The 1,153,433-nt window shown below is 48.9% G+C and overlaps 4 protein-coding genes, 1 long non-coding RNA gene and 1 pseudogene across 13 annotated transcripts; 1 reads left to right on the top strand and 5 right to left on the bottom strand.

The window, feature by feature from the left end:
- Positions 1-6,237: 6,237 nt before the first annotated feature.
- LOC140429770 (uncharacterized) lies at positions 6,238-21,663 on the bottom strand. The gene is made up of 2 exons (XR_011949187.1): positions 21,289-21,663; positions 6,238-6,753 (listed from the first exon to the last, which is right to left on the bottom strand). It is a non-coding gene; the product is annotated as an uncharacterized lncRNA (long non-coding RNA).
- A 15,420-nt stretch (positions 21,664-37,083) lies between these two features.
- ubxn11 (UBX domain protein 11) lies at positions 37,084-212,376 on the top strand. 2 transcript variants are annotated; one of them, XM_072501011.1, is made up of 14 exons: positions 37,084-38,211; positions 43,023-43,060; positions 62,459-62,560; positions 73,862-73,962; positions 74,083-74,137; positions 76,291-76,361; positions 83,715-83,841; positions 125,856-126,073; positions 138,687-138,764; positions 160,846-160,993; positions 180,236-180,339; positions 186,660-186,739; positions 194,616-194,762; positions 210,624-212,376. In XM_072501011.1, exons 1-14 carry the CDS (start codon positions 38,138-38,140, stop codon positions 210,793-210,795), a joined length of 1,515 nt encoding a protein of 504 aa, XP_072357112.1. In that variant the 5' UTR covers positions 37,084-38,137; the 3' UTR covers positions 210,796-212,376. The 2 variants fall into 2 exon arrangements, with proteins under 2 accessions (XP_072357112.1, XP_072357113.1); XM_072501012.1 differs by lacking the exon at positions 62,459-62,560 and having other exon boundaries at positions 37,085-38,211.
- A 5,308-nt stretch (positions 212,377-217,684) lies between these two features.
- LOC140414837 (SH3 domain-binding glutamic acid-rich-like protein 3) lies at positions 217,685-229,301 on the bottom strand. The gene is made up of 3 exons (XM_072501010.1): positions 229,195-229,301; positions 221,063-221,230; positions 217,685-219,378 (listed from the first exon to the last, which is right to left on the bottom strand). The coding sequence occupies exons 1-3, from the start codon at positions 229,273-229,275 to the stop codon at positions 219,313-219,315; spliced, it is 315 nt and encodes a 104-aa protein (XP_072357111.1). The 5' UTR covers positions 229,276-229,301; the 3' UTR covers positions 217,685-219,312.
- An 18,938-nt stretch (positions 229,302-248,239) lies between these two features.
- On the bottom strand, positions 248,240-353,084 carry cep85 (centrosomal protein 85). Of its 6 annotated transcripts, XM_072501014.1 has the most exons (16): positions 352,932-353,081; positions 341,240-341,363; positions 340,057-340,140; positions 338,503-338,564; positions 318,953-319,102; positions 312,978-313,795; positions 312,204-312,334; positions 311,478-311,595; positions 310,577-310,762; positions 306,175-306,327; positions 302,592-302,746; positions 291,986-292,103; positions 268,259-268,309; positions 264,479-264,586; positions 262,578-262,803; positions 248,240-250,822 (listed from the first exon to the last, which is right to left on the bottom strand). In XM_072501014.1, exons 4-16 carry the CDS (start codon positions 338,555-338,557, stop codon positions 250,659-250,661), a joined length of 2,433 nt encoding a protein of 810 aa, XP_072357115.1. In that variant the 5' UTR covers positions 338,558-338,564; positions 340,057-340,140; positions 341,240-341,363; positions 352,932-353,081; the 3' UTR covers positions 248,240-250,658. The 6 variants fall into 6 exon arrangements, with proteins under 6 accessions (XP_072357115.1, XP_072357114.1, XP_072357116.1 ...); XM_072501013.1 differs by lacking the exon at positions 341,240-341,363; XM_072501016.1 differs by lacking the exons at positions 248,240-250,822; positions 341,240-341,363 and adding an exon at positions 251,524-251,992 and having other exon boundaries at positions 352,932-353,082.
- A 71,087-nt stretch (positions 353,085-424,171) lies between these two features.
- rps6ka1 (ribosomal protein S6 kinase a, polypeptide 1) lies at positions 424,172-916,082 on the bottom strand. 3 transcript variants are annotated; one of them, XM_072501006.1, is made up of 23 exons: positions 915,756-916,082; positions 887,699-887,743; positions 748,141-748,194; positions 672,224-672,340; positions 657,061-657,142; positions 654,992-655,072; positions 644,864-644,943; positions 634,056-634,162; positions 620,869-620,906; positions 586,395-586,537; positions 585,458-585,528; positions 566,959-567,047; positions 549,033-549,097; positions 545,884-545,986; positions 519,545-519,675; positions 505,100-505,225; positions 501,237-501,326; positions 498,965-499,123; positions 469,851-470,012; positions 461,468-461,544; positions 443,478-443,595; positions 429,711-429,848; positions 424,172-424,983 (listed from the first exon to the last, which is right to left on the bottom strand). In XM_072501006.1, exons 1-23 carry the CDS (start codon positions 915,816-915,818, stop codon positions 424,858-424,860), a joined length of 2,265 nt encoding a protein of 754 aa, XP_072357107.1. In that variant the 5' UTR covers positions 915,819-916,082; the 3' UTR covers positions 424,172-424,857. The 3 variants fall into 3 exon arrangements, with proteins under 3 accessions (XP_072357107.1, XP_072357108.1, XP_072357109.1); XM_072501007.1 differs by lacking the exon at positions 748,141-748,194 and having other exon boundaries at positions 915,756-916,081; XM_072501008.1 differs by lacking the exons at positions 748,141-748,194; positions 887,699-887,743; positions 915,756-916,082 and adding an exon at positions 714,062-714,231.
- Positions 916,083-1,077,012: 160,930 nt separating this feature from the next.
- Positions 1,077,013-1,152,955, bottom strand: LOC140417605 (heat shock cognate 71 kDa protein-like; annotated as a pseudogene).
- Positions 1,152,956-1,153,433: the final 478 nt, after the last annotated feature.

Below are 1,153,433 nucleotides of genomic sequence, written 5' to 3'. Positions count from 1 at the left end.
CACCAGTCAACTCTCCCCCTCAAAGCGGAAAGCATCTATGGTCATCTGGGATTGTGGCGACTTTACTTAGTTTAATTCCAATTTTTTTATTGGATTTCAAATTGTAATGGCTGCCCTGCTGGGATTCAAACCCAGTTTCCCAGAACATTACCCTGGATCTCTGGATTACGAGTCCAGCCACAATACCACTATTCCACTGCATACTAATAAGGCAAATAACATTCTGGGCATTAATAATAGGGGCTTAAAGTACAAGAACAAGGTTATGCTGAATTATACAAGTCACCAGTTCGACTTCAGCTGGAATATTGTGTACAGTTCTGGGTGGCACACTATATGTGAACGCGTTAGACAGGGTGCAGAAGAGGTTTATAAGAATATTTCCAGGGTTGAGGAACTTCAACTACGAGGAGAGGTTGGCGAGATTGGGACTGCTCCTTGGAGAGAAGAAGGCTCAGAGGAGATTTGACAGAGATGTTCAAAGTCATGAAGGAGCTGGACAGATAGGAAGAAACTGTCTTAGGGAGAAATTGTTGCTGCTTTTAGCAAGATCAAGAACGAGAGGGCACAGATTTGAAGGGAATTGCAAAAGAAGCAAATGCTATGTGAGAAAAAACTTTTTCCACAGCGAGTGGTTGGCGTCTGGTTGCAGTGCCTGGCAATGTCCCAGGATGCTGTGGAAAACGAGAGAGGAAATTGTAGGAGCTCTAACTCACATTTTTAATTCCTCTCTGGCTACGTGAAGGTGCCAGAGGACTGGAAAGAGATAATGTGGTCCCGCTATTTAAGAAAGGTTATAGAGATAAGCCAGGGAACTGCAGGTCAGTGATTCTCACATCAGTGGTAGAGTAACTTTTGGAGAAAATTCTGAAGGATAGAACCTGGGCTGGATTCTCCGATCGGGAGACTATGTCCCCATGCTGTTGTGGGAATGGTGGAAAACTGGCGCAAAATGGCCACCGATTCCCTGTTTTGCTGGGAGCTAGCAGGAAGGCAGCGTCCAGCACCTGGCTCTGGCTACTGATATGGCCTGGAGAACTGCTGGGTCCGTGGCCGCGCACGTACACGGGGCAGCCTGCAGCGGCCCCCGTGCTTCATGGCGGATGCCGCTCGCGGACCTGACCCGCAAAATAATCCCCAACTCGCGTGCCCTGAGCCGCCCCATCATAGTACCCCCAGCCCCGAATAATGTCCCCTTATCCACGAATTGGCCCTCCCCCGACTGTGACGGAGCTGGACTGAGTCCGCAGCCGCCACGTTGAGTTCCCGACGGGTGAGACCACACGCCACCCACGCCATTGGGAAATCGGCCGGTCGAGGCAGAGCATTGGGTAGCAGGCCTCACGTGGCGTGACGTACTCTCAGAGTACGCTGCTTTGGAGGGAAGGAGCATCGTGGAAACAGCGCCGCACCCGATTCTGATATGTTGTATAATGCCTCCACAATTTCCTCAGCTATCTCTTTTAGGACCCTGGGGTATAGCCCATCCAGTCCAGGTGACTTATCCACCTTCAAACCTTTCAGTTTCCCCAGAACCTTCTCCTTAGTGATGGCCACTGCACTCACCTCTGCCCCCTGATTCTCCTGGAACTCTGGCATCCCACTGGTGTCTTCCACCGTGAAGACTGATGCAAAGTAACTATTCAGTTCATCTGACCTTTCTTTGTTTCCAATTATTACTTCTCCAGCCACATTTTCCAGTGGTCCAATGTCTATTTTCGCCTCTCTCTTACCTTTTATATATTGAAAAAATCTCTTCCTATCTGCCTTTATATTACTTTTGGAGAGCCAGTGCAGACACGATGGGCCAAAAGGCTTCTTTCTGCATTGTACCAATTTGTCATTCTTGGCCCATGTGGAGTAGTAAATCTGATCTGGACTTCGCCTCCAGCCTGGGACTAATGGCTGAGATGGTTGTATGGCATTGACTACCCCCGGAAAGCAGGACCTCAACACAGCAGGACCTCTCTCAGTGCAGGAATCTCCCCCCCCCCCCCACTCATGGGATCTCAACTGAGCATAACCCACCTACCTACTGTTAAGTTTAGGTTGTGGTGCCAATTATGTCATCGAGCAGCGATTTTAAAAGTCAATCAGACTCCTCTCGCACATCTGACTTTTCCAGGAGCCATGACAATGGACTGATTTGGGTTTGCAAAAAGGAGCTGTGCTCCAAGATTGGGTTCCTCATTCCCAATATTTTAAATACTGGCCCCCTTCCCCATAATCTCCTGTCCTTTGGGGAACAGAAGGTTAAAATCAAGACCTTGTTCCCTGGTTTATTTAATCCATGATGTGGAGATGCTGGTGTTGGACTGGGGTGAGCACAGTGCAAATTCTTACAACACCAGGTTAAAGTCCAACAGGTTCGTTTTGAATCACTAGCTTTCGGAGCGCTGCTCCTTCCTCAGGTGAATGAAGAGGTGGGTTCACAGCCTTCAACATGTCATCGATGAAGACGAACATCTTGCCAAGGTCATCCCCACACCCCCACTACTTGCCTTCAAACAACCGCGCCACCATTGGACTATTTTAGACTGCATCGGGGGACGAGACAGGGATACCCCCTCTCCCCACTGTTGTTCGCGCTAGCTACAGAGCCGTTGGCAATTGCTCTGAGAGCCTCAAGGGGCTGGAAGGGGCTGGCCCCGGGGGGGGGTGGGGGGGGGGGGGCACAGAGTCTCGCTCTATGCAGACAACCTGCTTCTGTACGTATCGGACCCATTAGAGGGGATGGAAGAAACCATGAGGATTCTCGGGGAATTTGGCAGGTTTTTGGGGTATAAGCTAAATATGGGGAAAAGTGAGATGTTTGCGGTTCCGGCGACAGGACAGGAGAGGCGGTTGGGGGAGCTGTCGTTTAGATTAGTAGGGGGAAGCTTTAGGTACCTGGGCATTCAAATGGCGAGGGAATAGAACCGGCTGCATAAATTAAATCTGGCCCGGCTAGTAGACCAAATGAAGGACGATTTTCGGAGATGGGGCACGCTCCCGTTGTCATTGGCTGGGAGGGTGCAGATGGTGAAGATGACGGTCCTCCTGAGATTCCTGTTCGTGTTTCAATGTCTCCCCATCTTTATTCCGCGGTCCTTTTTTAAACGGGTCAACAAAGTGATCTCTGGCTTTGTTTGGGCGGGCAAGACTCCGCGGGTAAGGAAGGTAATGCTTGAGTGGAGTCGGGGAAAGGCGGGCTGGCGCTACCAAATTTTAGTAACTATTACTGTCATAATATACATCTATGTATACAATGGAGTGCAGACAGGCAGTGATTGACACACAGGATGACCAGTAAGCACACAGAACAGAGCAGCCAATCACCAGACAGGACACAACCATTATAAAGCCAGAGGGCACCAGTTTTCCCACTCTCTTTGGACCCAGCCACTGAGACAGTCAGAGTTAGTGAGCTGGCCAGTGCAAACACCATGTGGTAGCTAGTAAGTCTGGTTAGGCTAGTATCAGGTCTCCAGTCATGTCAGCATAGTGTCAACCCACAGTTGAACATGTATGATAGTTTAGAAGTTAAATAAAATCGTGTTGCATCTTATCAAGTGTTGGAGGTCTGTCTCTCGCTACACTGCGTCAAGTGCAGTCCACATCGTCCCAGCCTACCCAACACATCATGGTACCAGCGAGTGATGCTGAAAATTGACGGACCTACCTTGAGTGAATCAGCGTTGACCAGCAAACAGACGGACCTACCTTGAGTGAATCAGCGTTGACCAGCAAACAGCCATCCGGTGACATGGAAAACGTCCGCCCTCCTCCACAGCTCCGCATCGCCGGCAACCTCGGTGCAAATTGGAAGATCTTCAAACCAAAGTTCCAACTCTATCTAGAAGCCACCGACCTCGAGGCCGCATCGGACGCCAGGACGATCACACTATTCCTCTCCACAGCCGGGGACCATGCCATCCACATCTACAACTCCCTTACATTCACTGAAGGTGAAGACAAGATGAAATTTAGAACAGTCCTACTGAAGTTCGACAGCCACTGCGACATTGAGGTGAATGAGAGCTTTGAACGGTACGTTTTCCAGCAGAGGCTTCAGGGTAAGGATGAACCTTTTCAATCCTTTCTGACCCATCTCCACATCCTCGCACAGTCATGTAACTATGACTCGACCACTGATTCCATGATCCGGGATCAGATCGTTTTCAGGGTCCACTCCGATTCCCTTCACCAGCAGCTCCTGAAAGTCAAGCAGCTCACCCTCACCATCGAAACGTGCGTTCTCCACGAACATGCTAACAATCGGTACTCCCACATCAGTCTGGGGGCAATGGAGGAGACATGTGGGAGCAGAGGGTGCATCGTTCTCATCTGTAATAATCACTGGTTTGCCCCGTGAAGTATGGATGGGGGTTCCGGATATGGCGGAGAGCAGGGTTGAGAGGATGGGGGATTTGTTTATAGAGGGGAGCTTTCCGAGTATGAGGGCGCTGAAGAAGAAGTTTGGGTTGGCAAGGGGAAACAAATTCAGGTATCTGCAGGTGCGGGACTTCCTACGTAAACAGGTGTCAACCTTCCTGCTCCTACCGCTAAGGGGGATTCAGGACAGGGTAGTTTCCAGAGGGTGGATAGGAGAAGGGAGTGTCTCGGACATTTACAAGGAACTTATAGGGTCAGAGGAGACGCAGACCGAGGAGCTGAAGCGCAAGTGGGAGGAGGAGCTGGGAGGAGAGATAGAGGATGCTCTATGGGCGGACGCATTGAGTAGAGTCAATGCGTCCGCAACATGTGCCAGGCTCAGCCTGATACAATTTAAGGTCGTTCACCGGGCTCACATGACAATGGCCCGGATGAGCAGATTCTTTGGGGTGGAAGACAGGTGTGCAAAATGTGCGGGACGACCAGCAAACCATGTCCACATGTTGTGGGCATGTCCGAAGCTTTGGGGATTTTGGCAGAGGTTTGCAGTTGTCATGTCCACAGTGTTAAAAACAAGGGTGGCGCTGAGTTCAGAGGTGGCGATTTTTGCGGTGTCGGAAGACCCGGGAATCACGGAGGAGAAAGAGACAGACGTTCTGGCCTTTGCTTCCCTGGTAGCCCGGAGACGGACACTATTAGCTTGGAGGGACTCAATGCCCCCGAAGTCGGAGACCTGGCTATCGGACATGGCTAGCTTTCTCTGTTTGGAGAAAATCAAGTTCGCCTTGAGAGCATCACTGTTAGGGTTCGCCCGGAGGTGGCAACCGTTCGTCGACTTCTTCGCGGAAAATTAATTGTCAATACCTCAATAAAATGTTTATTAAAAAAACAAAAAACAATCGCACCACCTCAAACAAACCATTGTTTGCAGCAAACTACCCAGCCTTCAGAACAGCGACCATGACACCACACACTCCTGCCATGGCAATCTCTGCAAGACGTGCCAGATCATCGATATGGGTACCACCATTACACGTGAGAACACCACCCACCAGGTACGCGGTACATACTCGTGCAACTCAGCCAACGTTGTCTACCTCATACGCTGCAGGAAAGGATGTCCCGAAGCGTGGTACATTAGCGAGACCATGCAGACGCTGCGACAACGGATGAACGGACATCGCGCGACAATCGTCAGGCAGGAATGTTCCCTTCCAGTCGGGGAACACTTCAGCAGTCAAGGGCATTCAGACTCTGATCTTCAGGAAAGCGTTCTCCAAGGCAGCCTTCAGGATGCGTGACAATGCAGAATCGCTGAGCCAAGTTCCACACACATGAGTACGGCCTCAACCGGGACCTTGGATTCATGTTGCATTACATTCACCCCCCCACCATCTGGCCTGGGCTTGCGAAATCCGACCAACTGTCCTGGCTTGAGACAATTCACACCTCTTTAACCTGTGATTATCCCTCTCTCCAGTTGCTTCATCTGGACCTGTAGACTTAATTACCTGCAAAGACTCACGATCAAAGTATCGTATTGCATCTTTGACTTTGTCCAAATAAATGTTTCTGGAACCCACCTCTTCATCCACCTGAGGAAGGAGCAGTGTTCCGAAAGCTAGTGATTCGAAACAAACCTGTTGAACTTTAACCTGGTGTTGTAAGACTTCTTATTTAATCCAGTAATATGTAGCTGTACCTTATCAGTGCTCAGCTCATCAAGTTTGAGCTCACATTCATGAATCAAAAAATAATTTTGATTTGCGGTAATGACCAATTATTAATCCATAAAACTGTAAAGTCTCATTGCAAATTAGGCAGTTGGACGCCGGAATTACAATGAATAACATGACAATCACGTAAGTTTTGCATCAAGACCTTTTATTATTGTGAAAATTATACTAAAGGCGAACACATTATATGATCATCAGAATACAAATATTTGTCTCCAACTAGGTGTCAATTCCACAAATTGCCGAATTTGTGGTTTATTTTAAATTATTTTTCTCCTTTTTTGACAATAACACAATACATAGATTCCAGTTACTTAGCATACCAGAATGAAAGGATTAGTGGAAATCAAGGATGGAGGTGGGGGGAGGTAGGGGGAAATGGGCAGGCCCCAGTCACTGATGAAACTGGAGAGTGAGCCAGAAGATGAATGTTGACTGCGTGAATGGTCCCCATGCTGACAGATGAGTGAGTTGAAGGGACTGTTGGGCGATCAGGTTAGGAGAGAACTCTCTGCAGGAAGACTGGCAGAAATGGCAAAACCAGCAGAGTTGCAGTGGCTGAGACAAATCCAGCAGCTCCATTTTTTGGTGTTGTCGGATTTATTTTTCCTTGTGTGCTAGATGCAGGTGGCTTTGTGATCCCCTGCAAAAAAAAGGACAGGAAAATTAGCAAAAGGAGTAACAGATTTCAACCTGGGAGTCTTGTAAACTTGAAACTGAATTCAACTCAGGTCAATATAAGACATCCAACTTTTCATATGAAAAGGAGAGGAATTTGTAAACATTTTATCCAGAATGCAGGCACACCCCATAGGAAAACACAAGTAGGGGGAAGGGAGGGTGCAATTGTGAGGGAGACAGATAGTGAGGATGTGGAATAGGTTGGGATGGAAGTCCTTTAGATACCTCTCTTATCCAACAGGTCTGAAGTACTGACTATTTCAGATACCAACAGTATCTTGTTTTTGTTAAACTATTTACGAATATGGAATTCAAATCTGGTCTATAATACAGCATTTCTATGGCTATGAGGACAAGCATAAAGACAGCAAAGGGTCAGCCTCAATGCAGATCAAGTCACTGTAGCTCAAACATGTACTCAAAAGAGGGGTGGGGAAAAGTAGAATAAAAATATGGTAGTAATAAGGAACTCTGTATTTAAAGGGATTACACAGTGATCTCTACAGCTACGAACAAGAATCCTAAAGCATATATTGCCTACCCAGTGCCAGTCTAAGGATTATGTTGGAAAGGAACTTGGAAAGAGAGGAGTAGATCCAGTTGCCCTGGTCTCTGTTGGGACAAAATAACGTATGTAGAAACAGGGAGGAGGGCCTGCTGAAAGATATCTAGAATTAGGCTCTAAATTAAAAAACAAGACCTTGAGGCTAATAATCTATAGTCACTTGCAAATTGGCAAAGTAGCAGACAGATCAGGAGAAGGTGTGGATAAAGGGTAGGTGTGCAAAAAGAATTATTTATTTTCATGGGACACTGGGGGAGGAAGGGACTGTATTTGGGATCCAGCTCAACCAGCAGAGGCTGGGGCTGGGGGTGGGGGCGGGGGGGGGGGGGCGTTGATCACTGGTGGTGCTGATGTGGGTAGGGGTGGAGGTAGGGATTTTGGAGACAGATAATAATCTATGGATCATTTCCCAAGTCACTTGCAAATTGGCACAGTAGCAGTCAGATCAGGAGATCCACATCTCTGCCTGATACTCCAGAGGTAACAAAATGCTGATGGTTATTTTTAGAAATTTGGGAAATTAATGAGGTTAACAGTGAACTTGAGATGAAATCAAAATAACAGGTAAGTAACTAGACCAGCAGGCACCTAGAGGAATAACAAGATATGATTTGCCCAGTATCAAGATTAGCAGACATCTAGAGACACTGAGATGAGAATGACCACATCAGAAACCTTGTTTGCCAGAGATTAGTGGGGCTATACAAATGATTACTTCTAAAGGCAAGGAATTTGAGATGGGTAGACAGCTGAATCCACAGGGTGGCATATCAAAGAGACTGAACAGTATAACTGCAAGCACCCTCATTGGAGAAGGAGGTTAATTCTCCATCCTACAGTCAGACAGTCCAGCCAAATCTATAATCCGAGACATGGAGGCCTGTTCCAGGTAACATTTAGAGCCACGGTTGATTGCAGATATTCTCCTCTAAAAGATGCAGTTTTGCACTTTCATTGAACTAGGAAGAGACTTTTTCCTCGAGTTGGGCACCTAAGTGGTATTGTATAATAACTATTAGCTGGATTTGACCAATGGAGTTACAAAGTTGGAAGTTGCTTAGGAAAAGGGGTGTTTCAGTGAGTTCAGGGAATGTGTATATATTTTGGGAACAAGTGGTAATTTCATTTAACACGGTGTGTTTAGTTATTAATATACTTAAGTTCATAATGTATATTTGTCTTTTTTGTCACATTTGTTTTTCTTTTTATTAACTTTAATAAATATTCTTTGTTAACTGTTTGCACAATGACTGGACTAGTTCCTCACATTATTCCAAACAAATGTACACCACTAAGAACCGGTATTTCAATTTATCCTTCGGGGTTTTGAGACACTATCACAGGTAACATCAGCAGGGTTCTTAACAAATTTGGGGGCTCTTGGTCGGGATTTTAAAAAGCATAATTACTGTTGGGTGTAGGGGATTTCTGACTTTTTAAATGTAATGAGAATGAGGACCATATGGAACTAAGTGAGAGCGTGTTCGTTACTATAAGGAGACTGGAAAGGTGGCTCTTGCTCTACCTCAGGCTTATCTGGAAGTAGACAATATAGCCGTAGCAAATTTAAAAAGTGTACCGCAAGCTAAATTGATGGAATTGGCAGATATATTGGGACTAGGATTAAGTCCAAGGGCTAAGAAGGATAAGTAATTAAAAGCGTAGTAATTGAAAATGGTATGAGACAGACCTAGACACAAGTGAGGAAATAAAATTAGCTAAAATTCAATTACATAGAAAAAGAGAAATGAAGAAACTAGAAATGCAAGAAAGAAAGCTTTCTCCAGGGAAGTGGAAATGCAGAATTTAGCATAAATTTAGGATAAAGAGGGAAAATTAAAATGCAGTGAGTTGCAGTCAGGAGAACAACGCTGGGTGAGAAAAAAGTTGTTCTAGACATGAACCTAGTGGGCAGATGTTTAGATTTGTCCAGGCACTTCCAAAAATATGATGAAAGGAACGCTGAGGCATCTTTTAACGACTTTGAGAAAATGGCTAAACAGCTGAAATGGTCACAAATGGACAATATTCTTACAAAGTAAACTTTTAGGTAGGGCCAGTGAAGTCCATGTGCCTTTGTCAGAGGATACATCCGGGGAATATAAGACGGTGAAGAGAGCTACACTGCATGCTTATGAACTAGTACTGGAGACTTACAGACAAATGTTTTGATATATAAGAAAACAGTCTGGACAGACTTATTTTGAATTTGAAAGGGTTAAACAAAGTAATTTTGCAGGTGGGTGAGAGCAATAATAATAGAAACCTATGAGGCCCTGAGAGAAGTAATTCTGTTGGAAGAATTTAAAGACTTGTTACTTACAACGATAAGGATAATGATAAGGAACAAAGAGTTAAAACTGCAAAATGCACAGTGGAGCTTGCAGACGATTATGAGCTAGTTCACAGGAACCTTTCATTGGACGCTCTTTTAAATTTGAGAAAGATGGAAACTGGGAAGGTTCAAGAAAGGATAGTGAAACAAAATAAGGAGTGGTTTAACACTCCACAGAGACTTTACCTCAAAATAAAAAAGATGGTGCTGAGTGGATACGAGAAATGAGTAAAGTTAGATGCTTTAATTGTAATAAACTGGGCCACACCAAGTCAGTATGCAGGAAATTAAATGGAAAGCCAGTTGGAGTATTAATTCTTGAAGCAGGAAATGTGAAATCAGAGGCTGGAGAACAGGAGAAGCAGGTAGGATTTGTACACAGAGGAAAACGATTAGAATGAAAATGTGTGCACAAATGGTACATGGGCAGGATGACGAGCAAGTACTGATGTGCTAAAGGATTTTGTGTGTGAAGGTCAAGCATTTCCATACAACACAGATTAGAATGGGTAAGATATTAAAAGTTTAAGAGATAAAGGCACATGTCAATCCAGGATATTGTGGAATACAGATATTTGTTGTCCAGAAGGGATATTGAAGGAAGAGGCTCTGGTCAGCAGCATTCATGGTGAAACAAGAAAAATTCCTCTAGTGAAATTAAACTTAGGGAGTAGCTTGAAGATGGGAGAAGTAGTTTAAAAAAAAATAAATTTAGAGTACCCAATTAATTTTTTCCAATTAAGGGGCAATTTTAGTGTGGTCAATCCACCTACCCTGCACATCTTTGGGTTGTGGGGGCGAAACCCATGCAGACACTGGAGAATGTGCAAACTCCACATGGACAGTGACCCAGAGCCGGGGTTGAACCTGGGACCTTGGCACCGTGAGGCAGCAGTGCTAACCACTGCACCACCTTGCTGTCCCCGAAGTTGGGAGAAGTAGTTGTAGGAATGGCAGAAACATTGCCCACTGCAGGGATTCGTTTCATTCTGGGGAACGATACAGCATGATCACACATAGTAGCGATGCTTACTGTGGCTGAACAGCCAATAGAACACTGAGCTACAGAGACATTACAAACTGATCATCCGGGGATTTTTTATGATTGCGCGGTGACAAGCTCACAGCCTCTTAATGCAAGATAAAAAAGTGAGGAGTTGCGAGCACGGGGTAAGACAATTTAAATCAGATTATCAGATACAATCTTTAGCAAGTTGAATAAAAATGAAACAGACAAATGGAAAGAATACAGATGTGTTTAATTCAAAGAGACTGATATAATCATAACAGGGTGATTTAAAATTAAAACAAATCAATCAAATAGCTTACTGAGCAATGGAAGCACAGTGTATTCCTGAATGTCATTATGTCAAGGGCCAAGTATTTACGATAAATTTGCACTCACTGCACCATTTAGATTAAGAGGTCATTACAGATAACATGGTGTATTTAGTTTTTTTGTTGTTTTTTTTAAATTAAAGAGCAATTTAGCGTGGCCAATCCACCTATGCTGCACACCTTTGGGTTTGTGGGGGTGAAACCCACACAGACAGAATGTGCAAACTCCACACGGACAGTGATCCGGGGCCGGGATCGAACCCGGGTCCTGCTGTGAGGCAGCAGTGCCACCGTGCTGCTCCCGATGGTTTAGTTATTAATATATTTAAATGTCGTAGTGTATATTAGTCTTTTGTTTGTTATTTTTTCCCCCTTTTTTACTTTAATACATATTCTATATTAATTGTTTCGACAATGACTGGACTAGTTCCTCACATTATTCCAAACAAACGTACACCACTAAGAACTGGTATTTCAAGTTATTCTTCAGGGTTTTGAGACACTCTCGCAGGTAACATCAGTGAGGTTCTTAATATGTCTAAAGTAAAAGGATGACAGACTGAAACAATGCAGAGTTCCAAGCCAGACATAACCGCCAGGACCGCATCGAGTTCTGGCCACCCACACACAATCAAGGCATTTGCTGTCAGTTGTGACTCAATGGTTAAGACTCTCAATGTCGCAGTCAGGAAGTTGGGGGTTCAAACCCCACTCCAGGCTGACACTCCCAGAGCAGTACAGAGGAGGCATTCTGCTGTCGTGGTCCACGTCTGCCTTCTCTTGGTATTATTTTGAATAGGAGCAGGGAAGTTCATTATGAATTAAATTGTGTTACAGGAAGGAACATTGGTGGGCAGGGAATGCTGCCCATTGGCAAAATTTCGAAACAAATTGATGATGTTGAATCCTTCTGCTCAACCACAGTTTTTCTGTTCGGTCTTCCAATGATTACCCACCCAAATATGTATTTAGCTAACATGCACAGGGATGAAGGGCTGCCGCACTTACTGGCTGCTACATTTCTCTTCTTTGTTTCACTTACAGTTTGAAAATGTTGAATATTTCAGACATAGATGAAATGTTGCGCAATGGACGCTGGATTAATTTGCGCAGAAATATATTACTGCTCTCCTGGCCAGTATCCCAGCTTGCACACTCCGTGAACTTGAGTTCACTCAGATTTGGTGCCAGTATTCTAACTCGCACTCAGCCCTCTTCGCCCATCGCCCATGTTCACTGACATACACTGGCTCGGAGTTGGTATCCTTATATACAAATCCATCCACGGCCATGCCTCTCTCTTATCGTTGTAACTCCCTCCAGCCCTACAGAGAGCTGAACACAATATCTATGGCCCAGTTTTGCATGCCTTTAGCTGCTAGACCCCAACATTGGAAGACTGAACCTCTGTGCCTCTCCCTTAAGGATGCTCCTGAAAACCTACCGCCTTTAGCATCTTTTGGTCACCTGTGCTAGTATATCCTCAAGTGATTCAGTGTTAAATTTTGACTGACAACACTCCAGTGAGGCACCTTTACGAGGTTTGACTACATTAACTAAGCTATATAAGTTCAAGTTGTTGTTGATGCTCATATGATGTTAGGCGGCACGATGGAACAATGGTTAGCACTGCTGACTCACAGCACTAGGGACCTGGGTTTAATTCTGACCTCGGGTGACTGTGTGGAGTTTGCAGGTTCTCCCCATGTCTGCATGGCTTTCCTCCGAGTGCTCCAGTTTCCTTCCACAGTTCAAAGATGGGCAGGTTTGGTGGATTGGCCTTGCTAAATTGTCCCTTTGTGTGCAAAGGTTAGGTGGGTTTATGGGGATAGGACGGGTGAGTGGGACTGGGTGGGTGCTTTTTCGGAGGACCAGTGTAGACTTGATGGGCCGAATTGCTTCCTTCTGCACTGGAAGTATTTTAAGATTCTATGATTGGCGTAAAGTTACAGACTTCATTTGTGCAGCTGCAAGGCAGCAGGTGTGAAAAAACCCACAACGCAGAATGTTTTTGGGTGCACACTATCTAAGTGTTATATGTGCATGGTAACAATTAACTGCAACAGCAAAAACACATGATTGAGACTTGTCCCACTGGCAGACCTTGTGCAAGTTGCACTGCCCTGAACTCTGCAGTATAGATTTTGTGGCATTGTAACAATGGGGAAAGCAATCAGAGAGAGAAACCATTGAGAGTGTCAATTACCCTGTTAGTAAGTTAAGACTAACAAAGAGGGAGAAAAGAAGGGAAGGTTACACTGATAGGGATTGGTAAAGTTGGATCCAAGAAGCTTGACTGGAGCATAGGTCTGTTGCTTGAATGGTCTGTTTCTGTGCAGTAAGTTCTATATAATTTCATATGCCTCATCCAATATGATGCTGGATTTAAAAATGTTTCTGAGGGAACACACTGAATGTTCCACATGGGAATCTTCTCCCCTGTTTATGCTGAGTGAACTGATGTCAGCCAGGGTCGATGTGGTGCTACACCTGGCTTCCGTCTCTTCGGCCAGAGAGCAGGGAATACACAACAACTCTGCTCCTAATTACATTTAGTTAGAAGTCTCTCTTCCCCGTGCAGGAGAGCACAAAGTGAGGACCTAATTCAGCTTGTGTGTGACAACCTCCATGCTCAAAGAGTCCAGCCTTGGACACCTTGGGAGGGGGGGGGTGCGCTGAAGGAGTCATGGCTTTGGAACCAGACACTAGTGAGAGTCTGCACCTTCAGGAGAGGAGGGGACAGTGAGAGTCAGAACTTTCGAGTTAGGAGGGGACCAGAGCCCCAGTGAGAATCACTAAGAGCTATTTTCACTAACACTGCTGGGGCCTTGTGGGTATGAGAGTGAGAGAGAAAAAAAAGATGAAGATCATGTTTTATTAATTATTAGCTGATGAACTCAATGATTGAGTACACAGTTGGGAAAGGGGTGAGGAGTCAAGTGGACAATATTCCGCTCCCTTTGGATGGGAGAGGGAGATGGGGCAGTGGGCCAAATTGCATTAAAAAGGAAGATATCCTACAAATGTCATGTGAAATTGTGTCCCAGCACTCATCACCTCACGGCATTTCTCAAACAGCTCCCCCTGAAACTTTCAGTACATTGACCAAGAGCCATGGGCTCATCCCTGGTTCATTGTTGGGGCCCTGTGTTTGTGTTCATTTGTCTTATGTCCTGTATGTCGCAGGAGGCGATTCATTTACGTCTTCGAACTACACTGCTCGCTTCGAGTCTCAGTTTTCAGGTTTTATGAAATGCAGAATTAACGTTCTGAAGCTCTCAAGAGTGCGTATATGTCAGTTATTGTGATGAGAAGCCCATAATCACCAGAAAGAAACTCAATCGACTCCCACCTCTTATACAATGACCACAGAAGCTGCAGCACAGCGGGTAATGATAGCAGCGAGTCAAACAAAGCTACTTACACCCATCACCACTCAGCACAGTCTGCACATTTTGCCCTGTAAAGGGAACAGCGTAAGGCAAGTCTGGCTGTGATTAATGTCAACAGAGGGACAATCTGTGTCTTAACCTTCTGCCAAAAGCTTTAACGCCACAAGAACCCAGCATTCACAGCACAGTTATCAGATCAACAGTAAGCTGGAAATCAAAATCCTCATTTCCTGGTTGTTAATCTGTGTTGAATCAAGTAAGAGTTCGCACCCATCCAATTATCTGGTCATTGTCGTTTGTGGGATCTCACTATAGACAAAATGGCTGCTGAATTTGGCGTTTACGACAGCGTCAACACTCTGCCACGGGATGAGAGGATCCCGCCCCCATCTCTGAAACTTCCTCCAGCCCTACAATCCTCCAAGTTCTCAGTGCATCTTGAATTCTGCCCCCTGCCTATCCCTAATTTACATTAGTTGTACCTTCAACGAACTAGGTCCTAACCACTGGAATTTCCTCTGCTAAACTTCTCTGCCTCTCTAATATAAAAAGGGAAAGTGCTGGAAGAACTCAGGAGGTCTTGCCGCACCTGCGGCCAGAGACACAAAATTAATATTGTGACTCTAATATGACTTTTCCGTACTTTCTGTTTTTATTTCAGATCTCCAGTATTTGCTTTTACATTCTGCTTTCCCATCTTGCTTTCCCTTTACAAGATGCTTCTGAAAACTTAACTCTTTGACAAAGCTTTTGGTCACCTGTCCTTAAGTGGTGCGTGGCAAGGTGTAGTTTGCTGACACTCCTGCGATGTGCGTGGGCCATCTTATTCATTAGAGGTGCTATATAAATGTACATTGTTGTTGTTGTTGTACAGACAGTAAATATGTGTTATTTTTGACTTTGGGTGAAGTTAATGTAAACAATAATGAGGAGAGTTACAGAACAGATGAATAACCGAAATTGGCTTATATCCCAAAGTCAAAATATTTCCAGTGGGCATCTAAAAGCCTTCTGTTTCAACAGAAAAGCACCTCCAAACCAATTGCTGAAAGAGAAATCTAACCTGAATGTATTTGCAATTATCAAACGCAGGAAACAAAAGCAATGTGTTTTTGCTGCTGCAGTTAATTGTTACCATGCACATCTCACACTGGAATCAACACCATTAAATGGACAGATGATCAGGCATTTTGACAAGTCAGAGGACAAGTGTTCAAGAGACATGAGAACTAGGTTGGGCTTCACAAATGGTGATGGAAAGATGTGTAAATTAAGAAGAGCTGATTGGGATTTCTCGATTCCCTTGTTCTGAAGAAATGGGATTCTCCCAGGCAGGAAAGAGAAGAACAATGTAAAAATAACTGGTTTTAATTGTATAATAATTGACTAATTTAATTGTATTTTGGGATGTACATCAATTAATAATAATTGGCCATTCACTTGTGCTCCTATACATAGGAACGGGCTTCTGTTGAGGTCTTCGTGCCCAGTGGGCACAGTGAGGAATGGAGTGCTTTATTTTTTTTATTTTTTAAATTTTGAGTACCCAATTCATTTTTCCAATTAAGGGGCAATTTAGCGTGACCAATCCACCTACCCTGCACATCTTTGGGTTGTGGGGGCGAAACCCACGCAGACACGGGGAGAATGTGTAAACTCCACACGGACAGTGGCCCAGAGCCGGGACCGAACCTGGGACCTCGGCTCTCTTTCAAAGAGTCTGCACGTGTGATGAGCCAAACACCTCCATCTGTGTTCTACCATTCTATGGTCTCATATCATGCTACATTACTGCTAGATCAGTTAGAGAGCAACTTGCGGTTACTTGTAAAGTTCTGTCTGGTGATCAGAAGTTAACAGAGCTTTGCTAGCTCTTTTCATCATTTAAAAATAAATGTCTTGCATCTGTGTGACCCAATGAAATGTGGCGTGTTCACCTGTGCTGAACGATGGGCGCATTGGCCAGAATTTTCCACTTCACCAGCAATTCATGATTTTCCAACTGCTATAAAATGAGCAAGGATAAAACTGCAAGCTGACAAGGACAGAAGCAGATAACCCAGCTCATTAAATATATTACACAAGGATAAATATTAAAATGCTGATTATTTTGTTAATGTTGCAATTCACTGAGTTTGCAAGGTTACTAAATCCAACAGTCATCACGTTACAGTGGAAACTATTTCCAAACAGCTACGATCAAATGTAAAACATGATTATTTATGCTACTTATTTTGCAACACTGTAGCACCCTTCTTACCTTTAATTACATTACAAAAAGGTAGAAGCAGTGAACCAAAAGAATATCTTATTCAATGGAATTTTATTTTCTGTGAAGAAGTGACGAACACCCACCCTTGTCAAGAATACAAAATTAATTTAAAATAAAGAAGTGAAACTGCTCTGAATTTGGATAACCAACAAATGAACACCTGGACCCATATTCATTGCTTACTTAAAAAAAATTCATCCTCAGGACAGGGGAGAAGGGAAGGTGACTGGATGATAAGAGGGCAGCAAAGATGTCAGGGAGAGGGCAGTGAAGAGAATGGGGGAGGGGCCGTGGAGATATCAGGGAGAAGTGGGGAGAGGGCAGCGGAGAGAATGGGGGAGGTGCAGTGGAGATGTCAGGGAGAGGATGGGGAGACGGCAAGGGGAGAGGGCAGCGGAGAGAATGGGGGAGGTGCAGTGGAGATGTCAGGGAGAGGATGGGGAGACGGCAAGGGGAGAGGGCAGCGGAGAGAATGGGGGAGGTGCAGTGGAGATGTCAGGGAGAGGATGGGGAGAGGGCAGCGGAGAGAATGGGGGAGGAGGCAGCAGAAAAAGCAACAGAAAGCGTGGAGAGGGGACAATGTGAGAGGGCAGTGGGGGTGAGGTTTGGGCATGAAGATGAAAGAGGGTGGAGCCTTGGTTACAAGCTTGGTTCAAACATGGACAAAAGAGCTGAATGCCAGAGGTGATGTGAGAGTGACTGCCCTTGACATCAAGGCAGCATTTGACCGACTATGGCATCAGGGAGCCCTAGCTAAACTGGAGTCAGTGGGAATCAGGGGAAAAACTCTCCACTGGTTGACGTCGTACTTGGCCTACAGGAAAAATGATTGTGGTGGTTGGAGGTCAATCATCTCCATTCCAGGACATCATTGCAGGAGTTCCTCAGGATAGTGTCCTAGGCACAACCATCTTCAACTGCTTCATCAATTCCCTCCCTTCCATCATAGGGTCAGAAGTGGGGATATTTGCAGATGACTACACAATGTTCAGCACTATTTACGACTCCTCAGATAATGAAGCAGTCCATGTCCAAATGCAGAAAGACCTGGACAATATCCAGACTTCGGCTGACAAGTGGCAATTTACATTCGCGTCACACAAGTGCCAGGCAATGTCCATCTCCTACAAGAGAGGATCTAACCATTGCCCTTTGATATTCAGTGGCATTACCATCAGCAAATCCCCCACTATCATCATCCTGGGGGTTACCATTGATCAGAAACTGAACTGAACCAGCCATATTAATACTGTGGCTACCAGGGCAGGTCAAAGGCTGGGAATCCTACAGTGAGTAACTCACCTCCTGATCCCCCAAAGCCTGTCCACCATCTACAAGGAACAAGTCAGGAGTATAATCAAATACTCTCTATTTGCCTGGATGAGTGCAGCTCCAACAACACTCAAGAAACTTGACACCATCCAGGACAAAGCAGCCCGCTTGATTGCTTCTCTTTCCACAAACATTCAAACCCTCCACCACCGACGAACAGTGGCAGCCGTGTGGACCATCTACAAAATGCACTGCAGTAACTCACCAGGTTCCTTAGACAGCACTTTCCAACCGACGACTATTACCATCTAGAAGGACAAGAGCAGCAGAAAGCTGGGAACCCCACCACCTGGAGGTTCCCCTCCAAGTCACTCACCACCCTGATTTGGAAATATATCGCCATTCCTTCACTGTCACCGAGGTAAAATCCTGGAACTCCGTCCCTAACAGCACAGTGGTTGTACCTACACCTCAAGGACTGCTGCGGTTCAAGAATGCAACTCACCACCACCTTCTGAAGTGCAACTAGGGATGGAAAATAAATGCTGGCCCAAACAGCGATGCCCACATCCTGTAAATTAATTCTTAAAAAGTCAGTGCGGTTCGTAATTGAAAAACAAACCTTTTTGTTTGCATTGGGGAAATTCCTGTGCAGCACAGTCAGTTCCTTAAACAAACAGCCTGGACAAATCAGGATAGGTTTGGGGAGCATGAAGGTGGCAAAAGTTATCTTGCAAAACCCATCTCCTCCTCCCCACCCCCCCCCCCCCCCCCCCCCCCGCCCGCCCAACCATCATTTCACTGTTATTTGAGGGGATGGTGGGGGAGGGAAGGAATGGGTTTGACAGCCTTCTCTAAACCCAAGATACTGTTCAGTAAATCATTTCTTCAAAGCTTTCCGAATCATCATGTTCTCCTAATACTGGTTGGCTTTATTTACTGTTCCGACCATGTTCCTACTTCAGCACAGTAAATCCAGTGACTAATAAATAAGGTTAAAAGTTAAAACCAGGCCTGAATCCACCTCTCATGCCAGCCCCTGGGAACTGACTGGCCCCTCAAGTGGGGGTTGGGGTGGGGGACGGGTGAACAGAGCAGGTTGATGCCTTAAATTCAGAAGTTCCTGTTATTGGTGAATTTGATTGACAGAACCAACTCCAGATGGTGAGGTGGGGGAGAAATGAAAAATAAGTGTTTCACTGCATCTCATTTGTGCATCTCCGTTTTGCTAGTTTAAACCAAAATTATGTGAAACAGAAAGAGGGCAAGATGCAAACATTTGAGAAACAATAGATTGAAGAATAAAAAAGACGTAATCAAACCCCATCACACCCAAACACCTATATATAAACGTTATTATTGTCACAAGTAGACTTACATTAACACTGCAATGAAGTTACTGTGAAAATCCTCTAGTCGCCACATTCTGGCGCCTGTTTGGGTGCACAGAGGGAGAATTCAGAATGTCCAGTTTGTTTAACAGCACATCTTTCGGGACTTGTGGGAGGAAACCGGAGCACCCGGAGGAACCCACGCAGACACAGGAAGAACATGCAGACTCCGCACAGACAGTGACCCAAGGGGGAATCGAACCTGGGACCCTGGAGCTGTGAAGCAACAGTGCTAACCACTGTGCTTACTGGGTTTGTAATCAATCTGAAAGCAGATCTCACCTGCTGATTCTCCATATTTCAAACACATTTCAAACATTTGCAAGGCAGTTCTTGAAACCCCAGTGTTCAGTGACTATAGCTGTTATAAATCAGATAATGTGCTTCAACACCAGGCTTTTTTTTCAGTGCCTGGATTTACAGAGTGCTCTCAAACACATTCCTCCAGAAACTAGGGACATTATCTGGAAAGTGAATAATCCCCAAGCAATATCAGGAGAATCGGACAATTCAGAAACCAGTTGGAGGGACAGATCCAAACGGCGCCGGGGTTAAACTGAGGGTTCGGATGTTTAACATAAAACAAACTAAATTCTCTCCTTTCAACAATGCGCCCTTTGGCAAACTTCGCTGTTTATTAATTGCATGCACCTACATCAGGTTTCACCGCACACTTGAAATAGTTTAATTGACTGGAGCAAGTTGCTGAGAAAATGTCACGCGGGAGAAAAGAATGAGTAGAATGTTTCCAGTCCGGTGGTGACAAGGTTGGAGGGGACAGCGTCCCGAAACATTCCCACCCCTGGAAAGTTCCCCAGTGGTGGGATGGCAGGGCAGGAAAGACTGCACTCAGAACTTACAGAGCCTAAATGATTAACCCCTCCGCCGGACAAGGACAAAGGGAAAATGTACAACTTCAAGGACGCCTCCACGTTGAGTCCCGATCTACCTCACTTGGGAACAGTTTCCCGGTGCGCTTCTGGAGCTGCCAGTCCTCTGATTGAGTTGGAAGCTGTCCTAAGGACAACGAGTACAGAGATGACCAGTTAGGAGGCTGCCCACCCAGAAGATCACCAAGCTGGTTTCAGTGTCAGCATGAGGGAGCTCGGGACCTCGAGTGATGGAGTATTCCCCACTTGCCTGGATGAATGCAGCTCAAGTAACACTCAAGAAGCTCAATTCCATCCAGATTGATTGGCACTCTATCCACCACTTTCAACATTCACTCCCTTCACCATTGACGAACAGTGGCAGCCTTGTGTGTTACCATTTAGAAGATGCATTGCAACAACTCACCAAGGCCCCTGAGACAGCACCTTCCAAACATGCCATCTCTACCAACCAGATGGACAAGGGATACATGGAATACCACCACCTGCAAGATGCCCTCCAACTTACACCCCATCCTGACCTGGAAATGCATTGCAAATCCTTCACTGGATTGAAATCCTTGAACTCCCTCCCTAACTGCACTGTGGCTGTACCTACACCACATGGGCCGTAGTGGTTCAAGAAGGCCACTCACTTTTTTGAGGGCAATTAAGATCGGGCAATAAATGTTACTCTTGCTCACATCTGGTGAAAGGATAAATTAAAAAAATATTGGCTTGATCTCCAGGCCACGAAACCCTTTGCAAAATTCAACTTCCGACACACCTATCCTATTTCTGTTTTGCACGACCAGAACGTGTCACCAAGTTTAATTCACTCCATCCACTGCCACCCTTCTCCAAACGCTGCAAGGACCTGGTAACAATCCGGATAATCACCTACTCTATTCCCATTGCCATCAGCTTCGAAATCAAATCATTGTCATTTGATGTCCCAAACGAAGTTAATTTCATGTAGATTTTGAATGTTACCATGATAACAAATGCCTTTCTAAACTAATATTATTAGAGGTGGGGATTTAACTGTAGAGCGAGTGTGTACCTTTTGCGCCGTGCTCACAGAAAGCATCAGGCAGCAGGCGAGGAGACAGATCAGCATTTTGTTCATTGTCACCGGCTCAGGAAGCGTGGAGATTCGAGCTGTGGATCCAACCGAATGATAGCAGACAGTGCCGAAGCTTTCACTTTTGAGCTGAGCTCGATCAGCGGAAACCAGCCAAATAATGTCAAAACAAAGAGGAAATGGTCGGTTATTGAAGAAACCTGTCAGAAGACAGGGAACACACACACATACTCCTTGCATTGACCACCTGAGTTACTGAATTTCCATTGCCAGTCAGGCGTGGATATCAGAATCTGACTATGTCCATTTCAGGGTAGACAGAATTTGTTTTTGTGCACTAACTAGTCTCCTGTGACACTGGTCTTAAATCAAGAGGCTGTTTTGGAACAGTAACACCCATTTATAGAGCACATTTCAAATAGTTTAACATTCCAGGGAGTTTCACTGGAACTTGAGAAGACAACATTGACACGGAGCCAAAGAAGGAGACATTAAGACAGGTAACCAGTAGCTTGATCAAATATTTTGAGCACCAATAAGGGAGAAAAGTAGAAATATTTAAGGAACGGCTTGCATTTATATAGTGGAGGAGATTCTCCCGTCCTCCAGGCACATGTTCCTCGGCCCCGGGTCGTACGCTGGGGTGGGGGGTGGATTCTATCATCTGGTCGCATGTCAATGGAACCACCCACGCCACCGCGAAACCCACTGGCGGGAATGTGCTGCCAGCAGGAAAAGTGAACTGAAGTGACCAGAGAATTCCAGCCAGTATCTTTTGTTTTGTTACCTGTGTGGTAGGTAACATGTGCTACTCAATCCTTGGCTAATGAAGAGGTCTTCTGAATGTCAATGAAGACTCAAACTCATCCAGTAGTAACAAAAGGTTTATTGAGTAACTATAACAATAATTGCATGAGTTCTTTACCTTAACTTTGATACTAGTGATAAGGTTAACAAGATCTAACTACAGTAACTATATGTAACTCCACTAGCCATCTGAACTACTCTGCTATTGCCCTGGCCACAATGCACCTCTGAGAGACACAATGCGGTTGCCTTTTATACCCCTGTTGGTCCAGCCCTCTAGTGATCATGTGGTACCACTGATTACACATTAACCCCTTGTGTGCATGCACATACAGAGATCACTACATCCCCCTTTTTTTGTGTTACATATTTTCTGTATGTTGTAAAGAAAATTGAACAAACATAATGGATGCAGTTTGCTAATGCATTACATAAAATCAATGAGTTAATCAGTCAAATGTGAATACATTTAGTCTCTAATGTTTTTTCGCGTGCGTGAAATAGGTAGACAAATGATGTTATGTACAAGTTGTGATGATCTTGATGGTTATACAAAGCCAATTAATATTTATGAATCCAATCTTAATAAAAGTATTTGTGAGTCCAAACTTTATGAATTTGTTCGGTTGAGTTGCTTTCGCTTTCTGTTGTTGAAGTGGTGATGCTGATGTCGTTATTTCTTTGTGAGCGTCGTCAGTGTTCTTGTGTTTAAGTGACCATCAAGTCATCATGAGGCATGTGCGGAAATATGCCTGCCATTCCACGCATGCGCGAACGCGCGCCGTCCCTTCGCGGCCTGCTGGAGAAGCAGCAACCCCTCCGGTGTCCACCTAGCCCCCGAAAGTTCTGAGAATTCCTTATTTTCGGGTGCTGCTGACGCCGGAGTGGTTGGCGCCAGTTTTTCTGCCGGCGTGGGACTTAGCCCCCAGAATGATGAATTCCGGCCAATGTCAGCGAACCTCTGCCAGAATCACTCCAGCTTCGGACAGGCCCAAATTATGTGGACATGGTTCACGGGCAACCCCCCCCCCCCACCCCCCCCTGCCCCCGCCCCCCGTGAACCATCCATCTATCCTCCACCCCTTCAAAAACCTGCTCATTCTGGCCACCGTCAAATGCGCCCTGTTAACTATTTTAAATTGAATGAGGGCAAGCCTAGTGCATGAAGAGGATGCATTCACCCTTCTCAGAGCCTCCTCCCATAACCCAGCCTCCAGCACCCTCCCCAGCTCTTCCTCCCACTTCTGCTCAACTTCTCCTATCGGGGCACCCTTCCAGTCCATTAATTCCAATGTAAATCTCCGACACCCTGCCCTGGCCAACTACTGCTTTCGACACCACGTTGTCCTGCAACCCCGGGGGCGGCAGGTCAGGAAAGGACGGCACTTGTTTCCTCACATAATTTTGCACCTTGACGTACCAGAACCCATTCCCGCTGGGCAGCTTATGCTCCTCTAGCAGTCCCTCCAAGATCAGGAAGCTGGCCACCATGAATTGGTCTCCAACCTGCTCAATCCCCATCTGCCGTGAGCCCTGGAACCCGCGTCCAGTTCCCCCGGATCAAACCTGTGATTCCCGCAAATTGGAGCCCAAACTGGGGCACTTCCAGCCTCAGGTGCTGCCGCCACTGTCCCCTCACCCTCAGGGTCACCACCACCACTGGACTTATTGCGTACTTGGCCGGCGAGAATGGCAGAGGCGCCATCAATAATGCCCCTAAACTAGTGTCCTTACAAGAGGCTGCCTCCATCCACTTCCACACCGTCCCCTCCCCCACTACCCACTTCCTGACCATGGCTATATTTGCTGCCCAGTAATAGTTCATCAGATTTGGCAGGGCCAGTCTGCACCCACCCATGTCCCCACTCCAGCAGCACCTTCTTCACCCGTGGGCTTTCCCATTCACAGAAACCCTGAGATCAATGCATTAATCTTCCTAAAGAAGGCCTTTGGAATAAAAATTGGAAGGTTCTAGAACACAAATAGAAACCTTGGGAGTACCATCATCTTCACCAACCGCGCCAGATTCAATTTATGTAGCTGCTCCCATCTCCACGCCACCTAGATGCCCAGATACCTGAAACATGCCCCCACTACCTTAAACGGCAGCTCACCCGACCTCCTCTCCTGCCCCCTCGCCTGGATCGGAAGGACCTCACCCTTCCCCACGTTTAACTTATACACAGAGAACCGGCCAAATTCCACCAAAATGCCCATGATCCCCCCAATACTTTCCAATGAGTCTGATATGTAAAGCAACAAATTTAGCAAGGCCCTGTGCTCCATTCCGCACCCCTCCCCCCCCCCCCCCCCCCGCGCTATCTCTTTCCACCTCCTTGGCGCTGTCAATGCCTTTGCCAGTGGCTCTATCGCCAAGGTGGCGTCTCCCTCGCAACATTAAATGTCCTGACCAGCAAGGGCCCCAGGTCTCCCAAAAACTTTTTATAAAATTGTACCAGGGAGCCATCTCTGCCTCTATCAGCCCCATAACCCTTCATCTCCTCCACCAGTCCATTCGGTGCTCCCTAGCAGGTCCATCTCCACTTTGGGGAACTGCAGCCTGTCCAGGTATCGCTGAATAGCCCCCTCCTCTGCCCGGCCGGGGGCTCCGATTTATAAAGCCTCCTATAAAACTCTTCAAATAACCCGTCCATCCCCACCGGGTCCAATACCACTCTACCCCTACCGTCCTTCACCTTTCCAATCTCCCTCGCCTCATCCTGCTTCCTGAGTTGGTGGGCCAGCATCGTACTAGCGTTCTCCCCATACTCATACACTGGCCCTCTGCAACTGCCCTACTGCCTTCCCCGTGGACACCAGCCCGATCTCCATCTGGGCTTCTGCCTTTGCTTCAACAATCCTGCCTCCGGGGCCACCGAATACCTCCTGTTCACCCGCAGAATCTCATCCACCAGCCTTGCCATCTCTGCTCGCTCCTCCTTCTCCCTATGTGCCCGGGTCGATATGAACTCTCCCCTAATCACTGCCTTGAGTGCCTCCCACGGCATGGCTGCCAGGACCTCACACTGTATCATTTAGTTCCACATACCTCCGGATGGCGGCCCTCGCTCGCTCACACACCTCCTCATCCGTTCGCAACCCTATTTCCAGCCTCCACTGCGGGCGTTGGCCCCCCTCCCAATCCACTTGCAAGCCTACCCAATGTGGCACATGGCCTGAAACCACGATCGCCGAGTACTCCGAATCAACCACCCCCGCCAATAAATTCTTGCCCACCACAAAAAAATCAATCTGAGAGTACACCATGTGCACAGGGGAAAAGTACGGAAACTCCTTCGCCCTCGGCCTCTCAAACTTCCATGAGTCCACGCCCCCTATGCGCCCATTGAATCCCTTCAGCTCCTTCGCTACCACCGACACCCTCCCCGACGTCGAGCTCGACCGGTCCAACCTAGGATCAATGACCGTGTTAAAGTACCCCCCCCATAATCAACTGGTGAGAGTTCAGGTCTGGGATCTTCCCCAGCACACGCCTCATAAACTCCACATCATCCCAATTTGGGGCATAAATCTTTACCAGGACCACTGGCATCCCCTCCAGCTTCCCAAAACCTCTTCCCTGAATCTGCGACTATATTCCCCACCTCAAACGTCGTCCGCCTATTTACCAGCACTGCCAACCCCACTTCTTCATGTCTAATCCCAAATGGAAGACTTGCCCTACCCACCCTTTCCTTAGCCTTGTCTGATCCCCGATCTTCAAGTGTGTTTCTTGTAATAAGGCCACTTCCGCCTTCAAGCTCCTCAGGTGCGTGAAAACATATGACCGTTTAACCGGCCCATTCAGGCCCCTCACATTCCATGTGAACAGCCTGGTCAGGCCATTCAACCATACCCCTTCTTAGGCCAGCCCAGGCCTATGCCACACGACCCTCCTGGCCCACCCTCAGATGTCCATGGTCACCACTTCCTCCCATGTTATGCCTCAGCAACATCACCGTTGTCAGCAACCCCCCCTCCCCCCCTTTCCTTAAACAAAACAACAGCCCCAACCCCCTCTGCCACACTAACCACTACTCCCATTAACCTCATACTCTCCCCCCGCTGATTTAAAGGTGAGCAGAGCAGTAGTCATGAGGTGCGAAGAAGGCAGGGTGACTTGACCACAGATGGGTCAGGCAGAGCTGAGAGGGAGAGGGTGGATTTGGCAACTGAACCAGACGGTGAGGGTGAGAGAGAGCAGAGGGCAGGCAGGAGCACACTCGGTCACCATAGATCGAGGATTGCGGCCTGGCCTCCCGAGCGAGAGGTAAGAGGTGAGCCGTGCAGCAATCAGGACGTACAAAGAAGGTCAGGCAAGCGCCGACATCACGCCTCGGGGAATTGGGGAGCAGCGGCCAGAGGGAGTGGGGCAACCTGACCAGAGCCAGAGGCCAGCAAGGCAGGGCTGAGAGTGAGCGGACTGGGCAGTGTAACCATCTGGGATGGCCACTACCCGATTACAAAATGGGCACTTTGCAAAGATTGCAGGGAAAATGGACAATGCTGAGAAAACAAGCAGGTTCAGCTCCCAGACAAGACCAAAACTGTAGGCCCATTAGCATACTAATGGCCCATCTCCGGGAACAAAAGAGTAACATTTGAGTAACCGATACTAAGGCAGACACCCCGGCGCCAGAGAAGACCGAAACAAAGCAGGCCAACTGCCACCTAGGACACGCCCAGCCATCAGGGCACCCACCCTTTTATTGGACGAAATCAATGGGAATGATCAAGAAACAGCCCAATTAATTGGGGCCAAGTTCAAGGCCCGCCCAAAAGAGCGCGAAGCCCCTTTGGGTATAAGAAGGAATCCCCAAGAGAGAATCGTTCTCTTGGACGCGGCTCTCACCGAGGAGAGACTTGTCCACCAGCTACACCAGAAACAAGTAATTCCAAGGTCAACGCACGCTACAAGACAGACGACCTTAGCTGTTCCCGTTTACCAGTTTGACCCCAGCAGCCTCAGAACCAAACAACGGCCATTGTTCCTCTGAGTCGGCGCCCAAAGCTAAATATAGGATTTAGCAGTAGTGATAGTTTAGTCTGTAGAGTTTTGTGCATGAGTATATTTAACTATGTGTGTAAATAAATAAGCATTGATTTTGAACTAACTAACTGGTGTATCGAGTCTTTGATCAGTATTCGGTTTCGAACCTTGTGGCGGTATCGAAAGATACCTGGCGACTCTAGAGCAAACGTAATTAGAATTAAGGAAGGCGATCATATTGACCGCCATATTCAGAGCCAACCAAAGAGAGCAACATTTACTGGCAACCTCTGACAGGACTCAACCTAGAAGTGGCCTAGTCACTCCGAGAGAACCCAAATTTGAATTGGAGTCCAATTGGAAACAGAAAACCCACAAGTGTGAGAACGATACTGATCAAACCTCCGAGATTCGGAAGTGTGTTAATGCATGCGTACTAACAGGGATTTCAGGTAAACCTGAGAGATTTTGTTGCGTAAAACTGTCAGGGGTTTTGTAGGCCGGAAATTAGCGTAAGCCGTACCCGTGTTTACATCACCACTTTATCACCCCCGGTTCCAAATTCAGCAGAGAACCCAGAGATAGAGAGAAAATGGCAATGAAGGCAATGGAACGCCTTATGAACCCCCAAGAATTTGAGGTCGCTGCGACCAGTAGAGTAGGACAGTGTCCCGTATGGGAAGAAGAGATCAAAAAATATCTCAAAGGGAAAGGATGGCCACTTTGGAGTGAATTCTGCACCAATGACGAAACAGGTCCCGGGAGTATAGGACATACTTGGTGGGAGAACCTGTCAGAGATTCATAAGAAGAGCTTGGGGAAAGCTCGCAAGCCGATGGCAATCGTGTCCTGCTTGGCACAATTGCGAGGCACAGAGGAGGTCGTTAGGTTGCTCCGTAGAGAGATAGAGGAGAGAGACAGAAATAGTGAGGGAGATGTGAGCGAATTTGAGAAAGAGAATAAGGAGTTAAGAGAACAGTTAGCAGCGAGGGACAGAGAGGTGGATGATGCCAAGTGGGCACACCAGTCTTGTCTCGCCCCTTTGAATAGTTTTCAGACCCAGTATGATAAGGCCTACGAGGACACGCAACGACAAGAAACCGAGCAACAGGTAGAGCAATTGTAGAAGCAGTGCAATGATTTAAAGGCAGCCCTGCAAGCGCTCCACACTTCCACGACGGAACAAAGGCAGGGCTTCGTAGATCACGCAAAGTGCTGGAAGCAAATTGCAGCATTGCAATCTCTGCTTTCTGTCCAGAATGGGTTTCAAAGGACGTTTGGACCCCAGTTAGACCAGGAAAACAGCCCCAATTAGCAGGAGTTAAATGAAACTGCCCACAGATATGTACATGGGACATGTACGCAAGAAAACCCCCAGAAAAGGAAAGCACCCCAACTCCCGACTGAACAGGCAGGACACACCCCCATGAACCCTGTAACCACACACCACAGGGCCGCAGCAGAAGGAAACTCAGATTTCCTGTATACAACCCAGTTAACCCTGACCCAATTACAGGATGCGTGTGGAAAAATTACACCGTTCCTTCGCACATCAGACCCCCCACCAGTTTTTCGCTAGAGTTAAACAGCAGGCTACCATGTACGGCCTGGACCAAAAGGAGCAAGTGAAGCTCATACTTTTAAGCCTTGACCCTTCAGTCATGGCAGCTCTTCCCGACCCACAGAATGTAGGAGGAGGCACACTCCAAGAGATGCACACAGGGATCCTGGATGCGATCGGCTATAACAGAGGAGACCCCATAGAAGGTCTAAACAAGTGTAGGCAAAAGAAAACAGAGCACCCCACAGCGTTTGCTGGATGCTTGTGGATACATTTCACAGCAGTATTTGGAGAGTTAGCCCGCGGCCATTTGTCCGCGGATAATATGGCCAAATGGACTTGAATCCTAGTCTCTCATGTGACAGAGGCAGGACACAGAGCTTCCGCAAATTACGACCCCTCAGACGAGGCCCACAACGAGAAATAGGTTGTCCCTCCCTTGGGAACAATCCGTCCTAGGCAAAACCGCATTTGCAAAGCCAGAGGAAGAGCAGGCAGACATGCATCCAGTTAGGACGCACCAGAACCCCACTTGGGTAAATGAGGGCAGGAACAGCCCACCGCATCCTAAATCCCAGGAATGCTACAATTGTGGACAATTAGGACACTATGCACGAGAATGTCAAGCCCCCCAGAACCAGCACCGACACCAACAGCCTGACCCCCCCACGCAGGGAACCATACCCAAGGGAGCAATGCACCAAAGAGCCTGCTCCACCTTACGTGCCCTTGGGGTCATGTTACAACTGTGGGCAGTCAGGACACTTCGCCCGAGATTGCAGGAGACCCCCACCACCAGCTAGACTAGCCCCCAGATATGAAAGAGAACATCACCCACAGCAGCTGCAAGGTCCCAGCTGCCCCATGCAAACTGTGAGCGCTTACCCACCACTTCTCATGGCAACGATACCTCAGCAATGCCACTTCATTTTGGTTTCGCTCCTCCCTCCTCTCTTCTTCGGTCACATTACACTGCCTCCATATGCTTTTTACACCCCAGTCCAAATGTGATTTACGGTGTCCTTTCTGATGGAACCTGCACCATGTTTGTCGTATGTTTGCTCATTTAATGTGCATGTTAAATGTTGTTTGTGAATTTAAAATTTTTCATGGCCCCACGCCACCACTCCTTTGACGCCCACTGGCAGTTAATGGAACAAGTTTGTCGACAGACAACCGTTCAGAGGAACTAGTTTGTCGGCAGACACCAATCATAGCTACCCTTCTGATTCGATCATAAGAGGCAGCCCCCACGATGACCACATTCTTACCCATTCTTGCCGGTCGCCCAGGCAGTGGAGAAGCGGCACTGGTCCCCGCCCTGCCTGAGGACCCCCCTCGGCTCAGCTTCGCTCGGGTAGAGCACAAAAGGCACTGATCACTGTCCTACCCGGGGATTCCACCCGTTTCTTGCCTGCCGTGGCCCATACGCACCCCGTTTTGGCACTTTCAGTTCGAAATTCTTTTGTTTGTTCCTAGCGACCCTTAGGTTGCTTCCGTATGCTATTTACATCCTCAAACACTAGGATGGTAGATTGCACAGGCTGCGAGATGGCTCGCACTATGTCAGTATATTTCTCGGATGTCTTGTCCAAATATTCGGCTTTAAAAAAAAATGAGGGAGTCACAGATGGTGACCAATCATAGTGGGTAATTGGCAACAAAGGACAGACAGACAGACATATGAGATCTTAAGCAAGATAATAATAGATATTATGCTTGTGTGCATAGAACTCCGGAACCTCAGGAACCCCAGAGGAAGAAAAAGAAGACCGACAAAAGGAAAGATGAAGACAACCTTCATGCTTTTCACCTGGATCTTAGCGGGACCCCTTTGGTTGCACGTGGATGCTACCCCCCTGACCCCTACCACACAGGCCGTGAATGATTCCCACCCCTGCCATACACTGTACCAGGAGATAGTTAACCCCGAGATAGTTACCCCCGAGACAGGTACCGACACCCCGATCTGGTGTGACAAGTTTATCACCTGGTATTCACTATCGTATATTGTAGAATCACTCTTAGTGCTGGCAATACTCTGCAGTGTCGTGCAGACACTTAGACTCAGAAAATGGCGAAGGAGAGCCTCCCGCTCTCGCACCCCGGTATACACATTTAGATCCCCTACCTTGGGACTCCAACAAACCCCCCAACCCCTTTAAGTGAATTAAAATGCATCCATTTTTCTTTGTGTGTGTTTTGTTCGTTCAATAAAGAAATGTAAACCTCTGTGCTTGACTGCCAAGCCAGGGAAACTTGTGTTGCTGCTATTTGTACAGTTTAAAGTGTTGTAGATTATTTTTGATTGTTTGAGTGAGGATAGTTTATTGAGGATAGTTAGCGGTTCCAGTTTTTTATTTTGTAATGCATGCCTGAATGTCATAGCACCCCGTAGAGTTTTATAATTATGTATGTATGTAAAATGATTTTAGGTAAAAATTGCGATTCATAGGATAGGGCAGTGTAGAGCCCGTGAAGTGCTTATGGGTGCCCAGCTTGGTCAGAGAACGAAGACGACGCGGTAATGTGATTCTTCACGCTTCGTGTTGAGGATCACAAGGAGTATAGCCATCTGGTCCCAGAGACAAAACCCGAGATCGTGGGCTGCTGGCTTGTACGTGGCTCAGATGTTCGAGAAGTTGTTGGGATAGGGGGCCTTGGAATGACCCTTGGAGGTGGACTGGGCGCACAGGGTGCTGATGAGGAAGCCGCAGGGTAACGAGCAGCCGAGGGCGATGGTGGTTCAGCTGCACCGGTTTTTGGATAAGGACCGGACCCAGAGGTGGGCCAGGTGGCCATTGTTCTGTGTCCTGCTGTGGAGGATGGGCGGTTGCTCTTTTCTTTGTTTTGGGGTTTTGAATATTGGTGCTGTTGTTTGCACCGGCATAGTGTTTCAGTGGGGGGAGGGGAATCAGTGGGAGGTAGGATGCTAGGTGCAATGGGCAGGGGCTGGCAGGCTAGCTGGGCAGGCTAGTTCACGGAAGCGCAGTGGGGGGTGAGCAGGTGGTTAGAGTGTTGATGGGGGTTGGGATTGTTAATTTGTGGGGGGTGGGATAGGGAGGGACTGCTGACAGGAGCGGGGCTTTTGAAATGTGGTATCGAGAGGGCCGGTGACAGTGGACGATGGTGGGGGAGGGTGCCCAGTGGATGATTGTGGGGGAGGGTGCCCCCCCACACGACCTGATTGATCACATGGAATGCGAGGGGGCTGAATTGGCCGGTTAAACGGTTGCGTGAAATGGGACGATGTGGAGTTCATGAGGCAGGTGTTGGGGAAACTCCCGGACCTGGACTCGCACTGGTTGATAATGCGGGGGTGGAATTTTACCACAGTTTTGGATCCAAAGTTGGATCGGTCGAGTCCAAGGTCAGGGAGAGTATCAGCGGTGGCGAAGGAACTGAGGGGTTTATGGAGCGCATTGGGGGGGGGGGGCGGTTCGATCCGAGGAGGGTTGACAGGCCAATGGCAAATAAATTTTTGTTTTTCTGCCGCGTGCATAGGATGTACTCCCGAATCGACTATTTTGTGGTGGATGGGACACTGTTGGCCAGGCTGGCCAGTTCGGGGTACTTGCCAGTGTAGTATCGGATCATGCACCGCATTGGGTGGACTTGCGGGTAAATCGCTGGGGGGGGGGGTAGCAGCGCCCGCAGTCAAGGTTGGATGTGGGGGCTGTTGGCAGATGAGGAGGTGTGTGAGCGGGTTAGGGCTGCCATTTTTTGGATATGCAGTGCTGAACGACATGGCTGACGTTTCGGCCGCCACGCTGTGGGAGGTATTGAAGGCAGCAGTAAGGGGGGAGTTTATTTTGATACGGGCACACAGAGATAAGACAGAGCGGGTGGAGATGGCGAGGCTAGTGGAGGAGATTGTGCAGGTGGACAGGAGGCATTCGGAGGCTCTGGAGGCAGGGCTGTTGAGGGAGCGGCAGAAACTGCAGATGGAGTTTGGGTTATTATCTACGGGGAAGGCAACAGGGCAGTTGAGGAGGGCGAAGGGGGCAGTCCATGAATGTGGGGAAAAGGATGTTGGCACATCAACTGAGGAAGCAGGAGGCAGCGAGGGAGATCGGAAAAAGGAAGGATGGGGTGTGGGGACATGGTCTTGGATCAGGTGGGGGTGAATGGGTGTTTGGGGATTTTTATAAGAGCCGGAGCCGGATTTTTATGAGTCGGAGCCCCCAGCTGGACTGGGGGGATGAGGCGATGTTTGGAGGGGCTGGAGATCCCAAGGTTGGAGGCGGACCGGGTGGAGGGGCTGGGAGCAACCATTAGGCTGGTGGAGGTGGTGGAAGGTCGTGGGGGTGATGCAGGCGGGGAAGGCCCGGGTCCTGGACAGGTTCCCAGTGGAATTCTGTTCAACATTTTCGGGGACCTGGTTCCTCTGCTGTTGAGGGCATTTAATGAGACGAGGGAGCAGGGGTAGCTCCCCCCCCCCACGTTAACACAGGCCTTGATCACCCTAGTTTTAAAGAAAGATAAGGATCCGAAGCAGTGTGGGTCCTACAGGCCAATTTTGTTGAATGTGGATGCCAAGTTACTGGCCAAGATTTTGGCTTGAAGCATCGAGGACCATGTGCCGGAGGTGATAGAGGAGGACCAGACAGGGTTCATTAAGAGGGGGCACCTGTCGGCCAACATCAGGAGGCTGTTGAATGTTATAATGATGAAGTATGGAGGTGGTGGTCGCCATGGATGCAGTGAAGGCCTTCGATCAGGTGGAGTGGGACTATTTGTAGGAGGCTCTGAAGCGGTTTGGGTTTGGACAGGGTTTGTGGACTGGGTCCGGCTGCTGTATCAGACACCGCTAGCGAGTGTGCGGACAAACCGGGTGAGCTCAGAATATTTCATGCTGCCTCGGGGGACGAGTCAGGGATGTCCACTCTCCCCATTGCTCTTTGCCTTGGCTATACAGCCACTGGCAATGGCGCTGAGCGCATCAAGGGAATGGCAGTGGATAGTACGGTGGGGGTGGAGCATCGGGTCTCGCTGTATGCGGATGACTTGCTGCAGTATATTTCATAAAATACAGAACATAGAACAGTACAGCACACGATGTTGTGCCGACCATTTATCCGAATCTAAGATCAACCTACACCCCTTCAATTTACTGCTGTCCATGTGCCTGTCCAAGAGTCGCTTAAATGTCCCTAATGACTCTGACTCCACCACCTCTGCAGGCAGTGCATTCCATGCACCAACCACTCTCTGTGTAAAGAACCTGCCCCTGACATCTCCCCTAAACCTTCCTCCAATCACCTTAAAATTATGTCCTCTTGTGACAGCCATTTCCACCCTGGGAAAAGTCTCTGGCTATCCACTCTATCCATGCCTCTCATCACCTTGTGCACCTCTATCAAGTCACCTCTCTTCCTTCTTTGCTCCAACGAGAAAAGCCCTCGCTCCCTCAAACTTTCTTCATAAGACATGCCCTCCAGTCCAGGTAGCATCTTGGTAAATCTCCTCTGCACCCTCTCCAAAGCATCCACATCCTTCCTATAATCAGGCGACCAGAACTGGACACAATATTCCAAGTGTGGTCGAACCAGGGTTTTATAAAGCTGCAGCAAAACCTCACGCTCTTAAACTCAGCCTGCCTGTTAACGAAAGCCAACACACCATACGCCTTCTTAACAACCCTATCATCCTAGGTGGCAACTTTCAGGGACCTATGTACGTGGACCCCAAGATCCCTCTGTTCCTCCACACTTCCAAGAATCCTGCCTTTAACCCTGTATTCAACATTCAAATTCGACCTTCCAAAATGAATCACTTCACATTTATCTAGGTTGAACTCCATCTGCCACTTCTCAGCCCAGCTCTTCATCCTGCCAAGGTCCTGTAATAATAATCATCGCTTACTGTCACAAGTAGGCTTCAATGAAGTTACTGTGAAAAGCCCCTAGTTGCCACATTCGGGCGCCTGTTCGGGGAGGCCGGTACGGGAATTGAACCCATGCTGCTGGCATTGTTCTGCATTACAAGCCAGCTGTTTAGCCCACTGTGCTAAACCAGCCTGTTGTAACCTGCAAAGGCCCTCAACACTATCCAGAACTCCACCAACCTTCGTGTCATCAGCAAACTTACTAACCCACCCCTCCACTTCCTCATCCAAGTCATTTATAAAAACCACAAAGAGCAGAGGTCCCAGAACAGATTCCTGTGGGACACCACTGGTCATCGACCTCCAGGCGGAATACTTTCCATCCACTACCACTCGCTGTCTTCTTTCGGCCAGCCAATTCTGTATCAAGACAGCCAAATGTCCCAGTATCCCATGCCCCCTAACTTTCTGAATAGGCCAACCATGGGGAACCTTATCAAATGCCATGTTTCGGACCCGTTGGAAGGTATTGTGGGTTTATAAGGATTTTGGAGGAACTCGGCTGGTTCTAAAGGTATAAATTGAATATGGGGAAAAGCAAGGTTTTTCCGATCCAAGCGAGGGGGCAGGAGAAGAGGCTTGGGATGTTTAGATGGGGGTGGGGAACTTTTGGTACTTGGGCATTCAGGTGGCACGGGGGTGGGAGCAGCTGCACAAGTTGAATTTGGCTCGGTTGGTGGAACAGATGAAAGGGGACTTTAGGAGGTGGGATGTGCTCCCGCTGTCGCTGGCAGTACAGGTGCAGTCAGTGAAAATGACGGTCCTCCCGAGGTTCTTGTTTGTGCTCCAGAACCTCCCGATTTTTATTCTTAAGGCTTTCTTTAGGTGGGTGAATGCGATGATTTCAGGGTTGTTTGGGCAGGTATAGCCCGGCAGGTGAAAAGGTGCTGCTGGAGTGGGGTTGAGTAATGTAAGAGGTAGCAGGCTAAGAAAGGAGTTGACAAGAAACTTCTTCACCCAGAGCGTGCTGGGAGTCTAGAACTCAGTGCCTGAAAGATTGGTTGAGTCAGAAATTGTCAGGACATTTAAGAATTATTTAGAAATGCCCTTATGATGCCATAACCTCCAGGATATGGGCCAAGAGCTGGAAAATGTGATTAATGCAGTCAGATCTTTGTTGACCAGCGTGGACACGATGGGTCAAATGGCCTCGTTCTGTGCTGTAAATATCTATGAATCTACGCCACCAGACCTGCTGAGTGTTTCCTGCATTTTCTGTTTTTATTTCCTCAAGGTGCCCAAAGACCTATGGCTCCAAGATTGGCCTGCTGAGTTGAATTGAGGACACGCAAATTATGAAGCCTGGCAGACATCAGCCTTGTTTTGAGGAGCTGCTGATGACAATGATGACCAAGTAAAGATTGCAGCTTAAATAAAATAGAAAATAATGGCAGACTCAGCAAGTCTGGCAACATCTGTGGCGAGAGTAAACGAGTTAATGTTTTGTGCCTGTATGGCTGTTCTCCAAAGTTTTATTCAGAGCTGAGATTTCAGCTTTATTTGTGAGTCGATTTATATTTTGAACTGAGCCCTGGTGAATTATTCAGAAAGGCCCATGTGTCGAAGATACCTGTCCTCCGATTAAGTGGTGGTGCCCGGTCATTGATTGAATGCAGATGTCTGATCTGTGATTAAATGAAGATATTTGGGGGCGGCACTGCAGCACAGTGGTTAGCACAGTTGCTTCATAGTACCAGGGACCCGGGTTCGATTCCTGGCTTGGGTCACTGCTTGTGCGGAGTCTGCACATTCTCCCCATGTCTGCGTGGCTTTCCTTCAGGTGCTCCAGTTTCCTCCTGCAAGTCCCAAAAGACATGCTTGTTAGGTGAATTGGACATTCTGAATTGTCCCTCAGTTTACCCAAACAGGCGCTGGAGTGTGGCGACTAGGGGATTTTCACAGTCGATTTTTAAAATAAATTTAGAGTCCTAATTCATTTTTTCCAATTAAGGGGCAATTTAGCGTGGCCAATCCACCTATCTTCACAACTTTGGGTTGTGGGGGCGAAACCCAAGCAAACTCCACACGTATAGTGACCCAGAGCCAGGATCGGACCTATGACCTCAGCACTGTGAGGCAGCAGTGCTAGCTGCTGCACCATCGTGCTGCCCTTATTTCAGTGTTAATGTAAGCCTACTTGTGACACTAATAATATTACTTGGTTTATAACTGCCAACCCTTGGACCCTGAAAATTCAGATCCTTGGACAACAATTGGGTGAAAATACCTGTCCCTGATTGGGTGGAGATGATCAGTTTGTGATTGGATAAGGATAACTGGCTTATGATTGGATGGATATGACTGGTTTGTGATTGGATAAGGGTAATTGGTCTGTGATTGGATGAGGGTAATTGGTCTGTGATTGGATGAGAGTACTTGGTCTGTGATTGGATGGGGGTGATTGGTTTGTGATTGGATGAGGGTACTTGGTCTGTGATTGGATGGGGGGTGATTGGTTTGTGATTGGATGAGGGTGATTGGCCTGTGATTGGATGAGGGTGATTGGATGAGGGTGATTGGTTTGTGATTGGATGAGGGTGATTGGTCTGTGATTGGATGAGGACGATTGGTTTGTGATTGGATGAGGGTGATTGGTTTGTGATTGGATACTGACAAACGCAAGGAATTCGCCAATCAGTTTGCATTTTTATTTCTGGTCTAGTTTCAGCGCTGCCAATCAGATGCTTGCTTACTGAATTTCCTAGCAACACAGTAAACAAAGCGGCGGTCGGGGTTGAAGCCTCAGACATTGCACAGCACTGAAATCACAGTAACTAGACTCGGGCTGGATTACCGGGCGCCGGACAGTTAAAGACATTGATCAGCGAGGGTGGGGGTTGTATTGCTGTTCAGCAAGAGAGTGACTGAGGTACTGGCCATTGTGGGATAGGATCTTGGGCAGTGGTCAGTGAGGACCAGAATCTTGGGCAGTGGTCAGTGTGGGACAGGATTTTGGTGCCTGGACAGCGTGGGATAGGTTCTTGGGCAGTGGTCAGGAAGGGGTAGAATCTTGGAGCCTGGACAGTGTGGGACAGAATCTTGGGCAGTGGTCAGTTGGTAACAGGATCTTGGGCAGTGGTTGATGAGGGGCAGAATCTTTGATCTTGGTCAGTGGGGAACAGGATCTTTGGCAGTGGTTGGTGAGGGACAGAATCTTGGAGCCTGGACAGTGTGGGATAGGATCTTGGGCAGTGATCAGTGGGGACAGGATCTTGGACAGTGGTTAGTGAGGGACAGGATCTTGGTCAGTGGTCAGTTGGTAACAGGATCTTGGGCAGTGGTTGATGAGGGGCAGAATCTTTGATCTTGGTCAGTGGGGAACAGGATCTTGGGCAGTGGTTGGTGAGGGACAGAATCTTGGGCAGTGGGCAGGGGGGGACAGGATCTTTGGCAGTGGTTGGTGAGGGACAGAATCTTGGAGCCTGGACAGTGTGGGATAGGATCTTGGGCAGTGATCAGTGGGGACAGGATCTTGGACAGTGGTTAGTGAGGGACAGGATCTTGGTCAGTGGGGAACAGGATCTTGGGCAGTGGTCAGTAGCAGAGTGAGTAAGTAGTCTGGGCAGCGGGTGTTGTGAACATAATGAGCTCCCCGCTTGCATCTCTGGGAAAGTTAAGGAAAGTCTCCCTTCTCCTGCCAGAGCTGCAGGATCACAGGTAAGTGAGAGGCCACGCTCCTTCCTCCATACTGTCCTTTTGCTGCAAATAAAACAGATAAACGTTGACACTGTATTTAATCTTTGGTGACATTGTTTAGCACTGTGGTTGTAGCACCCAGTCCTCTGAAAATAACTCTGCCCTGCCTTACTACACACTTTTAAAAACTGCCTAAGACCCACAATGTTTGTTCCTTATTTTCATTTAAACTAGGACTGTGAGACAAACTACTGGGTGGTCTGCCAGCCTTCCCAGCTCCTTCACAAAATATCTGAGTGCCCCGCTGCTCCCAAGAGGGAAGAAACTTCCAATTGGTCACCAAGATTAATTCCAATATTCCAATTGCACCTAACCTTTGTGTACACTGAAGTAAAGTCACGATCATGCCGATGAGCAAACCCATCACACAGAATTGAAAGTGTGCTGCACTGCCAAAGGTGCAAAAGATCAAAGTTCTTTTGGCATTATTTGAATAAGAGTAAAAAAGCTCTTCCTAAGGTCCTGGCCAATACTTATACCTCAACGAACAGAATTTTAAAAATGCAGGTTATCTGGTCAGCTATCTCATTATTGTTTGTGGGAGTTTGCTGTTGTATGGCTATCACATTTCCTACATTAAAACAGTCATTGCACTTCAACAATTGGTCGTAAAGCACTTTGAGATGTTCTATGGTCATGAGAGGTGCTATATAAATGCAATTTATCTATCTCCACTATCTTGTGCATTAATATCAAGAAGAGATAGATGGGACGTTGTCGTGTGCACTGAGGAGGTTTGTATGACTATAGATTCCATGCCCCCAATGGCCATCATGTCATGCAGATGTCATGCAGCGATTGAATAAGCAGCATTTAGGCTCTTAAGAAAAATACTAGCACCTGAACCTGGCTTGCAGACCAGGCACGCAATGCTGTTCCTGGATTTCTCCCCGCCATGTTGAAAAATACATGTCATTTCATACAGTGCAGAAGGAGGCCATTCATCCCATCAATTCTGCACCGACCCTCCAAAAGAGCATTCTATCTAGGTCCACTTTCCCCCCCTATAACCCCAGCTAACCTGCGCAGCTTTGGCCTGTGGGAGGAAAACACACAGACATGGGTGGAATGTGGGAATTCCACACAGATAGTCACCCAAGCCTGGAATTGAACCGAGTCCCTGGTGCTGTGAGGCAGCAGTGCTAACCACCATGCCACCCTGGCCGGTGACAGGCAAGGCAAGATCACCACCAATTATGGGATAATGTCCGAGGAATATGATACTCAAGTTGTGGCCATGGGGCTTCTAGACTCAAATGGTATCCTAGTGTCTGATGAAAGAGAAATTTAGTTTAAATTAAGGAGGCTGATTGGGTCACAGTACCTGAAGCAAAGAGTGAATCCTAGGTTGGCGTTGTTGGAGGTTGTTATCTTTCAGATGAGATGTTGAACTGAGGTTCTTTCTATTTGTTCAGGATCTATGGATATCCTAAAGCGCTTAACAACCAATTAAGTAGTTTTGAAGTAATTCACTATTGTAATGAAAAGAAAGCCAGTAAGATCCCACAGCCAAGATTATGTCCTGAAGTCTCTAGATGGAGGCTTAAACCCATAACGTCCTGATCCAGCAATATATATATAGTTAGTGTGTGTGAATTTTTTTGTGCAGTGCGAACACTTTCTCGTTTTTAAGAGACTTTCTTCTTTTTCACTTCCTCCCACCAACTATGGATACGATGATAGGATTCACTGCAAATAAGTCAGTACAGCCTCTGCACTGCAATGTGAAAAATCAAACACCTACGTTAACCATTCTCAATGTTAAAACTACATAGAATACGATCAAGTGTACAGCACAGGAAGAAACCAGTTGGTCTATATCAGCATCTATGTTCCCCCCCAGCACCCCCGCCCACACGCACATACACACACACACTTCATCCCATCTCATCCACATGTGTTTATCTAACTTCCCCTTAAATGTTTCAACACTTTGCTTGAGCTGCTTTTGTGGTAGTAAGTTTCACATTCCAACCACTCTCTGGGTAAAGACATTTCCCCTGTTATGAATCTGTATTTATATAAAAATTAATCAGGTGATTAAATTCAGGCAGCACGGTGGCGCAGTGAGTTAGCACTGTGGCCTCACAGCGCCAAGGTCCCAGGTTAGATCCCGGCTCTGGGTTACTGTCCGTGTGGAGTTTGCACATTCTCCCCGTGTTTGCGTGGGTTTCGCCCCCACAACCCAAAAATGTGCAGGCTAGGTGGATTGGCCACGCTAAATTGCCCCTTAATTGGAAAAAATGAATTGGGTACTCTAAATTTATAAAACAAAAGGTGATTAAATTCAACACTGTGATACAGTACCAAGGGATCAAGTGGCTTCTCTTTAGGAAATGGCTGACAATGAATCAGCTGAATGAATCCCCATTTTGCAAACAAACCGACAACCTGTGGTTTTGTTGTTGCTAACTTTGCACAACAGCAGAAGAGAAATTTCACCTTCTCCTCCCAGCATTTAAATGTTTTTGGGTTCCAGTCTGCTCATAATGACAGAGTTTCCTTCCAGCAACGTTTTTCATGACTGCATTCACTGCAGAATAATACTTTCCAATCATTCAAAATCAGTATTTTCAGCTTTTCTTTCCACTTCAACCTTATTTGCATTTTCTAGAGACCCAATTAATTTCACGCCAATCTTCTCCCCATTGCACTCTCGGTGTATCATTTGTTTCTCCCCCTTTCCTCCCACCGCCCTGCCTCCCACTATGTCACCTTTAAGGGACATATGGACAGTGAGTGTTTTTTAAAAATAATATGGGCTGTTTAGCACAGGGCTAAATCGCTGGCTTTGAAAGCAGACCAAGGCAGGCCAGCAGCATGGTTCAATTACCGTAACAGCCTCCCTGAACAGGCGCCGGAATGTGGCGACTAGGGGCTTTTCACAGTAACTTCATTTGAAGCCTACTTGTGACAATAAGCGATTTTCATTTCATTTCATTTCATTTCATATTTATTCAAATTTTCAACGATTTTCAACAAAACGCTCCAACCAGAAAATAAAAGAATAAAGCACAAAACAAGAAAAAATTATACATAAGATTTCCAACAAAATACAATAACCCCCATTTAACAAATAAACACGCCAGTAAGGAAAACGTCCCACTCTAACCTAAACAAAACAGAACATGTGGGCGTGATTTGCTGGGCTCCCCGAGCACCTCACACACCTGTCCTCCACCCCAAAAAACCTACTCATCCTCAACCCTGTCATAGGCGCCCTATGTACAACTTTGGACTGTATTAGGCTGAGCCTGGCGCAAGAGGAGGAAGAATTAACCCTACTCAGGGCGTCAGCCAGCTCCTCCCCCAGCTCCTCCTCCCACTTACCCTTTAACTCCTCTACCGAGGCCTCCTCCACCTCTTGCAGTTCCTGATAGATCACCGAGACCTAGCCTTCTCCGACCCATACACCCAAAATCACCCTGTCCTGAATCCTTCGTGCTGGGAGCCGCGAGAATGTCCTCACATTCCGTCTCACAAACGCCCTCACTTGCATGTACCTAAAAGCATTCCCGGGAGGTAACCCAAATTTCTCCTCTAGCGCCCCTAGGCTCGCAAAAGTCCCATCGATGAATAGGTCCCCCATTCTTTTAATCCCAGCCCGCTGCCAGCTCAGAAACCCCCCATCCATCCTACCCGGAACGAACCTGTGGTTCTCCCGTATCAGACCCCCCACCTTGCCCCTATGTCGCCTCCACTGCCCCCAGATCTTCAGAGTCGCCGCCACCACCGGACTCGTGGTGTACCTTGTCGGCGGAAGCGGCAACGGTGCCGTCACCAGCGCCCCCAGACTCGTACCCACACAAGACGCCACCTCCAGCCTCTTCCACGCCTCCCCCTCTGGACAGTGAGTGTTCATCATTCTGTGGAGGCATTGCATCTGAACTGATCTAACCTCACACATACAGCACCAGTCCATGGGTAGCAGTCAGGAGAAAAAGCTCCAGCGGATTCAATGGTCAAAGGCTAGAGTTTAAACCATGGGGTCACACAGTCTAGTGCTTTGGGTGTCCTGTAAAGAGAATAAAACTTGCATTTATTTAGTTCCCTTCATATCCTCATTTGAAAGCGCTTTACACCCAATTAATTAAGTACTTTTGAAGTTGCAGTCACAATTTAAATGTGAAAAACATAGCAGTTAATTTTGTGTGCAGTAAATTCCCATCAACAGCAATGAAATGATGATTGGTTCCACTGATGTTGCTTGAAGGATAAATGTTGGGCCGGACACTGGGAGTTCAAAGGTGTGCAGGTTAGGTGGATTGGCCATGATCAATGTGCAGGGTTATGGGGATAGGGTGGGGGAATAGACCTAGGTAGAGTGCTTTTTTGAAGAGTCATTGCAGACTCGATGTGCTGAATGGCCTCCTTCTGCATTGTAGGGATTCTATGGATTCTAATTCCTCTGCTTTTCTTCAAATAGTGCCATGAGGTCTTTCATGGTCACCTGAGAAGGCAGAAGGAGCCTCGGTTTAATCCCTCATCAGAAAGCTAGCATTTCTGACAGTACTAGGAATGTCAGGCTGAATATGGGCTTAAACCCACTTGCTCTTGGCTCAGAGTTGAGCGTGCTACCACTAAGATACAGCTAACACCTCTAAACCAATTGCAATTGTATATAATACTTCATTTTGTACATTCCGAAATACGGTTACTCTTTCTTCTCAAATCCCTGTATAGGGAAAGAAAAAAAGAACTTGCATTTATAGAGCTGTCACTACTACCTCCTCATGAGTGTCATTGATTTAATTTTTTGCTGTTTTCCACAGCAAGCGAGCAGTCTGCTTTGAAAAGGAGTGCTACACAGGTAAAGAAGGCAAACTTTCAGAAACACTTCCAAATCTAATCCTGATGCTCACTATCACTGCAGTAGCCAAGAGGAACTGCTGGACAGTTTCAATGCCAAGGCCTGCCTAACTGTGGTTCAGCAGCATTAGTGGTTCTCACCACATCCTGTCTAATGGTCTTGTCGGTAGTGACACTTTCCGGTGTGGGATTGACCCGTTTCCGTTAAGCGAACTGACCTCTGGACTGGAGAGGAAAAGGTCAAGCCAGGGCTCCCATTTCTGATCACCATTGTGATCGCGATTGAAAAATATCAGTGTGCATATTGGTGCTGTGATGAATGTAAGAAATGATCATATATTATAGTTTATATGTTTACAGTAATGTTATTTAAATCTGGGTTAAAATGCTTACAGACAGAATGACTGCTAGAGCTGTGATTGAAAGAGAGGTACTGTGTTCGGTCCTGGCTAAATACATCAAGGCACGTCCTGTAACGGGAGGCAAAAGAATGCTGTGTGCTTTGAGTGTAACAAAATAGCTAATCGGAGGTGTCAGGTCTGTCTGAAAAGACAATTGCCTCCAGGACTCGAAGCTGAGCAGAAGTGTTTTCAGTTCGGTCCTAAAAGGTTTCATTCTCCAAGGATTCCGCACCAAGATAAGCAAGTAAAAGCAGGTTGTTAACTTTATACATAAGTGGTATTTGAAATGTATGGGTTTGCTTAATTGGAATGTAGAGGCAGGTTTCAGGAAACAAGTTAAGATGTTGTAATTATTAACTGTAAAGCTATTTCTTTGTTACTAATATGCTTAATTCTCTGTTCAAATTGAAGTATCTTTTAACATTACAGCTGTCTACTGGTCAGTGTTATCACTCCTGTGGTGCAGTAACATTTCCTCACAGTTTTGCCAATTGCAAATATTTGGGTTCTAGTCCGGGATCTTAACCATAATTGGGGTTCTGGTCCAGACCCATAACAATTGGAGGCTCTTTGGTAGGATTTAAAAAGTATAATTCCTTGTTTGATTTGGAATAATTGAATTTAAAGACAGCGAGTGTGAGGAGCTGTTGCTTTCAGGTGTTGCAACTCTGTCAATTTAATAGGGAATGCGTTGTAAAATGGCTCTTTCAGAGGCAAAGAGTCCCCTGCATGTTGAGGAGATATCTTTGCATGGTTTACAAAAAGGGGTTAAAACAAAACTTTTGGAATTGGCAGGCAGAATTTATCCACAGGGATGAGGAAGGTAGTGATAATTGAAGCGATCGCTCAGCATTTAAATTTGGAAGGAGTGCCAGAAATACATCCTGGGCCATGGCAGGAATTATTGGAATTAGCTAAAATTCCAATTACAACTGAAACAATTATAAATGCAGCAAAAAAAAAAGCGGAAGAGCTTTTCAAATGAGGAAACCTGATATGGAAATGAAAAGATTAGCAAACGAAGAAAGGGGAAAGGAGAGAGAATATCAATTTAAAAGGTGGGAATGAAAGCAGAAGTTGAGGAAAGTCAAGAAGGAGGAATACTCCTTCCCAGCCCAAATCCTAGTGGGGATATTTTAAATATGTTCAAGCACTGTGAAAGTTTGACGGGAAAGATGTGGCAGCATTTTTAAAATATCTTTTTGAGAAAGAAACTAAACCATTGAATTAGCCAAAAACCATGTGAGTATTATTGGTTCAATCAAAATTAGTAGTTAGAACTAGTGAAGTGTTTGAATCATTGTCAGAGGAGATTTCAATGGATTATGATAAGGTGAGAAAAGGCATTTTAAGTGCACATGAACTAGTGTCAGAAATTTATAGACAGAAGTTTAAAAATATAAGGAAAGAAACAGGTCAGACATATATAGAGTTTGAAAGAATCGGAACAAAATAATTTTGAAAGGTGGATCAGAGCATTGAAAATAGACCAAACCTATGAATCTCTGATGGAAAAAATTATTCTGGAGGAGTTTAAAGATTCACTTCCTGCAGTAGTGAGAACTCATGTGGAAGAGCAAAGGGTTAAGACTGCTCGATAGGCAGCAGAAATGGCTGATGATTTTGAATTAGTTCATAAATCAAGGTTTGGTTTTAATAAAATTTTCAACCTGTGAACGATAGAAACTGGGCAAAAGAAAAATCCACAGGTGGTCATGGCAAAGGAAGCATAGTTGGGGATATTAAATAGATTTTGCCTCCGGTTAAAAGGGAAACTTCCGAGAGTGAAAAAGAGATAAGAAAATTCAGATGTTTTCATTATGATAAAGTTGGACCCACAAAATTGCAGTATTAATGCTTAAGAAAAGTACTGGGAAGACAGACTCTTTAAAACAGGATACTGAGGAAGGATGTGCTGGCCTTGGAAAGGGTCCAGAGGAGGTTCACAAGAATGATCCCTGGAATGAACAGCTTGTCGTATGAGGAACGTTTGAGGACTCTGGGTCTGTACGCTTTGGAGTTTAGAAGGATGAGGGGGGGATCTTACTGGGACTTACATGATACTGCGAGGCCTGGATAGAATGGATGTGGAGAGGATGTTTCCACTTGTAGGAACAACTAGAAACCCTCTAAAGGGACAATCCTTTAAAACAGAAATGAGGAGGAGTGTCTTCAGCCAGACGGTGGTGAATCTGTGGAACACTTTGCCGCAGAAGGCTCTGGAGTCCGAATCACTGAATGTCTTTAAGACATAGATAGATAAGGTCTTGATTAATAAGGGGATCAGGGGTTATGGGGAGAAGGCAGGAGAATGGGAATGAGAAAAATATCAGCCATGATTGAATGGCGGAGCAGATTCGATGGGCCGAGTGGCCTAATTCTACTCCTGTGGCTTATGGTCTTATAAGCCAGTGAAGTTTATGAAAGTGTCAAAATAAACCATGGTTACAGCTGAAGAGGTGCAAAAGTGTGTACAGCCTGTTCAGAGGTTGGTTGTTAAGCAGATGTCAGATCTTTTTAAAGAATCTATTTATGAGGAAAAGGTTTCCTCATGTGTACAAGGTGAAGTAGGTAATGAGGTTCAAATCTTAAGAGGTACTGGAGCATGTCAATCTTTAATGGTGAGAAATAAGGAGATATGTAGTTCAGAAGGAGTATTGCCAGAAAGAGTGGAAATATATGGGATTAATGATGAAGTGAGTAGTGTTCCGCTGACGATATCGAGTTCTTCCTGGCCCCAGTCTGGTCTCAGTCAATGGCTAAGTCGGATTGTAGGTATTGATTTATTTTATTTCAAATAGCTTGCAAGCTCCACTCACTCTGATATAAGGCAGGAGACCCATGTCTCTTGAAACTTCCAGAGCGAGTGAGACAAAGGAAACACAGCATCTGGTTTCACACACACGTGGTTTCAGCATCAAGTTTCACATACCCACGACCAAATAAGGTAACGGTGACAAATACAGGATTCTCATAGGTCTTTCTCACACATTCCTTGACCTGGCCATATAAGCTGACCTTCACAACCACTGATCCTGATAGGCCCACTATACATTCCTCCTTCTTGGGCCTCTTTCTCCCAGCATCCTTTGCTGCACCCTTTGTGCAAAGAACCGCTCCTAATAGTTACCCATCCGCCTCTCGCCCATGCTTTGCCCAATCCCTTTGTTCACTCCGAATTAATGTCTATAAATGCACTATCCTAATCTTCTGCTTTCCTATATTAGGGTATACCTCTACACTATCCTAACTGGTCATCCCAGTCTAATGCTCTTTTCTTTAGTTCAATTCCTCACCGCTATATAAGGTGAGGTTAGAGAATCCGATACAAATTGGTGAAGTAGTGTTGGAATGAATAGTGAAATTACCTTTTTCAGGGGTATAGTTTATCCTGGGGTAAGGATACAGCTGAATCACAGGTGGAAATGATGCCTACTAAGGATGAAAAGCCAATGGAACGTCAAACAGCTGAGGTGTTGCAAGAAGCGTCTCCTGGGGTATTTCCAGATTGTCTGGTAACAAGATCACAAATCCAGGTTAAGACAGGAGAAGGAGAAATCAAGGTATAAAGATAGGGAGGTTGAGGTCCAGTTATCAGGAACAATCTTTGACCAGATTGTTGATAAAGAACAAGGTGGAGGATGAAGCTGATATCTTCAGTTCAGTAAAGTTGGTGGAGTTAAAACAGAAGGATTCAGAGATGAAGCAATTGTATCAGAAAGCCTATACAGAAATAGAATCTGAACATATACCCGAGTGTTATTGCATTAGAAATAATGTATTAATGAGAAAGTGAAGACCATTACATATTTGGGTAGATAAGAAATGTGCAGATGTTTATCAAGTTGTATTTCTGGTGGGTTATAGAAAGGAGGTGTCACGGGTAGTGCATGAGGTTTCAGTAGGGGCGTTTAAGAATAAGGAAAACGCAGGCGAAAATACAAAAACATTTTTATTGTCCTGGACTTCATAAGGATGTAGTTGGCTTTTGTTGTGCATGTCACACATGTCAGATGATAGAAAAGCCTCAAGCAATACTCAAACTGACACCCTTAATACACATTCAGGCATTTGAGGAACCTTTTATTCGGGTTCTAAATGATTTGCGGGACCTCCTCCTAAGACGAAAAGTGAGAATCCATATTTATTGATTCTCGTGGATGTGCCTACAAGATTTCTGGAGTCCAATCCATTGTAATTTAGTTTAGATGGGCAGCATGGTCAGTGCAGGCTTGGAGGGCCTGTTCCTGTTCCTGTGCTGTACTTTTCTTTGTTCTTTGTTCTTTGTAATATGGTACATTTAAGAGGGTTGTAGCGGAGTTAATCAAATATTTTACCTGATACAGACTATCAAGAGAAATCCAATTAGATCAAGGATCAAATTTTATGTTGAGGTTATTCAGAGAAGTTATGGATAGCTTATTGATAAAGCAATGTAAATCACCGTGTATCATCTAGAAGCACAAGGGGCACTGAAAAGGCAGCGCCAAATGTTAAAGACCATGTTGAGGGCCTATAGTCAGGATTATCCAGAGGATTGGGATAAGGGATTCCATTGGTACTAATTGCAATTAGAAATGCACTCAATGGATCAACTAAATTCAGTTTGTTCAAGTTGATTAAGGAGAAATTGATGAGTCAGAGTTCTGAGGCGACAGTTTTGAGCTATTTGTCAAACTTTAGTGAGAGATTGAATAGCATTTAAAAGTGTCACAGCATGTGATTGTTAAGAAATCAAAAACTCTTAGTTTTGTTTGTGGGGAGAAAGTATTAGTGTTATTACCAGTGGTAGGTGACCCCTTAAAAGCAAAATTTAGGGGCAGCACGATGGCACAGTGATTAGCACTTCTGCCTCACGGCGCCGAGGTTCGATCCCAGCTCTGGGTCACTGTCCATGTGAAGTTTGCACATTCTCCCCGTGTTTGTGTGGGTTTCACCCCCGCAACCCAAAGATGTGCAGGTAGGTGGATTAGCCACGCTAAATTGCCCCTTAATTGGAAAAAATGAATTGGGCACTCTAAATTTATTTTTAAAAAAGCAAAATTTAGTGGACCGTACCAAATTGAAAGGAAATTGAGTGAGGTAAATTATATGATGAGAACACCAGTTAGAAGGAAAATTCATGGAGTGTCATGCTAATATGTTCAAAAGGCATTTTGATAGGGAAGGAAAGCAGGAGGATGTGTTAGTAGTTGTAACTCAGGGAGAAGAGATAAATTCAGAGGATTCTGAATTGGGCGTTCCTCTAATTAGATTGGACAATGAGGAAGTAATAAGAAATTGGGATAAATTACTGAGTTAGCTGCCAGAGGAAAATCAGAGTGGCCTGAAAGAGCTATTACAATCACATGGAGCTATATGTGGGAATAAACTAGGAAGCACACATGATGTAGATGTAGGAAATTCTGTTCCAATTCAGCAACATTGACATAGACTGAATCCACTCAAGTTGGCACAGGTTCAAGAGGAGATTAAAAGCATGCTTAAGAATGATGTCATTGAAGTAAGTTGCAGTGAATGGAGCTGACCTATAGTGATCGATCTAAAACCAGATGGAATACAACGATTCTGTATAGATTATCGGAAAGTTGATGCAGTACCGAAGTCAGATTCATATCCTATTCCTCATTTGGATGACTGTTTTGAAAAGATGGGACAAGAAAATTTCATTACCAAAAGTGACCTCTTGGAAAGGGTGAAGGAATTTTGGCTTTTGTAACATCAAAAGTGTTCTGTACCAATTAAAATCATGGCTTTTGGGATTAAGAATGTGCCAGCAATATTCCAAAGACTGACTAATAAAGTCATTTCTGGATTAAAGAATTGTGCAGTGTACAAGGATAGTGTTCAGTCAAATGTAGAAAGAGTATTTGGAACATTTGAAGGAACCGTTCAATCAGCTACAAGAGGCGAGTTTGGTGGTAAACTTAACGAAAGGAGAGTATGCGAAAGCCCAAGTCACATTCTTAGGCCATACTGTTGGACATGGTCAGATGGCCTCACGGAATGTGAAAATGAAAGCTATTGTGGTGTTCCCCATACCGTCAGTGAGAAGAGAAGTTTTGAGATTTCTGGCCATGAGTGGCATCTACAGAAAATTGGTGCCATATTTTAGCAGTGTGGTTGCTCCACTGACTGACCTTTTTAAAAAGAACTCGAAATTGGACTTCAGAATGTCAAGAGGCATTTGATAATTTGAGAACTGTGTTGGCCAAATCACCAAATTTGGCAACACCAAATTGTGACAAGCAATTTAAGGGGCCATTGATGTGAGTGACGTGGGTGTTGGTACTGTATTGCTACAAGATGATGACAAGAGATAGAAAGGATGACAAAGAGATAGAAATGCCTGGAGGGTTTCTTTTTCCAAGGAAACTGAATACACAACAAAAGAAGTATTCAACAATAGCAAAAGAAACATTGGGTTTGGTCTTGGCATTGTAGCCTTTTAACATTTATATTTCCAAACATTCATCAGAGACAATTATTTATACAGGTGTTATGGGCCAGGGTTTAGAGAACCCCAAAATGTATCATGGAGTTCACCTGACCCACAACTTTTACTAGATTGTGGTATGGGGAGCACACGGCCCACTCTACAGGTGCGGTACAGCAGAAATTGAAAAGTATTTTTTTAAGCAAAACAATGTTTATTCTATGAACTCAAGTGAACCTTTTTAAAACAGTGAACATCTTAGCAACCATCAATTCAAATATACCCCCAAAGAATACAACACTAAGTAATCCTTACTTTCCTTTTAACATCCATAAGACATTTTTAAAAACTTTTAACAGAAGCACATCAGGTTTAAATTCACTACTGAGCGCAGTTATCACTCTGAATTCACCAAATGATCAAGAGATAGTCTACATGGCAGAGAGAACAACAGTATATCTGCGTTGGCTGGCTTCAGCTCCAACACTAAAATAAATCCAAAGAAACACAGACACACCCAAGCTTTTCTCAAAGTGAAACTAAAAGGCAGAGCCAGAGCTCAGCTCTACCCACACTCTGACATCACTGCAGTAACATGAGCAGACAAACATTTCTTAAAGTGACATTCTCATGACACCTCCCCCAAGAAAAAAAATAAACCATCAACTTCAAGATGGTTTCATTTCTCACCTTTTCACTATCTTTTAAGAAATGCACAGAGTAAATACACTTTTTTGTTTCAAAAAACAACACATGCAAACAGGTATAATGATATAGTCCATTTTTTTTTTGTTCTTCCTCCAACTGAATCCCTCTCAATTGACAGACTCTTTGGACAAGAAGGTCTCTGCACGATCCATCCATTTCTCTATGCCTCGGCATTTCTCTTTAAAGTCAAATACTTTAGTTCAATCTGATCACAGAGTCCCTTGTAATTCTCCAACACGAGCATTGGTTATCACAGCTTTCAGGCAGTCAAATGCCTTTTGAAACTCCACATTCCACTGAAATTTTCAACGTGTCTTCAGCAAGTCCATCAGTGGAGCAACCACGCTACAAAGATTTTTCACAAATGTTCGATTAAATCCACTCATGCCAAGAAATCGCATTATTTCCCGTCGTGTCAAGGGTATCGGAAACTCCCCAATAACTTTTGTTTTCACATCCCGTGGGACCATTCGACCCTGTCCGATTGTATGGCCAAGGAAAGTGACTTGGGCCTTTCCAAATTCACTTGTGGCTAGGTTTATCACCAAACCCGCCTGCTGAAATCGATCGAATAACTCCATCAGATATTTTAAATGTTCTTTCCATGTCTGGCTGAAAATGACCAGATAGTCGATGCATACTGCACAATTGGGTAATCCTGAAACGACTTTGTTAATTAACCGTTGAAATGTGGCTGGGGCGTTTTTCATGCCAAATGGCATAACTTTGAATTGGTATATACCATCTGGAGTCACAAAAGCTGAAATCTCCTTCGCCCTTTCAGATAAAGGTACCTGCCAGTAACCTTTAAGTAAATCCAGTTTGGAAATAAAAGCTGATTGTCCCACTTTCTCAATGCAATCCTCCGAACGTGGAATAGGATAAGAGTACCGTTCTTGTAACTGCATTAACTTTTCTATAGTCTACACACAACCTTTGGGTACCGTCCGGTTTTGGTACCATCACTATGGGTAAGCTCCATTGGCTGCAACCCCTTTCAATTATGCCATTTTTAAGCATACTCTCAATCTCTTTGTTAACTGTGCCAATTTTAAAGGGTTAAGTCTATATGGATGTTGTTTGATTGATTGGAACAGCATTTCCCACATCTACATCATTGTTATAACCTGCGACTTCCGGTGGCATGGGCGAACAGGGTGGCCGCAGCAACAAGAGCTCCCGCTGGTGGCCGCGATTCGCGGCCACGAGCAGCCAGTGGGGCCGGTTTAAAAACCGGCGAAGAACCCCACGCGGGTGTCGGGCGGCGGGGGGCTGAGGCGCCGGGACGGGCGCGGCATGTCAGAGCAGCGGGGGCGGAGCTACGAGCAGGCCGAGGCGGCAGGCCCGAGGCCAGGGCACTATGTAGAGGGGGTGCTCCACGTCGGATGGCTCCCACCTCGGAAGAAGAAAGAAGGTTGAAGCCTGGTCCCAGGTGAATGCAGAGGAGAAAGAAAAAAGATTTAAGGAAGTTTGGTAAAAGGTTGGGTTTTTTTCTCCCCCCCTTTGTTTTTTTTCAAAAAAGAAGAATGTCAGATTGATGAAGGGTAGGAGGGTGAAGGGGGAGAGAGGAGAAAGGAAAGAAGATAAAAAACAATAAGCCGCTAAAGGATGCGAAGAGCAGCGTCGAAGAAAGGAGGAAACGCGGGTTCGCCGCTGAAGGAGAAGACGAGCAAAAGTGTTGACAGGATGACGGAAGCCGAACTGCAAGACGTGGCCACACTACTTACGGTGGAGAAGATGACCGTGGTGATGGTGGTGGAGCTGGAAAAACATTTGGTGAGGCACATGGAGGTCTTGAGGAAAGAGATGGCGGTCGTGTTGAGGTCATTGTTGGAGGAGGCAATCGGCCCGATGAGAGTGGAGGTGGCAAAGGCATCGGCCGAGATGAGAGAGCAGGGCGAGAAGATGAAAGAGGTGGAGGAGGCCATGACACGACACAGCGACCAGGTCACCTCGATGGGGGACGAGCTGCGGAGGGTGGTGGAGGTTAACAGAGGACTCCGAGCAAAGCTGGAAGACTTGGAAAACCGCTCAAGGCAGCACAATTTGAGAATTGTGGGCTTGCCCGAAGGGACAGAGGGCCCAAGGCCAACGCAATACTTCGCTAAGAAGTTGGCGGAGCTGATGGGGGAGGGTGAGAGCCCCACTCTGTACGAGCTAGACCGAGCTCATCGGTCATTAAGGCCGAAGCCCAAAGTGAACAAGCTGCCAAGGGCAGTAATTATCTGCTTCCATAAGTTTTGCATGAAGCAGAAGGTATTAAGCTGGGTGAAGCAGGAGCGTGAGGTGCTGTGGCATGGTACTGCGGTTTGGATCTACCAGGACTGGACGGTGGAGTTGGCAAAAAGACGAGCGGCGTTTGGGCGAGTGAAGGCAGCTTTGTACAAGAAGGGGGTGCGATTTGGTGTGGTGCACCCGGCGAAGTTGAGAGTAACATATAACACCAAAGACTTTTATTTTGAGACAGCGGAGGCGGCTGAGGAGTTCGTGAGGGCAGAAGGCTTGGGACAGACGTGAAGAGCGGAACTGGAAGAGACACTGTGGACTGTGTTTGAGCGGCTGGAAAATGTACAAATGTTACAACTTTCTTTTTACTGATTTGTATTGAAATTTGCTTCTCTTTGCATTGTTACAGAGTTCAAGTTAATGGCGTTCTGTGTTGCGACGGTTAAATGTTATGTTAGTGAATTGTAGGGGTTGGATTGTTGGGTTTGTTTTGGTGTTTCTTTCTCTGGGACTGGGCGGAAGGGGGCGAGAGGTCTTGGCGGGGGGAGCCACCCACGCTAGATAACTAAAGTCAGTTAGTGAACGGGGGTGAGGTGAGAGGAGGACTGCGGACGTTGGAGCCTGGATAGCAGGCTTCAATGGGCCTACGAGGCGAGCAAGAGGGGGTGGAGGGATGGATGTTGGAGGATGTTTTGTAGGGGGGTTCTTGGGAGGGGGGTTCTTGGGAGGGGGGAAGGGGTTCGATGTTAACAATGGACAGGGGCGGGTCAGGCTTATGGGGCAGGGCCCGGTGGTATGGTGATGGTGGATAAGCAAGGTAGGGGGGGGGTGAGAGACCCCCAGTAAGGATAGTCACGTGGAAAGTGAGAGGGTTAGGAGGTCCGGTCAAGAGGTCAAGGGTGCTTGCACATCTTAAAAGTTTGAAAGCCGATGTAGCAATGCTGCAGGAGACTCACTTGAGGGTGAAGGACCAGGTGAGACTTAAAAAGGGCTGGGTTAGCCAAGTGTTTCACCCCGGATTTGATGGAAGGGCTCGAGGGGTAGCGGTGCTGGTCAGCAAAAGGGTACGCTTCCAGATGGAGAAGGTGGTGGCAGATCAGGGGGGTAGATATGTGATTGTGACAGGGGCACTGGAGGGGAGATTAGTCGCGCTGTTAAGTGTATACGGTCCCAATTGGGACGATGTGGGATTCGCGAGGAAGGTGTTTGGGGCTATTCCCGACTTGGACACGCATGAGCTGATTGTGGGGGTGAACTGGAACTTGGTGCAGGAGCCAAGGTTGGACAGATCACGGCCGAAGGCGCTGGCTGGGCTAATGGTGGAAATGGGAGGGGTGGACCCTTCGAGGTTCCTGCACCCAAGGGAACGGGAGTATTCGTTTTTCTCAGCGGTCCATAAGGTATACTCGCAGATCGACTTTTTTGTGGTGGGGAAGGCTTTGCTGGCTGGAGTCAAGGGGTCGGAATACTCTGCAATTGCAGTGTCAGATCACGCTCCACATTGGGTGGATATGGTGCTGGAGAAGGGGGCAGTGCAGAGACCGGGGTGGAAACTGGATGTGGGGCTTTTGGGGAACCAAGTGTTCTGTGTGAAAATTGAAAAGGTAATTAAGGAATATGTAGGTTTCAATTGTACGGGTGAGGTGTCGAAGGCAGTCGTCTGGGAGGCTCTAAAGGCGGTGGTGAGAGGTGAGGTAATTTTGTTTAAGGCCAGGGTGGATAAAGAGGAGAGGTTGGAGCGGCAGAGGGTAATAGATGAGATGTTGGAGGTAGATAGGAGGTATGCAGAGGATGGGGACCCGGCGAAGCTAGAAAAGAGGAAGGAACTACAGGCGAGCTTCGACCGACTGTCCACCAGGAAGGCAGTGCGCCAACTGGGACGTGCAAGGGGTGCAGTTTATGAACATCGAACATGGTTAGCAGGTCAGCTCCGGAGGGAAGCAGCGGCAAGGGAAATTCTTCAGGTGAGGGATAGGGCAGGGAAGTTGGTGGTGGTGCCAGTGCTGATTAACAAGGTTTTTGAGGGGTTTTATGAGAGGTTATACAAGTCAGAGCTACCCGGGGGAGACCGTGAGATGCAGGAATTTCTCGATGGGTTGGAGTACCCGAGGCTAGGGGAGGGGGACAGGGCTACATTAGAAGGAGCAATAGTGGAGCAGGAGATAAAGGATGCGATTGGGAGGATGCAGTCGGGGAAGGTGGCAGGGCCGGATGGTTTCTGGTGGAATATTATAAAAAAATTAAGGATAGGTTGGCACCCCTGATGGTGGGGATGTTTGAGGAGGCGATAGGGAAGGGGGTGTTGCCGCAAACCTTGGGGCAGGCATCGATTTCCCTGTTACTAAAAAAAGATAAGGATCCGACGGAGTGTGGTTCGTATCGGCCCATATCACTTCTGAATGTGGACGTAAAAGTGTTGGCGAAGGTACTGGCGGGTAGGCTGGAGGAGTGCCTTCCGAAGGTGATAGGGGAGGATCAGACGGGGTTCGTTAAAGGGAGGCAGCTGTTTTTGAACATTAGGAGGGTTTTGAACGTTGTTATGGCACCGGCGGAAAGAAAGGAAACAGGTAGTTGTGGCATTGGACGCCGAGAAGGCGTTTGATCGGGTAGAATGGGGGTACCTGATGGCAGTGCTGGAGCGGTTTGGGATTAGACCAAGTTTTGTGAACTGGGTAAAGCTATTATATAAGGAACCGAAGGCGAGTGTCCGCACAAATAATATCAGTTCGAGATACTTTTCTCTCACCGTGGGACGAGACAGGGATGTCCTATGTCCCCCCTGCTGTTTGCACTTGCGATTGAGTCGTTGGCCATCGCATTGAGAAGTTCGGGAGCATGGAAAGGAATAGTGCGGGAGGGATAGAGCATAGGGTGTCCTTATATGCCGAAGACTTGTTGCTCTCTGTGTCGGAGCCGAGTGCGTCGATAGGAGGAATATTGGAGCTACTGCGGGTATTTGGGTCTTTCTCGGGGTACAAGTTGAACCTGGACAAGAGTGAGTACTTTGTGGTGTCTCGGCCGGGGGTGGGGGCAGGGGTGGGGGGGCTGCCATTCCGTAGAGCAGGGACTCATTTTAGGTATCTGGGGGTGCAGGTTGCCCGGGAGTGGGGAAGGCTTCGCAGGTACAACATCACTAGTTTGGTGGGGAGAGTGAAAGCCGATCTGGCAAGGTGGGATGGCTTTCCTCTGTCACTGGCGGGTCGGGTACAGGCGGTTAAAATGAATGTGTTGCTGCGATTCCTGTTTATTTTTCAATGCCTACCGATTTTCCTGCCAAAGTCTTTTTTCAGGGAGATTGAGGGAAGGATTACCTCATTCATATGGGGAGGGAAGGTGGCCAGAGTGAGAAAGGTGCTGCTACAGAGGGGAAGGCAGGCAGGGGGTTTGGGTCTCCCGAACCTGGGCGGCGAACGTGGAGAAAGTGCGGAGCTGGGTCAGAGGGGTTAATTCTCATTGGGTCAGAATGGAGGAGAGTTTGTGCAGGGGGTCGGTGCTGAAGGCACTTGCAACAGCGCCGCTCCCGATAGCTCCGGGGAAATATTCAGGGAGTCCGGTAACAATAGCTTCATTGAAAATCTGGAGGCAGTTTCGCCAACACCTCGGGTTGGGTTTAGGGTCAAGGGAAATGCCGATTCGGGGGAACCACAGATTTGAGCTAGGGAGGTGGGATGGAAATTTTCGGAAATGGGAAGAGAAGGGGATTAAGACGCTAAAAGATTTGTTTCTTCAGGGTCGGTTTGCAGGTGGTGCATGTGAAACTGGACCCGGGTCCCCAGGAGGCCATATTCGGGGTGTCGGACCAGCCAGGGTTGGAAACGGATGCGAAGGTAGATGTCATAGCCTTCCCCTCGTTGATCGCCCGAAGGCGGATCCTGTTGGGATGGAGAGCAGCCTCTCCACCCAGTGCCCTGGCATGGCGGGGGGAACCTGTTGGAATGCTTGACCCTTGAGAAGGTTAAGTTCGCACTGAGGGGAAGCTCGGAGGGGTTCTACAAGTCATGGGCACTATTTATTATGCACTTTCAAGAACTGGATAACATCGAACATTAGTTGGGGGGGGGTGAGGGGGGGGGGGTGGGGTGGGGGGGGGGAGGGGGTCTGTGTTGATTTAGGGTGACTACGGGTAATCCCTGATTCCTTTTTGTCATTTGTTTATGTAAACATGCGGGCTGATGTTTGGGGGTTGGTGGGCGGATGGGATCGTTGTTGTTATTATGGGGACTGACATATCTTGCTGATTATTGTTTCTTGTTGATGGGTGTAAATGTGGGAGAAAATGTGAAAAAGGAGGAGAATAAAAATATATTTTTTAAAAAATTGTTATAACCTGCCTGCTTACCACTGGCTGGGGACTAATGACAATCCCACAATCCTGTGGGAGTATGAGCTTCCCCAATGAGGGGGGGGGGGGGGGGGCGGAGAAATCATTAGCAGACTCCCTGTATAAATAAAGCTGGCCAGTTTGGAACTAGCAGGAGCGTGTGAGCAGCAAGGGAAGTTGCTGCTGTGTTGTGTATATATATGTTATTGTAAATAAATGTTATTTCTTTGTATCCTTAAAACTCATGCTGGATTCATCGTGGCCCTCACAAAAATCACGTTTAAATAGATCCCCCCCCCACGCCTTCAACTGTGACGCTCTTTCTCACTATCCTCATTTCTTTTCCACCCTCCTGGATTTATTTTTTAATCTGAGGTACACTCTCCTTATTTTCTGCCATCAGATCAGCTTTAACTCTACCACTTGAGTATTTCTCATGTCCCCAGTTTCTAACCCTAACAGGCTGAAACTGATGTTGGAAACCAAACTTTGATTTATGAACTAATTCATAATCATCTGCCATTTCTGCTGTTCGCAGTTTTAACCCTCTGTTCTTCCACATGAGTTCTCACTACATCAGGAATTGAATTTTTAAACTCCAAAAGTATAATTTCTCTGAGAGCTACATACGTTTCGTCTATTTTCAAAGCCCTTATCCACCTATCAAAATTACTCTGTTTGATCCTTTCAAACTCCATGTATGTTTGACCAGGTTCTTTCCTTAAATTTCTAATTCTTTGTCTGTAGGCTTCAGGCATTAGTTCATATGCACCTAAGATGGATTTTTTTGCCTCCTCATACGACTCAGATACTTACTCTGATAGTGATGCAAACACTTCACTAGCCCTACCTACCAGCTTTGTTTGAATCAGTAATACCCACATGTCCTGTGGCCATTTCATTTGTTTAGCTACCTTCTAAAATGAAATGAAAAAGGCTTCTACCTCCTTCTCATCAAACCCTGCAATGCTTGGACATATTTAAATAGATCACCCCCCAAGCCTTCAACTATGAAGCTCTTTCTCACTATCCTCATCACTTTCATCCAACTGTACGTTTCCCTTTATGTCCGCCAATTTTAACTGACTGTCATGTTTCATGGCCATTTTCTGAAGTTCAAACTCTCTTTTTCCCTTTCCCTGATTTGTATCTCCCTTTCTCTCTCTTTTTGTTCTGCTAGGGCTATTCTTTCTTTTTCTCTCATTGTGTATTCAAGCTGCTTTAATTCTTTTTCATGTTCAAGTTGCTTGATTTGTAACTGACGTTCTGCCATTTCTAATGCGTCAGACTGTATCTCAGCCAATTTTAAATACTCAGCTACCGCAGTAAGTACCTCATCTTTTCGTACCTTGGCAGGTAATGTTAACTGCAATGTTTTTTGCCAAATCTAAAAGTCTGTTTTTAGTCTCTGTCCGTAAGGTACTGTGTGTGACCATCTCCACCCCCAAAAACTTCAGAGCCTCTGAAAGAGCCATTGTCCACAACACACTCCCTACTTAAACTAAAATACCACACCTGAAAAGCACCCACAATATTCTCACCCCTCACTGTCTTTCAGTTCACAAAGCCAATCCAATAGATAGACTTTTATCCCCCTCGAGCCCCCAATTTGTTATGGGCCAGGGTTTAGAGAACCTCAAAGTGTATCATGGAGTTCACCTGACCCATGACTTTTACTAGCTTGTGGTTTGGGGAGCACACGGCCCACTCTACAGATGCGGTACAGCTGAAATCGAAAAGTATTTTTTAAAGCAAAACGATGTTTATTCTATGAACTCAAGTTCACCTTTTTAAAACATACAGTGAACATCTTAGCAACCATCAATTCAAATACAACCTACAAAGAATACATCACTAAGTAATCCTTACTTTTCTTTTAACATCCATAAGACATTAAAAAAAACCTTTTAACAGAAGCACATCAGGTTTAAATTCACTACTCGAGAGCAGTTATAACTCTGAATTCACCAAATGATCAAGCGATAGTCTTTACATGGCAGAGAGAACAACAGTACACCTGCTTTGGCTGGCTTCAACTCCAACACTAAAACAAAACCAAAAAAACACAGGCACACCCAAGCTTTTCTCAAAGTGAAACTAAAAAGTAGAGCCAGAGCTCAGCTCCACCCACACTCTGACATCACTGCAGTAACATGAGCAGACAAATATTTCTTAAAGTGACATTCTCATGACACAGACCATAATCCCTTAAAGTTTCTAGAGAGGTTTAAAGATCGGAATGCAAGACTATTTAGATGGAGCTTATTGCTCTAACCATTTAATTTCAAAATTATACATGGAGCTGGAAGAGAGAACCTAATTGCAGATGTTCTATCACAACTTTGAAATAGTAGAAGACTGGCTTTGGAAAATGAAACCATATTTTCATATTGCTAGTTCAGTTTTGTAAGGGGGAGTTGTGACTTACCTAAGAAATTGTCATATTTTATAGTTTGTATTTTTGCAGTAACGTTATTAAAACCTGTGTTAAACCACATGCTAAAGCCATGATTAAAAGTGAGTTATTGTGTTTGGTTCTGGCTAAACAAATCAAGGAACACCCTGTAACGGGAGGCAAAAGAATGCTGTGTGCTTTGAGTGTTATAAAATGGCTAATGAGAGGGGCCAGGTCTGTCTGAAAAGGCAGTTGCCTACAGGGCTCGATGCTGAGCACAAGTGTTTTCAACTCAGTCCTAAAAGGTCTCCAAGGACTATGCACCAAGATAAGAAAGTAAAGCCTTGTTGTTAACTTTATGCACAAGTAGTATTTGAAATATATGGGTTTGCTGAATTGGAACATAGAGGTTTCAGAAAACAAGCTAAGATGTTGTAATTATTAACTGCAAAGCTATTTCTTTGTTGCTAATGTGCTTAATCCTCTGTTCAAATTGAAGTTTGTTTTAACATAACAATTGTCTGCTGGTCAGTGTTATCACTCCTGTGGTGCAGTGACATCGCCTCACAGTTTTACCAAGTGCAAATACTTGGGTTCAAGTCCAGGATCTTAACCAAAATTGGAGTTCTGGTCCGGATGCAAAACTGTGCAGACAAGATTGATCTCGGTTCTGACTCTTCCATTATGCTTCTCCCCAGTATCGGATTAGTTATATGGAGACTTCAGAAACTGGGGTTGTTCTCTTCAGAGCAGAGAGGCTTACAGGTGATTTGCTGGAGGTATTCAAAATCATGAATGTGTTATGAAAAAGTGAATGAGCAGAAACTATTTCCAATGGCAGAAGAGTGCATAACCAACGATTACAGATGTTACATGATTGTCAAAAATAAACAAGAAAACACACTGCAACCATCATTATTATTTTGATCTGAATGCACTGCCTGAAAGGGTGATGGAGGTACATTAAATAGCAACAGTCAAAAGGCTAAATAAAAGGATAAATACTTGAAGGTAAAATAATACAGGGCAATAGTGAAAGAGCAGGGAAAAGCAACAAATTGGCTAATCTTACCAAAGAGACTGCACAGGCATACTAGTCCGAATAGTCTCACTCTGTGCTGCAAAGTGCAGTGATTATCTTTTCACATCAAGCCTGCGTGGTTGCAATGGAAGTATTACACATTTTTGTACCTGTAAGGGAACTAAAAGGCTAGTCTGGCTGTCTTCCCACTTGATTTCAGAATTAGGTGTCAGGAAAACAGTCTGAGAACACAAATTAGAAAGGTCAAGGGAACTGGCAGAGACAGGGCTATGTGTCAATGTTGTGAATGTAGAAATTGACTCCTTGCCAGAATTTGCAGGTCCTATCAGAGGTGGGTAAGGTCCAAAATGCTCATCCTCTGAGCTGATTTTTGTGCAGGTGGTGGAAGTGAAGTTGCAGGGACAGAATTCCCTCTGGGCTCCTGCCCGCCCCAACCTCACAGTGATCCTATGCTAGGTTGGGCAAGGCCTCGGACAGGAAAGCCAGTCTTACCTCAATTGAGGCTCTTAATGTAAGGGCCATTTCACACCCAGTCTAAATGTTTAGGCTGCTCCCCCCAATCCCCACCCCCGCACGGTCTTGGTCTCAGGACCATGGTGCAGTTCACTGCCCAGCCGTAGCTATGCTATTGTTGCCGGGACTAGAAAGCTACCAGCCATCAGATTGGCTGGAAGCTCTCCAAGGCAGGAATTCCTCCCAACTGAGGGGCAGAAGTCCCACCTATTGAAATGAAATGAAAATGAAATGAATGAAAATCGCTTGTTGTCACAAGTAGGCTTCAAATGAAGTTACTGTGAAAAGTCCCTAGTCGCCACATTCCGGCGCCTGTTCGGGGAGGCTGGTACGGGAATTGAACCGTGCTGCTGGCCTGCCTTGGTCTGCCTTAAAAGCCAGCTCTTTAGCCCAGTGTGCTAAACCAGCCCATTGGCAGTCAACATTTGTTTATGCGTAAGATGGCAGTGAGCCAGCTGGATCCCGTCCGACTCTTCGGACGCTGGAAGCTGAGCCCCAACCATCCTTAAAAATTCAGGCCAGTTTCAGTTTCCCGACCCTGTTCCTGGAACCGGCCATTTTGGTTGAATCAGGTTCAGAAACCAGCCATGCTATCCACCTCCACGAGGCAGATGAGCAATTGGGCTAATGATGATTGTAGCTGAGCATTGTGACTGGAGGATGACTGGGATTTTTCAGTTGTCCTTCAGTTTCCCAATGTAATAGGGAGCAATTCAACTGCCTCGCTCAGGCAGCCAGCAGACCAGAAGGTCAATACTCCAGGCAGGCCTCTCCACCTCACCCTTCAGAGTGGTTCCCATAGTGGTGGACTGGTTGCTTTTTCTGATTTTTAAAGGCCTCTGATTTGGCCCTTCCACCTTTAAAGCCCTTTTGTGGACCTTGTTCTCAGGTTCTCTGCTTAACTCCAGAATCACTCTACTCTGCCTCATGGATAGCAGTGATTGCTTTACTAAATGTGTATTTATATGGACTAAGGAGGCATACACTGCAAACAATGTGTTTGCATGTGTGCTGAGTTCTTTGCACACCTTGTAAAGTCAGCAATGCTCCTATCATCTGAGCAGAATGTGCATCAATGGGAGGGCGAAAAACCAACCAAGAAAGGAACCAGCATTTCACTCAGCACACATTGGCCATGGTATTTTGACTGCCTTGGCTGAGAAGGTAGTTTTGATGTGCACATTAGGTATATTTATGAGATGGTGTTGAAGAAGCTTTACTCGGTATTTAACCCCTGCTGTGTGGCCGTACCTGCCCTGGACGTATTTGATGGGACAACGTAAAAGGAGATTTACTCAATAGAGGCAAAAATACAGCAAAACATTGACCCCCTTAAAACATTTGTCTCTTCCTGCAGATGATGAGGCTGCATTGCTGAGTGAAATCCTGCCTCCTTTATCATGGCCACACTCCTCAACAGCTTCTACTTCCTCCTCGCCATCCAAATCAAAGGCAAAAGGTAAATACACTGGGGACAGAGAAATGACCATGTGAATGAAACACAAAGAAAAAATATACAAATTAGGAGCAGGACTGTGCCATTCGGCCCCTTGTGGTAGTCGGTATTAGGAGTATTACGGTACCTAGGTTGAGGCTGTAAGACCATTGGTGTGGGAGGTACCTGAGGCATGGAGATCATTGGTGAAGCCTGCTGCTGGTTCTGCCCAGTAAGGCGGAGTATAAGAGTCTGTGTCTCCCTAGCAGCCGCATTCTGTACCTGCGCTGCTGGGGGAACATCTAGTCCAATAAAGCTTTCAATTGTCATCCAATCTCGCTCCTGGAGTCATTGATCGAGCATCAATTTATTGGACTAGATTTTAAAGAATGGAGCTCCGAATCAAGCCGGAGTGTCTGCAACTCAGTCCCCACGCGGCAAACCCAGCAGCAACCTTCAAACACTGGCTGGCGTGCTTCAACGGGTACCTCAGGACGGCCATGGCTGCACCCACGGAGGACCAGAAAATTCTAGTTCTCCACTCGAGAGTGAGCCCAGAGATCTACACCCTCATCGAGGATGCGGACGATTTCGAGGCCGCGATGGCCCTGTAGAAAGGACACTACATTCGCCCAGTAAAGCAGGTTTATGCCCGACATCTGCTAGCGGCAAGGTGACAAATCCCAGGGGAATCGCTGCATGAATTCTACCGAGCGCCCCTGGTACTAGGTAGGAACTGTGACTGCCCGCAAGTTTCAGCCAGCGACCACACAGAACATTTGATCCAGGACGCATTCGTTGCAGGTATGCTGTCCTCCCAAATCCGTCAGCGGCTGCTGGAGAAAGAGACACAAGGCCTCAAGGAGGCACGGGCCCTTGCTAGCTCCCTGGATGTGGCCTTCCGAAACGCCCGCGCGGATGTCCCCGACCGCGCGGCAGCCCCTTGGGCAGCGTGGAACCCACCTGCGGCCGACCCCGATGCATCCCCCATCCCCCACATGCTTGTGCCGCGCGGCTACCAGGAAACCCCGGGGGGCCACGCTGTTATTTTTGTGGGCAAGCCAAGCATCCCCGGCAGCGCTGCCCGGCCCGCTCCCCCACCTGCAAAGGTTGTGGCAAAAAGGGCCATTTCGTGGCGGTATGCCAGGCCTGGGCGGTCGCCGCTGCCTCCGGGGGCGAACTGGGGCTGCCACCACAACTCTCTCCACGGGCCACGCGCGGACTACGGGCGCCGCCATCTTCATTTTCCCGAGCCACGTACGGGCCCCGGGCGCCGCCATCTTCTTCCCCAGGGACCACGTGCGATGCGTGGGTGCCGCCATCTTGCCCACCCCCAGCTATGTGAGACCCATGGGCGCCGCCATCTTGGCTGGAGACTCAGGACTTCGATTCGGATGACCACACACCGCCCGAGGAAAATCTTCAACTTTTACCAGACTCGCCTTGGTGACCCTGGACCAGTCTCGGTCCCGAACGCTCTCGACCGCGACAACGACCGTGCTCATCAACGGGCGCAAAACATCCTGCCTGATCGACTCCGGGAGCACAGAGAGCTTCATACACCCCAACACAGTAAGGTGCTGTTTTCTTCCCATACACCCAGTTAACCAAAGAATCTCCCTGGCCTCCGGGTCTCACTCTGTGGAGATCAAGGGGTCCAGGGAAGAGAATTTTAAAATTTCCGACTCTACGTCCTCCCTCACCTCTGCGCTGCCACACTCCTGGGATTGGACTTCCAATGCAACATCCAGAGCTTGACCTTTAAATTCAGCGGCCCTATACCCCCCTCAATGTCTGCAGTCTCGCGACCCTCAAGGTCGACCCGCCTTCCCTTTTCCCGAACCTCACCCCGGATTGCAAACCCGTCGCCATCAGGAGCAGACAGTACAGTGCCCAGGACCGGACCTTCATTAGGTCGGAAGTCCAGCGGCTACTGGTATTATCGAGGCTAGCAACAGCCCCTGGAGAGCTCAAGTTGTGGTTGTAAAGACCGGGAGAAGCACAGGATGGTCATCGATTATAGTCAGACCATCAACAGGTATTCGCAGCTCGACGCGTACCCTCTCCCCCACATATCTGATTTGGTCAGTCAGATTGCACAATACAAGGTCTTTTCCACGGTGGACCTCAAATCCGCCTATCACCAGCTCCTCATCCGCTCGGGCAACCGCAAGTACACTGCATTCGAAGCAGATGGGCGGCTCTACCACTTCCTAAGGGTTCTCTTCGGTGTCACAAATGGAGTCTCGGTCTTCCAACGGGAGATAGACCGAATGGTTGACCGGTACGGTTTGCGGGCAACATTTCCGTACCTCGACAACGTCACCATCTGCGGCCACGACCAGCAGGACCACGACACCGACCTCCGTAAATTCTTCCATACCACAAAAACCCTTAACTTAACCTACAACAAGGACAAATGCGTGTTCAGCACCGACCGTCTAGCCATCCTCGGCTACGTAGTGCATGATGGAGTCATAGGCCCAGATCCCGAACGCATGCGCCCCCTCATGGAGTTTCCCCTCCCCCACTGCTCCAAGGCCCTGAAACGCTGCCTGGGATTTTTTTCATGTTACACCCAGTGGGTCCCCAATTATGCGGACAAGGCCCGCCCACTAATCCAATTCTCGGTTTTCCCCCTATCGGTAGAGGCCTGCCAGGCCTTCTGCCGCATAAAGGCGGACATCGCAAAGGTCACGATGCACGCAATCGATGAATCCCTTCCCTTCCAAGTCGAGAGCGACGCGTCCGCGGCCACCCTCAACCAACCAAGCGGGCAGGCCCGTGGCCTTCTTCTCACGCACCCTCTATGCTTCAGAAATCCGTCATTCATCCATTGAAAAGGAGGCCCAGGCCATAGTAGAAGCTGTGCGGCACCAGAGGCATTACCTGGCCGGCAGGAGATTCACGCGCCTCACTGACCAACGGTCGGTAGCTTTCATGTTCGATAATGCACAGCGGGGCAAGATAAAGAACGATAAGATCTTACGGTGGAGGATCCAGCTCTCCACCTACAACTATGAGATCTTGTATCGTCCCGGGAAGCTAAACGAGCCTCATGATGCCCTATCCCGCAGCACATGTGCCAACGCACAAGTGGACCTGTGGTGAATGTATAATTACTGATAATTCACCAGTGCACTGTGTTATGTTATTAACTCTGTGGGCTCTACCTATGGGCCATTGTGTGGCTTCACCCACAGGGGATATGTTCGGGCATGTACAGGCTCTGCCCATGGCTCCACCCCCTTTACAGGAAGTATAAGAGCTGCTGACCTGCGGGGCCGCCTTCATTGTTGTACCGGTCACAGGCAGGCTCAGTTCTAAGCTGATTAAAACCACGGTTTACTTCTCCACGTGTCTTCGAGTGAATTGATGGTCGCATCAGGACCGACTCCGGGCCCTCCAGAAGGACCTCTGCCACCCGGGGGTCACTCGATTCTTCCATTTTATCAAGACCCGCAACCTGCCCTACTCCCTCGAGGAGGTCGGGACCGCCACCAGGAACTGCCAAATCAGCGCGGAGTGCAAGCCGCACTTCTACAGGCCAGAGAAAGCGCACCTGATAAAGGCTTCCTGTTTCTTTGAACGCCTCAGTATGGACTTCAAAGGGCCCCTACCCTCCACCGACCGCAACACGTACTTCCTGAACGTTATTGACGAGTACTCCCGGTTCCCATTCGTCATCCCCTGCCCCGACATGACCGCAGCCACCGTCATAAAAGCCCTCCGCAGTATCTTTACCCTGTTCGGTTTCCCCGCCTATATACACAGTGATAGGGAGTCCTCTTTCATGAGCAACGAACTGCGTCAATTCCTGGTCAGCAAGGGCATCGCCTCGATCAGGACGACCAGTTATAACCCCCAGGGAAACGGACAGGTAGAGAGGGAGAATGGAACGGTCTGGAAGACCGTCCTACTGGCCCTACGGTGCAGGAATCTCCCAGTCTCCCGCTGGCAGGGGGTCCTTCCCGATGCACTCCACTCCATCTGATCACTGCTGTGTACCACGACAAACAAAACACCTCATGAACGTCTCCTTGTCTTCCCTAGGAAGTCCTCCTCCGAGACCTCGCTCCTAACCTGGCTGGCAGCTCCTGGACCCATTCTGCTCCGCAAACACGTGCGGGCGCACAAGTTGGACCCATTGGTAGAAAGGGTCCACCTCCTTCACGCTAACCCTCAATACGTCTATGTGGTGTACCCCGACGGCTGGCAGTATACGGTCTCCCTATGGGACCTGGCGCCCGCTAGATCCCCACCCACCAACCCCACTCTCCCTCCCACCGGCGCACCCCATGGCTGCCCCCTTCCCAGGTGGATCGGTTCTTCCACTGGTCCCACCCAGGGGTGATGAAGCTACCGAAGAAGCCGAAGTCACACTCCCAGAGTCACGGATGCCCGAGCCGGCGCCTGCATCACCGCCGAAACTGCGACGATCACAGATGATGACCAGGGCCCCCGATCGACTAATTGCTTCATTCTGATATGTACATGTAAAATGAATACTGCAAATAGTAGAGACATGTAATAAGGCAAAACACTGTACCACCGCCGGGTACTACCATAACCTCTACCATTGTATGATGCGAGACCACCACCCCTGCCGGACTCTTTTGTTTTTGAACAGGGGGTGAATGTGGTAGTCGGTATTAGGGGTATTACGTACCTAGGTTGAGGCTGAAAGATCATTGGTGTGGGAGGTACCTGAGACAGGAAGATCATTGGTGAAGCCTGCTGCTGGTTCCGCCCAGTAAGGTGGAGTATAAGAGTCTGTGTCTCCCTAGCAGCTGCATTCTGTACCTGCGCTGCTGGGGGAAACATCTAGTCCAATGAAGCCTTCAATTGTCATCCAATCTCGCTTCTGGAGTCATTGATCGAGCATCACCCCTCAAGTGTGCTTTCCCATCTAGTATGGCTGATCTGACTGAAGCCCCAACTCCACTTTCCTTCATCCGCCTATCTACTTTGACTCCATTGTCAATCAAGAATTTATCCAACTCAGTCTTTTTTTTAAATATGTTTATTTAAAAAAATTCATATTAAGCAAAATCACCCAAAATAATCAAACATAAATACATTATGGAAGAGAGAAACAAAAACAAAACATAAACACACATTAACTTAAACACAAAATATAAACTAAACCCCCTAACAGCTGACTTGTGACTAACTCCTTAAAAAAGTAAATAAATGGCTGCCATCTTAGGTAAAACCCTTCCCCTAATGGTTTACTTAACCTTCTCCAAATGTAGAAAAGGCATGAGGTCACCCAACCAAGCCGAGGCACTAGGTGGAGTAGGAGACCTCAAGCCAAGCAGAATTCATCTCCGGGCTACCAATGAGGCAAAGGCGAGGACATCTGCCTTCATCCCAGACTGAAGTACCGGCGAGTCAGACACCCTAAATATAGCCACCAGCGGACATGAATCCAACTCTACCCAGAATATCTCTGACATGGTGTTAAAGAAAGAGGCCCAAAGCTTATCAACTTGGAACAACAGGACCAGAAGATATGTGATTAGCCAGTCCCTGAAAGCAACGGTCACACTTATTCTCAACCCCGGAGAAGAAGCCGCTCATCCTAGCTCTGGTCAAGTGAGTCCTATGCAAGACCTTAAATCGAATCAGACTCAGCCGAGCACATGAAGATGTGGAGTTGATCTTGTGGAGCGCCTCACTTCATTCCTCAACATTAAGAATGGGACCCAATTCGCCGTCCCGTTTTGTCCTCACCTCACACAACAGAGCAGAAACCGTTGAAAGGATATGGCCATATATGTCCGATCTATCCAAAGTCAAAGTTGTCTTCAACAGCGAAGAGGATGATGCCAAAGGAAAGGAAGGGAAAACCTTGCGTGAAAAATCGCGAATTTGAAAATACCTGAGAAGACTAAAACCGGGCAATTGGAATTTCTCAGCTAAATCCTTAAAACTAGCAAATGTGGGAGATATGTGGTGGTGAGTGGGGTATTGGAGGTGATACCAGTGGTGTTGGTGAATGTGTATGCACCGAATTGGGATGATGTAGGTTTTATGAGGGGGTTGCTGGCAGCAATCCCGAACTTGGCCACGCACCAGTGGATTATGAGAGGAGATTTTAATTGTGACTTGGAGCCAAGGGTAGATAGGTCGAGCCCCAGGTCAATGGGTAGGATACAAATGGCAAAGGAACTGGGCAGGTTTATGGAAAAGATGGGTATGGTGAACCTGTGGCACTTCAAGAATCCAGGGGGAAGGAGGAATTCCTTTTCCTCACATGTATATAAGATGTATTCAAGAATCGGCTTTTTTTGGTAAGCCAGGAGGTTTTTGTTGGGATGGATGGGGCAGAGTACGCGGGGATAGTAAATTCGGACCATGCGCCCCACTGGCTGGAGATTCAACTGAGATCGGGACAGGATCAGAGGCCGGGGTGGAGGCTCGATTCGGGTTGTTGGCAGATAGAGGTTTTTGTGACAAAGTGCGGGATGTGATTAAAGATTATGTAGAATTGAACCAAAACGGGAAGATATCGGCGGTCACATTTTGGGAAGCGCAAAAAGCAATGGTCCGAGGAGAGATTATCTCATTCAAGGCACATGCAGATAAGGAAAGGAGCGAGGAATATGATTGCTAATAAACGAGTTAGTGGAGGTAGATAGGGAGTACTCGAGAGCACTCACCACAGAGGAATTGGTGAGAAGGAAAATATTACAAGGGCAATTTGATAGGTTGACGACGGGGAGGGCGGTAGGACAGCTGCGTAGGGCAAGGGGGGATGCAGTACGAATATGGGGAAAAGGCGAGTTGAATATTAGCGCATCAGCTACGAAGGCAGGCCATGTCCAGGGAAATATTAAAGATACGGATTAGGGCAGGGGATGTGGTGTCAGTGCCGGGGAAGATAAACAAGGCGTTTAGGGATTACTATAAAGAGCTGTACAAGGCAAACCTGGGGGGTTGAAGAGAAGGACATGGACAGTTCTCAGGCAAACTGGAGTTTCCACAGTTGGAGGAAGAGAAGAGGCAGGCGCTAGAGGAGCCCTTGGGGCTGTGGGAGGTATTGGACATTATAAGGGGTATGAAGTCAGGGAAGGCCCTGGGGCCCGATGGTTACCCGCCGCAATTCTATAAGGAGTTTGTGACGAACCCAGCACCACACCTCTTGGGGTCGTCTAATGAGGCGTTGGAGAAGGGGGAGCTGCTGGAGACAATGATGCAGGCAACGATCGATCACATTAATACAAAAAGGGGAATGACCCATTGGAATTTGGGTCGTATAGACCCATATTGTTGTTATGTGAAAGTGCTGGCTAGGTTGGTGGCGGGCAGAATGGTAGGTTGTGTCCCGGGGATTGTTGAAGAGGACCAAACAGGCTTCGTAAAGTGCAGGCAGCTTTCTAGTAATATAAGGCGGCTGTTAAACGTGATCATGACCCTGTCGAAAGCCCAGTTGCAGAAGGTAGTGGTGTCCTTGGACACTGAGAAGGTATTTGACCAGGTGGAATGGTGGTACCTGTTTGAGGTCCTGGGAAGGTTCGGGTTTGGGCCAAAGTTTGTGGCATGGGTACGCCTGTTATATGTGGCACCGATGGTGAGTGTGCGGACCAATGACATGGGTTCACAAAACTTTGAACTGCACAGGAGAACAAGGCAGCGGTGCCCGCTGTCGCTGCTGCAGTTTGCGCTGGCTATAGAGCCTCTGGCAGTGCCTCTTAGGGGATCGGCAGAGTGGCAAGGGATTACAAGGGAACAAAGAGAGCATCGGGTGTCGCTATACGCAGACAACCTACTATTGTATGTTTCAGACCTGCTGTAGAGCATGGAGAGGATCATGGGCCTGTTGAGGACGTTTGGGATGATCTTGGGATATAAGTTAAATGTGGGGAAAAGAGAAGTGTTCTAGGTGAATGAGTTGGGGCGACGAGCCAATCTTGGGGAGGATGCCATTTAAGCTGGACAGAGACCGGTTTAGATACCTGTGGATTCAGGTAGCAACGGAATGGGTGATGCTACACAAATGGAAATTAACACAACTGGTGGAGCAGGTTAGAGAGGATCTCAAGAATGGGACACGCTGCACTTGACTTTGCGAGGGAGGGTCCAAGTGGTGAAGATGAACGTTCCGCCGAGGTTCTTGTTCATTTTCCAGACACTCACAATCTTTATACCGAAGGCTGCCTTTTGAAAACTGGATATGATTATTTCAAATTTTGTATGGGCAGGGAAGGTGCCAAGGGTTAAGAGGACCCTGTTACAGAGACAGAGGCAGAAGGAGGGTTGGCGTTGCTGAACGTGCTACATCATTACTGGGTGGCGAACATGGGAAGTTGAGGCGGTGGTGGGAAAGAGAAGGGGTAGAACTAAAATCTTTATTTGTGTCACAAGTAGGCTTGCATTAACACTGCACTGACGTTACTGTGAACTGGGATCTGTACGTGGAAGAAGGGTGAAAAATGGAAAATACATACAAACTGTACAGTTGTGTGTTGGGGACTTTGTTCCCCGAATTGTTTATATTTTGTAATCTTTTATTTTCGTTTGGAATAAAATACATTAAAAAAAAGGATTGTATTCGCTAAGGGCGGCACAGTGGCGCAGTGGTTAGCACCTCTGCCTCACAGTGCTGAGGACCCAGATTCGATCCTGGCCCCGGGCCACTTTCCGTGTGGAGTTTGCACATTCTCCCTGAGTCTGCATGGGTCTCACCCCACAACCCAAAGATGTGCAGGAGGTGGATTAGCCACGCTAAATTGCCCCTTAATTGGAATTTTTTTTAAAAAATTGTATTCACTGGAGAAGAATCAGGGTGGATCTCTTAGAAATCTATACAACTCTAACAAGACTGAACAGGGTAGATGCAGAAATGATGTTCTGGGGGGGGGGGGGGGGGGCGGGTGGGTGGTGGGGTGGGGGGGGGGGTTGGGGGCGGCAGGTGATGTCCAGAACCAGGGGTCACAGTCTGAGGACATAGGGTAGACAGAGATGAGATGAAATTTCTCCACCCTGAGAGTGGTCAGCCTGTGGAATTCATGACCACAGGCAGTAGTTGAAGCCAAAACAATGTATATTTTCACGAAGCAGTTAGATATGGCACTGAGGGTGAAGGGGATCAAGGATATGGTAATAATTATAATCTTTATTGTCACAAGTAGGCTTACATTAACACAGCAATGAAGTTACTGTGAAAAGCCCCTAGTCACCACACTCCGGCACCTGTTCGGGTACACTAAGGGAGAATTCAGAAAGTCCAATTCACCTAATAGCATGCATTTGGATGTGTAGTAGAGCATAACGTTTCTAAATGCGAGGTGAGAGGGTTGAACATCAAAAGCAGCTGGAAGAAGAAGAAGTAATCAGGATAATGCTAGAAACAAAAAGCAAAGGACAGGAGGATTTTTATTTCAAGTATAAATCGGATCAAATCATTGCCACAAATCACAACTGAAGGTGAGAAAATCTTAGTGTTTGGAATGAAATTAGATAATCATTTGATGGAAAGAGTACAGGGGCTGACAAAAAAATAGGATTAGAGCTCTGAGCTCCAATCTGGCATTCTATCTGCTGTTAGGATACCGGACCGGACCCCAATTTTTGTTAGGATACCGAAAGAGGAACCCCAAACAATTTGCAATTTGTAAAATTGTGAGGGAAGGACACCTCACCCCAGGAGTGATGACTCTGGCCAATAGGTATCTTTTATGTTAAAACAAAATTTAAACACAGAATCAATCATAGTAACATCAAAGAAATAGCTGTACAATTATTGGTTAAATAATTCTTAGAAAAAGGAAAAACTTTAAATCACGTCTGCACTTTCCACTATTTGTATGGCACCTAATCAGCAACCCAATACAATTCAAAATCTACTCATAAATAAAGTTAGCAATCAAAGTTACATTCTGTACTCTGTGCAGTCCTTTTAGCGTGAGACCCTTTCAGGAACAACCTGAAAATCCTTCTGTCTTGTCAGACTCAAATCCAATGGCAAGACTGCCAAAATCTGGACAGACCTGGCTCCTCCCATTAAATACGTCATCTGTATCCCACTAAGATGTCCCATGACCTCCTTAACTAGGACTCAACAACATCCCTCATTAATTATCTACACCCCAGGGAATGTCCAAAAACAGTAACAATATTCCATTAGCCACATCTCTGTAAGCAAGAAAATGTTAAAACCAATGATTACCTCACCTTTACGATTCCTTAATCACAGCTTTCGCAGGCATGTATATATTTTTATAACATTACTGCAACAAAATATAATTTAACAATTTCCTACATTCATCACACTGTACAAAGGGCTAGCCTCTGGGTAGATTCCTATGATTCTCTTGAATGTAGGATGTTGGGGTAATGTTGATATACAGGTGAATCTCATTTTTAAGAAATGGGTTGGGGCTGAGTTCATTCCATAAATAGAATTTTCCTTAAAAGCGGTATTGTGTTTCCGTGGAGGAACCCTTCAGCCAAATCGACACTATCAGCAAAATGATCCTACGTGGAGGCTGTGTTGCAGGACTGACCAGCCACATGAAATTTCAATCATGGATGTCTATTAGTTTATATAAAGGGTGAAGTTGAAGGTTGATAATCAATTAAGATTTAAGTTTTTTTGAGGTGAGATGTTTGAGGGAGTAACAGTGCACAATGGGCGGCCAATCTAATATCACCCACTTCGCACCACTTTCTGAGATCAAATTCGGATGAGCACCTGCAGCCAGAGCCCCGATGGAGGAAACACCATCAAAAGATGCATGAACTAATCCTGGAATTAGAACAACAGCACAGAACTGGCCAATGAAAGAGAGAGCGCAGACAGTACAACACACATCAGGTTTCAGATTCCTGCCTTTAAGAGGACAGTTGGAGGAGCTTCAACAGTTCCTAAACGATCATGGCGATGATGGTGATAATGAGGGTATGTAGTAGAAACGATACTTCGGATGACAAAAGAAAGTGGTCAGTTTAGAATGTCAGGCAGCTGTGTAAACGGCATTGCTCTAATATTCCCTTTGATTAACAAGGCAGGCCAGAAAGGAGTTAGTGGAAGAGGCATCATTTTCGCAACTCAAATGCTAAGCTATCTGCGGTAAGTTCAACAATAAAACAAAAATAGCCTCTCAGCTATTTTAAAAATACATTTCAGGCTGTGACGTGAACAATTCAGCTGACATAAATTGACCCACTATGGAAAGGAGACGAACAACCACAATCTGGTACAAATCTGCAAGCCTGTCTGTAAAACCAACATTTCTGTTAATGTTTTTTAACTGGATTTGCCTGTAATGTATTTAGTGTTTGCTGTCTTTCATTAATATTGTGTTTGTGTCTCTCCAGACTCTAATCTCAGTGACACTAAGCTCATGTCCACGATGGTGAAACGGTTGACCGAGATGGAACAGAGAGTCCAAACCCAGGCACAGGAGATCAGCAGGAAAGTAAGCGAGTTTCCCAGACAATGCTGCAAAATAATTTCCCAGCTACCCACCCTGTCATAACACGGACACTGAAATATTTTCTTCAACAGAGGCTCAATCATATTCTCCTTCTTTTGACAGAACCAGAAAATAGCTGTGTTGGAAGAAAAGTTGAGTTTACTCCAACTGTCCAATGGTAAAGGCTATTTCATTACTGCAAATAAAATTGTGTCTAGTTCTAATGCTGTGTAACAAAGATGCAGTATCATGTGGTGCAGGTTCTGTCGAGGCCTCTGCTTTTTATTTACAGCAGTTGCGGCGCCAATTGCAGTATTGTCAAATTTGCCGATGACACCAAGCCTCACGACTAGATAGTAGAGCTATATATTTTTTTTTTCTAGGCGGCACCGTGGCATAGTGGTTAGCACTGCTGCCTCATGGCGCCGAGGTCCCAGGTTCGATCCCGGCCCTGGGTCACTGTCCGAGTGACGTTTGCACATTCTCCCCGTGACTGCGTGGGTTTCATCCCCACAACCCAAAGATGTGCAGGGTAGGTGGATTGGCCATGCTAAATTGCCCCTTAATTAGAAATAAAATAATTGAAACTCTAAATTTATTTTTAAAAATTAAATATGTATATGTTATGTATATATATTTTGTCTACTTTCAGCAAGATATGGATTTGGATTTGATTTATTGTCATGTGTGCCGAGGTACAGTGAAAAGTATTGTTCTGCATACAGTCGAGACAGATCGTTCCATACATGATAAAACATAGGACGTACGATAAATACACAATGTAAATACATAGACATAGATATCGGGTGAAGCATACAGAGTATAGTCCTACTCAGTAGAGAAGCTGTGTGGAGAGATCAGTTCAGTCCATTAGAGGGTCATTCAGGAGTCTGGTAACTGCGGGAAAAAAGTTGTTTTTGAATCTGTTAGCGCATGTTCTCAGACTTTTGTATTTCCTGCCCGATGGAAGAGAGAATAACCTGGTTGAGAGGGGTCTTTGATTATACTGCCCACTTTTCCAAGGCAGCGAGATATGTAGGCAGTGTCAATGGATGGGAAGCGGTTTTATGTGATGGACTGGGCTGTGTTCATGACTCTCTGTAGTTTCTTATGGTCTTGGGCCACAAGCAGTTGCCATACCAGGCTGTGATGCAGCCAGATAGGATGCTTTCTATGGTGGATCTGTAAAAATTGGTAAGAGTCAATGTGGACATGCCAAATTTCCTTAGTTTCCTGAGGAAGTTTAGGCACTGTTGTGCTTTTTTGGTTGTAGAGTCAACGTGGGTGGACCAGGACAGATTGTTGGTGATGTGCACATCGAGGAATTTGAAGCTGTCAACCATCTCCACCTCAGCCCCATTGATGCAGACAGGATTGTGTACGATACTTTGCTTCCTGAAGGCAATGACCAGCTCCTTAGTTTTGCTGATGTTAAGAGAGAGATTGTTGTCGTTGAATCACACCACTAGGTTCTCCATCTCTCTCCTGTACTCTGACTCATCATTGTTTGGATCCGACCGACTACGGTTGTGTCATCACCAAACTTCTCGATGGAGTTGGAGCCAAATTTTGCCACACAGTTACATGTGTATAGTAGGTGCTAAGTATGCAGTTTTGCGGGGCCCCCTTTTTGAAGACCATCGTGGAGGAGGTGGTGTTGTTTGTGGACTATGGGTCAGGAAGTCGAGGATCCAGTTGCAGAGTGTGGTATTATCAGGTATTGCAGCACCCGAGAGTCTGAAGTCCATTGGTTAAACCTGGGGGTTTACCATTGGCTGTATAGTATGTAGCTCTGCCCAGGTAGGCAGGGTATAAGAGTCGGTGCCGTCCCAGCAACCCTCGTTCTGTACCTGAGCTGCTGGGGAACAGTTCTAGTCTATTAAACCCTTCACTTATGCTTTAACCTCGTCTTTGCCGTAATTGATCGTGCATCACAGAGGGAGGAGCCAAATCCTAGGTCAAAGTCAAGGCTTTGGTGATGGTGCAAAGGAGATTTACCAAAATGGTACCAGAGATGAGGGACTTCAGTGAGACGAGAGGAGAAGGGTTGTTCTTCTTAGGAAAGAGAAGTTGAGGCGATTTGATGGGGTTTTGCAAAATTAAATGGGATTTTGATGGTGAAAAGAGGGAGAAGGTTTCTCCTGGTAGCAGGGTTGGATTGTCACAGATAATCCCGGGAAAAATAAGGATTTGTTTCTGCAGGGTGTTGTTAAACAGCGATAGTGTTAACTAGGTTGGGAACTGGGTCTGGTAGGATGGGAGAGAAGAACTTTGAGAGATTTGTCTTCTTTTATTAAGCCTGTTTCTCTTTATTGACTTTGCTCCTAACAGCTGATAAGCCTAAAAGACAACAGGAGCTGGAAAAATTACTTCAGCTTCAGAATCAAGTGTGGGAAATGGAGGTAAGAAATTATCGTAACCAAGACTCATCACATTATCTCCCACTCAAACTCATTCCTTTCTATGACCTTCTTGTCTCTCACTGTTCTGTTACTCCTGTTAAACTGTACTCTTTTCCCCTCCCCCACTCTGATACTCTGGGGTGCAGGGGGTTGACGGCAAGGGGGAGCAGGGTGGAGGCGGTACAAGTTTAAGGAGAAAGGCAAGGTGACAGAGAGAGTTGACAGGGCTGAGAAACTGACAGGCAAAAAAGCCTTGAAATACAGAGATCATCCAGCTGCTTCATTGCCTATGCTGACAGGACCTATTCTGAGTGTGTTTCCACTGCTTTTGAGGTAATTTCCAAAATTTAGGAGATGACGTCTTTAATCTTAGAGGATGTTTTTGCCTTTGATCTGCACTTCACAGCTTCCAGACTTTGCAGCAGCATGAAAAAGGCATATGTAGCTCCACCTTGGATCTCAGACAAGGAACAAAAGGAGTAGCACCGGCAGTCCCAGCAGCAGCAGCACCTCCAGCAGCAGGTACAGCACCAGAAGCAGCACCAGTAGCAAGAACAACACTTCACTTCACTTAGCTACTGATGAGGTCAGTCAGGAAGAGTGGGTGCTTGGATCTGCTGCTCTGATCAGGTTTCTACAGGAAGTCACAGATGGTACAGATATGGTTATCAAGACTCTCCAGATCACCCAGGCGTATTCACCAACCAAAAACGATTCCAATCCATCAGATCTTGAAGCAGTGAAAGATCATGAGGCAAGATTCCCAAGGAGCCGTCGTGACGTCTTCATGCTATTGTCCAAACCATAAACATTCCCACAATCTTCTTTATTTGTAACACCCTCAATCATCTTTCCATTCTCAATTCATTCTGTTTCTATCTCCATAAGCGTTTGTCAATTCTTGGCCAGGCCAATCCTTGGAATGGTTTCCATCATTTTATGTGCGATTAGTGTTAGTGGCACTTGGTTCCCCCTCTCATGTATCCACTAAATCCTCATTACTGATTCTGGTGCTCTGTAGACCTGTTCCCTCATGTTGTTCAGCAATTCAAAGCACAGCTCCCAGGCCAGGCAGTGTGGTATTCCCCGGAATCCCTTTAAACTACTCTCGTCTTCTCCCTTCACAGTGTGATCAATGTGGACAACATTCGCGGCTCTGAGTCAGAAGCTGATGAGTTCAAGTCCCACAAGACTTGAGTATATAATCTAGGTCAACGCTTCCAGTGTGATACTGAGAGAGTGCTCCACTGTTGTCTTTTTTTGATATGTTTATTAAAATATTTTCATATTAAACAAAACTATCCAAAATAATTAACCACAATTGCACAATAGAAGAAAGAGACAAACAAGCAAAAACACATATTAAATTTAACCACCTAACAGCTGACAATGACTAGCTCCTTAAAAAAGAAAACGAATGGCTGCCATCTTAGGTAGAACCCTTCCACCGACCCTCTAATGGTGTACTATTATGCTCCGAAAGGGAGTTAAATATTTCATAACTATCAGAACAGAACCCCACATTAAACTAAGCCCCTTATCCAAGCCCAAACTGAAAATTCAACACCAACAAGAACACGGAAATGCAAGAATAAACATGGACCCCCAACAATTCAAACATGCCCGTCGCCAACACTCAAAAATCTCTATTACACCGCGCCCCACCCGTGTTTCTCAACAAAGGAGTATGCCTCTCCTGGCACAAAAAATAAATAATCCTTTCCATCGAAATTCACTCTAAGCCGAACCAGGTACACCACATCGAACTGGACTCCAGTTTTATACAGGGTGGCCTTGGCTTTGTTGAATGCAGCCCTCTTCCTCGCCGGCTGGCGAGGGTTGACAGCGGCGGGACTTCGGCCCATCGCGGGCCGGAGAATCGCCAGGGGTGGGCCCGCCGACCGGCGCGATTCCCGCCGACCGGCGCGGTGCGATTCCCGCCCCCGCCGAATCTCTGGTGGCAGAGAATTCGGGACACGGCGGGGGCGGGATTCATGCCAGCCCCCGGCGATTCTCCGACCCGGTGGGGGGTCGGAGAATCGCGCCCGAGATTTCTGGCCTCTTATCCAAATCTTATTATCTCTTCCATGTGGAGAACCTAGAAATCCATAAACTCACAGAAATACCTGAGCCCCAGAGATAATATTGTTTGGTTAACAACTCTGGCTCTCTGACCTATGCTGTCATAGCTTGGCATGGGGCTTTGAGGGGCCATAGGAGGTTAGTGGGGAGCATACCTTGTCATATGGGGGTATAGAGGGTGGGTTGGGAGCATATCTTTGCATGAGGGGGCAATAGGGAGGCATATCTCGGCAAGGGGGCATGAGGAGGATCTTTTTCGCTTACCTTTCAAAAGATTCCCTCATGCAGAATGTGGTTCACAACACCTCTAAGGTGCAGTGAACCACGAGTCTAAGAAAGGCTGGCCCGACTCCATCAAAATTATGGCAGACATGCCTATCCCTGCAATGGAGCAGGTCAGGCCGGTAGTGCAGAATTTGGGCTCATGATCTGAACACCCTCAAAGACCACAAGCAATAGGAACAGGAGTAGGTTGTTTGACCCTTCGAGCCTGCTTCTCCATTCAATAGAATCATGGCTGATCCAATATACCTCACATCCACTTTCCAGCCCTTTCCCAGTAACCCTTGATTCCCTTCAAGAATCTACCCATTTCAGCCTTAAATATACACAAAGACTCTGCCCCCCACAGCTCTCTGTGGCAAGGACTCACAACCCTCTGAGAGAAGAAATTCCTCCTCATCTCAGTCTTAAATGGACACCGCTTTATTCAGATATTATTTGTCCCCGCTCACTGCTTCCTGCCCATTAGCAATTCTCTATCCATGCCAATATATTCTAACATGGGCTCTTATCTTATGACTTAACCTTTATGCCCTCTGGTCCCCGTGAAGGGAAACATCCTCTCAGTATTTACCCTGTGAAGCCCCTTAAGAATCCTATTTGTTTCAATGAGATCACCTCTCATTCTTCTGAATTCCAATGAGCAGAGTCCCAATCTATTTAACGTTTCCATACCGGAGACCACCCTAGTGAACCTTCTCTGAACCGCCCCCAATGAAATAATATCTTTCCTTAAATAAAGTTGGGACCAAAACTGCTCTCAGTATTCCCAATGTGGTCTCACCAGTACGTTGTACAGTTGCAGCAAGACTTCCTCTTATACCCCAGCCCCCTTGAAATAAGGGCCAACATTCCATTAGCCTTCCTGATTACCTGATCTCTGTGTTTCTGTTGCTTTGTGTTTCATGCACAAGTACCCCCAAGTCCCTTTGTGCTGCAACTGTCTGCAATTTTTTCCATCTAAATAATACTCTGTTCTTTTGTTCTCCCTTCCAGCACGGTAGCATTGTGGATAGCACAATTGCTTCACAGCTCCAGGGTCCCAGGTTCGATTCTGGCTTGGGTCACTGTCTGTGCGGAGTCTGCACATCCTCCCCGTGTGTGCATGGGTTTCCTCCGGGTGCTCCGGTTTCCTCCCACAGTCCAAAGATGTGCAGGTTAGGTGGATTGGCCATGATAAATTGCCCTTAGTGTCCAAAATTGCCCTTAGTGTTGGGTGGGGTTACTGGGTTATGGGGTTATGGGGATAGGGTGGAGGTGTTGACCTTGGGTAGGGTGCTCTTTCCAAGAGCCGGTGCAGACTCGATGGGCCAAATGGCCTCCTTCTGCACTGTAAATTCTATGATCTATGAAAATGAACAATGTCACATTTTCTCACATTATACTCCCATTTGCTCACTTTTTGCCCATTTACTTAACCTATCAATATCTCTTTGCAAATTGTCTATATTCCTCTTGCAACATGCTTTTCCACCTATTTTTGTGTCATCTGCAAATTTGGCTACAGTACATTTGCTTCCTTCCTCCAAGTCATTAATATATATTGTAATCAGTTGTGGGCCCAGCACTGATTCCTCTGGACCCCCACTGGTTACATGTCACCATCCTGAAAAAGAACCCCTTATCCCTGCTCACTGTTTCCTGCCCATTAGCCAATTCTCTATCCATGCCAATATACTACCTCTAACATGGGCTCTTATCTTATGATTTAACCTTTTGTGAGGTACCTTGTCGAATGCCTTCTGGAAGGCCATATACAACACATCTACTGGTTCCCCTCTATCCACTCTGTTTGAAACTTCCTCAAAAAAACTCTAATTAGGGACGAAATTCTCCGACCCCCCGCCGGGTCGGAGAATCGCTGGGGGCTGGCGTGAATCCCGCCCCCGCCGTGTGCCGAATTCTCCGGGACCGGAGATTCGGCAGGGGGCGGGAATCGCGCCTCGCCGGTTGGCGGCCCCCCCCCCGCGATTCTCCGGCCCGGATGGGCCGAAGTCCCGTCGCTAAAATGCCTGTCCCGCCGGCGTAAATTAAACCACCTACCTTACCGGCGGGACAAGCTGGCGCGGGCGGGCTCCGTTGTCCTGGGGGGGGGGCGCGGGGCGATCTGGCCCTGGGGGTGCCCCCACAGTGGCCTGGCCAGCGTTCGGGGCCCACCGATCCGCGGGCGGGCCTGTGCCTTGGGGGCACTCCCTTCCTCCTCCGCCACGGTCTCCACCATGGCGGAGGTGGAAGAGACTCCCTCCACAGCGCATGCGCGGGAATGCCGTCAGCGGCCGCTAACGCTCCCACGCATGCGCCGCCCGGAGATGTCATTTCCGCGCCAGCTGGCGGGGCACCAAAGGCCTTTTCCGCCAGCTGGCGGGGCGGAAATTCGTCCGGCGCTGACCTAGCCCCTTAAGGTTGGGGCTCGGCCCCCAAAGATGCGGAGCATTCCGCACCTTTGGGGCGGCGCGATGCCCGACTGATTTGCGCCGTTTTGGGCGCCAGCCGGCGGACATCGCGCCGTTTCCGGAGAATTTCGCCCATGATTTCTCTTTTTTTGATGCCATGCTGATTCTGCTTAATTAGATCATGATTTTCCAAATGTGCTGTTATTACTTCTAATAATTGATTCCAACAATAGATGTTAGGTTAATCGGCTTGTGTTTTGAACTTTTTGCCTCCCTCCTTTTTTGAATAGGGGTGTTACATTGCCAATTTTCGGATGCTCCGGTACTTCTCTAGAATCCAAGGATCTATGGAAAATTAGAACCAATGCATCCACTATCCGAGGATGCAAGCCATTAAGATCGGGGGACTTGTCTACCTTTTCCCCCATTAGTTTGTCTAAACCCACTTCTCTCATGATTTTGATGGTATTCAATTCCTCCCCCGTATTCTTTAGTATTAATGGGATGTTCGAAGTATCTTCCACCGTAAAGGCTGATGCAAAATATCTGTTTAAGTCCTCTGCCCATTGCCATGGTCAGGAAATGGGTAGTGGGGAGGGGTCGGCTTGGGGGCGAATGGAGGTAGCTTTGTGTAGGGAAACGAGCTTACGGGTGTTGTTGACAGCGCCTCTGCCGTTCTTGCCGGCCAGGCACTCCATGAGCTCAGTGATTGTGTCGGCCTTAAAGGTGTGGCAGCAGTGGAGGCAGCATTTGGGATTGGAGGATGCCTCGGTATGGGCACTGATCTGTGACAACCATAGATTTGCGCCAAGTGGGGGGTGGGAGGGCGGGGTGGGGTGCTGGATGCAAGGTTTCAGGGGTGACAGCAGGCAGATATTGAGCGATTCGGTGATCTTTTTACAGGGGGTAGATTCACAAAGTTGGTGGATTAGTACGGGCTGCCCGGGGGGAATGGTTTTAGGTACAGACAGGACCAGGATTTTGTGAGGAGAGAGGTGCCATCCTTGCCTGGGCTGCCATCCCTGGGGTTGCAAGATAAGGTGTTGTCAAAGGAGGACTAGGGGGAGGAGAAGGTGTCCGAGGTCTGCAAGGAGTTAATGGACTGGGAGGGGGCCTGGTGGGGGGACATAAAGCCTAAGTGGGCGGAGGAGCTGAGAGGGGAGGTGGAGGCCGGGACATGGGCAGAGGCCTTCGCAGGGTGAATATGTCCACGCCGTGTGCGAGGTTAAGCCTCATTCAGTTCAAAGCAATTCATAGGACACGTATGACGGTAACACAGTTGAGTAGGTTTTTTGAGGGGGTAGAGGATAATTGTGGGCGGTGTGCGAGGAGGCCCGTGTATCATGTTCACATGTTTTGGGCAGGTCCGAAGCTGAAGGGGTTCTGGCAGGGGTTTGTGGATGTTATGTCTGAGATGCTGGGGGTGAAGGTGGCCCGGGCCCAGAGGTAGCGATACTTGGGGTGAAGGAAATCCCAGGGATCCGGGGGCGAGAGAGGCCGATGTCTCCCTGATATCCCGGAGACAGATCTTGCTCGGATGGAGGGACTCGGAGCAGCCGAAAGCGGGATAGTGAGTGAGTGACCTGGTGGAATGCCTGAGGCTGGAGAAGGTCAAGTTCGTCCTGAGGGGGTCGGTTAATGGGCTCACTCGGAGGTAGAAGCCATTTATTGATTTCTTTCAGGAGACAATATTGGGGGAGCTGGGGCTGGTGAGTGGATGTTGGTGATTTACAATGTTGTATGATTATTTTTCTGCTTTGGTTTATTCATATGAAATTACCTTGAATAAAATATTTTAAATTCCCCATAACTACCTCCGCAGATTCAGTTACTAAGAAGCCTATGATCTCACTCTTCCTTTTTATAGGTTTAAAGAAGCCCTTATTGTCAGTTTTTATATTGTTAACTAGTTTGCTCTCCGAGCTTATTTTCTCTCTTTAGTCCTTTGCTGGATTCTGAATTTATCCTAATCGTCAGGGCTCTCACGGACTTTTACACTCCTGAATATTGGAAACCCCAAGAATGGGATCTTGGAACCACGGAATAATTAATAATCTTTATTGTCACAAGTAGGCTTACAATAACACTGCAATGAGGTTACTGTGAAAAGCTCCTAGTCGTCACATTTCGGCGCCTGTTTGGGTACACAGTGGGAGAATTCAGAATGTCCAAATTACTTAACAGCATGTCTTTTGGGACTTGTGGATGGAAACCAGAACACCCGGAGGAAACCCACGCAGACACAGGGAGAACATGCAGATTCCACACAGACAGTGACCCAAGCCGAGAATCGAACCATGGACCCTGGAGCTGTGAAGCAACAGTGCTACCCAGGGATGTACCCACTATTCTAAAAGGTCTACCAAGTCATCCCGGCTCAGTATAAATCCATCCCAAGAGTCAGCACATACACAATGGGCTGAATGGCCTCATTCCATGCCATTAACATTCTATGATAGCATGTTGCTTAGATCACCTTTCCAGAGAGCACCTTTAATAAAATTACTTCCGAGTCTTGCCATCCATTTAAAAATCAACCAAAAACAGCAAGAATGGACAAGTGTGTTAACATATTTTGTGTGCCTGTTTTCTGTAGAAGTTTCTGAACGATTACGGGATGATCTGGATCGGTTCAGAGAAGGATGAGGCCAGCAGCGTGTATCTAAAGGAAGAGGAGGAGCCTCAGGAGCCTCCCGACCCCAGTGGGCTGATATTATACCCAGGTAAGTCATGTGATTACTAAAGGCAGCACGGTAGCCTTGTGGATAGCACAATTGCTTCACAGCTCCAGGGTCCCAGGTTCGATTCCAGCTTGGGTCACTGTCTGTGCGGAGTCTGCACATCCTCCCCGTGTGTGCGTGGGTTTCCTCCGGGTGCTCCGGTTTCCTCCCACAGTCCAAAGATGTGCAGGTTAGGTGGATTGGCCATGATAAATTGCCCTTAGTGTCCAAAATTGCCCTTAGTGTTGGGTGGGGTTACTGGGTTATGGGGTTACTGGGTTATGGGGTTACTGGGTTATGGGGATAGGGTGGCGGTGTTGACCTTGGGTAGGGTGCTCTTTCCAAGAGCCGGTGCAGACTCGATGGGCCGAATGGCCTCCTTCTGCACTGTAAATTCTATGATTTCTATGAAAAAAATGAGATCTAGCTTAGGAGCAGAGTATGAGGCACAGGTCATAGCAGCCCAGGGAGCTTGTGGTGCAGGAGAGGGTGCAGCACAGACCCTGGATATCTAATGTACACATGTTTGACTTAAACTTCCTCAAGCCTCCACTCACTTCCCCCTCCCTCTTTACAAAAAAAGATATCAAGGCATCTTTTATAGATTCAACATTTGGAAGTGGATTGACAAGAATAAATTGTCCAAACAGGTTATGGTTTCACAATCTTAGGAACATAATTTAGGAGACTATTATTTAGCTTACTTTTTTTTAAGGAGAAAATAAGTCTGGGAGAGTAATTTTATTTACACCTACACCTCCATTTTAAATAGAATTCTATTGGATGTAACAGCACAACTCACTAATGCTGGGGCCACGACAAGCCGTCAGGCAAGTCCCTCATTCAAAACCACTCAGTGCCCGATTGGTGGCGACACTGAGAACCAAACACTGTCCTCCCCCAAACACATTTGCTGCCAACAAGCCCCCCCCCCAAAAAAAACCCCACCCCCACATCCTCCTTGCCACATGGCCACTACCTGTGACCCATTCCCCCCACCATCACTCACCTCTGGCCCGGAATCTAGTGATGATTCTAGGCATTGAGTGGCCCTAGTATTGGTAGCAGCCACCCACCTCCTTGGTGGAACTGACATTCAATGGAGCTGCCATTCTGATTGGCTGGCAGGTCCTTCACCCCCAAGGTCCGTGTTCTGGTGGAGATCTATGGCTGACCTGGATGGCTGAATGGAAGAAGCTGAGGCAGGCCTGTCTGAAGAGAGGTAATGGAAGGCTCTCCCCAACTCACTAGACAGTGGCTGAAACACCCATCACTAGTCATATACTTTCATCAATGGATGTGGTGGTCTGGCATTGTACACTAATAGCATCAATTGGCAGGTAACCAAAAAATAGCTGTTTTACCAATGGCAACGGAGACCTCAGCCAGAAATCCATCTCTTGGCTACAGTATAAATGCGAATGGTGCGGTTATGCATCTATGGCAGTGAAAAGCTGGTTCATTATCCAGACATTCAGAGAATGTAGTAGTCCACCAAGGATTTTGGATGTGGAGGTTCATTCCAGCACTTGTCCATTCGTAGATTAATTTCAGGAAGAATGGTGATCTGATTTATTGATAAGATGCAGCCCATCTGGCGTAGTTCCACCCCGAGTTCGAAAGGGGGTCAGATGCACACATGTCAGGATGCTACATGTCTTTGAGTGAAGCGTGCATGTGTGGGATCTCCCATATGATTGAAGCCTCTGTTCTTCTGATTGGTAAAAACCATAGGTTGACAAGGAGCCTCGGTAAGTTGCAGCACACCATGTTGTATGTGTTGATGTATCGATAACATTAGGATCCTGGCTCAATGCCTCAGGGGAGTAAGCAACAGCCTCCTTAATGGGTACCATTTATCCCCCAGAAGTCAACCAACCACTGACTTTGGGCTGAAAATGTTGCGGCAGATGTGACTGCCTCAGCGTGTAAGAGTCATTGCAGCCGTGCAGAAAGGTGCGGGACACGAGCAGGAAGGCCTTATTGTGGTCACTCACTACCTGGACGTTGATGGAGTGGAACGATGATGGAGTGGAATGATTTTCTGTTCACAAATATTTCTTTACTGCTGCATTGGTGCCCTTCCAACAACGTGGGTATAGTTTACATCTCCTTGAACTTGTGGAAATATGGAAATGGAGGTGAAGCGCATGGAAGTTAATATATTCCCCCACTTGAGCAAAGAGTGCATCGGTGACTTCCTGTTGCTCTCTGTGGTGGCTCTGTTAACTCTTGGTCACACATTATTGACACGTCATTTATTGCCTGTATGGGGGATGGTGCCAAGCCCATTTCTTCCACTTGCTTCCTTTGCTACATATTCTTCATCCAGCGAGCTTGGCTGTTTGTCATTTCTCCCACTTGGCTGCTCGAGGCAAGGAATAATCCCGAGGGGCCTCGCAGATATGACCCTCCCAATTCCACAAACCCCCACCCCTCATTTGTGGTCTGGGACAAACGTCTAACTGTGAAATGAAACTTCTGTCTTCAAAATGTAACTCTGCTGTACTCTGCACAAAGGAAACACACCTTTTACGAGACCTTCAGAAGCTCTTACGACTTGTTCATAAAGTTGTCATTCACACCCTGGGTTTAATCACATGCAGCAAGGAAACTCACATCTCATAGAATCATAAAATCACTACAATGCGGAAGGAGGTCATTTGGCCCATCAGGTCTGCACTGACCCTCTGAAAGGATACCCTACCATGGATCAGGCCCCTTAACCCTAGCACAATTGCTTCACAGCTCCAGGGTCCCAGGTTCGATTCCCGGCTTGGGTCACTGCCTGTGCGGAGTCTGCACGTTCTCCCCGTGTGTGCGTGGGTTTCTTCCGGGTGCTCCGGTTTCCTCCCGCAGTCCAGGGATGTGCAGGTTAGGTGGATTGGGCATGATAAATTGCCCTTAGTGTGCAAAATTGCCCTTAGTGTTGGGTGGGGTTACTGGGTTATGGGGATAGGGTGGAGGTGTGGGCTTGGGTAGGGTGCTCTTTCCAAGAGCCGGTGCAGACTCGATGTGCCGAATGGCCTCCTTCTGCACTGTAATTCTATATTCTATAGAGGCAGCCTATTCAGCCCACCTGGTCATGATGGTTTATTGGTCCACAAGAACTTCCTTCCAACTTATTTAATCTAATCCCATCAGTTTTTCCTTCTATTCCTTTCACCCTTGTGTTGCTTCCCCTTAAATGCATCTGTGTTATTTGCCAAACCCGTTCATTGTGGTAGCGAGTTCCACATTTTAACCATTCTCTGGGTAAAGAGGTTTCTCTGTAGTTCTTTAATGGATTCATCGTCGATTATCTTGATGACTCCTAGTTTTGGACTCCTGAACTGTATATTAAGAATTCTCTCTTAATTATTGTGATCCCACACTCTCAGCTAGATTTTCCAGCTCTTCCCACCAGTGGGATCGTCCGGTCTGCCGAAGGCGACCCCCGCGATGGGTTACCCTATGGCAGGACGTGTGAGGCACTCAAAACATCGTAGACATTGGACTGGCAGAACCATTGGGGACCAGTGGCTGATGGAAAACACACCTGGGGGAGGCAAAAATCCAGTTTCGAGCAAGCGTGGGCAGGATGGTCAACATATGTGTATTCAAGTTCAGTGCAGACCTCCATGTCAACTGAATAACTGGACTAGACTGATACAAATTACCCGTTACCTGGACCGGCCGCTAGTTCCCTCACCGGTCCTCATCGGTGCTGGTCGTGGAGATGTTCCTGGTGCTGGGACTCAGCCCCTTTTTGTTTAGATGTTGCCCGCTGCGTCCATGACGTTGCTTCCCGCAGTATTCAGGCACAGTGTCCAAGCATCGCTGTCTGATTGGGATGCTAGGCTGTCCATTGCTTTCTTCAACAATTGCTGAACAATATGTACACCTTTTTTGGCTTTTCCATTGGCTTGAGAGTACAACGGACTCGACGTGATGTGATTGAAATCATGTGTGACTGTGAAGTGTTGCCACTCTTTACGGCTGAAACAAGGACCGTTGCCACTAACGGCGACTTGTGGAATTCCGTGTCTAGCAAAAATTAACATGGTATGCAGTATTACGCTGCTTGCTGTTATGTTTGACAGTGGAGCCATTTTAGGATAGTTTGAAAAATAGTCTTTGATCATTACACAATCTTTCCCTCGTAGGTGAAAGAGATCAGTAAATACTTACTGCCATCGTGCTGTAAGTAAATCAGATATTTGCATAGATTCTCTTGTTTGCTTAAAACAATGTGTCTGGCATGTGTCACAACAACTGCCCATCCTTTCAATATCCTGGTTTATACCTGGCCAGAAAACATAGCCATGAGCTCTCCATTTATATTTTTCCATCCCAACATGTCCTTCGTGTATCCTATTTATTACATCCTTGTGAAGAGGTTGAGGTATGATTATAGTGTTCAAATGAAGCACCACTCCATTGATGATACATGAGTTCAGATCTTATATTGTAGAACTCCATACATTGACCTCTGGGTCAGCATAAGTTGATGTTCCTCTTAACCTCTTGAGGAGTTTGATCCTTCCAGATCTCTTCTTGGATCTCACGTAGTTCCACATCTGATAGTGATAGTAGTGTGGAAATAAGATTGACATGCAGATCTACATCCACAGTAATCTCACGGTGGCACAGTGGTTTGTACTGCTGCCTCACAACTCCAGGGTCCTGGGTTCAATTCCGACCTTGGGTGACTGTGTGGAGTTTGCACTTTCTACCCGTGTCAGCGTGGGATTCCTCTGGGTGCTCCGGTTTCCTCCCACAGTCCAGAAATGTGCAGGTTAGGTGGATTGGCTGTGTTAAATTGCCCCTTAGTGTCCAAAAGGTTAGATGGGGTTACTGGGTTATGTGGATATAGTGGAGGCATGGGCTTATGTAGGGTGCACTTTCCAAGGGGCAGTTCAGACTCGATGGGCCGAATGGCCTCCTTCTGTACTGTAAATTCTATGATTCACCACCAATACTTTGCATCGGCGCTCTCGATAATACATCTGCTAAGAACAAATATTTGCATGTAGATGAGATTGAAGTCACAGCATTGTAACTTCATCATCAACCTCCGAATGCTTGGAGACATCTAGTTGAGATTTGTTTTGATGATGTTAACCAAAGGATGATGGTCTCACTCAACTGTGAAATTCGGAAGTTCAAAGACATAGTCGTGGAATTTCTCCAAGCCTACAACTAAACCCAGACATTCTTTTTCGATTTGAGCTTGTCGTCATGGATCGTGATGCATATGCGACTGGTTTCCAATCGCCATGCTCGAGCTCCAGAAGAACTGCTCCCAGACCATGTTGGACGCGCCCGTTGACACTTTAATCTGCTTGGATGGGTCAAAAAATGTGAGAACTGGTGTGGTGGTTAGTGAAGTCTTGAGCTTCTTCCACTCTTGCTCATGTTGCTCAGTCCAAGTGAAATCCGTTGTCGTGTGCAGGAGATCACGTAGATGTGTTGTTTTTGGGGACAGGTTTGGAATGAATTTCCCTATAAAATTGATCTTACCAAGCACTCTTAATTTTTTTAAAAAAATGTATTTTATTACCAACATGTATCAAAACAGGTTACAACACATAAACACCCCGGGAAACATACTTCCCAGCAATCAACTATAGTCTGTACACATTTTCCCCCCTTTTTCACCTCTCCCCCACCCCGCGACGAACAGCTCATCAAACACAGTCACAAACATCCTCCACTTTTTCTCAAACCCCTCTGCAGAGCCCCTGAACTCATATTTTATCTTCTCCAACCGCAGGAAGTTGTACAGGTACCCAACCAAGCCGCTACCCCATGTGGCGATGCCGACCACCACTCCAGTAAAATTCACCGGCGTGCAATCAGGGAAGCGAAGGCCACAACATCGGCCTTCTTCCTCTCCATGAGCTCCGGCTCCTCTGTAACCCCAAACTTCGCCACCAAAGGGTCCATGTCTACCCCCTCCTCCACAATCCTGGCTAAAAATGCGAACACTCCCGCCCAGAATCTTCCCAATTTTCCGCAAACCCAAAACATGTGCACATGATTCGCTGACACTAGCCCACACCTCTCACACTCATTGCCACCCAATAATAATGAAGCAAGTTCGGGCACCTCTGCTGCCTCTGCTTCTGTAGCAGGGTCCTCCCGACCCTCAGCACCTTCCCCGGCCATACAAAGTCCAAAATGATCGTGTCCAATTTCCTAAAAAAGACCTTTGGTATAAAGATCGGGAGAGCCTGAAAAATAAACAAGAACCTCAGCAGAATATTCATTCCCTGAATCCCCAAATACCTAAACCTATCCCTCGCTATCATAAATGGCACCTCCCCCCACCCCCCCCCCACCCCCCCCTTCCCTCCACTAAGTTTGCCTGCCATCCCAGCTCATTCACCGGGAAAACCTCTCTTTTCCCTACAGACCATTTATGCCCGAAGAACCCTCCAAACCTCCCCAACAGGCCCATAATTCTTCCCATACTCTCCAGCAAATCCAAAACACACAGCACCAGGTCATCGGCATAGAGCGATACCCGATGCTCCCTCTGTCCCTTCATAATTCCCTGCTACTCCGCCGACCCCTGAGAGCAATCGTCAACGGCTTTATGGCCAATGCAAACAATAGTGGCGACAGCGGGCACCTCTGCCTCGTATCCTGTGTTAGTCAAAGCTCCGCAAACTATTATTCGTCCTCACCCTCGCTCTTGGTGCCACATACAGCAACCGTACACATGCCACAAATCTCGGCCCAAACCCTAACCTTCCCAAAACCTCGAACAAGTACCGCCACTCCACCCGATCAAATGCCTTCTCTGCGTCCATGGACACCACCACCTCTGGCACCAGAGCCCCCGACGGATTCATCACCACATTCAACAGCCGTCTTATATTACTCGCGAGCTGCCTGCCCTTCACGAAGCCTGTTTGATCTTCTGCAGCCACCCCTGGGACACAGTCCTCCATCCTCCCCGCCAACAACTTAGCCAATACCTTCACATCCGTGTTCAATAGTGATATGGGTTTATATGACCCACCTTCCACCGGATCCTTCCCCTTTTCGGGATTCATAATAATATTACTGCCTGCATCATCATCTCCGGCAGCTCCCCCTTCTCCAGCGCTTCATTAAACGCCCCCAACAGATGTGGTGCCAGGTCCGTCGCAAATTCCTTATAAAATTCAGCCGACTTCATACCCCTGATACTATCCAGCACCTCCCTCAGCCTTAAGGGCTCCTCCAACACCTGCCTCTTTGCTTCCTCCACATGAGGAAATTCCAGCTCGTCCAGAAACCGCCCTATGTTCCCCTCCTCTCCCCCTGGGTCCGCTTCGTACAATCCCTGGTCGTACTCCCTAAATTCCTCGTTTATCTTCCCCGACTCGGACACCACATCCTCAGCCCCAGTCCGTATCTGTAATATTTCCCTGGATGAGGCCTGCCTCCATAGCTGGTGCACCAGCATGCAGCTCGCCTTCTCCCCATACTCCTATTGCATCCCTCTTGCCCTACGCAGGTGTCCTACCGCCCTCCCCTTTGTCAACCTGTCAAACTGTCGCTGCAACTTTTTCGTCCTCGCCAATTCCTCCGTGGTGGGCATTCACGAATGCTCCCTGTCCACCTCCACTATCGCACTCACTAGATGATCATGTTCCTCCCTCTACAGACGACACCATTCGTCGTCAGTCCCACACCCATACAGATAATACACGAGATGGATGATATCTTGGACCCAGCGGAGGCTGCCCTCATGGTGCAGTTGGCATGCCAGGTGGACAGACGCCGGAGAAGGCAGCGGCAGCCCATGTGCAGCGACCTGCCCAAAACCCTGAGAACCTGGCTTCCCATCAAGCAAGGGAGGCACCCAGAGGGGGAGGTTAGTGGTGGCCCAAGGTTTACAGGCGTTATTGGTCTTTCGAACAGATGACGGCCCACATGTACCGCAGGAAGCTCCGCCTCAACAAGTGACATAGACGAGGCCCAACAAGATGCCCGGGCAGCAGGATTCTCCACCATCGCCGGGATGGGTCAGGTCCAGGGGTAATAGATGGCATGCATGTTGCACTGCGTGCAGTGGGCTGTCAGGGAGTGAGCTACATTAACAGGGAGACATTCCACTCCCTGAACATCCAGCTCGTGTGCGACCACCAGCTGAAGATCATGCACATGTGTGCACTCTTCCCAGGGACTTTGCACGATAGCTACATTCTGGGGCAGTCGGAAATCCCTGACCTCTTCAAGGACCACCCCCAGAATGATGGTTGGCTCTTGGGGGATAAAGAGTACCTGCTGAGGACCTTGCTAATGACGTCAGTAGGGAGGCCGGTAACCAATGGGTGGATCAATAAGGCCCATGCGGCAACCTGGGCTGTCATTGAGAGGTGCGTCGGACTCCTCAAAATGCGGTTCCAATGCCTCGACTCCTCCGGTGGTGCACTGCAGTACACTGCCCAGAGGGTCGCCTGCTTTCAGGTGGTCTGCTATGCCCTCCACTGCCTGGCACAGCAGGGGGGGGCTGCGTGCTAGAGGTGGAGGGGGAGGAAAATGAGGACAATGAGGAGCTGCCAGTCCAAGTGGGGCTGGAGGACCAGCCCAGGGAGGACTGGCAGGACCAGCCAAAGGACGGAGGCAGGCGGCAGCGGTGTGGGTCTGGCAAGCCTGGAGTGGCGATGAAGACCCTCATCCTTGCCCGCTTCACGTTGGATGTGGCCTTGTCTGTCGTCGCTCACCCGCCCTATTCCACCCTCCCAGGATCTATTAACACCACTCCAGGGACTGTTTTGGCACTGACAGGGGGTCCCTGTCAAAGGCAGAGGATGATAACCTGCTGCGAGCTCATAACCGGTGCTCCTCAATCTATGCCATAGTCTGACTCCTGTCTGTCTGCTCAGTGCGCACTCACACCTATCACCTGCACGTAGTGTGCCTGGGTAAGCAGGGGGAGATCCAGGACCCCCACACCCAGGGGACTGGGGCAGGAGATTGGTGGTCGGCCTGCATTGCGGACGAAAGTGCCAGTGGCGTCATATTTCTTGGCTGCAACTTTTTAACGCTGTCCATATGTGTCCCCAACTGCCCCTGGCCCCTGATGATGCCGCCCCATCTTCCCCATCCTCCACCCCCTCCCCCAATGCCCTCTCAGTGATTCCAGACCTTCTGTGCTCTACCGCTGCACCTCGGGATGGAGGGGCAGCTGGGTCGAGCCCTGGTTACCCCTCCGTCATCTGGCTCTGCCCGCACTGGCGGCTCCTCAATCTCTGCAGCCCTTGGCAATGCTCCTCAGTGACTGGGACATGCTCTGAAGCACCCTGGCAATGCCCACCTGCGACTGGGACATGCTCCGGGGTGCTTTGGCAATGCCCACCTGCGATTGGGACATGCTCCACAGTGCCTCATCAAGGTCCACGTAGGACTGGGAATTGTCCCCTAGAGACTGGTACATGCTGTCAAGCCGCTCAGCCATGGCCATCACTGAGCCACTCCTTGGACACCACCACTCATGCTGCTGAGGTCGTGCATCAGGCTCTCCATTGTGGTCACCACCCTAGCAGTGTTGGCCTCGGTGTCATGCATTGCCAACGCTATCTCCTGCGCCCATGGTCTCTGGGACTCCTCCAATTGGCTATGGACCTGCTGGAGTGTCGCTGACATCCCCCTCTGAATATCACGGCCACACCCAATCAACTGCATCAGCTCCGGGTAAACCTGGTCCAGAGGCTCAGCACTGACTGGAACCCAGCTGTGTCCCGGATCCAGCAAACCTCCGACTGCTGTCTCGCCTGGGCGTTCCTGTCTCCACTTGATGTGCATCGGCAACTGTGTGGTGCTTCCCAGAATGTGCCCCAGAAGCCTGTCCACTACTGTCACCCACCGAGCCCATTGGGGGAACAGGGGATCCCGTCTGGTTTGACCATGCCCAACAATCTGGCCAGGTCTCATCCCCAAATCATGGGGCTGGTCTTCTCGGTAGCATGGCTGCAAGCTGTGTGGGATTTGCTCTGCGGGATCCATTTAAGTGTTGCTCCCCCTTGTTAACGGGGGGCTGGCGGGCATGATCCTGGCAAATGAGCCGGCGGGATCATGATTTGCAGTGTGAAGTTCGTGGGGCCGTTAATGAACCAAGTAACAATTAATACCAGTGACTGCCTTGCTGGTTCAAGCGCGGGAAGCTTGCGGCAGCTCCCGCTTGCTACCACACTTAGAAACTTTTCCATTAAATCGTGTCCGGTGAAGGAATAGCCTCACTTGGTCTGGAGTCAGGCAAAGCCCCAGGCCCTTTACTGATCTGTGCTGAGTTAGCTAGTCTCAGCCAGACTCGAATTAGAATGCTCCAATTGAGCTCTGCACCCATTGGAGGGAGGGGAATGTCAGCACAGCTTTCGCTGGGAGGGTGTCAGAGGCACAACTGTGATTTCCCCTCCTACCCCCTTAACTCAGTAGCATTGTCTTTCTGGGCTCTCAAATTATGAACAAATGAGGGACTGAAAAGCATGAAATCCATGTCTTCATTGAGGAGGAAAAGAAATGAAGGCCCTTTTAGGTTATGAACTGTGGCAGTTACTGAGCCAAACAGGTTACAAAGAGTACTGAAGGGACAAGACAAATCACAGCCTCTAACTCATCCTTTTGGAAAGTGCGTACGTATCACTGCAGTTTTGTGAAGGGTACACATTGGCCCTCAGTGTTAAGCATGTCAACAACAACAACAATTTGCATTTATGCAGTGCCTTTAATATAGTAAAGTATTTAAAGGAACTTCACAGAAGCATTTCCGAGAATCACAAAGTGATAACCCGACAGGTGACAGAGGTAGGTTTTAATTTTAAATTAAATTTTTTTTAAAGAGGCAATTTAGTGTGTCCAATCCACCTACCCTGCACCTCTTTGGGTTGTGGGGGTGAGACCCACGCAGACACGGGGAGAATGTGCAAACTCCACACGGACAGTGATCCAGGGCCGGGATCGAACCCGGGTCCTTGGTGCCGTCAGGCAGCAGTGCTAACCACTGCACTACCGTGCAGCCCAAAGAGGTAGGTTTTAAGGTTAGCATTTTAAAGGTTGAGTCCAAGAGATATGGGGAGGGAATTCCAGAGCTTGGGGTCTGGGCAGGTGAAGGCTTCACCACCAATAATAGAGCGATGAAAATCAGGAATGTACAAGAGGCTAGCATTGGAGGAGCACAGATCTCAGTGGGTTGTAGGGCTGCAGGAGGTTACCGAAAGTAGTACCGGGTTGTACAACCGGAGGAGTTTGTAGAGATGGTGAGGCTTCCAACTTCAAGACTGCTCTTCGCATAATGAGCGTGATCTACCCGAATGGGAACAAAGAACCCGTAACACGCGTGGTTAGCCAGGTGATGCCCGGTACTCGGAGTGGCGAGAAATACCACGTTGTCGAACAACCATTCGGGTAGATTGGGGGCCTAAGCAGGGAATGCACGGCTGAGGCTGCATTTAGTCCTTTTTTTTGCACTGGGGAGCTCCGCTTGACCTCCAAACCACCCGCACCCCAACTCACCTATAAGGGGTCCTTGGGCCCGATCCACAGTGCGTGTAAAATGCCAGCCTGGCAGTGCCCCGCCAGTGCCACATGGGCACCTTGGCATTGCCAGACTGGCGCCCAAGTGGCAAAGCGAAGCTGGCAGTGACAAGTTGCACAGGTGGCACCAGCAGTGTCAGGGTGCCATCTTGCCCAGAGTGCAAGCACCTGGGGGCTTCCAATCCCCTAGGAGACCCCCACAAGTGCCATTCTGTCTTGTCCCATTTGTGGAGACCAGCACTGAACGACGCTCACCCGCGATCTCCAAAGCGAGGGGGTTAGATCCTATGTCTTGGGTAGATCGTGGGAATGTATATTAGAATGAGATTGCTAATAAGTGACCCTGGCGACAATGGGCGGGATTCACATCGCGCCGTCACCCGAGATTGCGCTAGATCTCACGAGGTGTGGTGAGCTGGGTAGATCCCGGAAGAGGATCGCCCGTCATCTACCGGCCGCGCCGCGCTCCCTTTCGGGCATAATGAGCCCGTTAGATCTCACCGACTGTCTTTGGAAAGGTCAGGATTAAATGAAGTTTTGAACATCTGCTTCTGGAATACTCCATGTACTGGAATAGTGTCTTCACAGAAAGATTAGATTGGAGATGTTTTGTAAAGTTACAGAAGCTTTATCTGCAATAACTTATTCGAAATAATATTGTATTAATACAACATTAAAAGACATTTATGTACTGCCTCCAAATACCTCCCTGCATCTCTTCCAATAGTGCTTATGGAGAATTCTGATTATGTCCATTCGGCGACACCTCCAACACTGCAGTACTCCTGCAATACTGAAGCATTCCCCTAAATGTTGTGTTGATGTTCTGGAAAAGAGCATGAACCTATGATCCTCTGATTCAGAGGCAAGCTAACCACTGACTCAAGGTTGCTGTATATATTCTAATCCCTACTGGCGGCACGGTAGCACAGTGGTTAGCACTGTTGCTTCATAGCGCCAGGGTTCTAGGTTTGATTCCCGGCTTGGGTCACTGTCTGTGCGGAGTCTGCACGTTCTCCCCGTGTCTGCATGGGTTTCCTCCGTGTGCTCCAGTTTCCTCCCACAAGTCCCGAAAGAATTGCTTTTTAGGTGAATTAGACATTCTGAATTCTCCCTCTGTGTACCCAAACAGGCGCTGGAATGTGGCGACTAGAGGATTTTCACAATAACCTCATTGTAGTGTTAATGTAAGCCTACTTGTGACTATAATAAAGATTATTATGTTGCTTCTTACATTAAGACTGAAATGTACTTGTAGAGCAACAAATGTAAAATGGGATTTAATTACCTTCAGATAGTTGTGCATTCCTAAGCAGAGTTTCTTTCAAGACTGGAAGCTGTACTGCTACTTGGTAGTTTCATAAATTTTAATCACAGAGCTGATAGAATATTGCGAAAGAAGCAAAAGACATGTCTGGTGATGCATTGAGTGGAAACTGTGGCTCAGCTGAATCACGACTTGACATTATCACCCACAGATCAAACTGCTCAAACCAACCCACTTGTACTAATGTTATTTCTGTTGTCTTTTAAAGTGTAATGAGCTTTCTGATTGGACAAGGTATTTTTTGGGAGAGAAAACTTTAAAATGTAGAACCCGATCTATTTATGAGTCTGATGGGCGATTAAATACAAATTCAATTCATTCTCTCATTGGGAATATCTCATTTAATTCCCTTGGGTTCCTCCAACAAAACAACTTCTAGTTTTGTAGTGTCTTTAACATAAAATGCAACCCAACATGCTCCATAAAATAAAATAGACCAAGGACTAATTTAGACTCTGAGCTGTGGAGAGGGAGATTAAGGCAGCTGTACAGATTTGCTTAAAAAGCTACATGGAGGAAAGTTCCCCCTGGGATTTTCCTTCACCCAATTAATCATCTGAGGAAATGTTCTACATAAATGTGCGTAGAGGGCAGATAAAACCATTCACGTGCTCGCTGTTGTATTACTTACTGTAATATATGTTACTCATTTGCTTCATACCAAGATGCTCTTCAACTCGATGTTGATTAACACTCGTAGTCGTCCAATGAAAGCAAATAATTTATTGAGTAACAAATAAACTGAGTTTGTTCTATCTCCAATACTTTTACTAGATGCTAAATAAATAAGACTGAATAAGAATAAATTATGATTAACTACACCTGCACTCTGAGCTAACTCTCTATACCTCTGGTCACTGGTCACAATACACACAAAGAGGCCGGAATTCAGATTGAGTCTGTCTTTTATACCCCTTATTAGTGCTGCCATCTAGTGATCACTTAGCTGTTATGACTATGCATTAACCCCTTGTGTATATACAGATATGCGGATCACTACACTTGCTATTCCCTGTGTCATCCACCAGTCCACACACCCCATCCCTATTTGTGGTGCAACTGTCCAATTGCGCTCTACGTGCCACCCTCTTCCCTTAAGCCCCGTAATGTCCTCCCACACCTTGTACCCTTCCCACTGGCCCCATCCTTTTTCCCATCTCCATGATGTCTTATGTTCTTGGAGCTGTTACTGACACTGGGGGCGGAATTCTGTGATCCTGTGGCTAAGTATTGACGCCGTCGGAAACGCCGTTGCGTTTCTCGACGGCGTCAACACGGCCTCAGGATCAGCAATTCTGGCCCCTACAAGGGGCCAGCACGGCACGGGAGCGGTTCACGCCGCTCCAGCTGCTGATCCTGGAGTGAACTGGGCGCCGCGGGATCCGTGCATGCGCAGTGGCACTGGCGCCAACGCGCACATGCGCAGTGGCTTCCTTCAACGTGCTGGCCCCGACGCAACATGGCGCAGGACTACAGGGGCCGGTGCGGAAGAAAGGAGGCCGCCACCCAGAGAGGCCGGCCTGCCGATCAGTGGGCCCCGATCGCGGGTCAGGCCACATCGGAGGCCACCCCCCGACATTTCAACGCCAAGTTCCCGCTGGCTGAGAGCAGGTGTGGACGTCACCGGCAGGACTCGCCGTTTTTATGACGGCCGCTCGGCACTTCCCGGGCCGAGAATCGGCGGGCTGGCCGTGTAGAGCGGCCCCCGAGTGGCGCCGTGCCAACCACGCCGGCACCAATGGTGCCAATTCTCCGCTCTGCGGCCCTGGGCTGAGAGAATCCCACCCTGGATCTCTGCAGTGATCCTGACAAAATGATTTAGACCCAAGAACTTTTGTTATCGGATGTGTCTAATTTGCAAATGGTGTGGAAGTTAGATGCAATAGTTTGTAGGGTACACAGTTTGTAAAGTGGTCAGTGATGTGTTGGGTAGGCTGGGTTGAGGTGAACTGCACTTGATGCACGTTTTCCATGTCACCGGATGGCTGCTTGCTGGTCAATGCTGATTCACTCAAGGTAGGTCCATCAAATTTTAAGCATCACTCAGCTGGTACCATGATGTGTTGGGTAGGATGGGTTGAGGTGATGCAGTGTAGCGAGAGACAGACCTCCAACACTTGATAAAATTCAATACAATTTTCTTCAACATCCAAACTATTATACATGTTCAACTGTGGGTCGACACTATGCTGACTTGACTGGAGACCTGACACTAGCCTGACCAGCCTAACTTAGCTACCACATGGTATAGGCACTGGCTAGCTCACGAGCTCTGACTGTCTCAGAGGCTGGGTCCCGAAAGAGCGGGCAAACTGGTGCCCTCTGGCTTTATAATGGTCGTGTCCTGTCTGGTGATTGGCTGCTCTGTTCTGTGTGCTTACTGGTCATCCTGTGTGTCAATCACTGCCCGTCTGCACTCCATTGGATACATAGATGTATATTATGACAGTCAGCACCTGTTTTATGTGCGAGGATCACAGTCTTTCATATACTTCCTCTCTTCTTGCTACTGTTGTTATGGCTACATAACCTCACACCAAGTCCTCGATTGGTATACAAATTGCATACTTTCAAAACTAACTCAACCAAAAGCTGGGTCCTGTAGCTGGGTATTGGACTGAATGTTCCCTAACCTTGGCTCAATCATTAGTTGTTCTTTACCTATGATCTCACATTGTATGTGGCAATATTGCAGCGAGGGGCTATGACACTTATCAACACTTGATAAAATTCAACACAATTTTCTTCAACATCCAAACTATTATCATTTTGAGCATCTTGTTGACCTGTGAAATATTCCATTTTGTGACACATTTCTTCTTCCACAAGTGGTATTGTGCTGATTCTAACTGTAATTGAGATGCTTGTGTATAACATGTTCAAATCTAGTCTGAAGATAACCAGACTGTTTGAGTGTTATGGTAGAGAGTTTTGCACCTTGGTATGCAATTTAATGTTAAACTGGTAATACTCAGGTTGTCAATGGAACAGAAGAGGTAGAGTCAGTTTTCAAACATAGTGGTCCTAAATAAGGACTCAGTTAATGAAAACCCCTGGGCGATATTTATAACCATTTTTGAAGCAATATACTTGACTGTATCAGTTGTAATACTAGCATGCTTTACCTTGCTTTAATTCTTGGGGCAGGATCTAACAGAAAAGTTTCTAAGTGTCATTTGTGGCGGGTTTTGCTGGATGTTTCAGCCTGTTCCATCGGCGAGTTCCCCACTGCTAGCTATAACAATAATAATCTTTATTATTGTCCCAAGTAGGCTTACATTAACACTGATAAAATTACTGTGAAAATCCCCTGGTCACCACACTCACACGGTGCCTGTTCGGGTACACAGAGGGAGAATTCAGAACGTCCAATTCACTTAACAGCCCATCTTTCGGGACGTGTGGGAGGAAATCGGAGCACCCGGAGGGAACCCACGCAGACACTTGGTCACCTTTTTGGACCCTGGGGAGTTTCCCATCGCTATCTAACCACAGTTACATAGAAACATGGGAATTAGGAGCAGGAGTAGGCAATTCAGCCCTTCAATCCTCCTCGCCATTCTGTCAGATCATGGCTGATCTCTTCCTAGTCTCAAATTAACCTCCCTACCTGTTCCCATATCCCCTTCACCCATTTTATAAAATCAGAAATATATCTATCTCCCTCTTGAAGCCATTTAATGATACGGACTCCACCGCTCGATGGAGCAACGAATTCCATGAATTCACCACCCTTTGCGAGAAGTAGTGCCTCCTCACCTCAGTTTTAAATCTACCGCCTCTCAAACTATATCTGTGACCCCTTGTTCTCGATTTCACCACAAGGGGGAACATTTGGTCTACATTTACTTTATCAATCCCTTTTAGTATTTTATATACCTCAAACAGATCCCCACTCATCCTTTTAAACTCCAGCGAGTAGAAGTCCAAATTGTTTAATCTCTGCTGATACGTCAACCACTTCATCCCCAAAATCAACCTGGTGAACCTCCTCTGAACTGCTTCCAATGCCACTACATCCTTCCTCAAATAGGAAGATCAACATTGTACACAATACTCCACATGTGGTCTCATTGCAACAACACTTCTCTACTTTTATACTCCAGTCCTTTTTCAATAAATGCTAACATTTCATTTGCCTTTCTTATTACATTCTCTACCTGCACATAGACTTTCTGCGATTCATGAACAGACACCCAGATCCCCCTGCCCAGACACATTTTGACTCTGCTCTCCATTTGGATAATAATTTGCCTGACTATTTTTTTGGCCAAAATGGATAACCTCAAACTTATCCACATTAAACTCCATCTGCCAAATTTTGGCCCAATCTCCTAGCCTATCTATCTCCATCTGTAAAATCTGTTTCTCTTCACTGCCTGCTTCCCCACCTAATTTAGTATCATCCACAGATGTTGCTTTGTTACACTCTGGCCCTGTTTGCAGATCATTTATATAGATTGTGAACAGTTGAGGTCCGAGGACTGAACCCTGCGGCATCCCGCTAGTTACAGTTCACCAGCCAGAGAAGGACCCATTTAACTCAACCCTTTGCTTTCTGTCAGTCAGCCAATTCTCAATCCAATCTGGTATTCTACCCCCAACCCCCTGCGATATCACCTTCTGGATAAATCTTTCATGCAGCATCTTGACAAACGCCTTCTGGAAGTCTAGATAAACCACATCCCACAGGTTCCCCATTATCCACCTTGCTGGTTACGTCCTCAAAGAACTCAAGCAAGTTTGTCAAGCGTGACGTACCCTTCATAAAACCATGCTGACAATGGTGGATTGAGCTTTATCTTTCCAAATGTTCAATCATCCCCTCCTTAATGATTGATTCCAGCAACTTCCCCACCACAGAGGTCAAGCTAACCAGTCCATCATTTCCTACTTTATATCGCTCTCCCTTTTTGAATAGGGGAGTTACATTAGAGTGCTTCCAATCCACTGGGACCTTTCCAGAAAATTTTGAAATATCATAACCAATGCATCCACTACCTCTGCTGCCACCTCCTTTAATATCCTAGGAGTCTTATCTGCCTTTACTCCCATTAGTTTATTCAATACCTCCTCCCTAGTGATGGTTATTGCACTAGGTTCCACTGCATTAACTGCAGTTCTTTTATTATCCTCTACTGTGAAGATGGAGGCCCGATCTAACCAAATGGGAACCGAGTCCCATAGCGAGCGCATATTTAGCCGCATGTTTCTAGCGCTCACAGCGCCCTGGGGAGGCTGGTAGATGCCGGGAGGCCGGTAGATACCGGGTAAACTTGTCTAAGTAAGGTTAAACCATACTTTGGCACACGCTGTCTGGTCACGCCCACCCATTGTGAGCAGGATTCAGATTCCGACACCTCGCGCGATCTACCCAGATGTTGCGAGGTCTAAAGACTGCCGGGAAGTCCACAGGGGACCTCTCCGAGCATCTGCCAGCCGTGCTACACTCTCACTCAAGCCAACGTGCCCAGTAGATCACACCCTTGATTTTGAACATCTAAAGTCAAACAGGCAAAATGTTTGTAGACTACTAAATGAAAATGAGAAGTCTGGTACGGATTATTTTAATTTATAACATTAGTTTCAAGCTATTTAATTGGTCACCAGTCACTCTGCTCTCATGTGTTAATCCAGTAGTTGGAGTTACATTAGCCCAATGGTTGGGGGTTACTGTTTCCCAATGTTTGAGGGGAGTTACAGTAGTTCAGTCATAGGGAGGGTACAATAGCCCAATGGGTTGGGCGAAGTTATCCCAGTGGTTGGGGTTACATCAGTCCAGTGGCTGAAATTATGTTAGGTTATTTGGGATACAGTTGTCCAAGGGGTATGGTACTGGATCAGTAAGCCTGACCGGCGCAATGCGGCTGATAGATGCCAGGAGAGGTCTCCCCAGTTCCCCCTGACAGCTGTTGCTCCTCACGAGATCTAATCAAATCTCACGAGGCATCACGATCTGGTTGCCGTCCATTGTGGGCGGAACCCAGTCTCGCATGGCTGCTGGCACCGGATTTAACTGGCTCCCGGCATCTACCAGCCTCCCAGGGAGACCACAGCCAGGCACCAATTAGTTTTTTGAAAATACTTTTGTTATTTATTATTTATACAAAATATACAAAATATAAATCAAAACAAACCATGTATCAACACCCTCAACAAACCCCAGTTGACCAAAAACAGAAACCCCCCCCCCCCATAAAAGAATCCCCCCCCCGCCTTGACTAACCGTTAACAGTGACCAGATCCTTACAAAGCAATATAAATGTACGCCGTCTCTGATAGAACCCATCAATCGTTCCACTCACCATGAACCTAAGCTTCTTGAGATACAAAAACTCCATTAAATCATCTAGCCATTCTGCAGCACTGGCCGATAGCACCTGCCGATCCGTCACCAAGCCAGCAATGAGGCAAAATTCAAAGTGTCCGCCATCACCCCCTCCTCAGTTCCGGCTGGTCTGACTGAAAATATTGCTACTAATGGGCAGGGCTCCAGATCCACAATTAAAATTGCCGATATGGTGCTAAAAAAGGCTTCCATGGTGCTTAAAAAAGGCTAAAAAAGGCTTCCTAGGACTTGGCTCCCCACTCTGCAACTGGATCCTCGATTTTCTGACCAACGGACCACAATCAGTAAGAATGAACAACAACACCTCCTCCACAATAGTCCTCAACACCGGCGCCCCGCAAGGCTGCGTACTTAGCCCCCTACTCTACTCCCTGTACACACACGACTGCGTGGCAAAACTTGGTTCCAACTCCATCTACAAGTTTGCTGACGATACGACCATAGTGGGCCGGATCTCGAATAACGATGAGTCCGAATACAGGAGGGAGATAGAGAACCTAGTGGAGTGGTGTAGCGACAACAATCTCTCCCACAATGCCAGCAAAACTAAAGAGCTGGTCATTGACTTCAGGAAGCAAAGTACTGTACACGCCCCTGTCAGCATCAAGGGGGCCGAGGTGGAGATGGTTAGCAGTTTCAAATTCCTAGGGGTGCACGTCTCCAAAAATCTGTCCTGGTCCACCCACGTCGACGCTACCACCAAGAAAGCACAACAGCGCCTATACTTCCTCAGGAAACTAAGGAAATTCGGCATGTCCACATTAACTCTTACCAACTTTTACAGATGCACCATAGAAAGCATCCTATCAGGCTGCATCACAGCCTGGTATGGCAACTGCTCGGCCCAGGACCGCAAGAAACTTCAGAGAGTCGTGAACACCGCCCAGTCCATCACACGAACCTGCCTCCCATCCATTGACTTCATCTACACCTCCTGCTGCCTGGGGAAAGCGGGCAGTATAATCAAAGATCTCTCCCACCCGGCTTACTCACTCTTCCAACTTCTCCCATCGGGCAGGAGATACAGAAGTCTGAGAACACGCACAAACTGACTCAAAAACAGCTTCTTCCCCACTGTCACCAGACTCCTAAATGACCCTCTTATGGACTGATTTCATTAACACTACACCCTGTATGCTTCATCCGATGCCATTGCTTTTGTAGTTACATTGTATATGTTGTGTTTCCCTATTATGTATTTTCTTTTATTCCCTTTTCTTCTCATGTACTTATTGATCTGTTGAGCTGCTCGCAGAAAAATACTTTTCACTGTACCTCGGTACACGTGACAATAAACAAATCCAATCCAATCCAAAAACCCACCAACCTAGGGCAGGACCAGAACATGTGCGTATGTGTAAAGTCTCAGGCAAGCGACCTCTCGGCAGTGATGACTGCAGAAAAGTTTTGATTTATTCTCCTTACTATTTACGTCTCCTACTCCCCGAAAGGTCTCCCACAGGCCCATCACATACCTGGGCCGGGGATTATGTGTTAGCAGTCCAGGGATTAAGGGGATGGCTTCGCCCCCTCATCTGGATAGAGCATACTCTGGTGAGGCCACAGGGATTCTGCGGGCCACAGCAGGCTGCCGTCCACTATGCTGAGTTATGCCACTTTTGTGGTAAAAGCCCTTGGGTCTTCTGGGAGACACGGTGCTGGGCCCCGTACAGCACTATGTGGCAGACCCTAGCCAGCAGTGGGTCTGCCTTTGTGCATATGTGCATGTCTTTACTTAGGCCGCTGTCATAGGTAAAGCATCCGTAAAATGTAAGGCCGCGATTACTTCTTCCGATGCCATCAGCATTGGTATACTGGTGGGTAGAGTGTGGCGGCTGAGGGAGTCCGCGTGAGGGGACTTCGGCCCTGGGCAATGTTCCAAAATATACCCATATGCCACCAAGAGCAGAGCCCAACACTGAATGTGGGAAGACACCACGGGGGGAATTGCTCTATCCTCCTTGAACAGTCCGAATAAGGGTTTATGGTCCATATAAGCTGTGAATGCATGTCCATGGCCATACTGATGGAACTGTTTTACTTTGAAAATAAGTGCCAAACCTTCTTTCTCTATCTGAGTGTAATTCCTTTTATCTGCCGCCGAAGTGCACAAAGCGAACGCAATGGGTCGCTCTGTACCATCAGTGTGCCAGAATGGCTCCAATTCCTTAGGGTGAGGAATCTCATGTGAGCAATAAAGGTTTTGATGGGTCGAAGTGAGTCAGCAGATGTGAAGATGACAGTCTTTGTTTCACTTTGTCGAAAGCAATTGGCTGCGGCGGGTCTCAAACCCACCGTTGGCCCTTCTTTAACAATGGGTGCGGTGGGGCCGCCACTGTTACCAAGTTTGGGATAAACTTCCCGTTATAGTTTATAAGCACAAGAACGAGTGAAGTTCTGTTGGTTTCTCCGGTATGGGTACCTGCCGGATGGCCCGCACTTTGTCGTCTGCTGGGTGTAGCCCATTTCCGTCCACCCTATAGCCTAAATACCTCTTTTTCATTGAAGATGCACTTTTCGCGCCGCAGGCAGACTCCGGCTGCCTCGAAGTGGTGTCACCCATCCTCTAGATTTTTCATGTGCTCCCGGTCGGAGGACCGATGATCAGCACGTCATCCAGGTAGACTGCCACCTGTGGTAATCCCCGGAGGATATTTTCCATCACTCTTTAGAATATGGCTCATGCTGACGAGACTCTGAACAGCAGTCTGGTGGACTCATACAACCCCATGTTGATGGTTACATATTTTCACGAGGCCAGCTCCAAGACTAATTGAAGATAAGGTTGGCTCATGTCGAGCTTGGTGTGAAGATCCTTCCTCTGCTGAGCCTTGTGAATAGATCCTCAATCTTGGGTACTGGGTAACGATCCAAACAGGACGCTTGGTTAATGGTCATTTTATAATCTCCTCAGAGGCGGACGGAACCGTCAGGTTTCATTACCGATATGACTGGGCAGCCCAATCCGCACATTGCACCGGGCGGATGATTCCCAACTTCTCCAATTCGGCATCGACCTTTGGTTTCAGAGCATCGGGAATGGTGGGCCGAAAAATAGCATGGCCAGGCCTCTGGGTCCACTGATATCTTGGAGGAGATGGGACCAAGACCTTCTTTGAATTCCCCCGGGAAACATGTCAATACCACGTCCAGCCTTTTGGTGTACATCTGGCATACTTGCTGCTATTCTAACCAGAGACACTTCTGCCAATCACACACCAGCGATTTTGGGCCCGACCTTTTCACCATTCCCAGCGGTAAGTTTGACAAATGAGTCCCGTATTCCATGTGGACTTCTGAGGTGCCCACAATCTCCAATGGCTCTCCTGTGTATGTTGCCAGCCGAGCATCGGCATCTCATAACACCAAAATGCATATGCCTTGGTGAATTTGGTGGTACGTGCGGCGGCTGATCACAGATACCATGGCTCCCGTTATCAAGGTCCATCTGGGAAACCATTGATCTGTGTCATGATATTCAAACATACATCATAACACATACATAATGATAGACAGACCAACAGACCAATTAGCACACATAACACGACAGCCAATCACAGACAAGAGCAGACACAGTATAAGACAAGAAACACGACACTTCCTGGCCAGTCCATCTGGAGACAGGACAAGGCCAGAACCTCATTAACAAGACACTCTCACAGTCACAACGTGCTGAGTACCAAGTCAGATGTGTAAATAGTTAGTTGGAATAAAACTGCGTTGTACCAATCGCAACCGTGTTGGTTCGTCTGTACCTCAGAGCACCCAACACCTCATGGTACCAGTGAGTGAATCGATACCTACCGGCAAATCTGCCATCCTGAGCCATGGACACCCGCAACAAACCGCAGCCGTTGCAAGTCGTTGGGAACCTGGGCACAAATTGGAAGCTCTTCAAGCAGCGATTCGAACTGTTCATGCAAGCCAATGAAAAACAGGGCGCCTCGGACGAAACAAAGATTGCCATGCTCCTCACTACCGCAGGTCAGCACGTCATCCATGTCTACAACTCCTTGGTGTTCGCGGAAGGCGAGAACAAATCTAAGTATGACACGGTCCTCCTCAAGCTCGACAAGCACTTCAACGTTGAGGTCAATGAAAGCTTTAAGAGGTATGTCTTTCAGCAGCGCCTGCAAGGTAAGGATGAGCTCTTTCAGTCCTTCCTGACGCACCTCCGCATACTCGCGCAGTCCTGCGGTTACGACACCACCTCAAAGTCCATAATCCGGGACCAGATCGTTTTTGGCGTTGCCTCCAGTGGCCTACGCCAGCAGCTTCTAAAAATTAAAGGCCTGACCTTAGCATCTGCAGTTGAAGCCTGTGTCCTGCATGAAAATGCGACCAGCCGCTATGCCCAATTTCAGGCGACCGAATCGGCACAGAGGGGGTCCCACGCAATCGAATCGGCAAGCCAGGCCGCCCACGAGGCCGAACGCATCCAGGCAATCGAGTTTCTCCCGGCCCGCGGCCCGTACGAGGGCGGCCGTTTCGCGCGCTTTTTGAGGCCTCCCGCGTTTGTGCGCCCCAAAACCTACGGCAACACTGAGGGACGTACTGCGCAGGCGCGCCCGACGCAAGACCGAACTGCGCATGCGCAGTGGCGTAACGAATGCCATGACGTCATGACGTGCGGCAACTGTGGTGCTGCACATTTAAAAGGGCAATGTCCTGCAAAAACCCGACAATGCCTACGCTGTGGCAAGATGGGCCACTACGCTGCCTACTGTTGAGCGGCTCAACCTGTTGATCTTCCACATCTCCGACAACCTCTCAGGAACGTGCGGACCATTCAGCCTCCACATCATGACATCCAAACCGACGACACAGATGACCAAGACGCCTTCCGGGTTGCGGTCATTGATGCGAACCGGGTCAACACCATCAATTCGGGTGATGAATGGAGTGCCACCCTGACGGTCAACCCGAATTTGTCGCCCACCGACTAGACTGGACTTATGAGACTGTTCACACGTCAAATTTTAGCAACTACTTTTTTGTAACATGTCACTGTTTTATCGTTCCAGGCCTCGTTTGATCGGTCCAAATTTCAACGTTGTTCTTTTGTTATGGTACAACCTCGTTAGCATGTCACACCTGACATCGCCCCTTGTATATAGTTAAGCCCCATGTACATGATGTAAATATTACGCGCACACACCTTTAGCTGCACTCAGGACACATTTATATTTATAACCACGTAGGCACATAATCTTGTAAAAAAAAGGGGGGATGTCATGATATTCAAACATAGAACATAGAACATAGAAAATACAGCACAGAACAGGCCCTTCGGCCCACGATGTTGTGCCGAACCTTTGTCCTAGATTAATCATAGATTATCATTGAATTTACAGTGCGGAAGGAGGCCATTCGGATACATAATGACAGACCAACAGACCAATTAGCACACATAACACGACAGCCAATCACAGACAAGAGCAGACACAGTATAAGACAAGAAACACGACACTTCCTGGCCAGTCCATCTAGAGACAGCACAGGGCCAGGACCTCATTAGCAAGACACTCACACAGTCACAACATGCTGAGTACCAAGTCAGATGGGTAAATAGTTGGAATAAAACTGCGTTGTACCAATCGCAACCGTGTTGGTTCATCTGTACCTCAGAGCATACAACACCTCAATCTGGACTGTCACTTGGATAGGTGCCGAAATGCAGTCAGGGCGGTGAGTCCCTAGCCGACTGGTCATCGATGAAATGTGTCCACCCTCTTGGACGATCATCGTGGTGGTGGTGGCGGCGGATGGATGTATTTCCTCTCTGCTGTTTGCCCCGTCGGCTTCTTCCCGTACCAGTATGTTTGGCCCGTGCATCAGAGGTCTCTGGTGTGCGGGAAGCTTGGTGTCTCTCATCAGAAAGGGGTTGCCTTGGGTCCTGGTCTCCCGGAGTGCGCCTCAATGGCAGGAGACCAGAACTACAGTGTGGGAAAGGGGCACTCCGGACCAGCGGGCATCCTATGTTTAGGATAGCCATTCCTCAGACCACTCCTGGACACCATTTACTGCACCCTCCTGGGACAATAATATTTTGGTCACTATCTTGAGTTCTTGAGTTACCCCATCTTGGATTCCACAAACCAAACGGTCTCTGAGTGCCTCAGATAATGTCAGGCCGTACTCACAGAACTCAGCGAGTTTTCGCAAACGGCCCAGAAATTCAGTTATAGGTTCACCCAGGTGTTGGGAAGCGTGTGGAAATGAAAACGGCGAACGATTAGCGGTGGTTTCAGGTCAAAATGGTTGCCGAGCAGTGTAATTAACTCCACAAACTGGCGTGTGTCAGGTGAACAAAGAACAATACAGCACAGGAATAGGCCCTTCGGCCCTCCAAGTCTGTGCCGACCATGGCACCTGACTAAACTAAAACCGTATGCACTTACGGAGTCCGTATGCTTCCATTCCCACCCTATTCATATATTTGTCCAGACGCCCCTTCAATGCCGCTATTGTACTGCTCCCACCATCTCCCCAGACAGCGCGCTCCATATATTTACCACCACCTGTGTTAAAAAAAAACTTGCCTCGCGCATCTGTTCTAAACTTTTCCCCACGCACTTTAAACCTATTTCCCCTAGTACTTGACTCTCCTACCCTGGGGAAAAGCCTCTGACTATCCGCTCTGTCAATGCCACTCATAATCTTGTATACCTCTATCAGGTCGTCTCTCAACCTCTGTCATTCCAGTGAGAACAGACCAAGTTTATCTAACCTCTCTTCATAGCTAATGCCCTCCATACCAGGCAACATCCTGGTAAACCGCTTCTGTACCCTCTCCAAAGCATCCACATCCTTCTGGTAGTGTGGCGACCAAAATTGTACACAATATTCCAAATGAGGCTTAACTAAGGTCCTGTACAGCTGCAACATGACTTGCCAATTTTTATATTCAGTGCCCTGACCAATGAAGGCCAGCATGCCGTATGCTTTCTTGAACACCTTATCCACATGCGTTGCCACTTTCAGTGATCGGTGGACATGCACGCCCAGATCTCTCTGCCTGTCAGTACTCACAAGAGTTCCACCATTTATTGTGTAATTCCTACATGCATTGGACCTTCCAAAGTGCATTACCTCACACTTGTCCGGATTAAACTCCATCTGCCATTTCTCCGCCCAAGACTCCAATCAGTTTATATCCTGCTGTATCCTCTGACAATCCTCTTCACTATCCTCAACTCCACCAATTTTTGTGTCGGCTGCGAACTTACTAATCAGACCAGCTACATTTTCTTCTATATCATTTATATACACCACGAACAACAAAAGCCCCAGAACTGATCCCTGTGGAATGTCGCTAGTCACAACCTTCCATGCAGAAAAGTACCCTTCTACTGCTACCCTCTGTCTTCTGTGCCCACGCCAGTTCTGTATCCAACTTGCCAGCTCATCTTTGATCCCATGTACCAGTCTACCATGAGGTACCTTGTCAAAGGCTTTACTGAAGTCCATGTATACAACATCTACTGTCTTTCCCTCATCTATCATCTTTGTCACTTCCTCAAAAATCATGATCAAATTAGTGAGGCACGGCCTCCCCTTCACAAAACCATGCTGTCCATCACTAATAAGTCCATTTGTTTCCAAATGTGAGTACATCCTATCTCCAAGAACCTTTTCCAATAATTTCCCTATCACCTACGTAAGGCTCACCAGCCTATACTTTCCTGGATTATCCCTGCTGTCCTTCTTAAACAACGGAACAACATTTGCTACTCTCCAGTCCTCTGGAACATCACCTGTAGCCAATGAGAATACAAAGCTTACTGTCAAGGCCCCAGCAGTTTCCTCCCTTGCCTCCCTCGGTATTCTGGGGTAGATCCCAGCAGGCCCTGGGGACTTATCTACTTTAATGCTTTTTAAGATGCCCAACACCTCCTCTTTATTAATATCAACATGACTCAGAATATCTAGACACACTACCCTATACTCCTCATCCACCAAGTCCTTCTCTTTGGTGAATACTGAGACAAAGTATTCATTTACTTTCTCACCCATTTCCTCTGATTCCATACATATATTCCCTCCAATATCCTTGAATGGACCAACCCTTTCTCTGGCTACCCTCTTGCTCTTTACATATGTATAAAACACCTTAGGATTTTCCTTAATCCTGTTTGCCAATGACATTTCATGACCCCTTTTAGCCTTCCTAACTCCGACCTTAAGTTCCTTCCTACTTGCTTTATATTTTCCAACGGATTCATCTGTCCTAAGCCTTTTAGACCTTATGAATGTTTCCTTTTTCTTTTTGTCAATGTTCATAATATCCCTCTTTATCCAGGGTTCCCTGTACTTGTCACCCTTATCTTTCATCACCACAGGAACATGCCAGTCCTGAATTCTAATCAACCGACATTTGAAAGCCTCCCACATGCGGATGTTGATTTTCCCTTAAACAGCCTCGCCCAGTCAACACTATCCAGATCCTGCCTAATGCTGTTGAAATTAGCCTTCCCCCAGTCTAACACCTTCACCTGAGGACCACTCTTGTCCTTTTCCATCAGCAGCTTAAAACTTACAGAATTATGAACACTGTTCCCGAAATGATCTCCTACTGAAACTTTGATCACCCTCATTCCCCAGCACCAGGTCTAATATGGACTTTCCCTAGTTGGGCCATTTACATATTGTTTCAGGAAATTCTCCTCGACGCTCCTTACAAATTCTACTCCATCCATGTCTCTAGCAGTAAGTGTGTCCCAGTCAATGTAGAGAAAGTTAAAATCACCTACCACAACAACCCTATTGTTTAAGCATCTTTCCAAGATCTGTCTGCATATCTGCTCCTCTATCTCCCGCTGGCTGTTAGGAGGTCTGTAGTAAACCCCCAACATTGTGTCAGCACCCGTCCTATTCCTGAGCTCTACCCTTATTGCCTTGCTGCTTGAAGCCTCCAAGGTGTTTTCCCTCAGCACAGCTGTGATATTCTCCTAAACCAATAATGCAACTCTCCCCCCCCCCCCCCCCCCCCCACCCCCTCCCCCTTGGGCTCCCTCATCGGCAGCACGGTAGCACAATGGGTAGCACTGTTGCTTCACAGCTCCAGGGTCCAGGATCGATTCCCGGCTTGGGTCACTGTCTATGTGGAGTCTGCACGTTTTCCCTGTGTCTGCGTGGGTTTCCTCCGGGTGCTCCGGTTTCCTCCCACAAGTCCTGAAAGACGTGCTGTCGGGTGAATTGGATATTCTGAATTCTCCCTCTGTGTACCAGAACAGGTGCCGGAATGTGGTGACTAGGGGCTTTTCACAGTAACTTCATTACAGTGTAAATGTAAGCCTACTTGTGACAATAAAGATTTTTTTATCATTTGCATCAGCCTCTATCCTGCCTGAAGCATGTAAATCCTGGAATGTTGAGTTGCCAATCCTGTCACTCTTTCAACCAAGTTTCTGTAATAGCAACAACAACATAATTCCATGTACTAATCCAAGCTCTAAATTCATCTGTCTTATGTGAAATACTCCTCACATTGAAACTAATGCACTTCAGCCCCGTTGACCAATCACTCCCTGCTTGCTCTTCCTCTTAAACTTACTGGCCTTAGTCTGTAGCTATCCCTCAGTTATTTCTCCCGCTGACCTACTGCTCTTGTTCCCACCCCCTGCCATACTAGGCAGTTCAATCTGTTTCTCTGCCTTCCACTTTTCTCCTTACTAGCTTTTGTTTCTGTCCCCTCTTTACTACCTCTGACTTCCTGCATTGGTTCACATCCCCCACCACATTAGTTGAAACCCTCCCCAACAGCGGTAGCAAACACTCCCCCTAGGACATTGGTTCCAGTCCTGCCCAGGTATAGAGCGTCCGATTTGTAATGGTCCCACCTCTCCCAGAACTGGTTCCAATGTCCCAAAGATCTGAATCCCTCCCTCCTGCACCATCTCTCAAGCCACGCATTCATCCTGTCTATCCTGTCATTCCTACTCTGAATAGCACATGACATTGGTAGCGATCCCGAGATTACTACCTTTGAGGTCCGACCTTTTAGTTATCTTCTAACTCCCTAAATTCAGCATGTAGGACCTCATCCCATTTTTTATCTATATCGTTGGTGCCTATGTGCAACACGACAGCTGGCTACTGATGCCTTCCCCTGGTGAGCCATCTCCCTCAACAGTATCCAAAACGGTATACCTGTTTTGGAGGGAGATGACTGCAGGGGATCCCTGCACTGCCTTCCTGCTCTTCATTTGTCTGTTGGTCACCCATTTCCTATCTTCCTCAGCACTCTAGATCTGCAGTATGACCAACTCTCAAAACGTGCTATCCACGACTCCCTCAGCATTGCGGATGCTCCAAAATGAGTCCATCCGCAGCTCCAGGGCCGGCAAGCGGTCTGACAGGAGCTGCAGCTGGACACACCTCTTGCACGTGAAGGAGCCAGGAACAGTGGACACGTCAATGAACTCCCACATCGTACACGAGGAGCATGACATGGGCCTGGGATCTCCTGCCATGTCTAAACCCTGCCGTTAACTTACAACACCAACTACAATGTCAAGAGAAAAATGAAAGAAAAACTACTTTCCAGTTACCAGCCAATCACTTACCTGCTGGTCGAGGAGACGGAGCTTAGCTTGCTACCCTCTAGTAAGTGTGAGAAAGAAAAACACAAAACAAAACTCTTGCCTTACAAAATGTAGCTCAGAATCTACTCCGGTTGAGTAGCTCAGAATCTACTCTGATGAGCCTAGGAATGAAAGGATTAAAGACACGAGTCACCTGATTATTATAGAGAACCACTTACCTTCTCAGACTGCACTCCAGATTTCTCCTATTCAGCTCTGCTCCCGATATGAAGGGCTTACCTACTAGTCACCAATCAGCTCTCTCCCTTGTAGTCACCTGCAGCAGGGCAAGGCCACTCACTGGAAGTTTGAGTGTTACAAATCAAGGGTTAAAGGCACCTCCTCCCCACCCAACCTCAAATTCCCACCGAGCTTCACATTCCCAGCTCCCAAACTCACTCTTCGTTGTGTATCGTTCTGGCTGTGAGTCAGGAAAAGTTAAACTTTTGATGATGCTTAAAGTCTCCGCATTGCAAACCACAAGGAAGGTAATTGTCTGTCTGTTGTCCCCGACAATGTTATTCACATGAAAAAAGTAACACATTTGCTCAACGTACTGGGTCCAATCCCCAGTCTCTGCATCCAATGCCTCTAGAGTACCAGTGAGTGGCATGTCCGCTGCCTCAATGGAGGCCTCCTGAGGCCTAATTGAGGTGGGCCTGGTCTAGAGAAAATGGCGCCTTCTGCAGCTCCACTTTATCCTTGTCGCCAATGTAAAGTCTCAGGCAAGTGGCCACTCGGAAGCAATGACTAGAAAAGTTTTGATTTATCTCCATACTATTTACAAATCCTACTCTCTGAAGGGCCTCCAATGCAGCAGAGAACTGAAAAATCGGGATCGACACTGGGTGCTGATCCCATCGCGATGTTCCTGCACCAGCCCCCCCGCGATGCTCCTGCACCCCCCCCCCCAACACACACATACACACACACACAAGTGTTGGCGAAACTGCCTCCAAATTCTCAATAAAGCTATTATTACCGGACTCCCTGAGTGTTTCTCCGGGGCCATCGGGAGCGGCGCTGTTGCTAGTGCTTTCATTCCCGACCCCCTGCACAAACTCTCCTCCATTCTGACCCACTGGGAATCAAGCCCTATGACCCAGCTCCGCACCTTCTCCACATTCGTCGCCCAGTAGTAATATATCAGGTTCGGAAGACCCAAACCCCCAGCCTGCCTTCCCTTCTGTCGCAGCACCTTTCTAACTCTGGCCACCTTCCCTCCCCATATGAACAAAGTAATCATTCCCTCAATCTCTCTGAAATAAGCCTTTGGCAGGAAAATCGTCAGGCATTGGAAAAATAAACAGAAATCGCGGCAACACGTTCATTTTAACCGTCTGTACCTGACCCGCCAGTGACAGAGGAGACCATCCCACCTTGCCAGATCAGCTTTCACTCTCCCCACCAAACTAGAAATGTTCCTCCCGGGCAACCTGCACCCCCAGGTACCTAAAGTGAGTCCCTGCCCTACGGAATGGCAGCACCCGCCCCCCCTCCCCACACACACGCACACACACACACACACTAGAGGCAGGATCGGGGTTCAAACCCAGCGGGAGAATGGAGAATGTTTTATTAAATTTAAAGTAACATTCTTTTTTTCCAAATATGGGGCAATTTAGGGTGGCCAATTCACCTACCCTGCACATCGTTTTGGGTTGTGGGGAGAATGTGCAAACTCCACACGGACAGTGACCCCGGGCTGAGATCGAATACAGGTGCTCAGTGATATGAGGCAGCAGTGCTAACCACTGCACCACCATGCTGCCCCGCCTGAGATGACTTTAGCAGGTGTCCCCTAGGGACCCTGGAACTTGAGGGTCCAGGGGTACTTTTGGGCAGCATTGGTGTTGCTGTGCCACCCACCTCTATGCGGGGCTGGAGATGTGTCGTTCACAGGGAGTGGGGTGACAGATTGGTTGGACACCCCCGGGGTCCCCTGGGTGGAGGGCACCGGGCTGAGCTCCAACCGATCCTCTTCCCTTCGGGTGCCTGCAGGCCCGACACCTGCTAAAGTCATCTCAGGCAGGGCAACACGGTGGTTAGCACTGCTGCCTCATAGCACCGAGGACCCGTGTTGAATCCCCGCCCGGGTCACTGTCCATGTGGAGTTTGCACATTCTCCCCGTGTCCGCGTGGTTCTCACCCCCACAACCCAAAACGATGTGCAGGGTAGGTGAATTGGCCACGCTAAACCAAGGTCTCCACTACAGATGCCAACCTCGCACTGTTGGCCTCATTGTATTACATTGACGGCACCGTCAGAAGGCAATTCAACTCCTCCAGTCGGGCTTGCAGCCCAGGGAGGGATGCTTTTGCAGTTTCATCATCTCGGGCCGACCAGACTCAGGGGCACGTTATCAGCCCGGGGCTCAGCAGTGTCCTGGCCTCTGGCATGCCTGCTGTGGATCATCAACTGTGAGGTGCTCACCATTGAGTGACCCAGAAACCTGCCTACTAGTTAATCTCACCAAGGTGTGGGTATCTGTGCTGGTAGAGGGTGACCGATGTGAAGCCTCTTTAATGTTGATGTCCAAAATTTGCCCCTCTGAGCTGCTCGGGTCAGTGGTATTCAGGCTGTACGAGGATGCAAGGGAAAGGAGATAGCATTAGTACATCATAGGGGATAAATGATGCGAGATGTTTACTTACGTGAAGTTTGAGAAATGACTGTTTGACCTCAGGGTTCTAACTTTTGCTCACTGTCCCCACTTCTCAATCAGCAGAGGAGCAATTCTGCTCCTCCCCACTCCATCCCGGCCAGCACAAGGGCTCTTTCCTCGTGGGGTGTGAGGGTGTGGAAACTCCCGCATGTCTCCAGGTAGCTGTGCCCTCAGACGCTGGTTGTGCTCGATTTGGTCCTTTGGGGATACATGAGGAGAGTGTAGGCGAGAGTCCTGTTAGTTCAGATGGTTGAGGAATGGCTTGCTTGGGACTGGAGAGGGGACAGGGATATGAGGAGTAGAGTTGAGGCGGGGGGGGGGGGGGGGGGGGGGCACCAAGGTGGTTGGGGGATGGGGGTTGCTGGTGGAAAATGGCCTTGTGATAGGTGGGCAACACGTGAGGATTGTGTGAGAGATCGCCTTGGAGGTGCAATGGGTGGGTGAGGGTTGCACTGAGAGACTGCAGATGGCAGACCTACCCTAGCCATGCGAAGGTCATTCATTTTTACAGCCCTGCCCACTTCTGCAGGGAACTGGCACTTAGTAAAGTCAAAATGCCCTCCCACTCAGGGGGTGGTCACCTTGCTGGTGGGCCGCTTTCTAGAATGCGGGTACAGGACGCCCTGCCTCTGCTATACGGCATCCAGGAGTCTGGGCAGGGCTCCCTCTGAGAAACATGGTGCTGGCTTCTTGGAAGACACCCGCTCAAATGCAACTGAATAAAGTGTTGGGAAGTGCTGGAAAGGCGTTTATATCCAGTTCCCCAGTGATTTCAGTGATTCAGTTTCCCCAGGGTGAGTGAATCAGCAGGAGACCAAGAGCACAGCGTGATTCAGGTGGGGGGAAAAAAGAGGCTCAAAATTCCATGAGAAATCCGGCTAACAAATTCGCACTGTTTTTCTTACCGGAACTGACACGTTGCCGATTTTTGGAAAGGTTCGGCCCATCCCGTCTGCATTGACAAAACTACACTAAATCTGCACTGTTCCCACTTTCCAGCACTTTCCCCCTAGCCTTGAATATTATGACATTTTAAATGGTCATCCACAAGCAGTGAATTCCAGACTCCCACCACCCTCTGGGTGAAAATGTTTTTCCTCAAATCCCCTCTAAACCTCCTGTCCTTCACCTTAAAATTATGCCCCCTTAGGACAGCACGGTGGCACAGTGGTTAGCACTGCTGCCTCATGGCGCCGAGGTCCCAGCTTCGATTCTGGCTCTGGGTCACTGTCCGTGTGGAGTTTGCACATTCTCCGTGTTTACGTGGGTTTTGTCCCCACAACCCAAAGATGTGCAGGCTAGGTGGATTGGCCACGCTTAATTGCCCCTTAATTGGAAAAAATGAATTGGGTACTCTAAATTTTTTTTTCAATTATGCCCCCTCATTATTGATCCTTCAACTGAGGGGAACAGCTGTTTTCTATCCATCCTGTCCCTATTCCTCATAATCTTTATTTAAAATATTTTTATTCTCCTTTTTCACATATTCTCCCAAATTTATACCCACGAACAATAAACAATAATCAGTAACAAATATGTCCACCGGAAGCCCCCGTCAATCCCCATATCAGTAACAATGATCCCATCCTCCCACCAAACCCCAAACATTAGCCCGCATGTCCACATAAACAAATGACAAAAAGGAATCAGGAATCACCCATAGTCACCATTAACACATACAGTCCCCCCCGCAACCTTCCCAGCAGCCCCCCCCCCAACTAATGTTCGATGTTATCCAGTTCTTGAAAGTGCATAATGAATAATGCCCATGAGATGTAGAACCCCACTTTCGTTCCCCTCAGTTCAAACTTAACCTTCTCAAGAGTCAAGAATTCCAACAAGTCCACCCGCCACGCCAGGGCACTGGGTGGAGAGGCTGCTCTCCATCCCATCAGGATCCGCCTTCGGGTGATCAATGAGGTGAAGGCTACAACATCTGCCTCCGCACCCGTTTCCAACCCTGGCTGGTCCGACACCCCGAATATGGCCGCCCGGGGGCCCGGGTCCAGTTTCACGTGCACCACTTTAGAAATTACCCTAAAAACCTCCTTCCAGTAATCCTCCAGCTTTGGACATGACCAAAACATATGAACGTGATTAGCGCCCGCCCCCCGCAACGTTCACACACATCTTCTACTTCTTCAACGAATCGGCTCATCCTCGACCTCGTGAGGTGTGCTCTGTATACCACCTTGTATCAGCCCCAACCTCGCGCACGCGGTGGAGGCGTTCACTCTCCGGAGCACCTAACACCAGAACCCCTCCTCCGTATCCTCTCCCAATTCTTCCTCCCACTTTTCTTTGATCCCTTCCAGTGGTGCCTTCTCCTCCTCCAAAATAGCTCCGTAAACCGCCGACACTACCCCATTCTCCAGTCACCCTGTCGTTAGCACCTCCTCCAGCAATGTGGAGGCCGGCTCCACCGGGAAGCTCTGTATCTCCTTTCTGGAAAAATTTTGAACCTGCATGTATCTAAACATTTCCCCCTGCTCCAGCCCATACTTCGCTTCCAGCTCCTTCAGCCCTGCAAACCGACCCCCAAGAAACAAATCTTTTAGTGTCTTAATCCCCTTCTCCTCCCATTTCCGCAAATTTCCATCCCACTTCCCTGGCTCAAATCTGTGGTTCCCCTGGATCGGCATTTCCCTTGACCCTGCCCCCAACCCGAAGTGTCGGCGAAACTGACTCCAAATTCTCAATGAAGCTATTATTACCGGACTCCCTGAGTGTTTCTCCGGGGCCATCGGGAGCGGCGCTGTTGCTAGTGCTTTCAATCCTGACCCCCTGCACAAACTCTCCTCCATTCTGACCCACTGCAAATCAAGCCCTATGACCCAGCTCCACACCTTCTCCACATTCGTCACCCAGTAGTAATACATCAGGTTCAGAAGACCCAAACCCCCAGCCTGCCTTCCCCCCTGTAGCAGCACCTTTCTAACTCTGGCCACCTTCCCTCCCCATATGAACAAAGTAATCATTCCCTCAATCTCTCTGAAATAAGCCTTTGGCAGGAAAATCGGCAGGCATTGGAAAATAAACAGAAATCGCAGCAAAACGTTCATTTTAACCGTCTGTACCTGACCCGCCAGTGACAGAGGAGACCATCCCACCTTGCCAGATCAGCTTTCACCCTCCCCACCAAACTAGAAATGTTCCTCCCGGGCAACCTGCACCCCCAGGTACCTAAAGTGAGTCCCTGCCCTACGGAATGGCAGCCTCCCCACCCCTGCCCCCACCCCTGGCCGAGACACCACAAAATACTCACTCTTGTCTCGATTTAGTTTGTACCCTGAGAAAGACCCAAACACTGAAAGCAGCTCCAATATTCCGCCTATCGACACACTCGGTTCCGACACGTATAACAGCAAGTCATCGGCATATAAGGACACCCTATGCTCTATCCCCCCCCCCCCCCCCCCCGCACTATTCCTTTCCATAGCCCCGAACTTCTTAATGCGATGACCAATGGCTCAATCGCGAGCGCAAACAGCAGGGGGGGACATAGGACATCCCTGCCTAGTCCCACGGTGGAGAAAAAAGTATCTCAAGCTGATGTTGTTTGTGTGGACACTCGCCCTCGGCTCCTTATAAAGTAACTTTACCCAGTTCACAAATCTTGGTCCAATCCCAAACCGCTCCAGAACTGCATCCCTCATAATCTTAGACAGATTGAACACGGCTGCTGCTGTGCATTGGTGGCAAACAATCAGCTTCTGTGGGCCTTTTTCTGACTTCCAATAACCTGCCCTATCATTAATGACTCCTGTATTAGCTCTTCCCGTAACAGCCTCCCCGAACAGGCACCGGAATGTGGCGACTGGGGGCTTTTCACAGTAACTTCATTTGAAGCCTACTTGTGACAATAGGCGATTTCCATTTCATATGACCCTATATGACCTGTGGGCGGCACGGTGGCACAGTGGTTAGCACTGTTGCTTCACAGCTCCAGGCCCAGGTTCGATTCCCGTCTTGGGTCACTGTCTGTGTGGAGTCTGCACGTTCTCCCTGTGTCTCCGTGGGTTTCCTCCGGGTTCCTCCCATAAGTCCCGAAAGATGAGCTGTTACATGATTTGGACATTCTGAATTCTCCCTCTGTGTACCTGAACACCGGAATGTGGCGACTGGGGGCTTTTCACAGTAACTTCATTGCAGTGTTAATGTAAGCCTACTTGTGACAATAAAGATTATTATTATTTATACACCTCAATCAGGCCTCCCCTCAGCCTTCTCTGCTCTAAAGAAAACAACCCAAGCCTACCCAGCCTCTTCCACTCCTTTGACCATCACTGCTGTATTATCTGTGTTTCAGTGGCAATTACATTTAATTTAGATTGTTGTGGTTTACTTACTTTTGTCTTGCAAAGTAGAAACTCTTCATTCCATCAAAAAAAAAGACAAAATAAAGAGAGGCATTCTCTACAATTCAGACTTACTCTGTCTTCCTTTGGGCCTCCTATTCATTTCTCCTTTGTATCCAATTGCTTCTTCTGGGAAGTGAGCGATTTTAGAAACCACCATTTCAGAAAATGGCAGGGATTTTTAAAAATCTAGTGCAGCCAAGTGTGATTGCTGCCCAACCTCCTGTATCACAGCTGGTGATGGTTTGTCTTTCTTTCCTGCAGGTGACAGTGACCGCGATCCTGTAACTAGGGACAGCAGCGTGCATCAGCCGCAGCAGACTGATGTGACCGACTTCAGTGAAAGCGGCTCACAGCCTAGATCTCCTCAATCAAGGCCGGCTTCGCCATACAGTGAAGCCCTGCCTCGAGAATCCCAGAGTGACCTGGAGAAGGATATAATCGCACTCCAGGATGTTCAGAGTTCTATCCTGGCCTCCGATTATCCCAACCTGGAGGAGCCAGTTATCAAAGGCATTCAAAAGCTGGAGCATAATATGAACAGTGTGATTCAGGAGGTCTCAAGTACCCTGACTGCCCTGAATTATACCCTCGGGCAGATTCTAAGGTCTCCTGCAGTTTCCAACAGAACAGACAAGAATCAAAGCAACAAAATGCAAGATGAAACACCTCTAGAGCAGCTTTAGGGACATACGCATGACCGTAACTGGTCATAAAGTCTCAGAGAAACATAATTTGGCATTCAAAAATCTTTTTTTTCCCTGTTTATTTTTTTCTTCTATTCAATGAGTTGTGCTTGCTCTCAGGATCTGGGCATTTTACCCCTAAACCTCACCTTTTGTTATTGGGAGTACGGCCTCCAAAAAAATAAATCCAGGTTTAACTTCAGTGTTTTATCTGGGTCTCTATATGCGTCTATTGCAATTCCCTGGACAGATTCAAATATCACACCTGGTAGTGTGGGGAGGGAAGTGGGGGGGGGGGGGGGGGGGGGGGGGGGGGCTGTCTTTAGTGTAGAAGTCTGAGGCATACAGAGTTTGAGGGCAGGGATTGATCGAAGTGGTGCTCATGTTGGACAGCCAGAACGGTATATTGTTCCATTTGTTACATCTTGATGAGCACAACATAACCACCTCAGCCCTCAGTAGTTAGTAATTGCCAACCTTTCTTTTGCACCAGGTATCTCCTCAGCCAGTCCAGTGAAGTAGTGGTTGGTCAAATAAACGTGTTAGAGATGCCTAAAATGAGATTGGGAGTCATAATTGAGTACAAGGGTACAAAGGAGCAAATGGACTTTCCTCATCTTTCATGTTCTGAACCATAGTTTTGCCTCCTGAACCAACAAGCCATGTAGATTAAGTAACGTGTGCATGGCATAAACCAGACCTAAATCAATGGGTAACGTATGTACATTGCATGAGCCATGCCTAAACACAAAGCAGCCACAATCGAAGCCAGAAAAGTGGCTAACACATCGGTGCTAGCTGAGCACAGAAATTACTGTCTGTATAATGGGCCGAGAATGTATTTGATATTCCAGACTGGAAGCCTGTTGACCGTGAGCTAATGTCAGCAGGGAGAGGGGTGCTCATCTTCCACTTTGAAGTGGTGTATATTCCATATCTCAGACATGGGGGTTGTCGCAGAGCAGATCTATTTTGTTTCTAGCTACTTCTACCTACAAATGGATTCTGCACCATGAAGATCATCTGACAAGGGAGTGAATTCAGACTTGCTGTAATCTCCAATTCCTGCTGGAGGTAACTGTGAGGGTCTCCAGGAGTTAACAGTGCAGGGACTCCAGGAGTGAACTGTGTGGCGGCCCCTATGTCTTGGGATGGGTATATTCTTCCAACTGCCTTGCTCCTGGACTCTCCTCCTCTTTGGGATGCCCATTCCTAGTATTTGGGTATTCCCTTAAATGCCTGGAACGTAATTGTTGCGTTTGACCAATCTTGTGGAGAAAAGTTAGTTTTATGGAAACAAGGATGGAGGTTATGCTATGTTATCCTTAATGACAAAAGAATTGGTGGGGAACGCTGGAGATAGATACGGAATTTTTGTTGCACAGCATCTTGTTGTGATCTGAAATGTACTTCCCGAGTCAGAAGGTTTTGCGGGTTCAAGCCCCATTCCAGGACATGAGCACCTAATCCAGGCTGACACCCTCGGTGCAGTTTTAGGCCAGTGCTGTACGGTCTGGGGCTCTATCGTTTGGGTAAAACATTAAGGTTCCATTTGCCCTCTTATATTAGATGTCCCCCTTTCCCTTCCTAACAGCACTGTGGGTGTACCTACACCACACAGACTGCAGTGGTTCAAGAAGGCAGCTCATCGGCCCCTTTTTCTCAAGGGCAATTAGGGATGGGCAATGAATGCTGGCCTAGTCAGCGATGCCCACATCCCATGAACAAATATTTTAAAAGATGTATTTACCATGGCACCAGAAGGAGGGCAGGAGAGCTCTGCCCAATATCAAAGAACAAAGAAAAGTACAGCAAAGGAACAGGCCCTTCGGCCCTCCAAGCATGTGCCGACCATGCTGCCCGTCTAAACTAAAATCTTCTACACTTCCTGGGTCCGTATCCCTCTGTTCCCATTCTATTCATGTATTTGTCAAGATGTCCCTTAAATGTCACTATCGTCCCTGCTTCCACCACCTCCTCCGGCAGCGAGATCCAGGCACCCACTAGCCTCTGTATAAAAAACATGCCTCGTACATCTCCTCTAAACCTTGCCCCTCGCACCTTAAACCTATGCCCCCTAGTAATTGACCCCTCTACCCTGGGAAAAAGTCCTGGCTCATACTCACTTTTAAGCAACAGCATCAGAAGTGCATTTCCTGCAGTTATGACGTGTGTAGTGGGGAAGTCAGCACATCTGTTCTGTTCTGAGGCAGGACAGCACAGGTTCAGAGGGATAGTTCCAGAGTCAGTGCAATGTAAGTTTGGTGCTCTTTACTTCACTGCCACATCTCACCCAGTGTCTAAAAGTTCTCTTGAAGAAGATTTTTAAGCTAGAAAACCTAGGAACAATGCAAACATTATTGTGACAATTTCCTCTCTTCAACATTTCTACCAAAATCAAAAAAATGTGCCCTCATCAAATATCAACAGCGGGTCAGCCCTATTCTTGGGCCTCCTCTCCCCCATTTCCATCCTGTTGCAATCAGAAAACTAAAAAAATTTAAGTGTAGAAATGTATAACTTCTATCAGCTCTTAGGTGCGCTTGCCACAGAAACTCCGCACACCTTGAAGTATTCTCAAATCTGTTCTTTCATCTCTTGTACTTCCCAATGAAGACAAAACAGCAACAAATCTATTCTTTATTTCAACTCTGGTTTTAGCCACAATTGGAAATGTTGAGCTAAGTGTTTAAAGAAAAAATAGAGTCATCGGCCACAACCTAAAGAAGGTGGCTTGGCTTGGAGGAAGAATTTCTAATAAGTTCATAAACTCTTTTCACAATGGTGTCTGACCTCAAGTTGTCTAAACCAATAGGTTTCTGGGTGTTTTCTTGAGTTGGTGAACACTTAGCATTAAGGAAGATCTCAGGATGGCCACCTCTTTCTTCTCTCCATTCCTCCCTCTTCCCCTTAGCTTACTCTCCCAAACACTCCCTTGTTCTCCATTTTTCCAACTCACTCCTCAAGCATTTTCTTCAGTCTCTGCTACAAACTCCCATCCAATGACTTTGTCTCGCTGGATCTGTCTGAAGCTGAGCCGGATTATAATAATCTTTATTGTGTCAAGTAGGCTTACACTAACACTACAAAAAATGAACAATCTTGGTGCCATATCTGACCCCGGGATGAACTTTTGACCACATATCCATGCCATCATTAACTCTGCTTATTTCCACCTCCGTAACTGTCTAACTCTGTTCCCACGTTAGCTCATTTGCTGCTGAAACCCACATCCATGGCTTTGCTACCGTCATACTTGACTATTCCGACACATTCCTGGCTGCCTCTGAAGTTCTACCCTCTGTAAAGCTTGAGGTCATCCAAAGCTGTCTGTACTATACCCATCAAACCCTATTTGCCCATTAACCCTGTCCTCACCCTATTTGACTCCTGATTAAGCAACACTTCAGTTTTTAAATTCTCATCTTGGTTTTCAAACCCTCCATCACCCCTCCCTTCACTAATTCTGTAATATCCTCTAGCCTCACAACCTTCTGGGATCTCCATGGCTATGCCCATTCTGGAACCTTTTCAAACTTCTCTAATTCTCATCTCCTTCAAGGACACTTATCAAACGCTCCTCAAAACCTACTTACTTGATCAAACTTTTGGCTATCTGCCCTAATATCCCTTTATATAGCTCGGTGTAAAATTGGGGGTCTTTAAATTTCACTAAAGGCACTATATAAATAAAATATATTGTTGTTCCGCCACCCTACCTCTTTTCCTCCTCCTCATCACTCTCAAATACAATTGCTGAGGGGGAAACACTATGAATGTAGATGTACAATATTATCCTTTCCTGTCTCAGGCCCTCACTCTCTACAAACCATGGGTTACCCAGAATACACACTTGGTGATTTACACTGGCTTCTGTATCATTTATGAGCACATCACATTCAAGTCCCTCCATGACCCCAGCTCACCATATCTCTGCAATATCTTCTAGTCATCCATCCCTATCTTCACTCTCTGTCCCATTCACTCTAGGCTACAGTTGGTTTTCACCATTTCCCCCTTTGGGTGGTCATTTTATCAGCCACTAGACTGTCCTTGGGAACTTTCTTTGGTTCCCATCTGCAACCCCCCCCCCCCCCCCACACACACACATACATACACCGCCAACTTCATACCCTATCACCAGGTTCCAAAACTCGTCTCTTTGACCTAGCTTCCTTTCAAAATTCCCTTCCCCTCTTTTCTTCCCCTCATGGTCTGCAAAGTATTGCATGATGCTGCAGCAACTTGAGTATCACAGTGGAAGTGTATTGTATTGAATTACGGAGGATTTTGCAACATGAAAACCGGCCATTCAGCCCATCTGCTGCATGCTGATTTCTGCTCCACATGAGCCGCCTCCGCACCAGTTCAACTAACCTCATCAGCATGTCTTGTTTCTAATTTTTCACATGCTTATCTAGCTTCCTCTTAAATGCAATGTATTATTTCTATAACTATGGAACTTCCTATTTACAAGGAGTGGAGGTGTTCAAGCTCCCCTCATGCTATTCTGCAACTCTCTTTATGCTTACAGGTGATTCAGCTATGAAATCTTTTCAGATGGACTTTGATTTGGTTCTAGAAAATATAAAAGATTTGAATATTCTGGCTGGTGAAGGGGAAGCTAGGATTGAGCACATCGCAGGAGGAGCTCGGCTAAAGAGACCAGACCCTTTATCACTCACACTCTTCAAGAATGGGATTGTGATGTTTAATGGTCCGTTCAGATCATTCAATGAACTTTCAACACAGGTAAAACACATCCTGTAAACAATGTGCACCGTAACATAATATAATCTAAAGTCCCAACAGAACATACCTTACATAACATTATGTCATAGTAAGTCAGCAATGACACATGCTGTGTACACAAGCTATGTTGTAACTGGTCCATTGTGTTTACTTACGAAGATTGGAGGACAAGTTGAAACAACTATTTTAAAAAAGCACACAGGCACCTTGGCTTTATAAATAGAGGCATAAAGTACAAAAATGAGGGAAATATGATAAACCTTGATAAAACATTGGTTAGGCTCCATCCAGAGCATTGGTCCAATCCTAGGGACCACATTTTAGAAAGGTTATCAAAGCCTTGGAGAGAGAGCAGAAAAGATTCACTGAAGGCTACGAAAAATAAATGACTTCACTTACACGGTTCTGGGGGAGGTGGGACCAGTACAAACCGGACGGTCTGCACCTGGGCAGGACTGGAACCGATGTCCTATGGGAGGTATTTGCTAGAGCTGTTGAGGAGGGTTTAAACTAATGTGGCAGGGGGATGGGAACCGGTGCAGGAAGTTGGAAGGTAGTAAAGCAGGGACAGAAACAAAAGGCAGTAAGGGGGAAAGTGTAAGGCAGAGAAGCCATAGTCAAAAATCAAAAAGGGCGACAGTACAAGGTACAGTGACTGAGGGGAGCTCAGTGAATAGGACCAGTAATACTAAAAGGAATAAAACGGGAAGTAAAAACATTAATGGTAAGCGTCGCGGCAGGTTGTTACATGAAGAAATGGGTTCAACGACAAGGAAAATTAGGAGAAAAGTTAAGAGGAAATATAACTTAGGAGAGGTTACTGATCGAGGTGTTAAGATTCAAAACAGAGGTAAAAAAGCCAACATAAGTGTACTTTACCTGAATGCTCATAGTATTCGGAATAAGGTAAATGAGTTGATGGCGCAAATCATCGTGAATGACTATGATTTAGTGGCCATTACTGAAACATGGTAAAAAGATGGTCACAACTGGGAGTTAAATATCCAAGGGTATCAAACTATTCGGAAGGACAGAGTGGATGGTAAGGGAGGTGATGTAGCTCTGTTATTTAAGGATGACATCTGGGCAATAGTAAGGGATGACATTGGTGCTATGGAGGATAAGGTTGAATCCATTTCATAGATATCATAGATATCATAGAATTTACAGTGCAGAAGGAGGCCATTCAGCCCATCGAGTCTGCACCGGCTCTTGGAAAGAGCACCCTACCCAAGGTCCACACCTCCACCCTATCCCCATAACCCAGTAACCCCACCCTACACTAAGGGCAATTTTGGACACTATGGGCAATTTAGCATGGCCAATCCACTTAACCCGCACATCTTTGGACTGTGGGAGGAAACCGGAGCACCCGGAGGAAACCCACGCACACACGGGGAGGATGTGCAGACTCCGCACAGACAGTGACCCAAGCCGGAATCGAACCTGGGACCCTGGAGCTGTGAAGCATTTGTGCTATCCACAATGCTACCGTGCTGCCATTTGGGTGGAAATCAGGAATAGTAAGGTGAAAAAGTCACTGATAGGAGTAGTCTATAGGCCAACAAATAGTAACATTACGGTGGGGCAGGCAATAAACAAAGAAATAACGGATGCATGTAGAAATGGTACAGCAGTTATCATGGGGGATTTTAATCTACATGTCGATTGGTTTAACCAGGTCGGTCAAGGCAGCCTTGAGGAGGAGTTTATAGAATGTATCCGCGATAGTTTCCTAGAACAGTATGTAATGGAACCTACAAGGGAACAAGCAGTCCTAGATCTGGTCCTGTGTAATGAGACAGGATTGATTCATGATTTCATAGTTAGGGATCCTCTCGGAAGGAGCGATCACAATATGGTGGAATTTAAAATACAGATGGGTGAGAAGGTAAAATCAAACGCTAGTGTTTTGTGCTTAAACAAAGGAGATTATAATGGGATGAGAGAAAAACTAGCTAAGGTAGACTGGGAGCAAAGACTTTATGGTGAAACAGTTGAGGATCAGTGGAGAACCTTCCAAGCGATTTTTCACAGTGCTCAGCAAAGGTTTATACCAACAAAAAGGAAGGACGGTAGAAAGAGGGAAAATCGACCGTGGATATCTAAGGAAATAAGGGAGAGTATCAAATTGAAGGAAAAAGCATACAAAGTGGTAAAGATTAGTGGGAGATTAGAGGACTGGGAAATCTTTAGGGGGCAACAGAAAGTTGCTAAAAAAGCTACAAAGAAGAATAAGATAGATTATGAGAGTAAACTTGCTCAGAAGATAAAAACAGATAGTAAAAGTTTCTACAAATGTATAAAACAAAAAAGAGTGGCTAAGGTAAATATTGGTCCTTTAGACGATGAGAAGGGAGATTTAATAATGGGAGATGAGGAAATGGCTGAGGAACTGAACAGGGTTTTTGGGTCGGTCTTCACAGTGGAAGACACAAATAACATGCCAGTGACTGATAGAAATGAGGCTATGACAGGTGAGGACCTTGAGAGGATTGTTATCACTAAGGAGGTAGTGATGGGCAAGCTAATGGGGCTAAAGGTAGACAAGTCTCCTGGCCCTAATGGAATGCATCCCAGAGTGCTAAAAGAGATGGCTAGGGAAATTACAAATGCACTAGTGATAATTTACCAAAATTCACTCGACTCTGGGGTGGTCCCGGCGGATTGGAAATTAGCAAACGTGACACCACTGTTTAAAAAAGGAGGTAGGCAGAAAGTGGGTAATTATAGGCCAGTGAGCTTAACTTCGGTAGTAGGGAAGATGCTGGAATCTATCATCAAGGAAGAAATAACAAGGCATCTGGATGGAAATTGTCCCATTGGGCAGACGCAGCATGGGTTCATAAAGGGCAGGTCGTGCCTAACTAATTTAGTGGAATTTTTTGAGGACATTACCAGTGCGGTAGATAACAGCGAGCCAATGGATGTGGTATATCTGGATTTCCAGAAAGGCTTTGATAAGGTGCCACACAAAAGGTTGCTGCATAAGATAAAGATGCATGGCATTCAGGGATAGGGGATTGTAGTATATATAAATGATTTGGAGGAAAATGTAACTGGTCTGATTAGTAAGTTTGCAGACGACACAAAGGTTGGTGGAATTGCAGATAGCGATAAGGACTGTCAGAGGATACAGCAGGATTTAGATTGTTTGGAGACTTGGGCGGAGAGATGGCAGATGGAGTTTAATCCGGACAAATGTGAGGTAATGCATTTGGGAAGGTCTAATGCAGGTAGGGAATATACAGTGAATGGTAGAACCCTCAAGAGAACCAGTAGCATGGATAGAGGATTGGTTAATGAATAGAAAGCAAAAAGTGGGGATTAATGGGTGTTTCTCTGGTTGGCAATCAGTAGCTAGTGGTGTCCCTCAGGGATCAGTGTTGGGCCCACAATTGTTCACAATTTACATAGATGATTTGGAGTTGGGGACCAAGGGCAATGTCCAAGTTTGCAGACGACACTAAGATGAGTGGTAAAGCAAAATGTGCAGAGGATATACTGGAAGTCTGCAGAGGGATTTGGATAGGCTAAGTGAATGGGCTAGGGTCTGGCAGATGGAATACAATGTTGACAAATGTGAGGTTATCCATTTTGGTAGGAATAACAGCAAAAGGGATTATTATTTTTCATAGAATTCATAGCATTTACAGTGCAGAAGGAGGCCATTCGGCCCATCGCGTCTGCACCGGCTCTTGGAAAGAGCACCCTACCCAAGGTCAACACCGCCACCCTATCCCCATAACCCAGTAACCCCACCCAACACTAAGGGCAATTTTGGACACTAAGGGCAATTTATCATGGCCAATCCACCTAACCTGCACATCTTTGGACTGTGGGAGGAAACCGGAGCACCCGGAGGAAACCCACGCACACACGGGGAGGATGTGCAGACTCCGCACAGACAGTGACCCAAGCCGGAATCGAACCTGGGACCCTGGAGCTGTGAAGCAATTGTGCTATCCACAAGGCTACCGTGCTGCCCCGCAGCACGTCTCTGTGCTGCCCCGTCTCTGCACAGCAGCATGTTTTAATATTTTATCATTTATTTAAATGATAAAATATTAAAACATGCTGCTGTGCAGAGAGACCTGGGTGTGCTAGTGCATGAGTCGCAAAAAGTTGGTTTACAGGTGCAACAGGTGATTAAGAAGGCGAATGGAATTTTGTCCTTCATTGCTAGAGGGCTAGAGTTAAGACTAGGGAGGTTATGCTGCAATTGTATAGGGTGTTAGTGAGGCCTCACCTAGAGTATTGTGTTCAGTTTTGGTCTCCTTACTTGAGAAAGGACGTACAAAGAACAAAGAAATGTACAGCGCAGGAACAGGCCCTTCGGCCCTCCAAGCCCGTGCCGACCATGCTGCCCGACTAAACTACAATCTTCTACACTTCCTGGGTCCGTATCCCTCTATTCCCATCCTATTCATGTATTTGTCAAGATGCCCCTTAAATGTCACTATCGTCCCTGCTTCCACCACCTCCTCCGGTGGCGAGTTCCAGGCACCCACTACCCTCTGTGTAAAAAACTTGCCTCGTACATCTACTCTAAACCTTGCCCCTCTCACCTTAAACCTATGCCCCCTAGTAATTGACCCCTGTACCCCGGGGAAAAGCCTCTGACTATCCACTCTGTCTATGCCCCTCATAATTTTGTAGACCTCTATCAGGTCGCCCCTCAACCTCCTTCGTTCCAGTGAGAACAAACCGAGTTTATTCAACCGCTCCTCATAGCTAATGCCCTCCATACCAGGCAACGTTCCGGTAAATCTCTTCTGCACCCTCGCTAAAGCCTCCACATCCTTCTGGTAGTGTGGCAACCAGAATTGAACACTATACTCCAAGTGTGGCCTAACTAAGGTTCTATACAGCTGCAACATGACTTGCCAATTCTTATACTCAATGCCCCGGCCAATGAAGGCAAGCATGCCGTATGCCTTCTTGACTACCTTCTTCACCTGTGTTGCCCCTTTCAGTGACCTGTGGACCTGTACTCCTAGATCTCTTTGACTTTCAATACTCTTGAGGGTTCTACCATTCACTGTATATTCCCTACCTGCATTAGACCTTCCAAAATGCATTACCTCACATTTGTCCGGATTAAACTCCATCTGCCATCTCTCCGCCCAAGTCTCCAAACAATCTAAATCCTGCTGTATCCTCTGACAGTCCTCATCGCTATCTGCAATTCCACCAACCTTTGTGTCGTCTGCAAACTTACTAATCAGACCAGTTACATTTCCCTCCAAATCATTTATATATACTACAAACAGCAAAGGTCCCAGCACTGATCCCTGTGGAACACCACTGGTCACAGCCCTCCAATTAGAAAAGCATCCTTCCATTGCTACTCTCTGCCTTCTATGACCTAGCCAGTTCCGTATCCACCTTGCCAGCTCACCCCTGATCCCGTGTGACTTCACCTTTTTACTAGTCTACCATGAGGGACCTTGTCAAAGGCCTTACTGAAGTCCATATAGACAACATCCACTGCCCTACCTGCATCAATCACCTTTGTGACCTCCTCAAAAAACTCTATCAAGTTAGTGAGACACGACCTCCCCTTCACAAAACCATGCTGCCTCTCACTAATACTGGCACGTATTAGTGAGAGGCACGTACTGGCACTGGAGGGTTTGCAGAGGAAATTCGCTAGGTTAATCCCAGAGCTGAAGGGGTTGGATTACGAGGAGACGTTAAGTAGACTGGGACTGTACTCGTTGGAATTTAGAAGGATAGGGGGGGATCTTATAGAAACATATAAAATTATGAAGGAAATAGATAGGATAGATGCGGGCAGGTTGTTTCCACTGGTGGGTGAAAGCCTCAAAATAAGGGGAAGTAGATTTAGGACTGAGTTTAGGAGGAACTTCTTCACCCAAAGGGTTGTGAATCTATGGAATTCCTTGCCCAGTGAAGCAGTAGAGGCTCCTTCATTAAATGTTTTCAAGATAAAGATAGATAGTTTTTTTGAAGAATAAAGGGATTAAGGGTTATGGTGTTCGGGCCGGAAAGTGGAGCTGAGTCCACAAAAGATCAGCCATGATCTCATTGACTGGTGGAGCTGGCTCGAGGGGCCAGATGGCCTACTCCTGCTCCTAGTTCTTATGTTCTTATGTACATGGCTAGCTTGGAGAAACAGGGGTTGCTCTCCTTAGTGAAGAGGTGGGTAAGAAGAACTCCACCCCCCCCCCCCCCCCCCCCCCACCTTTTAGCTTGAACTTCACTTCAGCTTGAACTTCACCGTCTCCAGGGTCAGAAACTCCAGCAGATTCCCCCACCACAAAGAACAGAGAACAATACAGCACAGGAAGAGGACCTTCGGCCCTCTAAGCCTGTACCAGTCATGATACTACCCTTGGCCAAAACACTCACCACTTCCTCGTGCCGAATCCCTCTATACTCATCCTATCCATGTATTTGTCGAGGTGCCTTTTGACCGCCATTAATGTATCTGCTTCCACAACCTCCCCTGGCAACGGGTTCCAGGCACTCACCACCCTCTGTGTAAAACAACCTGCCTCGCACGTCTCCTCTAAACTTTGCCCCACAGACCTGAAACCTATGCCCCCTAGTGACTGACCCCGCTACCCTGGGAAAGAGTGCCTGCCCATCCACTCTATCCATGCCTCTCATAATCGTGTAGACCTCTATCAAGTCGTCCCTCAACCTCCATTGTTCTAATAAAAACAGACCGAGTCTATTCAGCCTCTTCGCATAGCTAACACTCTCCAGGCCAGGCAACATCCTGGTAAACCTCCTCTGAACCCTCTCCAAAGCCTCCACATCCTTCTGGTAGTGTGGCAGACGGAATTGTGCGCAATGTTCCAAGTGCGGCCTTACCAAGTTTCTTTTTAAAAAAATTTAAAATTTTAAACAAATTTGTAACATTTCCAGAGAAATCACAGGGCCTATGCAAAGGGCCTTAATATAGTGAAAACAAACAGTGGGAAAGGATAAACATGTTAACAAAACATTTCCCCTATCAACTCTGTTTGCCATGCCCCATGTGTTCAACTAAACTAACGTGGCTCTAACCGTCCCCTCCCTCGGGTGCTGCTGCTATCGGTTTCCTGCGCTGCTCCCTGAGAGTCCGCAGCGACTCTCTCCCTCAGGGGATCCCTCGACAACCCCCCCCCCTTGCCCCTTAAGTCTCCTCTGCTCCCCTTCCCGTCTGCCCCCCCCCCCCCCCCCACTTGATGCAATCTCCCACAAACACCCCACACAATGCGCCCTCCAGCCCCCGCTCCCTGTCCCGGCTGAAAACAATCTTGGATAGAACATTACAGTACAGGATAATTTAACAAACGGTCCGCCACACAAAAGCTCTGGGAGCCCAGAGTCCCTTAGTTCAAGTCCAGCTTCTTCTTTCAAGAAAATAAAAATCACTCCTAATCAGAGCAAGTTAGGTTAACAGACCGCCGCCACTGTACAGCTCTGAAAAAACGAAGTGCCCGTTAGTTCAAGTCCAGCTTATTTTCTTTGATAAAAGTCCAAACCTGCTCCGGTGTCTCAAAATAATAGTGGAGTTCCTCAAATGTAACTCACAGCTTCGCAGGACACAGCATTCCAAATCTCACCTCCTTTTTGAAGAGGGCTGCCTTTACCTTGATGAATCCTGCACGCCTCTTGGCCAGCTCCGATCCCAAGTCCTGGTAAATGTGCACCTCGCAATTCTCCCATCTGCTGCTCCTCTCCGCCTTGGCCCATCGCAGCACACATTCCCTGTCAGCAAGCCGGTGAAAGTGAACCACCAAGGCCCTCGGTCGGTCGCCCATCCTGGGCTTCCTTGCGGGGGCTCTATGCGCCCCATCCAACTCCAGGGGTCAGGGGAAGGCCTCCGGCCCCATCAGCGCCTCGAGCATACCTTTCACGTATGCACCCACATCCGACCCCACGCAGCCCTCGGGGAGGCCAATGATCCTCAAATTCTGCCTCCTGGCTCTGTTCCCCAGCTCTTCAAGCTGCTCCTGCATCCTCCTCTGGCGGGCGTTCAGCTCTTCCACCTCGTGCTCCAGCTCCGCCACCATGTACGCCTGGCTGGAGAGCTTCACCTCGACCTCCCTGAGCGCCTTCTCCTGGACCGCCTGCGCCTCGACCATTCGGTCCATTACCGCCCTCATCAGGTCCAACGTGCCCCTCTTCAATTCGGCGAAGCAGTTCTTAAAAAACTCCATCTGCTGCTTCCTTGGCCAGTGAGCCTCCGCTCCCTGGTCCCTGCCGTCCACCGTGTTTCGCCGCCCGGCCTGGGGTCCCCACTGCTCCCGCTTCGAGCCCAGCCGCTCCACTCGACCACTTCTGGTCCAGCTGCTCATACCCCGGGGGGAGAAGCCTCTTTCCTATCGTCTCCTCAACCTTCCAGGTCGCAGGTCCCGCAAAAGTCCATTTAACAGGTCCGTTTGCCCATCGAGGGCAGGAGCGATCCGACCTGCGACCTGCTTCCTCGAGGGCGCCACCGGAAGACCTTACCAAGTTTCTATACAACTGCAGCATGACTTGCCAATTTTTATACTCAATACCCCATCTAATGAAGACAAGAATTCCATGTTTTATTGACTACCTTGACAACTTGTGTTGCCACTTTCAAAGATCTGTGGACATGTACGCCCAGATCTCGCTGACTTTCTATATTCCTAAATGTTCTGCCATTTACTGTATATTTCTCCTCTATGTTAGACCTACCAAAATGCATTACCTCACATTTGTCCAGATTAAACTCCATTTGCCATTTCTCTGCCCAAGTCTCCAACCTATCTATGTCCTGATGTATACTCTGACAATCCTCAACACTATCTCCCACTCCACCAACCTCGGTGTCATCCACAAACTTACTAATCAGGGCAGCGACATTTTCCTTCAAATCGTTTATGTACACTACAAACAACAGAGGCCCCAGCACAGATCCCTGTGGAACACCACTAGTCACAACCTTCCATTCAGAAAAACACCCTTCTACTGCTACCCTTTGCCCTCTGCGACCGAGCCAGTTCTGTATCCATCTTGCCACCTCACCTCTGATACCGTGTGATTTCACCTTTTATGCCAGTCTGCCATGAGGCACCTAGTCAAAGGCTTTACTGAAGTCCATGTAAACAACATCCACCGCCCTCCCGTCATCAATCATCTTTGTCACCTCCTCAAAAAACTCGATCAAATTAGGAAAGCACGTCCTACCCTTCACAAAACTATGTTGTCTATCGACTGTCCCCATTGTCCCCACCCTTCTAGACTGTACAAAAGCCTCCTTTTTATTTTTGACAAGGTTCACAATATCCCTCATTATCCAAGACTCCCTAAACTTCCCATACTTTTCCTTCGTTCTCTCAGGAACTTGACTTTCCTGAATCCTAATGAACTGTCGCTTGAAAGACTCCCACATGTCTGAGGCACAGGGTGGAGATTCCGACCTCCACCCCAACAAGATCCGCCTATGAGCGATCAGTGAGGCGAAGGCTAAGGCATCTGCCCCGCACCTGCCTGCAGCTCGGGCCGGTCCGAATATGGCTTCTAGGGGACCGGGCTCCACTTTCACATGCAAGACACCTGGGATTGTACTGAACACCATTCTCCAAAACCTTCCCAGCTACGGGAAGGCCCAAAACATATGAACATGGTTCGCGGGGCCCCTCCCACGTCGCTCAGAGACATCCTTCACCCCCTCGAACAGTCGGCTCATCCTTGATTTTGTGAGGTGTGCTCTGTAAATGACCTTCAGCTGTATCAGCCCCAACCTCGCACATGAAGTCGAGGCATTCACCCTCCACAGAACCTCACACCATCGCCCCTCTTCCAGAACCCCCCCCCCCCACAGTTCTTCCACCTACTTCACCGTAATCCCCACCATGGACCCCTATCCTTCTCCAGGATCCTCCCGTAGATCGCTGAAATGACCCCCCCTCTCCACCTCTCCTGCTGACAGCACTGCCTCCAGCATAGAGGAGGCCGGCGCCATCGATAAAGTCGGGAAGGCCTTCCTTGCAAAGTCCCGCACCTGCATGTACTTAAATCCTTCCCCCTGCGCCAACCCATACTTCTCTCCCAGCTCCTCTAAGCTGGTGAATCGCCCCCCGCCCCCCCCAATGAACAAATCCTTCATTTCCGTAATCTCCTTCTTGTCCATTTCCGAAACCTCGAATACATTCGCCCCAGCTCAAACCCATGATTCCCACCTGATTGACATCCCCCCTGACGGTCCCCAGCTTAAACGGCCTCTAAATCTTCAATGTGGCCACCCACACCCGATTCACCGAGTACTTTGCGGCGCCGTTGCCAGCGCCCGCAACCCTGATCCTCTACAAGAACCTGCCTCCATCCTTTACCCATAGAGCCACCCCCCCACTCATTGCTCCAGCCCCACACTTTCTCCACCCCCCCCCCCAAAATGAATGAGGAGATCAACTTGTCCACCACCTGAAGAAGGATTTGTGTAAAAAGACCGGCAGACATTGAAACAAAAACAGGAATCGCGGCAAAACATTAATTTTAACTGCCTGCACCCGGCCTGCCAGCAACAGAGGGGATTGTCCCACCTCTCCCATCCTTCACCCTCCCCACCAAGCTAGTGAAATTAAACTTCAGAAGCCCTGCCCAATCTCAGGCCACCTGCAACCCCAAATACCTAAAGTGGGTTGCTGCCAAGCGGAATGGCACCTGCTCCCCCCCCCCCCCCCCCCCTCCTCGCTCCCACTCCCAGCGTGGAGACCATAAAATACTCGCTCGTTCAGATTATACCACAAGAACATCCCTAATCTCTGCGGCAGCTCCATTATACTCCCCACCAATGTGCTAAGTTCTGAAATATACATCAGCAAATCCATTGGCGTATAGGGACACACTATGCTCCAAATTCCCTCACTATCTCCTTGCACAACTCCGAGTTCCTTAGCGCAATGGCCAAGGGTTCTATAGCCAATTCAAACAATAGGCGGAACATAGGACATCCCTGTCTCATGCCCCGGTGCAGTGCGAAATACCCTAAATTCATGCTGTTAGTGTACACTCTTGCCATTGGCTCCTTATAGCAGCCGCACCCACGCCACAAACTTTGGACCAATTCCAAATCTCTCCAGTATCGGCATAAATAACCCCACTCTACCCAATCAAACTTCTTCCCTGCGTCCAGTGCCATCACCACCTCCGTCTCCCTTCCCTCCGCCAAAGAAGGGACCACATTCAGCAACCTCCTCATGTTCAAGAAGAGCCTTCCCTTCACAAGCCCCATCTGGTCCTCCCCAATCACCTTCAGGAGACACCCTTCCAACTTTGACGTCAACACCTTTGCCAATATCTTGGCGTCTACAATCAGCAGAGAAATGGGCCTGTACTCCACAGGTTCCTTGTCCTTCTTTAGTAGCAATGAGATGGAAGCCTGCTCCATTGTTTGCAGCAAGTCACTCCTACCTATCGCATCCACAACATTCCCACCATCACTGGCGCTAGCTTGACCTTAGATTTCTTATTTGTAAGGCATGTGTTTTTGAGAGTGGGGTTTGGAAACAATTATGTGAAAGACTACTGTAGTCCTGTGAGACCATTTAAAAAAAATATAAATTTAGAGTATCCAATTATTTTTTTCCGATTTAAGGGGCAATTTGGTGGGGGTGAGACACACGCAGACACAGGGAGAATGTGCAAACTCCACACGGACAGTGACCCGGAGCCGTGATTAAACCCGAGTCCTCGGCGGCGTGAGGCAGTAATTCTAACTATTACACCACCGTGTTGCCCCCTGTGAGACCAGTTGATTCACAGTGTAAGAATCATCTGGGGGCTTTGAGGAGAAATCCACAAATGCTCAATTGTGTGCCACATGCCACTGCTTTCAGAGTTGAGTGTTGTCTGACAGCCTATTGGGTTACAGGGGTGGTGTATTTACTGAGAACAATATAGCATAAGATACATTGTAAAACATGTATTATCCTTGAAATCTGTGTACATTTGTGAACCTAAGGGGGAAGTGAAGTAGTGTATTATCAACATTTTCATATTTAATAAATATTTTTTCTTGTTAAAAGCTAACTGGCAGTCGTGTGATCCTGTACCTCCACGTTTTCTATAAAAATAAAGAGTAACGGTCTTTTGAGCCAGGGTTCCATCCAGTAGTAACACCAACTGGGATCATAACACTTGTCTGCTGCGTTTCCTACATAACAACAGTCATAAGACTTCAAAAATACTTAATTGCTTATAAAGTCCTGAGGTCATGAAAGGTTTAAAAAAAAATCATACCCAGCCAACTATGATAACCTGGAATGCATCTGAAAGAGTAGTGGAAGCAGTTTCAATAGTAACTTTCAAAAGGGAATTGGATAATAACTTGAAAAGTTAATTAGCTGGGCCTATGAGGGAGGTGTGTGGTATGAGACTAATTGATTGGCACTTTCACAGTGCCAGCAGATGTACAATGGGTTGGCTGGCCTTTTTCTATGCTGTATCATTTCATACAAAATATTATTATCGATTATTAATGCAGGAACATTAACAATTATGTTGATTGCTGCTCTGACTGAGGGTGTCACCCAGTTTTACATTAGACATTATTACTGGTCCCAACTCACAATAATGACTGAACACAAATGTTTTCTCTATTATTTTCATCATCGTTTGATCTTAGCACTGTCTGCAAGATATCATGGATGGATATTTCCCTTCAGAGCTGCAGCACAAGTACCCAGCAGGAGTTCCAATTAAGGTAAATGACTGAATAACAGTATTTGTAGTGGAAAACACATCTGTACTTAATTGAATAGCATCAAGAGCAAAACATCCTGTAGATTAAATTAACTCCTTTAACAGGAGCTACAGGATTGTCAAATTGTGAATTTGGAATTTGCATTTATATAGTGCCTTTCACTGCTCCAGGGTGTCCTAAAGTGTTCTCCAGCCAATGAGATACTTTTTAAGTGTGGTCACTGTTGTAATGGAGAGATGGTGATAGCCAATTTTTGCCCAGCAAGGCATCACAAACAACAATGAGATTAATGACTAGAAAATCTATTTCCTGACTAATGGTCAGGATACCCAGGGGAGCTCTTTCCTTGCTTCCGAATAGTAACCATAGATGTCCACTAACTCGTCGGAAAGACAGACAACAGATTACGCAGCATTTCTTCAATATTTCTTCTGCAATGGGATATCAACCTGGAATTTATGCTCAAGTCGCTGAGATGGGGCTCAAACCCACAACATCTGACTCAGAAGCGTGAGTGCTACACACTAAACTACGTCTAATACCCAATTAGAAGTGGCTAATTTGGATTACATACCAGTGTTTTGGTGGAGCGATTGAAGGGAGGTGGTGCGCGTGTGAAAAGATGGATAGAATTGGTTATCCTCTTTGTGTGGAAAATGAGAGTAGACTCTACAGGGTCAAGTTGGCATCAAGGTGAGGTTGCTGGCATTGGAATATTAAGATTCAGACAACTGGATACAGTGAGGGTGAGGCACGATCAATTGAACAAGGACTAGAGTTGGATACAACTGAGGCTTTATTGCTCTAAGATGTGTGGCCTCCCACAGCAGCTGGCGAAATGGCTGCTGAATGGAGGACATGCATATTTATACTCTGCCTACTGGGCGGAGCCAGCAGGCAGGGACTACTGGCAAACCTGTAGTACAGGTCCTACCTTACATCACCTAATACAGGTGCAACAGTGCTTTACCACATTCACCCCCTGTTAAAATTGAGTCCGGCGAAAGTGGTGGAGAACTATATACAGCAATGAATCTATATTTACAGTATTTGAGCAGAAAAAAAATGTCTTTTGAAGTCCGGCGGACCAGTTAGAGGTTTAACCGGTCCGGTGCCTTGATGTTCCGCTGGGAGCGACGTAGTGGTGGCGGCGATGTCGATGCTGGCCCGATGTTCGGTGACTCTGGGAGCGTCCCAAAACCCTCTCCCCCCCTTGGGCGTGGGCAGGGGAAGGACGGATGGTCCTGGTGGGGTTAATGCTGGGAGCGCCGGGGAAGGGAGGGCGGCGCCGGGCCAGAGAGGTGTGTGTGTGTGGAACCTGCTGGTGTCAGGTCCCTGAGGGAGACAGTATCCTGGCGGCCATCGGGGTATGCCACGTAGGCATACTGGGGGTTTACATGGAGCAATTGCACCCTCTCCACCAACGGGTCCGCCTTGTGGAGTTGAACGTGCCTACGGAGCAGGACTGCTCCTGGAGCTGCGAGCCAAATCGGGAACGACACCCCAGATGTGGACTTCCTGGGGAAGGCAAAACGCGTTCATGGGGTGTGTGGTTAGTGGCGGAGCACAATAGTGACTGAATGGAGTGGAGTGCATCAGGGAGGACCTCCTGCCAGCGAGAAGCTGGGAGGTTCTTGGACCGTAGGGCCAGTTGGACGGCCCTCCATACCGTCCTGTTCTCGCTCTCTATCTGCCCGTTTCCCCCAGGGGTTATAGCTGGTTGTCCTACTGGAGGCGATACCCCTGCTGAGCAGGAACTGACGCAGCTCATCGCTCATGAATGAGGATCCCCTGTCACTGTGGATGTAGGATGTAGGCGGGGAAACCGAACAGAGTGAAGGTAGTGTTTAGGGCTTTGATGACGGTGGCAGACGTCATATCAGGACATGGGATGGCGAAGGGAAATATGGAGTACTCATCGACCACATTGAGAACATAAGTGTTTCGGTCGGTGAATGGGAGGGGGCCTTTGAAATCCACGCTGAGGCGTTCAAAGGGGCAGGAGGCCTTCACCAGGCGCGCATGGTCCGGCCGGTAGAAGTGCGGTTTGCACTCCACACAGACCTGGCAGTCCCTGGTGATTATCCGTACTTCCTCGACGGAGTAGGGCAGATTGCGAGCCTTGACAAAATGGTACAACCGTGGTACAAATGGACTCCCTGGTGACAAAGGCTGTCGTGCAGGGCCCGGAGTCAGTCTACTTGTGCGCTGGCACATGTACCTCGGGATAGGGCATCTGGGGGCTCGTTGAGTTTGCCGGTGCGATACAAAATCTCGTAATTATAGGTGGAGAGCTCGATCCTCCACCTCAAGATTTTATCGTTTTTGATCTTGCCCCGCTGTGTGTTATTAAACATGAAGGTTACTGACCGTTGGTCAGTGAGGAGGGTGAATCTCCTGCCGGCCAGATAATGCCTCCAATGCCGCACAGCCTCAACAATTGTTGGGCCTCTTTTTCAACGGATGAGTGCCGAATTTCTGAGGCATGAAGTGTACGGGAGAAGAATGCCACGGGTCTGCCTGCCTGATTGAGGGTGGCGGCTAGGGCGACGTCCGATGCATCGCTCTCTACTTGGAAGGGGACGGACTCATCCACCGCGCGCATCGCGGCTTTGGCGATATCCGCCTTGATGCAGCTGAAGGCCTGGCGGGCTGAGGCACAATAGTGGCGACTGTGCGGGCCGGGCACGCTGCGGCGAAGTGTCCCTTTTTGCCCAAGCCTTTCAAAGGGCCGCATAGGCCGGGCAGCGTTGGCGAGGGTGTTTCTGCTGGCCGCAGAAGTAACATCGGGGACCCCCGGGGTGTGCCGGCTGGCATGTGGCGCAGGCATACTGGCTGGGTAAGGCCCCCGCTGGGGCAGCCGTCTGTGGGGTCCACGATGCATAGGAGGGGTGGGCCGCATGGCTGGGAGGGTAGGCCTGACTGTTGCGCGAGGCGACCGTCATAGAGAGCGCTAGCTTCTTTGTCTCATCTAGATCGAGTGTGGCCCCTTCTAACAGTCTTTGGCGTACGAGGTCCGACCCAATTCCCGTCACGAACGCGTCCCGCATAAGGAGGTTCGAATGTTCAGTGGCCATAACGGCCTGACAGTCACAGTCCCGAACGAGTGGGATTAGGGCCTCCAGAAGTCTTCTATGGACTCATCAGGGAGTTGAGAGCGAGTGGTGAGTACGTGCCTGGCGAAGAGCGTGTTCGTTTTCTGTGTGTAGTTTTCTTTGAGAAGCTCCATGGCGTCGGCGTAGTTTGGGGCGTCCTGGATCAGCGGAAACACGTTGGAGCTCAACCTTGAGTACAGGATCTGTATCTTCTGAGCCTGCGGAACAGGGGTAGTCGCTGAGTTGATATACGCCTCGAAGCAAGCTAGCCAGTGATTTAAGTCCTTTTTGGCGTCGCTTGATTGTGGATCCAGCTGCAGGCGATCTGGTTTGATACGGAGGTCCATCTTTTAGAAAATCTTAGAGCAATAAATTGAGGCAAGATCAATTGAACAAAGACTAGAGTTGGATACAACTGAGGCTTTATTGCTCTAAGATGTGTGGCCTCCCACAGCAGCTGGCAAAATGGCTGACACGCATATTTATACTCCGCCTACTGGGCGGAGCCAGCAGGCAGGTCCTACCTTACATCACCGAATATAGGTGCAACAGTGGTTTACCACAGAGGTTGGCAGTGGAAGGATGCGTTTCTGAATGGAGGGCTGTGACTAGTGGTGTTCCTCAGGGATCAGTGCTGGGACCTTTGCTGTTTGTACTATATATATAAATGATTTGGAGGAAAATGTAACTGGTTTGATTTGTAAGTTTGCGGATGGCACAAAGGTTGGTGGAATTGCAGATCATGATGAGGACTGTCAGAGGATACAGCAGGCTGTTGATCGGTTAGAGACTTGGGCGGAGAGATGACAGATGGAGCTTAATCTGGACAAATGTGAGGTAATGCATTTGGAAGGTCTATTACAGATGGGAAATATACAGTAAATGGCAGAAGCCTAAAGAGTATTGATAGGCAGAGGGATCTAAGTGTACAGGTACACAGGTCACTGAAAGGGGCAACACGGATGGAGAAGGTAGTCAAGAAGGCATACGGCATGCTTGACTTCATTTGCCGGGGCATTGAGTTAAAAAATTGGCAAGTCATGTTGTAGCTTTAAAGAACCTTAGTTAGGGCTCACTTGGAATATAGTGTTCAATTCTGGTCGCCACACTACCAGAAGGGTGTGGAGGCTTTGGAGAGGGTACAGAAAAGATTCACCAGGATGTTGCCTGATATGAAGGGCATTAGCTATGAGGAGCGGTTGAATAAACTTGGTATGTTCTCACTGGAACGACGGAGGTTGAGGGGCGACCTGATAGAAATTTACAAGATTATGAGGGGCATGGACAGAGTGGATAGTCAGAAGCTTTTTCCCAGGGTGGAAAAGTCAATCACTAGGGGGCAGAGGTTAAGGTGCGAGGGGCAAGGTTTAAAGGAGATGTATGAGGCACGTTGTTTTACACAGAGGGTGGTGGGAGCCTGAAACTCGCTGCCGGGGGAGGTAATGGAAGCAGATACGATAGTGACTTTTAAGGGGTGTCTTGGCAATACATGAATAGGGTGGGAGAGAGGGTTATGGTTCCTGGAAGGGTAGGGGTTTTAGTTCAGACGGGCAGCATGGTCAGTGCAGGCTTAGAGGGCGAAGGGCCTGTTCCTGTGCTGTACCTTTCTTTGTTCTCTAAAGAAGACTTGATAATGTTACGTAAGCTATTGGTCCTGATTTATTACTGGGAGCTAAAGGGGTGGATATGACACCGAAAACTGGGAATGTTTGTACTCCACTCCAAATAGAGTATAAGAGGCGCGTTTAGCACACTAGGCTAAATCACTGACTTTGAAAGCAGACCAAGGCAGGCCAGCAGCACGGTTCAATTCCTGCACCAGCCTCCCCGAACAGACGCTGGAATGTGGCAACTAGGGGCTTTTCACAGTAACTTCATTTGAAGCCTTCTTGTGACAATAAGCGATTTTCATTTCATTTCATTTTCAAATGACCCTGCACCAATGATTAAATGGGCTGCACAGTAGCACAATGGTTAGCACCGTGTCTTCACAGCTCCAGGGTCCCAGGTTCGATTCTCGGCTTGGGTTACTGTCTGTGCAGAGTCTGCACTTTCTCCCCATGTCTGCGTAGGTTTCCTCTGGGTGCTCCAGTTTCCTCCCACAGTCCAAAGATGTGCAGATTAGGTAGATCGGACATGCTAAATTTTAGCGTCCAAAAAAGGTTAGGAGGGGTTACGGGGATAGGGTGGAATTGTGGGCTTAAGTTGGATGGTGCAAGGGTCGGTGCAGACTCGATGAGCTAAATGGCCTCCTCCTGCACTGTAAATCCTATGTTCTAAATGGATGTCCCTACCCACAGAAAGCTCATCAATTCTCTGAACTTGGATAAGTGGGGTTAGCACACTGAAACAGATAGGGAATTTACTTAGATGTTTTGGAAATTTGTAGACTCCAACCCAGGGTGGGGTTTCATGCAGGTCATATAAATAAATGATTGTAATGTTAGAATGGTAGCATGGGGGTTTCAATGAATTATTTTCAGGAACTTGGAGAAACTTTTCAAAGACTTTTCTCTTTGGTAGTTTCGTACAGATTTTCCTGTATAGGAGGTGGTATGTCATTGTGTGTGCTCTTTTTTCATTCATCTGGCAAGCGGACACTCAAGATAGTATCAGTAACACCTACAAAATGAACCAGAAAAAACCTGACGAGACAGTAAAAACATTAGCCAGGAATCAGTGCTGTCCATTCTACAGTAGCCCGCACCCCACTTCCAGTTGCCATACTGGGATACGAATGGAGAATGAGAGCAGGATCAGTCTCAGCTGAGATGCCTTCCAGTGTTGAATAGCATACTACTGACTTTGGTTCAAGCATGAATGAGCATTGTGGCTGGGCTTGCAGAGTGGCGACCGTACCCCTGGAACTAATCCTCAGCACAATTGATTGGCCTCAGCCCTGGAGTCAGAATGTTTCTTCGCATTCCTGTCAGCACTTGATGAACTTTGTTTTTTTTTTAATAAACATTTTATTGAGGTATTTTTGGTATTGTAACAACAACAAAATTGACAATGTACATGAAACGATAAACACAGTGCAAAAGCCGACTCCCTTCCTTACAGATCCCACCTTTATTAACCCCCTACCCTAAGCTAAACTAACCCCCCCCCCTTCTGCTGACGATTAATTTTCCGCGAAGAAGTCGACAAACGGTTGCCACCTCCGGGTGAACCCTAACAGTGACCCTCTCAAAGCGAACTTGATTTTCTCCAAACAGAGAAAGCTAGCCATGCCCGATAGCCAGGTCTCCGACTTCGGGGGATTTGAGTCCCTCCAAGCTAATAGTATCCGTCTCCAGGCTACCAGGGAAGCAAAAGCTAGAACATCTGCCTCTTTCTCCTCCTGGATTCCCGGGTCTTCCGACACCCTGAAAATCGCCACCTCTGGACTCAGTGCCACCCTTGCTTTTAACACCGTGGACATGACATCTGCAAACCCCTGCCAAAATCCCCTAAGCTTCGGACATGTCCAGAACATGTGGACATGGTTCGCTGGTCCTCCCGCACATTTTGCACACTGGTCTTCCACCCCAAAGAGTCTGCTCATCCGGGCCACTGTCATGTGAGCCCGATGAACGACCCTAAATTGTATCAGGTTGAGCCTGGCACATGTTGTGGACGCGTTGACTCTAATCAACGCGTCCGCCCATAGACCATCCTCTGTCTCTCCTCCCAGCTCCTTCTCCCACTTGCGCTTCAGCGCCTCGGTCTGCGGGTCCTCTGACCCCATAAGTTCCTTGTAAATGTCAGAGACGCTCCCTTCTCCGACCCACCCTCTGGAAACTACCCTGTCCTGAATCCCCCTTAGCGGTAGGAGCGGGAAGGTTGACACCTGTTTACGGAGGAAGTCCCGCACCTGCAGATACCTGAATTTGTTTCCCCTCGCCAACCCAAACTTCTCCTCCAGCGCCCTCATACTCGGAAAGCTCCCCTCTATAAACATAACCCCCATCCTCTCAATCCCTACTCTCCGCCATATCCGGAACCCCCATCCATGCTTCCCGGGGCAAACTGGTGATTATTACAGATTGGGGACCAGACCGATGCTCCCTCTGCTCCCACACGTCTCCTCCATTGCCCCCAGACTCTCCTGATGTACTTTGTTGAATGAGCAGAATCATGTTATCCAGTTGATTAGTTTAGTTGGTCCCATAAGCCTCGACCATAAGTTTGAGAGTGCCTGCATTTATTTGTCTTATGGTTAATTCTGACACTTCCAGTTGTGACCATGGAGTAAGTGGTCACATACAGGACAGCTCCTGCTTAAAGTCCCAGAAAAGAGCTCTTTTTACCTGGTACTGGGTGGAATTTTGATGAAAAGGTGTAGGTGAATGTTAAAGGAGTAATTTCCCCCGGGAGTGGTACGTCTTCTGATCACCAGACCCGGCAGAAAACAGTGAGAGATTTGGCTGAAAAGTTGGAACCGAGTTCTGCTGCTGCAGCAACAGCAAAAAACACTTTAAACATCCAGCTGGGGGAAGGGTTGATGCAAGCGGGAAGGCCCCAAATGGAGGAGCTGATGGCATTGATCATTCCATCAACAGAGGAAAGAAATGAGTGAGGATTGCTCAAAGGCTATTGAAAAAGCGGTGACACCCCTGAAGAGTTCTCTGGAACGGGTGGAGAAGTGTTTGGAGGCACAGGGGTCGCAGATTCGGGAGATTGAAGGAGTGATCTCGGACCACAGCGATCGTGTGGTGGCTCTGGAGGCAGAGGTGGGGCTCCTAGGGGACCTGTGTAAATGTTGAGGGCAAAGGTAGAAGAGCAGGAGAATGCCTCGAGAAGGCAGAACCTGCGAATAGTGGGCCCGCCTGAAGGAGTGGAAGGTGTGAGTGCCAGGAGATACGTCTCAAAGATGCTGGCGGGCTGGTGGTGGAAGAGGTGCTAGATAAGCGGTGCGCAGGGGCCTTCTGGGAGGTGAGTAGCGACTTTAAAACCACTTACCTTTACAGGAGCAGCCCTTTGGATTTCGGCGGCAGCGGTGCGCAGGGGCCTTCTGGGAGGTGAGTAGCGACTTTAAAACCACTTACCTTTACATGAGCAGGCCTTTGGATTTCGGCGGCAGCGGTGCGCAGGGGCCTTCTGGGAGGTGAGTAGCGACTTTAAAACCACTTACCTTTACAGGAGCAGCCCTTTGGATTTCGGCGGCAGCGGTGCGCAGGGGCCTTCTGGGAGGCGAGTAGCGACTTTAAAACCACTTACCTTTACATGAGCAGCCCTTTGGATTTCGGCGGCAGCGGTGCGCAGGCGCCTTCTGGGAGGTGAGTAGCGACTTTAAAACCACTTACCTTTACAGGAGCAGCCCTTTGGATTTCGGCGGCAGCGGTGTGCAGGGGCCTTCTGGGAGGTGAGTAGCGACTTTAAAACCACTTACCTTTACAGTTTGGATTTCGGCGGCAGCGGTGCGCAGGGGCCTTCTGGGAGGTGAGTAGTGAATTTAAAAACCCTTACCTGGTCCCGTGTCTGTTCTTCTTTTCTGTTTTATTTGTTTTTATATAAGGCGGGAACCGGAAGTTCGACCCGCGGACCTCTGGGAAGTCCCCCCCCCCCCAACCAATAAATTCTGTTGGAGAGGAAACCTGAGACACTACACGTGTAGTGTCTCCCACCCCCCCTCCTCCTCTAACCTAATAATAAGACCCATTGGTGTGAGGTAAGTGCCATATTATATTATTATTATATTATTAGCATTGTGCAGGTCAAGGTTCGGAGGTGGAGGAGCAGTCTCTGTCAGCGAGAGAACCTGAGGACATCTAAGACACTCAGAAGGAAAGAAGGTAAGTAAGTGATTTTTACTTATTTTTACTTTTATACCTTTTTTCAAATTGTGTGTGTCGGGGGGAAACTGAAGTGACATCACAGAAAACCTGTGGCCAGAGTGGCTAGTATTTGGTAACTAATTAAACATAATAACTTAATTATAATTTAGAGGGATATCTAAGCCAGAGATCGGAGAGTACTATAGTTAGCTATCGCATTTCTATTAGAAATCTAGTGCTAGGAAACAGATAGTTGACAGTAACTTTGAAATTTAAAAAATATATATTTTTTTAAAAAAAGACAAATTTTAATTTTAATTAATTGACGCAATGTCAGTTAGAGGGGTGCTGTGCTCTGACTGTGAGATGTGGCAGGTCCGGGAGGCTTCCAGCGTCCCGGATGGCTTCATCTGCAGAAAGTGCACCCAATTGGAGCTCCTCACAGACCGCATGGTTCGGTTGGAGCAGCAATTGGATGCACTTCGGAGCATGCAGGTGGCGGAAAGCGTCATAGATCGCAGTTATGTAAATGTGGTCACACCCAAGTTGCAGGCAGAGAAATGGGTGACCACCAGAAAGGGCAGGCAGTCAGTGCAGGAATCCCCTGTGGTTGTCCCCCTCTCGAACAGATATACCCCTTTGAATACTGTCGGGGGAGATAGCCTATCAGGGGAAAACAGCAGCAGCCAGAGCAGTGGCACCACGGCTGGCTCTGATGTTCAGAAGGGAGGGTCAAAGCGCAGAAGAGTAATAGTAATGGGGACTCTATAGTCAGGGGCACAGATAGGCGTTTCTGTGGACGTGAAAGAGACTCCAGGATGGTATGTTGCCTCCCTGGTGCCAGGGTCCAGGATGTCTCCGAACGGGGAGAGGGCATCCTGAAGGGGGAGGGCAAACAGGCAGAGGTCGTTGTACATATTGGTACTAACGACATAGGCAGGAAGGGGCATGAGGTCCTGCAGCAGGAGTTCAGGGAGCTAGGCAGAAAGTTAAAAGACAGGACCTCGAGGGTTGTAATCTCGGGATTACTCCCTGTGCCACGTGCCAGTGAGACTAGAAATAGGAAGATAGAGTAGCTAAACACGTGGCTAAACAGCTGGTGTAGGAGGGAGGGTTTCCATTATCTGGACCACTGGGAGCTCTTCCGGGGCAGGTGTGACCTGTATAAGATGGACGGGTTGCATCTAAACCGGAGAGGCATAAATATCCTGGCCGCGAGGTTTGCTAGTGTCACACGGGAGGGTTTAAACTAGTATGGCAGGGGGGTGGGCATGGGAGCAATAGGTCAGAAGGTGAGAGCATTGAGGGAGAACTAGGGAATAGGGACAGTGTGGTTCTGAGGCAGAGCAGACAGGGAGAAGTTGCTGAACACAGCGGGTCTGGTGGCCTGAAGTGCATATGTTTTAATGCAAGGAGCATTACGGGTAAGGCAGATGAACTTAGAGCTTGGATTAGTACTTGGAACTATGATGTTGTTGCCATTACAGAGACCTGGTTGAGGGAAGGGCAGGATTGGCAGCTAAACGTTCCAGGATTTAGATGTTTCAGGCGGGATAGAGGGGGATGTAAAAGGGGAGGTGGAGTTGCGCTACTTGTTCGGGAGAATATCACAGCTGTACTGCGAGAGGACACCTCAGAGGGCAGTGAGGCTATATGGGTAGAGATCAGGAATAAGAAGGGTGCAGTCACAATGTTGGGGGTATACTACAGGCCTCCCAACAGCCAGCGGGAGATAGAGGAGCAGATAGACAGATTTTGGAAAAGAGTAAAAACAACAGGGTTGTGGTGATGGGAGACTTCAACTTCCCCAATATTGACTGGGACTCACTTAGTGCCAGGGGCTTAGACGGGGTGGAGTTTGTAAGGAGCATCCAGGAGGGCTTCTTAAAACAATATGCAGAGAGTCCAACTAGGGAAGGGGCGGTACTGGACCTGGTATTGGGGAATGAGCCCGGCCAGGTGGTAGATGTTTCAGTAGGGGAGCATTTCGGTAACAGTGACCACAATTCAGTAAGTTTTAAAGTACTGGTGGACAAGGATAAGAGTGGTCCGAGGATGAATGTGCTAAATTGGGGGAAGGCTAATTATAACAATATTAGGCGGGAACTGAAGAACATAGATTGGGGGCGGATGTTTGAGGGCAAATCGAAATCTGACATGTGGGAGGCTTTCAAGTGGCAGTTGAAAGGAATACAGGACCGGCATGTTCCTGTGAGGAAGAAAGATAAATACTGCAATTTTCGGGAACCTTGGATGACGAGTGATATTGTAGACCTCGTCAAAAAGCAAAAGGAGGCATTTGTCAGGGCTAAAAGGCTGGGAACAGACGAAGCCTGCGTGGAATATAAGGAAAGTAGGAAGGAACTTAAGCAAGGAATCAGGAGGGCTAGAAGGGGTCACGAAAAGTCATTGGCAAATAGGGTTAAGGAAAATCCCAAGGCTTTTTACACGTACATAAAAAGCAAGAGGGTAGCCAGGGAAAGGGTTGGCCCACTGAAGGATAGGCAAGGGAATCTATGTGTGGAGCCAGAGGAAATGGGCGAGGTACTAAATGAATACTTTGCATCAGTATTCACCAAAGAGAAGGAATTGGTAGATGTTGAGTCTGGAGAAGGGGGTGTAGATAGCCTGGGTCACATTGTGATCCAAAAAGACGAGGTGTTGAGTGTCTTAAAAAATATTAAGGTAGATAAGTCCCCAGGGCCTGATGGGATCTACCCCAGAATACTGAAGGAGGCTGGAGAGGAAATTGCTGAGGCCTTGACAGAAATCTTTGGATCCTCGCTGTCTTCAGGGGATGTCCCGGAGGACTGGAGAATAGCCAATGTTGTTCCACTGTTTGAGAAGGGTAGCAAGGATAATCCTGGGAACTACAGGCCGGCGAGCCTTACTTCAGTGGTAGGGAAATTACTGGAGAGAATTCTTCGAGACAGGATCTGTCCTGTATGTGACCACTTACTCCATGATCACAACTGGAAGTGTCAGAATTAACCATAAGACAAATAAATGCAGGCACTCTCAAACTTATGGTCGAGGCTTATGGGACCAACTAAACTAATCAACTGGATAACAGGATCTACTCCCATTTGGAAGCAAATGGACGTATTAGTGAGAGGCAGCACAGTTTTGTGAAGGGGAGGTCGTGTCTCACTAACTTGATAGAGTTTTTCGAGGAGGTCACTAAGATGATTGAGGCCTTTGTAAGGTCCCTCATGGTAGACTAGTACAAAAGGTGAAGTCACACGGGATCAGGGGTGAGCTGGCAAGGAGGATACAGAACTGGCTCGGCCATAGAAGGCAGAGAGTAGCAATGGAGGGATGCTTTTCTAATTGGAGGGCTGTGACCAGTGGTGTTCCACAGGGATCAGTGCTGGGACCTTTGCTCTTTGTCGTATATATAAATGATTTGGAGGAAAATGTAACTGATCTGATTAGTAAGTTTGCAGACGACACAAAGGTTGGTGGAATTGCGGATAGCGATGAGGACTGTCGGAGGATACAGCAGGATTTAGATTGTCTGGAGACTTGGGCGGAGAGATGGCAGATGGAGTTTAATCCGGACAAATGTGAGGTAATGCATTTTGGAAGGTCTAATGCAGGTAGGGAATATACAGTGAATGGTAGAACCCTCAAGAGTATTGAAAGTCAAAGAGATCTAGGAGTACAGGTCCACAGGTCATTGAAAGGGGCAACACAGGTGGAGAAGGTAGTCAAGAAGGCATACGGCATGCTTGCCTTCATTGGCCGGGACATTGAGTATAAGAATTGGCAAGTCATGTTGCAGCTGTATAGAACCTTAGTTAGGCCACACTTGGAGTATAGTGTTCAATTCTGGTCGCCACACTACCAGAAGGATGTGGAGGCTTTAGAGAGGGTGCAGAAGAGATTTACCAGAATGTTGCCTGGTATGGAGGGCATTAGCTATGAGGAGCGGTTGAATAAACTCGGTTTGTTCTCACTGGAACGAAGGAGGTTGAGGGGAGACCTGATAGAGGTATACAAAATTATGAGGGGCATAGACAGAGTGGATAGTCAGAGGCTTTTCCCCAAGGTAGAGGGGTCAATTACTAGGGGGCATAGGTCTAAGGTGAGAGGGGCAAGGTTTAGAGTAGATGTACGAGGCAAGTTTTTTACGCAGAGGGTAGTGGGTGCCTGGAACTCGCTACCGGAGGAGGTAGTGGAAGCAGGGACGATAGGGACATTTAAGGGGCATCTTGACAAATATATGAATAGGATGGGAATAGAGGGATACGGACCCAGGAAGTGTAGGAGATTGTAGTTTAGTCGGGCAGCATGGTCGGCACGGGCTTGGAGGGCCGAAGGGCCTGTTCCTGTGCTGTACATTTCTTTGTTCTTTGTTCTTTGTTTATAAGGCCCCTGAAGTGGACCCAGTGCACAGGTCTCTGAGGCAGAAGCCTAGAGCTGGGGAGCCGCCGCGGGCGGTGATTGTGAGACTCCACTAATTTGTGGAGAAAGAGAAAATTCTGCGATGGTCCAGGGAGAAGCGTACCTGCGACTGGGAGGGGAATAGCGTCCGAATTTATCAGGGCATCCGAGGCGAGTTGGCAAAAATGTGGAGTGGATGTAGGGATTGGGGGATTTTCGTCTTTTATGGGGGGGGAGGGGTTGCTGTTTAATGTTGAGATTGTAAGGAATTGTAGGGGTGAAAAATTTATGTGGGGATGGATGTTCCTTTCCCCCCTCCTGTTTGAAGGGACTGTTTGTGTTTTTAACATTTGTTAGCTTTTGGAAAAGGCTGCCTGGAGTTCAGGAGAAGTCCTTGTTTGGGTGGGGGAGGGTAAGGTCAGCAGGGAGCCTTCTTCCTTGAGCTGAGGAGTGTGGGGGAGGAAAGGGAGGTCATTGGGAGGTGCCTTTGGGCAGCGGCGGCCGCGCAAGCAGGTTATGCTGGTGAACGGAAGTGAGGTGGTGGGGAAAAGGCCAAGAGGGGTGGCCGGGGGGGGGGGGGGGGGGGGGGGGGAGTGGGGGGGGGGGCGAGGGGAAGGGGTTGCTGCGACGTGGCAGGGCGTGAGAGATGACATGGTCAGGGGCGGAGAAAGGAGCTATCTGCAATGGGCTAGCTATAGGGTGGAATTAAGGGGGCGGGAGTTAAATGGGGAAGATGACAGACAATAGAGGGGATTGGGGGCGTAAGCCTCCGGTAAGGCTGGTAACATGGAATGTCCGAGGACTGAATGGGCCGATTAAAAATTCACGGGTATTCGCGTATCTCAGGAGCCTGAAAGCGGGGGTGGTCTTTCTGTAGGAGACGCACCTCCGTGTGAAGGACCAGATTAGGTTAAGGAACATAGAACATAGAAAAATACAGCACAGAACAGGCCCTTCGGCCCACGATGTTGTGCCGAACCTTTGTCCTAGATTAATCATAGATTATCATTGAATTTACAGTGCAGAAGGAGGCCATTCGGCCCTTTGAGTCTGCACCGGCTCTTGGAAAGCGCACCCTACCCAAACTCAACACTTCCACCCAACACCAAGGGCAATTTGGACATTAAGGGCAATTTATCATTGGCCAATTGACCTAACCCGCACATCTTTGGACTGTGGGAGGAAACCGGAGTACCCGGAGGAAACCCACGCAGACACGGGGAGGACGTGCAGACTCCGCACAGACAGTGACCCAAGCCGGAATCGAACCTGGGACCCTGGAGCTGTGAAGCATTGTGCTATCCACAATGCTACCGTGCTGCCCTTGAGAACAAATAAATCTACACTATCATTTTACTGTAATTCATGTACCTATCCAATAGCTGCTTGAAGGTCCCTAATGTTTCCGACTCAACTACTTCCACAGGCAGTGCATTCCATGCCCCCACTACTCTCTGGGTAAAGAACCTACCTCTGATATCCCTCCTATATCTTCCACCTTTCACCTTAAATTTATGTCCCCTTGTAATGGTTTGTTCCACCCGGGGAAAAAGTCTCACACTGTCTACTCTATCTATTCCCCTGATCATCTTATAAACCTCTATCAAGTCGCCCCTCATCCTTCTCCGTTCTAATGAGAAAAGGCCTAGCACCCTCAACCTTTCCTCGTAAGACCTACTCTCCATTCCAGGCAACATCCTGGTAAATCTTCTTTGCACCTTTTCCAAAGCTTCCACATCCTTCCTAAAATGAGGCGACCAGAACTGTACACAGTACTCCAAATGTGGCCTCACCAAAGTTTTATACAGCTGCATCATCACCTCACGGCTCTTAAATTCAATCCCTCTGTTAATGAACGCGAGCACACCAAAGGCCTTCTTCACAGCTCTATCCACTTGAGTGGCAACTTTCAAAGATGTATGAACATAGACCCCAAGATCTCTCTGCTCCTCCACATTGCCAAGAACTCTACCGTTAACCCTGTATTCCGCATTCATATTTGTCCTTCCAAAATGGACAACCTCACACTTTTCAGGGTTAAACTCCATCTGCCACATCTCAGCCCAGCTCTGCATCCTATCTATGTCTCTTTGCAGCCGACAACAGCCCTCCTTACTATCCACAACTCCACCAATCTTCGTATCGTCTGCAAGTTACTGACCCACCCTTTAACTCCCTCATCCAAGTCATTAATGAAAATCACAAACAGCAGAGGACCCAGAACTGATCCCTGCGGTACGCCACTGATAACTGGGATCCAGGCTGAATATTTGCCATCCACCACCACTCTCTGACTTCTATCGGTTAGCCAGTTCGTTATCCAACTGGCCAAATTTCCCACTATCCCATGCCTCCTTACTTTCTGCATAAGCCTACCATGGGGAACTTTATCAAATGCCTTACTAAAATCCATGTACACTACATCCACTGCTTTACCTTCATCCACATGCTTGGTCACCTCCTCAAAGAATTCAATAAGATTTGTAAGGCAAGACCTACCCCTCACAAATCCGTGCTGACTATCCCTAATCAAGCAGTGTCTTTCCAGATGCTCAGAAATCCTATCCTTCAGTACCCTTTCCATTACTTTGCCTACCACCGAAGTAAGACTAACTGGCCTGTAATTCCCAGGGTTATCCCTATTCCCTTTTTTGAACAGGGGCACGACATCGCCACTCTCCAATCCCCTGGTACCACCCCTGTTGACAGTGAGGACGAAAAGATGATTGCCAACGGCTCTTCAATTTCATCTCTTGCTTCCCATAGAATCCTTGGATATATCCCGTCAGGCCCGGGGGACTTGTCTATCCTCAAGTTTTTCAAAATGCCCAACACATCTTCCTTCCTAACAAGTATTTCCTCGAGCTTACCAATCTGTTTCACACTGTCCTCTCCAACAATATCGTCCCTCTCATTTGTAAATACAGAAGAAAAGTACTCGTTCAAGACCTCTCCTATCTCTTCAGACTCAATACACAATCTCCCGCTACTGTCCTTGATCGGACCTACCCTCGCTCTAGTCATTCTCATATTTCTCACATATGTGTAAAAGGCCTTGGGGTTTTCCTTGATCCTACCCGCCAAAGATTGTTCATGCCCTCTCTTAGCTCACCTAATCCCTTTCTTCAGTTCCCTCCTGGCTATCTTGTATCCCTCCAATGCCCTGTCTGAACCTTGTTTCCTCAGCCTTACATAAGTCACCTTTTTCCTCTTAACAAGACATTCAACCTCTCTTGTCAACCATGGTTCCCTCACTCGACCATCTCTTCCCTGCCTGACAGGGACATACATATCAAGGACACGTAGCACCTGTTCCTTGAACAAGTTCCACATTTCACTTGTGTCCTTCCCTCCCAGCCTATGTTCCCAACTTATGCACTTCAATTCTTGTCTGACAACATCGTATTTACCCTTCCCCCAATTGTAAACCTTGCCCTGTTGCACGTACCTATCCCTCTCCATTACTAAAGTGAAAGTCACAGAATTGTGGTCACTATCTCCAAAATGCTCCCCCACTAACAAATCTATCACTTGCCCTGGCTCATTACCCAGTACTAAATCCAATATTGCCCCTCCTCTGGTCGGACAATCTACATACTGTGTTAGAAAAGCTTCCTGGACACACTGCACAAACACCACCCCATCCAAACTATTTGATCTAAAGAGTTTCCACTCAATATTTGGGAAGTTAAAGTCGCCCATGACTACTACCCTATGATTTCTGCACCTTTCCAAAATCTGTTTCCCAATCTGTTCCTCCACATCTCTGCTACTATTGGGGGGCCTATAGAAAACTCCTAACAAGGTGACTGCTCCTTTCCTATTTCTGACTTCAACCCATACTACCTCAATAGGGTGATACTCCTCGAACTGCCTTTCTGCAGCTGTTATACTATCTCTAATTAATAATGCCACCCCCCCACCTCTTTTACCACCCTCCCTAATCTTATTGAAACATCTATAACCAGGGACCTCCAACAACCATTTCTGCCCCTCTTCTATCCAAGTTTCCGTGATGGCCACCACATCGTAGTCCCAAGTACCGATCCATGCCTTAAGTTCACCCACCTTATTCCTGATGCTTCTTGCGTTGAAGTATACACACTTCAACCCATCTCCGTGCCTGCAAGTACTCTCCTTTGTCAGTGTTCCCTTCCCCACTGCCTCATTACACGCTTTGGCGTCCTGAATATCGGCTACCTTAGTTGCTGGACTACAAATCCGGTTCCCATTCCCCTGCCAAATTAGTTTAAACCCTCCCGAAGAGTACTAGAAAACCTCCCTCAAAGGATATTGGTGCCCCTCTGGTTCAGATGCAACCCGTCCTGCTTGTACAGGTCCCACCTTCCCCAGAATGCGCTCCAATTATCCAAATACCTGAAGCCCTCCCTCCTACACCATTCCTGCAGCCACGTGTTCAACTGCACTCTCTCCCTATTCCTAGCCTCGCTATCACGTGGCACCGGCAACAAACCAGAGATGACAACTCTGTCTGTCCTGGCTTTTAACTTCCAGCCTAACTCCCTAAACTTGTTTATTACCTCCACACCCCTTTTCCTACCTATGTCGTTGGTACCAATGTGCACCACGACTTCTGGCTGCTCCCCCTCCCCCTTAAGGATCCTGAAGACACGATCCGAGACATCCCTGGCCCTGGCACCCGGGAGGCAACATACCTTCCGGGAGTCTCGCTCGCGACCACAGAATCTCCTATCTATTCCCCTAACCATTGAATCTCCTACAACTATTGCTTTTCTATTCTCCCCCCTTCCCTTCTGAGCCCCAGAGCCAGACTCAATGCCAGAGACCTGGCCGCTAGGGCCTTCCCACGGTAGGTCATCCCCCCCAACAGCATCCAAAACGGTATACTTGTTTTGAAGGGGAACGGCCACGAGGTGGGTGGGTCAGGCAGGTTTTTCACTCGGGGTTTGATTTGAAATCGAGGGGAGTGACGATTTTAATGAGCAAAAAAATGGCATTTGTGAGTGCGAAGGCGATGAAGGATCCATGTGGGAGATATGTGATTGTGAGTGGGGTATTGGAAGAGGCACCGGTGGTGTTGGTAAATGTGCATGCCCCAAATTGGGATGATGTGGGTTTTATGAGGGGGTTGCTGGCAGCGATCCCGGATTTGGCCACGCACCGGTTAATCATGGGAGGAGATTCTAAGTGTGTCCTGGAGCGGAGGGTGGATAGGTCGGGCTACAGGTCGATGGGTGGGGTACGAATGGCGAGGGAGCTGGGGAGGTTTATGGAGAGGATGGGTATGGTGGATCCATGGCGTTTTCAGAACCCAGGGGGAAGGGAGTATTCCTTCTTTTCACATGTCTATAAGGTGTATTCGAGGATTGATTACTTTGTAGTGAGACGGGAGATTTTGGTTGGGGTGGAGGGGGCAGAGTATGTGGGGATAGTTATCTCGGACCATGCACCCAACTGGCTGGAGATTCGGTTTAGAACAGGGTGAGAACAGAAGCCGGGGTGGAGGTTTGACTCGGGGTTGTTGGCAGATGGAGATTTTTGTGATAAAGTGCGGGCAGCAATGAAGGAGTATGTGAAGTTGAATCAGAATGGGGAGGTGTCGGCGGCCATTTTTTGGGAAGCACTGAAGGCAGTGGTCCGGGGGAAATTATTTTGTTTACGGTTCGTGCGGATAAGGAAAGGAGGGTGGAACATGACCGTCTAGTGAGCGAGATAGTGGAGGTGGACAGGGAATATTCAAGGGTGTCCACCGTGGAGGGAGTGGCGAGGCGGAAAAAGTTGCAGGGGCACTTTTACAGGCTGACACTGGGGAGGGCGGTAGGGCAACTGCGCCGGGCAAGAGGGGTGCAATGTGAATATGGGGAGAAGGCGGAAGCAGGTTGTTCAGGGAAATATTGCATATATGGACTGGGGCTGGGGATGTGGTGTCGGAGCCAGGGAAGATAAATTCGGTATTTAGGGAATACTACCAGAGACTTTACGAGGCGGACCCGGGAGCAGAGGAGGAGGACATGGGGCGGTTTCTGGATGAGCTGGAATTTCCCTAGGTGGAGGAAGCAAGGAGGCAGGCATTGGAGGAGCCCCTGGGGCTGAGGGAGGTGCTGGACAGTATCAGGGATATGAAGTCGGGGAAGGCCCCTGGGCTGGATGGGTACCCGGCGGAATTTTATACGGAATTTGCGATGGTCCTGGTACCACTTCTGTTGGGGGCGTTTAATGAAGCACTGGAGAAAGGGGAGTTGCCGGAGACGAAGACGTAGGCAGTAATCACACTAATTCCCAAAAAAGGGAAGGATCCGGTAGAATGTGGGTCGTATAGAGTCATATCACTATTGAACACGGATGTGGAAGTATTGGCTAAGTTGTTGGCGGGGAAAATGGCGGACTCTATCCTAGGGGTGGTTGCAGAAGATCAAACAGGCTTTGTGAAGAGCAGGCAGCTCGCGAGTAATGTAAGACGGCTGTTGAATGTGGTGATGAATTACCAGAGGTGGTGGTGTCCATGGACGCAGAGAAGGCATTTGATCGGGTGGAGTGGCGGTACTTGTTCAAAGTTTTGGGAAGGTTTGGTTTTGGGCCGAGATTTGTGGCATGGGTGCGTTTGCTATATGTGGCGCCAAGAGCGAGGGTGAGGACGAATGATATGAGCTCACGAAGTTTTGACTTACATAAGGGTACGAGGCAGGGGTGCCCACTGTCACTGTTGCTGTTTGCTCTGGCAGTAGAGCTGTTGGCAATGGCTCTCAGGGGATCGGCAGAGTTGCGGGTGATTGTGAGGGGACAGAGGGAGCATCGGGTGTCGCCCTATGCCGATGACATCTTGCTGTATGTTTCGGATCCATTGGAGAGTATGGGGAGGATTATGGGCCTGCTGGGAGGTATGGAGGGTTCTCGGGGTACAAACGGAATGTAGAGAAAAGCAAGGTATTCCCGGTGAATGAGCTGGGACAGCAGGCAAATTTAGGGGGATGCCATTTACGGTAGCGGGAAATAGGTTTAGGTATTTGGGGATTCAGATAGCGAGGGAATGGACGGGGCTCCACAAGTGGAACTTAACAAAGCTGGTGGATGAGGCCTAGGAGGATCTTAGGAGGTAGGATACACTGCACTTAACGTTGGCGGGGAGGGTCCAAGTGTGAAAATGAATTTTCTGCCAAAGTTCTTGTTTATCTTTTTGGCTCACCTGATCTTTATACCAAAGGCCTTTTTTTGAAACGTGGACACGAATGTGCCGATGGTGGGGAGGACCCTGTTACAGAGGCAGAGGCAGCACGGGGGATTGGCGGTGCCAAACCTGCTTCATTATTATTGGGCAGCGAATGTGGACAAGGTGCAGCGGTGGTGGGACGGAGAAGGGGTAGAGTGGGTTAGGATGGAGGAGGAATCTTGTAAGGGGTCTAGTTTGAGGGCCATGGTGACGGCAGCTTTGCCAATGGCTCCAAGTAGGTATTCAGGGAGTCCAATGGTGCAGTCCACAGTGACAATATGGAATCAGTGAGGAGGCATTTTATGATGGATGGGATGTTGGTGCTAACGCCGCTGTGCGAGAATCATGGTTTTGAGCCGGGGGGGGAGGGGGGGGGGGGGGTGGATAGTGTATATAGGAGGTGGAGAGAAGTGGGGCTGGCCAAGGTAAGGGATCTGTATTTGGAGGAAGGCTTGGTCAGTCTGGAAGAGCTAAGGGAGAGCATAGGGCTGCCGATGGGGAGTGAGTTCAGGTATCTGCAGTCTTTGCGCAAAAGGTTGGAGAGGGTTCCTTCGGTTGGCGGAATGCACCCTGCTGGAGCGACTGCTGCTTTCATATGTGAAAGGGGGGGAAGAATTGGGGATGTACAGAAGTGGCTGGAGGAGCAGGGAGACGAGCGGGTGGTGAAGATCAAGGAGAAATGGGAAGCGGAGTTGAGGGGGGAGATCAATAGGGGAGTATGGAGTGAGGCACTGTGTAGGGTAAACGGGACCTCCTCCTGTGCAAGGATGACCCTGATACAGTTTATGGTGGTGCACAGGGTGCATATGACTCAGGGGAGAATCAGTGGGTTCTTTCAGAGAGTAGCAGATGAGTGTGAGAGGTGTGGGCGGGGGCCAGCGAATTACGTGCACATGTTTTGGGGTTGCGAAAAATTGGGAAGATTCTGGGCGGGAATGTCCACGGTCTTAGCCAGAGTAGTGGAGGAGGAGGTGGACCCGGACCCTTTGTTGGCGATATTTGGGGTTTCAGAGAAGCCGGAGCTCGTGGAGAGGAGGGAGGCCGATGTCGTGGCCTTCGCCTCTCTGATTGCACGGCGGTGAATTTTGCTGGAGTGGCGGTCGGCATCGCCACCGGGGGTAGCGGCTTGGTTGGGTGACTTGTACGACTTCCTGTGGCTGGAGAAAATAACGTATGAGTTAAGGGGCTCAGCAGGGGGGGTTTGAGAAAATGTGGGGGATGTTTGTGACCGTGTTTGAGGAGCTGTTCGTCGCAGAGGGGTGGGGGAGGGGCAGGGGGGTGCGCGGTGAAAAAGGGGAAAAATCTGTACAGACTGTATAGTTGATTGTTGATTGTTGGGAAGTATGTTTACCAGGGTGTTTATTGGCTGTAACCTGCTTTGATACATGTTTGTAATAAAATACATTTTCTTTTAAATGGCTACTTCTGCAAGGAGCCACGGATCAGTCATCAATTCAGGTCATGTTGGAGATTGTGGTTTTTGGGGCTATAGGGTCAGCTCCAAGGCAGGATGGGGCACCGTGGTCCTCTATTTGGGGGACATTTTTGTTGAATAAAATGCAGTAATTTCCCAAAAGTCAACAGGAGGTACTGCAAGTACATTGAAGCCACATCTAACCTGCAATGGTCTTTGTGGTTTGCGGCCTGACTAGGTAACTGACAAGAGAGACGTGATCTTCCGGGACAGGCGGTTACATGCAGAATTCCCCGGCGTGGGACAAACTATAGGCGGGGGTCGTATCCCCAGAGTCTCGGCACAGCAAGATTCCAAGCTTGTAAAGGAGACGAGCGAAATTCCAGGTGGGTATGAGTGCACAATTGCATCTGGATGAACTGTAGCAGGGTATTCACTCGGGCTGTTTATAAAAAGGCACCAGACTTTGGCAAGCTGGCTGGCACCTCATGTACTGACTGCATTTATGGTGGTTTTGCAAGTTTGACATCCAAAACACTGCCTACATTTTAGGAAGAGTAAAATGGTCAGCAGTCTTACCCCTTTTTCAGAGATTAGCCTATGTCACCCACCTTCTCATCATGTCTCTCAAACACCTCTAGAAACATATCAAATTGGGGTCAATATTCAACTTACGCGGGACATAAAATAAACAGAAGTGGATTGGCCACCAGATATATATGTGCCCATTAAATACCTGCCAGCCGCAAACCCTGCTCCTTATACAACTCTCTCGTCACACAGCACCTGATTTTTCTTATCCACTGAAGTTGATGAAAAGGAGAGTTCTGAATTTCACCCAGCTGATAAAAACTAGACTTCACCGGTTTAAAAGAGGTGCAGGATACTTGGTCCCCTGAAATTGGCTGTGACTGTGCCTGTTTCATGCCCATCCTCTGTCCCAAAGCCTTCCAAAGTCATCCCCAATAACAGCAACTTGTATTTAAATAGTACTGTAAGACACCATTCCGGCAGCCTACAGGTTTAAGATTCTTATACTTGAGACTTTTGAGAAATACTCAGGACATGCAAGTTTCAACCAGAAGATTTTATTGTGTCTTCAAGACAGATTCAAAACGATCACCACACAATTTAATGTTAGTTATAAAAACACTACAGTGTGGACAGTACATCAATAATGATATTAAGGACAACTGTACGTACAGCTCCCAGTGGATGAACATCCAGTGTTGGTTGTTGGTTCTCACTTGGCTAATTTACTGCCTTCTGTCTGCAGCTTACCAAAGAGTTACCCATAAGGAGTTATCCACCCGAGTCAAATAACTTGGTAGTTGAATGGGCAAATCACTCTATACTGACTGCAGTGCTGAGATTTTACAGTCACTGTCTTTATACAGTTGACTGTCTATCAGCTCAGGCTGCTTGGGGAGCAGCTCCTTATCCGCCGATGTTCAGCTAGACTCAGCTGCATTGATATTCTTCAAAATGTGTTCACGTCTTCAGCCTGCCAGCGAGTGTTAGTTGTTAGTATCTTATCTGAACTGGTTTCAATTCGTTAATTCTCAAGGTCTATTCCCTCATTTCAAACACTGATGTCTCCTAAGGCTATTATGGCACAGACAGAGATCATTCAGCCTGTCAAGTCCATGTCATCTCTTTCAAGAGCAATCCAATCTGCCCATTTCCTCTGCTGTATCCCTCTAGTCTAACAAATTTATTTCCCTCAGGTCCCACTATCTTCCTGGACAATGAGTTTTGGATCATTACCACAAGCTGCATAAATATGTGCCACCTCACATTCCCCCTGCATCTCAGTTTTGAACTCCTTACCTGAGAAAGGACGTACTGGCGCTGGAGGGTGTGCAGAGGAGATTCACTAGGTTAATCCCAGAGTTGAGGGGATTGGATTACGAGGCGAGGTTGAGAAGTCTGGGACTGTACTTGTTGGAATTTAGAAGGATGTGGGGGCAGGGTGTTGGGGGGGGGGGGGGGGGGGTGGATTTTATAGAAACATATAAAATTATGAAGGGAATAGATAGGATAGATGCGGGCAGGTTGTTTCCACTAGCGGGTGACAGCAGAACTAGGGGGCTTCGCCTCAAAATAAGGGGAAGTAGATTTAGGACTGAGTTTAGGAGGAACTTCTTCACCCAAAGTGTTGTGATCTATGGAATTCCCTGCCCAGTGAAGCAGTTGAGGCTCCTTCATTAAATGTTTTCAAGATAAAGATCAATAGTTTTTTTAAGAATAAAGGGATTAAGGGTTATGGTGTTCGGGCCGGAAAGTGGAACTGAGTCCACAAAAGATCAGCCATGATCTCATTGAATGCGGAGCTGCTCGAAGGGCCAGATGGCCTACTCCTGCTCCTAGTTCTTATGTTCTTATGTTCCTCCAAATATTTAAATTTGTGTCTGCTCTTGTCTTTGTACTATCAGATAATGGGAACAAATTTCTTTTGTCTACCTTTTCTAAACCTGCCATCGTGTAGTAAAACTCAATTAAAGCTCAATCTCCTTTGCTTTAGGGAGAACAACCCCAGCTTCTCCAACCTAACCTTATAGCTAAAATCCCTTATCTCAAGAACACTTAAGGAAGGCCTGTGATAGGGTGAAAGACATCCATCCCTGGCTCCACACCTATTGGATTTCTAACGTTTCCCAATTCCAAAGAAAAGCGCAGACCTGATGCAGCTGGATTCTCCGTTCCTGAGACTAAGTGTTGACACTGGGGCAGGATTTGTGGTCTTCCACGACAGCAAAACTGGCACTGCACCTAGACTGATTCAGCTACTGTTAAGCAGCTTGCACCGGCGCCACGTGGAACACAATCGATTCCAATGAGAAACGGTGCCAAGCTGACAAGCTGCAGCCATATTTACTCACCGCACACACTCATCCCACCCAGCCAACAAGATGGCACTGATTGCACTGGAGCATGCCCATACTGATGGGTCAACTGGGGCCACAGGGCACATAGGGGGGTGGCATGGGGGGGGGGGGGGGGACACCCATACCCCCTGTGGCTCTAAGTTCACAGTGGGCAGTCAGCGGCGAGCGCAGCTGCATGGCTACATTGCAGGTTGCAGCAATGGTGATCCGTGCCCGTCCACCCCGACTCCACAGCCAACCCCTGGCCAACCCCGCTAATTCCCCTGACCCTGGCAGAAACCCCCCGGCCAGCGGCACAACTGTCAGCAAACTATGGCAATGTTGGACACTTTCCTACCCGCTCTCTCTGCCTTAGCAGCCAAGGCACCTGTTTCACAACCTTTTTTTAAAAAACATTTTATTAAGGCATTTATGGTTTTATAATAAACGATACAAATACAAATGTAAACATAATTCAGTGCGCAACACATCCGTCTATCTCCCACTGTTCCCGTCTACTCTAGACACAAAATAGCCTAATTCCCCTTTACCTCATCCCTTACTCCTTAACCAACCCCCCCACCTTATTGAATCTGCTGACAGTTTAGTTTTCTCCGAAGAAGTCGATAAACGGCTGCCACCTTCGAATGAACCCTAAGTTGATCCTCTCAGGGTGAACCTAATTTTCTCAAGTCTAAGAAACCCAGCCATGTCGCTAACCCATACCCCTGATTTCGGGGGCTTTGAGTCCCTCCATGCTAATAAGATCCGTCTCCGGACTACCAAGGAGGCAAAGGCCGAAACGTCAGCCTCTCTCGCCCCCCCTGGACTCCCGGGTCTTCTGACACTCCAAAAATCGCCACCTCTGGACTCAGCACCCCTTCGTTTTTAGCATTGTAGACATGACATCGGCAAATCCCTGCCAGTATACCCTAAGCTTTGGGCATGCCCAAAACATGTGGACATGATTTGCGGGCCCTCCCACACACCTCACACACCTGTCCTCCACACCAAAAAACCTGCTCATCCGGGTCACTCTCATGTGCACCCAGTGAACCACCTTGAATTGGATCAGGCTGAGCCTGGCACATGATGAGGACGTCTTGACTCTACTCAGCGCATTCTCCCACAGACCGGTCTCTACCTCCCCACCCAGCTCATCTTCCCATTGATGCTTTAACTCACCTATCTAGGTTTCCTCCCACTCCATAAGTTCTTTATAGATTTCCGAAATCTTCCCCTCCCTACCCCCGTTCTACAAACTACCCTGTCCTGTATCCCCTGTGGCGGTAGGAGCGGGAACGTCGAAACCTGCCTTCGTGCAAAATCCCTTATCTGCAGATATCGAAACCCATTCCCTCCCAGCAATTCAAACTCCTCCTCCAAATCCTCGAAACATGGAAAGCTGCCATCAATAAATAGACCCTCCAGCCTCTGAATCCCTGCTCTCTGCCACCTCTGAATCCCCCCATCCAGCCTCCCCGAGACAAACTGGTGGTTGCCACAAATTGGAGCCCACACCGATGCTCCCTCCACTCTCATATGCTTCCACCACTGCCCCCAAACTCTCAGAGCCGCCACTACCACTGGGCTTGTGGTGTATCGGGCCGGTGAGAACGGCAGAGGAGCCGTTACCAATGGCCCCAAACTTGTGCCTTTACATGATGCTGCTTCTACCCACTGCCACACCGACCCCTCCCCCACTACCCACTTCCTAATCATGGCTATATTTGCCGCCCAGTAGTAGTTCTTAAAGTTCGGCAGTGCAAGCCCTCTTCCCCCCCCCCTCCCCCTCCCCCCCTCGGCTCCGCTCCAGCAGTACTTTCCTTACTCGCGGGGTTTTACCCGCCCACACAAACCCGGAGATCACCCTATTCACCCGCTTAAAAAAGGCCTTTGGTATAAAAATAGGGAGGCACTGGAAAACAGACAAAAACCTCGGGAAGACCGTCATTTTTACGGTCCGTACCTTCCCCGCCAGTGACAACAGGAGCATGTCCCACCTCCGGAAGTCCTCCTTCATTTGTTCAACTGACCGGGTCAAATTTAATTTAACTGCTCCCATCTGTAATGATATGCAGACATGTAACCAATGGGTCATCAGAACAAGACACAACCAATGGGGAATCAGAACACCCAGCGGTGGCATCACCACAAGAGGGCACCACACGACCACTATAAAAGGACAAGACACACAGGCCCTCTCCCCCTTCCACCGGCAGAAACCTAGAGAGCAAGACGTGTGTTGTACGCAGCACCGTCACACCATTACATGTTGTCCAGAGTAAGTTCATATAGTTAGTAGAGTATACTGTGTTACTAGAGTCAGATCAGTAGAGTGTAGAACTCATTTAGGAGCTTTGTTAATTGCTCAATAAATACGTTCAACTTACCTCGAGGTCTGGAGTATTCTTCAACAGCGCCTACACCAAGTAGCGGCTTATGTTACTCAAAGTAACATAACAACACACCATCCTTGTGCCACCTGAATTCCCAAGTAATGAAAACGTCCTCCCACCACTTTAAACAACAGCCCCCCCAGTCTCCTCTCTTGCCCCCTCGCCTGGATCACAAAAACCTTGCTCTTATCCATGTTCAATTTGTACCCCGAGAATCAGCCAAATTCCCCTAAGATCTGCATAAGCTCTCCCATGCCCCCTAATGGGTCAGAAATATATATGAGTAGGTCATCTGCATATAACAAGACCCTGATTCCGCCCCAGCCCCCAGACTAGCCCCTTCCAGTCCTTTGAAGTTCCGAGTGCCATCACCAATGGCTCTAAAGCTAATGCAAACAACAGTGGGGAGAGGGGACATCCTTGCCTCGATCCCTGGTGCAGTCTAAAGTAGTCTGAACTCACCCGATTCGTCTGCACACTCGCCTCCGGTGCCTGGTACAGTAACCAAACCCAGTCAATAAAGCCCTACCCAAACCCAAACCGTCCTCGGACCTCCCACAAATAATTCCATTCCACCCGGTCGAAGGCCTTCTCCGGGTCGATACCGACCACAACTCCGCCTCCCTCCCCGCGGAGAGCATCATGATCACATTCAGGAGCTTTCTAACGTTGGCCGTTAGCTGCCTGCCTTTAACAAACACCATCTGGTCCTCTATCCTTGAGGCCAAAATTTTGGCCAGCAATTTGGCATCAACATTCAGTAGGGAGATTGGTCTGTGTGACCCACATTGCTCTGGGTCCTTCTGCTGCTTCAGGGTCAATGAGATCGAAGCCTGTGACATTGTTGGGGGAAGGACACCTCGCTCCCTAGCCTTATTAAACGCCCTCACCATCAGTGGGCCCAGCATCCCAGAAAACCTCTTGTAAAATTCCATTGGGTAGCCGTCCGGTCCTGGGGCCTTGCCCGACTGCATGGCCTCCAAACCCTCTACTACTTCTGCAATCCTGATCGGGGCTCCCAACCCCATCACCAACCCTTCCTCCACCTTTGGAAACTCCGACCCTTCCAAAACCTGCCTCATCCCCTCCACCCCAGCTGGGGGTTCTGACTCATATAGCCGACTATAAAACTCTTTGAACACCCCATTCACACCTGCTGGGTCCAAGACCGTGTTCCCCCCTCTGTCCTTCACTCTTCCTATCTCCCTGGCCACCTCCCTCTTACTTAACTGGTGTGCTAGCATCCTTCTGGCCTTCTCCCATACTCATACCTCACCTCGCCCCCTCGCCTTCCTCAACTGCCCCACCGCCTTCCCTGTGGATAACAGACCAAACTCCATCTGCAGCTTCTGCCGCTCCATCAACAATCCCTCCTCCGGGACTTTAGAATACCTTCTATCCACCTGGATATTTCCCTAACCAGCCTATCCATCTCCAACTGCTCCATCTTCTGCCTATGAGCCCGTATCAAAATTAGCTCCCCCCTAACCACTGCCTTCAGTGCTTCCCATACCGTTGCTGCCAAAACCTCCCCGTATCATTTATCTCCAAATAATTCTGGATGGCCTCCCTCACCCACCCACACACACCCTCATCTACTAGCAGTCCTACATCCAATCTCCATTGCGGACGCTGACCCCCCCCCGCCTTGCTCAGTGTGGGGCATGGTCCAACACAAAAATCGGCGAATACTCCCCAGTGTGGGGGTGTTCATTTAAGGCGGATTTGAGGAAACGTTTCTTCTCTCAGTGGAGAATCTTTGGAATTCTTTACCTCAGGAAGCTGGGTCCGGGTCCTTGAACATTTTCAAGGTCGAGATTGATCGTTTTTTTTTTTATCAACAAAGGAATTAAGGATCAGGGGACTTACTGAGTTTTAGATGTTAGATCAGCCATGATCTAATTAAATGGCTGAGTAGGCTTGAAGGGCTGAATAGCCTACAGGATCCCTACATGCAGAAGAAGGCCATTTACCCCATCGTGTCTGCACTGACCCTCCAAAAGCACGGTAGCATTGTGGATAGCATAATTGCTTCACAGCTCCAGGGTCCCAGGTCCCAGGTTCGATTCCGGCTTGGGTCACTGTCTGTGCGGAGTCTGCACATCCTCCCCGTGTGTGCGTGGGTTTCCTCCGGGTGCTCCGGTTTCCTTCCACAGTCCAAAGATGTGCAGGTTAGGTGGATTGGCCATGATAAATTGGCCTTAGTGTCCAAAATTGCCCTGAGTGTTGGGTGGGGTTACTGAGTTACTGGGTTATGGGGATAGGGTGGAGGTGTTGACCTTGGGTAGGGTGCTCTTTCCAAGAGCCGGTGCAGACTCGATGGGCCAAATGGCCTCCTTCTGCACTGTAAATTCTATGAAAAAAAAAGAGCACTCTACCTAGGCCTACTCTCCCGCCCTATCTCAGTAACCTCACACAACAATCATGGACGATCCACCGAACCTGCACATCGTTCGACACTAAGGGACAATTTAGAATGGCCAATCCACCTAACCAGCACATCTTTGGATTGTGAGAGGAAACCGGAGAACCAGGAGGAATCCCACGCAGATGCAGGGAGAACGTGCACCCAAGGCCAGAATCGAACCCAGGTCCCTGGTGCTGGGAGGCAACACTTACCGTGCCGTCATTACTCCTGCTGCTGTTCCTATTTATTATGTCCTTACTAGCAATATCCTTACACCCTTCTCTGAATTTGCCACTCTCCAATCCCCTGGCACCTCCCCCATATCCAGAGAAGATTCAAAGATTAAGGTAAGCCCTTCCACTATCTCCTCTCTGAACATTATGGCCTTGTTCAGTTTGATAGCACTGTCTGGGAAAAAGAAATATTGCAGTTTAGCAAGTTTTAACACAAATCAGTGTTTTTTTTTCTATCGAGCTGTTCTCAGTCTCTTGAGGCATGCTGGTAATTTTGATCAGGACAATTTGAGCTAAAAACCGTACCATTGTACGTACAGTCAACCCTTAAGTCGCATCTAAACACTGTGTCACTGGCATTTACGTTAGCTCGTCCCATGTTTTCTCTAACAACCTGACTACTTTTTTTACTGTCTCCTTCTAGGCTATAATGGTGCATTGGGACTGACCAACACTTTTTATTAACTCTATAAATAGTTCTGGCAGAGGTTTTGTTTTATAAATTTAGAGTGCCCAATTCTTTTTTTTCTAATTAAGGGGCAATTTAGCATGGAATTTTCAACTACCTGCACATAGAATTACATATAGAATTTATAGTGCAGAAGGAGGTAATTCAGCCCATCGAGTCTGCACCGGCTCTTGGAAAGAGCACCCTACCCAAGTCCACACCTCCACCCTATCCCATAACCCAGTAACCCCACCCAGCACTAAGGGCAATTTTGGACACTTAGAGCAATTTAGCTTGGCCAATCCACCTAACCTGCACATCTTTGGACTGTGGGAGGAAACCGGAGCACCCGGAGGAAACCCACGCAGACACAGGGAGAACATGCAGACTCCGCACAGACAGTGACCCAGCGGGGAATCGAACCTGGGACCCTGGAGCTGTGAAGCAATTGTGCTAACCACCATGCTACCGTGCTGCACATCTTTGGGTTGTAGTGGTGAGACCCATGTAGTCACGGGGCTGGGCTCGAACCCAGGTCCTCAATGCATGAGCCAGCAGTGCTAACCACTGCACCACTGTGCCATCCCCTAGCAGAGGTTGTATATCATACTCAAATCTGGTAACATATTGATGTAACTGCTCCTTTAGCTCATAATCTATTGTCTATTTGATTATGCAATTTAACAATATTCTAAGATTCATTTTCTGATTATGCACTTATGTTATCGTATTACAGTAAGAATCTTACAACACCAGGTTAAAGTCCAACAGGTTTGTTTCGAATCACTAGCTTTCGGAGCACAGCTCCTTCCTCAGATTCACCTGAGGAAGGAGCTGTGCTCCAAAAGCTAGTGATTCGAAACAAACCTGTTGGACTTTAACCTGGTGTTGTAAGACTTCGTACTGTGCTCACCCCAGTCCAACGCCGGCATCTCCACATCATGGTTATCGTATTAAGCAGTGAGTGGATATACTGGAGGGTTTCTGATCAATATTGACTTGGATTGGCACTCGGGTTACATCACTCAATAATATTCGAAATTATTAGCACATAATTCCTGCAATAAATCATACATGATCTTTTAAGACTCTCCAACTCTCTCCTCACCTGTAAACAGTTTGTGGATATTTCGCACTAAAGATTATTCACAGTTGCAGAAGTAAATTTTAATCATAATAAATCCACATCAGCATCATTAACTTAACATATAATTACATTTTCGTATTCCAATTCTGGATTCAGAATCTTATCATTAAAGCAAATGGGGGCAGCACGGTGGTGCAGTGGTTAGCACTGCTGCCTCACGGCGCCGAGGTCCCAGGTTCGATCCCGGCTCTGGGACACTGTCCGTATGGAGTTTGCACATTCTCCCTGTGTTTGCGTGGGTTTCGCTCCCACAACCCAAAGATGTGCATGCTAGGTGGATTGGCCATGCTAAATTGCCCCTTAATTGGAAAAAATTAATTGGGTGCTCAAAATTTTTTTTTTTTTAAATTAAAACAAATGGACTAAATAATCATGTTCACACTTTCATATTTTCATTTCTTCCTCATAGCAGTTTTAACTATTGCTGTGGACCTTTTTAACTTGCTTCTTTTCCTCTTAACCCTGGGTTACGGATAACGAATTTCTTTTAGAACATTTGAATACTGTAATTCCACATCCTCTTGCAAAATATCTTCTTCCTCTTCTGTCTGTAACTTTAACCTTCGTTATTCACAACAGGAATTTTCAAAACCACTAACGATCGTGTTGCTGTCACATCCTCCATTAAGAATGAAAAATTCACAGTTGTGCCCTTGCCATGTGGTCCTCCCACTGTCTGTGATACCAGAACGCTGAATGTACTGCTGTGGGGTTACAAGTACCTGAGGAGCTGCAGAGGCCTCTAACTGCTCCTCCTCTATACCAACTCAAACTGTGGGCATTTGGGATAAATGGGTGGGGAAGGGATGTCCCAAAGACCCCGTTTCAACTTTTGGAGCTGGGGAAAGAGGGTTTCCGCCAAATACTCTGAGCTTCATCAATTTCTTCCTCCACTGGGAATGCTACTGGGCACTTGCTACTGTTTCATCTCTTTCACAGGACGCAGGGTGGTGAGAGTCCCTTTGATGACTGTTAAGAGCCCCGCTGATGTTACCTGAGAGAGTGCCTCAAAATCCCAAAGCAAAACTTGAAACTGCGGTTTTTAGTGGTGTATATTCATTTGGAATGATGTAAGCAAGAACGTACAACCCAGTGAGGAACAAGTCCAGTCATTGTGTAAACAACTAATACTGAATATTTATTAAAGTAAAAGAAAAGAAAAAAAACACGCAAATATACACTATGACACTTGAGTATATTAATAGCTAAACACACTGTTTTATCTGAAGTTACCTCTTGTTCCCAAAATATACCCACATCCCCTGAATTCACTGAGACACGCCTTTTTGCAAGCAGCATCCAATTTTAGTAATTCTATAGGTCAAATCCAGCTAATAGTTACCACACAATACCACTAAGGTAACCATGTCTGGAAAAAGTCTCCTCCTGGTTCAGCAAAGGCACAAAACTGTGTCTTTTAAAGGTGAATATCTGCAATCTGCCCTGGCTCTAAGTGTTAGATGGAAGAGGCCTCCATGTCACGGATCATAGATAGAGCCAGCCTGTCTGACTGTTGGATGGAGAATTGGCCTGCTTCCCCAGTGAGGGTGCGAGCAGTTATACTGTCCAGTCCCTTTGATATTCCACACTGTGGATTTGGCTGTCTACATCCCTCAAATTCCTTGCCTTTAGAAGTTGGCATTTGTATAGCCCCACTCATCTCTGGTAAACAAGGGGTGGGATTTTCCCTTGGCCGATGCCAGAATCGCAAAATGCGATTGGGCAGAGAATCGGTTATGACGCCGAAATTGCGGCAGCCGCCGATTTCACGCCAAATCGCAATTCTCTGACGCCTTGACAACAGCTTCAATACATTCCAGAGTGCACGTACAGTAAAAACTGTTTTCATGGCAGCACGGTGGCGCAGTGGGTTAGCACTACGGCCTCACGGCGCTGAGGTCCCAGGTTCGATCCCGACTCTGGGTCACTGTCTGTGTGGAGTTTGCACATTCTCCCCGTGTTTGCGTGGGTTTCGCCCCCACAACCCAAAAATGTGCAGGGTAGTTGGATTGGCCACGCTAAATTGCCCCTTAATTGGGAAAAATGAATTGGGTACTCTAAATTTATTATTTTTAAAACTGCTTCCATATCATTAGCGGGCCCGACTTTGTATTCTCCAGGGCCTCTGTGATTCTCCACGTCCAATGGACCAATTTCCCTTTGGCGAGGTTCACTTGTACTTTTAAAAATCATGAAACTGGCGTCGTGGCTGATAAGGGAGAGAGAGGGGCGACAGAAAGTGTCCAACATTGCCACAGCTTGCTGACAGTTGTGACGCTGGCTGGAGGACTTCTGCCAGTGCTGGGGTGAGTAGCAGGGGGTGGCCCGGAGGCGGGCTGTGGGATTGGGGTGGACGGGCATGGAACACCATTGCCACAGCCTGCAAGGCAGCCATGCAGCTGCGCATGCCGCTGACTGCCCACTGTGAACTTCGGGCCACATTCTCTAATGTTTCCACTCACTAGCCGTGACCAAGATTTAGGGCAGAATTTTGCAAAGAAAATGGCAAAGTGTCAGATTCTGACTGAAAAACCAGCATGTTTCTCTCCAGAAACACGGCCAAGTTTTCTGTCCAGATCATCAGGCTCTCTTTAGAAAAAAAATCAAGCGCGCCATCACTCTGGTGGGGGTGGGGCCTGTTAGAGCTGGCAAGCCCAGCTACATAGATCGAGGTATCGTCTTAAAAGGGTGCCCCAGTCGGCAAAAATATTGAAATCCCTCAAATCCCCCTAGGGCCATGGAGGACCACAAACTTCGGAGCGACCCCTCCAACCACAATGGAAATATCGGGTGGCCCACTCTCCCCTCTCCCTCTCCATGCGTTTACCGGCACACACCCCTCTGTCCCCATCACACATAAGGGGATAACCCTTCCCCTAATGGAGAATGATAATCCCCTGGCAGAGGCAACCTCATTACCTCCTGCACTTCCCCAACATTGCACCCTGGCACTGCCCTATGGCACTGCCATGGTGCCTGGGGAAAATGCCCAGCCATGGCCCTTAACCCCAGGCTTCAAGGCACCTCCGCACCCCCTGGTGTCATCATGACCACTATTTTTTTCTTTTCAAAACCTAGTGGTGAATCGCGTTGGTGTGAGATCAGACTAAATCAGCCTTCGACTTGGTACATAAATTCCCAGTCAAATAAATCTCTTCTCATGGTTGCCATTTTTGTAAGACCCCACTCAGTGCTGGGATTCTCTGATTCCACCTTTGGCGGGAATCATCGTGGGCAGGATGGAAAATTTGACAGACCAGCCAAAGATCCATTGACTTTGGGTGACAATTTCTGGCACCGAAAAATCCCAGCCCAGGAACCTGCGGCGGGATGCTCCGTCCCTCACCCCGCCTGTGGGATGCTCCGTTACGCCGGCCAGTCAACGGGGTTTCCCATTGTGGGGCAGCCCCATGCCGTCGGGAAACTCCTGGGCCGCCGGCAAAACAGAGCAACCTGCCGGCGGAGAATCCCGCCCTTTTTCTTTTACTTGAGATTTATGAGAAATTGCACAGAATGCAAAACGTTCTGACTATAAGATTTTTTTTGTTGTTCAAGACAGATTCAAAACCAGCATTGCAACAGTAATTCAAGTTATAAAAACACTACAGTGCATCAGTAATATTCCACGTGATAGCCATACGTACAATCAGCAATGGACGATCAGCCCAATGATGATTGCAGGTTCTCAACTGGCCAATTCACCTCCTTCTGATTGAGGCTTCACTAGGCATTCTATATAGAACATACAGTGCAGAAGGAGGCCATTTGGCCCATCGAGTCTGCACCGACCCACTTAAGCCCTCACTTCCACCCTATCCCCGTAACCCAATAACTCCTCCTCACCTTTTTGGTCACTAAGAGCAATTTATCATAGCCAATCCACCTAACCTGCAAGTCTTTGGACTGTGAGAGGAAACTGGAGCACCCGGAGGAAACCCACGCAGCCACGGGGAGAACGTGCAGACTCCACACAGACAGTGACCCAGCGGGGAATCGAACCTGGGACCCTGGCGCTGTGGAGCCACAGTGCTATCCACTTGTGCTACCGTGCTGCCCTCTATGTATAACTCTTATAAAGAGTTATACATACGATCCGCCTGAGTCAAATAACTTACAGCACCATTTGATTGGCCAAATCACTCTATCCTAACTGCAGTGCCAAATCATTACAGTCTTGTTATTAATTACCTCTGTCAATTTGGGCCATTCAGGGAGCAGTTCCTTAACCCCTGATGCTCGGGTGGACTTGGCCTGCGTTGACATTCTTCCAAACGAGTAGTGTCTTCAGTCCACCAACTATTGTTAATTTTTAGCGCCTTTTCTAAAATGGTCTCAACTTGTTAATTCTGAAGATCCTTTCCCTCATTTCAAACACAGATGTCTCACCTCTGAACATGCTGGCTTTATTCAGTTTGGTAGCACTATCTGAAAGGACAAAATTACTGCAAAATATGTCACCGTTCAGCAACGTTTAGCAGAAATCAATGGTTTTCCCTGTCCAACAGGGCCAATGTTCTTGCAGCCTGTGCAGATGAAAATGGTGGATGAGCAAACTGGCCATGGTACCATGGTACAGGAGGCCATTCAAGCAAGAGGCGGCATGGTGGCATAGTGGTTAGCACTGCTGCCTCACAACGCCAGGGATCCGGGTTCAATTCCAGCCTCGGGTGACTGTCTGTTTGGAGTTTGCACATTCTCCCCATGTCACTGTGGGTTTCCTCCAGGTGCTCCGGTTTCCTCCCACAGTCCAAAGATGTGCAGGTTAGGTGGATTAGCCATGCTAAATTTCCTCTTAGTGGTGTCCAAAAGGTTAGGTGGGGTTATTGGGTTCTGGGGATAGTGTTGGGGCTCGTTCAGAGGGTCAGTGCAGACTTGATGAGCCAAATGGCCTCCTTCTGTACTGTAGTGATTCTGGGAAATTGATTTGTAGTCCAGGAGAAAGCATTGCTGGATTTCAGGAAGTTGAGGGTAGTGCAGTACTGAGGAAGGTGCCAAGGTCACAAGAGTGGACCTGCGGGCATGAAGGTGGTTTGAAGTGTGTCTACTTCAATGCGAGGAGCATCAGGAATAAGGTTGTGAGCTTGAAGCATGGATTGGTACCTGGGACTACGATGTTGTGGCCATTACGGAGACGTGGATAGAACGGGCAGGCATGGTTGTTGGAGGTTCCGGGGTTTAGATGTTTCAATAAGATTAGGGAAGGTGGTAAAAGAGGTGGAGGAGTCGCATTGTTAATCAAGGATAGTATAATGGCTGCAGAAAGGCAGTTTGAGGAGGATCTGTCTACTGAGGTAGTGTGGGCTGAAGTTAGAAATAGGAAAGGAGCGGTCACTTTGTTAGGAGTTTTCTATAGGCCCCCAAACAGTAACAGAGATGTGGAGGAAAAGATTGCAATGCAGATTTTGGATAGGTGCGGTAGTCACAGGGTAGTTGTCATGGGTGACTTTAACTTTCCAAATATTGATTGGAACCACTATGCAGCAGGGTTTCCTCACACAATATGTGGATAGACCGACAAGAGGCGGGGCCACATTGGATTTGGTACTGGGTAATGAACCGTGCCAAGTGTTAGATTTGGTTGTGGGAGAGCACTTTGGAGATAGTGACCACAATCCGGTGACTTTCACTATAGCAATGGAGAGGGATAGGAACATATGGCAGGGCAAGGTTTATAACTGGGGGGGAGGGTAATTACGATGCGATTAGGCAAGAATTGGGGAACATAAGATGGAAACAGGAACTGTCAGGGATAGGCACAATTGAGATGTGGAGCGTGTTCAAGGAGCAAATGCTGCGTGTCCTTGATATGTATGTCCCTGTCAGGCAGGGAGGAAATGGTCGAGTGAGGGAACCATGATTTACAAAAGAGGTTGGATGTCTTGTCACGAGGAAGGGGGCTTATGTAAGGATGAGAAAACAAGGTTCAGTTAGGGCACTTGAGGGATACAAGATAGCTAGGAAGGAGCTCAAGAAAGGGCTTAGGAGAGCTATGAGGGGGCATGAGAAGTCCTTGGCGGGTAGGATCAAGGAAAACCCCAAGGCTTTTTACACTTATGTAAGGAATAAAAGAATGACCAAGGTGAAGTTAGGGCTGCTCAAGGACAGTAGTGGGAACGTGTGCATGGAGTCTGAAGATATAGGAGAGGCCCAAAATGAATACTTTTCTTCAGTGTTCACAAAGGAGAGGGGCCATGTTGTTGAGGAGGATAGTGCAATACAGGCTGGTAGGCTGTAGGAGGTAGATATTCGGAAGGAAGATGTGTTAGAAATTTTGAGATGCCTGAGGATAGATAAGTCCCCTGGGCCTGATGGGATATATCCTAGGATTCTTTGGGAGGCGAGGGATGAGATTGCAGAGCCTTTGGCTTTGATCTTTATGTCCTCACTGTCTACAGGAATAGTCCCAGAAGACTGGAGAGAGGCGAATGTTGTCCCCTTGGTCAAGAAAGGGAATAGGTATAACCCTGGGAATTATAGGCCGGTTAGTCTCACTTCGGTCATAGGTAAATTATTGGAAAGGGTCCTGAGGGATAGGATTTATGATCATTTGGAAAGTTACAGCTTAATCCAGGATAGTCAGCACAGATTTGTGAGGGGAAAGCCGCCTCACAAGTTTGATTGTATTCTTTGAGGAGGTAACTAAGTACATAGATGAAGGTAGAGCAGTTGATGTCGTATACATGGATTTTAGTAAGGCGTTTGATAAGGTGTCCCATGGTCGGCTCATGAAGAAAGTAAGGAGGCATGGCATAGAGGGAAATTTGGCCGATTGGATCAGTAACTGGCTATCACATAGAAGACAGAGGGTGGTGGTAGATGGTAAATTTTCATCCTGGAGCCCAGTCACCAGCGGTGTGCCACAGGGATCAGTGCTGGGACCCCTGCTATTTGTGATTTTTATCAATGACTTGGATGATGGAGTTAAAGGTTGTGTTAGTAAATTTGCTGATGACACCAAGATTGGTGGAGTAGTGGATAATGTGGAGGGCTGTTGTAGGCTGCAAAGAGACATTGATAGGATGCAGAGCTGGGCTGAAAAGTGGCAGATGGAGTTTAACCCTGATAAGTGTGAGGTGATTCATTTTGGTAGGACAAATTTGAATGCAGATTACAGGGATAACGGCAGGGTTCTGAAGAATGTGGAGGAGCAGAGAGATCTTGGAGTTCATGTCCATAGATCTCTGAAAGTTGCCACCCAAGTGGATAGAGCCGTGAAGAAAGCCTATAGTGTGTTAGCATTTATTAACAGGGGGATTGAGTTTAAGAGCCGTGAGGTTATGCTGCAACTGTACAATACCTTGGTTAGACCACATTTGGAGTGTTGTGTGCCGTTCTGGTCACCTCATTATTGGAAGGATGTGGAAGCATTGGAAAGGGTGCAAAGGAGATTTACCAGGATGCTGCCTGGATTGGAGGGTAGGTCTTATGAGGAAAGGTTGAGGGAGCTAGGGCTTTTCTCATTGGAGCGAAGGAGGATGAGAGGTGACTTAATCGAGGTGTATAAGATAATGAGAGGGATAAATAGAGTGGACGTTCAGTGACTTTTTCCTCGGGTGGATGTAGCTGTTACAAGGGGGCATAACTATAAGGTTCATGGTGGAAAATATAGGAGGGATGTCAGAGGTAGATTCTTTACTCAGAGAGTGGTTGGGGCGTGGAACGCACTCCCAGCCATGGTAATGGAGTCGGACACTTTAGGAACTTTCAAGCGGTTATTGGATAGGCATATGGAGTGCACTAGAATAATTGGGAGTAGGTTGATTTGATCTTAGTTTCAGACTAGTTCGGCACAACATTGTGGGCCGAAGGACCTGTACTGTGCTGTACAGTTCTATGTTCTGCGTTCCATGTTCTAGGCATGCACCAGCAGATAAGGCAAGAGGTTACAAAATAAGTAAAAAGATTAAAGGCTCTGTATCTGATTGCACAAAGCATTCATAACAATGAAATGACAGCACAAATAGAAATAAATATGGCTGCTAGATAACAAAGACTGGGACCTTAGGGTACATGACATTTCAGAAGGCTAGGTAGCTAGGAAAAGTTGGTGGGGTAGCTGTCAATTAAGGATAATATTGGTACAGTAGAGAAAGATCAATATGTAAAATCAGTTTGGGTAGAGAGAAGAAATAGTAACACTAAGAAGTCACTTCTGGGAATGGTTTAAACCAGGCTCGCACTGCAGTAGCCCACGCACTGGGCCAGGGCTGTGTATAAACCACATGATCGCAACCTTTAGCTGATTATTTCCAAAAGGAATGTTGGAAATAAATGAATGAATCTGATGAAAGGATGCAAAATGGCATTGGGGCAGGTGGGGGAGGGAGCAAATTAAAAGTTGCTCTTGCTTTGAAGGCCCAACGCTAGAGTAAACAGTTTCTGAACAAACTGTCTAAAACTCTGCGGGGCTCCACTGGCGGGGGAGGCACCCGAGGGATCATGAGCTTCCGGTTTCTGGACTGAGGATGAATCATGAGTCTTGTTGGGGAGGGGACAGGAAGCAGCCACAGGTCTGATAGAAACTCCATCAATTTAAATTTCCTCTAACTGTCAACTGCATGAAATGAATGAAAAATAATGATACTAGCAGGAAAGCAAAGCGACATGAAAGAAAGATAAATCCTTAATGTGACATTTCAGGCAGGTACATGTCTGTTGGAGGAGTTGAGTACCAAGAATTTAACAAAGAGACTCTAATGTAAGCATAGCAGGTGTTTAAACAAAGTACAGTGCACTTTCAGCTGCCATTGTTAAACTAGGATGATCAGGCCTCCCCAAGTGTTCGATGGTGGAGTCGGCCTGGATGGGAGGAGAGAACGAGTTGAAGGTGGTGACTGTTGGTTGCGGATGAGCATAAAGCTGGAGAGGATTAAGTTCGCCTTGAGAGGGTCTGCGCAGGGGTTCTACAGGCGCTGGCAACCGTTCCTAGACTATCTCGCGGAGCGTTAGAGGAAGATCGGTCAGCAGCAGCCTGGGGGGGGGGGGGGGGGTACTGCCTGGGAGGGTGGATGAGCAAGAGATAACATGAAGGGTTGGGGAAACTGGCACGTATGGGAGAGAGCCAGTGTACAAAGCCATGTAAATATATCATTTTGCCATGTATATATCTTGCTCTGCGCGATTTCTCGTTATTTTGTTACGGGGGGGGGGGGTTATTGTTTGTAAGGGAGAAAAATTGTGTTAAAAAACTTTAATAAATATATTTTTTTTAAAAAGAGGATGAGACTCTGTTACATGCAGGGTAGGGGCTGTGTATATGTAGGACAGGGTGTGGGCTGTGTACATACAGGATGAGAGTGTAGGCTGTGCATATGTAAAACAAGGGTGTGGGTTGTGTGTATGCAGGACGAGGGTGTGGGCTGTGTACATGCAGGATGAGGATGTGGGCCGTATACATGCAGGATGAGGGTGTGGGCTGTGTATATGCAGGATGAGAGTGTGGGCTGTGTATATGTAAAACAAGGGTGTGGTTTGTGTGTATGCAGGACAAGGGTGTGGGGCTGTGTATATGCAGGATGAGGGTATGGGTTGTGTGCATGTAGGATGAGGATGTGGGCCACATACATGCAGGATGAGGGTGTGGGCTCTATATGCAGGACGAGGGTATGGGCTCTGCACATGCAGGATGAGGGTGTAGGCTGTGTATATGCAGGATGAGGATATGGGCCGCATCCATGTAAGATTAGGGTGTAGGCTCTGTATATGCAGGATGAGGGTGTGGGCTCTATATATGTAGGACAATGGTATGGGCTGTGTACATGCAGGATGAGGGTTTGGGCTGTGTACATGCAGGATGAGTGTGTGGGCTGTATACATGCACGATGAGGGCTCTGTACATGCAGATGAAGGAGGCAGTACCTAAGAGACCGCAGTTTACCTGAACTAGCTTGGTTTCAATCTTGGCTCACACTGCAGCAAACCACACGTTGAGCCAGGGCTGTGTATAAACCACCAGATCACAACTTTTAGCTGATAATTTCCAACGGGAATGTTTGAAATAAATGAATGAATTTGATGAAAGGCTGCAAAATGGGGTGGGCGTGGGGGAGGGGGGGGGGGGGCGGGGACGGACAGAATGAGGAAACGCGGAAGGAACAATTAAAAGCTGCCTCTCTCTTACTTTGAAGGCCCAAAACTATCAGTGGAACAGTTTCTGAACAAACTGCCTAAAACTGTCATCCGGGCTGGAAAGGTGATCAATATCAGGGGAGACATCAAAGACATTCTGCAGGTAACTGTGTGAGATGGGGTGGGGGTGGGGGAATCAATTTCAGCCGCCATATGCAAATTTGTATCAGAATTGAGTCAGCCAAATGTTTTTTAGATAAATTTAGAGTACCCAATTATTTATTTTCCAATTAAGGGGCAATTTAGCGTGGCCAATCCACCTAACCTGCACATCTTTGGGTTGTGGGGGTAAAACCCACACAGACACGGGGAGAATGTGCAAACTCCACACAGTGGAAAATGACCTCACCACTGTGCCGCTCCCGAGTCAGCCAAACTTGTTGACTTTTGCTGTGGTGATCTACATGTGAAGAGTGGTCACTTGATTTAGAAGTTATAAGGCCTGTCACAACCACAGATGACCCAAAGCAGTTCCGGTCCAATGAAATGCTGCCACCTGCACACAGCAGTCAATTTACAGCCAACAAGCTGCAAAGCAGTGAGGTAAATGGCAGCTGATTTGTTTTTGGTGAGACTGGTTGAGAAAGTACTATGGCCCAAGACACCACGGAAAAGTTCCCTCCTCTTCTTCGAGTTGTGGGATCTTTAGTATTCACCCACCTAATCCAATAGATGGGACTTAGGTTTGATGTCTCATCCGGAAAAAGGAACTCCTCACCGTTCCCCTCCCAGCAAATACCACAGAGAAAATGTTGTTACTGTGTTAGTTTATCAAAACTAATCAACACATGTAGACCAGGTAAAGATGGCAGATTTCCTTCCCTAAAGGACATTAGTGAACCAGATTGTTTTTTAACGACAATCGACAATGGTCATCATTAGACTTTTAACTCCAGATTTATTGAATTCAAATCTCGTCATCTGCCATGATGGGATTCGAACCCAGGTCCCCAGAGCTTTTACCCTGGGTCTCTGGATTAATTATCCAGTGGCAATACCACTACGCTCCCTATTAAAGCTGCTGGGGTTTTAACATCAATGAATGACCAAACAGGATAAAAAAATTCCTGAATTCAGTATCCATGGCAACTCACTGTCCCGGCAACTAGGCACTGGAGAGCAGTTTCTGAATATTTGCAGGTTTCTCAGAGCTCATTTGAGATATCCTTGATCTTCGAGAGTCAGACATGGCTCACTCAATTGATAACACTTTTGTTTCTGATTCAGAAAGTTGTCAGATCATAGTCCCACTCCAGGAGCTTGAGCACAAAATTCAGGCTGATATACCCAATGCAGGACTGAGGGAGTGCTGGGTGTCATCTGCCTCTCTGCTCTCTCAAGTGGCTATAACAGAATTCGGAGGCTTCGAGTCCCTCCACGCTAACAATATCCGTTTCCAGGCTACCAAGGAGGCAAAGGCCAAGACGTCAGCCTCTCTCACCCCCTGCACTCCTGGATCTTCCGACACTCCGAAAATCGCCACCTCTGGCACCACCCTTGTTTCTAACACCGTGGACATGACCTCTGTAAACTCTGCCAAAATCCACTAAGCTTCAGACATGCCCAAAACATATGGACATGGTTTGCTGGCCCTCCCGAACATTTCACACACCTGTCCTCTATCCCAAAAAACTTGCTCATCCGGGCCACTATCATGTGCGCCCTGTGAACCACTGTAAACTGAATCAAGCTGAGCCTGGCACATGATGAGGACGTGTTGACTCTGTTTAATGCACCCGCCAAAAGACCTGCCTCTATCTCCCCCCTAGCTCATTTTCCCATTTGTGCTTTAGCTCCTCTGTCTGCGTTTCCTCCGACTCCATGAGTTCTTCATAAATATCCAAAACCCTCCCCTCTCCCAGCCTCGTTCTGGAAACTACCCTGTCCTGTATCCCCCGTGGCGGTAGGAGCGGGAAGGTCGAAACCTGCCTTTGCAAAAAATCCCGTACCTGCAGATACCTGAAACCGTTTCCTGCTGGCAATTCAAATTTGCCCCCCAGCCTCTCAATCCCTGCTCTCTGCCACCTCTGAATCCCCTCATCCAGCCTCCCCGGGACAAACTGGTGATTGCCACAAATTGGAGCCCACACCGATGCTCCCTCCATTCTCATATGTTTCCGCCACTGCCCCAGACTCTCAGGGCCGCCACTACCACCGGGCTTGAGTACCGGGCCGGAGAGAACGGCAGTGGTGCTGTTTCCAATGCCCCCAAACTTGTGTCCTTGCATGATGCCGCCTCTACTCGCTCCCATACCGACCAACCCCCCCCCAACTACCCAATTCCTAATCATGGCTATATTTGCCGCCTTTGGCGCTGCCATTGCTAAAGTTCGGCAGCGCCAACCCACAGTCCCCTCGGTCACGCTCCAGCAACACTTTCTTCACTCGCGGGGTTTTACCTGCCCACACAAAACCCAAAATTACCTTGTTTACTCGTTTAAAAAAGGCCCTTGGGATAAAGATGGGGAGGCATTGAAAAACAAACAGAAACCTCGGGAGGACCGTCATTTTCACGGTCTGTACTCTCCCTGCAAGTGACAGCGGGAACTTGTCCCACCTTCGAAAGTCCTCCTTCATCTGTTCTACTAGCCGGGTCAAATTTAGTTTATGTAGTAACAGCTCCCAGTCCCATGCCATCTGGATTCCCAAATAACGAAAGCTCCTCCCACCACTCTGAACTGCAGCTCTCCTAATCGCCTCTCCTGCCCCCTTGCTTGGTTCGCAAACATCTCGCTATTCCCCATATTCAATTTGTACCCCGAAAACCGGCCAAATTCCCCTAAAACCCTCATAATCTCTCCCATCCCCCCTAATGGGTCGGAAATATACAGGAGCAGGTCGTCGGCGAGACCCTGTGTACTAACCCCCCTCGGACCAACCCCTTCTAGTCCCTTGAAGCTCTTAGCGCCACCGCCAGTGGCTTTATGGCCAAAGCAAACAGCAACAGGGAGAGGGGACATCCTTGTCTTGTCCCTCGGTGCAATTTAAAATAGTCCGACGTCAACCGATTCCTTCGGGCATTCGCCACCGGTGCCTGGTACAACAACTGGACCCAATCAATAAAGCCCCACCCAAACCTGAACCGTCCCAACACCTCCCACAAATAGTTCCATTCCACCCGGTTGAAGGCCTTTTCTGCATCCATCGCGACCACTACTTCCACCTCCCTCCCCTCTGGGGGCATCATGATCACGTTTAAGAGCCTTCTAACGTTGGCTGTTAGCTGTCTGCCCTTAACAAACCCCATCCAGTCCCCCTCTATCAACTCTGGGACACAATCCTCTATCCTTGAGGCCAAGATTTTAGCCAACAGTTTGGCATCAACATTCAATAGGGAGATTGGCCTGTATGACCCGCATAGCTCAGATCCTTCTCCCGCTTCAGTGAGATCAAGGCCTGTGACATTGTCGGGGGAAGAACCCCCCGCTCCCTTGCCTCATTAAATGTCCACACCCGCAGCGGGTCCAGCATCTCAGAGAACTTTTTGTAAAATTCCACTGGGTCTGTCCAGTCCTGGGGCCTTACCCGACTGCATGTCCTCCAGCCCCTCTGCTATTTCTTCAATCCCGATCGGGGCTCCCAGCCCATCCACCAACCCGTCCTCCATCCTCGGAAACTCCAGCCCTCCCAGAAGCTGCCTCATCCCTTCCACCCCAGCAGGGGGTTCCGACTCACATAGCCAGCTGTAAATCTCCTTAAACGCCTCGTTCACCCCTGCTGGGTCTAAGACCGTGTTCCCAGCTCTGTCCTTCATTCTACACATCTCCCTGGCCGCCTCCCTTTTCATTAGCTGGTGTGCAAGCATTCTGCTGGCTTTCTCTCCATACTCATATATCACCCCCTCGCCTTCCTCAGCTGCTCCACCACCTTGCCCGTAGACAACAGACCAAACTTCATCTGTAGGTTCCGCCGCTCCTTCAATAATCCTGCCTCCGGGTCCTCCGCGTATCTCCTGTTTACCTAGAGTATTTCCCTAACCAACCTATCTATCTCTGGTCTCTCCACCTTCCTCCTGTGGGCCTGTATCGATATTAGCTCCCCTCTAACCACTGCCATCAGCGCTTCCCAAACCATTGCTGCCGAGACTTCCCCCCGTGTTGTTTATTTCCAGATAGTTCTGGATGGACTCCCTCACCCGCCCACACACACCCTCGTCCACTAACAGCCCCACGTCCAATCTCCATTTCGGTCACTGACCCCCCTCTTTGCATACCTGTAAATCCACCCAATATGGGGCATGGTCTGACAGAGCAATCGCTGAATACTCAGAATCAACCACCCCCGCCAGTAGAGCCCTGTTCAGGATTTTAAAAATCGATCTGGGAGTATACTTTATGTACATGTGAAAAAAAAGAAAACACCTTCGCTCTTGGCCGACCAAACCGCCATGGGTCTACCCCACCCATCTACTCCATGAACCCCTTTAGTTCCTTCGCCATTGCTGGCACCCTCCCTGTCTTTGAGCTCGACCGGTCCAACCTTGGATCAATGTCCGTATTAAAGTCTCCCGCCCCCTCCCCCCAAGATCAGCTTGTGTGAATCCAGGTCCGGGATCTTCCCTAACACCCGTCTTATAAACTCTGCATCATCCCAGTTTGGTGCATAGACATTCACGAGCACCACCGGTGTCCCCTGCAGCTTCCCGCTGACCATGATATACCTGCACCCCATATCCGTAACTATTTTCTCCACCTCAAATGACACCCGTTTATTAACCAGGATCGCGACCCCCCTAGTCTTAGAGTCCAACCTCGAGTGAAATACCTGCCCGACCCTCCCCTTCCTCAGTCTGGTCTGATCTGTTATCCTCAGGTGTGTCTCCTGCAGCATTGCCACGCCCGCCTTCAATCCCCTCAAATGCACGAACACGCGTGCCCTCTTAACCGCCCCATTCAGCCCTCTTAACGTTCCACGTGATCAGCCTGACTGGGAGGCATCTCGCCTCCCCTCCTCCTGCTGATCAACCATCACCCTTCTTAGGCCAGCCTCCAGCTCCCGCCCCGCGCCCCCGCAGGCCCGTCCTTCAGCACCCTCCTTCCTCGACCTCCCATTTGTCTCCCAGCAACAATCCCTCCCCTGTCAGTAGAGCAATTCTCCCTCGGCGCCACCCCCACCTGAGCCCTTTGTTATAATAATAATCTTTATTAGATCACAAGTAGGCTTGCATTAACACTGCAATGAAGTTACTGTGAAAATTCCCTAGTCACCACACTACGGCACCTGTTCGGGTTCACGGAAGGGGAATTCAGAATGTCCAATTCACCTAACAAGCATGTCTTTCGGGACTTGTGGGAGGAAACCGGAGCACTCGGAAGAAATTCACGCAGACTCGGGGAGAATGTGCAGACTCTGCACAGACAGTGACTCAAGCCGGAAATCGAACCCGGGTCCCTGGCGCAGTGAAGCAACAGTGCTAACCACTGTGATACTGTACCACCCATTAATTAGATTCTAGACTGTAATGCACTCCCGTCTATCCCAGGGGCTGTTACAGTTTTGCAGAGATCTGAGTTTTGGCCAGTGCCTTTGGACTGTTTCAAATTGTTTAAGGTTTGTAATCAGGATATTAATAATAATCTTTATTGTCACGAGTAGGCTTATATTAACACTGCAATGAAATTACCGTGAAAAGCCCCTAGTCATCACAATCCAGCGCCTGTTTGGGTACACAGAGGTAGAATTCAGAATGTCCAAATTACCTAACAGCACGTCTTTCGGGACTTGCGGGAGGAAACTGGAGCACCCGGAGGAAACCCACGCAGACACAGGGAGAATGTGCAGTCTGCACCGACAGTGACCCAAGCCGGAAATCGGACCTGGGACCCTGTGCTAACCACTATGCTACCATGCCACAAGTGACCAGTGTGTATCTGCTGCCACCTGGTGTTGATCATCAGGCACTGATTATAAATCGTATTAGAAGCAGTATTGGGTTTCTTAAATAGCGAAACACTGAGCAAAAGCAGGTTTCCCAAGGGGGCATCATTACAAAGGAACCTGAAGCCACTTTCAAGCTCCACACTGCCCTGTGCAGATGCAAGACAGAGTGGGAAAGGAGGGTAGAATCGATGAGGAAAATGTCCGATGGAATGATAAACAAGAATCTCTCGGGGGAATTGAAGGAAATTATTTTCGAATAAACTCAAGGTGTCATGATACTTTTTAAGATGTTGAGAATGGCCTTCTCTTGAGATCACACTCCATCCACCCAGAGCTGTGGAGCTGGTATCTGCCCAGTGAGCATTGAATAATCCACAGCTGCTCGCCTGCTCTGTAGGATATTTGCAGCAGCCCACTGTTCACAATATTATCCTAGTTATTGGAGTTTAGGAGATGTATCTCCATACAGGAATGAGATTCTGGATCCAGACATGGGGTCGAGAGCAGCCTCGTTCTAACTCATTTCATTGGTTCATCCTACAGGTCCCACAGGTACCTTCCAGTCCATCAGATGACAATACGGTCCTGATCGAAACTCCAATTCTTGCAGAACTGAGAGAGAGGTACAGAAGTCACTGCTAAGGGGGCAGGGGGAGAGAGACAACTTGATTCCCATGGGTGTGAGCAAGAGGAAAAATCTGGGATCCTGTGCTAGGGGTGTCATGAACTGTAAAGGATTTGTTCCACTCACTGACAGAAGAGAGAGAGGGTTGGTACAAGAGGGCATTTTCAGGACATTACAGGCAACCTGTAAATGGTGGAGTGCCACGGAGATCCGTGCTGCGGGCACAATTACTTTCTATATATAGTCATCTGAGAGTACCTTTAAGAAATGGGTGTTTATCAGTGATGTCAGAGTGTGGGTGGAGCTGGGCTGCCTGTCAGCTTTTTACTTTTGTTTTAGGCTGTTTGCTGCAGGACGTGTTTTAGTTTCGTTTTCAGAGCTGGATAGCTGCAGTCACAGCCAGAAATTGTATTAGAGTCTCTCTCTGTAATCTAAAGAATGTAAACCGATCCTTTGGTGATTTAAAACCAATAACTGCTCTCAGTAGTGACTTTAACCTGATGTGCTTCTGTTAAAAGGTTTTTTTTTTGTCTTCTGGATGTTAAAAGGAAAACTTAAAGGATTACTTAGTGTTGTATTCTTTGGGGGTTGTATTTGAATTGATAGTTGCTAAGATTTTCACTGTTTGTTTTAAAAAGGTTAACTTGAGTTAATAGAATAAACATTGTTTTGCTTTAAAAAATACTTTTCCATTTCTGCTGTACCGCACCTGTACAGTGGGCCATGTGCTGCCCATACCACAATCTATTAAAAGTTGTGGGTCAGTTGAACTCCATGATACACTTTGGGGTTCTCTAAACCCTGGCCCATAACAAATTGGGGGCTCGAGGGTCATAAAAGTCTATCTATTGGATTGGCTTTGTGAACTTAAAGGCAGTGAGGAGTGAGCAAATTGTGGGTGCTTTTCAGGTGTGGTATTTTAGTTTAAGTAGGGAGTGTGTTGTGGACAATGGCTCTTTCAGAGGCTCTGAAGTTTTTGGGGGTGGAGACGGTCAAACGCAGTACCTTACAGACAGAGACTAAAAGCAGACTGTTAGATTTGGGAAAAACATTGCAGTTAACATTAGCTGACGAAATGCGAAAAGATAAGGTCATTATGGCAGTGGCTAAGCGTTTAAAGTTGCCTGAGTTACAGTTTGACTCATTGGAAATGGCAAAAATTCAGTTACAAATTAAACAAATGGAACATGAGAAAGAATTAAAGCAGCTTGAATACGAAAGAGAGAGAGAGGAAAAAGGAAGAGAGAGAGAGGAAAAAGAGAGAGAAGAAAGGAAAACAGAAAGAATAGCCCTAGCAGAACAAAAAGAAAGAGAAAGGGAGATACAGATCAGGGAAAAAGATAAAGAGAGAGTTTGAACTTCAGAAAATGGCCATGAAACATGACAGTCAGTTAAAATTGGCAGGCATAAAGGGAAACGTACAGTTGGATGATAGTGATGAGGATAGTGAGAAAGAGCGTCAAAGTCGAAGGCTTGGTGGGAATCTATTTAAATATGTCCAAGCATTGCCAAGGTTTGACGAGAAGGAGGTAGAAGCCTTTTTCAGTTCTTTTGAGAAGGTGGCTAAACAAATGAAATGTCCACAGGACATGTGGGTATTACTGATTCAAACAAAGCTGGTAGGTAGAGCTAGTGAAGTGTTTGCATCACTACCGGAGGAGGTATCTGGGTCATATGAGGAGGTGAAGAAATCCATCTTAGGTGCATATGAACTAGTGCCTGAAGCCCACAGACAAAGGTTTAGGAATTTAAGGAAAGAACCTGGTCAAACATACATGGAGTTTGAAAGGATCAAATAGAGTAATTTTGATAGGTGGATAAGGGCTTTGAAAATAGATCAAACATATGAAGCTCTCAGAGAAATTATACTTTTGGAGGAGTTTAAAAGTTCAATTCCAGATGTAGTGAGAACTCATGTGGAAGAGCAGAGGGTTAAAACTGCGAGGTTAGCAGCAGAAATGGCAGATGATTATGAATTAGTTCATAAATCAAAGCTTGGTTTCCGACTTCAGTTTCAGCCTGTGAGGGATTAAAAACTGGGGACATGAGAAATACTCAAGTGGTAAAGATGATCTGATGGGAGATAATCAGGAGAGTGTACCTCAGATTAAAAATGAAATCTAGGAGGGTGGAAAATAAATGAAAAATTTCAAATGTTTTCACTGTAATAAACTGGGCCATGTAAAGTCAGTGTTGGTGGTTGAAGAAAAGCACTGGAAAGGCTGATGTGGTAAAACAGGATAAGACAGTGGGGTTTGTTAAAGTGGTAAAGGAAAGCCCAAGTGAAGCGAAGGAGGTGCAAAAGATTGCACAGCCTGATCAAGTGGTGATTGATAAGAAGGTGCCAGATCTCTTTAAAGAATTTACTTGTGTGGGTAAAGTTTACTCATGTGTATCAGGAGGAGCAGGTAAAGAAGCCACAATTTTAAGAGATACGGGAGCTAGTCAATCTTTAATGGTAAGAGATGAGGAGTTATGTAGTTTGGGAAGAATGTTGCCAGAAAAGGTGTTAATATGTGGAATTCAGGGTGAGAGGAGTAGTGTTCCATTATATAAGGTAAGGTTGGAAAGTCCAGTGAAGAGTCGTGAAGTGGTAGTAGGAGTAACAGAGAAACTATCTTGTCCAGGAATACAGTTTATCTTGGGTAATGATATAGCTGGATCGCAGGTGGGAGTGATGCCTACTGTGGTTGATAAGCCAGTGGAAAATCAGACAACTGAAGTATTGAAGGACGAATATCCTGGGATTTTTTCCGGATTGTGTAGTAACAAGGTCGCAAAGTCACATGTTAAGACAAGAGGAGAAATCAAAGAGTGAAGATGACGTTGAAGTGCAATTATCAGAAACTATTTTTGATCAGATGGTTGAAAAAGAACAGGTGGAGGATGAGGCGGATATTTTTAGTTCAGGAAAATTGGCGGAGTTACAACAGAAAGATGTAGAAATAAAACGGATGTATCAGAAAGCGTATACAGAAGGGGCATCTGAGTGTATACCAGAGTGTTATTACCGTAAAAGTGATGTCTTGATGAGAAAATGGAGACCTTTACATATGCAGGCGGATGAAAAGTGGGCAGAAGTTCATCAAGTAGTATTGCCGGTAGAGTATAGAAAGGAGGTGTTGCGAGTTGCACATGAGGTACCAGTGGGAGGTCATTTTGTAATCAGAAAAACTCAAGCTAAAATACAAAAACATTTTTATTTGGCCTGGACTACATAAAGATGTAGTTAAATTTTGTCAATCATGTCACACATGTCAAGTGATAGGGAAACCTCAAGCAGTGATAAAACCAGCGCCCTTAATACCCATTCCAGCATTTGAGGAACCTTTTACAAGGGTCCTAATTGATTGCGTAGGATCCCTTCCTAAAACAAAAAGTGGGAATCAATATCTTTTGACTATAATGGATGTGTCAACTAGGCTACCAGAGGCCATCCCAGTACATAATATTACAGCTAAAAAGATTGTGGAGGAGTTACTTAAATTCTTTACTAGATATGGACTACCCACAGAAATACAATTGGATCAAGGATCGAATTTTACCTCAAGGTTATTCAAAGAATTTATGGATAGCTTAGGAATAAAACAATTAAAATCAACTGTACCATCCAGAATCGCAGGAACCGTTAGAAAGGTGGCATCAGACATTAAAGACAATGTTGAGGGCTTATTGTCACGATTATCCAGAGGATTGGGACAAAGGAACTCCATTCGTACTGTTAGCAATTAGGGATGCACCCAATGAATCAACAAAATTTAGTCCTTTTGAACAAATTTTTGGTCATGAGGTAAGAGGACCACTTAAATTGATTAAGGAAAAATTGGTGAGTGAGAAATCGGAAATTACATTATTGGATTACGTGTCAAATTTTAGGGAATGATTAAACAGAGCAGGTGAATTGGCTAGACACCATTTAAAAGTTGCACAAAATGTGATGAAACGGGTAGCGGACAAGAAATCCAAAGTTCGTAGTTTTGCCAGTGGAGATAAAGTTTTAGTGTTGTTACCAGTGGTAGGTGAACCTTTAAAAGCAAGGTTTTGTGGACCTTATCAGATTGAAAGGAAATGAAATGAGGTGAATTATGTGGTAAAAACGCCGGATAGAAGGAAAACTCACTGAGTGTGTCATGTGAATATGTTAAAAAGGCACTTTGAAAGGGAAGGAGGAGGTTTTAATGATTCTAACTCAAAGTGACAAACCAAATCCAGATGACTGTGAATTTGACATACCTCAAATTAAATTGGAAAATGAGGATGTTCTTAAAAATTGGGATAAATTGTTGAGTTACCTTCCAGAGGAAAAACAAACTGACCTGAAAGTGTTATTGATATCCCATGGACATATTTGTGGAGATAAATTGGGAAGTACTAAAATGGCTATACATGATGTAGATGTGGGAAATGCTGTTCCAATCAAACAACATCCAGACTTAACCCTTTAAAATTGCACAGGTTAACAAAGAGATTGAGAGTATGCTTAAAAACGGCATAATTGAAGTGGGTTGCAGCCAATGGAGCTCACCCACATTGATGGTACATAAACCAGAAGGTACCCAACGGATCTGTGTGGACTATAGAAAGGTTAATGCAGTTACAAGAATGGACTCTTATCCTATCCCACGTTTGCAGGATTTCATTGAGAAAGTGGGACAATCAGCTTTTATTTCCAAACTGGATTCACTTAAAGGTTACTGGCAGGTACCTTTACCCAAAAGGGCGAAGGAGATTTCAACTTTTGTGACTCCAGATGGTATATACCAATTCAAAGTTATGCCATTTGGCATGAAAAATGCCCCAGCCACATTTCAACGGTTAATTAACAAAGTCATTTCAGGATTACCCAATTGTGCGGTATACATCAACGATCTGGTAATTTTCAGCCAGACATGGAAAGAACATTTAAAACGTGGGGCAGCACGGTAGCATTGTGGATAGCACAATTGCTTCACAGCGCCAGGGTCCCAGGTTCGATTCCGGCTTGGGTCTCTGTCTGTGCGGAGTCTGCACATCCTCCCCGTGTGTGCGTGGGTTTCCTCCGGGTGCTCCGGTTTCCTCCCACAGTCCAAAGATGTGCAGGTTAGGTGGATTGGCCATGGTAAATTGCCCTTAATGTCCAAAATTACCTTTAGTGTTGGGTGGGGTTTACTGGGTTATGGGGATAGGGTGGAGGTGTTGACCTTGGGTAGGGTGCTCTTTCCAAGAGCCGGTGCAGACTCGAAGGGCCGAATGGCCTCCTTCTGCACTGTAGATTCTATGAAATCTATGAAATCTGATGGAATTATTCGATCGACTTCAGGAGGCGGGTTTGGTGATAAACCTAGCCAAAAGTGAATTTAGAAAGGCCCAAGTCACTTTCCTTGGCCATACAATTGGACAGGGTCGAATGGTCACACGGGATGTGAAACCAACAGTTATTGAGGAGTTTTCAATACCCTCAAGATGAAGGGAAATAATGCGATTTCTTGGCATGAGTGGATTTGATCGAACAGTTGTGGAAAAGTTGTGTAGCGTGGTTGCTCCACTGATGGACTTGCTGAAGAAACGTCAAAATTTCAGTGGAGTTTCAACATGCATTTGACTGCCTGAAAGCTGTGATTAGCAATGCTCCTATGTTGGAGAATTACAAGATACTCTGTGATCAGATTGAACTAAAGTATCTGACTTTAAAGAGAAATGCCGAAGCGTAGAGAAATGAACGAATCGTGCAGAAACCTTCTTGTTCAAAGAGACTATCAATCGAGAAGGATTTCAGTTGGAGGAAGAAAAAAAAAATGGACTATTTTATTTAACCTGTTTGAGTTTGTTTTTTTAAACAAAAAAGTGTATTTACTGTGTGCATTTCTTAAAGGATAGTGAAAAGGTGAAAAATGAACCATCTTGAAGTTGATGGTTTATTTTATTTTCTTGGGGGGAGGTGTCAGGTGAGAGTACCTTTAAGAAATGGGTGTTCATCAGTGATGTCAGAGTGTGAGTGGAGCTGGGCTGTCTGTCAGCTTTTTACTTTTGTTTTAGGCTGCTTGCTGCAGGGTGTGTTTTAGTTTAGTTTTCAGAGTTGGATAGTTGCAGTCACAGCCAGAAGGTGTATTAGAGTCTCTCTCTGTAATCTAAAGAATTTAAATCGATCCTTTGGTGATTTAAAACTAATATCTGCTCTCTGTAGTGACTTTAACCCGATGTGCTTCTGTTAAAAGTTTTGTTTTGTCTTCTGGATGTTCAAAGAAAAACATAAAGGATTACTTAGTGTTGTATTCTTTGGGGGTTGTATTTGAATTGATGGTTGCTAAGATGTTCACTGTTTGTTTTAAAAAGGTTAACTTGAGTTAATAGAATAAACATTGTTTTGCTTTAAAAAATACTTTTCCATTTCTGCTGTACCACACCTGTAGAGTGGGCCGTGTGCTCCCCATACCACAATCTATTAAAAGTTGTGGGTCAGGTGAACTCCATGATACACTTTGGGGTTCTCTAAACCCTGGGCCATAACAATATTAATGACTTGGACGAGGGAAGTGGACGTATTATTGCCAGGTTTGCAGATGACACAAAAATAGGTGGAAGGCAGGTGGTAGGGATTTTTTAAAAAATCATTTACAGGATGTGGGGTAGCAGGTTAGGCCAGCATTTATTGCCCACCCGAAGTTGCCCTTCAGAAGGTGGTGGTAACAGAAAGAGTCTACAGAGGGATATAGACAGGTTAGGTGAGTGAGCAGAAACCTGGCAAATGGAATATAACACAGGAAGTGGAGTTATGAACTTTGGTAGGAAGAATAAAGGAGCTGAATATTATCTAATTGGAGAAAGACTGCAAAAAACTGCAGAACAAAGGGATTTGAGGATCCATGTGCACAAATCAGAAAAAGCTTCCATGCAGGTCCAGCAGGTCATAGGGAAGGCAAATGGAATGTTTGTCTTTATTTTAAAGGGAATGGGGTATACAAATAGGAAAGTCCTCCTAATACTATACTACCATACTTGGAATACTGTGAGCACTTTTGGTCCCCTTATTTAAGGAAAGATACACTGACATTGGCGGCAGTCCAGAGAAGATTCATTAGGTTGATCCCAGGTATGGAGGAATTTTCCTATGAGGAGAGGTTAAGTAGGTTGGGGCTGTATTCACTGGAGTTAAAAAGAATGAGAGGTGACCTTTTTAAGACATATAGGATTCTCAGGGGGCTTGACAGGGTAGATACTGAGAGGATGTTTCCCCTTGTGGGAGAGTCCAGGACCAAAGGGCACAATCTCAGAGCAAGGAGTTTTAAGACAGCGAAGAGGATGATTTTTTTTCTCTTAGAGGGTGGTGAATCTGTGGCTTTTTACCGCAGAAGGTTGTAGAGGCTGGTTCTTGCAGTATGTTCAAGGCTGATACGGACAGATTTTTAATCAGAGGGAATCGAGGATTATGGGGGATAAAGCGGGAAAGTGGAGTTGAGGATTGTATCAGATCAGCCATGATCTCAATGAATGGCAGAGCAGACCCGATGGACTGATGGCCTAATTCTGCTCCGATGTCTTATGGACTTCTGATCTCATCACACCTACAAATTAATCTTGAAGCACAGGAGGAAGCCATTTTGCCAATCATGCCTATGCCAGCTCCTTGAAAGAGCTGTCCAACTTGTCCCACCCTTCTTCCTGTAAGGCCCTATAAAAATATTTTCTCATCTTCGCTTGGGGTATTTTGTCAATTACCTCAAATTTATGTCCTCCAGTTATTGATTCACATCCTTAAAATACCTCGATCACTCTCTCCCATTGTCCAGCCTCCAGTGTTCTGTGTGCCAATGCCCTGGTGCAATGTGACATGTCTAGGGTTTATTTCATGCTCCCGTTGGCATCACAAAGTTCTCAGTTTTTTTTCTTTATCACAGGCTGAATTTCAGTGAAGAGAATCGGCCAGCATCGAGAAACATATCCACCCTCCGGATCAAGTCAGAGAATGGAGAGAAGACGTACATTGTTAAAATGCTTTTCAACGAGACAGTTGGAGATCTTCGCACTTACCTCAATCAGAACAGGTAAGGGGTTGACAATGCGTGATCCTTGGATCCTCCACTAACTGCTGGGAGGCATTGGGCATCAGAACATAAACATCACCCCGGGGGTAACAGGAAATTAGATTGTGACCACCAAACCTGAATGGCCTTGTTTAGTAAATTTAAAGGGTAATCCAGTTCATAGGTATCATAGACTTTACAGTGCAGAAGGAGGCCATTCGGCCCATCAAGTCTGCACCGGCTCTTTGAAAGAGCACCCCACCCATGCCCACACCTCCACTCCATCCCCATTACCCAGTAACCCCACCCAACACTAAGGGCAATTTTGGGCACTAAGGGGCAATTTATCATAGCCAATCCACCTAACCTGCACATCTTTGGACTGTGGGAGGAAAGCGGAGCACCCGGAGGAAACCCACGCACACACGGGGAGAAAGTGTAGACTCCTCACAGACAGTGACCCAAGCCGAGAATCGAACCTGGGACCCTGGAGCTGTGAAGCAAGTGTGCTAACCACTGTGCTACCGTGCTGCCTCAGTTGAGGTGTTTAAGGTGACTGAAGGATTTAATAGGGGAGATAGTGAGAAACCTTCCTCCTTTGTGGAAATCCAGAATGAGCGGTTATAACCTTAAAATTAAAACTAAGCTACTTAATGGTGATCCTAAGAATGTGTAAAATAGGATCAGAAGTAGATCATTTGAATCCCCCTGATCCTCTTCTGCCATTCAGTAAGGAATGGCTGATTTTCGATCTCAGCAACACATTCCAACAACATCCAATTTTTCCCTAAATTCCTTTACAATCCAAAAATCTGTCAATCTCTAATTAAATATGCACAATCACTGAGTATCCACATTTGCAGTAGCGAATTCAAAAGATTCATAACCATTTGCTTGAAAACGTTTCTCTTTCTCTCGGTTCTAAATAGCTGACCCTTTATTCTGAGACGGTGGCCAAGATTTTCATGGAGTCTGGAAGATTTTGTGGACCTTTAGGAATGGCGGCCGGGACCCCGATTCAGAAAATCCACCCCCATTCCTGAACGTTTTGGCCGGAGGGGGAAAGGGAATGGGATGTGATTCAAAAGTGCATAGAGCACAAATCTGGCAGGATATTTAGTAGTGCAGAGTGAAGTGTTGGGTACTCTGCTACACAGACGAACCAACACAATGGTACAACTCAGTTTTATTTCAAACATCCATTTACAGTGGTATGAGGTTCGATCATAACCCTTGAATCTGTGGACCTATTCCTAATTCTATCTTGTAGTGGCACTCAGAACATGGTGGATGTCTGAGTGGCTTGCTATGAGCTCTGTGCCCTGAGCTGTCTCCTGCTCGAGTGCTCAGGAAGTGTCGTGTTCCCTGTTTTGTACTGTGTATGCTCTTCCCTGTGATTGGCTGTCATGTTTGTGTGTTGATTGGTCCGTTGATCTGTCCATCAGTATGTATGTATGTGCTATGATGTTTACCTGAATATCATGACATCCCCTTTTTTTTACAAGAACATGTGCCTATGTGGTCATAAATAGAGATGTGTACTGAGTGTAGCTAAATGTGTGTGTGTGCAATATCTACAGCATGTACATGGGGCTAAACTATATACAAGGGGCGATGTCGGGTGCGACATAACAACAAGGTTGTACCATAAACAAAGAACGGGGAAATGTTGAACGACAAAACAAATTCCTGTAACGATAAGAACAGAAACATATTAACACAGTGGTATTATGAGTTCAATGTACAAACAGTCTCACAAGTCCAGTCTAGTAGGTGGGCGACGAATTTGGGTTGACCGCCTCAAGGGTGGGTCTGGAACCACCGGCTGAGGAATGGGCCTGGCCACGGGCAATGACGGAAGTGTCATGATGGCAGGCAGCTCCACAAAGTCGATATCAGGAACAACAGGAGGGCACGGTGTCGGTGTAAGTTCCCGTAGCGAGCGTGGAAGTAGGTGAAGAGCCCGGCAATTACGCCTACGAATGGATCCATCAGGCAAGCGTACCAGGAACGAGCGGGGAGCCACGCATCGGGGAACTTCGGCAGGTGCTGACCAGCCACCTTCTGGTAGGTGGATGCGGACGTCATCCCCAGGCGCCAGGGCGGGAAGATCAGTTGCCCGTGTGTCATATGCCCTCTTCTGGCGAACGCGCTGCTGTTGTATTCTGTGTAGTACCGGAGCATGGTTGGCTGTGGGTGCCAGAATGGAAGGCACAGTGGTCCTGAGGGCACGACCCATCAACAGCTGGGCTGGTGAGAGGCCAGTGGCTAGTGGGGCCGAGCGATAGGCCAGCAGAGCTAGGCAGAAATCCGATCCGGCAGCAGCAGCCTTGCAGAGGAGCCGCTTGACGATGTGAATGCCCTTCTCCGCCTTTCTATTGGACTGGGGATGCAGAGGGCTGGACGTCACGTGTGTGAAACCATACGAGGCAGCAAAGGATGACCATTCCTGGCTGGCGAAACAGGGCCCATTGTCCGACATGACAGTCATCGGAATGCCGTGGCGAGCGAAGGTGTCTTTGCAGGCCCTTATGACAGCGGACGACGTCAAATCGTGCAGGCGTGTGACCTCTGGATAGTTGGAAAAGTAGTCAATGACGATTACATAGTCGCTGCCGAGCGCGTGAAAGAGGTCCACACCCACCTTCGCCCAGGGGGACGTCACCAGCTCATGGGGCAGAAGCATCTCAGGAGGTTGCGCCGGTTGAAACCTTTGGCAGGTGGGGCAGTTGAGCACCATATTGGCAATATCATCACTGATGCCCGGCCAGTATACCGCCTCTCGGGCCCTCCGTCTGCACTTCTCGACCCCCAGATGGCCTTCGTGTAGTTGGTCGAGGACCAGCTTGTGCATGTTGTGAGGAATCACAATCCGGTCCAGCTTTAGAAGGACACCATCAATGACGGCCAAGTTGTCTCGGACATTGTAGAACTGCGGGCACTGCCCTTTGAGCCACCCTCCCATCATGTGGCACATCACTCGTTGTAGAAGGGGGTCAGCCGCAGTCTCTCGGCGAATACGGGCCAGACTGGAGTCGTCAGCTGGCAGATTTGCCGATGTGAAAGCCACCTGCGCCTCAACCTGACAGACTAACCCCTCCGAATCTGGCGGTGTGCTCACTGCTCTGGATAGGGCATCCGCAATGATAAGGTCCTTTCCCAGGGTGTAGACCAGTTGGAAGTCATACTTCCTAAGTTTAAGTAGGATGCGCTGGAGGCGAGGGGTCATTTCGTTCAGGTCCTTATTTATGATGCTGACCAGGGGGCGGTGGTCAGTCTCAACGGTAAACCGGGGGAGACCATACACGTAGTCATGGACCTTGCCCAGGCACTCCTTTTCGATCTGTGCGTAGCGCTGTTCTGTGGGGGTCATGGCCCGCTAGGCATAGGCGACCGGAGCCCATGACGCAGTGTCATCCCGCTGTAGGAGCACCGCCCCAATGCCATCATCCAATGCCCCAATGCTGGCATCAGTCGAAATTTTAGTGTCACGAGATGTGTCGAAAAACGCCAGTACCGGTGCTGTGGTGAGCTTACGTTTGGGCTCCTCCCATTCCTGCTGGTGTGTGTGTAGCCACTGGAACTCCGTGGACTTCTTGACGAGGTGGCGCAGAGCTGTCGTGTGGGAGGCAAGGTTGGGAATGAACTTCCCCAGGAAGTTGACCATGCCTAGGAAGCGTAGCACTGCTTTCTTGTCTGCCGGCTGCGGCATGGCTGTAATGGCGCTCACCTTGCCGGCATCCGGACGGACCCCTGACCGGGAAATGTGATCCCCAGGAACTTCAGCTCGGTTTGGCCGAAAGAACACTTGGCTCGATTGAGACGCAGGCCGTTTTCGCGTATGCGCGCAAAGACGCGCTGGAGACGATAGATGTGCTCCTGTGGTGTGGTGGACCAGATGATGACGTCATCCACGTAGACGCGCACCTCTTCGATGCCATCCATCATTTGCTCCATGATCCTGTGAAAGACCTCGGATGCCGAGATGATGCCAAATGGCATTTTGTTATAGCAGAACCTGCCGAAAGGGGTGTTGAAGGTACACAGCTTTCGGCTGGACGGATCCAGTTGGATCTGCCAAAAACCCTTTGAGGCATCCAGTTTTGTGAAGATTTTAGCCCGGGCCATTTCGCTCGTGATCTCTTCCCGTTTGGGTATGGGGTAATGTTCCCTCATTATGTTGCTGTTGATGTCTTTTGGATCAATGCAGATCCGGAGCTCGCCGGAGGGCTTCTTAACACACACCATGGAGCTGACCCATGGCGTGGGCTCCGTGACCCAGGATAGGACCCCTTGGTCCTGGAGATCCTGCAGCTGCTGCTTGAGGCGGTCTTTGAGTGGCGCTGGGACCCTGCGTGGTGCGTTAATAACCGGGGTGGCGTCCAGTTTGAGCCGAATTCTGTAGGTGTAGGGCAGTGTTCCCATGCCCTCGAATGCCTCCTGGTTGTGGGCGAGGAGCGATTGGAGCTCTGCCCTGAACTCTGCATCCGGGAAGTCAGATGTGCCTTCTGGAGACAGAGCGTGGACTCGTTGCAGGAGGTGGAGAGCCTTGCATGCCTGTGCGCCTAACAGGGAGTCCTTTGATGATCCAACTATCTCGAATCTGGAGCTGGCAGGATCCCATAGCTGGGATAACGTTCCCGTTGTAGTCGACCATCTTGCAACGGGACGGCCGAATTGGTGGTCTGACCTTGGTGGTCTGACCTTCATGGCGTAGAAGGCTGACCATGCTATGAGGTTGGTGGAGGCGCCAGTGTCCAGACGGAATGTTATCGGTGATCGGCTGACCGTTAGGGTGGCACACCATTCATCACCCGGATTGACAGTGTAAACTTGCATCGGCTGGTGGGTCCTGGCTGGAGACATTCGGTTCCCATCAATGACCGCAACATGGAAGGCGCCTGGTCGTCTGTGTCACTGGTCTGGATATCGTCTGGGCATGACTCGTAGTAAGGAGGCTGAATGGTCCGCACGTCCCTGCGAGGTTGTCGGAATTGGGGAACATTGGCAGGTTGAGCTGCTCGATAGCAGGCAGCGTAGTGGCCCACCTTGCCACAGCGGAGGCATTGTCGGGTTCTTGCGGGACATTGGCGCTTTAAATGTGCGGCTCCACCGTTGCCGCACATCGTGACGTCATGGCGTTCGTTGCGCCACCACGCATGCGCAGTTCGGTCTTGCGTCGAGCGCACCTGGGCATTACGCTCCTCAGTGTTGCCGTCGTTTTTGGCGCGCACAAGGCCTCGGGAGGCCTCGAAAAACGCGCAAAATGGGTACTCTGCTACACAGACGAACCAACACGATTGCGAATGGTACAACTCAGTTTCCTCCGGGTACTCCGGTTCCCCCTGCAGTCCAAAGATGTGGTCAGGTGGATTGACCGGGATCAATTGCCCCTTAGTATCCAAAAGGTTAAGTTAGAATATAGAATTTACAGTGCAGAAGGAGGCTATTCGGCCCATCGAGTCTGCACCGGCTCTTGGAAAGAGCACCCTACCCAAGCCCACACCTCCACCCTATCCCCATAACCCAGTAACCCCACCCAACACTAAGGGCAATTTTGCACACTAAGGGCAATTTATCATGCCCAATCCACCTAACCTGCACATCCCTGGACCGCGGGAGGAAACCGGAGCACCGGAGGAAACCCACGCAGACACGGGGAGGATGTGCAGACTCCGCACAGACAGTGACCCAAGCCGGAATCGAACCTGGGACCCTGGAGCTGTGAAGCAATTGTGCTGGGGTTACTGGGTTAAGGGGCCTGATCCATGGTAGGGTATCCTTTCAGAGGGTCGGTGTAGACCTGATGGGCCAAATGGGCTCCTTCCGCATTGTAGTGATTTCATGATTCTATGAGATGCGAGTTTCCTTGCTGCATGTGATTAAACCCAGGGTGTGAATGACAACTTTATGAACAAGTCGTAAGAGCTCCTGAAGGTCTCGTAAAAGGTGTGTTTCCCTTGTGCAGAGTACAGCAGAGTTACATTTTGAAGACAGAAGTTTCATTTCACAGTTAGACGTTTGTCCCAGACCACAAATGAGAGGTGGGGGTTTGTGGAACTGGGAGGGTCATATCTGCGAGGCCCCTCGGGATTATTCCTTGCCTTGGGCAGCCAAGTGGGAGAAATGACAAACAGCCAAGCTCGCTGGATGAAGAATATGTAGCAAAGGAAGCAAGTGGAAGAAATGGGCTTGGCACCATCCCCCATACAGGCAATAAATGACGTGTCAATAATGTGTGACCAAGAGTTAACAGAGCCACCACAGAGAGCAACAGGAAGTCACCGATGCACTCTTTGCTCAAGTGGGGGAATATATTAACTTCCATGCGCTTCACCTCCATTTCCATATTTCCACAAGTTCAAGATGTAAACTATACCCACGTTGTTGGAAGGGCACCAATGCAGCAGTAAAGAAATATTTGTGAACAGAAAATCATTCCACTCCATCATCGTTCCACTCCATCAACGTCCAGGTAGTGAGTGGCCACAATAAGGCCTTCCTGCTCGTGTCCTGCACGTTTCTGCACGGCTGCAATGACTCTTACACGCTGAGGCAGTCACATCTGCCGCAACATTTCCAGCCCAAAGTCACTGGTTGGTTGACTTCTGGGGGATAAATGGTACCCATTAAGGAGGCCGTTGCTTACTCCCCTGAGGCATTGAGCCAGGATCCTAATGTTATCGATACATCAACACATACAACATGGTGTGCTGCAACTCACCGAGGCTCCTTGTCAACCTATGGTTTTTACCAATCAGAAGAACAGAGGCTTCAATCATATGGGAGATCCCACACATGCACGCTTCACTCAAAGACATGTAGCATCCTGACATGTGTGCATCTGACCCCCTTTCGAACTCGGGGTGGAACTACGCCAGATGGGCTGCATCTTATCAATAAATCAGATCACCATTCTTCCTGAAATTAATCTATGAATGGACAAGTGCTGGAATGACCCTCCACATCCAAAATCCTTGGTGGACTACTACATTCTCTGAATGTCTGGATAATGAACCAGCTTTTCACTGCCATGGATGCATAACCCCACCATTCGCATTTATACTGTAGCCAAGAGATGGATTTCTGGCTGAGGTCTCCGTTGCCATTGGTAAAACAGCTATTTTTTGGTTACCTGCCAATTGATGCTATTAGTGTACAATGCCAGACCACCACATCCATTGATGAAAGTATATGACTAGTGATGGGTGTTTCAGCCACTGGCTAGTGAGTTGGGGAGAGCCTTCCATTACCTCTCTTCAGATAGGCCTGCCTCAGCTTCTTCCATTCAGCCATCCAGGTCAACCATAGATCTCCACCAGAACAAGGACCTTGGGGGTGAAGGGCCTGCCAGCCAATCAGAATGGCAGCTCCATTGAATGTCAGTTCCACCAAGGAGGTGGGTGGCTGCTACCAATACTACGGCCACTCAATGCCTAGAATCATCACTAGATTCCGGGCCAGAGGTGAGTGATGGTGGGGGGAATGGGTCAAAGGTAGGGGTCATGTGGCAAGGAGGATGTGGGGGTGGGGGTTTGGGGTGGGGTGGGGGCTTGTTGGCAGCAAATGTGTTTGGGGGAGGGCAGTGTTTGGTTCTCAGTGTCGCCAGCAATCGGGCACTGAGTGGTTTTGAATGAGGGACTTGCCTGACGGCTTGTCGTGGCCCCAGCATGAGTGAGATCGCCGTCCTGTGGAGTGAGGCCGGTTAAGTGCCCACTTAAGGACCTCTGTTGACGGCGTCATGGGGAGGCCATTCACAGGCCTTAATTGTCTCGAGGGTTCGATTGCATGAACTCCAACATTAGGGAGCAGCAAATCTAATGGACAGACACATGCAACATCATGGCTGAACACCCGGCAAGGTGCTGAAGGCAAACTCGTAGCTTGGAGTAGACCATTCATAGTATGAGTACTGATTTCCAAGATGTGCATGAGGAACTGTGTACCCACAACAGGGGCACTCCTGGCACAATGGTGACTGGAAGATATCACTGCTCCACCCTAGCAGTCAACTTCATCAAGCCCGCCTGAAAGATAACCCAAGGTGGGTGAGGAAAGATTCAGAGTACATCTCAGCCCCCTCATCCTTTACTGCTTCCTCAGACAATGGTGGAAAGGGGAGGTCACCCATAGGCCCGCACACCTGAACTTCATCAGAAAGGGGGGTTGAAATGCTCCCAGAACCTTAAGCCCCCCCTCACCCACCTTCAGAGTGGGTTAGATGGGGCTGGCTGCTGGGGCCTGCAGTTGTCCTTTCCAGCCACTGTTCTGCTACCAGTGTGAAAGTCTTACTGCAGAATGGCCAGCTCCTGGTGTGATGAAGCATGTGTGTCGCCATGAGATTGGCCGTTCTTCCATTATTAGAGATCATGCGATTAAGCCCCTGAAACAAGGTAAAGCTCATCAAAGAACAAAGAACAAAGAAATGTACAGCACAGGAACAGGCCCTTCGGCCCTCCAAGCCCGTGCCGACCATGCTGCCCGACTAAACTACAATCTTCTACACTTCCTGGGTCCGTATCCCTCTATTCCCATCCTATTCATGTATTTGTCAAGATGCCGCTTAAATGTCACTATCGTCCCTGCTTCCACCACCTCCTCCGGTAGCGAGTTCCAGGCACCCACTACCCTCTGTGTAAAAAAACTTGCCTCGTACATCTACTCTAAACCTTGCCCCTCTCACCTTAAACCTATGCCCCCTAGTAATTGACCCCTCTACCCTGGGGAAAAGCCTCTGACTATCCACTCTGTCTATGCCCCTCATAATTTTGTAGACCTCTATCAGGTCGCCCCTCAACCTCCGTCTTTCCAGTGAGAACAAACCGAGTTTATTCAACCGCTCCTCATAGCTAATGCCCTCCATACCAGGCAACATTCTGGTAAATCTCTTCTGCGCCCTCTCTAAAGCCTCTACATCCTTCTGGTAGTGTGGCGACCAGAATTGAACACTATACTCCAAGTGTGGCCTAACTAAGGTTCTATACAGCTGCAACATGACTTGAATTCTTATACTCAATGCCCCGGCCAATGAAGGCAAGCATGCCGTATGCCTTCTTGACTACCTTCTCCACCTGTGTTGCCCCTTTCAGTGACCTGTGGACCTGTACTCCTAGATCTCTCTGACTGTCAATATTCGAGGGTTCTACCATTCACTGTATATTCCCTACCTGCATTACACCTTCCAAAATGCATTACCTCACATTTTTCCGGATTAAACTCCATCTGCCATCTCTCCGCCCAAGTCTCCAAACAATCTAAATCCTGCTGTATCCTCTGACAGTCCTCATCGCTATCCGCAATTCCACTAACCTTTGTGTCGTCTGCAAACTTACTAATCAGACCAGTTACATTTTCCTCCAAATCATTTATATATACTACGAACAGCAAAGGTCCCAGCACTGATCCATCACTGTGCTGGACCCTCCATTCAAAAGTGTGTGAGCTTGCATTGCCTCAGGAACTCTGCCATAGATGCACATCTGCTGCTGCTGCGCCAAGTACTGTGCTCCCGAGACCCTACCTCAAAGTCTAGAGTATCATCATGATTGCCGTCACTCCCGGCACAGTGGTTAGCACTGCTGCCTCACAGCATGGAGAACCTGGGTTCGATCCCTGCCCTGGGTCACTGTCCGTGTGGAGTTTGCACATTCTCCCCGTGTCTGGGTCTGTCTCTCCCCCGCAACCCAAAGATCTGCAGGGTAGGTGGATTGGCTATGCTAAAACTGCCCCTTAATTGGAATAAAAATAATTGCCGGCCCCCCTCTAAGGGATACTATGTGCAGATGTCACCTGCTCCTGTACTCTGGTATGGTTCCCTTCACCATTTTGCTATATCCCTCCAATGTGCTTGCATCTGTGTTGGTGGAGTTGGGCTGATCAGATGCGACAGTGCTTCCTAGGACATCCTATCTCCTCCTGATGCCCAAGGGATGATCTGGTCCAGGGAGTGAGGGGGTAGTGGTGAGTAACTGCGATAGGACCTATGTGAGAAATAAAAGCAAGTAAGGACAAAGTATTTTGAAAGCATATGTGGGGGTCCAAGCCAGTGCCTTCAACCCTCACGGCGGAATCCTCATCACAGTCCCCCTCAGATCTACTTCCCCATGTTGCTTAGTGCATCAACAGCAACACCTCCAGCATTGACACCATGATCGAAAGTGCCTCTAGCACCACCTCTGTCACCTCCTACGGATGATTCACTGTATCCAATAATGAGCTCAGCTGGCACCCTCACAATATCCATGGCCAGCTCCTTTTCTGAGCCTCACTCATCCATCCCCAGTCCAAGCCATCTCTGACATTGTGAACCCTCTTCTGCTGCAAGTACAACATTGAGTGATGGAATCCCATTGTGTCCTGCAACAGGGACAAAGCTCATCAAGGTGGTGGTGGATCACAGTGGTCATTCAGATCAACACTCATAACTGCTTGGACCTACATGAGTGTCTTGGACATACATTTTTGTAAGTGTGGCCCAACAGGTGCAGCATTCAGCTGTCATCCATTGCAGGGACATTTGGGTATGTTTCTGCCAAACAACCCACCTTGCCGGAGTGCAGCAGGTTGTCTATCTAGACCCCGAGACACCCTGGTAGCCACCTGCTGTACTCACAGTGGCTGCAATCACCTGCCTAGCTCACTTGGTTACACTGCAAGATTTCCTCTTTCACCTTGGTACATGATATCCCTTCTTTTGTTACACCGCTTTGACAAAACCTTTACAGGTCCTGGTCACAGAAGTGGGGTGCTGGCCTTCCTGCTCCTTTCTCACCTGTCCTCTGCAATATTCTGACATGATAATTAACAATTGTCCTTGGGTCACCTTAACTTTGTGCATTAAAATGCAGGAATCTGATTCTGTAGTTCAGCACTGAAATGAAATGAAAATCGCTTATTGTCACAAGTAGGCTTCAAATTAAGTTACTGTGAAAAGCCCCTAGTCGCCACATTCCGGCGCCTGTTCGGGGAGGCTGGTACGGGAATTGAACCGTGCTGCTGGCGTGCCTTGGTCTGCTTTAAAAGCCAGCTCTTTAGCCCTGTGCTAAACCAGCCCCTTATAGCTGATGTTGGGGTGGAGGGGGAGATGCCACATGAATGCTGAGTGGCCTTGGCATAAATTCCAGTCATGTGAACATGGCATGCTGTGCTCTTAAGTGCACATGCCCCTTCTGGCCTGCTCCCGCTGAATTAGAATCGTCTGCAATGACAGTCTATTGTTGTGAGGGTAATGGACAAGGCCATATCCTGACAGATGGGTGGTGAATGGATAAGTGGAAGGGCAAAGATTCTGCATGTGGCATCTAAAAATCAGTCCCCAAGACATTATGATATCTCATTTAATGCAAAATATTGGGACCTGCTGATGCTACTAAGATGTTGTCATCTCTATGTCTGGATGTGTGAAGCTTTTCCAGCATTACATTACTACTTTTACCTTGTGTCACACAGGAGTACAATTGTCAGCATTAACCTCTATATTTTCCTGTGAAAGGCGCATGATAGTTCACACACAATTTTCACTCGGGAAGGGGCAGTGAGCTGAATAGAAGGCCCGCTTCAGTTTTCTGGGACTTCAAGCCCATTGTAATAAAGCAGATAGGCCCTCTAACCCACAATCCTCCCACCAGCTCACCCCGAACCTACTCCACATGGCCCCTGGTTCCAATTCAATGCCAACACATACACCTTCCATGTCCATTCACCTAGTATGCACTGTATACATAACCAATGAGCCATAGAATAACAATGGCATGTGTGAAACTGCTGTGAAAAAACATCAATTTAGAAACGTAGCAGCTCTTCCTACAACCTATAACATGTCAAACAGACCATTAAAGTATCAATAACAGAGGCTTCACACCTCTTAATCTAGCCCAAATAAACAGAGAGACATTGATAAAAGAGATCACGGAAAGAATTTATTTCCTCCAGGGTTATAATCTCTGGATTACTACCCGAGCCACGTGCCAATTGGCATAGGGTTGAGAAAATTAGAGAAGTTAACACGTGGCTAAAGGAGTGGTGCGGGAAATAGGGATTCCATTTCATGGGGCATTGGCATCAGTACTGGGGCAGGAGGGACCTGTACCGTTGGGACGGTCTTCACCTAAACCATTCTGGGACCAGTGTTCTAGCGAATAGGATAAATAGGTTGGTCACAAGGACTTTAAACTAGCAAGTTGGGGGGAAGGGATGTGTAAAGCTATGGACAGTATAATGGTTAATGGAGATCAAGGCAGCAGGTTACGTGACAGGTTATTATGTAGAGATATGGGTTCAAAGACAAGGAAAATTATGAGAAAGGGTAAGAGGAAAAATAAATTGCGAAAAGTTACTGATCAAGGTGTTAGGATTCATAACAAAGACATAAAAAAACAGCACAAGTGTACTTTACCTGAATGCTCGTAGTATACAAAATAAGGTAAATGAGTTGATGGCACAAATCATCGTGAATGACTATGATTTAGTGGCCATTACTGAAACATGGTTAAAAGATGGTCACGACTGGGAGTTAAATATCCAAGGGTATCAGACTGTACGAAAGGGTAGAATGGACGGTAAGGGCGGTGGTGTAGCTTTGTTGTTTAAGGATGGCATCCGGGCAATAGTAAGGGATGATATTGGTGCTATGGAGGACAAGGTTGAATCAATTTGGGTGGAAATCAGGAATAGTAAGGCGAAAAGGTCACTGATAGGAGTAGTCTATAGGCCACCAAATAGTAACAGGATGGTAGGGCAGGCAATAAGCGAAGAAATAACGGATGCATGTAGAAATGGTACAGCGGTTATCATGGGAGATTTTAATCTGCATATCGATTGGTTTAACCAGGTTGGTAAAGGCAGCCTTGAGGAGGAGTTTATAGAATGTGCCCGGGATAATTTCCTGGAACAGTATGTAATGGAACCTACAAGGGAACAAGCGGTCCTAGATCTGGTCCTGTGTAATGAGGCAGAATTGATTAATGATCTCATAGTTCGGGATCCTCTTGGAAGGAGCGACCACAATATGGTGGAATTTAAAATACAGTTGGAGAATGACAAGGTGAAATCAAACACTAGTGTTTTGTGCTTAAACAAAGGCGATTACAATGGGATGAGAGAAGAACTAGCTAAGGTAGACTGGGAGCAAAGACTTCATGGTGAAGCAGTTGAGGAGCAGTGGAGAACCTTCCGAGTGATCTTTCACAGTGTTCAGAAAAGGTTCATACCGACAAAAAAGAAAGATGGTAGAAAGGGGAAAAATCGACCGTGGATATCTAAGGAGGTGAGGGAGAGTATCAAATTGAAGGAAAAAACATACAAAGTGGCAAAAATTAGAGGGAGACTAGAGGACTGGGAAGTCTTTAGGGGACAATAGAAAGCTACTAAAAAAGCCATAAAGAAGAGTAAGGTAGACTATGAAAGTAAACTGGCTCAGAACATAAAAGCAGATAGTAAAAGCTTCTACAAATAAATAAGACAAAAAAGAGTGGCTAAGGTAAATATTGGTCCTTTGGAAGATGAGAAGTGAGATTTAATAATGGGAGACGGGGAAATGGCTGAGGAGCTGAACAGGTTTTTTGGGTCAATCTTCACAGTGGAGGACACAAATAACATGCTAGTGACTGATGGAAATAAGGATATGATAGGCGAGGACCTTGAGATGATTGTAAATCACTAAGGAGGCAGTACTGTGCAAGCTAATGGGGCTAAAGATAGACAAGTCTCCTGGCCCTGATGGGATGCATCCCAGTGTTAAAAGAGATGGCTAGGGAAATTGTAAACGCACTAGTGATAATTTATCAAAATTCACTAGACTCTAGGGTGGTCCCAGAGGATTGGAAAGTAGCAAACGTGACACCACTGTTTAAAAAAGGTCGGCAGAAAGTGGGTAATTATAGGCCGGTAAGCTTAACTTCGGGTGTAGGGAAAATGCTGGAATCTATCATCAAGGAAGAAATAGCGAGGCATCTGGATGGAAATTGTCCCATTGGGCAGACGCAGCATGGGTTCACAAAGGGTAGGTCGTGTCGGACTAATTTGGTAGAATTTTTTGAGGCCGTTACCAGTGCAGGAGATAACGGGGAGCCAATGGATGTGGTATATCTGGATTTCCAGAAAGCTTTTGACAAGGTGCCACACAAAAGGTTGCTGCATAAACTAAAGATGCATGGCATTGAGGGCAAAGTGGTAGCATGGGTAGAGGATTGGTTAACTAACAGAAAGCAGAGAGTGGGGATAAATGGGTGTTTCTCTGGTTGGCAACCTGTAACTAGTGGGGTCCCTCAAGGGTCAGTGTTGGGCCCGCAGTTGTTCACAATTTACATAGACGATTTGGAGTTGGGGACCAAGTGCAATGTGTCAAAGTTTGCAGACGACACTAAGATGAGCGGTAAAGCAAAAAGTGCAGAGGATACCGGAAGTCTGCAGAAGGATTTGGATAGGTTAGGTGAATGGGCTAGGGTCTGGCAGATGGAATTCAATGTTGCCAAGTGTGAGGCTATCCATTTTGGGAGGAATAACAGCAGAATGGATTATTATTTAAACGGTAAGATGTTAAAACATGCTGCTGTGCAGAGGGACCTGGGTGTGCTGGTGCACGAGTCGCAAAACGTTGGTGTGCAGGTGCAACAGGCGATTAAGAAGGCTAATCGAGTTTTGTCTTTCATTGCTAGAGGGATGGAGTTCAAGACTAGTGAGGTTATGCTGCAATTGTATAAGGTGTTGGTGAGGCCGCATCTGGAGTATTGTGTTCAGTTTTGGTCTCCTTACCTGAGAAAGGACATATTGGCACTGGGGGGAGTGCAGACGAGATTCACTAGGTTGATCCCAGAGTTGAGGGGATTAGATTATGACGAGAGGTTGAGTAGACTGGGACTGTACTCATTGGAGTGTAGAAGGATGCGGGGGGATCTTATTGAGACATATAAAATTATGAAGGGAATAGATAGGATAGATGCGGGCAGGTTGTTTCCACTGGTCGGGGAAAGCAGAACTAGGGGGCATAGCCTCAAAATAAGGGGAGGTAGATTTAGGACGGAGTGTAGGAGGAACTTCTTCACCCAAAGGGTTGTGAATCTCTGGAATTCCTTGCCCAGTGAAGCAGTTGAGGCTCCTTCTTTAAACGTTTTTAAGAAAAAGATAGATGCCTTTCTAAAGAATAAAGGGATTCGGGGATATGGTGTACGGGCTGGAGAGTGGAGCTGAGTCCACAAAGATCAGCCATGATCTCATTAAATGGCGGAGCAGGCTCGAGGGGCCAGATGGCCTACTCCTGCTCCTAATTCTTATGTTCTTTAATGTCAATCAAGCAAAGTCAGCTTGTCAATGCAAACTCTCTGCTGAGCTAATTATTTTGTTGGTCTCAGTCAAGCATGAATAATGAGAGCAAGTGGAAACCCAGACTCTGCACACATTCTGACACCTACACTCCTTTCGTTCAAACCAAAAAAAGGACTTGCCTTTACATCACACCTTCACAGCCTCAGGATGAACCAAGGAAGTATTCCTGAAATGTAGACTTTGTCGTATGGTGGGAAATGCAACTGGATTTTGTGCTGCAATCTCAGCAGCGGAAGTTGAACCCGTTACCATCTGAATGTGATGCAAGGGAGCAGCCACTGAGCTGCGAATGACAGATACAGTACCTATACATTCACCCTGTTGAAATCAAGACCCACCACACCATCCCATTCCCAGTACCTAAAAACTGTAGAATTTCTCCTGGCACCATTTCCCACTGCACTGGCCTCAGTCATCTCTTCCCCCTACAATGAAGAGGTTTGTAAAGTCCATGGAGTTATCATTCAACGGGTAGAGCTGGTCCCTGGGCCCAATTGACCAGAGATTCATTCCTTGACTGCTGGGACTTTAAGATTTTGCCTGACGCTTGATGTTTTGCAGGGGAAAGCAGGAGGTTGATTACGACATTATCAGCACCTTCCCACAGCAAGTCTACAACGACCAGTCCAAGACACTAAAGGAGTATGGGCTCATTCCAAACGCTATGCTCATCCTGAGAACCCAAAGGACTCAACTCCTCGATCACAAGCAGGGGGCAGTCTCCAAGAAATAAACTCAATGGAATGAAGGCTGCCAGTCCAGCCACTTGTAATTAAACGCTATTCCATTCTCCTCAAAGTCAGTGAAATGAGCCCACAGTCACCCACCAATTCTGGGAGGAGATGGTAGCAAGTGAATCCCGGTTTCTGTGACAAGATCCAGAAGAAACTCCAAGGTATATTAACAAAGGTTATCTGCAACTCTTGGATTCTTCTTTGTTTTCCACTTAGACAAAGTAAATCTCAACATAAATTACTGGTCAGAGTTTAGTGATATATGCACAAAATAGCCAATTTACTTCCAAGTGACTTGTATGTTCCGCAGATGACCATCATCAAGCAAGATCAAAGGTGAGACTCCTCTAACCTCATTCTCCACACACATATAGACACATACACACATTCATCACACACGCACACACACTCAGAATTAAACTACTTTATCAATATCCACAATCTAAACTTGTTGGACAAAGTACAGTAAAATGTTAAGGCCCAACCAATCCATGTCAATTTCTGCCCCCCCAAGGAGCAAATGATCCTCATCACATTTATGTGCCCGGCTTCCATATATTTCCCCCATTTCCCTTGATCTGCCTATCCAATCAACGAATGTTATCATAGGTGGTGTATAAGCCACTAACTATAGACGTGAATTCCACAGCTGCAGCTCTCTACAGGAAAGTTCTCCTATTGTCTGTTCTAAAACTCATGGCCCCTCATTTGAACTATTGTCCATTTCCATCCAGCCTGACACCTTTTAGAATTTTAACATTTCAGTAACCTATTCATCAGCTGTGATTCGACTGGCACCTTTTCCTCTGAGTCAGAGGTTTGGGGTTTAAGTCCCCTCCAGAATCGGAGCACAAAAATAAAAACTGATACTCCAATGCATTACTGAGGGAGTACGGCAGTCTTTTGGACTGAGATCTCATTTATCCTCTCAGGTGGACATAAAAGAGCCCACAGCACTATTTTTGAAGAGTTATCCCTGGTGGCTTGGCCAATAGTCATCCCTCAACCAACAGAAAAAAGGATAATCTGACCATTATCACATTGCTGTTTGTGGGGGCTTGCTGTGCCCAAATTAGCTGCTGCGTTTTCTCCATTACAACAGTGACTACACTGTAAAAGTACTTCATTGACCAATTTGAGATGTCCAGCGATCATGAAAGTTGCTATATCAATGAAAGCCTTTGTTTATATTGTTGTAATCTGTGTTATAACCACAAAAAAAACCCACTCAATAATTCAAGTCTTTCTTTATATTTGTATTTTTCACACTAGGCCACATCCTGGTGAATCTGTGCTGCACTCTCTCTGAAACCTGTACATCCTTTTGGTGTGTAGGCTAATTGTATATATCTGTCTGACTTTAGTTTTATTCAAGTTTTACCTCTTAGCTTTTATGTTCTAGAATCTATATATTCATGATTTATTTGGAAAGCTTTATTAATCTTAATCCCCATAAAATGTGGTTGACTGTTAAGTGCCCTCATGGGTGGGCAACAAATGCTGATCCAGCCCACGATGCCCACATCCCATGAATGAATAAAGAAAAAAAAAACATGTGCCAGCTTTGGGCCCAGTTCCCACCACAGTATAATTGTCATTTTTTTTAACCAAATATATTACCGCACATCAATCTGTCTTTTAAGTCTGCTCCCTCAGTTTCACAACAACAAATTGAAATTTCCTTTAGTCTCCTAAAGAATGAACAATATATCTTGTTTTGGCATCATCTACGAATTTCACCCCAACTTCCACATGGGACTAAATCCAAATCATCAACTTACACCATGAACTGAGAGTGACCAGGAACAGGGACCAGGGTTGATTTTTCCTCTTCTGGACTGAGTAAATTGAAATGATTCAAAATGAAATCAGTTCAAAATGATTGGCTTTGCTTTAAAAGGATATGAACGGCTTGAGAGAGATGCTGCAGTATGAGAGTGAGGCTCAAGAGTGTGGGAGAGGCCTACAAATGACTGTACCCAATGAGGGGAGACACTTCACAGGAACTACAGCCCTACCACACTCCTGGGTGCGAAGCAGGGGCAGTTAGAGCTAAACAGCCAAGACTGTGATCCTTGATGACAGTAATTTGAAAGATTCAAATTCAGGTTTTGGTCATATGCCAAAATCTGGTCACCAATTAAAACAATCGTGAACTAGAAGTAGAAAGCAGAGGTAAATGAACAACAATCATATGGACTTGAAAAGCAAAAGTCTAATCCATGGGTCCATGCTGCATTTGTGGATACAGTCCCTCCCTTCTTTCCCATCCTTCCACCAACCATGGGTAATCATTGGTTGTTGGGGGGCAGGAATTGAGCTCCCATGGTGAACGGTGGGTGTGCAAAGATTCAGTGAATACTCATTTCAAGATCCCAATCGCTATGAACCCATCCAGTTGTGGACAGAGGTTCTAACCAGCTCAGCTCTAGCCACTGAAGGCAATAACTCAGGAGCTCTGGAACCACAATACAACTTATGTAACACGTTTACATTAGTAAAATATCCAATAGTGCTCTCCATAAGGTGTCAAATATTGTTTGATAAAGCAAGGCACACAAGCCGATGAGATCAGGTGACCAAAACCTTGATCAGTGTGGTTGGTTTTAAGATCCTGAAGGAAAAGAGGCAGAGAGATTTACAGGGGAATATCAGAGCTTGGAGCCCAGGCAGTTAAAAGCTTGGGCGCGACTCTCCTGAAAAATTTCAAATTCATTTGTGGCAGGTTTTTCAGCCAGCGAGTTCCTCACTGCTATTAAATGACACTTAGTCACTGTTTTGAGCCCTGGGGAGGTTCTCGCCTGTTTAGCCCACACAGATTTCTTTTCCGCATTGGGGGCTACCATTTTGAAAGGGTACCCCGATCTTTGTGAGCTTATGGATTCCCCACACACCCGACCCATGGGCAATGTCACCCCCCATACACATGGGCATTATCCCACCCCCCCCAATTGAGGACACCCCACTTAGGGGTGCCTTGGGGCCCAGTCTTCAGGCACCCCCCCCCCCCCCCCCCCCCCAAGATCCCTGCCCTTCCAGGACTCCCACCCGTCATCCCCCAACCTCCCTACTTACCTGCCCTGCATACTCCCACCCTTCAAACTGCCCCTCCACCCTCCTTTAATGGGCATGGCCTCCCTCACCCCGACAGTGCCCCCTGGCACATGGGCACCCTTGCACTGCTACCCTGACAGTGCTCCTACCAGCTTGGCAGCAGCACCCAGGCACTTTGGCAGTACCAAGGTGCTCACATTCAAGGGGGAGGACCAGGGCGCCACTCTGCACTGACCCTGAACACCCAGGGATCTCCAATAGCCCGGGAGATCCCCTGGGTGCCATTCTGCCTAGTCTACATTCTTGCAGACCAGCACTGATCGGTGTCCAGCTGCAGCCTCCCTGGGGAGGCCGGAGAATCAAGGGAAACCGGTGGATATTGGGCAGGTACCTATTTAAGACCTATTTCCGCCAGCGTCATTTGGTCCTGCCCGTTTTGGGCAGAGTTCCGACTCCGATGCCTCGCAGGACGTGGGTGAATCCCACAAGGCGCGGAGGCTGTCGGGAAGCCTGCGATAGGGCTCTCCCAGAATTCGCCGGTTGCGTTGTGCTCTCGAGCGGAATCAGAGCGGCCAGAGAATCGCACCCATAGCAACCAATAGTTGAGGCATGAAAATTACGGATGTGGAAGAGGCCTGAGTTGAAGGAGCAGAGATGTGGCAGGATCGTTAAAGGAGGGGGATGTAATATAGATAGAGATAGGGAGAGGGAGAGGTGATGTCAGAAAGGGATTTGAAAACAAGGACAAGAATTTTGTCAGAGGCAGGATCATCAGAACCATTCTGTTAAAAGTGTCCCTCACTCACCATTCATCCACTTCCAACCAAAGCACCTGGCTGAAAAGGCACGACCACCAAATGGAAAATACCTGTTACCAATAGCGGAAAAGCTCTGTAAAACCTATTTACAGTATTGAAATACCTGAAGTACATGGTTCAATCATGCAGAATCAGTCACTTCATTCATCAGAATTACGATTTTAAAAAACTGCCTCCCTCTCTGGAAGTACAAACAGCCCTTCTGAATGGCTGTTGGACATCCAGCCCACTTCCTCCTACCACCACCCCCCCCCCCCCCCCCCAAAAAACTCTTGGCGGATTATCCAAAGGGCAGTAACCTCCGATAAAAAAAAATGCTTGGTGTTTAACACGGGTCCAAGTGGAACAGAGAGACTAGAGTGTTGGTTAAGTGGGAAATGGAAACAAACTTTAATATGTCCCAGACTAGGGTCAGGAAACAGGAAGGGCAGATGTCAACCATTTGGGTCATATTTAGGTCATCTATGGTTCCCTATTTATTTTGAAATGTATTTTTGACCCAGGAATTGTTCTGGGTTATATACAAGGCTAAAAGGGTTAAATAGATTAAATGTGGGCAGATTGCATAAACCCAGGGCCTGGTATTCCTTGATTTAGACAGTTGAGTGGTAGATTTATCAAGGTGTTCCAAATAATGAAGGGGTTCAAGAAAATAGATACCGAGATGCTATTTCTTCCAATGGGGAAATCCAAAACAAGGGGGCAAGCATCTTCAAATTAGAGCCAGGCCATTCTGGAGTGAATATAGAAAACACTTTTTCTCACAAAGGGTAGTGGAAATATAAACAGCACAATCAGCATCAACAGGAAAGAATCTCCAGACTACAGGAAATAGGTACTGGGTTCAAGGATGCGTTAACCATACACTCTGGGTGTATCGAAACCACATGGATGGCAGCAATTCAAGGAGGTGTTTCACCATCACTTTGTTAACAACAATTAGCGATGGGCAATAAACCTCATCAGAGACACATCTGCTAAACAATTTCAAAAAAGCATGTGCAGACTAACTCCCTTTAGCCCAACATAAATTCCTCATCATTTACTGTACAGCTGCAAAATGTTAGATCATAATTATAAAATCTCACAGCAATCCAATTTCTCAGTCTCGGTTCCTCTCCGTCTCCAGATTACGGTTTCACTGACACAATAATTAAAGGCCTTTCGCCCCAGCTGATATTTATACTTGTGTTAGGTTACAACCAAAGTGTAACATCAACGAGGGGCTCCAGGTCTTTGCCTCCTGATGCTTCATTTAGTCACCACATGGATTTCTGCTCTTCCGGTGTCTGTTCCTGTGAGACCTATAGCATTCTGGAGAGTAGCAAAACTGCTCTCATTCGCAGTGCCTAACATTGCAGCCAAGGGAAATAATTGAGGCAGATGGGACCAATACGTGGATCCAAACGTTGATGTTCGACAATGCGTAGGCGGAGCCTCTGAAGTGGCTAAGTGCAGAAAAGGACAAGGGAGAAAACACAGTCCATATATTGTCTAACCATGATACCAGCAGTCAATGGCTAACACACTTGTTTCTGCGTCAAATGATAATTCCGCTCCAGGAAGCTGACTACATAATCCAAGCTGACACTCACTGCAGTACTGTGGGAGTGCAGCACTGTCAGAGGTGCCATCTTTGGGATCAGACATTAAATAATAATTTTTATTCGTGTCACAAGTAGGCTTACATTAACACTGCAATTAAGTTACTGTGCAAATCCCCTGGTTACCACGCTACGGCACCTGTTCGGGTACACTGAGGGAGAATTTGGAATGTCCATTTCACCACCTAACAAGCATGTCTTTTGGGACTTGTGGGAGGAAACCGGAGCACCTGGAAACCCACGGCGACACAGGGAGAACGTGCTTGAGGGCCCACCTAACCTCTCAGGTTAGTGTTAAAAATCCCATTTTGAAAAAGAGCGGGGAATTCCTCTTTGCTGATATTGCATGTAAATACAGATTCTTTGTCTTTAGCCCATGAACTGTTGCTCAGCACTTGAACAGCTTCCAAGAATCCAATCACTCTGGTACAAGATTTATTTTGGTTTGTTTATGTTGAAATGTTGAGGCAATGACTCAATTCAAAGACAGTGGGAGAACTGCCAACTGCCTGGTTTTAATTTGTGTCTCAGAGGAGATGGAGGAAGAGGTGGATTATTTATACAGAACCGAAATCATGCACAGAGCACCAGAAGCATAAAATCTAAACAAGCACTAAGTTATCAACAGTGCCCCGAAAATGCTCTGTCCACCGACAGCCCCATTCCCTGACCTTGACAGATAAAGCCCCCTGAGATGAGAAGGGAGGTGGTCTTGCACCTTGTGATCAATCCCCAGTTTCAAACTGCAATCTCTGGAGTTCACTGACCTGGAACAGGGTGTTAATATTACCACCAACCCCAGCAGGGTACTCGGACAACAGCGAGTGAGTTGGGTTCTGCTGTGTTAAGCGTCGTTTCCCATTTCACCACCAGTCTGGATGCTTCCCCGATGACCCCGACTGTCAAAAATTACATTTGATGATGACCATGTGCACTGGTTTGCCACACCTACAGAATTACAGCCCAGAGAGGGGAAGAATTGAAACAGCTGCTGAGAATCCTACAGCTGTTTTTAGTCGCTCTTTTCTCCCCCATATTAAAGATATTTTCCATTTCCTTCCCAAGATTCTCAGCACAGACCCTGCCCCAGTGATCTCACACACATGCCTGGACTCTGAATTAATTCCCCATCTCACTTCCCCACTCTCACAATCATAGCTCCCGTCTCTCTCTGCCCTAGACATACCTCCCTTGTTAACATATTGTCAAATATTCCAATATAAACACAGCAGCTTCACCCCAACCCCTCACCGCAATCATTGGTCCCAGAGGCACAGTCATTGCCCACAAATGATTACTTCCTCCTTGTCAATCCCAATCTGTTCATTTGCTTTCCATTTCTGTAACCCAGCAAGGATTAAGTTGTTATTAATAAGTAAACACAAGAGACACATGAAAACAGACACCCGGCATACGTTCAAAACATTTCATATCTTCCTGGAAGACGTTATTTAATATTTTGGCAGAAATTCTTATTGGTCCAGACTGGGGACAAGTGAGAGAGTCAGAAAGAGAGAGAGAAAAAGAGATAATGTGAATAAACAAGAGAAAAATACAAAAGAATATGGGTGAAAAGGGAGTTAAGAGCATTGAGTGCACAGGCAAAGAGTATAAATGAGAGCAAAGCATTTCCTGAATGGTTGCTGGGTAACCTTGGAGAGACAGACGCCACAATAACAATCAGCCAGAAAACTAGCTCCCCAAATTTGCTTAAACAAAGCTGATTAAAGCATTGCACACTAGAGAGAGGCAGTAGCAGATGGAGGAAGGTGGAGGAAGTCTGCATTTTCAATCTCAAAATTTTGCCAGACTTGCAGGCAGCCCAGTGAGAGTTCACAATGAAAATACAAACTGGACGTCTTTTCCCAGAGCAGTTAGTTTAACAACCAATGTGCTGTGTCGATCCTGAAAATAGGTGGGGAGCTTACACAAACTCAGGGATGCCAGGGATCCATTAAGTGGCTGCAATCCACAACCTATCTGTGTATTTGAGTTTGAAACATGCTCCCAACAGAGATATTAACAATGGATCAATGAATGTGCCTACCCGTGTCCCACCAGAGGCAATGAACACCCATATCACATCTGTGGCACCAAGGGCAATGCCCACATCCAATGTATGGAGATAATCAGCCAATATACCAAATTCCATCTGCTCCTTTAAGCTGGATATCATAGAAAGGAGGTAACTTCAGCCTGGGTTCCACTGTTGGGTCCCATCCTCTCAAACAGCAAGATTATTGGCACTAAACATTTAAATGTTTAAAATTGTAACAAGACACAATGCCAACCTGATAATTTCTTAAGGGCAGCTATCGCCCATGCCAACCCCCCTGACTTTGTGCGCTTAGTCCCAATGTCACATCATTGATTCACCCAAACAATTGTTCTCACACTAAAGATGAGAAGATTAAAACAATATCAACCCAAAGTTCCTCCCCTCAGTTAGTTCAGGAGTCCTTCACTTTCCCCATGGCCCAGTGCATCCAATTAGCTTTCCAGCATTACAAAGGCAATTCCCAGGAAGCACAACCCACCCAGAACAATCCTGAACAGCAAAATTCAATTGAAAACAAAAGAACTTTTTCCAGTCAGACGTTGGTCAAATATCTGGGAATAGTCAGGAAATGGAATTGGTAGATTGGTCCCATTCAATGATATTCCAAAGCCCAACAGTGTTGAGCTTGCCTTAGTTGTGAGCCACTCAAGCCTCCCCACCCCCTCCTCCATGGCTTTGTGTCCTTGATCCAGTGACCTCACCCCAAAGAATGGTTGTTTGGATTTAAGTCAATTATGGAATGACTAATCGTGTGGAATGACTAATCGTAAAATAATTAACAGTTTACATGGAAGAAAGGCAATAGAATTGGAGAATTGGCAGCAAGCTCCCGATAAAGTAGCGAGGCTGAGCAGGCAGAAAATCTGTTACGGTTTCTAAAAGACTAACACAGGTGCACGATTTGGTCCGCACGCAGGGGAGCGAGTTGCTTCAGCGCTGCCTCCATTCACCGTCTTTGGCCAATCGGGAGCAGATGGGATCTCAGTCAAGTTTCAGGAACTTCCGCACATCGCTGGTTTCCACCGCCTCGACAAAATCCTCGTAACCCTGTGGGAAGTAAGAGTCAACTGCCGTCACTACGACCTGCATCTCGCATTAGGATTGGTTCATAAACATTGCTATTGTCTGCATCTGGCTAAGCCTCCGGGACGACTATTCCAACCACCTGCAGTCAGCCTCCCACCTTCTCTAAACTTCAGCTTATCCAAATCTCTGCAGTCCATGTCCTAACTTGTACCAAGTCCCATTCTCCCATCACCCCTGTGCTCAGTGACCTCCATTGGCTTAAAGTCTGGCAACATCTACATTATAAAATTCGCAAACTTGTTTAGAAAACCCCCATGACCTTGCCCCTCCCCATCTCTGTACCTCTTCCAGTCCACCTAAAATCTTGACGCTCCTCCAGCTCAGGTCATTTGGCCAACCCAAGTTTGATTGCTCCATCATGGATGTCTGTGCCCTCAGCAATGTTTGCCCAAAGCTCTGGAATTGCCTCCCTAAACCTCTCCGTCTCTCTTTTCTCCTTTAAAACACTGCTTTGAACCTAACTGATTGTCTGAGCTTACACGCCTGTCCCAATATCTCCTCCAATTTTGTTTGATTGTTGTTCCTGTGAAGGACCTTTGGCCGTTTTACATTGCAGGTGCTGTCTAAATACTGTCTGCTCTTGTTGATCAGATAAAAAGCAGATTAATCTTTTCTGTTGAACAAACCGCGAGGGCAAGGTGAAAATCGGAGACTCTTGCGGTGGTCAAGAGCTGTAGCTGCCATTGTATACTGGTCCAATGCTGATCCCACTCCAATCCCGAGTCGGATCAAGCCTTCACCGCTTACCCCAGACTCCCACCCACCAAGTTTCACCCCTCATCACCCTGAAAGCACAAAGCACCACCCTGGTCCTGACCCCTTTTGCCCCACTCCACAACCCATGGTTTAATGCAGTTGCAAACTCCTCTTGTTCTTTGACCAGTTACTTGGCATTGAGCCACCATGCCCAAGAACATCCTGTTCACGGGTTCCTGAGTCAACAACTCGATATCAAGTAAACACACAGTGCCCGACTCAAACTCAACAAAATCTGTCTAGTGCCAGACAGGCCTCGAACTCCCTTTATAATGAAAGGAAAGACCTTAAGGATGGAACCGGCATTTCACACACTGCTTCACAGCCCCAATATCCCATCCCCATTGAGATGCAGTCACAGAGCAATCCAAGAATTCCTGCACAATCCATGCACAAGTCGATCCCTTTCAGTTAACGAGTTTACATGGGTGTACAAAAATTAAAAGGGTTGCTGTGCACTTACACAAATCACCCGCGCACTCCCAAAAACATTTTTTGACCCCCACCTCGCTCTACCCTTACACACACTCCTCCCTGTTCCGCACTCACATTAAACCCTGTCAGGTGTGTGCACGCACACACACCATTCCTCACACACTGTGGGGTAGGAGCCCCCGAGGTCCCTCTGTCAGCCAGTCACTAGACTTCTCAACAGATACACATTAATATTAGTTTAAAATTAAGATTTTTGTGGAAGAAACTGAACGTCTCACATGGCTGCACATGTGGAGTGGACAGTTATCTCTGCTGACTAATGCTGTTTGGAATGGTGATTTTTTTTGGGGGGTGTAAGGTTCTGGAGGAGTGCATCAAATGTCTGTTCTACTGTGGTGCATCATTGTTGCTGATTTGAAACCACTGAACACAGTACAGGCCACACCAATCGTACCCCACAGTGCTGCTCGCCATTGAAGATCTGAGGGGGCAAGGCTTGGGGGTTTCCAGACTTGGTCCGCATCTCCTCCTTTAAAGAGCTGTTCTGTGCAATGTCGATCATTTCATACTTGATGCCTTTACCGTCCATGACTCGCGTCACCTCCGATTGCTGGGATTTCACCTGAACAGATTGAACAAAACAGGAGCAAAGTATCAGTCTCCTGTCGACAGTCAGAAACTCGCACCAAGGGGCAGCTCCTTACTGCACGAACGGTTACACACCTACTCTTTACCTTTACAGCCCTCCTCCCCATTCCTTTCTTTACCCCACCATCTCGACAACTTCCTCCAGCCCGACAACCCTCCAGGATTTCTGTATGCCTCCTATTTTGCTATCTTATGCATCCCCAATTAAATCACTCCACCATTAGAAGCCGTACCTGAGCCGTCCAGGCCCTAAAACATTTGGAATTCCCTCTTTAGTCCTTTGCAGCTCTTTATCTCCCTCCTCTCTTGAGAAACTCTGGAAAAACCTCTCTCTTTAACCAGCTTTTGGTCACATCCCAATAGCTCCTCCTGTGGCTTGCTGTCGAACTTTGATAGTGTGCCTGTGCAGCACCTTGGGAGACATTTTACTGCGTTAAAGGGGCTTTGTAAACCCAAGTTGCGAAGAATGGAAAGGTTTTTGTGCCTGGCACGGGAGAGCACAAAACGGTCCCTAACTGAGCAATGTCTTTGACCGATCCTTGTGCCGATACACCATCAGTCATCAGTCTCACTACAGAGCTGCCCGACACTGCGCTCTCTCGCTTTGGCACAGTCAGGGTTGTTTTGCCTCTGCCCACGAGATTATTTGATGCGAAGACTGGAACCTCCAATAACCAGCCAGCTCTGAAGCTAGTGAGAGACAGCAAGAGAGAGAGAGAGAGAGGGCACATCTGTTTTCAGACCTTTCAAAACAGTCTGCAAGAGGCAGCTTCCTACAAACTGCGGCGCTCAGCCTGAAATCCGTTTTCTCCCCTCAATTGTTTTTGTCTTTTTTCTGGCAGGATTTTGCTCTCCTCCAGATGTTTCCGGAACAATTCTCTAGCCATCTGTGAAATAAGACAACACATTCCAGTCTCATGCACGGTCAGCTCCCATGGACTGCACACCTGAACAGGACTGCCCTTTTACACGGGGTATAAAATATGCTTTTAAAACTCATTAGACCTCCGAAAGACCAAAAACTCTCAGCTGTAAGAGCGAGCAGGGGTCATGAAACAGAATGGACAGGGAGCTGAGAACTTTTTAGGGGGTCAACGTGCCCGTCTTTAAATAAGCACAGGGGCTGACGACTGATGAGACAGGAAATAAAAACAAAAGGCCAGAAGCAAGGGAAATGGTGAGAAAACATAGGAGAATTTAAACATAGAAACTTTCAAAAGATTCATCGCATAAATAATTTAGGTAAATAAAAGTCCTTAAAAAGGATCTGTAACAATCAGTGATTAAGCCTCATGACATGGTATCTTGCTGTGGGCAGAATCCAGAGGTCAGAGGTAGCACCTCAATGAGTAACAATTAGCTCGATGCTGCCCCTTACAGGTCAACTCATGGTTCAGCACCTTTGTGGCTGAATGAGGTTCATCATTCTGTTCATTCCACCCTCAGTGCCAATTAAACATACCGGGTGGGGTTCAAAACCTTACAGGAAAGTAAAGAAAAGTCATCAAAGTCCCACTTTATATAACACCAAACCCCATCTCTCCCACTGAGACCCCTCCCTCCCCTCACCTCTCCCAGCAACACCTCCAACTTTAAGACCATTTATCAACTTCCAACTTTATTAATCTTTTACTATGAAGATCAAGAAATAATGTTTCATTGTGATTAAAATTCTCTGTCCATCATGTTGCTCAGAATTCTCTGAGATTTCCACGAATTTACCTACATTCAGACTTTTCACATGCTCACAGGTATTAATTATCCTGTCCTGCAGAACACGCTATTGTACCTGTGCCAGCTCGCATTGTGACCACTGCCTGAGTTGACAGAGAACAGCAGGTACAAGGTCTGGTGCCAGCCTGGATGGGTTTGCGCTGCACTGAGTTTTGGGCACCAATGCAAAGTCCTAAGTGTAAGCAGGTGGGTGACAATAATAGTCTGAGTTCCCAAGTTTGGATGGTTGGTGATGGAAATGGGAAGAGGACATACAGCCCCCTGAATCTGATCTACCATTCAATTTGGTCATGGCTGATTTGAATCTTAACTACGCTTATCTGTTTAAGTCCATAACGCTTGAATAACTTTAACAAAAAGCTACTGATTCCCAGTTTTGAAATGAGGGAGAGGGTCCTATATTTTCACTATCCCTTGTGTGAAGAAGCACTTTTTAACATCCTCACGAATGGCCCAGCTCTAATTTTAATGTCTTTGAATATTTTTAAGGTAAAGATAGATGGATTCTTGATAAGCAAGGGGGTGAAAAGCTATTGGGGTGAGGCAGGAATGTGAAGTTGAGGTTAAATTCAGATCAGCCATGTTCTCATTGAATGATGGAGCAAACTCAAGTGGCCTACTCCTAATTCATGTGTTCATATGGCCCCTTGTTTAGGACTCCCTATGAGGGGGATTTTTTCTATCAACTACTTTAATCATCTTAAATCAATTTGAAGAACAGTTTCACTGAAATCAGAAAAATAACTAGCATTCCAAATCATCAAACACCGAGACAGAGTAAGAATGAGAGAGAGAGAGAGAGAGAGAGAGCTTCTTATTGCCGGTTTATATATCAGCTGTCCATCCTCAAAGGCAACAGATTCCTTGGATCCTGAGAATAACACTGAGAAGCCAAGACAGAGTCTCTCTACAATTAACACAAGTCTTCAATTCAGTGATTCATTTTTGTGGTTTGACTCAAAACATCAATTCATAAAAATTGTAGCGATGAGAATTTTTTTCATTTTACCCAGTGAGTTGTGGTCTGGACTGCGCTGACTGAAAGGATGGCAGGAGCAAATTCAAAAGGGAATTGAATAAATACTTGAAGGGGAAATGTTTGAAGGGCAATGGGGAAAGAGGAGTGTGAAATTAATTGGTGTGCTCTACCAAAGGACCATCATAGTTTTGATGGGCTGAATGGCCTCCTGTGTGGAATCAGAATGATTCTCGACTGAAAACTGAAAACAGAGCAGGAGCTCAACAAAGGGAGGCAGAGAGCAAAGTTCCCTCACCAGTGTCAACCAACCTTCAAAATAATCTAGGAGTTTCTGTTTGAATAATTTCTGCTTTATCTTCATCAAACAAACTGGACGAGTGGAAAATGAGGGAAGCTGGTGAGTTTGACAGATCCCCAATGATTTCACGCTGAAGAGATACCAAAGAGGAGAGGCCAGTGACATATACAAATATCAACAAACTGCTTTTAAAAGGAGCAAGGATTATTTGGCTCTAATAAAAGGTTATGAGACCAATAAGTGCAAATAATTATACACTGTAAGATTACATTAGATTCCTGTAGACTGTTTATGTGAGAGATATTCTTTCTTGTGATTCTATGGCTCCATAGCAGATTTTTAAAATTATCTGTTCATGGGATGGGGCGTTGCAGGCTATGCCAGCATTTATTGCCCATTCCTAATTATCCTTGAGGGGCAGTTAAGAGTCAACCACGTTCCGGTGGAGTCACATTTAGGCCAGACCAGGTAAGGATGGCAGATTTCCTTCCCTAAAGGACATCAGTGAACTAGATGTTTTTTTTTTTTTTTTTTTTTTTACAACAATCGACAATGGTTTCATGGTCATCACTAGATTTTTAACTAATTCAAATTTCACCATCTGCAGTGGAGGGATTTGAAACTACATCCCTAGAGCAGTACGCTGGGTCTCTGGATTACTAGTCCAGTGACAACACCACTATGCCACCGCCTCCCCAAGTTGAAGATGGGATGCTGAGGAAGAGTCACCCTGGGGTGAGACTGCTGCCACTTTAAAAATCCAGAGTAGGTATGGAAACCAGATTTGTATTTCAAGAATATTTTAACAGCCAAGTTCAGAAACCGCCAAATGGAGATTCTCTGGATAAATTTCAGTTCAGCAAATCTAGCATAAAGGATACATTGCCCAGAAAGCTGTCTTTCAGCCAGGAGTCTGGAGGAGGGTTAAACTAGTTGACAACGAGTTGTAAAGTGCCTGGGTTGGAGAGGGTTATAGCAGGCGTGTGGATTGCTTGCAAAAGATTGAGGCAAAACAGCCCTTTTTGTTTTTTAAAAAGCCATTCCTCAGAGCTACACCAGGAAGCCAGAAAACAGCAACATCTAGAATTCTCTCAAAGTCAAACTTAAGCTCCAGGTCTCAGAGCAAAATCGTTCAGGCACGTTTCCAACAGGAGCAGGTCTGCTCAACAAACTAAATGTGTTTTTTTATAAACCAAGTTCAGCCAACTGGCTAAATAAAATAAAAGTAGCTAAAAAAAAATCAATAGCATATAATATTGAGCAGTTTCATTTGCTGACATCTGTCTTGGATTGATAGCTGATGCTGACTGCGGGACAAGTCAGCAAGGTTTTTAAATCCTCGGCTTTATAAATTCAGGTCAATATATAAGAGCAGGAAAGTTATGATTACGTAAACAAAACACCAGTTTAGCTTCAACTGGAGTATTGTCTCCAATTCTGGACGCCACACTTTAGGAAGGATATTAAAGGCTTTCCAGAGGGCTCAAATGTGTCTATAGACAATCTGATTCAAGTATCAGATTGTATACAAAATTATGAGGGGCAGTATACAAAATTATGAGGGGTTAGTATACAAAATTATGAGGGGCATAGACAGAGTGGATAGTCAGAGGCTTTTCCCCAGGGTAGAGGGGTCAATTACTAGGGGGCATAGGTTTAAGGTGAGAGGGGCAAAGTTTAGAGTAGATGTACGGGGCAAGTTTTTTACGCAGAGGGTAGTGGGTGCCTGGAACTCACTACCGGAGGAGGTAGTGGAGGCAGGGACGATAGGGACATTTAAGGGGCATCTTGACAAATATATGAATAGGATGGGAATAGAAGGATACGGACCCAGGAAGTGTAGAAGATTGTAGTTTAGTCGGGCAGTATGGTCGGCACGGGCTTGGAGGGCCGAAGGGCCTGTTCCTGTGCTGTACATTTCTTTGTTCTTTGTTCTTATCACAGACAGAAATGCAACGGACAAGAAATATATGCAGAAATACCATTTTTTAGTCTAAAGGCAACTCATACTCAATGATGTAGATTAAATAACATCTGCCACTGACCCACCAAATTATATATCTAATAGGAGCTTCAGATTTATTCTATCCTTTCCTTTCCCCACCCCATCCTACACCACCCAATCCTATTCGGAATGATCTCTGAACTGGACTAGTTTACCATTTGGGTGGCATGGTGGCACAGTGGTTAGCACGGCTGCCTCACAGCACCAGGGACCCTGGTTCAATTCCAACCTTGGGTGACTGTCTGTGTGGAGCTTGCACATTCTCCCCATGTCTACGTGGAGCTTGCACATTCTCCCTGTGTCTGCGTGGGTTTCCTCTGGGTACTCTTTCCTCCCACAGTCCAAATATGTGCAGGACTGGGGCTGGTTTAGCACAGAGGACTAAACAGCTGGCTTGTAATGCAGAACAATGCCAGCAGCGCGGGTTCAATTCCTGTACCGGCCTCCCCCAACTGGCGCCAGAATATGGCAACTAGAGGCTTTTCACAGTAACTTCATTGAAGCCAACTTGTGACAATAAGCGATCATTATTATTATTATTAGGTGGATTGGCCATGCTAAACTGCCCTTGGGTGTCCAAAGGTTAGGTTGGGTTATGGGTTTGCGGGCCTGGGTATGATACTCTTTCAAAGGGTCGGGGCATACTTGATGGCCTCCTACTGCACTGTAGGAATTCTATGATACAGCAAATTTCTGAATCAATGTCACATTTGGACTGAAATGATATACAGCAGATTTTTTAAATCCTTATTCTTTCGTGGGATGTGGGTATCGATGCCAAGGCCAGCATTTGTTGCCTATCCCTATTTTCCCTTGAACTGAGCATCTTATAGAATCATAGAATTTACAGTGCAGAAGGAGGCCATTCGGCCCATCGAGTCTGCACCGGCCCTTGGAAAGTGTACTCCACTTAAGGCCATGCCTCCACACTATCCCCGAAACCCAGTAATCCCACCCAACCTTTTTGGACACTAAGGGCAATTTATCATGGCCAAGCCACCTAACCTGCACATCTTTGGACTGTGGGAGGAAACCGGAGCACCCGGAGGAAACCCACGCAGTCACAGGGAGAACGTGCAGACTCCACACAGTGACCCAAGCCAGGAATCGAACCTGGGATCTTGGAGCTGTGAAGCAACTGTGCTAACCACTGTTCTACCATGCTGCCCACCTTGTGAAGCCATTTCAGAGGGTAGTTAAGAATCAACCACATTGCTGTGGGTTTGCAGTCACATGTAGGCCAGACGAGGCGAAGGAAGCAAATTTCCTTCCATCAAAGACATTAGTGAACCAGATGGGTTTTTACGACAATCAATGATTGTCACCATTACTGAGACTAGCTTTATATCCCAGATTTATTGATGGAATTTAAGTTCCACCAGTTGACTTAGTGGGATTCAAATCCATGTCCCCAGGGCTTTATCCTGGGCCCCTGGATTATTAGTTCAGTGACATTACCACAACACCACCATTTCGCCATCACCACGTTGCTCTATATTGGCTCCGGCTGAGGCGGAAATGGACAGATTTTAAAACCCTCATCCTCAGTTCAAATCTTTCCAGTCTCCCTCAACTCCACTAGTCTTACAATCCTCTAAGATATCTCCATTCCTCAAATTCTGGTCTCTCGCCCGTCTCGATTTTAATCGTTCCACAACTGGCGGCTGCGCCTTCAGCTGCCTAAACCCAAAACTCTGGAATTCCTTCCATATATCCCTCCTCCTTGAAGCTCCTTATAACCGCTCTCCTCTCTCTGACCAAGCACTCAGTCACCTATCAATATATCTCCTTTGCGTGGTTCAATGTCAAATTTTGTTTGATAATGCTCTCATGAAGTGCTTTGGGACAAGGTGCTTTACAAATGCAACTTCTTGTTGTCCGTGTCTGAAACTCTGTTGGTCCATTAAGTGACGGAGAAAATAGTTCCTATTTGTAATGGAAAAAAAAGAGTATCTTAAACGCACATGTACACACTGCCCCAAATGCCCTAGGGGCTTTTCACAGTAACTTCATTAAAGCCTACTTATGACAATAAGTGATTATTATTTTTATTATTATTATGTGGCTCACAGGCCACTTCTAAAGGTATGTAACAGGAAGGATCTCTAAAATGTAGCATGAAAGGAAAAAATAATAAATCGTATTTATCACAACTGATGTCAACTCTTCTCTCAAAGATTTCACATGGAGACAGGGCCCTTTTAACTCAACTGTGCTGCTGCTCACAATTCCCAGTTAAAAATCAATCCCTAAAAAATGACCTGAATATCAGAACCAATATTAAATTCCATTAAGGCTCATTAATGAGTCAGCCTAGCTCTGATTTAGTCATGCTCCCAGTGGAACTGGCTGATCTAGTCAAAATTGTACATTTTTAAAATCCTATTCCTCGCAGTGATCCTCCCGTCCAGCAAGAGGCACACAATGGGCTATTGAGGGAAGAAGATAAATCAGGAGAAATTTCAAAGATTAGTTTTTTGGGAAGCTTTTAAGAGCGAGGCAAGGCTGAGGGTTACAGTGGCTGAGACACTAATGGAGCTGAGGTCCAGGAATGATCGGGTGTCGGGAGTAGGTGGTGTGGTTGCTGGTGGGAGTGGGGTGGGGCAAAACTAGCGACTCAATTACAATGCTGGTGATTTCAAAGCGGCGGTTGCTTTAAGCTCGTTGGCCGATGCAATGGCATAAATACAGCTTCCAGATCGCTGAGGCCGGGTCTTGCCCGGTTACTATGTATCTCTCAGCTGCAACCTAACAGTTTACAATGTTGCATTTCCAGTTTTTTCTCATTTTCTGCAGCTCCGACACTGGGTGTGCCAGTTTCTCTCCTTCACTGCTCCGAAACATGATCAGTTTCAGGGTTTCTGCATCCCCTCCCCCTTACTAGAACCCCCTTTCTCCCATCCCAGTTACACACATACTCACCTCCCTGGAGCCGGTCACAGTCGTGTAATACACTCTCACACTCATCTCTGCTGCTCTCACCCTCAACACTGACACTATCATCCGAGCAACACTGCACCATGTGATTGAAGCGGGCCAATTGGAACAGTTGCCCCTCCTCGCTTTAGGGTAAATTTAGGGACCCTCTCTAAACGAAAAACAACTCCAGTGGCTCTGAAATACATGATTTATAATTCCCAATTCATCTAATATTCAAATAAATAAAAAGCCACTGAGTGCCATAAAGCAAAGCAAAGAAAAGGTGAAATGTACATGACCTAAAAGATCTGCCTATCATTTAATGAGAAGGTATTACAACGGTGTAGAGCACAGAATCTCAATTTAGTTCTACTTTAGGCACCTCTTCATTAGAATCAGAGAATCCCGACAGTGCCTAAGAAGGCCGTTCAGCCCATCGAGTCTGCACCGACCTTCTAAAAGAGCACCCTTTATAGGTCCAATCGCTCTTCCTATCCCCATCGGGCAATTTAGCTTGGCTAATCCACCTAATCTGCACATTTTTGAACTGTGGGAGGAAACCAGAGCCCCCAGAGGAAACCCATGCAGTCACGGGGGGAAAGTGCAAACTCCACAGTCACCCAAGGTCAGAATCGAACCCCGGTACTGTGAGCCAGCAGTGCTAACCCCTGTGCTGCCCAACTTCATCAATTATTCCCACACAGGCCAGATAAGGGTAAAGCTTCATCCACACTGTCTCATTAAGCACTCAGAAACAGAGTAAAATTCCCTCCACCCAACATATTTGGTTAGTTTTGCTGAATATGGCTCCGGTAGCTAGTGAATCATGTTTGTTTCCAATCAGTCTTCCCTCCTGAAAACATGATCAGCAAGATACTAAATAAATACCAATGCCCGTAGCAAAAGCAGCAGCTAATTTGTACACAGCAAGATCTCACAAGCAGCAATATGATTATATATTTAGGGATGCTGACTGAAAAATGAATATTGACCAGGTAACACACTGCTTAAACACTGAAGCAATTAGATAAAAGAAATTGGTGAACAAATGAGCTATTTTAAAATGATCCATTTAATACACATCAATGTGGAGAGTGCAACAAATCCACGGCTGAGGGAGTAATCCAATTTAATCTCCATTCCGCTCCTAAAGAGCACCAAGTTGGATTTCAGTGGTTACTCTCCAGTGCCATTCTTGATATGAGCCTAAACACATTAAATTGGCTCCTTTCCTTATTTTCCATGAGGGATACGGCACAAGGAAGTGCTGAGGGTTTTGACCAAGTATGGTATGACCGGTATAGGCTTGAAAGGCCGAAGGGCCTGTTCCTGTGCTGTTTTGTTCTTTATAACTGGATCGAGATTTTAAGCACAAAAGTGGAAGATTTGATTTTGTTTCCCTGTTTTGGGATGCTGAATCAAACATAACACCCTAGGGAAGAGCTCACTCACAGATCAAAAATCAATCCCAAGGCCACCCAGTGTACCATCTGGCATATTTTATCCAAGTGAATGCAAAATGGATGAGTTCTGTAATGGATATGGATTTCTGGTCGATTCCACCTCAATATTGACTGGCTGGCCAGGTAAGAACAGAATAACTCGGACACAAAAACTTTTCAAACTAGCAATATCAAACATAGCACATATTTAATTTGGTTTAACGTTTGATTATGTACTTATTACTTTTGGGGACAAAGTGACAATTCAACTGTTCACTTTGTAATTTGTGTTTATAATTGGTAATGTTATTTTCTTCACACATTACTCGATGGCAAGAGGTAAATTTTATTCAATTTAATGTTTTCTTCAAACAACTACATTTATATAGTACCGTTAACAAAGTAAATACATCCCAAGGCATTTCACTGGGGTGTTCTCTGTTATTAGGCTGCAAATAGTGAGTGGGAGTTCAAAAAGATACTTAAAAGAGGGGTAGAGAGGTGAAAATAAGAACGTACGAGAGACCAGGATCGAAAAAAACACAACAAAAAGAGGAATCGGGAAGAGAGAACAGAGCTATCAAAGAGTCATCCAGACTCGAAACATTAACTCTGTCCCCTCTCAACTTCCAGTGGTCACACATGAGGTGGCTCCTGCCTGAGGTTTTCTGGCCCTTTTGCCCATTTTACAGGAGTGGTGCAGATGGAAAAGTGGTGAAGTAGAAGAACTAAGTATTCTCCGGTGAGGATGTTGAAAGTTACCAGATAAGGAGTGTGTGAAACAAGGGGCATTCTTCGGACCTCGCAGGAGGGGAAAGGATGGCGAAGGGACCTGTGACATTGTTGCCCGCTCAGCAGTCGACAGGCAAGTTGGAGTTCCTATGGGCCGAATTTAAAAAGCAAAGGCAGGCAGACAGAGGATTTTGCGGGAGTGGCAGAAGCAATTTGGCAACCCTGGAGAGAGTGGAATAACGGCTGAAGTCGGAGAATGCGTTGATCCAGAAGATGGAGGAGACTGTTGCTGACCACGAAGATCAGATTGCCTCTTTGGAGGCAGAGATGTTGATTATGGGGCAAAATAAACTGAAGGCCAAGCTTGATGATCTGGACAACAACTCCATTTGGCAGAACTTGAGGATTGTAGGGCTGCCTGAAGGCATTGAGGGTGTGAGAACCACGGAATCCATGGCAAAAATGTTCAAACAGTTGGTGGTAGAGGGCGTCTTTCACTGTCCTCCTGGAATGGACCAGGCCATTGGTCATTGAGGAAGAAGCCGAGAGCTGACAAGCCACACTTGTTATGTGTGACACACCCGATCTCCAGTAAGGGTAGGATTATGGAGATGCTGAGTACATTTGGCTCATTTTGGGGTACAGACTAAACGTGGGGAAGAGTGAGGTGTTCCCAGTGAGTTCCTAGGGACAAGGAAGGGGCCTGGAGGAATTGCCGTGTCGGCTGGTCAGATTGAGTTTCCGGTATCTGGGAATACAGGTGGCACATAGCTGGGCTCTGCTGCACCAGTTCAATGTGTCCAACTTGGTAGAAGGGAGACTTCTGGTGGCAACATGTAGGTGGAGACCGCACATTGGGTGGCTCCTGCTAGAGCTTTTGCTTTTTGGTCCTTTTCGCCCAGATTCTAGCGAAAACTTTATATAGAACATACAGTGCAGGAGGCCATTCAGCCCATCGAGTCTGCACCGACCCATTTAAGCCCTCACTTCCACCCTATCCCCGTAACCCAATAACCCCTCCTAACGTTTTTGGACACTAAGGGCAATTTAGCATGGCCAATCCACCTAACCTGCACGTCTTTGGACTGTGGGAGGAAACCAGAGCACCCGGAGGAAACCCACGCAGACCCGGGGAGAACGTGCAGACTCCACACAGACAGTGACCCAGCGGGGAATCGAACCTGGGACCCTGGCGCTGTGAAGCCACAGTGCTATCCACTTGTGCTACTGTGCTGCCCAAATATATCAATCATATGATTGATTGTTAGAAAAGGTGCAGCAATCAAAGGATGTTAAAATCCCAGAAAAAGAATCCGGGAGAAAAGGGTGTGAGCGATTGTCCGCTGGCGAACTCGGTGGGGAGTTCAGTGGGAGGAAAGATGGCGCAAGCAAACTCGCAGGGTGGGGCAGCGCCCATAACAGTGGATAAGCTGGTCGAAGTGATGGTGGGGAGGGGGGTGGGGGGTGGGGGGTGGGGGAGGGGGGGGGGGGGGGAGATGGGGCGACTGTTTTCCAAGCATTTCGAAAGGCATCGAAAGGGGATGATGGCCTCGCTCAAGGAATGGGAGATGAGTCTCTTGCCACCCCCCATTAGGGAAGGCATAGTGGTATTGTTGCTGGCTAGAAATCCAGAGAACCAGGATAACGGACTGGGGTCCTGGGTTTGAATCTCACCATGGCAAGTGATGGAAGTGAAACTCAATAAAATATCTGGAATTAAAAAGTCTAATCATGACCATGAAATCATTGTTGATTGTCAGAAAACCCCATCTGGTTCCCTAATGTCCTTTAGAGAAGGAAATCAGCCATCCTTACCTGGTCTGCCTTACATGTGACCCCAGACCCCTCAAAGGGTCATCAGGACTCAAAATGTTTGTGCTTTTCTCTCCTTACAGATGCTGCCAGGTCTGCTGAAATTTTCCAGTATTTCCTTTTGGTTTCAGATTCCAGCATCCGCAGTAATTTGCTTTTATAAAGAACAGTACAGCACAGGAACAGGCCCTTCGGCCGTCCAAGCCTGTGCAATGATGCCCTAACTAAAAAAAAAACTTCAATCCTTACTCGGTTCATATCCCTCTATTTCCTCCCTATTCATGTACCCATCCAGATGCCTCTTAAATGTTGCTAATGTGCCTGCTTCCACCACATCCTCTGCCAGCAGGTACCACGCACCCACCCACGAAAAACGTACCCTGCACATCTCTCTTAAACTTTCCCCCTCTCATCTTGAACCTGTACCCCCTTGTAATTGACACTTCCACCCTTGGGAAAAGCCTCTGACTATCCACCCCGTCTATGCCTCTCATTATTTTGTAGACCTCTATCAGGTCTCCCCTCAGCATCTGTCTTTCCAGTGAAAACAATCCTAGTTTATTCAACCTCTCCTCATAGCCAACACCCACCCTCGAGACCAGGCAACATCCTGGTGAACTTTCTTTGCACTCTCTCCAAAGCTTCCACGTCCTTCTGATAATGTGGTGACCAGACCTGCATACAATACTCCAAATGCAGCCTATCCAAGGTTTTATACAGCTGAAGCATGGTTTCCTAACTCCTGTACTCAATGCCCTGGCTGATGAAGGCAAGCATGCCATATGCCTTCTTAATCACCTTGGCGACTTCCGGTGGCGGCTATGAGGGAGTAGGTCGCACATTTGGTGGCTCCCGTTTCGGTCGGACTTTTGGACTTTTTCCCCGGCTTCTTTGCGCTTTTGAGCGCGGAACTGGAAAGCAATAGTACTCAGGCACTGAACCCATACAGAGTTGTATGGACCTAAGAAGCCGGAGGGACCGTAAACAGAAGAAGTGGTCGAGTAAGGGCATAGTGGAAGCTGTGAGAGAGACCAGCATGGCTGGTGTTCAGAGCAAGGTGCCGATAGCCCAGCCCACAATGGAGCAGCTGCTGCAGACTATGCAGGAGGGCTTTTTGGCTCTGAAGCGTGACAACTTGGAGTCGCTACAGAAGTCGATTGACTGGATGGAAAAAGGCTGGATAATCAGGCTGAAAAGTTCCAGCAGCTGGAGAAGTCAGAAGAGGAGCAGGCTGACTTTCAAACAGTGGTGGATGTGGAGATTCAGAGACTGAGGGACCAGCAAAAAGTGCTTCTGGAAAGGCTGGAGGACCTGGACAACAGATCTCGCTGGCAGAACGTGAGAATCGCGGGCTTCCCGGAGGGGACGGAGGGGCTAGACGCTGTCGCATATGTGGAGGGTTTGTTTCAGAAGTTGCTGGAGAACAAGGTGTTCCCGCGCCCGCCGGTGGTGGACAGGGCACACAGAGTGCAGGTGAGGCAGCCGCGACCAGGGGGTCCCCCACGAGCAATGGTGGTACGCTTTCACAGGCACCTGGACAAGGAACGGGCGCTGCAATCGGCAAAGAGCACACAAAGCTGTACTTGGGACAATACCACCCTGCGTGTTTACCAAGATATGAGTGCTGAGGTGGCCAGGAGGAGGGGAGGCTACAGGCAGGTGAAGGAGATACTGTATAAAAACAAGGTGAAATTCAGGCTGCTTTTTCTGGCATGACCGTGGGTTATGTATGAGGGTCAGCATCACTATTTTGAGGAACCCGAAGAGGCGATGGACTTCGTTAAGAAGCAAGGGCTGGCCCTGAGCTGAGGAAGTTTGGACTCATTTAGAACTTTAAAAAAAATATATATATTTTATTCAAGTTTTTTGGCCAAACATAACAATACGTAGTGTTTCTTTTACACAACAATAGAGCAATATAAATAACCGTGGCCAGTTTTAAACAAATAAATAAGTAATATATAAACAAAAACAAAAAACAAAACTAAATGGCAACTGCCTTGTCCAAAATAAATACTCTCCAAAAATACAATCCAACAATCCAATATACAATTACATATACCAAATACCTATACATATACAATAACATCCCTGAGAGTCCGTCCGATTCCTCCTCCTCCTCCCCCCCCCCCCCCCCCCCCCCCTGGGTTGCTGCTGTTGTCTACTTCTTTTCCATTCCCTCTATCTTTCTGTGAGGTAGTCGACGAACGGTTGCCACCGCCTGGTGAACCCCTGAGCCGAACCCCTTAACACGAACATAATCCGTTCTAACTTTATAAACCCTGCCATATCGTTTATCCAGGTCTCCACACCCGGGGGTTTGGCTTCCTTCCACATTAACAATATCCTGCACCGGGCTACAAGGGACGCAAAGGCCAACACGTCAGCCCCTCTCGCCTCCTGCACTCCCGGCTCTTCTGCAACCCCAAATATAGCCAGCCCCCAGCTTGGTTTGACCCGGATCCCCACCACCTTCGAAAGCACCTTTGCCACCCCCACCCAGAACCCCTGTAGTGCCGGGCATGACCAGAACATGTGGGTGGGATTCGCTGGGCCTCTCGAGCATCTCGCACACCTATCCTCTACCCCCAAAAATTTACTAAGCTGTGCTCCAGTCATATGCGCCCTGTGTAGCACCTTAAATTGTATCAGGCTTAGCCTGGCACACGAGGACGATGAGTTTACCCTACGTAGGGCATCAGCCCACAGCCCCTCCTCAATCTCCTCCCCCAGTTCTTCTTCCCATTTCCCTTTCAGTCATCTACCATGATCTCCCCCTCGTCCCTCATCTCCCTGTATATGTCCGCCACCTTACCGTCCCCCACCCATGTCTCTGAGATCACTCTATCCTGCACTTCCTGCGTCGGGAGCTGCGGGAATTCCCTCACCTGGTGCCTCGCAAAAGCCCTCAATTGCATATACCGAAATGCATTCCCTTGGGGCAACCCATATTTCTCCGTCAGCGCTCCCAGACTCGCAAACGTCCCATCTACAAATAGATCACTTAGTTGTACTACCCCAGCTCTTTGCCATGCTCCAAATCCCCCATCCATTCTCCCCGGAACAAACCTATGATTGTTTTTTATCGGGGACCACACCGAAGCTCCCGTCCCTCCCCTATGCCGTCTCCACTGCCCCCAAATTTTCAATGTAGCCACCACCACCGGGCTTGTGGTGTATTTCTTTGGTGAGAACGGCAACGGCGCCGTCACCATTGCTTGCAGGCTAGTCCCCCTGCAAGACGCCCTCTCCAATCTCTTCCACGCCGCTCCCTCCCCTTCTCCCATCCACTTACACACCATTGAAACATTGGCGGCCCAGTAGTACTCACTTAGGCTCGGTAGTGCCAGCTCCCCCCTGTCCCTACTACGCTGCAAGAATCCCCGCCTCACTCTCGGGGTCTTCCCAGCCCACACAAAACTCATAATGCTCTTCTCAATTCTTTTGAAAAAAGCCTTCGTGATCACCACCGGGAGGCACTGGAACACATAAAGGAATCTCGGGAGGACCACCATTTTAACCGCCTGCACCCTACCTGCCAATGACAGGGACACCATGTCCCATCTCTTGAAATCCTCCTCCATATGTTCCACCAACCGTGTTAAATTAAGCCTATGTAATGTACCCCAATTCTTGGCTATCTGGATCCCCAGGTACCGGAAGTCCCTTGTTACCTTCCTCAACGGTAAATCCTCTATCTCTCTGTTCTGCTCCCCCGGATGCACCACAAATACCTCACTTTTCCCCATGTTCAGTTTATACCCTGAAAAATCCCCAAACTCCCCAAGTATCCGCATTATCTCTGGCATTCCCTCCGCCGGGTCCGCCACATATAGCAACAAATCATCCGCATACAGAGATACCCGGTGTTCTTCTCCCCCCCTAAGTACTCCCCTCCACTTCCTGGAACCCCTCAGTGCTATGGCCAGGGGTTCAATCGCCAATGCAAACAACAACGGGGACAGAGGACATCCCTGCCTCGTCCCTCTATGGAGCCAAAAATAGTCAGACCCCCGTCCATTCGTGACCACGCTTGCCATCGGGGCCCTATACAGCAACTGTACCCACCTGATATACCCGTCCCCAAAGCCAAATCTCCTCAACACCTCCCACAAATAATCCCACTCCACTCTATCAAATGCTTTCTTGGCATCCATCGCCACCACTATCTCCGCTTCCCCCTCTGGTGGGGGCATCATCATTACCCCCAGCAGCCTCCGTATATTTGTATTTAGCTGTCTCCCCTTCACAAACCCAGTTTGGTCCTCATGGACCACCCCCGGGACACAATCCTCTATCCTCATTGCCATTACCTTGGCCAGAATCTTAGCATCCACATTCAGGAGGGAAATGGGCCTGTATGACCCGCATTGCAGCGGGTCTTTTTCCTTCTTTAGGAGGAGCAATATCGTTGCCTCTGACATAGTCGGGGGCAGCTGCCCCCTTTCCCTCGCCTCATTAAAGGTTCTCATCAGTAGCGGGGCCAGCAAGTCCAAATATTTCTTATAGAATTCAACTGGGAATCCGTCTGGTCCCGGGGCCTTCCCCACCTGCATGCTCCCAATCCCTTTCACTACTTCCTCCGTCTCAATCTGTGCTCCCAGCCCCACTCTCTCCTGCTCCTCCACCTTAGGAAATTCCAGCTGATCCAGAAAGCACATCATTCTCTCCTTCCCGTCCGGGGGCTGCGCTTCATATAATCTTTCATAAAATGCCTTGAACACTCCATTCACTCTCTCCGCTCCCCGCTCCATCTCTCCCTCCTCATCACTCACTCCCCCTATCTCCCTCGCTGCTCTCCTTTTCCTCAGTTGGTGGGCCAACAACCTACTCGCCTTCTCCCCATATTCGTACCGTACACCCTGTGCCTTCCTCCATTGTGCCTTTGCATTACCCGTAGTCAACAAGTCAAATTCTACATGTAGCCTTTGCCTTTCCCTGTACAGTCCCTCCTCCGGTGCCTCCGCGTATTGTCTGTCCACCCTCAGAAGTTCTTTCAACAACCGCTCCCTTTCCCTACCCTCCTGCTTTCCTTTATGTGCCCTAATAGATATCAGTTCCCCTCTAACCACTGCCTTCAGTGCCTCCCAGACCACTCCCACCTGTACCTCCCCATTATCATTAAGTTCCAAGTACCTTTCAATACACCCCCTCACCCTTAAACACACCCCCTCATCTGCCAATAATCCCATGTCCATTCTCCAGGGTGGAAGCTGTTGTTTTTCTTCCCCTATCTCCAGGTCCACCCAGTGTGGAGCATGATCCGAGATGGCTATAGCCGTGTACTCCGTCCCCGTCACCTTTGGGATCAGTGCCCTTCCCAAAACAAAAAAATCTATTCGTGAAAATACTTTGTGTACATAGGGGAAAAACGAAAACTCCTTACTCTTAGGTCTACTAAATCTCCAGGGATCTACTCCTCCCATCTGCTCCATAAAATCCTTAAGCACCCTAGCTGCAGCCGACCTCCTTCCGGTCCTGGACCTCGATCTGTCCAGCCCTGGGTCCAGCACCGTATTAAAGTCTCCACCCATTACCAACTTCCCCACTTCTAGGTCCGGGATTCGTCCTAACATACGCCTCATAAAATTGGCATCATCCCAGTTCGGGGCATACACGTTCACTAATACCACCGCCTCCCCTTGCAGTTTGCCACTCACCATCACGTATCTGCCCCCACTATCCGCCACTATAGTCTTTGCCTCAAACATTACCCGCTTCCCCACTAGTATGGCCACCCCCCTGTTTTTTGCATCTAGCCCCGAATGAAACACCTGCCCCACCCATCCTTTGCGAAGTCTAACCTGGTCTATCAGCTTCAGATGCGTCTCCTGAAGCATAACCACATCTGCCTTAAGTTTCTTTAGGTGTGCGAGTACCTGTGCCCTCTTAATCGGCCCGTTCAGCCCTCTCACATTCCACGTAATCAACCGGGTTGGGGGGGCTCTTTAACCCCCCCCTCCCACCCCCACTTGACGACTAGCCATTTCCTTTCTCAATCCAGCTCCTCACCCGGTTCCCACGTAGCTGTATCCCCCCCAGGCGGCGCCCCCCCCCGCCCCGACCCCCCCCCTCCCTCCCATACCAGCTCCCCCTTCTCCCCAGCAGCAGCAACCCAGTTAACCCGCCCCGCTAGATCCCAAGCTAGCGTAATTGCACCCCCCATGTTGCTCCCAGAAGTCAGCAAACTCTGGCCGACCTCGGCTTCCCCCCGTGACCTCGGCTCACACTGTGCGAGGCCCCCTCCTTCCTGCTTCCCTGTTCCCGCCATGATTACCATAGCGCGGGAACAAAGCCCGCGCTTCCCTTTTGGCCCCGCCCCAATGGCCGGCGCCCTCAGCTCCTCATCCTCCCTCACCCCCTCCCCCACGACATGGGGAAGAGAGAGAAGTTACAGGGTCGCAGGTTTAACAACTTGGGAAGTCCTCTCTTCCCCCTTTTCCCCCCTTCATCCCACAAATTCACCCCCCCACTTTTGTCCCAAACGTTCTTTTTCTGGCCCGCTCACTCCAGCTTCTCCTCGATAATAAATGTCCACGCCTCATCTGCCGTTTCGAAGTAGTGGTGTTTCCCTAGATGTGTGACCCACAGTCTTGCCGGTTGCAGCATTCCGAATTTGACATTCCTTTTGTGCAACACCGCCTTGGCCCGATTAAAGCTTGCCCTCCTTCTCGCCACCTGCGCACTCCAATCTTGATATACACGGATCACCGCATTCTCCCACCTACTGCTCCGAGTTTTCTTTGCCCATCTGAGGACCATCTCTCTGTCCTTATATCGGAGAAATCTCACCACTATGGCTCGAGGAATTTCTCCAGCCCTCGGTCTTCACGCCATAACCCGATAGGCTCCCTCCACCTCCAGCGGACCCGTCGGGGCCTCCGATCCCATTAACGAGTGCAGCATCGTGCTCACATATGCCCCGATGTCCGCCCCTTCTGCACCTTCGGGAAGACCAAGAATCCTTAGGTTCTTCCTCCTCGCATTATTGTCCAGCACCTCCAACCTTTCCACACATCTTTTGTGTTGTGCCTCGTGGATCTCCGTTTTCACCACCAGGCCCTGTATGTCGTCCTCATTCTCAGCAGCCTTTGCCTTCACGACCCGAAGCTCCTGTTCCTGGGTCTTTTGCTCCTCCTTTAGCCCCTCAATCGCTTGTAATATCGGGGCCAACAGCTCCTTCTTCATCTCCTTTTTGAGTTCATCTACGCAACGCCGCAGGAACTCTTGTTGGTCAGGGCCCCATATTAAACTGCCTCCTTCCGACGCCATCTTGCTTTGTGCCTGCCTTCCTGGCCGCTGCTCTAGAGGATCCACCGCAATCTGGCTACTTTCCTCTCTTTTTTCCATCCGTGTCCAGGGGGGATTCCCTTCTGGATTACCGCAGTGTTATTTGCCGTTAAAATTGCCGATGGGGCTCCTATTAAGAGCCCAAAAGTCCGTTCCACCGGGAGCTGCCGAAACGTGCGACTCAGCTGGTCATCGCCGCACCCGGAAGTCTCATTTAGAACTTTTAAGTACATGTGGTGTCTCTCCCGTTTTGAAAATTGCCTGCATGTTTGGGTCAGTGTTTGTCGTTTCTTTTATCAACCTTTTTTAGGGGGTTGGAAGGTGGTAGGGATGTGGGGTTTTTTTTGCGTAGTTTACCTGAATATTTCCTGTTTGGGCTCTTTGATTAGTTGGAGTTTGGCTGGGGGGAAAATAATAAAGAAAAGTTAAAAGGGTTGGGTTAAAATGGATGCTTCAGGCGCCGAGGCTGGGAGCCCCAGGTTAACTGAGTGCAGCTAGTCAATGGTAGCTGAGGTGGGGGGAGGGGGGTTGCATATAGTTAGATTAGAGCAGGAGTTAGGTGATAGGATGGTGTTGCTGGGGGGGGCGGGGGGGGGGGGGGGGAAGAGGAGAAGAGAATCATTCTGCCGACGGGGATGGAAACTGGGCATAGCAACAGTGAGGGGGTCATGGGTGGAGCCGGTCAGGAGGCGGGCCAGATGAAGCGCAACACATGGCTGGGGGGCTGGCCAAGGAAAGGGGATGGCTGATCGGCAAAGGGTGGGGCGAAGTGCCCCCCAACCAGGCTGATCACCTGGAATGTTAAGAGGGTTAAACGGGCCAAACTGTGTTTGCGCATCTGTGGGTTCTGAAGGCGGACATAGTCTTGCTGCAGGAGACGCACCTGAAAGTGGCAGACCAGGTTAGGTTAAGGAAGGGCTGGGTCAGTCAGGTCTTTCATTCAGGCCTTGATTCTAAGACGAGGGGGGTTGTGATCCTGATTAATAATAGGGTACAATTTGAGGCGGAGGGCACAGTCGTGGATGGGGGTGGCAGGTTTGTTATGGTGAGGGGTAAGCGCGAAGGGGTGAGAGTAGTCCTGGTCAGTGTGTATGCCCGTAATTGGGACGATGTGGATTTTATTAGGATGATGCAAGGGAAGATCCACGACTTGGACTCGCGTAAGCTGGTCATGGGCGGGGACTTTAATACAGTCTTGGACTGGTCATGTTCAAGAACGGGCAGATTGCCAGCGATGGCAAAGGAACTGAGAAGATTCATGGAGCAAACGGGCGGAGCAGATCAGTGGAGATTTAGCCGGGCGACGGCGAGGGAGTTCTCGTACCACTCCCACGTCCACAAGGTGTATTCTCGAACTGACTACTTTGTTGTGAGTAGGGACCTGCTGGTCGGAATGGTGGGGGCAGAATATTCGGCAATTGCCATATCGGACCATGCTCCGCACAGGGTAGACCTGCAGTTTTGTAAGGACAGCTTTCAGCGCCCACCATAGAGGCTGGAAGTTGGATTACTTGCGGACGAGGCAGTGTGTGAGAGGCTGAGGAAATGCATGCAGAATTACCTGCAGGTGAACGATACTGGAGAAGTCTCGGCAGCGGTGCTCTGGGAGGCACTGAAGGCAGTGGTGAGAGGCGAGCTGATTTCAATCCGGGCGTACAGGGACAGGACAGATAGGGCAGAGACGGGCCGACTGATTAAGGAAATTCTACAGACGGACAGGAGTTACGCGGAATTCCTGAGGCCAGAGTTACTCAGGAAACGATAGAGGGTGCAGTACTAATTTGGGGTGCTGACTACAGGCAAGGCTGTAGAGCAGCTTAGAAAGGTAAAAGGTGCAATTTATGAGCATGGGGAGAAGGCCAGTAAAAAGCTTGCGCATGCAACGGAGGAAGAGGGAAGCGGCTAGGGAACTAGGGAGGGTAGTGGATGGGGAAGGTAATCTAGTGGGTGACCTGGCAGGCTGAACAAGGTCTTAAGGGACTTTTATAGGAAGCTGTACACTTCGGCACCACCCGGGGGGCCGGGTGGGGGGAGGAAATGAGATTCCTGGACGGACTGACCTTCAAGAGTGGGGAGGGGGTTGGTGGAAGGACTGGGAGCCACGGTCAGGATCAAAGAGGTATTGGGGGGCCTGAAGGTCATGCAGTTGGGTAAAGCCCCGGGGCCGGACGGGTATCCGGTGGAGTTTTATAACAAATTTGCCGGGATAGTGGGGCCGGTGCTGGTCAGGGTTTTTAACGAGGCAAGAGACAGAGGGAGTTTGCCCCCGACGATGTCGCAGGCTACCATCTCGCTCATTCTGAAACGGGATAAGTACCCGGAGACCTGTGGGTCATACAGGCCGATCTCTTTGATCAACATAGACGCCAGGTTACTGGCCAAGATTTTGGCGACGAGAATTGAGGAGTGTACCGGATGTAATTGTGGAGGACCAAACCGGGTTTGTAAAGGGGAGGCAGCTGGTGGCCAACCTAAGAAGGCTGCTCAACGTGATTATGATGCCCCCCGGAGAGTAGGGAGGTAGAGATAGTGGTAGCCATGAGATGCTGAAAAGGCTTTTGACCGGGTCGAAGGGGATTATCTGTGGGAGGTACTAGAACGGTTCGGGGCGGGATTCATCGACTGGGTTAGGCTATTGTTATCAGGCCCCGGAGGCGAGTGGACGGACGAACAGGACAACATCGGACTACTTTAGACTGCACCGTGGGACAAGACAGGGCTGGCCATAGAGCCGCTGGCAATTGCACTGAGAGCTTCTAGGGGCTGGTCCGGGGGGGGGGGGGGGGGGGGGGGGGGCGGGGGGAAGAGAGAGAGAGGGAGTGGAACATAGAGTCTCGTTATACGCAGACGATCTGCTGTTATATGTATCGGACCCAATGGTGGGGATGGACGGTATTATGGGAACCCTGAGGGAATTTGGCCGGTTCTCCGGATACAAACTGAACATGGCTAAGAGCGAGTTGTTTGTAATTCAGGCGAGGGGCAGGAGAGTAGACGGAAGGGGTTGCTGTTCAGGCTAGTGGGGGAGAGTTTCCGATATTTGGGGATTCAGGTGGCACAGGACTGGGGCAAGTTGCATAAGCTCAACCTGTCCCGACTGGCGGAACGAGTGAGGGAGGAGGTCCAGAGGTGGGATGCGCCCCTGCTGTCATTGGCGGGGAGGGTGCAGACTGTTAAGATGACGATTCTCCCGCCGTTCTAGTTTGTTTTTCAATGTCTCCCCATCTTTATCCCGCGGTCCTTTAAGAGGCTGAATAAAATTATTCTGGGATTTGTCTGGGCAGCGAAGTCCCTGCGGGTGAAGAGGGCGATGCTTGAAAGGAACAGAGAAGGGGGGCTGGCATTGCCAAACTTCAGCAACTATTACTGGGCGGCCAACATAGCGATGATAAGGAAATGGATGGTGGGTGCAGGGTTGGTTTGGGAGTGGATGGAGGCTGCTTCGTGCAGGGGCACTAGCTTAGCAGCCCTGGTCACGGTACCTCTGCCGCTTTCACCGGCACGGTATTCCACCAGTCCGATAGTGGTGCCGGCTCTTCGGATCTGGGGCCAGTGGAGGAGGCATGTCAGGGAGGTAAGAGCATCGGCGTGGACCCCAATCTGCAGCAACCACCGATTTGCCCCGGGGAACATGGACAGGGGGTATCGACTGTGGAGTAGGGCAGTGATTGTGAGGATGGGGGAATCTGTTCCTGGAAGGGAGCTTTCTGAGCGTAAGGGAGCTGGAGAAGTTTGGGCTGGCGAGAAGGAACAACTTTAGATACTTACAAGTGCGGGATTTTGTACGCAGACTGGTGCCATCCTTCCCACGTCTCCCGCCAAAGGGGAGGCAGGACAGGGGAGTTTCTAGGGGAGAGGTGGGAGAGGGTAGAGTCCCGGACGTCTACAAGGAACTAATGGGAGCGAAGGATACGCAGACCGAGGACCGGAAACTTAAGTGGGAGGCGGAGCTCGGGGGGGGGGGGGAAGAGATGGAGGATGTTATCTGGGCAGGGGCCCTGAGCAGAGTAAACACGACCGCAACATGCTCCAGGCTCAGCCTAATCCAGTTTAAGGTCGTGCACCGGGCCCACATAACGGTGGCCCAGATGAGTAAATTCTTCTGGCTGGAGGACAAGTGTACTAGATGCACCGGGAGGCCGGCTAACCATGTACACATGTTCTGGTAAACTCAGGGGGTATTGGCAGGGATTCGCAGATGTCATGTCCCAGGTATTGAAAACTGGGGTGGTAATGAGCCGAGGTGACAATCTTTGGGGTTTCAGAGGAACTGTGGACCTGCATGCCCAGATCCCTCTGTATGTTAATGTTCCTCAGGGTTCTGCCACTAACAGAATTCATACCTAGATTTGACCCTCCAAAATCCATCACCTCGCATTTCGCATTTGCCATATCTGTGCCCAAGTCTCCAATCTGTCTATATCTTGTTGTATCCTGACAATCCTCGGCCCTATCAGCAACTCCGGCAATCTTCATGTCATCCTCAACTTACTAATCAGACCACCCAAATTTTCCTCCAGATCATTTATATATACTACAAACAACAGAGGTTTTAGCACTGATCCCGGTGGAACACAGATCTCCATTTTGAAAAATACCCTTCAACCGCTACGGTCTTATCTAACCAAGCCAATTCTGTATCCATCTAGCCAGCCCACCCCGAATGTGATTTTAGTTTTTGTACCAGTCTGCCATGTGGGACCTTGTCAAACCTTACTAAAGTCCATATAAACTACATCCACAGCCCTTCCCTCATCAATTTTCTTTGTCACCTCTTCAAAAAATCTCAAATTGGTGAGACATGACTTTCCCCGTACAATACTATGCTGTCACTAACTAGTCCATTTTCCTCCAAATGTGCACATATCCTGTCCCTCAGTATCTTTTCCAAAAGCTTCCCCACCGACGTCAAGCTCACCAACCTATAATTTGCTGGATTATCCCTGCTGCCGTTCTTAGAACAAGGGAACATTGGCTATTCTCCAGTCCTCTGGAACCTCGCCTGTGGTCAGAGAGAATGTGAAGATATCTGTTAAGGCCCCAGCTATTTCTACCCTTGCCTCCCGCAGTAACCTGGGATAGATCCCATCACGCCTCAGGACTTGTCTACCGTAATGCAATTTAGGATACTCAACACTTTCTCCTTTGATATATTGACGAAGAACGTTCACATACCTATCCCTGACCTCAACATCAGTCATGTCCTTCTCCCTGGTGAATACCGATACAAAGTACTCATTACGGATTTCATCCACTTCGTGTTTCCACAACTTCCCTCCATTGTCCTCGAGTGGGCCTACTCTTTCTCTTACTCCTAACATATGCATAAAAAGCATTGGGATTCTCCTCGACCATGTTTGCTAATGACATTTCATGGCCCCTTTTGGCCCTCCTAATTTCACGTTTAAGATCTTTCCTACTTTCATTGTATTCCTCAAGGGCTTAGTCAGTTTTCAGATGCCTAGACCTACCGTAAGCTTTTTTTCTAAGCTTACAATTTTTCTTGTTATCCATGGTTCACGAATCCTGCCATTTCTATCCTTCATTGTTTTGCGGGAACATGTCTGTCCTGCACATCAGAACAGGCATGCACATTAATGAACTGGCCTTTAAAAGCCTCCCACATGTCCGATGTAGATTTGCCCTCAGATAGCCCATCCCAATCCACATTCCCCAGTTCCTGTCTTAATATGGATGTAATTGGCCCTCACCCAATTCAGCATCATTACCCGCAGGTCACTCTTTGTCTTGGTCCATGACTACCCAAAATCTTATGGAATTATGGTCACCAAGCCCAAAATGCTCACCCACTGAAACATCAATCACCAGGCCTGGCTCATTCCCAAATACCAAGTATGGTCTCCTCCCTGGTCGGATGGTCAACATCGTGCATCAAAAAGCCCTCCTGGACACATCTAACAAATTGCTCTCCATCTGAGCCCCTGGCTGTAAGGGATTCCCAGTCAATATGGGGCAAGTTTAAGTCACCCATCACAACAGATTGGGTTGGGAACAGAGAGGTTGAGAGATTTATTTCCGGAGGGTAAATTTGCAGAGTTGGAGGAACTGGTAGAAATGTTTCAGCTTCTGAGGGGAAACTGGTTGTGGTACTTGCCGGTTAGGAATTTTGTGAGGCAGCTTTCTGTGGTTACTGCTTCCTTCTACACATTTTCAGTATCTGCCTACACAACTGCTCCAATCTTCCTATGGGCTGTTGGGACATCTATACTACTCCCAACATTGTGATTTCACCCTTCTTATTCCTGAGCTCCGCCCATAATGCCAAGTGGAGAGTTTGGTTGAGGTTATGGGGGGGGGGGGGGGCTTTGTGGGTTGGTGTTGTTTTTCTTTACTTTGTTGTGTTTTAAAATGTTAAAACTGGAATTAAAATATTTTCCAAAAGAACGTGGTAGAAGGGGTGAAGGAGAATTTAAAGAGGTGGTATGTTCTCCCATTATCACTGACCAGGCAGGTTTAAAAAGTGAAAATAACGATTCTTCTGAAATGTTTATTTATTTTCCAGAAACTCCTGACTTTCCTACCTAAATCTTTTGTTGGGAGTATTAATTTGACCTTTATGTGGACAGGCCTGGTGCCTCGGATCCAGAGAGCCATTTTGCAGAGGGAAGGGTGAGCTGGTGTGGGGGTGGGGTTGGCCATGTCAAATTTGATGATCATTGGGCGGCAAATGTTAAGGTTCGGAAAAGGGTTGTGGGAGGGAGGTCAGTTTGGAGTCTACAGTGCAGAAGGAGGCCATTCAGTCCATCGAGTCTGCACCAGACGTTGGAAAGAACACCCTACTTAATCCCACACATTCCTATTCCCGTAACCCCACCTAACGTTTTTTGGACACTTAGGGCAATTTAGCATGGCCAATCCACCTAACTTGCACATCTTTGGACAGTGGGAGGAAACTGGAGCACCTGCAGGAAATCCATGCAGACTCCAGAGTCAGTGGCCCAAGCCGGGAATCGAACCTGCGACCCTGGAACTGTGAAGCCACAATGCTAACCACTGTGCTACCATGCCGTCTGTATGGATCAATGAAGCTTTGCGTTTAGGGTAGAGTCTGAGGGCACTGGTGATGGCTCCGCTTCAGTTCCTGCTGGCCAAATACTCCACAAGTCTGGTAGTTGTAGCCTCGTTAAGAGGTTGAGAGATTTGTATCTGGAGGGCAAATTTGCAGAGCTGGAGGAACTGGTAGAAACGTTTCAGCTTCGGAGGGGAAATTGGTTGCAGTAGTTTCAGGTTAGGAATTGTGGGAGAAGGAGCTTTCCGTGATTACTGCCTCCTTCGTTGTTGGAAAAGACCGCTTGAGGATGGAATAGGAGATAGTATGATCTCCAATATTCATGGGCAGTTGGAGTGGGAGAGAGCCTTGTTGGAGGTTAAAGGGATATGGGGAACAGGCAGGGAGGTGGATTTGAAAGCGGGAAGAGATCTGCCATGATCTGATTAAATGATGGAGCAGGCTCGAAAAGTTAAATTTCCATTTTATAAGCACACACCACTCAAACAAACAATTCTCATTTTAAACAACCCACCAACCATACCGCCCTAATGCCCCACTTTATATGTACAACCCCCCCCCCCCCCAACCCACCCCGCTGACTATTTACAATTCTTCAAGATCAACAGCCTCCACCTAGAGTTGAACCCTCCTGCGACCCGCTGATGGCAAACTTCTCCAAATGCTTCCCTCAAGGAGGTTTCAAACCCTGAAGTAGATGTAACTGATCACAAGTCCACAAATCACACAAGTATGCAGCCAGTTGAATAGAAAATTTTATTTGCAAATACAAATGTAGTTACATGTACAAAATTTATAAATAATTCTTACTTCAAAAATGTACAAAAATTGTAATAAAATTAGCACAAACTTATCGTTTCAAGGCAAAGCAAGACAGTGCGAGTTTTACTCCTTCACACTTATCCTATTTAGATAAAATGCAGAGATGAGATAACCTGAGCTGTGGTTCCATTTGCAGGGCACACTTTCCAGTCTCTTTACTCGTGAATTATTCAGTGTCCTGAAGTTTCTATATTTTTCATTATGAAAAAGGAAATAAAATAATTTCAAAGTTGGTAGAAGCTCAGAAACTGGCCAGTTTTGCATCAGACATTATAAAAAGGAAAGCTTTCATCCAGCAGGATGCTGGACAGGGCGAGTGGTCAGTCTAACTTGGAGAGGAGTAGCTCCTTTTAGCTTTTATTTAAAAATATAGATGCACATTAAATTTTCCGTGGATTTCAAAAACCAGTGAATGCTGGAAATCAACTGCAAAGGTCCGTCAATCTCTAAAAACTGAGATATTCCATGAGGAAATGTTCTACAGTATTGCATTGGATGCAAATCACAGCATCTCAATTATTTTTATATAGTATCATCTGCCTGACTAAAATCAAATCAAGTAGTTAGTGCTCATTCCTCTTCTTCTCTCCCCCCCTCTCCCAAAGGAAAGGCAAAGATTTTGTACGCACAGTATATGCAGCATTGTCTGGTGGAATAAATGACCACAGATCGATCTCAGCCCATGGGATTAATTCAGTGCACTTTACAGAAGGCTAAATGTTGCATTATTTTCAGTGACTTTTTCTGCACGGTCAATGATAATAGATGCATAATCAAGCACTGCAGCAGTGACATGCTTTCTCAGGGTCCTGTTCATACTATAGCAGTGCAATCAAGAGCATGCTTTGAAAATCTCTCAACCTTGCAACTGAAAGTGGTCCAATTCAGAAAGATTCTCAGGACAACTGAAAGCACAAAATCCATTTAAAACAATTTCTTCATTCAATAGTTTCTGCACAATTTAGGATCTGATTTTAATTAGGCAGGGGGAGGGTCCTCAATTCAGTCCCCAAGGCTATGCCAGACAGGTACAATTAGGAAGTTGCTGAACATTGACCGGAGAGGATAAAAAGCTTCTATTCCTGACTTGGGATTGTAGAACATGGGCACTGGATATTGGAAGCGGCCCATTCTGCAGGACAATAGGTGCTTCACTCATTTGAGAGCTATGTTCACCATTTTAAAAAAATACAAGTTTAACAATGAAAACGCTGAGGATAGCTACACAAGTTTGTCAATGCAGACCAGAGCAAATGCACAGATCCATTCCAGACTGCTCCATGTCACTCAAGTGTGCTTCAGTATCCACTAGTGACCAGGACATGCTCACTAGGAAATATCACAGTTCTTCACAATGAGGCTGTGGTGGTCAAATGAAATACCTTTTACCCTAACCTGCACCTATAAATTTCCACCTCACTTGATGATTTGTTTAAATTGACAATTAAAGCAGCCCACTCCTTTATAACTGGAAAAAAATGCAGACCTGAGAATCAATTTGCATGAAGATTGTCACAGCGGTCTCCAAATCTAGCCCACACTCCATGGGCAGGATTCTCCAGCCACGTTCGCCAAGCGACTGCCCGAGGTCAATGGATTTTTCCCATTGTCGGCATCTCGCCCGTGGCGTTCGTGAGGCGGGCGGGAAGAATCCAGCCCTGTTCCTCCCAAATAGCTAATTGCACCACCCCTTCCAAAATACCTGATTATTCACTCCTAAGATTACATTCTCACTGCTAAATCCAACTGAAGTTTAGAAGAGTTGCTGCCAATCTGGGAACTGGCATTAAACGCAGTGTACAAAAATTAAAGTACTGGAAACACTCAGTAGGTCACCCAGTATCTGTGATGAGAGAAACAGAAGTAACATTTTAGTTCCAATGAGAGATCACCTGACTAGAAGTTAACTGTTTTTCTCTCTCCAGATATTGTCAGGCCTGCTGAGTATTCCCAGCATTTGAGTTTTAATCCAGATTTTCAGCATCCACAGCATTTTGCGTTTGAATTTAGTTACGACACAAGTTACTGGAAATACTGCCACTATTAGAAATAAGGGGGTTTCTTGCAAATTGAGTGAGCAAGCACTTGTTCTGTAGTTTGACTATTTACTGAGATAGAGAACAGGAAGATGCCTGTTTAGTGCATTAAAGGAGAAGTAGGCGATACAACGGTAAATATATGACCTCTGTTCATATCTCATAGGAAAACTGCATTGTGGCAAGTTTTTGAACCTCTTTCCTGAAGGTTTCAATCAAGGCATTTATCAGAATGTCCAACACAAAGATCCAGTGCAATGTCCTTCAAACCCAGGCCCCCCACCCACTTCCTATTGCACACATTCACTGTGTGATGCAGTTGTCTCCCATATCCTGAGCGTATCGATCCGATATCCTAGTTCTCAACTCATCGATATCTCTGCCCAGCTGCCTCACTTCAGTCAGTCTCTTGGTCAGTAGCTCCATGTTCTGCCAGTCCCCTTCTTCTGCATTGGAGCAATGCATCGCTGAAGAAAGAATGTAATTAAACAGAACATAAAAGCACAGACTGAGAAAAGGACAATTTTGACCACAGTCTTTCAAGAGACATAAATTCTTTGATTATTAATGGAACTTTCCTGAATCCTACCTCACCAAACACCACATCCAGTTGCTTAATTATCCACTCTCCCCATCCTTTTTGTGCTCAGTGACGGTTGAGAGTGCAGAGGGTGGAACCTTTCCATTACAGACACAGTCAGCATTCATACTGCAGACCAGCATTAATATAACTAGAATAGTTTGTTTTCCTTGACTGACCCAACAACATGCTTTTATCCAATCCCAAGATAATCACCCTGCAGCAGGGCATAGTTTCTATTGCCTAAACCAACCACCCAGACCTGCCTAGAGCTGATCAGTATAGCTTTGCATACTGGCCCACAGCACAAGGGTTAGGTTGACAGTGCCGAAACTCATTTCACATGGGACTTACCATCAACAGATGGTGTCTAACCTATTACAGTACTGAGCTCCATGCTCCCTCCACCCCCATCTCCCCTTAACAAATCTAGCAGTATTAATAACTTGTGAACCCAACTCTTGTCAACAGCTCAATAACCAGCTGCTTTTCAAAGGTGCTAGTCTTGAATCAACTCCCTTCTATGAATGTTTGTACCCCACTTGATTGGGGCGGTGGGGGGGGGGGGGGGGGGGGGGGATTGCGGGATATTGTCAACTCCAATCTTCAGTTTTGCCAACTTTGTACCCATCTCCTCTAGCCTCAAACTCAATGGCCAAGTTAAATACCTCATTGGTTGCCTGAGTCACACTCCAACTCAATCCGAGCCCTGGAGGTATCCTAACCTTTTTCCCTAAAAACATTTTTTTTAGCCATTTATAGTCTTGAAAATTGAACAATCCAAGTTAAAATGATAGTTCAGGACTGCCCAGTAGGCAACCAAACATTTTTCTGAGTTCAGATCAAGTGCCCACCACACACAGCTGAATGCCTTATCAGCCTTACTGATCACTACATTGCATGGAGTACAGGATGTCACTGCCAAATCCTTTTAGCCACAACTACTTTAGACTTCAGTTGTATTCATTTGTTACTGGTACCAAATACTTCCATATTAAGACTCACCTGCAACTTCCGGTGTGGGCCATGGAGTGAGTGGTCACATACAGGGCAGCTCCTGCTCAAAGTCACAGAAAAGAGCTATTTTTAAGCAATACTGGAGGAAATTTTGCTGAAAAGAAGTAGGGGAATGTTGGAGGAGTAATTTCCCCCGGGAGTGGTATGTCTGCTGGTTACCAGACCCGGCAGAAAACAGTGAGATTTTGCTGAAAAGATGGAACAACTTTGTGCTGCAGCAACAGCAAAAGACACTTTAAGCAAGCAGGTGGGGGAAGTGCTAATGCAAGCCGGAAGGCTTCAACTTGACGGCCTTTATGAAAGCTAAATTCCAGCAGCAGAGGGAACTAATGCGGGAAGATCACGCAAAGGCCATTGCAAAGGCCATTGAAGAAGCGGTGGCACGAGCCGGGAGTGCAGGAGGCAAAGAGGCCGGTATTCTGATCTTTGCGTCCCTGGTAGCCCGGCAGAGGATTTTGCTATTATGGAAAGATGCGAAGCCCCCTAGTGTGGAAGTTTGGATCAATGACATGGCAGGGTCCATCAAGCTGGAGAGGATAAAGTTTGCCTTATGAGGGTCTGTGCAGGGGTTCCTCAGGCGGTGGCAACCGTTCCTAGGACTATCTCATGGAGCGTTAGGAGGTCAGCAGCAGCCCAGGGGCAGGGGGGGGGGGGGGGGGGGGGGGGGGGGGGGGAGAGAAAGTTTATTTTGGGGGGGTTTCCCTAGTGGTGCTTTTAAATGTCATATGGGGGGATATTGTATATGGGGAAATCCAATGTATAATTTTTGATTGTGTTCTTGTTTCTTTCTTTTTGTTGGGCGGGGTGGGGTGGGTGTTATTGAAAATCTGTTGAAAAATTTGAATACATTTAAAAAAAAAAGCGGTGACACCCCGAAGAGTTCTTTGGAACGGATGAAGTGTTTGGAGGTGCAGGGCTCACAGATTCGAGAGATCGAAGGAGTGATCTCGGACCACAGTGATCATGTGGTGACTCTAGAGGCAGAGGTGGGGCTCCTGGGAGACCTCTGTAAAACGTTGAAGGCAAAGGTGGAGAGCAGGAGAATGCCTTGAGAAGGAAGAACCTGCGAATAGTGGGCCTGCCTGAAGGAGTGGAAGCTGGGAGTGCCACAGGTAAGTCTCGAAGACACCGGCAGGGCTGGTGGCAGAAGGGGGGCTAGATAAGGCGCCAGAAGTGGATTGAGCGCAGAGGTCCCAGAGGCAAAAGCCTAGAGCTGGAGAGCCGCCGTGGGCAGTGATCGTGAGGCTCCACAAATTTGAAGAGAAAGAGAAGATTCTGCGGTGAGCCAGGGAGAAGCGTACCTGCGACTGGAAGGGGAATATGGTCCGAATTTATCAGGACATTGGAGCAGAGTTGGCAAAGCGACGGGCAAGCTTCAACAAGGCCAAAGCGGTGCTGTACCGGCAGCAGAACAGGTTTGGGGTACTCTACCTACTCTATCAGGTTTGGGTTTTATGAGAGGGTTGCTGGCAGCGATCCCAGATTTGGCCAAGCGCCAGTTGATCATGGGAGGACAACAGAGGGTTGATAGGTCAAGCCCCAGGTCCATGGGTAGGGTACAAATGGCAAGGGAGCTGGGGCGTTTATGGAGAGGATGGTTTTGGTGGATCTATGGCGCTTTCAGAACCAAGGGGAAAGGGAGTATTCCTTCTTTTCACATGTCTATGAGGTGTATTTGAGGATTGATTACTTTGTAGTGAGTCAGGAGATTTTGGTTGGGGTGGAGGGGGCAGAGTATGTGGGGATAGTTATCTCGGACCATGTGCCCCACTGCCTGGAGATTCGGTTTAGATCGGGATGAGAGCAGAGGCCGGGGTGGAGCTTTGACTCGGGATTGTTGGCAGATGGATGTTTGTGATAAGGTGCGGGCAGCGAGTAAGGTGTATGTGGAGTTGAATCAGAATGGGGAGGTGTCGGCAGCCATATTTTGGGAAGGGAGTGGTCCGGGGAGGGGGAGAAATTATTTTGTTTAAGGCTTGTGCGGATAGGGAAAGGAGGGAGGAACATGACCGTCCTGTGAGCAAGATACTGGAGGTGGACAGGGAATATTCGAGGATGCCCACCGTGGAGGGATTCGTGAGGAGAGAAAAGTTGCAGGGGCAGTTTGACAGGCTGACAATGGGGAGGGCGCAATATGAGTATGGCGCACCAGCTACGGAGGCAGGCTGCATCCAGGAAAACATTGAAGATACGGACTGGGGATGTGGTGTCAGAGCCAGGGAAGATAAAGGAGTCATTTAGGGAGTACTACCAGGGACTTTATGAGGCAGGCCCGGGAGGAGAGGAGTGGGACATGAGATGGTTTCTGGACAAGCTGGAATTTCCCCAGGTGGAGGAAGCAAAGAGGCAGGTGTTTGAGGAGCCCCTGGGGCTGAGGGAGGTGTGGATATTATCAGGGGTATGAAGTCAGGGAAGGCCCCTGGGCCAGATGGGTACCCGGCAGAATTTTGTAAGGAATTTGCGACGGACCTGCCACCACATCTGTTGGGGGCGTTTAATGAAGCACTGGAGAAGGGGGAGTTGCTGGAGACGATGACGCAGGCAGTAATCACACTAATCCCGATAAAGGGAAAGACCCGGTGGAATGTGGGTCGTATCGGCCCATATCACTATTGAACATGGATGTGAAAGTATTGGCTAAATTGTTGGCGGGGAGGATGGAGGACTGTGTCCCGAGGTGGTGGCAGAAGGTCAAAAGGGCTTTGTGAAGGTTAGATTTTTTATTGTCACGTGTACCAAGGTACAGTCAAAAGTATTTTTCTGCGAGCAACTCTACAGATCATGAAGTACATGAAAAGGAAATAAAAGAAAAGAAAATTCGGGCAACACAAGGTACACAATGTAACTAGATAACACCTGCAACGGGGTGAAACATACAGGGGGTGTAGTATTAATCAGGTCAGTCCATAAGAGGGTCGTTTGGGAGTCTAGTAACAGTGGGGAAGAAGCTATTTTTGAGTCTGTTCATGCGTGTTCTCAGACTTTTGTATCTCCAGCCCAATGGGAGAAGTTGGAAGAGTGAGTAAGCCGGGTGGGAGAGGTCTTTGATTATACTGCCCGCTTTCCCCAGGCAGCGGGAGGTGTAGATGGAGTCAATGGATGGGAGGCAGGTTTGTGTGATGGACTGGGCTGTGTTCACGACTCTCTGAAGTTTCTTGCGCTCTTGGGCCGAGCAGTTGCCATACCAGGCTGTGATGCAGCCAGATAGGATGCTTTCTATCGTGCATCTGTAAAAGTTGGCAAGAGTTAATGAGGACATGCCAAATATCCTTAGTTTCCTGAGGAAGTCTTGGCGCTGTTGCGCTTGCTTGGTGGTAGCGTCGATGTGGGTGGACCAGGACAGATTTTGGGAGATGTGTACCGTACTTTGCTTCCTGAAGTCAATGACCAGCTCTAGTTTTGCTGGCATTGAGAGATAGATTGTTGTCACTGCACCACTCCACTATGTTCTCAATCTCCCTCCTGTATTCTGACTCGTCGTTAATCGAGATCCGGCCCACTATGGTCGTATCGTCAGCAAACCTGTAGATGGAGTTGGAACCAAGGGCAGGCAGCTCGCGAGTAATACAAGACAGCTGTTGAATGTGATGAAGAATCCGTCAGGGGCTCTGGTACCGGAGGTGGTGGTGTCCATGGATGCGGAGAAGGCATTTGATCGGGTGGAGTGGCAGTACTTGTTCGAGGTTTTGGGAAGATTTGGTTTGGGCCAAGATGTGGCATGGGCTGTATGTGGCACCAAGGGCGGGGGTTAGGACGAATGATATGATCTCATAAAGCTTTGACTTACGCAGGGGTACGAGGCAGGGGTCCTTGCTGTCGCTGCTGCTGTTTGCACTGGCCATAGAGCCATTGGCGATGGCTCTCAGGGTGTCGGCAGAGTGGCGAGGGATTAGGAGGGGCCAGACGGAGCCTCGGGTGTCACACTATGCTGATGACCTCTTGCTGTATGTTTCGGATCCGTTGAAGAGTATGGGAATGATTATGGGCCTGTTGGGAGGTTTGGCGGGTTCTCAGGGTACAAGCTGAATGTAGGGAAAAGCGAAGTATTCCCGGTGAATGAGCCGGCACAGCGGGCTAAGTTAGGGGGGATGCCATTTACGGTAGCGAGAGATAAGTTTAGGTATTTGGGGATTCAGGTAGAGAGGGAATGGATGGGGCTCCATAAGTGGAACTTAACGAAGCTGGTGGAGGCGGCTAGGGAGGATCTTAAGAGGTGGGATACACTGCACTTAACACTGGCGGGGAGAGGACGGTCCAAGTGGTGAAAATGAATTTTCCGCCAAGGTTCTTGTTTTTCTTTCAAGCTGTCCCGATCTTTACATCAAAGGCCTTTTTTCGGAAAATGGACACGATCATTTCTGACTTTGTATGGGTGGGGAAGGTGCCGAGGGTGGGGAGGACCCGTTACAGAGGCAGTGGCAGCATGGGGGTTGGCGTTGCCGAACTTGCTTCATTATTATTGGGCAGCGAATGTGGACAAGGTGTGGCAGTGGTAGGAAGGAAAAGGGGTAGAGTGGGTTAGGATGGAGGAGGAATCTTGCAAGGGGTCTAGTTTGAGGGCTATGGTGACAGCAGCATTGCCAATGGCTCCGAGCAGGTATTCAAGGAGCCCGGTGATGCAGTCCACAGTGAAGATATGAAATCAGTTGAGGGATGGCATTTTAGGGTGGAAGGGATGTAGGTGCTAACACCGCTGTGAGAGATGTAATTTCATAGAATTTACAGTGCAGGAGGCCATTCGGCCCATCGAGCCTGCACCGGCTCTTTGAAAGAGCACCCTACCCAAGCCCACACCTCCACCCTATCCCCATAACCCAGTAACCCCACCCAATACTAAGGGCAATTTTGGACAATAATGGCAATTTAGCATGGCCAATCCATCTAACCTGCACATCTTTGGACTGTGGGAGGAAACCGGAGCACCCGGAGGAAACCCATGCACACACGGGGAGAACGCGCAGACTCCAAACAGTGACCCAAGCTAGGAATTGAACCTGGGACACTGGAGCTGTGAAGCAATTGTGCTAACCACTATGCTACCGTGAATCATGGGTTTGAGTCGGGGGGGGGGGGGTGAGATAGTATATACAGGAGGTGGAGGGAAGTAAGGCTGCTCAAGGTGAGGGATCTGTATTTGGAGGAAGGGTTCGCCAGCTGGAGGAGCTAAGGGAGAGGGTAGAGTGAGTTCAGGTATCTCGCACACATGTTTTGGGGTTGCGGAAAATTGGGAAGATTCTGGGCGGGAGTGTTCGCTGTCTTAGCCAGGATAGTAGAGGAGGAGGTGGACCCAGACCTTCGGTGGTGATATTTGGGGTTTCAGAGAAGCCAGAGCTCATGGAGAGGAAGAAGGCCGATGTTGTGGCCATTGCACTCTGATTGCATGGCGACAAATTTTGCTTGAGTGGCGGTTGGCAGTTTGAGGAAAGGTGGGGGATGTTTGCGACCGGTGTTTGAGGGGCTGTTCGTCGTTGGGGGGAGGGGGTGAAAAAGGGGAAAATTCTGTACAGACTGTATGATTGATTGTTGGAAAGCATGTTTCCCGGGTGCTTATTCACTGTAACCTGTTTTGATACATGTTTGTAATAAAATACATTTAGAAAAAATAAAAATAAAACTCACCTGCTGGATCTGTCTTTCTACCATTGGTCAAAGTCTTTATTTTAGTAACGTGGCTGTCTGTACAGCCTGCTACAGAAATCAAACACAGAAATATAGAGCACCCAGAACAAAGCCCGATGGAACAGCATATTGCATTTCTCAAATAATTTCCCACTTGTACCACCATTTTATTCTGCTGTTAAATTGCTTAGATTGGCAGTACACATGCTTTATCAACTTATCCATGAGCCTTAATCCTCTCTTATCCACAAAATTATTGTTCCCCGCTAGCTTAGCTACTCTTGCAAGCCTCCCAGTAGATTTGGAATGAATGTATTTTATTACAAACGTGTATCAAAAAAGGATGACGGCATCGAAACACACCGGAAAGTATACTTCCCAACAATTGACTATAGACTGTACCGATTTCCCCCCCTTTTTCACCCCCCACCCCACAATGAACTCCTAAAACATGGTGGCAAACAACACCCACCTTTTCCAAACCCCTCTGCTGAGCCACTTAACCCATACTTTATCTTTTCCAACCGCAGGAAGTCGTACAGGTCACCCAACCAAGCCGCTACCCCCGATGACGATGCCAACCTCCGTTCCAGCAACATTTGTCACCGGGCAATCAGAACATGTTGGCATGATTCGCTGGCCCCCACCCACACACCTCTCACTCATCTGCTAACCCTTGGAAGAACCCACTCATTCTTGCCCGATTCATATGCACCCAGTGTACAATCTTTAACTGCATCAGGCTCATGCTTGCACACGAGGACCCGTTTACACTACACAGTGCCTCACTCCATGCTTCCTAGTTGATCTCCCCTTCCCACTTCTCCTTGATCTTCACCACCCGCTCTCCTCCCTGCTCTCCCAGCCACCTGAATATATCCCCAATTCTCCCCCCCCCCCCCCAATTCCACATCCGGACGCAGCAGTCGCTCCAGCAGGGTGTATCCCAGCAACCTAGGAAACTCCTTCCAGGCCTTTCGCACAAAATCCCTAACCTGCAGATAACTGAACTCACTCCCTCTCGGGAGCTCCACAATCTCCCTTAGCTCCTCCAGACTGGCAAACCCCTCCTCCAAATAAAAATCCCTCACCTTGACCAGCCCCACTTCCCTCCACCTTAGGCTGGACGCCTTACAAGATTCCTCCTCCATTTTACCCCTTCTCCTTCCCATCATCGGCGCACGTTTTCCACATTCACCACCCAATAATAATGAAGCAGGTTCGGCAACGCCAACCCCCCCCTGCTGCCTCTGTAACAGGGTCCTCATAACCCTTGGCACCTTCCCCGGCCATACAAAGTCCGAAATAATCATGTCCAGTCTCAAAAAAAAGATTGGGAGTGTCTGAAAAATGAAGAACCTTGGCAGAATATTAATTTTTACCCCTTGGACCCTCCCCGCCAAAGTCAACTGGAGTGTATCCCACCTCCTGAGATTCGCCCTGGCCTCGTCCACCAGCTTGGTTAAGTTCCATATATGGAGCCCGGTCCAGTCCATCGCTACTAGAATCCCCAAGTACCTGAATCTATCCTTAGCCACCCCCTAGATTGGCTCGCTATCCCAGCTTATCCACCGGAAAATCTCGCTTTTCCCTACATTCAGTTTATACTCCGAGAACCCTCTAAACCTCTCCAGCAGGCCCATGATCCTTCCCATACTCTCCAGCAGGCCCAAAACATACAATAGGTCGTCGGCACAGAGCGACACCCGATGCTTCCTCTGTTCCCTCATAATCCCCTGCCACTCTGCCGACCCCCTAAGAGCCATCGCCAAAGGCTTAATGGCCAGCGCAAACAACAACATAGAGCACCCCTGCCTTGTACTCCTGTGTAGTTCAAAGCTTCATGAGCTCATATCATTCATCTTCGCACTCGCCTTTGTTGCCACATATAGCAAGCTCACCCATGCCACAAATCTCGGCCCCAACCTAAACCTTCCCTGAATCTCGAACAACTACTGCCACTCCACCCGATCAAATGTCTTCTCCACGTACATGGACACCATTACCTCTGGTACCAGGGCTCCTGACGGATTCATGACTACGTTCAACAACCTTCTTATATTGCTCGTGAGCTGCCTGCCGTTCATGAGGCCTGTTTGATCCTCTGCAACCATCCCTGGACAACTTAGCCAATACTTTCACATCAGTGTTCAACAGTGATATGGGCCCATGCGACCCGCATTACACCAGGTCCTTCCCCTTTTTCAGGATTAAAGTAATCACTTTCTGCGTCATCGTCTCTGGAGCTCCCCCTTCTCCATACTCCTGATACTATCCAGCACCTCCCTCAGCCCCAGAAGCTCCTCCCAACGCCTGCTTCTTTGCTTCCTCCAACTAGGAAAACAGCAGCTCATTCAAAAAACCCTCCCATGTCCCCCTCCCTCCCTCTCCCCCCGGGTCCGCCTTGTACAGTCCCTGGTAATACTCCCAAATGCCTCATTTAGCTTCCCCGGCTCCAACACCACATCCCCAGCCCGTATCCTCCATTTCCCTGGATGCAGACCGCCCACGCAACTGGTAAGGTCGCATACGAATCACCTTCTCCCCATACTCGTATTGCACTCCTTTGGCCCTACGCTGCACTCCTCCTGCCGTTCCCGTTGTCAGCCTGTCAACCCCTGCAACATTTTTCTCCTCGGTGGGCACCCTTGAATACTTCCTTCCCACTTCCACTATCTCGTCATTAGGCGGTCATATTCCTCCCTCCTTTCCCTATCCGCACAAGCCTTGAACAAGATAATTTCCCCCCAGACCACTACCTTCAGCGCTTCCCAGAAAATGGCCGACACCTGCCCATTCTGATTCAACTTCACATAATCCTTAATCGCCACCCGCACCTAGTCACAAAAGCCTCCATCCGCCAGAAACCCCCAAATCAACCCTACACCTTTGCCTCTGCTCTCGTCCTGGTATAAGCCGAATCTCCAGCCAGTGGCGCGCGCATGGTCCGAAATAACTATCCCCTCATACTCTGACCCCTCAACCCCAACCAAATACCACAAAATAATCGATCCTCGAATGCACCTTAGAAACATGGGAGGAAAAATTGGAATAATCCCTACCCCCAGGGTTCTGAAAGTGCCATGGATCAAACATACCCAACCTTTCCATAAACCCACCCAGCTCCTATGCTATTCGTACCCTACCCAGTGACCTGGGGCTCGACCTATCCACCCTCAGCTCTAGGGCACAATTATAATCTCGTCCCATAATCAACTGGTGCGTGGCCAAGTCCGGGATTGCTGCCAGCAGCCCCCTCAAAACCCACATCACTCCAATTTGGTGCATACACGTTTATCAACACCACCGGTGCCCCGTCCAATACCCCACTCACAACCACATATCTGCCACCCGGATCGCTCACTTCCTTCGCACTCAAATCCCATTTTCCTGCTCATTAAAATTTTCACTTCCCTCGATTTCGAATCAAACCCAGAGTGGAAAACCTGCCCGACCTACCCCTTCCTTACCTAACCTGGTCCTTCACGCGGAGGTGTGCATCCTGCAGAACGACGACGGCCCGCTTTCAAGCTCGAGGTGCACGAACACCCATGATCTTTTAACTGGTCCATTGAGTCTCCGGACGTTCCACGTCACCAACCTGACCATAGGCTTACGCCTCTATTCTCCTCTACCATCTGTCATCTTCCCCACTTAACTCCAGCCCGGTTTTAATTCCACCCTGTACCTAGCCCATCCCAGAAGGCCTCCTACTGCGCCCCTGACCATGTCATCTCTCAACCCCTGCCACATCGCATCAACATTCCCCTCCCCCCATGGCCACCTCTCTCGACCTTCTCCCCCCACCTCACTTCTGTTCACCAGCCTTACTTGCTAGCGTGCAAGCCCCTGCCCAAATACTCCTCCCAATGACCTCCCCTCCCCCTTCCTGCAGTCCTCTGCTCAGGGAAGGAGGCTCCCTGCTGACCTTGCCCTCCCCCACCCAAACAAAGATTCATCCTGAACTCCAGGTCATCTCCCCGAGAACAAACAAACACTAAACACAAACAGCCCCATAGAACAGGAGGGGGGGGGGAAACATCCATCCCACACAATCTTTTCACCTGTACCACCCCATACCATCCCCGCAAACACTCCACCCCTACCACCCCTTACCAACCCAACAGTAAACAGCAAACCCAAGAAAGAACCCCCATCAAACTGGAGGGAACGGAAAAAAAAAAAATCCCAACCCCCCACTTCAACTGTATTCCCGACCATTACAAAGTGCCAGCACCCAGCATTGTTCAACTGAAGTCCTCGGTTGCTTCTGGGGGTCTCGAAGTAATATTCCCAGCCTTCAAACGTCACCCATAATAAAAGAATGCAGCTTCTCTGTGATTACTTTGAAAAGCTTGAACTGTTAAGTAGAAACTGTCAAATTTCTAAAATGAGGAACAAACCATCAATCTGCTTATTCACCCAAAACTAGATTCTAACTGTTGGAAAATGTAATTTTATATCTCTTCTCCCTCTTTTCCTGAAGGCACTGATCATGCTGGGACTAAGGCGTGGTAAAACAGGACCAGAACATACTTATGGCACAGTATTAAACAAGAACTTTAGTGAATCAGTTGGGTTTTTAAAAATATGACAATTGGACAGGTTCATGATCAATCTGCTCACAGCAAGTCTCATTCACACTTCACCCCTGCGGTCACCGATCTACAGTGGTTTAAGTAAAACCTTTAAGTTCTCATCTTTGATTTCAATTTCCTCCATGGCCTCACTCTTTCCCATCTCTAATCTCCTCCAACCCGGCAACCCTGAGATATCTGTGTTACCTGAATTGGGTAAGGAGTCTTTTGGCTTTCCAACTGGAATAGGAATGCATTCCATCACAAGAATGGGTGTGATGGCCGACAAATGGCTGGAGCATGGGACAAAGCGTGCGGTGAAACCTCCAGGAACACATTTGATCACAGTGGGCAACTATAGGACTGTTTCAGATCTGATCTGCTATAATTAGGAATGGATTGTATCCGCAGGACACATTGGGTACTTACACTGGATGCCGAGCAGCAGAGAGAGGTTAGGGTCTTTGCCTTGGGCTCTCTGTGTGAGGATATTACAGATTGCTTGTAGGTCATGCAAACTCCGGGCCAACTCTAGATGCAACCTCTCCAACAGCTGCATGCTTTCAGATGGTAGCTTCTTGCTCTGGTCCAACTGTCCTACTTGTTCCTGAAGAGTCAGGTTTCTTTCAATCAGCTCCTGATTCTGGGCTGAAAGCTGGAATAGAGCAACACAGTGTCAATTTGTCATTTCAAGCAATTTTATTTTAAAAATCCACACTAACATTGGAGCTGTAATTACATAGTTGCTCCAATTGTTTTATATAATGGTGCACTGTAAAATCATTACTAAATTATTTTCCAGCCTACTTCCCTTTCAAAACTGTCCTGAAGTACCAAGTCTTTAGGATAAAAGAAAATGGCAGAAATATGCAGATCAGAACTGAAAATGTCTCTGTCCAAAAGGTAACAACACCACCCATTCCACCTGCTACCAACAACCTCCCCACCAAAACCAAGTAGTAATGACACCAGATTGCAAAATCTGGTCAATGGTCTCCTCCCACCCCAGCAGTTGCTCCTCTCAAGAAGAGATGGCTCAGCTGGCACTTTCAGGCAGTACAATTTTATTTCAATATTCAGGGGAAAAAATTGCATATCCAGTTTTCTTTTGCACTTGTGACTGTATTCAGTTATAACAACTTTGTATCGAATGCCTGCCAGACGTGGGCCAAAAATGTAAAACAATATTGTCCAGTTGTATACATTAGTTCAGTATAGATCCTTTCTGATGTCAAAGCACATTTAGCAAAGTGCACAAAAAGGTGCAATTCTACGCCTAGTGCTGTCTCCATACCCACCGGCATTAGAAAAAGTGTAAAGTGGGAGTGGATGGGAGAGCCACCCTGCTCTTTTGTCATGTGTTTTCTAATGACCAATTATAGGTTTGGATTAGATGGAATACAGGGTGCAGTGCAGAGAAATTAACGTTCAAATCAATTTTGAACAAAGACTCAATAATTACTGCATTAAAACTAATGATCAATATAGAGCTCTGATTGGATCCTGGATATTAACTAAAGCTGTATCATCAAGCTTTTAGAAAATGAAAAGCAGCTAGTGGATTCCAGACCGGCTGTCAAATAGGAGTGCATGCACACATGATGGGTGCATGTAGACAGAGGATCAAGTTCTCACAAGAGGTGCTCATTCCTGCTCTCAGTACCCCCAGTATCGCAACCCCTCAAACTCTTACATTTCTATCTGTCTTTTGTTCTAATGAAAGGTCATCAATCTGAAACATTAAATTGGATTCTCTCCACAGCTGCTGCCTGACCTGATGAGTATTTCCAGCATTTTTTCTTTTAATTTCAACCCTTCATTCAACCAAAATACCACCAATATGGCCCAAGATGAAGAATCCACAGCCTGGTATGCTGGTGAATGTCAAACAGGTTGCAAGAATCAAATGTCAACAAGTTCTTCCCCTATTTGGACAAATTAGCACTAATTAGCACTCAGTTCAAACTCTCAATGAGTCGTAATATTAGAAACATTCATCAGATATACATTGACTGGGGATGCGCATGATCATTATTCAATACGTCAAATACTCTGGCTCTCTTCCCTAATCAATATTCAACAACTTTTACGCAAAACTGGGGATTGCCAATGCATGATTTTTGCATAAACAGCCATAGTCAAATATTCAGACTGGTCAAGATGAGCAGCTTGGAAGATCTGCTAAAAAATGGGTAATTACAACAGCTTGTCTTAGAGTTGGAGCAGTTTTTTCTCAGTTGAGGGGTGGGGCTCACACTTCAGGAACAGGCAGCATTATTGTCGGAGTCTTGAAAGATCTGAAAGCAGCTATTAAATCCTTCAGCTCTCACCTCTTTCATGGCCTTCCTCAGTAACTGTGATCCATTCTCTTTCCCAGATAGCTCCTCACGAAGACCCTGACTTGTCCCTTCTTCTTGTGCCACACACTCCTCCAGGGTCTACAGAGGGAGAGATATTAAAATATTTTAACGATCACCACCATTTGACTATTCCCTCCTCTCCTCAAAAGTACAGACTGCAGGACTGCTCCATGAAACCTGCAGACCTTCATGGCTTCATTGGGGAGATGGTGGCTTTGTGGTATTGTCACTGGTTTAGTAAACCAAAGACCAGAGTAATACTCTGGAGAGCCAGGTTCAAATCCCGCCACTGCAGATGGTGAAATTTGAATTCAATTAAAATCTGGAATTAAAAGTCTAATGATGACCATGAAACCATTGTCGATTGTTGTAAAAACCCATTTGGTTCACTAATGTCCTTTATGGAAGGAAATACCATCCTTACCTGGTCTGGCCTGCATGTGATTCCAGACCCACAGCAATGTGGTTGACTCTTCCCTCAAGGGCAATTAGGGATGGGCAATAAATGCTGACACAGCCTGCGACGCCCATGTTCCAAGAACAAATTTTAAAAAACTTCAGTAGTGAGCCTAGTCAGTCTTTTCGACCTTGTTGGCATCATAGCCAAGCTTAATCTTGTCCTCACGACACCTACAAAGACTATTGATAACAGTAGTTGCTGGATAATGATCAGGCCTGAAGCACTGATTATTCAGATCTCCAGCCCCAAGATGCTGAATGCAGCTGCAAACCTGAATTTAAGGATTCTTGTGTTATCAGACAGAATGTAAATTCCATTTACAAGGCAATAAGTACAAGAGGGAGAAAGGAACAGAAAAAGAGGGGAGAAGGCAAAAGGAATAGAAAAAGGTTCATATGGAGTATAAACAGTGGCATGAAGCAGTTATTCTGCACTTCACATTCTCACCGTCTCTTGCTAAAGCAATATAACTGCCGATAGCAGTTTGCGTGTGCGCATATTGATGTACACACATTGGTTGGCCCAGCACACTGCTAACTGTCTTTTTAACTCTTTCTGCAATATGCTTTTAGTTTGTGGATTCCATGGAACCCAGACATCACTTATTCAGCACGTTGCTTGGAATATCTAGCTCAAGCATTTTATTGAAAGTACTACAGTATTTTACTAAGAGCGATTCACACTTAAATTTGTCTTGCAACTTATAAACATTGTGAACATATGCTGCTAAACATTAGTGATCCGATAGATTCAGTCAAGACAGGGAAGAAAACTGTTGCACCAGCTCAATAATTCTTTTTTTGTAAAATATTTTTATTCTCCATTTTCACATTTTCCCCAGAATTTACACCCCACCCACAAGCAGTAAATGGTAACAAATACAAAGTCAATTTCCTTATCAACAATAACGATCCCATCCTCCCACTACCCCAAGCAAGACCCACCTGACAATATAAACATCAAATAGAACAAACCCTCCCACGGTGGGACAAACAAAGGAGAAATAAAAGAGAAAGGAATTAGGAATCGCCTCTGGTCACCATTAACCTATAGAGTCCTGTCCCCCCCCCCCCCCCCCCCCCCACATTCAATGCCATCCAATCCCCAAAAGAGTACCGTAGATGACACCCATGCATTGCAAGCAACCCCCCCCCCCCCCCCACCCCTCCCCCCCACTTCCTCTTACAAAAATCCTCCCCCAACCTCCGTTCCATCCCCCATCTTTCCACCCCGGCTAGACTCATCGAAACCTATTCTGCCAGGCGCTGATGGCCACAGCCCCTCCCCCCCCCACCTCACTCCCGTTCACTGGCCGGCTTAAACCGGCCAGCGTGGAGGCCCCCGCCCGGGTCTCTTTCCCCCTTGTCCAGCCCCAGGAAAACCAAGAAATCCCCTTTAGCACACGAACCCCGCATACACACCCAAGCTCCAAAGAACCATCATTGCAAGTGAAAGACCCCTCTCTTCCCTTGTCCAAGTATATACAATGTTGGCTCATATAGCATATACACCCGCTGCAGTGAAAAAATACAGTTACATGAGGCTACATCAGTACATGACCACTTCTCAATTCAGCCACAGTCCTTCTGCCATCGCAAACTCCTCTGCTGGTTCAGCCGTCTCGAAATAAAAGTCCTTGGATTTGTAGGTCACCCTCAACTATGCCGCACCACACCTTACTGATATACAGCACCTTCTTCACCCGGCTGAAGGCAGCCCGCCTCCTCGCCAGCTCCACCATAAAGTCTTGATATATGTGTGTGCCAGCTCCAGCCCACTGCATCACCCGCTTCTGCTTTGCCCAGCACAGGACCTTCTCCTTCACACTGTACCTACGAAAACACAGCGTCACTACTCTTGGTGGCTCACTCTCCTTTGGTACTGGCCTCCACGACCGATAAGCCCAGTTCATATCGGGAGGGATCATCACCCGCCCCCAATACCTTCGCCAACATCCTGGCAAAATACTCAGTCGGCCTCGGGCCTTCCACTCCTTCGGGAAGACCCACAATCCTCAGTCTGTCGCCTGGATCTGTTTTCGTAAGTCATCCATTTTGACTCGCAGACCCTCGTTGATATCACCTTCCGCATCTCCTTCCCCATTAAGGTAAGTTGATCGCTGTGCTGTAACAATGTCTCTTCCACTTCCTTCAGCGTCTCGCCTGGCTCCCGTACCTCTGCCACTGCGTTCAATACCGCCGCCCTCACCGGGGAAATCGCCTCCTCCACCAGCACTTTCAATACCGCCCCATCTCCTTCCTCATCGTCTGCATGTGTTTTGTGAACTGCCTTTCGAGTTCCGCGGCCATCAACGTAGTCATTTCTTCAGCCGTGGGAAATGCGGCCTCCCCTGGTGCCCCAGCCTCCATTTTTCTTGCCGTCCCCGCGGTGACCTTTCCACTCCCTGACGGATTTTCAGCTGTTTTTTCACGGCATTTTTTTTTTTTTTTTTTTATAAACTTGTTCTCGACATCTTCCTTCACTGTGCCTTCTCCCTGCTTTTGCCGCCTCTGTTACCCCTGGGACCAGGCGTGAGACCCTGAAAATGCCGTTCCCGAGCGGGAGCCCTCCAATGTGCGACTGCCTCCCGCTCGCCGTCACCGGAAGTCTGAGCAGCTCAATAATTCTAGCGGTTTATTGAAGGGGCAAAATCCTGCCTTAAAAACACCCACAAATTGTCATGTTCTCAAATTTCTTCAGTTTGAAGATCAATTAATTACTGTTGCAGAAGTAAAAATGATTTTGCAAAGTATTGGCAGTCACTTTACTTCAATGCTTGGTGCATAGTTCTTGCCCCAATAAAAATAGCGGTTGCCATGTGTCCTGCTGCATATTGCCCACAATAAAAGATGGCAAGCAGACATGCAACTGAGCATGCATTGCATTGACAGCAAATGCAGCCTTACATTCTATATAATTCATCTCTGACCAGATACAGGACACTCAATAAAATTGTGAGCCCTGCAAAAACCAACTGTTTTGCCCCCTCTAGAGTTAGTCGCCTGTAACTTAAGCCCTTTACTACTGCCTGCATCCAAATGGTCCGAGAGATTGCTACTGTCAAATAGTTCTATGCTACAGAACCAACACCCAACAGGAATTGGACTGAAACTACTAATGTTCACCACATTGGCTGATAAAGAGAGATTCTAGACTTTCATCCCATTAATGTGTTCTGAAATGAAATGCAACACATAGAACAGAGTAGAGTGTAATTTACCTCTCCACTAACCCCTCCCCCTCCTTACCAGTGATTTACGCAGGTGGTTGTGTTTTTGAACTCCCCTTACCTGTATTTGTGAGATAAGCTGTTCCATTTTTTTCTGTTGTTTATCTATAATCTAATAAGTAAGCATACAAAGAATTAGAGACAGAATCTGAAAGAAGCACGATTACTTCTGTCCTTTAGATCACTTTACTCAGCACAATTGCCACTTCTATTACAAACACTGGCATATATTCAGAAGGCAGTATACAGCGAGGATATGATGTGGTAGTGATTGTAATATTCACTGGTATTTGCACAAAAAATATTACATCATATTTAGAACTACAGGATAAACAAGTACAAGGCCTCTGTCACACGAAGGATGCAATGCTTATTCACTGGAAATATCCACTGGAGAAATAACTGTCAAATTACTGAATTTAGTTTTCAATTGTCCACAGTTTAAGGACCCCATTTTTAACCCTACCATACTGGCAACTACTGGAGAAGTAGCAAATTAGGGAAAGAACATAAGAAATAGGAGTAGGCCATACAGTCCCTCAAGCCTGCTCTTTTATTCAGTAAGATCATGGCTGAACTTCCACATCAACCCCACTTTTCTGCCTTTTGCTCGATTCCCAAAGCACCAATTTAATTGACCGGGCCTCATATGTACTCCATGTCGGAGCGTTCACTTTCTTTTGGGAAGTGGTAGAGAATCCCAAGGGTTCACAATGCTCTGAGAAGAAAAAATTTCTAATCAATCCTATTTAAAATACTCATCAGGGTTTTCAATTCTTTTTTTACAAATATCAGGGAAAAATTAGCAATGCAAAACAGGTACAGTACAGAAGAATTATTGCAAATATAGGAACAAACAAGACGATAAGGAACTAGTAACTCCAGTTTTGATAACCAATTGAGAAGGAAAGGAGGATAAGGAGCATGAAAGGATAACAGTTCAGAGCACACACATTCATGCATTGAGAGATAAGACATACAATACAATACGCCACACAATATGGCTCATGGAAAGCCCAATATGGCCCTTTGAAAGCCCAACAGGGGCAAGTCAGACAAAGTGAAACCTATACATTTTACGAGATCCCAGACTCTATGGAATGTATTTGGTTTAGAATGGATCAGAGGTCAGGAATTCCATAGGAATGCATTCCATTTACTCCAGTTTTGAATTGAAGGATGTGTCACTAACCCAGGAGTAGAGAGGATATTCTTACCAGCTGCAAAAGTCAGGATGTTATGCAGCCTTTTTTTCATTAGTATCAGTAATTCTCCCATCGAGAAGACCCAGAATTAGGCACATAGAATTAAATTCTAAGCCTCGGTCAAGATCTTCTTCAGCTCGACTACACCTGACCAATAAGATTCAACCTTAAACACAGACCCACATGCAATGTATATACAATCACCCTCGACTACCAGGCACTTTAGGCACATCAGGATATAGCAGGATCGAACCATTGTCTAAGACTACGCGTGATATTTAAGCAGTGCAGTATCTGAAGTTAAGAGACGGCACGGTGGTTAGCACTGCTGCCTCAGTGCCACGGACCCAGGTTCAATTCCGGACTTGGGTGATTGTGGAGTTTTTCACTTTCTCTGTCTGCATGGGTTTCCTTTGCGTGCTCTGGTTTGCTCTCACAATCCAAAGATACGCAGGTTATGTGAATTGGGAATGCCAAAATTGCCCCGGGATTATGGGGGAGTGGGCCTCGGTAAGGTGTTCTTTCAGATCGTGCAGTCGTTGGATGGCCTCTTTCTGCACTGTAGGAATTAGATGGTTCTGTCTCCATTTTAATCCTATATACTACCCAGTGTTTCCCCATCAATGTTAGTTACCACGTCCTTTTCCCAAGACTGCAGAGTACCCAATGTACTAACGTAGAATCTAAAACACAGGGTATCATAACACTTGCTGATCAAGTATTTGAGCTCCACAGAATTCGTGATTTTTCCATCTGGGAAATAGAGGAGTCAAGACGCAAGTTGTCTGAAAAAAGGATAAAGTCTCCAAGTTGTAAATGCTTTCAAAAGGAGTGTCTCGGGATGTCAAATTGTTGGCATACCTGCTCAAAGGATGACAAGGAAGCATCCCTGAACAAGTCTCCCAATCTATGGTCCACAAGGCCCAGTGGGAAATCTGAGATGCCCTGGATTGGGGGGGGGGGGGGGGGGGGGGGGGGGAAAGAGAAGAGCACGCCAAGTCATTCCCATTGATGGACCAATCCCCACACTCTAATGGTACTAATAATAATAGGATTATCACATTTAGTGGTACCAGCCATAATATCTCCATAAAATAACAAGACCTACACAGGGCAAGCCAACTGGTCAGCCTCAATGTCGAGCCAAATGGAGGCAGGGTCCTTCCTAACCCAGTCCCTCATGAACCCAAAGTGAGAAGTCAGTTGCGAGAGACTAATGTTCAGGACACCCAGTCCCCTCCCCTTGCCCCCAAGAGCTGGAGCTCAGTAAATTTAAGGCGAGGCTTCTTCTTATTACATACAAACAAACTAATCATTCCATTAATCTCCTTTAAAACTCCAGCTGAAAACAATATTGGCAATATGTGCAGGGGGTATAACAATCTAGGCAACATATTTATTTTAATCAAGGATGTCCTGCCCAGTCATGAAACCAGCAGGGATGACCAATGAGCCAAGTCCTACCTGATAAAAGCAATCAACTGAGGGAAATTTGCCCATACGATTGCCTAAAAAGAGGTAATCGTGACCCCAGGTATTTAAAGCACTAACGAGGACCAACTAAAGGTGAGATTAGCAAAGGGGTGGGTTCGCCCCTCAAGCTCTCCCGCCAGCATAGCCTCTGATTTTACAAAATTGATCTTCAGAGAAGGCATTAAATTTAACCATTACAGTAATGATAGCAGCAACACAGATGCCGGTTTTCGACAAAATATTAGGAGAGTCCCACCTAATAGCCTCTTCCAAAGGCTCTATGGCCTGCGCAAATTACAAGGGGATAGGGAGCAGTCCTGCTTGGGCCCCCTTCGGAGCCCAAAATTCTGAGGCCTGAGCACTGCCGCCACATGCCTATGGTACAACACCTGAATCAATTTAACATAATCCTCACCCAGCCCAAATCCTCGAAACATGTACATCAAATAGTTTAATTCAACCCGATCAAAGGCTTTCTCCCCATCCAAAGAGATCACCAGTGCGCCTAGGGCCTGCTTCGGAATGGCCTGAATCACATTCAACAATCTCAGAACAGTTTATTATTGAAGAACCTGCCCTTAATAAACCCAGTCTGATCTTCCTGAATAAATCGAAAGGATACCCTCCAGCTGTTTCGCCAACACCATCAACAATAATATCAAGTCAACGCTCAAAAGGGAGATTGGCCTGCAAGAGGTAAAAATCCAGAGGAATTTGGCCATCATCAAAATTATGGAGATGTTAGCCACCCGACATGTTGGTGGAAACAGTTCGGCCTCAAAAGAGCGACCGGACATCCCGACCAATGGTTCCATCAGCAGATCCTTAAACTCACTGTAAATCACACTGACAATCTGGCCCTGGGGCCAATCAGAGTTGAAGCTCCCTAATAGCCACAGGCACCTTGTCTTTAGAAATAGGAGCATTAAGTGCCAAATACTGGTCCTCCGAATCCATAGGGAATCCAAGTGAGGAAAATAAATGTTCCATACCTGCCATCACATCATTGAACTGATCTGACCTATATAACTCGGCATAGAAATTCATAAAGGCTTCATTAATCTTCTCTGTCTTTATTAGTCTCCCCCTCCACCAAGCATACACAAAGGGGATAGCCCGAGAACCTGCTTTCTTCTTTGTCAGACAGGCCAGGTACTTAGTCTGCTTATTTGCAAACTCAGTTTCTGCCTTTCAAATTTTGCCTGCTGTGTCAATGCGGAGTCCAGAGCCACCCTTGCGTCGGTAATTGCTTGTTAGGGGCACTCCTAAACCTCTTCACAGCATTAGCCAAACAGACCTCCAACCTACACTGGCTGTCCAGCATTCTACGCTTTTGTTGGTCATGTAAGAAATAATCAGTCCTCTCGCATAGGCTTTGCAAGTCTCCCATAACGTGGAGAGTGTGACATCAGAAATAGTTAACGGAATAGAAAAACGGTGGTAACGACCGACAGCTTGTCCATTAAGGGGTTCAGTTGACAACTGAAATTACCACCCAAGGGCTGCACAGTGGAACAGTGGTTAGCACTGCTGCCTCAAGAGTCCTGGTGACCCAGGTTCAATTCCGAACTTGGGTGATTGCACAGAGTTTGCACATTCTCCGTGTGTCTGTGTTGAGTTTACTCTGGGTTCGCTCTTAGGTGGACTAGCCATGAGGGGAGGTATTGTCAGTGGACTACTAATCCAAAGACCCGGGTAATGCTCTGGGAATCCCACCAAGGCAGATGGCGACATTTGAATTCTTTTTTTTTTTCCTTCTATAAATTTAGAGTACCCAATTCTGTTTTATCCAACTGAGGGGCAATTTAGCGTGGCCAATCCATCTACAATGCACATCTGGATAGTGGGGGTGAGACCCAGGTAGACACTGGGGAAGAATGTGCAAACTCCACCCGGACAGTGATCCAGGGCCGGGATCGACCCTGGGTCCTCAGCGCCGTGATGCAGCAGTGCTAACACTGTGCAGCCCTGTGACATTTGAATTCAATTTTTAAAATCTGGAATTAAAATTCTAATCATGACCATGAAACCATCGTCAATTGTTGTAAAATCCATCTGGTTCACTAATGTCCTTTAGGGAAGGAAATCTGCTGTCCTTACCTTTTCTGGACTACATGTGACTCTAGAACGACAGCAATTTGTGATTGGCTGCATCACAGCCTGGTATGGTCTAAGATCGCAAGAAACTTCAGAGTGTGGTGAACTCAGCCCAACACATCACACAAGCTCGTCACCTCACGTTGATTCTCTATACACCTCCCGCTGCCTCAGGAAGGCAGGCAGCATTATCAGAGACCCCTCCCACCCAAGCATTGCCTTCTTCCAGACCCTTCCATCAGGCAGAAGGTACAGAAGTTTGAAGACTCGCACATCCAGACATAGGAACAGCTTCAAGACTCCCCAACGACTCCCCTTCAGACTGATCTGTTCCCTGCAAGAACACTATTCACGACGCCCTTTGCTGCTCTTTCTCATGTATTTGCTTTGTTTGGTCCCTTGTTCCGCACTGTAACCAATCACTTTGTCGATGTACCATTTGCCAATGTTATCGGTTGATTATTCCTTTGTCTACTATGTACGTACTGTGTACGTTCCCTTGGCTGCAGAAAAATACTTTTCACGGTACTTCAGTACATGTGACAATAAATCAAATCAAAATCAATTTGGTTGACTCTTAAAATGCCACTTCGTTTGAGGGCAATTAGGAATGGACAACAAATTCCAGCCATGTCTGCAATGCCCACATCCTATTAAAGAAAAAAAAATGACCATGCTAAATTGCCCCTTAATGTCCAGAGATTAGGTGCAGATTAGGTGGGGTCATTCTTCAAGAAGGCCAGTGCAGACTCGATGAGCTAATCCTCCTACACTGTAGGGATTCTATGATTATTTAAACAAATTAGCCAATGCCAATTCTACAAGGTCCTGAAAACCTTACACATTCATTATGGAGACAGCTTCTCAGTGTATCAGCCCCTTAACCATCACATATCTGCCGCCCCTATCCTTAACACAGCTCACTACCTTCAAGAGGACATTCTTAATCAGAATTAGGGCAGCACGGTAGCCTAGTGGTTAGCACAGTTGCTTCACAGCTCAAGGGTCCCAGGTTCGATTCCTGTCTTGGGTCACTGTCTGTGTGAAGTCTGCATGTTCTCCCAGTGTGTGTGTAAGTTTCTTCCGGGTGTTCCGGTTTCCTCCCACAATCCAAAGATGTGCAGGTTAGGTGGTTTGGCCATGCCAAATTGCCCTAAAGTGTCCCAAAAAAAGGTTAATTGGGGTTACTGGGTCAAGGGGGTAGGGTGGCAGTGGGGTGGAGGCAGCGTGGGGTGCTCTTTCCAAGGGCTGGTGCAGATTTGATGGGCTGAATGGCCTCCTTCTGCACTGTAAATTCTATTTTTAAAAATTGCCACACCCTTACTACTCATTGAAATAAACACCCATTCCCATCTCAATTTCAGCACTCCCTGGTCAATCAAGTGAGTCTCCAATAATAAAGCTATGTCCACTTTCTCAAGGAGAGGGACAGAACATCAAATGTTAATCATGGATTAGACAAACCTGTGCCATGCAATCAGGATAAATGACGGATAAAGCAAATAGTGCCAGAGCCCGCGGAGAAGCTGCTATTCCCACGCCTACATCACCCGATTTCCCCCTCATCAGTCCTATTTGGCTGACCTCTACCCTGGGACCCCAAAACATCCCCTCTACGGTCACGAGAAAAACCTCTCAGCATCTAACCAGTCAAGCTCTTTAATTATTTTATACATTTCAACAACATAATTTCTTATTCTTTTAGACTCGAGAATATAGGCCCACTCTATTCAATCTCTTCACACAAGACAACACTCACTCCAGGAATCAATGTAGAACAACAAATTGGTTAGAAGGAAGGAGTGTTGGAGGGGCAGGGGAGAAATACAGGGTATGCAAGGGGAGAATCTCAGGTCAATAATGCAAATAAAACGCCACTGAAATCTAATATGTAATAATGAGCTGATAGGACTTTAGTAATAACAGAGCAGAATGTGCAGTTTAGTGTAACCCATAGCAAATATTGAGACTTGAGAGGAGACAGCACAGAATCACCAGAATGCTGCCTACAGTGAAGAAATACAGAAACAAAGATTTAAATAGTTGGACTTTGATTTGTTGTAACACAGATTAAAAGGACTATATGATAGAAGTGTTTAAAATTATTTTAAAAAGGGAACAGAGTAAGAGGAAGCAAATCAGTAGAGGGTATAGATACAAGACTAAACACGAGATCTAGAAGGCTGAATCTTCAAATTGAGGCTGTGAAATTCACTTCCAGCGTTACTGATCATGATAGAAACGTTGTGACTTCAGGTTGCGGTGATGTGGTGAGCAGTCGTGTACAAGGCAGCTTCCGTTCAGCGACCCTGGTCACCCGATTATTTGTTGTAATGTCTCGGTGGTTAAAACTAGGCAGAAGACACTTAAAAGCTCAGTGCCCGAGAAGGCAGCACCTCGTGGTGAAGGGAAGGAAAATATGGTGGAGCCCTCTGGATCGTCGACACCTATCCTGGAGCCAACGGAGAAATTGACGGAATTCCTTGTGGGGAAGTTCCATAAACAAAGGCCGTTGATGGCAGAAGATGTTTCCAGAGCAATTGAGGAAGTGGTGGCCCCCACTTCGGCTAACCTTGAAGAGGGAGGAGCAGCGGATGGAGGCACAAGCACAAAGATCCGTGAGATGGAAGGGGCGGTCTCGGATCATAGTGTCTTTCGACTGTCGGACTGTCTCTTTGGAGGCCGAGGTTATGTTGATGGCGGAGGCCCCAAAGATTTTAAGAGCCAAGGCTGAAGACCAGGAGAACAGGTCCAGACGCCAAAATCTGAAAATTGTTGGGCTACTGGAGGGCAAAGACACAAATTTGTGACGAAGATGCTTGGTAAATTAGTGGGGGATGGGGTCTTTGCTAACCCGATGTGTACAGAGCCCACCGGTCACTACGACAGAAATAGAAATCCGACGATCCACCACGAGCAATCAGTTTGCCTTCATAGATTTCTCGATAAAGATCAGATCTTGAAATGGACGAAGGCCACGAAGGAAAGCTACAGTGTTTGAATTTACCAGGACATTGGGGCGGAACTGGCAAAACAACGAGCTGGGTTCAACAAACTTTCCAAAAAAATAAGAGGTGCGATTCGGAATAGTGTACCCAGCTCGACTGCGGGTCACATTTAAAAACAAGGACCATTATTTTATTAAGCTGGAGGGGGCATAATGACTTTGTGAGGAAACGCAGATGAGGAGAGATTTGATTGTGGTTATGGGATGTTTTTTGGAGTTTTTTTAAATTTCACATGTTCATGTATATAGTTCCTGGTACGGTTGGTGTTTCAGCTATTTAGGGTTCAGTGTTCTTCTTCTTCTCGCACACGATAGTATGGAGTAGTTTGATTGGTCAATTAGGAGTGTGGAGTCTTTATTTATTGTTTTGCCGAATGTGTACTTTGGGTTTGGATGAGGGACTGGCGTAAATGGGCGCCTGGTTCTTTCTGGTTGGGATTTCCTGTTTTTTTTCCTCTTCCGGACTTGCTGGACAGGGGCTGCCTGGCTGGCGTTTTTGTTATTTAATGGAAGCAAAATGGGGGTGGGGACTGTGGCTAGGTGCTTGGGGTGGGAGGGGTTTCTGTTTTGTTCATCGGGTGAGGTAATGGGTTTAGGATGGTTGCGTGTTCAATGTTGGGGTGGGAGGGGGAGGGAATGGGTGCCTTTTGAGCTTGGAGGAATGGTTAGCAGATGTTTGGAAGGGCGAGGGAATGAGGGGCGGTTGGGTGGACAGCCGAGGTGGGTGTTTGGGGGGGGGGGGGATAAAATGCCAGCGATGAGGGTCTCTTTACGTATGAGCTGACGTAGGGATGGAGCCGGCGCCTATCTGGGGTGAGCCTGGATTCAAGGTATGCTGGGGCCCAATTGGAGGCCCTCATAGAGGGGATATGGCTGACTCTACTAGAGGGAGGATCCGGAGCCCCCACCCCCCCACCCCCACCAGGTTGGTGGCATGAAACGTTAGGGGATTTAATGGTCCAGTTGAAAGGTCTCGGGTGTTTACTCATTTGAGGACTTTGAATGCAGAGGCAGTCTTCTTGCAGGAGACACTTTTGGGAATTAGGGATCAGATGAGACTAAGGAAACTGTGGGGGGGGGGGGGGGGGGGGGGGGGGGCAGGTGTTCCACTCAAATTTTGATTTGAGGTCAAGAGGAGTCGTGATCTTTATCAATAAGTGGATGGCATTTCCAGCGACTAGAATTTTGAAAGACCCGGGAGGTGAGGGGCAATAGGTTACAGCGAGTGGGGTGCTGGCAGGTGCACCGGTGGTATTAGTGAACATTTATGCACCAAATTGGGATGACACAGATTTTATCAAGCGTGTTGGCGGACATCTTCAACCTCTCCCTGTTCCATTCAGAGTTTCCCACCCCCTTCAAGACCACCACTATCATACCGGTGCCAAAGAAGAACCAGGCAACTTGCCTCAACGACTATCGTCTGGTGGCCTTGACATCGATCATTGTGTAATGCTTCATGAGACACATCAACTCCCATGCTCCCAGAATGCCTAGATCCACTGCAAATCGCATACCGCCACAACCGATCCACAGCAGACGCCATCTCCCAGGCCCTACACTTATCCCTGGAGCATCTCAACAACAAGGACCCCTACGTCAGACTCCTATTCATCGACTATAGCTCCGTCTTTAACACCATAATCCCAGCCAAGCTCATATGGCTCTCCCCTGTGCAACTGGATCCTTGACTTTGACCCATAGACCACAATCAGTGGAGAATCCATGGAGAATTTGTCACCCAAGTGAGAGGGAGTTTTCCTTCTTCTCTCACGTGCACTGGGTCTACTTCAGAATAGATTTTTTTCACAGTGGGAAATATGCAATTAGAGACAGGCCCAGCCCAGTGCCCACCATGGAGGTTGGGCACATCACTCCTGGCATACAAGGGGTTTTGTGAAAGGGTGATTTTGACCAGAGGGAATTATGTAGATTCCAACCAGAATGGGGAGGTCTCGCCTTCCACGTTCTGGGAAGCATTGAAGGCAGTGATCAGAGTAGAAATAATATCGTACAAGGCCCACAAGGTTAAGGCTGGCAGGGCTGAAAGGTAGAGGATGGTAGACTCAATCTTGGAATTGGATCAGCAATACTCCACAGACCCCACGGCAGAGAGAAAGAAAGAGGCTACAAATGATGTTTGAACTTGAATCGATGGGAAGTACGGCAAGCCAGCTTCGCCGTTTGTGAGGGACATAGTGTATTGGTTCCATGCAATTAGGGAAAGCACCGGGGAGGATGGTTTTACCGCCGAATTTTACGAACAGTTCTCGGTCTTGCTGGCGCCACACTTACTGGGAATGTTCAACAACTCTGTTCAGAGGGGTGCTGCCTGCCACATTGATGCAGGCCTCTATTTCTCTCATCCCGAAAAAAGACAAAGATTCCCTTGAGTGTGGGTCTTCTAGGTCTATTTCACTATTAAACTCGGGCATGAAAATACTAACTAAGGATCTAGCGAAAGGTTTGGACGGGTGCTTACCAGAAACGATCTCGGAGGACCAGACAGGATTAGTCAGGGGCCAACAGTTGTTGTCCAACATCAGGAGGCTTTTGAACGCGGTCATGCCGCCCTCTTGTGGAGCAGGTGCCAGGGGTAATCACCTGCATGGATGCAGAGAAGGCCTTTGACTGTGTGGAGTGGAGCTACCTCTTGGGGGGATTTGGGTTTGGTCCTACTTTTATTTCCTGGGTGAAACTGCTGTATAATGCCCCCGCGGCTAGTGTCCGGACCAATGCTGTGAGCTCAGGATATTGCGACTACACTGGGGCACGAGACAGGGATGCCCGTTGTCTCCACTATTGGTCGCACTAGTGATTGAACCATTGGCCATTGCACTTAGATAGTCAGGGGAATGGACAGGTATTGAGTGGGGTGGGGTGAGGAACATGGAATGTCCTTTTATGCGGACGATTTGTTGTATGTTTTCGATCCTCTCCGATATGGGAGAAATTATGAACTGTTGAAAAAATCTGTATCCTTTTCGGGGTATAGATTGAATATGAACAAGAGCGAGATGTTCCTGGTAAATTCCCTGGGGAAGAGGGCAGATCTGGGAGGTTGCCTTTTAAACTGGCCAAGACAAAGTTTAGGTATTTAGGGATTCAGGTGTCGCATGATTGGACACTGTTGCCTAAGCTGAACTTGACCAGTCTGGTGGAAGAGGTGAAAGGGGAATCGGAGGTGGGATGCCCTCCCACTAACCATGGCCAGTAGAGTACACACGGTCAAAATGAACATTTTACCGAGGTTCTATTTGCATTCCAGTGTCTTCCGAACTTCCTCTCCAAATCTTTTTTCTCTAGGGCTGATAGACTAATCTCCGACTTTGTTTGGACAGGAAAGAGTACAAGGATTAGAAGAGCTATCCTACAGAGTGGGCGACAATCAGGTGGGTTGGGGCTACCAAACCTGATGCTCTACTACTGGGCGGCGAACATTGGAAAAGTGTGAAGATGGTTTGAGGAGCTGGGTGCAGGGCAGGGTCGGATGGAGGAGGCCTCTTGCATAGAATCATGTCTAAGGACGTTGGTTATGTCCCCTCTTCTGTTCTCCCCAGCTAAACTCTCAATGAGCCCAGCGTTCTTTAACACATCTTTAAGAATTTGGAACCAGTTTGGACAACATTTTGGATTGGGAGACATGTCACCAATGAGTGATAAACAAAGATTTGCATTGTCACGGCTGGATGCAATGTGCAGGATAGGGAGGGCAAGAGAGGTTGAGGGGTTCAGGGATTTTTTTGTGGAAGGTAGGTTTGGAGGAGAAAGGGGGGGCTGATGTCTTGGTCTTGGCCTCCTTGGTGGCTCCCAGAGGTGGGTCCTGCTTGGGTGGAGGTCGGTGGTGCCACCCAGGGCTTCGGCATGGTTGAGCAACTGGTAGAATTCCTGCGTTTGGAAAAGGTTAAATATACCGAAAGGGCGGAAGAAAGGTCCTAGAGCTCTCTTCAAGCCTCTCCTTTTTTCTCTTCTCTCCACCACCAAAATCTACTCAAAGCCCACCCCACCCATCTTTTCTACCAAGTTCTCTGTTCCATTTAAGTCGCTAGACCTTGGTCAGTGCCTATTCCGCTATCTCCACTATCAAGAGAGGTGGGGTTTTTGTTTTAACTTAATAGGTGTGCAGATCAGTAAAAATTCCCACCGTTTAAGTCATTTTTCTGATTGTAATAGATGAAATGTCTGAACTGAAGCAGCAAGTGCTGTGGCGCATTACTCTGTAAATACAGTATGTGAAACTCTTTTGGTTTCCCACATTGCAAATTTGTTTGCAAGGACATGCAAGACGAGACAGACAAGGTTTGCTCCTTGTCCTATTTTTCAGCAAGATCAAAAGACTATTACTGTTATCACAATGGAAACAATTGAATCCAATTCCCAAGGAACAAAGGTAATCACAGGTCTGCTGACAAGTGTGAGGGTGGCGGTGTACTGAATAATCTCTAGGACATCTCCTTTTCTGATTTACTTTATACCAACTTGAACTTGAAAAGGAACAAGATAAAAGCTCCACCTAGACTGCTGCAGCTGTTCTGACATTACCCCCATTTTAATCTCAGCTATTTTGAAATGGTTGCTGTGCCTAGTCTCAGTATTAATCAGTTCACAAAATGGTTGAGCATAACTTTGCAAGTTAAAAAAACATTTTGCAGTCAGTTTTTTTTTGTTGCTTAAAGCTTGTTGGTAGTTTCTAGTTGGTCAGTCTAATGATGATCATACTTCAATTATTTGAAAGCTAAGATCAAACAAGCCAGGGAGAGGTAGCTGTCATTTTGCCAAAAGGTATCTGAAAACTACCTGGTCAAAACCTGAAAATCATGAGAACAAACTAGTTCACTGCTTGGATGTCCTGGCAAAAATGAGTTAAGAGCGAGTCTTAATTTCAACACAATGAGACTATAAGCAAAAGGGCGACCGAGTCAAGTTACAAATTTAGAGTATTAGAATTGGACACTGCCCGCTGCATTCGATGGCCAATGACCATCAAAACACACATCAAGTCTGCACTGTATGTTCTATGTCTATGTCATTTCACCTTCGGCAGAAGAATGATGGGCAGGATCCTCCGATCGCCGACGCCGAAATCGCGTTCGGCGATCTGCCGGAGAATTCCTGGTTATGCAGGAATTGGGGGCGACCAAACCGGCTGAACTTGGCAACCCATGCCAGCCAAGCATCCGTGACACATGCCATGTTCGCTTACCTTTAAATGCAAAGTGAGCCTGCTTGGTCCTCACGATTTCACTCCAATCAGGTTCACAGGAGAAGCCACTCCGCATATCAGATGCAAAGTTCAGCCAGTTTCGTTGTCCCATCTTCATGGGAATGGAAAATCCAACCTCGCACATGTAGGTTGACACATGCGAATTGGCATAGGGATGAGAAAATTAGGCAAGTAAACACATGGCTAAAGGAGTGGTTCGGGAAGGAGGGGGTTTCATTTCATGGGCCATTGGCATCAGTATTGGAGCAGGAGGGACCTGTACCTTCGGGACGGTCTCCATCTTAACTGATCTGGGACCAGTGTTCTAGCGAAAAGAATAAATAGGGTGATCTTAAGGATTTTAAACTAGCAAGTGGGGGAGGAACACTACAGGAAGTGAAATGGTTAATGGGAAGCAAAGCAGCAGGTTAGCACGTGGGAAGGTAGGTTCAACTACATCAAAAGTTATGAAAAAAGATAAAGGGAAGATCTCAGGAGATGTTATTAATGGAGGCGTTAGAATTCAAAAAGAAAGTATTAAAATTAGCATAAATGCACTTTACCTACATGCTCATAGCATTTGAAACAAGGTAAATGAGTTGACGGCACAAATCATCGCAAGTGACTGTGATTTAGTGGCCATTAGAGACATGGTTTCAGGATGGTCACGACTGGGAGTTAAATATTCAGGCGTATCAGGCTATTCGGAAGGCCTGATAGGAGGCAAGGGAAGTGGTGTAGCACTGATATTTAAGAATGACATTAGGACAGTAGTGAGAGATAATATAGGTTCTCTGGAGAAAACGATTGAATCCATTTGGGTGGAAATTAGAAATAGTAAGGAGAAAAGGTCACCGATAGGCATAGTCTATAGGCCACCAAATAATAACATCACCGTGGGACGGCAAATAAGTAAAGAAATAACTGATGCATGAAAAGTAATACGCCAATTATCATGGGGGACTTTAATCTAAATGTCGATTGGTCAAACCAGGTTGGTCAGGGCAGCCTTGAGGAGTTCATAGAATGTATCGGCGATAGTTTCCTCAAAAAGCATGCAATGGAACTTACGATGGAGCAAGCAATCTTAGATCTGATCCTGTGTAATGAGACAGGAATAATTAACGATCTCATAGATAGGGATCCTCTCGGAAAGGAATGATCACAGTATGGTTGAATTTAAAATAAGATAAGAGTGTGAGACGGCAAAATCCAATACCAGTGACTTGTGTTGAAACAAAGGAGACAATAATGGGATGAGGGAGGAGTTGGCTAGCATAGATTGGGAGCAAAGACTTTGTGGTGGAACAATTGAGGTACAGTGGAGGACTTTCAAAGAGATTTTTCCAGTGCTCAGAGAAAGTATATACCAGTAAAAAGGAAGGATTGTAAAAAGGAAGGACTGTAGGAAAAAGGATAATCAGCCATGGATATCTGAGGAGATAAAGGAGGGTATCAAATTGAAAGAAAAGGCATACAAAGTGGCAAAGATTAGTGGGAAGCTAGAGGATTGGGAAACAGAAAGCCACAAAAAAAGCTATAACGAAAAGATAGATTATGAGAGTAAACTAGTTCAGAATATAAAAACAGATGGCAAATGTTTCTACAAGTGTATAAAACGAAAATGTGTAGCTACTGTAAACATTGGTCCTTTAGAGGACGAGAAGGGGAATTTAATAATGGGAAATGGGTGAGATATTGAACAGTACTTTGTGTCGGTCTTCACGGTGGAAGACACAAATAATGTGCCAATAATTGTTGGCAAGAAGGCTATGGCAGGTGAGGGTGAGGACCTAGAAACTATTATCACTAAGGATGTAGTGTTGGGCAAGCTAATGGGGCTAAAGATAGACAATTCTCTTTACCCTGATGGAATACATCCCAAGGTACTAAAAGAGGAGGCGGGGAAATAGCAAGTGCGCTCATGGTAATTTACCAAATTTCGCTGGACTCTGGGGTGGGTTCGGCAGATTGGAAAACAGCAAATGTGACACCACTGTTTAAAAAAAAAGGAGGCAGCCAAAAGGCAGGTAACTACAGGCCAGTTAGCTTAACTTCTGGAGTGGGGAAATTGTTTGAATCTATCATTAAGGAAGAAACAGCGAGACATCTGGTTAGAAATTGTCCCATTGGTCAGACACAGCATGGGTTCATGAAATGCAAGTTATGTTTGACTAATTTAGTGGAATTCTTTGAGGACATTCCGAGAACGGTGGACAACGGGGAACTGGTGGATGTGGCGTATCTGGATTTCCAGAAGGCATTCTACAAAAGGGTTGCACAAAAGGCTGCTGCATAAGATAAAGGTGCATGGCGTTACAGGTAATGTATTAGCATGGATAGAGGATTGGTTAACTGACAGAAAGCAAAGAATGGGATAAATGGGTGTTTTCTGGTTGGCAATCAGTGGCTAGTGGTGTGCCTCAGGGATCAGTGTTGGGTCTGCAATTGTTTACAATTTACATAAGTGATCTGGAGTTGGGGACCAGGTGATCTGGAGTTGGGGACCATGTGTTAAAAAAGTTTGCAGATGACACAAAGGGTGGCATGGTAGCACAGTGGCTAGCACTGTTGCTTCACAGCACCGGGGTCCCAGGTTCGATTCTTGGCTTGGGTCACTGTCTGTGCGGAGACTGCACTTTCTCCGGTGTGAGAGAGAGAGTGTGAGAGAGAGAGTGTGAGAGAGAGAGTGTGAGAGAGAGAGTGTGAGAGAGAGAGTGTGAGAGAGAGTGTGAGAGAGAGAGTGTGAGAGAGAGAGAGTGTGAGAGAGATAGAGAGTGAGAGAGAGAGAGTGTGAGAGAGAGAGTGGAGAGAGAGAGTGTGAGAGAGAGAGTGTGAGAGAGAGAGTGTGAGAGAGTGTGTGAGAGAGAGAGAGAGAGAGAGGAGTGTGTGTGTGTGTGTGTGTGTGTGTGTGTGTGTGTGTGTGTGTGTGTGTGTGTGTTTCCTCCGGGTGCTCCAGTTTCCTCCCACAAGTCCCAAAAGAAGTGCTGTTAGGTATTTTGGACATTCTGAATTCTCGATGTTTAACTGAACAGGTGCCGGAATATGGTAACTAAGGGCTTTTCCCAGTAGCTTCATTACAGTGTTAATTTGAACCTACTTGTGGCAATAAAGATTATTATAAGATTATTATTATAAGATGAGTGATGGAGCCAAGTGTGCAGAAGAATATACATAGTTTAAGTGGGAGGGCAAGGGTCTGGCAGATGGAATTCAGTGATAAATGTGAGGTCATCCATTTTGGTAGGAATAACAGCAAAATGGACTACTATTTAAATGGTAAAAAATTGCAGCATCCTGCTGTGCAGAGGGACCTGGGTGTCCTTGTGCATGAATCGCAAAAAGTTAGTTTGCAGGTGCAGCAACTAATTAAGGTGGCAAATGGAATTTTGTCCTTCGTTGAGGTTATGTTGCAAATGTATTGGGTGCAGGTGAGGACACACCTGGAGTATGGTGTACAGTTTTGGTCTCCTTACTTGAGAAAGGATGTACTGGCACTGGAAAGTGCGAGAGGCGATTCACTCGGTTGATTGCAGAGTTGAGAGGACTAGCTTATGAGGAGAGACTAAGTAGACTGGGACTATACTCATTGGAATGGAGAAGAGCGAGGTGGGGTCTTATAGAAACGTATAAAATTATGAAGGGAATAGTCAAGATAGAAACAGGGAGGTAGTTTCCACTGGCGGGGGAAACTAGAACTAGCCTCAAAATAAGGGGGAGCAGATTTAGGACGGAGTTGAGGAGGAACTTCTTCACCCAAAGGGTCGTGAATCTGTGGCGTTCCCTGCCCAGTGAAGCAGTTGAGGCTACCTCGTTAAATGTTTTTAAGGCAAAGGTAGATACATTTTTGAACAGTGAAGGAAAAAAAAGGTTACAGTGAGCGGGTGGGTAAGTGGAGCGGAGTCCACAAAAAGATCAGCCATGATCTTATTGAATGGCAGAGCAGACTAGAGGGGTCAGATGGCCTACCCCTGCTTCTCGTGCTTGTTCGTAGGGAAAGCAGCTAACACCTTTGGCAGACTCACAAAAAGCATGGAACAACATCAAGCCGATTCTTAAAACCAAAATGCATATGTATAAAGTCTGTGCTCTCAACACCTCGTTTGTCGCTGTGGAACATGGACAACTTGGTTATCAAGAAGCTCAACAATTTCCATCTAATCCTTATGAGAGGAAGGATGTTCTTGCTATTGAGAGAGTGCAGCGCAAGTTTACCAGACTGATTCCTGGGATGGCTGGATCGATGGAGAGATCAAGTAAGTTAGGATTGTATTCACTGGAGTTCAGAAAGTTACCATAGAAGCGGTTGAGGCCAAAACATTCGATGCTTTCAAGAAGCAGTTAGATATAGCACTTGGGGCAAAGCAGATCAAAGGATATGGGATTAAGCTATTGAGTTTGATGATCAGCCATGACCATAACGAATGGTGGAGCAGGCTCGACGGGCCGAATAGCCTCCTCCTGCTTCTATTTTCTATGTTTCTAGCTGTTTGCAGCACATTATGGGCATCTCATGGAAGGACAAAATCACCAATGTGGCTAACCTCTCAACTGCAAAGCTCCAGCTATGTTCGCACTCAAACAACTTTGTTGGCTGAGGCACATTTCCAGAACAAAAGACTGTCGGATATTTAAGGATCTTCTGTGAGGTAGCCAAAGCTACACAGCCAGTGTGATGCGCAAAGCTCTACGTAAAGGATTGGATTGGATTTGTTTATTGTCATGTGTACCGAGGTACTGTGAATAGTATTTTTCTGCGAGCAGAGATCATTAAGTACATGAAAAAAGAAAAGAAAAAGAAAATACATAATAGGGCAACACAAGGTACACAATGTAAATACACAGACATCGGGTGAAGCATACAGGAGTGTAGTATTAATCAGGTCAGTCCATAAGAGGGTCTTTTAGGAGTCTTGTAACAGCAGGGATAAAGCGGTTTTTGAATCTGTTTGTGCGTGTTCTCAGACTTCTGTATCTCCTTCCCCTTGGAAGAAGTTGGAAGAGTGAGTAAGCCGGGTGGGAGGGGTCTTTGATTATGCTGTCCGCTTTCCCCAGGCAGCAGGAGGTGTAAATGAAGTCAATGGATGGGAGGCAGGTTTGTGGGATGGACTGGGCTGTGTTCACGACTCTCTGAAGTTTCTTGCAAGCATGAAGTGAAGGCCCTAAACATCAACTTTTGCACCTGGGAGGCACTGTCTGATAACAGAAAAATAGTGACATGTGCCAAGAGTGGCTTGATAATCAGCAGCTACAGGGTCTTTGCAACAGGTAACACCCAAACAACTCAACACCTGTTGAACACTTCATATTCGATATTTCCAGCAGACCTGCATTGGTCTCCTCAACCATCAGAAGTGCACTATATGAAGTGACCCTCACCCCAAAGGATTTGATTTGTTGCACATCCATCACCCTACAAGGATGGAGGCAAGCCAATAGCAGATGACACGAGTATAACAAGAATGTTAAACCTAATAAATAATTGGTTAGGCTGCAGAAGGAATACAATGCCAGTTTTAGGTATGATAATTTAGGATCAATGACGTGGCCAGGAAACAAAGTGGCGAATATTCAAAATACTGAGGGGTGCTTAATAGACTAAATCCAATGGTCAGCGTCAGTAATTAGAGAGCAAAAATCTATCAACAGAACACAATAGCAAAAAAATGTGCTTAATCATTTTCCACAGTGGTATGTCAAGATATGCATGGTATGCCCCACAGGGAACAATAATTAAAGCGGAATCCATAATAGTTTTTAAAAGGGAAGTGGTATGGGGGTGGAAGGGTAGAGGGGTGAAGTGAAATGGACACGTTTAAAAATAAGGGGTTTCCCACTTTTAAGACTGGATGAAAAGGAACTTCTTTCAGAAGGTCATTTAGTTCTTGGAATTCTCTTCCAAGGCAGGCAGTGGGTTATTGAGTACAGCAAAGGCTGAGTTCACAGATTTTGGATCTAGAAGGGAGATCTGTCGAGGGTGGAGGACAGAAAGTAAGTGAAGTTAGGCCACAATAAATCAGTCATGATCTTATTGAAGGTCAGCATGACCTAGCCTTTCTCCTATTTTTTAGATATTATTTTCTTTCATTAGCCAAGGTATAGAATACAAGAGCAGGGAAGTTATGCCAGAGCTGTATAAAACGCTAGCTCGGCCAAAGCTGGAGTACTGCATATAATTCAAGTAACTACAGTACAGGAAGGATGTGGCCACACGAGAGAATTACTGGAAACTTCTAACTCTCAAGAAAGTTTGGTTAGGTTGGTGTTGTTTCGGGACTGGACGCGAAGAATAGAGGGGTGGCAATATTAGTGGGAAAGCGGGTGTCATTTGAGGCCAAGACTATTGAGGTGGACAATGGAGGGCGATATGTAATGGTGAGCGGTAGGCTGCAGGGGACGTGGGTGGTGTTGGTAAACGTATATACCCCGAACTGGGATGATGCAGGATTCATGAAGCGCATGTTGGGGCGCAATCCAGACCTGGAGAAAGGAGGCCTGATAATGGGAGGGGACTTCAATACAGTGTTGGATCCAGCACTGGACCGCTCCAAATCAAGGACTGGAAAGAGGCCGGCGGCGGCCAAGGTACTTAGGGGGTTTATGGATCAGATGGGGGAAGTGGACCCATGGCGGTTTGCAAGGCCGCAGGCCAGGGAATTTTCTTTCTTTTCCCATGTACAGAAAGCCTACTTCCGGATAGATTTGTGTGTTCTGGGCAGGGCGCTCATCCAGAGGGTGGAGGGGACAGAGTATTCGGCCATAGCCGTTTCGGACCATGCCCCGCACTGGGTGGAACTGGAGCTGGGAGAGGAGAGGGACCAACGCCCGCTGTGGCGGCTGGATGTGGGACAGCTGGCGGACGAGGTGGTGTGTGGGAAGGTGAGGGGGTGTATCAAAAGGTACTTGGAGGCCAACGACAACGGGGAGGTGCGGGTAGGGGCGGTATGGGAGGCGTTGAAGGCGGTGGTCAGGGGAGAGCTAATCTCCATTAGAGCTCATAGGGAGAAGACAGAGGGCATGGAAAGGGAAAGGTTAGTGGGGGAGATACGCAGAGGCCCCGGAGGAAAGATTACTTGGGGAAAGACGACGGCTCCAGACGGAGTTTGACCTGTTGACCACAGGAAAAGGAAAGCGCAGGGGGCGACCCATGAGTATGGGGAAAAGGCTAGTCGGATGCTGGCACACCAGCTCCGTAAAAGGATGGCAGCAAGGGAAATAGGGGGAGTCAAAGATGGAAGGGGAGCCACGGTTTGGTGTGCGACGAAAATAAACAAGGTATTTAAAGCCTTCTATGAAGAGCTGTACAAATCTCAGCCCCCAGCGGGGGAAGAGGGTATGAGACGATTCCTAGACCAACTGAGATTCCAGAGGGTGGAGGAGCAAGAGGTGGCTGGTCTGGGGGCACCAATTGGGTTGGAGGTGCCGAGCAAGGGTTTGGGGAGCATGCAGGCGGGGAAGGCCCCGGGACCGGATGGGTTCCCGGTGGAGTTCTTCAGGAAGTACGTAGACCTGTTGGCCCCACTACTAGTGAGGACCTTTAATGAGGCAAGAGAGGAGGGGACCCTACCTCCGACAATGTCAGAAGCGACAATTTATTTGATCCTAAAGCGGGACAAGGACCCACTGCAATGTGGATCGTACAGGCCGATCTCGCCCCTTAATGTGGATGCAAAGTTGCTGGCAAAAGTGCTGGCCACGAGGATCGAGGACTGTGTCCTGGGGGTGATTCACGAGGACCAGACAGGATTTGTAAAGGGTAGGCAGCTAAACACCAATGTGCGGCGGCTCTTAAACGTGATAATGATGCCATCGGTGGAGGGAGAAGCGGAGATAGTGCCAGCTATGGACGCGGAGAAGGCCTTTGATCGAGTAGAGTGGGAGTACCTCTGGGAGGTGCTGCGTAGGTTTGGGTTCGGGGGAGGGTTTATCAGTTGGGTTAAGCTCCTTTACAGAGCCCCGGTGGCGAGTGTAGTGACGAACCAGCGGAGGTCAGAGTACTTTCGACTGTACCGAGGGACGAGGCAGGGGTGCCCCCTGTCCCCCCTGTTGTTCGCATTGGCGATCGAACCATTGGCCATGTCATTGAGGGAGTCTAATAAATGGAGGGGGGTGGTCCGAGGGGGAGAAGAGCATCGGGTGTCGCTATATGCGGATGACCTGTTGCTGTACGTGGCGGATCCAATGGAGGGGATGGTGGAGGTCATGCAGACTCTAAGGGAGTTTGGGGAGTTTTCGGGCTATAAGCTCAATGTAGGGAAGAGTGAGCTCTTTGTATTACAGGCAGGGGACCAAGAAAGAGGGATAGGGGACCTACCGCTCAGGAGGGCGGAGGGGAGCTTTCGGTATCTGGGGATCCAGATAGCCAGGAGTTGGTGGGCCCTACATAAACTGAATCTGACGAGGTTGGTGGAGCAAATGGAGGAGGATTTTAAAAGATGGGACATGCTACCTCTCTCGCTGGCGGGTAGAGTGCAATCGGTCAAAATGGTGGTCCTTCCGAGGTTTTTGTTTGTGTTTCAGTGCCTTCCCATCGTGATGACTAAGACTTTTTTTTTTTAAAAAGAGAGTAGGCAGGAGTATTATGGGGTTTGTGTGGGCGAATAAGACCCCGAGGGTAAGGAGAGGGTTCCTGGAACGCAGTAGGGACAGAGGAGGGTTGGCACTGCCAAACCTGGGGAGCTACTACTGGGCAGCAAATGTGTCGATGATCCGCAAGTGGGTTATGGAGGGAGAGGGGGCGGCATGGAAGAGGATGGAGATGGCGTCCTGCAAAGGAACGAGCCTGGGGGCGTTGGTGACGGCACCGCTGCCGCTCTCGCCGACAAAGTATACCACGAGCCCGGTGGTGGCGGCAACGCTAAGGATCTGGGGCCAGTGGAGACGGCACAGGGGTGCAATGGGAGCATCGGTGTGGTCCCCGATCAGGGGTAACCATTGGTTTGTCCAGGGGAAGATGGACGGGGGGTTCCAGAGCTGGCATCGGGCGGGGATCAGAAGAATGGGAGACCTGTTCATTGACGGAACGTTTGCGAGCCTAGGGGCACTGGAGGAGAAGTTTGAGTTACTATGCAGGTGAGGGCTTTTGTGAGGCGACAGGTGAGGGAATTTTTTTTTTTTTTTTTTTTTTTTTTGTTACCCGGGGGGGTGGGGGTTATTGTTTGTAAGGGAGAAAAATTGTGTTTAAAAACTTTAATAAATATATATATTTTTTTAAAAAAAGGTTGGTGTTGTTTTCTATGAATCGGAGGAGACGGAGGGAAGATTGAATTGTGAAGTATAGAATGACGAGGGGTTTAGAAAGAATAGTTCCCTTGGCAGAGAGGCAAATAATCAACAAGCATAAATTTAAAGTAATTGGCAAAAGGATTACAGGGGAGTCGAGTGCGTGATGGGGTCTGGAACTCTGCCCGAGAGGGAGGCAGAAATATTTTAAAATATTTGGAGATGCAATTGAACTGTTACCCTTTGGGCTATCGACCAATTTGGAAAGTGAGATTCGGCCAAAACTCTTTTCGACTGTAACAACACAATGGACTGAATGGCCTCCTCTGTGCCATACATTTTCTAAATTTCTAAGAACAAGATTGTAGATCTTGCATACCCATCATGGATCAATACAAAACAAATAATAAATAACAAAAGGCCACAAGAGCGCCTGAAGTTTCAAAATTAATATTTCCCAGAAGGGCTCGGCCTTTTGGCTAAGATGAGTGTGAGGTCAGGTGTAATGCCTGCATCGGGTATGTCTCTCTTGTGGGGACCATGAATTGGATTCAATTTGAATTAGTTTTTGGAGCAGGCAAGGACCTGGATTAGGGATTTGCCACTGTCCACACTGAGCTCTGGCTTTGTGACTCTGATAAAGTAATAAAAAACAAATTTCTCTGTTGAAACTTCTGTTCCAGTTCCAAATGAGACTCATGTTGTTCTACTTTTATATATGCTAATCGAATAGTAAAACACAGCAAAAGGAGCAAATGCCAAGACTGCTCAATATTGTTAAAGGTCATCAAGACAAATCAGAAGTACATCCTAGCAGTAGATGACATTTTTTTCAACAATTTTAGCAAAAAGATGTGGGCAAAGTAGCTCTACTAGCCCAATCAGCAAGCCTGTTACACAATTTCCATTTGTGCAGTGTTGAATTTATTGCTAACAAACAGATCATCTGGCTCATGAGACCTTTCACTGTATTTAGATATGAAGCAGAACACCTCAGTATTATGCTCACATGATTTTGCACAGAATAGAATTCTTGCCAATCACACCAAGCCCAATTATGGGACCTTTTATTGCCTGAGTTCTTGACAAAGTAGAAAGATGAGACTCTTCTCCAGGCTGCAGACTTACTGGTACAAAAAGGCAACATCAGAAATAGTCACTGTTTACATTCCTCAATTATAAAAAAGATTTTTGAAAGGACCAACAAATATCCAAAATCCCACAACTAAAACAAGACTTCGATTTAGTTTGATTGCAAGGAACAGCAATCGCTGCCAGTATTATAGTTCAGTCTTTCTGTTTAACGAAAAGCAGACAGAATATGTTCCCTGAAACACTGATAAAAATTCAGCAACCATAGCAAATAAAATTAGTCACAACTTTAGGGAATATTACATATCTGCGGCTTTGGTAACTGGTTTCCCACAGATGTTCTTCTTTGCAGTTTCTACAGGTCTATAGTTAGTGCAAATGATTTGATGTACTGCAATATCAAATCGCACTTTGTGCAGTGGTGCAAATTTCTAAACAATTATCATTTGCCCCAACAACAGACATTTGTCCTGAAATGCAAGTGCTCACCTTCATGGCTCGGTCATAATCTCCCTTGAGGTTGGTGCTCTCAGACTTCAGTTTCTCGATGTCCATGATTGGTAACCGTACACCATCCTCCAGACACTTTGCAACTTTCTCCTGTAGGCTGAAGAAAAGAGGCAGTCAGTTTCTCGATGTCCATGATTGGTAACCGTACACCATCCTCCAGACACTTTGCAACTTTCTCCTGTAGGCTGAAGAAAAGAGGCAGCAATGCGTGAAATCACACTGCCCAATTTCAGGAAAGCATCAACTGTTAAAGAATAGGAGTCAGTCCAGGACTTGGTCACGTTCCTCAAATATTCAGATCTTGTGCATATTAAAGTGCATCAGTGATACCTTTTAGATAGACAGGTTCAACAGTGGCACATGGCTACCAGAGATGGACACATGCAGCAGTCATACAATCCTGTCTAGCCTGGATAATCCTTGAGTTTTATTAGAATAAATCAAATGGCTATGATAGGAGAAGAGATTGGCAGAAAGAGAAGAGCGTTGTGGGTAGTGGTGGAAGGAGTGGTGGAAGGAGACGAGGAGAGAGACAGAGACGAGGAGAGAGACAGAGACGAGGAGAGAGACAGAGACGAGGAGAGAGACAGAGACGAGGAGAGAGACAGAGACGAGGAGAGAGACAGAGACGAGGAGAGAGACAGAGACGAGGAGAGAGACAGAGACGAGGAGAGAGACAGAGACGAGGAGAGAGACAGAGACGAGGAGAGAGACAGAGACGAGGAGAGAGACAGAGACGAGGAGAGAGACAGAGACGAGGAGAGAGACAGAGACGAGGAGAGAGACAGAGACGAGGAGAGAGACAGAGACGAGGAGAGAGACAGAGACGAGGAGAGAGACAGAGACGAGGAGAGAGACAGAGACGAGGAGAGAGACAGAGACGAGGAGAGAGACAGAGACGAGGAGAGAGACAGAGACGAGGAGAGAGACAGAGACGAGGAGAGAGACAGAGACGAGGAGAGAGACAGAGACGAGGAGAGAGACAGAGACGAGGAGAGAGACAGAGACGAGGAGAGAGACAGAGACGAGGAGAGAGACAGAGACGAGGAGAGAGACAGAGACGAGGAGAGAGACAGAGACGAGGAGAGAGACAGAGACGAGGAGAGAGACAGAGACGAGGAGAGAGACAGAGACGAGGAGAGAGACAGAGACGAGGAGAGAGACAGAGACGAGGAGAGAGACAGAGACGAGGAGAGAGACAGAGACGAGGGGGGGGGGTGGAAGGAGACGAGGGGGGTGGTGGAAGGAGACGAGGGGGGGGTGGAAGGAGACGAGGGGGGGGGGTGGAAGGAGACGAGGGGGGGGGTGGAAGGAGACGAGGGGGGGGTGGAAGGAGACGAGGGGGGGGTGGAAGGAGACGAGGGGGGGGTGGAAGGAGACGAGGGGGGGGTGGAAGGAGACGAGGGGGGGGTGGAAGGAGACGAGGGGGGGGTGGAAGGAGACGAGGGGGGGGTGGAAGGAGACGAGGGGGGGGTGGAAGGAGACGAGGGGGGGGTGGAAGGAGACGAGGGGGGGGTGGAAGGAGACGAGGGGGGGGTGGAAGGAGACGAGGGGGGGGTGGAAGGAGACGAGGGGGGGTGGAAGGAGACGAGGGGGGGTGGAAGGAGACGAGGGGGGGTGGAAGGAGACGAGGGGGGGTGGAAGGAGACGAGGGGGGGGTGGAAGGAGACGAGGGGGGGGTGGAAGGAGACGAGGGGGGGGTGGAAGGAGACGAGGGGGGGGTGGAAGGAGACGAGGGGGGGGTGGAAGGAGACGAGGGGGGGGGTGGAAGGAGACGAGGGGGGGGTGGAAGGAGACGAGGGGGGGGTGGAAGGAGACGAGGGGGGGGTGGAAGGAGACGAGGGGGGGTGGAAGGAGACGAGGGGGGGTGGAAGGAGACGAGGGGGGGTGGAAGGAGACGAGGGGGGGTGGAAGGAGACGAGGGGGGGTGGAAGGAGACGAGGGGGGGTGGAAGGAGACGAGGGGGGGTGGAAGGAGACGAGGGGGGGTGGAAGGAGACGAGGGGGGGTGGAAGGAGCAGAGGGGGGGGTGGAAGGAGACGAGGGGGGGGTGGAAGGAGACGAGGGGGGGGTGGAAGGAGACGAGGGGGGGGTGGAAGGAGACGAGGGGGGGTGGAAGGAGACGAGGGGGGGGTGGAAGGAGACGAGGGGGGGGTGGAAGGAGACGAGGGGGGGGTGGAAGGAGACGAGGGGGGGGTGGAAGGAGACGAGGGGGGGGTGGAAGGAGACGAGGGGGGGGTGGAAGGAGACGAGGGGGGGTGGAAGGAGACGAGGGGGGGTGGAAGGAGACGAGGGGGGGTGGAAGGAGACGAGGGGGGGTGGAAGGAGACGAGGGGGGGTGGAAGGAGACGAGGGGGGGTGGAAGGAGACGAGGGGGGGTGGAAGGAGACGAGGGGGGGTGGAAGGAGACGAGGGGGGGGTGGAAGGAGACGAGGGGGGGGTGGAAGGAGACGAGGGGGGGGTGGAAGGAGACGAGGGGGGGGTGGAAGGAGACGAGGGGGGGGTGGAAGGAGACGAGGGGGGGTGGAAGGAGACGAGGGGGGGTGGAAGGAGACGAGGGGGGGTGGAAGGAGACGAGGGGGGGTGGAAGGAGACGAGGGGGGGGTGGAAGGAGACGAGGGGGGGGTGGAAGGAGACGAGGGGGGGGTGGAAGGAGACGAGGGGGGGGTGGAAGGAGACGAGGGGGGGGGTGGAAGGAGACGAGGGGGGGGTGGAAGGAGACGAGGGGGGGGTGGAAGGAGACGAGGGGGGGGTGGAAGGAGACGAGGGGGGGTGGAAGGAGACGAGGGGGGGTGGAAGGAGACGAGGGGGGGTGGAAGGAGACGAGGGGGGGTGGAAGGAGACGAGGGGGGGTGGAAGGAGACGAGGGGGGGTGGAAGGAGACGAGGGGGGGTGGAAGGAGACGAGGGGGGGTGGAAGGAGACGAGGGGGGGTGGAAGGAGCAGAGGGGGGGGTGGAAGGAGACGAGGGGGGGGTGGAAGGAGACGAGGGGGGGGTGGAAGGAGACGAGGGGGGGGTGGAAGGAGACGAGGGGGGGTGGAAGGAGACGAGGGGGGGTGGAAGGAGACGAGGGGGGGGTGGAAGGAGACGAGGGGGGGGTGGAAGGAGACGAGGGGGGGGTGGAAGGAGACGAGGGGGGGGTGGAAGGAGACGAGGGGGGGGTGGAAGGAGACGAGGGGGGGTGGAAGGAGACGAGGGGGGGTGGAAGGAGACGAGGGGGGGTGGAAGGAGACGAGGGGGGGTGGAAGGAGACGAGGGGGGGTGGAAGGAGACGAGGGGGGGTGGAAGGAGACGAGGGGGGGTGGAAGGAGACGAGGGGGGGTGGAAGGAGACGAGGGGGGGTGGAAGGAGACGAGGGGGGGGTGGAAGGAGACGAGGGGGGGGTGGAAGGAGATGAGGGGGGGTGGAAGGAGACGAGGGGGGGTGGAAGGAGACGAGGGGGGGTGGAAGGAGACGAGGGGGGGTGGAAGGAGACGAGGGGGGGTGGAAGGAGACGAGGGGGGGTGGAAGGAGACGAGGGGGGGTGGAAGGAGACGAGGGGGGGTGGAAGGAGACGAGGGGGGGTGGAAGGAGACGAGGGGGGGTGGAAGGAGACGAGGGGGGGTGGAAGGAGACGAGGGGGGGTGGAAGGAGACGAGGGGGGGTGGAAGGAGACGAGGGGGGGTGGAAGGAGACGAGGGGGGGTGGAAGGAGACGAGGGGGGGTGGAAGGAGACGAGGGGGGTGGAAGGAGACGAGGGGGGGGTGGAAGGAGACGAGGGGGGGGTGGAAGGAGACGAGGGGGGGGTGGAAGGAGACGAGGGGGGGGTGGAAGGAGACGAGGGGGGGGTGGAAGGAGACGAGGGGGGTGGAAGGAGACGAGGGGGGGGTGGAAGGAGAAGGGGGGGTGGAAGGAGAAGGGGGGGTGGAAGGAGAAGGGGGGGTGGAAGGAGAAGGGGGGGTGGAAGGAGAAGGGGGGGTGGAAGGAGAAGGGGGGGTGGAAGGAGAAGGGGGGGTGGAAGGAGAAGGGGGGGTGGAAGGAGAAGGGGGGTGGAAGGAGAAGGGGGGTGGAAGGAGAAGGGGGGTGGAAGGAGAAGGGGGGGTGGAAGGAGAAGGGGGGGTGGAAGGAGAAGGGGGGGTGGAAGGAGAAGGGGGGGTGGAAGGAGGGGGGTGGAAGGAGGAGGGGGGGTGGAAGGAGGAGGGGGGGTGGAAGGAGGAGGGGGTTGAAGGAGGAAGGGGTTGAAGGAGGAAGGGGTTGAAGAGGATAGGCAGGAAGAAGGGGGTGGAAGAGGATAGGCAGGAAGAAGGGGCTGGAAGAAGAAGGGAGATGGAGGAGAGAGCAGAGCCAGGAAGAAAACCCGGAAGGGGGTTGGATGAACATAATAATCTTTATTGTCACAAGTAGGCTTACATTAACACTGCAGTGAAGTTACTGTGAAAAGCCCCCAGTCGCCACATTCCGGTGCCTGTTCAGGTACACAGAGGGAGAATTCAGAATGTCCAATTCACCTAACAGCATGTTTTTTGGGACTCGTGGGAGGAAACGGAAGCACCTGGAGGAAACCCACACAGACACAGGGAGAACCTGCAGACTCCACACAGACAGTGACCCAAGTCGGGAATTGTACCTGGGACCCTGGAGCTGTGAAGTGACAGTGCTAACCACTGTGCTACCGTGCTGGAAGAAGGGTGAGTGGAAGAAGGGGGGGGGGGTGGAAGAAGAAGGGAAGAGGAGAGGCAGGAAGAAGGGAGGGGTGGAGGAAAGAAGAGAGGCAGGAAGAAGGGGGGTTGGAGAAAAGAGGAGAGGCAGGAAGAAGACCGGGGTGGAAGAAGAAGGGAGGGCTGAAGAACATAATAATAATCTTTATTGTCACAAGTAGGTTTATATTAACACGCAATGAAGTTACTGTGAAAAGCCCCTAGTTTCCACACTCCAGCACCTGTTCAGGTACACTGAGGGAGAATTCAGAATGTCCAATTCACCTAACAACACATCTTCCGGGACTTGTGGGAGGAAACCAGAGCACCGGGAGGAAACCCACACAGACACAGAACGTGCAGACTGCACACTGACAGTGACCCAAGCCAGGAATCGAACCTGGGACCATGGCGCTGAAGTGACAGTGCTAACCACTGTGCTACCGTGCTGGAAGGGGGGAGGACGGGGGGGCTGAGAAAAAAGAAGGGAGGCGGGGGGAAAAAAAGGGAGGCGGGGGGAAAAAAAGGGAGGCGGGGGGAAAAAAAGGGAGGCGGGGGGAAAAAAAGGGAGGCGGGGGGAAAAAAAGGGAGGCGGGGGGAAAAAAAGGGAGGCGGGGGGAAAAAAAGGGAGGCGGGGGGAAAAAAAGGGAGGCGGGGGGAAAAAAAGGGAGGCGGGGGGAAAAAAAGGGAGGCGGGGGGAAAAAAAGGGAGGCGGGGGGAAAAAAAGGGAGGCGGGGGGAAAAAAAGGGAGGCGGGGGGAAAAAAAGGGAGGCGGGGGGAAAAAAAGGGAGGCGGGGGGAAAAAAAGGGAGGCGGGGGGAAAAAAAGGGAGGCGGGGGGAAAAAAAGGGAGGCGGGGGGAAAAAAAGGGAGGCGGGGGGAAAAAAAGGGAGGCGGGGGGAAAAAAAGGGAGGCGGGGGGAAAAAAAGGGAGGCGGGGGGAAAAAAAGGGAGGCGGGGGGAAAAAAAGGGAGGCGGGGGGAAAAAAAGGGAGGCGGGGGGAAAAAAAGGGAGGCGGGGGGAAAAAAAGGGAGGCGGGGGGAAAAAAAGGGAGGCGGGGGGAAAAAAAGGGAGGCGGGGGGAAAAAAAGGGAGGCGGGGGGAAAAAAAGGGAGGCGGGGGGAAAAAAAGGGAGGCGGGGGGAAAAAAAGGGAGGCGGGGGGAAAAAAAGGGAGGCGGGGGGAAAAAAAGGGAGGCGGGGGGAAAAAAAGGGAGGCGGGGGGAAAAAAAGGGAGGCGGGGGGAAAAAAAGGGAGGCGGGGGGAAAAAAAGGGAGGCGGGGGGAAAAAAAGGGAGGCGGGGGGAAAAAAAGGGAGGCGGGGGGAAAAAAAGGGAGGCGGGGGGAAAAAAAGGGAGGCGGGGGGAAAAAAAGGGAGGCGGGGGGAAAAAAAGGGAGGCGGGGGGAAAAAAAGGGAGGCGGGGGGAAAAAAAGGGAGGCGGGGGGAAAAAAAGGGAGGCGGGGGGAAAAAAAGGGAGGCGGGGGGAAAAAAAGGGAGGCGGGGGGAAAAAAAGGGAGGCGGGGGGAAAAAAAGGGAGGCGGGGGGAAAAAAAGGGAGGCGGGGGGAAAAAAAGGGAGGCGGGGGGAAAAAAAGGGAGGCGGGGGGAAAAAAAGGGAGGCGGGGGGAAAAAAAGGGAGGCGGGGGGAAAAAAAGGGAGGCGGGGGGAAAAAAAGGGAGGCGGGGGGAAAAAAAGGGAGGCGGGGGGAAAAAAAGGGAGGCGGGGGGAAAAAAAGGGAGGCGGGGGGAAAAAAAGGGAGGCGGGGGGAAAAAAAGGGAGGCGGGGGGAAAAAAAGGGAGGCGGGGGGAAAAAAAGGGAGGCGGGGGGAAAAAAAGGGAGGCGGGGGGAAAAAAAGGGAGGCGGGGGGAAAAAAAGGGAGGCGGGGGGAAAAAAAGGGAGGCGGGGGGAAAAAAAGGGAGGCGGGGGGAAAAAAAGGGAGGCGGGGGGAAAAAAAGGGAGGCGGGGGGAAAAAAAGGGAGGCGGGGGGAAAAAAAGGGAGGCGGGGGGAAAAAAAGGGAGGCGGGGGGAAAAAAAGGGAGGCGGGGGGAAAAAAAGGGAGGCGGGGGGAAAAAAAGGGAGGCGGGGGGAAAAAAAGGGAGGCGGGGGGAAAAAAAGGGAGGCGGGGGGAAAAAAAGGGAGGCGGGGGGAAAAAAAGGGAGGCGGGGGGAAAAAAAGGGAGGCGGGGGGAAAAAAAGGGAGGCGGGGGGAAAAAAAGGGAGGCGGGGGGAAAAAAAGGGAGGCGGGGGGAAAAAAAGGGAGGCGGGGGGAAAAAAAGGGAGGCGGGGGGAAAAAAAGGGAGGCGGGGGGAAAAAAAGGGAGGCGGGGGGAAAAAAAGGGAGGCGGGGGGAAAAAAAGGGAGGCGGGGGGAAAAAAAGGGAGGCGGGGGGAAAAAAAGGGAGGCGGGGGGAAAAAAAGGGAGGCGGGGGGAAAAAAAGGGAGGCGGGGGGAAAAAAAGGGAGGCGGGGGGAAAAAAAGGGAGGCGGGGGGAAAAAAAGGGAGGCGGGGGGAAAAAAAGGGAGGCGGGGGGAAAAAAAGGGAGGCGGGGGGAAAAAAAGGGAGGCGGGGGGAAAAAAAGGGAGGCGGGGGGAAAAAAAGGGAGGCGGGGGGAAAAAAAGGGAGGCGGGGGGAAAAAAAGGGAGGCGGGGGGAAAAAAAGGGAGGCGGGGGGAAAAAAAGGGAGGCGGGGGGAAAAAAAGGGAGGCGGGGGGAAAAAAAGGGAGGCGGGGGGAAAAAAAGGGAGGCGGGGGGAAAAAAAGGGAGGCGGGGGGAAAAAAAGGGAGGCGGGGGGAAAAAAAGGGAGGCGGGGGGAAAAAAAGGGAGGCGGGGGGAAAAAAAGGGAGGCGGGGGGAAAAAAAGGGAGGCGGGGGGAAAAAAAGGGAGGCGGGGGGAAAAAAAGGGAGGCGGGGGGAAAAAAAGGGAGGCGGGGGGAAAAAAAGGGAGGCGGGGGGAAAAAAAGGGAGGCGGGGGGAAAAAAAGGGAGGCGGGGGGAAAAAAAGGGAGGCGGGGGGAAAAAAAGGGAGGCGGGGGGAAAAAAAGGGAGGCGGGGGGAAAAAAAGGGAGGCGGGGGGAAAAAAAGGGAGGCGGGGGGAAAAAAAGGGAGGCGGGGGGAAAAAAAGGGAGGCGGGGGGAAAAAAAGGGAGGCGGGGGGAAAAAAAGGGAGGCGGGGGGAAAAAAAGGGAGGCGGGGGGAAAAAAAGGGAGGCGGGGGGAAAAAAAGGGAGGCGGGGGGAAAAAAAGGGAGGCGGGGGGAAAAAAAGGGAGGCGGGGGGAAAAAAAGGGAGGCGGGGGGAAAAAAAGGGAGGCGGGGGGAAAAAAAGGGAGGCGGGGGGAAAAAAAGGGAGGCGGGGGGAAAAAAAGGGAGGCGGGGGGAAAAAAAGGGAGGCGGGGGGAAAAAAAGGGAGGCGGGGGGAAAAAAAGGGAGGCGGGGGGAAAAAAAGGGAGGCGGGGGGAAAAAAAGGGAGGCGGGGGGAAAAAAAGGGAGGCGGGGGGAAAAAAAGGGAGGCGGGGGGAAAAAAAGGGAGGCGGGGGGAAAAAAAGGGAGGCGGGGGGAAAAAAAGGGAGGCGGGGGGAAAAAAAGGGAGGCGGGGGGAAAAAAAGGGAGGCGGGGGGAAAAAAAGGGAGGCGGGGGGAAAAAAAGGGAGGCGGGGGGAAAAAAAGGGAGGCGGGGGGAAAAAAAGGGAGGCGGGGGGAAAAAAAGGGAGGCGGGGGGAAAAAAAGGGAGGCGGGGGGAAAAAAAGGGAGGCGGGGGGAAAAAAAGGGAGGCGGGGGGAAAAAAAGGGAGGCGGGGGGAAAAAAAGGGAGGCGGGGGGAAAAAAAGGGAGGCGGGGGGAAAAAAAGGGAGGCGGGGGGAAAAAAAGGGAGGCGGGGGGAAAAAAAGGGAGGCGGGGGGAAAAAAAGGGAGGCGGGGGGAAAAAAAGGGAGGCGGGGGGAAAAAAAGGGAGGCGGGGGGAAAAAAAGGGAGGCGGGGGGAAAAAAAGGGAGGCGGGGGGAAAAAAAGGGAGGCGGGGGGAAAAAAAGGGAGGCGGGGGGAAAAAAAGGGAGGCGGGGGGAAAAAAAGGGAGGCGGGGGGAAAAAAAGGGAGGCGGGGGGAAAAAAAGGGAGGCGGGGGGAAAAAAAGGGAGGCGGGGGGAAAAAAAGGGAGGCGGGGGGAAAAAAAGGGAGGCGGGGGGAAAAAAAGGGAGGCGGGGGGAAAAAAAGGGAGGCGGGGGGAAAAAAAGGGAGGCGGGGGGAAAAAAAGGGAGGCGGGGGGAAAAAAAGGGAGGCGGGGGGAAAAAAAGGGAGGCGGGGGGAAAAAAAGGGAGGCGGGGGGAAAAAAAGGGAGGCGGGGGGAAAAAAAGGGAGGCGGGGGGAAAAAAAGGGAGGCGGGGGGAAAAAAAGGGAGGCGGGGGGAAAAAAAGGGAGGCGGGGGGAAAAAAAGGGAGGCGGGGGGAAAAAAAGGGAGGCGGGGGGAAAAAAAGGGAGGCGGGGGGAAAAAAAGGGAGGCGGGGGGAAAAAAAGGGAGGCGGGGGGAAAAAAAGGGAGGCGGGGGGAAAAAAAGGGAGGCGGGGGGAAAAAAAGGGAGGCGGGGGGAAAAAAAGGGAGGCGGGGGGAAAAAAAGGGAGGCGGGGGGAAAAAAAGGGAGGCGGGGGGAAAAAAAGGGAGGCGGGGGGAAAAAAAGGGAGGCGGGGGGAAAAAAAGGGAGGCGGGGGGAAAAAAAGGGAGGCGGGGGGAAAAAAAGGGAGGCGGGGGGAAAAAAAGGGAGGCGGGGGGAAAAAAAGGGAGGCGGGGGGAAAAAAAGGGAGGCGGGGGGAAAAAAAGGGAGGCGGGGGGAAAAAAAGGGAGGCGGGGGGAAAAAAAGGGAGGCGGGGGGAAAAAAAGGGAGGCGGGGGGAAAAAAAGGGAGGCGGGGGGAAAAAAAGGGAGGCGGGGGGAAAAAAAGGGAGGCGGGGGGAAAAAAAGGGAGGCGGGGGGAAAAAAAGGGAGGCGGGGGGAAAAAAAGGGAGGCGGGGGGAAAAAAAGGGAGGCGGGGGGAAAAAAAGGGAGGCGGGGGGAAAAAAAGGGAGGCGGGGGGAAAAAAAGGGAGGCGGGGGGAAAAAAAGGGAGGCGGGGGAAAAAAAGGGAGGCGGGGGGAAAAAAAGGGAGGCGGGGGGAAAAAGGGAGGCGGGGGGAAGAAAAAGGAGGGGGAAAGAAAAAGGAGGGGGAAAGAAAAAGGAGGGGGAAAGAAAAAGGAGGGGGAAAGAAAAAGGAGGGGGAAAGAAAAAGGAGGGGGAAAGAAAAAGGAGGGGGAAAGAAGAAGGAGGGGTGAAAGAAGAAGGAGGGGTGAAAGGAGGAAGGGGAGAAAAGGAGGAAGAGGGGGAAGACAACGTTACAGATTCAGGTTTTTAATGGGATGGCATCAAAACACTATCCCATTGTGCTTCAGCAGCTGACTGACCTCCAGGTGGGCGGCATGGTAGCATAGTGGTTAGCACAGTTGCTTCACAGCTCCAGGATCTCAGGTTCGATTCCCGGCTTGGGTCACTGTCTGTGTGGAGTCTGCACGTTCTGTGTCTGCGTGGGTTTCCTCTGGGTGCTCCGGTTCCCTCCCACAGTCCAAAGGAGTGCAGGTTAAATGAATTGGCCAGGCTAAATTGCCCTTAAGTGTCCAAAACGGCCAGGTGGTGCTACTGGGATAGGGCGTAAGTGTGGGCTTAAGCAGGGTGCTCTTTCTATGGGCCGGTGCAGACTCGGTGGGTCGAATGGCCCCCTTCTGCACTGTAAATACTATCATTCTACAATGCCAGCATTTCCTATTTTAGATCGAAGGAGACAGATAGAATGAGTTGGATGATTGTCCAGTTTTACAAGTAACTTGAATTTCAGTCCCAGATTTGTTCCTCTGGATAAAATACAATCCACAGAATCAGACCAGAACATAAAAAGTGCCAGCCAGGTTACTTTACCCATGAACTGTGGAGACCAACTCCATCTCTTTCTGCTTCTGCTTCTCCAGGATGCTGTCCTTTTCTCGACATCGCGCTCGAGCTTCCCCCAGTTTAGTCTCCAGATCCAGCACTGTACTCTGCAGCAGTTCACATCTCAGCTCCACATCCTTTAGCTACAAAGCAGAATCACTGATCTAAATATCTGCACTGGCGGGAGGACACAATATTCTATTCAAAGTCCATGCACCCGCTCTTGACTTCGGCACGGATGCACACCAGCTCTCTGGCCAACAGATGCCACTGTCCTAACACTGCCCTCCCCGCTCACCTTCACATACATAAAGAACCTTCCTTTGCCATATAGGGTGCTTCATTTAATAGAGGCAGTTTTTGAGAGAAAATCTTGCCGAGCTAGAATTGGTACCCTTCAGTTGGCAAAGGAATGCACTGCAAAAATGTTAGTTTAGGATCAATATTGTTACAACACCCTGGGCAAGTGCGCGGTCAATTCCAGCCCCACACGTCTGGGAGTCACACAAATGAGTTAACCAATAATTATTATTTAAAAACCTGAAATCCATCCCGCTTGGCTGCCCAATAATTACAGTCACGGGGTTTGCAAGTTAAAACACAATTATTGTTCATTTATAACAAGAATAAAGATGACATGTGCAGTCATTAATACTGGATAACAAGTGAGCTCACCCACTACCCCCTTTAACTGTCCCACCCTCCACCCACACAAGACAGACAACAGAGGGATGGCAAAATAATAAGGATTAAGGACAAACGGGAAGAATTCTTGCTCTAGATGATGAGGTCTTCAGTACACTTTCTTCACAGTATTAGTGTGGTTTAAAGTCTCTGGTCTATAGCATGTAGTAATCTTCCTTGCAGCTCAGCAGTATATCTTACAGCTTTTCCAGCATAGGCCTCTGACTTCACACCAACCTTTTTTGCACAGAGTGATCAGACTCTGGATTCTGCCTGCACAGCATTTTCTGGAGAAATGTGGTTCTCAATGGCCTTTTGGTGGGAATCAACTGGATATACCTGGAGAAAGTAGTTTCGATTTCTCCATCCAGCCTGCAGAATCGAAAATGAAATGAACTCCAACCTTGTGACTGAGAAACAGGCCAGTGGGACCAGAACCAATCACCACTGACTACAGGCAGGGCACTGACATTTGAGCCAATTCACTGGCCACCAGCCAAATCAATCAAAGCAAGTCATCACTGATGCCTTCCAGATTCTTCCTGCTTGATTTAAAGATTCAGGCCATTGCTTCTTGTAATTGAAAATATGGAAAGATATGTCATTTGAAACATGGAAGTCTTGTAATACCTGATTTAAGAAACATGAGAGAATGTATGGAAAAATCCCATGAAGGGTTAACAGCAGCTGCCAGGAGAGGCTTGTAAAATGCAGATAAGCCTTGGTCAAGCAGGCTTAACAAACAAAACAAAGCAGGTCTTTCAAGTCACAATCAGTGAAATTTAGTATACAGCTAAAAGCAATGTTTCGCACCTCCTTTTGAAGTTAGGTAAGCAGATGGAAAAGAATGGATAAGGTTCAGCTGAATTAGATGACAAATGTTTAAATGTGAGGCAAGTCTTTTAAACTCACCACCAATTGAATCTTTAGTATAAAGCTAAAAGCAATATTTCACACCTTCATTGAAGTTAAGTAAGCAGCTGGAAAAGAATGGATGAGGTTTTCAGTTGAATTAGGTGACAAATTCTAGGTGTAAAGTTCTGCTGATATCAGGTAAATTAAAGAAAGCTAGAGACAACGTGTCTACGAGAACACAAATTAGACCCAAATTAAAGTCAAAATTATGAGCTGGGGACACAATTTGATAATAATAAAACTATAGAAATGACAGGAATCAAAAGTCACACCACCTTTGAAATCAAAGCATTTTTGAACATCACAAAGGAAACAATGTAATCAGAGATCTACGAGAAAAGGTCATGTTCAAAATAAATATTTAGTCATGTCAGAAATATTTAGATTAAAAGGTACCTTTTACAATCCAAGTGAAATAAAAGTTACTTTACAATAAAGTCATAAAAACTTAATAACTGTTAGAAAAATATATAAACTCTGAAAAAGGGGCAGAGAAGCAGAGAAGGAACACGAGTCAGCTCTCATAGCTCGGTCATGGGAAAGGGACAGAGCAAAGCAGCCGAGCTAAAACAGCTAATACATCGAAGGAAGACCAGAATTTAAAGAGGAGGCAGAGTCAGTTCAGAGCCAGCTCTCACAGCTCGGTACATGGGAAAGATAGAGCATAGCAACCAAGCAGAACAGCGAATACATCTGAGGAAGACCAAAAGCTAAAGAAAAGTGATTGTCAAGGTGGGCCTGAAGGTCCCTTCAACCAACCAGGAGAAGCCAGAAGCAAGATCTTTTTACTTTTCTGTAAAGACAGTGATTGCAACTTTGAAAAGAAAAAATATAATAATAAAATAACTTAAAGTTTTAACCTGAAACAATGGTTATTACAAAGCCTTCTTTACTTACGTAGCAACGCAGGACCCAGGATATTGATGCTACTAAGTGGTAAGTAGGTAAAATTCTTCTGTGAAGGTATGGGTTATACCGGAGGATAACTTGAAAACATAGTTTGATCTGAATAGCACCCACCTAAGCCTGCATAGGAGTCAGGGAGTGAGAATATCTGTTCACCATTTCGAATATCGGCCCTTTTTGGTATAGGGTGAATTCTAAGAATAGTGGTGAGTTCTTAAACTTCATTCTGCACGAGTTAATGATACAGGCTGCATTAAAGTCACCGGTTCATGAATCCTCCATGGATCAAAATGGTAATAGCAAAAATAAAAGAAAGGGGAAATAAGGGCATAAACAGGAACAAACAGGAAGAACCCTTACAATTTGTATCCTACAGGATTTACAGCACCAAGGCATTTACGCATATCCCTGTGCTGGCTCTGAACATCAACTGCTCAGGTCTCTCCCCATAATTCCAATTTCATATACACAATTGTACCATAATATCCCATTACAATGAAAGAAATTGTACATGAATAAGGACCAATGGAAACATGCAAAGAGCAGGAATCACCCATATCAGTTATGAATGTGGGAGCTTTACTGTAAACTCGTACGGCCATATGGTGCTATGGTTATTGGGTTCACTGTAAAGCAGTCACTCGTGCAAATTAAATCCAGACAAACCAAAAACATAATTCTAACCCTGTAAACTTTGACAGAAGCTTAAGCTTTGAAGTCTAACCTCGCCACATGGGAAACTGCACTTTCCTTGTCCTCACAGGCACAACATTAGGAGAAACCTCTTGGTGGTGCTGGTTAACAGGAGGCATACTGGCCGGGTCACTTAAAGATCTTCCAGTTCGGTCAGGTCATCTGGAGATCTCGTTCAATAGAGTCACAAGATTGTTTCTGAAGAGGCAAATGGGGCCTTGTACAACATCTTAGACATTATGCCAGTAAGTGCTATTTATTGCGGTGGAAGATTTGAAAGCCTCACCCACTTGGTGTGCCGTGTCGGTGTCCAGCCTACAATATTACCCCAAAAGAGATACCACTTCACTTGATAGCCTAGGGTCAGTCTCACCTGTCGGCTCTGCTTCTGATAGTCATCCAGAGTGGGTAGATCTGCCAGATACCGTTCTAGAGTTTCAATGCGTTGCTGCTTCTCTCGGTTCTGCTCTGCCTCCTTCTGACACTTTCGTTTCAGATTGCTGATGTGTTTGTCACGGCCACGGACCTGAGCAACAGAAGAAAATATGAATGCAGACAGCTCTAACGCAAGTCTATGGACAGCAAACAGGAGGGGAAGCTGGGCCGAGCTCTCTACCTTAATCTAAAAGCATTGGGAACATTTATAAACACACCTACTGCTGCCCAACCAACTTTGAGGACAGGACCAAAGATCAAATCTAGTCTGTGTGGCAACACTCCATTAATTAATCCATTCATTTTGAATAACAATCTGCTTGTAAAATAATTAGTCACACAGGGCAGCACGGTGGCACAGTGGGTTAGCCCTGTTGCCTCACGGTGCCAAGGTCCCAGGTTCGATCCCAGCTCTGGGTCACTGTCCGTGTGGAGTTTGCACATTCTCCCTGTGTTTGCGTGGTTTTCGCCCCCACAATCCAAGGATGTGCAGTCTAGGTGGATTGGCCCCTTAATTGGAAAAAATGAATTGGGTACACTAAATTTATATTAAAAAAAAGAACATTAGTCACGCCCATTTAAATTGTTAACCACTGAAAGAAAAACATTGGAGAATAAAACCTCTGAATAATTTTTAAAAAAGTTTTTCTAACGATAGCAAAAACCAAACTCACTCTCCAAAAGGCTACAGATACTGGGGAGGAGAACAACTGGAGCTTTTATAGAAAGCTAGAAAATAGGCACAGGCGGGCAGGACGGTGGTGCAGTGGTTAGCACTGCTGCCTGCGGCGCTGGGGACCCGGGCTCGATCCCAGCCCTGGGTCACTGTCTGTGTGGAGTTTACACATTCTACCAATGTCTGTGTGGGTTTCACCCCCACAACCCATGTGCAGGTTAGATGAATTGGCCACACTAAATTGCCCTTTAATTGGAAAAGAATTGGGTATTCTAAATTTAAAGGGAAAAAAAATAGACACAAGAATGGGCCATTCAGCCTTTTGAGCTTTCTTTGCCATTCATTATGATCCAGTCCCTATGATAGGTGTCCATGATAAATGAATAAAATACTTAAATTAACTATTACAGTTTCGATTTATTTAGTTGTTTGCTACCTCTCTAAAACCCATGTGTTGGGCTCTTTTTACAAGTATTTTAGCAAGATTCAAAAAGAAACTAATCAGGGGGCGGCCCGGTGGCGCAGTGAATAACACGGAGGACCCAGGTTCAATCCCAACCCAGGTCACTGTCAGTGTGAAGTTTGCACTCTCCCAATGTTTGGGTGGGTCACCCCCACAGCCCAAAGGTGTGCAGGGTAGGTGGATTGGCCATACTAACTTATCCCTTAATTGGAAAAAAAAAATGAATTGGGCACTTTAAATTCAAAAAGAAACTCAGTTACAAAGTCAGTGAAATTTCAGGCTCATTTCCATCTCATCAGGTGCTCGGGTTCAAGCATTTCTGACAATCAACGCAACAAGCACTTTTGTCAGTGTGCAAAAACCACCTCATTGCACACTAATAATGTACCAGGATTCTGATGCTTCATGTTTGGTAGCAGAAGCCTATGGTAATGATGAAAATAATGGTCCCACTCACCATGATGAGGTGAGAGTATAGGAACAAAGGAATAAGAGTCGGCCATGGAGCTCCCCAAACCAGTTCCACCATCATTCAATGAGATCATAGCTGATCAGCAATTTTGCATATCACTGCCTTTGTTCCATAACCCATCATAAGTGATCAATTTAACAACTGATCCAACATAAATTGCCTTCAGAGTTCCAAATGGCACTGTGTGGTTAACACTGTTGCCTCAGCACCAGGGACCCAGGTTCAATTCTGGCCTTGGGTGACTGTGTGGGGAGGTTTGTACGTTCTCCCAGTGTCTGCATGTGTTTTCTCTGGGTACGGTTTCCTTCCACAGTCCAAATTAGTTGGGGTGACCATGCTAAATTGTCCCTGAAGTGTCCAGGGATGTGCAGGTTAGGTTACGGGAGATAAGGGCAGGGTCGGTGCAGACTCTATGTGTTGCACTGTAGGGATTCTATGATTCTACCAGCCTTTGTGCATAGTATAGTTTCCTAATTTCACACCTGAAAGGGTTGGCTCTAATTTAGCTATGCGTCTAATCAGAGACGACTCAGCCAGAAGTAATTTCTCTGCATTTACCACAATCTATTCCTGTTAAAACCTTGGAGAATTTTAATCACATCACGCTTTAACCTAAATTCCAGGGAATGCATCCCAGTTTGTGTCATCCTTCCATTTAATTAAATCTTGGACTTTTTCAGTCCAGAGAGGTTGACCTCACATTTGCCTACATTAAAATTTATTTGCCACACATTTTTCCCCATTTATTTAATAGATTAATTTCACCCATCCATCTATATAACTTAAAATGCCAATCATCTTTCTGCCATTGACAAATGTAGAAATGTAGCTTTCTATCTCCAGAAATACACCGGATAGTTGAGCCCCAACACATTCTTGGGGGACAGAATTGTTACATCCAGCTAGAGTATCTGCCCATTATTTTTACTCTGCCCCCTGCCACTCAGCGAATTTAACTAGGTCAATAAGTTTTTCAAATTTAGGAGCTTAAAACCTTAGGCGATAGACTCTTAGAATCACTTTAGCAAATGCCTGCTGAAAGTCCATATAAATAACATCCACTGACATTTCTGTTTCCCACTTCAGTCATCTCTTCAAAAAAATTAAATCTGTTTGGTCACATACCTTTCACATCTATGCAGGCTCTCCAACCGAACCCTATCATTAATTAACTACAGCAATTTCCAACAATAAATATTAGGCTAACTGATCTACGATTCCCTGGTTTGGCCCTTTCATCTATCTTAAATAGCTGAGTGACATGCACAATTTCCCAATCCCAAAGGAAATAACTGTTATACTGAAATGGACCAACGGTTTCCCATAATGAAACTTCTAAACAACGTGGTGCACTGTATACTTTAGTTTAAGAGAATTGTTGTGTATTGCAATGTGTACGTTGCAGTAAATAAGCTGTGGATTGACCAAACTGGATGTTGCCTGGATGAGTGCAGCTCCAAAAGCACAAGAAGCTTGACAACAGCCAGGATAAAGTAATCTTCTTGATCAACACTCTCCACCACTGCCAGCTAGTGGCAGCAGCGTGTACCATCAAAGATGCACTGCAGTAATATGTCCAGGCTCCTTTGACAGCATCTTCCAAACCATGAACTTTACCATCTAAAAAAAAAAAATCAAATACAGCAGGTGCATGGGAGCATACCACCTGCAAGCACCTCAAGTTACATACCATCCAGACTTGAACTAAAATGACTATTCCTCACTCTGATTAGGTGAAAACTCTGAAACTCTCCCCTCAACAGTGTATCTGGACCACACATGCTGTAGCCATTCAAGAAGCCAATCACCATCACATTCTCAAGAACGATTTGAGATGGACAATAATTGTTGACCTCGTCAGTGATACCCATGTTTTTTAAAATAAATTTAGACTACCCAATTCATTTTATCCAATTAAGGGGCAATTTAGCGTGGTCGATCCACCTACCCAAAGAAGGTTGTGGGGCGAAGCCCTCATGAACATGGGGAGAATGTGCAAACTCTACACAGACAGTGACCCAGAGCCAGATTGAACCTGGGACCTCAGCGCCGTTAGGCAGCACTGCGAACCACTGCTCCACCGTGCTGCCCCTGTTTAAATGAATAAATCAAAAATGTGTTTCTGCCATTGAGGATTCTGATGTTAAGTGTATGCTGCCATTCAATGGCAAAATGCAGTACTGCACTAGTTTAAAGTGCATCATTAAAAGACAATCCAAACCCAAACAGTATTCGCAAGAACTTTATGGATCACATAAATCAAAGTTCCTGTAGCACTTACTATATTACCAACAGATCTTGGCGTTTCAATAAGGATTTATCCATCTTGGAAACTTTTGCAAACTACTAGATCCACAATAAAAAAAGGTTAGCACGGCTGCCTCACAGTACCAGGGACCCGGGTTCAATTTCAGTCTCGGACGACTGTGTGTGGAGCTTACACTCGCCCCGTGTCTGTGTGAGTTTCCTCTGGATGCTCTGGTTTTCTCCCACAGCCCAAATATGTGCAGGTTAAATGGATGGGCCATGCTAAGTTGCCCCTTTGTGTCAAAAAGATTAGGTGCTGCGTGGACCGAGGTAGGGTGCTCTTGGGTTGGTACAGACTTGATGGGCTGAATGGCCTTCTTCTGCAGTGTGGGGATTCTATGCAATCTAGCATGGTCGATGGACTGCCCAGGCTCATTCGTCACCACTGGCCCCATCAAGTTCCCCCACACTTGAACACTTGCCTTTTCTTCCATTCTCTTCATGTCATCAGTGTGCTTCTTTGTATTTTCTTTGAGACTTTCTTTCAATTGACGAATCTCCACTTCCGTCGGTGCTAGCTTTTTCTCTACCTCCAGTTTTTCATAATTCAATGTTTCTGTCCGTTCTGCGTACTGAGCCCGCAAGAAAGCATTTTCCCGTAGTGATTCCTGTAAAACCAAGGAAACAAATAATTTTTTGGTTCATGGAGTCATTAGGACTCATCTGCATTCCATCATTTTTGCAAATTGAAAGTTTCAAGTACATTAATCTCAAGTTTTATCGAGAAACTACAGATACAATGTCAGCAATGACTTCAGTAAAAAATTTTAATATTGCCATGCATTTGCCATCATCAACTCTCACTATTTATAGAGCTCTCATTGTCTCTTCTTCGCCCACCATCCAAGGATCCCACCTCCCCATTTCTAGAGCTATATAATACAAATACACAGACTGAAAGACGACGACTTTTGGCAATGACACAATGTGTTGTCACACCTGAAGTCGACAGTTGCATTTGTAACATTTTTTATATTGTAGAAATATATAGCACAGGAAAATTATGCCAAATGGCCCCTCTGTGCTCTCAAATTATATACAAAAGCGTACACTCTGGCTGTCAAACTTTGTCTCTACTTTGAACACTAGCTCCATTCTATGTTCCTCAAAACCTTTTTGTTCCTCCACAGTTCGTTATTCCTGTGTTGAATTCAAGATTTATCACACCAAATCCTACTCAAGTCATTCTTTGCCAGGCATTCCGGACTTGCTCCAGTTTTCCCTTCCCCATACCAAACCAAAATCGCCACTTCACTATTTAACTCTTCTATTGTTTCACATTGGTATGGACTTGATCTAGGTTTCATAATTAAGCAGCAGTACCTGCAGTCGGAGTATGCAAACATCGTTAAGTGGAACCGGACGGCCCAGCAGGGCACTGTGCATCTGTAACTCGCTCTCCCTCATCTTCAGCTCCAGTTGACTGATTTGTTGTTTCTGCCTATAATGCAGAGGAATAAAAGGAATAAAACAGACAAAAATGTGATTAATATTCCTATTCAACGGTGTTAACAAGCTCACAACCTCAAAGAGCAATATGAAAATGTTTTTCTTCCATTTTTTAATATATGACCAGTTAGTACGGAGGTGGATACAGAAAAGGGAAACATACTGCAAGAACAGCATGACATGTCAGCATATCTCCATGTAAACATAGCTGATCACCGGTCAGCCTGGTCTTTATATCAGCTCCCTGGATGCAACAATTCCAATTAAATTTGGCACATCAGATGTTCAAAATTCAGCATAATTCAGCGTAAGAGATGGCTGGTGTGAAAAATTAAATGCTCATGCATGTGCTGAGATTTTGTTGGGTGGGGGGGGGCAGAAGAAAGAGATTCAAAGGCACATGGTTGTAATAAAATTGGAAAGTTTAATCTGCGTCAAGTTGAACCTGACTGACAAATGCCTAGTAGGCATACTAAATGGACCTTTATTCAGTTTCTACCTATGCTGCGCCTGACCAGAGAATATTTACCACCAATATAGGGTGGGAGTGTGTTTCTTTTCTCACGGATAGCATTTTTAAAAACAAATGATTACACATACCTTTCAATAACCATCTCCTTCTCTTTCAACAAGCTTTCATTTGCTTTTATTAGTGGGTCCCATTTGTTACGTTCCTGATGTGTTAAAGTGGAATAGGCCAATGGGTATTGCTGGGATCCGTGGTTCAAAATCTATGGGCAGAGAGGGGACAAATAATTGTTAAACCTACTGGTAGTTCAGTGCAGCTGCTTTCAGAATTACTATGAAGGCCTTCATTCATCACTAAGAAAGTCACTTCTGACCAAGAGTAAAGGTCGCCAGATAGGCACAGGCATTCATCACTAGGAAAGTCACTTCTGACCATGAGTAACTGTTGCCAGATAGGCACAGGTGTCAAAAAAAAAAAAAAAATGAAGATCTAATCTTTAATGATTGACAAGGGTCATAGCCTTGTGCATCTGGTCAACTGGGGAATGAACACCAAAGAAACTTAACGAACCAGCGAGCAACTGTATCAACATACCACTTTGAAAGTAAATATCCAAACTCTCATTCAGACCGCTTCTCATGACACCATCCAACAAATAGCGTCAGTGGAGACCCATGCCCCAAGTCAAGTAGTTCTCCCCAAATCTTTGACGGTTGTGATTGGGGTAGTTTGAGAGATTTGGGGGCAGTTCTTATAGCCTCTCTGCATGACAATGGTTTAAGCTAGCGAAAACAGTGCAACACATCTTCAGTAATGAGATTGCTGGGCCCGCCTTCTCCCCATCCTTTCTTTTCCTCTTTCAAGACAAAAAATGTTCAATCACAAATTGAATGTAATTGTATTACCTGCATTTGCTCCACTTGTAGCCTAAGGCCCTCCAATTGCTGCTGCTGCCATGTTGTCAGGTCACAAGGTCTAGTATTACAGCGAACATCAAACTGCTTAGCATGTGCTTGGCCCCTTAGCCACACTGGAGCCCAAGGTGTTTGCTGTTCTTGTAAACTATGAAGCCCTTCAGGAACAGAGCCTACACGATTAGGTCGCAAACAAGCTCTTGATCCTAAAAAAACACTGTTTGGTGACATTTTGCTTTCCGGCAAGGATTTAAAAGTCATGTTATAGTTACTGCATTTATCCTTGCCACCAGCACCATTGATGTCATGGGGTACCTCACTCTTACTACATTCCTGGAATCTGTACTGCGGTTCATCATAGATAGTGTCCAAAAAAGCAGACTGATTCAAGGTTGGTTCAATGTTTGGAGTTTCAAATTTTCGTACCATCTCCTCCAATCTCAGGTGTTCAGTATTTGGATAGTAGTCATCAAGCACATGCAATGTAGGTCTGCAGAGATTTATTGAATTTACAGGCAAAGATTTAACACTGGTAGAAGATTCTTCCATTTCACTGGCCCTAGTCTCAAAGTTAGAAACTTCGACCCCATTCAATTTGGACAATGAAGACCAAGGTTTTCCAGATCTTTGATCTTTCGTGTCTGAGGAACCACTTGATCGCACAGATTTAGAACTGAAGCCTTGATCATCCACTGGATGGAGATTAGATGAAGGGTTACCAGAGGTGGAAGGCATGACATGTGCAGTAGGAATGACGGACTGTGAGCGGATGGGTCTGAAGGAGGAACATCCACTGGAGCTGCAGAAATCTATGGAAATGAAAAACTGAAAATCAATTTATCCCAATAATGGGCACAAATGCAGAGTTCAGTGATAAATATCTATTGGAGCTTCTTTCAGGTGACTAAATCCTCAAACTTTTGTTAGAGACACAAACAAATGCTTCAAATCAAATAATTTTTTAAAAAAAAGATTTTAAAACTTTGCGATTTAAATGAATGAAAATAATAAACTGCTGTGGTATCGCATGACGGTTAGAGTTTAAGTATTAAACTGATAGGTTAATGCTTTAATTGAGTGTAAAATATTACAGGGGCTATACAGCTTTGAAAATACCTGTAGTCGTGGTAATCGGGTTGAACATGCTGGCTCATTTTCTAGCGATGTTGGCAAAATTCTGGGTCATACTCTTAGCTATCTAGCTAACCCCACAATCAAATATCTGTCAGAGTGAGAGATAGATAATGTCTGGGTGCCTAATCCCACAACATAGCTCTGATGTGACTCAAAATTTCCAACTCCATAAAATCAGTTTGGGCCCTGATTTATATTACATTCATACTAACAGTTGCATTGCTGCAAATCTGGGGATAAACCCGAGATTCGGTTAAAGCTGTAGCTTCCAATTAGTGAAATGAGGAAGTTATTTTGGTTTTCAGACACACAACAGAAAATGAGGCAGCATGTTCAACCATGGCAGTACAGGTAATTTCAAAGCTGTATAGCCCCTGTAATATTTTACACTCAATTAAAGCATTAACCTATTAGTTTAATACTCAAGAAAAGCTGCAACACGAGTAATTGTTGGCACTTCTGGGCAAACTGATCTACTAGAGCTATGAAATAAAGTATTGCACATAATAAACATGAACAAATAGTCAATTATTATCCCTATGCAGCCACTAGTGGTAACATTAATCTCAAGCAGCTATAGATATTAAGTTAGCGAGTATCTTTCCTAACAGCAGCCATGGGAAAAAACGTTTGAGACAAAATAATTTACAAAGTTTCATATAGCTATAAAATGGATTCAATTATTTATCAGAGGCTGAGTTTCACTTATGCAATCTTTTTTAAAAATAAGTTGAGGTTCAAGAAAGGCAGAAACAAAACCTGAAGGATGGTCTGAAATAATATTCTGTTTAGAATCTAACTTGATAAAGCTTACCTTCCTAAACCTTCAGACTGAAACACTTCGTCTACAACAAAATCCATATGTATAAAGCCAACTTTTCAAATACTCAACTAAATGCCCAACTTTCACCTCAAACACAAGCTTTGCTCAGACATGATGCTGATCAACAGTACAAGTGAAACTAGCTATATAGGCTGCTATCAAGTCGAGTGGCTGGTTGGGTGGGTGGGGGGAGAAATGAGAACATCTTGTTCCACTTTTGTCAGCGAGTTCCACATTTGTCAGCGAGAACATTGGCAAAAAACGATTGCTGGTATAATTAGCACTTCTCAAGTTTCACTTTTGGAAATGCAGAGCTTGTACAAGGTCCCACTAACTCAGTCAGACTTGCACATTCCCGAGATCAATCCAGGAATTCACAAATACATGTCTTTATAGATTACTAGTATTGAGTTTCAGCTATTTGAGAAATGTACACAATCTCCAAACTCATTCAATGCCAGATTTAAAGAAATCGCACAGCATACTTTCAGCAAAAAGAGCAAGCAAGGTTTTAATGTTTCGGCAGACCTATTATCACAACAGTGCTGTTTATTACTTGCACGCTAGAATTTTGTGCCAAGTGTTCAGCAATTGCAGATTTTTTTAATTCTTACGGTTTGAGAGCTCCAGTATGAATTTTTAGCTTGGAAATTTAGTCAATCAGAACAACACTAACCATCAGCTGTCCAGCACAGGCTGAAGTACAAACAAGGCCACACTAGATCACCAGCACTGGGAAGAACAGTTCAATCAAACAAACATACTGCATTAAGTCCAGATACTTTAATTAACGCTGCATACCATTTTTCAATTTACTGTACAAATTTACATCAAAATGCAATAGTCAGATATCACAGATCATTAGAATACCTGCCAATATGTACACAGTACATTTCTGCACATAAATTTAGTTTCTTCAAATACACAGTAACTGAGAAAGCAGAGGATACTCGCTCCAACTCAGAGCCCAGACTGCTTCAGCTCAAATTGGAACATCCCTGCTGCCACCAAAGCCCCACCAGTAATTTGACAAGTGTATTAGACAGAGAAATAATAGACTAAACTGGCAGATCAAGCACCACCAATGTATTAACATTTTCATAATTGAACACAAATTTATACCTATATAGCTGGGCTGTCATACAATAGTTGAAATGTGAGGTCCATGACAGTTGCTTGAAAATTCTGTTCTAAACGTCTAAGTATTCTGACATTGAAGGTTTGACTTTGTCATGAAATGTCTAATCATGACAGCAAAGAGAACACATACCCTTCGGTACTGGCATCAAAAGCAAAGCAACACATTAGTGAATGTTATGCCAATTCAGCGCTGCTGCCTCTACCAATTGCATTCAATGGTGTCTCCAAGCAATTTACTTTACAACAGCTTACTGTACAACCCAACCGTCAGTAACAAGTATTTTGGGATAGGCCATATTACAGACCAGTAATGTGCACAAGTTTGAGTCTTATTTACCATTTCAACTAGACGCAAGTGGTCTTCAATATTTCACACTTTTACCACACTGATTGCAGCACAAATCAGCAATTTTTTATACCATTGCAAGCTTTGGCAGCTCAACTTTCCATACCCAATAGTGACACGCTCCTGAAGACCATCCTTCATTAATACTGACAAAGACCAAACCAATGTTCATATGCTAGGATCTCCAAGAGTCAAGGGAAGGAAAGTCTTTAGGAACCAATCACTATTCGAGCATGACAAATTAAATCATCAGTTGAGGCTGCAACAGAGAGGGCATATTCAGTGCCCGGGTTATGAAGGGGCTCTGGGTCAGGTTCAGCTGTGATGCCCGACGACACTGCCTATAGGAAGGGAGGCAAAAAAAGGCATGGGGATTATATTTTCTCATCTCTGTACTTCCAGGGTATGAAAGAAGGATATGTGTTTGTACAGTGTTCCATCTTCAAACTACATGCACTGGATATAAATTTATTCTGCAAAGTTTAGTGACTGATTACCATTGCCAAACTGCACAGCAAAAGCAAGAAAATTAATTTGTACTTGGTGGTGTTGGTTGAGGGAAACAATGTTGGTCACAACACCAGGAATTCCCAATTATGCCACCTACCATCCACCTGAATAGGCAAATAGCAGCCCAATTTAATGTTTATCTGAAAGACAGTACTCAGAACTGCACTCAAGGTGTCAGCCTAGAATGTGCACTGGAATGGGGCGGAAACCACAAACCTGCAGCTCAGAAGTGACAGGACTACCAACTGAGCCAAGCAACATAGCCAATTATCAATACCTCAATCTTTATCAAGTTTCAGACAATGCACCAAAATGTAACTATCCCACATGTAAAGTTTATTTTTGTTACTTTTTTGCTTCTTTCCGGAAGACATTAAAGCGCATGGGATTATGGGTAGTGTCAAGATGGATCGAAAGCAACCAGGAAGCAAAAAGTTGAAATAAATGGGTCTTTTTCAGATTGGTAGGCAGTGACTAGTAGGGTACCGCAGGGATCTGTACTCTGACCCCAACTGTTCAGATTATAAATTAATGATTTGGACGAGGGAACTAGATATAGTATTTGCAAATAATACAAAGTTGGATGGGAGGGTGAACGGTGAGGAGGATGCAGGAGATGTTTCAGCGGGATTTGGACAGCGAGATCTTGGTGTCCTATGGCATCAGTTGCTGAAAGTAAGTGCGCAGGTACAGCAGGCAGTAAAAAAGGCAAATGGTATGTTGGCCTTCATAGTGAGAGGATTTGAGATGTTTTACTGTAATTGTATAAGGAATTGTTGAGGCCACCCCTGGAGTATTGTGCGCAGTTTTGGTGCCCTTATCTGAGCAAGGATGTTCTTGCTAGGGAGGAAGTGCAGCAAAGGTTTATCAGGCTGATTCCTGGGATGGTGGGACTGTCACGAGAGACTAAATCGGTTAGGAATATATTCATTGGAGTTTAGAAGAGCGAGAAGGGATCTGAAAGAGACTAAGAAAATTCTAACAGGATTAGACAGTAGAGTCAAAAAGAATGTTTCCAATGGTGGGGGAGTCCAGAACCAGGGGTCATAGTTTGGGAATAAGAGGTAAACGATTTAAGACTGAGGCGAGGAGAAATTTCTTCATGCCAGGAATTGGTGAATGTGTGGAATTCACTACCAGTTAAGTAGTTGAGGCCAAAACGTGGTGTAATTTCAAGAAGAAATTAGATATAGCTCTTGGGGCTAAAGGGATCAAGGGATGGGGAGAAGAGGAGATCAGGGTATTGAACTTGATGTTCAGCCATGATCATAATGAATGCCAGAGCAGGCTCGAAGGGCCGTAAGACCTATTTTCTATATATGTTTTGATGCACGTTTCTATCTAGCTGCCTGCCAGTACCTCACAAGCAGGTATCTTCCATAAACAATACTGTAGCGAGTCTAAATGGCGAATGTATAATCATGATCTTTATTAGTGCCACAAGTAGGCTTACATTAAATTACTGTGCAAATCTCTTAGTCGCCACACTCCGGCACCTGTTCGTGCACACTGAGGGAGAATTCAGAATGTCTAATTCACCTAATAAGCACGTCTTATGGGACTTGTGGGAGGAAACCAGAGCGCCGGAGGAAACAGACGCTGACAGGGGAGAACGTGCAGACTCCGCACAGACAGTGACCCAAGCCGGGAATCAAACCCAGATCCCGGGCGCTGTGAAGCAACAGTGCTAACCACTGTTAGTAAACTAGAGTCTAAATGGTGAATGTTAGTAACTATTTCATTAAAGAAGTAGCACAGCCAAGTCCAATCTAGTCCTCACTCAGCATTCATATACTTACTGACATTATAAACACTGGCTGATATTTTTAGCACTGCTCATCTCAGGGTCACTAGTATAATGGAGTTAAACTAACTAGATGCTGACTAGAAATGATCGGGACCCTCACAGTTGAGTTCAATTGGCTCTGCCTCAGATATTAGTTGAAGATGACATTTACAACGCAGGCTGCACTTTATCACCACCCTCAAGACATATTTATTTTTTTAACTCACCGTCCGTGCTATCAGAACAAGATGTTCCCAAAGCAGTGTCCCCACTGTCTGCTGTGCTAGGCCGCCTTTCTGTCCTGCGTTGAAACTTTTCTGAAAGTATGGGTGTTTGCCACTCAGCTTCACAATAACTTCCTCTCTGTATATCAGAATCTGTCGAAAGCAAAAATATGTTTATTTTATAATATCACATTCTTGCCTCATTAACTCTGGTCGATTGCACAGTTGATCAAACTATATGCATCGTTAGCAATGACAGTGAAAAGCTGATATAATAATGATGGGTGGAGATATAAAGGCTTCGAACTTCAGGGTAAATGCAATGGTTCCCCACAAAGCTACTGTGATCCTGGTGGCAAGTGCTTTAGAGGGGATTCCAACCAGGCATGAATTACATGAGGCTCAGTGGCATATGTGACAACAGCAAACAGTTGAGAGCATGGCTTATAAGTCACTATACCACAAACTGAAAAACGGCTGATGCAGTTCAAAAACAGTTTAAAAAAAAGACAGTCAATGGAAAATTATGTTTTCCTATGTTACAAAATTAAAAATGTAAACTTTTTTTTTTTAAAGTAGTCCAATTATTGCCCAAATTTGAACGAGCTCCTTACTTGGTGTTTGAAGTAGTGAACCCTCAAAAGTAGCATTTGAGCAACAAATGCAACTTCTGAATTAACATACCACCCACTGAATTAATCTCCATATTTGGCCAGAATTTAAGGCAGTGTCGATTCTCCTCCAATCCATGGTCTCCTCCAGCATGGCTCCCACTGGGAGAGCTGGATTGCTGAACTAATCTACTTTGCTTTTCAGTTACAAAGCATTCCTACTGCAAATGGAGTGGCTTACACAAACTAATTGTTTAGTTAACAGCACATTAACAGAAACAAGGCAACATTGATTTGCCTTTTTTGAGTCTAAATTTCCTCAAGAGGGGTAATCTTGCTCAAAATCCTGTTTGTTCCCAATACAATTCCTAACAAACAGGCTCGTAGCACCAGTCGTCACCTCAAAGACAATGGTAGCTACAATGGCAAGTGGAAAATGTTTCACAAAAGGAAGTTGGGGTTTAAGGCAGCTTGCTGAGACAGCGCAGAGGAAACTTACTTAGCATCTATTTCTGGGGCTTCAGGCAAGTAGCCATTTGTCAAGTACAAGCCTCGATTGTTAAACGTTGAAAGTATCATCAAGCTCAATTCGATCCTTACCCAACATCTGATGTGCACTTTCTGGCAAGGTCACTGGATAGCAATCAGAGGCAGGCCATTTGGCTGACTTTACCACAACCTATTATCAATCAGTGACTGACTGAGATCAACTAATTCAGCATGGTATGAAGATCAAAGCAAACCAGTGGATCGCATGTGCATTTAGGGATGAGCAATAAATGCTGGCCTAGCTAGTGATGTCCATCCACATCCTGTGAAAGAAATAATTTTTTAATTGCATGCGTATGATTTAATTTAGCCACTCCTTAAAAAGGATATACTAACACAGCCTGATTTAAATAAACGATGGAGAACTTATAATTGGACTTAAGCAAGCAGGGTTAGAATGGAATGCAGCCACAAGTTAAAGAATTCTGTTCCATTCAACTGGACACAAAGCAATAAATACTGCAACTTTGTTGCTGGAGGGTATAAAACGCTGGATGGTATTTTTATATTTGTCACTGGGGTACATTAGAAGAATACCACAGCCTGGTAAGTTTAATACAAGAGGTACATAATGATGAACACATTCAAAATGGATGGATTTCAAGAGTGACTGTTGCAAACTGCTTTCCCCGAGTTTGAGACTATAAGATTAAAATCCAGTAAACTTTTTTCACTGAAGAAACACAGAACTCATTATGCTGACATTACTCTTCAGTTTTGTTCAGGGAATTTTGTACATTTAGTCTCTAGATCAGCAAGCAAACAAAGCAATTAAAATCTAAAAAATTCCATTTACCAAACAAAGCTAAAGTTAACAAAAATATCAAACAATAAAGGTAAAAGTACTAATATTTTTACCAATACTATAACCAGCATCCTCTGGGGGCCCTATGAGTAAATGCAACACAGAGTAACCGTAGAAAAGCTTGCTGTTTTGACCCCATGTTAAGTTAGCAGATTTTGGTAGGGCAGCACCATTGGGTAGAACAAAACAAAAATGCCTTACATATCCAAACTATCACAGCTACTCTGTATAGTGATCCCCACTGAACATCATAGATGCCTGGCTGGGGGATGGAATCCAGAGAGGGTGAAAGCACAGAACATCCCCACCAAAATATTACCTTTAATCAGGCTAACCTGTTGTTAATTACAGAAGTTTTAGGTCATAGGGAAGTCTCATCCTCATTTTATAATCTCTCCATGGCCTCAACCCTCCCCCATCTCCAATCTCATCCATCTCCACAACACATTGGTTTACCTGCACTCCTCCAATTTACTGCATCATCAGTGGCTGTCGCTTCAGTTGCCGCGCCAATTTCTGGAATTCCTTCCATCTCTCGATTTCACTTTCCCCAAGACACATTAAAACCTATCTATTTGACCAAGCTTTAAGTAATCTGACCTAATAGCTACATAACTCGATGTCATACTTGGTTTTCAAAATGTTCCTGGGGCATTTCATGAAATTAAATGTTACAAATACAAGTTCTTGTTTATAGAATGAAATATTTCTTTCTTGCTTTTATGCCATTTCAAGCTAAGGTGTATAGCTTTAGATATTTAAAAATACAATCAATTTCTGCATAAACAGATTCCCTTTCCCAACATATTGCTTAAGAGCCCATGTTTCATGGAGGTTTATTTACATAGGTATCAGCTTCCAGTGCCTGCCACAGGTAGGCGGTCTTCATGCTCATGAGCTTCAGACAAGATTCAACAATGAAAGCAGTGTAATTCACTTTTCCCATGGTGCCCAACTTGCAGGAGAGTTGCTGTATTAGAAATTTTAATAAGGTAGACTTGTATTTGCAAAGTTCTTTTATGACCTCAGATAGTCCCAATCGCCTTACAGCCAATTAGGTACTTTATAAAGTGTACTCATTTTTATAATAGAGCAAATAAGATAGCCAACTTTTACACAGTAAGGTCCCAAAAACATCCAGATAATATCCAGATTTGATCCTTCACATTAGTCGAAGATAGCCTTGGATCGGTGTGTGAAGTTTGTATGTTTTCCCCGTGTCTGCGTTAGTTTCCTCCAGATGCTTCAGTTTCTTCCCAGAGTCTAAAGATGCACAGGATAGGTGGGTTGGCCATGATAAACTGCTCCAGTTTCCTCCCAGAGTCTAAAGATGCACAGGGTAGGTGGGTTGGCCATGATAAATTGCCCCTTAGTGTCCAGGGATGCGCATGTTAGGTTATGGAATTGCAGGCATAGAGTAGAGTGCTCATTTGAAGGATCGATGCAGACTCGGGCCGAATGGCCTCCTTCCGCACTGTAGGAATTCTGTGATTCTATGGGCCAGAACACTTGGGGGAACTCCTCTGCTAATCTTCAGTAGTGCAGTAGGATCTTCTCCATCCATCTGAGCAGGCTGACAAGACCTCAATTTAACTCCTCATCCAAAAGGCTTCATTGGTAATGCACTTGGGTCATCACTAGGTCATGCACTAAAGTCTGGGTGGACCTACAGCCTAGATTTAGAGGCAAGAGGGATACCACTCACCCACTGCTGGTCCTGGCTGATTTATTTTCCTCTCCCTGAATCAAAAGGCACCACTTTAGCATTCCAATTATAGTACAAAATTAAGATAAACTATTTAGTTAAATTAGATCAATGCTCAGACTTAAGACATTTCTAAGCTAACAATTTCCTGTTTCAATGATTTGGGATGACTCGTCACTTGGTGGTACAAAACCTGGGAGTATTGCTGATATGAAAATATGCTGTTGAAGCTTTTCATTGTGCATTCATTGGGACAGAGAATTCCAAAATTCAAAAATGGGCAGCGATTTATATTGTACGAGAAAAAGATGCTGTTTGATTGGCAAGACATCTTTGGTCAAGACATCATCATGGAGAATGCATTGGAGAAATATGCCCCTCCACATTCCCAAAACTTTTGTTAATTCAAACAAAACGCAATGGCTGGATATGTATTTACTTATGCTTGCTAGAAGCTACATATATTCATATGCAGGACCTGCCCTCTGCAAGCAGAAAGTATATTGCACCTATTTTGAATTAAAAGCACAGGGAAACATAGTTCAGTGATGGATTATCTAAGGCACCGCCTTGACCAGCAGAGATGATGACCTGCCAACCAACCATCTTTTTCTTCTTTTGAATTTGACATTCTTGCATCTGACCTGATGAGTTCAAGGCACAAAGCTTCAACAGCATGTCTCTTTTCTAATCAATATTTGGGATGACATTGCAGACCAAGTTTCCACCAGAGAACAGATGTAGATTAGGCAACTGAAGAGATGATGCTCGGATGCCCAAAAAAACAAAGGTTTCTGGTGATGGAAGCTTTGTCCAACAACTGGGCGGAGTAGAAGACCTCCACTCCACTCAAGCAGAACTCTTCTCTGGGCTATTAATGTGGCAAAGGCATCCACCTTCATCCCCATCTGAAGCACCGGCAAGTCTGATGGCCCACAAATGGCCACCAGCGGACATGGATCATAATCAACATTGAGTATCTCCAACATGATGCTAAAGAAAGAGACCCAAAAGTCGATCAGCATGGGACAAGACCAGAACACGAGTGTGTGGCTAACCAGCCCGAGGACAACATTCATACATGTTCTCCACCCAGAAAAAAATTCACTCATAGAATTTACAGTGCAGAAGGAGGCCATTCGGCCCATCGAGTCTGCACCAGCCCTTGGAAAGAGCAGCCTACCCAAGCCCTCACCTCCACCCCATCCACGTAACGCCACCCCACCTTTTTGGACACTTAAGGGCAATTTAGCATGGCCAATCCTCCTAACCTGCACATCTTTGGACTGTGGGAGGAAACCAGAGCACCCGGAGGAAACCCACGCAGACACAGGGAGAATATGCAGACTCCGCACACAGTGACCCAAGCCGAGAATCGAACCTGGGACCCTGGAGCTGTGAAGCAACTGTGCTAACCACTGTACTGCCTTCATCCTCACTTCAGTAAGATTCACCCTGTGCACCACCGTGAATTAGATCAGACTCAGCCAAGCATATGAAGACGTGGTGCTGACCCTGTGAAGGACCACACTCCATACCTTATCATCCAAACTCACCCTCCCATTTTACCCTCACCTCACTTAACAGAGCTGACTCCGCTGAGAGAATATGGCCACACATGTCTGAAATAGTTCCCCCACCAGACCCTGCCATAGACAAAGTCCTCTTTCACAGGGGAGTGGGCGGTTCCAAGGGAAAGGTAATGAGTGAAAAATCACAAATCTGAAAGTATCTGAAAAGACTGGAATCAGGCAGTTGGAATTTCTCCGCCAGCTCCTTAAAACTGGCAAACCTCTCCTCCACAAACAGGTCTTCAAACCCTTCCGCTCCCATGACTTATCCTAGAGTCTAAACCCACTGGCTGGGAAAGGTGGTTAATGCAGAAGGGGGCTAAGCAAAGACTGGGAACAGAGCTTAAAATGCTGCCTGAACTGATTCCAGATTCACAGGGTGGACAACACCACTGGATTCGGGGAAAATCTTACCGGAAAGAAAGGCAACCATGCAGTTACCATTGCACCAAGGGAGAATCAGTGCAGAAGGTTGCCTCCATTTGTCCTCATACAGAACCAGGATCGCTGAACCACAACATTATCTTCTGAATATTGGCTGCCCAATAGTAAAACAATAAATTGGGTAGAGCCAAACCCCCAGATTTATCACTTGAGCAAAGCCCCACGGATCATTGGAGTTTTACCCGCCCAAATAAAGGAGGACATTAATTTATTGACTTTGACAAAAAAAAAAAAGGACTTGGGGAGAAAAATTGGGAGAGATTGAAAAAGAAATAAAAATCTTGGGGGTACATTCATTTTAATAGTCTGAACCCTGCCCGCCAAGGACAGGGAGAGGTTATCCCACCTTTGCAAGGTTGACTTGATACTGTCAACCAGATTAATGCAATTTAATTTATGAAGCAAGGCCCAATTGTGGGCCACCTGCACCCCCAGATAAAAAAAAAGATAATCTTGGCAGAGCGAGGGTGGGGCGGTGAGAAGAGGTTGATCAGGAAGCATTCACTCTTGCCCAAGTTCAACTTGTACCCAGAGAAGGAGCCAAAACTCCCAAGCAGTTTCATTATCTCGCCCATAGAGGGAACTGGGTAAAGAGATACCGATGAAAAAGGACATCCGATGCTCCATCCCAACCTGATCTATCCCCTTCTACTTAACAGAGGACCTCAGCACTATAGCAAGTGGATCTATTGCCAAAGCAAACAGGAATGGAGATAGTGAATACTTGAGCCTCGAGCCCCTATTCAACAGGAAGTAGCCAGAGTTCAGAGCATCCGTACAAACACTGGGGGGGGGGGGGGGATATATAATATATACTACGCTATCAAGTACCTTTTCAGCATCTAGGGAAACTATCACCTCCAGTTCAGGCACAGTGGTAGATAGAGGTCCATGTGAGGGCAACGAACCACAGGACAAGGAATCATTAAACGTATCCAAAATTAAAGATGCCAACTGTTCTACAAACTTCTGAAATTCAATGGGGAATCCTTCTGGGTCAGGGCCCACCACTATCTTGACAATGGCTTTAATTGTGTCTGTAGTCTTTTTCTACTTGCCAACAACTCCAGGTTAGGGCAAGTGAGTATTGGTGATTCAACTCAAGAATGGAGTCCAGCCTCTGTGTAGGCGATAATCCACCAATCCAGATTAGGGTTCAGATCACAATTTAAGTCCCCACACAAAATAAGCTGACTCCAATCTAAATCGGGGAGTGAGGCGAGCAGATTAATAAAATTCATATCATCGCAGTTTGGAGCACAGATATTAACCAGAACATCTGGGGTGCCCACCAGAGTCACAGACAATAACATGTCTGCCATTGGAGTCAGCCAAGATTTTAAACTGCAGAAAATGGAACCCTTTTATAAATTAATATTGCCGCTACCCACAATATCCTCAAAGCCCGAATGAAAGAACTGTCCCACCCACTCCTTCCACAGCCTTATCTGGTCTCTGACCCACGCAAATGAGTCTCTTGCAAAAACACCACATCGGAATTTAAACTCTCCACGTAAGTAAATACTCTCGCCCTTTCCATTGGGCCATTCAACTCCTGATGTTCCACGTGACCAAACAAATTGGGGGTCTCGCTCCCCCCCTCAATCCAAAGTCAGCCATTTCCACCAAGTGCGATTATTCAACAGATACTTAAAAAGGTATAGCAACCAGGCCCACCCAAAATGGCCACCAAACCAAATCACAAGACTAAACTAAATAAAAACTGCAGTCACTGTCAGCAAACTACCCCACCCCTCCTTATCCTCACCCTCTGATACTACCAGACCCAAATATGCATACAAATAGAAGCAAGGCAAACACAACCAAAATCTACTTCTAACAATCCCAAACCCAAAAGAACTCTTAAGCTCATTATCTAAAAAACTACAATGAGCTGCAGCCAACCCTTCAAAACCGTTCCCGTTAGTTAATTTAGGTTAGCAGAGAGGCTCACAAATAGTTAAGAAAAATGGTTACAAACAATGAAATACTAAAACCACAAACTATTGCGCTCCAACAGGGAGCTATATATTTTTATAACAATCAGAACAGAACACCACATAAAACTAAACCCAAACTGTAAAAATGCAACACCAACAAGAAAATGCAAAAATAAACATGGAACCCCAACTCTTCAACATGCCCATCCCCAACAACCAAAATACTCAATCACCCCACGCACAACCAGTGTTTAACAAAGGAGTCCGTCTCTCGCGCACATCAAATAAATAGTCCTTTCCCTTGAAAGTACTCTTAGATGCAGAGTATACTACACCGAATCGGACTCAACTTTTGTACAGGGCATCCTTGGCTTTGTTGAATGCAGCCCACTTTTTTGCCAGCTCTGTTCCCATGTCTTGGTAAAACCTGATGGCGGGGCCTTCCCATTTGAAATCAAGATGCTCCCTTGGCAATCTCAGAACCCATTTTCTCTCCTTGAAGCTAGAGAACTGCACTATTACTATACACGTTGGATCCTCAGGATGACTCCTCTGCTGGAGTGTACAGTGGGCTTGGTCCAACTCAGAAGAGGATGTGCAAACATCTTCCCGAACATCTCTGCAAAGTACTCTGTGGGCGTGGGCCTTCCAACCCCTCTGGCAGCCCCACAATTTGGACATTTTACCTCCTGAATGGATTCTTTAAGTCATTTACCTTGGCCTGCAACAGTTTATTCGCTTCGGCCACCAGTGAGGCTTTAAGTGAGGCAATCTGATCTCAAAAGGGCCACTTCCTTGTATTTTATCGTGGCTAAATAGGCTTTCACAGTTTCATTGGTCTTCTCCAGAGCCACTCAGATGGGGGCCAAGGCCTCCTCCGTAGATTTCCCGATGTCCTCCAACACAAGCCGCCAGTATTTAATAAAATTCTTTTGCCAGGGTTCGTGAAAGCACCTCGGACTTTAGTGGAGTAGCCTGTGCCCCAGAATCTGGCTCCACCATTTTCTCAGCCGACAAGCTTCGAGAGGCCTCCGATTCCATCTACGTACTTCTACTGTCTGCCTTTTTACCCCCCGACTTTTCAGACATTTCACTTATACAGGATCCTTATCGAATTAATTATATGGGTTTTCAAAAGAAAATACCCCCTGAAACTGAGAAAAAAAGGACCAAAAGTGCAGTAATCTAGCGGTGACCACCTTGTGCACGTCTTCCCCCTACATAACACCACGGAAGTCAGCATTCCACAAGTTAAAGGTTACAGTGCAGCCATCTTTCATTCTTTTTTTAAAACCTATTTTATTACAAAGGTGTATCAAAAGAGTTACAGCACATAAACACCCCGGGAAACAAACTTCCCAACAGTCAACTATACAGTTTGTACAATGTTTCCCCCTTTTTTATCCCCACCCCCCATCCCAGCAACGAGCAAATTCTCAAACACGGTCACAAATATTTGCCATCTTGTCTCAAACCATTCTGCCGAGTCTCTCAGCCTTTTCCAGCCACAGGAAGTCGCACAGGTCATCCAAAGAGGCCACAACCCCGGTGGCGATGCCGACCGCCACTCCAGTAAGATTTGTCTCCGGGAAATCAGAGAGGCGAAGGCCACGATATTGGCCTTTCTCCTCTCCACGAGTTCCAGCTTCTCCAAGACCACAAATATCACTATCAAAGGGCCCGGGTCTACCTCTTTCCCCACTATCCTTGCTAGGACTGCGAACACTCTCGCCCAGAATCTCTCCAACTTTTCACAACTCCAGAACATATGCACATGATTCGCTGGCCCCCGCTCACACTCATCTGCCACACTCTGGAAGAACCCACTCATTCTTGCCAAAGTCATATATGCCCAGTGTACAACCTTAAACTGCATCAGGCTCATCCTTGCGCACGAGAAGGTCCCGTTTACCCTACACAGTGCCTCACTCCATACTCCCCAATTGATCTCCCCTTCCCATTTCCCCTTGATCTTCACCATGCGCTCGTCTCCCTGCTCTCCCAGCCACCTGAATATCTAAATCCAATTCTACCCTCCCCTTCAACATCCAGAAACAGCAGTCATTCCAGCAGGGTGTATCTCGGCAACCTACGGAACCCTTCCAGACCTTTCCTACAAGGTCCCTTACCTGAAGGTATCTGAACACTCTCCCCCTCGGGAGTTATACCCTCTCCCTCAGCTCCTCCAGACTGGCAAACCCTTCCTCCAGATACAAATCCCTCACTTTGACCAGCCCAACTTCCCCCCAACTCCTATACATGCTATCCATCCCCCCCCCCCGGCTCAAACCCACTTCTCCCCTCCATCCTAAAATGCCTCGTCAACTGGTTCCAAGTCTTCACCATGGACTGTACCACTGGTGTCCCTGAATACTTATTCGGCGCCATTGGTAACACTGCCGTCACAATAGCACTTAAGCTGGACTCCATACAAGATGCCTCCTCCATCCTAACCCATTTTATCCACTCTTCTTCCCACATTCGCCGCCCAATAACAATGAAGCAGATTCGCCTCTGTAACAGGGTCCTCCTAACGCTTGGTACCTTCCTGCCCATACAAAATCCCAAATAATCGTGTCCAGCTTCCAAAAAAAGGCGTTTGAGAAAGATTGGGAGTGTCTGAAAAATAAACAGAAACCGAGGGAGAATATTCATCTTCACCACTTGGACACTCCCCGCCAGTCAACTTCAGTGTCTCCTACCTCCTAAGATCTCCCTGGCCTCCTCCACCAGCTTGGTTAAGTTCCACTCGTGCAGCATCGTCCCGTCCATTCCCTCGCTGCCTGAATCCCCAAATACCTGAACCTATCCCTAGCCACCTTAAACAGCATCTCCCCTAACCAAGTCATTCACCTGAAACACTTTGCTTTTCCCTACATTCAACTTATAACCCAAAAACTCCCCAAACCTCCCCAGCAGGGTCCGAAACATACAATAGGTCGACAGCAGAAAGCGACACCCGATGCTCCCTCGGTCCCCTGCCAACTCCCCCAAGAGCCTTTAACAAAGGCTCGATAGCCAGCACAAACAATAGCGGCGACAACAGGCACCCCTGCCTTGTTCCCCCGTATAATCCGTGAGCTCATATCATTCGTCCGCACACTCATCCTTGGTGCCACATTTAGCAAATGCACCCATTCCACAAACCTCGGCATAAACCCAAACCTTCCCAGAACCTCAGACAAGTACCGCCACTCCACTCGGTAGAATGCCTTCTCCACATACCAAGGACACCACTAACTCAGGACAGATTCATGACTACATTTAACAACCTTCTTAAATTGCTAGACGCTGCCTGCCCTTCACAAAGTCAGTTTGGTCCTCCGCAACCACCCCGGGACACAATCACCCATCCTTCCCGCCAACAACTGTATTCAAAAGTAATATGGGCCAATACGACCCACATTCCACCGGGTCCTTCGCCTTTTTCGGGTATAACATAACCACTGCCTGTGTCATCGTTTCCGGCAGTTCCCCCTTTTCCAACGCCCCCAAAAGATGCGGTGCCAGGTCCGTCGTGAACTCCTGTTAAAATTGCATCGGATATCCATCCGACCCTGCCGTCTTCCTCAACTTCATACCCTTGATACTATCCAGCACCTCCTCAACCTCCTCCTCCAGCTGGATAAGCTCCAGCTCATTCAAAAACAGTCCCATGACCCCCTCTTCTCCCCACGGGTCCACCATGTACAATCCCTGGTAACAATAATAATCTTTATTGTCACAAGTAGGCTTACATTAACACTGCAATGACGTTACTGTGAAAAGCCCCTAGTCGCCACATTCCGGCACCTGTTCAGGTACACTGAGGGAGAATTCAGAATGTCCTCCTCACCCAACAGCAAGTCTTTCAGGACTTGTGGGAGGAAACCAGAGCAGCCAAAGGAAACCCACACAGACACAGGGAGAACGTATAAAGTCCTAAACGTGTCATTTATCTTCCCCAGCTCAGACACCACACCCCCAGCCCTTATCCTCAATATTTCACTGGACGCGGCCTGCCTCCGCAGCTGGTGCGCTAACATGCAACTCTCCATCTCCCCATAGTCGTACTGCACCCTTCTTGCCCTATGTAGCTATCTTACCACCCTCTCCATTGTCAGCCGATCAAATTGCCCCTGTAACTTTTCCTCCTCGCCAATCCCTGTGGTGGGCACCCTCGAGTATTCCCTATCGGCCTCCACTATCTCGCTCACTAAATGGTCATATTCCTCCCTCCTTTCCCTATCCACATGAGCCTTGAATGAGATAATCTCCCCTCGGACCACTTCTTCTCGTGCTTCCCAAAAAATGGCCACCGACATCTCCCCATGCTGGTTCAACTGCAAATAATCCTTAATCGCCGCCCACACCTAGTCACAAAAGCCTCCATCCACCAGCAACCCAGAATCAAACCTCCACCCTGGCCTCTGCTCTTGTCACGGTCTAAGGCAAATCTCCAGCCAGCGGTTGAAATAAGTATCCCCACGTACTCTGCCCCCTCCACCCGGCCAAAATCTGTAAATATGTGGAAAAAAAGGAATTTACCTGCTCATTAAAATTGCCACTCCCCGTGATTTTGAATTGAATCCAGAGTGGAAAACCTGCCCGACTCACCCCTTCCTTAACCTTATCTGGTCCATCATGCGGAGTTGTGTCTCCTGCAGAAAGACCACCTCCACTTTCAAGCCCCCGAGGTGGGCAAACATCTCCAATCACATAACCGGTCCATTAAGCCCACGGACGTTTCACGTCACCAGCCTTACCAGAGGCTTACGTTCTACTGTCCGTCATCCTCCCCACTTAACTCCAGCCCCGTTAATTCCATCCTGTACCTAGCCCGTCCCAGATGGCCCCCTTCTCCGCCCCTAACCATGTCATCTCTCACCCCCTGCCACGTTGCGTCAAACCACCCATCCCCCCCCCTTCTGGGGTCTCGAAGCAATATTCCGAGCCTAAAACATAACTTCGCCAGGTAGAGTTCCACAAACCTGACCCGCCACCGGTGCAGCACCTTGGCCTTGTTGAACCCTCCCTGCTGTTTCACCAACTCATGTTGGTTATTTACTGTTGGGTTGGTAAGGGATGGCAGGGGCTCCAAAACCCTGATATATTGGAACCTGGTTCCCCTCCCATTCGCAGCTTCTCCCTGGCTCAACGCAAGATCTTCTCTTGCCCCACAAATTTGAGAGTCTCACAATCACCGCTTGCGGCGGCTCCCCAGCTCCAGCCTTCTGCCTCAGACGTGCGCGCTCTGTCCACTTCAGGGGCATTATCTAGCACCCGCTCCACCAGCCCCGTCGGAATCTATGAGACGTACCTTGTGGCACTCACACCTTCCACTCCTTCTGGCAGGCCCACGATCCGTAGGTTCTGCCTTCTCGAGGTATTCTCCTGCTCTCCACGTTTGCCCTCAACGGGCTCCGAAGAGCCCCACTTCCGCCTCCAGTGCCACCACTCGATTGCTTTGATCCAAAATCACCCCTTCAATCTCTTGGATCTGCGACCCCTGCACCTCCAGACGCTTTTCCACCTGCGCCATAAAGTTCTTCAGCAGTGCCACAGCTCCTTCGATGGCCTTCGAGCGGTCCTTCCACATCTCCTTTGCTGGCGTAACTCATCCTTAATAAAAGCCATCAACTGCTCCATCTGGGGCTCTGACTTGCACCAGCCCTTCCCTGTCCGCCATCCTTCCACTGGCTGTTGCGTCACAGGATTCCTCCAACTGCTTGGCCATGTCTCTCACCGTCTTCTGCCGGGTTTGGTAATACCACTCCCAGGGGGGGGGGGGAACTACTCCTCCGACATTCAACTATCCGACCTTCAAATACACCTTTCCGTCGAAATTACATGCAATATCGGGTAAAAGAGTTCTTTCCTATGCCTTTGAGCAGGAGCTGCCCAGTGTGCGACCACTCACACCATTGAGGAATTGAACTAAAGAAAAGAGCATTAGATTGGGATGACCAGTTAGAATAGTGCATTATGGACATTAATTCGGGTTGCAGAGAGTGAACAAAGAGATGGGCAAAGCTTGGCGAGAGGGGGAGGGGTGACTATAGGGACTGGTTCCTTGCACAAAGGATGCTGGGAGGCAGAGGCCCAGAGGAACGAAAGGAATGTGTAATGAGCCTATCAGAATCAGTGGCAGTTAGATTATATGACCAGGTCAAGGAAAGAGCCTATCGGAATCTTGTATTAGTGTATGTGGAACTTGATACTGCATGAATGTAAACTAAAGACCACATGCGTTGCCTCCCTTTGTCTCACTCGCTCTGGGAGTTTCAAGAGACATGGGTCTGCTGCCTTGATCAGAGGGAGTGTAAGCTATTTAAAATAAACTAAAGGAATTTCTAAATCCGAACTCAGCCTTTTGATTGAGACCAGACTGGACAGAAAGAACTAATTTCATCACCATGGGCACCACCGGAAGTCCATCCTTCATTCTTTGCCACAATGTCATTTGCATAGAATTTATAGTATAAAACACTGTGGTGCTCTTTGTGCTGGTGTTATTGCACATTAACCTTCTTTACCTTAATTCATCTCACCGACGTAAAATCTATTTTATTTTGTATTGTGCATTTATCTAGGCTCCTGTTAAATGCACCAATGCTATTCATCCCAACTACTCATTGTAGAGAGTTCCACATTCTATCCACTTTCTAAATAAAGGAATTCCCTTTTGGATTGCAGGTGTGTGTGCGTGTCAGCTGCAGCTCAACTGGCAGCACAGACTTCTCTTGAGATAGAGGTGGTGGGTTAAAGTTCCACTCCAGAACCGGAGCACAAAACGCAAGGCTCAGTACTCCATACAGTACTGAGGAAATGCTGCATTGTCGGAGGTGCCTTCATTCAGGTAAGATTTTATATCGATAATGGATGGAGAAGAACTGATGGTGATATTTCAAAGAGCAGAGGAGTTCTTTCCAGCACCCTAGCCAATATTCATCCCTCACATAAAACATATATCATACCGCTGTTTGCGGGAACTCAGCTGTGTGCAAACTGCCTGCCTGGTTTCCTGAAAGACATGCTGTTAGGTGAATTGGACATTCAGAATTCTCCCTCTATGTACCCGAACAGGCGCCGGAATGTGGCGACGAGGGGCTTTTCACAGTAACTTCATTGCAGGGTTAATGTAAGCCTACTTGTGACACGAATAAAGATTATTATAATATAACAGTGACATCAAAGAGTGCTTAATTAGCTGTAAAGTATTTTAGAGCATCCAGTTGTCACAAAAGGCACTACAAATAAATGCAAGTCTCTCTTTGGATTTAGTTGCGACATATTTATGATCTTTAGTTTTGGACACCCCCTGTAGTTGAGATTTACAAAGATTGCTAGGCAAAGGAAACATGCAAATTATCAGTTCAAAAATATTTCAGATACATTGACTCGAAAGAAAAATGAAATTCTACATCTAGATTAATTATATTCAACAAACAAATCAGCACATACTCAAACCAAAAATTCAATACATGCTTCCCAGAATTAATTTTGAGCAATCTGCAATTGTTGGGAGGGATGGCATTTTCTCATGGAATGCCATTATGTCTGTCTGAGCCTGACCTTAAACCCACTCAACAGGTTTGTTAATGCTTATGTCAACAGTTAGTGCTCGTGTTAGCAGAGATTTTCAAAAGGACAAGGCAAATCTCACACCATTATCAATTTACACTATTTCAAACACAATATTACAATAGCAAGTAGTCAAGAAGGACAATAAACTATAACAAACTAAATATTTCTATTGTCCAAGCAGATTTGCTTGTGATCATTTGTTAACAGTGGCAAATGATCATCAGATGTGAGCAATGTCAAGAAAACAGCAAAGGGGAATTGGACTCAAAACTTCCACTGCCAGGAAATTCCTTTCAATTCCTTTTGAAGCACTAATGCAGGAAGCCTGCCAGGGACACCCTGTCTGTCAATTTGTGCAAGACCTGATCATTTCAATGCATTGTACTTTTCTGCACCACTGTACATTATCTTAAACAGATTAACTCGGAAGGTATTGTGCCGGCTACTTGCAAGTTGTTGTGCATCTCCCCACAAGTACACCTGGGTCCTTGCTCCAAATTAGGAGTGGCACGATGGCACAGTGGTTAGCACTGCTGCCTCACAGCACCAGGGACACGGGCTCAATTCCGACCTCGGATGTCTGTCCGTGGGGAGTTTACACTTTCTCCCCGTGTCTGCGTGAGTTTCCTCCTACAGCCCAAAGATGTGTAGGTTAGGTGGATTGGCCATACTAAAATTGTCCCTTCGGGTCCAAAAGGTTAGGTGGGGTGACTAGGGAAGGGTGGGGCCGTGGGCCTAGGTAGGGTGCTCTTTCAGAGGGCCGGTGTAGACTCAACGGACCAAGTGGCCTCCTTCTGCACTGTAGGTATTCTATTATATGATCTAGGACTGGATTGGGCTCAGCTGCAATGCTCTTTTACTGTCAAATAGCGCGATCCAAAATGAGAAATTTGGAAACAGTTCTCAAGGCTAGCTGTCACACACGAATATTCATCTCACCAACTTAGAATCTTTAAGAGATGGGAGAGAACTGATACAAAAATCAAGGGGAAAGTGCTTCTTGTGCTTGAAATGATTTCATCTGCTCAGCAGGACAATGGGAATAACACTGCTCCCAAAGCAAAGCGCGCAGTTAAAACCAACTCAATTTGCCCATGACAGAGACTTTAAAATAAAGAGCTGCAAATACTGTAAATCTGAAACAGAGTCAAATTGCTGGAAAGATTTTGCAGGTCAAGCCACATCAAAAAAAAATTTAAACTGGCACTTCAAACATATCTCTTCATCAGAACTGGAAGATGTAGATTGAGTCTTCATTCTCAGCACTGTAGCCACCTGGGTTGGCCACTTCCCGACTTTAAAAATGGAGATCCGCTAAGAATGCAGGGAAATTCAGTCAAACGCAGGAAAAACAAGCAGGTGCAAAGTTTCCTGTATATCAGAACTTGCAGGAACCCAGACAGCACTGAAACTAACAATCATCTACATATTGATGAGCGATCCCCGGGAACAATTGGAAACAGTTAAGATGAACAAGGCCAAGCCAGACTCCTCGGCGCCAGCAGGACCCAAGACAAAGGAAAGCCAAAGGACACTTAGGAACCACCCAGCGATCAGGGAACAGCTCCAGTATTGGAGAAATCGATCCAAGTGATCAGAACTTAGTCCAATCACTTGGAACCAGGAACGGGGTCCGCCCCGAAGGGCAGGAAGCTCCTGGGGACTATAAAATAGAGTCCCCAAGTTCAATTTGTCCTTCTTGGCAGGGCCTCTCAGCAGCTCGAAACAACCCTTGACCGTGACCTGCCTAGCAGCTGCACCAACCAGTTAAGTCTACAGTCAACACACGCTACGAGATAGGCGCTCCTAGCTACCAGTCTATACCAGCTTTGAATCCTGCAGACTCAGAATCGAACGAAAGGCCATTTGTTCCCCTGACCTGGTGGGCCAGTTCCAAAGCTAAGTATAGGCATCTTAGTGTTAGAGATAGTCTAGTAAGTAGAGTTTTATACACGAGTAGCGATTGACTGTGTATAATAAATGTGTTTTGATTTGAAACTTACTGACTGGTGTATTAAGTTATTGATCAGTACTTGAACTTGAACCTCGTGGTGGTATCATAAAGATACCTGGCAACACTAGAGCAATGGTTATAGAAACAGAGCAAATTAAGTAAAGACACAACTAGCAACAGCACCCCTCATCAAGAAAAGACAACAGGGGTTTAGGTTTGAAGTCAAAGTCAACTCGAAGATCAAATGGCTGAAAAGTATCAGTAGAAAGATGAGAAGCTGTTGCTTGAGCTTACATTGAGTTTCACTGGACCGTGCAGAAAGTCACAGACAGAGATTAAAGTGAGCACGAGACAGAAAAATTACAATGGCAAGCGGAGTTCAGAGGTCGTACTTGTGGAGAGATGTTCAAAAATGTGGTCACCTAATCCAACGTAATGGGGAACCCACCATAAGGATCAAACAGCACAGTGGGTTGGAGGAGGTACTGTCATGTATAGATATTTGAGGACTTGGACAGTGTTGCAGAAAGTTAACAAACAGTTGTTTCTACTGTGCTTATGTGGCAAGGTGCCAGGAGCAAGCTGGTGCATGGTATGTGGTCCAAATGATGGATCATGGCAAGGTGGCCTGCACCCCTGGGGCTGGCCAGTTTTTCCTTCACTCTGTTCCTTTCGAGCCCGAAACATTACATTTTTTTCTTTATTTTACAAACCCCATGCTGCTAGGGAGTGTTTCATAATTTACTTTTTGTTCCACTGAAGACCTTACTTCTGTCACATTATATTACTGTCACACCATAACAAATGCATTATTTCAATTCAAGCCAAGCAACCTCAACCTCTGCACATGACTAATTAAACTGTCCCATTTACATTGTAAATATAGTCACAAAAGGTCAGCCATCTCTCCAGACTGTGGATGAAGCTCGCCAACTTAATAGAAAGAATATGATAGTTTCCATTTCACCGCCCCACCCCAATTAAGGTAGATGGAGCAAACTCCACACGGACTGTGACCCGGGGCCAAGGCAGCAGTGATAACCACTGCACCAACCCCATTGTGATTATTTCTAACACTGTTTAGGCATCTGAATATCTTCAAAACTTTAAAAATAATTTCAGGATTACACTATTTATAAAGCTGGGAGTGCAAAAGTTTTCGAACAATCGCAAGCCCATGTAAATGGCATTTGACTGCACAAATTATGAAGCTGGACTTTTTGAAAAACGAAGTATGACAAGATTCAATGGGAAAGTACGTTATAAAAGTGTGGTTTTCTGCATGGTCATACACTTGGAGCAACATACTATCTATCATCTTGTGCAACATTTATTTCACTCAATAGAGCATCAGCACTCTGGCATTCTACTTGTTAACATTTTTAAATCCTTGTACATATTTGAGTTTCACAAATGAGCAGTCCCATCATATACAATTTCAGAATGGTACTCTGCTGAACTGACAGTTCACATGACGTTATTTCCCGTGCGTGCTGACTGCCAGAATTTACCCAATACAAATTCTAGGGCTGCTACAAATCATTTTTGTAAATCCTAGCTGCATTGATATGCAAAATGCTTTACAAACTACGGAAAGTAATTTGTACAACAATCAGAAAAGACTGGTTTCTTTTCTCCAGAAAATAGAAGACCGAAGGATGATCAGTTAGGAAGGTATTCAATCGGGTAGATTGACCCAGGCTAGATAAATTTCCACTTGTGGAAATCAAGAGTCAGAAACAAAGACAGTCACCAATAAATCGCAGGTGATAATGCTTTGACGAAGCCGGAAACCCCATGAAGCTCAGCAGGAGGGAAGACGACGGACCTGGTCTTGGGTGTGGTTGCTTAGATCACTGTGGAAATGCTGACTGAGGTGATTGCAAAGGAGCTTGGAAAACAATTTGCGAAGCATTTTCAGGTGCAGGGCAGGGTGATGGAAACTCTTAAGCGGTCAATTAAGGCGGCACTTGGGCCGATTCGGGAGAAGCTAGAAAAGATCTCGGAGACTGTGACAGAGCATGGAGAGGTGCTGAAAGGTGTGGAGGCAGCCTTGTCACGGAATTGCGATCGAATCACCTCGTTGGAAGCTGAGATGTTGCTAATGGAGGAGAGGAACAAGACTCAGAGGGCAAAGGTGGGTGACTTGGCTTGGAGAATAGGTTGAGGGGACGGAACATCAGAATCGTGGAGTTGCCGGAGGGCCCAAAGCGCATACTGAACACTTTTCTCAGATGTTTGGGGGAGGGGAGGGCACTATAAAATTGTATGGAGAAATTAGTTTGAATTGCAAATACATTTCAAATGGACACAACATTAACATTTTACAGCACTGGCTGGCAAAGAAGTTTTAAGAAAGGAGACAGAAAAAGAATGTTTGTTGTTCAAATAGAGGTTTAGTGCTCTACCTATTGTGTTGCTCTGCTGTTGAATAGAGTCTCTATGCTTCCTGGAGGTAGCCATATGAAACCTGTTCACAAATCAAAAGGACATAATAATTAAAACCAGTCACATGGCATTAATAGAATAGAAATTATGGCTTAAAAAAGTGATTCCAATAGATTATATATTTAACTTTTCTGCGCAACATACGTGACAAATCTTGATGACTGATCAGTGCTATACTGAAACTGGTGTGAAGTGCAAACTGATCAAGAAATAAACTCAGTCTCCCACTAGCATGTCTTTGTTTGCTCAGTTTTTGAATACGTCTTTTGACTTTTCCATTTTGTCCACAATTTTACATGGTTTTCACAAGAGATAGAACGATATAATTTAGAATAGAATTTAGGCCATTCGGCCCATCGAGTCTGCATCAGCCCTTGGAAAGAGCACCCTATTTAAGCCCACACACCTTACCCTATCTCCGTAACCCAGTAACCCCACCTAACCTTTTTGGACTAAGGGCAATTTAGTACGGTCAATTCACCTAACCTGCACATCTTTGGACTGTGGGAGGAAAGCGGAGCACCCGGAGGAAACCTGCGCAGACATGGGGAGAACATGACTCCGCACAGGCAAACACCCAAGCCGAGGATCGAACCCAGGTCCCTGGTGCTGTGAAGCAACAGTGATAACCACTGTGCTACCGTGCCACCCAGATACTGTGATCGAGAGTAACCAAATGGTGGTCGCACCATTAAACAAACTTATGAAAACTGCACTTTGAAAAATGGGGTCAAGGACTCAAAGCCTGATTTCAATCCTGCTTTAACTGGGAAGTTATGGCATCAAGTTGCTAATAACTTTGTTCTGAAAATATAACCAAAGATGTTTCAGTATCAACGCGTTATTTATATCCATGTGCAAGCTCTGCATAGTGTTAGGATATCACATCAGACCCAAACGTTTGTTAGGATACCGGATAAGAACTCCAAACAATTCTTTTTAATTTGTAAAACTGTTAAGGAAAGGATATTCCACCCCAGGAGTAATGACACTGACCAACAGGTATCTTTTATGCTAAAATAAACTTTAATTTAAACACAGAATTAACCACATTAACAAAGAAATAGCTTTACAATCATAATGTTAAACAGTTCTTAACTAAAAGGGAAAACTTGAAATTATCGATACCTGCTACTAATACCAATGAATCAACTCAATACAGTTCAAATGCCGCTTGTAAATAAAGTTACCAAAACAGGTTACTTGCTCAGCTGTGCAGAGACTTTTGGAGAGATCTGTTCTAGAGTAGATCCAATACACTTCCGTCTCGTCAGTCTCAAGTCCTATGGTAAACTGCTGTTCAACAAATTTATAACAGACTGCAGAACTACAGACAGACCCGGTTGCTTCCATTAATTACATCATCTGTATCCAGCTAAGTTCCATGACCTACTTAGCTAGGACTAAATACAGTCCCTCAAATTATCTACACTCCAGGGAACCATCCAAAATGTAAATAATGTTCCATTAGTCCTTTATCTGTAACAAGTGGTTGGAATGAATGATTACCTCACCTTTTACGACTCTTTAATTACAGCTTTAGTAGACACTGCTTGTATGCATTTTCAACCAAGGTTTTAATAACATTGCTGCCAAATCTGAAATATAATACAGATCAGTTTATCACATTCGATAGAGATTCAGGCCGAAGGCACAGCATACCACAATTTGTAATCAGTCCAGGAAACACATGGCTGATTTAAAAGCACTTTACCACAAGTTATATTTAATCCGGCTAAGTACGCAAGTACAATTTGTACTTAACATTGCTTTAAGCACAAGCTTGGATTGATAGATCTGTTTCCAACAGAAGAGCCACTTATTCTACCAGTTTTTTTTTTTTAAATAAACTTTATTTATTTGCACAAAAGTAGACAATAAAATGCACCATAGTTCCTTGGATACGTTTTTTTCTTAAGAAAACAGCAAACAATTTATTTTTCATTGCCCCGCTTTTACACAACACACAAATCAAAAGGACTGACCAGTATCCTGCAATGTCAATGCTGGTGTAAACTGATCATTTGGAAGCTGGAACTTAGGAGAGTGGGCTGGTTGGTCTCCCCTTAAATACCTTTCCACCCCAAGAGAAAGGAAGGGCGGATAAATGATAAAAAGCATATTTCACCATCTATCCCAGTCACACTGAAGAAATAAGAGATGTTTTCTGAAATGACAAACCTTATCCCTCTGGACCACAATGCTGTCAAAGAAAGTCTACCACAGCATAAATAGTAATATATTGCTCAAAATAAATTACTTTAGTCCATTGGGGCTTACAATCAACAGCCCCACATCCCAACTGCATTGTGGCATTGACATGATGTGCAGTTATAGTTCTATTTTAATCAGAACACAGTATTTTTAAAAGCTCCTTTTTAAAGAATACAGACCTGTTTTGACAAAGTAAAAATGTTTTTGTGACATGTGAAACGACGACGACAAGTTCATGATGAACGGATGCCTTAAACACCTTTTTTAAAATTCTACTTTTGTGTTGTGTTAATTTCTCATCCCAGCTAAAAGACATTCCTGGACATATGAAAACAGACAGTACGTGCAGAAACATGCATGGAGGGTGGGGCAGGGAAAAGGAGCACAAGAAACAGCACAACATAGTAAGTAAACAGCTGTTCAATACTAGGAGGCGCAGTCATTCTCTGCTTAGAAAAAGCAAATATTATCAACAAGACATACCTAACTATCTCTCTTCAATCATAATAAATCTTCAGATGGCCAATCAGAGGATGTTCATCAAATAGTCAATGCTGCACATGGGCAATTGATGCGCTCAATCAGAAACCTGTTTTTTATGTTCAAACTGTTCAGCAAACATACATAAATTAGCTTTCTACTAGAGTGAGAATACACAATCACTCTGACATGCCATTACAACACTCAATTTTGCAAGTAGAAAACAAAATTCAACTAGTAATTTAAAGTTATCAAAAAGGAGCATTAAACCCTGCAGTTGATGAAGAATTGATTTCTTACAATCATATAAGATTAAACGGACTCTTAACTGATTAATTGTTCTATAAACCACAATACAATGGATTTTAGTCTGCATTTAAAACCCTGTGGATTTTCATATTAAATATGGTGTCACTGGGGATCCTCAGAAAAAGCACACCATCAAATCACCACATGATCTTCAACCTCCTTCACCTCTCCAAAGTCTTTCAATGTATTGTCACCTTCGCCAACTTCCCACCTTAATAGCTTCCTTGTATAACTCAATGGGATTATCCTCACGCAGTACCACTTTTTCCTATCCTAAAAATGTATCGGCAGCAACGAATTCCCTTTCCACTCCATTAGTTCTGGGATCGCAGATGTGGTTTGAAAACTCAGGTGTTGTGTAGCCATCTGGAATGGCCACTTACAACAAGAAACATGGACGTTCGCAAAGCCGAAAGGAGAGTGTGGACAATGTAAGATTCAGGCAGGCTCAGAGCCTGAATGTTTACTTGTGAGCAAAGAATCCAGACAGCATCAAAACCCCCAACAGATTAGCATTTTAATGGCCCATCTCCGTAAGACAAAGGACTGATACTCGAGTAACCAATACAATCCCAGACATTTTGGCACCACTCCCTTTACTCAGGAAGCATCAACAACAGGGTCAATGACCGCTTAGGACACGCCCAGCCATCAAGGCACCCGCCCTTTATTGGCTCAGATCAAAGACAGTGATCGAGAGCTGTCCAATTAATGGGATCCAAACCTAAGCACCACCCAAAAGAGCGCAAAACTCCCCAAGGATAAAGAGAGACACTGCCATGCGTTCGATCTCTTTTGGACCTGGCGCTCCGGCAACGTCCACCTCCAATTGCAGCACCACGACCAGAAGCAAGTTCAAGGTCAACGCTCGCTACCAGACGGATGAGCCCAGCTGCGCAGCAGTTACTCCTTCAGACCCAGTAGATCCAGATTCGAACAAAGGCCACTGTTCCTCTGACCTAAGCCGGTTGTCTGAAGTTAAGTACAGGTTGTCATAGTTGTTAGGTGTAGTTTAACTAGTAGTGTTTATGTTGCATGTGTAAGTTAATCTTGTGTGTAAATAAAGTACCACTGATCTTGAACTAACTGGTTGTTTGGCTCTTTGATCAATACCCGGTTGAACCTTGTGGCGGTATCATTTGATACCTGGCGACTCAAGAGCAAATCATATTCATATAAAAGGGCAACCTTATTAATGGCCATATTTATAGCCAATAGCTGCCAATCTTGGCATTCCATTTGCCAAGTGTCTGATTTGGTCTGAAACAGTAACTGGGGAAAAACAAATCAGTGGCATCATAAAAAGTTTGAAATATGGGCCAAAATGACGACTGTGTGTGTTCAGCTGGTCGAAACATAGTTTATCCCAGTCAGGAATGACCAGACTGCTTGCCCAAAGATGCAATGAAGGCTCTAAGGAAGTACCTGATAACAGACAGATACTGAAATCACAATGAAGGCCCCATTCTTCTCTATACAGGAAACGAGTAAAAACAGCATATGGGTTCCAGCTTGGTGGAAAAGGAGACCTCTCTCTTATCACTGCCACAGTCTACTGATGATGTCACTAAGGGCAACATGTAGGCAAGATGTGCTAGTCTGTATTATTGACCTGTCCTGCCACCTGCAAAGACTTGTGCATAAGCACCCTCAAATCTCTCAGTTCCTGCACCCATTTAAAATTTTACTAATTAACCGGTGTTGTCATAATTGGTAAAATTCCACCAGTTCCCCAGCATATGCTGACAAAGGTGGGTGGGGAATAAATCATAACTCTTAACACATACTTGGGGAAGCACAAGACGTCCGCACGGCAATCAGGGATGCGGAAACTGTGTGGGTTTCACAGATTGCTCAAGAATCTCAAAACCATAGTGATGTTTGTCCACATTGTTCAGACAGCAAAATTAAAAAATAGCCCAAAGTCGATGGTTGAAGTCTGTCGGCATTCTGAATTCATACTGTGATGGGACACTGGTATGGTTGTCAATTTGAAAGTGGACACTAAATGAACCAACAGTACATTCACCCAAATTAACTACACTATCTGGTGAGCAATGGCATTGCTCTGTACCATGCATTCGGCCCTTTACTTGGGTTTCTCAATTAAAATATCACAAAAGAAAAACTTGTTATACTTCAATCAGACAGGAGAAGGATGTGAGAATACACTCTCTTTGCAATTTGCTGCCAGCCAGCAAACAAGATCAAACTAAGATACTATTTAAAATTCTCTGATCTCTTATGTTTTTATTTCATAAAGTCTTCAAGAAAATTCATGAATAACAATTTGGGTGTCATCCAGTTTTTAAATCGTATTGGTAGCTGCTGAAAGAAAGTCTATTCAGAATCTATTTCAATTGAAAGTGTCAGTAATTTGCAAAATGCCATGTGGCAATACACTAAAGCAAGAAAATGTTATACTTGTTCCTTTAAATGGTTTACATGGAGGCACTTTTAACTTGGGTATTATTTACATTACAAATATCGTCCAATGCTTTGTGTAATAGGATCCTGTGGCTTGAGCTGCATGATTAAATGGCTCAACACCAGTCTGTGTAAAGAGAATCAAAGCAGGCAATGAATTCACAAAGTAGATTTCAAAACAGACACACATATCAACCTCCACTTGTCGGCCTTACCCAAAAGTCAGTCATAAGACATTGTGGCACATCACACAATACCAATACACATCATCCTCTGAACAAATTTAAAAACAACTGCAACAGGTTGCTGTAATTTTAAACAGCCATGGATGGAATGTAGGAACCCAATGTCATGAATTCCAATCTGTAGGAGCAGATTGAGTGGTGTTGCTTGAACTCACTGGATACTCTCCTCTTCCAGCGGGATTGTTTTTTACATGCACATGCAACACCAAACAGAATATAAAAGATCGAACCACTGAGTTGACAAGACTGTAAATGCAATAGGAGCAGAGGAAAAGGAAGGAAGAAAAATAAAGAAACATTTTGACCTGGAATCTTTCAGTAGCACACAAACACTGATATGCAGCAACTCAACAAGGTTGAAAATACCACACAGTAGATTCTTCCACATGAAAGAGCAAAGAAAGGATATTCTGCTTCAGGTGCATAACTAAAAATCTCAATTTCAAGCTTTGAGTACCAATTAATTGAATATAATGTTTCAAAATCGGGCAGCAGCCAACTTAAAATAGTCAAACCTAATCTTGAAAATTCATTGCACACAAATCACCAGAGTGCATTTGGCTCAGCAATAATTTTCATTCTTGATCTAGTGACACATAAATTCAGCATGTCACCTTGTATTGCCAAAGTATGTAACGCAGCAACAATGAATATTACTACAACAGGGGTGTTGGCAAGAACTAATCCCAGGTTTGATTACAACTGGGTAACAATAAAGAATGGATAAAAGAAAAAAATAAATCAGCAAGGGTTTTTTGAACATATAGCTTTCCCAAAATTCTGACAAAAGCCATTTCTAGTTTTATTCATAAACACTGGATTAGCCTGCTTACTGGAATAGACACAATAGTACTATAAAATTAAACTTTTGAACAGTGCTGCAAATCACCTATTGCTTATACACCCAAATAGACTCATTACTGCAGTTCATATCAAATATTCTAATCCGCAGCATGGTGCTCTTCAGAAATCTATACGGTAACCAGATACAGAAACTTTGTCTTCAATCAGTGCATGGCAAATCTAGCTCGGAATGAACTGCTCTTGATTACGGAAAAACGGTTATCTCAATACTAATTGCTCCAAGTCATTCTATTTTGTTTACATCAGAAACTCCACATCCATGCCCATATGTCCCCTTCTTCACCTCAGACTATTTAGGTCCCTGCCCCTATTTCCCCATTGGTTGCAGGGGAGTGGGGTGAGAAGATGGTGGAAGAAGGAAAGTAGCAACGTCTACCCTTCCATCTTGTTAAATCTCTCTTTACACAAAAGACTCCATATAATCTAAATCTTTGTTCATTCAATCAACCATCAGGCCTGACAGCCATCTTTGTACTGCAGCAAACTGCTGAGATTTAATTTTTGAATCGCTAAGCTGTGTAGCTCATATTTAAAATTAGAGTGGAAGCTCTATGATCCATATCCCAGTTGACTGTCAGCTTAATTAGCTGCCAGAATGTTTACAGCACAAATGGCAACGGTACGTTTATATCTGTGTTGTACCCATCTTCACAGCAGCGACTGGGTATTTCTGGACCATGATGCAAGCCAAAATTGAGATTCTCGATCAGAGCTAATTTTCAGTACACATACATCAGTGCTTCTCAAACTACTACTGCGGCGTGACTCCATTTTATTGCCTCGTCTGACCAGAGTGAAACTTTTAGGGGACGAGCATTTCTGGGGGATTGGGGAGAGAAGAAACTTCAGCTGTTGGGGGGGGGGGGGTGGAAGTGAGTTGATTTGGGAGTGAGTTGATTTGGGGGGGGGAAGTGAGTTGATTTGGGGGGGGGGGAAAAGAGTTGATTTGGGGGGGGGGGGGAAAGAGTTGATTTGGGGGGGGGGGGGGGAAGAGTTGATTTGGGGGGGGGGGGGGGGGGGGAAGAGTTGATTTGGGTGGGGGGAAAGAGTTGATTTGGGGGGGGGGGGGGGGGAGAGAATAGGCTTTAGTCCTTGATAGAGGGTACAAAGGTTGAGCTTGGGGCAGGGGGTGTTATGAAAAACCAGGTTTTCTACAAATGAAATGAGCACCTAGATCAGCATAAGGCCACACCCAACTAAAAACACAAAGTTGTCACAAATCAGTTAGCGCTCCACTGTAGCCTCATTGTAGCTGCATTAACGCCAGACTTACCTCTCAGAGGGAAGTAAGAGACTGCTGTGTGCTTTGTTTCACAGAGACATGGCTCACCCCTGCCTCACCGGACTGTGCCATACAACCTGAAGGCTTCTCAATTCACCAGGCGGACCGCACGGCATCATCAGGCAAAGCGAAGGGTGGAGGGGTTTGCCTCCTCATCAACTCCTCCTGGTGCTTGGATATGGCGACCTACTGCTCTCCAGACCTGGAATACCTGACCGTGAAGTGCCACCCATATTACCTTCCACGTGAGTTCACTTCTGCCATTATCACAGCGGTCTACATCCCACCCCAGGCAGTAGTGAGGAAGGCGCTGGACGAACTATACACAGTAATAGACAACTACGAAACAGAACACCCGGAGGCCTTGTTCATCGTGGCCGGAGACTTCAACAAGGCCAACCTCAAAAGTGTACTGCCAAAATTCCACCAGCACATCTCCTGTCCCACCAGGGGCGACAACACCCTTGACCACTGCTACTCAAAAATCAAGGGCGCCTACCGTTCCAGCCCCCGACCGCACTTTGGGAAATCAGACCATAAGACGGTGCTCCTTCTCCCGGCATACAAGCAGAAACTCAAGCGGGAGAATCCAGCTAAGAAGGTTGTGCAGTGCTGGTCCGAGGAGACAGAAGAGCTCTTACGTGACTGCTTAGAGACAGTGGACTGGTCCATATTTAAGAACTCAGCGACCAACTTAAATGAGTATGCCACCACCGTCACAGATATCAGCAAATGTGTGGACGACTGCGTGCCAAAGAAAGCAGTACGTGCGTTCCCCACCATGGCTCAATCGAGAGATTGACTCCCTACTGAAGGACAGATCTGAGGTGTTCAAGGCAGACGATCCTGACCTATACAAGAAATCGAGGTACGACCTCCGCAAAGCCATCCGGAATGCCAAGAGAGAATATCAAACCAAGCTAGAGTCACAGACAGACACTCGGCGGTTGTGGCAAGGACTAAACAACATAACAGGCTACAAAGCGAAGCCGAACAGTATCTCTGGCAGCAGCGCACCCCTCCCCGATGAACTCAATGCATTCTATGCCGGTTCGAGCAGGCAACCAACAATCCGCTGGCGAGTGCCCCAGCAGCCCATAATTCACCCATACCCACCATCACAGCTTCCGAAGTCAGATCGGCCTTCCTGAAAGTGAACCCTCAGAAGGCGACGGGCCCAGCCAGGATCCCTGGTCGTGCACTCAGAGCTTGCGCGGACCAGCTGGCAGAGGTATTCGCGGACATCTTTAACCTGTCCCTACTCCACTCCCAGGTCCCCACCTGCTTCAAGAAGACCACCATCATACCGGTCGGTACCAAAGAAGAATCCGGCAACATGCCTCAATTGGCCCTGACTTCAGTCGTAATGAAGTGCTTCGAGAGGTTGATCATGAAGCGCATCACCTCCATACTCCCAGAACGCCTTGATCCACTGCAATTCGCATATCGTTGTAACCAGTCCACATCAGACGCCATTTCCCTGGCCCTATTTATCCCTAGAGCATCTCGAAAACAAGGACTCCTACATTAGACTCCTATTTATTGACTACAGCTCCGCCTTCAACACCATAATCCCAGCCAAGCTCATATCAAAGCTCCAAAACCTAGGACTTGGTTCTCCACTCTGCAACTGGATCATCGATTTTCTGACCAACAGACCACAATCAGTAAGAATGAACAACACCTCCTCCACAATAGTTGTCAATACCAGGACCCCGCAAAGCTGCATACTTAACCCCCTACTCTACTCCCTGTACACACACGACTGCGTGGCAAAACTTGGTTCCAAATCCATCTACAAGTTTGCTGACGACCATAGTGGGCCGGATCTCTAATAACGATAAGTCAGAATACAGGAGGGAGATAGAGAACCTAGTGGAGTGGTGTAGCGACAACAATCTCTCCCTCAATGCCAGCAAAACTAAAGAGCTGGTCATTGACTTCAGGAAGCAAAGTACTGTACACACCCCTGTCAGCATCAACGGGGCCGAGGTGGAGATGGTTAGCAGTTTCAAATTCCATGGGGTGCACATCTCCAAAAATCTGTCCTGGTCTACTCACGTCGACGCTACCACCAAGAAAGCACAACAGCACCTATACTTCCTCAGGAAACTAAGGAAATTCAGCATGTCCACATTAACCCTTACCAGTTTTTACAGATGCACCATAGAAAGCATCCTATCGGGCTGTATCACAGCCTGGTGCGGCAACTGCTCAGCCCAGGACCGCAAGAAACTTCAGCGAGTCGTGAACACCTCCCAGTCCATCACACGAACCTGCCTCCCATCCATTGACTCCATCTACACCTCCCGCTGCCTGGGGAAAGCAGGCAGCATAATCAAAGATCCCTTCCACCCGGCTTACTCACTCTTCCAACTTCTTCCATCGGGCAGGAGATAAAGAAGTCTGAGAACACGCACAAACAGACTCAAAACAGCTTCTTCCCCACTGTCACCGGACTCCTAAATGACCCTCTTATGGACTGACCTCATTAGCACTACACCCTGTATGCTTCATCCGATGCCAGTGCTTATGTAGTTACATTGTATATGTTGTGTTGCCCTATTATGTATTTTCTTTTATTTCCTTTTCTTCCCATGTACTTAATGATGTGTTGAGCTGCTCGCAGAAATATACTCGGTACACGTGACAATAAACAAATCCAATCCAATCAAATTCTGTACCAAAACTTGCTGCATAATATTTTTGGTTGAAACACCACCCTGCAGATGAGATATTAAACCAGCCTGCTCAATTTGAGATCCACTGGCACCAGTTGAAGAGCAGTTCTCCCAATTTTCTGATAATGCACCCCCCCCCCCCCCCCCCCACCCAAACCAACTACTACCAAAATAAGCAAACTAGTTAGTCAATCACTTCATTTACATTTGAGAAACAGAACAATTGCCACACTTGAAAATCAGTAACTGCACTTCAAATGTGAAACGTTCCGATGTTTCAGCAACATGAAACGGCACTATATTGTGTGAATACTTAAAATGCCCTTCTAGGACATAAACTATGAGAGGTGTATTGATTTATATGATTTCTGGACATACGAATTACCAGGAATCATTGCCTGTATGGAATTTAAGAAACCTCAGTAGAGCTGGTACACTGCCAACCATTTAAACATCCGAAATTATCAGTCAAGAGACTCATATTCTGGATAATTTTGGACAGGTGGTAATGCAGAGCTGACATGTGCAAGAGTAAGAGCAATCAGATGAACTGTGTGTGTTTTACAAGGTACTGCAGGCAAAGGTCACTGGAGCCATTCTTGTGCATCTCCCAGTCGTGATCTGAAAAGCAACAGCAGTCAGGGAATAGGAGGGCAATTAGGAAATAATAATAATGAGCCATATTAGTGGATATAGATGGGTTAGGTATGTGGGCCAAAATGTGGCAGGGAGAGTGTAACATGGATAACCGCGAGGTCATCCACTTTGGTCGGAAAAATGGAAAAGCAACTTATTATCTAAATGGGGAGACTCCAGGGTGCTTCGGTGCAGAGGAATCTTGGTGTCCTTGTGCAGGAGTCACAGAAAACATTTATAGCTAAAGGAATAGAGTATAAAAGGTAAGGAAGAGTTGTTGCAACTGTTCAAGACACTGGTGAGACTGCATCTGCAGTACTGGTGCACAGTTTTGGTCCCCTTATTTGAGGAAGGATGTAGTGGCATTGGAGGCTGTTCAGAGGAGGTTCACTGAAGATTCCAGAGATATGGGGCTAGATTCTCCGGTTGGCAATAGCGAAATTGCATTTGTCGATGGGCCAGAGAATCAGGGGTGGCTATCGCGATTGTCTGCCCCTCCAAACCGGCGTACTTGCAGAGTAGGCCGCGCCACGTATCCACGGCCTCAGGCCATTGCCCGAGGCCCGCCCCCCGATGCTCCACCCCCGGCCGGCCGAGTTCCCGACGGCGTGGGACTCGGGTGGCCTCACCCGTCGGAACTCAGCGTGGCGACTGCGGACTCAGTCCAGCGCCGCCAGTCGGGGGAGGGTCGATCCACAGGTTGGGGGGGGACATTACCCGGGGCTGGGGCACCTGTGGTGTGGCGGTCCAGGATGCCCAAGCCAGCCGAACGGGGGAGTGGGGGGTGGAGGAGGAGGAGGGGGGAGACGGACTATTTTGCAGGCCGGGTCCGCGAGCGGCATCCGCCATGAAGCACAGTGGGCCGATGCAGGCCCCCACCGTACACATGCGCGGCCATGTACCCGGCAATTCTCCGGGGCGTTCCAGCAGCTCAAGCCAGGTGCTCTACGCTGCCATCCTGCTAGCCCCCAGCAAAACGGGGAAATCGGTGGCAGTTTTGCACCAGTTTTCCCCGTTTCCAAGCCGGTGTGGGGACAAAATCTCCGAATCAGAGAATCTAGCCCGAGATGTTTGTCTTATGAAGAGAGTTTGAGCCGTTTAGGCCGATATTCTCTGGAGTTTAGAAGAATGAGGGGAGATCAAATTGAGGTATACATGATGATAAAAAGAATGGATTAACTAGACGTGGAGCAGGTGCTTCCTCTTGTGGGGCATTCTACAACGAGAGGTCACAGTCTCAAGATAAGGGGTAGCAAATGTAAAACAGATGAGGAGAAATGACTTTTCCAAAGGGTGGAGAATCTTTGGAAATTGCTACCCTGCAGTGCAGTGGATACTGGAACAACAGTGATTAAATTTGAGGAGTTAGACAGATTTTAATTTGTAACGGGTTGAAGGATTAGGGAGAAGAGCAGAACGGTGGAGTGAGACCATGATGAGATCAGCCATGATCATACTGAATGGTGGATCATGCTTCAGAGGCTAAATTGCCCTACTCTTGCACCTCGTTCTTATGTTGTGGGCGCGTGGAATGCACTGGCAGCAGAGGTGGTGGAGTCAGTGTCATCAGGGACATTTAAGTGACTTTTGGACAGGCACATGGACAGCAGTAAGTTGAAGGGGTGTAGGTTAGGTCAATCTTAGATTAGGATAAGTGGTCTGCACAACATCGTGGGCCGAAGGGCCTGTACTGTTCTACGTTCTAAGAAAGAGCTATTCTGTCTAATTCCACCCCTGTAGATAACAGCACCTCAAGAACAAATCTGATGTTCTTGATTAATATGGGGCTTATTGATTAATATGGGGATCAGGGGTTAAGGAGAGAAGGCAGGAGAATGGAGACGAGGAACATTTCAGCCATGATCCGATGCCAGAGCAGACTCGTTGGGCTGATGCTGCTCCTATATCTTATGATATAGTTGTGAAATGGGTAAAAGGATCCACATCAGACAGAGTACAAATCACTGATAATTGCAACGATGTAAAATGCAACTAACTGCATTCCTAGCTCACCAAGATACTAGTGCTCATCTGCCCCAAATTCTGCACATTATCCAAATAGCTACTTGAACATTGAGCTCGTCCAAATTCAGGAGTAACATTAGCTTATAGCTTTTGTGCAGTGAATGTTTCAAATAAAGTAATAGGCAGCACCTCATAGCAGTTTAATATTGAATATAAAGAAACATATCCAATAAACTACCAGATTTTTAGTCAAAGTCCTGCCCAAGACTTTTTAAATACATGCTAAAAAGTTCTTAAATATCAATCATTTAATTATTATAGGGTAGCAGCCTCATGAAAGCACACCACTTTACTTTAGCACAGTACTTTAGAGCAATTTTAAAGCACTGTTTTAACTGTTGATGGAATGACTGAAATAGTATCAGTGATGACAAATGGCATTATAAAACAAAATGATCCAGGCACACTACTCATGGCAGAGTACCAGTGCACCAAAATCAGTCCCACAGGCCCTGTAAAGTCAGTTAAAAATTCACCCATCTACTGTCAATTACATGTCAAACTACTAATTGAAGTAAATTTGTTCCATTATGCCAGTGTCAACAACGTCTGTCATCCACGCACACCAATACTTTGCATCCTAGGACAACCCATTTCTCCCCGTCAGGATTGCTATTACCAAAGAACAACTGCATTTTGTCCTCAAAATATAGAAAATATTAAGCATTTTAACATGTCATAAGTCAACAACACCGAAAGGGACTGCATACTGAAAACCTTCAGCTAAAAGGTTAATCTGAAACAGGGGAAGACAAAGTGCGTGTGCCGGGAGCAACTGCGTCCTTCCACAATCTCAGACCCGGGAAAAATATTGCGCAGAAAAGCGTCCCACATTTCTCTACACAGACGTCCAAAAGTAGGAAACGTTTCACAAATAATCGACTAGTTTAATGCTGGGAGCTTCATTGAAAATAAAAACCTTGGCACTTATTTGGCGATTAGTCAATACCCTTGAAAGCTGAAGCTTCACTCAGGGTAACCGAGCCATACAGACTAGGAGAGTGCGGGGATGGGGTGAGATACAGGGGAAGGGGGGTCGCCTGGTGATGGCGAATACTGAGCCCGGGCTGAGGAAGAGGGAGTCCGCCAGGGTTGCGAGGGTGGGGAGGCCGGGCCCAGCTGTGAGAAAAGCGACTCCGACCCAAGGGAACCTCTAGGCCAAGAACTCTCCCGACACCGGCCATAACATTCAACTCCCCCGCCACCCGCGCAGGCCCGACACCCACCGCTTGCCTGCCCGGGGCTGTGGCCGCTTCCGACCGACGACCCGCCAATAAGGCCCGTTTGAGGGAGCAGTCAGCTCGGTACCGAAACCCACCGCGAGGGGCGGCGGCGGTGAAGCCGTTATGCTGCCACGCAACCGACCTTCAATCCACGCAATGCCCGCCCCCCCTGTTCCCATTGGTTAATCATACAGCCCAACCCGAGCCAACAGGCGGAGTGCAACTCCTTATTGGACAACACTGCTGTCAATCATGATGAGGAGGCGTTGACACAGCCGTAAGCGGTTTGACTGCGCAAGCACTGATTGTAGCAACGAACTCGATTCAAACCAACTGCCGGAAACCGTAATATCCGCAATGGCAGCGCACCAACTGCGGTACCATAATAACCGAAATTAATCTCACTTCAAATTGCGCAGTGAATGTAGGATAAGAGACGCCGCAATTGGAGAAACAAAATCAACTAAAAGTTCTGGTAAAAAGCCTGAAACTTCAACCACTTCTTTTTCACCCCACAGACATTCACTCTCTCCATCACCCATGAACAGTAGCAGCGTGTGTTCCATCTGCAAGATGCACAGCAGCGACTCACCAAGGCTCCTGAGACAACACTTTCTGAACCTACGACCACTACCCTACCGTCTAGGAGGACAAGAGTAGCAGATACCTGGGAACCCCACCACCTTGAGGTTCCCCTCCAAACACTCACCATCCTGACTTAGAAATATATCACCAAACTCCCTCCCCAATACAACAGTGGGTGTATCTACACCTCAGGGACTGCAGCGGTTCAAGAAGGCAACTCACCACCACCTTAAGGGCAACTAGGGGTGGGCTATAAATGCTGGCCAAACCAGTGACGCCCACATCCCGTAAATTAATTTAAAAAGATAACTTTGGTGGCTTCTGTTAGAAGTTCAGAATAGCGCCAACAGCATGGTTTTGATTCCTGTTCCAGCTGAAGTAGACTTGGCACCTGCTTCCTTGCCCTGCCCTGAGAGTGGAAGGAAATGGCAAACCACTGGGGGGGGGGGGGGGGGGTAACGGTCAAGGAAATGGCTCAGAATGAAACACAATGAAGGACCTGCCTTCTGAAGGCACAGCATCAGTAATACAACACTGGAGCAGGGCAGCACGGTAGCCTTGTGGATAGCACAATTGCTTCACAGCTCCAGGGTCCCAGGTTCGATTCCGGCTTGGGTCACTCTGTGCGGAGTCTGCACATCTTCCCCGTGTGTGCGTGGGTTTCCTCCGGGTGCTCCGGTTTCCTCCCACAGTCCAAAGATGTGCAGGTTAGGTGGATTGGCCATGATAAATTGCCCTTAGTGTCCAAAATTGCCCTTAGTGTTGGGTGGGTTACTGGGTTATGGGGATAGGGTGGAAGTGTTGACCTTGGGTAGGGTGCTCTTTCCAAGAGCCGGTGCAGACTCGATGGGCCGAATGGCCTCCTTCTGCACTGTAAATTCTATGAAACTTCTATGAAACTAATTCAACCCATGTTCTCAGTATCCGTTAGTCCCATACTCCAGCTTCTTCACCATAGCCTTACGTAAGGGATTATCCAGCTCAACTGTCTGCTCCTCTTCTGTGGCTAAATTCGCAGCCGGGTATCCTTGGAGAGGGAGCAGGCAATGTCTGTTGACGCAATCAAGGCCTTCCGTGCCCAATGAGCACCACAGGGAGTGAAGTGCTTAATCGACTCCTTTAAGCACCTTTTGTTTTTATGTTTTAATTTTTTTTTAAAGTTTACTTTTGTTTGTATCCCTTTAACGGGCTGCCTTTTTATTTTGTTCGCTTAATTTGCTAATTTTGTTCTACTGATTTACCTCAAAATAGGAGAGCCTTACTAAATTGAACAGTTTATTCCTATCTACTCTGTCAAATTTTGAACTAATTTTGAATGCCTCTACTGAATCATTTAAGTCTAAAAATAACCTAAGTTTCTTTAGTCTCTCATGTAGTTGAATTCCCAAATCCTTTTTGCATTCTGCTAGATTTCTTCTACATTCCCTGAGGCCCTTGATTTTATTGCTTAAATGTAGTGTCAGATTTGGACTTGGTACTACAGCTGGAGTCCAACTATGTTTAGGATAACTTCATTATTTTTACATTCTATGCCCCCAATTTATAAAACTAAGGATACTGTTTCCTATTTGTAAATAGTCTACCCAACTTCAAAGGCTTGGGTTATCTTTGTACTGTATTCTTCGAAAATTTTACTACTTAGATATTAATGACTCTCCTCATTCTTCCAACCAACTGATTCTTTATACCAGGAAGCGATCACACCACTTAGAATGAGGTCTTCTGGTTTAGTCAATGGTCAGGGACAGCGGGGGGGGGCGGGGGGGGGGGGGGGGGGGGGGCGGGGGGGGGATCCAGTTGTCATGTTCCGTGTAGGTACCAAAGGCATAGGTAGAACCATGAAGGAGGTTCTGCATCGTGAGTATGAGGAGCTACTATCATGAAATGGTAGGATGCTTTTGTCACAACACCCTGGGCTTGTACGTGGTCAATTCCAGCCCCATTTGATCCGGAGTGGTGAATTAGAATTTATTTAAAATACCCGAGATCTTTGGTTGAGCCCAGGGGCTGGTTTAGCACACTGGCTAAATCGCTGGCTTTTAAAGCAGACCAAGGCAGGCCAGCAGCACGGTTCAATTCCCGTACCAACCTCCCCGAGCAGGCGCTGGAATGTGGCGACTAGGAGCTTTTCACAGTAACTTTATTGCAGTGTTAATGTAAGCCTACTTGTGACAATAAAGATGATTAATTATTAACTTGAGGCCCATAATAGATGATGAGGTCTGGAGTGAAGCCCTTAATAGGGTTACCTCTATGTCTTCATGTGTGAGGCTGGGTTTGATCCATTCATTTGAAGCCTGCTTGTGACAATAAGCGATTTTCATTTTTCATTTCATAAACTACAGTCACCAGGTTTGTAACTTTACACCATGTTTGGGGTGTGTGGAGGGAGAGGGATGGAGAGATTGGGATACCTGTTTCTGGAGGGGACATTTGCCAGACTAGAGGAATTGATGGTGAGGTTTAGGCTCTCGGGCTCGGACTCATTCAGATATCTCCAGGTATCAGATATTTATACGGTGGACCTTCCCGACATTCATAGAACATTGAAAAATACAGCACAGAACAGGCCCTTCGGCCCACGATGTTGTGCCGAACCTTCGTCCTAGATTAATCATAGATTATCATTGAATTTACAGTGCAGAAGGAGGCCATTCGGCCCATTGAGTCTGCACCGGCTCTTGGAAAGAGCACCCTACCCAAAGTCAACACCTCCACCCAACACTAAGGGCAACTTTGGACACTAAGGGCAATTTATCATGGCCAATCCACCTTACCTGCACATTTTTGACATTTGGCGATTCAATATGGCATCACCAGTATTTCTGATGGAGAGAGTCCTTTTGCCCACGGGGTCAGAGGAGGGTATCACATCCGATATTTATGGACAGATTTTGGCAGAAGATTCGGTTTCAGTTGAAGGGGAAAAGCGAGATGGGAGGAGAAGGACAGCACGGTAGTAGAGTGGGTAGCATTGTTGCTTCACAGCTCCAAGGTCCCAGGTTCAATTCCCAGCTTGGATCACTGTGCGGAGTCTGCACGTTCTCCGTGTCTGCATGGGTTTCCTCCGGGTTCTCCCGTTTCCTCCCACAAGTCCCGAAAGACGTGCTGTTAGGTAATTCGAACATTCTGAATTCTCCCTCTGTGTACCCGAACAGGCGCTGGAATGTGGCGACCAGGGGCTTTTCACAGTAACTTCATTGCAGTGTTAATGTAAGCATACTTGTGACAATAAAGATTATTAATTATTAACTTGAGGCCCATAATAGATGATGAAGTCTGGAGTGAAGCCTTTCATAGGGTTACCTCCATGTCTTCATGTGTGAGGCTGGGTTTGAACCACCTTAAAGTGGTGTTTAGGGCATACCTGACCAAGTCCAGAATGAGTTTCTTCAGGGAGGTGGATGACAGGTGCGATCGCTGTTACAGGGGTCCGGCCAACCACGTGCACATGTTCTGGTCTTATCCCAATCTTGTGAGCCTTTGGTTCTTCTTCTTTAGCACTTTGTGGGTGATTTTGAATATTGAACTGGAGCCCTGTCTGTTAGTTATCATATTTGGGGTGTCGCTGGGGCTATAGGCGGATGTGGGGGTGGATGTTCTTGCCTTCGCTTCATTGATTGCCCAGAGGCGGGTTCTGCTGGGGTGGAGATTTGTATCTCCACCCAGTGCCTCAGTATGGTCGGAAAACTTGATGGAGTTTTTGTACCGAGAGAAGATCTAGTACACCGTGAGGGGTTTGGTCGAGGGGTTCCAACAGAGGTGGCAACCTTTCATGGTTTATTTTAAGGAACTGATCACCGTCAGTTGTTTGAGGGGGGGTAGAGTTGTGTTGATGTTACTTTTAACGTATCTTCTCTGTAAATTGTACTTGGTTTGTGTAGATTTGTTTATTTTGTAATTTATAAAATCAAAAAATCTAATAAAAACACTTTAAAAGAAAGGTTTGTAATTTTAAAACACAAGTAACCTTTTATTATATGCAGTATTATAATTAAATGGACAGACTATCTACTACCCCTTTCCCAACCCCCGCTTCCTGGAAAGGGAAAGAAAATATTAATAAAAATAAAAGGATAAGGATCTTTGATCCCCTGGGATAACTTCCAGTCAATGTCTTTCTTAAGTTCACGCTTTTGATTTGGTACTTCTTCCTTCTAGACTTGAGGTGGTTTTCGCTGGCAAATCTGTCTATCTTCTCTGCACACTCAGCATATTTTTAGGTTCACAGCAAAGGATGTGCCAAGCACTCACTTCCTTCAGAACAATAAAGCAGTTCTTATACTTCAGCAAGCAGGAGAGAGAGAGAGTCCTTTCACTTCCAAGGTCTAAACACTTCTACTGAGTTCTCCTGGAAAGTGTCGCACAGGAACCAATCATTGACTGTTTTCAGGCAGAACACTGTGGCTAACCCACCAGTTGTCAGTTAACCAATTGAACCAACTTCCTCCAGACCTGTTTCCAAAGATCCATTTGGTGCCAAAGAGTCTGGTTTCTCCTTTCCAAAATGCAAAACCTGGGAATGCAGTGTCCTGCCAAGCAGGCTGGTTCAGCCAAGTCTTCGGTTTAAAGGCACATCTCAATTATGGGTCCATGGACCAAAATAATAAAATAAATAAATAGGAACAAAATAAATAAACAGGAAGGACTCTTTCATACCCCTTAGCGGGATGAAATGTCATTGCAAGGACATTTCAACACAAGATATGTGGCACAAACCACAAAACACACATCCATTCCTTCCTTCACCGCAACATAAGTTCCTCCAATCTTACATCTGACACTTATCAGCACTTAAACTCATGACAATGCATCCACAATAATATCCTTTCCAGGAACATGCACAATTTTGAAAGTTTGTAACAATAAACTCCAACAGAACAATCTTGCATTCCGAGTTTTAAATTTTCCCACAAACGCAAACGGATTATGGTCAGTATAGGCTAGGCTTTGTTATTATAATGCCACACATAAACTTCAAAATGCTGAAGGGCTAGTAACAATGCAAAGACCTCCTTCTCAATGGTGGAGTACTTTCTTTGGCACAGACTTAGTTGCTTTGAAATGTATCCCACCATCCTCTCAATTCCAGACCCGTCATCCTGCAGTAAACTGCCCCCACCACCAGGTCGCTGGCACCCATAGCCATTTTAAAGGGGTTGGAAAAGTCAGGGTGACCAACATTGGTTCACTAACCAAGATTGCCCTCAATTTCTCAAAAACTGTATGACATCCTGCAGACCATACCATTTTTGCTTGTTTCTATAGTACATTAGTCAAAGGTACCACTATGGTATTAAAGTTCGATACACCTTTTCTGTAGAACTCGCACATTCCCAGGAACTTCAATCTCCCATTTTTTGGGGGGAATGGGGAAATCTAATAATGTCTTTGTCTTGGTTGTTCTGAGTACCACTCATCCCTGTCCCATAACGTGCCCTAGGTAGGCCACCTTTGCTTTGGCAAACTCGCTTTTGGCGGCAGGCGGGGTTTGAGTATTTCAGGGACCTGGGGTGCAAATGTGCGGGGCTGTTGGAGGAAGTGTTTGAGTTGCAGGTTCAGGATTTTGTGCGGAAAGAGGTGCCGTCTTTCCCGGGGTTGCCGCCTCCAGTGCTGCAAGATAAGCTTCTGTCAGAGGACAAAATAGGGGAGGGGAAGGTTTCAAATATTTATATGGAACTGATGGAGTGGAAGGGTGCCCTGGTGGAAGATGTTGAGCAAGTGGGAGGAGGAGTTGGGAGGGGAATTGGGATATGGACTGAGGCCTTGCAGAGGCTGAATACATTCTCGTCATGTGCGAGGTTAAGCCTGATCCAGTTTAAAGTGGCGCCTAGGGCCCATATGACGGTGGCCAGGATGAGCAGGGTGGGGGATAGGTGTGGGCAGTGCACGTCCACATGTTCTGGGCGTATCCAAGATTGAGGGGATTCTGGCATTCTGGCAGGGGTTCTTGGATGTTATATCTGAGGTTTTGGAGGTGAGAGTGGCCCCAAATCCAGAGGTGGCGATATTTGGGGTGTCGGGGGGGGTGGGGGGTGGAGAGGCCGATGTATTGGCCTTTGCCTCTCTAATAGCCCAGAGACGGAATTTATTATGTTGGAGGGACCGAAAGCCGCCTAAGGTAGGGGAGGGTGAGTGACCTGGCAGAGTTTCTGTGGTTAGAGAATATCAAGTTTGCTCTGCGGGGGCCGGTAGAGGGTTTCACTCAGAGATGGAAATCGTTCATCGATTTCTTCAAGAAGGATTGAGTGGTCAGCGAAGTTGGGGGTGGAGGGGGAGGTTAAGGAGGGGGTAGGGGAATTAAAAAGGGGAAGGCGGGACATGATAGGGGGTCGGTGTCTGGGGGGGTTGATGCTGTTGGGCGGGTTGTTGTGATGAACTTTTGTTCCTCTTTGGTTGTCCTTTTGATATTTTGTATATTTATATTTTGTTGAAAAGCCTTTAATAAAAATATTTTAAAATAACTTATTTGCCTTTGGGTCTCTTCAGGGAGCAACTGAGGATCTGTGCGGAACTTCACAACAGGCAGCACATTAGTGCAATCAGGATGTGACCAATGCCCTTTACAGGAGTGCCCATCATTATGTGAACTTTGCTCTGGATGAGGTTAGACATGCTCAAAGATTTACAGGCTTTGCATACATCTCTGGGTTCCCCAGCGTGCAGAGAGTGATAGACTTCACCCAAGTGGCCATACGGGCTCCCTGACAGCAGCCTTTGAGATTCCACAAGGGCTACCATTCCGTCAACGTGCAGTTTGATGTATGACCATCAAAAGCAAATCCTGAACGTGTGTTCACGGTTCCATGGGAATTGCAACGAGTCCCAAATCCTCAGTCGCTCCCTGATGTCTGTGATCTTCGAGGGGCCAGACCTTCTGCAGGGATGGTTGCTGGGGGATACCCACTTAAACATTGGCTCTTGACTCTGATGCGTCACTTTCAGACTCCAGCCAGGGAAAGTGTTGTAACCCTGCATGGGACTCATCCAGCTGGGGATGATTATTCCCTAATGCTGATTGGGCTGTGAGTTAACCAGCACCAGTGTAACAGGTCAGCTGCTGTCACAGCTGACAGCTGACAGAAAGGAGTGAGGAGTCTGTGTAAATATTGCTGTGATGCTGAATAAATGTCTTAAGAACTCTTTGGACTCCCACATTACCGTTTACTTCATTGGCGACAAGGATAAATTGGAGCTGTTGGCTGCCTTCCCTGAAATTTCTTTTTATAAAGAGTGTGGACTGAGCTGTGGACCTTTCATTGCTGTCAGACCCCTTTTTGGAACATGTATTAAAATGGCAGATGAGGGCTGGGCTGAAGATTGATGCTGGCTTATGGAGCGAGTGTGCTGGGAATGGTTCAGGGTCTGATGTATCTGGCAGTACCAGAAGTGATGTCATCAGGGTGACGTCTGGTGATGGTTGTGCAATGTTTTTGTCTGTTTCCATTTTGTGATGCTGGTTTTCCGTGGCGGAATGATTTACTGGGTGTTCTGATTGGAGTTGGCTGCTGCCGTTTTGGAATGTTTGGGATTGTGAGTGTGGTGTTGATTTTGAAAGACTATTCCATGGTGGGTGGGACTGTGAGATGGACTACAGCGGTATTTTACATGGGTGCTGATGTTGCCGCATGGCTGAATGTTTTGTGACTACAGACCCTTAGGGTGTGTGGACCCGGTGGTCTTTTTTTTTGTGTGATGCGCCTGACTGAATTGTTACTGTATCAATTCTGGGGTGACGGCTCCCGGAGTGTTTGGCGGATGTGGTAAATTCCCTCGTTTTTTTGTATGCTGATGCTGTGGGGAGTGTTTTTGGGTTTAATGTTGGACACTGTCTGATCATCCTGTGCTGCCCCCCCCCCCCCCCCCCCCCCCCCCCCCACACACACACACACACACACACACCATGATCCCCTGTGGCTGTAGGTTACGTGGTGCCGGTAAGGCCTTGGGCCACATGGTGCACACCATCCCCAGGCCCGGCTGTCAGCAGTTTTGCCCTTTGTGTGATTGGTGAGGGTGTTGGGCTGAACGTAATGTTCAATGGGGTGTATGCCGGTGTGTCCTGTTCCCTCATTTTTTTGTGGCATCTTGTTTGTGGTGTTGGGTGCTCTGGTGCACAGATGAGCCAACACAGTTGTATGTGGTACAACTCTATTTTATTTTAACTCTTATAATACAGTTCGTTCTGGATACTCTGCACATGCTGTCTCCCTGAGTGTGTCGTGTAGTAGGTCTGTCCTGGTCCTCCTCTGCAGCTAATACTGACCACCGGGGGTCGTGTCTGTGCTTTTATATCTTTCTGTCATTGGTTGTGGTGTTGTGTGTTCTGATTTGTCTGTTGGTGTGTCTATCATGATGTGTGTGTTTGAATATCATGACATCCCCCCTTTTTACAAAGATATGTGCCTACGTGGTTATAAATATAATTGTGTCGTGAGTGCATCTAAGAGTATGTGTGTGTGTTGTGTACAGCGTGTGTATATGACGTAACTATTTACATGGGGCGATGTCGGGTGCGTCACACTAACAAGGTTGTACCATAACAAAACATGGATGCGAGAGAAAAAAAAACTTGAACAGTGGTCCGGTCAGACGATATCTGGAACAATAAACAACAACAGGTTATAATACAGAAGTGTTTGACTTTTTGAACGTATGAACAGCGTTATAAGTCCAGTCTAATGGGTGACCGCCTCAAGAATGGGCTGGTCCTCAAGCTGGTTCAGCTGTGGAGATTTGGGGTCACACTGGTTCACCTTGGACTGTTGGAGGTGATGCTGTTGCCGAAGTCTCTACTTTACCATTTGTTGTACTTCGTGCAGTGCTTGGTTTTTCATTCGTGCAAATATAACATTCAACATCTTTGTTAGTGTTGCCTTGGCTGTGGTTTGGTTCTGGTGGCGATGGAAGGGGCATGATCCGTGGCATCTCCACGAAGTCATCCTTGGGAACCAGTGGAGGATCCGGCGTGTGCGTACGGTTCAGTTGCGAGCGTGGAAGGCGGCGCAAAGCTCGCTGATTGCGCCTACGCACCAATCCATCCACCCTGCATGCCAGGAACAAGGTGGAGTCTTTTTTCTTTTTATGTTTGTGGTGGACGGCATCTTGTAGCCGATGGGTCGTTGCCATCGAAGTAGCACCATCACTAATATCATGCAAGGCGATGACTGTGCCAGATGTGGAAGTTGGCCGAGACCGTGCACGCTGGTTCCGGCCACCTGCTGTGCCGGAAGGGCGACTCCGCAGAGAAACGTCGAAGCATGTCGCCTTGGAGAGAGAATTGTTGCTCGCATCAACGTCTGGCGATGGCGCGAATTGGTGTGTCCATCTTGGACCGCCGGTGCTGGTTGCCACTGCCGACCCAGTGGGACTGCCACGCGTTCCATTCCCTGTCGCCATGGCATCCGCCGTCACCCTGAGCGTGCCATCACCGAGGCCGCGACATCGCCCGTCCGGAGCAAGGTCTGGCGTGCGCGAATCAGAGTCGGCGCTTGGCTGCTCCCCATCTGGAGTCCGGTCTGCCTTCCGTCGATGCCCCCCGTCCGGAGTCCCAACAGGTTCACTGGAGGCAGCCGAGATTCCCTGAAGCTGCACTTCTGGAGTCGGAACATGCAGGAATGCACCAACCAGTGGAGAGGCTCGAGCCATCGAGGGTGGAAGCGGTGCGCCGCCACCGCAGTCGTCAGTGGTCCCACCGTGATCGTCGAGTGCCTCGGTACGCACTAGGCGAGGTCTGTCACCTTGCACCTTTTGCATGGGAAGTGGGATGCTGTCGTCACTCGTCTCACATCCTGTGGATAGATCCTCATTAGCAGCTTGCTGTTCACTAGGGTTGGGTAAATTGTCAGAGTTTTCATCTGGTGGTGCACACCATGTCGGTGGACTGTCATTGTCTTGCCGTTGTCCTTCATTTGGGCTTTTCTTCTTTGGAATTTTAAATCTTCCCCCAGACATTGCAGAACCTTGTTTATTACCCCCAAATTCTCCTATATGTATGGTCTCGAATATAGGATCCAATGTTTCTATCGACATTGTACTATTTTCCAAAGAACATTCCGTTTCACTTTTCTTCTCGGGTACCTCATATGTATCTTTGTCTAATGTACATGCCTTCATGGTCTCTGGGTCTGATTTTGCTGGGACTGGCATGGTCACAGTCTCTCTTTGACTGTTCTCAATTGCCCACATTATACTCCCCATACATAACTGCTTAATCACTGGGGTTAGTGTGGTACAATGGATAATCGGGTCGACCTTATCTGCATCTTCACCATTAGTGGAAAGCACACTTGGTTCACTTGAAACTGCTGTGGGTTTTAAATTCGTTATCTGGCTACTCGATGTCAGTGTCCTCAGGATTCTTGCTCCAATGTTCTGCTCATTTATCAGTGGAGTGTGTATAGGTTCAATGCAATTAATGTTCCCCTCAAGGTTTGAAGAGTCATTACTGACTAACTGCTGGTCTCCGAAGTTGGGACTTTGCGGCGTTGTGTTGAAGGGAGACATTTGTCCCTGCTGTAGATATGATTCAGGTTGTGTTATTTCCATTACCTGGGGATCAATGTCTTGTCCATTTTTTCGATCCGTACTAAAACACTGGCAATTCTCAGTCTGCTCCTTGCAAGTTAAACATTCAATTAATTTCTTTAGCAAATCCCCAGCATCCTTCTGTGGCCGTGCAGCATTATTAATCTCTGTTCGGCTATAATGATCCTGAAGGTCAGCGCATAAACCTTTTTTCTTCGGGCTTGGACGAGGCGATTCCTTTGGCTTGTCTTCAGTTGGGCTTGAACAGTCTTCAGCGCTGTGCCCTTCATTGTAGCATGAGAGACCGTCATGGTCATGCTGCTGTGTAGTGGAGCATGGTAGGCTGTTATAGCCTTCTTGCTGTTCACGTGAGCATGGCAGACTTGCATCGTCTGCCGCTGGTTGGTCAGGAGAGGTTGCTAGACCCTCATGGTCTTGTTCCTGCAAGGACTGCACATTGGAGTCTTGCGTTGCTTCTATCGTGGAGGCTGTCCACGAGCTCTCTGTGGAGGCTTGTGACACTGGAGTCACTTCTTGTTCATGCAAGGACTGCGCTCTGGAGTCTTACGTTGCTTCTATCGTGGAGGCTGTCCACGAGCTCTCGGTGGAGGCTTGTGACACTGGAGTCACTTCTTGTTCGTGCAAGGACTGCGCTCTGGAGTCTTGCGTTTCTGCAATTGTGGAGTCTGTCCACGAGCTTGCTGTGGAGGCTTGTGACACTGGAGTCACTTCTGGTTCATGCGAGGACTGCGCTCTGGAGTCTTGCATGTCTTCTTTCATAGAGTCGGGAACGTTGAGCGGGACGTGGACCACGCTCTGTGTGGCAGCAGGGCGCTCTCCGTGTGCTTGCAGCGCCCCCTGTCTGTTAATGTCAGGCTGCAGCATCATCCGGTACTGATAAGTTGGGACGTCATATCTGCTGGATTGAAGATCCTCAAATCCGAAAAATGAATCCGCATCTGCGTCGGATTCAATGTGGGGGCCGCCAATGTGCAACACGAAAGGTTCGTCCGAGTCATAGTCGTATAGGACCACGGAGCTATCATTGGGCTCGCGAGGTCCGGAAACACTGTAAAGATCATCATCGAAGTATTCGAGGTCGGAATCATCGGCTTGTGCGTAGGTAACTGCTTGTCGGAGGGTTCTTTGGAGGTCAAATTCATCTCCTGGGTCAATTTGCGGCAATGTGCTGTCATTCCAGGTGAGGGAAGGTTGTTTTACAGCTTTAACAGATTTTTGTTTTTTTGATTTGGGACGTTTCCCTTTTAAATTGGATTTGGGACGTTTCCCCTTTAAATTGGTGCAGTCTGGGGCCTCTGACATCCTGACGCTCGGTATGTAGCACGTAGGAAGCGACTGCGCATGCTCAGATCGCTGTTCCTTTACCGATGGCCGTTTTCTTGACTGCGCATGCGCAGCATCTCGCGCATGCGCAAACGAAACTTCCGGTTCTGCGCGCTGCTCGCGCAACTGTGCTAGCGTGATACCTTTAGCAAGATGGCCGCCAACCTCGACCCAGCCCTCTCTCAGGCCCGGGATTTCGGCTTCTGGGAATTCGGGCTCCGGGATCCCAGCCACGAGGTGAGTACTGCAGCTTTTCTTACCTTTACTTGCCGATTGGATTGCGTTTTCTTCACAGTACTTGGAGAATTTGTCCAGGACTGCCTGGTAATCGTACCTTTGCTGCCTCCTGAAGAACCTGAACCTTGTGAATATTTCTCTTGCCCTTGCACCGGCGATGGTGAGGAGAAATTCAATTTTTTCGCTATCATCCAGGTCTTGGAGTTCAGCTGCCACCAGGAACAATTAAAACACTTGCCGGAATCGCCACCAGTTTTCGCGGAGATCGCCGTGGCACTGGAGCGGCTGCGGAACCGGGAGCTCTATCATTTTGCCTGGGCACTGCTGGTTGTCTGTGTACACTGAGGTATGCCGGCAGGTATCGATCCACTCCTGTACCATGTGGTGTTGGGTGCTCTGGTGCACAGATGAGCCAACACAGTTGTATGTGGTACAACTCTATTTTATTTTAACTCTTATAATACAGTTCGTTCTGGATACTCTGCATGTGCTGTCTCCCTGAGTGTGTCATGTAGTAGGTCTGTCCTGGTCTTCCTCTACAGCTAATACTGACCACCGGGGGTCGTGTTTGTGCTTTTATATCTTTCTGTGATTGGTTGTGGTGTTGTGTGTTCTGATTTGTCTGTTGGTGTGTCTATCATGATGTGTGTGTTTGAATATCATGACATTGTTGGGCCAGAAATACTTTTTTTGCTGTTGTCTGGTCATTGTGGTTTTGGTTGTATTGGTTTTTGCCCTCTTTGTTTTCCTCAATTTTTTGGCTTTGCGGAGGTCGTATCTGGATTTCTTGTACAGGTCACGGTCGCCTGTCTTAAATGCCTTAGACCTGACCTTCAGTCGGGAGTGAATCTCATAATTAAACCATGGTATCTGGTTGAAGTACGTACAAAAGTACTACCTTCTTTGGCACGCAATCTTCTATACCCTTACTGATGAAGTCTGTGACAGTGGTGGCATACTTGTTTAGGTTGGCTACTGAGTTCTTGAATGTGGACCAGTCCACTGACTCCAACTATCACATCGGAGCTCTTCTGTTACCTCAGACCAACATTGCACGACCTTCTTAACCTGATTCTCCCGCTTAAGTTTCTGCTTGTATGCTGGGAAAGGAGCACCATCTTATGGTCCGATTTTCCAAAGTGGAGTCGGGGGATGGATCAGTATGCGCCCTTAATGTTTGTGTTGCAGTGGTCAGGGATGTGTAGCAGTGGTCAGGGACAGGAGATGTGTTTGTGGAATTTTGGCAGTACACTCTAGGTTGGCCTGGTGAAGTCCCCGGCCACGATGAACAAGGCCTCCGGGTATTCTGTTTCACTATTGTACAGTGGTGTACAATTCATCAAGTGCCTTCTTCACTTCTGCCTGGGGTGGGATGTAGACCGCCGTGATGATTGCAGAACTGAACTCCCGTGGAAGGTGGTATGGACGGCACTTCACAGTCAGGTATTCCAGGTCCGGGGAGCAGTAGGTCGCCAGGGTCACAATGAGGAACAAAACATTCTGAGTGTTGTGACACTTTGGAATTCTCTTCCTCAAAAGGTGGTTGAGGCAAAGTCTTTGAATATGTTTAAGACAGAAGTAGGTAGATTTTTAATAAGGTGTGGGTGAAAGGTTATTGGGGAAGGCAGGAGAGGGTAAAATAGATCATCCCCTTGTGGGGGGGTGGGGGGTCACCTTGCTAGCTGTAGGAGTTAAGCTAGTTAACGGCAGTGATGTGGGGGGGTCAGACTGTGACTTGTTGGGCAGTTAGATGAAACTTTTTGTGGTTGGTTGGGAAGGGAACGGGGTTAACAGAGGCAGCAGGTCATCTGCTTACCTAGGGAGATAGCAGGGCTAGCAGTGATCAGAAGTTTTTCTTGGTCTCATCATCAGGGTAGGGTAGGTTGTCATCCAAGGGACTGGGTACTGTTGAGGAATATATGACCTACTTCAATGACTAACTCAAGGTTACGGGGGGAGTGTGAAACCCCTGACACGGCTGGTTACCTGGAATGTGCGGGCGCTGGCGGGGGGGGTGGCGGTTAAAAGAGCGAGGGGTTTTTGCCCATCTAAAGGGTCTGGGAGCTGACCTGATGGGGGTGGGAGGGTCATGATATGTGATAGTGACAGGAGACTTGGAAGGGAAACCAGTGGTACCGATGAACGTTTATGCCCCAAATTGGGACGATGTATCATTCATTAAACGGTTGGTGGCGGCAGTGCCGGACATAGACACCCACCAGCTTATTATAGGAGGGGTGCTATGAGCTTTGTGCTGGACCCGAAGGCAGATTGTTCTTGGCCACGATGGCTGCCCACAAGGGGGGGGGGGTCGCATTGGGTGTACCTGGTGCTGGGAGTGGGTCAAGTGTACCGCAGGGGCTCTTACTGTGGCAATTAGATGTAGAGTTGTTGCCAGACTTGGGGTAAGGGGTGGGAGTGGGTCTGTGTGACAACCCCCTCTCTCCTGTGTGAGGATCTCAAGGGCCATCTAGGAATACATTGCAAATAATGACAATGGGGAGATTTCACCCTCAAACCTATGGGAGACATTAAAGTGGTGATTAGGGGAGAGATTATACCAGTTGAGGTACATGTGGACACGGAGGTGAGGGAGGAACGACAGGAATTGGTGGATAAGGACTTCCGGGTGCGGCGATGACCAGCTGAGTCGCACGTTTCGGCAGCTCCCTGTGAAACGGACTTTTGGGCTCTTGATAGGAGCCCCAACTGCAATTTTAACGGCTGAAAACACCGTGCGGTAAACCAGAAGGGTGTTCCCCCTGGACACGGATGGAAAAAGGAGAGGAAAGTGGCCGGATTGCAGCGGATCCTTTGGAACAACGGCAAGGAAGGCAAGCAGAAACCAAGATGGCGTCGGAAGGTGGCAGTTTCATATGGGGCCCTGAACAACAAGAGTTTTTGAAACGCTGCGTGGAGGAGATAAAAAAGGAAATGAAGAAAGAGTCGTTGGCCCCGATATTACAGGCGATTGAAGGGCTGAAAGAGGAACAAAAGACACAGGAGCAGGAGCTTCGGGTCGTGAAGGCGAAAGCAGCAGAGAATGAAAACGACATACAGGGCCTGGTGGTGAAGTCGGAGATACAGGAGGCACACCAGAAACGATCTGTGGAGAGGTTGGAGGCACTGGAAAATAACGCAAGGAGGAACAACGTGAGGATTCTTGGCCTTCCTGAAGGTGTGGAGGGGGCGGACGTCGGGGCATATGTGAGCACGATGCTGCACTCGTTAATGGGAGTGGAGGCCCCGACGGGTCCGTTGGAGGTAGAGGGAGCATACCGAGTTATGGTGCGAGGATCGAGAGCAGGAGAAGCTCCCAGAGCCATAGTGGTGAGATTTCTCCGTTTTAAGGATAGAGAAATGGTCCTTAGATGGGCGAAGAAAACTCGGTGTAGTAAATGGGAGAACGCGGTGATCCGCGTCTATCAAGATTGGAGTGCGGAGGTGGCGAGAAGGAGGGCGAGCTTTAATCGGGCCAAAGCGGTACTTCACAAAAAAAAGATAAAGTTTGGAATGCTGCAACCGGCAAGACTGTGGGTCACATATCAAGGGAGGCACCACTACTTTGAGACGGCGGATGAAGCGTGGACTTTTATTGTAGAAGAAAAATTGGAATGATTGGACTACGAAAATGAACGTTTGGACAAAGTGGTGGGACGAGTGGGGGGGGGGGGGCGAAGAGGGATTGTATGATTAATCCTGCGGTATGGTAACTTTTCTTTCTCCCACAGGTGGTGATGGGGGGAGGTGGGGAGGGAGAGGAGATGGGGCGTTGGCCATGGGAGGCGGGGCCGAGGGAGAGGCGCGGGCTTGGTTCCCGCGCTATGATAATTATGGCGGGAATAGAGAAGCAGGAAGGAGGGGGCGCCGCACGGGGCGAGCCGTGATCACGGGGGGAAGCCGAGGTCAGCCAGAGTTTGCTGACTTCTGGGAGCAACATGGGGGGAGTAATTACGCTAGCGGGGGGTCTAGCGGGGGGGGGGGGGGAGGGGGGAATTACTGGGTTGCTGCTGCTGGGGAAAGGGGGGAGTGGGTACGGGAAAGGATGGGCGGGGGGGCACCGTCTGGGAGAAATACAGCCGCGTGGGAACTGGGCGAGAAGCTGGAAAAAGATGATGGCTAACCGGCAAGGGGGGGGGTGGGAAGCCCCCCCAACTCGGCTGATCACGTGGAACGTGAGGGGGCTTAACGGGCCGATAAAGAGGGCACGAGTACTCGCACACCTTAAGAAACTTAAAGCAGATGTGGTCATGTTACAGGAAACGCACCTGAAACTGATAGATCAGGTTAGGTTGCGCAAAGGATGGGTAGGGCAGGTGTTCCATTCGGGGCTGGATGCGAAAAACAGGGGGGTGGCTATATTAGTGGGGAAGCGGGTAATGTTCGAGGCAAAGACTATAGTGGCGGATAACGGGGGCAGATACGTGATGGTGAGTGGCAAATTACAGGGAGAGATGGTGGTGTTGGTAAACGTGTATGCCCCGAATTGGGACGATGCCAATTTTATGAGGCGAATGCTAGGACGCATCCCAGACCTAGAGACCGGAAAGCTGATAATGGGGGGAGACTTTAACACGGTGTTGGAACCAAGGCTGGATAGGTCGAAGTCCAGGACTGGTAGGAGGCCGGCAGCAGCCAAGGTGCTTAAGGATTTTATGGAGCAGATGGGAGGGGTGGACCCGTGGAGATTCAGTAGACCTAGGAGTAAGGAGTTCTCGTTTTTCTCCTATGTCCATAAAGTCTATTCACGCATAGACTTTTTTGTGTTGGGTAGGGCATTGATCCCGAGGGTGAGGGGAACGGAATATACGGCTATAGCCATTTCGGATCATGCCCCACACTGGGTAGACTTGGAGATAGGGGAGGAAACAAGAGGGCGTCCACCCTGGAGAATGGACATGGGACTAATGGCGGATGAGGGGGTGTGCTTAAGGGTGAGGGGATGCATTGAAAAGTACTTGGAACTCAATGACAATGGGGAGGTTCAGGTGGGAGTGGTCTGGGAGGCGTTGAAGGCGGTGGTTAGGGGGGAGCTGATATCAATAAGGACACATAAAGGGAAGCAGGAGAGTAAGGAACGGGAGCGGTTGTTGCAAGAACTTCTGAGGGTGGACAGACAGTATGCGGAAGCACCGGAGGAGGGACTGTATAGGGAAAGGCAAAGGCTGCATGTGAAATTTGACTTGCTGACCACAGGCACTGCAGAGGCACAATGGAGGAAGGCGCAGGGTGTACAGTATGAATATGGAGAGAAGGCGAGCAGATTGCTGGCACACCAATTGAGGAAAAGGGGAGCAGCGAGGGAAATAGGGGGGGTGAGAGACGAAGATGGAGAGACGGAGCGGGGAGCGGAGAGAGTGAATGAAGTGTTTAAGACATTTTATAAAAAATTGTATGAAGCTCAACCCCCGGATGGGAGGGAGAGAATGATGGAGTTTTTGGATCGGCTGGAAATTCCCAAGGTGGAAGAGCAGGAAAGGATGGGATTGGGAGCACAGATCACGGTAGAAGAAGTGGTGAAAGGAATTAGGAACATGCAGACGGGAAAGGCCCCGGGACCGGACGGATTCCCAGTTGAATTTTACAGAAAATATTTGGACTTGCTCGCCCCGCTACTGACGAGGACCTTCAACGAGGCAAAGGAAAGGGGACAACTGCCCCCGACTATGTCAGAAGCAACGATATCGCTTCTTTTAAAGAAGGAAAAGGATCCGCTACAATACGGGTCCTACAGACCAATCTCCCTCCTCAATGTAGATGCCAAGGTCTTGGCCAAGGTAATGGCAATGAGAATAGAGGAATGTGTCCCGGGGGTGGTTCATGAGGACCAAACTGGGTTTGTGAAGGGGAGACAGCTGAACACGAACATACGGAGGTTGTTAGGGGTAATGATGATGGCCCCACCAGAGGGTGAAACGGAGATAGTAGTGGCGATGGATGCCGAGAAAGCATTTGATAGAGTGGAGTGGGATTATCTGTGGGAGGTGTTGAGGAGATTTGGGTTCGGAGAGGGGTATGTTAGATGGGTGCAGCTGTTGTATAGGGCCCCAGTGGCGAGTGTGGTCACGAATGGACGGGGATCGGCATATTTTCGGCTCCATAGAGGGACAAGGCAGGGATGTCCTCTGTCCCCATTACTGTTTGCACTGGCGATTGAGCCCCTGGCAATAGCGCTGAGAGGTTCCAAGGGATGGAGGGAAATACTTAGGGGAGGAGAAGAACACCGGGTATCTTTATATGCGGATGATCTGCTACTATATGTGGCGGATCCAGCGGAGGGGATGCCAGAAATAATGCGGATACTTGGGGAGTTTGGGGATTTTTCAGGGTATAAATTGAACATGGGGAAGAGTGAGCTGTTTGTGGTGCATCCAGGGGAGCAGAGTAGAGAAATAGAAGACCTACCGTTGAGGAAGGTAACAAGAGACTTTCGTTACCTGGGGATCCAGATAGCTAAGAATTGGGGCACATTGCACAGGCTAAATTTGACGCGGTTGGTGGAACAGATGGAGGAAGATTTCAAGAGATGGGATATGGTAGCATTGTCAATGGCAGGGAGGGTGCAGGCGGTTAAGATGGTGGTCCTCCCGAGATTCCTCTTTGTGTTTCAGTGTCTCCCGGTGGTGATCACGAAGGCTTTTTTCAAAAGGATAGAAAAGAGTATCATGGGTTTTGTTTGGGCCGGGAAGACTCCGAGAGTGAGGAAGGGATTCTTACAGCGTAGTAGGGATAGGGGGGGCTGGCACTACCGAGCCTAAGTGAGTATTATTGGGCCGCTAATATTTCAATGGTGAGTAAGTGGATGGGAGAGGAGGAAGGAGCGTCGTGGAAGAGATTAGAGAGGGCGTCCTGTAGGGGGACCAGCCTGCAGGCTATGGTGACAGCCCCATTGCCGTTCTCACCAAGGAACTATACCACGAGTCCGGTGGTGGTAGCTACACTGAAGGTTTGGGGACAGTGGAGACGACATAGGGGAAAGACCGGAGCACTGGGGGGGTCCCCGATAAGAAACAACCATAGGTTTGCCCCGGGGGGAATGGATGGGGGATATGGAATGTGGCAAAGAGCAGGTATAACGCAATTGAAAGATCTATTTGTGGATGGGAAGTTTGCGAGTCTGGGAGCGCTGACCGAGAAATATGGGTTGCCCCAAGGGAATGTATTCAGGTACATGCAATTGAGGGCTTTTGCGAGGCAACAGGTGAGGGAATTCCCGCAGCTCCCGACACAAGAGGTGCAGGACAGAGTCATCTCAAAGTTCTCACTGGAACGAAGGAGGTTGAGGGGAGACCTGATAGAGGTATACAAAATTATGAGGGGCATAGACAGAGTGGATAGTCAGAGGCTTTTCCCCAGGGTAGAGGGGTCAATTACTAGGGGGCATAGGTTTAAGGTGCGAGGGGCAAGGTTTAGAGTAGATGTACGAGGCAAGTTTTTTACGCAGAGGGTAGTGGGTGCCTGGAACTCTCTACCGGAGGAGGTAGTGGAAGCAGGGACGATAGGGACATTTAAAGGGCATCTTGACAAATATATGAATAGGATGGGAATAGAAGGATACGGACCCAGGAAGTGTAGAAGATTGTAGTTTAGTCGGGCAGTATGGTCGGCACGGGCTTGGAGGGCCGAAGGGCCTGTTCCTGTGCTGTACATTTCTTTGTTCTTTGTTCTTTGAAATGGGTGGGGGACGGTAAGGTGTCGGATATATATAGGGAAATGAGAGACGAAGGGGAGACTATGATGGACGAACTAAAAGGGAAATGGGAAGAAGAGCTAGGGGAGGAGATTGAGGAGGGGATGTGGGCAGATGCCCTAAACAGGGTAAACTCGTCGTCCTCGTGCGCCAGGCTAAGCCTGATTCAGTTTAAGGTATTACACAGGGCACATATGACTGGAACACGGCTCAGTAAATTTTTTGGGGTGGAGGATAGGTGTGCGAGGTGCTCGAGAAGCCCAGCGAATCATACCCATATGTTTTGGTCATGCCCGGCACTACAGGGGTTTTGGATGGGGGTGACAAAGGTGCTTTCGAAAGTAGTAGGAGTCCGGGTCGAACCAAGCTGGGGGTTGGCTATATTTGGGGTTGCACAAGAGCCGGGAGTGCAGGAGGCGAAAGAGGCCGATGTTTTGGCCTTTGCGTCCCTAGTAGCCCGGCACAGAATATTGCTAATGTGGAAAGAAGCCAAGCCCCCGGGGGTGGAGACCTGGATAAATGATATGGCGGGGTTCATAAAGTTAGAGCGGATTAAGTTCGTCCTAAGGGGGTCGGCTCAAGGGTTTACTAGGCGGTGGCAACCGTTCGTCGAATATCTTGCGGAAAGATAGATAGGGGAGAACAAAGAAGGCAGCAGCAGCGGCCCAGGACTTGGGGGGGGGGGGGGGGGGGAGGGATGGGGGGGGATGGGGGGGGGGGGGTGGCCTGAGACAAGGCAGTTGCCAATTAGGGCTAGTTTTTATTTTTTTTGTTATTTAATATTTATTTATTTGTTGTTGTTTTTGTTTAAATTTAAAAAGGTCATTATTATCTGTATTGTTACAATGTTGTGTAAAGGATGCACAATGTACTGTGTTGGTTGACCAAAAATTTTCAATAAAATATTATTTTTTAAAAAAAGGAATTGGTGGATAAGATTTTAAACGCGGATTGTAAATATGCGAGGGAATTGTTGGTGTGCAGACACGAACCTCAAATGCAGTTTGATTTGATGTCAGGAAACAAAGCGGTTCAGTAGTTGAAGTGGGCAAAAGGGTCAGTTTACGAGATCACTCCTTCGATCTCCCGAATCTGCGACCCCTGCACCTCCAAATACCTCTCAACCCGTTCCAACGAACTCTTCAGGGGTTCCACAGAGAACCCTTCAGGGGTCCCGCATCTCCTTCCTCTGCTACCGGAATTCCTCCTGCATAAAAGCCATCAACTGCTCCATCAAGGGCCTTCCACCTTGCACCAGCCCTTCCCCCTCAACCATGCTTCACTGGCTGATGCACCACAGGTTTCCTCCAACCCTTTGGCCAGGCTCTCAAGGTATTCTGCCGGTTTTGGTAACCAAGAGACATACCACTCCTGGGGAAAACTACTCCTCCAACCTTCACCTACATCTTTTCATCAAAATTCCACCCAATATTGGGGAAAAAGAGCTCTTCTCTCTGCCTTCAAGCAGGAGCTGCCCTATGTGCGACCACTCACATCATGGCCACCACCGGAAGTCATCACCTATGATATTGAATGGCAGAACAGACTCCAGGAGCCTACTCTTGCACCTAATTTGTCTGTTTGGAAGTGTGTATGTATCACTTAACTCTTAATTTTCATCTGCCATGTCACAACTCATGTTTTCCTGAAGCCAGTTACTATCCTCTTCACTGTAGTACATTTCCAAGTTTTGTGTTACCTGAAAACTCTGAAACTTCATATTCCTATGCTTTCACTTTCTTGTCTACAGTGGGCAGCTGGTGATGAGGAAGCTGCAGTAGGGAATCTGAAGGTCAAGCCTATGATTCATCTACTGAATCTAGAAGCACAATGCTGTTACAAGCTGCTAGGCCAACTGTGAAAACACCTACATGGGGAAATAATGTCTGAACTTGTATGGCCCTTCCCAGACCTTTGGGGAATTTTAAACATGTTTAATGGAAATTCCCAACTGGCATGTGGCATATGACAGTTTAACTGTCAAAGGGTTCTCCGATGAATCCCCTGGGGGTAGCAATATGGATTATATGGCAGACGTTGGGATCACGTTCATTTATGCTACTTCTTATAATTGGATTGTTGGAAACGCCATCTGAAGTGTCTCACTCACACCAATAGCTTAGTTTAAACAAAAAAAATAACCAATGGGTAATGAACACCAGGAAGATTAGATAACACCAATCTGTTACTATCTACTGAGCCAAATAAGGAGACATTAGGATAGGTGACTAATTGAGACCTCCGGTGACGGGGATGTGCTGAGCAGTCACACAATGGGTCGCTCTCCTCCTAAAAATCTGACATTAGGCTCTTTTACTCAAAATAGTCCGCTAAAGCAGGGAAAAAAATATCCCCCTCACCCCAGCACAAGAGAAGATGCCGAACAACAGTAGCTCCAGAGGCCGTAAAGAACCAAAGCGGCAGAAACCAGGAGAAATAAGCAGTCAAAACGGTGGACACACGCGGCGACTATGTGCTGGCCACACTAGAACAAGAGGGACCAGCAAATCACACCCGGGCATCCCCCTCACCGGCAGGTGGATGCCGGAAGTTCCTCTGCGGGGAACTAAGGCAGCTCCAGGAAACATAGACCAACATTCAAGCTGCGGTCAAGGTGGTGATCACGGAGGCTCTGACACATGCAGATGGGCCTGGACAAGGCAGAGAGCCAACTGGAGGCCCAGGGGAGACCATCAAGGAACTGGAAAAAGCCTCAACAGATCAGAGTGACCGGATCGTTGCCCCAGAGATGGAAATAGTGAGGGTGGTGACGACACATGGAAGTCTAAAAGGCAAAACAGAAGACCAAGAGAACTAGGCAACAGAACCTAAGGATAATGGGCGCGCCGGAGGGAATCGAAGGCAAGGACCCACGGACTACGTGGTCCAGCTGCTGGGAAACCTGGTGGGAAGGGACATCTTATCCCAACCTGCCAGAAATACACAGCCACCGGTCACTCCAGCCGAAACTTGAGGCCAGGAGCAGCCAAGGGTGATAATCGCCAAAATGCATTGGCACGAGATCTGGAAATGAATCCTGCACTGGGTCAGGCAAACAAAAGATCTGCAACTGGGAAGGGCACCAGATCATGACATTAGGGCAGATCTGGCCAAGCGTCAGGCGGAAATAAACAGAACAAAGTGTACAAGAGCAAAGTGAAGTTTGGGATGCTGTTCCTGGCCAAAGCCTGGGTCATGTTCCAGGGCAGAGAGCAATTTTTTATGATCCCTGCGGACAACGACAAATTTATTCAGGAAAACGGGCTGGGAAAACAGCTGCAAAGACAGCGGTGAAAAGATCACCTGAAGGGACTTACTTGACCTGAGAGACACTTTACACGGGACTCCACTGCCTCGCTCTGAACAGGGGAGCCAAAACGTAGGAAGGAAGGGCCAAGGGCAGCAGATCACAGGAGAGGATGAGGAGGATAGAAAGAGGGTAAACCATATAGTGGGCGAAGGGTGTTGTGTTAAGCTTCTTCATGTAGCATAAGCTGCTTCCTTGATGTATGCTCTGACAAAGGAAGGTTCAGACTTGGAGATAGGTTTAACACATTTATTGAACAGTTAACAATTCTCCTACTTGAGTTCGACTCTCCTGCTGATCTTGCTATAGTAACTCAATCTGACTAACCAGTCTGCTCTAATCCACGTGTGGGTGTGATGCTTCCAATCTGCCTCTGTGTCACCTGTGGAAAGAGAGAGAGCATGTGTGCCCTGTCCTTTTATATGGGTTGCCCCCTTGTGGTAGTGTCACCTCTGGGTGTCTTGACTGCCCAGCGATCGTGTCCTATCTTACTGACCTATTTGTTGAATGTCTGTGTCATGATGTCTCTGGTGCTCCCTCTAGTGTTCATTTAGTCTTAGTGTATTTTCATTAATCCCTTATGTCTTTACAGTGATGATATCACCACAAAGGGTAGGCTCATAACCGACCCCAAGAGGGGGATCACCAAACTAGCAGGAAAGCTAGCGCTAGGAAGTACTGGTGGTGGAGGGGGCCGTGGCATATCTTTCTCTGAGGAGATAGCGCCTGGCAATGAGGAGGGAGGGGTGCATACTCAACACCAATGGGGAAAGCTAGGGGGGTAAATAAGGGGAGTAGGGAGGGGTAGACAATACTAGGATGGGGGAGAAGTCAAGGGGGGAAAGAATCATAGGGGAAGCATAGGGATAAGCGTGGCTCTACGCTGGCTACAACAAGCCACACGTGGTGACATGGAATATGATGGCACCACAAGCAACCACTTTGGAGAGTCCCTGGGAAACCCCGGAGTGCAGGGGCCAGGCCTCATGGTGAGTACGGTAATCGGGGCCATTTTGGATGGCTCCCTAACAAAGGGAAACCCCGGAGTGCAGGGGCACATCCACAAGGTAAGCAAGAAGTGGGGGGGGGGGGGGGGAACGACAACCCTCCCCCCCCTCCATCAGAATAGTCACCGGGTATGTCAGGGGATTTAACAGCCAGTTAAAAGATCCAGAGTCTTCGCCCACCTGAAAAGTATGAAAGCCGACATAGTCTCCCCCAAGAGACACACCTGAATTAGAAGGACCGACTGTGGGTAAGGAAGGGCTGGGTGGGACAGAACTACCATTCCTGCTAAGGGATGAGAGCTAGGGGGGTAGCCTTATACTGTTAAATAAGAGGACGATGTTTACTGCGACGAGGACGGTTATGGGAACAGTATGTCGTAATCAGCAGTGTTCTGGACGGGGCACCAGTGGTCCTGGTCAACTTTTACTTGCCCAACTGGGATGGCACGGAGTTTATAAAGAGGACTATGGCAGAAATCTCCGACATGAACATACACTGACTTTTTATGGGCTGGTGGGGGGCTTTACTTATGTACAGGACCCACGGACGGACAGGTCGAACCCCAAAACAGGGAAGACTTCTAACATGGCAAAAGCACTCGACACATTTTGGAGCAGTTGGTAGCAGTGGACTCATGGAGGTACACTCACCCACGGGAGAAGGAGTTCTCCTTCTTCTCCTGACAAAACTTAAATTTCTTTACCCGTCAGTCTGGCCTCAATAAAAGTCGAGATGGATTTGCAGGTATACCATTAGTTATTTTATTTGACTTGCAAGTCTGTCTCAGTTCACAGCGGTACAGAACACATCCTGCTTTCTGCACCTCCGGAATCGAGTGAGTCTGTAGAACAAAGAAGTCTCTACTGATACATTCAAATGGCATCAAGTTTCACATACACGATTCCCATAGGTCATCCTATACCCCTCCTGACCTGGCCATACATCCTAATTGGCTCACTTCCAATCCCTTCCTCTGGCCCCCTATTACCCAGCATCCTTTTCCCCTCTGTAGCTGGACACCCCTCCTCCTCACTTTGCCATGCGTTCTGAAATCTTTTGTCTGTGAACTCATAAAATCAGACCGGCCTATCTACATTACAGTAACTAATATCTCTAAAACAATTATTTTATATCACATTCGTCATTCCCTCCTTTTATCATTCCATGATAACCAAACTATTCAATCCATAGTTACGGTCCCTCATCTAAACAGATTTGTCGCTGCATTTCCAATTCCTGTAGTAGCCCCCCTTCATCCGCTGCACCCTCATGGATTTTAACAGCCAAGATTCTAGGGGCGTTGATCTGTTCCAGTGCACCCCGCATTCTACCCATCACACATTTAAGGATGACCAGGCCCACAAAGATGCAGCCAATAGCCACCATTAAATACATGGCCATATTTATCAACCAGTCCTTCCAACCTCCAAATCCCCAGTTACCCCAAGAGCCAGGATCCTGCAATCCGTCCAGGTGATCCCGTATGCGATCCATAAATTTAGTGATGTTAGCGGTTAAGTCTTGAACTCCCATGATACACTTGCCCTGTACTATGGCACATACCCCACCCTCACGGGCCAGAAGATAGTCAAGAGCATACCGGTTCTGCATTGCAAACAACCGCAGCTGAGACAATTCCTTGGTTATTGCCCCAAGGGCTCCCAAGGTTTCATTTCCCAAGATGGTAAGGCCACAAATAAAATAATTCCTATCGCTGACAGCCAAGGAACCCCCCCCCGACCTCCCAGTTTCAAGACGCTCAGAATCCCCCACCCGGCTGAGTGGCCCCGGTTGGGTGCGAGAATCTGAGATTTTTTCCAGTTCTCGCAGAATTCAGCTGAGACTGCCCGGCGGGTTAACTGAGTATGCAGCATCCATGCCGAGGGGCAGGGGACTGTGGTAGTGACTAGAGTCTCAATAGCAATTTGGCGGGGAAATGGGGGTGACAAAACATTGGTCGCTGTGCCATTAAATAAAAAGTAGTATCCTTGCTCCGTGTGCAGGCTAGCATCACAATCAGTATATCGATTGCGCAGGGATCCCCCAGTAGCCCAGTTTATCCAGCTTCGAAACGCCCATTCGGGCCGCCTAGCAATGCGGAAAGCCCTAGTCCCAACAGTGATATGAGAGACATTCGCCCAGCCACAAAGGAGCTGGAGGCCAGCGTTCAATGGAACGCAGGTGGTGTTATAACAAACACATTGGCCAGACGCCTGGGTGATATGACACCTCCTGTCCGTACAGTTGGGGAACAGACATGTTATATTCGTTTCCACCTCTACCAGCAAACAGCCGTATCCTTCACTTCTGAAACAATTCTCGTACGACCGGGAATCCCTATTGGGAATGAAGTGGCTAGGTATGTACGCCCTCCACCATTGCAGCCTATCATACTGTGAGTGGGAATTATCCCGAGGAAGGGGAAGGCAAATAGCCGGTGGTGCTGAACCCGGATTGTAAGGAAGAGTGACTTGCTCGGGCGGTGGCTCGGAACGCTGACAATGAACCACCGTTTGGGGAGTGCCCCAAAGCGGTGAAACAGAAAATAACCTAGACACCGCTGCGGGGTTCGGGTAGCAAACAACCCGTCCGTGGCCATACAAGCGGTGGTAAATCTGATAGAAGAGATTCATACTACCCGGGTTTTCCTCAGTTTGGCCTCTAAATGAATTAAGTGTATCTCCTGATAACCTACGTTCTAGTTGTACTCCCCTTCTCACACCCTCCTTCCTCTCTCTAGTCCCCCTCTCTCTCTCACAACCTCTTCCTACTCTATCCTGACGGTCTGATTTTACCTTTATCGCACCAATCTTAACACATCCAAAATCAAATTTACATGTACTCCAAAAACAAGGCAACGTCCATGTAATGTTCCCTTCCCATCGCCGGGACCGGTGCAATTGCTTCATGAGTCCTGCATTTTCCCTCAACCTGATGACCTTCCATGAGTCGATACCATGTCCTCGTATATGGGGGCAGCAAAGAACATCACCTCTGCATAAACAAAATGTCCTTGTAGTTTGGTTGGGGTTACAAATGTAGATAATATTTCCCTTTTCCATATCCGTCGCCGATGACACTCCAAGCGAGGTGAGGCCGAAGATCACACAGGTGGTGCGTAGCCACCCCATCATGCTCCACACCTGTAAAATAGCACTGGGGAAGGGAGGCAGGTTAGTAACCGACCTTTTTACAGTGGTGGAGGTGGACCCAATTTACAGTGATGGAGGTGGACCCAAGCACTCCGCCCCTCCACTTCAACTGCTGTGGGGGTGGTAAGGAGAACTTGGAAGGGCCCGTCCCATCGCAGCTCCGACCCCTTCCTAGTCCAATTTTTGACCATGACATAACTACCGGGCAGGACTGAAAGTGAGCTAGGTAATTGGGGCGGTGGCTGGTGAGCCGCGCAGACCTAGCCATGGAGCTCCTTGAGGACTTGAGTGAGGGCTAGAACATAGGTGGTCATCTCTTCAGTCATATGGTGAAACTGAACCAGTCTGGGAACATGCAGGCTCCAGGGAGTTCTAAGAGGCCTGCCATAAAGAATCTCGGCAGGAGAGAGCCAGGCCGGTACCGCAGGTGTAACTCGCAGCTGGAAGAGGGCAACGGGGAGCAACTTAAGCCATGTCAGTCCCGTGTCTGCTCTTAATTTAGCCAATTTAGTTTTAATGGTCTGATTGTGTCTCTCAACCAACCCGGCCGCCTGCGGTCTATACGCACAGTGTAACTGCTGGCGTATGCCCAACTGGGAGCAAAACTCCTCGTTAATTTGTCCAATAAAATGAGGCCTGTTATCAGAACTTAACTGAGCTGGTATACCGTACCGGGGAATGATTTCCCGCATCAGAACTTTAACCACAGTAGCAGCTTTATTATCGATAGTCGGATACGCCTCAACCCATCTGCTGAACACATCCACAATGACCAAAACATATTTATAACATTGACATCTTTCCAACTCAATGTAATCCATTTGGAGCATCTAAAAGGGACCACTGGGCAACGGGGTTTGCCCCATCCCACAAGGGATACCTTTGCCGGTGTTATATTGCTGACAGATTAAACACCGATTACTGATACCCTGGTCCAACCCCTGCATTTCAGGGTGCCACCAAGTGTCCAGCAACAAATCACTAGTCCCCCGAGCCCCACAATGAGTTGCAAAGTGTACACATTCGATGACCCATAAAGCCAGTACATCAGACATACAAGTCTGATGTGCTGGCGTGGTCCATAAAGAGGAAACAGAATCATATGTACAACCTAACCGTTTCCACATTTGTTTATCACTCTCAGGAGCATCCTCCTGTAACCTTATGACGTCTTGGATGGTTGGCATTGGCTTGTCAGAAGCAGACATATTTATAGTAGATCGTTTAGTCTGACTTAACATTTTAGGCACCATCACTTGCTGAATTTGCGCGGCTGTCCGCGCTGCACAATCTGCTTGTTCATTACCAATGTCAACTGGGGTCTTACCATTTGTGTGGGCAGCGCATTTAATGACGGAAATCTGCGCGGGTATAAGGAGGGCCTGTAGTAAGTCATTAACTAAACCCTGGGGTGATATTTCTGTGCCTGCCGAGGTAAGGAATCCCCTATTCTTCCAGAGTCATCCGAAGTCATGAACTACCCCGAAAGCGTATCGGGAGTCAGTGTAAATATTTACCCGACGATCTACCCCAAGTATACATGCACGGGTAAGGGCAAAAAGTTTGGCTTGTTGGGCTGAATAAGGGGACTGGAAAGCTGCCGCTTCTAAAATCAGACCATCCTGATCTACGATTGCATAACCGGACAATCTCCGGCCAGTGGGGCTTATTAATGCACTGCCATCAACATACATAATCATGTCAGGTTGTTCTAACGGAATATCACTCAAATCGTCCCTTATTGTGGTAGTTTCCTGAATCAAGGCTAAACAGTCGTGGCCAGGTGCGTCCTCATGGACAGGGGGACCGCTAAGAAAACAGGCTGTATTGATAGTGGTACTGTATTTAAATGTCAGACGTGGATTGTTCAAAAGGTATATCTCATACCTATTCTGACGAGCTGCGGTAAGATGCTGAGTCTGCAGTTGCCCCAATAGTGCGATTACCGAGTGGGAGCTATATACCGTAATATCCTGTTGGAGAGTTATATTGGCAGCAGCCTGCAAACTATTGTATATCGCTGCCAAGATCTGGGTGCAAACAGGGTGGCCCAACGCCACTGGATCAAGTTTGGAAGAGTAATATGCTACGGGCCGGTGCTTGTCCCCATGTTGCTGGGTGAGTACCGCTGTTGAACATCTTTCCAGAACAGTACAGTATATCTGGAACGGTCGGTCGTACAAGGGCCTCCCGAGGGCCGGTGCTTGTAACAAGGCCTGCTTCAGGCAACGGAAGGCTTCGAGTGCCTCGGTGGTGAGAGTAAAATTCCCCCCTTCACTAGTGTAAGGCGTCAGCAGCTTTGTATAGACAGCGATGTTTGGTATCCACTGCCGACAATAATTCACCATACCCAGCCAATGACGGACCTCTTTGGCTGTGGTAGGGGCGGGGAATTGGCATATTGGTTCAATCCTACTGGGTTCGAGACTTCTTTCTGTGGCTGTAAGTAAAACTCCTAAGAACTTAACCTTTCTCTGAGCCACCAAGACCTTTGATTGTGAAACAACATAACCCAACGAGGATAGGTGGTTCAATAATTGGATCACATCATCCCTATTACTGGGCTCGTCAGGACTTGCCACCAATATGTCATCTACATACTGCACTAGAGTGGAACCATGCTCCAATGTCAAGGCCTGGAGTTGGGTCTGCAGACACCTGGAGAAGAGCGTAGATGAGTTGACGAACCCCTGTGGCAGTCGCGTCCAGGTATACTGCTGTCCATTGTAAGTGAAGGCAAACAAATATTGGCTTTCAGTTGCAAGTGGGAGGGCAAAGAAGGCGTGTTGAAGGTCAAATATGGCGAAGACCCGGGCTTGAGCTGGAATTTGAGCCAGTATGTGGGCAGGGTTAGGGACAAGAGCATGTAACGGCTGTACGATGGCATTGATTGAACGTAAATCCTGTACTAATCGGTACTGGTCTGGTTTGGCTGGTTTAGGCACAGCAAGTATGGGGGTGTTACATTCTGATTGGCAAGGGACCAAAATACCCTGTTGCAACAGCTCTCGGATTAATTTGTCTATAGACGGGGCAGCTTGGGATTTCAGGGGGTATTGCCGAATGGAAGGCAGCTTTACATGGTCCTTAATCGTTACCTTAATAGGTGTAACATTTGTCTTTCCCACTTGTGATGGGTATTCCGCCCAGACCTGTGGATTGACATATTCCAAAACATCATGTCCCCGGTGATGCTGCAGTCGAGTGTTAATCGTTTCAGGGACCTCAAAATATTTTATGGCAGTGCCGTCTGGCGTGACTTGAAGTGCATACTCTGTTGAATCAGAATGATCCACTGCCCTCCTTACCATAGGCCCCAGATCCCTGGCATGGTACTGGTCGTGGACCTGACGTGTAATATGAGGGCTTACCGAAGCTGACTGTGGCCATAAATGTGGTGGTATTGTAACAAAATCGGCTGTAATTTCTTTTCCCGTGACTGTGGCTGTAACCTTGACTGGCCATTCGGTCCCAATTAATGGCCGGTATTTGTCCTCCAACTCCCTGTTTTGTCCAGTTCTGTCATAGGCCAGGGTAACGTGATGCAGTGAATGTTCAATGTCTAACGTCCACCACTGGGGGGTGATAGAAATATAGCACTGTTGTCTCATCCTCCATGATTTAACCGTTACCCCTTCGTCTCTGTACTCTAGCTGTAGCTGGAAGATACACAGTAAATCTCGGGCCAACAAGTTACAGTCCAATCCAGTAGTCACTACAAACTGATGATCTGCAGACTTATTCTCGTAAGTGACTGTCACAGGTTCAGAAATAGGATACTCACACACCTGTCCTTGGAACCCCGACAATTGCTGCGTGTGGTTGGATGATGGTAGTCGAAGTTCTGATTGCACAGAAGACATGGCTGCTCCAGTGTCAATTACAAATGAGTGATGTTGATCTCCTATCTGCAGAGAGATAATAGGTTCCCTGTCCGATTGGAGAGTCCTTATGACTAAATTAGCTAGTCAATCCTGTGTTGGGAAAGGGTTTGCCTGGGAGAAGTCAGTGTATCTCGCCTGTCCTCCCCTTGGTGGGTACCCCCTCCTTTGGGTCGGGTAGTCTCCTTCTGCTGCCTGTCTTCTAAAGGGGCATTCCTGATACCAGTGATCTGCAAGGCCGCAATTAAAACATGAATTGTTCCCTCTATATCTGCCCCGTCCTCTTCTCCCAGTAGACCAATGGCCCCTCAGAGGGGGCGGCGGTTGTAAAGCTGTTGGTGCATACGGTGGGCCATAAAGAGGAGCTGAGGGTCCATTTGGGTGGGTTTGATATCCTCCCCCTCGCTGATCCACCCACCCAAAGTCACAATATTGGGGTTCCAGCTGGTAAGCTACCATTTCTGCCGCTGGTTGGGGTCTCAGAAAATCCTTTTTCATTACATACTCAGTCTTAATCTTTGTAATTGAGCCTCCTTCCTGGCCTACACCCTCCTTCCAATAAAATCTGACTGCCCTGGCCATCCGAGAAGGGTCGTTCTCTGTCCAATTCATGTTATTACATTTCACAGCAGTAGCCACGGAAGGTGGTAGGCAATGCATTAACATAGCACAATATTGAGGGGAATTCTGACCATTTTGATATGGCAAGTCGCCTGACTGCCCACGGTAGATTTCATTAAAACGTTCCAGAAATTCCTCTGGCTCTTCAATTTTTTTTAGGTTTGAGGTCTAAGATAGCAGAAATATTTATGGGCTTTTGAAATGTGCTATTCAACGCATTCAGGATATGTGTCCGTCTATCATCGTCCAACGCATGGGCTTGCTGAAGTGCGGCGTGGCCAGCATAATTCAAGTGATTAAGATAATTGCGGTACTCTGCTGGGGTTAAAACCTGCTGGACTAGGACCCAGAGGTCCCAGCTTGATAAATTGAGATGGTAGTTCTCAGATAATCCACGAAAGCAGCAGGAGATTTTTTTTCTGTCTGGGATTGTAGCCATAATAGCCATCATCTCACTGGGTCTCCATGGGAAATAAACGTCGATCATGGGCTGGGCCCCCGCCGTCACGGCGTCAGGGTTTGGTATTTTCCTAATCGGCAACTGTCTCCAAGTCTCACCAGGGGGCACTCTAGCTATTTCCTCTGGCTCTTCCAAGACTTCAACATCCCTCCCTGTCACTAGAGGGAGCTCCTTCTCTTCAGAACCATCCCTTTCCTCTCCCTTTGTTCTCGGAGTTTGCTGTTCCCCCTTATCGGTCTGAAGGGATTTAGGTGGTATGCTTGATTGTTTCTGGATAGGATCAGGCCCTTCTCTCGCTGACCGAGATCGGGTCCTAGAGCTAACTGGGCTTGTGGAACAGAGCTCCTCTTCTCTCTTAGATAGTAAAGATGGTAAATTAGGACCCACGCTATCAACCAAAAGGGCTGGAGTGACTGGCATGATTTGAATCTGGGGAGCAGTGACTGGATATAAATTATTATATGCTGGTGGTTCTGGAATTAGTGCAGACTGTGCTACAGATGCAGTCGGAATCCTAGCCGACGTGGTCAAATTGTCCAATTCGTCATATTCTGTCAATTCAAGGCCAGCCATTGAACTACGTAGCCCATCTTTTGTTTGACCCGAGCCTTCCCTGTCTTTACTTGCGCATTTTTTGAATGCACACTCCTTTTTCAAGACCTGTAATGTTTTTTGGTTACCCCCTTCACTAATTGGAATTCCCATTTTAAGGGCATTGTCCTACCAACTTGATAACATGATCTTATCTCTTTCCTCTTGTCAATATTATCTCCATAATCCGATTAATTCTTTTGCTTTCATACTTTGACTCTTTTTCCAGATGTGTCCCTAAATTTTCTTAATGATTTCTAGGTCTTTGGTGCCCCCTAGTGGCCATTCATTACCCAATTTGTTCCTTAACGTTGCTGACATTTTCCTAAAATCTTTTGCTTTATCCGGATAAATATCGCATAATATTTGCAGTGGCATGCCTGGATCATTTGTGTTATCCAAGCAATTCCCCATAATCTCAACTAGTCCTCAAAACTGCATTTTTCGCCACTACAGTCCAAGGGTACAATTTTAGCTTAATCAACTATAGATTTAAAACACTCACACATGGAATTGTACCATCTTTTTTTTTAGATGTTGCATCAACCCAAAACCTAACCCAAAGCCGAATCAGAACTCACACATGGAATTGAACCATCTTTTAGATGTTGCATCAACTCAAAACCTAACCCAAAGCCCTTTGTCTGTGAACTAATAAAATCAGACCGGCCTATCTACATTACAGTAACTAATATCTCTAAAGCAATTATTTTATATCACATTCGTCATTCCCAGGTACATAACATATACCCTCGGATTAACTTCTTTGTGTGGGGAAAATGGTGCTTCCAGGATAGTAAGAGCGGAATACTCTGTAATCATGCAAGAGAAATATCACAAGCCATAGACGAGTATATTACTAACAAATGGAACGGGGAGGTCTCACCCTCCATGTTCTGGGAGGCACTGAAGGCTGTGATCAGGGGTGAAATTATTGCCTACAAAGCACAAAGAGATAGAGAAGAGAGGGTGGCTAAGCAACAGCTAGTCGACTCCATACTAGAAGGAAACTGGTGATACTCTGAGGCTCCTGTCTGTAGAGCTCCTGGTGGAGAGGATAAAGCTACAAATGGACTTTGACCTGCTCTCCACAAGGAAAGCAGTGCACCAACTCCTCCAGGCAAGAGGGGGACCTTGTATGAGCACAGAGTCAAAGCCAACCAACTGCTGGCTCAGCAGCTGGGGAAGCAGGCACCCACAAAGGAAATAGCCCAGATTAGAGACAACAAGGTCCAACTAGTAGCGGAGCCGGAAAAGGTCAACAACACATTCGAGCTTCTACTTTGGGCTGTACACCTCCGAGCCCCCGAAGGGGACTTGAGGATGAAGTAATTTCTCGATGGGCTGGACATGCCAGTTGTGGGGGAGGATAGGAAACGGGGGCTGGAAGCACCATTAGAACTGGGAGAAGTCATCAACTCCATGCACGTGCGGAAGGCGTCAGGACCTGATGGATTACCAGCAGATGTTTGCAAGAAATGCACATCAGCACTGCCCCTGCATTTGCAGATGTTCATGGGCTCGCTGGCGAGGGGCATCCTGCCTACTATGTTAGCACAAGTCTCAATCTCACTGATACCCAAGAAGGTCAAAGACCCAACCGTTCCAGAGCTATTGATGGACGACCAGGCAGGCTTTGTTAAGGGTAGACAGCTAACATCGAACATCAGGCACTTACTGAATGTGATTATGGCCCATCCAGGGAGAGAACACCAGAGGTGATCATCTCCTTGGGTGCAGAAAAGGTCTTTGACAGTGTCGAATGGAAGTACCTCAGAGGTACTGGAGTGATTCACGCCTGGGTGAAACTCTTGACTGCGCTCCCATGGCGAGCGGCGGACAAACACCACCAGCTCTAAATACTTCCAGCTGCACAGAAGCACGAGGCAGGGATGCCCGTTGTCCCCACTGCTGTTCGCCCTAGAGATCAAGCCACCAGCGATCGCGCTCATAGAATCATAGAATCTGCAGTGCAGAAGGAGGCCATTCGGCCCATCGAGTCTACACCGGTCCTTGGAAAGAGAACCCCATCTAAGCCCACACCTCCACCCCATCCCAGTAACCCCACCTAACCTTTTTTGGACACGAAGGGCAATTTATCATGGCCAATCCACCTAACCTGCACATCTTTGGACTGTGGGAGGAAACCAGAGCACCCGGAGGAAACCCACGCAGACACGGGGAGAAAATGCAGATTCCGCACAGACAGTGTCTCAAGCCAGGAATCGAACCTGGGACCCTGGAGCTGTGAAGCAACTATGCTAACTACTGTGCTAATGTGCGGCAAAGAATTGGAAGGGGATCTGGAGAGGAGAGAGAGATCACAGAGTCTTGCTCTGTGCAAATGACCTGCTTCTCTACATTGCAGACACACTAAGCAGCATGGAGAGAATCATGGTGCTCTTGAAAAGAGTTTGGAGATTTCTCGGGCTACAAACTCAACCTGAGGAGAAGTGAAATCTTGCCGGTGAACTCGTAAGTGAGAGGCCGAGCTGGAGGGACTGCCATTTAAACAAGACCAAATCGCCCTCAACTGGACATGGATCCACAAGTGGAACTTGGCCAGTCTGATGGAGGAAATTAAAAAGAACCTGCACAGGTGGGACACATACCCACTCTCCCTCACGGAGAGGGTACAGACGATCAAGACGAACATACTGCCTAGGTTCCTCTTCCTATTAAGATCCATACCGATCTATATCCCCCAGGCCTTTTTCAACTCAGTGGAAAAAATGATCATGGCATTTGTGGAAGGAGTAAAGAGATGGATAAAGGAGCCAGAAGCTGAATGGAGGAGAGTTCCTGCACAGGGGCATCCCTCTGGGCTCTGGTGACAGCAACACACCCATCCACATCAACTAAGCACTCAACGAGCCCAGTGGTAATAGTCACACTCCGGTTGTGGAACCAGCTAAGACAGCACTTCAAATGTCCAACCGAAATGTCCATCAAGACCCCCATCTGCAACCACACATTCGCGCCAGGCAAAATGGACGCCACATTCAAAAGATGGAGACAGGACGGGGGGGCACTGATAGTCAGAGACTTCTGTTTTTTAAAATGTTTTTATTCAGATATACATACAAACATCAAACACAACCAAAACCAAAAAGAGAACAAACAGGAAATCTTAGAACAAATAAATAACCAAAACCCCACCACCTCACCCTGTTGCCCTCCACCCACTCAGTCTCCTTTTTTAAGCCCAAAGTCTCTCTCTCTCTCTCCACACCGCCCCCCCCCCCCCCCTCCCCAACACTGACTTAACTACCCTGGAAGAAATGGATAAACGGTTTCCATCTCCGGGTAAACCCCTCCACAGACCTTCTCAAGGAGAACTTGATTTTTTCCAACCTAAGGAATTCAGTGAGGTCACTCACCCACACTCCCGGCCTTGGCGGCTGCGAGTCCCTCCATCCCTACTAAATTCATCTCCAGGCTACCAAAGAGGCAAAGGCCACAACTTCGGCATCTCTCACTCCTGGGTCTTCTGACACTCCAGAAATTGTCATTTCTGGACTTCGGACCACCTTCACCCTCAGCACCTCAGACATCACATCAGCGAACCCCTGCCAGAATCCCTTCAGCTTCGGACAGGCCCAAAATATGTCGACATGGTTCGCCGCCCACCCCTCGCACCGCCCACACCTATCCTCCACCCCCTCAAAAAACCTGCTCATTCTGGCCACCGTCAAATGTGCCCTGTGAACTACTTTAAATTGGATGGGGCTAAGCCTAGCGTACGAAGAGGATGCATTCACCCTTCTCAGAAACTCCTCCCATAACTCAGCCTCCAGCACACACCCCGACAGTCAGGGACTTCTACACAGACAACAGACTGACAACACGAAAGGAACTGACAGAGAAGTTCAAACTGACCGGGAGAAATAAATTTAGATACATGCAAATTAAAAACTTCCTACGTTGGGAAACAAAGACATACCTACAGGCGCCAAAACAATTGCTATTAGGGGACCTAGTGGACACGGACAATTTGGGGAGGGGGGGTACTGTGGGTGACTACTGGGAAAGGCACACTCTCCACTGGACGAGACAAGAGAAAAATGGGAGGAAGAGCTAGGGTTTGAAATAAGGTGGGGACTCTGGAGTGAAGCACCGCAGAGGGTCAACTCTGCGCAAGGCCAAGCCTAATGCAGATGAAAGTGGTACACAGAGTACACTTAACCAGAATGAGTAGGTTCTTCCCGGAGGTAGAGGACAAATGTGAATGGTGCCAGGTAGGCCCGGCCAACCACATCCACATGTACTGTACATGCCCCAGACTGGTCGCGTTCTGGACAGGGTTCTTCGAGGCGATGTCCAAGATTGTGGGGATGAGGGTGGAGCCATGTCCAAAAGTGGCAGTCTTTGGGATATTAGAACAGCCAGAAGTCTTTATGGGGAGGAGGACCAATGCCCTAGCCTTTGATTCCCTAATCGTCTGCCGGAGAATCCTGCTTGGCTGGCGATTGGCAGCACCACGCAAAGCTGCTGACTGGCTGGCCAACCTGTCGGAATTTCTCCAAATGGAGAAAAAAACCTCACCATCCGGGGTCAGGAGAGGGCTTCCACAAGATGTGGGGGCCATTCACCAACCTGTCCCAAGACCTGTTTGTAGCCAGCAGTCAATAGGGGAGGGGGGATCCACAGATACAAACAGAAAGTGGGGGGTAGAATAGGGAGGGAGGGAGAGAGGGAACAAGGAGACATAGAACCAACCACAGCCTACGTGGGGGAGAGAGAGTTTGAACCAAACGCTTATAAACAGGAACAATCAAATAAGATTTATACGAGGTAACATATGTAGCACTACACTACCCCGATAGGTTCAGGTTTGATGAAACAACGGACAAAGAAGACACACCAGATAGCAAGAAGGGGACTTGGGAAATAGAGGGAGTTGGGGTTAGGAGGCCAAGTCCAAGCTGGACACCTGTAAGAAAATGTGAATTGTAACCAATGTATATAAAGTCTGTACATGTTCATTCTTATCTTTGTTTTGTATAAAAAGAAAAACCCTAATTAAATCATTTTCAAAAAATAAGATAGGTGACTAATTGCTTGGTAAAAGAGGAATGGTTTAAGCAGAGTCTTAAATGAGGAATAAGGGGCGTCATTCTCCGACCCCCCAGAGGGTCGGAGAATGGCCGTTGGCCGCCGTAAATCCCGCCCCCGCCGAAGTCTCCGAAGGGAGAAAAGTCGGCGGGGCGTTAATGGCACCGCTGCCGCGGAGAAAGTCACGGGTCTGCGCAAGGCAGACGATTTTCGGCCTGCCGATATTCTCCCTTCCGGATGGGCCGAAGTCCCGTCGACGTGGTGACCGTTCACGTCGACGTGAATCAAACCTCCTTTTCATCGGCGTGACCCGGTGCTCTAGGCTCACGCCGACCAGCGTGGAGGTGAGTGGCGGCCTGGGGGGTTGGCTCTGGGCAGGAAATGGCGTGGCCGCAGTCTGATTGCGTGAGGAGAGGTGTGTCTCGGGTTGTGTGTGTGTGTGTGTGTGCGGCGGGGGGGGGGGGGGTGGTTAGAGTAGGCTGGGCTCCGGGGGAGTGCCGGGAGGGGGTCCGTGCCGGGGTGGAGGTTGGGGGGGGGGGGGGGTCCGTGCCGGGGTGGAGGTTGGGGGTTGGGGGGGGGGTCCGTGCTGGGGTGGAGGTTGGGGGGGGTCCGTGCTGGGGTGGAGGTTGGGGGGGGGGGTCCGTGCTGGAGTGGAGGTTGGGGGTTGGGGGGGGGGTCCGTGCTGGGGTGGAGGTTGGGGGAGGTCCGTGCTGGGGTGGAGGTTGGGGGGGGGGGGTCCGTGCCGGGGTGGAGGTTGTGGGGGGGGGGCGGTCCGTGCCGGGGTGGAGGTTGGGGGTTGGGGGGGGGTCTGTGCTGGGGTGGAGGTTGGGGGGGGTCCGTGCCGGGGTGGAGGTTGGGGGGGGGGGTCCGTGCTGGGGTGGAGGTTGGGGGTTGGGGGAGGGTCCGTGCTGGGGTGGAGGTTGGGGGTGGTCCGTGCCGGGGTGGAGGTTGGGGAGAGGTCCATGCCGAGGAGGGGGATGGGAGGGCAAGTGAGTTGGTCCACCTGGCCAGGTGCCAGCCTCCAACAGTTGGACCCATGCGGTCCATGCCACCTGGCTGGGGGGAGGAGGGGATATGGGCAATGATGACATGTCGTCGTTCCCCTCCCCCCCCACCAGGCCGTCATGTTTTCAGATCATCCAGCGATGTTGGCCGCCGTGGTGGCAGCCGCTCATGTCTATGTTGCCCTGGATGAGGAGGAGGAGGAGGAGGAGCGTGCCAAAGAGGCGGCGCAGGCTGCCGCAGAGGGGCAGGCGGCAGCCGCCCAGGCTGGAGGGACATCTGACCGACAGGACGAGGAGGGGGAGGAGGGCGACGCGGCCCCACGGCAACGGAGGCACCCGAGGGCGCCCCGTGTGTACCGGCCCCGGCAGTCATACCAGGACCTCACGGACCGGGAATGCAGGAGGAGACTCCGGATGAGCCGGGAAACCGTGGCACACATCTGCCACCTGCTGGCACACCTGTCACCGCGTGGCACTGGCGGGGGACACCCTCTCCCCGTGTCCGTCAAGGTTACGGTGGCCCTGAACTTTTATGCAACGGGGTCATTCCAGGCACCGAGTGGGGACCTGTCCGGCATATCGCAGACATCGGTGCATCGGTGCATCCGGGCAGTGACAGATGCCCTTTATGCCATGGCGCACCGCTACATCCGCTTCCCCGTGGACTGGGCCAGCCAAGATGCCCGGGCCGTGGGCTTCTCTGCCGTTGCCGGGTTCCCCATGGTCCAGGGCGCGATCGATGGGATGCACGTCGCCGTGCGGCCACCTGCAGATAACAGGGCCATGTTCACTAATAGGAAGGGGACCTATTCGATGAACGTACAGGTGGTCTGCGACCACCGCATGATGATCCTGCACGTCTGCGCCCGTCACCCAGGCAGTGTACACGACTCATTCGTGTTGTCGCGGTCATCCATCCCCGGCATGTACGAGGGACGCCATCCCCGGCTGAGGGGCTGGTTGCTGGGCGACAGGGGCTACCCATTGTGATCGTGGCTGATGACGCCTATACGGAGGCCACGCAATGAGGCGGAGAACCGCTACAATGATGCCCATGTAGCGACAAGGGGAGTGATCGAGAGGTGCTTTGGCGTGCTGAAGATGCGTTTCAGGTGCCTGGACCTCTCTGGGGGCGCCCTCCAGTATCGGTCAGATAGGGTCGGCCGCATCATTGTGGTGTGCTGCGTCCTGCACAACATAGCCCAGCAGAGGGGCGATGTGCCGCAGGCAGAGGAGGGCGGAGTGGAGGAGCAGCAGGAAGAGGCCCAGTCCTCCCCAGATGAGGGGGATGGGGGCAATGGTCAGGGCAGACGGGGTAGACACAGGCGGGTGGCTGTCCACCGTTACCGGCTGGCCCAGCGGGCACGGGACAGACTGATAAACGCCCGCTTCACTGACTAGATGGGCGTGGGAATCGGGTAGTATGGCCACAGACCGCACACCATGGCAACAGCCGACCACCCACACCCCCACCCATCCACCCACCCAGCACCCTCACCCCCCTCCCCAACCCCACCCACCCCACCCGCATGCACACCACCCCCCCCCGCCCCCCCCATTGCCGATCCACCTGCGGCACAACGGGCCGGGCTCACACAGTTGCGGGTGGACGCGTGTCTATCGCAGGCCATGGAGGATGATGACAACCCGCCCTGCGATGAGCTCCTGGCTCTACATCGTTGGACTATGTCTGACCCATGGCCACAGTACCACCATCCACCCAGACCATCCCTGCATGCGGCTGTGACACTGCAGCGCACGGTCCCGTCCTCTGCCCGGGGGATGTTGATGGCAGCCCAGGGGGAAGGGGGCAGACTCACCTGGGGCTGAGGTAAGACCACCCCTCACACACACACTTGCGCTCAACGTACATGACACCCCCGCACACTTTGGACAGAGCACAAAGGCAGCTTCTGTAGGTGTAACATTGACTTTAATAACCAAAGGAGTTCATGCACGTGCCCTAGCCCCTAAAACTCATCTGTGCCCTGCACCCGTGCCAACTTACTCAGTGTCTAATTGTTTGGCCTTACGGGCCCTTTGACTACGTCTACGTGGTTCCCCAGACGGTACAGCAGAACTGGAGGTGGACTCCTGTGATTCCTGCCCTCTGACACTGGATCCCTTTGGCGGCCGTTTCCTGGGGCGTCCTGGCCTAGATGGGCCAGGCTGCGGCCCGGGCGACTGGGATGGTGAGCTGCCAGCCTGTCCTGCCCGTTGCCCACCCGATGCACCTGGGACGGAAGGGGGGGAGTCCGAGGTGTCGCGGTGTACCGGGACCTCCCCTACAGAGGGAGCCGGGACGGACCACACCACCTCCTTCTCCCTCGGGGTGCCCGATGGCCCCCAGGCCTCTACATGGGTGGGGGATGCGAACGGACTGGCCATCCGATGCCCCCCCGACATCTGGCGCTGCCAGTCCTGGAGGCCCGTGCTGGTATCGACAGGGGTCTGCAGGTTTGCAGCCATGGAGCCCAGGGTGTTGGCAAACCCTGTGACAGTGCGACGCCGGCTCGCACATGGCCACTGGCGCCGATGCCCTCAGCGATGGCCTGCAGAGACTGGGCCATGGCCTGCTGAGACTGGGCCATGGCCTGCTGAGACTGGGCCATGGCCTGCAGAGACTGGGCTATGGCGTTGAGCGCCTCTGCCATCTGGCGCTGGCTCATGGCCTCCTGTGAGAGGGCAGCCATTTCCTGGGCCACAGACGCCGCCTGCACGGAAGGCCCCAGGCCTCGCAAACCGTTCCCCATGTCTGACACCGTCGCACCCATTGCCTCCACCGCAGACGCCACCCGTGCGGTGTCGGCCTGGGTGGCACGCATGACCGGCACCACTCCCAGCTTCTGGACGCGGGTGGACTCCTCCACCTGTGACCGCAGCCGCCGCAAGCCGCCCGTCACCCTCTTCGCTCATCTCCGGGTCGGTGGTTGCATCGGATCTATGTGTGGGTGTGGTAACTGCAGGAACCCGGGATCCATCTGGGCGGCAGATGTTCGCTTGGCCTGGGCTGCCCTCCGACCGCCCGGTCCCTCTGCTGCTCCTACCTCCACCTGCTGTACCGGGACGGCTGTGTTGTGCGCACCAGTGAGTGTACCAGACGCCTCATCACTAAAGTGCCCAACCGTGGTGAGTGTTTCTGCGATGGTGGAGGGTGTTGGTGACAGCAGTGGCGTTGTGTCGTGCTCTTAGTCCCACTCTGAGTCCATGGCACTTTGGAATGGGGGTTCGTCTCCACCCATCCACTCTGACTCACTGTCCGGTATTTCGTCTTCCTGGGTAGTGCTGTCCCGGGTAGGGGTGTCCTGGGTAGTGCTGTCCTGGGTAGTGGTGTCCTGGGTAGTGGTGTCCTGGGTAGTGGTGTCCTGGGTAGTGGTGTCCTGGCTCGGATGTGACGGGGGCCTGTGGCTGCCCCCCTCATCGCTGGGTGGTCGCTCCCGCACGTGACGGGGGTGTCGTCTCCCTGTTGCTCCAGGTCTCTCCGTCTCCCGTGGTGTGCGAGGGGCATCCTGCGGGCGTCGCATGCTGGAGGGTGCGGGTCTCTCCGTCTCCCGTGGTCTCCGAGGGACATCCTGCGGGCGTCGCATGTTGGAGGGTGCGGGTCTCTCCGTCTCCTGTGGTCTCCGAGGGGCATCCTGCGGGCGTCGCATGCTGGAAGGTGCGGGTCTCTCCGTCTCCCGTGGTCTCCGAGGGGCATCCTGCGGGCGTCGCATGCTGGAGGGTCCGGGTCTCTCCGTCTCCTGTGGTCTCCGAGGGGCATCCTGCGGGCGTCGCATGCTGGAGGGTGCGGATCTCTCCGTCTCCTGTGGTCTCCGAGGGGCATCCTGCGGGCGGTCTGCATCTGCGGGGATGGGTGCCTGGACGTTTGGTCCTGCGATACACAATGAAGCATGCATGGTTAGACATCAGGCAGTGATCAGGTGATACGGGGGAGGGGGATATAGGGGAGGGGGGATATGGGGACGGGCTGTCGGTGGCTCACTCGCTAGTACGCCCCCGACCTCTGCATCAGCAACCTCCCGGTCCTCAGGTCCGCCAGCCAGTTCCAGGGCCCTTTCCTCGTGTACGGTCAGTGGCCTCTCATCAGCGGGCCCTCCTCCAGTCCTCACATGCTCCCTATTGTTGTGCGCGCGCTTCTCCTGTGGGGGTGGGGGGTGGGGGGGGGGTGGTGGCAGGGGTAAAAGGCAACACTGTTAGGCAGGTATATGAATGCACGCCATCGGTTGCGCGTGCATTGCAGAGGTTAAGGTTAGGGCTGGATTCACTTGGGGATATGTGGGATATGGGGGAGGGGGGGATATGGAGGATATGGGGGAGGGGGGATATGGGGAGGGGGGATATGGGGGAGGGGGGATATGGGGGAGGGGGGATATGGGGGAGGGGGGATATGGGGGATATGGGGGAGGGGGGATATGGGGGAGGGGGGATATGGGGGAGGGGGGATATGGGGGAGGGGGATATGGAGGAGGGGGGATATGGGGGAGGGGGGATATGGGGAGGGGGGATATGGGGGAGGCTCACCCTGCCTGCTCTGACGAGGTCGTTCACCTTCTTGTGGCACTGGGTGCCTGTCCGTGGTGTCAGGGCCACAGCGGTGACGGCCTCTGCCACTTCCCTCCACAGACGCCGGCTGTGGCGTGGGGCAACTCTGCGGCCGTGCCCGGGATACAGGGCGTCCCTCCTCTGCTCCACCGCGTCCAGGAGCGCCTCCACATCCCGTGACTCGAACCTCGGGGCTGAGCGACGGCCAGCCATCCAGTCGGGTGTTGCGGTCGGGTGTTCCGGTCGGGTGGGGGGGAGCAGCGCGGCCTTATGAGCCGTCACGCGTATGACGCTGCACGGCGTGAACCACTGCGCAAGCGCGGATCCCGTTACGTCGCTGCTAGCCCATTTCGGGCCGGAGACTATCGACCCATTTTTCCGACGTGACGCAAGTCGGATTTGCGCCGTTTTTTGCGCCGATCGGCGGACTTTCCGCCGATAACGGAGAATTTTGCCCAAGGTGTCAGCCTCCAATGCCAGGGTGAAGGAATTATCAATGGTTCATGGATTTCTTGGATGGTCAAGTGTTATGTCGGGTCTTTGTCTTTCTTAAGAGACAGGTAAATGAGGCTTCAGTGAGGGTTGGAGGCAGTGACCACTTAGATAATGAATCATTAGACATGCCCAATAACAATGGCACAAGCTGTACCAAGAACGTTTTGTAAAGTTTAATTGAAAAGCCATCTGGACCAGGGACCTTGCCAGACTGCTTCCACCCAACATATTTTAAAATCTCATCTGGGCATAGCAGAGAGTCCAGCTCAGATCCACCTCCACCATTGGGATGGGTAGACTGTCCAGAAAGCCAGACATGACTGATTTATCTGCAGGGGGCTTCGATCTATAAAGATCGCGGCAAAAGGATTTTAAAACTGCATTGACCTCGGGAGGGGCAGAAACAAATTGCTGTCCGAATTAAGTATCTGAGTAATCTTCTGGGAGGCTGTCTGCCTTTTTGAGTTGGGTGAGCCAGAAGATGACTGGTCTTCCCCCTGTACTCAGAGAACCTGCCCTAGGCGGCACGGTAGCACAGTGGCTAGCACTGTTGCTTCACAGCGCCAGGATTCCAGCTTCGATTCCCGGCTTGGGTCACTGTCTGTGTGGAGTCTGCATGTCCTTCCCGTATCTGCGTGGGTTTCCTCCGGGTGCTCCAGTTTCCTCCCACAAGTCCTAAAAGACATGCTTGTTAGATGAATTGGACATTCTGAATTCTCCCTCTGTGTACCCGACAGGCGTCGGAATGTGGCTTTTTACAGTAACTTAATTGCAGTGTTGATATAAGCCTACTTGTGAAAATAAAGATTATTATATCATATTATATTAGAGCACTGTAACTGGCATACCGTCGTGCCAGTAGACAATATCTCAAACTAGGTCTGTAGATTTTTTTCCTATTTGCCAATAGCTCTGGAGTAGAATCAAGCAATAACTGGTGATACACCTCTAGAATGGAATCCATCAGCCTCTGCTACTCCAACCTAGCTGGCTTCAACACATACGCCTTGTAAGAGTTAACTTCCGCCTTGAGGATTGCCTTAAGAGCCTCCCACAGTGTGCAAGGTGAAATTGAATCAGACCTATTCAATTTTATATAATCATCTATGGCCACTGGGTGGGGCCAGACTCTAGTAACAAAAGGGCAGAGCATGGTCCAAAATAACAATTGCTGAGCACTCAGCTATTCCCATCGGAGGGAGGAGAACCTATCCAAAACAAAGAAACCAATCCGGGAATATGCTTGGTGGACATGTGAAAAAATTGAGAAGTCGCGATTGTTCGCGGGCAGAAAGCGGCAAGAATCACCCCCCCTCCAACCTACCATTAAAGAAGACAGAACGCTGGCCATTCCTGATGGAATCAGGGACTTAGTCTTGGAGCGATCCAATCTAGGGTCCAAAACGCAATTAAGGTCCCCACCTGAAATGTATTGAAATGAGTCGAGATTAGGGAGGGAGGCCAGCGGGTAACTAATAAAATTTGTATCATCCCAGTTGGGAGTGTAAATGTTGACCATAACAACTCGGGTGCTCAACAAGGAATAAAACAATAGCGTATCGACCATTAAGGTCGGCTATACCCCTGGCCCTCACATCAAACCCAGAATGCAAAATCTGCACCATCCACCCCTTGCTCAGCTTGGTCTAGCCCCTGACACACAACTGGGTCTCCTGCAACAAAAGCAACATCGGATTTTAAACACTTGAGATGGGCAAATGCCCTCGACTTCTTCACGGGGCCATTCAAACCCCTAACGTTCCAAGTGACCAAACGAATTGGAGATCTATCCCCCCCCCAATCCAAAATCAGCCATTCGCACCAAGCCAGATTAAGAAGGGACATTGAAAAGGTCAAGCAAAACGATCCACCCAAGATGGCCACCAAACCAAGTCAAAAGACTGGACAAAGGAAAACCAACAGACACCATCAGTAAACTACAACCTCCCCCCAACAACACCATCACCATTGAATGTGATCACACCCAAAAGCAAACAAGAGTGAGGAAAACATCCTGCCTACAACTAAAACTTACATTTGACAAAATCAAACAAAACAAAAACTCTACGCTCATTTTTCTAAAAAACCCTCCATAATGAGCTGCAGAAACCACTCCTGTTAACTAACTAACCCCCAAAGTTAGCAAGGAGACTCCCACTAGAGAAAAGGAAAAATAAATAAATTAAAAACTACCAAAACTCCATTTAACTTGTGTGCCAGTAAATGCAAAGCCATCCAACAACTTTTCTTTTTTCTCTAAAAAATAAAGAAACCATGTAGTAATATAAAGGACAAAAAAACAATAAAAACAAGTTTAAAAAAAACCAAGAACAATAATATAAGCAATACAACATGCCCACTGACAGAGCCATAAAAAACATTACACCACACACAACTTATACCTTTTAACAAAAGTGTCCGCGTCCCCCGACATTTTGAAACAATAGTGTCTTTCCTCGAATGTTACTCTAAGATTGGCTAAATACACCATCCCGAACCTGACTCCACTTTTATACAGGCAGCCTTCAGTCCGTTGAACATGGCTCTTTTTTTTGCCAACGTCATGCCCATGTCCTGATACAACCTAATGGAATGGCCTTCCCACTTGAAATCGCGGTGCTCTTACTATTTGCAGAACCCTCTCTTTTTCCTTATAACTGTGAAATCTCACAATCACTGCACGCGGTGGGATCTTCAGATTGAGGCTTCGGCTGAAGTAAGCAATGGGCCCGGTCCAGTTCAGGTGGGGATTGTCATGATATGCAGACATGCAGATGATGATATACAGACAGGCAGCTAATGAACACAGAGAACAGGACATGACCAATGAGCAGGCAGGACACTCAGGGATGGTATCTCACTATAAAAGGCACAAGGCGCTCACACTCCGCCTCTTTCCACTGATGAACATCTACAGAGTGAGTCAGGGTGTATGTACAGTATCACACCTCCAGCACGTGGCTAAGAGCTAGTCTGGTTCAGTCAGACAGAGTAACCACACTTAGGTTAGCAGAGAGTCGAACTCATAGAGAACTGTGCTAACTGTGCTACTGGTTCAATAAATCAGATTGAACTAACTTCAAGGTCTGGAGTATCTTTTGGTTAAAGCTGCATCCAGTTGCAGCCTGTGTTATCCTAGAGTACATAACAAGACAGGGATGTGATTCTACCCTCACCTACCATCTTGAATAACGTGTCCGAGATGTATTTCCTCGGGGTATGGCCCTTAGTCCCCTCCGGCAACCCCACAATCCGAATGTTCTGCCTCCTGGACCTGCTTTCCAGGTCATTCAGTTTAACTCTCAGTGATTTATTCGTATCTGCTATCGAAGTCAGATCAGACTCCAGCACGGCAATCCGATCACTGTGGGCCGATAAAGACATCTCCATTCCCTTGATCGTGGCTGCCTGGACTTCGGTCTCGTTAGTTTTTCCCAGAGCCGCATCGATTGATCTTCTGAGCTCCTCTGACACGATTTGTCGGTGCTTCTCAAACTGTATCGCCAAGGTATTGATCAGAACCACGACCATTAGTGGAGAGGTCGGAGATAAAGAATACGACTTGGCCATCTTACTTGCCGTTGAGCTCCAAGAAGCTTCAGATTCAGTTTACAAGTTTCTTCTTGAAGATTTCTTATCCTTGTTTTTCTGGGCATTTCCGTAAAGAGGGAATTCTACCCCAATAACTAACATAAGTTTCCAAGGCATAAACAACCCGTAGCACCAATAAAAAGGGAGGGAGCTACCTCGTGCACGTTCATTACGCCATCAGAAGTCAACCGTCATGCATTTAAAATAATACAGCCTATGCAGAAATCACTGCAAAAGTCCAAATGCAAATAAGAACAAAATGAGTAAACTTAACCAATTGTTGATTAAAGACTGCTGCCATTAGAACTTGATGGGAAGGACAGACATATCTGTGTGAAGACAGGCTTTGAAAAAGTTCAAAAACTGTTAAAAGTAGATGTTATAACCTGCCTGCTTACCATTGGCTGGGGACTAATGACAATCCCACAATCCTGTGGGAGCATGAGCTTCCCCAATGAGGGGGGCGGAGAAACCATTAGTAAACTCCATGTATAAATAAAGCTGGCCAGTTTGGAACCAGCAGGAAGGAGTGTGCAGCAAGGGATGTTGCTGCTGCTACTATATATATATGTTATTGTAAATAAATGTTATTACTTTGTATCCTTAAAACTCGTGCCGAATTCTTCGTGGCCCTCGCAAAACTGGCGACGAGGGTTAAAGTGAATAGCTGTCTACACTGCAGAAACCACCTCCCTGGATTTTTGTTGGATACAGGTTGGAAGTTGTTTTCTATTATACCATGCCTCTGTATGGACGTTTGGATGTCTTTGATGCTGCGCTGGAAAGCTGGAACCAGTACGCACAACGGATGCGTTACTATTTCCGGGCAAACAATATCACCGAAAACGAGCGCCAGGTGGTCATATTGCTCACCGCCTGCGGCCCGCATATGATTGGGGTGATAAGGAGCCTTACGTACCCAGCTGCTCCAGACACCAAAACGTTTGATGAACTTGTGAATTTAGTGGGGCAACATTTTAACCCAACCCCATCCACGATAGTCCAGCGTTACTGGTTTAATACTGCTGAGAGGACCCCAGGAGAATCCCTTGCCGACTTTCTATCCAGGCTACGCAGGATTGCGGAGTACTTTGACTATGGTGAGGCCTTGTAAGAAATGTTACGCGACTGTTTAGTTTGCGGTATTAACAATGCGGCCACCCAGAGAAAGTTGTTAGCTGAGCCAACATTGACTTTTCAACAGGCCATTCAAATAGTATTGTCCCGAGAGAGCGCAGAACGAGGAGTGCAGGAGCTACAGGGAATGGAGGTGCATGCCTTGGGGCGCAACCCCTTCCGTCCGAAAACGTCCCTCCGCACTCCTGCGGTACCTTGGGCGAGGTGACGTCTGGATCGACGGCAGTGGCCATCGGACATTCCTCCCCGAAGGGAGCCTTCTCCAGAACCAATGGATGAGGAGCCATATCCGTGTCAGACTTGTAGGCGCCGACCCCGTCGCGGACTCCGGTCCTGGGGGCGCCAGAGGCGCCGTCGTTCCGACCGAAACTGGGACCAGCCCAGGGGCCGTACCTTCCATGTGGATGAACCTGCGGCAACTACTTATGAGGACGTGAAGACGGAGGACGACTGCCTGCAGCTGCATTGTGTGGCAGCTCCCCGTGTGGCCCCCATTAAGGTGACAGTACGGATCAATGGTCACCCGCTTGAGATGGAGTTGGACACTGGCGCAGCGGTCTCCGTGATCGCCCAGAGGACATTCGACTGCATCAAGCAGGGTATACAGACTCTTACATTAACAAACTCACAGGCCAGGTTGGCCACCTACACGGGAGAACCACTGGACATTGCAGGAACTACAATGCCCCCTGTTGTTTATGGACGCCAGGAGGGGCGCTTCCCACTTATCGTGGTGCGCGGCCATGGGCCCAGCCTGTTGGGTCGGGACTGGTTGCGCCATTTGCGGTTGCAATGGCAGCACATCCTCCAAACAGTTTCTGGAGGGTTGACTGAGGTGCTAGGACGATACCCAGATGTATTCCAGCCCGGTTTGGGGAAAATAAAAGAGGCCGTAGCCCGTATCCAAGTCAAACCAGGAGCCACGCCGCGCTATTTCCAGGCGCGCCCAGTGCCTTACGCCTTGCTCGAGAAGGTAGAAGGGGAGCTCACTCGTTTGGAGAGTTTGGGTATTATCAGGCCCGTCTGTTCCGCTGACTGGGCAGCACCAATTGTACCTGTAATGAAGCCAGATGCCACAGTTCGCTTGTGCGGCGACTATAAACTTACAGTGACTACGGTTTCCCGACTCGACCGATATCCAATGCCTCACATCGAGGATCTCTACGCGAAGCTTGCAGGCGGACTCTCGTTCACAAAATTAGATATGAGTCACGCCTACCTACAGTTGGAGCTGGACCCTGCTTCCCGACCATATGTAACGATAACTACACACCGGGGCCTGTATGAATATACACGGTTGCCCTTTGGAGTATCCTCTGCCTGCGCTATTTTTCAACGTGTTATGGAGGGCATTTTGAGAGGTTTACCTCGTGTCGCTGTCTACTTGGATGACGTTTTGATTACAGGGACGTCGGAGCAGGAACATTTGGAAAATCTGGAGGCTGTCCTTTGACGCTTTTCGGAGGCTGGAGTCCGTTTACGTCGCACAAAGTGCGTATTTCAGGCAAAGGAAGTAGTCTACCTAGGTTATCGGGTGGACCGCGAAGGTTTGCACCCCGTCGCAGAGAAGGTGCGCGCGATTCAACATGCCCCCGCCCCGGCTGACACTTCGCATCTTCGTTCTTTTCTCGGTCTCGTAAACTATTACGGGAAGTTCCTCCCCAATCTGGCAACTACGCTGGCCCCGTTGCACCTTCTGCTAAAGAAAAATCACACCTGGGTTTGGGGTCAGCTGCAAGAAACCGCTTTCCGGCGGGTAAAGCAACAATTGTCGTCGTCCCGGTTACTATCCCACTATGATCCTGGAAAGCCTTTGCTCGTCACATGTGATGCATCCCCGTATGGTATTGGGGCCGTCCTGTCCCACAAAATGGAGAACGGGGCCGAGCGGCCGATAGCTTTCGCCTCCCGCACATTGACTGCAGCGGAGAAAAAGTACACGCAGATCGAGAAGGAGGGCCTGGCAGTGGTTTTTGCGGTGAAACGCTTCCACCAGTCCGTGTATGGCCGCCATTTCACTATCGTGACTGATCATAAGCCTCTGCTGGGACTTTTCAGAGAGGATAAGCCAATACCGCCCATTGCTTCCGCACGGATCCAGCGCTGGGCTTTGTTGCTTGCTGCATACGAGTATTCTCTGGAGCACAAACCAGGAACGCAGATAGCGAATGCCGACGCACTGAGCCGATTGCCTTTATCGACCGGCCCCATGTCGACCCCCACGACCGGTGAGGTGGTTGCAAAATTTTTAATTTCCTAAATTTTATGGACACCTTGCCTCTCACGGTATCACAGATCCGTGAGTGGACCCAGACGGAGCCAGTCCTGTCAAAGGTTCGGCACATAGTCCTGTATGGTGGGCAGCATAGACAGCTCCCAGGCGAGTTGCGGGCATTTTCCTCCAAGCTTTCAGAATTCAGCATGGAAGACGGCATCCTCTTGTGCGGGACGCGTGTGATTGTCCCGGAAAAAGGACAGGAGCTGATACGAAGAGACTTGCACAATGGGCATCCAGGTGTGACCAAAATGAAAATGTTGGCCCGGAGTTATGTCTGGTGGCCAGGCCTCAACACCGACATTGAGAAGGTGGCCCAAAACTGCTCCATTTGCCAGGAGCATCAGAAGCTTCCGCCGGCCGCGCCCCTACATCACTGGGAATGGCCAGGGCGGCCTTGGGCGCGCTTGCATGCGGATTTCGTAGGCCCTTTTCACAAGACTGGCTCGCTTGTTGTTTTCGTATAGGACCACCCCCCATGCGGTGACTGGGGTAGCTCCCGCAGAACTCCTAATGGGCCGGAGACTTTGCACCCGCCTTAGTATGGTTTTCCCAGACATTGGCGCAAAAGTACACCGCACACAAGAACGGCAGGGATAGGGTTTTTCTCGGCATCGGTCGATTCGGCAGTTTGTGCCCGGTGACCCAGTGTTCGTTCGGAATTTTGCTGGTGGTGCCCAGTGGGTTCCTGGCGTAATCTTTCGCCAACCGGGCCCTATATCTTACCAGGTGCAAGCCCAGGGTCGTCTCCAGCGCAAACATGTAGACCACGTTCGGTCCAGAAGACTATCCCTTCCAAAGATTCCCCGCCCCCGGAGCTCATTGCTACAGCCACAGAGACCAGAAACAATGGAAGGTAGTCCTCACAATCTTCCTCTGGTGCCTCACTCAAAGCCTGCACAGGTCATTACAGAACCGCACGGAGATAAAGACGAGATGACAGAGGCAGCAGACTCTGACTCCGAGATGGAGACACAGGACGCATCAGAGGGGGAATCCTCGGCCCACGGGCCGTGGATGTACAACCGTTACACTGTTCATCACGGACGCGCCGTTCTCCGTCCCCTTACTCGCCGCCCGATCCAGCGCCTCGTGCAAATGGTGCCGGCCTGCAGCAAAACGAGTCCGACGCCCTCCTTCTCCAGGGTCTTCGGTGGATTCCTTGGACTTTGGGGGGGGGGAGGGATGTTATAACCTGCCTGCTTACCATTGGCTGGGGACTAATGACAATCCCACAATCCTGTGGGAGTACGAGCTTCCCCAATGAGGGGGGCGGAGAAACCATTAGTAAACTCCATGTATAAATAAAGCTGGCCAGTTTGGAACCAGCAGGAAGGAGTGTGCAGCAAGGGAAGTTGCTGCTGTTATATATATATATATGTTATTGTAAATAAATGTAATTACTTTGTATCCTTAAAACTCGTGCTGGATTCTTCGTGGCCCTCACAAAAGTAACCTTCACATAACATAGTTTGGAGTAAGTAAGCTAGAAGGGTGAAGTTGCACAAGTTCTAAAGAAGTTGAGTGACGTACAGAAAAATGCCAAATGTCTACTGTTAGTGCTTAGCATTGGTGGTGATCAGACAAATCAGATCTCCTCCTAAATTTTTGGTATGCCGCAACCAGCAGAAAAACATGAAGTCATAGAGTTTACGGCAGGGAAAGAGTCTCTTCAGCCCATTGTACTGGTACTGGGTCCCTTGGCTGTTAGTAGGGTCCCCAATGGAAACAGGCTTCCAGTCACAAAAACAACCTTCAACCCCCTCTTCCTCCTACTACGAAGCCAGTTTGTGATCCAATTTGCGATGGATCCCATGGGCACTTACCTTCTTAATTAGTCTCCCACGCGGAACCTTGTCAAAAACCTTACTGAAGTCCATGTAGACCAAATCAACACAAAAAGACATTGGACGGGATTCTTTGTTCTTGCGACTAAGTGCAGTATTGAGCAGCTCCGGTACTACCTTTCCCGCTGGCCAGAATGGCTGGATCCCATGCCAGAGTCTGTGCTTGGAACAGAATTAATTACACACAGGCAAGTTCCCCTCTGAATCTGCTGGCGGGCCGGCAGCTGATTCGTTCTCCCGCTGACAGCTGGCAGGCTCAAAGGTCCCAGCACCTTATTTAAATACCAGTCCAGCACACTCATATCACTCTCCAGCCCACCCCTATTCTCCAGACTGCAGGATGTCAGTAATCCAAAGAAAAAAGATTCAACACCTCAAGAAGAAATCTGTTTCTTGATTCAACCCAAGCCCATTACCTGCGAGGCACCCATGCCCCACTTGGATCTCCATCTGTTCCCGCACCTAGTGGTGCACAAGGCAGACATTAACCTGTCTCCATAGCTAGTGTGTCCTCGAACAGGTCGCTAGCCTATTGCCAGAGGCTTGTAGCTTGAGGGGGTGCCACTCCATACCAAGCATGGCTGCCCAGCAGTCTATCCCATTCCTGCCACTGGCATGTGTTGGAAGAATTTTGCTGGGTTTCTTTTATTCATTTACCTGATGTGGATGTCACTGGCTAGGCCAGTATCTACTGTCTATCCCTTGTTGCTCTAGAGAGTTTGGCCACATTATGAATACACCTCCCTTAGCCATCAGGTCCTGGGGTGGGACTCAATCCTGGAGCTTCTGATTCAGAGGCAGGGACACTACCCAGTGTGGCACACGACCTCCATTCTCAACAGCGGGGTGTTTTATTGGAGATACCTAATTTCAATGATATAATGAACAAAGTAGGTGAGCGGGATTCTCCGTCGGCTGATGGCAAAAATCAGGAAAGGCGATTGGGCGGAGAATGACTTCAGACGCCAAAATCGCGGCAAGTGCCGGTTTGACGCCAAATCGGGATTCTCGGTCACCCCAAAAATGGCGTACATGTGACGCCTGCAGCGCAGAGTTCAAACGGCGTTAGCACCTCATTAGTGGGCCCAGCTGCGATTTTCCACCCCCAATGGGCCAAGTTTCCGACGTGTGCTCTCAAAAATTGTGAACCTGGCGTGGTGGCTGCTGACAGAGAGAGGAGGTAGGACACGGAGACAAGCGACTGCGGGCTCGGACACTGGCCTTGCTGGCTGGGTGTGGGGGGAAAGCAGGCCTGGCAGCCGGGGTGACCCCCCAATGGAACTGGGGCGTTCCCGGGCATGGACCGCCAATACGGTGGCCATCTTGCTGCACACCCACCGACTACCCACCTTTGCCCCTGGTTCTGCACAGTGGCACCAGCTGTATGGGTGTCCCCACCCCACTGCTCCAAACTCCCCATCCAACCGGCCGCCCGCATCGTGGTGACTGCTGCATCCTTCACAACATCACACAGCAGAGGGGCAACATGCTGGAGCAGGATGAGGTGAAAGGGCAGGCCTCGTCCGACGAAGACGATGCGGGGGAGGGGGAGGGTGGGCAGTACATGGGGCCTGAGCAGGAAGGGGAGGCCGCACGACATGTGCCGCAGGGCCAACGAGCACAGGATGCTCTGATCACCTCCAGGTTCACCGACTAGAAGGGGTGGGGGGGTGGTCAGGGGCAGGAACACCACAACTCAAACCCACACATCCTCACTTCCCTCCCCCCATCTGCACCCGCTCCGTGATATACCTGCAGCACTACGGGGTGATGGGGTGGGGGCCCTGGGTTGGCAGTAACAGTGGTTCTGGTCCCTGGGATGGAGGGTGATGACAACCCACTCTGCGCTGAGCTCTGAAACTCCGCATTGTGTGACAATGTCTGACTCCTGCTCACAGTAGCACTTTCCACCTGGGTGATCCCTGCATGGGGGCTGGCCATTCCATCACACAGTCACACCGAGTTCCTGGGGGGCCCGGTCAGGTCGGCATCTTCTGGGGTAACTGGACCCGGCCACTGCTCGGGTGTCCCAGGTGGCACGGTGTCACCCTGTTCTGCACACTTCCCACCAGATGCGCCCGGGGCGGGGGGGGGGGGGGGGGGTTGAGATGCTGCACTGTTCCGGCACCTCTCTTGCGGGAGTCACCGGCATGGGCCCCATCACCTCCTCCTCCCTCGGGGTGCCCTGGGCTACTCCATGGGACAGGGGTGCGATCGGACCCATCCCCTGAGGCTACCCCGCCACCTGGTGATGCCAGTCCTGGAGGCCCACTCTGGTCTCGGCCAGGGTATGCATGCTCGCGGCCATGGAGCACAAGGAATGAACCATCTCCGTCCAGGGCCCTCTGGGACTGGGCCCCCTCCCTCAGTGTCTGTGCCACGTCGGCCAACGCCTAGGCAATGCCGCCAACGTTCTCAGCCATGGCTTGCTGTGACTGGGCCACCCTGAGGAGCGCCGCTACAATGTCCAGGTGGCTCTGGCACATGGCTGCTGTGAGGTGGCAGCCCAGTCCTGGGCCTCGGCCAGCGCCTGCACAGAATGCCTCAGGCGTTGGACATACTGATCCATTGCTAAAACCCTCGCCCCCAATGTCTCAACTGCGGACGCCACCCGTGTGGTGTCTACCTGGGTGGCACACATCGTCGACACCACCTCCTGCACGCGGTTGAACTTCTCCACCAGCGCCCATATGTGCTTCCTGCTTGCCGATAACCCCTCATGTAGTCCCTGACTCTCTGACTGCATCTGCACTGTGGTTGGGATTGATGATCCCGAAGCCCGGGATCTGTCTGGACAGGAACTAGTTCCTGGGGTTGGCCTGCCCTCCGACCATCTGGCCCCCTAGGGTGTTCCTAACTCCACCTGCTGTACCGGATCAGCTGTGTGCTGCACACCAGTTAGTGTCCCAGGAGCCACTTCACTAATATGCCCATTCGAGGTGAGTGTCTCTGGGACACTGGAGGGTGTTGGAGACAGCTGTAATGGCTCTGGCACTGGCTGAGGGCCACCGGATGGACCCACCCCATCTCTGGCAGGTCCTGCAAGGCACAAGACAACATGCATGATTAGGCCGTGGGCCAGGGGGGAAGGGAGGGGTGGGGGAGGGGGGATGGGGACGAGGGTGTTGTGGGTGTGAGGGAGGGGTGGGTGTGAAAAGGGCGAGGGTGGTGTGCAGTGGGGTAGGGATCTCGGCACGTGGGTCATGGGGAACCGCAACTAAGCGGGGTCTCACTTCCTTGTCCGTGGCTGCACTCCACCTCAGCGACACCCTGTTCCTCCAGGCCGCTGACCACATCCAGGGCTCTCTATTCAGACATGGTGAGCAGCTGGAAGTCTGACGGTCCCCCTCCTGTCTTCTCCCGCTCTCGGCGATTGCACACAGCCTTTCTTTAGGGGGGGGAGAGTCACAGGGGGAAAGTTAGATGGTCTGACGCATGCAGCCCGGGGGGTGGGTATCTGGTGGCCTCAGTGACCAGGGCACCCTGCCATGGCAGCTGGTATGGGTGCTGGCATGTGGGGCAGGTTGAGAATTCGGTCCAGGGGGGAGGGGGGAGCGGGGGAGGGGTTGGTGCCAGGGGCACAGTGCTACCTACTCACCTTGGCCACCCTGAGGAGATAGTGGAGTGTGTTCCAGCACTGCTGGCTCATCTAGACGATGAAGCCCATGGCGCTGACTGCCTCTGCCACCTGCGCCCAGGCATGACGAACAGCGGCTAGCTGCCTCCTGGGGTCATCCGCCTCTCCTCCATCGTATCCAGGAGGGTCTCCAGCTTGGCGTCTGTCAATCTTGGTGCCTTGCTGCCATCTTTTTGGCTGGAATGGTGTGTGTGGGGGGAGTATCGTTTGTGTGGCTGCGGCTTGTCAGCCTCCTGAGTGTCAATCATGGACCCGGCGAATCCGGCACCATTTTGCATTAGAATTGACTGTGTTCCATGTGGCGCTGGTGCTAGCCCATTAATAGTAGCAGAATCGGTGCAGGTGTCACGACGATCTTTTTCACATGAACCTCCCGTGGATTCTCCGTTTGAACTGGCATTTAGCCACATTACCATTATTACGATCCCAGACCAGACCCCAACATTGGCTAGGATACTGGACAAAAACCCCAATATTTAATTTTAATTTTGCAAGACTGTGAGGAAAGGATACTTTGCTCCAGGAGTAATTTCACAAAGGAATAGGGATTTGGTATATTAAAACAAACTTTATTATTAACAGTATTAAAATATTTAACACCACACCCGAAAATATCTTACAATTACCCCTTACACAATACTACTCAATATCTTGAATACAATACCCATAATTGTTATCATTATTCCCATATTAAACAACAAGAAAACAATCATCTCAGTTTTCAATCCAAGTTAAATACCAATGACACAGAGGAATACTTGCTTACTTGCTTTACAGGGAAATTATTTTGAAAAAGAGATCGCTTGTCACTGCTTTACAGAAAAGATCTAATTCTGGTCAGACGCGTGCAGAAATTCTGGCTGTAAGTCTTCAAAAGCTTTTTCAGCTGGCTTGTTTCAGCTTCCCCTTGTCCTCAGACAAATCTGTACTGTTTTAAAGACCGTTAATCTCTTTTCAACCAAACTGCAGAGAGCAAACCTGACTTGCAGTCCCAGCTTCATCCAGGACAGAACTGAACTGAAAGTACTTTCTCAAAAAGCCTGATGCCTTGGCTCCACCCAGCAACGACATAATCTCACCAAGCTGAAAATGAATCAACTCTCCAGGGAATTGCCTTAATCAAAACAAAATTATATTAGCCTAAGCTTTTTATGACGGTAATTGCATCTCTGGCTCCTAAAAGCTTTGTTGTCTTTCAAACCAATATTCTTTTAAAACATGACTTCAGCAGTCAAACACACTCTAACCCAGGCTTTTAACCCTTACTTCACCAAATACTTATAATACAATACAGCTGAAATTCTTACATTCATCATACCATTACTGGGAACCTGCACAACACAAAAATAGAAATGTCAATGCAAATGTGAATCTCAGCTCCCTGCTTAGAAATAAATAGCAACGGTCAGTTCAAGAGCAGGCAAAGAACTGCATCCGAACTGAATATAGTTTTCAATCCTTACCATCGGTCACCACCCAAACAGAATTTCTCACAATTTAATGAGTTCAACACGTCAAATACCAATCGAGGTAGAGTCTGAAGTTTAATCAAGCCTTTTGATGGGCTGAATGGCTTTCCTTGGAACTATAAAAGTTCTGTGAAATAATTACTCATAAAAACAAACTAGTGTTTGTCATCCACCCAAGTTCAGTCATACCGTTACAGGATTATGAGAAATAAAGCTCAGATTGAATGTAAAGGATTAACTCTTCGCACTGCACTTGCATTTTGAATAAAACCTGACAAAATATGTGTCATTTTCAGGAGTGTCATTATCAGGAGTGTGGTGTAATACTTTTTTAAATGTTCAGAGCAGAAAGGAATTATTCAAGATCTTTTAATTAGTCCATTCCAATAGAGTTGCTAAACTTTTGTTACTTCCAGACTTGACAATTCCAATGTTCTCCAGGCCAGTCAATACATCATCCACCTCTATAAACTTAGGCTTATCCAAAACCTCTGTTACTCGTATCCTAATTTACACCAAGTCCCATTGCTCCATCAGCCCTATGTTCAGAGATCTATAATGGCATTTGATCTGGGAATGCCTCTGTAACTCAGCACTGATGGCTGTCCCTTCAATTGTCGAGGCCCGAAGTTCTGGAATTACCTCCCTAACCATCTCAGCCTATTTCTTTTTTTTTGAAAATATTTTTATTTAAGGCATTTTCACATATACAAAAATAATTAGAAGAAAACAATTCAGTCAACAACCACACCACAACTCCTCCCCTGATGCCAACCCCATCTTACATCCCACCTTCCCCATTTTAAAAACCTTACCGCCACCCCCTGCGTCTCTGAGTACCGCCACACAGGCAAAATCTGTCTCCGGGCTAAAAGGGAGGCAAAGGCCAAAACATCGGTCTCTCTCAAACCCTGGACTTCAGCCTCTTTTTTTTAAGACACTCTTTAAAACCAAGCTCTTTGATCAAGCTGTGGTCTTCTGCCCGAAAATCTCCTCCTATGGCACAGTATACATTTCTATCTGGTTACACTTGCGCAGAAGCTTGGGATGTTCTACAATGTTAAATGCATTATGTAAATTCAAGCTGTTGTTGTTATTAACCCTGCTCTGGGAAAGGATGGTCCTGTGGCTGTATCCATTAAATTAAAAGAAAATCTGTTCTCTCCCTCTTGACCCCCTTGCTCAGTGTGCTGATATGGAGGCAACAACAGCATCCCCTTCTCTGACAGTGTAATAAGAGCTGACTTGCTCCTGTCCTTTGCTATGGTCTCAACACGATTCTCAGAGAGACAGAAATAATAAGCGACTCAAGAAAAATGCAAGAGATTGAGGAGACTCAGTCAATGCAGTTCTGCTGGAAATTTATTCAGTTTTGCAGTATAGGCCTCTGACAGATGTAGCAGAAACATTCAGAACTTAAAATTACAAGAACAAATTACAAAGTCAAGAATCATTTGAAATGATAGAAAATATTACATCCTATGAAACTTTTTTAATCATATCAATTTAATGACGACATTAATTAAAGATAATTGCGAGCTGCAGACATTGCACAGTGCTCATTCATCAAAGCAAAGCAAACCCTGATTTTACTGAAAATATTTACTAATAAACAGTAATTATGCAAATAAGAGACCAACAGCACTGATTAACCACAGCAACACCATGCAGAGTCCAGAATCGGAAACGTCTATCAGAGAATGCAGCAAACACAAGAAGTTAAACAACTTGAGGGACAATTTCCATTAAGGAAACCAAGCATAAGTGAGGATTTTATTTGTAAAGTGTGATTAAACATAGCGGGCTGGATTCTCCATTCTGGAGACTAAGTGCTGAAGCCAGCGTAGAATGTGTCGACTTTCACGACAGGAGATTTGGCGCTGAACCCTCACCGATTCCGGTACTGGTGAGGGGCTAGCACCAGCGGCGATTAAACTCTCACCGTCCGCCCCGAAAGGGCCAGAGACTGGTCGAGTCCCGGGCAGCGCATGCGCACAGCTGACGACCTGCAGCCGTATAACATGGCACCAGCCGTACGCGTAACCTAACTTGCAAACTGCGACCCCACAGCCCACCCCCTGGCCACCCCCCACCAGTCCCCTCAACCCTGGCAAATGCCCCCGACCAGCGGCATGGATCCCGGCCGAGTGTGGCGGTGCTGGACACGCCGGCTCAGTTGATACGTGTCCCACACCATTGGGAACTTGGCCCATCGGGGACAGAGCATCATGGGAGGGCCGGCCGATGACGCGCCAATGCCATTTTGGAGTGGTCGGAGCATGGTGGACCGGCGCCAGCCCCGATCTCGGCATTGGAGTCCATTCTGCACCCAATCGCCAAACACGATTTTGGTGTTGGAACGCAGAGAATCCCACCCAGCATCTCTGATTAAACCAGGAGATATATTGTGCAATTTAAAAAATGTCAAGTATCTTTAATCTCAGCAAGTAGTAAGGATTATGGCCAATGTAATTTTTCAGGTCTAAATAACATAATTAGAATGTTTTCAATTTGATCCTATATGACTAGATTTTGATAGCACAATTTTGCATTTGAGATTTTTGGAACAGAATATTACATAATTTAATAATGTGAAGGGTGTGAGCTAACTGCTTCATCACTTAAAGCTTATTCATCCAATCTCTTCATGGTACCAAATTATGTTTTGAATAATTTCAATATTGGTGTTCCTGTTACCTGCTTGGTACATTAAATCAAATATTTATCACGATGTAAAAAAAGTTCTTCCTGCTATCCGTTGTAAGTTTACGGTTTACGAGATTTCTATTGTCATGATGAAGATGCAATTTATGTCAAGTAATGATTTTTAATCAACCGGCTGGAAACTTGAATTGAACTTTTAAAAACACTTTTTTTTAAAACCCAGAGATGAGGTGATTTGAGATTACAGCCAAATATGGTTACCCCAGTTTGTATTACTATAGATTGAACTTTCCAATTCTTTGGAATGGAGACAGTCTGCAAAACCAATCAAAGGCAATGGTTTCAGTGGTGTGTGAAGGCCTCCCATTTCTTGTCCTATTAACAAGGCAATAAGGCAATCACCTGAGATATTTAACTGTTGGGGATGGACTATTAAGACTAATCGCTTGACTATGGAACCCTAGCTAAGATAGCTTTCACACATGAGCAAATGAAGTTAAACTTGGAATACACAATATAATTTTTTAGATCAAGCAGCGTAGAGAGAAGATCCAAGTGGGGTTTCTCCCGCATTTCTCTCTCCCAACCCAATTGGAATGCTTTGAGTCCTCTTTGCTGACCATGACTATCCAGGGACAGAGATTTCTTAAAATAATTAAATCCAGCACTACGGTCTCCAGAAAAACAACCAACTCAGTCACCTACATCTTTAAATCGGAAGCATTGATTTCAGCCTGAAACCAGCCAAGTAATCAAACAACAGATTATTTATCCTTTTTACTTTTTATGGACACCAATTTGGCAAACCTATCCTTTCTCATTCTGTAATTTCTGTATTTGTATTTGTGTGTAAGCGAATTTCAATTGTGAGTGAATGTCAGGGCATATTTCATTATTTTACTTAATCTCTTTCTTTGTTAAACTCAAGAAAACCTATCCAATTGGTTATTTTATGATCACAGAATGTTAATAGTTAAGTACTCATTGCCTTGGCAAGATGTCCTTTTTCAAACCAAAGAGACCTGTAGCAGTCAAATAAGGTGAGAGAAAAGAGGGGAGCGTTTCAACCCATCCTCGCCTGATCGTAACGCTATGTTGAAACATACTAATTTTGTAAACAAAAATGGAAGCCTGAATTTGATTCAACTGCTTGTGGGCACTGGGCTCTGTAAGCTGATGCAGGATACCTGATCCTGAATACAAACTCATTCTCAATGAATCCAGTGAGCACATCAAGTTTGTTTTAAACAGGGGTCACCTCCAAAAAGGTTCACATCATTATAGAGATTAGATGCATGAAATGTGTGTATTACAGATATATTATGCATATATATATATATACACATAGGCAGCATGTAGTAGAAGTGTTTGTATATTGCATACCACGTGCTCTCCAAACCATCTTGCAAACTCCAGCATTCAAACCTAGCCTGCTGCCTCACACAGACATTAAGGTTCGCGCATCTGTCCCTCCCCGGTACCGGATAAGCCATTATGCCACAACTATCTCCAAAATAAATACTTGATTTTGGGGATGCACCCCTTACATTTTGGATATAATTAACTCATTTTTCTGGTAGTGTGTCTGAACATCCACCTCTCAGCGAAAACCAATTCTTTTCTAATCTCATTGAAGACTGGCATTTCAATTGTAGGCTTGCAGCATGCAGACGCCCTGTCTCCCAGCATTAAAGCCCAGGCCCCATCTCACTTTCAATCTGCCTTTGTCCAACAGAAACAAGTTCAATAAATTTAAAGCAAAATGCCGAGGATGCTGGAAATCTGAAACAAAAACAGAAGTTGCTGGAAAAACTCAGTAGGTCTGGCTGTATCTGTGAAGAGAGAAACAGAGTTGATGTTTCAGTTCCATGACTTCTTCAGAGCTAAAGAGAAGGAGAAATGGATTATATACTACATTAGAGGGGGTGGAGCAGATGGAGCTGAGTAAAAGGTGGGAGCTAGGAGAGATTACAATGAAGATGTGTCGGTCACGAGATAGAGGAAGCATTAATGGCAATATGAAGGGCTATAGAAGGTTATAAGCAGTGGCATAAAGATAAGATATCAGAATATGTTAAAAAAAATATATATATTTAGAGTACCCAATTATTTTTTTTCCAATTAAGGGGAAATTCAGTGTGGCCAATCCACTTAACTTGCACATCTTTGGGTTGTGGGGGTGAAACCCATGCAGACACTGGGAGAATGTGCAAACTCCACACAGACAGTGACCCGGGGTCGGGATCGAACCCGGTTCCTCAGCGCCGTAGGCAGCAGTGCTAACCACTGTGCCACCTGATATTAGAATGTATTACTAGGAGAAAAAGAGGCGTACTCAGTGAAAGCAAAATTAAAGCACAAGTCACAAATGGCCCTGTGGGGAAGGGGGGATTTGCATTGGGACAAAAAAGCTTTTGATATTAAAAAATGGGTCAAGGTGGAGGAGAAAAGTCAGAATCTAAAGTTGTTGAACTCAATGTTGAGTCCTGAGGGCTGCAATGTGCCTAATCGGGAAGATGAGGTGCTGTTCTCCAGTTTGCATTGGGCTTCACTTCAACATTGCTGCAGGCCAACCAAGGGTGGACATGTGGGCCTGAAAGCAAGATGCTGAGTTGAAATGGAAAGCGACAGGGAGGTTGGGGTCTCGCTTGCGGATTAGGTGAAGGTGTTCCACAAAGCTGCCACCAAGTCTGCGCTTAGTCTCACCAATTAGAGATCACATTGGAAACAGCGAATACAGTAGATGTTTTGCTTTCACTAGGCACTGACCATTGTTCTCCTATTAACACATTCTGACATCTTACCTTTGTGCCACTACTGGCACCTTCTACAACCCTGCACACTGCGAATAAAGCTTCCTGTCTTGAGGCCTGCACATCTTTGTTGCCATCTCCCGAACATCCCACCTTGTACTCTGCTCCTGCTGCCCCACCCTGTCTTTTTTTTTCCAATTAGGGGCAATTTAGTGTGGCCAATCCACCTACCCTGCATATCCTTGGGTTGTGGGGGTGAGACTCACGCAGACACGGGAGAATGTGCAAATTCCACACAGACAGTGACCAGGGGCCGGGATTGAACCTGGGTCCTCAGCGCCGTGGGCAGCAGTGCTAACCACTGTGTCACCGTGCCGACCTCCATCCCGTCTTATACAGTATACCATCCATCACATTTCTCTCTCTCTTTTGCTCTGATGAAATCATACGGACTCAACAGACGCTCCCAGACTTGGAGTTTTTCTAGCATTTTCTGCTTTTGTTTCAGAAACAAGTTCAAGCCTACTTAGTTTCTTATGTGGTCCCTTCATAACAAATCGTTGCAGCAGTAACACGAACAGAAGCAGGGATCCAACAAGATCACCAATTTAAGATCATCCTAAAAATGTTAATGACTCTCAAGTAGTGCAGAACTGGAGTTTGGGATGAGAAGATTGTCTCCTTGGCAAAACAGGTTTAACAGTCAGGAGATAACTGGATGGAATACACAGAGAACGACAACACCACACAGCCACTTGGACATGAGTCGACAGAATGAGATTATTTGTACTAAACAGCTAGTCAAAGGACAGCAGATATTATTCAACTTTGCATGTGGATCTATAAATCTGCATGTTCAGTGCAATCATATTAATAAGCAGCTCAAAAAGTTCACCAAACATTAATTACCTCTGAGATGTTTATTAATAGAATATAAAGTGTAAATCATTACACAAGTTCAATAATGTCAATTTTCTGAAGGAATTAATTTCTACTTCAGGGTGAGGTATTTTTTGTTTGTTATTGGTGAATCAGTGTGTGGAATATATACAAGTGTATTGTTTCAATGATTATATAACCAAACTGCAGGTTGAGTTGAATAGAACTCTGTGATCCAAAGTGCTTGTGGCTTTAAGTATTTACATACAATAAGGTTTTAAACTGTATACCCTCTCTAGGCCTGTGAGCTAAAGCAATAACATCTAGATATGCTCCAATGTTAATCTACTACAACTGACGGCTGAATCTTCCTCTGGGCTTGGAAAACTTTGACTTGCACACTTTTGCGCTTACAAACTGCAAATCCAACAGGTGTGTGACTTCACACTTCATTTTTGTCTTTTCACACCGGGATCAGGTTTGCAATGCAGATTACAAGCCACGCTGGAACAAATGCAGGTGCCAATTATAGGCCCACCTCAGTTTTAGAAAATAATATCACAGTTCCCAACAGTGTTTAAAGTTCCTTACCCCCACCCTATATCAACCCAGATCATCCATGGCACCCCAATGTATCCTCCATAGTTGCTCACCCAATATGCACTATGTACTGCCCACACATATTCCATGCAATATCGATAGAAAGTATTATACATTTTTTGGGAAAAAATAAACCTCTCACCACCTAACAAAAGTCTTGATACAGAGGAAACTATTGCATTCTGACATGCAAAAAAAACCCTTGTAATACTGCACCTTCCAATACGACAACCCTTACCACCTAAGGACAAAGGCACCTGGTGCATGGGAGAATTAAAACCTGCAGATTTCCCTCCAAGCCACACACCATCCTGATTTGTAACTATATCACCATTCCTTCACTGTTGTTGGGTCACAATTCTGAAATTTCATCCCTAACAGTACTGTGGTGTACCTAAACCACACAGAATGCAATGGTTCAAGAAAGCAGCTCATCACCACCTTCTCGAGGGCAATTAGGGATGTACAATAAATGTTGGCCAAGCTAGCAGTGCCCAAATCCTCTGAAAGAATAAAAAGAATCCTATTAGCTTGTGTCAACAAACCAGAAATCACAACAAAGGGACAATCTGTTATTACAACTTTGTGAAACTTGTCATTCATTTTCAGATGAATCTGCTGATCTGAAACCTATGAACAATTGAAATTCAGCCAAGCATTGATAATGGGCACAGCTGTCTGAACAACAGATCAGTTCTGAAAAGGAAAGAACAATCAACATAAGTGGATAGATTTCTAAGTGTCAAAGCCAGTATTTTTTAAAAAAATCAGCCAAAGCCACTTAAATTAGTGGAAAGATCACTGCACATGCAGACTGGACACACAGCAACATTTTCTCCATTGGAAAAGAACTGTAATACATGTGAACAAATACACAATGCAAGAATCAACTTACCTTTAAAATACAGACCCCTATGATGAAATTAGCAAATGTGACACCACTGTTTAAAAAAGGAGGTAGGCAGAAAGCGGGTAATTATAGGCCAGTTAGTTTAACTTTGGTAGAAGGGAAGATGCTGGAATCTATCATCAAGGAAGAAATAGTGAGGCATCTGGATGGAAATTGTCCCACTGGGCAGACGCAGCATGGGTTCATAAAGGGCAGGTCGTGCCCAACTAATTTAGTGGAATTTTTTGAGGGCATTACCAGTGCGGTAGATAACAGGGAGTCAATGGATGTGGTATATCTGGATTTCCAGAAAGCTTTTGACAAGGTGCTACACAAAAGATTGCTGCATAAGATAAAGATGCATGGCATTAAGGGTAAAGTAGTAGCATGGATAGAGGATTAGTTAATTAATAGAAAGCAAAAAGTGGGGATCAATGGGTGTTTCTCTGGTTGGCAATCAGTAGCTAATGGTGTCCCTCAGGGTTCAGTGTTGGGCCCACAATTGTTCACAATTTACATAGATGATTTGGAGTTGGGGACCAAGTGCAATGTGTCCAAGTTTGCAGATGACACTAAGATGAGTGGTAAAGCAAAAAGTGCAGAGGATACCGGAAGTCTGCAGAGGGATTTGGATAGGTTAAGTGAATGGGCTAGGGTCTGGCAGATGGAATACAATGTTGATAAATGTGAGGTTATCCATTTTGGTAGGAATAATAGCAAAAGGATTATTATTTAAATGATAAAATATTAAAACATGCCGCTGTGCAGAGAGACCTGGGAGTGCTAGTGGATGAGTCACAAAACGTTGGTTTACAGGTGATTAAGAAGGCAAATGGAGTTTTGTCCTTCATTGCTAGAGGGATGAAGTTTAAGACTACGGAGGTTATGCTGCAATTGTATAAGGTGTTAGTGAGGCTACACCTGGAGTATTGTCTTCAGTTTTGGTCTCCTTACCTGAGAAAGGACAGATTGGCGCTGGAGGGTGTGCAGAGGAGATTCACTAGGTTAATCCCAGAGCTGAAGGGGTTGGATTACGTTGGAGGAGAGGTTGAGTAGACTGGGACTGTACTCGTTGGAATTTAGAAGGATGCGGATGGGGGGGATCTTATAGAAACATATAAAATTCTGAAGGGAATAGATAGGAAAGATGCGGGCAGGTTGTTTCCACTGGCGGGTGAAAGCAGAACTTCCCCTCAAAATGAGGGGAAGTAGATTTAGGACTGAGCTTAGGAGGAACTTCTTCACCCAAAGGGTTGTGAATCTATGGAATTCCTTGCCCAGTGAAGCAGTGAAGGCTGCTTCATTAAATGTTTTTAAGATAAAGATAGATAGTTTTTTTGAAGAATAAAGGGATTAAGGGTTATGGTGTTCGGGCCGGAAAGTGGAGCTGAGAAGATCAGCCATGATCTCATAGAATGGCAGAGCAGGCTCGAGGGGCCAGACGGCCTACTCCTGCTCCTAGTTCTTATGTTCTTATGTTATGAATCATGGTATTAAAACACATACATTACAATACAGCAGTTAATAGTGACATTTGAAGATGTGAAAACATTTTACACTTTAAGAATGGTCCTTTAAGAATGGTCCAAACTCCTCGGCATGCTATTTTCTTCATGAATTCTCAAATCTGGTTTACTTTAAATGGGCTTTCCAAAAGCCTCACACCATCAGATGAAAATGGTTCGGGAGGAAATCCAATTCTCGTCTCTTATTTAAATTGAAGAACCCAACCTCAGTAGGGATGAGGATGCGTTTTGCACAGTATGGCATTTCCGAACTACAAAAAGGCTAGAGAAAAATGGTACCGGGTCAGGGATGCGGGGAGAATTGGATTTGCTCCAGAAAAACACATTTGGACACTTAAAAGCGCCTCTGTACCCAGGTGAATATTGCGCCTGAGTGCTCAGTTTCTAATGCCACTTAGGTTTTAAAAAAATAATAACTTACAGGATGTGAGTGCCATTGGCTAGGCCAGAATTTATTGCCCATCCCTAACTGCTTAGGATTTTGACCCAGCGACAATGAAGGAACGGTGATAAATTTCCAAGTCAGGATGATGAGTGACTTGGAGGGGAACTTCAGGTGGTGGTGTTCTTATGTATCTACTGCCCTTTGTCCTTCTGGATGGCAATGGTCGGGAATTTGGAAGGTGCCGCCTAAGGAGCCTCAGAGAGTTCCATCAGTACATTTTGCAGATGGTACATGCTACTGCCACTGTGCATCAGAGGTGGAGGGAGTGAATGTTTGTGGAAGCGGTGCTAATGAAGTGGGCTGCTTGGTCCTGGATGATGCCGAGCTTCTGGAGTGTTGATGGAACTGCACTCAACCACGCAAATGGAAAGTATCCCACCACATTCCTGACTTCTGCCTTGTAGATGATCAACAGGCTTTGGGCAGTCAGGAGGTGGTTAATTCGCCGCAGGATTCCTTGTCTCTGACTTGCTATTGGAGCCACAATATTTATATGGCTAGTCCAATTCCGTTTCTGATCAATGGTATCCCTCAGGATGTTGATGGTGGGGATTCAGCGATTGTAATACCATTGAATGTCAAGAGGCGACAATTAGATTCTCTCTTGTTGGAGATTGTCATTGCCTGGCACTTGTGTGGTACAACAGTTATTTGTTTTACTGGTTGGTAATGACTCCTGTAATCAATTATCCAATATTGTAAAATAAAGTCAACTATTTGATTTGAAAGAGTTGCCAATCCAGACTTTGGATTAATATTCCTGTTGAAGTTTTTTTCATTTGTTTACAGGATGTGGGTGTAGGTGCCAAGGCCAGAATTGATTGTCCATCCCGAATTTATCTTGAGAAGCTGATAATTAATTGCTACGGTTCTTGTTTTGTGGGTATCCCCACAGTGCTATTAAAGAGGGAATTTCACAATTCTGGCCCAGTGACAGTGGAGGAATAGCAATTATTCTGTCCAGGAGTTGGGCTGGGGAACTTCCAGGTGGCATTCCCATATGCCTGCCGCCCCTGTCCATCAACATGTAGAATTACAGCTTTATAAAGGTCCTGATGAAGGAGCCTTGGTGAGTTGTTACCATACATTTTGCGGATGGTACACACTGCTGCCATGGTGCATCAGTGATGGAGGGAGTGAATTTTGCGATAGTGGATGGGGTGGAAGTTGAGCAGGCTGCTTTGTACTGGGTGGTGTCAAGTTTCTGAAGTGTTGCAGCTTCACTCATCCAAGCAAGTTGGGGAATGTTCTATCACAAACTTGATTTGTGCCTAGCAGATGGTGAAAAAGCTTTGGAAGGCTGGTGTTGATTTACACACCACAGAATTCTCAGCCTTTTACTGTCCCTTGTAACCACTTTATTTTTGCAGCTGTCCTAATTACGGTTCTGGTCAATTCTAATCCCCAGGATGTTGATGGTGGGGACTTCTTAATGGTGGTAATGGCATTGAATGTCAAGGCAAGATGGTTAGATTCTCTTAATAGTTGTTGCCTGTCACATGTGTCGCAAATTTTACTTACCACTTATCAACCCAACCTATACGTCTCCCAGTTCTTGCTGCATGTGGGCACAAACTGCTTAATTACCCGAGAAGTCATAAATGGGACTGAACATTGGTCAATCATTAATGAATATCCCCACTTCTGACCTTATAACGAACTGAAAGTCATTGATGATTTTCACAGTAACATTGCAGTGTTAATGTAAGCCTACTTGTGACACTAATAAAGATTATATTGTTATAAAGATGGTTGGGTTTGAAACACTACTCCGAGGAACTCCAGCAGCAAGGCTCTTTGGTAGAGAAGATTTGTTTCCAACAACCATACCATCTTTCTTTGTACTTCGCATCACTTCAGCCAGCAGAGAGATTTCTCTGATTCCCATCGCCTGCAATTTTACTAGGGTTCCTTGATGCCACGCTCAAGTCAAATGTTGCTTTGTTGTCAAGGGTATTCACAGATCAGGTCTGGAATTCCAGTCTTTGCCCATGTTTGGACTGATGTTATAATGAAGTTTGGAGCTGTCTCGTCCTTGTGGAACTCAAACTTAACATCGGTGAGTAGGTTATTGATGAGTAAGTGCTACTTGATAGCACTGTCGATATATCTTCATTTTGCTGATGGTTGAGAGTAGTAGACTGATGGGGCAGTAATTGGCCGGATTGTATTTGTTCTGCATTTTGTGAACAGGATATCCCTGGGTGATTTTCCATATAACCAGGTCGTGTTATAGCTTCACTGGAACACATTGGCTTTGGGTGTAGCTAGTTTGTTCAATGTCCTGTGTTGTTATACTGGTTTGATACCTTGTTTTTAGGTGCTGTACCTGCTCACCTACACTTTTCACTGAACTAAGTTGGTCCTTTAGGTTGTTGGTAATGGAAAGTAAGAGGTGAGCCAGGTCACGAGGTCACAAGCTGCAGTGGAATACCATTCTACTGCTGCTGCTGGTGGCCCACTGCACGTCATGGATGTCCAGTTTGGTCACCAAGAAATTACCCTCTTAAACGAGAACTGTTTCATTTAGAACACACTCATTTCAGTTGTCGATAATCCCCAGGTACGCTAATCAGTTCAGGGGCTGACACTTGCCAGACATGCAGCCACTCATCGTACACGCAGGCCTTCCATGTGCTGAGGCTAGTTGGATACGCAGGCACTCTTTTTTGAGTATGCAATCTTTCCAGGTACTGACAATGTCCGATACACAATGGTTCCAGAAACCAGAAGCCAAGAAATTGCTATGGAATAACTAGCTAAATGGTAAATAAATATATATGGCACTTGAAGGTTCCATTTGAATTGGATTGACTGCTGAAAGTCATGTAACCTTTTTCGTACAGCGCCGACAAAGCTATTTAAAATCAATAGATGGGTGATTTGTTTTTAAACATTTTGGTTGTATGGCTTGAGTTTCTGGTACCAGTGGCAGATTAAATTATTACAAGGTATCTGTTCATTTATAATATTTAGTTCACAAATGATCCTAGGGTCATGGGGAAAGGAAATAAAGCAGAATTAAGCACATCTTTAATCAGTGATTTACTCAGCATTTGACTGAAATGTTTACCAAGTATTACTGTAAAGAATATGAACTATGATTCAATAAATGCAAATACATGGAAGGAAAAGGTAGCTCTGAAACAAGGAGGACTGCATGAACTACAGTGAGCTTTAATACACAATTGGATGTTTAAAATCTTAAAAATTCTTGAGGATATTGCAGCATAGCCTGAACCTGGGTTTTGCCCCGATCACTGTCCAGTGATTCACCAACATTTATTCTCTTCATGATCTGGAAATGATTTCTGTTCAGAGCGTGCTCACAATCACAGTTTTCAAAGTATTGTTCCTTTACAGGTACTTAAAAGTAACATTTTAAAAATTAATAGGAAATGCTCTTAAACATAAATCAGAGTTTCTTGCTTGCTGCAAGATGCTCTCCACAGAATACTAGTATGGCAAATTGAAGACGATACAACAGCATTGTAAGGTGAAAGCTATTTCACATGATAACAAGCAGTTCCCCCTTGGTTCCTTCCCCTTATTTTTTATCTCTAAAGTACTATAAGATTGTCCCAAAGATTCAATGGAAAGCTCACGCTCCTGTGAATTGCCACATCTTGGGGAAGAACAGTTTCTGTAATTGTGCACATAATTTGGTTTTCCTGGGATCTTCTACTGCTCAAAGTGAGTTGCAGACACAGATGCTGAGTTAGAGTGAAGTGGACGGGAGCTTTTTAACTTCTCTGCGCTGAGCCAAAGTCGATGCTTTCACAGACTCCAATTTTGGTGCTGGTGGGGAGCTGCTCAATGCTGAGAATGTGGCAGCCATTGCTCCCTGTGAAAAGCGGGGACAAGAACACATTGTTAAAAAATATCTCCTTTAAGAAACAAATTTCAGCACAATATACATGAACGTGTACAGGGTTAATGTAATTTTCCTCCATTTACTGTGATATAGACCCTGGGTTGATGAACAGTTCAATCCATAGAAACACATTTCAGTCAATTGCTTCATGGAAGCTCACTAAACAGTTTTGGAAACACCTTGAACTTTATGTCAAGGCTACTTCAGAACCTATTAACACCCAGTGAATGAAAATAACTTGTACCAGGCCACCACTGTAGAAAAAAAAATTACTTCTTGGTGGGTAAAGATATGACAATTGATCAGCATATACTGCATGGCAACAAAATAGTTTTAGGGTTTGCCTTACTTCAGTAGTACAGTGCAGTTAAGTGTAGAGATTAAATGGAATAGTTCTGGGAAGTGAGCCTAGTGCTGCGCCAGCAACTGGCACTTATACAACTCTGCTCCAGAACACGGTGATGCCATCGAGGCAGGGGAGAATGCCAAGAGAAATTTAGAGGCAGTTGCCAGTACACACATCTGCTCGTGGGTCACGTTCCAGGATCGGCACCACTATTTCAAAACGCCTGATGAGGCACAGAGCTTTATACGGACTGAAAAGTTGGACTCAAATGGAGGGTTTGTTGTGGGGGGATGTTTACTGTGTACATGGTGTTTATTACGTTTAGGGAATGTTCCTTTGGTTTGGGTGCTGGATGGGAATGGGTGAAGGGATTTGATGGGGAGACTGTGGGAGAGTGTGGGCATCGGTGTTGGAGGGGCAGAAGGAAGAGGGGGAGTGGAGGCCCGGGGATGGGGAATTGGGGTAAGGCTGCAAAAGGAGCTGCACCAGAGGGGGTGGGGCCGGCTCAGGAAAGCGCAGCCTTTTTCCCGCGCTAGGGAAGGACAGGGGTGGGGGCCGGGGGGGGGGATGGGCGGTGCTGGAGAGGAGCGCACACTGACTGACAGGGGGGGCGGGGGGATTCTCACACTGTGGGGCCGATGGAATGGCGGGAGAGGCCGGGGTCAGCAGGAGTCAGCTGATTTACGGGAGTGTTATGGGGGGATCAAAAGGGCTAGATGTGGATCTAGCAGGGGGCGGGGGGGGGGGGGGGTATAGGGTTGCTGCTGCATTGGCCAAAGGGGAGCTGGAAGTAGGAGAGGTGGTCGGGGCGGGGGTCCGCTGTCTGGGGGACTGGAGGGTGCCGGCACGTGGCTGGCCTAGAAAAGGAGATGGCTAGTCGGCAGGGGGGGGATGAGGGGGGGGGGGGGTGAGCAGCCCCCCAATCCGGCTGATAACTTGGAATGTGAGGGCCCTGAACGGGCCAGTCAAGAGGGCCCGGGTGTTCACGCACTTAAAGGGACTGAAGGCAGACGTGGTTAAGCTCCAGGAGACACATTTGAAGGTGGCAGATCAGCTTAGGCTGAGAAAGGGACGGGTAGGACAGGTATTCCATTCAGGGCTGGATGCGAAGAACAGAGGGGTTGCAATACTGGTGGGGAAGCGGGTGTCGTTTGAGGCAATGAATATTGTAGTGGATAATGGAGGTCGATATGTGATGGTGAGCGGTAGGTTGCAGGGGGTGGGGGTGGTACTGGTAAACGTATATGCCCCGAACTGGGATGATGCCAGATTTATGAAATGCATGCTGGGTCTGATTCCGGACCTGGAGGTAGGAAGCTTGATAATGGGGAGGGGGGGGGATTTCAACACGGTGCTGGACCCAGCACTGGATCGCTCTAGGTCCAAGACGGGTAAGAGGCCGGCTGCGGCCAAGGTGCTTAGGGAGTTTATGGACCAGATGGGGGGGAGTGGATCCATGGAGGTTTGTCAGGCCGCTGGCCAGGGAATTTTTATTCTATTCCCACGTCCATAGAGCGTACTCCCGGATAGATTTTTTAATTTTGAGTAGGGCGCTAATCCCGAAAGTGGAGGGAACGGAGTATTCGGCCATAGCCATTTCAGACCACGGCCCGCACTGGGTGGAGCTGGAGTTAGGAGAGGAGAGGGACCAGCGCCCGCTGTGGCGTCTTGATGTGGGATTATTGGCGATGAGGAGGTGTGCGGGCGGGTGCGGGGGTGCATTGAAAGATATTTGGAGGCCAACGACAACGGGGAGGTGCAGGTGGGGGTAGTCTGGGAGGCGCTGAAGGCGGTGGTCCGGGGACAGTTAATCTCCATCAGGGCCCACAGGGAGAAGAGAGAGGGCAGGGAGAGGGAGAGGTTGGTGGGGGAGATCTTAAAGGAGGACAGGAGATATGCAGAGGCCCCCGAGGAGGGACTACTCAGGGAGCGGCGGAACCGCCAGACGGAGTTCAACCTGTTGACCACAGGGAAAGCAGAGGCACAGTGGAGGAAAGCGCAGGGGCGACGTACGAGTATACGGAGAAGGCGAGTCGGATGCTGGCAAACCAGCTTCGTAAGAGGGAGGCAGCGAGGGAGATAGGTGGAGTTAAGGATAGCAGGGGAAAATACGTTGCGGAGTGCGGTGAGAATAAACGAGGTATTTAGGGACTTCTATGGGGATCTGTACAGATCTGAGCCCCCTGCGGGGGAAGAGGGGATGCGACGATTTTTGGATCAGCTGAGGTTCCCGAGGGTGGAGGAGCAGGAGGTGGCTGGTTTAGGGGCAGCAAATGGGGTGGAGGAGCTGGTTAAAGGATTGGGGAGCATGCAGGCGGGGAAGGCCCCGGGGCCAGATGGGTTCCCGGTCGAGTTTTACAGGAAATACGTGGACCTGCTAGGCCCGTTGCTAGTGAGGACTTTCAATAAGGCAAGGGAGGGGGAGACCTTGCCCCCGACAATGTCCGGGGCGCTGATCTCGCTGATCCTGAAGCGGGACAAGGACCCACTGCAATGTGGGTCGTATAGACCGATCTCGCTCCTCAATGTGGATGCTAAGTTGCTGGCAAAAGTGCTGGCTACGAGAATTGAGGACTGTGTCCCGGGGGTGATTCATGAGGACCAGACGGGATTTGTAAAGGGCAGGCAGCTAAACACTAATGTGCGGAGGCTCCTCAATGTGATTATGATGCCCTCGGTGGAGGGAGAAGCGGATGTAGTGGCAGCTATGGACGCGGAGAAGGCCTTCGACCGGGTGGAGTGGGAGTATCTTTGGGAAGTGCTGCAGAGGTTTGGGTTCGGGGAGGGGTTCATCAGCGGGGTCAGGTTGCTATATAGAGCCCCGGTGACGAGTGTGGCTACGAATCGGCGGAGGTCGGAGTACCTTCGGCTGTACCGAGGGACGAGGCAGTGGTGCCCCCTGTCCCCCTTGTTGTTTGCATTGGCAACTGAGCCTCTGGCCATGGCACTAAGGGAGTCCAGGAAATGGAGGGGACTGGTCCGAGGGGGAGAGGAACATCGGGTTTCGCTGTATGCGGACGACCTGTTGCTGTATGTGGCAGATCCAGTGGAGGGGATGGCGGAGGTCATGCAGATCCTAAGGGAGTTTGGGGACTTCTCGGGGTATAAGCTCAATGTAGGGAAAAGTGAGTTCTTTGTGGTGCATCCAGGGGATCAGGGAAAGGGGATAGACGACCTACCGTTGAAGAGGACGGAAAGGAGCTTTCGGTACTTAGGGATCCAAGTGGCTGGGAGTTGGGGGGCCCTGCACAAGCTCAATTTGACGCGGTTGGTGGAGCAGATGGAGGAGGATTTCAAAAGATGGGATGTGCTGCCACTCTCGCTAGCGGGCAGGGTGCAGTCGGTTAAAATGATGATCCTCCCGAAGTTTCTCTTTGTGTTCCAGTGCCTTCCCATTATGATTCCCAAGGCCTTTTTCAAATGGGTAGGTAGGAGTATCATGGGTTTCGTGTGGGCAAATAAGACCCCGAGTGTAAAGAGGGTGTTTCTGGAGCGTAGTAGGGACAGGGGAGGGCTGGCTCTGCCGAATTTGTGCAGCTATTATTGGGCTGCCAATGTGGCGATGATCCGTAAGTAGGTAATGGAGGGAGAGGGGGCGGCGTGGAAGAGGTTGGAGATGGCGTCCTGTGTGGGCACGAGCCTGAGGGCGCTGGCGACGGCACCGCTGTCGCTCTCGCCGACAAGGGAAGCCCGGCGAATCACGTCCACATGTTCTGGTCGTGCCCGGCACTGGATGGGTTTTGGAGGGGTTTCACGAGGACTATGTCCAAGGTGGTGAAAGTCCAGGTCAAGCCGAGTTGGGTGTTGGCACTATTTGGAGTAACGGACGCGCCGGGAATGCAGGAGGCGAAAGAGGCCAGTATCCTGGCCTTTGCGTCCCTGGTAGCCCGGCGGAGGATCTTGCTATTATGGAAGGACGCGAAGCCCCCCAGTGTGGAAGCCTGGATAAATGATATGGCAGGGTTCATTAAGCTGGAGAGGATAAAGTTTGCCTTACGAGATCTGTGCAGGGGTTCTTCAGGTGGTGGCAACCGTTCCTAGACTATCTCGCGGAGCATTAGGAGGAGGTCAGCAGCAGCAGCAACCCAAGGGTGGGGGGGAGAGGGGGGGGGGGTCTCTTTCGGGGGGGAATTCGGGTGGGTGGGGGGGGGCTTCCCTATGGGTACCTTTGAATGTCATATGGGGGGGTTACTGTATATGGGGGAAACCCAATGTATAAGTTTTGTATAATTTTTGACTGTTGTGTTTGTGTTTCTTTCTTTTTGTTATGGGGGGGGGGGGGGTTTGCTAAAAATTCTGTTGGAAAATTTGAATAAACATATTTGAAAAAAAAAAAGAAAATACAGCCTACCTTAATAAGCTGGACATCCTGCCGGGACAGCTGGCTCTGTGGCAGCTGATCTCGGTCAATGATCCACTGATGTTTCAAGACTTGTTTTGCTGTTAAGCGTTGGTGTGGGTCAACGTGCAACATCTTGGAGACAAGATCCTGTCAAAAAGGAAAGTTGTAATGTATGAATGAGTTTTATTTCCCATAATTAACCAAAAGAAACAAACAAATACTGCCTTCAATAACAAACAAATTGAGTAATTTGAACTGTGACACAACAACTTATGACCAAGATTCTTCATAGCAGAATAATCAGGAAAACATGGATGTTGAACCAAAGCAGGAGATATTAATAGGAGTGGCCAAAATCCTAGTAAGGGGTGGGCTTTGAAGTGGGCCATGAGGGGTAGAGAAGCCGAGGGATTTAAAGGAGGGAATTATAGATCTTTGCACCGAGGCAGCTGAAGGCACAGCCACCAATGATGAGACCAGGACAGGGAGGGATGCACAGGAGGCCAGAATTCCAGAAATGCAGAAATCTGGGGATTGAGTAATGTGGGTTGGAGATATTAACAGAATTAGAGAAGGTGAGGCCACAAATGAATTTAAACAGGTCGATGTGAAATTTAAATTTGAAGTGTTGGGGAATCAGGAGGCAATTATAATCAGCAAGCGCTGAGTGATGTTTAAGCAGAACTTGGTGGCGGATAGGTACTGGCAGCAGAGTTGTTGTGGATGGGTTCAAGTGTACAGACCGTGAAGAATACTAGGCAGACAGGAAGACAATTGAAATAGTTCAGCCTGGAGGGAATGCTTCAAATGCATGTAATATTATAGAGGTACTTAGTCTTTATGATTGAGGGAATATGGAGTCAGAAGTGAGCGTGGGGTTAAATAAGGCACCTAGGTTGCTCAGTCTTGTCCAACCTGAGGCAACATCTTGTGAGAGGGTGACTGTAAAATCAGAGTCAGTGATGAGGGAAAGAGATTGTGGTGGAGATGGCAGACAATAGCATCAGTCTTTACGACAATCAACCGAAGTAAATTCCCACTCAGACAAAGTTTGGTGCTGGACAAGCAGTCTGACAACAAAGATTTAGGGGTGGGTGGTGCAGTGGTACAAGTGGTCCAGCCAAATGATGCAAAGTTAGGATAAATACAGAAAATGCTTTGTCATGATATTCAAACACACACATCATGATGGACACACTAACAGGCAAATCAGAGTACACAACACCACAACCAATCACAGACAAGAACACCAACCACATAAAAAGCACGAGCACGACACCTGGAGGTCAGTAGGTCTGGGGAGAAGGAAGCATGAAAGAGCTGTTGAAACACCACAAGCAGGGAGCCCCCCACGTGCAGAGTGCAAAGACCAAGTTGTAAATAGCAAGTTTAAATAAACAAGTGTTGTACCATATGCAACTGTGTTGGCTCTTCTGTGTGTTAGAACACCCAACACCACATGGTACAGGAGTGGATCGATACCTGCCTACCAACCTGCCATTCTGGACATGGACCACACCGGCAAACCGCAGCCGATGCAAGTCACGGGGAACCTAGGCACCAACTGGAAGCTCTACAGGCAGCGATTTGACCTGTACATCCGTGCCACCGAAAAACAGAATGTCTCGGATGATTCGAAGATTGCAATGCTCCTCTTCTACGCAGGCCCCCACCCAAATGATGTCTTTAATTCACTGGTGTTCGAGGAAGGCGAAAACCAGGCCAAATATGACACGGTCATCCTCAAAATGGCCTGCGTCTCAACCGTGCGAAGTGTGCTTTCGGCCAGACGGAGCTGAAATTCCTCGGGGACCACATCTCAAGGTCCGGGGTCCGTCCCGATGCAGACAAGGTTAGCGCCATCACAGCCATGCCACGACCGGCTGACAAGAAGGCTGTCTTAAGATTCCTGGGCATGGTCAACTTCCTTGGGAAGTTCATTCCCAACCTGGCTTCTCATACAACAAACATGCGCCATCTCGTAAAAAAATCGACGGAATTCAACTGGCACCAGTCGCATCAGCAGGAATGGGAGGAGCTCAAGCACAAACTGGTCACGGCACCAGTGCTGGCCTTCTTTGACGCGACTCGCCCTACAAAGATCTCAACAGACGCCAGCCAATCTGGTATTGGAGCGGTACTCCTGCAAAAAGACAGCACGTCATCATGGGCCCCGGTTGCGTATGCCTCACGAGCCATGACCCCTACCGAACAGCGCTACGCGCAAATCGAAAAAGAATGCCTGGGCTTGTTAACTGGACTGGACAAGTTCCACGACTATGTGTATGGCCTGCCACGATTCACGGTCGAAACTGACCACCGCCCCCTGGTCAACATCATTAACAAAGACCTGAACGACATGACTCCTCGCCTCCAGCGCATCTTACTCAAACTCAGGAGGTACGATTTTGAACTGATCTACACTCCGGGGAAGGAACTCATAGTGGCGGACACTCTTTCCCGAGCAGTGAGCACACCACCAGATGCGGAGGGGTTCGTGCGTCAAATTGAGGCACACGTGACTCTGACAGCAGCAAATATGCCAGCTGATGATCCTTGTCTGGCCCACATACGCGCAGAGACGGCGACTGACCCTCTGCTGCAGCGAGTGATGCGCCACATGACGGAAGGGTGGCTAAAAGGGCAGTGCCCCCAGTTTTACAATGTGCGAGATGATCTCACCAATATAGACGGGGTCCTTATGAAATCGCATAGGATCGTCATTCCACACAGTGTGCGCCAGATGATTCTTCGTCAACTACACGAAGGCCACTTGGGTGTCGAAAAATGCAGACGAAGGGCCCGGGCGGCGGTATATTGGCCGGGTATTAATGAAGACATAGCCAACATGGTGCTCAACTGCACAACCTGTCAGAGGTTTCAGCCGGCGCAACCTCCGGAAACACTTCTACCACACGAGATGGTGACGTCCCCCTGGGCGAAGGTGGGTGTTGACCTATTTCACGCGCTCGGCAGAGATTACATTGTTATTATAGACTACTTCTCAAACTACCCGGAAGTCATGCCTCTCCATGATCTGACGTCGTCCGCAGTCATTGGGGCCTGCAAGGAAACGTTTGCTCGCCATGGCATTCCAAGGACTGTCATGTCAGACAATGGACCTTGTTTTGCCAGCCGTGAATGGTCGTCCTTTGCCGCAGCATATGGTTTCACTCATGTGACATCCAGCCCTCTGCATCCACAATCGAACGGGAAGGCTGAAAAGGGTGTCCACATCGCAAAGCGGCTCCTGTGCAAGGCGGCTGATGCCGGATCGGACTTTAACCTTGCCTTGCTGGCCTATCGATCGGCCCCGTTATCCACGGGCCTCTCGCCAGCGCAGCTACTAATGGGTCGCTCCCTCAGGACGACGGTACCTTCCGTCCTGGCACCGACAACAGACCATGAGGCGGTTCTTCGGGACATGCAACTGCAGCGTGATCGCCAGAAAGGTCGGTACGACACACGAGCGACGGACCTGCCCCCCCTGTCCTCCGGAGACAAAGTACGCGTCCATCAACCGTATGGTGGCTGGTCAGCACCGGCCGAAGTCCTCCGACAAGTGGCTCCCCGCTCGTTCCTGGTTCGCATGCCGGATGGTTCCGTGCGTCGCCGCAATCGGCGCGCCCTTCGCCGACTTCCACGTTCACAGCCACACAACACGCCAGATCCTCAACAGGCTTCCGAGGATGACTTTGTGGAGCTGCCGCACATCACGCCCTTTCCATCGCCACCCATGGCCATGCCTGCACAGCAGCCGGTGGTTCTTGATCCACCCTTAAGGCGGTCAACCCGAATTCGTCGCAAACCCATTAGAATGGACTTATAATACAGTTCATATGTTTAATAAGTTGGACAATTTTACATGATAACCTGTTGTTGTTTATCGTTCCAGATGTCGTCTGACTGGACAACTGTTCAAAATTTTTTTTTCTTCTTCTCTCGTTCGCATTTCTGTTATGTTATGGTACAACTGGATTCATGTGACGCACTCGACATCGCCCCATGTACATAGTTCCGTCATAGACACATGCTGCACACGACACACACACACTCTTAGATGCACTCACGTCACGATCATATTTATTACCACGTAGGCACATATCTTTGTAAAAAGGGGGGATGTCATGATATTCAAACACACACATCATGATGGACACACTAACAGGCAAATCAGAGTACACAACACCACAACCAATCACAGACAAGAACACCAACCACATAAAAAGCACGAGCACGACACCTGGAGGTCAGTAGGTCTGGGGAGAAGGAAGCATGAAAGAGCTGTTGAAACACCACAAGCAGGGAGCCCCCCACGTGCAGAGTGCAAAGACCAAGTTGTAAATAGCAAGTTTAAATAAACAAGTGTTGTACCATATGCAACTGTGTTGGCTCTTCTGTGTGTTAGAACACCCAACACCACATGCTTGAAATACTCAGCATGTTAGGCAGCATCCATTGGGAGGAGATAAAACATCTCAGGTCAATGACCTTTTGTAAGAACTGGCCCAGTGTGGTGAATGTATTGCTGTAACAATTCACCATGTGCATATCTGTTTTTACGATGTTGCCCATTGGGCTCCACCTATGGACCATTGTAAGGTATTACCTATGATGTAGCATGTTGGGGCCTGTGTGGCTCCGCCCCTGGCTCCACCCCTTGAGGGGAGGTATAAAGAGCAGTCGCCCTGTAGGCGGCTCCCATAAACAGATCAGTCACAGGCAGGCACTGTTCTAGTTGATTAAAGCGACAGTTTACTCCTACTCCTGGTTTCGTGTGAATTGATGGTCGCATCAATTTAATCAACTACAATGCCACTATGGAACTGGCCCTCAAACCTGGCCGACTGGAACTCGATCCGCAGGCGAAAGAGATTTTTTTGCACTGGCTCCGCTGTTTCAAGGCCTACCTCGCCGCCTCCTCCTCGCCTTCCGTCACCGACGAACAGAAGCTGAGTCTCCCCCACGCACGGGTGAGCCATCAAATCACTGTTCAACTCGAGGAAGCCTCCATCTACGCAGACGCCCTCGCGATGCTAGAGCGCCTCTACGTAACGCCCGGGAACGAGGTATACGCACAGCATCTCCTCACCACGCGCTGCCAACGTCCTAGGGTATCGCTGGAAGAGTACCTACGCGACCTCAAAGTCCTTGCACGAAGCTGCAATTACCAGGCCGTTACGGCCACTCAACCTATGGACCTCGCCATCCGGGACACCTACGTGGCTGGAGTCAGGTCCAACTACGTGAGACAGCGCCTACTCGAAAAAGGTGCCCTAGACCTGGAAGAGACGGTAAAATTAACCTCCTCTCTAGAAGTAGTGTACCAAAGCCTTAACGCATTCTCGTCCAATCACGCGACTCCCTCATGGACCCCCGACCTAAGAATACCCCAGGCCTGTGTCGCGCGGCTGCCCGCCCACCATGGGGGGGCGGCTACCCTGTTATTTCTGCGGCCAGCCTCAACACCCCTGGCAGCGCTGCCCGGCCCAGAACCCGACCTGCAGAGACTGTGGGAGAAAAAGACATTTTGCTAAAGTTTGCCTGGCCAGGTCCAAAAACTCTAAATCACGGGCCCGACCCTCAAGACTCACAGGCCCGCAGATCCCGCAGTGTGGCAGCGTGTCTGTCGGCTCCGCCTCCCCCGGACGCATCATCGGCCTTGTGTTGTCCGTGGGGGCAGCCATCTTGGCCATCCTCGCCCACGCGGCCTGCCACGCACGATTCATGGGGGCCACCATTTTGGACGCCATCTATCTCACCGCCCGACACATGCGACCGATGGGGGCAGCCATCTTGGCCGCCATCTGCAACGTGCCCGACACGTGCGACCAATGGGAGCAGCCATCTTGGAACCGCCCCTGGAGAACAGGTTGAGGAGGAAGAATTTGCGGATTCTGGGTCTCCCTGAAGGCGTGGAGGGGTCGGATGTCGGGGCGTACGTGGCTATGATGCTGGGCATGCTGATGGGTGCGGGAGTCTTCCCGAGGCCCCTGGAGCTGGATGGGGCACACAGAGTCCTGGTAAGGAGGCCGAGGGCCGAGAGCCGCCGAGAGCTGTGGCGGTGAGGTTTCACCGTTTCACCGACAGGGAGTGTGTGTCCTGAGGTGGGCGAAGAAGGAGCGGAGTAGCAGAGTAGCAGGTGGGAGAATGCTGAAATCCGCATCTACCAGGACTGGAGTGCAGAGCTGGCCAAGAACAGGGCAGGACTCAACCGGGCCAAGGTGGTTCTCCATTGAAAGGGGGTGAAGTTTGGGCCATTGCAGCCAGCGCGGCTGTGTGTCACGCATCAGGACTGACACCACTATTTTGATACGCTGGACGAGGCGTGGACCTTCATCTAAAATGAAAAGCTGGACTCGAATTAGTGGTTTTGCAGCAGGTTATGGGGATGCTGGGGAGTGGGAAAGGGCGATTTGATTTGATGTGTACGCTTTCTGGGTATGTGTATTGACTTGGGAGGAGCTGTTCCCCGCGTTTGAGGGTGGGAATGGGGGCCGGAGGCCCTGGGCCTTTGGGATCGAGGAGAGGCTGCAGGAGAAAGGAGCTGCGCCACAGGGGGCGTGGCCGGCCCAGGCAGGGAACGCGGGCTTTTTCCTGCGCAAAGGGGGGGGGGGGGCGTGGCCCGACGCGGGGTTTGGTACCGGACAGGAGCTCGCACTGGTTTGTAGGGGGAGTGGGGAGGAGGGGACTTCGAGGGGGAATTCAATCCCACCGATCCGGCTGATCACGTGGAACGTGAGAGGCATGAATGGGCCAGTCAAGAGGGCCCGGGTGTTTGCGCACTTAAAGAGACTGAAGGCAGACGTCACTATGTTGCAGGAGACCCACCTGAAGGTGGCGGATCAGATCAGGCTGAGGAAGGGATGCAGGTCTTTCACTCTGGGCTGGATGCGAAGAACAGGGAGGGTCGCAATCCTGGTGAGCAAGCGGGTGACTTTCGAGGCGGTGAGTATTGTGGCGGATAAAGGGGGCCGTTATGTGATGGTGAGTGGTAGACTGCAGTGGGCCCGGGTGGTGCTGGTGAATGTATATGCCCCGAATTGGGACACTGCAGGGTTCATGAAGCGCATGCTGAGCCGGATCCCGGATCTGGAGGCAGGGAACCTGATAATAGGGGGGGGGTACTGGACCCGGTACTGGATCCGGCACTGGATCGATCTAGGTTGAGGTCGGGCAGGAGGCCAGCTGCGGCCAAGGTTCTGAGGGGGTTTATGGATCAGATGGGGGGAGTGGACCCGTGGAGGTTTGCCAGGCTAGCGGCGAGAGAGTTCTCCTTCTTTTCCCATGTGCACAAGGCCTATTCACGGATAGACTTCATCGTGGTGAGTAGAGTGTTGATCCCAAGAGTGGAGGGGACGGAGTACTCGGCCATAGCAATTTCGGACCACGCCCCGCACTGGGTGGAACTGGAGTTGGTGGACGAGAGGGGCCAGCGCCCGCTGTGGCGCATGGATGTGGGACTGCTGGCGGATGAGGAGGTCTGTGGGCGGGTCCGAGGGTGCATTTGAAGGTACATAGAGGCCAATGATAATGGGGACGTACCGGTGAGTATGGTCTGGGAGGCGCTGAAGGCGGTGGTCAGGGGAGAGCTAATCTCAATCAGGGCTCACAGGGAGAAGAGGGAGAGGATGGAGAGGGAGAGATTGGTGGGGGAGATACTGAGCGTGGATAGGAGATCCGCGGAACCCCTGAAGAGCGGCTGCTGAAGGAACGGCGGAGCCTCCAAACAGAGTTTGATTTGCTGACTACGGGGAAAGCTGAGGCCCAGTGGAGAAAGGTGCAGGGGGCAGCGTACGAGTATGGGGAGAAGGCGAGTCAGATGCTGGTGCATCAGCTACGTAGGAAGGAGGCGGCTAGGGAAATTGGGGGAATCAGGGACAGAGAGGGGAACACGGTGCGGAGTCCAGCCAAAATAAATTAGGTCTTTAGGTATTTCTACGGGAACCTGGTCGAGTTCTATAGGAAGTTTGTGGAACTGTTGGGTTCGTTGCTGGTGAGAACCTTCAACGAGGCGAAGGAAAAAGGGTTCTTCCCCCGACGATGTCTCGGGCACTGATCTCGTTTATCCTCAAGCGGGACAAGGAGCTGCTGCAGTGTGGCTCGTATAGGCCGATTATGCTCCTCAATATGGACGCTAAGTTGCTGGCGAAGGTCCTGGCCACTAGGATTGAGGATTGTGTCCTGGGAGTGATACACGAGGACCAGACGGGATTTGTGAAGGGCAGGCAATTAAATGCAAATGTGCAGAAGCTCCTGAATGTGATCATGATGCCCTCGGAGGGGGGGGGGGGTATCGACAAATCGGCTGAGGTCGGAGTACTTCAGACTGTACAGTGGGATGAGACAGGGGTGCCCCCTGTCCCCCCTGCTGTTTGCCCTAGCAATTGAGCCGCTGGCCATGGCACTAAGGGAGTCTAGAAACTGGAGGGGGTTGGTCCGGGAAGGGGAGGAGCATCGGGTCTCATTATATGTGGATGACCTGCTTTTGTATATCGCGGATCCAGTGGAAGGGATGGCATAGGTCATGCAGACCCTCAGGGAATTTGGAGACTTCTCGGGATACAAGCTCAATGTTGGGAAGAGCAAACTCTTTGTGGTGCATGCGAGGGGTCAGGAGAAGAGGCTGGAGGAGCTGCCGTTCAAGAGGGTGGAAAAAAGTTTCCGGTATTTGGGTATCCAGGTGGCCAAGAGTTGGGGGGTCCTGAATAAGCTCAATTTGGCACGGTTGGTGGACCAGATGGAGGAGGACTGTAAGAGATGGGACTCTCCCTGGCGGGCAGGGTGCAGTCCATTAAGATGACGGTACTCCCTAGGTTCTTGTTTGTGTTCCAGTGCCTGCCTATTCTCATCCCTAAGGCCTTTTTCAAGCGAGTGAGCAAGAGCATTATGGGGTTTGTATGGGCAAGTAAGACCCCGAGGGTTAAGAGACTGTTCTTCACTGTTGGCATCGGGCGGGAATTAAAAGGATGGGGGACTTATTCAATGATGGGACTTTTGCCAGTCTGAGGGCGCTGGAGGAGAAATTTGGGTTACCCCCGGGAAATGTCTTCAGGTATATGCAGGTTAGGGCATTTGTGAGGAGGCAGGTAGGGGAATTCCCGCTGCTGCCTGCCCGGAGGATTTCGGGCGTGTGGGTCGGAGAGGGTAAGGTCTCGGCGATATACCAGGAGCTGCAGGAGGCGGAGGAAGCCTCGGTGGAGGAGCTGAAGGGCAAGTGGGAGGAGGAGCTGGGTGAGGAGATGGATAAGGGCCTGTGGACTGACGCCCTGGGCAGGGTTAATTCCTCCTTGTCTTGTGCGAGGCTCAGCATGATCCAGTTTAAAGTAGTGCACAGGGCGCATATGACAGGGGCGAGGATGTGTAAGTTTTTTGGGTTAGGGGACAGGTGTGTGAGGTGTTCGGGGAGCCCAGCAAATCACGCCCATATGTTCTGGGCGTGTCCGGCGCTTGCGGGGTTTTGGAGGAGCTTCGCAAAGGCTATGTCCAAGGTTTTGGATACTTGGGTAAAACCGAGCTGGGGGATGGCAATATTTGGGGTGTCAGACGAGCCGGGAGTGTAGGAGCAGAAAGAAGCCGGAGTTCTGGCCTTTGCCTCTTTGGTAGCCCGGAGAATGATCTTGTCCGAAGAGGGAGTGAGGTTAGGTACCTGCAGGTAAGGGACTTCGCGCGGAAGGTTTGGAAGGAATTTCCCAGGTGTCTGAGGTACACCCTGCTGGGGTGACTGTTGATTCCGGATGTGAATGGGACGGATAGAATTGGGGACAAAAATAGGTGGCTGGGAGAGCAGGGAGGTGAGCATGAGGTGAAGATTAAGGAAAAATGGGAAGGGAGGCTGGGAGGAGAGATAAATTGGGGAGTATGGAGTGAGACACTACGAAAAGAGTAAACGGTACCTCCTTGTGCCACCTCCTTGTGCGCAAGGATGAGCCTGATACAGTTTAAGGTCGTACACAGAGTACATATGACTCGGGCAAGAATGAGTGGGTTCTTCCAGGGTGTGGCAGATGAGTGTGCGAGGTGTGGGCGGGGACTAGCGAACCTAGCGCACATGTTCTGGGGCTGCGAAAAGTTGGAGAGATTCTGGGCGTAAGTGTTTGCGGCCCTGGCAAGGATAGTGGGTGAGGAGGTGGAGCCGGATCTTTTGGTGGCAATATTTGGGGTTTCGGGGAAGCGGCAGCTGATGGAGGGAAGGAAGGCCAATGTTGTCACCTTCGCCTCTCTGATTGCCCGGTGACAAATCTTATTGGCAATGCCGCTGGGGGTAGCGGCCTGGCTGGGTGACCTGTATGATTTCCTTTGGCTGGAAAAGATAAAATACGAGTTCAGGGGTTCAGTGGAGGGGTTTGAGGCAAGGTGGGGGATGTTCATGACCGTGTTTTAGGAGTTGTTCGTCGCATGGGTGTGGGGGGGTATAAAGGGGGAAAAATGTGTACATCTGTACAGCCATTGGTTGGGAAGCCTGTTTCCCTGAATTGTTAATGTGTTGTAACGTTTTGTATATTGTAATAAAATATATATTTAAAAAAAAACAATGCAAGTAAATGAGGGATTAGACCAGAGATAGGATTCCCTTAAAAATAGTACCTCGTTGTTGAGGTCTCATTCCTGCCTTCCTGAATTCTTGATTCATCTATCCGTTTGTTTGTGTTTAAAATGATTTCTTTATGCTTTTATGTTTAATGCCTTTTTTGGCCATGTGTTTGACCCTTTTATGTCTTGTTCGATATTTTGTTTCTAAGTTTTGATTCAGTTCTTATTCAAGTGTATTCAAGTGAACAATTAACAATAAAGTTGTATTTTTGACACCTTCAATCAACCGGACTATCGACTTTCATTAGAAGGTAAAACAAGAGTCCCAACTCCGCCGCACAGTCCTTGTGGAGATGAAGTCCCATTTTCATAGGGGCTGGCTTAGCACAGGGCTAAATAGCTGGCTTTTAAAAAAGCAGACCAAGGCAGGCCTGCAGCGCGGGTTCAATTCCCGTACCAGCCTCCCCGAACAGACACCGGAATGTGGCGACTAGGGGCTTTTCACAGTAACTTCATTTGAAGCCCACTTGTGACAATAAGCGATTTTCATTTCATTTCACATGGAGGATTCCAGCACATCACGAAAGAGGTAAGGCTGAAACATTTGTAAATAGCAAAAGTGCCAAGTAGATGATCAATCTCAGCCTCTTCCGGAAGTCCCCAGCACCACAGATGCCAGTCTTCAGCCAATTTGATTCAGTCCACATGATATCAAGAAATGGCTGAAGGCACTGAATACTGGAAAGGCTATAGGCCCTGACAATATTCCGGTAATAGATCTGAAGACTTGTGTTCCAGAACTTGCTGCACTCCAACAATGTGAAAAATCATTAAAATATTGAAATTGCCAAACCTCACCCTGCCCAGATTTCAAGTGGAGGGGCAGGGGTGTTGGAGACCGTTTGCCCAGGTATATTCTTCACACAAAAAGCATGACAAATCTAACCCAGCCAATTACTGTCCCATTTACTCTTGATCTTCAGTAAAGTGATAGAAAGAGTCATAAACAGTGCTATCAAGCAACACTTGCTCAGCAACAATCTGTTCACCTATGCTCGGTTTGGGATCTGCCAGGGTCACTCAGCCTTGGTTATAACAGGGACAAAAGAGCTGAGCTCCAGAGGTGAGGTGGGAGTCACTACCCTTGACATCAAGGCAGCATTTGACCACATGTGCCATCAGGGAGCCCGAGAAAAACTTGAGTCAATGAGAATCAGGGGAAAACTCTCCATTGGTTGGAGTCATATCTAGCATAAAGGAAGATGATTGTGATTGTATGAGTGCAGCTCCAACAACACTGAAGAAGCTTGACAACATCCAGGACAAAGTATTCTGTTTCACTGGCACCCCTTGCACAAACATTGAACCTTTCCACCACCGATGCACATTGGCAGCAGCGAGTACCATCTACAAGATGCAGTGCAGGAATTCAGCAACACTCCTTAGACAGCACATTCCAAACCTGCGACTGCTACTATCTAGAAGGACAAAGGTAGCAGATAGATGGGACCAACACCGCCTGGAAGCTCCCCATAAAGCCATATGCCATCCTGAGTTGAAATATGTCAATGTTCCTTCACTGTTGTTGGGTCAAACTCTCTCTCTATTAGCACTGTGGATCCATGTACACCACAGTTGAAGAAGACAGCTCACCATCACCCTTTCAAGGGTAATTAGGGATAGGCAATAAATGCTGGCTGAGCCAACAATGTCCACATCCCATGAATGAATAAATTTAAAGATGTAACTGGTTTTAGGAAAGTAGGCAGGGAAAGCAGGGACAGGAGGAAGAACAAAAGGAAATACCTTTGATAGGTAAAAGCAGAAGAAAAGAATGGCATGCAAAGCAAAAATGATGGGAACTACTGAGTATTTCTCGCAATTTTGCCTTGATTTTACATTTCCAATATCTGGAGTGTTTTGGCTTTTGTATAGAAGAGCTAAAGTAGGATGGCATCAGTGTACATGTAGAGGCTGAGTTCATTCTTTTGATTATGTCACGATCTTTGGCGGGCCCAAGCAGTAAAGTTCCAAGAGCAGGAAGAGAAACAAATGCTGGTGATATTTTAGTTACTATTTTATAATGCTCAGACTTATTCCACAATGAAACCCTACCATGCTGTAACATGCACACACCATATTGCTTGTTTACAAGGACAAGTGGTGCTCAAACCTATAACCCTGCATGTTGCACATAACTCCAATCTGCTTATCAAAGATTTGTTGGGTATGCATTTCTGCTAGTTTTCCCATTGGCTTGAAATTTCAGCTATGGGTTTTGGGGTGCAGAGTGAAGGCCAGCCCTTTCCAAAAGATCAATTCAGAGAACAAGCGCTCCACTCATAGGAAATTGGCATCCAACAATATTTGTTAGTGGGTTTGCAATCTATTTTTTCAGCTGCTGGTGTGGAGGGCAGGATAAGACTGGTGTTTTCTTGTGCTTTCACATCGTACATCATGATCACACCATCTTAAAGGATCTAACATGCAACTAAGAAAACAACAACCCCTTAGAAGTAAAAAAAAGTTTATATTTTGAGATCTGTATTATGAATACAGCACAGATCAGATGCCCTTATCTCAGAATAAAAGCTCTTGCAAGCTGTACAGCAATTGTCCTCAACTTCAGAAGAATCCACTATTGTACAAGTGTAACTTTTTTCTAACATCCATCTTTTTGGGCTCTGAACTTTCTGCTAATTCACATTGAATTACATGCAGTTTTTTGAGAAGCTACCTCAAATTAATTCCAGATAGGACTATTTCAGCTGTCTGAAAGGGTAGATTTTTCTGGGTCAGATTCAAATTCAGGCCCTCAGTGTAGTCGCACATTGTGCCAAATTACCCCCCCCCCCCCCCGGTAATTGTTCCATTGTTTCTTCCCCATGCAAAATTTGTTATACTCTTGAATGTTAAGGAAAGAACTGGCCTCAGTCAGTGGCGTCCAGAAGAGGAGCGCAGCAGGATTATAATCATGGCACTGAACATCAGAATGCTAACACTGAATGTCACTGCGCTGTTATTCATCTGGAAGATTGCATTCCTCTTCCATTGTCAGATCTCCTTCTCCAACCTACCATTCCCAGAATGAGGAGAGCTGGGAAACCAGCACCTCACCTTCTGAGCAACACAGAAGACCAGTTTGAATTAATTTTCACTCCCTGATGGTCAGAAGTCTGATTCAATACTGGATCCTCAGTACATTGTTACATGTCTCAGTTAAAATAAAACTTTCAAACTGACCTTTGCAGCAGAAGAGGCTTTGTCCCAGTTTCCACCCTGCAGATTGTAGCATCCACTCCCAATCCTAGTCAGAATCTCACTTGGGGTATCATCTGGACCGTTAGCGAAAGGGGTATATCTGATTCAAGATAACCAAAGAGAAAGCATGTCAGAAGACTTGAATACTGTTAATAATCAGGTATTGAAATGCATATATTCATTAGAATGCATGAAAGGACCTTCAACTACCTTGTAATTTCCCAAAAGACCCGAGCACATAGATATTAGAAACAACATCAGTAACTTAGACCAGAGTGTAATAACAGATGCATAATCATTTCAAGCATCAAATATCCTAACCTTTGATGAGTCATCAGTCTAGCCACTTCTACTCAAAAATGGAACAGAATATTGTGGGGAATTGGTTGAGTGGGACTGCATTCTAGTCAAGAAGCACTTAGGTGTTATCATCTGATGTTAAATATATATAGCCTAAATTGAGAAAATATTGACTTTGGTTGAAGGCAATATTGGTAAATTAATGCCTCAAGTTTCAGCAACTCTATGAGGCAATAATTGAAACTTGATATGTTACAGCTTTGCTTAGTCTGAAAGCATTGTATTTTCTTATACTTCTTTAACTTAAATTTATACGCTGTCAGAGGTAACAGCTTTGTTAAACTGCCTCTGGTCATCACCTCATAATCAGCCATTAATATTAATTTGCAGGCAGGAGTGAACCATCTCCCTCATGATGACAGCATTTTCCAACCATACTCATAATTATGAGTACTTTAAACAGCAGCTTTAACCAAACCCTGATTAAAATACAAACATTGGTTCTGCAATTTAGGAAATCATATGCCTTGTTCATACACCCACTCATGAATCTGCAGATGCACAATGCATTGTACAGCAATTAAATTATGCGGTTGAAAAATAAATCAGGGCCATCATCAGGGTGCTTTTGAAAAAGAAAATGATTTTAAAATTTACATGCTAATTCATCTCCAACACTTTGCACAAATTACTTTTTTGGCAAAAGGGACAGATAATTTGTGCAGAGATCCAATAGTAACAAGATTAATTTTGAAAGTCTGATTTGCAGTGTATCTGAATGTGGAATGTTGACCAGGTCACTTGTGAAACTGCTCAATCTTTGAATTGTGCCACAAGATCCTCAATGCTCACATGAGCAATCAGAGGAGCCACCATTTCATGGCTCACTGAAGGATGACACCTCAGACAGCATAAATCTTCAACAAATGTCAATTCGGGAAGGATGGTAAGTAGTGGAGTATACTTTGAAGCACAAACTTCTGATTTAGAAGTATCATGAACTGATACAAGCTGGTACACAGGGAGAAATTCAATAAAGGTGTAGAGAGACTGCATGATAAGCCAACACCAGGAATGTGATAGCTAATTTTGTTCCAATTTGCCAAACTGTGATTTGTACAAAAGCAGTTGGAAACATCCTATTGCTGCCTGGAATCATAGAATTTACAGTGCAGAAGGAGGCCATTCAGCCCATCGAGTCTGCACCGACCCACTGAAACAGCAACCTACTTAAGCCCACGCCTCCACCCTATCCCCACAATCCCACCTAACATTTTGGACACCAAGGAGCAATTTAGCATAACCAATCCACCTAATCTGCACAACTTTGAACTGTGGGAGGAAACCGGAGCACCCGGAGGAAACATACGCAGACACGGGAGAAAGTGCAAACTCCACACAGTCACCCGAGGCCAGAATTGAACCGGGTCTCTGGAGCTGTGAGGCAGCAGTACTTTTTATTTTATAAATTTAGAGTACCCAATTAATTTTTTCCAATTAAGGGGCAATTTAGCATGGTCAGTCCACCTAGCCTGCACATCTTTGGGTTGTGGGGGCGAAACCCACACAAACACGGGGAGAATGTGCAAACTCCATACGGACAGTGGCCCAGAGCCAGGATCGAACCTGGGACCTCGGTGCCGTGAAGCAGCAGTGATAACCCACTGTGCCACCGTGCTGCCCGTGAGGCAGCAGTACTAACCACTGTGCCACCGTGCTGCCCCTATATTTTTTACTTTACACAAATCTTTTGAGGCACTGCACAATTTTACTGCTGTGCTAAGGGTGTTTTGTAGACTCCACAAAACAACTGCTGTAAGGATATCGGACCAGACCCCAACATTTGTTAGGAGACCGGACAAGAATCCCAAACAATTATTTTAATTTATAAAACTGAGGAAAGCATACATCACTCCAGGAGTGATAACTCTGACCAATATGTATCTTTTATGTTAAAACAAACTTTAATTTAAACACAGAATTAACCACATTAACATCAAAGAAATAGCTTTACAATAATTAGTTAAGCAGTTCTAAAACATAAGGAAAAACTTAAACTTACTATTTATACCTGCTACTGACTCCAATTAAGCAACCCAATACAGTTGAAATGCCACTTATAAACAAAGTTAACAAACAGATTACTTGCACAGTGTTGGAGAGACTTTTGGAGCGAGACACCCTTTCAGGAGCAGAAGCAGTACAGTTCTGCTCAACCTATCAGCATTTGGCAAAACTGCTTTTCAACTTAAAATCCTTCTGCCTTGTCAGACTCAAATCCCATATCAAACTGCAAAACTACAGACAGACCTGGCTCCTTCCATTAATTACATCATCATTATCCCACTAAGATGTCACGGGATCTGCTCAGCTAAGACTAAATACAACCCCTCTTAAATTATCTACTCTCCAGGAAATCTCCAGCAATCATAATGATAACCCATTAGCCATCTATATGTAAATAACTAAATGGGTAGAATCAATCATGACCTCACATTTTATGACCTCTTAATTACAGTTTTGGCAGACAGACAGACAGTCTGGATACTTTAACCTAGGTTCTTTAATATTACTGCAATAAATATATACCTTAACCCAGGCTTTTAATAACATTACTGCCATAAATATAAAATATAACAATTTCTACATTCATCACACTGCACCACTTTTGTATCTGTTTGGGATACAGTAAGTCCTTCTTATCATTGACTCACTGAAACATTGTTTTGGTTTATCATTGTTATTAAAGTAGTAACAATATATTCTTTTAATGTTTCCAGTTTCACTTTAATGTTGTTAGCCACAAAGTTCCTGTGCTGTGATCTTCCTGTGCACATGACCTTTGCGCAGTGCATCCATTTTCACCATCTTTCACTCTTCCTCCTATTACCGCCCTTGCCTCTGTCTAGCCTAGCTTCCTGTCTTTGCCTCCCAGTCTCTTAGACCCAGTGGTCCTTGCTGCACCACCTCTCGTTCCTGGAGCTGGCTTCACTGCTGAACTTGCACTGAAGTCCTTGGCTCCATCTAGTGTCGGTCAGTGTGGGTAGTCAGGACTTCAGCTGCTATTTAAATGACCAATTTCTGCCACTAGTTGGAGCCTGGTCAATCTAAAATGGGCTTGTCCAACATATAGCCAGAGGGCAGAATGCAACCCTTGAAGACGCACTATGCGGCTCCCGGAAGCCATTTTCAAAATGTAGGTCAAACATAAGTTTGAATCGAAGAATCTGCATGGAGTTGCTCCTCCTCTTCTCCAGATCACTTCTTTCCCTGTTGTCTGTTGATAGGCTCGTAGTGAGCCTACCAAGTGGAAAAGAAACAATTAGTGATTGGAGGATCAGTGAACACCAATGGTGCAAGTTTGGGCCTGGGGAGCCAAGGGCCGACGAGCCAAGGATTTGGATCTGGTGAGCTGAGGAGCGAGCTTACATTTATTTTGCACCAAACTCTAGTGAGCAAGCTTTTGAAATGTGGCCCTCTTCGTGAAACATGTACAATATTGTATATTGCATTCTTTTATATATTAGGATTTTGTTTTGCAAGGCATTTCAGCTAGGAATGCACAGTACCGCATATGTATAGTACAGATTTCAACTTGTACATTGTTTTTTGACTTTAACATTGATTCCAATGGGAACCTATGATTCATTTAAACTTGTTCCATTTAAAGTTGTGATTTTCAGGCAACCACAACTCTTAATTAAGACAGCACCAGATAGAGGCATGGTAGCACAGCACTGCACAGCTCCAGGGTCCCAGGTTCGATTCCCGGCTTGGGTCACTGTCTGTGTGGAGTCTGCATGTTCTCCCTGTGTCTGCGTGGGTTTCCTCTGGATGCTCCGGTTTCCTCCCACAAGTCCCAAAAGACATGCTGTTAGGTCATTTGGACATTCTAAATTCTCCCTCTGTGAACCCGAACAGGGGCAGGAATGTGGCGACTAGGGGCTTTTCACAGTAACTTGATTGCTGTGTTAATGTAAGCCTCCTTGTGACAATAAAGATTATTATTATATCCTGCATCACAATCTTCAGGGACTAATCAATGTACCATTCGGCAAATATAGTAATTTCAGAGCTAGACAATAAAAAATGGCAATAGGAATATAGGAATTGCTAGACAAAGACAGACAAAGACTTATCTGGTTCTTCTACCATCCTGTCCACCACATGATGGAACAATAATAGAAATGTTGACTTCATGAAAATTAACTTTGAATCATTAGTCTACAAGGCAAGGAAAACCCCCAGTGGTAAAATAATAATAATATTTATTAGTGTCATGGGTAGGCTTACATTAACAGTGCAATGAAGTTACTGTGAAAATCCCCTCACTGGAATCTGTAGGTCCAAAGCCATCTGCTCTCCCAAGCATGCTATGCCAATCGTCTAACATTACCCATGGCAAAGTAAAACATAAAGGCATGAAGGTCACAGGTTGTAATGTAATGTAAGCCAATAGAAATAAGAACATAAGAAATAGGAAGCAATTTGGCCTGTTGAGCCTGCTCTGTTATTCAACAAGATCATGGCTGATAATACCATTTATTCTGTTGTGGGACATTTTCTTCATTACTAGATATCTGGTGCATCTACAGAAGGACTGTTTGATTTGTGTTTTTTCTTAATTACAGAGAGTTTATAACACAGGAACAGGCCAGAAATGGAGACTATAGAATTACAACCTGAAGTGTTGGGTACTCTGATACACAGACGAACCAACACGGTTGCGAATGGTACAACGCAGTTTTATTTCATTGAACTATAAACATAGTAAACTCTGGTATTCAGCACATAGTGAACCTCTGAGTGGCTGGCAATGAAGTCTGTGCCCTGAGCTCTCTCCTGCTCGAGTGCCCAGGAAGTGTCGTGTTCCCTGCTTTGTACTGTGTATGCTCTTGTCCGTGATTGGCTGTCGTGTTGTGTGTGATGATTGGTCCGTTGATCTGTCCATCATTGTGTGTATGTATGTATGTGCTGTGATGTTCACCTGAATATCTTATATCTTGACATCCCCCCTTTTTTTACAGGATTATGTGCCTACGTGGTTATAAATAGAGATGTGTACTGAGTGTAGCTAAATGTGTGTGTGTGCAATATTTACAGCATGTACATGGGGTTTAACTATATACAAGGGGCGATGTCGGGTGTGACATAACAACGAGGTTGTACCATAAACAAAGGACGGGGAAATGTTGAACGACAAAGCAAATTCCTGTAACGATAAGAACATAAACATATTAACAAAGTGGTTGCATGAGTTCAATGTATAAACAGTCTCATAAGTCCAGTCTTGTAGGTGGGCGGCGAATTCGGGTTGACCGTCAGGGTGGCACACCATTCATCACCCGGATTGATCGTGTTAACACGGTTCCCATCAATGACCGCAACGTGGAAGGCGTCTCGGTCATCTGTGTCACCGGTCTGGATGTCGTCTGGGCAAGATTCGTAATGGGGAGGCTGAATGGTCCGCACGTCCCTGCGAGGTTGTCGGAGTTGTGGAAGATTGACAGGTTGAGCTGCTCGACAGTAAGCAGCGTAGTGGCCCACCTTGCCACAGCATAGGCATTGTCAGGTTCTTGCGGAACATTGCCGCTTTAAATGTGCAGCTCCACAGTTGCCGCACGTCGTGACGTCATGACGTTCGTTGCACCACTGCGAATGCGCAGTTCGGTCTTGCGTCGGGCGTGCCTGCACATCACGTCCCTCAGTGTTGCCGTAGGTTTTGACGCGCACAAGCGCGGGAGGCCTCGAAAAGCGTGCAAAATGGCCGACGGCGTCCGGGCCGTGGGCCGGGAGGAACTCAATCGCCTGGACCCGTTCGGCCTCGTGGGGCACCTGGCTCGCCGATCCGGCCGCATAGGACCCCCGCCGCGCCGCTTCGGTCGCCTGAAATTGTGCATAGCGGCTAGTCGCGTTTTCGTGCAGGACACTGGCTTCGATTGCGGAGGCTAAGGTGAGGCCTTTTATTTTTAAAAGCTGCTGGCGTACGGTGCCCGAGGCGACCCCAAAAACTATCTGGTCCCGAATCATGGAGTCTGAGGTGGTGTCGTAACCGCAGGACTGCGCGAGGATGCGGAGATGGGTATGGAATGACTGAAAGAGCTCATCCTTACCTTGCAGGCGCTGCTGGAAGACATATCTCTCGAAGCTCTCGTTGACCTCGACGTTGAAGTGTTGGTCGAGCTTGAGAAGGACCGTCTTGTATTTGGATTTGTCCTCGCCTTCCGCGAACACCAGGGAGTTGTAGACATGGTTGGCGTGCTGCCCTGCGGTGGTGAGGAGGATGGTGATCTTTCTGGTGTCCGAGGCGCGCTCTCTTTCGTTGGCTTCCAGAAAGAGCTGGAAGCGCTGCTTGAACAGCTTCCAATTTACGCCGAGGTTCCCAGCGACTTGCAACGGCTGCGGTGTGTTGACGGTGTCCATGGCGCAGGATGGCAGATTTGTGGGTAGGTGTCAAATCACTCCTGGTATCATGAAGTGTTGGGTACTCTGATACACGGACGAACCAACACAGTTGCGAATGGTACAACGTAGTTTTATTTCATTGAACTAAAAACATAGTAAACTCTGGTATTCAGCACATGGTGAACCTCTGAGTGGCTGGCAATGAGGTCTGTGCCCTGAGCTCTCTCCTGCTCGAGTGCCCAGGAAGTGTCGTGGTCCCTGCTTTGTACTGTGTATGCTCTTGTCCGTGATTGGCTGTCGTGTTGTGTGTGTTGATTGGTCCGTTGATCTGTCCATCATAATGTGTGTTTGTATGTGCTGTGATGTTCACCTGAATATCATGACACAACCCTCCTCCTCAGTAAGAAGAGGAAATACAATGCCACCCCAGCAAAGCTGTGGAGAGGAGCAAGATATAATCCCAGATTAGTTACTCTGAGAATCAAATAGAACATAGAACAATACAGCGCAGTACAGGCCCTTCGGCCCACGATGTTGCACCGAAACAAAAGCCATCTAACCTACACTATACCATTATCATCCATATGTTTATCCAATAAACTTTTAAATGCCCTCAATGTTGGCGAGTTCACTACTGTAGCAGGTAGGGCATTCCACGGCCTCACTACTCTTTGCGTAAAGAACCTACCTCTGACCTCTGTCCTATATCTATTACCCCTCAGTTTAAGGCAATGTCCCCTCGTGCTAGCCATTTCCATCCGCGGGAGAAGGCTCTCACTGTCCACCCTATCTAACCCTCTGATCATTTTGTATGCCTCTATTAAGTCTCCTCTTAACCTTCTTCTCTCTAACGAAAACAACCTCAAGTCCATCAGCCTTTCCTCATAAGATTTTCCCTCCATACCAGGCAACATCCTGGTAAATCTCCTCTGCACCCGTTCCAAAGCCTCCACGTCCTTCCTATAATGCGGTGACCAGAACTGTACGCAATACTCCAAATGCGGCCGTACCAGAGTTCTGTACAGCTGCAACATGACCTCCTGACTCCGGAACTCAATCCCTCTACCAATAAAGGCCAACACTCCATAGGCCTTCTTCACCACCCTATCAACCTGGGTGGCAACTTTCAGGGATCTATGTACATGGACACCTAGATCCCTCTGCTCATCCACACTTTCAAGAACTTTTCCATTAGCCAAATATTCCACATTCCTGTTATTCCTTCCAAAGTGAATCACCTCACACTTCTCTACATTAAACTCCATTTGCCACCTCTCAGCCCAGCACTGCAGCTTATCTATATCCCTCTGTAACCTGCTACTTCCTTCCACACTATCGACAACACCACCGACTTTAGTATCGTCTGCAAATTTACTCACCCACCCTTCTGCGCCTTCCTCTAGGTCATTGATAAAAATGACAAACAGCAACGGCCCCAGAACAGATCCTTGTGGTACTCCACTTGTGACAGAACTCCATTCTGAACATTTCCCATCAACCACCACCCTCTGTCTTCTTTCAGCTAGCCAATTTCTGATCCACATCTCTAAATCACCCTCAATCCCCAGCCTCCGTATTTTCTGCAATAGCCTACCGTGGGGAACCTTATCAAACGCTTTGCTGAAATCCATATACACCACATCAACTGCTCTACCCTCGTCTACCTGTTCAGTCACCTTCTCAAAGAACTCGATAAGGTTTGTGAGGCATGACCTACCCTTCACAAAGCCATGCTGACTATCCCTGATCATATTATTCCTATCTAGATGATTATAAATCTTGTCTCTTATAATCCCCTCCAAGACTTTAACCACTACAGACGTGAGGCTCACCGGTCTATAGTTGCCGGGGTTGTCTCTGCTCCCCTTTTTGAACAAAGGGACCACATTTGCTATCCTCCAGTCCTCTGGCACTATATTAAATAATAGAAATTAATGTAGATTGAAGTCACAGGATGTCACAATAGTTTATAATTAGAGATAGCTCTTGGGGCTAAAGGGATCAAGGGCTATGGGGGAGGAAGGCGGGATCAGGGTATTGAATTTAATGATCAGCCATGATCATAATGAATGGCGGAACAGGCTCGAAGGGTCGAATGGCCCCCTCCTGCTTCAATTTTCTGTGTGTGTTTCTATGTATGTTTATGGAGATGGTTGTACAAAATTTGGCCATGATGAAGAAAACTGTTGGCATACCAGTAATTACTGTGCCAGAAAGATGCTGAGATTGAGGCCTTGTAAATTTTGAGGAAAATTATTTAAGAATTTACATTTTAATCACTTCTAAATGCTTCACACAAATTATTTATGTAGGTAAAGAAGCAGGCAATTTGTGCACAGCAAAATCACACAGAAATGTGATTAATGATGAAATTATCTGTTTCAAGGTGTGTTTGAGAGCGGCAGAGTGTCTTTGAGACTTCGGCTTTACTCATGTTGCCATAGATTAGGATAAAACACGAGTTGTAGATTCAACAGAATCAATGGTCACAGAATAAGCAAGATCTCATGGAACCCAAATTTTTTTACCATCAACAAATACCAGGTAAATGAAAGCTGAAAACTTAATAAAGAAAAAATATTCCTGCAAAAGGAACTTGAGAAGTGGAGTTATATGGATCTGCAAAGGTTAAAATTAATTGACAATGATTCACAGCACTACGAATAAGAACAATTCAAGGGCCTCCATTAAATCAAACTTTCAAAATGAACTTTGAAGATGGACAGAAAAAGCAAAAAACCTTAAGATTGTACTGTCTTGTGACATTTGATTCCAAAATTAGGTTTGAATGACAAAATTCCTTTGTTAACCAGTTTCTTGGCATTTACCTTCAAATCACCAGTCCTCAATTCTTTGTAAAAGGCATTTTGCCATTTTGTTTTAAACCTGTCACGCTAATTGGTGAATTTTTAAATATGCTGCATAGGCACATTGTCACAGGTACAAAGAACAATACAGCACAGGAACAGGCCCTCCGAGCCTGTACCGGTCATGATACCAACCTTTGCCAAAACCCTCAGCACATCCTTGTGCTGTATCCCTCTATCCCCATCCTATCTATGTATTTGTCAAGTTGCCTTTTGAACGCCGTTAATGTATCTGCTTCCACAACCTCCCCTGGCAATGCGTTCCAGGCACACACCAAACTCTGCCTAAAAAACCTGCCTCGTACATTTTCTCTAAACTTTGCCCCACAGACCTTAAACCCATGCCCCCTCGTGACTGACCCCTCCACCCTGGGAAAGAGTGCCTGCCCATCCACTCTATCCATGCCCCTCATAATCTTGTAAACCTCTATCAGGTCACCCTTCAACCTGCGTCTTTCTAATGAAAACTGTCCTCCACATATTCAGCCTCTCCACATAGCTAACACCCTCCAGACCAGGCAACATCCTGGTAAACCTCCTCTGCACCCTCTCCAAAGCCTCCACATCCTTCTGGTAGTGTGGCGACCAGAATTGTGCGCAATATGCCAGGTGCGGCTGTACAACTGTAGCATGGCTTGCCAGTTTTTATACTCGATGCCCCGTCCAACGAAGGCAAGCATTCCGTATGCTTTCTTGACTACCTTGTCCACTTGTGTTGCCACCTTCAAAGTTCTGTGGACCTGCCGCCCAGATCCCTGACTTTCTATAATTCCAAAAGTTTTGCCATTTACGGTATATATTCCCCTCTATTCCTGGGATAGCGGGACTGACTATGATGAGAGATTAATGAGGGATAGGATTATATTTGCTGGAGTTCAGTAGAATGAGGGGGATCTCATAGACAACTATAAAATTCTAACCGGACGAAACAGAGTAGATGCAGGAAGTATGTTCCCGATGGTGGGAGTGTCCAGAACCAGGGGTCACAGTCTGAGAATACAGGGTAAACCATTTAGAACTGATATTAGGAGAAATTTCTTCACCCCGAGTGGTGAGCCTGTGGAATCGCTACCAGTGAAAGTAATTGAGGCCAAAACATTGTATTTTTTCAAGGAGGAGTTAGATATAGCTCTTGGGGCGAAAGGGATCAAAGGATATTGGGGAGTTGGGGGGTGGAAGGTGGGAACAGGCTATTGAGTTGGATGATCAGCCATGATCATAATGAATGGCGGAGCAGCTTTGAAGGACCGAATGGTCTGCTCCTGCTCCTATTTTCTATGTTTAACAGTAAGTGTGGTAAATGATGTTAACGACTGAAACTCGAGAGTTGCTTTTTGCCAAAATGCCATCTCTGCAATAACAAGTGTGCACTTGGAGCATGATTACCTGTACACTCAGTTCAGTGTGATCAACTCTTGCTAGGAAATTCAGGGCCACGCTCGCATGGGGGTCCATTAGAGTGTGGGGGGCGTGGTGTTAGCAGGGTTGTAAGAACACAGGAGGAGGTGGGGTGGCAGGGATGTGGGGGAGGGTCCTGGGACCATGAGTAGGTACAAATGGGAGCAGAGTACACATCAGATTTAAAGGTCCGCATTCACAAGAAGAAACACCATCCCAGATGTATGCAACCTGGGACAATTCCATACAATAAGCGTCAGTTGGTTACCCTAGTTCAGCTACTGTTGTTGTCCAGCAAAAAAAGACTTTTGGCAATTATATCATCAACTGAAACCTAGATGGGACGCAAAAAAGGGCGGTGGAGTAAAATTTAGATAGTGGGGAAATAGTAGCATGGAGTAAGGAAGAAACCACACTAGGAGAGGCTAGAAACAAACAACAGATACATTAAAATCAAGTGAAGTCAAAGTCTGACAAAAATATCAAGCAGAGAATATAATAAAAGCTTGCATCATTACTGCACTCTGTGGCAAAAAAAAGTTTCTCAGCACTGTTTTTAAAAAATTTGTTCGTGAAATGAGAATCCAAGACAAGCATATATTGCCTATTCCTAATTGCTCTTGAGAAGGTGGTGGAGACACAGAGAGTTTGATGATTTTGACTTGGCAAGAGTGAAAGAACAGCAATATAATTCCAAAGAATGGTGAGCAACAGGGAAGGGAATTTGCAGGTGGTGGTATTCCCATCCATCTACTACATTCGCGTTTCCAGGCAATGGATGGCACAGGTTTGGAAGGTGCTGCTGAAAGTGCCTTGGCAAGTTCCTGCAGTGCATCTTGGAGATGATGTATACACTCGCCACTGTCTGTGTGGTAGAGGGAGTGAGTCGTGAATATTTAAGGTAGCAGATGCGTTGCTGATCTTGCAGGCTGCTTTGTCCTGAATGGTGGAGTCTGAGCTTCAGATGCTGCGACATATCAGGGAGGGAGTTACCAGGAACACCGTGTTTCAGGAGGCCCTTAGATTAACTACCTTGAATTCGGCCAGTGGACAGGAACAGGAGGATGTGACTATGAGTGAGGCAGGTAGAGGGATCCAGGAGTTATGACTGCAGTAGGTTCGGCCTTTGTCCTTGTCCAACAGGTTTGAGATTCTTGTTCCTTGTGTGGATGAGAGCAGGGACTGTGGGGAGGATGAGCAAACTGACCACAACACTGGTACAGGGAGCGATTCAAGTCGGGGGAAGGTTGTGTTGCCTACCTGGTGCTAAGGTTCTGGATATTTCATCCGGGCTGGGAGGGTAAAGATCCAGTTTCCATGGTCCACGCTGGTACCAATGACATAGGTAGAAGAAGGATAGAGATTCTGCTGAAGGAATACAAGCACCTAGGGGCTAAATTAAAAAGCAGAACCAAAAAGGTAATAATCTCCGGATTACTACCTCAACCACGAGCTAATTGGCACAGGGTCAATAAGATTAAAGAGGTAAATGTATGACTCAAAGGTGGTGTGGAGAAATGGGTTCGAATTCATTGGCACCAGTATTGGGGAGGAGGAAACTATTCTGATGGGAAAGGGGCGGGGCGGGGGGGGGGGGGGGCAGCGGAGGTTTAGTTGTATGGAAAATTAGAAAATCAAAGTTTAAGGAGAAGGTGGAAGTGCAGGTGTATGATGAAGACTTTAAACTAGTTAAATGGGCCGAGGACTCAGGAGAGGTTAGTAACGTTTCCAGAACAGAGTATAGAAAGCGGCAGAAACCTAACTTCAGGCAGAACAAAAAAGGAGACAATTATGAAAAAGGGGGCAGGCAATGCAGGACTAAGAATGTTTACCTAAATGCACGTAGTATACAGAACAAGGGGCGGCACAGTGGCATAGTGGTTAGCACTGCTGCCTCACGGCACCGGTGTCCCAGGTTCGATCCCAGCCCTGGGTCATTGTCCGTGTGGAGTTTGTACATTCTCCCTTTGTCTGCGTGGGTCTCACCCCCACAACCCAAAAGATGTGCAGGCTAGGTGGATTAGCCATGCTAAATTGCCCCTTAATTGAGAAAAGAAAATTATTGGATACTCTAAATTTTTAAAAAGTATACAAAACAAGGTAAATGAGCTTCTGCCGCACGTTGAAATTGTGGGTACGATGTTGTGGGCCTCACACAGATGTAGCTGCAAGGTGATCAGGGCTGAGATTTAAATTGTAGAATCACTACAGTGCAGAAGGAAGCCATTTCCAAGGATATGTGGCTTATCGAAAGGACAGGCAGATGGGCAAAGGAGCATTCCTTGTTAGCAAGGATTGAAATTAAATCGATAGCAAGAAACGGTATAGGATCAGGAGGCACAGAATGTTTGTGGATAGAGTTGAGGAATTGCAAAGGAAAAAAAGACCCTGATGGGAGTTATGTACAGGCCCCCTAGCAGTCGTCAGGATGTTGGGCAGAAAATAAATCAGGAGACAGAAAAAGCATTTCAGAAAAGCAACATTACAATAATCATTGGGGACTTCAAGATGCAGGTCGACTGGGAAAATCAGGTTGGTAGCAGATCCCAAGAAAAGGAATTTGTGGAATGTCTACAAGATGTTTTTTTGGGACTTCCGGTGGTGACCATGGAGTGAGGGGTCACACACAGGGCAGCTCCTGCTTGAAGGCACAGAAAAGAGCTCTTTTTACCCGATAATGGGTGGAATTTTGATCAAAAGGTGTAGGTGAATGCTGGAGGTGTAGTTTCCCCCAGGAGTGATATGTCTGCTGACTATCAGACCCAGCAGAAAACAGTGAGAGATTAGACCTAAAGGTTTGAGGGAGCCTTTGCTGTAGCAGCCACTGTACAAATGCAAGTGGGGAAGGGCTGATGCCAGATGGAGGAGCTGATGACGTTTATTAAAGAGGAATTCTGCCGGCATAGGAAGGAGATGCGTGAGGATCGCTCGAAGACCATCGAAAGAGCTGTGGCACCCCTGAAGAGTTCTCTGGAGCGGGTAGAAGGATGTTTAGAAGTGCAGGGGTCGCGGATTTGGTAGACCGAAGGAGTGATCTCGGACCACAGCGATCGTGTGGTGGCTCTGGAGGCGGAGGTGGGGCTCCTAGGGGACCTGTGTACAATGTTGAGGGCAAAGGTAGAAGAGCAGGAGAATGCCTCGAGAAGGCAGAACCTGCGAATAGTGGGCCCGCCTGAAGGAGTGGAAGGTGTGAGTGCTAGGAGATACGTCTCGAAGATGCTGGCGGGGCTGGTGGCAGAATAAGGCTCCTGAAGTGGACCGAGCACATATGTCTCTGAGGCAGAAGCCTAGAGTTGGGGAGCCGCTGCAGGCGGTGATTGTGAGACTCCACAAATTTGTGGAGAAAGAGAAGATTCTGCGATGGGCCAGGGAGAAGCGTACCTGCGACTGAGAGGGGAATAGCATCCGAATTTATCAGGACATCGGAGCCGAGTTCGCAAAGCGGTGGGCAGGCTTCAACAAGGCCAAGTCGGCGCTGTACCACCGGCAGATCAGGTTTGGGGTGCTCTACCCGGCGAAATTATGGGTGACGCTCGGAGTATTATTTTGAGACCCCAGAAGCGGTCGAAGACATCATTAAGGAGCATAAACTGTGGGAGAACTGAGCGGACAATATTTGGGAACTGGGGTGATGGCACTTTGTACTGGTTGGGATCATGTTTGACGTGGGAGTAGGAATTGGGGGATTTTTGTTTTTTTGGGGAGGGGATTTTGCTGTTTACTGTTGAGATTGTAAGGGGTTGTAGGGATGATGAGTTTATGTGGGGATGGATGTTCTCATCCCCACCTCCTGCTTTGTGGGACTGTTTGTGTTTAACATTTGTTTGTTTGCTTTTGGAGTTCAGGAGAAGTCCTCGTTTGGGTGGGGGAGGGAAGGTCTGCATGGAGGTTTCCTCCTTGAGATGAGGAGTGGGGGGGGGGTGAGGTCATTAGGAGGTGCCTTTGGGCAGGAATCGGCCGCGCTAGCAAGTGATGTCGGTGAACGGAATGAGGTGGTGGGGGAGAAGGCCGAGAGTGGTGATGGGGGGGGGGGGAGAAAGAGGTTTTTGCAATGTGGCAGGGGGTGAGAGATGACATGGTCAGGACGGAGAAAGGGGCCATCTGGGGTGGGCTAGGTATAGGATGGAATTAGGGGGCGGGAGTTAAGTGGGGAAGATGACAGATGGTAGAGGGGATTGGCGGCGTAAGCCTCCGCGTAAGGCTAGTAACGTGGAATGTCCGGGGACTGAATAGGCCGGTTAAAAGGTCACAAGTGTTCACGCACCTCAGGAGCTTGAAAGCAGGGTCGGTCTTTCTGCAGGAGACGCACCTCTGTGTGAAGGACCAGGTTAGGTTAAGGAAGGGTTGGGTCAGGCAGGGTTTTATTCGGGGTTTTATTTGAAATCGAGCTGAGTGGCAATTTCAATGAGCGCTGGCTGAACTGGGGTCCCTGGCCCAAACCCATCCCCAACATCCGCCTATCTCCCCCGCCACTCCTAGTGCCCCCTCTGCAGCCAGCCCAGCCCATTCCTCACAATCTTCTGACAGAGCACCAAGACAGGTTGAAAAGTTTTGAACATGTGTTTATTGTGCAACTGTGAACATATATACACAGGTTTGTGCCCTAGCCCCTCACGTTATCCAATGTGCTGCTCCCCTGCCAATTTAACTGGTGTTTACCTTTCTGGCCTCATGGGCCCTAACTCTACGTCTAGCCTGAGCTACTCCTTGGGATGGGGTGTGAGCAGAGCAATCCCCAAGGCTCCCCCGCCACCTGGCGCTGCTAGTCCTGGGCGCCGACTCCTGTCTCGACCAGAGTCTCGATACTCGCGACCATTGAGCACAGGGAGTGGACCACCTCATTCCAGGATGTGCCACATCACGCTGTGACTGCGCCACCTGAATGAAATGAATGAAAATCGCTTATTGTCACAAGTAGGCTTCAAATGAAGTTACTGTGAAAAGCCCCTAGTCGCCACATTCCGGCACCTGTTCGGGAGGCTGTTACGGGAGTCCCTCTGGGTCTGCGCCACATCAGCCAACGCCTGGACAATGCCGCTGCCGCCGTCCTCAGCCATGGCCCGCTGTGACTAGGCCACGCTCTGGAGCGCTGCTGCAATGACCAGGTGGCCTTGATACATGGATGCCTGTGACAGGGCATCCCTGGCCTGGGCATCGGCCACTGCCCTCACAGAGTGTCCCAGGCCTTGGACATTTTGATCCATGGCCGAAAATGCCATTGCCAAGGCCTCCACCGTAGCCGCCACCTATGCGGTGTTGGCCTGGGTGGCATGCATGGTCGGCACCACCTCCTGCTTCTGCAGGCGGTTGAACTCCTCCAACTGCACCTGTAGATGCTGGATGGTTGCTGACACCCCCTCATGCAGTCCTTTGCACTGTGCCTGCATCTCCACTATTGATGAGACCGGCCTCTCCAGAAGCCCAAAGCCCTGCCTTCTGGACGGCAGCTAGTCCCTGGGTTGGGGTGTTCTCTGACCGTTCGCCCCCTCAGGGGTTCCTACCTCCACCTGATGTACTGCAGCACATGTGTGGTGCGCACCAGATAGTGCCCCAGGAGCTTCTTCACTAACATGCCCAACCGAGGTGAGTGTCTCTGGGATGGTGGAGGGTGTTGGAGACGCAGTGTCGGGAAGTCAATGTTGGGAAGTCAGTGTCGTCCCTGGGCTGGTGCTTCGGGGTGTCTCCAACTGTGGGTCGAGGGATTCCGTCTCTGTCAATGTCCTCTTCCTCGCTGCTATCCACTTGGGTTGGAGTTGTGGTTGGAAGACACCAGAAGGGCCCGCTTCATCACCAGGAGATCCTGCAAGACACAAGACGTGATTGGATTGGGGTGGCAGTGAAGGGGGGGGGGGGGCATTTTGGGGATGGTGTGGTGGAGGGGGGAAGTGCAGGGGCGGGTGGTGGTTGAGAGAGGGGTGTGGGGGTAGAGGAGAGGGGGTGATGGTGGTGGAGGGGGGGGGGGGTGTGGGGATGGTGGTGGGGGAGGGAGTGGTGGTGGGGAGGTGATGATGGAGGTGGTGGAGTGTGTGGTGGTGATGGAGAGGGGAGGTGGGAGTGGGGTGGTGGGAAGACAGAAAACGCACAGTGTTGGGCAGTTGGCCGTATGCAGCACAGGGGGTGGATAGCTGTTGGACTTCATGGCCAGGGCATCCAGCCTCGGTGGCCGGTATGGGCGCTGGCAGGTGGTGAAGAGTGGGGGTTTGGTCGCCCTCCGGGTGGGGCGGGTGTGAGGTTACAGGTATGTGGAACAGGGGTTGGTACCAGGGCACTGTGCTGCCTACTCACCCTGGCCGCCCTGAGGAGGTTGTGCAGTTTCTTCCTTCACTGCTGGCCGGTCCTGGCAGATTTCCCCACAGTGCACATGACCTGTGCCACCTGCACCCAGGCCTGGAGAACAGCAACGGATGGCACCCTCCTTCCCATCCTGGGGTACAGGGTGGCCTGCCTCTCCTCCACGGCATCCAGTAGGGTCTTGAGTTCAGCATCAGTGAACTAGGATGCTGCTCTTTCTGCTGCCATCTTGTTGGTTGGGATGGGTGTGCTGGGAGTGGAGTGCTTATGCACGGCTGCAGCTTGTCAGTCTCTCAAGTATCAATCCCGACCCATTCTTCATTGGAATCGATCGTGTTCCACGTGGCGCCAGTGCTAGCCCATTAACGGTTGATAAATTGCTCCGGGAGCAGCGCCAGTTTCTAAACACCAGATTCTGTCCCAGCATCAGCACTTTGTCTCTGAAACGGAGAATCCTGCCCAAGGTGTTCCAGTGGACAGTGGCACAATGAATGAGCAGTACCTGATAGTGGAAAGGGGGAAGCGAACCAGGAGCATTGCAGCAGGGTGTAAACAGAGAAAAGGAAGGGCAATAAAATTCATGAACATTGATCATTTACATGTTGTCAGATTGCTTTCAGCTCTGAGATTCTTTTTGAGGTACCGTTAGAGATGGATTGAGTAAATTCTTGGCAAAACACTGGCTGTATCGAAAGGAAAACAGTCACTCACCCGGCCAACATGGTGTAAAGTAAAACACCCAGACTCCAGATATCACAGCCTTCATCATATCCTTGGCGTTTGAGAACCTGAACAAAGACAAACCTCGATTTATGTTTCTACTCATCACTTAAAAAAAAACTTTATATTCTTCACATTTTCCACATTTTCACCAAATACACAACAAACGAAAACCAACAACAAATACAGCACCAATCCCCCAAACAGCATCCCCTCCAATATACAAACCCAAACATCTCCCATACATTCCAAGTAAAACAAAACAAAAAGACCAAAAGAAAATTAATGGTCATCCCATAAACAATGTGCTCAACCCCACCAATAACTACCCCCCCACCATATGTTCGATAGCATCCAATTCTTGAAAGTGCATGATAAACAACCCCCATGAATTGTAGAACACTTCCATCCTCCCCCTCAGCTCAAACGTCACCTTCTTGAGCGGTACAAATTCCAGCAGGTCCCATCGCCAAGCCGTGGCACAGAGCGGAGAAGCTGACCTCCACCCCAGCAGGACCCGCCTCTGGGCAATCAACGAGGTGAAGGCTAAAACATCTGCCCCTGCACCCGCCTGCAGCCCAGGTCAGTCCGACACCCCAAAAATGGCTTCTAGGGGCCCTGGCTCCAAACTCACATGTACTACCCCCAAAATGACAGTAAAAACCTCCCTCCAATACATCTCCAGCTTTGGGCAGGACCAAAACATGCAAGCATGGTTTGCGGGGCTCCTCCCACAGCGCTCACATAGACCCTCCAGCCCCTCAAAGAGTTGGCTCACCCTCGCCCTTGTGAGGTGCACCCTGTACACAAGCTTCAGCTGTATCAGCCCCAACTTCGTTCGCGAGGTTGAGGCGTTTACCCGCTGGAGCACCTCACAGCACAGACCTTCTTCCATTACCTCCCCCAACTCTTCCTCCCACTTGGCTTTAATCCCCTCCAAGGGTACCTTATCCTCCTCCAAAATCCTCCCAAAGTTTGCCGACACCACCCCTTTCTCCATTCCCCCTGCCGTCGTTACCTCTTTCAACAACCAGGGGGCCGGCACTATTGGGAAGCTCTGAACCTCCTTCATGGCAAAATCCTAGAGCTGCAGGTACCTAAATACTTCCCTCTGCCCCAGTCCATATTTCTTCCCCAACTCCTCAATCCTCGCAAAACAACCTCCTCGGAACAGGTCTTTTAATACCCCGACTCACCTCTCCTCCCATCTCAGAATCCTCCCATCCAACTTTCCTCGCTCAAACCTATGGTTCCTCCTAATTGGCATGTTCCTTGACCCCGCCCACAGCTTAAAGTGCTGCTTCAACTGCCTCCAAACCTTCAGCGTCGCCACCACCACCGGACTCCCAGAGTATTTACCTGGGGCCATCGGGAGCAGTGCCGTAGCTAACGCCCTCAGCCCTGACCCCCTGCACAGACACCCCTCCATCCTAACCCACTGGGATCTCCCCCCCCCACCCCCCAACCCAACTCCTCACCTTTTCGGTATTCGCCGCTCAATAATAGTTTAATAAATTCGGGAGGCCCAACCCCCCTGCCTGCCGCGTCCTCTCTGCAGAATTACTTCCCTAACCCTGGATATTTCTACTCATCACTTGTGTGATGTTCAATAAAACCCGGAAAAAAGGAAGTGAATAGGGAAAAACAAAGCCAATAAATCAATCAAGTGTTTGAGATTTAACTCTTAAAACAGTTTACAAGTACACAAGATTTCTGTGAGCAACCTGACCTGGTAGAATACATTTCCCATCATGGGGGACAATGTAATTTCTCACAAATATTAGCCTATTCTGCACTTTCAGGCATGCGTCAGGAGGAGTGCACTAAATTCTGTCAATGTTTCCAGGTCTGTGATCTTTCTAAGCATTTCCAGCATTTTCTACTTGTACATCGTTGTTGTAAATTGTTCTTTTTTCCTCGAAGGTCAAGTGGGTAAACATATCACACAGTACAACAAAGCTATACAGCTCAGAGTATCCAATTTAGCCCGTTTGTGCTGAGTTAATTAATCTCAGTCAAGATGGCAATTAACAGCCGAAGATTGCAGTGCCATGTGCTGAAACCAAGCCAGGTCCCTATTATTAATCAGGAGAAGGTGGTGGTGTTGTTTTATTGTACCCAGACTAATAATCCAGAGACCCGCAGCAATACCCCGCTTACCACACCCGCGGACCTGGGTTCAAATCCCACTACAGCAGATGGCAAAATGTGAATTCGATAAAAACCTGTAATTAAAAGTCTAATGATGATCATGAAACCATTGTCAATTATTGTATAAACTCATCTGCTTCACTAATGTCCTTTAGGGAAGGAAATCTGCTGACCTGATCTGGGCAGCGTGACTACATGTGGTGGACACTTAAATGTCTGAAATGGCCACTCAGTTCAAGAGGCAATTAGGGATGGGCAATAAATGCTGACCCAGTCAGTGATGCCCACATCCAATGAATAAAATAAATCATGTGCCCACATGTGTGTACATGTATTGAACGACAAGGAAGTTTGGACTCAACTGCAATGTCCCTCACAATCAAATGGGCTAAATAAACACAACTTAGTAAGGTACTGAAGGGATGCAGCACTGCCTTCGGGGCAAGGAGAAAACTGTCACAAAGAGAGAAAAGGAAAAACTATTCTCAACATGGTGAGAAAACGGTAAATGATGGTTTTACATAGCTCTTTCTCTAGCATGTCTCCTCATGCCCTTGAACACTTCCTGCTCTCTCAATCCCATTCCCAGCAAATCTTATGTGAGAACCCTCCCTGGCCCCCTACTTGACATTGTAAAGGAGTCCTTTCTTCAGGTACTGTTCCTCATCCTTTTCAAAACTGATGCCTCATCCCATAAACTTTAAAAGTCCATTTTTGGTACTGTGTCCTGGGAAACTAGCACCCCAAAGTTTCTCTCCAAAGTTTTTTAAAATGTCTCGCCTCTCAAAATCTTTGCCATCTTTCCCAAAATGTCAGGTTTGAATCTCTCCAATCAGACTTCTACCCCTACCACAGGACTGAAAGGGTCCTAATCAATTTCACAAATTACATTTTAAATGACTGTGACAACTTGCATTCTCCCTCCTTGTGCATCTCAACTTTTCTGTAGACCTTGTTATTGTTGAATTCACCTTCCTTTATCTACCCTTCCCTGATATCCAGCTGAGTGGAATTGCTCTTGCTTGGTTCCTTTCTTACTTGCCCTTATTATTGCAAGAGCATCTACGGAAATAGCTTTTCCTCCTGCTCCCACAGTTAGTTCCCAAACACCCCTCCCCACAAGCTCCCCAAAGGATTGATACTTGGCGCATTCTCTTCATCACCTACCTGCTGCGCTTTGGCGACAATTATTGAAAACATGGAATCAGGTTCCACATGTATTTGATGATAATCAGCCCTCCCTCACCATCATTTCACTTAACCTCTTCACTGCCTCAATGTTGTCAGAATACTTGTCTGAAATCTAGGGTTGAATAAAATCCTGGCACTACACACTCTGAGCTCCACTGAATTTTCCACTCATGCTCCTTTATAAATCCCTATGTCATGTGCATTTTCCTTCCTGCATTGAAATCAGGAACATAATATAACCAAACTTGTTTTGCATAGCACTGCGGAACTTCTAATCTCCTTTAGTTTTTCTTCCTGTTATCTCAACGCCCTTAGAACCCAAGTTTGATGTATCTCACCACTACTTACTGATCTATTTAATCTCTTTTACTTTTTTCATAAAATGGTGGTGCAATGTGGAGGTTCAGACTTGCATTCATGTTTCTCAGACTTGGCACCATTTCCCAAATTTCAGCTACGCATAAATCAGCTTAGGAAGTTGATAGCTTATATCCTGCGAAATGATCTTAATCATTGTGGTAGTACCAGGTATTGCGGCACCCAAGAGGCTGATAACCATTGGTCAGACCCAGGAGTCTACCATTGGCTGTTGTACGTAGCTCCGCCTGACAGGCGGGGTATAAGAAATGGTGCAGTCCCAGCAGCCTTCACTTTCTGTATCGAAGCTGCTGGGGAAAGAGTTCTAGCAATCAGTTATGAATCACTTCGTCTTGAGTGTAATTGATTGCGCATCAATTTAATCTGCTAGACTTAAGCTGGAAGGATGGATCTCCGAATCAAACCGGAGTGCCTTCAACTCAGCCCCCACGCGGAGAACTCAGCTGCAATTTTTAAACACTGGCTGGCGTGCTTTAAAGGCTACCTCGAGACGGCCGGAGCACCCCCACAGAAGGACAGAAAATGCATCTCCTGCGCTCAAGGGTCAGCCCTGGGATCTACCCCCTTATCGAGGAGGCGGAGAATTATGATGCCGCAATCGAACTGCTAGAAGGACATTATATCTGCCCTGTAAATCAGGTATACGCTCGTCACCTGCTTGCGACTAGACGGCAAAGCCCCGCGGAATCATTGGAAGATTTCTACCAGGCACTACTGGTGCTGGGCCGAAACTGTGGCTGTCCGCAAGTTTCGGGGAACGAGCACACGGAACGTTTAATCAGGGATGCTTTCGTAGCAGGTATGACCTCCTCAGATATCCGCCGAAGACTCCTAGAAAGGGACATTCTGGGACTCAGAGAGGCACGGGCCCTGGCAGGGTTCATGGACATTGCCTACAAAAACGCGCAGTCCTATGCGCCCGACCGCGCGTCGGCCCCCTGGGCTGCGTGGCACCCCGCAGCGACAGCCCCACAGACCTCCCCCCTGACCCCGCAGGCCTGCGCTGCGAGATGGCCCGCTAACGCCGCCGGATCCCGCTGTTTCTTCTGCGGGCAGGCGAATCATCCCGGCCCGCACCGCCATCTGCAAAGGGTGCGGCAAGAAGGGCCACTTTGTGGGGGTCTGCCTGGCCCGCGCCGTGGCCGTGGTCTCCCGCGCCTGCGGACCGCCGCGGCAACCCCCCTTTCAGGCCCCGACTGGCCAGCGCTCACCGCCACCCCACTATCCTAGGGCCACGTGCGACCCACGGGCGCGGCCATCTTGCCCCCCGGACACCACGCTGGATGGGTGCCGCCATTTTGTCCATCGACGCCGCCATCTTGTTCATCCCCGGATACCATGTGCGACCCATGGGTGACGCCATCTTGGATGGGGCCCCAGGCCCCCAGCACGGCTGACTACACGCTGCCCGATCAGAACTCGTAACTGCTTCATCTGGCCTCGGTGACACTGGACCAAAGTCGACCCCGGACACTCGCAACAGCTACGACGACGGTCTTTATCAACGGCCACGAGACATCTTGCCTCATTGACTCTGGGAGCACGGAAAGCTTTGTTCACCCCGGCACGGTAAGGCGCTGTTCACTTGTAACCCACCCTGTAAACCAAAGGATCTCCCTGGCCTCCGGGTCACACTCGGTGGAGATAAAGGGGTTCTGTCTAGCGAACCTCACTGTCCAAGGCAGGAAATTCGACAATTTCCGCCTGTATGTCCTGCCACACCTCTGCGCGCCTACCCTCCTGGGGCTGGACTTCCAATGCCATTTGCAAAGCCTGACTTTTAAATTTGGCGGCCCTATACCTCCCCTTACTGTCTGCGGCCTCGCGACCCTTAAGGTCGACCCGCCTTCCCTGTTTGCGAACCTCACCCCGGATTGCAAACCCGTCGCCACCAGGAGCAGACGGTACAGTGCCCAGGACCGGACCTTCATCAGGTCAGAGGTCCAAAGGCTGCTGGGGGAAGGGGTCATCGAAGCGAGCAACAGTCCCTGGAGAGCTCAAGTAGTGGTGGTAAAAACCAGGGAGAAGCATAGGATGGTCAGTGACTACAGCCAGACCATCAACAGGTTTACGCAGCTGGACGCGTACCCTCTTGCCCCGTATAGCTGACCTGGTAAACAGGATCGCACAGTACAAGGTTTTCTCCACGGCGGATCTCAAGTCCGCCTACCACCAGCTACCCCTCCGTAATAGTGACCGCAAATACACTGCCTTCGAAGCAGATGGGCGGCTCTATCAATTTTTTAAGAGTTCCCTTTGGTGTCACTAATGGGGTCTCGGTCTTCCAGCCAGAGATGAACCGAATGGTTGACCGGTACGGCTTACGCGCAACATTCCCGTATCTGGATAACGTCACCATCTGCGGCCATGACCAGCAGGACCACGACACTAACCTCTGCAAATTTCTCCAGACCGCGAAAATCTTTAACCTGACATACAATAAGGATAAATGCGTATTTAGCATCGACTGTCTAGCCATTCTAGGCTACGTAGTGCGTAATGGAGTTATAGGCCCCGACCCTGAACGCATGCGCCCCCTTATGGAGTTCCCCCTCCCTCACTGCCCCAAGGCCCTGAAGCGCTGCCTCGGGTTTTTCAGCTATTACACACAGTGGGTCCCCAACTACGCAGACAAAGCCCGGCCCCTAATCCAGTCCACAACCTTCCCCCTGTCGACGGAGGCCCGCCAGGCCTTCAGCCGCATCAAAGCAGACATTGCAAAGGCCACGATGCGCACCATCGACGAGACCCTCCCCTTCCAGGTCGAGAGCGATGCGTCCGACGTAGCTCTGGCAGCCACCCTCAACCAAGCGGGCAGGCCTGTGGCTTTCTTCTCCCGTACCCTCCATGCTTCCGAAATTCGCCATTCCTTGGTCGGAAAAGAGGCACAAGCCATAGTAGAAGCTGTGAGACATTGGAGGCATTACCTGGCAGGCAGGAGATTCACTCTCCTCACTAACCAACGGTCGGTTGCCTTCATGTTCGATAATGCACAGCGGGGCAAGATTAAAAACGACAAGATCTTGCGGTGGAGGATAGAACTCTCCACCTTCAACTACGAGATCTTGTACCGTCCAGGGAAGCTAAATGAGCCTCCTGATGCCCTGTCCCGCGGCACTTGTGCCACTGCACAAGTGGACCGCCTCCGATCCCTCCACGAGGACCTCTGCCACCCGGGGGTCACTCGTTTCTTCTACTTCATCAAGACCCGCAACCTGCCCTACTCCATCGAGGAGGTCAGGACAGTCACCAGGGACTGCCAAATCTGCGCGGAGTGCAAACCGCACTTCTACCGGCCAGAGAGGGCGCACCTGATAAAGGCTTCCCGTCCCTTTGAACGCCTCAGCATGGATTTCAAAGGCCCCCTCCCCTCCACCGACCGCAACACGTATTTCCTGAACGTGATTGACGAATACTCCCGGTTCCCCTTCGCCATCCCCTGCCCAGACATGACCACATCCACCGTCATCAAGGCCCTCCAGGGTATCTTTACATTGTTTGGTTTCCCCGCGTACATACACAGTGATAGGGTGTCCTCCTTTATGAGCGACGAACTGCGTCAATTCCTACTCAGCAAGGGCATCGCCTCGAGCAGGACGACCAGTTACAATCCCCGGGGAAACGGGCAGGTAGAGAGGGAGAACAGAACGGTCTCCTACGGTCCAGGAACCTCCCAGTTTTCCTCTGGCAAGAAGTCCTCCCGGTGGCCCTCCATGCCATCAGGTCGCTGCTCTGTACTACCACAAATCAGACACCTCATGAACGTCTCCTTGTTTTCCCCAGGAGGTTCTCCACCGGGACCTCGCTCCCAACCTGGCTAGCGACTCCCAGACCCATTCTGCTTCGGAAGCATGTGCGGGCGCACAAGGCGGACCCGTTGGTCGAGAGGGTCCACCTGCTGCATGCTAACCCCCAGTACGCCTACGTGGCGTTCCCTGATGGCCGGCAAGACACAGTCTCCCTTCGGGACCTGGCGCCCGCCGGAATCCCACGCGCACCTGAACCATTGCCCCCCCCCCCCACAGCACCTCACTGGAGGGTCAGTACTCCCGCCACTCCTGCCTAGGCCCGACCACCCACTGACACCCCCTACAGGCCCCCCCCCCCCCGCCCCCCCGTCAACCTTTTGCCCCAACAGCGCCGCCTAGGGGTGACGAAGCTGCCAGGGAGGACGAAACCACGCTCCCGGAGTCGCAACCACCGGGACCCACACCAGCATCACCACCGAGGCCCAGGTGCTCCAGAAGGACGACCAGGCCACCCGATCGACTGATTGCTTCACTGTGAACACTTTGTGAAATTCCTCGACACCACGGTGCCTCCATACCTGGTCATACCATAATAAAGGCGACTGTTACCACTGGCTACCACCCCCGCCGGACTCTTTTTTAACAGGGGGTGATTGTGGTAGTACCAGGTATTGCGGCACCCAAGAGGCTGATGACCATTGGTCAGACCCAGGAGTCTACCATTGGCTGTTGTGCGTAGCTCCGCCCTGACAGGCGGGGTATAAGAAACGGTGCTGTCCCAGCAGCCTTCACTTTCTGTATCAAAGCTGCTGGGGAAAGAGTTCTATCAGATTAAAGCCTTCAGTTATGAATCACTTCGTCTTGAGTGTAATTGATTGCGCATCAATCATATAAAAAGCTCTCACCTCTGGAGCAACAAAGTTGGCTGTGTAGCACGGAGTCATGAGGAGACCATTGTCGGCCCTAAGCTGCTTAGCGAAACCAAAATCACAGATTCGGATGGACTCAGGGTTACTTGACTCATCTACGTACAAAATATTGCTTGGTTTCAAGTCTCTGTGAACCACCTGCAAAAGAGGTAAAGTACATTAAACAAATCAAATCATCTCTCAAGATTCTATTTAAAGATTTTTCTCATGTGCCAAGACCAGGAACAGTTTTCACATTGGTCATTCAATCTAAGTTAAGCACATACAGGTGAAATATAATGTGGGTTAAATGCAGTTTAAAGGTTTTTATACAACTGCTGCAATGTACCTTAGCTTAATCTCACAATAGCAAGCCATAGGCAGCAAGCATATTTCAATTTTTACCCTTAGAGTTTCCATATCAATTAATATACTACCATCATATATTTTACTAATCTTTCAGGATTAGGGACTGCTAACAAGATCAGAATTTATTTTCTCTCCTTAGTTGGCATTGAGAAGTCAGTGCTTAGACATCATTTTTAGCCACTGCAAACCATGTGAAATGGATCCCATATTGCTGTTAGCCAGGAAGTTTCAAGATTTTGATCCAGTGACAAAGGAAAGGCGAAATATGTCAAAGACAGGGTGACATGCAAGTTAAGAGTTATAAAGTCAGAGTTTTACAGCACAGCAAGAGACCCTTCAGCCCATCATGTCTGCACCAGTCATCAAGCATTTAGAGAACTTGGAATTGGTGGTGTTCCCATGCTCTTGTTCCTCGAGGTGATGGAGACAATTCTGCAGCGACTTACCTGGATTTTATGTTAACTAATAGCCGTGTAAGTGTTTTCTTAAATTATGAGAAACGAGCAGGGAATGGGATTAATTGGATAGTCCCCAACAAAGAGCCAACATAGGAACAATGGCCTGAACTGCCTCTTTCTTCACCGTATGATGACACTGTCAAGATGCATCTTGTGATGAATAAGAAATTGTCATATTTTATATATATTTTGTAGTGATGTTATTAAAACCTGGGCTAAGATGCATACAGACAGCATGGTTGCTAGAGCTGTGATTAAGGCATCGTAAAAGTGAGGTAATCATTGATTTGCAGGTGAAGTGTTCTGCTGATAGATCTTTCTATCTTTAAAAAAAATAAATTTAGAGTACCCAATTCATTTTTTCCAATTAAGGGACAATTCAGCGTGGCCAATCCACCTAGCCTGCACATCTTTGGGTTGTGGGGGCGAAACCCACGCAGACACGGGGAGAACGTGCAATCTCCACATGGACAGTGACCCAGAGCCAGGATCGAACCTGGGACCTCGGCGCCGTGAGGCAGCAGTGCAAACCACTGTGCCACCGTGCTTATCTCTTGATTTTTCTATCTTAAGGACCATTTACTTGTTTACAGATACCAAACTAATGGAATATTGTTTATATTTGAAGGGCCCTGGGGTATAGATAATATATGAGGTATTGGGCACGATTCTCTTGGCGTGTTGCGCTCGAGCGAGAGCACAACGTGACTGGAGAATCTCGGGAGAGCCCTCTCGCAGGCTTCCCGGCATCCTCCACACCTCGCAGGATTCACCCAAGTCCGGATTCGGAACTCTGCCCAAGAGGGATGTGATCAAACGATACTCATGGAAGTAGGTCATAAACCTACATAAGGATTCCCTACCCGGGATACACCGGCCTCCCTTGATTCTCCGGCAAACCCAGGGAGGATGCAGCCGGGCGCCGATCAGTGCTGGCCCACAAGAACATGGACCAGGTGGAACTGCACCATTGGGAGTCTCCCAGGAATTGAGAGGCCCTTGAGTGGTCAATGTTAGAGCAGGGTCGTCTGACCCTCTCCCTGCTGGCTAGAAAACTGCCTGGTTGCCAGTGCAAAGGTGCCTGGGTGGCACTGCCATTGGTCAGGACCCGAGGGGGTGATGCCCATGAAAGGAGGGGGGGGGGGGGAAGAGTTTGAAGGGTGGGGGTGTGCAGTGCAGGTACGTAGGGGGGTTGGTGAGGTGACGGGTGGGGATTCTGGAAGGGAGGGGGTGCTATAAGGGGGCTGGGGGAGGCCTCAAGACAGGGGCCCCCAGAGACCCCATAGCGTGGTGTCCTCACTCAGGGGATATGGAGAAGTGCCCATGTGTGCGGGAGGTGACATCGCCCATGGGTTGGAGGTGTGGGGGACCCACAAGCTCACTTAGATTGGGGCACCCTTTTAAAATGGCTGCCCGATCTCAGAGTTCAGCTCCCCAGTACTAAAAAAATTCTAATTGTGTGCTAAACCAGTGAGAAACTCCCATGGTCCACAAAAAGTGACTGTATCATTGAATAGTGGTGGGGAACTTGCCAGTAGACCCAGGTGTAAACTCCCTGAAAATTCCGCCACAAAGAATATTTTTGGGAGAATCATGCCCATTGTGTTTGGTCTTAGCTAAACGAGTCAAGGGACATCTTGTAAGAAGAAACAAAAGGGATGCCTTATGCTTCGGGGACAGATGATGTAATTAATGGGAGGAGCCTGATCTGTCTGAAAAGTCCTAGGACTCCAATCTGAACAGAGGTGTTTCAGTTTGGACCTGAAAGGTTCTCTCTTCAAAGATTTTTTACAGAGAAAAGCAAGTTGAAACCTGGCTGTTAACTTTATTCATGAGTGGTATTTGAAATATTTTGGTTTGCTTAATTGGAATACAGTGGCAAGTTTAGAAAGTGAGTGAAGGTTTTCTCTTTTACTTAAGAACTGTTGTAACTGTTAACTGTAAAGCTATTTCTTTAACTGTTGCTTTTGTGGTTAATTCTGTGTTTAAATTAAAGTTTGATTTAACATAAAAGATGCCCATAAATCACTGTTATCACTCCTGCGGTGCAGTAACATTTCCTCACAGTTTTACAAATTTAAAATAGCTGGGTTCTCACCCGGGATCCTAACAATCTAGATTACAATTATCTGGGCTAGATCCAAAGCCAGGTCCCAGAGAAGACGTTTCCCCTTTTAATTCTGCATTCAATCAATTATTCTGATTTACCAGCAATCCCTTTTCCTGCTACATAGATACATAGAAGATAGGGGCAGGAGGAGGCCTTTTGGCCCTTTGAACCTGCTCTGCCATTTATCACCCAACTCAATCGCCTAATCCTGCTTTCACCCCATCACATTTGATCCCATTCGCCCCAAGTGCTACATCTAGCCACCTCTTGAATATATTCAATGTTTTAGCATCAACTACTTCCTGTGGTAATGAATTCCACAGGCACACCACTCTTTGGGTGAAAAATGTCTCCTCATCTCTGCCTGAAATGGTTTACCTCGAATCCTCAGACTGTGAGCCCTGGTTCTAGACACACCCACCATCGGGAACATCTTCCCTGCGTCTACCCTGCCTAGTCCTGTTAGAATTTTATAAGTCTCTATGAGATCCCCCCATATTCTTCTGAACTCCAGCGAGAACAATCCTAACCTAGTCAATCTCTCCTCATATGACAGTCCCGCCATCCCTGGAATCAGTCTGGTAAACCTTCACTGCACTCCCTCGAGTGCAAGAACATCCTTCCTCAGAAAAGGAGACCAAAACTGCACACAATGGGCGAGATTCTCCGACCCCCCGCCGGGTCGGAGAATCGCCGGGGGCTGGCGTGAATCCCGCCCCCGCCGGTTTCTCCGGCACCGGAGATTCGGCGGGGGTGGGAATCGCGCCGCGCCGGTTGCCGGGCCACCTCCCCCCGGCGATTCTCCAGCCCAGATGGACCGAAGTCCCGCTGCTAGAATGCCTGTCCCGCTGGCGTGGATTAAACCACCTCTCTTACTGGCGGGACACGGCTCCGGGGTCCTGGGGGGGGGGGGGGGGGGGGCGCGGGGCGATCTGGCCCCGGGGGGTGCCCCCACGGTGGCATGGCCCGCAATTGGGGCCCACCGATCCGCAGGCGGGCCTGTGCCGTGGGGGCACTTTTTTCCTTCCGCCTTCGCCACGGTCTCCATTATGGCGGAGGCGGAAGAGACTCCCTCCACTGCGCATGCGCGGGGATGCCGAGAGCGGCCGCTGACGCTCCCGCGCATGCGCCACCTGGCAATGTCATTTCCTCGCCAGCTGGTGGGGCACCAAAGGCCTTTCCCGCCAGCTGGCGGGGCGGAAATCAGTCCGGCGCGGGCCTAGCCCCTCAAGGTTACGGCTCGGCCACTCAAGGGGCGGAGGATTCTCTACCTTTGGGGCGACGCGATGCCGGACTGATTTGCGCTTTTTTTAGCGCCGGTTGGCGGACATCGCGCCGATTACGGGGAATTTCGCCCAATATTCTAGGTGTGGCCTCACCAAGGCCCTGTATAATTGCAACAAAACATCCCTGTTCCTGTACTCAAAATCTCTCGCAATGAAGGCCAACATACCATTAGCTTTTTTTACTGCCTGCTGCACCTGCACGCTTACCTTCAGCGACTGGTACACAAGGACACCCAGGTCCCGCTGCACACTCCAGTCTCCCAATTTACAACCATTCTGGTAGTAATCTGCCTTCCTGTTTTTGCTTCCAAAGTGAATATCCTCACACCTATCTAAATTATACTGCATTTGCCATTGATTTGCCCACTCGCCCAACCTGCCCAGATCATGCTGTAGGATCTCTGCATCCTCGTCACAGTTCACCCTCCCACCCAACTTGGTATTATCTTCAAACTTTGACATGTTACATTTTGTTCCCTCATCCAAATCATTAATATATATTGTGAATAGCTGGGGTCCCAGCATCGATCCCTGTGAAACCCCACTAGTTACAGCCTGTCAATTTGAAAAGGTCCCATTGATTCTTAATCTTTGTTTCCTCTCTGCCAACCAGTTTCTATCCACCTGAATATACTTCCCCCAATCCCTTGCGCTTTAATCTTGCACAATAATCTCTTCTGCGGGACTTTGTCAAACACCTTCTGAAAGTCCAAACATACCACATCAATTGGCTCCCCCTTGTCAACTGTACTAGTTAGATCTTCAATGTTAAAGACATTTTCCATGATACTTCATGGAGACTTCTGATGCATGGAGTTAGTCAAATTTTAACTGAAGATCGACCTTCATTAAGTTTGCTTTTACAAGTTTTCATTTCGACAGTTCAAATCCTCAGTCAAGTGTTCCATGTTTGATCATCAATTATTCTTACCAATTCTCTTTTGGCATTAGCAAATTTCTCTTTCATATGTGAATGTTGATTTTCTGTGTTAATCAGAGTTTCCTTCAATTGCTTGTAGTCTGTAACAAGTGCCCAATTTTTAAACCCAGTAGTTTCCAAAAGTTAGTTAAGATCAATATGATCAACTGTCTGCCGCAATATATCTTTCACCATATTACTGTCTCCACCACCCAAATTATTACCCAGAATAAAGTCTAACCCTCCAATGGGTGATTTTGGGATATTTCTCACCATAACAATTCCATTACCGAAGTTACTACTTAAATAAACTTTACACAAAGAAATAAGTAAATAAATTCTATTAATACTCCTTTATCAATACTTATTCCTTCATAAAATTTCTGGGAACACAAAGTGTATCATCAGCTACTATCAATGATTGAATTGATCCGCCCCTGTATCTCTCAAAATGTTTACTTATGTTGTTGGAAGAATAAAGGAACATTTTCCCTTTTGAAATGTTACGCCGCTCTGAACAAGTGAACAAGTCAATTAGAAGTTTGGGGGTCTGGTGAAACGATCAAGAGTTTTCTCTCATCTGAAGAAGTTAAGGTCCAAGGGGTTGCTTCTGCAGGAGACCCATCTGCAGGTGAGCAGACTGGGCTTCGAAAGGGCTGGGTGGGCCAGATGTTTCACTTGGGCTTTGATAGCAGGGCCCAAGGGTGGGGGGGGGGGGGGGGGGGGGGGCAGCAATCTTAATTAACGAAAGAGTCAGTTTCCTTGCGGGGAGAATCAGGGAGGTAGGTATGTTATGGTCACTGGGACCCTGGAAGGTAAGCTAGTGGTGTTGGTGAATGTATACACCCCAAACTGGAACAATGTAACATTAACGAGGAGATTGTTAGCTGTGATACCAGACTTGGACATGCATCAGTTGATTCTGGGGGGGAGACTTGAATTGTGTCTTGAACCCAAAAATGGACCAGTCTAAGCTGAAGTCGCCAAATCAATCAAACCGAGTCCCAGCCAATCGCGTTGATTGGTACCGGTCCACAATTTAAATCAGCACAGCCTTCTGAATCCTTCCATTTGAATAAAAGGCACAGGCCACCACTTTCATCTGCTTGAATTAACATAGATTTTTTTTTAATTAACATAGAATTTACAGTGCAGAAGGAGGCCATTTGGCCCATCGAGACTGCACCGGCTCTTGGAAAGAGCACCCTACCCAAGGTCAACACCTCCACCCGATCCCCATAACCCAGTAACCCCACCCAACACTAAGGGCAATTTTGGACACTAAGGGCAATTTATCATGGCCAATCCACCTAACCTGCACATCTTTGGACTGTGGGAGGAAACCGGAGCACCCGGAGGAAACCCACGCACACACGGGGAGGATGTGCAGACTCCGCACAAACAGTGACCCAAGCCGGAATCGAATCTGGGACCCTGGAGCTGTGAAGCAATTGTGCTATCCACAATGCTACCGTGCTAAAATGGCAAGCTGTCGTTATTACGACACCCTGGGCAAGTGCACCGTCAATTCCAGCCCCACAGAGCCCAGAATCCCAACATAAGTGAATTAACCAGGGCAGCATGGTGGTGCAGTGGTAGCACTGCGGTCTCACGGCGCCGGGGTGCCAGGTTCGATCCCGGCTCTGGGTCACTGTCTGTGTGGAGTTTGCACATTCTCCCCGTGTTCGCGTAGGTTTCGCCTCCACAACCCAAAGATGTGCAAGGTAGGTGGATTGAACACGCTAAATTGCCCCTTAATTGGAAAAAATGAATTGGGTACTCTAAATTTTTTTTTTTTAAATAAGTGAATTAACCAATAATTAGTATATTTTATTGAGATCTTTGATCGCTGTCTGCTCTAATGACTTACAGGCACCAGATTTGTAAGTAAAATATTAAAAAACTGTTTATTTATAATAAGGGAAGAGATAAATATGTAATGGAAACAATAGAACAATGATCTACTAATCTAACTATTCGCCAAACTCCGTCCCACCCTCCACCCAAACACACACAAGACAGCCACACAGTGGAGGAGGTGGAAAGGTTAAAAAATAACAGGGATTAAAAGAGCTGAGATGAATCTTAGCAGCTAAGGTAGTCTTTGTAGTTGGTGATCTTGAAATCATCAGTTGGCTTGGATCTTTTAGAATCTGCCTTCAATCAGACCTCGTGGGCTGCAGGAATTCTTCCATTCTGCCTCTGGAACGTTTGTCTGCTCTTTGTACAGGGTTTCCATCTGTGGTAGAGAGAGAGTGAAAAGGGCCTGGACTTCAGGACCATTTACGGATTCTCAGGGGAGATATCAGCCTGGGCTTTTCCCAGCCTTTCTCAAAGAGGTTTAACCTTCACAGGCCTCGCTGGGTAGAGAATGCTTGCAGCATTTAAATCAGGAGTTAAACCTTCACAGGACTGATAGAGTGTCCAGACCCGCCCACTCCAGCCAAGATATCAGAGAGAGAAGAGGTTCCAGCCTTTCTGGGAGAGATAATTAACAAGCTTCTGCCCAGCTTCTTCTCAGAACGAAACTGAAAACAAAAATGGAACCGGTCTTATTTTCTTTTTTTTAATAAACATTTTATTGAGGTATTTTTGGTATAGAAACAACAACAAAATAGACAAGATACATGAAACCATAAACAGTGCAAAAACCATTTACCTTTCGTACAGGTCTCACCCTTATTGACCCCCTACTCGAATCTAACTTACTCCCCCCCCCCCATCATCTACTGACGATTAAATTTCCGCAAGTCAAGGAACGGTTGCCACCTCCGGGTGAACCCTAACAGTGAACCACTCAAGGCGAACTTAATTTTCTCCATACAGAGAAAGCTAGTCATGTCCGATAGCCAGGTCTCCGACTTCGGGGGCTTTGGGTCCCTCCATGCCAAAAGTATCCGTCTCCGGGCTACCAGTGAAGCAAAGGCCAGAACATCCATCTCTTTCTCCTCCTGGATTCCCAGATCTTCTGACACCCTGAAAATCGCCACCTCTGGACCCAAGCCACCCTTGTTTTTAAAATCTTGGACATGACGTCCACAAACTCCTGCCAAAATCCCCGAAGCTTTGAACACGTCCAAAACATGTGGACATGGTTCGCTGGCCCTTCCGCGCATTTTGTGCAGCTGTCCTTCACCCCAAAGAATCTGCTCATCCGGGCCACTGTCATGTGAGCCCGGTGCACAACCGTAAATTGTATCAGGCTGAGCCTGGCACATGTTGCAGACGTGTTGACTCTACTCAACGCGTCTGCCCATAACCCATCCTCTATCTCACCACCCAGCTCCTTCTCCCACTTACCCTTCAGCTCCTCGGTCTATGTCTCCTCCGACCCCTTAAGCTCCTTATAGATGTCCGAAACGCTCCCCTACCCTACCCACCCTCTGGAAACTACCCTGTCCTGAATACCCCTCAGCGGTAGGAGCGGGAAGGTTGCCACCTGCTTACGAAGGAAGTCCCTTCAAGTATCTGAATTTGTTTCCCCTCGCCAGCCCAAACTTTTCCTCCAGCGCCCTCATACTCGGGAAACTCCCCTCTATGAACACATCCCCCATCCTCTCAATCCCCACTCTCCACCATACCCGGAACCCCCCATCCATACTCCCCGGTGCAAACCGGTGGTTATCACAAATTGGGGCCCAGACCGATGCTCCCACTGTTCCCACATGCCGCCTCCACTGGCCCCAAACTCTCAGGGCCGCCACCACCACGGGGCTGGTGGAGTACCACGTCGACGGGAGCGGCAGAGGCGCAGTTACCAACGCCCCGGGGGTGGAACCGGGTTGCTGCTGCTATGGTCAAGGGGGAGCTGGAACGAGTAGAGGGGTTTGGGACGGGGGTCTGCCACCGTGGGGAACGGGCTGGGTGTGGGGTGCGGGCGCGTGGCTGGCCAAGGAGGGGTTATGGCTAGTCGGCGGAGGAGGGGGGCGGGTGGCCCCCTGATCCGGCTGATAACCTGGAACGTAAGGGGATTGAACGGGCCGATCAAGCGGGCCCGGGTGTTCGCGCACCTGAAGGGGCTGAAGGCGGATGTGGTCATGCTCCAGGAGACACACCTGAAGGTGGCAGACAAGGTAAGATTGAGGAAGGGGTGGGTAGGTCAGGTGTTTCACTCAGGGTTGGATGCCAAAAATCAGGGGCGTGGCGATCTTGGTGGGAAAGAGGGTGTCGTTCGAGGCGTCGAGCATTGTGACAGACAATAGCGGCAGGTACGTAATGGTAAGTGGTAAGCTGCAAGGGGAGAGGGTGGTGCTGGTTAAGGTGTATGCCCCGAACTGGGATGATGCGGGTATTATGCGGCGCATGTTGGGTCAGATCCCGGACTTGGAAGTGGGGGGCCTGATAATGGGAGGGGGGACTTTAACACGGTGATGGATCCGGCACTGGATCGCTCCAGGTCTAGGACGGGTAGGAAGCCTGCGGTGGCTAAGGTGCTGAGGGGGTTTATGGACCAGATGGGAGGGGTGGACCCTTGGAGATTTGCAAGGCTGGGGGCTAGGGAATTTTCATTCTTCTCGCATGTCCATAAGGCTAACTCTCGGATCGACTTCTTTATCATGCGTAGGGCGCTGATAGCGAGAGTAGAGGATACCGAGGACTCGGCGATAGCCATTTCGGATCACGCCCTGCATTGGGTAGACCTAGAGCTGGGAGAGGAGAGGGACCAGCGCCCGTTGTGGCGCTTGGATGTGGGGCTGTTGGCAGACGAGGAGGTGAGTGAGCGGGTCCGAGGAAGCATAGAGAGATACCTGGAGGCCAATGATACCGGGGAGGTCCGAGTGGGGATGGTATGGGAGGCACTGAAGGCGGTGGTTAGGGGAGAGCGGATTTCCATTAGGGCCCACAAGGAGAGGAGAGAGCAGAGGGAGAGGGAGAGGCTGGTGGGGGAGATGGTGAGGGTAGACAGGAGGTATGCGGAGGTGCCGGAGGAGGGACTGCTGAGGAAGAGGCGTAGCCTCCAGGCCGACTTCGAACTGTTGACCACCAGGAAGGCGGAGGTGCAGTGGAGGAAGGCCCAGGGGGCGATTTTTGAGTATGGGGAAAAGGCAAGCCGGATGCTGGCGCATCAGCTTCGGAAGCGGGACACAGCTAGGGAGATCGGGGGAGTTAAGGACAGGGGAGGGAGTGTGGTAAGGAGTGGGGTTGACATCAATGGGGTCTTCAGGGATTTTTATGAGGAATTGTATCGGTCCGAGCCCCCACAGGAGGAGGGAGGGATGGGCCGCTTTCTGGACCAAGTGAGGTTTCTGAAGGTGGAGGAGGGACAGGTAGCGGGATTGGGGGCCCCCATTGGGCTGGAGGAGCTGGCCAAAGGGATAGAGAGCATGCAGGCGGGGAAGGCACCGGGGCTGGACGGTTTCCCGGTCGAATTCTACAAGAAATATGTGGACCTGTTGGACCCGTTGCTAGTTAGGACCTTCAATGAGGCAAGGGAGGGGGCGCTTTGCCCCCGACGATGTCCCAGGCACTGATCTCCTTGATCCTGAAGCGGGACAAGGATCCCCTGCAGTGTGGGTCTTACAGGCCGATTTCGCTGTTAAATGTAGATGCCAAGGTGCTGGCGAAGGTCTTAGCCACAAGAATTGAGGATTGTGTGCCGCAGGTGATCCACGAAGACCAGACTGGATTTGTGAAGGGGAGGCAGTTGAACGCGAATGTGCGGAGGCTCCTGAACGTGATTATGATGCCGGCGAGGGAGGGGGAGGCGGAGATAGTGGTGGCGATGGACGCTGAGAAGGCCTTCGATAGGGTAGAGTGGGGGTACTTGTGGGAGGTGCTGAAGAGGTTGGGTTTGGGGAGGGGTTTGTTAGGTGGGTTAGGTTGTTGTACGAGGTCCCGATGGCGAGTGTGGCCACGAACAAAAGGAGGTCTGAATACTTTCGGTTGCATCGAGAGATGAGGTAGGGGTCCCCCCTGCTCTTCGCACTGGCGATTGAACCCCTGGCTATGGCACTGAGGGAGTCGATGAACTGGAGGGGGTTGGTGCGGGGCAGGGAGGAGCATAGGGTGTCGCTCTATGCGGACGACTTGCTGCTGTATGTGGGGGACCCGGTGGGGGGAATGCCGGAGGTAATGAGGATCCTCAGGGAGTTCGGGGATTTCTCAGGGTACAAGCTCAACATGGGTAAGAGCGAGTTGTTCGTGGTTCACCCAGGGGACCAGGAGAGGGGGATCGGCGAGCTCCCACTAAAAAGGGCGGCGAGGAGCTTCAGGTACTTGGGGGTCCAGGTGGCCAGGAACTGGGGAGCCCTGCATAGACTTAATTTCACGAGGCTAGTGGAGCAAATGGAGGAGGAGTTCAAGAGGTGGGACGCGCTGCCGCTGTCCCTGGCAGGTAGGGTGCAGTCAGTTAAGATGACGGTGCTCCCAAGGTTTTTGTTCCTGTTCCAGTGCCTCCCCATTTTTATCCCGAGGGCCTTCTTTGGGCAGGTCAACAGGAGCATAACGGGGTTTGTGTGGGCGCGAGGGACTCCGAGGGTGAGAAGGGTGTTCCTGGAGCGGAGTAGGGATGGGAGGGCTGGCACTGCCCAACCTCTGTGGGTACTACTGGGCCGCCAATGCGGCGATGGTGCGTAAGTGGGTGATGGAGGGGGAGGGGGCTGCATTGAAGAGGCTGGAGACGGCGTCTTGTGAGGGTACGAGTCTGGAGGCGCTGGCAACAGCGCCACTGCCGTTCCCTCCAATGAGGTATACCACGAGCCCGGTGGTGGCGGCTACCTTCATAATCTGGGGGCAGTGGAGGCGGCACAGGGGGGAATTTGGGGCCTCGGTGTGGACCCCAATACGGGGGAAAAACCACCGGTTTGTCCCAGGGAGAATAGATGGAGGGTTTTCGGGGTGGCACAGGGCAGGGATAAGAAGGTCGGGGTACCTCTTTGTGGACGGGAAGTTCGCGAGCCTGGGTGAACTGGAGGAGAAGTATGGGCTCCCCCTGGGGAACGCCTTCAGATACTTACAGGTAAGGGAGTTTGCCAGGCGGCAAGTGGAGGAATTCCCGCGGCTGCTGCCACGCACAGTACAGGATTGGGTGCTCTCAGGAGGGTGGGTTGGAGTGGGGAAGATCTCGGAAACTTACCAGGTGATGCAGGAGGAGGAGGACGCCTCGGTGGTGGAGTTGAAAGGTAAGTGGGAGGAGGAGTTGGGAGAGGAGATCGAAGAGGGGTCGTGGGCAGATGCCCTAGGGAGGGTGAACCCTTCCTCTTCGTGTGCGAGGCTCAGTCTCATACAGGTTAAGGTACTGCATAGGGCACACATGGCCGGGACAAGGATGAGCCGGTTCTTTGGGGGTGAGGACAGGTGTGTTGGTACTCAGGGAGCCCAGCAAATCACACCCATATGTTCTGGGAATGCCCAGCGTTGGAGGAATTTTGGAAGGGCGTAGCAAGGACAGTGTCGAGGGTGGTCGGATCCAGGGTCAAACCAGGCTGGGGGCTCGCAATATTTGGGGTTGCAGGGGAGCTGGGAGTGCAGGAGGCGAAAGAGGCCGGTATTCTGGTCTTTGCGTCCCTGGTAGCCCGGCGAAGGATTCTTCTTCAGTGGAGGGATGCGAGGCCCCCAAGCGTGGAATCCTGGATAAACGATATGGCGGGGTTTATTAAATTGGAGAGGGTGAAATTCGCCTTAAGGGGGATCGGTACAAGGGTTCTTTCGGCGGTGGCAACCGTTCTTGGACTTCCCGGCAGAACGGTAGACAATGGTCAGCAGCAGCAGCAACCCGGGGGGGGGGGGGGGGGGGGGGGGGGGGGGGTTCTATTTTATTTTGTTTATTTACCCTGGGGGATCTGAGGGGGTGTATATATTTGCTATGTTTCCTTTGTGTTAAACTCGGGGTGTTAATTTATTATTTATGTATAGGAGGGGAGGGGGGCACGTGGGTTGTTTTAATTTGTTCTGTATTTAATTTTATTGGGTTTCTTTTTCATTCTGTTGTTATTTTGAGAAAACCCTAATAAAAATTATTTTAAAAACAAAAAACTGCACTCCAGCTCAAAGGCATTCTATGTTTGATCATTCAAAAAACTACTGAACCCCACTCTTGATGATTCTTTCCATATTTCTCTACATGCACTTTTGGAACAGAAAAAGGATGGGCTATATATTTCACTAAGAGTGGGAGGTATTCATATCAATTTTCTTTTTGACACTGGAGCTGAACTTACCTGTGTTACTCAAAACTATGCTGCTTTATTTCCCCTAACTGCAGGAAAAATTAATGCTTTTGCTGCAGGAGGAGGTTCTTTAATTCTGCGACAAACTGAGCCACTGCTTTTAGAATTTGGACCACATCAACTGATGGCATTAATTTGGGTAGGTCCAGTAATACAAGCACTTCTAGGTATGGACATCTTATCTTAACTAAATTCTTCACTTAATTTCGATAATGGAAAAATCACCTGGTCCATTAGACACATCCAAAAAGATGAAATACAAAATCATCCAATTTGGGCAAAAGACAAAAATGATTGTGGCCTTTTGAAAATGTAACCAGTCACTTTCATGGGATCCGCTCCACCTGGTACCAAACAATACCCTATTAACAAAACTTCAATTCAAGGCATTCTACCTATAATAAAACAACTTGACGAAAGAGGTATCTTAGTGCGCATTCACAGCTCATCAAACAGCCCTGAATGGTCTGTAAAAAAAGCTAATGGCACATGGCGCCTGACTGCTGACTACAGAAGTGCAAATTAATTTATTGTCAGAAAAGCTCCTTTGGTGGCAGAGCCATCTACAATCTTTAACTCTTTAACACCAGACCTTCAATGGTTTTCAGTCATTGACATGGTAAATGGTTTCTGGTCAGTACCAGTAGCTAAGCAAGTACAACCATTGTTTGCTTTTACCATTAATCAACAACAGTACACATGGACTTGACTACCGCAAGGTTTTCACAATAGCCCAACTGTTTACCACATGGCCCTACACAGAATCATCTCAGGCAACTGCCTGATCTGCCTTCTACCATTATCCAGTTTGTGGATGATGTTCTGATAGCCTCCATCAATAAAGATGATCATGAAAAAGACATACGAGTGGTCCTGAACCACCTTCGTGATAATGGTCACAAAGCTAGCTTTGCCAAATCCCAGGTTTCCCAGGAAGAAGTTATCTACTCAGGTCAGAAAATATCCAAAGGCAAAAGGGAACTCAACTCAGGGCAGAACAGCTGCCACCATAGTAGCTAAAGAATCTTCAACAGTTCAGGAAGTAAGATCTTTTTTGGGACTCTGTAATTTTAACAGAAATTGGATTGATTCTTACACTCAGTTATCCCAGCCGTTAAATGACCTTTCAAAAGGAAACCGGAAATCAAAAGATCCAGTTAAACTCAATTCAGAGCAGAAGCAATCATTTCTAAATTTGAAAAAGAGCCCTGTGTTCAGCACCAGCCTTAGGTATTCCAAACAACCGAAAACCTTTTACCATGTTTGCGCATGAAAAAGATGGTTACATGACTGCAGTACTCGCCCAGGAACATGGTGATCTGTTAAGACCGGTTGGATACACTTCCGGTTGCGGCTATGCGGAGCTAAGTCGCACGTTCGGCAGCTCCCGCTTGGAACGGACTTTTGGGCTCTTTTCAGGGCCCCCAATGGCATTTTTTCGACATCTCCCGGTGTGGGAAGAAGACTGCAACATTCCCCCGACAGTGTATGGCTTGGACCAGGAGCGGGGCGACTAAAAAAAGTGGTGGTGAAGCCAAAGAAAGTGCGAGGGAAGAAGAGCAAGATGGCGGCGGGCGGGGACCAGGCAGCATGGATGCAGTGGGCGCAGGAGCAGCAGGAGGTTATCCAGCGCTGCTTCAGGGAGCTCAAAGCGGACCTGCTGGAGCCGATGAAGGCTTCTATTGATAAGCTGCTGGAGACCCAGACGGCCCAGGGGGTGGCGATCTGCGAGGTCCGACAAAAGATCTCAGATAACGAGGACGAGATCTTGGGCCGAGTGGTAAAGGTGGAGGCGCCCGAGGTGCTCCACAAGAAATGGCAGGAACGGTTCGAGGAGATGGACAATTGGTCGAGGCGGAAGAATCTGTGGATGCTGGGCCTCCCGGAGGGGCTGGAGGGGTCGGACGTGGGGGCCTATGTGGTCACCATGTTAAACTCGCTGATGGGAGTGAGGTCCGTCCAGGGTCCCCTGGAGCTGGAAGGGGCCCATAGACTGCTGGCAAGGAGGCCCAAGGCTAACGAGCCGCCCCGGGCGGTGTTGGTGCGATTCATCAGTTCGCTGATCGGGAGTGCATACTCAGGTGGGCCAAGAAAGAGAGGAGCAGCAGGTGGGAGAATGCGGAGGTTCGAGTATATCAGGACTGGAGCGTGGAGATGGCGAAGAAGAGGGCCGGGTACAACCTGGCGAAGGCGGTGCTGCACAGGAAGGGGGGGGGGGGGCGGAAGTTTGGCACGCTGCAGCCGGCGCGTCTGTGGGTCACCTACAAGGACCGGCACCATTATTTTGAGTCCCCGGAAGAGGCGTGGGCCTTTGTTCAGGCCGAGAAGCTGGACACAAACTGAAATGAAATGAAATGAAAATTGCTTATCGTGACAAGTAGGCTTCAATGAAGTTACTGTGAAAAGCCCCTAGTCACCACATTCCGGCGCCTGTTCGGGGAGGCTGTTACGGGAATTGAACCGTGCTGCTGGCCCGACTTGGTCGGCATTCAAAGCCAGTGATTTAGCCCTGTGCTAAACAGCCCCAGTAGGCCCAGGGCGGGTGGGTAATGGAGGGGGAGGGGAAGTCCCACAATGGGAGGAGTCGAAGGAGAAGCGGGAGTGGCCGGGGTCAGCAGGAGTCAGCTGACTTGCGGGAGTGCAATGGGGGGAGCAATGCAGCGAGGAGGGGTCCTAGCTGGGGGGTGAGAGGGTGGGGGGGGGGGGGGGGGGGAGAACCGGGTTGCTGCTGGTATGGTCAAGGGGGAGCTGGAGCGAGTAGAGGATGTTGGGACGGGGGACTGCCGCAGTGTAGAACGGGCCAGGCGTGGGGCGCGGGCGCGTGGCTGGCCGAGGAGGGGTTATGGCTAGTCGGCGGGGGCAGGGGGCGGGTAGTCCCCTGGTCCGGCTGATAACCTGGCAAGTCAGGGGGATGAACGGGCCGGTTAAGCGGGCCCGGGTGTTCGCGCACCTGAAGGGGCTGAAGGCGGATGTGGTCATGCACCAGGAGACACACCTGAAGGTGGCAGACCAGGTAAGATTGAGGAAGGGGTGGGTAGGCCAGGTGTTTCATTCGGGGCTGGATGCCAAAAATCGAGGGGTGGCGATCTTGGTGGGAAAGAGGGTGTTGTTCGAGGCGTCGAGCATTGTGACAGACAATGGCGGCAGGTACGTAATGGTAAGTGGTAAGCTGCAAGGGGAGAGCTTGGTGCTGGTTAAGGTGTATGCCCCGAACTGGGACGATGCGGGTTTTATGCGGCGCATGTTGGGTCGGATCCCGGACTTGGAAGTGGGTGGCCTGATGGGGGGGACGGGGACATTAACACAGTTTTGGATCTGGCACTGAATCGCTCCAGGTCTAGGATGGGTAGGAGGCCGGCGGCGGCTAAAGTGCTGAGGGGGTTTATGGACCAGATGGGAGGGGTGGACACCTGGAGATTTGCAAGGCCAGGGGCTGGGGAATTTTTATTCTTCTCGCACGTTCATGAGGCCTATTCCCGGATCAACTTTTTTGTTATGGGCAAGGCGCTGATTGCGAATGTAGAGGATACCGAGTACTCGACGATAGCCATTTCGGATCACGCCCCGCATTGGGTAGACTTAGAGTTGGGGGAGGAGAGGGACCAGCGCCCGCTGTGGCGCTTGGAGGTGGGGCTGTTGGCGGACGAGGAGGAGAGCGGGCGGATCCAAAGAAGCATAGAGAGCTACCTGGAGGCCAACGATAACGGGGAGGTCCGAGTGGGGATGGTCTGGTAGGCGCTGAAGGCGGTGGTTAGGGGAGAGCTGATGTCCATTAGGGCCCACAAGGAGAGGAGAGAGCAGAGGGAGAGGCTGGTGGGGGAGATGGTGACGGTAGATAGGAGGTATGCGGACGTGCCGGAGGAGGGACTGTTGAGGGAGAGGCGTAGCCTCCAGGCCAAATTTGACCTGTTGACCACCAGGAAGGGGGAGGCGCAGTGGAGAAAGGCCCAGGGGGCGATTTATGAATATGGGGAAAAGGCAAGTCGGATGCTGGCGCATCAGCTTCGGAAGCAGGATGCAGCTAGGGAGATTGGGGGAATTAAGGATGGGGGGGGGGGGGTGAGTGTGGTGCGGAGTGGGCTTGGCATCAATGGGGTCTTAAGGGACGTTTATGAGGAACTGTATCGGTCCGAGCCCCCACTGGAGGTGGGAGGGATGGGCCGCTTTCTGGACCAACTGAAGTTCCTGAAGGTGGAGGAGGGACTGGTGGCGGGATTAGGGGCCCCGATTGGGTTGGAGGAGCTGGCCAAAGGGATAGGGAGCATGCAGGCAGGAAGGCACCGGGGCTGGACGATTTCCCGGTCGAATTTTACAAAAAATATGTGGACCTGTTGGGCCCGTTGCTGGTTAGGACCTTCAATGAGGCAAGGGAGGGGAGAGCATTGCCCCCAACGATGTCCCGGGCACTGATCTCCTTGATCCTGAAGCGGGACACGCATCCCCTGCAGTGTGGATCTTACAGGCCAATTTCATTGTTAAATGTAGATGCCAAGGTGCTGGCGAAGGTCTTAGCCACGAGAATTGAGGATTGTGTGCCGCAGGTCATCCACGAAGACCAGACGGGGTTCGTGAAGGGGAGGCAGTTGAACGCGAATGTGCGGAGGCTCCTGAACGTTATTATGATGCCAGTGAGGGTGGGGGAGGCGGAGATAGTGGTGACGATGGACGCTGAGAAGGCCTTCGATAGGGTAGAGTGGGGGTACTTGTGGGAGGTGAAGAGGTTCGGGTTTGGGGAGGGGTTCGTCAGGTGGGTTAGGCTGTTGTCCGAGGTCCCGATGGCGAGTGTGGCCACGAACAAAAGGAGGGCTGAATACTTTCGGTTGCATCGAGGGACAAGGCAGGGGTCCCCCCTGCTCTTTGCACTGACGATTGAACCCCTGGCTATGGCACTGAGGGAGTCGAGGAACTGGGAGGGGCTGGTGCGAGGTGGGAAGGAGCATAGGGTGTCACTCTATGCGGACGACTTGCTGCTATATGTGGCGGACCCGGTGGGGGGAGTGCCGGAGGTAATGAGGATCCTCAGGGAGTTCGGGGATTTCTCAGGGTACAAGCTCAACATGGGGAAGAGCGAGTTGTTTGTGGTTCACCCAGGGGACCAGGAGAGGAGGATTGGCGAGCTCCCACTAAAAAGGGCGGAGAGGAGCTTCAGGTAATTGGGGGTCCAGTTGGCCAAGAGCTGGGGGGCCCTGCATAGACTTAATTTCACGAGGCTGGTGGAGAAAATGGAGGAGGAGTTCAAGAGGTGGGACGCGTTGCCGCTGTCCTTGGCGGGTAGGGTACAGCCAATCAAAATGACGGTGCTCCCAAGGTTTTTGTTCCTGTTCCAGTGCCTCCCCATTCTTATCCTGAAGGCCTTCTTTAGGCGGGTCAACAGGAGTATAACGGGGTTTGTGTGGGCGCGAGCGACTCCGAGGGTGAGAAGGGTGTTCCTGGAGCGGAGTAAGGATGGGGGGGTCTGGCGCTGCCCAACCTCTGTGGGTACTACTGGGCCGCCAATGCGGCGATGGTGCGCAAGTGGGTGATGGAGGGGGAGGGGACGGCATGGAAGAGGCTGGTGACGGCGTCTTGTGAGTCTGGAGGCGCTGGCAACGGCGCCGCTGCCGCTCCCTCCAATGAGGTCTTCCACGAGCCCGGTGGTGGCGGCTGCCCTCAAAATTTGGGAGCAATGGAGGCGGCACAGGGGGGAAGTGGGGGCCTCGGTGTGGACCCCGATACAGGGGAACTACCGGTTTATCCCAGGGAGAATAGATGGAGGGTTTTCGGGGTGGCACAGGGCAGGGATAGGAAGGTAGGGGAACCTGTTTGTGAATGGGAAGTTCGCGAGCCTCGGTGAGCTGGAGAAGTACGGGCTCCCCCCCGGGAAACGCCTTTAGGGATCTACAGGTAAGGGCGTTTGCCAGGCGTCTAATGGTGGAATTCCCGCTGCTGCCGCCACACACGGTACAGGACAGGGTGCTCTCGGGGGCGTGGGTTGGAGAGGGGAAGATCTCGGCAACATACCAGGTGATGCAGGAGGAGGAGGAGGCCTCGATGGAGGTGCTGAAAGGTAAGTGGGAGGAGGAGTTGGGGGAAGAGATTGAGGAGGGGATGTGGGCAGATGCCCTAGGGAGGGAGAACTCTTCCTCTTCGTGCGCGAGGCTCAGCCTCATACATTTTAAGGTGCTGCACAGGGCACACATGACCGGGACAAGGATGAGCCATTTTTTGGGGGGTGAGGACAGGTATGTTAGGTGCTCAGGGAGCCCAGCAAACCACACCCATATGTTCTGGGCATGCCCAGCGCCGGAGGAATTTTGGAAGGGCGTAGCGAGGACGGTGTCGAGGGTGGTAGGATCCAGGTCAAATCGGGCTGGGGGATCGCAATATTTGGGGTTGCAGAGAAGCCGGGAGTGCAGGAGGCGAAAGAGGCCGGTATTCTGGCCTTTGCGTCACTACACTCGCCATCAGGGCTCTAAAAAAGAGCTTAACCCAATTGATAAACCCTACCCCGAACCCAAACCTACGCAGCACCTCCCAGAGGTACTCCCACTCTACTCAGTCAAAGGCCTTCTCCGCGTCCATAGCTGCCACTATCTCCGCCTCTCCCTCCTCCGATGACATCATTATCACGTTTAAGAGCCGCCGCACATTGGTGTTTAGTTGCCTGCCCTTTACAAATCCCGTCTGGTCCTCGTGGATTACCCCCGGGACACCGTCCTTGATCGTCGTGGCCAACACTTTTGCCAGCAACTTTGCATCCACATTGAGGATCGAGATCGGCCTGTACGATCCACATTGCAGTGGGTTCTTGTCCCGCTTTAGGATCAAAGAAATTATCGCTTCCGACATTGTCGGGGGCAGGGTCCCCTCCTCTCTTGCCTCATTAAAGGTCCTCACCAGGTCTGCGTACTTCCTGTAGAACTCCACCGGGAATCCGTCCGGTCCCGGGGCCTTCCCCGCCTGCATGCTCCCCAAACCCTTGCTCAGCTCCTCCAACCCAATTGGTGCCCCCAAACCAGCCACCTCTTGCTCCTCCACCCTCGGGAATCTCAGCTGATCTAGGAATCGTCTCATCTCCTCTTCCCCCGCTGGGGGCTGGGATCTGTACAGCTCTTCATAAAAGGCCCTGAATACCTCGTTTATTTTCGTCGCACTCCGAACCATGGCTCCCCTTCCATCTTGGACTCCCCCTATTTCCCTCGCGGCCATCCTCTTACGGAGCTGGTGTGCCAGCATCCGACTAGCCTTTTCCCCATACTCGTAGGTTGCCCCCTGCGCTTTCCTCCACTGTGCCTCCGCCTTCCCTGTGGTCAACAGGTCAAACTCCGTCTGAAGCCTTCGTCTTTCCCCAAGTAATCATTCCTCCGGGGCCTCTGCGTATCTCCTGTCCACTCTCAAAATCTCCCCCACTAACCTCTCCCTTTCCATACCCTCTGTCTTCTCCCTACGAGCCCTAATGGAAATCAGCTCTCCCCTGATCACCGCCTTCAACGCCTCCCATACCACCCCCACCTCCCCGTTGTCGTTGGCCTCCAAGTACCTTTCGATACACCCCCTCACCTTCCCACACACCACCTCGTCCGCCAGCAGTCCCACATCCAGCCGCCACAACGGGCGTTGGTCCCTCTCCTCTCCCAGCTCCAGTTCCACCCAGTGCGGGGCATGGTCCGAAACGGCTATAGCCGAATACTCCGTCCCCTCCTCCACCCTCGGGATGGGCGCCCTACCCAGAACAAAGAAATCTATCCGGGAGTAGGCTTTGTGTACATGGGAGAAGAAAGAAAATTCCCTGGCCTGCGGCCTTGCAAACCGCCATGGGTCCACTCCCCCCATCAGATCCATAAACCCCCTAAGTACCTTGGCCGCCGCCGGCCTCTTTCCAGTCCTTGATTTGGAGCGGTCCAGTGCTGGATCCAACACTGTATTGAAGTCCCCTCCCATTATCAGGCCTCCTATCTCCAGGTCCGGAATGCGTCCCCAACATGCGCTTCATGAATCCTGCATCATCCCAGTTCGGGGCGTATACGTTTACCAACACCACCCACGTCCCTTGCAGCCTACCGCTCACCATTACATATCGCCCTCCATTGTCCGCTACAATAGTCTTGGCCTCAAATGACACCCGCTTTCCCACCAATATTGCCACCCCTCTATTCTTCGCGTCCAGTCCCGAGTGGAATACCTGTCCTACCCATCCCTTTCTTAACCTGACCTGGTCCGCCACCTTCAGATGTGTCTCTTGGAGCATGGCCACGTCCGCCTTCAGTCCCTTTAAGTGCGCGAACACTCGAGCCCTCTTCACCGGCCCATTCAGGCCCCTCACATTCCACGTTATCAGCCGGATTGGAGGGGCTCTCACCCCCCCCCCTACGCCCCGCCGACTAGCCATCTCCTTTTCTGGGCCAGTCCCGTGTCCACGCCTCCCTCACCCTCCAGTCCCCCAGAGGGGGGACCCCTGTCCCGACCACCTCTTCTGTGTCCCATTCCCTTTCGGCCAGTGCAGCAGCAACCCTTTCCCCCCCCCACCCCCCCCCCCTTCCCCCCCTCCCCTCCGCTAGACCCGTCTAGCCTTTTTGCTCCCCCCATGTCACTCCCGTAAGTCAGCTGACGCCTGCTGACCCCGGCTTCCCCCGCCGTCCCATTGACCTCCCCGCGTGGGAGTCTCCTAATCCATATGCATTCCTTCGTTCCCCTTCCCCGCCTTTCCAAAGCCCGCTCTGCCCCCTCTGGCGCAGCTCCTGTCGCGCTTGTCTCTCTCCCCCAGCCCATGTAACATTTCCTGCGTGTGATTGACCCCCTATATACAACAACCATCACACATCAAACCCCAAAACATCCCCCCCACCCTCACAAACCCTCAGTTAGAGTCCAACTTTTCGGTTTGTACAAAGGTCCACGCCTCTTCAGGCGTTTCAAAGTAATAGTGTTGGCCCTTGTATGTGACCCACAGTCGCGCTGGCTGCAGCATTCCGAATTTCACTCCTTTCCGGTACAACGCCGCTTTGGCCCGGTTGAAACTCGCTCTCTGCTTTGCAACCTCCGTGCTCCAGTCCGGGTATATTCGGATCTCTGCATTGTCCCACTTACTGCTCCGCTCCTTCTTGGCCCATCTCAGGACCCACTCTCTGTCAGTGAACCGGTGGAACCTCACCACCATCGCCCTTGGCGGCTCATTTGCCTGGGGCTTCTTCTCCAGCACCCGATGTGCCCCGTCCAACTCCAGCGGCCTCGAAGGGGCCTTCGTGTCCATCATCGCCTCGAGCATCGTGCTCGCGTATGCCCCAGCATAAGCCCCCTCCACTCCCTCAGGGAGACCCAGGATTCGCAGATTCTTTCTCCTCGACCTGTTCTCCAGGTCTTCGAGTCTTCCCGCCCACCTCTTGTGTAGCGCCTTGTTCTGCTCCACTCTCACCGCCAGGCCCACGAGCTCGTCCTCGTTCTGACTGACTCTTTTCTGTACCTCCTGGATCTTAGCTTCGTGGGCCTTCTGGGTGATCCAGAGTCCTTCAATTGCCGAAAGCATAGGCACCAACATCTCCTTGCGCATCTCCTCGCGCTGCTCCTCGAAGCAGCGCTTGATGAACTCCTGCAGCTCCCCTTTGTCCCTGGCCGCCGCCATTTTGTTTTCTTTCCCTCGCTTCTCCTGTTGCTCCAGTGCCGCTCCTTTGGCCGTTACACTTCTGGTCCGTTTCATAGAAGTTGGAGGGGGACCTCTCTCTTCCCTTCCCCACGGGCTGCGTCAAAAAAAAAAAGTTCCGTTGGGGCTCCTCTAACGAGCCCGAAAGTCCATGGTAGCGGGAGCTGCCGAATCGTGCGGCTTAGCTCCGCATAGCCGCAACCGGAAGTCGAGAGGGAATCCTTTTGGCAGTGTTCGCTTCACCAGTCTGCCCCAAAAAGTCTATGGAAACTCCTGAAAAAGGTCTGAGAGTCCGTTCCAGACGGGAGCTGCCGAATGCACGACCTACTCGTCCATGGCCGCCACCGGAAGCCTCGTCCCTGCTTCTTCAATGGCCTTGGTAGATCTTTTCAGAGTTGTTCCCTCTGCTGCTAGAATTCACCTTTGATAGAGTCAAGTCAGATTGCAGCTTTAAGCTTGCCCTTCCCCTGCCTGCATGCTGGAAGAGGCCTTTGTCTAGTCTTGCAGCTCAAGCCAAATCTTTTACTGTTTCTGCCGGGTCTGGTAGCCAAAAGACATAACATTCCTGGGGGACACTGTCAAGGGAATGCTGCAGTCTTCTTCCCACACCGGGAAATGTCAAACAAATGCTGTGGGGGCCCTGTAAAAGAGCCCAAAAGTCCGTTCCAAGCGGGAGCTACCGAATATGCGATCTAGCTCTGCATAGCCGCACCCGGAACACCTAGACCAAAAGTTAACCATTAAATGTCCACACTCAGTCCATTTTCTCCTATCCATGAACAGAGTATCACAAGTTACAACAGCCAGATGGACTAGATGGACAGCAGTTTTGGAAGCTCCCTACCTATATTTTCAGAGCCAATCCTGTAAACCCATCATCTTTGCTCCCATTGCCCAAGAAACAAAAGGGAGAAGAGGGAGAAGGGCATGACTGTGTGAAAATAATAGAGGAAATGGAAGTAGTACGCTTTGTAGAAGAAGAGCCACTATAGAACCCATATTTAGTCCTATTCACTGATGGTTCCTCTTTTATTGACAAGGGTATCAGAAAAGCTGGGCGGGCAGTCACAAGCCCATACGAAGTATTAGCTGAAGTAAGTTTGCCCCCAGGCACATCGGCTGAGTAGGCCGAATTAAAAGCACTAACAGAAGCATGTCATGTGGCAGGAGATAAAACTGCGAACATCTATACTGACCCCAGATATGGTTTTGGAGTAGCACATGATTTTGGCCACCTGTGGAGAAAAAGAGGATTTTTCACAAATCCCTATCCGAATTGGAAAGGAAGTACGAGATCTTCTAGAAGCTATGGCCTTGCCAAAAGAAATATCAGTTCTAAAATGTAAAGCCCATACTCATGAGGACACTATGGAAGCAAGCGGAAATGCTCTTGCGGACCAAGCAGCAAGAGGAGCTGCCTCCCAATGGCATAAGGAATTCAGTCACATTTACAAATTGGGAGTAACCACCTTATTACATGATTTACATGAAATGCATCATGATTGTACAAAGGTAAAAAAATGGACATGGTTAGAATCAGGTATCAGCCGTATGATGACAATATTTGGAGAGAAGTTCAAACTGATAAACCAGTCGCACCACAATCACTAATTCCCTTCTTAGCTCAACAAAGTCATTCATGGGGACATCTATCACCTCAACAAATGATGGATCGATTATATAGGAGTTGGTGCGGTAAAAGATTCAAAAAACATGCACAATTAGTATCAAACCGTTGTGTAACCTGTCAAAAGAATAACTTGGGACCCATAACATCAGTGCATCAATTAAGAGCTCCTGCTCCCGCAGGACCGTTCCAGGATATACAGGTAGATTACATCACCCTTCCTAAATGTCAACAATACAATGACGTCCTTGTAATAGTGGACAAACACTCTAGATGGGTGGAAGCTGCTCCAGCTAGAAGAGGGACAGCTGCCCATACAGCCAAAGTGCTATGCAAAGACTTTATCCCCAGATGGGGAGTACCAGCTAGCATTGACTCAGACAATGGAACCCACTTTATAGATGCTGTTTGTAAGGAAGTCTGTAGACTATTAAACATTGACTGGAATTTACACTGTCCTTATCATCCACAATCATCAGGACAAGTGGAACGTATGAATCGAACTTTGAAAGAAAGACTGTCTAAATACAGCCAGGATGGCATGAATTGGGTCCAAGCTTTGCCAATAGTATTATGCAGTATTAGAACTACACCAAACAGAACAGGCCTGAGTCCATTTGAAATCATCACAGGCAGACTAATGTCTCTGCCAGGAACTATTGATTTGCGGAAAGCAGACTGTGATTTAATAAGTGATACTTTGCTGACTTATTGTCAAAATCTAACAAATGCTGTTAGTTCTGCCTCTGAACAGGTGTTGGCTGTGTGGGGAGATCCTCCAGAAGGTGGGCACGACTTGGTGCCCGGTGAAGAAGTATACGTCAAAAAGCTGCAAAAAGAACCCCTAGGATCGAAGTGGGAAGGACCATTCATAATCATTCTCACTACCCAATCCGCTGTAAAATTAAAAGGAAAGAAAAGTTGGATCCACGCATCACATGTGAAGTGCGCGTATAAGTATTAAGATCTGTAAAATGTTACCGTAATATTCATTTTCAGTTATTTGATTGGCTTTGTAAATGTTACACCAGAACTGAATAAGAACACATTCCTTTACACATCTAAGATATATGCTAATAATTTCAACATTTCCAATTGTTGGGTATGCATTGCAACCCCTACTAACTCAGGAGAAGGTATTCCCTCCTTAACTATTCCCTTTAATGCTTCAGAAACAGCAGAATGGTACATCTATCAAAGCGTCCCTCGCTCTGTAGTGGTCTGTTCTGGAGCATATGCATGTGAAAAAGGAAGGTACAAGATTTATTTACAGGAATTTATTAACTTATGAAAATCGGCAGGCTATCCACTAAACACCTTTTCAGGATGGCACCAACTTAAATATAGCCCTAACAGAAATCCTCAATACATTAGCCTCCCAACTAATATTAAACAAAAAGGATCAATATGCCTCATTAGTAATCACTCTGAAGGGATTAAAATGGGCAATAGTGTTTATACTAATTATTTAGATGTTAACACAGCTTATAAATGTATACAAAATGTATTACAAAGAACTAAACGATCCTCAAAAATAACACACATACGCAACATCACAAATAATAAAACATTCTTAGATCAGTGGTACTTAGAAGATATTTACTTATATTCTGCTTATAATGGGGCTTATTGTATTTGTGATGATAGAGCATATTCATGGCTCCCAAAATACTGGTCAGGATCTTGCTATTTAGGATACTTAGTACCTGCCATCCCGTCATCTTCCTCATCTCCCTTATGTTACAGAACCAGCCTCTCGAAGAAATAAGCGTTCCATAACCTTCCGAGATGCAATTTATGCTAGAGTTATTCCTTTCTATTGGGAAGTAAGGGTGGTCAATGAATTGAATAAGATAACGACCATCATACAAAACGTAGCCGATTACATCGCCACTGCCCTAGGTAAAATTTCTGACGAAATGCGAACAATTCGAACTGTGGCATTACAAAATCGAATGGCACTTGACTATGCGCTAGCTGAAAAAGGTGGCACCTGCGCCCTGATTGGTGCGGAGTGTTGCACTTTCATTCCAGATAACTCAAAAGAAATTAAAGATCTGGCATCACATATCCAAAAAGAAATCAAGAAACTTGATCAACCCCCAGTTATCTCTCTCTGGGATAAACTTTGCGGGTGGTTGGGACACACTGGAATGTCAACAGTAAGAATAATCTTATTCCCCTGTGTAGCTGGATTCATCATTTACATAACATGCCAATGTATCAAGTGCATCAAAGAACTATTCGCTAAATGCAAGGGCCCAATTGTCCGAATGATTCACACTAACCCTACTGCACCACCATTAGATAAAATAGAAATGAAGTATTACTGTTGAAATGTTACTGATCAATTATTTGACTGTATTATTAACATATTGTTAATATATTAGTACTGAATCAGTAGAATCAAATTTGATTAATTGTTATTTTATAATAATGATTCTTTAAGGATTATAATAATTTTTGCTGAAATGCTTGTAATGCATTGCTTGCCCACTCTATTGTTTAAAACTGCAATGACAATATGAATAAGTTATTCTTTGCGCTTTTACCTATCCTATCGCATTAATTGTATCTTTTATCTTATTGTGATATATCCCACTTATTCTTTCGATTTATCAAAGCGGGGACTGTAAAAACCAACTATTTTTTAGTATACCTGATAGGTAAAAGATGGCTATTTAGCGTAAAATATTAAGCCCCAGTTTTAAATACCCATTTTAAATTCACTCATAACCTCAGGTCATCTCAAAACATATAGCTTCAATAGAGACACAAAACAGCATGACACAGCATAATTCACTTTTACTGAGCTCCATTATTCTAGCAAATACATTTGAAAATGAAATGAAAATCGCTTATTGTCACAAGTAGACTTCAAATGAAGTTACTGTGAAAAGCCCCTAGTCGCCACATTCCGGCGCCTGTTCAGGGAAGCTGGTACGGGAATTGAACCGTGCTGCTGGCCTGCCTTGGTCTGCTTTCAAAGCCAGTGATTTAGCCCTGTGCTAAACCAGCCCCTAAAAAATGAAAATCGCTTATTGTCACAAGTAGGCTTCAAATTAAGTTACTGTGAAAAGCCCCTAGTCGCCACATTCCGGCGCCTGTTCGGGGAGGCTGGTACGGGAATTGAACCATGCTGCTGGCCTGCCTTGATCTGCTTTAAAAGCCAGCGATTTAGCCCAGTGTACTAAACCAGCAGTGTGACATTAAAACACAAGCAGTACCAGATATCAATGCAAGGACAGGGCAGGCACCATAGCAACATTAAGGCGCTATTGTCTACAATGTGGCTAACAGCTAAGTCAGCAGAAGTCCAGTTTAAACTGGTCGTGATAACAGCACAGAATTGCATTCCATAACATGCACAAGTATTCAGACATGAAACATTTAAAGCTAATGTTGCACATTAAAGATTAACAACTAACCGTCAAATCAAACTCATTTGCTTCTAACCCAAACCAATTAGGATGACTTAGAGGTGTAGATAGATGGCTAAAGACTGATATGATTTCCTATAACCATGAAGGTCCATACAGCCATCTTTATCCGGATCATTCTATACTTTGATCTAAACTATTCGCTATCTCTATTTTTCACTTTTCCACTCTAACTCTTGAAGTAAATGCAAGCTGTTGTGCCGTAAGCAACAAACCCCATTTCTATATTATTTTAAAAGTTAAATTGTGTACAAGTTGCTTCTCTTTAAATCCTTTTTGCTAGCCGGACTTATTAGAGAATAAGATTTAAGTGACTCTCAATTGTAATCAAATAGAGGCAATAAACGATTCTTGTTTGCATCCGAGAAGTTTTAACTCAAATTTCTATTGAGTTTTAGTGTCGCAAGTTCCTCACTAATTACGCATGGTAAATCTCTTACAAATATGCTGATTGCTCAAGTGGTGAGGGAAGTAATATATCACTATTCACTGGAAAGGGGATCGAAGAGAGTACTTGCTCGATGTTTTAAGCACTTTGGAGAATTTGGCATGAGGAAAGTTTCACTGTTAAACATGGGACTCGAGGGCTAAGGGACACAGCATAAAGTTAAGGACGTGTGGGGGGGGGAGGGTGAGAACACAAAAGAAACTAAGAAATGCAAGCAAATTTTCTGAAGGAAGAATTGTAGAACAAAATAGATGAAGGGGTCACAGCAAGAAAACAACGGAAAAACTTTAAAGGACCAGTTGAATGTCTTAGAAATGGGTTGAGGGCCACTAAGTATTACACCAATAAAACATAGGAAATTTAGAGAACTAGGCTATAGGAACATTCTTTTGTACTAAAATTACACATTTTCCCCATATATTTGCATTAACTGCTGTATAAAAGTTTATCTTCCCACCTTATCACTTGTAATATTTTATCAACGCCTAATATAGTGCAAATTATCAGGCAATACAAAATGTAAAATGCTGCATTGTACAGCAGAACATGACACAAAAATCACACAAGATACAGGTGACTGGATTTTATAAAATACAAATTCAATGAGGGAATAATCAATATTAGTGGAAAACTGTGCTGCTGGACATAATTGGGTACATGGATCACTTACCCCTTGAGAATGTAGGTATTCCACTGTTTTGGTAATTGCGTGAAGGAGAGCACTCGCCTCCCTCTCGGAGAAACCCTTCTGCTGCAGTATTTTATCCAGTAGTTCACCACCTCTCATCAGCTCTGTCACCAGGTAGATACACTTACTATCATTGTAAACCTAGACGCATATCGCCAGAACAAAACAAAAGACTAGTCAAAGAATTATTGCCCTGTAACTTATTCAGTTCTTAGGCTGCTAATTTATTTTTGGTTTGATTAATTTCACTTTTTCACGTTCACATCATTCATGGCGAGAAGGCAGACTGAAACTAGTTTGCTCGAAGATCTGTAATTAGATACTCTTGCATGTTCCTGGCCATTGACATAGGACTATGGACCAGGCTGTTGCCATGCTCATGGCTGGAAAACTGCTTTGGTTCCAAATGATGGGTACAGATATGGAATCATTGTCTGCAATTATGGAGCACACTGTAATTAACTATTTTAAAAGCATAGTGACAGTTCATTTATGCCTGATGAAAAGAAAGTTCTTCAGAATCAAACAAATACTTTGCTAAATACTTTAGCTATGAAACACTGCTCTTTAAAACTCAAATATTTATTAATTATGTGGTAATCTATTCAAATCAGTATAGCAATTAACAAATTAATAAGATTTTGTCCTTAAAATGGTGTCTACAATAACCACTTAAATTTGTTCTCATTGATGGGCATGTGCAGTGGTTATATCACTAGACTTATAATTTTAAATATTTTTATAAAGCTGGAAATATAAGGCTGGTATCAGAAGAGTGATCTCAAGACTGTCAGATTGTTGTAAAAACTCATCTGGTTCAGTTCATTAATGTCTTTTAGTGGAAGAAATCCATCAGTCTACTTTATATGTGATTCCACTTCCAAACCAACCCTAAGGGCCTTTACCTGCCCTCTGAAGTGGCATTGCAAAGCATTTAAACGACTTAGGAAATTAGGAATGAACAAAAATTCCCCTGATGCCTCCATCCTGAGAATTAATTAAAATAAAACATGGGACAGAAATAAAAGATCTGGGGCTGGATTCTCCGCATCCCCGCGCGGAAATCGCGTTTGGCGCAGGGGCGGAGAATGGCTGTTTACGAGGAAATTGGGACCAGTGCCACTGAAGCGATTCTCCAGTCCCCGCGATCTACGCGGCGTGGCTAGGAGGCCATTGACAGAGCCCCCCCCCCCGCGATTCTCCGCGCAAAATTGGCCGAGTTCCCGGTAGCGTGGTATTGGCCGTCGGGAACATTGGGTGGCGGCTGCGGACTCAGTCCGCGGCTGCCCTGGTGGGGAGATCAATCACTGTGGGGGTGGGCCTCATGGACGGCAGGGGGAGCGGTCGGATGGCACGGATCCGTGGGATGTCGGGGGGGGGGGGGGGGCCTACATTTTGGATGACGGACCACGATCCGAGAACGCCATCGTGCACAACGCGGCCGCTATAGGCATAGGAATACACAAAGGCTGGACTCCTGACCGGAGGTGCAGGGCCCCGTATCCGCAACCAGAGCTGTGAGGAGCACTCCGGGACCCAGCCAGCCCCCTAGGTAGGAGAATCGCTCAGGACGTTCTTAAGGAAGGTCAAGAGAGAAACGCCAGCGTAAGGGGACATAGCCCCATTTTAGGAGAATCCAGCCCCCAGAATTAGGAGAATTTAGGAGAATGCAGCCTGTGTGTATTCCTACGTTCTATCTAATCTGAATAAAAAAACATGTTTGTCTCTCTCTATTCCTGTACTTCCTCACCTGATGGTGCTCATTAGTTTTGAGGTTCCAACCACCTGCATAATTTTAGCCAAAAAAACACAGTTCACATCCTCTTTGACACTGAGTATCAGCAATTTGAATGGGGTGAACAGGATCTCAACTACAGTCAGTTGACATTGCTGCATTTTCTAGCAAGAATTGCTGAATAGATTTCAGGAATGATTTTTTGCCTCTAGCTCAGGATGCCTGGCCAATTTTAACAGCTCTATCCTGCATGGCTGTATTTATAACTCAGCAGAATATCGTCCTGTACCTAGCCTGAATATACCATGCAATGCATTTGCTAAATAAGCTAGATGGGCAATCAAATTGCCTTTCATTTATCACTGAAATCTAACAAGGCAATGTCACAGTTGCAATTGTTAATGAGGAAAATACTTTGAATACTTGACATTTTCATAATTTAGGAGTTATATTCCATTAAATACTTTTGTGTTGTTGCTAGTGCCTCATACCCATTCAACAGGCTGCCCTGGTACTCACATCTTTCAGCGTAATGATGTTTGGGTGCTGCCCATAACGCAACAGAATTTCAACTTCCTCCGAGGGATCTCTCTTGCTCCTATCTATAATCTGGAAAAAATGAAATATAAAGACTTGATATTAGATTCTGTTACAAGACAAGGAGTTTAAATTAAGAAGAAATTAGGCCACAGAGGAATTGGCTTGGAAAAATGTGTTGGGACAACAAAATTAGTTCCATTTTATTATTATTAAAGTCATGCCATGTTTATGAAGCATGGATTGCATTTAACTGATGACCTCCCAAATGAAACTATGATTGTGTTATAGAATTTACAGTGCAGAAGGAGGCCATTTGGCCCATTGAGTCTGCACTGACCCTTGGAAAGACCACCCCAGTTAAGCCCACACTTCCACCCTATCCCCATAACCCCTCCTAATCTTTTTGGACATTAAGCAATTTAGAATGGCTAATCCACCTAACCTGCACATCTTTGGACTGTGGGAGAAAACAGGAGCACCCGAAGGAGAGAACGCGCAGACTCCACACAGACAGTGACCCAAGCCGGGAATCGAACCTGGGACCCTGGAGCTGTGAAGCCAAGTGCTAACCACTGTGCTACCGTGCCACCCACATTCAGTATGACCTTGCATAATACAGAATTACAATTTTGGGAGTTAATCGCAAAGTGAACAAAACATGCCCTACTTCTCCAACATAACAATACAATGTTACAATGGTGGCATAGTGGATATAGTGCTTAGCACTGCTGCTTCACAGCGCCAGGGACCCCGGGTTCAATTCTGACCTCGGGTGACTGCCTGTGTGGAGTTTGCACATTCTCCCGTGTCTGCGTGGGTTTCCTCCGGATGCTCCGGTTTACCCCCACAATTCAAAAACGTGCAGGCTAGGTGGATTGGAAATGTAAAATTGCCCCTAAGGTTGAGTGCGGTTCGGGGATAGGGTGGGGTATTGTGCCTAGGTAGGGTGGTCTTTCAAAGGGTGAGTGCAAACTCGATGCACTGTAGGGATTCTATGAATGGTGCTTGTCTGGTATCGAGACATTACTACAGGAATGTGTGGAAACAAAATCTACTTTAAATTTATGTTGATCTTTCTTTGATGCCATTTCTGACAATACAAATCTGGCATCTGGTCAACTTCGGTGAATGATTCAGTAATCTGAATCAGAAAAAATAAAAACTACTCCAAGGTGCAGCTGCTAATTGGCTGGGCTGCCTAGTTCACTATTGAAATCAGTCTATTACTGGAGGTAGAAATCTTCCCACTCAGCCCAGATAAACCTGGAGAGACCTTTGATTTTGCTTTCAGCTGCTTTATCAGCCAGGTCCACCATATGCCGGAACATGCAGATAATTGGGGGGGAATGGGAGTCTAGTTACTCTCAGACAATCGGGGGCAGAGGGGAGTCCAGTTTAATCTCAGACAATTGGGGGGAGGGGTGTCCAGCTTACTCTCAGATAATTGGGGGGAAGGTGAGTCCAGCTTACTCTCAGATAATTGGGGGGAAGGTGAGTCCAGCTTACTCTCAGATAATTGGGGGGAAGGGGAGTCGAGCTTACTCTCAGACAATTGGGGGGGAAGGTGAGTCCAGCTTACTCTCAGATAATTGGGGGGAAGGTGAGTCCAGCTTACTCTCAGACAATTGGAGGGAAGGGGAGTCTAGCTTACTCTCAAGACAATCCGAGGCAGAGGGGAGTCCCGCTTAATCTCAGACAATTGGTGGGAGGGGAGTCCAGTTTACTCTCAGATAATTGGGGGGGAAGGTGAGTTCAGCTTACTCTCAGATAACTGGGGGGGGGGGGGGGGGGGGGGGGGAGGCGAGTCCAGCTTACTCTCAGATAATTGGGGGGAGGGGAGTCCAGTTTACTCTCAGATAATTGGGGGGGAAGGTGAGTCCAGCTTACTCTCAGATAATTGGGGGGAAGGGGGGTCTAGCTTACCCTCAGACAATTAGAGGGGGAGGAGTCCAGTTTACTCTCAGACAATTGTCAGGAAAGGGATGGAGATGGGAACTGAGTTTTGGGTGAAGATCGAAAACAATGGCTTTATTTCACTCAATAATTAACTGGAAGAAGTCTCTACTCATCCAGTATTAGATATCGGATAAGCAATCGGATAATCTAGCAACAATGGAGAAGTCAAAAGAAATCCTGGTGAGTTAAAGCTAAGTGTAATACAGCATAATACAGATGCCAATATAGTTTCAGGTGATCTCACTGTGGTCGAGGAGATGGTGGTCTAAGGGTAACACTTGGTTCGCAACCCAGTCTAATGCTCTGGGGAGATATGTTCAAATTCCACCACAGTTTAAAATGTTAAAAATTTGAATCAAAATACTTTAAACATGGTCTGCCCTATTTGTGAGTACAGACCCACAGCAACATGGTTGACTCTTAACTGCCCTGAAATGGCCGAGCAAACCAGTTAGTTGTATCATACTGTTACAGAAAAGTCAAAGAGGACTGCAACAGTTCAAGACAGTGGCTCACCACTATCTTCGCTGATTAGGGATGGATAACACTTGCCAGTGACACCCAAAATCCATGAAAGAATTGTTATAATAAAAAAAGGGGCGCCAAGAAAGCCACCAGAGGTAACCAGTATGAGCAGGAAAAGATGCCAGTGCAAATGATACACTGGTTATGATTAGATAGCAAAGAAAAGAACCAAGTGAGAAAAGTCCAAACAAGCTGGATGACAGTGGAAAGGAGCTGGAAGAGGATGATGTGGTCAACCATGTCAAACACTGCACACAAGTTGAGATGAATGACGAGGATTAATTTATCTATGCCACAGTAATATATAGGATGTCATTTGTGACTTTGAAGAGCCTTTTCAGTATTGTGGCAGAGGTGGAAATCTGATTGGAGGGATTCAAATACGGAGTTATGAAAAATGAATTTGGAAGGACTTGAGAGCAACGGAAGATTAAATATGGGGCAGTAAATTGTAAGGACAGAAAGGGCAACGGTTGGTTTCTTGAGGCAGAGATGATGATGGCCGGTCTAAAGGAGAGAGAGGGGCACCACCTTAAGAGAAAGAAACACTAACGGGGAAGCAGGAGGGGAAGTTAGGTGATTGTAGTTTAGTGGGAATAGGATTGAGGGAGAAGGAGGTGGTGCTGATGGACAAAATAATCCTGGAGAGAGCATGAGGGAGATAGCAGAGAAAGTAGAAATATATGCGAGTTTTGGGTAGGGCAGAGGGAGCTGTAGAAGAAATCTGGCTTGGCAAGCTATTGGAAGGGAGGGTCAAATAAAATCAACTGATTGAATTATCTCAAACTTTGTGAAAGTCCTGAGCTCCCTGCACTTATTATTGAGGGTAAGGGTGGTGGAAACTGGGGAGTGAGGTTTAAGAAGACTGCAGTAGAGAAAATAAGTTGGGGTTATCTTTTCTACATGTGTGGAGTTCACTGTGGCTTGGCCCAACAACAAAAGAATTATGGCCGAGCTTCTCTGCCTCCCGGTGTGTTTCTGGGCAGCACGATCTTCTGGTCCCACTGCTGTCAATGGGATTTCCAATTGAATCCACCCTTGGAGGGGTGCGCTGACAGTGCGACCAGAACAGCCAAAAGGTCTTGCCCTATGTATTTTTTAATAGCAGCCAGCTAAATGACCAAAACAAAGGGATTAGAATGGCATTCATAGAAGGGGCAAAACAAGTCACTTGCTTATCTTCCCCATTAGAGGATGCTCCATGAAGACAGAAATAAAGATCATCTTTTAAAAATGGAAATTGGTTTACTCAAATTCATCATTTCCAAAGTGATGGGAAGCAATGGTGAACGGTGTGTTTACTTCATGAATGAAGTGTTAATATCAACAGTAAGAAAACACTTGTTATGAATCTGTCTTACCTTGACAGCGTATTCCATATTTGTAGTTTTGTGAATGCAGCGTTTACAAACAGAGTATGAGCCCACACCAATATCTTCCTTAAGCTCATAACCATCAGTAAAGTTCATATTGCTCCCATGCAGTTGCTGTAAAAGATTACATATTCTTTCAGAACAAAGTACTTCACTGTTTTGTGGCATTATGCACCAGCTACACCAACAACCTTTGTATATAAAGCACTTTGAAAATATATAAATGTGCCAAGATACTTACAGAATAGTAAAACCGATGTAGAACCACCAAAAGAAAGATTAGATGAGGGTGACCAATGGCTTGTTAAAATAGGTGTTTTTGAAAGGAGGATCTTAAAGGAGATGGATACTGTAAGAGCACTTACGGGGCCCACGGGGTGGGAATGATTATCTTCCCTGTGGTCCTTGCTGAGTCCGGGTTCTCCTGCTAGGGGCGGGGATCTCTATTAACCTTTATATAAAAGGTCGGCCAGGAAGGCACCAACCAGAACTGGAACCTGGTGGGGATCTACCAGGCAGTGTATATATCATGTTGTAAATAGAACTACGTCTCATTTTACTCGGTATGGACTGCCCGTGTCCTTATTAAACTGGCGACGAGGCGCAAACTAGTTGGCTGTTTATGCTGTGATCTACTCAGCTGAGCTATCTCCCCGGTTTCGCCATGCCTGTTTGGACGATTAGATGCATTTGACCCCAGCGTGGAAGACTGGAACCAGTACGCAGAAAGGATGCGTTATTTCTTCCGGGCCGACAACATCACGGCGAACGAGTGCCCGATGGTCATACTGTTGATGGCCTGCAGAGTGCAGACATTCGGGGTGATTGGAGTCTCATGTACCTAGCGGCGGCAGATATCCAATCATTTGACTGGCTTGTGGCACAACACTTTAACCTGATCCCATCAGTGATTGTTCAAAGATATTGGTTTAATACGGTGAGTCCGTCACCGAGTTTGTATCACGGCGATGGAAGATAGCCGAGGTTTGTGAAAATGGAACTGCTTTATCAGATGTGTTTTGTGACAGTTTGGTCTGTGGTATAAATAATATGGAAACCCCTTTGGGCAAAATCTCCTTAATGTTTCAGCAGGCACCGCATATCTCCTTGTCCCAGGAATGTGTGGAATGCGGCATCCAAGATATACAAGGGATGGAGGTGAACATTTTGGGGCGCCATCCCTCATGTGGTATCCCCGTGGCCCGGAATGAATGCTGCAGTGACTCTGGCCTCAGGGCGAAGAGCCAGCCGCAGAGATGTGCGACGCCACTGGACTTGGTGGAAGGTGATTCCGGTCCGCGTGCGACCTGTGGTGCCAGTATAGGCGTACACTTAGGCAGCCGGAGGGTCAGCGCGCCAGGTGCCTCGGTCGAGGTAGGCACCAGCCCTGGAGCCAGACCTTGCATCTAGATGACCCAGAAGAGGCCGAGGATGAGATGCAGCTGAACTGTTTGGCATCGGCCCGTGGCTCCTGTTCATGCTGATACAGGTGAATGGCTATATGCTCCAAATAGAGTTGTATGCGGGAGCTGATGATTCTGTGACGGTGCAGAGCACTTTTGATCTTATAAAACGAGGTGTGCATACTTTGACTTTGGCTGATGTGGTGGCTTGTTTGGCCACTTATACAGGGGAATGACTGAATATTGTGGGGTCCACCCTTGCTCTGGTAGTTAATGGGCACCAATGAGTTCACCTTCCCCTCATTTTTGTGCAAGGAAGTGGCCCTAGCATGTTGGACCCCGATTGGCTACACCAGCTGCAGTTGGATTGGCACTATATCCTCCAAGTGGGATCTGGCGATCTATGTGCAGTACTGAGCAAGTTCCCCAAGGTTTTCCAGCATGGAGTGGGTACTATTAAAGAGTCCGTGGCCAAGATCGATGAGGCTCAAACTTGATATTTTTGTGCCTGCCCGGTTCCCTACGCTTTCGTGGAGAAAGTAGAGACTGAACTTCGTCACTTGGAGAGTTTGGACATCATTAGGCCTATCAGCCTCTCTGATTAGGCAGCGATGGTGATCCCCGTAATGAAGCTGGAGAAGACAGTCCGCCTCTGCGGAAACTATAAATTGATGGTGAACACAGCTTTGAGGTTGGACCATTATCCTTTACTGCGCATTGAAGATCTGTAGGCAAATTTCCCGGAGATTGTACATTAACAAACCCACACTGAGATGTTAATGCGTAGGCTTCGTACACTACTGAGATTGATTATCGCGGACATCAGCGCGAAGGTGTGCCATAACCAAGATGTACAAGGGAGTTGCCCGGTTCGACGTCGACCTCTTCGACACTTCACACCTGACGACGAGGTGTTCGTTTGCAACTTCAATGATAGTGTTCATTGGCTCTCTATGATTGTCGGCTGCCAAACAGTACCAGTCTCTTACCAAGTTCGGGTCTGGAGCAACTTGATGTGGTTGCTATTAAAGAGACATGGCTGCAGGATGGTCGGAAATGGGAACTAAATATACCTGGTTATAAAGTTTACAGGAGGGACAGAGAGTATGGCAGAGGGGGTAGATTAGCCTTATTGATTAGAAATACTATCGTGAGGGTGGGTATAATGAGGGGAAAGCTTCCAGTGAAGACCATGGGTGGAAGTGAGGAATAAAAAAGAATCTAAAACTGTAATGGGTGCTGTGTATTGACCCCCTGGTAGCAGTTCTGAGGTGCTAGATTGTATAAAGGCAGAAATTAGGCCAGTATGTAGCAAAGGCAATATTAATGATTCACCTGAGGAAGGAGGAGTGCTCCGAAAGCTAGTGATTCGAAACAAACCTGTTGGACTTTAACCTGGTGTTGTAAGAATTCTTACTGAACATACACATAGATTGAGAGCGGCAGACAAGCACCTGTCAGAAAGGTAGTGAATTTTTGGAATGTGTCTGGGATAGTTTCCTGCAGCAATATATTCTAGATGTAACAAGGGGACAGGCAATATTTGGTTGAGGTATGAGTAATGAGCCCAATTTAATTAATAGCCTAACTGGGCACGGACACTTATCAAATTGCGATCACATGACTCAATTCAGTGTAGCGTTTGAAAGTAAAAAGCACGTTTCAGGTACTAAGAATTTTTGACTTGGGTAAAGTTGACTTTAACGGGATGAGGCCGAGACTGTCCATGGTGAACTGGGAAGATCTGTCAATGGGTCAAACGACTGAAGATCAGTGGGGAATATTTAAAGAAGCATTTAACAAGATATTGAGCAAGTATATATGCCTGAGAGGAAAAGGCTCCACTTCACAAAAATAACAGCCATGGATACCCAAAGAGGTTAGGGCCAGCATAAAACTACAACTAAAAGAAACGGCTTAGAAAAATGCAAGACATAGCACAATTCTGGATGAATGGGATAGGTACAAGGACCAACAAAGGGTCACAAAGCAGCTTATAAGAGCTTCTAAAAGGAATTATTAAAGGAAACTTGCAAGGGTCACCAAAGGCAATAAGAATACATTTTATAGTTTTATAAAGGGAAAGCAGGTGGTGAAGAGCAATGTAGGCCCACTAAAAGCTGAAAATGGAGATATTGTTAGTGATAATAGGGAAATGGCAGACATGTTGATCCATTACTTTGACTCAGTATTTACAGCAGAAAAGGAGGATAACTTGCCAGAAGCTCAAAAACATCAACAGTCAATAGAGGACAGGGAGTTAACACAATTCATAAATACAGCATCACTAACGAGGAAATTAAAGGAAATAAAGAGTGACAAATCCCCAGGACCTGATGGTTTCCACCCAAGGGTGTTAAAGGAAGTGGGGTAGCACATTGTAGATTCCTTAACTATAATCCTCCAGAGTTCCCAAGATTCAGGAGTAGTTCCTCTGGATTGGAACATTGCACATGTCACTCCACTTTTTAAAAAGGGTGAAAGGGAATTACAGACCAGTTAGCCTAACATCTGTAGTGGGGAAATTGCTGGAGTCTATAATCAGGGATGGGATAACTGAACACTGAGCCAGAATAAATTAATTAAAGGAAAGTCATGCCTGACTAATCTTATTGAATTTTTTGAGGAGGTGGACAGGGGAATGGTTATGGATGTTATTTATATGGGCTTCCAGAAGGCACCTGATAAAGTCCCACACAAGAGATTGTTAACTAAGGTGGAAGCCCACGGAGTTGACCAACCGACGGTAACCTTCTATACCACGTCTGTTCATGTGCGTATCCAGATAAGTCTTAAAGGTCGCTAATGCATCTGCCTCAACCACCTCACTTGGCTGTGCATTCCAGGCCACACTACCGTCTGTGTAAAAAACCTCCCCCGCACATCTCCACTGAACCTTTCTCCCCTCACCTTGAACTTGTGCCCCCTTGTAATTGTCATTTCCGCCTGGGAAAAAGCCTCCAACTGTTCACCCTATCTATACCCCCAATAATTTTACAAACTTCTATCAGCCTCCGTCTCTCCAGGGAAACAATCCCAGTTTATTCAATCTCTCCTCAAGCTAATACCCTCCATACCAGGCAATATCCTGGTAAACCTTTTCTGTATTCTCTCCAAAGCCTCCACGTCCGTCTGGTAGTGCGGTGACCAGGATTGGACACAGTATTCCAAATGTGACCTAACCAATGTTCTATATAACTGTAACATAATTTTCGAGCTTTTATACTCGATACCCCGTCCTATGAAGGCAAGCATGCCATATGCTTTTGAGGGCAAATTATTGACATGGTTAGGAAACTGGTTGAGTGGCAGGTGACAGAGAATAGGGATAATGGGTAATTACTCAAATTTGCAGAGGGTGACTAGTGGTGTACCACATGGATCTGTGTTGGGGCCTCAATATTCACACTATTCATGAATGACTTGGATGATGGCATTGAAAGTCATATATTCAAATCAGTGGATACAAAGTTAGGTGGCATTGTAGATAGCTTAGATGATAGCATTAAATTGCAAGGAGATATTGACAGACTAGGTAAATGGGGAAAATTGTGGCAGATGAAATTTAATGTAAGAAAGTGTGAGATTATCCATTTTTGACCGAAAAAAGATATCCAAAGAGACTTGGGGTTCAGGTGCACAGGTCCTTAAAATACCAAGAACAATTGCAGAAAATACTCAATCAAAAAGGTTAATGGAATGCCAGCCTTTATATCTGGAGGATTGGAATACAAAGACATAGGGGTTATGCTGCAGTTACACAAAACCCTGGTTCGACCCCACTTGGGAGTACTGTAAGCAGTTCTGGCCACCACACTTTAGGAAGGATATTTTGGCCTTGGAGCGAGTGCAATGTAGGTTAACATCTATGATGCCTGGATTGTAGGGGTTGAGTTACGAGGAGAGATTACTCAAATTAGACCCGTTTTCGTTGGAATTTAGAAGGCTAAGGGGTGATCTGGTCGAAGAATTCAAGATATTAGCAGGGTAGATAAAGATAAACTATCCACTGGTTGGAGATTCTAAGACTAGGAGGAAGAGTCTAAAAATTAGGTCTAGACCATTCAGGAAAAATTCCTTCACTCAAAGGGTGGTAGAGGTTTGGAACTCTCTCCCACAAACAGCTAGATCAGTTGTTAATTTTAAATCTGAGATAGATTTTTGTTCAGCAAAGATATTAAGGGATATGGGTTAAAGGCAGGTATATGAAGTTAGGTCACAGATCAGCCATGATCTTGCTGAATGGCGGAACAGGCCCGAGGGGCAGAATGCCTACTCTTATTCCTATGTTCCTAACTGATGCGATGGCATTTGGATCACATTCGCTCACAGAAGTTACTCCCTCGTGACGTTCCTCAGAAGAAACCTGTCCTGGATCCTCCAGCTCCATTGCTGAACCAGCATGTTGTGACGCTTCCAATCTCTCTCAACCCCGACACGTCGGATGTTGCATCTTCCGATCCTGAAATGGAGACACAGACCTCGGAGGTCTGGGACGCCAATCAGCTGCCTCCCACTGATCATCCATCATGGTGTTCCTGCTGCAGGCGACATTCACCAAAGGTATATGCTGAACGATCCGGCGCATTAACTACATGACGATTAGCCGGAGCCGATAAAAATCTGGCGTCCTCCTCCTGCTCCGTCGTTGAGGGGGTCTTCGGACTTTGTGCGGGGAGGGGGGAGGAATCTAACAGCCCGCATGGGGCCTACAGGGTGCTTGTGGAGTACGAGCTCCCCTACTAGGGGTTGTGGACCTCTGTTACCTTTTGTGGAAAAGGTTGGCCTGTAAGGCACTGACCAGAACAGGAACTCGGTAGGGATTTACTGGGCAGCGTATATATAGTGTTGTAAATAAAACGTTTCTTTATTTTACTCTATGTGGACTCCCTGTTTCCTTATTAAAGATACACAGATGGCACTGTAGGAGAATTCTAGAGATTGGAGCTTTGGTAGCTGAAGGCCACAATGATGTACCAGAGGGAGAGAAGTTTAAAAGCCAGTGGGGAAGGGACTATAAGGTTCGAGAAGGAAGTTACAAAGTAGGGAAAGAAGGATGCCGTGATGAGATTTTTACACAATGAGCATTTTAAATCTAAGGCAGTGTGAGTAACCTGGAGCCAATATAAGTTAGCAATGATGCATGACATGATGTAGCATCAGATATGGGTAGCACGAGACACATATATAGGCTACGGAGAATCCAGGTAGAGAATTATAACTTATAAACTTCCACCAAAACAAACTTATTACAAGAGTAACATTTAGATTTTACATTATCAAATCTCTCAGAAATGTCACACACACAAATTAGTTTAAATTGAGTTTAGGAGCTTAAGACCCATAAAACATTTCCAGCAGGAACTATTTTCAGCACAACATTTAAAAAAGGCTGGCTTTGGCGTAGGTTGTGTTGATGCATAGTTGTCCAACATTGTACTATACCTGCTCAAGTTCACAGCTCAACCCAAATCCTTGTTGATGTTGCAATGGTTCAATGAGCATCCTGAAAAACATCACTCACCATTGTCTCTCCCAATGTGATGGTAACACTTTAGCTTGTACTTGGAAACCATACCCTCAGTCCACTGTTTATAAAAGAAAACGCAGAATTCCCCAGTATATCCGTGATAGCGATTGTCCAAAAAGGCAATACCTAAAGAACTTGCTTCAACCTGCAGTCTGTTTTATTGCCCTTATCATCTATGTACCTCATGAAATCTCAACTGTTGGACTTCCGGTGGCGGCCATGGAGGACTAGGTCGCACATTTGATAGCTCCAGCCTGTGACGGACGTTTGGACCTTTACCCCCCCGTTTCTGTCCGGATTTTATGGGATAAATCGGTGAAGAGTGAGACAGTAAGGAGAAATCCCCCTCTGGTGTATGGAGAATTGGACCAGAAGTGGCCGTGTAAGAAGACAAAGTCCAATAAGGAAGACGCAAGCAGAGCTGGTAACGCGGGAAAGCATGGCGGAAAACAGGGCCACGGGGAGATGGCACAGTGGTCAACGGATCAGCTGGTAAAGTTTTTCAAAGATTGCTTTGTAAAGCTGAAGAATGACACGTTGGACCCGATTAAGGTTTCGATTGATCAAGTTGTGCAGAATCAAGAGACCCATGGGAGAGCGAGGTGGAGAAAAGGAGGTGGAGGACCCACGAGAGAGGAGGTGGAGAAAAAGGTGTCAGAGCACGAGAAGTACATAACCGTGCTGGAGACCAAGGTCGAGGTGATGAACGACCGCCAGAAAAGAATGCAGGAGAAGCTGGAGGACCTGGAGAACAGGCCCAGGAGGCAGAATCTTAGACTTGTCGGCCTCCCTGAAGGCAGTGAGGGATCGGATGAGAGGACTTATGTGACGGACATGCTGGAGACGTTGATGGGATCTGATGCATTCCCTCGGCCCCTGGAAGTGGATAGAGCGCACAGAGGCCTCGTGAAGAAGCCCCGAGCGAATGAGCCGCCGAGGGCCGTGGTGGTACGATTTCACTGTTTCCTGGACAAGGAACACGTCCTGCGGTGGGCCAAGAAGGAACGGAGCAGCAAATGGGAGAACTGTGAGCTGCGCATTTATCAGGACCTGGGCGCGAATCTGGCCAAGAGGTGAGCTGGATATAATCGGGCAAAAATGGCCCTCTTTAAGAAGGGGGTGAAGTTTGGGATGCTGTACCAAGCCTCTCTGTGGGTCACACATGAGGAATGGGACTTCTACTTTGAAACACCAGATTAAGTATGGACTTTTATTAAAGAAAAGAGGCGGGGGGTGAATTAAAAGACTCTGAAGCCTTGGAGAAGTACTATGGCGGCGATTGGTTGTGCTGGGTTGTATAAATATAAGTAGTGTTATGTGTAATAAGGGGCTGTTTGGATGGCTAAAGGTAACTTTATCTTGCAGGGAGCTGGTTAGAGGGGGGATGGGCTTTGGGGTTGGTTCTGCTTTTTGGGTTATTTTGGATTATTTTTCGAAAGTGGCTGTTTCTTCATTGTTTTTTCTGATGTTTGTTTACTGGGGAATGTGATGCTTTTAAAATGTTTGTCCATGTGGGGGGAGAGGGGAGAGAACAATGAGGAGACAGACTGCTTGATGCCAGGGGCGGGCCCTATCAAGTCAGCATGGGTCAGCTGACTCTCTGAGCAGTGGGGGGTGAGCAGGTGTTAAGCTGGAGCTTGACTCGGGGGGTTGGGTTTCCAGTGTTGTTGCTTGGGGGGGGGGGGGGGGGGGGGCTACTTTGCGGACAGGGGAGGAACTGTTACTAGGGGACAAATGGGAGGTCGGGAACGAGGGGGAGCTCGAGGAGGCGGAGGGCGCGAGCTAGAGGCTGGCCAAAAAAGGGTGATGGCTAGTCGGCAGGGGGATGGGATGGAGAGGAGGGCTGGAAGACCCCCGAACAGGCTGATTACATGGAATGTCAGAGGGCTGAATGGGCCGGTCAAGAGGACTCGCGTGTTTGCGCATTTGAGGGGGCTGAAGGCGGACGTGGCAATGCTACAAGAGACACAACTAAAGGTTACAGATCAGACAAGATTGAGAAAAGGGTGGGTCAGCCAAGTATTCCACTCAGGGCTGGACTCAAAGACCAGGGGGATAGCGATCTTGATCAGCAGATGAGTGGCATTCGAGGCAGGGAGAATCGTGTCAGACAATGGGAGTAGGTACATAATGGTGAGTGGGAAGCTGGAGGGGGTGCGGGTGGTACTCGTGAACATATATGCTCCGAATTGGGACGATGTGGAATTTATGAGGCGGGTTTTAGGTAAGATCCTAGACTTAGAGTCACATAACCTGATCATGGGAGGAGACTTTAACACAGTCATTGATCCGGAATTGGACCGGTCAAAATCCAGGACAGAGAAGAGGCTGGCTGCGGCAAAGGAATTGAAGTGGCTTATGGAACAGATGGAGGAAGTAGACTCATGGAGGTTTGCATGGCCAAGAGCGAAGGAGTTTTCCTTTTTTTCACATGTCCACAAGGTATACTCTCGCATCAACGTTTTTGTTCTGAGCAGGGCGCTGATACCGAAGGTGGTGGAATCGGAATATTCGGCAATCGCAGTGTCGGATCATGCCCCGCATTGGGTGGATCTACGGGTTATTCATAGATTATTCGCAGAAGGAGGCCATTTGGCCCATCGAGTCTGCACCGGCTCTTGGAAAGAGCACCCTACCCAAGGTCAACACCTCCACCCTATACCCATAACCCAGTAACCCCACCCAACACTAAGGGCAATTTTGGACACTAAGGGCAATTTATCATGGCCAATCCACCTAACCTGCACATCTTTGGACTGTGGGAGGAAACCGGAGCACCCGGAGGAAACCCACACAGACACGGGGAGGATGTGCAGACTCCGCACAGACAGTGACCCAAGCCGGAATCGAACCTGGGACCCTGGAGCTGTGAAGCAATTGTGCTATCCACAAGGCTACCGTGCTGCCCACTTTAGTGTGGAGAGAGGACAACGCCAGCTGTGAAGAATGGATGTGGGATGTGGGGTTCCTAGTGGACAAAGCGATCTGTGGGCGGGTTAACCAGTCCATCCAGAACTACCTGGAAACAAATGATACGGGGGAGGTCTCTGCAGCGACGGTTTGGGAAGCTCTGAAGGCAGTGGTCAGAGGGGAATTAATCTCGATATGGGCCCACAGAGAAAAGGCGGAACGGGCTGAGAGGGATAAATTAGTGGAGGAGATACTCCAGGTGGACAGGAGATACTCGAAGGCCCCGGACGCGGGGCTACTGAGGGAGCGGCAGAGGTTACAGGTGGAGTTTGGGCTGTTGACCACAGGGAAAGCGGTGGAACAGTTGAGGAAGACAAGGGGGGCGATTTATGAGTGCGGAGAAAAGGCAAGCAGAATGTTGGCGCACCAGCTCAGGAAAAGGGAGGCGGCCAGGGAGATAGGTAAAGTAAAAAGAGTAGATGCGGGAATACGGTCCTGGACCCAGCGGGGGTGAAAGAGGTGTTTAAGGACTTCTATAGTAAATTATATGAGTTGGAACACCTGGCTGGGGTGGAGGGGATGAGGCAGTATTTGGATTGGTTGAGGTTCCCGAGGGTAGATGAGGATCTGGTGAAAGGGCTGGGAGCCCCAATTGAGATTGAGGAAATAATCAAGGGGCTGGAGGGCATGCAGTCTGGCAAGGCCCCCGGGCCTGACGGTTACCCGCTGGAATTCTATAAGAAGTTTTCAGAGACATTGAGCCCACTGCTGGTGAGAACATTTAATGAAGCAAGAGAGACGGGAGTCTTCCCCCCAATAATGTAGCAGGCCTCGATTTCATTGATCCTGAAACGGGAGAAGGATCCGGAGCAATGCGGGTCATACAGGCCGATTTCTCTACTGAATGTTGACGCCAAACTGCTGGCTAAGATATTGGCCACAAGGATAGAGGGCTGTATCCTGGGGGTGATAGGGGAAGACCAGATGGGATTTGTAAAGGGCAGGCAACTAAAGGCTTTTAAATGTTATTATGATGCCCTCAGAAGGAGAGGAGGTGGAGGTGGTGGTAGCGATGGATGCGGAGAAGGCTTTTGATCGGGTGGAATGGAATTACCTGTGGGAGGCACTGGGAAGGTTTGGGTTTGGTGAGGGCTTTATTGACTGGGTGCGGTTGCTCTATCAGGCACCAGTAGCGAGTGTGCGTACGAACCGGCTGAGGTCGGGGTACTTTAAACTACACCAAGGGATGAGGCAAGGGTGCCCCCACTCCCCATTACTGTTTGCTCTGGCCATAGAGCCACTGCCATGGCGTTAAGAGCCTCTAGGAACTGGAAAGGGCTGGTTCGGGGAGGGTGGAGCACTGGGTTTCGCTTTACGCAGATGACCTGCTCTTGTATATTTCAGACCCGTTGGAGGGGATGGGGGAAATAATACAAATCTTGGGGGAATTTGGCAATTTTCTGGGGTATAAATTGAACATGGGGAAAAGCAAGATGTTCGCGATCCAGGCAAGAGGACAGAAGAGACTGGGAGAGCTGCCGCTTAGAATGGTAGGGAAGAGCTTTCGATATCTGGGAATCCAGGTGGCCCGGGAATGGGAGGCACTGCACAAGTTAAACCTACCCCGGTTGGTAGAACAAATGGAAGGGGGCTTTAAGAGATGGGACATGCTTCCGCTATCACTGGCGGGGAGGGTACAGACCGTGAAAATGACGGTCCTCTCCAGATATCTGTTTGTCTTTCAGTGCCTCCCCATCTTCATCCCAAAGGCCTTTTTCAAGCGGGTGAATAAGGTTATTTCGGGTAAAACCCCACGAGTGAACAAACTGTTGCTGGAGCGCAGTCGGGAGGAGAGTGGGTTGGCGCTGCCGAACTTCTGCAGTTACTACTGGGTGGCCAATATAGCCATGATTAGGAAGTGGGTAGTGGGGGAGGGTTCGGCATGGGAGCGGATGGAGGCAGCGTCATGCAAAGACACCAGTTTGGGAACACTGATAACGGCATCTCTTCCGTTCTCGCCGGCCCGATACTCCACAAGTCCAGTGGTGGTGGCGGCTGTGAGAATCTGGAGGCAATGGAGGAGATATAAGAGAGTGGAGGGAGCATCGTTTTGGACCCCGATTTATAATAATCATCGGTTTGTACCGGGTAGGCTAAATGGTGGGTTCCGGAGTTGGCAAAGGGCAGGAATTAGAAGGATGGGGGATCTATTTATAGATGGGAGCTTTCCCAGCTTGAAAGCCTTGGAGAATAAATTTGAATTGCCAGCAGGGAACGGGTTTAGGTATTTGCAGGTGCGAGACTTCCTGAGAAAACAGGTGCCGGCCTTTCCGCTGCTGCCGCCAAGGGGGATACAGGATAGAGTAGTCTCCAGTGCCTGGGTGGGAGAGGGGAAGGTTTCATCTATTTACCAGGAGCTTTTGGAGGCGGAGGAAGCTCTGGTGGAGGAGCTTAAGGGCAAGTGGGAGGGTGAGCTAGGAGGACAGATAGAGGTGGGTCTATGGGTGGATGCCCTAAGCAGGGTTAATACCTCATCATCATGTGCCAGGCTTAGCCTGATACAATTTAAGGTAGTCCACCGGGCACACATGACAGTGGCTAGGTTGAGCAGGTTTTTCGGTGTAGAAGATAGGTGTGCGAGGTGCGCGGGAAGCCCAGCAAATCATGCCCACATGTTTTGGGCATGCCCGAAGCTTAGAGGGTTTTGGCAGGGTTTTGCTAAGGCAATGTCCACGATGCTAAAAGCACGGGTGGTGCCGAGACCGGAGGTAGTGATCTTTGGAGTGTCAGAAGAGCCGGGAGTTCAGGGGGCGAAAGAGGCTGACGTCTTGGCCTTTGCCTCCCTGGTAGCCCGGAGTCGGATCTTGTTAATGTGGAGGGACTCAAAGCCCCCGAGTGTAGAGACCTGGGTTAGTGACATGGCTGGGTTTCTCAGTCTCGGGAAAATAAAGTTTGCCTTAAGGGGGTCGATGGTCGGGTTCACCCGGAGGTGGCAGCCGTTCGTCGACTTTCTCGGGGAAAATTAAAACGTCAGCAGATGCAGTATTCTAAGGGGGGGGGGGATTGTTGTTGTATTGAGATGGGGGGGAAATGTTTATTATACCATGTTGATGTCATTGTCTATGTTATTTTTATAAACATTTTCAAAACCTTAATAAAAATATTTTTTTTTTTAATTTAAATCTCAACTGTTTACTTTAAATTCTTTTTTGTAGGTAGATTATATATCTTCCAGATTGTGGGATATTACTAAGAGTTTTCATTGACACACTGGAACGATTTAAATATCTGTATAATGCTCTATGGGATTCTACAGTTAGCTGTGTTCTGAACAAGTCATGTTCATGCTTTCTGTAGTGTTGGTGATGTCACCATACTGGAAACATTCTTAAAAATCTCACTGATACTTCTCCTGTCCCCAAGTTACCACTAAATGCCAGTGGTAACCTCGCACATGCCAGGTGCACACTAGATGGTCGAGTGGCATAAGATTACGCGCACAATCACTGGTTTGCAGGTTGAAAACCATTCCTTAGGTGGAACCTATTAACATGGATCTTACTGACTAAGATTCGTGATCATTCTGCAGCAACTTGTTTACCAAATGTTGAAGGATTCTGGTAGAATTAATTGAAAATCAGCGTCACTAAGTTTGACTGCTAAAATCAAGTTTCATCATTACTTCTTCCTTTAACTCATTCTTTTCTAAAACAGTGGAACTCCTTACCTCCCTTAGTCTTCTGCTCTTCCTATAACTCACAGGCTTTAAAGCCCAAGGTTGGTGTCACCTAATCGTTTCTTCCTGAGATACCTCATCCTTTCTTCTACTCTTTCCAACCTTGGCAGTGTATTGTACTATGGCCTGAAGCCCTTCACCTGGGTTTCCCAATAATAAAACAAATACAGATAATCTAGACACCAAAGACAATTGGAAGCAATTCCAAAAATGATTTGTGCGTGTTTTGCTGGATTTATTACTACAACATTGGTTAAAACAGTAAAGTCAATCGTGTGCATTATGTAGCAGCTGACAATCTCAAATATTTAATAGAAATACAAAAACAGCCACATTTGACTGAGAAATAAAGACAGAAAATATTATAAATTATTTCTGTCCCTTAAAGAGGAAAGATAGGTTTTAGCATTCTGACTAAGGATCCATCCTTAAATTTCAACCTATATTTTTGCCTTTCAAAGGTTGAAGGACCTGCTGTGTGTTTTGAATGTATTTTTTCTTTCCACATTGAAGTAAAAGCTTTGCTGCAAGAAATAAACAGTATAATATAAGCTCAGGAGAAGAATACCAAGCTTTCCCAAGCAGGGATTAAAAAAAAAAAATTTAGAGTAGCCAATTCAGTTTTTCCAATTGTGGGGCAATTTAGCATGTCCAATCCACATACCTTGCACATCTTTGGGTTGTGGGGGCAAAACCTGCGCAAACACGGGGAGAATGTGCAAACGCCACACGGACAGTGACCCAGAGCCGGGATTGAACCTGGGACCTCGGCGCCATGAGGCAGCAGTGCTAACCACTGTACCACCGTGCTGTCCTTCCCAAGCAGGGATAACAGGTACTTGTGACAGACTTACCTGCAAGACAGGGTGAATGACAACTTTGGAGTGCTCAGCTTTTACTTCTTCCTCTTCAATTCCTGTTGCCACAAAACTGAACCCTCGGAATAATTTGTGAGCACTGGCACTCGGAGGAACACCAGGAGAATCTGGGATCCAAAAAGAAAAGTTTGACATGAACGGAAAAAAATGATGCTTATATGGAAGGATAGAATATAGACCATACAGTACAGAAGGAGGCCATTCGGCCCATTGAGGCTGCACCGACCCACTTAAGCCCTCACTTCCACCCTATTCCTGTAACCCAATAACCCCTCCTTACCTTTTTGGTCACTAAGGGCAATTTATCATGGCCAATCCACCTATCCTGCACGTCTTTGTACTGTGGGAGGAAACCGGAGCACCCGAAGGAAACCCACGCAGACACAGGAAGAACGTGCAGTGTGGTAAACCACTGTATTGTATTGTACTGTTGTATTGTTACATGCCAGCGCACAAGTAGACCGACTCCGGGCCCTCCACAATGACCTCTGTCATCCGTTCTTTTCACTTTATCAAGGCTCGCAACCTACCTTACCCCATCGAGGAGGTCAGGACCGTGACCAGGGACTGCCAGGTCTGCGCGGAGTGCAAACCGCACTTCTATCGGCCAGACAGAGCGCACCTGGTAAAGCCTCTCGCCCATCTGAGCGCCTCAGCATCGATTTCAAAGGGCCCCTCCCCTCCACTGACCATAGCGTGTACTTCCTCAACATTGTTGACGAATACTCAAGATTCCCCTTTGCCATCCCATGCCCTCTGCCATCGTCATCAAGGCCCTGCACAGTCTTTTCACCTTGTTCGGGTTCCGCATCTACATCCATAGCGATCGGGGTTCCGCCTTCATGAGCGACGAGCTGCGTCAGTTCCTGCTCAGCAAGGGCATCGTCTTCAGCAGGACGACCAGCTACAACTCCCAGGGCAACGGATAGGTGGTGAGGGAGAACGCAACGGTCTGGAAGGCCGTCCTCCTGGCCCTACGGTTTAGAAGTCTCCCTGTCTCCCGCTGGTAGGAGGTCCTCTCCGATGCGCTCCAATCCATCCGGTCGCTCCTGTGCACTGCCACCAACGAGACCCCGCACGAACGTATGTTTGCCTTCCCCAGGAAGTCCACTTCCGGGGTCTCTCTCCCGTCCTAGCTGCCAGTCCCAGGGCCCGTCCTCCTCTGGAAGCATGCGATGAGCCATAAATCAGATCCCTTCGTCGAGAAGGTCATGCTCCTCGATGCCAATCCACAATATGCCTATCATGACACTGTCTCCCTCTGGGATTTGGCACCTGCAGGTTCCCCAGCGACCATCACCACCACCCCCGATCCTCCACCGTCTCCCTCCACCACTACCCAGTTACTTCAAGGTCTGGAACCCGCAGGCCCACCGGCAGCCATCACCCCCGCCCACACACCGCCCCCCCCCCCTCCACCGACTCAACTACTGGGTGAAGAAGAGGACAACACGCTCCCGGACGCGCATGTCTCGACACCGGTGCCCACACCACAGCCGGGACTGAGGCGATCACGGCGGAAAGTCAAGGCCCCCGACAGACTTGATCTTTAAACCATTTCACCCCCGCTGGACTCTGTTTTTAACAGGGGGTGAATGTGGTAAACCACTGTATTGTATTGTACAGTTGTATTGTTACATGCCTGGGCTTGTCCCTGCTGGCTCCGAACCACTGTAGTATATAATATGTGTATTGTGGTAAACTGCCACTGTACTATATGTAATGTGGTAAACAACTGCCTGCTGGCTCCACCTCCCCTCGGACTCGGTATAAAGGTGGCTAGTCTCCGCCGCTGCCTCAGTTTGGGATCCGAGGCCAGGAGGCTTTCTGTTTAGTTTATTAAAGCCTCAGTTACGTTCACCACTCGTCGCGTGTTCATTGATGGCATATCATGCAGACTCCGCACAGACAGTGACCCAGCGGGGAATCGAACCTGGGACCCTGGCACTGTGAAGCCACAGTGCTATCCACTTGTGCTACCGTGCTGCCCTTCAAAGTGGCCATGAACAACATGGCCACGTTAATAAGGAAGCTGGAGCTGAATGAGGGAATGTGTTTTTTAAAAAAGTTCCAGAAGATGGCGCCGGAGTGAGGCGACTGTCTGCGAGCTCTCCCCAACAGATCCACTTTTTACTTAACTTATACTCGTTCTAATCTTTAAAAATTTAATTCTATGACTAACATTACTAACCTCTCTCTTTTATCTTTTCTTGCAGGCTTGAACATTCTCCGAGGCCCATGGAGACCATTTCACCCGACCCGACCTGACCTCCACGACCTGGAAGTGGATCGGGCCCAAACCGAAAGTGAAGCCCCGACCTCGATTTGGAGCCGACCAGGACCTCGGAGCTCCCAACCCGGCCTAACAACTGACGCCAGCCCCCGGATCGCCTGGCCCAGTCCCCGGAGCTCCCGACCCGACGACGAGACCCGGTCCAACCCGACCCCGAGAGACCCGCCCAGCGACCCGACCCAGAGAGGCTAGCCTAGCGACCCGACCTACCTGGAGATGGAAGAAAGAAAAATCCACGTGGAGGTCCGGCCGGGCCTACTTCAAGACCCGACTCCAGGAGCGCCCAGGGAGGGAACAGACCATGGGACTCAGCCCAACCTGCCCCAGGAAGCCCCTGCCCACGACCCAGGACCCCCGAAATGGCGGAGACCCCGCACGAGGACCCGAACGCGCTGCAAGGTATTCCTGTGCTCGCAGCATGCCGGGACCCATCCGGATCGCAAAAATACCCCCCTAGCACCCCCTCTACCTCAACCAGCGCCCGGGACCCTGCCAGACGCAACCCCGGAAACGTAACCAGCGCCCTGGTCCCCGCCGGCGCCCTGGCGCAACCACCTACCTTCCACAAGGTCAGACTTCTCCCAACGGATTCCCAGTATCATTCAGCCGCAGCCGCTGACAGAGGAAGTGAGGGAAACGTGGTGGTCTACAGGTTAGACTGAAGCAACGCGGTTTCAAGACCCCTCTCCCCAGCATACTCCTGGCAAACGTCCAAGCGATCGAAAACAAGCTGGATGAACTTAACGCCAGACTTACCTCTCAGAGGGAGGTAAGAGACTGCTGTCTGCTCTGTTTCACAGAGATATGGCTCACCCCCGCCTCACCGGACTGTGCCATACAACCTGAAGGCTTCTCAATTCACCGGGCGGACCGCACCGCGTCATCAGGCAAAGCGAGGGGTGGAGGGGTTTGCCTCCTCATCAACTCCTCCTGGTGCTTGGATGTGGCGACCCTGGCGACCTACTGCTCCCCGGACGTGGAATACCTGACCGTGAAGTGCCGCTCATACGATCTTCCACGTGAGTTCACTTCAGCCATTATCACAGCGGTCTACATCCCACCCCAGGCAGAAGTAAGGAAGGCCCTGGACGAACTGTACACAGTTATAAACAACTACGAAACAGAACATCCGGAGACCTTGTTCATCGTGGCCGAAGACTTCAACAAGGCCAACCTCAAGGGTGTACTGCCAAAATTCCACCAGCACATCTCCTGTCCCACCAGGGGCGACAACACTCTTGACCACTGCTACTCAAAAATCAAGGGCGCCTACCGTTCCATCCCCCGACCGCACTTTGGGAAATCAGACCATAAGGCGGTGCTCCTTCTCCCGGCATACAAGCAGAAACTCAAGCGGGAGAATCCAGCTAAGAAGGTTGTGCATTGCTGGTCCGACGAAACAGAAGAGCTCTTACGTGACTGCTTAGAGACAGTGGACTGGTCCATATTTAAGAACTCAGCGACCAACTTAAATGAGTATGCCACCACCGTCACAGATATCATCAGCAAATGGGTGGATGACTGCGTGCCAAAGAAAGCAGTACGTACGTTCCCCAACAGGAAACCATGGCTCAATCACGAGATTGACTCCCTACTGAAGGACAGATTTGAGGCGTTCAAGTCAGACGACCCTGACCGATACAAGAAATCCAGGTACGACCTCCGCAAAGCCATCCGAGATGCCAAGAGAGAATATCAAACCAAGCTAGAGTCACAGACAGACTCTCGGCGATTGTGGCAAGGACTAAACAACATAACAGGCTACAAAGCGAAGCCGAGCAGTATCTCCGGCAGCAGCGCACTCCTCCCCTATGAACTAAATGCATTCTCTGCTCGGTTAGAGCAGGTAACTAACAATCCACTGTCGAGTGCCCCAGCAGCCCATAACTCACCCATACCCACCATCACAGCTTCCGAAGTCAGATCGGCCTTCCTGAAAGTGAACCCTCGAAAGGTGACGGGCCCGGACGGGATCCCTGGTCGTGCACTCAGAGCCTGCGCGGGCCAGCTGGCAGAGGTATTCGCGGACATCTTTAACCTGTCCCTACTCCACTCCGAGGTCCCCACCTGCTTCAAGAAGACCACCATTATACCAGTGCCAAAGAAGAACCAGGCAACGTGCCCCAATGACTACCGTCCGGTGGCCCTGACTTCAGTCGTAATGAAGTGCTTTGAGAGGTTGATCATGAAGTGTCTCACCTCCATACTCCCAGAACACCTTGATCCAGTGCAATTCGCATACCGTCGCAACCGGTCCACAGAAGACGCCATTTCCCTGGCCCTACACTCATCCCTAGAGCATCTCGACAACAAAGACTCCTACATCAGACTCCTATTTATTGACTACAGCTCCGCCTTCAACACCATAATCCCAGCCAAGCTCATATCAAAGCTCCAAAACCTAGGACTTGGCTCCCCACTCTGCAACTGGATTCTTGATTTTCTGACCAACAGACCACAATCAGTAAGAATGAACAACAACACCTCCTCCACAATAGTCCTCAATACCGGGGCCCCGCAAGGTTGCGTACTTAGCCCCCTACTCTACCCCCTATACACACACGACTGGGTGGCAAAATTTGGTTCCGACTACAAGTTTGCTGACGATGCGACCATAGTGGGCCGGATCTTGAATAACGACGAGGCAGAATACAGGAGGGAGATAGAGAACCTAGTGGAGTGGTGCAGCGACAACAATCTCTCCCTCAATGCCAGCAAAACTAAAGAGCTGGTCATTGAATTCAGGAAGCAAAGTACTGTACACACCCCTGTCAGCATCAACCGGGCCGAAGTGGAGATGGTTAGCAGTTTCAAATTCCTAGGGGTGCACATCTCCAAAAATCTGTCCTGGTCCACCCACGTCGACGCTACCATCAAGAAAGCACAACAGCACGTTTACTTCCTCAGGAAACTAAGGAAATTCGGCATGTCCACATTAACCCTTACCAACTTTTACAGATGCACCATAGAAAGCATCCTATCTGGCTGCATCACAGCCTGGTATGGCAACTGCTCGGCCCAGGACCGCAAGAAACTTCAGAGAGTCGTGAACACCGCCCAGTCCATCACACAAACCTGCCTCCCATCCATTGACTCCATCTACACATCCCGCTGCCTGGGGAAAGCGGGCAGCATAATCAAAGACCCCTCCCACCCGGCTTACTCACTCTTCCAACTTCTTCCATCGGGCAGGAGATACAGAAGTCTGAGAACACGCACGAACAGATTCAAAAACAGCTTCTTCCCCGCTGTTACCAGACTCCTAAATGACCCTCTTACGGACTGACTTCATTAATACTACACCCTGTATGCTTCATCCGGTGCTTATGTAGTTACATTGTATACCTTATGTTGCCTTATTATGTATTTTTCTTTTGTTCCCATTTCTTCCCATGTACTTAATGATCTGTTGAGCTGCTCGCAGGAAAATACTTTTCACTGTACCTCGGTACACATGACAATAAACAAATCCAATCCAAAAGTGAATCTGATATCATAACTCCTTCTGATGGCTCAGTGACAGCATCTAATGGGACTGAAAGACATAAGATCCAATCTAATGGCCTTATCGCGCCTGACTTGGGACGCAACGAGATTGTTAAATCTCGCAAGAGGCCTCTCGTGAGATTTACGATGCTTGTTACGCCTCACGAGATCTAACAAAGCATCACGATCTGGATCTCGCCTTCACTGGGCATGATCCAGATTTGCATATTCAAGTAAAGCAGTTAAGCTCCCTGGAAAGTGTCTCTGCTGGAGTTACCCAAACAACCTCACCACGGAGACTACCCCATGGCAAACGTGGACCAGGCATAATGGCACGGGGGTGGGGGGTTCTCCCAGGCGATCGGGGCCCCCTGGTGGTCGGCTCTGGGCAGGGCGGTACCCCGGCACTCCTGATACCACCTGGACACTCTGGCAGTGCCACCTGGTGTCACCCTGGGTGCAAGGGCCAAGGTGCCTGGGTGGCATCATGCCTGTGCCAGGGATCGGGCCCTGGGGTGCCCTGTTTTTATGAAACTGGGTGGGGGTGCTCAAGGACCCCCTAATTGGTAAGTTGGGGGGGTCTTGAGGCCACGGTGGGAGGTCGGTAGATCAGGGAGCCGCTCTTCCTGCACTGGCGAGCTGAGCTCATTAGTGCAGGAAATGGGTCTAAGTGCAGCCACGGAGGAGCATTACTCGCCGGGGCCCGAAAAGAAGCAGAGTCCCGTTTAATAGCGGGCTCATTCTTGGCGCTGCAAGCACCATGCTAAACGTGCCCAAAACAGGATTCTGTTTTTGTCCCATTAAATTGTGCCCATAATCTGAAGATCCCAGGTTAGATTCTCAGAATGTACAGAGTTAGTTACAAAAACTATAGTTGGAACGTTGTAATTGGCTTCCCTGTATCAGTGACGGAGAGGGATAAAGGACAAAGCAGCCAGAGTTCCTGCTTTCTCTTATTGAAAACCAGACGCTGGGTGAGTCTAGGAAGACTTTGGCCCAACAGTGATGCCCTCTTCATTTGAACAGTCTGTTGATGCCAATGTCTGTAGTCCCACAACAAACTTTTCACCAGCAACCGACACCATCACTCTTCCTGGATAAAATCCGGGGCCCAACCAGACTTTACACAACCTTGGTATCATCTCTGACTCTAAAAGTATCTCCCAGCCATATATCTGCACCATTACTGAGATGCCTATTTTCACCTCTAACATTGGCCAAGATGTGCAGAGGAATGAAATGTTTTTGTGCAGAGGGATCTGGGCGTCCTTGTACACAGGTTGCAGAAAGTTAATATGCAGGCGCAGCAGGTAACAAAAAAGGTGAATGGAATTTTGGTATTCATTGCTAATGGAATAGAGTATAAAAGTAGGGAAGTGCTGCTGCAACGATACGGGCAGCAGCCCATTTGGGCAGCGCGGTGGCATAGTGATTAGCACAATTGCTTCACAGCTCCAGGGTCCCAGGTTCGATTCCCGGCTTGGGTCACTGTCTGTGTGGAGTCTGCACGTCCTCCCCGTGTGTGCGTGGGTTTCCTCCGGGTGCTCCGGTTTCCTCCCACAGTCCAAAGATGTGCAGGTTAGGTGGATTGGCCATGCTAAATTGCCCTTAGTGTCCAAAAATTGCCCTTAGTGTTGGGTGGGGTTACTGGGTTATGGTGGAGGTGTGTGATTGGGTAGGGTGCTCTTTCCAAGAGCCAGTGCAGACTCGATGGGCCGAATGGCCTCCTTCTGCACTATAAATTCTATGAATAATCCGTGAATTCTATGATATAGGGCATTGGTGAGACCGCATCTGGAGTACTAAGCACAGTTTTGGTCCCCTTACTTGAGGAGATGTAAATGCATTAGAGGTGGTTTAGAGAAGGTTCACTAGATTAATTCCAGGGACGAAGGAATTGTCTTATAAAGAGAGATTGGGGCAGTTTAGGCCTATACTCGCTGGAGTTTAAAAGAATGAGAGGCGATGCAGAGTAGATGTTTCCCCTTGTTGGACATTCTAGAACGAGGGGCCATAATTTTAGGATAAGAAGTAACAAATTTAAAACTGAAAAGAGGAAGAATCACTTCACTCAAAGGGTCGTGAATCTGTGGAATTCTCTACCCCACAGTGCAGTGGACACCGGAACACTAAAGAAATTTGAGGAGATAGTTAGGTTTTTTAAAAAAAATTCCAATTAAGGGCCAATTTGGCGTGGCCAATCCATCTACCCAGCACATCTTTGGGTTGTGGGGGTGAGCCCCACGCAGACATGGGGAGAATGTGCAAACGCCACATGGACAGTGACCCGGGGTTGGGTTCGAACCCGGGCCCTCGGCGCCATGAGCAGCATTGTTAACTACTGCACCGCGCCACCCTTATTGATAGGTTTTTAATTAATAACAGGATGAAGGGTTATGGGGAGCGGCAGGAAGTTGGAGAAAATATTCAGGCATTAATATTTCCTCCAATTGCAAGTCTTACAATCCCAGTTGATGTTATAACTGGATGGGAAGATTCCAGAATAGAACTTCAGCTCACAGGACCGTTAATTAGTTTTAACAGCAAGGAACAAAACATTTATTAAACATGGAAAGGTGGATTATTATACAATATTCCTTTACTTCCCCCTTATCTTCACAATTAAACACAAATTTTAAGATTAACATGGATTACAAAGTACATTTTAAGCTACAATAGTCGCATTAACACAGTCCCTTTTAAGCTCACAAGATGTTATAACTGGACTGGAAGACTGTGGTAGGACACGCCCCTCTCTGAACCCAAGTGAATGTCTGTGCGGTTTCTCCTCCGAATCCCCCCAGATGATTCTTATACCTTGAGCCACCTTGTCTCACTGTACTCTGGCTTCCTGATTTGAGTAATTTCAAATTCTGCTTTCAAAAGTCACACTTTCAAATCTTCTTTTAAATTATGCTTTCCCTCTGCTGCTTCTATCAAGGTTTCACTTTCAAGTTTTTAACCTCTCCCTACAGATTTTCTTTGTCTTAAAGCCTTTGGGGTGTGGCAGGAAGTTGGAGATAAGGCCGAGATGAGATCAGCCATGACTGTATTGAATGGCGGAACAGGGGGCTGAATTGCCTACTCCTGGTTCTTATGCCCTGCCTCAACTCATCTGCTGCTGAAGCCCTTAATATGCCTTTGTTACCTCTAGACTCAGCTATTGCAGTGGACTTCTGGTTGACCAAAATTGTGTGCTCAGCAAACTTGGGGTGAACAAAAACTACTGTCAGTGTTCTTAATCGCAATAAGTTCAGTTCATCCATAATCCCTACATTGCATCTAGTTAAGCAATGCCTCCTTTTTAAAGATCTCATTCTTGTTTTTAAATCTTCCCATGGCCGCACCCCTCTCTATCACTGTAATTTCCTCCAGCCTCACAACCCTTTGAGGTATCTTCCCACTTCTGCCCCAATTTTAATTGCTGCACCATTCATGGTCTTGCTTTTAGCTATTTGGGCCTTAAAGCTCTGGAAATCTCTCCCTTTATCTCTACCCATCTCACCTCTCTAGCCTCCTCTTAATCTAGAATAGAATCTAGATTAAGGTACTCTTCCTACACATTGACCACACTTTTGTCCATCTGCACTCATATCACTTTGTGGACCTTTGTGCCAAATTCTGTTTTACAGTGCTCCTTGGAACATTTAGTTAAGTTACTGGTACAGCATAAATACAACAACCCCGCATTCATTCTCCACCCCGGCCGCTGGTCCACCCCCCTTTCCAAGACCACATCCACCCAATGTGGCACATGACCCGACATCGCTATCGCAGAATACTCCGATCCCTTGACTCCAGCCGATAACATCTTTCCTACTACAAAATAGTCCATTCTTGAATATACTTGTGCACCAGGGAAAAAAACGAATACTCCCGCTCCCTTGATGCAAAGACCTCCACAGGTCCACTCCTCCCATTTCTCTCATAAGCCCAGTCAATGCCACCCCCCCCCCCCCCCCCCCCCCGCCCCAACCCCGACTGGGCAAATGAGCACGGCTGTGACCTGTCATCCTTGGCTCTTGCACCATATTCCAATTCCCTCCTACTATTAGCTCGTGTGTGTTCAAGTCCAGGATGGCACCCAGCACCCTCTTTGCAAATCCTGCATCGTCCCAGTTGGGGCCGTATACACTCACCAGTGCTATCAACCTCTCCTCTAATGCCCCCGTCACAATCACATATCTACTCCCCTGGTCCGCTACCACCATCTCCATCTGAAACTCCACCCTCTTGACCACCAACACCGCTACCCCCAAGCCCTACTATTGAACCCAGAGTGGAATACCTGACTCACCCAACCCTTCCTGAGCCTCATCTGGTCCTTCACCCTCAGGTGGGTTTCCTGCAGCATCGCCACATCAGCCTTTAGATTTTTTAGATGGCCAAACACCATCGATATCTTCACCGGTCCTCCCAACCCCCTCACATTCCACGTTACCATTCTGACCAGGGGTCTCTCACCCCACCGCCCCTCCTATCCGCCATCAACATCAGCGTTTGATAAGGTTCCCCAAGCGTTTGATAAGGTTCCCCACGGTAGGCTATTGCAGAAAATACGGAGGCTGGGGATTGAGGGTGATTTAGAGATGTGGATCAGAAATTGGCTAGCTGAAAGAAGACAGAGGGTGGCGGTTGATGGGAAATGTTCAGAATGGAGTTCAGTTACAAGTGGAGTACCACAAGGATCTGTTCTGGGGCCGTTGCTGTTTGTCATTTTTATCAATGACCTAGAGGAAGGCGCAGAAGGGTGGGTGAGTAAATTTGCAGACGACACTAAAGTCGGTGGTGTTGTCGACAGTGTGGAAGGATGTAGCAGGTTACAGAGGGATATAGATAAGCTGCAGAGCTGGGCTGAGAGGTGGCAAATGGAGTTTAATGTAGAGAAGTGTGAGGTGATTCACTTTGGAAGGAATAACAGGAATGCGGAATATTTGGCTAATGGTAAAGTTCTTGGAAGTGTGGATGAGCAGAGGGATCTAGGTGTCCATGTACATAGATCCCTGAAAGTTGCCACCCAGGTTGATAGGGTTGTGAAGAAGGCCTATGGAGTGTTGGCCTTTATTGGTAGAGGGATTGAGTTCCGGAGTCAGGAGGTCATGTTGCAGCTGTACAAAACTCTGGTACGGCCGCATTTGGAGTATTGCGTACAGTTCTGGTCACCGCATTATAGGAAGGACGTGGAGGCTTTGGAGCGGGTGCAGAGGAGATTTACCAGGATGTTGCCTGGTATGGAGGGAAAATCTTATGAGGAAAGGCTGATGGACTTGAGGTTGTTTTCGTTGGAGAGAAGAAGGTTAAGAGGAGACTTAATAGAGGCATACAAAATGATCAGGGGGTTAGATAGGGTGGACAGTGAGAGCCTTCTCCCGCGGATGGAAATGGCTGGCACGAGGGGACATAGCTTTAAACTGAGGGGTAATAGATATAGGACAGAGGTCAGAGGTAGGTTCTTCACGCAAAGAGTAGTGAGGCCGTGGAATGCCCTACCTGCAACAGTAGTGAACTCGCCAACATTGAGGGCATTTAAAAGTTTATTGGATAAACATATGGATGATAATGGCATAGTGTAGGTTAGATGGCTTTTGTTTCGGTGCAACATCGTGGGCCGAAGGGCCGGTACTGCGCTGTATCGTTCTATGTTCTAACATAATTGCGGGCCCTGCCCACTGGACCTGGCCTGCCCTCACTTTTCCGTTTTTGCCATCGAACACCCGCCCCCCCCCCCAGAATCCCCTCATCTACTTTCTCTTGAAAACACCTCTCCCAGTATGGATCCCATTCCTCCACCTTTCACACCTCCCAGGCTCATCAAAACCTGTTCGACCAGGCTCCAATGACCATGGCCCCACCCTCCACCACACTTGCGTTCACTAGCCAACCTACTGCCCAGGCCCCCCTCCTCCCAATCCGCTCCCCCATGCCCAGTCCCTCAAAAAACAACCATCAAATAAACAAACCCGGTACAAAACACCACATCCCAGAAACTACTGTCACCCCAAAATATTGCTAATTGCTTACCCCGTGTGCCCTCATACCGCAGGGTACACTAATCTTCCCCACCGACCAACCCACAATAAAGAAAACCCCAACTCCCAACCATTCCCATATAAGCAACTTAACATCCTGAAACCGCTAACAAGAAATGAAACAATCTACAATATTTTGCCCCCCTTCCTTCAGTCCAAATCCGTCCCATTTCCCATTTTAACATCAGTTCTTCAGCTTTCACGAATGCCTCTGCTGCCTCAAAGTAGAAGTCCTTCAAGTTGTAGATCACCCTCAACTTCACCGGGTAAACCACGCTGAACCTCACACCATTGTTGTAGAGTGCCGCCTTCATCCGAAGGCTGCCCGCCTTCTTGCCAACTCCACCATTAAGTCCTGGTATATACGTATACCAACTCGTGCCCACTGCACCTCATGCCTCTGTTTCACCCAACTCAGGACCTCCTCATTAACCTGGTACTTGTGGAAGCAGATTATTACCACCCTTGGTGGCTCATCATCTTCGGCTTGGGCCTCAGCGACCGATGAGCCCTATCCAGTTCATAACGGGAGGGCTCTTCCCCCTCCCCCAGCAACTCCACCAATATCTTAGCGAAGTACTCAGTCGGCCTCGGGCCCCTCCAACCCCTCCGGCAGGCCCACAATTTTCAAGTTCTGCCGCCTCGACCTATTCTCCAGGTCCTCCACCTATTCTCCAGGTACTCCTCTCAGTCCTTTCTTAGCCTCCACCACCCTCCACAGCCCCTCACCCTTCAAGATGAACTAGTCGCTATGCTGCGACAAAGCCTTCTCCAACCCCTTCAACTTCTCTCCTTGCTCCCACACCTGGGCCGATGTCTTCGACACTGCCGCCTTCACCAGGACCATCGCCTCCTCCACCAATACCTTAATGTAATTCCTCATCATCTCATGGGCTTGGCAAACTGCTTTCCAAATTCCCTGGCCATCACCTCAGTCATCTTCTCCACTGTGAAGGGCGCGGCCCCACTCAGCGACCCAGCCTCCGCCATCTTTCCTACGGCCGGGTTGACCCGTTTGCTCCACGAAAAACCTTCGCTTGCTCCCTTCTTCCCGACAGCTTTTTTATGGGTCTTTGACATCCCCCTCCTTCCTTATGTCTTCCTGCACCTGTTCATCCAAAAAACGTTCCTGGGACCGGGCATTAAATTTCAAAACAAACGAGCCTCGAGCAGGAGCAACCCAACATGCGACTTCCACCTATATGCCGCCACCGGAAATCCCCTATACCTTATTTCTAATGTTTACCAATACAAATATAAATCTCTTAAAACTACCTTTATTTTCCTAACACAAGTTTCTTCTTCTGTCTCTGTTTGGGGCATCGAAGAAGCCTACTTTTAGAGTAGAGTCATCATCACCCTCACATTGCATATAGAAGGTCAGCAAGCTGAGTAGAGTGCAGTATAAGGTTCTGGCACATATAGGGTTAACATGGGACTGAGTACAGTACCACAAATACTGTGATGCAAGGGACCTGCACCTAGGGATCAGTCTAGTGTTGGACAGAGCCGTGTGCACAAGCAAACATTGCCATGTTGTAGGGTATTGGCTACTTATGGCAGGTCTTAATGAAACAGCTCCTTGCTTGAACCGTTTACTGTATATATGCACATAGTTTATATCTAGTTAATATATATCTGCAAGTAACCTACTTGAGTATGAAGACTTCATCAAGACCTACCGAATGGTAGTTAATATCCAACAGGGTTTTTCTAACTCAGGGTTGCCACCCACAGGTGGGTCAGGGCCGGGTGTCAGGTGGGTCGTGGTGTGATCTGTGGGAGAAGCGCCCAACAGCTGCGACCGGTCTTTAGGTTGAGAATGCCGCCCGCGTCTGTCAGTAGCCACAGCATTTTGCCTTGCTCCATCCGATGGGCACCCAGATTATCCAATGGGTGATTAGCTTTTCTAATGTCACATCCAACGTCTAACTGTTCCGCTGACCAACAGGAGGAGGCGGGGGCGGTACTTCCGGCAGTGGATTGTTGGAGCTCGGGGCCTGTGAAGGACATGGAGAGTGGCCGAGTGAAGTTTGTGAGGGGTGAGAATGGCGGGTCACAATGCTGGCAGTCAGCATCAGTTCACTGGCTTCCACAAGTACTTCAATGCCTACACCATCACATGGAGGAGGAAGCATGTGATTGTTACATAAACAGGGATTGCAGCAATTTGTTTGTTCTTCAAACGGAGATCCAAGAAGAAGGCACCAGCAGCAATCACAGAAAATAAATTATGTGCGTTTCTCCTCTAGGATAGGGTAAGTGGAATTTAAGCACCAGCATGTGAAATCTGTGTGAATGGTTAAAACCTCTGCAATCGTGTCACTATAACGGTGTATAAGTTATCAGTCTTCACAAATAAAACTCATGGGACGCCATGTGCTGTTTTAAAAAAAAAGTGTGTGTGAAGAACGGAAGATGGATCAGTTTGTAATAAGGAAGAGAGGGCTGGAGACACAAATAAGCCAGGATTTCATAACTGGATCTGCTGGAGAGCGCTTCTCAGGAGATTCTACGGCAGGACAAAGCAGTGCTGGTGTGAGCTCTGGTGCCTCTGATGAACAACCCATTAAGGAGCTGAAACCTGAATTAAATCTGTATAAAGATTTCTTGAGGTATGGCTTTACTAATTGTGCCAATGCAAAGCCCATCTGCCTTACGTGCAGGGAAGTACTGGCAAATGAAAGATTAACCCTCAAAACTTCAAAAGCATTTGAAGACTAAGCATGGCGAGTTTGAGGATAAACCTCTTGACTTTTTAATGAGAATTTAAATCATCAGCTGAAGCCCTTAGCAGAAATGTAACATTGAATGACAAAGCAAGTGAGATCATGAGGACCAAGCAGGCTCATCTGTCCCATTAAAGGTAAGCAAAAAGGTCAGTTGCAAAGTTCAGGCAGTGTGGGTCACGAAGGTTGATCAGCGTGGGTCGCGAAGATTGGCTGGCAGGCGTGGGTCCTGAACAATGGCCAGTTGGTAAAAATTGGTCCCGGGCAAAAAAAAGTTTGAAAAACACTGCCCTACAATATGGTGGCAGCAAATGTAAAGATCCAAAACTCTAAAAGACTTTCAGAGAAAAATTTAAATCCTTACAGGCTAAAGGAAAATTTGAAGAAGCATTCTGACCTTAAGAAAAGGTCAAGGAGTAGATGCAGATGAAAATCACCTGAGAAAAGCTCCAAAGGAAGGCCTGGAAGTTGAAGGCATGAATTTAAAATTCCTCATTGCAGTGGAGGACTGACTCTGTGGGGTCTCTTGGAAGTCTGGCTTCAATTCCCAGAGTGAAGATTCAGGAGACATTGCAGGAGTGAGCTAAGCTTTTAAATTCCAGGATAGAGCAAGTCTCTAGAATGTATGCGTTTTCAGTGGTGAGAAATTGCTGTTTAAAAACAAGTTAGAAATTACTGGGTTGCTGCTGCTGGGGAGAGGGGGGAGCTGGTATGGGAGAGGATGGGCGGGGAGGCACCGCCTGGGGGAGATACAGCTGCGTAGGAACCGGGTGAGGAGCTGGAAAAAGGTGATGGCTAATCGACAAGGGGGGGGGGGGTAGGAAGCCCCCCAACTCGGCTGATCACGTGGAACGTGAGAGGGCTGAACGGGCCGATAAAGAGGGCACGGGTACTCGCACACCTTAAAAAACTTAAGGCAGATGTGGTTATGTTACAGGAAACGCACCTGAAACTGATAGACCAGGTTAGGCTACGCAAAGGATGGGTGGGGCAGGTGTTCCATTCGGGGCTAGATGCGAAAAACAGGGGGGTGGCTATATTAGTGGGGAAGCGGGTAATGTTCGAGGCAAAGACTATAGTGGCGGATAACGGGGGCAGATACGTGATGGTGAGTGGCAAACTACAGGGGGAGACGGTGGTTTTGGTAAACGTATATGCCCCGAACTGGGATGATGCCAATTTTATGAGGCGGATGCTAGGACGCATTCCGGACCTAGAGATGGGAAAGCTGATAATGGGGGGGAGATTTTAATACGGTGTTGGAACCAGGGCTGGATAGGTCGAAGTCCAGGACTGGAAGGAGGCCGGCAGCAGCCAAGGTACTTAAAGATTTTATGGAGCAGATGGGAGGTGTAGACCCGTGGAGATTTAGCAGACCTAGGAGTAAGGAGTTCTCGTTTTTCTCCTATGTCCATAAAGTCTACTCGCGAATAGACATTTTTGTGCTGGGTAGGGCATTGATCCCGAAGGTGAGGGGAACGGAGTATACGGCTATAGCCATTTCGGATCACGCTCCACACTGGGTGGACTTGGAGATAGGGGAGGAAACAGGAGGGCGCCCACCCTGGAGAATGGACATGGGACTAATGGCAGATGAGGGGGTGTGTCTAAGGGTGAGGGGGTGCATTGAAAAGTACTTGGAACTCAATGATAATGGGGAGGTCCAGGTGGGAGTGGTCTGGGAGGCGTTGAAGGCGGTGGTTAGAGGGGAGCTGATATCAATAAGGGCACATAAAGGGAAGCAGGAGAGTAAGGAACGGGAGCGGTTGCTGCAAGAACCTTTGAGGGTGGACAGACAATATGCGGAAGCACCGGAGGAGGGACTGTACAGGGAAAGGCAAAGGCTACATGTAGAATTTGACTTGCTGACTACAGGCACTGCAGAGGCACAATGGAGGAAGGCACAGGGTGTACAGTACGAATATGGGGAGAAGGCGAGCAGGTTGCTGGCACACCAATTGAGGAAAAGGGGAGCAGCGAGGGAAATAGGGGGAGTGAGGGATGAGGAAGGAGAGATGGAGCGGGGAGCGGAGAGAGTGAATGGAGTGTTCAAGACATTTTATAAAAAATGATATGAAGCTCAACCCCCGGATGGGAGGGAGAGAATGATGGGCTTCTTGGATCGGCTGGAATTTCCCAAGGTGGAAGAGCAGGAAAGGGTGGGACTGGGAGCACAGATCGAGGTAGAAGAAGTGGTGAAAGGAATTAGGAGCATGCAGGCGGGAAAGGCCCTGGGACCGGATGGATTCCCAGTCGAATTCTATAGAAAATATGTGGACTTGCTCGCCCCGGTACTGACGAGGACCTTTAATGAGGCAAAGGAAAGGGGACAACTGCCCCCGACTATGTCTGAAGCAACGATATCGCTTCTCTTAAAGAAGGAAAAGGACCCGCTACAATGCGGGTCCTACAGACCTATTTCCCTCCTAAATGTAGATGCCAAGGTCCTGGCCAAGGTAATGGCAATGAGAATAGAGGAATGTGTCCCGGGGGTGGTCCACGAGGACCAAACTGGGTTTGTGAAGGGGAGACAGCTGAACACGAATATACGGAGGTTGTTAGGGGTAATGATGATGGCCCCACCAGATGGAGAAACGGAGATAGTAGTGGCGATGGATGCCGAGAAAGCATTTGATAGAGTGGAGTGGGATTATTTGTGGGAGGTGTTGAGGAGATTTGGTTTTGGAGAGGGGTATGTTAGATGGGTGCAGCTGTTGTATAGGGCCCCAGTGGCGAGCGTGGTCACGAATGGACGGGGATCTGCATATTTTCGGCTCCATAGAGGGACAAGGCAGGGATGCCCTCTGTCCCCATTATTGTTTGCACTGGCGATTGAGCCCCTGGCGATAGCGTTGAGGGGTTCCAAGAAGTGGAGGGGAGTACTTAGGGGAGGAGAAGAGCACCGGGTATCTTTGTATGCGGACGATTTGCTACTATACGTGGCGGACCCGGCGGAGGGGATGCCAGAAATAATGCGGATACTTGGGGAGTTTGGGGATTTTTCAGGGTATAAATTGAACATGGGGAAAAGTGAGTTGTTTGTGGTGCATCCAGGGGAGCAGAGTAGAGAAATAGAGGACCTACCGTTGAGGAAGGTAACAAGGGACTTTCGTTACCTGGGGATCCAGATAGCTAAGAATTGGGGCACATTGCATAGGTTAAATTTAACGCGGTTGGTGGAACAGATGGAGGAGGATTTCAAGAGATGGGATATGGTATCCCTGTCAATGGCAGGGAGGGTGCAGGCGGTTAAGATGGTGGTCCTCCCGAGATTCCTCTTTGTGTTTCAGTGCCTCCCGGTGGTGATTACGAAGGCTTTTTTTAAAAGGATTGAAAAGAGCATCATGGGTTTTGTGTGGGCCGGGAAGACCCCGAGAGTGAGGAAGGGATTCTTACAGCGTAGCAGGGATAGGGGGGGGCTGGCACTACCGAGCCTAAGTGAGTATTATTGGGCCGCTAATATTTCAATGGTGAGTAAGTGGATGGGAGAGGAGGAGGGAGCGGCGTGGAAGAGATTAGAGAGGGCGTCCTGTAGGGGGACTAGCCTACAGGTTATGGTGACAGCCCCATTGCCGTTCTCACCGAGGAACTACACCACAAGCCCGGTGGTGGTGGCTACACTGAAGATTTGGGGACAGTGGAGACGGCATAGGGGAAAGACTGGAGCCTTGGGGGGGTCCCCGATAAGAAACAACCATAGGTTTGCCCCGGGGGGAATGGATGGGGGATATGGAATGTGGCAAAGAGCAGGAATAACGCAACTGAAAGATCTGTTTGTGGATGGGAAGTTCGCGAGTCTGGGAGCGCTGACCAAGAAATATGGGTTGCCCCAAGGGAATGCATTCAGGTATATGCAACTGAGGGCTTTTGTGAGGCAACAGGTGAGGGAATTCCCGCAGCTCCCGACACAAGAGGTGCAGGACAGAGTGATCTCAAAGACATGGGTGGGGGATGGTAAGGTGTCAGATATATATAGGGAAATGAGGGACGAAGGGGAGACTATGGTAGATGAACTAAAAGGGAAATGGGAAGAAGAGCTGGGGGAGGAGATCGAGGAGGGGCTGTGGGCAGATGCCCTAAGCAGGGTAAACTCGTCGTCCTCGTGTGCCAGGCTAAGCCTGATTCAGTTTAAGGTATTACACAGGGCACATATGACTGGAGCACGGCTCAGTAAATTTTTTGGGGTGGAGGATAGGTGTGCGAGGTGCTCGAGAAGCCCAGCGAATCATACCCATATGTTTTGGTCATGCCCGGCACTACAGGGGTTTTGGATGGGGGTGACAAAGGTGCTTTCAAAAGTAGTAGGAGTCCGGGTCGAACCAAGCTGGGGGTTGGCTATATTTGGGGTTGCACAAGAGCCGGGAGTGCAGGAGGCGAGAGAGGCCGATGTTTTGGCCTTTGCGTCCCTAGTAGCCCGGCGCAGGATATTGCTAATGTGGAAAGAAGCCAAGCCCCCGGGGGTGGAGACCTGGATAAATGACATGGCGGGGTTTATAAAGCTAGAGCGGATTAAGTTCGTCCTAAGGGGGTCGGCTCAAGGGTTCACCAGGCGGTGGCAACCGTTCGTCGAATACCTCACAGAAAGATAGACGGAATGGGAAAAAGAAGGCAGCAGCAGCAGCCCAGGATCGGGGGGGGGGGGGGGAGAGGGGGGGGGGGGGGGGGGGGAGGGGGGGGGGGGGGGGGAGGGGTGGGGGGGGGGGAGGAGGAACCAGAAGGACTCTCAGGGTTGTTAATATATACTGTATAGTATGTATAGGTCGTTGCTACAGATAATTATATATTGGACTGTTAAATTATATTTTTGGAGAGTGTTACTTGTGACAAGGCAGTTGCCAATTAGGGCTAGTTTTCATTTTTGTTATTTATTATTTATTCATTTTTTGTTTATAAAATAGGTCATTGTTATTTGTGTTGTTATAATATTGTGTAAAGGATGCACAATGTACTGTGTTGGTTGACCAAAAATTTTCAATAAAATATTTAATAAAAAAAAAAAAACAAGTTAGAAAACACACATCCCCAACTTGGCACCTGAACATAATGTTTGAACTCGCTCCAAGATGGAAAAAATAATAATTCTGAAGAATAGTGATGAAATATTAGTTTTAAGACCAGCAAAGGTCAGGATTCAATTTTTTTGTGACCTAAAGCATAGAACTAAATCGGAGAAATCTGTAGCTAGTCGATCCAAGCAGTTGTTAAAATTCTTTTGAGGCTGAGCGCAAGCGGCATTGCAGTGGGAGCCCATCAAAACTGGCAAGTGCAGGTAAACCCTCTGTCTTCAAACAAACGGTGGTACCATCTTGAAATTCAGAAACTCCTTAAAGCTAAACCTACGCCTCAACATTTTTAACCATTGATAAGAAATGCACTCTTCAAGATCAATTTTGACTTATCCAAGGCCCAGATCGTTCACATAATTGATGACTCTGGAGAAAGCGATTCCTTAGATACATGATTATTTCAGGTCTGGATATAAACAAGAAACTTCACTTACAAACACACTGTAAATTTGGTAGGCCCGATAGAGGATTACAAATCATCTGCTAAATTTGAAGGAGTACTGTAATCATTTGATGTTTTTTTTAACCTAAGAAGTAGCAAAATCATCGTAAGAGCTAAATTTAATAAGCACGTCCAGCAGCAACGAGAACCTGTCGACTGATTTGTTAATGATCTATACAGGATGGCTGAAGGCGAAGACTATGAGGACCTAAAATCCGAACTTATCGGGGATAGAATCATTGTAGGAGTAGGAGACAACACAGTCCTCAGACATGCTGCAAGCAAAGGAAGATCTTACCCTCGAAACAACTATCCAGATTGTTAGGCAGTCTAGATTCCATGTGCAGCACGGATCCATTTTAAGAGGAAAAAGTAAACTGTAGTACAAAGAAAACCCCATAGTCCAGTTAGTTAAACAGCACAGAAACATGGAAAGGTCCAGGTCAAGGGAAGCAATTCCCTAACCGAACAACGGATGTGACCATGGCAGCATTGTGGAGCCCCACAGGCAAGATCAATGTCCCGTAATTTTGGTCCAATGTAACAAAATTGGACACTTTGACAAACTGTGCAAGGGCAAAACATCAAAATGCACAGAAGACGCAAAGATGATTCATGAGGTCGAGACTGCACACCAAGAGGCTGCACAGTCATGCTCCTTGGGCGAGGTCAAAGATTCTGGATTTTCATTTGGAATGGGGGCTTTTCAGTTATTAGTCATCTCACAAACTTTAAATTGGACACAGGAGCCAGTGTTACGGATCTATTGGACAAAGAACAATGGCAGAGTGATCTCTGGCTTTAAACAACAGGCATACCACTGTATGGGCAGCACAGTAGTACATGGTTAGCACTGCTGCATCACAGCACCAGGGACTTGGGTTCAATTCTGGCCTTGGGTGACAAGAACAAAGAACAAAGATCAAAGAAAACTGTCCTGGCTTGACACAATTCACACCTCTTTAACCTGGGGTTACCCCATCTCTGGATCTGTAAAGATTTAATCACCTGCTAATGCTCGCATTCCAAGCATTGTCTGGCATCTTTGAATCTGTCTATATATATGTTTCTGGAACATACCTCTTCATTCACCTGAGGAAGGAGCAGCGCTCCGAAAGCTAGTGACATCGAAACAAACCTGTTGGACTTTAACCTGGTGTTGTAAGACTTTTTACAAAGAAAAGTACAGCACAGGAACAGGCCCTTCGGCCCTCCAAGCCTGCGCCAACCATGCTGCCCATCGAAACGAAAATCTTCTGCACTTCCGGGATCCGTATCTCTCTATTCCCATCCTCCTCATGTATTTGTTAAGGTGCCCCTTAAACGTCACTATTGTCCCTGCTTCCACCACCTCCTCCGGCAGAGAGTTCCAGGCACCCACTACCCTCTGTGTAAAAAAACTTACCTCGTACATCTCCTCTAAACCTTGCCCCTCACACCTTAAACATATGCCCCCTAGTAATTGACCCCTCTACCCTGGGAAAAACTGACTATCCACTCTGTCTATGCCCCTCATAATTTTGTAGACCTCTATCAGGTCACCCCTCAACCTCCTTTATTCCAGTGAGAACAAACCAAGTTTATTCAACCTCTCCTCATAGCTAATGCCCTCCATACCAGGCAACATCCTGGTAAATCACTTCTGCACCCTCTCTAAAGCCTCCACATCCTTCTGGTAGTGTGGCGACCAGAATTGAACACTATACTCCAAGTGTGGCCTAACTAAGGTTCTATAGAGCTGCAACACGACTTGCCAATTTTTATACTCAATGCCTCGGCCAATGAAGGCAAGCATGCCGTATGCCTTCTTGACTACCTTCTCCACCTGTGTTGTCCCTTTCAGTTACCTGTATACCAAGATCTCTCTGACTGTCAATACTCTTGAGGGTTCTACCACTCACTGTATATTCCCTACCTGTATTAGATCTTCCAAACTGTATTAGATCTTCCAAAATGCATTACCTCACATTTGTCCGGATTAAACTCTATCTGCCATCTCGCCGCCCAAGTCTCCAAACGATCTAAATCCTGCTGTATCCTCTGACAGTCCTCATCGCTATCCGCAATTCCACCAACCTTTGTGTCGTCCGCGAACTTACTAATCAGACTAGTTACATTTTCCTCTACATCATTTATATGTACAGCAAAGGTCCCAGCACTGATCCCTGCGGAACACCATTAGTCACAGCCCTCCAATCAGCAAAGCACCCTCCCATTGCTACTTTCTGCCTTCTATGACCTAGCCAGTTCTGTATCCATCTTGCCAGCTCACCTCTGATCCCGTGTGACTTCACCTTTTGTACCAGTCTGCCATGAGGGACCTTGTCAAAGTCCTTACTGAATTCCATTTGGACAACATCCACTGCCCTACCTGCATCAATCATCTTTGTGATCTCCTCGAAAAACTCTATCAAGTTAGTGAGACACGCCCTCCCCTTCACAAAGCCGTGCTGCCGCTCGCTAATACGACCACCTGCTTCCAAATGGGAGTAGATCCTGTCTCGAAGAATTCTCTCCAGTAATTTCCCTACCACTGACGTAAGGCTCACCCTCCTGTAGTTCCCTGCATTATCCTTGCTACCCTTCTTAAACAAAGGAACAACATTGGCTATTCTCCAGTCCTCCGGAACATCACCTGAAGACAGTGAGGATCCAAAGGTTTTTGTCAAGGCTTCAGCAATTTCCTCTCTTGCCTCCTTCAGTATTCTGGGGTAGATCCCATCAGGTCCTGGGGACTTATCCACCTTGATATTTTTCAAGACGCCCAACACCTCGTTTCTTTGGATCTCAACTGTGTGACCGTGTGGAGTTTGCACATTCTCCCCGTGTCCACATTTGTTTTCTCCAGGTGCTCAGGTTTCTTCCAACAGTCCAGTGCGGGTCAGGTGGATTGACCATGCAAAAAGAAAATTACCTCTTAAGAGTCAGAGATATGCAGGTTAGGTGGGGTTGCAGGAATAGGGCGGAGGAGTGGGCTTGGGTAGGGTGCTCTTTCAGGGGGTCAGTGCAGACTCGATGGGCTGAATGGCCTCCTTCTGCACTGTAGGAATTCAATGACTTCTATTCTATGACTTCTATGGGCCAGAAGAAATCGCACTTCTGGCCATAAGTTTGATTCTGGAACCACTAAGGGCTACTTGTGTAGCCCTGAATCTCCTCAAAATGGCAGAAGATGTCAAGGCAACCACTGTCATAAATTGTACAGACCTGCAAGTTTCTAATAGATCAATCAAGAAAGAGCATTGTCACAGACAGGATGGGGTGTCAATTTTAATTGTCCTGATTTCCCCACACTCTACCCATCCATAAACAGAAAGATGTTTTTTCATTCTAATTTCCCCCTTTATAAATGTGACTTATTTTCTCCAACTAAGTTGAAATGTTCCAGTTCTCTATATTAATATCTTGTACAACAAACTTAAGGTAAGATGAAAATTAAAGGGTTGGTATATTTTTATACACGCGCACACAAGAGGGTTTCACAACTTCCACCCCTTTTACTCTCAAAAATGGGGGACAAGGAAAAAGGACGGTGGTTCAGGGCACGACCAAAATAAAATAAAAATGTGTTTTTCATGTGTCCAGAGACCAGAATCAGAAGTCAACTGGAATGTTCCTTCCGAGGGGAGGCTGGCTGATTCTAGGATGCTCCATTTTTCTAAAGAGAGACTTCCACAGCAGGAGAAGGCTGGTAGAATATGTTAGTTGGGATGCATGAGTTCCAGGGCTCCATCAGTTGGCAGGTTTGATGAGGCCTAAGTTTTTTCTGCTGCCACTGGTTTGATGGAAGGCAGCACAGGTTATTGCCTGAAGTCTTGTTCACATTAGAGGTCAAAACAGTAACTGCCGGAATTCAGTTCCAATTGACGATATCACAGTGCAGCTTGGGGGAGGTCATGTGACGTAATTCCTCAATGTTAGACAAAGAATGATTGGAATCTTGAGGTTTAATTGGAGTCAGGATTCATAGAATCAGACACTCATAGAATCTCTACAGTACAGAAGGAGGCCATATCGCCCATTGAGTCTGCACTGACCCTTCGAAAGAGCACTCTACCTACATCCAATCACCCGTCCACCCCACCCTATCCTCGTAATCCCATAATTTAACCTGCACATCCCTGGATACTAAGGGGAAATTTATCATGGCCAATCTATCTTTCGACTGTGGGAGGATACTGGAGCACCCGGAGGAAACCCATGCAGACACGGTGAGAACGTTCAAATTCCACACAGAGCCAAAGCCGGAATTGAAGCAGGTCCCTGGTACTATGAGGCAGCAGTGTTAACCACTGTGCCACCCCTTTTGGTTTTGGGGCACTGGTGTCGGGCTAACTAACTGACACTCCTTTGACAAAACCATTGTGTTAGGGCTACTAATGCTTTGGCCACATCAGCACCATTATGGGAGATTAAGGCCTGCAAAGATTTTCCTTTTGTTCGAAGTTAGCTGGAATAGACTCACCGCCATTGTTACTCTGAAACATTGTACATTTTGAAGAGCACAAAAAATTACTTTATAAAGTAATCCAGCTGATGAATATGTTTTTTTTATCTTTCACATCTCGACTATAATATCCTAACTGGACTTCATCTCTGAACTGTCCTCTCTCTTTGCAGAGCAAGTTTTGTCCATTTTTGCCACAGGTACTGGAAAGCCCTCATTGGTCAGACCAACCAACCACACTGATGGTTCTCATGACACCTTCAGTGGAGGATAAACAAGAGAGCAACCAACAACCAGAAGAGCCTCAATATCCAATTCCGACAACTGTAGATGAGGTCAACACTATGATCATAGAGCAAATGCTGCAATTCCTAGCCAGCAAGCCAGACAATGCTGAAACTGAGTAATGGCCATCAATTGCCGATAGCACACAACACAGCCAAATGTGAAATTGGGCTTACTGAAAAAACATAGCCTGATAACAGGAAATGCCATCTTTCATCACAAAGGACCCACATGATGAAATAAGTGCAAGAATTGAAAGGGAGAGGTGCACAAGCTTTGTGCACCTACTAGAAACAGGTTGGGGCCACAACTATCTATCATCACAGATGCCGAATCAACAAAGAGCAGTTGAATACCAAGGAATGCCAAAGAGTGATATGCATGGACAGAGCCTACCTCTCCTCAGACAGAGGTGCGAAGGAGATTTAGAAGGCCTCCTGACCACCTAAATCTATGAACTCAGAGACTTGAAGGGCAGAGATGGGGTAGCAATAACAATATAAATACAAGGAGCAAACAAGAATAATTTGAAATGCATTGGATAAAGACTTGGGGGGACGTGTAGAATAAGGGTCTGGCCCATTAAAGGTTAATGTGGGACTGAGTACAACCACCCCACAATAACTGTCATAACCCCCACAAGAAAATCATTATCCACCTCCCTGTGGGGTTCGTGGGGTATGAGCTTCCCAGGTAGGGGCGGAGGCCCACCCAGCTGGGGCTCGTTAAATCGAGCGGGGACCGGCATGTTTGGTTGTCCCAACAGGGACTGTGATTGTATATTGTTACTGCCATGGGCAGCTTATTGTTAAAAGTAAAATACATCTTTACCTTGCTACTGCTGGCTTCCTTGGTCATTAAAATAATTTAAGGAAACACATGACTCACACCTAGGGGTCAGTCTAGTGTTGAATAGTGCTGTGCGCACAGGTAAGCATGGAGACAGTTCCGAGTTTGAACCCTTTATTGCACATTTATAATCTTGTGGTTAATAAATACCTAAAGTTAACTTTCTTAAGACTACAAGCACTTCATTAAAATGTACCAAATGATTTCTAACACCCTAAAATAGAGAGAAAACAAGACAGTAAGGAATTTAAGGTTTAAAAAACAACAGATTTTGGAATTAGTCAGCTCAGATTTCAATGCTGGAAAAAAGTATTTGGCTGTAAGTTTTTATTCCTGTCATAACGTTTTAAAACATTTGATGAACAGAGTTAAATTGCCATAATAATCACTGTGAAAATCCCCTAGTCGCCACAGTATGGCGCCTGTTCAGGTACACTAAGGGAGAATCACGAATGTCCAATTCACCGAACAAGCACGTCTTTCGGGATTTGTGGGAGGAAACCTGAGCACCCGGAGGAAACCCACACAGACACGGGGAGAACATGCAGACTCCGCACAGACAGTGACGCAAGCCAGGAATCGAACACGGGTCCCTGGCGCTGTGAAGCAACAGTGCTAATCACTGTACTACCATACGACCCATAATTGATCAGGTCATAAATCTCCCCACATATGCATTCAGTACAAACCTTTAGGTGTTCGCTCTGTAAACTCAGGATCAAAATAAAAGGTATCATCAGGCCTGGCCACAGCTGGTTTGAATGGTGGCTTCAGTTCCCGTCGGTAGAGTTTCTGGAAGCATAAGAAGCTATTTAACATCGCTGGAAATCTATACTGCCCTACAATTTTATTCTCATTTAATGTTTTGCGAGATATTTATGCTTTTTAGGTTGGCATTCACTCAGTGTGAAGATGAAGCACACCTCTGTGAGCAGCCCCTTCATACAGTTCCATCAAAAATTCAGAAGTCATCTATCCATGCCTTATAGAGTGCAACCTATTCTAAACAGCTTCGTGAAAACCTTTTTCCCAGCCATGTAAAGCAAAGTTTAGATGCAAGTCCTCCCTCACCAAGTACTCCCAACTTAGATGCAGCACCGATCAGATGCCAGATAACATTCCCTCTGCTTTGTCTCAACAATGTTTCCTATCCTTAACTTTGTGAGTATGGAAGTCCCATTTCCCCACACTTTATTGTCAATCTTTATTGTCTCTTTGAATGAGATAATTTTTGCCAAATGCTCATGGGCCCACGCTCACCTAGACTAAAATAACTGCCATGAACTCCAATTGTCAGGCAAGAGGTTTCTGTTCCAAATGTTTACATTGGATAGGAAACTAGAAGTCAGACCTAAAAAAGACAACATTTTAATCCCATTGTATAATTTTTGAGAAATTATTAAATCAGAAATCAAAGATGTTTATTCTCAATTTTCAGGAAGCTCTATTTGCAAAGAACATAAACCACCAGGGGTTTTTGAAGCATTAGTTGGCAAGTTCACAAAGAATATATTTTAAAAAGTCTCTGAGTTGCACACAAAAGAGTGAGATGACACTGTGAGCAGCCACTTTGGAATATTGTCCAGACAAAATACTGACTAAAATGTTGTGATTTCCATGCGATTTTCTTTTGGATAGAACCGGTGAAATACATTACTGGAGATTTATTACCCTGTGCTATTATGGCATGTTGCTAGTAAATCATTAAGTTTTGCACTCAAGTCACAACACTGAGTCGTGGAGATTGCATTTAAAGAAAATGAAAATTACTAGCCCTAAGTGGTAAACTTCTGAACCTTTAGGTTACTCTCCGTAGTCAAAATATTAGTCAGCAACCTGACATTACTCGCATGCCAATCAAACACACCCTCTTCCCTAATTGCTATTAAAATGGTGGTGTTAATGAATGACGGGTGGGATTTACCGACCACCCCCCATATGTCTTTGAGCGGGGGAGTTGGCCCGCTAGCAGGATCTACTGGTTCCGCTATTGTCAACAGGATTTCCCATTGACAGCACCCCTCACTGCCATGTCACCCGTGTGTCGCCATGGGACCGGAATTTCCCATGAACAGTCGGTAAATCCCGCCCGATATTTCTACTTTAAGAAGCTTATTTGAGATCCAGGTAGGGCCCCCACTGCAGTCAGCTGCTAGACACACATGCCTTCTAAGTGCATTTCACAGTCAATAAGAAATGTGTCAGTAGCAATGGTTAACCCGGCAAAGAGCCTTCAAGAGCAGCCACATTTACTGGAGCCTCAGTATATGAGAAAAAAAACTTAGGTGTTGTACTTGGCTTAAGAAAATAACTGTAATGAATCCTAGCAGTCACCCCCACATTGCATGTTGCATTTTGTTGTGGTGTAGTTGGGTGCCTAAATATCTAAGGATCAAAATGATCACTCCGTAATTTTTTATTTATTTATTCATTTTTACAGGATATGGGCTTCGCTGGCTAGGCTATTTATTGCCCTTCCCCAATTGCCCTTAAGAAGGTAGTGATGAGCTGCCTTCTTGAACCGCTGTAGTCCATGTGCTGTAGGTACACCGACAGTGCTGTTAGGGAGAGGGGAAATCTTGCATCGAATCTGGTTTTATACAGATAATCTAGTCAAAAGAATAATTCTAATTTTAAAAGATTCATGACACGACCTCGATCTGAGGCAACCTCCTGGGTTTGTCTTCATTGAGTGGCTGATGAAACTGTGAAGACCAGGAGCTCTTTATTGCCCATGAGAAATACCTGTGTTTATCACACTTGTAATTGTTAACTGGCAGCCAGTCTCTTGGTCTTATCGTTTGATGAGTAATGGACAAAGTGACTATTTTCAACTTCCCTGTTTTCATAACCACAAAGCAGCAGGAATAAAAGATGTACGCCATTACCTATTTTGCTCCATTAATTCCTTCCTCCAACGTCCTGAGTTACTGAAATAGCTTGTGTCCATATGCAACAAGACCTGAACAACATTCAGGATTGGGTTGATAAGTGGCAATTAACATTTGTGCTGCACAAGTGCCAGGCAATGATCATCTCCGACAATAGAGAGTCTAACCATTTCCCCATGATATTCAACAGTATCAACATCACTGAGTATCTCTCCATCAGCACCCTGGAGTTCCAGTAACCAGAAGATTAACTGAACCAGCCATACAAATATGTAGCTATAAGAGGTCAGATACTGAGAATTTTTGAGTAACTCGCCGCATGACTCCCCAAAGCCAGTCAGCTCTATAAGGTACAAATAGGAGTGTGATAGAATGCTCTCCACTTGTCTGGATGCAACTCACCAAGCCTCTTCTGTCAGTCAATATCTTCCAAACCCAAACCCATATCTCTAAAATGTTGAAGGAAAGGACAGAAGACATATGAAAATATCATCCCTGCAAGGTCCCCTCCAAGCCACACAGTATCCTGGCCTGAAATTATGTCATGTTTCCTTCACTGTCACTGTCAGAATCCTTCTTGCTAGGGATTTGGGTGCACCTGCACCAGTTGGACTGCAGTGGTTTAAGATGACAGCTTACCATCATCCACTCGAGAGCAATTAGGGATAGGCAGCAATGCCCACCTCCCATGGAAGAAACTAGGTTGTTCTGAAGAGATCCTTACAAGATTGCTGACACATTTTGCTATGGAAATCAGTAAGGTAGCCCTCAAACAAAGAGAATTTCACCAGGCAATGGTCTTTTGTGACCTTTTACAGCAAAACATCAGATCCATGAACTGGAGAGGTACTGGAGAAACGAATAGATGGGTCTTTCATATTTCAACCTATGGCTTCTGGAATTATGTGGTTTGGTGAGAATTTCATCAAAACATATATGGCACTTACATTCCAGTCTATGTTTACAAAGAAGGGCTGACGCTTGATTTCCTCCACACCATCCACGCCAGCTCCTAAAAATAAAAACATGGATAAATTCAAGTAACAATGGTCAGGAATCAATAAGCTTCTTTAATGAGTTAACATTTCAAGTTGTTCCGGTGGCAGAGTGAGTGGTCACATATTTGGCAGCTCCCGCTCATGGTGGTCTTTACGCCGGTTTGTAGCAGGAAGTTTGGAGGAAAAAGTTGCAGAAGTGAGAGCAGATGAGAGTGACCCCTAGTTTATGGAGGTGCGGCCCAGAAGTGCCCGGGAAAAAACGAACCAGTTGGTTGAGCGAGTGAGGAGCGGACAATGCACGCGGAGATAGCGGATGGGCAGGGTCCGGCCCGACTGGCTCAGTGGTCAATGGCCCAGTTGGTGAGCTTCCTGAATGAGAAGTTCACTCAACAGCGGAAGGAAAGTTTGGAAAGGGCGGCATGTGGTGCAGTGGTTAGCACTGGGACTGCGGCGCTGAGGACCCGGGTTCGAATCCCGGCCCTGGGTCACTGTCCGTGTGGAGTTTGCACATTCTCCCCATGTCTGCGTGGGTTTCACCCCCACAACCCAAAGATGTGCACGTTAGATGGATTGGCCACGCTAAATTGCCCCTTAATTGGAAAACAAATAATTGGGTACTCTAAATTTATAGGAAAAAAAAGGAAAGTTTCGAGGACCTGTCCTGGGCCATGGACTCGATCAAGGAGGTGGCTAATCATGTGGAGAAGAAACTGGCAGCCCAGGGACAGGCGATCCAGAGGTTGGAGGAGCTGGCGGGGGAACAGTGCATCTCAATGGCAGCGGAGATGGGACTGATGCGAGACCAGCAGAAGCGACTGCTGGAAAAAGTGGAGAACCTGGAGAACCCTTCTCGTAGGCAGAACATCCGGATTGTGGGCTTGCCGGAGGGAATTGAAGGATCGGATGTGGGTGCGTATGTTGGGAAGATGCTGGAGAAGGTGCTTGGGGAAGGTGCGCTTTACCGGCCATTGGAGGTGGATCGGGTGGACAGGGCTCTGATGCGCAAGCCCCAGGGGGGTGAGCCGCCAAGGGCGATGGTGGTACGATTGCATCGGTTCTTGGATAAGGAACGTATCATGAGGTGATGAGGCGATGCACCTGGGAAGGCATCGAGATTCGGATGTCCCAGGACCTGGGGGCAGAGCTCGCAAAGAAAAGGGCAAGCTTAGATAAGGTCAAGTCGGCCGTGTGCAAGAAGGGTGTTAAATTTGGTCTACTGCACACGGCTCGCCTATGGGTGACCTATGGGGGCCTGGAGCTGTACTTTGGCTCGGCGGAGGAGGCAGCAGACTTTATTAAGGAGAATGGACTGGCAGGAGCAGGAGGACCTTGAACTTTGATTGAGGAGAACTGAAGTGCATGTATTGGACTGTGAAAAACTTTGGGTTTTCTTTAGTTGTTTTTTTTCTGTTCTGCTTGGGGTTAGGCTGGTTTACAGTTCTTTGTTAAGGGATGAGGGGTGGGTCTATGTGTTCGGACCGTGGGTGGGATTGTTTTTTTGCTTTTACTTCTTGTCTTTTTTTTGTGACTGTTTGCACTAAGAGCGGGGGGAGGGGAATCAGTGGGGGGTAGAATGCTAGCTGGGCGGGCTAGTTCACGGAAGCAAAGTGGGGGGTGAGCTGAAGATCAATGTGGGGGGGGGGGATGGGAGGGGATTATACTGATGATGGGGCGGGGACTTTCTAAGTGGAGGAGTAAGAGGGGTGATGAAGGTAATTGCCCGAGAGCGGGCCAGGGAGGTGCGGGGCATGGGCTGAAGACTGGCATAGGTGAGGTAATGGTTGATCGACAGGGGAGGGGTGCCCCCCTGACCAGGCTAGTCACGTGGAGCGTTCGGGGACTGAATGGGACAGTCAAAAGGGCCCATGTGTTCACGCACTTCAGGCAACTGAAGGCGGACGTGGTCATGTTGCTGGAGACACATTTGAAGTTGGGGATCAGATTAGGTTAAGGAAGGGATGGGTTGGACAGGTGATCCATTCTGGGCTGGACTTTAAAACGAGGGGTTGGCGATCTTCGTTAATAAGCGTTAATAATTCCTTCAAGGTGGGGAGTATAGAAACGGGCCCGGAGGGTAGATATGTTATGGTTAGTGGGAAGTTGGAGGGAATGGTCATGGTATTGGGAAATATATATGCCCCGAACTGGGATGACGTTGAGTTTGTTAGACGGGTATTGGGGAAGATCCCGGACCTAAATTAACATTGAATGATTATGGGGGGAGATTTCAATACGACCCTGGATCCAAGGTTGGACCGGTCGAGGTCTAGGTCTGGGAAGGTATCAGATACGGTGAAGGAACTCTGGGGGTTCATGGAGCGCATGGGGGGATCAATCCGTGGAGATTTGGGAGGCCGAGGAGTAAGGAGTTTTTGTTTTACTCCCATGTGCATAAGGTGTATTCTCGGATTGACTTTTTTGTTTATGGATAAGACTCTGCTGGCTGAGGTGGGAGATGCTGACAATTCGGCAATAGTGGTGTCAGATCACGCCCCGCACTGGGTGGACTTGCAAGTCAGCAAAGGAAAGGCCCAGCGCCCGCAGTGGAGGTTAGTTGTGGGGCTGCTAGTGGAGGAGGAGGCGTGTGAGCGGGTAAGGGAGGCCATTCGGGGATATACAAGGATAAATGACACAAATGAGTTTCGGCGGGGGTGGTTTGGGAGGCACTGAAGGCGATTATTAGGGGAGAATTCATCTCAATTCAGGCCCATAAGGAGAAGGCTGAGCGGGCCGGGTTGGACAGGTTGGTAGGTGAAATTATACAGGTAGACAGGAGGTACGCGGAGTCTAGGGATGACGGGCTTTTGAAGGAGCGTCAGAGACTGCAGCTAGAATTTGGGCTCCTGTCCACAGGTAACGCGGAGGGACAGCTGAGGAGGGTAAAGGGGACGATGTATGAATACGAGTAAAAAACCAGCAGGATACTGGCGCACCAGCTGAGGAAACAGGAGGCGGTGAGAGAGATTGGAAAAGTGAGGGATACAGTGGGAGTGAATGATGTGATTCGGGAGTTTTACAGTAAATTGTATAAATCGGAAACCCCAGCCCTGGAGGAGGGGATGAAGCGATGTTTGGGGGGGGCTGGAGTTCCTGAGGATAGATGAGGAGTTGGTGGAGGATTTGGGAGCCCCAATCGGGCTTGGCGAGGTTATAGACGGGTTGGGGGCGACGCAATCGGGCAAAGCCCCGGGACCAGTCGGATACCTGGTCGAGTTCTATAAAAAGCTTTCCGGGCTGTTGGGGCCGCTTCTGGTAAAGGTTTTTAATGAGTCAAAGGAGCTGGGAGTTCTCCCCCAACGTTATCGCAGGCATCGATTTCCCTTATTTTGAAGCGGGAAAAGGAGCTGAGGATCGTATAGGCCAATCTCCCTTCTAAATGTGGATGCGAAATTGCTGGCAAAGATCTTGGCCACATGTATAGAGGATTGTGTTCCGGCGGTAATAGGGGAGGACCAGACAGGATTTGTGAAGGGACGACACCTGACTTCCAACATTAGGCGGCTTCTTAATATAATAATGATGCCCGGAGGGGTACGAGGTTGAGGTGGTGGTGGCCATGGATGCAGAAAAGGCCTTAGATTGGGTGGAGTGGAAGTATTTGTGGGATGTCCTGGGAAAGTTTGGGTTTGGGCAGGGATTTGTCGATTGGGTCCGGTTGCTATATCAGGCACTAGTGGCGAATGCAAGGACAAACCGGGTACAATCAGAATATTTTAGTCTGTGTCGGGGGATGAGACAGGGGTGTCCACTCTCCCCACTACTGTTTGCCCTGGCCATAGAGCCTTTGGCAATGGCGCTGCGAGCATTGAACATTTGGCGGGGGCTAGTGAGAGGGGGGTTGGAACATAGGGTCTCGCTCTATGCAGCCGATTTGCTCCTTTATTTACAGACCCATGGGGGGGGGGGATTGCAGGAATTATGGGGCTACTGGAGGAATTTGGCCGGTTCTCAGGTTACAAACTGAATATGGGTAAGCGTGAGGTTTTTGCGATCCAGGCAAGGGGGCAGGAGAGGAGACTGAGGGAGATGACGTTCAAAGTGGAGGGAGGGAGTTTTAGGTATCTGGGGATTCAAGTGGCAAGGGACTGGGGTCAGCTTCATAAATTAAATTTGGGCAGGTCGATTGAGCAAATGAAAGGGGTCGTCCGTAGGTGGAACATGCTCCAACTGTCATTGGCGGAAAGGGTACAGTCTGTGTAAATGACAGTCCTCCAGAGATTGCCGTTCGTGTTTCAGTGTCTGCCAATTTCATCCCGAAGGCATTTTTTAGTAAGATGAATGCGCCGATCTCTGGTTTTATCTGGGCCGGGAAAGCCCTGAGGGTGAAGAAGGTCCTTCTTGAGCAGAGGTGCGAAGAGAGGGGGCTTGGCCCTTCCGAACTTTATTAATTATTACTGGGCAGCGAATATATCGATGGTTAGGAAATGGGTAGTGGGGGAGGGGTCGGTGTGGGAGGGAGTGGAGGCAGCATCTTGCAAGGGCACGAGTCTGAAGGCTTTGTTAACGGCATCTCTGCCATTGTTGCTGACTCGGTACTCCACAAGCCAGTGGTAGTGGCAGACAAGACAGTGGTAGTGGCAGCCCTGAGACTGTGGGGCAATGGAGGCTGGAGGGGGCGTCGGTGTGGTCACCAATCTGTGACAATCTCCGGTACGCTCTGGGGGGGGGGGTTTGGACGGTGGTTTTAGGAGGTGGCAGCGGGCAGGGATCGAGAGATTTGGAGATCCACTCATTGAGGAGGGTTTCCTGAGTCTGGAGGAGCTAGAGGAGGAGGTTGAATTGCCAGGGGGGGAATGGGTTTCGGTACTTGCAAGTGCAGAATTTTGTCCGGTGGCAGCTCTCGGGCTTCCCTCGCCTCCCACCCAGGCGGCTACAGGATAAGGTGAGGTCAAAAACAGGGGTTGGGGAGGAGAGGGTCTCGGAAATATATAAGGAACTGATGGAGTGGGAAGGGGTTCCAATTGGGGCGGTGAAGAGGAAGTGGGGGGAAGAGTTGGGATGGGAGTTGGAAGTCGGGCTATGGGAGAAGGCCCTGAAAAGAGTCAATGCATCCTCATCGTGTGCCAGGCTCAGCCTGATCCAATACAAAGTGGTCCACAGGGCTCATATGACTGTGGCCCGGATGAGCAGGTTTTTTGAGGAGGTGGAGGACAGGTGTGAGCGCTGTGGGGGAGGTCCTGCAAATCATGTGCATATGTTTAGGGGTGGTACCAGGGGATTGGAGAGTGGCGAATGTCGTGCCCCTGTTCAAAAAAGGGACTAGGGATAACCCTGGGAATTACAGGCCAGTTAGTCTTACTTCGGTGGTAGGCAAAGTAATGGAAAGGGTACTGAAGGATAGGATTTCTGAGCATCTGGAAAGACACTGCTTGATTAGGGATAGTCAGCACGGATTTGTGAGGGGTAGGTCTTGCCTTACAAAGCTTATTGAATTCTTTGAGGAGGTGACCAAGCATGTGGATGAAGGTAAAGCAGTGGATGTAGTGTACATGGATTTTAGTAAGGCATTTGATAAGGTTCCCCATGGTAGGCTTCTGCAGAAAGTAAGGAGGCATGGGATAGTGGGAAATTTGGCCAGTTGGATAACGAACTGGCTAACCGATAGAAGTCAGAGAGTGGTGGTGGATGGCAAATATTCAGCCTGGATCCCAGTTACCAGTGGCGTACCGCAGGGATCAGTTCTGGGTCCTCTGCTGTTTGTGATTTTCATTAATGACTTGGATGAGGGAGTTGAAGGGTGGGTCAGTAAATTTGCAGACGATACGAAGGTTGGTGGAGTTCTGGATAGTAAGGAGGGCTGTTGTCGGCTGCAAAGAGACATAGATAGGATGCAGAGCTGGGCTGAGAAGTGGCAGATGGAGTCTAACCCTGAAAAGTGTGAGGTTGTCCATTTTGGAAGGACAAATATGAATGCGGAATACAGGGTTAACGGTAGAGTTCTTGGCAATGTGGAGGAGCAGAGAGATCTTGGGGTCTATGTTCATACATCTTTGAAAGTTGCCACTCAAGTGGATAGAGCTGTGAAGAAGGCCTATGGTGTGCTCGCGTTCATTAACAGAGGGATTGAATTTAAGAGCCGTGAGGTGATGATGCAGCTGTACAAAACTTAGGTAAGGCCACATTTGGAGTACTGTGTACAGTTCTGGTCACCTCATTTTAGGAAGGATGTGGAAGCTTTGGAAAAGGTGCAAAGAAGATTTACCAGGATGTTACCTGGAATGGAGAGTAGGTCTTACGAGGAAAGGTTGAGGGTGCTAGGCCTTTTCTCATTAGAACGGAGAAGGATGAGGGGCGACTTGATAGAGGTTTATAAGATGATCAGGGGAATAGATAGAGTAGACAGTCAGAGACTTTTTCCCCGGATGGAACAAACCATTACAAGGGGACATAAATTTAAGGTGAAAGGTGGAAGATATAGGAGGGATATCAGAGGTAGGTTCTTTACCCAGAGAGTAGTGGGGGCATGGAATGCACTGCCTGTGGAAGTAGTTGAGTCGGAAACATTAGGGACCTTCAAGCAGCTATTGGATAGGTACATGGATTACAGTAAAATGATATAGTGTAGATTTATTTGTTCTTAAGGGCAGCACGGTAGCATTGTGGATAGCACAATTGCTTCACAGCTCCAGGGTCCCAGGTTCGATTCCGGCTTGGGTCACTGTCTGTGCGGAGTCTGCATGTCCTCCCCGTGTCTGCGTGGGTTTCCTCCGGGTGCTCCGGTTTCCTCCCACAGTCCAAAGATGTGCAGGGTAGGTGGATTGGCCATGATAAATTGCCCTTAGTGTCCAAAATTGCCCTTGGTGTTGGGTGGAGGTGTTGAGTTTGGGTAGGGTGCTCTTTCCAAGAGCCGGTGCAGACTCAGGGGGCCGAATGGCCTCCTTCTGCACTGTAAATTCAATGATAATCTATGATTAATCTAGGACAAAGGTTCGGCACAACATCGTGGGCCGAAGGGCCTGTTCTGTGCTGTATTTTCTATGTTCTATGTTCTGGGCGTGTCCGAGGCTGAAGGGATTTTGGCAGGGATTTTCGGATGTCATGTCAAAGGTCCTGGAAGGGAGGGTGACTCTGAGTCCAAAGGTGGCAATATATGGAGTGTCATAAGATCCGGGAGTCTAGGAACGGAGAGAGGCTGACGTTTTGGCCTTTGCCTCCCTGGTGGCCCAGAGACAGATTTTGCTGAGATGGAGGGACTCGGAGCCTCCAAAGTTGGGGGTTTGGGTCAGTGACATGGCAGAGTTTCTTCAGCTAGAGAAAATTAAGTTTGCCTTAAAGGGTTCATTACAGGGTTTTGCTCAGAGGTGGTAGCCGTTCATCGACTTCTTCAGGAAGAATTGACCTTCAGCAGTAGTGGGGGGGGGAGCATGGAAGTGATGAATAAGGACAGGAAATCGAATGTATGGGTAGTCAGGGTCTCGGGCTGGGGGGAGTTGGGTATGTTATTGTGGGGATTTTGTGTGTGTTGGATCTCTGTTGTTTAAAATGTTAAAATTATAAATGCCTCAATAAAATATTTTCTAAAAAAAACATTTCAAGTCAATGACCTTTCATCAGAAGTCGATAAACCCAATGTAATTACTCCTAAACATTGGGCTGGAATTTACAGGCCACCCACAGGCGGGAGAGGCGATGGATGGATTGCCTGCCTATGACCCAAATGAAGTCCTTAAGTGAGCAATTAATACCCACTTAAAGGCTTCATCCCGCCATCACTCAGATTTAATGGCAGGATGAGGCCAGCGCCCAATGTGTGGGCCAGTAGGTTTCTCCCTGTGGTGGCCAATGAAAGGGCTGGGGCCGGGTCCTTCTTTCATGATTGCCAGTGCCAATCAAAGGCAATCTCCCCCACACCCACAGCTCTCCCTTCCTGTGTCATCCTCCAGCTGCCCAGTTCAACATGCACCCCTGCCTGCCTTGCCACGTCCTGCAAGCCTGGCTTTGATGCAATTGCAAACTTATTTGGAGGTCTGGGCACATCAATAGAACACCTTCTCCTTGGCTTGTGTGCAATACTGGCAGTGGCCTCTGCACAGTTTGGTGTCAGCTTGATGAAGCCAAACTTTCTCTTGGAGAGGGGCAGAAGTCTTGCCTCATTATAATGAAACACCCATCAGCCAAAAACGTAAAGTGGGATGAACACGTCAGTGGGCTCACCTCTGACATTCAGGCTGGGGGTGTGGAGAGCCCACCTTCTGCGTATAATCTAGCCCATTAATTCAGGTGTCTCTCTCTACATATGTTACCTGACCTGCTGTGCGTTTTCTGCATTTCTGGTTCATATTTCAGATTTTCAGTATTTTGCCTTTTCTTCGTTAATGATCTTGATTACTAATCACAAAATGTAGATGTAACTGTAGGATAGGGAATATTTTCAAAGGTAATGATATTGCTGACAATAACAGACCCAAACATGTAATGAGGAAACCCCCAAATGGTGGAATTTGGGAATGATTCCTACCAAAAATGCTTCACTCACCATATGCCATTTCTTAAATTACTCACACATTGCATTCCAAAATACTATCAGAAATAAATATATCTAACTGACATTTAAATCAATAAATACTATCTGTTTCCACCACATATCAATGACTTAACAGGTCTGCTATTGGTGTCTGTTCCTGCAGCTGCCGAGACCGAAAATTCTGGAATCCCCTCCCTGAACCTCTCCCCCTCTCTTTCCTCCTTTAACACTCCTTAAAACCAACCTTTTTGACCATATTTCGGTCATCGGTCCTAATGTCTCATATCGCTGTGTCAGATCTTGTTTGATATTGCTCATGTAATTATCTTGGGGCATTTTACTATGTTAAAAGGTGCTTTATAAATGTAAGTTGTTGTGTGACGGAACATCACAGCTTGCACTAAGGTAGGAGGAATAGCAAGTTGCGTGGACGGGAGCAGGACGCTACATAGACAAATTAAGTGAATGGGTAAAATGTAGCAGATGGAATTCGATGTGGGGAAGTGAGGCCAACCACTTTAGATCCAAGAAAGACAATTTGGATTTTTTTAAATACCAAGAGACTGTAAATTGTGGAGAAGCAAAAGCTTGGGCATCCAAGTCCACAAAGCTGGTTCACAGCAATCAAAACAAAACTAGAATTAAAGGCTGTCAAGTCTCCAGGACCTGATGGACTTCATCCTAGGGTCTTGCAAGAAGTGGCAAGCTGTAATTAGTGTAGTATCACAGGGATCAGTGCTGGGCCTTAAATATTTACAATCTCTATAAATGACTTGGATGGAAGGGACCAAATGTATGGGTGCTAAATTTGCTGATGCCAAAATGATACGCAGGAAAGAAAGCCGTGAGAAGGACATGAAGAGACTATAAAAGGATTTAGATAGGTTAAGTAAGTTGAGCAAAAGTTTGGCAGATGGGGTATAACGTGGGAAAATATGAACTTGTCCACTTTGTCTGACACAATAAAAAAAGCAGTAAATTATTTAAATGGAGTGTACAGAGCTCTGTCATACAGAGGGACCTGGGTCTCCTGATACATGAATCACAAAACGTTAGTATGCAGGTACAGCAAGTAATTAGGAAGGCAAATGGAATGTTGGTGATTATTGCAAAAAATTAATGGAATACAAAAGCAGAGAAATTTCTCTGCCGGTGTACAGGACTTAGGTAAGATGACATCTAGAATGAGGTGTACAGTTTTGGTCTACTTTATTGAAAATGTATATAATTGGGTTGGAAGCAGTTCAAAGGTTCATTGAACAGATTCCTAGGATGAAGGAGCTATCTTTGACGAAAGATTCAACAGCTTGGGCCTGTATCCATTAGAATTTTTAAAAAATGAGAGATGATCTTACTTAAACATGCAAGATCCTGAAAGGTCTTACCAGTGTCGATGCTGAGAGGTTGGTTTTCCCTTGTGTAAAATACATGAACGAGGGGACACATTTTAAAAATGAGGTGTTTCCTGAGAAACTCAGAGAATTTTTTCTCTGAGGGTTATTAATCTGTGGAATTCTCTTCCCCGGAGAACAGTAGAGGCAGGGTCACTGAATATTTTTAAGGCTGAGTTCAACAGATTCTTGATTGAAAAGGTAGTCAAAGGGGTAGACAGGAAAATAGAATTGAGGCCACAATCGGATCACCCAGGATCTTATCAAATGGCAGAGCAGCCTTGAGGGGTTGAATTGTCTACTGCTTTGAATTCATTTGTTCATCAAAATTCCTATAAGACCATAAGACACAGGAGCAGAATTAGGCCACTCGGCCCATCGAGTCTGCTCCGTCATTCAATCATGGCTGATATTTTTCTCATCCCCATTCGCCTGCCTTCTCCCCATAACCCCTGATCCCCTTATTAATCAAGAACCTATCAATCTCTGTCTTAAAGAGATTCAGTGATTTGGCCTCCACAGCCTTCTGCAGCAAGAGTTCCACAGATTCACCACACTCTGGCTGAAGAAATTCCTCCTCATCTCTGTTTTAAAGGATCGTCCCTTTAGTCTGAGATTGTGTCCTCTGCTTCTATTTTTTCCTACAAGTGAAAACATCCTCGCCATGTCCACTCTATGCAGGCCTTGCAGTATCCTGTAAGTTTCAATAAGATCCCCCCTCATCCTTCTAAACTCTAACGAGTACAGACCCAGAGTCCTCACCGTTCCTCTTACGACAAGCTCTTCAGTCCAGGAATCATTCTTGTGAATCTCCTCTGGACTCTTTCCAAGGCCAGTACATCCTTCCTTAGATACACGGCCCAAAACTGCTCACAAAAGTCCAAATGGGGTCTGACCAGAGCCTTATATAACCTCAGAAGTACATATCTGGTTTTGTTTTCTAGCCCTCTCAACATGAATGCTAACATTGTATTTGCCTTCCTAACTGCTGACTGAACCTGCACGTTAACCTTAAGAGAACTGTGAACAAGGACTCCCAAGTCCCTTTGTGCTTCTGATTTCCTAAGCATCTCCCCATTTAGAAAATAGTCCATGCCTCCATTATTTCCTTCCAAAGTGCATAACCTTACACATTTCCACATTGTATTCCATCTGCCACTTCTCTGCCCACTCTCCTTCAGTTCCTTCTTCCAGATCATTAATGTATATTGTGAAAAGTTGTGGTTCCAGCACCGACCCTTGAGGCACACCACTAGTTACCGGCTGCCATCCTGAAAAAGACCCCTTTATCCCCACACTCTGCCTTCTGCCAGTCAGCCAATCCTCTATCCATGCCAGGATCTTACCCTTAACACCATGGGCTCTTAACTTATTTAACAGTCTCCTATGCCGCACCTTGTCAAACGCCTTCTGGAAATCTAAATAAATCACATCCACTGGTTCTCCTTGGTCTAACTTCCTTGTTACTTCCTCAAAGAACTCTAACAGATTTGTCAGAAATAACCTCCCCTTGACAAAGCCGTGCTGACTCAGTGCTATTTTATCATGCATTTCCAAGTACTCCGCGATTTCATCGTTAATAATGGACTCTAAAATCTTACCAACGACCGAAGTCAGACTAATTGGCCTACAATTTCCTGTCTTCTGCCTCCCTCTCTTCTTAAACAGCGGTGTTACATTAGCCACTCTCCAGTCCTCTGGGACCCTTCGTGCCTCCAGTGATACTGAAAGATCACCACCAATGCCTCCACAATCTCCTCAGCTTTCTCTTTTAGAACCTTGGAGTGCAGTCGATCCGGTCCAGGTGGTTGGGCTTGACTACAAGGAAGTTAGATTATAATGGGGGTCACGCTTTACTTCACGAGTACAGGGCTTTGATCAGATCTCATCTGGAACAGAGATCAAGGTCGAGATTCTCCGACCCTCCGCCGGGTCGGAGAATCTCCGGGGGCTGGCGTGAATCCCGCCCCCTCTGGTTGCCGAATTCTCCGGCACCGGATATTCGGCGGGGGCGGGAATCGCGCTGCGCCGGTTGGTGGCCCCCCCCCCCGCCCGCGATTCTCCGGCCTGGATGGGCCTAAGTCCCGCTGCTAGAATGCCTGTCCCGCCGGCGTAGATTAAACCACCTACCTTACCGGCGGGACAAGGCGGCGCGGGCGGGCTCTGGGGTCCTGGGGGGGGCGCGGGGAGATCTGGCCCCGGGGGGGTGCCCCCACGGTGGCCTGGCCCGCGATCGGGGCCCACCGATCCGCGTCGAGCCCGTGCCGTGGGAGCACTCTTTTCCTTCCGCCTTCGCCACGGTCTCCACCATGGCGGAGGCGGAAGAGACTCCCTCCACAGCGCATGCGCGGGGATGCCGTGAGCAGCCGCTAACGCTCCCGCGCATGCGCCGCCCAGAGATGTCATTTCCGCGCCAGCTGGCGGGGCACCAAAGGCCTTTTCCGCCAGCTGGCAGGGCGTAAATTAGTCCGCCGCGGGCCTAGCCCCTTAAGGTTGGGGCTCGGCCCCCCAAGATGTGGAGGATTCCGCACCTTTGGAGTGGCGCGATGCCCGAGTGATTTGCGCCGTTTTGGGCGCCGGTCAGCGGACATCGCGCCGATACCAGAGAATTTTGTCCCAGTTCTGGCCATTGCACTCCAGGAAGGATCTAAATTCCCAAACAGGGAGGGGGAATGTGGGATGGGGAATGGGTACAACACTGATTTATCAAAATAATAATTGTTTAAAGGATAAAATTATGAGACAAAATACTGCAAACTGCTGAAATATAAACAGATGCAGCCAGGTCTGAACATTTCTGGTTATCTGCTAAAATTAAGTAGATAGGTTGCATAAATTTGGCTTGTATTCCTTTCAGTTCAGAAGGCTGACTTGCAATCTAATTAATGTGTTTAAAATAATAAAAAGGATTCAATAGAATACTTGTAATGAAAATATTTCCTTTGTTGGGATTTCCAGAACAACGGGCTGTGCCATTTCGCCATGAAATTAGAAAGCCATTTTTTCATGCATAGGATTGTCCAAATCTGGAATTCACCTCCCCAAAAGGCTGTGGATGCCTTAAAACTTTAAAGAATGCAATTGTTAGATTTGTGTTTCAGCGTATCAAAGGCAGTCATGATCTAACTGAATGCTGGAAGAGGCTTGTGGGGATGAATGACCTACTCCTGTTTCTAAATTCCTATAAAAAATGTTTGCTGCAAACCCATATAAAGAAAATAAGGAATAAGAGCAGGAGTAAGCCATATGGCCCCTCAAGCCTGCTCTGCCATTCAGTGAAATAAGGCTGATCTTTCACCTCAATTTCACTATCTGACTGATCACCTTATCCCTCAATTACCCTCAAGTCCAAAAATCTATCTATATCAACTTTAAATACAGTTAACAAGTGACATCCTGTCAGTAAAACAGAGATAGTTTTACGGGATTTATATTTGTATTGTTAATATTAGAAATAAGGTAGAGATTTAAGTGGGTTCAATTTAGTGTTCCTGTGTAAGGAAGGGTAAACCTATAATTAGATTTATGATAGACAAAGGTGTTTGTATGTGTGGGGGTTTGGTTAGCTTAAACTGTCCTTCTATTGAGCTTAGAGGGGGTTACAGTGTGAAATGTAAACAAGCTGTGAAGAAGTAGAAGTTATTACATAGCAATCGGGGCACCTTTCGCGGGAAGGCTTTTTGAGTGTAGTTTTAGCTGAATATAGCAGTAGGTTATAGAAGACTATAAATCTCTCTGAACTCTGATAGATGAAAAGCCATACCTTGGAGCAATTGTTAAGGAAACAAATGCTGGAAACTTAAATAATAGCTAGTTAAGGAAACTAGAGAAATTAAGAGAAGTTTCCAAGAATTATTGAGGTAAAGGAACAGAGGAAATTGGGAACCAGAACAGTGTACTGTTCAGTAAAGTCACAGAGCTGAAAAGGAGTTGTGTCATGAGAGGTTGAAAGATATCTGAAGTAGTTCTCAGATTTGTGAGCTTTTTCTACAGTTTGTGAGACATTATTTGAAATAGTTGTGGAAATCGGAGGTTGGATCTCAAAGTTGGTGTAAAAGCATTCAAGACAAAGGGAGTCTGAAAGGAGAGGTGGAAAATCTGGAGTTGGATTCTTTGTAAAAAGTGGATCCAATCATTGTTTTAAAGAACAGCTGGAAAACCTGAAATGGATTCTTAAAATGCAAACAGCTGATTAAAAGCATTGTTTGAAAGAAGATTTTAAAGCGTGCCTTTTGGGAGTGGAGTTTGGAAACTCTGATGTGACAATCATCTGGGAGAGATTGTGAGGAAATCTACAGAAGATCGGTTGAGTTGCATTGGCCATTTAGTTTCAGAGTGGGGTGTTATCTTTGACAACTACACATTTGTGAAGCTAAGAGGGGAGTCAAGGAATATTGTATCATAATCAACATTTTCATGCTTACTAAATGTATTTTTCTTGTTGTGAAAATTAATTAGCAGTACTGTGGCTTTGTTCCTCCAGTTTAAAAAAAAAAGTAAAAGTTACGATCTTTTGAACCAGGGTTTCATTCTGGAATTTTCCTGTCAATTAGTAACACCAAATGGGATCGTGACAATCCGCAGTCCCCTGGGTTGGAGGATTACAAAGATTCACGACTCTCTGAGGGAAATAAATTCCTCACCTCAGTTTAAATGATCTCATATTTATCCTGAGTGTATGTTCCGTAACTGTAGACTCTTCAGATAGTGGAAACAACTCTCAGCATTTACCCTTCCAAACTCTTCAGAAGCTGACAAGTTTCAATAAGATCACCTTTCATTCTTCCATATTTCGGACAGTATTGGCTTAATTTACTCAACTTTGGATAGCCCTCTCATTGCAGAGAACAACCTAGTGAATATTTGATGAACTGGTTGCAAGTCAAATATATCCTTATTTAGGAGACCCAAACTGTGCACAGTACTCAACAAAACCATGCACAATTGTAGCAAGACTTCAAACTCCTGTTCTCCGGTACCCTTGCAATAAAGACCAACATGGGGCAGGATTCTCCATCGACTGACGCCAGAATTGGGCGGAGAATTGGTCGCGATGCCGAAATCATGGCGGGCGCTGATTTCACGCTAAATCGCAATTCCCCGTCGCTTGACAGCGACGTCAATGCGTTGCAGAACGCACGTACAGTAAACACCGTATGCATATCATTAACGGGCCTGACCCGGTATTCTCCGGGCTTCCGTGATTCTCCGCCTCCACCGGGCGAATTCCCGATGGCAACGTTCACTTGTGATTTTAAAAATCGTGAAACTGATGCCGTGGTTGATGAGGGATAGAGAGGAGGTAGGACGTGGAGAGGCACGCCCGTTGGCTGTGGTGGCAGGGGGAACGAATCGTGTGGCCGGAGTGAGCTGACCATTCCATCACACGGTCCCATTGAATCCCTGGAGTGGCGGAGATAAGGACGGTCAGGGCGGAAGATGTCCCAGCGTCCCCCCCTCCCCGCACCCCCTCCCTGGCCAGCCAGAGCCAGCCCGCACCTCACGCCCATCTGAGAGAGCACCGAGGCAGGTTGTAACAGTATGTGCAGGTGTTCAATGTGAACTAATATATACATATACGTGCCCTAGCCCCTATTGCTATACTGTGCCCTGTACCGTGCCAACTCTCACCTCGGCCTGGGTCTGCATGCTCACGCCATGGAGTACAGGGAATGAACCATCTCCACCTGGGTTTGCACCACGTCACGCTGTGACTGTGCCACCACCTTCTAGGTCTGTGCCACATCAACCAGAGATTGTGAAATATCCCTCTGGGATTGGGCTACCTCCCTGAGTCTGCGCCATGTCGGCCAGCGGCAGGACAATGACACTCTCAGCCACTGCCCACTGTGACTGGGCCACACTCAGGAGCGCCGCTGCAATGTCCAGGTAGCTCTGGCACATGGCTGACTGTGAGAGGGCAGCCCTGTCTTGGTCCAGGCTTCGATCCCGGCCCCGGATCACTGTCCGTGTGGAATTTGCACATTCTCCCCGTGTCTGCATTGGTCCCACCCCCACAACCCAAACACGTACTCGAAATGTATTCAAAAAACAGATACTCGAAATGTATTTAAAAAAAGTAAAAAAATTAAAGAAAAGAATGCCATAGGCCTCGGACATGCTGATCCATAGCCAAAGCCCTCGCCCCAAGGCCTCCACCATGGACGCCACCCGTGCGTTGGCCTGGGTGGCACGCATGGTCGGCACCACCTCCTGCTCCTGCACGCGATTGGACTCCTCCACTAGTGCCTGCAAGTGCTGGATGCTCGCTGACAACCCCTCACATAGTGCCTGGTTCTGCGATTGCATCTCCACAATCGATGGAACTGTCCGTTCCAGAAGCCTGAAACCGATCTGAATGGCAGCTAGCCCCTGGGGACGGCTCGCCATCCGGCCATCCAGCCCTTGGGAGTTTCTACCTCCACTTGATGTACCAGAGCAGCTGTGTGGTGCACACCAGAAGGTGTCCCAGGAGCCTCTTCAGTGAAGTGCCCGACCAAGGTGAGTATCTTTGGGATGGTGGAGGATGTTGGAGACAGCTGTGATGGGAAATCAGTGTCGATTTCAGAATCGAGCTCTGGTGTGTCCTGGGTTTCAGACATATGAATTAAGTCCGTGTCAGTGACGTCGTCGCTGCTCAGCATACAGGGGGTGTGGGGTCTGGTTGTTGCACTGGCTGTGGCTGGGGCGGGGACACCAGATGGACCTGCCCCATCACCAACAGCTCCTGCAAGACACAAGACAAGATGCATGATTAGACCGCAGGCCGGGGGTGGCGTGGGCGTAAGCATAGTGTTGGGGGGGTTGACACATGTAGCCACAGGGAACCACAACCAAGCGGGGTCTCACTATCCCACCCTCGGCCGATCTCCACTCTGGTGACTTCCCTCTCCTCAGGCCCACCAACCACGTCTAAGGCCTGCTGACCTGCCGTGGTGAGGGCCGCAGATCCGGCACTCCCCCTTCAGTTTTCCTCCATTCCCAGCGGTTATGGGCATGGGGGGTGGGTGGGGGGGGGGGGGGAAGAGAGAATGGGTACTGGTGGCGCGGCCGGTATAGGTGCTGGCCTGTGGCGCAGTGTGGGGGTTCGGCCACCCTCAGGGTGGGTGGTTGTGGTTATGTGGGTACCTACTCAGACGGGCCGCCCTAAGGAGCTTGTGCAGTTTCTTCCTACACTGCAGACCGGTCCGGACGGTGTTGCTCGTGGCGCTTACCACTTCTGCAACCTGCGCCCAGGCACGGAGACGGCGGTGCGGTGGCTGGCAGCCTCCTTTCCGGGCCAGGGTGGCCGACCTCTCCTCCATGGTGTCCAGGAGGGTGTCAAGCTCGGCATCTGTAAAGTGTGGGGCCACAAGTCTTGCTGCCATTTTACTGGTTGGGATGGTGTGCGTGTGTGTGGGGAGTGATATGTGTATATGTGGTTGCAGTGTGTCAATTGCGAACCCTGTGAATCCCGCACCGTTTCTCATTGGAGTTGATTGTGTTCCATGTGACGCCGGTGCTAGCCTTCAACAGTCGCTGAATCGGTCCAGGTGCACCAGTTTTGCTGTCGTGGAAGCCCATGAATCCTGCCTCGGCCTCAATAGAATCCAGCCGATGATATTTGTACTTCTAATTGCTTGCTGTGCCTACATATACTAACTTCTTGTTTCTTGTATGAGGTCTCTCAAGTTTCTCTGAACATTTAAGTTCTTCACCATTTAAAAATAATCTGTTTTTCTATTCTTCCCAATAAAATAAATAACCTCACATTTCCCCATATTATACTTCAGAACTAACAGTGAAGTTCAAAAGTACCTGCAGGTGAGTTGCTTTGTGATATGACTGAGAAATATGATAAAATGGTATATAAATGAAGGTCTGTCCATCAAAGTAGATTCCTGAGAAGGAGATGAACCTTAAATCACATGGGGGAACAGGGGAATCAGTGCTCAACAATAGATTTAGAAACATACATCATATGTATCTGTCATAAGTACCTGTTCCGTAGACCAACCAGCCAACCCAGTTCAATAGTTACCTAGTCTGTTGGCAGGATTCCTCTTGAAAAGTGCTCGCAACAAACTTTGGGCTTCAGGACTTAAGAACTGAGGCATTCCTAATTTGGCCCTAGAAAAAGAATTTGTCTGCAATTAAATACAATACAGATTTATGAACCCCCACCCCATGCCAAATCTTTCCCTCATATTAGACATGCAAAGTCCAAACACAACAGAATTAGTGCCAAATGCATCATTCTAATTAATGGAATTAATTGGCCAAAGGACTTACGATCTTCTAGTCCACCCTGTTCCAGACAATATTCTTTGGATTGGAAAGAAAGGCACCAAGGAAGCGAATGTACTTATCAAATTTGCAGATGACACAAAAATAGGTGGAAAGGCAAGTTGCGAGTGGGAAACAAACAGTTTGCAAAAAGACACTGATAGGTTGTTGCAAGAGGGCAAAAAAGTTGACAAATGGAGCATAATGTGGGAAAACTTGAAGTTGTTCATTTTGGAAGGGAGAACAAATTAACAGAGTATTATTTAAATGGAGAAAAATGGCAACAATCTGCAACACAAAGGGACTTGGGGGTACGAAACACAGAAAGCTAGCACATCGGTGAAGCAGGTAATTAGGAAGGCTAATGGCCCTTATTTCAAGGGGGTTGGAGTATAAGAGTAGGGAAGTCTTGCTGCAACTGTAAAAGGTACTGATGAGACTACATCTGGAGTACTGAGAGCAGTTTTGTCCCCTTATTTAAGGAAAGATATTCCATTGGAGGCTGTTCAGAGAATGTTCACTCAGATGATCCACGGTATGGAAGGATTGTTTTATGCGCAAAGGTTAACCTGGTTGGGACTCAGAGCAGCATGGTGGCGCAGTGGGTAGCACTGCTGCTTCACGACGCCGACGACCCGGGTCGCTGTCTGTGTGGAGTTTGCACATTCCCCCCGTGTCTCCGTGTGTCAGATGTGCAGGGTAGGTTGATTGGCCATGCTAAATTGCCCCTTAATAGGAAAAAAAAAAGAATTGGGTATTCTAAAAAAATTTTTTAAAACCAGGTTGGGACCCTACTCATTGTAATTCAGAAGGATGAGAGGTCATCTCATTCATAGAATTTACAGTGCAGAAGGAGGCCATTCGGCCCATCGAGTCTGCACCGGCTCTTGGAAAGAGCACCCTACCCAATGTCAACACCTCCACCCTATCCCCATAACCCAGTAACCCTACCAACACTAAGGGCAATTTTGGACACTAAGGGCAATTTATCATGGCCAATCCACCTAACCTGCACATCTTTGGACTGTGGGAGGAAACCGGAGCACCCGGAGGAAACCCACGCAGACATGGGGAGGATGTGCAGACTCCGCACAGACAGTGACCCAAGCCGGAATCGAACCTGGAACCCTGGAGCTGTGAAGCAATTGTGCTATCCACAATGCTACCGTGCTGCCCCTGAATCATATAGAATTCTTAAGGGGCTTGACAAGGTAAATGCTGAGAGATGTTTCCCCTCATGGGAAAGTCTAGGACCAGAGGGCATAGTCTCAGAATTTAAGACTGAGATGAGAAGGAATTTCTTCTCTCAGACGGTTGTGAGTCTTTGGAACTCCTTGCCACAGAGAGCTGTGGGGCAGAGTCCTTGTGTATATTTATGATAGATAGATTCTTAATCAGTAAGGGAATCAAGGGTTCCAGGGAAAGGGCAGGAAAGTGGACGTGAGGATTGTTGGATCAGCCATGATCCTATTGAATGGTGGAGCAGGCTCAAGGGGCCAAACGGCCCACTCATGTTCTTATTTCTTATGGTCTTAATAGGAGGTGCACAACAATAACCTGAGATGCCATCACATTATAGACAAATCACTAATGGAAGTTTAGGCTATTTAATTTCAGAGCAGCTCAAAACACATTTCTAAATGCAGAGTGAAATTGAGCGTTTAACATATTGCAAATACATTCATAACACACAGCAATTAATCAAAAACGATGCCTGTGAACACTGTGCTGATATTCCAATTATGTCATTCCTGACCACATAAGAAGATAATTTCCCAAAGTCAGAAATCACACTGCATCATGCAGAGATTATTTTATTTTCTATGAATGCGTAAAACAAACGGCCACAGGAGCGGGGGGGGTGATTCCAAAAAAAGCTAGCTAAATTTTCAGCTAATAAATGACTGAAGAGTCAATTGTGAAGGAGTGCTCGATTGGTAGCACTCTCACCTCTGAATCACAAGGTTCCAGGGTCAAGCAGGGTCAGGGCTTGGGCACTAAAATATTGCAGAGCAGTACTGAGGGAGAACTGCATTGTCAGAGGTGCCATCCTTCAGATGAGATGATAAACCCATCTGCTTATACCTGATGATGTAAAAGATCCCATGGCACTATTTTGAAGAAGAGCAGGGGAGTTTATCCTTGGGTGTCTGGACCAATATCTGGCTCAATCAACATCGCAAAAAATATTATCTGGTCATTATAACATTGTTAACCACATTCATAAATAAGGAACAAGGAATTTATTCTGTGAACTGACACAACCAAAGTAGAAGCAGAAACAAGAGAGTACAAGAAGAAGATTTTTTTCTGACTTTCTGGGTCAGGCGGATGAAACACAATGGGCGGAATTCTCCCATTTTGAGACTAAGTGCCTTGACGGGGTGCAAATATGGTGTGTTTCCCATTGTGGAGGTGTTGCTGCTATCTTTAGCCTTAGTGCCTTAGTTTAATTGCTCTTGTTTTATCACCTTTGCTCGAGTCGCCAGGTATCTTTCTGATACCGCCACGTGGTTCAAGTCCGAGTAATGATGAATAATCCAACACACCGCTTAGTAAGAGTTAACTCAACGCACATTTATTATATACAGTAATCAATACTCATGCATAAATTCTACTTCTAAGCTACTTCCTACAACTAACAGGCCAATACTTAACTTGTAAATGGCCCACCAGGTCAGGGAAACGAATGGCCTTTCGTATGGGTTCTGAGCCTGCGGGATTCGAAGCTGGTACAGATCGATAGCTAGGAGCGTCTATCTCGTAGCAAGCGTTGAAGTAAGACATACAATTTGAGCGGCTGTTGCAGAAGGGTGCAGAAGGCGTTGCAGAAGGGTACGGATGGGTCGATTTGAACTTCGACTCTATTCTTATAGTCCCCAGGGGTTTCCCGCCTTTCGGGGCAGACCCTGTACCTGGTTCCAAGTGATTGGACTTCGTCCCAATCACTTGGTTCGATATTCTCCAATGCTGGAGCGATTCCTTGATCGATGGGCGGTTTTGAGGTGGTCGTTCACCTCTCTTTGTGTAGGCTCCTGTTGGCGCCGAAAAGTCTGGGTTGGCTTTGTGTGTCTAATTTGTTGCACATTGTTCCCGGGGATTGCTAATTAGTATTCAGATGGCTGGTGTTTTGTTATGCTGATGGCTGCAGCTATCGATCTCGTCTGGCTTTCCCAGAGGCGAATACACAGTTTTACCTGCAGCTGCTTGTTTTAGTCCTGTTGGCTGATTTTCCCATCAGCCTTTTCCGTTCGACATTGTAAATCGGGGTTAGCCATTCTATATCGGGAGTTAGCCATTTTAACTGGCTACATTCCCTCCTTGTGATCCTAATGCGAAGCGTGAAGGATCACATCATTATGTTGCTTTCCATTCCCTGACCTGGGGGGGACACCTCCTTCATGGCCTCTGCACTGACCATAGCTATGCACAAACATTTTTTAAAAAAAATATATTTTATTCAAGTTTTTTGGCCAAACATAATAATACGTAGTATTTCTTTGACACAACAATAAAGCAACATAAATAACCGTGGCCAGTTTTAAACAAATAAATAAGTAATATATAAACAAAAACAAAAAAACAAAACTAAATGGCAACTGCCTTGTCCAAAATAAATACTCTCCAAAAATACAATCCAACAATCCAATATACAATTACATATACCAAATACCTATACATATACAATAACATCCCTGAGAGTCCGTCCGATTCCTCCCCCCCGCCCTTCCCCCCCCCTCCCCCCTGGGTTGCTGCTGTTGTCTACTTCTTTTCCATTCCCTCTACCTTTCTGCGAGGTAGTCGATGAACGGTTGCCACCGCCTGGTAAACCCCTGAGCCGAACCCCTTAACACAAACTTAATCCGTTCTAACTTTATAAACCCTGCCATATCGTTTATCCAGGTCTCCACACCCGGGGGTTTGGCTTCCTTCCACATTAACAATATCCTGCGCCGGACTACAAGGGACGCAAAGCCCAACACGTCAGCCTCTCTCGCCTCCTGCACTCCCGGCTCTTCTGCAACCCCAAATATAGCCAACCCCCAGCTTGGTTCGACCCGGACCCCCACCACCTTCGAAAGCACCTTTGCCACCCCCTCACCTGTTGCCTCGCAAAAGCCCTCAATTGCATATACCGAAATCCATTCCCTTGGGGCAACCCATATTTCTCCGTCAGCGCTCCCAGACTCGCAAACGTCCCATCTACAAATAGATCACTTAGTTGTACTACCCCAGCTCTTTGCCATGCTCCAAATCCCCCATCCATTCTCCCCGGAACGAACCTATGATTGTTTCTTATCGGGGACCACACCGAAGCTCCTGTCCCTCCCCTATGCCGTCTCCACTGCCCCCAAATTTTCAATGTAGTCACCACCACCGGGCTTGTGGTGTATTTCTTTGGTGAGAACGGCAACGGCGCAGTCACCATTGCTTGCAGGCTAATCCCCCTGCAGGACGCCCTCTCCAATCTCTTCCACGCCGCTCCCTCCCCTTCTCCCATCCACTTACACACCATTGAAACATTGGCGGCCCAGCAGTACTCACTTAGGCTCGGTAGTGCCAGCCCCCCCCTGTCCCTACTACGCTGCAAGAATCCCCGCCTCACTCGCAGTGTCTTCCCAGCCCACACAAAACTCATAATGCTCTTCTCAATTCTTTTGAAAAAAGCCTTCGTGATCACCACCGGGAGGCACTGGAACACAAAAAGGAATCTCAGGAGGACCACCATTTTAACCGCCTGCACCCTACCTGCCAATGACAGGGACACCATGTCCCATCTCTTGAAATCCTCCTCCATCTGTTCCACCAACCGTGTTAAATTGAGCCTATGTAATGTACCCCAATTCTTGGCTATCTGGATCCCCAGGTACCGGAAGTCCCTTGTTACCTTCCTCAACGGTAAATCCTCTATCTCTCTGCTCTGCTCCCCCGGATGCACCACAAATAACTCACTTTTCCCCATGTTCAGTTTATACCCTGAAAAATCCACAAACTCCCCAAGTATCCGCATTATCTCTGGCATCCCCTCCGCCGGGTCCGCCACATATAGCAACAAATCATCCGCATACAGAGATAGCCGGTGTTCTTCTCCCCCCCTAAGTACTCCCCTCCACTTCCTGGAACCCCTCAGTGCTATGGCCAGGGGTTCAATCGCCAATGCAAACAATAACGGGGACAGAGGACATCCCTGCCTCGTCCCTCTATGGAGCCGAAAATAGTCAGACCCCCGTCCATTCGTGACCACGCTCGCCATCGGGGCCCTATACAGCAACTGTACCCACCTGATATACCCGTCCCCAAAGCCAAATCTCCTCAACACCTCCCACAAATAATCCCACTCCACTCTATCAAATGCTTTCTCGGCATCCATCGCCACCACTATCTCCGCTTCCCCCTCTGGTGGGGGCATCATCATTACCCCTAGCAGCCTCCGTATATTTGTATTTAGCTGTCTCCCCTTCACAAACCCAGTTTGGTCCTCATGGACCACCCCCGGGACACAATCCTCTATCCTCATTGCCATTACCTTGGCCAGAATCTTAGCATCCACATTCAAGAGGGAAATGGGCCTGTATGACCCGCAGTGCAGCGGTCTTTTTCCTTCTTTAGGAGGAGCGATATCGTTGCCTCTGACATAGTCGGGGGCAGCTGCCCCCTTTCCCTCGCCTCATTAAAGGTTCTCATCAGTAGCGGGGCCAGCAAGTCCAAATATTTCTTATAGAATTCAACTGGGAATCCGTCTGGTCCCGGGGCCTTCCCCGCCTGCATGCTCCCAATCCCTTTCACTACTTCCTCCGTCTCAATCTGTGCTCCCATCCCCACTCTCTCCTGCTCCTCCACCTTAGGAAATTCCAGCTGATCCAGAAAGCACATCATTCTCTCCTTCCCGTCTGGGGGCTGCGCTTCATATAATCTTTCATAAAATGCCTTGAACACTCCATTCACTCTCTCCGCTCCCCGCTCCATCTCTCCCTCCTCATCTCTCACCCCCCCTATCTCCCTCGCTGCTCCCCTTTTCCTCAGTTGGTGGGCCAACAACCTACTCGCCTTCTCCCCATATTCGTACCGTACACCCTGTGCCTTCCTCCATTGTGCCTCTGCATTACCCGTAGTCAACAAGTCAAATTCTACATGTAGCCTTTGCCTTTCCCTGTACAGTCCCTCCTCCGGTGCCTCCACGTATTGTCTGTCCACCCTCAGAAGTTCTTTCAACAACCGCCCCCTTTCCCTACCCTCCTGCTTTCCTTTATGTGCCCTAATAGATATCAGCTCCCCTCTAACCACTGCCTCCCAGACCACTCCCACCTGTACCTCCCCATTATCATTAAGTTCCAAGTACCTTTCAATACACCCCCTCACCCTTAAACACACCCCCTCATCTGCCAATAATCCCATGTCTATTCTCCAGGGAGGAAGCTGTTGTTTTCCTTCCCCTATCTCCAGGTCCACCCAGTGTGGAGCATGATCCGAGATGGCTATAGCCGTGTACTCCGTCCCCGTCACCTTTGGGATCAGTGCCCTTCCCAAAACAAAAAAATCTATTCGTGAAAATACTTTGTGTACATAGGAGAAAAACGAAAACTCCTTACTCCTAGGTCTACTAAATCTCCAGGGATCTACTTCTCCCATCTGCTCCATAAAATCCTTAAGCACCCTAGCTGCAGCCGGCCTCCTTCCGGTCCTGGACCTCGATCTGTCCAGCCCTGGGTCCAGCACCGTATTAAAGTCTCCACCCATTACCAACTTCCCCACTTCTAGGTCCGGGATTCGTCCTAACATACGCCTCATAAAATTGGCATCATCCCAGTTCGGGGCATACACGTTCACTAATACCACCGCCTCCCCTTGCAGTTTGCCACTCACCATCACGTATCTGCCCCCACTATCCGCCACTATAGTCTTTGCCTCAAACATTACCCGCTTCCCCACTAGTATGGCCACCCCCCTGTTTTTTGCATCTAGCCCCGAATGAAACACCTGCCCCACCCATCCTTTGCGAAGTCTAACCTGGTCTATCAGCTTCAGATGCGTCTCCTGAAGCATAACCACATCTGCCTTAAGTTTCTTTAGGTGTGCGAGTACCCGTGCCCGCTTAATCGGCCCGTTCAGCCCTCTCACATTCCACGTGATCAACCGGGTTGGGGGGCTCTTTACGCCCCCCCCCCTTGACGACTAGCCATTTCATTTTTCAATCCAGCTCCTCACCCGGTTCCCACGTAGCTGTATCCCCCCCAGGCGACGCCCCCCTGCCCCGACCCCCCCCTTCCATACCAGCTCCCCCTTCTCCCCAGCAGCAGCAACCCAGTTACCCCCCCCCCGCCCCGCTAGATCCCAAGCTAGCGTAATTGCACCCCCCATGTTGCTCCCAGAAGTCAGCAAACTCTGGCCGACCTCGGCTTCCCCCCGTGACCTCGGCTCACATTGTGCGAGGCCCCCTCCTTCCTGCTTCCCTGTTCCCGCCATGATTACCATAGCGCGGGAACAAAGCCCGCGCTTTCCTTTTGGCACCGCCCCCAATGGCCGGCACCCTCAGCTCCTCATCCTCCCTCCCCCCTCTCCCCCACGACATGGGGAAGAGAGAGAAGTTACAGGGTCGCAGGTTTAACAACTTGGGAAGTCCTCTCTTCCCCCTTTTCCCCCCTTCATCCCACAAATTCACCCCCCCACCTTTGTCCCAAACGTTCTTTTTCTGGCCCGTTCACTCCAGCTTCTCCTCGACAATAAATGTCCACGCCTCATCTGCCGTTTCGAAGTAGTGGTGTTTCCCTAGATGTGTGACCCACAGTCTTGCCGGTTGCAGCATTCCGAATTTGACCTTCCTTTTATGCAACACCGCCTTGGCCCGATTAAAGCTTGCCCTCCTTCTCGCCACCTCCGCACTCCAATCTTGATATACGCGGATCACCGCATTCTCCCACCTACTGCTCCGAGTTTTCTTTGCCCATCTGAGGACCATCTCTCTGTCCTTATATCAGAGAAATCTCACCACTATTGCTCGAGGAATTTCTCCAGCCCTCGGTCTTCGCGCCATAACCCGATAGGCTCCCTCCACCTCCAGCGGACCCGTCGGGGCCTCCGATCCCATTAACGAGTGCAGCATCGTGCTCACATATGCCCCGACGTCCGCCCCTTCTGCACCTTCGGGAAGACCAAGAATCCTTAGGTTCTTCCTCCTCGCATTATTGTCCAGCACCTCCAGTCTTTCCACACATCTTTTGTGTTGTGCCTCGTGGATCTCCGTTTTCACCACCAGGCCCTGTATGTCGTCCTCATTCTCAGCAGCCTTTGCCTTCACGACCCGAAGCTCCTGTTCCTGGGTCTTTTGCTCCTCCTTTAGCCCCTCAATTGCTTGTAATATCGGGGCCAACAGCTCCTTCTTCATCTCCTTTTTGAGTTCATCTACGCAACGCCGCAGGAACTCTTGTTGGTCAGGGCCCCATATTAAACTGCCTCCTTCCGACGCCATCTTGCTTTGTGCCTGCCTTCCTGGCCGCTGCTCTAGAGGATCCACCGCAATCTGGCTACTTTCCTCTCTTTTTTCCATCCGTGTCCAGGGGGGATTCCCTTCTGGATTACTGCACAGTGTTATTTGCCGTTAAAATTGCCGATGGGGCTCCTATTCAGAGCCCAAAAGTCCGTTCCACCGGGAGCTGCTGAAACGTGCGACTCAGCTGGTCATCGCCGCACCCGGAAGTCCATGCACAAAAATTTTTAACTAACAATTCTAAGGCCGCTATGTCAGACAGCGACATGCATTACAAAACAATAAACTTGGAACCTCTAACTTATTCTTAATATACTACACTCACCTAAACATTCCATTATCCTACCTTCCTCAATCATACAACAAAATCATAGCATTTCATACAGTCTTTCCTGGCTTGGCAGTCAAGCTCAGGATCATACAATTTTTGCTCATGAAAAAGTTCTTTACATCTCTTTATTTACAATCACAATAAACGCAAGTGAATGCACTTTATTACTTTATTATAGATCGCGGGGGTCGGGGGTCTGGTCGTAACCGAACATAGGGGATCTGATCCTATATACCGGGGTTCGAGCGCGGTATGCTCTCCTTCTCCATTTTCGTAGACGCATAGTCTGCACGATGCAGCAGAGTATCGCCAACGCTAGTAGTGTTTCGATCACATAGGACAGGGAGTACCAGGTTATGAACCTGGCACACCAGGGTGATGTAGTGTCGCTGGTGACTGGGCTCTGGGTACTGCGGGAAAGTGAAACATTAACGGCTGGGGGTCTTGAAGTCATGGGGTTCGCGTTCACGCGCAACCAAATGTCCAATAGCACAAAGGTGATCCACTTGAAGGAAGTCCTCATGGCTCTTCTCTTTCCTTTTCTTTCTTTATTTTCTCCGGTCCTGGAGCTTCTGGAGTTCTGTAGAAACAAGCATAGTGTCTGTAACTATCTTTGTTTAATATCTTGTACGCTAGTGTGTCTGTCCTTTGGTGCCAATTATTCCCTTTATAATTGGTCACTATGTGTGACTCCCTCATTTTTTCCCCCCCAAAAACAAATTTTTAGGACACGGCACACTTCCCAATAATTAACCAGTGCTGATTTAGCATCCAAATGTTCCAGGATGTAAATAGCAGCTGGCCGGCAACCTAAAGGTTACCTAAACAAACAAAACTTTTTGAAATGAAAAATGCCAAAATGAGGTGCGTATGGGCCGCGACGGGTAAGAGTTGGATGGAGTCCCTGGGAAGGACGGCTACCAATGCCGTATCTCTCCTACCCGAGCGTAGTTGACCAGCGGGGGGATCCCAGGCAGGGCGGGTCTCAAGCCGTTTCTCCACTGCCTGAGCAACCGACAAGAACGGGCAAAAATGTAGTCATCGTGGTGGGGCTGCCGTAGTGGTTCTACCTTCGAACAAGAAGGGCAGTTACGAACAGGCGTCTGGTACCCAAACAAGTGTCTACAGACAAGTCCTCAGAGGTTTCAGCCGAATAGGCGTGGGGCAGTGAGAAAAAATTCTCCTGTCGGACAAACGACATTTAACAAACGTACAAACAACATAAAACATTCTGCAGGTTCCATCAGAAAGGACAACACTTCTCTAAAGCGGTTCCTTTAAAACATCACCTGGACACCTCAGTTCTCGGTTGCGAACAGGGTCGCAAAGGGGTTCTCGGTTTGGGAGTCAGACCCAAGGTCGTCCTCTTCTCCCGGGTGCCAAACTCTGGAGTGGATTAGGGCTGAAAGGGCTGCATGGTGTGAGTTGGAGTTGCTTTCATGGTGTCACGGTGCCAATAATTAGTGTCTAATTGTGTGGGGACAAAATCGGGGTCGTCAGTGTGGTTCGGTGGTCGGTGGTGGGGTTTGTTCAGGAAAGTGATCAGGAAGGGATCACTTGGATCAAAGTCGGAGTCGCTGGGTGTGGGTCCTGGTGCATGGGGATAGTAGGGAGGCGTGCTGTGGCTATCGTCCGACTCACAGTCGCTGTCTCTGCTGCTGCAGTCTGTGGGCGTTCCGGGGCGGAGTGTATATTTCGGGGGTGGAGTCGAGGTCGAGTCTGTGGCTGGACTGGACGTGGTGGGGGTTTGTAGGGTTACGTTGGCTGTGGGCGGGGCGTGGTGTGCTGCGTCGAGCATGACGTGGTGTGCGTGGTTCGACTGTGTTCCATATGCCTTCAGCTGGTTAACATGAAACCACGCAGTCTTACCATTGGGGTACTTTATTTTATAAACGGAAGGGCTTACTTTATCCGCAATGGAATACGGACCCGAGTATTTTGGTGACAGGAATGTGCTGGGGTTATATACAGAAAGCATCACTTGCTGTCCGATATTCTACTCAGTCACATGCACTGTCTTGTCGAAACAAGCCTTGCTCTGTTTCTTTCTGGTGCCCAATTTTACTGCAGCTGCTAGCTGAGCCGTTTTAACATTTTTCACTAATTGTTCAATGGCTTTCTCGTGTATGAGGGCCGTCACTTCGGGGCTGGTCAGGTCCAAACCTAACAAGTATTCTGTGCTGTTCATGGGGCGTCCGGTCATGAGGGTGTGTGGGGTGTAATCTGTGGAGGTAGAAATAGTGTTACGCAAAAACATCAGCGCAAAATGGAGGACTGAGTCCCAGGTGGTGTTGTTCTGCTGGACCATTTTTCTGAGGGTGGTTTTTAGGGTCCGATTCATGCGCTCCACGATACCACTCGACTGTGGGTGGTATGCTTTGTGGAATTTTTGGGTGATGCCAAATATCGTGAGGACGTTCTGCATGACACGTCCCGTAAAATGGGAACCTTGGTCGGATTCAATGCTGCGGGGTAGTCCCCATCTTGTAAAGATGTGGTGGGTCAGAATCTTGGCTGTGGTTTTTGCAGTGTTTGTACGGGCTGGAAATGCTTCCACCCATTTTGTAAATGTGTCAATGACCACAAGTACATATTTATAGCCATTCCTGCAAGGGGGCAATGGTCCTATAAAGTCAATCTGGAGGTTAGTCCAGGAGCCACTAAAAGGTCGGGTGTGGCTGAGTTGGGCCTTTTTGGCATATCTGTCGGGATTATTCTGCGCACAGATAAGACAATTTCCTATGTAATGGCTTACATCTTCCTTTAAATTTGGCCACCAACAAAGCTGTTTGAGGTGGGCTGTAGTGGGATCGATTCCCTGATGTCCATGACCGTCATGGAACAAACAAATCAATTGATTCCTGTCCTGTTCAGGAACCACATAAAGGGTGTCCTTTAACACCACACCGTCATGTGTGGTCAGTGTATTTCTAAACCTCTCGTAGGATGCTGGATACTTCCCTTTTACAACCTCCTTGAGATCGCTGTCCTGCTTCTGGGCCTCTACTAGATCCTCGATCTTTGTCTGTGAGACCTGAACTGCACTCACTGGCGCGCTTTCGGGGGGTTTCCAAAAATACCCATGTCTGGAACCTGCTTTAGCCAGTGCGTCGGCTTTTACATTTCCAGGGGGGGAGGAACGATGGTGGCTGCAGACTTGATGATCACAAAAGTCCTCTTCTGGGCTTTTATGACGCAGCAATGGGGCTGAGGGGAGGGGTTTTCCGTCTACGGAAACAAATCCTCTTGCTTTCCACAGGGGCAGAAATTCCGTGAGGCTGTTGCAGACATAGAGGCGATCCGAGTATATGTCTGCTGGGCTGGGGAAGGAATCTGGGTGCTCAACTATATATGCGACGGCCGCGAGCTCTGCTGCCTGCGCGCCTAAGTGGCCTGGTAGTTTCAACGATATTTCCTCGACGGCGCGTCCCTGCACGTCCTCGACATAGATACCGCAACCTGTTATGCGCTTCCCATCCAAGACTGTGGAAGATCCATCCACATAAATCTATATGGGCTCACACGTGTCCGTGTGCTGGGGGCTCTGAGTTGAATTACCTATCTTTCTAGGGGGTGTTTTAGCGATAAAGCGGCCTGTGTTGTGGTGTGGAGAGATAATCTCACATTCATAGGGGGTTCCGGGGTATTGTAAATTGTCGGCTAAGTAGGTGTGTGTCTTTGTCCTTTTCACAGTGATGTCCCGTCCCTGCAAGAGAAGGGTCCATCTGGCTGCTCTTATTTGGCTTACTGTACCGTCCTTGAGTCGTCGGTCCAGTAAATGTTGGGTGGGGGTGTGTTCGGTCAGAATTGTGATGGGGTTCAGTCCGGTAATGTATGAAAAGTACTGGACTGCCCAGAATACTGCGAGCAGGTGCCTCTCACAGGCTGAAAATCCCTGCTCCACAGCATCTAAAAGTCGGGAGGCGTAAGCTACGGGGCTTAACTGGTCGTGCCGTTCCTGGAGGAGCACGGCTGAAAGGGTGCAGTCTGTGGTCGTTACCTCTATGGCGTAAGGGGAAAGCAGGTCTGGAACCTGTAGTGCGGGGGCTGCTATGAGTGCCTGTTTTAAAGAGTCCACAGCATCCATATGCTGCGGAAGCCATTCCCATGGGACTCCTTTCTTTAAGAGGTCTGAGAGGGGTGCTGCCTTGCTGGCGAAACCGTCAATGTGGTTTCGGCAGTAGCCAACCAGTCCTAAAAACAACCGGAGGGCTGAAACGTTCTGGGGAAGGGGCAATTTAGCAATCGAATCAATCCTTTTATGCTCGATCTCGCGTTTACCGTGCGTGATAATTGTTCCCAAATATATCACTTTTTCTTCCAAAATCTGGGCCTTTTTGGGGTTGACTTTACAACTAATTGAATGTAATAGTTCCAGGAGTTCGGACAGAAGCTCAATGTGCTCTTCCTTGGTGTCTGTCTGCAGTAGTAGGTCATCTACATACTGTCCCAGACATTCGGGGCGAGAGAATTTGGCTAAACCATTTGTCAGCTGTCGGTGGAAAATGGAGGGGGAGTTGTGGAATCCTTGTGGCAGGCATGTCCATGTGTACTGCTGTGCTTTAAAGGTGAAGGCAAATTTGTACTGGCACGCCTTTGCCAATGGAATGGACCAGAATCCATTACTGACGTCCAAAACCGTAAAGAATCGGGAATTGAGTCCCTGCTTGAGCATGGTCTCGGGACTTGTTGCTACTGTGGGGGCTGCTGCGGGGGTGACTTTGTTGAGTTCCCGGTAATCGATGGTCAGTCGCCATGATCCATCGGGCTTTCTCACTGGCCAAATCGGGGCATTATTAGTGGAGGCTACAGATCGAAGTACGCCCTGCTCTAATAAGCTCTCTATTACTTTTGAGATTTCTCCCTCTGCCTCTTGGGGAAATCCGTACTGTTATTGGGGTCTAGGGTCAGGTCCTGTTATTTGTACGGAGCCAGTCATCCGTCCACAGTCGTGCTTGTGGGTCGCGAATGCTGCCCTGTTCTTTTGCAGAACTGCCCTAACCTGCTTGTCTGTGCTAAGCGTGGTCGGGTTGAACCAAAATTTGCCTACTGCGCTAATTTTGTTCATGTATTCGCCTATGTTGAGCGTTGCGGGGGCTCTTGCGGATTTTGACATCTTCCAGACACACTGGTTGACTGGATCGAATTATAAGTTGTGGGAATTCATGAAATCAATTCCCAGAATGTGTTCTGCTGTGTGGGGCAGGTCAACTAAAACCACGGGGTGCTTGGTGGTAATGTTACCAATTTGAATGGGTACAGGGGCTGTGATGTGTCCCTGCTGTAAGTGGCCTGTGAAGCCGCTGAGGGTGATAGTGGCTGTAGTGGGCCACCTGTTTTTTTGGAACATGGTGGAGGAATTTATTGTGGTGCGGGACCCTCCTGTGTCCCAGAGAAATTCGATAGGTTGTCCCCGAATTTTTGCTGCAACTACTGGTCGTCCTGACCTATCCCAAAGGGTGTCACAGACCCAACTGGGGGAGCCCGTACACCGTCAGTCCGTTCCGGTCAAGTCCGTCTGATCCGAACGGGCGCCAACGCTATGAATGGGCTCTGTCTTTTTCTTAATCAGAATGCCCGTCTGCTGGGCTCTCTGTGGCTTTTTAGGGGCATTGCACTCTTTTGCGAAGTGTCTCAACTGACCGCAGTTGTAACACTCTTGTGACTTGGGTGGGGGGCTGTTCTTTCCCTCATTCACCCATGCGGGGTTCTGCTGTGTTGTTTTTACTGCCTGCATATCTGCGCCGGCCTGCTTTCCCTCGCTATTCTTAACTACGGGATTACTTTGAACAGATTATTCTCAAACGCGGGACAATCTTTTCACTACCCATTTCTCGTTATGGGCCTCCTCTGAGGGATCATAACTCGTACAGGCTTTCTGTCCTGTTTCTGTGGCAAGGGAGATAAGGGTGCGGGTCCATTTGGCCATGTTGTCTGGGGACAAATGGGCACGGTCTACGTCTCCAAAGACTGCTGCGAAGTGAATCCACAGGCGTCCAGCGAACGCTGTGGGGTGCTCAGATTTCTTCTGCCTACATTTGTTGAGGCCATCTACGGGGTCACCCCGGTTATACCCGATCGCATCCAAGATTGCGGTATGCATTTCTGCAAGGGTGCCTCCTCCTACATTCTGTGGGGCGGGAAGGGCTGCTGCTACCGACGGATCTAAACTTAAAACTGTGAGCTTTACATGCTCTCGCTCATCCAGGCCGTACATGTGCGCCTGATGTCTAACTGTGGCAAAGAAATGGTGGGGATCTGAGGTGGGGAGGAACGGTGTGATCTTCTCGCACGCATCCCGTAATTGGGTCACTGTTAAGGGGGTGGAATATAGAAATTCCGTGTCGTCTACTATGGCTGTGCGGTGGGTGGTTACAGGGTTCATTGGAGCTTGAACTATCTGCTGTGTGGGGGGTTGGGGCGCTTTTCTCTTTTGTGGCTTTCCCTGCGCACATGTTCCCTGAACATATCTCTGCGCTGTTTCGTTTAACTCTTCCCAATCAGGGCCGTCTTCCTGATCTAACTTTTCCCCAAAGGTTTCTTGAAAACCTTTTTGAACAGAAAGCAGCGATTGCAACTCTGCAATCTGCTTCCTGCACTTTGCTTGATCTAAGGTGCTTTGTCTTTGTTCTGTGGTGGCAGCATGAAGTGCTCTTAATGCTGCCTTGATATCACTACACTGTTTCTGTAATATCTCTACCTGTTTTTCTGTCTCCTCTCATACCAGGACTGCACGTTGCGTGTCCTGATAGGACTTTTCGTATCGAGACTGGAAGCTGCTTAAATGCACCAGACAAGACTGGTGAGCCCATTTGGCGTCATCCATCTCTCCATCTTTTGCTGCCAATTTCCTCCTCAATTCCATATTCTCTCTTTCTACTTCGCTTACATCGACCTTACTCATCCGATGTATGCCCTCAACTTCTTTGCGGAGCGTCTTAACGACCAAACAGGACACGATTGCCATCGGCTTGCGAGCTTTCGCTAAGCTCTTTTTGTGGATCTCGCTCAGGTTCTCTCACCAAGTATGTCCTATACTCCCGGGACCTGATTCCTCGTTATCACAGAAATCATTCCAAAGGGGCCATCATTTCCCTTTGAGATATTTCCTGATTTCTTCCTCCCAAATGGGACATTGTCCCACTCTACTGCTGCTGGTCGCTGCGACCGCAAATTCCTCAGGGTTCATGAGGCGCTGCATTGCCTGCATCGCCATCTTGCCTATCCGAATGCCTCTTCTAAATTTGGAACAGGGGAGCTAAGGCGGTGTTGTAAATACAGGTACGGCTTTCGCTACTTTCCGATATACAAACTTCCGACAGTTTTGACGCAACAAAAATCTATCAGTTTTACCTTATAGCCCTGTTAGTTACGCATGCGTACACACACTTCCGAATTATGAGTATTGATCAGAACTGCTTGAACACTTGTGGTTTTCTGTTTCCAATTGGGTTTCTAATTCAAATTCTTGGGTTCTCCCTGAGTGGTTTTCCAATTCTAGATCGGGTCCCGGCGGAGTCGCCAAATGTTGCTGCTAACTTTAGCCTTAGTTTAATTGCTCTTGTTCTATCACCTTTGCTCTTGAGTCGCCAGGTATCTTTCTGATACCGCCACGTGGTTCAAGTCCGAGTAATGATCAATAATCCAACACACCGCTTAGTAAGAGTTAAATCAACGCACATTTATTAGATACAGTAATCAATACTTATGCATAAATTCTACTTCTAAGCTACTTCCTACAACTAACAGGCCAATACTTAACTTGTAAATGGCCCACCAGGTCAGGGAACCGAATGGCCTTTCGTATGGGTTCTGAGCCTGCGGGATTCGAAGCTGGTACAGATCGATAGCTAGGAGCGCCTATCTCGTAGCGAGCGTTGAAGTAAGTCTTACGATTTGAGCGGCTGTTGCAGAAGGTCAGCAGAAGTGTGCAGAAGGGGTTGCAGAAGGGTGCGAAAGGGTCGATTTGAATTCTATTCTTATAGTCCCCAGGGGCTTCCCGCCTTTCGGGGCGGACCCTGTACCTGGTTCCAAGTGATTGGACTTCTTCCCAATCACTTGGTTCGATATTCTCCAATGCTGGAGCGATTCCTTGATCGATGGGCGGTTTTGAGGTGGTCGTTCACCTCTCTTTGTGTAGGCTCCTGTTGGCGCCGAAAAGTCTGGGTTGGCTTTGTGTGTCTAATTTGTTGCACATTGTTCTCGGGGATTGCTAATTAGTATTCAGATGGCTGGTGTTTTGTTATGCTGATGGCTGCAGCTATCGATCTCGTCTGGCTTTCCCAGAGGCGAATACACAGTTTTACCTGCAGCTGCTTGTTTTAGTCCTGTTGGCTGATTTTCCCATCAGCCTTTTCCGTTCGCCATTTTAAATCGGGGTTAGCCATTCTAAATCGGGAGATAGCCATTTTAACTGGCTACAGAGTTTGGCGGTAAAACACGCCAAATCACCTGACCTCATTATTTATGCACCCGGGTGTTTCAAGCCATGTTCAATGTCGGGACAGACTTCGATGGCACAATGTTTGCCGTCAGGTCCAGGTGCCATATTTTAGAGATGGTGGACTACCTGAAAATGCAGATGGATCTTCAGAAGACCAGAAGATGGACCTCCTGAAAACAAAGATGGATGTCAAGGAATGTTCCGAGACTGAAAAATGGACCCCCTCCTGGACACTGAATTGGAAGTTCCACTTGCAGATGCACCCCTGACTAAATGCTGCGGTGTTCTAGGGTCCAGGTTTGCAGGTGGCCTCCATCCCGAACTCTGGAGGGAGGAAGCCCAGGCATTATTCAGGTGAGTACTCATATCTGTATGCTATGCTGTTCTGAAAGTGTTTCATGCCGGCATCGCAGAGAATCGGGGGAAGGGTGGAAGGCCTTCATCACCATTCCATTAACGGGTTGCAAATGAAATGATGAAATGAAAATCGCTTATTGTCACAAGTAGACTTCAATGAAGTTACTGTGAAAAGCCCCTAGTCGCCACATCCCGGCGCCAGTTCGGGGAGGCTGGTACGGGAATTGAACCGTCCTGCTGGCCTGCCTTGGTCTGCTTTCATAGCCAACGTTTTAGCCCAGTGTGCTAAACCAGCCCCTAAATGAGGGTCTAGCCAGCCTCTGGTGGGTTTTCTGACCCGCCATGGCAAGTACCAGTGGAAAATCCCCTGTAAATTCAAACTGGTGCGAAACCAATCTCTGGGCCTCCCTCCGTATTACCTCCACGCCTGCCATTGAAGCCGCCAATGGGGGCTTAGGAGAATTCTTCTGGTTCTGTGCTTAGATGAAGTGTTCAGTGATTGATTTCAACAAAGAGAACATTTCCTACTGCTCTTACCTCACTAGATCTATCTTAAGCAGCACCATTCAACATTGGACAGTAAGTATCATCAAAAAATTAAATTACAGCTGCACAGTCAACATTAACCCAAGGCTTACTTTAGAATGAGTGTCATCGTCTCCTTCCTATCTTTCCCTTGGAATGGCAAAGAACCAGTCAGCATTTCAAACTGCCAAGAAACAGAACCATTTCACAAAGGTTAAGAGCTAAACAGTAAACAGTTCACAATCAAACGCTTCTCAGAAACAACATTCACAAAGGCTGGGCAGCCTTCACGTTTCGCAAAACTAAACCCAATTAGAAACTTGAGGGGAGCTTTACGAATTAGTGGGATTCAAGTGAAGGAATTAAGATCATCAGCTGCAAATCTCATCTTACATCACATGTTCCTGGTAATAGTTTTTGTGACGCAGTCAGTTGTCAAGACCAAGGGCAGGATTTTCCAGCCATTCTCGCTGATGGAATCTTCCGGCCCCATCGAAGTTGAGCCCCACTGCAGGTTTCCCGGTGGCGGGACAGGCGAGCCATGCAAATTGCCATTGACTTTGGCAGCCAATGGAGAGCCGCCTCTGCCGCGGGAGGCTGGAAAATCCTGACCCAAGTCACCTTTCAGTTAGTGTTCTTGTGACTTTGAGATATGAGAATGGAACATAATTCAAGGGGGGGGGGGGGCGGTTAGGGAAAGAGTGAGAGATTAAAATTACTGAGGAATTGTAGAATCCCTACAGGGCAGGAGGCCATTCGGCACATTAAGTCTGCACTGACCCCCTGAAAGAGCACTCCACACCCAAGCCCTTTAACCTATCCCACACATCTTTGGGCGCTAAAGGGCAACTTAGCATAGCCAATCCACCTAACCTGCACATCTTTGGACTATGGGTGGAAACCGGAGCACCCAGAGGAAACTCACCCAGACACGGAGAGAATGTGCAAACTCCACACAGTCACCCAAGGAACCCATGTCCCTGGCGCTGTGAGATAGCAGTGCTAATCACTATGCCACCGTGCCGGCTGGTGAGTAATTAATGTACGTACCATTAAAACACCATAGGACCACCAGTCAGCACTATGTGTATGGCCACGCCGATTAACCACCTCAGGAGCCATATACTCAACAGTTCCACAAAACGAATAGGCCTTCTTCTCAAGGTCAACAGCTTCCTTGCTTAGGCCAAAATCTTAAGAGAAGCACAACCAAAATTAACAGCCAAACAGTTCAGTGACAAACATGATCTGCCTAGTTCACTTCAAAATTCTTGTTTTTAGGAGTCAGCTTTTGTCCAACAAGAACCATCACCAGCAACAAGAATAAACCACAATTTTATTTTAAAAGAGAAGAGATGAGGGAGTTTATACAGAGTTGGGAGAGTGGGGCTAAGGATGGAGTAGATACAGCAGTTCAGAATCAGAGAACCAAAGAGTGTGATGTGATGTACAAAGGTAGAGGTTGCATAAATAGAAGTGAAACATGGCTGTGGAGGGAATACAAGAATGATTTAAATTAAACACTTCAAAAAAAAAAAATGGCATTTATATAGTAACTTTCTTGATCACCAGAAATCCTTAAACACTTTACAGCCAATACAGCTATTTCTGAAGCATAGTCACTATTGTAACAGGTACTGTCGGAAACATGACAGCTAATTTGCATACACCAAAATGGCATTGTGGTAATGATCATGTAAACAGTTTCTGTGGTGTGGATTGAGGGATAAATATTGACCAGAATATTTGAAGATCTCCCCTTCTTTGAAATAGTGTCATGGAATCATTTACTTCAACCTGAGAAGGCAAATTTATTCCTCAAAGTCCAGGTATTGTCTGGAGAGAAAGAGCATGGACGCGATTTAGCGACTGTATTGCACCCGACGCGGATCCGGGTGCATCGAAGGGAGCAAAATCGAGATTTGCGCGGGTGCGAACCATTTCACCTGGCCAGTTCCCGATGGCGAATTCCGTATCTTGCCCCGAAATACCATTAACCCTCATTTGCATTCATTTCCATCACATTACAGAAATTGAAGTTGAATGCAGAGGTCACGCAGGCGTAATTTATTTCTCCTTTCCAAAAATGTGAAGTTAGCGCAATGGCTTCTGAGGAAGTGAGTAGGCATTTCCATTTTCTGGAATGCGACTCAAGAGTACTGGAACTGCTGCCCCAGTGCTCGGGGTGGGGAGGGGGGTGCCTTCAGGAGGTCGGTGGGCTGAAGCATTCCAGGTGGGGGTCAGCCCTGGGCTGGGGGTGGGGTGAGGGGCTTTGCGTCTGTGAGACCTTCAAGCCATCTTTAAATATTGTGGAGACCCATAACAGGGACAACCACAGCCGTAGCCTGTCTAATCCTACCAAACACTTCCAGGACTGAGCCATGCTGCAGCTTCTCTCCTGAAAGTCAATTTCACCCTTTGATTGTGAGCAGCCGACAGCTTCACAGCCGAAGACTCTTTCAAATGAGGAATTAGCCTTGTTAGTTGTGAGAATTACTTCAGACCGCTGACCTCTCCAGTGCCTCTTCGAAGACACAGGTGCCATGTATCAGAGGATGATTAGTGCACTGCATAACCAGCAACCTTGAATACCTGAACACTGTGCCTGTACTCTCGGAGCGTCAGCACCATAGAGGCAGCTGCCAACCACCAAACACTGAAGAGCCAGACTTCACCACCGAGGATCCTCTCACTGCAAAGGTTAAATATCTGGAGGAGCGGAGGGCAGCCGAGCACAACCTCCCTAATGTTCCCGACAGAGGTCTGGGGTCTAGGGGCTCCTGATGTGGCGGGGGTGAGTGTGCAGAGCAAGGTTTGACAGCACAACCGGCTTGCTGGACGGCACTCTGAGAAGGTAGGACAGTCATGGTGTTATAACTCCCCCATGGACAACAGGGAAACCACTGTTGACCTCCCCATGGGACTCGTGAAGTACAAGTTTTCCAGGTAGGGGGCAGAGATGACCCAGCTGGAGCTCATTAAAGACTACACATAAAAGCCGGCCCAGGCAGGGCCTGGTGTGGTTAGTTCTCCCAGCAAAGGACTGGATTGAGAATTACTGCCGCGGGCAGAATATTAGTGTATAGTTCAATAACTGCTATATCCACTACCACAGGCTTCCTCCACGTCGTACCAGTTGTTGTTCTATTGTTGAATTCATTGTTGTTATTGACGTGCTTGTTGTTGTGTTTGTTGCCTCTGGTATGCTTGTTGTTGTTGTTTTTGTAGGTTTTGTTGTCGTGTTTGTTGTGCTCAATGACCACACCGAGTGGAGAATTCGAGTCCTTCACAAAGTTTCTTGTGTCAATGTCCTTTGTGGCATCTGTTGTTTCATTGAGCGTGCCGTCTCTGATTCCTCGTCGCTCCCCGTCTGGAGTCATGTCCGGTTCACTGGAATCATCTTTGCCTTGTCGATGCTCCCCATCTGTATTCATTTCAGGTTCTTGTGGAGAGGCTCGAGTAGATGAGGTTTGAATTAACGTGGTGTCACTGGAGTCACTAGTAGCCTCACTTTGATTGTCGAGTGCCTCCGTAAATACTAGCTGAGATCTGTCAGTCTCGCTGAGATGCTGCAATCCTTGTATGGGAATTGTGAAGCCTTTGTCACTTGTCGCACATACAGTGGGTAGACCTTCAGTGTCTTCTTGTCGGTTAGATGAGCTGGGTAGACTGTCAGAGTCTTCTTCTGCTGGCTCAAATAATCTGGGTAGACTGTCATAGCCTTTTTGTTGTTCACGTGAGCATGGTAGACTGTCATAGTCATCTTGCTGTGCACTTGAGCGTGGCAGACTTGCATCGTCTGCTGCTGGTTGCTCAGATAAGGTTGTTCACGTGAGCGTTGTAGACTGTCATAGTCATCTTGCTGTGGCAGACTGTCATCGTCTGCTGCTGGTTGCTCAGATAAGGTTGCTAGACATTCATGGTCTTGTTCATGCAAGGACTGCGCTCTGGAGTTTTGCGTTGCTTCCATCATGGAGTCTGTTAACGAGCTCGCTGTGGAGGCTTGTACCGCTCTCTCTGTGGAGTCTGGCATTGTTCCCTATGTGGAGTCATGCAGTGGTCTCGCTGTGGAGTCGATCTATGCGCTCTCAATGGAGTCGCGCAGTGGTCTTGCTGTGGAGTCTTTCTGTGTTCTCTGTGTGGAGACGTGCAGTGGTCTCTCTATGGAGTCTGTAATCGCTTTCTGTGCGGAGTCGGGGACTCTTCGTGGTGCGTGGACCACTCTCTGTCTCTTGGCGTCAGGCCGCAGCAGAATCCTGTACCATGGGTCGGGATGTCGTCTATGCTGGGCTGAGGATCCTCAAATCCGAAGAACTCGTCCATGACTGTGTCAGATGCTTCAATGTACAACACATCTCGCTGCGGTTCGGATTTGGTACTGAGGTCGCCACGTCCAATGATGAAATCATCGTCTGAGTCGTACCCTTCAAGGACTAAATCATCTCTTGGGGCGATGCTAACTGCTTGTTGCAGGGTTCTGTGGAGGTTACTTTTGGCTACTGGTCGAAGTTCAGGCATTGTGCTGCCGTTCCAGGTGAAAGAATTGTGTTTTCTGGCTTTAAATTTGTTTCTCACTATTTTCGGACATTTCCCCTTTAAGTGGGCGTGGTCCAGGGCCTCTGACGTCATGACGCTCATGACGTAAAGCGTAGGAAAGGATTGCGAATGCGCAAATCGCTTTTCATTTACTGTGCGCTCTTTGTGCAACTATGCATGCGCGGCTTCTCGCGCATGCGCAAAACACTGTTTCGCCGGTTCGCATCTTCTCGGGAACTGCGCATGTGTGGCTCCTTGCACAAGATGGTTGCCAATCAAAATTGCCGTTTGCTTCTGTTGCAAGCCTACCTTTGACTCGTGGTGAGTATAGGTGCCAGTTTTACCGATTTCTGTTGTGTTCACCTCATAGTAGTTTTCAAACTTGTCCAGGGCTGTCTGGAAGTCTCTCTTGTCCTGCCCTTTGGAATACTTTAAGGAGTTGAAGAATTCTGTTGCATGCTCACCCGCAATAGTGAGTAGAACAGCTATCTTTTTAGCATCGGCCACGCCATTTAGGTCGGCTGCTTCCAGGTAAAACTGAAATCTCTGCTTGAATGCACGCCAGTTGGCACTAAGGTTGCCGTGGTACCCGAGTTGCTGAGGAACTGGAATCTCGATCATCTTGCCTGGGTGCTGTTGATGGTAGTCACGGATCTTGCTGAGTTGAACTATATAGATTCAACAGGCACTACTGGTACCATGTTGTGTTATGTACTCTGGAATAACACAGGCTGCAACTCGATGCAGCTTTTACCAAAAGATACTCCAGACTTTGAAGTAAGTTCAATGTGATTTATTGAACCATTAGCACAGTTCTCTATGAGTTCGACTCTCCTGCTAATCTTGCTATAGTAACTCAGTCTAACTAACCAGTCTGCTCTAAGCCACGTGGTGGGTGTGATGCTTCTGATCTGCCCCTGTCCTACTCTCTAAGTGTCACCTGTGGAAAGAGACAGAGCATGTGTGCCCTGTCCTTCGATATGGGTTCAATAATGCCCCCTTGTGGTAGTGTCACCTCTGGGTGTCTTGACTGCCCATTGGTCGTGTCCTATTCTATGTATTCATTAGCTGTATGTCTGCATGTCATGACGTCTCTGGTGCTCCCTCTAGTGTTTACTTAGTCGTAGTGTATTTACATTAACCCTTGTGTATTTACAGTGATGCATATCACCACACCCAGCTCCGAAATGTTGAGGTAAAGACTGGTTTGTGGGATAAACAACACCGCCATTCAGAGGAGGCCGTTTTCCGAGCCTACCTCAGATGTAAAATGGGCCATTGAGTATCACTCTCCCAGGAGCATGCAGAAAAAGGAGTGCAGCAGTTGCAGGGATCCATGGACTATGGTGTCCATAGCTTGGCCTGCCCTCCATTTCAAACTCCCACTGCATCACAAGGCAATGCCGATCAGGCAACATCACCTCCAAAAGGTCACCCCAAAGGCAATTCCGCAGCCCGTCCAGTCACTCGGGCTAACTGGTGGGATACTAACTGGTGGGATACACCCCCTGATGATGAAGGGGAAAGCTGACCACATTGCCAAATGTGTGGTCGGAGGACACATGATGGCCAGAGCTGCCAAGTTCGGCACAGAGAACACTTCCACGGCAGCCGACAAGATCACCGCAAACCAGAACCTTGCATGTGGGACCCCACTGGATGAGGACTATTTGATGCAGCTGAACTGCGTCACGACCCGGAAGGTAGCGCCAATCCGGGTCACAGTACAAATAAATGGTCACCCTGTGGTGATGGAAATGGACACTGGATCTGCTGTCTCCATCATGGACTATCGGATGTTTTGATGACGCCGTGTAGGCATTATGTTGCTAACAATGCACAACACCACGGTGAGGTTGATGACACGTAGCAGCGAGACTTTGGGTGTCATGGGAACTGCAGTAACCCTCGGTCTGTCTTCCCCTGGTTCTGGTACGGGGACCAGGGCCCAATTTACTGGAGTGTGACTGGTTGCGAGTCCTCCATTTCAACTGGGAACAGGTTCTTCAGATGGGCACCGAGAATCTGTATGACGTATTGGCCAAGTACCCTGAAGTGTTCCAGGCGAGTCTAGGCAGGCTAAAAGGGGCTAAGGCCCGGATCTACGTGGACCCTGAAGCTCGGCCCCTGTATTTTAGAGCAAGGCCTGTCCCCTATGCGTTGCTTGCCAAAGTTGACATGGAGGTTTTGGCACCCGAATGATTTGGGTGTCATATACCTTGTACAATTTGCGGAATGGGCCATACCCATGGTGCCAGTAATGAAGCAAATTGTCCAATACTGATTTATAGCTCGGAGTAAACAGAGCTTCACTCCTGGACTGGTACTCGATGCCTAGAGTGGAGGATTTGTACGCAAAACTAGCTGGGGGATGTTCTTTTATGAGACTTGACATGAGTAATGCCTATTCACAGGTGGAGCTAGATCCAGCCCCCAGAAAATATGCGACCATATAAAGCTACAGGGAGTTATTTGACTACACCCACCTCCCATTTGGGGTTTCATCAGTAAAGGTGATTTTCCAGTGTGCAATGGAAAAGATCTTGCAGGGTCTGCCGAAGGTGGCTGTCTATCTGGATGACGTGCTCATCACGGGCACCATGGAGGAGGAGCATATGGACAACTTGCAAAAGTACTACGGCGGTTTTCCCAAGTGGGTGCCTGGCTAAGGAGCAGGCGTGTGTTCCATGCTAGAGAGGTGACTTACTTAGGATTCAGGGTGGACAGAGATGGTCTACACCCAGTAGAATATATGGTTCAGGCCATAAAAGATGCTCCAACCCTGAAGAACGCCACTGAACTCCGGTCATTCCTAGGCCTGGTCATTATTATGGAAATTTCATTGCAAACCTAGCTATTTTATTGGCTCCACTCCATACATTGTTGAAGAAGGACCAGAGGTGGTTCTGGTGTGCGTCACAAGATAAAGTAAAAGAGCTTCTGTCGTCCACACAGCTCCTCACTCACTATGACCCAGGCCGACCACTAATCCGGACATATGATGCCTCTACCTACGGCATTGTGGCAGTGCTGGCACACAGACGGGACAATGGCCCCATTACTTTCGCCTCAAGGACCATGGTGGATGTTGAATGAAGATACGTTCAAATCGAGAAGGAGGGCTTGGCGATACTATTTGGAGTCAAGAAATTACACCAGTATGTTTATGGGAGGCACCTTTCTATTGTGACTGACCACAACCCCTTGCTCGGCCTTTTTAGGGAGGATAAGGGAATTCCACCCATCGCATCAACTAGAATTCTGAGTTGGGTGCTTCTACTCGGCACCTATGAATATTTGTTTCAACACCACCTGGATACACAGATTGCCCATGCTCCCAGTCATCTATCATTGCCCATAAGTTCCCCATCCCCACTAGAGGCAACTTTCAATTTAATGGATACTGTAAGGGTCCTTCCTGTTTCTTATTTTTTATTTACATGACCATTCCCTTGTTTTCCCCTTTCTTTTATTTCTGCCGTTATATTTTTGATCCATGGACTTGTGACTTAAAGGCAAAGGAGCCTGCACCTTTAATTCAAACAGGAAGATCGAGAAGGCTGTGCTGTTTTAGACTGACATCAGTGATGACTTGGATTAATTGATGTGTCTGAGGGCTAATGAATGGGCCTAAAAGGCATTGTTCTGCCTGGTAACAGGTGATGATTGGATCGGTTCTCACTAAAATGGTTCAGAGGCATAATTAAGTTGCAGTTTCGTGTTTGGCAGCAAAGGGAGAAAAACTCTCTTTTTTGCACTGTTTTCTCCAGAAATAATCAGCAAATTTTCACCAAAGGGTCACTGTGTGAACCAACTATCTCTCTGCAGAAAAAGGCTGATGGAAGCAGAGACCAGAATCTGATCACTCACTCTGCAGAACAGGCTGTTGTAAAGTCAGGGGCCTCGCCTGGAAAAGCTGTGAGCAAGGTATTGCTAGCTGCAAGGAAGATCATTACGGGCTGTAAACCAGAGATTTTGAACCATGCTCATACCGTGAAGAAAGTACACTGAATAACTCAGCATCTGACGCAAGGGCTCTTATCTTTGACCATAAAACCTATTATTTTTACCCACTCACAAGAGACAGACAAACACAGAGGGGTGGACAGGGGTAGAGTGTGGGGCAGTTAAAGGGAAAATTCAGGTTTTAGCTTGTCGTTAAGCAGCTGTACTTACTGCGTATTTCATATTTGTTCTCTTTATAAATAAACAGTAATTCTATTTAAACTTACAAACATGGTGACTGTAATTATTGGACAGCCAGGGGCTAAATATTTTTATAAGAATTATTGGTACATTCACTTTTGTTGTGACTCCGGGACGAGTGGGGCTACATTGGCCATGATAAATTTCCCTTAGTGTCCAAAATTGCCCTTAGTGTTGGGTGGGGTTGCTGGGTTATGGGGATAGGGCGCAAGTGTTGACCTTGGGTAGGGTGCTCTTTCCAAGAGTCAGTGCAGACTTGACGGGCCGAATGGCCTCCTTCTGCACTGTAAATTCTATGATAACAGGATGGCTCTGGAAGCTGTTAAGGATTTTCTTCAGGTGGACGACTTGTCTCTGGTTTGTTTAAAAGAGCTTTGAAAAGACAAGCTAGTCGAATTGGCAGGGGAATTAAAAATAGAGATACTAAACTAGAGCTAGGAAGGTGGAGATAACTGACATGTTTTCTCAGCATTTAAATTTGAAAGAAATACTAGGAACACAGGAGAGCCCACAAGTAGATTAGCATTAAGGGCATTTTCTGGTGGGGAAATTAAGCTGGGGAGAATTCGGTTCCAATTCGAGCATGAAAGGGAATTAAAAAGAGTAGAAAAAGAAATGGAGAGGAGGCAAAAAGAAAAGGGAATGGAGATGAGGCAATAAGAGAAAGAAATGGAGATAAAGCAAAAAGGAAACAAAATTAGGGGGGAGTGAGGTTGGAATTAGTGTGAGAGGAAAAAGCGAGAGAGAGAGAGTTCCATATTAAGACACTAGAAATTAGAAGACATCTCCCTGAAATTAGAGGGGAGTTTAATCTTAGAACGGAACCCAGTGGCTATCAGTTTAACTTTATGCAGGCCCTCCCAAATTTCAAAGAAAAGGAGATCAAAAACCTTTTTAGGGCTTTTGAGAAAACAGAGACCCAAATGGAGTGGTCAAGAGAAAGGTGGATATTACCCATGCAGTGATTGATAGGGTGGGCACAGGAGCTTTATGCTTCCCTGTCAGAGTGGATATCTAAGAATTATGACGAGGTTAAAAAAAACTATTCTGGGTGCATATGAATTGGTTCCTGATTGGTACAGATGTATGCTGAATTCGAAAGGGTTAAGCAGAGCAATTTAAAAAAAAAAATTTAAGTGCCCAAATTTTGTTTCCAATTAAGGAGCAATTTCGTATGACCAATCCACCTACTTTGCACATCTTTGGGTTGTGGGGGTGAGACCCATGCAAACACGGGGAGAATGTGTAAACTCCACACGGATAGTGACCCAGAAGCGGGATCGAACCCGGATCCTAAGTGTTGTGAGGCAGCAATGCTAACCACAAGCAGAAAAATGTTGTTAGACAGGAATGAGCAGAGTTGCAACTGCCTATGAGGCTCTGAGAGAGGTCATTCTCTAAGAGGAATTTAAGAATTCCCTACCTTCTATGAAAAGAAAGATTGTTGAAATCCAGAGGGTGAAGACTGCTAGACAAGCAGCAATTATGGCTGACTAGTATGAGCCAATACATAAATTTAAACCTTTTTTTCATCACCCCCACCATTTCGAAAATGATAGGAAGTAGGAGAGTGAAAGGAAGGCAGGGAGCCAAGGTAAAGAATGGATAGCTGGAAATGCTCCAAGATCTCTTCCTCAGACCAGGAAGGAAGGTACTGAGGGTGGAGGTGAGAATTGAAAGCCGAGGTGTTACCACTGTAACAAGGTGGGACACGTTCGTTCAGCGTGTTGGAAGTTGCATGGAAAGCCCATGGGATTTGTGGGATTCATAAGCAGGATTCCAAAAAAGAAACAAAAGTGGAGAATGCTACAGGGCAGAGTGTAGCTTTAACTGGGCTGAGGAGGCCTGAGGTGAACATTGCTGTGGGAGCAGATGTGATGAATGAGGTAGAGGTTATGGAGGTTTTTTGTCTAAGGGGAAGGTCCCCCATTTTCATCAACTGATGTCGCCAAACCCATAACTATTATAAAGGACACAGATGCCATGCAAACTCTTTCATTGGAGAACGATTTGGTTTTCCCTTCAGAGGCTTCAATGAAAACTGAAGTATTAGTGAATGGGATAGGTAGAGATTATATCCCAGTTCCATTGTATAAAGTACAATTGGAGTGTGATTTAATGTCAGATCCAGTAGTGGTCAGAGTGGTTAAGAAATTCCCAGTGGACAGAGTAGACTTACTTTTGGGGAATTATTTGGCAGGAGTAAAGGTTATAGCTTCATCCATGAATACAGAGAGTCCAAGGGAAGCACAGTAGATTGCACATGAGATACCATCGGTAGTGCATGTGGGAATTAGGAAAAACTATTGGGCATTAAAAGATTCAAAGGAAGAAATGTTGAAAGACGTTGATCATATCAAATGACAATGGTAGTGAATCCGATTCTACTGATACTGATTAAATTATCTTCACATAAATTATTCCTCAAAGAGATTTGTCAAAGATGACTGTTAGACAGAGGAGTCCAAATCTAAAGGCAATGACAGTGATGAAGAGTCAAGTGAGAGTTCTGAATCCGATTTCAGTTCTGATTATGAAGTAATGATAAACAATTGCTACTGAATCGACCTGTCACTAACTTATCTTGAACAACATGGAAAGTAATTCTTCCAAAGCTAGGAAAGAAAACAGGAAGAAGAGGAAAGTGAATTGGACTTCCCTAAAAGTAATTTGTTACAGCCTTTTGCAGTAAACCCGTTGCCACCCACCTCAGATGCAAATATTTCTCCACAGCATGCCAGCTTTTAAGGAAAATACACAAGATAGCATGTCATCAGTTATTCAGGACGAGGTCATCAAGGACTGTGAAGTGACACCAAGCGAACAGCTGATTAACCCAATCCTTTTAAATGTCCACAGTGCCTCATCAAGGTAAAGGCAGGAAATAGCAAAGGAGGTGAAATAATCAGTAATCAATTATTTTTAAAAATTAAGAGGAAGGTGGGTGAAGAACCATGCAGTAGTTCTGCAACCACATGTTATCAAGAAACAGAAAGTTCATGGAACCATCTATGTGTTATCCTCTGATTCTGAAAATATAGAAGAACAGTTAAAATCTGGAAAGCACAAATTGTTTCAGTCCATATTACTAAATGGAGATAAGGGCTGTGATTACAAAAATTCCGACGATGAGGTAAAAGATATAAAACAGAGAATGGTGCATATACAGCTAACCAACTCTGCAAAGATTGAACCCTGAACTTTATTTGTCGCTGAAAGTAACCATGCGAAGGAAAAGAGAGAATGTAAAGCTGGAGGGGTGAGAGAAAGTTTATTGATTAAAAATGAACCAAATATTTCCCTCAGCAATTACAATACTGCTTGTAGTTTGGCTGCAGACGGTCTTCGAAATTTGGATAAACATTCATTGGACGATCAGAAAAAGCATTACACAAGAGACAGAAAGAGTCAGAAATGCAGGACAAACTCATTCAATTATAATTTAGATAGTCAGGAACCTGATAAAGGGAATCACGTGGTTTTTGATTTTTGAAGAAGAGTGAACACAAGACACTGTTTGAAGATATCAGACAGAGTTCTAAAACCAAAGATGCAAAACTATCAACAGAAGAAGAACAGAGAGAAGATATAATAAAGATACTGAAAGAGTTGTAGGAAAACACCAGGGGGCACTGTGTTAACTAATCATGATATAGACATAAGGGGTGCGATTCTCCACTCCCACGCCGGTTGGGAGAATAGCCTGGGCCGCCAAAATTTCCCGCGACGCTGGTCCGACACCCTCCCGCGATTCTCCTAAGCGGCTGGAACGGCACGGTCGAGTTTCGCGGGCCGCAGGCCGGAGAATCGCCCGAGACACCCAAAGCGGCGATTCTCTGGCACCCCTGCTATTCTCAGGCCCGGATGGGCCGAAGTCCCGACAGTGAGACCCCAGTTCACGCCGTCGCCGTTCACACCTGCTTTTTAAAGTCGTCAGCCAGTCGTGCTGGCTGACGCTGAGCAGGGAGGAGGTGAACGGACTGTAGCGCAGCGCCCAGAGACCGGGTCGGCTTCCCTGAGAAGGCTGCGGCCAAAGGGGGGGGGCGAGGGAGAGTGTGCAGGTGGGGGGGGGGGTGCGGGAGAGTGTTCAGGTGGGAGGGGGGCGAGGGAGAGTGTGCAGGTGGGAGGGGGGGTGCGGGAGAGTGTGCAGGTGGGGGGGGGGTTGAGGGAGCGGAGTGCAGGTGGGAGGGGGGCGGGAGAGTGTGCAGGTGGGAGGTGTAGGTGAGAGAGCGGAGTGCAGGTGGGAGGGGGTGGCGGGAGAGTGTGCAGGTGGGGGGGGTGAGGGAGAGTGTGCAGGTGGGGGGGGGTGCGGGAGAGTGTTCAGGTGGGTGGGGGCGAGGGAGAGTGTGCAGGTGGGAAGGGGGAGCGGGTGCGTGTGCAGGTGGGGGGGTGAGGGAGCGGAGTGCAGGTGGGAGGGGGGGGCGGGAGAGTGTGCAGGTGGGAGGGGGGGTGAGGGAGCGGAGAGCAGGTGGGAGGGGGGGGGAGAGTGTGCAGGTGGGGGGGTGAGGGAGCGGAGTGCAGGTGGGAGGGGGGTGGGAGAGTGTGCAGGTGGGGGGGGGGTGAGGGAGAGTGTGCAGGTGGGGGGGGTGAGGGAGCGGAGTGCAGGTGGGAGGGGGGGCGGGATAGTGTGCAGGTGGGGGGGTGAGAGCAGAGTGCAGGTGGGAGGGGGGGAGCGGGAGAGTGTGCAGGTGGGAGGGGGGTGAGGGAGAGTGTGCAGGTGGGGGGGGTGCGGGAGAGTGTTCAGGTGGGAGGGGGGCGAGGGAGAGTGTGCAGGTGGGAGGGGGGTGCGGGAGAGTGTGCAGGTGGGGGGAGTGATGAGCGGGGTGCAGGTGGGAGGGGGGGCGGGAGAGTGTGCAGGTGGCAGGGGGGTGAGGGAGCGGAGTGCAGGTGGGAGGGGGGGGTGGGAGAGTGTGCAGGTGGGGGGGGTGAGGGAGTGGAGTGCAGGTGGGAGGGGGGTGGGAGAGTGTGCAGGTGGGGAGGGCGAGGGAGAGTGTGCAGGTGGGGGGGGTGAGGGAGCGGAGTTCAGGTGGGAGGGGGGGCGGGAGAGTGTGCAGGTGGGAGGGGGGTTAGGGAGCGGAGTGCAGGTGGGAGGGGTGAGGGAGCGGAGTGCAGGTGGGAGAGGGAGGGGCGGGAAAGTGTGCAGGCGAGGGGGTTGAGGGAGAGTGTGCAGGTGGGAGAGGGAGGGGCGGGAAAGTGTGCAGGCGAGGGGGTTGAGGGAGAGTGTGCAGGTGGGGGGGGTGCGGGAGAGTGTTCAGGTGGGAGGGGGGCGAGGGAGAGTGTGCAGGTGGGAGGGGGGTGCGGGAGAGTGTGCAGGTGGGGGGGGGGAGGGAGCGGAGTGCAGGTGGGAGGGGGGCGGGAGAGTGTGCAGGTGGGAGGGGGGTGAGGGAGAGTGTGCAGGTGGGGGGGGTGAAGGAGCGGAGTTCAGGTGGGAGGGGGGACGGGAGAGTGTGCAGGTGGGGGGGGCGGGGGAGTGTGCAGGTGGGGGGGGGTGAGGGAGCGGAGTGCAGGTGGGAGGGGGGGTGGGAGAGTGTGCAGCTGCGGGGGGCGAGGGAGAGTGTGCAGGTGGGGGGGGGCGAGGGAGAGTATGCAGGTGGGGGGGAGTGAGGGAGCGGAGTTCAGGTGGGAGGAGGGGGCGGGAGAGTGTGCAGGTGGGAGGGGGAGCGGGAGAGTGTGCAGGTGGGAGGGGTGAGGGAGAGTGTGGAGGGGGGGGCGAGGGAGAGTGTGCAGATGGGGGGGTGAGGGAGCGGAGTGCAGGTGGGAGGGGGGGTGGGAGAGTGTGCAGCTGGGGGGGGCGAGGGAGAGTGTGCAGGGGGGGGTGAGGGAGTGGAGTGCAGGTGGGTGGGAGAGTGTGCAGGTGGGGGGGAGTGAGGGAGCGGAGTTCAGGTGGGAGGGGGGCGAGGGAGAGTGTGCAGGTGGGAGGGGGGTGCGGGAGAGTATGCAGGTGGGGGGGGAGTGAGGGAGCGGAGTTCAGGTGGGAGGAGGGGGCGGGAGAGTGTGCAGGTGGGAGGGGGGGCGGGAGAGTGTGCAGGTGGGGGGGGTGAGGGAGCGGAGTGCAGGTGGGAGGGGGGGTGGGAGAGTGTGCAGGTGGGGGGGGGCGAGGGAGAGTGTGGAGGGGGGGCGAGGGAGAGTGTGTAGGTGGGGGGGTGAGGGAGCGGAGTGCAGGTGGGAGGGGTGGTGGGAGAGTGTGCAGCTGGGGGGGGCGAGGGAGAGTGTGCAGGTGGGGGGGGTGAGGGAGTGGAGTGCAGGTGGGAGAGGGAGGGGCGGGAAAGTGTGCAGGCGAGGGGGTTGAGGGAGAGTGTGCAGGGGGGGGGCGGGAGAGTGTTCAGGTGGGAGGGGGGCGAGGGAGAGTGTGCAGGTGGGGGGGGCGAGGGAGAGTGTGCAGGTGGGGGGGTGAGGGAGTGGAGTGCAGGTAGGAGGGGGGTGGGAGAGTGTGCAGGTGGGGGGGGGGGCGAGGGAGCGGAGTGCAGGTGGGAGAGGGAGGGGCGGGAAAGTGTGCAGGCGAGGGGGTTGAGGGAGAGTGTGCAGGGGGGGGGGCGGGAGAGTGTTCAGGTGGGAGGGGGGTGGGAGAGTGTGCAGGTGGGGGGGGCGAGGGAGAGTGTGCAGGTGGGAGGGGGGTGCGGGAGAGTGTGCAGGTGGGGGGGGGAGGGAGCGGAGTGCAGGTGGGAGGGGGGGCGGGAGAGTGTGCAGGTGGGAGGGGGGTGAGGGAGCGGAGTGCAGGTGGGAGGGGGGGGCGGGAGAATGTGCAGGTGGGGGGGTGAGGGAGTGGAGCGCAGGTGGGAGGGGGGTGGGAGAGTGTGCAGGTGGGGGGGGCGAGGGAGAGTGTGCAGGTGGGGGAGGTGAAGGAGCGGAGTTCAGGTGGGAGGGGGGGCGGGAGAGTGTGCAGGTGGGGGGGCGGGGGAGTGTGCAGGTGGGGGGGGTGAGGGAGCGGAGTGCAGGTGGGAGGGGGGTGGGAGAGTGTGCAGCTGCGGGGGGCGAGGGAGAGTGTGCAGGTGGGGGGGTGAGGGAGAGTGTGCAGGTGGGAGGGGGGACGGGAGAGTGTGCAGGTGGGGGGGGTGAGGGAGCGGAGTGCAGGTGGGAGGGGGGGTGGGAGAGTGTGCAGGTGGGGGGGGGCGAGGGAGAGTGTGGAGGGGGGGCGAGGGAGAGTGTGTAGGTGGGGGGGTGAGGGAGCGGAGTGCAGGTGGGAGGGGTGGTGGGAGAGTGTGCAGGTGGGGGGGGGCGAGGGAGCGGAGTGCAGGTGGGAGTGGGAGGGGCGGGAAAGTGTGCAGGCGAGGGGGTTGAGGGAGAGTGTGCAGGGGGGGGGGGGGCGGGAGAGTGTTCAGGTGGGAGGGGGGCGAGGGAGAGTGTGCAGGTGGGAGGGGGGCGAGGGAGAGTGTGCAGGTGGGAGGGGGGTGCGGGAGAGGGTGCAGGTGGGGGGGGCGAGGGAGCGGAGTGCAGGTGGGAGAGGGAGGGGCGGGAAAGTGTGCAGGCGAGGGGGTTGAGGGAGAGTGTGCAGGGGGGGGGGCGGGAGAGTGTTCAGGTGGGAGGGGGGCGAGGGAGAGTGTGCAGGTGGGGGGGGCGAGGGAGAGTGTGCAGGTGGGGGGGGTGAGGGAGTGGAGTGCAGGTAGGAGGGGGGTGGGAGAGTGTGCAGGTGGGGGGGGCGAGGGAGCGGAGTGCAGGTGGGAGAGGGAGGGGCGGGAAAGTGTGCAGGCGAGGGGGTTGAGGGAGAGTGTGCAGGGGGGGGGGCGGGAGAGTGTTCAGGTGTGAGGGGGGTGGGAGAGTGTGCAGGTGGGGGGGCGAGGGAGAGTGTGCAGGTGGGAGGGGGGTGCGGGAGAGTGTGCAGGTGGGGGGGGGAGGGAGCGGAGTGCAGGTGGGAGGGGGGCGGGAGAGTGTGCAGGTGGGAGGGGGGTGAGGGAGCGGAGTGCAGGTGGGAGGGGGGGGGCGGGAGAATGTGCAGGTGGGGGGGTGAGGGAGTGGAGTGCAGGTGGGAGGGGGGTGGGAGAGTGTGCAGGTGGGGGGGGCGAGGGAGAGTGTGCAGGTGGGGGGGGGGGGTGAGGGAGCGGAGTGCAGGTGGGAGGGGGGTGGGAGAGTGTGCAGCTGCGGGGGGCGAGGGAGAGTGTGCAGGTGGGGGGGTGAGGGAGAGTGTGCAGGTGGGAGGGGGGGCGGGAGAGTGTGCAGGTGGGGGGGGTGAGGGAGCGGAGTGCAGGTGGGAGGGGGGGTGGGAGAGTGTGCAGGTGGGGGGGGGCGAGGGAGAGTGTGGAGGGGGGGCGAGGGAGAGTGTGTAGGTGGGGGGGTGAGGGAGCGGAGTGCAGGTGGGAGGGGTGGTGGGAGAGTGTGCAGCTGGGGAGGGCGAGGGAGAGTGTGCAGGTGGGGGGGGTGAGGGAGTGGAGTGCAGGTAGGAGGGGGGTGGGAGAGTGTGCAGGTGGGGGGGGCGAGGGAGCGGAGTGCAGGTGGGAGAGGGAGGGGCGGGAAAGTGTGCAGGCGAGGGGGTTGAGGGAGAGTGTGCAGGGGGGGAGGGGGCGGGAGAGTGTTCAGGTGGGAGGGGGGCGAGGGAGAGTGTGCAGGTGGGAGGGGGGCGAGGGAGAGTGTGCAGGTGGGAGGGGGGTGCGGGAGAGTGTGCAGGTGGGGGGGGAGGGAGCGGAGTGCAGGTGGGAGGGGGGCGGGAGAGTGTGCAGGTGGGAGGGGAGTGAGGGAGCGGAGTGCAGGTGGGAGGGGGCGGCGGGAGAATGTGCAGGTGGGGGGGTGAGGGAGTGGAGTGCAGGTGGGAGGGGGGTGGGAGAGTGTGCAGGTGGGGGGGGGCGAGGGAGAGTGTGCAGGTGGGGGGGGGGTGAAGGAGCGGAGTTCAGGTGGGAGGGGGGGCGGGAGAGTGTGCAGGTGGGGGGGGCGGGGGAGTGTGCAGGTGGGGGGGGGTGAGGGAGCGGAGTGCAGGTGGGAGGGGGGGTGGGAGAGTGTGCAGCTGTGGGGGGCGAGGGAGAGTGTGCAGGTGGGGGGGTGAGGGAGAGTATGCAGGTGGGGGGGAGTGAGGGAGCGGAGTTCAGGTGGGAGGAGGGGGCGGGAGAGTGTGCAGGTGGGAGGGGGAGCGGGAGAGTGTGCAGGTGGGAGGGGTGAGGGAGAGTGTGGAGGGGGGGGCGAGGGAGAGTGTGCAGGTGGGGGGGGTGAGGGAGCGGAGTGCAGGTGGGAGGGGGGGTGGGAGAGTATGCAGCTGGGGGGGGAGAGGGAGAGTGTGCAGGGGGGGGTGAGGGAGTGGAGTGCAGGTGGGTGGGAGAGTGTGCAGGTGGGGGGGGCGAGGGAGAGTGTGCAGGTGGGGGGGAGTGAGGGAGCGGAGTTCAGGTGGGAGGGGGGCGAGGGAGAGTGTGCAGGTGGGAGGGGGGTGCGGGAGAGTATCAGGTGGGGGGGAGTGAGGGAGCGGAGTTCAGGTGGGAGGAGGGGGCGGGAGAGTGTGCAGGTGGGAGGGGGGGCGGGAGAGTGTGCAGGTGGGGGGGGGTGAGGGAGCGGAGTGCAGGTGGGAGGGGGGGTGGGAGAGTGTGCAGGTGGGGGGGGGCGAGGGAGAGTGTGGGGGGGGCGAGGGAGAGTGTGCAGGTGGGGGGGTGAGGGAGCGGAGTGCAGGTGGGAGGGGTGGTGGGAGAGTGTGCAGCTGGATGGGGCGAGGGAGAGTGTGCAGGTGGGGGGGGTGAGGGAGTGGAGTGCAGGTGGGAGGGGGGTGGGAGAGTGTGCAGGTGGGGGGGGCGAGGGAGAGTGTGCAGGTGGGGGGGAGTGAGGGAGCGGAGTTCAGGTGGGAGGGGGGGTGGGAGAGTGTGCAGGTGGGAGGGGGGGGCGGGAGAGTGTGCAGGTGGGGGGGGTGAGGGAGCGGAGTGCAGGTGGGAGGGGGGGTGGGAGAGTGTGCAGGTGGGGGGGGGGCGAGGGAGAGTGTGGCGGGGGGGCGAGGGAGAATGTGCAGGTGGGGGGGTGAGGGAGCGGAGTGCAGGTGGGGGGGTGAGGGAGCGGAGTGCAGGTGGGAGGGGTGGTGGGAGAGTGTGCAGCTGGGGGGGGCGAGGGAGAGTGTGCAGGTGGGGGGGGTGAGGGAGTGGAGTGCAGGTGGGAGGGGGGTGGGAGAGTGTGCAGGTGGGGGGGGCGAGGGAGAGTGTGCAGGTGGGAGGGGGGTGCGGGAGAGTGTGCAGGTGGGGGGGGAGGGAGCGGAGTGCAGGTGGGAGGGGGGCGGGAGAGTGTGCAGGTGGGAGGGGGGTGAGGGAGCGGAGTGCAGGCGGGAGGGGGGGCGGGAGAATGTGCAGGTGGGGGGGTGAGGGAGTGGAGTGCAGGTGGGAGGGAGAGGGTGCAGGTGGGGGGGGGGCGAGGGAGAGTGTGCAGGTGGGGGGGGTGAAGGAGCGGAGTTCAGGTGGGAGGGGGGGCGGGAGAGTGTGCAGGTGGGGGGGCGGGGGAGTGTGCAGGTGGGGGGGGGTGAGGGAGCGGAGTGCAGGTGGGAGGGGGGGTGGGAGAGTGTGCAGCTGCGGGGGGCGAGGCAGAGTGTGCGGGTGGGGGGGCGAGGGAGAGTATGCAGGTGGGGGGGAGTGAGGGAGCGGAGTTCAGGTGGGAGGAGGGGGCGGGAGAGTGTGCAGGTGGGAGGGGGAGCGGGAGAGTGTGCAGGTGGGAGGGGTGAGGGAGAGTGTGGAGGGGGGGGCGAGGGAGAGTGTGCAGGTGGGGGGGGGGTGCGGGAGAGTGTGCAAGTGGGAGGGGGGGCGGGAGAGTGTGCAGGTGGGGGGGGGTGAGGGAGCGGAGTGCAGGTGGGAGGGGGGGTGGGAGAGTGTGCAGGTGGGGGGGCGAGGGAGAGTGTGGAGGGGGGGGCGAGGGAGAGTGTGCAGGTGGGGGGGTGAGGGAGCGGAGTGCAGGTGGGAGGGGTGGTGGGAGAGTGTGCAGCTGGGGGGGCGAGGGAGAGTGTGCAGGTGGGGGGGTGAGGGAGTGGAGTGCAGGTGGGAGGGGGGTGGGAGACTGTGCAGGTGGGTGGGGGCGAGGGAGAGTGTGCAGGTGGGGGGGAGTGAGGGAGCGGAGTTCAGGTGGGAGGGGGGGTGGGAGAGTGTGCAGGTGGGAGGGGGGGCGGGAGAGTGTGCAGGTGGGAGGGGGTGAGGGAGCGGAGTGCAGGTGGGAGGGGGGGTGGGAGAGTGTGCAGGTGGGGGGGGCGAGGGAGAGTGTGGAGGGGGGGCGAGGGAGAGTGTGCAGGTGGGGGGGTGAGGGAGCGGAGTGCAGGTGGGAGGGGTGGTGGGAGAGTGTGCAGCTGGGGGGGGCGAGGGAGAGTGTGCAGGTGGGGGGGGTGAGGGAGTGGAGTGCAGGTGGGAGGGGGGTGGGAGAGTGTGCAGGTGGGGGGGGCGAGGGAGAGTGTGCAGGTGGGGGGGAGTGAGGGAGCGGAGTTCAGGTGGGAGGGGGGGTGGGAGAGTGTGCAGGTGGGAGGGGGGGCGGGAGAGTGTGCAGGTGGGGGGGGTGAGGGAGCGGAGTGCAGGTGGGGGGGGGTGGGAGAGTGTGCTGGTGGGGGGGGCGAGGGAGAGTGTGCAGGTGGGGGGGGCGAGGGAGAGTGTGCAGGTGGGGGGGGTGAGGGAGCGGAGTGGAGTTGGGAGGGGGTGTAGGAGAGTGTGCAGGTGTGGGGGGGGGGTGAGGGAGCGGAGTGCAGGTGGGAGGGGGGCGGGAGAGTGCGCAGGTGGGGGGGGGGGCAAGGGAGAGTGTGCAGGTGGGGGGGTGAGGGCGCGGAGTGCAGGTGGGAGGGGGGGTGGGAGAGTGTGCAGCTGTGGGGGGCGAGGGAGAGTGTGCAGGTGGGGGGGTGAGGGAGAGTATGCAGGTGGGGGGGAGTGAGGGAGCGGAGTTCAGGTGGGAGGAGGGGGCGGGAGAGTGTGCAGGTGGGAGGGGGAGCGGGAGAGTGTGCAGGTGGGAGGGGTGAGGGAGAGTGTGGAGGTGGGGGGGGTGAGGGAGCGGAGTGCAGGTGGGAGGGGGGGTGGGAGAGTGTGCAGCTGGGGGGGGAGAGGGAGAGTGTGCAGGGGGGGGTGAGGGAGTGGAGTGCAGGTGGGTGGGAGAGTGTGCAGGTGGGGGGGGGCGAGGGAGAGTGTGCAGGTGGGGGGGAGTGAGGGAGCGGAGTTCAGGTGGGAGGGGGGCGAGGGAGAGTGTGCAGGTGGGAGGGGGGTGCGGGAGAGTATCAGGTGGGGGGGGAGTGAGGGAGCGGAGTTCAGGTGGGAGGAGGGGGCGGGAGAGTGTGCAGGTGGGAGGGGGTGCGGGAGAGTGTGCAGGTGGGGGGGGTGAGGGAGCGGAGTGCAGGTGGGAGGGGGGGTGGGAGAGTGTGCAGGTGGGGGGGGCGAGGGAGAATGTGGGGGGGGCGAGGGAGAGTGTGCAGGTGGGGGGGTGAGGGAGCGGAGTGCAGGTGGGAGGGGTGGTGGGAGAGTGTGCAGCTGGGTGGGGCGAGGGAGAGTGTGCAGGTGGGGGGGGGTGAGGGAGTGGAGTGCAGGTGGGAGGGGGGTGGGAGAGTGTGCAGGTGGGGGGGGCGAGGGAGAGTGTGCAGGTGGGGGGGAGTGAGGGAGCGGAGTTCAGGTGGGAGGGGGGGGTGGGAGAGTGTGCAGGTGGGAGGGGGGGCGGGAGAGTGTGCAGGTGGGGGGGGTGAGGGAGCGGAGTGCAGGTGGGAGGGGGGGTGGGAGAGTGTGCAGGTGGGGGGGGGGGCGAGGGAGAGTGTGGCGGGGGGGTGAGGGAGAATGTGCAGGTGGGGGGGTGAGGGAGCGGAGTGCAGGTGGGGGGGTGAGGGAGCGGAGTGCAGGTGGGAGGGGTGGTGGGAGAGTGTGCAGCTGGGGGGGGCGAGGGAGAGTGTGCAGGTGGGGGGGTGAGGGAGTGGAGTGCAGGTGGGAGGGTGGTGGGAGAGTGTGCAGGTGGGGGGGGCGAGGGAGAGTGTGCAGGTGGGGGGGAGTGAGGGAGCGGAGTTCAGGTGGGAGGGGGGGGTGGGAGAGTGTGCAGGTGGGAGGGGGGGCGGGAGAGTGTGCAGGTGGGGGGGGTGAGGGAGCGGAGTGCAGGTGGGGGGGGTGGGAGAGTGTGCTGGTGGGGGGGGCGAGGGAGAGTGTGCAGGTGGGGGGGGCGAGGGAGAGTGTGCAGGTGGGGGGGGGTGAGGGAGCGGAGTGGAGTTGGGAGGGGGTGTAGGAGAGTGTGCAGGTGTGGGGGGGGGGGTGAGGGAGCGGAGTGCAGGTGGGAGGGGGGCGGGAGAGTGCGCAGGTGGGGGGGGGCAAGGGAGAGTGTGCAGGTGGGGGGGTGAGGGCGCGGAGTGCAGGTGGGAGGGGGGGTGGGAGAGTGTGCAGCTGTGGGGGGCGAGGGAGAGTGTGCAGGTGGGGGGGTGAGGGAGAGTATGCAGGTGGGGGGGGAGTGAGGGAGCGGAGTTCAGGTGGGAGGAGGGGGCGGGAGAGTGTGCAGGTGGGAGGGGGAGCGGGAGAGTGTGCAGGTGGGAGGGGTGAGGGAGAGTGTGGAGGGGGGGGCGAGGGAGAGTGTGCAGGTGGGGGGGTGAGGGAGCGGAGTGCAGGTGGGAGGGGGGGTGGGAGAGTGTGCAGCTGGGGGGGGAGAGGGAGAGTGTGCAGGGGGGGGTGAGGGAGTGGAGTGCAGGTGGGTGGGAGAGTGTGCAGGTGGGGGGGGGCGAGGGAGAGTGTGCAGGTGGGGGGGAGTGAGGGAGCGGAGTTCAGGTGGGAGGGGGGCGAGGGAGAGTGTGCAGGTGGGAGGGTGGTGCGGGAGAGTATCAGGTGGGGGGGAGTGAGGGAGCGGAGTTCAGGTGGGAGGAGGGGGCGGGAGAGTGTGCAGGTGGGAGGGGGGGCGGGAGAGTGTGCAGGTGGGGGAGTGAGGGAGCGGAGTGCAGGTGGGAGGGGGGGTGGGAGAGTGTGCAGGTGGGGGGGGGCGAGGGAGAGTGTGGGGGGGGCGAGGGAGAGTGTGCAGGTGGGGGGGTGAGGGAGCGGAGTGCAGGTGGGAGGGGTGGTGGGAGAGTGTGCAGCTGGGTGGGGCGAGGGAGAGTGTGCAGGTGGGGGGGGTGAGGGAGTGGAGTGCAGGTGGGAGGGGGGTGGGAGAGTGTGCAGGTGGGGGGGGCGAGGGAGAGTGTGCAGGTGGGGGGGAGTGAGGGAGCGGAGTTCAGGTGGGAGGGGGGGGTGGGAGAGTGTGCAGGTGGGAGGGGGGGCGGGAGAGTGTGCAGGTGGGGTGGGTGAGGGAGCGGAGTGCAGGTGGGAGGGGGGGTGGGAGAGTGTGCAGGTGGGGGGGGGCGAGGGAGAGTGTGGCGGGGGGGCGAGGGAGAATGTGCAGGTGGGGGGGTGAGGGAGCGGAGTGCAGGTGGGGGGGTGAGGGAGCGGAGTGCAGGTGGGAGGGGTGGTGGGAGAGTGTGCAGCTGGGGGGGGCGAGGGAGAGTGTGCAGGTGGGGGGGTGAGGGAGTGGAGTGCAGGTGGGAGGGTGGTGGGAGAGTGTGCAGGTGGGGGGGGCGAGGGAGAGTGTGCAGGTGGGAGGGGAGTGCGGGAGAGTGTGCAGGTGGGGGGGGGAGGGAGCGGAGTGCAGGTGGGAGGGGGGCGGGAGAGTGTGCAGGTGGGAGGGGGGTGAGGGAGCGGAGTGCAGGTGGGAGGGGGGGCGGGAGAATGTGCAGGTTGGGGGGTGAGGGCGTGGAGTGCAGGTGGGAGGGAGAGTGTGCAGGTGGGGGGGGGGGCGAGGGAGAGTGTGCAGGTGGGGGGGGTGAAGGAGCGGAGTTCAGGTGGGAGGGGGGGCGGGAGAGTGTGCAGGTGGGGGGGGCGGGGGAGTGTGCAGGTGGGGGGGGTGAGGGAGCGGAGTGCAGGTGGGAGGGGGGGTGGGAGAGTGTGCAGCTGCGGGGGGCGAGGGAGAGTGTGCGGGTGGGGGGGGCGAGGGAGAGTATGCAGGTGGGGGGGAGTGAGGGAGCGGAGTTCAGGTGGGAGGAGGGGGCGGGAGAGTGTGCAGGTGGGAGGGGGAGCGGGAGAGTGTGCAGGTGGGAGGGGTGAGGGAGAGTGTGGAGGGGGGGCGAGGGAGAGTGTGCAGGTGGGGGGGGGGGATGCGGGAGAGTGTGCAAGTGGGAGGGGGGGCGGGAGAGTGTGCAGGTGGGGGGGGTGAGGGAGCGGAGTGCAGGTGGGAGGGGGGTGGGAGAGTGTGCAGGTGGGGGGGCGAGGGAGAGTGTGGAGGGGGGGGCGAGGGAGAGTGTGCAGGTGGGGGGGTGAGGGAGCGGAGTGCAGGTGGGAGGGGTGGTGGGAGAGTGTGCAGCTGGGGGGGCGAGGGAGAGTGTGCAGGTGGGGGGGTGAGGGAGTGGAGTGCAGGTGGGAGGGGGGTGGGAGAGTGTGCAGGTGGGGGGGGCGAGGGAGAGTGTGCAGGTGGGGGGGAGTGAGGGAGCGGAGTTCAGGTGGGAGGGGGGGGTGGGAGAGTGTGCAGGTGGGAGGGGGGGCGGGAGAGTGTGCAGGTGGGGGGGTGAGGGAGCGGAGTGCAGGTGGGGGGGGGTGGGAGAGTGTGCTGGTGGGGGGGGCGAGGGAGAGTGTGCAGGTGGGGGGGGCGAGGGAGAGTGTGCAGGTGGGGGGGGTGAGGGAGCGGAGTGGAGTTGGGAGGGGGTGTAGGAGAGTGTGCAGGTGTGGGGGGGGGTGAGGGAGCGGAGTGCAGGTGGGAGGGGGGCGGGAGAGTGTGCAGGTGGGAGAGGGGTGAGGGAGCGGAGTGCAGGTGGGAGGGGGGGGGCGGGAGAGTGCGCAGGTGGGGGGGGGGCAAGGGAGAGTGTGCAGGTGGGGGGGCGGTGAGGGAGCAGAGTGCAGGTGGGAGGGGGGCGGGAGAGAGTGCAGGTGGGGGGGGCGAGGGAGCGGAGGGCAGGTGGGGGGGGGTGAGGGAGCGGAGTGCAGGTGGGGGTGGTGGGAGAGTGTGCAGGTGGGAGGGGGGCGAGGGAGAGTGTGCAGGTGGGGGGGTGTGGGAGCGGAGTGCAGGTGGGGGGTGAGGGAGCGGAGTGCAGGTGGGGGGGGGGAAGTGTGCAGGTGGGGGGGCGAGGGAGCGGAGTGCAGGTGGGGGGGTGAGAGCAGAGTGCAGGTGGGAGGGGGGGTGGGAGAGTGTGCAGCTGGGAGGGGGGCGAGGGAGAGTGTGCAGGTGGGGGGGGGGTGGGAGCGGAGTGCAGGTGGGGGGTGAGGGAGCGGAGTGCAGGTGGGGGGGGAAGTGTGCAGGTGGGGGGGGCGAGGGAGCGGAGTGCAGGTGGGGGGGCGAGGGAGCGGAGTGCAGGTGGGGGGGTGAGGGAGCGGAGTGCAGGTGGGGGGGGGTGAGCGTGCAGGTGGGGGGGGGGAAGAGTGTGCAGGTGGGAGGGGGGTGAGGGAGAGTGTGGATGGTATCGTCCATCCGCGGATGCAACATGTCAGCCGCCCTGATATGGCAGGACGGTGACGAGGACACGGCCGCAGGGTGCGTGTGGCTGATGGGCACAGGCGAGTGGCACACTGGTGAGCAGTACGGTGTGAAGTGACCGTTGGGCGCAGACAGTGACCAGGTGTTAGGCTGGCTGCGTATCTGCAGCGCGACCAGGCCACTGGGGCACACAGTTATCCCATGCAGCCCGGCTGACAAGGTGTGGAAGAACCTTGGTGTAACATGTCGTTTCTCTGCCCCCCACCACCCTCCTGCAGGTCACCATGTATGCCAACCAGACAGCGATGTTCACTGCCGTGGTTGGAGCCGCAGTTCTGGAGTTTGCCATCCGGCAGCATAGGGTCGGACGGCCCACAGTGGCTGCAGATGCAGCGGTTGCCGGTGCAGCAGAGGGGATGGCTGCGGAGTGGCCCGTCGTCGACACGCAGGCCGCAGGCGCTCAGGACCCCAATGTTCAGGGGGATGCCGAGGGGAACATTGACTGCCAGACGGCGAGGAATGCAGAGGAAGTGCTTGGGGGGGGAGCAGGAGGAGGAGGAAGAGCAGGTGGAGCAGGAGGATCCACTGATGGTGGTGCCAGGGCGCCACAGGCGTTCAGCAAGGCCGAGGGTGTACCGTGACAGAATGTCCTTCGAGGCCCTACCGGACATCACATGCAGGAGGAGACTACGGTTCAGCAGGGAGACTGTCGCACATATATGCCAGCTCGTGGCGCACCTCTCACCACGTGGAATGGGAGGAGGACACGCGATACCAGTCTCTGTCAAGGTGACGGTGGCCCTAAACTTCTATGCGACCGGTTCCTTCCAGGCGCCGAGCGGGGAACCTATCCGGGATATCACAGGCATCGGTCCACAGGTGCATCAGGGCCGTCGCCTTGTACGCCATCGCGGACAGGTACATTCAATTCCCCGAGGACCGAGCATAGCAGGAAGCACGGGCACGTGGATTCGCCAAGGTGGCCGGGATACCGATGGTCCAGGGTGTCATCGATGGTGTGCACGTCCCCATGCGCCCGCCTGCAGACAGCAGGGACGTGTTCATGAACAGGAAGGGCGCGTACTCCATGAACATTCAGGTGGTGTGCGACCCCCACATGAAGATCATGCACGTGTGTGCAAAGTACCCCGGCAGTGTGCATGACGCCTACATTCTGGCTCAGTCGTTCATCCCCGCAATGTTCGATGGATGACCCCCCCCCCCCGGCTGAGGGGCTGGTTGCTGGGCGACAAGGGCTATCCATTGAGGTCATGGCTGCTGACACCAATATGGAGGCCTCACACCAACGCGGAGAGCCTATACAACGAGGCACATGCAGCAACCAGGGGTGTGGTGGAGCGGTGCTTCGGGCTGCTGAAGATGCGCTTCAGATGCCTGGACCGATCAGGAGGGGCCCTGCAGTACCGGCCCGACAGGGTCGGTCGCATAGTTGTGGTCTGATGTGCGCTGCACAACATTGCCATGCAGAGGGGAGATGACCTGGTGGAGGAGTCGGAGGGAGGACCCGACGGCACCAGAGCCAATGCAAACGAGGGGGAGGAGGAAGAGGGGGGTGGGGAGGAGGAGGATGGCGTGCATCAGGGTGGGGGGTGGGGCGCAGGACACAGACACAGCCCGGCTGCTCATTATGCCCAGGAGGCTGTGCGACGGCACCGCCGCGGACGGCGGGCACGCGATGCGTTGGTGGCCGCACGGTTCACGCACTGTGGGGGTGGGATTCGCTGAACACTGCCACTTGCACCGTCACTCCTGTACATGGGCACCCACCACTGCACCCCCCCCCCCCCGCACCGCGTTCACGGCAACAATTCCACATCACCTTACCACTGCGGCACTACGGGATTGCACAACATTGATGATTGGGTAAGCGGGTGTGATCAGTGCCATGTTGAATGATGACAGCCCGCTCTGTGATGAGCTGTGTGCTCAGATTCGCCAGCCAAGGTCTGACTCATGGCTATAGCTGAACCATGCACTCCGGTGGTCACAGCCTTCATGACGGATATTTCACCACATGCCCGTGGGGTGGCTGGCGTCGGTGTATCGAGGACAACGGTGTCCGATTATGGGGGGGCGGGGGAGGGGGAGGGTCACCACACCTGGAACAGACCTTGAACGGCTCGTATACCACGATGCCAATCGGGCACCCTCCCGAGCCCCCTGGCACCGGACATAGCACACAGTCTTCCAAGTCAAATTTAACAGTGCGTTTATTCGTGTGGTGAACATAGGTGCCCTACCTCCTACAACTAAACTGTGCCCTGCACCCGTGCCAACTTCTTACGTGCCTAACGACTTTGCCTTCCGGGCCCTACCACTACGTCTAGGTGTGTTCCCAGATGGTACAGCAGGAGTGGAGGTGGACTGCTGTGAATCACGCCCTTCGACATGGCTCCCCTTCGGCACGCATTTCCTGGGGCGGCCCGGCTTCGATGGGCCAGGCTGCTCTGGGGGCGTGCTGGATGGCATGGTGCCACCCTGACCTGCCCGCTCCCCACCAGATGCGCCAGGGACGGAACGGGGAGAGGCCGAGTGTACCGGGACATCCCTTGGTGGAGCTACCGGGACGGGCCCCAGAACCTCCTTCTCCCTCGGGGAGCCCGGTGGCCCCCAGGCCTCACTGTGGGACGGAGATGCGCTCAGAGACATGCCCCGTCGCACCCCCGACACCTGGCGCTGCCAGTCCTGGAGGCCTGCAGCGGTATCGACCACGGTCCGAATGTTCGCCGAGACGGGGCCCAGAGAGTGCCACATTCCTGCCAAGGTCTGTGCTATCTCGACCTGTGAGTGCGCGACGCCATCCATCACGTGCGCCAGGCGGTCTATGCTCTCTGCGACCGACTGCTGGGACTGAGCCATCGCTTGCTGGGACCGGGCCATGGCATGGTGAGACTCAGCCAGGGCCCGGAGAGCGGCGGCAATGTCGTGTTGGCTCTGGCGCATGGCTACCTGTGAGAGGGCAGCCCGCTCCTGGGCCATGGATGACGCGTGCACGTGAAGCCCAATGCCTTGCAGAACCTGACCCATGGCCAAAACCCCTTCACCCATTGCCTCCACCGCGGACACCACCCGTGCGGTGTCGGCCTGGGTGGCTGCGATGAGCGGCACCACTCCCTGCTCCTGGACGCGGATAGACTCCTCCAGCTGCGTGTGCAGGTCCTGGAAGATGGCCCTTATCCCGTTACTCAGTCCCTGGGTGTCCATACGCATCGGTTGTCCGGGTGGGTCAATTACATCCAGGAACCCGGGAACCGTCTGGGTGGCAGCTGGGCCTGGGCTGCCCTCCGACCGTCCAGCCCCTCGGCTGCTCCGAACTCCACCTGCTGTACCGGCTCGACTGTGACCCGGGAGCCTCATCACTTATCTGCCCAACCGAGGTGAGTGTCTCTGCGATGGTGAACGGTGTGGGAGACAGCAGTGCCGCAAGCTCGAAGTCATCATCCGTCAAGACGTCTGGTGTGGACTGGTCACCCTCATGGCCCGACGCAAGCTCCATGCGGGCCATGTCGTCTTGACCTCCAGTTCGATCCAGCGGGTGTGTGGCCGTGATGTGGGCTTCGGCATGACTGTCCACCCTGTGCCCCTGACTAATGTCTGTCCTGGAGGTCGCAGCGTCCCGGTCCTGTGTCCCAGACTGTGAGGTCTGCCCTCCTGTCCGAACAACTGCCAACCTCTGGCGTGCGTCCCTGGGTGCCGTTGCGGTGGGTGGCGTTGCGCTGCTTCCTGGGCGAGACGTCCCTGAAGGTTCGGACGATGGCCCTGGGGAACATAAAAGATTTGGGGTTCGTTAAGACACGGTGGCCCGGGTGTATGGTGGTGGTGGGTGCACAGTGTGAGGGGGGGGATGGGATCTGGGGTGCAGTGGCCAGAGTGTGAGGGGGGATGGGATTTGGGGTGCAGTGGCCAGAGTGTGAGGGGAGATGGGATTTGGAGTGCAGTGGCCAGAGTGTGAGGGGGGATGGGATCTGGGGTGCAATGGCCAGAGTGTGAGGGAGGCGATGACGGGTTGGGGGTGGAGAGGACATGCAGGGTTCTCTCACTTGCTTCTGCGCCTCCAACCTGGCATGGCACGATCTCCCAGGTGGCGGATCCCCCAGCGAGGTCCAGGGCCCTCTGCTCGTGAATGGTTAGGGGGTGCAGGACCGGAGAACCCCCTCCGGTTCTCATGCACTCCCGCTGGTTATGCGCTGTCTTGTCCTGGGGGGGGGGGGGCGGGGGGGGTGTCGGATAAAGCATCACCATTAGGCGGGTATCATCAGGGCATGCAGATATTGACAACATTGTTGCTGGTTCAGGAGACAGCACGCCATGGGTTCGCTCCAGGGGAGTCCCGGGGCTCATGTGGGTCGAGTAGATAGTTGGACACTGTGACCCCCCCCAAACCCCCTGACCCCCCCAACATCGCCCCTGATGCCCCAGTCCCCCCCAACACTCCCAATGCCCCCCCCAACCCCACTTCCCCCCCCAGGGGGGGGGGGCGGGGGGAGCCTGGGGGCACCCTCATGGCACTTACCCTGGCAGCCCGGGTGAGGTTGTGCAGTTTCTTGCAGCACTGCTCCCCCGTCCGGGGGGTCTGCCCCACAGCACTGACTGCAGTGCCCACCGCCCACCAGCCGTGCCTCACCGCACTGGATGGCTGGCGATGCCCACGTCTTGGGCAGAGGGTGTCCTTTCTCCGCTCCAGCTCATCCACCAGGGTGTCCAGGTCCGTATCCCGGAACCTCGGTGCGGCTCTTCGGGGCTCAGCCATCTCCTCAATTCTCCTCCGGGTCCTCTGTGCGCGGTTCGCGCAATTTATGACGCAGCGGTGCGTCATTCGGGCGTCGCACGGTGACGACGCGGCCTTCGCGGAACGCCCCCCTGAGGTTCTCGCGGCCCCGATCCTAGCCCTTTTTCGGTCCCTGAATCGGTCGGGATCGGGGCCGTTCCGCGCCGTTGTGAACCTCGGCGGCGTTCACGACGGCGCGGCCACTTCGGCGTGGGAGTGGAGAATCGCGCCCAAGAAACGCTGAACCAATAAAGCCACATTCGTCTCGACTGAAACCACGGCGAATGGCTGAGTTATATACTGAAATACAGTGCATGTTGGATATGTTGCGGAAACAAGCGAAGACGCTGTGATCCAGTTTGGGAGATTGAAAGCCATGTTAATAAGTGAACTGGTGCTGGCCACCCGGACTTTTGCAGATCATTAAAAATGGCCACAGGTGCCAATGACCTGGGTAGGGGCAGTGCTACTAAATGACTATGATGCAGGAATAGAGAGGCCAGTTGGATATTTTCCCCAAAAACTAAGTCCCTGCCAAAGAAAGAATTCCACCATTGAAAAGGAAGCCTGAGTCTTGTTATTAGCCCTTCAGTACTTTGAAGTATATATCCAACATGACAATAAACAAAGCTTAGTTTATACAGACAATAATTCATTTGTGGTTATAGAGAAGTTTAAAGGTGGAGTTTATTATTACAAGAGTTCAATTTTGAAATTGCACACATTCCCAGAAAGGATAACGTGTTAGCGGATCTTTGGCACGGGTTTAAGGCTGACTAGTTACCAATGTAGAGATTGGAAAAGGAAATTATATAATGGGGATGAATTGGATGGATATGGTTTGTGATTTATGTCTTGCATACAATGAAGAATCCAGGCCCTGACGTTTCATTCTTTTAGGGAGCGAGGTATGCAAGGATGATTCCTGTATATTCCCTTAACTCCTCTTTAGTTTATTTTGCCGCTATCATTCTTGATCCATGGATGATTAATGGACATGTATAATTTTCACAGTAACTTCCATTGCAGTGTTAAAGTAAGCATACTTGTGATACTAATAAAGATTATTATTATTTAAGTCAAACAGCAGAGAGAATGAGGGATTCAGAAGTTACAGGAGAGAACACTCTGCTAGTCTCTGATATTTTGAACAGGAAGCTTCAGACTTTTTGGCACCACAGAGAGAGAGAGAGAGATGAGCTGAGACTCAGTTTGATTGATTGTCTGGTGACCAATGAATTGGCCCAAAAGGCCGTGCTCTTCCCAGTAACAGGTGGTGATTGGATCATATCCCAGTGGAATGATTTAAAGAGTCCCAAGGAGCTCAGTTTGACTCATGGAAACGCAGGGACAAGGACTCTCTCTCCTCCTTGTTTACTCCCGAAAGGCTGTGACTGCTGTATTTCTGAAACTACAGAGACCTTAATGAATCTACTATAAAAACCTGAAACTGAAAGCAAAGTTTGAAGAGGAGTAAGGTGCTAAAAACCACCATTTGAAACAAAGACACTTTTTCATTTTACATATGATTTTTACCCCTTACTTCCCCTCTGTGTTAGGCTGTCTTGTGTGAGTTTGAGGGTGGGGGCAAGTTAAAGTGAGGAATTAGATAATAGTTAACTGCGTATTTCATTATAGTTCTTGTTATTAGTAACAAATAATTGTGTTTACATGTACAACCCTTGTGACAGTAATTATTGGGCAACCAAGGGCCAAAGACTGCGGGTATTTTTAAAAGAATTATTGGTTAATTCACTTGTCTTGACTCGAAGTAGGGCTGAAATTGACCTTGCACTAGCCCAGGCTATCGTAACAGATAAAGATGTTGGCCCATAGTTATGTCTGGTGGCCCGGTATCGATGGGGACATTGAGAGGGTTATATGCAACTGCCCGGCTTACGAGGAGCATCAGAATCTCCCTTCACCCATGGGAATGGCCAGGATGCCCATGGGTGCGATTGCATGTGGACTTCGTAGGGCGTTTCATGGGTGCATGTTCCTTGTCATCGATGACGTCCAGGGTCATGGTAGAAAAGCTCTGGTGCTTGGTCAGCATCCGTGGGATCTCTGAATTCCTGGTAACCTATAATAGGATGCCCTGCACTTGTGAAGAATTTGCCATGTTTACAAAACAGAACAGCATCTGGCATATCAGAACCACCCCATACCATCCCTCATCCAACGCCCTGGCGGAAAGGGCAGTCCAGACTTTCAAAAGGGGCATAAAAAAACAAACTACGGGTTCCATGGACACATGGCTGGCACGGTTCCTTTTTAACGACCACACAACATCACAGGTGACAACAGGAATAGACCCTACAGAACTGCTAATGTGCAGATGACTTAGAACCTGATTGAGTCTCACATTTCCCAACCTTGGCAGGAAAGTGGCGGTGCAGCTGTAAGTGCAGAAGCAGCACCATGACTTCAGGATGCCAGGGTGGCAGTTTCTCTCAGGGGACAAGGTCTATGCCGGCAGCTTTGGAGATGGGCACTTTTGCTCCCAGGTGAGCTGAAGAGAATGAGGCTGGTCTTCTATAAAGTTAGGATTCAGGAGAGAGTTCAGCGAAAGCATTTGGACCACAACAAGTGGGGGCCCGGGTTAAATGATGCCGCCACTAGCATCACGGGGAAACCATTGTTGACCTCCCGTGGGACTTGTGGACACGACCCTCCCAGGTAAAGAACAGAGGCCACCCAGCGGGAGCCCGTTAAAGGCGAGACATAAAAGCCGGCCCAGGCAGGGCCTGGTGTGGTTAGCTCTACCAGCAAAGACTGGATTGAGAGAGAGTTACAGCCATGGGCAGAATATGTTTATAGTTCAATAAATCCTTGTTCCAATATTGCTGGCTTCCTCAAGTTACTAAACATGGTTCAGATGGGGAGGCTTGGGGGACTTGAGGGTCCTGGGATGCAAGCACCAACTGATTGTCGGTCTCGGTCTCCTTCTCCAATTTCTTCCAGATAAAAAAAACGTTTGCTGGTGTGGATCCTGTGGAGGCTGCCCTCACTGTGCTTGTGGCAATTGAGGTGGGCATACACCATAGAAGGCAGCAATGCCAGCAGAGGCTGGAGGCAGCATCCCATGTGAGGAGGCCGCCGCACACCCTGAAGACCCAGCCGCCCACCAGGTTGAGGAGGGACCCAGAAGGGAGAACCAGCAGTGGCCCAAGGTGTACAGGTGTCATTGGTCATTCCATGAGCTGAAGGCTCTGTCTCAGCAGAGACTCAGTGCAGCACCTGGCAGGGGTTGGGGTTAGGGACAGGCGCGCTGTGACTATTAACGTGACAGTGGCTTCACATGTATCAGGTGTGACAAGTTTGAATATGAACATTTTACTGTATATGAACATCCCCTTAACTACAGATAGTGACCTCACCAGTGCCCACTCAGTGCTCCTCACTCTTCTTGATCTTCCATGGTGTAATACATCCTGAGCTATGTCCTCAGGATGCACATCAGAGGTAGAGGGAGCCTGCTACTTTCCCCGCCATGTGGCCTTTCGTGCCCTTGGCGGGTGTCCTCTGGAGGGCCTGGCTGACCTACCTGTGTCATTAGCGTTGCTGTGCCCATTGCCCTTGAGATGCACCGGTGTCAGGAGGAGGGGATTCAGAAGAACTGGAGGCTGCTGTAGTCTCCTTGGTGGCAGAGCCCCAGTTGGCCTCCAGTGTTTCTCCTCCCTAAGGGTGCACTTAGGGGACACCATGTACAGAGGGAGCTGGAGTGAGCTCCCGAAGCTGTAGGGTAATTTGGCTTTGCTAGTCCTGGAGGCTCGCTATTGTCTGCACCATGGTATCAACATCCTCAGCGATGGTCCTCAGGGACTGGGTCATGCTCTGGAGCTTCGGCAATGTTCACTTGTGTCTGGGACACGTCCCTCAGTGACTGGAACATGATGTCGAGGCCTTCAGCCATGGTCATCACAAACTGAGCCATGCCTCAAGTCGCGGATGCCGTGCTCCAGGTTTTCCACTGCATCCCAACCTAGCAGTGTTGGCCTCGGTGCCACGTACTGTCAACACCATCTCCTGTACTTGAAGCCTTTGGGTCTTCCCTAATCAGCCTTGCAGTCACTGGAAATGTCACTGACCCCTCCTCCTGAATTTCATGGCTGTGTCCTATCATCTGCATCAGCTCAGGGAAAACCTTGTCCAGTGGCCTGGTATCTAGCTGAGACCCAGCTGTGTGAGATCTAGCAGACCTCCGACTGCTGTCTCCCTTGGATGTTCCTGCCTCCGCCTGATGTGCATCAGCAGCTGTGTGGTGCTCACCAGAAAGTGCCTCCGAAGCCTGCCCACTGATCTCGCCCACTGAGGTGTGTGTCTCTGTGCTGGTGGAAGGTGCGGGTGATAACTGTGATGCATTGTCAGTATTTTTTCTCTGAGTTCTCCTCCAAGGTGGTCTCTTGGGTGGCAGGAGAGAACGATTCCAGATGGACCTGCCTCATCAGATGGTGATCCTGCAAGACAATGGACATGCGGTCAGTCAGACAGAAGGATAATTTTGTCAGATAGGAACAACTCACTTGTAACAGGTCATCTGGATGAAGGGACAGTGGATCCTCACCACTCTGGCGCAGGCCAACCTCGTTGCTGATGACTGCACTATCCTCGGGCAACACCATGATTTCCAGGGCCCATTCATCAAAGAGGATGAAGGCTCGGATTTCTGGGACTTACTCCTCTTTGTCTTGGCTCTTTCTCATTTATATGAGCTATCGTCTCCTACAGGGACAAAGAGAGGATATTGTGAGCCGCAAGCTTAATGGGTCAGGGGGATCTCTTGCAGCTGGCATGTGTGGGCACTGTACCTAGATATGAAGGGGTTGTGCTAGTGGGAGCCAGGGGGTTCTGAGGAACATGCTTGAAAATCAGACATGGGGAAGGTGCGAGGTGTTAGTCAGTAGATTTGGAAAGGGGGAGGTGTTTGGAAATTTGTGGGGTGGTAGGCGGATCTGATGCCAGGAGAGAGGTGATAACTTACCTTTGCAGCTCATTGGAGGTCATTTGTCTTCTTCCTACATTGGACGGTGGTCCTCTTGGTCATGATGCCCGCACAGACAGCAGCGGCCACTGCCTTCCAAGTGGCATTGCTAATCCTGTTGCTGGTCCTCCAACCTCCTCAAGGGACTGGGGTGCCCCGCCTCTGATCCACAGCACCGAGAAACCCTGTCAGGTCAGAATCCCCAAAGTGAGGAGCAAATTCGTGCTGCCATGCTTGTATTTTGACTGAGAGGGAGTGGTGAGGGAGCATTTAAAAGCAGTTCCCCTTTGTTAGCGGCGAGCACTAAGGCGCGAGTCGGGCGAATCAGATGACAAGGGATCCAGTAATGTGCAGATTATCGTGGGAGCTCATTTTTGCCACTTAGTGCCATTGAATACGTGCCGCAATCTTGCCCATGCAGCCGATACAAAACTCCCCACCAAACGTGCCCAAAACCAGTTGAATCTCACCCCATACTACAAACAAATATAAAAAGTTCAGAGTTTGAGAGTTTGTCTAATATTATAGAATAAGGCACAAGAGCTTTATGCATGATATTCAATAAAAAGAGCATGGGAGAGTTAGAGAAATATGGAAAAAAAGTCAGGAAATATAGAGCTTGCAGCATTTGATAGAGAATTTGCAAACTAGTTCAAGCTGTCTCAGAGGCGAGTCAATATTTAATTTCCTGCTTTATTGTCACTCACCCGTTAGCTTAATATGCCCTTCTTCATCCAGTAGAATACTGAAAAAGGTGAAACAAACAAAATTAAAAGCTAGGACAGACATTGGGACAGAACTTCTGAAGAGTGGCAATTGCAGTCAGATTGCCACTTCGCTCCTATTTACTAATTTTGTGCACATTTCTCACCTGGACTTCTGACTCAGGCCGGATGAGAAACGTGCAGCTCAGCAGGTTCCCAAGGCCTTCAGTCAAGGCAAGCAGCATCAGTGGGAGTGATGCCATACCCAATTTAGGGTGATAGTTGCCATAAAGCAGGTAAGTTTAAAGGTCCCACTCGCTATTCCGGGGCGGCCACGGTGTGAGTGGTCACACATTTGGTGGCTCCCACTCGTGGCATTTTTTTCAGACCTTTTCCCCAGTTAACAGGTGGATGTGAGGCGGAATAAAGGTGCAGGAGAGTGAGGGGAAGAGATTGACCTTCTGGTGTATGGAGCGAAGGGCCAGAACCAGTCGAAAAAGAGGGAATCATTTGGTTGGAGCTGGTGAGGCCCTGTGATGCATGTGGAGATGGCGGAGGGGCAGGGAGCAGCCCTGCCGACTCAATGGTTGACGGACCAGCTGGTGAGCTTCCTGAATGAGAAGTTCACCCACCATCGGAAGGAGAGTCTGGAGGACCTGTCCCGGGCGGTGGATTCAATCAGGGCGGTGGTCGACAGGGTGAAAACGAAGCTGGCGGCCCAGGGTCAGGCCTCGATGGCAGCAGAGATGGAGCTGATGCAGGCAGAATATAAGGATTGTGGGCTTGCCAGAGGGGAGCGAAGGAGCCGATGCTGGCGCGTATGTGGGAAGGATGCTGGAGAAGCTGCTTGGAGAGGGTGTGTTTGCACAGCTGTTGGAGGTGGATCAAGCGGACAGGGCGCTAATGAGGTAGCCCTGGGGGAACGAGGGCGATGGTGGTGTGGTTGCACCGGTTCCTGGACAAGGGGCGAATTATGAGGTGGGCCAGGCAGCCGAGGCGCTGCACCTGGGAGAGCAGTGAAATCCGAGTGTACCTGGACATGGGTGCAAAGTTGGCCAAGAGGAGAGCGAGCTTCAACAGGTCAAGGCAGCCCTCTACAAGTGCGTGAAGTTTGGGCTACAGTACCCGGCACATCTGTGGGTGACCTACGAAGGCCGGAAATTGTACTTTGGTTCGGCGGAGGAGGCGGTAGATTTCGTTAAAAACAATGTACTGGCAGGAGAAGGTGGACTTTGAACTTTGGTGGAGATGCTGTGATGTTGCTGTTAACTTATGTTTCAGGCCATTTTTTTCTTTTTCAGCTTCAGGTTTGTTCTTTGTCCTTTGTTAAGGGATGGGGGTTTGGTCTCTTTGTTTGGGCTTGGGGAGGGGTTGTTTTTGGTTCGTTTGCACTAATGTTCGAGTGGGGGGGGGGGAAATCAGGATGCTAGGCACCATGGGTGGGGGCTGCCAGGCTAGCTGGGTGGGCTAGTTCACGGAAGCGCAATGGGGGGGTGAGTGAAAGGTCAGTGGGGTGGTAGGGGAAGTACTGCTGACGGGGGAAGGGTATTTACAGTGTAAGGGGAGGAGAATTGATGACGGTGGGCGCCCAAGGGCGGGCCTGTGGAGGTGCGGGACACAGGCCGGAGGCTGGTCCAAGAGGGGCTATGGTTGATCAGCAGGGAGACATACCAAATTAGGCTGAGGAAGGGATGGGTTGGGCAAGTATTTCATTCAGGGTTGGATTTTAAAACAAAGGGGGTGGTGATTTTGGTCAATAAGTGTGTGATGTTCAAGATGGGAAATATAGAGGCGAACTCTGGGGGAAGGTACATTATGGTAAGCAGGAAATTGGAGGGGATGCCGGTGGTGTTAGTCAACACCTATTGGCCGTATCTCAAACAACGACAAATCAGACTACAGAGGGGAGATAAATCACTTGGTTGCGTGGTGTACCGAAAACAACCACTCGCTGAATGTCGGAAAGACCAAGAAACAGATCAGCGACTTCAGCAAGCGTAGCACAACACACACTCCCATCTGCATCAATGGCTCCGAAGTGGAAATGATTAATAGCTTTTAGTGCCTGGGGGTCACCATCACCAACAGTCTGTCCTGGTCCACTCATGTTGATGCAACAGTCAAGAAAGCCCAACAACGATTCTACTTCCTACGGAAGCTAAAGAAATTCTGCATGTCTGCATCGACTCTCACAAACTTCTACAGATGTGCCATAGAGAGCATCCTATCCGGCTGCTTCACAGCCTGGTATGGCAACTGCTCGGTCCAAAATTGCAAGAAACTGCAGAGTGTGGAGAACTCAGCCCAACACATCACACAAGCTTGCCACCCTCACACTGATTCTGTATACACCTCCCGCTGCCTCAGGAAGGCAGACAGCATTATCAGAGACCCTCCCACCCAGACATTGCCTTCTTCCAGACCCTTCCATCAGGCAGAAGGTACAGAAGTCTGAAGGCCCAAACATCCAGACACAGGAACAGCTTATTCCCCACAGCTACGAGCCTCCTCGACGACTCCCCCTCGGACTGATCTGTTCCCTGTAAAAACACTATTCATGACGCCCTATGCTGCTCTTGCTCATGTATTTGCTTTGTTTGGCCCCTTGTTCCGCACTGTAACCGATCATTGTTTTGTTGATGTACCATTTGTCAATGTACTCTGCTGATTATTCTTTTTGTCTACTATGTACGTACTGTGTACGTTCCCTCGGCTGCAGAAAAAATACTTTTCACTGTACTTTGGCACGTGAAAAGAAATCAAATCAAATCAAATTTACAAGTGAGCAAGGGAGGGGGCCCAGTGCCCGCAATGGAGGCTGAGTGTGGGACTGTTGGTGGAGGAGGGGCTGTGTGAGCGGGTGAGGAAGGCCATCCGGTGATATGTTGAGATTAATGACACGGGGGAGGTTTCAGAAGGTACCGTTTGGGAGGTCCTGAAAGCAGTGGTCAGGGAGGAGTTTATTTCGATTCGGGCACACAGGGAGTAGGCGGAGCGGGTGGAGATAGAAAGGCTAGTGGAGGAAATCCTGCAGGTGGGCAGGAGATAAGCAGAGGCCCCGGAGGAAGGGCTGTTAAAAGGCTACAGATGGAATTTGGGTTGTTATCCACGGGTAAGGTTGTAGGGCAGTTGCGAAGGGTGAGAGGGGCGGTATATGAGTATGGGGAGAAAGCGAGTAGGATATTAGCGCACCAGTTAAGGAAGAAGGAGGCAGCGTGAGAGATTGGGAAAGTGAAGGATACAGGTGGGAATACGGTCTTGGACCCAGATGGGGGGAGGGGGGGGGGGGGAAATGGGGTGTTTAGGGAGTTTTATAGGAAATTGCATAAGTTGGAACCCCCAGCCGGGGAAGAGGGGATGAGGCAGTTTCTGGGAGGTTTGGAGCTCCCGAAGGTTGATTGGGGACCCAATTGGGCTTGTAGAAATGGTAGATGGGTTGGAGGCGATGCAATCGGGTAAGGCCCCGCAACCGGACGGGTACCCAGTGGAATTTTATAAGAAGTCTCGGGAGTGTTGGGACCACTGTTGGTAAGGGCCGTCAATGAAGCGAAGGAGTTGGGAGTGCTCCCTCTGACGTTGTCACAGGCGTCGATCTCCCTCATTTTAAAACGGAAGAAGGATCTGGAAAACTGTGGGTCGTATAGGCCAATCTCCCTGTTAAATGTGGATGCCAAACTATTGGCAAAGCTCCTGGCCACAAGGATCGAAGATTGCGTCCCTGGGGTAATAGGGGAGGATCAGACGGGGTTCATCAAGGGGCGGCATTCGACGACCAACACTAGGAGGTTGCTTAATGTAATTATGATGCCACCCTAGGGGCACGAGGTTGAGAAGGTGGTGGCCATGGACGCAGAGAAGGCCTTTGATTGGGTGGCATGGGAATACTTATGGGAGGTCCTGGGGCGGTTTGGGTTTGGGCAGGGATTTGTGGATTGGGTCTGGTTGCTATACCAGGCACCTTTGGCAAGTGTGCGGACGAATTGGGTGAGATCAGATTACTTCAGGTTGCACCGGGGACGAGGCAGGGGTGTCTACTTTCTCCACTGTTGTTTGCCTTGGCTATAGAGCCGTTGGTATTGGCATTGAGAGCGTTGAGGGTTAGGCAGGGGATAGTACGGGGAGGCTGGAACACAGGGTCTCGTTCTACGCGGACACTCTGCTTCTGTACATAGCGGACCCGCTGGGGGGAATTGGAGGGATCATGGGGATATTAGAGAAATTTGGCCGGTTTTTGGGATACAAATTGAATATGGGTAAGAGTGAGGTCTTTGAGATACAGAGATACAGGCGAGGGGGCAGGAGAAGAGATTGGGTGAGATGCCGTTCAGGGTGGTGGGAGGGAGCTTTTGATATTTGGGTATCCAGGTGGCACAGGAGTGGGAGCAGCTGCATCAACTGAATTTGGGGCGGCAGGTAGAACAGATGAAGGGGGACTTTCGGAAGTGGAATGCACTCCGGTTGTCACTGGCGGGGCGGGTACAGACAGTAAAAATGACAGCCCTCCCTAGGTTTTTGTTTGTTTTCCAGAGCCTCCCAATTTTTATCCCCAAGGCGTTCTTCAAAAAGGTGAATGCTGAGATCTCGGGATTTGTTTGGGCGGGTAAAATCCCGTGGGTGGAAAAGGTGCTGCTGGAGCGGGGGGCAGCTGGCCCTCCCGAATTTCATTAACTACTATTGGGCGGCAAATATTGCAATGGTCAGGAGGGGTGGGTTGCTAGTCAGAGCGGTAGGGTTAGTTTGAAGGATATGGGGTAGTTTGAAGGATATGAGACAATGGGAGACTAGTTAGAGGAATGAGGGTTAGGAACATAATCAAGCATGAGGAGGTAGTCTGGGGTCAGGAGGGATGATGGGTGGTAATTGGGAGTCCGTGAGAGTAGTCAAGGATAAGGGGTAGGAGTGACGGCGGGTGGGAAGCGGCCGCACAATGGAGGGCTCCCGTTCGGCAACGGCATTTTTGGGGCTTTAAGCCCGGTCCCAGGGTCCACGGAGGCGGCAGAAGCAGGGAGAAGGCACGGAGGAGGCACAGTGAAGACACAGGAGGAAAAAAAGAACAAAGAAAAATGTCGAGGGTGAGCAAGAAAACGGCCGGAAAAAAAAAACAGCTGAAGGTTTGTCGGGGAGTGGAAAGGTCACCAAGGAAAATGGAGGCTGGAGCACCAGGGAAGGCCGCACTGCTTACGGCTGAAGAAATAACCAAGGTGATGGCTGCGGAATTTGAAAAGCAGTTGGCGCAGATTGCGAAATGCATGGAGACGGTGAGGAAGGAGATGAGGGAGGTTCTGAGTGTGCTGGTGGAGGAGGTGGTTTCCCCGGTGAGGTGACGGAGGTGGCGAGCGCAGTGGCGGAGGTGCGAGAGCAAAGGGAGGCACTGAAGGAAGTGGAGGAGACGTTATTGCAGCACGGTGATCAACTTGCCTCGATGGGGAAAGAGATGCGGAAGGTGATGGATACTAACAAGGATCTGCGAGGAAAAATGGAAGACCTGGAAAACAGATCCAGGCGACAGAATTTGAGGATTGTGGGGTTGCCCGAAGGAATTGAAGGACCGAAGCCGACTGAGTATTTTGCCGCGATGTTGGCAAAACTATTTGGGGAGGGGGAGGATCCCTCCCGATATGAACTGGATCGGGCTCATCGGTCATGGAGGCCTGTACCAAAGGCGAGTGAGCCGCCAAGGGCAGTGACTCTGTGCTTCCGTAGGTACAGTGTGAAGGAGAAGGTCCTGGGCTGGGCCAAGCAGAAGCGGGTGGTGCAGTGGGCTGGAGCTGGTATACGTGTATACCAGGACTTTAAGGTGGAGCTGGCAAGGAGGCGGGCTGTCTTCAACCGGGTGAAGAGGGCATTGTACATTAGCAAGGTGCGGTGTGGCATTGCATATCCAGCGAAGCTGAGGGTGACTTACAAGCTCAGGGACTTTTATTTTGGAACGGCGGAAGCAGCGGAGGAGTTTGCGAAAGCAGAAGGACTGTGGCAGAACTGACAAATTGAGGAATGGCCATGTGCCGATGTAACCTCATGACTGTATTTTCTTCTTTTTTGTATCACAGCGTGCGGGTGTAGAGACTAAAGGAGCCAATGTGGTATATATTTGGACAAGGGAAGGGGCGGGACTTTCACTCGAAATGAGGGTTCTTTGGGGTGTAGGTGAATATGCGGGGTTTGTGTGCTAAAAGGGGATCTTTGAGCTTTCCTAGGACCGGGCAAGTGGGAAAGGGACCCGGGCGGGGGGCCTCCACGCTGGCCGGTTTAAGCCGGCCAGTGAACGGGAGTGATGTGGGGGGAGGGGCTGCGGCCATCGGAGCCTGGCAGAACAGGGTCCGAGTGGTCTAGCCGGGGTGGAAAGTTGGGGGGAAGGAACCGAGGTTGGGAGGAGGAGTTTTACAAGAGGCAGTGGATGGGAGGAGCTGGAGACCGGGGGTGGTGGGGAAGGGGGGGTGGGGGAGGTGGGGGGCTGTGTAAGATTAAGGGTGACTACTGGTAATCCCTGATTCCTTTTTGTCATTTGTTTATGTAAACATGCGGGTTGAGGTTTGGGGGGTTGGTGGGTAGATGGGATCGTTGTTATTATGGGGACTGACATATCTTGCTGATTATTGTTTATTGTTGATGGATGTAAATGTGGGAGAAAATGTGAAAAAGGAGAATAATTTTTTAAAAAAAAAAGGATAAAGGGTAGGAACGGTCTAAGCGGGAGGATCAGAAAGAAGGGTAGTCCAGGAGGCCAGGGATAGTAAGGGTGGGGGTAGTGGGGTGGGGGGGGGGGGGGGGGGGGGGGGGGGGGGCTGGTTCGGGAACATAATTGGAGGTCCAGTGTGAGTGTCAGCAGTAGTCAACACTACAGTTACCCAAGAGTTAGCCAGAGCACACCCAATAATAGCAATTGCTCATTGTCACAAGTAGGCTTCAATGAAGTTACTGTGAAAAGCCCCTAGTTGCCACATTCCGACGCCTGTTCGAGGAGGCCGGTACAGGAATTGAACCCGTGCTGCTGGCCTTGTTCTGCATTACAAGCCAGCTTTATAGCCCACTGCGCTAAACCAGCCCCTAAACCTAGGGTTACGAAGTTATGGGTCAAAATTATCACAGCAGTGGTCTGAAAATGAAGAAAATGGGAAATTTATTTTGTTGGCACCATTTCCTCTTTGGCAACTTTCAAGACAGCTGTGATTCCTGCTATAGGTTGGAATAGGTATTCTTGAAATGCAAATGTCACAGTCCGAAGATGAAACTTTAATGCTGCGTCAGGGGGAGTTCGACACTGTATGAAACCTTCCAACAAATTAGTGGTAGACACTGACTTGCAAGAAGAAGCCACAGTAAGTGTGAAAAAAATTGCTCTCGAGAGATTTGGTTATGGACCAAAAGAAGCAGGATTGCTTTCTCAAGGAGTCCTCTGGCTTCCCAGCCCCCAGCATTCCAACAAATTCCAGCCCCACCCCTCTCTGATTCCCAAAGGTAAGTACAAAACCCACCCTTGATTGTCTCCAAAACTCCCACACCCAATTGCAATGCCGACCTAACAGCCAGCAACCTCACAGTAAATTTACTGGATTTGTTTTGGCCAGCAAGATCTATTTGTGCTGGGTCTTCTCAGAAGGAGCCATAGTGTGCCCAGTTTACTCCAGGAGTGCCACTGTTTGTCCAGCACTTAAATTCACAAAATACTTCACAATGTCAAGGTGAAAGCAATCTGCTGTTGGATAATTTGAAAACTTGCAAAAAGTTTAAAATTTGAAATCTGGATTCAATGTTGGAGAAGATGCTGCAGTACCCCATGCACAGATGTCATCTTAATTCAGGCTCCGATGTCTTGAAAATCTGAGGCTGCACCTTACACACCAGCAAGTGTAATTTTCCACTGTTAGGCAATCATAGATACAATATTTGCAGCAATATTGTGTACTTCAGCATTTAACCCTACTGCGAAACCCCAAGATACCTCTCAAGAGCATCAGGGAACCCCAAGCATTCTCATAATGTCAACACTCCTTTTTTGCCACAAAATAGGTGCAAACAGAAATCAAATGTAAAGTCTTTTCTGGCTATATCTGTGCATATGTTAAGAATTAGGAAGAGGCACACAGTCACAGGTACATTTGCCAACTACATGGTCGCCTGGCCAAGCCACCCTCCCATGGCCCCTTCACATTAGCCCCAGAAAGTTGTACCCATTTTAGGAGTGGGTAATGTGAAATGTTCTCTTATTAAAAAAAATAATTAAGTTTCGCATTTTGTCATTTTTAATGGAAGAAATGATGCTGGAATGCTCCTCTTTCGCCCTCATACACATTCAATTATCTGTCTCGCAAAACTCGCCCCCACCTTGTGTGAACCCCCCCCCACATCTCCCCCCCCCCCCCCGTGCATGCCCTGTCCCTCTTGCCCATGCCCCGCCCCCTTTCTCACACACACGCCCATCCTCGCTCACATGTGCATTTGCCCCCCTCACCCGCACACTTGACCCCCTCTCTCACACACACACAAATACACACACATATACACAGACAGACACGGGCAGAGACAGGCACGGGCTCAGACACCGACACGGGCACAGACATCAACACGGGCACAGACGCCGACATGGGTAGATGCCGACACGGGCACAGACGCCGACACCGACACGCAGAGACGCCGACATGCAGAGACACCGACACGCAGAGACACCGGCACGCAGAGACATTGACACGCACAGACACCGACACGCACAGACACCGACACGCACAGACACCGACACGCACCGACACCGACACGCACCGACACCGACACGCACAGACACCGACACGCACAGACACCGACCGACACGCACAGACACCGACCGACACGCACAGACACCGACACGCACAGACACCGACACCGACGCGCACAGACACCGACGCGCACAGACACCGACGCGCACAGACACCGACGCGCACAGACACCGACGCGCACAGACACCGATGCGCACAGACACCGACGCGCACAGACACCGACGCGCACAGACACCGACGCGCACAGACACCGACGTGCACCGACACGCACAGACACCGACACGCACAGACACCGACACGCACAGACACCGACACGCACAGACACCGACACGCACAGACACCGACACGCACCGACACCGACACGCACCGACACCGACACGCACAGACACCGACACGCACAGCCACCGACCGACACGCACAGACACCGACCGACACGCACAGACACCGACACGCACAGACACCGACACGCACAGACACCGACACCGACGCGCACAGACACCGACGCGCACAGACACCGACGCGCACAGACACCGACGCGCACAGACACCGACGCGCACAGACACCGACGCGCACAGACACCGACGCGCACAGACACCGACGCGCACAGACACCGACGTGCACCGACACGCACAGACACCGACACGCACAGACACCGACACGCACAGACACCGACACGCACAGAGACCGACACGCACCGACACCGACACGCACCGACACCGACACGCACAGACACCGACACGCACAGACACCGACACGCACAGACACCGACCGACACGCACAGACACCGACCGACACGCACAGACACCGACACGCACAGACACCGACACCGACGCGCACAGACACCGACGCGCACAGACACCGACGCGCACAGACACCGATGCGCACAGACACCGACGCGCACAGACACCGACGCGCACAGACACCGACGCGCACAGACACCGACGTGCACCGACACGCACAGACACCGACACGCACAGACACCGACACGCACAGACACCGACACGCACAGACACCGACACGCACAGACACCGACACGCACAGACACCGACACGCACAGACACCGACGCGCACGGACACCGAAGCGCGCGGGCACAGACACCAATGCGGGCACAGACACCGATGCGGGCACAGACACCGACGCGGGCACAGACACCGTCGCAACCGTCGCGGGCACAGGCGCCGACGCGGGCACAGACGCCGACGGAGGCACAGACGTCGACACGGGCACAGACGTCGACGCGGGCACTGGCGCCGACACGGGCACAGACGCCGACATCGACACGAACAGACACCGACACGCAGGCACCGACACGCACGGACACCGACGCGCACGGACACCGACGCGCACGGACACCGACGCGCACGGACACCGACGCGCACGGACACCGACGCGCACGGACACCGACGCGCACGGACACCGGCGCGCACAGACACCGGCGCGCACAGACACCGGCGCGCACAGACACCGGTGCGCACAGACACCGACGTGCACAGACACCGACGCGGGCACAGACACCGACGCGGGCACAGACACCGACGCGGGCACAGACGCCGACGCGCACAGACACCGACGCGCACAGACACCGACGCGGGCACAGACGCCGACGCGCACAGACGCGCACAGACACCGACGCGCACAGACACCGGCGCGCACAGACACACACCGACACGCACAGACACCGACACGCACAGACACCGGCGCGCACAGACACCGGCGCGCACAGACACCGGTGCGCACAGACACCGACGTGCACAGACACCGACGCGGGCACAGACACCGACGCGGGCACAGACACCGACGCGGGCACAGACGCCGACGCGCACAGACACCGACGCGCACAGACACCGACGCGGGCACAGACGCCGACGCGCACAGACGCGCACAGACACCGACGCGCACAGACACCGGCGCGCACAGACACACACCGACACGCACAGACACCGACGCGAACAGACACCGACGCGCACAGACACACACCGACACGCACAGACACCGACACGCAGACACCGACACGCACAGACACCGACGCGCACAGACACCGACGCGCACAGACACACACCGACACGCACAGACACCGACACGCAGACACCGACACGCACAGACACCGACGCGCACAGACACCGACGCGCACAGACACACACCGACACGCACAGACACCGACACGCAGACACCGACACGCACAGACACCGACGCGCACAGACACCGACGCGCACAGACACCGGCGCGCACAGACACCGACGCGCACGGACACCGACGTGCACGGACACCGACGTGCACGGACACCGACGCGCACGGACACCGACGCGCATGGACACCGACACGCACAGACACACACCGACACGCACAGACACACACCGACACGCACAGACACCGACACGCACAGACACCGACATGCACAGACACCGACACGCACAGACACCGACACGCACAGACACCGACACGCACGGACACCGACGCGCACGGACACCGAAGCGCGCGGGCACAGACACCAATGCGGGCACAGACACCGACGCGGGCACAGACACCGTCGCAACCGTCGCGGGCACAGGCGCCGACGCGGGCACAGACGCCGAAGGAGGCACAGACGTCGACGCGGGCACAGACGTCGACGCGGGCACAGGCGCCGACACGGGCACAGACGCCGACATCGACACGCACAGACACCGACGCGCACGGACACCGACGCGCACGGACACCGACGCGCACGGACACCGACGCGCACGGACACCGGCGCGCACGGACACCGGCGCGCACGGACACCGGCGCGCACAGACACCGGCGCGCACAGACACCGGCGCGCACAGACACCGACGCGGGCACAGACACCGACGCGGGCACAGACACCGACGCGGGCACAGACGCCGACGCGCACAGACACCGACGCGCACAGACACCGACGCACAGACACCGACGCACAGACACCGACGCACAGACACCGACGCGCACAGACACCGACGCGCACAGACACCGACGCGCACAGACACCGACGCGCACAGACACCGACGCGCACAGACATGCACAGTCACAGACACGCAGACACAGACACGCACAGACACAGACACGCACAGACACAGACACGCACAGACACAGACACGCACAGACACAGACACGCACAGACACAGACACATACACTTGTGTGGCATGAATGTTACTTGCCACTTGTCAGCCCAAGCGTGGATATTGTCCAGGTCTTGCTGCACTTGAATGTGGACTGCTTCAGCATCAGAGTATTCGTGAATGGTGCATTGTGAAATAATCAGCGAGCATCCCCACGTCTGACTTATGTTGGAAGGAAGGTCATTGATCACAGAATCCCTGCAGTGCAGGAGGTAGCATTCAGCCCCTCGAGTCTGCACCGACCCTCCGAAAGAGCACCCTACCCCATGCCCAATTCCCCGCCCTATCCCCGTAACCCCACCTAATCTTTTGACACTAAGGGGAAATTTAACATGGCCAATCCCCCTAACGTGCACATCTTTGGATTGTGGGAGGAAATCGGAGGACCGGTAAGAAACCCATGCAGACACATGAAGAATGTGCAAACTCCACACATACAGCCACCTGAGGTCGGACTCGAATTCAGGTCCCTGGTGCTGTGAGGCAGCAGTGCTAACCACTGTGCCACCGTGCCGAAGCAGCTGAAGGTGGTTGAGGCTTCTGGAAGGTTCTCTCAGAAATATCACCCAGCAGAAACCAATCACTGATTGTTGTCAGGCAAAACAGTCCCTGGCCAACCCATTGGTTGCCAATTAACCAATGAAACCAGATTCCCTCCAAAACCGGTTCCTCCGTCTACTTGGTGCCAAAGAGTCTGACTTCTCCTTGTCCAAACACAAAGCCTGAGAATACAGTATCCTGGCAAGCAGGCTGTTTTAAACTTTTAATCTTCTGCTTTCCTCTTTCTACTAAGGTCACATACCAATTATTGATACATGGATCAAAACAATAACACAAAATAAAAGAAACGGAAGCAAAGAAAATGGACAGAATGGGACACTCGCCCCACTCTCTTATACACACAAACACCCCCTTCTCTCACACAGACACACACCGTTCTCTCTCACACACACAATTATCCCCCTTTCTCTCACACGCCCCTCTATCTCATGCTCCAAAATCACTCCGGCCCCCTCTCTTACCATACTCCACTGTCCACACTCGCCCTGATATGGAGATTTGAATTTCATGCTGGCTTCTTGATTGGACAAGCAGCTCTCCCACATTTTTCATATTTTACAAATTAACCTGTTCTGCTGCAGAATCCCTGGGAGGCTCCCATGCAGACAGTGGGTCTTGCTGACTCCATTTTGAGAACCCTTGACATAAAACATTGATGGATGCAGTTTACTCCTCCACTACAAATTGTTCAAACTTAATCTGCACCTCATACACGATGTATGCAGATGTAATGTGTAACAGTCTAATTATCTACCACTTACTTTTCTGGCTTCAGGTCTCGATAGATGATTCCAAGATTGTGAAGATGGTCCAAGGCTAAAGCCAACTCTGCCAGATATATCTTAACATCTTCTTCTGTGAACATCACCTGAGAGGAGAAAGTAAATTGACAGGATAAAATACTGCGTGCTTCATCAATAAGCTATTGTTGCTATTTTCAAACTTGGTCATGCTTCTGATAATCAAAGAAAGAAAAGTATATGTGACAACATAATATCTTTGAAAACTATCTGAGGAAATTGAGCATCTGTTTCAAATTTTATTTTCACTAATTCTGCACTCATGGTGAGAAATAAGTGTTGAAGAAGATATTTTCTATTTTTTGTATCTAGTGTCGATATTAAACTCTACCCACAGTCCAAAGATGTGCAGGTTAGGTGGATTGCCCATTCTAAATTTCCCTTCTTGTCCAAAGGTCAGGTGGAGTTACAGGGGATTGGACCTAGGAACGGGTGCTCTTTCAGAGGGTGGGTGCAGACTCAATGGGACGAATGGCCTCCTTCTGCACCTCAGAACATAAGAACAAACAAAATAGGAGTAAAAGTAGGCCTCAGAGCTGTTCGTGCTTACTCCGCCATTCAACAAGAACCTGGCTGATTTGAGCTTGGCCTCAACTCCCAGCAAGGGGGAAAAGGGGAATGAGTGGAAGGAGGAGGGGTAAGGTGGGAGGGAAGGGGTGTCAGCAGCAAGGATAAATGGTGGCTCTCACTAGGCCCTCCATTATTGATGGTCGATCAGGCACAGAAGCTCGCAAGCAACCCAGACAGGATTTATTTTTCATGCTTTCTACATGGTGAGTCCCTCACCTACCGCGAGTGAATATCAGCAGAGGTGGTGATTCGGCCCTTAAGTGGGCATTAATTGTCTCCATTTCTGGAGGTAGGCTATCCACTAATGTTCACTCTAATCCAGACTCCCACAGCTACCTTGACAACACTTTCTCACACCCTGCTTCCTGAAAGGATCCCATTCCATTATCCCAGTTTCTCATCTGTTCTGTTGATCTAACCTTCCACACCAATGCTTCCAACAAGTCTCCCTTTTTTCTCAACTGAGGATTCTCACCAATTATGGTTGACAGGGACTTCCAATGTGTCTAATCCATTTCACGCACCTGTGCTCTCACTCCTTCCCCTCCCTCCCAGAACCAAATTAGGTTCTCATATTTTCACCTCCCAAGCCACCTTCCAGGCTCTATTCAACAGGTCATCCACTGTCATTTCTGCCACCTCCAGCATGATGCCACCTAGAGCCCTGCCCTCCACTGTCAGCATTCTATAGGGACTGTTCCCGCCAGAACACCCGAGCCTACTCCTCAATCACTCCTACCACCCCCTCTCTTTCTCACAGCACCTTTTTGTGCAAGCACAGAAAATGCAACACGTTCCCTTTCACCTCTTCGTAGCTCACTGTCCAGGCCCTAAACACTTCTTCAATTTAGTACTGCATTCACTGCTCACAATGTGGTCTATACTAGATTGAGAAAATCAAATGCAGACTCGGTGCCTGCTCTATGGAACACGTCCCTTCAGCCCACGTGCATGACCCAAGCTTCTGGTTGCTTGTCATTTTAATTCTCCACTTTGTTCCCATGCTCACCTTTCTGTCCCTAGCCTGTTACAGTTTTGCAATGAAGTTCAAGCTCGAGAAACAGCATCTTATCTTTTAACTAGACACGCTAGTCTTCTGGATTCAACCCTGATTCCACAACTTTAGATCAGGAGTTCCAAAACTGGGGTCTGTGGGAGCCTCCCAGGGGTTCTGTTGCAGGGCATGCACATTTTTAAGATCTGAAAAGTGCTGCAGAGTGTCTTGCCCAGTCAGAGGCGGACCTTGGAGTTGATGGGGGAGGGGGTGGTCAGAGCAGGCCGTGGAATCAGTGGGGAGAGTGGGCCTGGGAGCAAGATGGGGGAGGTGATAATGAGCCTCGGAGCAGGAAGGTCAGAGCGGGCCACGGAATTGGGGGGGGCGGGGCCAGAACGGGCCTCCGGACTGGGGGGAGGGTGGTCAGAGCAAGCCTTGCAGTGGGGGTTCAGAGTGTGTGTGAAAGAGGGGTTGAGTGTGTGAGGAAGACATGTGTGTGTGTGTGTGTGTGTGTGTGTGTGTGTGAGTCAGAGGAAAATGTGTGTGTGACAGAGGGAGATGTGTGTGTGTGTGTGAGAGGGGGAGGTGTATGTGTATCTGAGAGAAGTGTGTATGTCTGATATGAGAATCAGCTTTCCAGCATCACTCCTCCCACTAAAAATAATTAAAGGCAAGACTTAATTTTAAAAATAACACCCTTTCAGATTACCCACTCCTAAAGTGGGCACTACTTCCAGGGGTTAATGGGAGAATGGCTTGGCCAGGGGTTAATGTGCAGCGATCATGTAGCTGGCAAATGTATATGCGACTGTGTGCCTCTTCCTAATTCCTACGTATAGACATAGCTAGAAAATACTTGTTTACATTTGATTTCTGTGTTCATACCTATTTTGTGGCAAAATAGGGGTGTCGACTGTATAGGAATGCTTGGGGCTCTCTGATGCACTAGGCAGATCACGAGGGGTTACGCAGCTCAGAAAAGTTTTGGAAACCCTGCTTTAGATCATAACCTCGGTCTCCGTCGTGCTCAGTGTGTTTCTTCCTCTTTTTAAAATTTTGCTGGGTCAGTCATTCTATCTTTGTCCCTCCCTGTTGTATTTAGGTGGATTTTAAGTAGCAATTAATTCACGGCTCATTTGGATACAACCTTTGTCTCTACTATATTTGATTTCTGTGTTCGCATGTATTCATTACCACCCTCATTGGCCTTGCATCACAAAATCTTTTGTAATTTAATTTCCCCTGCCCTCCACCCTATCACAAACTTTCTCTTTTGTTCTTACTGTCTCTTGCACCCTTCCAATGCCTTAAAAACTCTTACATTTTTATCTTTCTTTAGTTCTGACGAAAGGTCATCAACTTGAAACGTTTAGTCTGTTTCTCTCAATCTCCAGCACTTTTGTTCATATTTATGTAACAGCTCTCCTATTTAAGAAGAGGTAGTCCCTTGGGAATGACTAGCTTCCACTCCAGCTCAATGGGTTTTGAGATAACGGATAAGTTCAATGTGTGATCTGCCGTGGTGCTTGAAGGGTTGGGTAGTTGGGCCATTTGGATGTTTGAGCAATTCCTCTGATGCCTCAGCCTCACCTCTGCACATTTGTAATGAAATTTCTCGATGTATTCAGTTTCTTCCCAGGTGAACCTTCGCCATTTGGGGTTTTTTAAAAACAATATTTTATTATGGCACATATAATTTCTAACAACAATTTTCAAGAGGAAAAAAAACAACAGGACAGATAACACCCACCAACCAAACCCAGCCAATGTGGCTTACATACCCCATTCTCCCCTTTCCCACTACCTATTTCCCACATCAACCAACCCCCCTATCCCCCTCTTTCCCTTAACCACCTTTATATCTGCTAACAGCTTAAATTTTCCCAAAGAAGTCAATAAACGGCTGCCAGATCCGGGCGAACCCTCGCATCGATCCTCTCAGGGCGAACTTGATCTTCTGAAGCCTGAGAAACCGGCCATGTCACTGGCCCATACCCCCAATTTTGGGGGTACTGAGTCCCTCCCCGCCAATAAGATCCGTCCCCCGGCTACCAGGGAGGCAAAGGCCAACACATCTGCCTCTCTCGCTCCCTGAACTCCCGGGTCTTCCGATACACCAAATATCAGCACCTCTGGACTCGGAACCACCCGTACCTTCAATACTGTGGACATAACATCGGCAAATCCTTGACAGAATCCCCTAAGCTTCGGACATGCCCAAAACATGTGGACATGATTTACGGGCCCTCCCGCGCACCGGCCACACCTATCCTCCACCCTTTCAAAGAACCTGCTCATACGGGCTTGAATTGTATCAGGCTAAGCCTGACACACGACAAGGACCCATCAACTCTACTCAGGGCACCCTCCCACAATCCCGCCGCCATTTCCTTGCCCAACTCTTCCTCCCATTTTCGCTTTACCTCCCCTATCGGGGTTCCCTCCCATTCCACGAGTTCTTTATAAATTTCTGAGACCTTCCTCTCCCCCACTACCATTTTCGACACTACCTTGTCCTGTATCCACTGGGGCGGTATTTGCAGAAAGGTTGAAACCTTCCTCCATGCAAAGTCCCTCACCTGCAGGCAGTGGAACCCATTCCCCCCGGGAAGCTCAAACACCTCCGCCAAGTCCTCCAAGCACGGAAAGCTGCCGTCAATAATCAGGTCCCCAAACCCCTCGATTCCCACTCGTTGCCACCTCCGAAACCCCTCATCCAGCACCCCACGGTGCAAACCGGTGGTTGCCACAAATAGGTGTCCATACCGACGCCTCCTCCGCTCCCATGTGCTTCCGCCACGGTCCCCACACCCTCAAGGCCGCCACTGCTATTGGGCTTGTGGAGTACTGAGCCGGCGGGAATGGCAGGGGTGCCGTTAACAGTGCTCCTAAACCCCTGCTCCTACATGAGGCCGCCTCCACCCGCTCCGTTACCGACCCGTCCCCCACTGTCCACTTCCTAATCATTGCTATGTTCGCTGCCCCAGTAGTAGTTTCTGAAATTCGGCATGGCCAGCCCCCCCTCCAGCAGCACCTTCTTTACCCGCGGGGTTTTACTTACCCATACAAACCCTGAGATCACTGCATTCACCCTGTTAAAGAAAGCCTTGAAGATAAAAATAGGCAGGCCTGGAATATGAACAAGAACCTCAGGAGAACCCTTATCTTTACCGTCTGCATCGTCCCCGCCTGTGACAACGGGAGTATACCCACCTTCGCAAGTCCCCCTTCATCTGCTCCACTAACCGAGCCAAATTCAGCTTGTGTAACTGCTCCCACTCCTGCACCACCTGGATACCCAAATACCTAAAACTCCCTCACAGCACCTTGAACGGCATCCCCCACCAATCTCCACTCTTGCCTCCTCGCCTGAATCGCAAAAACCTCACTTTCACCAATATTCAATTTGTACCCCGAAAACCGGCCGAGTTCCCCTAAAATCCCCATAATCTCTCCAATCCCCCCCCCGGGTTAGAAATATACAAAAGTAGGTCGTTAGCATATAACGAGGCACTGTTCTCCACCCCGCACAATCGCCTACCAGTCCTTTAACGCTCTCATCGCCATCGCCAGGGCCAGGGCCAAGGCAAATAACAGTGGGGAGAGTGGACATCCCTGCCTCATCCCCTGATGCAGGCCAAAATAATTTGAATTCACTCGGTTCATCCGCACACTCACCACTGATGCCTGGTACAACAATTGGACCAGTCCTCAAAACCCTGCCCAAACCGAAACCGCCCCAGGACCTCCCACAGTACTCCCATCCCACCCAAACAAAGGCCTTCTCCGCATCCCTGCCCTCGGAGGGCATTATGATCACATTTAGCAGTCTTCTAATGTTCGCCGTTAAATGCCTCCCCTTCAAAAACCCCGTCTGGTCCTCCCCTATCACCCCTGGCACACAATCCTCCATTCTTGAGGCCAAGATCTTGGCCAGCCGCTTGGTGTCTACATTTAGAAAGGAGATTGGCCTATACCACCCACATTGTTCTGGATCCTTATCCCGCTTCACGATGAGAGAGATCGAGGCCTTTGACACCGTCGGAGGGAGTACCCCTCGCTCCCTAGCCTTGTTAAACACCCTTACCATTAAGGGCCCCAGCACTCCTGAAAACATTTTGTAAAACTCCACTGGGTACCCATCCGGCCTTGGGTCTTTGCCCAACTGCATTGCCTCCAACCCCTCCACCACTTCAAACAGCCCAATGAGGCGCCTAGGCCCTCCACCAGCTCTTCCTCCATCCTCGGAAACTCCAGTCCCTCCAAAACCTGCCTCATCCCCTCCACCTCGGCTGGGGGCTCTGACTTGTATAACTTGCTGTAGAAGTCTCTACACACCCCGCTCACCCTCACTGGGTCTAAAATCGTGTTCCCCACTCTGTCTTTCACTTTCCCAATCTCCCTTGCCGCCTCCCATTTCCTTAACTGGTGTGCTAGCATCCTGCTAGCTTTCTCCCCATATTCATAAACCGCCCTCTCGCCTTTCTCAACTGCCCCACCACCTTCCTTGTGGATAGCAACCCAAACTCCACCTGCAGCTTCTGCCGCTCCTTCAACAATCCCGCCTCCGGGGCCTCCGAGTACCTCCTGTCCACCTGGAAAATCTCCTTCACGTATCTATCCACCTCTGTCCAATCCACCTTCTCCCTGTGTGCCCGAATTGATATAATTTTCCCTCTCACCACTGCCTTCAGCGCATCCCATACCGTAGCTGCCGAAACCTCCTTGGTGTCATTTATCTCCACATATCTCCGAATGGCCTCCCTCACCCACACACACACCTCCTCCTCTGCTAATAATCCTGCATCTAACCTCCAGTGTGGGCCCCACTTCTTACTCACCTGTAAGTCTACCCAGTGTGGGGCATGATCCGACACTACTATCGGCGAGTACGTAACGTCCACCACCCCCGCCAACAACGTCCTAGTCATAAAGAATGAGTACTCTTTTGCTCTCGGCTGCCAAAACCTCCACGGATCTACCCCCACCATCTGTCCCATAAACCCCTTTAGCTCCTTCGCAACCGGTGACACCCTCCCTGTCGTCGAACTCGACCGATCCAGCCTTGGATCCAAAACCGTATTCCCCAACACCTCATGAACTCTACATCATCCCAGTTCAGTGCATAAATGTTCACCACCATCACCGGCATCCCCTCCAGCTTCCCGCTCACCATAACGTATTTGCCCCCGAGTCCACCACTATACTTCCCACTTCGAACGCCACCCGCTTATTAAACAAAATCGCCACCCCCCTTGTTTTGGAATCTAGTCCCGAATGGAATACATGCCCTACCCACCCCTTCCTCAGCCTAGTCTGATCTACCACCCTCAGGTATGTCTCCTGTATCATTGCCTCTAAGCTTTTCAGATGTGTGAACACACGGGCCCTCTTCACTGGCCCATTCAACCCTCACATTCCATGTGATCAGCCTGGTCCCTCCCCTGTCAGCAGACATCTACTCTTCTTCTCCCCCCCCCCCCCCCCCCCCCCCCCCCCCCCCCCCCCCCACACACACACACAAACACCCCACTCCATAACCTTCGCCACTTTGGTCAATCACAAGCCAGGAGCTCCCATGAGTCTCAAGAGATGCTCGATTTCTTCAGGGATGCTTTGAGGACATCTCTAAAGTATTTCCAGTAACCTCCTGAAGTCTCCTGCCATGTCCAAGTTCCAAGCAGAGCAGTTGCCTTCGGAGTCAGATGTCAGGCATACAAACTAAATGCCCCATCCAGCAGAGCTGGTTTGGAGTGACTAACATTTTGATGTAGGACAAGTTGATTGGGGAGAGGACACTACAGCTGGACTGTTTTTCTTGCTGCAAGATTTGGAGGATCTTGCGAAGGTATCACTGGTTTGAGTTGCCTGCTGTGAGTTTCTGAAGCATATAGAAGAGCGTAGATCATTGTTGCCCGGCAAACCATGAGACTTAGTCTTGCGTTTGAGATCTGTCCTCAAATACTCTTCCCTAGTCGGAAGTAGGCCGAGTTCATTGGAAGCAATAATGAATGTTGTCTATGTCCGCTGTCAAGAAATAGGAACACTCCTAACAGAGATTGGAAACCACAAGTTCCAACGTGCTCTGGGAGTTTCTGCACATGCGCAAATCAGAAACAGACTGCGCATGCCTCAATCAGCATTGTGAGATCTTCAGGCCAGGGACAAGTGCCCAATGCATCCGCATGGGGAAAAAAAATGTGCAAAACCCACTCACAGGACCCAGGAGTGGTGTGCCATAATGAGGAGTCCTGGGATAGGGAGAGGGGACAGAGGGAGGTCCCAACAAGAGAGAGCATGAGAGCACGTGAGAGAGAGAGAGCGAGTATGAGTGAGAGAGCGAGAGAGAGAGAAAGAGAGAGAGAGAGAGAGAGAGATTACACCCTGAAAGGACTGGGGCAGGAGCTACCAAGGGTCGGAATCACCAGGGACAGGAGCAAAGAACGTATCCAAACAGTAAAACTACTGGGGACCTTGAAGGCTCGGGAGAAGCTCTGGAGAGCTGAAAAAACAGAGCAAGATTGGTGACTCCATGCTGTAGGCTGCTAGGGGGGGAAAAGGTTACCCTTTGGAACTGCTGTGATGGCTTGACAGGCTAGAAGAGCTGAAGCTGTGCCTGCAAATTGGTGCTGGAGTGCAGAGTTGGGAATCCAGGAGAACATGGTGTCAGGAGATGAGCCTGAAACCTTGGGAAGTGAGCAGTTGTTGAGGCAGTCCGAAACGGAGCGGCTTTGAGTGAATTCAGACATTTGAACTGTGAAAGTGAAAAGTTTTGAATCCCTCGTGAGGGAGACAGAGTTTAAATGGGATTTAAAAAAATATATATTTGTTCATGGGAAGTGGGTGTCGTAGGCTGTGCCAACATTTATCACTCATTGCTGTGGTTCACATATCTGGAGTCACAGACCACGTTAGGACGGCAGATTCACTTCCCTAAAGGACATTAGTAAATCAGATGGGGTTTTACGACAATGAACAATGGTTTCATGGTCGTCATTAGACTTTTAATACCAGATTTTTATTCAAATTCAAATTTCACCATCTGCAGGGGCGGGATATGAGCCTGGGTCCCCAGAGCAGTACTCTGGGTCTCTGGTTAACTGGTCCAGTGACAATACCACTACGTCACCGCCTCCCCACAGTTGACTCTCAGTTTTCACTGATGTCTGGGTGGGTTGCTGAGAAATCCATGGGATCTGTCCTGAGCATATTTACCATTTATTGTGCAGTGTAGTGCGTTCGGCCAGTTTGCCTATTAATTTACATATACTCTAACATTCAGAATCAACATGAGGTACAAGATAGATATTGTAAACTGTTTAATTTTTTGACTGTGTGTATTAAAGTTTATTTTGTTTGTTCAATAGTCATGGAATTTTGTGGCTTTATTCTCTTATGGGCAGTACAGTAGCACAGTTGTTAGCACGGTTGTTTCACAGCGCCAGGGTCGCAGGTTCGATTTACGGTTTGGGTCACTGTCTGTGCTGAGTCTGCATGTTCTCCCTGTCTCTGTGTGGGTTTCCTCCGGGTGCTCCAGTTTTCTCCCACAGTCCAAAGATGTGCAGGTTAGGTGGATTGGCCATGCTAAATTGCCCTTAGTGTCCAAAAAGGTTAGGTGGAGTTACTGCGTTACGGGGAGAGGGTGGAGGTGTGGGACTTAAGTGGGGTGCTCTTTACAAGGGCCGGTGCAGACTTGATGGGCTAAATGGCCTCCTTCTGCACTGTAAATTCTATGTTCTTAGCAAATTCTTGGGATCACAAATTTTCTTTACTTTAAACAAAACATTACTGGTCTCCAGCACCATGGCGGAGGCGGAAGAGACTCCCTCCACTGCGCATGCGCGGGAAACTGTCAGCGGCCGCTGACACTCCCGCGCATGCGCCGCCCCGACATGTCATTTCCGCGCCAGCTGGCGGGGCAACAAACGCCATTTCCGCCAGCTGGCGGGGCGGAAATTCCTCTGGCGTCGGCCTAGCCCCTCAATGTTGGGGCTTGGCCCCCAAAGATGCAGAGCATTCCGCACCTTTGGGGCGGCGCGATGCCCGTCTGATTGGCGCCGTTTTGGGCGCCAGTCGGCGGACAACGCGCCGTTGGGGGAGAATTTTGCCCCATAACACTGCCTTCATCAAGAGAAAGTTCCAAATAAAGGTAATGGTCCACATTTTCCAGGAATTCACCGTTGATCTTAATTGACAAGGTGTGTCTCTACACTTTATTATTTTTTCCAAAGACATTAATATTCACATCTTCCAACTATTTTTCTCCTTCTATTCTGGCTATGCATCACGCACCACTTGAGATCATGGCAGGCAGGCAAAACAGCATGAAAGCAGACCGAGAGTAATTCACTTTCCATTTGGTTTGATGCCTGGTTTCTGCACAGTACCTCCATACAATGGCATGGATGAAATTTTAAAACTCATCAAAGGATGAAATGTCTGCAAATCTCTAAGATCCTTTGACATTTATGCATTTCATACCTCTCATAATTTTGTAGACCTCAATGAGGTCCCCCCTCAACCTCCGTCTTTCTAATGAAAATAATCCTAATCTACTCAACCACTCTTCATAGCTAGCGCCCTCCATACCAGGCAACATCCTGGTGAACCTCCTCTGCACCTTCTCCAAAGCATCCATATCCTTTTGGTAATGTGGCGACCAGAACTGTACGCAGTATTCCAAAAGTGGCCGGACCAAATTCTTATACAACTGTAACATGACCTGCCAACTCTTGTACTCAATATCCCTTCCGATGAAGGAAAGCATGCCGTATGCCTTCTTGACCACTCTATCGAACTGCGCAGCCACCTTCAGGGTTTCCTGGCGAAAAGGGGTGCTGTAAATGGGAAAACTGGTAGATCCCACTGGTGGGCCACCTCCGCCGCCAAAAAACACATGATGGATTGGTGGGAAAATCCCACCCCAGCCTCAGAGTTCAACCCAACTTGAAAAATTTATTTTTTTAAAAACACATGTTTCAAAGAGCAAAAATGTAATAAATACTAATCTCAGCGCGGAGTGTTTCAGTTGAAAATAAAATTAGATCTTGAACTGGTAATTGTATGAGATCTCACGAAAACACTGCAAACAATACAATCAACTGTTAATTTCTCCTCTGCACTTCAAATCATCTTTACACAAGCTTTACTGGATTACCTTTAACTGGACAATTTATTACACCAGAGAGAGATAGATGAATCATACCTCTTTAGAGAGTCGGGTGAAAAGATCACCTCCTCTGAGGAAGTCCAGGATAAGGTAAAGTTTTCCCTCAGTCTGAAAAGCTGCAAAATAAGACATTTTTCTAAGATATGCATATCATCTCCTGAAACTAGTTAGGCAATAACAAGCAAATGACACAGGACAGGCTCTGGAATAAATGACAATTCTTTCAAGCAGTTCAACTATTCATCAAAAGCAGGATGCAGATGCCAAAGTACTCAGGTTAAAAGTAAAACAAGGAAACACTAACTCAAATGAAGGATATCATACCCATTCCACTTTCCTATTTGGGATACTTAGTGTTAGCATCAATTACTCTCGCCGTAAGATTTCCATACTGATCACCAGCATAGTTTAAGTTAGAAATTTGTGATCAAGGTCAAATAGTTTTACAGTGCTCTAATCCATGGTATGGGCAAATACAGTTTAAAATAATATGAATATTATATTTGCTGAATTTGATTAAATAAATGCACCCGTAAAATATTTATAAAAGTTGGAACTAAACAGCAAGTCTAACAGCATGTGTGGAGATAGAAACAAAGTTGACATTTCAGACCAAAGACCTTGCATCAGAACTGGATTAGACGAGATATGTAATAGGTTTTAAGCAAATACAGAGGCAGGGAAAGAGGAAGTGGTAAAGAACAAAAAAGAATGCCCATGAAAGCATTGAAGGAGAGATTAAATTACAAACGGGATAATAGTACAAAACAAAAGATGGTGATAGGATAACAAAAGTTAGGTCCAGAGGTGGTGTAAGTGAGAAAACCAAAAACATGACTATCAGCTGCGGATCAAAAACAAAAACAGGAAAATACACAAAAATAAAAAACACAAAAATAAAAAAATAAATTGAAATGGGGGTAATGGTATGGTCTGAAATTGTTGAACTCTGTTTTGTGCTGTGAGGACTGTCAAAAAATTAGGTACTGTTCCTTAAGCTTAAATTGAGCTTCACTTAATGTGTAATGAGACAGGTTTAATAAATAATCTCAGAGTAAAAGAAGCAGTGATCACAACATTAAGTTCGAGAGTGAGAAACTTGGGTCAGAAATAACTGTGCTAAGGTAATTACAAAGGAATGAGGGCAGAGTTGGCTGGAGTGGACTGGGAAAGGAGTTTAGCAGTGATAGTAATCAACTATTTCCTGATAGATAAAAAGGCTATTTTAATGTAAATATTAAAACCCAGTTTTAATACCCATTTTAAAATGAGGATTTCAGCACTCATAACCTCAGGTCATGACAAAACACATAGCTTCAACAGAGACACAAAAAGCCTGCCACATGCATAAACTAATTGGAGATAAAAACAACATTTTCACAAAGCAAGATGAAAAAGTTATTGTTCTAATAAACATATTTCAAAGACAGTTTGACATTAAGAAATTAGCTGTACCAGTAATAAGATCAAGGCCAAGTAAGCACCATAGCAATATTAAGGCACCATTGTCCAGAATGTGGATAAAAGCAAAGTCAGAAGAAAACCAGTAGAAACCAGTCATGATAAAAGCACAGAATCGCATTCCATAACATATACAAATATTCAAACACGAAACATTCAGAACTTATGTTGCACATTAAGGATTGACAATTAACCATCGAATCAAATGTATTTGATTCTAACCCAAACCAATTAGGATGACATAGAGGTGTAGATAGATGGCTCAAGACTGATAAGATTTCCTTTAAACATGATGGTCCGTACGGCCATCATTATTCCGGGATCATCCTATACTTTGACCTAACTATTTGCTATCTCTATTTTTCATATTTTCACTTTTCCACTCTAACTCTTGAAGTAAATGCAAGCTGTTTTGCCATAAGCAAGAAACAATTTTTGTATTATTTTGACAGTTAAATTGTGTACAAGTTACTTCTCTTTAAGTCCTTTTGGTAGCCAGGCTTTATTGAGAATAGATTTAAGTTTCTCCTAATTGTAATCAAATAGAGGCAATAAAGATTCTTGTTTGCATCTGAGAAGTTTAACTCCAATTTCTACTGAGTTTTAGTGTCGCAAGACTTCACTAATTCCGCATGGTAAATCTCTTCAAGCAGAAAAGACGGTTGATCAGCAATGGCAGATATTTATGAAATTAATTAATGACTCACAACAAAGATATATCCCAGTGAGTAAGAAGGATTCTAGGAAGGGAATAAACCAACCATGCTTAACCAAAGAAGTTGAGGACAGTACTAAACTGAAAGAAAAAAACATTTAGGCCAAATCTAACCGTTTTGTCACGTCCAACTCAGGACGCGACGAGGCTGTTCAATCTCGTGAGAGGCCTCACTGGTGGGATCCAGGTATGCATATTTAAGTGTGAAATATTCCGTGGGGATTTGGCCCTTGATCTCCTCCGGTAACCCCACAATTCAGATGCTCTGCCTCCTGGACCTCTTTTCCTGGTCATTCAGCTTGGTTCTTTATGATTCATTGGTTTCAACCCCCAAAGTCAGTTCAGTCACCAGAGTGGCAAACTGATCGCTATGATTTGATAATGCTGCATCCATGCTCTTAATCACCTGAGGAAGGCGCAGCGCTTCAAAAGCTAGTGACATCGAAACAAACCTGTTGGACTTTAACCTGGTGTTGTAAGACTTCTTACTGTACTTAATCATAGAATCAGAGAATTTACAGTGCAGAAGGAGACCATTTGACCCATTGAGTCTGCACTGGCCCCAGGAAAGAGCATTCTACCTAAGCCCACACCTCCACCCTATCTCTGTAACCCCATCGAACTTTTTTGGACACTAATTGAGCATGGCCAATCCACCTAACCTGCACATCTTTGGACTATGGGAGAAAACCGGAGCACCCTGAGGAAACCCACGCAGACACAGGAAGGACATACAGACTTCGCACAGACAGTGACCCAAGCCGGGAAACAACCCTGGGACCCTGGAGCTGTGAAGCAACAGTGCTAACCACTGTGCTACAGTGGGCAAGGCAGACCAGGAGGTGCACCTGGGAAGGGAGTGAACTGTGGTTCTGGGTGCAGAGTTGGCGAAGAGAAGATAATCCCAACCGACTTAGCCTCTCCTCATATGACAGTTGTTCAACTTAATTTTGCTGTTTCCTCTCAACAATTTCTCTTGTCTTAGGTGGCTTCAGTAAATCAAACCCTGTGCATAACTGATGTTTTACCATGAGTCAAGCCAGAGAACTGTGCATTGACGATTGTGTTGTATTCCTGTACATCATCAGGAATTGGCTTAGTCATTTTGACAATGATCCTTGCTTAGGAGTTATCTTCAATGGATGCTTCATTGTCTGAGCAAACATTTCAACCAGCCCCTTTTGGCAGGATGATAAGGAGTGGATTGGATGCGTTTGATTCCGTTCTCCTTTAGATAATTTGAGAATTCTTACAAAATGAACTGTGGCCCATTGTTGCTAACAGATTGTTCAGGGTAACTAAATCTTGCTAAAAACTCACTCAGTCTTTCTATTGTCGTCTCCAAGGACGTAGTCTTCGTAATGGCGCCTTCAGATCATTTCGAGTGCACGTCAACCACAGTAAAAAACACTTGTCCTTCAAATGGTCCAGCATAATCTACATGAACTCTTTGCTGTGTCTCTTCTGGCTATTCCGATGGTGTAATGGAGCTGGTGGCGGCAGGTTTCACACCTTTGCACAAGCCAAACAGATGCCCACCTTCACCTCAATTTTATTGAGCCCTAGACAGCAAAAATAGCTTCTGGCTATCTCTTTCATTCTTGCCGCCCTACAATGACCTTCATGGAGCCGATTTAGGACACGTTTCCTGAACAATGGCGGAATGATGACCCTCATTCCCCAGAGGAGACAAGCAGCCTGAACATACAGTTTGACTCTTCGGATAACATTTGATTTCAACACTGAGTTTGTTCATGCAGTCTTGCCACAAAGTACTATGTCCATAACTTCTGACAGGAATGCTTTATTTCTGGTATACTTCTTAAAACTCCTGTAACCACAGGACAAGTTATCGACTTCTCCAAAATAGAAATCACTATGCAAATTATTAATTGACGACTCATTAGGTAAAGGTAATCTAGAGAGTCTATCAGCATTTCTTTGGAGATTTACTTTATGACATTTTAGCGTTATGTATGTGCTGACAACAGCAACACCCACCTCTGCCTCCGGCTTTTTGCTAGATATGGAATACCCTTGTGCGGCCCAAATATTGTCAGTGGTCAGTGATCTGTTAGTAAAGTAAATTTCCATCCATGCAGATACTGATGAAAAAGCCGGATTCTGTAAATGATGCCGAGATCTTCCCTCTTTATCTGTGCAAAGATCATTTCTGTTTTGTTCAAGGATCTTGATGCAAACGCTATTGGCTCCTCTTCACCAGTGGACACTCTGAGAAATCACTGCTCCCATTCCATATGGTGATGCGCGCAAGCCAGTTGCAATGGTAACTTCGGATCAAAATGTGTCAGGACTTCTGATTTTAGTAATGAGCTTGTACGAAGGCCTTCTCACACTGATTCACATATTTCCATTTCCTGCTTTGATACAGTAAGATGTGTAAAGGTTTGAGAATAGTTGCTAGATTAGGGATAACGGGCGAAATTCTCCGGTATGGCGCGATGTCCGCCGACCGGCACCAAAAACGGCGCAAATCAGTCCGGTATCGCGCCGTCCCAAAGGTGCGGAATTCTCCGCATCTTGGGGGGCCGAGCCCTAACCTTGAGGGGCTAGGCCCGCGCCGGACTGATTTCCGCCCCGCCAGCTGGCGGAAAAGGCCTTTGGAGCCCCACCAGCTGGTGTGGAAATGACATTGCCGGGCAGCGCATGCGCGGGAGCGTTAGCGGCCGCTCACGGCATCCCCGCGCATGCGCTGTGGAGGGAGTCTCTTCCACCTCTGCCAAGGTGGAAACCGTGGCGAAGGCGGAAGGAAAAGAGTGCCCCCATGGCACAGGCCCGCCCGCGGATCGGTGGGCCCCGATCACGGGCCAGGCCACCGTGGGGGCACCCCCCGGGGCCAGATCGCCCCGCGCGCCCCCCAGGACCCCGGAGCCCGCCCGCACCGCCTTGTCCCGCTGGTAAGAGAGGTGATTTAATCCGCGCCGGCGGGACAAGCATTCTAGCTGCGGGACTTCGGCCCATCCGGGCCGGAGAATCGCGGGGAGGGGCCCACCAACCGGCGAGATTCCCGCCCCCGCTGAATCTCCGGTGCCGGAGAATTCGGCAACCGGCGGGGGCAGGATTCACGCCAGCTCCCGGCGATTCTCCGACCCGGCGGGGGGGTCGGAGAATCTCGCCCAACACTTCCATATTCGTTTAGTAAGGCCAAAAACCATATTAGTTTAGTAAGCCCAAAAACCAATGAGGTTGAGTCACATTTTGAGCTGCAGGTGTCTCAGTTATGACTTTTACTTTTGAAGGCAATTTGTGTAGTCACTTTGCATCTATTATGTGCCCCAGGTATTCAGTAGAGGATTTGAAGAATTCACATTTATCCTTCTATACTTGTAGTCTGCAATCTTCTTGTTTTTGAAGTGTAGCATCTAAATTTTGAAGATGCTCTTCTTTATTCTTTCTAGTAACTAAAATATCGGCTGAATACCATTGGACACCTTCTAGTCCACTTCAAAATTGATCCATGGCACAGGAGTAACGCAGGACGTGATGCCAAATGGAAGTCTTTTATATCTGAATTGCCTTTTATGTGACATGGTTATCGAATATTGTTGTGAAACTGGATCTATATTTATCTGGAAGTAAGCCAGACTAAGGTCATCTTTATTAAAATGCTGGCCTCCAGCCAACTCAGCAAATAAATAATTAATTAAAGATACGAACAGCACAGGATTGATAGTGACTATAAAAGCACCACATATTCATGCCAAACCATCTTTCTTCATCACAGGTACTATGGGCGTGGTCTAATTGCTTACATTAATGGGTTAGCGGACCCCCGTCTTGACCAGCCTCTCGAATTCTGTCTTGACCTTTTGCTTAATGCCGTACAGCACTCACCTAGCTTTTAAGCCCCTTGCTTGATTTTCATCCTTAATATTTCGCTTGACTGAGGTCGCTTTCATGCTTCCCAGTTCTCCATGATGATGGCATGTTTCTTTCAAAGCTTCGGTAAACCTGCTTCGGATTCCAATATTAGATTCACCTCAGTCCAGTTTCCCAGGTTATCCCCATTATGGCTTGTTAGTTACCTTTAACGATGTGCAGGGGCAAGTATGCGGTCTGTCGTTTAACTGCACATTTACATCGATATGGCCACTTCCCCGGTATAGATTTATCTTTGACGGTTTTAAGGCGATATGTCGTAGTTTCTCTTGGTAAACAGTTTCTGGTACCAAATGGCTGTGCCAGTGTCCACCTCGGTTTTCACCAATTGTTCATCCAGTAAAGGGGTGATCCAGTAACGTTTTTTGTTCAATAACAGTTTGTCATCTGACTGTCACTCTGGTCCTTTGTCGCGATAGGGTTTTAAACTAAATCAGAGGGTGTGGGGGGGGGGTTCAGTTGCATGGAAAATTAGAAAATCAATGTTAAAGGAGAAGGTAGGAGTGCAGATTAGTGATGAGGTGGATTTTTACCAGAAAATATGAGGAAGGAACAGAATGTATGAATGTCACACAGGTTGAGCATCCCTTGTCCAAAATGTTTGAAGCCAAGAGTGTATCAGATTTCGGAATTTTTTGGATTTCGGAATACAATGTGCATCTGCGGCATGCATTGGGACTCAGCCTCGGTAGAAATAAGAAATACAAATTAACGAGTCTAAGTCTGAACGGGACAATGTAATTCTGGCCAGGTGTGGGCTTATACCTCTGGCTCAGTGCTAGCAGTTTTACCCACTACACCTTCGATCCAATTTCCTAATACCTCCCAGTTGTCACACTGAGACAGACAGACTTTTAATCTGTACGGGAATCAAGGGTTAAGGGGATAGGGCTGGAAAGAGGAGTTGAGGATGATCATATCAGATCATCCATGATCTCACTGAATGGCGGAGCAGACCCAATGGGCTGAATGGCCTACTTCTGCTCCTATGTCTTATGGTCTTCACTGGAACTATATAGGTGGTCAAGGTCGGTGAGGAAGTGGGAGAGAGAATTAAAACGACAAGTGAGCAGAAGTTCAGGCTCATGCTTCTGGACTGAACAGAGGTGTTCTGCAAGGAAGGTCACCCAATCTGTGTTTGGCCTCTCCAGTGAAAAGGGAAGTGCATAATGAGCAGTGAATGTTATATAATAAATCAAAAGTAAATTGCAGCTTCACCTCTGCTCAGACTGCATGCATGACCCCAAGCTTCTGGACACTTCTCATTTTAATTCTCTGTCCTCAGTCCCATGAATTCTCCAAATGAAACTGAACATGACCATTAAGAACAGCATCTCAACTTTTGATTCAGCAATAGGCTCGCTTCTGGACTCAACAATTTATGGTCATAACCTCGTGCCTGTTTTCTTTATTTCTTTATGTGTTCCTTTTTGTTTTTCATATGTTTTTTATGGCAACTATTGGTGATGATTCTGTTTTCCAATTTACACCATCTTTACTTATGTCATAATCATCTTCTTTTACCTTGCACCAACATCCAAAATGTTATTTAATGTTTCCTATCTTTAACCCTATTCCAGATCTTACCTTTTGCTCTTTCTCCCCTCCCTACTTCCCCTATTTCTTCACTTGCTTAAAACCTATTCCATGTCTAATCTTTTTTTCAGTCCTAACAAATGTTCATCAGCATGAAATGTTAATGCTATTGCTCTCTCCACAGATGCTGCCAGGGCTGCTGACTATTTCCAGCATTTTCTGCCAGAGTTCTAGCATCAGTTGTTGCTGGATTAGTAATTTATACATTCAATAGGGAGTCACAATTCTGAGAAATAAATTGGCAGGGACTGAGACTTTGTGAAACAGGCTGAGTCAGCGGTCATTATGTACAACTTCCGAAGTCAGATTGGCCTTCCTGAAAGTGAACCCTCGGAAGGCGACGGGCCCAGACGGTATCCCTGGTCGTGCACTCAGAGCCTTTGCGGACCAGCTGGCAGAGGTATTCGTGGACATCTTTAACCTGTCCCTACTCCACTCCGATGCCCCCACCTGCTTCAAGAAGACCACCATCATACCGCAAAGAAGAACCAGGCAACGTGCCTCAATGACTACCGACCAGTGGTCCTGACTTTGATCATGAAGCGCATCACCTCCATACTCCCAGAACGCCTTGATACACTGCAATTCGCATACCGCTGCAACCGATCCACATCAGACACCATTTCCCTGGCCCTACACTCATCCCTAGAGCATCTCGAAAACAAGGACTCCTACATCAGACTCCTATTTATTGACTACAGCTCCGCCTTCAACACCATAATCCCAGCCAAGCTCATATCAAAGCTCCAAAACCTAGGACTTGGCTCCCCACTCTGCAACTGGATCCTCGATTTTCTGACCAACAGACCACAATCAGTAAGAATGAACAACAACACCTCCTCCACAATAGTCCTCAACACCGGCGCCCCGCAAGGCTGCGTACTTAGCCCCCTACTCTACTCCCTGTACACACACGACTGCGTGGCAAAACTTGAGTTCCAACGCCATCTACAAGTTTGCTGACGATACGACCATAGTGGGCCGGATCTCGAATAACGACGAGTCCGAATACAGGAGGGAGATAGAGAATCTAGTGGAGTGGTGTAGCGACAACAATCTCTCCCTCAATGCCAGCAAAACTAAAGAGCTGGTAATTGACTTCAGGAAGCAAAGTACTGTACACACCCCTACGGGGCCGAGGTGGAGATGGTTAGCAGTTTCAAATTCCTTGGGGTGCACATCTCCAAAAATCTGTCCTGGTCCACCCACTTCGCCGCTACCACCAAGAAAGCACAACAGCGCCTATACTTTCTCAGGAAACTAAGGAAATTTGGCATGTCCGCATTAACCCTTACCAATTTTTACAGATGCACCATAGAAAGCATCCTATCGGGCTGCGTCACAGCCTGGTATGGCAACTACTCGGCCCAGGACCGCAAGAAACTTCAGAGAGTCGTGAACACCGCCCAGTCCATCACACAAACCTGCCTCCCATCCACTGACTCCATCTACACCGCCCGCTGCCTGGGGAAAGCGAGCAGCATAATCAAAGATCCCTCCCATCCGGCTTACTCACTCTTCCAACTTCTTCCATCGGGCAAGAGATACAGAAGTCTGAGAACACGCACGAACAGACTCAAAAACAGCTTCTTCCCCACTGTCACCAGACTCTTAAATGACCCTCTTAAATGACCCTCTTATGGACTGACCTCATTAACACTACACCCTGTATGCTTCATCCGATGCCAGTGCTTGTGTAGTTACATTGTATATGTTGTGTTGCCCTATTATGTATTTTCTTTTATTCCCTTTTCTTCTCATGTACTTAATGATCTGTTGAGCTGCTCGCAGAAAAATACTTTTCACTGTACCTCGGTATACGTGACAATAAACAAATTCAATCCAATCCAATCCAAGTCGTACACCAAATGTGTATACAATCGTTGCACCTAATCTATTCCTTCAGTTATCAGATGGAACTTTTGGCGAAAAAGGCTAATTCTTGTTCTTCATATTCTCTGCCTGAAGGCAGGTCTTACCACGCTGCTGCAATCTCCACCAGACAGTTCCCAAATCCACTCCAGCTGTTGGCACCGATCTGATCCATACCAATTGCCCAAACAACTGACCCATAAGGAGTTGGAGTTATTACGGCAACATGCACTTTACATGAATTATATAATCTGGAGCAATGAATAGGGATGGTAGAGGCTCCAATATATTTTCCATCACTGGCTGACGAGAAACCTTTTGCGCTCTTAATGATGTGTGTTGGAAATATTTGCAGATTTATACTGAACCTGTTTGTCCACATTATGTATGCATCTCCCTTGGTTATCTAGTCCTGGAGTGGAACGTGAACCCAGACCTTCTGGTTCAGAGGCAGGTAAGCTACTCTCATCTCAATGTAAATACCTTTCGTTCAAATACAAAAATAATGACTGCAGTGTGCTGACCAGAACTGATGAACCAATTATTTTTCTTCCAGATTTAACCATATAACCTCTCTAATGCAATTTCTTTCCTGCCAAGGAATAAAACAAAAATCTCACCATAATGCAGCTTCACTATGAATGGATGATTTACATCCACCAAGATGTCTCGTTCCAATTTAGTCCGAACACGATCCCTCACTGCAACAAAGCAAAATTATGGTTGATACAGGGATTATGGCATCATAAGTGATATCTTTACATCATTCAATACAAAATACACAACACATTAATACTGTTTTCCGATGGCAATTCCGGTGACGGCGGGCGGGAGGCAGCCGCACACCGGAGGGCTCCCGTTCAGGAATAGAATTTTTGGGGTTTTAACGCCTGGTCCCAGAGTCAACGGAGGCTGAAAAAGCTGTAAGGCACAGTGAGGAGAAATTTCCAAGTTGGGGAAAAAAACGGCCGTGGAAAAAGGGGGTTAATGAAAGTCCGCCAGGGAGTGGAAAAGTCAGCGTGGGAACTGTAAGGAAAGCGGAGGCTGGGGCACCAGGAGAGGCCTCATTGCTCACAGTAGAAGAAATGACCACAGTGATGGCCGTGGAACTTGAAAAACAGTTCACAAAGCACATGGAAGCGATGAAGAAGGAGATGGGGGGGGTATTGAAAATGCTGGTGGAGGAGGCGATTGCCCCAGTGAGGGCGGCGGTATCGAGCGCAGCGGTGGAGTTGCGGGTGCAAGGTGAGACACTGAAGGAAGTGGAAGAGGCATTATCGCAGCACAGTGATCAACTCACCTCGATGGGAAAGGAGCTGCGGAGAGTGATAGAGACCAACAAGGGTCTGCAAACCAAAATGGAAGACCTGGAAAACAGATCCAGGTGGCAGAATCTGAGGATCTTGGGTCTGCCCCAAGGGGTGGAAGGCCCGAGGCCGACGGGAGTATTTCGCCACGATGTTGGCGGAGCTATTGGGGGAGGGGGACGATCCCTCTTGATGCGAACTGATCGGGCTCATAGGTCGTGGAGGCCTATACCAAAGGCGAGTGAGCCGCCAAGACTAGTAACTGTTTGTTTCCGTAGGTACAGCGTGAAGGAGAAGGTCCTGTACTGGGCAGAGCAGAAGCGGGAGGTGCAGTGGGCTGGAGCTCGTATACATATATACCAGGACTTTACGGTGGAGCTGGCGAGGAGGCGGGCGGCCTTCAGCCGGGTGAAGAAGGCATAGTGTATCCAGCGAAGTTGAGGGTGACCTATAAATCCAATGACTTTTATTTTGGGATGGCGGAAACGGCGGAGGGGTTTGCGAAGGCAGAAGGACTGTGGCAGAATTGGGAAATGGGACTGAGAGCGAGTCTTGTACCGATGTAGCCTCATGTAACTTTATTTTTTCACTGCGTGTTGGTGTATGTACTAAATGAGTCGACGCTGTATATTTGGACAAGGGAAGAGTTGGGACTTTCATTTGCAATGATGGTTCTTTGGGGCTTGGGTGTGTATGCTGGGGTTGTGTGCTAAAGGGGATTTCTTGGTTTTCCTGGTCCCGGGCAAGGGGGAAGAAGACCCGGGCGGGGGCCTCAATGCTGGCTGGTTTAAGCCAGTGAACGTGAGTGACGTGGGGGGTGGGGCTGCGGCCATCAGAGCCTGGTAGAACAGGTTTTGGTGAGTGTAGCCGGGGTGAAAAGTTGTGGGAAGGAACAGAGGCTGGGGGAGGAGTTTACAAGAGGAAGTGGAGGGGAGGAATGTGTGTGTGGTGGTGGTGGTGGGGAGAGGGGGGGGGGGGGTCTACAATTCATGGGTGTCATTCACGGTACTCTTCTGGGGCTTGGATGGCGTTGAATATTTCGGGGGGTGGGGGGGGGTGGATTATAGGCGATTCCTGATTCCTTTTTCTTTTTTTGTTCTCCTTGGGAAGTTTTGTTTTATTTGATGCTTATATTGTCATGCAGGCTGTTGTTTGGGGGGTGGTGGGAGGATGGGATCGTTGTTGTTAATAAGGGGATTGACATTGTATTCGTTACCGTTTACTGTTTGTTAGTGGGGTGTAAATTTTGAAGAAAATGGAGAATAAAAATATATATTTTTTAAAATACTGTTTTCCCCCATTCTCCTTCCACCATAAGGCCTTTTACTAATTACTGCATCTTTTATGACGACCATTTTATAGTGTGCTCAGCAGGGTCCTACCTTTCAATGTTGCTTTCTTCAGAACCTTCATAGCATAGAGTTGACCTGAATCAGGTGCTTTAATCTTTCTCACCAAGAACACCTGCAAAAGCAAAATAGAAACTATAAACCATCCATTCGATTCCCAGCTTGAGTCACTGTCTGTGCGGAGTCTGCACGTTCTCCCTGTGTCTGCGTGGGTTTGCTCCGGGTGCTCCGGTTTCCTCCCACAGTCCAAAGATGTGCAGGTTAGGTGGATTGGCCGTGCTAAATTGCCCTTAGTATCTAAAAAGGTTGGGTGGTGTAACAGGGTTACGGGGATAGGGTGGAGATGCGGACTTAAATGGGGTGCAGACTCGATGGACCGAATGGCCTCCTTCAGCACTTTAAATTCTATGATTCCATACTGGTCCACTCAAGATTGCTTTTTGAGGTGATGAGATGACTTGTATACTCCTATGACCTCCTACTATATACTGGCAGAAACATAACTCTTGAGATGACTGCCCAACAGACAAATTAAAAGACCATTGGTAGAAGGTTTGAGTCGGGAAAATGGTGTTTCCATGCAAAATAATCCTATTTAACGGGCAAACAACCCAAAGACTGGTAAATATAAAGAACACCTGTGAAGCAAAACAACCATGAAAGGCAAAACGATACTCCAACAGAATCCAGATAGCAAACTAAACTAACTACAGTGTTAAAAAACAAACATTATTTTAAGGGATTTCTATTTGTATTGATAACATTAGAAATAAAGTATAGTTTTAAATGGGGTTAATTTAATATTTATGTGCCTGGATGGATAAAATCTGTAGTTAGATTCAAGTTGGACAAAGGTGTTTGTATGTGCGGGAATTGGTTGAGTTCCAATTGTGATTCTACCGTGTTAAAGGGTTGCAGCGTTAAGAGTAAATAAAAGCCTAGTACTGATATACTAGTAGTGATTGCTTAGCAACTTGGGCCTTGTAAGGTAAAGAAGCTTTTAGGCTTTGGTTCAGCTCATTTGATTGCAGTTGGAGATAGATAGTGAGAGAAAAGGCAGCTTTCATAGCTCCGTTAGAAACAGTTGGAAGGCTAGGATGGGAACACCTCTCTCAGTTTTGCTAAAAGAAAAGCCACACCATGTAAGAAACAAGTGCAGAGATCTGAAGAGCAGATAGGTAAGGAAACTAGAGAAATACAGAGAGGTTTCCAAGAAGTCTGAGGTTAAAGATACTAGAACAGAGAACTGTTCAGTAAAGTGACAAGAGTTAAAAAAGGCATTGGATTGCGAGAAGCCAGATAGATATCTGAAATGATTTTCAGGTTTGTGAGATTTTACTACAGCCTGTGGAATACGAGTTGAAATAATTACGGAAATTGGTGGCTGGATCTCAAAGTTGTAAAAGCTGTGTAAAAGCAGTTAAGACAAAGGAAACCTGAAAAGAGAGATGTAAACTTCTGGACTGGATTTGCTGTTAAAAGTGGAGTGGAAGCTTTGTTTAAAAGTATCATTTGGAAAACTTGGTCTGTATTTTGGAACGCAATCCTCTAACGGAAAGCATACTTCGGAGAAAAGGTTTCAAAGTTTTTTGGGAGTGGAGTTTGGAAATTGTTGTATGACAATCATCTGGGGGAGATTCTGAGGCGGCATCCACAAACATTCACTTGGGTTTCAGAGTGGAGTGTGTATTTGCCCACAGTCATCCTGTGTGCTTAAAAGGGACTTAAGATGTACTTTGTAATCCGTGTTAATCCTAAAACCTGTGTGTAATTGTTAAGATAAGGGGGGAGTAAAGTTTTATTGTATCAGAATCCAATTTTTTCATGTTTAATAAATGTTTATTCCTTGTTGGTAAAACTAATCATCGGTGTCTCTGTTCCTCCACATTTTATGAAAAAAAAGGTTATGGTCTTTTGGGCCAGGGGTCCATTCTGGGATTTTCAGTTAGAACATCAACTGGGATTATAACATAGAGCACTCATCAAATGTTCAAGGAACATCCAGGATTTAACTTTTGATTCGGGAACAAACCACAAATCTGGAAGGCGGTTTGTTTCAGTGATCTATATGAGACAATTAGGAGGTTTTCTAATCAATGGAAAGTGAAGTGAGGCTTGAAGTGTGGCAAGTGCAAGATTAACATATCATTACGTTTTTTTAGTGTCTAGGAAGGTTTTTTGAGAGCCGATTTCTGATCTCAAGCAAAGATATTGCTTTGTTTGAAAACAAGCAGTAGCTCTAATCAAAATGCAACAAAACTGCACACTTTTATCTCTACAATAATGATTACTTGGTGGAAAACTACTTTGAAGAAAGAACTAAATGCTTTTATTTATGTTTCTGTCGTAGCCACAACAAGCGATTGATTTAGATCAGTCTTATTCAACCATTTTCCTCGGTGGGCCACATTTGCAGATTTTTCTCACTAAAGGGACCAATGAGCAAATTTCTGTATCATTGGATCAGACGAGGCTGAGGAAGGGATGGGTGGAGCAAGCGTTCCATTCGGGGTTAGAAATTAAGACGTGGGACTTCCGGTGGCGGCCATGGAGTAGGAGGTCGCACATTTGGTAGTTCCCGCTCATGACGGACCTTGTCCCCCGACTTTTTCGAGTTTTATTTTGAAAAATCGAGAGTGGATGGGACAGTGAGGAGGAATCCCGCACCAGTATATGGAGACGTGGACCAGAAGTGGTCGTATAAGAAGGAAAAATCGAGTAGAGAAGGCATGTGTAAAACCCACAGCACAGAAAAACATGGCGGAGGTGCAGGGTACGGGCTCAGTGGCCCAATGGTAAACGGAGCAGCTGTGGAATTTATTCAGGAGGGTTTCGCCAATCAAAAGGAGGATGGCCTAGACCCGATCAAGGCATCGATTGACCGGGTGGAACAAGGGCTGGAAGCCCAAGGTCAGGCAATCCAGAAGGTTGAGGAGAAGTTGGTCGAGCACGAGGAACACCTAACTGTGCTGGAGTTACAGGTGGGACTGATGAGGGGTCAGCAGAAAAGGCTGCAGAAGGTGGAGGACCTGGAGAACAGGTCCCGTCGACAGAACTTGAGGACCAAGGGCTGCGAGGGAACGGATACAAGGGCATATGTGGCGAATATGCTCGAGAAGCTAACGGACGATGGGGCATTTGCCAACCCTTGGAAGTGGATAGAGCACATAGAACGGTTGCGAGAAGGCTGTGTGTGAACGAACCGTCGAGGGTGATAGTGGTGCGAATGCACCGGTTCCTGGATAAGGAACAGATTTTGAGGTGGGCCAAGCAGACACGGAGCTGCAAGTGGGAGAACAGCATGCTGCGCATCTACCGGGTCCTGGATGTGGATCTGGCCAAATGAAGAGCAGGATTCAACCGAGTAAAATCGGCCCTTTGCAAGAAGGTGAAGTTTGGACTGCTTTATCCAGCTCGCTTATGGGTCACCTATGAAGAGCAGCAACTTTATTTTGAGACGCCAGATGAAGCGATGAACTTTGTTAAAAGTGAAGGACTGGCAAGTGACTGAGATCACTGAACTCTCGAGACGGTAATACTCTATCGATTTTGTTAAAGTGATTCTCGCTTTTGCATTGTATGTGAAATGGTTTTTAATATTGATTCTTGGGCTGTTGCTCAGTTTTGTAAGTTAACTTAGTGCTGGTGGGGGAAGGGTGCGATGGATCTTCTTTGTTTTTTCTTTGGGGTTGGTTGGAACTGTGTTTTTTAAATATGTAGTGATCTGTGTAACAAGGGGCTATTTCTGTTTCTAAAGTTAACTTTCTTCTATTGGTAAGGTGGGACCTGTAAGGGAGGAAGATGGCTTTTGCACTATGTTTATAAATTCATGTACATTGTTTATTTTGTTGTTGTTGTAAAACCATAAATACCTCAGTAAAATGTTTATGAGTTGGGGGGGGGGGATTTTTCTTTTTCTACTGTTTGTTTACTGGGGACTGTGATATTTTGAATATGTATGTCCAAGCCCGGGGGACGGGGGAGAACAATGGAGAGATAGGATGTCTGGTGCCATGGACGGGAGCAACCAGGTTAGCTAGGTCAGCTGGCTCACGGAAGCACAGCGGGGGGTGAGCAGGTGATTAATTTGATATGGGGAGTTGAGTTTTTGGTGCTGTTACTAGAGAGGAGGGGGGAGGGGGTGAGCTGTTACTAGGGGACAAATGGGAGGTCGAGAACGGCGGATGCCCGAGGGCGGGCTTGAGGAGGCGAGGGACGCGAGCTGGAGGCTGGCCGAAGAAGGGTAATGGCGAGTCGGCAGGGAGGTGGAGGGGGCAGGAAGCCCCCGACTAGGCTGATTACTTGGAATGTCAGAGGGCCAAACGGGCCGGTCAAGAGGGCTAGCGTGTTCGCGCATCTGAGGGGATTGAAGGCGGACGTGGCAATGCTACAGGAGAACACCTAAAGGTTATAGATCAGACCAGATTGTGGAAGGGGTGGGTTGACCAGGTATTCCATTCAGGGCTGGACTCGAAGACCAGGGGGGTTTACGATCCTGATTAACAAACGGGTGGCATTTGAGGCAGGGAGAATCGTGTCAGATCCGGGGGGCAGGTACATAATGGTGAGCTGGAGGGGATGCGCGTGGTACTTGTGAGCGTCTATGCACCAAACTGGATGATGTGGAATTTATGAGGCGGGTGTTAGGTAAGATCCCAGACCTAAAGTCACATAATCTGATCATGGGGGAGACTTCAATACAGTCATTGATCCAGGATTGGACCGGTCAAAATCTAGGACAGGGAGGGTGCCTGCCACGGCGAGGGAATTGAAGGGGTTTATGGAGCAGTTGGGGGGGAGGGGGGGGGGGGGGGGCTGGACCCATGGAGGTTTGGATGGCCAAGAGCGAAGGAGTTTTCTTTTTTCTCCCATGTCCACAAGGTATATTCTCGGATCGACTTTTTTATTCTGAGCAGGGCTCTCCTGCCTGGGGTGGTGGATACCGAGTACTCGGCAATTGCGGTGTCGGATCATGCCCGTCATTGGGTTGATATACGAATTGGTATGGAGAGAGGGTAGCGCCCGTTATGGAGGTTGGATGTGGGACTATTAACAGATGAGGCAGTCTGTGGGCGGGTAAGTAAGTCCATCCAGAACTATCTGGAAATAAATGATACAGGGGAGGTCTCGGCAGCAACGGTATGGGAAGCTTTGACGGCAGTGGTCAGGCGGGAATGAATTTCAATACAGCCCCATAGAGAAAAGGTGGAGCGAGCAGAGAGAGATACGTTGGTTGGGGTGATACTCCAGGTGGATAGGAGAGATTCGGAAGCCCTGGACCGCGGGGTTACTGAATGGAGCAGCGGAGGTTACAGGTAGTGTTTGGGCTGTTATCTACAGGGAAGGCGGTGGAACAACTGAGGAAGGCAAGGGGAGCGGTGTATGAGTACGGGAAAAGGCAAGCAGAATGCTAGCACCCCAGCGGAGGAAAAGGGAGGCAGCCAGGGAAATAGGGAGAGTAAAGAACAGTGGTGGGAATGCGGTCCCGGACCCAGTGGGGGTAAATGAGATGTTTAAGGACTTCTACAGTAAATTATATGAATCGGAACCCCCGGCTGGGGTTGAGGGGATGAGGCAGTTCTTAGGGCAATTGAGGTTTCCGAGGGTGGAGGAGGAAAGGGGGAGCCCCAATTGAAATTAAGGAAATAATGGAGGAGTTGGAGGGCATGTAGTTGGGCAAGGCCCCGGGGCCGGATGGCTACCCGGGGGAATTCTACAAGACGTTTTCGTAGATATTGAGCCCACTGCTGGTGAGGACATTTAATGAAGTGAAGGAGAGGGGGGTCCTTCCCCCAACAATGTCGCAGGCCTCGATTTCACTGATTCTGAAATGGGAGAAGGACCCTGAGCAATGCGAGTCATACAGGCCAATCTCCCTATTTAATGTGGATGCCAAACTGCTGGCTAAGGTACTGGCCACAAGGATAGAGGATTGTGTCCCAGGGGTGATAGGGGAAGACCAGATGGGCTTTGTAAAGGGCAGGCAAGTCACGGCCAATGTTAGAAGGCTCTTAAATGTTTTCATGATGCCCTCAGAGAGAGGGTGTGGGGGGGGCAATGGATGGGAAGGTTTTTGATCGGGTGGAATTGGATTACTTGTGGAGGTGTTAGGAATATTCGGGTTTGGGCAGGGCTTTATTGACTGGGTGCGGTTGCTGTATCCCCACTGTTGTTTGCTCTGGCCAGAGAGCCAGATTTTAGGGGAATTTGGCAGGTTTCCGGTGTATAAATTGAACATGGGGAAAAGCGAGATATCCGCGATCCAGGTGAGAGGGAAGGAGAGGAGACTGGGAGAGCTGCCGTTTAGAATGGTAGGAAGGAGCTTTCGCCATCTGGGAATCCAGGTGGCTCGGGAATGGGAGACATTGCACAAGTTAAACCTGTCCCGGCTAGAACAAATGAAGAAGGACTTTAAGAGATAGGACATGCTCCCGCTATCACTGGCAGGGAGGGTACAGACCGTGAAAATTACGGTCCTCCTGTTTGTCTTTCAGTGCCTCCCCACCTTTATCCCGAGGGCCTTTTTTAAACGGGTGAATAAGGTGATTTTGGGCTTTGTGTGGGCGGGTAAAACCCCACAAGTGAAGAAAGTATTGTTGGAGCGTAGTAAGGGGGAGGGTGGGTTAGCGCTGCCGTACTTTTGTTCTGGGCGGCTAATTTAGCCATGATCAGAAAGTGGGTAGTGGGGGGGGGTCGTCGTCGGCATGGGAGTGAGTAGAGGCGGCATCGTGTAAGAACACAAGTTTGGGGGCACTGATAACGGCACTTCTCCCATTCCCGCCCACCCAGTACTCTGCAAGCCCGGTGGTTGTGGTGGCTCTCAGAGTCTGGGGGCAGTGGAGGAAATACAGACGAGCGGAGGGAGCATCGGTCTGGGCCCCGATCTACAACAGCCATCGGTTTGTACCTGGTAGCCTGGATGGAGGATTCCGGAGATGGCAGAGAGCAGGAATTGAGAGGATGGGAGATCTATTTATAAACAGGAGCTTCCCTAGCTTGAAGGATTTGGAGGAGAAATTTGAATTGCCAGCAGGGAATGGGTTTAGATTTCTGCCGATGTGGGATTTTTTGAGAAGGCAGGTTCCCAAGTCCCGCACCACGGGGTGTACAAGACAGGTAGTTTCGAGAACATGGGTGGGAGAGGGAAAGGTATCAGATATCTACCAAGAACTTCTGGAGTCGGAGGAAACTCCGATAACAGACCTAAAGGGCAAGTGGGAAGTCGAGCTAGGGGGGGGATAGAGGCGGGTTTGTGGGCGGATGCCTTAAGCAGGGTTAACACATCCTCATCATGTGCCAGGCTTAGCTTGATACAACTCAAGGTATCCGCCGGGCACACATGACGGTGGCCCAGATGAGCAAGTTTTTTGGGGTGGAGGTCATGTGTACAAGATGCGCGGGAGGGCCAGCAAATCATGTCCACATGTTTTGGGCATGCCCAAAGTTTAGAAGATTTTGGCAGGGCTTTGCTACAGCTATGTTCACTTAAAACACGGGTGGTGCCGAGTCCAGAGGTGGCGATCTTTGGAGTGTCGGAAAAGCCGGGAGTCCAGGGGACGAGAGAGGCTGACGTCTTGGCCTTTGCCTCCCTTATACTGTTAATGTGGAGGGACTCGAAGCCCCCAAAATTAGAGATCTGGGTTAGTTACATGGCTGGGTTGCATAGGCTGATTATGGGGGGCGATTTCAATATGGTCCTGGATCCGAGGTTGGAACGGTCGAGCCCTAAGTCATCGAGGGTATTGGCGGTGGCCAGAGAATGGAGGTGGTTTATGGATCCTATGGGGGATGGACCCGTGGAGGCTTGGGAGGCCTAGGGCAAAGGAGTTCTTGTACCTCTCACATGTGCACCGGGTGTACTCCTGGATCGGTTTCTTTGTGGTGGATAAGACGCTGCTGGCTGGGGTGGCCCACTCGTAGTATTTGGCGATTGTGGTTTCCGACCAGGCGCCGCACTGAGTGGATTTGCGGGTGGTTCAGGGGGAGGCCCAACAGCCGCAGTGGAGGTTAGGTGTGGGGCTGTTGTCGGATCAGGGGGTATGTGAGTGGGTGACATTTGGGGCTATGCGGAGTTGAATGATATGGGGAGGTCACGGCCGCCACGCTGTGGGGGGCACTTAAGGTGGTAGTTAGGCGTGAATTAATTTTGATACGGGTGCTTAAGGAGAGGGTGGAGCGAGAGGCGAGGGTAAGGCTGGCAGATGAGTTCTGAAGGTGGTGCCAGAGAAGGAGTTGTTAAAGGAGAGGCAGAGGATGCAGATGGTGTTTGGGTTAGTATCAATGGGGAAGGCAGTATGACAGCTGCGGAGGGCCAGAGGGCCAGTGTACGAGTATGGGGAAAAGGCGAGTAGGATGCTGGCCCACCAGCTGTGGAAGCAGGCAGCCGGAGAGATCGGTCGGGTGAAGGATGAGAAGAGTAAGGTGTGGCGGACCCAAAGAGGGTGAATTGGGTATTTGAGGCCTTTTACAGGAGGCTGTATGAGTCGGAGCCCCTGCCTGGGGAGGAGGGGGTGAGAGGTTTGGAGTTTCCCAGGGACAGGGGGCCCTGATCGGGCTGAGGGAGGTGATGGACGGGGTAGGCGAGATGCAGGCAGAGAATACCCCGGGACCAGAATAGTTCCCAGCAGAGTTTTATAAGACATTTGATGTGGAGCTGGGATCATTGCTGGTGAGGACCTACAATGAGGCAAGGGGTAGTGGGGAGCTTCCCCAATATTGTCTCAGGCATCCATCTCCTTGATTTTGAAGAAGTATAAGGATCCGGAGCAGTGTGGGTGGTACTGCCCGATATTGCTGCTTAATGTTGATGCAAAACTATTGGCGAAAGTGTTGGCGTCGTGGATAGAGTACTATGTGCTGGGGGTGATAGTGGTGCTCAGGCTGCTTAATGTGATTATGATGCCCTCGGAAGGGCAGGAGGTAGAAGTAGTAGTGGCAATAGATGCGGAGAAGGCCTTTGATCGCGTGGAGTGGGCGTATTATTGGAGGTATTGGGTCTGTTTGGGTTTGACCAGGAGTTTGTGGACTGGGTTTCACTGTATGTGGATGATCTGCTGCCATACATTTCAGACCCAGTGGGCAGGTTTGAGAGGATCATGGAGATCCTGAGGAAATTTGGCTGGTTTTCGGGGTATAAATTGAACATGGAGTCATGGGTTTCCGACGGCAGGAGAGGAGGTTAGGGGAGTTGCTGTTCTGGGTGATAGGAGCGAGTTTTTAATATTTAGGTAGTGCCGAGTTGAGCCCAACCACACAAATTGAACTTGGCAAGGTTGGTGGAGGGAATGAGGTGGATTTCAAGAGGTTGGATGTGTTGCCGCTATCACAGGCTGGGCGGGTGCAGACGATTAAAATGACGGCACTGTCCATGTTCTTTTTTGTATTCCAGAACCTCCCCACCTTTGTCCTCAAGTCCATTTCTAGGAAGGCGAACGGGATAATTTCATGGTTTGTTTGGGCAGGGAAGAACCCACAGGGGAGGAGGGTGTTTTTGGAGACCAGGCAAGGGGAGGGGGACGGGGGGCTGGTGTTGCCAAATTTGATGAATTATAATTGGGTCGCAAACATCGCAATGGTGAGGAAATGGGCGGTGGAGTAGGAGTTGGTGTGGGGTCGGATGGAGGAGACGTCGTGTAGGGTGATGAGTTTGAAGGCACAGCTGTTGGCAACCCTTCTGTTCTCGCCAATCCAGCGCTCCGTGGTGCCAACTCCAGACCCAGAGCACAATATTGGGTCAATGTTATGGGTGTGGAGCCTATGTAGGCAGCATTTCGTGAATCGCATCTAAATGTTTTGGGCATGTCCAAAGCTGAGGGGGTTTTGGCAGGGGTTCTTGGATGTTATATCCGTGATTCTGGGTGTGGGGGTGGCACCAAGATGAAGGTGGCGATTTTCGGGGTGTCGGAAGATCCGGGAGTCCAGGTGGGGAGAAAGGCCTTTGCCTCCCTAATAGCCCAGGGGTTCAACTCTTGTTGAGTTGGTGGGACTCAGAGCCTGCTGAAGGCAGGGGTATGGGTGAGCAACCTGGCAGGATTCCTACAGTTGGAGGTCAGTTCGCTTTGCAGGGGGTTGGAGGAGGGGTTCACCTGGAAGTGGAAGCCATTCATTGATTACTTCAAGGTGGATTATAAATATATATATATATATATATATATATATATAAGGCACTTTTCAAAAAAAATTTGAGTACCCAATTATTTTTTTTTCCAATTAAGGGGCAATTTAGCATGGCCAATCCACCTAACCAGCTCATCTTTGGGTTGCGGGGGTGAAACACAGTTAGTCCAGTGTTGTGACCCTACCGTCAGTATTTTGGTCCCTGACTGTCAATGTCCCCCCGTCCTGTCTCCAACTTTTGAAGGTGGCATCGGTGAGTGCTGGTGTGAACCTGTAGTTATTGCAGATAGCGGCTTTGTCGGACATTTCCGTCAGTCTGAATTGCTGCCATAGTTGGTTCCACGTCTGGAGGGTGGCTATCACCACTGGGCTGCTGGAGTGTTTCTTGGGCGAGGATGGGAATGCCGCCGTGGCGAGGTCCCAGTGAGAGGTCTGCTTGCAGGAGGCCTCCACCGCGCGCACCCACTCGGTTTCTGGCTCCTTTGTCCATCCCATCACTCTTTCCGCTGTCACTGCCCAGTGGTAGAATTGTAGGTTTGGGAGGGCTAGCCCTCCCCTGGATTTTGTTTCTGTAGGACCTTCTTTGTGATCCTAGCATCCCCCCCCCCCCACCATACTGGTTTATACTGGTTGGGGCTGGTTTAGCACAGGGCTAAATCACTGGCTTTGAAAGCAGACCAAGGCAAGCCAGCAGCACGGTTCAATTCCCATACCAGCCTCCCCGAACAGGTGCTGGAATATGGCGACTAGGGGCTTTTCACAGTAACATCATTTGAAGTCTACTTGTGACAATAAGCGATGTTCATTTTCATTTCATTTCCATACAAACGCCATGATTAACTTGTCCAGTGAGTTTAAAAAAAAGGCCTTGGGGATATAGATCGGGATGCACATTAGTAGGAAGAGGTACCTGGGCAGTATATTCATTTTGGTCGTCTGTACTCTCCCCGCTAGAAAGAGTGGGAGTGTGTTCCATCTCTGCAGGTCTTTTTTGAAGTCCTCGGTCAGACTGGTCAAATTCCATTTGTAGATCCCCGTCCAGTCATGAGCGATTTGGATCCCCAGGTAGTGGAATTTGTGTCAGGCTTGTTTAAACGGCAGTCCCACCAGTGCTGCCCCTGCCCGGTGCCCCTGTGCAGGTGGAAGTACTGGGAGCTGGTGTTGTTTGTCCGTACTCTTGCCATGGAAGCATTCTACAGGAACTTCATGATAGGAATCCTTTTCTGAGCCCAAATCGCTCGCACCTCTATGAGGTACTTCCATTCGACTCTGTCGAAGGCCTTTTCTGCGTCCAGGATCACCTCAGGTGGCTCTGTCCTCGGATGGGGTCATGATTACGTTCTGCAGGCGCCTGATGTTCGATGTTGGCTGTCTACCTCTGACAAAGCCCGTTTGATCCTCTGCAACCACCTCTGGTACGCAGTCTTCTAGCCTTTTGGCTAGGATCTTGGCCAATATTTTGGTATCGACGTTTAGTAGCAAGATGGGTCTGTATGAACCGCATTCAGTCGGGTCTATGTCTTTCTTACATATTGAACATTCTCCTTTTTATGTTCTTGTTGGATGGCCTGATTTATATTACAAGAACACTTGTAGCTAAAGCTATAAACGATTTATTAACATTACCTGTGGGTAAACCAGAGGCAAAACGGCTTCCGGTGACGGTGATGAGCTGAGCGGACGTACATCAGGTGGCTCTCCTCCCAACCAGAATCAAATAGGTACTTTAAAATCGAAAGCAAAGTAACCTCAACAGAGGAAAGAAATCAACCGCAAAAGAAATGCCAGCAAACGGGAACTTGAGGGTCCAAAGGGACGGCAGAAGTGGCAGAAAGGACCACGAACAGCAAGCAGACAAACCGGCAGACCCAAAGTGCGAGGCGGCCCAGGCCACCCAAGAGAGGGAGACCATTGACCCGACCATCAAATTCCACCTCGCCACCTGGAGACTGCTGGAAGACCTTCCTCAAGAAGGAGCTGGCCGCCATGAAAGAAGCGATCTGAATTGAAATCCAGGTGGCGGTCCAGGTGGTGGTGACGGTCACCTTACAAAAACAATCGCAGGTTGGGGAAGAAATTGGCGGAGAGGATGATCCACGACCTCGAGAGAGCCTCGAGGGACCAAGGCGACGGGATTATCTTTCTGGAAGCAGAAGTCAAAAGGTTGGTGGCGGCCCAAAGGAGCTGAAAGGGGAAGGTCGAGGATCAGGAGAACAGGTCTCGGCCTGACAGAAGGCATGGAGGGTAGAGACCTACCCGGCACATCTTTTGTGTTGTGGGGGCGAAACCCACGCAAACATGGGGAGAATGTGCAAACTCCACCCGGACAGTGACCCAGAGCTGGGATCGAACCTGGGGCCTCGGCGCCGTGTGACAGCAGTGCTAACCACTACCCCACCAAGGTGCCCTTGAGCCTGACAAATCTTAAATGTTTGTTCCAAAGACAGCTCCTATTCCCTCAGCAACCATTCCCTCAGCTTATTTTCAATCTGGTTCCGAATCACAGAAGATTCCACCGCAGAACAATTACAGGTTTTAGCTCTTAACTTTAAATCAGTGATGAAATGATCTATGAATTCTCCTCTCTTCTATAAACGTGATCCAAACACATAGCGCTCATAAATTTCACACTTTCTGGGAGTGCAATGTGCACAAATCTTCAAATTACTTCATTAAAACTTTTTACTATCTTCATTGTTTGCAAATTTAAAGGTATTAAACAGAGCAATTGTTGGGGCACTGCCGCTATTAGGAGCATTGTTACCTTACATGAATCTGATTGATCTTCTAAATTTACTGCAGCAAGATACAGGTTCAATTGTTGTTTAAACACACGCCAGTTGCTGTCCACGTTATCATGAAATCTGAGACCATAAGACATAGGAGCAGAATTAGGCCACTCAGCCCATAGAGTCTGCTCTGCCTTTCAATCATGGCTGATATTTTTCTCATCCCCATTCTCCTGCCTTCTCCCCATAACCCTTGATCCCCTTATTAATCAAGAACCCATCTATCTCTGTCTTAAAGACATTCAGTGATTTGGCCTCCACAGCCTTCTGCGGCAGAGAGTTCCACAGATTCACCACCCTCTGGCTGAAAAAACTCCTCCTCATCTCTGTTTTAAAGGATTGTCCCTTTAGTCTGAGATTGTGTCCTCTGCTCCTAGTTTTTCCTGCAAGTGGAAACATCCTCTCCACGTCCACTCTATCCAGGCCTCGCACTATTTTGTAAGTTTCAATAAGATCCCCCCCTCATCCTTCTAAACTCCAACAAGTACAGACTCAGAGTCCTCAACCGTTCCTCATACGACAAGCTCTTCATTTCAGGGATCATTCTTGTGAACCTCCTCTGGACCCTTTCCAAGGCCAGCACATCCTTCCTTAGGTACGGGGCCCAAAACTACTCACAATACTCCAAATGGGGTCTGACCAGAGACTTATATAGCCTCAGAAGAACATCACTGCTCTTGTATTCTAGCCCTCTCGACATGAATGCTAACATTGCATTTGCCTTCCTAACTGCCGACTGAACCTGCACATTAACCTTAAGACAATCGTGAACAAGGACTCCCATGTCCCTTTGTGCTTCTGATTTCCTAAGCATCTCACCATTTAGAAAATAGTCTATGCCTCCATTTGTCCTTCCAAAGTGCATAACCTCACACTTTTCCACATTGTTTTCCATCTGCCACTTCTTTGCCCGCTCTCCTAGCCTGTCTGCAGCCTGCCTGCTTTCTCAGTACTACCTGGCCCTCTACAGATCTTTGTATCATCTGCAAACTTAGCAACAGGGCCTTCAGTTCCTTCTTTCAGATCATTAATGTATATTGTGAAAAGTTGTGGTCCCAGCACCGACCTGGGGCACACCACGAGTCACCGGCTGCCATCCTGAAAAAGACCCCTTTATCCCCATATTGGTGGCTTCAAAGACTCCATGTTGTTAATTCCTGCAGTCTGCAAAATCTTTGTGGACCTCGTGGCAGGCTTTCTCAGTGTTTAATACCATCCAGCCCTGGTACCATGTTGTGTTCTTGTCAGATGGCCTAATTTATATTACAAGAACACTTGTCGCTCAAGCAATAAATGATTTATTAACATTAACTGTGGGTCAACTATATACAAAATAACAGCATGATCTCGCACAAGCAACCTCTCTATCCAACCAGTCTGCGGTCACCTGACTCTAACATTCACTGATATACTAATGAGACTCCTAGTGATCAGTCAGTGAATTACAACACAACCATGTTATCACTACACTCCTCATGTCTGCATGGGTTTCCACCAGGTGCTCGGGTATCCTCCTAGTCCAAAGGTGTGCTGGTTTGGTGGATTGGCCATGATCAATGCGCGTGGTTACAAGGAGAGGGCGGGAGAGTGGACCTAGGTAGATTGCTCTTTCGGAGGGTCGGTGTACACTCGATGGGCCAAATGGCCTCCTTCTGCACTGTCGGGATTCTATAGAAATGTAACTCCCAAAAAATGAAAGTTTACGTTGCTGGGATGTTAAAATGTTACAATTCTGAAATCCAACCCAAAACCACATTCTTCCAATTTTACAAAGCAAGGCATAGAGGCAGATAATTTGTTTGCAGCCTGCTGAAAAAAATAGATAGGGCTGAGATGTTGTTAAATGGGAAAAGCAAAATAATAACCAACAGCTGCTGTCAGTTTCATGCACTGCAGCGTGCCTGAAAGGGAACACTGCCCCCAGCCCTGACCCTTCCAATCTCTCCCCATTGATACTTCCAATTTCCTCCACAAGGGCTCTGATCTCATCTGTTCTGGCCTCTAATATTGCCTATAGCCTCTGATCTCCTGACAAGTTGTTTTGATAGCACTCACACTTCTCTCCACTCTCCCTTTGTTGCAACCTGTTGGCAAAGGCCTACCTGATGATAGCTAGCCAGTCTCTTAATCTGGCTGGCTGCAGCAGAGACATTTAGACTTTAAAAAAATACACGTCAATACTTTGTTAAATTTGGCAGGAAAATCCATTCTTCAAGGAACTTTCAGCTCTCTGCTTCAAATTAATATTCAGTCCACTGTTTAAGAGTACTGAGATCACATTGCATACTGACCTTTCCAAAGGATCCCTGACCAAGTACTTTCAGCAGCTCGAAGTGGGAAGTATCTGCTTTTTCTGACCCCTCTTTCACATGATGAGTGATGTTGATCTCTTTTATGTTCTCTTCATCCTGAAATACAAGATTAGCACTGTTAAAAATCAAGTGCTCTTCCAACTCACTCCATTCACATTCACAATAAAAGGCATCCTTCCATTAAAACTTGCAAACTTATGTAAATCATAAATATGTAAAATGAATAAGGTCACAGATCAGCCATGATCTCAGTGATTAGCAGATCAGATTCAAGAAACTAAACAGCCTACTCTTGTTCTATGATAGAACATTATAGGACTAACAATTTCCCTATACTAGAGTTGGAAGCATCAGAGGCCAATGCTCAATGCCTGATTGCGCCCTTGCAAAGTCGGAAAACGTCCCACTCCCTTTCAAAACCGTCTTTATCACCCAGCCTCAAAAGACATAACCTTGACCCCCATCCTTGAAAAATATCATCCCATTTCTAAAAAGCCCTTTGCTCTTCAAAGTCCTTGATGTTTTGTTGTCCTGTGCCCACCACACAATGTCTTGTCTGAATCTCTCTACTCTGGTTTCGCCCCCTACCACAGTACTGAAATAATCAGTCACAGATGACATTCTCGGTGCAATACCCCATCTTATCCTTTTCAACATTTGTGTGTTCTCTAACATGAATGGCAAAATCATCCTCCTGCAATACTACTATATTGTCCAGCTGAGTGGGATTGTCCACGTTTGGTTTCACTCTTTGCTATTTTATCATAGCCAAAGCACCTTCAACAATGTCTTCTCTTGCACCCGTACCATTAACTCTGAAATCCAAAAATAATCTACCCAAGGTTCCCTACTGCTCCACATGCTAACACTCGGAAACATCACCTCAGGACATGGGATCAGCTTCACATATATGTTGAGATTGCCCAGGTCTACCTTTTCAAACCTCTTTGGACCCCTGGACTACCTTCACGTCGTCAATCTGCTGGTCCAACATCCAATGTTGGATGAATTGCATTTTTCTCCACTGAAATATTGTAAGACTGAAGCCATCACCTTAAGTTCCAACTTATCTCATGCATTTGCTCTCATTCAATTCCCTTACCATATCTGGTCTCAATTATTTGAAAGCTCTCCCAATCAGCCTCCCACCTTCTAGTTGCCATAAATTTCAGCCCATTCAAGATTCTGCTATTACTCTGCTAACCCACACCAAATCTTGATCACCCATCACCTTTATGCTTGCTGAACGACAGTGGCTCACACTCCCCCATCACCTCCAATTTAAAGTAAGCACCTTTTGTGTCAAAGTGCTTCCAGGGCCTCGCCCCTGCCCATCTATCTTTGTAAACCTCCAAGAACTCAGCTATCCTCCAACTGTGGCCTTTAATGCATCCCCCACCTCCCTTGCCCCTCAGCTGACAACCATGCCTTCAGCTGTTGAGGATCTAAGATCTGGAATTCTCCCCTTAAACCGTTCAACATTTTGGTCCTCCTCCAAGTGTTACTTAAATACTTTCATCAAGATTTTAATTATGTGTCCTAATACTGCACCTCTTCTTCAGCTTAATGTCATTTATGTCTGATTACTAGTTGGCGAAATGCCTTGGAATATTTATGCCTGTGGCTATTTGTGTGTTTGTTTTTCATGAAAAAAATGTTAAGGAGCAATTTAGCGTGGCCAATCCATCTACTTTGCACATCTTTGGGTTATGGGGGTGAGACCCACACAGACACGGGGAGAATGTGCAAACTCTGTGACAGTTGAGGAGTATTATATCTAAGATCTTCCCGATTAGTCGAGGTTGTAAACTACCAGACAAGGCCTTGTGAATATCTAAAGTAAGGCTCGCTATTTGGGAGTTCTAATTATAGTATCCACAATGTGCCTTGCTTTCACTACCTTCCGTGTACAGGATAGACTGTGACTTAGACGGCTATCTTTTCCTTAATGTCGACCAAATATTTATAATTCTTGAGAGCCAGGCATGGGTAAGTAACCCTTCAGATAGCCTCAAAGGGTGAGAATATGATGAGTCTTAGTTAAATGTCACTCTTATTTATTAAAATAGACACGGATCTGTATGGTAAAATATATACACAATTTATTGAAAGAAAAAAGGAAATACAAGTATTTTTGATAAATGATACAGTTTGACAAATACAGGATCTGTGATGAGTTAGCCTGTGACCTCCCTAACTACATAATTGCTTTGGCTATAAACATCTCATACTTACATCGACTAGTAGTCTTGGAGCTCGATACTCAATCAAGAGCAGAACTCTATGAGTCGAGACAGCAGCTTGGTCAAATAAACACCAGCAATCTCCCAAACAGCTCTCCAAGCGAAACTCTAACTTTCGCAGCTTGTTCTTAAACATTTATATCTTTTTTGTAGTTAGGGAGTTTTTGCAGAGCATTTGCTTCTGAAAAATAGATGGACTCCCCAGTTATTTCGAGACAAGGAACAGTCTCTCTCTTGGTCGGCAAGACCTTGGTTTCTAGGGAGGTCCAGCAGGGCACCTGTTCCTAAAGATACGAGGTTGATACCTCCGTAGCTATCTCCAGAAAAACACCAGCCTTCCTTCTTGGCAAGGTCTCTTGCGGAGGATTCTGCACCTTCTGGGCGGCCCGACGCCGGAATAGTTCACTCCACTCCTCGGCGCCGGTACGGCCCGCCTCACCGGGTAGGGGAGAATCCCACCCAATCACTGTGAATCTGTTAACACATCTTTGTGATTGCGGTTTCTGTCATTTATGAAATGAAGTTAGAAATGAAATGTTGAGAAAATGTACAAGACATTCTCTGCTGGTACTTTTCCCTGGAAGATGCCTTGGAACATTTCCCTACATTAAATGCCCCGTGTTATTCTTTAAAAAAAAAAAAAATTTAGAGTACCCAATTTTTAAAATAAATTTAGAGTACCCAATTCATTTTTTCCAATTAAGGGGCAATTTTAGCATGACCAATCCACCTATACTGCAAATCTTTTGGGTGCAAACTCCACACGAATAGTGAGCCAGGGCCAGGATCGAACCTGGGACCTCAGCGCCGTGAGGCAACCATGCTAACCACTTGTGCCACCGTGCTGCCCCCCGTGTTATTCTTAAGGACACTTCTAGAAAGGTTTAGCAGAGATGTGCGGGGTAAGTTTTTCACGCAAAGAGTGGTGGGTGCGTGATACCTGCTGCCAGAGGATGTGGTGGAAGCAGGCACATTAGCAACATTTAAGAGGCATCTGGATAGGTCACATGAATAGGGAGGAAATAGAGGAATACGGACTGAGTAAGAGCAGAAGGTTTTTTTTTTAGTTAGGACATCATGATCGGCACAGGTTTGGAGGGCTGAAGGACTGTGCTGTACTTTTCTTTGTTCTTTGTAGATGAAGTGGGAATCGATGAAGCAGCTAATCAGCCACCTTGCCATAGAAATCCATAACTTTAGCTCCTTCATGACTCCAACTTTGACTCCAAATGGTCTCTTGAATGATTCCAGAGTTACACTTATTATTTTAACAGTAGCTAAAATAATGATTCCAGAGTTTCACTTATTATTTTAACATTAGCTAAAATACTCTGTTCTGATTGTGATCAAACCATCTAATCTGCAGGTCAAAATCATCATTTAAAGCTCATTGTGTGAAAACTAGAGTCAATAGGAATAAGGGTGAAAACTCTCCACTAGTTGGAATCATACCTGACACAAAGTAAGATGGTTGTGGTTAGCACTGCTGCTTCACAGCGCCAGGAACCGGGTTTGATTCCCACTTGGGTCACTGTCTGTGTGGAGTCGGTGCGTTCTTCCCATGTCTGCATGGGTTTCCTCCGTGCTGTTAAGTAAATTGGACATTCGGAATTCTCCCTCAGTGTACCTGAACATGCCCCGGAGTGTGGCGACGAGGGGATTTTCACAGTAACTTCATTGCATTGCGAATGTAAGCCTACTTGTGACACTAATAAAGATTATTATTATTATGGTAGACATCACTGGACATCTCTGCAGGAATTCCTCAGGTTAGTGTCCTAGGTGCAATCATCTTCAGCTGCTTTGCCAATAACCTTTCCTTCCATCAGAAGGTCAGAAGTGGGGATGTTCGCTGATGGCTGCGCAATATTCAGCACCATTCATGATTTCTCAGATACTGAAGCAGCCCATGTCCAAATGCAGTAAGCCTTGACAAACTCCAGGCTTCAGCTGACAACTGGCAAGTAAGATTCATGCCACACAAATGCCAGGCCATGATCATCTCAAACAAGAGAGAATCTAACCCCTGGCTCTAAGCTTTCTCAGAAATATGGCCAAATTACAAGAGACGCTGTCGCATGATGGGAAATTTGGTCAAGTAAAAACACTAAAGAAATCATAGAGGCCTGAAGAATTTCCGGAAATCCAGTTTCTTCAACAAGAAACTGCATATCGCAAGCCTCAAAAGGAGATTGTTAACAACTGCGTGATAAGGCAAAAGAAAACAACTATGTGACAAAGAAAGCTGGAGGGTGTTTGAAACCAGGCGACTGGAGGCATTGAAACTGTTAATCTGGAAGCTGTTTTATGGCATAATGGAACAAATGGATCGTGTTTATTGTATCTGTGAAACACAACCTCAGCAGCCAGAGGGTAATAAAACTGACATCATCAAATCTTCGAGAAGTTGGAAGAAATAATATAAAAGAAGCAAAGATTTGAAATTTCATCAATGAGAATGCAGGGAATAATCATTGCAGACGCATACTCAAGAGTCAAGAACTCGGAGACCAATAAAGCATCCTTCCAGAAAGCCCGGCCAGCTGTTCTGATTGGGGTCACGTTTGAGTTCGATTTAGTAGTTGAGTGAGTTATCACTGATTGAGTTAAAGTCTGTGTCACATTTATTGAGTTAAAGTTTGTGTGAAGGATTTTTATTAAGGGTTAAGTATTAGTCTGTGTGACAATAATTAACTGCATAAATATCTTTGTGACACTGACGAATGTGATATAAAATAGTTACTTTAGAGATACTAGTTAATGTAATGTAGAAATAAGCCACTTTGATTCTGGCAGATAGAGACAAAGGGATTTGAGACCGCATGGAAAAAGCAGGAAGAGGTGTGTCTATGAGAGTGATGCTGCAATGATAGGGGCCAGAGAAAGGGATTGGAAGTGAGCCAATCAGAATAGATCAAACAGGTCAGGAGGGATATAGGCTGACCTATGGGCGTCGAGTATGTGAAACTTGATACCATTTGAATTGATTTGCAGAGATCCCTTTGTCTCTTTGTTCATTCGCTTTCTGGAGTGTAGGAGACTGGATGTCTCTTATGTTTCTGTAAGATGAATTAAGCTTGCAAGCTAAATAAATAACTTCTTTTTACGTGCGAATCCATCTCAACTTTTATTGAGGCCAGACTGACGGAGAAAGAAATTTGGGCATCAACATTTGGTGCCGAAAACCGGGATTTCTCAGGGCGATCCTGATCCAACTGCGAAATCAGAATTAGACTGATTATGAACAGGAGGATGGGGAACAAAGGGCCCTCAATGTAGAACTGGAAAACGACCGCGCATTGATTGTTCCCCTCTTCTTATCGTCTGATTAGTCTGGTCACTCGCGGTTGGCACAGAAAGACCGCCTCGACGAAATCACAGGTCAGTCTGGGGATTAGCATTTTAATTGATGGGACTTTATTTGTGAATTAATTCGGCTGGGGTAGGCTGTATTGTTGATGTAACATTTAAAATATAAATGGTTCAACTTTATTTGTGAGTTAATTCGGCTGGGGTAGGCTGTATTGTTGATGTAACATTTAAAATATAAATGGTTCAACTTTATTTGTGAGTTAATTCGGCTGGGGTAGGCTGTATTGTTGATGTAACATTTAAAATATAAATGGTTCAACTTTATTTGTGAGTTAATTCGGTTGGGTTACGTTATGAGAGGTAGATGTAACATTTGAAATTGAAAATGGTTCACCTCTATATGTCTGTGTGTTAAAAATATAGTTGATTAAGCTAAAATTGTCTCCTTGGACTGTATTGGCGAAAAACGCAGTTCCGAGGGCTAGTTGAGATTGTGGGGAATGCTGCATATTGGTTGAAGCAGAAGTCTCTCAAAGGGTTAACAGCAGCAGGCAAAGTCATGCCAGACAGTGCTTCTCACTCAGGCCTTGAGATAACAGCGCCAGTCGCTAGTGTAATCGGACACCTTTCCTTTGAGTCAGTGAACTCCAGCAAAGTTACGTTTTGAATTAATTAAAGGAAACCAGTGGGTTTCTCCACCTCTTTGATAAAAGTTATTATTTTCAAAAGCAATTGATTGAAATTGCCAGAATCTTAAGTTTTACTTACTTGAAATAAGGTTTATCTCATTTTATCTGGAGATTAATAGAACAAAGAACAAAGAACAAAGAACAAAGAAATGTACAGCACAGGAACAGGCCCTTCGGCCCTCCAAGCCCGTGCCGACCATACTGCCCGACTAAACTACAATCTTCTACACTTCCTGGGTCCGTATCCTTCTATTCCCATCCTATTCATATATTTGTCAAGATGCCCCTTAAATGTCCCTATCGTCCCTGCCTCCACTACCTCCTCCGGTAGTGAGTTCCAGGCACCCACTACCCTCTGCGTAAAAAACTTGCCTCGTACATCTACTCTAAACTTTGCCCCTCTCACCTTAAACCTATGCCCCCTAGTAATTGACCCCTCTACCCTGGGGAAAAGCCTCTGACTATCCACTCTGTCTATGCCCCTCATAATTTTGTATACCTCTATCAGGTCGCCCCTCAACCTCCTTCGTTCCAGTGAGAACAAACCGAGTTTATTCAATCGCTCCTCATAGCTTATGCCCTCCATACCAGGCAACATTCTGGTAAACCTCTTCTGCACCCTCTCTAAAGCCTCCACATCCTTCTGGTAGTGTGGCGACCAGAATTGAACACTATACTCCAAGTGTGGCCTAACTAAGGTTCTATACAGCTGCAACATGACTTGCCAATTCTTATACTCAATGCCCCGGCCAATGAAGGCAAGCATGCCGTATGCCTTCTTGACTACCTTCTCCACCTGTGTAGCCCCTTTCAGTGATCTGTGGACCTGTACTCCTAGATCTCTTTGACTTTCAATACTCTTGAGGGTTCTACCATTCACTGTATATTCCCTACCTGCATTAGCCCTTCCAAAATGCATTACCTCACATTTGTCCAGGTTAAACTCCATCTGCCATCTCTCCGCCCAAGTCTCCAGACAATCTAAATCCTGCTGTATCCTCAGACAGTCCTCATCGCTATCCGCAATTCCACCAACCTTTGTGTCGTCTGCAAACTTACTAATCAGACCAGTTACATTTTCCTCCAAATCATTTATATATACTACAAAGAGCAAAGGTCCCAGCACTGATCCCTGTGGAACACCACTGGTCACAGCCCTCCAATTAGAAAAGCATCCCTCCATTGCTACCCTCTGCCTTCTATGGCCTAGCCAGTTCTGTATCCACCTTGCCAGTTCACCCCTGATCCCGTGTGACTTCACCTTTTGTACTAGTCTACCATGAGGGACCTTGTCAAAGGCCTTACTGAAGTCCATATAGACAACATCTACCGCCCTACCCGCATCAATCATCTTAGTGACCTCCTCGAAAAACTCTATCAAGTTAGTGAGACACGACCTCCCCTTCACAAAACCGTGCTGCCTTAAAGAACTTAAAGAAGATCATGGACACCATTTTAAAAAGTGTCAATCTGGAGATGATAGTTGATTTTGCTAATACTTATGTGTATGTAAAAGAAAAAAAACTTGTTAAAAGAAAAATTGTTAAGATAAAGAAATAATTAAGTTGTAAATGTTATACAAGTTTGTGTTAAGCAAATTGTAAATTTAGTTCTGAGTTGAGATCAGAGCTAAGCTTGCAAGTTGCAGTAATTCAATTTGAATTTTCAAACATTTTTAAGTTTTAAAAAAAAGAGCAAATAGAGAAAAGAAGGACACAGATCTTGAATGCGTTGAATAGCACATTTCAAAGGCCCATAAATCTTTCTGTTATCTTAGACCTAAAACCTAGGAAGACTGAAGAGCCAGAGGAATTTCTGGAGCGTTTTAATGAAATCTACCGGGGGCAGTCAGGCGATTTGCTGTATCAAAATGGTCAGAATTCCCCTCAATACTGTGCTATGTTAATGCATTGCCTACCACCTTCTGTGGTTACTGCTGTGAAATGTAATAACATGAATTGGACAGAGAACGACCCTTCCCAGATGGCAAGGGCAGTCAGATTTTACTGGAAGGAGGGTGTAGGCCAAGAAGGAGGCTCAGTTACAAAGGTTAAGACTGAGTATGTAATGAAAAAGGATGATCTGCGACCCCAACAAGCGGCAGAAATGGTAGTTTACCAGCAGGAGCCCCAATATAGTGACTTTGGGTGGGTGGATCAGCGAAGAGGAGGATGAGACAACAGTGCTATATTTCTATCACCCCCCAGTGGTGGACGTTAGACGTTGAACAGTCACTGCATCACGTTACCCTGGCCTATGACAGAACTGGACGAAACAGGGAGTTGGAGGACAAATACCGGCCATTACTTGAGACCGAATGGCCAGTCAAGGTTACAGTCACGGGAAAAGAAGGTACAGCCGATTTTGTTACAATATCACCACATTTATGGCCACAGTCAGCTTCGGTAAGCCCTCATATTACACGTCAGGTCCATGACCAGTACCATGCCAGGGATATGGGGCGAATGGTCAGGAGGGCAGTGGATCATTCAGATCCAACAGACTACGCACTTCAAGTCATGCCGGACGGCACTACCATAAAATATTTTGAGGTCCCTGAAACGATTAACACTCGACTGCAGCATCACAGGGGACATGATGTGTTGGAATATGTCAATCCACAGGTCTGGGCGGAATACCCATCACAAGTGGGAAAGACAAATGTTACACCTATTAAGGTGATGATTAAGGATCATGTAAAGCTACCTTCCATTCGACAATACCCCCTGAAATCTCAAGCTGCTCCATCAATAGATAAATTAATTCAAGAGCTGTTGAAACAGGGTATTTTGGTCCCTTGCCAATCAGAATGTAACACCCCCATACTTGCTGTGCCTAAACCAGCCAAACCAGACCAGTACCGATTAGTACAGGATTTACGTTCAATCAATGCCATCGCATAGCCATTACATGCTCTCACCCTCCAACAGGATATTACGGTGTATAGCTCCCACTCGGTCATCGCACTACTGAGGCAACTGCAGACTCAGCATCTTACCGCAGCTCGTCAGAATAGGTATGAGATATACCTTTTGAACAATCCACGGCTGACATTTAAATACTGTACCACTATCAATCCAGCCTGTTTTCTTAGCGGTCCCCCTGTCCATGAGGACGCGCCTGGTCACGACTGTTTAGCCTTGATTCCGGAAACTACAACAATAAGGGACGATCTGAGTGATATTCCGTTAGAACAACCTGACATGATTATGTATGTTGATGGCAGTGCATTAGTAAGCCCCACTGGCCGGAGACTGTCCGGTTATGCAATCGTAGATCAGGATGGTCTGATTCTAGAAGCGGCAGCTTTCCAGACCCCTTACTCAGCACAACAAGCCAAACTTTTTGCCCTTACCCGTGCATGTATACTTGGGGGAGATCGCCGGGTAAATATCTACACTGACTCCCGATGTGCTTTCGGGGTAGTTCATGACTTCGGACAACTCTGGAAGAATAGGGGATTCCTTACCTTGGGAGGCACAGAAATATCCAACCGGGGTTTAGTTAATGACCTACTGCAGGCCCTCCTTATGTCAGCGCAGATTTCCGTTATTAAATGCGCTGCCCACACGAATGGTACAACCCCAGTTGACGTTGGTAATGAACGAGCAGATCGTGCAGCGCGAACAGCCGCACAAATTCAGCAAGTGATGGTGCCTAAAATGTTAAGTCAGACTAAACGATCTACTATAAATATGTCTGCTTCTGACAAGTCAATGCCAACCATCCAAGACGTCATAAGGTTACAGGAGGACGCTCCTGAGAGTGATAAACAAATGTGGAAACGGTTAGGTTGTACATATGATTCTGTTTCCTCTTTATGGACCACGCCTGCACATCAGACTTGTATGTCTGATGTGCTGGCTTTATGGGTCATTGAATGTGTACACTTTGCAACTCATTGTGGGGCTCGAGGGACTAGTGATTTGTTGCTGGACACTTGGTGGCACCCTAAAATGCAGGGGTTGGCCCAAAGTATCAGTAATCGGTGTTTGATTTGTCAGCAATATAACACCGGAAAAGGTATCCCTTGTGGGAAGGGGCAAACCCCGTTGCCCAGTGGTCCCTTTGAGACGCTCCAAATGGATTACATTGAGTTGGAAAGGTGTCAATGTTACAAATATGTTTTGGTCATTGTGGATGTGTTCAGCAGATGGGTTGAGGTGTATCCGACTATCGATAATAAAGCTGCTACTGTGGTTAAAGTCTTGATGAGGGAAATCATTCCCTGGTACGGTATACCAGCTCAGTTAAGTTCTGATAATGGGCCTCATTTTATTGGACAAATTAACAAGGAGTTTTGCTCCCAGTTGGGCATACGCCAGCAGTTACACTATGCTTACAGACCGCAGGCGGCCGGGGTGGTTGAGAGACACAATCAGACCCTCAAAACTAAATTGGCTAAATTAAGAGCAGACACGGGACTGACATGGCTTAAGTTGCTCCCCGTTGCCCTCTTCCAGCTGCGGGTTACACCTGCGGGACCGGCCCGGCTCTCTCCCGCCGAGATTCTTTATGGCAGGCCTCTTAGAACTCCTTGGAGCCTGCAGGTTCCCAGACGGGTTCAGTTTCATCAGATGACTGAAGAAATGACCACCTATGTTCTAGCCCTTACGCAAGTGCTCAAGGAACTCCATGGCCAAGTCCGCGCGACTCACCAGCCATTGCCCCCAGTACCTAGCTCACTTTCAGTCCAGCCCGGTAGTTATGTCATGGTCAAAAATTGGACTAGGAAGGGGTCGGAGCCGCGATGGGACGGGCCCTTCCAAGTTCTCCTTACCACCCCCACAGCAGTTAAAGTGGAGGGGCGAAGTGCTTGGGTCCACCTACATCACTGTAAATTGAGTCCATCTCCACTACTGTAAAAGGTCGGATACTAACCTGCCTCCCTTCTCCAGTGCTATTTTACAGGTGTGGAGCATGATGGAGTGGCTACGCATCGTCTGTCTGATATTTGGCCTCACTTCGCTTGGCGTGTTATTGGCGATGGACATGGAAAAGGGGAATATTATGTATCTGTGTAGCCCCAACCAATCTACAAGGATACATCACCTATGCAAAGGTGATGTTCTTCGCTGCCCCCATATACGAGGACATGGTATCGACTCATGGAAGGTCATCAAAGTTAAGGAGAATGCAGGAGTCATGAAGCAGTTGCACCGGTCCCGGCGATGGGAAGGGAACATTATATGGACATTGCCTTGTTTTTGGAATACATGTAAATTTGATTTTGGATGTGTTAAGAGTGGTACAATAAAGGTAACATCAGGCTGTCAGAAGAGTGTAGGAAGAGGCTATGAGAAAGAGAAAGGGACTAGAGAGAGGACGGGGCGTGTGAGAAGGGAAGTACAGCTAGAACGTAGGTTACCGGGAGATACACTTAAGTTAATTAAAGGCCAAACTGAGGAAAACCCGGGTAGTAAACCTTGGGACCCCTCGGGGCAATAACCAAGGAATTGTCTCAGCTACGGTTGTTTGCAATGCAGAACCGGTATGCTCTTGACTATCTTCTGGCCCGTGAGGGTGGGGTATGCGCCATAGTACAGGGAAAGTGTATCATGGGAGTTCAGGACTTGACCGCTAACATCACTAAATTTATGGATCGCATACGGGATCACTTGGACGGGATGCAGGATCCTGGCTCTTGGGGTAACTGGGGATTTGGAGGATGGAAGGACTGGTTGATAAATATGGCCATGTATCTAGTGGTAGCTATCAGCTGCATCTTTGTGGGCCTGGCCATCCTTAAATGTGTGATGGGTAGAATGCGGGGTGCACTGGATCAGATCACCGCCCCAATCACCGAAAAAATTTTTTAATTGTTAAAATCCATGAGGATGAGGCAGATGAAGGGGGGCTAAGACAGGAATTGGAAATGCAGCGATGGATCTTTTTAGATGAGGAACCGTAGCTATGGACTGGATAGTTCGGTTATCATGGAATGATAAAAGGAGGGAATGACGAATGTGATATAAAATAGTTACTTTAGAGATACTAGTTAATGTAATGTAGAAATAAGCCACTTTGATTCTGGCAGATAGAGACAAAGGGATTTGAGACCGCATGGAAAAAGCAGGAAGAGGTGTGTCTATGAGAGTGATGCTGCAATGATAGGGGCCAGAGAAAGGGATTGGAAGTGAGCCAATCAGAATAGATCAAACAGGTCAGGAGGGATATAGGCTGACCTATGGGCGTCGAGTATGTGAAACTTGATACCATTTGAATTGATTTGCAGAGATCCCTTTGTCTCTTTGTTCATTCGCTTTCTGGAGTGTAGGAGACTGGATGTCTCTTATGTTTCTGTAAGATGAATTAAGCTTGCAAGCTAAATAAATAACTTCTTTTTACGTGCGAATCCATCTCAACTTTTATTGAGGCCAGACTGACGGAGAAAGAAATTTGGGAATCAACAACACATTTTATCCGAATAAAGTAAACTTGATTGAAGAATACTTGTACAAGTAGTTTGTGTGATGTGTCAGTTGTGACCTTCATCCAGGGGGCGCAATATTATTGCCCCTCGCCATTCAATGGCATTACCATCACTGAATCCGGTCTATCCCTGGGGGTTGCCATTGAAAGAATCTGAACTAGACTAACCATATAAATACTGTGGCTATAAGAGAAAGTCAGGGGCTAGGAATCTTGCAGTAAGTAACTCGCATCCCAACTACCCAAAGCCTGTCTACTACATACAAAGCACTCTCCCCTTGCCTGGATGAGTGCAACTCCAACACCATTAAAGAGGGTCGACACCATCCAGGGCATCGCAGCCTACTTGATTGGTACCCTTTCACAAACATTCAATCCCTCCACCACCGATGAACAGTGGCAGCAGCAGTGTGTACCATCTACAAGATGCGCTGCAAGAACTCACCAAGGCTCCTTCGGCAGCACTTCTCAAACCCAGGACAACTGCCAATTAGAACGACGGAAGTTTAAAAAAAAAAAATATTTATTAAAGTTTTTTAACACAATTTTTCTCCCTTACAAACAATAACGCCCCCCCCCCCCCACAACAAAAAAAAAAGAGAAATCGCGCAGAGCAAGATATATACATGGCAAAATGATATATTTACACAGCTTTGTACACTGGCCCTCACCCGTACGTGCCAGTTTCCCCAGCCCTTCATGTTATCTCTTGCTCATCCACCCTCCCAGGCAGTCCCCGCCCCCCCCCCCCCCCCAAGGTTGCTGCTGCTGCTGACCGACCTTCCTCTAACGCTCCGCGAGATAGTCTAGGAACGGTTGCCACCGCCTGTAAAACCCCTGCGCAGACCCTCTAAAGGCGAACTTAATCCTCTCCAACTTTATGAACCCAGCCATATCATTTATCCAGGCCTCCAGGCTGGGGGGCTTCGCCTCCTTCCACATTAGCAAGATCCTTCGCCGGGCTACTAGGGACGCAAAGGCCAGAATGCCGGCCTCTTTCACCTCCTGCATTCCCGGTTCGTCCACTACTCCAAATATTGCTAGCCCCCAGCTTGGCTTGACCCGGACTTTCAGCACCTGAGATATTGCTCCCGCCACTCCTCTCCAGAACCCCTCCAGTGCCGGGCATGACCAAAGCATATGGACATGGTTCGCCGGGCTCCCTGAGCACCTTCCACATCTGTCCTCTACCCCAAAGAACCTACTCAACCTCGCCCCCGTCAAGTGCGCTCTGTGGACCACCTTAAATTGTATCAGGCTGAGCCTGGCACACGAGGAGGAGGAATTAACCCTACCTAGGGCATCAGCCCACAGACCTTCCTCGATCTCCTCCCCCAGCTCCTCCTCCCATTTACCCTTCAACTCTTCTACCAGCGCTTCCCACCCTTCTTTCAACTCCTGGTGTATTTCCGACACCTTGCCCTCCCCGACCCATACACCCGAGATCACCCTATCTTGAACTTCTTGTGCCGGCAGCAACGGGAATTCCCTCACCTGTCGCCTCACAAAAGCCCTCACCTGCATATATCTAAAGGCATTTCCCGGGGGTAACTTGAACTTCTCCTCCAGTGCCCCTAGGCTCGCAAACGTCCCGTCGATGAACAGGTCCCCCATTCTTCCAATCCCCGCCCGATGCCAGCTCTGGAACCCCCCGTCCATCTTCCCCGGGACAAACCGGTGGTTACCCCTGATCGGGGACCACACCGATGCTCCCATTGCACCCCGGTGCCGTCTCCACTGGCCCCAGATCCTTAGCGTTGCCGCCACCACTGGGCTCGTGGTATACTTTGTCGGCGAGAGCGGCAGCGGTGCCGTCACCAACGCCCCCAGGCTCGTTCCTTTACAGGACGCCATCTCCATCCTCTTCCATGCCGCCCCCTCTCCCTCCATAACCCACTTGCGGATCATCGCCACATTTGCTGCCCAGTAGTAGCTCCCCAGGTTTGGCAGCGCCAACCCTCCTTGGTCCCTACTGCGTTCCAGGAGCCCTCTCCTTACTCTCGGGGTCTTATTCGCCCACACAAACCCCATAATACTCCTGCCTATTCTCTTAAAAAAGGCCTTAGTGATCACGATGGGAAGGCACTGAAACACAAACAGAAACCTTGGAAGGACCACCATTTTGACCGACTGCACTCTACCCGCCAGCGAGAGCGGTAACATGTCCCATCTTTTGAAATCCTCCTCCATTTGCTCCACCAACCTCGTCAGATTCAGTAGGGTCCCCCAACTCCTGGCTATCTGGATCCCCAGATACAGAAAGCTCCCCTCCGCCCTCCTCAGCGGTAGGTAGAACGACGGAAGTTGAGGGGTGACCTGATAGAGGTCAACAAGATTATGAGGGGCATGGATAGAGTGACTGGGTAGGAACTCCTTCCCAGGGTGGAGGGGTCAGTCACCAGGCAGCACAGGTTTAAGATCCATGGGTCAAAGGTTAGAGGAGATGTGCGAGGCAGGTATTTTTTTTTTAAACAGAGGGTGTTGAGTGCCTGGAACGCATTGCCAGGGGAGGTTGAGGAAGCAGACGGCATTCAAAGGCATCTCGACAAATACATGCCAAAGTCACCCGAAATTACATTTCAAAATCTTTGGGGAGAATCGCACCCATACTTCCAAGTCAGATTTGGAGAGGAATCTGCAGCTGGTGGCGTTCCCATGTGACTGTTGCCCTCGGCTTTAAAGGTGTTAGAGGTTGAGTATGGGGGTGTGGGGTGGTGATGTTGAAAGAGTTTCATCTACACTGCATCCAGCAGAGGGCAGTAGAGCGGAGATGCTGATTGGCTGTTGCGGGGGAAATTTGCATACGTGCATTGTGGTCATCCTAACTTAAAGGTGTACCTGAGCAAGAGACCCTAGCTGTTCAAGTGAAGACAAGCATCCAGCAGAGGGCAGTAGAGCGGAGCTTCTGATTGGCTGTTGCGGGGGAAATTTGCATACATGCATTGTGGTCATCCTAACTTGAAGGTGTACCTGAGCAAGAGACCCTAGCTGTTCAAATGAAGACAAGCCATCCAGCAGAGGGCAGTAGAGCAGAGCTGCTGACTGGTTGTTGCAGGGGAAATTTGCATACGTGCATTGTGGTCATCCTAACTTGAAGGTGGTTTGTGGAGAAGCTGTTGTCAAGTGACACTTAAACCCGAAACACTTCTTCAGTGTTTCCCTCCCTACCCCCTCCTTTAACCAAAAAAAACCAACTGCTGTAAAGATCAACGGGAAGGCTCGAGGGCAGGTAAAAGTTGAACCGTGACGTCACAGCCTGCTGGTAAGGGATTGGCTGGTGACTGGTAAGTGGTTTTTCTTTGATTTTCCCTCAGGTGTTATCGTGCGGGGCGCAGAGGTTGCTGAGTGAGTGCTTGCTGAGAAGGGGAGTAAATAACAGGTAAGCTCGTTCTTTCTTTTTCTTTTTTTATCTAGAGGGGATAGCAGGGCAGGTCGTGCAATGTTCCTCCTGCAGAATGATTGAAGTGAGGGACACCGTCAGTGTCCCTGCTGATTTCATCTGTGGAAAGTGCACCCATCTCCAGCTCCTCAGAAACCGCGTTAGGGAACTGGAGCTGGATGAACTTCGGATCATTCGGGAGGCAGAGATGGTCACAGATAGAAGCTTCACGGATGTAGTTACTCCGAAGAATAAAGATAGATGGGTGACGGTGAGAGGGGCTGGGAGGAAGCAGTCAGTACAGGGATCCCCTGTGGTCGTTCCCCTTAGTAACAAGTATACCTCTTTGGATACTGTTGGGGGGCGGGGATTTACCAGGGGTAAGCCATGGGGTACAGGTCTCTGGCACAGAGTCTGTCCCTGTTGCTCAGAAGGGAAGTGGGGAGAGGAGTAGAGCATTAGTCATTGGAGACTCCATAGTTAGGGGGATAGATAGGAGATTCTGTGGGAATGAGAGAGACTCGCGGCTGGCGTGTTGCCTCCCAGGTGCCAGGGTGCGTGATGTCTTGGATCGTGTTTTCGGGGATCGTGTTTTCGGGATCCATAAGGGGAGGGGGAGCAGCCCCAAGTTGTGGTCCACATAGGTACCAACGACATAGGTAGGAAAAGCGATAGGGATGTAAGGCAGGAATTCAGGGAGTTTGGATGGAAACTTAGATCTAGGACAAACAGAGTTATTATCTCTGGGTTGTTACCCGTGCCACGTGCTAGCGAGACGAGGAATAGGGAGAGAGAGGAGTTGAACACGTGGCGACAGGGATGGTGCAGGAGGGAGGGTTTCAGATTACTGGAGAATTGGGGCTCATTCTGGGGTCGGTGCGACCTCTACAAATGGGATGGTCTACACCTGGACCAGAGGGGTACCAATATCCCGGGAGGGAAATTTGCTAATGCTCTTTGGGAGGGTTTAAAATAGTTCAGCAGGGGCTTGGGAACCAGAATTGTAGCTCCAGTATACAGGAGGTTGAGAGTAGTGAGGTTATGAGTAAGGTTTCAAAGTTGCAGGAGTGTACCGGCAGGCAGAAAGTTGGTTTAAAGTGTGTCTTCTTCAATGCCAGGAGCATCCGGAATAAGGTGGGTGAACTTGCGGCATGGGTTGGTACCCGGGACTTCGATGATGTGGCCATTTCGGAGACATGGATAGAGCAGGGACAGGAATGGTTGTTGCAGGTGCCGGGGTTTAGATATTTCAGTAAGCTCAGGGAAGGTGGTTAAAAGAGGGGGAGGGGTGGCATTGTTAGTCAAGTATTACGGTGGCAGAAAGGACATTTGATGAGGACTCGTCTACTGAGGTAGTATGGGCTGAGGTTAGAAACAGGAAAGGAGAGGTCACCCTGTTAGGGGTTTTCTATAGGCCTCCGAAAAGTTCCAGAGATGTAGAGGAAAGGAAAGATGATTCTGGATAGGAGCGAAATCAACAGGGTAGTTGTTATGGGGGACTTTAACTTGCCAAATATTGACTGGAAATGCTATAGTTCGAGTGCTTTAGATGGGTCCATTTTTGTCCAATGTGTGCAGGAGGGTTTCCTGAAACAGTATGTAGATTGGCCAACGAGAAGCGAGGCCATATTGGATTTGATACTGGGTAATGAACCAGGACAGGTGTTAGATTTGGAGCACTTTGGTGATAGTGACCACAATTCGATTACGTTTACTTTAGTGATGGAAAGGGATAGGTATATACCGCAGGGCAAGAGTTATATCTGGGGGAAAGGCAATTATGATGCGATCAGGCAAGACTTAGGATGCATCGGAGAGGAAAACTGCAGGGGATGGGCACAATGGAAATGTTGAGCTTGTTCAAGGAAAAGCTACTGCATGTCCTTGATAAATATGTAACTGTCAGGCAGGGAGGAAGTGGTCGAGCAAGGGAACCGTGGTTTACTAAAGCAGTCGGAACACTTGTCAAGAGGAAGAAGGAGGCTTATATAAAGATGAGACATAAAGGTTCAGTTAGGGCGCTCAAGAGTTACAAGTTAGCTAGGAAGGACCTAAAGAGAGAGCTAAGAAGAGCCAGGAGGGGACATGAGAAGTCTTTGGCAGGTAGGATCAAGGATAACCCTAAAGCTTTCTATAGATATGTCAGGAATAAAAGAATGACTAGGGTACGAGTAGGGCCAGTCAAGGACAGTAGTGGGAAGTTGTGCGTTGAGTCCGAGGAGATAGGAGAGCTGCTAAATGATTATTTTTCGTCAGTATTCACACAGGAAAAAGACAATGTTGTCGAGGAGAATACTGAGATTCAGGCTATTAGACTTGAGGTTCATAAGGAGGAGGTGTTAGCAATTCTGGAAAGTGTGAAAATAGATAAGTCCCCTGGGCCGGATGGGATTTATCCGAAGATTCTCTGGGAAGCTTGGGAGGAGATTCCTGAGCCATTGGCTTTGATCTTTAAGTCATCTTTGTCTACAGGAATAGTGCCAGAAGACTGGAGGATAGCAAATGTTGTCCCCTTGTTCAAGAAGGGGAGTAGAGACAACCCCGGTAACTATAGACCAGTGAGCCTTACTTCTGTTGTGGGCAAAATCTTTGGAAAGGTTTATAAGAGATAGGATGTATAATCATCTGGAAAGGAATAATTTGATTAGAGATAGTCAACACGGTTTTGTGAAGGGTAGGTCGTGCCTCACAAACCTTATTGAGTTCTTTGAGAAGGTGACCAAACAGGTGGATGAGGGTAAAGCAGTTGATGTGGTGTATATGGATTTCAGTAAAGCGTTTGATAAGGTTCCCCACGGTAGGCTACTGCAGAAAATACGGAGGCATGGGATTCAGGGTGATTTAGCAGTTTGGATCAGAAATTGGCTAGCTGGAAGAAGACAAAGGGTGGTGGTTGATGGGAAATGTTCAGACTGGAGTCCAGTTACTAGTGGTGTACCACAAGGATCTGTTTTGGGGCCACTGCTGTTTGTCATTTTTATAAATGACCTGGAGGAGGGCGTAGAAGGATGGGTGAGTAAATTTGCAGATGACACTAAAGTCAGTGGAGTTGTGGACAGTGCGGAACGATGTTACAAGTTACAGAGGGACACAGATAAGCTGCAGCGCTGGGCTGAGAGGTGGCAAATGGAGTTTAATGCAGAAAAGTGTGAGGTGATTCATTTTGGAAGGAATAACAGTAAGACAGAGTACTGGGCTAATGGTAAGATTCTTGGCAGTGTGGATGAGTAGAGAGATCTCGGTATCCATGTGCATAGATCCCTGAAAGTTGCCATCCAGGTTGAGAGGGTTGTTAAGAAGGCGTATGGTGTGTTAGCTTTTATTGATAGAGGGATTGAGTTTCGGAGCCATGAGGTCATGTTGCAACTGTACAAAACTCTGGTGCGGACGCATTTGGAGTATTGCGTGCAATTCTGGTCGCCACATTATAGGAAGGATGTGGAAGCATTGGAAAGGGTGCAGAGGAGATTTACCAGAATGTTGCCTGGTATGGAGGGAAGATCTTATGAGGAAAGGCTGAGGGACTTGAGGCTGTTTTCGTTAGAGAGAAGAAGGTTAAGAGGTGACTTAATTGAGGCATACAAGATAATCAGAGGATTGGATAGGGTGGACAGTGAGAGCCTTTTTCCTCGGATGGTTATGTCCAGCACGAGAGGACATAGCTTTAAATTGAGGGGAGATAGATATAGGACAGATGTCAGAGGTAGGTTCTTTACTCAGAGAGTAGCAAGGGCGAGGAATGCCCTGCCTGCAACAGTAGTGGACTCGCCAACACTAAGGGCATTCAAATGGTCATTGGATAGACATATGGACGATAAGGGAATAGTGTAGATAGGCTTTAGAGTGGTCGGCGCAACATCGAGGGCCGAAGGGCCTGTTCTGTGCTGTAATGTTCTATGTTCTATGTGTGCCAGTGGTGGAGGGAGTGAATGTTTAAGGTGATGGATACCAATTTAGCAGGCTGCTTTATCCTGCATGGCACCGTTCTCTTCGACTATTGTTGGAGTTGCAGTCATCCAGGCATATGGACAGTATTCCAACACACTCCTGACTTGCATCTTGTAGATGGTGGACAAGCTTTAGGGAATTAGGAGGATAGATACTCGCTGTAGAATTCCAGTCCCTGACGTGCTCTTGTATATATAGTATTTATATGGCTGCTCCAGTTAAGCTTCTGGTCAGAATGTTGGTGGTGGGTATTCAGCAATGGCAATGTCATTGATTTCAGTCCAAAGATGTGGAGGTTAGATGGATTGGCATGCTAAATTATTCAGTGTCCAAAAGTGAGGTGGGGTTCCGGGGATAATGCGGGGAATTGAGCCTCGGTAGGGTGCTCTTTTGGAGGGTCAGTGCAGACTTGATGGGCCAAATGGCCTCCTTCTACACTGTAGGGATTCTATCCCATGATTCTAGGACCACCAAGAGGAGAAGGATAGATGTTCTCTTGTTCGAGATGGTCATTGCCTGGCACTTATTGGTATAAATGTTGCTTGCTTGTAACATATCAGCACAAGTCTGAATGCTGTCTAGGTTTTAAGTATGCAGGCATGTACTGCTTCATTATCTTAAAGTCGCCAATGGAACTGAATATTGTGCAATCAGCAAACTTCCCTATTTCTGACTTGGCGTTGGAGGGAAAGCATTGATGAAGCTGCTGAAGGTGGTTGTGCCCTGAGGACCATTACTTTGAGAACTGAATAATTCATGAGTGTAAGTCCCAAGTAAAATAAATGTCATCATGTTTAATCAAACATAAAATAGAACTCAATGGCCTATTAGTGTCTTGTGCCATTCTATAAAGTAACTTTCACCCCACCCCAGAAGAGGGCCTTCCATCTTAAAAATCCCAAAACTGACAATTAACATCGGAAGTATGAGTCCTGACAGCATATATGTAATAATCTTATTTAGTAGTTATATAGTTCACCCCCAGAGTCTAACATTACAAGAATATGAATGTTATTACTGGTGATAGATGATGTCAACGCAAATAGCTGGTAAGAGGCACCATAACTTCCCACTTCCTTCGCTGTCTATTTTGAAATACATTTACAGCTTGTGACACTTGCAAAATTTATCGTGATGCCATTCAAATACAATCTTTGTTGGACAAAGTTCTGGTATTAGAAGCTGAGGTACACAAATCTGGAGAGGATCTTTTGATTTCCCTTAAAAAGGTGACAGACTGCAGTCCTATGAATCAGAAAGCAGTAGTGCATGGGAGTATTTTGTCAGGAAGGGAGCATTACGGAGGACTTTAATGCGTTTTATTCTTTGTTAGTGTCATGTGAGAGTACTTTTAAGATATGGATGTTTAAGCAATGTACCTTTAAGAAAACAGTGATGTCAGAGAGTGGTGGGGCTGAGGTCAGGTCAGCCATCTTGCAGTTTAACTTTGCAGGTTTTTAGTTTCAGTTTAAAAACAGTGTGTGTGTGTGTTTCCAGAGAGCTGCAAGTTTTGAAAAGATCTGGGTGTGGGTCTGTGTTTTGCAGTGAACTGGATATCTGCCATGAAAGACTATCTCTGGATCATTTGGGTGATTTAAAGTAAATCCTTTAACCTGATGTGATACTGTTTAAAGGTGTTAAGTCTCTTGGAAGTTGGAAGGAACATTTTAAGGAATTATTTACTGTTGCAATATTTTCTGAGATATCTTTGAAGTAAGGGGTTTTAAGAGATCCAATGTTTACTTAAGATATTAAGTTGAGTTCATAGAATAAACACTGTTGTGTGTTTAAAAACCCACATGTTTTTTAATTGTAATCCCACACCTGGGGAAAAAGCCGTGTGCTCGGAAAAGCAACAAAATCCATTAAAGGGAGAGGTTGGTTGAACTCCATGATACATTTTGGGGTTCTGAAAAGCCTCGCCCATAACAGATAGGAACCACGCTGGAGACCAATAAATGTTATGATCCTGGACCAGACCCCGACGTTCTTGGTACAATTAATGTTTTGTTTAAAGTAAAGATTCAAGGCACTTGCTCCAAGAATAAAGTTACAAGATTCTATGGGCTTTGAACAAAAATAAGCTTTACTATAAAAAGTCAGAAAGATAAAATAAATTAGAATATCTATCATATACTCCAATTTCAGGGTTAATGGAGTAAATGCGAATTAACAGGCAAACTCTACTTAAACACACCGCCGTGTACACTAAACAACAAATGCAACCAAGACAGATATCACGGATTTCTCAGCAACCCATCCAGATGTCAATAAATACTGAGAGTCACTAATGTTGTTGAAACTCTCTCGCTCAGGAGGGATTCCGGTCTTCATCTTCAAAATTCTTGCCTCAGAATTCTCTTCAAAGGTTGCACCAACTCAGATGGCCTCAACAACAGCCCATCTGGCAAAGTTTCAATCTAATCTCCTGAGACTCCATTCCGCTGGATTCCTGAGACTGCACTTCAGCACCAACTCAAGCACAACTTCAGCTCTTTGCCCACAATGAGCAGAATATTACTGTTTCAAAGGGATACTTTTACACCAACAACCCGCAGCAGGAATCACCAACTTCTGCTGCCTTCTTCGATTGCCAGGGTTTCTCCTCAGCCCTCACTACTTAAAGTCTGCCAACCGCAGTCCTTTTTCTGCTTGGAGCCCCTTCCTTTGCTCTGGTCTTTCTTTCTTCTTAACTGGAACATCTCCCTGTCTGGGACTCCATTCCTGCACAAGGAATGGCACAGACCTTTTGGATCTCTAGCTGTTCCCACTCACTGCACCCAGGCAGACTCAAAGCATTTTAGACCATAAGACCATAAGACATAGGAGCGGAAGTGCGGCCATTCGGCCCATCGAGTCCACTCCACCATTCAATCATGGCTGATTTCAACTCCATTTACCTGCTCTCTCTCCATAGCCCTTAATTCCTCGAGAAATCAAGAATTTGTCAACTTCTATCTTAAAGACACTCAACGTCCCGGCCTCCACCGCCCTCTGTGGCAATGAATTCCACAGACCCACCACTCTCTGGCTGAAGAAATTTCTCCTAATCTCTGTTCTAAAGTGACTCCCTTTTATTCTAAGGCTGTGCCCCCGGGTCCTAGTCTCCCCTGCTAATGGAAACAACTTCCCTACGTCCACCCTATCTAAGCCATTCATTGTCTTGTAAGTTTCTATTAGATCTCCCCTCAACCTCCTAAACTCCAATGAATATAATCCCAGGATCCTCAGACGTTCATCGTATGTTAGGCCTATCATTCCTGGGATCATCCGTGTGAATCTCCGCTGGACCCGCTCCAGTGCCAGTATGTCCTTCCTGAGGTATGGGGCCCAAAATTGCTCACAGTATTCTAAATGGGGCCTAACTAATGCTTTATAAAGCTTCAGAAGTACATCCCTGCTTTTATATTCCAAGCCTCTTGAGATAAATGACAACATTGCATTTGCTTTCTTAATTACGGACTCAACCTGCAAGTTTACCTTTAGAGAATCCTGGACTAGGACTCCCAAGTCCCTTTGCACTTCAGCATTATGAATTTTGTCACCGTTTAGAAAATAGTCCATGCCTCTATTCTTTTTTCCAAAGTGCAAGACCTCGCACTTGCCCACGTTGAATTCCAGCAGCCATTTCTTGGACCACTCTCCTAAACTGTCTAAATCTTTCTGCAGCCTCTCCACCTCCTCCATACGACCTGCCCCATCACCTATCTTTGTATCATCGGCAAACTTAGCCAGAATGCCCCCAGTACCGTCATCTAGATCGTTAATATATAAAGAGAACAGCTGTGGCCCCAACACTGAACCCTGCGGGACACCACTCGTCACCGGTTGCCATGCCGAAAAAGAACCTTTTATCCCAACTCTCTGCCTTCTGCCTGACAGCCAATCGTCAATCCATGTTAGTACCTTGCCTCGAATACCATGGGCCCTTATTTTACTCAGCAGTCTCCCGTGAGGCACCTTATCAAAGGCCTTTTGGAAGTCAAGATAGATAACATCCATTGGCTCCCCTTGGTCTAACCTATTTGTTATCTCTTCAAAGAAGTCTAACAGGTTTGTCAGGCGCGACCTCCCCTTACTAAATCCATGCTGACTTGTCCTAATCCGACCCTGCACTTCCAATAATTTAGAAATCTCATCCTTAACAATGGATTCTAGAATCTTGCCAACAACCGAGGTTAGGCTAATTGGCCTATAATTTTCCATCTTTTTCCTTGTTCCCTTCTTGAACAGGGGGGTTACAACAGCGATTTTCCAATCCTCTGGGACTTTCCCTGACTCCAGCGACTTTTGAAAGATCATAACTAATGCCTCCACTATTTCTTCAGCTATCTCCTTTAGAACTCTAGGATGTAGCCCATCTGGGCCCGGAGATTTCTCAATTTTTAGACCTCTTAGTTTCTCTAGCACTTTCTCCTTTGTGATGGCTACCATATTCAACTCTGCCCCCTGACTCTCCTGAATTGTTGGGATATTACTCATGTCTTCTACTGTGAAGACTGACGCAAAGTACTTATTTAGTTCCTCAGCTATTTCCTTGTCTCCCGTCACTAGATTACCAGCGTCATTTTGGAGTAGCCCAATGTCTACTTTTGCCTCCCGTTTGTTTTTAATGTATTTAAAGAAACTTTTACTATCATTCCTAATGTTACTGGCTAGCCTACCTTCATAATTGATCCTCTCTTTCCTTATTTCTCTTTTTGTTATCCTCTGTTTGTTTTTGTAGCCTTCCCAATCTTCTGACTTCCCACTACTCTTTGCCACATTATAGGCTTTCTCTTTTGTTTTGATGCATTCCCTAACTTCCTTTGTCAGCCATGGCTGCCTAATCCCCCCTCTGATAACCTTTCTTTTCTTTGGGATGAACCTCTGTACTGTGTCCTCAATTACTCCCAGAAACTCCTGCCATTGCTGTTCTATTGTCTTTCCCACTAGGCTCTGCTCCCAGTCAATTTTCGTCAGTTCCTCCCTCATGCCCCTGTAGTTACCTTTATTTAACTGTAACACCTTTACATCTGATTCTACCTTCTTTCTTTCAAATTGGAGATTGAATTCTACCATATTATGATCACTGCCTCCTAAGTGTTCCCTTACTTTAAGATCTTTAATCAAGTCTGGCTCATTACATAACACTAAGTCCAGAATGGCCTGTCCCCCCGTGGGCTCCATCACAAGCTGTTCCAAAAAGCCCTCCTGTAAACATTCAATGAATTCCCTTTCCTTGGGTCCACTGGCAGCATTATTTACCCAGTCCACCTGCATATTGAAGTCCCCCATGATCACTGTGACCTTGCCTTTCTGACATGCACTTTCTATTTTGGGGTGCATTTTGTGCCCCTGGTTCTGACCACTGTTAGGAGGCCTGTATATAACTCCCTGCAATATTCAGTGATATTTATGAAAACCTGTAATCTGATCTTTACAATCGCTTTCTGTTATGAACCCTGCTCATGTTTACCTGTGAAAGTGTCTCAAACCCCTGAAGGATCATTTGAAACACTGGTTCGTGGTGTAAATTGTACAACCCAGTGAGGAACTAGCCGAGTCATTGTGTAAACAACTAACACAGGATATCTATTTAAGTAAAAGAAAAAAAACACACAACAAAAGACTAATATACACTATTGACACTTAGGCATATTGATAATTAAACACACCATTTCATCTGAAGTTAGCTCTTGTTCCTAAAATATACCCACATTCCCTGAACTAACTGAGACACCCCTTTTTCCAAGCAACATCCAAATTTAGTAAGTCTATATAGGTCAAGTTAGCTAACAGTTACCACACAATATCCTATAAGTGACCAAGTCTGGGAGAATGTTTCCTCCTGGTTCAGCGAAAGCACAAAATTGCATTTTTTGAAGAAGAATATCTGCAACCTGCTGTGGCTCTAAACGTTAGATGGAACAGGCCTCCGTGGCTCGAATCATAGATAGAACTGGCCTGTCTGGCAGTTGGAGGGAGAACTAACCTGCTTCCCCAATGAGGGTGCTAGCAGTTATACTTTTCAGTCTTTTTGATGTCCCACCGTGTGGAATTGACTGTCTGCTTCTCTCAAATTTCTTGCCTTTAGAAGTTACCATTTGTATAGCCCCACTGATCTCGAGGAAACACAGTTTCTGATATGACCATTTGCACCTCAATGTCAGTGCTTATGTAGTTACATTGTATATGTTGTGTTGCCCTATTATGTATTTTCTTTTATTCCCTTTTCTTCTCATGTACTTAATGATCTGTTGAGCTGCTCGCAGAAAAATACTTTTCACCGTACCTCGGTACACGTGACAATAAACAAATCCAATCCAATCCAATCCAATGTCTCTAGGCACCTGCTACTGGGCAAATCACAATCCATTATTCGTCTAGATGCCCGTTAGTCTTGTTACTTGTCTATTTTGTTTTCATCTCTGGTTTACTGTTAACCTTGTTAATTTCCCAAATTCCTCACACTTTCTCTGCACCCTTCCCCTTGGCAACGTGAATCACATAGGCCTGCATCTATGTAGAAATATAATTAGCTCTGCTCTCTTTAATCTTCAAACTAAATGGACAGATTGAAGCACAACTGCTTATAACCCAACATTCTCAGTACTTTTCTGGGACTTTGAAGATTCTCAGTCTCCACTGTTAACACACAGGTGCTGCCATTGTCACCAGTCTTAGATACTTTGCAACTTCTTTTCAGTTTGTCAATCTAATCCTTTCTTTGGTCTCTCACAATCAAAGCGCACAGATGTACTGCCAGGCAGACTTCAGAACAGGCCTCATGATGGCCTTCATTTTACCTTAAGTTCAAATATACTGTCCAAAAACACAACATTCATGTATCCTCATAATCATAACAATCCACACATTATAAATAACAGTCCACAAGAGTATTATGGCAATGAACATGTTGGTGGCAGTTATGTTGCCATAAAGAATGATACCCAGCAGAAGAGGTCACAACATATTGAAATGTTTTACATTGAGGCTTACAATCGCTACAACTTTTCAGCTGAGACGTTAAGTTTAATATCTCCAAATCTACAGGTGAAATAAAGTTGGGTGAGAGGGTGAGCTGTGAGGAGAATGCAGAGATGCTTCAGTGTGATTTGGACAAGCTGAGTGTTTGGGCATATGCATGGCAGAACAATATAACGTGGATAAATGTGAGGTTATCCACGTTGGTAGCAAAAACAGGAAGGCAGATTATAATCTGAATGGCTATAAATTAAGAGGGGGAACGTGCTGCGAGTCCTGGGTGTCCTCATACACCAGTTACTGATGGTAAGCATGCCGCAGCAGGCAGTGAAGAAAGTAAGTGGTATGTTGGCTTTCGCAGTGAGAGGATTAGAGTACAGGAGCAGGGATGTCTTACTGCAATTATACAGGGCATTGGTGAGGCCACATCTGGAATATTGTGTGCAGTTTAGGTTTCCTTATCTGATGAAGGATGTTTTTGCTATAGAGGGGGTGCAGAGAAAGTTTGCCAGACTGATTCCTGGGATGACGGGACTGATGCACGAGGAGAGAATTAGTCGGTTAAGATTATATTCACTGCGGTTCAGAAGAATGAGTGGGAATCTCACAGAAACCTATAAAATTCCAACAGGACTATACTGGGTAGATGCAGGAAGCATGTTCCCGATGGTGGGGGTCTCCAAAACCAGGGGTCATAGTCGAAGGAAACGGGGTAAATCTTTTCGGCCTGAGATGAGGAGAAGTTTCTTCACCCCAGAGAGTGGTAAGTCTATGGAATTCGCTACTACAGGAAGCAGCTGAGGCCAAAACTTTGTCTGGTTTCAAAGAGGAATTAGATATAGCTCTCGAGACGAAGTACATCTAAGGATATGGGGGGAGGACAGGAGACGGAATCAGGCTATTGAGTTTGATGATCATAATGAATGGCGGAGCAGGCTTGAAGGGCCGAATAGCGTATTCTTGTTCCTATTTTCTACGTTTCTATGAATATTAGAGAAATCATCAATATTGTAAAATAACAAAGTGTTCAATTGTGATGAATACTTTTGTCATGATTAGGGAGATATTAGATACTTGGGTACAGAACTGGGGTCCAAGACGTAGCAGGAAATTTAGGGATTAAACAGACTGAGCAGGTCTGATTGTGTGTGTGCTATACCAAAATTGGATATGCACTAGTTAATACTGGGGGGGGGGAATCTGAATATAGTGCTGAATCTGAAGGTGAATAGGTGTTTGTTGACACCCTCTTGGGGTGGGGGTTGAGGAGAGAGCGAGAGAGTCGTTGGCTGCGTTTATGAAGGAAGTGGGAGGGGCAGACCCGTGGAGGTTTTTGCACCCGCTGGACAGAGAGTACTTGTTTTTTTGCCAGCATATAATGTGTATTCCAGGATTTACTTTTTTGCTGATGGCCGGGGTGAGGAAGGCAGAATGTTCGGCGATTGTTATTTCAGACCATGCTCCATATTGGGCGGATGTGGGCCTGGAGAAGGGGCTGGCACAGAGGCTTGCGTGGAGGGTGGACGTGGGGTTGTTGGCGGACCCAAATTTTCAGACCAAAATGGAAAAGTGTTTGAGGACTATGTAGGTTTTAATAGGACTGGGGAAGTTTCGCCATCAGTGGTGGCGGAAGTGTTGAAAGCAGTAATGAGGGGTGAAGTCATCTTGATTAAGGCTCAGGTGGACAGAGAGGAGCAGCAACGGTTGGTAGATGAAATTTTGGAGGTGGATGGAAGGTATGCGAAGGATCCAACTCCGGATCTTCTGGTGAGGGGGAAGGAATTACAGGTGAGGTTTGACCTTCTGTCCACGGGAAAGGCAGTTTGGCAGTTGAGGCGGGCGCAGTGCACCATTTACGAGTGTGGGGAGAAGGCCAGCTGCTTGTTAGCTCTGCCGGCAGTCAGCTGCGAGAGACACTGTTTGGGTCCGGATGGAACAGGGGAGCTGGTAGCGGCACCGGAGCAGGTGAACAAGGCATTTGAGGAGTTCGATAAGAATTTGTAGAAGTTGGAGCCTCCGGAGGGTGAGTCAGACATGAGGGAGTTTTTGGCGGGGTGGAAGTAGGAGAGGAGGAGAGGGCAGGGTTTGAGGGGCCTGTAGGGGTGGAAGAAGTGTGGGCGGTGATAGGGAAGATGCAGGCGGTTAAGGCGTCGGGGCCAGATGGTTTCCTGGTGGAGATTTCTAAAACATTTCTGGACAGGCAGCACGGTGGTGCAGTGGTTAGCACTGCTGCCTCACGGCGCTGAGGTCCCAGATTCGATTCCGGCCCTGGGTCACTGTCTGTGCGGAGTTTGCACATTCTCCCACTGTTTGCATGGGTCTCACCCGCACAACCCAAAAACAAAAAGTGCAGGCTAGGTGGATGGGCTACGCTAAATTGCCCCTTCATTGGAAAAAAATAATTGGGTACTCTAAATTTATTTTTTTAAAGTTTCTGGACAAGCTGCCTTTGCTGTTGATGGAAATGTTTGAGTGTGCGGTGGTAAGGGGGCACATCCAGAGACAGACATCCATTTCATTACTGCTTAAAATGGACAAGGACCCCCCCCCGGAGGAATGTGGGTCATACAGGCCTACAGGCCAATATCTGCTGAATGTGGGTGCCAAGATTTTGGCAAAGGTGCTGGCATTCAGGTGGAGGAGTGCCCCCCGCAGGTGATTGGGGAGGATCAGATGGGGTTCGTAAAGGGCAGACAGTTGTCGTCAAATGTGCGGCAACTGTTGAATATGCTGCTTTATCCGGCTGAGGGGAGGGATTGGAGGTGGTGGTGGCGCTGAATGTGGAGAAGGCATCTGATCGTGTGGAGTGGAGCTATTTGTTTGCAGTGTTGGAGAGGTTTGGGATTAGGCTCAAATGTGTGGTGTGGGTGAAATCATTGGTAAGGTGAAGAAGGCAAGTGTGCGCACACGAATGAGGTGAATTCAGGGTAATTTCCGTTGCATAGGGGAACGAGGCAGGGGTGCCCCATGCGGTGGTTGCATTCTTCAGAGAGGACGACACTTGGGGGGCTGGCCCTTCCAAACTTGTTATACTATTATTGGGTGGCGAGTGCTGAGAAGGTACGGGGTTGAAGCAGGGAGATGGAGGCTTTGTGGGTGAGGATGGTGGCAGGCACTTGTAAGGGTTGTTTGAGGGATGGAGGATGTTTGTGTGCAGTATGGGAGAGGCCCAGCCAATCATGTATATGCTTTCAGCTCCTGCCTGAAGTTGGAGAAATTTTGGAGGGCGTTTTTCAGCACCATGTCGGTGATGTTGCATGTGGATTTAAAACCCAGTACCCTGGGGGCTATACTCAGGATGTTGGACTTGCCAGAGTTGTAGTCAGGAGCGGGGCAGATGTTTTAGCCTTCGCCTCGTTGATTGTTCGCAGCCAGGTCCTGTTGGTGTGGAGGTCAGTTTCTCCACCTTGCGCCTTGGTGTGGCTGGGGGATTTAATGGAGTTCTTGTACTTGGAAACGGTGTACATAGAACATAGAACGATACAGCGCAGTACAGGCCCTTCGGCCCACGATGTTGCACCGAAACAAAAGCCATCTAACCTACACTATGCCATTATCATCCATATGTTTATCCAATAAACTTTTAAATGCCCTCAATGTTGGCGAGTTCACTACTGTAGCAGGTAGGGCATTCCACGGCCTCACTACTCTTTGCGTAAAGAACCTACCTCTGACCTCTGTCCTATATCTATTACCCCTCAGTTTAAAGCTATGTCCCCTCGTGCCAGCCATTTCCATCCGCGGGAGAAGGCTCTCATTGTCCACCCTATCTAACCCCCTGATCATTTTGTATGCCTCTATTAAGTCTCCTCTTAACCTTCTTCTCTCCAACGAAAACAACCTCAAGTCCATCAGCCTTTCCTCATAAGATTTTCCCTCCATACCAGGCAACATCCTGGTAAATCTCCTCTGCACCCGCTCCAAAGCCTCCACGTCCTTCCTATAATGCGGTGACCAGAACTGTACGCAATACTCCAAATGCGGCCGTACCAGAGTTCTGTACAGCTGCAACATGACCTCCTGACTCCGGAACTCAATCCCTCTACCAATAAAGGCCAACACTCCATAGGCCTTCTTCACAACCCTATCAACCTGGGTGGCAACTTTCAGGGATCTATGTACATGGACACCTAGATCCCTCTGCTCATCCACACTTCCAAGAACTTTACCATTAGCCAAATATTCCGCATTCCTGTTATTCTTTCCAAAGTGAATCACCTCACACTTCTCTACATTAAACTCCATTTGCCACCTCTCAGCCCAGCTCTGCAGCTTATCTATATCCCTCTGTAACCTGCTACATCCTTCCACACTATCGACCACACCACCGACTTTAGTATAGTCTGCAAATTTACTCACCCACCCTTCTGCGCCTTCCTCTAGGTCATTGATAAAAATGACAAACAGCAACGGCCCCAGAACAGATCCTTGTGGTACTCCACTTGTAACTGAACTCCATTCTGAACATTTCCCATCAACCACCACCCTCTGTCTTCTTTCAGCTAGCCAATTTCTGATCCACATCTCTAAATCACCCTCAATCCCCAGCCTCCGTATTTTCTGCAATAGCCTACCGTGGGGAAACTTATCAAACGCTTTGCTGAAATCCATATACACCACATCAACTGCTCTACCCTCGTCTACCTGTCAGTCACCTTCTCAAAGAACTCGATAAGGTTTGTGAGGCATGACCTACCCTTCACAAAGCCATGCTGACTATCCCTGATCATATTATCCCTATCTACATGATTATAATGTGGAGATGCCGGCGTTGGACTGGGGTGAGCACAGTACGAAGTCTTACAACACCAGGTTAAAGTCCAACAGGTTTGTTTCGATGTCACTAGCTTTCGGAGCGCTGCTCCTTCCTCAGGTGAATGAAGAGGTCTGTTCCAGAAACACATATATAGACAAATTCAAAGATGCCAAACAATGCTTGGAATGCGAGCATTAGCAGGTGATTAAATCTTTACAGATCCAGAGATGGGATAACCCCAGGTTAAAGAGGTGTGAATTGTACCAAGCCAGGACAGTTGGTAGGATTTCGCAGGCCAGATGGTGGGGGATGAATGTAATGCAACATGAATCCCAGGTCCCGGTTGAGGCCGCACTCATGTGTGCGGAACTTGGCTATAAGTTTCTGCTCGGCGATTCTGCGTTGTTGCGGGTCCTGAAGGCCGCCTTGGAGAACGCTTACCCGGAGATCAGAGGCTGAATGCCCTTGACTGCTGAAGTGTTACTGCCTGCGAAATCCTACCAACTGTCCTGGCTTGGTACAATTCACACCTCTTTAACCTGGGGTTACCCCATCTCTGGATCTGTAAAGATTTAATCACCTGCTAATGCTCACATTCCAAGCATTGTTTGGCATCTTTGAATTTGCCTATATATGTGTTTCTGGAACAGACCTCTTCATTCACCTGAGGAAGGAGCAGCGCTCCGAAAGCTAGTGACATCGAAACAAACCTGTTGGACTTTAACCTGGTGTTGTAAGACTTCGTACTGTACATGATTATAAATCTTGTCTCTTATAATCCCCTCCAAGATTTACCCACTACAGACGTGAGGCTCACCGGTCTATAGTTGCCGGGGTTGTCTCTGCTCCCCTTTTTGAACAAAGGGACCACATTTGCTATCCTCCAGTCCTCTGGCACTATTCCTGTAGCCAATGATGACATAAAAATCAAAGCCAAAGGTCCAGCAATCTCTTCCCTGGCCTCCCAGAGAATCCTAGGATAAATCCCATCCGGACCCGGGGACTTATCTATTTTCAGCCTGTCCAGAATTGCCAACACCTCTTCCCTACGTACCTCAATGCCATCTATTCTATTAGCCTGGGGCTCAGCATTCTCCTCCACAACATTATCTTTTTCCTGAGTGAATACTGACGAAAAATATTCATTTAGTATCTCACCTATCTCTTCAGACTCCACACACAACTTCCCATCCCTGTCCTTGATTGGTCCTACTCTTTCCCTAGTCATTCGCTTATTCCTGACATACCTATAGAAAGCTTTTGGGTTTTCCTTGATCCTACCTGCCAAATACTTCTCATGTCCCCTCCTTGCTCGTCTTAGCTCTCTCTTTAGATCCTTCCTCGCTACCTTGTAACTATCCATCGCCCCAATTGAAACTTCACACCTCATCTTCACATAGGCCTCCTTCTTCCTCTTAACTAGAGATTCCACTTCTTTGGTAAACCACGGTTCCCTCGCTCGACGCCTTCCTCCCTGCCTGACCGGTACATACTTATCAAGAACACGCAGTAGCTGATCCTTGAACAAGCTCCACTTATCCAGTGTGCCCAACACTTGCAGCCTACTTCTCCACCTTATCCCCCCCAAGTCACGTCTAATGGCATCATTATTGCCCTTCCCCCAGCTATAACTCTTGCCCTGCGGTGTACACTTATCCCTTTCCATCATTAACGTAAACGTCACCGAATTGTGGTCACTGTCCCCAAAGTGCTCTCCTACCTCCAAATCCAACACCTGGCCTGGTTCATTACCCAAAACCAAATCCAACGTGGCCTCGCCTCTTGTTGGCCTGTCAACATATTGTGTCAGGAAACCCTCCTGCACACACTGTACAAAAAATGACCCATCTGTAATTTGCTATGAGATGGACGAGTGAGGAGTTCCATAAGAGATGGGGTTTGTTTATACTAGATTTCAAGGAGCTGGTTATCGTCAATTGTAAGGGGGGAGGAGAAGGTGCGGTGGTTAGGTGTTGGGGCTTATATGGATTTTACTTTGTAATGTTGTGTGTTTTAAGTGTTAGAATGTTAGAAATTTGAATAAAAATACTTTCAAAAAAATAATTAAACAGACTGAGGGAAAAGACAGCTATCACAGAATCTGATGACCTATTTGTCCATCAATAGAAGGTTAGTTGCAGATGAAAGGCATAACTCTATTTTTTTTGGAGAAACGGGAGTGGGAAATCAGAGCTACGGTAACAATAATGGATTCAAGTCTGGCCACCTCAGGGGAGAGCCTTTGATTGAGCAGCTGGGTGGAGCTTAGAGAGAGAAAGAAATACTGTTTTGAACAGTTACATGGAGAAAGCTGATGCCATCGACCAGAGAGGCCATGAAAGTTGCCACTGAGGCAGATTTTCAAAAGGGGTTCTGAACAAATGTCCCTAATGGAAGTAAATGCAAATATTGCCGTGGCCTGTCTATGTAAGCGGCATGAGAGTGGTGTGGTGATTTAACGTGACAGTTAATGGGAACTGCATGCAATTTGTCAGGATAATAATTGCTTATTGTCACAAGTAGGCTTCAATGAAGTTACTGTGAAGAGGCCCTAGTCGCCACATTCTGGCGCCTGTTCGGGGAGGCCGGTACGGGAATTGAACTCGCGCTGCTGGTCTTGCTCTGCATTACAAGCCAGCTGTTCAGCCCTCTGTGCTAAATCAGCCCCTATTAGAGTTGAAGTAAAAGCTTAAATATTGTTTTCTTTCCATTTGTTGTAATAAAATTTGTTTATTAAATAACCATGCCCTATTTCTTATATTATCACTCCTGGAGCAAATCAATCTTTCTGCACCACATTAAAACTTTAAAAAGTTATGGCACCTGGTCCAGTCTCTAGCCCATTGTTGAGAGCTGACCAGCCTTGCTTTACAAATAGTGAATTGTTACAAATAGTGAATTGTTACCATTGAGCTCTCCCCCCCCCACCCCCCCCTTATAATCCTCTCATCCACGTTCTCTCGAAAACACCTCACCCAGTATCGGTCCCATCCCCCAACTTTTCACATCTCCCTAGGCCCATCAAAACCTGTTCTACCAGGCTCCAATGGCTGCAGCCCCTCCCCCCACCACACTCTCGTTCACGGCCAGCTTGAGCTAGCCAATGTGGAGGCCCCTGCCCAGGCCTCACTTCCTTCGCCCCCGACCGGTCCCAGGAAAACACAGAAATCCCCTTCTACACACAACCCCAGTGTAAACACACAAACCCCAAGGAACCATCATTGCAAAAGAAAATAAGAACTCTTACCTTGTCCAAATAGGCAACTTCAACTCATTTAGCACATATAACAACATGCAGTGAAAAATAGAGCTACATATACTCCTCCATCCCCCATACACTCAGACCAAGACCAATCCTCAGTCCCATTTCTCACTTCTGCCCCAGCCCTTCTGCCTTCACAAACGTCTCTGCCGCTTCCATCATTTCGAAATAAAAGTCTTTGGAGTTGTAAGTCACCTTCAACTTAGCTGGGCACACTATGCCAAACTGCACAGTACTGTTATACAGTGCCGTCTTCACTCGGCCGAAGGCTGCCCGCCTCCTTGCCAACTCCACGGTTAAGTCTTGGTATATATGTATACCAACTCCAGCCCACTGCACCTCCTGCTTCTGCTTTGTCCAACTCAGGACCTTCTCCTTCACGCGGTACCTACGGAAACAAATAATCACTTCTCTTGGCGGCTCATTCGCCTTTAGTTTCGGTCTCCACGCCCTCTGAGCCCAATCCAGTTCGTACCGAGGGGGATCTCCCCCGTCCCCCAACAGCTCCACCAACATCCTGGCAAAATACTCCGTCAGCCTCGGGCTCTCCACCCCTTCGGGCTGGCCCACAATCCTCAGATTTTGCCGCCTAGATCTGTTTTTCAAGTCCTCCACTTTGGCTTACAGACCCTTGTTGGCCTCCACCACCCTCTGCAGCTCCTCACCCATCGAGGCGAGTTGATCACTGTGTTGCAACAAGGTCTCTTTCACTTCCTTCAGTTTCTCACCCTGCTCCCACACCTCGGCCGATGTCCTCGACACCGCCGCCTTCACCGGAGCAATCGTCTCCTCCACCAGCACCTTCAATGCTGTCATCATCTACTTCCTCATCACCTCCATGTGCTTTGCGAACTGTTTTTCAAGTTCCACAGCCATCACCTCGGTCATCTTTTCTGCCGTGAACAGTGCAGCCCCACCCAGCGACCCAGCCTCCGCCATCCTTCCAGTTGCCGAGCCGACCCTTCCACTCAACGCGAGCCTTCATTCGACCCCTTCTTCACGACTGCTTTCCTTTGGGTTTTGGAATTCCTTCTTCCTTATGTCTTCCTGCACTTATTTAACGAAACATTGCCCCTGAGACCAGGCATTAAACTCTTAAAAAAACCAAGCCTCGAACAGGAGCCATCCAACGTGTGACCTCACCGCCACCGGAAGTCCTCGGGTGGCCATTTTAAGTGCACCGTGACACAGTCACAAAAGAAACGTGGTCTCGGTGCGGTGGCCATTTTGAGCAACGGATTGGATCTGCCATTTTGTGCCAGCAATGCGGCAATCGACATTTACCACGGCGATGTCCTGCTCTTGGAAAGGTCTGTTACAAGTGTGGCAAAATGAGTCACTTTGCCAGGCGATGTCCCTCACATCCAACAGTGGACCAAACAGGACCAGTTAGTGTAGATAATGAGATATGCTTCGATGGCCTGGCTACTGTAAACATGATTTCGATGGAGGACACAAATAGTCCGACCAGCCATAACGGCAAATTTTGTCTCACCATTTGCAGCCATAGTGATACGGATGCGAAGACCACAGAAGATAGATAGACGATTCGTTGATGGTCAATGGCACGGTAATCAGATGCAAGCTCGACACGGGAGCGAGGGCCAATCTTATCACTCAGTCAGCGTTGAAACAATTAGAAATCAAATCGAAAATGGTCCAAAGATCAGTATTACTGAAGGACTATAATAGTCATCAGATCACAATGTTATGTGAACTCGCAGTAACTGTAAAGGACAGAACGTGTATGATCATATTTTCCATAGTGGAGACAGAGTGCGTAGCGATCCTCGGAATGTAAGCGTGTGAAGAACTGGGCTCGTTATGCAGGTGTACACTGCAGAAAGCATGGCACCCAGCCAACATGTATCCATGGAATCCGTCATAAAGGACTTTCCGGAGATATTTCAAGGCTTTGGCACTCTGCCTTTTACATACCGTATCCAATTAAAGGAGGATGCGAAGCCAGTTGTACATGCGCCAAGACGTGTACCTGCTCCACTAAAGGACAAACTGAAGGCCGAGTTAGACAGAATGACAGCTCTAGATGCATAGAGGAACCTACCGACTGAGTTAACTCCACGATGTGCATTAAAAAGAGGAACAATGACCTGCGGATATGCAAGGACCACAAAGACCGGAACCTTAACATCAAGAGGGAGCACTACCCAATTCCCAAGAGGGAAGAAATAAGGTGCGAGATGGCTTGAGCGACATGTTTCAGCAAGCTGGATGCGTCACAAGGCTTCTGGCAGCTCAAGCTGGATAAAGCGAGCACAACGCTGTGCATATTTAACACACCCTTCAGGCGCTACTGCTTCCTGAGGACGCCATTCAACATAATTTCGGCATCTGAAATTTTCCATCATGCCATGGAGCACATAGTTGAAGGGTTACCAGGCGTCCGCATTTATGTCGATGATATAATCATCTGGGGGTCCACACGCGACGAGCATGACCGAAGGCTTCTCAGAGTCCGACAATGGATAAAAAAAAGTGGCCTGAAGCTCAAAAAAGCAAAATGTTAATATTGGGGTTGATAGTATTATTTCTTGGGGGACATGCTCTCGGCACAAGGTGTGCAGCCGGATAATGAAAATATAAAGGCCATTTTAACGATGCCACGTCCCACAGATAAAAAGGGCATCTTACGGATACCAGGGATGATCAACTTTGTTGGCAAGTTTATTCCCAACCAGCCTGGCCTCTAAAACTTCTCAACTACGAGATTTGATAAAAAAGGGTGCAGTCTTTCAATGGTCTCCCAGACATGAGGAGTGGTAAGCATTGCATATCTTGCTGACAACAGCGCCAGTCCTAGCGTTTTTTGACCCGGCGAAAAAGACCAAAGTCTCAACCGATACGTCTAAGGATGGCCCAAGAGCGGTGCTGCTGCAGCAGGGTGCAGACGACAGCTGGTCACCAGTGGCATACGCCTCCAGAGCAACATCCGAGATGGAGCACGGGTATTCATAAATTGAAAAAAAATGCCTTGGGTTAGTCACGGGTTTAGTCAAGCTCCACGATTATGTCTATGGTCGTTCGACATTTCTTGTGGAGACTGACCACAGGCCACTCGTATCCATTGTGCAGAAGAATTTGTGCGAAATGTCCCCGAGAATCCAGCGCACGATGATGAAGCTTCAACGCTATGATTTCAACCTAATATACACACCAGGCTTTCTTGAGCCACGGGCATTTAAGAGACACACCTGGTTGATGAGGATGTGCAATGCCATGTCCATCTCATCACTGCATCTCTTCCAGTCTCCGATGACAAGTCGCGCCTAATAAAGGAAGAGACAGCCAAGGACATAGTCCAACTAAAGATAATCAAGTGTCTCAGAGAGGGATGGCCTAAGGGTTCCTGCTTGAGTTACTACAATGTGCAGTCAGAATTGAGTGAGGCGAATGGTTCTACTGTGACAGCACAGGATTGTGATTCCGCATTCCTTGAGGACACTCATGCTCAAGAAGTTCCATGAAGGGCACCTGGACATTGAGAAGTGCATGCGCAGGGCCAGGGATACAATTTATTGGCCAGGCATCGCGCAAGACATTGCAGGCATGGTCGACAACTGTGACACGTGTCAGGAATTCTACTGTAAGCAAAGCAAAGAGCCGATGCACATGGTGAAATTATCGCACGTTCGTGGCAGAAGGTGGGCATGGATCTTTTTTGCTTCAATGGGAAAGACTACTTTTTGGTTATTGACTACTATTCAAGTTAGCCGGAGGTAGCACAGTTGGCGAACCTGATTGCTCGGTGTGTCATCCAACATACTAAAGACATTTTTGCCCGGAATGGCATACCATAAGAGCTGGTTTAGCTCAGAGGGCTAGACAGCTGGTTTGTGATGCAGAACAAGGCCAGCAGCGCGGGTTCAATTCCAGTATCAGCTTACCCGAACAGGCGCCGGAATGTGTCGACTAGGGGCTTTTCACAGTAACTTCATGCTTGTGACAATGAAAGGTTATTATTATTATTATATTACCAAGCATTGTTATGTCTGACAATGGTCCCTGTTTTCAAAATTATGAGTGGACTGAATTTTCCCATCACTATGATTTTAGAGGACCTCAAATCCTCTATATCCCTAGTCTGAACATTATAGTGAAACAAACTGTCTCACTCTAATATGCACATTATTAAACAGCTGCTAAAAAAAGCCATTGACAGCCTGGAAGACATCCAACCGGCGCTTCTGAGCTATCATTCGGCACCACTTATCAATGGGCTGTCACCAGCATAGATGCTGATGAACAGACAGCTGTCAACGATCCTGCCTTCCATTGCAACTCACCCTATGGATCGAGCACTGGAGTGGAAACTGTTTCTTCACAAAGGAGCTCCAGCCACCGCATCCAGGTGATACGGTCAGACTGAAGGATGCGAATAGGAATGGATGGTCAAGGCTGGCAAAGGTATTGCAAAGGCAGGTCCACATTCATTTCTTGTTCTTACTGAGGATGGTTCAGTCTTGCGAAGGAACCGAAGAAAACTGTTGAAAGTGCAACGTCCCTACGTGTTGAGTCCAACAGAAGAGCTGGTATGTAATCCCAAAACACTTGAAGAGGACACAGACCACCCATCAGAGCCAGCGATCAGAGAAGCATCTGCAGCAGTGAATATGGAACAAGCAGGATCACCAACAACAAATGAAGGTGAACCATGATCGCCGACTCAGCCATCGCACAGGAGATCAATCAGAATACCACAATACAAGTCATCATGCATATCATGTTGCTTAAAGTACAGTCACATTTGTAAATACTAATACTTCCAAAGGGGGATGTGGTGATATGCATGTACACCTCAATGTATATAGTTGTCTATCAGTGTACATAGTTATCGGTACGACCTCTGACCAACAGGTGGTAATAGAGATCCACCACGTACTTGAGACACCGGTTCAGTTGGTAGTGAGTCGGACAAGAGGATAATCACACTTAGATTAGCTCCAGGAGAATTTTAATAGCCATCGTCTGTATTATAGTTTGTTAGTTATCTGTCCATGTGTTTCTTAATAAATCATCTTCTCGCTAAACAACTAGATGTTCTGTGCACATCATGACAACGGTCATCACACAGAACACAACAAGAATGGCTAATTATTTCTCTTCTGGTGGTTCGAGTTGAGGGTACTAGAGTGTTTCTGGACACGATCCAACAGCTACGCTGCACCTGAAAAGCTTCCGGGATCTACCCGACTCGCAACACCTCACAACATCGCATTGGATCTCACGTTACATTATGATGTAAATCTTGCTCACTTTTATGGCAAATATGCATATTAGAGCGAGACAGTTCGTTTCACTATAATGTTCAGATTCCCTAGGTACCTGAACCTTTGGGATTCATCCCCTTCGCCTCGGAGACCTCGAGCAAGCGCCGTTCAACACTGGTCCCCACAAGCGGGGACCAGATGGAACAACACTTGTGGATCTCCCAGAGGATTGGAGGCCCCAAGCTGCATGCCCTTTGGGCAGGCTGGTGCCCTGGCACTGCTCGTGCCACCTGGGCGTGAGCCTGACACTGCCAAGGTTCCCAGGTGGCATTGCTAGCTAGCAAGGGCACTGCCTGGGTGCCAGTTTGGAAGTGCCAAGGTGCCAAGCCGACATTTTCTGCACGTATGGGATCAGGCCGAGGAGCCCTCCCATTGTGCATTTGGGTGGTTGGGGGGGGGGGGGGATGTCAGGGATTGCTACGTGGGGCCTTGGAGATTGGAGCGCTATTTTGACTCGCAACGCTGGGGAGCTACCCAGTGTACAAAACGGGGCTTAAGTGTGGCCTCAGTCGCGTGTTCCCCACTGTGGCCCTTTATACAATGCGACTCACGTTGTTTAGCCATGTGTTTCTCAGCGCTGTGAGCATTCGCTATGGGACTTTGTTACCATTTAGTTGAATCGAGCCCCTTGACTCTATTTTGACATAACTTCCAAAATATTTTTAATATTAATGCGAGTGGATTATGATTTATTGTCTGCACTGATACTGCACCACTGGCTCAGTACTGTGTGCTGAGGTTTGATTAGGCTCTCAAATACTAGAGTCAGATTTTAACCAAGATGAGAATGCTGCTATTGAGTCAAACTGACACCGAGGACTGGAAGTTTAGCCCCAGCCAAGATCAGGAGGGAAGATGAGCAGGCAATTTCTATTTCATACATTAAGCAGATGACCCCGGCTGTTACAAATTCTCACCTCACCTTCCCCTATCACAGGAACTCCGACAATAATTCTGCAGAGGTCCCCTCTGACAAACACTTTCTCCAGTCAACCCTACTTTGTGTCAACTGGGTGGTCCAATTGCCTCCACAAAATAGATCAAGAACTACAAATTCCTGTTTCCCAAAACTCATCTGCAATTATCCAAAACAAGTGAAACTGCTCGGTAGGTGTTTTAGCCAAAACACTATAGTGTATTGTGGAGTCCTGACAGGTTCCAGCAGTAACAATGTCGTCACTTTACTATTGAAGCTTTGAGGTCAACTACCACTGAATGATCAAGGCTAATTCAGAGTACACAATGTTGTGGGGATGTCCTACAATGCCCAATGAACAACACTCCCACTACTTCATCAAGCACAATGCAACCTCGGCTCCAACCACCACATCACAGATAGTGTAACCAGTGCTGCTCCTCTTAAAAGTATCATTACTATCGCTGTAACATCATTACTTTCACTTTGCTGAAACATACGAAAACCTTCACAGACATTGCTGCTTCAAGTGATATCACCTTAGTTACACACGTACAATTTTTTTCCCACTACCTTTGCATCTCATCTAACCAGCAGTGGTGTGCTCACAACAGACAGAGAAGTACCTGAACACAGCTTGATGAGTCAAAGTTGCTGATTTCAGGTTGACATTTTTTACGTCGATTAATTGAGAAAATCTTGCGGAGATTGAACTTTTTTGGTTCCTTTTCCATAATTTTGCCATTTAGACAGCTGGGATGGCTTGCATATTATACTGCATAAACACAAAGACACAGTATGAAGATGCTACAGCTCCAGCATAAATTAAAATGAACCATCTAACTAGCTTGTACCACAGGAAGGAAGTAGCCTGCGCAGAAACCCCAGATCCAGATAGCGTCAGAGATTCAAGAGAATCTATTGGCCAGACAGAAAGCAGAATTCAAATTTCACCGAATATGATCTTTTACTATCTGTACAAAGGCTTTAATTTTCAGTGCAGCAGTGGAGAGCAAATGCAATAAATGCCACCCTAGAAAATGTAGTCACCTGAACATTTGTGACATAAATAAAGACCACAGATTTCCTATTTATGCATCACTTCTCCAGGAGCTGCAAGAAAGCAAAACATGAGGATTTCTGTTTTAAAAAGATTGTTACATGTCCCAAGGTAATCAAGTATCCATCTACCTTTCCAACAACTCTATATAAAGAACCAACATGCATCATAAAATGTGACGTTCCAACTCCTTCATATTGCCTTCTGGTTGAAACACAAGCTTTACTGTCACCTTTCAGTACTTTCCCATTTACCATGCTTTTGCTTTCATTTAGTTCAACTTTGGCAGTGTCCTCAACTTTGGGACATTGGACCCTTCATCTTGATTTCTCTATTAAAAGTTAGATCCTTGTGTATATGATTGTGTGTCCAGGCGAAGAGCTGCAGCATACACACTGGTGTAATTCATGAGCAAAACCTGAAAGCATTCAGCACAATTTAACTAAACTTAAGAATTTTTTTGAACAAAAATTACATTCTCAAATTGAAATGGCTTCCATTAGACTACCTGCGGATCATTCCCACTACTAGTCATTTAAGTATTTATGGATGTCTGTTCTAACCATTTTGTTTCTTAGTTAACAGGTGCCCCTTGTTCCAGTGTCCTAACATGTTCCTGAGGGTGTGCCTTGCATTAATCAAAACTTGTCATCTCAAATATTGTACGATTATTATAACATCCCTCTCAGTTCATTCTTTTAAAGCTAAATATAGCCTTAGATTTTCTAGCCTACTCTTAATTCTAAGCTGCCCGATTCCAGCAATCTGGCTTTTCACAGAACCAAGACCACTGCTTGACTATTTTACCTTATATGACAAAATATATGTGACAAAAATGAACAAACAGTAGTCAAAATGGGTCAGATTAGAACATGGTGGTTTGATATCTTATGATATATACTGTACCTCATTACATGGAGCAAGCTATAGACACTTACATCAAGGTATTGTCATGTATTAACATTATGGTGAATGCTGATACAGTTTTTGAACAGATATTTTAGAATAGGGAAGCTTCAAATATTAATCTGAGTAACAATCTTGGAAAATGAATTATTTAAAAATAATGCAAATGTTTAAATGATAAATGAAAATTATGAGAATGATTTCTGTATAAGGAACCCCAATTACGGAGCAGCACGGTGGTGCAGTGGTTAGCACTGCTGCCTCACGACGCTGAGGTCCCAGGTTTGATCCCGGCTCTGGGTCACTCTTCGTGTGGCGTTTGCACATTCTCCACGTGTTTACGTGGGTTTCGTCCCCACAAACCAAAGATGTGCAGGGTAGGTGGATTGGCCACGCTAAATTGTCCCTTAAACTGGAAAAAATGAATTGGATACTCTAAATTTAAAAAAAAGAACCCCAACTACTTAAAGTGGCTCAAGGACATTTGTTTATTTATTTTAGAGCTGTCTGTCAGTCATGGTTCAATGGTAGCACTTCCACCTCTAATTCAGAAAGTTGTGGGTTTGAGTCACATTCCAGAGATTTGAGCAGCAAATATACACTTAGAATCAGAATCCTAGAATTCCTACAGAGCAGAAGGAAGCCATTCAGCCCATCGAGCCTGCACCGATTCTCTAAAAGAGCACCCCACCTAATCTGCGCATTTTTGGACTTGAAGGGGCAATTTTGCATAGCCCATCCACCTAACCTGCACATCTTTGAAACGTGGGAGGAAACCGGAGCACCTGGAGGAAATCTACGCAGACAGAGGGAGAAAATGTTCACGCCACACAGGCAGTCACCCAAGGCCGGAATTGAACCCGGGTCCCTGGCAGCAGTGCTCACCACTGTGCCACCCTCAACTATCCGTCCTGTGGAGTACTGATGGAGTATTGCAATGTTGGATGACCTGTATTCAAATCATGAGATGTCAATCGCAGGTTACATCTTGAGTGTGATACTTTCCTTAATTTCTTTAAGTTAACCAAGGACGATGTGTCCACCATTCAAATTTTTCTCTATAGTAGGAATATATTTATTCGGAATATTCTGAAATCTGCTCTTAAATATCTGCCACTGTTCCTCTATTGATCAATCCTCTAGCCTAGTGTTCCAGCTCACTTCTGCCAGCTAAGCTTTCATGCCCATATAGTTTACCCTTTAAGCTTAAAATACTAGTCTTAGGCCCATTCTTTTCCCTTTCAAACTGAATGTAAAATTCAATATTGTGGTTGCTGCTACCTAGGGATGTGTCAGAACCCCCACGCGGACCAAGGGAAATTGATCTCCCCTTGGGACTTGTTGAAAATGAGCTTCCCAGGTAGGGGTCAGAGGCCAACCGCATAGGGCTCATTATGAGCCAACATAAAAGTAGGCCCAAAACAGGGGCTTGTGTAGTTAATCCTCCCAGCTAGGATTGTATTGGCAGCAATATGCTGTGTTATGCATACCTTTGTAAATAGTGTAAATAAATCTATGTTCATTTACCACCAGCCTCTTCTGAGTTATTAAAGAATGGTAGCACAGTGGTTAGCACTGTTGCCTCACAGCGCCAGGGACCCAGGTTCAATTCCCAGCTTGGGTTACTGTCTGTACGAAGTCTGCACATTCTCCCCGTATCTGCGTGGGTTTCCTCCGGGTGCTCCGGTTTCCTCCCACAGTCCAAAGATGCGCGGGTTAGGTGGACTGGTCACAGTAAATTGCCCCGTAGTGCCCAAATGTTAGGTGGGGTTGCTGGGTTACGGGGCTGGGTGGAGGTGTGGGCTTAGGTAGGGTGCTCTTTCAGGGGCTGGTGTAGACTCGATGGGCCGAATGGCCTCCTTCTGCATTGTAAATTCTATGATTTACTCTGCGGTCAAATTACATAATACCAAGTCTAAAATAACCTGCTCTCTGGTTCCTTCTAGAACGTGTTGCTTTAACAAACTCTCTAGATAACATTCTAGGAACTCCCCATCCAGGCTATTGCTGCCAGTATGATTTTCCAGTTTAAATGCAGATGAAAGACATACATGATTACTGCCATCCCTTTTATCACAAGCATACAATATTTCTACTTATACATTTTGTCCTTCTTGTGTACTGTTAGGGAGCCTGTACACCACTCCCACTAGTTGGAACATGGCGTGTTTCACACAGCTGAGACCGGCAGGAAACCACACAATATAATTCGGCCCCAGCCTCATTGCGTATGCACCTGGGGGTTTAACACCTATTCCGAGGTGGGACAGACATGATGACATGTGTTGTGCCATTAATCTGGGTGCAACACTGAAAAGTCACCTAACATCACTGACCCACCACTCAGGAAAGAAGGTGGATCTTCAGGAACACTTTGAAGCTGGACCCCCTCGATGACACTGGAGCTGAAAGATCCACCTGATAGATACTCCCCCACCCGCTGCAGTGGTGTTCCTGCTGCAGTGGGGTTCCGGGATCCAGGGTTGCTGGTGACCTCCATCCCGAACTCTGGAGGCAGCCCCAGTCATTGTGCAGGTAAGCCCCAACTTCTGCATGCATACCTTGTTGTTCCAGATGCATTCTGGACTGGCATGCTTTCCTGCTGGCATCACAGAGAATTGTGACTGAAGGGAGGATTCTATTTGGGCCTTCATCTGCATCCCTTTAGTTGGATGGAGATCAGTTTCACGCTGGCCTCCAGATCTGCCAAAGACGGCACCAGTGGAAGATCCCACAGAAAATACACACCCGCGTGAAAAAGATTTTCTTTTTACTCCCGTCGAATTAACCCCCCCCCCCTCCATCCTATGGAACCCATCCACGTGGCCATGGAAGAACATCCGTCCAAGGTCATCCCGAACTATTGCACCAATACCACCTTTTACTGACAGTGCTACCCTACCAAGACTGGTATAGGGCAGGTATTAGGAGGATGGGGGACCTGTTAAAAGACGGGGTTTTCCCCAGCATGCAGGCACTGGTGGAGAGGTTCGGCCTGCCCCAGGGGAATGCGTTCAGGTACCTTCAGGTTCGGGATTTCCTTAGAAAACAGATGGGGACATTCCCGCGGCTGCCCCCACGTAGGATCCAGGATAGGGTGGTGTCTGGCATCTGGGTAGGGAAGGGGAAGGTGTCGGACATATATCAGGAGCTGCAGGAGCAAGAGGAAGCCTCAGTGGGGGAGTTGAAGAGTAAGTGGGAGGAGGAGCTGGGCGAGGAGCTGGATGAGGGCCTGTGGGCCGATGCCCTGGGCAGGGTGAGCGCCTCCTCATCATGTGCCAGGCTCGGATTAATCCTGTTTAAGGTGGTGCATCGGGCGCATATAAAAGTAGGTTTTTTGGGGTGGAGGACAGGTGCCCGAGGTTTGCAGGGAGTCCGGCGAATCATGCCCATAAGTTTTGGGCATGCCCGGCACTTAAAGGATTCTGGCAAGGGTTTGCAAGGGTGATGTCTAGGGTTTTGGACGCTCGGGTGAAGGCTAGCCCAGCGGTAGCGATATTTGGGGTGGCGGAGGATCCGGGAGTGCAGGATACGAAAGAAGCCGAGGTACTGGCCTTTGCCTCCCTGGTAGCCCAGAGACGGATTCTGTTAATGTGGAGGGACTCGAAACCCCTGAGTGTGGAGACCTGGGTTAGCGACATGGTGGGGTTCCTCAGCCTGGAGCGAATAAGGTTCGCCCTGAGAGGGTCCTTGATGGGGTTCTCCCGGAGGTGGCAACCTTTCCTTGACTTTCTAGGGGAGCTGTAAGTGTCAGCAGCAGCAGCATCCTTGGGGGGGGGGTTCAGGTGAGGGCGGGGGGGGGGGGGGGGGGGGGGGGCGGGGGAGCTACTGTTGATATAATGTGAGTTGGGCATGGGGACAAAACCCACCTGGTTCTGTTTAAAAAATTGTTTTTCTGTTTTGTAAGAAGTTTCATTGTAAGCTTTGGGCTATGTTTATTGTTATTTTTTATTACAATCTGTATTTCTATTTTTGTTCTGTAAAAACGCTCATTGGAAAAACTTTAATAAAACATTTATAAAACATTTTTTTAAATTCCCCTCACCTTTATTTAGATTCATATTCTTCTTGAATTTCATATACCCCTCAATATTCAGGATCTAAATTTTGTCATCCTACAGCCGCGTCTCCATAATGACCACCAGATTGTATATATTCTCCTTGATCACACCATCATACTTCAAGGTTTAAGTGCATACAAAATCTTATAGAATTTCCCACCCAAAAAATAATTTGCAACCATTTGATTTTTAAAAGAGTCCTGATGGTGGAACTTGCCAAAGAATGATATCCCACAAGTCACGAAAGACGTACTAGATGAATTGGACATTCTGAATTCTCAGTGTACCCGAATAGGCGCCGGAGTGTGGCGGCTAGGGATTTTCACAGTAACTTCACTGCAGTGTTTCATGTAAGTCTACTTGTGACAATGATAAAGATTAATATTATTTTCCAGTTGGCTTCATTCAAGAGCAACAATTTCTATTTATATAGTGCCTTTAACATAATAAAACATCCCACTTTCAACTATGTATGTCAGAATACCAGGATTGCACAGGCAAGGGACATGCATCTATGCAAGCAACAATTTCCAGATTATTTGGTTACTTAAATTTAGAATTAAACTCGTAGCAGGAAAGGGTGAGGTAGTGAGCTACACAATCAATTCTCATTCTGGGAACTGGGTTTGAATCCAACAATCACTAATATGACAAAGGTTTGTGTTGTGTTATTCACCCTGGGGTAACACGGACTGCAACTGGATGCAGTTGTAGTGGAAAGTAGACTCCAAACTGTGATGTTGGTTCAATACGCTTTATTGAACTTGTTAAGCAGTGCACACAGTTCGCTGTGGGTTTGACACTCTACTAATCTAAGCGTGCTTGTTATAACTAACTAGACCAGACTAGCTCTGAGCCACGTATAGAAGGTGCTAACTGATATATACACCCTGACTGTCACTACAGTTGTCACCAGTGGAAAGAGGCAGAGTGCTGATGCCTCGTGTATTTTATAGTGGGAGACCACCCTCTAGTGTTCTGCCTGGTGATTGGTTGTGTTCTGTCCTGTGTGTTGATTGGCTGTACTGGGTGTCTGTCACTGCCTGTCTGTATCTCATTATGTACATGAGTGCATAATATGACATCCACCCTTTTGTTAAAAAAAATGTTGGTTGCTTGGAGCATATGCGACTGTATTTACATGTATGACTATTTACATTAAATGGCGAGTGGATGAAGATATACATGAGAGGTGTCTAGCGTGCAGATACAGAACAAAATTTACAAGATAAACGTCTACAAGTCCAATCTTTGGGGCTTGCGTCTGATCCTTGTCGACCGCCTGAGAGGTGGAGGTGGGGACGACGGCGCCTGGACAGGCGGGATTGCTGCCAGATTGGATGCCTTGTGGTGCGAGGTGACCAGAGGAGGCTTAACAACATCTGGAAAAGTAAGATCTGCTGGTGGGCAGGCAACTTTGCGCAGTGCCCTTATGTTGCGCCTGACAATGGAGCCATCAGCCATACGAACTACAAACGATCTGGGAGCAGCCTGTCGAACAACAACAGCTGGTGCTGACCAGCCTCCATCAGGTAGCTTGATGCGAACAGCATCTTCCGGAGATAGCACAGGCAAATCGGTAGCATGAGCATCGTACGTCAGCTTTTGCCAGTTCCTGAGTTGCTGCACCTTTTGCAGCACTGTGAGGTGATCTAGGTCTGGTGAGTGTATGGCCGGAACAGTCGTTCGCAGGTGTCTATTCATGAGGAGTTGAGTCGGAGACATACCGGTGGACAGAGGGGTTGCCCTGTACGCCAACAGCGCAAGGTTGAAGTCAGAAGCAGAGTCCACAGTCTTGCAGAGCAGTTGCTTCACTATATGGACCCCTTTCTCGACCTTCCCGTTGGACCGCTGCAGGTAGTATGGGCTTGAGGTAATGTGGATGAATTGGTACGACTTGGCGAAATTGGGCCACTCCTGGCTGTGGAAGCAGGGAGCATTGTCACTCATGACAGTGAGTGGAATACCATGCCTGGCAAATGTCTCCTTGCAAGCCTTGATGACTGTCCTTGATGTGAGGTCTGACAGCTTCACAACTTCCGGGTAATTTGAGAAGTAACCAATGATGAGCACACAGTCACGCCCATTGGCGTGAAAAAGGTCGATTCCCACCTTGGACCACGGAGAGGTCACAATCTTGTGTTGCTGGAGTGTTCCTTTGGTTGAGCCAGCTGGAAACGCTGGCAGGTCGCACAATTGAGGACCATGTTGGATATGTCCTGGCTGATTCCAGGCCAATAGACAACCTGCCGGGCCCTACGCCTACACTTTTCGACACCGAGGTGTCCCTCGTGGATTTGTTTGAGCACTAAGCTCTGCAGACTGTGAGGAATAACAATACGATCTAGCTTGAGGAGGATCCCCTCGACGACTGTCAGGTCGTCCTTCACATTAAAGAACTGAGGGCATTGTCCTTTTTGCCAGCCATTTGCAAGGTGGTGCATTACACGCTGCAGAAGAGGGTCTTTGGCAGTCTCCTCACGAATGCTGATCACTCTTTCATCTGAGGCCGGGAGGTTGCTGGCACACAGCTGCACCTGTGCCTCAATGTGGCGGATAAAGTCAACCTGTTCACAGGGCGAGGTGATGGAGCGGGATAGGGCATCCGCAATTAACACCTCCTTGCCTGGTGTGTATACTAACTCAAAATCGTACCTTCGGAGTCGAAGGAGAATGCGCTGAAGCCTAGGCGTCATGTCATTCAAGTCCTTATGAATGATATGGACCAAGGGTCTGTGATCAGTCTCCACTGTGAAGGTTGGTAGACCGTAGACGTAGTCATGGAACTTTAATGCTGGTTAGGAAGCCCAGGCACTCTTTTTCTATCTGGGCGTACCTCTGTTCAGTAGGAGCCATGGCCCTTGACGCATAAGCAACTGGAGCCCAGGACGAGGAGTCATCCCTCTGAAGGAGCACCGCACCAATGCCGTCCTGGCTTGCGTCCGTGGAGATTTTTGTTATCTGTCCGGGTCAAAAAATGCTAGTACTGGAGCAGTGGTGAGCTTTGCTTTGAGCTCGAGCCACTCTGCTTGATGTGTGGGTAGCCACTGGAATGTAGTGGACTTCTTCACCAGATGCCTGATAGCCGTGGTGTGTGAGGCCATGTTGGGAATTAATTTTCCCAAGAAGTTCACCATTCCGAGGAAGCGTAGTACCGCCTTTTTGTCTTCTGGGGTCTTCATGGCGTTAATAGCCTTGACCTTGTCCGAATCTGGTCGCACACTCTGCTGGGCTATCTGGTCGCCCAAGAACTTGATGGATGACATGCCAAAGGAGCACTTGACGAGATGTGTGTTCCTCGGGGGTTGTGGACCATATGATTACATCATCGACGTAGACACGCGCACCCTCAATGTCCTCCATTATCTGCTCCATGATCCTGTGGAAGATTTCAGAGGCTGAGACAATGCCGAACGGCATACGGTTATAACAGTACCTCACTTCCGGGTGCGGCTATGCAGAGCTAGGTCGCATTTCGGTAGCTCCTGTTTGGAACGGACTTTTGGGCTCTTTACAGGGCCCCGACGGCATTTGTTTGACATTTCCCGGTGTGGGAAGAAGACTGCAACATTCCCCCGACAGTGTCCCCCAGGAATGGTATGTCTCTTGGTTACCAGACCCGGCAGAAACAGTAAAAGATTTGGCTGTAACTGCAGGATAAACAGAGCCTCTTCCAGCATGCAGGCGGGGGAAGGGCAAGCTTAAAGCTGCAAGCTGACTTGAGGGCCTTTATTAAAGGTGAATTCTAGCAGCAGAGGGAACAACTGTGAAAAGATCTACCAAGGCCACCGAAGAAGCGGGGACAAGGCTTCCGGTGGCGGCCATGGAGGTGTAGGTCGCGCATTCGGCAGCTCCCGTCTGGAACGGACTCTCAGACCTTTTTCAGGAGTTTCCACAGACTTTTTGGGGCAGATTGGTGAAGCGAACACTGCCAAAAGGATTCCCCCTCGAGACTTCCGGTTGCGGCTATGCGGAGCTAAGTCGCACATTCGGCGGCACCCGCAAAAACAGACTTTAGGGCTCTTTTCAGGGCCCCAAAGGGGACTTTTTCGATGTTTCCCGGTGTGGGAAGGAGTTAATAATAGCTCCCCGTCAGTATATGGCTTTAACTAGGAGCGGGGTGACAAAAAAGGTGCTGGTGGTCCAGAAGAAGGGAGGGAAGAAGGACAAAATGGCGGCGGGCGGACCCCAGGCAGCGTGGAGGCAGTGGGCGGAGGAGCAACAGGAGGGTGTCCAGCGCTGCCTCAGAGAGATTAAAACGAAACGGACCTGCTAGAGCCGATGAAAGCTTCTATTGATAAGCTGCTGGAGACACAGACGGCCCAGGGGGTGGCGATCCGAGAGGCTCGACAAAAGATCTCTGACAATGAGGACGAGATCTTAGGCCTGGCGGTAAAGGTGGAGGCGCACGAGGCGCTCCACAAGAAATGGCAGGAGCGGTTCGAGGAGATGGAGAATTGGTCGAGGTGGAAGAATCTGGGGATTCTGGACCTCCCGGAGGGGCTGCAGGGGCCGGACGTGGGGGCCTATGTGGTCACCATGTTGAACTCGCTGATGGGAGCGGGGTCCTTCCAAGGGCCCCTGGAGCTGGAAGGGTCCCATAGAGTGTTGGCGAGGAGGCCCAAGGCTAACGAGCCTCCGCGGGCGGTGCTGGTGCGGTTCCATCGGTTCGTCGATCGGGAGTGTGTGCTCAGGTGGGCCAAGAAGGAGAGGAGCAGCAGGTGGGAGAACGCGGAGGTTCGGATATATCAGGACTGGAGTGCGGAGGTGGCGAAGAGGAGGGCCGGGTACAATCGAGCGAAGGCGGTGCTGCGCAGGAAGGGGGTGAAGTTTGGCATGTTGCAGCCGGTGCAACTGTGGGTTACCTACAAGGACCGGCACCATTATTTTGAGTCTCCGGAGGAGGCGTGGGCCTTTGTTCAGGCCGAGAAGCTGGACACAGACTGAGGGTCAGGATGGGCGATTGGGGACTGTGGTGGATATGTTATGCCTATTTTTGGTTCGGGGGGGGGGGGGGGCTTTGCATTGTTTCGGGTTTCTTTTTCTCTGTGTTTTTCTCTTTTGGGTTGGGGAGGGTGGATGGGGTGGGTTGGGTTGGGCACTGTTTTGGTTGGTGGCGGGGCCTGGTAGGTGGAAAGCGCAGGCTTTATTCCCGCGCTGAAGACTGGGGGGTGCGGGGCCGGGGCGGGGAAGCGAGGATTGTTTCCCGCGCTTAGAACGGAAGGTGGAGGGGGAGAGTCACAATGGGAGGAGTCGAAGGGGAGGCGGGAGTGGCCGGGGCCAGCAGGAGTCAGCTGACTTGCGGAAGTGCAATGGGGGGAGTAAACCAGCTGGGATGGGTCCTAACCGGGTTGGGGGGGGGGGGGGGGTGTGGAGGGGAATCGAGTTGCCGCTGCTAAGGTCAAGGAGGAGCTGGAGCGAGTGGGGGGGGGGGTCGAGACGGGGGTATGCTGCTGTGGGGAACGGGCAGGGTGTGGGGTGCGGGCGCGTGGCTCGCCGAGGAGGGGTCATGGCTAGTCGGCGGGGGAGGGGGGCGGGAACCCCCCTGATCCGGCTGATAACCTGGAATGTAAGGGGACTGAATGGGCCGGTTAAGCGGGCCCGCGTGTTTGCGCACCTGAAGGGGCTCAAGGCGGATGTGGTTATGCTCCAGGAGACACACCTGTAGGTGGCAGACCAGGTAAGACTGAGGAACGGGTGGGTAGGTCGGGTGTTTCATTCGGGGCTAGATGCCAAAAATCGAGGGGTGGCGATCTTGATGGGAAAGAAGGTGTCATTCGAGGCGTCGAGCATTGTGGCAGATAATGGCGGTAGGTACATAATGGTAAGTGGTAAGTTGCAGGGAGAGAGGGTGGTACTGGTCAATGTGTATGCTCCGAACTGGGACGATGCGGGTTTTATGCGGCGTACGTTGGGTCGGATCCCAGACTTGGAAGTGGGGGGCCTGATAATGGGGGAGACTTTAACCCGGTGTTGGATCCGGCAATGGATCGCTCCAGGTCTAGGACGGGTAGGAAGCCGGCGGAGGCTAGAGTATTGAGGGGATATATGGACCAAACAGGAGGGGTGGACCCTTGGAGATTTGCAAGGCCGGGGGCTAGGGAATTTTCATTCTTCTCACATGTCCATAAGGCTTATTCTCGAATCGACTTTTTCATTTTGAGTAGGGCGCTGATAGCGAGAGTAGAGGATACCGAGTATTCGGCAATAGCCATTTCGGACCACGCCCCGCAGTGGGTGGACTTGGAGTTGGGGAGGAGAGGGACCAGCGCCCGCTGTGGCGCTTGGAGGTGTGGATGTTGGTGGACGAGGAGGTGAGCGTGCGGGTCCTAGGAAGTATAGAGAGGTACTTGGAGACCAACGACAACGGGGAGGTCCGAGTGTGGATGGTATGGGAGGCACTGGTGAGGGGAGAGCTGATCTCCATTAGGACCCACAAGGAGCGGGGGGAGAGGGAGAGGCTGGTGGGGGAGATGGTGAGGGTTGACAGGTGGTATGCGGAAGAGCTGGAGGAAGGATTGTTGAGGAAGACGCGCAGCCTCCAGGCCAAATTCGACCTGGTGACCACCAGGAAGGCAGAGGTGCAGTGGAGGAAGGCCCAGGGGGCAGTCTACGAGTATGGGGAAAAGGCAAGCCGCATGCTGGCGCATCAGCTTCGGAAGCGGGACGCAGCTAGGGAGATCGGGGGAGTTAAGGACAGGGGAGGGAGCGTGGTGCGGAGTGGGGTTGGCATCAATGGGGTCTTCAGGGACCTCTACGAGGAATTGTACCGATCCGAGCCCCCACGGGAGGAGGGAGGGATGGGCCGTTTCCTGGACCAATTGAGGTTTCCAAAGGTGGAAGAGGGACTGGTGGCGGGACTGGGGGCCCCGATTGGGCTGGAGGAGCTGATTAAAGGGATAGGAAGCATGCAGGCGGGGAAGGCACCGGGGCCGGACGGTTTCCCGGTCGAGTTCTATAAAAAATAAATGGACCTGTTGGGCCCGCTGTTAGTTAGGACCTTTAATGAGGCAAGGGAGGGGGGGGCTTTACCCCCGACCATGTCCCGGGCACTGATCTCCTTGATCCTGAAGCGGGACAAGGATCCCCTGCAATGTGGGTCTTACAGACCGATTTCCTTGCTAAATGTAGATGCCAAGGTGCTGGTGAAGGTCTTAGACACGAGGATTGAGGATTGTGTGCCGCAGATCATCCATGAAGACCAGACGGGGTTTGTGAAGGGGAGACAGTTGAACGCGAATGTGCGGAGGCTTTTGAACATTATCATGATGCCGGCGAGGGAGGGGGAGACGGAGATAGTGGTGGCGATGGACGCTGAGAAAGCCTTCGATAGGGTAGAGTGGGGGTACCCGTGGGAGGTGCTGAAGAGGTTCGGGTTGGGGAGAGGTTTGTCAGGTGGGTTAGGCTGTTGTACGAGGTCCCGATGGCGAGTGTGGCCACAAATAGGAGGAGGTCCGAGTACTTTCGGTTGCACCGAGGACGAGACAGGGGTGTCCCCTGAGCCCCCTGCTCTTCGAACTGGCGATTGAACCCCTGGCTATGGCACTGAGAGAGTCGAGGAACTGGAGGGGGTTGGTGCGGGGTGGGGAGGAGCATGAGGTGTCGCTTTATGCGGACGACCTGCTGCTGTATGTGGCGGACCCGGTGGGAGGAATGCCAGAGGTAATGAGGATCCTTAGGGAATTCGTGGACTTTTCGGGGTACAAGCTCAATATGGGGAAGAGCGAGCTGTTCGTAGTTCAGCTAGGGGACCAGGAGAGGGGGATTGGCGAGCTCCCACTAAAAAGGATGGAGAGGATCTTCAGATATTTGGGGGTCCAGGTGGCCAGGTGCTGGGGGGCCCTGCATAGGCTAAACTTTACAAGGCTGGTGGAGCAAATGGAGGAGGAGTTCAAGAGGTGGGACGCGTTGCCGCTGTCCTTGGCGGGTAGGGTGCAGTCAATCAAAGTGACGGTGCTCCCAAGGTTTTTGTTCCTGTTCCAGTGCCTCCCCATGTTTATCCCGAAAACCTTTTTCAGGCGGGTTAACAGGAGCATAATGGGGTTTGTGTTGGCGCGAGGGACCCCGAGGGTGAGAAGAGTGTTCCTGGAGCGGAGTAGAGATAGGGGGGGCTGGCGCTGCCCAACCTCTGTGGGTACTACTGGGCCGACAATGGTGCGCAAGTGGGTGATGGAGGGGGAGGGGGTTGCATGGAAGAGGCTGGAGATGGCGTCCTGTGTGGGTACGAGACTGGGGGGGCTGGCAATGGCGCCGCTGCAGATATACCACGTGGTGGTGGCAGCCCTCAAAATTTGGGGACAGTGGAGGCGGCATAGGGGGGAAGTTGGGGCCTCGGCATGGACCCCATTATGGGAAAACCACCGGTTCGCCCCAGAAAGAACAGGTGGAGGGTTTTCGGGGTGGCACAGGGCAGGGATACGAACGTTGGGGGACCTGTTTGTGGACGGGAAGTTTGCGAGCTTGGGTGAGCTGGAGGAGAAGTACGGGCTCCCCCCCGGGGAACACCTTCAGGTAGCTACAGAGGTAAGGGCGTTTGCCAGACGGCAGGTGGTGGAATTCCCGCAGCTACTGCCACACACAGTACAGGACAGGGTGCTCTCGGGGGGATGGGTGGGAGTGGGGAAGATCTCGGAAACTTACCAGGTGATGCAGGAGGAGGAGGAGGCCTCGGTGGTGGAGTTGAAAGGTAAGTGGGGAGGAGGAGTTGGGAGAGGAGATCGAAGAGGGGACATGGGCAGATGCCCTCGGGAGGGTGAATTCTTCCTCTTCGTGCGCGAGGCTCAGCCTCATACAGTTTAAGGTGCTGCACAGGGCACACATGACTGGGACAAGGATGAGCCGGTTCTTTGGGGGTGAGGACAGGTGTGTTAGGTGCTCAGGGAGCCTAGCAAATCACACCCATATGTTCTGGGCATGCCCAGCGCTGGAGGAATTTTGGAAGGGCGTAGCGAGGACGGTGTTGAGGGTGGTAGGATCCAGGGTCAGACCGGGCTGGGGGCTCGCAATATTTGGGATGGCAGAGGAGCCGGGAGTGCAGGAGGCGAAAGAGGCCGGAATTCTGGCCTTTGCGTCCCTGGTAGCCCGGCGAAGGATTCTCCTTCAGTGGAAAGATGCAAGGCCCCCAAGCGTGGAATCCTGGATCAGCGATATGGCAGGGTTCATTAAATTGGAGAGGGTGAAATTCGCCTTGAGAAGGTCGATACAAGGGTTCTTTAGGTGGTGGCAACCGTTCTTAGACTTTCTGGCAGAACGATAGACATTGGTCAATGGCAGCAGCAGCTCGGGGGGGGTTTACTTTATTTTTGTTTTTGTTATTTACACTGGAGGGTCTGAGGGGGTGTATACACCTGTTGTGTTAAGTCGGGGTGTTAATGTTAATTTAATATTTATGTACAGGGGGAGGGGTTTGGGGGGTTGCTTTTTTAGATTGTGTTTTGTACTTAACCCTGTTGGGTTCTTTTTTCTTTCTCATTTTGTTATTGATATTTTATGAAAACCTTTAATAAAAATTATTTTAAAAAATAAATAAAATAACAGTACCTGCCAAATGGTGTATTGAACGTGCAGAGCTTCCTGCTGGACTCGTCCAGTTGTATCTTCCAGAAACCACGCGATGCATCTAGCTTCGTGAAGAATTTGGCGTGTGCCATCTCACTGGTCAGTTCCTCCCGCTTTGGGATTGGGTAGTGTTCCCACATTATGTTCTGGTTAAGACCTTTGAGATCTATGCATATCCGCAACTCTCCTGAGGGCTTCTTCACACAGACCATCGAACAGACCCAGTCAGTCGGTTCCATCACTTTGGAGATGATGCCCTGGTCTTGGAGCTCCTGTAGCTATGCCTTTCAACATTCCCACAGAGGAGCTGGCACCCGGTGTGGTGCATGGATTACAGGCGTGGCAAAAGGCCGAAGTACGATCTTGTAGCAGTATGGCAGAGTACCCATTCCATCAAACACATCCGGATATTGAGCAAGGATGTCATCAATATCAGCCTGAAGATCCACATTGGAAGAAGACATGGCATGGACTCGTTGTATGAGGTTGAGTAGCTGGCATGCATGGGCACCAAGCAGGGATGCCTTATCAGACTTGATGATTTTGAATCGCAGTGTGGCATTGATGGTCTTGTTGGAGACAAATAGATGACAAGATCCTAGTGTAGTTATGGCATTGCCATTATAATCGAGGAGCTGGCAGGCTGGCGGAAGAATTTTGGGTTGCTTTTTAATGCGGTCAAAATCAGCTTGAGAGATGTGATTGGCAGAAGCACCAGTGTCCAGCTTGACCAGTATGCCGCACTGATTTACATGTATGACAGCACGCCATTCGTCTGTGGAATCCACATTGAGGATAGATAGGCGTCTTGCTGAATTTAAGGAGGCATACTCACATGTAGTGATGATGCCCACACGATAGGGGGACTCCAGGCAGTCATCCTCTGGATCCGTAGTGCTACCAGGATCAGAATCCAGTAAACCTTGCTGTACACATCAAACGCGCTTGCGTTGAAATTGGGATCGCTGGCCCTTGACTGGTGGTGCAGACCTGCACACGGCTGCATAATGTCCAGGCTTCCCGCAATTTAAACATCGCCTGCCTTTTGCAGGGCATTGCCGCTTTAAGTGGGCGGTGCCGCAGTTCGGGCATATCATGATGTTGATGTCGTTACGCTCCGTGCGTCGTCGCACATGCTCAGTGCGGTCAGCCGGCATTCGCACCTGCGCAGTTTGGTTTTCGGCCGCTTCGTTCTCCCGTTCGTGTTGCGCATGCGTGGTGCCCCGGGAAAAGCGCGTGAAATGGCCGCTATCATCAATACTGAGGCGCTGCATCTGGGCGATGGCCTGTACACTCTCTGCCTCGTAGGAGGCAGGTTTTTTCGTATTCTGCCGATTTGAGACGGGAGTACCGATTTCTCGCATGCTCATGCACTATACACGTCTCGATTGCGACTGACAGGGTCATGTTTTTAATTTTGAGGAGTTGCTCCCGCAAGGAATCGGAGTGCACCCCAAACACGATCTGATCCCTGATGATGGAATCAGCGGTGTCACCATAATTGCAGGACTGCACTAATATACGGAGATGAGTTAGAAAGGATTGGAAAGGTTCATCCTTACCCTGAAGGCGTTGCTGGAAGATATAGCGCTCAAAGCTCTCGTTTGTTTTGACCTCACAGTGACTGTCGAATTTCTCTAAAACGGTCTTGAATTTGGTCTTGTCCTGGCCGTCGGTAAAATTAAGCGAGTTGAAAATCTGGATGGCTTGGTCCCCCGCAGTTGATAGAAGCAGCGTGTCTTTTCTGGCATCGGACGCATCCTCGAGGCCTGAGGCCTCAATGTAGAGAAGGAACCTTTGCTTGAAGATCCGCCAGTTGGCGCCGAGATTGCCGGTGATCCGTAGCTGTGGAGGGGTCTGGATCTTCTCCATGCTGCTGGAAGGCACTTGCTGGTCGTCACGGAATTGCTCGAGGTAAGCCACTTAGAGAAAGTAGACGACTGGTACCATGTCGTGTTATTCACCCTGGGGTAACACAGACTGCAACTGGATGCAATTGTACTTGAAAGTAGACTCCAAACTGTGATGTTGGTTCAATACGCTTTATTGAACTTGTTAAGCAGTGCACACAGTTCGCTGTGGGTTTGACACTCTACTAATCTAAGCGTGCTTGCTGTAACTAACTAGACCAGACTAGCTCTTCGCCACGTTTGGAAGGTGCTAACTGATATATACACCCTGACTGTCACTACAGTTGTCACCAGTGGAAAGAGGCAGAGTGCTGATGCCTCGTGTGTTTTATAGTGGGAGACCACCCTCTAGTGTTCTGCCTGGTGATTGGTTGTGTTCTGTCCTGTGTGTTGATTGGCTGTACTGGGTGTCTGTCACTGCCTGTCTGTATCTCATTATGTGCATGAGTGCATATCATGACAGTTTGCACAGGGTGTGTGTGAAACTAGTTCCTGCTGATCATTGGACTCAATACAAAACTGTCCACAGTTCAGCACAAGATAACAATCTCACTGATGAAGATCACAGAGATAGCTGCTACAGGAAACAAGTGTAATTCTGTGCTCTCCTAAACTTATACAAAGTAGAAGGTGCTTTACTTGCATCTGGTTAAGCCTAAACCGGGTCATCAAAGTACAAAATATATTTCTGGGTATTTACTTATGTTGCAATGGTCTTGTTACAGGAACTCTGTTTACAAACCAGGCAAAATTACTTGTGGAAGACAACATTACTGAAAGTTCCGCCCCCAGCACATCAAGAAACATCGAGTCTGTGCACCTGACCACAGAAGTTCATTAAATAGTTTACCAGGTTCTTTCCTCAGATAGATCAGTAAATTCACATGTGAGAAGAGGAGCTATTTTCTGTTGCTGGATTATTACTTGCATATGTATACCATGTTTTTTGAGCATGAAGTACGCATATATTTATAATGAAATTATTTTTAAAAATTTAGTCCCTAATATTATTTGCATCAGTTACTTCCCTGTTAAGGAGTTTACTTCATTAACTATTACTTGCATTGTAAGCAGGACAAACTTCCAGTCAGTTTCTCTAACTTACTCCAATTTAAGCATGTAGCTGCAACTTGCAAAATAATTTCAATATTAACAGTCCAATGTTGGAGTCATTACAACATTCAGTGTTTCAAACTGCAACAGGTGTGACTCATAAAACAGATGAACAAAACTTAAAGACAAATAGAGGGATATTTCAAACTCCAATGTTATGAGTTTAAAAAAACTTTTTCCTGTTTAGATCCATACAGATCTTCATCCGCAAGGCATTTTTCCAAAAGAATAGACAAAATGATTATGGCGTTTGTATATGTGTGCGTGACAGGGTGGGGGGGGGGGGGGGGAGAGCGGTGGAGAGAGAGAGAGAGACAGACAGAAGAATCCAAGAATCCCCAAGACAACACAACAGTGAAGAAGCATGGGCAGCCCGGCCCACCCGAACTTGCAATACTTACCTCAGGGCAGCCACAGCCGAGAGGGTGAGGGAATGGGTAAGGGAACGGAGCAAAGAATGGGTGAGGATGGAGGAGTCCTCCTGCATGGGAACGACCCTCCGAGCCCTAGCCACAACAGCGCTCCCATCCCCGCAAAGTACATATCGAGCCCAGTGGGGGTAGCAACGCTAAAAACTTGAAACCAGATGAGACAACATTTCGGCTTAACCGAGGTGTCCACCATGGCCCCAATCTGCGGCAACCACAGATTCCCATCAGCCATGCTAGACGCCACTTTTAAGATGTGGTGACAGGACGGGGGTCTCGAGCGATTGGAGACTTCTACATGGGGGACAGACTTGCAACCTTGAACGAGCTGATAGAGAGACTGGAGCTACCGAACGGACAGGAGCTCCGACATTTACAAATCAAAAACCTCCTTTGCAGGAGACGAGGTACCCTAGGGCCCGATAGACACAATGCTGGATGAACTACTGGACATGGACAGCATTGAGAAAGGGAATTGTGGGACATATATGGATTATTTTTAGAATGGGCGAGAACACATTAGATGGAGCAAGACAGCAATGGGAAGACGAACTACGGACGGAAATAGGGTGGAGACTCTGGAACGAAGCACTAAGTAGGATCAACTCCACCTCCTCCTGCGCAAGGCTAAGCCTCATGCAGTTTAAAGTGGTACACAAAGCGCACCTAACCAGAACCCAAATGAGCCGGTTCTTCCCAGAGGTGGAGTACAAGTGTGAACGGTGCTAGGGAGGCCCGGCCAACCACGCCCACATGTTCTGAGCCTGCCCCAGACTTGTCGGGTTCTGGACAGGCTTCTTCGAGGCCTTTGGGGGTGAGGGTGGAGCCGTGCCGAGAGTGGCAGTCTTCGGGGTATCGGGCCAGACAGAACTTCATATGGGGAAGAGGGCAGATGTCCTTGCTTTTGCTGCCTTAATCGCCCACCGGAGAATCCTGCTTGGCTGGCGATCAGCAGCACCACCCACAGCTGCAGACTGGCTGGCAGACCTGTCGGAATTTCTCCATCTGGAGATTAAGTACACCATCCGAGTGTCGCACAAAGGCTTCCACAAAGCGTGGGCAATTCAGCAGCCTGTTCCAAGACCTGTTCGAAGCCAATGGATAGGAAGGGAGGGGGTGGGGGACCTGTAGGAACCAACAGGACCACACAAAGGAGACAGGAACAAGGATGGGGGGGAGCAGCAAGGGAGGAAGTACCAGGAGTGCACACAGGGAAAGTTCAAAGAGGAGGCCAGAGGACCTCCCCACAAAGCCTTAGGAACAACAACAATAAAAACAAGACGAAAGATAGACTACATCATCTATGGCACCAGAAAGGGCCTAAGACGGAGCCACAATAACAGAAAGGGGGGTGGGGGGGGGGGGGAGAGAATGGGGGGGAATGCTTAAGAAAGAAAAACATGTGAATTGTAAATAATAACCATTTCAATCACCTCCTGTATAATGTACAAATGTTAAATTAAATTTAAAAATTTATTTTAAAAAAAATCTTTATCTTAAAAGTACTTGCTACCATTTGGGGGGGTGCTTTTTTAGATTGGGGGGTTGCTTTTTTAGATTGTGTTTTGTACTTAACCCTGTTGGGTTCTTTTTTCTTTCTCATTTTGTTATTGATATTTTATGAAAACCTTTAATAAAAATTATTTTTTTTTAAAAAGTACTTGCTACCAGATACAGGGCACAAAAAAGCTTAAAAAGATTTATGCCATGCTCTTGTGTAACCTCACAAATCTTAAACTTTTTCCACTGTAACCCTAAAGAAACTCCAACTAAATTCACCCTGCAATATATCCAATCTAATCTCAACTATTTTCTATTCATTGCAGTCTCGCTCACTTCTTTATTGCTTAATCAGTCTTTTGCCTCAGTTCCCGTAACAGCCTCCCCGAACAGGTGCCGGAATGTGGCGACTAGGGGCTTTTCACAGTTACTTCATTGAAGCCTACTTGTGACAATAAGCGATTTTCATTCATTCATTCATTCCCATTTTTCCTGTTTCAACTTGACAGGAATGGGGGAATGGAATATAAATCAACTACTTTTCAGGTCTCTCATAATGCTTTTCTTGTAATTATAAAAGTTGTAATTATAAAAGTTGTAATTAAGAGCACTGTGCTTACTCAATGTTTCCAGAACCAACTTTCAAATAATGTAATGTTTTTTGATTTTAAAGGGTTTAAAAAAAATACTTCAAATGGACAATGTGGCATTATTCAAACTAAAATGGACTAGCTTTGTTGAAACAGGCAACAATAACACCCACTGGATTGGTGATGGTTGATGTTAATAAACCTTAGCCAACACATTCCAATGGGTTGATCTCAAAGGTAGAGCTACAGTGTAGAAAACATGACAAGTCATTGCCCTCTTGCAGAGTTAGAGCCACATGTAAATATCAAAATGAAACGATTTGAACAATAAGTCTCACAACAATAAGTCTTACAACACCAGATTAAAGTCCAACAGGTTTGCTCCGAAAGCTAGTGTTTGAAACAAACCTGTTGGACTTTAACCTGGTGTTGTAAGACTTCTTACTGTGCTCACCCCAGTCCAGCATCTCCACATCATGGCTACCATCTTACAACAATAACATCTCTGTTAATTTCTTCCACCACTGCTGCCACTAAAAGCGATATGGGAAGCAAAATTCTTTAGTCCCAACTCTTAAAACAGGCAGTAATATTCACAGAATTCTGATCAGAGATTGAAGAGTGAACAAGCCACGGCACAGTGACACAGTGGTTAACACTGCTGTCTCACAGCACCACGGACCTGGGTTCAATTCTGGCCTCGGGTGACTGTGTGGAGTTTGCACTTTCTCCTTGTGTCTGCATGGGTTTCTTCTGGGTACTCCGGTTTCCTACCACAGTTCAAAGATGTACGGGTTAGGTGGATTGGCCATGCTTAATTGCCCCTTAGTGTCCAAAAAGGTTAGGTGGGGTTACTGGGTTACGGGGACAGGGTCGGGGTAAGTGCCTAGTCTTTCCAAGGGTCGGTGCAGACTCGATGGGCTGAAATGTAGAGATTTTATGATTCTATGAAATGTAGTCTGTGTAGACCGTGGAGATTATGAGATGACCTTGTCAAAGAGGGTCAACCAAACAACTATCACCACAACTTCCATTTATATTGTGTTTTTAAAATAAAAAAAACAATGCACTTCACAGAAGGTATACAGGAAGCAGACGCTTAGTCCAGAAAGATGGAATCAGCAAGCATGAGCAAACACTTGGTCCAAAAGTTGGGTTTTGTGAAGGTTTTAAAATGAGATAAGAAGTGGAGATTTTAAGAGGGAAAATCATGCAGTCAAAGGTAGTGTTACCAGTGAGCCAAAAGGAAAGAAAGATACACAAGAGACCAAACACTGAGGAACAAAGAATTCAGAGGGATATAGGACTGAAGGAAGGTAAGACCATAAGACCATAAGACATAGGAGCGGAAGTAAGGCCATTCGGCCCATCGAGTCCACTCCACCATTCAATCATGGCTGATTTCAACTCCATTTACCCGCTCTCTCCATCGCCCTTAATTCCTCGAGAAATCAAGAATTTATCAACTTCTGTCTTAAAGACACTCAACGTCCTGGCCTCCACCCCCCTCTGTGGCAATGAATTCCACAGACCCACCACTCGCTGGCTGAAGAAATGTCTCCTCATCTCTGTTCTAAAGTGACTCCCTTTTATTCTAAGGCTGTGCCCCCGGGTCCTAGTCTCCCCTGCTAATGGAAACAACTTCCCTACATCCACCCTATCTAAGCCATTCATTATCTTGTAAGTTTCTATTAGATCTCCCCTCAACCTCCTAAACTCCAATGAATATAATCCCAGGATCCTCAGACGTTCACCGTATGTTAGGCCTACCATTCCTGGGATCATCCGTGTGAATCTCCGCTGGACCCGCTCCAGTGCCAGTATGTCCTTCCTGAGGTGTGGGGCCTAAAATTGCTCACAGTATTCTAAATGGGGCCTAACTAATGCTTTATAAAGCTTCAGAAGTACATCCCTGCTTTTATATTCCAAGCCTCTTGAGATGAATGACAATGACAACATTGGGTGATGGGGAGATAGGGTGATGGGGTTTTGGTTTAAAAGACAAGCACAGGGTTTCTAACTTTAGGCTTTGGGAATGAGGAACAAAGGTAAGTCAGCAAAGACTGGTATGATGGGAAAGACGAACTGTGTGAGAGTCGCAACAGATGTAAAGATACAGACAAGTTGTAGTTTATAGACTTCAAGGAAGGGGGAAGGTAACAAAGATAGTGTTGAAATAGTTGAACCTGGAGATGACAAAGACATGAAGGTTTCAGTGAAGGAAGGCTGAAGTAGGTATGGTAGCAGATGATGTTGCAGAGATGGAAGTAAGCAGTCTTCTTGATGATAAGGATAATGCAGCCTTGGGTCAAATAAGCTAGTTCAGCCAGTGCGTGTGATCCAGGAAGGAACAGCTTCAGGAGTGAGGCAGTACAGTTTGCAGTGGGATCTGAAGTCAATCGCTTTGAAGTTTCCGATATTAAGCTGGAGGAAATTACGATTCACTTAAAACTGGACAACAGATAGAAAAATACGATCCCAGACCAGACCCTAACAGTGGCTAGGATACTGGACTAAAACCTAATATTTTATTTTAATTTTGTAAGATTGCGAGGAAAGAATGATTCGCTCCAGGAGTAATTGCATAAAGAAATATGGATTTAGTTTTTTGTTTGCACCTTTGTCTATTTTTTGGATTTGGTATTTTTAAAACAAAGGTTTATTACAAATACAATATTAAACTCTTCTAACTTCACACCTGAAATGAATACCTTACAATTACCCCTTAAACAATCCTATTCAATTCCCCCATTAAACAAGAAAAGAAACATGCAGCTCCCAATCTTGCTTAAATTCAGCATGGCATATTTGCCTTACAGAACAGATTTGGATTCCTGTTAGAACCCCTGCAGATTCTGGCTGGTTGTCTTCAAAACGCTGGTTCACTTGGCGCGTTTCAGCTTCTTGCTTGTCCTCAGTCAAGACTGCTCTGCTTTAAATATTATTACTCTTTTTATAACTATCATACTGAGCCAATTGTGGATTCCGTGTCAGACAAATCACACTTGAATTCCTCTCCAAAGCTTTTCAAAATGTCTCTCTGAATCCCTTATCTCCACCCAGCAATTACATCATCTCCCCAAGCTGCAAAACAAATCAGGCTGAAAGCACATCAACTCCCGAGGGACTTTCCCCAATCAAATCAAATTCGCCCTGACTAAAAAACTCATTCCTCTTGTCAATTTCACCTTCTGGCTCCCAAAAGCTCACAGGCTCTTCAAAATAAAACCCTTTTTAAAAACATGACCATTGCAGTCAAACACACTCTAACCTCAGGCTGTGTCCAATATTTAGAATCCAATATTCCTAAAATCCTCCATTCGTCACATAAGAATGAAGCAATATGACAGTCCCTTGAGTGAAGTTGCTGAAAGGTGTAGCAAGCATGTAGATGTTGAAAAGGACATGCAGTAAAAATCCATGGCGCACTCTGCAAGTAAGAGTGTGGATGAAATAGGTTACTGCTCAATAACTTTGCAGGCAGGAAGGGATGCCGAGTTAGGTGATCAAAACTTGAATGGGGGATCCAGTGATGGGGATGTGCTGGGAAGTTGCACATCAGGTGGCTCTCCTTCTATGAACCTGGAAACAGGTGCCTCTACCCAAAATAGCCTTTTAAAACAGGGAAGAAAATATCCCCTCACCCTAGCTAATAATACTACAAGAAAGGATGCAGAGTAATGCTAACTCCAGAGGGCGTAAGGAGAGGGGAAACGAGAGAAACAAGCAGCCGAGATGGCAGACACATGAGGCGACGAGGCACCGGCCACACCAGAGTGAGAAGGGTCGGCAAGCTGCACGCGGGGTTCACCCTCACCAGAGGGCGGATGGAAGATGTTTCTCTTCAGGGAACTAAGAAAACACAGGGAAGAGACCAAGACCGATATCCAAGCTGTGGTCAGAGTGGTGGTCGCGGAGGCCATGGCAACCATGCAGGTGGCCCTAGGCAAGACCAAAAGGTGACTGGAGGCCCAGGGGAACACCATTAAAGAATTAGAAAAAGCCTCAACAGCCGAGAGCAAACGGATCGCCACCCTGGAGACATAAATAGCGAGGTTGGTCAGGACACAGAGGAGTCTGCAGGGGAAAATACAGGACCAGGAGAATCATGGTGCTAAAACTTTAGAATAGTGGAGCTGCCGGAAGGGATCGAAGGCAGAGACCGCACGGACTATGTAGCCCAGATGCTGGGAAACCTGGTGGGAAAGGGACAGCTTCCCCAACCGGCCAGAAATAGACAGAGCCCACCGGTCGCTCCGGCCAAAACCCAAGGGGGAGGACACGACACACGGCACACAACATCAATGGGGGCGACAGTCGACAGTTAGGGGAGTAAACGGGGGTGGGGGCAGTAACAGGAGAGGGGGAAGAGGGGGAGGAGGGGGGAAACATAAGGACACGGGTAGTAAGGGCATAAGTCTGGCTACAACAGGCCACACGTGGCTACTTGAAACACAAAGGCACCGTTAGCAGCCACTTTGGTAGGTTCCTCAACAAAGAGAAACCCCGGAGTGCAGGGGCTCACATACATGGTGTACACACTGTTGGCTGCCATGCTGGGTGGCCCCTGGACAAAGGGAAACCCTGGAGCACAAGGGCCCAGCCTCATGGTGAGAACAGTGACCACAGTCATTTTGGATGGCCCCCTAACAAAGGCAAACCCCTGAGTATAGGGGCACATCCGCAAGGCAAGTATGGTTGATCCCGGAGGAGTAGGGGGGGGACAAAAATACCCCAGCAGAATAATCACCTGGAACATCAGGGGACTCAATGACCCAGTGAAAAGATCCAGATTCTTTGCCCAGCTGAAAAGTATGAAAGCTGACTCAGTCGTCCTCCAAGAGACACACCTGAGGGTGAAGGACCGACTACAGGTAAGGGTGGGCTTGGTGGGACAGACCTATCGTTCCTGCTAGGGAGTGAGAGCCAGGGAGGTAGCTAAACTATTAAATAAGAGGACAACGTTTATAGCGACAAGGAGGGTTACGAACTTTGGGGTGCGGTACGTCAAGGTCAGCATTGTCCTGGTCAACTTGTACTCGCCTAACTGGGATGATAAGGATTTTTTAAAATAGAAGACCATGGTGGAAATCCCGGACACCGACACACACCGACTTATCATTTGGCGGAGGGGGGCACTTGGCGTAAAGGGCCCAGTAACAGACAGGTCGACAGGGAGGACCTTCAACATGGCCAAAGAACCCAACATATTTATGGAGCAGATGGGCAGTGGACGCATGGCGGTTCACCCAGCCAGGAGAGAAGGAGTTCTTCTTCTCCCAGGTAAGGGGAGCTCCTCACAAAGAGAAAGAAGCCAGAAATGGACTTCAACCTGCTCTCCACTAGGAAAGCAGTGCACCAACTCTGCCAGGCACGGAAGACGCTTTATGAGCACGGAGACAAAGCCAGCCCCCTGCTGGCTCACCAGCTGAGAAAGCAAGCAGCCATTAGGGAAATAGCTCAGATCAGAAACAGCAGAGGCAAACTAGTAGAGTCGGAAAAGGTCAACGAGGCATTCAAGGCATTCTACCGAGGACTGTACACCTCCGAGCCCCCCGCAGAGGACTTGGGAGTGAAACAGTTCCTCGATGGACGAGTCATACCAGTTGTGGGGGAGGATAGGAAGCCGGGGCTGGAAGGACCACTAGAACTGAGACACGTCATGGAGAGCATCAACTCCTTGTAGGCGGGGAAGGCACCGGGACCAGATGGGTTCCAAGCGAACATCTACAAAACATTTATCTATAGCAACACTGGCCTCAATCTCGTTGATACCGCAGAAGGACAAGGACCAAACAGAATGCAGGTCCTGCAGATCCATTTCGCTAGTAAACGTAGACCGAAAATATTGCCCAAAGTCCTAGCCAAGCGACTGGAGAACTGCATACCAGAAGTTGTGTCAGAAGATCAGACGGGCTTGTTAAGGGTAGACATCGAAAATCAGGCACCTGGTAAACATGATAATGACCTAACTCAGGGAGAGAACACCAGGTGTGATTATCTCCCTGGACGCAGGTAAGGCCTTCGACAGAGTCGAATGGAAGTACCTCAGAGGTACTGAGGAGATTCGGGCTTAGAACGGGATTCACCGCCTGAGTGAAATTCCTGTACAGCGCTCCCATGGCGATCATACGGACGAACACCACCAACTCTAAGTACTTCCAGCTGCATAGAGGCATAAGGCAGGGGTGTCCGCAATCCCCGCTGCTGTTCGCCCTATCGATCGAGCCACGAGTGATCATGCTAACAGCAGCAAAGAATTGGAAGGAGATCCAAAGGAGACAGAGAGCACATATTCTCACTCTATGCGGATGACCTGCTCTACGTCACAGACCCACAAAGCAGCATGGAGGGAATCCTGGCACTCCTGAAAGCGTTTGGAACCTTCTCGGGCTACAAACTCAACCTGAGAAAAAGTGAGATCTTCCCTATCCACCTTTGCCTTAAATGACCTCTCCCTTCACTATGGCCTTCAATTCCTCCCAAACCACCAATGGCGAGACCTCCCCATTTTGATGAAACTCCACATACTCCTCCATCACCCTCCCCCCTTGATGCAAAAGTTTAGGTCCAGTGCTTCTCCAAGATCACATCCACCCAGTGCGGTGCATGATCTGATATCATGATCACGGAGTACTCTGCCTTCTTTACCCCAGCTAGCAATGCCTTCCCTACACAAAAAAGTTGATTCTCAAACACACCAAGTGTACGGAGGAGAAAAGCGAATATTCCCTCTTACGCGGATGCAAAAATCTCCACAAATCAATCCCGCCCATCTCCTTCATAAACCCTCCGAACACTTTTTGACCCCCATCATCTCCACACGAGGGGCCGGGCAAGCGCGACCGGGATCTATCCATCCTCGGGTCAAGCACCATATTCCAATCCTGCCCCCGCCACCATATTATCAGCTGGTGAGTATCCAGGTGATGTACGGCTGCTAACATCCACCTTATAAACCCAGCATCACCCCAGCTCGGGCATACATGCAGACCAACACCACCAACCTCACCTTCAGTGCACCCGATACAATCACGTACCTGCCCACTTGATCCGCCACCACCTTCTCCATTTGGAACATCACATGCTTACCCACCAGTATAGCCACCTCCCGGCGCCCCGCTATCAAAGCCAGAATGGAACACCTGGATCACCCAGCCTTCCTCAACCTCATCTGGTCCTTTCCCCTCAGATGGGTCTACGTCCACTTTCACGCCCTTCAGATACAAGAAAACTTGCACACTCTTCACCGGTCCCCCTAACCCTTGTAACGGTCCACGCCACCACTCTGACCAGGAGTCTCTCATCACCCCCCACCAATCATGGCCATCCTTCCACGTGTCATGTGAGAGTACCTTTAAGAAATGGGCGTTTATCAAATAACTGTAGTGGGTGTACCTTTAAGAAATGGGTGTTTATCAGATAGCTGCAGTGATGTCTGTGTGGGTGGAGCTGGGCTGTCTGTCTTTCACTTTTGTTTTTGAGCAGACAGCTACAGGGTGTGTTTAGTTTCGGTTTGCAGATTGGGAGCTGCATCCAGCAAAACCAGGTGTAATTCTGATTTCTTTCTGTATGAAAGGAATGTATTCAAATCACTTGCTAATTTAAAAGTGATAACTGCTCTCAGTAGAGAATTTAAACCTAATGTCTGTGTTGAAGAGGGTATTTGTCTTATGGATGTTGCAAGGAAAGATTAAGGGTTACTTATAGAATATTGTATCTGTGGGGATGATTGGTGTTGATAGTTGTTAAGATGTTTACTGTGGGTTTATAAAGTGTTAACTGGTTTCATAAATAAACATTGTTTTAATTTAAAAGTATTTTAGCTCTCCGTTGCACCACACCTGTAAAGTAGGCCCGTGTGCTCCCCATAACCATAAACTATTAAAAGTTGTGGGTCAGGTGAACTCCATGATACACTTTGGGCTTCTCTAAACCCTGGCCCATAACACACGCTCCGCCTCGTTAGCTGAACCCTGCCCTTGTCACTGACCTCCTCCCGATTCCCAGAAACCCCTCCGTCACTTCCTTTTGAAAACACCTCACCCAGTTATCGTCCCCATTCCCCCTCAATTCACACTTCCCAGGCCCATCGAAACCTGCCCTTAAGAGTTCCAACAGCCCCGGCCCTTCCCCTGGCCTCACTCCCATTCAATAGCCAACATTGCGTTTGCTAGCGCCATGGCCCCTGCCAGAGCCCCCTCTTCTACATCAAAAATGAAACCACACTGATCTCAATGCCCTCCTCATCCTTCTCATCCCCATTACATCCAAACAAATCCCAAAATAAAGGTTTTTAAAATAAATTTAGAGCACCCAATTAAGGGGAAATTTAGCGTGGCCAACCCACCTACCCTGCACATCTTTGGGTTGTGAGGGCGAAACCCACGCAAACACGGGGATGTGTAAACTCCACACGGACAGTGACCCAGAGCCGGGATCGAACCTGGGACCTTGGCGCCGTGATTCAGCAGTGCTAACCACTGTGCCGCCCAACCCACAATAAAGTTATCCATAACACCCACACACAAAAAAAATACAAATCAGAAAAAACAGTCCAAAACCGCCAAAAGTCCAAATTCAGCCCAATCCCAGGCCTTCTTCTGCCTTCACAAATGCCTCCGCCGTTAACTCAAAATAATAGTCTCTGCCATTGTACGCGACCCTCAGCTTCGCCGGGTAGCCTACACCAATCGCAGGTTGTGCTTATACAATGCCACCCTGAGCCCGTCTAAAGGCCGCTCGCCTCCACTCTGCGAAGTATTCTGCAGGCCTCTCGCTCTCCAACCCTTCGGGCACACCTACGATCCTCAGGTTATGTCTTCACGACCTGTTCTCCACATCTTTCACCTTGGCTGCTGATCTCTGCTACCCTCCACAGCTCCTCATCCACCGAGGTGAAATGGTGACTGTGTCATGGCAAAGCCTCCTCCATCCCTTCATTTTCTCCCCCCTCCTCCCATACCATCGTTGATGTCCTCACCAACTCCTCTCTCACCGAGGCAAGGGTCTCTCCCACCCACGCCTTAAGTGAGGCCACCATCACCGTCACCTCTGATGCTTTTCAAAATGTTTTGCGAACAGCCGTTCAAACTCCACAGCCATAACCTCTGTTGTCTGCTCTACTGTGATGGCCGCGGCCCAACCAACGGGATCTCTCCCACTATCTTTCCTCCTGCTGCACCCCTCACAACGGTCGGCGACGGACTTTCGCTCACTGTCTTCTTCCCTGAATTCTTCTTGCCAGTTTTTGACGTTCTATAAATGCTCTAGACCTTCCCCCAGCTCCTCATGAACAAACATTCACAGAAAACGAGACTAAAAATGCCATAATAGACAGCTCTGGCAGGAGCCACCAAACATGTGACATCCACCTACATGCCGCAATTGGATGTCGCTTTTTAGTAGTATATTTGAGGGTTCTAAGTTGATATGTCGTAGTTTCTCTTGGTAATTGACTAGGTTAGGATTATTCTCGCTGGAGTTCAGAAGAATGAGAGGGGATCTCATAGAGACTTATAAAATTCTAACAGGATTAGACAGGGTAGATGCAAGGAAGATGTTCCCAATGGTGGATGTGTCCAGAACCAGGGGTCACTGTCTGAGGATTCAGGGTAAACCATTTTGAACAGAGATGAGGAGCCATTTCTTCACCCAAAGAGTGGTGATCCTGTGGAATTCCTTACCACAGGAAGTAATTGATGCTAAAACATTGAATATGTTCAAGAGGCGGCTAGATATAGCACTTGAGGAGAATGGGATCAAAGGCTATTGGGAAAAAGCAGGATTAGGCTATTGAGTTGGATGATCAGCCATGATCGTGATAAATGGCGGAGCAGGCTTGAAGGGCCAAAAGGCCTCCTCCTGCTATTATCTTCTATGTATCTATGTAAACAGTTTCTGGTACTAATGAAATGGCTGTGCTAGTGTCCAGCTCCATGTTCATTGGTTGTCCGTCCAGTAAAGGAGTGACCCAGTAGTGGTTTGTTGCGCTCACAGTGGCCAATATATACGACAGCTCGTCATCTGACTATGGTCGTTTGTTGTGCCCTTTTTGTATAACGTGGATACTTTTCCCTCTATTTAGTTTTTCATTTGGTGTATTTGGTTCTTGCATTCTATAACTCGTGTTTGAACCTTGTTTCTTCCTCCAACAAGCACATTCAATGTGTTCCTTTTTACCACAGTTCTTGCATTTTGCATTTTTATTCCAGCAATCAGTTGCTGTGTGCCCAGTTTTTGCACATCAATGACAATTTCGAACCTGTGTCTATGTTCCGGTCTCAGCCGGAATTTCATGGATTTAAGTGGTCAAGCTTAATTGTTGTGCTTCCTTAACTGCTAGTCCCATATAGATCAGAACTTCTAAATAAAAGCAAATTACTGCGGATGCTGGGATCTGAAAACAAAAAGAAAATGCTGGAAAATCTCAGCAGGTCTGGCAGCATTTGTAGGGAGAGAAAAGAGCTAACGTTTCGAGTCCAGGTGACCCTTTGTCATGACTTCTAAAGCCTCCTTTAGGTCTAAGTTGATCTGTGTTAACAAGCTTTTCTGGAGAGCTTTGTTTCTTAATCCACACACAAGTCTGTCTCTAACGGTGTCGTTCAGGACATCTCCAAATGCACAGTATTAAGCTAATTTATTCAAAATAGCTACAAATTGTGTAATTGATTCAATTTCTTGCTGGTTACATTTGTGGAACCTGAACCAAAGTTTTTTTGTGGTATTTTTAAAGGATAGGGTTGCAGACCATGATGTTACAAACAAACAAGAGCTTTATTGGAAAAGTTTTTACTCAACAGGCTGCTAGACTAGACCAGTGTTTTTCAAACTTATTTTCTGGGGAACCATTTTTACCAAACGCCGACCTGTGGGACCCACGCTGGCCGACCTTCGCGACCCACCATTTTCTCTCACCTTTAATGCAAGAAGTGAGCCTGCTCGGTTCACAGGAGGAGAGGGCTATGCGCATATTGGGTGCAGGATTCAGTCGGTTCCTTTGTGCTGTCTTCATCTTAGTGAGGACGGAAAATCCAACCTCGCACATGTAGGTCGTTGTGAAGGGCAAAAACAACAAAATGTTTGTTTTACTCAGCTCCAGATACACCTCGGAGAAACTACTCCAGAATTCTGACAGCCTCATTGACTTGTGCGGTGTTTTTAATGTGCTGTCACAGCTGAGGCGCAGAAGTTCAGTTTCTTCATTTGGAGTCAGCTGCAAGTTAACAACTGATTCTGGGGTCCCAAACGCAAAGGGATTTTTCACTCACCTCTTCTTTCTCGAATCTTAAACTTCTCTTCTGGAAAGTAGCGACCACAATTGCTGATCAGCGCAGCCAGATGCAACTGAATAAGGCTTGCCAGTCCATTTACAGTTTCCTTATTAACGCTGTTTTCTTCGATGTGTCGTAGCAGTGTGGGGAACATGTAGTAATTTTGGCTTTGCATTCACAATTGCCAAACTTTCAATTACTTTTGGGAAGCTTCGATTTCTTCACAGTGCTGAAACCAATCATCATCCTTCCCTTGCAATTTGAGATTCAGTTCATTTAGAAATGAAAAGATGTCTGCAAGGTAAGACATAGTTAACATCCAAGTTTCATCAGGAAATGAATAAGCCAGAGAGGACAATTTCTCGAGGAGGAAAGCGTGGATTTCAGTTTGTAAACTCCGAGTAGCACCCGACCCCTTGACAGCCAATGTACTTCTGTGTGGAACAATAAATGTGTGTGCTCAGCCCCCATATCGGAACACAGAGTCTCAAAAAGTCTGGTATTGAGTGCGCTGCTTTTAATTTAATTCACAACTTTCACAATTCCTTTCAACACCACTTCAAGATCGGATGGAATTCCTTTTGATGCCAGTACCTCACGGTGAATAAAACAATGAATCCAAACAATGTCCTGACCAGCTGCCTCCTTAATCCTTACTATAACTCCGCTGTTTTTCCCAGTCATGTTGGCTGCTCCATCGCTTGTGATTCCTCTGCAACGAACCCAGTCAAGCCCGCACTTTCCAACCACAAAACTATTCAATGCTTGAAAAATCTCTGCGCCAGTCCTGTGGGTTGATAAAGTCAGGTAGCACAGCAAATCCTCAACAAATTCATTGTGCCAAACATTGTGTAAACTAGCAAGGTTGCACAGTCTGAAATGTCTGTCCTTTCATCCAATTGTATTGAGAACTACTGCCCTGATTGTAAAAAGAAATAAGCTGGGCTTCTAAATTCTCAGCAATATCACAAATTCGGCGAGCCACTGTGTTATCACTAAGTGATAACATTTCACTTTTTCAACGAACCGCTCATCTATGAGCATACAAACCATATCTAATGCTGCAGGGAGAATTAATCCCTCTGCTACAGTGTGGGGCATTTTCTCTTAGGCTACACTGTAAACTACCATGTAAGAGGCTAATTGTACTTTGGCGTTCAATGTAACATTTCTGCTGAGGACTTCAGCTGACGATTTAAGTTCTCGTTGCATCCTTTGAAAAAAATCTAGAGGTTTGTCCTCGAATTCACCATGCCTTTGACGTTTTGAGGGTTTTAAACTTAAATTCCCAGCACTTCCCTGCATATAACACACATGGGCCTTGCATCCTGATTTGCATTGGCACAATTAATAAATCCATACCTTAAAAAATCATCTTTATACTGCCCTGTGTCTGATTTCAGCTTCTTCTTAATGGGCTGTTCACCAGAGGCCCTGGAGCTCACACCAGCACTGCTTTGTCCTGTTGTGGACCCTCCTGAACAGCTCACACAAGCACTGCTTTGTCCTGCGGTGGATTCTCCCGAGCCACTCTGTCCAGTAGGTTTAGTTGTGAGATCCGGGCCTGTTTGTGTCTCTGGTCCTCTCTTCCTTTTTACAAAACAATCCATTTTAAATTATACTTGTTTGCTGCTGACAAAATGAAGGAATCGCAATCACGGCCACAGCACGTGACTTTTGACGTCAGCGTTCGGGGCATGTGGCCTGCTCTCTGCCTCGCTTCAGGCAGGAAGGTTGCATTGAATTATTTTTTTTTTAATCTTCTCCTGGGTCAGGAGGAGGCGGTGCTCCTCACTGGGCTTTGCGCATGCGCACTGATGAACGGGCACGCATGTGCAGTGCGCCCACATTTCTTTAGCTGGTCGCGGCCGTCATTTTTAAAGCCACTCGCTGCCGGCATTGTTAAAAACCGGCTGCTGCGGCTGTTGTGTGTGAATTCCTGCGATCGGGAATGCCGCGATGGATGGTTCCGCGAAACCCACGACACTCGCCCACAACCCACCCGCGGGTCATGACCCCCACTTTGAAAATGCCTGGACTAGACTGACTGTTAGTCTGTCCAAAGTCCCAATGACATCATCAATACGACACTTGATCAAACTCTTAAAGTGACCTTGTTCCAACTTGGGACAAACATGAACACATAACAATTACCATAGTACAAGTTGGGCCATAGCCCAAGAGGAAATAAGGTGAGACAATAGCTTTCTATTTAGAATTAATTAGTGGGCCGTTTGCCAAGCAAGACAAAGCAGTACAGTGAGATTAGAAAGAGGATATGTGAATGATAAGTGTCAGCATCTTACCTTACAACTTAAAGAGGCAAAGTCCTTTTCTATCCATATGATTTCTGATTTTGCCTAGATTAAGAGTCATAAATTAAAATGCAATTTAGATCATCACATAGCCCCCAAATTATGCACATCTTCCTAATATTCAGATCCTGAAAATGAAGGCTTTATCTCGTCTGAGACAGTCCTAGTTTTGCTGTTATGTCACTGCTAACTCTACAGGCTTCTCCCTTGCTCACTGATAGTACAAGAACCTTGCTTAATATGCAACACTGCACAGTTTTTATTTGGTTTCAGTCACATGGCTCATGATGTGATATTGTAGCAACATGAAATAGAGAGTAAGAAATTAAATTGAACCACTGGAAGAGTCACCTGGATTTATTTTCATTCTGGCCAGCTAACTATAACAAATGATTCAATTCATTTACAATTGAAGCTGTAACATACAAACAAACAATTTTGGAGCAGGTGTATGCCACTCAGCCCCTCGAGCCTGCTGCACCATTCAATGAGATTATGACTGATCTGATTGTAACTTCAACCCGACAATCCTACTTATTCCTGATAACCTTTCACCCCCTTGTTAATCAAGAATCTATCGAGCTCAGCCTTAAAAATATTCAAAGACTCTGCTTCCACTGCCTTCTGAGGAAGACCGTTCCAGGGATTCATGACCCTCAGAGAAAAGAATTCTCCTCATCTCGGTTTTTAAATCATTGTTCTAATTTGACTAATTATGGAAGCAATCGTTACCAAAGCAGATTGTAACGGTATGTTTTTCCAACTCACCAAGGCTTCTTGGGCAGCCCCTAACCCAAACCCAAAACTACTCCCATCTAGGATAAGGGCAGCAGATACATTGGAACTCCACCAACTGGAAGTTCCCCTCCAAGTCACTCACCATCCTGACTTGGAAGTATATTGTCATTCCTTCACTGTCGCTGAGTCAAAAACCTGGAATTCTCTCCCTAATAGCAGTGGGTGTACCTATACAACATGGATTGCAGTGATTCAAGAAGGCAGCTCACCACCACCTTCTCAAGGGCAATTATGGATGGGCAACAAATGCTGGCCTAACCAGTGAAGCTCACATTCAGTAAAAATGAAGTTTACAAAAAAGATTTCTTCCCAATGTTCTCTTTACTAGGAGCCAAAAATCCGTGGTGCATTATAATTCTTTGGGCATCACCTACCCTATTGTTACTTTGCCTATGCGGCCATTCTTCTACGTGTCAGCATAGACAACAAATGTTGATAAAATGATCAACAATATAAACATCATAGGGGTCACTAATCAGTGGCAGGAATCCCAGCTGACTTTTCCATCCGTAGACCAGGAGTGCCAAAGGTAATTGGCGTCCCAGCTAAGGTCAGTTAATTCAGCACAAACTGGTGGTTACATTTTATCCTGGGCAGGACCTTTACCAACTCAACCAACAAGGAAGAATAAAACTAATTCAAAGAATGGTTTCATTTTGTACATGTCCAAATGCCTTCAGGGCACAAGATGAAGCAGAGGCTTGAGTAATTTGGGCCAGACGGGGAGCCTTAACTGAATGGCTGTCAATCATTACGGCTAACCACTTAGAATCGCCAAACTCTCTCAGTTCCACTCCATGAGAGAGAAATAAAATTCTATCAAGGCACTTCTGTGTACGTGGCTAACCCCCGTCACAGATGGGACTCATCTTCCCGGAAGTGAGAATAAAAGTATCACAGCAGCCTAAACTGGGTAGAATGACTCAAGTTATAAGATTAAGATTGAATTCTTAATTATCAAGTACTAACTTGCCTCTTGCAACCTGGTTTCACTGCCAAACAGCGTCTTCAGCATACTGTAGCAGCTAGTGACAACCAGCTATGTCCGCAAAGAAGTCACAGTAAAATTACACAAGTTAGCCTTCAATTTTTAGTCAGCATCTTGTGCAATTTCCTTGTAAAAACCACAATGGTCACTCAATGCGCACCACCTAATTCAGATACTAAGCGCCAGTTCTTTCATTGAAATGATGCCTTATTTTGACTAAAACTGTACAGTCTTTTATCCTTCAGCAATCAAACATTTCTAGCCAATTAGTTAAGCCCTTTTCAGGAAACCTGAAATTGTCGATGTCCTGCTGCTGATCAATAAAATATGTCACTCTTTTGATGAAAAGGCACTGGAAAAAAAAGAAAGAATTTTTTGAATCGCAAGTAATTTTTAATTTGTATATTTCTGGGAAAAATTTAAAACTGTCTTCCAGGATTTGCAGAATTCAGTATAAATGTCATAAGGCCTCAGAAAAAGATTGAAACATTGCTGTTTTCCACCTCAATCATTATTTTCACTGTTATTGAGGACCCCTCACTCCACAGTAGGGAATATTGAAGTCATCCAGTACTAACATCGTGGACACTTTTAGACCAGAGGGGAAATATTTTCACGCAGAGGGTGGTGAGCATCTGGAACAGGATGCCAGAGGCAGTGGTAGAGGCGGGTACAATTTTTTTAAAAAAACAGCTGGACAGTTACATGGGCAGGGTGGGTATAGAGGGATATGGGCCAAATGCAGGCAAGTGGGACTCGTTTAGTGATAGAAGCTGGGCGGCATGGACAAGCTGGGCCGAAGGGCCTGTTTCCATGCTGCAAACATATATGACTCTATGACTAATGTAGAGCAGGTGAAAAGATTTCCAATCAGATCTTACAGCGTTACCTATTACTTGCATAGTCCTGTTCCAGCACTCTCAATGCCAAATGCTCACCATAGATCCTAAACTTCAAAAGAATGTTATCGTGCAAACAAATGAATATAAAGAGACCCATACAATTATCTTGTATATTAAAATGTATCATTGCATTCAGATGTCTTGACTTCTACTGGCTAAATAAAACATATACAAGTATCAACGCTGTATAACCGTTTTCAGCAAATCACCAAGTCACAAAGTACTACTCCTGTGAGGATTCTTAAAACGTAATAACTATAGCACGAATCAATAATCACAACTAATCTCCCCCACTTACCTCTGATGAATGTATATTACAATTATCTTGTATATTAAAATAGAGAACAAAAATAAGAGAACAACATCTACCTGTCTGCTCAAACGCAGATTTGATGTGTATTTGTTTCAACGCCAGAAGTATAGCGGGTAAGGCAGATGAACTTAGAGCACTTATTAGTACTTGGAATTACGATGTTGTGGCTTTTATTGTTATTGAGGACCCCTATTGAGGAAGGGCAGGATTGGCAGCTGGAAGTTGGAGGATATAGATGCTTCAGGAGAGATCGAGGGTGATGTAAAGGGGTGGTGGTGTAGCATTACTGGTTAAGGAGAATATTATAGCCGTACTGCAGGAGGACACCTTGGAGGGCTCATACAATGAGACAATGAGGCAATCTGGGTAGAGTTCAGAAACAGGAAGGGGGCAATCACAATGTTGGGTGTTTATTACAGGCCCCCCAACTGCCAGTGAGAGATAGAGGAGCAGATAGGTAGAGAGATTTTGGACAGGTGCAAAAGTAACAGGGTTGTTGTGGTAGGGGATTTTAATTTTCCCTATATTGACTGGGACTCACTTAGTGCTAGGGGTTTGGATGGGGCAGAGTTTGTAAGGTGTATCCAGGAAGCCTTCTTGCTGCAATATGTAGATAGTCCAACTAGGTAAGGGGCAGTACTGGATCTGGTATTGGAGAATGAGCCTGGACAGGGGGTTGAGGTTTCAGTAGGGGAACATTTTAGGAGTAGTGACCACAATTATGATAACATTCGACAGGAATTGAAGAATTTGGATTGGGTGCAGCTGTTGGATAGTAAATCAACATCAGACATGTGGCAGTCTTTCAAGCGACAGTTGATGAGGATTCAGGAAAGTCACATTCCTGAGAATGAAGGATAAGTATGGGAAGTTTAGGGAGCCTTGGATAACGAGGGATATTGTGAACCTCGTCAAAAAGAAAAAGGAGACCTTTGTACGGTGTAGAATGGTGGGAACAGTCGAAACCCTTGAGGAGTATAAAGAAAGTAGGAAGGTACTGAAGCGGGAAATTAGGAAGGCTAGGAGGGGTCATGAAAAGTCCTTGGCAAGTAGGATTAAGGTGAATCCCAAAACTTTTTATTCATATGTAAAAAGCAAGAGGGTGGCCAGGGAAAGGGTTGGACCACTTAAGGACAGTGGGAGGAATCTATGTGTTGAGCCAGAGGAAATGGGCGAGGTACTAAATGAATACTTTGCATCAGTGTTCACTAAAGAAAAGGACTTTGTGGAAGATGATTTTTGGGTAGGGTGTGTGGACAGTCTGGATCATGTTAACATCAAAAAGGAGATGGTATTGGGTCTTTTAAAAGATATTAAGATGGACAAGTGTTCAGGGCCAAATGGTATTTACCCCAGAATACTGAGGGAAGCAAGAAAGGAAATTGCTGGGGCTTTGACTGACATCTTTGTATCCTCATTGACTATAGGTGAGATCCCAGAGGACTGGAGAATAGCTAATGTGGTACCGCTGTTTAAGAAAGGTAGCAGGGATAACCCTGGAAACTATAGGCCGGTGAGCCTCAAGTCAGTGGTAGGTAAATTATTGGAGAGAATACTCGGGGATAGGATTTATACCCATTTGGAAACAAATGGACTCATAAGTGATTGACATTATGGTTTTGTGAAGGGGAGGTCGTGCCTCACTAACTTGATCGAGTTTTTTGAGGAGGTAACAAAGATGATTGATATGGGGGGGGCGGTGGATGTTGTTTATGTGGACTTCAGTAAAGCTTTTGACAAGGTGCCTCATGGCAGATTGGTACAAAAGATGAAGTCACACGGGATCAGAGATGAGGTGGTAAGATGGATACAGAACTGGCTCGGTCACAGAAGGCAAAGGGTAGCAGGAGAAGGGTGTTTTTCTGAATGGAAGGTTGTGACTAGTGGTGTTCCACAGGGATCAGTGCTTGGGCCGCTTGTTGTTTGTGGTGTACATAAACGATTTGGAGGAAAATGTAGCCGGTTTGATTCGTAAGTTCGCGGATGACACCCAAAGTTGGTGGAGTGAGAGATAGTGTTGAGGACTGTCAGAAGACACAGCAGGACATAGATAGGTTGGAGACTTGGGCAGAGAAATGGCAAATTGGTTTAATCTGGCCAAATGTGAGGTAATGCATTTTGGTAGGTCTAACAGAGGGGAAATATACCGTAAATGGCAAAACTCTAAGGAGTAAAGAAAGTCAGAGAGATTTGGGCATGCAGGTCCACAGATCTTTGAAGGTGGCAACACAAGTGGACAAGGTAGTCAAGAAAGCATACAGAATGCTTGCCTTCATTGGACGGGGCAGTGAGTATAAAAACTGGCAAGTCATGCTACAGCTGTATAGAACCTTGCTACGGCCGCTCTTGGAATATTGCACACAATTCTGGTTTACCAGGATGTTGCCTGGTCTAGAGGGTATTAACTATGTGGAGAGGCTGAATAGACTCGGACTGTTTTCGTTAGAAAGACGGAGGTTGAGGGGTGACCTGATAGAGGTCTACAAGATTATGGGGCATGAATAGACAGGATGGGCAGGCACTCATTCCCAGGGTGGAGGGGTCAGACACCAGGGGGCATAGGTTTAAGGTCTGTGGGGTAAAGTTTAGAGGAGATGTGCAAGGCAGGTTCTTTATGCAGAGGGTGGTGAGTGCCTGGAACGCATTGCCAGGGGAGGTTGTGGAAGCAGATACATTAATGACATTCAAAAGGTATCTTGACAAACACATGGCTAGGATGGATATAGAGGGACACGACAGTTGCCATACCAGGCTGTGATGCAGCCAGATAGGATGCTTTCTATGGTGCATCTATAAAAGTTGGTAAGAGTTAATGTGGACATGCCAAATTTCCTTAGTTTCCTGAGGAAGTATAGGCGCTGTTATGCTTTCTTGGTGGTAGCGTCGACGTGGGTGGACCAGGACAGATTTTTGGTGATGTGTACCCCTAGGAATTTGAAACTGCTAACAATTTTCATTTCATTTCTCCACCTCGGCCCTGTTGATGCTGACAGGGGTGTGTACAGTACATTGCTTCCTGAAGTCAATGACCAGTGTCATGATATGCAGACACACACAATGATATACAGATAGGCAGCTAATGGACACAGAGAACAGGACATGACCAATAAGCAGGCAGGACACTCAGGGGTGGGATCTGACTATAAAAGACACGAGGCACTCACACACCATCTAAAAGACACGAGGCACTCACACACCGTCTCTTTCCACTGATGAACATCTAGAGAGTCAGTCAAGGGTGTTGTTACAATCTCACACCTCCACCACGTGGCTAAGAGCTAGTCTGGTTCAGTCAGACAGAGTAACCACACTTAAGTTAGCAGAGAGTCGAACTCACAGATAACTGTGCTAACTGTGCTATTAGTTCAATAAACCTGATTGAACTAACTTCAAGGTCTGGAGTATCTTTCTGATCTAAGCTGCATCCAGTTGCAGCCAGTGTTAGACCAGTGTACCTAACACGACAACCAGCTCTTTAGTTTTGCTGGCATTGAGGGAGAGATTGTTGTTGCTGCACCACTCCACTAGGTTCTCTATCTCCCTCCTGTATTCTGACTCGTCGTTATTCGAGATCCGGCCCACTATGCTCATATCGTCAGCAAACTTGTAGATGGAGTTGGAACCAAATTTTGCCACGCAGTCGTGTATGGACAGGGAGCATAGTAGGGGGCTAAGTACACAGCCTTGCAGGGCACCGGTATTGAGGACTATTGTGGAGGTGGTGTTGTTGTTTATTCTTACTGATTGTGGTCTGTGGGTCAGAAAGTCGAGGATCCAGTTGCAGAGTGAGGAGCCAAGTCCTAGGTTTTGGAGCTTTGATATGAGCTTGCACTTTCTCCCCGTGTCTGTGTGGGTTTCCTCTGGGTGCTCCAGTTTCCTCCCACAGCCCAAAGATGTGCAGGTTAGGTGAATTGGCTATGCTGAATTGTCCCTTAGTCTCCAAAAGGTCAGGTGGGGTGACAGGGTTACAGGGATAGGGTGGAGATGAGGGCTTAAGCAGGGTGCTCTTTCCAAGGGCCGGTGCAGACTCGATGGGCCAAATGGCCTCCTTCTGCATTGTAGATTCTATGAGGTGTTGTTAACCTTACTGTTTGTGGTCTGTGGGTCAGAATGTCACGGAATCAGTTGCAGAGGGAGGAGCCAAGTTTCAGGTTCTAGAATTTTGATATGAGCTTGGCTGGGATTATGGTGTTGGAAGGCAGAGCTGTATTCAATGAATAGGAGTCTGATGTAGGAGTCCTTGCTGTCGAGATGATCTAGCGATGAGTGTAGGGCCAGGGAAATGGACCGGTTGTGGCGGTATGCGAATTGCGAATTGCAGTGGGTCAAGGCGTTCTGGGAGTATGGAGTGATACGGGTATCGAATTCCGCAGATTCACAACCCTTGGAGGTCAATCATCTCAGTCCAGGGTTTACTGCAGGAATTCCCCAGGACATAACCATCTTCAGTTGCTTCATCAATGAACTTCCTTTCATCATAAGATCAGAGTTTGGATGTTTGCTGATGATTACAATATTCAGCAACATTCACAATTCCTCAGATACTGAAGCAGTCCTTGCCCATATACAGCAAAATCTGGACAACTTTCATGCTTGTACGTGACAAGTAACATTTGTGCTACACAATTGTCAAGCAATGACCATCTCCAGCCATATCCCCTTGACATTGAATGGCATTACTATTGCTAAATCCCCCACTATCAAAATCTTATGGGTTACCATTGACCAGAAACTAAAATTGACCAGCCATATAAATACGCTGCCTCTATGAGGTCAGAGGCTAGGAATTCAGTGGCAAGTAACTCACGCCCCTATTCCTGAAAGCCTGTCCACCATCTACAAGGCATAAGTCAGGAAAGTGCCGCCCCCTTTGCCCATCTGCCTATCCTTTCGATAGGACACATATCCTTGGATATTTAGATCCCAGCCCTGATCCCCTGCAGCCACTCTGCAAGTGGAAAACCTGGCAGAGTTTTTTTGGGGTTATTCGGGAGGTACAACAGAAATTCATCCCAAGGAGGAGGAAACATGCTAAGGGAAGGACAAGGCATCCATGGCTGATGAGGGAAATCAAGGACAGCATAAAAGCTAAAGAAAAAGCATACAAAGTCACGAGGATTAGTGGGAAGCCAGAGGATTGGGAAGTCTTTAAAAACAAGCAGAGGACAACTAAAAAAAGCAATAAAGGGGAGAAGATGAATTATGAGTGCAAGCTAGCTAGTAATATAAAGGAAGATAGGAAGAGTTTTTTTCAATATATAAAAGGTACGAGAGAGGCAAAAATAGACATTGGACCACTGGTAAATGTGGCTGGAGAAGTGATAATAGAAAACAAAGAAATGGCAGACGAACTGAATAGTTACTTTGTATCAGTCTTCATGGTAGAAGACACCAGTGGGATGCCAGAGCTCCAAGAGAACCAGGGGGCAGAGGTTAGTGCAGTGACAATTACTAAGGAGAAGGTTCTTGGGAAACTGAAAGGTCTGAAGGTGGATAAATCACCTGGACCGGATGGACTACACTCCAGGGTTCTAAAAGAGATGTACTTCTGAGGCTATATAAGGCTCTTGTAAGACCCCATTTGGAGTATTGTGAGCAGTTTTGGGTCCCGTATCAAAGAAAGGATGTGCTGGCCTTGCAAAGGGTCCAGAGGAGGTTCACAAGAATGATCCCTGGAATGAAGAGCTTGTCGTATGAGGAAAAGTTGAGGACTCTGGGTCTGTACTCGTTGGAGTTTAGAAGGGTGAGAGGAGATCTTATTGAAACTTACAGGATACTGTAAGGCCTGTATAGAGTGGATCTGGAGGGGATGTTTCCACTTGCAGGAAAAGCTAGAAGCAGAGGAAACAATCTCAGACTAAAGGGACAATCCTTTAAAATAGAGTTGAAGAGGAATTTCTTGAGCCAGAGGGTGGCGAATTTGTGGAACTCTTTGCCGCAAAAGGCTGTGGAGGCCAAATCATTGAGTGTCTTTAAGACAGAGATAGATAGATTTTTGATCAATAAGGGGATCAGGGGTTATGAGGAGAAGGCAGGAGAACGGGGATGAGAAAAATATCAGCCATGATTGAATGGCGGAGCAGACCCGATCGGCCGATTGGCCTAATTCTGCCCCTCTGTCTTATGGTCTTATGAGCTGGAGAAGAACTTGCAGTAGGAGGGGGGAGGATCCTGTTGTCATGGTCCATGTAGGAACCAACGCAGAACCTCTTTCCTCGTTCTACCTATGAGCTCGGTACCAAATTAAACAACAGAATCTCCAAGGTTATAATCTCTGGATTATTATCCAACTCCTGTGCAAATTGGCATGGGGTATATAAAATTCGAGAGATGAATATGTGGCTCAAAAGCCTGGTGTGGGAGAAGTGAATTTTGGTTCATGGGGCACAGTCATCAATACTGGGGAAAGTGGGAGTTGTACCATTGGGACAGCCGAACTCAGAACCATGCTGGGAACCAGTAGTCTTGCAAACCACATAACTAGGGAATTAGAGAGGGCTTAGATAAAGTGGTCAAAAAGGCACATGGGATACTTGTCTTTAACAGCCGGGGCATCGAATAAAGCAGCAGGGAGGTTATGATGGAGCTGTATAAAATGCTCGTCAGACCACAGCTGGAGTACTATGTACAGTTCTGGGTGCCTCACTTTAGGAAGGATGTCATTGCACTAGAAAGGGTGCAGAGGAGATTCACCAGGATGTTGCCTGGGCTGGAGCATTTTAGCTATGAAGAGATGCTGGATAGGCTGTGGTCGTTTTCCTTAAAGCAGAAATGGTGTACAAAATTATGAGGGATAAAGACAGGGTAGATAGGAAGACATTTTTACCCTTAGTAGAGGGGTCGATAACAAGGGGGGGGGGGCATAGATTTATGGTAAGGAGATTTAAGAGGGAGATTTGAGGAAAACGTTTTCACCCAGAGAGTGATGGGAATCTGGAAATCACTGCCTGAAAGAGTGGTAGAGGCAAACATTTAAGAAGCAGTTAGATGAGCGCTTGAAACGCCACCGCGTACAAGGTTACGGACCAAATGCTTGAAAATGGGATTAGAATAGATAGGTGTTTGATTGCCAGCACAGACACAATGGGCCGAAGGGCCTCTTTCCATGCGGTCAAGCTCTGGGGCTCTAAAGCAAATGGCAGCATTGTAAAGCAGCTATTTGAGTAATGACACCCAGAGAGTGACAGGAAAGGACAGAGTGTACAAACATTTAAAAAGAGCTGCGACTTCCAGTGTAAGGGGAAGACATGCATGAGGTGGCTCCATCTGAAGAAATGTTCTTTTTGTCCTTTTCCTTGAGCCACAAGTCGTTTATTCCTTGCAAACTCATGAAGTTATCGGGTACAGTTCTCTCTTTGCTGAGATGCCCAAGAAAAATAAAGCTAAGAAAGTTTTGAGCAGAAACTCTTCGACGTAGTCTGAAGCCTCTCAGGGCTCATTGGGAGGTACAATGGCAGAGACGGCTTCTTTCTTTGCATCCACTCCACTAAAGGCCATGGCTCTCACTGGTATTTTGAAGAATGAGTTCAAGAAACACAGAGAAATCGTGCTGGAGGATTTAAAAAGATCAATCGCTGAGTCCACTGAATCACGATTAAGAGCATGGAGGCAACTTTATTGGACCACAGTGATCAGATTACCGTGCAATTAGGAAAGTTTAAAAAACGACAAAAGATAACCAAATAATGAGAGCCGGGACTTACAGTGGCATGTTGTAGGGGGAAGACGTGGACGCGGTAGCTCTTGCTAGGGTACTCACTTTTAGTCCTTTTCGCAAAGTTTTAGAGGGCATTTTAGTTTAAAAACTCACATATTTAATAGGATAAGGAACTTACATTGGTGAATTGCCCAGTAAACTCATGGAAGGCTGAAAGTAGACATTCGTCAACAGAGTCAGAAGCCTCTTGGGGCTGGTCGGTGGAAAAATGGCAGAGGCGGCATCTGGGACTCCACTAGGGGGTCCTAAGATGGGAGAGGGAACATCACAACTACAAATGGGAATGCCACGCCATCAAGTTTTACCAGGATGTGGGAGTGGAGCGGCGAAGAAACGGGCTGCGTTCAAATCCAAGGCCGCCCTTTACAAAAGCAGAGTCCGGTTTGGGGTGCTGTACCTGGCGCAGCTAAGAGTGACTTTTGAGGGAAATACTTTTTTTTGATGCACCGGAGAAGCGGATTCCTTTGTAAAGAAGCATAGACTGGGCGTGGGGTAATTGAGGTTTTTGGAATTTTTTTGGAGTACTATGTTTTAAGGGGTTTTATGTTTTGTGAGGTTTTCTTCATTGAACCATAACATTTTTGGATATTGGGGATGGGCATGTCGCTATGTGGAAATGGTGGGGTTAATTGTTCATATTTGCATTTTTCCGTTGAATATTTTACAAGTTGGACTTAGGTCTGGGGCTTCGTTTCATGTTGGATTTTTGTTCTAACTGTTGTGAAAATATATAGCTCCCTCCTGGAGCACTATGTTTTAATGAGTTTTATGTTTTGTGAGGTTTTCTTCATAGAATCATAAAATTTACAGTGCACGAGGCCATCCAGCCCATCAAGTCTGCACCGGCCCTTCGAAAGAGCACCCTGCTTAAGTCCACGCCTCCACACTATCCCTGTAAACTAGTAACCCCACCTAACCTTTAGGACACTAAGGGGCAATTTACCATAGCCAATCCACCTAACCTGCACATATTTGGACTGTGGGAGGAAACCAGAGCACCCGGAGGAAACCCATGCAGACACAGGGAGAAAGTGCAAACTCCACAGTCACCCGTAGCCGGAATTGAACCCACCCCAAAACTTCCATGAGCGTGACATAATTTGAACCCGCAACCTTCTGATCAGGAGTCAGATGCTTTACCGTTGCCCCAAAAGCCCACTCATGATGCTTCATGAAGGGGAAATCATGACTGAAAAATGTATAAGATTTCTTTGTGGTGGTAATGTGCAGGATAGATAAAGGGGATGTAATGTATTAGAGTTTCGAAAAAGTGTTTGATAAGGTGTCACACAAAAGGCTACTTAAGGTAAGAGTCTATACTGTTGGGGTCGTATATTAGCATGGATAGAGGATTGGCTAACTGATGGAAGACAGGTTTGGAATCAGAGGTGCAATTTCAGGATGCCAGCCTGTAACTAGTGGAATGCCACAGAGATCAGTGCTGAGGGCACAATTATTTACAATATATATTAATGACTTGGTTAGGGGAAGTGACTGTACTATTGGCAAGCTTGCAGAATACAAAAAAAAATAGGTGGGAAAGCAAGTGGTGAGCATGACAGAGTCTACAGAGGGATATAGATAGACTGGTTAAATGAGTGGATAAAAATGTGGCAGATTATATATAATGTCGGAAAATGTGAAGTTATATACTTTGGTAGGAAGAATAAAGGAGCTGAATATTATGTAAATGAAGAAAGACTGCAGAAAGCTGTAACACATGGAATTTGGGGATCTTCTCGCATAAATCTCAAAAAGCTCACATGGATGTTCAGCAGGTATCAGGGAAGGCAAATAAAATGTTGGTCTTTATTTCAAAGGGAATGGAATATAAAAATAGGGAAGTTTTGCTTAAAGAGTTCCACACTGTAACACTAATTATACTTAGTGTTCTAATTATACAAGTTAGACCACACCTGGAACACTGAACAGTTTTGGCTCCCTTATCTAAGGAAAGATATACTGGTATTGGAGGCAGTCCAAAGATGGTTCACGACATTGATCCCGGGTATGGTGGGATTTTCTTATGAGGGGGGGGTTGAGTAGGTTGGGCCTGTACTCATTGGAGTTTAAGAATGAGAGGTGACCTTATTGATGCATATAAGATTCTCAGGAGGCTTGACAGGGTAGCTGCTGAGAGGTTGTTTCCGCTTGTGGGAGAGTTTAGGACCAGAGGGCACAATTTCAGAGTAAAGGGTCACCCATTTAAGACAGAAATGAAGAGGAATTTCTTCTCTCAGAGGGTAGTAAATCTGTGGAACTCTTTACCGCAGAGGGCTGCAGAGGCTGGTTCTTTAAATATGGTCAAGGCTGAGATTGGCAGGTTTTTAATCAGCAAGGGAATTAAGGATTATGAATGTAAAGCAGGAAAGTGGAGTTAAGGATTATTAGATCAGTCATAGTCTCACTGAATGGTGGAGCAGACTCGGTGGGCTGAATGGCCTACTTCTGTTCCTACGTCTTATGGGCTTTTCGAAGTGACTGATTCTGCAAGCTACTGCTCCTCAAGTCAGAGGCTGATTCTCTCCTGAGTTAATTGCATTATTTTGCTGCTGAGCCTTATCAGCAGCAAATGTGGCAGAGCAGCAGTATTTTTATGTATCATATTCACTTGTTGTGGGCGTCTCGGGTTAAGCCAGAATTTATTGCCCATCCCTAATTGCTCCTATTTAAAGAAGATGGTTTTGAGCAACCTTCTTGAATCACTGCAAGGCATGTGGTATAGAATACACTTACAGTACTATTACGAAGGGTGTTCCAGGATTTTGACCCAGCGAGTGAAGGAACTGTCTGAAATGGTGGAGCTCAAACCTGTGGCCTGAGCTGATCCACAATTTCTCACTTATTAAGGTCACATTTCAGAACTAAACGCTTTGCAGCCAAAAATAGCAACACTCAACTCAGCAGTAGCCCAAATCCACATCTCATAAACAGCCCATCCCTCAATTAGGTTAAGCGCCTCAACCCTGCCAATAGAACCACAGAAACATTTTGGTGCAGAATCAGCCCATCATGTCTTCGCCAGCCATAAAAGTGAAAAAAGCTTGCCACTCATTTTAATCCCATTTCCCAGTGTCCACAGCCTTGCAGGTTACAGCACTTCAGATGCAGATCCAGTACCTTTTAAACGAGTTAAGCATTTCAGCCTTAACCATCGACTTAGGCAGTGAATTCCAGACTCCCAGCACCCTCTTGAGTGAAAAAGGCTTTTCTCGTGTTCTTTATAATCCTTCTACCAATCATCTTAAATCTATGCCTGCTGATAATTGACACTTCGCGAGTGGAAATCAAGTCTCTCCTGTCTAGGCCTTTCATAATTTTGCAAACCTCAATTAGGTCACCCCTTAGCCTCATCTGCTCTAAGGAAAACAACCCTAGCCTATCCAATCTCTCCTCACAGCTGCAATTTTCAAGCCCTGGCACACTCTTGTAAATCTGCACTCTCTCCAGAGCAATTATGTCTTTCCTGTAATGTGGTGACCAGAACTGTAACAAAACACCAGCTGTGGCCTAACCAGCATTTTATACAGTTGCATCATTACATCCCTGCTTTTATATTCAATACCTCACCTAAGAAAGGAAAGCATTTCATATGCTTTCCTGACCACCTTGTCCATCTGTCCTGTAACCTTAAAGTACCTGCAGAAATGCACTCGAAGGTCTCACTTCCCTCTCAATATCTTCTGGTTGATTGAGGAACCCCTTGCTTTGTTTGCCCTCCTCAAATGCATTACCTCAGACATTTCGGGATTTAATTCCAATTGCCACTTCTTTGCCCACTCAACCAAACCATTGATATAATTCTGGAGTCAATACTATCTTCTCACTATCAATTACACAGTCAATTTTTGTGCCATCTGCAAATTTCCCAATCATGCCATCCACTTTTAAGTCTAAATCATTAATATATACAGCAAACTGCAAGGGTCCCAATGAGCCCTGCGGGACACCACTGGAAACAGCTTCCCATTTGCAAAAACATCCATCGGCCAGCACTTTTTGTTTCCTGTCACTGAGGGAGGTCATGCCCAACAAATCTGATTGAATTTTTTGAGCATGTGACCAGGTGTGTAGATGAGGGTAGTGTAGTTTTTTTTTTATAAATGTTTTATTGAAAATTTTTTCCCAAACAACAATTTTTCCCCTCTTACAAAGCAAACGCAACAATAACAATACAGAAATTTTAAACAATACACAAGTAACAAAACCCCTTTATCTTCGACCTAAACTAAACCCCCCCCCCCTCCCTCCCCCTGGGTTGCTGCTGCTGGTCATCTGTCTTCCCTCTAACGTTCCCCTAGGTAGTCGAGAAATGGCTGCCACCGCCTGGTGAACCCTTGAGCCGATCCTCTCAGGGCAAACTTTATCTGCTCCAGTTTAATGAACCCCGCCATATCATTTACCCAGGCCTCCAGTCCGGGGGGTTTCGCCTCCTTCCACATGAGTAGGATCCTGCGCCGGGCTACTAGGGACGCAAAGGCCACAACGTCGGCCTCTTTCGCCTCCTGCACTCCCGGCTCTTCCGCAACTCCAAATAGAGCTAACCCCCAGCCTGGTTTGACCCGGGCCTTCACCACCCGCGAAATCACTCCCGTCACTCCCTTCCAATACCCTTCCAGTGCCGGGCATGCCCAAAACATATGTGCGTGGTTTGCCGGGCTCCCGCCACACCTCCCACATTTGTCCTCCACTCCAAAGAACCTGCTCAATCTTGCTCCCGTTATGTGTGCTCTATGTAGCACCTTAAATTGAATCAGGCTAAGCCTGGCGCATGAGGAAGAGGAATTTACCCTGCTTAGGGCATCAGCCCACATACCCTCCTCTATCTCCTCCCCTAGTTCTTCTTCCCACTTTCCTTTTAGTTCGCCCACCGACTCCTCCCCCTCTTCCCTCATCTCTCGGTAAATCTCTGACACCTTGCCCTCTCCGACCCACACCCCTGAAAGCACCCTGTCCTGTATCCCCTGTGTCGGGAGCAACGGAAATTCCCTCACCTGTTGTCTAGTAAATGCCCTCACCTGCATATATCTCAAGAAATTTCCCCGGGGCAACTTATACTTTTCCTCCAATGCTCCCAAGCTCGCAAAAGTCCCATCTATAAATAAATCTCCCACCCTCCTAATTCCCAACTGGAACCAGCTCTGAAATCCTCCATCCATTCTTCCTGGGGCGAACCCATGGTTGTTCCTGATTGGGGACCCCACCAGGGCTCCCCGCACCCCTCTCTGTCGCCTCCACTGTCCCCAGATATTCAATGTTGCCGCCACCACCGGGTTCGTGGTAAACTTTTTAGGTGAGATCGGTAGCGGCGCCGTCACCAGCGCCTCTAAACTCGTCCCTTTACAGGACTTTCTCTCCAGTCTTTTCCACGCCGCTCCCTCACCCTCCATCATCCATTTACGTATCATTGCCACATTGGCGGCCCAATAGTAATCGCCCAAGTTCGGTAGTGCCAATCCTCCTCTGTCCCTACTACGCTGAAGGAACCCCCTCCTTACTGTCGGAACTTTCCCTGCCCACACGAAGCTCGTGATGCTCCTGTCTATTTTATTAAAAAAGGTCTTAGTGATTAGTATAGGGAGACATTGAAATACAAATAAGAACCTCGGGAGGACCATCATCTTAATTGCTTGCACCCTGCCCGCCAGCGATAGAGGCTGCATGTCCCACCTCTTGAAGTCCTCCTCCATTTGTTCTACCAACCGTGTCAGATTAAGTCTGTGCAAGGTTCCCCAGCTCCTAGCGGAGGGTAGTGTAGTTGATGTAGTTTACATATATTTCAGCAAAGCTTGAGAAGGTCCCACATGGGAGACCTAGAAAGAAGGCAAAGGCACATACATGGGATATAGGGTAACTTGACAAGGTGGATTCAAAATTGGCTTCGCTGTAGGAGACAGAGAATCATAGAATTTACAGTGCAGAAGAAGGCCATTCAGCCCATCAAGTTTGCACCAGCCCTTGGAAAGAGCACCCTACTTAGGCCCACACCCCCACCCCATCCCTGTAACCCCACCTAACCTTTTTGACACTAAGGGACAATTTAGCATGGCCAATCCACCTAACCTGCATTTCTTTGGACTGTGGGAGGAAACCAGAGCATCTGGAGGAAACCCACGCAGACACGGGGAGAAAGTGCAAACTCCACACAGACAATCACTCGAGGCCGGAATTCTATGTTCTATAATAGTGTAGATGGGCTTTAGAGTGGTTTCACAGGTCGGCGCAACATCGAGGGCTGAAGGGCCTGTACTGCGCTGTTATGTTCTATGAACCCGGGATCCTGGAGCTGTGAAGCAGCAGTGCTAACCACTGTGCCACTGCTCAATCCTATAAAGCAACTGCGACAGGACTCAAACCTGCAATCTTCTGATTTAATCACTAGAATCACCGAAGACAGATGACTTATCCATTAATAATAATAATTTTTATTACTGTCACTAAATCTTTATTAGTGTCACTAGGAGTCTCACATTAATACTGCAACGAAGTTACTGTGAAAATCCCCCAGTCGCCACACTCCGGCGCCTGTTCAGGTACACTGAGGGAGAATTCAGAATGTCCAATTCACCTAACAAGTACGTCTTTAGGGACATGTGGGAGGAAACCGGAACACCCGGAGGAAACCCATGTAGACACGGGGAGAACGTGCAGACTCCACACAGACAGTGACCCAAGCCGGGAATCGAACCTGGGTCCCTGGCGCTGTGAAGCAACAGTGCTAACTACTGTGCTACCATGCCGCCCTCAGTTCGGTCACATGGTCACGGTGATGACAGACTGCTGCTTTAGTGACTGGAAGTCAGTGTCCACAGGGATCTGTGCTGGATACCCTATTATTTATATAAACAACATAGATGACAATGTGGGGGTTAGGATCAGTAAGTTTGTGGATGACACAAAGATTGGCCAGGTGGTTAACAGTAAGTTTGAGTGTCTTGGGTTACAGGCAGATAGAGACGGGATGGTCAAATGGGCAGAAAAGTGCCAGATGGAATTTAACCCTGTAAAGTGTGAGGTGTTATACTTTGGATGGAGTAATTTGTCAAGGAAGCATTCAATGGATGGCCTGACACTGGGAACTCCCAAGGAACAAAGGGACCTTGGCGTGTTTGTCCATAGATCTCTGAAGGCACAAAAGCAGGTTAATAGGGTGGTGAAAAAGGCATATGGGACACTTGCCTTTATCAATTGAGGCATAGATTACAAAAGCAGGAAGGTCATGTTTGAGTTGTATAGAACTTTGGTGAGGTCACAGCTGGAGTACTGTGTGCAATTCTGGTCACCACATTACAGGAAGGATGTGATTGCACTGTAGGGGGTGCAGAGGTGATTCGCCAGGATGTTGCCTGGGATGGAACATTTATCTTATAGGCTTGGGTTGTTTTTGTTGGAGCAGAGAAGACTGAGATGCGAGCTGATTGAGGTATACAAGATTGAGGGGCATAGACATGATGGATAGGGAGCAGCTGTTCCCCTCAGGTGAAGGGTCAGTTACGAGGGGACACAAATTCAAGGTGAACGGCCAAGGTCAATCAGCCATGATTGAATGGTGGAGTGGACTCGATGGGCCGAATGGCCTTACTTCCGCTCCTATGTCTTATGGTCTTATGGTTTAGGGGGATTCGAGAAAAACCTTTTTACCCAGAGGGTGATGATGGTCTGAAATGCACTGCCTGGAGGGTGGTAGAGGCGGGTTGGCTCACATCCTTTAAAACATACCTGGATGAGCACTATGCTAGTTATAACATTCAAGGATATGGGCTAAGTGCTGGCAAATGGAAATAGCTGGTAGGTCAGGTGTCTTTCATGCATCAGTGCAGATTCGATGGGCACAAGGGCCTCTTCTACACTCTATTTTCTGTGATTCTGTCAGCTAATCCAACCTGTCACCTTCCCCTGTATCCCATGAGATCCCACTTTTCTGACCAACCTGCTGTAGCCATCTGGGATGGCCACTTCCCGATTACAAAATGGACACTTTGCAAAGATTGCAGGGAAAATGGACAATGCTGAGAAAACAAGCAGGTTCAGAGCGTGTCTGTATATTGGAGCCGCAGCTCCCAGACAAGACCAAAACAGTAGGCCCATTAGCATACTAATGGCCCACCTCCGGGAACAAAAGAGTAACATTTGAGTAACCGATACTAAGGCAGACACCCCGGCGCCAGAGAGACCGAAACAAAGCAGGCCAACAGCCACCTAGGACACGCCCTGTCATCAGGGCATCCACCCCTTTATTGGATAAGATCAATAGGAATGATCAAGAAACGACCCAATTGATTGGGGCCAAGTTTAAGGCCCGCCCAAAAGCACGCGAAGCCCCTTTGGGTATAAGAAGGAGCTCCCAAGAGAGAATCGTTCTCTTGGACCCGGCTCTCACCGAGGAGAGACCTGTCCACCAGCTGCACCAGAAGCAAGTAAGTCCCCAAGGTCAATGCACGCTACCAGACAGACGACCTTAGCTGTTCCCCTGTACCAGTTCGACCCCAGCAGCCTCAGAACCGAACAATGGCCATTGTTCCTCTGAGTGGGTGCCCGAAGCTAAGTATAGGCTTTAGAAGTAGTGATAGTTTAGTCTGTAGAGTTTCGTGCATGAGTATATTTAACTATGTGTGTAAATAAATAAGCAATGACTTTGAACTAACTAACTGGTGTATCGAACCTTTGATCAGTATTCGGGTTTGAACCTTGTGGCGGTATCGAAAAATACCTGGTGACTCTGGAGCAAACGTAATTAGAATTAAGGAAGGCGACCATATTGACCGCCATATTCAGAGCCAACCAAAGAGAGCTACTGCTATGTGGGAACTTGTCAGATAGAACCATAGAATTTTCTGGGTTTTTTTTATAATACCCAATTATTTTTTTTCCAATTAAGGCGCAATTTAGTATGGCCAATCAACCTACCCTGCACATCTTTTGGTTGTGGGGGTGAGACCCATGCAGACACGGGGAGAATGTGCAAACTCCACACGGACAGTGATCCCAGGCCGGGATCGAACCCGGGTCCACAGCACTGGAGGCAACAGTGCTAACCAATGCACCACCGTGCTGCCCCAAATAGAACAATAGAAATGATACAGCACAAAAGAGGCCCATTTGGCCCATCCTGTTCATGCAACCTAAAGATGCCGAGGTGCCCTTTCTAATCCCGTCTTCCAGCACATGGCCCAGAGTTCTGCAAATTACTCTGCAAGGTACTTTTCAGAAGAGTTTAGGGTCTCTGCCTCCACCACCAACTCAGGCAGCGAATTCCAGACACCCACTACCCTCTGCATAAAGACATGGCCTCTCTGATCCTTCTGCCACTTAGCTTGAATCTATAACCCTGGTTTTTGAACTCTCTGCCAAGGGAAACAGATTCCTCCTGTCTACTCTATCTCTACCCCTCACAATTTTGAATACCTTAATAATGTCACTCCTCAGCCTTCTCTGTTCCAAAGAAAATATGCCCAACCTCTCCATTCTCTCCTTGTAGCTACAATTCTGCAGCCCTGGCAACATTCTGGTAAATCTTCTCTGCACTCTCCAGAGCAATTACACCCTTCCTGTAATGTGGTGACCAGAGCAGCACACAAAACGCCAGTGTCGTATACAGTCCCATCATTATATCCCTACTTTTGTATTCCTTGCTCTGCCAATGAAGGAGAGCATTCCATTTGCCTTCTTTACAACCTTTATCTACCTGTACTGCTACCTTTAGGGACCGGTGCACTTGCACGCCAAGATCTCTCATTTCATCTACCTCTTTCAGTTATTCCTGTTTATTGTGTGTTCCCGTTACTATTTGACCTCCCTAAATGTATTACCTCACACTTATCAGAGTTGAACTCCACCTGACATTTTTCTGTCCACTCCACCAACCCATCTATATCATTTTAGAGCTTACAGCTATCCTCTACAGTATCGGCTACAGGGTCAATTTTTATATCGTCTGCAAATTTCTCAATCGTGCTCACCACATTCAAGTCCAAATCGTTAACATATAAGACAAACAGCAGGGGTCCCAACACTGAGCCCTGCAGAACACCACTTGAAACAGCTTTCCACTTGCAAGGGCAGCCATCAACCATTACCCTTTGTTTCCTGTTACAAAGCCAGTTTTGGATTAAATTTGCCACATTACCCTGTATCCCATGGGCTTTCACTTTTTTGACCTGTCTGCCAAGTGGGACCTTGTCAAATGCCTTACTAAAATCCATGTCGAATACATCCATTACATTACCCTCATCGATCCTCCTCGTCACTTAGTCAAAGAATTCAATCAAATTTGTAATGCATGACCTTTCCTTAACAAAGTCATGCTGACTATTCCTGACTCGTACATGCCTTTCTAAGTGATAGTTTATCCGATCGCTCCGGATTGATTCCAACAATTTGCCCACCACCGAAGTAAGACTAACTGGCCTACAATTGCTTGGCATTTCCTTCATACCCTTCTTATAAAAAGGAACCATATTTGCATTCCTCCAGTCATCCAGCACCTCCCCTGTGTCTAGTGAAGATCAGAAAATAATCCTCAGAGCATCTGCTATTTCCTTCTGACCTTCTTCAACAATCCATTTGGCCCAGGTGACTTATTCACTTTCAAGGATTCCAACACCTCTAACACTGCCTCCCTCGTTATGATGATTTTATCAAATATTTCACACTGTTCCGCTTGGATTACTATATCTGCATCATCCCTGTCCTACGTGAACACGTAAACAAAAAATTTGTTTAAAACTCTTCCCAAATCTTCTGCATCTTCACAAAAGTTCCCGTCTTCATCTCGGATAGGTCCCACTTTTTCCTTAACTATCCTTTTGCTTTTGCACACTGGTAAACATCTTTGGGTTTTCCTTAATCTTGCTTGCTAATATTTTTTCATGTCCACTCTTCGATTTCCTTACTCCCTTTTTTACTTGATCCAAGCTATCTGCAGTGTTGAGTATTTTGTGAGCATCATAAGCTTTCTTTTTCTCTTTTATTGTCCCCTGTATTTTTCTAGACACACATGGCAAGTCAGCATGAGGGGAAGAATGGCTGCTTGATGTGGTGATTGGGGAAATAGAGGTTACAAAAGAGAAACTGCCTGCTGAGTGAGTGGGGGAATAGAGGTTTGCGAAGAAGAGTCTGCATCCTGGGAAGAGGAGGAAGAGGGTTGAGAGGATGCCTGTTCAGTGTGGGGTGGCGAATATGAACAGCCAGGAAGTTGATAAGTGTCCTTTATGATTTTCTATGCAAGTAGTCAGATGCGTGACAGGCAATTATTTCAAGTGTCGGGTCATTCAGGAATCAATTACTACATTGGTGTAACTGTAGCAGCTGCAATGCCAGATATCTCACTCAATCAATGTTTGATATTGTGAGGAGAAAGTAGCTAATAAATTAATCTTCCGATTTGACGCTTGCACATAAAAATGTGCATTTTTTAAAAAATAAATATTTTTATTCAACAAGTTTTCATAATTTTCACCACACAAAAGCAAAACAAGATCAACCCCAACAATATATATTTTTTAAATTCCACCCAAACCCAAGAAATGCCCCCAACTCCCAATCACCCACCTCAACAGTCAACGGTAACCAACTCCTGAAAGTGAATGATGAACAAACCCCAACAATTATAGAACCCCTCCTTCGCCCCCCTCAGCTCAAACTTCACCTTCTCCATGGTCAAAAACTCCAGCAGGTCCCTCTGCCACATTGAGGCACAGGGTGGAGAGACTGACCTCCACCCCAACAGGACCCAGCGAGGTGAAGGCTAAAACATCTGCCACCGTTCCCGCCTGCAACTCAGCCGTTCGACACCCTGAATATGGCTTCTAGCGGACTGGGCTCCACATCCATATGCAAGACCCCCAAGATTGTGCTAAATATCGTTCTCCAAAACTTCTCCAGCTTTGGGCAGGACCAAAACATATGAACATGGTTCGCGGGGCTCACAGACATCCTTGAACAGATGGCTCATCCTTGATTGTGTGAGGATTGCCCTATGTACAACTTCTCAGCTGTATCAACCCCAACCTCGCACACGAGCTCGAGGCATTCACCCTCCGCAACACCTCACACCACAATCCCTCTTCCAAGGCCTCCCCCCCCCCCCCCCCCCCCCCCCAGCTCCTCCTCCCACTTTGCCTGAATCCCATCCATAGACACCCTATCCTCCTCCAGGATCCTCCTGTAGATCGCCGAATGAACTGCCCTCTTCAGCCCTCCCACTGACAGCACCACCTCCAGCAACGAAGAGGCTGACACTATCGGTAAGATCGGGAAAACCTTTCTTGAAAAGTTTATACTGCTCTATCTACTCCTCCAGGCTCGCCGCGAATCGCCCTCCCCAAGGAACAAATGCTTAATTTCCTTGTTCCCCGGAACCTCACACCCATCCTCCCCGGCTCGAACACATGATTCCCTCTAATCAGCATTCCCCCTAATTGGCACCGCCCCGGACCTGGTCCCCAGCTTAAAATGTTGCCTGAACTGCCTCCAGGTCAATGGAAGGCACTGCCCAACAGACAATGTTAGGGACAACCAAAGTAATATATTTATTTGCAATATATTGATTAAAATAATGAAAGAGATTGGAAATAAAGAAATGCTCTTGTTCTGAACTAAAAGGTTTTATTTTATATGAATGGTATGGTCCTAAGGAGCAGAAATGTGATATTATGATCATTAAACTCTAATGTAACTTTGACATTTCCAGCTATGTAAAGATGTCGAGTATGTCTATGAATGTTAAGCAAATAAAGTCAAAACATGGTCATGTTCAGAGACTGTTCGAAGCCAGTATTTCAACACAAACTTTTAAAAAACACAGGAAAAGGATGTTGGTCATGCTCATTAAGTTTCCGGTTTGGAGATTAGTACAGATTAGTCACTGTATAAAGTGAAAACAACGTACTGTTTAATGAATATGGGTTATCCTATGCCAAAATCAGTTAGTTTTGCCACATTATATTTATAAATTGTGACTTATGGGTCAATCATTGGGACAGAACCAAAATTGCATTAATACGACTATCCAAAGATCCTGGATGGGATTCTCATGTCCACCTCCCGCGTTTTCTGGCGTGGTTCACCCCCGCAGGCGGTGGGATTCTCCGTTCCAGCAGCCAGCCAATGGGGTTGCCTATTGTGGTCACCCCACGACATCAGGAAAGCGCGGGCATGGGTGTGTTGCCGGCGGAGCGGAGGATCCTGCCAATGGAGAATTCCGCTGCCTAACTGCTATCCAGCCGAGTTGCAATTAGCAGTGTGATCTACCTGCAGCGTCATGCTTGATCGAGAACGTGACGTGGCCATTACATCGCACGAGGGGCCAAAATCGGGAACCTCACCAGGCACTGATCGGCTTGCAATCTAACCGGCCCACTCCCTTTGGCAAAATCAGGATCTTGCCATGATATGGCGAGAAACCAATAATTACCATTTAAAGCTAATCTCCATATCATTAACAGGAACGGCCCCCTATTTACTGGCCTCCCATGATCTAAACCCCCGCCTCTGGCTGTGGGGATCCGAGGAGGTGAGTAGCCATCTTCGAAGTCAGGCAATCAACCTGGGGGCAATGGGGTTGCTGGCCCAGTGCTCGGGGGAGGAGTGCCCTGGACTGGGGATGGGTGCCCACTGGTCCACCATGCCATCCCCAGGATCACCTGTACCCATATCAGGGGCAGCTCCGGCTACTGCCTATCTGTCCCACCAACCACCTGTAACCCCCACTAATCGTGGCGGCTCCGGGTGCACAGCTGAAGGCCATTGCTAATACGGAATTGGTAATTGTAGTAATGTGAGCATTTCACAGCCCCCAAGTGGATTCCCGGGTGTACACGTCAGCCAAGACCTGGGTCTCAGCACTGAGGATATGTCTCCAACCAGATGGTGGGTGTGTGCATGGGGAGGGAACCAGGGCCCATTTCAGGCAACATTACCAGAGGGTGTCTGGGGTACAGGCTCTGGTGCTCGGGGCTCTCGCTGAGGCCGGGGGAGCGTGTTCAGGACGTGTTGGATGGCACCCTGTCGGATGGCAAGGGATATGTGGGGTGGGGGCCATGGGGGACCGGAGGGTACCAGGCTGGAAGCCACTGCTGATTGACTGTCCCTCACTTGTCAATTACTTACAGATGTTACATGGTATGGATAAGATCTTGGACCCTGCGGAGACTGCCCTCGCGGTGTTGCTGCGACCAGATGTCGGAGAAAGCGGCCGCAGCAGCATCAACTGAGGTTTAAGGAAAGGGCCCAAGTGCAGGGCACAGCCCCACACCGGCTGCTCATCAAGCCAGGGAGGGACCCAAAGGGGGAGGCCAGCAACAGCCCAAGGAGTACAGGCATTGCTGGTTGTTTAAACAGATGATGGACAGCATGTGCTGCAGGAGGCTCTGCCACAACAAGGTGACAGTGTGGCACCTGTGCCATGTCCTTGTGAACGTAGCACCACGTGGAGGGGAAGGATACCTGCTCCTGGTGGCAGTCAAGGTCATCGCAGCCCTGTACTTTTACACCTCAGGATCACTCCAGGGCTCGAGCGGGTACTTGTGCAGCATAACCAACAGCCCACAAATGTATGCATGAAGTCAGGGACCCTGTTTGCCCGAGAAGCTAACTATAAACCTTGACCTGGACTAAGCCCAACAGGAGTCCGGGATTTGGATTTATTGTCACGTGTACCGAGATACAGTGAAAAGTACTGTTCTGTGTACAGTCCAGACAGATCTTTCCATACATAAAAAAACATAGGACATATGATAGATACACAATGTAAATACATACACATCGAGTGAAGCATACGGAGTGTAGTGCTGCTCAGTAAAGAAGATTCGTGAAGAGATCAGTTCAGTCATAAGAGGGTCATTCAGGAGTCTGGTAACAGCGGGGAAGAAGCTGTTTTTGAATCTGTTAGTGCGTGTTCTCAGACCTTTGTATCTCCTGCCTGATGAGGTTGGAAGAGAAAATAACCCGGGTGGCAGGGGTCTTCTATTATGCTGCCCGCTTTCCCTGAGGCAGCCGGATGTGCCGACAGAGTCAATGGATGAGAGGCGGGCCTGTGTGTTGGACTGGGCTGTGTTCGTGACTCTCTGTAATTTCTTACGGTCTTGGGCTGAGCAGTTGCCATACTAGGCTATGATGCAGCCATAAAGGATGTTTTCTATGGTGCATCTGTAATAATTGTATGAGTCAATGTGGACACGCCGAATTTCCTTAGTTTCCTGATCATAGCGTCGACGGAGTGGACCAGGACAGATTGTTGGTGCTGTGCAACCTAGGAATTTGAAGCTGTCAACCATCGCAGCACCTTTGATGCTGACATGGGTGTGTACGATACTGCATTTCCTGAAATCAATGATCAGCTCCTTAGTTTTGCTGACTTTGAGGGAGAGATTGTTGTCGCTACACCATGCCACTAGGTTCTCTATTTCCCTCCTGTACTCATTGTTTGAAATCCAACCCACTATGGCGTGTCATCAGCAAACCTGTAGATGGAGTTGGAGCCAAATTTTGCCACAGTCGTGTGTCCCCCCCCCCCCCCCCCCCCCGCCCCCAAGTACACAGCCTTGCGGAGCCCGGTATTGAGGACTATCATGGGGCGGCATGTTAGCACAGTGGTTAGCCATGCTGCCTCACAGCTTCAGGATCCCAGGTTCAATTCTAGCCTTGGGAGACTATCTGGGTGGAGTTTGTACTTTCTCCCCGTGTCTGTGTGGGTTTCCTCTGGGAGCTCCAGTTTCCTCCCACAGCCCAAAGATGTGCAGGTTAGGTGAATTGGCCATGCTGAATTGTCCCTTAGTCTCCAAAAGGTCAGGTGGGGTGACAGGCTTATAGGGGTAGGGTGGAGATGAGGGCTTAAGCAGGGTGCTCTTTCCAAGGGCCGGTGCAGACTCGATGGGCCAAATGGCCTCCTTCTGCATTGTAAATTCTATGATTCTGTGAGGTGTTGTTTATCCTTACTGTTTGTGGTCTGTGGGTCAGAAGGTCGCGGAATCAGTTGCAGAGGGAGGAGCCAAGTTTCAGGTTCTAGACTTTTGATATGAGCTTGGCTGAGATTATGGTGTTGGAAGGCAGAGCTGTATTCAATGAATAGGAGTCTGATGTAGGAGTCCTTGTTGTCAAGATGCTCCAGGGATGAGTGTAGAGCCAGGGAGATAGCGTCTGCTGTGGACTGGTTGTGGCAGTATGCGAATTGCAGTGGATCAAGGCATTCTGGGTGCATGGAGTTGATGTGTCTCATGACAAACCTCTCGAAGCAGGATCCTCCACCATCAGCGGGATGCCCCGGGTCTAGGGGTTAATAGATGGCACGTATGTCACCGTCCGCGCACCTGGGCGGTCAGAGACGTCCTACATCAACACAAAGAGGATCCACCTGCTGAACGTCCAACTTGTGTTCGACCACCACATGAAGATCATACACCTGTGTGCATGCTTCACAGGGAGTGTGTACGACAGCTACATCCCAGGACACTCTGAGATCACCAGCATCTTCGAGGGACATGCCAGGATGGGCAGATGGCTCTTGAGGGGTAAGGACCCGCTTGGAACCTGACGAATGACACCAGTACAGAGGCCAGTGAGCGATGCTGTGTAGCCACCTGGGTTGGCCAACTCCCGATGTAAAATGGAGAACAGCAAAGGCTGCAGGGAAATTCAGCCAACACAGGCAGAAACTAGCAGGTGCAAGTTTACTGTGTATTAGACTCTGCAAAAGCCCAGACAGCATCGATACAAGCAGCCATCTGCATAATAATGTAGCAGCCATCTACATACTAATGAGCGATCCCCGGGAACAATCAAAACATTTGAGATAAACAAGGCCAAGCCAGACTCCTCAGCGCCAGCAGGAGCCAACACAAAAGAGGTTAACGGACACCTCAAGACCGCCCATCGATCAGGGAACCGCTCCAGTATTGGAGAAATCGAACCAAGCGATTGGAACAAAGTCCAATCACTTGGAACCAGGTACAGGGTCCGCCCCGAAAGGCGGGAAGCCCCTGGGGACTATAAAGTTAAGCCCCCAAGTTCAAATCCTTCTTCTTGACCGGGTCACTCAGCAACGCGAACCAACCTTGACCGTGACCGGTTCAACTGCCGCCGATATCCTGTAAGTCTTAAGTCAACGCTCGCTACGAGATAGGCGCTCCGAGCTACCAATCCGTACCAACTTCGAATCCCGCAGACTCAGAACCTGAACGAAAGGCCATTTGTTCCCCTGACCTGGTGGGCCAGTCCGAAGCTAAGTATAGGCCTGTTAGTTGTAGAAGTAGCTTACAAGTAGAATTTGTGCATGAGTAGCGATTACTGTGTATAATAAATGTGCTTTGATTTGAATCTTACTAATCGGTGTATTGAGTTATTGATCATTACTTGAACTTGAACCTCGTGGCGGTATCATAGATACCTGGCGACTCGAGAGCAAAGGTTATAAAACAGAGCCAATTGAACCAACCAAAAGTTAGCAACAGCTGAGACCCAATATAACGAGGCCCATGAGGTAATCAAGGCTGTCAGCAATGCATCAAACAGCTGAAAATGCGTTCCCGATGCCTCGACACTCTGGTGTTGCGGAAACGCATACACCCCGGTGGGTCCGCTGTGCCCTCCACAACCTGGCACAGCAGCAGGACGACGTTGTGGAGATGGAGTAACATGTGGCCACCACTGAGGATGAGAACGAGGGGGGACTGGAGGACGAGCCCGGGGAGGACTCGCAGCACCAGCCACAAACAGGTGGCAGCATCAAGGACCGGCATGCCCGGCCAAGCAGGCCCTCATCCTTCACCATGTCTTATATGAAGTGGGCAAGTCCGTCATCTCACACCTTCCCACCCATCATGCCGCCACACCTGTTCCTCCATCCCCTACCCAGCCCGCCTCACCTTCCCTCGTTCCAGGCAACACCCCACCCCTCCCCCGGGTCAATGTTACATCATTCCAGGGTGATGGGCCTGTGTCGGCACTGTCAGCGGGTCCATGTCGAGGGCAGGAGGGTGATGATAACCCACTGTGAGCTGGGCACTGGTGCTCCTCACTGTGCCATAATCTGACTCCTGTCTGTCTGCCACATGCGTGCTCACGCCCACTACCTGCACACAGATGCAGGACCACCATGCCCAAAGGGCTGAGGCAGTGGTTCGGCTCGCACTGCGGAATAACGTGCCAGAGGCTTCACATGTCGCGGGTGCAATGTTTTTTATTGTTGTAGAATAGTGCCCCCAACTGCTTCTAGCCCCCCCCCCGATGATGACGCCCCCCCTTCCACCCTCTTCCCCATCCCCCCAACCCCTCCCTCCCCCCCCAGTGACAGGCAGGACTGGTGCGAAGGGCCGATGCCAATTCACCCATGAGGCCCGGTGGAGGTCATTTTTACGGCGCCAAATGGCAGTCCTCTGGGTCATACTCCCCACACTGACATCCACTGCCATTTGCTTCCAGGCGGCACTGGCTGCCCTGCTGAGCCCTTCAGGTGAACAGGATATTTCATTGCGACTCTACCGTGTCCAGCAGATGAACCACGCCGGCATCGCCGAATCTTGGAGCCGGTCTCCTTGGTGGCATGGCTGCATACTGTGTAGGATTACCTCTGCGGGATCGATTTACGAGTTCCAGGGAGATGTTAGAGTGTAGGATAGCAAGTATTGATTGTTTGCTTAGTTGACTCTTGTCTAGTAAAAAAAAATCTCCTAGTTGCTTAAAACTGTGGCACCTTGTGGTTTTATTTTCTTAGTAAGTAAGTAAGTAAGTAAGTAAGTAAGTAAGTAATCGGGATTTCAAATGTCATCTACTGTACAACAAAAGCTACTGGTCCCCAATCGGATCATAACAGTAAAACGAATTGCATTTCTAATTCAAAAGAAAGACATATGCCTGCACCACCATTAACTAAATTGCATCAAAACTCAGGGTGATTTTTTTAAATAGGCATTTAAAGAGTAATTTTAAAACTGTTGCACAAAAGAATTCAATTATGGCACTCCTACACTAATGCATTACTCAGAACATTTTGCTCTCCAACAGATATTTCAAGCTGCAAAATTAGATGTTGAAATAAATCATAAAATCCTTGGTTTGTTGACTACGGAGTTTAGCTTTTAGAAACATTGAATGTTAGAGAAGTGGAGTAGCATATCATGTATCGGTTATGTAAAAGATCCAGCAGCAAAGTTGGCTTCAAATTATAAAAATAGTAAGAGACCTGGAAAACAGTTTGTGGTCAAATTATTAGTATCCTTAATCAGTTCCATCATCACATCCCCTCCTCCCATATAACCCACATCCCGTCTTATCCTTCCTATGCCATTCCGATCTGATGCCATTCTATTCTTCTCATGCCATCCCCATCTCTCAGATCCATACTGACACTGACGCTGCAATCAAGTTAGAATGCTTAACAAATTTCAATTAGAAATGTTTAATTTAAAAAACATTGAAACAACATGATAGGTATTGGCAGATCATGTGAAAGATCCATGCATAAAGGATCGCTTTACATTATAAAAATAATTTGTTTTACGATTCTGTGCAGCAAATTAAATACACTCCCATAATAATCTAGTTTACCACGACGGCTTTACTGTTAATAGACTGCATCACTGCCTGTAACCAGTATGGGGAGCCACAGGGTTGTAAAAGTTTAATGATGGATCCTAACAAAACAAATGCTTGCACAGAAACTGGATACAGCATCAATGAAGGCCACATCCCCTGACCAACAACGCCCAATTATCCCTGGAACATTTTTTCCTCATTCCAGCCATCTAATCGTTTTTGCGTCCCAAATTAAATATTATCTGTGCACAAGAAATCTGGAAGGCTACCTGGTCAAAGGGCTTGTAATTGTGTATTTTGTCCCAAGTAAATTGCACAAAAGGTGGGGCTGATATCTTAGAAAGGGTTGTTTGGAATTGTAAACATGTTTAATAGAGACTTGTGTTATGCCCTTGTGATGTCACGGTGCCCTTGTGATATGTCTAAAGTTGTGCTGGGGAATCCTTCTTGGAAATTCCCCTGGGAAATTGTGCTGGGCTGGGAACCATCTAACAAAGTGATTTAAATTGCTAACTTTGGATGGTTCTGTTAACTTTACATTCATAATTACTGGAAAGAGTTATAAGGAAAATTACACTTCTAACTTCTTTAGAGTACCCCCAAAGTTGTGGGCCAAGATGTTCCAAGATGCTTCAGAAGGGCATTTTTGGTCATCTACCCTAGTTTTCCCGTGTGTGGCTCAATGTCAAATGTTGTTTGATGAAGCTCCAATGAAGCATCTTGTGACATTTTATTAAGGTAAAAGCACTATATATACGCTACACTATATGGTACCTAAATTAGATCTCTCTCCCTGAGTTTGTAATCTTCACTGAGTTATTGTCTTAACTATGGACAGTGTTAAGAGGAGGCTGTCACCTCCATCAGATAAAATATTAAATGCTCCACAAGTAAATCTAGGTGGCTGGCATACATTTTACATTATTGGTAAAAGAATAAAGTTGAATCATCTATCATCCGTTTGTAAAGGCTAGATATAAAATTAATTTCCCCACTTCACTCCCAAATGGGAATGTTCTTCCATGAACGGCCTATAGTACCTTACACAAGCTTATTTCATTTCTGGCACCTGCACCATTCTCCAGCAAGAGGAGTATGAGATGAACTGTTCGTAGATTTATCTTTGCTAGTGACTACTTCATCCTACCATTGCAAAATGCCAGCTAGATTTCCCATATCAAGAGTTTAAAATATGCTACTGTGATGAATGTAGGAATGTCATGTTTTTTGCAGTGATGTTATTAAAGCCTGGGTTAAGATGCTTACGATCAGTATCTCTGCTAAAGCTGCGATAAAGGGGTCATAAAACTGAAGTAATCATTGATTTTGCAGGTGAAAAGTTCTGTGAATAGATTTGAGAACCATTTACTTGTTTACAGCCAGCTAATTAATGGAATATTGTTTCTGTTTAAAGGACAACTGAGGTGTAGGTTATTTTGACAATTTTGACAAGGGCAATTCTGTTTTTCGTGCAGCTGCATTTTGGACATTGGTCCTGTATATAAACTTGCTGAGAAGCTGGGGAAACAGAACTTAAATCAGATGACGTTGGGGTGAATGGGAGAGAATAAGTTAAGTTGTACAGTAAACTTGCAAACCTTCATTAATTAAAATCCCATTAAAAGGCAGGTCAGCATCACTTGACTCCTTGACTTTTTTTTAAAGCCTTGGACCTTTCAGCGTAGCTGCAGTGTCCTTCATGACCTGATAGTTCCAATAAAGGTGACACTATCCCCATGCCCAATCCTGTCCTGAACAAAAACACCAGTGCTCCCTTATTTATTACATTTCAATTAAGTTGTCCATGTACTTTCCCATAATAATAATAATAATCTTTATTATTGTCACAAGTAGGCTTACATTTACAATGAATTTACTGTGAAAATCCCCTAGCCTGTTTGGGTACACTGAGGGAGAATTCAGAACGTCCAATTCACCTAACAGCACGTCTTTCGGGACGTGTGGGAGGAAATCGGAGCACCCAAAGAAAACCCATGCAGACTGTGTGTACGCCATGTGGGTGAGCCCCTGCCCTCCAAGGTTTCCCTTTGTTTAGGGGCCCTCCAAAGTGTCTGCTTACACCACCATCTTGTTCCTTCAACTGTAGCCATCTGGGATGGCCACGTCCCGATTACAAAAAGGACACTTTGCAAAGAATGCAGGGAAAATTGGACAATACCGAAAAAGCAAGCAGATGCAAATTCTGTCTGTTGATTAGAGCTGTAGCTCTCAGACAAGACCGATACTGCAGGACCATCTACATACTAATGAGCCATCCCCAGGAACAAAAAGGCAACTTTTAGATAAACAATGCTAAGACAGACACCCCGGCACCAGAGGAGACTAAAACAAAGCAAACCAACGGCCACCTAGGACACGCCCAGCAACCAGGGAACCCACCCCTCTATTGGAGGAAAATCGATAAGAACGATTGGGAAACAGCCCAATTAATTGGGGCCAAGTTCAAGGCCCGCCCAAAAGCGCGCAAAGCCCTTTTGGGTACAAAAAAGATTCCCCAAGAGAGAATCGCTCTCTTGGCCTTGGCTCTCAGCGAGGAGAGACCTGCCAAAGCTACTCCAGACCAAGTAAGTTCCAAGTCAGCGCACGCTACGAGATAGACGCTCCTAGTTGCTATCCTGTAAAAAGCTCAACCCAGCAGCCTCAGAACCGAGCAACGGCCATTATTCCTCTGACTGAGTGGGCACCCGAATCTAAGTATAGGCTTTTAGTAATAGTGATAGTTTAGGTTGTAGAGTTTTATGCATTAGTATATTTGACTGTGTGTAAATAAATGAGCATTGATTCTGAACTTACTAACTGGTGTATCGAGTCTTTGATCAGTATTCGGTTTTGAACCTTGTGGCGGTATCGAAAGATACCTGGCGACACTTGAGCAAACGTAATTAAACAGAGCCAAATTAAGGAACAACAGCAAATTAGCAGCACAACCCAAACCTGACCTAAAGCCAATCTAAAACCCTTCCCTTCCTTCTCATTATGTCCGCCCCCCCCCCCACCCCAACGCCCCCTTCCCTGCCCGTGGTCCACCCCCTCGCCAGAAGCTCTCTCCCCGCTAGGAGATCCGCTTCATACCTCTTGGTACTAGCTTTCCCCGCTAGTGAGGTGGCACCCCTCCCGGGGCTGATCTTACCCCCTCCCTATGCCTGATAAATTGTTGTCTCCTCCGTCTCCACTTCCCCGTTTCCTGCGCTCCGTTGAACTCACCCTTTCTTCCTATGAGCTGGTGCTCTTGCTCAAAGTGAGGCAGTACTGTCTTGTGCAAGCAGTGTTCATGTCCATCACTTTTCTTTCCCCTTTCTCTCTCTGCATCTTCCTCATCGCTGCCTTGTCTGCTTTTTGTCTAGGCCATTCATCCGCACAATCTTGTCCGCCTCTGCCGGGGTGTTAAAATAATGTTCTTTGTTTTGGAATGTCACCCAGAGCCTGGCTGTTTTTGTACAGGGCCGATTTCGCTTGGTTGAATTCAGTCCTGCGCTTTGCCAGGTCTGCCCCAATGTCTTGGTACACCTGTATTCTGTGCCCTTCCCAACTGCTCGCCTTTGTCTGCCGAGCCCAGCGCAGGATCCTCTTCTGATCCTGGTACCTGTGTAGTTTGGCAATTATCACCCTTGGCTGTTCCCTGGGCTTTGGTCGGAGTGACCTGTGTGCTCTGTCACTCTCCGTTAGTCGGAAGGTTCAGCTTCCCCAAGCCCCCCCCCCCCCCCCCCCCCCCGCAGGGCATCGGTAGTCTTGGTAAACCTGTATGTGCCCAACTGGGGTGACATAGATTTCATAAAGAAGACAATGGCGTAAATCCCTGACATTGACACACACTGACTGATCATGGGCGGGGGTACTTTAACTGCGTACAGGACTCATTGATAGACCGATCAAACCCCAGAACAGCGGCTTGGGGAAGCTGAGCCTTCTAACGAAGTTGCCCAGCATTTGGGTCATATAGTCTGTCGGGTCCCTGCCCTCAATCCCCTCTGGCAGGCCCACAATTCGGATGTTTTGCCACCGAGACCAGTGCTCCTGACCCTCGACTTTCCCCTTCAGGTTCCCCTGGGTTTCCACCAACCTTTTTATTTCTGCCTCCAGAGCAACAATCCTTTCCCTCTGGTCAGTCGACACCTTTCAAGCTTCTGGATCGTCTTCTCCTGAGCATCCAGCTTCTTCCCCATTCCGTCGATCGGCGTCTGCATGGCGACTAGCGTCTCCGTCACCGCCACCTGGATCTCCACATTGATTGCCTCCCTCATTGGGATCAATTCCTTAGTCAGGAATATCTTCCATTCATATGCAGGGAGGGTGGGAGGCTGCTGTCTGGGTCGTCGGAAACCCTCTCTTGGGGATGGCCGGGGACCCCTCACCTTGTGGTATGCGGACTCGATCGCGCGCTGTTCCTGTCCTTTTCCAATGCTTCTACTTTCTCTGTGGCCTCTTGAGCTCCCGCTTGCTGGCATATTGCACCTTTCCTCTTCCTTTCCTGTTTACAGGTAGAATGAGTCCAAATTTTCAGGCTAAATTTGTCCAAAAGTGCCTATTTTATTGTGTTCTGGGGGAGAGCCACTCAGCACATCCCGTTACCGGAAGTCAGCAGTTTTCAAATTATCAACATTGTCTTTTTAGGGATTCAAATTTTGCAGCAACCTTATAACTGCTCTCCTTGAATTTAAGTTCATGTTGTGGCATGCCCATTAGTGTTAGATTATGTAGAAAGTTTTGAGGATATGGGCTGTATCATCTTTTACATCTTTAGAATCAATGCTGATGTGCTATTTTAATTCACCTGACTGCTTTTCTAAAGCTTTTTCATTCAAACCTAGTAAATCTTATTCAGCACAAAAAATAGCTTTCGAATAATAGGTTGTATCAAATAATTATCACCTCCAATTTTACACACTTCACCAATTCCATCAGTTCATCCACCCTTCCCATGCAATCTCTCCAGCGAAGGTAATTTGTTACTGGGATCCCCTTACCACCATCTGTTTTTTGTTCTCTACCAACCCCCGTACCCTGCGACAGTCACTACCAAACATTAGCTGCTGCACTTGTCGAACACTCCAGTGCTCCACATGCTCCATGTGTGCCCGCCACCCACCAAATAAACTCACTAGCAGATGCACTCACCAATCAAAAAGGACCAGACATAAAAAGTTCAGTATTATTATAGATGTTCATAAACCCATTTTAAAAATAGTTACAGTTAATTGTTGCTGCCCTTTCCTGATTACATAATGAGTATCAAAAATTATACTTTCTAACGGCAACAAAAGTCATCACTAGATTCCCAATGCAATCACTGCTGCTACATCGTGTACCTTGATGCTTGTTTTTTAAGTTTATGGTTTTTTAAGTTATTAAAGTTTGAGTGGGTAAATCGTTTAGAATTTTATCATTAAGAATTTCTCACCAAAAATTTGGTTAGAATAATTTTTCTTCACATTGAGAATTATTTGAACATGGTTATTCATAGAGGGACCGTAAGATCACTTAGATCTAGGGAACTAGGTAAACATGTGAGATTAGCGTATGAGATAACCCTGGTTGAAGAATCAACACTGACCCAGGACTAATAGTCAAATGGCCTCCTTCTGCACTTCTTCAGTTATATTTCAAATTTTTGTAAAGGTTAAATAAGACACTCAAATGAGTCACTAAAAATTAGGACTCATTCTGTACTGGAGAAATAAACTTGTCCAATTCTTTGGTTGCCTCTTAAAATAAAAAATCTTTTAGTATACATCCGATTGGCAACTTATGACTGATGGGGGCAACCATAACTAGGTGGATCAAGGTGGATAACTGTCAAAAGAGCACCTTCAGTTTCAAGTCTGGATGTAGGTCAAAAATGACCTTCTGCTGTGAACCGAGTTTTGCATCATGAAACAAAGGGTGTAGCTTCAGATCAGCTCATGTAATAGGACAAGCATATTGGATTTAAACTAATCGAGAGGCAGCTGGGGATTCTCAGCTCCTGGCACATAGCAGCCTGACCTTTATATCAGACGGCAAAAAAAACATGTGAAAAGCTTTCCTTCAACTAGCGTGGATCAGTCTGTTCTGCAATGCATCCATGCTACCTACCCTGCCCTGTCTACAGGTGGTTCTGACACACTGGATACATTTGAAGTACGGTCAGCACAAGGGCAAATTTACACTTCAGAGCATTCACCAGCTGGGCACAGCAAAAGCCATCTGAAGAACTTAAAACAACTGCAGTTTCCAGCTCTATAGGTGCCACACATCTTTCCATTTCAACCAGTTCATTCAAAGTTCATTCACATCAGTAAAATTTCAAATATGGTCCCCCACCAGTGCCCACATTTCATTAATGTGCCAATAGTGAAACTAATCGATGCCCTGGACAGAATTTACTCCAATGCAATGCATGGAATTTTCAACATAATCTGCTTCCATACCACACTCATTTTCTTCGTATTGCAGAAGATCAGTGTCTCTGAACTAACCTTTGCCTTTACATTATGCAAACATATGAATTAGGAGTAGATGACCATTCAGCCCCTCAAGCTTGCTCTGTCATTTAATAAGGTAATGGCTGATCAAACTGTGGCCTCCATCCCACTTTCCAGTCTATACCCTAGAACAGTGGTGATCTCCAACATTTTTAAACACAAGATCACTTTTAGAATCTAAATGTAGATCTACTCTTAAAAATTTGACTTTACTAAAACCCCCAAACCGTGTGCAATGCAGAACACTCGCCTATTCTTAGTGTGACATGTATGTTTCCACACAATCCTAGTGTTGTGAAGTCTGGGTTGTGGTTGGAGATGGCCAGCCTTGTACGGTCCATCAGATGGGCATCTCTGGACTTGATGATTTTCACCTGGGAAAAAGTCATTTCACAGGGGTATGTGGAATCAATGTAGGCCTTCACCATGAGCGCACATGATGTCAGAAGAGGGCACAATTCTGTATACAAGTCTCCAAAGGTCTTTGTCCCATGACCTAGCTTTCAGCTCTATGTAATTTTGCACAGTCATGATTTCCATGTCATGTCCACCGCTTTGTTCAAACACCTGCTGAAATGTTACTGTCAGTTCTCCAATGCCCACTTGAAGAAAAGAATTTGAAACAAACGTAATGATTTTTTCCATCTTGTCTACCTCCTGAAATAGTCTGTTCAATTCCCTTTCCAATTTGTTCAGGTGGTCACAGAATTTGTTTGGATGGAACCCTTTCTGTTTGACCTTTTGTTGGATTTACTCCAGATTTGGGAAGTGTTCAGTAATATTGTTCTTTAAAGAGGAGGACCTCAGACCCAGTTTCAACTTGAACTCATTCACTGCACTGATCATGAGTGACAAGTGTCTTCCCCTTCCCTGTAGTTCACGATTCAGCTCATTCAATTTTGTCTGTAAGAAACACCAATTCTGGGGCGGCATGGTGGTGCAGTGGTTAGCACTGTTGCCTCATGACGCCGAGGACCCAGGTTCGATCCCAGCCCCAGGTCACTGTCTGTGTGGAGTTTGCACATTCTCCCCGTGTCTGCATGGGTCTCACCCCCACAACCCAACGATGTGCAGGGTAGCTGGATTGGCCATGCTAAATTGCCCCTTAATTAGAAAAAAATAATTGGGTACTCTAAATTTATAACAAAAAAAAAGAAACCCCAATTCTGGAAACCAAGCATTATCTGACAATGTGATGAATATCGCACTGACCACATAATCAGAATGAAGTAAAAGTTTTTGTAAGAATCAAACTCATAGCCAAGAGTTGAAACTGGCACAGAGCATGTGTAACCATGCACTTGAACAGTCGTCCGGTTAGCTAAACATTACAAGTAAAATCAATATCATGCAATTGTCATTCAGGATCCATAATACACATTGGGAAAAAACAGACCAAACATAAATTATAAATCAGACTTGGATAAATTAAATTGCCTCAGACAATCAAAGTAATATGAAGGGAATAAATGATAGGACCTGGATTGATAAACATAAATCCCTTTGAATTAAGAAACTGCAGCAGCAAAAAGAGAAACCCACAAAGAAAGCAGCATATAACCACTTTACAAGTAACCATCTGTTCGACCATATATTAAAACATTTTGACACTCAAACCATTATTAAAGTACCAATAAAGCATCTTCCGAAAAACCGTCATTAAGATCAAATAACCTGCAAATATAAACGGCTAACTTTGAGATAGCATGGTACAGGCTGCTTACTACCACGAAGGAATATTAGGCTATTCTAAAAAATCTATACAAAAAGGGACAGAGGCAAATGCTCATCTAGAAATTCATGAAAATAAATTCATTTTCCCACCACCCCAGCCAGCAAGATGGCAAATGTTCAACACAGACAGAGTTTTCATATTGAGCCATGCAATATTTATTCAAATCCAGTATTAGTTATTGTTAAACTGCCAATTTGACAGATCTATGTTTTTTTATCACATCACACAATTAATCTTTGTCGTTCAGGCTTGGACCATGATAACAACTGTGCTAATGGGTAAACATTGTCAACATTTCTGTTCAATGTTCAGTTAGCTGGATGGCTGGTTCGTGATGCAGAACCACGGCAATAGCAAGGGCTCAATTCCTGTACCAGATGAGGTTATTCATGAAGGCCCCGCCTTCTCAACTGCACCACTCAGGTTAAAACACCACCACTCAGGTCTCAAAGGGGAAAGCAGCCTATGGCCCTCTAGGGCTGTGGCAACATTTACATGCCACAATGTAAGCTCGTGAATAATGATATTCCAGCAATCAATTGCAGGACATAGTGCAATCAAAGGTGCCAATAGTTTCATAAGTGAAACAGTCTTTGTACTACTCTCATTTGAAATGGACACTGGTGCAATTTCAAAACAGATGAGTAGTTAAATGCACTTCCTGACATGGCGCAACTCACTGCCACTCACAACGCTCAAAACTGAAGATTGAATATTTTGATTAGGCTGGAACAGTAACCACCACAACACAAGGCCTCTGACAAGTAAGCTGGACAGGGGAAATGTGTTTTGACTATCTGCGTTAGTCATGGCTTAAAAAAGACTAGTTTTACAGCAGGAATAGCACATGACTCCAGTCACCCTCCGCAGCAGTATTTTTCCAATCAGCCATCCTTTGGGACCCACGCTGGCTGACCTTCGCAATCCATCATTTTCACTCACCTTTAATGTAATAAGTGAGCCTGCTTGGATCTCACTTGCTTTGTTATTCAACGTTACATATCTAATAATGACTTCAGCTGATGATTTAAGATCTCACGGCATCCGTTGAAAAAAAATCAAGAGGTTTGTACTCGAACTCACCATGATCATCTTCAAATGCCCTTGAAGTTTTGAGGGTTTTAAACTTTCATTTGCCAGTATTTCCCTGCATTTAACACACGTGAACTTTGAATCCTGATTTGCAGTGGCATAATTAATAAACCCATACCTCAAGTAATCATTTTTATGCTGCTTTGTTCCTGTTTTCAGCTTCTTCTTCATGGGTTGTTCACCAGAGTGCCTTGAGCTCACACCAGCACTGATGGCAGCTGCAAAGTGAAGGAATCTTACTCGCACCCAGAACATGTGACTTTCAGCATACCTGCTCTCTGCCACCACTCCAAGCAGGAAGACTCCAGTGATTTAAATTTAAAAATCACCTCCTGGGTCAGCGCGCTGTCGCCAGGAGGCGGCGGTCTGCCTCGCTGGGCAGGCCTGCGCAATGCTGAGGAGCATGCATGCACGGAACAGCCGGCATTTATAAAAGCTGGTTGCGCCATTGGGCACAACTTCCCATGGTCGGAAGCACCACGGCACATGGCCCCACGACTGGGAAGGCCGCGACGCATGGCCCCGCGATCGGGAATGCCACGACGCACGGCCCCGCGACCCACTCGGGGGTCGCCACCTGGGTTTGAAAATGACTGCTTTACAGGTACACCTCTAAGGAACTTCCATTTCTTATAAGATTTAAATCATGACAAAACTGGTCAAAATTGATTTGCAGCTGTTTTATAAGATAATTTGTTTGGTCCATAAAAATTCAGGACATGACTTATGGGAGCTCAAAACATAAAGTAAGAAAAATGAAGTCAAAGACCAGACGTTACTTTATTCCTAATTTAATCTTGGTCAAGAAACTATTAATTAGCAATGAGAAGGGTTGAATTCGCTGACAATTAAAACTGAAGAGGGTAACATCATGTTGCAATATCACTGGACAAAATGATCCTGCTGTATTGATTTACTGAGTCTCAGTGGCACGATGGCGCAGTGGTTAGCACTGCAGCCTCACGGCACGGAGGACCCAGATTCGATCGCGGGCCACTGTCCGTGTGGAGTTTGCACATTCTCCCCATATCCGCGAGGGTCTCACCCCCACAACCCAAAAAGATGTACAGGCTAGGTAGATTGGCCATGCTAAATTGCCCATTAATTGGAAAAAAAGAATTGGATACTCTTAAATTTATTTTTTGAAAAGATTTACCAAGTCTCAAATCCCAACAAGACTGCTGAAAAGGTGAAACTGCTGACTTTGACAACATTACTTATTTTGTCAGAGCAACAAGACCCCCAGCTACTGAACACAAAACTGTCTTGATTTGTATTCCACACAGGGGTTTTTAAATAGTAATTAGTTGATTTGTTATGTTGCAGGTGTAACATAAGCGGCTTCCTTGTGATGCACTTGACAAAGGAAGGTTCAGACATGGAGATAACTTCAACACGTTTATTAAACTATTTACACTTCTATTACTTGGGTTCAACAATACTGCTAATCCTACTATAACTACCAAGACTGACTAACCAGTTGCTGCAATCCACGTGGTGGGTGTAATATTGAATCAACCCTGTGTCTGTTCTCACTGACTGTCTCCACTGGAAAGAGGCAGATCATGTGTGTGGTGTCCTTTATAAATGGGTTGGTGTAATGCCCCCCTGTGGTCGTGTCATCTCCTTGTGTATCGTGAATGTCTATTAGTCGTGTCCTATCTACTTGATCTATTGGTTGAGTGTGTGTATGTGATGTTTCTGGTGCTCCCTCTAGTGTCTAGCTAGCCTACATGTATTTACATTGATGCACATCACCACATCCCCCCTTTTTTATATGTTACATATTTTTTGTACACTTTGAGAAAATTGAACAAAAAACAGGTAGAGAGGTTAAGGTATAGATTAAACAGTAAGTCCAAATCATTCATGTGAGTCCAAAAAACATCAATCATCATGGTCAAATATCTCTCTTGGTTATGAACGCCATCAATGTCCCTGTGCCACAGGAACCAAGAAGTGGTCAAATCACTTCGCTGTCTGATTTGGAGTCCCTTTCTTTTTTCGATGTTTGTGATGATGCTGTCGGATGGCATCTTGGTACCATCAACAGTATCATTTGAGGTCATGGATGTGCCATATGTTGAAGTTGGATAAGACTGTATATACTGGTTCTGGCCACGTGCTGTGCAGCAAGGGTGATCCTGCTGAGAACCATTGAAGCTTGTCGAATTGGAAACAGAATTGCTGCTCGCATAAATACCTGGTGATGGTGTGAAACTAGAACCTTGCATCTGATAGGAATATGCCGTCTGACCAGGCTGGGGTGCAGCAAATCCTGGACTGTAACTAAGGCATCCAAGTCTGTAGTGCAGATTGCGCTTGCGGTAGTTCTCCTTCGGTCTTGATTCCATTAGTGGGCAATCCGTAGTGCTGGACTGTTTGAGAATGTGCTGCATAGACTGCTGGCTGCTGCATGCCTGAATGCTTGGTTTGTCCAGCATGAGCTGTCATTGGCTGCACTGCTGGTGTGGAAACAATGTGTGGATATAGCGGTGGTGAATATTGGTGTATTCCTCTTGGACTGTAGCCGCTGCTTGCTATTACTGACCCAGTTTAATTTATTAAGTGATCCATCTCCTGTCGTTGTGGTATCTGCTGTCACCCTGAGCGTGCCATCACTGAGGTTGTGGCACTCCCTGTCTGGAGTAAAGTCCGGCTTACATGAATCAGAGTCAGCGTTTGGTTGCTCCCCATCTGGAGTCTGGTCGGTTTTAACTGGGTCAGTGTTGGTTTGTTGATGCTCCCCGTCCGGAGTCTTAGCAGGTTCACTGGAGTCAGTTGAGATTTCTTGAAGCTGCACATCTGGAGTCGGACCATGCAGGAATGCATTGACTTGTGGAGAGGTTCGAGTAAATGAGGGTGGAAGTATCGTGGTGTCACCGGAGTCACGAGTGGTCTCACAGTGATCGTCGAGTGCCTCTGTACACACTAGCTGAGGTCTGTCACTTTGCACATCTTGCATGGGAAGTGGGATGCTGTCGTCACTCGTCTCACATACTGTGGGTAGAGCCTCAGTAGCTGCTTGTTGTTCACTTGGGTTGGGTAACTTGTCAGAGTCTTCATCTGGTGGTGCAAACAATGTGGGTGGACTGTCATTGTCTTGCTGTTGTCCTTCATTTGGGCTTGGACTGTCATCATCGCTTTGTTCTTCACTGTAGCATGATAGACCGTCATGGTTGTCCTGCTGTGCACTGGAGCGTGGTAGACTTTCATAGTCTTCTCGCTGTTTACTTGAGCATGGCAGAATTGCATTGTCTGCCGCTAGTTGGTCAGAGGAGGTTGCTAGACCCTCATGGTCTTGTTCCTGCAAGGACTGCACGTCGGACTCTTGCGTTGCTTCCATCGTGGAGGTTATCCACGAGCTCACTGCAGAGGCTTGTGACACTGGGGTCACATCTTGTGTGTGCAAGGACTGCGCTCTGGAGTCTTGCGTTTCTTCTATCGTGGAGTTTGTCCACGAGCTCACTGTGGAGGCTTGTGACACTGGAGTCACTTCTTGTTCATGCAAGGACTGCGGTGTGGAGTCTTGCGTGTCTTCTTTCGTAGAGTCGGGAACCCTGAGCGTGGCATGGACCACGCTGTGTGTGTTAGCAGGCCGCTCTCTGTGGGCTTGTACCGCTCTCTGTCTCTTGGTTTCAGGCTGCAGCATCATCCTGCACTCACGAGTTGGGATGTCATATCTGCTGGGCTGAAGATCCTCAAATCCGAAAAACTAATCCGCGTCCGCGTCGGATTCAATACGGGGGTCGCCAATGTGCAACACGTCTAGTTGCGGTTCGGATTTGGTACTGGGGTAGCCTCCCAAGGTGAAAGGTTCGTCCAAGTCGTAGTCTTCTAGAACCATATCATCACTGTTTGCGTCGGAGCTGGCATTGGGCTCGCGAGGTCCAGAGAAAATGTAAAGGTCAGTATCGAAGTATTCAAGGTCGGAATCATCGGTTTGGGCGTAGGTAACTGCTTGTTGCAGGGTACTTCGGAGGTTAATTTCATTCCCTGGTTCAATTTGAGGCATTGTGCTGTCATTCCAGGTGAAAGAATGTTATTTTACGGCTTTAAAAGATTTTTTCTTTGATTTGGGACGTTTCCCCTTTAAATGGGTGTGGTCCGGGGCCTCTGAGGTCATGACGCATGTGACGTAGCAGGTAGGAAGCGATTGCGCATGTGCAGATCACTGTTCCTTTACTGATGGCCGTTTTCGTGATTGCGCATGCGCAGCATCTTGCGCATGCGCAAACGGACCTTCCTGTTCTGCACGCTTCTCGCGCAACTGTGCAAGTGCAGACCCTTTAGAAAGATGGCGGCCGATTAAATTTGTTCTCTGCTCCGGGATCTCGGTATCGTGGTGAGTACTGGCGCTTCTCTTACCTTTTCTTGCAGGTTGGAGTGTGTTTTCCTCACAGTATTTGCCGAATTTGTCCAGGACTGCCTGGAAGTCACTCCTGTTTTGCCCTTTGGAGAACTTGAATTTTTTAAAGATTTCTTCTTCTCTGGCACTGACTATGGTGAGGAGAAGCTCTGTCCTTTCAGCATCGGCCAGATCTTCTAGTTCGGCTGCCACCAGGAAGATTTCAAACTTTTGCCGGAATGCCCGCCAGTTTTCGAGGAGATCGCTGTGGCACTGGAGCTGCTGCGGAACCCGGATCACGAACATCTTGCCTGGATATCGTTGCTGGTTGTCACTGTACGCTGAGGTATGGCTATCTGGATTGAAACAGTTCACTCCTGGTATCATGATTTGTTATGTTGTAGATGTAACATAAGCGGCTTCCTTGTGATGCACTTGACAAAGGAAGGTTCAGACGTGGCGATAACTTCAACACGTTTATTAAACTATTTACACTTCTATTACTCGGGTTCGACACTACTGCTAATCCTACTATAGCTACCCAGACTGACTAACCAGTTGCTGCAATCCACGTGGTGGGTGTAATATTGAATCAACCCTGTGTCTGTTCTCACTGACTGTTTCCACTGGAAAGAGGCAGATCATGTGTGTGGTGTCCTTTATATATGGGTTGGTGTAATGCTCCCCTGTGGTCGTGTCACCTCCTTGTGTATCGTGAATGTCTATTGGTCATGTCCTATCTACTTGATCTATTGGTTGAGTGTGTGTGTGTGATGTTTCTGGTGCTCCCTCTAGTGTCTAGCCAGCCTACATGTATTTACATTGATGCACATCACCACATTAGTTATATAAATTTCTTTCAAAACCTGCAGTAACAGTGTGATATGTTAATCCTGCAGCAAAATCAACATAGCAGCCATTTATTGAGCAGAGTATAGATTGCACTATTGTAATCACACAAAGATACTTCCATCACCCACCTCCACTGCCAAACTAGATATATCACCTTCTATACTCAAGATACCATCCGTACAATTCAAAGAGCTAAACTAATTTATAAAACATGTAATATAAAATATGTTTTTTAAAATTTAATTTGCAAAACCTGCCGGGTCAACACACTGCTTGTTTCACTTCCGGGATTTATCCTTTTGATCCCTGCATTGGACTTGCTGCACATTGGGTGCTTGAATGCGGGGGAGGAGAGGTGGTTGCTGCTGGTGGGGACAAGAAATTAAAAGAATCTGCATGGAGAAAAATAAATTCAACATCTGTCACCAATACAATGAATAATTTTCTGCTGTTTCAGTCCCGCCCTGAGATAACAATATAAATTTTAAAATAACTGTAATGAGCTTCTTTGTAGCTGTGGCCTATCCGATTGTAGTAAAAGCTGTAAGCAGAGCCAGCGGATGGGCAATGTTCTTTCATTAAGAAGCCTGGCGTTGTAGGATTCAAAAAGGGTTAGAAGAATATTCTTACATGCATTAGAGTTAACGTACCAAAACAAAAATGTATCGTTCTGTTGCACATTGAGAGATGGAAAAGTATATTTGATTAAAGCTCCAGAATTTGTGCCGAGAAATGTGATCATTTGAACTTTTGGGAACAACATAGAACAACATAGAACATACAGTGCAGAAGGAGGCCATTCGGCCCATCGAGTCTGCACCGACCCACTTAAGCCCTCACTTCCACCCTATCCCCGTAACCCGATAACCCCTCCTAACCTTTTTTTTTGGTCACTAAGGGCAATTTATCATGGCCAATCCACCTAACCTGCACGTCTTTGGACTGTGGGAGGAAACGGAGCACCCAGAGGAAACCCACGCAGACACGGGGAGAACGTGCAGACTCCGCACAGACAGTGACCCAGCAGGGAATCGAACCTGGGACCCTGGCGCTGTGAAGCCACAGTGCTATCCACTTGCGCTACCGTGCTGCCCAAAGAAATAGAGAGGGGGAAAGGGCAGAGAGAGAGGGGGCAAGGGGCAGAGAGAGAGAGAGGGGGGGGGGGGGGGCAGACAGAGAGAGAGAGAGGGGGGGGAGGGGAAGAGAGAGAGGGGGAGAAGGGGCAGAGAGAGGGGAAAGGGACAGAGAGAGAGAGGGGAAAGGGGCAGAGAGAGAGAGGGGAAAGGGGCAGAGAGAGAGAGAGAGGGGGGAAAGGGGCACAGAGAGAGAGGGGGGCAAGGGGCAGAGAGGGTAAAGGGGCGGAGAGCGAGGGGAAAGGGGCAGAGAGAGAGAGCGAGGGGAAGGGGCAGAGAGAGAGGGGGGAAGGGGCAGAGAGAGAGAGAGGGGGAAAGGGCAGAGAGCGGGGAAAGGGGCCGAGAGCATGGAAAGGGGCAGAGAGAGAGAGAGAGAGAGAGGGGAAAGGGGCAGAGAGAGGGAAGGGGCAGAGGAGAGAAAGGGGCGGAGAGAGAGGGGAAAGGGGCAGAGAGAGAAGGGAAAGGGGCAGAGAGAGAGAGGGGAAAGGGGCAGAGAGAGAGGGGAAAGGGGCAGAGAGAGAGGTGAAAGGGGCAGAGAGAGAGGGGAAAGGGGCAGAGAGAGAGAGAGGGGAGGAAGGGGCAGAGAGAGAGATGGGGAAAAGGGCTGAGAGAGGGGGAAAGAGGCTGAGAGAGGGAGGAAAGAGGCTGAGAGAGGGGAAAGGGGCAGAGAGGGGAAAGGGGCAGAGAGAGAGGGGAAAAGGGCAGAGAGAGAGGGGAAAAGGGCAGAGAGAGAGGGGGAAGGGGAAGAGAGAGAGGGGGGAAAGGGGAAGAGAGAGGGGGAAAGGGGCTGAGAGAGGGAGGAAAGGGGTTGAGAGAGGGAGGAAAGGGGCAGAGAGAGAGAGGGGAAAGGGGCAGAGAGAGAGAGGGGAAAGGGGCAGGGAGAGAGAGGGGAAAGGGGCAGAGAGAGGGGAAAGGGGCAGAGAGAGAGAGAGAGAGGGGAAAGGGACAGAGAGAGAGAGAGAGAGAGGGGGAAAGGGGCAGAGAGGGAGAGGGGGAAAGGGGCTGAGAGAGGGGGAAAGGGGCTGAGAGAGGGGGAAAGGGGCTGAGAGAGGGAGGAAAGGGGCAGAGAGAGAGAGAGAGGGGGAGAGGGGCAGAGAGAGAGAGGGGGGGAGAAGGGGCAGAGAGAGAGAGAGAGAGAGGGGAAAGGGGCAGAGAGAGGGGAAAGGGGCAGAGCGAGAGAGTGAGAGGGGGGAAGGGGCACAGAGAGAGAGGGGGGCAAGGGGCAGAGAGAGAGGGTAAAGGGGCGGGGAGCAAGGGGAAAGGGGCAGAGAGAGAGAGAGAGCGGAAGGGGCAGAGAGAGAGGGGGAAGGGGCAGAGAGAGAGGGGGAAGGGGCAGAGAGCGGGGAAAGGGGCAGAGAGAGAGAGGGGAAAGGGGCAGAGAGAGAGGGGAAAGGGGCAGAGAGAGAGGGGAAAGGGGCAGAGAGAGAGGGGAAAGTGGCAGAGAGGGGGAAGGGGCAGAGAGAGGAGAGAAAGGGGCGGAGAGAGAGGGGAAAGGGGCAGAGAGAGAGGGGAAAGGGGCAGAGAGAGAGGGGAAAGGGGCAGAGAGAGAGGGGAAAGGGGCAGAGAGAGAGGGGGAAGGGGCAGAGAGCGGGGAAAGGGGCAGAGAGCGGGGAAAGGGGCAGAGAGCGGGGAAAGGTGCAGAGAGAGAGAGAGAGAGAGAGAGGGGAAAGGGGAGGAGGGGGGAAGGGGCAGTGAGAAGAGGGAGCGGGGAAATGGGCAGAGAGAGAGAGGGGAAAGGGGCAGAGAGAGAGGGGAAAGGGGCAGAGAGAGAGGGGAAAGTGGCAGAGAGGGGAAAGTGGCAGAGAGGGGAAAGTGGCAGAGAGGGGAAAGTGGCAGAGAGGGGGAAGGGGCAGTGGGGAGAGAAAGGGGCGGAGAGAGAGGGGAAAGGGGCAGAGAGAGAGGGGAAAGGGGCAGAGAGAGAGGGGAAAGGGGCAGAGAGAGAGGGGAAAGGGGCAGAGAGAGAGGGGAAAGGGGCAGAGAGAGAGGGGAAAGGGGCAGAGAGAGAGGGGAAAGGGGCAGAGAGAGAGGGGAAAGGGGCAGAGAGAGAGGGGAAAGGGGCAGAGAGAGCGGGGAAAGGGGCAGAGAGAGCGGGGAAAGGGGCAGAGAGAGGGGGAAGGGGCAGAGAGAGGGGAAGGGGCAGAGAGAGGGGAAGGGGCAGAGAGAGAGAGGGGGAAGGGGCAGAGAGCGGGGAAAGGGGCAGAGAGCGGGGAAAGGGGCAGAGAGCGGGGAAAGGTGCAGAGAGAGAGAGAGAGAGAGAGGGGAAAGGGGAGGAGAGGGGGAAGGGGCAGTGAGAAGAGGGAGCGGGGAAATGGGCAGAGAGAGAGGGGAAAGGGGCAGAGTGAGAGGGGAAAGGGGCAGAGTGAGAGGGGAAAGGGGCAGAGTGAGAGGGGAAAGGGGCAGAGAGAGGGGGAAGGGGCAGAGAGAGGGGGAAAGGGGCAGAGAGAGGGGAAGGGGCAGAGAGAGGGGAAGGGGCAGAGAGAGAGAGGGGGATGGGGCAGAGAGCGGGGAAAGGGGCAGAGCGAGAGAGAGAGGGGAAAGGGGCAGAGAGGGGGAAGGGGCAGAGAGAGGAGAGAGAGGGGAAAGGGGCAGAGAGAGAGAGGGGAAAGGGGCAGAGAGAGAGGGGAAAGGGGCAGAGAGAGAGGGGAAAGGGGCAGAGAGAGAGGGGAAAGGGGCAGAGAGAGATGGGGGGAAGGGACAGAGAGAGAGGGGAAAGGGGCAGAGAGAGAGAGGGGGAAAAGGGCTGAGAGAGGGGGAAAGGGGCTGAGAGAGCGAGGAAAGAGGCTGAGAGAGCGAGGAAAGAGGCTGAGATTGGGAGGAAAGAGGCTGAGAGAGAGGGGAAAGGGGCAGAGAGAGAGAAGGGGGTAGGGGCAGAGAGAGGGGGAAATGGACTGAGAGAGGGGGAAAGGGGCTGAGAGAGGGAGGAAAGGGGCTGAGAGAGGGGAAAGGGGCAGAGAGAGAGAGGGGAAAGGGGCAGAGAGAGAGAGGGGAAAGGGGCAGAGAGAGAGAGAGAGAGAGAGGGGGAAAGGGGCAGAGAGGGAGAGGGGGAAAAGGGGCCGAGAGAGGGAGGAAAGGGGCCTAGAGAGGGAGGAAAGGGGCAGAGAGAGAGGGGAAAGGGGCAGAGAGGGGAAAGGGGCAGAGAGGGGAAAGGGGCAGAGAGGGGAAAGGGGCAGAGAGGGAGGGGAAAGGGGCATAGAGAGGAAAGGGACAGAGAGAGAGCGGGGAAAGGGACAGAGAGAGGGGAAAGGGACAGGAGAGAGAGAGGAAAGGGGCAAAGAGAGGGGGGAAAGGGGCAGAGAGAGAGGGGGAAGGGGCAGTGAGAGAGTGGGAAGGGGCAGAGAGAGAGGGGGAAGGGGCAGAGAGAGAGGGGGAAGGGGCAGAGAGAGGGGGAAGGGGCAGAGAGAGGGGTAAGGGGCAGAGAGAGGGGGAAGGGGCAGAGAGAGGGGGAAGGGGCAGAGAGAGGGGGAAGGGGCAGAGAGAGGGGGAAGGGGCAGAGAGAGGGGGAAGGGGCAGAGAGAGGGGGAAGGGGCAGAGAGAGGGGGAAGGGGCAGAGAGAGGGGGAAGGGGCAGAGAGAGGGGGAAGGGGCAGAGAGAGGGGGAAGGGGCAGAGAGAGGGGGAAGGGGCAGAGAGAGGGGGAAGGGGCAGAGAGAGGGGGAAGGGGCAGAGAGAGGGGGAAGGGGCAGAGAGAGGGGGAAGGGGCAGAGAGAGGGGGAAGGTGCAGAGAGAGGGGGAAGGGGCAGAGAGAGGGGGAAGGGGCAGAGAGAGGGGGAAGGGGCAGAGAGAGGGGGAACGGGCAGAGAGAGGGGGAACGGGCAGAGAGAGGGGGAAGGGGCAGAGAGAGGGGGAAGGGGCAGAGGGGGGAAGAGGCAGAGAGGAGGGAAGGGGCAGAGAGGGGGGAAGGGGCAGAGAGGGGGGAAGGGGCAGAGAGGGGGGAAGGGGCAGAGAGCGGGGAAGGGGCAGAGAGGGGGGAAGGGGCAGAGAGGGGGGAAGGAGCAGAGAGGGGTGAAGGGGCAGAGAGGGGTGAAGGGGCAGAGAGGGGGGGAAGGGGCAGAGAGAGGGGGAAGGGGCAGAGAGAGGGGGAAGGGGCAGAGAGAGGGGGAAGGGGCAGAGAGAGGGGGAAGGGGCAGAGAGAGGGGGAAGGGGCAGAGAGAGGGGGAAGGGGCAGAGAGAGGGGGAAGGGGCAGAGAGAGGGGGAAGGGGCAGAGAGAGGGGGGAAAAGGGGCAGAGAGAGGGGGGAAAGGGGCAGAGAGAGAGAGGGGAAAAGGGCAGAGAGAGAGGGGAAAGGGGCAGAGAGAGGGGGGAAAGGGGCAGAGAGAGGGGGGGAAGGGGCAGAGAGAGAAAGAGAGAGAGAGAGGGGGGGAATGGGGCAGAGAGCGAGAGGGGAAAGGGGCAGAGAGCGAGAGGGGAAAGGGGCAGAGGGCGAGAGGGGCAAGGGGCAGAGAGAGAGGGGAAAGGGGCAGAGAGAGAGGGGAAAGGGGCAGAGAGAGAGGGGAAAGGGGCAGAGAGAGGGGAAAGGGGCAGAGAGAGAAAGAGAGAGAGAGGGGGGGGATGGGGCAGAGAGAGAGAGGGGAAAGGGGCAGAGAGCGAGACGGGAAAGGGGCAGAGAGAGAGGGGAAAGGGGCAGAGAGAGAGGGGAAAGGGGCAGAGAGAGAGGGGAAAGGGGCAGAGAGAGAGGGGAAAGGGGCATAGAGGGGAAAGGGGCAGAGAGAGAGGGGAAAGGAACAGAGGGAGGGGGAAAGGGGCATAGAGGGGAAAGGGCATAGAGGGGAAAGGGGCAAAGAGAGAGAAGGGAAAGGGACAGAGAGAGAGGGGAAAGGGGCAGAGAGAGAGGGGCAAGGGGCAGAGAGAGAGGGGGAAGGGCCAGAGAGAGGGGGAAGGGGCAGAGAGAGGGGGAAGGGGCAGAGAGAGGGGGAAGGGGCAGAGAGAGGAAGAAGGTACAGAGAGAGGGGGAAGGGGCAGAGAGAGGGGGAAGGGGCAGAGAGAGGGGGAAGGGGCAGAGAGAGGGGGAAGGGGCAGAGAGAGGGGGAAGGGGCAGAGAGAGGGGGAGGGGGCTAACACCTTTTACCAGAAGCACATCAGGTTAAAGTCATTACTGTTATTAGTTTTAAATCACCAGGATCGATTTACAGTCTTTAGGTGACAGAGCGAGATTCATACACCTTCTGACTATGACTGCAGCTATCCAGCTCTGAAAACTAAAACACACCCTGCAGCCTGCTCAAAAATGAAAGTAAAAAGCTGACAGACAGCCCAGCTCCACCCACAACTCTGACATCACTGCAGTAGTAAACACCCATTTCTTAAAGGTACTCTCACTACAGATATTTACATACACACCCATTTATAAACACCCATTATAAATGGGTTAAAGGTACTCTCACATGACAGGGCAGAGAGAGGGGGAACAAGATGTAACACTTAAATTCAGCCCGGACTTGTAACAACTTACTTGTTACACTTAAGATCACTGTTGCTCTTCTCTGTATGTAATGATATGTATATTGACTAGGATGTAAAGAGTTAAAAAGTTAATGATAATGCTTCTTACCACTAGAGGGAACCACAGAACAGTCATATATATATATATATATATATATCATGTGACTTCGAGGATTCTGGGAGTCACAAGTTAGGAGAGAGTTGGATAAGATAGTGAGGCATGATAGAAAGCAGTTGTGTACTTGAGAAAGTCTGCTAGTTAAAGATAGCATAGTTTAATAGAGAAACCTTCTACTTTACGAATGTGAACGAATCTTAGCTAGTAGTGTAATAAATTTATAGTTTTATTTGTTAACAAAACTTTGTGTTCATTATTCAACACTACACATTCGAGCCATCTCGGTAAAGCAAAATAGAGAACACAATACTGGACCACTTTTGAAGCATAGAAAACCTCTAAGTGGATCACAACCACTACATTTTAAGTAAGAACAGAGGATGCTGGATAATCTTAGCAGGTCTGCCGGCATTTCGGGCGGTATGTGGCGCAGTCGTAAGCACTGGGACTGCAGCGCTGAGGACCCGGGTTTGAATTCCGGCCCTATTCTACCCGGTCAAATGCCTTCTCAGCGTCCAGTGCCACAACCACCTGTTTCCTTCCCTGCTTCCAGTGCCATAGCGACGTTCAATACCCTTCTAACGTTTGAAAAGAGCTGCCTCCCTCTCACGAACCCCATCTGATCTTCACCTATCACCTTCGGGAGGCACTCCTCCAGCCTACCCGCCAGTACCTTCGCCAATACTTTTGCGTCCACATTCAGAAGTGATGTGGGCCTATACGACCCACACTCCGTTGGATCCTTATCTTTTCTTAGCAACAGGGAAATCGATGCCTGCCTCAAAGTTTGTGGCAACACCCCTTTCCCTATCGCCTCTCCAAACATCCCCACCATCAGGGGTGCCAGCTTAACCTTGAATTTTTTATAATATTCTACCGGAAGCCCATCCGGCCCTGCCACCTTCCCCAACTGCATCCTCCCAATCGCATCCTTCATCTCCTGCTCCACTATCGCTCCTTCTAATGTAGCCCTGTCCCCCTCCCCTAACCTCGGGTACTCCAACCCATCTAGAAATTACTGCATCTCCCGGTCTCCCCCAGATGGCTCTGACCTCATAAAATTCATCAAAAACTTGTTAATCAGATCCGGAGCCACCACCAACTTCCCTGCCCTATCCCTCACCTGAACAATTTCCCTTACCGCTGCCTCCCTCCAGAGCTGACCTGCTAACATGCAGCCTTATCTCCATGTTCGTAAACTGCACCCCTTGCTCGTCTCAGTTGGCGCACCGCCTTCCTGGTAGATAGTCGGTCAAGGCTCGACTCTAGTTCCTTCCTCTTTTCCAACTTCGCTGGGTCCCCATCTTCTGCATAACTCCTATCTACCTCCAACATCTCATCTATTACCCTCTGCCGCTCCAACCTCTTCCTCTTTGTCCACCCTGGCCTTAAACAAAATCACCTCACCCCTCACCACAGCCTTAGAGCCTCCCAGACTACTGCCTTCGACACCTCAACCGTACAGTTGAAACTTACACATTCCTCAATTATCTTTTCAATTTTGTCACAGAACCCTTGGTCCCACATCTAATTTCCACCCCGGCCTCTGCGCTACCCTCTTCTCCAGTACCATATCCACCCAATGCGGAGCATGATCTGACACTGCAATTGCCAAGTATTCCGACCCCTTAACCCCAGCCAGCAAAGCCTTCCCCACCACGAAAATGTTGATCCGCGAGTATACCTTATGGACTGCTGAAAAAAATGAGTACTCCCGTTCCCTCGGGTGCAGATACCTCCAAGGGTCCACCCCTCTCATTTCCACCATTAGCCCAACCAATGCCCACCCCCCCCCCCCGATGGGACCAGCGAGCGCGGCCGTGACCTGTCCAACCTTGGCTCCTGCACCAAGTTCCAGTCCCCCCCCCCCCCCACTATCAGTTTGAGTGTGTGTCCAAGTCGGGGATGGCCCCAAACACCTTCTTTGTGAATCCCACATCGTCCCAATTGGGACCGTATACACTTAACAGCGCCATTAACCTCCCCTCCAGCGGCCCTGTCACAATCACATATCTACCCCCCTGATCTGCCACCACCTTCTCCATCTGAAAGTGTACTCTTTTGCTGACCATTACCGCTCCCCCTCGAGGCCTTCCGTCAAATCCAGAGTGAAACACCTGACTAACCCAGCCGTTTTTAAGTCTCACCTGGTCCTTCACCCTCAAGTGAGTCTCCTGCAGCATTGCTACATCGGCTTTCAAACTTTTAAGATGTACAAGCACCCTTGACCGGACCTCCTAACCCCCTCATGTTCCACGTGACTATCCTAACTGGGGGTCCTCACCACCCCCCCCCCCCTTCTTATCCACCATCATCATACCACCGGGCCTTGCCCCATGAGCCTGACCCACCCCTATCCATTATTAACATTGAACCTCTTCCCCCCCTTCCCAAAGAAACCCCCCTACATTTCCTCTCGAAAAAACATCTCCCAGCATCAATCCCTTCCCCCCCTCGCTCGCCTCGTAGGCCCATCAAAACTTGCTAACCAGGCTCCAATGTCCGCAGCCCTCCTCTCACCTCACCTCCGTTCACTAGCCAACTTTAGTTAGCTAGCGCGGGTGGCTCCCCCCGACAAGGTACACCGTCCCCCTCCCACCCAGTCCCAGAGAAAGATAAAACAAAAACAACAATCCAACCCATATCATTTACTAAAATAAGACATAACCGTCGCAACACAGAATGCCAATCAATCCAACCAATAACTTGAACTCTGTAACAATGTGAAGTGAAGTAAATTACAATGCACATCAGTAAAAAGAAAGTTTTAGCATTTATACATTTTCCAGCTCCCCAATCACAGTCCACAGTCTCTCTTCCAGCTCCGCTCCTCACGTCTGTACCAAGACTTCTGCCCTCACGAATGCCTCAGCCGCCTCCGCTGTCTCGCAATAAAAGTATTTGGCATCATACGTCACCCTCAGCTTCGCCGGATATACCATACCAAATCGCACCCCCTTTTTGTACAGTGCCGCCTTCACTCGCCCGAACGCTGCTCGTCTTTTTGCCAACTCCACCGTCAAGTCCTGGTAGATCCGAACTCCAACACCATCCCACTGAACCTCGTGCTTCTGCTTCGCCCAGTTTAACACCTTCTTCTTCATGCAGTACTTATGGAAGCAGATAATTACTGCTCTTGGCGGCTCATTCACTTTAGGCTTCAGCCTTAATGACCAATGAGCTCGGTCCAGCTCATACCGGGAGGGGTTCTCACCCTTCCCCATCAACTCCGCCAACTTCTTAGCGAAGTACTCTGTTGGCTTTGGGCCCTCTGTCCCTTCGGGCAAGCCCACAATTCTCAGATTGTGCCGCCTTGAGCGGTTCTCCAAGTCCTCGAGCTCTGCTCGGAGTCCTCTGTTGACCTCCACCATCCTCCGCAGCTCGTCCCCCATCGAGGTGAACTGGTCGCTGTGCTGCAACATGGTCTCCTCCACTTCCTTCATCTTCTCGCCCTGCTCGCTCACCTCGGCCGATGTCTTTGCCACAGCTACCCTCACCGAGGCGATTGCCTCCTCCACCAATTACTTCAATGCGACCGCCATCTCCTTCCTCAAAGCCTCCATGTGCCTCGCAAACTGCTTTGCCATCACCTCGGTCACCTTCTCCACCGTGAGTAGTGCGGCCTCATCATGCGGTCCGGCATCCACCATCTTGTCAGCGCTTTTGTTGGCCCTCTCATTCAACGGCGAGCCTGCGTTTCCTCCCTTCTTCGACGCTGCTTTTCGCATCCTTTAACGATTTATTATTTTACCTTTTTTTTCACCCTTCTTTCCTTCTTTAATTTTTTTTTTATAAATTGAAAAACAAAAAATTCTTCCTTCAAAAAAAGAAAAAACTTTCACCAAGTTTCTTTAAAACTTATTTCTCTTCTTTTTTGTATTCCTCCAGAATTCCCCTGGGACCGGACTTCAGTCTTCTTACAACATTCTAGGCGGGAGCCACCCGATGTGGGACATCTCACCTACATCGCGCCCTGGCTCCGGGCCTGCCGCCTCGATCTCCATTTGGCTCCGCCCACGCTGCTTCGAACTCCGCGCGCGCTGGGCCGACCCGACGCCTCAGCACCAGCCGCACGACACCCGCGCGGGGTTCCTCGCCGGTTTTCAAACCACTTGATGCCTGGGGCGGCCCCAAAGGCCGACAATAATGGAGAGAGAGAAGAGCGAAGAATGAGGGAAATCCCCGAAAGCGCTGCAAATAGTGGCCACCGGCGGGAGCCCCTCTCGATGCGGCCGACCCGCTCGCAAACACCACCGAAAGTCAGACTTTGCTGTTTAGTTATCCTTCGGTTTCAGAGTAATACAATTGTGTACAGTCTGTTGTTCCCTAGTTGCATTTTGTGCGCTCAGGATCTGTTCCTTCTGTTTAGCTCATTTTCAAACTTTTTAGTATCAGTGTCCTTTGTATTATCTGATGTTTCGCTGCACTTTATGATCTCAGGTTCCTGTGGATGATCTGATGCATCGTTGAGCTTTGTGACATCAGTCCCTTCTGGATGATCCAATGTATTGTTGAACCTTTGGTGCTTCTCATCTGGCATCAACTTTTCCAAGGTGTCATTTTCTTGTAGGTTGTTCTCAATTGATTCATTCATTGTTGTACTCGGATTGTCATGTTCTTTTGTACAGTCCAGCTGAGATGTCAGTCTCGCTTTTGTCCTGCACAGCTTGTATGCTACATGTGATCCCTTTGTCACTATTTGCAAATAAAGTGGATAGACTTTCATAGTCTGCTTTTTGTAGATGAAATAAACTTGATATACCTTCATAGTCTTCGTCTTTTTCATTGCTCTCTTTCAGTCTTTCAGTGCTCTTCCTGTGGAGTCTTTTTTTTCTGGTTGTTCATTTGTCAGGTTACTGCTATCCAATGTAGCAACAGTATGCAATTCCATCAATGTATTGGATTCATCTACAATTAGGAGAGTGCTACTTAGATTTCCAATCTTGTTACTAACAGAATAATCATCAAACTTGAATATCTCTGCTAGATCGGAGTGATATTTTTCAATGTAGGGTTTATCTTCTTTAGTTTTAGATTTGTTAACATTTACTTCTAGTTGCATGCTGCAAACATTTTGTTCCAAGGTGCTGCAAAGGTCTTCTTCAACTGTTTGTTCAAATTCAGACAATGTTCTGTGCCTTTAAAACTTGTCGATTTCTGGGCCGTTTTTCTTTATATAGGCGTGTCCACAGCATTCTGACATAGATTACATAGATTACATAGAACATACAGTGCAGAAGGAGGCCATTCGGCCCATCGAGTCTGCACCGACCCACATTAATCCCTCACTTCCACCTTATCCCCGCAACCCAATAACCCCTCCCAACCCTTATGGACACTACGGGTAATTTAGCATGGCCAATCCACCTAACCTGCACGTCTTTGGACTGTGGGAGGAAACCGGAGCACCCGGAGGAAACCCACGCGGACACGGGGAGAACGTGCAAACTCCGCACAGACAGTGACCCAGCGGGGTCATCACCACGTCCATGACGTCATGCGCAAACATGCAAATCGATTCTGGTCCGGATTGCGCTCTTTTTTCAAGTGCGCATGTACAATTGTATGCGCATGCGCAGAACGGTATTCTTCCAGGTCGCGTTTTTCAATGTTCAAATTCTGAATCACGCGGCGTTTTTTCCTTTAACTGCGCATGTCTGAAATGCCCGACTTCTGAAGCGCGCGTTTTTTTCGGGTGTGCTTGCGCAGATTGATCTTCTTTTCCAATGCGATGAATTTTTAACTGCGCCAGATTGGACGTAGGCAAAAAAAAAATTTTTTACTTAGATTCAACTTAGATTTCGGCACTTCTATTTTTAGATTCTTTAGTCGTACGGCACATTTTAATTGAATCTTCCAGCCTTACTTTTTGTTTCTTTTGCAGTTGTTTACTGAGCTTTTCATTTCTTTTAAGCTCACAATAATGATCAAATATTTTTATGACCACTTCAAAGTAATTTTTTTCAACTTCATTCTCAAAGTGGAATGAATTATACACTGCTATAGCCTGTGGTCCAGCCATTAGTAGCAATAATGCAGTTTTACGCTTATCACTGGCAGTTTGGAGGTTGGAGGATGAGCAGTATAGTTCAAACACTTGTTTGAATATTTTCCAGTTTACATCTATATTACCTGATATGCTGAATGCCTTTGGAAACTGCAGACCTTCCATGACTCTTCGGTTGGTTATTTCTTTCTGTGATGATGCTGGAGTCTTATTGTTGCTACTGGAGTGTGTTTGAGAACTTTTCTTCACACGTTTTTTTCTTTCTTTGAGCTGAATTCTGAGTTCTCCCTCTGTGTACCCGAACAGGCACTGGAATGTGTGGACTAGGGGCTTTTCACAGTAACTTCATTGCAGTGTTAATGTAAGCCTACTTATGACAGTAAAAAGATTATTATTATGTTCTGGTCAATGTGGGAGGGCCCTGTCAATCATGTGCTCATACTCTGGTCGTGTCATAAACACTAGGGTTCTGGGCCTCCCCCTTTGGCACCATTTTGGCAATTCTACAAATTGAAAGGGGGCAATATTTGGTGTCAGGCCTACCAGAACTGCAGACAGGCGGGGCTTGCATTCTGGCCTTCGCCATGTTGACTGCTCAAAGGTAGGTGCTGCTGGGGTGGAGGTCAGCTTCTCCACCCAGTGCCTCAGTATGGCTGGGGGATCTCATGGAGTTTCTATATCTCAAGAAAGTAAGTACACCATGAAGGGGGTAACTGAGGGGTTCTCCCGGAGATGGCAGCCATTTATTCTGCACTTTAAGCTGGTCACCGTTAGTTGTTAGGTGGGGAAGGGGCGGAAGAAGTTTGGGAGGGGTCATTTTCAAATGGAGTGGGAGAAGAGGCTTCCGGGGGGTTTTGTTATTGTTTTACTGTTCATGTATAAAATTGAAAAAGCTGAATAAAAATATCTTTTTAAAAAACAATTTTGTAAATTGGACAAAGCTGAAACAATAATAAGTAGCATTGTCTGGGAGCTCATGTTTTAACAAAACTTGTTAATCTGAAGAATTTTGTAATCGGTATCTGTTTCCTAAACCACAGTCAATGCTTTAACCATTACATAAAGAAAGGAGCAACTATTATAACACCAAAGACCAAATCACCTACAATTAAAAACTAATTGCTCGTCTCACAAAATCAGTAACGGGATAATTGAATGCCTGGAGTTGCATGCACTGACCCATTCAGAATATTCATTGACATTGCGTTGTAGAGAAGAGATGTTAAGACATACAAAGACATATCTTGATGCACAGGTATGAAAGAAACATTTGCATTTGTATCATGATTTTACAACTACCAGGTATCTCAAAACATTTTACTGCCAGTTAAGGGCTCTCTGAAGTTTAGTCAGTGTTGTCATGCAGGAAATGCAGCAGCCAATTTTGGCACAGCAAACTCCCACAACCAGCAATGTGACCATGAGTGAATAATCTGTTTTTGTGATGTTGGTTGTAGAATAAATATTGGCGAGGTCACCAGAGGCAACTCCCCACATGTTCTTCAAAAAAGTGCCATGGGATCTTTCACATCCATCAGAGCGGACAGAGATGGCCTTAGTTTAATATCTCATCAGAGAGACTGCACCTTTAACAGTACAACAGCACTTGAGTGTCAGCCTTATACGAGAGTAGCGGTCAGTGATAGGGCCCATTAGTTTTCTCAAAACGTAGAAATCTGGACTTGAGTATGTGTCAAAATGTGCAGAATACACCAAAATGAAGTACAGTTAATTCTGAAAAGAGGTGTAAGTGACTTCAGGACACAACTCTTGTCTTCTTCAGACTCTGACAGACATACTGTGCATTTCTAATGTTTTTCTGCCACTTTAGTTAAACATGAATAATGACAAAACTGCCATTGTTTTATAACTCAAATAGATTCTTATCTGGTGTTAATACTTTACGCTTTCTTTGCATTTCACAGATTAACTTCCATCTTGCACCATATCACAATATTTACCTTGAACCAAGGAAATGGCCTCACTCAGTTCAATTGGAGCTGCAGTCATCTGAATCTCAAGCATGAGCACTTTTCCAAATACTAAAAGAAAAAATGCTGGAAACACTGAGCAAATTGTTCAACATTGGTGGACAGGACAGGCAAGGTTTCAGCTTGAGGATTTTTGCTCAGAATAGGATCTACACTGAAATATGAAATTTATTTTCTCTCCATAAATGCCACTAAATAACTGTTTTCAGCAACTTTTGTTTCAGATTCCCATGACCAACTGTTTCTTGATTATTTGCAAATACTGAATTTGGTGCAATGTTTCTCAGATTTCTCCTAATTTGAGTTGATTGCTGAGTAGAACTTAGATTAACGAACATTGAAAACCGGGTAATAAACGTTCACACCAACATTGAATAAGTTTTCAATTTGAGATATATTGTGGCAATTCCATAAAAAATATCAAAAGCTGTGTAGTGCTCTGAAACCACGTAGAGCAATGTTTTTCAAAGATTTTTCCGGGGACCCATTTTTACCAACCGACCAATCTTCAGGACCCATGCCGTCCGACTGTCGCGACCCATTTTAGCCTACCGTCGCAACCCACTCCAGCTGACCTTTGTGACCCACCATTTTCACTTACCTTTAATGCGACAGGTGAGCCTACTTGGTCCTCATGATCTCACTTGCTTTGTCATTCAATGTTACATTTCTGAATGGGTTGTTCATCCAAGGTCATGGAGCTCACACCACCACTGCTTTGTCCTGTTGTGGACTCTCCTGAACAGCTCACACCACCACTGCTTTGTCCTGTTGTGAACTCTCCTGAGCCAGTCTTTCCAGCACGTTCAGTTGGGAGATCCTGGCCTGTTTGTGTCTCTGGTCCTCTCTTCCTTATTACAATATGATCCATTTTAAATTTTACAGTCCTGCTGCTTGTTTGCTGCTGACAAAATGGAGTAATCGCAATCGCACTCCGAGCATGTGACATCAATGTTCAGGATGTGTGACCTGCTTTCGGCCATCGCTTCAAGCAGGAAGACTGCATTGAATCAAAACAAAATCTTCTCCTGGGTCAGCGTGCTGACGACAGGAGGAGGCAGTGTTTCTTGCTGAACTCCAAGCTTGTGCAGCACGCCCGCATTTTGGAAGCCGGTCGCAGCCATCATTTTTAAAGCTGGTTGCAGCCAGCATTTTTAAAAGCTGCGGCTATTGCGCATTGATTCCCACGATTGGGAACGCCGCAATGGATGGCTCCACAACCCTCCCGGCACCCGCCCGCGACCCACCTGCAGGTCACGACCCCGACTTTGAAAATGACTGACGTAGAGGTAGAAAACTATTAGAAATCACTTGTAGTTAGGGCTAAAGTATTGGATTTTATTTTCCAATGAGAGGATGGAGGGAAAAGGAAGTGCAAAAACAAAGTTATCGGAATCTAAAGGCTGCATGTTCAGGTAGAAGTTATCGTTGATTGCCACATACATTCCAAAATTCTTATCATGCAATATCAAGCAGTTAACAAATTTCCAAACTCAGATTCAAAGTTCACAATGATTCTGTTCAACTCCTTATCTTGTGCCCCACATGTATAAAGAATTAGGTTATTCACAAGTAAGGTTGTAAAGGAAACATAGAATCTCTACAGTGCAGAAGGAAGCCAATTGGCCCATCAAGTCTTCACAGACCCTCTGAAATAAAGAAGCCCACTCCACCCCACCCCCACCCCATCCCCGGAACCCCATCTAACCTGTACATCTTCGGAGACACTAAGGGGCAATTTTAGCATGGCCAATCCACCTAACCTGCACATCTTTGGACAGTGGGAGGAAACCAGAGGAAAGCATGCAGACACTGGGAGAAAGTGCAAACTCCCCACAGTCACCTAAAGCCAAATTGAACCCGGGTCCATTGCACTATGAGACAGCAGTGCTAACCACTGTGCCACCATGCAGCCCCTTCAAATTCAAGTTCATTATAGTTAATTGAATTTACCATTCAACGGGTGGTTAAGATACGGCACCATTAAATAGCAGTACAGTTTCAGCCACAAAGCAGCAGGTTCCCAATCGCAACTGAGAAACCTCAGCAGAGTCCATAGAGAAAAGAACAGAATTCATAAAGGATACCAGGGATTTCACTGGCCACTAGTGATGCCAGCTATTTAATGAGGTGCTTTCATTAATTCTGTTCAAGTATGTATAATCTATTCAAACATACACAATATACAGAGATAGTTCAACTTCAATACAGCACAGCATAACACATAGCATTGTGGCCATTGATTAAATGTTGCAAGATAAGTCTTAACATTGCAAACAGAAGATCTATAAAAGGGGAGCAGCTGCTGGTTTGTGTGCACAGTATAAGGAATAACGATGAACAAATTTGAGGTACGATCTCTAAACCAACAACTGTATTTTTCAATTAACAACATACAGCGGAATCAAAAAGCATGTTCTGATTTAAATTTCATTACTGGAGAGAAATGTGTCAGCTGTGGTTCAGTGTAGCACTCTCACTTCGGAGTCAGAAGGTTGTGGATTTCAATTCCATTCTACAGAATTAAGCACAAAATTTAGGCTGACTCTTCAGTGATGCACTGAGGGAGTGTTGTCATCTTTAGGATTCATCATTAAACCGAGTTTTGTCTGCTTGCTGAGCTGGATGTAAAGGTCCCATGCACTATCTGAAATATTTATCCTTCAATCAACATCACTAAAAGAGATGATCTGATCACTCTAAAAATGCTGTTTTTCAGACCTTGTTCCGTGTAAACTGGATGCTTCATTTCCTACATCAATGACTACACTTCAAATGCACTTAATTGGTTGAGATATCCTTTGACTTGAAAAGTGCTTAATCAGCTTACATTTTACAGGTCCTTGCATTTAATAGGTCCAAAGTAGGTGGCCTCACATTTCTGCATCTTGAATTCCATCTGCCACAGATTCTTCTACTGACTTAATCACTGTTACTTTGCATGACTCCATGAACTAATGTTAGAAATGATATTGTTCTTTATGTTGATTCGAGTGACTGAGGGACAGACATTGGGTAAGTTCACATCTTCCCCGATCTTTCCTTCAATAAGAAGTGTCCCAAAATCAGATTTGAGTATACAGATCAGATGGAAAAGTTTCACAGAATAAGAAATCTAATTTCTGATGATACTGCATTCTCAGGATGAAGAGCAAGCAATAAAAGGAAGAGCAACACATGACATTTATCTCTTCCTGCAGATTGAGCCAGTGAGACAAAAAAAACAGAATTACGAAATAGTTGGCTCAGCTACTAGAAAGCAAATAATATAACTCCCCATTCAACTTAGATGAAAGATTCACAGATACACACATATACCAGGCCAGAATTCCTTTCCGGGCTGTAAAAGGATCCTTAAGTTGGTCTTTTAGAGCACTGATAGGAACTTTAAGTCTAATCTTCACTTGTGCTGATTTTCCTCTTTTTCCACAAAAGGAAAATATTCCAAGAGCAAAACACTTCCAAGATAACTACTTCTGCTAGACAATTGACACGGATTGAAAATCCCTTCTCCGAAATGCTTGGGGCCGAGTGTGTATTGGATTACAGAATTTTTCAGATTTTGGGATATACTGTGCAATTGTGGTGCACATTGGGAACTGTGCATGCCCAGAGCTTTGGGAACTGTGCATGTGTGGAACATTGGGAACTGCATGCGCGGTGCACTTTGGGAACTGTGCATCGCCTGGGTGCCTTGTGGGATTTCCCACTCATGACATCACTTCGGCCCTCAAAAAAAGTGCAGATTTCAGAAATTGTCGGTTTTCAGAATTTCGGATAAGGGATAATGTATTTAAAACCTATTTGAAAAGTAATTATATATTTAAGAGGAGCTATATCCAAGAAAGGATGTTCTTTCTGTAGAGGGAGTGCAGCAAAGCTTTACCAGACTGATTCCAGGGGTGGCAGGGCTGACATATAAGGAAAGATCAAGTCGGTTAGGATTATATTTGCTGCAGTTTAGAAGAATGAGGGGATCTCCTAGAAACCTATAAAATTCTAATAGGGCTAGACATAGTGGATGTGGGAAGGATGTTCCCAATCAGGGAAGTCCAGAACCAGGAGTTAAAGTCCAAGGATACAGAGTAAACCATTTAAGACTGAGATGAGGAGAAATTTCTTCACCCATAGAGTGGTGAGCCTATGGAATTCACTACCACAGAAAGCAGTTAAGGCCAAAACATCATGGGCACGATATAACGTAAAACATTTGAAGTGCAATTTTGGGCATGATTGGCAGGGTGTTTCCCGAGGCCGGAATGGAAAATGGGCCCCCACATGCTTCTTGTCATTACTGGCTGTTGCGCTGTCTGATTCACCAGGCTTGTGCATCAGTTTCTCGCCGCTAACAAAGGGAAGCTGCTTTTAAATGCTCCCTCAGCACTCGCTCAGTCAACACACATGCATGGCAGCATGAAGACCAGCTCCTCACTTTGGCGATGCCGACCTGGCCAGGCTTCTGGTTTCGACAGGGGAGAGACTGGACATCCTTTCCCCCGAAGGGGTCGGAGGCCCAGCAGCATGATCACCAATGCCTCCTGGGAGGCAGTGACAGCGGCTGTCAGTGCAGCCAGGAGGACTGCATTACAATGTCAGAAGACAACTAATGGTCTCCACCGAGCTGCAAGGGTAAATTACCACCTCTCTCCAGTTCTGCCTGCCACCTCTCAAAATCCCAACCACAGCCTCCCCAAATCAACTGGCTAACACCTCTCCCCACCCCCCCCCCATCAGATCTTCCTGCTTGTTCATCAGCACCCCAAGGCACCCACCAGCAGACACCATGTCCTGCTGTGGTGCACACAAATGCTACCTGCCATTGTAACCATCTGGGATGGCCACTTCCCGATTACAAAATGGACACTTTGCAAAGATTGCAGGGAAAATGAACAATGCTGAGAAAACAAGCAGGTTCAGAGCTTGTCTGTATATTGGAGCCGCAGCTCCCAGACAAGACCAAAACTGTAGGCCCATTAGCATACTAATGGCCCATCTCCGGGAACAAAAGAGTAACATTTGGGTAACCGATACTAAGGCAGACACCCCGGCGTCAGAGGAGGCTGAAACAAAGCAGGCCAACAGCCACCTAGGACACGCCCAGCCATCAGGGCACCCACCCCTTTATTGGATGAAATCAATAGGAATGATCAAGAAACGGCCCAATTAATTGGGGCCAAGTTCAAGGCCCGCCCAAAAAAGCGTGAAGCCCCTTTGGGTATAAGAAGGAATCCCCAAGAGAGAATGGCTCTCTTGGACTTGGCTCTCACAGCGGAGAGACCCATCCACCAGCTGCACCAGAAGCAAGTAAATCCAAGGTCAACGCACGCTACCAGACAGATGACCTTAGCTGTTCCCCTGTACCAATTCCACCCCAGCAGCCTCAGAACCGAACAACGGCCATTTTTCCTCTGACTGAGTGGGTGCCCGAAGCTAAGTATAGGCTTTAGCAATAGTGATAGATTAGTTTGTAGAGTTTTTGTGCACGAGTAGATTTAACTGTGTGTTTAAATAAATAAGCATTGACTTTGAACTAACTAACTGGTGTACCGAGTCTTTGATCAGTATTTGGTTTTGAACCTTTTGGCGGTATCAAAAGATACCTGGCGACTCTAGAGCAAACATAATTAGGATTAAGGAAGGCGACCATATTGACCGCCATATTCAGAACCAACCAAAGAGAGCAACATTTACTGATGGGACTCGACCTAGAAGTGGCCTAGTCACTCCGAGAGAACCCAAATTTGCATTGGAATCCAATTGGAAACAGAAAAACCACAAGTGTGAGAACGATACTGATCAAACCTCCGAGATTCGGAAGTGTGTTAATGCATGCGTACTAACAGGGATATAAGGTAAACCTAAGAGAATTTGTTGCGTAAAACTGTCGGGAGTTTTGTAGGCCGGAAAATAGCGTAAGCCGTACCCGTGTTTGCATCACCACTTTATCACCCCCTTTTCCAAATTCAGGAGAGAACCCAGAGATAGAGAGAAAATGGTAATGAAGGCAATGGAACGCCTTATGAACCCCCAAGAATTTGAGGTCGCAGCGACCAGTAGAGTAGGACAGTGTCCCGTATCGGAAGAAGAGATCTGAAAATATTTCAAAGGGAAAGGATGGCCCCTTTGGAGTGAATTCTGCGCCAATGACAAAACAGGTCCCGGGAGTATAGGACATACTTGGTGGGAGAACCTGTCAGAGATTCATAAGAAGAGCTTGGGGAAAGCTCGAAAGCCGATGGCAATCGTGTCCTGCTTGGCACAATTGCGAGGCACAGAGGCGGTCATTAGGACGCTCCGTAGAAAGATTGAGAAGAGAGACAGAAATAGTGAGGGAGATGTGAGCGAATTTGAGAAGGAGAATAAGGGGTTAAGAGAACAGTTAGCAGCGAGGGACAAAGAGGTGGATGATGCCAAGTGGGCACACCAGTCTTGTCTCGCCCATGGAGTAGTTTTCAGACCCAGTACGATAAAGCCTACCAGGACACGCAACGCACGGTCTTGGTAAGACAAGAAACCGAGCAACAGGTAGAGCAATTGCAGAAACAGTGCAATGATTTAAAAGCAGCCCTGAGAGCACTCCACACTTCCACGATGGAACAAAGGCAGAGCTCCGTCGATCACGCAAAGTGCCGGAAGCAAATTGCAGAATTGCAATCTTTGCTTTCTGTCCAGAATGGTTTTCAAAGTAAGTTTGGACCCCAGATAGACCAGGAAAACGGCCCCGATTGGCAGGAGTTAAATGAAACTGCCCACAGATACGTACATGGGACATGTATGCAAGAAAACCCCCAGAAAAGGAAAGCACCCCAACTCCCGACTGAACAGGCAGAACACACCCCCATGAACCCTGTAACCACACACCGCAGCAGAAGGAAACTCAGATTTCCTATATACAACCCCGTTAACCGAGGCCCAATTACGGGACGCGTGTGGAAAAATTACACCGTTCCTTCCCACATCAGACACCCACCAGTTTTTTGCTAGAGTTAAACAGCAGGCTACCATGTACGGTCTGGACCAAAAGGAGCAAGTGAAGCTCACAGTTTTAAGCCTCGACCCTTCAGTCGTGGCAGCTCTTCCCGACCCACAGAATGTAGGAGGAGGCACACTCCAAGAAATACACACAACGATCCTGGATGCAATCGGCTATAACAGAGGAGACCCCGTAGAAGGCCTAAACAAGTGTAGGCAAAAGAAAACAGAGCACCCCACAGCGTTTGCTGGACGCTTGTGGATACATTTCACAGCAGTATTTGGAGAGTTAGCCCGCACCCATTTGTCCGCGGATAATGTGGCCAAATGGACTTGAATCCTAGTCTCTCATGCGACAGAGGCAGGACAGAGAGCTTGCGCAAATTACGACCCCTCAGACGAGGCCCACAATGAGAAGTGGGTTTTGAAAAGATTGTCCCGCTCTTGGGAACAATCCGTCCCAAGGCAAAACCGCATTTGCAAAACCAGAGGAAGAGCAGGCAGACATGCATCCAGTTCTTTTTTAAAAAATATATTTTATTAAAGTTTTCAAAACACAATTTTTCCACCTTACAAATCAACATAAAAGATAACACAATAACTAATAAGTAACATTGTTTAAATAAAATAGTGAACTGGCAAAGTAACAAAATATAGTGCTCCTCCCCCCCCCGCCCCTCTGGGCTGCTGCTGCTGACAATCTATTTTCCCTTAACGTTCCGCGAGATAGTCAAGGAACGGTTGCCACCGCCTGGAGAACCCCTAACCGATCCTCTCAACGCAAACTTCATCCGTTCCAGTTTTATGAACCCTGCCACATCGTTTATCCAGGCCTCCACGCCGGGGGGTTTCGCTTCCTTCCACATGAGTAAGATCCTTCGCCAGGCTACCTATTCGCAAAGGCCAGAATATCGGCCTCTTTCGCCTCCTGCACTCCCGGCTCTTCCACTACCCCAAATATAGCTAACCCCCAGCCTGGCTTGACCCGGACCTTCACCACCTTTGAAATCACTCTTGCCACTCCCCTCCAGTACTCATCCAGTGCCGGACACGACCAAAACATATGTGTGTGGTTCGCCGGGCTTCCCAAGCACCTCCCGCACCTGTCCTCCACTCCGAAGAACCTGCTCAGCCTTGCTCCCGTCATGTGTGCTCTGTGTAGAACCTTGAATTGTATCAGGCTAAGCCTGGCACACGAGGAAGAGGAATTTACCCTACTTAGGGCATCCGCCCACAGACCCTCCTCAATCTCCTCCCCCAGCTCTTCTTCCCATTTTCCTTTCAACTCCTCTACCAGCGCCTCCCCCTCGTCTCTCATCTCCTGATATATTTCGGACACTTTGCCCTCCCCGACCCATACCCCGGAAATCACTCTGTCCTGGATCCCCTGGGTCAGGAGCAGCGGAAATTCCCTCACCTGTTGCCTTGTAAACGCCCTCACTTGCATGTATCTAAAGATATTCCCCGGGGGCAACTCATACTTTTCCTCCAGCGCTCCCAGGCTCGCGAACGTCCCGTCAATAAACAAATCTCTCAATCTCCTAATTCCTGCCCGATGCCAGCTCTGGAACCCTCCATCCATCCTTCCTGGGACAAACCTATGGCTGTTCCTGATCGGGGACCACACCGAGCCACCCGTCACACCCCTATGTCGCCTCCATTGCCCCCAGATCCTTAAGGTTGCCACCACCACTGGGTTTGTGGTATACCTTTTCGGGGAGAGCGATAGCGGCGCCGTCACCAGCGCCTTTAGGCTCGTTCCTTTACAGGACGCCATCCCCAGCCTCTTCCACACCGCCCCCTCTCCCTCACTCATCCACTTGCGAACCATCGCCACATTGGCGGCCCAGTAATAATCCTCCAGATTCGGCAACGTCAGTCCCCCTCTGTCCCTGCTGCGCTGCAGGAACCCCCTCCTTACCCTCGGGGTCTTCCCTGCCCACACGAAACTTATCACACTCCTATCTATTTTCTTAAAAAAGGCCTTAGTGATCAAAATGGGGAGACATTGGAACACAAAAAGAAACCTTGGGAGGACCATCATCTTGACCGCCTGCACTCTACCCACCAGTGAGAGCGGCAGCATATCCCACCTCTTGAAATCCTCCTCCATCTGCTCCACCAGCCGTGTCAGATTGAGTTTGTGTAAATTTCCCCAGCTCCTGGCTACCTGAATCCACAGATATCGGAAACTCCTTTCCGCTCTCCTTAACGGCAGGCCGTCTATCCCTCTTCCCTGGTCCCCGGGGTGTACTACGAAAAGCTCACTCTTCCCCATATTAAGCCTATATCCCGAAAAATCTCCAAACTCCCTCAATATCTGCTTAACCTCTGTCATCCCCACCACAGGATCCGCCACATACAGCAGTAGATCATCTGCGTAGAGTGACACTCGGTGTTCCTCTCCCCCTCTAACCACTCCCCTCCATTTCCTAGAGTCTCTCAACGCTATGGCCAGTGGTTCAATAGCCAGCGCGAACAGTAATGGGGACAAGGGGCACCCCTGCCTTGTTCCCCTATGTAACCGAAAATACTCCGATCTCTGCCGATTTGTGACTACACTTGCCACTGGGGCCCCATAGAGGAGTTTGACCCAACTGACAAACCCCTCTCCGAACCCAAACCTCCTCAACACCTCCCATAAATACTCCCACTCTACCCTATCGAATGCCTTCTCTGCATCCATCGCTGCTACTATCTCTGCCTCCCCCTCCGCTGGGGGCATCATTATCACCCCCAACAGCCGTCGCACGTTGACATTCAATTGTCTCCCCTTTACAAACCCTGTCTGGTCTTTATGCACCACCCCCGGGACACAGTCCTCGATCCTCGTCGCTAGCAATTTTGCCAGCAACTTGGCGTCTACATTCAGGAGCGAGATAGGTCTATATGACCCGCATTGCAGCGGATCTTTATCTCGCTTCAGGATTAATGATATCGTCGCCTCCGACATTGTCGGGGGTAGAGCCCCCCCTTCTCTGGCCTCATTAAAGGTTCTCGCCAGCAGCGGGGCCAACAGGTCCACATATTTCCTGTAAATTTCCACCGGGAACCCGTTTGGTCCCGGGGCCTTCCCTGCCTGCATGTTATCCAGCCCTTTAGTCACCTCATCCACCCCGATTGGCGCCCCCAGACCTGCCACCTCCTGCTCCTCCACCCTCGGGAACCTCAGCTGGTCCAAAAACTGTTGCATCCCCTCTTTTCCCTCTGGGGGTTGGGACCTATATAGCCTCTCATGAAAGGTCTTAAACACCTCATTTACCTTCCCTGCACTCCGCTCCGTAGTTCCCGTTTCATCCCTAACTCCCCCTATTTCCCTTGCTGCTATCCTCTTACGAAGCTGGTGGGCCAGCAGCCGGCTCGCCTTTTCCCCATATTCGTATCTCATCCCCTGTGCCTTCCTCCACTGTGCCTCTGCCTTCCCTGTGGTCAGCAGGTCAAACTCCGTCTGAAGTCTTCGCCTCTCTTTATATAGTCCTTCGTCCGGGGCCTCCGCATATCTTTTATCCACACTCAAAATCTCCCCCACTAATCTCCCTTTCTTTGCCCTCTTGTTTCTCCTTGTAAGCCCTAATGGAGATCAACTCTCCCCTAACCACCGCCTTCAGCGCTTCCCATACTACCCCCACCTGGACCTCACCATCATCATTGGGCTCCAGGTACCTCTCAATACATCCCCGCACACTTCCACAGACCCCCTCACCCGCCAATAGTCCCACATCCAGTCGCCAGAGTGGGCGCTGTTCCCTCTCCTCTCCTAGTTCCAGATCCACCCAGTGCAGGGCATGGTCTGAAACGGCTATGGCAGAATACTCCGTTCCTGCCACCCTCAAAATCAGTGCCCTGCTCAAAACAAAGAAATCTATCCGAGAGTATACCTTATGAACATGGGAGAAAAAGGAAAACTCTTTGGCCAACGGCCTGGCAAATCTCCACGGATCCACTCCCCCCATTTGCTCCATAAACCCCCTGAGCACCTTGGCCGCTGCCGGCCTTCTTCCGGTCCTGGATCTAGACCGATCTAACCCTGGATCCAGCATAGTATTGAAATCCCCCCCCCATTACCAGGCTTCCTACCTCCAGGTCCGGGATACGTCCCAGCATCCGCTTCATAAATCCCGCGTCGTCCCAGTTCGGGGTATATACATTTACCAGCACGACCTCCTTTCCCTGCAATCTACCACTCACCATCACATATTTACCACCGTTGTCCACCACTATATTCCTAGACTCGAACGACACCCGTTTCCCCACCAATATCGCCACCCCTCTATTTTTCGCGTCCAACCCTGAGTGGAACACCTGTCCCACCCATCCTTTCCTTAACCTAACCTGATCCGCCACCTTCAGATGCGTCTCCTGAAGCATGACCACGTCTGCCTTCAGTTCTTTTAAGTGCGCGAACACTCAGGCCCTCTTAATCGGCCCATTTAGGCCTCTCACATTCCACGTGATCAGCCGGATTGGGCCCGCGCACTCACCCGTCCCCCAGGCGGCGCACTCCCAACCCGACTACCTCTTCCCTTGCCAGCTACCTCTCACTCCCAGCAGCAGCAACCCAGTTGACCCCCCCTCCACCCCCCCCCACTAGATCCCCATCTAGCATGGTTACTCCCCCCATGATGCTTCCGAAAGTCAGCTGACTCCAACTGACCCCGGCTTCCGCCGCTCTCTCCTTGACCCCCCCCCCCCCCCCGTGTGTGGGACTCTCATCCTCCTTGCGCCTATCTTCCCGCCATCATCACCCTAGCGCAGGAAAACATCCGCGCTTTCCTGGATCGGCCCCGCCCCCTATGGCCCAGCTCCCCCATTCCCCATCCCCCACCTCAGTCCCTTTTTCCACCGGCGCCCACATTGCTCAGTGTCTCCCCCGCCAAGAAGAGAAAAAAACCCTGTCGTCCCGATACTGTGAACCTCCCATTCCCCAATTTACATTTCTGTACATCAACATCGTCATCTCCCCCACAGCATCAGTCCCTCAGTTCTGGTCCAATTTCTCTTCTTGGATGAAGGTCCATGCCTCGTCCGACGTTTCAAAGTAGTAGTGTCTATCTTGGTGCGTGACCCACAATCGCGCCGGCTGCAGCATCCCAAACTTTATTTTCTTCTTGTGAAGTGCCGCCTTGGCCCGATTAAAACTCGCTCTCCTTCTCATCACCTCCGCGCTCCAGTCCTGATACACTCGTATCACCGCATTCTCCCACCTGCTACTCCGTACTTTCTTGGCCCAGCTCAAAACAGCCTCTCTGTCGGTGAAGCGGTGAAATCTCACCACTATCGCCGTTGGTGGTTCTCCAGCCTTTGGTCTCCTCGCAAGGACCCGCTGAGCCCCTTCCACCTCCAGGGGGCCCGAGGGGGCCTCAGCTCCCATTAGCGAATGGAGCATCGTGCTCACATAAGCCCCAACGTCAGCTCCCTCCACTCCCTCGGGGAGACCCAGAATCCGGAGGTTCTTTCTCCTCGAGCTGTTCTCCAGGACTTCGAGCCTTTCGATACACCTCTTATGTAGCGCCTCGTGCGTCTCCATTTTTACTGCTAGGCCCAGAATCTCATCCTCGTTATCAGCTGCCTTCGCCTTCACCCCATGGAGCTCTATCGCCTGGGCCTTTTGTGTTTCTTTTAGCTCTTCGATTGCCAATAACATCGGCGCTAGCACCTCCTTCTTTAATTCCTCCACACACCGTCGGAGGAATTCCTGCTGGTCCGGGCCCCATGTCGTCTGGGCTCTATCCGTCGCCATCTTGCTTCTTCCTTCTCTTCTCTGCCACTGCTCCAAAGGATCCTTCGCAATCTGGCCACTACCACCGATCCTTTCCATACACACCAGGAGGGACTCCTTACTTCGTCACCCCACACTGGGTTTGGTCCGAAAAAATTTCCGTTGGGGCTCCCAAAAAGAGCCCAAAAGTCCGTTAGAACGGGAGCTGCCGAAACGTGTGGTTTAGCAGTGCATCGCCGCAACCAGAAGTCCATGCATCCAGTCCTGACGCACCAGAACCCCGCATGGGTAAATGAGAGCTCCCCAACTTGGGTCTGCGACACCCTTTGGGACAAGTCCGGTAGACCGGTAATAGCAGGCAAAGTCCGGTGACACCCCGTAGAATTTCTTTGGGACACAGGAGGGTCCCGCACCACGCTCAATTCCTCCACGATGTTTGAACGAGACACGTGGCCCACAACAGACACCATCACACTCAGCGGCTTTACAGATCATTTACAACAAGGACACATCACAGCCCCTGTAGCAATACAAATAGGGAACATTACGACTAAACACCCCGTAGTTTTGGTCGATGTACCCCAGACAGCTGAACACATCCTATGAATCGACTTTATGAGCTCCCACAACCTCTCATTTGATCCGGTAAATAAATGTGTATGGAGAATGGCAAAGGCAGCACGAGCCCCCGCCACGCTCACAGTTGGAGACTTCTGGTTCGACCCTCGAGCCATTAGTCAGAACAAACAGGTTAGGGAAGTCCTACTGCAACACAAAGCAGCATTTGCACAGCACAAGCACAACTATGGCAAGATAGCTGGCTTTGTGAACATTACAGGTCCCGACCCCAGACCCCAAAAGCAGTACGGTTTTCCCCAAGAAGCAGAGGGAGAAATCTCAAAAGTAATACAGAGTTTGCTATTTCAAGGCATCCTCCGATCAGTAGCCTCCACAAATAACGCACCATTTGGCCCGTCAGGAAACCCGATGGATCATGGCGACTGTGACAATCCTGTCTAACTTCATAAGGACCCCGTCAATGGTGGTAAGGTCATTTCGCACATTATAAAACTGCGGGCACTGCCCTTTGAGCCGCCCTTCCGCCATGTGGCGCATCACTCGCTGTAGAAGGGGGTCAATCGCTGTCTCTGCGCGTATGCGGGCCAGACTTGGATCATCAGCCGGCAGATTTGCTGCTGTCAGAGTAACGTGTGCCTCAACTTGACATACGAACCCCTCCGCATCTGGTGGTGTACTCACTGCTCGGGAGAGAGTGTCCGCCACGATGAGATCCTTCCCCGGAGTGTAGATCAGTTCGAAATCATACCTCCTGAGTTTAAGTAAGATGCGCTGGAGGCGAGGGGTCATGTCGTTCAGGTCCTTGTTTATTATGTTGACCAGGGGGCGGTGGTCAGTTTCGACCGTGAATCGTGGAAGACCATACACATAATCGTGGAACTTGTCCAAGCCAGTTAACAAGCCCAGACATTCTTTTTCTATTTGCGCGTAGCGCTGTTCCGTAGGGGTCATGGCTCGTGAGGCATATGCAACCGGGGCCCATGACGACGTGCTATCTTTCTGCAAGAGCACTGCTCCAATACCAGATTGGCTGGCATCCGTTGAGATTTTTGTGGGGCGAGCCGTGTCGAAGAACGCCAACACTGGTGCCGTGACCAGTTTGTGCTTGAGCTCCTCCCATCCCAGCTGGTGCGATTGTTGCCACTGGAATTCTGTTGATTTCTTCACGAGATGGCGCAGAGCCGTTGTATGAGAAGCAAGGTTGGGAATGAACTTCCCGAGGAAGTTGACCATGCCCAAGAATCTTAGGACAGCCTTTTTGTCAGCCGGCCGTGGCATGGCTGTGATGGCGCTAATTTTGTCTGCATCAGGACGGACCCCTGATCGTGAGATGTGGTCCCCGAGGAACTTCAGCTCAGTCTGGCCAAAGGCACACTTGGCACGGTTGAGACGCAGGCCATTTTGTCGTATGCGGGCGAAGACGCGTCGTAGACGATGCATGTGCTCCTGCGGAGTGGTGGACCAAATGATGATATCGTCCACATATACACGTACCCCTTCGATGCCTTCCATCATCTGCTCCATGATTCGGTGGAAAACCTCAGGTGCCAAGATGATGCCAAATGGCACCCGGTTGTAGCAGAATCTGCCGAAAGGGGTGTTAAACGTGCATAGCCTTTGGCTGGCCGGGTCCAGTTGGATCTGCCAAAATCCTTTGGACGCATCCAGTTTGGTAAATATTTTGGCTTGGGCCATCTCGCTGGTGATTTCCTCTCGTTTGGGGATGGGATAGTGTTCCCGCATAATGTTGTTATTTAGATCTTTAGGATCTATGCATATGCGGAGCTCGCCAGAGGGCTTTTTTACACAGACCATGGAGCTGACCCATGGCGTGGGCTCCGTGACCCTGGATAGGACCCATTGGTCCTGAAGAGCCTGCAGCTGCAACTTGAGGCGGTCTTTGAGTGGCGCAGGAACCCTGCGAGGTGCGTGAACGACCGGGATGGCGTCCGGTTTGAGGCAAATCTTGTAAGTGTATGGCAATGTCCCCAATGCTTTCAAATACCTCCTGGTTGTGAGCAAGGACGGAATGGAGATTTGCGTGGAACTCAGCATCCGGGAAGTCGGATATCTCATCTGGAGAGAGAGACATAATGCGCTGCACAAGGTGAAGGACCTTACACGTCTGTGCGCCCAGTAACGAATCTTTTGATGAGCCAACAACTTCGAAGGGGAGTGTGGCCGTGTGCGTTTTGTGAGTTACCTGTAGCTGGCAAGAACCCATGGACGGGATGACGTTCCCGTTATAATCAACCATCTTGAGCCGGGATGCGTGATGGGTGGTTTGACCTTCATGGCATGGAATTCAGAATATGCAATCAGGTTGGCGGATGCGCCGGTGTCCAGACGGAAGGTGACGTGCGATCGGTTGACCGTCAGGGTGGCACTCCACTCATCGGCCAGATTGATGGCGTTGACCCTGTTTACACGATGACGAAAACCCGGAAGGCATCCTGGTCATCTGCATCATTTAGCTGGAAGTCTTGATGCGTGGGCTGGACGGTCCTGACGTGTCTGCGAGGTTGCCGGAGAAGTGTAGGATCCATGGGTTGAGGCGCACGACAGTAGGCAGCATAGTGGCCCATCTTGCCACATCGGAGGCACTGTCGGTTTTTAGCAGGACATTGCCCTTTTAAGTGTACAGCTCCACAGTTGCCGCACGTCATGACGTCACGGCGTTCGTTGCGCCACTGCGCATGTGCAGTGCGATCTTGCATCGGGCGCGCCTGCGCGGTGCGTCCCTCGATGTTGCCGTTGGTTTTGGCGCGCACAAGCGCGTGAGACCGCGGGAAACGGCCGCTCTCGTCGGGGCCACGGGTCGGGAGATAATCGATGGCATGGATGCGTTCGGCGTCGTGGGCGGCCTGGCTTGCCGATTCGACGGCTGGGGACCCCCTCCGTGCCGATTCGGTTGCCTGAAATCGGGCAAAACGGCTGGTTGCATTCTCGTGGAGGGCACAGGCTTCCACTGCAGACGCTAAGGTGAGGTTTTTGATTTTAAGAAGCTGCTGGCATAGGCCACTGGAGGCAACGCCAAAAACAATCTGGTCCCTGATCATGGACTCTGAGGTGCTGCCGTAACCGCAGGACTGCGCTAGTATCCGGAGATGCGTCAGAAAGGGTTGAAAAAGCTCCTCATACTTGGATTGGTTCTCGCCTTCCTCGAACACCAGTGAGTTGAAGACATCGATGGCGTGCTGACCTGCGGTGGGAGGAGCATCGCAATTTTTGTTTCGTCCGAGGCACTCTGTTTCTCGTTGGCTCAGATGTACAGGTCGAATCGCTGCTTGAAGAGCTTCCAATTGGTACCAAGGTTCCCAGCGACTTGCAACGGCTGCGGTTTATTGGTGAAGTCCATGTCCAGAATGGCAGGTTAGTCGGCAGGTATCGATCCACTCCTGTACCATGTGGTGTTGGACGTTCTGACACACAGATGAGCCAACACAGTTGTATTTGGTACAATGCTGTTTTATTCAAACTTACTATCTACAGTTTTGTCTTGATACTCTGCACGTGGGGACTCCCTGTCTGTGATGTTAATACAGGTCCTGTCCTTGTCCTTGTCCCCATATCTACTGGCCACCAGGTGTCGTGTTTGACCTTTTATACTGTTCCTGTCCTTGTCTGTGATTGGTTGTGGTGTTGTGTGTTCTGATTTGTCTGTTGGTGTGTCTATCATGATGTGTGTGTTTGAGTATCATGACAAACGGGAGTTAATGTGAACTCGAGCATACAACCAAGGACCAGTCTCTGTCCTGCACGTGTTTGGTAGACAGACAGGCAGCAGCTGTAGTTGCCCCTGTTATGAGTATCCACAATATTTAAGGATGGCTTGAAGGCCTCACAGACAAAACCACGCATCCACCCCCTCTCCAAGAGGCAATACCATCACATGGAACTCTTCACCCCCCCCCCACACACACACAATCGGGCCATGCCCAACCCGCCTGAGGGGTCCCTCTCCCCCTTTCCCATCCCTGACCACTGGGACAGCAGCTCCAGTGCCCTTGAGCTGCATGCTCGAAAATGGCTACTCACCTCCTCAGTTCTCCTTAGCAGCCACTGAGCCAGCTTTACGTTTTAAACAGGAATACGAAACCGATTCCCACATGATTCCTCACTGGGGAGCCAGTTAGTTCCCGAGAGACTGTTACATTCGACTTCAATCTCACTAATGAGATGGAAATTAAGGTAAATTGGGGTTAATAATATGCTTGGCATATTTGGGCGTGTTCTGGACCACACCATCGGGAGCGGGCCGTTAGGTAGTAAACTTTTATTCCCACCCGACGCAAATCTCATTTGTGATCTTTCCCGCTATTTAACCGGCGCACCCAGATCCGCTCCAGGCGCAAACCGGTGGTTAAATTGTGTCAAAAGTGTTTGTGCTCTGATTATGTTATTGGCCAGAGTTTAGAAAACTCCAAAGTATATCATGGAGTTCACCTGACCTCCAACTGTTTATTGATTTTGGTTACGATGAGCACATGGGCATGCCTTTCAGGTGGGCAGCACGGTAGCACAGTGGTTAGCACAGTTGCTTCACAGCTCCAGGATCCCAGGTTCGATTCCCGGCTTGGGTCACTGTGCGGAGTCTGCACGTTTTCCCAGTGTCTGCGTGGGTTTCCTCTGGGTGCTCCGGTATCCTCCCACAGTCCAAAGATGTGCAGGTTAGGTGGATTGGCCATGCTAAATTGCCCTTAGTGTCCAAAAAGATTAAGTGGGGTTACTGGGTTAGGGGGATAGGGTGGAGGTGTGGGCTTAAGTGGGGTGCTCTTTCCAAGGGCAGTTGCAGACTCGATGGGCCGAATTGCCTCCTTCTGCACTGTAAATTCTATGATTCTATGTTATTCAACAGAGGCCTTAAGCACTTTTAATCAAAAACAAAGTTTATTCTATGAATTTAGTTAACATTTTTATAAACACACAGTAAGCTTTTATATCAACTACCAACATAAATACCCCACACAGCTGCAGTACTCTGTATAACCCTTAATAAATTCCCCTTTAGCTGTTCCAATTTAATAACAAGATCCCTTAGACCAGCAAACCTTTTTCAAAGGTGTGGCCCAGCACACAGCACTCAAGACCTGGTGTGGATGCTCCTGTTTCCTTTCCAAAACAGCAGTTATGAATTTCTTCCAGAAAACAGTTATTTCTTTTCAAGTTATCAAGCAGTCTGGAAACAGCTTTTAGAATGCAGATAGAGAAAAAACCTTCTTTCAACCTGTGTAGAACAAAACCAGTTCAAACTGAAAGCGAAAGTAAAACTCAGAGCCACAGCCAGCTCCCAACTCAAAAGCGAAAGTAAAAAACAACTCCCAGAGCCACAGCCCAGCTCCACCCACACAATGACATCACTAAAGCCATGTGATAAGACAAAAACATTTCTTAAAGGAACACGCCCATGACAATTAACAGATGTGTTGAGTGGTGTTTCCCAGCAATCTTTGCTGGAACCTTTGGTTTTCAGCATATACATTAAATGGATCCAAATCCAAGTTTGCAGATAACAAATTCGTCAGCACAGTACATTTATGGGTTTGACCAGAACGTTAGCTTTGGGCATGACAGATTAAGTGAGTAGGCAAAAACCATGTCAAATGGGCTTCAAGGTAAGAAAGTGTAACGTCATTTGAGAAAGGCAAATTGGAATATTTTATTAAGGGCAAAAGACCATGAGCTGTGAAGGCAGTACTGAATTTTGACATCTATCAATTAAAACTAGTTACAGTTAGAAAATATAGTAAGGCTAATAATGCAATGTTGATCTTTATGCAAGGGGTTGGAACACAAAAGTGTGGAAGTTATGCTGCAGTAACATCTCGTCTTGATCTGGGGGTACTGCATTCAGTTATGGGTACAGAACCTCTGGGAAGATTAATTGGCATTGAATGGGGCACAAAAGGGATTAATCAGAATACCAGGGCCTGCAGGATTCAATTATGAGTTATCCCAGTGAGCCAGAGAACACAGAGCCAGGAGTGAGACACAGCTAAGAGTGAGTCTGGGAATTTGAATCTAGGTGGGAATTGAATTAAATCAGTAAGGCAGCTCCTTTTAAATTTCAGGAGTTTAAATTAATTTAAATTAAGCTAGTAATGTGCAATGTGGGTTAACAAGGGCTGCCCCATCCACTCACATAACTGGTTGGCAGTTAAGTGTCAGTCACTTAAATCTACCTTGATCTAAAAGCAGGTGGGGGAAAGGAGTCAATTCAGGACAGTTTAAAAAGAGCAACTTGTAAACTCACTCCCAGTGAGTTCTCCCAGTGATCCAGAGAAGACACAGTCAGAGTGAGGCACAGCTAAGAGTGAGTTTGGGAATTATTCGAAGCTGTGGGAGGCGGGGGGGGGGGGGGGGGGGGGGGGGGGGGGGGGGGGTGCTTTTTATCCCTGGTAAGTGACGGGTAAGTAGTGTTTCTGTTTTTCTGTTTCTTTTCATTGGTATATTTATTTATTTTTTTCTTCGTTGTTTATTTATTTATTTAATTTTTGGAAATTGTAATTGTTGAAGTTAACCGAAGGTTTAAGACATGGCAGGAGATCTCAGACCTGTGTCATGCTCCTCGTGTGCGCTGTGGGAGCTCAGGGACACGTCCACTGCCCCTGGCTCCTTCACGTGCAAGAAGTGTGTCCAGTTGCAGCTCCTCTTAGACCGTTTGACGGCTCTGGAGCTGCGGATGGACTCACTTTGGAGCATCCGCGATGCTGAGGACGTCGTGGATAGCACGTTTAGCGAGTTGGTCACACCGCAGGTGAAAGTTACTGAGGGAGATAGAAAATGGGTGACCAAAAGACAAGCAAGAGTAGGAAGGCAGTGCAGGTGTCCTCTGCGGTCATCTCCCTACAAAACAGATATACCGCTATGGATACTGTTGAGGGAGATGGCTCACCAGGAGAAGGCAGCAGCAGCCAGGTTCATGGCACCGTGGCTGGCTCTGCTGCGCAGCTGGGCAGGAAGAAGAATGGCAGGGCTATAGTGATAGGGGTCTCAATTGTAAGGGGAATAGACAGGCAGTTCTGCGGACGCAATCGAGACTCCAGGATGGTATGTTGCCTCCCTGGTGCAAGGGTCAAGGATGTCTCGGAGCGGCTGCAGGACATTCTGGGGGGTGGGAGTGGTGAACAGCCAGCTGTCGTGGTGCACATAGGCACCAACGATATAGGTAAAAAACGGGACGAGGTCCTACAAGCTGAATTTAGGGAGCTAGGAGTTAAACTAAAAAGTAGGACCTCAAAGGTAGTAATCTCAGGATTGCTACCAGTGCCACGAGCTGGTCAGAGTAGGAATGTCAGGATAGAGAGGATGAATGCGTGGCTCGAGAGGTGGTGCAAGAGGGAGGGATTGAAATTCCTGGGACATTGGAACCGGTTCTGGGGGAGGTGGGACCAGTACAAACCGGACGGTCTGCACCTGGGCAGGACTGGAACCGATGTCCTGGGGGGGGTGTATGCTAGAGCTGTTGGGGAGGGTTTAAACTAATGTGGCAGGGGGATGGGAACCGATGCAGGAAGTTGGAAGGTAGTAAAACAGGGACAGAAATAAAAGGCAGTAAGGGGGGGAAGTGTAAGGCAGAGAAGCCATAGTCAAAAATCAAAAAGGGCGACAGTACAAGGTACAGTGACTGAGGGGAGCTCAGTGAATAGGACCAGGAATACTAAAAGAAATAAAACGGGAAGTGAAAACATTAATGGTAAGCAACGCGGCAGGTTGTTACATGAAGATATGGGTTCAATGACAAGGAAAATTAGGAGAAAGGTTACGAGGAAATATAACTTAGGAGAGGTTACTGATCGAGGTGTTAAGATTCAGAACAGAGGTAAAAAAGCGAACATAAGTGTACTTTAACTGAATGCTCGTAGTATTCGGAATAAGGTAAATGAGTTGATGGCGCAAATCATCGTGAATGACTATGATTTAGTGGCCATTACTGAAACATGGTTAAAGGATGGTCACGACTGGGAGTTAAATATCCGAGGGTATCAAACTTTTCGGAAGGACAGAGTGGATAGTAAGGGAGGTGGTGTAGCTCTATTATTTAAGGATGACATCCGGGCAACAGTAAGGGATGACATCGGTGCTATGGAGGATAAGGTTGAATCCATTTGGGTGGAAATCAGGAATAGTAAGGCGAAAAAGTCACTGATAGGAGTAATCTATAGGCCACCAAATAGTAACATTATGGTGGGGCAGGCAATAAACAAAGAAATAACAGATGCATGTAGAAATGGTACAGCAGTTATCATGGGGGATTTTAATCTACATGTTGATTGGTTTAACCAGGTCGGTCAAGGCAGCCTTGAGGAGGAGTTTATAGAATGTATCCGCGATAGTTTCCTAGAACAGTATGTAATGGAACCTACGAGGGAACAAGCGGTCCTAGATCTGGTCCTGTGTAATGAGACAGGATTGATTCAGGATCTCATAGTTAGGGATCCTCTCGGAAGGAGCGATCACAATATGGTGGAATTTAAAATACAGATGGAGGGTGAGAAGGTAAAATCAAGCACTAGTGTTTTGTGCTTAAACAAAGGAGATTACAATGGGATGAGAGAAGAACTAGCTAAGGTAGACTGGGAGCAAAGACTTTATAGTGAAACAGTTGAGGAACAGTGGAGAACCTTCCAAGTGATTTTTCACAGTGCTCAGCAAAGGTTTATACCAACAAAAAGGAAGGACGGTAAAAAGAGGGAAAATCGACCGTGGATATCTAAGGAAATAAGGGAGAGTATCAAATTGAAGGAAAAAACATACAAAGTAGCAAAGATCAGTAGGAGACTAGAGGACTGGGAAATCTTTAGGGGGCAACAGAAAGCTACTAAAAAAGCTATAAAGAAGAGTAAGATAGATTATGAGAGTAAACTAGCTCAGAATATAAAAAGAGATAGTAAAGGCTTCTACAAATACATTAAACAAAAAAGAGTGGCTAAGGTAAATATTGGTCCTTTAGAGGATGAGAAGGGAGATTTAATAATGGGAGATGAGGAAATGGCTGAGGAACTGAACAGGTTTTTTGGGTCGGTCTTCACAGTGGAAGACACAAATAACATGCCAGTGACTGATGGAAATGAGGCTATGACAGGTGAGGACCTTGAGAGGATTGATATCACCAAGGAGGTAGTGATGGGCAAGTTAATGGGGCTAAAGGTAGACAAGTCTCCTGGACCTGATGGAATGCATCCCAGAGTGCTAAAAGAGATGGCTAGGGAAATTGCAAATGCAATAGTGATAATTTACCAAAATTCACTCGACTCTGGGGTGGTCCCGGCGGATTGGAAATTAGCAAACGTGACACCACTGTTTAAAAAAGGAGGCAGGCAGAAAGCGGGTAATTATAAGCCAGTGAGCTTAACTTCGGTAGTAGGGAAGATGCTGGAATCTATCATCAAGGAAGAAATAGCGAGGCATCTGGATGGAAATTGTCCCATTGGGCATACGCAGCATGGGTTCATAAAGGGCAGGACGTGCCTAACTAATTTAGTGGAATTTTCTGAGGACATTAACAGTGCGGTAGATAACGGGAAGCCAATGGATGTGGTATATCTGGATTTCCAGAAAGCCTTTGACAAGGTGCCACACAAAAGGTTGTTGCATAAGATAAAGATGCATCCATTTTGGTAGGAATAACAGCAAAAGGGATTATTTAAATGATAAAATATTAAAACATGCTGCTGTGCATAGAGAGACCTGGGTGTGCTAGTGCATGAGTCGCAAAAAGTTGGTTTACAGGTGCAACAGGTGAATACGAAGGCAAATGGAATTTTGTCCTTCATTGCTAGAGGGATGGAGTTTAAGGCTAGGGAGGTTCTGCTGCAATTGTATACGGTGTTAGTGAGGCCACACCTGGAGTATTGTGTTCAGTTTTGGTCTCCTTACTTGAGAAAGGACGTACTGGCACTGGAGGGTGTGCAGAGGAGCTTCACTAGGTTAATCCCAGAGCTGAAGGGGTTGGATTACGAGGAGAGGTTGAGTAGACTGGGACTGTACTCGTTGGAATTTAGAAGGATGAGGGGGGATCTTATAGAAACATATAAGATTATGAAGGGAAGAGATAGGATAGATGCAGGCAGGTTGTTTCCACTGGCGGATGAAAGCAGAACTAGGGGGCATAGCCTCAAAACAAGGGGAAGTAGATTTAGGACTGAGTTTAAGAGGAACTTCTTCACCCAAAGGGTTGTGAATCTATGGAATTCCTTGCCCAGTGAAGCAGTAGAGGCTCCTTCATTAAATGTTTTTAAGATAAAGATAGATAGTTTTTTGAAGAATAAAGGGATTAAGGGTTATGGTGTTCAGGCCGGAAAGTGGAGCTGAGTCCACAAAAGATCAGCCATGATCTCATTGAATGGTGGAGCTGGCTCGAGGGGCCAGATGGCCTACTCCTGCTCCTAGTTCTTATGTTCTTATGAAAGCATGATGAAAAATCAGGCTTGTATTCCCTTGACTTGGAAAGTTATGGAATGATCTAATCAAGGTATTTTAAATAACAAGGGATTTGATAGCATAGAAAAGTCTTCCAAGACATTAACTCTACAAATGTATCATCAACCAAATGGAATAATAATCATTTAGCATAGGAGTAGGCGGTTCAGTCAACTGAGTCTATGACAGTTCTTCCGAAGAGTAATTCAGTCCCATTTACCTGACCTTTCCCCATATCATGGCAAATCCCCATATCATGGCAATTATTTTCTCAAGTACTTATCCAATTCCCTTTTGACGGTGACTTTGGAATCTGTATGCACCAACCTTTCCGGCAGATAGAGAGACCCCCCCCCCCCCCCCGCAAATAGAGAGACCCCCAATTAATGAGACCCTTGTCTGGAAACCCCTCAGAAGAGAAACCCATGTCAGGAAGCTAGAGGACAGTCGAGAGAGAGCCAGTGGGAAAAAGAATCGCTGCTTTAAAATTCACCTGGGCAATACAACTGCTGGCTCAGGCAGAGGAAGCAGCCTCTGACAATTCCTGGAAAGAGAAAAACAGTCAGCTGGGTTTAACCCCCTCAGATCTTTGATCTGCAAGCCATTAATTCCTTTCTCTTTTAAGCTGATTTTACTAGGCTGTGATTAACAGATTCCACACACACACACAGCTGTCATCATGGTTCCATTATCTCCCTTAATGGTCGAGTAACTTTGAAGTGGTCAGCTGTGAAGCTAATCAATATTTATTAACATGAAGCTTTGATTGATAGCTCCTGGACCACGTCAAACAGACTTAAGTGCTTTCCATTCATCTCCCTTTGTGGTTGAGTGAGTTTGAAGTGGTCGGCTGTGAAATTAACAGCACAAACTCTGTTTGAAGTGGGTCTTTTAGGGGGTCCCTTTATTTCGGGGATCCCTGGGGGAGAAATCTCTTTATTTAGGGGATCTCCGGTGCGAGGATGGCGGGAAGGTCTTGCATTGTGTGTGTATGGTTGGGGGGGGGGGGCAACTTCCTGAAAGAGTAAACCCTTGGCCTATCGTGAGGTCCACAACATCAATGACACATGTGTCAAGACCTGTACCTATTCTCGCCCACGTGATTCCTGGCCCAGAGACCGGAGAATCATGAGGGCCCAGAGAATATGATGCTCGGCCTGTTAATAGGGGGACAAAATCTCAAGAAAGAGAGCAGTCCAGAAGTTCCCAAAGGGGGACAACTCAGAAGAGGTCACCTACTCTACACTCAATATACCTTCCACCTGACCCAGCTAAACACAGTTACTATTGTCCTAACATACCCAATCAAGTGACAATCGTCACTACCTGTGCAGACAAGTGAACATAGAAGACCAATCCAAGAAAGACAAGATATATCCAAGGACAGCACAGTGGCACTGCTGCCTCACAGAGTCAGGGACCTGGGTTCGATTCTGACCTCGGGTGACTGCGTGGAGATTGCACGTTCTCCCAGTGCCTGCATGGGTTTCCGCCCACATTCCAAAGATCTGCAGGTTAGGTGGGGTGGCAGGGATAGGGCAAGGAGTGAGTCTCGGTAGGGTGCTCTTTCAGAGGGTCGGTGTCGACTCGATGGGCTGAATGGTCATAGAGGACAAGACAACATAAGACCAGTGGTCGAAATCCTCGACCAACCCTAGGTCTCGAAGACCAGGTACAATATGGTCAGTCGAACTCAAAATGGCCAGCCTTGAACTCAAGATTTGAGAGCATGGCATCCAGTTCTCAAACTCCGCCGGGAATTCATTCCGCACTCCCCTTGGGAGACCGGGCACAAAAATACTCCTTCTCCGGCCCCATCTTCCCAAATCGACCTAGATGTTCGACATACCATGCAACAGGACTTCCCAAGACTGAAGGTGAGCCCCCACCAAGGAGACTGCTCTATAAACTGACAGGATTCTCCGCTTCATCCATTCTCTTTAGGATATCTCGCAGTTCATCAGCGTGAGCTCCAATAACCTGTGCCTGGGAACTGAGACTGTTGTCCACAACGTCACTCAGAATGGCAGCCATCATCTTGATGCCAACGGCATCACTGAAAGGTAGGCCCATTCAACAGCAAAACCGCCACTGCAAAGTGGACTCCATCCCAGCCTCCACCAACCCCTGAATAACAGGATTTTCTCGACTTAACTCAGCTCCCCATTGCCAAGATTAAGCCAGGATTTTCCAGGTCCATAGCACAGATCATAAACACCAGGATCAAATAATTCTGGGTTGTGCATCAGGATAAAAATAGTATTAAAAGATAAGTGGCTCCAGTGCTTTCAGAAACCCAGCTCCTACACTTACATCATGTGAACCCCCCCCCCCCCCCACCCCGAGAAAATAGATTGCTAAACCCAGGGGGAAACCCCCCACTCCTGCAACATCACCACATCAAACAAGTCATGCCAGGCAACAACTGAGGAGCCGAAAAGACTGCAGATTCAGTAAAAGTCTGGAGAGGAAGATGGAGGCGATGATGAACAAGCAGGGCGAAGAGGATCCAGCCACACCCTAACAGGATGCGCCACCAGGCCACATGTCAGGCTACCCCCCGATAAACGAATGGAGGGGCCTCCTAACACAGGAGTTCCAAAATCTCAAAAACACCATCAAACTCAAAATTATGACAATGGTGAAAGTGACGGTTGCGGAGGTGCTGGTCCCCCTTCAAGCAGCGCTGGAAAAGACGGAGTTGCGTCTGGAGACACAGGAGGTGACAATCAGAGAGCTGGAGAAGGTCGCAACTGACCAGATCACCTCAACGGAGACAGAGATGGCAAGGTTGGTGGCGACACAAGGGACACTAAGGGGGAAGATCGAAGGCCAAGACAACCGGTCACACTGCCAAAACCTCCACATGGTGGTCCTATCAGACAGCACCGAGGGCTGGAACCCTATGGAGTATGCGGCACAGATACATTGCAAACCTGTTGGAAGGGAAAACTTCTCCAAGCCCCCAGAAGTGGACAGGATCTACAGGTCACTCTGGCAAAAGACTAAAGCCAGGGAGCAGCAACAGTTCATCATCGCGAAATTGCATTTATACCACGATCAGGAAAAACCCTGAACTGAGGAAGGCACACACTGTCCTGTAGGTGGGAGAGACAAGACGACTTCCGGTGGCAGCATGTGTGAGGAAGTCGCACGTTGGATGGCTCCTGCTCGAGGCTTGAATTTTTAGAATTTAATGCATGGTCCCAGGAGCAATTTTTCATTAAATAAGTGCAGGAAGACATAAAGAAGGAGGATTGCCTAAAACCAAAGGAAAGTTGGCGTGAAGAAAGGGGAGATGAAGGTTCACCGTCCGAAGGGTCGGCTCAGCAACTGGAAGGATGGCGGAGGTTGGGTCGCTGGGTGGGGCCGCACTGTTCACGTCAGAAAAGATGACCGTGGTGCTGGCTTTGGAATTTGAAAATCAGTTTGGAAAGCACATGGAGTTGATGAGGAAGTAGATGATGGCAGCATTGAAGATGCTGGTGGAGGAGGCGATTGCCCCAGTGAAGGCGGTGGTGTCGAGAACATCGGTCGAGGTGCAGAAGCAGGGTGAGAAACTGAAGGGAGTGAAAGAAGCCTTGTTGCAACACAGTGATCAACTCATCTCGATGGACGAGGAGCTGCAGACGGTGGTGGAGGCCAACAAGGGTCTGCAAGCCAAAGTGGAGGACCTAGAAAACAGAGTTGGCCAGCAAAATCTGAGGATCGTGGGCCTGCCCAAAGGGGTAGAGGGCCCGAGGCCAACAGAGTATTTTGCCAAGATGTTGGCAGAGCTGTTGGGGAGGGGGAAGTGGATTGGGCTTATAGGCCTTGGAGGCCTAAACCAAAGGTGAATGAGCTGCTAAGAGCAATTATTTGTTTCCATAGGTACCGCATGAAGGAGAAGGTCCTGAGTTGAGCAAAGCAGAAGCAGGAGGTGCAGTGGGCTGGAGCTTGTATACGTATATACCAGGACTTAACCGTGGAGTTTGCGAGGAGGCAGGCGGCCTTTGGCCGAGTGAAGGTGGAACTGTATAAGAGCGGTGTGCGGTTCGGCATAATGTACTCAGCTGAGGGTGATCTACAACTCCAAAGACTTTTATTTCGAGATGGTGGAAGCGGCGGAGGCATTAGTGAAGACTGAAGGACTGGGGCAGAAGTGAGAAATGAAACTGAGGATTGGTCTTGCACTGAGGGTGGGGGGGATGGAAGATTATATATAGCTCTATTTTTTATCTATGTCATTATATGTGTTAAATGATTTGAAGTTGCCCATCTGGGCAAGGTAGGAGTTGGAATTTTCTTTTGCAATTATGGCTTTTTGGGGTTTGTGTGTTTACACGGCATTGTGAGTTGAAGAGGATTCCTTTGTTTTTCTGGGACCGGGCAGGGGCCTCCACACTGGCTAGCTCAAGCTGGCCAGTAAACGGGAGTGTGGAGAGGGGAGGGCTGCGGCCATTGGAGCCTGGTAGAACAGCTTTCGATGGGCCGAGGCGTGAAACGTTGGGGGAGGGGACCAATACTGCGCGAGGTGTTTTTGAGAGGCAGTGGATGGGGGATGCTAGAAGCCCGGGGTGGGGCAGAGGCCATTTTCAGGGTGTCGGACTGGCTCGGGCGGCAGGAAGGTGCGGGGGCAAATGTTTTTAGCCTTCGCCTTGCTGATTGCCAGGAGGCGGGTCCTGTTGGGGTGGAGGTCAGCTTCTCCACCCTGTGCCTCGGATTGGCGGGGGGGGGGGTCCTACTTGAACTTCTTTGACTCACAGGAAGGCGAAGTTTCAGCTGAAGGGGATAAAGGAAGGGTTTCACAATTCATGGGAACTGTTTATTATGCACTTTCAAGAATTGGTTACCATTGAACATGGGGGGGGGGGGAATGGAAGGGGGAGGTCGTCGTTACTGTTGTCTTTGGTTACACTGTTTACAGATTGATTATTAATTTTTCTTTTTTTACCTGGAATGTACAGGTGGATGTTTTGGTCTGTATATTAAGCGGGGTGCAATTTGTGTGGGGGATTGTTATTGTATTTGTTTTTGTTTGTTTTTTCTTTGGTATTGATGAAAATGTTGAAAATGAGGAGAATAAAAAGATTTTTACAAAGTGGGAGGGACACTCGATCCATTGGGCAGCATGGTAGCATTGTGGATAGCACAATTGCTTCACAGCTCCAGGGTCCCAGGTTCGATTCCGGCTTGGGTCACTGTCTGTGCGGAGTCTGCACATCCTTCCCGTGTGTGCGTGGGTTTCCTCCGGGTGCTCCGGTTTCCTCCCACAGTCCAAAGATGTGCACGTTAGGTGGATTGGCCATGACAAATTGCCCTTAGTGTCCAAAATTGCCCTTAGTGTTGGGTGGGGTTACTGGGTTATGGGGATAGCGTGGAGGTGTTGACCTTGGGTAGGGTGCTCTTTCCAGACGGTGCAGACTCGATGAGCCAAATGGCCTCCTTCTGCACTGTAAAATTCTATGAAATGTGTACGAGAACATTGGGGCAGACCTGGCCAGGCGCCATGGCATCCTTTACAAGAACAATGTGTGGTTCTGAATACTGTACCCCGCCAAACTCTGGGTTGACTTTCCAGGTTAGGGAGGACAACTTCACCACACCGTCAGAAGCAGGCGAATTTGTGCACAAGCACAGGCTGGGAAGGCAACAACACTAGCAGTGAACCAGAACTCTAGTCTCACGGGTCAAAAAACAAGGACAGACTATTTGCTCGGGACTGATCTGCTTCGTCTTTGAAGGGCGGGTGGGGGGTGGAGAAACGTTATTGTCGGGAGAAGGTGTGCATCGATTGGGGGGGGGGGGGGGGGGTAAAAGGGGTGGAGACCGGCTATGACAGATTGCACACAGCAACAACAGAAGCAAGGGAACCTCAAACATCCATCTTGGTGGGCTCCCAAGCAAAGGCAGTGCATGGCGCAGCCACATGGTGTACACAATATTGACGGCCACCTTGGTTGGCTCCTGGACAAAGGGAAACCCCAGAGCGCAGAAGCACAGCCACATGGTGAATGCGGTGACCATGGCCATCTTGGATAGCCCCCAAACAAAGTGAAAGCCCAGAGTCTAGGGGCACATCCATAAGGCAAGTATGGTTGACCCTGCAGGAGGGGGAGGGGTCAGAAACCAACCCGTCAGAATAGTCACCTGGAACGTCAGGGGACTTAACGACCTGGTGAAAAGATCCAGAGTCTTCGCCCATCTGAAAAGTCTGAGAGTCGACATAGTCTTCCTCCAGGAAACACCTGAGGGAGAAGGACTGACTGCAGTTAACAAAGAGCTGGGTTGGACAGACTTAGCAATCGTGCTACGGAACGAGCGCTAAAGGGAACCATACTGCTCAATAAGGGGACAGCATTTACAATGGCGAGGACCATTACAGGCCAAGGATGATACTACGTCATGGCAAGGAGGCCAAGGGCTATGGTGATAAGGTTCCACCGCTTCACCAACAAGGAGTGTGTCCTGCGATGAGCGAAGAAGGAGCGGAGCAGCAGGTGGGAGAACACCGAGATCCGTATTTATCAGGACCGAAATGCAGAGCTGGCCAAGAAGCGTGCGGGATTCAACCGGGCCAAGGCGGTCCTCCAGGGAAAGGGGGCGAAGTTCAGGCTGTTACAACCAGCGAGGCTGTGGGTTACATATCAGGACCGGCACCACTATTTCAAAACGCCGGAGGAGGAGTGGACTTACATCAAGAATGAGAAGCTGGACTCGAGTTAATGGACTGCTGTATGTTGTGGGGGTTGTTGATTTGGGGGGGGGGGGGGTGTTATGTTGGGGTTTACCCGTGTTTTCTTGTGTTTTGGGGGCCCCTTTGCCCTGGGCCCTCGAGGCTTTGGGCGAGGTCGCAGTTGGGAACAGCTGCGTCACAGGAGGTGGGGTCGGCCCAGACAGGGAGCGCGGTTTACCCGCGAAATGGTGGGGGTGGTACCTGGAGCTGGGGGTTTGAGTGTACGGTACTTTGTTTTGTTTTTCTTTCTCTGGTCACACGGGGTGTAGGGAGGGGACTGCCTCCCCCCCCCCACTTAGGTGGGGGTGGGTAGGGGGGATAAGCGGATGCTTGACTGGGGTGGGGGGGGGGCTGGGATGCTGCTCTGCTGACTGAGGGGGAATCAATGTTAAAGGGGAGAGTTGGGTCGGGGAGCCTCCGCCTGGGGGGGCTGGAGGGTGCGGGAGGTGCGGGCACGTGGCTGGCCTCAGAGAGGAGACGGGGGGGGGGAAGCCCCCTGACCAGGCTGATCACGTGGAACATAGAGGCCTGAATGGGCCGGTCAAGAGGGCCCGTGTGATTTCGCACTTAAAGGACTAAAGGCAGACGTAGCCATGCTACAAGAAACGCACCTGAAGATCGCGGATCAAACCAGGCTGAGGAAAGGATGAGTGGGGCAGGTTTTCCCACTCAGGGCTGGATGCGAAGGATGGGGGGGGGGCCGCAATTTTGGTGAGCAAGCGGGTGGCATTTGAGGCGGCGGGTATTGTGGTGGATAAAGGGGGTTGATATGTTATGGTGAGTGGCAGGTTGCAGGGGGCCCGGGTGGTGCTAGTGAATGTGTATGCTCCGAACTGGGACGATGCAGGGTTCATGAAGCGGATGTTGAGTAGGATTCCGAATCTGGAGTCATGCAGTTTGGTAATGGAGGGGGGGGGTACTTTAACACGGTCCTGGACCCGGCACTGGATCGGTCTAGGCCGAGATCGAGTCAGAGCCCGGCAGCGGCCAAGGTCCTGAGGGGGTTCATGGACCAGATGGGGGGAGTGGATCCATGGAGATTTGCCAGGCCAAGGGCAAAGGAGTTTTCCTTCTTCTCCCATGTGCACAAGGCGGACTGATTTTTTTCGTGGCAAGTAGGGCACTAATCCCGAGAGTGGAGGGGGTGGAGTATTCGGCCATTGCGAACTCGGACCATGCCCCGCACTGGGTGGAGTTGGCGCTGGGGGAGGAGAGAGGCCAACGCCCTCTGTGGAGAATGGACGTGGGACTACTGGCGGATGAGGAAGTCTGTGGGCGGGTTCGGAGGTGTATCCAAAGCTATGTGGAAACCAATGATAAATGGGAGGTTTTGGTGAGTGTGGTCTGGGAGGCACTGAAGGCAGTTGTCAGAGGGGAGCTAATTTCAGTCAAGGCCCACAGAGAGAAGAGGGATAGGATGGAGAGGGGGAGAGATTGGTGGGGGAGATACTTAGGGTGGACAGGGGGTATGCGGAATCCGAGGAGGAGGGGTTGAAGAAGGAGCGCCGGAGCCTGCAGACGGAGTTGGACTTGCTGACCACGGGGAAGGCTGAGGCTCAGTTGAGGAAGGTACAGGGAGCAGTGTACGAGTATGGGGAGAAGGCAAGTAGGATGGTGGCGCATCAGCTGCGGAAGAGAGAGGCGGCCAGGGAGATTGGGGGAATTAGAGATAGGGGGGTAACAAGGTGCTGAGCTCGTCAAGGATTAACGAGGTCTTCAAGGACTTTTATGGCCAATTATACAAGTCAGAATCCGGGGGGGGGGGGATGAAGCAGTTCCTGGACCAACTGAGGTTTCCACAGGTGGAGGAGGGGCGAGTAGATGGATTGGGGGCCCCGGTTGAGATGGAGGAACTGGTTAAGGGGTTAGGGGGTATACAGGCGTGCAAGGCCCCGGGGCCGGATGGGGATCCCGTAGAGTTTTATAGGAAATTCTCGGAGCTGCTGGTTCCGCTGTTGTTGAGGACTTTCAATGAGGCTAAGGAAAAGGGAACCCTTCCCCCGACGATGTCGCAGGCTCTGATCTCGCTTATCCTCAAGCGAGATAAAGACCCGTTGCAATGTGGCTCCTATAGGCCTATTTCGCTCCTTAATGGGGATGCCAAGCTGTTGGCCAAGATTTTGGCCACGAGGATTGAGGACTGTGTCCCGGGAGTGATCAATGAGGATCAGACAGGGTTTGTGAAGGGCAGGCAGTTGAATACAAATTTGCGGAGGCCCTGAATGTGATCATGATGCCCTAGGGAGGGGGGATGCAGAAGTGGTAGCGGCAATGGACGCGGAGAAAGCCTTCGATCGGGTTGAGTGGGAGTACCTGTGGGAAGTGTTGGGCAGATTTGGGTTTGGAGAGGAATTTATAGGGTGGGTCAAATTGTTGTATCAGGCCCCGGTAGTGAGTGTGTCAACGAACTGGCTGCGGTCGGGGTACTTTAGATTACATCGAGGGACGAGACAGGGGTGCCCCCTGTCCCCCCTGCTGTTTGCCCTGGCGATCGAGCTGCTGACAATGGCGTTGAGGGAGTCCAGAAACTGGAGGGGGTTGGTTTGGGGGGGGGGCAGAGGACCATCGTGTTTCCCTGTATGCAGATGACCTGCATTACATTGCGGATCCGGTGGAGGGGAGAGGTCATGCAGAATCTTAGGGATTTTGGAGACTTTTCGGGGTATAAGCTGAATGTTGGAAAAAGCAAGCTTTTTGTGATACATGCGAGGGGCCAGGAAAAGAGACTGGGAGAGCTACCGCTTAAGATGGTGGAGAGGAGCTTTCGCTACTTGGGCATTCAGGTGGCTAAGAGCTGGGGAGTCCTGCACAAGCTCAATTTAGCGTGGCTGGTGGATCAGATGGAGGAGGACTTTAAGAGGTGGGACATGCTGCCACTTTCCCTGGCGGGCAGGGTGCAGTCCGTAAAGATGACGGTGCTCCCAGGTTCTAGTTCGTCTTCCAGTGCCTTCCCATTCTCATCCCCAAGTCCTTTTTCAAGCGGGTAAATGGGATTATTACGGGATTTGTGTGGGCAAACAGGACCCCACGTGTTAAGAGATGTTCTTGGAGCGCAGTCCGGGGGGAGGGGGGTTTGGCGCTGCCGAACCTTTGCAGCTATTACTGGGCAGCGAATATATCCATGATTTGGAAATGGGTAATGAAGAGAGAGGGGACGGCGTGGAAACGGTTGGAAGCGGTGTCTTGTAAAGATACTAGCTTTGGGGCACTGATAACAGCACCGTTGCCGCTTCCTTCGACGCTGTATACCACGAGCCCGGTGGTGGCGGCGACATTGAGGATCTGGGGGCAGTGGAGACGGCACAGAGGGGAGGCAAGGACTTCAGTCTGGGCCCCGATACGGAACAATCACAGGTTTGTTCCAGGTGGAATAGACGGAGGATTCCTAAGTTGGCACAGGGCGGGTATCAAAAGGATGAGGGAATTGTTCATTGATGGGACTTTTGTTAGTCTGAGGGCACTGGAAGAGAAATTTGGGCTACCCCCGGGGAATACCTTTAGGTACATGCAGGTTCGGGCGTTCGTGAAAAAGCAGGTGGGGGAATTCCCGCTGCTGCTTTCCTGGAGGATACAGGACAGGGTGGTCTCGGGCATGTGGGTAAGGGATGGCAAGATATCGGAAATATATCAGAAGCTGCAGGAGGCGGAGGAGGCCTCGGTGGAGGAGCTGAAGGGCAAGTAGGAGGAGGAGCAGGACAAGGAGCTGGATGAGGGCCAGTGGGCTGGCGCCCTGGGCAGGGTCAATTCCTCCTCATCATGCGCCAGGCTTAGCCTGATTCAGTTTAAGGTGGTGCACCGGGCGCATATGACAGTGGCGAGAATGAGTAAGTTCTTTGGGTTGGAGGACAGGTGTGTGAGGTGCTCAGGGAGCCCAGCAAATCATGTTCATATGTTCTGGGCATGCCCGGGACTTACAGGATTTTGGAAAGGCTTCGCAAAGGCTATGTCCAAGGTCTTGGATATACTCGGGTAAAACTGGGCTGGGGGATAGCGATATTTGGGGTATCGGACGATCCGGGAGTGCAGGAGTCGAAAGAGGCCGGAGTTCTGGGCTTAGCCTCCTTGGTAGTCCAGAGAAGGCTCTTGTTAATGTGGAGGGACGCGAAACCCCCAAGCGTAGAGGCTTGGGTCAGTGACATGGCGGGGTTTCTCAGGTTGGAGAGGATAAAGTTTGCCTTGCGAGGGTCCTTGCAAGGGTTCGCCAGGCGATGGCAACCGTTCCTGGACTTTCTCGCGGAATGTTAGGTGCAGGTCAGCAGCAGCAGCAAACCAGAGGGGGGAGAGGGGGGGGGGTGGGGGGGTGGTTTGGGCGGTGGATGGATTTTGTTTGTAAAGGGCAGATACCCCAGCTTGTTTTGTTAAATTGTTAAATGGGTACGTTGTTTTCATAGTTTTATTGCTATGTTTTCTTTTCGTTGTTTTTCTTTTTGTAGTGGTTTGTAAAAATTATTGAAAAATGTTGAATAAAAACAAATTTTAAAAAAAGGAAAAGACAAGGAAAAATGGAGCCAGGCCTAGAGATAGGGGGAGGTGGCTAGATCAAAGCACTACACAGGGTGAACTTCATCGCCACATACGGAGGGCTGAGCCTAAGGCAGCTAAAGGTGGTGCACAGGGCACACCTAACTAGAACTCAAATGACTGGGTTCTTTCTGGAGGTGGAGGACAAATGTGAATGGTGCAAGATTTGTCGGCTTCTGGATGACCTTCTTTGAGGCAACGTCCAGGGTTGCGGGAGTGAGGATGGAGCCATGCCGAAAAGTGGCAGTCTTCAGAGTTTCAGATCAGTCAGAACTCTTCATGGGGAGGGAGGCTGATGCCATAGCCTTTGCCTCCCTGATCGCCCGCCAGAGAATCCTGCTCGGCTGGCCATCGGCATCACCACCCAAGGCTGCAGATTGGCTGTCCGACCTGGAGGAATTTCTCAGGCTGGAGAAAATAAAATTTGCGGGGGGGTCTGAAGAGGGCTTTGACAGGACGTGGAAGCTGTTTACCAACTTGTTCCAAGAGCTGTTCGTAGCCAGCAACCAGTAGGGTAAAAGGGGGGAGGGGCACACATATGAGCCACGGGATAAAGAAAAGGAAAAAAGGGGGAGGGAAGGGTGGGGGGGGGGGGGGCGAAAGCATGCAAAGAGAACAATAGGGACAAGAGACAAAGCCACAGCGGACTGGTCCGAGGGCAAGATGAAGCCCAAACCAAACTGTAGATAAGACGCTTGAAAATATGTACTCTAACATATGTATGCCGACTGAAGTGGGGGTTACGGCCACAGTGGGAGGGAAGACAATTGCCTGTAAATATATATGCTGATTTCTGTTTCTCTTTTTTATTTTCCTTTTTTGGCGCAGTTTGGTAACACGTAATCTATGAATTGTGAAATATAAGATTTGAAAACCCAATAAAAAAACAAAAAATATTTCTTCTGTTGCCATGTTTTCTTAGGATCACTGCGGAACACTGACTGTTGCCACTCTCCAGCCTACTCCATCCATGATTAATGGTAAAGGTAATAAACTAAGTTTCTTAAAACAGCACACTCTAAACATTAATGTAACTTGGAAGTGCATTAGTTCAACTTCAAAAGCTTTGTAGATTCATGGAGGTTTGAACCCGTCAACAAAGGCACTACAATTGACCTTGGAGCTCAATCTGGATAAATATCAGGTAAGGCTTGATTCTTGATTACCACGTGATAATGGAAGGTATGCACATGGGGTTGAGCATGGATGCCATTCAGCTTGAAGTGTAACTCTTCAGGTTGACACTCAGATCTAGTTGAAGATTATCCATTTGGATGAAGTACTCTAGGATACCTCAGTGCAAGAAGTTTACAAAACTATATATTTTTTTAAAATCAGTATTTTTTGCAACAAAGGACAAAATCAACAAAGAATTAATTCAGATACTTCAATATCATTTGACTTCTAAGATTAGTTCCTGAATATTTGGCATATTCAGAATTTTGGTTTGAAACCATTGCTACTAAAATTGAGCTTAAATTGCTGATTAAAATCATTAAAACATGTCAAGCTTTTCAACAAGGCAGGATTTGTTTCCACAGAGTTTTTTGAAAATAAGGTTTATAAACTTGTTATTTTTCCTGATGGCAAAAATGTGTGGCAGTTTAATGGCCTTGTGCAGCAGGAATTGATTTTTTTTTTTTTCAATGGGTACATTTTACTGAACTATAATAAGATTCCAAAAATGTATTCATTGCAGCAGAATGCATGCTCCATATACAAGAATAACCATGAGGATGGCATGGTAGCACAGTGGTTAGCACGGTTGCTTCATAGCTCCAAGGTCCCAGATTTGATTCCTGGCTTGGATCACCGTCTACATGTTCTCTGTGCGTCTGTGTGGGTTTCCTCCGGGTGCTCCAGTTTCCTCCCACAGACCAAAGACTTACAGGTTAGGTGGATTGGCCATGCTAAATTGCCCTTAGTGTCCAAAAACATTAGATGGGGTTACTGGGATATGGTGCAGGTGTGGACTTAAGAAGGGTGCTCTTTCCAAGGGCTGGTGCAACAGACTCGATGGGCAGAATGGCCTCCTTCTGCACTGGATATTCTATGATATGATTCTATGATATGATCATCTCTTGTGAACTTGTGATAGTTTAGTGTAACAGTTGATGATGAAGATGGCTTTGTTTTTTTGTAATATGGGAGTTTTATCCTCTTTCCACATGTCAGATTTTTCACAATATACAGCTGTGGTCAGAGAGCCTTGCATAGGGTGTAGGATATTTCAAGAGAGTAATGCACATGGATGAGTTAAAATATTTCTTCTTTTTTTTAATTTAGAGTACCCAATTCTTTTTTTTCTTTTTTCCAATTGAGAGGCAATTTAGCGTGGCCAATCCACATAGCCTGCACATCTTTGTGTTTCATAGAATTTACAGTGCAGAAGGAGGCCATTCGGCCCATCGAGTCTGCACCAGCCGTTGTAAAGGGCACTCTACCGAAGCCCACTCCTCTACCCTATCCCCGTAACCCAGTAACCCCATCTAACCTTTTTTTGGACACAAAGGGCAATTTAGCATGGCGAATCCACCTAACCTGCATATCTTTGGACTGTAGGAGGAAACCAGAGCACCCGGAGGAGACCCACGCAGACATGGGGAGACAGTGCAGACTCCGCACAGACAGTGACCCAAGCTGGGAATTGAACCTAGGACCCTGGAGCTGTGAAGTAATTGTGCTACCCACTATGCTACCGTGCCACCCCCGGGTTGTGGGAGTGAGATCCACACCAACACAGGGAGAATGGACAAGCTCCACACGGACAGTGACCCGGGGCCGGGATCGACCACTGTGCCACCCTAGCGCCCTGATCAGTTCAAAAATTTCAACGGTCAGTGTATATAACTCAGTGTTGCCATTAGGTTGATTTGGAATACATGAATTGATCAATATAGCAAATATTGGAGTTCAGCCAACATATCATGTCCAATATGTTTCTTTTGTGTTGCTCCTCATCGCTACCTCAAATAATTCCCATAATTTCTATCATGATGGATGGACGGAATTGTAATCAGTAGTGTTTCATCCTGGTATCTTCAACTGCTTTCTGCAGAGTCAATAGCGGCACTCTCCTACACTATAAGCCACGTTTATGATTAAAACTGGATGATACTATACAGTTGATAGACAGGCTGAAGGAAAATGGATGTGCAAAGGCCACTATGCTGAGATGTATTGTTTTAAGTTAACATTAAGATAAGACCAGTGCTAGCAGCATTATAATACTTTACTGCATATACCAAAGGCAGAGTTGGATTCAGTAGGGATATTAGTTATGATAATGCAACCCATTTAGTCTGTAATTGAACTCACTCCTTGTTCTGTCATCTTTAGTGCAGTTTATGTCCTTATAGTCTGACACAGTAAAGGAATCTGAATTGAATCTGACAAGCAGGCAGACCAGAAGCCTCCATTAATACTTGTTGCCATGTCAGCTGCTCTTCACCGTGTTTGGAGTTTGCCACCCCATCTGGAGAGGTAAACACTACAGAGCTGCACGTTTGAGATTGCCGTTGATCACAAATACTGTACCAAAATACTTTGAAGGCTAAAAAATTTAAATGAAAACAGAAAATTCTGGAAATATTCAATGAGATGGGCAGCATCTTGCGAGAGAAACAACATTTAAAAAAATATTTTATTCAGGCACTTTCATACAATCAAACCGAAACAGAAGCAAAATTGCACAACATTGTAAACAACCAACACCCACTCCTCAGCTCCCCGTCCTGCCTTCTCCATTTTAACGCCCTTGACCGCCCCCTCTGCTTTTGCTGACTCCTCAATCCTTCTCAAAATGAACAGCTTCCATCTCCGAGCGAACCCATCAACCGACCCCCTCAGGACGAACTTGACCTTCTCCAGCCTCAGGAATTCTGCCAGGTCATTCACCCACATCCCCACTTTCAGCAGCTCCAAGTCCCTCCCTCCAAGTAAGATCCGTCTCCAGGCTATCAGGGAGGCAAAGGCCAAAACGCGGCCTCTCTCGCCCCTGGATTCCCGGATATTCCGACACCCTAAAGATCACTACTTCTGGACCCGCGGCCACCTTTGCCCCCAGCATCTCGGACATTACGTCCGCAGACCCTCCCAGAACCCCTTTAGCCTCAGAAATGCCCAAACATGTGGACATGATTCGCGGGCCTCCTCGCGCACTGCCCACACCTATCTTCGACCCCCTCAAAAAACCTGCTCAACCCCTCCCCCAAACAAAACAATAATTTCATCCCCCTTGCCCACACCTACATCCTAAAACTCCCCACTGCTCTCTCGTTAAATAGCCCGCCTAGATAGCATGGCAGACCCTGCCCAAGGTCTCCAAAGTCTCTACCTCGCCTCCCCCCCCACAATACTCCCATCTACGCTCCCCCCAAAAAACAGAAAAGGTGCATTCACCCTTGATATTCCCCCCACGGAAGGACCCGTCCTCCAAACACCCCGCCATCAAAACCAAAGGAACATTTCAAGGGAAAATTTTCCAGAGAACAAAGAAACCTCCTCACCAACTCCTCCAAAGTTCAATGTCCTCCTTCTCCTGCCAGTCCATTGTCTCTCAGAAACTCCAGCCCTCCTCTGGCAGACCAAAATAATATTCACGCTGCTGGAAATTCACCCAAAGGCGGGCTGGGTACAGCACCCGAACTTCACCCCCTTTTTGAAGAGGGCAGCCTTGACCTGATTAAATCCAGCCCTCCTCTTCGCCAGTTCTGCGCCCACGTCTTGATATAATCATAGAATTTATAGTGCAGAAGGAGGCCATTCGGCCCATCGAGTCTGCACCGGCCCTTGGAAAGAGCACACTACTTAAGCCCATGCCTCCACCTTATCCCCGTAACTCCACCTACCTTTTGGATACTAAGGAGCAACTTAGCATCGCACATTCACTTAACCTGCGCATATTTGGACTGTGGAAGGAAACCAGAGTGCCCGGAGGAAACCCATGCACACATGGGGAGAAAGTGCAAACTCCACACAGTCATCCGAGGCAGGAATTAAATCCAGGTCCATGGAACTGCGAGACAGCATGCTAACCACTGTGCCGCCCATCGTGAAATATCCATAGCTCGTTCCCTTCCCAGGTGCACTTCCTCATCTACATCGCCCAACAAAGAATCTTTTTGTTATCCAGAAGGCGGTGCAATCACACCACCATCGCCCATGGCCGCTCGCCCACTTGCGGCCTCTGCATCAGCGTCCTGTTCGCTTAGTTGGCCTCCAGGGGCCAGTCAAAGGACCCCTTCCAAATCAACTGATCCAACATTTTGGCCACATACATGCCGGCCTCCACACCTTCGATGTCTTCGGGTATCCCCACGATTCTCAGATTTTGCCTTCTAGAGCGGTTCTCCAGATCCTCCACTTTCTCCTTCAGCTTCTTTTGGGTCTCCCGCATTGCCACCAACGAGGCAAACTGCTCCTCATGCTTCCCCACCGCCTCCTTCACTTTCTGGAGTGTCCGGCCCTGGGATTCCAGCCTCTGCTCCACTCTCCCAATACCTACTCTAACCGACTCCACCACCTTGACCAGGTCCTTCAGGGCCTTCCTCTGGTGGCTGAACTTAGCATTCAGAAATTTCACTACCTGCTCCGTTGACCACTGGGCGAGCAGAAAAGGCCCTTTGCCCTCCACTATCTTAACCTGTGGCACACCATGAAGACTCTCCTGCTCCAGCAGCTATTTTCTTCTTGACCCACTCCTATTTTTTTGATCTATCCACCAACCACACCAGAGGAGTTACACCTTCTGACGGTACTCCTATCCAAAACTTCACCCCTCAGATGGGGAAGGGACCGAAAAATACCACCTTGAGCGGGAACTACCAAATGTGCAACCGCTCACTCCATGGCTGCCACCGGAAGTCGAGGAGAAAGAAATTTAATGGACTAAATTTTCATTCCTGGGTTTTAATCCTGCTGTCGGGGTGAAATGCAGATCAGAAACCAAGGGCGGAATTCTCTGATAATGGGGTTAAGTATTGACGCCATCGTAAACGGCGGAACGTTTTACGACGGCATCATCTGGCCCCTAAGAGCAGCGATCCTGCGCCGCACAGGAGGCCAGCACGGCACTGGAGTGCTTCACGCAGCTCCAGCTGCTGATACTGTGGCCAGCGCGGCCGGCGCGGCTCCGCGCATGCGTGCCATGGCCGGTGAGAGTTCGCGCATGGGTTGCCTTCTCCGCGCTGGCCCCCGGACAACATGGCGGAGCCCTCCAGGGCCCCGCCCTGGGATAAGCCCGCCGATCGGTAGGCCCCGATCGTGAGCCTGGCCACCGTAGATCCCCCCTCCCCCACACCAGGACTGTCCCCGCAGCATGAACGACGAGGTCCCGCCGGGTAGGACAACATGCGAACGACGCCGGCGGAACTCGGGCGAACTCGGCGGGCATTCGGCCCGTCGAGCGCGGAGAATCGCTGGGGCTTCACGCCCCACCCCCGGCGATTCTCCGACCCGGCGCGGGGTTGGAGAATCCCGCCCCAGATATGTTGGAGGGGGGACATCCCCAGGGCGATTTTGGAGGCGGTGGCCAACTATCAGGCTACCTCCCTGTGCAATTAAAGATGGCTGGTGGCTAGGCTCCACAGTCCAGAGAGCAAAATGGAGTCCCCACTGGGAGAACTGGATTCTGCTGATGTAGGAAGGGGAAATGAGAGAGCACCTCAAATGGAGGCAGTCTCTGAATAGAGAGAAGGATTGTCCCGTTTTTTACTGGACAATCCAGGTTTCATTAAATCTGGCCCTGTTCCAGTAGTGGATGCTCCTGTGTGTCATATTTTGAAGCTTGAACTGTTCGCACTTGTGACCCAGATTGAGAAGAGGTCCAGTCATTCATTGGTTCTCTCTTATTAATGTGCAGATAATTTAAAAATTAATTAAACCAAAATCAACTCGTTAAGAGGTTGGGAGATTCCAGATGGTTACTGTACCAGCTTCATTGGTTAAATGATGGCCAGAAAATAATTTCTAGCTTTGTGATTGTACCTGCGGCAAAAGGCCCTATTGGACCAGTATTCTAACAACATTGTTTTTCACATTATGCATGGTTTTCCTACCAATCTCATTGGCTAATACCATTGTTAGTTCATTTCCAGGTGGGTGACTACATGTGAAAACTGATCAGCACTGCCACACCGTGACACACATCATCACTCGTCAATTCAAAATGTCTTTGAGAGAGAAAAATGTTGTACAATATGAAATGGTGAAAAGAACATGATTTAATCGCAAAAGGTAGGAAAGGAGGGCATCATGCATTTTGCACCGATATGATACTGATATGTGCCAGGAATTAAAGTAGATGGGAATCAGCACATTTTGTCGGAAAAGCACAAATTTAACACTTGGAGCACAATGTCCATGACATTGGGCATTCTTTGGAAAGTCATGGGCAGGACTGGTGTTTTCTTATTATCCATGACCAAAGCATATTGTACAAGGTTAATGTGTTTTTTTACCATCAGAGTAGTTTGTCCCAATTTAAAGCATTTCCAGCAGCAAGCTTATATGTATTTAAAAATACAGATTATTTATCCCCCAGAGATTTAAATGTAACATCTCTCACACACTACTATACAAAGAGTTGATACAGATGAAGAAGAAAAAAAGCCAATTGTTTTGTCTATTTCATAGCAGTCCTGTAGTTTCTCAGATTAATTAATGCTTTGGCTAGAGTGGGGGTTTGTACAAAGTATTTTCAGTAAGCAGCAAGGCTGCTTATAGTTGAATTGCCAGGAGGTCAGCTCTCAAGTGAACTTAAAATGGAACAGTTGGGGAAGAATCCTTCTCACACTTTCAAGGCATAGTTATTTTACCTTGGTTGGTAATTGTTTTGCAGCTGGTTTGATGGCTTTCAGATGGTGTTTCAGATGGTATCTATCATCGATGTTTCTGATCAGAATAGCTTCTGCTGTTATTTTTGTTTTTAAACTGAACTCTTAACAACAAGGCTGTTCTTGACCTGTGAAGAGTTCAAAGAGCCCCTTCCAAAAAAGATAGTTGGTTGGGCTGCTTCACATCCGGTGTAGCCTTTCACGCTTAAGAGTTTTGAGGCAGCCAGGGCTTTTGTAATTGAATGGCCTATTGCATTTAAAATACTTTATAAATGCTTTTCATGAGCAGACATTGTGTTTTCTTGTCCCTACGGTCTATGAAGTAGAGAGTTAAGTCAGCTGATGTGTGATAGCCTTGCTGGACGGTTCATCTTTAGCAAAGGGACGTGTGAATTTCACAAGTAGATGGAATTGTCCTTATTTTAATTAAGTATTTGCTCGAGTTTCAGGTCTATCTGGAGCGGCAATTGCCAAAGTCACATGATTTGTTGCCAGCCATCTTAAAATCTGCGTTGTCCATTTCAAAAGACAGCTTTAAAATTTGTAATATCTGCACACATGTGCAGGTATGTCATCAATGATCTTTTTTTAAATCGCCTGCATTATCTCAAAATGCCAGTGGCTGCTACTGAGCAATGTGAAGTCTACCATGCCTTGAGGCACCACCTGTCTTGTAGGAGCATAACACTTGATAAAGAAATACACACAATTGGCTGTCAGATAAGAACAGAACTGGATTTGACTAATTGCATACCGGGACTTAACATAAAATGATCAATGGGCAAGTTACTACAAGTTGACTGTGCCCAAGTCAATGCATGTGGGTGGGGGGGGGAATGCGATGGAGGATAAGTAGAGAAAGCTGGCAGAAAATCTCTGTCTATGTCCTTTTTTTCCCACCACCAGCTTCCTGTCTCATTCTAAACATTTCCATGTGAGATATTGTGCAACTTGTAAACTCACTCCCAGTGAGTTCTCCCAGTGATCCAGAGAAGACACAGTCAGAGTGAGGCACAGCTAAGAGTGAGTTTGGGAATTTGAATCTAGGTGGGAATTCGAAGCTGTGGGAGGCCGGGGGGGGGGGGGGGGGGGGGGGGGGAGGAAGTGCTTTTTATCCCTGGTAAGTGACGGGTAAGTAGTGTTTCTGTTTTTCTGTTTCTTTTCATTGGTATATTTATTTATTTTTTTCTTCGTTGTTTATTTATTTATTTAATTTTTGGAAATTGTAATTGTTGAAGTTAACCGAAGGTTTAAGACATGGCAGGAGATCTCAGGCCTGTGTCATGCTCCTCGTGTGCGATGTGGGAGCTCAGGAACACGTCCACTGCCCCTGGCTCCTTCACGTGCAAGAAGTGTGTCCAGTTGCAGCTCCTCTTAGACCGCTTGACGGCTCTGAAGCTGCGGATGGACTCACTTTGGAGCATCCGCGATGCTGAGGACGTCGTGGATAGCACGTTTAGCGAGTTGGTCACACCGCAGGTGAAAGTTACTGAGGGAGATAGAAAATGGGTGACCAAAAGACAGAGCAATAGTAGGAAGGCAGTGCAGGTGTCCTCTGCGGTCATCTCCCTACAAAACAGATATACCGCTTTGGATACTGTTGAGGGAGATGGCTCACCAGGGGAAGGCAGCAGCAGCCAGGTTCATGGCACCGTGGCTGGCTCTGCTGCGCAGCTGGGCAGGAAGAAGAATGGCAGGGCTATAGTGATAGGGGTCTCAATTGTAAGGGGAATAGACAGGCGGTTCTGCGGACACAATCGAGACTCCAGGATGGTATGTTGCCTCCCTGGTGCAAGGGTCAAGGATGTCTCGGAGCGGCTGCAGGACATTCTGGTGGGGGGGGGGGGGGGGGGGGGTGAACAGCCAGCTGTCGTGGTGCACATAGGCACCAACGATATAGGTAAAAAACGGGACGAGGTCCTACAAGCTGAATTTAGGGAGCTAGGAGTTAAACTAAAAAGTAGGACCTCAAAGGTAGTAATCTCAGGATTGCTACCAGTGCCACGAGCTAGTCAGAGTAGGAATGTCAGGATAGATAGGATGAATGCGTGGCTCGAGAGATGGTGCAAGAGGGAGGGATTCAAATTCTTGGGACATTGGAACCGGTTCTGGGGGAGGTGGGACCAGTACAAACCGGACGGTCTGCACCTGGGCAGGACTGGAACCGATGTCCTAGGGGGGGGGTGTATGCTGGAGCTGTTGGGGATGACGAATGTGATATAAAATAGTTACTTTAGAGATATTAGTTAATGTAATGTAGAGGTAGGCCAGTCTAATCCTGGTGAGTTCACAGACAAAGGATTTCAGACCGCATGGCAAAGCAAAGGAAGAGGTGTGTCCACCAAAGGAGGAGAAAAGGATGCTGGGTAATAGGGGCCAGAGGAAGGGATTGGAAGTGAGCCAATCAGAATGTATCACCAGGTCAGGAGGGGTATAGGATGACCTATGGGAATCCTGTATGTGAAACTTGATGCCATTTGAATGTATCAGTAGAGATTTCTTTGTTCTACAGACTCACTTGATTCCAGAGGTGTACGAAGCAAGATGTGCTTTGTGCCGCTGTAAACGTAGTAAAGCTTGCAAGCTAAATAAAATAACTAATGCTGTACCTGCAAAGCCATCTCGACTTTTATTGAGCCCAGACTGACGGGTAAAGAAATTTGGGATTTGTCATTTGGTGCCGAAAACCCGGGATTTCTCAAGACTGTTCTGACCAACTGCGAAATCAGAATTAGACTGATTATGAACAGGAGGATGGGAAAAGGGGGCCCACAATGTACAGCTGGAAAATGACCGCGCATTGATTTTTCCCCTCTTCTTATCGTCTGATTAGTCTGGTCACTCGCGGTTGGTACGGAAAGATCGTCTCGACGAAATCAAAGGTCAGTCTGGGGATTAGAAATTTAATTGATGGGATTTCATATTGTTGATTCGCTTGGGTTTGGTTTTGGGCTGATGGGACTTCAGTAGATGAAGGTTCAGTCAAGTATAAGTGTTTAAGGGCTGATAGGACTTCAGTAGATGAACGTTCAGTCAAGTATAAGTGTTTTTAAATCTGAAGATGATTCAATTCCATGTGTGAGTGTTTTAAATCTATAGTTGATTAAGCTAAAAATTGTACCCTTGGACTGTAGTGGCGAAAAACACAGTTCTGAGGACTAGTTGAGATTATGGGGAATTCCTTGGATAGCACAAATGATCCAGGCATGCCACTGCAAATATTATGCGATATGTATCCGGATAAAGCAAAAGATTTCAGGAAAATGTCAGCAATGTTAAGAAGTAAAATGGGGGATGAATGGCCACTAGGGGGCACCAAAGACCTAGAGATTATTAAGAAAATTCAGGGACACATCTGGAAAAAGAGTCAAAGTATGAAAGCAAAAGAATTAATTGGATTATGGAGACAATATTGTCAAGAGGAAAGAGATAAGATCATGTTATCAAGTTGGCAGGACAATGCCCTTAAAATGGGAATTCCAATTAGTGAACAGGGTAACCAAAAAACATTACAGGTTTTGAAAAAGGAATGTGCATTCAAAAAACGCGCAAGTAGAGACAGGAAAGGCTCGGGTCAAACAAAAGATGAGCTACGTAGTTCAATGGCTGGCCTTGAATTGACAGAAAATGATCAATTCGATAATTTTAAAATGTCAGTAAAAGTTCCGACTGCACCTGTAGCATTGTCTGCACTAATTCCAGAACCACCAGAGTATAATAATTTATATCCAGTCACTGCTCCCCAGATTCCAATCATGCCAGTAACTCCAGCCCTTTTGGTTGATAATCCCGATTTACCATCTTCACGATCAGTAGAGAAAGAGGAGCTCTGTTCCGCAAGCCCAGTTAGCTCTAGGACCAGATCTCGGACAGCGAGAGAAGGGCTTGATCCTAACCAGAAACAATTAAGCATACCACCTAAATCCCTCCAGACCAAGGGGAAACCGCAAATTTCGAGAACAAAGGGAGATGCAACAGATGATTTTGAAGAGAAAGAATTCCCTCCAGTGACAGGGAGGGACGTCGAAGTCTTGGAAGAACCAGAGGAAATAGCTAGAGTGCCCCCTGGTGAGATTCGGAGACAGTTGCCGATTAGGAAGATACCAGGTTTTAACCCCAGCAGAGTACCGCAATTATCTTAATCTCTTGAATTATGCTAGCCACGCCGCACTTCAGCAAGCCCATGCGTTAGACGACGATAGACGGACACAGATCCTGAATGCGTTGAATAGCACATTTCAAAAGCCCATAAATATTTCTGCTATATTAGACCTAAAACCTAAGAAGACTGAAGAGCCAGAGGAATTTCTGGAGCGTTTTAATGAAATCTACCGTGGGCAGTCAGGCGACTTGCCATATCAAAATGGTCAGAATTCCCCTCAATATTGTGCTATGTTAATGCATTGCCTACCACCTTCTGTGGCTACTGCTGTGAAATGTAATAACATGAATTGGACAGAGAACGACCCTTCCCAGATGGCAAGGGCAGTCAGATTTTATTGGAAGGAGGGTGTAGGCCAGGAAGGAGGCTCAGTTATAAAGGTTAAGACTGAGTATGTAATGAAAAAGGATGATCTGCGACCCCAACAAGCGGCAGAAATGGTAGTTTACCAGCAGGAGCCCCAATATTGTGACTTTGGGTGGGTGGATCAGCGAGGGGGAGGATATCAAACCCACCCAAAGGGACCCTCAGCTCCTTTTTATGGCCCACCGTATGCACCAACAGCTTTACAACCGCCGCCCCCTCTGAGGGGCCATTGGTCTACTGGGAGAAGAGGACGGGGCAGATATAGAGGGAGCAATGCATGTTTTAATTGCGGCCGTGCAGATCACTGGCAACAGGAATGCCCCTTTAAAAGACAGGCAGCAGAAGGAGATTATCCGACCCAAAGATGGGGGTACCCACCAAGGGGAGGACAGACGAGATACACTGACTTCTCCCAGGCAAACCCTTTCCCAACACAGGATTGACTAGCTAATTTAGTCATAAGGACTCTCCAATCGGACAGGGAACCTATTATCTCTCTGCAGATAGGAGATCAACATCACTCATTTGTAATCGACACTGGAGCAGCCATGTCTTCTGTGCAATCAGAACTTCGACTACCATTATCCAACCACACGCAGCAATTGTCGGGGTTCCAAGGACAGGTGTGTGAGTATCCTATTTCTGAACCTGTGACAGTCACTTACGAGAATAAGTCTGCAGATCATCAGTTTGTAGTGACTACTGGATTGGACTGTAACTTGTTGGCTCGAGATTTACTGTGTATCTTCCAGCTACAGCTAGAGTGCGGAGACGAGGGGGTAACGGTTAAATCATGGAGGATGAGACAACAGTGCTATATTTCTATCACCCCCCAGTGGTGGACGTTAGACATTGAACATTCACTGCATTACGTTACCCTGGCCTATGACAGAACCGGACAAAACAGGGAGTTGGAGGACAAATACCGGCCATTAATTGGGACCGAATGGCCAGTCAAGGTTACAGCCACAGTCACGGGAAAAGAAGGTACAGCCGATTTTGTTACAATACCACCACATTTATGGCCACAGTCTGCTTGTGAGACAACCCCTCATATTACACGTCAGGTCCACGACCAGTACCATGCCAGGGATCTGGGGCAAATGGTAAGGAGGGCAGTGGATCATTCGGATCCAACAGAGTACGCACTTCAAGTCATGCCGGACGGCACTGCCATAAAATATTTTGATGTCCCTGAAACAATTAACACTCGACTGCAGCATCACTGGGGACATGATGTTTTGGAATATGTCAATCCACAGGTCTGGGCGGAATACCCATCACAAGTGGGAAAGACAAATTAATAGGTATTACCTATTAAGGTAACGATTAAGGATCATGTAAAGCTACCTTCCATTCGGCAATACCCCCTGAAATCCCAAGCTGCTCCGTCTATAGACAAATTAATCCGAGAGCTGTTGCAACAGGGTATTTTGGTCCCTTGCCAATCAGAATGTAACACCCCCATACTTGCTGTGCCTAAACCAGCCAAACCAGACCAGTACCGATTAGTACAGGATTTACGTTCAATCAATGCCATTGTACAGCCGTTACATGCTCTGGTCCCTAACCCTGCCCACATACTGGCTCAAATTCCAGCTCAAGCCCGGGTCTTCGCCATAATTGACCTTCAGCACGCCTTCTTTGCCCTCCCACTTGCAACTGAAAGCCAATATTTGTTTGCCTTCACTTACAATGGACAGCAGTATACCTGGACCCGACTGCCACAGGGGTTCGTCAACTCACCTACACTCTTCTCCAGATGCCTGCAGACCCAACTCCAGGCCTTGACATTGGAGCATGGTTCCACTCTAGTGCAGTATGTAGATGACATATTGGTAGCAAGTCCTGATGAGCCCAGTAATAGGGATGATGTGATCCAATTATTGAACCACCTATCCTCGTTGGGTTATGTTGTCTCACAAGCAAAGGTCTTGGTGGCTCAGAGAAAGGTTAAGTTCTTAGGAGTTTTACTTACAGCCTCAGAAAGAAGTCTCGAACCCAGTAGGATTGAACCAATATGCCAATTCCCCGCCCCTACAATAGCCAAGGAGGTTCGTCATTGGCTGGGTATGGTGAATTATTGTCGGCAGTGGATACCAAACATCGCTGTCTATACAAAGCTGCTGACGCTTTACACTAGTGAAGAGGGGAACTTTACTCTCACCACCGAGGCACTCGAGACCTTCCGTTGCCTGAAGCAGGCCTTGTTACAAGCACCGGCCCTCGGGAGGCCCTTGTACGACCGACCATTCCAGATATACTGTACTGTTCTGGAAGGATGTTCAACAGCGGTACTCACCCAGCAACATGGGGACAAGCACCGGCCCGTAGCATATTACTCTTCCAAACTCGACCCAGTGGCGTTGGGCCACCCTGTTTGCACCCAGATCTTGGCAGCGATATACAATAGTTTGCAGGCTGCTGCCAATATCACTCTCCAACAGGATATTACGGTGTATAGCTCCCACTCGGTAATCGCACTATTGGGGCAACTGCAGACTCAGCATCTTACCGCAGCTCGTCAGAATAGGTATGAGATATACCTTTTGAACAATCCACGTCTGACATTTAAATATTGTACCACTATCAATCCAGCCTGTTTTCTTAGCGGTCCCCCTGTCCATGAGGACGCACCTGGTCACGACTGTTTAGCCTTGATTCAGGAAACTACCACAATAAGGGACGATCTGAGTGATATTCCGTTAGAACAACCTGACATGATTATGTATGTTGATGGCAGTGCATTAGTAAGCCCCACTGGCCGGAGATTGTCCGGTTATGCAATTGTAGAACAAGATGGTCTGATTCTAAAAGCGGCAGCTTTCCAGACCCCTTATTCAGCTCAACAAGCTGAACTTTTTGCCCTCACCCGTGCATGTATACTTGGGGTAGATCGTCGGGTAAATATTTACACTGACTCCCGATATGCTTTCGGGGTAGTTCATGACTTCGGACAACTCTGGAAGAATAGGGGATTCCTTACCTCGGCAGGCACGGAAATATCCCACCGGGGTTTAGTTAATGACCTACTGCAGGCCCTTCTTATGCCCACGCAGATTTCCGTTATTAAATGCGCTGCCCACACAAATGGTAAGACCCCAGTTGACGTTGGTAATGAACAAGCAGTTTGTGCAGCGCGGACAGCCGCGCAAATTCAGCAAGTGATGGTGCCTAAAATGTTAAGTCTGACTAAACGATCTACTATAAATATGTCTGCTTCTGACAAGTCAATGCCAACCATCCAAGACGTCATAAGGTTACAGGAGGACGCTCCTGAGAGTGATAAACAAATGTGGAAACGGTTAGGTTGTACATATGATTCTGTTTCCTCTTTATGGACCACGCCAGCACATCAGACTTGTAAGCCTGATGTACTGGCTTTATGGGTCATCGAATGTGTACACTTTGCAACTCATTGTGGGGCTTGGGGGACTAGTGATTTGTTGCTGGACACTTGGTGGCACCCTAAAATGCAGGGGTTGGCCCAGAGTATCAGTAATCGGTGTTTGATTTGTCAGCAATATAACACCGGAAAAGGTATCCCTTGAGGGATGGGGCAAACCCCGTTGCCCAGTGGTCCCTTTGAGACGCTCCAAATGGAATACATTGAGTTGGAAAGGTGTCAATGTTATAAATATGTTTTGGTTATTGTGGATATGTTCAGCAGATGGGTCGAGGCGTATCCGACTATCGATAATAAAGCTGCTACTGTGGTTAAAGTTTTGATGCGGGAAATCATTCCCCGGTACGGTATACCAGCTCAGTTAAGTTCTGATAATGGGCCCCATTTTATTGGACAAATTAACAAGGAGTTTTGCTCCCAGTTGGGCATACGCCAGCAGTTACACTGTGCTTACAGACCGCAGGCGTTGTAAGCACCAGGCGTCCGCAGGTTGGTTGAGAGACACAATCAGACCCTCAAAACTAAATTGGCTAAATTAAGAGCAGACACGGGACTGACATGGCTTAAGTTGCTCCCCGTTGCCCTCTTCCAGCTGCGGGTTACACCTGCGGGACCGGCCCGGCTCTCTCCTGCCGAGATTCTTTATGGCAGGCCTCTTAGAGCTCCCTGGAGCCTGCAGGTTCCCAGACTGGTTCAGTTTCACCATATGACTGAAGAGATGACCACCTATGTTCTAGCCCTCACGCAGGTGCTCAAGGAGCTCCATGGCCAGGTCCACGCGGCTCACCAGCCATCGCTCCCAGTACCTAGCTCACTTTCAGTCCAGCCCGGCAGTTATGTCATGGTCAAAAATTGGACTAGGAAGGGGTCGGAGCCGCGATGGGACGGGCCCTTCCAAGTTCTCCTTACCACCCCCACAGCAGTTAAAGTGGAGGGGCGAAGTGCTTGGGTCCACCTTCATCACTGTAAATTGGGTCCATCTCCACTACTGTAAAAGGTCGGTTACTAACCTGCCTCCCTTCTCCAGTGCTATTTTACAGGTGTGGAGCATGATGGGGTGGCTACGCACCGTCTGTGTGATATTTGGCCTCACCTCGCTTGGAGTGTTATTGGCGACGGACATGGAAAAGGGGAATATTATCTACATTTGTAACCCCAACCAATCTACAAGGATATATCACTTATGCAAAGGTGATGTTCTTCGCTGCCCCCATATACGAGGACATGGTATCGACTCATGGAAGGTCGTCAAAGTTAAGGAGAATGCAGGACTCATGAAGCAATTGCACTGGTCCCGGCGATGGGAAGGGAATATTATATGGACATTGCCTTGTTTTTGGAATACATGTAAATTTGATTTTGGATGTGTTAAGATTGGTGCAATAAAGGTAACATCAGGCCGTCAGGAGAGCGTAGGAAGAGGCTGTGAGAGAGAGGGACTAGAGAGAGGACGGGGCGTGTGAGAAGGGAAGTACAGCTAGAACGTAGGTTACCGGGAGATACACTTAATTTAGTTAAAGGCCAGACTGAGGAAAACCTGGGTAGTATGAATCTCTTCTACCAGATTTACCACCACTTGTATGGCCACGGACGGGTTGTCTGCTACCTGAACCCCGCAGCGGTGTCTAGGTTATTTTCTGTTTCACCGCTTTGGGGCACTCCCCAAACGGTGGTTCATTGTCAGCGTTCCGAGCCACCGCCCGAGCAAGTCACTCTTCCTTAAGATCCGGGTTCAGCACCACCGGCTATTTGCCTTCCCCTTCCTCAGGATAATTCCCATTCACAGTATGATAGGCTGCAACGGTGGAGGGCGTATATACCTAGCCACTTCACTCCCAATAGGGATTCCCGGTCGTACAAGAATTGTTTCAGCAGTGAAGGGTACGGCTGTTTGCTGGTAGAGGTGGAAATGAATATAACATGTCTGTTCCCCACCTGTACGGACAGGAGGTGCCATATCACCCAGGCGTCTGGCCAATGCGTTTGTTACAACACCACTTGCATTCCATTGAACGCCGGCCTCCAGCTCCTTTGTGGCTGGGCGAATGTCTCTCATATCACTGTTGGGACTAGGGCTTTCCGCATTGCTAGGCGGCCCGAATGGGCGTTTCGAAGCTGGATAAACTGGGCTACTGGGGGATCCTTACGCAACCGATATACTGATTGTGATGCTGGCCTGCACACGGAGCAAGGATACTACTTTTTATTTAATGGCACAGCGACCAATGTTTTGTCACCCCCATTTCCCCGCCAAATTGCTATTGGGACTCTAGTCCCTACCACAGTCCCCTGCCCTTCGGCGTGGAAGCTGCATAATCAGTTAGCACGCCGGGCAGTCTCGGCTGAATTTTGCGAGAACTGGAAAAAACCTCAGGTTCTCGCACCCAACCGGGGTCACTCAGCCGGATGGGGGATTCTGAGCGTCTTGACACTGGGAGGTGTGGGGGGTTCCTTGGCTGTCAGCGATAGGAATTATTTTATTTGTGGCCTTACCATCTTGGGAAATGAAACCTTGGGAGCCCTCGGGGCAATAACCAAGGAATTGTCTCAGCTACGGTTGTTTGCAATGCAGAACCGATATGCTCTTGACTATCTTCTGGCCCGTGAGGGTGGTATTTGCGCCATAGTGCAGGGCAAGTGTATCATGGGAGTTCAGGACTTGACCGCTAACATCACTAAATTTATGGATCACATACGGGATCACCTGGACGGAATGTAGGATCCTGGCTCTTGGGGTAACTGGGGATTTGGAGGTTGGAAGGACTGGTTGATAAATATGGCCATGTATTTAGTGGTGGCTATCGTCTGCATCTTTGTGGGCCTAGCCATCCTTAAATGTGTGATGGGTAGAATGCGGGGTGCACTGGAACAGATCAACGCCCCTAAAATCTTAGCTGTCAAAATCCATGAGTGTGCAGCAGATGAAGGGGGGCTACGCTAGGAATTGGAAATGCAGCGACGAATCTTTTTAGATGAGGAACCGTAGCTATGGATTGGATAGTTCGGTTATCATGGAATGATAATAGGAGGAAATGACGAATGTGATATAAAATAGTTACTTTAGAGATATTAGTTAATGTAATGTAGAGGTAGGCCAGTCTAATCCTGGTGAGTTCACAGACAAAGGATTTCAGACCGCATGGCAAAGCAAAGGAAGAGCTGTGTCCACCAAAGAAGGAGAAAAGGATGCTGGGTAATAGGGGCCAGAGGAAGGGATTGGAAGTGAGCCAATCAGAATGTATCACCAGGTCAGGAGGGGTATAGGATGACCTATGGGAATCGTGTATGTGAAACTTGATGCCATTTGAATGTATCAGTAGAGACTTCTTTGTTCTACAGACTCACTTGATTCCAGAGGTGTACGAAGCAAGATGTGCTTTGTGCCGCTGCGAACTGAGTAAAGCTTGCAAGCTAAATAAAATAACTAATGCTGTACCTGCAAATCCATCTCGACTTTTATTGAGGCCAGACTGACGGGTAAAGAAATTTGGGATTTGTCAGGGAGAGTTTAAACTAATGTGGCAGGGGGATGGGAACCGATGCAGGAAGTTGGAAGGTAGTAAAACAGAGACAGAAATAAAAGGCAGTAAGGGGGAAAGTGTAAGGCAGAGAAGCCACAGTCAAAAATCAAAAAGGGCGATAGTACAAGGTACAGTGACTGAGGGGAGCTCAGTAAATAGGACCAGGACTACTAAAAGAAATAAAACGGGAAGTGAAAACATTAATGGTAAGCGACGCGGCAGGTTGTTACATGAAGATATGGGTTCAACGACAAGGAAAATTAGGAGAAAGGTTATGAGGAAATATAACTTAGGAGAGGTTACTGATCGAGGTGTTAAGATTCAGAACAGAGGTAAAAAGGCGAACATAAGTGTACTTTAACTGAATGCTCGTAGTATTCGGAATAAGGTAAATGAATTGATGGCGCAAATCATCGTGAATGACTATGATTTAGTGGCCATTACTGAAACATGGTTAAAGGATGGTCACGACTGGGAGTTAAATATCCGAGGGTATCAAACTTTTCGGAAGGACAGAGTGGATGGTAAGGGAGGTGGTGTAGCTCTATTATTTAAGGATGACATCCGGGCAACAGTAAGGGATGACATCGGTGCTATGGAGGATAAGGTTGAATCCATTTGGGTGGAAATCAGGAATAGTAAGGCGAAAAAGTCACTGATAGGAGTAATCTATAGGCCACCAAATAGTAACATTATGGTGGGGCAGGCAATAAACAAAGAAATAACTGATGCATGTAGAAATGGTACAGCAGTTATCATGGGGGAGTTTAATCTACATGTCGATTGGTTTAACCAGGTCGGTCAAGGCAGCCTTGAGGAGGAGTTTATAGAATGTATCCGCGATAGTTTCCTAGAACAGTATGTAATGGAACCTACAAGGGAACAAACGGTCCTAGATCTGGTCCTGTGTAATGAGACAGGGTTGATTCAGGATCTCATAGTTAGGGATCCTCTCGGAAGGAGTGATCACAATATGGTGGAATTTAAAATACAGATGGAGGGTGAGAAGGTAAAATCAAGCACTAGTGTTTTGTGCTTAAACAAAGGAGATTATAATGGGATGAGAGAAGAACTAGCTAAGGTAGACTGGGAGCAAAGACTTTATGGTGAAACAGTTGAGGAACAGTGGAGAACCTTCCAAGTGATTTTTCACAGTGCTCAGCAAAGGTTTATACCAACAAAAAGGAAGGACGGTAAAATGAGGGAAAATCGACCGTGAATATCTAAGGAAATAAGGGAGAGTATCAAATTGAAGGAAAAAACATACAAAGTAGCAAAGATCAGTGGGAGACTAGAGGACTGGGAAATCTTTAGGGAGCAACAGAAAGCTACTAAAAAAGCTATAAAGAAGAGTCAGATAGATTATGAGAGTAAACTTGCTCAGAATATAAAAAGAGATAGTAAAAGTTTCTACAAATACATTAAACAAAAAAGACTGGCTAAGGTAAATATTGGTCCTTTAGAGGATGAGAAGGGAGATTTAATAATGGGAGATGAGGAAATGGCTGAGGAACTGAACAGGTTTTTTGGGTCGGTCTTCACAGTGGAAGACACAAATAACATGCCAGTGACTGATGGAAATGAGGCTATGACAGGTGAGGACCTTGAGAGGATTGATATCACCAAGGAGGTAGTGATGGGCAAGCTAATGGGGCTAAAGGTAGACAAGTCTCCTGGCCCTGATGGAATGCATCCCAGAGTGCTAAAAGAGATGGCTGGGAAATTGCAAATGCCCTAGCGATAATTTACCAAAATTCACTAGACTCTGGGGTGGTCCCAGCGGATTGGAAATTAGCAAACGTGACACCACTGTTTAAAAAAGGAGGTAGGCAGAAAGTGGGTAATTATAGGCCAGTGAGCTTAACTTCGGTAGTAGGGAAGATGCTGGAATCTATCATCAAGGAAGAAATAGCGAGGCACCTGGATGGAAATTGTCCCATTGGGTAGACGCAGCATGGGTTCATCAAGGGCAGGTCGTGCCTAACTAATTTAGTGGAATTTTTTGAGGACATTAACAGTGCGGTAGATAACGGGGAGCCAATGGATGTGGTATATCTGGATTTCCAGAAAGCCTTTAACAAGGTGCCACACAAAAGGTTGCTGCATAAGATAAAGATGCATGGCATTAAGGGGAAAGTAGTAGCACGGATAGAGGATTGGTTAATTAATAGAAAGCAAAGAGTGGGGATTAATGGGTGTTTCTCTGGTTGGCAATCAGTAGCTAGTGGTGTCCCTCAGGGATCAGTGTTGGGCCCACAACTGTTCACAATTTACATAGATGATTTGGAGTTGGGGACCAAGGGCAATGTGTCCAAGTTTGCAGACAACACTAAGATAAGTGGTAAAGCAAAAAGTGCAGAGGATACTGGAAGTCTGCAGAGGGATTTGGATAGGCTAAGTGAATAGGCTACGGTCTGGCAGATGGAATACAATGTTGACAAATGTGAGGTTATCCATTTTGGTAGGAACAACAGCAAAAGGGATTATTATTTAAATGATAAAATATTAAAACATGCTGATGTGCAGAGAGACTTGGGTGTGCTAGTGCATGAGTCGCAAAAAGTTGGTTTACAGGTGCAACACGTGATTAAGAAGGCAAATGGAATTTTGTCCTCCATTGCTAGAGGGGTGGAGTTTAAGACTAGGGAGGTTCTGCTGCAATTGTATAAGGTGTTAGTGAGGCCACACCTAGAATATTGTGTTCAGTTTTGGTCTCCTTACTTGAGAAAGGACGTACTAGCACTGGAGGGTGTGCAGAGGAGATTCACTAGGTTAATCCCAGAGCTGAAGGGGTTGGATTACGAGGAGAGGTTGAGTAGACTGGGGCTGTACTCGTTGGAATTTAGAAGGATGAGGGGGGATCTTATAGAAACATTTAAGATTATGAAGGGAATAGATAGGATAGATGCGGGCAGGTTGTTTCCACTGGCGGGTGAAAGCAGAACTAGGGGGCATAGCCTCAAAATAAGGGGAAGTAGATTTAGGACTGAGTTTAGGAGGAACTTCTTCACCCAAAGGGTTGTGAATCTATGGAATTCCTTGCCCAGTGAAGCAGTAGAGGCTCCTTCATTAAATGTTTTTAAGATAAAGATAGATAGTTTTTTGAAGAATAAAGGGATTAAGGGTTATGGTGTTCGGGCCGGAAAGTGGAGCTGAGTCCACAAAAGATCAGCCATGATCTCATTGAATGATGGAGCAGGCTCGAGGGGCCAGATGGCCTACTCCTGCTCCTAGTTCTTATGTTCTTATATTCAGAACGTTAAGTCAGGAATATGAGCAGGCTTGCTCTTTGTTTTCTGTACACTCATAATAATATAATAATAATCTTTATTGTCACAAGTAGGCTTACATTAACACTGCAATGAAGTTACTGTGAAAAGCTCCTAGTCACCACTTTCCGGCACCTTTTCGGGTACACGGAGCAAGAATTCAGAAAGTCCAAATTACCGAACAGCACGTCTTTCGCGACTTGTGGGAGTTTCAGCGGGAGCAGTGCGGAAGTGGTTGCTGGAGGTAAGTCTGTCCTTTAAAAGCACTTGTCTTTGCAGGGGCAGGCCAGTCGATTTCGGCGGGAGAACAGCTGGTGAGTCAGTTTCAGCGGGAGCAGTGCGGAAGTGGTTGCTGGGAGGTAAGTCTGTCCTTTAAAAGCACTTGTCTTTGCAGGGGCAGGCCAGTCGATTTCGGCGGGAGAACAGCTGGTGAGTCAGTTTCAGCGGGAGCAGTGCGGAAGTGGTTGCTGGGAGGTAAGTCTGTCCTTTAAAAGCACTTGTCTTTGCAGGGGCAGGCCAGTCGATTTCGGCGGGAGAACAGCTGGTGAGTCAGTTTCAGCGGGAGCAGTGCGGAAGTGGTTGCTGGGAGGTAAGTCTGTCCTTTAAAAGCACTTGTCTTTGCAGGGGCAGGCCAGTCGATTTCGGCGGGAGAACAGCTGGTGAGTCAGTTTCAGCGGGAGCAGTGCGGAAGTGGTTGCTGGGAGGTAAGTCTGTCCTTTAAAAGCACTTGTCTTTGCAGGGGCAGGCCAGTCGATTTTGGCGGGTGTGGAGCTGGCTGGTTAGTCAATTTCAGCAGGAGCTGAGAATTTTTCTTTTTTAAATTAGTGTTTTAGGCGGGAACAGGAAGTCGACCCGCGGACGTCTGGGAAGACCCTCACCAATAAATTCTGGTGGAGGGGCTACCCGAGACACTACACGTGTAGTGTCTCCCACCCGCCCTCCTCCTCTAACCTAATAATAAAACCCATTGGTCTGAGGTAAGTACCATATTTTATTATATTATTCTTATTTTTTATAAAAAATTTAATTTAGTTGTTAGCCAGATCTTGGTAGAAAGTTAGAGGAATGGCAGGGAAGGGAGTGCAATGTTCCTCCTGCAGGATGTTTGAGGTGAGAGATGCAGTTAGTGACCCTGCTGATTTTACCTGCAGGAAGTGCTGCCATCTCCAGCTCCTCCAAGACCGAGTTAGGGAACTGGAGCTGGAGTTGGAAGAACTTCGGATCATTCGGGAGGCAGAAGGGGTCATAGATAGCAGCTTCAGGGAATTAGTTACACCAAAGATTGGAGATAGGTGGGTAACTGTAGGAGGGACTGGGAAAAAGCAGTCAGTGCAGGGATCCCCTGCGGTCGTTCCCCTGAGAAACAAGTATACCGCTTTGGATCCTTGTGGGGGGGGGGACTTACCAGGGGTAAGCCATGGGGTACGGGCCTCTGGCACGGAGTCTGTCCCTGTTGCTCAGAAGGGAAGGGGGGAGAGGAGCAGAGCATTAGTAATTGGGGACTCTATAGTCAGGGGCACAGATAGGAGATTTTGTGGGAGCGTGAGAGACTCACGTTTGTTATGTTGCCTCCCAGGTGCAAGGGTACGTGATGTCTCGGATCGTGTTTTCCGGGTCCTTAGGGGGGAGGGGGAGCAGCCCCAAGTCGTGGTCCACATTGGCACTAACGACATAGGTAGGAAAGGGGACAAGGATGTCAGGCAGGCTTTCAGGGAGCTAGGATGGAAGCTCAGAACTAGAACAAACAGAGTTGTTATCTCTGGGTTGTTGCCCGTGCCACGTGATAGTGAGATGAGGAATAGGGAGAGAGAGCATTTAAACACGTGGCTACAGGGATGGTGCAGGCGGGAGGGATTCAGATTTCTGGATAACTGGGGCTCTTTCTGGGGAAGGTGGGACCTCTACAGACAGGATGATCTACATCTGAACCTGAGGGGCACAAATATCCTGGGGGGGAGATTTGTTAGTGCTCTTTGGGGGGGGGTTTAAACTAATGCAGCAGGGGCATGGGAACCTGGATTGTAGTTTTAGGGTAAGGGAGAATGAGAGTATAGAGGTCAGGAGCACAGATTTGACGTCGCAGGAGGGGGCCAGTGTTCAGGTAGGTGGTTTGAAGTGTGTCTACTTCAATGCCAGGAGTATACGAAACAAGGTAGGGGAACTGGCAGCATGGGTTGGTACCTGGGACTTCGATGTTGTGGCCATTTCGGAGACATGGATAGAGCAGGGACAGGAATGGATGTTGCAGGTTCCGGGGTTTAGATGTTTTAGTAAGCTCAGAGAAGGAGGCAAAAGAGAGGGAGGTGTGGCACTGCTAGTCAAGAGCAGTATTACGGTGGCGGAGAGGATACTAGATGGGGACTCTTCTTCCGAGGTAGTATGGGCTGAAGTTAGAAACAGGAAAGGAGAGGTCACCCTGTTGGGAGTTTTTTATAGGCCTCCTAATAGTTCTAGGGATGTAGAGGAAAGGATGGCAAAGATGATTCTGGATAAGAGCAAAAGTAACAGGGTAGTTATTATGGGAGACTTTAACTTTCCAAATATTGACTGGAAAAGATATAGTTCGAGTACAATAGATGGGTCGTTTTTTGTACAGTGTGTGCAGGAGGGTTTCCTGAAACAATATGTTGACAGGCCAACAAGAGGCGAGGCCACGTTGGATTTGGTTTTGGGTAATGAACCAGGCCAGGTGTTGGATTTGGAGGTAGGAGAGCACTTTGGGGACAGTGACCACAATTTGGTGACGTTTACGTTAATGGTGGAAAGGGATAAGTATACACCGCAGGGCAAGAGTTATAGCTGGGGGAAGGGCAATTATGATGCCATTAGACATGACTTGGGGGGGATAAGGTGGAGAAGTAGGCTGCAAGTGTTGGGCACACTGGATAAGTGGGGCTTGTTCAAGGATCAGCTACTGCGTGTTCTTGATAAGTATGTACCGGTCAGACAGGGAGGAAGGCGTCGAGCGAGGGAACCGTGGTTTACCAAGGAAGTGGAATCTCTTGTTAAGAGGAAGGAGGCCTATGTGAAGATGAGGTGTGAAGTTTCGGTTGGGGCGATGGATAGTTACAAGGTAGCGAGGAAGGATCTAAAGAGAGAGCTAAGACGAGCAAGGAGGGGACATGAGGAGTATTTGGCAGGAAGGATCAAGGAAAACCCAAAAGCTTTCTATAGGTATGTCAGGAATAAGCGAATGACTAGGGAAAGAGTAGGACCAGTCAAGGACAGGGATGGGAAATTGTGTGTGGCGTCTGAAGAGATAGGCGAGATACTAAATGAATATTTTTCGTCAGTATTCACTCAGGAAAAAGATAATGTTGTGGAGGAGAATGCTGAGCCCCAGGCTAATAGAATAGATGGCATTGAGGTACGTAGGGAAGAGGTGTTGGCAATTCTGGACAGGCTGAAAATAGATAAGTCCCCGGGACCTGATGCAATTTATCCTAGGATTCTCTGGGAGGCCAGGGAAGAGATTGCTGGACCTTTGGCTTTGATTTTTATGTCATCAGTGCCAGAGGACTAGAGGACAGCAAATGTGGTCCCTTTGTTCAAAAAGGGGAGCAGAGACAACCCCGGCAACTATAGACCGGTGAGCCTCACGTCTGTAGTGGGTAAAGTCTTGGAGGGGATTATAAGAGACAAGATTTATAATCATCTAGATAGGAATAATATGATCAGGGATAGTCAGCATGGCTTTGTGAAGGGTAGGTCATGCCTCACAAACCTTATTGAGTTCTTTGAGAAGGTGACTGAACAGGTAGACGAGGGTAGAGCAGTTGATGTGGTGTATATGGATTTCAGCAAAGCGTTTGATAAGGTTCCCCACGGTAGGCTATTGCAAAAAATACGGAGGCTGGGGATTGAGGGTGATTTAGAGATGTGGATCAGAAATTGGCTAGCTGAAAGAAGACAGAGGGTGGTGGTTGATGGGAAATGTTCAGAATGGCGTACAGTCACAAGTGGAGTACCACAAGGATCTGTTCTGGGGCCGTTGCTGTTTGTCATTTTTATCAATGACCTAGAGGAAGGCGCAGAAGGGTGGGTGAGTAAATTTGCAGACGATACTAAAGTCGGTGGTGTTGTCGATAGTGTGGAAGGATGTAGCAGGTTACAGAGGGATATAGATAAGCTGCAGAGCTGGGCTGAGAGGTGGCAAATGGAGTTTAATGTAGAGAAGTGTGAGGTGATTCACTTTGGAAGGAATAACAGAAATGCGGAATATTTGGCTAATGGTAAAGTTCTTGAAAGTGTGGATGAGCAGAGGGATCTAGGTGTCCATGTACATAGATCCCTGAAAGTTGCCACCCAGGTTGATAGGGTTGTGAAGAAGGCCTATGGAGTGTTGGCCTTTATTGGTAGAGGGATTGAGTTCCGGAGTCGGGAGGTCATGTTGCAGCTGTACAGAACTCTGGTACGGCCGCATTTGGAGTATTGCGTACAGTTCTGGTCACCGCATTATAGGAAGGACGTGGAGGCTTTGGAGCGGGTGCAGAGGAGATTTACCAGGATGTTGCCTGGTTGGAGGGAAAATCTTATGAGGAAAGGCTGATGGACTTGAGGTTGTTTTCGTTGGAGAGAAGAAGGTTAAGAGGAGACTTAATAGAGGCATACAAAATGATCAGGGGGTTGGATAGGGTGGATAGTGAGAGCCTTCTCCCGCGGATGGATATGGCTGGCACGAGGGGACATAACTTTAAACTGAGGGGTAATAGATATAGGACAGAGGTAGAGGTAGGTTCTTTACGCAAAGAGTAGTGAGGCCGTGGAATGCCCTACCTGCTACAGTAGTGAACTCGCCAACATTGAGGGCATTTAAAAGTTTATTGGATAAACATATGGATGATAATGGCATAGTGTAGGTTAGATGGCTTTTGTTTCGGTGCAACATCGTGGGCCGAAGGGCCTGTACTACGCTGTATTGTTCTATGTTCTATGTTCTATGAAACTGCAGCATCCGGAAGAAACCCATGCAGACACGGGGAGAACATGCAGACTCTGCACATGCAGTGACCCAAGCCGGGAATCAAACCTGGGACCCTGGAGCTGAGAAGTGACAGTGCTAATCACTGTGCTACCGTGCCACCCTTATGTCTTCAGTTACACTTGTCTTGAGCCCAGTATTAAGAAAACAGGGTGAATAACCTCCTGCATCATGTTGTGCTCTGCACTCTTAGTAGTTCAGTTAAGTTAATTTCTCTTAGGCAGTGTATTTGGTGCAAATATAAACAGAAAAATGCTGCTGGACATGATGAATATTCCAACATTTTCTGACATTATTTCAGATTTCCAGCATTCGCAGTATTCTGCTTTTCAATCATGGCACAAGTCCTGCTTTTACGAGCAGTCAAATAAGTTTTGAAATATGGGGTGAGATTCTCCGACCCCCCGCCGGGTCGGAGAATCGCCGGGGGCTGGCGTGAATCCCTCCCCTGCCAGTTGCCGAAGTCTCCGGCACCGGATATTCGGCGGGGGCGGGAATCGCGCCGCGCCGGTTGGCGGGCCCCCCCCCGCGCGATTCTCCGGCCCGGGTGGGCCGGAGTCCCACCGCTAAAATGCCTGTCCCGCCGGCGTAAATTAAACCACCTACCTTAACGGTGGGACAAGGCAGCTCGGGCGGGCTCCAGGGTCCTGGGGGGGGCGCGGGGCGATCTGGCCCCGGGGGGTGCCGCCACGGTGGCCTGGCCCGCGATCGGGGCCCACCGATCCGCGGGCGGGCCTGTGCCGTGGGGGCACTCTTTCCCTTCCGCCTCCGCCACGGTCTCCACCATGGCGGAGGCAGAAGAGACTCCCTCCACTGCGCATGCGTGGGAAGCTGTCAGCGGTCGCTGACGCTCCCGCGCATGCGCCGCCCGGAGATGTCATTTCCCCGCCAGCTGGCGGGGCACCAAAGGCCTTTTCCGCCAGCTGGCGGGGCGGAAATTCATCCGGCGCCGACCTAGCCCCTCAAGGTTGGGGCTCGGCCCCCAAAGATGTGGAGCATTCCGCACCTTTGGGGCGGCGCGATGCCCATCTGATTTGCGCCGTTTTGGGCGCCAGTCGGCGGACATCGCGCCGTTTCCGGAGAATTTCGCCCCTGGTCTCAAAAAATGTATTTTCAAAGTCAACTTGGGGAACATTTCACAAAATTTACTGAATATGAATTGAATGTGATATGGTTGTCTGTGCAAACCCTTTACAAAATAAATCCACAACTAATCCTGCTGCCCCACAATTTTCCCAGTTTTGAAGCTTCCACTGCTTCAAAATATTTATTAATTTTTCCAAAATAAAGATGCAATGGTCTCTATCTCAATCACTCCCTCCAACAATGCGTCCCATGCTCTGTGCGAAACTCTCTCCCAATCTCTTTTCTCATTCTGTAGTAACCATTTCAAATTGGAGACTTTTCATAATTTATTTCCACAGATCAATAGTCTTCTCTATTCACCCTGTCAAAACACTTGATAATTTTTTAAAGCTCCGTTAAAATTGGGGCCCTATTTCCTGGATATGTATAATGAGTTGTGACGAGGGGAAAGTTGCCTGCCACACTTCTGCAGGCTTCTATTTCTTTGATCCCAAAGAAGGATAAAGATCCAACAGTGTGGGTCTTACAGGCCATCTCTCTACTGAATACAGATGTGAAGGCATTGACTAAGGTGTTGGCGAGGCGGTTGGAAGGGTGGTCTCAGAGGACCAGACAGGGTTTAAGAGGTGGCAGTTGCCAAGCAACATCAGGAGGCTGTTGAATGTGCTAATGACCCAGTCACAGGGTAGAGTGCCAGAGGTTGTCATATCAATGGATGTGGGGAAGGCCTTTGACCAGGTAGAATGGCGGTACCTGGTCGAGGTCCTGAAACGTTTGTTTCATAGGTGTGGTTGCTGTATGCATCCCCCACGGCGAGAGTGAGGACGAACGTGATGAATTTGGGATGTTTTAGATCACATATGGGAACAAGGCAGGGATGCGCATTGCTGTCCCCATTGTTGTTCTCGTTGGTGACTGAGCCCATAGCGATGGCACTGCAGGCTTCAAGAGAGTAGAAGGGCATTGTGAGGGCTGGTAGAGAGTATAGGTTGTCATTGTACCTGGATGATTTATTGTTATACGTTTTAAGCCCGTAGGAGTGCATACGGAAAATAATGAACCTGCTGGAGAAATTCATTTTCTGGGTATAATCTCAATATGGCGAAAAGCGAGGTATTTCCAGTGAATGCCCAGGGGAGGAGTGTGAATTTAGGAGCCTTGCCATTCAAGGTGGCTAGGATAAGGTTTCGGTATCTGGGTATGATTGGGCCACATTGCAGAAATGGAACCTGGCCAGTCTGGTAGAGGGAGTCAAAAGGGACTTGAAACGGTGGGATGCCCTGGGAATGTCAGTGTGGTTACAGGTGGAGGTGGCCTCATATGTGGGGACAAGCTTGAGGGCCCTGGCGACGGCCCTGCTCCCATTTTCTCCAGGTAGGTTCACTTGTAATCCTGTCATTGTGGCATCTCTCAAAATTTGGAATCAGTTGAGACGGCACTTTGATATAGGACAGGGTTTTTCCAAAGTCAGGGTCGTGATCTGCAGGTGGGTGTCGCAAGGGTCATGGAAAGATCAGTCCTGCTGTTCCCACGATGGTCCCAATCATTGGAAAAGCACCGAACAGCCACTACCGGCTTTTGCATGGAGAGTTGTGGCCACTGCCACCTTTTAAATGAAGAAACAGATTAGGCTGCATTGAATCTTCGGGCCAGAAGTGGCAGCAGAGTGTAGGTTAGAATTGCCATGATGTGCCATCCAGGGACGTGCTTTAGGTGCCAAAACAGGGAGCAGTGTTGCTTCGCTTTTTCAGCTGCTGGCAAGCAAAGCAACTGAACTGGGAAGATCAAAGTTTTTTTTTAAAGGGAGGGCCAGAGACTCAAAGAGACAATTTATCTATTGGAGAGGATCTTACAACAGGATCAGCTGGAGAGAGCTGCTCAGAAGAGTCCACGGCAGGACAGAGCAGTGGCAGTGTTAGAGCTCCAATGCCTTTGGTTAACAGCCTGAAAAAGTTAACTCGGAACAAAGAAGTTTAAACATGATTTCTTGAAGTATGGTTTTGTCAATTGTGACAATGCAAATTAAGGAGGCAAAGCCCATGTGTGTTATATGCAGGGAAGTACAGGTAAATGAGAGAAGTTTCAGAAATTGAAAGAGAAGTGGTGTGTGAAAAATTCCTTTTCAGGTTGAGACCCCAGAGTCAGTTATTAACTAGAGCCGACTCCAAATTAAAAGACTAAGCTGTTGCAGCTTACTTGTAATACCATAATGAAAACACGTCAAAAGCCCACGCGGCTGTCAGCATTCTGGTGTAGCATCTCACAGGAATATTCAGTGCTGATTAAAACACGCATTTCGTTGCTGCTGCCCTTCACAATGACCTACATGTGCGAGGTTGTCTTTTCTGTTTTCATAAAGCTGAAGACGACACAAAGGAACTGGCTGAAATCTGCAATATGTTTATTGCCCTTGGCTCCTTTGGACTGGACTCAAGTGAGATCGTGAGGACAAAACAGGCTCCCCTTTCACATTCAAAAGATTAAGTAAACATGGCGTGTGTCGCAAAGGTAAGTCAGCATTTTGTCGTGTCACAAAGGTTGGCCACCTGCCAAGGAAAAACTGTTTGATGTAGGACATGTGTCGATATTGGTCCCAATATGTGGGAATCACAGGTTTATATGAAATGAAAATCGCTTGTCACGAGTAGGCTTCAATGACGTTACTGTGAAAAGCCCCTAGTCGTCACATTCCGGCGCCTGTTCGGGGAGGCTGGTACGGGAATTGAACCGTGCTGCTGGCCTACCTTGGTATGCTTTAAAAGCCAGCGATTTAGCCTAGTGTGCTAAACCAGTCCCTTATATCAGGAGGGATGGAAGCGATGTATGGAAGTTGGTACAGGGAAGGGATAGAACTGGTTAGAGATCCGTTTATAGCAGGGAGGTTTGCAGGGCTCGAGGAATTGCAGAAGTTTGAATTGCCAAGGAGGAGTGAATTTAGATATTTTCAGGTGCAGGATTTTGCACAGAAGGAGCGGCTCTCGTTCCTTCAGCTTCCAAAGCACACACTGTTAGACAAGTTGTTAACTCTTGGGGGAGCTGGGGGAGAGGCGGATTGGGGATATTTACAGGTAGTTTGTGGAGAGGGAGAAGGTGCCAGTGGAGGGGATAAAGAAGAAATGGGACGAGGAACTGGGGATTGAGCATGGTGGGGGACCTGGAGTGAAATAATGCACTGGATAAATACAACCTCATCCTGTGCAAAGATGAGCCTTATGTAGTTCAAGGTGGTGCATAGGACTCATATGACTTGGGCTTGCATGAGTGGATTTTTCCTCGGAGGTGGAGGATGTATGTGAGAGATGTGGGAGGTGGCCGGCGAAATCATGCTCAGATGTACTGGGGGTGTACAAAGTTGGGGGGGTTTCTGGGCAGTTGTTTTTGAGACCTTGTCAGAGGTAGTGGCAATGAGGATGTTGGTGTGCACTTTGGTGGCGACTTTTGGGGTTTCGGATTTGCCGGAGCTGCTGGAGGGGGAAGGGAACGACGTCATGGATTTAGCCACTCTGATTACCTGCCAGCAAATCCAACTGAGTCGGAGCTCAGCAGCACGGTCGGCGGTTTGGGTATTTGTATGAATTTTAAAGACTGGAGAAAATCAAGTTCGCTCAAGTAAATTCTGAAGAAAATGTGAAAATGAAGAATAAAAATATTTATTAAAAGAAACTGTAGTGATCTGCATATCTGTATGTACACAAGGGGTTAATGTACAGACATAACAGCTAGGTAATCACTAGAGATGGGTATAAAAAGACAGACTCAAGCCAAGATCCGCCTCTTCCTAAGGACAGTGACTAGTGACCAGAGGTAGGGAGAGATAGCTCAGTGCAGGGGTAGTTAATCATAGTTAATTCTTATTCAATCTTGTTCATTTAACATCTAGTATAAGTGTTGGAGAAAGAATGAACTCACAGTTTATTTGTTAACGTTGCTCAATAAAGTATTTGCTCTCATTGGAAGACTACAAATGTTAATCAACATAGAGTTAAAGATCATCCTGACAAGAAGCAAATGAGTAACATATATTGCACAAAGCAATATAACATGACTACCAGGAGTAGTAATATAACAATAACCAACTAGTATCATTCTTTCAATAGGAAAAGGCTTCCCAAGTAGTACAAAAGGAAGGAAAAGAGCAAGCTAACATCATGGGCGTCATTCTCCGACCCCCCGCCGGGTCGGAGAATGGCCGTTGGCCGCCGTGAATCCCGCCCCCGCCGAAGTCTCCGCTCCCGGAGATTGGGCGGGGGCGAGAATCCGGCCGCGCCGGTTGGCGGGACCCCCGCTGGATTCTCCGGCCCGGATGGGCCGAAGTCCCGCCGACGTAAATCAAACCTGGTATTTACCGGCGGGACCAGGCGGCGTGGGCGGGCTCCGGGGTCCTGGGGGGGGGGGGCGCGGGACGATCTGACCCCGGGGGGTGCCCCCACGGTGGCCTGGCCCGCGATCGGGGCCCACCGATCCGCGGGCGGGCCTGTGCCGTGGGGGCACTCTTTCCCTTCCGCCTCCGCTACGGCCTCCACCATGGCGGAGGCGGAAGAGACTCTCCCTACTGCGCATGCGCAGGAAACTGACAGCGGCCGCTGACGCTCCCGCGCATGCGCGGGAAACTGACAGCGGCCGCTGACGCTCCCGCGCATGCGCCGCATTTCCGCGCCAGCTGGCGGGGAAACAAACGCCATTTCCGCCAGCTGGCGGGGCGGAAATCCCTCCGGCGTCGGCCTAGCCCCTCAATGTTGGGGCTAGGCAGCCAAAGATGCGGAGCCTTCCGCACCTTTGGGCCGGCGCGATGCCCGTCTGATTGGCGCCGGCTTTGGCGCCAGTCGGCGGACATCCCGCCGTTGGGGGAGAATTTCGCCCCATATCACTAAGTGTTCACTGTTTATATTGATGAGTCACCGTCCATGCAGTAATGACAAATTCACAAACATTCTTCAGACAAGCGAAAAACTTTGTTGCCAGAAAGTTCAAAACTGATCAAAATGCAACAGCAGGAATCAATCTATATTTTGATTACAGGAAATGAGGACGCATTTTATATATTATCTCAAAGGAGCTCATAATTCAATGAATATATTATGCAAAGCTTTTTTTGCTATATGAATAAGCACAAGTAGTAATGAAATAACGCTGAGCAAAGAAAACTTACTTTAACTTTTGGCTTTTACAGCACAAAAGAGCATGAACAATCTCATGAAATATGGCTTTTCCTGTATTTCTATGCCAATTCTTCAGATACCAAAATACCCTGGCTGCCCCAGTTATCTTTAGGCCTATTTAAAACAAAAAGTGAACAGGGTTTCTGCTCCACTTTTACCAGCAAATCCAGTCATGGACTTTACCCCAAACCCTTTCAGGATTCCTTTGTCTCGAGTGACTTCCACTGGTACACAAACTCTGATATCCAGCCAACACTGTCTCCCAATTACTTTAAAATTGGTTTTAAAAACTGTAGAAATACATTACAAATTTTAGGATTACTTTTAGATTACTTTAGAAATCTATCTTCTCACCAGCCAATTTCTTCTCAGCTTTGTCCGTGATGCCCATGAACAGTATCCTGTTCTATTTCCAGGTTTCTAGAACCAACCGTCCTTTAGTTTCTCTATAGCTTGCTTTCTTGCATATTATTCCATTGTACTACTTCTCCTGCTTCGAGCAGAGTCGTTTCTTCCTTGGCTTTCTATCTGCAACTGTTCTGGCTTTCAGTTAAAAAAAACTAAGAACAAAAGAAAGCTTTCTCTCTCTGGGAAGTGGCCTCTTGTTGCTAAGCAATGCCTTACTTCTATTTATTCTTCACACCGTAGCCCTCGTAACCCTCTCTAAGCCCAATAGAATCACAGCTGGAATTGAAACATCCATAGAAATATACATAGAAAATAGAAGCCGTATGGGCCATTCAGCCCTTTGAGCCTGCTCTGCCATTCATGATGATCCTGGCTGATTAAGTTCAATTCCCAGATCCTGCCTCCCCCCGCCCCCCCCCCCCCCCCCCATATCCCTTGATCCCTTTAGCCCCAAGATCTAATTCCTTCTTGAAATTACACAATGTTTTGGCCTCAACTACTTTTTATGGTAGTGAATTCTACAGATTCATCACTCTCTTGGTGAAAAAATGTCTCCTTACCCCAGTCCTAAAAAGGTTTACCCCTTATCCTCAAACTATGACCCCTAGTTCTGGACACCCCACCATCGGGAACATTCTTTCTGAATTTACCCTGTCTAGTCCTGTTAGAACCTAGCTATAAATGTAAATGGCGCCACAATCCCAGAGAACCATAGGCTGCTCTTCCCTTTGAGAGTTGACTGCTGTTAATTGAACCGGAGGGTAACCACACCTCAGGAAAAGTTGAGAATGCGGGGTCTTCATGAATAACCTCAAGCCGGTACAGGAACTGAATCCACGCATTTGGCATTACTCCACGTCACGAACCAGCCGTCCAGCCAACTGAGCTAACTGACCCCCAAACCAGCTATAGGTCTTTCCAAGCACAGAAACATTCAATTTAACCTACCTGAAACTATACCTTATTTCTAATGTTTACCCATACCGATATGAATCCCTTAAAACTACATTTGCTTTCCTAACAAAAATTTAACTGGAAACAGAATTAACAAACTTGAATTAATTTGAACACTGAATCAAACAAGATGCAATTTTTGGAAAGCTAAATGACAGAATGATGCAACTCATAGAGCAACTTCTAGATTTCTGTGTTTTATCACGCATCTGCCCTTGCTGGAAGTTGCTTTGTAATTTGCATATAAGTAGCAATGAAGCCTTTTAACAATACCATTATTTTGACAGTAAATTCTGGTCCAATATATCAGATATTTTTACTAGCTATTGTAAAGAGCCGACAAAGCATTTTTTCCATTAATGCATGGACTGCAATGACTTGTATTAAGTGATTAGACTTGATTTTCATACAGGATTCAAGCCAAACTCGTGCATGTAATTTCCTGTAAATTTGGAAAATGTGCAGAATTCCAAAGGTTTTGTTCATTGTATTCCAGCACAAATTAATTTAAATTTTTAGATAAACTAAATGTCTTAATAATTAGCACCAAAGGTTAAGTTTTTTTCTTTTTAATTCCACATTATTGATTGTGCAGCTGTATATTGAAGTAATTTCAATGTATTTTGACCACTCTCCCAAAACAGATTACAGCATCAACATCCTTAAGTTCCATGTGAAGCCATTAATTCCAACATTGAGACTTAAAGAGACGAAACACAACAATAACCACCAATGCATTAACACAGAATACAATACTTGCACATTCTATCAACAACATGCTGCAGTAAATGCTGGGCTAGCCAGCGAGGCCCACATCCCGTAAAAGAATAGCAAGAAAAACTATTTATAACTGTAGTGGTGCAGCAAAGACCAATCATACGTACTTTGAGTCATTAAGGTTTATATATATAAGGATACTTCAAATGCACAGCAACTGCATCAAAAACTGTCCAAAAATTCCAGTGAAATTCTTCCTTATTCTTGCAATACTAGTACAGTTTGGATCAAATATTAATTTTCTAATCCAAATTTGAGCATTTTATGTGTCAGGAAGGAGATGAGAAAGTCTAATTTTAATGTTTTGTTGAACATTGTATGGTGTTTTTTTAGAAAATATATTATTGAGGCATTCAAATTTTAACAATTTTAAATATCAAATTTCAGCAAGAACAAAAACACAGCAATATAACCAACAAACCCCCCGAGCACAGACCCCAGCCAACAGGGCTTAAACAGTGCCACCTTCCCCAGCCCCCCCTCCGTTGGTTCTCCTGCCCTCACTCGTCTCTATGCCTCCCCTTTCCACCCTCTCGCCTCCCCTGCTGACAGTTTAATTTTTCTCGAATAAGTCGATGAACGACTGCCACCTCCGAGCAAAAACATAGCATGGTTTACGCAACAATCTGGACACTATTTTAAAATAGAGTATGCCAACAATTTCTAAGGCTGTACCATTAGTACATCACTATGGAATGTTTTTAAACATAACAAGTTATAACAGATCGACAAGGGACACCTGCATGAAGCTGTAGACTTTTCAAAGTTTCCAAAATATGAGAAATTCAAAAGTCTTTATGGCAGTGACAGGCATCCTAGGCTAGCGTGTCCTTCATCTCAGTGGGCTGCAAGATTGAAATCAGGCTTGCTCACTAACCATGATCTCCATGAATAAAATTAAATACGATTAAATACATTTAATACATGTCAAAAATGTCATAGCAAGTTATTTAAAAAATGCTTAATCATGAATATACTAATAGAACTATCAACTTCAAATGGTGAAAACAAAATAAATATTTACACTTTGGATGGAGAGGGAGCGCAGTCAGTGTTGTGTGCGATCAGCATGCACCTCACTTCACTTGCCCTTGCTTTACGTATGTATCACTTCAGTCATACCGGGAGGGAAAAAACTACATCGATGGAAATCTACAGAATGTGGCAACGGTCAATAAAATACCTCATGGGCGACACTCAAAACCCAGACGGGCCTCATGTACAGGTAAAAGACAAGTACTACACTGGGGATAAAGATTTCAGAGTAAAAGCCAACAATGCTGTTGCTACATGGACGTATATGAACAAGTAGAAACAAACCTGCAGCAAAGTTTTTCTGATGTGATGTTGCCTAAAAGAGCACTAGAAGTGGCAAGTGGAGGTAAAAGTTAGTTTAAAATCAGTTTCCTTTACAACTAGGATTTACACCTCCTAAAAAAAGGAGTAACGTATTTAATAAAATAAGGGTGACACAGTGGTTAGCACGGCTACCCTACAACGCCAGTGACCCCGATTCATTTCTGGCTTTGGGTGACTGTCTGTGCGGAGTTCGCACATTCTCCTTATGTCTGCGTGGGTTTCGTCCGGGTGGTCCAGTTTCCTTCCACAGTCCAAAGATATGCAGGTTAGGTGGATTGGCCATGATAGAATTGCCCCTTAGTGTCCCAGGTTGGGCAGGTTAGGTGGGGATAGAGTGAGGGTGTGGGCCTAGATAGGGTGCTCTTTCAGAGGGTCAATAAAGACCCAATGGGCCGAATGGCCTCCTTCTGCACTGTCGGGATTCCATGGTTAAAAAATACAAGCTTCCCAATGAGGGTCTTCACAAGCTATAAATGGTGAAGAACCTCCCCAACTTGAGGTTCAAGAAGAAAAAGTGAAGAAGAAAACATGAAATAAGAACAAAAACAACATAAAAGAAATGCTTGCATCAGGTCAGGGGAGGAAAAGGTGCCCGGGAAAATCCTCACTAGCCCTATTCCTGTATTCCTTAATATCCTCAACAGAATTATTCTCCATTATCAACAAAAGTAAATTCAGCTCACTGTTATTTGTGGAATATTGCTACATGAAAATGGCTGCCACATTAATCTACATAAAATTAAGCACTGCATTTAAAAACAATTAGTTTTTTTTACTATTTTGAAACATTTCCAAAAGATAAGTTTCTGAATAAAAGCAAGACTTGTGTTTTGTTTTTTCCTCTGCATCTACCAAATCATAATCTCCACACTATGGAAGAATTGAACAGAACAGATAGAAGCAATGTGTCCAGTAGCTGAGTGTTGCAAAATGAAAAAACATATATACAAGATTAAATGCAAGAGATTTAGATCAGAGAGCAGATGGAATTTCTTTACAAAGAGATCAGGCTATGGAATTCAATTTCAGCATTAGTGATTTTGGCAGTAACTTGAAGATTAGTTTGGAGATAGGTGAATGAAATATACCTCATGTTCTTAAAGCTGAAAATATGGCCATGTTCTGCAACACCAAGGCATGAAAAATATAAGAACTTTATTTTTATTTATTATTCTCATTCATGTCTTGACTACCCCAAGGCTGGTGCCCCACATTTGTATCTAGAATGTCTACACATTCGAAACTTGAGATTACCCAGAACCCTTAACTCACACTATGTCCACATTCCTGCTGACATACATTTGCACACAATCAAGCAATGTCTTGATCTTAAAATTCTCATCCACCATCTCTGTAATCTCCTCCAGCCTCACAACTCGAGAAATCTGCACTCCTCTAATTTTTGCCTTTTGTGCATTCCCAATTGAAATTGTTCCACCATTGGTGGCTGTGCCTTCAATTGCCTGAATCCCTACATATCTCCATTGCTCTTCCTTGCTTTCCTCCTTTAAGAACCCCTTAAATCTTGGACCAAATTTGGGATAATCTAGCTATGCTAAATTGCCCCTTAGTGTCCAAGCATGTGTAGGTTAGGTGGGGTTACAGGTATTGTGCGGAGGATTACCTAAGTACTATGCTTTTTAGAAGGTTGGTGCAGATTCGATGTCCGAATGGGTTACTTCTGCACTGTAGGAATTAGAATCATAGAATCCCGACAATGCAAAAGGCCATTCGACCCATCGAGTCTACACCAACACTCTGAAAGCACTCTACCTTGGCCCACTCCCCCTTAATCCCACTTAACTTGCACATCCCTGGATACTAAAGGGTGATTTTTCAGAGCCAATCCACCTAACCAGCGTATCTTTGGACTGTGGGGGGGGAACCGGAGCACATAGGAAACCCATGCAGACATGGGGGGAAAGTGCAAACTCCACACAGACAGTTACCCAAGGTTGGAATTGAACCCAGGTCCCTGATGTTGTGAGGCAGCAGTGCTAACCACTGTGCCGACCTGGTTCTATTCTATGGTTCTACAATAACTTCAGAAGTTATTGGGACGGCAGTTCCCAAACATCTATTAAGGTCATCTGAGTCACATAATTCATTTTGCCGATAGACTAATCTTCTACCAAATTCTCTCCCACCATGGTATTCGATGATGATATTACCGCCACCAATTACACACCAAACATACTCAGCACCTAATGCAGCAAACCTCTACAGCTCCAACACCACATCAATGCTCCATCCCAAAATTTAACCAAATGGGTTTGAATAAGAAGACTTTTGACACCAATATACAGTCTTGAGAGAGCAAATTTGTTGAACAACAGATTACTGATCCATTGATTATCTTGTTAAATAATTTTGGACATGGCATTAAAAAGAGGTACCCAAAAGAATATGTTGCAGATATTGATCTGGATTGCTGGGTAAACCTTTTGTGCAATAATATTTGAAAATCACACTAAGATTCCTTGCTGACACCATTTTGTTTAAAAACAAAAGCACTGCAACAATGCTAAATAATATTTTAAAAGACAGCAACCTAACAGATCAATAGAATCATCTGCTGATACCAAAATATCCAGTTTAAATTGCCTAGAAACATCCTTCAATAATAATGCTGTTCCATTAGGAATAATGGGCACCCTTGGCAGTATTAAAGCACACAGTTGTCGGTATTACAAATATAATCAACATTAGATCATAACTAATCTTTTTTTTAAATGTTCAAGTTAATTACACCCAGAATTTCTTACATATTGCGTTTAAACAGCGAACAAATCAGCATGTATGTCACTCACACACAGGCCTGGATATTAAATATTCTATCACTGCACAAAGAGACTATTGACAATGAAATTATTCTTTCCATCTTAACCTCTACTCGAGGCATGAGAAAATTAAACCAAAGTATTTGCTATGCTGCAGGTCAGCGCAAGTCCACACATATCTTTTAACAGGCAGATGTTTCATAATATTTCCATTTGTCCCAACCTCACACATGCCTTTGAAAGTCAAAGAACTGATACAACTCCATTGAATAGTGCATAAGACAGGTACGGTCTCTGTTTTGCTCATTTAGCCCATCGCCGATGGAGCCATACGGATTGGAATGACCTATAAGGGAGGGGAGGATATAAGAAGCAAGGAAATAAATAGGACATTTGGATCCAAAAGACAATTACCATCTTGCTGAAAATTGTTTGTGTATATATAATACACATTCATTTCTCTGCATGAGGAATGTCTGTTGGCAATGAAATTCAGTATGATAACATCCATAATTGAATAGCCTGTCAACACTGTTCAGGCTCATTTATGGATAATGCGTATTTGGAATAGGTACCAGAAAGCTACTGGTGCCCGAGAAATTCTACTCCAGCATAAATCTGCATCTTCAGGTGAAGTGAAAGGAGGAAAGTGAGGCAGGGTGGGGCAGAAGGGAACACTGCTCAGATAATGAGGTATTAAAAAGAGCAACAATAAGTAACAAACAGTAAGTGATCAATTGAGAGAAAACAAAAATCAGAACTAAACTCATATGTATAAAGCAAAATATTAATATTCACAAAGATTCTCTTGGAACTAACACATCAAGGCAATTGTTTAAATCAATATTTAGATACCTTTGATGTAAAAGGCATTACTGCCTCAGGAAAATTTGGACTGTGGTCAAGCATAATTAGCTTCAACAACTGTTTCTGCTTCACTTTATTTATTTGTCACCAATAACAGCAGACATATTCATTGCAGCATCAATTACTGTGATTTAATTTTAACAAGTACCTCAACAACACTTCCAAAACAAGTGCTTCAATAAAGAAATATAGCTGCGCCAAAATATTTGTTCTTGTTTTTTAGAAATTTTAAGTACCCAATTAATTTTTTCCCAATTTAGGGGGCAATTTAGCGTGGCCTGCCCTGCACATCTTTGGGCTGTGGGGGTGAGACCCATGTAGGCACGGGGAGAATGTGAAAACTCCACACGGACAGTGACCGGGGGCCAGGAGTGAACCTGGGTCCTCGGCGCCGTGAGGCAGCAGTGCTAACCACTGCGCCAATGTGCAGCCCTAAAATATCTATTTTATTCCCATTTACTACATTCAAAGTCAATGGTTCTTTTTTTAAAAAAAATTTAGAGTATCCAATTCTTTTTTTTCCAAATTATGGGGCAATTTAGCGTGGCCAATCCACCTAGCCTGCATAATGGTTTATAACAGTTTCCAAATGTGTACCAAAGTTTTCAGTTACGACTAAACTGTTTCACCATATCCGACATTTTAAAATTTGAATGTCAGACTTCCATCTCAGCCTGCGTAAACGGATGAAAGCAGGAAGTCAATGGATGGATTTCAGAGGGGGAGGGTGGGGTGAGAAAGAGAGAGAGAAGAGACAAGAGAGAGAGAGAGAGTATAAAAAGCTTCTCTCTGTATATAGAATATCAGAACCAGAAACCCACACTGTTGAAGGAAATGGTTCACAATTTTAGCAAATCCCATGCAGGCATTAAGATACTTATATAAACTTTGTACTTTCCAAAGTACAAAGACATTGCCCTGACAATCAATATTGACCTTAATAAAATGCATTTCCTTCACGTTCCTTTTTACAGGATTAAGATGATTTAACAAGCATACAACACTTTGAAGGACACTCATTCTATTAAATCGGCAAATAGCAATTATCAATTTAATGATTTGACAAAGAACAAAGAAAAGTACAGCACAGGAACAGGCCCTTCGCCACTCCAAGCCTGTGCCGACCATGCTGACCGTCTAAACTAAAATCTTCTACACTTCCAGGGTCCGTATCCCTCTATTCATATCCTATTCATGTATTTATCAAGATGCCCCTTAAATGTCACTATCGTCCCTGCTTCCACCACCTCCTCCGGCAGCGAGTTCCAGGCACCCACTACCCTCTGTGTAAAAAACTTGCCTCGTACATCTCCTCTAAACCTTGCCCCTCGCACCTTAAACCTGTGCCCCCTAGTAATTTACCCCTCTACCCTGGGAAAAAGCCTGTGACTATCCACTCTGTCTATGCCCCTCATAATTTTGTAGACATCTATCAGGTCGCCCCCTCAACCTCCATCGTTCCACTGAGAACAAACCGAGTTTATTGAACCGCTCCTCATTGCTAATGCCCTCCATACCAGGCAACATCCTGGTAAATCTCTTCTGCACCTTCTCTAAAGCCTCCACATCCTTCTGGTAGTGTGGCGACCAGAATTGAACACTATACTCCAAGTGTGGCCGAACTAAGGTTCTATACAGCTGCAACATGACTTGCCAATTCTTATACTCAATGCCCCGGCCAATGAAGGCAAGGATGCCGTATGCCTTCTTGACTACCTTCTCCACCTGTGTTGCCACTTTCAGTGACCTGTGGACCTGTACACCTAGATCTCTCTGACTTCTACCATTCACTGTAAATTCCCTACCTGCATTAGACCTTCCAAAATGCATTACTTCACATTTGTCCGGATTAAACTCCATCTGCCATCTCTCCGCCCAAGTCTCCAAACAATCTAAATACTGCTGTATCCTCTGACAGTCCTCATCGCTATTCGCAATTTCACCAACCTTTGTGTCGTCTGCAAACTTACTAATCAGACCAGTTACATTTTCCTCCAAATCATTTATATATACTACGAACAGCAAAGATCCCAGCACTGATCCCTGCGGAACTCCACTAGTCACAGCCCTCCAATTAGAAAAGCACCCTTCCATTGCTACTCTCTGCCTTCTATAACCTAGCCAGTTCTGTATCCATCTTGCCAGCTCACCCCTGATCCCGTGTGACTTCACCTTTTGTACCAGTCTACCATGAGGGACCTTGTCAAAGGCCTTACTGAAGTCCATATAGACAACATCCACTGCCCTACCTGCATCAATCATCTTTGTGACCTCTTCAAAAAACTCCATCAAGTTCGTGAGACACGACCTCCCATTCACAAAACCATGCTGCCTCTCGCTAATACGTCCATTTGCTTCCAAATGAGAGTAGATCCTGTCTCGAAGAATTCTCTCCAGTAATTTCCCTACCACTGATGTAAAGCTCACCGGCCTGTAGTTCCCTGGATTATCCTTGCTACCCTTCTTAAACAAAGGAACAACATTGGCTATTCTCCAGTCCTCCGGGACATCACCTGAAGACAGTGAGGATCCAAAGATTTCTGTCAAGGCCTCAGCAATTTCCTCTCTAGCCTCCTTCAGTATTCTGGGATAGATCCCATCAGGCCCTGGGGACTTATCTACCTTAATATTTTTCAAGGCGCTCAACACCTCATCTTTTTGGATCTCATTGTGACCCAGGCTATCTACACACCCTTCTCCAGACTCAACATCCACCAATTCCTTCTCTTTGGTGAATACTGATGCAAAGTATTCATTTAGTACCTCGCCCATTTCCTCTGGCTCCACACAGATTCCCTTGCCTATCCTTCAGTGATGTGGAGATGCTGGCGTTGGACTGGGGTGAGCACAGTAAGAAGTCTTACAACACCAGGTTAAAGTCCAACTGGTTTGTTTCGATATCACTAGCTTTCGGAGTGCTGCTCCTTCCTCACCTGAGGAAAGAGCAGCGCTCCGAAAGCTAATGACATCGAAACAAACCGGTTGGACTTTAACCTGGTGTTGTAAGACTTCTTACGATCCTTCAGTGGACCAACCCTTTCCCTGGCTACCCTCTTGCTTTTTATGTACGTATAGAAAGCCTTGGGATTTTCCTTAACCCTATTTGCCAATAACCTTTTGTGACCCCTTCTAGCCCTCCTGACTCCTTGCTGAAGTTCCTTCCTACTTTCCTTATAGTCCACACAGGCTTCGTCTGTTCCCAGCCTTCTAGCCCTGACAAATGCCTCCTTTTTCTTTTTGACGAGGCCTACAATATCTCTCGTTATCGATGGTTCCCGAAATTTGCTGTATTTATCCTTCTTCCGCACAGGAACATGCCGGTCCTGAATTCCTTTCAACTGACATTTGAAAGCCTCCCACATGTCAGATGTTGATTTACCCTCAAACATCCGCCCCCAATCTAGGTTCTTCAGTTCCCGCCTAATATTGTTATAATTAGCCTTCCCCCAATTTAACACATTCACCCTAGGACCATTCTTATCCTTGTCTGCCAGCACTTTAAAACTTATTGAATTGTGGTCACTGTTCCCGAAATGCTCCCCTACTGAAACTTCTACCACCTGGCTGGGCTCATTCCCCAATACCAGGTCCAGTACAGCCCCTTCCCTAGTTGGACGAATCTACATATTGTTTTAAGAAGCCCTCCTGGATGCTCCTTAGAAACTGCCCCATCTAAGCCCCTAGAACTAAGTGAGTACCAGTAAATATTGGGGAAGTTGAAGTCTCCCATCACAACAACCCTGTTGTTTTCACTCGTTTCCAAAATCTGTCTACCTATCTGCTCCTCTATCTCCCGCTGGCTGTTGGGAGGCCTGCAGAAAACCCCCAACATTGTGACTGCACCCTTATTCCTGATCTCTACCCATATAGCCTCGCTGCCCTCTGAGGTGTCCTCCCATAGTACAGCTGTGATATTCTCCCTAACCAGAAGCACAACACCGCCACCCCTTTTACATCCCCCTCTATCCCGCCTGAAACATCTAAATCCTGGAACGTTTAGCTGCCAATCCTGTCCTTCTCTCAACCAGGTCTCTGTAATGGCAACAACATCATAGTTCCAAGTACTAATCCAAGCTCTAAGTTCATCTTAGGCTGGGAAGAGGTGCACCTAATTATCAAGTGTTTTTCCCTATCAAATTCCATTCGTAATCATCTGAAAATCTAATTATATTTATCGAAACTTTCAAATACACATGGTGATTGCACTTCTGCTCCACTTTCTCTCTCTGGCAACCTTCACATTAGTACCTGCAATGGAGGATCTGTTGTTTCTTCTGAAGCTCCATGTCCATTCTGTAAAATAAAAAGTTAGAAAATAAACTGCCAGCTAAATACAATATATGAATGCCACATTATCAAATAAAGAGCAAGCACTGTAAAAGAAATGTGCCCCAACAAGCTACACAGTTGCCACATTCTGATGTATAACATTTTCTAATAGGTTTTCCTTGCAAATGGAGCACGGGCACTTCAGCATACAAAACCTGATCTACGGATAGCCATTGAGAGCCATTCCAGGGCACACTGATTATTTTTTAAAGATTTAAAAAAAAATAATATCCCACTGTATTCAGCATTTATCTATTTTATTCCCATTTACTACATTCAAAGTCAATGATTCTTTTTTTTTTTTAAATTTAGAGTACCCAATTCTTTTTTTCCAAATTAAGGGGCAATTTAGCATGGCCAATCCACCCAGGCTGCACATCTTTGGGTTGTGGGGGCGAAACCCACGCAATCAAGGGGAGAATGTGCAAACTCCACAAAGACAGTGACCCAGAGCCGGGATCGAACCCTGGACCTCGGCACCGTGAGGTGGCAGTGCTAACCACTGTGCCACCGTGCTGTCCTTCACTGGGTCAATTTAAACAAGCATAGCGTTGAGATTCAGTTATTTCTCTGTTATCATTCACTTAGTGTACCACATATCTGCCATCTGACTGCTTAGCTAGCATCAAGTCCTGAACAAGGTACTTTGTTCAACTCAACCATTGCCAAGACTAAAGCATTGTGCTCAGTTTCTATCAAAAACTCTGGGTGTCCTCCCTTCTCCTGGCAGTTTTCTCAGACTGAGCTCAATATCCTGTTTGGATGGCATTTCAAAACACATCATCCAGCTACCACCAAAACTATCAATTTCCGATCCGCATCTCGCTACCAATGCAGAGATATTAATTCATGCATCTGTTTCTTTCCTGCATAACCCAAACTCTGCTAACTGCATTTTATCCTGCTTTATCATTCTTGTTTCTTGCCAACCTTTGCTGGTTTTCTACCCTCCTAAACATCAAACTCACCTGCAAATTCCTTAATGGTCTTGCCCCTTCCAACCTCTGTAACCAAATTCAACCCCATGTTCCTGCTATGCACCCTCCTCTCTTTGGATGTTCAGTCCTTTGCATCTCTCCCACACCCACCTTCAGCAACTGTTTAGGTCCCACACTTTGGAATACTTACCCTAAATCCCTCCATACTACTTTACTTCCCTCATCTCAAATCTGTTTAGAGATGTCGCATTAAAGCATAATGAACAGAGTTAGTATTTTAAGTATAAGGTTTTTTATTGATTCACGAAACGTAGGTGTCACAAGACTGGCATTTATTGGTCATTCCTAATTCCTATCAAAAGTGGTGGTGAGCCACCTTCTTGAATCACTGCAGTTCATGTCGTGCTGATGCATCCACTATGCTGTTCGGGAGTTCCAGAATTTTAAAAATCTTTTTATTGGCATTTCTATATTTATAAACAATTGTGTATATATACACACATCACACTTTTCTTACCCACGCTAATTTACTTTATTGTACAGAGAGGTTTATTTTGTTTTTCGTTTAACCCTATATATTTCACCCGATATACATTTAGCCGCCCTCTGGATCGGTCTATAGTTCCTACCCCCTCCCCGTTGCCCTCGGAGTATTTTCTGTCGACTTCCAGAATGGTGTCCACCAGTTGTTGCCTGGCCACCCTCTCTTCCCTATCTTTGCTTGCCTTGTAAGCTATGATCTCTCCTCTAATCATGGCCTTCAGTGCCTCCCAGAACGTGGAGGGTGAGACTTCCCCGCTTTGGTTGTTACTAACGTAGTCGCCTATGGCCCACGATGTTTTTGGCAGAAGGCCTTGTCAGCCAGGAGGTCCATGTCCAGCCTCCATGTGGGGAGCTGGGCACGGCCTGTCTCCAACCTCACATCCATGTGGTGTGGAGCGTAGTCAGAGATAACGATCGCAGAGTATTCCGTTCCCGTGATCCCTGGAAGCACTGATTTCCCCACTGCAAAGTCGTCGGTACGGTTGTACACCTGGTATACTTGTGAAAAGTATGAGAATTCCTTTTCTCCCGGGTGCAGGAACCTAGACGGGTCCACTGCTTCCATCTGCTCCATGAAAGCCCAGTTCCCTATCCATGCCAGTCTTTTCCCTGCTCTGGGGTTTGATCGGTTGGTCAGTAGGTCCTGCACGCTGTTAAAGTGCCCCCCCCCCCCCCCATAATCAGTCAGAGTGTGTCAATGTCAGAGACTTCCGCCATGGTCCTCTTTATGAATTCTGTGTCGTCTCAGTTGGGAGCGTACACATTTACCAGTACAACCGGTGCCCCTTCCAGGACAAAACTGACCAAGACGTACCGTCCCCGTAACTGTCCTGCTTTCCGTAAACTTCATCCTCTTGTTGATTAGTATTGCTACCCCACTAGCCCTCGTCCCGTAACATGAGTGGTACGTCTGTCCCACCCAGCCCTTCCTTACCAGCAATCGGTCCTTCTCCCTCAGGTGCGTCTCTTGTAAGTAGATTATGTCTGCTTTTAGGCTTCTTAGGTGGGCGAAGACTCTGGATCTTTTCACTGGGCCGTTGAGTCCCCTTACATTCTAGGTAACAATCCTGGTGGGGGTTTCTGACCCCCCCGGTCCTGCGGGATCACCCATACTTACCTGGTGGACGCGCTCCCCTGCACTCCAAGGTTTCCTTTCGTTAGGGGGCTATCTAAATGGCCGCGGTCGTTGCTCCCCCCAGGAGGTCAGGCCCCAGCGCTCCGGGGTTTCCCTTTGGCCAGGCGGTGCCCAACATAGCCGCCAGCTGTGTGTACGCAACTTGGGTGCGCCCCTGCCCTCCAAGGTCTCCCTTTGCCCTGATGCCTCCCGAGTGGCTGTTTGCAGCGCCATCTTGGTTCCTCGCCCTGCTCCACCATGCCTGCCTCTGTTCTGTTTCTCCACCACAACCTTCTCTTTGCTTCCCTCTTGTTCTGCGCTCTCCCCCTGACTCCTCACCCCCCCCAGTGTTCTTCCTCCTCCCTTCTGCCCATCCCCACGCTCTCTTTGTGCCAGGTACTCCCTCTGGCCCAAGAGGCGTGCCACGGCCCTCCTTTCTTCCTGCCCTCCCGTGTTGGCCCTCCTCACTAGCATGGTGTCGCTACCATCCTGTCGCTCTGGTCCGAGGCGGCCTTCTCCAACTCTAGGATTGTTTTCTCCTGCGCCTCCATCTTCCTGCCCAGGCCTTCGATGGTCCACTGCATTTTGTCTGTCATCTCCCACAGCACCTCCTTCATCATCGTGTGGAGCTCCATCCTAATCACCTCCTTAATGGCGTTTAGCTCCCTTTTTAGCATGCTTCTCCACTCTATGCGGGGGGGGATGATGGTCGCCGCGTCGTTCCTGCTCCGGTGTTTGGTCCGCCCGCTTTTCCCCTTCCAGCTTTGACAAAGGGTCATCTGGACTCGAAACGTTAGCTCTTTTCTCTGCCTACAGATGCTGCCAGACCTGCTGAGATTTTCCAGAATTTTGTTTTTGGTTTCAGATTCCAGAATCTGCAGTAATTTGCTTTTATTCAGATGTTGTAAGACTTGGGATTGTGGCAACTCACTTAAGGCTCCCTTGATAGCATCTTTCAAAACCGTGACCTGTATCTAGGAGAACCAGGACAGAAGGCAAATAAATCGAAAATCAACCCCTGCAGGTTTCCCTCCAAGCAATAAATGCTGGCCTTGTCAGGTGACAGCCACATTCCATGAACAAAAGGAAACCTTATATTGTTCTTTTATGTTCTTCTCTACAGAAGAGGCTTTTGAAGGGCAGGAAAAGGTATGGTCAGCAGCAATTCTATCATTATAGTGCCCTGGAAGGATGGAAGTTAGAATTATAATCAAGATCTAAAGCAACTTGCAGTTTTAGTCATCAGGAGACTGGATTTAATATAGATCAGGTTTGAATGGACATGTAGACCCAGTCCCAAGCATTCTTCATAGTACACATTTATAGCTTTGCACCCAAATGTTTTGTTTCCTCTGTACAGGCAAATGGCTTTAGCCGAGGTCTTCCAGCTGTTCACACCAGCAGGATCATCCAATCCCACTGACGCCACACCCCCACCTTAGGTTCCCTGGCAGCATGGGATGGATTCAATGGAAAACTCCCATGGACAAAGGCAGGACCAGAAGATCCCAGGGCTGGCCAATGGTGGGATGTCTCCCGCTGCAGGGAAACATGTTGCAGGGTGGCCAGAGGATCTCACCCATTAAGATTTTGAAAATGCTGTTTAGGTCAGATTGCGGTGAGCAAATAAATTAAGCCTTGAGAAACTTCCCCTTCATTCTCCATGTGGGGAACAGCTCTCCCTCTCTTCATCGCCTGCCATCAAAACCATACATAAAAACGTTCTAAGTGACATCAAATCATATGACAAAGATCCTCTCAGTAATGTTCAAGTCCATTAATATATGTTGAATAGATACCAAAACAATTAAGTATTGTGTTGCTACTTCAGTAATGAAATTTGCTACAATGTGTTTGGCTAAAAAAAATTAACACTGCATGAAGAAGGAGGTTCAATATATTGCTGGCTGGTTAGTTGAGCTGTGCGGGAAGTGCAAAGCATTATACTAAAGAGAAACACCGACCTTTACAGAATGCAAGAAAAATCATAATTTAAGGCAGTTTAAAGAGGCTTCCATTGTAGAGTACATTACTCAATTTCAAAGCCATCTAAAAGCATCCTTTTTATTTTAAGGCAAGTTTTTGTGACTTACAATTCTACATTGAATCTATCTTTCACAATCTAAATGCATGTCAACATTTTTTTAAAACTGTGGCAGGTAGTTAGCCACAAGTTAGGGCAGCACGGTAGCATTGTGGATAGCACAATTGCTTCACAGCTCCAGGGTCCCAGGTTCAATTCCCCGCTGGGTCACTGTCTGTGCGGAGTCTGCACATCCTCCCCGTGTGTGCGTGGGTTTCCTCCGGGTGCTCCGGTTTCCTCCCACAGTCCAAAGATGTGCAGGTTAGGTGGACTGGCCATGCTAAATTGCCCTTAGTGTCCAAAATTGCCCTTAGTGTTGGGTGGGGTTACTGGGTTATGGGGATAGGGTGGAGATGTGGACCTTGAATAGGGTTAGGGTGCTCTTTCCAAGAGCCGGTGCAGACCCGAAGGGCCGAATGGCCTCCTTCTGCACTGTAAATTCTATGAAACTCTATAAGTTTAATCTCCCTCTCTCTCCAAGTTTCTGATCTCATCTGTTGAGTACTTCCACACAGAAAGAGGATGGGAGAGATTACAAAAAAAAAAGTGCTGGAAAACTCAGCAGGTCTGACACATATATAGAGAGAGAAACAGAGTTAACATGGAGTCCAATATGACTCTTCTTCCAAAGAGTCCACCTTAATGTATGGCTGCATCAAACTGTGCACAGACCCTTGTAGACAATGTTACTTCATGCTGAGTTTCTATCTGTCCCCAGTCTTGCGAAGGATGGGTCTGGCCAAATTGTGGTGGAAAATTGGTGGACTGTGCTGTTCCCCTGTCCCTCGTGGAAGATTTTGCACAGAAAATTATCTTTGACCACAAGTCCACCAGGCCGTGATCCACACAATGTCCTGGAGACCCTGCAGGAAAAGGGGATGATGGATCCTGCTGGATGGTTCTCTGACCAAACTGACATTTGGCAAAATGCTACACCTTTCAAACAAGCACCAAGAACAAGCTTGGCTGACGATGAGAAAGTGACAGCCCTATCAAATCCTTCATAAACACCAGAGTTTCAGAACCACTGTATACTGCCCTTGGCGCAGACTGTTGCCCAGCTCCTTCTGAAATGTGCATTTGCAAATGAGATCAGGAAAGAGATGCAGTGTTTTTTGTTGAAGTTCATCCTAAGCAACCCCATAAAGAAGGACTGTGCTCTATTGACTATTCCCAGGGACACACAGAGACAAACATTAATTACTGTGAGAGAACCATCAACTTCGTGAAAGATGCTCTTTGGTTTGCCTTAAACTTGCCAACCTTCCAGTGCAAAGAGCTGTCCACGACCAACTGTTGCAGACTGGCATATTCCAAAGTCCAGGTCTACATACTCCCGTCAATGTACACAGAGGGCCGGAAGCCATGGAAAATTCCTCCAGCTGTATGCACCAGAGTACATTTGACAGAAAATGTATTTTGTAACTATACCCTGCAATTGTAAGTACAATGAGACACCACCCAGAGTACCATGTACTGTTTTGAAAGAAATTCCACTGTATTACATTTTATGTAATATATAATTTGAAAAAGTATGCAACATACTTTTGCAAAGCTTTATGAAAAAAGAGTGGACATGAAGTACAATGAAGTTATTCCATTCTAATTTGAGTGAACATTTCATCTTCAGGAATTCCCATTATGAAAAAATTTCACTTCACTGTAGTTAATTTTGAGCAGGTGTCAGTCACTCTGCCAAATACTATGACATTTACATTGCGTTTTCATGATCGGCACTCCCAAGAACATAGATCAATAGATACTCTGAATTTGATCGTCACTGGGCATCATGAAATAAAAGAAGACAGCCAAATAGTTTGTATGTCAAATTAGATACAAAGACATCATTTTAACAAGAAGAGATCTCCACCATCAAGTATATATTGTTGCAAGTTTTATTTCCAAATATCTGCCACTTGGAGGGGAGCAAGTCTCTGGCTAGTTATAATATTTTCATCTGAGTCAAAAAACGTAGCATTTATAGCACACTCCAAACAGTCATCAAAAATGGAGACCAGTGGTTCAGTTCTAAATGCTGAGTAAGCATCCAACAGGGTTCACTAGTTCAGTGGGTCTAACACAGGTCCTATCCACCCCTACCACTGTATGGATTATGGGAGCCCATAAACCTCCCTAGTACAGTATGAAAACCAGGAAGGAACAATCACTTCAAATTGCAAACTGGTTTATGATCCTTCCATTATTGCACAGGATGTTCCTAGGGAAGAGAATGTGGGGATACAAAAACCAAACCATGAGATCAACTTCCACCTAAAGATATTGACAGTGTGGAACACAGGGCCCAATGGTTCCTCTCAACAAATGACAGGAATATTCATCCTAATGTACAAAGAATATTATAAATCCAAAGTGATAACAGCAAGGTCTTCCAAATTAAAAGCAGAAAAATACTGGAAAAGTCTGCAGGTCTGGCAGCACTTGTGGGGAGAGAAGCAGTTAATGTTTTGAGTCCGCATGGCTTCTTCAAAGCTTAAGAAAGGAAGAAATGTTATTGATTTTATACTGTATAAGCGGAGGGGCAGGTGGAACAAAGTAGAAGGTCAGTGATAGGTGGGAGATAGGAGAGATTGCACAAAGGTGTCGGGTGTTCTTAACTTCTTTACAGGGGAATTTACAATATTGCAATACATATACAGCAATAGGTTAGTCAAAGTGAAGAAATATCTATAATGCCAAATCAGATGTACAAAGTACTGAATATTTCATCAGCTATTTGATACGAATTAACCAGGTAACATTGTATACACAGTCACAGCCAAGCTATGCTGTGACATGATATCATAAATCATATTTTCTCTCACTTCAATTTTCCACATTCCAGTGTTATGCTGTAATTCTTGAACCTGAAATTTTATCCAAATGTGTTTAGTTTTGGTGTTTTTCTCTCTTTTAATTCCCTCTATCTTCAGACTTCCGTTTGCGGCATGTAGATGAAGGTCGAGTATTTGGTGACTCCTGCAAGAGTGGTCTTTTCTAGACCCTTTGCACCCAGATTTTTGGAAAGTTCTTTTGTAAGAAGCTGTGGGAAGGTCTGAGGCATTTGTAGAATGTCAAGAAATGGAAAACATAATCCAGGGGGAGTGAGCGATAGTCCGTCGCCCAAGTGTGGCGAGGAGTGCTGCATGGGTACAGATGATAGGAGAGAGCCTATCGAGTGGGGCCACGCTTAGCACGGTGGAAAAGATGGCTAAAGAGATAGCCTGGGAATTTAAGCATTTGTTCTCAAAACATTTGAATGGCATCAGTCAGAGAGGATGGCCTCGATTAAGGAGCGGTTGGATGAGAGCTTTCTTTGCCCTGATGAGAGAGGAGTTGGTGAAGATTTCGACAGCAGTGCAGGAGCAAGGGGAGAAAATGAAGGGGGTGGAGGAGGCATTGTCACGGCAGTGACCAGATCACCTCGATGGGCGAGGAGCTGTGGAAGGTGGCAGAGATCAACAGAGGGCTGAGAGAAAAAGTAGAAGACCTGGGACAGGTCACAAAAGCATAATCTGAGGATTGTGGGTGTGTCTGAGGGGGTGGAGGACCGGAGCCTATGGAGTATTCCGCTGACATGCTGCCGAAAGTGATGGGGAAAGGGGGAGGCTCCCTCCCAGTACAAATTGGACAGGACCCATCAGTCGCTCCAGTCGAAACCGAGGACAAATGAACCATCGAGAGCTGTGGTGATTGTCCGCTTTCACAATTTTCAAGTGCAGGAGAAGGTGCTGAGGTGGACGAAGCAGAAGCGGGCTGTGGAGTGGGATGGAAATGATATATATTATATCAGGATCTGACAACAGAGCTGGCAAGGAGACGGGAGGCCTGTGGTCATGCTAAGGCGGCGTTGTATAAATGCAATGTGCGGTTTGGTGTGGTGTACTCAGTGAAGCCGAGGGTCACACACAATGGCAGGGACTACTACTTTGAGATGGTGGCGGAAGCGTTCGTGAAGGCAGAAGGCCTGGGATTGGGCTTAACTGTTTTTTACCATTGTGTTATACTTTCCCATTATAGATGTTGTGGTTAATTGTTTTGGTAATAGATGTTTGGGTTGGGGTTATTTGGGAGGATTGGTGGTGATTTATGCTTGTTTAGTTTTGGGGTTTGTTTGGATGTGGGGTGTTGTGAGTTTGGAGCTGGTAGGTGTGTGGGGGTTTGGAGTTGATGTGTTTTTTCACTGTGGGGGAATGGCCACCGTACCAGCAAACGTAATGTTGGCGAGTGAACGGGTGGGAGGAGGGGCCACTGTCGTTGGAATCTGTACAGACAGATTAGGAGGTGTCAATGGTGAGGGGATGGGGATGAAATTGGGTGAGGTGTTTTTGAGAGGAAGTGGTGGAGGGGTTTCTGGGAAGGAGGACAGGTGGCTGGTGGGGGAGGGGGAAAAAGGTGGTGCTGAGACGGTGACTGGGGCGGAGCTGCGTCATGCCTGCTAGGTAGGGCCTGGGAAGATGGTCATGGCAGGTAGGAAGGGTGGAGGCAGAGACCCTCGGTCAGAGTGGTAATGAGCATGTGAGGGTTGGGGGGGTCCGGTGATGAGAGCGCGGGTCCGGTGAAGAAGGCGGATCAGATGCTTTTACAGGAGACCCAACTGAAGGTAAAGGACCAGATGAGACTGAGGAAGGGCTGGGTGAGTCGGGTATTCCATTCGGACTTCGACAATGTAGCCTGGGCGATACCAGGGAGTAAACGAGTGAGGTTCCTAATGGTGATGGTGGACCAGGGGGGCAGATACGTGACAATGATGGGGGCGTTGGAAGGGAGGCTGGTGGTGCTGGTTACCGGATTTGGGGGGTGGGTGGTTTGGCATATGATGTTGGAGACGAAGGTGGACAGGTTCCGGCCGCGTTTGCTGGTCCCTTCGTGGGGGTGGGGGTGGGACCCAGCCCAGGTCACTGTCTACGTGGAGTTTGCACATTCTCCTTGTGTCTGCGTCGATTTCACCCCCACAACCCAAAGATTGTGGCGGTTAGGTGGATTGGCCACACTAAATTGCCCCTTAATTGAAAAAAATAATTGGGTAATCTCAATTTATTTTTAAAATGCATTAAAATGGGGAAGGTGATTGAGGAGTATGTGTAGTTTATCCGAAATGGGGGGGTTTTGTCGTTGGTGGTTTGGGAAACGTTGAAAGTGGTAGTGAGGGGTGAGGCCATTTAATTCAAGGCAAAGATGGATTGGCAGGCGCAGGAGGAATGGTAGCGGTTGATAGGAGAGATTTTGGAGGTAGATGAAAAGTATGCGGAAGACCCATAGCTGGGACTGTTGGCGAGGAGAAAGGAGTTGCAGGCGAAGTCTGATCTTCCATTCATGGCAAGGGTGGTTCGATAGTTGAGGCGAGCAAGGGGGGTGGTTTATTAGTATGATGAGAAGGCCAGTCGACTGCTGGCGGGCCAGCTCCATCAGCAGGCAGCAGCAAGGGAGATTGAGTGGATTAGGGATAGAACGGGTGGGTTGATAGTGGTGGCGGAGCAGGTGAACAAGGCGTTTGAGGACTTTTCCAGGGGCATGTACAAGTCGGAGCCGCCGGAGGATGAGTAGGAGATGAGGGAGTTTTTGGAACAACTGGAGTGTCTGAAGGTGGGAGAGGAGGAGAGGGCCAGATTGGAGGAATGAATGGGGGTGGAGGAAGGGCAGGCATTGATAGGGAAGATGCAGTCGGGCAAGACGGATGGGTTCCAGGTAGAATTTTATAAAAACTTCAACGACAAGTTGGCACCGCTGATGGTAGAAATGTTTTGAGGACTCGATAGTAAGGGGAGTATTGCCAGAGATGATGAGGCAGGTATCCATCTCATTATTACTCAAACAGGAGAAGGATCCAGTGGAATGTTGGTCGTACAGGCCCATTTCTCTACTGAACATAGACACTCAGATATTGGCAAAGGTGTTGGCGGTGAGGTTGGAAGGCTACCTTCCAAAGGTGGTGGGTGAGGATCAGATGGGGTTCGACAAGGGCAGACAGCTGTGTGGGTAGGGAAGGTAGCCAGGATAAGGAAGGCCGTGTTCCAAAGGGGGCAGCAGTCAAGAGGGTTTGGCTCTTCCGAATGCAGAGAAGGTTCGGGGCTGGAGGAGAGAGACAGAGGCTTTGTGGGTTCGGATGGAGGTGGGTTCTTGTAGCGGGCGCTGGCAACGGCGCCGCTACCATTCACCCCAGGGAAGTACTCGGGTAGTCCTGTGGTGGAAGCCACGATGAAGATTTGGGGGCTATTCCGACAGCACTTCAAGATGAGGGCAAGGTCGAGGGTTGTCAATAAGAGGAAATCATGGGTTTGAGCCAGGGAGGATGGATGCGAGGTTCCGGGGATGGGAAGAGAACGCGGTGAAAGAGATGACGGATCTGTTTTCGGAGAGGCAGTTTTCAAGCTTGGAGGAATTGGGGGTGAAGTATGGGCTCCAGCATGAGGATGGGTTCAGGTATATGCAGGTTAGGAATTTCACAAGAAAGGTTTTCCCGAATCATCTGGTGGCACCGTCCTCCTCACTGTTGGAGGAAGTGTTGTCGGTGGGGAGGCTAGAAAGTGGGGTCGTTTTGGCGATCTGTGGAGGAGGGCAAGGAGTCTATTTAAAGGATTAAGGCCAAGTGTGAGGAAGAGTTGGGGGTGGTGTTGGAGGAAGGACAATTGTGCAAAGTGCTTTGAAGGGTTATCGCCTCGACCTCATGCGCAAGGCTGGTGTTGATTCAATTAAAAGTGGTGTACAGGGCGCACTTAACGAAGGCAAGGATGAGCCGGCTGTTTGAGGGGGTGGAGGATAGTTGCGAGCGGTGTGGGAGGGGTTCAGCCAACCATGTCCATATGTTCTGGTGCTGGCCAAAGTTGGAGAAACTTTGGGGGAGTTTTTCAGCACCATTTTGGAGGTCCTGCATGTGGATTTGGAGCTGGGCCCCGAGAGACCATATTCGGGGTGTCAGACTTGCCGGAGCTGCAGACGAGTGGGGGTGGGGAGATGTTTTAGCCTTCGCCTCATCGATTGCTCGAAGAAGGGTTCTGTTGGGTTGGAGGTCAGCTTCTCTCCCCCCCCCCCCCCCCCCCCCCCCGCGTGCCTCGGCATGGCTGTAGAATCTAATGGAGTTCCTGTATTTGGAGAGGTGATATTTGCTCTGTGAAGGGCAGATGAGGGGTTCCACCAGAGGTGGGGTTTGTTTGTCTTACATTTTGGGGATCTGATTCCCGTCAAGGGGTGGGGTGGGAGGGGAGGAGCATGTTGGGGTTGGGTTTGTGTGTTGTAAAAATGTTGAAATGTTGAAAATTTGAATAAAAGTATATATATATATATATATATATTTTAAATTCTCTCTATCCTCAAATACCTTACCCCTACACAGCTCCATACATCTCTGATTCTATGATCCCCACTTTTGCCATTAAACAAGTGGAACGATTCGTACATTTGCAAGGAGTCCCATAATTCAGCTCGAAACATGGCTTCGTTCCTAATCTTTTAAAGCCAGAGATTGTTTACAGACAAAAAACAGTGGGAGTTAAACAAGAGAATGTAAGAAGTAAAGCGAGAACTATTTAGACATAGATCGACTTTAACTATTTACATAGATATGTCACGATTTCCTCCTTTGTAAAAAAATTCAGGTTGTTGTTGCACCCCCCCCCCCCCCCCCCCCCCCCCCCCCAAGCTTGTGTCTCCTGGTTCTCTAGTCTGGCTTAATTGAGTTGCATGTTCCCCCGACGCGCCACCCCCCCTCCCGCCAACGTCCCTACTGTGTCATGGCTACCTTTTCCTGAACTTTGGCTTCCTAGCTGTTGGCTACAGACAGGTCCTGGAACAACCGAGCGAATGGCTCCTATGTTTTATGGAAGCCCTCTTCTGACCTTTGGATGGCGAATTTAATTTTCTCTATTTGGAGAAATTCCGACAGGTCGGACAGCCAGTCTGCAGCTTTGGGTGGTGCTGCTGACCACCAACTGAGCAGGATTCTCCGGCGGGCGATTAGGGAGGTAAAGGCAAGGACATCGGCCCTCCCTGCCATGAAGAGATCTGGCTGTTCGGATACCCCGAAGACTCAGGCATGGCTCCACCATCATCCCCACTTTGGACATTGCCAAAGAAGGTTGTCCAAAACCCAGCGAGTCGGGGGCAAGGCCAGAACATGTGGCCGGGACAACTTGGCACCATTCACATATATCCTCCACCTCTGGGAAGAACCTGCTCATTCGGGTTCTGGTTAAGTGGGCTCTGTGTACCACTTTTGACTGCATTAGGCTTAGCCTTGCGCAGGTGGATGTGGAGTTGACCCTGTGTAGTGCTTCGCTCCAGAGTCCCCACCCTATTTCAAACCCCAAGTCCTCCTCCCACTTCTCCCTCGTCTCGTTCAGTTGGCTGTTGGCCACCCCTTAGCAGTCGCCCTTACATGTCACCTTAGTTCCCTTTCCCTAAGATGTCTGCGTCCAGCAGGTCCTCTAGCAGTGATTGTCGTGGTGGCCGTGGGTACGTCCTGGTTTCCCTTCGCAGGATGTTTTTAAGTTGTAAATACCCAAGTTTGTTTCCCCGGTCAACTGGAATCTTTCTGTCAGCACTTTGAGCATTGTTAACCTGTTGTTGGTGTAAAAGTCCCCAACTGTCAGCGTCCCCCGTCCTGTCTCCCCTTTTTGAAGGTGGCATCCATAGTCGTTGGCGTGAACCTGTGGTTGTTGCAGATGGGGGCTTTATCAGACATTTTGGTTAACCCGAAATGCTATCGCAGTTAACGACTGGAGTGTTGCTACCACCACTGGGCTCGTTGAATATTTATTAGGTGGGGATGTGAGTGCCGCCGTGGCTAGGGTCCTTGGGAGGTCCCTCTGCAGGAGCCCTCCTCCATAAGCACCCACCCGGCTTCTGGCTCCTTGATCCACCCCTTTACACTCTCTGTGGTCATTCCCAGTAGTAATATTGCAGGTTTGGGAGGGCGAGGCCACCCATGGATCTTGTTTTCTGCAGTACACTCTTTGGGATCCTTGCATTCTTCACCCCCCATTCAAATGCCATAATCAATTTGTCCAGTGAGTTGAAAAAGGCCTTGGGGATGTAGATTGGGATGGATCTAAACTGGAAGAGGAACCTGGGCAGTACGTTGATTTTGATCGTCTGCACCCTCCCCTCCAGGGAGAGTGGAGTGTGTTCCATCTCTGCAGGTCCTATTTAACTTCCTCGGTCAGGTTGGTCAGGTTCTACTTGTGGATCCCTGTCCAGTCGTGAGTGATTTGGATCCCCAGGTAACGGAATTTGTGCCGGGCCTGTTTAAAAGGGAGCCCCTCCAAGCTCTGCCCCTCCCCCTTGCAGGTTCACCGGGAAGATCTCACTTTTGCTCAAGTTAAGTTTGTAGCCCGAGGTTCCAAACTCTTTCAAGAGTGCCATGATTCCTTCGATGCTGCTTCGCAGATCTGAGATGTAGAGGAGCAGGTCATCTGCATAGATTGAGACTCGATGCTCTCTGTCTCCTCTCCGGGTCCCATTCCAATTCTTTGCCGCACTAAGTGTGATCGTTAATGGTTCGATCGCTAAAGCAAACAGCACCTAGGATAACAGGCATTCATGCCCTGTGCCTCTATGCAGCTGGAAGTACTGGGAGCAGGTGGTATTTGTCCGTACGCTCGCCTTGGGAGCATTGTACAGGGGTTTCACCCAGGCGATGAACCATGTTCCAAGCCCGAACCACTCCAGCATCTCTATGCTTCCATTCAACTCTATCGGAGGTCTCTTCAGCGTCCAGGGAGATGATCACCTCAGGTGTTCTCTCCCCAGGTGGGGTCATGATCACGTTCAGCAGACACCTGATGTTCGAGGTTAGCTGTCTACCCTCGACAAAGCCCATCTGGTCTTCTGCAACCACCTCTGGTACGCAGTCCTCCAGCCTTTTGGCTAGGATCTTGGCCAGTATTTTTGCATCTACATTTAGTGGCAAGATGGGCCTGCAGGAATTGTATTCTGTTGAGCCTTTGTCTTTTTTAGGTATCAGCGTAGGTGGCAGTGCGCCCCTCGCCAGTGAGTCTGTGAACATCTCCTGCAGGTGCGGGGTCGGTGCTGTTGCAAATCTTTTGTAGAAGTCCACCGGGAAACCGTCTGGTCCCGGCGTCGTTCCCGCCTGCATGGAGCTAATACTCTCCATGACCTCTCCCAGTTCTAGCGGTGCTTCCAGGCCCCGTTTCCTGTCCTACCCCACGACTGGCATGTCTAGTCCATCAAGAAACTGCTTCATCTCCGAGCCTCCTGCTGGGGGCTTCGAGGTGTACAGCCCATGGTAGAAGGTCTTAAATGCTTTTTTGATGACGGACTTGCGGTGGCGGCCATGGAGGGATAGGTCGCACATTTGATAGCTCCCGCCTGTAACGGACTTTTGGACCTTTTTCCCCCGGTTTTGTTCGGATTTTATGGAATAAATCAGTGAAGAGTGAGACAGTAAGAAGAAATCCCCCTCCGGTGTATGGAGAATTGGACCAGAAGTGGTCGGGTGAGACGACAAATTCCTATAAGGGAGAAGCAAGCAGAGCTGGTAGCACGGGACAGCATGGCGGAAGGCAAGGGCCGCGGGGAGAGGGCGCAGTGGTCGACGGAGCAGCTGGTGAAGTTTTTTGAGGATTGCTTCGCCAAGCTGAAGAAGGACACGCTAGACCCGATTAAGGCTTCGATTGATCAAGTTGGTCAGAATCAGGAAACCCACGGGAGAGCGATCCAGGAGGGCGAACAAAAGTTGTCCGAGCATGAGGAGTATATAACCGTACTGGAAAGCAAGGTGGGGATGATGAACGACCTCCAGAAAAGAACACAGGAGAAGCTGGAGGACCTGGAGAATAGGTCCAGGAGACAGAATCTCAGAATTGTTGGCCTCCCTGAAGGCAGTGAGGGATCGGATGCGAGGGCCGATGTGACGGACATGTTGGAGAAGTTGATGGGGGCTGGGGCGTTCCCTCGGCCCCTGGAAGTGGACAGAGCACACAAAGCCCTCGCGAGGAAGCCCAGAGCGAACGAACCGCCGAGGGCCATGGTGGTACGTTTTCACCGTTTTATGGACAAGGAACACATTTTGCGATGGGCCAAGAAAGAACGGGGCAGCAAGTGGGAGAACTGTGAGTTGCGTATTTATCAGGACCTGGGAGCAGATTTGGCCAAGAGGCGAGCTGGGTTCAATCGGGCAAAAACAACCCTCTTTAAGAAGGGGGTGAAGTTTGGGATGCTGTACCCAGCCCGCCTGTGGGGCAAACATGAGGAAAGGGACTTCTACTTCGAAACACCAGACGAAGTATGGACCTTTATTAAAGAAAAGCTGGAGGCGAATTAAGAGACATTTAAGCCTCGGAGAAGTACTGTGGCAGCAATTTGTGGTGTTGGATTGTAAAAATTTAAGTAGTTCTGTGTGAAATAATGGGCTCTCCACCAGGAGCTCTGCGGTCGGGGCCTCGGAATATCGCCGATCTACTTCCAGTATGGAATCGACTAGCTGTTGCCTAGCCGCCCTCTCTCCCCTCTCCCTTTGTGCTTTCTAAGCGATAATTTCACCCCTGATCACAGCCTTTAGCGCCTCCCAGAACGTGGAGGGTGTGACCTCCCCATTCTGGTTATTAGTAACATACTCGTCTGTGGCAATGGTCTACTGTTGACTGTACAAAACGTGAAAGGGAGAAGACTTTCATAGAACATAGAACATAGAAAATACAGCACAGAACAGGCCCTTCGGCCCACGATGTTGTGCCGAACCTTTGTCCTAGATTAATCATAGATTATCATTGAATTTACAGTGCAGAAGGAGGCTATTCGGCCCTTTGAGTCTGCACCGGCTCTTGGAAAGAGCCCCCTACCCAAACTCAACATCTCCACCCAACACCAAGGGCAATTGTGGACACTAAGGGCAATTTATCATGGCCAATCCACCTAACCTGCACATCTTTGGACTGTGGGAGGAAACCGGAGCATCCGGAGGAAACCCACGCAGACACGGGGAGGATGTGCAGACTCCGCACAGACAGTGATCCAAGCCGGAATCGAACCTGGGACCCTGGAGCTGTGAAGCAATTATGCTATCCACAATGCTACCGTGCTGCCCTTAAGAACAAATAAATCTACACTATATCATTTTACCGTAATCCATGTACCTATCCAATAGCTGCTTGAAGGTCCCTAATGTTTCTGACTCAACTACTTCCACAGGCAGTGCATTCCATGCCCCCACTACTCTCTGGTTAAAGAACCTACCTCTGATATCCCTCCTATATCTTCCACCTTTCGCCTTAAATTTATGTCCCCTCGTAATGGTTTGTTCCACCCGGGGAAAAAGTCTCTGACTGTCTACTCTATCTATTCCCTTGATCATTTTATAAACCTCTATCAAGTCGCCCCTCATCCTTCTCCGTTCTACCTGCCAAAGACTTTCATTCAACATTGTATTATAAGAGTCTCATTCTGCGGGCTCTCCATCGCTGCCGCTTTGGCAGTCCATTCTCTGCTCCGAATTCTCAGCATCCGCAGGGACCGTTAAAAAGTGCTCCCTGCCTTGATACGTGACCCAGAGCTTGGCTGGGTACAGCATTCCAATTCTCACGCCGTTTCTGTACAACGCAGCCTTCACTTTGTTAAATTCGGCCCAGCGCTTGGCCAGGTCAGCCCCACCGTCCTGATAGATCCAGATCTAGTGACCTTCCCAGCTGCAGCTTTTGGACTGCCTGGCCCAGCGCAGGATTCTTTCCCGGACCTGGTACCGGTGCATTGTGCAATTATCGCCATCGGCGGTCCCCTGTTTAGGACTCAATAAGATTTGTGAGGCACGACCTACCCTTCACAAAACCGTGTTGACTATCTCTAATCAAATTATTCCTTTCCAGATGATTATACACCCCATCTCTTATAAACCTTTCCAAGATTTTGCCCACAACAGAAGTAATGCTCACTGGTCTATAGTTACCGAGGTTGTCTCTACTCCCCTTCTTGAACAAGGGGACAACATTTGCTATCCTCCAGTCTTCTGGCACTAATCCTGTAGACAAAGATGACTTCAAGATCAAAGCCAAAGGCTTAGCAATCTCCTCCCTAGCTTCCCAGAGAATCCTAGGATAAATCCCATCCGGCCCAGGGGACTTATCTATTTTCACACTTTCCAGAATTGCTAACACCTCCTCCTTATGAACCTCAAGCCCTTCTAGTCTAGTAGCCTGAATCTCAGTATTCTCCTCGACAACATTGTCTTTCTCCTGTGTGAATACTTACGAAAAATATTCATTTAGCACCTCTCCTATCTCCTCGGACTCCACGCACAACTTCCCACTACTGTCCTTGACTGGCCCTACTCTTACCCTAGTCATTCTTTTATTCCTGACATATCTGTAGAAAGCTTTAGGGTTATCCTTGATCCTACCTGCCAAAGACTTCTCATGTCCCCTCCTGGCTCTTCTTAGCTCTCTCTTTAGGTCCTTACTAGGTGGACCGAAAATAAGGAACAGCAAAGGTTGACTAAAGGATTAATAAGGAGGGAAATATTAGAGCATGAGGGAAAACTATAAAAAGGCACCTGGGTTAGATAGGGGCCCAAGCAGGGAATGCGCGGCCGAGGCCGCACATGGCTCCCTTTTGTGCACTGAGGAGCTCCGCTTGCCATTTTTAAATGGCACCCGATCTCTAGAACCCCTGAAGCGATCCCCGCCCACCCAAACACACTATGGGAAGGCCCCTGTACCCCCCACCCAAACATGTGCGCAGGGGACCCCCTGGCCCAATCGCCACTGAGCAAAAAATGCCAGCTTGGCATCATGGCAGTGCCAACCTGTCCCCCTGGCAGTGCCACCTGGACGAGCGGTTTCGCTTTAATATGCAGATTTGCCAAAGTGATCCCGCCCACAATGTTATAAAATGCTATAAAAGCTCAATCTGTTTTTATATTTCTGGCTCACTTTCCCCCGTGCTCTAATGTTTCCCTCCTTATTAATCCTTTAGTCATCCTTTGCTGTTCCTTATATTCGGTTCAGTCATCTGACAAGCCACCTGTTTTTGCACAATGACATGTTTTTTTTCTTTAAGTTTGGTACTATCTTTAACCTTTCTAGTTAATCATGGATGGTGGATTGGACTTTCTCATTGGAATTTATCTATTCTGTGCATTCTGAAATAGCCCCTTAATGTTTGCTGCCGCACCTCTATTGACCTATTCCTTAAACTAATTTGCCAATTCTCTTTAGCCAGCACAGCTTTCATGCCTCATAATTAAGCTTAAAAATATAATCTCAGAACCACTCTACTCTCGCCCTCAAACTGAATGGAAAATGCAATCATGTTATGGTTGTTGCTACCTCGGGGTACCTTCCCTGTGAGATTATTTACTCCCATTTACACAATACCGGTCTAATATAGCTGGCTATCCAGTTGGCACCAGAGTACAAAGGTAACTGTGCAGAGCAGGAAGAAAAGCTGCAAGGAATGCTCTGGCTAAATTCGATAGAAAATAATAAAACGAGGAAAGAGCAGTCCCACCCAGCCTGACCATGAATGGTGTAGAGATGTGGGTGGATGGTGTGATCAACCATGCCAAAGGCTGCAGATGGTTCAAAGAAGAACAAGAAAGCACAGTCCACTTTTTCCTTTGTGCCTTTGATAAGAGCAGTTTTCAGTGCTGATATGGAACCTCAATAGATGGATTGAAACATGGAGTTTTGGGAAAGATGGTTACAGATTTGGGTGACAAGAACACATTTAAAGGATTTTATTAAGAAAAAGGAAGTTGGAAATGGAGCAATAGTTTGCAGATAGTGAGAGCAATTATTTTTTTCTTGAGGAGAGTTACAGACTTGTCAGATGGCACATTGTTTTAGTTATGCCAACTCAGTTTTTCAGAACATTTTGACTGGATAACTGTGTGATGAATGTAGGAAAGTTTTATATAAATTACATTGTATACATATATATCTGTTGCGGTAATGTTATTAAAATCCTGGGTTAAGGTAATCTATCTGTTGCAGTCATTTTTCTCAATCCTGGTTTAACCTACAGGCAAGCGGTGATCTGCAAAGGTGCAATTAAGATGTTGTAAGAATGAGATCATCATTCATTCTAACCATGTATGCGTATACAAAGAGGGGCTTAATGGACTTATTTATAATAATCTTTATTGTCACAAGTAGATAAATTGAGACATTGGGCGGGATTCTCCGATCGCCGACGCCAAAATCGCATTGGGCGATCAGCTGGAGAATCACTGCTTGTGCCGAAATCCGGGGGGGGGGGGGGCTGGGGGGAAGAGTCAGGGCGGCACCGCTTTTGCAATGCTCGCCCCCTCAAAAACGGCGGACTCGACGGCCTTAAGACGTCACCTGAGGCCCACTCCTGATGCTCCGCCCCCAATGGGTCGAGTTCCCGACGGCACGCCACGGTTTCCGTGGACCCCGCATGGCAGCTGCAGACTGTGTCCAGCGCCGCCACAGTCGGGGAGGGGGTGCTTTGGCGAGGGCTGGGGGGACTGGTAGGGGTTGTCCGGAGGTGGCAAGGGGATTACTGGGGATCATTATTAGTCAGGCCGGGTCCGCATGCGGCCGGCGCCATGTTGCACGGTGCAGCCGCCACAGGCCGTCGTGTGCATGCGCAGCTACGGACCCAGCCATTCTCCAGTCATTTTTGCCGTGGGAGCTGGGAGCTTTACTCAACGCGGCTGCAAGCCCCCCACCGGTCCCGGAATCGGTGCAGCTGTTGCGCCATTTTTTCTGGCATAAAATGCCACTGTTCCAACGTCGGCGTCAACACTTAGTCTGGAAATCGGAGATTCCAGCCCACTGTGTTTAGACTTAGGTAAGCAGGACAGGGAATCTGAGTGGGATAAAGATGATGTAATTAATTGGAGGAGCCAGGTCTGTAGCAGACAGTTTAACTTTTAGTTTCCCAAAGACAGCAAGACTTGCAACTGGCGTCTGAAAGGGTTTCTCTCTCTCTCGCTCCAAGCAGTCTTTTCCAATAAATATCTGTCCAGAGAAAAGCAAGTATCCCTGTGTTTGATAACATTGTTTACAAGTGGTTTTTGACCTGTGATGGGCTTTGCTTAATTGGAGATAGAGAAGGTATAAGTTAGAAGTTAGTGTTTCCGAGGACTTTCGGTGGCGGCTATGAAGGAGTAAGTCGCACATTTGTGGCTCCCGCTCTGGTCGTACTTTTGGACCTTTCTCCTGGACTTTTTTCCAGTTTTAAACGGTAAATTCAAAGCCTGAGGCAATTGGGCACCGTTTCCACGTATCGGTGTATGGAGAAAAGAACCAGAAGTGCACGAAAAGGCAGAAATAGGAAGATAGGTAGGAGATGTGCTGAAGCTGAAGCAGGAGACAGCATGGCCGAGGACCGGACCCCTGGGGTGTCGGTGCAGTAATCAACGGAGCAGTTGATGCAGGTCATCCAGGACGGCTTTGCCAAGCAGAAATGGGACTGTCTGGACCCAATTAATCGGCTGGAGCACAGATTGGATGCCCAGGATTGGGCGATCCAGAAGATTGAGAAGGCGCTGGCTGAGCATGAGGAGCATTAAACAGCGGTGGAGCTGGAGGTGGGGATGCTGTGCGACCAGCAGATAAGGCTTCTGGAGAACGTGGAGGACCCAGAGAACAGGTCCCGCCGGCAGAACTTAAGAATTGTCAGGCTCTCAGAGGGGGCTGAGGGAGCTGATGCTGGGGCATACGTAGCGGGTATGTTCGAAAAGCTGCTGGGGGAGGGGGAATTCTCCTGACCCTGGGAGGTGGACAGGGCGTTTAGAGCGCTTGCGAGGAAGCTGCGAACGGGGGATCCTCCGAGGGCAATGGTGGTGAGATTCCACAGGTTCCTGGACAAGGAATGTATTCTTCAGTGGGCCAAGCGAACGCAGAGCTGTAAATGGGACAATAGTATCCTGCGAGTGTACCAGGACCTGAGTGTGGAGGTGGCTAGGAAAAGGGCAGGCTTCAACCAAGTTAAGTCAATCTTCTTCAAGAAACAGGTGAAGTTTGGACTGCAGTATCCGGCTCGTCTTTGGGTCACGTATGAGGACCAGCATCATTATTTTGAATCGCCTGAAGTGGCGCTGGACTTCGCAAAAAGAAAGGGCTGGTAAGGGGCTGAGAACCTCAAACTTTGATGCAACTTATTGGCTTATATTGGGCCCTTTTTGTTTTTATCCTCTTATTTTTTCTCTTCTGTTTAAGAAGGGGGGGGGGGAAGGTTTTTTCCGTTTTTGGGTTTTCTTTTTGGTGGATGTTGGCAATGTCTTTCTCGTTGATGTGCACTTTTGTGGGATGGAGACGTGCTTGTTTGGGTTTCGGTAGGTGTTTTTTTTTTCAGCTGGGTGATTGTGTGGGGATTGTTAGATGAGGGCATTTGTTTGTATGAGTGGAGGGGAGGGGAGAGAGGGAACAATAGGTGGGAGACGTTTTGGCGCCGGGGGCCATCAAGCTAGCTGGGTGAGCTAGCTCATGGAAGCGCAGTGGGGGGGGGGGTGCATATGTTTAGTTTATTATATGGGTTAGGTTTCAGAGTAGTGTTGCAAGGGGTGGGGGCGGGGGGGAAGAGGGGATAGTGGTTCTGCTGACGAGGGAGGGACTTCGGTGGAGGGACAGAGAGGAGGTCGGTGACGGGGGCCGCCGGGGGGTGGGCCGGAGGAGGCGCGGCGCATGGGCTGGAGGCAGGTCCAAGAAAGGGGAAGGCTGATCGGCGGAGGGTGGGGGCACTTTGCCCCCCAACTAGGCTGATCACTTGGAATGTTCGAGGGTTAAATGGGCCGGTTAAGAGGGCACGTGTGTTTACGCACCTGAGGGGACTGAAGACAGGTGTGATAATGCTGCAGGAGACGCACCTTAGAGTAGTGGACCAGGTTAGATTGAGGAAAGGCTGGGTCAGTCAGGTTTTCCACTCGGGGCTGGATACAAAGACTAGAGGGGTTGCGATTTTGATTAATAAGCGGGTGATATTTGAGGTGGGTAGAATAATTTCGGATGTGGGGGGCGATATATTATGGTTAGTGGTAAGCTGGAGGGGATGAAGGTAGTGCTGGATAATGTAAATGCTCAAATTGGGATGACGTGGAATTTATAAAGTGGATGTTGGGGAGGATACCGGACCTGGACTCGCACAAGCTGATCATGGGAGGGGAATTTAATAAGTTATTGAGCCCAGCCTGGATCGGTCATGCTCGAAAATGGGCAGGGTGCCAGCAATGGCAAAGGAACTGAAAGGGTTCATGGAGCAGATGGGGGTGGGTGGATCCATGGAGATTTAGGCAGCTTAGGGTGAAGGCGTTTTCCTTCTACTCCCATGTGCATAAGGTATACTCTTGGATCGATTTCTTCGTTTTGGGAAGGGTCTTGCTGGCAGGGGTGGTAGACACGAGGTACTCGGCGATCACAATCTCAGACCATGCTCCACACTGGGTTGACCTGCAGGTTAGTACAGATAGCAATCAGCGGCCACATGGAGGTTAGATGTAGGGCTATTGGCGGATGAAGTGGTGTGCGAGAGGCTGAGGAAATGCGTACAAAATTACCTGCAGGTAAATGATACGGGGGCGGTCACAGCAGCGGTGGTCTGGGAAACGCTGAAGGCAGTGGTGAGAGGAGAGCTGATCTCGATCCAGGCTCACAGGGACAGGACGGATAGGGCAGAGACGGACCGACTGGTGAAAGAGATTCTGCAAGTCGACAGGAGGTACGCGGAGACTCCAGAGATAGGGCTTTTAAGGGAATGGCGGAGGCTACAGGCGGAGTTTGGCTTGTTAACCACAGGGAGGGCAGTGGGACAGCTCAGAAAGGCGAGGGGGGTGATATACTAGCAGATGAGAAGGCCAGCAGGATGCTTGCACACAAGCCCAGAAAGAGGGAGGCAGCTAGAGAAATAGGGAAAGTTATTGACAGGGATGGGAACTTAGTTGGGGACTCGGCAGGGGTGAGTAAGGCGTTTCAGGATTTTTATAGCAGGTTGGACAGGTCGGAACCCCCTGCGCGGCCAGAGGGGATGAGGCACTTCCAGGAGGGGCTGACTTTCCCGAAGGTGGACAGGGAGCTGGTAGAAGGGCTGGGGCCCCGATCGGGTTGGAAGAGATAGTGGAGGGCTTGAAGGCCATGCAGTCGGGTAAGGCCCCGGGACCGGACGGGTACCCAGCGGAGTTCTATAAAAAGTTCTCCGGGATATTGGGCTGGTGCTGATGAAGGTGTTTAATGAGGCAAGGGAAAGGGGGGTTCTGCCCCAGACGATGTCACAGGCCACAATTTTGCTTATCCTGAAACGGGACAAGAACGCGGAGCTATGTGGGTCTTACAGGTCGATTTCCGTTGAACGTAGACGCCAAACTGTTGGCCAAAATGTTGTCCTCCAGGATTGAGGATTGTGTACCGAACGTCATTGTGGAGGACCAGGCGGGCAGGCAGCTGGTGGCCAATGTAAGAAGGCTGTTAAACGTGATCATGATGCCCCCGGAAAGTAGGGAGGTGGAGGTAGTGGTCGCAATGGATGCGGAGAAAGCTTTTGACCGGGTTGAGTGGGATTATTTTTGGGAGGTTCTGGGGCGGTTCGGATTTGGGACGGGCTTTATTGACTGGGTCAGGTTGCTATACCAGGCTCCTGTGGCAAATGTACAGACGAACAGGACAACGTCAGACTATTTTAGACTGCACCGGGGGACGAGACAGGGATGCCCCCCTCTCCCCTCTGCTGTTTGCGCTGGCTATAGAGCCACTGGCAATTACTCTGAGGGCCTCAAGGGGCTGAACCAACGGGCTGGAAGTGGGGGGGGGTGGGGGGGGGGGGGGGGGGAGTGGAGCACAGAGTCTCGCTGTATGCGGACTACCTGCTTCTGTATGTTTCAGATCCAGTTGAGAGGATGGAAGAAATCATGGGAATTTTAAAAGAATTCGGACGGTTTTCGGGGTATAAGCTTAATATGGGGAAGAGCGAGATGTTTGCGGTCCAGGCGGGGGGTCAGGAGAGGCGACTGGGGGAACTGCCGTTTAGATTGGTAGGGGTCAGTTTCAGGTACCTAGGTATCCAAGTTGCGCGGTACTGGAACCGGCTACATAAATTGAACTTGGCCCAGTTGGTGGATCAGATGAAAGATGATTTCCGGAGCTGGGATGCGCTCCCCTTGTCTCTAGCTGGTATAGTCCAAACAATGAAAATGACGGTCCTCCCGAGATTCCTGTTTGTATTTCAATGTCTCCCCATCTTCATTCCGCGGTCCTTTTTTAAGCGGGTCAATAAAGTTATTGACTTTGTATGGGGGGGGCAAGTCCCCGCGAGTGAGGAGGGTAATGCTGGGGCGGAGCTGGGGAGAGAGAGGGCTGGCACTGCCGAACTTTAGCAATTATTTTGGGGCGGCTAACATAGCCATGATTTGGAAGTGGCTGGTGGGGGGGGGTTCGCATGGGGGTTGGCGTATGGAGGCGGCTTCTTGCATGGGCACAAGTTTGGTAACTGCGCCTCTGCCGTTCGCGCCAGCGTGGTACTCCACCAGCCCTGTGGTGGTGGCGGCCTTGAGAGTCTGTGGGCAATGGAGGAGACATGTGGAAGCAGTGGGAGCATCGGGCTGCTCCCCAATTTGCGATAATCACCGGTTTGGCCCGGGGAGGATGGACGGGGGCTTCCGAATATGGCGGAGAGCGGGGATTGAGAGGATGGGGGACTTGTTTATAGAGGGGAGCTTTCAGAGTATGAGGGCGCTGGAGGAGAAGTTTGCATTGGTGGGGGGGAAACAAATTTCGATATCTGCAGGTGCGGGACTTTCTGCGTAGACAGGTACCAACCTTCCCACTCCTGCCGCTAGGGAGGATTCAGGATAGGGTGGTTTCTAGAGGATGGATAGGTGAGGGGAGCATTTCTGACATTTATAAGGAGCTTATGGGATCAGAGGAGCTGCAGACCGAGGAGCGGAAGCGAAAGTGGGAGGAGGAGCTGGGGGGAGAGAGATAGAGGATGGTCTATGGGCGGATGCGTTGCGTAGAGTCAACGCAACCGTAACTTGTGCCAGACTTAGCCTGATTCAATTCAAGGTCGTGCACTGGGCCCACATGACAGTGGCCCGGATGAGCAGATTCTTTGGGGTGGAGGATAGGTGCACAAAATGTGCGGGAGGGCCAGTGAACCATGTCCATGTTTTGCGCATGTCCAAAGCTGATGGATTTTGGCAGGGGTTTGCTGATGTCATGTCCAAGGTATTAAATACAAGGGTGGCATTGAGTCCAGAGGTGGCGATTTTCGGGGTGTCGCAGGATCCGAGAATCCAGAAGGAGAAAGAGGCAGACATTCTGGCCTTTGTTTCCCTGGTAGCCCGGAGGCGGATATTACCAGCATGGAGGGACTCAGGGCCCCAGAAGTCGGAGACCTGGCTATCGGACATGGCTGGCTTTCTCTGCCTGGAGAAAATTAAGTTCGCCATGAGAGGGTCACTGTTAGGGTTCGCCCGGAGGTGGCAACCATTCATCGACTTCTTCAAAGAGAATTAATCGGCACAGAAGGGGAGGGGGTGGGGTAGGTTAGTGTAGATTAGGATGTTAATTAATGGTGGGACCTGTGGGGAAGGGAGGTGGTATTTGCACTATGTTTATATTTGTATGTACATTGTTTATATTGCTGCTGTTACAATACCAAATAAAACCTCAATAAAATGTTTATTAAAAAAAAGTTAGTGTTTCCTTTTATTATTAAGAACTGTTTCATTGTTAATTGTAAGCTATTTTCTGTGATGTTAATGTAGTTTAAGCTGTGTTAATAATGTTTCTTTTAATATACCATACACCTATTGGTCAGTGGAATAACTCCTGGGGCGAAATATCCTTTGCTCACAGTTTTACAATTTTTAAAAAAAACGTTTGGAGTTCTTGTCCGGTATCCTAACATATGTTGGGGTCTGGTCTGGGATTTTAACAACTGACACTTCTGCACCAAGATTTCATCCAGCACTGTCTGGGTCCAGACATCAATGGACCACTAAAGCCAAAATACTTTATTAAAACATTGTAGGGAATTTAATGGATTATACCCCAGTGAGGCTGCAGATTACCACCTCCCCATCCTATTTCCCATATTAAACTATAAACAATCTAATATTTTTTGAAGAATTATATTTCTGCCGTATATCGTTTAACTGAATATAATATGCTCAACTATTTTGCTGTCAGTTTGAATACTTGATTTTTTTTTAAGAAAATGAAAATGAAGTATTAGATTTAGATTTAGCAAGTCATAAAACACTTAATTCTGCGACGTCAGATTCTGATTCACAAATGAAACGTAATGGTGTATCCATCAGTCGGTTTACAGTAATACTGCCCCGATCCGATTTCCTCCTCCAGGAAATGTTGACTCGGTTTCATATGTTTCTACTTTCGTTCAACATCCAGCTGTTCATTTTCTAAGCTTTGCTGCTCATCTCCAGAAGGCTGCAATAAAATTATTCCAGTGCATTACTGAGCAGTTAGGCTCTACTTACACTCCCTCGCCCTCCTGCCCACTGTGTCTATGCACAAATATTTCGTCATCACTCAGGTTTTCATTCTACACGAGGGGGGCTCTGGTCTTCACGGAGTGTTTGGCAAATCATTATTTTGATTGGAAAGGGAAGATCATGGGAGAGGAATCCATCTGGTAGCTGTAGGGCGCAAGGTCATAAGTGCATTCAATAAAAAGTGTTTATAATGTCATGGGAGCCACGGTCCTTTTTCCTGTGTGTCATTCTCATCTCAAGCCGGTGCTGTAATATGTGACATAATGCAGGTCACTGTATTTGCCAAATAAAACAGGTTTGCCAAACAATTTTTATACAGATGATGCCCCCTTTAAAAATGTAATGTTTGTTCCATGTAAAACTTAACAATTCCCAACATTATTGAAGTTAGCAAAATCCAAAGTTAGAGGCAGACACCAGACAAAATTACACAAAGAAGATGGAATAACACAAAGCATGTAACTGCCAAGTGTACGATACCCAGGTTTGTTTAAAATAAGTCATAATTATTACCACGGTGTGGCAACATAACCAGCATTTTCAATGCCATCCGAATTGCTATTTTGTGGACACGACACCTTTACTCGTTAAATTTCAAGCGCGCTTCCAGTCGTAATTTTCTATTTCAGATCGGACTGTGATTTCAGTGAATCCCCCGATGCAAAGTGCGAGGGATGGTTGAAGCCCACCCTTCAAGTGGAGAGGAAATCCCCACCGCCCCCAACAGAGATCGTTCCCACTGGACCTCCTCGGGTCAGCCTCACTCCATCCCGATCCGCAGGCGCTGGTTTAAAAGCATCGCCCAGTAATTGACATTCCCCTCTAGGGTGAGTTCATACTCCCTCTAAGTCTGTTAATTGCCCGCTGCAAATAGTTACCTCGGACTCCAGGTGAACCAGGTCCACTTTGGGCCAAGGACCAGCTAACTGTGCCAACGGCATCCTACGACCGGCTGAGGATACGGGACGAGGCGAATGAATCCCTGTCAGGCTATGTTTCCGGAGAGAGTTGTCCCGCTCTCGCTGAGCTCTGTCCCGAAATGGGTCCGGTGGGCAGGTGTCTGCACACAGGACTGGCGCCTGGTCACTTTATCCCGCTGGGTGAGGTGGGGTGAGGAAGGCTCCAAGTGCCGCGTTCTCTACCCTGTCTTGCGCTCGCGAGCTCCGATCACCAACCGCTGCTCCAGCTCGAGCGCACTCGCGCGCCTGTCCCCCCCCACGCTCCCTCGACGTCATCGCGTCGGGCGACGTCTGGACGAGTTGCCATCGCGCAGGCAGGTCGTGTGTGTGTGTGTGTTCGTGCGATCGACTCCAGCTCCCAGCGCACTGGCCGCGGGCGGTGTTATCATAAACTGTTTCGGCACAGAAAGAGGCCAACGGACCCGCCATATCTGTGTCGGTCCTTTGAACGATAAATCCGAATTGGTACCGCACCCCTGCTAATTAGTTCTAAACAACTTCATGTCCAATTGCTTTTTTAAAGTTGTTGTGAAATCTGCACCTTCAGATCTCAGCACAGCGTGTGAAGAAATGTATCCCCATTTCCTATTCGGTTCTTCTGCCAGTTATTTTAAATGAATGCCCCCCCCTGGATGCTGACTCACTTGCCAGCGGAAATAATTTCTCCACATTTGCTCGACTGAAATATATAATATGGAATCCCTCTATTTGGTCTCCTCTGCTCTGAGAACAGTAACAACATTTATTTATATAGGGCCTTTGACATAATAAAATGTCCCAAGGTATTTCGCAGGAGCATAATAAAACAAAGTAGGACCTCAGATTTACAACGGGCAGAATGTGAGAGACTGGCCAGGAGTGTTGGGATATTTAACAAAAAGAGTGTGATAAACCACTGTTGCACCTATGTTAGGTGATGTATGGTAGGACCTGTACTACAGGTTCGCCGATAGTCCCTGCCTGCTGGCTTCGCCCAAGAGTCGGAGTATAAATATGTGTGTCCTCCCTGCAGCATCCATTTCGCCAGCTGCTGTGGGAGGCCACACACCTTAGAGCAATAAAGCCTCAGTTGTATTCAACTCTCGTCTTTGTGCAATTGATCGTGCATCAATTTATTGCTCTAAGATTTTCAGAAGATGGATCTCCGTATCAAGCCGGATCGCCTGCAGCTGGATCCGCAATCAAGCAATGCCAAAAAAGACTTTCAGCACTGGCTAGCTTGTTTCGAGGCGTACTTCGACTCGGCGCCAAGCCTTGTTCCGGAGGCTCAGAAAATACAGATACTGTACTCGAGGTTGAGCTCCAACGTCTTTCCGCTGATCCAGGACGCGCCAAACTACGCCGAAGCCATGCCGCTACTCAAAGAAAATTAGGTCCAGAAGACGAACACGCTCTTCGCCAGGCACGTACTCGCCAGTCGCTCTCAACTCCCTGGTGAGTCCATAGAAGACTTCTGGCGGGCCCTAATCCCACTAGTCCGGGACTGTGACTGTCAGGCCGTTACAGCCATGGAATATTCAAACCTCCTTATGCGGGACACTTTTGTTACAGGGATTGGGTCAGTCCTCATATGCCAGCGACTTCTAGAGGGGGCCACGCTCGATCTCACAGAGACAAAGAAGCTGGCGCTCTCTATGATGGTCACCTCACGCAATATCCAGGCCTACACCCCCAGCCGCGCAGCACAACCCTCCCACGCATCATGGACCCCACAGACGGTCGCCCCAGCAGGGGCCTTACCCAGCCAATACGCCTGCGCCATGTGCCAGCCAGCGAACCCCGGGGGGACCCCGATGTTACTTTTGCGGCCAGCAGAAACACCCCTGCCAACGCTGCCCGGCCCGCGCTGCCCTTTGTAAGAAATTTAGCCGGTCGGGTGCCTTGATCCTCCGTTGTGAGCGCAGCAGGCCCGGTGGCGATTCAGGCGCTGGCTTGGTCGCCGGTGACTCCGGGAGTGTGTAGCCCTCATCTTCATCCCAGGGTGGGACCAACGGGAGGACAGATCATCCTGGAGTGGGGGCTGTGGTGCGGTGCGCTGAGGGGAGGATGGGTGGCACGGGGCAATTGGGGGGAGGGAAACCAGCTGGAGCCAGGTCCCTGAGGGAGACTGTGTCTTGGCGGACGTCGGGGTATGCCACGTGGGCGTACTGCGGGTTTGCATGGAGTAGCTGTACCCTCTTGACCAACGGGTCCGCCTTGTGGAGCCTCACGTGCTTGCGGAGGAGGACGGGTCCTGGAGCTGCCAGCCACGTTGGGAGCGAAACCCCAGAGGTGGACTTCCTGGGAAAGGCAAGGAGACATTCATTGGGGGTTGCATTAGTCGTAGTGCAAAGTAGCGATCAGATGGAGTGGAGGACGTCGGGGAGGACCTCCTGCCAGCGGGAGACCGGGAGATTTTTAGACCGTAGGGCCAGCAGGACGGCTTTCCAGACCGTTTCCCCGGGGGTTGTAGCTGGTCGTGCTGCACGAGGCAATGCCCTTGCTCAGCAGAAATTGACGCAGCTCATCACTCATAAAGGAGGATCCCCGGTCGCTGTGGACGTAAACGGGGAAACCGAACAGTGAAGATGCTATTGGGGGCTTTGATGACTGTGGCAGACGTCATATCGGGGCATGGGATGGCGAAGGGGAATCTGGAGTATTCATTGACCACGTTAAAGAAGTACGTGTTTCGGTCGGAGGAGGGGTGGGGCCCTTTGAAATCCATGCTGAGGCGTTCAAAGGGATGGGAGGCCTTCACCAGGTGCGCTCGGTCTGGCCGGTAGAAGTGCGGTTTGCACTCCGCGCAATGGAGTAGGGCAGGTTGCGGTCCTTTATGAAGTGAAAGAACCGGGTGACCCCTGGGTGATCGAGACCATCGTGTAGGGCCCGGAGTTGGTCCACTTGTGCGCTGGCATATGTACCTTGGATAGGGCATCGGGGGGCTCGTTGAGCTTACCGGGGCGATACAAAATCTCGTAATTGTAGGTGGAGAGCTCGATCCTCCACCTCAAGATTTTATCATTTTTGGTCTTGCCCCGCTGTGTGTTATTGAACATGAAGGCAACCGACCGTTGGTCAGTGAGGAGAGTGAATCTCCTGCCGGCCAGGTAATGCCTCCAATGCCACACAGCTACTATGATGGCTTGGGCCTCCTTTTCGACGTAGGGGTGCCGAATTTTGAAGGCTTGGAGGTTGCGAGAAAAGAATGCCACAGGTCTGCCTGCCTGGTTGAGGGTGGCAGCCAGAGCGACGTCTGATGCATTGCTCTCGACTTGAAAGGGGAGGGTCTCATCGACCGAGTGCATCGCGGCCTTGGCGATGTCAGCCTTGAGACGGTTGAAGGCTTGGTGAGCCTCGGCCGTCAGGGGGTAAACTGGAGTGAATGAGTGGGCAGGCCTTCTCCGCAAAGTTAGGGACCCACTGGGCATAGTATGAGAAGAACCCCAGGCATCGTTTGAGGGCCTTGGGGCAGTGGGAGAGGGGGAGTTCCATGAGGGGGTGCATGCGGTCGGGGTCGGGCCCTAGAACTCCATTTTGCACCACATAGCCAAGGATGGCTAAGCGGTTGGTGCTGAACACGCACTTCTCCTTGTTATACATAAGGTTCAGGAGTTTGGCGGTGTGGAGAAATTTGAAAACGTAAGCGTCGTCGTGGTCCTGCCGGTCGTGGCCGCAGATGGTGACATTATCCAAGTATGGGAAGGTGACCCGCAGTCCGTACCGGTCAACCATTCAGTCCATCTCCCGTTGGAAGACCGAGACCCCATTAGGGATGCTTTGAACGCAGTGCATTGGCGGTCCGCCTTGCGGATGGGGAGCTGGTGGTAGGCAGATTTCAGGTCCACTGTAGAAAAGACCCGATACTGTGCAATCTGACTGACCATATCAGATATGCGTGGGAGGGGGTACGCGTCGAGCTGCATGTACCGATTGATGGTCTGACTGTAGTCAATGACCATCCTGTGTTTCTCCCCAGTTTTTACAACTACCACTTGGGCTCTCCAGGGGCTGTTGCTGGCCTCGATGATGCCTTCCCGCAGTAGCCGCTGGACCTCCGATCTGATGAAGGTCCTGTCCTGGGCACTGTACCGTCTGCTCCTGGTGGTGATGGGTTTGCAATCCGGGGTGAGGTTTGCAAACAGGGAAGGTGGGTCGACCTTAAGGGTCGTGAGGCCGCATACAGTAAGGGGTGGTAGGGGCCTGCCAAATTTCAGAGTTAGACTTTGGAGGTTGCCCTGGAAGTAAAGGCCGAGTAGCAAGGCAGCGCAGAGGTTGGGGAGGACGTAGAGCCGGAAGTTGCTGAACTCTACGTCCTGGACGGTGATGGTGGCGGTGCAGTACCCCCGGAACCCCATGGAGTGGGATCCGGAGGCCAGGGAGATTCGTTGGGTAATGGGGTGTACCACGAGGGAGCAGCACCTTACCGTATCGGAGTGGATGAAGCTCTCTGTGCTCCCGGAGTCGAGAAGGCAAGGTGTCTTGTGGTCATCGACTTTCACCGTCGTTGTTGCGGTTGCGAGGTTGTATGGCCGGGACTGGTCAGGCGTGATGGAGGCAAGCTGTGGCTGGTGTTGGTGGGCCCCGGGCTGGTCGGCGGCGGTTGCAGGCGATGAGAGGCCCGATGAGGTGCCCAACGAGCAGGGGTCCTGAGGCGCTGTCCAAAATGGCACCGAAGATGGCAGCGCCCACGGGTCGCATGAGGTCTGATGGGGGGAAGATGGCGGTGCCCACGGGCCGCACGTGTTCTGATGCGAGGAAGATGGCGGCGCCCACGGGCCACACATGGGTTGCGGGGACGAAAATGCCGGCACCCACGTGGGGGGTGCAGGGACAATGGGCCTGGCACACCGCAGTGAAGTGTCCCTTCTTCCTGCAGGCCTTGCAGATTGCGCTCCGCGCCGGGCAGCGCTGCCGGGGGTGCTTTGTCTGCCCGCAGAAATAGCACTTGGGCCCCCGGGGTTGGCTGGCTGCCGCGCGGCACAGGCAGGGGTTGGCTGGGGGCGGTCGCTGGTGGGGTCCACGATGACCGGGAGGGGGGCGCCGTGCGGTCGGGGGCGTAGGCTTGTAGATTACGGGAGGCTACCGTTAGTGAGGTCGCGAGTTTCTTGGTCACCGCGAGGTCGAGCGTACCCCCTTCTAAGAGACGCTGGCGGATGTACGCCGACCCTATGCCCGTAACGAAAGCGTCCCTGATTAGGAGTTCGGTATGTTCAACGGCCTGGCAATCGAAGTTCCTTGCCAGGTCATGCAGGCCAAGCCAGAAATCTTCCAATGACTCACCAGAGAGCTGTTGCCGCATGGACAGGAGGTGCCTGGCGTAGAGTTGTTGATCGGCCTGGTGTAGTTCTCTTTCAGAAGCGCTATGGCCTCAGTGTAGTTGGGCGCGTCCCGGATAAGGGGAAAAATATCGGAGCTCAAGTATGTGTACAGGATCTGGAGTTTCTGTGCTTCTGAGGGTTGTTCTGTCGCTGATCCGATGTAGGCTTCAAAGCAAGCTAGCCAATGGTCGAAGGCCGACGTGGCATTGTCTGCTTGAGGGTGCAGCTGCTGGCGATCTGGCTTGATGCGTAGGTCCATCGCTGTAAAATCTCTGCTTAGTAAATTGATGCACTATCAATTACGACGAGACGAGAGTAGAGAGTAATCGAGGCTTTATTAAGCAGAGATGAGTTGCCTCCTGCAGGTGCTGCCGAAATGGCTGCAGCTCGGTGAGCACACACATTTATACTCCGCCTACTGGGCGGAGCCAGCAGGCAGGGATCTACAGGAGCTTTACTGTATTACTTCTCATATACATAACATATACAAACAATGGTGACTACCACACACGTCTATTTGAAATCACAAGCTTTTGGAGTGCTAATTTTTCAACAGGTGAAGTGGAAACATAAGAAAACAGAATAATTAAGACTTCGAGCTGCAACTTTCTACAGGTCATTGATTGCAGTGTGAATTAGTATAGGTTTGAATATACCAAAACCTGCTGATTTCTTGATGAGGGAAAATTTGAGAATTAGTTGGAAGTTCTTCCTGTCTAGTTAGTAGAACAATGAAATTGCCACATAGTTAAACAAGAAACCCAAATAAATAAGAGTGAACAGTGCTGGGGAAAGAGTGCTACAAACTGTTTGGCACCTTAAACCTCACTGAGGAGTAGAAAAGCCAGTTTTGTGAATTTTAAAAACCTACTTTAAACCCTCCACCAATGTTATTTATGAATGCTATGTGTTTAACATTAGAACTCAGGAAGAGTTGATCAGTAAGGAACTGCACTGAGACGTCTAGCTGAATCTTGAGTTGGGGCAGCTGAATGATGAAGGGCAGCATGGTAGCATTGTGGATAGCACAATTGCTTCACAGCTCCAGGGTCCCAGGTTCGATTCCAGCTTGGGTCCCTGTCTGTGCGGAGTCTGCACATCCTCCCCGTGTGTGCGTGGGTTTCCTCCAGGTGCTCCGGTTTCCTCCCACAGTCCAAAGATGTGCACGTTAGGTGGATTGGCCATGATAAATTGCCCTTAGTGTCCAAAATTGCCCTTAGTGTTGGGTGGGGTTATTGGGTTATGGGGATAGGGTCGATGTGTTGACCTTGGGTAGGGTGCTCTTTCCAAGAGCCGGTGCAGACTCGATGGGCCAAATGGCCTCCTTCTGCACTGTAAATTCTATGATAATGATCTGATTAGAGATAGGATTGTTTTAGGAGCAAGAGATCCCACTGAATGCATATCTGCTGAGCGAGAGAAACTTGCTCTTAGAAGAAAGTTATTGACATATGCAGAAGCTCTGAGGTTGTTAATCATCAGCTTGAAGAATAGTAATGGGAGAATTGATGAGGATTTGTGCAGTGGCAGTCCAGGCCTTACAAGTGCAAGACGATAGAAAAAAGGAAGAAATATTTACAGAGAGCCAGCACACAGATCAAGGCCAGATGAAAGATGCAAATATTGTGGAGGACCTACATGAATGTGAACCAAACATGTCCAGAGTGGAGAAAGCCATGCACTACTGGCTAGGAGCTGAATCACTTTGCATGTGAGTGTTTTGCTGGAAAGAAAAGCAAGCCTATAAAGATTGCTACTAGGGTGATTTCGAATGATAAATCACTCTCAACCCCAGAAAGGTAGACACTGTCAAGTGTCACGGTAAAAATGTTGTTTGTAGGTGGAGAACAAATGTGTACAGTGCCAGGAGGGCCTGGCCAACCACACCCACATATTTGGGCTTATCCCAAACTTGCAGGGTTTTGGACAGCCTTCTCCAAGGCAATGTCCAAGATTGTGGGGGTGAGGGTGAAGCCATGCCCAAATGTGACAATCTTCGGGGTATCAGAGCAGCCAGAGCTACACATGGGGAAGAGGGCCGACGCCCTAGCTTTTGCTTCCCTAATCACAAGCCGGAGAATTCTGTTCGGCTGGCGATCGGCAGCACCACCCAAAGCTGCAGACTGGCTCGCTGACCTCTCGGAATTTCTCCACCTGGAGAAGATCAAATATGCCATCCGAGGGTCAAAGGAAAGCTTCCTTACTGCATGGGCGCTGTCATGATATTCAGGTAAACATCATAGCACATACATACTGATGGACAGATCAACGGACCAATCAACACACACACAACACCACAGCCAATCACAGGCAAGAGCATACACAGTACAAAACAGGGAACACAACACTTCCTGAGCATTCCAGCAGGAGCCAGCTCAGGGCACAGAGCTCATAGCAAGCCACTCAGACATCCACCATGTGCTGAGTGCCACTACAAGATAGTATTAGGAATAGGTCCACAGATTCTAGGGTTATGATCGAACCTCAGTAACCAGTTTACCACTGTAAATAAATGTGAGCAATAAAACTGAGTTGTACCATTCGCAACCGTGTTGGTTCGTCTGTGTAGCAGAGTACCCAACACATCAGGGGCAATTCATCGGCCTGTTCCAAAACTTGTTTCAGGCCAACAACAGCAAGTAGAGAGGGAAACTGGGAAGTTTAGAAAGGAAAAGGAACGAAAGGCAAGAAGGAACGTCAGGAATGCACACCCTTGGGCTGGGGGGGGGGGGGGGGCGGGGGAGAAGACAGAGAGCCTGATAGGGTCAAAAAGAAATAACGCAGAGGGAGGGGGGAGCTCAGGAGCTCACCACCCATCCACAAGATGGATATGGCCGAAGCTGACAGAGGGAAAAAAGAAAGGTGGGGGAAAAGGGAAGGAACGAGCAGATGGGGGAACACCCTCCCCCCGGATCATGCAGGGAGGGCACCGGCGGGGGGGGGGGGGCGGTTAGGGAGAGGTGATGGGTGATGGTATGCCTAATCAGACGGCAGCAGTTTGTAAATAGAAATACATAAGAAAAAGCCTTTTTTATGTGTTGTATAATAAAGGAAAATGAACAGCAATGTACGTAATTTTTAAAATGCCAATAGAAAGATTTTTTTAAAAAATTGTTTGTGATTATTGGAATGATGATGAAAGAAATACAGCATTGAATCCATATGAAATGTCAGATAGAAGCTGGTGTCACATGCAACACCATGAGCTTCATAAACCTGTGCGAAGTTGCTCAAAATGGTGACTCAAAAACAAAGGTAAATTTGAGGTTAAATGAAGGAACAAAGCTCACCCCTGGAGGATAAACTAAGCTGAGAGCCAATGCAATGAGAAAGATTTGCAGTTCCAAGTAGACAACAATAAGCAAAATCCACTCATTTCAGCTAAGACAAGTCAATGCTTGGACTGATAACCCCCCACCCTCATATACCAGAAGACATTTGTAGTGTTTTGCACGGCACAAAGTTATTCCGGTCTTTGAAGTCTTCCTGGTGATTATTATCTTCGAGTAAATGAGACTGTGAGACAAACTCAGCATCTTTGGAGGAGGGTCTAACTGCCCTCAAGTCCAGCCTGAAAGACAAGATGGATGGAGGAACTTGAAAAGATGGGAGTAATCAAGAAATTGCAAGCTCCTACAGACTAGATTGCAGCATTGTAGCAGTGAAAAAAAACAGGAGGCTGAGTGTGTGCATTGATCCAAAGGACCTCAATGGTGTGGACTTCCAGTGGCGACATGTAGTTGGAGGTCACACTAGGTGGCTCCTGTTAGAGCTTCTAGTTTTACACCCAGTTTTGGGGAGACAATTTTGAATGATTAGGTGTTGGAAAGTCTGAAGAGGTCGTAGGATGTTGAAGTTCCAGAAGAAGAATCGGGAAGAAGGGGCGAGCGAAAGTCCGCGGCGAGTTCGGCTGTGAGACCAGCAGAAGGAAAGATGGCGGGTGCGAGCCCATTGAGTGGGGCCACGGCCATTACGGTGGATAAGCTGGCCGTAGTGATGGCAGGGGAGTTTGAGCGACTGTTCTCCAAAGATTTCAATAGGCATCTAAAAGAGATGATCACCATGCTCAAGGAGTGGATGGATGAGACTCTTGCCCCGATAAAGGCGGCTTTGATAAAGATGTTGAAGGAGATATGGGAGCAAGGAGAGGTGTTGAAGGGGGTGGAGGAGGCATTGTCACAGCAAAGCGACCAGTTCACCGCGATGGGTGAGGAGCTGTGGAGGGTGGTGGAGAGCAATAAAGGGCTAAGAGCCAAAGTGGAAGACTTGGAGAACAAATCACAAAGGTAGAATCTGAGGATCGTGATATGGTGGAGGACCAGAGGCTGACAGAATACTTTGCGGAGATGTTCGCTAAATTGATGGGGAAGAAGGAGGATTAGTCCCTCTATGAGTTGGACAGGGTCCACTGGTTGCTCCGGCCGAAGCCAAAGACAAATGAGCCACCAAGGGCTGTGATAGTATGCTTCCACAGTTATCAGGTAAAAGAGAAGGTGTTGAGATGGGCAAAGCTGAAGCAAGAGATGAGATGGGAAGGAATTGGTATTCGGATATACCAGGTTCTAATGACGGAGCTGGTGAGGAGACGGGCAGTCTTTGGTTGGGCAAAGGCAGCATTATGTAAGAGTAACTTGAGGTTTGGGTTGGTCTACCTGGCAAAGCTGAGGATGACCCACAACGCTAAGGACTTCTACTTTGAGGAGGCGGAGGTGATCGTAAAAGCTGAAGGTGAGATCATACAAACTGAGATGAGTTTGGACTTTGATGGTGTCGATCTTTTCCGTTTTTCTTTGTGTATCTCTCTTCTCTTTTTTCTTTTTCTTGGTTTTTGTTTTTATTTATGCTTGTTGCTGTAGTTAGGAAAGAATGGTTTGGGAGATGGTAGTGATTGACTGGGATTTGATGTGTTTTTTGGGGGTCTGAGGGATTATTGGGTGGGGTGTTTGGAATGTTTGGGTCTGGGGGATTTGGGGTTGGTTTGGTTTTTGTGTGGGAGATGGGACTCTGGAAGGGGCCACCTCGCTAGCAAATGCAGGTTGGCTAGTCAACAGGAGCGAGGTGGGGGAGGGCCGCAGTCATTGGCACCTGTATGGACAGGTTTCAGTGGGCCTGGAAGGTGTGAATGGTGGGGAGATGAGGATGATACTTGGTGAGGTATTTTCGAGAGGCAGAGGTTGGGGGGGTTCTGGCAAGGGGAAGGGGTAGAGGGCTGACAGTGACTAGGGGCTGACTTTGGTCCCATCTGCTGGCAGGGCTTGGAGTAGTGGCAATGGGGGATAGGAGGGAGGGGGCGGAGGGTGAGAGATCCCCGGTCGGGTGAGGGTTGGGGGGACCGGTGAAGCAAGCGAGAGTCTTCTCGCACTTGAAGAGCTTGAAAGCCGACGTAGTTCTGTGACAAGAGACCAATTTGAGGGTGAAGGACCAGATGAGGAAGGACTGGGTGAGTCAGGTGTTCCATTCGGGCTTTGTTAGCAGGGTCCGGGAGGTGGCGGTTTTGGTGGATAAGAGGTGAGGTTTCAGATAGAGACGGTGATGGCTGATCAGGAGGGAATGTGTGTAAGAGTAACGAGTTCATCGGAAGGGAGGTTGGTGGTGCTGGTTAGTATATTTGCCCCGAATAGGGATGACGTAGGCTTTGTGAAAAAGATGTTGGCTGCCATTCCGAATTTGGATACGCACCAGTTAATACTGGGAAGGGACTTGAACACAGTGTTGGATCCGAAGGTGGTCAGGTCCAAGACGCGTTCGCTGACCCCCTGGCAGGGGGCAGGGGGGGGGGGGGATGCGAAGGTGTTGGCCCTGTTTATGAAGGAGATGGGAGGGGTGGACCCATAGAGGTTTTTGCACCCGTGGGACAGGGAATATTTGTTCTTTTCATCAATACGCAATGTGTACTCAAGGATTGATTATTTTTGTGATGGGAAAGGTGCTGTTAGCTGAGGTGAGGAAGGCAGTGTGTTCTGCGATCGTTATTTCGGACCATGCTCCACACTGGGTGGCTGTGGTCATGGAGACGTGATCAGCTCAGAGGCCGGCGCAGAGGTTCAATGTGGGACTGTTGACCCTAATTTTTGTATCAAAATGGGGAAGGTGGTTGACGAATATGTACGGTTTAATGGGAATAGGGAGGTTTTGCCGTCAGTGGTATGGGAAGCGTTGAAAGCGGTAGTGAGGGGCAAGGTCATTTTGTTTAAGGCACAGGTGGACAGGGAGATAAGGGAGAAGAGGCAGTGTTTCATAGAGGAGATTTTGGAGATAGATGAAAGGTACATGGAGGACCCGACACCGGATCTTCTGCTGAGGAGGAAGGAGCTACAGATAGGGTTTGATCTTCTGTCCACAGGAAAGGGGGTACGGCAGCAGAAGTGGGCGAGGTGAGTTGTGTATGAGTATGGGGAGAAGGCCAGCTACTTGTTGGAGGGCCAGCAGGTGGCGGTGAGAGAGATTGTTCGGGTCAGGGATGGGACGGGAGAGCTGGTGCTTGCACAGGAACATATGAACAAGATTTTTGAAGCGTTCTACAGGCATTTACCTAAATCAGAACCTCCGGAGTGTGCGTCGGATATGAGGGAGCTTTTGGGGCGATTGGAGTGTCCTGAAGTAGGAGAGGAGGAGAGGGTAGGATTGGAGGAGCAAGTGGGGGTGGAGGAAGTGCAGCCAGCACGAGGGAGAATGAGAGAATGCAGACAGGCAATGCACCAGGGCCGGATGGATTTCCGGTGGAATTTTATAAAATGTTTAAGGATAAGTTGGCGCCGCTGTTTGTGGAAATGTTTGAGGATGCAATGGTCAGTGAGGCGCTGCCAGAGATGATGGGTCAGGCATCCATTTCATTGCTGCTTAAAAAGGACAAGGATCCGTGTGGGACGTCCCACCCTGTGTGGGACGTACAGGCCCATATATCTGTTGAATGTGGATGCCAAGATTTTGGCAAAGATGCTGGAGTTTAGGTTGGAGGTGTGCCTCCAAAGGTGATTAGGGAGGATCTGACGGGGTTCATAAAGGGTAGGCAGTTGTCGTCAAACATGTAGTGGTGCTTTCTCCAGTGGAAGGGAGGGGGTTGGAGGTGGTGCTGGATGCAAAGAAGACATTTGATAAGGTGGAATGGAGCTGTCTGTTTACGGTGTTGGAGAGGTGTGGAATTTGGCCTAAGTTTGTGGCATGGATGAAATAGTTGTATAAGGATCCGATTATGTGTGTGCAAACATATTAAATTAATTCAGGATACTTTCCGTTGCACGGGGGAACGAGGCAGGGATGCCACATATCCCCCCTTCTGTTTGCGCTGGCAATAGAGCCCTTGGCCATAATGTTGAGGGGCTCGTATAAATGGAAGGAGATAGTGAAGTGGAAGTTGAAGCATAGGATGTCCCTGTATGCTGATGATCTGTTGTTGTATATTTCAGACCAGAGTTCTTCAGTGGGGGATGTAATGGGACTGCTGAGGAGATTTGGGGCATTTTGGGCTGCAAGCTGAACTTGGGTAAAAGTGAGTGTTTTGTGATGTCTTCACCAGGGGTGGGGGTTGGAGTGGGGTGTTGCTATTTCGGGTAGCAACAACCCACTTCAGGTATTTGCGAGTGCAGGTGGTCCGGGATTGGGCGCAGCTTTGTAAATTGAACTTTACGAGTCTGGGAGGTAGGGTTAAGGTGGATCTACTGAGGTGGGATAGTCTTCCCCTGTCAATGGCATGTCAGGTACAGACAGTGAACATGAATATTTTACCGTGGTTTTTATTTTTATTTGGGTGCTTGCTGGTCTTTTTGCCTAAATCGTTTTTTAAGGGTGTGGATAGGTTGGTTTTATCGTTTGTCTGGGCAGGTAAGATGGCAAGGATTAGTGGCCGACAGCATGGTGGCACAGTGGTAAGCAGGGACCCGGGTTCAATTGCAGCCTTGGATATATGTCTGTGCGGAGTTTGCATGTTCTCCCCGTGTCTGCATGGGTTTCCTCCGGGGTCTTTGGTTTCGTCCTGCAGTCCAAAGATGTGCCGGTTAGGTGGATTGACCATGCTAAATTGTCCCTTAGTGTCCAAGGATGAGTAGGTTAGGTGAAGAGGTTATTGGGATAGGGCAGGGAAGTGGGCTTGGGTGGTGCTCTTTCAGAGGCTCGGTGCAGACTCGATGGGCTGAATGACCTCATTCTGCACTGAGGACTCTATGATTAGGAAGACGGTACCTCAGAGGGGCCAGCAGTCGGGGAGTTAGGCCTTCCGAACTTGTTGTACTATTACTGGGCGGCGAATGTGGAGAAGGTGCGGGGAAGGAGTAGGGAGATGGAGGCTTTATGGGTGAGGATGGAGGCAGGTTCCTGTAGTGGATCGGGATTGTGGGTGCTAGGAACGGTGTCACTCCAGTTTGCTCCAGGGAAGTATTCAAGCAGTCCTGTGGTGGTTGCCACGCAGAAAGTATGGAGGCAATTTCAACAGCACTTTAGAGGTGGGGTCAAGGTTGTTGCCGACCCAAGGGAATCATGGGTTTGAGCCGGGGAGGATAGATGGCAGGTTTCGGGGATGGGAAGAAAGAGGGGTGAAGGAGATGAAGGATTTCTTTTTGGAAGGGCGGTTCGCGAGTTTGGAGGAGTTGGGGGTAAAGTTTGGGTTCCCGCATGGGGAGGGTTTTGAGTACCTGCAGGTGTGGGACTTTGCGAAAAAGGTCTTTCTGACCTTTCCAGTAGCATCTTCCTCCTCGTTGCTGCAAGAGATGTTATTGGTAATGGGGTTGGAGGGTAGGGTCATCTTGGTGATTTATGGAAGGATTTGGGAAGAAGAGAAGGTGTCCCTGGAGCGGGTTACGGTCAAATGGAAGGAAGATATTGGGGATGGTTCTGGAGGAGGGGTTGTGGTGCAGGGTGCTGAGGAGGGTGAATGCCTCAACCTCGTGTGCCAGGCTGAGGTTGATACAGCTCAAGGTGGTACACAGAGCGCACCTGACGAATTTCATGATGAACCGGCTCTTTGAGGGGGTAGGATATTTATGAACAGTGAGAAAGAGGCCCAGCTAATCATGCACATATGTTCTGGTCCTGCCTGAAGTTGGAGAAATTTTGGAGATCGTTCTTCAGCACCATGTCGGAGGTCTTGCATGCGGAGTTGCAGGTGGGAGCAGGGACAGATGTTTTAGCTTTCGCCTCACTGATTGCTCCTCGGCGGGTTCTGTTGGGGTAGAGGTCAGCTTCTTCACCCTGGGCCTTGGTGTGGCTGTGGATCTAATGGAGTTCCTGCATTTAGAGATGATGAAATTTACCCTAAGAGGCAGTGACGTAGTGGTATTGTCGCTGGACAGGTAATCCAGAGCGCAGTCATGCTCTGGAGACCGGGTTCAAAACCCGCAGATGGTGAAATTTGAATTCAATTAAAATCTGGGATTAAGAGTCTACAAGTGACCATGAAACCATTGTTGATTGTCATAAAAACCCATCTGGTTTGCTCATGTCTCTTAGGGAAGGAAATCTGTCATCCTTACCTGGTCTGGCCTACATGTGACTCCAGACCACAGCAATGTGCTTGACTCTTAAATGGCCTCAGGAATGGGCAATAAATGCTGACCCAGCCAGCAACCCTACATTCCATGAACAAATTTAAAAAACGAGAGGCAAATGAGGGGTTCCACAAGAGATGGGGTTTGTTTATTCTGCTTTTCGGGAGCTCAACTGTTAACGGGGAGGTTTATTGGGGGGAGGGGGGTCTTTTGTGCTGGGTTTATTTTATTTTGCGTTGTAATGCTTTGTAAATGTTAAAATGTTAACTTGAATAAAAAATACATTAAAAAAATACAAAGGACCTCAATAAAGCCAATTGCTGAAGAAATGTTTGCTACAACTTTCCACAGCAAAGGTCTTTACTACCCTTAATGCAAAGGATAGATACTTGCAAGTGAAGTTGGTCAAAAACAGGGGCTTCCTGACTACATTCTGGATACCAATTGAGAGATACCGATTGTTGCATATGTCATTTGCGTTTCTACCACTCTGAAAAAGTATCAACAGCATAAGATAGTCTGAGATCATCCAGAAGTGGAAGCGCTCATGCATGATCTGTAAATCTATAGATGTATGATACGATGAAAGAAGCCATTGCAGATTGTGATCAGAGTCTAATGAGGCTGCTAGAGAGCGCTTGCAATCTGATCTTGAAACTGAACAAGAAAGATGACAGAAGTCTGTACTGATAGTGAAATTAGTTCACCCGAATGCCAAGTGAGAGCTGTAGCCTAGATGCAGCAACTGACAAATTAAGGCCGGTCCAATAATTTGTTTGAATTGTGAACGACCCAGCAAAGTTCTTGCCGAATTATTCATCAGAGTACGAACCTACTACACTAGCCCACTGCAAGAATGTTCGGTTGTATTGGGTCACAGAACAAGAAGCAGCTTTCACTCCCATCAAATAACTAGTGGTGACAACACCAGTGCTGAGTTACTATGATGTCAACAATGAAGTCATTCTGTAGTGTGATGCCTGTAAAACAGGACTTGGAGCACCCTTCATGCAGCAAGGATGCCCAGTTGGATTTGCTTTCAGTGCACCTTTAAAGAATCGGCTCTATACACCACCTTCAGCTGTATCAGCCCCAACCTACCACACGAGGTGGAGGCATTCACTCTTCGGAGCACCTCACACCAGAACCCCTCCTCCATATCCTCTCCCAACTCTTCCTCCCACTTTGCTTTGATCCCTTTCAGTGGTGCCTTCTCCTCTTCCAAAATAACTCCATAAACTGCCGACACTACCCCCTTCTCCAATCCCCCTGTAGTCAGCACCTCCTTCAGCAATGTGGAGGCTGGCTCCACTGGGAAGCTCTGTATCTCCTTTCTGGCAAAATCTCGAACCTGCATGTATCTTATCATTTCCCCCTGCTCCAGCCCATACTTCGCTTCCAGCTTCTTCAATCCTGCAAACTGACCTCTAAGAAACAAATCTTTTAGAACTGGGTGTCATCAACCTTCATGTGAAAGAAAACTGTGCTTTCGGATGATGTCGCTGAATGACAGGGTGTAGGGTGAGGACAAGGGTTTTGGGAATGCTGGAGGAAATGGTATGGGACCAAGGAACAAAGCCATTGCAAGTGATTCTCTGGCTGCTATTAAGTGGGTAAGAATTGAATGAGATGAGTGCAGCCCAGCCAGCTGGATGATAGTGGGGAGGATGCATGTGATTAAATGGATCAAAGATTGACAGGATGAGAAGGGAAAGTTTAACTTTGTCACAATCACAGAATGTCATTTTTGACTTTAGAGTTATTTGGTACTGCGACAGGTGAAGCCTAATTTGGAGGGATTCAAACATGGAATCCAGAAAAGATAGGAATATATTTGGGAGGGAACAAAACTTTCAGGATTGGGGTTGAGATGGTAGTTTGCAAAGAACGTGGATTCAAGGCACGTTTCTTTTTGAGGAGAGGGGTGATGACCGTTTTAAAGGAGAGAAGGAGAATCATTTACAATATTCACTAACATGACCTGGAGGACAGTAAGAAGTCTTACAACACCAGGTTAAAGTCCAACAGGTTTGTTTCGAATCACTAGCTTTCGGAGTGCAGCTCCTTCCTCAGGTGAACCAAACAAACCTGTTGGACTTTAACCTGGTGTTGTAGGATTTCTTACTGTGCTCACCCCAGTCCAACACTGGCATCGCCACATCATGACCTGGAGGGGAAGTTGGCTAATTTAGCAGTAATGAGATTAGGAGTACAATCCCCGCCTCTCCATGTAACTGAACTCATTACCTCCAATGTCTGACTCTGGACCCAGTCTGGGGCTCAGCCAACAGTAAATGACACACTGCTTATTGGGTTACACTTCTGGGCGTGATTTAATGGAAGGTTTATTTATTTAAAATATTTTTATTAAGGCTTTTGTATAAACAGTAAATACAAACAAAAACAGAAGGAAGAACAAACAGGAACATCATAATACGTTACCCCCCCCCCCCCCCCCCCCCCGCACCCCACCCTCGCCCCCCACTTCCCCCTGCTGACACCTTAATTCTCCTTGAAGAAGTCAATCAACGGCTTCCACTTGACACTGCGAAAATTGCCACTTCTGGACATGGGGTCGCCTTCAACCCAATACCTCAAACGTTAGTCTGTGAAACCCTGCCAGAACCCCTTCAGTTTCAGGCATGCCAAAACATGTGAACATAATTCGCGGGCTTCCCTGTGCATCGCCCACACCTGTCCTCTACCCTCTCATAAAACCTGCTCATCCTCGCCACATCATGGGCGCCCTATGTACTACCTTAAACTGGATAAGGCTGAGCTTCACACACGACGAGGACGCACTCATCATTCTCAGGGCTTCCTACCACATCCCGCACTCCATTCCACCCCCCCTCACCCACAGACCTTACCCTCACCCACACATCCCACCTCTTAAAATCCCCCTTCATCTGTTCCACCAACCGAGCCAGGTTCAGCCTATGCAGCTGTGTCCATCCCCGCACCATCTGTATGCTCAAGTACCTGAAGCTTGCCCCACCTTGAACGGCAGCTCTCACAATTTCCTCTCCTGCCTCCTAGCCTGGATCAGGAACACACCACTCTTCCCCATATTTAGATTATATCCAGAAAACTGTCCAAACTTCTCCAGGATACTCATTATACCCCCAGTGGGTCCAAAATATACAGCAGCAGGTCATCCGCATACAACGAGACCCTGTGCTCAAACCTCCCCCCCGCACAATCCCTCTCCAACTCCTCGATGTTCTAAGCACCATTGCCTGTGGCTCTATTGCCAAGGCAAAAAGCAACAGGGAGAGTGGGCATCCCTGCCTTGTCCTACTGTGTAGCGCAAAGTACCCCCAGCTCACCCGATTTGTCCTCATGCTCGCTACCGGCATTTTATACAACAATTGGATCCAGTCCACAAACCCCTGCCCTAACCCGAACTGTCCTAACACTCGAACACTGCTCACAAATACTTCCACTCCACCCAATCAAAAGCTTTCTCTGCGCCCATTGCCACTGCGATCTCTACGTCCTGTCCCTCCGGGGGCATCATTATCACATTTAATAATCTCCGAGCGTTCGCCGACAATTGCCTCCCCTTTACAAACCCCATCTGGTCTTCCCCTATCAACCCCGGCACACAGTCCTCGATATTCGAGGTCAGGATCTTTGCCAGCAACATAGCGTCCATATTTAATAGCGATATCGGACGGTAGGACCCACACTGCTCCAGATCTTTATCCTTCATTATTAGGGATATGGACGTCTGCGATAATGTAGGGGGGGCGTTCCCTCTTTTTCCTCGCCTCATTTTATGACTTCACCAGGTCCCCCCCAAACTTATTATAAAATTCCTCAGGGAACCCATCTGGGCCCTTCCCTGCCTACATCACCCCGATGACCTCTATCACCTCCACCAGCCCAATGGGGATCCCCAACCCCTCCACCTGTTCCTTCTCCACCTTGGGGAACTCCAACCCACCCAGAAACCGCCGCATTCTCTCCCCCCACAGCCAGAGACTCCGATTCATAAAGCCTCCTGTAGAACTCCTCAAATACCCCATTCACACCCACCAGGTCCAGTACCACTCTTCCACTCCCATCCTTCACCCTTCCAATCTCCCTCACCGCCTCCTGCTTCCTAAACTGGTGGGCCAGCATCCTACTAGCCTTCTCCCTGTTTTCATACACTGCCCCTCTGCAGCTGCCCTACTGCCTTCCCCGTGGACACCAGCCCAAACTCCATCTGGAGCGTCTGCCACTCCTTCAACAACCCCGCCTCTGGGGCCTCCGAATACCTCCTGTCCACCGCAGAATCTCATCCACCAGCCTTGTCCTCTCTGCTTGTTCCTCCTGCTTCCTGGGAACCCGGATCGAAATGAACTCCCCCCTAACCATCACCTTGAGCACCTCCCACAGCATGGCGGCTGAGACCTCACCTGTATCATTCAGCTCCACATACCTCTGGATGGCGGCCCTCACTCACTCGCACACCTCCTCATCCGCTAACAACCTCACATCCGGCCTCCACTGTGGGCACTGGGCCCACCCTCAGTCCACTTGCAAATCTACCCAATGCGGAGCGTGATCTGAAACCGCGATCGCAGAGTACCCCGAGTCGACGACCCCGCCTGCTGCGTCTTGTCCACCATGAAAAATCAATCTGAGAGTACACCTGGTGCACATGGGAGAAGTACGAGACCTCCTTCGCCCTCGTCCTCCCAAACCTCCACGGGTCCCCCACCCCCCTCCCCTGCTGATCAACCATATCCTTTCTTGGGCCAGCCGCCCGCCCCTGTCACGCGACCCTCCTGGCCCACACTCGGATGCCCACCGTCATCGCTCTTTTTCTTCCTGCGTTATAGCAACCACACTTTTGTCACCAGCCCCCTCCTCCCCCTCCCCCCTCCGCTGAACTAATCAACAACCCCATTCCCTCTTCTGCGCTAACCACCTGGCCACCCCCCACTGTGCTACCATTAGCTATCCCGCCCAGTTAGCCTGGCAGTCCCCCCCCCCCCCGAGGTTACTGAGCCTCCTACCCCCCACTGTGCTCCCATTAGCTAGCCCACCTAGCTAGCTTGGCAGTCCCCCCCCCCTGAGGTTACTGAGCCTCCTACCCCCCACTGTGCTCCCATTAGCTAGCCCGCCCAGTTAGCCTGGCAGTCCCCCCCCCCCCCCCCCGCCGAGGTTACTGAGCCTCCTACCCCCCACTGTGCTCCCATTAGCTAGCCCACCTAGCTAGCCTGGCAGTCGTCCCCCCCCCTGAGGTTACTGAGCCTCCTACTCCCCACTGTGCTACCATTAGCTAGCCCGCCCAGTTAGCCTGGCAGCCCCCCCCCCTGAGGTTACTGAGCCTCCTACCCCCCACTGTGCTCCCATTAGCTAGCCCGCCCAGTTAGCCTGGCAGCCCCCCCCCCTGAGGTTACTGAGCCTCCTACCCCCCACTGTGCTCCCATTAGCTAGCCCGCCCAGTTAGCCTGGCAGTCCCCCCTCCCCCGAGGTTACTGAGCCTCCTACCCCCCACTGATTCCCACCGGCTGGCATACCTCCATGGAACAAACAGAAAGAAAACAAGAAAAAAGGTGCACTCACCATCGAGGCTCCCAACAAAACATTTCAAGGGAGAAAAGCTCTCCAACAACCAACAAACAAAAAAGACAGAAAAAGCAAACTTCTTCTGCCAGTCCATTGTCTCTCAAAAATTCCATCGTCTCCTCTGGTATCCCAAAATAATGTTCACTGCTGTTAAAAGTCACCCAAAGGCGGACCGGGTACAGCGTCCCAAACTTCACCCTCTTTTTAAAGAGGGCAACCTTCACCCGTTTGAACCCGGCTCATCTCTTCGCCAGGCCCGCACCCAGGTCCTGGCACACCCAAAGTTCGTTCCCTTCCCAAGTACACCTCCTTGTCTGCCTCGCCCATCTCAATATCTTCTCCTTATCCAGGAATGGGTGGAGAAGCATCACCATTGCCCTCAGTGGCTCGTTCGCTTGTGGTCTTCATCAGTGACCTGTGCGCTCGGTCAACCACCAGGGGCTGGTCAAAGGCCCGCTCCGCCATCATCTCCAGCACCTTGGCTATATACGAGCCAGTGTCTTCTCTCTCGATGTTTTCTGGCATCCCCATGATTCTTAAATTCTGTCTCCAGGAGCAGTTCTCCAGGTCCTCCACCTTCTCCTTTAACCGCTCCTGGGTCTCCCGTATTACTCCTATCTTCTTCACCAACGAGGCAAGCTACTCCTCGTGCTCCCTCACCGCCACTTCCGCTTTCCGAATAGCCTGGCCCTGGGACTCCAGCCTCTGTTCCACATGGTGAATTCTCACTTTTAATGGTTCCACTACCTTGGCCAGGTCTTCCTGGACTTCCCTCCTCTGCCCGCTTAACTTCTCATTTAAGAAGCCCACCAGCTTCTCCATCGACCACTGGGCAGGCAAGGTGGGCCCTTTACCGTCCGCCATCTTGATTGTGGTGCACAAAGATTCTCTTGCTCCAACTCCCTTCTTTTCACCCCACTCCTGTCCTTGGATCCATCCAACAGCCCTGCCAGTGGAGTTTAACTTTCTTCTGTCACCCCTGCACCTTTTTTCAGCGAAACATCTACCCAACATGTGGGTAAAAGATCCAAAAAAGCCACCTCAAGTGGGAACTGCCAAATATGTGACCACTCACTCCATGGGCGCCACCGGAAGTAACGGAAAAGTTTCTAAGTGTGGTAGTGAGCGGGAATTGCCGCACGCTTCCTGACACTCAGCCCAGTGAGGCCATCACTGCTATAAAATGTTAATTGGTCCACTTAATGAAACCCCATGTGGTTCACACTGCAAATGACTGTCCTGCTGGCTGATTCGCTGGGACTGCGCTCACCAACCCTCACGCTAACACGAGATAGTGGCACTTAAACCGTTCCTGTATAATCAAGCCCACACAGCTCGCAGCCATGCCACCGAGGAGACCAGCCCACCAATTCAGGGATGCCGACCTGGCCAGATTGTTGGACGTGGTCGAGACCAGATAGGATGCCCTGTGCTCCTGAGGGTCTAAGAGGGTCAGCCACAGGACAGCCAGTGCCACCTGGGAGGAAGTGGCAGTGGCCGACTGCTTGGGGAGCGTCAACAGGAGGACTGGCACCCAGTGCCGTAAGAAGGTCAACAGCCTCCACCGAGCCACACAAGTGCATTGGCACCGGCCCTGCCTGTCACCCCCGACCCCCCCCCCGAGCATGTGTCTGGCACCAGCCCCGCCCAGCACCTTTCTGTGTCCCAGCCCACCCATGTCCAGCAGTGCCGTGCCGTCCATAGTCCTCAACCCCAACCCCCCCCATACTCACCATCACCTCACCCCCCACCCCGCCCGCCCACCCCTTCGATGAGCGAAGTGTGTGGCTCACGGTTCCCTGTCTCTGTCCCCACGGGAGAAGTTGGCACACAACAGACGAGAGAGGGCCCAGATGGGCAACGGGGTGCCAGACATTTGAGTCCTCACCCCCTACAAGGAATGGGTCCTGGACGTCACGCTGATGGCCGTGGACAGATCTGTCACCAACGTAGAGATTGGCATATGGCGCAGATGTGAGCTTCCACCACCCCCCACCCAAATGACCTGTCACACATGAGTTGTTAATGCCATGCAGAATGACCCATCCCTCCCACTGACCACATGTCCATTTCCCTGCTGGATCCCCGCCTCTGCCTCCCATGAGAACATAGGTCGGTGGTCTGCTGGATAACAGGACCCAGCTGGTCCCAGTCAGATGCTGAGACTCTGGACCAGGTTTACCCGGAGCTGATGCAGATGCTATGGTGCAGATGTGATATTTAGAGGGGGATGTCAGCAACAGGCCAGCAGATCAATTGTCTACCAGAGGCTACGAGTGCAGGACACAGCCCTGGCAATGCGTGGCACAGAGGCCAACACTGCTAGGGTGGCGACCGCAGTGGAGAACCTGGTGCATGACTGGAGGTGTCCAAGGCGTGGCTCAGAGGGCGACGGCGATGGATGAGTGACTCAACAGTATGTCGCAGTCATGAGGGAACGTGTTCCAGTCCCACATGGACCTTGATGAGTCACTGAGGAGCATTTCCCAGTCATTGAGGAGCATCGGCGAGGGCGGTGACATCATGCTGCAGACATTGGGGGGCCGCCAGATGACGCAGGGGTAGCTGGTGCTCAATCCGGCTGTCTCTCCGTCCCGAGGTGAACCCCAGGGCCCTATGGACACCATCCGGAAGGAGGGGGAACTGGGTGCCAACCCGGAGCCACCCTACGAAATGGCGACGGCGGCTAGCAGCTCCCCCGATTTCCACCATCCTGAAAACAATGCGTCTCGGAGTCAGCACCTGGAACATGGTGGCGCAGCAAGGCATGTGCCGCCGGTAAGTGGGCTGCAGGCCCAGAGGATGCCTGCCAGGGGCATCGAAGGCCACATGATGTGGTAGGCAGCAGGCTGCCTCCACCTCTGATGTGCATCCTGGGGACACCCCCAGGCGCAGTGGCAGAGCACGAAAGGCGAAGCAGGTCGAGGATCACTGAGAGGGCACGGGGGAGGGGGATCGGCAGTTCGGGGTAAGGGGGGTATGACGAGAGGGGGATGGTGCGATGGGAGAGCTTTGGGAGGGGTGGGAAAGGTGGGGTGGGGCGGCACCATCGGGGGATTGGGGCTGTTGGCGACACATATGTGTAGCATTAAAAAAAGTTGCACTACTGAAATATGACGCTCTGGCAATTTCCTCTGCAATTCAGGGCAAGCCCTAATCCCCTGCCCCAGCTCCCCAAGCCTGGTGGTCTCTCTCTGGGAAGCGTGCACACATGTGCATGGTCTTCATGCGGTGGTCGCACATGAGCTGGACGTTCAGGGAGTAGAACCCCTTCCTGTTGATGTAGGGCACTCCCAGATGGTCCAGTGAGCGCAAGGCGCCATGCGTGCCATCTACTAAACCCAGGACTTGGGGCAATCCGGCGATGGCAGAGAATATGTCTGCCCGGGCATCTTGTTTGGCCTGGTCTATGTCAAAGTTTATAGATTGAATGCACTTGTGGGCTGTAACTTGTGAGATGCCACATAAGTCCCTGCTCAAACCCGAGAATGATCCTGAGGCATAGAGGTTCAGGGCTGCGGTGACCTTGACCACCACCGGGTACGGGTATCCTCCTCCTCCACGTAGTGACAAGTCTGCGAGGACATGGCACAGGTGCCGCACCATCTCCTTGTTGAAGCAGAGCCTCCTGCGGCACACGCTGTCCATCATCTGTTCGAAAGATCAGTGACACCTTACACCTCGGGCCATTGCCGGCCTCCCGTCTGAGTCCCTCCCTGGCCTGATGAGCAACCGGGTCCTCAGGGTCTGGGGTGGGCCTCTGCACATGGGCTGCCACCTCGAGCTTCGGTCGCTTGTGCTGCCACCTTCTCCAGCGTCTGGCCGCCAGGCCTGCCGGCAGCACCACGAGGGCAGCTTCTGCTGGGTCCAAGATATCATCCATTCCGTGTACTGTCTGTACGGATTAGGAGAGGTTGTGAGTCTGAGAACCAGCAGTGTCTTCCACTCCAGGACCCTCCATTCCCTCATTTTCCCCGGCTGCAGCGGGGGCCCCTGTTCACTGGACCCCAGACCTTGCCCCAGACACCTGCATGTAACATTACCTGGACTGGGCGCTAGTCCCCTCCCCGGTTCAGACACCCACCCTCTGGTCGCCGAGATGTCCCGGAGCAGGGGCTCAGCCCCTGGGTGTTTGGGTGTTGTCGTTGCATCTGTGGTGTTGCCCACCCCCCCAGTGTTCAGGCATCACGGCCTATTGAGATGCTAGGCAATAACTCCCACTTGCTACATGGCATGCCTACCCACGGGAATCCACTTGGGAGCTGTGAATTGCTCACATAACTACGATTGCTAATTCCCTATTAGCAATAGCCTTCAGTCGCGCGGCCAGAGGCCTCTGCGGTCAGTAGAAGTTATAGGTGGTAGGTGGAGCATACAGGGAGGGCTGGGGTTGCCCCCGGAACGGTAACACACGATCCAGGGGGTGGCACACACCCCAGCACTGATGGCGGTACACCCTGATCGAGACTGTCCCTCCAGCGGCTCCCCCTCACACACCCTAAGCACCGGGGCAGCAACCCCAGTGCCCCCAGGCTCATTTCCTGGGAACAAAGATGCCTACTCACCTCCTCGGGTCCCACTGCAACCCTTCCACCAGCTTCACGTTTCAAAAAAGGTGGGCTAATCGGTGCTCACGAGATCCCTTGCTAGGGAGGTGGTTAGATCATGGGGGGGCCGTTGGATAGGGGGGCCCCCACCCCCGCCCATTAATTGTATGGAGATTGGCCGTAAGTGGTGATTATTGGATTCTCGCCACGCTACAGCGGTTCCTGATTTCACCAACGGTTAGATCGCAAACTGATCGGCGCACGGCATGGTTCTCATTTTTGGCCACTCCTGTGATTTAACAGTCTCGACTTATTCTCGCTTAAGTGCAACACTGCCATTAAATCTAAAGAAATTTGGCATGTCTGCATCGACTCTCACAAACTTCTACAGTTGTGCGATAGAGAACATCCTATCCGGTTGCATCACAGCCTGGTATGGCAACTGTTCGGTCCAAGATCGCAAGAAACTGCAGAGTGTGGTGAACTCAGCCCAACGCATCACACAAACTTGCCACCCCCACATTGATTCTGTATACACCTTCCGCTGCCTCAGGAAGGCAGGCAGCATAATCAGAGACCCCTCCCACCCAAGCATTGCCTTCTTCCAGACCCTTCCATCAGGCAGAAGGTAGAGAAGTCTGAAGACCCACACATCCAGACATAGGAACAGCTTCTTCCTCACAACTACAAGACTCCTCAACGACTCTCCCTCGGACTGATCTGTTACCTGTAAGAACACTATTCACGACACCCTATGCTGCTCTTGCTCATGTATTTGCTTTGTTTGGTCCCTTGTTCCGCACTGTAATCAATCACTGTTTGTCGATGTACCATTTCTCAATGTTCTCTGTTGATTATTCCTTTGTCTACTATGTACGTACTGTGTACGTTCCCTTGGCTGCAGAAAAATACTTTTCACTGTACTTCGGTACATGTGACAAGAAATCAAATCAAACAATCAATCAATCAATAAAATCGCGGCTTTAGTTTGTGAAGTCAAATTGCTTCCAACATTGCCATTCCACCCAAAGATCTGTAACCATCAGTGCTTCAGCCTATGCACAGTTCAAAATGCTCTCTCTACAATCAATTCACAATCTATAATTGATATTGCTGACACTTTCAATGGACAAATGAACCTAGTTGATATATCTTCAATTCACCCAGAGGCAGAGAGAGCGAGTGAACATTAGGCTTTATTAATCATGAACTTGCCTAGCCAGAGTCGGTTGTACCGATAAATGCCGCCCACAGGCGGCCGGTCTATATATGGCCCCGGTGAGGGCGGAGCCAGAGGCGGAGCCGACCGGGGTTACAGTACAGTACCTGGAAGCAGCTCATATCACCACTTCCAGGTCATAGGTCATAGGTTACAGTATCATACATGCATTAGGTGAATACATTCACCACATTCATCCCCTGTTAAAAAAATCAAGTCCAACGGGGGTGATGTGGGGTCATTACATATTCAGTCTATCTGGAGGCCGGATCGTTCTCTTTGACCTCCTCAGCTGTGTCGGTGCGGCGGGCATGGTTGTTGCAGGTGGTGACTCCAGGGGCGTTGTGTCTGGAGCTTGAACCTCAGTCCGGCGTGTCGGAGACAGTTGGGGTGTGGGGGTAAGCAGGCGGGTGATGGGTCGCGGCAGTGGCGGCGCAGGACAATACAGAAGACCCAGGGGAGCATACGGGGCACTGGGGATGGCGGCGGGCAGCGGGGAGGGGGGCACGATGACCTCCTGGGGAAGATAAACAAACGATTGTGAGGGGTCTTGTTTGTGGCTGTGCAGAGGAGTGATCTGATGGAGTGGAGGGCGTTGGAGAGGACCTCCTGCCAGCGGGGGATCGGGATACTTCTAGACCTGAGGGCTAGAAGAATGGCCTTCCATACCGTTGCGTTCTCCCTCTCCACCTGCCCGTTTCCCTGCAGGTTATAGCTCGTAGTCCTGCTCAAGGCGATGTCTTTGCTGAGCAGGTACTGACGTAGCTCATTGCTCATGAATGATGTGCCCCGGTCGCTGCGGACGTAGGCAGGGAAACCGAACAGCGTGAAGATGCTGTGCAGTGCCTTTACTACAGTGGCTGAGGTCATGTCGGAGCAGGGAACAGCGAAGGGGAAGCGGGAGTACTCATCGATGACAGTGAGGAAGTATATATTACGGTTGGTGGAGGGGAGGGGCCCTTTGAAGTCAATGCTTAGGCGCTCAAAGGGCCGGGAGGCCTTTACCAAGCGGGCCTTGTCTGGCCGGTAGAAGTGCGGTTTGCACTCCGTGCAGACTTGGCAGTCCCTGATCATTGCCTTGACCTCCTCGGTGGAGAAGGGCAGATTGCGGACCTTAATGATGTGGGTAAGCCGGGTGACCCCCGGACGACAGAGGTCATTGTGGATAGCCCGAAGTCGGTCATCTTGCGCGCTGGCGCATGTGCCGCGGGACAGGGCATCTAGGTGCTAGTTGAGCTTCCCAGGATGATACTTGATATCGTAATTGTAGGTGGAGAATTCGATCCTCCACCTCAAGATTTTGTCATTTTTTATTTTGCCCCGTTGTGCGTTGTCAAACATAAAGGCAACTGACCGCTGGTTGGTGACGAGGGTGAACCTCCCACCGGTAGGTAGTGCCTCCAGTGCCACATGGCTTCCACTATGGCTTGTGCTTCCTTCTCGACCGAGGGGTGTCGAATTTCAGAAGCGTGGAGGGTCCTAGAGAAGAATGCCACTGGCCTGCCCGCCTGGTTGAGTGTGGAGGCCAGGGCGACGTCTGACGCATCACTCTCTACCTGAAAGGGGACGGACTCGTTCATCGCGTGCATTGCGGCCTTGGTGATGTCGGCCTTGATGTGGCTGAAGGCCGAGCGGGCCTCATCCGTCAGGGGAAAACTGGTGGTTTGAATAAGTGTGCGGGCTTTGTCCGCGTAGTTGGGGACCCACTGGGCGTAGTATGAGAACAGCCCAGGCATCGTTTTAGGGCCTTGAGGCTGTGGAGAGGGGGGAGTTCTGTGAGGGGGCGCATACGGTCGGGGTCGGGTCCTAGGACTCCGTTCTCCACGACGTAGCCGAGAATGGCTAGTCGGGTAGTACGGAAAACGCACTTTTCTTTGTTGTATGTGAGATTGAGGGATTGGGCGGCCTGGGGTCTGAAGGTTGGCGTCATGGTCCTGCTGATCATGGCCGCAGATGGTCACATTGTCCAAGTACGGGTATGTAGACCGCAAACCGTACTGGTCCACCATTCGGTCCATTGTTCTCTGAAAGACCGAGACCCCATTAGTGACACCGAAGGGGACTATGAGGAAGTGGAAGAGTCAGCCGGCTGCTTCAAAGGCAGTGTAGTGGAGCTCTCCCGGGCAGATCGGGAGCTGGTGGTAGGCTGACTTCAGATCGACCGTTGAGAACACACGGTACTGCGCGATCTGGTTGACCATCTCCACTATGCGGGGTAGGGGGTACGCATCCAGTTACGTGAACCGGTTAATGGTCTGGCTGTAGTCCACAACCATCCAATCCTTTTCCCCGGTCCGGACGACCACCACTTGCGTTCTCCAGGGGCTGTTACTGGCCTCAATGATCCCTTCACTCAACAGTCGCTGGACCTCCGACTTGATAAACGTCATGTCTCGCGAACTGTACCGCCTGCTCCTGGTGGCGATGGGCTTACAGTCAGGAATGAGGTTCGCAAAGAGTGAAGGGGGGAAGACCTTGAGGGTCGCGAGGCTGCACACCGTGAAGGGGGGCAAGGGTCCGCCGAACTGTAAGGTCAGGCTTCGGTGATTACATTGAAAGTCCAATCCGAGCAGTAGGGGACCGCAGAGGTGGGGGAGGACGTAGAGCTTAAAATGAGCGTACTCTGCACCCTGCATCGCGAGATTGGCGATACAGTACCCCGGATCGGAACTGAACAGGACCCGGAGGCAAGGGAGATTGTTTGGGAAGCTGGGTAGGTGTGGCGGGAGCAGCGCCTTGCCGTGTCAGGGTGGACAAAGCTCTCCGTGCTCCCGGAGTCGAAAAGACAGGGGGTCTCATGCCCATTGACCCGGACGACCATCCTGGAGTTCTTCAGCTGTTTTGGCTGCGACTGGTCGAGAGTGACTGCGCCCAGCTGCGGGTAGCCTGTGTGGTCGGTGGAATCACAAGATGGCGGCCCCATGAGTCGCACGTGTCAGGCAGGGGCGAAGATGGCGACCAAAATGGCCGCCCCCAACGGTCACGCGTGTTGATCGGTGCCGGAGCCGGCGGCCAAGATGGCGGCCCCCATGAGTCGCACGTGTCGGTCGGTGTTGGGGCCAGCGACCAAGATGACGGCCCCCGTGAGTCGTACGATGCTGATGACGCATCTGACGGGGCCGTTCCCGGCTGGCACGCAGCCACATTGCAGTGTCTGTAGGGCTGCGAGTCCATGGGTCAGGCCTGGTGCGGTTTCGATTTCTGAGTCTTAGGTCAGCCCAGACAGACTCTAGCGAAGTGCCCCTTTTTCCCACAGTCGCTGCAAGTCGCTTTGCGGGCTGGGGCAACACTGCCGGGGGTGTTGGCCCTGGCTGCAGAAGTAGCACTGCAGTTCCCTGGGCTGGGCTGGCAGATGCGTGGCGCAGGCCTGCGACGTAGTCGGGTCCGACGGGGGCCGCAACGAGGGTGTCCACGAGGGGTTCGCCAGGCCCACGGGGAACGCACTGAGGTTCTGGTAGGCCACCTCTAGCGAGGTAGCTAGCTTTACCGTGTCCCGCAGGTTGGAGGTCCCGTTTTCCAGCAGGCGCTGCCTGATGTAGTTCAAGCGGACCCCCGCCACGTAGGTGTCCTGATCTGTGAGTTCATGTGTTCCTCCTCCGTCACATCTCGATAGCTGCAGTTCCTCACGAGTAGAGTCAGGGTTTCCAGATACTCGTTCAGCGATTCTCCAGCGCGTTGACGGCGAGTAGTGAGGAGGTGTCTGGCGAACATCTCATTTACGGGCTTCACGAAGTGTGCCTTGAGGGTTACGACCGCCGCCTCGTACGTGGCCGCTTTCTCGGTCATTACTGAGATTCGATGGCTCACCCGAGCGTGGAGGAGTCGCAGCGTGAGGGTCTCCATGGGAGGTGTTGTGGAGGAGTCGAGGTAGGCCTCGAAGCATCGAAGCCAATGTTCGAATATCTCCTTGGCTTCGGACGCGCGGGCGATGAGTTGGAGCCTTTCTGGCTTTGGAGCGGCTTCCATAGTGCTGTCTATGATTAATAAATTGATATACCTTCAATTCGTCGAGAGGCAGAGAGAGTGAGTGAACATTAGGCTTTACTAATCATGAACTTGCCTAGCCAGAGTCGGTTATACAGATGAATGCCGCCCACAGGCGGCCGGTCTATATATGGCCCCAGTGAGGGCGGAGCCAGAGGTGGAGCCGACCGGGGTTACAGTACAGTACCTGGAAGCAGCTCGTATCACCACTTCCAGGTCATAGGTCATAGGTTACAGTATCATACATGCATTAGGTGAATACATTCACCACAATAGTACAAAAAACCCACACTTTCACAATCATACTATACAAACATGCTGGTGTCAAAGAACCCTTCAGTGTGCCTGTAAGAAATGTTGGCATACACTGGTGCCACTGCAGTATTATGCAGCATTTATCTTGCAGCAGTCCAGCTGACTGACTTGCTGACTTCATCATTAATTGAACGAACAGAAAACCACCGTGAAGCAATTTCCTCGCTCCACCAGAGGAAGTACTGTCACTGCAGCAAGAGTGAACTTGCAACCTGCGGTTTGGGCCATTGCTGCAGGCTGACGAATGTTTCTGGTTCTTGAAGTCCTCAATCTTCCCATTGAGATGAGGAATGCAGTTTTAACAGAGCAGATGTTCACCAGCAACTGTGGCTTTTGAACTGCTGCCTTAAGTTGTTCTGTGTTATCATGGTGCTAAGGAACCCAGTCTGCACTATAAACAGGAATGCATTCCACTTGGAGTCAAGCCAAAACAGAGCTTGAAAATGTTCTGATTATATAAACTCCTCTATTAATGTTCTGATTATATAAACTCCTCTATTAATTTTAAGTTCTGTTCACTTACCCTTTTTATTTCCCCTTCCTTTTTAGACATGGTTTCATTTTCCAGCATGTCCTTGGCCTCAAACACAGCCATTGAAAATGTGACAATAAAGTTCATGCGTTGCCTATGCTATTCAGTTTACTTATTCTCAGTATTGCTCTCTTAGCACAGTAGATTGGTAGAACACCATTCAATTCATGTTCGGAAACATAGACGAAACAGTCTTGAAGGTGCCACTTGACAATGGGAGCTGCATGGGGGCTCTCAATGGTCTGTATACTATGGTCCTATATTAATTAAGTGAGACAGGCATTCATCACACTGCAGATTATTGATTTATGATGCCCAATGCAAAAAATTGTGGAAACAATTCAGTAAGATATTTTTGGTATTAATATAGTAATTTCCAATTAAATGGATGGGATATTGATATTTCTGAATTTAAAACAACTGCAGCAATAATCATTGCATCATTTCCTGTCGTAACGGGCTGCATGACATTTGACCAGGATAACTTACAATTTGAGTCTGGATGATTCCAATATATGCAAATCGCAAATCTGTGTACTTCAGACTGCTGACCAGGAAAGAAAATTCTAGAAACCATTAGCATTATGCAACTCTGCTATTTTCCTTGAGACTTACAGCCAGTGACCTTGCTGGTGACTCATCTTCCGGCAGTGGAGACAGCCGGCCCTGCGAGGGAAGAATTCATTGGTTGATGAGAAGCTGCTGTTAGAATTCTGTTTAAATAGCTTTAACTAGAAAACCAGATAATTTATAAAGGAACAGCTCCTTGAATTTCAGTAAGGAACACTAGCAATAGAGAAGTAAATTCAAATCCAGTCAAAGGGAAATAAGGTAATTTAGTAAACAAAGTAGATAGAATAGAGCTAGAGAGGAAAGGGAGAGTGCTGCTGGGAGGATAAATGAGCATGGGAAAGTGCGAGACTGCGTGGAGTGCTAGGTTGGAGTTTGGAGCTCCTGAGGTGATGTCAGTATTCAAAAGCAGCTGATTGGTTAATATTTACTACTTTTATCGCTTTTAGATTGTTAAGCCTATATTTTGTGGTTGGTAGTTTGTAAGGGCTATACCTGTATGTAATGAGGACCAGGGAGGAAGGGCCTGTTGTGTTATGTACTGTGGGATAACACAGGCTGCAACTTGATGCAGCTTTGACCAAAAGATACTCCAGACTTTGAAGTAAGTTCAATGTGACTTATTGAACCATTAGCACAGTTCTCTATGAGTTCGACTCTCCTGCTAATCTTGCTATAGTAACTCAGTCTAACTAACCAGTCTGCTCGAAGCCACGTGGTGGGTGTGATGCTTCTGATCTGCTCCTGTCCTACTCTCTAAGTGCCGCCTGTAGAAAGAGACAGAGCATGTGTGCCCTGTCCTTATATATGGGTTGTGTAATGCTCCCTTGTGGTAGTGTCACCTCTGTGTGTCTTGACTGCCCATTGGTCGTGTCCTATTCTATGTGTTCATTAGCTGTATGTCTGCATGTTATGACGTCTCTGGTGCTCCCTCTAGTGTTTACTTAGTCGTGGTGTATTTACATTAACCCCTTGTGTATTTACAGTGATGCATATCACCACATCCCCCCTTTTTTCATGTTACATATTTTCTGTACAGTGTTAAAGAAAAATTGAACAAAAACAGGTAAATAAGTGATGACATGTACAAGTTATGATGACTGTGATGACTATACAAGATCAAAGAATAGTTATGATGACATTGAGGATTATACAATACCAAAGAATATTTATGATGACATTGAGGATTATGCAATACCAAATAATAGTTATGAGTCCAAAGTTCATAAATTTACACGGTCGAGTGGCTTTCTTGTGCTGTTATTGAAGTGTCGATGTTGATGTTGTCATTGCCTTGTGAACGCCGTCAGTGTCCTGGTGTTTACGTAACCAAGAAGTCATCAGGAGGTGTTCAAATGGTCAAATTTGAACACCTCAAATTTGAGGTGGACTCTTTTTTTTATGTTTGTGGTAGCAATTCTTGATCACATCTTTCCTGAAAGCTGGTTTGCTTGTCCATAGTGTAGCAAACGTGAATTGGTAAGATGCGTTGACATGCCATGGTATGTTTGCACTCTCGCCATTGTTCTGAGCTGAGCAGTAACATTGTCCTTCATGTGCAGAGTTGTACCATGTCGTACCAGTTGTTGTTCTATTGTTGTTGTCATTGTTGTTATTGACGTGCTTGTTGTTGTGTTTGTTGCCTCTGGTACGCTTCTTGTTGTTGTTTTTGTAGGTTTTGGTGTCGTGTTTGTTATGCTCAATGACCACACCGAGTGGAGAATTCGAGTCCTTCACAAAGTTTCTCGTGTCAATGTCCTTTGTGGCATCTGCTGTTTCATTGAGCGTGCCGTCTCTGATTCCTCGTCGCTCCCCGTCTGGAGTCATGTCCGGTTCACTTGAATCATCTTTGGCTTGTCGATGCTCCCCGTCTGGAGCCCTTTCTGTTTCGCCTGAATCACCTTTGGTTTCTTGATGCTCCCCGTCTGGAGTCATTTCAGGTTCCTGTGGAGAGGCTCGAGTAGATGAGGTTTGAATTAACGTGGTGTCACTGGAGTCACTAGTAGCCTCACTTTGATTGTCGATTGCCTCCGTAAATACTAGCTGAGATCTGTCAGTCTCGCTGAGATGTCGCACATCTTGTATGGGAATTGTGAAGCCTTTGTCACTTGTCGCACGTACAGTGGGTAGACCTTCAGTGTCTTCTTGTCGGTTAGATGAGCTGGGTAGACTGTCAGAGTCTTCTTCTGGTGGCTCAAATAATCTGGGTAGACTGTCATAGCCTTTTTGTTGTTCACGTGAGCATGGTAGACTGTCATAGTCGTCTTGCTGTGCACTTGAGCGTGGCAGACTTGCATCGTCTGCTGCTGGTTGCTCAGATAAGGTTGCTGGACCTTCATGGTCTTGGTCTTGCAAGGACTGCGCTCTGGAGTCTTGCGTTGCTTCCAGCGTGGAGTCTGTCAATGAGCTCGCTGTGGAGGCTTGTATCGCTCTCTCTGTGGAGCCTGGCAACGTTCCCTGTGTGGAGTCATGCAGTGGTCTCACTGTGGAGTCGATCTGTGTGCTCTCAACAGAGTCGTGCAGTGGTCTCGCTGTGGAGTCTTTCTGTGTTCTCTGTGTGGAGACGTGCAGTGGTCTCGCTGTGGAGTCTGTCATCGCTTTCTGTGCGGAGTCGGGGACTCTTCGTGGTGCGTGGACCACTCTCTGTGTGGAGTCGGAGACTCTTTGTGGTGCGTGGACCACTCTCTGTGTGGAGTCGGGGACTCTTTGTGGTGCGTGGACCACACTCTGTGTGGAGTCGGGGACTCTTTGTGGTGCGTGGACCACTCTCTTAGTGTCAGGCCACTCTCTGTGGGCTTGTACCATTCTCTGTCTCCTGGCGTCAGGCCGCAGCAGAATCCTGTACTCATGGGTCGGGATGTCGTCTATGCTGAGCTGAGGATCCTCAAATCCGAAGAACTCATCCATGACTGTCGGATGCTTCAATGTACAACACATCTCGTGGTTCGGATTTGGTACTGAGGTCACCACGTCCAATGATGAAATCATCATCTGAGTCGTAGTCTTCAAGGACTAAATCATCTCTTAGGGCGGTGCTAACTGCTTGTTGCAGGGTTCTGCGGAAGTAACTTTCAGCTACTGGTCGAAGTTCAGGCATTGTGCTGTCGTTCCAGGTGAAAGAATTGTGTTTTCTGGCTTTAAATTTTTTTTCCACTATTTTCGGACATTTCCCGTTTAAGTGGGCGTGATCCGGAGCCTCTGACGTCATGACACTTGTGACGTAGAGCATAGGAATGGATTGCGCATGCACAGATCGCTTTTCCTTCACTGTGCGCTCTTTTCGCAACTGCGCATGCGCTGCTTCTCGCGCATGCGCAAAACACTGTTTCGCCGGTTCGCGTCTTCTCGGGAACTGCACATGTGCGGCTCCTTGCACAAGATGGCTGCTTGTTTGCTTCTGTTGCAAGCCTACCTTTGCCTCGTGGTGAGTATAGGCGCCAGGTTTACCGATTTCTGTTGTGTTCACCTCGCAGTAGTTTTCAAATTGTCCAGGACTGTCTGGAAGTCTCTCTTGTCCTGCCCTTTGGAGTACTTGAAGGAGTTGAAGATTTCTGTTGCACTTTCACCCGCAATGGTGAGTAGAAGATCCATCTGCTCAGCATTGGCCACGCCATCGAGGTCGGATGCTACCATGTAAATCTCAAATCTCTGCTTGAATGCACACCAGTTGGCATTGAGATTGCCGTGGTACCTGAGCTGCTGAGGAACTGGAATCTCGATCATCTTGCCTGGGTTCTGTTGCTGGTAGTCACGGATCTTGCTGGGTAGGGTGCTCTTTCCAAGAGCCGGTGCAGACTCAATGGGCCGAATGGCCTCCTTCTGCACTGTAAATTCAATGATAATCTATGATTAATCTAGGACAAAGGTTCGGCACAACATCGTGGGCCAAAGGGCCTGTTCTGTGCTGTATGTTCTATGTACATAGATTCAACAGGCACTACTGGTACCATGTTGTGCTATGTACTCTGGGATACCACAGGCTGCAACTCGATGCAGCTTTGACCAAAAGATACTCCAGACTTTGAAGTAAGTTCAATGTGATTTATTGACACCTCTGGGTGTCTTGACTGCCCATTGGTCGTGTCCTATTCTATGTGTTCATTAGCTGTATGTCTGCATGTTATGACGTCTCTGGTGCTCCCTCTAGTGTTTACTTAGTCGTGGTGTATTTACATTAACCCCTTGTGTGTTTACAGTGATGCATATCACCACAGGGCCCTTAAGTAATTGATATTATTACAGGAAGGAAGGGAATGGGTGACCACCAGGAAGACCAAGACCACTAGGCAGGCAGTACAGGAATCTGCTGTGGCCAATTCCCTGCAAAACAAATACTATTTGGATACTATTGGGGGGAATGGTCTCTTAGGGACAGCAGCAATGGACAAATTAATTGCACCACGTTGGCTCTACTGCATAGGGGAAGAGTAAAATGCAATAGCTATAAGGGATTCAATTGTAAGGGGAATAGATAGGTGTTTCTGTGGCTGCAAACAAGACTCTGGGATGGTACGTTGCCTCCCTGTCTCATTATTTCAGACCAGACCCCAACAGTGACTAGGATACTTGACAGGAACCCCAATATTTATTTCAAATTTTGTAAGACTGTGAGGACAGGATACCTCGCTCCAGGAGTGATTTCACCCAAAATAGGGGTGTGGTATATTAAACAAACTTTATTACTAACACAGTATCAAAATATCTTACATTCACCCCTTAAACAATGCTAATGGGCAGCACGGTGGCTAAGTGCTTAGCACTATTGCCTCACAGCGCCGAGGACCGGGGTTCGATCCCGGCCCCGGGTCACTGTCTGTGTGGAGTTTGCACATTCTCCCGTGTCTGCGTGGGTCTCATCCCCACAACCCATAAAGATGTGCAGGGAAGGTATAATGGTTACACTAAATTACCCTTAATTGGAAAAAAAATCATAGACATAGAACATTACATCGCAGCACAGGCCCTTCAGCCCTCGATGTTGCGCCGACCTGTGAAACCACTCTAAAGCCCATCTACACTATTCCCTTATCGTCCATATGTCTATCCAATGACCATTTGAATGCCCTTAGTGTTGGCGAGTCCACTACTGTTGCAGGCAGGGCATTCCACGCCGTTACTACTCTCTGAGTAAAGAACCTACCTCTGACATCTGTCCTATATCTAACTCCCCTCAATTTAAAGTTATGTCCCCTCGTGCTAGACATCACCATCCACAGAAAAAGGCTCTCACTGTCCACCCTATCTAATCCTCTGATCATCTTGTATGCCTCAATTAAGTCATCTCTTAACCTTCTCTCTAACGAAAACAGCCTGAAGTCCCTCAGCCTCCCCTCATAAGATCTTCCCTCCATACCAGGCAACATTCTGGTAAAGCTCCTCTGCACCCTTTCCAATGCTTCCACATCCTCCCTATAATGCGGCGACCAGAATTGCATGCAATACTCCAAATGCGGCCGCACCAGAGTTTTGTACAGCTGCAACAGGACCTCATGGCTCCGAAACTCAATCCCTCTACCAATAAAAGCTAACACACCGTACATCTTCTGAACAACCCTCTCAACCTGGGTGGCAACTTTCAGGGATCTATGTACATGGACACCGAGATCTCTCTGCTCATCCACACTACCAAGAATCTTACCATTAGCCCAGTACTCTGTCTTCCTGTTATTCCTTCCAAAATGAATCAGCTCACACTTTTCTGCATTAAACTCCATTTGCCACCTCTCAGCCCAGCGCTGCAGCTTATCTATGTCCCTCTGTAACTTGTAACATCCTTCCGCACTGTCCACAACTCCACCGACTTTAGTGTCATCTGCAAATTTACTCACCCATCCTTCTACGCCCTCCTCCAGGTCATTTATAAAAATGACAAACAGCAGTGGCCCCAAAACAGATCCTTGTGGTACACCACTAGTAACTGGACTCCAGGCTGAACATATCCCATCAACCACCACCCTTTGTCTTTTTCCAGCTAGCCAATTTCTGCTCCAAACTGCTAAATCACCCTGAATCCCATGCCTCCGTATTTTCTGCAATAGCCTACCGTGGGGAATCTTATCAAACACTTTACTGAAATCCATATACACCACATCAACTGCTTTACCCTCATCCACCTGCTTGGTCACCTTCTCAAAGAACTCAATAAGGTTTGTGAGGCACGACCTACCCTTCACAAAACTGTGTTGACTATCTCTAATCAAATTATTCCTTTCCAGATGATTATACATCCTATCTCTTATAAACCTTTCCAAGACTTTGCCCACAACAGAAGTAAGGCTCACTGGTCTATAGTTACTGGCGTTGTCTCTACTCTCCTTCTTGAACAAGGGGACAACATTTGCTATCCTCCAGTCTTCTGGCACTATTCCTGTAGACAAAGATGACTTAAAGAGCAAAGCTTAAGGCTCAGCAATCCCCTCCCTAGCTTCCCAGTGAATCTTCGGATAAATCCCATCCGGCCCAGGTGACCTATCTATTTTCACACTTTCCAGAATTGCTAACACCTCCTCTTTATGAACCTCAAGCCCTTCTAGTCTAGTAGCCTGTATCTTAGTATTCTCCTCGTCAATATTGTCTTTTTCCTGTGTGAATACTGACGAAAAATATTCATTTAGCACCTCTCCTATCTCCTCGGATCCACGCACAACTTCCCACTACTGTCCTTGACTGGCCCTACTCTTACCCTAGTCATTATTTTATTCCTGACATATCTATAGAAAGCTTTAGGGTTATCCTTGATCCTACCTGCCAAAGACTTCTCATGTCCCCTCCTGGCTCTTCTTAGTTCTCTCTTTAGGTCCTTCCTAGCTAATTTGTAACTCTCGGGCGCCCTAACTGAACCTTCACATCTCATCTTTACATAAGCCTCCTTCTTCCTCTTGACAAGTGTTTCAACTGCTTTAGTAAATCACGGTTCTCTCGCTCGACCACTTCCTCCCTGCCTGACAGGTACATACTTATCAAGGACACGCAGTAGCTGTTCCTTGTAACAAGCTCCACATTTCCATTGCGCCCATCCCCTGCAGTTTTCCTCTCCGTCCGATGCATCCTAAGTCTTGCCTCATCGCATCATAATTGCCTTTCCCCCAGATATAACTCTTGCCCTGCGGTATATACCTATCCCTTTCCATCACTCAAGTAAACGTAATCAAATTGTGGTCACTATCACCAAAATGCTCACCTACCTCCAAATCTAACACCTGTCCTGGTTCATTACCCAGTACCAATCCAATATGGCTTTGCCTCTCGTTGGCCTATCTACGTACTGTGTCAGGAAACCCTCCTGCACACAGTGGACAAAAACGGACCCATCTAAAGTACTCGAACTATAGCATTTCCAGTCAATATTTGGAAAGTTAAAGTCCCCCATAACAACTACCCTGTTACTTTTGCTCCTATCCAGAATCATCTTTGCAACCCTTTCCTCTACATCTCTGAAACTTTTCGGAGGCCTATAGAAAACCCCTAACATGGTGACCTCTCCTTTCCTGTTTCTAACCTCAGCCCATACTACCTCAGTAGACGAGTCCTCATCAAACATCCTTTCTGCCACCGTAATACTGTCCTTGACTAACAATGCCACCCCTCCCCCTCTTTTACCACCTTCCCTGAGCTTACTGAAATATCTAAACCCTGGTACCTGCAACAACCATTCCTGCCCCTGCTCTATCCATGTCTCCGAAATGGCCACAACATCGAAGTCCCAAAAAAGATTGTGTAAATGTTGTTTTGATGTTTCAGTAAGACATTTGTAGAAGCTTATAAAGTTTAATGGAAAACATTTATTAACAAAAATAATTTTATAAATATCAAATTTTGAAACCAGCTAGCATTTAACTTAACATTTAACTTTCTCAGCTGTCAATGACATTGTGTAATAACCTCAACTTTCTACGAATTTCCTACAATAAAATATATTTTCTCACTTAAAGACAATGGTCAATGAAATATATTTTTCACGACGGTTCTGTCTATTTGTAAAGTGGGGGGAGGGGAGAGAGGGACGGAAGGAGTGAGCTGAGGAGAGAGAGAGAGTTCAGACAGATCAACTGTAGATTTTACAAGCTCAAAGTCCGAAAGCAGCAGCTGCTGAAGCACAGTATTCCAGAACACATCTCCTCTGACATCCTTTTGGGATGTCCTTTGCCTGTGCACTCTTCGAGGTGGGTAATTGATCCACTTCCTCACCAGGCAGAGATGTAGCCGCAATCTTCTCTCAAGAACCCAGCACCTACATCAAAGTCTCAAAAGAAATTCAACGATTTTAAGAAACCAAGCTCGAAGTGTGATACCCGAGGAATTCCAGGGAAAGGTGCTGAGCAGATGGCTCTCCTCCTGGAAACCTGTATTAGCCCAAACATAGACCACTAAACCCAGGGGGGAGAAAAACCATCCTCCTCCAACCCCACCACAACGAACGAGACATGCCAAGTAACAATTTGAGGGGCCGAAAGGACAGCAGGATCAGCAAAAGCCTGGAGAGGAATATTGATGCAATGGTGAGCACGTGGGGTGATGAGGAATCGGCCGCACCCGAATGGGATGGGCCACCAGGACATATGCCAGGCTACCCCCGATAAAAAATGGATGGACCTCCAAACACAGGAGCTCCAATTACACATAGATGCTAGCAAATTAGAAATGATGGTGAAGGTGCTGGTAGTGGAGACACTGGTCCCGTTACAAGCGGTGCTGGAAAAAGCAGAGTGGCAACTGAAGGCGGAGGAGGCAATGATCAGAGAGCTGGAGAAGGCTGTGACCGACCATCGCCTGCCTGGAGACAGAGTTGACACAAAGGACACTGAGGAGGAAGGTTGGAAGCCAAGAGAACTGGTTGTGCCATCAATATCTCCACATTGTGGGCCTACTGGAGGACACCGAGGGCAGGAACCCTACGGAGTACATGGCCCAGATGCTGGGCAAGCTTGTTGGAGGGGAAAGCTTCCCCAAGCCCTCAGAAAGGGGCTGGTTTAGCACAGTGGCTAAAGAGCTGGCTTGTAATGCAGAACAAGGCCAGCAGCGCGGGTTCAATTCCCGTACCGGTACGTATCTCGGTTAGATTTCGGGAATGTTTATTCGAATAAGACTAGCTGTCTCACCCTAATATGCAGATTTGCCAAAAAGTGATCCCGCCCACAATGCCGCTCCTTAAAAATCTCCCTTGACCTTCCAATAGCTCTGTTTGTTCGGCTGCTTGGCAGGCATCCAGTAAGGAATAAGCAACTATTTTTGTCATGTTAAACATTAACAAGATGGAAGGCACCATTGTCATCTTAAAACGTTATATCCTATGTGCTGGGTAGGTGGATTGGCCATGCTAAATTGTCCCTTAATTGGAAAAAAATAATTTCTTTAATAAACATTTGATTGAGGTATTTATGGTTTTATAACAGTAACAAAAGAAACAGTGTACGTACAAATATAAACATAATGCAAAGGCCGTCTTCCTCCCTCACAGGTCCCACCTTTTCTAACCCCCTACTCTAAACTAAACTCTACTCAACGTGTCTGCCCAGAGACCATCCTCTATCTCTCCTCCTAACTCCTCTTCCCATTTGCGTTTCAGCTCCTCAATCTGAGTTTCCTCTGACCCCATGAGTTCCTTATAAATGTGCGAAATCCTCCCATCTCCCACCCACATTCTGGAAACTACCCTATCCTGTATCCCCCTTGGTAATAGGAGCGGGAAGGTTGAGACCTGCCTGCGTAGGACGTCCCGTGCCTGCAGGTACCTAAACTCAATCCCTCCCATCAATTCAAATTTCTCCTCCAGCTCCCTCAGGCTGGGAAAGCTCCCCGCTAAAAACGTATCTCCCATCCTCTTGATCCCCGCTCTCTGCAATCTCTGGAACCCTCCATCTAGCCTCCCCGGGGCAATCTGGTGATTATTGCAAATTGGAGACCAGACCGATGCTCCCTCTGCTCCCACATGTCTCCTCCACTGCCCCCAGACTCTCAGGTCCACCACCGCTGTGGGGCTGGTGGAGTACCGGGCCGGCAGGAACGGCAGAGGCGCCGTTACCAACGCCCCAAACTAGTGCCCTTATATGATGCTGCCTCTACACGCTCCCACATCGACCATCCCCCCCAACCACCCACTTCCTAATCATGGCTATATTCGCCGACCAGTAATAATCACTAAAGTTCGGGAGCGCCAGCCGGCACTCCCCCCAGCGGAAAAAAATAATTGAGTACTCTAAATTTATTAAGAAAAATAAATTTATCCTGGCCATTGATTCCATCTTCATCTCTGACCACAAATTTATACTCCACCAAACATTTCACAATCTTATTAGTTTGTTTGGTCCAAGCCGGCTCCTGTCCCAATATCCTCTTTCACAACAACACCTGCTTCCACTTTCATAACATGCCTACCCTGCCCCCGTATCATGGCTCAGCTGCTGCTGAATGTCTCAATCATGCCTTTGCCACTTCCACACTCAAATTACTCTAATTAATGCCTCACTAGTCTCCTATGGATAATGAATGGAGGAATTTCAGCTATATTGGATTATAAGTATTTTGAGTTAGAGTATGTTTGACTGCTGCAGTCATGTTTTAAAATGAATCATAGGCAGTGTGATGATGCAGTGGTTAGCACTGCCGTCTCACAGCGGCGAGGTCCCAGGTTCGATCCCGGCTCTGGGTCACTGTTTATGTGGAGTTTGCACATTCTCCCCGTGTTTGTGTGGATTTCGCCCCTACAACCCAAAGATGTGCAGGGTAGGTGGATTGGCCATGCTAAATTGCCCCTTAATTGGGAAAAAAAATTAATTGGGCACTCTAAATTTATTTTTTTTAATGTTTTTAAAAGAATCTTGGTTTGAAAGACAACAGAGTTTTTAGAAGCCTGAGGTGCAACTAACCATCGTAAAAGCTTGGGCTAATGCGCTTTTATTTTGATTAAGGGGATTTTGGCGGCACGGTGGTGCAGTGGATAGCACAGCTGCCTACAGCGCGAAGGAGCTGGGTTCGATCCCGGTTCTGTCTGTGTGAAGTTTTCACAATCTCCCCGTGTCTGTGTGGGTTTCATCCCCACAACCCAAAGATGTGCAGGGTAGGTGGATTGGCCACACTAAATTACCCCTTAATTGGAAAAAAATAATTGGATACTCTAAATTTATTCAAAAAAAGATTGAGGGGATTCACTGGGGAGTTAATTAGATTTCAGCTTACTGAGATGATGCCATTGCTGGATGGTGGTAAGTCATCAGGCATTTTGAGAAAGCATTTTTCAGTTTCAGTTCTGAAGGTGTGCACAGTGAAACATTTCTGCTCTCACTGTAAGTTAGTTAAAAAGATTAACTATATTTAAAGCAGTGCAGACTTGGCTGAGGACAAAGGGGAGCTGAAACAAGCCAGTTGAAACATCTTTTGAAGACATTCAGCGAGAGTTTCTGCAGGGGTATTCTGCAAAGCAGTATTAAGGGATCTCTTTCTCAAAGAATAACTCTGTAAAGCAAGTATTCCTCTGTGCCATTGGTACTTCAGGTGGTTTGAGAGCTGAGATAGAACATAGAAGATAGAGTTTACAGTGCTGAGGGAGGCCATTTGGCCCATCGAGTCTGCACCAGTCCTTGGAAAGAACACCCCACTTAAGCCCCACACATCCACCCTATCTCCATAACCCAATAACCCCACCTAACCTTTTTGGACATTAAGGGCAATTTAGCATGGCCAATCCATCTAACCTGCACATCTTTGGACTGTGGTAGGAAACCGGAGCACCCAGAGGAAACCCACGCAGACACGGGAGAAACTCTGCACAGACCGTGACCCAAGCCAAGAATCGAACTTGGGACCCTGGCGCTGTGAAGCAACTGTGCTAACCACTGTGCTACCGTACTGCCCTCCACTGTGCTACCATGCCGAGATGGTTTATTTTCTTGTTGTTTAAGTGGGAATAAAGATAGCATTTAAGAGTATTGTATTCACTGTATTGAGTAGTATTGTTTAAGGGGTCATTGTGAGCTATTTTGATGTTAAAGAATTTAATATTGTGTTAGTAATAAAATTTGTTTTAATATATCATATCCCTATTTCTTCATGCAATCACCTCTGGAGTGACATATCCTTTCCTCAAAATAAAATATTGGGGTTTCGGTCCAATATCCTAGCCACTGTTAGGGTCAGAAAATGAGTACTTGACTTTATAATGGCCTTGCCCTTCCATCACGATGGGCCGAATGGCCTCCTTCTGCACTGTAAATTCTATGAAACTATGAATAATGCATGCTTCATCCTTCAGGAACTTTGCCCATATCCTGTCTCACTCTCATGTCAACTTGTTATCATTAATCTACACCAGAAAATGAGTACTTGACTTTATAATGGCCTTGCCCTTCCATCACTGTCATCTCTTGTGTGTGTGTGGGGGGGGTGTGTGTGGGGGGGGTGTGTGGGGGGGGGGGGGGAGAGAGAGCGACCATAGATCGATCCAAAAGGTGGCAACATGTATACAGGGTCATTTAAATGAAAGACAAAATAAAACTCTCTGTACAATAAAGTAAATCAACGGGGGTAAGAAAAATGTGATGTATATATATATACTATTGTTTATAACTATGAGAAATGCCAATAAAAGGATTTCAAACAAAAAAAGAATTGTGACAGTCAATCATGTGTTGACCCATGCAACCAGTTGTTCTTTATTTTCCGTGATCTACTACTTCTAGATGCTCCCCAATACCTTCACAAGGGGTGGAGGAAGCCTGCTGACTAGCTGGGGCTGGTTTAGCACACTGGGCTAAATCGCTGGCTTTTAAAGCAGACCAAGGCAGGCCAGCAGCACGGTTCAATTCCCGTACCAGGCGCCTGAATGTGGCGACTAGGGGCTTTTCACAGTAACTTAATTTGAAGCCGACTTGTGACAAGAAGCGATTTTCATTTCAGTTTCCCCAATGGCCTTTGATGGCTTTGACGGCCATCTTCTAGACAACCAACATCTGGAGGGCCCCAGTTTCTTTTTGGCCAGCTGCTCCCTCTGCGATGACAGCGGATGAGCCTTTTGCTGACACTGTCATTCGTTAGAATCATAGAATCTCTACAGTGAAGAAGGAGGCCATTTGGCCAATAGAATCTGCACTGACTCTTTGAATGAGCACTCTACTCACATCCACATTCCCCAGCCACCCTGTCCTAAACCGTAACCTAACCTGTACATCTCTGGACACCACAGGGCAATTTATCATGGCGAATCCACCAAACCCACTGTTGGTTTTGTAAATAAAAGGAATTCTGTGAAGGGACGTCCACCTCGGTGGGCCTATTACACACGGCCTCTTCCTGGTGGCACCTGTAAGTGAGAGAAGAGAGAGTGAGTGATAGCATGATGAGGCACAAGTAACCCCCTTTCTATACCAGTGATCGATCATTTTGGGTAGACACCCAAGTCCAAGCTCTTCATTGTTAGCCTCTGGCTGCTGTTGAGTAAAGAGTCAGGAGATCTGCTCCTTTTCCCAAACACCTTTATTTCACTTTGAACACACTCAGCACCAAACTCTATCATCACATCACATGCCCCAAAGGCCACCTGTAGCCTCTTTACATATCAGTGCCAATTATTGGATCAATGAGACATCTAATTGGAATATTTCTTCTCCATTCCTTAACACTCATTGCCATTTGTCTGGTCCCGCTGCACTACTGCCAGCTGAGCTGCCCTCTTCATATGTGGATGTCCCCTCTCAACAGTTGTGCCTGCTCAAAGATAACAGAAGAAATGGGTTGCAACATGGTTCAATTCCCATACTTCCACTCTTAAGATAGCCTATTGCTGAAGGGCAGGGCATAATGGCACTGCAAGTTGTCCTGAAGGGACCACTGCCACCCACGCCTATGTGGGATTGGTTTCCCTGCCCAGCCACCTCCTCATCAGCTGGGTACAGTATATTCCCCCAGACCTGGACATGGTCCAGGAAGATGTACAGAGAGGCATCATTGAACTTCGGTGCAGGACCTTCACCTCCCCATTTGGACATCTCCGTAGTTTGTATTGACCGTGAGGATCAAATATAGACGATACGGTAAAGGAGGTGGTTTTCTGTCCCCATGCCTTTGCCATACTAATTGGTCTACAGGGCTATCTTCTCTAATTTCCTTCTCGTAAGCCATTATTTCAAACAACACTTGTTCACTTTATTTAATCAAAGAGTTTCTCTGAGCATCAACTGTAGTCCTAGATTTGTCACAGTCCTCAAACGTTTGTCAATGTATCATCAAGTGCATGCTTTGGCAAATCCATTGTATTTTTAAAAAACATTTTATTGGTGGCATTTTCAAATATATACATAACAAAGAAGAAAAAACACAATATTCACTGTTGAATGTAGATGTGAAGTTGCTGCCGAAGGTACTGGTGAGGCGAATAGAAGATTGCGTGCCAGGGGTGATAGGACTGAGAAGTGGAAGTGGTTGTGGTGATGGACCCAGAGAAAGCTTTCGATCGGGTGGAGCGGCCATACTCATGCGAGGTGCTGGGGCTGTTTGGGTTTGGGCAGGGGTTTGTGAACTGGGTTTGGATGTTGTATAAGGTGCCTAAGGCGAGTGGTCGGACAAGCAGGGTCAGCTCGGGTAACTTTGGGTTGCATTGGGGGACGAGGCAGGCGTGTCCGCTCTCCCCGCTGCTCTTTGCCCTGGCAATTGAGCCCTTGGCAATGGCATTCAGGGTCTCGAGGGAGCGGGGGGGGGGTATTGAGCGGGCAGGGAGGGGTGGAGCATTGAGTTTCTTTGTATGCCGATGATCTCCTGCTGTATGTTTTGGACCCGGTCGGGAGCTTTGACAGGATCATGGGGATTTTGGCGAAGTTTGGTCTTTTTGCGGGATATAAGCTCAGCATGGGGTAAAGTAAAATATTCCCAATTAATGCTCGGGACAGGAGAGGGGTTTAGGGGGCTGCCGCTTGAGTTGGTAGGGACGAGTGTTTGTTATCTTGGGGTGCACGTGGCGCGGAGTTGGGCTCTGCCGCATAAGTTGAATTTGGCCCAGGTGGAGGAGGGAATGGAGGAGGACCTTAAGAGCACAATGGATGTGTCTTTGGCTGGTCGGGTCCAGATGGTAAAGATGACGCTTTTGCCGAAGGTTTTGATGGTGTTTCAGAATCTCCCGATCTTTGTGCCCAAATCCTTCTTTAGGAAGGTTTGTGTGGTCGGGTAAGGCTCCAAGAGCTAGGAGGGTGTTCTTGGAGAGGGATTGGCAGTGGGGGGGGGACAGGATTTAGCATTACCAAACTTGCAAAACTATTATTGGGCCACAAACATTGCAATAGTTAGGAAATGGGCGGCTGAGGAGCGGTCGGTGTGGGGTGGATGGAGGCGGCCTTGTGTAAAATGACCATTTTGATGGCACCATTGCTGGCGCTCCTTCCGTTCTCGCCTGCCAGATACTCCATGAGCCCAGTGGTGGTATCAAGGTTGAGGGAGTGGAACTAGTGCTGGCAGCATTTTAGAATGGAAGGCATGTCCCTGTGGGCACCGATTTATGACAATCATAGGTTTGCTCCGTTGCAAAGTTCCAGGGGTGGCGGCTAGTGGGGATAGAGTATTTTAGGAGTTTATTTGCAGGCCTGGTGGAGCTGGAGGGGACATATCAGCTGCCGAAGAGGGGGTGGGGGCTTTGCAGAAGATTAATGTGTCCTCGTCGTGTGCAAGACTAAGTCTCATCCAGTTTAAAGTGATACGCAGGGCCCACATGACGGTGTCCAGGATGAGTCAGTTCTTTTCAGAGGTGGAGAATAGGTGTGAGTGGTGTGCGAGGAGGCTGTCGAACCGAGATCGAGGAGATTTTGGACAGGATTTCCAGATATGATGTCAAAGATTTTGGGGGTAATGGTAGTCGGAGTCCGTGGGGAGCAATATTTGGAGTGTTGGAAGATCCGGAAGTGCAGATGGGGAGGATGCCGATGTATTGGGCTTTGGGTCACTGGCTATGCAGAGTCTGCACGTTCTCCCCGTGTGAACGTAGGTTTCTCCCGGGTGCTCCGGTTTCCTCCCACAGTCCAAAGATGTTCAGGTTAGGTGGATTGACCATGCTAAATTTCCAATTGGGTCCAAGGGTTAGGTGGGGGTATGGGGTTACAGGAGAGGGTGGAGGTGTGGGTTTGGATAGGGTGCTCTTTCAAGGACCTGTGTAGACTCAATGGGCTGAATAGCCTCCTTCTGCACTGTAAAGCCTATGATCTTCTCGAGGTGGAAGCCATTCATTGACTTCTTTAATGAGTATTGAGTCTTTTTTCAGTTCAGGTTGGGTTAAAAGTTAAGAAGTGAGAGCAGCGGGTAGGGCGGGGAGGAGATTGTTGGGGGGGTGTAAGATTGTTTTGATTGTTCGCTGTTCCCGCGGTTGATTTTTATGTTTTTCTTCTCCGAGGGGTTGATCAATAAGTGGTTTTTGAGGTGGGAAGTATAGTAACAGAACCTGGAGACAGATTTGTGATGGTGAGTGGGAGGTTGGAGGGGGTGCCAGTGGGGCTGGTGAACGTGTATGCCCCAAATTGGGATGATGTGAAGTTTTTGAGGCAGGTGTTGGCAGAAATTCCAGACCTGGGCCTGCACGGGCTGATTATGGGGTGGGGGGGATTTTAATACGGTGCTGGATCCAAGGCTGGACCGGTCGTGTCCCAGGTCCCTGAGGGTGTCGGCCATGGCAAATGAGCTATTGGGGTTTATGGAGTGCATGTGAGGAGAAGACCCATGGCGGTTTGAGAGGCCGGAGGCAAAGGGATTTTTGTACTTCTCGCACATCCACCGGGTGTACTCCCGGATTGATTTCTTTGTCCTGGACAAGGCTCTGGTGGCGGGGATGGTTGGATTGGAGTATTTGGCGATCATGGTGTCTGATCATGTGCTGCATTGAGTGGATTTGCGGCTGGCAAAGGGGTGTCCCCAACGGTCGCAGTCGAGTTTGGACATGGGGTTATTGGTGGATAAGGAGGTTTGCGAGAAGTTAGGGGTAGCTATCCAGAACTATGTGATGCAGAATAAAGCAGGGGAGGTTCCTGCCTCCATTTTGTGGGAGGCGGTGAAGGCGGTGCTAAGGGGGGAGTTTATCTCTCGATCCGGGTGCACAAGGAGAGGGTGGAGCAGGCTGAGAGGTTGAGGTTGGTGGAGGCCATTCTGATGGCTGAGGTTTCGGCGGTGCCTGCGGAGGTGTTGTTGAAGGAGAGACAGAAGCTCCAGATGGAGTTTGGGTTTGTGTCCACTGGAAAGGCGGTGGAGCAGCTGCGCAGGGCCAAGGGGCAAAATATGAATGTGGGGGAGGGGGGAGGGCCAGAAGGATGCTTGTGCTTCGGTTGGGGGCGAGCAGCGGCAAGGGAGGTTTGGGCGGGGGGCGTTGGAGATGGTGGGAATACGGTGGTGGCGGAGCTGGAGGAGGTGAATGGGGTATTGTTGCAACATCCTCTTCCTTGGCAAACACCAAAGTAAAATACCTTTTTAGTACCTCCGTCATGCCTTCTGCTTCCACTAATACATCTACAGTTTGGTCCCTAAGTGACATCACCAGTTAATGTGCTTTTGAAGACCTTTAGATTTCCTTTTACGTTTGCTGCTGATCCATTCCTATACTGCCCCTGATTTCCCTTCTCATTTGTCATCTTCACTTTCTATAATAAGTCTGATTCACACTTGTATTTAGAAATACTGTATTGATCATAAAATTCCTATCTTTGGAATCTGCAGGTACACCAGCCTTCATAGAATTTTTTCATAGAATTTACAGTGCAGAAGGAGGCCATTCGGCCCATCGAATCTACACCGGCTCTTGGAAAGAGCACCCTACCCAAGGTCAACACCTCCACCCCATCCCCATAACCCAGTAACCCCACCCAACACTAACGGCAATTTATCATGGCCAATCCACCTAACCTGCACATCTTTGGACTATGGGAGGAAACCGGAGCACCCGGAGGAAACCCACGCACACACGGGGAGGATGTGCAGACTCCGCACAGACAGTGACCCAAGCCGGAATCGAACCTGGGACCCTGGAGCTGTGAAGCAATTGTGCTATCCACAATGCTACCGTGCTGCCCTTCAGAAAGGGTTATCCTATTTCTCTGTTGTGCTGAAAGCAACATGCACAAACATCGGCATAGTTTCTGAGAAGTTCTCCTGTAGCCCACTTCCTGATCTACCCGAGATAATAAAAGTAAAATACTAACATTGGAGTGCATTTTCATTTTCTGGCATGAAGTGGTGGAGTCCGCAGTCAAAGTTTCTATCTGTACTCCCTATCATCCAGAACTAAAATAAAAAATAATTTTAGTTGAATTACCTTATCTCATTATATTGGAACATATCAGTCAATGTAAGAACACTATTCACGACACCCTATGCTGCACTTGCTCATGTATTTGCTTTGTTTGGCCCCTTGTTCCGCACTGTCATGCGGAATCACTGCTTGGCGATGTACCATTTTGTCAATGGACTCTGTTGATTATTCTTTTTGTCTGCTATGTACGAACTGTGTACGTTCCCTTGACTGCAGAAAAATACTTTGCACTGTACTTCTGTACATGTGACAATAAATCAAATCAAATCAAAATAAGTTTCTCACAGAACCCAACCTTGAAAATTGTCCTCTATTTTAAAAGCACGGGCATAGTAACAATCAGGACAGAATGAGAGTTTTGAAGTGACGTAAAAGTGACAAAACACTTTGCAGAATAGGATCACATTCTGGGGAGGAGCTTGTATTTCAACTCCATGCAGTCAGTTACTCTCAGGATTATGAGGAATTTTATGCTGGCATGAAAATCTAACTCTTTCTGTTATTAATGGCTTGAATTAGGAAAACTGAGATACCAAGTAGCTATCTCTCCACTGAAGCTATTCCATGCACTGTAATGGCCGAGTCTTACATATTACATCCTTCAGAGACCCAAAAGATGCAAGCACAGAAGGTAAAAATCGCCCATCATTTTTCAAAGGCACCACAAAATCTTATTATAAATAAAAGACCAACCCGTGGCCAAGGTTAAGAACTTGTGTTGGGCCACCAAGCTGTCTGGAAACGTAAAATGCCTTTTTTTAACTCTGTTCTTTCACCAAATTTTTGTTTTTTGATTATTTGTCATCCCCTGATTTTGACATGTTTTTTAAACATTCTGAAAATTAGTTTCACAAATGAAAACCGAAAACATGGCTTTTCATTTCACACGTAAATATCAGTAGGTTGATACCATGAGGTAGTTTAGGTTGATAAAATGATCTAATAGAAGTTTTTATGAGGGCCGTTTATATACTGTACCACATATAAATAAAGAATATTGCAAATGCATGCTCAGTGATATAGCGATAGCCTCACAACAAGAACTGCCAGAGTCCAAAGATAAGGCTCACCACCTTTTCAGGGAAATTAGGAATAGGTAATACAGCCTTGTTAGCAATGTCTGCATTCTGAGAATAAATTTTACAAAAAGGTTCCAAAGTTCGATCCGCAAAAACAAACACCTATTGCCTGGGATGTGTGGCCGAACAGCCACCTAAGATCTCGCTCTGCGAGGTATACTGGGAAAATTAGCCAAGTGCAAGAACAAGCAGGATGCAGTCCAAATAAATATCAATGAGCATACTGCAGCCTGGACATTGCAATACACAGATAAAGACCATTCCCAGGCCATTCCAAAGACAATAGGACTGCACTGTCAAACACACTTGTTTATCAGACACAGCTGCGCGTAAACTCCTAATTTGGAACGCCTACATGCCCCCCAACACCCGTAGGCATGACCGTTGAATGCACACCCCGAAATTGGTGTGGCGGCCCCTGATTGTCCTTAATTGATCAGGGTGATCGAACCATGGTCAGCAGATTGGCAATGACCCAGGGACCGCCCAAAAGGGCATGAAATCCAGGAAGGTTAAAAGGTGCCGCACCATCCTAGAAACTCTCACTGCAGCAGCCATCAATAGTAACAGAACAATAGTGATCTTCACCGGCCACCATGAGGAGGACCATCAAGCCATAAACAGAAGGAAGACCAGAGCCAGAGCATCAGACCAGATCGAGAACCAAACAAGGAGGACGACAGAAACCAACGCACAAAGGCACTTGACATGTAGGTTTGGGTACTTGTTGATGTATTGGGTGTTCTGGATCACATACAAGTCACCAACACTTGAAATAGTGCCACATTATTTTATTGACTGTTTAAACTTACTTAGACTGTGGGTTGATACGATACTAGCTTTAACTAAAGACCTTTGCCTTGTCCTAACCAGTCGATGCACTCAGCACATGGTGAATGTCTGTGTTGCAGGCTGTGAGCTCTGTCCTCCTAGCTAGCTGCAGCTCGAATTAGCGGGAACTCTGATGCCCCCTGTCTTTATAGTGCGTGTGCTCTCACTGGTGATTGGCTGCGGTGTTGTGTGTGTTGATTGGTCCCACTGTGTGTCCATCCGTGTGTGTCTGCACCATGATATACTGGTGTATATTATGACATCCCCCTTTTATAAAAAATGTACCTGCGTGGCAATAAATAGTGTATGGTGAATGTTCCTGACTACGTGTGTGCGAAATATTTACAGGACTATGTACATAAAAACTAAGCTATTTACATGGGAAGGTGCCTGGTGCAGAAAAACAGTGTGTCACAAGAATAACGAGACGAACACTATATACAAACCACTTGAACGATTAAACGGAAGACCAGAACAAATCAGAAAGTCCATGGGCGTCATTCTCCGCCGGCGGGAGTCTCCGTTTTGCCGGCGCCCGGGGGTTTCCCGACGGCGTGGGGCTGCCCCACAATGGGAAACCCCATTGACCGGCCGGTGTTACGGAGACTCCCGCCGGCCGGTCGGGGCAGAAATGTGGCGGGGCGGGTAGGAGAATTTTGCCCCATAAGTCCACAAAGTTCACAAATTTAGTCTCTGAGGTGGGCGACGAATTCTGGTTGACCGCGTCAAGGGTGGGTCGGGAGTCGCCGTCTGAGGAGCGGGCTGGACTGCGTCAGAGTGAGGAGGATGCAGAGTGACCAGAATTTCTGCATATTCCAAGTCAACAGGAGAGCGTGGCAATGGTGGAGGATCACGCAGCGAGCGCGGAACGAGACAAAGGGCACGTCGATTGTGGCGCAGAATGGAGCCATCCGGTAGACGAACCAGGAACGAGCGGGGAGCCACCTGCCAAAGAACCACAGCGGTTGCAGACCAGCCACCATCCGGAAGATGGATGCGGACATTGTCATCTGGAGCCAGAGCAGGGAGATCAGCTGCACGGGAGTCTTGAGCCGCCTTGTGCTGTGCACGAGACAGCTGCATCCGGCAAAGGACCGGAACGTGGTCGAGGCCTGGGACATGAATGGACGGCACCGTCATCCTCAGGGTGCGACCCATGAGCAGCTGGGCTGGCGACAGGCCAGTGGACAGACAGTGGGGCCGAGCGATAGGCCAGCAGGGCGAGGTAGAAATCGGACCCAGCATCGGCAGCCTTGCAGAGGAGCCGTTTGACTATGTGGACACCCTTCTCCGCTTTGCCGTTGGATTGGGGGTACAGGGGACTGGATGTCACATGCACAAAGTTGTACCTCCTGGCAAAGTTGGACCATTCCTGGCTTGCAAAGCAGGGGCCATTGTCCGACATCACAGTGAGTGGGATGCCGTGTCGAGCAAAGATGACCTTACAGGCACGGATGACTGCAGACAATGTGATGTTGTGTAAACCTACCACCTCCTTGTAGTTTGAAAAATAGTCTACAATCAGAACATAGTCCCTGCTTAGCGCGTGGAACAGGTCGATGTCGACCTTGGACCAAGGGGACGTGACCAACCCATGGGGCTGTAGGGTCTCACGTGGTTGGGCCGGCTGGAAGCACTGACAAGTGGGGCAGTTGAGCACTGTGTTGGCGATGTCGTCATTGATGCCAGGCCAGTACATTGCCTCTCGGGCCCGTCGGCGGCACTTCTCCATGCCAAGGTGGCCCTCGTGTAGCTGTTCCAAGACGAGCTGGTGCATGCTGTGCGGGATGACAATGCGGTCCAATTTCAGGAGAACACCATCGACTACCGCCAGATCATCTCTGATGTTGTAGAACTGCGGGCATTGGCCTTTGAGCCACCCGGCTGTTAGGTGGCGCATGACACGCTGTAGCAAAGGGTCAGCCGCTGTCTCGCGGCGAATTTGGACAAGGCGTTCATCCGTGGCCGGTAGATTGGAGGCCACGAAGGCCACATGGGCGTTCCGTCTGACCAAAGGAGCATTTGGCTCTGTTGAGGTACAGGCCCTGCTCCCGTATGCGTTTGAACAGGCGTTGGAGGCGACTGACATGCTCCTGCGGGGTGGTGGACCAAATGATTATGTCGTCGACATTAACGCGAACACCTTCAATGCCTTCCATCATTTGTTCCATGATGCTGAGGAACACTTCTGAAGCCGATATGATCCCGAACGGCATCCTGTTGTAACAATATCTGCCAAAGGGGGTGTGAAAGGTACACAGTTTCCTGCTGGATTTGTCGAGCTGTATTTGCTAGAATCCTTTCGAGGCGTCAAGTTTGGTGAAGAGCTTGGCACGAGCCATCTCGCATGTGATCTCTTCGCACTTGGGAATTGGATAATTCTCCCTCATGATATTGCGATTCAAATCCTTGGGATCAATGCAAATTCTCAGCTCGCCGGAAGGCTTTTTTACGCACACCATGGAACTGACCCAGTCGGTTGGTTCCGTACCTCTGGAGATCACTCCTTGGTCTTGGAGGTCCTGCAGCTGCTGCTTGAGGCGGTCCTTGAGGGGTGCTGGGACTCTGCGAGATGCATGAACCACAGGCATGACGTTCTGTTTGAGTAGGATCTTGTAAGTATCTGTGAGTGTTCCCATGCCTTCGAAGACATCGCAGTGCTGGTCAATGATGGCATTGAGTTGCGCCCTGAAGTCAGCGTCTTGGAAGGCGGGAGTGTCATCAGGAGAGAGAGAGTGAACTCTTTGAATGAGGTTCAACAGCTTGTACGCCTGTGCGCCAAGCAGGGAGTCCTTCGAGGAGCCCACGATCTTGAAAGGAAGGATGGCTTTCCGTGACTTGTGCGTCACTTCAAGTTGGCACGAGCTGGTAGCAGGAATGATGTTGCCATTGTAGTCCAATAGCTGGCAGGCCAATGGAAGGATGGCTGGTTTGACACGAAGGCTTTGGAAAGCAGACCACGCCATGAGATTGGCGGAGGCACCAGTGTCCAGGCGGAATCATATTTGGGACCTGTTGACCGTCAGGGTGGAACACCACTCATCGTCTGGATCGATGCTGTATATCGACAGCGGCTGGTGTCTTTGCTTCGGGGACAGCCTGTTTTTCGTTACGACACCGACTCGAAAAGGTGCCTTCGGGTCCTCGGTGTCACTGCAGTGTGGGAGGTCTGCATCGGACTCGCTGACCGTGGGTTTAATTGCCCGAACATTCCTGTGAGGCTGGCTGAAGCGATATGAGTTGGCAGGCTGAGCTGCTCAACAGCAGGCAGCATAGTGGCCAAGTCTTCCACATCGTAGACATTGTCGAGACTTTGCGGGGCTTTGCCGCTTTAAATGGGCGGAGCCACAGTTGCCGCACGTCGTGACATCAGCACATTCGCTGCGCCACCGTGCATGCGCGGTCATGCGTGGTGCGCGCCTGCGCATTACGTTCCTCAACGTCGCCGTCCCCTCGTTTGGTGTGTACAAGCGCGGGAGTCCGCGAGAATCGCGCGAAATGGCCGCCCTCATCCAGGCTGAGGCCCTGGAGGTGCTCAATCACTTGGACCCGTTCCGCCTCGTGGGGACCTTGCCGCTCCGTTTCACCCGCTTGTATATGGGAGTACCGACTAGTGGCATTTTCATGTAGGACACAGGTCTCGATGGCGGTCGCTAGGGTGAGTTGCTTTACTTTGAGGAGCTGCTGACGTAGGGAGTCCGACTGAACACCGAAAACGATCTGGTCGCGTATCATGGAGTCGGAGGTGGGCCCGTAGCTGCAAGATTGCGCAAGGATGTGGAGGTGCGTAAGAAAGGATTGGAAAGGTTCATCCTTACCCTGCAAATGCTGCTGGAACACGTAGCGTTCAAAACTTTCATTCACCTCTACACTGCAGTGAGTGTCAAACTTGAGGAGGACCATCTTGAAGTCATCTTGTCTTCATCATCTGCAAAGGTGAGAGAGTTGAAAATGTGATGGCATGGTCCCCGGCCTTGGAGAGGAGAAGAGCAATCTTTCTGGTGTCCAAGGCGCCCTCCCTGTCCGTGGCTTCGAGGAAGAGCTGGAAGCGCTGTTTGAAAATCATCCAGTTGGCCCCGAGGTTGCCGGCGATGCGGAGCGGTGGCGGTGGGCTGATGTTGTCCATGTCGTAGGATGGCGGAAGGCAGATCACTTGCAGGTATCCCACCACACCTGGTATCATGATGTGTTGGGTGTTCTGGATCACATACAGTCACCAACACTTGAAATAGTGCCACACTATTTTATTAAATCATTAACTGTTTAAACTTACTTAGACTGTGGGTTGACACGATACTAGCTTTAACTAAAGACCTTTGCCTTGTCCTAACCAGTCAATGCACTCAGCACATGGTGAATGTCTGTGCTGTAGGCTGTGAGCTCTGTCCTCCTAGCTAGCTGCAACTCAAATGAGCTGGAACTCTGATGCCCCTGTCTTTATAGTGCGTGTGCTCTCACTGGTGATTGGCTGCGGTGTTGTGTGTGTTGATTGGTCCCACTGTGTGTCCATCAGTGTGTGTCTGCACCATGATATACTGGTGTATATTATGACACTTGTCAGTCAATCAAAGTTAAGCCAAGGTCCAGTATTGGATTTCAGCATTCTGTCGTATAATTTATATTGATGGTGCGATTGATTGACATTAACATTGTGCGTGTGTGTGAATAAAGTTTATTGATTCAAACAAAGTCAACTCACAGTTATTTGTCCACCATATAAGGGTTAAAGACACAATGTGCAGCAGACACAACAGAAGATAGTGGCACGTAACTGAACATATAGAATTCCTGCAGATGTTAGTTTTTTGAGAACTATTCAAATTCATTATTATGTTGTTTAAAATGTCTATTTCCTCGTGGGTGGCAAGATTCGTGAAACATTAAGAGAGCTCACTTCAAAATTCAGAGGATGAGCAGGAGACACAGGACTCTTTTTGTATCATTATGGAATGTGAATTGGAATTTTGAGTTCAGTCATTCAGGAATCCAAATTTAGTTTATTTTTGAATGGGTTTTATATGCATCTGTAGTGCTACATGTTTGTGCTATCGAAATAGAAGAGACAGCATCCAGAGTCTAATCAGATCAAAACTTCTGACTCAGAATAGTTTAGATTCTGTAACCTATTTAAACCTTGTCCAAAAAAATTCTGCTGGACGCAATTACAGAGATCAGACTATCTTAGTATTATGAATTTCACCATGCCATATTGTCTTCCAGGTTACCAATGCTATGTGGCTTTGTCTTTACAACATTTAGCTGTTGAATGAGTCCAGTGTTTGAGATTAGAATGATCTGCATCAGCCAATACCAGTGGATCATTAAACAGCAAGACCACTAGCACTGGAAGAGATCTGTTTTCTAAATCATGCCTTGTTTGATGAGAGAATCGACAATGAATTAGTGGAAGAAATATTGACTAACTTAAAATCACAATATGGTATGCATATTCATAAGAACATAAGAACAAGAAGCAGGAGTAGGCCATCTGGCCCCTCGAGCCTGCTCCACCATTCAATGAGATCATGGCTGATCTTTTGTGGACTCAGCTCCACTTTCCGGCCCGAACACCATAACCCTTAATCCCTTTATTCTTCAAACAACTATCTATCTATCTATCCCATATTCATAATGGTAATGTGCACAGTGGGTCACGCAGTCACAAACTTCCCCGCCTTTTCTCAAACCCCCCTGCAGAGCCCCTTAACTCATACTTTAAAAAAAATGTATTTTGTTACAAACATGTATCAAAACGGGTTACAGCGAATAAACACCCCGGGAAACATACTTCCCAACAATCAATTATACAGTCTGTACAGATTTTTCCCCTTTTTCACCCCCCCCCCCCCCCCCGCCCCCCCCGCGACGAACAGTCCCTCAAACACGGTCACAAACATCCCCCACCTTTCCTCAAACCCCCCTGAAGAGCCCCTTAACTCATACTTTATCTTCTCTAATCGCAGGAAGTCGTACAGGTCACCCAACCAAGACCCCCAGTGGTGATGCCGACCGCCACTCCAGCAAAACTCACCGCCGTGCAATCAGAGAGGCGAAGGCCAAGACATCGGCCTTCCTCCTCTCCATGAGCTCCGACTTCTCTGAAACCCCAAATATCGCCACCAAAGGGTCTGGGTCCACTCCCTCCTCCACTATCCTGGCTAAGACCGCGAACACTCCCGCCCAGAATCTTCCCAATTTTTCACAACCCCAAAACATGTGCACGTGATTCGCTCGCCCACTCCCACACCTCTCACACTCATCTGCTACCCCCTGAAAGAACCCACTCATTCTCGCCCGAGTTATTTGCATCCTGTGCACCACCTTAAACTGTCTCAGACTCATCCTTGCACAAGAGGAGGTCCCGTTTACCCTACGCAGTGCCTCACTCCATACTCCCCAATTGATCTCCCCTCCCACTCTGCTTCCCATCTCTCCTTTATCTTCACCACCCGCCCACCTGCCCGCTCCCCCAGCCACTTGTATATATCCTTAATTCTTCCCTCCCCTTCCTCATCCAGAAGCAGCAGTCGCTCCAGCAGGGTGTATCCCGGCAAACTAGGGAACCCCTCCAGACCTTTTGCGCAAAGTCCCCAACCTTCAGAGACCTGAACTCACTCCCCCTCGGAAATGCTACCCTCACCCTTAGCTTCTCCAGACTGAAGAACCCTTCCTTCAAATACAGATCCCTCACCTTGAGCAGCCCCACCCCTCCACCTCCTGTAGACACTATCCGTTCCCCCTCGGCTCAAACCCATGATTCTCGCACAGCGGCATTAGCACCGACATCCCTTCCACCCTAAAATGCCTCCTCAGCTGATTCCATATCTTCACTGTGGACTGCACCACCGGGCTCCCTGAATACCTAGCCAGAGCCATTGGCAATGCTGCCATCACCATAGCCTCAACTAGACCCCTTACAAGATTCCTTCTCCATCCTGACCCACTCTACCCCTTCTCCTTCCCACCACCGCGGCACCTTGTCCACATTCGTCGCCCAATAATAATGAAACAAGTTCAGCAACGTCAAACCCCCTGCTGCCTCTGCCTCTGTAGCAGGGTCCTCCCCACCCACGGCACCTTCCCCAGCTATACAAAGTCCAAAATTATCGTGTCCACTTTCCGAAAGAAGGCCTTTGGTATAAAGATTGGGAGAGCCTGAAAGATAAACGAGAACCTCGCCAGAATATTAATTTTCACCACTTGGACCCTCCCCGCCAACGATAAGTGCAGTGTATCCCACCTCTTAAGATCCTCCCTCGCATTGCCATTTAGACTCCTTCTATAACACCCTCTGACACCGTACAATATTCTGCATCACAAGGGGTACCAGGCAATCCAGTTACAGACCTGTGTTTATGTATTTCAGTAAATGGAACCAGGAACCATGCAAGAGAAGATGGCACAATAGTTAGGACTGCTGCCTCACATCGCCAGGAACCCGGGATCGATTCCGACCTCGGCCGACTGTGTGTGGAGTTTGCATGTTCTCCCCATGTCTGCGTGGGTTTCCTCCGGGTGCTCTGGTTTTCTCCCACAGTCTAAAGATGTGCCGGTCAGGCGGATTGATCATGCTAAATTTCCCCCATGTGACCAAAGGTTCGATGGGGTTATGGGGTTACAGGGGGTGGGCTTAGGTAGGGTGTTCTTTCAGAGGGTCGGTACAGACTCGATGGATTGAATGCCCTCCTTCTATGAAGAGTGACTGTGGTTGGTGCACACTGGCTCTCCCCACTAAAGAATTGCTTATCTTCACACTATTCTATAGCCCAGCAAAGAAAAGCATTTTGTTGCAGCCCAACCTACATTAAAAAGGTATGTAACATTTTTTGTACATGACATGTTGACTATTTCATCATTTCCGTTCTTAAAGTCAATTATACTGATCAAGCTTACACAATAATCTGGCTGTGTCCTTCTCCAGCTCCTGACTGTTTCTACAGTCTGGCTATTTCACCTCTCCTGGATTTGTTCCAGATTAACACTTTGTTCAGTCATCTTTATTTACATTAACACCCCCCCCCCAACCCGGCGCCGAACAGCTCCTCAAACACGGTCACAAACATACCCTATTCTTTCTCAAACCCCACTGAAGAGCCCCCTAACTCATACTTTATCTTCTCCAACCACAGGAAATCGTACAGGTCATCCAACCAAGCCAGTACCCCTGGTTGCGATGCCGACCGCCACTCAAGTAAAATTCACCACCGTGAAATCAGAGAGGCTGTGGTAAACCACTGTTGCACCTATATTAGGTGATGTATGGTAGGACCTGTACTACAGGTATGACGGTAGTCCCTGCCTGCTGGCTCTGCCCAGTAGGCGGAGTATAAATATGTGTGTCCTCCGTGCAGCAGCCATTTCACCAGCTGCTGTGGGAGGCCACACATCTTAGAACAATAAAGGCTCAGTTGTATTCAACTCTCGTCTTTGTGCAATTGATCATGCATCAATTTATTGCTCTAAGACTTTCAGAAGATGGAGCTCCTTATCAAGCCGGATCGCCTACAGCTGGATCCGCAATCAAGCGACGCCAAAAAGGACTTTCAGCACTGGCTAGCTTGTTTCGAGGCGCACATCAACTCGGCACCAAGCCCTGTTCCGGAGGCTCAGAAAATACAGATACTGTACTCGAGGTTGAGCTCCAATGTCTTTCCGCTGATCCAGGATGCGCCAAACTACGCCGAAGCCATGACGCTTCTCAAAGAAAATTACGCCCAGAAGACAAACACGCTCTTCGCCAGGCACGTACTCGCCACTCGCTCTCAACTCCCTGGTGAGTCCATAGAAGACTTCTGGTGGGCCCTAATCCCACTAGTCCGGGACTGTGACTGTCAGGCCGTTACGGCCACTGAACATTCTAACCTCCTTATGCGGGACGCTTTTGTTACGGGGATTGGGTCGGACCTCATACGCTAGCAACTTCTAGAAGGGGCCACACTCGATCTCACAGAGACAAAGAAGCTAGTGCTCTATATGACGGTCGCCTCGCGCAATATCCAGGCCTACACCCCCAGCCGCGCAGCCCACCCCTCCTACGCATCGTGGACCCCACAGATGGCCGCCCCAGCGGGGGCCTTACCCAGCCAATACGCCTGTGCCACGCACCAGCCAGTGAACCCCGGGGATCCCCGATGTTATTTTTGCGTCCAGCAGAAACACCCCCGCCAACGCTGCCCGGCCCGCGCTGCCCTTTGTAAGGCTTGCGGTAAGAAGGGGCGCTTCGCCACGGTGTGCCAGGCCCAAGCAGTTGCCGCTATCGCCCCCACCCCCTAGTCTACACACAATGGGCGCCGCCACCTTCACCTCCCTGGACCACATGCGGCCAGTGGGCGCCGCCATCTTCTCCCCCTCAGACCACGCGCGGCCCACGGGTGCCGCCATCTTTTTCAACCCCCACCAAGTGCGGCCCATGGGCACCACCAGCGTTCCAGGACCAGTGCCCCCCGGGCACCCAATCATCTGACACCAGCGACGACCAACCACGATTCGCCTCAGTGACCATCGACCAGTCGCATCCGCACAACCTGGCTACCGCATCGACCAGCGTTAAAATCGATGGACACGTGACCTCTTGCCTGCTGGACTCCGGGAGCACCGAAAGCTTCATCCACCCGGATACGGTAAGGCACTGCTCCCTCGCGGTACACCCTGCCAATCAAAGAATCTCCCTGGCCTGCCAGATTCGGTGGCAATCTAGGGGTACTGTACGGTCACACTCACGGTCCAGGGCGTAGAATTCAGCGGCTTCCGCCTCTACGTCCTCCCTAACCTCTGCGCTGCCCTACTCCTCAGCCTGGACTTCCAGTGTAACCTCCAGAGCCTAACCCTGAAATTTGGCGGGCCCCTACCACCCCTTACTGTGTGCGGCCTCGCGACCCTAAAGGTCGATCCACCTTCCCTCTTAGCAAATTTAACCCCGGATTGCAAACCTGTCGCCACCAGGAGCAGACGGTACAGCGCCCAGGACAGGACCTTCATCAGGTCCGAGGTCCAGCAGCTGCTTCGGGAAGGCATCATCGAGGCCAGTAACAGCCCCTGGAGAGCCCAAGTGGTCGTAGTTAAAACTAGGGAGAAACACAGAATGGTCGTGGACTACAGCCAGACCATCAATCGGTACACGCAGCTCGGCGCGTACCCCCTCCCACGCATATCTGATTTGGTCAATCAGATTGCACAGAACCGGGTCTTCTCAACGGTAGACCTCAAATCCGCCTACCACCAGCTGCCCATCCGTAAAGCGGTCGTATGCCTTCGAGGCAGACGGTCGCCTCTATCACTTCCTCAGGGTTCCCTTCGGCGTCACCAATGGGGTCTCGGTCTTCCAAAGGGAGATGACCGAATGGTCGACCGATACGGTTTGCGGGCCACCTTTCCGTACCTAGGCAACATCACCATCTGCGGCCATGATCAGCAGGACCACGATGCCAACCTTGTCAAATTCCTCCACACCGCCACTCTCCTAAACCTCACCTACAACAAGGAGAAGTGCGTGTTCAGCACAAACCGCTTAGCCACCCTCGGCTATGTGGTCCAGAACGGAGTTGTGGGGCCCGATCCTAACCGCATGCACCCCCTCATGGATTTCCTCCTCCCTCACTGCCCCAAGGCCCTCAAAAGCTGCCTGGGGTTCTTTTCATTCTATGCCAAGTGGGTCCCAAACTATGCGGACAAGGCCCGCCCACTCATACAGTCCACCCATTTTCGCCTGACAGCCGAGGCTCAACAGGCCTTCGCCCGTACCAGAGCCGATTTCGGCAAGGCCGGGATGCACGCAGTAGACGAGATGCTGCCCATTCAAGTGGAGAGCGACACATCAGACGTCGCCCTAGCCGCCACCCTCAATCAGGCAGGCAGACCCTTTCCCGCACCCTTCATGCCTCAGAAATTCGGGACTCATCCGTCGAAAAAGAGGCCCAAGCTATCGTTGAAGTTGTGCGGCATTGGAGGCATTACCTGGCCGGCAGGAGATTCACTCTCCTCACTGACCAATGGTCGGTAGCCTTCATGTTCAATAACACACAGCGGGGCAAGATCAAGAATGATAAGATCTTGAGGTGGAGGATCGAGCTCGCCACCTACAATTACGAGATTTTGTATCGCCCCGACAAGCTCAACGAGCCCCCTGACGCCCTATCCCGAGGTACATGTGCCAGCGCACAAGTAGACCGATTCCGGGCCCTGCACGACAGCCTTTGTCACCCGGGGGTCACACAGTTGTACCACTTTATAAAGGCCCGCAACCTGCCCTACTCCATCGAGGAAGTACGGACATTCACCAGGAACTGCCAGGTCTGTGCGGAATGTAAGCCACACTTCTACCAGCCGGACCGTGCGTTCCTGGTGAAGGCCTCCTTCCCCTTTGAGCGCCTCAGCGTGGATTTCAAAGGGCCCCTCCCCTCCACCGACCGAAACACGTAATTTCTCAATGTGGTCAATGAGTACTCCAGATTCCCCTTTGCCATCCCATGCCCCGACATGACGTCTGTCACCGTCATCAAAGCCCTCAACACAATCTTCGCTCTGTTCAGTTTCCCCGCTTACATCCACAGTGACAGGGGACCCTCATTCATGAGCGATGAGCTGCGTCAGTTCCTGCTCAGCAGGGGTATCGCCTCCAGCAGGACGACAAACTATAACCCCCGGGGAAACGGACAGGTAGAGAGGGAGAACGGGACGGTATGGAGGGCCGTCCAACTGGCCCTACGGTCCAGGTACCTCCCGACCTCCCGCTGGCAGGAGGTCCTCCCTGATGCACTCCACTCCATTCGGTCACTACTGTGCACCGCGACTAACAACACACCCCATGAACGTTTCTTTGCCTTCCCCAGGAAGTCTACATCTGGGGTGTCGCTCCCGGCCTGGCTCGCAGCTCCAATGACCCATCCTTCTCCGTAGGCACGTCCGACTCCACAAGGTGGACCCGTTGGTGGAGAGGGTGCAGTTGCTCCATGTGAACCCCCAGTATGCCTATGTGGCGTACCCCGATGGCCGCCAGAATACTGTCTCCCTCAGGGACCTGGCACCAGCAGGTTCCCCACACATACACCCCTCTGGCCCAGCGCCACCCTCCCCTCCCCCGGCGTTCCCAGCACCAACCCCCCCAGGACAATCCGTCCTCCCCCTGCCCACGCCCGAGGATGAAGAGGATTTTGGCACGCTCCAGGATCACCAAAGGCCAGACCAGCATAGCCACCACCACTGCGTCGCTCCCAGCGGCACATCAAGGCCCCGGACCGGTTGAATCTCTAATTGGTCTACTGGACTTCAAAAGACATTTTTCGTCTCACAAAAATTGTACCTGTAAAATTCAGTTGTTGTATATAATTCTCCACCACCCCCACCTGACTCAATTTTAACAGGGGGTGAATGTGGTAAACCACTGTTGCACCTATATTAGGTGATGTGGTAGAACCTGTACTACAGGTATGACGGTAGTCCCTGCCTGCTGGCTCCGCCCAGTAGGCAGAGTATAAATATGTGTGACCTCCATGCAGCAGCCATTTCACCAGCTGATGTGGGAGGCCAGACATCTTAGAGCAATAAAGCCTTGGTTGTATTCAACTCTCGTCTTTGTGCAATTGATCGTGCATCAGAGGCGAAGGCCATGACATCGGCCTTCCTCCTCTCCATGAGCTCCTGCTTCTCTGAAACCCCAAATATCGCCACCAAAGGGTCTGGGTTCACCTCCTCCTCCACTATCCTGGCTAAGACCACGAACACTCCCGCCCAGAATCTTCCCAAATTTTGCAACCCCAAAACATGTGTGCGGGATTTGCAGGTCCCCACACACACCTCTCACACTCATCTGCTACCACCTGAAAGAACCCACTCATTCTCGCCCGACACACATGCACCCTGTGCACCACATTAAACTGTATCAGGCTGATCCTTGCACAAGAGGAGGTCCCGTTTATCCTACGCAGTGCCTCACTCCATACTCCCCAATTGATCTCCCCTTCCAACTCCGCTTCCCATTTCTCCTTGATCTTCACCACCTGCTCGCCTCCCTACTCCCCCAGCTATTTGTATATATCCCCAATTCTTCCCTCCCCTTCCACAGCCAGAAGCAGCATTTGCTCCAGCAGGGTGTATCTTGGCAACCTAGGGAACCTCCTCACACTCGCCCTTGGTGCCACATACAACAACCGCACCCATGCCACAAATCTCGGCCCAAATCCAAAATTTCCCAAAACCTTGGACATGTACCGCCACTCCACCCAATCAAATGCCTTCTCCGCGTCCATGGACACCATCACCTCCGGTACCAGAGCCCCCAACGGATTCATCACCACATTCAACAGCCATCTTATATTACTCTTGAACTGCCTGCCCTTCACGAAGCCTGTCTGATCTTCTGCAACCACTCCTGGGATACAATCCACTATCCTCCCTGCCAATAACTTAGCCAATACTTTCACATCCGTGTTCAATAGTGATATGGGTCTATATGACCCACATTCCACCAGGCTTCCCCTTTTTTGGGATTAGTGTGATTACTGCCTGCATCATCATCTCCGGCAACTCCCTCTTCTCCAGTGCTTCATTAAACGCCCCCAACAGATGTGGTGCCAGGTCCGTCGCAAATTTCTTATAGAATTTTGCCAGGTACCCATCCGGCCCAGGGCCTTCCCCGACTTCATCCCCCTGATACTATCCAGCACCTCCCTCAGCCCCAGGGACTCCTCCAATGCCTGCCTCTTTGCTTCCTCCACTGGGGAAATTCCAGCTCGTCCAGAAACAGCCCCATGTCCCCCTCCTCTCCCCCCCAGGTCCGCCTCATAAAGTCTCTGACAGTACTCCCTAAACACCTTGTTTATCTTCCCTGGCTCCAACACCACATCCCCAGCCCCAGTCCGTATCTTCAATATTTCCCTGGACGCGGCCTGCCTCCTTAACTGGTGCACCAGCATGCAGCTCGCCTTCTCCCCATACTCATATTGCACCCACCTTTCCCTACTGCCCTCCATGCTGTCAGCCTGTCAAATTGCTCCTGCAACTTTTTCCTCCTCGCCAATCCCTCCGCGGTGGGCACCCTTGAATATTCCCTGTGCACCTCCACTTTCTCGCTCACTAGACAGTCATGTCCTTTCCTTACGAACATGAGCCTTAAACAAAATAATTTCCGCCCCGGAACACTGCCTTCAGTGCTCCCCCAAAAATGGCCACCGACACCTCCCCATTCTGATTCAACTCCACGTACTCCTTAATCGCCGCCTGTATCTTACAAACATTTCCATCCGCAGACAACCCCGAATCAAACCTCCACCCCGGCCTCTGCTCTCGTCCCGTTCTAAACCGAATCTCCGGCCAGTGGGGCACATGGGGCGACATTCTTTGACCCCCCGCTGGGTCGGAGAATCACCGGGGGCTGGCGTGAATCCCGCCCCTGCCGGTTGCCGAAGTCTCCGGCACCGGATATTCGGCGGGGGCGGGAATCGCGCCACGCCGGTTGGCGGGCCCCCCCGCTCGATTCTCCGGCCCGGATGGGCCGAAGTCCCGCCGATAAATTGCCTGTCCCGCCGGCGTAAATTAAATCACCTACCTTACCGGCGGGACAAGGCGGCGTGGGCGGGCTCCGGGGTCCTGGGGGGGCATGGGGCGATCTGACCCCAGGGGGTGCCCCCACGGTGGCCTGGCCCACGATCGGGGCCCACCGATCCGCTGGCGGGCCTGTGCCGTGGGGGCACTCTTTCCCTTCCGCCTCCGCCACGGTCTCCAACATGGCGGAGGCGGAAGAGACTCCCTCCACTGCGCATGCGCGGGAAACTGTCAGCGGTCGCTGACGCTCCCGTGCATGCGCTGCCCGGAGATGTCATTTCCGTGCCAGCTGGCGGGGCAACAAAGGCCGTTTCCGCCAGCTGGGGGGGGCGGAAATTCCTCCGGCGTCGGCCTAGCCCCTCAATGTTGGGGCTCGGCCCCCAAAGGTGCGGAGCACCTTTGGGGCGGCGCAATGCCCGTTTCATTGGTGCCGTTTTGGGCGCCAGTCGCCGGACATCGCGCCGTTTCCAGAGAATTTCGCCCATGCTCTGAGATAACTATCCATGCATACTCTGTCCCCTCCACCCCAACCAAAATCTCCCGACTCACTACAAAGTAATCAATCCTTGAATACACCTTATAGATGTGTGAAAAGAAGAAATACTCCCTTTCCCCTGGGTTCTGAAAGCGCCATGGATCCACCATACCCATCCTCTCCATAACCCCCCCCTCCCCCCCACCCCCAGCTCCCTCGCCATTCGTACCCTACCCATCGACCTGGTGCTCGATCTATCCATCCTTGACTCCAGGACACAGTTAAAATCTCCTCCCATGATCAACTGGTGCGTGGCCAAATCCGGGATCACTGCCAGCAACCCCCTCATAAAACCCACATCATCCCAATTTGGGGCATACTCATTTACCAACACCACCGGTGCCCCTTCCAATATCCCACTCACAATCACATATCTCCCACCGGGAACCCTCACCTCCTTCACACTCACAAATCCCATTTTTTTGCTCATTAAAATCGTCACTCCCCTCGACTTCAAATCAAACCCCAAGTGAAAAACCTGCCCGACCCACCCCTTCCTTAACCGAACCTCATCCTTCACACGGAGGTGCATCTCCTGCAGAAAGACCACCCCCGCTTTCAAGCTCCTGAGGTGCGCGAACACCCGTGACCTTTAACCGGCCCATTCAGTCCCTGGATGTTCCACGTTACCAGCCTTACCGGAGGCTTACTCATCCAATCCCCTCTACTGTCCATCATCTTCCCCACTTAACCCCCGCCCCTTAATTCCCCCTTATACCTAGCCCATCCCAGAGGGCCCCCTTCTCCGCACCTGACCATGTCATCTCTCACCTCTTGTCACGTTGCAACAATCTCCCCCCCACCTCCCCTTCAGCCACCCCTCTCGGGCTTCTCCTCCACCATCTCACTTCCATTCACCAGCATCCCCTGCTAGCACGGCAAGCATATCTTTCTTAATAGCATAATTATTGCCATTATTGAAACTTCCACGGGGAAAGAAGGAAGAAGGACTTGGTGGATGATAAGTCTGGAGAAGGGTGTTTAGATAGTCTGGGTCACATTGAGATCAAAAAGGAGGAGGTGACGGGCGTCTTGAAAAACATTAAGATAGATAAATCCCCAGGGCCTGATGGGATCTACCCCAAATTACTGAGGGAGGCAAGGGAGAAAATTGCTGAGGCCTTGACAAAAATCTTTATATCCTCACTGGCTACAGGTGAGGTCCCAGAGGACTGGAGAATAGCCAATGTTGTTCCTTTGTTTAAGAAGGGTAGCAAGGATAATCCAGGGAACTACAGGCCGGTGAGCCTTACGTCAGTGGTAGGGAAATTATTGGAGAAGGTTCTTCGAGACAGGATTTACTCCCATTTGGAAGCAAGTGGATGTATTAGCGAGAGGCAGCATGGTTTTGTGAAGGGCGGTCGTATCTCACTAATTTGGTAGAGTTTTTCGAGGAAGTGACGAAGATGATCGATGCAGGTAGGGCAGTGAATTTTGACTTCATTAAGGCCTTTGACAAGGTCCCTCATGGCAGACTTATACAGAAGGTGGAGTCACATGGGTCAGAGGTGAGCTGGCAAGATGGATACAGAACTGGCTAGGTCATAGAAGGCAGAGAGTAGCAATGGAAGGGTGCTTTTCTGATTGGAGGGCTGTGACTAGTGGTGTTCCGCCGGGATCAGTGCTGGGACCTTTGTTGTTTGTAGTATATATAAATGATTTGGAGGAAAATGTAACTGGTCTGATTCGTAAGTTTGCGGAATACGCAAAGGTTGGTGGAATTGTGGATAGCGATGAGGACTGTCAGAGGATACAGCAGGATATAGATCGGTTGCAGACTTGGGCGGAGAGATGGCAAATGGAGTTTAATCTGGACAAATGTAAGGTTATGCATTTTGGCAGGTCTAATACAGGTGGGAAATATGCAGCAAATAGCAGAACCCTTAAGAGTATTGATAGGCAGAGGGATGTAGGTGTACAGGTCCTCAGGTCACTGAAAGTGGAATCGCAGGTGGAAAAGATAGCCAAGAAGGCATAGAGCATGCTTGCCTTCATTAGCTGGGGCATGGAATATAAAAATTGGCAAGTCACACTACAGCTATCTTGAACCTTAGTTGGCCACACTTGGAATATAGTGTTCAAGTCTGATCGCCGCGCTACCAGAAGGATATGGAGACTTTGGGGAGGGTACAGAAGAGGTTTACCAGGATGCTGCCTGGTATGGAGGGCATATGCTATGTGGAGAGGATTGATTAACTCAGTTTGTTCTTGCTGGAAGGATAAAAGTTGAGGGGCGACCTGATAGAAGTCTACAAAATTATGAGGGGCATAGACAGAGTGGATAGTCAGAAGCTTTTTCCCACTGTGGAAGAGTCAATTACTAGGGGACATAGGTATAAGTTTAAATGTGCGAGGGTTGTTTTTTACACAGAGGGTAGTTGGTGCTGCTGGAGGAGGTGGTGGAAGCAGGTACGATGGTGACGTTTAAGGGGCGTTTTGACAAATACATGATTAGGATGGGAATGGAGGGGAAAGACCCCAAAATGTAGAAGGTTTTAGGTTAGACGGGCAGCATGGTCGGCGCAGGCTTTGAGGGCCGAAGGGCCTGTTCCGGTGCTGCACATTTCTTTGTTCTTTTTGTTCTCTGGGAGCATAGTCGCAGGATTAGGGCCAGAATTTTACAATCGTTAAATCCTTACCGAGGAGAAATTTCTTCACTCAAGAGTTGTGAGTCTTTGGAATTCTCCATCACTGACTATATTAAAGAATGGGATGGAAAAGGTAGACAGATTTTTGGTCTCTCAGGGAATATGAGATATGGGAAGCAGGCTATGATTGTATTGAATAGCTGGCTGGCTTGGTAGTAACCATCTTTGAGCGTCATCTTGATCAATGAGCTCACTGGACCAGCCATATCAGCAGCTTGGATACAGATACATGGTACAGGTTGAGTAGTACCAACCCCGCTCACCCCCCCCCCCCCCCCCCCCCCCCCCCCCCCCACACACACACACACACCATCGACCTGGCAAAGCCAATCTACCATTACAAGGCTCAAAGCAAAAGTGTGCTGAAATGCTGGCAATTCTCCTTTATTGCAGCTTTGACAACATTGAAGAAACTTGACCCCTTCCAGGCCAGAGGCATTTTCCCCTATCATGACTCAATAACCACAAGCTCAAGGTGGCTGTAGCACATATAATACAGAGTGCACTATAGCTCCCAAATTACACAGCACAGACTTGAGTCGAGGTCTTTGTGAGGGGCGGGGTTTGGTGTGAGGCAGTGCCTATTTCAAGAGGCCAAGGGGAAAGTTAAATGGGTGGTAGGAATGACCTTTGGTGGGGGAGTGTGTCCAATTGACCCAGGGGGTCCACAAAGAAGGTTCCACCACAACCTTGCCTTACAGCAGCATATGAAAATAAAGTGCTTTCTGCACAGCATAAATCTTCCCCTGCTGCAGGTAAAATCCCAGTGGCAGCAGGATGAGGCCCTCAAGTGGCCATTAAGTTATAGGCAGCAGGAAGGCCACCTACAAGATTTTAAACAGCCGATGGGGAAGTATAAAACCCAGCCCCACATTGCAGAGAGCAGCTTGCAACACAAAATGTAAGAGGGTGGTAGAGGTTGGATAATCTTAGATTTATAATTGCCACAGCGCAGTTAGATTTCACTAAGCACAGTCACTTTCCATTCATTAGGGCCTCACTGGCTGGGCCAGTATTTATTGCCCATCCCTAATTGAACTTTTCGTGCTGCTGGGAGGGGAGTTTCAGGATTTTGACCCAGCAACAATATAGGAACGGTAATATCCTTTCAATTCAGGGTGATGTGTGGCCTGGAGGGGGAACTTGCTTCCAGCATTATGTTTAAAAATTTGGTTGACATTGGTATAAAGAAGCCTCCTTTTCTTCAAAGAAACAAAATTTGCCTGGTAAATGAATGAACAAAGTCTGCGGCCTGCTGCAATCTCACTTTGAATATAAATTGTAATGGTTTTGTTTTGTTTTCAAAAGCATTTCACTAAATGTAAAATCTGTAAATGATATCTGTATGCTTTCATAGAAAACTGAAATCCACTGACCTTTGATTATTGGCAAGCCTGCAGTGACATTTTCTTTCAGAAATTACCTTTTCCGAGAAATGCTATTCATTGGTTGTGTTTAGTTCCAATTTCTTTGGACATACCAACATCTTTTCCCCCTGATTAAAATCAGTTGCTAATATCCCACATTATCCAGCCATTCTGTGTGTTCACATCTGTGTCCATGTTACCCGAGACAGCCATAGAGGAACAGTGAGTGTCTATAAATGAGGATAATGTTTTTGCACTCATCCTGTTACAGGAAGGATTTCTATTTTTATTGAATGTAAGGGAGCTAAAATAACTCAGTCCTCGGGGTTGGTATCACCAAATCACACATAACACCAGCTGATTGATTCTGCAAGCAGCACTATGAGTCCCAGTTAACACTGCTGTTAACTTGTTCTGAATCTACAGTTCTTATAAAGCAAGCCACTGCGTGAATTCATGTACTTTGATAGCAATATATCTCAGGTCGTTTTAGTGAGTTCCCCCAGGGTCGCTACTCTATCGACCTGGTACGTGTGCATATCCCTAACCGTCAGAATCCCCTCGTCCTGTCTCCACCTTTTTAAGGTGACGTCCATTATTGTGGGAGTGAACCTGTGGTTGTTGCAATGGGTGCCATGGTGGGCATTTCGGTTAGGCGAAGTGCTGCCTCGTTTAGTACCACGTCCAGAGCGTGGCTACTACCACTGGGCTCTGTGAGTATTTGGCTTTGCCGGGAGTGTGTGGGGGGGGGGGGGGGGGGGGAGCCTGGCTGTGGCTAGGGCTCAGAGGGAAGCCCCTATGCAGGAACTTTCCTCCATCTTCACCCACTCTGGTCCACGCTCCTTCACCTATCCCTGTACTCTTTCTGCGGTAGCCGCCCAGTGGTAGACTTGCAGGTTCGGGAGGGTCAGGCCGCCCACGTTTCTTTTCCTTTGTAGGACTTTCTTTTGGATCCTCGGCCTCCCCCCCCCTCCACACACAAACGCCATGATTAATTTGTCGACTGTGTTGAAAAAGGCCTTGGGGATGTAGATCGGGATGGTTCTAAACAGGAGGAGGCACCTGAATAACATGTTCATTTTGTTTGTCTGTGTTCTCCCTGTGAAGGAGAGTGGGAGTGGGTCCCATCTCTGCAGGTCCCTTTTTTTTAAATTTAGAGAACCCAATTAATTTTTTTCCAGTTAAGGGGCAATTTAGCGTGGCCAATCCACCTACCCTGCACATCTTTGGGTTGTGGGGCAAAACCCACGTAATCACGGGGAGGATGTGCAAACTCCACACGGACAGTGACCCAGAGCCGGGATCGAACCTGGGACCTCGGTGCCATGAGGCAGCAGTGCTACCCACTGCGCCACTTTTAACTTCCTCCACCAGACTCGTCAGGTTCCATTTGTGGATCCATGTCCAGTGTTGGGCTATTTGGGATCCCCAGGTAGCGGAGTTTGGCTGGGCTTGCTTAAATTGCAGTCCCCCAGCTCTGTCCCTCCCCCCTGTGGGTCCACAGGGAAGATCTCACGTTTGCTCAGGTTAATCTTGAAACCCGAGAAGGCTCCAAACTCCTTCAGGAGTTGCATTATCTCTTCCATGTTGGTCCAGGGGGTTGCGATGTAAAAGAGCAGGTCATCCACATGGAGTGAAACCATGCGCTCTGTCCCTGCTTTGGATACCTCTCCACCCCTTCCCTGCTCTGAGGACAATCGCCAGTGGCTCGATTGCCAGAGCAAACAGTAGCGGGGATAGTGGGCATCCCTGCCTCGTGCCTCTGTGCAGCCAGAAGTATTTAGAGCTGGTGGTGTTTGCCCATATTCTCGCCATGGGTGTGCTGTACTGTTGTTTCCCAGGAGGTGAACTCTGATCTGAACCCAAACTGCTCCTCCAGTACCTCTGTGAGGTACTTCCATTCGACTCTGTCGAAGGCTTTTTCTGCGTCCAGGAAGATGATCACTTCTGGTGTTCTCTCCCCGAATGGGGCCATTATCACATTCAGCAGGCGCCTGATGTTCGATGTTAGTTGCCTGACCTTGACAAAGCCCGTCTGGTCCTCCGTGACTACCTCCGGCACAGAGCACACCAGCCACCTCGCCAAGACCTTCACCAGGATCTTTTCATCTACGTTCAATAGTGAGATGGGCTTGGAGAACCCGCACTCAGTCGGGTCTTTGTCCTTTTTGGGTATCAGTGATATTGAGGCTTGTGCCAGTGTTGTTGCAGGGTGCCGCTTAGCAGCGAGTCTGCGGATATCTCCCGTAAGTCGGGGCCAGTGCTGGCACAAATGTTTTGTAGAAGCCTGCCGGGAATCCATCTGGCCCCGGCACCTTCCCTGCCTGCATGGAGTTGATACTCTCCATGACTTCCCCAGTTCTAATGGTGCTTCAAGGCCCTGTCTCTTATCTACGCCATGACCGGCATGTCCAGTCTGTCGAGGAACTGCTTCATCTTCAAGTCCCCCTCCGGGGGCTCAGATGTGTACAGCCCTTGGTAGAAGGTTGCAAAATCTTTGTTGCTCTTTTCCAGCGCAGCGGCTAGCCTCCCGCTTTTGTCTTTAACCAGGGCTGGTTCCCTCGTGGCTGCCTGCTTTCTCAGCTGGTGAGCCAGAACGCGGCCGGTTTTGTCTCCATGTTCGGAAATGGTTCCCCATGTCTGGCAGAGGTGGTGCACTGATTTTCCAGTGGAGAGCAGGTCAAAGTTCATCTGTATCTTTTTGCTCTCCGCCAGTAGTTCCACGGTCGGGATGGAGGAGTACCGCCAATGCACCTCCAGTCCGGAGTCGACCAGCTGTTCCCTAGCCACCCTCTCCTTCCTATCTTTGCGCACCTTGTACATGATAATTTCCCCCCTTTCACAGCCTTCAGTGCCTCCTAGATGGTGAAGGGTGAGACTTCCCCATTCTGGTTGCTGGTAACTTACCCATCTATGGCCTGTGATATCCATTCGCAGAATGTCTCATCGGCCAGGAGGACCATGTCCAGCCTCCAAGGGGGTGTTGTGTCCGGCCTGTCTCCAGCCTCACATCCTCGTGGTATGGAGCGTGTTCAATTCGGACCTTGGCTAACTGTGTGGTGTTAGCCCATTCTCCCCGTGTCTGCATGGGTTTCCTGGAGCCATAGAATTGAACCATAGAATTCCTACAGTGCAAAGGAGGCCATTATGCGTGGGTCTGTGTAGGGTGGTCTTTCGGAGCGTAGGTGCAGACTTGATGGGCCGAATACCTTTCTTCTGCACTGCAGTGATTTTGTGATTCTATAAACTCAAATCCCAAAAGTATCTGGGGCAGAATTCACAGACCCCCCCGCCGGGTCGGAGAATCGCCGGCGGGCCGCGCGAATCGCGCCACGCCACCCCGATGCCGGGACACGAAGCGGAGAATTGGCACCACTGGGGCCGGCGTGGTCAGCGCGGCGCCGGTCGGGGTATGCGCCGACTCTCAGGCCTGGGCCGGCACGCCGGATGGGCTGAGTGGCCGTCAACAAAAAGCAGAGTCCCGCCGGCGCCGTTCTAACATCCTCTGAGCCGGCGGGACCTCCACATTGAAGGGTCTGGAGGCGGCTGTGGGGGAGGAGGGGAGGGGGGGTCCGACCCGGGGGGAGCCTCCGTAGCTCCAATCGGTGGGCCAGCCTCTCTGTCGGGGGGCCTCCTTTCCTCCGCACCGGCCCCTGTAGCCCTGCGCCATTTGGCATCGGGGCCGGCGCGGGGAAGAAGGCCATTGCGCACAGGCAGACCCGGGAGACAGATTTATTATGGTTAGCTGGAAACTGGAAGGAATGGCAACGCTGTTGGTAAATATATATGCCCCCAACTGGGATAATATCGTGTTTGTTAGGAAGGTGCTGGGAAAGATCCCGGACCTTGACTCGCACCGGTTGGTTATTGGGGGGTGACTTCAACACGGTCCTGGATCTGAGACTGGACCGGTCGACTCTAGGTCAGAGAAAGTACCAGCAATGGTGAAAGAACTGCGGGGGTTTATGGAGCGCATGAGAGGGGTGGATCCGTGGAGATTCGGGAGGCCAAGGAGCAATGAATATTCATTTTACTGGATAAAACATTGTTAGCTGGGGTGGAGGACACGGAGTACTCAGCAATTGTGGTGTCAGACCACGCGCACATTGGATAGACCTGCGGGTAAGAACGGGATAGTCCCAGCGCCCACAGCAGAGATTAGATGCAGGGCTGTTAGCGGACGACAAGGCCTGTGTGCGAGTGAGGGAGGCCATTCAGGGGTACATAAAGAACAATGACACGGGAGAGACCGCGGCTGGCGTGGTGTGGGAGGCATTGAAGGCGGTTATGAGAGGGAATGTATTTTGATTCAGACCCACAGGGAGAAGACCGAACAGGCGGAGCTGGACAGGTTGGTAGGAGAAATTTTACAGGTGGACAGGAGATATGTGGAATCTCCTGAAGGAGCGTCAGAGACTCCAAATGGAATTTGGGCGCCTTTCCCCAGGTAAGGCGGAGGGACAGCTGAGGAGGGCGAAAGGGGCAGTATATGAATATGGGGAGAAAGCTAGCAGAATGCTGGTGCATCAGCTGAGGAAGCAGGAGGCGGCGAGAGAAATAGGGAAAATAAAGGACATGAGGGGGAAGGTAGTGATGGTCCCGGGGGCGGTTAATGACATGTTCCTTGAATTTTATAGTCGACTATATGAGTCGGAACCCCCTGTCGGGGAGGAGGGTATGTATCAATTCCTGGAGAGGCTAGAGTTCCCGAAGGTAGATGAGGAGCTGGTGGAAGTCCTGGGGGGCCCAATTGGGCTCGGAGAGGTGATAGACGGATTGGGGGCGGTGCAATCGGGTAAGGCTCCGGGACCTGATGGAATCTTATGAAACGTTTTGTGAGTTACTGGGGACACTTCTGGTAAAAGCTTTTAATGAGTTCAAGCAGTTGGGAGTGTTTCCCCCAACGTTATCACAGGCATCAATCTCTCTCATCCTGAAACGAGACAAGGATCCGGAGAGCTGTGGATCCAATTTCCCTTTTGAATGTTGATGCTAAATTGCTGGCAAAGATCTTGGCCACTCGAATAGAGGATTGTGCCCTGGAGGTAATCGGGGAGTGTCATTTGAGAGTACCTTTAAGAAATGGGTGTTTATAAATGGGTGTGGATATAAATATCTGTAGTGAGAGTACCTTTTCGAAATGGGTGTTTATTACTGCAGTGATGTTAGAGAGTGGGTGGAGTTGGGCTGTCTGTCAGCTCTTTACTTTCGTTTTAGGCTGTTTGCTGCAGGGTGCGATGTGGTTTTGTTTTCAGAGCTGGATAGCTGCAGTCACAGCCAGAAGGGGTATTAGTCTCTCTCTGTGTAATCTAAAGAATGTAAATCGATCCTTTGGTGATTTAAAACTAATGACTGCTCTCAGTAGTGGCTTTAACCTGATGTGCTTCTGTGAAAGGTTATGTTTTTAAGTCTTGTGGATGTTAAAAGGAAAGCTTAAAGGATTACTTAGTGTTGTACTCTTTGGGGGTTGTATTTGAATTAATGATTGCTAAGATGTTCACTGTATGTTTTAAAAAGGTTAACTTGAGTTCATAGAGTAAACATTGTTTTGTTTTAAAAAATACTTTTCCATTTCTGCTGTACCACACCTCTAGAGTGGGCTGTGTGCTCCCATACCACAATCTATTAAAAGTTGTGGGTCAGGTGAACTCCATGATACACTTTGGGGTTCTCTAAAACCTGGCCCGTAACAAATTGGGGGCTCGAGGGGGATAAAAGTCTATCTATTGGATTAGTTTTGTGGACTTGAAGACCGTGAGGGGTGAGCATATTGTGGTTGCTTTTCAGGTGTGGTATTCTAGTTTAAGTAGGGAGTGTGTTGTGGACATTTGGCTCTTTCAGAGGCACTGAAGTTTTTGGGGGTGGAGCCGGTCACACGCAGTACCTTATGGACCAGAGACTAAAAGCAGACTCTGAGATTTGGCAAAAACATTGCAGTTAACATTACCTGACAAAATGTGAAAAGGTGAGGTAATTATGTCGGTGGCTAAGCATTTAAAGTTGCCTGAGATACAGTTTGACTCATTGGAAATAGCAAAGATTCAGTTACAAATTAAACAAATGGAACATGAGAAAGAATTAAAGCAGCTTGAATACGAAAGAGATAGAGAGGAAAAAGAAAGCGAGAGAGGAAAAAGAAAGAGAAAGGGAGATACAGATCAGGGAAAAATATAGAGAGAGAGAGTTTGAACTTCAGAAAATGGCCATGAAACATGACAGTCAGTTAAAATTGGCAGACGTAAAGGGAAACGTACAGTTGGATGATAGTGATGAGGATAGTAAGAAAGAGAGTCATAGTCGAAGGCTTGGTGGGGATCTATTTAAATATGTCCACACATTACCAAGGTTTGATGAGAAGGAGGTAGAAGCCTTTTTCATTTCATTTGAGAAGGTAGCTAAACAAATGAAATGGCCACAGGACATGTGGGTATTACTGATTCAAACAAAGCTGGTAGTTAGGGCGAGTGAAGTGTTTGCATCACTACCGGAGGAGGTATCTGGGTCGTATGAGGAGGTGAAAAAAAATCCATCTTAGGTGCATATGAACTAGTGCCTGAAGCCTACAGACAAAGGTTTAGAAATTTAAGGAAAGAATTTGGTCAAACATACAGTCTTATCCTGTTTTACCACATCAGCCTTCCCAGTGCTTTTCTTCAACCACCAACACTGTGACTTTACATGGCCTAGTTTATTACAGTGAAAACAATTGAAATTTTCCATTTCCTTTCCACCATCCTTGATTTCTTTAATCTGAGGTACACTCTCATTATTATCTCCCATCAGATCACATTTACCTTTACCACTTGAGTATTTCTCATGTTCGCAGTTTCTATCCCTCACAGGCTGAAACTGATGTTGGAAACCAAACTTTGATTTAGGAACTAATTCATAATCATCTGTCATTTCTGCTGCTAATCTCGCAGTTTTAACCCTCTGCTCTTCCACATTACTTCTCACTACATCAGGAATTGAACTTGTAAACTCCTCAAAAAGTATAATTTCTCTGAGAGCTTCATACGTTTGGTCTATTTTCAAAGCCCTTATCCACCTATCAAAATTACTCTGTTTGATCCTTTCAAACTCCATGTATGAATTTGGAAAAGCCCAAGTCACTTTCCTTGAGGAGTTTCCGATACCCTCGAGATGAAAGGAAATAATGCGATTTCTTGGCATGAGTGGATTTGATCGAACATTGTTGAAAACGTTTCGTAGCGTGATTACTCCACTGATGAACTTGCTGAGGAAACGTAAAAAATTCCAGTGGACAGCGGAGTTTCAACAGGCATTTGACTGCCTGAAAGCTGTGATAACCAATGCTCCTGTGTTGGAGAATTACAAGGGACTCTGTGATCAGATTGAACTAAAGTATTTGACTTTAAAGAGACATGCCGAGGCGTAGAGAAATGAATGGATCATGCAGAGACCTTCTTGTCCAAAGAGACTGTCAATCAAGAAGGATTCCAGTTGGAGGAAAAACAAAAAATGGACTATATTGTTGTACCTGTTTGCGTGTGTTGTTTGTTTTGAAACAAAAAAGTATATTTACTGCGTGCATTTCTTAAAGGATAGTGAAAAGGTGAAAAATGAAACCATCTTGAAGTTGATGGTTTATTTATTTTTTCTTGGGGGGAGGTATCATGTGAGAGTACCTTTAAGAAATGGGTGTTTATTACTGCAGTGATGTCAGAGAGTGGGTGGAGCTGGGCTGTCTGTCAGCTTTTTACTTTCATTTTAGGCTGTTTGCTGCAGGGTGTGATGTGGTTTCGTTTTCAGAGCTGGATAGCTGCAGTCACAGCCAGAAGGGGTATTAGTCTCTCCCTCTGCAATCTAAAGAATGTAAATCAATCCTTTGGTGATTTAAAACTAACAACTGCTCTCAGTAGTGACTTTAACCTGATGTGCTTCTGTTAAAGGTTATGTTTTTACGTCTGATGGATGATAAAAGGAAAGCTTAAAGGATTACTTAGTGTTGTAGTCTTTGGGAGTTGTATTTGAGAATTAATGGTTGCTAAGATGTTCACTGTATGTTTTAAAAAGGTAAACTTGAGTTCATTGAATAAACATTGCTTTGCTTTAAAAAAATACTTTTCCATTTCTGCTGTACCACACCTGTAGAGTGGACCGTGTGCTCCCCATACACCACAATCTATTAAAAATGGTGGAACTCCATGATACACTTTGGGGTTCTCTGAACCCTGGCGCATTTCAGGAGGATGAGATGGGATTTGTGAAAGGCATGCACCTGACGACCAATATTAGACACTTCTTAATGTTATAATGATGCCAGCGGAGGGGCGCAAGGTTGAGGTGGCAGTAGCCATGGACGCGGAGAAGAATTTTGACCGGGTGAAGTGGAAGTATTGATGGAATATTTTAGGCAGGTTTGGGTTCGGGCAGGGATTTGTGGATTGGGTCTGGTTGTTATATCAGGCCATGGAGGCAAATGTAAGAAGCAAACAAATCCGGTTAGAATACTTCAGTCTCTGTAGGGGGACAAGGCAGGGATGCCCGCTCTCCCCATTACTGTATGCCCTGGCCATAGAGCCCTTAGCGATGGCCCTCAGATCATCAAATGCCTGGTGGGGGATAGTGAGGGGGGGCGTGGAGCGCAGGGTCTCTCTCTATGAGGATGATTTGCTGCTCTATGTCACAGATCCGGTGGGGGCGATGGCCGAAATCTTGAACGTACTAGGAAAATGTGGGCGATTTTCAGGCTACAAGTTAAATATGGGAAAGAGCGAGATGTTCGTGATCCAGGCATGGGGGCAGGAAAGGAGACTGAAGGAGCTACCTTTTAAAGTGGTTGAGAAGAGCTTTAGATATGTGGGGATAAATGTGGCTCAGGATTGGGGGCAGCTTCATAAGTTAAATCTGGGCAAAGTGGTCGATTAAATGAAAAAGGACTTCCACAGATGGGACATGCTCCCGCTGACGCTGGTGGGGAGGATCCAGACGGTAAAGATGACGGTCCTTCCGAGACGGCTCTTCTTTTTTCAATGTCTCCCGATTTTTGTCCCAAAGGCTTTTTTCAGGAAAATGAACACAGCGATACCGGGTTTTGTGCGGGCGGGCAAAGCCCCGAGGGTAAAGAAGGCACTGCTGGAAGGGGGTCGCCGAGAGGGGGGTTTGGCCCTCTCGAGCTTTATTAATTATTACTGGGCAGCCAACATATCGACGGTCAGGAAGTGGGTAGCGGAGGAGGGGTCAGTTTTGGAGCGAGTGGAAGTGGCATCCTGCAAGGGTACAAGTTTGGAGGCTTTACTAACAGCGCCTCGCCGTTCTCACCGGCTCAGTATTCTACAAGCCCTGTGGTGGTGGCAGCCCTAATGGAGTCAGCACATGGGACTGGAGGGGGCGTTAGTGTGGTCACCGATCTATGACAACCACGGGTTTGCCCCGGGGGGGCTGGATGGGGGCTTTAAGAGATGGCAGCGGGCAGGGATTGAGAGATTTGGGGATCTATTCATCCAGGAGGGCTTTCTGACCTTGGAGGCATTAGAGGAGGCGGTCGAGCTGCCGGGTGGGGACGGGTTTTGGTACCTTCAGGTGCGGGACTTTGTACGGAGGCAGGTTCCAACCTTTCCTCGCCTCCCCCTGAGGGGACTACAGCATAAGGTGATGTCAAAAACAGAGGCTGGCGAGGATCGAGGACTGTGTCCCGGGGGTAATCCACGAGGACCAGACGGGATTTGTAAAAGGCAGGCAACTAAACACCAATGTGCGGCGGCTCTTAAACGTGATAATGATGCCATTGGAGGAGGGAGAGGCGGAGATAATGGCAGCTATGGATGCGGAGAAGGCCTTTGACCGAGTAGAGTGGGAGTACCTCTGGGAGGTGCTGCGTAGGTTTGGGTTCGGGGTAGGGTTTGTCAATTGGGTTAAGCTCCTTTACAGAGCCCCGATGGCGAGTGTAGTGACGAACTGGCGGAGGTCAGAGTACTTTCGACTGTACCGAGGGACGAGGCAGGGGTGCCCCCTGTCCCCCCTGTTGATCGCATTGGCGATCGAACCATTGGCCATGTCACTGAGGGAGTCTAATAAATGGAGGGGGGTGGTCCGAGGGGGAGAAAAGCATCGGGTGTCGCTATATGCGGATGACCTGTTGCTGTACGTGGCGGATCCAATGGAGGGGATGGTGGAGGTCATGCAGACTCTAAGGGAGTTTGGGGAGTTTTCTGGCTATAAGCTCAATGTAGGGAAGAGTGAGCTCTTTGTATTACAGGCGGGGGACCAAGAAAGAGGGATAGGGGACCTACCGCTGAGGAGGGCGGAGGGGAGCTTTCGGTATCTGGGGATCCAGATAGCCAGGAGTTGGGGGACCCTACATAAACTGAATCTGACGAGGTTGGTGGAGCAAATGGAGCAGGATTTCAAAAGTTGGGACATGTTACCGCTCTCGCTGGCGGGTAGAGTGCAGTCGGTCAAAATGGTGGTCCTTCCGAGGTTTCTATTTGTGTTTCAGTGCCTTCCCATCGTGAACACTAAGGCCTTTTTTAAGAGAGTAGGCAGGAGTATTATGGGGTTTGTGTGGGTGAATAAGACCCCGAGAGTAAGGAGAGGGTTCCTGGAACACAGTAGGGACCGAGGAGGGTTGGCGCTGCCAAACCTGGGGAGCTACTACTGGGCAGCAAATGTGGCGATGATCCGCAAGTGGGTTATGGAGGGAGAGGGGGCGGCATGGAAGAGGATGGAGATGGCGTCCTGTAAAGGAACGAGCCTGGGGGCGTTGGTGACGGCACCACTGCCGCTCTCGCCGACAAAGTATACCACGAGCCCGGTGGTGGCAGCAACGCTAAGGATCTGGGGCCAGTGGAGACGGCACCGGGGTGCAATGGGAGCATCGGTGTGGTCCCCGATCAGGGGTAACCACCGGTTTGTCCTGGGAAGATGGACGGGGGGTTCCAGAGCTGGCATCGGGCGGGGATTGGAAGAATGGGGGACCTGTTCATCGACGGGACGTTTGCGAGCCTAGGGGCACTGGAGGAGAAGTTCGAGTTACCCCCGGGAAATGCCTTTAGATATATGCAGGTGAGGGCTTTCGTGAGGCGACAGGTGAAGGAATTCCCATTGCTCCCGGCACAAGAAGTTCAAGATAGGGTGATCTCGGGTGTATGGGTCGGGGAGGGCAAGGTGTCGGAAATACACCAGGAGTTGAAAGAAGAGGGGGACGCGCTGGTAGAAGAGTTGAAGGGTAAATGGGAGTGGGAGCTGGGGGAGGAGATCGAGGAAGGTCTGTGGGCTGATGCCCTAGGTAGGGTTAATTCCTCCTCCTCGTGTGCCAGGCTCAGCTTGATACAATTTAAGGTGGTCAACAGAGCGCACTTGACGGGGGCGAGGTTGAGTAGGTTCTTTGGGGTAGAGGACAGATGTGGAAGGTGCTCAGGGAGCCCGGCGAACCATGTCCATATGTTTTGGTCATGCCCGGCACTGGAGGGGTTCTGGAGAGGAGTGGCGGGAGCAATATCTCAGGTGGTGAAAGTCCGGGTCAAGCCAAGCTGGGGGCTAGCAATATTTGGAGTAGTGGACGAACCGGGAGTGCAGGAGGCGAAAGAGGCCGGCATTCTGGCCTTTGCGTCCCTAGTAGCCCGGCGAAGGATCTTGCTAATGTGGAAGGAGGCGAAGCCCCCCAGCCTGGAGGCCTGGATAAATGATATGGCTGGGTTCATAAAGTTGGAGAGGATTAAGTTTGCCTTGAGAGGGTCTGCGCAGGGGTTCTACAGGCGGTGGCAACCGTCCATGGACTATCTCACGGAGCGTTAGAGGAAGGTCGGTCAGCAGCAGCAGCAACCTTGGGAGGGGGTGTGGGGTGTGGAGGGGACGTCCTGGGAGGGGGGGAGGGGGCGGGGAAAGGGGGGACTGCCTGGGAGGGTGGATGAGCAAGAGATAACATGAAGGGTTGGGGAAACTGGCACGTACGGGTGAGGGCCAGTGTACAAAGCTGTGTAAATATATCATTTTGCCATGTATATATCTTGCTCTGCGCGATTTCTCGTTTGTTTTTTGTTACGGGGGGGGGGGCGTTATTGTTTGTAAGGGAGAAAAATTGTGTTAAAAAACTTTAATAAATATATATTTTTTTTAAAAACAGAGGCTGGAGAGGGGAGGGTTTTGGAGATATACAAGGAGTTGATGGAGTGGGAAGGGGCCCCTATCAGGGAGGTGAAGAGAAAGTGGGAAGAGGAGCTGGGTGGAGAACTGGAATTGGAAGTGTGGGAAAAAGCCTTGAAGAGAGTCAATTCATCCTCGTCATGTGCCAGACTTAGCTTGATCAAGTTCAAGGTGGTCCACAGGGCCCACATGACAGTAACCCGGATGAGCAGGTTCTTTGAGGAGGTGGAGGACAGATGTGGGCGGTGTGGGGGTAGCCCGGCGAACCAAGTATATATGTTTTGGGCATGTCCGAAATTGAGGGGATTCTGGCAGGGATTTGCGGACATTATGCCAGAAGTCCTGGAAGGGAGGGTAACTCTGAGTCCAGAACTGGCAATATTTGGGGTATCGGAAGATCCGGGGGCCAAGGGGGGAAGGGTGGCCGATGTCCTGGCCTTCTCCTCCCTGGTGGCCCGGAGACGGATTTTGCTGGGATGGAGGGACTCGGAGCCCCCAAAGTCAGGAGTGTGGTCAGCAATATGGCAGGGTTTCTCAGTCAGGAAAAAAAAAATCAAGTTTGCTTTGAGAGGATCAATTCAGGGCAACCGTTCATCGATTTCTTCAAGGAAAATTGAACATCAGCAGTAAGGAGGGGGAGGGGCAAAGGGGGGGATGCGGGAGGAAAACAGGAGGCATGGCAATATTAGATAAGGACAGGGAACTTAGTATACGAGTAATTAGGGGATAGGGCGAGGGTAGTAGGGGACATTGTTTACTGTTTTTTGTTTTTTAGGTGTTTTGCGTGTGTCGGCCCGCGCGGTTGTTTAAGAAATTAAGAAATGTTAATGTGTTAAACTGTGAAAATTACAAATGCTTCAATAAATATTTTCTGAAGAAAAATCGTAGAATCATAGGATTTACAGCACCGTTCGGCCCATCGAGTCTGCACCTGTCATTGGAAAGAGCACCCTATCTAAGCCCACACCTTCACCCTGTCCCCGTAACCCAGTAACCCCACCTAACCTTTTTTTTGAACACTAAGGGCAATTTACCATGGCCTAACCTGCACATCTTTGGACTGTGGGAGGAAGCCGGAGCACCCGGAGGGAACCCACGCAGAACGTGCAGACTCCGCACAGACAGTGAGCCAAGCCTGGAATCTGACCTGGAACCCTGGAGCTGTGAAGCAACTGTGCTAACCACTGTGCTTCCGTGCTGCCCCCGTGTACTAGCCCAGGGTGTTGTAACAACTGTACGATCTAATTGTTCCTTAATTGCAGCCAGGTATTTGTTTCTACCACTCTATCTGAAAGTCTCCCAGTGTTGTTTCTGAAAGATGTGATATGGTATTATATAAACATAAAACCCTGCATGCACCTGAACCAGGCCACATGGTGCCAGGAACTGAATAGGTGGGGCAGAATTGAAAGAATAAAGTAAACCAATACAAGTGTTACCTTTTCAGTAATATTATTGTAGGTGACTTTGAGATATCTCACTTTGGTTTGCAACAGGCTAGTAGAATATTAAGTCCTTGAAAAATGAAAGAGCACGACATGACAAGTGCCGAGTTAGTCACGCCACGCTGCTGAGTTTGTTTCAAAACAATATTCAGGGAACAGAAGATAAATGGACAAGGTCATTAAAATATAGAGAAAATAAAAACCAATGTGAAAGGAAACGAGAGAAGGAGTGATTTCTGCAGACAAAATTTATATTACTTCAGCTCTGTCCTCTCCTGCACTTTGGTGTTTTTTTAATTAAAGATATTTATTATTGGGTGAAATTTATAATAAATGGGTTAACGCCTGCATTACAAAGAACATAGAACATAAAGTGCAGACGGAGGCCATTCGGCCCATCGAGTTTGCACCGACCCACTTAAGCCCTCACTTCCACCCTATCCCCGTGACCCAATAACCCCTCCTAACCATTTTTGGACACAAAGGGCAATTTAGCATGGCCAATCCACCGAACCTGCACGTCTTTGGACTGTAGGAGGAAACCGGAGCACCCAGAGGAAACCCACGCACACACGGGGAGGATGTGCAGACTCCGCACAGACAGTGACCCAGCGGGGAATCAAACCTGGGACCCTGGCGCTGTGACGCCACAATGCTAGCCACTTGTGCTCCCGTGCTGCCCAAAGTAGAGAGATTAGTAGAGAGATTGGTTCAATAAATGATTTCAACCAATTATTTTTCTTTATTTATAAAATAATGGCCCTTTCACTGTGAAATGCCAATCCTTTGAAGATTAATGGCTCCCGCAATCTACTAAGTCATTTCATTGTGTCAAGTGCCCCCTATGTTGTGAAATTGGAATCAGCACTTGGTATAGCCAGGAGCAATAATAAGAAGAGCAGGCACTCAGGGTTTAATAATGTAATATTATATTTGATCTCGCCATTATGATTGCTGATGCCTGTTACCATGGTAATAATTGGCCTTCAAACAGTCAAATTAAACATAGTGATTGTTTACAGTCATAAAAGATTACCATTTGAGTGTTTTCTACTTGTCCTCAATGACATTAATCTGGACAATATTTCATTCCAAAATCACCAACAGAGTTCCTGTGCACTTCCAACATTTCTTCATAGAATCATAGAATTTACAGTGTCATTTGGCCCTTGGAATGAGCACCTTAATTAAGCCCACGCCTCCACCTCATCCCCATAACCTAGTAACCCCACCTAACTTTAAAAAAAATTTTAGAGTACCCAATTAAGGGGCAATTTAGCATGGCCAATCCACCTAACCTGCACATCTTTTGGGTTGTGGGGGTGAAATCCACGCAGACACGTGGAGAATATGCAAACTCCAAATGGACATGACCCAGGGCCAGGATTCGAACCCGGGTCCTCAGCGCCGTAGTCCCAGTGCTAACCACTGCATCACTGTGCTGCCCTACACCAAACATTTTGGATACTAATGGGCAATTTAGCATGGCCAATCCACCTAACCTGCACATCTTTGGACTGTGGGAGGAAACTGGAGCACCCGGAGGAAACCCACGCAGACACGGGGAGAAAGTGCAAACTCCACATAGACAGTCACCCGAGGCGGGTATTGAACCCGGGTCCCTGGAGCTGTGAGGCAGCAATGCTAACCACTGTGCCACCGTGTCACCTTTGTTGACTTGTTGTCTTGTTGTCTTGCAGTTTTCAATTGATCAGAACACAACTTGCATTTATTTATGTAGTACCTGTTTTACATAGTAAGACATGTTGAGGCAAATCACAGGAGTGTGGTAGAATCATGTTATCCCCGCAGTGCATAAGGAGGACATTCGACCCATTGAATCTGCAGCGACCCTCTGAAAGAGCACCCTACCTAGGACCATGCCCCCACGCTATCCCCAAAACCCAGTAACCCCACCTAATCCTTTGGACACTATGAGGCGATTTAGCATGTCCAATCCATCTAACCTGTACATCCTTGGTATTTTTAATACTAAGAAATGTAAGGATAAATGAAGGCATATGACGAAAGCTTAGTCAAAGAGGAAGGATTTTAAAGAGAGTCTTAAAAGAGGAAACGAGACAGAGGGGTTTAGAGAGCACATTTTGGAACTTTGGGGCCGGGGTTCTCCAAAATACCGGCCAAGTGTTGACGCCAGCATAAACATGGAGTGTTTCACGCCAGCGTCAGCGGGTCTCTTGGCCCAGCGATTCAGTGGGCCACAGGGGGCCAGCACGATGTTGGAGCGCTGCGCACTGCTCCGGTGCTGATACGCGCCCCTGCACTGCCGGCGTGGGTCCGCGCATGCGCGTGGTGGCCGTTTCCATGCTGGCGCATGCGCGTGGTGGCCGATCCACGCCAGCGCCGTGCAACATGGTGTACCGACACAGCAGGCCCGTGCGGAAGGAGGTAGGCCCCCTCCAGATCGCGCGCGCCCACCGATCGGTAGCCCCCGATCGCTGGCTTGGCCGTCATGCAGGCCCCCCCAGGGTCTGATCCTCCCGCCCCCCCACCAGGGCGGCCACCACGGCTGCGGGTCTGAGCTCCCGCCGGGTGGTACCAGGTTGGAAACATGCCGGCGGAACTCGGCGGGAACTTGGCCGGTCGACCGCGGAGAATCGCCGTGGGGGCTGTTTTGAATGGCCCCCTACCGGTGCCACGTTGACCACATACTCGCGGCTCTAGGCAATTCTCCGGTTGGCGGAGAATCGCTTCCCGGCGTCAGAGCGGCATGGCGGGTATTTCCGGCGTCACCGGCGATTCTCCGATCCGGCGCGGACTCGGAGAATCCTGGCCAGTATCTTTACAGCTAAAGGCACGGCCACCGAAGGTAGAGCAATTAAAATTCAGGATGCACAGCAGGCCACAATTGGAAAAATATAGTTCTCTCAGAAAGTTGTATGGTACAATGTTCAGAGTGTGGTAAAAATATCCTCTGTATGATGAGTACTGGGACTTTCAACCCCCTGCCCCAATGCTGCTGGGAGGGCGCAGTGTGAAATCCCAGTCACTGACTGTGACAGCTGTGCTGTGAATGGCTAATCAGAAAGTTAGTTTTCACTTCCAGATTGGTTTGCATTTCCTTCCTGTTCTTTTATAGTTTAAAAAAGCATACCCCTATATTGGTTGGCTACAGTACCTAAGTTCCAATGCTTGTGACGAAGCTATCATAAATGCCCTACCATCATACTATGGATTAGATTTAAAAATCTACAATCAATTTATACAAAGGCTGAATGTAAACACACCAAATTTCTCCCAGTGCTATTTTAGGGCACCCATTTATTTTAAAATCATTTTAAAATCAGGCAATCAGAAATCAGAAAATCTATTCTCATATGCCCCTGGATAAATACTCAAAATCCTCCCTTTTTCCCTGGCAGGGAGAGTACAGATGATCAAAGTGAACGTACTGCCCAGATACCTCTTCCTACTAAGATCCATCCCGATCTATACCCCAAGCCCTTTTTCAACTCGCTGGACAAGTTAATCATGGCGTTTGTATAGGGGAGAAAGAATTCTAGGATCACAAAGAAGGTCCTGCAGAAAACAAAATCCAGGGGAGTGTTAGCCCTCCCAAGCCTACAATTCTACCACTGGGCAGCGACAGCGAAAAGAGTGATGGGATGGACAAAGGAGCCAGAGTTCGAGTGGATGTGCGCGGAGGAGGCTTCCTGCAAGGGGACCTCCTCCGGGCCCTCGCCACTGCAGCACACCCATCCCTGCCCAAGAAACACTCCAGCAGTCCAGTGGTGATAGCCACACTCTAGACGTGGAACCAACTACGACAGCAATTCGGACTGACCGAAACGTCCGACAAAGCCCCCATCTGCAATAACCACAGGTTCACACCAACACTCACTGACGCCACCTTCAAAAGGTGGAGACAGGACGGGGGGACATTGACAGTCAGGGACCTATACACTGACGGTAGGGTCGCAACACTGGAAGAACTGACGCAGAGATTCCAACTAGCTAAAGGCAACAAACTCCGATACCTGCAGCTTAAAAACTTCCTATGGAAGGAGACAAGGACATACCTGCAGCCACCACGACAGACACTATTAGAAGAGCTACTGGATGCCGACATCCTAGGCAGAGTGAACTGTAGTGACATGTACGAACGACTGCTAGAGAGGACTGACACCAAACTGGACACGACAAGGAGGAAATGGGAGGAAGACTTGGGGGTTCGAAATAGGGTGGGGATTCTGGAGCGAAGCACTGCGCAGGGTCAACTCTATCTCCATATGCACAAGGCTCAACCTAACACAGCTAAAAGTGGTGCATAGAGCCCACTTGACCAGAACCCGAATGAGCAGGTTCTTCCCGGAGGTGGAGGATAGATGTGAACGGTGCCAGAGGGGCCCGGCCAACCACACCCACATGTTCTGGTCTTGCCCCAGACTTGCTAGGTATTGGACAGCCTTCTTCGAGGCAATGTTCAAGGTGGTGAGGGATGAGGGTGGAGCCATCCCCGAAAGTGCCAGTGTTCAGGGTATCAGGCCTTTCCTCCCTGATTGCCCGCCGTAGAGTCCTGCTCGGTTGGCGATCAGCAGCACCACCTAAAGCTGTCGACTGACTGTCCGACCTATCAGAATTTCTCCAAATGGAGAAAATCAAACTCACCATCCGTGGGTGGGAAGAGGGCTTCCACAAAATATGGGAGCCATTCACCCGACTGTTCCGAGACCTATTTGTGGCCAACACATAAATAAATAAATAGCCAGGAGCTATTCCTGCAGAATGTTTGAGGTGAGGGACACCATCAATGTCCCAGCTGATTTCATATGTGGGAAATGCATCCATCTCCAGCTCCTCAGAAACCGTGTTAGGGAACTGGAGCTGGAGTTGGATGAACTTCGGATCATTCGGGAGGCAGAGGTAGTCATAGATAGAAGCTTTAGGGATGTAGTTACTCCAAAGAATAAAGACAGATGGGTGACGGTGAGAGGGGCTGGGAGAAAGCAGTCAGTACAGGGATCCACTGTGGTCGTTCCCCTGAATAACAAGTATACCACTTTGGATACTGTTGGGGGGGATGACTTACCAGGGGTAGCCATGGGGTACAGGTCTCTGGCATAGAGTCTGTCCCTGTTGCTCAGAAGGGAAGGGGGGAGAGGAGTAGAGCATTAGTCATTGGTGACTCTATAGTTAGGGGGATAGATAGGAGATTCTGTGGGAACGAGAGAGACTCGCGGTTGGTGTGTTGCCTTCCAGGTTCCAGGGTCCATGATGTCTCGGATCGTGTTTTCGGGATTCTTAAAGGGGAGGGGGAGCAGCCCCAAGTCGTGGTCCACATAGGCACCAACGACATAGGTAGGAAAAGGGATAGGGATGTAAGGCAGGAATTCAGGGAGTGAGGGTGAAAACTTAGATCGAGAACAAACAGAGTTATTATCTCTGGGTTGTTACCCGTGCCACATGCTAGCGAGACGAGGAATAGGGAGAGAGAGCATTTGAACACGTAGCTACAGGGATGGTGCAGGAGGGAGGGTTTCAGATACCTGGATAATTGGGGCTCATTCTGGGGTAGGTGGAACCTCTACAAACGGGATGGTCTACACCTGGACCAGAGGGGTACTAATATCCTGGGGGGGAAATTTGCTGATGCTCTTCGGGAGGGTTTAAACCAGTTCAGCAGGGCTCTGGGAACCTGAATTGTAGCTCCAGTATACAGGAGGTTGAGAGTAGTAAGGTTTCAAAGTTGCAGGAGTGTACCGGCAGGCAGGAAAGTGGTTTAAAGTGTGTCTACTTTAATGCCAGGAGCATCTGAAATAAGGTGGGTGAACTTGCCGCATGGGTTGGTACCTGGGACTTCGATGGTGTGGCCATTTTGGAGACATGGATAGAGCAGGGACAGGAATGGTTGTTACATGTGCCGGGGTTTAGATATTTCAGTGAGCTCAGAGAAGGTGGTATAAGAGGGGGAGGGGTGGCATTGTTAGTCAAGGACAGTATTACGGTGGCAGAAAGGACGTTCGATGAGGACTCGACTACTGAGGTGGTTTGGGCTGAGGTCAGAAACAGGAAAGGAGAGGTCACCCTGCTGGGAGTTTTCTATAGGCCTCCGAAAAGTTCCAGAGATGTAGAGGAAAGGATTGCAAAGATGATTCTGGATAGGAGCGAAAGTAACAGGATAGTTGTTATGGGGGACTTTAACTTTCGAAATATTGACTGGAAACGTTATAGTTCGAGCAGGTTAGATGGGTCCTTTTTTGTCCAATGTGTGCAGGAGGGTTTCCTGACACAGCTTAGATAGGCCAACGAGAGGCGAGGCCATATTGGATTTGGTACTGGGAAATGAACCTGGACAGGTGTTAGATTTGGAGGTAGGTGAGCACTTTGGTGATAGTGACCACAATTCGATTCCGTTTACTTTAGCGATGGAAAAGGATAGGTATATACCGCAGGGCAAGAGTTATAGTTGGGAGTAAGGCAATTATGATGCGATAAGGCAAGACTTAGGATGCATAGGATGGGGAGGGAAACTGCAGGGGATGGGCACAATTGAAATGTGGAGCTGGTTCAAGGAACAGCTACTGCGTGTCCTTGATAAGTATGTCCCTGTCAGGCAGGGTGGAAGTGGTCGACTGAGGGAACCGTGGTTTACTAAAGCAGTCGAAACACTTGTCAAGAAGAAGAAGGAGGCTTATGTAAAGATGAGACATGAAGGTTCAGTTAGGGCGCTCGAGAGTTATAAGTTAGCTAGGAAGGACCTAAAGAGAGAGCTAAGAAGAGCCAGGAGGGGACATGAGAAGTCTTTGGCAGGTAGGATCAAGGATAACCCTAAAGCTTTCTATCGATATGTCAGGAATAAAAGAATGACTAGGGTAAGAGTGGGGCCAGTCAAGGACAGTAGTGGGAAGTTGTGCGTGGAGTCCGAGGAGATAAGAGAGATGCTAAATGAATATTTTTCGTCAGTATTCCCACAGGAAAAAGACAATGTTGTCGAGAAGAATACTAAAATACAGGCTACTAGACTAGAAGGGCTTGAGGTTCTTAAGGAGGAGGTGTTAGCAATTCTGGAAAGTGTGGAAATAGATAAGTCCCCTGGGCCGGATGGGATTTATCCTAGGATTCTATGGGAAGCTAGGGAGGAGATTGCTGAGCCTTTGGCTTTGATCTTTATGTCATCATTGTCTACAGGAATAGTGCCAGAAGACTGGAGGATAGCAAATGTTGTCCCCTTGTTCAAGAAGGGGAGTAGAGACAACCCCGGTAACTATAGACCAGTGAGCCTTACTTCTGTTGTGGGCAAAGTCTTGGAAAGGTTTATAAGAGATAGGATGTACAATCATCTGGAAAGGAATAATTTAATTAGAGATAGTCAACACGGTTTTATGACGTGTAGGTCGTGCCTCACAAACCTTATTGAGTTCTTTGAGAAGGTGACCAAGCAGGTGGATGAGGGTAAAGCAGTTGATGTGGTGTATATGGATTTCAGTAAAGCGTTTGATAAGGTTCCCCATGGTAGGTTTTCATTGCAGAAAATACAGAGGCATGGGATTCAGGGTGATTTAGCAGTTTGGATCAGAAATTGGCTAGCTAGAAGAAGGCAAAGGGTGGTGGTTGATGGGAAGTGTTCAGATTGGAGTCCAGTTACTAGTGGTGTACCACAAGGATCTGTTTTGGGGCCACTGCTGTTTGTCATATTTATAAATGACCTGGAGGATGATGTAGAAAGATGGGTGAGTAAATTTGTCGATGACACTAAAGTCGGTGGAGTTGTGGACCATGTGGAAGGATGTAACACGTTACAGAGGGACATAGATAAGCTGCAGAGCTGGGCTGATAGGTGGCAAATGGAGTTTAATGCAGATAAATGTGAGGGAATTTATTTTGGAAGGAATAACAGGAAGACAGAGTACTGGGCTAATGGTAAGATTCTTGGTAGTGTGGATGAGCAGAGAGATCTTGGTGTCCATGTACATAGATCCCTGAAAGTTGCCACCCAGGTTCAGAGGGTTGTTAAGAAGGCGTACGGTGCGTTAGCTTTTATTGGTAGAGGGATTGAGTTTCGGAGCCATGAGGCCATGTTGCAGCTGTACAAAACTCTGGTGCGGCCGCATTGCGTGCAATTCTGGTCGCCGCATTATAGGAAGGATGTGGAAGCATTGGAATGGATGCAGAGGAGGTTTACCAGGATGTTTCCTGGTCTGGAGGGAAGATCTTATGAGCGAAGGCTGAGGGGCTTGAGGTTATTTTCTTTAGAAAGAAGAAGGTTAAGAGGTGACTTAATTGAGGCATACAAGATGGTCAGAGGATTGGATAGGGTGGACAGTGAGAGCCTTTTTCCTCGGATGGTGATGTCGAGCACGAGGGGACATAGATTTAAATTGAGGGGAGATAGATATAGGACAGATGTCAGAGGTAGGTTCTTTACTCAGAGAGTTGTAAGGGCGTGGAATGCCCTGCCTGCAACAGTCATGGACTCACCAACATTAAGGGCATTTAAATGGTAATTGGATAAACATATGGGAATAGTGTAGATGGGCTTTAGAGTGGTTTCAAAGGTCGGCGCAACATCGAGGGGCGAAGGGCCTGTACTGCGCTGTAATGTTCTATGTTCTATGTTCTAGGGAGTAATAGCCAGGACAAGATAGAAAGAGGAAAGTGAAGGGGGAAAGGGAGGGGGGGTGGGGTCAGAGAGAGGGGAGCAGGAGGTGGGGAGGCATTGGGAGGATTGTATGCTGAGCCAGACGGTGAGACTGTAAACAGCGAAACCTAAGAAGAAACCCTTGTGCTTGTACAATAAATGAAAATGAACGGCAATGTATATAATTTTGAAAATGGCAATAAAAATTTAAAAAACTTTTAAAATACTCAAAATCGAGGTTGATGCATGAATAATCACGGGTAAAGTTCAGGAGGGTACCAGGTATAGAAGTAAATAATAAAATTAGAAGCAATCTAAACAAGTTGTTTATTAAGCTACCAGGAATGGACATCAAAGCAGAAGTATAAATGGGATCAAGAGGCCATTGGATATGTTCCTGGAGTGAGAAGGATTGGAGGATCAAATTTATCGAAATAAGATGTCCTTGTCGGGTCTACTGGCCTTTTGTTGTTATTCTAGTGTCCTTAAATTTTGTGTACTGATGGATGGAAGAGAGCTTTAATAGATGGTAGAGGTGGAAACTGTCCCTCCTGACAGGACAATCATATTTCAGAAACAAAGAAAGTACTGTTGATATTGTATAAATGTTTGATACCTGAATTTCTTTCTCTGTTATCTTTGCAAAGGTGATAGATTAAAGATGTAATGTAAAATAATGAGAGAGAAGAATGATCCAAATGTGTGAAACATCCATTTGATATAATTCACAATTTCCAGATGGGTACCTTGGATATGGCTGATGAATGTTTGGAGTCTTCAAACAGTTTAAGAGCTGTCAAGAGATAGAACATAGAACATAGAAAATACAGCACAGAACAGGCCCTTCGGCCCACGATGTTGTGCCGAACCTTTGTCCTAGATTAATCATAGATTATCATTGAATTTATAGTGCAGAAGGAGGCCATTCGGCCCATTGGGTCTGCACTGGCTCTTGGAAAGAGCACCCTACCCAAAGTCAACACCTCCACGCAACACTAAGGGCAATTTTGGACACTAAGGGCAATTTAGCATGGCCAATCCACCTAACCTGCACATCTTTGGACTGCGGGAGGAAACCGGAGCACCCGGAGGAAACCCACGCAGATACGGGGAGGATGTGCAGACTCCACACAGACAGTGACCCAAGCCGGAATCGAACCTGGGACCCTGGAGCTGTGAAGCAATTGTGCTATCCACAATGCTACCGTGCTGCCCTTAAGAACAAATAAATCTACACTATATCATTTTACCTTAATCCATGTACCTATCCAATAGCTGCTTGAAGGTCCCTAATGTTTCCGGCTCAACTACTTCCACAGGCAGTGCATTCCATGCCCCCACTACTCTCTGGGTAAAGAACCTACCTCTGACATCCCCCCTATATCTTCCACCATTCACCTTAAATTTATGTCCCCTTGTAATGGTTTGTTCCACCCGGGGAAAAAGTCTCTGACTGTCTACTCTATCTATTCCCCTGATCATCTTATAAACCTCTATCAAGTCGCCCCTCATCCTTCTCCGTTCTAATGAGAAAAGGCCTAGCACCCTCAACCTTTCCTCATAAGACCTACTCTCCATTCCAGGCAACATTCTGGTAAATCTCCTTTGCACCTTTTCCAAAGCTTCCACATCCTTCCTAAAATGAGGCGACCAGAACTGTACACAGTACTCCAAATGTGGCCTTACCAAAGTTTTGTACAGCTGCATCATCACCTCACGGCTCTTAAATTCAATCCCTCTGTTAATGAACGCTAGCACACCATCGGCCTTCTTCACAGCTCTATCCACTTGAGTGGCAACTTTCAAAGATGTATGAACATAGACCCCAAGATCTCTCTGCTCCTCCACATTGCCAAGAACTCTACCGTTAACCCTGTATTCCGCATTCATATTTGTCCTTCCAAAATGGACAACCTCACACTTTTCAGGGTTAAACTCCATCTGCCACTTCTCAGCCCAGCTCTGCATCCTATCTATGTCTCTTTGCAGCCGACAACAGCCCTCCTCACTATTCACAGCTCCACCAATCTTCGTATCGCCTGCAAATTTACTGACCCACCCTTCAACTCCCTCATCCAAGTCATTAATGAAAATCACAAACAGCAGAGGACCCAGAACTGATCCCTGCGGTACGCCACTGGTAACTGGGATCCAGGCTGAATATTTGCCATCCACCACCACTCTCTGACTTCTATCGGTTAGCCAGTTCGTTATCCAACTGGTCAAATGTCCCACTATCCCATGCCTCCTTAGTTTCTGCAGAAGCCTACCATGGGGAGCCTTATCAAATGCCTTACTAAAATCCATGTTCACTACATCCACTGCTTTACCTTCATCCACATGCTTGGTCACCTCCTCAAAGAATTCAAAAAGACTTGTAAGGCAAGACCTACCCCTCACAAATCCGTGCTGACTCTCCCGAATCAAGCAGTGTCTTTCCAGATGCTCAGAAATCCTATCCTTCAGTACCCTTTCCATGACTTTGCCTACCACCGAAGTAAGACTAACTGGCCTGTAATTCCAAGGGTCATCCCTATTCCCTTTTTTGAACAGGGGCACGACATTCGCCACTCTCCAATCCCCTGGTACCACCCCTGTTGGTTAGGACGAAAAGATCATTGCCAACAGCTCTGCAATTTCATCTCTTGCTTCCCATAGAATCCTTGGATATATCCCTTGGATATATATGGGGCAGCACGGTAGCACAAGTGATTAGCACTGTGGCTTCACAGCGCCAGGGTCCCAGGTTCGATTCCCTGCTGGGTCACTGTCTGTGCGGAGTTTGCACGTTCTCCCCGTGTCCGCGTGGGTTTCCTCCGGGTGCTCCGGTTTCCTCCCACAGTCCAAAGACGTGCAGGTTAGGTGGATTGGCCATGCTAAATTACCCGTAGTGTCCATAAGGGTTGGGAGGGGTTATTGGGTTGCGGGGATAAGGTGGAAGTGAGGGATTAATGTGGGTCGGTGCAGACTCGATGGGCCGAATGGCCTCCTTCTGCACTGTATGTTCTATGTAATCTATGTACATCCCATCAGGCCCGGGGGACTGTCTATCCTCAAGATTTTCAAAATGCCCAACTCATCTTCCTTCCTAACAAGTATTTCCTCGAGCTTACCAGTCTGTTTCACACTGTCCTCTCCAACAATATCGCCCCTCTCATTTGTAAATACAGAAGAAAAGTACTCGTTCAAGACCTCGCCTATCTCTTCAGACTCAATACACAATCTCCCGCTACCGTCCTTGATCGGACCTACCCTCGCTCTAGTCATTCTCATATTTCTCACATATGTGTAAAAGGCCTTGGGGTTTTCCTTGATCCTACCCGCCAAAGATTGTTCATGCCCTCTCTTAGCTCTCCTAATCCCTTTCTTCAGTTCCCTACTGGCTATCTTGTATCCCTCCAACGCCCTGTCTGAACCTTGTTTCCTCAGCCTTACATAAGTCTCCTTTTTCCTCTTAACAAGACATTCAACCTCTCCTGTCAACCATGGTTCCCTCACTCGACCATCTCTTCCCTGCCTGACAGGGACATACATATCAAGGACACGTAGTACCTGTTCCTTGAACAAGTTCCACATTTCACTTGTGTCCTTCCCTGATAGCCTATGTTCCCACCTTATGCACTTCAATTCTTGTCTGACAACATCGTATTTACCCTTCCCCCAATTGTAAACCTTGCCCTGTTGCGCGCACCTATCCCTCTCCATTACTAAAGTGAAAGTCACAGAATTGTGATCACTATCTCCAAAATGCTCCCCCACTAACAAATCTATCACTTGCCCTGGTTCATTACCAAGTACTAAATCCAATATTGCCCCTCCTCTGGTCGTACAATCTACACACTGTGTTAGAAAAGCTTCCTGGACACACTGCACAAACACCACCCCATCCAAACTATTTGATCTAAAGAGTTTCCACTCAATGTTTGGGAAGTTGAAGTCACCCATGACTACATCCCAGTGACTTCTGCACCTTTCCAAAATCTGTTTCCCAATCTGTTCCTCCACATCTCTGCTACTATTGGGGGCCTTTAGAAAACTCCTAACAAGGTGACTGCTCCTTTCCTATTTCTGACTTCAACCCATACTACCTCAGTAGGCTGATACTCCTCGAACTGCCTTTCTGCAGCTGTTATACTATCTCTTTTTTTTTTTATAAATATTTTATTGAAAATTTTTGGTCAACCAACACAGTACACTGTGCATCCTTTACACAATATTATAACAACACAAATAACAATGATCTATTTTATAAACAAAAAATGAATAAATAATAAATAACAAAAATGAAAACTAACCCTAATTGGCAACTGCCTTATCACAAGTAACACTCTCCAAAAATATAATTTAACAGTCCAATATATAATTATCTGTCGCAACGACCTATACATATTATACAGTATATATTAACAACCCTGAGAGTCCTTCTGGTTCCTCCCCCCCCCCTCCCCCCCCCCCCCATCCCCCCCCCCCCCCCCCCCCCCCCCCCATCCGATCCTGGGCTGCTGCTGCTGCCTTCTTTTTTCCATTCTATCTATCTTTCTGCGAGGTATTCGACGAACGGTTGCCACCGCCTGGTGAACCCTTGAGCCGACCCCCTTAGAACGACTTAATCCGCTCTAGCTTTATAAACCCTGCCATGTCATTTATCCAGGTCTCCACCCCCGGGGGCTTGGCTTCTTTCCACATTAACAATATCCTGCGTCGGGCTACTAGGGACACAAAGGCCAAAACATCGGCCTCTCTCGCCTCCTGCACTCCCGGCTCTTGTGCAACCCCAAATATAGCCAACCCCCAACTTGGTTCGACCCGGATCCCCACTACTTTTGAAAGCACCTTTGTCACCCCCATCCAAAACCCCTGTAGTGCCGGGCATGACCAAAACATATGGGTATGATTCGCTGGGCTTCTCGAGCACCTCGCACACCTATCCTCCACCCCCAAAAATTTACTGAGCCGTGCTCCAGTCATATGCGCCCTGTGTAATACCTTAAACTGAATCAGGCTTAGCCTGGCACACGAGGACGACGAGTTTACCCTGCTTAGGGCATCTGCCCACAGCCCCTCCTCGATATCCTCCCCCAGCTCTTCTTCCCATTTCCCTTTTAGTTCATCTACCATAGTCTCCCCTTCGTCCCTCATTTCCCTATATATATCTGACACCTTACCATCCCCCACCCATGTCTTTGAGATCACTCTGTCCTGCACCTCTTGTGTCGGGAGCTGCGGGAATTCCCTCACCTGTTGCCTCGCAAAAGCCCTCAGTTGCATATACCTGAATGCATTCCCTTGGGGCAACCCATATTTCTCGGTCAGCGCTCCCAGACCCGCGAACTTCCCATCCACAAACAGATCTTTCAGTTGCGTTATTCCTGCTCTTTGCCACATTCCATATCCCCCATCCATTCCCCCCGGGGCTAACCTATGGTTGTTTCTTATCGGGGACCCCCCCAAGGCTCCAGTCTTTCCCCCATGCCGTCTCCACTGTCCCCAAATCTTCAGTGTAGCCACCACCACCGGGCTTGTGGTGTAGTTCCTCGGTGAGAACGGCAATGGGGCTGTCACCATAGCCTGTAGGCTAGTCCCCCTACAGGACGCCCTCTCTAATCTCTTCCACGCCGCTCCCTCCTCCTCTCCCATCCACTTACTCACCATTGAAATATTAGCGGCCCAATAATATTCACTTAGGCTCGGTAGTGCCAGCCCCCCCCTATCCCTGCTACGCTGTAAGAATCCCTTCCTCACTCTCGGGGTCTTCCCGGCCCACACAAAACCCATGATGCTCTTTTCAATCCTTTTTAAAAAAGCCTTCGTGATCACCACCGGGAGGCACTGAAACACAAAGAGGAATCTCGGGAAGACCACCATCTTAACCGCCTGCACCCTCCCTGCCAGTGACAGGGATACCATATCCCATCTCTTGAAATCCTCCTCCATTTGTTCCACCAACCGCATTAAATTTAACCTATGCAATGTCCCCCAATTCTTGGCTATCTGGATCCCCAGGTAACGAAAGTCCCTTGTTACCTTCCTCAACGGTAGGTCCTCTATTTCTCTACTCTGCTCCCCTGGATGCACCACAAACAACTCACTTTTCCCCATGTTCAATTTATACCCTGAAAAATCCCCAAACTCCCCAAGTATCCGCATTATTTCTGGCATCCCCTCCGCCGGGTCTGCCACGTAGAGTAACAAATCGTCCGCATACAAAGATACCCGGTGTTCTTCTCCTCCTCGAAGTACTCCCCTCCACTTCTTGGAACCCCTCAACACTATCGCCAGGGGCTCAATCGCCAGTGCAAACAATAATGGGGACAGAGGGCATCCCTGCCTTGTCCCTCTATGGAGCCGAAAATATGCAGATCCCCGTCCATTCGTGACCACGCTCGCCATCGGGTCCCTATACAACAGCTGCACCCATCTAACATACCCCTCTCCAAAACCAAATCTCCTCAACACCTCCCACAAATAATCCCACTCCACTCTATCAAATGCTTTCTCGGCATCCATCGCCACTACTATCTCCGTTTCCCCCTCTGGTGGGGCCATCATCATTACCCCTAACAGCCTCCATATATTCGTGTTCAGCTGTCTCCCCTTCACAAACCCAGTTTGGTCCTCGTGGACCACCCCCGGGACACATTCCTCTATTCTCATTGCCATTACCTTGGCCAGGATCTTGGCATCTACATTTAGGAGGGAAATAGGTCTATAGGACCCGCATTGTAGCGGGTCCTTTTCCTTCTTTAAGAGAAGCGATATCGTTGCTTCAGACATAGTCGGGGGCAGTTGTACCCTTTCCTTTGCCTCATTAAAGGTCCTCGTCAATACCAGGGCGAGCAAGTCCACATATTTTCTATAGAATTCGACTGGGAATCCATCCGGTCCCGGGGCCTTTCCCGCCTGCATGCTCCTAATTCCTTTCACCACTTCTTCTACCTCGATCTGTGCTCCCAGTCCCACCCTTTCCTGCTCTTCCACCTTGGGAAATTCCAGCCGATCCAAGAAGCCCATCATTCTCTCCCTCCCATGCGGGGGTTGAGCTTCATATAATTTTTTATAAAATGTCTTGAACACTCCATTCACTCTCTCCGCTCCCCGCTCCATCTCTCCTTCCTCATCCCTCACTCCCCCTATTTCCCTCGCTGCTCCCCTTTTCCTCAATTGGTGTGCCAGCAACCTGCTCGCCTTCTCCCCATATTCGTACTGTACACCCTCTGCCTTCCTCCATTGTGCCTCTGCAGTGCCCGTAGTCAGCAAGTCAAATTCTACATGTAGCCTTTGCCTTTCCCTGTACAGTCCCTCCTCCGGTGCTTCCGCATATTGTCTGTCCACCCTCAAAAGTTCTTGCAGCAACCTCTCCCGTTCCTTACTCTCCTGCTTCCCTTTATGTGCCCTTATTGATATCAGCTCCGCTCTAACCACCGCCTTCAGCGCCTCCCAGACCACTCCCACCTGGACCTCCCCATTATCATTGAGTTCCAAGTACTTTTCAATGCACCCCCTCACCCTTAGACACACACCCTCATCTGCCATTAGTCCCATGTCCATTCTCCAGGGTGGGCGCCCTCCTGTTTCCTCCCCGATCTCCAAGTCTACCCAGTGTGGAGCGTGATCCGAAATGGCTATAGCCGTATACTCCGTTCCCCTCACCTTCGGGATCAACGCCCTTCCCCAGCACAAAAAAGTCTATTCGCGAGTAGACTTTATGAACATAGGAGAAAAACGAGAACTCCTTACTCCTAGGTCTGCTAAATCTCCACGGGTCTACACCTCCCATCTGCTCCATAAAATCTTTAAGTACCTTGGCTGCTGCCGGCCTCCTTCCAGTCCTGGACTTCGACCTATCCAGCCCTGGTTCCAACACCGTATTAAAATCTCCCCCCATTATCAGCTTTCCCTTCTCTAGGTCCGGAATGCGTCCTAGCATCCGCCTCATAAAATTGGCATCATCCCAGTTCGGGGCATATACGTTTACCAAAACCACCGTCTCCCCCTGTAGTTTGCCACTCACCATCACGTATCTACCCCCGTTATCCGCCACTATAGTCTTTGCCTCGAACATTACCCGCTTCCCCACTAATATAGCCACCCCCCTGTTTTTCGCATCTAGCCCCGAATGGAACACCTGCCCCACCCATCCTTTGCGTAGCTTAACCTGGTCTATCAGTTTCAGGTGCGTTTCCTGTAACATAACCACATCTGCCTTAAGTTTCTTAAGGTGTGCGAGTACCCGTGCCCTCTTTATCGGCCCGTTCAGCCCTCTCACGTTCCACGTGATCAGCCGGGTTGGGGGGCTTCCTACCCCCCCACCCCCCCTTGTCGATTAGCCATCCCCTTTTTCCAGCTCCTCACCCGGTTCCCACGCAGCTGTATCTCCCCCAGGCGGTGCCCCCCCGCCCATCCCCTCCCATACCAGCTCCCCCCTCTCCCCAGCAGCAGCAACCCAGTAATTCCCCCCTCCCACGCCCCCCCCCCCCACTAGATCCCCCGCTAGCGTAATTACTCCCCCCATGTTGCTCCCAGAAGTCAGCAAACTCTGGCCGACCTCGGCTTCCCCCCGTGACCTCGGCTCGCACCGTGCGACGCCCCCTCCTTCCTGCTTCCCTATTCCCGCCATGATTATCATAGCGCGGGAACCAAGCCCGTGCTTCTCCCTTGGCCCCGCCCCCAATGGCCAACGCCCCATCTCCTCCATCTCCCCTCCTCCCCCCATCACCACCTGTGGAAGAGAGAAAAGTTACCACATCGCAGGATTAGTACATAAAAGTCCTCTTTCCCCCCTATTTAACCCCCCTCTTCGCCCCCCACATTCGCCCCACCACTTTGTTCAAACGTTCTTTTTAATAACCCACTCATTCCAGTTTATCTTCCACAATAAAAGTCCACGCTTCATCCGCCGTCTCAAAGTAGTGGTGCCTCCCTCGATATGTGACCCGCAGTCTTGCCGGTTGCAGCATTCCAAATTTTATCTTCTTTTTATGAAGCACCGCCTTGGCCCGATTAAAGTTCGCCCTCCTGCTCGCCACCTCCGCACTCCAGTCTTGATAAACGCGGATCACCGCGTTCTCCCATTTACTGCTCCGAGTTTTCTTTGCCCATCTAAGGACCATTTCTCTATCCTTAAAACGGAGGAATCTCACCACTATGGCTCTGGGAATTTCTCCTGCTCTCGGTCCTCACGCCATCACTCGGTATGCTCCCTCCACCTCCAACGGACCCGCCGGGGCCTCCGCTCCCATTAACGAGTGCAGCATCGTGCTCACATATGCCCCGACGTCCGCTCCCTCCGCACCTTCAGGAAGACCAAGAATCCTCAGGTTGTTCTCCAGTGCCTCCAACCTTTCCACACATCGTTTCTGATGTGCCTCATGCGTCTCCGTCTTCACCACCAGGCCCTGTATGTCGTCCTCATTCTCGGCTGCCTTTGCCTTCACGACCCGAAGCTCCTGCTCCTGGGTCTTTTGTTCCTCCTTTAGCCCTTCGATCGCCTGTAGTATCGGGGCCAACAGCTCTTTCTTCATTTCCTTTTTGAGCTCTTCCACACAGCATTTCAAGAACTCTTGTTGTTCAGGGCCCCATGTTAAACTGCCACCTTCTGACGCCATCTTGGTTTTTGCTTGCCTTCCTTGCCGCTGTTCTAAAGGATCCACTGCAATCCGGCCACTTTCTCTTCCTTTTTTCATCCGTATCCAGGGGGGAGTCCCTTCTGGTTTACCGCACAGTGTTTTTAGCCGTCAAAATTGCCGTTGGGGCTCCTATCAAGAGCCCAAAAGTCCGTTTCACCGGGAGCTGCCGAAACGTGCGACTCAGCTGGTCATCGCCGCACCCGGAAGTCCCTGTTATACTATCTCTAATTAACAATGTCACCCCCCCCCCACCTCTTTTACCACCCTCCCTAATCTTATTGAAACATCTATAACCAGGGACCTCCAACAACCATTTCTGCCCCTCTTCTATCCAAGTTTCTGTGATGGCCACCACATCGTAGTCCCAAGTACCGCTCCATGCCTTAAGTTCACCCACCTTATTCCTGATGCTACTTGCGTTGAAGTATACACACTTCAACCCATCTCCGTGCCTGCAAGTACTCTCCTTTGTCAGTGTTCCCTTCCCCACTGCCTCATTACACGCTTTGGCATCCTGAATATCGGCTACCTTAGTTGCTGGACTACAAATCCGGTTCCCATTCCCCTGCCAAATTAGTTTAAACCCTCCCGAAGAGTACTGGAAAACCTCCCTCCCAGGATATTGGTGCCCCTCTGGTTCAGATGCAACCCGTCCTGCTTGTACAGGTCCCACCTTCCCCAGAATGCGCTCCAATTATCCAAATACCTGAAGCCCTCCCTCCTACACCATTCCTGCAGCCACGTGTTCAACTGCACTCTCTCCCTATTCCTAGCCTCGCTATCACGTGGCACCGGCAACAAACCAGAGATGACAACTCTGTCTGTCTTGTCTTTTAACTTCCAGCCTTACTCCATAAACTCGTTTATTACCTCCACACCCCTTTTCCTACCTACGTCATTGGTATCAATGTGCACCACGACTTCTGGCTGCTGACCCTCCCCCTTAAGGATCCTGAAGACACGATCTGAGACATCCCTGGCCCTGGCACCAGGGAGGCAACATACCTTCCGGGAGTCTCGCTCGCGACCACAGAATCTCCTATCTATTCCCCTAACCATTGAATCTCCTACAACTATTGCAGTTTCAGGTGCGTTTCCTGTAACATAACCACATCACTGATCACTGATCACGTGGAACGTGAGAGGGCGGAACGGGCCGATAAAGAGGGCACGGGTACTCGCACACCTTAAGAAACTTAAGGCAGATAGATTTACATAGATTTCTATGTAAATCTATGTAAATCTATCTGCCTTAAGTTTCTTAAGGTGTGCGAGTACCCGTGCCCTCTTTATCGGCCCGTTCCGCCCTCTCACGTTCCACGTGATCAGCCGGGTTGGGGGGCTTCCTACCCCCCCACCCCCCCTTGTCGATTAGCCATCCCCTTTTTCCAGCTCCTCACCCGGTTCCCACGCAGCTGTATCTCCCCCAGGCGGTGCCCCCCCGCCCATCCCCTCCCATACCAGCTCCCCCCTCTCCCCAGCAGCAGCAACCCAGTAATTCCCCCCTCCCACGCCCCCCCCCCCCGCTAGATCCCCCGCTAGCGTAATTACTCCCCCCATGTTGCTCCCAGAAGTCAGCAAACTCTGGCCGACCTCGGCTTCCCCCCGTGACCTCGGCTCGCACCGTGCGACGCCCCCTCCTTCCTGCTTCCCTATTCCCGCCATGATTATCATAGCGCGGGAACCAAGCCCGTGCTTCTCCCTTGGCCCCGCCCCCAATGGCCAACGCCCCATCTCCTCCATCTCCCCTCCTCCCCCCATCACCACCTGTGGAAGAGAGAAAAGTTACCACATCGCAGGATTAGTACATAAAAGTCCTCTTTCCCCCCTTTTTAACCCCCCTCTTCGCCCCCCACATTCGCCCCACCACTTTGTTCAAACGTTCTTTTTAATAACCCACTCATTCCAGTTTATCTTCCACAATAAAAGTCCACGCTTCATCCGCCGTCTCAAAGTAGTGGTGCCTCCCTCGATATGTGACCCGCAGTCTTGCCGGTTGCAGCATTCCAAATTTTATCTTCTTTTTATGAAGCACCGCCTTGGCCCGATTAAAGTTCGCCCTCCTTCTCGCCACCTCCGCACTCCAGTCTTGATAAACGCGGATCACCGCGTTCTCCCATTTACTGCTCCGAGTTTTCTTTGCCCATCTAAGGACCATTTCTCTATCCTTAAAACGGAGGAATCTCACCACTATGGCTCTGGGAATTTCTCCTGCTCTCGGTCCTCGCGCCATCACTCGGTATGCTCCCTCCACCTCCAACGGACCCGCCGGGGCCTCCGCTCCCATTAACGAGTGCAGCATCGTGCTCACATATGCCCCGACGTCCGCTCCCTCCGCACCTTCAGGAAGACCAAGAATCCTCAGGTTGTTCTCCAGTGCCTCCAACCTTTCCACACATTGTTTCTGATGTGCATCATGCGTCTCCGTCTTCACCACCAGGCCCTGTATGTCGTCATCATTCTCGGCTGCCTTTGCCTTCACGACCCGAAGCTCCTGCTCCTGGGTCTTTTGTTCCTCCTTTAGCCCTTCGATCGCCTGTAGTATTGGGGCCAACAGCTCTTTCTTCATTTCCTTTTTGAGCTCTTCCACACAGCATTTCAAGAACTCTTGTTGTTCAGGGCCCCATGTTAAACTGCCACCTTCTGACGCCATCTTGGTTTTTGCTTGCCTTCCTTGCCGCTATTCTAAAGGATCCACTGCAATCCGGCCACTTTCTCTTCCTTTTTTCATCCGTATCCAGGGGGGAGTCCCTTCTGGTTTACCGCACAGTGTTTTTAGCCGTCAAAATTGCCGTTGGGGCACCTATCAAGAGCCCAAAAGTCCGTTTCACCGGGAGCTGCCGAAACGTGCGACTCAGCTGGTCATCGCCGCACCCGGAAGTCCCTGTTATACTATCTCTAATTAACAATGTCACCCCCCCCCACCTCTTTTACCACCCTCCCTAATCTTATTGAAACATCTATAACCAGGGACCTCCAACAACCATTTCTGCCCCTCTTCTATCCAAGTTTCTGTGATGGCCACCACATCGTAGTCCCAAGTACCGCTCCATGCCTTAAGTTCACCCACCTTATTCCTGATGCTACTTGCGTTGAAGTATACACACTTCAACCCATCTCCGTGCCTGCAAGTACTCTCCTTTGTCAGTGTTCCCTTCCCCACTGCCTCATTACACGCTTTGGCATCCTGAATATCGGCTACCTTAGTTGCTGGACTACAAATCCGGTTCCCATTCCCCTGCCAAATTAGTTTAAACCCTCCCGAAGAGTACTGGAAAACCTCCCTCCCAGGATATTGGTGCCCCTCTGGTTCAGATGCAACCCGTCCTGCTTGTACAGGTCCCACCTTCCCCAGAATGCGCTCCAATTATCCAAATACCTGAAGCCCTCCCTCCTACACCATTCCTGCAGCCACGTGTTCAACTGCACTCTCTCCCTATTCCTAGCCTCGCTATCACGTGGCACCGGCAACAAACCAGAGATGACAACTCTGTCTGTCCTGTCTTTTAACTTCCAGCCTTACTCCATAAACTCGTTTATTACCTCCACACCCCTTTTCCTACCTACGTCATTGGTATCAATGTGCACCACGACTTCTGGCTGCTGACCCTCCCCCTTAAGGATCCTGAAGACACGATCTGAGACATCCCTGGCCCTGGCACCAGGGAGGCAACATACCTTCCGGGAGTCTCGCTCGCGACCACAGAATCTCCTATCTATTCCCCTAACCATTGAATCTCCTACAAATATTGCTTTTCTATTCTCCCCCCTTCCCTTCTGAGCCCCAGAGCCAGACTCAGTGCCAGAGACCTGGCCGCTAGGGCCTTCCCCCGGTAGGTCATCCCCCCAACAGCATCCAAAACGGTATACTTGTTTTGAAGGGGAACGGCCACGAGGGATCCCTGCACTGTCTGCCTGTTTGGTTTTTTCCCCCTGACTGTAACCCAGCTATTCTTGTCCTGTACCTTGGGTGTGGTTACCTCCCTGTAACTCTTCTCTATCACCTCCTCTGCCTCCCGGCCGTTGACAGCAGCCCCCCCCCCCGACGATTCTACGGGCCCCGATGGGCCGAGTGGCCGACGGGTTTGACCGATTCCCAACAGCGTGGGTTACTCAGGGCCCCCACGGTGGGCTGGCTGCGATCGGGTCCTACTGATCCTCGGGCGGGGGGCCTATTTTACTCTGCGCCGGGCCCCTGTAGGGCTCTGCAATATTGCCCGGGGCCCGGCGCAGAGAAGGGAACCCCGCGCATGCGTGGAAATACGCCGGCCATTGTGCACATGCGCAAACTCGTGCGGGCCATTCCGTGCCGGCAGCAGCTGCGGGGACCACTCCGGCGCCAACCTAGCCCCCTAGGCAGGTGAGAATCTCTCACCTTCGGGGGCCATTGACGCCGGGGTCGTTGGTGCCGGTTTTCACGCCGGCGTGGGGACATAGCCCCATTATTAGTGAATCCCGCCCATTGTGTATCTCCATTTCCTTCCTGCATCCCAGCACCAGGACAAGAAGTTAAGCAAACCATCATTATACTGTGATATTCTGCTTTCATCTCGGAATCTACTGCAGTTTTTTTGTAACCGAGCCCTCCACATTGCTTTTCTCAGATCCTGCGATTCCATCTGATACTGAATTATTACAGCTGGTTGATGGAGTCCGGGTGTTAAGAAATATTATGAAACACTGGGTTGATTACTGAAACTGGTTGGAATGTTGGTGCGAGGCCTAATCTGATTGTTTCAGATTGTTTTCATCTTCATTCATTTAATTGAATACTGCAGGTTATAGTGGTTAAACTTTATGAAATGGTCAATTAAATTAATTTGTTTAAGCTTGTCTGTATCTCTTTTAGTCAATTCTGATCATTGTCTTTGTAATAGCTATGTTGACAGTTACTTATAGGAGCAGTGTTTTCAGATCTGAACAAATGGAGGATTGTGGTTGTTTGTTTTCCTATTTTCAAATATATTTAGAGTACCTAATTTTTTTTTCTCCCAATTAAGGGCCAATTTAGCATAGCCAATTCACCTATCTTGCACATCTTTTTGGATTGTGGGGGTGAGACCCATGCAGACACGCGGAGAAGTGTTTGTTTCTTTCCCATTAGGGAGGAAGTATAGAGGCATAGATGGGCAGGGGAACTGAGCAGAAGGAAACGGGTGAGGTGGGAATGGGCAGGAAGAGGAACTATTGAGCAGAGGAAGAGAGGGATGGTAAAGCAAATATAATAATGGGAAAAGTGAAGAAGGGGAGGAAAGAAGACCAGAATTTAAAAAATCTTAACTTCTGCACTGTACCCTCATTTTCATGTTATGCTACTAATTATTTAAGTCATGTTTCCTAAATAGGATGTGTGTAAAAAATTAGATGTTTTTTTCGTTACAAGATTGTATTTCCTCAGATGTCTTGTAGAATCCACGATTGAGCAGATTGGGCATGATCTGTGGAAGTTAAGGGACTGATGGTGTGTTTTCTTCATTTTATTCTTTCTTAAGTTTTGATTTAACACTGATTCTCCCTCTTTGGCATGGATTTTTTCCTTGTGGAATTTTTTTGTAGTGATTTCCTTCCTGGAGAATGGGCAGAATCTTAGGTGATTATACCTTATTTTAAAATTTAATTTCAACTATAACACAATGATTTGTTGCTCCTCCGATTGGCAAATATACTGCTCGTGCAGCGCTGAGCAAATCAGGCAAAAACGTAAGGAAAGACACCCATCTTTCACATTGATATGAAATGAGTCATGGAATAGTACTATAAATCCTTCTTATTTGTTTCAGTAAGAAATATAATTTATTAATAGTGATACCTTAAAATTACTATGTAATTCTAAGGCATATCCCACCTGGCTTCTCTGAATCTTCAGCATGGTGCATTCATGTATTGACATCTAGGACTCACTATAATGACACAAGAACACAGGAAGTATGAGCAGGAGTAGACCATATAGGCCTGTTGAGCCTACTCTGTCATTCGGTGTGATCATAACTGATCTTGGACATCAACTCATAATTCCCTGAGACCAATTATCTGTCTTTCTCAGCCAATAATGTATTCATTGATGGAGCATTCACAACCCTCTAGGGCACAGAATTTCAAAGATTCACAACCTTTTGAGTAAAGTAATTTCTTCTCATCCTTCGTCCTCAATGATCAACCTCTTAACCTGTGACTGCGTCCCTGTGTTTTACATTTCCCCCACCAGCGGAAACCATTTAGCAATGTCCACCCTCTCAGGGGCCTTCAGAATTTTGTGTACTTCAATGAGATCACCTCTCATTCTCTGAAACTCCAGAGAATATAAACCTAATTTACTTAGTTTCTTATCATTATTAAAGATGTTATAGCTGGGTATTGGAAAAATTCAAGGCAATGAGCAAAGTCAACATGGCTTTGTGAAATGGATATCATGTTTAACAAATTTATTGTCGTTCTTTGAAGGAGTCACATCTGCTGTGGATAAAGGGGAACTCGTACTTAGGTTTCCAGAAGGCATTTGATATGGTGCCACAACAAAGGTTATTGTGGTAAAATAAGGGCGGGATTTACCGGTGGTTCACGGCAGAGGATATTCCGGTCCCACGTTGGCGCATGGGTTTCCCAGCAATGAGGGGTGCAGTCAACAGGAAATCCTGTTGATAATGGCAGGACCGGTAGATCCCGCTGGCGGGCCGCCTCCACCACCAAAAAACACGTGGCGGGTTGGTGGGTAAATCTCGCCCTAAATGTTCATGGTGTAGGGGGTAACTTACATAGAACATAGAACATAGAACAATACAGCGCAGTACAGGCCCTTCGGCCCACGATGTTGCACCGAAACAAAAGCCATCTAACCTACACTATGCCATTATCATCCATATGTTTATCCAATAAACTTTTAAATGCCCTCAATGTTGGCGAGTTCACTACTGTAGCAGGTAGGGCATTCCACGGCCTCACTACTCTTTGCGTAAAGAACCTACCTCTGACCTCTGTCCTATATCTATTACCCCTCAGTTTAAAGTTATGTCCCCTCGTGCCAGCCATATCCATCCGCGGGAGAAGGCTCTCACTGTCCACCCTATCCAACCCCCTGATCATTTTGTATGCCTCTATTAAGTCTCCTCTTAACCTTCTTCTCTCCAACGAAAACAACCTCAAGTCCGTCAGCCTTTCCTCATAAGATTTTCCCTCCATACCAGGCAACATCCTGGTAAATCTCCTCTGCACCCGCTCCAAAGCCTCCACGTCCTTCCTATAATGCGGTGACCAGAACTGTACGCAATACTCCAAATGCGGCCAGACCAGAGTTCTGTACAGCTGCAACATGACCTCCCGACTCCGGAACTCAATCCCTCTACCAATAAAGGCCAACACTCCATAGGCCTTCTTCACAACCCTATCAACCTGGGTGGCAACTTTCAGGGATCTATGTACATGGACACCTAGATCCCTCTGCTCAGCCACACTTTCAAGAACTTTACCATTAGCCAAATATTCCGCATTCCTGTTATTCCTTCCAAAGTGAATCACCTCACACTTCTCTACATTAAACTCCATTTGCCACCTCTCAGCCCAGCTCTGCAGCTTATCTATATCCCTCTGTAACCTGCTACATCCTTCCACACTATCGACAACACCACCGACTTTAGTATCATCTGCAAATTTACTCACCCACCCTTCTGTGCCTTCCTCTAGGTCATTGATAAAAATGACAAACAGCAACGGCCCCAGAACAGATCCTTGTGGTACTCCACTTGTGACTGTACTCCATTCTGAACATTTCCCATCAACCACCACCCTCTGTCTTCTTTCAGCTAGCCAATTTCTGATCCACATCTCTAAATCACCCTTAATCCCCAGCCTCCGTATTTTTTGCAATAGCCTACCGTGGGGAACCTTATCAAACGCTTTGCTGAAATCCATATACACCACATCAACTGCTCTACCCTCGTCTACCTGTTCAGTCACCTTCTCAAAGAACTCAATAAGGTTTGTGAGGCATGACCTACCCTTCACAAAGCCATGCTGACTATCCCTGATCATATCATTCCTATCTAGATGATTATAAATCTTGTCCCTTATAATCCCCTCCAAGACTTTACCCACTACAGACGTGAGGCTCACCGGTCTATAGTTGCCGGGGTTGTCTCTGCTCCCCTTTTTGAACAAAGGGACCACATTTGCTGTCCTCCAGTCCTCTGGCACTATTCCTGTAGCCAATGATGACATAAAAATCAAAGCCAAAGGTCCAGCAATCTCTTCCCTGGCCTCCCATAGAATCCTAAGATAAATCCCATCAGGTCCCGGGGACTTATCTATTTTCAGCCTGTCCAGAATTGCCAACACCTCTTCCCTACGTACCTCAATGCCATCTATTCTATTAGCCTGGGGCTCAGCATTCTCCTCCACAACATTATCTTTTTCCTGAGTGAATACTGACGAAAAATATTCATTTAGTATCTCGCCTATCTCTTCAGACTCCACACACAATTTCCCATCCCTGTCCTTGACTGGTCCTACTCTTTCCCTAGTCATTCGCTTATTCCTGACATACCTATAGAAAGCTTTTGGGTTTTCCTTGATCCTTCCTGCCAAATACTTCTCATGTCCCCTCCTTGCTCGTCTTAGCTCTCTCTTTAGATCCTTCCTCGCTACCTTGTAACTATCCATCGCCCCAACCGAAACTTCACACTTCATCTTCACATAGGCCTCCTTCTTCCTCTTAACAAGAGATTCCACTTCCCTGGTAAACCACGGTTCCCTCGCTCGACGCCTTCCTCCCTGTCTGACCGGTACATACTTATCAAGAACACGCAGTAGCTGATCCTTGAACAAGCCCCACTTATCCAGTGTGCCCAACACTTGCAGCCTACTTCTCCACCTTATCCCCCCCAAGTCACGTCTAATGGCATCATAATTGCCCTTCCCCCAGCTATAACTCTTGCCCTGCGGTGTATACTTATCCCTTTCCATCATTAACGTAAACGTCACCGAATTGTGGTCACTGTCCCCAAAGTGCTCTCCTACCTCCAAATCCAACACCTGGCCTGGTTCATTACCCAAAACCAAATCCAACGTGGCCTCGCCTCTTGTTGGCCTGTCAACATATTGTTTCAGGAAACCCTCCTGCACACACTGTACAAAAAACGACCCATCTATTGTACTCGAACTATATCTTTTCCAGTCAATATTTGGAAAGTTAAAGTCTCCCATAATAACTACCCTGTTACTTTCGCTCATATCCAGAATCATCTTCGCCATCCTTTCCTCTACATCCCTAGAACTATTAGGAGGCCTATAAAAAACTCCCAACAGGGTGACCTCTCCTTTCCTGTTTCTAACTTCAGCCAATACTACCTCGGAAGAAGAGTCCCCATCTACCATCCTCTCCGCCACCGTAATACTGCTCTTGACTAGCAGCGCCACACCTCCCCCTCTTTTGCCTCCTTCTCTGAGCTTACTAAAACACCTAAACCCCGGAACCTGCAACATCCATTCCTGTCCCTGCTCTATCCATGTCTCCGAAATGGCCACAACATCGAAGTCCTAGGTACCAACCCACGCTGCCAGTTCCCCTACCTTGTTTCGTATACTCCTGGCATTGAAGTAGACACACTTCAAACCACCTACCTGAACGCTGGCCCCCTCCTGCGACGTCAAATCTGTGCTCCTGACCTCTATACTCTCATTCTCCCTTACCCTAAAACTACAATCCAGGTTCCCATGCCCCTGCTGCATTAGTTTAAACCCCCCCAAAGAGCACTAACAAATCTCCCCCCCAGGATATTTGTGCCCCTCAGGTTCAGATGTAGACCATCCTGTCTGTAGAGGTCCCACCTTCCCCAGAAAGAGCCCCAGTTATCCAAAAATCTGAAACCCTCCCACCTGCACCATCCCTGTAGCCACGTGTTTAAATGCTCTCTCTCCCTATTCCTCATCTCACTATAACGTGGCACGGGCAACAACCCAGAGATAACAACTCTGTTTGTTCTAGTTCTGAGCTTCCATCCTAGCTCCCTGAAAGCCTGCCTGACATCCTTGTCCCCTTTCCTACCTATGTCGTTGGTGCCAATGTGGACCACGACTTGGGGCTGCTCCCCCTCCCCCCTAAGGACCCGGAAAACACGATCCGAGACATCACGTACCCTTGCACCTGGGAGGCAACATACCAAACGTGAGTCTCTCACGCTCCCACAAAATCTCCTATCTGTGCCCCTGACTATAGAGTCCCCAATTACTAATGCTCTGCTCCTCTCCCCCCTTCCCTTCTGAGCAACAGGGACAGACTCCGTGCCAGAGGCCCGTACCCCATGGCTTACCCCTGGTAAGTCCCCCCCCCCCCACAAGTATCCAAAGCGGTATACTTGTTTCTCAGGGGAACGACCGCAGGGGATCCCTGCACTGACTGTTTTTTCCCAGTCCCTCTTACAGTTACCCACCTATCTCCAATCTTTGGTGTAACTAATTCCCTGAAGCTGCTATCTATGACCCCTTCTGCCTCCCGAATGATCCGAAGTTCTTCCAACTCCAGCTCCAGTTCCCTAACTCGGTCTTGGAGGAGCTGGAGATGGCAGCACTTCCTGCAGGTAAAATCAGCAGGGACACTAACTGCATCCCTCACCTCAAACATCCTGCAGGAGGAACATTGTACTCCCTTCCCTGCCATTCCTCTAACTTTCTACCAAGATCTAGCTAACAACTAAATTAAATTTTTATAAAAAATAATAATAATATAATAAAAATATGGTACTTACCTCAGACCAATGGGTTTTATTATTAGGTTAGAGGAGGAGGGCGGGTGGGAGACACTACACGTGTAGTGTCTCGGGTTTCCTCTCCACCAGAATTTATTGAAGATTGGCCAGCTAATAGGAAACAGAGTTGGCATAAATGGATTTTTTTCTAGTTGGCAGGATGTGACGAGTGGTGTGCCACACGGATCAGTGCTGGGGCCTCAACTTTTTACAATGTATATGAATTACTTGGATGAAGGTACTGGAGGTATGGTGGCTAAATTTACTGATGACACAAAGATGGGTAAGACAGTAAATTGTGTAAGGTGGCTACAAAGGTACATATGTTAAGTGAGAAGGCAAACAGCAGGCAAATGGAGTATAATGTGGGCAAATGTGAAATTGTCCATTTTGGCAGGAAGAATAAAATAGAAGCATATTATCTAAACGGTGAGAAATTGCAGAGCTCTGAGGTGTAGATAGATTTGGGTGTCCAAGTGCATGAATCACTAATATACAGGCACAGCAAGAAAGCTAAAAGAATGTTCTCATTTATTGTGAGGGAATTGCTCACAAAAGTAGAGAGGTTATGATTCAGTTGGACAGGGCATTGGTGAGACCACATCTGGAGTACTGTGTACAATATTCGTCTCCTTATTGAAGAAAAGATGTAAATACATTAGAAGCAGTTCAGAGATGATTTACTAGACTAATTCAGGAATGGACAGGTTGTCTCATGAGGAAACATAATGAGTGGCACGGTGGCACAATGGTTGGCACTGCTGCCTCACAGAGCCAGGGACCCGGGTTCAATTCCAGTCTTGGGTAGCCGCCTGTGTGGAGTTTGCACTTTCTCCCGGTGTCTGCATGGGTTCTCTGCCGCAACTCTGGTTTCTTCCCACAACCCAAAAATGCGTAGGTTAGGTGGACTGGCCATGCTAAATTGCCTCTTAGTGTCCAAAGATGTACAGGTTAGGTAGGGTTATGGTTTTACAGGGATCAAATGGGGGAGTGGGCCTGGGTAGGGTGCTCTTTCAGAGGGTCGGTGCATACTTGATGGGCCGAATGACCTCCTTCTGCACTGTAGGAATTCTATGGTTCTATGGAAAGGTTGGAGAGATTAGGTTTATGTCCACTCTAGTGTAGAAGAGGAGGCTTGAGAAAAACATTTAAGATCCTGAGGGGTCTTGACAGGGTGGATGTGGAGAGGATGTTTCCTCTTGTCAGAGAATCTAGAACTAATGGTCACTGTTTAAAAATAAGGGGTCGCTCAAATAAGACAGTTGAAGAGAAATTATTTCTCTGAAAGCCATGAGGCTCTGGTTCCCTCTTCCTCAAAAGGCAGGGAAAACAGAGGGTGAGAATCTCTGTGGGCTGACTCCGAAATTGGGAAAGGCGATTGAGCGGAGAATCGATCCTGACGCTGAAACCATGACAAGCACAGCTCACGCCAAATTGCATTTGTCCGGTGCCGCGACAGCAGCGTCAGCGCGTTCCACTCTGCACGTACAGTAAACAGTGTTTGCATATCATTCGCGGACCTGACCCTGTACTCTCCGAGGCCTACGTGATCCTTCACCTCCGCTGGGGGGAAATTCCCGACAGCGAGGTTCACTTGTACTTTTAAAAATAGGGAAACAGGCGCCGTGGCTGATGATGGTGATAGAGGAGGTAGGATATGCAGAGGCGCGATCGTGGGCTGCCGGTCCTGTCACTGGCCGGGCTGGCTGGGGAGGGGGCCAAGTGCAGGGCTGGGGTGACCAGGGGACTCACTGTGGCCCATGGTGTCCCCCATAGGACTGGGCTGTCCAGGCACGAACTACCATTGCCACGGCCTGCAAGGTAGCCAACTTGCTGCGCATCCCGTGGCCCGTGGTTCTGAGTGACTGCCAACGGACCTATCCCCATCCCTGCTCCCTGGCCCCCACCCTCCGCCATACCACCCCTGCACCACATCCTCCGCCATACAACCCCCCCCCCCCCCCACACACACACACACACAACCGGCCACCACCCACGACAGGGCATCACGTGGTCCATTCAAGGGCAACACCCACAAAAGCCCTACAGGGGGGTGCTGGGTGGGGACCGCAAAGTGTACCACTGGCATGTGTTGCGGGAGCTGACGGTACCCCTGGCAGCAGGGACAGATGTGAGGGCCAGAGGCCAGGGGTGCGGAGATGTGGCGCGGGGAGGGGACGTGCGGGGGTAGGGTCCGCAGTGCGAACCAGGGCCAACATGTAGCCTGTTAGACCTGGTTGGGCATTGGGGTATGCACCATGTTAACATGTCAGCAATTCACCCCCTGCAGACAATGGATATTGGAATTCAACCAGGAAAGGGTGCCCCCCTCCGTGTCGCCGCAGGCCTGGGGGATGCACTCAACTGTACGAGCTGGAGCTGCTTGAGGAGGAGGAGGACCATGCAATAACAGAGCCAGTCACAGAGGAACAGGAGGCAGCTGGTGAGGGCGGAGAGCCGGCTGTCCAACAGACCGAGGAAGAGGTGGGATGGAGTCCCATGTGTACTGACATTGCCTGTTATTCGAGGACATGCTGGACCAGGCATGCTGTAATGTAAGACTCCGGCTGAGCAAGGGGACAGTACAACATTTCTGCCAGATCATGACGCACCTGGCACCACGGGGGAATGGGGGTGGACACCTGCTCCTGGTGGTCGTCAAGGTGATGGTCGCCCTGGACTTTTATGCCATGGAGTCCTTCCAGGCACTGAGTGAAGACCTGTCCGGGATCTCACAGAGCTTGGTGCACAGGTGTATCCGTGTCCTCACAGTGGTCCTATATGCCAGGTTGCCACAATACATCAATTTCAATGTGGACCGAGCCCACCAGGATCCTGGGCAGCGGGTTCGCCGCCAAATACAAAATGCACCGGGTCCGGGGGGTGATCGATGGGATGTGTGTCACTGTACGAGCACCTGCAGATGACAGGCTGGTCTTCATGAACCGAAAGGGGTTCCACTCGATGAACGTGCAGCTGGTGTGTGACCATGGGATTCACATCATGCACATCTGCGCCCGATACCCAGGCAATGTGCATGACACCTTCATCCTGGCACTCCTGACGGTTCCGGATCTCTTCAAGTAGCCCCACCCCCCCGGCTGGTGGCATGGCTCCTGGTGACAGGGGTTATCTGCTGTGGTTGTGGCTGATGGTGCCTATCCAGAGGCCGCAGACCAACGTGGAGACTCGCTACAACGGTGCCCATTCAGCGACCAGGGGTGCTAACGAGCAGAGCTTTGGCATCCTGAAGTTACAGGACCACTCTGGAGGGGCCCTCCAGTATAGCACTAGTAGATTCCCCCACATCGTGGTGGCCTGGTGCGTCCTCCACAACATCGTGCAGGAGAGGGGCATCGTGCTGAAGGAGGAGGATGAATGCCAAGTCTTGTCCGAAGAGGAAGATGTGCGGGAGGGCGAGGATGGGCAGGACATGGGGCCCTGGCAAGCACAGGAGGCAACACAACTTGTGCGCTTTGACCAACGTGCAGGGGACGTTGTAAATGCCTCCAGGTTCACAGACTAGGGGGCCTGGCCAGCGGCACGGACAGTCCATCCCACCCCCACTGCCCGCCCCCCACCCCTCCCGGCCAACCACCCCCTCCCATGAATACCACCTTTTGCCAGCCTTTGCCCCCCCCCCTTGCAACTCTTCCGTGCTTCCTACGTGCCTCACTACAGGGTGCGGGCCTGGGTTGGCAGTAACAGCAGGGTCTGGTCTATGGGATGGAGGGTGAAGATGATCCGCTCAGCAAAGAGCTCTGGTGCTCCGTACCATTCAACAATGCTGACTCCTGCCCAAGGTAGCACTTTCCACCGTCCACCTGGGTGACCCCTGCATGCAAGATGGCCATACCAACACATGGTCCCACCAAACGCCCGAGGTGGCGGAGATGGGGACGGGTGGGGGTGGGAGGGACATGCGAGTGGTGAGCGCTGGCTGTACTGGGGTCTGTGGCGCAATCCCTCCATGATCCTCTGCCCAGCTCCTCCCCCACCCCCAGACCCCTCTCTACAGTCTGCCCAGCCCATCATCACACCAGAACTTGCCACACCTCTAGCCAAGCTGTTCCAGCACAGCTACAACACTGACAGCTACCCGGCAATGTGGAAAATTACCCAGGTGTGTCCTGAACACAAGAAACAGGAAAAATTCAACCCAGCCAATTACCGTCCTATCAGTCTATTCTCCATCATCAGCAAAGTGATAGAAGGAGTCATTATCAGTGCTATCAAATGCACTTACTCAGTAATAACCTGCTCACGGACGCTCAGTTTGGGTTCCGCCTTGGTCACTCAGCTCCTGACCTCATTACAGCCTTGGTTCAAACATGTACACATGAGCTGAATGCCAGAGGTGAGGTGATGTGAGAGTGACTGCCCTTGGCATCAATGCAGCATTTGACCAAGTATGGCATTGAGATACCCTCAATTACGACTCGAGAGAGAAGATTGATAATTCAAAGGCTTTAATTAGCAGAGAACCAGACAGCTGCCGAGAGGTGTGCTCACTGCACGCTGCCCACTGAACATTATCTTATATACAGTTCCCTGGGGGGGGCGGAGCCAGAGCTAGAGTCCCCCAGGGTTCCAAACCCGGTCTTAAAGGGTTCATCACATTAAAGGTACAGTTATAGTTATCATTCATCACATTCACCCCCTGTTTAAAAAAACGCATAGTCCGTCGGGGGTGAAGTGGAATTACATGTTCAGTCTTTTGGATGGCCTGATTGCCCATGTCGACCTTCTCAGCTCCGGCGGTGGTGCGGCAGATACGGTCGTCCTCGGTGGTGGTATATCCGGGAGCACGGTTGTTTGAGCCTTTGCCCGTGTTGGAGCGGGGGGGTATCCGGGGTGACTAGGGTGATTGGTGCCGGCGCCGGCTGGGGGGGAAGGGGGCTCTATGGGGGGGCGCTGTCGGAGTCGGCAGCTGGTGAGGGGAGGGGAGTGTCGGTAGAAGGGGGGGCGTCGGTGGGAGAGCCAGCGGGTGCCAGGTCTCGCAGGGAAACGGTGTCTTGCCTGCCGTCAAGGTGCTTGACGTAGGCGTATTGAGGGTTTGCGTGTAGCAGTTGGACCCTCTTGACTAGTGGGTCTGTCTTGTGGCTCCTCGCGTGCCTCCGGAGTAGAACTGGTCCCGGAGTCGTCAGCCAACGTGGAAGCGAGACCCCAGAGGTGGACTTCCTGGCGAAGACAACCAAACGGTTTCATAGATTATCATAGAATTTACAGTGCAGAAGGAGGCCATTCGGCCCATCAAGTCTGCACCAGCTCTTGGAAAGAGCACCCTACCCAAGGTCAACACCTACACCCTATCCCCATAACCCAGTAACCCCACCCAACACTAAGGGCAATTTTGGACACTAAGGGCAATTTATCATGGCCAATCCGCCTAACCTGCATATCTTTGGACTGTGGGAGGAAACCGGCGCACCCGGAGGAAACCCACGCACACACGGGGAGGATGTGCAGACTCCGCACAGACAGTGACCCAAGCCGGAATCAAACCTGGGACCCTGGAGCTATGAAGCAATTGTGCTATCCACAATGCTCTCGTGCTGCCCAGGTTGTGAGGGGTCTCGGTTGTGGCCGTACAGAGGAGCGACCTAATAGAGTGTAGGGCATCGGGAAGGACCTCCTGCCAATGGGCGGTTGGGAGATCTCTTGACCGTAGGGCTAGAAGGACAGCCTTCCAAACTGTTGCGTTCTCCCTCTCCACCTGCCCGTTTCCCCGCGGGTTATAGCTGGTCGTTCTGCTCGAGGCGATGCCCTTGTTGAGCAGATATCGACGCAGCTCATCGCTCATGAACGATGTACCCCGGTCGCTGTGGACATAGGCGGGGAAAACAAACAGAACGAAGATGCTGTGCAGTGCCTTGATTACGGAGGCCGAGGTCATATCGGGGCAGGGGACAGCGAATGGGAAGCGGGAGAATTCATCGATGACAGTGAGGAAATAAACGTTGCGGTTGGTGGACGGGAGGGGCCCTTTGAAGTCCACGCTTAGTCGCTCAAAGGGCCCAGAGGCCTTTACCAGGCGAGCCTTGTCTGGCCGGTAGAAGTGCGGTTTGCACTCCGCACAGATCTGGCAAGCCTTGGTCATGGCCTTGACCTCCTTGGTGGAATAAGGTAGGTTTCGGGACTTGATGAAGTGAGCAAGCCGGGTGACCCCTGGGTGACAGAGGTAATCGTGGCTGGCCCTCAGGCGGTCTTTCTGTGCGTTGGCGCACGTGCTGCGGGACAGGGCATCTGGGGACTCGTTGAGCTTCCCCGGACAAAATGTAATATCATACGTATAGGTGGAGAGTTCTATTCTCCACCTCAGAATTTAATCATTCTTTATTTTGCCCGGTTGTGCGTTATTGAACATAAAGGCGACCAACCGTTGGTCGGTGACGAGGGCGAACCTCCTACCAGCTAGGTAGTGCCTCCAGTGCCGTACGGCCTCCACTATGGCTTGTGCCTCCTTCTCGACTGCAGAGTGCCGGATTTCCGAGGCGGTGAGGGTTCGGGAGAAAAACGTTACTGGTTTGCCCGCCTGGTTGAGGTTAGCAGCCAGGGCGAAGTCTCATGCATCACTTTCTACCTGGAAGGGGATGGTTTCGTCCACTGTATGCATGGCGGCCTTGATGATATCGGCCTTGATACGACTGAAGGCCGACTGAGCCTCAACCGTCAGGGAAAAACCGTGGTCTTAATGAGTTGTCGGGCTTTGTCCGCATATCTGGGGACCCACTGGGCGCAATAGGAAAAGAGCCCCAAGCACCGTTTGAGTGTCTTGAGTCTTACGGGGAGGGGAAGTTCCTTAAGGGGGCGCATGCGGTCGGGGTCAAGGGCCTAGGACCCCGTTTTCCACGACGTAGCCGAGGATGGCTAGTCGGGTTGTGTGGAACACGCATTTCTCTTTATTGTATGTCAGATTGAGGGCCCGGGCGGTCTGGAGGAACTTCCTCAGGTTTGCGTCGTGGTCCTGCTGGTCATGGCCACAGATGGTGACGTTGTCCAAGTACGGGTAAGTAGCCCATAAGCCATACTGGTCCTGTAGCCAGTTAAAATGGCTAACTCCCAATTTAGAGTGGTTAACTCACGATTTAAAATGGCGAACGGCAAAGGCTGATGGGAAAGTCAGCCAACAGGACACAAACAAGCAGCTGCGGGTTGACTGTGTATTTACCTCTGGAAAGGCCAGACAAGATCGATACCGGCAACCATCAGCATAACAAAACACCAGCCATCTGCATATTAATGAGCAATCCCCGGGAACAATGAACAACGTTTAGAAACATAAAGCCAAACCAGACTCCGTGGCGCCAGCAAAAGCCTACACAAAGGGAGGTGAACGATTGGGACAAAGTCCAATCACTTGGAACCAGGTACAGGGTCCGCTCCGAAAAGCGGGAAGCCCCTGGGGACTATAAGAATCAAGCACAAGTTCAAATCGGCCCCTCTGCTTCTCTTCTGGACCGGGACACTCAGCAACGCGAACCAACCCTTAACAGTGACCGGTCCAGCCATCGCTGACATCTAGTAAGTCTTACTTCAACGCTCGCTACGAGATAGGCGCTCCTAGCTACCAATCTGTACCAACTTTGAATCCCGCAGGCTCAGAACCAGAACGAAAGGCCATTCGTTTCCCTGACCTGGTGGGCCAGTTCCAAGTTAAGTATTGGCCTGTTAGTCGTAGGAGTAGCTTAGACGTAGAATTTATACATGAGTAGTGATAACTGTGTATAATAATTGTGCTTTCATTTAAATCTTACTAAGTGGTGTATTGGATTATTGATCATTACTCGGACTTGAACCACGTGGCGGTATCAGAAAGATACCTGGTGACTCAAGAGCAAAAGTGATAAAACAGAGCAATTAAACTAAGGCAAAAGTTAGCAACACTTATTTGGCGACATCCTGACGGGACCCGATCTAGAAGTGGAAAACCACTCCGGGAGAACCCAAGAATTTGAATTAGAGATCCAATTGGAAACAGAAAACCACAAGCGTTCAAGCAGTTCTGATCAATAGTCATAATTCGGAAGTGTGTGTATGCATGCGTAACTAACAGGGCGATAAGGTAAAACTGATAGATTTTTGTTGCGTCAAAACTGTCGGAAGTTGGTATATCGGAAAGTAGCGAAAGCCGTACCCGTATTTACAGCACCGCCTTAGCTCCCCTCTTCCAAATTTAAAAGAAGCATTCGGATAGGAAAGATGGCAATGCAAGCATTGCAGCACCTAATGAATCCTGAGGAATTTGCGGTCGCAGCGACCAGCAGCAGTAGAGTGGGACAATGTCCCATTTGGGAGGAAGAGATCAGGAAATATCTCAAAGGGAAAGGATGGCCCCTTTGGAATGATTTCTGTGATAACGAGGAATCCGGTCCCGGGAGTATAGGACATACTTGGTGGGAGAACCTGAGCGAGATTCACAAAAAGAGCTTAGGGAAAGCTCGCAAGCCGATGGCAATCGTGTCCTGCTTGGCACAATTGCGAGGCACAGAGGAGGTCGTTAGGACGCTCCGGAAAGAAGTAGAAGGCATACATCGGATGAGTAAGGTCGATGTAAGCGAGGTAGAAAAGGAGAATTTAGACTTGAGAAGGAAGTTGGCAGCAAAAGATGGAGAGGTGGATGCGCCAAAAGGGCTCACCAGTCTTGTCTGGAGCACTTAAGTAGCTTCCAGTCTCAATACGAAAAGGCCTATCAGGACACGCAACGTGCAGTCCTGGTACGAGAAGAAACGGAAAAACAGGTAGAGGCATTACAAAGTAGTGTAGTGACCTCAAGGCAGCATTAAGAGCACTCCATGCTGCCACCACAGAACAAAGACAAAGCACATTAGACCACGCAAAGTGCCGGAAGCAGATTGCAGAGCTGCAATCACTGCTTTCTGTTCAAAAAGGTTTTCAGGAAACCTTTGGAGAAAGATTAGATCAGGAAGACGGCCCTGATTGGGAAGAGTTGAATGAAACAGCGCAGAGATATGTTCAGGGAACATGTGCACTGAGTGCTGAATTTGGTGCTTTTTGAGTGCTACAGTAAGAGTTTGGTGACCGAGGGAGTGCTGAATTTGGTGCATTTTGAGTGCGATAGTAAGAGTTTGGTGACCGAGGGAGTTAGGTGAGGAGGGAGTAAGGTGCTCCTTTCATTTTGTTTCCGACATTTCCGCAAAGAGTGCGAAGAGAGTCAGGCGTTTACAGAAAGTGTAGCTGACTGGGAGCAGAGTCGGAGGGCGGAGATCTAGTTAGTCCACACGGCAGCTATATTCTGTAAGGTAAGAGGGGATGGAGGCTAGGCCAGTTGCATGCTCCTCCTGTAGGATGTGGGTGGTGAGGGATACCACTGGTGACCCCGTTGACTATGCCTGCGGGAAGTGCACCCAACTTCAGCTCCTCAAAGACCGTGTTAGGGAACTGGAGCTGAAGCTGGATGAACTTCGGATCATCCGGGAGGCAGAGGGGGTGATTGAGAAGAGTTACAGGGAGGTAACCACCCCCAAGGTACAGGACAAGAATAGCTGGGTTACAGTCAGGGGGGAAAAAACAAACAGGCAGACAGTGCAGGGATCCCTCGTGGCCGTTCCCCTTCAAAACAAGTATACCATTTTGGATGCTGTTGGGGGGGATGACCTACCGGGGGAAGGCCCGAGCGGCCAGGTCTCTGGCACTGAGTCTGGCTCTTGGGCTCAGAAGGGAAGGGGGGAGAATAGAAAAGCAATAGTTGTAGGAGATTCAATGGTTAGGGGAATAGATAGGAGATTCTGTGGTCGCGAGCGAGACTCCCGGAAGGTATGTTGCCTCCCGGGTGCCTGGGCCAGGGATGTCTCGGATCATGTTAGGCTGGAAGTTAAAAGCCAGGACAGACAGAGTTGTCATCTCTGGTTTGTTGCCGGTACCACGTGATAGCGAGGCTAGGAATAGGGAGAGAGTGCAGTTGAACACGTGGCTGCAGGAATGGTGTAGGAGGGAGGGCTTCAGGTATTTGGATAATTGGAGCGCATTCTGGGGAAGGTGGGACCTGTACAAGCAGGACGGGTTGCATCTGAACCAGAGGGGCACCAATATCCTGGGAGGGAGGTTTTCTAGTATTCTTCGGGAGGGTTTAAACTAATTTGGCAGGGGAATGGGAACCGGATTTGTAGTCCAGCAACTAAGGTAGCCGATATTCAGGACGCCAAAGCGTGTAGTGAGGCAGTGGAGAAGGGAACACTGACAAAGGAGAGTACTTGCAGGCACGGAGATGGTTTGAAGTGTGTATACTTCAACGCAAGAAGCATCAGGAATAAGGTGGGTGAACTTAAGGCATGGATCGGTACTTGGGACTACGATGTGGTGGCCATCACGGAAACTTGGATAGAAGAGGGGCAGAAATGGTTGTTGGAGGTCCCTGGTTAGAGATGTTTCAATAAGATTAGGGAGGGTGGTAAAAGAGGTGGGGGGGTGGCATTATTAATTAGAGATAGTATAATAGCTGCAGAAAGGCAGTTCGAGGAGTATCAGCCTACTGAGGTAGTATGGGTTGAAGTCAGAAATAGGAAAGGAGCAGTCACCTTGTTAGGAGTTTTCTATAGGCCCCCCAATAGTAGCAGAGATGTGGAGGAACAGATTGGGAAACAGATTTTGGAAAGGTGCAGAAGTCATAGGGTAGTAGTCATGGGCGACTTTAACTTCCCAAACATTGAGTGGAAACTCTTTAGATCAAATAGTTTGGATGGGGTGGTGTTTGTGCAGTGTGTCCAGGAAGCTTTTCTAACACAGTATGTAGATGTAGAGGAGGGGCAATATTGGATTTAGTACTTGGTAATGAACCAGGGCAAGTGATAGATTTGTTAGTGGGGGAGCATTTTGGAGATAGTGACCACAATTCTGTGACTTTCACTTTAGTAATGGAGAGGGATAGGTGCGTGCAACAGGGCAAGGTTTACAATTGGGGGAAGGGTAAATACGATGTTGTCAGACAAGAATTGAAGTGCATAAGTCGGGAACATAGGCTGGCAGGGAAGGACACAAGTGAAATGTGGAACATGTTCAAGGAACAGGTGCTACGTGTCCTTGATATGTATGTCCCTGTCAGGCAGGGAAGAGATGGTCGAGTGAGGGAACCATGGTTGACAAGAGAGGTTGAATGTCTTGTTAAGAAACTACAGGGAGAGACGGTGGTTTTGGTAAACGTGTATGCCCCGAACTGGGATGATGCCGATTTTATGAGGCGGATGCTAGGACAAATTCCGGACCTAGAGACGGGAAAGCTGATAATGGGGGGAGACTTTAACACGGTGTTGGAACCAGGGCTGGATAGGTCGAAGTCCAGGACTGGAAGGAGGCCGGCAGCAGCCAAGGTGCTTAAAGATTTTATGGAGCAGATGGGAGGGGTAGACCCGTGGAGATTCAGTAGACCTAGGAGTAAGGAGTTCTCGTTTTTCTCCTATGTTCATAAAGTCTACTCGCGCATAGACTTTTTTGTGCTGGGTAGGGCATTGATCCCGAAGGTGAGGGGAACGGAGTATACGGCTATAGCCATTTCGGATCACGCCCCACACTGGGTGGACTTGGAGATAGGGGAGGAAACAGGAGGGCGCCCACCCTGGAGAATGGACATGGGACTAATGGCGGATGAGGGGGTGTGTCTAAGGGTGAGGAGATGTATTGAAAAGTACTTGGAACTCAATGACAATGGGGAGGTCCAGGTGGGAGTGGTCTGGGAGGCGTTGAAGGCGGTGGTTAGGGGGGAGCTGATATCAATAAGGGCACATAAAGGGAAGCAGGAGAGTAAGGAACGGGAGCGGTTGCTGCAAGAACTTTTGAGGGTGGACAGACAATATGCGGAAGCACCGGAGGAGGGACTGTACAGGGAAAGGCAAAGGCTGCATGTGGAATTTGACTTGCTGACTACAGGCACTGCAGAGGCACAATGGAGGAAGGCACAGGGTGTACAGTATGAATATGGGGAGAAGGCGAGCAGGTTGCTGGCACACCAATTGAGGAAAAGGGGAGCAGCGAGGGAAATAGGGGGAGTGAGGGACGAGGAAGGAGAGACGGAGCGGGGAGCGGAGAGAGTGAATGAAGTGTTTAAGACATTTTATAAAAAATTATATGAAGCTCAACCCCCGGATGGGAGGGAGAGAATGATGGACTTTTTGGATCGGCTGGAAATTCCCAAGGTGAAAGAGCAGGAAAGGGTGGGACTGGGAGCACAGATCGAGGTAGAAGAAGTGGTGAAAGGTATTAGGAGCATGCAGACGGGAAAGGCCCCGGGACCGGACGGATTCCCAGTCGAATTCTATAGAAAATATTTGGACTTGCTCGCCCCGGTACTGATGAGGACCTTTAATGAGGCAAAGGAAAGGGGACAACTGCCCCCGACTATGTCTGAAGCAACGATATCGCTTCTCTTAAAGAAGGAAAAGGACCCGCTACAATGCGGGTCCTACAGACCAATTTCCCTCCTAAATGTGGATGCCAAGGTCCTGGCCAAGGTAATGGCAATGAGAATAGAGGAATGTGTCCCGGGGGTGGTCCACGAGGACCAAACTGGGTTTGTGAAGGGGAGACAGCTGAACACGAATATACGGAGGTTGTTAGGGGTAATGATGATGGCCCCACCAGAGGGAGAAACAGAGATAGTAGTGGCGATGGATGCCCAGAAAGCATTTGATAGAGTGGAATGGGATTATTTGTGGGAGGTGTTGAGGAGATTTGGTTTTGGAGAGGGGTATGTTAGATGGGTGCAGCTATTGTATAGGGCCCCAGTGGCGAGCGTGGTCACGAATGGACGGGGATCGGCATATTTTCGGCTCCATAGAGGGACAAGGCAGGGATGCCCTCTGTCCCCATTATTGTTTGCACTGGCGATTGAGCCCCTGGCGATAGCGTTGAGGGGTTCCAAGAAGTGGAGGGGAGTACTTAGGGGAGGAGAAGAACACCGGGTATCTTTGTATGCGGACGATTTGCTACTATATGTGGCGGATCCGGCGGAGGGGATGCCAGAAATAATGCGGATACTTGGGGAGTTTGGGGATTTTTCAGGGTATAAATTAAACATGGGGAAGAGTGAGTTGTTTGTGGTGCATCCAGGGGAGCAGAGTAGAGAAATAGAGGACCTACCGTTGAGGAAGGTAACAAGAGACTTTCGTTACCTGGGGATCCAGATAGCTAAGAATTGGGGCACATTGCACAGGTTAAATTTAACGCGGTTGGTGGAACAGATGGAGGAAGATTTCAAGAGATGGGATATGGTAGCCCTGTCAATGGCAGGGAGGGTGCAGGCGGTTACGATGGTGGTCCTCCCGAGATTCCTCTTTGTGTTTCAGTGCCTCCCGGTGGTGATCACGAAGGCTTTTTTTAAAAGGATTGAAAAGAGCATCATGGGTTTTGTTTGGGCCGGGAAGACCCCGAGAGTGAGGAAGGGATTCTTACAGCGTAGCAGGGATAGGGGGGGGCTGGCACTACCGAGCCTAAGTGAGTACTATTGGGCCGCTAATATTTCAATGGTGAGTAAGTGGATGGGAGAGGAGGAGGGAGCGGCGTGGAAGAGATTAGAGAGGGCGTCCTGTAGGGGGACTAGCCTGCAGGCTATGGTGACAGCCCCATTGCCGTTCTCACCGAGGAACTACACCACAAGCCCGGTGGTGGTAGCTACACTGAAGATTTGGGGACAGTGGAGACGGCATAGGGGAAAGACTGGAGCCTTGGGGGGGTCCCCGATAAGAAACAACCACAGGTTTGCCCCGGGGGGAATGGATGGGGGATATGGAATGTGGCAAAGAGCAGGAATAACGCAACTGAAAGATCTATTTGTGGATGGGAAGTTCGCGAGTCTGGGAGCGCTGACCGAGAAATATGGGTTGCCCCAAGGGAATGCATTCAGGTATATGCTACTGAGGGCTTTTGCGAGGCAACAGGTGAGGGAATTTCCGCAGCTCCCGACACAAGAGGTGCAGGACAGAGTGATCTCAAAGACATGGGTGGGGGATGGTAAGGTGGCAGATATATATAGGGAAATGAGGGACGAAGGGGAGACTATGGTAGATGAACTAAAAGGGAAATGGGAAGAAAAGCTGGGGGAGGAGATCGAGGAGGGGCTGTGGGCAGATGCCCTAAGCAGGGTAAACTCGTCGTCCTCGTGTGCCAGGCTAAGCCTGATTCAGTTTAAGGTATTACACAGGGCGCATATGACTGGAGCACGGCTCAGTAAATTTTTTGGGGTGGAGGATAGGTGTGCGAGGTGCTCGAGAAGCCCAGCGAATCATACCCATATGTTTTGGTCATGCCCGGCACTACGGGGGTTTTGGATGGGGGTGACAAAGGTGCTTTCAAAAGTAGTGGGGGTCCGGGTCGAACCAAGCTGGGGGTTGGCTATATTTGGGGTTGCACAAGAGCCGGGAGTGCAGGAGGCGAGAGAGGCCGATGTTTTGGCCTTTGTGTCCCTAGTAGCCCGGCGCAGGATATTGCTAATGTGGAAAGAAGCCAAGCCCCCGGGGGTGGAGACCTGGATAAATGACATGGCGGTGTTTATAAAGCTAGAGCGGATTAAGTTCGTCCTAAGGGGGTCGGCTCAAGGGTTCACCAGGCGGTGGCAACCGTTCGTCGAATACCTTGCGGATAGATAGATGGAATGGGAAAAAGAAGGCAGCAGCAGCAGCGGCCCAGGATTTGGGGGGGTGGGGGGGGTGGGGGGGGGGCGGGGGGGGGGGGGGGGGGGGGGGTGTAACTTGTGACAAGGCAGTTGCCAATTAGGGCTAGTTTTCATTTTTGTTATTTAATATTTATTCTTTTTTTTTGTTTATATAAAATAGGTCATTGTTATTTGTGCTGTTATAATATTGTGTAAAGGATGCACAATGTACTGTGTTGGTTGACCAAAAATTTTCAATAAAATATTTATTAAAAAAAAAAAGAATGTCTTGTTAAGAGGAAAAAGGAGACTTGTGTAAGGCTGAGGAAACAAGGTTCAGACAGAGCATTGGAGGGATACGAGATAGCCAGGAGGGAACTGAAGAAAGGGATTAGGAGAGCTAAGAGAGGGCATGAACAATCTTTGGCGGGTCGGATCAAGGAAAACCCCAAGGCCTTTTACACATATGTGAGAAATATGAGAATGACTAGAGCGAGGGTAGGTCCGATCAAGGACAGTAGCGGGAGATTGTGTATTGAGTCTGAAGAGATAGGAGAGGTCTTGAACGAGTACTTTTCTTCTGTATTTACAAATGAGAGGGGCGATATTGTTGGAGAGGACAGTGTGAAACAGATTGGTAAGCTCGAGGAAATACTTGTTAGGAAGGAAGATGTGTTGGGCATTTTGAAAAACTTGAGGATAGACAAGTCCCCCGGGCCTGACGGGATATATCCAAGGATTCTATGGGAAGCAAGAGATGAAATTGCAGAGCCGTTGGCAATGATCTTTTCGTCCTCACTGTCAACAGGTGTGGTACCAGGGGATTGGAGAGTGGCGAATGTCGTGCCCCTGTTCAAAAAAGGGACTAGGGATAACCCTGGGAATTACAGGCCAGTTAATCTTACTTCGGTGGTAGGCAAAGTAATGGAAAGGGTACAGAAAGATAGGATTTCTGAGCATCTGGAAAGACACTGCTTGATTAGGGATAGTCAGCACGGATTTGTGAGGGGTAGGTCTTGCCTTACAAGTCTTATTGAATTCTTTGAGGAGGTGACCAAGCATGTGGATGAAGGTAAAGCAGTGGATCTAGTGTACATGGATTTTAGTAAGGCATTTGATAAGGTTCCCCATCGTAGGCTTATGCAGAAAGTAAGGAGGCTTGGGATAGTGGGAAATGTGGCCAGTTGGATAACGAACTGGCTAACCGATAGAAGTCAGAGAGTGGTGGTGGATGGCAAATATTCAGCCTGGATCCCAGTTACCAGTGGCGTACCGCAGGGATCAGTTCTGGGTCCTCTGCTGTTTGTGATTTTCATTAATGACTTGGATGAGGGAGTTGAAGGGTGGGTCAGTACATTTGCAGACGATACGAAGATTGGTGGAGTTGTGGATAGTAAGGAGGGCTGTTGTCGGCTGCAAAGAGACATAGATAGGATGCAGAGCTGGGCTGAGATGTGGCAGATGGAGTTTAACCCTGAAAAGTGTGAGGTTGTCCATTTTGGAAGGACAAATATGAATGCGGAATACAGGGTTAACGGTAGAGTTCTTGGCAATGTGGAGGAGCAGAGAGATCTTGGGGTCTATGTTCATACATCTTTGAAAGTTGCCATTCAAGTGGATAGAGCTGTGAAGAAGGCCTATGGTGTGCTCGCGTTCATTAACAGAGGGATTGAATTTAAGAGCCGTGAGGTGATGATGCAGCTGTACAAAACTTTGGTAAGGCCACGTTTGGAGTACTGTGTACAGTTCTGGTCGCCTCATTTTAGGAAGGATGTGGAAGCTTTGGAAAAGGTGCAAAGAAGATTTACCAGGATGTTGCCTGGAATGGAGAGTAGGTCTTATGAGGAAAGGTTGAGGGTGCTAGGCCTTTTCTCATTAGAACGGAGAAGGATGAGGGGCGACTTGATAGAGGTTTATAAGATGATCAGGGGAATAGATAGAGTAGACAGTGTGAGACTTTTTCCCCGGGTGGAACAAACCATTGCAAGGGGACATAAATTTAAGGTGAAAGGTGGAAGATATAGGAGGGATATCAGAGGTAGGTTCTTTACCCAGAGAGTAGTGGGGGCATGGAATGCACTGCTTGTGGAAGTAGTTGAGTCGGAAACATTAGGGACCTTCAAGCAGCTATTGGATAGGTACATGGATTACGGTAAAATTACATAGTGTAGATTTATTTGTTCTTAAGGGCAGCACGGTAGCATTGTGGATAGCACAATTGCTTCACAGCTCCAGGGTCCCAGGTTCGATTCCGGCTTGGGTCATTGTCTGTGCGGAGTCTGCACGTCCTCCCCGTGTTTGCGTGGGTTTCCTCCGGGTGCTCCGGTTTCCTCCCACAGTCCAAAGATGTGCAGGTTAGGTGAATTGGCCAATGATAAATTGCCGTTAATGTCCAAAATTGCCCTTGGTGTTGGGTGGAGGTGTTGAGTTTGGGTAGGGTGCTCTTTCCAAGAGCCGGTGCAGACTCAAAGGGTCGAATGGCCTCCTTCTGCACTGTAAATTCAATGATAATCTATGATTAATCTAGGACAAAGGTTCGGCACAACATCGTGGGCCGAAGGGCCTGTTCTGTGCTGTATTTTCTATGTTCTATGTGCGCAGGCAAAGCCACAAAAGAGGAAAGCGCCCCAACCCCCCACAGAGCAGATAGTTCAGGCTCCAATGAACCCAGTAACCACCCACCGCACAGCCACATCAGACGATGCGGAATTTCTATATTCCACCCCCTTCACAGTGACCCAATTACGGGAATGTGGTAGTATGTATTGGGGGTCATGTGGGACTGGAAGCCCTAATGTCATTGGCTGACAGATCCCGGGTCCTGGTTGGCCGTTGACCTCATACTCCGCCCTGAAGGCGAAGTATAAGAAGCCGGTGCCTTCCCCCGCATGCCAGTTTACTATCGGGCTGCTGGGGAACAGACACGCTTAATAAAGCCTCATCGACTTCACTCTGTTTGTCTCACGGAGTCTTTGTGCGCCACAATTTATTAAGCGTGTCTGTTCCCCAGCAGCCCGATAGTAAACTGCGCCACAGGGACGCGTGCGATAAGATCACACCGTTCCTCCCCACCTCAGACCCCCACCATTTCTTTGCCACAGTAAAACATCAGGCGACCATGTACGGCCTGGATGAGCGAGAGCATGTAAAGCTCACCGTTTTAAGTTTAGACCCGTCAGTAGCAGCAGCCCTTCCCGACCCACAGAACGTAGGAGGAGGCACCCTTGCAGAAATGCATACCGCAATCCTGGATGCGATCGGGTATAACCGGGGTGACCCCGTAGATGGCCTCAACAAATGTAGGCAAAAGAAATCCGAGCACCCCACAGCGTTTGCTGGACGCCTGTGGATTCACTTTGCAGCAGTCTTTGGAGACTTACACCGTGCCCATTTGTCCCCAGACAACATGGCCAAATGGACCCGCACCCTTATCTCCCATGCCACAGAAACAGGACAGAAAGCCCGCGTGGTTTATGGTCTGATTATAGTCCACCAACATTCGTTGCTTTTCCCCAGACCGGACTACCAATACTTGTGCTCTCCAAGGGCTGTTGCTAGCCTCTATGACCCCTTCTTTTAGTAGTCGCTGAACCGCTGACTTGATGAAAGTCATGTCTTGGGCACTGACCCCGCCGACTCCTGATGGCAACGGGCTTACAGTCGGGAGTGAGGTTCGCGAAGAGGGGGGGGTGGTGCAACTTTAAGTGTTGCCAGGCTACATACCGTGAGCGGGGGCAGGGGTCCGCTGAACTTCAGTGTCAGGCTTCGGTGGATGCACTGAAAGTCCAGACCAAGCAGTAGGGGGATGCAGAGGTGAGGGAGGATATAAAGTTTAAAACGGGCATATTCGGCGCCTTGAATAGTGAGGTTCGCGACACAATACCCCGTGATTTGGACTGAATGAGACCCAGATGTGAGGGCGATAGTTTGGGAGGCGGGATAGGTGCGCAAGGAGCAGCGTCTTATCGTGTCTGGGTGAATAAAGCTCTCTGTGCTCCCGGAGTCAAATAGGCAGGGGGTGTCGCGACCGTTGATTTGGACCTGCATCATTGAGTTCCGCAGGTGCTTCGGCTGTGATTGATCGAGAGTGATCGCTCCCAGTTGCGGGTAGTCAGAGTCCTCGGTTGAGTCGGACTCACAAAATGGCCGCCGGAAGTCACAAAATGGCCACCGCCATCATTCGCACGTGTCGGATTTTGAAGCTGGCCGCCCACATGACTTGCACAAGGCAGATGACGCGTCAGAAGTGACCGTGTCCGGCCGGCGCGCAGCCGAATTGCAGGGCCTGTGGGCCCGGGAGTTCGATTTCTGGGCCCGATGAGACTTTTGTTTCTGGCCTTTGGGCCCAGCCAGACCTTTGCGAAGTGCCCCTTCTTTCCGCAGTCGTTGCAGATAGCAGAGCGGGCTGGGCAACGCAGGCATGGGTGTTGGCCTTGCCCACAGAAATAGCACGGTGTGCCCTCGGTGTGAGCGGGTCGCCACGCAGCGCAGGCCTGTAGCGTGGCCGAGTCTGGAGGGGATCGAGAGGGGTTCTCGAGGTCCGCGGAGTACGTGCGGAGATTATGGTGGGCCGCTTCCAGAGAAGAGGCGAGCGTTACCGTGCCTTGGAGAGCCTTTGCCCCGTATCCCAGGAGCTGCTGCCTGATGTGCGTGGATCGGATACCGGACACAAACGCATCACGAATATGTAAGTTCATATGGATTTCTGCCGTCACCTCTTTATGATCGCAGTTCCTGGCGAGCGCGGTGCGTCTGTCCAAGTATTTGTCCAACATTTCCCCGGAATGCTGGCGGCAGGTCGAGAGCAAATGTCTGGCGTGTACCTCATTTATCGGCTTAACAAAGCGCCTCTGTAGGATTTTGACCGCCGTTTCGTACGTCGTAGCCTTCTCGATCACGGAGGAGAGTCTGTGGCCCACCCGAGCATGTAGTAAGCTCAGCTTGCGAGGTCCGTCTACTGCAGTCTCGGAGGAGTTCAGATATACCTCAAAGCACCGGAGCCAGTATTTAAACATTTCAGCAGCCTCCGGCGACCGAGCGTCCAGATTGAGCTTCTCCCGCTTTAGACCGCTGTCCATCTCGAAGTATTCTGCTAATTAAATTGAGATACCCTCAATTACGACTCGAGAGAGAAGATTGATTATTCAATGGCTTTAATTAGCAGAGAACCAGACAGCTGCCGAGAAGTGTGCTCACTGCACGCTGCCCACTGAACATTACCTTATATACAGTTCCCTGGGGGGACGGAGCCAGAGGCGGAGTCTCCCAGAGTTCCAAACCCGGTCTTAAAGGGATCATCACATTAAAGGTACAGTTATATAGTTATCATTCATCATATGCATCAAGGAGCCCTAGCTAAACTGGAGTCAATGGGAACGGGGGAAAACTCTCCACTGGTTGGAGTCATACCTGGTACAAAGGAAGATGGTTCTGGTGGTTGGAGGTCAATAATCTCAGCTCCAGGACACCACTGCAGGGGTTCCTCAGGGTAGTGTCCTAGGCCCAACCATCTTCAGCTGTTTTATCAATGACCTGCCTTCCATCCTAATATCAGAAGTGTGGATGTTTGCGGATGACTGCACAATGTTCAGCACCATTCTCGACTCCTCAGATAATGAAGCAGTCCATGTCCAAATGCAGCAACACCTGGACAATATCCAGGTTTGGCCTGACAAGTGGCAATTTACATTCAAGCCACACAAGTGCCAGGCAATGACCATCTCCTACAAGAGAGGATCTAACCATCGCCCCTTGACATTAAGTGGCATGACCATCGCTGAATTCCCCACAATCAACATCCTGGTGGTTAACATTGATTAGAAACTGAACTAAACTAGCCATATTAATACTGTGGCTACAAGGGCAGGTCAAAGGCTAGGAATCCTACAGCAAGTAACTCACCTCCTGACCTTCCAAAACCTGTCCACCATCTGCAAGGCACAAGTCAGGATTGTAATGGAATATTCTCCATTTGCCTGGATGAGTGCAGCTCCGACAACACTCAAGAAGCTCGACACCATCCAGGACAAAGCTGCCCGCTTGATTACTCCCCTTCCACAAACATTCAAACCCTCCACCACCTACGAACAGTGGCAGCGTGTGTACCATCTACAAGATGCACTGCAGAAATTCACCAAGGGGCTCCTTCGGCAGCACCTTCCAAATATACAACCACTACCATCCAGAAGGACAGGAGCAGCAGATACCTGGGAACCCCACCACCTGGAGGTCCCCCTCCAAGTCACCCTGGCTTGGAAATATATCGCCATTCCTTCACTGTCGCTTGGGCAACATCCTGGAACTCCCTCCCTAACAGCACAGTGGTTGTACCTACATCTGAAGGACTGCAGCGGTTCAAGAAGCAACTCATCACCACCTTCTGAAGGTCAACTAAGGATGGGCAATAAATGCTGGCCTAACCAACAAAGCCCACATCCTGCAAAATTAATTTTTTTTAAAACCCTTCCGACAGAGCACTGAGGCAGGTTGTAACATAGTGAAATGACTGAAAAAAAATGAAATGAAAATCGTTTATTGTCACAGGTAGGCTTCAAATGAAGTTACTGTGAAAAGCCCCTAGTCGCCACATTCCAGCACCTGTTCGGGGAGGCCAGTAGGGGAATTGAACCGTGCTGCTGGCCTGCCTTGGTCTGCTTTCAAAGCCAGCGATTTAGCCCAGTGTTAAACCAACCCCTGGTGTTTATTGTGAACATATACATACAGGTTACTGCCCTCGCCCCTATCGCTATCTTATGTGTTGCCCCCGTGCCAACCTAACTGCTATCTACCCTTCTGGCCTTACAGGTCCCAACGCTGCATCTAGGTGAATCCCCAGGCGGTACATCAGGAGTGGAGGCGGACTGCTGCAATTCCCGCTCTGTGACCTGGGTCCACTTCGGCTGTCTTCTGGGGCAACTGGGCTTAGATGGGCCCAGCTGCCAGATAGGGTGTCCCAAGTGGTGTGCCAGGGACTAGAGGGGGGAGTCCGAGGCACTGCGGTATTCCATCACCTGAGGCTCCCTCGCCACCTGACACTGCCAGTCCTGGAGGCCTGGTCTCGTCTTGACTAGGGTCTCCATGCTCACGGCCATGGAGCACAGGGAGTGGACCAGCTCCATCTGGGACTGCAACACATTGTGCTGTGACTGTGCCACCACCTTCTGGGTCTGTGCCACATCAGCCAGTGACTGTGCTATCTCCCTCTGGGACTGGGCCACCCCCTCTGGTCTGTGCCACGTCAGCCAGTGCCTGGGCAATGCCACCGATGCCCGCTGTGACTGGGCCAGGCTCTAGAGTGCCGCTGCAATGTCCAGGTGGATCTGGTACATGGCCGCCTCTGACAGGGCAGCCCTGTCCTGGGCCTCAGCCACCACCTGCACAGATTGCCTCAGGCTTCAACATCTTGACCTATGGCTGACCTTTGCCCCCAAGACCTCCCCTGCAGAGTAATAAAGTCATACTTCGGTACGGTAGCAGAGTGATCACCTGCCTCTCCTCCACAGCGTCTAGCAGGGACTCGAGTTCAGCGTCCATGAAATGGGGTGCCACTCTCTTTGCTGCCATCTTGTTGGCTGGGATGAGTGTGCGTGGGGAGTGAAGTATATATATATGTGGCTGCAGCTTGTCAGGCTCCTGAGTGTCAATCCTGAACCCGGCGAATCTGGCAAATCCGGTCCTTATTTTTGTGCCCCCAGTGGTCAGTTGCTGCAACCGCAATGTGTTGATTATGTACATGCTGCCTCTTGGTATTAGAACATACCAGGGGGCGGGTTTGGCATCCACATTGGCATTGCTGTTGCAGTTGCGGTTGTGCACGTCCCCGCTGCTTGTCCCTTCTGGATCCTTACTTGCCCTGCGTTTGTCTTGATATTCCTACCTTTTCCTTCTGTTCCCCCCCCCCCCTTCTACCTCTCCCTTCCTCTGTTTTCTTTCTCTCTCCCCCCCCCCCCCCCCCCCCCCCCACACACACTTATTGGCTGCTGGTCACAAGCAGGTCTTGCAACAGGCTGGGAATAGCCTTCACACATTGTGGAAGCTTCCCTCTGGACCCCGGATGACATATTTTACCTTCTCCAGTTTGAGAAACTCTGCTAAATCAGACAGCCATTCTGCTGTCTTGGGCGGCGCTGCCCTTTGTCAGCCAAGCAGGAGACTTAGGCGGGCAAAAGATAAGGTGTCTGCCCCTCTCGTTTGATTGCGTTTGATAAAGTTTCCCATGGCAGGTTGATGGAAAAAGTGAAGTTGTATGGGGTTCAGGGTGTACTAGCTAGATGGATAAAGAACTGGCTGAGCAACAGGAGACAGAGAGTAGTGGTGGAAGGGAGTGTCTCAAAATGGAGAAAGGTGACTAGTGGTGTTCCACAGGGACCCGTGCTCGGACCACTGTTGTTTGTGATATACATAAATGATCTGGACAACGGTATAGGTGGTCTGATTAGCAAGTTTGCAGATGATACTAAGATTGGTGGAGTTGCAGATAGCGAGGAGGACTGTCAGAGAATACAGCAAAATATAGATAGATTGGAGAGTTGGACAGAGAAATGGCAGATGGAGTTCAATCCAGGCAAATGCGAGGTGATGCATTTTGGAAGATCTAATTCAAGAGCGGACTATATGGTCAATGGAAGAGTCCTGGGAAAATTGATGTACAGAGAGATCTGGGAGTTCAGGTCCATTGTACCCTGAAGGTGGCAACGCAGGTTGATAGAGTGGTCAAGAAGGCATACAGCATGCTTGCCTTCATCGGACGGGGTATTGAGTACAAGAGTTGGCAGGTCATATTACAGTTGTATAGGACTTTGGTTAGGCCACATTTGGAATACTGCGTGCAGTTCTGGTCGTCACATTACCAGAAGGATGTGGATACTTTAGAGAGGGTGCAGAGGAGATTCACCAGGATGTTGCCTGGTATGGAGGGTGCTAGCTATGAAGAGAGGTTGAGTAGATTTGGATTGTTTTTGTTGGAAAGACGAAGGTTGAGGGGGGACCTGATTGAGGTCTACAAAATTATGAGAGGTATGGACAGGGTGGATAGCAACAAGCTTTTTCCAAGAGTGGAGGTGTCAATTACAAGGGGTCACGATTTCAAGGTGAGAGGGGGAAAGTTTAAGGAAGATGTGCGTGGAAAGTTTTTTTACGCAGAGGGTGGTGGGTGCCTGGAACGCTTTGCCAGTGGAGGTGGTAGAGGCGGGCATGATAGCGTCATTTAAGATGCATCTAGACAGATATATGAACGGGCGGGGAACAGAGGGAAGTAGATCCTTGGAAAATAGAAAACAGGTTTAGATAAAGGATCTGGATCGACGCAGGCTGGGAGGGGCGAAGGGCCTGTACCTGTGCTGTAATTTTCTTTGTTCTTTGTTCTCTCCCCATAAAGAGCTCTGGCTGTTCTGATACCCCAAAGATCGCCACTAGTGGGCACGGCTCCACCATCACCCCCACAACCTTGGGCATGGCCTCAAAGAAGGTCGTCCAGTACCCGACAAGTCTGGGGCAAACCCAGCACATGTGGGTATGGTTGGTTGGTCCTTTCTGGCACTATTCACATTTGTCCTCCACCTCCGGGAAGAACCCGTTCATTCGTGTTCTGGTTAAATGCGCCCTGTGCACCACCTTGATCTGCGTTAGGCTCAGCCCTGCATGGAGATGAGGAGGTGGAGTTCGCCTTGTGCAGTGCTTCGATCCAGAGTCCTCCCCCATCTCCATGCCCAAGTCCTCCTCCCATTTCCCCCCGTTCTCATCAATGGTTGTGCGTACTTCGTCTAGTGTCCGTCTGTATATGTCCGTGCAGTTGCCGTTCTCTAGTTTGCCCGCGGTCAGAAATCTGTCCAGTAGTGAGCCTCCCGGTATCTGGGGGAACATCGTTGTCTCTTTTCAAAGGAAGTTTCTGATTTGTCTGTATCTTAGCTCATTCCTTTCGGGATTTGGAGCTTGTCCATGAGTTCCCCCAAGGTCAAAGAACAAAGAACAAAGAAATGTACAGCACAGGAACACGCCCTTCGGCCCTCCAAGCCCGTGCCGACCATGCTGCTGAACTAAACTACAATCTTCTACACTTCCTGGGTCCGTATCCCTCTATTCCCATCCTATTCATGTATTTGTCAAGATGCCCCTTAAATGTCACTATCGTCCCTGCTTCCACCACCTCCTCCGGTAGCGAGTTCCAGGCACCCACTACCCTCTGTGTAAAAAACTTGCCTCGTACATCTACTCTAAACCTTGCCCCTCTCACCTTAAACCTATGCCCCCTAGTAATTGACCCCTCTACCCTGGGGAAAAGCCTCTGACTATCCACTCTGTCTATGCCCCTCATAATTTTGTAGACCTCTATCAGGTCGCTCCTCAACCTCCGTCGTTCCAGTGAGAACAAACCAAGTTTATTCAACCGCTCCTCATAGCTAATGCCCTCCATACCAGGCAACATTCTGGTAAATCTCTTCTGCACCCTCTCTAAAGCCTCCACAATCGTCTGGTAGTGTGGCGACCAGAATTGAACACTATACTCCAAGTGTGGCCTAAGGTTCTATACAGCTGCAACATGACTTGCCAATTCTTATACTCAATGCCCCGGCCAATGAAGGCAAGGATGCCGTATGCCTTCTTGACTACCTTCTCCACCTGTGTTGCCCCTTTCAGTGACCTGTGGGTACACCTAGATCTCTCTGACTTTCAATACTCTTGAGGGTTCTATCATTCACTGTATATTCCCCACCTGCATTCGACCTTCCAAAATGCATTACCTCACTACTCTGCTGTCTACGGATAGGTCTCCTACCGCCAGTGCCCCTTTGTCCTGTCTCCACCTTTTGAAGGAGGCGTTCACTTTTGGGGGTGAATCTGTGGGTTTTGCAGATGGGGGCCATGATGGACATCGCGCTCAGATCGAAGTAGTGTTGTGGTTGGTTCTAGACCCTTAGTGTGGCCACTACCACTGGGATTTTTGAGTATCCGGCTGGGGGGATATGGGAGTGCTGCCATGGCCAGCACTCTGAGGGACATTTCCATACAGGAACTCTCCTCCATTTTGGCCCATTCCGCCTCCGGTTCTTTGACTCATCCACGTACTCTTTCTGCGGTGGCAGACCAGTGGTAGAACCCATCTTTCTCCTTTGTAGCACCTTTTTCCTGATCTTCGGGCTCCCTGCTGCCCCCCCCTCCTCACACCGCCCCCCCCCCCCACAAACACACAAACGGCGTGATTAGTTTATTGATTTTGGTTAAGAAGGCCTTGCGGATGAAGATTGGGAGGGATCTGAACAGGAAAAGGAACCTTGGCAACATGTTCATCTTGATCGTCTGCACTCTCCCCACCAAGGGGGATCAATGAGGCCTTTGAGACTTTCTACCAAGAGCAGTACAACTCCAAAACCACTGCCAGTCTAACCATAGATAGCCAGTACCAATCCAGCAAACTCAGTCCACCTCTACGTACCACACTACCAAACGTAGATTTGTCAATTGCTGCCATATTGAACCGTGCCTGCTATTGCTAGTGGCTCCCCTGTGTACGTGGCGAGCTGGGCGTTGTCCCAAAGAGTCAATGTCTGGAGGCCTGACCAAACCCAATTGTATGTGTGGTGGCTGAAACAGACACTGCCGCTCCCGTGTTGAGCTGCATGCGGATGGAGTGTCCGTTTACTTGTAGGGAATAATGGATCGGGGCCATTCTTGGCGGAGCCACGCAATGTAACGGTTGGTCGGAGCTGTCGTCCTCATGCATGTAGTAAACCCGGTCAACCGGCGGGGGGGGGGGGGTTTGGTCATGTATGGCGAGCCTGCAGGTTGGTGGGTCCCCACGGGTCCATCAGCCATCGTGGTCCCTGCTGCCAGCTGCCGCTGCTGCTTCTGGTCAGTACCCGTACTCTGGGTGCTCTTGGCTGGGGGAAAATTTTCGATGATGCTTCGGGCTTTGGCGGCTGTGGCCTGTGTTCCTGCAGAAGGGTCCCAATATTGGGGGTCCGCCTCACCTGTCCTGGTGGCATTTGAATGGTGCTGTGAGGCCTCCGAGACGAGAAGATTCGGGTGTATTGCAATTGGCCTCCGATGACAGCTCCATTGTATCCTCGTCGCCAGTATAGAATCCGCATAATGTAGCACGCATAAATAGCAAGTAGAAAATACTGGATAAAGGTTTATTAGCAATATGACATGTCTCCACTCTTCTCAGGGTCACAGGCCATGGTTTTTACTCAAGTGAGGCTCTCCTTGTTAAGGGGAAGCCCTGCCCCATTACCGGGGAAGTACATATTATGTAGAGGCCACAGGGAACTGGATGGTCCTTATCTTGTGAGCCCCATGGGAGTTTTAATGGGTGGAAAATGCACATTATGGATGTATCCACTTTATCTACAAGATGTCAGCATCATTCCCTTCACCTCCAGCTCTGATCTTATTTTCTCAACACTGCTGGCCAGCTCTGCACACTGCAGAGGCGCTGGCAGTGTTATTTACCAATCACATGCAGCTTGACTTTACTCATGGGTATTGCAGAGAAATAAATGACCTGTCCACTCAAAGCGACTGTGAATGGGGTAGCAGTGACAGTGCCTCTGGGTTTGCAGCATGACAGTCAAAGGGAGGGTGAAAGAAAATGCTGCAATATAAATGCTTGTACATTGAACCCGTGGAGCCAGCAATGGGTTGAATGAGAAACAGGAAATCCATGGTCTCTCCATCAAGGGGCCATCTGACATGGGGCCCACAATGCCCAATGTTCAGGACATTGAGGATGCAGATATCTTCCTGTCTTATTTCCCCCACTCAATTCCCAGCGCACCCTCATTCTGCTATCTGGTATGAAGAGCAAGCTGCAGATGGTTTGACCTCTTGTTTCTAACCCAACCCACTGAGCTTGCAACAACCTTTCCCTTCTGAGCTCCTGTTTTCAAACACCCACGAACTGCCACCTGCACAGCCACAGCAGCCCAAAGAGGAGGCGAGTGCATGTAGTACTGCTGGAGAGCCCTGCCACTTGATTTGACACTTACCCAGCTACTGGGACTGCACTTACCATGGAGCAGAGAGTTGGGATTAACACATGGTAACTCACATGAGTGGGCTACAAGCAGACCAGGAGTAATGGGTGATTGATTTCATGTGTCAGTTTATTGGGAAGATGAGATGACAGATAGGTTAAGGTAGACAAAGAGACTCGCGGTGGCAGAATGTAGAGGGAAGACATGCACAAGATGGCTCAAGCTAAAGGACTGCACTTTTTGCGCCTTTCTCTCAGTTTCAGCGGGTATTTTCTTTTTTGCAAACCCACATAATTATTGGGATGAGGATCCTATATTAGTGAAACGCCCAGAAAAGTCATTGGAAAGAAGGTGGACAATAAAGTCAATGGAATCGGAGGCTTCTCAAAGTTTGTTGGCAGATAAAGTGGCAGAGGCAGCCTCTGGGGCTCCAGCCACTCCACTAACAGCCGTGGTGCTTCAGAGGACCTTGGAGAAGGAATTTGATTAACACTGGCGGGTTGTGTCAGAGGACCTCTTGAAATCAATGGAGGAGGCCTTGGCCCCCATCCGAGGGCCTCTGTAGAAGACCAATTAAACCGTGAAAGCCCATGGAGTCGTGATAAAGATATGGAAGTGGCGCTTTCAAGACACAGTGATCAAATTTAATTCAATTTATTCGCTTCAGCCATCAAAGACATCTCCATGTCTTTAGTGGCCAAAGCAAATAAATTGTTGAATGCTGTTATGGGCCAGGGTTTAGAGAACCCCAAAGTGTATCATGGAGTTCACCTGACCCACAACTTTTAATAGATTGTGGTATGGGGAGCACATGGCCCACTCTACAGGAATGGTACAGCAGAAATGGAAAAGTAGTTTTTTAAAGCAAAACAATGTTTATTCTATGAACTCAAGTTAACCTTTTTAAAACATACAGTGAACATCATAGCAACCATTAATTCAAATACAACCCCCAAAGAATACAACACTAAGTAATCCTTTAACATCCATAAGACTTAAAAACAAAACCTTTAACAGAAGCACCTCAGGTTTAACTTCACTACTGAGAACAGTTACCACGTTAAAATCAGCAAATGGACATTCATAAGCTTGCAGAGATTCACACACATCCTGCTGTGATTGCAGCTTCTCCAAAACTAAAATGAAACCAAACCCACCCTGCAGCAAAAAGCCTAAAGCGAAAGTAAAAAAGCTGACAGACAGCCCAGCTCCACCCACTCTCTGACATCACTGCAGTAATAAACACCCATTTCTTAAAGGTACTCTCACTACAGATATTTATATACACCCCCATTTATAAACACCCATTTCTTAAAGGTACTCTCACATGACAATGCTAAGGTAAATAATTTGGAGAATTGGTCCAGGAGGCAAACCATTCCAGCGTGGGGCACAACCAGAACATATGTGTGTGGTTGGCCGGCCCCCAAGAACACCACTCACACTTGTCTTAGCGCTCAGGGTCATGTACTACCTTAAGCTGAATCAGGCCAAACCGCGGTGAAAGGCCTCACTCAATTTCCAAGGACGGGGATGTGCTGAGTAGTCACAAATCAGGTGGCTCTCCTCCATCAGACAACAAAATAGACACTTTTGGCCAGGGTTAGCCCGAAATATCGGACTTAAACACCCCCTCACCCTCAACGATAACACGGGCAATGAAAATGCCAGGAAGCAGCAGCTCGAGAGTCCACAGGGACACCAGGAATTGCAGCAAAGGACGGGACTGGTGAGCAAGCAGGTCAACAGACCCATGAGGCAAGGGGTCCCTGCCCACCCCCAAGAGAGGGGGACAAGCGATCCAGAAAGCTCTCCCCCACCCCACCAACCAAAGTCCAGGGCCGGGGAGCAGTCGAGGATGATAATAGCCAAGCTGCACAAATATCAGGACCAGGAAAGGATCCTTCGTTCGACAGATGAAGGTATGCAACTGGGAGGGACATAAAATCAGAGTGTATCAGGACATTGTGGCGGACCTGGCAAAGCTGAGGGCAGAATTTAACCTTGTCTTATATAAGTACAAGGTCAGATTCGGGATGTTATTCCCAGCCAGGTTCTGGGTAACATATCAGGGCAAAGAACATTATTTTACTGCCCAGGCAGAGGCAGACGTGTTCATCCATAAGAACGGTCTGGGCAGGCAGCAAGAGAGGCAGCGGTGAGAAAGGCACAGAGGAGGCGAAGGACAGAAATGGACGATTTTGCACGGGACTGCATCACCTCACTATGAACAGGAGAGCCAGCTAATAGGAAGGAGGGGACAAGCGCAGCAGAGTGTAGGAGCGGGTGAGGAGGAGATAGAAGGGACACCAGCAGAGTGGGCCTAAGAGAGGGTTGGATCGACCCTGGGAGGAAAGTGTGGCCACCAAACTAGTGGGAAAGTTAGCACCAGGAGGTATGAGGGAGGGGGGGGCCACGATGCATCTCCCACCTGGGGAGAGAGCACCTGGCGGGGGGAGAAGAGAGATGCAGCAACAGTGGCAGGGGGAGTTGGGGTGGGGGCGGTGGGGGGGGGGGGTTGGGTGGAGAAGAGGGCAGATAGAAGAGTGAGGATACGGGGGGGATCAAAATCACGGGGGAACAAAACAACAGGGGGTGAAGGGCTCTAGACTGGCTTCAGCAGGTTAATCTCAGAAACATGAAACACGAAGGCACCATAAGCAGCCACTTTGGAGGGTCCCTAAACGAGGGGAAATGTCAGAGTGCAGGGGCTCACCCACACGGCGTACACACAGTTGCCGGCCATGTTGGGTGGCCCCTGGACAAAGGGAAACCCCGGAGCTCAGGGGCCCGACCTCGTGGTGAGAACGGTGACTGCGGCTATTTTAGATGGCCCCTTAACAAAGGGAAACCACGGAGTGCAGGCGTGCATCCACAAGGTACGTATTGTTGATCTCTGCGGGATCAACCATAGAATAGTCACCTGGAACGTCAGGGGACTTAATGGCTCGGTGAAAAGATCCAGAGTCCTCGCCCACTTGAAAAGTATGAAAGCTGACAGTCTTCTTTCATGAGGCCACCTGAGGGAGAAGGACCGACTGGGGTAAGAAAGGGCTGGGTGGGACAGGCCTACCATTCCTGCTAGGGGACGAAAGCTAGGGAGGGAGCCCTGTTGATAAGTAAGAGGACGGTGTTTACTGCGATAAGGACGGTTACGGACGGTAAGTCATGGTCAGCGATGTCCTGGAAGGGGCACTGGTAGTCCTGGTGGACGTGTACGCGCCAAACTGGGACAACACTGAATTTATAAAGAAGACCATGGCGGAAATCCCGATTAACACACACCGACTTATCGTGGGGGGTGAACTTCAACAGTGTGCAGGACCCACTGATGGACAGATCAAATCCCAAAATGGGGAAAACAGCAGGCATAGCTAGGGAACTGGGAACATTTATGGAACATATGGGGACAGTGGACCCATAGAGGTTCATGCACCCAAGCGAGAGGAATTCTCATTTTTCTTGGCAGTACGCAAGGTCCATACCTGAATCGGCTTCTTTGTAGTGGGGAAATCAGTGCTTCCAGAGATAGTAAGAGCGGAATAATCTATGATTGCAATCTCCGACCACGCTCCACACTACATTGATGTGAGATTGGAGATGGGCCATGCCCAGCATCCCACACGGAGGTTGGACATGACCCTCTTGGTCAACAAGGTCTTCTTCCAGAAAATATTACAGGCCATAGGCGAGTGCGTTACGAACTACTGGAACGGAGAAGTCTCACCTTCCACTTTCTGGGAGGCACTGAAGGCTGTGATTAGGGGAGAAATTATCTCCTATAATGCTCGCAGAGACAGGGAAGAGAGGGTGGCTAGGCAGCAATTGATTGTCTCCACTCTGGAGTTCGACAGGCGGTACTCCGAGGTCCCGACCATAGAGCTTCTGGCGGAGAGGAAAATGCTACAAATGGACTTTAACCTGCTATCCACCAGAAAAGTAGTGTACCAACTCCGCCAGGCACGGGGGCCTTTTACAAACATGGGGACAAGGCTAGATGCCTGCTGGCTCACCAGCTGAGAAAGCAGACAGCCACCAGGGAAATAGCCAAGGTAAAGGATAGCAGAGGCCAATTGGTAGCTAAACCAAAAAAGGTCAACAAAGCATTTGAGGCTTTCTCCCGGGGACTGTACACCTCTGAACCCCCCAATGGGGACTCGGGATTAAACTGTTCCTCGCCGGACTGGACATGCCAGTCGTGGGGGACGATAGATGGAGGGAGCTGGAATCACCACTCGGACTGGGAGAAGCCATGGAGAGCATCAACTCCATGCAGACGGGGAAGGTGCTGGGACCCGATGGGTTCTGAGAGGACTTCTATACAACATTTATGACGGCACTGGCCCCGCACTTGCGGGAGATGTTCGCAGACCCACTAGCGAGGGGCATCCTGCCTCCAACGCTAACTCAGGCCACCATATCGGTGATACCCAAGAGGGACAAAGACCAAAAGAAGTGCAGATCATATCGACCCATTTCGCTGCTCAATGTGGACGCGAAAATACTCGCAAAAATCTAGGCTTGACGGCTGGAGAACTGTATACCAGAGCTGGTTGCAGAACACCAGAGGGGCTTTGTTAAGGGTAGACAGCTAACTGCAAACATCAGGCATCTTCTAAACCTGATAATGACCCCACCTGTGGAGGGAACACAGAGGTGATCGTCTTCCTGGACGCAGAAACGGCCTTCGAGTTGAGTGGAAGTACCTCATTGGGGTACTGGAGCGGTTTGGGCTAGGGACCGGGTTCAAACGGTAGCACGGTGGTTAGCACTGATACTTCACAGCGTCAGGGTCCCAGGTTCGATTCCCGGCTTGGGTCACTGTCTGTGCGGAGTTTGCACATTCTCCCCGTGCCTGCGTGGGATTTCCTCCGGGTGCTCCGGTTTCCTCCCACAAGTCCCGAAAGGCGTGCTGTTAGGTGAGTTGGACATTCTGAATTCTCCCTCTGTGTACCCGAACAAGCTCCGGAGTGTGGCAACTAGGGGCTTTTCACAGTAACTTAATTGCAGTGTTAATGTAACTGACTTATGACAATAAAGATTTTTATGGCATGGGTTAAATTCCTGTACAACGCCCCCAAGGCAAGCGTACAGACCATCCCACCAGTTCTGAATACTTTCATCTGCACAGAGGCACAAGGCAGGGATGACCAGTGTCCCCACTCTTGTTCGCCCTGGCGATCACCCTGAGAGGGGCGAGAGGCTGGAAGGGAATCTGGAGAGGAGACAGACAGCAGCACAGAGTCCCCACTCTATTCGGATGACCTGCTCCTCTACATCTCGGACCCGCAAAGCGGTATTGAAGCAAAAATTTCATTTTTCATTTCATTTCATTTCATGAAGCTCATGGGAGAGTTTGGAGCCTTCAAGGGCTACAAACGTAACCCGGGCAAAAGCGAAGTATTCCCGGTGAACCCAAGAGGGGGAGGGGCAGCTGGAGGGCCTCCCATTCAAACTAATCTGAAGCAAATTCCGCTACCTGGGGATCCAGATGGCACATGACTGGACATGATTCCACAAAGGAAACCTGACCAATCTGGTGGGAGAAGTTAAAAAGTACCTACTGAGGTGGGCTGCACCCCTGCTCTCCCTGGTGGGGAAGGTGCGGATGATCAAGGCGAACGTACTGCCCATGTTCCTCTTCCTGTTCAAATCCACACCAATCTACATACTTAAGGCCTTTTTCCATTCAATAGACAAGATGATTATGGTATTTGTGTGTGGGGAAAGAATCCAAGAATCCCCAAAACAGTCCTTGAAAGAAGAAGAAACGTGGGGGACCTGGCCCTCCCGAACTTGCAATACTACCACTGGGCAGTCACAGTGGAAAGAGTGAGGGGGTGGGTGAAGGACCCAAACATGGAATGGGTGAGGACGGAGGAGTCCTCATGTGCAGGGATAACCCTCCGGGCCCTCCCCATGGCAGCATTCCCATCCCTACTAGCAAAACATTCCACAAGACCGATGGTGGTAGCAATCCTGAGAACTTGGAACCAGGTGAAGCAGAATTTGGTCTGACTGAAATGTCCATCATGGCCCCCATCTGCGGCAACCATAGGTTTGCGCCAGCCATGCTCGATGCCACCTTTAAGAGGTAGAGACTGGACGGGGGGGACACTGACTTTTACACGGGGACAGACTAGCCACCTTAGGGGAACTGACTGAGAGACTGGAACTACCAAATGGGAACGAACTCCAACATCTGCAGGTCAAAAACTTTCTCTGCAAGGAGACGACAACCTAATCAAGGACCCCAAGAGACACAATGTTAGAGGAGTTACTGGGCGGGGACAGTCTGGGGAAGGGAAACTGTGGGGACTACTCTTAGAAAGGATGCAGTCCCCACTGGACGAAACACGGGAAAAATGGGAGGAAGAGCTAGGGACGGAAATAGAGTGGGGAGTCTGGAGCGAAGAACTGAGCAGGGCCAACTCCATCGCCTCATGTGCAAGGCTAAGCCTCGTGCAGCTGAAAGTGGTGCACACAGCACACCTGAAACGGACCCGTTTTGGAAAGCCTTCTTTAAGACAATGTCCAAGGTTGTGAGGTGGAGCCATGCACAAGAGTGGTAGTCCTCAGGATATTGGCCCAGCCAATTCATGGGATAGAGGGGTAATGCCCTTGCCTTTGCTTCCCAAATCACCTGCCGGAGAATCCTGCTCGGCTGGCGATCAGCAGCACCGCCCACAGCTGCAGACTGGCTGGCTGACCTCTCGGAATTTCTCCACCTGGAGAAAATCAAGTTCACCATCCAAGGGTCACAGGATGGCTTCCACAAAGCATGGAGGCCAGTTGGCAACTTGTTCCAGGACCTGTTCAAAGCCAACAAGCAATCGAGCAGGGGAGGAGGGAATGCATGGGAGCCAACAGGAACTCAGGGAGCAGACAAGAAGCGGAGGCGGGGGAAAGGTCGCAGGCTTGGGAAAATGGAGGGGGAGGCCGGAAGACAGTCAATGCAGAGGCCAGAGAACAAGGCCAGAAAAAAAAGAACCCCAAAGGGAAGACCGAGAACGGGATAGGGGGAGGGGAGAAGAAAAGAGCGGACGGCAAATGACAAAAAGGGTGGAGGGAAGGGGGAGCACCGCCCGGGTGTAAATAGCAGATAACTGCCCATTGTACAGTGAGGGGCGGCATTGTGGCACAATGGTTAACACTGTTGCCGCAAAGCTTCAGGGTCCCAGGTTCGATTCCGGCTTGGGTCACTGTCTGTGCGGAGTCTGCACGTTCTCCGCGTGTCTGCGTGGGTTTCCTCCGGGTGCTCCAGTTTCCTCCCACAGTCCAAAGATGTGCGGGTTAGGTGGATTGGCCTTGATAAATTGCCCCTTAGTGTCCAAAAAGTTAGGTGGGGTTACTGGATTATGGGAATAGAGTGGAGGCGTGGGCTGAAGTAGGGTGTTCTTTCCAAGGGCTGGTGCAGACTCGATGGGCTGAATGGCCTCCCACTGCACTGTAAATTCTATGACCCAGGAAAGGACCCTGAAACAACAAATGAAGGGGGGGGGGTTGGCACAGAGGACTACGATGCGTACATTGTAACCGCCACATGTATCCTTACCGAATGTATAGTGTACAAAACGTAAAAACGTCAATAAAAACATTTTTAAAAGTGACGGGCCCCACTCCACACTTCCTCATCCAAAATAGTTCCCAATTCCCCTCCCATTTCACTTTCACCTCATCCACTGGGGCCGACTCCTCCTCCATGATCTGTCCATAGATACCTGAAATACCACCCCCCTCAGACCCTGCTTGAGAAAGCATCCTCCCTAGCAGAGACGGCAGCAATGACAAGGGAAATGACAGAAAGGCCTTTCGCAAAAAATTATACGGTTCTGGAGGCACCTGAACAAATTCATCCCAGAAAGTCCAAACTTCACTGACAGTTCCTCCAGACTGGCAAACCGTCCCTCCACAAATAGACAATAAGCGATTATTATTATTATTATTAAATCCCCAAATTTCTCAAGATCCCTCCCTCTCCACAACCCAAACATGCCGTTTAATCTTTTTTTTTAATAAACATTTTATTGAGGTTTTTTTGCTTTTACAATAACAACAAAATAAACAATATATATAAGCCTATAAACATAGTGCAAAAGCCGTCTCCCTCCCTTACAGGTCCCACCTTTATTAACCCCCTACTCTAAACTAAACTAACCCCCACCCCCCCCCCTTCTACTGACGTTTAATTTTCTGCAAAGAAGTCGACGAATGGTTGCCACCTCCGGGCGAACCCTAACGGTGACCCTCTCAAGACGAACTTGATTTTCTCCAAACAGAGAAAGCTAGCCATGTCAGATAGCCAGGTCACCGACTTCGGGGGCTTTGAGTCCCTCCAAGCTAATAATATCCGTCTCCGGGCTACCAGGGAAGCAAAGGCCAGAACGTCTGCCTCTTTCTCCTCCTGGATTCCCGGATCTTCCGACACCTTGAAAATCGCCACCACCGGACTCGGTGCCACCCTTGTTTTTAACACCTTGGACATGACGTCTGCAAACCCCTGCCAAAATCCCCTAAGCTTCGGGCATGTACAGAACATATGAACATGGTTCGCTGGCCCCCCCGCACACCTTGCACACCTGTCTTCTACACCAAAGAACCTGCTCATCCGGGCCACTGTCATGTGAGCCCGGTGAACGACCTTGAACTGTATCAAGCTGAGCCTGCCGCATGTTGTGGACGCGTTGACTCTACTCAATGCGTCCGCCCAGAGACCATCCTCTATCTCTCCTCCTAACTCCTCCTCCCATTTGCGCTTCAGCTCCTCAGTCTGCGTGTCCTCTGACCCCATGAGCTCCTTATAGATGTCGTAGACCTTCCTTTCTCCCACCCCCACTCTGGAAACTACCCTATCCTGAATCTCCCTTGGTGATAGGAGCAGGAAGGTTGAAACCTGTCTACGTAGAAAGTCCTGCACCTGCAGGTACCTAAATTTGTTTCCCCTCGCCAATCCAAATTTCTCCTCCAGCTCCCTCAAGCTAGGAAAGCTCCCTTCTATAAACATATCCCCATACTCTCAATTCTTGCTCTCTGCCATCTCCGAAACCCCCCGTCCATCCTTACCGGGGCAAACCGGTGGTTATTGCAGATTGGAGACCAGACCGATGCTCCCTCCGCTCCCAAGTGGTTCCTCCATTGCCCCCAGACTCTCAGGGTTGCCACCACATGGTGGAGTACCGTGCCGGCGGGAACGGCAGAGGCGCCGTTATCAACGCCCCCAAACTGGTGCCCTTACATGAGGCCGCTTCCATACACTCCATTGCCGACCCTCCCCCCACCACCCACTTCCTGATCATGGCTATATTCGCCGCCCAATAATAGTTACTGAAGTTTGGCAGCGCCAGCCAGCCCTCTCCCCGGCTCCGCTCAATCATCCCCTTTTTTACTCGTGGGGTCTTGCCCGCCCATTCAAAGCCCGTGATAACTTTGTTAACCCGGTTTAAAAAAGGTCCACGGAATAAAGATGGGGAGACACTGGAACACAAACAGGAATCTCGGAAGGACCGTCATCTTCACCGTGTGGACCCTCCTAGCTAGTGACAACGGGAGCGCGTCCCACCTCCGGAAATCGTCCTTCATTTGGTCCACCAGACGGGCCAGATTAGGTTTGTGTAACCGTTCCCATTCCCGCACCACTTGGATGCCTAGATACCTAAAACTTCCCCGGACCACTCAAAACGGCAGATACCCAGTCAATAAAGCCCCGTCCAAATCCGAACCGTCCCAGTACCTCCCACAGATATTCCCATTCTACCCGATCAAAAGCCTTCCCTGCGTCCATTCCGACCACGACCTCCACCTCCCTACCTTCTGGGGGCATCATGATCGCATTTAGCGACATTGGACACCAACTGCCTTCCCTTAATGAACCCCGTCTGGTCCTCCCCAATCACATCCGGAACACAGTCTTCAATCCTGAGGAGAAAATTTTGACCAACAGTTTGGCGTCCACATTCAATAGGGATATCGGCCTGTAGGACCCACACAGCTCTGGATCCTTATCCCGCTTCAGAATCAGCGAGATCGTGGCCTGTGACATCGTCGGGGGAAGCACCCCTCTCTCCCTTGCCTCATTGAACGTCCTCATCAAAAGCGGCCCCAATATCCCAGCAAATTTTTTATAGAACTCCGCTGGGTACCCATCCGGCCCCGGGACTTTACCCGACTGCATGGCCTTCAGACCCTCCACTGTCTCTTCCAACCCAATCGGGGCCCCCAGCCATTCTACCAGCTCCCCGTCCACCTTCGGGAAATTCAGCCCCGCTAGGAAGTGCCTCATCCCCTCTGGCCCCGGTGGGGGTTCCGACCCATACAGCCTACAATAAAACTCCTTGAATGCCTTATTCACCCCTGCTGAGCCTCCCACCAGGTTCCCGTCTCCATCCTTTACTGTCCCTATCTCCCTGGCTGCCTCCCTCTTTCTAAGCTGCTGTGCAAGCATTCTGCTGGCCTTCTCTCCATGCTCTTAAATCACCCCCCTCGCCCTTCTCAGCTGCTCCACCACCTTCCCTGTGGTTAACAAGCTGAACTCCGCCTGTAGCCTCCGCCGTTCCCTTAAAAGTCCTGCCTCTGGGGTCTCCGCATACCTCCTATCGATCTGTAGTATTGCCTTTAACCAGTCGGTCCGTCTCTGTCCTGTCTACCTTCCCCCTGTGGGCCCGTATCGAGATCAGCTCCCCTCTGACCACCGCCTTCAATGCCTCCCAGACCACCGCTGCCGAAATTTCCCCCGTGTCATTGACCTCCCGGTAATTCTGAATACATTTCCTCAACCGCCCGCACACCTCCTCGTCCGCTAAAAGCTCCACGTCTAACCTGCAGAGCGGGCGCTGATTACTGTCTTTACTAACCTGTAGGTCAACCCAGTGCGGGGCACGGTCTGAGGTTGTGATCGCCGAGTACCCCGTGTCCACCACCCCCGCCAGAAGAGCCCTGCTCAGAATAAAGAAATCGATCCGGGAGTACACTTTATGCACGTGTGAGTAGAAGGAGAGCTCCTTTACTCTTGGCTGCCCAAATCTCCATGGGTCCACCCCCCCATCAGCTCCATGAACCCTTTTAGTTCCTTAGCCATTGCTGGTACCCTGCCCGTTTTCGAGCTTGACCGGCAATAACTGTGTTGAAGACCCCTCCCATGACCAACCTGTGCGAGTCCAGGTCTGGTATCTTCCCCAGCATCCTCTTTATAAACTCCACATCGTCTCAGTTTGACACGTATACATTTACTAGTACCACCTGCATCCCCTCCAATTTCCCACTGACCATAATGTACCGGCCTCCCCCATCTGAAACTACCCTTCCCGCCCCAAACACCACACGCTTGTTGATCAGGATCGCGACCTCTCTGGTCTTCGAGTCCAATCCTGAGTGAAAAACCTGTCCGACCCAACCTTTCCTTAACCTAATCTGGTCAGCTACTCTAAGGTGCGTCTCCTGCAACATTACCACGTCCGCCTTCAGTCCCCTCAGAAGCGTGAACACACATGCCCTCTTGACCGGCCCATTGAGCCCTCTTACATTCCAGGTGATCAGTCTAGTTGGGGGGCTCATCGCCCCCCCGCCCCCTTCGCCGATCAGCCATTCCCCCTCTTGGGCCAGTCACCAGCCCGCACCCCACACCTCCACTGGCCCGCCCCCAGGCAGCCTCCGCCCCCCCCCGACATCCTCACTGTCCCTCAGCAAAAGTCCCTCCCTCATCAGCAGAACATTCCCCCCCCCCCCACCCTAGTAACAGCACAAAATAAACCAACCCCTTTGATAAGCCTAACCTCTGCTCACCCCCCACTACGCTTCCGTAAGCTAGCCCGCCCAGCTAGCTTGGTGGCCCTCACCCCTGACGCCAGACAATCTCCCACCTATTGTTCCCTCCCCACCCTCCTGCCTGCTCATACATACATATTCAAATGAAAAACAATCCCAGCACAATTGTCCAACAGAGATTTTTTTAAAAACAAGTTGAACCCCGCAAAAGAAAAGATCAAGCAAAAGATCCAGCATCTGAACAAACACACCTCCGCCCCCAACAGTGCAAATGCAAACTTTACCTCACTCAGCTCTGCAACTGGCTCCAGATCCATACAGCAGGCATCACAAATAACATCCGAAACAGCAAGAAACAAGAAACTTCTTTTGAAAAACATAAACACTACAGCAAAATTCAGAGTTCAAAGTTCTCAGTCCGACACCAGTGCTTTCCTTTTCGCGTAGTCCAGCACTTCCTCAGGTGACTCGAAATAGAAATGTTGCTCCTCGTGTGCGACCCAGAGGCGTGCCGGATACAACAGCCCGAACTTCACCTTTTTCTTGAAAAGGGTCGACCCGACCTGGTTAAACCCCGCTCTTCTCCTGGCCACCTCCGCACTCACGTCTTCATAGATCCGCAGGATACTATTGTTGCACTTGCAGCTCCATGTCTGCTTGGCCCACTGTAAAACGCGCTCCTTATCCAGATATCTGTGGAATCTCACCACCATTGCCTTCGGGGGGTCTCCCATTCGCGGCTTCCTTGCAAGCGCTCTGTGAGCCCTGTCCACCTCCAAGGGTCGGGGGAATGTCCCATCACCCTGCAGCTTATCGAACATGGCCGCTATGTATGCCCCAGCGTCCGCTCCTTCGGATCCCTCCAGGAGCCCAACCACCCTCAAGCTCTGCCGACGGGACCTGTTCTCTAGGTCCTCCACCTTCTCCAGGAGCCTTTTCTGCTGGTCTCTTAGCATCCCCACCTCCAGCTCCACCGCTGTTTGCTGTTCCTCCTGGTCAGCCAGCGCCTTCTCTACTTTATGGATCGCCCGATCTTGGGGATCCAATCTAAGTTCCAGCCGCAAAATTACCTCTTTAATCGGGTCCAAGCAGTCCTGCTTCTGCTTGGCGAAGCCCTCCTGGATAACTTGCATCAACTGCTCCATTGACTGCTGGGTCGACAAACCAGAGGTCCGGTCCTCCGCCATGCTTCCTCCCAGTGCAGCTTCAGCCCAAGTCTTCTCTGTCCTTCTGTTTCTGCCTTTGCGAGCACTCCTAGTCCTCCTCTCCCTGCACCGATGTGGGAATTCAGTTCACAATTGCCTCTGTCATCAATTTTTCAAATCAAGTCCGGTAAAAAATCGGGGGAAAAGGTCCAAAAGTCTGACTCGAGCGGGAGCTACCCCGCTTGGGCAGCACGGTAGCACAAGTGGCTAGCACTGTGGCTTCACAGCACCAGGGTCCCAGGTTCTGTTCCCTGCTAGATCACTGTCTGTGCGGAGTTTGCACCTTCTCCCTGTGTCTGCGTGGGTTTCTTCCGGGTGCTCCGGTTTCCTCCCACAGTCCAAAGACCTGCAGGTTAGGTGGATTGGCCATGATAAATTGCCCTTGGTGTCCCAAAAAAAGGTCAGGAGGGGTTATTGGGTTACGGGGATAGAGTGGAAGTCAGGGTCGGTGCAGACTCGATGGACCGAATGGCCTTCTTCTGCGCCGTATGTTCTATGTTCCTATGTTCTAAATGTGCGGCTTACTCCTCATAGCCGCCACCGGGAGTGATGCCGTTTAATCTTGACGGTGCAAATAAGTGATTATCACAAATAGGAGCCAACGCCGACACAGACGCAAGCTTAAAATGCTGCCTAAAGTGCTTCCATATCCTTCGAGTGGACACAACCATTGCATTCGAGGAGAACCTGGAGAAAACAGCGGCGAAGCTGTCAGCAATGCACCCAAACTAGAGCTCCTACACGAACTTGCATCCATCTGTCCCCACACCAAATTCAATCACTGCATCACCCCAGCACCTTCTCAATATTGACCGCCCAAAATTGTGCAACGCTGCGCCCCCCGACTGTCTGTCCATCTGAAGAACTGCCCTTCGGATTTCCGGGGTCTTTCCCACCCATATAAAGGATGTTACCAACTTATTAACCTGAACAAAAAATGATTTAGGAAGAAAAATGGTGAGACACTGAAAAAGAAAAAAAAAGCTTTGGGCGGATATTAATTTTAATATTGATGCACTATCAATTACTACAAAGACGAGAGTAGTGAATAATCGAGGCTTTATTGAGCAAAGATGTGTTGCTGCCTGTAGCTGCTACCAGAATGGGAGCAGCACCGACGAGCACACACATTTATACACCGCCTACTGGGCGGAGCCAGCAGGCAGGGATTTACCCATGTACCTACTATATGAGTCTTACCGTACTACATCTAATACAGTTAGCGGTGACTACCACATTCACCCCCTGTTAAAAAAGAGTCCGGTGGGAGTGATGGAAATATTTTACAAGTTCAGTCTCTCAGGGGCCTTGATCCTCCGTTGTGATCGCCTCAGTCCTGGTGGTGATGTGGGAGCCGACTTGGTCACCTGTGACTCCGGGAGCGTGTTGTCCTCGTCTTCGTCGCCCCTGAGTGGAATCAGTGGGAGGAAGGATCCTCCTGGGACTGCGGTGAGGTGTGCTGGGGGGAGGGTGAGTGGCGCCGGGTTGAATGGTGCAACCGGAGGGGGGGTGTCGGGTGGGGGGCCTTGGGTGGGGATCCAGCGGGTGCCAGGTCCCGGAGGGAGACTGTGTCCTGGCGCCTGTCGGGGTGCGCCACGTAGGCGTACTGCGGGTTCGCGTGCAGGAGGTGGACTCTTTCGACCAACGGGTTCGACTTATGGGTCCACACGTGTTTGCGAAGGAGGACGGGTCCAGGAACTGTCAGCCATGTTAGGAGCGAGACTCCGGAGGTGGACTTCCTGGGGAAGGCAAAGAGACGTTCATGGGGGATTTAGTTAGTTGCGGTGCAGAGGAGCGATCGGATGGAGCGGAGCGCATTGGGAAGGACATCCTGCCAGCGGGAGACCTTCCAGACCATCCCGTTCTCCCTCTCCACCTGTCCGTTTCCCATGGGGTTATAGCTGGTCGTCCTGCTCAAGGCGATGCCCTTGCTGAGCAGGAACTGACGCAGCTCATCGCTCATAAAGGAGGATCCCCGATCACTGTGGACGTAAGTGGGGAAACCAAACAGGGCGAAGATACTGTTGAGTGCTTTAACGACCGTGGCAAAAGTCATATCGGGGCATGGGATGGCGAAGGGAAACCGGGAGTACTCATCGACCACGTTCAGAAAGTACGTGTTTCGGTCGGAGGAGGGGCCCTTTGAAGTCCATGCTGAGGCGCTCAAAGGGCGAGAGGCCATCACCAGGTGCGCTCGTTCTGGCCGGTAGAAGTGCGGCTTGGACTCCGCGCAGACCTGGCAGTCTCTGGTGATAGCCCTGACCTCCTCAATGGAGTAGGGCAGATTGCGGGCCTTAATGAAGTAGAAGAAACGGGTGACCCCCGGGTGACAAAGGCCAACGTGTGTAGCCCGGAGTCGGTCCACTTGTGCGCTGGCACATGTACTGCGGGATAGGACATCGGGGGGCTCATTGAGCTTCCCGGGCGATACAAAATCTCGTAATTATAGGTGGAGAGCTCGATCCTCCACCTCAAGATCTTATCGTTTTTGATCTTGCCCCGCTGTGTATTATTGAACATGAAGGCTACCGACCGTTGGTCACTGAGGAGGGTGAATCTCCTGCCAGCCAGGTAATGCCTCCAATGCCGCACAACTTCCACAATGTCTTGGGTCTCCTTTTCGACAGAGGAGTGCCGAATTTCGGAGGCATGGAGGGTGCGGGACAAAAATGCCACGGGCCTGCCCGCTTGGTTGAGGGTGGCGGCCAGAGCTACGTCCGATGCATCACTCTCGACCTGAAAGGGGAGGGACCCGTCAACCGCATGCATCGTGGCCTTGGCGATGTCTGCCCTGATGTGGTTAAAGGCCTGGCGGGCCTCAGCCGTCAGGGGAAAGACTGTGGACTGAATGAGTGGGCGGGCCTTGTCCGCATAGTTAGGGACCCACTGGGTGTAATAGGAGAGGAACCCCAGGCATCGTTTCAGGGCCTTGGGGCAGTGGGGGAGGGGGAGTTCCATGAGGGGGCGCATGCGGTCGGGGTCGGGCCCTAGAACTCCATTTCCCACTCCGTAGCCAAGGATGGCTAAGCAGTTGGTGCGGAACACGCATTTCTCCTGATTGTAAGTGAGATTAAGGAGTTTGGCGGTGTGGAGAAATTTGAGAAGGTTAGCGTTGTGGTCCTGCTGATCGTGGCCGCAAATGGTGATTTTGTCAAGGTACGGGAAGGTGGCCCGCAGTCCGTACCGGTCAACCATTCGGTCCATCTCACGTTGGAAGACCGAGACCCCATTAGTGATGCCGAAGGGAACCCTAAGGAAGTGATAGAGGCGGCCATCTGCTTCAAACGCAGTGTATTGGCGGTCTGCCTTGCAGATGGGAAGCTGGAGGCAGGCGGACTTCAAGTCCACTGTGGAAAAGACCCGATACTGCGCAATCTGATTGACCACGTCAGATATGCGTGGGAGGGGGTACACGTTGAGCTGCGTGTACCGATTAATAGTCTGACTGTAGTCAATGACCATCCTGTGCTTCTCCGCAGTCTTTATAACTACCACTTGGGCCCTCCAGGGGCTGTTGCTGGCCTCAATGATGCCTTCCCGCAGAAGCCGCTGGACCTCGGACCTGATGAAGGTCCTGTCCTGGGCACTGTACCGTCTGCTCCTGGTGGCGACGGGTTTGCAATCCGGGGTGAGGTTTGCAAACACGGAAAGTGGATCAACCTTAAGGGTCGTGAGGCTGCATACGGTGAGGGGGGGTCCGCTAAATTTTAAAGTTAAGCTTTGGAGGTGGCACTGGAAGTCCAGGCCGAGTAACAGGGCAGCGCAGAGGTGGGGGAGGACGTAGAGCCGGAAGTTGCTGAACTCTACACCTTGGACTGTGAGGGTCGCGATGCAGTACCCCCGGATTTCCACAGAATGGGATCCGGAGGCCAGGGAGATTTTCTGGGTAACGGGGTGTACTGCGAGGGAGCAGCACCTTACTGTCATGGGGTGGATGAAGCTTTCCGTGCTCCCGGAGTCAAAAAGGCAGGACGTCTTGTGCCCATTGATTTTCACCGTTGTTGTTGCGGTTGCGAGGTTGTGGGACCGGGACTGATCCAAGGTGATCGAGGTGAGCTGCGGCCGATGCTGGGAGGCCCCGGGCTGGCCAGCAGTGGTGGCAGGCAATGAACGGCCAGACGATCTTCCCGACGAGCAGGGGTCCTGAGGCGCCATCCGAAATGGCGCCGAAGATGGCGGCGCCCACGGGGCGCACATGGCGGGCGGCATTAAAGATGGCGGCACCCACGGGCCGCATGTGGCTTGCGAGGAGGAAAATGGCAGCGCCCGTGGGGGGGTTCAGGAACGCTGGGCCTAGAAACAGCGGCGACCGACTGGGCCTGGCACACAGCAGCAAAATGTCTCTTCTTTCCGCATCCGTTGCAGGTTGCGCTCCGCGCCGGGCAGAGCTGCCGGGGGTGTTTGTTCTGCCCGCAGAAGTAGCATTTGGGCCCCCTGGGGCTGGCTGGCTTCCGCGCGGCGCAGGCTTGCGGTGGGCTGGGGTCAGTAGCTGGTGGGGCCCACGATGCCCATGAGGGTGACGTGCGGTCGGGAGCATATGACTGGACGTTACGGGAGGCCACTGTTAATGAATTGGCAAGCTGCCTGGTTCCCGCAAGATCAAGCGTACCCCCTTCCAATAGGCGCTAGCGGACATACGCCGACCCCATGCCCGTAACGAAGGCGCCTCTGATTAAAAGTTCTTTATGCTGGACTGCCGAAATTGCCTGGCAGTCACAGTTCCTCCCCAGGATGTGCAGGACATGCCAGAAATCGTCTCGGGACTCACCGGGGAGTTGCTGTCTCGTGGACAGGAGGTGCCTGGCGTATAGTTTGTGATTGGCCGAACGTAATGTCCTTTCAGGAGCTCCATTGCTTCAACGTAAGTGGGCGCATCCGGATGAGAGGAAAAATATCAGGGCTCACCCGTGAATAAAGGACCTGGAGCTTCTGTGCGTCCGAGGGTTCCTCAGCGGATGTTCGGAGGTAGCTTTCGAAGCAGGTTAGCCAGTGGTCAAAAGTGGACGTAGCGTTGGCTGCTTGAGGGCTCAGCTGCAGGCGATCAAGCTTGATGCGAAGTTCCATCGTTTTAAAATCTTTGCTCAATAAATTGATGCACTATCAATTACTCCAAAGATGAGAGTAGTGAATAATTGAGGCTTTATTGCGCAAAGATGTGTTGCCTCCTGTAGCTGCTACCAGAATGGGAGCAGCACCGGTGAGCACACACATTTATACGCCGCCTACTGGGCGGAGCCAGCAGGCAGGGATTTACCCATGTACCTCTAGTATATGAGTCTTACCGTAATACATATAATACAGTTAGTGGTGACTACCACAAATAAACTGGACTCTGCCTGTCAAGAACATGGGAAGGATATCCCACTTTTGAAAGTTTAACTTAACCTTACTCACTAGACTAGCGTGGTTCAATTTATGGAGCAAGGCCCAATCATCGGCCGCCCAGATACAGTGCATGTGTCCTTTATTTGGGGTGAGCTTTGCTATTGTCCTGCTTTCCCTGTAGTGGGGCTGTGCTTCTGATGAGTGCACTGAGGAATGCCAGCACCTAGTGGGCTACTGATTGAGCTTGGCCACGCCCATCCCATTGGTGGGTCAGCTGGAGTTTGATGGTTTCCAGAGGGGTGTCCTGGTCAGGCTCCCAAATGACCAGAGGCTCTGTGAACATTTGCAGTATACAGTGAGCATTCAGCATTGCGAGCTGCCAGGGGCCTGTAACTTGTACAAAATGGGTACTTAAAAAACAAGTACTGCAACAAAGGCGGTCTGATCCCAGCCACCTTGATCCCGAAGGGGACATCCCGAATCCATGGAGCTGTTACCAAGTCGCTCCCCGGCCCTGGCAGCACCTCCCCATCCTCCACAATTTTTAACAGTTTTTAAAACTTTCTTTACCTTCTTTCTCCCTCAGCAGCCATGGCACCCAGTACCCGCTTGTAAATACCTGTAGTAAAACGGACCCACGTGACTTTCGCCTGAGAGGGGCGAGGAATTGCAGAGGCCAGAGCATACTGGGTCCAACCCGCTAATGACATATATAAATGGATGTAAATGCCGGATCTGCATGCCGTCTCCAGCGCTGGCGCCCAAACCTTGTTATCGCCGCCAGTGAGAGACCGGAGCATGATGACCGCTTCAGTGCTGGACACAAACCTCGATTTTACTCGGACGCTCAATTCTCCATCTGATCGCGATTCGCATTTCCGGAGTCGAGGGGCGGAGAATTTAGCCGAGCCATTGAATTAGTTAAGGGTAATTCAAGTTTATTGTTGTTTATTTTATTGCTTAATAATCTTTTATTTTAAATCATCACAAAAACGTTTAGGACATCATTCTCTGGTTTCAAATCTTTCCTCACATTATATGTGGGTGCAATGGAGATTTACCAGGATGCTGTCTGGTTTGGAGGGTAGGTCTTATGGGGAAAGATTGAGGGAGCTTTTCTCTTTGGAGCAGAGGAGGATGAGAGATTACTTAATAGAGGTTTATAAGATGATGAGGGGGATAGATAGAGTGGACGTTCAGAGACTATTTCCTCCGGCGGATGTAGCTGTTACAAGGGGGCATAACTATAAGATTCAGGGTGGGAGATATAGGAGGGATGTCCGAGGTAGGTTCTTTACTCAGAGAGTGGTTAGAGTGTGGAATGGACAGCCTGCTGTGATAGTGGAGTCGGACACTTCAGGAACTTTCAAGCGGTTATTGGATAGGCACATGGAGCACACCAGAATGACAGGGAGTGGGATAGCTTGATCTTGGTTTCGGACAAAGCTTGGCACAAGATCGAGGGCCGAAGGGCCTGTTCTGTGCTGTACTGTTCTATGTTCTATGTATATATCAAATTATAAAATACAGTTGAGGGCGGTTGTTTCAAGTTCACCTTCTGGGATTTGGAATAACCCGGCATTTACCATCAGCTGTGTTCTTGACACTAAGCTCCATGTACTTTAACGTTCATATTTTTTAGTTTCATATGTGTAATTTACCAGTTATGCAACTCCTGTGTACCACCTATTGCTAAAATTCACTTCATGATACATAAACAAGCAATTAATATCCAGCTTAGTGTTGTATTGAACAATAAAATTAATGATATCAACATGCATATTTTAGAAAAAATATATTTGAACATAGAATCTGTACTCTGCCTAACTGTATACATGATCTATTTGGGGATAACACTCCTATACTCTGTTTACATTTTGCGTAACATCATAGTTGAAGAATAAACCCGGATTGAAGAGATTAACAATGAGTTTGAAGAAAACATAATGTTATATTAGTTGCATCATCTCAGGTAGAGAATCATTTGTTCCACTGAATTTTTTAAGCTTTGGTCCACTTCCTCTATGTTTGGCCCCGCAGAACCTGGGGCACTTGTTGCTCCTTGAGGAATTTCCCCTGGACCAGGGCAGCACTGCTCTGGCACAGCTGCGTGCGAACGGGATTACACACCTTCTCCAACTCTTTTTGATGGAACTCAAACTCGGCCTTTTCAGCCATTTGGTTTTGATCTAGCCAATCCAGGGTCCCCTTCACCTTGTTCAAAACTTTCTGTTCATCACCTTCACTCAATTTACCCTGGAAAGATAGATATAAAACTCAAGCCATTAAGTGACTGATGTAGTGGTGTACATTTTTTGTCATGAATAATAATAATCTGTATTAGTGTCAGTAGGCTTACATTAACACTGCAATGAAGTTACAGTGAGAAGTCCCTAGCTGCCACATTCCGGCACCTGTTCAGGAACACAGAGGGAGGATTCAGAATGTCCAAATTACCTAACGAGCATGTCTTTTGGGACCTGTGGGAGGAAACCCACGCAGTCACAGCGGGAACGTGCAGACTCCGCACAGACAGTGATCCAAGCGGGAATCGAACCCAGGTCCCTGGGGCTGTGAATCAACAGTTCTAATCACTGTGTTACCGTGCCGCCATGACACTGAGGTTTGAGTCTCATTGCCGCGACGACAATGCAATGAGCCTTGATTTCATCAGCTTGAGAAAGTAGGAATTAAAATATATTTTCAATTCATCATAATACACACAGACCGTCCTTTTCAGCCATTTGGTTTCGATCTAGCCAATGCAGTCAAGAAGTCGGATGGTGGTGGTCAGGTTAGTGGGGTAGTTGGACGGTGGTGGTCAGGTTAGTGGGGTAGTTGGATGGTGGTGGTCAGGTTAGTGGGGTAGTTGGACGGTGGTGGTCAGGTTAGTGGGGTAGTCAGATGGTGGTGGTCAGGTTAGTGGGGCAGTAGGATGGTGGTGGTCAGGTTAGTGGGGTAGTCGGATGGTGGTAGTCAGGTTAGTGGGGTAGTTGGACGGTGGTGGTCAGGTTAGTGGGGTAGTCGGATGGTGGTGGTCAGGTTAGTGGGGTAGTCGGATGGTGGTGGTCAGGTTAGTGGGGTAGTCAGATGGTGATGGTCAGGTTAGTGGGGAAGTCAGATGGTGGTGGTCAGGTTAGTGGGGTAGTCGGATGCAGGTGGGCAGATTAGTGGGGCAGTTGGATGGTGGTGGTCAGGTTAGTGGGGTATTCTGATAGTGGTGGTCAGGTTAGTGGGGTAGTCGGATGGAGGTGGTAAGGTTAGTGGGGTAGTCCGATGGTGGTGGTCAGGTTAGTGGGGCAGTCGGATACTGCTGGGCAGTTTGTGGGGTAGTCGGCTGGTGGTGGTCAGGGTAGTCGGATGGTCGGATGGTGGCCGTCAGGTTAGTGGGGTAGTCGGATGGTGGTGGTCAGGTTAGTGGGGTAGTCAGATGGTGGTGGTCAGGTTAGTGGGGTATTCGGATGGTGGTGGTCAGGTTAGTGGGGTAGTCGGATGGTGGTGGTCAGGTTAGTGGGGTATTCGGATGGTGGTGGTCAGGTTCGTGGGGTATTCGGATGGTGGTGGTCAGATCAGTGGGCTGGTCAGATGGTGGTGGTCAGGTTATTGGGATAGTCGGATGGTGGTGGGCAGGTTAGTGAGGTACTCGGATGGTGGTGGTCAGGTTAGTGGGGCAGTCGGATGGTGGTGGTCAGGGTAGTGGAGTATTCGGATGGTGGTGGTCAGGATAGTGGGGTAGTCGGATGGTGGTGGTCAGGTTAGTGGGGTAGTCGGATGGTGGTGGTCAGGTTAGTGGGGTATTCGGATGGTGGTAGTCAGGTTAGTGGGGTGCTCGGATGGTGGTGGTCAGGTTAGTGGGGTAGTCGGATGGTGGTGGTCAGGTTATGAGTTAGTCGGATGGCCGTGGTCAGGTTAATGGGGTAGTCGGATGGTGGCGTGCAGATTAGTGGGTTAGTCGGATGGTGGTGGTCAGATAAGTGGGATGGTCAGATAGTGGTGGTCAGGTTAGTGGGGTATTCGGATGGTGGTGGTCAGGTTAGTGGGGTATTCGGATGGTGGTGGTCAGGTTAGTGGGGTAGTCGGATGGTGGTGGTCAGGTTAGTGGGGTGTTCGGATGGTGGTGGTCAGGTTAGTGGGGTATTCGGATGGTGGTGGTCAGGTTAGTGGGGTAGTCGGATGGTGGTGGTCAGGTTAGTGGGGTATTCGGATGGTGGTAGTCAGGTTAGTGGGGCAGTCGGATGGTGGTGGTCAGGTTATGAGTTAGTCGGATGGTCGTGGTCAGGTTAGTGGGGTAGTCGGATGGTGGTGGTCAGATTAGTGGGGCAGTCGGATGGTGGTGATCAGGCTAGTGGGCAGTCGGATATTGGTGGTCAGGTTAGTGGGGTAGCCGGATCGTGGTGTTTAGATTAGTGGGATGGTCAGCTGGTGGTGGTCAGGTTAGTGGGGTAGTCGGATGGTGGTGGTCAGGTTAGTGGGGTATTCGGATGGTGGTGGTTAGGTTAGTGGGGTAGTCGGCTGGTGGTGGTCAGGTTAGTGGGGTATTCGGATGGTGGTGGTCAGGTTAGTGGGGTAGTCGGATGGTGGTGGTCAGGTTAGTGTGGTATTCGGATGGTGGTGGTCAGGTTAGTGGGGTATTCGGATGGTGGTAGTCAGGTTAGTGGGGCAGTCGGATGGTGGTGGTCAGGTTATGAGTTAGTCGGATGGTCGTGGTCAGGTTAGTGGGGTGTTCGGATGGTTGTGTTTAGATTAGTGGGGTGTTCGGATGGTGGTGGTCAGGTTAGTGGGGTATTCGGATGGTGGTGGTCAGGTTAGTGGGGTATTCGGATGGTGGTGGTCAGGTTAGTGGGGTAGTCGGATGGTGGTGGTCAGGTTAGTGGGGTGTTCGGATGGTGGTGGTCAGGTTAGTGGGGTATTCGGATGGTGGTGGTCAGGTTAGTGGGGTAGTCGGATGGTGGTGGTCAGGTTAGTGGGGTATTCGGATGGTGGTAGTCAGGTTAGTGGGGCAGTCGGATGGTGGTGGTCAGGTTATGAGTTAGTCGGATGGTCGTGGTCAGGTTAGTGGGGTAGTCGGATGGTGGTGGTCAGATTATTGGGGCAGTCGGATGGTGGTGATCAGGCTAGTGGGCAGTCGGATATTGGTGGTCAGGTTAGTGGGGTAGCCGGATGGTGGTGTTTAGATTAGTGGGATGGTCAGCTGGTGGTGGTCAGGTTAGTGGGGTAGTCGGATGGTGGTGGTCAGGTTAGTGGGGTATTCGGATGGTGGTGGTTGGGTTAGTGGGGTAGTCGGCTGGTGGTGGTCAGGTTAGTGGGGTATTCGGATGGTGGTGGTCAGGTTAGTGGGGTAGTCAGATGGTGGTGGTCAGGATAGTGGGGTATTCGGATGGTGGTGGTCAGGTTAGTGGGGTAGTCGGATTGTGGTGGTCAGGTTAGTGGGGTAGTCGGATGGTGATGGTCAGATTAGTGGGATGGTCAGATGGTGGTGGTCAGATTAGTGGGGTAGTCGGATGGTGGTGGGTAGCTTAGTGGGGCAGTCGGATGGTGGTGGTCAGTACGTGGGGTAGTCGGATGGTGGTGGTCAGGTTAGTGGGTTAGTCGGATGGTGGTGGTCAGGTTAGTGGGGAATTCGGATGGTGGTGGTCAGGTTAGTGGGGTATTCGGATGGTGGTGGTCAGGGTAGTGGGATGGTCGCATGGTGGCGGGCAGATTAGTGGGGTAGTCGGATAGTGCTGGGCAGGTTAGTGGGGCAGTCGGACAGTGGTGGTCAGGTGAGTGGGGTCGTCGGATGGTGGTGGTCAGGGTAGTGGGGTATTCTGATGGTGGTGGTCATGTTAGTGGGTTAGTAGGATGGTGGTGGTCAGGTTAGTGGGGTAGTCGGATGGTGGTGGTCATGTTAGTGGGGTAGTCAGATGGTGGTGGTCAGGTTAGTGGGATAGTCGGATGGTGGTGGTCAGGTTAGTGGGGTAGTCGGATGGTGGTCGTCAGGCTAGAGGTTAGTCGGATGGTGGTGGTCAGGTTAGTGGGATAGTCGGATGGTGGTGGTCAGGTTCGTGGATTAGTCGGATGGTGGTGGTCAGGTTAGTGGGGTAGTCGGATGGTGGTGGTCAGGTTAGTGGGTTAGACGGATGGTGGTGGTCAGGTTAGTAGGTTGGTTGGATGGTAGTGGTCAGGTTAGTGGGGTAGTCGGATGGTGGTGGTCAGGTTGGTGGGGTAGTCGGATGATGGTGGTCAGGTTAGTGGGGTAGTCGGATGGTGGTGGTCAGGATAGTGGGGTAGTCGGATGGTGGTGGTCAGGTTAGTGGGGTAGTCGGATGGTGGTGGTCAGGTTGGTGGAGCAGTCAGATGGTGGTGGTCAGGTTAGTGGGGTAGTCGGATGGTGGTGGTCAGGTTAGTGGGGCAGTCGGATGGTGGCGGGCAGATTAGTGGGGTAGTCGGATAGTGCTGGGCAGGTTAGTGGGGCAGTCGGATGGCGGTGGTCAGGTTAGTGGGGTAGTCGGATGGTGGTGGTCAGGGTAGTGGGGTATTCTGATTGTGGTGGTCATGTTAGTGGGTTAGTAGGATGGTGGTGGTCAGGTTAGTGGGGTAGTCGGATGGTGGTGGTCAGGTTAGTGGGGTAGTCAGATGGTGGTGGTCAGGTTAGTGGGGTAGTCGGATGGTGGTGGTCAGGTTAGTGGGGTAGTCGGATGGTGGTGGTCAGGCTAGAGGGTAGTCGGATGGTGGTCGTCAGGTTAGTGGGGTAGTCGGATGGTGGTGGTCAGGTTAGTGGGGTAGTCGGATGGTGGTGGTCAGGTTCGTGGATTAGTCGGATGGTGGTGGTCAGGTTAGTGGGGTAGTCGGATGGTGGTGGTCAGGTTAGTGGGGTAGTCGGCTGGTGGTGGTCAGGTTAGTGGGGTAGTCAGATGGTGGTGGTCAGGTTAGTGGGGTAGTCGGACGGTGGTGGTCAGGTTAGTGGGGTAGTCGGATGGTAGTGGTCAGGGTAGTGGGGTATTCGGATGGTGGTGGTCAGGTTCGTGGATAAGTCAGATGGTGGTGGTAAGGTTAGTGGGGTAGTCGGATGGTGGTGGTCAGGTTAGTGGGTTAGTCGGATGTGGTCAGGTTAGTGGGGTAGTCGGATGGTGGTGGTCAGGGTAGTGGGGTATTCGGATGGTGGTGGTCAGGTTAGTGGGTTGGTTGGATGGTAGTGGTCAGGTTAGTGGGGTAGTCGGATGTTGGTGGTCAGGTTGGTGGGGTAGTCGGATGGTGGTGGTCAGGTTAGTGGGTTAGTCGGATGGTGATGGTGGTGGTCAGGTTAGTGGGGTAGTCGGATGGTGATGGTCAGATTAGCGGGATGGTCAGATGGTGGTGGTCAGATTAGTGGGATGGTCAGATGGTCGTGGTCAGTTTAGTGGGGCAGTCGAATGTTGGTGGTCAGTTAGTGGGGTAGTCGGATGGTGGTGGGTAGGTTAGTGGGGCAGTCGGATGTTGGTGGTCAGGTTAGTGGGGTATTCGGATGGTGGTGGTCAGGTTAGTGGGGTATTCGGATGGTGATGGTCAGGTTAGTGGGGTAGTCGGATGGTGGTGGTCAGGTTAGTGGGGTGTTCGGATGGTGGTGGTCAGGTTAGTGGGGTATTCGGATGGTGGTGGTCAGGTTAGTGGGGTAGTCGGATGGTGGTGGTCAGGTTAGTGGGGTATTCGGATGGTGGTAGTCAGGTTAGTGGGGCAGTCGGATGGTGGTGGTCAGGTTATGAGTTAGTCGGATGGTCGTGGTCAGGTTAGTGGGGCAGTCGGATGGTGGTGGTCAGATTATTGGGGCAGTCGGATGGTGGTGATCAGGCTAGTGGGCAGTCGGATATTGGTGGTCAGCTTAGTGGGGTAGCCGGATGGTGGTGTTTAGATTAGTGGGATGGTCAGCTGGTGGTGGTCAGGTTAGTGGGGTAGTCGGATGGTGGTGGTCAGGTTAGTGGGGTATTCGGATGGTGGTGGTTAGGTTAGTGGGGTAGTCGGCTGGTGGTGGTCAGGTTAGTGGGGTATTCGGATGGTGGTGGTCAGGTTAGTGGGGTAGCCGGATGGTGGTGTTTAGATTAGTGGGATGGTCAGCTGGTGGTGGTCAGGTTAGTGGGGTAGTCGGATGGTGGTGGTCAGGTTAGTGGGGTATTCGGATGGTGGTGGTTAGGTTAGTGGGGTAGTCGGCTGGTGGTGGTCAGGTTAGTGGGGTATTCGGATGGTGGTGGTCAGGTTAGTGGGGTAGTCGGATGGTGGTTGCCAGGTTAGTGTGGTATTCGGATGGTGGTGGTCAGGTTAGTGGGGCAGTCGGATGGTGGTGGTCAGGTTAGTGGGGTAGTCGGATGGTGGTGGTCAGGTTAGTGGGGTAGTCGGATGGTGGTGGTCAGGTTAGTGGGGTAGTCAGATGGTGGTGGTCAGGATAGTGGGGTAGTCGGATGGTGGTGGTCAGGTTAGTGGGGTAGTCGGATGGTGGTGGTCAGGTTAGTGGGGTAGTCGGATTGTGGTGGTCAGGTTAGTGGGGTAGTCGGATGGTGATGGTCAGATTAGTGGGATGGTCAGATGGTGGTGGTCAGATTAGTGGGGTAGTCGGATGGTGGTGGGTAGCTTAGTGGGGCAGTCGGATGGTGGTGGTCAGTTCGTGGGGTAGTCGGATGGTGGTGGTCAGGTTAGTGGGTTAGTCGGATGGTGGTGGTCAGGTTAGTGGGGAAGTCGGATGGTGGTGGTCAGGTTAGTGGGGTATTCGGATGGTGGTGGTCAGGGTAGTGGGATGGTCGGATGGTGGCGGGCAGATTAGTGGGGTAGTCGGATAGTGCTGGGCAGGTTAGTGGGGCAGTCGGACAGTGGTGGTCAGGTGAGTGGGGTAGTCGGATGGTGGTGGTCAGGGTAGTGGGGTATTCTGATGGTGGTGGTCATGTTAGTGGGTTAGTAGGATGGTGGTGGTCAGGTTAGTGGGGTAGTCGGATGGTGGTGGTCATGTTAGTGGGGTAGTCAGATGGTGGTGGTCAGGTTAGTGGGATAGTCGGATGGTGGTGGTCAGGTTAGTGGGGTAGTCGGATGGTGGTGGTCAGGCTAGAGGTTAGTCGGATGGTGGTGGTCAGGTTAGTGGGATAGTCGGATGGTGGTGGTCAGGTTCGTGGATTAGTCGGATGGTGGTGGTCAGGTTAGTGGGGTAGTCGGATGGTGGTGGTCAGGTTAGTGGGTTAGACGGATGGTGGTGGTCAGGTTAGTAGGTTGGTTGGATGGTAGTGGTCACGTTAGTGGGGTAGTCGGATGGTGGTGGTCAGGTTGGTGGGGTAGTCGGATGGTGGTGGTCAGGTTAGTGGGGTAGTCGGATGGTGGTGGTCAGGATAGTGGGGTAGTCGGATGGTGGTGGTCAGGTTAGTGGGGTAGTCGGATGGTGGTGGTCAGGTTGGTGGGGCAGTCAGATGGTGGTGGTCAGGTTAGTGGGGTAGTCGGATGGTGGTGGTCAGGTTAGTGGGGCAGTCGGATGGTGGCGGCCAGATTAGTGGGGTAGACGGATAGTGCTGGGCAGGTTAGTGGGGCAGTCGGATGGCGGTGGTCAGGTTAGTGGGGTAGTCGGATGGTGGTGGTCAGGGTAGTGGGGTATTCTGATTGTGGTGGTCATGTTAGTGGGTTAGTAGGATGGTGGTGGTCAGGTTAGTGGGGTAGTCGGATGGTGGTGGTCAGGTTAGTGGGGTAGTCAGATGGTGGTGGTCAGGTTAGTGGGGTAGTCGGATGGTGGTGGTCAGGTTATGAGTTAGTCGGATGGTCGTGGTCAGGTTAGTGGGGTAGTCGGATGGTGGTGGTCAGATTATTGGGGCAGTCGGATGGTGGTGATCAGGCTAGTGGGCAGTCGGATATTGGTGGTCAGGTTAGTGGGGTAGCCGGATGGTGGTGTTTAGATTAGTGGGATGGTCAGCTGGTGGTGGTCAGGTTAGTGGGGTAGTCGGATGGTGGTGGTCAGGTTAGTGGGGTATTCGGATGGTGGTGGTTAGGTTAGTGGGGTAGTCGGCTGGTGGTGGTCAGGTTAGTGGGGTATTCGGATGGTGGTGGTCAGGTTAGTGGGGTAGTCGGATGGTGGTGGTCAGGTTAGTGTGGTATTCGGATGGTGGTGGTCAGGTTAGTGGGCTAGTCGGATGGTGATGGTCAGGTTAGTGGGGCAGTCGGATGGCGGTGGTCAGATTATTGGGGCAGTCGGATGGTGGTGGTCAGGTTAGTGGGGTAGTCGGATGGTGGTGGTCAGGTTAGTGGGGTAGTCAGATGGTGGTGGTCAGGATAGTGGGGTATTCGGATGGTGGTGGTCAGGTTAGTGGGGTAGTCGGATGGTGGTGGTCAGGTTAGTGGGGTAGTCGGATGGTGATGGTCAGATTAGTGGGATGGTCAGATGGTGGTGGTCAGATTAGTGGGGTAGTCGGATGGTGGTGGGTAGCTTAGTGGGGCAGTCGGATGGTGGTGGTCAGTTCGTGGGGTAGTCGGATGGTGGTGGTCAGGTTAGTGGGTTAGTCGGATGGTGGTTGTCAGGTTAGTGGGGAAGTCGGATGGTGGTGGTCAGGTTAGTGGGGTATTCGGATGGTGGTGGTCAGGGTAGTGGGATGGTCGGATGGTGGCGGGCAGATTAGTGGGGTAGTCGGATAGTGCTGGGCAGGTTAGTGGGGCAGTCGGACAGTGGTGGTCAGGTGAGTGGGGTAGTCGGATGGTGGTGGTCAGGGTAGTGGGGTATTCTGATGGTGGTGGTCATGTTAGTGGGTTAGTAGGATGGTGGTGGTCAGGTTAGTGGGGTAGTCGGATGGTGGTGGTCATGGTAGTGGGGTAGTCAGATGGTGGTGGTCAGGTTAGTGGGATAGTCGGATGGTGGTGGTCAGGTTAGTGGGGTAGTCGGATGGTGGTGGTCAGGCTAGAGGTTAGTCGGATGGTGGTGGTCAGGTTAGTGGGATAGTCGGATGGTGGTGGTCAGGTTCGTGGGTTAGTCGGATGGTGGTGGTCAGGTTAGTGGGGTAGTCGGATGGTGGTGGTCAGGTTAGTGGGTTAGACGGATGGTGGTGGTCAGGTTAGTAGGTTGGTTGGATGGTAGTGGTCAGGTTAGTGGGGTAGTCGGATGGTGGTGGTCAGGTTGGTGGGGTAGTCGGATGGTGGTGGTCAGGTTAGTGGGGTAGTCGGATGGTGGTGGTCAGGATAGTGGGGTAGTCGGATGGTGGTGGTCAGGTTAGTGGGGTAGTCGGATGGTGGTGGTCAGGTTGGTGGGGCAGTCAGATGGTGGTGGTCAGGTTAGTGGGGTAGTCGGATGGTGGTGGTCAGGTTAGTGGGGCAGTCGGATGGTGGCGGCCAGATTAGTGGGGTAGTCGGATAGTGCTGGGCAGGTTAGTGGGGCAGTCGGATGGCGGTGGTCAGGTTAGTGGGGTAGTCGGATGGTGGTGATCAGGGTAGTGGGGTATTCTGATTGTGGTGGTCATGTTAGTGGGTTAGTAGGATGGTGGTGGTCAGGTTAGTGGGGTAGTCGGATGGTGGTGGTCAGGTTAGTGGGGTAGTCAGATGGTGGTGGTCAGGTTAGTGGGGTAGTCGGATGGTGGTGGTCAGATTAGTGGGGTAGTCGGATGGTGGTGGTCAGGCTAGAGGGTAGTCGGATGGTGGTCGTCAGGTTAGTGGGGTAGTCGGATGGTGGTGGTCAGGTTAGTGGGGTAGTCGGATGGTGGTGGTCAGGTTCGTGGATTAGTCGGATGGTGGTGGTCAGGTTAGTGGGATAGTCGGATGGTGGTGGTCAGGTTAGTGGGTTAGACGGATGGTGGTGGTCAGGTTAGTAGGTTGGTTGGATGTTTGTGGTCAGGTTAGTGGGGTAGTCGGATGGTGGTGGTCAGGTTAGTGGGGTAGTCGGATGGTGGTGGTCAGGATAGTGGGGTAGTCGGATGGTGGTGGTCAGGATAGTGGGGTAGTCGGATGGTGGTGGTCAGGTTAGTGGGGTAGTCGGATGGTGGTGGTCAGGTTGGTGGGGCAGTCAGATGGTGGTGGTCAGGTTAGTGGGGTAGTCGGATGGTGGTGGTCAGGTTAGTGGGGCAGTCGGATGGTGGCGGCCAGATTAGTGGGGTAGTCGGATAGTGCTGGGCAGGTTAGTGGGGCAGTCGGATGGCGGTGGTCAGGTTAGTGGGGTAGTCGGATGGTGGTGGTCAGGGTAGTGGGGTATTCTGATTGTGGTGGTCATGTTAGTGGGTTAGTAGGATGGTGGTGGTCAGGTTAGTGGATTAGTCGGATGGTGGTGGTCAGGTTAGTGGGGTAGTCAGATGGTGGTGGTCAGGTTAGTGGGGTAGTCGGATGGTGGTGGTCAGGTTAGTGGGGTAGTCGGATGGTGGTGGTCAGGCTAGAGGGTAGTCGGATGGTGGTCGTCAGGTTAGTGGGGTAGTCGGATGGTGGTGGTCAGGTTAGTGGGGTAGTCGGATGGTGGTGGTCAGGTTCGTGGATTAGTCGGATGGTGGTGGTCAGGTTAGTGGGGTAGTCGGATGGTGGTGGTCAGGTTAGTGGGGTAGTCGGCTGGTGGTGGTCAGGTTAGTGGGGTAGTCAGATGGTGGTGGTCAGGTTAGTGGGGTAGTCGGACGGTGGTGGTCTGGTTAGTGGGGTAGTCGGATGGTAGTGGTCAGGGTAGTGGGGTATTCGGATGGTGGTGGTCAGGTTCGTGGATAAGTCAGATGGTGGTGGTAAGGTTAGTGGGGTAGTCGGATGGTGGTGGTCAGGTTAGTGGGTTAGTCGGATGTGGTCAGGTTAGTGGGGTAGTCGGATGGTGGTGGTCAGGGTAGTGGGGTATTCGGATGGTGGTGGTCAGGTTAGTGGGTTGGTTGGATGGTAGTGGTCAGGTTAGTGGGGTAGTCGGATGTTGGTGGTCAGGTTGGTGAGGTAGTCGGATGGTGGTGGTCACGTTAGTGGGTTAGTCGGATGGTGATGGTGGTGGTCAGGTTAGTGGGGTAGTCGGATGGTGATGGTCAGATTAGCGGGATGGTCAGATGGTGGTGGTCAGATTAGTGGGATGGTCAGATGGTCGTGGTCAGTTTAGTGGGGCAGTCGAATGTTGGTGGTCAGTTAGTGGGGTAGTCGGATGGTGGTGGGTAGGTTAGTGGGGCAGTTGGATGTTGGTGGTCAGTTAGTGGGGTAGTCGGATGGTGGTGGTCAGGTTAGTGGGTTAGTCGGATGGTGGTGGTCAGGTTAGTGGGTTAGTCGGATAGTGGTGTTCAGATTAGAGGGTCAGATGGAGGTGGTCAGGTTTGTGGTGTAGTCGGATGTTGGTGGTCAGGTTAGTGGGTTAGTCGGATGGTGGTGGTCAGGTTAGTGGGTTAGTCGGATAGTGATGTTCAGATTAGAGGGTCAGATGGTGGTGGTCAGGTTTGTGGGGTAGTCGGATGTTGGTGGTCAGTTTAGTGGGGTAGTCCGATGGTGGTGGTCAATGTAGTGGGGAAGTCGGATGGTGGTGGTCAGTTTAGTGGGGTAGCCGGATGGTCGTGGCCAGGTTAGTGGGGTACTCGGATGGTGGTGGTCAGGTTAGTGGGGTAGTGGGATGGTGGTGGCCAGGTTAGTGGGGTGCTCGGATGGTGGTGGTCAGGTTGGTGGGGTAGTCGGATGGTTGTGGTCAGGTTAGTGGGGTAGTCGGATGGTGATGGTCAGATTAGTGTGATGGTCAGATGGTGGTGGTCAGATTAGTGGGATGGTCAGATGGTGTTTGTCAGGTTAGTGGGGTATTCGGATGGTGGTGGGTAGGTTAGTGGGGCAGTCGGATGGTGGTGGTCAGTTCGTGGGGTAGTCGGATGGTGGTGGTCAGGTTAGTGGGTTAGTCGGATGGTGATGGTCAGATCAGAGGGTCAGATGGTGGTGGTCAGGTTAGTGGGGAAGTCGGATGGTGGTGGTCAGGTTAGTGGGGTTGTCAGATGGTGGTGGTCAGGTTTGTGGGGTAGTCGGATGGTGGTGGTCAGGTTAGTGGGGTAGTCCGATGGTGGTGGTCAGGGTAGTGGGGTAGTCGGATGGTGGTGGTCAGGTTGGTGGGGTAGTCGGATGGTGGTGGTCATGTTAGTGGGGTAGTCGGATGGTGGTGGTCAGGTTAGTGGGGTAGTCGGATGGTGGTGTACAGGTTAGTGGGGAATCCGGATGTTGGTGGTCAGGTTCGTGGGGCAGTCGGATTGTGGTGATCAGGTTAGAGGGGTATTTCGGATGGTGGTGGGCAGGTTAGTGTGGTAGTCGGGTGGTGGTGGGCAGGTTAGTGGGGTATTCGGATGGTGGTGGTCAGGTTAGTGGGGCAGTAGGTGGCTGTGGTCATGTTCGTGGGGTATTCGGATGGTGGCGGTCATGTTCGTGGGGTATTCGGATGGTGGCGGTCAGGTTAGTGGGGTATGCGGATCGTGGTGGTCAGGTTAGTGGGGTATTCGGATGGTGGTGGTCAGGTTAGTGGGGTAGTCGGATCGTGGTGGTCAGGTTCGTGGGGCAGTCGGATGGTGGTGGTCAGGGTAGTGGGGTAGTCGGATGGTGGTGGTCAGGTTAGTGGGGTACTCGCATCGTGGTGGTCAGGGTAGTGGGGCAGTCGGATGCTGGTGGTCAGGGTAGTGGGGTAGTCGGATGGTGGTGGTCAGGTTAGTGGGGTACTCGGATCGTGGTGGTCAGGGTAGTGGGGCAGTCGGATGGTGGTGGTCAGGTTAGTGGGGTATTCGGATGGTGGTGGTCAGGTTAGTGGGGTACTCGGATCGTGGTAGTCAGGGTAGTGGGGCAGTCGGATGGTGGTGGTCAGGTTAGTGGGGCAGTCGGATGGTGGCGGCCAGATTAGTGGGGTAGACGGATAGTGCTGGGCAGGTTAGTGGGGCAGTCGGATGGCGGTGGTCAGGTTAGTGGGGTAGTCGGATGGTGGTGGTCAGGGTAGTGGGGTATTCTGATTGTGGTGGTCATGTTAGTGGGTTAGTAGGATGGTGGTGGTCAGGTTAGTGGGGTAGTCGGATGGTGGTGGTCAGGTTAGTGGGGTAGTCAGATGGTGCTGGTCAGGTTAGTGGGGTAGTCGGATGGTGGTGGTCAGGTTATGAGTTAGTCGGATGGTCGTGGTCAGGTTAGTGGGGTAGTCGGATGGTGGTGGTCAGATTATTGGGGCAGTCGGATGGTGGTGATCAGGCTAGTGGGCAGTCGGATATTGGTGGTCAGGTTAGTGGGGTAGCCGGATGGTGGTGTTTAGATTAGTGGGATGGTCAGCTGGTGGTGGTCAGGTTAGTGGGGTAGTCGGATGGTGGTGGTCAGGTTAGTGGGGTATTCGGATGGTGGTGGTTAGGTTAGTGGGGTAGTCGGCTGGTGGTGGTCAGGTTAGTGGGGTATTCGGATGGTGGTGGTCAGGTTAGTGGGGTAGTCGGATGGTGGTGGTCAGGTTAGTGTGGTATTCGGATGGTGGTGGTCAGGTTAGTGGGGTAGTCGGATGGCGGTGGTCAGATTACTGGGGCAGTCGGATGGTGGTGGTCAGGTTAGTGGGGTAGTCGGATGGTGGTGGTCAGGTTAGTGGGGTAGTCAGATGGTGGTGGTCAGGATAGTGGGGTATTCGGATGGTGGTGGTCAGGTTAGTGGGGTAGTCGGATGGTGGTGGTCAGGTTAGTGGGGTAGTCGGATGGTGATGGTCAGATTAGTGGGATGGTCAGATGGTGGTGGTCAGATTAGTGGGGTAGTCGGATGGTGGTGGGTAGCTTAGTGGGGCAGTCGGATGGTGGTGGTCAGTTCGTGGGGTAGTCGGATGGTGGTGGTCAGGTTAGTGGGTTAGTCGGATGGTGGTTGTCAGGTTAGTGGGGAAGTCGGATGGTGGTGGTCAGGTTAGTGGGGTATTAGGATGGTGGCGGTCAGGGTAGTGGGATGGTCGGATGGTGGCGGGCAGATTAGTGGGGTAGTCGGATAGTGCTGGGCAGGTTAGTGGGGCAGTCGGACAGTGGTGGTCAGGTGAGTGGGGTAGTCGGATGGTGGTGGTCAGGGTAGTGGGGTATTCTGATGGTGGTGGTCATGTTAGTGGGTTAGTAGGATGGTGGTGGTCAGGTTAGTGGGGTAGTCGGATGGTGGTGGTCATGGTAGTGGGGTAGTCAGATGGTGGTGGTCAGGTTAGTGGGATAGTCGGATGGTGGTGGTCAGGTTAGTGGGGTAGTCGGATGGTGGTGGTCAGGCTAGAGGTTAGTCGGATGGTGGTGGTCAGGTTAGTGGGATAGTCGGATGGTGGTGGTCAGGTTCTTGGGTTAGTCGGATGGTGGTGGTCAGGTTAGTGGGGTAGTCGGATGGTGGTGGTCAGGTTAGTGGGTTAGACGGATGGTGGTGGTCAGGTTAGTAGGTTGGTTGGATGGTAGTGGTCAGGTTAGTGGGGTAGTCGGATGGTGGTGGTCAGGTTGGTGGGGTAGTCGGATGGTGGTGGTCAGGTTAGTGGGGTAGTCGGATGGTGGTGGTCAGGATAGTGGGGTAGTCGGATGGTGGTGGTCAGGTTAGTGGGGTAGTCGGATGGTGGTGGTCAGGTTGGTGGGGCAGTCAGATGGTGGTGGTCAGGTTAGTGGGGTAGTCGGATGGTGGTGGTCAGGTTAGTGGGGCAGTCGGATGGTGGCGGCCAGATTAGTGGGGTAGTCGGATAGTGCTGGGCAGGTTAGTGGGGCAGTCGGATGGCGGTGGTCAGGTTAGTGGGGTAGTCGGATGGTGGTGGTCAGGGTAGTGGGGTATTCTGATTGTGGTGGTCATGTTAGTGGGTTAGTAGGATGGTGGTGGTCAGGTTAGTGGGGTAGTCGGATGGTGGTGGTCAGGTTAGTGGGGTAGTCAGATGGTGGTGGTCAGCTTAGTGGGGTAGTCGGATGGTGGTGGTCAGGTTAGTGGGGTAGTCGGATGGTGGTGGTCAGGCTAGAGGGTAGTCGGATGGTGGTCGTCAGGTTAGTGGGGTAGTCGGATGGTGGTGGTCAGGTTAGTGGGGTAGTCGGATGGTGGTGGTCAGGTTCGTGGATTAGTCGGATGGTGGTGGTCAGGTTAGTGGGATAGTCGGATGGTGGTGGTCAGGTTAGTGGGTTAGACGGATGGTGGTGGTCAGGTTAGTAGGTTGGTTGGATGTTTGTGGTCAGGTTAGTGGGGTAGTCGGATGGTGGTGGTCAGGTTGGTGGGGTAGTCGGATGGTGGTGGTCAGGTTAGTGGGGTAGTCGGATGGTGGTGGTCAGGATAGTGGGGTAGTCGGATGGTGGTGGTCAGGTTAGTGGGGTAGTCGGATGGTGGTGGTCAGGTTGGTGGGGCAGTCAGATGGTGGTGGTCAGGTTAGTGGGGTAGTCGGATGGTGGTGGTCAGGTTAGTGGGGCAGTCGGATGGTGGCGGCCAGATTAGTGGGGTAGTCGGATAGTGCTGGGCAGGTTAGTGGGGCAGTCGGATGGCGGTGGTCAGGTTAGTGGGGTAGTCGGATGGTGGTGGTCAGGGTAGTGGGGTATTCTGATTGTGGTGGTCATGTTAGTGGGTTAGTAGGATGGTGGTGGTCAGGTTAGTGGGGTAGTCGGATGGTGGTGGTCAGGTTAGTGGGGTAGTCAGATGGTGGTGGTCAGGTTAGTGGGGTAGTCGGATGGTGGTGGTCAGGTTAGTGGGGTAGTCGGATGGTGGTGGTCAGGCTAGAGGGTAGTCGGATGGTGGTCGTCAGGTTAGTGGGGTAGTCGGATGGTGGTGGTCAGGTTAGTGGGGTAGTCGGATGGTGGTGGTCAGGTTCGTGGATTAGTCGGATGGTGGTGGTCAGGTTAGTGGGGTAGTCGGATGGTGGTGGTCAGGTTAGTGGGGTAGTCGGCTGGTGGTGGTCAGGTTAGTGGGGTAGTCAGATGGTGGTGGTCAGGTTAGTGGGGTAGTCGGACGGTGGTGGTCAGGTTAGTGGGGTAGTCGGATGGTAGTGGTCAGGGTAGTGGGGTATTCGGATGGTGGTGGTCAGGTTCGTGGATAAGTCAGATGGTGGTGGTAAGGTTAGTGGGGTAGTCGGATGGTGGTGGTCAGGTTAGTGGGTTAGTCGGATGTGGTCAGGTTAGTGGGGTAGTCGGATGGTGGTGGTCAGGGTAGTGGGGTATTCGGATGGTGGTGGTCAGGTTAGTGGGTTGGTTGGATGGTAGTGGTCAGGTTAGTGGGGTAGTCGGATGTTGGTGGTCAGGTTGGTGGGGTAGTCGGATGGTGGTGGTCACGTTAGTGGGTTAGTCGGATGGTGATGGTGGTGGTCAGGTTAGTGGGGTAGTCGGATGGTGATGGTCAGATTAGCGGGATGGTCAGATGGTGGTGGTCAGATTAGTGGGATGGTCAGATGGTCGTGGTCAGTTTAGTGGGGCAGTCGAATGTTGGTGGTCAGTTAGTGGGGTAGTCGGATGGTGGTGGGTAGGTTAGTGGGGCAGTTGGATGTTGGTGGTCAGTTAGTGGGGTAGTCGGATGGTGGTGGTCAGGTTAGTGGGTTAGTCGGATGGTGGTGGTCAGGTTAGTGGGTTAGTCGGATAGTGGTGTTCAGATTAGAGGGTCAGATGGAGGTGGTCAGGTTTGTGGTGTAGTCGGATGTTGGTGGTCAGGCTAGTGGGTTAGTCGGATGGTGGTGGTCAGGTTAGTGGGTTAGTCGGATAGTGATGTTCAGATTAGAGGGTCAGATGGTGGTGGTCAGGTTTGTGGGGTAGTCGGATGTTGGTGGTCAGTTTAGTGGGGTAGTCCGATGGTGGTGGTCAATGTAGTGGGGAAGTCGGATGGTGGTGGTCAGTTTAGTGGGGTAGCCGGATGGTCGTGGCCAGGTTAGTGGGGTACTCGGATGGTGGTGGTCAGGTTAGTGGGGTAGTGGGATGGTGGTGGCCAGGTTAGTGGGGTGCTCGGATGGTGGTGGTCAGGTTGGTGGGGTAGTCGGATGGTTGTGGTCAGGTTAGTGGGGTAGTCGGATGGTGATGGTCAGATTAGTGTGATGGTCAGATGGTGGTGGTCAGATTAGTGGGATGGTCAGATGGTGTTTGTCAGGTTAGTGGGGTATTCGGATGGTGGTGGGTAGGTTAGTGGGGCAGTCGGATGGTGGTGGTCAGTTCGTGGGGTAGTCGGATGGTGGTGGTCAGGTTAGTGGGTTAGTCGGATGGTGATGGTCAGATCAGAGGGTCAGATGGTGGTGGTCAGGTTAGTGGGGAAGTCGGATGGTGGTGGTCAGGTTAGTGGGGTTGTCAGATGGTGGTGGTCAGGTTTGTGGGGTAGTCGGATGGTGGTGGTCAGGTTAGTGGGGTAGTCCGATGGTGGTGGTCAGGGTAGTGGGGTAGTCGGATGGTGGTGGTCAGGTTGGTGGGGTAGTCGGATGGTGGTGGTCATGTTAGTGGGGTAGTCGGATGGTGGTGGTCAGGTTAGTGGGGTAGTCGGATGGTGGTGTACAGGTTAGTGGGGAATCCGGATGTTGGTGGTCAGGTTCGTGGGGCAGTCGGATTGTGGTGATCAGGTTAGAGGGGTATTTCGGATGGTGGTGGGCAGGTTAGTGTGGTAGTCGGGTGGTGGTGGGCAGGTTAGTGGGGTATTCGGATGGTGGTGGTCAGGTTAGTGGGGCAGTAGGTGGCTGTGGTCACGTTCGTGGGGTATTCGGATGGTGGCGGTCATGTTCGTGGGGTATTCGGATGGTGGCGGTCAGGTTAGTGGGGTATGCGGATCGTGGTGGTCAGGTTAGTGGGGTATTCGGATGGTGGTGGTCAGGTTAGTGGGGTAGTCGGATCGTGGTGGTCAGGTTCGTGGGGCAGTCGGATGGTGGTGGTCAGGGTAGTGGGGTAGTCGGATGGTGGTGGTCAGGTTAGTGGGGTACTCGCATCGTGGTGGTCAGGGTAGTGGGGCAGTCGGATGCTGGTGGTCAGGGTAGTGGGGTAGTCGGATGGTGGTGGTCAGGTTAGTGGGGTACTCGGATCGTGGTGGTCAGGGTAGTGGGGCAGTCGGATGGTGGTGGTCAGGTTAGTGGGGTATTCGGATGGTGGTGGTCAGGTTAGTGGGGTACTCGGATCGTGGTAGTCAGGGTAGTGGGGCAGTCGGATGGTGGTGGTCAGGTTGGTGGGGTATTCGGATGGTGGTGGTCAGGTTAGTGGGGTATTTGGCTGGTGGTGGTCAGATCCGTGGGCTGGTCAGATGGTGGCGGGCAGGTTAGTAGGGTACTCGGATGGTGGTGGTCAGGTTAGTGGGGCAGTCGGATGGTGGTGGTCAGTGTAGTGGGGTATTCGGATAGTGGTGGTCAGGTTATTGGGTACTCGGTGGTGTTGGTTAGGTCAGTGGGGTAGTCGGATGGTGGTGGTCAGGTTTGTGGGGGAGTTTGATGGTGGTGGTCAGGTTAGTGGGGCAGTCGGATGGTGGTGGTCAGGTAAGTGGGGTAGTCGGATGGTGGTGGTCAGGTTAGTGGCGTAGTCGAATGGTGGTGGTCAGGTTGTGGGGTAGTCGGATGGTGGTGGTCAGGATAGTGGGGTAGTCGGATGGCGGTGGTTAGGTTAGTGGGGTAGTCGGATGGTGGTGGTCAGGTTAGTGGCGTAGTCGGATGGTGGTGGTCAGGTTAGTGGGGTAGTCGGATGGTGGTGGTCAGGATAGTCGGGTAGTCGGATGGTGATTGTCAGATTAGTGGGATGGTCAGATGGTGGTGGTCAGATTAATGTGATGGTCAGATAGTGGTGGTCAGGGTAGTGGGGTAGTCGGATGGTGGTGGACAGGTTAGTGGGGTAGTCGGATGGTGGTGGTCAGCTTAGTGGGGTATTCAGATGGTGGTAGTCAGGTTAGTGGGGTGCTCGGATGGTGGTGGTCAAGTTAGTGGGGCAGTCGTATGGTGGTGGTCAGGTTAGTTGGGTAGTCGGATGGTGGTGGTCAGGTTAGTGGGGTATTCAGATGGTGGTGGTCAGGTTAGTGGGGTAGTCGGATGGTGGTGGTTAGGTTAGTGGGGTAGTCGGATGGTGGTGGTCAGGTTAGTGGGGTGCTCGGATGGTGGTGGTCAAGTTAGTGGGGCAGTCGTATGGTGGTGGTCAGGTTATGAGTTAGTCGGATGGCCGTGGTCAGGTTAGTGGGGTAGTCGGATGGTGGTGTGCAGATTAGTGGGTTAATCGGATGGTGGTGGTCAGATTAGTCGGATGGTCAGCTGGTGGTGGTCAGGTGAGTGTGCAGTCGGATGGTGGTGGTCAGGTTAGTGGGGTAGCCGGATGGTAGTGTTCAGATTAGTGGGGTATTCGGATGGTGGTGGTCAGGTTAGTGGGGTATTCGGATGGTGGTGGTCAGGTTAGTGGGGTAGTCGGATGGCGGTGGTAAGGTTAGTGGGGCAGTAGGATGGTGGTGGTCAGGTTAGTGGGGTATTCAGATGGTGGTAGTCAGGTTAGTGGGGTGCTCGGATGGTGGTGGTCAAGTTAGTGGGGCAGTCGTATGGTGGTGGTCAGGTTAGTTGGGTAGTCGGATGGTGGTGGTCAGGTTAGTGGGGTATTCAGATGGTGGTGGTCAGGTTAGTGGGGTAGTCGGATGGTGGTGGTCAGGTTAGTGGGGTAGTCGGATGGTGGTGGTCAGGTTAGTGGGGTGCTCGGATGGTGGTGGTCAAGTTAGTGGGGCAGTCGTATGGTGGTGGTCAGGTTATGAGTTAGTCGGATGGTCGTGGTCAGGTTAGTGGGGTAGTCGGATGGTGGTGTGCAGATTAGTGGGTTAATCGGATGGTGGTGGTCAGATTAGTCGGATGGTCAGCTGGTGGTGGTCAGGTGAGTGTGCAGTCGGATGGTGGTGGTCAGGTTAGTGGGGTAGCCGGATGGTAGTGTTCAGATTAGTGGGGTATTCGGATGGTGGTGGTCAGGTTAGTGGGGTATTCGGATGGTGGTGGTCAGGTTAGTGGGGTAGTCGGATGGCGGTGGTCAGGTTAGTGGGGCAGTAGGATGGTGGTGGTCAGGTTAGTGGGGTAGTCGGATGGTGGTGGTCAGGTGAGTGTGCAGTCGGATGGTGGTGGTCAGGTTAGTGGGGTAGCCGGATGGTAGTGTTCAGATTAGTGGGGTATTCGGATGGTGGTGGTCAGGTTAGTGGGGTATTCGGATGGTGGTGGTCAGGTTAGTGGGGTACTCGGATCGTGGTAGTCAGGGTAGTGGGGCAGTCGGATGGTGGTGGTCAGGTTGGTGGGGTATTCGGATGGTGGTGGTCAGGTTTGTGGGGTATTTGGCTGGTGGTGGTCAGATCCGTGGGCTGGTCAGATGGTGGCGGGCAGGTTAGTAGGGTACTCGGATGGTGGTGGTCAGGTTAGTGGGGCAGTCGGATGGTGGTGGTCAGTGTAGTGGGGTATTCGGATAGTGGTGGTCAGGTTAGTGGGGTACTCGGTGGTGGTGGTCAGGTTAGTGGGGTAGTCGGATGGTGGTGGTCAGGTTTGTGGGGGAGTCGGATGGTGGTGGTCAGGTTAGTGGGGCAGTCGGATGGTGGTGGTCAGGTTAGTGGGGTAGTCGGATGGTGGTGGTCAGGTTAGTGGCGTAGTCGGATGGTGGTGGTCAGGTTAGTGGGGTAGTCGGATGGTGGTGGTCAGGATAGTGGGGTAGTCGGATGGCGGTGGTTAGGTTAGTGGGGTAGTCGGATGGTGGTGGTCAGGTTAGTGGCGTAGTCGGATGGTGGTGGTCAGGTTAGTGGGGTAGTCGGATGGTGGTGGTCAGGATAGTGGGGTAGTCAGATGGTGGTGGTCAGGTTAGTGGGGTAGTCGGACGGTGGTGGTCTGGTTAGTGGGGTAGTCGGATGGTAGTGGTCAGGGTAGTGGGGTATTCGGATGGTGGTGGTCAGGTTCGTGGATAAGTCAGATGGTGGTGGTAAGGTTAGTGGGGTAGTCGGATGGTGGTGGTCAGGTTAGTGGGTTAGTCGGATGTGGTCAGGTTAGTGGGGTAGTCGGATGGTGGTGGTCAGGGTAGTGGGGTATTCGGATGGTGGTGGTCAGGTTAGTGGGTTGGTTGGATGGTAGTGGTCAGGTTAGTGGGGTAGTCGGATGTTGGTGGTCAGGTTGGTGGGGTAGTCGGATGGTGGTGGTCACGTTAGTGGGTTAGTCGGATGGTGATGGTGGTGGTCAGGTTAGTGGGGTAGTCGGATGGTGATGGTCAGATTAGCGGGATGGTCAGATGGTGGTGGTCAGATTAGTGGGATGGTCAGATGGTCGTGGTCAGTTTAGTGGGGCAGTCGAATGTTGGTGGTCAGTTAGTGGGGTAGTCGGATGGTGGTGGGTAGGTTAGTGGGGCAGTTGGATGTTGGTGGTCAGTTAGTGGGGTAGTCGGATGGTGGTGGTCAGGTTAGTGGGTTAGTCGGATGGTGGTGGTCAGGTTAGTGGGTTAGTCGGATAGTGGTGTTCAGATTAGAGGGTCAGATGGAGGTGGTCAGGTTTGTGGTGTAGTCGGATGTTGGTGGTCAGGTTAGTGGGTTAGTCGGATGGTGGTGGTCAGGTTAGTGGGTTAGTCGGATAGTGATGTTCAGATTAGAGGGTCAGATGGTGGTGGTCAGGTTTGTGGGGTAGTCGGATGTTGGTGGTCAGTTTAGTGGGGTAGTCCGATGGTGGTGGTCAATGTAGTGGGGAAGTCGGATGGTGGTGGTCAGTTTAGTGGGGTAGCCGGATGGTCGTGGCCAGGTTAGTGGGGTACTCGGATGGTGGTGGTCAGGTTAGTGGGGTAGTGGGATGGTGGTGGCCAGGTTAGTGGGGTGCTCGGATGGTGGTGGTCAGGTTGGTGGGGTAGTCGGATGGTTGTGGTCAGGTTAGTGGGGTAGTCGGATGGTGATGGTCAGATTAGTGTGATGGTCAGATGGTGGTGGTCAGATTAGTGGGATGGTCAGATGGTGTTTGTCAGGTTAGTGGGGTATTCGGATGGTGGTGGGTAGGTTAGTGGGGCAGTCGGATGGTGGTGGTCAGTTCGTGGGGTAGTCGGATGGTGGTGGTCAGGTTAGTGGGTTAGTCGGATGGTGATGGTCAGATCAGAGGGTCAGATGGTGGTGGTCAGGTTAGTGGGGAAGTCGGATGGTGGTGGTCAGGTTAGTGGGGTAGTCGGATGGTGGTGGTCAGGTTAGTGGGGTAGTCCGATGGTGGTGGTCAGGGTAGTGGGGTAGTCGGATGGTGGTGGTCAGGTTGGTGGGGTAGTCGGATGGTGGTGGTCATGTTAGTGGGGTAGTCGGATGGTGGTGGTCAGGTTAGTGGGGTAGTCGGATGGTGGTGTACAGGTTAGTGGGGAATCCGGATGTTGGTGGTCAGGTTCGTGGGGCAGTCGGATTGTGGTGATCAGGTTAGAGGGGTATTTCGGATGGTGGTGGGCAGGTTAGTGTGGTAGTCGGGTGGTGGTGGGCAGGTTAGTGGGGTATTCGGATGGTGGTGGTCAGGTTAGTGGGGCAGTAGGTGGCTGTGGTCATGTTCGTGGGGTATTCGGATGGTGGCGGTCATGTTCGTGGGGTATTCGGATGGTGGCGGTCAGGTTAGTGGGGTATGCGGATCGTGGTGGTCAGGTTAGTGGGGTATTCGGATGGTGGTGGTCAGGTTAGTGGGGTAGTCGGATCGTGGTGGTCAGGTTCGTGGGGCAGTCGGATGGTGGTGGTCAGGGTAGTGGGGTAGTCGGATGGTGGTGGTCAGGTTAGTGGGGTACTCGCATCGTGGTGGTCAGGGTAGTGGGGCAGTCGGATGCTGGTGGTCAGGGTAGTGGGGTAGTCGGATGGTGGTGGTCAGGTTAGTGGGGTACTCGGATCGTGGTGGTCAGGGTAGTGGGGCAGTCGGATGGTGGTGGTCAGGTTAGTGGGGTATTCGGATGGTGGTGGTCAGGTTAGTGGGGTACTCGGATCGTGGTAGTCAGGGTAGTGGGGCAGTCGGATGGTGGTGGTCAGGTTAGTGGGGCAGTCGGATGGTGGCGGCCAGATTAGTGGGGTAGACGGATAGTGCTGGGCAGGTTAGTGGGGCAGTCGGATGGCGGTGGTCAGGTTAGTGGGGTAGTCGGATGGTGGTGGTCAGGGTAGTGGGGTATTCTGATTGTGGTGGTCATGTTAGTGGGTTAGTAGGATGGTGGTGGTCAGGTTAGTGGGGTAGTCGGATGGTGGTGGTCAGGTTAGTGGGGTAGTCAGATGGTGGTGGTCAGGTTAGTGGGGTAGTCGGATGGTGGTGGTCAGGTTATGAGTTAGTCGGATGGTCGTGGTCAGGTTAGTGGGGTAGTCGGATGGTGGTGGTCAGATTATTGGGGCAGTCGGATGGTGGTGATCAGGCTAGTGGGCAGTCGGATATTGGTGGTCAGGTTAGTGGGGTAGCCGGATGGTGGTGTTTAGATTAGTGGGATGGTCAGCTGGTGGTGGTCAGGTTAGTGGGGTAGTCGGATGGTGGTGGTCAGGTTAGTGGGGTATTCGGATGGTGGTGGTTAGGTTAGTGGGGTAGTCGGCTGGTGGTGGTCAGGTTAGTGGGGTATTCGGATGGTGGTGGTCAGGTTAGTGGGGTAGTCGGATGGTGGTGGTCAGGTTAGTGTGGTATTCGGATGGTGGTGGTCAGGTTAGTGGGGTAGTCAGATGGTGGTGGTCAGGTTAGTGGGGTATTCGGATGGTGGTGGTCAGGTTAGTGGGGTAGTCGGATGGTGGTGGTCAGGTTAGTGTGGTATTCGGATGGCGGTGGTCAGATTACTGGGGCAGTCGGATGGTGGTGGTCAGGTTAGTGGGGTAGTCGGATGGTGGTGGTCAGGTTAGTGGGGTAGTCAGATGGTGGTGGTCAGGATAGTGGGGTATTCGGATGGTGGTGGTCAGGTTAGTGGGGTAGTCGGATGGTGGTGGTCAGGTTAGTGGGGTACTCGGATGGTGATGGTCAGATTAGTGGGATGGTCAGATGGTGGTGGTCAGGTTAGTGGGGTAGTCGGATGGTGGTGGTCAGGTTAGTGGGGTAGTCAGATGGTGGTGGTCAGGATAGTGGGGTATTCGGATGGTGGTGGGTAGCTTAGTGGGGCAGTCGGATGGTGGTGGTCAGTTCGTGGGGTAGTCGGATGGTGGTGGTCAGGTTCGTGGGTTAGTCGGATGGTGGTTGTCAGGTTAGTGGGGAAGTCGGATGGTGGTGGTCAGGTTAGTGGGGTATTCGGATGGTGGCGGTCAGGGTAGTGGGATGGTCGGATGGTGGCGGGCAGATTAGTGGGGTAGTCGGATAGTGCTGGGCAGGTTAGTGGGGCAGTCGGACAGTGGTGGTCAGGTGAGTGGGGTAGTCGGATGGTGGTGGTCAGGGTAGTGGGGTATTCTGATGGTGGTGGTCATGTTAGTGGGTTAGTAGGATGGTAGTGGTCAGGTTAGTGGGGTAGTCGGATGGTGGTGGTCATGGTAGTGGGGTAGTCAGATGGTGGTGGTCAGGTTAGTGGGATAGTCGGATGGTGGTGGTCAGGTTAGTGGGGTAGTCGGATGGTGGTGGTCAGGCTAGAGGTTAGTCGGATGGTGGTGGTCAGGTTAGTGGGATAGTCGGATGGTGGTGGTCAGGTTCGTGGGTTAGTCGGATGGTGGTGGTCAGGTTAGTGGGGTAGTCGGATGGTGGTGGTCAGGTTAGTGGGTTAGACGGATGGTGGTGGTCAGGTTAGTAGGTTGGTTGGATGGTAGTGGTCAGGTTAGTGGGGTAGTCGGATGGTGGTGGTCAGGTTGGTGGGGTAGTCGGATGGTGGTGGTCAGGTTAGTGGGGTAGTCGGATGGTGGTGGTCAGGATAGTGGGGTAGTCGGATGGTGGTGGTCAGGTTAGTGGGGTAGTCGGATGGTGGTGGTCAGGTTGGTGGGGCAGTCAGATGGTGGTGGTCAGGTTAGTGGGGTAGTCGGATGGTGGTGGTCAGGTTAGTGGGGCAGTCGGATGGTGGCGGCCAGATTAGTGGGGTAGTCGGATAGTGCTGGGCAGGTTAGTGGGGCAGTCGGATGGCGGTGGTCAGGTTAGTGGGGTAGTCGGATGGTGGTGGTCAGGGTAGTGGGGTATTCTGATTGTGGTGGTCATGTTAGTGGGTTAGTAGGATGGCGGTGGTCAGATTACTGGGGCAGTCGGATGGTGGTGGTCAGGTTAGTGGGGTAGTCGGATGGTGGTGGTCAGGTTAGTGGGGTAGTCGGATGGTGGTGGTCAGGTTAGTGGGGTAGTCAGATGGTGGTGGTCAGGATAGTGGGGTAGTCGGATGGTGGTGGTCAGGTTAGTGGGGTAGTCGGATGGTGATGGTCAGATTAGTGGGATGGTCAGATGGTGGTGGTCAGATTAGTGGGGTAGTCGGATGGTGGTGGGTAGCTTAGTGGGGCAGTCGGATGGTGGTGGTCAGTTCGTGGGGTAGTCGGATGGTGGTGGTCAGGTTAGTGGGTTAGTCGGATGGTGGTGGTCAGGTTAGTGGGGAAGTCGGATGGTGGTGGTCAGGTTAGTGGGGTATTCGGATGGTGGTGGTCAGGGTAGTGGGATGGTCGGATGGTGGCGGGCAGATTAGTGGGGTAGTCGGATAGTGCTGGGCAGGTTAGTGGGGCAGTCGGACAGTGGTGGTCAGGTGAGTGGGGTAGTCGGATGGTGGTGGTCAGGGTAGTGGGGTATTCTGATGGTGGTGGTCATGTTAGTGGGTTAGTAGGATGGTGGTGGTCAGGTTAGTGGGGTAGTCGGATGGTGGTGGTCATGTTAGTGGGGTAGTCAGATGGTGGTGGTCAGGTTAGTGGGATAGTCGGATGGTGGTGGTCAGGTTAGTGGGGTAGTCGGATGGTGGTGGTCAGGCTAGAGGTTAGTCGGATGGTGGTGGTCAGGTTAGTGGGATAGTCGGATGGTGGTGGTCAGGTTCGTGGATTAGTCGGATGGTGGTGGTCAGGTTAGTGGGGTAGTCGGATGGTGGTGGTCAGGTTAGTGGGTTAGACGGATGGTGGTGGTCAGGTTAGTAGGTTGGTTGGATGGTAGTGGTCACGTTAGTGGGGTAGTCGGATGGTGGTGGTCAGGTTGGTGGGGTAGTCGGATGGTGGTGGTCAGGTTAGTGGGGTAGTCGGATGGTGGTGGTCAGGATAGTGGGGTAGTCGGATGGTGGTGGTCAGGTTAGTGGGGTAGTCGGATGGTGGTGGTCAGGTTGGTGGGGCAGTCAGATGGTGGTGGTCAGGTTAGTGGGGTAGTCGGATGGTGGTGGTCAGGTTAGTGGGGCAGTCGGATGGTGGCGGCCAGATTAGTGGGGTAGACGGATAGTGCTGGGCAGGTTAGTGGGGCAGTCGGATGGCGGTGGTCAGGTTAGTGGGGTAGTCGGATGGTGGTGGTCAGGGTAGTGGGGTATTCTGATTGTGGTGGTCATGTTAGTGGGTTAGTAGGATGGTGGTGGTCAGGTTAGTGGGGTAGTCGGATGGTGGTGGTCAGGTTAGTGGGGTAGTCAGATGGTGGTGGTCAGGTTAGTGGGGTAGTCGGATGGTGGTGGTCAGGTTATGAGTTAGTCGGATGGTCGTGGTCAGGTTAGTGGGGTAGTCGGATGGTGGTGGTCAGATTATTGGGGCAGTCGGATGGTGGTGATCAGGCTAGTGGGCAGTCGGATATTGGTGGTCAGGTTAGTGGGGTAGCCGGATGGTGGTGTTTAGATTAGTGGGATGGTCAGCTGGTGGTGGTCAGGTTAGTGGGGTAGTCGGATGGTGGTGGTCAGGTTAGTGGGGTATTCGGATGGTGGTGGTTAGGTTAGTGGGGTAGTCGGCTGGTGGTGGTCAGGTTAGTGGGGTATTCGGATGGTGGTGGTCAGGTTAGTGGGGTAGTCGGATGGTGGTGGTCAGGTTAGTGTGGTATTCGGATGGTGGTGGTCAGGTTAGTGGGCTAGTCGGATGGTGATGGTCAGGTTAGTGGGGCAGTCGGATGGCGGTGGTCAGATTATTGGGGCAGTCGGATGGTGGTGGTCAGGTTAGTGGGGTAGTCGGATGGTGGTGGTCAGGTTAGTGGGGTAGTCAGATGGTGGTGGTCAGGATAGTGGGGTATTCGGATGGTGGTGGTCAGGTTAGTGGGGTAGTCGGATGGTGGTGGTCAGGTTAGTGGGGTAGTCGGATGGTGATGGTCAGATTAGTGGGATGGTCAGATGGTGGTGGTCAGATTAGTGGGGTAGTCGGATGGTGGTGGGTAGCTTAGTGGGGCAGTCGGATGGTGGTGGTCAGTTCGTGGGGTAGTCGGATGGTGGTGGTCAGGTTAGTGGGTTAGTCGGATGGTGGTTGTCAGGTTAGTGGGGAAGTCGGATGGTGGTGGTCAGGTTAGTGGGGTATTCGGATGGTGGTGGTCAGGGTAGTGGGATGGTCGGATGGTGGCGGGCAGATTAGTGGGGTAGTCGGATAGTGCTGGGCAGGTTAGTGGGGCAGTCGGACAGTGGTGGTCAGGTGAGTGGGGTAGTCGGATGGTGGTGGTCAGGGTAGTGGGGTATTCTGATGGTGGTGGTCATGTTAGTGGGTTAGTAGGATGGTGGTGGTCAGGTTAGTGGGGTAGTCGGATGGTGGTGGTCATGGTAGTGGGGTAGTCAGATGGTGGTGGTCAGGTTAGTGGGATAGTCGGATGGTGGTGGTCAGGTTAGTGGGGTAGTCGGATGGTGGTGGTCAGGCTAGAGGTTAGTCGGATGGTGGTGGTCAGGTTAGTGGGATAGTCGGATGGTGGTGGTCAGGTTCGTGGGTTAGTCGGATGGTGGTGGTCAGGTTAGTGGGGTAGTCGGATGGTGGTGGTCAGGTTAGTGGGTTAGACGGATGGTGGTGGTCAGGTTAGTAGGTTGGTTGGATGGTAGTGGTCAGGTTAGTGGGGTAGTCGGATGGTGGTGGTCAGGTTGGTGGGGTAGTCGGATGGTGGTGGTCAGGTTAGTGGGGTAGTCGGATGGTGGTGGTCAGGATAGTGGGGTAGTCGGATGGTGGTGGTCAGGTTAGTGGGGTAGTCGGATGGTGGTGGTCAGGTTGGTGGGGCAGTCAGATGGTGGTGGTCAGGTTAGTGGGGTAGTCGGATGGTGGTGGTCAGGTTAGTGGGGCAGTCGGATGGTGGCGGCCAGATTAGTGGGGTAGTCGGATAGTGCTGGGCAGGTTAGTGGGGCAGTCGGATGGCGGTGGTCAGGTTAGTGGGGTAGTCGGATGGTGGTGATCAGGGTAGTGGGGTATTCTGATTGTGGTGGTCATGTTAGTGGGTTAGTAGGATGGTGGTGGTCAGGTTAGTGGGGTAGTCGGATGGTGGTGGTCAGGTTTGTGGGGTAGTCAGATGGTGGTGGTCAGGTTAGTGGGGTAGTCGGATGGTGGTGGTCAGGTTAGTGGGGTAGTCGGATGGTGGTGGTCAGGCTAGAGGGTAGTCGGATGGTGGTCGTCAGGTTAGTGGGGTAGTCGGATGGTGGTGGTCAGGTTAGTGGGGTAGTCGGATGGTGGTGGTCAGGTTCGTGGATTAGTCGGATGGTGGTGGTCAGGTTAGTGGGATAGTCGGATGGTGGTGGTCAGGTTAGTGGGTTAGACGGATGGTGGTGGTCAGGTTAGTAGGTTGGTTGGATGTTTGTGGTCAGGTTAGTGGGGTAGTCGGATGGTGGTGGTCAGGTTAGTGGGGTAGTCGGATGGTGGTGGTCAGGATAGTGGGGTAGTCGGATGGTGGTGGTCAGGATAGTGGGGTAGTCGGATGGTGGTGGTCAGGTTAGTGGGGTAGTCGGATGGTGGTGGTCAGGTTGGTGGGGCAGTCAGATGGTGGTGGTCAGGTTAGTGGGGTAGTCGGATGGTGGTGGTCAGGTTAGTGGGGCAGTCGGATGGTGGCGGCCAGATTAGTGGGGTAGTCGGATAGTGCTGGGCAGGTTAGTGGGGCAGTCGGATGGCGGTGGTCAGGTTAGTGGGGTAGTCGGATGGTGGTGGTCAGGGTAGTGGGGTATTCTGATTGTGGTGGTCATGTTAGTGGGTTAGTAGGATGGTGGTGGTCAGGTTAGTGGGGTAGTCGGATGGTGGTGGTCAGGTTAGTGGGGTAGTCAGATGGTGGTGGTCAGGTTAGTGGGGTAGTCGGATGGTGGTGGTCAGGTTAGTGGGGTAGTCGGATGGTGGTGGTCAGGCTAGAGGGTAGTCGGATGGTGGTCGTCAGGTTAGTGGGGTAGTCGGATGGTGGTGGTCAGGTTAGTGGGGTAGTCGGATGGTGGTGGTCAGGTTCGTGGATTAGTCGGATGGTGGTGGTCAGGTTAGTGGGGTAGTCGGATGGTGGTGGTCAGGTTAGTGGGGTAGTCGGCTGGTGGTGGTCAGGTTAGTGGGGTAGTCAGATGGTGGTGGTCAGGTTAGTGGGGTAGTCGGACGGTGGTGGTCTGGTTAGTGGGGTAGTCGGATGGTAGTGGTCAGGGTAGTGGGGTATTCGGATGGTGGTGGTCAGGTTCGTGGATAAGTCAGATGGTGGTGGTAAGGTTAGTGGGGTAGTCGGATGGTGGTGGTCAGGTTAGTGGGTTAGTCGGATGTGGTCAGGTTAGTGGGGTAGTCGGATGGTGGTGGTCAGGGTAGTGGGGTATTCGGATGGTGGTGGTCAGGTTAGTGGGTTGGTTGGATGGTAGTGGTCAGGTTAGTGGGGTAGTCGGATGTTGGTGGTCAGGTTGGTGGGGTAGTCGGATGGTGGTGGTCACGTTAGTGGGTTAGTCGGATGGTGATGGTGGTGGTCAGGTTAGTGGGGTAGTCGGATGGTGATGGTCAGATTAGCGGGATGGTCAGATGGTGGTGGTCAGATTAGTGGGATGGTCAGATGGTCGTGGTCAGTTTAGTGGGGCAGTCGAATGTTGGTGGTCAGTTAGTGGGGTAGTCGGATGGTGGTGGGTAGGTTAGTGGGGCAGTTGGATGTTGGTGGTCAGTTAGTGGGGTAGTCGGATGGTGGTGGTCAGGTTAGTGGGTTAGTCGGATGGTGGTGGTCAGGTTAGTGGGTTAGTCGGATAGTGGTGTTCAGATTAGAGGGTCAGATGGAGGTGGTCAGGTTTGTGGTGTAGTCGGATGTTGGTGGTCAGGTTAGTGGGTTAGTCGGATGGTGGTGGTCAGGTTAGTGGGTTAGTCGGATAGTGATGTTCAGATTAGAGGGTCAGATGGTGGTGGTCAGGTTTGTGGGGTAGTCGGATGTTGGTGGTCAGTTTAGTGGGGTAGTCCGATGGTGGTGGTCAATGTAGTGGGGAAGTCGGATGGTGGTGGTCAGTTTAGTGGGGTAGCCGGATGGTCGTGGCCAGGTTAGTGGGGTACTCGGATGGTGGTGGTCAGGTTAGTGGGGTAGTGGGATGGTGGTGGCCAGGTTAGTGTGGTGCTCGGATGGTGGTGGTCAGGTTGGTGGGGTAGTCGGATGGTTGTGGTCAGGTTAGTGGGGTAGTCGGATGGTGATGGTCAGATTAGTGTGATGGTCAGATGGTGGTGGTCAGATTAGTGGGATGGTCAGATGGTGTTTGTCAGGTTAGTGGGGTATTCGGATGGTGGTGGGTAGGTTAGTGGGGCAGTCGGATGGTGGTGGTCAGTTCGTGGGGTAGTCGGATGGTGGTGGTCAGGTTAGTGGGTTAGTCGGATGGTGATGGTCAGATCAGAGGGTCAGATGGTGGTGGTCAGGTTAGTGGGGAAGTCGGATGGTGGTGGTCAGGTTAGTGGGGTTGTCAGATGGTGGTGGTCAGGTTTGTGGGGTAGTCGGATGGTGGTGGTCAGGTTAGTGGGGTAGTCCGATGGTGGTGGTCAGGGTAGTGGGGTAGTCGGATGGTGGTGGTCAGGTTGGTGGGGTAGTCGGATGGTGGTGGTCATGTTAGTGGGGTAGTCGGATGGTGGTGGTCAGGTTAGTGGGGTAGTCGGATGGTGGTGTACAGGTTAGTGGGGAATCCGGATGTTGGTGGTCAGGTTCGTGGGGCAGTCGGATTGTGGTGATCAGGTTAGAGGGGTATTTCGGATGGTGGTGGGCAGGTTAGTGTGGTAGTCGGGTGGTGGTGGGCAGGTTAGTGGGGTATTCGGATGGTGGTGGTCAGGTTAGTGGGGCAGTAGGTGGCTGTGGTCATGTTCGTGGGGTATTCGGATGGTGGCGGTCATGTTCGTGGGGTATTCGGATGGTGGCGGTCAGGTTAGTGGGGTATGCGGATCGTGGTGGTCAGGTTAGTGGGGTATTCGGATGGTGGTGGTCAGGTTAGTGGGGTAGTCGGATCGTGGTGGTCAGGTTCGTGGGGCAGTCGGATGGTGGTGGTCAGGGTAGTGGGGTAGTCGGATGGTGGTGGTCAGGTTAGTGGGGTACTCGCATCGTGGTGGTCAGGGTAGTGGGGCAGTCGGATGCTGGTGGTCAGGGTAGTGGGGTAGTCGGATGGTGGTGGTCAGGTTAGTGGGGTACTCGGATCGTGGTGGTCAGGGTAGTGGGGCAGTCGGATGGTGGTGGTCAGGTTAGTGGGGTATTCGGATGGTGGTGGTCAGGTTAGTGGGGTACTCGGATCGTGGTAGTCAGGGTAGTGGGGCAGTCGGATGGTGGTGGTCAGGTTAGTGGGGCAGTCGGATGGTGGCGGCCAGATTAGTGGGGTAGACGGATAGTGCTGGGCAGGTTAGTGGGGCAGTCGGATGGCGGTGGTCAGGTTAGTGGGGTAGTCGGATGGTGGTGGTCAGGGTAGTGGGGTATTCTGATTGTGGTGGTCATGTTAGTGGGTTAGTAGGATGGTGGTGGTCAGGTTAGTGGGGTAGTCGGATGGTGGTGGTCAGGTTAGTGGGGTAGTCAGATGGTGCTGGTCAGGTTAGTGGGGTAGTCGGATGGTGGTGGTCAGGTTATGAGTTAGTCGGATGGTCGTGGTCAGGTTAGTGGGGTAGTCGGATGGTGGTGGTCAGATTATTGGGGCAGTCGGATGGTGGTGATCAGGCTAGTGGGCAGTCGGATATTGGTGGTCAGGTTAGTGGGGTAGCCGGATGGTGGTGTTTAGATTAGTGGGATGGTCAGCTGGTGGTGGTCAGGTTAGTGGGGTAGTCGGATGGTGGTGGTCAGGTTAGTGGGGTATTCGGATGGTGGTGGTTAGGTTAGTGGGGTAGTCGGCTGGTGGTGGTCAGGTTAGTGGGGTATTCGGATGGTGGTGGTCAGGTTAGTGGGGTAGTCGGATGGTGGTGGTCAGGTTAGTGTGGTATTCGGATGGTGGTGGTCAGGTTAGTGGGGTAGTCGGATGGCGGTGGTCAGATTACTGGGGCAGTCGGATGGTGGTGGTCAGGTTAGTGGGGTAGTCGGATGGTGGTGGTCAGGTTAGTGGGGTAGTCAGATGGTGGTGGTCAGGATAGTGGGGTATTCGGATGGTGGTGGTCAGGTTAGTGGGGTAGTCGGATGGTGGTGGTCAGGTTAGTGGGGTAGTCGGATGGTGATGGTCAGATTAGTGGGATGGTCAGATGGTGGTGGTCAGATTAGTGGGGTAGTCGGATGGTGGTGGGTAGCTTAGTGGGGCAGTCGGATGGTGGTGGTCAGTTCGTGGGGTAGTCGGATGGTGGTGGTCAGGTTAGTGGGTTAGTCGGATGGTGGTTGTCAGGTTAGTGGGGAAGTCGGATGGTGGTGGTCAGGTTAGTGGGGTATTCGGATGGTGGCGGTCAGGGTAGTGGGATGGTCGGATGGTGGCGGGCAGATTAGTGGGGTAGTCGGATAGTGCTGGGCAGGTTAGTGGGGCAGTCGGACAGTGGTGGTCAGGTGAGTGGGGTAGTCGGATGGTGGTGGTCAGGGTAGTGGGGTATTCTGATGGTGGTGGTCATGTTAGTGGGTTAGTAGGATGGTGGTGGTCAGGTTAGTGGGGTAGTCGGATGGTGGTGGTCATGGTAGTGGGGTAGTCAGATGGTGGTGGTCAGGTTAGTGGGATAGTCGGATGGTGGTGGTCAGGTTAGTGGGGTAGTCGGATGGTGGTGGTCAGGCTAGAGGTTAGTCGGATGGTGGTGGTCAGGTTAGTGGGATAGTCGGATGGTGGTGGTCAGGTTCTTGGGTTAGTCGGATGGTGGTGGTCAGGTTAGTGGGGTAGTCGGATGGTGGTGGTCAGGTTAGTGGGTTAGACGGATGGTGGTGGTCAGGTTAGTAGGTTGGTTGGATGGTAGTGGTCAGGTTAGTGGGGTAGTCGGATGGTGGTGGTCAGGTTGGTGGGGTAGTCGGATGGTGGTGGTCAGGTTAGTGGGGTAGTCGGATGGTGGTGGTCAGGATAGTGGGGTAGTCGGATGGTGGTGGTCAGGTTAGTGGGGTAGTCGGATGGTGGTGGTCAGGTTGGTGGGGCAGTCAGATGGTGGTGGTCAGGTTAGTGGGGTAGTCGGATGGTGGTGGTCAGGTTAGTGGGGCAGTCGGATGGTGGCGGCCAGATTAGTGGGGTAGTCGGATAGTGCTGGGCAGGTTAGTGGGGCAGTCGGATGGCGGTGGTCAGGTTAGTGGGGTAGTCGGATGGTGGTGGTCAGGGTAGTGGGGTATTCTGATTGTGGTGGTCATGTTAGTGGGTTAGTAGGATGGTGGTGGTCAGGTTAGTGGGGTAGTCGGATGGTGGTGGTCAGGTTAGTGGGGTAGTCAGATGGTGGTGGTCAGGTTAGTGGGGTAGTCGGATGGTGGTGGTCAGGTTAGTGGGGTAGTCGGATGGTGGTGGTCAGGCTAGAGGGTAGTCGGATGGTGGTCGTCAGGTTAGTGGGGTAGTCGGATGGTGGTGGTCAGGTTAGTGGGGTAGTCGGATGGTGGTGGTCAGGTTCGTGGATTAGTCGGATGGTGGTGGTCAGGTTAGTGGGATAGTCGGATGGTGGTGGTCAGGTTAGTGGGTTAGACGGATGGTGGTGGTCAGGTTAGTAGGTTGGTTGGATGTTTGTGGTCAGGTTAGTGGGGTAGTCGGATGGTGGTGGTCAGGTTGGTGGGGTAGTCGGATGGTGGTGGTCAGGTTAGTGGGGTAGTCGGATGGTGGTGGTCAGGATAGTGGGGTAGTCGGATGGTGGTGGTCAGGTTAGTGGGGTAGTCGGATGGTGGTGGTCAGGTTGGTGGGGCAGTCAGATGGTGGTGGTCAGGTTAGTGGGGTAGTCGGATGGTGGTGGTCAGGTTAGTGGGGCAGTCGGATGGTGGCGGCCAGATTAGTGGGGTAGTCGGATAGTGCTGGGCAGGTTAGTGGGGCAGTCGGATGGCGGTGGTCAGGTTAGTGGGGTAGTCGGATGGTGGTGGTCAGGGTAGTGGGGTATTCTGATTGTGGTGGTCATGTTAGTGGGTTAGTAGGATGGTGGTGGTCAGGTTAGTGGGGTAGTCGGATGGTGGTGGTCAGGTTAGTGGGGTAGTCAGATGGTGGTGGTCAGGTTAGTGGGGTAGTCGGATGGTGGTGGTCAGGTTAGTGGGGTAGTCGGATGGTGGTGGTCAGGCTAGAGGGTAGTCGGATGGTGGTCGTCAGGTTAGTGGGGTAGTCGGATGGTGGTGGTCAGGTTAGTGGGGTAGTCGGATGGTGGTGGTCAGGTTCGTGGATTAGTCGGATGGTGGTGGTCAGGTTAGTGGGGTAGTCGGATGGTGGTGGTCAGGTTAGTGGGGTAGTCGGCTGGTGGTGGTCAGGTTAGTGGGGTAGTCAGATGGTGGTGGTCAGGTTAGTGGGGTAGTCGGACGGTGGTGGTCAGGTTAGTGGGGTAGTCGGATGGTAGTGGTCAGGGTAGTGGGGTATTCGGATGGTGGTGGTCAGGTTCGTGGATAAGTCAGATGGTGGTGGTAAGGTTAGTGGGGTAGTCGGATGGTGGTGGTCAGGTTAGTGGGTTAGTCGGATGTGGTCAGGTTAGTGGGGTAGTCGGATGGTGGTGGTCAGGGTAGTGGGGTATTCGGATGGTGGTGGTCAGGTTAGTGGGTTGGTTGGATGGTAGTGGTCAGGTTAGTGGGGTAGTCGGATGTTGGTGGTCAGGTTGGTGGGGTAGTCGGATGGTGGTGGTCACGTTAGTGGGTTAGTCGGATGGTGATGGTGGTGGTCAGGTTAGTGGGGTAGTCGGATGGTGATGGTCAGATTAGCGGGATGGTCAGATGGTGGTGGTCAGATTAGTGGGATGGTCAGATGGTCGTGGTCAGTTTAGTGGGGCAGTCGAATGTTGGTGGTCAGTTAGTGGGGTAGTCGGATGGTGGTGGGTAGGTTAGTGGGGCAGTTGGATGTTGGTGGTCAGTTAGTGGGGTAGTCGGATGGTGGTGGTCAGGTTAGTGGGTTAGTCGGATGGTGGTGGTCAGGTTAGTGGGTTAGTCGGATAGTGGTGTTCAGATTAGAGGGTCAGATGGAGGTGGTCAGGTTTGTGGTGTAGTCGGATGTTGGTGGTCAGGCTAGTGGGTTAGTCGGATGGTGGTGGTCAGGTTAGTGGGTTAGTCGGATAGTGATGTTCAGATTAGAGGGTCAGATGGTGGTGGTCAGGTTTGTGGGGTAGTCGGATGTTGGTGGTCAGTTTAGTGGGGTAGTCCGATGGTGGTGGTCAATGTAGTGGGGAAGTCGGATGGTGGTGGTCAGTTTAGTGGGGTAGCCGGATGGTCGTGGCCAGGTTAGTGGGGTACTCGGATGGTGGTGGTCAGGTTAGTGGGGTAGTGGGATGGTGGTGGCCAGGTTAGTGGGGTGCTCGGATGGTGGTGGTCAGGTTGGTGGGGTAGTCGGATGGTTGTGGTCAGGTTAGTGGGGTAGTCGGATGGTGATGGTCAGATTAGTGTGATGGTCAGATGGTGGTGGTCAGATTAGTGGGATGGTCAGATGGTGTTTGTCAGGTTAGTGGGGTATTCGGATGGTGGTGGGTAGGTTAGTGGGGCAGTCGGATGGTGGTGGTCAGTTCGTGGGGTAGTCGGATGGTGGTGGTCAGGTTAGTGGGTTAGTCGGATGGTGATGGTCAGATCAGAGGGTCAGATGGTGGTGGTCAGGTTAGTGGGGAAGTCGGATGGTGGTGGTCAGGTTAGTGGGGTTGTCAGATGGTGGTGGTCAGGTTTGTGGGGTAGTCGGATGGTGGTGGTCAGGTTAGTGGGGTAGTCCGATGGTGGTGGTCAGGGTAGTGGGGTAGTCGGATGGTGGTGGTCAGGTTGGTGGGGTAGTCGGATGGTGGTGGTCATGTTAGTGGGGTAGTCGGATGGTGGTGGTCAGGTTAGTGGGGTAGTCGGATGGTGGTGTACAGGTTAGTGGGGAATCCGGATGTTGGTGGTCAGGTTCGTGGGGCAGTCGGATTGTGGTGATCAGGTTAGAGGGGTATTTCGGATGGTGGTGGGCAGGTTAGTGTGGTAGTCGGGTGGTGGTGGGCAGGTTAGTGGGGTATTCGGATGGTGGTGGTCAGGTTAGTGGGGCAGTAGGTGGCTGTGGTCACGTTCGTGGGGTATTCGGATGGTGGCGGTCATGTTCGTGGGGTATTCGGATGGTGGCGGTCAGGTTAGTGGGGTATGCGGATCGTGGTGGTCAGGTTAGTGGGGTATTCGGATGGTGGTGGTCAGGTTAGTGGGGTAGTCGGATCGTGGTGGTCAGGTTCGTGGGGCAGTCGGATGGTGGTGGTCAGGGTAGTGGGGTAGTCGGATGGTGGTGGTCAGGTTAGTGGGGTACTCGCATCGTGGTGGTCAGGGTAGTGGGGCAGTCGGATGCTGGTGGTCAGGGTAGTGGGGTAGTCGGATGGTGGTGGTCAGGTTAGTGGGGTACTCGGATCGTGGTGGTCAGGGTAGTGGGGCAGTCGGATGGTGGTGGTCAGGTTAGTGGGGTATTCGGATGGTGGTGGTCAGGTTAGTGGGGTACTCGGATCGTGGTAGTCAGGGTAGTGGGGCAGTCGGATGGTGGTGGTCAGGTTGGTGGGGTATTCGGATGGTGGTGGTCAGGTTAGTGGGGTATTTGGCTGGTGGTGGTCAGATCCGTGGGCTGGTCAGATGGTGGCGGGCAGGTTAGTAGGGTACTCGGATGGTGGTGGTCAGGTTAGTGGGGCAGTCGGATGGTGGTGGTCAGTGTAGTGGGGTATTCGGATAGTGGTGGTCAGGTTATTGGGTACTCGGTGGTGTTGGTTAGGTCAGTGGGGTAGTCGGATGGTGGTGGTCAGGTTTGTGGGGGAGTTTGATGGTGGTGGTCAGGTTAGTGGGGCAGTCGGATGGTGGTGGTCAGGTAAGTGGGGTAGTCGGATGGTGGTGGTCAGGTTAGTGGCGTAGTCGAATGGTGGTGGTCAGGTTGTGGGGTAGTCGGATGGTGGTGGTCAGGATAGTGGGGTAGTCGGATGGCGGTGGTTAGGTTAGTGGGGTAGTCGGATGGTGGTGGTCAGGTTAGTGGCGTAGTCGGATGGTGGTGGTCAGGTTAGTGGGGTAGTCGGATGGTGGTGGTCAGGATAGTCGGGTAGTCGGATGGTGATTGTCAGATTAGTGGGATGGTCAGATGGTGGTGGTCAGATTAATGTGATGGTCAGATAGTGGTGGTCAGGGTAGTGGGGTAGTCGGATGGTGGTGGACAGGTTAGTGGGGTAGTCGGATGGTGGTGGTCAGCTTAGTGGGGTATTCAGATGGTGGTAGTCAGGTTAGTGGGGTGCTCGGATGGTGGTGGTCAAGTTAGTGGGGCAGTCGTATGGTGGTGGTCAGGTTAGTTGGGTAGTCGGATGGTGGTGGTCAGGTTAGTGGGGTATTCAGATGGTGGTGGTCAGGTTAGTGGGGTAGTCGGATGGTGGTGGTTAGGTTAGTGGGGTAGTCGGATGGTGGTGGTCAGGTTAGTGGGGTGCTCGGATGGTGGTGGTCAAGTTAGTGGGGCAGTCGTATGGTGGTGGTCAGGTTATGAGTTAGTCGGATGGCCGTGGTCAGGTTAGTGGGGTAGTCGGATGGTGGTGTGCAGATTAGTGGGTTAATCGGATGGTGGTGGTCAGATTAGTCGGATGGTCAGCTGGTGGTGGTCAGGTGAGTGTGCAGTCGGATGGTGGTGGTCAGGTTAGTGGGGTAGCCGGATGGTAGTGTTCAGATTAGTGGGGTATTCGGATGGTGGTGGTCAGGTTAGTGGGGTATTCGGATGGTGGTGGTCAGGTTAGTGGGGTAGTCGGATGGCGGTGGTAAGGTTAGTGGGGCAGTAGGATGGTGGTGGTCAGGTTAGTGGGGTATTCAGATGGTGGTAGTCAGGTTAGTGGGGTGCTCGGATGGTGGTGGTCAAGTTAGTGGGGCAGTCGTATGGTGGTGGTCAGGTTAGTTGGGTAGTCGGATGGTGGTGGTCAGGTTAGTGGGGTATTCAGATGGTGGTGGTCAGGTTAGTGGGGTAGTCGGATGGTGGTGGTCAGGTTAGTGGGGTAGTCGGATGGTGGTGGTCAGGTTAGTGGGGTGCTCGGATGGTGGTGGTCAAGTTAGTGGGGCAGTCGTATGGTGGTGGTCAGGTTATGAGTTAGTCGGATGGTCGTGGTCAGGTTAGTGGGGTAGTCGGATGGTGGTGTGCAGATTAGTGGGTTAATCGGATGGTGGTGGTCAGATTAGTCGGATGGTCAGCTGGTGGTGGTCAGGTGAGTGTGCAGTCGGATGGTGGTGGTCAGGTTAGTGGGGTAGCCGGATGGTAGTGTTCAGATTAGTGGGGTATTCGGATGGTGGTGGTCAGGTTAGTGGGGTATTCGGATGGTGGTGGTCAGGTTAGTGGGGTAGTCGGATGGCGGTGGTCAGGTTAGTGGGGCAGTAGGATGGTGGTGGTCAGGTTAGTGGGGTAGTCGGATGGTGGTGGTCAGGTGAGTGTGCAGTCGGATGGTGGTGGTCAGGTTAGTGGGGTAGCCGGATGGTAGTGTTCAGATTAGTGGGGTATTCGGATGGTGGTGGTCAGGTTAGTGGGGTATTCGGATGGTGGTGGTCAGGTTAGTGGGGTACTCGGATCGTGGTAGTCAGGGTAGTGGGGCAGTCGGATGGTGGTGGTCAGGTTGGTGGGGTATTCGGATGGTGGTGGTCAGGTTTGTGGGGTATTTGGCTGGTGGTGGTCAGATCCGTGGGCTGGTCAGATGGTGGCGGGCAGGTTAGTAGGGTACTCGGATGGTGGTGGTCAGGTTAGTGGGGCAGTCGGATGGTGGTGGTCAGTGTAGTGGGGTATTCGGATAGTGGTGGTCAGGTTAGTGGGGTACTCGGTGGTGGTGGTCAGGTTAGTGGGGTAGTCGGATGGTGGTGGTCAGGTTTGTGGGGGAGTCGGATGGTGGTGGTCAGGTTAGTGGGGCAGTCGGATGGTGGTGGTCAGGTTAGTGGGGTAGTCGGATGGTGGTGGTCAGGTTAGTGGCGTAGTCGGATGGTGGTGGTCAGGTTAGTGGGGTAGTCGGATGGTGGTGGTCAGGATAGTGGGGTAGTCGGATGGCGGTGGTTAGGTTAGTGGGGTAGTCGGATGGTGGTGGTCAGGTTAGTGGCGTAGTCGGATGGTGGTGGTCAGGTTAGTGGGGTAGTCGGATGGTGGTGGTCAGGATAGTGGGGTAGTCAGATGGTGGTGGTCAGGTTAGTGGGGTAGTCGGACGGTGGTGGTCTGGTTAGTGGGGTAGTCGGATGGTAGTGGTCAGGGTAGTGGGGTATTCGGATGGTGGTGGTCAGGTTCGTGGATAAGTCAGATGGTGGTGGTAAGGTTAGTGGGGTAGTCGGATGGTGGTGGTCAGGTTAGTGGGTTAGTCGGATGTGGTCAGGTTAGTGGGGTAGTCGGATGGTGGTGGTCAGGGTAGTGGGGTATTCGGATGGTGGTGGTCAGGTTAGTGGGTTGGTTGGATGGTAGTGGTCAGGTTAGTGGGGTAGTCGGATGTTGGTGGTCAGGTTGGTGGGGTAGTCGGATGGTGGTGGTCACGTTAGTGGGTTAGTCGGATGGTGATGGTGGTGGTCAGGTTAGTGGGGTAGTCGGATGGTGATGGTCAGATTAGCGGGATGGTCAGATGGTGGTGGTCAGATTAGTGGGATGGTCAGATGGTCGTGGTCAGTTTAGTGGGGCAGTCGAATGTTGGTGGTCAGTTAGTGGGGTAGTCGGATGGTGGTGGGTAGGTTAGTGGGGCAGTTGGATGTTGGTGGTCAGTTAGTGGGGTAGTCGGATGGTGGTGGTCAGGTTAGTGGGTTAGTCGGATGGTGGTGGTCAGGTTAGTGGGTTAGTCGGATAGTGGTGTTCAGATTAGAGGGTCAGATGGAGGTGGTCAGGTTTGTGGTGTAGTCGGATGTTGGTGGTCAGGTTAGTGGGTTAGTCGGATGGTGGTGGTCAGGTTAGTGGGTTAGTCGGATAGTGATGTTCAGATTAGAGGGTCAGATGGTGGTGGTCAGGTTTGTGGGGTAGTCGGATGTTGGTGGTCAGTTTAGTGGGGTAGTCCGATGGTGGTGGTCAATGTAGTGGGGAAGTCGGATGGTGGTGGTCAGTTTAGTGGGGTAGCCGGATGGTCGTGGCCAGGTTAGTGGGGTACTCGGATGGTGGTGGTCAGGTTAGTGGGGTAGTGGGATGGTGGTGGCCAGGTTAGTGGGGTGCTCGGATGGTGGTGGTCAGGTTGGTGGGGTAGTCGGATGGTTGTGGTCAGGTTAGTGGGGTAGTCGGATGGTGATGGTCAGATTAGTGTGATGGTCAGATGGTGGTGGTCAGATTAGTGGGATGGTCAGATGGTGTTTGTCAGGTTAGTGGGGTATTCGGATGGTGGTGGGTAGGTTAGTGGGGCAGTCGGATGGTGGTGGTCAGTTCGTGGGGTAGTCGGATGGTGGTGGTCAGGTTAGTGGGTTAGTCGGATGGTGATGGTCAGATCAGAGGGTCAGATGGTGGTGGTCAGGTTAGTGGGGAAGTCGGATGGTGGTGGTCAGGTTAGTGGGGTTGTCAGATGGTGGTGGTCAGGTTTGTGGGGTAGTCGGATGGTGGTGGTCAGGTTAGTGGGGTAGTCCGATGGTGGTGGTCAGGGTAGTGGGGTAGTCGGATGGTGGTGGTCAGGTTGGTGGGGTAGTCGGATGGTGGTGGTCATGTTAGTGGGGTAGTCGGATGGTGGTGGTCAGGTTAGTGGGGTAGTCGGATGGTGGTGTACAGGTTAGTGGGGAATCCGGATGTTGGTGGTCAGGTTCGTGGGGCAGTCGGATTGTGGTGATCAGGTTAGAGGGGTATTTCGGATGGTGGTGGGCAGGTTAGTGTGGTAGTCGGGTGGTGGTGGGCAGGTTAGTGGGGTATTCGGATGGTGGTGGTCAGGTTAGTGGGGCAGTAGGTGGCTGTGGTCATGTTCGTTGGGTATTCGGATGGTGGCGGTCATGTTCGTGGGGTATTCGGATGGTGGCGGTCAGGTTAGTGGGGTATGCGGATCGTGGTGGTCAGGTTAGTGGGGTATTCGGATGGTGGTGGTCAGGTTAGTGGGGTAGTCGGATCGTGGTGGTCAGGTTCGTGGGGCAGTCGGATGGTGGTGGTCAGGGTAGTGGGGTAGTCGGATGGTGGTGGTCAGGTTAGTGGGGTACTCGCATCGTGGTGGTCAGGGTAGTGGGGCAGTCGGATGCTGGTGGTCAGGGTAGTGGGGTAGTCGGATGGTGGTGGTCAGGTTAGTGGGGTACTCGGATCGTGGTGGTCAGGGTAGTGGGGCAGTCGGATGGTGGTGGTCAGGTTAGTGGGGTATTCGGATGGTGGTGGTCAGGTTAGTGGGGTACTCGGATCGTGGTAGTCAGGGTAGTGGGGCAGTCGGATGGTGGTGGTCAGGTTAGTGGGGCAGTCGGATGGTGGCGGCCAGATTAGTGGGGTAGACGGATAGTGCTGGGCAGGTTAGTGGGGCAGTCGGATGGCGGTGGTCAGGTTAGTGGGGTAGTCGGATGGTGGTGGTCAGGGTAGTGGGGTATTCTGATTGTGGTGGTCATGTTAGTGGGTTAGTAGGATGGTGGTGGTCAGGTTAGTGGGGTAGTCGGATGGTGGTGGTCAGGTTAGTGGGGTAGTCAGATGGTGGTGGTCAGGTTAGTGGGGTAGTCGGATGGTGGTGGTCAGGTTATGAGTTAGTCGGATGGTCGTGGTCAGGTTAGTGGGGTAGTCGGATGGTGGTGGTCAGATTATTGGGGCAGTCGGATGGTGGTGATCAGGCTAGTGGGCAGTCGGATATTGGTGGTCAGGTTAGTGGGGTAGCCGGATGGTGGTGTTTAGATTAGTGGGATGGTCAGCTGGTGGTGGTCAGGTTAGTGGGGTAGTCGGATGGTGGTGGTCAGGTTAGTGGGGTATTCGGATGGTGGTGGTTAGGTTAGTGGGGTAGTCGGCTGGTGGTGGTCAGGTTAGTGGGGTATTCGGATGGTGGTGGTCAGGTTAGTGGGGTAGTCGGATGGTGGTGGTCAGGTTAGTGTGGTATTCGGATGGTGGTGGTCAGGTTAGTGGGGTAGTCAGATGGTGGTGGTCAGGTTAGTGGGGTATTCGGATGGTGGTGGTCAGGTTAGTGGGGTAGTCGGATGGTGGTGGTCAGGTTAGTGTGGTATTCGGATGGCGGTGGTCAGATTACTGGGGCAGTCGGATGGTGGTGGTCAGGTTAGTGGGGTAGTCGGATGGTGGTGGTCAGGTTAGTGGGGTAGTCAGATGGTGGTGGTCAGGATAGTGGGGTATTCGGATGGTGGTGGTCAGGTTAGTGGGGTAGTCGGATGGTGGTGGTCAGGTTAGTGGGGTACTCGGATGGTGATGGTCAGATTAGTGGGATGGTCAGATGGTGGTGGTCAGGTTAGTGGGGTAGTCGGATGGTGGTGGTCAGGTTAGTGGGGTAGTCAGATGGTGGTGGTCAGGATAGTGGGGTATTCGGATGGTGGTGGGTAGCTTAGTGGGGCAGTCGGATGGTGGTGGTCAGTTCGTGGGGTAGTCGGATGGTGGTGGTCAGGTTCGTGGGTTAGTCGGATGGTGGTTGTCAGGTTAGTGGGGAAGTCGGATGGTGGTGGTCAGGTTAGTGGGGTATTCGGATGGTGGCGGTCAGGGTAGTGGGATGGTCGGATGGTGGCGGGCAGATTAGTGGGGTAGTCGGATAGTGCTGGGCAGGTTAGTGGGGCAGTCGGACAGTGGCGGTCAGGTGAGTGGGGTAGTCGGATGGTGGTGGTCAGGGTAGTGGGGTATTCTGATGGTGGTGGTCATGTTAGTGGGTTAGTAGGATGGTAGTGGTCAGGTTAGTGGGGTAGTCGGATGGTGGTGGTCATGGTAGTGGGGTAGTCAGATGGTGGTGGTCAGGTTAGTGGGATAGTCGGATGGTGGTGGTCAGGTTAGTGGGGTAGTCGGATGGTGGTGGTCAGGCTAGAGGTTAGTCGGATGGTGGTGGTCAGGTTAGTGGGATAGTCGGATGGTGGTGGTCAGGTTCGTGGGTTAGTCGGATGGTGGTGGTCAGGTTAGTGGGGTAGTCGGATGGTGGTGGTCAGGTTAGTGGGTTAGACGGATGGTGGTGGTCAGGTTAGTAGGTTGGTTGGATGGTAGTGGTCAGGTTAGTGGGGTAGTCGGATGGTGGTGGTCAGGTTGGTGGGGTAGTCGGATGGTGGTGGTCAGGTTAGTGGGGTAGTCGGATGGTGGTGGTCAGGATAGTGGGGTAGTCGGATGGTGGTGGTCAGGTTAGTGGGGTAGTCGGATGGTGGTGGTCAGGTTGGTGGGGCAGTCAGATGGTGGTGGTCAGGTTAGTGGGGTAGTCGGATGGTGGTGGTCAGGTTAGTGGGGCAGTCGGATGGTGGCGGCCAGATTAGTGGGGTAGTCGGATAGTGCTGGGCAGGTTAGTGGGGCAGTCGGATGGCGGTGGTCAGGTTAGTGGGGTAGTCGGATGGTGGTGGTCAGGGTAGTGGGGTATTCTGATTGTGGTGGTCATGTTAGTGGGTTAGTAGGATGGTGGTGGTCAGGTTAGTGGGGTAGTCGGATGGTGGTGGTCAGGTTAGTGGGGTAGTCAGATGGTGGTGGTCAGGTTAGTGGGGTAGTCGGATGGTGGTGGTCAGGTTAGTGGGGTAGTCGGATGGTGGTGGTCAGGCTAGAGGGTAGTCGGATGGTGGTCGTCAGGTTAGTGGGGTAGTCGGATGGTGGTGGTCAGGTTAGTGGGGTAGTCGGATGGTGGTGGTCAGGTTCGTGGATTAGTCGGATGGTGGTGGTCAGGTTAGTGGGATAGTCGGATGGTGGTGGTCAGGTTAGTGGGTTAGACGGATGGTGGTGGTCAGGTTAGTAGGTTGGTTGGATGTTTGTGGTCATGTTAGTGGGGTAGTCGGATGGTGGTGGTCAGGTTGGTGGGGTAGTCGGATGGTGGTGGTCAGGTTAGTGGGGTAGTCGGATGGTGGTGGTCAGGATAGTGGGGTAGTCGGATGGTGGTGGTCAGGTTAGTGGGGTAGTCGGATGGTGGTGGTCAGGTTGGTGGGGCAGTCAGATGGTGGTGGTCAGGTTAGTGGGGTAGTCGGATGGTGGTGGTCAGGTTAGTGGGGCAGTCGGATGGTGGCGGCCAGATTAGTGGGGTAGTCGGATAGTGCTGGGCAGGTTAGTGGGGCAGTCGGATGGCGGTGGTCAGGTTAGTGGGGTAGTCGGATGGTGGTGGTCAGGGTAGTGGGGTATTCTGATTGTGGTGGTCATGTTAGTGGGTTCGTAGGATGGTGGTGGTCAGGTTAGTGGGGTAGTCGGATGGTGGTGGTCAGGTTAGTGGGGTAGTCAGATGGTGGTGGTCAGGTTAGTGGGGTAGTCGGATGGTGGTGGTCAGGTTAGTGGGGTAGTCGGATGGTGGTGGTCAGGCTAGAGGGTAGTCGGATGGTGGTCGTCAGGTTAGTGGGGTAGTCGGATGGTGGTGGTCAGGTTAGTGGGGTAGTCGGATGGTGGTGGTCAGGTTCGTGGATTAGTCGGATGGTGGTGGTCAGGTTAGTGGGGTAGTCGGATGGTGGTGGTCAGGTTAGTGGGGTAGTCGGCTGGTGGTGGTCAGGTTAGTGGGGTAGTCAGATGGTGGTGGTCAGGTTAGTGGGGTAGTCGGACGGTGGTGGTCAGGTTAGTGGGGTAGTCGGATGGTAGTGGTCAGGGTAGTGGGGTATTCGGATGGTGGTGGTCAGGTTCGTGGATAAGTCAGATGGTGGTGGTAAGGTTAGTGGGGTAGTCGGATGGTGGTGGTCAGGTTAGTGGGTTAGTCGGATGTGGTCAGGTTAGTGGGGTAGTCGGATGGTGGTGGTCAGGGTAGTGGGGTATTCGGATGGTGGTGGTCAGGTTAGTGGGTTGGTTGGATGGTAGTGGTCAGGTTAGTGGGGTAGTCGGATGTTGGTGGTCAGGTTGGTGGGGTAGTCGGATGGTGGTGGTCACGTTAGTGGGTTAGTCGGATGGTGATGGTGGTGGTCAGGTTAGTGGGGTAGTCGGATGGTGATGGTCAGATTAGCGGGATGGTCAGATGGTGGTGGTCAGATTAGTGGGATGGTCAGATGGTCGTGGTCAGTTTAGTGGGGCAGTCGAATGTTGGTGGTCAGTTAGTGGGGTAGTCGGATGGTGGTGGGTAGGTTAGTGGGGCAGTTGGATGTTGGTGGTCAGTTAGTGGGGTAGTCGGATGGTGGTGGTCAGGTTAGTGGGTTAGTCGGATGGTGGTGGTCAGGTTAGTGGGTTAGTCGGATAGTGGTGTTCAGATTAGAGGGTCAGATGGAGGTGGTCAGGTTTGTGGTGTAGTCGGATGTTGGTGGTCAGGTTAGTGGGTTAGTCGGATGGTGGTGGTCAGGTTAGTGGGTTAGTCGGATAGTGATGTTCAGATTAGAGGGTCAGATGGTGGTGGTCAGGTTTGTGGGGTAGTCGGATGTTGGTGGTCAGTTTAGTGGGGTAGTCCGATGGTGGTGGTCAATGTAGTGGGGAAGTCGGATGGTGGTGGTCAGTTTAGTGGGGTAGCCGGATGGTCGTGGCCAGGTTAGTGGGGTACTCGGATGGTGGTGGTCAGGTTAGTGGGGTAGTGGGATGGTGGTGGCCAGGTTAGTGGGGTGCTCGGATGGTGGTGGTCAGGTTGGTGGGGTAGTCGGATGGTTGTGGTCAGGTTAGTGGGGTGGTCGGATGGTGATGGTCAGATTAGTGTGATGGTCAGATGGTGGTGGTCAGATTAGTGGGATGGTCAGATGGTGTTTGTCAGGTTAGTGGGGTATTCGGATGGTGGTGGGTAGGTTAGTGGGGCAGTCGGATGGTGGTGGTCAGTTCGTGGGGTAGTCGGATGGTGGTGGTCAGGTTAGTGGGTTAGTCGGATGGTGATGGTCAGATCAGAGGGTCAGATGGTGGTGGTCAGGTTAGTGGGGAAGTCGGATGGTGGTGGTCAGGTTAGTGGGGTTGTCAGATGGTGGTGGTCAGGTTTGTGGGGTAGTCGGATGGTGGTGGTCAGGTTAGTGGGGTAGTCCGATGGTGGTGGTCAGGGTAGTGGGGTAGTCGGATGGTGGTGGTCAGGTTGGTGGGGTAGTCGGATGGTGGTGGTCATGTTAGTGGGGTAGTCGGATGGTGGTGGTCAGGTTAGTGGGGTAGTCGGATGGTGGTGTACAGGTTAGTGGGGAATCCGGATGTTGGTGGTCAGGTTCGTGGGGCAGTCGGATTGTGGTGATCAGGTTAGAGGGGTATTTCGGATGGTGGTGGGCAGGTTAGTGTGGTAGTCGGGTGGTGGTGGGCAGGTTAGTGGGGTATTCGGATGGTGGTGGTCAGGTTAGTGGGGCAGTAGGTGGCTGTGGTCACGTTCGTGGGGTATTCGGATGGTGGCGGTCATGTTCGTGGGGTATTCGGATGGTGGCGGTCAGGTTAGTGGGGTATGCGGATCGTGGTGGTCAGGTTAGTGGGGTATTCGGATGGTGGTGGTCAGGTTAGTGGGGTAGTCGGATCGTGGTGGTCAGGTTCGTGGGGCAGTCGGATGGTGGTGGTCAGGGTAGTGGGGTAGTCGGATGGTGGTGGTCAGGTTAGTGGGGTACTCGCATCGTGGTGGTCAGGGTAGTGGGGCAGTCGGATGCTGGTGGTCAGGGTAGTGGGGTAGTCGGATGGTGGTGGTCAGGTTAGTGGGGTACTCGGATCGTGGTGGTCAGGGTAGTGGGGCAGTCGGATGGTGGTGGTCAGGTTAGTGGGGTATTCGGATGGTGGTGGTCAGGTTAGTGGGGTACTCGGATCGTGGTAGTCAGGGTAGTGGGGCAGTCGGATGGTGGTGGTCAGGTTGGTGGGGTATTCGGATGGTGGTGGTCAGGTTAGTGGGGTATTTGGCTGGTGGTGGTCAGATCCGTGGGCTGGTCAGATGGTGGCGGGCAGGTTAGTAGGGTACTCGGATGGTGGTGGTCAGGTTAGTGGGGCAGTCGGATGGTGGTGGTCAGTGTAGTGGGGTATTCGGATAGTGGTGGTCAGGTTATTGGGTACTCGGTGGTGTTGGTTAGGTCAGTGGGGTAGTCGGATGGTGGTGGTCAGGTTTGTGGGGGAGTTTGATGGTGGTGGTCAGGTTAGTGGGGCAGTCGGATGGTGGTGGTCAGGTAAGTGGGGTAGTCGGATGGTGGTGGTCAGGTTAGTGGCGTAGTCGAATGGTGGTGGTCAGGTTGTGGGGTAGTCGGATGGTGGTGGTCAGGATAGTGGGGTAGTCGGATGGCGGTGGTTAGGTTAGTGGGGTAGTCGGATGGTGGTGGTCAGGTTAGTGGCGTAGTCGGATGGTGGTGGTCAGGTTAGTGGGGTAGTCGGATGGTGGTGGTCAGGATAGTCGGGTAGTCGGATGGTGATTGTCAGATTAGTGGGATGGTCAGATGGTGGTGGTCAGATTAATGTGATGGTCAGATAGTGGTGGTCAGGGTAGTGGGGTAGTCGGATGGTGGTGGACAGGTTAGTGGGGTAGTCGGATGGTGGTGGTCAGCTTAGTGGGGTATTCAGATGGTGGTAGTCAGGTTAGTGGGGTGCTCGGATGGTGGTGGTCAAGTTAGTGGGGCAGTCGTATGGTGGTGGTCAGGTTAGTTGGGTAGTCGGATGGTGGTGGTCAGGTTAGTGGGGTATTCAGATGGTGGTGGTCAGGTTAGTGGGGTAGTCGGATGGTGGTGGTTAGGTTAGTGGGGCAGTCGTATGGTGGTGGTCAGGTTATGAGTTAGTCGGATGGCCGTGGTCAGGTTAGTGGGGTAGTCGGATGGTGGTGTGCAGATTAGTGGGTTAATCGGATGGTGGTGGTCAGATTAGTCGGATGGTCAGCTGGTGGTGGTCAGGTGAGTGTGCAGTCGGATGGTGGTGGTCAGGTTAGTGGGGTAGCCGGATGGTAGTGTTCAGATTAGTGGGGTATTCGGATGGTGGTGGTCAGGTTAGTGGGGTATTCGGATGGTGGTGGTCAGGTTAGTGGGGTAGTCGGATGGCGGTGGTCAGGTTAGTGGGGCAGTAGGATGGTGGTGGTCAGGTTAGTGGGGTATTCAGATGGTGGTAGTCAGGTTAGTGGGGTGCTCGGATGGTGGTGGTCAAGTTAGTGGGGCAGTCGTATGGTGGTGGTCAGGTTAGTTGGGTAGTCGGATGGTGGTGGTCAGGTTAGTGGGGTATTCAGATGGTGGTGGTCAGGTTAGTGGGGTAGTCGGATGGTGGTGGTCAGGTCAGTGGGGTAGTCGGATGGTGGTGGTCAGGTTAGTGGGGTGCTCGGATGGTGGTGGTCAAGTTAGTGGGGCAGTCGTATGGTGGTGGTCAGGTTATGAGTTAGTCGGATGGTCGTGGTCAGGTTAGTGGGGTAGTCGGATGGTGGTGTGCAGATTAGTGGGTTAATCGGATGGTGGTGGTCAGATTAGTCGGATGGTCAGCTGGTGGTGGTCAGGTGAGTGTGCAGTCGGATGGTGGTGGTCAGGTTAGTGGGGTAGCCGGATGGTAGTGTTCAGATTAGTGGGGTATTCGGATGGTGGTGGTCAGGTTAGTGGGGTATTCGGATGGTGGTGGTCAGGTTAGTGGGGTAGTCGGATGGCGGTGGTCAGGTTAGTGGGGCAGTAGGATGGTGGTGGTCAGGTTAGTGGGGTAGTCGGATGGTGGTGGTCAGGTGAGTGTGCAGTCGGATGGTGGTGGTCAGGTTAGTGGGGTAGCCGGATGGTAGTGTTCAGATTAGTGGGGTATTCGGATGGTGGTGGTCAGGTTAGTGGGGTATTCGGATGGTGGTGGTCAGGTTAGTGGGGTACTCGGATCGTGGTAGTCAGGGTAGTGGGGCAGTCGGATGGTGGTGGTCAGGTTGGTGGGGTATTCGGATGGTGGTGGTCAGGTTTGTGGGGTATTTGGCTGGTGGTGGTCAGATCCGTGGGCTGGTCAGATGGTGGCGGGCAGGTTAGTAGGGTACTCGGATGGTGGTGGTCAGGTTAGTGGGGCAGTCGGATGGTGGTGGTCAGTGTAGTGGGGTATTCGGATAGTGGTGGTCAGGTTAGTGGGGTACTCGGTGGTGGTGGTCAGGTTAGTGGGGTAGTCGGATGGTGGTGGTCAGGTTTGTGGGGGAGTCGGATGGTGGTGGTCAGGTTAGTGGGGCAGTCGGATGGTGGTGGTCAGGTTAGTGGGGTAGTCGGATGGTGGTGGTCAGGTTAGTGGCGTAGTCGGATGGTGGTGGTCAGGTTAGTGGGGTAGTCGGATGGTGGTGGTCAGGATAGTGGGGTAGTCGGATGGCGGTGGTTAGGTTAGTGGGGTAGTCGGATGGTGGTGGTCAGGTTAGTGGCGTAGTCGGATGGTGGTGGTCAGGTTAGTGGGGTAGTCGGATGGTGGTGGTCAGGATAGTGGGGTAGTCGGATGGTGATTGTCAGATTAGTGGGATGGTCAGATGGTGGTGGTCAGATTAATGTGATGGTCAGATGGTGGTGGTCAGGGTAGTGGGGTAGTCGGATGGTGGTGGACAGGTTAGTGGGGTAGTCGGATGGTGGTGGTCAGCTTAGTGGGGTATTCAGATGGTGGTAGTCAGGTTAGTGGGGTGCTCGGATGGTGGTGGTCAAGTTAGTGGGGCAGTCGTATGGTGGTGGTCAGGTTAGTTGGGTAGTCGGATGGTGGTGGTCAGGTTAGTGGGGTATTCAGATGGTGGTGGTCAGGTTAGTGGGGTAGTCGGATGGTGGTGGTCAGGTTAGTGGGGTAGTCGGATGGTGGTGGTCAGGTTAGTGGGGTGCTCGGATGGTGGTGGTCAAGTTAGTGGGGCAGTCGTATGGTGGTGGTCAGGTTATGAGTTAGTCGGATGGTCGTGGTCAGGTTAGTGGGGTAGTCGGATGGTGGTGTGCAGATTAGTGGGTTAATCGGATGGTGGTGGTCAGATTAGTCGGATGGTCAGCTGGTGGTGGTCAGGTGAGTGTGCAGTCGGATGGTGGTGGTCAGGTTAGTGGGGTAGCCGGATGGTAGTGTTCAGATTAGTGGGGTATTCGGATGGTGGTGGTCAGGTTAGTGGGGTATTCGGATGGTGGTGGTCAGGTTAGTGGGGTAGTCGGATGGCGGTGGTCAGGTTAGTGGGGCAGTAGGATGGTGGTGGTCAGGTTAGTGGGGTATTCAGATGGTGGTAGTCAGGTTAGTGGGGTGCTCGGATGGTGGTGGTCAAGTTAGTGGGGCAGTTGTATGGTGGTGGTCAGGTTAGTTGGGTAGTCGGATGGTGGTGGTCAGGTTAGTGGGGTATTCAGATGGTGGTGGTCAGGTTAGTGGGGTAGTCGGATGGTGGTGGTCAGGTTAGTGGGGTAGTCGGATGGTGGTGGTCAGGTTAGTGGGGTGCTCGGATGGTGGTGGTCAAGTTAGTGGGGCAGTCGTATGGTGGTGGTCAGGTTATGAGTTAGTCGGATGGTCGTGGTCAGGTTAGTGGGTTAATCGGATGGTGGTGGTCAGATTAGTCGGATGGTCAGCTGGTGGTGGTCAGGTGAGTGTGCAGTCGGATGGTGGTGGTCAGGTTAGTGGGGTAGCCGGATGGTAGTGTTCAGATTAGTGGGGTATTCGGATGGTGGTGGTCAGGTTAGTGGGGTATTCGGATGGTGGTGGTCAGGTTAGTGGGGTAGTCGGATGGCGGTGGTCAGGTTAGTGGGGCAGTAGGATGGTGGTGGTCAGGTTAGTGGGGTAGTCGGATGGTGGTGGTCAGGTGAGTGTGCAGTCGGATAGTGGTGGTCAGGTTAGTGGGGTAGCCGGATGGTAGTGTTCAGATTAGTGGGGTATTCGGATGGTGGTGGTCAGGTTAGTGGGTAATTCGGATGGTGGTGGTCAGGTTAGTGGGGTAGTCGGATGGCGGTGGTCAGGTTAGTGGGGCAGTAGGATGGTGGTGGTCAGGTTAGTGGGGTAGTCGGATGGTGGTGGTCAGGTTAGTGGGGTAGTCGGATGGTGGTGGTCAGGTTAGTGGGGTAGACAGATGGTGGTGGTCTAGTTAGTTGGGTAGTCGGATGGTGATGGTCAGATTAGCGGGATGGTCAGATGGTGGTGGTCAGGTTAGTGGGGTAGACGGATGGTGGTGGTCTAGTTAGTGGGGTAGTCGGAAGGTGATGGTCAGATTAGCGGGATGGTCAGATGGTGGTGGTCAGATTAGTGGGATGGTCAGATGGTGGTGGTCAGTTTAGTGCGGCAGTCGAATGTTGGTGGTTAGTTAGTGGGGTAGTCGGATGGTGGTGGGTAGGTTAGTGGGGCAGTCGGATGTTGGTGGTCAGTTAGTGGGGCAGTCGGATGGTGGTGGTCAGGTTAGTGGGTTAGTCGGATGCTGGTGGTCAGGTTAGTGGGTTAGTCGGATGGTGGTGGTCAGGTTAGTGGGTTAGTCGGAAGCTGGTGGTCAGGTTAGTGGGTTAGTCGGATAGTGATGTTCAGATTAGAGGGTCAGATGGTGGTGGTCAGGTTTGTGGGGTAGTCGGATGTTGGTGGTCAGGTTAGTGGGGTAGTCCGATGGTGGTGGTCAGGGTAGTGGGGAAGTCGGATGGTGGTGGTCAGTTTAGTGGGGTAGTCGGATGGTTGTGGTCAGGTTGGTGGAGCAGTCGGATGGTGGTGGTCAGGTTAGTGGGGTAGACGGATGGTGGCGTCAGGTTAGTGGGGTAGTCGGATGGTAGCGGTCAGGTTAGTGGGGTATTCGGATGGTGGTGGTCAGGTTAGTGGGGTATTCGGTTCCTGGTGGTCAGGGTAGTGGGGCAGTCGGATGGTGGTGGTCAGGTTAGTGGGGTAGACGGATGGTGGTGGGCAGGTTAGTGGGGTATTTCGGATGGTGGTGGGCAGGTTAGTGGGGTAGTCGGGGGCTGGTGGGCAGGTTAGTGGGGTATTCGGATGGTGGTGGTCAGGTTAGTGGGGCAGTCGGATGGTGGTGGGCAGGTTAGTGGGGTAGTTGGTGGCTGTGGTCAGGGTAGTGGGATATTCGGATGGTGGTGGTCAGGTTAGTGGGGCAGTCGGATGGTGGTGTTCAGGGTAGTGGGGTATTCGGATGGTGGTGGTCAGGTTAGTGGGGTAGTCGGATGCTGGTGGTCAGGTTCGTGGGGCAGTCGGATGGTGGTGGTCAGGTTAGTGGGGTATACGGATGGTGGTGGTCAGGTTAGTGGGGTACTCGGATCCTGGTGGTCAGGGTAGTGGGGCAGTCGGATGGTGGTGGTCAGGTTAGTGGGGGAGTCGGATGGTGGTGGTCAGGTTAGTGGGTTAGTCGGATGGTGGTGGTCAGGTTAGAGGGGTATTCGGATGGCGGTAGCCAGGTTAGTGGGATGCTCGGATGGTGGTGGTCAAGTTAGTGGGGCAGTCGTATGGTGGTGGTCAGGTTATGAGTTAGTCGGATGGTCGCGGTCAGGTTATTGGGGTAGTCGGTTGGTGGTGTACAGATTAGTGGGTTAATCGGATGGTGGTTGTCAGATTAGTGGGATGGTCAGCTGGTGGTTGTCAGGTGAGTGGGCAGTCGGATGGTGGTGGTCAGGTTAGTGGGGTAGCCGGATGGTAGTGTTCAGATTAGTGGGGTATTCGGATGGTGGTGGTCAGGTTAGTGGGGTATTCGGATGGTGGTGGTCAGGTTAGTGGGGTAGTCGGATGGCGGTGGTCAGGTTAGTGGGGAAGTAGGATGGTGGTGGTCAGGTTAGTGGGGTAGTCGGATGGTGGTGGTCAGGTTAGTGGGGTAGTCGGATGGTGGTGGTCAGGTTAGTGGGGTAGACGGATGGTGGTGGTCTAGTTAGTGGGGTAGTCGGAAGGTGATGGTCAGATTAGCGGGATGGTCAGATGGTGGTGGTCAGATTAGTGGGATGGTCAGATGGTGGTGGTCAGGTTAGTGGGTTAGTCGGATGGTGGTGGTCAGGTTAGTGGTTTAGTCGGATGGTGATGTTCAGATTAGAGGGTCAGATGGTGGTGGTCAGGTTAGTGGGGTAGTCGGATGGTGGTGGTCAGGTTAGTGGGGCAGTCGGTTGGTGGTGGTCAGGTTAGTGGGGTAGTCAGATGGTGGTGGTCAGGTTTGTGGGGTAGTCGGATGGTGGTGGTCAGGTTAGTGGGGTAGTCCGATGGTGGTGGTCAGGGTAGCGGGGAAGTCGGATGGTGGTGGTCAGTTTAGTGGGGTAGCCGGATGGTGGTGGCCAGGTTAGTGGGGTACTCGGATGGTGGTGATCAGTTTAGTGGGGTAGTCGGATGGTGGTGGCCAGGTTAGTGGGTTGCTCGGATGGTGGTGGTCAGGTTAGTGGGGTAGTCGGATGGTTGTGGTCAGGTTGGTGGGGCAGTCGGATGGTGGTGGTCAGGTTAGTGGGGTAGTCGGATGGTGGTGGGCAGGTTAGTGGGGTATTCGGATGGTGGTGGGCAAGTTAGTGGGGTATACGGATGTTGGTGGTTAGGTTAGTGAGAGGATAGGCCGGATTGCGGAGGGAGGATCCTCTGGAGCAGCGGCAAGGAAGGGAAGCTCAAAGCAAGATGGCGTCGGAAGGTGGCTGTTTGCTATGGGGCCCGGAGCAGCAAGAGTTCCTGCGGCGCTGTGTGGAAGAGCTGAAGAAGGAGTTGAAGAAGGAGCTGTTGGCCCCGATATTGCAGGCGATTGAAGGACTAAAAGAGGAGCAGAGGACACAAGAGCTGGAGCTTCGGGTCGTGAAGGCAAAGACTGCTGAAAACGAAGATGAAATACAGAGCCTGGTGGTGAAGGCAGAAACGCACGAGGCACAGCACAAAAGGTGTGTGGAGAGGTTGGAAGCGCTGGAGAATAACTCAAGGAGGAAGAATTTAAGAGTCCTGGGTCTTCCCGAAGGCGCAGAAGGGGCAGACGTCGGGACATATGTGAGCACGATGCTTCACTCGCTAATGGGATCGGAGGCCCCGACGGGCCCTTTGGAGGTGGAGGGAGCTTATCGAGTTCTGGCGCGAAGACCAAAGGCAGGAGAAATACCTTGAGCTAGAGTGGTGAGGTTTCTCCGCTATAATGACAGAGAGACGGTTCTCAGATGGGCGAAGAAAACTCGGAGCTGTAGGTGGGAGAACGCGGTGATCCGCGTATACCAACATTGGAGTGCGGAGGTGGCGAGAAGGAGGGCAAGTTTCAATCGGGCTAAGGCGGTGCTTCACAAAAAGAAGGTCCAGTTTGGAATGTTGCAACCGGCGAGATTGTGGGTCACACACCAAGGGAAGCACCACTACTTTGAGACGGCAGAAGAGGCGTGGACAGTCATTGTGGACGAGAAGCTGCAATAGTCTGGCGAGAGAAAGAGCTTTTGGGACAAATTGGTGGTGTGATTACAGGGGACGGGGGGGAGGGGGGGGGGAGATGATTTTTCAATTTGTTAATTTTGTGATCCTGTAACTTTTCTCTCTTCCCCATGTTGCGGGGGGGGGGGGGCATGAGGAACTGTGGGCGCCGGCCATTAGGGGCGGGGCCGAGTGGGAAACACGGGCTTTGTTCCCGCGCTATGGTAATTATGGCGGGAACAGGGACGCAGGAAGGAGGGGGCCTCGCACAGTGGGAGCCGAGGACAAGGGGGGAAGCCGAGGTCAGCCAGCGTTCGCTGACTTCTGGGAGCAACATGGGGGTGCAACTACGCTAGAGGGGGATCTAGCGGAGGGGGGTGGTTAACTGGGTTGCTGCTGCTAAGGAGAAGGGGGAGCTGTTATGGGATGGGGTGGTCGATGCGGGAGGGCACCGTCGGGGGAATATAGGGGTACGTGGGAACCGGGTGAGGAGCTGGGTTAAAAAAGGGGATGGCGGACTTCCGGGTGCGGCGATGACCAGCTGAGTCGCACGTTTCGGCAGCTCCCGGTGTAACGGACTTTTGGGCTCTTAATAAGAGCCCCAATGGCAATTTTGACGGCTAAAAACACTGTGCGGTGAACCAGAAGGGAATCCCCCCTGGATACGGATGGAAAAAGGAGAGGAAGGTGGCCGGATTGCGGTGGATCCTTTAGAGCAGCGGCAAGGAAGGCAAGCAAAAACCAAGATGGCGTCGGAAGGTGGCAGTTTAATATGGGGCCCTGAACATCACGAGTTTTTGAAACGCTGCGTGGAAGAACTCAAAAAGGAAATGAAGAAGGAGCTGTTGGCCCCGATATTACAGGCGATCGAAGGGCTAAAGGAGGAGCAAAAGACCCAGGAGCGGGAGCTTCGGGTCGTGAAGGCAAAGGCTGCCGAGAATGAGGACGGCATACAGGGCCTGGTGGTGAAGACGGAGATGCACGAGGCACACCATAAACGATGTGTGGAAAGGCTGGAGGCGCTGGAGAACAACGCGAGGAGGAACAACCTAAGGATTCTTGGCCTTCCTGAAGGTGCGGAGGGAGCGGACGTCGGGGCATATGTGAGCACGATGCTGCACTCGTTAATGGGAGCGGAGGCCCCGGCGGGTCCGCTGGAGGTGGAGGGAGCACACCGAGTGATGGCGCGAGGACCGAGAGCAGGAGAAATTCCGAGAGCCATAGTGGTGAGATTCCTCCGTTTTAAGGACAGAGAGATGGTCCTTAGATGGGCAAAGAAAACTCGGAGCAGTAAGTGGGAGAACGCGGTGATCCGCGTATACCAAGACTAGAGTGCGGAGGTGGCGAGAAGGAGGGCGAGCTTTAATCGGGCCAAGGCGGTGCTTCACAAAAAGAAGATAAAATTCGGAATGCTGCAACCGGCAAGACTGTGGGTCACATATCAAGGGAGGCACCACTACTTTGAGACGGCGGATGAGGCGTGGACTTTTATCGTGGAAGAAAAATTGGAATGAGCGGGTTATTAAAAAAAAGAACATTTGAAACAAAGTGGTGGGGCGAGTATGGGGGGCGAAGAAGGGGGGAAAGAGGAGTTTTATGTTATTAATCCTGCGATGTGGTAACTTTTCTCTCTTCCACAGGAGGTGGTGGGGGGAGGAAAGGAGGTGGAAGAGATGGGGCGTTGGCCATTGGGGGCGGGGCCAAGGGGGAAGCCCGGGCTCGGTTCCCGCGCTATGATAATCATGGCGGGAATAAGGAAGCAGGAAGGAGGGGGCATCGCACGGTGCAAGCCGAGGTCACGGGGGGAAGCCGAGGTCGGCCAGAGTTTGCTGACTTCTGGGAGCAACATGGGGGGTGTAACTACGCTAGTGGGGGATCTAGCGGGGGGGGGGGGGGGGGGGGTGGGAGGGGGGAATTATTGGGCTGCTGCTGCTGGGGAGAGGGGGGAGCTGGTATGGGGTGGGATGGGCGGGGGGGCACCGCCTGGGGGGGACACAGCTGCGTGGGAACCGGGTGAGGAGCTGGAAAAAGGGGATGGCTAATCGACAAGGGGGGGGGTAAAAAGCCCCCCAACCCGGCTGATCACGTGGAACGTGAGAAGGCTGAACGGGCCGATAAAGAGGGCACGGGTACTCGCACACCTTAAGAAACTTAAGGCAGACGTGGTTATGTTACAGGAAACGCACTTGAAACTGATAGACCAGGTGAGACTACGCAAAGGTTGGGTGGGGCAGGTGTTCCATTCGGGGCTAGATGCGAAAAACAGGGGGGTGGCTATATTAGTGGGGAAGCGGGTAATGTTTGAGGCAAAGACTATAGTGGCGGATAGCGGGGGCAGATACGTGATGGTGAGTGGCAAACTACAGGGGGAGACGGTGGTTTTGGTAAACGTATATGCCCCGAACTGGGATGATGCCAATTTTATGAGGCGTATGCTAGGACGCATCCCGGACCTAGAGGTGGGAAAGTTGGTAATGGGGGGAGATTTCAATACGGTGTTGGAACCAGGGCTGGACAGGTCGAGGTCCAGGACTGGAAGGAGGCCGGCAGCAGCCAAGGTGCTTAAAGATTTTATGGAGCAGATGGGAGGAGTAGACCCGTGGAGATTTAGCAGACCTAGGAGTAAGGAGTTTTCGTTTTTCTCCTATGTCCACAAAGTCTATTCGCGAATAGACTTTTTTATTTTGGGAAGGGCGTTGATCCCGAAGGTGAGGGGAACGGAGTATATGGCTATAGCCATTTCGGATCACGCTCCACATTGGGTGGACTTAGAGATAGGGGAGGAAACAGAAGGGCACCCACCCTGGAGAATGGACATGGGACTAATGGCAGTTGAGGGGGTGTGTCTAAGGGTGAGGGGGTGCATTGAAAAGTACTTGGAACTCAATGACAATGGGGAGGTCCAGGTGGGAGTGGTCTGGGATGCGCTGAAGGCAGTGGTTAGAGGTGAGCTGATATCAATAAGGGCACATAAAGGAAAGCAGGAGAGTAGGGAACGGGAGCGGTTGCTGCAAGAACTTCTGAGGGTGGACAGGCAATATGCGGAGGCACCGGAGGAGGGACCGTACAGGGAAAGGCAAAGGCTACACGTAGAATTTGACTTGCTGACAACGGGTACTGCAGAGGCACAGTGGAGGAAGGCACAGGGTGTACAGCACGAATATGGGGAGAAGGCGAGCAGGTTGCTGGCCCACCAATTGAGGAAAAGGGGAGCAGCGAGGGAAATAGGGGGAGTGAGGGATGAGGAAGGAGAGATGGAGCGGGGAGCGGAGAGAGTGAATGGAGTGTTCAAGGCATTTTATAAAAAAATTATACGAAGCTCAACCCCCGGATGGGAGGGAGAGAATGATGGGCTTTCTGGACCGGCTGGAATTTCCCAAGGTGGAGGAGCAGGAAAGGGTGGGACTGGGAGCACAAATTGAAATAGAGGAAGTAATGAAAGGAATTAGGAGCATGCAGGCGGGGAAGGCTCCGGGACCAGATGGATTCCCAGTTGAATTTTACAGGAAATATGTGGACTTGCTCGCCCCGCTACTGATGAGGACCTTTAATGAGGCAAAGGAAAGGGGACAGCTGCCCCCGACTATGTCTGAGGCAACGATATCGCTTCTCCTAAAGAAGGAAAAGGACCCGCTGCAATGCGGGTCCTATAGACCTATTTCCCTCCTAAATGTAGACGCTAAGATTCTGGCCAAGGTAATGGCAATGAGGATAGAGGATTGTGTCCCGAGGGTGGTCCATGAGGACCAAACTGGGTTTGTGACGGGGAGACAGCTGAATACGAATATACGGAGGCTGCTAGGGGTAATGATGATGCCCCCACCAGAGGGGGAAGCGGAGATAGTGGTGGCGATGGATGCCGAGAAAGCATTTGATAGAGTGGAGTGGGATTATTTGTGGGAGGTGCTGAGGAGATTTGGTTTTGGAGATGAGTATGTTGGATGGGTGCAGCTGTTGTATAGGGCCCCAGTGGCGAGTGTGGTCACGAATGGACGGGGATCTGCATACTTTCGGCTCCATAGAGGGACAAGGCAGGGATGCCCTCTGTCCCCATTACTGTTTGCACTGGCGATTGAGCCCCTGGCAATAGCATTGAGGGGTGCCAAGAAGTGGAGGGGAGTACTTAGAGGAGGAGAAGAACACCGGGTATCTCTGTATGCGGATGATTTGTTGTTATATGTAGCGGACCCGGCGGAGGGGATGCCAGAGATAATGCGGACACTTCGGGAGTTTGGAGAATTCTCAGGATATAAACTGAACATGGGGAAAAGTGAGTTGTTTGTGGTGCATCCAGGGGAGCAGAGCAGAGAAATAGAGGACTTTCCGCTGAGGAAGGTAACAAGGGACTTTCGTTACTTGGGGATCCAGATAGCCAAGAATTGGGGTACATTGCATAGGTTAAATTTAACGCGATTGGTGGAACAAATGGAGGAGGACTTCAAGAGATGGGACATGGTATCCCTATCACTGGCAGGGAGGGTGCAGGCAGTTAAAATGGTAGTCCTCCCGAGATTCCTTTTTGTGTTTCAGTGCGTCCCGGTGGTGATCACGAAGGCTTTTTTCAAAAGGATCGAAAAAGTATCATGAGTTTTGTGTGGGCCGGGAAGACCCCGAGAGTGAGGAAGGGATTCTTACAGTGTAGTAGGGATAGGGGGGGGCTGGCACTACCGAGCCTAAGTGAGTACTACTGGGCCGCCAATATCTCAATGGTGAGTAAGTGGATGGGGGAAGAGGAGGGAGCGGCGTGGAAGAGATTGGAGAGGGCGTCCTGTAGGGGGACTAGCCTACAAGCTATGGTGACGGCCCCATTGCCGTTCTCACCGAAGAAATACACCACAAGCCCGGTGGTGGTGGCGACTTTGAAAATTTGGGGACAGTGGAGACGGCATAGGGGAAAGACGGGAGCCTTGGTGGGGTCCCCGATAAGAAACAACCATAGGTTTGCCCCGGGGAGAATGGATGGGGGATTTGGAATATGGCAAAGAGCAGGAGTAACGCAACTGAAAGATCTGTTTGTGGATGGGAAGTTCGCAAGTCTGGGAGCGCTGACCGAGAAATGTGGGTTGCCCCAAGGGAATGCATTCCGGTATATGCAACTGAGGGCTTTTGCGAGGCAGCAGGTGAGGGAATTCCCGCAGCTCCCGTCGCATGAGGTGCAGGACAGAGTCATCTCAAAGACATGGGTGGGGGACGGTAAGGTGTCAGGTATATATAGGGAAATGAGGGACGAGGGGGAGATTATGGTAGATGAGCTGAAAGGGAAATGGGAAGAAGAGCTGGGGGAGGAGATTGAGGAGGGGCTGTGGGCGGATGCCCTAAGTAGGGTAAACTCATCGTCCTCGTGTGCCAGGCTAAGCCTGATTCAATTTAAGGTGTTACACAGGGCGCATATGACTGGAGCACGGCTCAGTAAATTTATTGGGGTAGAGGATAGGTGTGCGAGATGCTCGAGAAGCCCAGCGAATCACACCCACATGTTCTGGTCATGTCCGGCACTACAGGGGTTCTGGGTGGGGGTGACAAAGGTGCTTTCGAAAGTAGTGGGGGTCCAGGTCGAACCAAGCTGGGGGTTGGCTATATTTGGGGTTGCACAAGAGCCGGGAGTGCAGGAGGCGAGAGAGGCCGATGTTTTGGCCTTTGCGTCCCTAGTAGCCCGGCGCAGGATACTGTTGATGTGGAAGGAAGCCAAGCCCCCGGGGGTGGAGACCTGGATAAATGACATGGCAGGGTTTATAAAGCTGGAACGGATTAAGTTCGTCCTAAGGGGATCGGCTCAAGGGTTCACCAGGCGGTGGCAACCGTTCGTCGAATACCTCTCCAGAAAGATAGAGGGAATGGAAAAGAAGAAGGCAACAGCAGCAGCCCAGGGGGGAGGGGGGGGGAGGAACCAGAAGGAGTCTCAGGGTTATTAATATATATGTATAATATGTATAGGTCGTTGCTATAAATAATTGTATATTGGATTGTTAAACCATATTTTTGGAGAGTGTTTATCTGAGACAAGGCAGTTGCCATTTAGTTTTAGTTTTAGTTTTTGTTATATATTATTTATTCTTTGTTTATAAAACAGGTCATTGTTATTTATACTGTTATATTATTGTGTAAAGGATACACAATGTACTGTGATGGTTGACCAAAAATTTTCAATAAAATATTCTTAAAAAAAAAAGGGGATGGCTAATCGACAAGGGGGGGGGGGGTAAAGAGCCCCCCATCTCATGGAACGTGAGAGGGCTGAATGGGCCGATTAAAAGGGCACGGGTACTCGCACACCTAAAGAAATTAAAGGCAGATGTGGTTATGTTGCAGGAGACGCATCTGAAACTGATAGACCAGGTCAGACTACATAAAGGATGGGTGGGACAGGTGTTTCATTCGGGTTTAGATGCGAAGAATAGGGGGGTGGCTATCTTAGTGGGGAAATGGGTACTGTTTGAAGCAAAGACCATAGTGGCGGACAGTGGGGGTAGATATGTGATGGTGAGTGGCAGATTGCAAGGGGAGGCGGTGTTTCTTGTGAACGTATACGCCCCGAACTGGGATGATGCAAATTTTATGAGGCGTATGTTGGGACGTATCCCGGACCTGGAGGCGGGAAAGTTGGTAATGGGGGGAGACTTCAATACGGTGCTTGATCTAGGGCTGGGCCGGTCGAGGTCCAGGACCGGGAGGAGGCCGGCAGCGGCCAGGGTGCTCAAGGACTTCATGGAGCAGATGGGAGGGGTAGACCCCTGGAGATTTAGTAGGCCTAGGAGTAAGGAGTTTTCATTTTTCTCCCATGTTCACAAAGTATACTCACGGATAGACTTTTTTGTCTTGGGAAGGGCACTGATTCATAAGGTGACAGGGACGGAATATACGGCCATAGCCATTTCGGACCACGCTCCATATTGGGTAGACCTGGAGGTAGGAGAGGAAAAAGAACAGCACCCACTCTGGAGAATGGATATGGGCTTATTGGCGGATGAGGGGGTATGTTTAAGGGTGAGGGGGTGTATTGAAAGGTACTTGGAGCTTAATGACAATGGGGAGGTTCAGGTGGGAGTGGTCTGGGAGGCATTGAAGGCGGTGGTCAGAGGGGAACTGATATCCATAAGGGCACATAAAGGGAAGCAAGAGGGTAAAGAAAGGGAGCGATTGTTGAAAGAACTTTTGAGGGTGGACAGGCAATATGCAGAGGCACCAGAGGAGGGACTGTACAGGGAAAGAAAAAGGTTACATGTGGAGTTTGACCTGCTGACCACGGGTAAGGCAGAGGCACAGTGGAGGAGGGCACAGGGTGTACAATATGAGTATGGAGAGAAGGCGAGTCGGCTACTGGCCCACCAATTGAGGAAGAGGGGAGCAGCGAGGGAGATAGGTGGGGTGAGAGATGAGGAGGGAGAGATGGAACGGGGAGCGGAGAGAGTGAACGGGGTGTTCAAGGCATTCTATGAGAGGTTATATAAGGCTCAGCCCCCGGAAGGGAAGGAGGGAATGAGGTGTTTCCTGGATCAGCTGGAATTCCCGAAGGTGGAGGAGCAGGAGAGGGTGGGACTAGGAGCACAGATTGAGATGGAGGAGGTGGTAAAAGGGATTGGGAGCATGCAAGTGGAGAAGGCCCCGGGACCAGACGGATTCCTGGTGGAATTTTATAGGAAATAAATGGACCTACTGGCCCCGCTTTTGACGAGAACCTTTAATGAGGCCAGGGAAAGGGGGCAGTTGCCCCCGACTATGTCGGGGGCGACGATATCGCTCCTTTTGAAGAAGGATAAAGACCCGCTGCAGTGTGGGTCCTACAGGCCCATTTCCCTTTTAAATGTAGATGCTAAGCTCCTGGCCAAGGTGATGGCGACGAGGATAGAGGACTGTGTCCCGGGGGTGGTCCACGAGGATCAAACTGGGTTCGTTAAGGGGCGACAGCTGAACACGAACATACGGAGGTTGCAAGGGGTAATGATGATGCCCCCACCAGAGGGGGAGGCGGAGATAGTGGTGGCGATGGATGCCGAGAAAGCATTCGACAGAGTGGAGTGGGATTATCTGTGGGAGGTGCTGAGGAGATTTGGTTTTGGAGAAGTGTTCATTGGATGGGTACAGCTGCTGTACAGGGCCCCGGTGGCGAGTGTGATCACGAACAGGCAGAGGTCTGACTACTTCCGTCTTCATAGAGGGACGAGGCAGGGGTGTCCCCTGTCTCCGTTACTGTTTGCATTGGCGATTGAGCCCTTGGCCATAGCACTGAGGGGCTCCAGGAAGTGGAGGGGAGTACTCAGGGGAGGAGAAGAACACTGGGTATCTTTGTATGCAGATGATTTATTGTTGTATGTTGCGGACCCAGTGGAGGGGATGCCTGAGATAATGCAGACACTCAGGGAGTTTGGGGAATTCTCGGGGTACAAATTGAATATGGGGAAGAGTGAGTTGTTTGTGGTGCATCCGAGGGAGCAGAGCAGGGGAATAGATGATTTACCGCTGAGGAAGGTAATAAGAGATTTCAGGTACTTAGGGATTCAGATAGCCAGGAGTTGGGGAACCTTACATAGGCTTAATTTAACAAGATTGGTGGAACAGATGGAGGAGGATTTTAAGAGATGGGACATGGTGCCCCTGTCACTGGTGGGTAGGGTGCAGGCGGTCAAAATGGTAGTCCTCCCGAGATTCCTTTTTGTGCTTCAGTGCCTTCCGGTGATGGTCACAAAGGCTTTTTTCAAGAAAATTGAGAAAAGTGTCATGAGTTTTGTGTGGGCTGGGAAGACTCCGAGCGTGAGGAGGGGGTTCTTGCAGCGTAGCAGGGATAGGGGGGGGGGCTGGCACTACCGAGCCTAAGTGAATACTATTGGGCCGCCAATATCTCAATGGTGTGTAAGTGGATGGGAGAAGGGGAGGGAGCGGCGTGGAAGAGGTTGGAGATGGCGTCCTGCAAAGGAACCAGCTTACAAGCACTGGTGACGGCGCTGTTGCCGTTCTCCCGGAAGAAATACACCACAAGTCCAGTGGTGGTGGCAACGCTAAAAATTTGGGGGCAGTGGAGACGACATAGGGGAAGGACGGGAGCCTCGGTGCGGTCCCCGATAAGAAATAACCATAGGTTTGTCCCGGGGAGAATGGATGGGGGATTTGGAGCATGCAGAGAGCTGGGATTGTGCAACTGAGAGATCTGTTCGTAGACAGGACGTTTGCGAGTCTGAGAGCGCTGACGGAAAAATATGGGTTGCCCCAAGGGAATGCATTTCGGTACATGCAACTGAGGGCATTTGCGAGGCAACAGGTGAGAGAATTCCCGCAGCTCCCGACGCAGGAGATTCAAGACAGAGTGATCTCAGGGACATGGGTGGGGGATGGTAGGGTGTCGGATATATACAGGGAAATGAGGGACGAGGGAGAGATCATGGTGGATGAGCTGAAGGGGAAATGGGAAGAAGAGCTGGGGAAGAGATTGAGGAGGGGCGGTGGGCTGATGCCCTACGTAGGGTAAACTCGTCGTCCTTGTGCGCCAGGCTAAGCCTGATACAGTTCAAGGTTTTGCACAGGGCGCATATGACCGGAGCAAGGCTCAGTAAATTTTTCGGGGTAGAGGATAGGTGTGGGAGATGCTCGAGAAGCCCAGCAAACCACACCCACATGTTTTGGTCATGCCCGGCACTGCAGGGGTTCTGGGTGGGGGTGGCAAAGGTGCTTTCGAAGGTGGTGGGGGTCCGGGTCGAGCCAGGCTGGGGATTGGCTATATTTGGGGTTGCAGAAGAGCCGGGAGTGCAGGAGGCGAAAGAGGCTGATGTCTTGGCCTTTGCGTCCCTAGTAGCCTGGCGAAGGATATTGCTTATGTGGAAGGAAGCCAAACCCCCGGGCGTGGAGACCTGGATAAATGACATGGCAGGGTTTATAAAACTAGAAAGGATAAAGTTCGCACTAAGGGGTTCGGCTCAAGGGTTCACCAGGCGGTGGCAACCGTTCATTGACTACCTCGCAGAACGATAAAGGAAATGGGAAGGTAACAGCAGCAACCCAGGGGGGAGGGGAGGGGGGGGGGGCCCGGGCGGGTCCTCAGGGGTGTTTTTGTATAGATATTTGTACTAGGTTATGTATATTGGATTGTTTGATTTTATCTCTGGAGAGTTATTATTTTTGTTATGGCAGTTGCCATTTAGTTTATATATTATTTATTTATTTGTTAAAACGGTCACTGTTATATATATTGTTTTATTGTTGTAAAAAGGTAAACCTTTGTATTGTTTTGTTTGACCGGAAAAAATTTGAATAAAAATATATTTTTTTAAAAAAGGTTAGTGGGGCAGTCGGATGGTGGTGGTCAGGTTAGTGGGGTAGTCGGATGGCGGCGGGCAGCTTAGTGGGGTAGTCGGATGGTGGTGGTCAGGGTAGTGGGGTAGTCGGATGGTGGTGGTCAGGGTAGTGGGGTAGTCGGATGGTGGTGGTCAGGGTAGTGGGGCAGTCGGATGGTGGTGGTCAGGTTAGTGGGGCAGTCGGATGGTGGCGGGCAGTTTAGTGGGGTAGTCGGATGGTGGTGGTCAGGGTAGTGGGGTAGTCGGATGGTGGTGGTCAGGGTAGTGGGGTAGTTGGATGGTGGTGGTCAGGCTAGTGGGGCAGTCGGATGGTGGTGGTCAGATTAGTGGGGTATTCGGATGGTGGTGGTCAGTTTACTGGGGCAGTCGGATGGTGGTGGTCAGGTTAGTGGGGTAGTCGGATGGTGGTGGTCAGGTTAGTGGGGTAGTCGGATGGTGGTGGTCAGGTTAGTTGGGCAGTCGGATGGTGGTGGTCAGGTTAGTGGGGTAGTCGGATGGTGGTGGTCAGGTTAGTGGGGTAGTCGGATGGTGGTGGTCAGGGTAGTGGGGTAGTCGGATGGTGGTGGTCAGGGTAGTGGGGTAGTCGGATGGTGGTGGTCAGGGGAGTGGGGTAGTCGGATGGTGGTGGTCAGGGTAGTGGGGTAGTCGGATGGTGGTGGTCAGGTTAGTGGGGTAGTCGGATGGTGGTGGTCAGGGTAGTGGGGCAGTCGGATGTTGGTGGTCAGGGTAGTGGGGTAGTCGGATGGTGGTGGTCAGGGTAGTGGGGTAGTCGGATGGTGGTGGTCAGGGTAGTGGGGTAGTCGGATGGTGGTGGTCAGGGTAGTGGGGTAGTCGGATGGTGGTGGTCAGGTTAGTGGGGTAGTCGGATGGTGGTGGTCAGGGTAGTGGGGCAGTCGGATGTTGGTGGTCAGGGTAGTGGGGTAGTCGGATGGTGGTGGTCAGGTTAGTTGTGCAGTCGGATGGTGGTGGTCAGGGTAGTGGGGCAGTCGGATGGTGGTGGTCAGGGTAGTGGGGCAGTCGGATGGTGGTGGTCAGGGTCGTGGGGCAGTCGGATGGTGGTGGTCAGGGTAGTGGGGTAGTCGGATGGTGGTGATCAGGTTAGTGGGGTAGTCGGATGGTGGTGGTCAGGGTAGTGGGGCAGTCGGATGGTGGTGGTCAGGGTAGTGGGGCAGTCGGATGGTGGTGGTCAGGGTAGTGGGGCAGTCGGATGGTGGTGGTCAGTTTACTGGGGCAGTCGGATGGTGGTGGTCAGGGTAGTGGGGTAGTCGGATGGTGGTGGTCAGGTTAGTGGGGTAGTCGGATGGTGGTGGTCAGGGTAGTGGGGTAGTCGGATGGTGGTGGTCAGGTTAGTGGGGTAGTCGGATGGTGGTGGTCAGGGTCGTGGGGCAGTCGGATGGTGGTGGTCAGTTTATTGGGGCAGTCGGATGGTGGTGGTCAGGGTAGTGGGGTAGTCGGATGGTGGTGGGCAGGGTAGTGGGGCAGTCGGATGGTTGGCAGTGTGGTTGGCTTGGGGAGTAGTCAAGTCGGATCGGGGGATAGTGGGTGGGTCACTGTGAGTGACTGGGGAGTCACTTACGTAGTTACCCAGGAGTTAGGCCATCTTTCAATCTGATTAACATTTACTGGGTGATTATTCAGGTAAATACATCGGATCTGTTCAAAGTCTCCGACTCTAACTCCGAGTCAGAGATATTCGTGGTTGTTCCTGTGATCCATCAGAAGTTGAAACTTCCTTGGCAATTCCCAGCACGTCAGGACCTGAGGAGGATCCCAATGCACATCTTCAGTCGCACATTTGTTTCTGATTATCTGGAGGAGCAGATGTGGGTCACATGTCTCTACTTGGTGTTGCACGTTTAGCATTTGTGTACATACTTCCTGCTCTCTGTTTCTGCACATGGTGCTTGTACGTAATTGTTTATAATTCTGCATGGATTTGGAACTGCTTCCAAGTCTGTGTGGATGATAACTGTTAAGTGTGTGGTTGTGAGTGAATGTGGTGTGATGTGATTGTGTATATGCATGTGTGCGATTGTGCATATGAACGCAAATCCATGTGATGGTGTATGTGAGTGTGTGAGCGTGTGTCTTTGTGTATTGTATGTGATCACCTTCTAGTTACATAACCCTGAGAATATTGAACAGTTCGGCAAATTCGCAGAAGCCAGTCTGGCCCAGCGAACTGTATCTGAGCAAGGATTCTGTGTCTGCTGGACAGGAAAGAGAACAAAAAATTGCCAAGAAAAGGAGACACAGAAGGACTGTCTGGGCTCCATCCCAGTGCCAGATGGTGGCCAGTGCCGTTATGTCAGAAATGTTTCCATTAAACTTAATTTTATTAAACATGTCAACACTCCCATTCTTTGTTTGCATATTTGTTTTAAAACAGTCTGGTGGAAATGATCTCATTAAGCACATTATACATTTAATGAGTACTGTCACAAGTCATTGAGGAAACTCTTTTGTTTCGGCAACTTAGATGTGTCAGGGGATGAAAGCGCCTCGTGCGGCTTCCGATAATTAATCCTCACGCGCCTTGGCTTGGTGTCTGCTGTTCGACTGCCTACTGTGATGTATACAACACTTTCCCACGACATGATAAACTGCGCACTGCTGAGTGCTTTGCATCACTGCCGCCCCAAGCAAACAGATTCATCTGTGCTAAATGTATTATTTTTCTTTCCAAGATTCCACAACCCATGAGAATTAAATACCGATGAACCACGATCTGGCTTAATTTGCACAGCACATTGTAACATTTTTGTATAGTGGTACAGTATCTACTGACATAGTGGTACAGTATCTACTGACATATCTCAGTTTTTTAATAGTCCATTTTCCTATTTCCTTAGAAACACTATTTGATATTACAGTGTACACTCCTACCTTTACATAATAATCTTCCACTGTCGATTTCATACTGTATGCATAATATTCAAGGGTATTTTGGGCAGTTACCTGCAGTCGTTGTGTTTCATCATCCGCTTTGTAATGCTCTGCTTCATTCACCATGCGATCAGATGCCCCTTGTCGTTTGTGATGGTGATTTTATTCTCCTTACCAATACTTTTATCAACAGCAGAAACATTCAATATTCCACTGGCATCAAAGACTTCTATCTGAGAGACACCCCGAGGTGTTGGTGGGATTCCTATCAACTCAAACTTGCCCAATAGGCTGTTGTCTTTGGTCATAGCTCGCTCACCTTCAAACACCTGGACCAAGACCCCAGGCTGGTCGTCTGGGTAGGTGGTGAAGATTTGGGTCAGCTTGGTGGGGATAGTGGTGTTCCTCTTGATCAGGGTTGTCATCACTCCCCCTGCTGTTTCGATGCCCAGTGATAAGGGTGTCACATCCAGAAGGAGCAAGTCTTGCACAGTTTCCGAGCTATCTCCACTTAGAATGGCTGCTGGTACAGCTGCCATAAGCCACTGCCTCATCGGGATTGATGCTCTTATTCAGCTCCTTTCAATTAAAGAGGTCCTGCAGAAGCTTCTGGATCTTTGGGATTCTGATAGATCCCCCCACGAGCACAATTTCGTGGATCAGGCTCTTATCCATTTTGGCATCTCTCAAAGCTTTCTCCACAGGCTCCAAGGTTCCTCGGAAGAGATCCGAGTTCAGCTCCTCAAACCGTGTCCGGGTGATGGAGGTGCAGAAGTCAACACCCTCGAACAGAGACTCGATCTCCAGACTGGCCTGGGAGCTGGAGGAGAGAGTTCGCTTTGCACGTTCACAGGCCGTATGGAGGCGAAGCACAGCTTGCTTGTTGCCGCTGATATCCCTTTTATATTTACGCTTAAATTCTTAAGTGGTTCACCATACGGTTATCAAAATCTTCACCTCAGAGGTGGGTGTCTCCAGCTGTGGATTTGACCTCAAAGACACCATCTTCAAAAGGTGCCACCACCCAAATTGAAGATGAGGATATTGCACTCAGTTCCCACCTAAAAAATCAACAAAACCAATTAAAGGGCAAATCCACACAGAGGGAGGGGTCGGATGATTAGAAACAAAACCAAATAAGATAAATATCACAAACTAAAAATCAGGACCTATACAAAAGAACACTACCAAGATGAGAACTGTTAAACAAATGGTTGAGAAATGGGAAGCGGAGTTGGGAGGGGAGATCAATTGGGGAGCATGGAGTGAGGCACTGCGTAGGGTAAACGGGACCACCTCATGTGCAAAGATGAGCCTGATACAGTTTAAGGTGGTGCACAGGATGCATATGACTCGGGCGAGAATGAGTGGGTTTTTTCAGAGGGCAGCAGATGAGAGATGAGTGTGAGAGGTGTGGGCGGGGGCCAGCGAATCACGCGCACATGTTTTGGGGTTGCGAAAAATTGGGAAGACTCTGGGCAGGAGTGTTCGTGTTCTTAGCCAGGATAGTGGGGGAGGAGGTGGATCTGGACCCTTTTGTGGCGATATCTGGGGTCTCAGAGAAGCCAGAGCTCATGGAGAGGAGGAAGGACGATGTCTTGGCCTTCGCCTCTCTTATTGCACGGTGGTGAATTTTGCTGGAGTGGCGGTCGGCATCGCCACCGGGGGTAGCGGCTTGACTGGGTGACCTGTACAACTTCCTGTGATTAGAGATGATAAAGTATGAATTAAGGGTCTCTGCAGGGGGGTTTGAGGTAAGGTGGGGGATGTTTGAGGGGCTGCTCATCGCGGGGGAGGGGGGTGAAAAAGAGGAAAATTCTCTACAGACTATCTAGTTGATTGTAGGGGTGCATGTTTCCCGGGGTGTTTATTTGCTGTAACCTGTTTTGACATATGTTTGTAATAAAATACATTTTCTTTAAAAACAGCAACTTGGTTGGACATTCTAGAATGCGAAGCCATCATTTTAAGCTAAGGGCTGTCAGAATTACAATAGAAATGAGGAGGTGGGATGCTGTGATGAAGGATTTGTTTATGGAGGGCCGTTTGCGAGCTATGTTAAGGGGCTGTTTAGCACAGGGCTAAATTGCTGGCTTTGAAAGCAGACCAAGGCAGGCCAGCAGCACGGTTCAATTCCTGTACCAGCCTCCCCGAACAGGCGCCGGAATGTGGCGACTAGGGGCTTTTCACAGTAACTTCATTGAAGCCTACTTGTGACAATAAGTGATTTTCATTTCATGAGGAGGTGGTGGCGCAATTTGGGCTTTCGCGAGCGGACACATTTAGATATTTGCAGGTGTGTGACTTTGCGAAGAAAATCTTTCTCCTACGGCGCCGAGGACCCGGGTTCGATCCTGGCCCCGGGTCACTGTCCGTGTGGAGTTTGCGCATTCACCCCTTGTTTGCATGGGTTTCACCCCCACAACCCAAAGATGTACAGGTTAGGTGGACTGGCCACAATAAATTGCCCCTTAATTGGAAAAAAATAATTGGACATTCTAAATTTATGAGAAAAAAAATAGAATACTTTTCTATCTTTTTCAGTGATGCGCCCTTCCTCGTTGTTGTAAATGGTTCTATCCTTGGTGGGGATGGAGGAGGGGAGTATGTTGGGGATTAATGTGAGGCTTATAGCAGAGGGGGCGGCATTCTTGGTTGGGGTCAAAGCCAAGTGGGAAGAAGCTGGGGTCCGAGCTAGAGGATGTAATTTGGTGCGAGATTCTGTGAAGGGTGAATGGAACATCATCATGTGCAAGTTTAGGGCTGGTACAGTTGAAGGTAGTGCATAGGGCACATTTGACCAAATCCAGGATGAGTAGGCTGTTTGTGGGAATGGAGGATGAGTGCAAGCAGTATGGGAGGGGCCCGGTCAATCATGTACATATATTCTGGACATTTCCTTGGCCTGTGGCGTTTTGGGACTCCTTCTTGAGCACTATGTCGGCAATTCTACAAATTGATCTGAAGCCGTGTCCCGTAGTGGCCATATCCCTGGTTCGATTCCGGCTTGGGTCACTGTCTGTGCGGAGTCTGCACGTCCTCCCTGTGTGTGCGTGGGTTTCCTCCGGGTGCTCCGGTTTCCTCCCACAGTCCAAAGATATGCAGGTTAGGTGGATTGGCCATGATAAATTGCCCTTAGTGTCCAAAATTGCCCTTAGTGTTGGATGGGGTTACTGAGTTATGGGGATAGGGTGGAGGTGTTGACTTTGGGTAGGGTGCTCGTTCCAAGAGCCGGTGCAGACTCGATGGGCCGAATGGCCTCCTTCTGCACTGTAAATTCTATGATAATCTATGATATTTGGTGTGTCGGATCTGCCGGACTTGCAGACGAGAGTGGGGTCAATGTTCTGGCCTTCACCTCGCTGATTGCTCGCAGGTAGGTGCTGATGGTGGAGAATCTGACCTCCACCCTGTGCCTCAGAATGGCTGGAAAATTATACCATGAGGGGGGCAATTGATGGGTTCCACGGAAGATGGCGGCCGTTCATTTTGTACTTCAATGAGTTGGTCACCATTAGCTGTTAGAGGGAGGGGGGAGATTGTTGCTGTTGTTTTTTGTGATACGTATAAACTTCGAAAAACCGAATAAAAATATTTTTAAAAAGAAATGAGGAGGAATTCCTTCACTTAAAGGATCGGGAATCTGTGGAATTCTCTACCCCAAAGTGCAGTGGATGCCAGAACACTAAACAAATTTGAGGGAACAAGATAGGTTTTTAAAGTAGAAACAGGATGAAGGGTTATGGGGAACTGTCATGAAGATGAAGCTGAGGCCAAGATGAGATGAGCCATTATTGGATTGAATAGTGGAGAAGGCTCAAGGGGCTGAATTGCCTACTCTTGCTCCTCGTTCTTATGTTCTGAACTGTTCGCAAACCTGACCCCGAGATAAGTTATCATTGACATATCAGCACCGTCACCAAAACCACCTATTTCCACTACTATAATATCGCACAATTCCCTCTCTTTCAGCTAATTTGCTGCTGAAAACCTAACCCATAGAACATAGAACGATACAGCGCAGTACAGGCCCTTCGGCCCATGATGTTGCACCGAAACAAAAGCCATCCAACCTACGCTATGCCATTATCATCCATATGCTTATCCAATAAACTTTTAAATGCCCTCAATGTTGGCGAGTTCACTACTGTTGCAGGTAGGGCATTCCACGGCCTCACCGCTCTTTGCGTAAAGAACCTACCTCTGACCTCTGTCCTATATCTATTACCCCTCAGTTTAAAGCTATGTCCCCTCGTGCTAGCCATTTCCATCCGCGGGAGAAGGCTCTCACTGTCCACCCTATCTAACCCCCTGATCATTTTGTATGCCTCTATTAAGTCTCCTCTTAACCTTCTTCTCTCTAACGAAAACAACCTCAAGTCCATCAGCCTTTCCTCATAAGATTTTCCCTCCATACCAGGCAACATCCTGGTAAATCTCCTCTGCACCCGCTCAAAAGCTTCCACGTCCTTCCTATAATGCGGTGACCAGAACTGTACGCAATACTCCAAATGCGGCCGTACCAGAATTTTGTACAGCTGCAACATGACCTCATGACTCCGGAACTCAATCCCTCTACCAAAAAAGGCCAACACTCCATAGGCCTTCTTCACAACCCTATCAACCTGAGTGGCAACTTTCAGGGATCTATGTCCATGGACACCTAGATCCCTCTGCTCATCCACACGTCCAAGAACTTTACCATTAGCCAAATATTCCCCATTCCTGTTATTCCTTCCAAAGTGAATCACCTCACACTTCTCTACATTAAACTCCATTTGCCACCTCTCAGTCCAGCTCTGCAGCTTATCTATGTCCCTCTGTAACCTGCTACATCCTTCCACACTGTCGACAACACCATCGTCTGCAAATTTACTCACCCACCCTTCTGCGCCCTCCTCTAGGTCATTGATAAAAATGACAAACAGCAACGGCCCCAGAACAGATCCTTGTGGTACGCCACTTGTAACTGAACTCCATTCTGAACATTTTCCATCAACCACCACCCTCTGTCTTCTTTCAGCTAGCCAATTTCTGATCCACATCTCTAAATCACCCTCAATCCCCAGCCTCCGCATTTTCTGCAATAGCCTACCGTGGGGAACCTTATCAAACGCAATGCCTTTGTTACTTCCAGTCTTGACTATTCGAATGGACTCGTGGTTTGTCTCATGACCTGACTCCTACATTTTACACTCTGTAAACTTGAAGTTATTCAAAACTCTGCTGCTGACCCAAGTTATAGAATTCATAGAATTTACAGTGCAGAAGGAGGCCATTTGGCCCATCGAGGCTGCACCAGCTATTCAAAAGAGCACCCTACTTAAGTCCACGTCTCCACCCTATCCCTGTAACCCAGTAACCCCACCTAACCTTTGGACACTAAGGGCAATTTTGCATGGAAACATTGAAAATAGGTTCAGGAGCAGGCCATTCGGCCCTTCGAGCCTGCACAACCATTCAATATGATCATGGCTGATCATGCAAATTCAGTATCCCACTCCTGCTTTCTCTCCATACCCCTTGATCCCTTTAGCCGCAAAGGCACGTCCAGCTCCCTCTTGAATATTTCCAATGAACTGTCCCCAACAGCTTTCTGTGGTAGAGAATTCCACAAGGTCACAACCCTTTCAGAGAAGAGGTTCTTCCTCATCTCAGTCTTGAATGGCTTATCCCTTATTCTTAGGCTATCACCCCTAGTTCTGGATGTTCCCAACATTAGGAACATTCTTCCTGCATCTAGCATGTCCCGTCCCATCAGGATTTTATATGTTTCTATGAGATCCCCTCTCGTTCTTCTAAACTCCAGTGAGTACAAGCCCAGTCGATCCAGTCTTTTTTCATATGTCAGTCCTCCCATTCCGGGAATTAGTCTGGTGAACCTTCTCTGGACACCTTCAATAGCAAGAATGTCCTTTTTCAAACTAGGAGACCAAATACTCAAGGTATGGCCTCACCAAGGCCCTGTATAACTGCAGCAAGACATCCCTACTCCTATACTCAAATCCTCTCGCTATGAAGGCCAGCATGGGGTGGCATGGCGGCACAGTGGTTAGCACTGCTGCCTACGGCACTGAGGATCTGGGTTTGATCCCGGCCCCGGGTCACTGTCCTTGTGGTTTGCACATTCTCCCCGTGTGCGCATGGGTTTCACCCCACAACCCAAAGATGTGCAGTTTAGGTGGATTGGCCACGCTAAATTGCCCCTTAACTGGAAAAAAAATAATTGGGTACTCTAAAATTATAAAGATAAAACAAATGAAGGCCAGCATGCCATTAGCTTTCCTCACTGCCTGCTGTACCTGCATGCCAATCTTTAACGACTGTTCCACCATGGCACTCAGGTCCCGTTGCACTTCCCCTTTTCCTAAACTGCCACCATTCAGATAATAATCTGCCTTCCTGTTTTTGCCACCAAAGTGGATAACCTCACATTTACCCACATTAAATTGCATTTGCCAAGTATTTGAACACTCAGCCAGCCTGTCCAAGTCACCCTGCGCCTCATAGCACACACTGACCCCAGCTTAGTGTCATCCTCAAATTTGGAGATATTGCATGCAATTCCTTCGTCCAAATCATTAATGTATATTATGAACACAGTAAGAAGTCTTACAAACACCAGGTTGAAGTCCAACAGGTTTGTTTCGAATCACTAGCTTTGGGAGCATTGCTCCTTCCTCAGGTGAATGAAGAGGTGGGTTCCAGAAACATATGTATAGACAAAGTCAATGATGCAAGACAATACTTTGAATGCGAGTCTTTGCAGGTAATTAAGTCTTTACAGGTCCAGACGGAGCAACTGGAGAGAGGGATAATCACAGGTTAAAGAGGTGTGAATTGTCTCAAGCCAGGAAAGTTGGTACAATTTCGCAAACCCAGGCCAGATGGTGGTGGGTGAATGTAATGCAACATGAATCCAAGGTCATGGTTGAGGCCGTATTCATGTGTGCGGAACTTGGCTATAAGTTTCTGCTCGGCGATTCTGCATTGTCACGCATCCTGAAGGCTGCCTTGGAGAACGCTTACCCGGAGATCAGAGGCTGAATGCCCTTGACTGCTGACGTGTTCCCCGACTGGAAAGGAACATTCCTGCCTGGCAATTGTTGCGCGATGTCTGTTCATCCATTGTCGCAGCGTCTGCTTGGTCTCGCCAATGTACCACGCTTCGGGACATCCTTTCCTGCAGCGTATGAGGTAGACAACGTTGTCCGCGTGGTGTTCTCACGTGTAATGGTGGTACCCATGACGATGATCTGGCACATCTTGCAGAGATTGCCATGGCAGGGTTGTGTGGTGTCGTGGTTGCTGTTCTGAAGGCTGGGTAGTTTGCTGTAAACAATGATTTGTTTGAGGTTGCGCGGTTGTTTGAAGGCAAGTAGAGTGGGCGTGGGGATGACCTTGGCAAGATGTTCGTCTTCATCGATGACGTGTTGAAGGCTGTGAAGAAGATGTCGTAGTTTCTCCACTCTGGGGAAGTATTGGACGACGAAGGGTGCTCTGTCGATTGTGTCCCGTGTTTGTCTTCTGAGGTGGTCGGTGTGGTTTTTTGCTGTGGCGCGTTGGAACTGTCGATCGATGAGTCGAGCCCCATTCGTACAAGGACATATTTCAGCGTCTGAAGGTGTCTGTTATGCTCCTCCTCGTCTGAGCAGATCCTGTGTATACGGAGAGCTTGTCCATGGGGGATGGCTTCTTTAATGTGTTTAGGGTGGAAGCTGGAGAAATGGAGCATCGTGAGGTTATCCGCGGGCTTGCAGTAAAAGATTTGCTGAGGTGACCGTCCTTCATGGGGATCAGTGTGTTCAAGCATGCAACCGATTCTGGAGAGTAGTCCATGGTGAGTCTGATGGTTGGATGGAACTTATTGATGTCATCGTGTAGTCGTTTCAGTGATTCTTCGCATGGGTTCAAAGGAAAAAAATGTCATTGATGTATTTGGTGCATAATGTTGGTTGAAGGTCCTGTGCGGTGAGGAGGTCTTGTTCAAACATGTGCATGAAGATGTTGGCATATTAAGGTGGGAATTTGTTCCCCATGGCTGTTCCGTGTGTCTGGATGAAGAACTTGTTGTCGAAGGTGAAGACGTTGTGATCCAGAATGAAGCGGATGAGTTGCAGAATTGCGTCTGGAGATTGGCAGTTGTCGGTGTTGAGTACTGAGGTTGTTGCAGCAATGCCGTCATCATGGGGGATGCTGGTATAGAGTGCCGAGACGTCCATTGTGACGAGGAATGTTCCTGGTTCAACTGGTCCATGGATGCTGAGTTTCTGTAAGAAGTCCGGAGTATTGCGACAGAAGCTGGGCATTCCTTGTACGATGGGTTTCAAAATGCCCTCGATGTAGCCAGAGAGGCTCTCACACAGGATCCCATTGCCGGTGATGATGGCGCTGGCTATAGTCTCTGCTCAGTCGGGTGATCATATCTCCTGCCAATCAGCCTCTTGGCGTTTAATATGGTGTTCTGGGGGTTCATGACCATGTGGTTCTTGGCAGCCTCTCGGTGTCCGTGTAGGCCACCTAACTGGGGGCAGGGCAGTTACCCTGGTCATTTGCGATGATCTCCACCTTGCCATGCTGGAAGACCCCGACACGCGAATAAGTGGTGACCAGGTCGATACCCACCGCCGGGGTGATGTTGGAACTCATGGCTGCGGGAGCAGGAGAGAATGCTGCCCAGACTCCACACTTTGCGCTGGGTGAAGTGGGTTGCTCTTTATACCAATGTTAGAAAGTTCTGGGTGGGTGTGACGGACATTGGCCCATGTGCCTGGCATTTGACCGAGATGGAGTTATCAGAAATAGAACAATTTGTCAGCAGAGTGGCACAAACCAATTACAGTCGTGTCTGTAAGAGACACAGCTTCACACAGAGAACACGGAAAGGCTGTGCCTATCGTATCTAATCAGAGCAGGGTGTCGATAGCTAATCAGAGAAGGGCATCAATATCTAATCAGAACAGGGCATCGATATCTAATCAGAGCAGGGTATCGATATCTAATCAGAGCAGGGCATCGATATCTAATCAGAGCAGGGTATCGATATCTAATCAGAGCATGGCATCGATATCTAATCAGAGCAGGGCATCGATATCTAATCAGAGCAGTGCATCGATATCTAATCAGA

This window comes from Scyliorhinus torazame, chromosome 1 (assembly GCF_047496885.1).
Source record: "Scyliorhinus torazame isolate Kashiwa2021f chromosome 1, sScyTor2.1, whole genome shotgun sequence".
Taxonomy (NCBI): domain Eukaryota; kingdom Metazoa; phylum Chordata; class Chondrichthyes; order Carcharhiniformes; family Scyliorhinidae; genus Scyliorhinus; species Scyliorhinus torazame.
The sequence above is the reverse complement of the archived record's forward strand: the minus strand, read 5'-3'. Positions and strand labels throughout refer to the sequence as shown.

Excerpts from the sequence above, each read along its gene's own strand:
- LOC140414837 (XM_072501010.1), bottom strand. The coding sequence starts at position 229,275 with ATGATAGTGTCAGTGTTGAGGGTGAGAGCAGCAGAGATGAGTGTGAGA. Across the intron at positions 221,231-229,194 it reads CTGTGACCGGCTCCAGGGAG|GTGAAATCCCAGCAATCGGA; the intron begins GTGAGTATGTGT and ends CAATCTGTTCAG. Across the intron at positions 219,379-221,062 it reads ATGGCGAGCAGCACTGTGGG|GGTTACGAGGATTTTGTCGA; the intron begins GTACGATTGGTG and ends TACTTCCCACAG.
- rps6ka1 (XM_072501006.1), bottom strand. The coding sequence starts at position 915,818 with ATGCCGTTGGCACAGTTAGCTGGTCCTTGGCCCAAAGTGGACCTGGTT. Across the intron at positions 672,341-748,140 it reads TTGCCTCTTTAAGTTGTAAG|GATGAAGAGAACATAAAAGA; the intron begins GTAAGATGCTGA and ends CTTGTATTTCAG. Across the intron at positions 585,529-586,394 it reads GGTCCTATGGTGTTTTAATG|TTTGAAATGCTGACTGGTTC; the intron begins GTACGTACATTA and ends GTTTCTTGGCAG.
- cep85 (XM_072501014.1), bottom strand. The coding sequence starts at position 338,557 with ATGGCTACCTCCAGGAAGCATAGAGACTCTATTCAACAGCAGAGCAAC. Across the intron at positions 319,103-338,502 it reads ACAGCAGAGCAACACAATAG|ATTCTGATATACAGAGAGGA; the intron begins GTAGAGCACTAA and ends TGCTTTCGACAG. Across the intron at positions 264,587-268,258 it reads AGCTTATCTCACAAATACAG|ACCCTGGAGGAGTGTGTGGC; the intron begins GTAAGGGGAGTT and ends CTCCCTCTGTAG.
- ubxn11 (XM_072501011.1), top strand. The coding sequence starts at position 38,138 with ATGAGCTCCCCGCTTGCATCTCTGGGAAAGTTAAGGAAAGTCTCCCTT. Across the intron at positions 74,138-76,290 it reads TTTACTCCAACTGTCCAATG|CTGATAAGCCTAAAAGACAA; the intron begins GTAAAGGCTATT and ends TGCTCCTAACAG. Across the intron at positions 126,074-138,686 it reads TCAATGAACTTTCAACACAG|CACTGTCTGCAAGATATCAT; the intron begins GTAAAACACATC and ends GTTTGATCTTAG.